This window comes from Stenella coeruleoalba (assembly GCF_951394435.1).
Source record: "Stenella coeruleoalba genome assembly, chromosome: 11".
NCBI lineage: Eukaryota > Metazoa > Chordata > Mammalia > Artiodactyla > Delphinidae > Stenella > Stenella coeruleoalba.
The window spans coordinates 80,757,841-81,767,744 of NC_137157.1; the positions used below are offsets into that span (position 1 = coordinate 80,757,841).

Consider the following 1,009,904-nt stretch of genomic DNA (forward strand, 5'->3'; position numbering starts at 1 on the left):
TTTTGGGTGTGTTTTAAAATATATGATTCAATCATAGGATGGAATGTTATGAATCTATGGGAAGCATGTAAACTGAGGCAACATTGGAAAACAGGCATGATAAACTTTAAAAATGCCTACAAATTATATATACACTATTAACTATAGAAAAGCATGTTTCTCAAAAAGACTTAAACAAAATACACTATAATGCTATTTGTTTTAAAACAACTATAGGATGATACAGTATTTTCCTTTTTTATTTTCTAAGCTTTTTATAGTTTTAAAAGTTGCTTTTATAGTATAATAACATTTTTTAAAAGAAATGAAAGTTGTATTAAATCCAGCAAGTGTTTTCTAGGAACAAGTTTTCCCAAACTCATTTATATTGTATAGGATCATTGGAATTGTAGATTAAGTAAATACTAGAGCCACAGATTATACTGATTTCAACAAGACATTTAAGAAAAGTTGCATGATATTCCTTTGGACAAAATAGAAAATTTGTCCTTGATTAGAGTAGAGTTCTACAAATATGCATGCAAGTGAACAGTTTTACCTAACATGAGATTAGGGTAAAGTATCCTTGGCCTATTGTTAGAGCTCTGTCCTTGGCCTTTTCCTGACCAACCTTTATTCCAATGTCTGGAATAACAAAATAGCAAAATTATAAAATGTGGAGATGACATAAAGTTGGGAAGTAGAGTAAACAGGATGGATGACAAAGTAACAATATGGTCAGAAAACTAGAATAGTGAACAAAGCTATTGTGATTAACTGGGAGAAATGTAAAGTTTAGCTCTAAAGAGCTCAGTTACATAAATATAGGGTAGAGAAGACAAACATTCATGTAAAAATCAAACAGACCTTGAGATTTTTCATAACTTCTATCTCTATATTTATATATTCATTTACTTCAACATATGTTTATTTAGTGTCTATTATATTTAAGGAATATTGCAGAAGTCCAGGTAAGATATGATGAGGGTTTTATCTCAAAGAGTAAGCATTGGGGATAGAAAGACGGGTTGGTTGAATACAAGAAATATTCAAAAGGGAGAATGTACAGAACGTGGTGCCCAGCTGGGTACTCAAGAAGGAGGAATCCAGAATGATTCTTGGAGGGACTTCCCTGGTGGTCCAGTGGTTAAGACTCCACACTCCCAGTGCATGAATGGGGAAACAGTGATGCTGTTCATTGAGCTGGGGAATACTGAAGGAGTAGGCTATAGGGGAGGAGTAAAAGATAAGTTTATTCTTGGACATACTGAGTTTTAGTTCTTTAAGAGACATCTGGGAAGGAATATCTGTTAGACAGTTGGATATAAATAAGGGTCTAGAGTCCATGAAAGAAGTCAGGGCTAGAGATAGAAGAAAGAGTCATCAAGACATAACATGACAGAGAAACCAAAGAAGTAAATAAATGCTGAAAGACAGAGAATAGACATTAAGAAGAGAATAAGATCAAGGGTAGAGCCCCAAAGAACATCTAGCAAGGGAAACCAAAAAAAAGTGAGAAAACTCAGAGAGCTAATGTGAGAACAAAAAAGGAATGATGTCTCAGAAGTCAAGGGAGGAGAGAGATTCAAAAAGGTACAGAATTTCCTATCAAATATGTTAGTAGACTGTCAGAGCCTCATATACACCCTAACTTTATATTTGTAAACATAAAAACTAGAGAGTAATGCCATACCTAATAATACAATAGAGAAACAAAATTCCATCATCACACATAAACTAGATAATACCATTATTAAAGCAAAGAAAAGTCTATTAAGGAATTTTTCTAACTGCATCTGGGCCACTCCCTTGACATTCCATTCTCAGAATCAGTTTGTCAACAGCCTAACCTAAGAAACTAGGGGAAAACTTTGACTCACTCTCACACTGTGTCCTTACACCTGGATATGGGCTGCTCTCATCTGGAAAACGGGTGACCATCCCCTTTTACATGAGACCTATGCTCTGAGTCAGTCAGGCCCCATGTCAACCTTCCCCTTCTCCCTTCTGTTCCCATCAAATCTTCTCATTCTACCTCTGTAGGTAAACGTCCTGTATATAACTCTACAGGAAGTAGAATGGGGCAGGCGAGAAGCAAGGTTCATCTTGGCATGTCTACTCAGTGGAGAAAAACTGTTGTGAGTCTGGACAGGAAGGTTGCCTGGAGTAATACATATATTGAATGAAAAAGAATGTGCTGCATCTAGAGAATCTAGAATTAGTGTAGAAAGAACGCACTTCTACGACAGTTGCTTGCTAGGCACTGCAATTTGGGCTGCTAGCTTGCATATCAACCTGCTCAAGCAAGAGAAGTAAAGTGGGAATGCAGAAAATGGTCTTCTTCTACCAAAGGGAGCTCCACGTTCTCCTTCCTCCAGCATGGCTGATTGAGGGCAGCTAGGAGGGTAGCACCAAATAGGCTCAGTGTAGCACAGGCCACCCTAAGGAACCAAGTCCTGGCCTCCCTTTCAAGTCAACCTTCACATGGTAGAGATACAACTGAATGCTGAATTAAAAAGGACGTGGCACCAGAGCCTTCTCTGCATCTGAATTTTTTAAATTGAAGTATAGTTGATTTATAATGTTGTGATAATTTCTGCTGTACAGCAAAGTGATTCAGTTATACATATATATTCTTTTTCTAATATTCTTTTCCATTATGGTTTATCATAGGATATTGAACATAGTTCTCTGTGCTATGCAGTAGGACTTTGTTGTTTATCCATTCTATGTATAATAGCTACATCTGCTAACCCCAATCTCCTATTACATCCCTCCCCGAAACCCGTCCTTAATTTGGTTACATGAAGAATTACAGACAAGTATAAGCTCAGGAAAGTTTAAATGAGAAGCATATTTCTATCACCAGTTCAAACTCAATTCATAGTTGCAGGGCCCAGTTTTCTGGCTTCAAGATACCCAACACATGACAATTTACCTGCTTTTCAATAGTTTCAACATTGTGCTATTGGTTTGACCTGTACCTTGTGGTATGTGCCTTCTCTTGGTTTAAAATAATCCAGCAATGTGTAGACATGCATGTAGACAAACACACAAATATTGGATGTACTATACCACGAAGTTGAGACTGACTTTGTGCCCCACACAATCTTGTTCCTCTAGTGTCACCTTTAAAGACCCTGGGCTGGCTCAGTGAATGAGCTATGCAGGCAGCCAATCCAACACAGTGTGATGGCCTGTTCTGTGAAGGCCATGCCCATCCGTGATTGTCCAGACTCCACTGTCTATCTGATTTAAACTGTCCGTGACTCGGTAATCACTTCTTTAAATTAAAAATAATTATAAAAGATAAAGTTAAATAAATTTAGAAATAAAAACAAAATAAAAATGGTACATTTTTTTAAAGAAAATAATTATGCTGTGTATGGAGGATGGGAGATAAAGTGGAACATGCTCTGTAAAGAAGAACTCATGGGAGGGGAAAGGTTAGCTAAGAGAGGTGTTCTATGGAGCCCAGAAGAAGGAGCTTGGAGGAGAAGGGAGAGGAGTTCACAGTTGGAGCACTCTCGGCTGAGCTAATACTAGAAGCATCTAACATTCCCTGAATGTGCACCAAAGGATACTACGTGCTGCACATGTTTTAACTTATTTCATCTTCCTGTAACGCTATGGTATATTTTAATTATCTCTAGTTTAAAGATGAGGAAACTGAAGCATGAAGAAGTTAAGCAATTTGCCCCAAATCCCACAGCTTATACGATCTGAACCAACACAGTCTGATTCTAAAATCCATCCTCTCAGCCCACGGGCTATCCCGTGCACTGAAAAACAAACAGAAGATGTAGGACAAGCCATGCTGGAGGAGAGGTGGAAATGTAGCAGTGTCGTTAAATAATTGAAGTAGAAGTAGGAGAGGCAGAGGCAGGAGGAAAGCTAGGCAGCTCTCAGAAGATGAAGATCGAGGTAGGACAAATGCCTGAGGGATGGGAGAAAATGAAGACAAGCTCTGCCTCTTCCTACATTTATTTATCCGTAAAACATCTGTCAAGGTCACACACTGTTTCAAGCACTGAGCTGGGCACTGGAGATACAAAGACAAAATATAACCACTATTCTTGAGAAGCTCACACTTCCAGAGTGAGATGGGCCAACATATATTTCAACACAGTGTAGTAAATGCTAGGGTTAAAGTATGGAAGTTTCCATGTCCAAAGTGTGGAAAGAGGTTGCACAGAGGAAATGGCATTGAAGAACTGAATGGGAAGTTAGAAGTGGCCGAGGAAAGGGCTCAGGGAGAATAGGCATTTGAAATCTCAGGCAGCGTGAAGGCAAACAGAGACAAGAGAAAAGGAACTGTGTTCATGGAATGGCCAAAGTTGCAGTGGCTGGTGTGTCACGGAGGAGGAGTAGTAAGAGTCAGGCCATGAAACTGTGCATGTTATTATCTTAAGGAGCAATGGGAGAGAGGCCGGCAAAAGCTTTTACAGGAAGCAGAACATGATCATGTTTAGTTTCAGAAAAGTAACTAGAGGCAGAGTGAGGGCTGCATTGGAGAGGAAGAAGTTATCAACAGGAAGGCCAGTTCAGTTAGGTTGCTGCAAATATCCACCCAAGAGAAGGCCTGTGTCAGGGCGCTGGTGGTCTACAAAGAAGCATGGATAGCCCAAGAGACATTACTGAGTTAGAGGGCCAGGCCTGTGTCAGGGCACTGGTGGTCTACAAAGAAGCATGGACAGCCCAAGAGACATTACTGAGTTAGAGGGCCAGGATTTTAGACCAATAGAGGGAGAGTTCTTAAGGATTATCTCAAGATTCTAATTTGGGAGAGATGTCCGTTAGCAAGGGGGGGGAAATTCTTCACAGTGAATACGTTTGTGACCTGTCGAGTTTGAGGAAACTACCAGGCATCCAGATGAATATTATAGTAGGCTCTATGATTGTTGAGGCAAAATAATATCATCATTGTGATCTCCTAACACCTTATTTTCAATGCCAGATAGCTTCCCTATAAAAACATTAGTAACGGATTGCAGATGGTTGGCAACCGAATCAGTTGCCTCAACGCTATAGATGGAGATGCAATAATCGCAGTGTATTTTGAGTTTAGCTAAGAAGAACCAAGATTTGCATCAAGCTTTGCAATGCTTTAACATATGATATTACTTTTAATCCCCCCAGCAATCCTAAAGGTAGGTATTTAATATCCTTCCAAAGTAATATTTAATATCCTTTCAATTTTGAGGAATTGAAGTCAGTTGTGTTAGTGATCACACAGTTGTTAGCTGTGGAACTACAACTGGACCACCTCCTTCTACCTTTGCCTGTAGAGAGAGACCATCCTCATGAGACTGCAAAGCCACTGAGGTCAGAACTGGTCTTGTTAATTCTTATGATTCTGTTGTTTGTCACAATGCCCAGAGTATGGTAGCACTGAATCACTGGATTTATTCATTTGTGGAATGAAGATATGGATGACACACATCTAACATTCTAGAATTCTTTACTTTGTTAAAATAACACGATTACATTCCTGAGTAAATATTTTCTTGGAAATGAAAAATTAAAGATATTAGCCAGGGCTTCCCTGGTGGAGCAGTGGTTGAGAGTCCGCCTGCTGATGCAGGGGACACGGGTTCATGCCCCGGTCCGGGAAGATCCCACATGCCACAGAGCGGCTGGGCCCGTGAGCCATGGCTGCTGAGCCTGCGCATCCGGAGCCTGTGCTCCGCAACGGGAGAGGCCACAACAGTGAGAGGTCCGCATACCGAAAAAAAAAAAAAAAGATATTAGGCAGGTGTTATTTCTTGTGACAAAGCTTGGGAGAAAGGGTAGCTTCCATTAGCTAAAATAACACTGTGGGAGGGGGTAATATTATAAAGAGAATATATAGAAAGAGATATTTCCATATAATCTAATTTGTTTCCCTGCTGCTGGCAGGAAGACCCTTTCCTGAATACCACCTGAACAAGCTTTTTCATTGCTGTCTTTCCAAGGGTGCGTCTACACACCGACTCCTCAGCCACCTCTCTCTATTTTATTACAGGCCATTTTCATTGAGCTATCGAAATTGGATGTGTCAGACACATTAAAAGCAATGGCAGTTGTGGCAAGTTAGTTGATATATTTTAAAATAAACCAAGAGGGCCATGTTGTTTTCAGGGGAATGAATTGCTCTATTTAGCAACAAGTGATTTATTTAACGGCAGTAGACAGGGTCCAAGGGATGCCAAGCTGCATACATTTGGGGAAGAGCTGAGCTGTTTTCTCAGAACCCTCTCATATGGGACCAAAATAAGAGCCAGAGAAGTTTGTGAGAAGATTAATTAAATTCTTGACTTGGGAATGACCCCAAGGAATGAATTTTATTTCCCGTGTGCTGCAAAATTGACCTCGTAGCATTTTTAAAGGTGAGACATGTTCCAGAAGCATCAGGTATGAGCACTGACCCAGACTTCATGGCTTTTCCTCAAACTGCAGCAGCAGCATTTTCCTGGCTCACCTCTGAGGACAAAGCGTGATGTTTCCAAAAGTGCAGGAAGCTGAGAGGCAGAAGTCTGGGACTTCACTCTTTCTTCCTCTCCCCATTCAACCTTGGTTGGTGGCTGCTAGATACAAGGTAATCAACACATGTGAATTGACTGAAATCTAAAGTTGCAGAAGTACAGCACAGCAGCTAAAAGCATGGGCCCCCATTCTAGAAGGCCCTGATTGGCATCCTGGTTCTGCCTCTTATTCACTGGGTGACCATGAGCAAGTTTCTGGCCTTTCTGTGCCTCATTTTTCTCATCCGTAGATGAAGATGGTAGTAGTACTGATCACATGCAGTTAATGTGATGTTAAATGAGTTACTACAATTACAGAGAGGACCACCTGCGATTGTCTCTTCTCTTATCATCGACAATTCTCCATTGGTTAATTCCCCTCAGCAACACTGCTCCCTTGAAAGAGAATCCTTGATCTTACATCCTTCTCTAGTTTTGACCTTATTTCTTTTCTCTCTTTCACATAAAAACTCCTGGAAAGGATTGTACACTTGCTCTTTGATCCATTCCATTCAGACGTTTATCTTTACTATTCCAATGAAATTGTTCATCAGAATCACCGGTGACCTCCATCTTGCCTAATCTGAAGGTCAATTCTAAAGGTTCTCTCATGGGACACGACGTTCAGCAGCATTTGACCCATCCTGGATTCCCTCATTCTGCAACACAACTCTTTCTTGGTTCTTTTCTTGCTCCACTTGGCCACTCTTCCTTAGTCTTCTCTGCAGACACTTCCTCACTGCACTGCCCCAGGGGTCAGTCTCTGGAACTTCTCTGTCCTTTTTCTATGCCCCCTGGATGATTTCGTTCAGTCTCGCACTAACTACAGATATAGATTTAAATACACGGCAATGACTGCCAAATCAATACCTGCAGCCCCAGTGTTTCCCCTGGAATCCCCCAGAATCCAACTCTTTTTTCACATCTCCACGTGGATGAACAATAGGTCTCTTAATCTTAGTTCAGTCAGCCCTCATTGTTCGAGGATTCCATATTTGCAAATTTGTCTGTTTGCTAACATTTATTTGTGACCCCCCAAATCAATAGTCATGGTGCCTTCTCAATCATTTGTAGACATGTGCAAAGCTGCAAAAAATTTGAGTCATCCAACATGCACGTTCCAACTAAGGTCACATGACAACACTCTGGCTTCTTGTATCAGCTCCCACAATGTAAATAAGCATCCTTTAGTGATCTCTTTAATACCACATTTTTTTAAATTTGTGGGCTTCTCTTGGTAATTTCACTGTTTAAAATGATTCCTAAGCACTGTGCCGAAGCACTGTCTAGCATTGCTCCGTTCCGCAAGAATGTGGTGATGAGCCCTATGGAGAAAATACATGTGTTACATAAGCTTCATTCAGGAATGAGTGATCATGCTGTTGGCAATGAGTTTAATGATAATGAACAAACAACATATATTAAGTAAGGTGTCTTTTTTTTTAACTTGAGGAAATTAAAGAAGTTTTGAAGTAGATAGATGTCATTTTAGATAGCTAAAATGTGATCCTCTTTTCTACTACATGAGTCTTGGTATCAGGCAAAGGCTACCACTTACTCTAGAAATCAAAAGATCGAGAAACTCACTTTCCCATCCCCTTTGCACCGAGAGTCAGGGGACTTGATCTAGGTTTGAGCATTCAAACTCAGCAACACTGAATTTGTAAGATGGAGAGGAAACAAAGTGACAGGGATAAAAGAATTTTGGTTGCAAAGTCAGCCAAGGTAGCCATGTCAAGACTGCAGCAAATGTATCCTGTATCTTCACCAACTACATTGTGACCGTGAGCTGTGGCATCCAAAGTTCAGCAGCAGTGATAGGAGCTCCTTTTGAGCAAGTGTAGGGATTTGATTTTGCCTGTTGTCTCACTGTATTGCTTTCTTCTATTCCTGCCCATTTTTCAGCTGATTCCTCCAATCTCCCTGGACTTTCTATGTTATTGTCACTTTCCATTCAACTAACTAATTTTCTGTTACAAACAAGTGCCCTGGCTTTAACCAAAGAGATATAAGGGAGAGACCAGAAGGATATACTTCAGCAGTGATCAGAGAAGCAGAAGGGAGACTGGAGAGTTGAGTGTTGTGGACATAAAGAGACAAAAGACACAAGGACATAATGAAATGCAGCACCAACTGGCAAAACGGATGCTGTGGTAGAACCATGAGTAAACAGAGATCACTGAGTATGGGAAATAAGAGGTTTTAGTGCCTTTAGTGGGAGTGGTTTCCAATTTAAGATAGAGTTGATGCCAGGGAATAGTGTGAAATGAAAGGGAACCATGGTGCACAACATGAGGTGTCTTTAAACAGAAGCATAGGTCATGTATTGGTCAGTTGACAAAAAGATTGTAATCAAGGTCATGTTCTGATCAGTTGACAAAAATATTGTAATCAGGGGCTCGCTGGAAGCCAACTCTGTATTTCCCCTAGGAGCAAGGGTTCAGTATTCATTAATTCAGTGTTCACGATGACTTTGTAGAATATAGCTATTGTGCATAATGACAAACCATTGTATATCCAAAACTTACCTGTGAATTCCTCCCACCCCATTCTTAATCTCTGAAAATAACTTCATTCCTCTAGCTGCTTGGGCCAATCAGTTACCTTTGTTCATCTTTTCCTCTTGCCTCCCACATGCAATCAGCCAGTCCTTTCATATCTTCCTTTGAAATTGCTGCACTTCTTACACTCTCATTCTTTCAAGCCTGGTCCAAACCATGATCACTATGATGACGGCAATAGCATCCTCACTGGTTACCCTGCTCCCATCCATGACCATGCCCACCCTTCACTTTCAGGTAAGTCAGATCGTGTCATTCCTCCACTGAGAACCTTCCGATGGCTTCTCTTCTTATTCAGAGCAAAGGCCAAAGTCCCCACCTTGGCTTTCAGCTACACTGTCGTCTCTCTTGATCCTCTAACACATCATGACATGCACGCCCCTTAAGACCTTGCACTTTCTCTCTTTTCTTCAAACATTCATCCTGCAAGGATTCACATGTCTCACTTCCTCGCCGCCTTTGTGTCTCTCCTCAAATGTCAGCTTATCAGAGAAGGCTCCCCTCGGTACTACTCCATGTAGAGTTGCACCTCCCTCAATCTCTCTCCCCTTTCCCCGCCTGATTTTTCTTCATATCAATTATCATTCAATATATTATATATCTGTTTAATGTTTCCTCTCAATAGAATGTAAGCTTTTCGAGGGCAAGAACTTTATCTGTTTATGTTCACTGCTGTTTCCCCAGTGCCTAAAACGGTACCTGACACAAAGTAAATGCTAAATAAATTAGTATTCTGATTGATTATTTGATTTCTTTTACGTGAAATGGAGATAATATTATTCCTATTTCACACTGTGATTTATCCGTAACAATGTTAAAATATACTTCCGACTGCCTTCCCTCTTTACTGGGCATGCCCCTGGGCCATCTTCAACAAGTTGGCTTAGGGAAAGCACATGCTCACTGCTGCCCTAAGCAACACATCCCAAGCCAGGTATCAGGAATGGTGAGGTTATCTACTGCCCCAGCCTCTTGGCTTTGGTAAAGGTGATCAGGAATGATGGTGTTGCTTCAGAATATCATCTTGAAAGCTCTATGGATCATGGGCTTTGATTGTCCCATAAATTACCTGTTTTCTTCCCAGCATGAATTATGGAGGAGACAGCTTTCTTCTCAAAGGAAGATGTGCCATTTGAAAAGTTCTGTTCCCACGCAGGGAGCATCACAATGAGTTTAGCATCCAGCCAACCGTGGAATTGTGACTCAGGACGTTTGCGTAGACTTGATGCTTAAGAAGTTAGCTGCATGATTCCCAGCTGTTAAGGCCCCTGACCAAGGATGTTTGCTTAACTTTGAAAGAAAGGTTTCCTTTGGAACATAACTTCCTGGTGAACAGGATCAGGTGTTGCTTAATATATATTAAATGGATACAGAGTAAACCATGGGCTTATGCAGGGTAATTAACTGCTTAGGCAAACTCACTCTTCAGTTTTGGTCATCAAGCCAAAATTTTAGGCAGTCAGGGCTGGAAGCCACGTGCATTGAGGATCTGTGAAACCACCCACAGAGTCATCATTCTTCCAGGCTCAGGCTCCTCAAACAAAAATCCCACTCTGTTCCCAGTCTGGAGAGGCTCCAGGGCTGGAATTGCTCAAACCTCAGTTCACAGACATGTCACTGTATTCATTTGCTCCATAGGTATGCGTGCAGGTTGGCCCCATACACGACAGTCCCAGTTAATAGAGACTCAGGGAGTTGATGTTTATGGCAAAAAGAACACATGTTCATTGTGAAAATTTTGGAACCTACAGGAAACATCATGAATAAAAAAGGGACTCATAATTCTAAGACCCAGAAACTAAACTGTTAACAATTTAGTGTATATTCTTCCAGCCATTTATTATGTGTGGCAGTATGTATAGTTTTAAATAAGTTGGATTATTCACACGTTTTTTCATAATCCTTTTCTACTTATCTATTTTATTGTGGACATTTTCCCAGGTCATTAATTATTCTGCTATAGTGATTTTTTGAATAGCTGTCCACTATTCCAACATATAGACGTACTGTATTTTATTTAATAACGCTTTACGGCTTAACATTTAATTTCCATTATTAAAGACAATGTTGTGATGAACATTGTTGAACATTAAAGTTTGTGTACATCTCTGATTATTTTCTAAGAATAAATTCACTGGAGGAAAATCATACAGTCAAAATGTATGAATAGATTTAAGGCTTCAAAAAGTTTTTAGCCAGTATACACTCTTACAGAGCAGGCAAGGGTCCCCTTTCCAGAGGTGGCTTTTAGATGAGGCTACACTAGGAGTCCCTCTCAGGGTCTCCCTGCCCCTATTGGATCTAACCTGTACCCCCAGAAGCTGCCCCAGGGAAGCAGTGTGCAGAAGGCTGTCTCTGCCCCTCAGGGCTGCGTTTATTCATCTCTACAGCTGGGCCAGCTGAAGCATGTGGAGGTCAGGTGATGTGCGTGGGGTCATGCAGCCAGCGGTGACTCAGCCAAAACCCCTCCAGTGCCTGAACCTTGCTCAGATCACAAGGTTGAGAGCACTTGCTTCCCTGAGGCCCATTATTCCCAAATAATTCAAAGAGGCCACTTGAGTTTGTAGATATTCAGTTTGGGAATGACTGGTTCAGCCCCATGACTTTGCTAATTGATGACACGAAATGCTGTACAATCCTGTTTTCCTTTTCCTTTTTGGAACCAGTCAGAGAATGATTTGTAGAGTTTCCCTCTACAAAATAATTTGCAGTCCGGCTGTGCGATGGGTGTCTCCAGGTGTCCACCTGAAACTCTCAGACTCAGAGGCATAACTGCTGAACTGGATCAAGACAAAATTCTGATTCATTATGACTCACACATAAAACCCAAGCTGCCTAGTAAGGCACCAGAACACGCTTATCAACATAAGAAAACCTCTGGTGACACAGGCTGGCCCTAAGATGGAGGCCTCTTGTCTACTTAATCCTTCATCCATTAAGGTGAATTAAATTCAGGTGACCCGTAAGTCAGCAAACCTAGTAAGACTGAGTCTTCGCAGATGATTGGGCCGGTATGAGGTATGACTGCATCTGATTCACAATGGGTCCATGCTTCCAATGGTTTGCTCTCCCTGGATTACTCCCTGGAATGGTGCCTATGAATTCAGGGACATTGTGCTTTGTTCTGATAGTCAATACTTAGCCATAGACAGTGGGAATTGAAACCCAGATGTTCCTCTAGTTGCTAGCACCACTTGCACAAGGGGTAAGAGAAAGTGGAGAAGCATCAATTTAATTTTTTAAGTAGATAGAAGCCTATTCAGGTTGCCTATTTCTTCTTGTGTGAGTTTTGGCAGATTGTACATTTCAAGGAATTGGTCCATTTCATCTAGGTTATCAAACTTGTGGTCATAGAGTTGTTCATGGTTTTTTTTTTTTTTTTTTTTTTTGCGGTACGTGGGCCTCTCACTGTCGTGGCCTCTCCCGTTGTGGAGCACAGGCTCCGGATGCGCAGGCTCAGCGGCCATGGCTCACAGGCCCAGCCGCTCCACGGCATGTGGGATCTTCCCGGACTGGGGCATGAACCCGTGTACCCTGCGTCGGCAGGCGGACTCTCAACCACTGCGCCACCAGGGTATTTTTGATTATCCATTTAAGGTCCATGGGATCTGTGGTGATGTCCTTTTTTCATTTCTGTTTTTCATTTCTGTGTCCTCTCTCTTTTTTTCTCAGTTAGCCTGGCTACAGGGTTATTGATTTTATCCATCTTTTCAAAGAACTGGCTTTGATTTCATTGTTTTTCTCATTTTGATTTTGATTTTGATTTTGATTTCATTGTTTTTCTCTATTGATTTCCTTTTTTCAATTTCATTGATTTTTGCTTCACTTTTTGCCATTTCTTTTTTTCTGCTTCTTTGGATTTAATTTCCTCTTCTTCTAGCTTACTAAGATGGAATCCTAGACAGTTGATTTTAGATCATTTTTCTTTACTAATATATGAATTCAATGCTATAAATTTCACTCTAAGCGCCACTTTCACTGCATCCCACAAATTTTGATAAATTGAGGTTTCATTTTCATTTAGTCAAAAATATTTAAAAATTTCCCTTAAGATTTCTTCTTTGACACATGTTTTATTTAGAAATGTGTTGCTTAATCATTAGGGAGTATTTTGGAGTTTTCAGCTGTTTTTCAGTTATTGATTTCTAGTTTAATTCCATTGCGGTCTGATGACAGGCTTGTATGATTTCTAATCTTGTAAATTTGTTAAGGTATAGTTTATGTCCCAGAATGTGGCCTATCTTGGTCAATGTTCCATGTGAACTTGAGAAGAATGTGTATTCTGCCGTTGTTGGATGATGTCATCTATAGAAGTCCATTATGTCTAGTTGATTGATGATGTTTGTTGAGTTCAAGAATGTCCTTACTCATTTTCTGCCTGCTGGATCCATCCATTTCTACTAGAGGGTTCTTGAGGTCTCCAACTATATTAGTGGACTCATCTGTTTCTCCTTGCAGTTCTATCAGATTTTGCCTCACATATTTTGGTGCTCTGTTGTTAAGCACAGAACACACTAGGGATTTTATTCTTGAAGAACTGATACCTTTATCATTATGTAATGTCTTTCTTTACCCATGATGACTTTCCTGGCTCTGAAGTGTGCTCTGTCTGAAATTAGTATGGTTAGTCCCACTTTCTTTTGATTAGTTTTGGCATAGTATATCTTTGTCCATCCATTTACTTTTAATCTGCATGTGCATGTGTCTTTATATTTAATGTGGGCTTCATATAGGCAGTTATATAGTTGGGTCTTGACTTTTGATCCCCTATGACAATCTCAGTCTTCGAACATAAATTTTTATATGTATTTCTGATGAAATTCATATACATATAACAACATATTTAATACTGTGCCTATCCACTTAAAATCAAATTTATCTTGTTATAAGTTATACTATTCACACATGTAAGTATATAATTTGATGACTTTTTATAAATATATATATTGTGTAATAACCTCCCCAACCAAGATGTAGGATATTTCCATCTCCTTGGAAAATTCCCTTGTACTACTTTACAATCTCTCTCCCCTCCTTATGACTCTCCAACAATCATTGATGTGATTACTATCACCATAGATTAATTTTGCCAATTCTAAAATTTTGTAGAAATGGAATGATACAGTATATATTCTTTTGTACCTGGCTGATGTCACTTAGGATAATGTATTCGAGATTTATTCATGTTATTGTCTGTATCAGTGTGTTCCTTTCCATTGCTAAGATTCCATTTTATGAATACGTTCCAATATATTTACTCATTTTACTGTAGGGTTGTTTTCCAAGCTTTTACAAATAAAACTGCTGTGATTATTTCAATATGGGTCTTTTTATACACATGCACTTTGTTTCTCTTGAGTAGATACCTAGGAGTGAAATTTCTGGATGGTTTGATAAGTTTGTGTTTAAATAAGAAACTGCCACACTGTTTTCCAAGTTGCTGTACCATTTTGCACTCCCACCACCAAGAGTTCCCATTGTTCTACATTTTCACCAACACTTGGAAGTTTTAGTCCTTTTAATTTTAGCCATTCTAGTGGGTATGAGATATCATTGTGGTATTAATTTTCATATCCCCAATGACTACTGATAAGTACCTTTTCATGTACTTATTGGCCATTTATAGATCTTTTTAAAAATTATTATTATATATTTCAGGTGCACAACGTTATAGTTCAACATCTGTATACACTGCAGAGTGATTAGCCCCACAAATCTAGTTACCATCCATCACCATACATTGACCCCCTTCATCCATTTTGCCCATACCTCAACCCCTTTCCCCTTTGGTAACCACCAATTCATTCTCTATATCTATGAATTTACTTTTTTATTTTGTTTGTTAGTTGGTTTTGTTTAGTTTTTTTTATTATTATTCCACATATGAGTGAAATCATACGGTATTTGTCTTTCTTCATCTGACTTATTTCACTTAGCATGCTACACTCAAGATCCATCCATGTTGTCACAAATGACAGAATTTCATTCTTTTTTATGGCTGATCACTTTTCATTGTATATAGATATACCATATCTTCTTTATCCTTTCATCCATCAGTGGACACTTAGGTTGTTTCCTATCTTGGCTATTATAAATAATGCTGCAATGAACATAAGGTTTCCTTCATTGTGCAGAAGATTTTTAGTTTGATGTAATCCCATTTGTTTAGTTTTGCTTTTGTTTCCCTTGCCTTCAGGGTGAGATCCACAAAACGTGGCTAAAACCAATGTCATGAGGTTACCGCCCATGTTTTTTCTAGGAATTTTACGGTTTTGGGTCTTACATTCAAGCCTTTAATCCATTTTTATTTAATTTTTGTGTATAGTGTAAGATAGTGGAAAGTTTTATTCTTTTGCATGTGGCCATCCAGAGTTCCCAACACCATTTATTGAAGAGACTGTCCTTTCTCCATTGTATGTTTTTTGCTCCTTTGTATTAGATTAATTGTCCATATACATATGGGTTTATTTCTGGGCTCTCAATTCTGTTCCATTGAGCTATATGTCTGTTTTTGTGCCAGTACCAGTCTGTTTTGATTACTATAGCTTTGTAGTATAGTGTGAAATCAGGGAGCATTATACCTCAAGCTTTGTTCTCCTTTCTCAAGATTATTTTGGCTGTTCAGAGTCTTTTGTGGTGCCATACAAACTTTAGAATTATTTTTTCTAGTTCTGTGAGAAATGCCATTTGCATTTTGATAGGGATTGCATTGAATCTGTAGATTGCTTTGGGTTGTATGGGCATTATAACAATATTAATTCTTCCAGTCTATAAGCACAGAATATCTTTGCATGTTTTTGGCATTTTCTTCTATTCCTTTCATCAGTGTCTTAAGGTTTTCAGTGTAAAGGTCTTCACCTCCTTGATGAAATTGGTATTGTTTTCTTAATTTCTCTTTCTGATGGTATATTTTTAGTGTATAGAAACATCACAGATCTCTACTGGTTTTTTATTCTGTGACTTTACTAGAATTCATTTACTAGTTATGTCAGTTTTTTTTTTTTTTGGTTTTCTATATATAGTATCATGTCATCTGCAAATAGTGATGATTTTGCTTCTTCTTTCCAATTTGGATACTTTTATTTCTCTTTTTGCCTACTTGCTGTGGCTAGGATTTCCAATACTATGTTCATTAAAAAAGTGGCAAGAGTGAGTATCTTTGTCTTGTTCCTGATTTTAGAGGAAAAGTTTTCAGCTTTTCACCACTGAGTATAATGTTAGCTGAGAGTTTGTCACATCTGGCCTTTCTCATGTTGAAGTACATTCCCTCTGTATCAACTTTGTTGAGTTTTTATCATAAATTGATGTTGAATTTTGTCAAATGCTTTTCCTGCATCTACTGAGATGATCATATTTTTAATCCTTCATTTTGTTAATGTGATGTATCACACTTGTTGATTTACAATTGTGGAACCATCCTTGCAGCACTGGAATAAATCTAACTTGATGGTGGTGTACAAGCTGTTAAATGTATTGTTGAATTTGGTTTGCTAATATTTTGTTGAGGATTTTTGCATCTTTGTTCATCAAGGATATTGGCCTATAATTTTCTTTTTTGTGGTGTCCTTGTCTGGTTTTGGTATCAGGGTAATGCTGGCTTTGTTTCCCTTCTCCTCAGTTTTTTGAAAGAGTTTAGAAGGATAGGTATTAACTCTTCTTTGAATATTTTGTAGAATTCACCAAAGAAGCTGTCTGGTTCTGGCTTTTTATTTGTTGGATTACTGTTTCAGTCTCCTTACTAGTAATTGGCCTATTCAGATTTTCTATTTCTTCATGATTCAGCCTTGGAAGATTACATGTTTCTAGAAATTTATCCATTTTTCTAAGTTGTCCTGTATATTGGCATATAATTGTGCACAGTAGTCTCTTATGATTCTTTGTATTTCTGTGGTATCATTTTTAATTTCTTCTCTTTCAGTTATGATTTTATTTATTTGAGTTTTCTCTCTTTTTTCTTGATTAGTCTTGTTAATGGCTTGTCATTTTTGTTTATCTTTTCAAAGAACCACCTCTTAGTTTCATTGATTATTTTTAATTTTTAGTCTCTATTTAATTTATTTCCTCTCTGATCTTTATTATTTGTTTCCTTCTACTGATCTGGGACTTCATATGTTCTTCTTTTTCTAGCTCCTTTAGGTGTAAATTTAGACATTTTGGGGGGATTTTTCTTGTTTCATGAGGTAGGCCTGTGTTGCTATGATCATCCCCTCTCAGACTGCTTTTTCTACATCCTACAGGTTTTGGTATGTTATATTTCTGTTCACATTTGTCTCTAGGTATTTTTGATTTCCCCTTTGTTTTCTTTGAAGACCCTTTCGTTATTCAGTAGCATGTGGTTTAATCTCCATGTTTTTGTGTTTTTTCCCCTTTTTTTCCTTGTGCTTGGTTTCTAGTTTCATATCATTATGGTCAGAGAAAATGCCTGATATGATTTCAGTCTTCTTGAATTTATTGAGACTTGTTTTGTGACCTAGTATATGATCTATCCTAGAGAATGTTCCATGTTAACTTGAGACGAATATGTATTCTGCTGCTTTTGGACGCAGTGTTCTGTTTATATCTATTAAGTTCATCTGGTTTAATGTGTTACTTAAGGTCAGTGTTTCCTTGGGCTTCCCTGGTGGCACAGTGGTTGAGAGTCCACCTGCCAATGCAGGGGACACGGGTTCGTGCCCCAGTCCAGGAAGATCCCACATGCTGCGGAGCAGCTGGGCCCATGAGCCATGGCCACTGAGCCTGTGCGTCCGGAGCCTGTGTGTCTGGAGCCTGTGCTCCGCAATGGGAGAGGCCACGACAGTGAGAGGCCCGCATACCACAAAAAGAAAAAAAAAAAAAAAAAACAGGTCAGTGTTTCCTTATTGATTTTTTGCCTGGATTATCTATCCACTGATGTAAGTGGAGTATTAAAGTCTCTGAATATTATTGTATTGTTTTCAGTTTCTCTTTTTAAATAGTTAATAATTTGCTTTATATATCTTGGTGCTCCAGTGTTTGGTGCATGTACATGTACAGATGTTATATCATCTGCTAAGTTGACACTTTTATCATTATATAATGCCCTTATTTGTATTTATTAGTCTTTATTTTAAAGTCTATTTTGTCTGATATGAGTATAGTTACTCCAGCTTTCTTTTCATTTCCATTTGCATGGAATATCTTTTCCTTCAGTCATTGTGTATCCTTACTTCTGAAATGAGTCTCTTGTGGGCAGCATTTAGATGGGTCTTATTTTGTCATCCATTCAGCCACTCCATGTCTTTTCATTGGCAAATTTAGTTTATTTACATTTAAAGTAATTGTTGATAGATATGTACTTATTGCCATTATATTAATTATTTTCTGGCTGTTTTTGTGGTGCCTCTCTGCTCCTTTATTCTTCTCTTTTTTCTATTCCCTTGTGTTTTGGTGGTTTTCTTTAGGGTTGTGTTTAGATTTCTTTCTCATTTCCTTTTGTGTGTTTACTAAATTTTTCCTGTGGCTACTGTGAGGTTCACATGTAACATTCTATGTAAACAACAGTCTGTTTTAAGTTGGTAGCAACTTAAATTGAACACATCCCAAATTTTTACCTTTTTACTCCCCTGCCCCACATTTTAAACTTTTAATGACATGCTGTATCTTTTTATTTTATAACCCTTAACTGATTCTTGTAAGTTTAGTTAATTTTATTACTTTTGTCTTTTAAGCTTCATGCTTTTTTTTTTTGACACAAAACTTAATTTAATAGAAATTTTGTTTGTAGTTCTTACATTCCCAGTATGAGCCAAGCTAGAACCCCCTGAGCCACTCGGAACTGGCCCAGTTCTGGGGGCAGGGGAGAAAGGAGAGAGAGAGGTCAGAGCTCAGGCCTTAGGATCCCCATTCTTTCTCAGTGCTGGGGGGCTGGTGATGCCACCCTCTTCTCCTACCCCCCTGTGGGATACAGGAAGGAGAGCAGATGGAATCTTGGACCTGGGGCTTCTCCTCCATGCCACACCCCACCCTGAGTCCCCAAGTTGGAGGGGAACTAAGGGATCTGGGGAGATAAGGGGACAGCAGAAAGCAAAGATGTCATATCAAGAAAGATGAAGGCAAGGGGTGAGGGTGAAGGAGAATCAGAGACAAAACACCAGTTAAAAAAAAAAAAAGCTTAAAAAAAGAAAAAGGGAGGGGGAGAACAAAAACAAAATCCACCCCAAATTGGAACCCGCCTGGGAAAAAAATGAAAGTTCTCTAGTCTCATAGAGACATTATTTGGTGTGGCCGGCTCTGCAGCAGGAGCACTCAGGCCTCAGTCCAGCTCTGGAGGCGGCAGTGTGGCCCCTACAGCTCATCCTTGGCCTGGCCAGTGACAGCATCTCCCTCCTCCTCTTCCTCTTTCTCATCCTCATCCTTGTCCTCCTCATCTTCCTCGTCTGCCTCCTCCTCTTCCTTGCGCTTCTTCTCCTCCTCCTCCTCCTTTAGCCTCTGCTCTTCATCTTGCTTGTCCTTCATTTGTAATTGATCCACTACTTTTATTATACATTTACCCTTTCCTGTGGGATTTTTACTTTTGCAGGTTTTTCTTAATATTAATTAATGCTATTTCTTTTTATTTTAAAAAAAAGTCCCTTTAACATTTCTTATAGGGCTGGTTTAGTGTTGGTGAACTCCTTAAGCTTTTGCTTATCTGGGAAACTCTTATTCTTTCCTTCCATTCTAAATGATAACCTTGCCAGGTAGAGAATTCTTGGTTGGAAGTTTTTTACTTTCAGCACTTTGAATATGTCATTCCACTCCATTCTGACCTGCAAGTTTTCTGCTGAAAAATCTGATAGTCTTTTGGGGTTTCTCTTGTATGTAATGAGTTGTGGTTGTTGTTGTTTTCTTGTTGCTTTTAGGATTCTTTCTTTATCCTTAACTTTTACCATTTTAATTATAATTTAATTTTAATGTGTCTTCATGTGTGTCTCTTTGGCTTTATCTTTCTATAAATCTCTGGGCTTCCTGGACCTGGATTTCTGCTTCCTCAAATTAGGGACATTTTCAGACAGTATTCAAAAATATTTTCTGGAACTTTCTCACTCTCATCTCCTTGTGGGACCCCTATAATGTGAATGTTACTCCATTTGATGTCTGAAATGTCCCTTAAGGTGTCTTCACTTTTTAATTTTTTTAATTTTTTATTGGAGTAAAATTGCTTTACAATGTTGTGTTAGTTTCTACTGTACAATGAAGTGAATCAGCTATATGTATACTTATATCCCCTCCCTCTTGGATCTCTCTCCCACCCTCCTCATCCCACCCATCTAGTTTGTCAGAGAGCACCGACCTGAGCTCCCTGTGCTATATAGCATGTTCCCACTACCTATCTATTTTACACATGGTAGTGTATTTATGTCAAACCTAACTCCCAATTCGTTCCACCCTCCCATTCCCCGCTGTGTCCACATGTCCATTCTCTACATCTACATCTCTATTACTGCCCTACAACTAGGTTCATCTGTACCATTTTTCTAGATTCCACATATGTGCATTAATATACGATATTTATTTTTCCCTTTCTGGCTTACTTCACTCTGTATGACAGACTCTAGGCCCATCCACATCCCATTCATTGGGTCAATGAAAATGACCCAATTTCATTCCTTTTTATGGCTGAGCAATATTCCATTGTATACATGTACCACATCTTCTTTATCCATTCATCTATCTTTGGACATTTAGGTTGTTTCCATGCCCTGGCTATCGTAAATAGTGCTGCAATGAACATTGGGGTAATGCATCCTTTCGAATCATGGTTTTCTCAGGGTATATGCCCAGTAGTGGGATTATTGGGTCACATGGTAGTTCTATTTTTATTTTTTTAAGGAATCTCCGTACTGTTCTCCATAGTGGCAGTATCAATTTACATTCCCACCAACAGTGCAAAAGAGTTCCCTTTTCTCTGCACCGTCTCCAGCATTTATTGTTTGTAGATTTTTATGGCCTTCGTTCTGACCAGTGTGAGGTGATACCTCATGGTAGTTTTGATTTGCATTTCTCTAATATTTAGTGATGTTGAGCATCTTTTCATGTGCCTCTTGGCCATCTGTATGTCTTCTTTGGTGAAATGTCTATTTAGGTCTTCTGCCCATTTTTGGATTAGGTTGTTTATTTTATTGATACTGAGCTCCATGAGCTGTATGTGTATTTTGGAGATTAATCCTTTGTCCGTTGCTTCATTTGCAAATATTTTCTCCCATTCTGAGGGTTGTCTCTGTGTCTTGTTTACGGATGGTTTCCTATGCTGTGAAAAAGCTTTTAAGGGTAATTAGGTTCCATTAGTTTATTTTTGTTTTTATTTTCATTACTCTAGGAGGTAGGTCAAAAAAGATCTTGCTGTGGTTTATGTCAAAGAGTGTTCTTCCTATGGTTTCCTCTAAGAGTTTTATAGTGTCTGGTCTTACATTTAGGTCTTTAATCCATTTTAAGTTTATTTTTGTGTATAGTGTTAGGTAGTGTTTTAGTTTCATTCTTTTACATGTAGCTGTCCAGTTTTCCGAGCACCACTTATTGAAGAGACTGTCTTTCCTCCATTGTATATCCTTGCCTCCTTTATCATGGATTAGTTAACCATAAGTGCATGGGTTTATCTCTGGGCTTTCTATCCTGTTCCATTGGTCTATATTTCTGTTTTTGTGCCAGTACCATACTGTCTTGATTACTGTAGCTTTGTAGTATAGTTTGAAGTTGGGGAGCCTGATTCCTCCAGCTCTGTTTTTCTTTCTCTAGATTGCTTTGGCTATTCGGGGCCTTTTGTTTTTCCATACAAATCATAAATTTTTTTGTTCTACTTCTGTGAAGAATACCGTTGGTAGTTCGATAGGGATTGCACTGAATCTGTAGATTGCTTTGGGTAGTATAGTCATTTTCACAATATTGATTCTTCCAAACCAAGAACATGGTGTATTTCTCCATTGGTTTATGTCATCTTTGATTTCTTTCATCAATGTTTTATATATAGTTTTCTGAGTACAAGTCTTTTGCCTCCTTAGGCAGGTTTACTCCTAGGTATTTTAGTCTTTTTGTTGCTATGGTAAATGGAATTGTTTCCTCAATTTCCCTTTCTGATTTTTAGTTATTAGTGTAGGGGAATGCAAGCGATTTCTATGCATTAATTTTGTATCCTGCAACCTTACCAACTTCTTTGATTAGTTCTAGTAGTTTTCTAGTGGCATCTTTAGGATTTTCTATGTATAGAATCATGTCATCTGCAAACAGTGACAGTTTGACTTATTCTTTTCCAATTTGTATTTATTTTATTTCTTTTTCTTCTCTGATTGCCGTGGCTAGGACTTCCAAAACTATGTTGAATAAGAGTGGTGAGAGTGGACACCCTTTTCTTGTTCCTGATCTTAGTTGAAATGCTTTCAGTTTTTCACCATTATGATGTTTGCTGTGGGTTTGTCATATACGGCCTTTATTATGTTGAGGTAGGTTCCCTTTATGCCCATTTTCTGGAGAGTTTTTATCATAAATGGATGTTGAATTTTGTCAAAAGCTTTTCTGCATCTATTGAGATCATCTGGTATTTATTCCTTAATTTGTTAATATGGTTTATCACATTGATTGACTTTCATATATTGAAGAATCTTTGCATTCCTGGGATAAATCCCACTTGATCATGGTGTACAATCCTTTTAATGTGTTGTTAGATTCTGTTTGCTTGTATTTTGTTCAGGATTTTTGCATCCATGTTCATCAATGATATTGGTCTGTAATTTTCTTTTTTTGTGATATCTTTGTCTGGTTTTGGTATCAGGGTGATGGTGGCCTCATAGAATGAATTTGGGAGTGTTCCTCCCTCTGCAACGTTTTGGAAGAGTTTTAGAAGGATAGGTGTTAGCTCTTCTCTAAATGTTTGATAGAATTCCCCTGTGAATCCATCTGGTCCTGGACTTTTGTTTGTTGGAAGATTTTTAATTACAGTTTCAATTTCATTACTTGTGATAGGTCTGTTTATATTTTCTAATTCTTCCTGGTTCAGTCTTGGAAAATTGTACTTTTCCAAGAATTTATCTATTTCTTCATGGTTGTCCATTTTATTGACATATAGTTGTTTGTAGCAGTCTCTTATAATCCTTTGTATTTCTGTGGTGTCAGTGTGATTTCTCCTTTTTCACTTCTAATTTTATTGATTTGCATCCTCTCCCTTTTTTTCTTGATGAGTCTGGCTAAAGGTTTATCAATTTTGTTTATCTTCTCAAAGAACCAGCTTTTAGTTTTGTTGACCTTTGTTACTGTTTTCTTTGTTTCTATTTCATTTATTTCTTCTCTGATCTTTATGATTTCTTTCCTTCCACTGACTTCGGGTTTTCTTTGTTCTTCTTTCTCTAGTTGCTTTAGGCATAAGGTTTATTTGAGATTTTTCTTATTTCTTGAGGTGAGATTGAATTGCTATAAACTTCCCTCTTAGAGCTGCTTTTGCTGTGTTCCATAGGCTTTGGGTCTTTGTGTTTTGTTGTCTTTTTTTTCTATGTATTTTTTAATTTCTTCTTTGACTTCTTCAGTGATGTCTTGGTTATTTAGTAGTGCACTGTTTAGCCTCCATGTATTTTTTTTTTTTTACAGTTTTTTCCCTGAAATTCATTTCCAAACTCATAGTGTTGTGGTCAGAAAAGATGCTTGATATGATTTCAATTTTCTTAAATTTTCCGAGGCTTGATTTGTGACCCAAGATGTGATCTTTCCTGGAGAATGTTCAATGTGACCTTGAGAACAAAGTGTATTCTGCCACTTTCAGGTGGAATGTTCTATAAATACCAATTAAATGTATCTGGTTTATTGTGTCACTTAAAGCTTGTGCTTCCTTTTTTATTTTCTGTTTAGATTATCTGTCCATTGGTGTAAGTGAGGTGTTAAAGTCCCCTACTATTATTGTGTTACTGTTGATTTCCCCTTTTATGGTTGTTAGCATTTGCCTTATATAATGAAGTGCTCCTACATTAGGTGCATAAATATTTATACTTGTTATATCTTCTTCTTGGATTGATTCCTTGATCATTATGTAGTGTCCTTCCTTATCTCTTGTAACAGTCTTTATTTTAAAGTCTATTTTATCTGATACAAGTATTGCTACTCCAGCTTTCTTTTGATTTCCATTTGCATGGAATATCTTTTTCCATCCCTTCACTTTCAGTCTGTATGTGTCCTTAGGAGTGAAGTGGGTCTCTTGTAGACAGCATATATATGGGTCTTGTTTTTGTATCCATTCAGTCAGCCTGTGTCTTTTGGTTGGAACATTTAATCCATTTACATTCAAGGTTATTATCAATATGTATGATCCTATTACCATTTTCTTAATTGTTTTGGGTTTGTTTCTGTGGGTTTTTTTCTTCTCTTGTGTTTCCTGCCTAGAGAAGTTCCTTTAACATTTGTTGTAGAGCTGGTTTGGTGATGCTGAATTCTCTTAGCTTTTGCTTGTCTGAAAAGCCTTTGCTTTTGCTGGGTAGAGTAATCTTGGTTGTAGGTTTTTCTCTTTTATCACTTTAAATATGTCTTGCCACTTCCTTCTGGCCTGCAGAGTTTCTGCTGAAAAATCAGCTGATAATCTTATGGGGATGGCTTTGTATGTTATTTTTTCCTTTTCCTTTGCTGGTTTTAATATTTTTTCTTTGAATTTAATTTTTGTTAGTTTCATTAATATGTGTCTTGGTATGTTTCTCCTGGGGTTTATCCTGCATGGGCCTCTCTGTGCTCCCTGGACTTGGGTGACCATTTCCTTTTCAATGTTAGGGAAATTTTCCACTATAATCTTTTCAGATATGTTCTCAGACCCTTTCTTTTTCTCTTCTTCTTCTGGGACCCCTATAATTCGAATGTTGGTGCATTTAGTGTTGCCCCAGAAGTCTCTGAGGTTGTCTTCAATTCTTGTCATTCTTTTTTCTTTATTCTGCTTCTCAGCAGTTATTTCCACCATTCTGTCTTCCAACTCACTTATTTGTTCTTCTGCCTCAGTTATTATGTTACTGATTCCTTCTAGTGTATTTTTCATTTCAGTTATTGTATTGTTCATCTCTGATTGTTTGTTCTTTAGTTCTTCTAGATCTTTGTTAAACATTTCTTGTATTTTCTCAATTTGTACCTCCATTCTTTTTCCAAGATTCTGGATCATTTTTACTATCATTACTCTGATCATTACTCCTTTTTCAGGTAGGTTGCCTATTTTCTCTTCATTTATTTGGTCTTTTAGTTTTTCACCTTGCTCTTTCATCTGTGACATATTTTTTTGTTGTTCCACTTTTTTTTTTTTTTTTTTTTGTCCTGATGGGTGGGATTGTGTTCCTGTATTACTGGTTGTTTGGCCTGAGGCTTCCAGCACTGGAGTTTGTAGGCTTTTGGGTAGAGACAGGTCTTGGTGCCAAGATGAGGACCTCTGGGAGACCTCACTATGATGAATATTCCCTGGGGTCTGAGGTTCTCTGTTAGTCCAGTGGTTTGGACTTGGAGCTCCCACAACAGGAGCTCTGGCCTGACCCCTGGCTTATGAACCAAGATCCTGCAAGCCACAGGATCAGTTCAGTTATAACTTCTGTTTGGTATTTTCTTATATTTTCTATCTCTGTGTTGAAGTTCTCACTGTTTTCATACATTTTTCTCCCAAGTTCAGTGAACATCTTTATGACCATTATTTTATTTTATTTTGTAATTTTTTTGGAGTATAATTGCTTTATTGGAGCATAATTGCTTAACATTGTTGTGTTAGTTAGTTTCTTCTGTATAACAAAATGAATCAGCTATACATATGTATATATACATATACATATATCCCCATATCTCCTCCCTCTTGCATCTCCCTCCCACCCTCCCTATCCCACCCCTCTAGGTGGTCACAAAGCACCGAGCTCATCTCCCTGTGCTATGCAGCTGCTTCCCACTAGCGATCTATTTTACATTTGATAGTGTATATATGTCAATGCTACTCTCTCACTTCCTCCCAGCTAACCCTTCCCCCTCTCCGTGTCCTCAAGTCCATTCTCTACATCTGCGTGACCATATTATTTTAAATTGTTTATCAAGTAGGCTGCTTATCTCTGTTTCTTCAGTTCTTTTTCTGAGGTTTTGGACTTTTTCTTTTGATTAGAACATTTTCCTCTGACTCCTCATTTTGCCTAATTCTCTGTGTTTGTTTCTGTGTATTTGGTAAATCATCTACCTCTCCCATTCTTGCTGGAGTAGCCTTATGTAGGAGATGTCTCAGGGAGCTCAGAAGCACAATTCCCCCTGACCACCAGAGCCAGGTGCTCAAAGGGTGTCCCCTATGGATACTGTACGTGCACTATCTAGTTGTAGCTGTTGCTATGGCATGCTGATGGGTGCAGCTGGCTCCCAGAATGGCAGCAGAACCTAGATGTGGCAGCTTCTGTGTGCTGGTGTGTTAGGCTGACACTCAAATTGTTGTGGGGTCTGGCCACAGTGGCTGCTGTGTGCTGGAGGTGAGGTTATTGCCCAGCCTGCTGTGAGGCCCAGCTGAGTTTCAGGGGTGAGGTATGCCCACTGGAACTGAGAGATTAGATAGAAATTTCCAAAATGGTACCCTCCAGCACCAGTATTAGCAAGGTAGCCTGAGGTCACAAAGATGATTCCCTCCAGCATCTCAGTTCTCAGGGTGCATCCCAACTGCTTCCTGCCTCTCTAGCAGATGCTTCAAGATAAGTAAGTGGGTCTCCTTCACCTATTTTCCATGAGCTTTTCAATCTGGTATTTTTGTGCTGGTTTTCAGGTCAAGTGAGCCTATACATAAGCCTCTACCAGTGGATTTTTTGTTCTCCTTAGTTCTATAGTTTTCCTAGACATATTCCTCATTGATTTTCAAAACCAGGTGTTTTGGGGCCTCATCTCCCCTGTGTATTATTTAAGGGTTGGAGCCCCTGTTGTGGAGCCCAAATCTCTCATTCTTCAGAGAGAAGATCTGTATCTTTATGATCCTTCTGATTGTGGATCACCGCATCTGGGGTGTGGTCTTTTTTTCCTTGATATGATCATACCTCTGTATCTGTGTTTCTCCTATCCATCTCAGTGCTGTCCTTTTACCCTTTGTTGTGGAGACTCTGTTCATTCAATTTTCAGACCTTTTTCAGAGGGAATTATTCCATATGTAGTTGTAGATTTGTTGTGTTTGTGGGAGGAGGTGACTTCAGGAACTTCCTATGCTGCCATCTGTAGCTCTCTCATAGATCCTTTTTTGTGAACTTTCTGTTCACATATCACCCATATTTATTTGTGTTACTTCTTACTATTGAGTTACAGGAGTTTTATTATTCTGGGTTCAAGTTATTTTCCAGATACATGTATTGAAAATATTTTTCCCAGTTTGCCTTTTATTTTCTTTCTTTGAAAAGCAGGTTTTAACTTTATAAAGTCCAATTTATCGATTTTTTTCTTTTACAGCTAATAAAATTAATATTTTGTATGAAATTAGGAAAAAGTATTTATTTATTTTTAACACTCTAAATAGTCTAAGGTTTACAATTGACCAAGTTCTATATGATAATGAGCAAAGGACAAAGCAAGCAAGCAAGCAATCAAGCAAACAAGCTTTTCTTTCAAAAGCTTAACTACAAAGCAACTTAATGCAAAAAGCCTGAGGTATTGTAAAAGGATCAGAGGTCGTAATTAATCATTTTCCAAAGCAGAAGATAGCACAATAATATCCACCTGTTGTATACATGTTGCTATGCACTTACAGTCTTGAAAAGGACTCTCTTGTTTAGCTTTCTTGTTTAGCTTTTTCTTCTGCCTATTGACTCCCTTAAAGGAGGGAATTTGGAACCCATTCTGCTCCCAGAGTCTGTTTCCTTGTGACTGAAGCCATAGAATAACAAAGTAACTACAGGTTTTGTTTGTATTTATTTGAAAATACAATTGAATGGCAACTTTGCAAATAATGTAGAAACATATAGAAAAGTGGTCTTCTACCTCCTTCATGTTGGGCAAAAGCATGGTGCTCATCTAGGCCTTGCTACTGCATAGACTGATTAATGACAGACAGTGTAACGGATGCCAGAAGTTCCGCTGGCTATAAACATCATCAGTTTTCTGGAGAAGCTGAATGCTCTCCATTAGTGACTGGACAGGACACTCCCCTTCGGTTAGAACTCAGCTTTCTTTGACTTTCAGCAAATAAATTACCTTTTCTGAGGCTCTGGATTTTCCTTTTTAAAGTAGGGATGCTACCTTACATGGTTGTTATAATCATTAAATGACATTACACTTGTGGGAACATCTAAGACAACACCCTGTGTCATCTAACAGGGAAGATACTCAATAGAGTATGTTTAATCTGAATGAGTTGCATGTTCAAGGTTGCTATGTAAACCAAAGGATTCTATTAAGCTATCACAGGCCATTAGCACCTTATTTCAAGGTAGCTTTTCAGATTTGCCTGTTTTCTAGCAAAGACCTTATGGGAATGCACCACTAGACAGTCATTTTTGAGGAGGGAAAAAAGTCATATCTAAGAATGAAGAAGAAAATGTCAAAGACATAGGTATTTCCCAAAGTGGTTTTCATTTCTCGAGTGGGGTTTCACCTTTTGACTGAGGTTTCACACTAGGGCAGCCAGAGTGGATTATGTTGACTGGGTGCCCTGGGAGGGAGAAAAGAAAGCCATAAAGGGCACAGTAAATAGAAGGAAGCAGAATGCAAGATCACCAAGTCAGTGTTTTCTTATTTCACATTTAGCCCTTAAATCATTTATTATTTCAACAGATCTTTTTCAAATCACAATGGACCTAACATTCTGCCAGATACTATAGATAATTCAAAAACCAGTGCCCATATTCTCCAATAAGTAAACCATATAGATATAAAGTAGTGATTCAAGGCCAAAATTATTGGCACAGACTGTGGTGGTTAAATATCCTTCTAGTGGTATCAAGGTAGGGATTGTAGTGGAGTCGTCATGGGGATTAGAACATAGGCTTATGTCATAACCAATTTGTGCCAAGAGCTATCTGTGTTTCACCTTCCACCATCAATGGTCTCCTCACTGCCAGCCAGCAGTCAAAATCTAATTTCTGCCTATGTTATAGGACCACTCCTAGACTGGGTTTCCCCAGAAAGAGACACGGAGACAGAGTTTGGCATCAACATATGCATTAGGGATGAACGCCTATAAAGGAAGTATAAAGGAGCAGGATTAGGTAGAGAAATTTGAATGTGGTAGGGAGCCCAAGAGCTAGGATTGTTCATAAGTCATCCTGCAGGGAGGTGAACTAGCTGGGACTTTGTTTTTGCTTTCCTCAGTTATAGATGTGGGCCACTCTTATAAGGATGTGAGGTCAGGAAAGGCAACTGTCTGCAGCTGAAACAGACTCTGAAGGAGCTGACACTGAAGATTGTTACAGATCACATTGCCCACAGCTGGGCAGCAAATCATTCCTTCAAGGGGGATCTGGACAATGTATTGCCAAGTCTACCACAAGACCTGAGCCAAGATGGATATCATGTTTTAGATAGATTGATTGATAGATAGATGTGTTCAGACACACACACACACACACACACACACACACACACACACGGGGAGAGAGAGAGAGAGAGAGAGAGAGAGAGAGAGAAGAAGGAAGAAGAGGAAGAATTATGAAACAGAATTAGTATTTTCTATAAATTAAAAAGGCAAATTAATTTGTGAAGATCAAGGATGGTGTAGCTAGGTATTTGAAGAAGATGGAGCATTTGGAAATGTTAACTGGGAGGAATGTTTTAAGTCTTCTGACAGAATTTTTAAATTGCCCTACAGTTCAGGTGAAGTTTATAGTGTAAATTTGCAGAAGACAAATCCTATAAGATTTTGAATCTTTATTCCATGGTCTCAGATTGACAAAGGTAGCTCCAGAGAACATAGTGGGTGTAGACTACAGCTTGGGGTTGGCATGATGGACTTGGAAAAATGCCAAATGGGTAAAGGCATCTAGGATGATGGGGGCAATGTTATAATAGTTGACTATGGAGCCCAAGCTGAGTGAAGCATCCAGAGGAGTTAGAAGGGCTCCTAGGTGTTGGTGTTGTAGAAAGAATAATAAGTAATTGAAGCTAGCATAAGGGTAGAAGAGGACTTTCAGTTCTTGTGAGTGAATGAAAGAGAGACTAGATGAAGAGATTGCAATAGAGAAATGAAAGGACCAATTTGAGATCTTGGTTGGGAAATTTCTCATGAAGAGACTCAGGATATAGCTGTGCAGGTAGAAAGATGGCATGGACTGGAAATGAAGGCTCCTAAAGTCATATAAGGCAGATGAATGTGAGGTCAACAAGTTGTCATCATCCTTGTCATTAAGAAGATTTTAGTAAAGGCTGGAATAATCAGATTTGAATTTTAGGTGCTGCACAGGGCAAGGTAATAGTTACCATGTCCAGCCACTAGGAATTTATCATCAGAAACCCTGGAAAGGAGGTGAAAACCAATTTCCCCATTCCTGAAGAAAAGTCCTCACTTGCTTTTTCCAAACTGAGAGGAAACTGAAGAATGTTTTGGTGAAAAGTATTAGGTCTAAAATGTGAAAATATGTTGAAATCTACTTTAGTGGATTGAGGGTCAGAACACACTTTTTAAAAAACAGACATAGAATGGCCTCTTCTTTCACTTTCTGCCACAGTGTCTGCTAGGCAAGGAAAATGACTCATTAATACATTTAACGCCAGAGGCCTGACTCATTCAGAAATCTCTTAACAGCCACGTCACCAATCTTACTATACTTTAGCTAATGATATTCTGAAGCTCAGGCTGTCAGAATTATGCCTCACACGTGGGTAATGGGTTTTACAGCTTGTACCAGAAGTAGGCTAGTAGTATTAATTCCTATTTTAATGAGGTAGAAGCTGAGCTAAGTGAATCACCTTAGGCTAGACATTGAACAGAGTCTGAAACTGTACTTCTTCTTACCATCAAAATTAACAAAGTGTCCACAGCAAAACACTGACTTCTAGAGCAGACACTTCAGGTGATTATTTGAGGTCTAAACCCAGTGACTGCACAGAAATAACTGCTACCACATTTGAAGAAGTGATAACATGTCTACTAATGAGCAAGTCGAGGGCAGGAATAATTTTTTATCCAACTTTCTATTTCCTGGGCCTAGCACAGAGCTTGGTAATAAGTATTCAAAAAACATGTCAAATGAATGAAGGAAATATCTTAAATATCAATTTTGTGATTACTGTCTTTCCTGAGAGGACTATAATAAAATGCATGCTTTATCTCTGAGACAAACTTTGTAGTTCTCAGCAGTGAATTGTACTCAAGTGCAAGTATCAAAGAAAAAGATCTATTGCATTACAGAATTTTCTGTCTCCTTGGTCTTACGCTTTTGATCAGAGTTTGATGCTAATACACATGCAGTCCTGAGCCAGAGGTAGAGAAGGAACACAACATGATTCCAAACAGACCTCCAGCTTTCTGGGCTTAGGGTCTCCAAAGCCTTATAATTTTTAATTTTATCATCTGAAACTTAGAAATTTCCATTGCATCTTCTGTGCTCATGAAGTAGAGAACGTAATGACTCTCAGAGAAGTCAAATCCAATCAATAAATATTTACTGACATCTACAAGAGAGTCATTTGGGGGTTACTGTATGGAAGATATTAGCTTTCTCTCAAGCTGTTTGCCATCTACTTGGGGAGAAAAGATATAAAAAATATGAAAAGGGGTAAATAGTCAATTCAAGAAAATGAACATTGTCACAGGACAGCCTGTGACTATGCAGCATTCATCTTCCCCTTCTTGATTCCTACCAGCAGCTCAAGTTTGTTCAAGTATCCACTCATCCCAGGTGCTAGAGGGGAAGATGACCTTCTCCCCAGACCAGGTTTAGGTCTTAATTAGTAAAGACAATTAACATGTGACATTCCCTGTGCTACTGTTATTGGTCCAACAGTGGACATGTGACCAATGCTGGCTCAAGCCAACTGAGGGAAACTGATAGCCACTGCTCGGGGAGAGGGTTCCCATTCTCTGCCACTAGATGTGGGCAAAGAAGAGAGTGTAGCCCTAGCTGCATTTGGCAGCCCTCTTATGACCACGAAGAAACCAGACATGGGGTGGCAGAGTGGAGAAAATTTGGGTCTCCAATGATGTATTTGAGTCCCTGAATCAACCTCGGAGCCTCTCTTAACTCAAGGCTTCCTGCTACATGAGATAATAAATCTCCTTATTGCTTAAGCTGGATTGGTGGGGGATTTGTTTCCAAAAGGATCTCAAGGAGACAATGACCAATTGCTAAATGCGTGGGCAGATAATAATTGCTGTGAGAGTTCAGAATGGGGAGAGTTCACATCAGGCCAGAGTGGTCAGGACAGTATTCAGAGAAACAGAGCCTTTAAAAATGAATAGAATTGTACAGAAGGAGAGGCCAGAGAAAGACCTTCCAGGCAAAAACCAGGAGATGAAAGGAATTTGAAGAGCAATAAAGGAATAGAGGGTGCAAAGTGAGAAAGGAAAGGTCAGATCAGACTTTAGAAGACCTTGAAGATCAAGTTAAAGTACCAGGGACTCTGATATTTATTTAGGCTCCAAGGCTACAATAAAGATTTTTGAACAAGGAAATTGTCCCTGCCTGAGCATTTGAAATCAGGTCCACCTACCACCACATTATACTCCTGCCGGTCCATAAAAACAGTTTCAAACATTCATGGGTGTTTTAAGCAAATGGCCCACCGCACCCCACTGCCCCTTCACCTTGACCTGCCTATACTTTGGTCTCATTTCTCTGGCTCCACACTTGTGGCTCTGAGATTCTGACTTTGATCCTATGTCTTTGGCCTCTGCAGATTAATCTCTCATCCTGTTCACCCTGTCATTTAGTCTTTGTTCCTTCTGTCTCATGAACTCTGGGGTACAGTGCCTTCTGCATTGGAGCCCCACTGTGTTCTTGTGGGATGCTGTACTTCCTCCCAGACCAATCTCCAACTCAGGTACTCAGGAGAGAAGAAGAGGGGGGAAGATTCAGGTAGAAATGACAGTGCAGAAGTGAGCCGGACATGGTTGTGCCCATGGTTAGAACCAAGGTTGTTTTAAGGGAACTCATGAGGACTTAATATATATGCTATACAAATAGCTCTTAGAAGTTGACAAGAAAGATACAAGCAACCCAGTAGAAAAATGAGTAAATGGCTAACCGACCTGAAAGTGTGCTCGAATTCCTTAAAATGATGGGAGTGCAAATTAAAGAAATAGTAATACCTATTACTTTGGCAAAAATAAAAAAGAGCTCTACTACCTACTGTTGGTGGGAATGTATGGAAAAGTGCACTCATACATTACTGGAGGAGATATGAAGACTTACAGCCTTACTGGTGAGGGCAAAATGGCGGCATCTTAAAATTAAAAATACATGTAGACTCAATTCCAGCAACCCGCTCCTGTTTCAATCTCATAGAAATAAAAGCAGCAATACAAAACACATAAATACATATTGCAGTGCTATTTGTATGAGGGGGAAAATACTGGAACAAAGAGAATACTCGTGAAATGAAGAGGAACTGAGTACGTTATAGAATATTATACAGCCATTACAGTCAATCAGTGCTCTGCCGGTTGACATGGACAGAATTACATGAGGAATAATAATGGCCCTGATTTATCTGGTGCTTCCTAAATACTAGGCACAGTTCTAAGTGCTTCACATGTATGAACTCATTGGTGCTCATAATAACCCTATGAACTAGGTATTATCATAGAGAAGTTGAGTAACTTGTCCAAGCATGCACAGTTAGTAAGTGGCAGAGCTGACATTTGAATCCCTAGAGGTCCAGAGCTGCTGAAATGAGTGGAGTAGGGAGAATAAGAGGGGAAATCCAAGGTTAAAAAAGGAAAAGAAACACGTCAGACTTAAAAAAAAAAAAAACCCAAAACAGCAGGTATGACATAATAGCATTCATGCATTATAAAACCATATAGTTGTGTGTATAAAGAAACTTGACTTTTTAAAAATGAGAAGTCATGGAATCATAGAACCTTATGGTTGTATGGGGAATGTAAAAATCATGTAACACAATCACCCATCTGAGGCTTGAAGCACATAGTATCTGTGCTCAGTAGTTGGCAGACATACCAGGATGAGAAACTTAATATATTTTTCACATAGCCCCTATTTTGAGTCTCTGATTTTTATCAACTAGCCCTTGTTCTATCACTTGGATGTCATACAGAGTAAGCCTGTTTTCTCTTCCACAAGGGAGCCCACTAAGTGTTTAAGGAAAGGTATTGTATCACTTCTAGGTATTCCCTTTTCCAAGTGCTGAGTTTCTTCACTGAGCCTTCAACATGGTTTTGAGTTTCCATTAGATTGATCATCCCTTTACAAATATAATCTGGTTTCTCTATATCTCTTTTTCAAGGGCGGTACTCACAGTTGGACACAACACTATAGGTATGGCTGAGACACGTGGTTACCATTCAAGATTCTGACCCCATGTTTATGTAAACTAAAATCATTTTAGTTTTTGTGATCACTGAACCATGCTGTTGGTTCTAAATGGGCTTACTGTCAACTAAAACCACTGTCTTCATCACTGCAGAGCTCTCTGACACACACTTTAAGTCAAGAGTTGTTTTTCAGATGCAAGTGACATAATGGAACGATCTTTGTAGAGAGACTGACCTGGTTTGAATCTTGGCTGTATCGTATCCTATGAGACTTCAGGAAAGTCAATTACTTTAATCTCAGTTTCCTCAACGGTTAGGTAAGTATAAGGATTCCACTAAAGAGTTGCTTTAAGGGTTAGAAATAAGGTATATTGAAGCTAGTCCATATAAGTACACAATTAAAAAATAGATGTTTTTTAAACCAATTTATTGCCATTAGTAGATTTAAGTCACTGTAACAACATTTGAGGGCCATTTGGGATGGAGATTATAGCCTCTTTATGTTAACCCTTCACCCCTGCTTTCTGTCAGTTGCCACCAGAAATATCTTCTGATTAATCTTCATCCTTTGGATGAGGTCAGCAACTATTCATGTTTCCATCTAATTATCCTTTTCTCCAGTAGTTCTTTGTCTATTTTGCAGAGAAAGAAGATAGCTTCTTTCTTGAAGTCAGAACCTTTACCTATTGCCAACATTATTTTATTTTTTCGCAGTTCCACAAAAATCACCAATATTGAATTCAGTGATCTCATGAGCCAGGAGAGTTGAGCTCATTTAGAGCAGTTAAGGGAATCATACCGCTTTCTCTCTAAATTCTCATCAATTTCACTTTCACCAAGACATTCTTCCTTGTTAAAGTAGAAGCTGTCCCTGTCTGCCTCCACTTACTGACTGATGATTCTGTCAGTAGGGTAAGACAAGAATTTGTCAGATGCTCTGCTTTTAGCCAAATGAGATTCCCTGCAGGTGCCCTCTTGGTTAGAGTAGGCTTCTAAGCTGTGTTGAGATCTGGGTCAGGAAAGTATCCTCTCAGCCAGCTGACCCCAAGTATGTTCTTCTTGAAACCACCCATATGTCTGTGTGGTGTTCTCATCCTCAAATTTATACATTTCTACACTTTTACAGAGGTGTACAACTTCTTGACAGGCAGCTAAACTGCATCCCCTCCTATAAGGTTAGATCTTTTAAAATCTATTGAGCCTAGAAAAGTTTCACTATCCATCAGCCCCTTTCATGTCCCCACTTCCCTCCTTAGTGAGCTTAAATTCCATCATTAAAATAACTGAACAAGCATCTCAGATCTCTTCCTCTTTTTCCCTTCATCATACTCACCTGGTTAAACTCTGGTCCTGATTACATCCTATATTGTGCCCACATCCTTAAATCTTAACGTTTCTGGAAAAAAATCACAGAACCATGCTGAGTAGTCTCACTTAAATTCATGACCACAAACCTCAAATGGGCACACAGCACTGCTTGCCACACCACATCATTTCTCTAGTAGTAGATTTGTCACTCTCCTAAGTTGACTTTTTTCATACAGCTCTTTACTCCTCAAATACCCAGCATCCACCCCTCCTCCCTCCCGCTGACCTTCTACATACTAATGCCCTTTCTGTTTATTTGTATTTGTTGTTGTCCTGCCTTGAATGTTTCTCCCCTGACCCTCTTAACTTCATGATTTACTCCTTCATTTTATTCATGTCTTCGTTCAGGTCCTCCCTAAACAACTTAGCCAGGAGGGCACTCTCCATCACCAACTCTCTTTTTCCTTCATAGTACTTATTTCTACCTGAATTGTTTTATATACATATTTTCTCTACTGTTAGCTGAAAAAAAATTTTTAAATTTCACTTTCATAATTTGCATATTCTTAATTTTTTCTGGATGCTCCGTCACGTTATCATCTATAGTATCTACCCTACTGAGTTTGGATACCTGTCTCCTAAGCCCCCCATCCTGCCGTTTCAAACTATCCAGATTGTTCTCAATGTAGGTTGTGTAGTTATTATCCTAAGTCTTCACCATCTCCTAAGTTGAATCCACCCTTTCCTAGATAACATGTTTTGCTCTTTCACAGTTTACTCGTTCTTTGTGCTGGAGCATATCTTCTGGGAACTAGGACCTCTAGACTCACAGAGCCCAGAGTTGTAGGAACAGGAAGCACACATTTCCCAAATGGGTCACTGGGAATGATGGTAAGAAGGACCACTCCTACTTTCCCCCTTATTTTCTAGACCCATTTATTCTACCTACTGGAGGCACAGCACAATGTAATGGTCATTGATTTACGGCAGCTATTCTTAACGAGGATTCTCCATGATAATCAGGCCCTAACACCCTAATGCATCCGTTAGATATTATGAATTAACTTTCCTCCTAAGAGCAATGGATCATCCTTGACAAAATTGAGAAAATAGTCCAATAATTTTGGGTGTGGCTTAAATCTCTCATGGAATTTTGATTAAGAAAGACTGAGGGTATAACTTCTACCCCAGAGGATGGCATACCTACACAAGGTAGTATCTCCAAGCAGGCACTGTACTTTCAAAAGACCATTTCTTCTTGGTGGTACACTATGTGATACAACCAGTAGATATTATGGTCAGATGCCCAATGCCACATCTTCTTTGCTATTAAAAAAGCAGTTCTTAGGGGCTTCCCTGGTGGTGCAGTGGTTGAGAGTCCGCCTGCCGATGCCGGGGACGCGGGTTCGTGCCCCGGTCCTGGAAGATCCCACATGCCGCGGAGCAGCTGGGCCCGTGAGCCATGGCTGCTGAGCCTGCGCGTCCGGAGCCTGTGCTCCGCAACGGTAGAGGCCACAACAGTGAGAGGCCCGCATACCGCAAAAAAAAAAAAAAGTAGTTCTCAAACATTAGTGTACATTAGAATCATTTGGAGGGCTCTTTAAAACACAGACTTTCGGACCCTACCTCAGTCTCATTTAAATTCTTGGGTGGGATCCAAGAAACTGCATTTCTAATAAGTTCCCAGGTGATGATGATGCTACTGGTCCAGGAACCACACTTTGAGAACCACTGCTGTAAAATGAGTCTGTAGATCCAATGTATTGTTATGTAAGATCCCAAATCAATGGATCAGTTAGTCTATAAACTTTTCAACAGCAGTGCAAGCTGAAGCCCTGGGAAAGACAAACCCACATCCAGAATACATGCCACTCTCCTTTCCAGGTGGAGGGGACCCAATGTAATCAACTGGCCATCAAGCGGCTGGTTGATTCCTTGAGGGATGAGATCGTATCATGGGCTTAGAATTGGTTTCTATTGATAGCAGATTGGACATTTGGCAGTAGGAGTATCTATATCAGCCTTGGTGAGTGGAAGTCCCTGTTACTGAGTCCATGAATGGCCTCCAACCATGCTACCATGGTACTCCATTCACACATCCATGGTGCCAGCACTGGAGTGACTAATGACAGAGGTTTGCTGATGTCAACTAGTTAAGTCATTCTGTCTACTTGATATTTTATGCTTTGTTTGTGGTTGATGCTATCTGGTATGTAGGTAATACGTAATGCCAAGATTTTCACACTTTGTGTTCACTCCCATCCATCCATCCAAATCATTTCCTTGAATTTGTTAAGACTTGTTTTGTGGCCTAATATAAGATCTAGTCTAGAAAATGTTCTCTGTGCGCTTGAGAAGAATGTGTATTCTGCTGCTATTTTATGAAATATTCTGTTTCTGTCTGTTATGTACATTTGCTCTATAGTGTGGTTCAAACCCACTGCTTCCTTATTTATTCAGAGTCTGGGTGAGCTGTCCATTGTTGAGAGTGAGGTAGTAAAGTCTCCAACTATTATTGCATTGCTGTTTATTTATCCTTTTATTTCTGCTGGTATTTGCTTTATATATTTAGGTGCTCAAGTTGGGTGCATAAATATTTACAATTGTTATATTTTATGGATGAATTGACCCCTTTATCATAGTATAATGACCTTCTTTGTCTCTCATGACCATTTTTAGCTTAAAATGTGTTTTGGCTCATATAGGTATAGCTACCTCTGCTTTCCTTTGGTTATCGTTTGCTTTGACTATCTTTTTCCTTTCTTCAATTTCAGCCTAAGTGTGTCTTTAAGGCTAAGTATAGGCAGCATATTGTTGTACATTATTGTTGTTTTCTTGCTTTCCTTTTAGTCATTCAACCACTGTATATCTTTTGATCAAATAATTTAACTGATTTACATTTAAAGTAATTATTTATAGGTAAGGACTTACTATTGCCATTTTGTTCATCGTTTTCTGACTGTTTGGTAGTTCCTTTGTTACTTTCCTCTTTTCTTGCTCTCTTCCTTTATGATTTGATGACTTTTTGTGGCAGTATGCTTGATTCCCTTATCATAATCCTTTGTGTATGTACTACAGGTTTTCCTTTTTGGTTATAGTGAAATTCATATAAAATATCTTATAGCTATAAAATCCTATTTTAAGCTGATAGCAATGTAACTTTGATAGCATACTGAAACACTATGCTTTTACTTTTCCTCCCCTCACATCTTAGGTTACCGATGTTACAATTTAAATCATTTCTATACTGTGTGTCTACTAACAGCTTACTATAGTTATATTTATTTTTAATGTGTTTCTTTTTTAACTTTTCAATTAGAATTGTAAGTGATTTGCACATCACCATTACAAGATTAGAAAATCTAACTTTGACTATTTACTTTCACTGGTGAGTTTTGCACATTCATATGTTTTTACAATGTTGATTAACATCCTTTCATTTCAGCTTGAAAAATGCCTTTAGCATTTCTTTTAAGGCAGGTCTAGTGGTGATGAACTCCTTCAGCATTTGTGTGTTTGGGAAAGTCTTTATGTTTCCTTCATTTCTCCAGAACGACTTTGCCAGGTATAGTATTCTTGGTTTATAAATTTTTTCTTTCAATATTTCGTATATGTCATCCCACTTTCTTCCGGCCTGCAAAGTTTCTGCTGAGAAATCCACTGAAAGTCTTATGGGGGTCCAACGGCTTCCTATTATAGTTAGATAGAAATCCAAATTCCTCACCATTACTCTCAAATATTTGCATGATGAGGCCCTGTCTACCTTTCCAACCTCTTACGATCCTCCAGTTACTCTGGCTTATTTTCTGTTTGAAACTTTCCAGGTAGGTTCTCCTTCGGGGCCATTCTGAAGGTGGTTCCTTCCGCTTGGATCATTCTGTGTCCATTTCTTCACGTTGTGGATCCAGCTCATAATTCAGGACTTCATTCAAATAGTACATCCTCAGAGATGCTACCCTGACCACCTCCCCATCCAGGCTGACTGCCCACCACACTACATCTCCACTGGCAGTCTTTCAATCTTCTTCTTTTTATTTTTTTGATATGGACCATTTTTAAAGTCTTTATTGAATCTGTTACAACACTGCTTCTGTTTTATGTTTTGGTTTTTTGGCCACGAGGCATGTGGTATCTTATCTCCCCGACCAGGGATCAAACCACACCCCCTGCACTGGAAGGTGAAGTCTTAACCACTGCACTGCCAGGGAAGTCCCAGTCTCTCAGTCTTATCACTTTTTTCATAGTACAAATCATCATGTGAAATACTCTTATTAATTGAATTACTATCCTGTTTATGTTTTGTCTCTTTCCCTCCCATTTTTTAGTTAAGCTCCAACATTGAAGGGCTCTTGCCTCTTTCATTCAGTGCTCTATCCTCAGCTCCCCAATAAAGTAGGCACTTGGTTCATATTTGTTGAACAAATAACTCAGTAAGAAATGCTACCCAGTTTTATTAATGTGTATGAAATTAAGCCCAAAGATGTATTTTTGGCACAGCCATAGGCCTTTTAACAAGCTAACCTCCACTCATCACCTCCTAAGCATATACATTAGTCAGTCTGAATAACCCTTTGCAACCTGGAAAAGATCCAGCCTACTTCTTGAACCCAGTCACTACAACCCACTCTGGGATCAAATGCACAAACTGTTTCTGCCTCGCTGCCTCCTTGTCTCTTGCCTTACTCCCCACCTAAGCTGTGCCCTTGCTCTGACATTTCCACAGCCCCCCTTGACAGAGGACCAGATCCCCGCATCATCATCTCCAGCTCCCCTTGTGAACTCCTCACACTCTATGCGCTGACATGGAAGGCTGTTCCCCATCACACTTGTGACTCACCATGTCTTTTCCTTCTCGATTTCTTCTTTCCATGTTTCTACCTGCCACCCTCCATGGTAACCGTTTTCCCAGGTTTATCTGTTTTTCTCCTTCCCCCACTATATTGAGTTAAAAACTTTCTAGTTCTGTCAGTCTAGCCTCTAGGCAGACACATTCTTTCTGTGCTGTGAAATGTGAACCACCCGTGGCCAAGAACCCAGTATTCCAGTATCTTAAGCCAATGGGCCCCCAATCCAAATCTAGTTCATCAACACTATCTGGACAGGCAATCACTGATCTCTTAGCTCTTTCTCTTTCATCTCAAATCCATACTCTCAGTAAAATTAAGTGATAAAAACAGCACCTGTATCCCAAGTAATTTTTTGTTGTTCAAAAGTTTATATTCTCTAAAGACTCTTCCTTGAGAGCTTCAGATTTTCTCTGTTTTCAGACTCAGATGCTGCCTCTCTGTTTTCTCTTTGCTGCAGCAGCCAGGTTTCCTGTGGGCAGGTCTGGGCTTTGAGCATCTCTTTACAATCAATTTTGATGCAGGCCAACAAATTCTTTGTCCCCATACTTTCGTATACCTCAGAGATCTTTCCATCAGATATACCAGAACTATTCATGCTTCAAAATGTAGTTCCTTATACAGTGGAAATCCCAGAGTCAGGAGATCTGCAGGAGAGCTGAGGGAGAACGAGCAGGTGAACACAAAAAAGAAATGATAGAGGAAAATGAGCCCAATTCCTAGGCAAGAATTATAATGCCCATGGAGTATCTGAAAACTTTTAAAACATCCAAATGAAAATGGAAGAATCGATGAAGTCAGCTCATGTTGCACATTTTTGCCTTTTATCGCATACCATAAACCTTGCAGAATAATCTGCCTCTGAATCAAAAATTTTGTTGGAACATCTGCCCCATTTAAGTTATAGATACAATATTAAACAATAATAATTACGGTACTGGGAGATGGAACATCAATCTCTTTTCCAAAGTGATTAGTCAGTTTATTTATGTAATTATGAATGCAGCTAACATTTCAAGCTATAAAGCTATAGCATGATGTGTTTGAAGAAATAAGTCGCTCAAATTATTCCCCCACCAAGAGAATAGAATCCAGCAGCACCATGGGGTTTAGAATCAGACCTAGATTTAAATGTCAGGTCTATCAGTTATTAGCCTGTAGCACTTAATCTCTCTGAACTTTCCTATACTCATATATAAGAATGGAAGCGAAGACTCCTTTCTGGGTTGTTCTAAGGATTTAATGACACAATCTATAGGAAAAAGCACCGGCATGGTGCTTGACACCTGATTACTCAGTAAGTGTTTACTTTTCTTCCTACCAGATGACCAGCCCAAACTCTGAGATTTTAGACCCCATATAAATATTAGACAGGCAGAGCTCTTCCCCTTTAAAAAGTGGAACAAAAGTAGCTTTGTTCCACCTCCCTAAGAGGTCATGGTTAGAACAACCCTTCTATGCCTCTTCAATAGTGTTTAGAAAGGAGAATCTCAAGTTTTACTGCCAATGGATGTTTGATGTTGGAACATAGGGAGTGTCATGGTATCAATGTTTCAGCCTAGTGGGAATTTCAATTCCAAGTCCAAATCAGAAAAATCTTAATCCTCTCCAAAAAGTGTGTACATAGAAGAGGAACAACAGAAGTAGATGAATCAAAACTCAGTGAGAAAAAAATAATCAGGTACACTGATTTTGTTTATTGGATTAGTGATGAAAATCTGGATGTTCATGTCAAATCTCACCCCAGGTCCTTAATTTGCTGTGGACAATTTTGTTTAAATTAATGTAAAGTAAAATGTAAAACTATGGTCTCATTTCAAATTATGGTCTCAGTCATTCTTGGCAAAATGTTTAGTTGTCTCATGAAGTTAATGAAGTAAAACTTCAGGAAGGAGAAACCATGGCCATGGCCAGTATGCCTTCAGTCTCCCCTCCTGTTCCCACAGCAGCCGTCACACCATGTCACTCATTCCTTCTGACCTTGGATGTGGTCTCAGGATTGCAGCCAAGGTTGCAGAGCCCAGAACAAGTGAAGGCAGGTGAGGAGCTCTGGTTACGGGTCTTCTGTCTGTCTAGGTGTTCTATGTTGGTCATGGGTGGCGTTGTCTTCTCAAGGATGAGGAGAAGCAGGCTCTATCAGAGGATGCCAACGCATATTTGCTCCCGATTGGCCCCAAAGAGCTTGCTTCTCTGTTTCTACTCATTTGGCTTGGACTTCTGACCTTACCTCCTTGGCTGTCACTGCCTTTGCTCCTGCTTTTCTGAAGACCAGGCCTGCCCCTATGTGGCACACAGCTCTGCTTCTTCCCCAGCACCACTTAGCTCCAGACCTCACTCCGGATGCTCACGTGGTGCTGCTTTTGCTCACTGATGAGAGGTCTCAGGCCTTCTCTGGCAACCCACTGCTTTCTGCTACTCCTGGGCAGAGCCTGCTGTGGCCTTAGCGGGCGGCCACTCTCCGCTGTCCTCACCTGGTCTGATTAACCCAGTTCTGGGAAGCTGCTCTTTGGGACTCAGCCTGGCCCGCCCTGGCCTTGTCCGGCCTTGGCATGGGGGAGGGGTTCTTCAGAACCCACATCTTTCCTCAAGGGACAGCCTGTACCTGAGTCAGCCCACACCAAAAAGGTGGCCTCTTCTTCCTTTTCGGGATTTGTGGTTCACTCGTTACTCCTCAAGCCTACCACAGTTGCCTTGGCAGCAACACACCCTGGGGCCCCTGGGAAAATTCCACACTCCGATTTGGCACCTGTCGCTGGTAGCAGACAGGCCTGAACTGCTGGGGAGGGACAGAGCCATGATGAATTAGATAGTGAACCGATTGGGGCAGCGGTGGAGTCCCTTTCTATGACAGTGGACGGCAAAGCAGTGTTAGGGAAATGGCTTCTTTTCTTTCTTCTGTTAGCAATCAATCCTTGTGCCCCAGGACGGCCTCAGCTTGGCAGGTTGACACCCAGATGATTTCTGATGGCCTACGTGCCGACCACAAGGCAGGCTCGAGCGCTGCCAACTCAGCCCCACAGAGAATCCCTTCTCTGGGGATGAGAGGTGCCGTTCCAAACCCCAGCAAGCTGGAAGGCATCCACTCCTATCCCTTGCAGGCAGCTACAGGGAACAGTGGTCAGCCGAAGCAGAAGAGCAGAGGCATGGCCTGTCTGTGCGGGAAATGTTAGTCTATGCTCTGAAATCTGAGACATGAAGGGAAATTTGCCCACGGAAGAGCTGTGGTTCCAAAACTGATAAAAACGTTCCAAAATCTTGCTCTGTCATATGCTTGATTACACCACTACTCAGGATGACAAATGAGCTTCCACCTTAATTATAGCTTGGGAAAGGATGCACAGACAGTTCTTTGACTTCTGTTTTATTCTGTCCATTCCAAATAGCTACTTCCAAAAGCAGGAGTGTAGAAGAAGAGACATAAATAACACTCCATGGACTGTCTCATTTGCTCTGGAAAATCCCCTAAAAGGTTAATGCTGCATCTCATGCTTCTGGGCATGTGTGGGTCACATGCTGGGAGCTGGGAAGCAGCTCCTGACTCCTGCTGTGGTGATGCCCAACCAGGCGGATAGGGAAGGACACCAGGCACCACAGACACAAGCTCTGGTAAACCAGTGTTGACTTCAGGATTACGTCCATGTCTAGAAATCACGTGAGGAGAGAACTCTGTTTCCTTCCCTGGGAGAAGGATGGAGCAAGAGAGGAAAGGGCACAGTGATTTAACACTTTCAAGGTATCCGGAAGGGAGAAAACCCCTCAGACAATGTGGAGACAGAAGCCACTCTCTCCAGAAGCTTCCAGAAGATGCTGGAAGCATCTGGATTCCCAAGGACAAAGGACACCTTAATTCCCGGTTGGCACATGATGAATCTCCAGTGCAAGTATCCTGACCAAGGCATTCTGTGGCGAGGAGAAAGGAGAGGAGGAAAGAGATCGAATCCCACTGGAGACTTGCATGGGGAAAAGACAAACAGCTGAGTTACTCTATTTCCCTGTAGTCTAAGAGTCCTCACGCTTAAGGCAGGGAGCCCAAGCCTCACACAACTTCACAGGCGACAGGATGCCAGGGGACCCGGCCAGAGCTGCTTTTCTGTGGGGGAGAAAGTGGCTTCATCCTGCTAGAAGGTTTGGGATTCCTTCAGTGAGGATGTCAGTGGAGAAGGTATAGAAGTCACCCCCAAAAGAGTTAGAGAGGGAGGGTGCCTGTGAAAGTTAGGTGGGGAATGCGGCTGGAACAGGTTAAAGGCAAATATGGCTGTACACGCAGCTGCCTTAAGCAGGCTAATGGAGAAATGGACCAAGGCCTCTGAGGGCAAGAAAAGCAAGAAGATGCCGTGAGCTTGGCACCATGATGGCCCGGGCGTGAGAACTCAGCTCCCCCCATCCCACCTTCCCCTGCCACCTCCCAGCCTCATGCAGTTCTCATGTGTCAGCAGAGGCTCTTGGATCCATATAAAATCTGCTCCCACTGGTGCTGGAGGTGGGCCGCGTGCCCGGATGCCCTATGAATCACCTGCAGCAGGAGGAGATCTTCACTCTCCCATCTGCTGCCCCTGCTCTCAACCTCCAAGTAGAGCTGGCAGCTGGGAATAGGTCCGGGATCTCAGCCTTCTCCCTCTCTCCTGCCCTGTTCACTAGAAGTGGTGGGCCTCGACCGCTAACCTTACTGCTCTCTGGCTGTCCGGGGTGGGACCGTTGTAGCCGCTGGAGACCCCCAGCAGATGCAATTGCTTGTGAATGATGTTAGAACGGGTCCCTGGAAATCAGGAAGTAAACGATCTGTCTGGGGACTCCAGCCCCTCATGGATCAGGAGAGCTTCATCTGCGTTCCTGGGGCAGATGGCCGGAGATGTAGCATGGGCATGGCCATCTGAAGGAGCCTGGTTTTGTCTCTTTGTTTTTAGCCATTTGGGAGGGGCAGACTGTAGCAAATTCTTGTTGTGCTTTTGATTCTCTTAATATTCTTCAACGTGACCACATTGATTTAGGGAATCAGGGACCTCCCGGGGGTCCTCTGGCCAGGTCTCTTGCTGCCAGGGAGGTCTGTGCCATGAAATCAAGACAGTCGAGGAATGATTTTTAGCAGCAAAGATTTGTCCTCCTCCCACCTCCAGCATCTGCCAGACGCCCTGAAAATTTCACAGATCGGAGTCTCTCTATTAACAATAATATGTATGAAATAAAAGTTATAGTGGAAGCTTGGATTGATTTCTTTAAAAAAAAGTCATTGATTGCTTCGTATATACCAGGCACCAATGAGACTAAGGCTTAGAGAGATTTATTAACTTCCATGTACACATAGGTACTACGAAGGAGGGTCAGGGTTGGAAGCCACATCTTCTCAACTCCCAGTCCAGTGTTCTTACCATAATGCCATAAAGAAGGGAAGGAAATAAGATGTCTGATCTTTAAAATATTAACTATGGAATTTCTTTTAAACAGTACGGTTTGCAAAAAATATTTGCAAAAAATATTTTTGCCAGTTGAATTCATAAGAGATCTAAGTTGTGTATAATCAGTGCTTCTACAACTTAAGAAAGCAACATTTTCACAAACAAGGTGAGCCTGGTCCTGATAATTTGGTCTTCTGATACTGTGCTTAGCAAAACCCTTTCTCCTGGCCACTCCCGTCTTAATGAGAATGAAGCCAAATGAGTGGGATCCTGAGGAAGGAGGCTCATGGCCTCTCCTATGGTGAGGTAAGCTGGCTATATGGCCATGTGATCCACTGACACACTTTCTTTAAGAATCAGAAAGCAGGAATTCCCTGATGGTCCAGTGGTTAGGACTCTGTGCTTTCACTGCTGGGGGCCCAGTCGGGGAACTAAGATCCCACAAGTTGCATGGGCTCAGCAAAAAAAAAAAAAAAAAAAAAAAAAAAAAAAATCAGAAAGCACTTACAATTTCCCCAGCTGCAGCCTTTGAGAGATAGGATCAAAGGCTCTTTCCCAGTTGGTCCTTCTCAGCACATCTCCTACCTCAGAGTTGGCAAACTTGGGAAAGGTAGGCTGGTACTCTCCCATCCCTCACCCATGACAGTCACAGCTAATCTGGCATGACTGTCTTTCCCACTGACTTTTGGGGTGACTCAGAATCCTTCTCAACACAGCACTCGATACAGCAGCTGTCAACAGAGAGAAGTGACATGTGAACTGACACCTGATTGCCAGCAAGGTTTTACTGGCTCCTTTTCACTCAGAGGGGTGCCAGATGTTCCCACTTTTCTCTGCAGTTTGCTCTTTGCTTCCATTCGACTGTGGTAGGGTTACAAATTTACTTAGGGTACACTGAGATGCGTAGATTACAAGTAGTTTCATATTGTGCTGTAGTTGCTGTAGTCACCGTTACTTGACAATGGGGAAGGGACAGAGAAGGATTCTGTATTTTAGACCAGTGCATCTCAAACATTTATGTGCATCCAAATGAATTATCTAGGGATCTACTTAAAATTCAGCTTCTGATTCATGAGGTCTGAAAGGCGTCCTGAGTTCTACATTTCTAATGAGCCTCCCAGCCGAAGCTGTTGATTTGGGGCCCACACTTTGGGTAGTAAGGCTTTTAGACACTGCAATAAACTTAGTCTGATATTAAATTTCAACAGTCTCCTTATGTAGCTCTTTGGTCTCTCTTACATTAAACACTTAGTCCATCAGAGGTCCATTAGATCTCATGGTGGAAAGGGAAAATGGTACCTATGAAGCCACATGGAATCCTCCGGATCATCCCTGGCCTCTGTTATGAAGTGGCCGGTCTGGGCTGCTCTACAGACTGGTGACCACTAAGGTTTAACTAGTCTCTTCTCTGGGCCCGATGGTGTTCAGACTCTCAGAAGCAAATCTGAAAAACTGATCTTGTGAAGATACTGTGAATGGCATAGAGAATCTATGACCATTTGGAGAATTGTAAACAAGATGGCAGGCTAAAGTTTGGGGTGGGGGGGTTTCAATGCTCTCAAATCACAGGTAGCTACCTAGGGTTAAGAACACCTTAAAGGCTCAATGTCTCCAAGCCTTCGTTTCTTCTTCTGTAAATCATACCCATAACCATAGGGTTTTTGCCATACACAAACTGTACTTTTTAGTGTTTTCCCACAGCTGCAAGGAAGCATAGTGAATCTGCTTTTGGTTTCACCTCAATCCAAGCGAAACTTGAACTCTGCTGAAGTAAGAGGATGTAAGTTAACATCAAGCATGCCTGAAGATCCTAAACCACAAATCTTGAGAATTCCAGAGCAAGGGTGAAACTTAACGGCAGGTGATTTTCTACTAACCAAGATTAAGCCATCCATGCCTCCGTCTCTCTGGCCAGAAACATTCGTTAAGCATTTAAATGTGACACAGGCAGAGCCATGCACTAGATGTGAGTCCATCTTTTGCAGTAACTGGACATATCACATTCAAGGCCACAATTCAAAGAAACAAATTTCAAGTTGCCTTAATTTAAAAAAGGAATAGAGCATAGTTTCATTCCTACATAAAACTTGCTTCAAAATGGTCTTAAGTCTTTTTGAAAGCCACTCTAAGTAACACTCTGAAGAGTCCCTGACATTTTCTCTGGAGGCTGCAAACCAGAAGCTTTTAGAATGCTCTGCGGATTGCTGATGAGAGCTCCCATTTACTTGCAAATTCTCTTGACTATCGAAAGTGAAATGCGGAGAGCAGCCAACGTCTTGTAAATAGAAAGAGGTCATTATTGCACTGAAGGAACCAAGTTGCTCAGGCCTTTCTACCAAACTAATGAATTCTCCCTGCTCCTTTTTGGGTTGTTTCACATTTTGCAAAGAAGGAGCAGACAGATTGGATGACTTGCCCAAGGCCAGAGAATGTGCCACCACCGGACTTTGGAATGAGACATATCATTCTTGGCTCTCCGGACCGTTCCCTGACAGCCTTACCTCTTTTTGGCTACAGGGATACTGGGGTTGCTGTGAAGAGTAAAAGAAATGAGTTAGAAAGAGTCCTGCAGCTGTATTATTTTTATAGCCCTATTGTATGTGACATCTGCCCCTTGTGAATTTGTTCAGTAGATGAGGAATGCTAAGGATTTCATTATTCAGACAGCAAATAAGGCCTGGTCCCCAGTCCTGGAACTGACGGGAGGGCTGCCAGTCCTTGAGTCTTTGAAAAGGGAATGTCGGTAGGCCTTCCCTGCAAGTCTATCTTGGCTTGAGCCAACTGGGTCAAAGGCAGGCCGCTTAGCCCTCTACTACAGAGCAGGGAATTAACTCGTGATGTCAGCAGTCCCAATATTGGAGGTGTGAGCGGGTGACACACTGTGAATGAGCAAGTGTAGCTCGTCCTCAGCACCCCTGCCTCTCCCAAAATGTTGACCCAGTTCACAAAATGAAAATGAGCTGTCTTGCCCGGCACCTTCATAACCCACTAAAACTGGAAGACAGTCCTAAGGCTCACATCCCTTAGCTGGCTCTTGCTAACTCCCAGCCCTTGGCATCCAGGGGCGCTGGATGGATTCTGTTCTTCAGCTAGTCAACACCTGGCTGGATCTGGGACTGGAATGGACCGGCCAGCCCAAGCCATGCTGCTCTTCACCTCCCCACACATCGCTCAGGGGTTGGAACTCCCATAGGGAGCCCAGCCTGAGGGATGGCCTCTCCCCGGCAGAGTAAGTTATGTAGGCTCCCTTCCCAGGGTTGTACATCAGCTGCCTGGAGAAACGGCCTTGATGACCTCGTGAATGTAGCATGCACAGAATCACCCTTAGATCCGGCAGCCGGGCCCCTGCCTCTATCCTGTGCTCTAGAGGCCCCAGCTCTGAGCCTTACCCGGATGAGTGAGCGTCCACAGGTCCCACCCAGCACACATACTGTCCCTTCTGACCACTCTCCAGGGCTCTGGAATTCCTTCCAACAGCCCAAGGCCCATTCTCAGGACCAGCCTTGGGCCTTTTCCCCAGGTTCACCCCCGACTAGTGGACAATAAGTGCTGTGTATGGCGAGAGTGGTGGAGATTGGGGGTTGTACACAAGGGGCTGGGGTCTCCACACATATGTACATGAGGTCCCTCCTGAAGTGGCTTTACAGCCTCTGTGTGTATTCCTGCCCAGGGGCCCTTGCAGGCTAGGGCATAAGAAATCCCCAAATATTCTTTTCTGGAATAATTTTCTACTCCCCATCTACTAGGTCAGTTCATCAATTCCCATGGGCTATACCAGCTTCATGCTAATGACATCTTAATTTATATGTTTTCTTTGCTGAACTCTAGAATATCTACTTGGTATTCCCAGTTAGATATATCTGATGCCTCAAACTTAACATAGTTAGAACAGATTTCTTGATTTTCCCCCCAAATATTGTGCTCCCATTGTGCTTTTTCATCTTAGTAAATGGTGTCACTATCCACCCAGTTGCTCAAGCTAAAGACCTAGGACCATCCTTACTGGATCTCTCCCCTTCTCCACCACCCATGTCAAACCCATTGGCAACTTCTATTGGTTCTACCTCAGATCTCTTTCTTCTCTCCCTTTTCACTGCCATCCCTTTGGCCCAAGCCACCATCACCTCTTGCCTGGACAACTGAACTAACTTCCTAACTGGTTTTTCTCTCCCATTCTTGTCCTCCTACAGTCCATTCTCCCGAGTGACAAAAATGCTCTTCTTTCCATGTAAGTTAGATCATGCCTTCTCACGTGGCCCCTATGCAAAAGGGGGAAATGTCTTCTCATGCCTTATGGATGCAGCCCTTGCCTATGCCTCCATCCTTGTCTCATGCGTCCCTCCTTCTCTTTCACTGCCTACTCAGGCCCTTCAGTTCCTTCAGCGCCCTCTGCTTTCCCACACCTTACACAGCCAGCAGCATCTCCTCATGAGGGTCTCAGCTTACATGTCACCTCCTCTGAGAGCCCTCCTGGAGAGATCCAGCTAAAAATGGTCCCGATCCCTTGCCTCCTGCATTGATTCTCCTTCTCAGCCCCTTATTTGTTCCCTGCATAACACTTATATTTGAAAGTATTATTTTATGTGATTGTTTTCTAGTCCTTCTATCCTACTAGACTCTAAGCTCTTTAAAGGCAGGGCCATGTCTGTCTTGTTCACAGTTCGATCCCCTGTGACCAAGACAGTTCAAGGCATATAGTCAGTGCTGGGGAAACATTTGTTGTACATATAATGAAGGTGGGGACAGGACTGGTGGGTGTGGAAAACATATAAGTAAGAATAGCATCTTTTGCATCCCTCAGGGACCCAGGTCTAGTCATTTTCCCACAGCCCAAGGGTCAACCGCCAATGTCTGAAGACTCCTTTTCTCCTGATCACTCATGTTGGTTTCTAGATCCTCTGTATGTGTTCTCAGAGGGCCCCTTCTAATCTATAGAAAGAATGTAGGACCCTGGCTAAACCTGAAGCTGAGACATTCTGTTGGGCCTCAGAGATCGAGAGAAAGCCATCCCCACCCTGAGAGTGACAGGTTAGAGCTCTGCTCACGGGGCAGCCCGGTCCTGAGAGCCTGGTGGGGTTGCTTGGGCGCAGAGATTACAGAAAGCCTCTCTGTTTGGGGCGGGTTTCCTTCGCTTTGTTTCTTTGTGTGCTCCGTGGCTTGTTCCTAACTCACGGCCAATCACCACACTGCCAGATGGTGCGAAAGATTTACCGGAATTTCGTTTTCAAATAAACCACAAGCTTGGATGAGCTAATGTTGTTCCACATAAAAAAGCCACAAAACTGGACAAATTAGCGTTGCTTCAAGAGAAGAAACTTGTCCAAGCCGTCAGCCCTGCCCTTCTCGCAGCTCTGATAGCTGCGTGAAAACACTGGGGGTGGGTCATTCTCATGTGAGGCCTCCACACCAAAGGATGGGTGGGGAGGGAGCGCCCCTCCCGCTCTCCCTGACTCCGCACAATGACTTGGCAGTGCCGTGGGGCATTTCATTCTCCCGTGGAACCGGATCGTGTCTGTCAAGTTCGTCTCAGTTACACCAAGAGCCCAAGGATGGCAACGGCCTCTTCCAGCCTGTCAGCAATGGCTGCAGTCCCCCCTCAAACACAGAGGGCTGCGAGCTTTCCTGGACAGCAAGTCACCTGACAGCTGACCAGCAGGGATGTGAGGACCGATGATTTATATGCCACAGCTGCCGGGGGTGTTCCACGTAGCATCCCCTCCCCAGCAGTAATGGCAATATAGCCTGGTAGGCAGTGCTTCCAAGTTGAAAACCTAGATTCTAACCCCAGCTGCACTGCTTACACCTGTGGGGTCATGGGCAGATTGCAATTCTCTAAGGAGCAATGTTTTCTCGTCCTTTAGATAGCGATAATAATCCTAAAAGAATAGGGTCGTCTTAAGAATAAAACTGAGATACAAATCCTTTGCCCTGTGCCTGACATACAGTAAGAGCTCCACAAATGTGGGAGCTGTATGGGCTGATGATGATGATGATGATGGTGGTGTCACTTTTGTGGCCGCCCCCCAACCCCGTCCTTAGAGCACTCAGAGCCAGTCTCAAAGGAGGTGTGTCATCTGCTTCCTGTGGTCAAAATACCATGAAGTAAATCAATAGAGCTCAACCGAAAGGGCCCTTCTTAAAGAGTCTAAAACATCGCCTTTTCTTTTCTTGACCACACATCAGACTAGGTTCCTTCTGACCTTTGTGTTAAATTAGAATTCTACCGGTTTGCCTCCTTTTGGAATTTTATATCCTAAATATATGTAGAAATGCTCTAAAGGGATGTCTGTGATCTGGGTGTTGGAACTTCATTTTTTTACATGGGATAAAGAAATCTGGAACTTATTTGAGCAGAGATTCAGGTTCATGAACTTAATAATAATAACCAAAGTAGCTACCATGGATTGAGTACTTTCCAAGCTAAAAACCTTTATATCCTTCATTCTAGTGAATCTCCGCTATAAATCTACACTATTTCCCCCATTTTACAGATGAAAATGCTAGAGAAAAAGTGTACTAGTTATAAAAAGCCCAGATCTGCTTCAGCGTAAGGTCTGCTCATGTAGTTCTACTTGTGTTTGGGGGTAGAAGTCACTAGAGAGGAACAAAATAACCAAGATAATAATGGTAACGATAATATCACTGTCATTATCGAGTGTTTAAAAACCATTTAAAATGCCTTAGAAGTTTTGCCTTAGAACTCACAACCGCCCTATAAGGGGGAGACTCTCACTGTCTCCATTTTACAGATGAGGGAACCCAGCAGAGACGCTAAAGGCACATCAAAGCCACTTAGCTGGTTGGTGGTAGGTAGCAGAGGTGGGATTCAAGCCCAGGCAGTTTGACCTTGACCTCTGTGCCATGTGACTTCCCAAGGGCAGAGCTTGAAGCCTCCTGAACATTTGTGCACTGAGGAAAACGTTCCCAACATCATTCATCAAGCCAGACGCCCTGAAGCTCCTGCCGCAACCCCACAGCATAAGGCAGACCCACCACACCGACTCTGTAAGGGATCGCTGTGTAAGCACGCAGACTTGGGTTGCGACTTGCTCAAGAGGCCCAGTAAAGGCTGTGATTTCTTCCTGCGCGTGGTAAGAAACATCTCAGGGAGCAGGGAGAGGGGTCACGAGAAATCATTTCCTGATGCGAAAACTCTACAAAGTTTGACTGGATTTCTTAGAAACACGAAGAGGGACAAACAATTTTTGGTCCATTTTCTTACAGGGCTTAATTTTGTTTCCTCAGGGTCTTGTTTGTTTTACCTCAGAATGTGATAATCAATAGCATATCTTAATTTCTTTCTTCTTTCTGGCTGAAAGCAAAGCTTTTAACTTCTCAGTTGATATAAATACGCCCCACCTCTCAGATTTGGTTCACTTCTTAGGGTTCAGATGAGGTTTGGAGAAAGCTCTGTTCGTTTTGAAGCCTCATGTCTGGGGCCTGGAAGAAGGCTACAACTCCCCGAGATAGGAAATCTCCTCTCAAGTCAGCCACAGGCCTAAATAAACAGTGACTCTCCTCACAGAGTGCCCAGCCGAGCTTCAAATGCCCCCACGTCCCTTCAGCAGCTCCACGTGCAAGTCTGGTGGGAGCCTGCGTTTCGGGGCCCTCTGGGGTGCTTTCCCTTCCCAAGGCTGACATCCCCAGCCGCTGACTCACTGCTTATCCTCTTTACTAGAAGTTCTGGGTGAAGCAATGCAGGGGAGAAATTCACTGTCTCTACTCCCTAAATCTGACCGTGACTCACTATTCAGCAAACACCAAATGGTTCCACACCCTCCATCTCAGAAGGAGGGGCCAGGCGGTTACATAAGCAGCTGTGGATGGCTGCTCTTGGATAATTGAAAGTGAAGCCCTTCTGACCGGAAGCCTGGCTGGCAGGGACGTGACTCTGTCCTCACCCCATGGTCCCAGGCTTGACGAGGGGAGAAACCTCTCCGGGAGAGGGCCCCCAAAGCCAAGGTGTACCGCGGGGGGTTGTTTTTTGCACAGTAGGCCTGATGGTTGACACAGCTGGTATTTTCTGCCTTGTCAAAACAGGGCCCTTCCACAGCGTCTCTGATCTTATCTCTTGACAAGCTGGAGCTCAGGTCTATGTGGCAGATTCTGCCCGGCACGCTGGACAGAAGAGGAAGCATGGTGAGGGCCCCCTGTGCCCAGGGATCAACCAAGAAGGACCACCCGGGAGTATCATCTGAGGGAGACGATTCGCAAGGGCTGTTTTTGTGTAATAAGCTTGGCACTGTGATCATAGAAAAGAGAGTTGAATTGCAAAGCTCAGAGTACAGGAGACAGTTGTTTTTCTGGTTCAGGGAGAAGAGAAGTGACTTTAAATTGCTCTTCGAAAGATACAGAGGGGTTAGACGGATCTTTGCTAGGCCCAGTAATCCTGTCCTCCTTTCCAGCCTGGGTTACCAAGGAATGACTTTTGAGGAGCGGTGGGAAGCAAAACAAATTCTGAACATCCATTTCTGGAACCTGCTACACGCAGAGAAGTCCTGCTTATAGACACCACAGGAAGTTCCTGCTGATGAAGGGAAAGCTATCTTTTGGAATGCCATCCCTGAGGGGCTTGCGGGTGTATATACCTGGCTTCTTGGACAAGACCACGGTTCTCCTTAACTGGGCGTGGTTGTCTGCTTGAGCGGAGCTGGGAAGGGCCTGCAGGGGCGGAGCGGTGGGTGAGGGAACACAGTGGCCTCCAGCTTGGCAAGGCTGCCATCCTCAAGAGGAATGTTCCAGGAAACATCCCTGACACACAGAGAAATGACATACTGGAGAAGACTGGCCTAAGGAGCTCAGGAAGGCCAGTAAAACTGGAGCATTTGGTAAGAGATAGAGATGGAATGGCATTGTTGGGTTATCTAAATGTGGTGTGTCACCATGAGTGGGGGGCTGCCTTGAGGTTCCCAGCCATAGACATGGCATCGTAGTATGGTGCACTATGATATGATATATGGTATAGACATGGCATCATAGGCTGAATTATGTGTCCCCACTCCACCACCAAATTGATATGTTGAAATCCTAACCCACCCGCACCTCTGCCCCAATATCGCAGGATGTGACTATATTTGAGACAGGGCCTTTTAAGAGATAAGTTAAATTGAGGTCATAGGTGGGCCCCACTCCAATATGACCAGCTTCCTTATAAGAAGAGACGATTAGGGCATAGACACAGGCAGAAGGAAGCCCATGTGAAGATACAGCCTGTCCCTTTTATGGGTGGCTCTCGGAAGATAAGCTAAGGCAGATAGAGAGAGAGGGCTTCCTGCCCCCATTACAGTCCTGAGGATAAATGGAGCTGTGGGGACTGGGTCCCTGAGCGTTTTGAGAAAAATTACGAAGGCTCATACACCCTGGTACAGAGAAGTGTAAGAGTCTCCAAAGGCCCTAGTGAGGAAATGCAGTTCTGTGGGCCTTCTTCTCCAGGACGTTCTAACCAGCACTGACTGTCTCAACAGAGTGTGCTCAACCCAGGGGCATTCTCCTCAAGCCCCGCTTTACAACCCCTATACCTGGAGCCCGGCCAGGCCCTCCAGCAGCCCCATCTCAGTTAAGAACTTGCCAAAGGAGTGGTTTATCCATGTGCCTCGTGTATATCAAGGGAAAGTAATCCTAGGCTCTGTCTGAGAGGGTCTTAGTGGACCCTTCAGGAAGGAAGCCTGCCTGATAACACAGGGTGAGATAGCTGGCTGTTTGCTTTGCTAGAGCCTAGTTTTATGTTCTCTCTTCTGAGAGGCAGTGGTTGGACACCAGCATGAACAGGATAAAAACCCCGAAGGATTAACGACTGAGTCCCTCCCCCTCTCTCCCACCACCTCCGTCTCAATTATTCCAGTTTTAGTCTTTTCTCACAGTCCCTAAATCTGATATTTTAACTGAACATTCTGGGTTTGCCTTCTTCCTTCCTTCCTTTATTCCTTTTTGAAAGTCTATTTTAATGAAATGCTCTCTGGCTCCCAGCAAAGCTCACCTCCACTGTGAGTGCCCCTGCAGTGGGCAAGAAAGGTTGAGTCCTAGCTGCCTTTCAAAGCTGCCCCCATCTCTTCCCCCTTCCACACCGCCCACGCCTACATGAAGATGAGGACAATAGGGCATCAGTGTCTCAGGACAGTTCCCCAGAGCCAATTCCCCTAATACTGCTCTTCCCTTGGGGCTGGCAGCTGTGGGTGGGGCCTGAGAGAAGCTTCTAGCCTCATCGTTTTCTTTGAGACAAAATTTCGAGAAGCGTTAAGCAAACAGAGCATAAACCAATGTCTTAGCAAGGGTTGGCATTCAGAGATGAAGTGTATTTAGGAGGAAAAATGCAACCCTGGACCCATAGGTAAGAGCTAAATCCCAACATAGATACCTCATAAACTTGGAACTTCCAACCCAGCCCCGAGAATGCCGTGCTCTCCCACGCACTGACGGCAGGCCTGGTCCTCGTCCAGGGAGTTCAGTTGCAAAACTGGAAACTCCCTGACTTAAAACAATGTCTGGGTGTTTTCTGCTTCCTAGGAGCTTGGAAGGAGGGTAAAAAGTTTAATAAATGGGTTGCTTGATTGGACTTCTCCTACCCTGCGTACCTATGTGTTTCATCTGCGTTCATTAGATGTGCCAGCCATAAAAGGTGAGCTGTAAAAAACTCGGCGAGCCAAATGGAGACTACTTCATGGTTCCTGTCCAGCGTGTAGCAGTGTGCTCGGGTATTGTATAAGACAAGCACCTCCACCCGCACATAATAGGACATGGTCCCTGCATTCTTGGAGCTGATAAACGAAGGAGTCCAGATAGATGGCTAATCAACCCTTCAGATGCCTATTTCTTTAAAAAAATTTTTTTTCTTTTCCATTATGGTTTATTACAGCATATTGAATATAGTTCCCTGTGCTAGGAACTTGTTGTTTATCCATTCTCTATATAATTGTTTGCATCTGCTGGTCCCAAACTTCCAATCCATCCCTCCCCTGTTCCCCCTCCCCCTTGGCAACCACCAGTCTGTTCTCTATGTCTGTGAGTATGTTTCTGTTTCATAGATAAGTTCATCTGTGTCATATTTTAGGTTCCACGTATAGGTGATACCATATGGTATTTGTCTTTCTCTTTCTGACTTACTTCGCTTAGTATGATAATCTCTAGGTCCATTCATGTAGCTGCAAATGGCATTCTTTCATTCTTTTTATGGCTGAGTAATATTCCATTGTGTGTGTGTGTGTATATATATACCTACACACACGTACATATATATATAAATACTACATCTTCTTTATCCATTCATCTGTCGACGGACATTTAGGTTGTCTCCATGTTTTGGCTATCGTGAATAGTGCTGCTATGAACATAGGGGTGCATGCAGATACGTATTTCTAATACCCATTTTCTTTTCCTGCTTCACCTGCTTCTTCCTCTTCTTATTTCCTCTATCCTTTAGTCTCCGCCTCCCCTTCATCCATTCCTTGCCCTTTCCTCCTCCAGGTCCTCCTGAGAGCACAACAGCTCTCTCATTGCTCTCAGCGTCAAGGGTAAAGGGAAGTGACCTGGAGTTGTCTTACCTTCTCAACCCAACTTCTCTTGGCTGAAGTTAGCTTTTAGGAGGAGTAAAATAAGAAGGGAAGAGAAGTAGATGTGGGAACACCTCATCAAAAATTATTTGCTGGCAGGGACGCATATAGGTGAATACATAAATTGTAAATCACAGACTTACAGAGAAGGAAGAGGCCTTTGAGCCTTGAAAACGTACTCCCTCACTTTTCAGATAAGGAAAATGAGACCCAGAAGGTTGGTGATCTTCACAAAAAGGGAGCATCATCATAAAAGGGGCTAAGACCCAGGCCTTCTTGTTTCTAAATCAATGCTCCTCCCCTGGGTAGATTTCCTCCTAGATGCCAGATAAATATATGTGATTGGGAAGGCCATCCGTGGGCCTAATCCTACCCCACCTTCACCTTTGCCTGCAAGTTCTCTCACCCCATCACATTAAATGAAACTGCCCGGGGATGTCATGTTAAGCTCTTATCTATCCACTATGTCTCCATGTAAATGAGTCATGTGAGAATGGTGGTTTGGAGAGAACACTGAGGACCACAAGTCCCTACCTGTCTCCTATGATCTGGGCAGAACAATCTGGATCAGTGCTATCCAACAGAGTTATAACATGAGCCACAAGGGAGAGCCAGTTGTGTAATTTTGAATTTTCTAGTAGTCACATTAAAAAAAAGTAAAATGAAGCAGGTGAGATTCATTTTATTTTTTGTTTGTTTGTTTGTTTTGTTTTTGCGGTACGTTGGCCTCTCACTGTTGTGGCCTCTCCCGTTGCGGAGCACAGGCTCCGGATGCGCAGGCTCAGCGGCCATGGCTCACGGGCCCAGCCGCTCCGCGGCCTGTGGGTTCTTCCTGGACCGGGGCACGAACCCGCGTCCCCTGCATCGGCAGGGGGACTCTCAACCACTGTGCCACCAGGGCAGCCCTATTTTATTTTTTTAAAAATATTTATTTATTTATTTTGTCTGCACCTGGGTCTTAGTTGCGGGATCTTTTAGTTGTGGCATTTGGACTCTTTACTTGTGGCATGTGGACTCCTTAGTTGTGGCATGCATGTGGGATCTAGTTCCCCGACCAGGGGTCGAATTTGGGCTCCCTGCATTGGATGTGTGGAGTTTTACCCACTGGACCACCAGGGAAGTCTTGAGATTCATTTTAATATATTTTATTGGACCTAATCTATCTTAAATATCATACTAACAGACCATCAATTTAAAAAATGTATCAATGAGATATTTTACATTCTTTTGTTTTGGTACCAAGTCCTTGGCATTTTGTGTGTGTGTTGCACTTACAGCATCTTCAGTTTGGACTAGCCATTTCAAAAGCTCTGTGGGGGCTTCCCTGGTGGCGCAGTGGTTGAGAGTCTGTCTGTCGATGCAGGAGACACGGGTTCGTGCCCCGGTCCAGGAAGAACCCACATGCCGCGGAGCGGCTGGGCCCGTGAGCCATGGCCGCTGAGCCTGCGCGTCCGGAGCCTGCACGTCTGGAGCCTGTGCTCCGGAACGGGAGAGGCCACAACAGTGAGAGGCCCGCGTAACGCAAAAAAAAACCAAAAAAAAAACAAAAAAAACAACTCTGTGGCCACACGTTTCTAGTGGTTACCACATTGGACAGGGCAGATCTAGACCTCTTTTCTCATCCGTAAAATGAGAAGTTAAGAGCAACAAGGATTTTCAAACTTCTCTGCTTGGAGTCCTAGGAATTCTTTAGAGGTGCCTCAAGGAGTGTGTGTGTGTGTGTGTGTGTGTGTATGTGATGGATTTGAGAGGGGTGGAGACAGCTAGCTTTGGATCATCTACTTCCACTTCATGCCAAATACTTCCAGCATTAACCGTTTTAAATATTTGCCTTTGGTGTGAGATTTTGTTCTGAGAAGATGTTCCACAGCTAAATAAAGATGCTAAAAACCCTTGAATGGCGTAACCTGTAAATTTCACCGAGTACCCCAGCCTGGCTTCTGGAAGAATGGAAAAGGAGCAGATAGTTACCTGCCAGGAAAGAAGAGGGCCCTGTGACAAGTGTGGGAGTAGCCCGACACTCAGCTGCTTGTCAAAGTTATAGCTGTGGCCTGTCAACTAGTGTGTCAGGCACAGACTCTTTCCCACCTGGTCAGGTTAATGGATAACAGTTTGAGTTATCACCTGGGGTTTTGTCTGGTAGGGCTGTCCTGGGGCCCTAGCCTTTTCCATAGGCCAGACTGTCTGGAATCTGAGCTGACGGATACACAGAGGTCACAGAAGGACAGCCTTTTGTGGAACACAGTACCTTGGTTCTCTTTCTCCATAAGCACCCCAGCTTGAGGACACCCTGCCCATGGAGGTTCCACATGTGGCTCCAAAGATTTTATCCTGTTCTCTTCATTTTAAACTGGAATATACAAGAAAATACACACAACAGCAAAACAGCTGCAAGATTCAAACAGCTATACCAGCAAAGGATGCAGTGTTGGAGGATATCAGTAAATCCAGGTTCACGGCCAGCCGTCAGCCCACCACTCACTTCCCAGGGCCACGCCAGTATGAGATGGAGCTCGTAGCCACAGTCCTTTGAAACTCAACTACTCAGGAAATTCACACATTTTTGTTAGATTATTATTCTTCATTTAATGAGTTATTAAGTAGCCCCACTGAGTTCAGTTAGACACATGGTCCCCACCCTTCTGGAATTTCTTAAATATTATGGTAAAATGAAGATGTCCTTCTCTTCAGTTGGCTAAAAATTCCCAGAATCTTAAGCAAGCTAGAGATGAAAAAATATATAGCAGTCCATGACATGTTTATATTACCAAGGAGACAATTAAAAACATAGCCTGAAAAGGCTATTTCCTCAAAAAATTAAAAATAGAGCTACCATATGATCTAGTAATTCCACTTCTGAGTATTCATCCAAAGGAAATGAAAGGTCTAACCCCAAAATATATCTGCACCCCCATGTTCACTGCAGCTTTATTTACAATAGTCAAGATATGGAAACACACACACACAATGGAACATTATTCAGCCATAAAAAAGGAGGAAATCTTGCCATCTGCAACGTCATGGATGGACCTTGAGGGTATTATGCTAAATGAAATAAGTCAGACAAAGAAAGACAAATACTGTATGATCTCTCTTATATGTGGAATCTTAAAAAAAACAACAAATAATGGATTCATGGATTCAAAGAACAAATTGGTGGTTGCCAGAGGTGAGGAATGGGGAGTGGGCAAAATGAACGTGGTCAAAAGCTACAAACTTCCCGTCATAAGATAAATAAGTAAAGAAGTTCCTGAGATGTAATGTACAGCACGGTGACTATGGTCAGTAATACTGTGTGGTGTATTTGGAGGTTGTTAAGAGAGTAGATTCTAAAAGTTCTCATCATAAGAGAAAAGAAATTGTTAACTTTGTATGGTGATGGATGTTAACTAGACTTATTGTGACCATCATTTTGCAATACAGGCATATATTAAATCATTATGTTGTGCACCTGAAACTAATGTAATGTTATATGTCAGTCATATCTCAATTTTTTAAAATGTGAGATCTAGTCCCAGATCTATCCCTTAAAAGAACACTTATAATAAAGATGTTTCTAAGAAAAACAAACAAAACATAGCCTGCACAGTTCCAACCCTCCTCCATTTACTTAACTCTTTTTAGTGGTATCTGCTTCTTTGGATCGAGTATAAACAGAAATCCTCTAGATGTTTCTTCAGGTACAAGGGAAGATACTGCCTAAGTATCTAGCAACATACAGACAATAATAGTAGCCATTTATGTGCCAGACATTGTGTTGCACCATTACTCTGACAGGTTGCTTCATTTGATTTTACAATAACCTTCATCAGCCCGTGATTTATGAAAAAGAGACGGGCTCAGTGAGGATCAGAGGCTTCCCTGGCGTCACAAAGTTAGGGTAGAACTGGGGTTCTAACTCAAGATTAAAGTATATGCCAGAGCCTCTGGGCCTTACGTACAGCATTCTCTTGCCATCCTATACGTGGCCCAATCTGTGCATTTTTAAAAAAGACCATTCTAGAAATTTATTAGCCACAGTTGTACAAAAGAGGACAACTAAATATGTTCCTGCTCAGTATTTATTAATTTTGGAGGGGATATTAACTAAATGACATATATTTAGGTTTGATAGACACAGAGAAGGCCCCCATGATCGTTAACTATAATTATTGGTCTGGAAAAACTTACCTCCTGTAGGAAGCTGCTTTCATCCTTTCTAAGAACAAATGTCTTTCCTTACCCGACTCTGATTCCTGCCAAAGGCCTGGACTTATGTCATATTTCTACAGGGGAAAAAAAATGGGCCAAGTGTGTTGAGGAATTATTTTTCTAATATGTGGATTTAATTATATTAAATCTTGCAAAGATTTTCACATGAATTACACTCAGTTCTACGTTAACAACTTACTTTTCTTGAAGAAAAATAAAACGAAGTAAAATTTAGATTTCCTTTTGGAAAAGAGAGTAAAACATCGTGACCTGAGGGATCTCACTCCCAGCAGTCTGACAACTCAGACACCTTCTGATACGAATGTGTTACACAAGAAAGCCTGCTGAACAGCACTTGGGCTTCTAAGTATCTGCATTTTCATAGGGTTCTCTTGAAAATCAAACTTTTCTAGACTCCAGTAATGGGACTGTAATGATGGGCTGACCTGTGGTTGAGCTAACGTTTTGGATAATAGTCCTCATTTTCCTATAGATGTTCATTTCACAACTTTGCTCTCCTCAAAGCTCCAGTACTTCTTCTGTCCTTCTCTTTGAGCTTATGACTTCTTTCCTATTTCACTGAGAAAAGAGAAGCCATCAGAAGAGAACTTCCACAGATGTCAACCACATCTCCCCACATAATTGCATCTATCACCATATATCCTGCCTTCCCTCCGTTTACCAAGAGATGAATTGTCTCTGCTTCTATCTAATCCAAGCCCTGTACATTATCATTCTCTCTCATAAACTCACTAACATTATTTAATCTCCTCTCTCCTGTATCAACATTTTTTTTTCCTTTTCTACTGGACCGTTTCCATCTGCATACAACTATGCCATAATTTCACCCAACTTTAAAACAAAAGAAAACAACAACCCTCCCCCAAAAAACCCTCTGTTGACTTTATCGATACTCTTCTCTGACTGTTGCCATATTTCTCTATTCCTGTTTATAGGAAACGTCTCAAAAGAGTTCTGTTTATTCATCATTTCCTATACTCCTCATCCTATTTTTTCTTCACCCCATTTGCACTACAACTTTCATCACTACCACTCAGTGAAATAGCTCTTTTCAAAGTAAGCAATGAATAAATTCTCAGCTCCCCCTTCCTGGACCGAACTGTGGCATTGAACACAGTTTCTCACCCTCTCCTCCTTTGCTTTCTTCACTTGGCTTCCAGGATGCCAAGCTTTTTAGCTATTGCTCTGTCTTCTTTGATACGTCATCCTGATGTCCTCATTAATATTGGATGCCCTCAAGCTCGGTGCTTGGTCATCTTCTCCACTGGATCTCTACTCTCCTAGAGGTGTCATCAAGTTTGGGGGTTTGAAATACCATCTTTACACTGAGTGTGTGTCTCCAGACCAGGTCACTCTCCTTAACTCCAGTCTTGCATAACCAACCATCCGCTTGGCATCTTCACACAGTTGTTTCAGTCTTCTCAACCTTAACATATCAACTTGAACCTGCTCTTCACATAAGTCTTCCCTCTCTCAGTAAATGGCAGCTTTATCCTCCCAGCTTCTCAGAGCCAAAACCTTGAAGGCAGGAAAAGGAGGACAAAAATAGTACTTATCTCATGAGCCTAGTGCAAAGATTAAATGAGTCAATATTTCTCAAGAAAGTGGAACAGTGCCTGGCATATCATTAGTACTACATAAACTGCTGTTAAATAATTAAAATAAATCATCATCTTTGGCTTTTCTCTTTCTTTCACACCCTGTGTCTAATCATCAGCTAATCGTGTTGTCTCTTCCTTAGAAATATGTATGAAACATGGTCTCTTCTCATCTCTCCCATTGCTCATACCCTGATCTAAGCCACCATCACCCCTTGCCAGGATTATTGCAATAGTGTCTTAACTGGTCTCCCAGCTTCTGCCTCTGCCCTACTACAGTCAATGTCAACAGAGCAACCAGAGTAATCCCTTTAAAACAGAAGTCAGATAGTATCACTTCTTTGCTCAAAATCCTTCAGTAGCTCCCATCTCACTCAGAGTAAAGTCAAAGGTCTTAAAATGCCCCGCAAGGCCCTTCATGCTCTACAAGACACACCACCTCTACCGCTCTGAACTGATCTCCGTCATGTACCCGCCTCCACTCCGTGCCATACCCACGCACGTGCCCTTCCTGCTCTTACATGAATATACCCAGAGTACTCCTGCCTACAATCCCTTGTATATTGTGTTTTCTCTCTGCCTGGGCTGCTTTGTCCCAAGGGAGCTGCATGATTTTTTTTTTTCCCCCCGACCCTCCCTTGCTTCCTACAGAGGTACTAAATATCATCTTGGTAGAAAAGCTTTGGGCGTCCACTCCACATACAATGGTGACTGCCACCTCCACCATTCCCATTTCTCCCTTTCCTGCTTTTCAGGGTTTTCCAAAGCCCTTACAGACCAAGCATCAGTAATTATTTGTTTAGTGGTTCTCTCTCTCCCAACTGCAGACCCCACGAGGGCAGGAACTTTGTTTTGTATACTGCTACACTTCCTATATCTAGAACAGCGCTTGGCACAAAGCAGTCGCTCAATAAATACTGGTTGAAGAATTAATGAGTGAAGCCCCATTACTAGTGCAGCTGCCCACTTGCTCCCTCATAAGACTGGCTTTTGTGTGCATACAGCTCAAGGAACCCACATTATGGAAAAGTTCTGAAACATGAGATCCTTCATATTCAACATTTGCTGAGGAAAAGAAAAAGATTTATTCTATGAGTGTGAGTTAAATTTGTCTAAGCCTACCTGATAAAGGCCCTCTTCAGCTTATGACTACCCAACTAACTAATGGCCTGTTTCAATAACGCGTTTTCCTCTTTCAAACTACCCTGAGGTCTTTTGATTAGCAATGAAGCTACAAGTGCCAAAAGTACCACCTAGTGGATGAAAGGCACAGCATGAGCAAAGGCTCAGAGATGAGAAATGGGTACAAAAACCTGCTTTGAGGGAAACAGAGTAGAGAGTAGAGAATAAGTTGTAGCAAAGACATGTAATAACTTGAATGCCAGGCTATAGGTTGTATAGTCCATGGAACACGGTTAGTTTTTAAAATCTCAGTTGAGTAAACTACTAAAGATTGATTGAGCAATCTTAATGAGCTGTGTTCCAAAGAGAACATAGTAAAGGTACACTTTTGGCCTGTAGCCGCTTCTACTGATAAGAATTAAAGACCTTAGGCATTTTTTGCTTTTTTATAATAGCTACACTGAGGTATAATTTGTGTATAATGAAATTTATCACAATTAGATGACTGCAGTAAATTTAGAGAATTCAGAAAGCATCACTACATCCACAGGTTGGAGAAATTCCCTTCTATTCTTTGTGTGTTGCAAGTTTTTAATCATGAATGAATATGATGTTTTGTCAAATGCTTTTTCTGTATCTATTGAGTTGATCATGTGGTGTTTGTCCTTCATATTTTAGGTTCATTTTCAGATCTTGAACCAACTTTGCATTCTTGGAATGAATCCTACCTTGTCTTCACTTTTTATGTTGCTGGATTCAGTTAGCTAAAATTGTCTTAATTATTACTGTGTCTGTATTTATAAAGGGTATTGGTCTGTAGTTTTCTTCTCCTGTGATGTCTTTGTTTGACTTTGGTATCAGAGTAATACTGGCCTCCTAAAATGTGTTGGGAAGTGCTTCCACATTTACTTTCTGGAAGATTTTTTGAAGGATTGTTATTACTGTTGTAAATATTAGAAAGAATTCACCAGTGAAACTCTCTGGGCCTGAACTTTTCTTTGTGGGAAGATTTTTAATTACCAGTTCAGTTTCTTTATTTATTGTAGATCTATTTCAATTTTTTATTTCTTCCTGAGTCAGTTTTGGTAATTTATGCCTTTCTAGGAATTTGCCCACTTCACCTAAGTTGTTGAAATTATTGGCATACAGTTATTCATAAAATTCCCTTTTAATCCTTTTAATTTCTCAAGGAAGAGAATTAGCTCTCAGCTTAAACTTCTCTGTACCATTTGATTTTTTAACTTATGTGCTTGTATTATGTTGACATAAAACATGTTTAAGAGTTTATAGTTTTTTCAACAAGTGAAGAAGCAATGCTTTCAATATGGTTAGTACTGAAGTTGTATGAGCCAATATGACCTAGATATTATCCATTTTTCTTTGAAGAAGTTGTGTGTACTAAACAATGAAATAAGTACTGTGCTTTACTCCTCTGATACAGAAATCAGATAATTTTCAATGCTGCCTCATTAAAAAAAAATTCTCCTGCCCTCTCACAGCTATTTTTACTCCTTTTAAGATGTCAGTGTGTATTAATTCAGAATGCCTATTTGCGTTGGTTTCCTATGGCTGCTGTAAACAATTACCACAAACTGGGTGGCTTAAAACAATAGGGATTTATTCTCTCACGGTTGGGAGTCCAGAAGTCCAAATCAGTTTCACTTTACCAAAACCAAGGTATGGGCAAGGCTGTAGCCCCCTCCAGAGGCTCTCCGGAAGAACCCATCCTTTGACTCCTTCAGCTCCAGTGGCTGCTGGCACTCCTTAGCTTGTGGCCACATCACACCAACCTCTGCCTCAGTGCTCACACTGTCTTATCCTCCTCTGTGTCAAACTCCCCTCTCCTCTCTCTTATAAAAATATGTGTAATTATGTTGAGGGCTCACCTGGATAATCCAGGATAATCTCCCCATCTCAAGATCCTTCACTTAATCACATCTGCAAAGTCCTTTTTTGCCATATAAGATAACATTCATAGGACCCAGGGATTAGAACATGGATATCTATTGGGGGGCCAACGTTCAGTCTCCCATACTTCTTTAGATTTTTAGTCATTGAGTTAACTTCCAATGTCTATTCAAATGAAGGAACTATCTCTGAGGTAAAAATGAAATTTAAAAATCTAACTTATTTAGGGCTCCGAATCACTGTGAAAATAAAATATGTGATGGCAGAAAGTGTCCACATTTTTCAGAGTTAAGTATTTTGCTTAATTAGAGTAGCTTTTCCTGCTCTTTAATGTACACTGTCCTTTTCTTACTCTCTTAAATATTTTGTCTTTCATTATGTCTTTAAGTTGGCAAAGGATTAATGTGATGAACTGAATAAAAATATATCTACAAGTAATTCATGTTTTCATTTATTCTTTGTTAATAACTACTCTGCCCAAGTCCATCATAGTTTTTCTTCAGACATTAACTTTGTTATGTAAAAAGTTATGTGTTTGACCTTTGTACATATTTGCTTTAGACAACAAGAAATTCTGTGGGCATGCAGTCTCTGCTTACTTGTAGTCTGGAAAATGCCTCTAATCACTAGGTGTTTAAAACTTCATCCTTTTACAAGAATAGCATTATGTAATTTTAGCCATATTAGACATAATCACAGTTCGTAATAAAAATCATCTCCCTTTTCTCTCAGATTTTCCTTTCCTTTCCTTAAAATTCTTGAGGAAGAAAGAAAGAAAGAAACAAAGAGGAAAGAAAGAAAGAGAAAGAAAGAAAGAAAGAAAGAGAAAGGAAGGAAGGAAAGAAGGAGGGAAGAAAAAAAGAAAGAAGGGAGGAAAGAAAGAAAGCAACATAGTAAAGGAATATTTGAAGGAATTTCATAGGTCAGCACCCCAAAACATTTACTGTACTTGTTCAAGTCCTTTCATTAACTGGGTCTTCCAGCTTGGTGCCAATGTCCTGGAACAAAGAGAAACCACTGTGGTTAAACAAGTGAGTAAAGTTGAAGGTTCTCGTCTGGGTCTCAGACAGAGACCTGGTACCCTCCGCAAATATCGATAAACCATGCCACTTGTAAATTACCTGTTATTGGTTTCTTAAACCAAGTCGTGCCTTCTCTTAAGGGATATGTAAGCCCTGGGGACTTAATGAGAGAGCCGTCTAGCTTTCTCTTCCCTGTTGTGTCTCTGTTCTAGTCATAACAAAATATCTTAAGAGTGGTCATTGAAAGATTAAAGACCCCCATGACTTGTGTCTGGATGGCTCCATTCCATTTCAGGTATTAATTTTATAAAAAGGCCTCAAGGAAACATTTGCCTTACTTTCCAACCTAGCCCTTCCTCTTGCATTTCTGAGAAAGCGTTCATCCTTCTAAATATCAAATCTAAAGTAACCTCCAATTATAAATATGCAAAACATTTTCATAATCTAAACTCAGTTTCTACCCTACGTAGCTTCCCTGTGTGTGTGTGTACGTGTGTATGTGTCATATGTGGGAATGGGAAACAGAAAGGTAAAGTTCCTGTGAATGCACTGCTCACAGACACTCCAGTGGTTCCCAAACTCTTTTCCCTGGCCTACAAATACCTCTGAGATCTGACCCCAACTTACCTCCTCACCCCCATCTGGTAGCAGCCTGCCCCTCTGACACTCTGATCAAGCTTCCTTCATCTTCTTTCTCTTTCTCTGGTGGCCTAACCTCATTCCTGGGCATGAACTCTTGCTGTTCCTTCTGCCTGGAATGCTTTTCCCCACAGATCATTGCATGTTTCATTCCTTCTCATTACTGAGGTGCCAGATCAAATGGTATGTCCTGAAAGCGGTCTTCCCTTACCATCTCAGTGTTACCCTGCCCCTTTGCTCTCTCCCATAGGACTATGTTCTTCATAATACTTACTGCTATCAAAAATGTTCTATTTATTTGCTTATATATATATTTTTCTTTTTTTGCGGTACGCGGGCCTCTCACTGTTGTGGCCTCTCCCGTTGCAGAGCACAGGCTCCAGACGCGCAGGCTCAGTGGCCATGGCTCACGGGCCCAGCCGCTCCATTATTTGCTTACATTTTGATTGTCTGTTTCTCCTGCATGAATATAAGCTTTGTTAACCTCTACACATCCAGCTCCTAGAATGACGACTGACACAAAGTAAGTATTCAATAAACACGTATTGGAGAATTGAATCTTTTCCATTTCTTTTTCCTCTTGCCCTTGTTTTTTTATCCTGTGACCAAGAGGCACAGGTGTTCTGGAAAAGCTCAGAGCATTCAAAGATCTATGGATCCAGTTATAATAAAAGGCACCTTGGGGCAGAAGACCAGTTATGGGCTTGGAGTGCTAAGATCTTGAACACTTGGGGATTTGGTGATGAGAGATGATACCTACCCTTCTACCCGCCACATTCCCATCCATCCACCCCCATCTCAGCTGGCCTAGCATAGCCAAGAAGTATCTTCCTGGTCACCTCTTCCCCAAAAGGCACTTGGAATATGGAGTACAAAAATAATTTAATGATCCAGGCGCTACTGGCCATTTCTAGTAGATGAGCTTTGGGAGAGCGAGAATAAGCCATCTGGAGAGGTGGCACACACGTCCACAGCCACATTACAAGCTCCCTGCCCCGTTCCCACCCTGCAAGTGGCTGCTCGGCTGAGTCACTCTGGGTGGGGGTGAGGCTGGCAGAGGAGCCAACTGTGGGGACAGCCTCCTTCTGGAGCTGTGTTTTTCTTGTCTCAGAGGAGGAGAGCTGGAATGGAAACGTCTAGCTAAGTAAAATTGGAGGGTAGCGAGCAAGGATAGTGGTGGTCCTGTCTTTCTGCCCCAGAGGCTGAATTACTCTCATTGTTGCTCAATTTGAGTTAGGCTAAAAGCAGACAGATTGTCTTTTCAGCCTTTTTTCTCCCTTCAGTAGGTATCCAAAAGTCTAGAAATAGATATAATTTAAAGTTAATGAAAAGAAAGTTCAGCAGCTGCATCGTATTTCATGCCATTCTTTCCTTCTCCTTGGTCAGGCCTCTCCCAGCTCCCCCAGTCTTCTGTTGTGTTGCCAAGGGCACCGCACTGAGCGGAGGAGCCTGTTTGGAGGCCATGGCCGGCTTCCCCATGGCTGATTTCGTATTAGTCACTTGGTCGGCAGGAGATAAACAGGAGCCGGGTCATTTTTGCACGTTGAGCAGGTGATGGATCTTTCTAGCTGTTCTGGTGGCATTGACCGATGATGGTGCTTGTTTTTGTTTTACCTACTGCCTCCAAAGTCCAATGTTTTTTAGCTTTAAGTTGCATATTTGATTTCTCCGTCAAATGCAGTGGGGAGGGATAATCCTGAGGGCTTTGGAAGGAGTTTACGCAATTCACCAGCTTCTCCAGTCACAGGGCATGTTGTGTGTTTGCCTAGGTGGTTGTACACAAGACATAGATGAAGAAGCAGAAGCAATGGAAGGTTCTCTAGCAGCATGGTTCCATTAGCATCATCAGGGATTCCCAGGTCACTGTTTTTCCTCCTAGCATAAAATGGCCTTCAGAATCTACTGGTGTCAGGCCAATTAATTGCCATTGGAAATTTTCTTTATGTCCCCTCCTTACTTTTTTTTATATTATGTGATATTTCCTGAGAGGTCCACTGCAACCCCACTAAAGGCAAAAGGATTGACACAACACTGGAAAGATTGATGATTTGATGAAGGAGAGAAATGTCTCATTATCTGCACACCAAACCCCTTCATGCATCTGGAAGGGCTGGCTCCAAAATCCTGGTGCATCTTAGAAGTATCAGCAGGTACCTCTCCAGGAGACAAGTCCAGCTTTGAAAAGGACATCACCAAAGGCACAGGAAGGTGACTCAGAAGAAGCAGCTACTGCTTATTTCAAGGAACCTTTGGAGCAGTCTAAAGGTAACCCCACGTATGAAGACTTGAGGTCGGTGGGACTGTCATTCCCTTTGTAGATCTCATTCCATATTGAGAAAACCCGGTGCATATTAGATACAGAGAGGCTTGCTAAACCAACCAGAGACCAGACTTTAATCTAAAAGTTTGGAGCCTACCAGAAAGTTCTCTAAGAAAGCATGCTTTGGAAACTGCTCTCTGTTTTGAATGTTAATTGTCAGCAAGTGTGCCTTGATGGTTAAAGCTGGGTTTAGGGATAGGAGAAAGGGTTCCTCCTTGTTCAATCCAGATACGACTGCGTTGTTTTCCTGAGCACCTCGTCAAACATAATAAAACATTTCCTCTCCTCTTCCGTCTCTGGCCTATACTTTCAGATTTAAAGTTGGGCTGGGAAACAGGGTTCATAATAGGTAATGAAAATAATAAGCACAGATTGAGCCCTCAGAATGTTCCAGGCACTGTTTCCAGCACATTACAGATACAAACTCTTGCAAGCTTCACAATGACCTTGTGAGGTAGGTGCTGTTATTACTCCCATTTTATGCAGGAAGGAATGTAGGCATAGAGCAGTTAAGGAATTTGTCCCAAGTGTCTGTAGCTAGTAAATGGTAGAAAAACCTAGACTTGGAACTTTAGCAATCTGACTGGCTCTGGAGTCTGTGTCTTTAATTGAGGCTGACAGCAGCTCCCTGAAGGATTCCAGTCACCAATGTCATCTAATCAGTACCAAGTGCACAACCCCAGAGGAGCTGCTGGGTCTGCCCCCAGTATTCCCCAGCCACTCAGAGCTACTCCTCTTTAAGTGGGCTCTTGGGTCCCCCTGAATCACCCTTTCCTTTCCTCCACTCCCCCGGGGTCATTGAGGTTGGGAGCAGATGAGTAACTTTTATTTTATTTTATTACTTTTATTACTTCATTTGATTCTAAAAAGAAGTTTAGAAGAAATGTCCTGGAATATATTAGCAAAATGAAGGTGGGGTTTTCACCCTGTCCCAGAAAAATACAAAACCATGCTCAGTCTCCTTGGGCATATTGAGCAGGGATTTCCAATTTGTTGAAGTCAGAGTGTGTGTTATTGCAGGTCCCAATAAGGCAAAGAGTAAAGAAAAAAAAAACCAAAACACGGAAAGAGGAACTTATGCCAAGACTTGGGTTAAATAGAGAAAAAGAGGGCTTCCCTGGTGGCGCAGTGGTTGAGAGTCCGCCTGCCGATGCAGGGGACACGGGTTCGTGCCCCGGTCCGGGAAGATCCCACATGCCGCGGAGCGGCTGGGCCTATGAGCCATGGCCGCTGAGCCTGCGCGTCCGGAGCCTGTGCTCCGCAACGGGAGAGGCCACAACTGTGAGAGGCCCGCGTACCACAAAAAATAAAAATAAAAAATAGAGAAAAAGAGAGAGGGATTGAGCCGAGTAAACTTGAGCAAATCCCTTACCCTCATTTGGCCTCAGTTTGCTTTTCTGTAAAAGGAAATATGTTGAACGAGAGGCTTCCTTCCCCCATGAACGCAATGATTTTAAGATAAGACGTAAGTGCTAAGGAGAAAGATTTGGGAGTAAACTAAAGAAATTGTAAAACATTTTCTTTTCCCTTTTCATATTTTTTCCTTATTACAATAAAACAAATGAAATAAATAACTGATCCTGTAAATAACAAGACAATATTTAGAACTTGAGAGCAGACAAACATTTCTCCTTTTTGATGTATGTCAAGGGCCCTGACTGCACCTGGAGAAAAATGCAAAGGATGTAGAGTCTGGAGGGGACTATAATCTGGGAGTCAAAGAAGAGAAATACTATTTCTAAAAAACATTTTAAAATCTGATAATTTCATTAAAAGAAAAACACCTGAAGCCTAAATCCTCTCGCAAAAGGGTACATGGACCTTCAGTAAATCCCAGGTTTCCATAGAACATAGTATAAAAAATCCTGGTGCTTCTGGGTCCCTCACATGTTTATTCACTCTTACCTTCCAACTCTTTTTCATCCAGAACTGCTTTTGTGTTACAGTAGGAAAGAAATAACTCTGCAGGCAAATATCCTATCCCCACTCCCAGCCCTGCCCTGTTGTGTTGCGTCTTACTCTGCGTGAAAGAAAAGCAGGCGGAAGAGAGTGAACTTGGGGCAGAAGGGGAGGTGGTTTGAGGTCAAGGGTAGTATTGGCTGTGTCCTAGTTCTACAACTGTTGGAGTAATGCATGTGGCTTGGAGTGTCTGCTGGTGGTCAGATGAAATCTCACTACATTTCTCCTAAAGGCAAGGAAGGTACCTCTCCCCAACAGGGTAGCTTGCTCATGTCTGTATATAATTTCTATTTTTAATGCACAGGCATGCTGTGAATCTAAGTCTCATGTCTCTTAGCTCTTCAGAGCACCCAAGATGTCAATTTATAGAACTCTGCCTACTTCTGGCCCCAGCCCCTGGGGCCTCCGGGGCAGGCGAGGTAGCCTGGTAAGAACAGCTTTGAAAAAGTCCTCTGCAGATTTTATCTCTTGGATTCTAGGGCTGACCTTGGCTATCTAGACATGGATCCAAAAAGTTCAAAGATCCCAGTTTGTTATGAGCCATCTTACTGTCACACAGAGGTCCCTACTAGGGTGTAGCCAAGGTCCTGTCCCTGTGTGGAGCCCGGTGCTGGGAAGGGACTCAGAGCTGATGCATGGGTAGGAAGAAAACAATTCTGCCGGCTAGGTTTGAAGAAAGAAGTCAATGTATCTGTGTAAACACTTAATTCATAAACCCACCAGTGTCTCCAAAGCAGAGATGGTGGGTTGCCCTTCCCAGTGGGTAGTCCCATGGTTGGAAGCTCTCTGTGACTTTTTTCTCCCTCAAAGGCTACATGAGGTATTTCTTATCACCTGGATCTATGGGAGCAGTGGAGTGGCCCACAGGATGGCTCTGGGCTCTAAAAGTCTTGCTCTGGCCCTGGGACGTCATCCAGTGAGGTCAGTGAGCCTCAGGCTTCCCAGGTGCCAGGACTTTAAAGCCCTAATCCAGTCTGCCCACTGAGTAGAGACCATGGCTGGGAAATAAACACAAAAATATCATCTGAATTGCACTTCCAGTGTTTGCAACGGGCAGAGGGATCACTGTTTCGTACTTAGGCTCCAGAAGATGGAAACTCTTAATTTGTACGTTTCTGCACCGTGTTTTGCTATAGGAATTACAGGTGCTACCACTGTTTTCCTGCTGTCCTGATGCACCCCTGAATTTCAGTTTGTTGCCATTTATACTCATCAACATCATCACCATCACTTACACAGCATTGACCATAGGCACTGTTCTAAATCTATTACAGATAATCATTCATTCAATCACTCATCAGTTTCTTCTTCTCAAAAGCCCTATAATTACCCTTCAGATGAGGAAACTGAGGCAGAGAAGCACATAGAGGGTAGCTGGCTTGCCCAAGGCCACACACTGGAATTCAAATCCAGGCTAGAACCATGCTCTTAATGACCATAATGTGTGTGTGTATATATATATATATATATATATATATATATATATACACATATATATATATATAGCCTCTCGAATGCATATAAACACTGAATTCAAAGAGTCCTTAAAATAGCATTCTGGGATTTCCCAAATCTAGTTAAACAGGACTGTTTTTGCATATTATTTTCATGTATATGCTAAACTATGTAGCCTAAGCTTAAGGATTTTTTTCATTAATTTTTATTTTTATTGCTACCTTAAAATAATGATTCGATATTTCAAATCTACTCCTATCTCCTGTCCCTTAACTTCCCTACTTTTGACTCTGTCTCCAAAATTCCCCAAGCCAGAAGTATTTTTAGAGATACAAGAGACCAGGAGACAAATAAAAAGGGAGCGTGACAACATTAGAAATCTGTTGGTTTGGTAAATTCCCATGATTTACAGTTGAAGGAATTTTTTTCTTATAAACTTGGGGTAGGATTTGAATGAAGACATTCTAGAAAAAGAATTGTGTACTATTTTATTAATAATCTTCAGATAAGATTATTTAATATTCTGGAGGGATTGGGATTCTACAGTAATTCCTTTGGTAATTTCTTCCATATCTTACACATTCATAGTTAGGAATGTCATTCTAATATGTATTCTAAATCCTTCCTACACAGCAAGGTAGCATTAAAAAGGAAGATGGATTTGTAGTGACACTTCCATTAGCTATGATGAGTAGCTTTTGCAGTAAAAGTAGCCCTCACCCATTTGGGGATGCAGGTTGTGTTCAAATAAAATGGAAACTATCCGGTTTTCTTACTTGAGGTGGACTTGAACTCCACTTTGTCTCCTGGAAATCAGAAACCATAAGAAGCAAAATTTTTTTCTTATTATTTTAAGGTTGGTTGCAATTTTCAAATTACGTGCCCTAAATTTTTTCCCTGCAATGTAGGCAAGTAGCTCCCACTACTTGTGGGAGCTTGGGCTGCAGAGATCCTTGTGGAAATCACTCTTGTTAAGCCAGAAGGGAAGCCCCCTTCTACTCTCAGCTTTTGCTAACGCAGTGAGCTGAAGGTGATGAGAGCTGGAGCCATGTTTGCACACGAGACCCAGCACAGCAGAATTACTTACATGCGTAGATTGGCTGCTGCTGTCCAGAGACCCATGCACTGCACTTGGTAGACTGGTACCTGATACAGAGGCGTTGAGGAAATGGCAGGGGGCAGCTGGCACAGGGGGAAGCAGCCCCTCACCTCTTCTCTCCAGGCTGCCCGGGTAGGCTTCACGAGGCAGTTGGAGAGGGCTGCCCTCCACCAAGTTCAGGGAGGGATCCTTTCTGAAAGCTGGGCTGAGGGCTCACATGTCACTGAGCAGGGACAGAAATGTGTCTCCATCTGAAACTAATCACGTAGCGTGTCCCAGGTGAGAGTATGTCTGCTGCGGGAAGAGATAGTAAGAGCCTTGAGGGATCCTTGAAAGACTGTGAGGTCCGTGGGGAAGAGACAGCAGGCTGAAGCAGGCTGTCTCCCCTGTCTCTCCAGCTCCTCTCCCCAGGGCTGCTCTGGCAGCAGAACCAGATGGAAATATCACCTAACGCAGAGTGTTTTATTTGTCCTGGTCTACACTCCTGCCTTATGCAGTGAAAGCTCCTTGGCCACACCATGCAGAGGTTCTTCTCATTTTTAATTGAATCCTGAGGTATATTTTCTTTCTAGAGGTGCCAGCTTAATTACTAGAATTCCCAGCAGGGCTAATCAGAGATTCATAGAAAATAAAGATGGAGGAGAAGACCTTACCCAATGGGTTTCTATCATTCTGCTCAGAAGGTTCTTGCCATCCAGGGCAGTGATCACAGTTCTTGGCATGGTGGGCTGTTAATAGAAGGCCTGAAATAAATCCGTGCCCAGTGAGATAAGAGAAACTGATTTCACTGCCTGGGTATCTCTCCTCTGGTGATCAGACACCTTCCATTTTCATCAGCTGTTTATCAAAATCAGATTAGTAAGAGAATCATCAGATCAGAATTGTTTACGCCTGTCTCGACCTTGAATTACAAATGACTTTCTTGTGCTGCTTGAGCAAAAAACCATGACCTACAGATGAACCAGGCTTTGTATTTCCTGCACCTTGTCCTGAACTTATAATTCCCCAAAACCACAGTTGTGAAGTCTCGTTGGTGATCATTGATCTAAGGCAGGTGAGGTTTGCTCTGTGGGGGTGTGGTTATGTGGGTGATAGATTCCATCTTTGTGATAAGTCATAAGTCACTAATGGGTTATTTTGAGCTCTCCCAAGTGGAAGACAATGGAGCATTTAGTAAGCTGGCGGTTACGTAAGACATCTCTTTCCAAACAAAGAGGAGGCGGGACACCCAGCCAAAGGGTTGAGCACAGGAGGCTGTGTGGTCTGGTGGTTCCAGGGGGAGACGTGGGGTCAGGGCTTCCTGGGTTCAGCTACCAGCCGGGACTCTGACTCAAGGGGAGCAGAGCCAAGTCTCTTGGCTTGAGGCAGAGAGACTGTAAAACCCGAGAGAGAAAACCGCATGTCTCTGCTCAAGGGCTCTGGGGGAAAAGCACATTTTGGAAATGAAAAAAAAAAAAAAAATCACCCAGTTAAGTTACAATTTGGGCCCTTTTCCAATAAGACGTGAGCATTTTTTTCCTGCTTATTGCCTGACACATCTTTCTCCAGGCAGCAGCGTGAAGCCAAGCCAGGCTCCGAGGGTGTTCTGTGTGGGATGAATAGAGGAGCCCGGAGGTCCGAGCAAACGCGGTCAACCTGGGTGCGTTGTCACCCGCGGTGCTCATGGAGCCGGGCCCTGGCGGCAACGAGGTTCTGCATGGATTCTTCTCTTTGCCTCCCCATTCTGCTTTCCACAATCAAGAGCCCTCTGAGATGCTGGGAGGAGAGAGCCCTTCCCGCAGACTCTGCGCGTTTCCCTTCCACGAGTCTCAGCCGCCGCCTGCTCAGCTGTAAGCAGCGTCCCGAGCCTCCGCAGACCCACGCGGATGCCCCAGCCACAGCCCGCGCCGAGGCCCAGCGCAAACGTTCTCCACGTCCCGCCAGCTCTGAAACTCTGTTTCCTCTGCCCAGACAGAGTGGGTGGCTGCCTACAGGGTTGGGTTGGGAGGACACCTGGGCAAGGCTCCCCTCACAGGCATCACACCTCCTTTCTCTGGACCAGAGACGTTTTCTGATCTTCAGGAATCACTTATGGAAATGAAAACCATACTTATAGGGATCTCTGTGTTTAAGGTCTTCACCCCCAGCACAGGAGTTAACAACACCTTAGTTGAGTCTCATAGCTGTGGGCCAGGGCATGAAGGAGGGGGAGGTTTTGCTGTGGAATGAGGTGGTGGGGAGAGCAGTCTCTTCTCTGGAAGAGAGAGATATACCTCCCAGAAGTGGAGGTGGCCTTCTTGGTCAGTTGACCCAGAGCTGTCTGGGCAGCTTGGAAATCTGGCAGTGGTGGGTGTGAGGGTTGCAACAGGATGGTTGCTCTTACTCCAAGCCAAGCTAGGCCAAATGGAATCCAGGTTCTCACTCGTGGTCCACTCATCCAACCCCAGACACACTCAAGATGTCACTTCTCCCTACGCTGGTCCGAGGGGATGTTCCCAGCCACTGGCCACGTAGCCAAGCTCCATGTCCCACATTCTAAACTTCTCTATATTAAAATAAATAAGCTCTCTCTCTCCTTTCAGTTGTATAACCATCCTTTGGTTGCTTTTGTGGCAATCTAGAAAAAAGTTTTAATAAAAAATTGTAAGTCTACTCTTACCCATAAAGGTATCTGTGGGAACATTGCCTATTTTGTAAGAATATGTGAATTCTATCCTGACTGAAAGAGAAGTAAAAATAATCCATTGAGGCTAGTGATAACTTTAATCCCATAATTTTCAGACTCTGGTCCCTCTACCTGACAGTTCACTCTGGCTGGTGCACCACTTTCACACCCGCCCTGGGTACCAATAGTCTATTAAACACATGCCTAGGAAGATGTAGGGAGAAGAGCTGGGGGTGGGTTTCATGAGATTACAATCATCTTCTCTGGTCACAAGTGCCACTGCTTCCTGTGGTCCTTGAGAATCATCCTCTTGCTCTCTACAAGGACACCTGGTCAGAAAGACAACACACTGAGTTTCTGGGGAGAAGGGTCTGGGTAGAAAGCCAAACAGAGTAGACAGTGCACCCCACCCAGAGAGAGATGTCTCCAAAGTGTCCAGGTTCAGAGACCCCAAAGTGCCCGCTGACATCTCATTGTTTAGCCCCTCCTCAGGCACTGTCCAAGCCTCCTCCACAATTCCTGGTAGCAGCATCCCAGGGACCCCTACCTCCTTCTCCAGCAAGATCCATGTGGAAGAGGAAGAAGCAGCACAGGTCCCACAAATGAATCTCCAGACCTCCCCACCCCCCATCCCCCCACCCCTCGCCCCAATCACAGGGTCTTGTTAAACAAAAGGCTTCATGTCTCAGTTGAAATCGTGTATTTGGATTCTTGCCTAGTATCTGCTTTTCCCCAAGAATAACAGCTGAGTATACATCCCACGGGATCTTTCTGATGACCTTTCCAAACAAGAAAAGACTTCCTCTAAAACCCATGCTTTGGCAGGGATCAATAAACATATAGATATCTGTTGGAAAGAAATAGAAGAATGAACTGTTGTCTCCAAGCTGGCATCATCCCCATGTATTGGTTTTATGTTCATTTGCTTACAATCTGAATTTTAAAAGTGCAATAGCTGATATTAGTCCTGCACTTCATAAATACTACCTTATTAAAGATGAATCTGTCAAATGAAAAAATAATTTATAACAATTTGTCATGAACTACAAAGACAGATAGACCCTGTCAAGGGAAAGAGTAGATTTCTGGCTGTAGTGTTTTAATAATTAAATTTGCCACCAATTTAAAAATTCATATGAGTGTTTTCCTATCCAGCCTGGAGAATGAAGTTCCAGCTGGTATTTTCTGACTATATTCAAAAGTAAACCCTTTTATGATTCTTGGATGAGAATCAGTGATCTGCAGAGTCAAGCATATTAAAGGTGCTTGATGGTTGGTTTTTAAATAAATGAGGGATTGCATGTTACAACCTAACATGCAGTAGACGGATAATGTACCAAAGCTCAATAAAGCTTCACTTTTAAAAGTTGGGGTTAAACACGCTTCTGTTACATTAAATTCAAAGGGCTCTGAAAATCAGGAGAACTGTCTCAGCTTCTACTTCTGCCTGAGAGAAGAGCTGAGAGAAGGTGGCCACATTCAAGAAACATCCAGATGTGTAAACCAACAAATAAGGATCCAGCCAGCACATGATTCCATGCACATCGTCAGCAAGATTGGTACTATCTTGGGCTCCCCTGGTGGCGCAGTGGTTGAGAGTCCGCCAATCGATGCAGGGGACACGGGTTCGTGCCCCGGTCCGGCAAGATCCCACATGCCGCGGAGCGGCTGGGCCCGTGAGCCATGGCCGCTGAGCCTGCGCGTCCGGAGCCTGTGCTCCGCAACGGGAGAGGCCACAACAGTGAGAGGCCTGCGTACAGGAAAAAAAAAAAGAAAAAAAAAAAGATTGGTACTATCTTATTTTAAAAGCAGAATTTCTCTTTGAGGCCCATTTGATAAAGTTTCTGGCTTATAAAAAGGAAGTCCCAGAAGGGGATAGCAATGCAGAGACACTTTTCTAGTTGGATGTGGGGACTGGAGCCGGCGTCAATGAGAAGGCTATGTAGAACCCAGCTGGAAGGAGGAAACCAAATATTTATCAAGCCACTGCTATGAGCCACTTTGCTAAGTGCTATTTAATTTAACCTTTCCCATGAGGCTGTGAGGCAGTTCCACTTTTCTCCACTTTACAAATGAGGAGACTGAGGACTAAATGGTTTGTCCGAAGTCACATAGCTGGAAAGTGGGAGTCAGATTTCCAAGCCTAGGACCTGCAGCCTTAGGACGGAGGATAGGAAGTCCAGCTCAGAGCATGTGTCCTAAATCGTTATCCCTTTCCTTTGGCACTCTACAAGATTTTCTAACTAAATTAGAGAAAAAGAGCCACTGCATTTTACAGTAGAGTCAACTATTTAAATTGCCTCAGAGTTGGTGAGAAGGAGCCCTTGTTTTCAGATTTGAAATGGAATAGGCTGTCTGTTTTTCCATATAATTCGATGTCGAATGTGACTGCGCACGTAACATTCGACATGTATCCCATTCTTTAGGCCAAGCTTCACTTGATATTAATAGGTGTAAAATCAGCATTCAAAGCATCTTCTGCAAAATTTTTTTCCAGCTCAGGCTCCCTCTGGCTGGAGAGCATTTACAACCTTGACTTCGACAATGTACCCAAAGAGAGACAGCCCCTGGAACAAAGGAGTCAAAATGCATATTGGTCCTTGTCTATTCCAAACCCAGATTTTTTTCTGTAAACACTAAGTTGAGAGATGTTATGTAGTCCAGTTCATGTGCAATGTACCATCACCTTAAAACACATCCAAACAAGGAGATTTCAGAGATTATGAAAATTTTATTAACAAAGAAAATCTTCAGTATACACACCCCCTTAAAAACAACCACCTCAAACGTGTAGGAAACACTTTGTTTTCTACTCATTATACCCTCAATGCCAGAAGAAGAAAACTGCAACACCAAAGTACACACCAATATTTTCGAAGGGAATAATTGTTTGAGATAATAAAATACTAGAAAATTAGAAGAAACCAATCCAAGTATTCAGTTCACAGGCTGAACCACTGAACCTTTATCCAAATGAGCGTTTCCACTGTGAGTCAATATACGTGGCCATCAGCTCTTTGTAACCCTACCCTGAAAACACAGCGTACGTCTAAAAATATGATCAAGTTCTTTGAGTACAGTAAGCACTGAGGGCCAGCCTGATTCACAGGCTGTGTGTATTGCTGCACAGCAGTGGTTCAGCGACAGTCACTAGAAAATGTAAAGGTATGCTTCATGATAGGATGCAGTTAGTTTTTCAGGGCAACTTTTCAGTTCATTTCTGATCATCATTAACCGATCCACCACTGTCCCCTGGAATCTCCCTCGGATACCCTCCACCCCACCCTTTACTAAACAAACCTATAAACATATTCCAGATATACTGCATGCAAGAGAGGAAGTATGAGAATGTGAACAGATTCTAATGTCCTGGATACAAATAGAAAACACATAACGGGTTCTCGCTGTCAGAACACACTGATGTCTGCAGCTGAAAGCCCCTTAAAAGAGATCTTATGGAGGTTTCACTCAAGGAAGGAAAAAAGTTAGGCCTGTTACTTGACTACAGTTTCTAGGGCCTGGTGTAGCTATATTTTTAGGAATGGCTCCAAGGATCTGCCTGCACAAATTTGGATGGAGCGAGGGAGGCACAGATGGTGGTCACGTGAAGGCACAGACCGACTGGGTGGGCTCAGTTACAAAGTCTGCACACTTAGGCTGCTGTATTCCTCCTATTTCAAGTGCTGCCAAGTCCCGGCTGTTTGCCTTCTTTCCAAAGTCTTGATTCATTTAATTCTCCTGAAGGAGGTGGAAGAGAAGGAGGATTGTGCAAATCTTACTGTTTTATGGTTTAGAAGAGACAGTCACCATCTTGGCACCTTGTCAGATTTCAAATGTAACATTTTGCTAAGTGTAAAGCTCGGTATCCGTTCCTTTTCTGTTGCCATTCCTGTAACTTCAATATTTGCAAAACACAACCTCAAAACGCTTCAAATCCAGCCCAAAGCAGTTTGTTATTGATGCAACACAATTCTCACATGTATCAATACACAGTGAGTTTGCAGCACAGAAATCTTTTCTTTCTTTCCTTTTTAATTTTTTCATTTTATTTCTTGTTTCTTCTTCACTTATGAATTTTTTCTCTCTTTAGGGATTTAAGAATGATTCAAGCACACAATAGCAAAATCCCCATTATATATACACATTTTATATATATATAAAATGTGTATATATATATATACACATTATATATATGTGTGTGTGTATATATGATATATACACACACATACACACACACACACACATATATATATATATCTCCTGATTATTACCAAACTTATCACCATGTCAGTTCTTACCGGTTGCATTATTTAGAAAAAGGAAGCACATAAGCTAGAGTTACTCTACCATTTCAAATACCCTGTGAATCGCTTGTAAAGCATAGAGCACCTTAGTGTTGTGTAGAATTTAATTTTCTGATAGGAACATTTGTAGTGTTTGCTATAAAAAATTGTTTAAGGTATTCAGGGTGTGATTCCAATGGTGACTTATTCATAGTAATTAGCATTAAAGCACTGGTTTCTCACTCTTTAAAAAGGAGCCCACAGATTATCAGCCATTTTCTTTTGTAGGAAACTGTCAAAATCAAAATGGATTCAGTTATTGGAATTTTTTTAACAGGGTACAAAGTATTTTTTTAGGTCATCATCAGGAGGCTTGGTGTGTGTTGATGTAATTTTTGTGTATTAAACCGCTGCTCCAGAATCATCCATTAAGCCCCTGATGTGCATTTTTGGCCTGAGCTAGTGTGTAGGAAGGCCTTTTTTTTTTTTTTTTTTTTGCGGTACGCAGGCCTCTCACTGTCGTGGCCTCTCCCGTTGCGGAGCACAGGCTCCAGACGCGCAGGCTCAGCGGCCATGGCTCACGGGCCTAGCCGCTCCGCGGCATGTGGGATCTTCCCGGACCGGGGCACGAACCCGTGTCCTCTGCATCGGCAGGCAGACTCTCAACCACTGCGCCACCAGGGAAGCCCCAGGAAGGCCATTTTTAAAGCAAGTCAATACATAAAAAGGTTTTAACATCTGTTAATCAGGTGTTTTATCTGGAGGGCATAAAATATATTTACAACCCTCCAACTAACTTAACATTTCCCTTTTTATATGGATATTCATATCATGTAATAATCGACATTATTGTCACAATCGATGGAATTATTCATATACCTCTTAAGGCAAACAAGGAAATGATTTTTTTAGAGTAGGGTTTAATGATTAGTAAAATATATCAATAGGCAATATGGAGAAGCAAATTAAGCTCAATTATCTTGAATTTCTGCTTTCAACAGAGCATACTAATAGAGAAAGTTTTTGGTAACATTTATGCTACATGAATTTGCATTCTGAGCTCCTTCCTTAAAACATTGATATTGTTCCAAGTTCAATGATAACAATAACTAGAGAGAAAAGTCTCCCACCATAGAGTAGTTGTGCTCTTTTAAGTCTCAGTCACTTCAAAACAAAACCAAAAATTACCCTCCAAGTCAATGGCCAAATGTTCAAATAATGACCTCAGAAAACATTAGTTTAAGGCTCCAGTTGACTGTGCATACAAATCAATAATAAGATTACATATCAAATATAATTTCATGAATGGGACACCTCAGCGTTACTCAATCTTCGTCAAAAGTACTTAGCTGCCAAGAGAGATACTTTACAACGTATCACAAATGTGCTATTTGCATAAACATTTCCCATTACAAATGCTCTCGTTTTCATTTAAATGAGTATTTTTAACCTGAGCTATTAATAAAAAAAATTTTTTTTTTTCTCCCTTGTAAAGCTTGGCTTTCAGAAGAAAGAATCTTTAAGCCTTCTCTCTTGTGATAGTAATTTCTCCAAATACCGACAGTGCCACGTAAGTACAGCCAGGGCTCATTAAATAGACTTCTGAGCATAATTATAATTAACCATTAGCTAGAAATTAGTTTTAATGATTTGTTTTAGATGACAGAATAGAAGCATAATGTAATTATTTTTAAACCTTCTATATCATTAAGAATACAACTACCACCAGCTTTCAGTTACTGAGAAGCAATCGCCCAAAGCATTCACTAAGTGATCTATTTACAGATCCGAAATCAGGGAGCAGAGGAAAAAGGCCAGGGCCCCAACCCAGGTGTTTGTAATTATTTAGCCTTTTGCAAAGTCTCTTCCTTTTCTACTCTGCTCTTTTAAGCTGTTTCATGCCTTGAAGACATCTCTACCAGGGAAAATAGAGAAAGACACACTGGCTGTTCAGCTTTCCCCCTCCTCCTGCCCCCTGCTTTCCTCGGAGTCATAGTGAGGATCATGGCGGGAGTGGGGAAAGGCCTGGAGGAAGATCCTATAAAATTTAGCAAGTGGGTCTGAAACTGTCCAAATCGAACTGGACTAACGGGAAAGAAGATTATATCAGTAATAGGTAACATGAGTATTAGGAATAGACTCCAGACTTTAAAGATAGAACTATACCATTCTTTCCCTGTACCGTGTTCTTTTAATATCCCAAAGTCAGTTTAGATCTTAAGAATTAAAAAAAAAATACTATGGAAACCTGAAGAAATGCTCTTTCATTTCCTGAAAAATATAAAAATATTCATTTAGAACAGTGAATATTAGTTATTGTCAAATTTCATTTTTTCTTCATTTTCTTTCTCTTTTTATCCTTTTAAAAAAAAATCTCAGCTAGGTAGGGTGCTGTTTGCTCTCCCACCTTTGAACAAGAATGTTAGACCTTTTGCTGCTGACCTTCGGAATTTGTCAGGGAACACACCCTGACACCCACGTAAAAGACCTGGTACCTGTGTTTCCACATCACAAAGCAGGCCAACAAGCACACAAGGCCGCAGACCAAGTTCAGAATCATCTGGATGAGTAAGAACAGTTTGAAAGTGCCAGTGATGCTGGTACAGTCAGTCACATCCCGGTACACAAAGGTCCTGCTGAGGGGCTCGGAGGAGGGCAGTTTGCACTGGCAGGAGTCGAGCGTGGTTCCACAGGTAAGCTGTGTGAGTTGTGTATAGTGGTGAGCAGCGAACGCCACGGCCAGCACACAGACCGTCAGGCCAAGGGCGCTCAGCAGAAAGTACAAGAGCTGCAAGAAAGCAGAAGAAAACCTTTCCAGTTATAGAGAACGTTGGATGACTATTGGCAAAGCTAATAAAGAAAAGCTCTTCTTCTTCTCTCCCAAGATTCCTTCTCTCCCTCCATTCCCTGATGGAGGGGCTGTCTCTCCTCAGAAACATGGTACCCAAGACATGGCAATGGCTCGTTAGGGACTGTTAGTGAGCAATCTGATCACAATCTGAAAAACTCTGATCGTATTTTCATTTGTCGTACAGATGTCGGGTGTTTTTCATGAATTGAGCCAATAATATTAGCTTGATTTGGAGATGTTTGTATATGGATGTAGCAGGCAGCTTAGATGACTCCCAAACACAAGAGCCATCCCTGAAAGGCATACTGTGCTTGTTTTGACCTTAACAACTGCTGGTATAAAGACTGAAACAAGACTAGGAAGTAGAGAACAAATTTCTTCAATATAAACACTGTGTTGGCCAAAATTGGCAATGACTGGTCAACTAGCAACATGGGTTAATGAAAAAGACTATATTCAATGGAGTGGTTGCCAAACCATGTCCAGGAAGGCCAGGGTCCCCAGTGAGAGGTTGCTGGGAGAAAAAAATTATGGTTCCAGAAGGTAGGTGACTTGATCACCTACAAGTCTCATCCCAAGTCCACCTATAACCATGTAGTTTCTGAGCATAAAAATAAACTAAATGGTCCCTCAGCCCCAAGGTTCTGAACACCGTTGGCTTATGTGTTAGCCTTGGAATGGAAAAGTCTAGTTAAAGTTCTAACTCTGCTATTAAAGAACCATGGAATCCCTGAACAGCTCAGACATTTACCCTACACCTGAAATTTTTTTTTTTTTTACGATACTCGGGCCTCTCACTGTTGGGGCCTCTCCCGTTGCGGAGCACAGGCTCCGGACGCGCAGGCTCAGCGGCCATGGCTCACGGGCCCAGCCGCTCCGCGGCATGTGGGATCTTCCTGGACCGGGGCACAAACCCGTGTCCCCTGCGTTGGCAGGTGGACTCTCAACCACTGCGCCGCCAGGGAAGCCCCCCACCTGAAATATTTTGATCAAAAATTGTGGGTGCTTGTTGACGTGGCCACAATATAAACCATTTTACAGAACAAGAAATCTTGTGATTGGACTTCCCTACTGAAAACCTTTCTCTTAATGGCCCAAGAGAAAGGATCTACTGAGGATCTAGATAAAGAATAGAGTCCCCAGCTGTTGGGACTGGTGTACTGAACCCAGTTCTTAGTGCAAGATTTACATTCCCATAGTCAAAAGTTGCTCATAGAGCAATTCTGCTGAATGTGAACTCCTCAAAGGAAGATTAGCCACGTCCAGGTTCAGATGAAAGTTGCTCTGAAAAGATTGTGCCCTCCCCCTGCCTTCAACTAATTGCAACTCAAAATAAAAACATGTATGCAAGATTATAAAATATGTGTGCATAAGTTCTCCAGATGAGTGATTTTGCACACAGGGACAATTTCAAATGTTTTCAAGTCTTAAATATAGAATACTTAAAATTTTATTTTTTCTGTCTTGACTGATGTGTGTGTGTGTGTGTGTGTGTGTGTGTGTGTGTGTCAGTGCCCTGAGCATGTGTATGGTTTGCTTGGAAGCTTCACTGCAGACACAGGAAGAGAGTGGACCTAGTTAAAGCCGTTTCATCTTCCTATGGCTACACGAGCAAAGAGTGCAGGGGTTCTTTGGATCTTCTCATCAAAAATATCTTAAACACACACTCTCTTTTTCATTTTCAAATCATACGAAGGACTGTCAAATACAACCCACATTTCTTCATCTGTGAAGCAGTTTATGGAAACATCTGTCTCAGGGACATAACAAGGATAACTTATACTGAACACGTTTAGCCTCCCTTGGAGGAAGGGAACCAGAAAAACACACAGTGAAACAAACCATTTCAAAAATGTAAGAGGAAATATTTAATCTGTGCTATTGAATGCATCACTTTGGTCCTGCCTGTCGCCAAATTTTCAGTGGCCATATTTTCTGCAAAAAAAAAAAAAAGTAGTTCTTGGGCTAAAAAGTATGGATTTATTTTGTGGGGTCATTGGGACAGAATATTTGAATTATTCTGGGTTGTTTTGAAATATTCAGGCTTGACAACTGACTTCAAACCCTTGATGCCAAGGGCCAAATTAAACTGTGCTGGCCGTGTTGTGCGTGCCTGCCCATGACAGCTGCATTTCCAGTGCCTGCGACATGAGTGACTATACCAGCAGGGAGGGCCCAAATTAAGGGATGATTTTTCACCTGAGAGTCATCTGCTTAGCAGAATGGCCCCAGTTGGAGTTTTCTTCATACACTATATTGCCATCAGTGGATGGGGCTACGGAGGTCCTGTCATAACTCTCTCCCACACACTCATCCTTCGATAGAGAATTTCTATAACGTCCGCTGGGGCATTATCTTGAAACAATGACAATAATCCCTCATTCTCGATCTGTAAATTATTCAAATAGCTGCAAAAAATATTCTCTCATAACCATCACAAAAATCCGTTTGCTGAAATGAGAGTTTTCCTTTTCTTTTTTTTTGTTTTGTGGTACGCGGGCCTCTCACCGTTGTGGCCTCTCCCGTTGCGGAGCACAGGCTCCAGACGCGCAGGCTCAGCGGCCATGGCTCACGGGCCCAGCCGCTCCGCGGCATGTGGGATCTTCCCGGACCGGGGCACGAACCCGTTTCCCCTGCAGTGGCAGGCGGACTCTCAACCACTGCGCCACCAGGGAAGCCCCTGTCTCTTCTTAAAAGATAACTTTTGGGCCCAAAGAGCAAACGATTTGCCCAAGACTTTTACCAAGTACACAGCAGTGCCTGGTGATGGTTACAGGCATGGACTGGGGAGCAGACAGCCTGAGTTAGAATCCCTGTTCTCCCCTCCATAACTATGGACCTTGGGCAAATTAAATCAATCCCATGGGTACCTTTGTTTCTTCATCTAGCACCTAAGTCACAGGATTACTCTAAGGATCAAAATAATTGATAGTGGGCTTTCCTGGTTTAAATATTTAAGTATTCTTGAAATGAACACATTAGCAGACCTGGAAAGAGCTGCCAGTTTTCAGGACTTTTAGGATATCCACCCTATACTGGCTTTGTGTTATTCTATGTCACGTGAGAGTAACAACACATCCTTGGCTTGTAGAAAGGACGTGAACATCTACACAAGCACAGAGACTGCTCAATTTTAATTGAGCATATTAAATATTCTAGAAGCCTCAAGAGCGCAGACAAAAGCCATGCCCCTCAGCTCCTTTAAATATGAATACATTTTCATTGGCGCATTAGCTCACACATTGTGATTCTACCTCTCCCACTGCAGGAAAGCATCGGGCCAAGTAAGCAAGAGTAAGCCACAGAATCAAGTTTCTTATCCATTTCAAGACATAAATATAGACTTGATCGGCCAAAGCCTGTGGGCTACATCTGCAGCGCTGTAGCATTTTTTCCTTCGCGGCTTTTAACTCAGCTGACAGCAACAAGCTTCTGGGTCAGAATCTGTAATTTAAAATCAAGTGGCTTGCTTTACGTACACGGCACGCATAACTATCAATAAGAGTGTTTACGATGACCTTGGGAAGGCCAGCAAATATATTTTGATACCAGCGGGGCTCGGGACGCATCTGTCTTGCATGTGTCAGTCCGGGCGGCCGGCACTGCGCAGCGGGCGGAGGCGGGCGCCCCCGGCGCTTATGTAACCACAGCGCCCGGGGGCGCGCCCCGCGCTCGCCGCCTCTAATTGCTACCCGGCCGCCGCTTCAAAGTTCAGAGGCTATTGCGACTGCAATGCCCTCGTGGGGAATGTGCCCCGGAGTGTTTTTGCACGCACACGAACCAGACACGTTTCTGAACATCATCAAGGTGAGCCCCGAGAAAACAGGGCCAAGAGGATAGGCAGGAAGCCCAATCAGCGGCCGGATGGCCCGCCGAGCCCAGGAGCAGAACTCGGGAGCAGGGCCTGGGGAGAAAGATGGAAGGCGCCGGCGGCTTACAGGGCTTGCCAAAGGGCCGCCAGAGAAGACTGTGCTAGCTTGAGATGAAAAGACAAGCCCCCGTGGCCACTGTCTGTAAGGAAAAGGGAAGTGTGTGGGGCGTGTGTGTGTGTGTGTGTGTGTGTGTGTGTGTGTGGACGCGCGCGCGCGCTAGCACAGGCTGCAGTAAAGCGCTGGCATCACCCCCTTATTGCTTGTCCTGACTATCGGGGCGTTCAACAGAAGGAAGTAAATTCGCCACCAAAGCTTGGTCCAGGGTATCAACACGTAAGCACTAAAATGCGGTTTTGCTAGTGAGAAACACCTCATGAAGATGCATTTTATTCCTTCTCCCCCAAATGATGTCAGGAGCACAAGGGAAGTCCGCTGTAACCTGTTGTGCCTTTGGAAAACCTGGAGATTGACGGAGCTCATTTTCGACCTGAAGGTAATATAGCGGGCACCTTAGAGAGCTGGCAGCAAGCATCACTAAAGGTCACATTCAGAAGAAGAGAAAAGTGCCTCTGTATTTGTCAATGTCTGTCACAGGTGAAAAAAAAAGATAGTTAATGAGATCTTCCTAGTGGTGAATTCTCAACCTGGCTGACATTGGCAGTGACTTTTTTAATTTTTTTGTCCTTGCTCCTTATTTTAAATGCAGACGTTGAGATGGCTTTAGGGGCCTCTGTGAAGATGTTGCTGTTGCCTCTGCTGTTTCCTGGGATCATGGTGGAGAGGGGGAGGAGGGCATTTCACAGAAACTGATGAACCTAGTTTAGAACCCTTTTTACCTAATGAATGAAATTCCCATAATTTAACAGATCATTTCTTACTAGGCTTTAAAAAACAAAATCATCACTAAGCCTTGTAGTTTATTCAGACTTCTACCAAAAAAGTAAACATGGACTGATGTCTGCTCTATCTGGCCTTCTTTTAAGAGACACCCTCAGACAGAAAAAGTAAAATTTCCAAGGTGGGTGGGGGGGCATATCCACCAAAATTATAACTCTATCAATTTTTAAAATAGCATCCATTAAATTTTTAAATTAGAAGAGTTACATCTAACTATTGGAGAACATCTCAAAATTGAAGAAAAAAACTACACAATGTAGGTATAATCCCACCACTCAGAGAAACTATTTTTTCTGTGCATATAAGAGCTATTTATTTAATCTCCGTAGGATCATAGCATACATTTTGTGTAGCCAGTTTCTTTTTGCTAGTTAAAATAATTTGAATATTTTATTCACTAATTACTCTTTCACGACATGACTTAAATATATATATGTATATATGAGCACATTGCTTTTTTATGTCAGTCGCTTTTATATCAATATACTAGAATATACTAACATCTTACAAAGGAGTATCCAGTTTTTATGTGTTTTCTTATAGAAGAAAAGTAAACAATGTGACTGGACCCCCAAACCAAAACAAAACCAAACCAACATTACAGAAAGCTTTTTGTTCTCTGCTACAGGAGTTGAAAGAAAATGTAGGAATTTGATTTCTACCAACTGATTTCTGAGTGGGCTGTTTATCTCCCTAAACTCTGAAAGGGTGTGTCTGTGTTTCCCTTTGGAGCAGATTCTACTGTGCAGTGAAAATGCTGTGTACTTGAATTGGCTCCAACCAAACACAGTGTCTCTAAAAAAAAAAGGCCCTCATTAAGGCACACACACTTGCTAAACCAAGCATACCCCAACCTCCTGCCTTTGCCCTCAGAGTCTTGGCACAGGTCATCTGGATGCACCCAATGTACCTTTTCTGTCTCGGTGATCCCACCTACCAAGGGAAATACACTTAGACTGCTTCATTATTAAAACATTCTAAAAAAAACCCCCAAGATGGGGAAGTGAGCACTGACATAGACACTTTTTCCCTGGCCAAGTGTTTTGCTGAACTGATGAGTTTTCAATTTTCCTTTTAAGGGCATTGGAGGACACTTCATATGCTCTGTGCCAATCCAGTTCATGGAAATTAAGACAAAAAAAAATCAGCATTACCTTTGGGGTCTGGATGAATGCCCTCCTAAAACATTTTTTGGCCTGTCTAAAAATGCAATTTCTAGAATAATCAGATATACAACCCCTTAAAAAGTCCTCCTTAATTTTGTACTTGTGTTTCCTTCTATGTGATGATAAAAGAGAAAGAAAAAGGACAACTTACTTTCATGGCAAACTGGATACAAGTCCGTTCGTCAACTTGATAGGAGACACAAAGCATAAACAAACCAAGATAGGCCACTAAGCAGACCTGCAATGGAGAACAGGGAGGAAAGGTTGTTATCAAGGAAAGCCGTGCATTCTAATGACATCAATCTCAGTGTCTTTCACCAGTAACATCCTTGTTATCAAGGTGCTCATTTCATTTGCTTATCTTTATGTGCTATTTTTGCTCAGCTTGTGGAACAGAGTTTTAAAAATAGGAAAATCAATTTATTTCAATTTAGCCAGTATTTATTAAGTCCTTCTGATGTGCCAGGTGCTGTAGAAGGTCCTTCAGCGAATACAATGATGAACAAAATTTCCTCAACCTCAGTAATTGTACGGTCCAGGCAGGCCACGATAAGCGCACACACTATTCTACGGCAGGGCATTCTGTGTCAAATGCTATTCAGAGAAGTACAAAAAGAAGGAAAAAATAACATTGAATTGGGCAATTAAAAAAGCCTTCTCTAAAGAGGTGGATTTGAAATGGTCCTTGAAAGGGATGATGATAATAATAATGATCACTACCAGTTACTGAATACTTACCTTGTGCTTGGGCTCCTCTAAGGCCTTTTGTATGGATTTCTTCAAGTAATCAGCACAAAACCCTATGAAGTAGGTGCTATTATGATCCTCACGTTATAAGTGAGGAAACAGAAGCACAAAGCTAGTAAATGATGGAACCCGCCCTCAAACCAGGTAGCTTGGGTGAAACAGTACGAGCGCAGGCGGATGCAGGACTGTGTGTGGAAAGAATAGCAAACGTGTATCTACAGTTGAAATAACAAAATATAGAGCAGAAAATGTAGGTGGAAAGTCTGGGGTTGTAGAACTGATTTAGGAAGTAGTGGGGCTCCCTTGAACATTTCTGAGCAGGGGAATGACATGATTCAAGACATGTTTCTGGAAAATGAGCAGTGGTGTTGGGTGGGTTGGCGGTGAGAATACCAGAATCTTATTTTACTAATCTAAGCAAGATTAATCTATCAGGTGAACCAGAGCTCAGAGGGTGGTGGACGAAGTCAGAGAAAGAGGTGAGAGGAAAGGTGTAGTGAAAGTAAAATGTATACATCTTGGCTATTGCATGACCAGTGGGAGGACACTGGAGCGGGAGAAATAGAAAACCATCTCCAAGTTCTTGAGTGTCAGTGATGGAAAGAGTGGGGGGGGGGCGTGCAACTGACCCAAAGAAGGCTGGCAGGAGGCATGGCAACTTTGAGGGAAAACATACTCAATTTTTAAAACAGTTTTTTAAACCGAAGTGTAGTTAATTTACAATGTTGCGTTAGCTTCAGGTGTACAGCAAAGTGATTCGGTTATTTATATATATATTTAGGTTCTTTTCCATTATAGATTTTTACAAGACATTGAATATTGTTCCCTATGTGATACAATAGGTCCTTGCTGTTTACCAACTTTATATACAGTAGTGTGTATCTGCTAATCCCAAACTCCTAGTTTATCTACCCCCCCCACCCCCCGCTATCCCCTCTGGTAACCATAAGTTTGTTTTCTATGTCTGTGAGTCTATTTCTGTTTTGTAAATAAGTTCATTTATATCATTTTTAAGAGTCCACATATAAGTGATATCATATGATATTTCGCTTTCTCTGTCTGACTTACTTCACTTAATGTGATAATCTCTAGGTCCATCCATGTTGTTGCAAATGACATTATTTCATTCCGTTTTATGGCTGAATAACTTTCCATTATATATATATATATATATATATATATATATATATATATATATATCCAGAGAAAATGCTAATTCGAAAAAATACACGCACCCCAGTGTTCATAGCAGCACTATTTACAATGGCCAAGACATGGAAGCAACCTAAGTGTCCAGCGACAGATGAATGGATAAAGAAGATGTGGTATATAAAACCTACTCGATGTGATTTTCTTTTTAGTGCATTGGAGTTTCTTAAACTGTGATTTAGAGTTTCTAATCAAAGCATACCTATTCACACTCAACTTTGGAAGCCTTAAAAGGTTGCTAAGTTCTACTTTAGGATGAAAAACATAAGCAACAGAATTGCATTTTCTGATAAGCACAATTTTCCTAGAGACAATGTTGGAAGGGTGGCTGAGAGTCACCCAGCAAGTCATTAGATGGCTGGTTTGGTGATACTCATAACTCCTATCCCCAGGGCCAGCTTTGAACCTCGGACCTGCTAGGGTGGTAGAGCTGTTTATTTACAAAGCCAACACAACATTTTAACGTAGCACCTCTATCCTATTCTCCCCTTGATTACAAAATCAATAAGTGGCTTGTGCCCTCACTGGTTCCCAAGTTGCGGGTTTAGGTTTCCACCGGACTGGGAAGCCAAAAGCCAAGCCTTCCTTGAGTACAGGCTGTTTTCAGGGTTTTCCACCATTAGGACAGGCTGATGGTTAAAAGCAGAGATGACATTCCTAGTTCAACAGATACAGTGTGGGCTGGAGAGGGCTGGGTAGAAAACAAAGCAGATAGGACCCACAGAGACAGCTTTTCAGCAGAGCACGGGCAGATGTGGAGGTAATGACACTGAAGTTGTTTGTGTAACCCACAACGCGGCCGTATTTCAAAGGCAGGGGTGAAGTTCCTTTTCAAAACTTTAAAAAATATATCTAAAAAATATATCTAATTGAGGTATAAGTTTGATAAGGCCTATAATGGCTTACTATGTATTTTCAAATTAAGAATTTTCAGAGCTAGGGACTTCCCAGTGGTAAAGAATCCACCTTCCAATTCAGGGGATGTGGGTTCGATCCCTGGTCAGGAAACTAAGATCCCACGTGCTACAGGGCAACTAAGCCTGCACACCACAACTACTGAGCTTGCACGCCTCAACGAGAGAGCCCACGTGCCGCAAACTACAAAGCCCACGCACTCTGGAACCCACGAGCCACAACTAGAGAGAGAAAACCCGCCTGTCACAACTAGAGAGAAGCCTGCACGCCACAACAGAGTCCACGCCGCAATGGAAAGATCTTGCGTGTCTCAACGAAGACCCCTCGAGCTGCAACTAAGACCCGAAGCAGCCAAAAATATAAAGAAAATAAATAAGTAAAATTTTTTAAATGCTTTAAAAAAAAGAATTTGCAGAACTAAAACAATGGAAGAAAGACCTTTTCTTTTTTGTTTATTGGCAAGAAACCCAATGGAAGCTTCTAAACTTGCTTGTGGGGATGGTTAGATCCCTAAGTACGTGCCTGGGCTCACTTGTTAGCATCTGTCTGCAGGTGCACAGGGTCAGGCTCTCTCCTACATAACTGTCTTTGTCCCTAGAGGCTATTGAGAAGTTGGCAATTGCCAAAACTCTCCCCTTTGTCTTCATGAGACACACATTCCAACAATCGAGCCTAAATGACCAGTATCTTAAAAATCTGACTCTGTCTTCCTTGAACAAATTTTTCTACTTCAGTAGTGTCTACTTCTGTGAAGCCTTAATTTAGCCTGGCTTCCAGCAAGAAGTTGCACAAGAACATATAACCTCACTCTAGACTATTTCACTTAGTCAGTCGACAGAACTCTTTTTGAGGCCAGACTCTTTTAACAGCTCCAGGAACTGAGCGCTGAAAAACCAGTCTCAGCCTTCAAGGAGCTCTCAGTTCAGTGGGAAAGAGAGGAGAGTGAGGTTACAATACCATGTAAATTTTAGGACCGTGTCTGCTCTAATACACTGAAGGGGTGATTAACCTGAAGGCAACTTGAAGAAACTTCCTGGAGGAAGATGGATTTTGAAAGGTAAGCAGAAATTAAGCAGAAGGATGTTAGGAAGAGTAGAGCAAGTACTAGTGGGTACAAAAGCATGGAGAAATGCAGAGTAAACACTGAGGTCTCCCAGAGCTCTGGTGCAGAGGATGGGAGAAGAAAAAGCCAAAGATGAGCTTGTAGAGATGGGCAGGAAGTAGGTCACAAGGAACTTTTATTTCAACCTAGGACATTTGAGGCAAGGGAATCATGTGATCAACGCTGCCTTTTAGAATGGTCTTTCCGGCTGTGAAGAATGGATTGGGAAGGGAAGACCAGCTGGGAGGCTGTTCTCCATCTATGGAGAAATGATGAGTGCCTGAGCTCAGGTAGCAGTAGGAACCGAGAGTCGGTGTGTTTGAGTGATGTTAAGGGAGCAGAATCCAAGGCTCTAAGAACTGATTAGGTGTGAGGGTTGAAGGAGAGGGAGGATTAAGCAAGGTGCTCAGCTACCTGACTTGAGCTGCCAGGTGGATGGAGTTCACGTTTAGTAAGGCACAAGATACAAGAGGAAGAGTGGAATGGGAATGGAAACCGATAATGCCCACCTGAACTCAAATCTCAGACACGTGGGCCTAGAACTCAGGAAAGGGATCTTAGCTGAACATAAGCCCTTAAAGCAATGGAAACCATCAGAAATGCTGGGTCACCCAGAAACAGTCTAGGCAAAACAAAAAAAGGCCAAGGAAGTTACCCAGTTATGAAGAACCATTGAATAGTTTGAGCAGAAAGCATCTCAAATATATTTCATATAACTTTGGTTGTACATCATGACATGTCTAAATACTATGAAACTGATCATCCTTCTGGATTTTTGAAAGTTTCACTTCTAGGTCCTAGTGTAGGATATTTGCTATAAAGCCTGGGTCAATCCAACATATTTTATTTTATTTTAATATTTATTATTTATTTATTTGGTTGTGCCGGGTCTTAGTTTTGGCAGGTGGGCTCCTTTGTTACGGCTTGCAAACTCTTAGTTGCGGCATGCATGTGGGATCTCAGGGATCAAATCTGGACGCCCTGCATTGGGAGCAAGGAGTCTTAACCACTGCGCCACCAGGGAAGTCCCAATCCAACATCTTTTAATTTCTTGGCCTTCTGATAGGGCTCAATCGGCTCTGGGAGAGGGTGGGGAGTTCATTTTCTTACCTACAGATTTTCATATTAGAACAATACTTCTTTATCAGAGGGTTTATTGGAGTTTAGAATGCAAGCACTTTATAGAAGAGTAGTATTTATTGAACACTTAAAACTGAAGGCTTATCATCAAAAAATCTAGAAACAATAAATGCTGGAGAGGGTGTGGAGAAAAGGGAACGCTCCTGAACTGTTGGTGGGAATGTAAATTGTTACAGCCACTATGGAGAACAGTATGGATGTTCCTTAAAAAACTAAAAATAGAACTACCATATGACCCAGCAATCCCACTACTGGACATATACCCTGAGAAAACCATAATTCAAAAAGAGTCATGTACCAAAATGTTCATTGCAGCTCTATTTACAATAGCCAGGACATGGAAGCAACCTAAGTGTCCATCGACAGATGAATGGATAAAGAAGATGTGGCACATATATACAATGGAATATTACTCAGCCATAAAAAGAAACGAAATTGAGATATTTGTTGTGAGGTGGATGGACCTAGAGTCTGTCACACAGAGTGAAGTAAGTCAGAAAGAGAAAAACAAATACCTTAGGCTAACACATATATATGGAATCTAAGGGGAAAAAAAAGGTCATGAAGAACCTAGGGGTAAGATGGGAATAAAGACACAGACCTACTAGAGAATGGACTTGAGGATACGGGGAGGGGGAAGGGTAAGCTGGGACAAAGTGAGAGAGTGGCATGGACATATATATACTACCAAACATAAAATAGGTAGTGAGTGGGAAGCAGCCACATAGCACAAGGAGATCAGCTAGGTGCTTTGTGGCCACCTAGAGGGGTGGGATAGGGAGGGTGGGAGGGAGACGCAAGAGGGAGGAGATATGGGGATATATGTATACGTATAACTGATTCACTTTGTTATAAAGCAGAAACTAACACACCATTGTAAAAGCAATTATACTCCAATAAAGATGTTTAAAAAAATCCAAAAACTGAAGACTTTATGGCCACGGGGAGGAAACCAGATTTCTCATGCCAGACTAAGGGTCTTGTTTTCTGAGTGGGCAGGACGTGGACGCACCAGGAAGACAGGGTGCTCTGGCTTCCCAGGGCGGGGAAGGAGCACTCATTGTTAATGAGTGGTGATACTCGCCAGGCCTCTCTGGAACAACATTCTTGGATTCTGGGCCAGGGCTTCCATTGTATATGGTGAGGTGAGACCCATGGAAGAGGAAAAAGGCAGTTACATAAGATTTTCAAGAAGGCACCCATTGGACCAGGGGCAGACAGGTGGTATCACTGAACACAAAACCAGACAAGACCTGGGTGGCACTGGGAAAACTAGTGCTGAAAGGGCAGCTAGCCCTGAAGAGCTTGTGAAGATTTAGTTCATGTACAGATGGATAATTATGTTGATAAGAAAAGCTTGAAAAGATATTTTCAGTGAAAAAAAATCCCATAATTTTAAACCTGTTTTTGGATGCATGTTTCTGCAATCTGTTTAGCAAGAAGAGAAAACCTAAGTCACAAACTCCATATTCTGTCTAAAGATGTTCTTTGACTGCTCAGAGTGAAGACTGCATTCTCTCTTGAGAGTTAGAAAGTTAAGCAGAGTTGAAATGTTCTCTGAATGTTAAATCCATTTCTAGATGTACGAGTCCTGAGTCTTGTCACACTTTGTGTTATTCCTGCAGTGGTACCTTTTGAGGATTGGCTTATTATGAATAAAAAGCGAATGGTGGATGGACCTGGGTGTTGGAGATTTACCTACATATCATTTTTTTTTCTTTTCATTTTGGCATAGCTAGAAGGTATCACCCTAAAACATTTTGTGAGAATGCGAATTATTGGTATTTACTTCGCTCCATGTCATATTTATATTCTGGTCTTGTGACATTCACACAACCTCCAATTTATTTGTTTTCTTCTTTTTGTTGTTGACAGAGCTGCTTGACAGGGCTATCTGGAGAATACAACCTCCTCTGTCAAATGTCTTTCAAGGTTTCTCTCCTCCTTCCATCCCCCCCTTTCATTTGTGTACCTGAAATGTGACTCTGTTAGTTAATCAATGTTCACCTGTGTATTTAAAGCACTTTATTTCAGTCAATATAGTAACAAGATGAACTCTCCTCTCATATTTGCACAGCCAATTGATCAACAAGAGATGTAGCAGAACTATACATATTTCTCTGGATATTTCTTAAGAGAATTTCTATGGGTTTTCACCTATTTAATAGAATTTAAGGTAGAGTATTAGAAATAACTTTCAACAAATGATAGATATATTGCAATATGTCAAATGAATGCAGTCTCACTCAGGAGAATTACTTATTAATACATAGTTTATCAGAGATTTACATAATATACAAAAGAATATTTCATGAGAATCTATTAAAGGATGTTTATTGGATCAAGATTTCAGAAGGATGGGATAGAATATTTTAGCATAACTCAAGCATTTTTACTAGATTCTCATTGCCACTGCCTCTGGTAAGACAATGTCTAAGCTAGTGGTTCAGAGTTACTTGGAGGGCTTGGTGAAATCTCCCTTATCTCCAGAATTTCTGATCCAATAGGTCTGGGGTGGAGACCGAGAATTTGCATTTCTAATAAATAAGGCCACACTTTGAGAACCACTAGTCTAAGCTAAAAACATAGTCTTCTGGAGAGGGGGAAGGTGGCGGAAGAGTAAGACGCAGAGATCACCCTCCTCCCCAGAGATACATCAGAAATACATCTACACGTGGAACAACTCCTACAGAACACCTACTGAATGCTGGCAGAAGAACTCAGACCTCCCAAAAGGCAAGAAACTCCCCCACGTACCTGGGTAGGGCAAAAGAAAAAAGAATAAAGAGAGACAAAAGAATAGGGACGGGACCTGCACCAGTGGGAGGGAGCTGTGAAGGAGGAAAGGTTTCCACATACTAGAAGCCCCTTCGTGGCCGAAGACTGCGGGTGGCGGAGGGGAGAAGCTTCAGAGCCGCGGAGAGCACAGCAACAGGGGTGAGGAGGGCAAAGCGGAGAGATTCCCGCACAGAGGATCAGTGCCGACCAGCACTCACCAGCCCAAGAGGCTTGTCTGCTCACCCGCCGGGGCGGGCAGGGGCTGGGAGCTGAGGCTCGGGCTTCAGTTGGAGCGCAGGGAGAGGACTAGTGGCGTGAACACAGCATGAAGGGGTTATTGCACCACGCCTAGCCGGGAGGGAGTCCGGGGAAAAGTCTGGACCTGCCAAAGAGGCAAGAGACTTTTTCTTCCCTCTTTGTTTCCTGGTACGTGAGGAGAGGGGATTAAGAGCGCTGCTTAACGGAACTCCAGAGATGGGCGCGAGCCGCGGCCAACAGTGCGGACCCCAGAGACGGGCAGGAGAGGCTAAGGCTGCTGCTGCCGCCACCAAGAAGCCTGTGTGCAAGCACAGGTTACTCTCCACACCTCCCCTCCCAGGAGCCTATGCAGCCCGCCACTGCCAGGGTCCCGTGATCCAGCGACAACTTCCCTGGGAGAATGCACGGCGGGCCTCAGGCTGGTGCAATGTCACGCCGAGAGGCCGCCGCAGGCTCGCCCCTCATCTGTGCCCCTCCCTCCCCCCGGCCTTAGTGAGCCAGAGCCCCCGAATCAGCGGCTCCTTTAACCCCGTCCTGTCTGAGCGAAGAACAGACGCCCTCCGGCGACCTACATGCAGAGGCGGGGCCAAATCCAAAGCTGAACCCCGGGAGTTGTGCGAACAAAGAAGAGAAAGGGAAATCTCTCCCAGCAGCCTCAGGAGCAGTGGACTAAATCTCCACAATCAACTTGATGTACCTGCATCTGTGGAATACATGAATAGACAACGAATCATCCCAAATTGAGGAGATGGACTTTGAGAGCAAGATTTATGATTTTTTTCCACTTTTCCTCTTTTTGTGTGTGTGTATGTGTATGCTTCTGTGAGAGATTTTGTCTGTATAGCTTTGCTTTCACCATTTGTCCTAGGGTTCTAGCCATCAGGTTTTTTTTGTTTTTTTTTTTACTTAAAAAATTTTTTTCTTAATAATTATTTTTTTATTTTAATAACTTTATTTTATTTTACCTTATTTTATTTTCTTTTATCCTCTTTCTTTCCTTCTTTCTTTCTTTCTTTCTTTATTTCTTTCTCTTTTTCTCACTTTTATTCTGAGCTGTGGGGATGAAAGGTTCTTGGTGCTGCAGCCAGGAGTCAGTGCTGTGCCTCTGAGGTGGGAGAGCCAACTTCAGGACACTGGTCCACAAGAGACCTCCCAGCTCCACATAATATCAAACAGCAAAAATGTCCCAGAGATCTCCATCTCAACACCAGCACCCAGCTTCACTCAACGACCAGCAAGCTACAGTGCTGGACACCCTATGCCAAACAACTAGCAAGACAGGAACACAACCCCACCCATTAGCAGAGAGGCTGCCCAAAATCATAGTAAGTCTACAGACACCCCAAAACACACCACCAGACGTGGACCTGCCCACCAGAAAGACAAGATCCAGCCTCATACACCAGAACACAGGCACTAGTACCCTCCACCAGGAAACCTACACAACCCACTGAACCAACCTTAGCCACTGGGGACAGACACAAAAAACAACAGGAACTACGAACCTTCAGCCTGCAAAAAAGGAGACCCCAAACACAGTAAGATAAGCAAAATGAAAAGACAGAAAAACACACAGCAGATGAAGGAGCAAGATAAAAACCCACCAGACCTAACAAATGAAGAGGAAATAGGCAGTCTACCTGAAAAAGAATTCAGAATAATGATAGTAAGGTTGATCCGAAATCTTGGAGATAGAATGGACAATAGAATGGACAAATTGCAAGAATCAGTTAACAAGGACCTAGAAGAACTAAAGATGAAGCAAGCAACGATGAACAACACAATAAATGAAATTAAAAGTACTCTAGATGGGATCAATAGCAGAATAACTGAGGCAGAAGAACGGATAAGTGACCTGGAAGATAAAATAGTGGAAATAACTACTGCAGAGCAGAATAAAGAAAAAAGAATGAAAAGAACTGAGGACAGTCTCAGAGACCTCTGGGACAACATTAAACGCACCAACATTCGAATTATAGGGGTTCCAGAAGAAGAAGAGAAAAAGAAAGGGACTGAGAAAATATTTGAAGAGATTATAGTTGAAAACTTCCCTAATATGGGAAAAGAAATCGTTAATCAAGTCCAGGAAGCACAGAGAGTCCCATACAGGATAAATCCAAGGAGAAATACGCCAAGACACGTATTAATCAAATTGTCAAAAATTAAATACAAAGAAAACATATTAAAAGCAGCAAGGGAAAAACAACAAATAACACACAAGGGAATCCCCATAAGGTTAACAGCTGATCTTTCAGCAGAAACTCTGCAAGCCAGAAGGGAGTGGCAGGACATATTGAAAGTGTTGAAGGAGAAAAACCTGCAACCAAGATTACTCTACCCAGCAAGGATCTCATTCAGATTTGATGGAGAAATTAAAACCTTTACAGACAAGCAAAAGCTGAGAGAGTTCAGCACCACCAAACCAGCTTTACAACAAATGCTAAAGGATCTTCTCTAGGCAAGAAACACAAGAGAAGGAAAAGACCTATAATAACAAAGCCAAAACGGTTAAGAAAATGGGAATAGGAACATACATATCGATAATTACCTTAAATGTAAATGGATTAAATGCTCCCACCAAAAGACACAGACTGGCAGAATGGATACAAAAACAATACCCATATATATGCTGTCTACGAGAGACCCACTTCAGACCTAGAGACACATACGGACTGAAAGTGAGGGGATGGAAAAAGATATTCCATGCAAATGGAAACCAAAAGAAAGCTGGAGTAGCAATTCTCATATCAGACAAAATAGACTTTAAAATAAAGACTATTACAAGAGACAAAGAAGGACACTACATAATGATCAAGGGATCGATCCAAGAAGAAGATGTAACAATTGTAAATATTTATGCACCTAACATAGGTGCACCTCAATACATAAGGCAAATACTAACAACCATAAAAGGGGAAATCAATAATAACACATTCATAGTAGGGGACTTTAACACCCCACTTTCACCCATGGACAGATCATCCAAAATGAAAATAAATAAGGAAACACAAGCTTTAAATGATACATTAAACAAGATGGACTTAATTGATATTTATAGGACACTCCATCCAAAAACTACAGAATACACATTTTTCTCAAGTGCTCATGGAACATTCTCCAGGATAGATCATATCTTGGGTCACAAATCAAGCCTTGGTAAATTTAAGAAAATTGAAATTGTATCAAGTATCTTTACCATCCACAATGCTATGAGCCTAGATATCAATTACAGGAAGAGAGCTGTAAAAAATAAAAACACATGGAGGATAACAATACATTACTTAATAACCAAGAGATCACTGAAGAAATCAAAGAGGAAATCAAAAAATACCTAGAAACAAATGACAGTGGAGACATGACGACCCAAAACCTATGGGATGCAGGAAAAGCAGTTCTAAGAGGGAAGTTTACAGCAATACAGTCCTACCTTAAGAAACAGGAAGCATCTCGAATAAACAACCAAACCTTGCACCTAAAGCAATTAGAGAAAGAAGAACAAAAAAACCCCAAAGTTAACAGAAGGAAAGAAATCATAAAGATCAGATCAGAAATAAATGAAAAAGAAACGAAGGAAATGATAGCAAAGATCAATAAAACTAAAAGCTGGTTCTTTGAGAAGATAAACAAAATTGATAAACCATTAGCCAGACTCATCAAGAAAAAAAGGGAGAAGACTCAAATCAATAGAATTAGAAATGAAGAAGGAGAAGTAACAACTGACACTGCAGAAATGCAAAGGATCATGAGAGATTACTACAAGCAACTCTATGCCAATAAAATGGACAACCTGGAAGAAATGGACAAATTCTTAGAAATGCACAACCTGCCAAGACTGAATCAGGAAGAAATAGAAAATATGAACAGACCAATCACAAGCACTGAAATTGAAACTGTGATTAAAAATCTTCCAACAAACAAAAGCCCAGGACCAGATGGCTTCACAGGTGATTTCTATCAAACATTTAGAGAAGAGCTAACACCTATCCTTCTCAAACTTTTCCAAAATATAGCAGAGGGAGGAACACTCCAAAACTCATGCTATGAGACCACCATCACCCTGGTACCAAAACCTGACAAGGATGTCGCAAAGAAAGAAAACTACAGGCCAATATCACTAATGAACATAGATGCAAAAATCCTCAACAAAATACTAGCAAACAGAATCCAACAGCACATTAAAAGGATCATACACCATGATCAAGTGGGGTTTATTCCAGGAATGCAAGGATTCTTCAATATACACAAATTAACCAACGTGATATACCATATTAACAAAATGAAGGAGAAAAACCATTTGGTCATCTCAGTAGATGCAGAGAAAGCTTTTGACAAAATTCAACACCCATTTATGATAAAAACCCTCCAGAAAGTAGGCATAGAGGGAACTTTCCTCAACATAATAAAGGCCATATATGACAAACCCACAGCCAACATCGTCCTCAATGGTGAAAAACTGAAAGCATTTCCATTAAGATCAGGAACAAGACAAGGTTGCCCACTCTCACTAGTATTATTCAACATACTTTTGGAAGTTTTAGCCACAGCAATCAGAGAAGAAAAGGAAATACAAATCAGAAAAGAAGAAGTAAACCTGTCACTGTTTGCAGATGACATGATACTATACATAGATAATCCTAAAGATGCTACCAGAAAACTACTAGAGCTAATCAATGAATTTGGTAAAGTAGCAGGATACAAAATTGATGCACAGAAATCTCTGGCATTCCTATACACTAATGATGAAAAATCTGAAAGTGAAATCAAGAAAACACTCCCATTTACACTGCAAGAGAAAGAATAAAATATCTAGGAAGAAACCTACCTAAGGAGACAAAAGACCTGTATGCAGAAAATTATAAGACACTGATGAAAGAAATTAAAGATGATACAAATAGATGGAGAGATATACCATGTTCTTGGATTGGAAGAATCAAGATTGTGAAAATGACTCTACTACCCAAAGCAATCTACAGATTCAGTGCAATCCCATCAAACTACCACTGGCATTTTTCACAGAACTAGAACAAAAAATTTCACAATTTGTATGGAAACACAAAAGACCCCGAAGAGCCACAGCAGTCTTGAGAACGAAAAACGGAGCTGGAGGAATCAGGCTCCCTGACTTCAGACTATACTACAAAGCTACATTAATCAAGACAGTACTGGCACAAAAACAGAAATATATATCAATAGAACAGGATAGAAAGCCCAGAGATAAATCCACACACATATGGTCACCTTATCTTTGATAAAGGAGGCAGGAATGTACAGTGGAGAAAGGACAGCCTCTTCAATAAGTGGTGCTGGGTAAACTGGACAGGTACATGTAAAAGTATGAGATTAGATCACTCCCTAACACCATACACAAAAATAAGCTCAAAATGGATTAAAGACCTAAAGGTAAGGCCAGAAACTATCAAACTCTTAGAGGAAAACATAGGCAGAACACTCTATGACATAAATCACAGCAAGATCCTTTTGACCCACCCCCTAGAGAAATGGAAATAAAAACAAAAATAAACAAATGGGACCTAATGACACTTAAAAGCTTTTGCACAGCAAAGGAAACCATAAACAAGACCACAAGACAACCCTCAGAATGGGAGAAAGTATTTGCAAAGGAAACAGTTGACAAAGGATTAATCTCCAAAATTTACAAACAGCACATGCAGCTCAATAATAAAAAAACAAACAACCCAATCCAAAAATGGGCAGAAGACCTAAATAGACATTTCTCCAAAGAAGATATACAGACTGCCAACAAACACATGAAAGAATGCTCAACATTATTAATTATTAGAGAACTGCAAATCAAAACTACAATGAGATATCATCTCACACCAGTCAGAATGGCCATCATCAAAAAATCTAGAAATAATAAATGCTGGAGAGGGTGTGGAGAAAAGCGAACACTCTTGCACTGCTCGTGGGAATGTGAATTGGTACAGCCACTATGGAGAACAGTATGGAGGTTCCTTAAAAAACTAAAAATAGAACTACCATATGACCCAGCAATCCCACTACTGGGCATAAACCCTGAGAAAACCATAATTCAAAAAGAGTCATGTACCAAAATGTTCATTGCAGCTCTATTTACAATAGCCAGGAGATGGAAACAACCTAAGTGTCCATCATTGGGTGAATGGATAAAGAAGATGTGGCACATATATACAATGGAATATTACTCAGCCACAAAAAGAAATGAAATTGAGCTATCTGTAATGAGGTAGATGGACCTAGAGTCTGTCATGCAGAGTGAAGTAAGTCAGAAAGAGAAAAACAAATACCGTAGGCTAACACATATATATGGAATTTAAGAAAAAAAAATGTCATGAAGAACCTAGGGGTAAGACAGGAATAAAGAAACAGACCTACTAGAGAATGGACTTGAGGATATGCAGAGGGGGAAGGGTAAGCTGTGACAAAGTGAAAGAGTGGCATGGACCTATATACACTACCTAACGTAAAATAGATAGCTAGTGGGAAGCAGCCGCATAGCACAGGGAGATCAGCTCGGTGCTTTGTGACCGCCTGGAGGGGTGGGATAGGGAGGGTGGGAGGGAGGGAGACGCAATAGGGAAGAGATATGGGAACATATGTATATGTATAACTGATTCACTTTGTTATAAAACAGAAACTAACACACCATTGTAAAGCAATTATACTCCAATAAAGATGTAACAAAAAGAAGAAGATAAAAAAATATAAATAAATAAATAAAAACATAGTCTTCTAAATACTGACGCCTAGTATGGGTTTTATCTGAATGGTTAGGAGTTAGGAGTTTTACACTGACTAGTGGAGTTTCCTATAGAAGAGTTGTTTATTACAAGTAATAATGGGATGTAACAATAATAGTTTCCCCATAAATAAATATAGTCATGGCTATTGTAGCAAAGTTCCTTAAAATTGGAGGGAAAAAATCCTTGTCTTCATCACTTCTTAAATATGACCTCATTCTAGAGCCCGTGGCCTCAGCGAGTGTGGTTGATGGTTTGGGAGCATCTCTAAATCATCAGTGCGATGTGGCCCTCTGCTACTGTTGACAGCCAATGCCCACTCCACTGCAAGCCAAAGCAAAGCAATCATCCAAAAGTGGACCATCTCTCCATCGGTGTGCTGGTAAACGTTTAACAACCAGCTGTAGGGGTGGGAGCTGCTATTTGTAGCACTTGCTAATTTCCATGGTATAAATACTTCTACCAGTGCTGCTTTCAAGCTACCAATGTGAAGTCACTGAGCACAGGGTTGGGAAGAGATGTGCACAATCAGCTTTCACAAGCCCATCAGAGGTGCCCTAGGCACCTCGCACCCCTACCACACTGTCTGCCCATTGGAGTCCCTCCTCTTATTTTAGAAGCATCTGGGATTAGTTTGTAAGTAAAGAGTAAAGTATGGCACATTACTCTTTATTAGTTGTTGGGAATCCCTGAAACCAGCCTACAGAATCAGTATAAAGGTGCAGAGGAGTGAGCCAGGGAGAAATCCTAGTACTCATTTCCTAATTTGTGAAAATGGAGTAAGAATCGTAGCAACGTAATCTTTGAGATCTTGTTATTCACGGCCACCCCCGTGAAGGTATCACTCCCCAGCTGAGTCGAGCTCAACAACTTATTGTGGTAGGCACTAGGAATATGCAGAATAAGATATGGTCATTGCTCTTTAGAAATTCACAGTTTAAGCCCCACTTTGCAGAGAAACTGAAGCACAGGAAAATTGATTGCCATGGGTAATGCCATCTGACCAGGCTATGCCAGGTGTAAAAATGGGCAGCCCACAGCAGCTCATTCAAATCCCTCCCTCCTGGTCACTCATCAAAATCTCTCATGCTTTCTGTAATGTAAGGGACATTGAATCAACTGTGTTGTCTTTTCCCTGCTGTGCATTACTTTTTAAAGACAACAAAAAGTTTGGTGTTAATCAGATAGGATTTAAATATGGTAGAATGTTGAAGTCATCCCTCCCCACATTTATTATTATTATTAATTATTATTATTTTAAGTCGCATTTTAAGGTAAAAGCAAGATAATAGGATTAAAAAATACTCTAATCAGATGAGGTAAGAAAGGTAAAAATAACTCTCAAAAGCATGAAACATCAAGTAACAGTTCACTCAACTGGTTGTTACTACTACTTCTTTAATTTTGTTAAAACCAAGTCTAGAACTACAGTCAAGGAGACAGTGTGGCATAGTGGAAAAAATGTGGGCTTTAGAGCCTGAAGCTTGAACTGCTGCTTTACTAACTAAATGTTCTTGGACAAAGCAATTTAATTCTTCCTAGCCTTGGTTTCCTTATCTATGAAATGGAAACAATAAGGCCTTCTTTTGATGGTTAATTCAAGGATTAATGATAATGCAAGTAAAGGGTATAGTATAATACCTTAACAAAAAGCTGGAGAATAACTGGTAGTGATTACTACCATAATTATTATTGCAATTAGAGTCACTCATACATTTATTACAGTAGGCCAAATTTAGAGTATATTTCAGGGGTCAGAAATGTATTACCAACTTAAACAGGTTTAGAATTGATAACACACCTACTGTCTTGGTTACAAATATCGCATAGTCTACTTTTTATTAGCACCAATGGATACTTGGTGTGGTCTTTATATTTATGTAAGAAAAACGAATTAACAAGTCTAGATGGTTTGACATTTTAATGCTAATATTGAGCAGTTTTACGTGCCAGGCATTAAACTAAGCTCTCTTTGTAAATTATCCCATTTGGTCTTCATAAAAATCCTTGACGTAGTCACTGTTATTAGCCCATTTTATAGATGATGAAACTAAGCTCAGAAAGGTTTTATGCTCGAGGTTACATAGCAAATACAGAACTCTAAGCTGTATGTGTCCAAGTACAGAGCTGGCTCTTAAACATTATACACCCTGGTCACCTCTCTGGAGGAATCTGGACAGCCCTAATACATGAAGTGAGAACTGCAGAAATTTGGATAACTTTCCATCATCTGCTCCTCTCCTGTGTGGGATGGCAGGAAGCCCTGGTCCTGAGGTGGGAAGACCAGTCTTTGAGATCCAGACACTGTCCAAGCTGAGGGAATGGGACACAGCCTTTGAGACTCAGTCTCATCATGTATAAAATAGAAAAAATAATACTTTATAATTTAAGGAGCATAAGTAACGTGCCTGGAATGGTAGTAGGTATTATTTTTTCCATCTCATATGACCTCAAACTGTGCCAATACAACTTACTCTGAAATTTGAGCTGAAATGAGTAATATATATAAAGGTAGCCCTCTCTCACATCTTAGAAGTAATCTCATTCTCTTCATTTAAAAAGTTTTCATTGTGTACCTACCATGTGCCAGAAACTCTTTGAGACTCTGGAGATACCACAGTTAACAGAAGAGACAAAAGTCGCTGCCTTGATAGCATCAATGCTTTAAAGTGGAGAGGCAGACCGTAAACAAACGAATAAGTAGAAATATAATGTATCAGTCGTTGAGAAGAGTTATGGAGAGCATAGCACTTACCATCGTAGCTTCTTTTTCACACAAACATGACATATAGTAAATAGCAAAATACAAACAATAAATCCTTAAGGTGATATGTTCTCCCTAAAAAAGGAATTGGTAATCCTAGCAACCCCTTAAGAAAAGATGGTAGACTCAAGATTGTTTCTTATGAGAACCTTGTTGATTGTTATTCCAACAACACATATCCACTATAAGCTGTCTAAGACCTCACAGGCTCTATAAAAGAGAACACATCTGTGACCCCAGAGAAGGGGCAACAGAGGGTAACTACAAACAGGTTTACAGCAAAATGGGCTGCATCCAAAGGATAGAAACTGGAGCAGTATATCTTAGCTCTGCATCTGACAGACCTAGGTTCAGAACCCACCTCCACCACTTTTTTGCTTTTTGCCTTGGACAAATTAACCTCTTTGATCCTCAGTTTCATCATCTGTGGGATGATAACCACAGTGCCTACTTCATAAATTGCTGTGAAGATTATACAAGACAGCATGTGTAGAAGGCTTATTATAGTACCAGCACATATGAAGCAGTCAATACTAATTTGTCAAATAAATGAACCGATTCATTGAGAGACTTGGGCTACTTTTGCTTTCATAACAAGGACCCACTTTTCAAAACTCTCTCTAATAATGTTAACATAAACAGTTTGCAAACACCTGAGAGTTATAAAACTTCTTTTTCTGAGTCTTCTCCTTTCTGCTACAAGACTGTTTATTATCCACTACTCAGGAAATGCCAATCTTGGTAAACATACCAAGCTGTATATGTTTCTCTGATAACACTATTGTTGCTTTACAAAGATAAGCATTTAATTTCTGAAAACAAAATGCCATTCAGCTAAAAATATTTTCTATCCATAACAGATCCAAAATTAATATTACTTTTTTTTAAAAAAAGTGAAATTGTTTCAGCCAGACTTAGTGTACAGATATTAATAGGAAGTTCCAAAAGTGATAGGCATGTAGAAGTAAAGATTCCAAATCAACCAGAGCTTATGGCAGAATTGAACATCAAGATGAGAGAGTAACGTACTTATGGTCAATTAATCTACAACAAAAGAGGCAAGAATATACAATGGAGAAAAGACAGTCTCTTCAGTAAGTGGTGCTGGGAAAACTGGACAGCTACATGTAAAAGAATGAAATTAGAACACTCCCTAACACCATACACAAAAATAAACTCAAAATGGATTAGAGACCTAAATGTAAGACCAGAAACCATAAAACTCCTAGAGGAAAACATAGGCAGAACACTCTTTGACATAAATCGTAGCAATATTTTTTTGGATCTGTCTCCTAAAGCAAAGGAAATAATAGCAAAAATGAACTAATGGCACCTAATCAAACTTAAAAGCTTTTGCACAACGAAGAAACCATTTACAAAATGAAAGGACAACCTGCTTAATCGAGAAAATATTTGCAAATGATACAGTGGATAAGGGGTTAATATCCAAAATATATAAACAGCTCATACAACTTAACATCAAAGAAACAAAACAACCCAATCAATAAATGGACAGAAGACCTGAATAGACATTTTTCCAAAGAGAAAATGTAGATGGCCAACAGGGACATAAGAAGATGCTTAACATTGCTAATTATCAGGGAAATGCAAATCAAAACCACAATGATGTATCACCTCACACCCGTCAGAATGGCTGTCATCAAAGAGAACACAGATAACAAATGTTGGCAAGGATGTAGAGAAAAGGGAACTCTCCTACACTGCTGGTGGGAATGTAAATTGGTGCAGCCACTGTGGAAAACAGTATGGAGGTTTCTCAAAAAACTAAAAATAGAACTACCACATGATCCAGCAATTCTACCTCCTGGGTATATATACATGAAAAAAACAAAAACACTAATTTGAAAAGATACATGCACCCCAGTGTTGACAGCAGCATTAAATACAATTGCCAAGATATGGAAGCAACCTAAGTGTCCATCAACAGATGAAAGGTTAAAGAAGACACACACACACACACACACACACACACACACACACACACACACACACACACACACAATGGAATACTACTCAGCCATAAAAAAGAATGAAGTTTTGTCATTTGCAGCAACATGGATGGGCTTGGAGGGTATTATGCTAAGTGAAATAAGTCAGAGAAAGACAAATACTATATGATAATCACTTATATGTGGAATCTAAATACAACAAACTAGTGAATATAACAAAAAGAAAGCAGACTCACAGATATAGAGAACAAACTACTGGTCACCAGTGGCAAGGCGGGGAGGGGACAATCTAGGGGTAGGGGATTAAGATGTACCCACTATTATGTATAAAATCAGCTACAAGGATATATTGTACAATACAGGGAATATAGCCAACATTTTATAATAACTATAACCTTTAAAAGTTGTGAATCACTATTTGGTACACCTGTAACTTACATAATATTGTACATCACCTATACTTCAATAAAAATAAATTTCAACAAGAAAAAAAAAGATGAGGGGTAAACTGCAACTATCTGTCTCTAAACATTACAAACATCAGTATAAGCATTAAAACCTAGAACACTAATCATAATTTTGAAAAAATGTTTCTTCTTGGTTTTTATTAAACTAAGCCCAAAATAGCAGCTTCTTTTCTACTACAAATAAAACTGTAGCTAGCAACAACTTTTTATAGATAGTAAGTTTTGCTAAGGAGTGTTTTATTTGGCCTATAATATATTAGGAAGATATTCAATGCCTTTCCATCTGCCTTAGGAATCTACAACCCCAGAGCTTCATTGCTCTACTCTTTCTATTTTTATTTTTCCATTAGAGTAAAAGTTGCCAATGAAGAGCTGTAGTACAGAAATAGTCTCTTCATCTAAGGGTTAAATTCCGCCTGGCCCAGGAAGAGTTTGGGTTATGACATACATCCCCATCTGTGCATTTCTACATATTTCTTGGAGGGAACAATTTGGAATCTTTAGTTTGCAAGTTAAGATTATTTTTTAAAGAAGCTGGTAGAGATCCAGGTCAAAATTTCTCAGCACAAAGGTAATTCTAGATGACAAGTTCTCTCACAGAAAATTAATTCTTTGCAGAGTCTAAGGAGAAAAGACACTTGCTGAACCACACCTAAGTTGAGCTCATCTATAACATCCCTTCAAACTTTTTCTTCTCCTTTTTTATTATCATTGTCCCTTTGCCTGAGGAGTTGATACCTGACAGATCTATGTCCAATGACTGTAACTCTATGGACTTTTCATATATGAGTATGTAAAGACATTCCAACTGAATCAAAATTAATGATTTATGTGCTAATTAATTAAATTAAAAAACAAAAGCAGACCTATCATCACCTAGAACTTTCTTAAATCTAGATCGCTTTGGAAAATAAATTGTAGAAATACAATTTCTAGGGCTTCCCTGGTGGCGCAGTGGTTGAGAGTCCGCCTGCCGATGCAGGGGACACGGGTTCGTGCCCCGGTCTGGGAAGATCCCACATGCCGTGGAGCGGCTGGGCCCGTGAGCCATGGCCGCTGAGCCTGCGCGTCCGGAGCCTGTGCTCCGCAACGGGAGAGGCCACAACGGTGAGAGGCCCGCGTACAAAAAAAAAAAAAAAGAAATACAATTTCTAAGAACTTATGAGGCCACTTCAGGAACTTCAGAACATTATTACTCATGCAATTGCCAGCAGCAGAGAATGGATTCACCTGCTTTGCTGTGACAAAAGGTCTGATTGGTTGGTCAAGAAGTATGGAGTGTTAAGAAGCACTTACAGACCAGACCGAAGTCCTTTGTTTGGTAAAATACCACCTTTCTAATTCCAAGTGGTGGGTTTTATCATGATTTGAAACTATCCAATAACCAGAATTTTATATCTATTTCTTTATTTTCATATTAATATAGCTATATATCTTTATATATAATCTATGTTTACATATAGAAAGATTATATATGTATAATTCATGATATATAGAAAGATAGACTTTATATATGTATTTAAAAAATTTTTAACCAATGTTGCATTGTACTTTGCATTGCTGTGTAGTTTAGGCAGATCTGTTGTACAAACACAAAAAGAGCGCGAAGGACAAAGTGACTGCCCTATTTCTTAGCACACATTGTGTCTTGCAGATGTTCACTTATACCTCCTATGTTGCTTTAGCAGATACTAGAAAACTATCCTGATGGAACTGATAAAAAGGAGTTGGAACTTGTGACCAGCGGCTGGATGAAGGGAGCCGGAATCCCTTAAATCCTATGGATATAGTGCGCTTCCCTTGATGTTCCTGCCAAAATAAGGCTGGAAAGCTAACGAGATCTGCAAGAGATGTGCCAGTGCAAAGTTGCTACAATTCCTAAGTTTCAAAAACCTTGCTTGAAAACTATTGCAAATAGCTCATAATGTTTTTTTGTTGTTTGTTTGTTTGCGGTACGCGGGTCTTGCTGTTGTGGTCTCCCCCGCTGCGGAGCACAGGCTCCGGACGCGCAGGCTCAGCGGCCATGGCTCACGGGCCCAGCCGCTCCACGGCATGTGGGATCTTCCCAGACCGGGGCACGAACCCGTGTCCCCTGCATCGGCAGGCGGACTCTCAACCACTGCGCCACCAGGGAAGCCCAGCTCATAATTTTAAACCAGTGAATCTCACAACTGAGTGTTTCATCAAATCACTTACAGGAAACAGAGAGAAAACTCCGACAACTATCCTAGTGCGTGACTTACCATGCAGACATTCAAGTAGAATCCCTTTAGTTTGGGTTTTACTTTAATATTACAATGCAGATTTGCATAACTATGCTAAGATACATATTCTGTAGGAACTGCTGGGAATTTTGCAGTTACACTCTCAAAAGATTGAATTAGCACAAACAAAAGAATTGTGGAGCAATGAAGTTGGTTATGGATAAAAATTGGGCTTAATAGTCATAGGACAAGAATTGTGCCTTTGAGCTAAAATGTCCTTTTACTTCTTTATCATCCTGGTATACTACTCTTCCTTCAACCATTTTGAATCCAGTAATATTCATTCTTCAAACTCTGCTCAAAGATCTTCTCTACCCAGAAAGGGTACCCTTTTTGCATTACCCACTTTGTATACATTAGCTCATTTATTCCCTAAAACAGTGAAATAAGAAAAAAAAAATGTACCTCATTTTATAGAACACTGTCACTTAGAGAGGTTAAGAAACTTTCAAGTTGATCCAAAGAAGATTTTTTAAAGCATCAAGAGGTTCCATTTCTGCATAATATTAAGGACTAAATTCTCCCAAAAAACACTTTCAAATGCACTGAGCTTCTATAGGCTAAGGGTGGAACCAAGCCCATGGCATAAATGTAGGCCCCTAAGTGGCTACACCCTTAAACGGCTATACCCTAAATGGCTACTAGAAAATAATTAATCCACTAGCACTAAAATTTATCAAGAAACTTGTTCTGTCTCAGCTGATGAGGTGGGGTAGAGGTTTTGAGAGTTTTCTGCTACTTGCACAGTCCTGAAAAAAAAAACAACTGTTTTTTTTCAACAAAGAAATTGTAAGAGGGAGAGAGAGGGAAGGATGGAGGGAAGAAGAGAGAGAGAGAGAGAGAGAGAGAAGAGAGAATAGGTAAATCTTTGAGAAAAGGAGATATAAGAAATATATGAACCAATTGCAGTTCGTGGATCTTACTGGGATCCTTATTTTGACAAACTGTGAAGAAATATTCATGAGTTAATCATGAATATTTGAACTCTGATTTGAACCTATTAAGAAATTGTTAACTTGTAAGGTGTGATTGCTATTTTGATTATTTTTTAGTCTTCATCTTTTGACTTACATAGTGAAATATTTATAGATGAAATGATGTAATATCCAGGATTTACTTCAGAATAATCCAGTGTGTGGTGTGTGAGTATGGAAGGAGTACAGGAATATACAAATGAAGCAACATTGATCATCACTTAATAATTATTGAAGCTGAGTGATGGGACCATAGGCATTCATTGTACTATTTTATCTACTTTTGAGTATGCTTGAAATTTTCCCTAATAAATAGGTAAATTTAAGAAAAGGTGGCTCTTGGATCATGATACCATTGGGACACTTGGCAAGACAGACCATCTGGAAGGGTTACATCCTCAAATAGCCCACACCGAATTATCACATATAAATGCTCTTAGAAAATGAACTCACAGACTAATTATAGCAAACATATGAAAAATCAATTCATTAGGGAAGGCCAGCACTCACACGCATATAAGCTTGTATGCATGTTCACACACACATTCTCTCTCTCTCTCTCAGAATTAAAGCCACATGAATTTCAAATAGCAGAACTAAAAAATAGAGCCTATAAAAGTACATTCAGGGCTTCCCTGGTGGCGCAGTGGTTGGGAGTCCGCGTGCCGATGCAGGGGACACGGGTTCGTGCCCCGGTCCGGGAAGATCCCACATGCCGTGGAGCGGCTGGGCCCGTGAGCCATGGCCTCTGAGACTGTGCGTCTGGAGCCTGTGCCCCGCAATGGGAGAGGCCACGGCAGTGAGAGGCCTGCGTACCGCCAAAAAAAAAAAAAAAAAAGTACATTCAATATATAACTATATTATTTGTTTACAAAATGATTTTATATTATATATGTGATTTGTAACTATTCTTTTACATAATCATCTACTGTGAACATATTTGAATAAATAACTAAACATATTAAAAAGTACATTCAAAATAAACAGATGTGAAAGAAGGAATTGAAAACATGAATAAAGAGCAGGGCACTTTTGAAGATACCAGGAATATATTAAAAAACCAACAATAACAACAAAATAGGAGTTCTAGAAATGAAAAATAAAATCATTGGAATTAAAAACTCCTGGACAAGTAACAGGCATTAAAGTCAACTGAAAAGGGGAATAGTAAACTAGAAGGTATATCTGAGGAAATAACCTAAAATACAGCACAGAGAGACACAGGGAGATGAAACATAATAGAGGGACTTGCCTGGTGGCACAGTTGTTAAGACTCCACGCTCTCAATGCAGGGGACCCGGATTTGATCCCTGGTCAGGGAACTAGATCCCACATGCATGCCACAAATAAGAGTTCACATGCCACAACTGAGGAGCTGGCAAGCCGCAACTAAGGAGCCTGCCTGCCGCAACTAAGACCCAGCACAACCAAATAAATAAATAAAATAAAAATTTTTTAAAAAAGAAAAGAAACATAATAGAGAGGTTGAGAAATAAGGAAAATAAAACAAGAATGTCCAAACATACAACTGATAGCAGTTCCAGGCAAAGTGACTAAAGAGAAGAGGGAAACAATACTTGGAAATAATAAATAATGGCTGAATTTTTTTCAAAATTGATAAAGGACACAAAAATCTTAGATTCAGGAAACATATAATCAAATCCACACATAGGCACACTGGAGCTAAACTACAGCACCCTCAAAAACAAAAAGAAAATCAGAAAAGCAACCAGAGGAAAGAGGCATGTTATCTATAAAGGAAAAACAATTAGATATTTACCAAACTGCTTAGCAGCAATAACTGAAGTCAGGAAACAATGGAATGATATATATTTTTTAATGGGAGAAGATAGCTATTAATCTAAGACTAAAGAAGTATTTTATAATCATTATCTTGTATGTAGTCATTAAGTAGATTAAAAATGTTTAATGAAAATGGGAAGAAAACAAGGAGAAATAGATTCATCTAATGTTGGGAAATCTGAATACACATCTCTCAGTAATCTTTAGATCAAGCTGAAAAATATTAGTAAGGATGTAGAAAATTCAACAACCTGATTAAAAAGCTTGATTTTTAGATTGAATACAGAACTGTAAATTTCAAAATGAGAAAATCCACATTTTTTTCCCAAGCATAAATGGAATGTTTATAAAAATTAGTCACATACTAGATCACAGAGTAAGTCTCATATAATATCAAAGAATTGAGAGTATGAAAAGCACATGAACTGAGCACAAAGCAATTCAGCTGAAATCAATAATCAAAAGATAAGCAAAAAGGACATGAGAGAAAACCCAAATAACTGGTGAGGTATTCTTTGCTTGCATAGAAGGTACAAACTGAATGAAAATACCAAAAGTATTTTTCTTGGAACTTGAGAAACCAATTCTAAAATATATAGAATTTATATTCTTCCCTGGTGATCTGGTGGTTAAGACTTCGCCTTCCAGTGCAGGGGGTATGGGGAAGATGGGGGTCGGGGAGGTGAGCTGCTTATGCCACGACCTTTATAACAAGATGCATTATAGTGCTATTTTAATACAGACAGTGTGATATCAGCAGAGTGACAGAAAAAACAATGGGATTGAAGAGGATCACAGACACACTCCTCAAATCTAATATGGAAACTTGATAGATGGTAAATGGAAATAGCAGATCAGTGTGAAAGTACTGATTATTTATGGTACTAAGACAATTCACACTCCAAAAATAAAATATGGACATTATCTCACATCCATATGCAAAAAGTAGACCACTTAGATTAAAGATATAAATACAAAAGCAAACCTTCAACATTTCAGAAAACAATATAGAAAAATATCTTTCTGACCTTGGAGTAGGGGGAGATTTCTTTAAAATATATCAAAGCATATACCATAAAAAGATTAATATAGGTAAATACATTAAAATTAAATCTTTTCCTCAACAAAGCCACCATAAACAAAAGTAAAAGACATGATACCACCTAGGAGAAGATATTTGCAGCACCTAAAACCACAAAGGCTAAGTAACAAAGATAATAAATCTTATAAATCAATAAGTAGGAGAAAAACAACTCATAGAAAACATCTGTTGAATAAATAAAGGATCGAAAACATAATTAAATGGTCAATAAACATATATGTTCAACTCCATCAGTAATCAGAAAAATATAAATTAAAATAAGATATCATTGCATACAAATAAGATAGGCAAAAGCTAAAATTGCCTGCTACTTGGCCATAAGAAATAATGAAATTTTGCCACTTGCAGCAACATGGATGGACTTGAAGGGCATTATGCTAAGTGAAATAAGTCAAACAGAGAAAGACAAAGGACAAATACTGTATGATATCACTTATATGTGGAATCTAAAAAATGCAACAAACTAATGACTATAACAAAAAAGAAGCAGAGTCACAGATAGAACAAACTAGTGGTTACCAGCGTGGGGCAAGGGGCAATATGGGAGGGGGTTGGGAGGCACAAACTATTAGGTGTAAGATAGGCTCCAGGATGTATTGTACAACACGGGGAATAGAGCCTGTATTTTGTAATAACTGTAAATGGAAAGTAACCTTTTAAAATTGTATTAAAACTTGTTAATTAAAAAAATAAAAGATTTTTTTAAAAATTAAAATTGTCTGACAGTAACAAAATTTGGCATATATGAAGATCAGTGGAAATTCTGACTTACTGGAGTATAGATTTGTACAACTTTGGGTTTGCGGTACTGATTTGGCGATATCTAATAAGTTGAAAATGCCTATATCTTAAGACCCAATCATTCAATTCCTAGGAATATTCCTTTAAAAACTTTGAAATACATGCATAGAGAGCCATGGAACAGAATGTCCATTGTCTCACTGTTTGTAATTGCAAGAAAAAAATAATCTTCTGAAAACAACCTAAATTTTCATCAACAGGAGAATGAATAAATTAATTGTTGTATATTCCTATAATGAAATATAGTATAGCAAAAATGAATGAATGATATCCATGAACTATTATAAATAAATCTCAAAAACAATATTGTAAAACATGATATTATGCTACCATTTATATAAAATTTAAAATATTGAAAACAACATTAATTATTGGTTACGGATATATACATATAAAAAGTATGAAAACATTCATAGGCATGACAGATATCAAATTCAGGATAGTAGATACCTCTGGAGAAGGAGGATGGGGTAGGAGAATATGATTAAGAAAGGAAACAGGTGACTTCAATATATTGCAATGTTTTCTTTCTTAAAAAAATGAAAACAATTATGACAAAATATTAAAACTTGATGAAACTGAGGCTGCTTTATTATTCTGTCTATGCTATTATATACTTAGAAATTTTCATAATTAAAATCATAGGATTGTATAGAATTGCCCATACTTGTTCAAACTCACACAAAAATAAAAATAAAAATCATAACCTAAATTTTTTCAAAATGGTAGATCTGGGATTCTACCCACATGCGTTTTATTCCAAAGTTGAAGCCCCTCCTGCAGTTTCAGGCCCCCTCTCCTTGCCTTTTCTGATCCTCCCCGGACAGGATTAATCACACCTTCCTCTGTGCCACCCTCTTTAGGGCACCAAGTTAACACTTGGTTTTTTCAACTGTATCGTAGCTGGTTGTGTGTGTGTGTGCCCTCTCCCAGACACAGCTCCTGGGAGTGACGCACTTGGCGTATGGAAAGACACAGGGAGAATGGCTAGATGTGAAAGGTTTCTGTTTTACAAGTAGGTACTCTTTCGTTGATAGGCTTCTGTTCTGTGGCTCATCAACCACCTAACTCACTCTTCTGGTAACTTGTCAGAAACTAATCATCAATAGGTTCTATAAGTACCTACTTTTGCAAAGTAATCCATTTTCAAAGAATATAAGAGAAACAAAATTGTGTTTCAGCATTTCTCATGAATCAACATGAGCGGTAGAAGTGCTACCTATTTGTGGGAAAAATAAACTACTACAATTCATTTGTTTCACTTAAAAATTTTTGAAGTTCTCAGAAGGGAAAGGAATCTTATAAATGTGGATTAAGCCTACTCCAGAGGTATAGAGATAGGCTGAATTTTATGATTCAAGCATAATTAAGTAGGTTCTCAAATTAGGTCCCACTTCAGAAATGATTGTGCAGATAATTCTGTGTTAATACTCCTGGGTCCATCTATCTGAAACAGTACAATAAATAGAATTTGATGAAATTGTACAGTATATAGAAATTATACAGTAAATCAATATAAATTCAATTATAACAGGAGTGTAAATGAGAGAACCATCCTGTTCAATCTTTAAAAAATATTATCAAGTGGCTTTTCTAATTAAGAGCACTTTTTACCAAAAAAAAAAAAAAACCACACACATACACAAAGGATATAATGGACCATTAAGTAATATATAGTAACATTACTTCTTTAAAAAGTTTTTTGTCCTTTTCATCATGAGGTTAGTGTCCCCAGGCAGCCTGCAGCCTCTCCCGCATTTCCTCTCTTCCCTTCCATGGCAACATGGGTTAGCTAGACACTGAGCTTTTTGTGATGTGTGTGTGAGGATGGGGAGAAGGGGAGCGAGGCTTCAGGGAGGTCTCCAGGTGGAAAAATTTGTGACGCACTAGATTCGGTGACTGAATGAGTACTTATCGAGGGTTCTCGAACACAATAGTTACGGTCACACTATGTTCATTTTTAAAATTATGTTTGGTCTCACAGCCCTTAACTTAGATGGAAACTCTTTCATAGGCATCCCAAACCACTTGTTCATGAAAAGATTATGCGACAAAGCCAACCTGCGTGGGTTTATCCTTCTGTTTCAGAATCTGAGTAGCGAGCGCACGAGAGACATGCATAAACTTACTGAACGTGCACTAAAATGGTTGAATTCTGTCTTCCATCAGTATGCAGTCATGGAGCAGTTATTTTGCATTGATTATAAAGTGTCCACCTTACGGAGACCTAGTTTGCCCTTTTGCTGCCTCTGACGCTGCACTGCTTCACTGAGGCGGGGACAGTCGCCTTGTGTTCATCTCCATAACCGAGCACCCTCCATCCTCCAACAGAAAGGATGAAGGCTGAAATGCTGTTTCCCTTATCTTGGAAAAGGCCCCTTTTATAGCTTTCCTGGCACAGCTAAATGGCACAGATAATGGCCTGATATGTGTGCCACACCTGATACTTTAGAAGGAAGCTGGTAAGTGTTATGTTTTTCCCTAGCAATAAAGCGAAAATTCTCTCCCTAGTTAGGGTCTAGTTAACACACTAGCAAGTCCCCCTCTTTTCTCCTCACCTGTCATTATCTTCCACACAAGAGAGAGGTCTTGATAACAACGTATCTTAATGGGATTTTAATGGCTAATTACAGTGAATGCTGAATCAAACACTTTCACAACAACAGTTGAGTGGGATGCTGATAAAACAGCATCCTCGAGGTTTCCGCAGCCTCTCCCAGCCAGGGGGAGTTGCTCATTTCTGCAGCAACAGAAGCAGCCCCAACCGAACTTCTTCAGCAGGACGTGAGAATGCTGATTTGTGAGCAAACCATTTGCTTTCTAACAGCCAGTCACTTACCAGCCTTTGGCCAGGGTGAGGAAACACAGCACTGAAACACTCACGTTCATGACTGTGTTAGGCAGCGGATGTTGCTTAGCAACCTTAGATCAGAGAGCATCAACTTTAAATATGCTCAAAAATCAAACCAGCGACATTCCAGCATGTGTCTGGAACCGTGGCCTTCCTTGCCTTTTGTTTGCTACTCATTTTGGACTCGGATTGGACCAAAAGGTGGCATATTGGATGGTTCTACTCAGTCTTCTCTAGTTTTCCCCTCTGGGATGGTTTGGATTTGTGCAGCGCTTGTTAAAGTAAAGCAGAGACCCTTAGAAGTTTTAGGGGTTTTAAGCTGGACAAACAGGATCAAACGAGAAGCCCTGACTGTGTACCTAAGGAGGATCCACCAGGAGCTGCATGCTCGTCCTGGAGGCTGTGACAGCATGAGGCCCCAGGTGGGAGCACCCTCAGGGTTTTATTTTGACCCATTCCACAGAACAAAGAGTGTTCATCTCATTTTCAGAACCATCATCAAAAATGAAAGCATCAGCTGCATATTATAAAGGAGACCTGAGAGCGGGCTTCCCTTGAGTTCTAGAAAGACCAAGCCTGAGATCACTGCTCCCAGAGGCCAGAGGGCTCATCTAATTGCTGAAAATCTGAGCATCCGCCACCAGCAGGGCTCAGTCAGCCACCCTCATTTTCTTGCCTCAGAGGCCAAGGTGTCATGTAGCTAGATTCTGATAGCGACTCACTCCAGAAGCAGCCAAGAAAGGCAGAGATTTACTAAATGGTGGGTCCTAAGCCTGAAAGCTAAGGCAACAGATGAAACGCCTAAGCTACCCTTGGAATTGTAGGCACCGGCTAAATCTACTTGATTTTATTTCTACTGAAATTTGACAAAAGAAGCAATGCGTAAATGCATTGAAAACACCCTCCTCCATATGTTTCACTACAGGCATGGGCCTGAGCCACGCCACCCCGCCGCACTGCCAAGTGTCAGCTTACTGGTGCAGAACCCTCATCAGAAACATTCAGGCTTGTAGCCGTTCCATGAAAGCCACAGGGCCTTCCTGAGTCAGCTGAGAAACACACTTAAGAATCACTGAGGTGGCTGTACAAACTGACATTCCTCACTGACAAGGCTATGGATTGAATTATGCACACCCTCCCCCAGTTCACATGTTAAAGCCTTAACCCTCAATGTGACTGTGTTTGGAGACAGGCCTTTTAGGAGGTAATTAAGGTTAAACGAGGTTGTAAGGGGGAGGTCCTAATCCTACGAGACGGGTGACCTTAGAAGTAGAGGGAGAGAGCGAGATCCCTCCCTCTCTCCAGGCACATGCACCAAGGAAGGACCACGTGAGCACGTAGTGAGAAGGTGGCCATCTGCAAGCCGGGAAGAGAGCCCCTCACTAGAACCCACCGTACTGGAGCAGGCTAAGACAGAAAGGAAAATGTATTTTAGTTATTGCTGTGTGTGGAAGCGTACACATATGAATTTTAAAATCTACCAGGGTGATCGAGGCAGCTGCCTCGCTCAGTCATCTAACAGTTACTCCTGCCAAATTTTATCTCAATACACTGAGATCTGAGGTAGCATCCAAACCATCTGAAAGAGGACAAGCCTCTGAAATAGGCTCTTATATAGTTTATGCTACAAATACTGTTCCCAACATCCATTTTTTAAAAGAAGATCACCTTCAGCTTATGAACTCATTGTAATAAACCTAGACTTGTATAAACCTAGACTTGAATCCAACCCTGGATTTTAATGGGCTCTTCTGAGCAGGATTTCTCTAGTTTGCCAGGATCTAAGTCCTAAAACTGAACTGTACTTTGCAGTGAAATGGTATCTAATTAAAATTTAATGACTAGATTCCATTCCTATCCTACAGCAACATAGCAATATGCACACTGAACTCCTCACATTATCTTGTGTGTATCCTTTAATGTTGATGCCAACCCTTCAGGGTACAACACAGGCAAGTGGACCCAGTTAAAGAGCACCCTTAATAGAAATGTCATGGACAAGGTTAATGGGAAGAAAAAGTCCAGAAAATATCCATTTCCTCAGACCAAACTGAAAGTGGACATCATAATGGCAATCTATAAAACTACTGGACCAAATATTAGGGAAACCTATGCCATTGCTTTCTTTGTAGAAGGTAAGGATGGTAATATTGGCATCTAGCATTCAGCCACATCAATCCTAATTTGTCCTAATTTATTCAAGTTAGGGGAACGCAAAGTAAGTCACGTGACTTCTTTCTTTTTTAGATCCTGCAGTCATTTTATAACATGAAATAAAATATCTCAATAATGCTAAGTTAACACGTTCTGAATATCTCTGGAACCCAGGGGCCCACAATAGAGTAATAACACACTCCTTATTATTACCTCTTAGTTCTTTTCAATATCAATAAACTTTTCTATATTGGAAAATACAACTGTATGTCATTTCTCAAACCATAGTTTAAAAATGGATATACATAAGTTCAAACAGAAACTCTAATAATGGCAAATATGGAATAGAGTTTGGTTTAACACTCCTTTTTTAAAAAGAGAAAGGAAATTCAGGGATAATTTCCTCATTGTATAAGCATTCCCTTGGCCTTTGCATATCTGGCTTAGTATGAAGCTAGCAATAGAAGTGAAAATACAGTCTCCTAATGATTCTAAGCATCTAATGATTTTTTTCCAACTTTACTTATTCTTTAATTTTTTTTTTTTTTTTTTTTTTTTCGGTACGCAGGCCTCTCACTGTTGTGGGCTCTCCCGTTGCGGAGCACAGGCTCCGGACGCATAGGCTCAGCGGCCATGGCTCACGGGCCCAGACGCTCCGCGGCATGTGGGATCTTCCCGGACTGGGGCACGAACCCGTGTCCCCTGCATCAGCAGGCAGATTCTCAACCACTGTGCCACCAGGGAAGCTCTTTTTTGTTGTTTTATTATTAACTTAACTTTACTTATTCTTTATTCAGTATTCCTAAAATTCTTTCAGAGAGCATGTCACCAAATTCTTGAATATTCCCTTTTGTGTTCATACACTTATTAAAATTAATTTTTTTCCAAATTAATCCAATTACATTCCATTTCTAGACTTACTACAACAACTTCATGTACCTATAAGATAATTATCCTCTCATTACTTGTCATACGTACTCAGTGGAGACTGAGTTAGGCCATGGGATTATCACTCCTCAGTCCCTAACTCTCCTGTGACAGTTGCTATAATCAAAATTATTTCCCAGTGGTACTAGAGATGCAATTTTAAGTTTTGGAAGCGTATTAAAGCCCCAATATGAAAAATAATGTACTACTATGCAATGTGTTCCTAAAAATATAATTCCAGATTAAATTCTCAAATGTCAATACACATATATAGAAAATTGACATCATTGTTTTGCTTCTTGACTTGTTTTAGGGTCTATCCAAAAGCCCAGTGCCAAATCTTTCTCACTTCCAGTTTTTCTTCATAACCATGATCAAATCATTTAGGCAAACCATCATGTCGCAGTCTCTCCACTTATAAATTGCGGATAATAACTTGCTATATGTCATATATCTACTTGTGAATTTCAGGGTGTATTCTTTTTTAAAATAAATAACCACCCAATGTTCCCTTCCATCAAGTCAAGATTAAAAATAGATTTCAAAAATCCGAATACACCTGCATTTTGAATTCCTTAGAGTAAGTTAACATATGAAAACTGTTATTGAAATTCCTGACAGCACGCTTAATCATTACAGATTCATATGATAAGTTTTATGAATGACATTAAGGAAAGGAAATATTCTTCCCTTTAAGCTCTTTCCTTAAACTTTCTAATGTGATTACTGTAGTATATATCTCAGGGATTTTATTCCAGGGGGACGGGGTATGCGAACAATGGAGCAAGAGTCAGGAAAACTAAAAGAAGCAACAATAAGGCAAATAAATTCCCACTTTCCATTGGAATATTCCCTACAAGGGCCAAGAAACTAACAAACACTAACCATCCCCATTGGGGAAGAGAAGCAAGAGTTTGCTCTTAACTTGACTTCAGAGAGAAATGCCAAAGCAAATAAATCATGGTAAGTGAAATACTTTGAAAGGTAAATGGACTTTAAAAATATTTGCGTAGGTTAAATTTTTTAACCGGAAGTATTCATTACTGTCAGATAAGGCCACATGTCCATCAGGGTCTCTGGAGATCTCCTCCTTGCATATGATTCATTATTTTTAGACCAATGCCTAGCTCGTCAGACATCCCCAACAAATGTTGCCGAATGAAAAAAATAAGCCAAAGTTCAAACACGTTATCCTTCACCTAAACCAAAATTGTATTAATCTGAGTAAGAAATAAGTAAAGGCCCCAAAGTTCTTAGATTTCTTCAATCCTTACACATTTTTTCATCAATAAGAATTCTGGAAGGACGGGCAAACTTGAATGTCTATTCCACCCAGCTAAATCAAGCCATTAACAGAATCAAATGCAAACTTCTGTTTCCTAGGATCCCTTGCCCCTAGCCAAGTTCATCCTCAAAGACCTTGTTTCACTTTGTGCTGTCCTTGTGGAGTGACTTGCAACCCTCAAGCCATGTAGAAAGAATTTTGAGAGAAGAATGGCACTTTTACAGGTTAGCGGTCTCCAGAGCAGCTCCATTCTTTTTCTTTTTCCTTTACGGGAATCTTTTGTAACTGAAGTAAAAAGACTTCAGTCATGTCTCTGATGGAGGGTGAGAGGAGTCATATTTACAGGTAGGTAAGAAATCACCTATTTGTTTTTCTAAAATTCCTCTGGACATAAATCTCTGATTAGAGATTACCAATGGCTTTTTTTTTATAACTAGAATTTCACTGAACATTCATCAAGCCACCCAGATATTGGTCAAGAAGAAGTTGCCTAAGTAAATTTATCCATATACCTAGATTCTATCATGGGAATGGTGATACCCAAATCCCAAAGTAATGCGATAGCAAACCTTGTAAAATGAAGTGTCACATGATCAGAGGCAACCAGTATAAACAGAAATAGAAGAGTGAAGCCGTCAAACTGTCGATGGGGCGGGTGCCTCAGGCTGGGCGCCCTGCTTGAATTCAGCGTAAATTCCCGAAACAGGTTTGACTCTGTCTCAGCCTCAGGGATTGACCTGTACTGTTTCGGTCTAACTTTCCAGTATTCCCTGGGGGATATACCAGACCAGACTCATTCCACGTCCCTAGGGAAAATGACCCTGAGGAGGCCCTTCTCCCCCAAGTTAATTTTTATAATCCTCCAGAAAGATTCAGAAAGTACTGGACTCATCTAATACCACTAAGACTGCTAACAGTAACTTGGCTCAGATCAGAGAAAGGTGAGATGGCCGAACTGATAGCTTCTTCAGGGTTCAAACTGGTGTGGGAAATGGAGCAAGTCCAAAGTGACTGTTCTGCGTGATTAGAGATAAAATAGAGCCACTGCTACTTCGAAGAGCGCCACTACCAGTGACTGCTCCACTCATGGCTAAGAAAAAGTGCGAACTCACTGAACGCTTACCGGGAGCCAGCACTGTTCTAAGTATCAGAACATGTATTTATTTCTTTATTCCGCAGGACACCCCTAAGAGAGAGGAATTATTATTACCATTCTGATTTCATCAACGAAGACACAGAAGCCTAGAGAATTTAAGTAACTTGCCCCAAGTTATTCAGTGAATAATGCCCGGGCGGGAGCTCAACACCAGGTGCAGTGTTTCCGCTTCTGTACTTCACCACCCGGCCTCCCTGCCTTTTCCCTTTCTTGAAAGCTTGGAAGAGCGCCCCAGGACCAACCACAGACAGCCTGAGGAGAACAACAAGCAGGGAGTCTGTGGGAGATGGGGACAAGTTGCCTGCAGCTCCGGCCCAGCTGGGATGAGATTCTCCTTGCCCACTCCTTAGGGCCCCTCCTCTCTTGTCTCAGGCCATCTCCACTAACTGCTCTGCTCTGCATATGCTCTCTGCTGAAAGACAAGATTACAGATATCATCAATACAGATGTCACTACAAGAAAACTTCGAGTGGATCCCAGATTATAGCCGAGAAAACTGGAACAAACAGAGAACTGGCTGCAGATAATGCTCTTTGCACCATATCCAGGGAGCTTCCAAGGGCACTTAGGAGCATGTGATGCTCCTACAAGGAGCTCATGAAATTTCAGAGTTGCAAGGTTTGTACGTTCCCGTCTTAAACATTAAGACAAATTTTCCCCACCTAATTTGCTTTTTTCGTACTGGACTTCTTAAAGTTGAAATAAAGAAAGGTTAGAAAACACATTTGTAAATGATATTCAAAACCACTGAATGAGAAGTTTCGTTCCTTTCTTCTTTGAATTCACCTAGCCTTGAAGAAAAGACCTTTTTTTCCCTCTGAGTATGTTAACAGTCATTGAAGTGACTAAAGTACCCAGTATATCTTAGTGAAAAGCTATTTTTAAAATCACTTGATTTAGAAAACTCCAATCATGATAATTTCATGGGAATTCTCAGTACACAAATTAAAAGTTTTAAATTACTCTGCAAGAATTGGGAGTTCGAATAATCTTAAATAGAAAATACCTGCATCAATGCATACTTAATCAGGTGTTTTTAACATCTGTCCCTGATCCAAAATTATTCTGAGGGTTGTTTTATAAGGTACAGTTCTTGTGGTCAGTAATAGCAGTAATGATGCAATGGGAGACTAGGAGCCAGAGGTGTCGATTCTGGTCTCACCTGACTCCACCACTTTTCACCTCTGGGCTTTGAGAATGCCATTTAACTTCTCTTAGCCCGCTTCCTCGTGTCCACAGATGAATAACAGTTCCCACCTCAAAGTGTTGTTTCAGGGACCAAATGAAATAATGCACGTGAAAGAGATTTTAGTAAGCCCGAGGCACTATAATAATAAAATTACAAACTAAATGTGGGAGCAACATGGCTCAATGAGGAAAACGCAGATGTAGTCTGGTGCTAAAAGGAATCAACTTGGTTGATTTGCCAACTTTGGAAACTCATGACCTTCAGTGGGTTTGCCCTTGGTTCTCTCTCATTTGAGAAATGGAAGGATAATAACTATCCCATAAGGCTGATGTGGGGATTAGAAATAATACGTGTAAGGCCTCTAGCAGGACAGGCCCACAGTAGGTGCTCAATAAATGGTACCCACTTCATATCAGAGAATCCGTTTAATTAAGCCAAGTATGCTGTGTCCAAACACTCAACTCACAACAGCTGAGCAGTGTTCTACTTTGAACAGTACATCCATTAGCAGAGTCCCAAATAAGGCTCCTGCCACGGCCAGCACCCTGGGTTTATCCCACTTTAGATTCCAGTGGATTAAGGCTGTGCTTGCTGTATTCACATTTCCTGCCTTCAACCACTGTTTTATAAACTTACTACCGGAACCTCAGAATTAAAAAATAAAATCAATTCTACCCAGCGTGGCCACTCCAAGTACAGGATTTTTCCTAACTTGCTTTTACAGGATGAACGTATTCACTTTTTTGCTACTTCTGTAGGGACGAGGGTGGGGTCCGCGGGCGAGGAGAAAGAAAAAGCCGAAGTGAATCTGCTGTTGTTATCGAGGCTGTTCAGTGTGACCAAAGTAAGCAGCCTGTGCCTCCCTCCGCAGCTCCAGCGCGTGAGGGTCAGGCCTGTCGGAGGCGGAGGCGTTCGGAGCCACAAGCAGGACAAGGGCACGAGCCCCGCTGCGCCAGGCCTGAGCAGACCCGGGGCGGCGGGCATCGGTCACCAAGCAGAGGGCGAGTTAGAGGCGTGGAGCCGGGGAAGGGCGCATGCAGGTGGGTTAGTGGTAACTCGACCATGCGGCGTGGCATTCCTGTCTGGCAAACGCGCTCAGGCAAAACAGACTCGATGCTTACAATGATCCCAGCCCAAAATGGAGTGTCCCTGACTAGCAGGGAGGAGCTGATGCCGGCCATGAGAAAGCCCACCACGGTCACGGCGACGCCCAGCGCCAGCTGCAGCAGCGCGAGCAGCAGCGGGAACCGGCAGCCGCAGCACGTCCGGGCCTCCTCCTCCCCGCACTCCTTGGGGGCCCCCGCGCCCCTCTTCGGCCCCATGTCCTCAGGCCCCGCGGCGTCGGCGGCCGGCGGTCCCCCTTGGCTCCGCGCGCCGCGGCCCGGCCGCTCCCTGCCCATGGCGGCTGCGGGGGCGACGGCGAGAGCGGCTCGGGGCGGGCCGCGCCGGCCCTGCTCGGCGAGTTACGGAGGCTGAACAAATATGGCAAACATTTGGAGCGACTCGCCGAGCCTCCGAAGGCCACGGGGAGCCCGCGGCGGCGGGGGAGTCGAGGGGGGTCGCCAACTGCCAACTCGCCGGGCGGGACACAGCGCCCGCCGGCTCGGGCAGGGTGGCCCCGCGCCTCCTAAACCCCAGCGCCCTTTAGACAGGCTGCGTGTGCGCGCGCGTGTGTGTATGTGTGCGCGCACGTCTGTGTGCGCGTGTGTGTGTGTCTGTGTGTGTCTGTGTGTGTGTGCTGTATGTCTCCCACTCCAAACCCCAGGATTTTTTCGGTTTTGTTTTTGTTTTCTGAGAGGTGCAGTGCAAGGTGATGAATGTTTAAATCATTTGGGTTTAATTAGTAGAAAATTTAATCCGAAAGAGGCGTTGCTAGGGTCCAAGCTGTGAAGTTCCAGAAGTTAAATTGTTCTTTATTTTCCAAAAAAGGCATGGGCTCTTTCTTTTTAAATTCTGCGATCCTGCTGACAAATCAAGGTATTTTTCCCACTGAGGTATTTGCTTTTGAAATTACTATTTGTACAGATGCTGGGCTCATTGGGAACTCTCTCACATGTATTTTTTTTTTAACATCTTTATTGGAGTATAACTGCTTTACAATGGTGTGTCAGTTTTTGCTGTATAACAAAGTGAATCAGCTACATGTATACATATATCCCCTCCCTCTTGCGTCTCCCTCCCACCCTCCCTATCCCACCCCCCTAGGTGGTAACAAAGCACCGAGCTGATCTCTCTGTGCGATGCAGCTGCTTCCCACAAGCATCTGTTTTGTATTTGGTAGTGTATATATGTCAATGCTACTCTCGCACTTCGTCCCAGCTTACCCTTTCCCCTCCGCATGTCCTCAAGTCCATTCTCTAAGCCTGTGTCTTTATTCCTGTCCTGCCCCTAGGTTCATCAGAACCTTCTTTTTTAGATTCCATATATATGTGTTAGCATACGGTATTTGTTTTTCTCTTTCTGACCTACTTCACTCTGTATGACAGACTACTCTAGGTCCATCCACCTCACTACAAATAACTCAATTTCATTTTTTTATGGCTGAGTAATATTCCATTGTGTATATGTGCTACATCTTCTTTATCCATTCATCTGTCGATGGACCCTATTTGTGTGTTTTTTTTTTTACGGTACGCGGGCCTCTCACTGTTGTGGTCTCTCCCGCCGCGGAGCACAGGCTCCGGACGCGCAGGCTCAGCGGCCACGGCCCGCGGGCCCAGCCGCTCCGCGGCATGTGGGATCCTCCCGGACCGGGGCACGAACCCACGTCCCCTGCATCGGCAGGCGGACTCCCAACAACTGCGCCACCAGGGAAGCCCCCTATTTGTGTTTAAAAGCTCTTTTAATCGTTTATATGAAGTCCCTAGCCAGTCTTCGCTAATCACAACAGTGCCTACGGGGATTTTTTTTATATGGTTATTTATTTATTTTACATCTTTATTGGAGTATAATTGCTTTACAATGGTGTGTTAGTTTCTGCTTTATAACAAAGTGAATCAGTTATACATATACATATGTTCCCACTATCCCACCCCTCCAGGCGGTCACAAAGCACGGAGCTGATCTCCCTGTGCGATGCAGCTGCTTCCCACAAGCATCTGTTTTACATTTGGTAGTGTATGTATGTCAATGCTACTCTCTCACTTCATCCCAGCTTACCCTTTCCCCTCCCCATGTCCTCAAGTCCATTCTCTAAGCCTGTGTCTTTATTCCTGTCCTGCAGCTAAGTTTTTCAGAACCTTTTTTTTTAGATTCCACATGTATGCGTTAGCGTACGGTATTTGTTTTTCTCTTTGACTTATGTCACTCTGTATGACAGACTCTAGGTCCATCCACCTCACTACAAATAACTCAATTTCGTTTTTTTATGGCTGAGTAATATTCCATTGTGTATATGTGCCACATCTTCTTTATCCATTCATCTGTCGATGGACCCTATTTGTTTTTAAAAGCTCTTTTAATCGTTTATATGAAGTCCCTAGCCAGTCTTCACTAATCACAACGGTGCCTACGGGGATTATTACACACTTTGGATGTGGAGAATTTAACTCAGTCCACGTCTGAGATATTTTTAATGCACCTACAGTGCGCTAGAAAATAAGGATGCTCAAGGTAGATTTGGTCCCTGCCAAAAGTCCCCGAACAAATCAATAAAACCGATTATTCTTATTCCCACATACCTCTCCTCGGTAGCACTTAGAACAAATTTCAGTGAAACCACTCAGAAATGACCCCATCACTTTAGAGTATTTATATCTACTTTGGTATGGCCATTTTAGCATTCAGAAAGCTTTATTTAAAAAAAAAATGATGTTGCCAAGATGCTAGGATAAAGCCTACTCCTAGATTGTTTGCTATCAGCTAATTTAAAGAAAATCTAACTCCCTGCTTTGTCTCCAAAGAATTAGAAACTAATCATCAGCTCTCCTTGGGTACCTTTGAAGGTATAAAATATATTCTTATTTTATGAACTTCAGTGTTTTCCTTATACCTTCCTTCTGGATCAGTGAGAAAAATATGGTCCATGGAACAAATGCAGTAGCTTAAAAAGCAGAAACCAAACTGCACATCCCAGCGCTCCCCCTAGAAGCAGTAGAAACAGCACTCACTCTCACAAGAGGAGCAGAGGGGCTGAGGAAAGGTCATTGTCAGCTTTGGGGCCATTACACCATTAGGATTTCTAGTGAGAACAGACAAATAATAGCCGGTGTTACATCAAGGTACCCATGTGACTTGTGCCTGATTGAGAACAACCCAAATGACAAAAAAGAACAATACTTGGTTTTTCTACATAAACCAAGAAAACATTTTTAGGAAGCTGAGTACATGGAAGTAATTATTTGTTCTTACGAATAATATAGCTACCAGTTACTGAGTATCTATCTATTCTGTAACAAGCACATGCTAGGTACTTTACATTCTTGACAGTTACTCGTTGTAATTATAGTTTCTTCTTTTAAAGATGAAAAAATGGAGTAGCAGAGTCATTAAGTAGCCAGATTATTGGGCCACTCGCCTAGTTAGGGATGAGTGAGGGGAACCAAATTTAAACTCTTGTGGATTACCTGTTTTGTTAAGTACTTCTTGTAGGCAAATAAGTGGATGGACTGATTTAAATCGTTTGTGATTTTAAACAATTTAATGATCATAGGTAGTACTTCATCTATCACAGAATTAGCTATTAGCCTTGAATCTGAGATTATTTGAGTACTTTACAAAAATATCTTGATCCACCACCATAATGTATGTGATAGTTGACTGAGACTGTTATTTCTGTTAATAATTTATCGCTAGATACAAGCTCTATTTGCTGACCATACTGCTGGGCTGTCAGTTAGTTAAGAATAAAACATTCTTAGCTTTTCCCTCAATATCTTAAATTAGACGTTAAGTTAGAATAGGTAAACAAAATAATAGGGTATTCCTGTAGGTTTGTCTTCTAAGTTTCAGAACTAGTGTGGCTTACAGTTGCACATAAATTCTTATAATGAAGGCTTACTTTTAACTGACTAGGTGAGACAAGTTACAAATGAAATCAGTAGCAGTGAACAACAGCCCAGATAAATTGTAATCCTTCTAGTCTGATTACAATTTTCAGCTTCCAGCAAAGGAAGGCAGTAGTAGTATGGGGAGCCTTACACCTGCTCAGATTCCCAGCCACATGCGTGAATCTGTGTCCGAGGGGGTCTGGTCTTTGGCAATACCACAAGGTGATAGTGATGAGGATGGTATTTTCACTTACTTAATGTGAGGAAGTAGAAACAACGAAGAGGATGACAAAAGTTGTCAGAAGGTTACTGATGAAGAGTAATCAAGGCTAAAATGGTATCAAAGGGTCTTTAAGGACAACAACAAAAAAGGTCTTCCTTTAATATGTCCTTTCCACAGAAAAAATCACCATTTCCAGCTCATCACATAGCTTAATAGAAATGAACAGGATATTTTAGCATTCATAAGTTATAATGTCTCTGTTTTATAGGCTAGGCAATAACCTCTTCAGATATTTATATTACCAGGAAAAAAGGCAAAGTAGAAACAAAGTGTTTTCAGATACTCTACTGGCTGCTCCCATAACTCAAAACTGACAGAGATGGTAACTTAGAAATTACAGGAGAGTAGTTAATATAAGGTTTGAGATTATTTTGATCCTGTGAGGAAAATAACAAAAATAAGCTTAGTATTTCTGTGTTTGCTGCATTTCACATCCAACATTATTTGGACGTATTTATGCTTCAGAAATTCAGAACTGGGGAAAAAAGTTAGTGTCATTAACAAGATGTCCTTTGGGAATACGACTAGAAATAATCTCTAAACCAACTTATTTCTGAACACATGATCTTAGATTCACCAAGAACAAAAAAGATTTCATAGGAAAAATTATTACAGTTTCAAGGTCTGTGTCAAGTCTCTTTAATATGTAATGACATATATTTTAAATGTTCAATTAGATTTGATTTAAGGAAGTATCAAATATTCTACAGAGAACAACTGAGAACTCATTTATGATATGCAGCACCATTGGTCTCCCTATCTAAAATAACTCTAGGGATATTAATGACATGTGTGTGTACAACAAATAAAAGAAAATTTAATTTTTTTGTATTTTCTTTATTTATGTATCATTAATTCTAAATATTTCTTTTGGCTCAAGTTTTTCTCCAAAGAATTGACCCATTTATGATCTTTGTGTGGCAGTTAATTTAGAATAACTTTTTTTATAAAGTTATTCTAAAAGTTATTTTACAACTTTATGTATAAAGTTGTATTTAACTTTTCAAGTTAAATGTCATATGTGCAGTGTACCCTCTATGGGTCACATAGGGCTTATAACTTTCTCATTCTATAGAGTGTCCGTAGCAATGCTAACTATGAATCCTTTCCTAATGCATTCCACCTATTTATATGATGTTATTTATAATACCAAATTTTTCTACATGCAGTTTGTACATGTATTTTTGTCTATATAATTTCGATGTGTGCACTGCATATGATAAGGTAGAAATAACTAAACTTATTATAGTTAAGAAATATAGGGAGAAGAATGGATAAAAAATTGTGGTATATTCATACAGTGAATACTACTTGCTAATAAGAAGGAATGAACCATTGATGTAGTCAATGACTTGAATGAGTGAAAGAAATTAGACACAAAAAATAAATACTGCATAATTCCATTTATGTAAAAAGGTAAAAATCTATGATAACTGAATTTAAAAAGTGGTTGTAGAGTTGGGATGAGAGAATTGACCAGAAATGAGCAGGACGGGATTCTCTGGGGTGATGGAAGTCTTATATATTTTGGTTTGGGTGGTGGTTACGTGGTATAAACCACTGTGAAAAACTCATTGAACAACACTTAAGATCTGTGCCTATTATTGTATGCAACGGTATCTCAATTTTTGAAATGTAATAAGAGGAGAAATATAGGACGTCATTGTATATCCATCAGTTATTAACAATAGAAAAAATAAAGTTTCTTTTTTTTAATCTAAATTCTTACTAAACTCTCTTCATTTCTCTCCTGCCATTCTGATTCCTCTGTATTAATTATCTATTGCTGCATAATAAATCACCCAAAGCGTAGTGGTTTGGAATAACAGTAGTTCTTTATTATTTCATAGTTTCTGTGGGTCAAATATTCAAATAGGGTATAGCATGGATCATTTGTTTCTTCACATTTTCTGGGGTCTCAGCTGAAAGACTTAAAGACTGGGGCCTGGAACCATCTGAAGTTTTGACTGAGGCAGAAAGATTTGCTTTCAAGGTGGCCCACTCATCTGGCTGGTAGGCTGGCTCCTTTCCATGTGGCCTCTCCGTGCCTTGGCCTCTCCACAGGGTTGTTTGAGTGTTCTCACAACATGGTGGCTGACTTCAACAAGAACAAGAGATTCAGAGATTGAGAGAACAAGACAAAAGCTATCCTTTTAATGACACAGCCTCAGAAGTCACTTAGCAACACTTGAGCCACACTCTGTTCTTTAGAAGCGAGTCACTAAATCCAGCCCACGTTCAAGGGGAAAAGAATTAAGATCCGTGTATTGAAAGAAAGAGTATTAAAGAATCAAAGAGTATCAAAAGCATATTTTAAAACCACCACATTTAGGTATCACCACATTGAGATATGACTGATAGACAAAAAAATTGCACAAATTTAATGTATATATCTTGATGAATTGGATTTTTTATTGCATAGGGAAAGGGCATGTACACTACACGTTCCATGGCTTCATCAAAGACTCCAAAATCTAAGGAATCCAGACATCTTTCCTTAGCTCTAGATCTGCAGATGTAAATACCTACTTACAACTCCATTTGAATATCCCAAATGTACCTCAAACTCACCCTATCCTTGAACTCCACAGAGAAATCAAGTAAGATAAACACAAAGTGTACATAGACTTTAGTGGCAAGGTGGTCATTGGTTGCCCTTGCCAAGAGCAATCCATATAGAGTTTCAAGATTCCAGTGAGTTTAAGAGTGAGTGGGAGGTGATGAAGGGGGGAGAAAATTATCTATGGAAAAGCTTAGCTGTGAGGGAAAGAAAGAGGAAAAGCTATAGCTAAAGGGATAATATAAAGTTGAGGAAAAGTGTGCCTCTCTTTTTTTGGACAATTGATCAGCTAAATTCCTTGAGGTGGCAGAATTAGTCAGAAGGAAAGTCCCTTCACAGGCTGAGACAGAAAGAAAGAATGTAAAATTAGATAAAACACAGTTACGTTTGCGGGTGTGTGAGGAAGGCAGTTGAGGGAATTCATATCTCTGCCCTCGTCTACAACCAATATGGTACCAACATTCTCCTAAATGATGCAGATGTTAGCCACAGAGCCAGTCTACTTCCATAGCCTATCCCCCAGCACATTTTATTGCTATATCTCATAAGTATAGATTTAATGAAACTGTATCATTTTCTGAAAAATTTCTCTAAAATAACAAAAACATGATCTTCTGTAAATTACAATAATAAATGATGTCTGCAATGTGTATTTGTGTATATATATATATATATATATATATATATACACACACACACATACATACATATATTTTATAGGTTACAAAGTACTCAAATTATTACTCTCTAAATCTCACCAAAACCCTATGAAGTCGAAATTTTTTCAGTGGTTAAGTGACTTGCTCAAGGCTACACTTTTTTAGCCATTTTTAAAAATTGAAGTATAGTTAATTTACAATGTTGTTAGTTTCAGGTGTACAGCAAAGTGATTCTGTTTTATATATATATGTGTATATATATATATATATATATATATATATATATACTTCTTCAGATTCTTTTCCATTAATGGTTATTACAGGATATTGACTATAGTTCCCTGTGCTATACAGTAGGTCCTTGTTGTTTATCTGTTTTATATTCAATAGTATATGTTCATCCCAAACTCCTAATTTATCTCCCCCTACCCCCACTATCCCTTTTGAAGGCTACAAGACCTAAGCTCTAAGTTATCTGCTCTTGCCATTTATATTTTAGCTGAATGACTTGGATTTTTTAGCTTTATTGCGATATGATTGGTACACCACACAAAAATTGCACAAGTTGACTGTATATATCTTGATGAGTTGGATTTTTATTGCATAGAGACATGGCATTAATACATTGCACGCATAAGCAGTCATGCGTGGTAAGGGCAAATGTGTGCTAATATACACGTTAAACATGTTAACATATATGTTAAACATGCATCTTTAGGGCTATGCTCTCAATTCCGATGTGTGGGTTTTCTCCCCACACCACCAAGCAGTTCTCCAACACCAGCTGGGTGTCCTCCAATTCAACTCAATTCTGACGCTGTCTAGCCAGAGACAGCATCAGATTCTAGGTGTTGAGGGCTTGGTGCCACAAAACTGCCCCTACTTCAGATATAGATCGCGAGTCTAGATGGTTATCTGTGCTCCTGACCCATTGGTTATATATCAGAGGTTTCTGCAACCCTTTCCTTGGTCTTGATTAACTTAGGACTCAGGAAACTATTTTACTCATTAAATTGCCTGTTTATTACAAAGGATGTTAACAGATACGAAACAACAGCCAGAGAAAGAGATACATAGGGCAAGGTCCCAAACAAAGGAGCTTCTGTCCTCATGGAGCTTGGGGCTGTGCACGGTGGCATGTGGAAGTGTTCTGGTTCACCAACCTGGAAGCTCTCCGAATTCAGTTTTTTGTTTTTGTTTTTTATGGAGGCTTCATTACACAGGCATGATTGATTAAATCAATGATCATTGGTGATTGGTTCAGCCTGGGGTGGAGGCTCTCTCCTCCCTGGGTGTCTGGAGGGTGGGACTGAGAATTCCACCCTCTAATCACGTGGTTGGTTCTCCTGGCGGCCAGCCCACATCCTTAGGTGTGTTCCAAAAGTCATCTCGTTAGCATAACAGAAGACACCTTTGTCACTTTCCTCACTTAGGAAATTCCAAGGATTTTAGAAGGTCTGTGCCAGAAATGGGGACAGAGACCAAATATATATCTTTTGTTATAAATCACAGTATCACGAGGGCAGAAGTGCTTTGTGCATAGACATCCCTGCCAAGTTCCAGGGTAGAGAACAGATGCTGTGTAGAATCTGGACCATAAGCACCGTGAGGACAGACATCTTGCTTTTCTTAATCATCATTGTTTCCACAGTACCCAGCACAGTGCAAAGAACATTGCATGGCTTTAATAAATATTTATAGATCCTAAATAGTCCTACAATTTACACACAAGATTCATCTGGATTCAGATATTTCTGATATAAACAATAAATCTTTAACATCCTTGAATGCATATTTTGTTCGTCCATTTTTCTTTCTCTTTTAAGAGTTGTCTTTAGGAATAACTCAACCGAGACACTTTGGATGAATTATAATCAGGTTTTCTAAATAAGAACGTTGAAAACACCATAGAGTAATTTTAAATAGCCTACGTGTTATAAGCAAACTGTACGATTTTCAATTTGACCACTACTCTTCCCCTTTAGAGTAAGTGAGTCACTGTCTGACTCCAAGCCACACTGACATCTTCTTTCATTTTCATAATATGCAGGTTTCCATAGACTTACAACTCCCTGCATTTGGTTCCATATCCAGTCATCATCTCCTTTAAAGACATCTTTGGCCCTAAGACAAATCTTCATAGGCCGTGTTCTTTTCCTCCTACCATTTTTCTATAAATTCTCTCTCATTTTTAGTGCGTCCGTGAGTGCAAACATCAGACTCAGTCTGCCTGGGTTCCAGTCCCGGCTCCAATTCTTACCAGCTGTATGATGTGGACATGTTCCCTCACCTCTCTAAGCCTTGATTTCCTATCTGTGAAATGTGAATATTAAAAGTACTTATCTCAGAAGGTCTCTATGAAGTATAAATACAATAGTTCTTGAAAACATGGAGGACACTTCCTAGCATGGATAAGTAATCAGTAACCGTTAAGCTGTTATCCTAGCTTATCATTCTTGGCCTACACAAGGGGCTCAATCAGTATTTGCTGAATGGTTAAATCAATAAACAAGTCAACAGATATTCCTTTTGTTTAATTATTTCTGTCCCTTGAAACTGAAGGTACCCTGACCAATGCTCCCGCCCAGGTGAATCTCAGCACTGCCATGAGCATCCTTGTCTCTGCAACAATAGACCTGCTGTTGTCTAAGAAAACCACACAGGAGTGACAAGTGAGTGGTGAGTGGTTTTTTTTTTTTTTCTGTCAAATTGTACCAGAAGATATGAAGCCATTGTAGGGCAGGGTAGATATTTTATAAAGTTCCTATTTACAATACTTTTGCAATGTGGCATATAAGGAAATGCCAAGTGCTATTTTATAATCCACACCACTTCCAGCTTGGGTGTATTTGTCTGAGCATTATGCTCAACGAGCTAATTATACCTGGAATTTCTGTTGTTCTTTTATTAGCGTAATCATAAAATTAAGTAGTAGGTTAGCAGATACTTGTATGCACTGCTTTTAAAGCCAGGGATGCAGGTCAGAATCACCTGTAGAGTATTTGATACATGTTTTTGTTTTTAATGTCTGACTTAGTTATATTTTAGGTGGAGTCTAGGCAGTTAGCACGTTTGGGATGTACCCCTGTGATTAAGTCCCACTCTGAAAACCTGCCCAGGACACGCTCCAAGCTAAGTTTAACACTCTTGCCATCCCCTAAGGCAGCAAGGAACATTCCTTTGTCAAAGACTGACTGTAACTTTATCATTTTATTTCTTCTTGGTACCTTTTTCTCAGGAGTGAGTGCCTGTACAGCATTCTTTCTTGAGTTCATTCAATAAACATTTAATGAATGCCTAAGATGGCCAAGTAAGCCAGCAGGCACTGATGGTTAAAAGGCAGCAGGTTCCCGCTCTCAAGGAGCCCACATCCAACTGGAGGGAGACAGACACATAAACAGGGAAGTGTAATAAAGTGTTACGTGTGCGAGGACAGAATTGTGTGTGAGGTCCAGCAAGGCATGAAGGCGCTCTCTAGTAGACAGTGTCATAATCAGTGTCATATGCCTGCATTCCTGGGAAGCATGTGGCATAGCAGAGTAATTATTCATGCCTTGTGGGTTTTTATCTATGAGGTGACTCTGGAGTGTGTCAGCTTGGACCTACTGGTTCAGACTTACAGCACCAATGTCACCTAGCCAACAGCTCCTTCCCTGTGTCTAGTCCTTGGAGACAAACCTTCCTAGTTTCACTTTTTTGGTGCTCCACCTCAGGGTAGTAAAGGTATAATCAGACCAGGACAAGGCGAGAGGAGTTGACTTTCAATACACAACCATATTGCTGGCCCCTAGGAGGATAGCCCTCTCTCAACTCCCCTGAATACTGAAGAAGCAAGGTCTTGCTGGAGTTCATGAACCCCATGCCTGTCAATCATTTTCAACTTTCTTCAACATCTATTTTTTACTTAGTCATATTTTTATCCCTAAGCAATCTGTAATAAACATGTAGTCCACCATGCAGATTTTGGAAAAGGGCATTTTTTCAATGTCATGCATTATTTTTTGTTCTGTTCCTAAAAACCTAAACAATCCATATTTTAAATAAAAAATAATTTAATTTTCTTGTGCATCCTGTTTAGAGAGAGTAGGGGAAGCATGTGAAATGCTTATTGAAGGAAGTTGCTTGAGAAGTAATAAGCATGAAACTAGCACCTAGAAAAACTCATCAAGATGCTAAAAGCAGTTGTTTGGGGGCAGTGGGACATGGATAAGGTTTTCCTCTTCTTCCTATTTTTCTGTTGTCCTCTAACGGGCACATTACATTATGATGTAACCAAAACAAAACACAAAACAAAACAAAACAAACACCCCCCAAAACGCTTAGTTTTGAAAAGAAACTCACTTCAGTAGAGATTGGGTCTTAGATTTATTTGAGCGTCACCTAAACAATGGAGAATTAGGTACATAATGGATGATCAATTAAAAAGATATTACACTTGGTAGATTGAGAAATTCTCTCTGGATTGAATCTTCATATATTAATTGAATTTAGTTTCAATAATGAGATGCTGCTAAGATAATATTTTTAAAAGAAAGTTTGTGAAAAGAAGAGATAAGGGCTTCCCTGGTGGCGCAGTGGTTGAGAGTCCACCTGCCGACGCAGGGGACACGGGTTCGTGCCCCGGTCCGGGAGGATTCCACATGCCGCGGAGCGGCTGGGCCCGTGAGCCATGGCCGCTGAGCCTACGCGTCCGGAGCCTGTGCTCCGCAACGGGAGAGGCCACAACAGTGAGAGGCCCGCGTACCGCAAAAAAAGAAAAAAAAAGAAAGAGAGATAAGTATAATATACTAAGGTAAAGGGAAAAATTTCTGAAAGTATGAGGGATTATAATAAGCCAGTGGTTCTTATCCCTGACTGTGTATCAGAATCACCCATGATACTCTTTTTAAATGTCTGTGACCTAGACTTTCCTCTAGAAATTCTAATTCAGGAAGTGGGTTGATATACAGCATCTGCACTTTTCAAAGGCTCTATAGATAATCTTGACGCAGAGGTAGGATTGTAAGCCATTATTCCAAATGAAATGAATCAATCAATCCAGGCGCCAACTAATGCATCTGAAATGACCTGGGTCCTTCAACTTTGTCAATTAAGAGAAGTTAAACTTTTACTTAGTAAAGCTATAGTTGCTCAAACACTTGGCATTTTTCTTTGGGAAATTTCATCAAAGATGATTTAAGAGCTGCCCAAGATAATCATCCTTATTACTTAATGCTTGTGTAAACCTGGCCTGCTAATTTTATTGTATTAAAGATTGATTACCAACTTGGGACAGAAATGTAAAGGCAGAGGTAATCACCTTATCCCTCCATTCCCATTATCTGCTCCCCCCAGTGAATGCTCGATTAGCCTCTGATGAATGAATGAATGAACGGTTCTTCTTCCTCATTTTCACAGATGAGCCTCCGAGCAGTCGTGCCACTTGCCCACGGACTCACTACTAGTTGATGGCAGTGTTGGGACTCAAAATCAAGAAAGCCCATTCTCAGTGCTCGAGTCCTCCCATGCTGCCACATGACTTACTCACCTCCAAACAACTGTTGATTGTCCCCAAAGTTAAATCCATCCTTCAAGAATGCTATTAGCTTCCATAGAGAGCATTACAAATAATGTACCACAATTCTATAAACATAATTGACAAAAATACTTAGCAACAGTAACACCGTGTGAGTGGAATGCCTTCCAAAGTGAGTACTTTGAAAGAGACACGATTTCTACATAAAAGTTCTGGTTCTTAAAACTCAGTCTTTGATTTCTAAGTTGCACAATGTACCCTCCACTTATATATTGTTCCCATGAGGGGCATCAATGTGCCAGGTTTAGTTATTAGTTTCCTTCAGGTCAGTATCTCACTGGAAAAATTTGACTCAGATCACCTTACCAAAAAAAAAAGCTAAACTTTGATCTGTAATCAATTGGTGCCTCTGTTTTCACAACTGTACATTTTTAGATAAGACTGCCAGATTGCCTACCTAATTGACTCGTGTAAACCAAGAGAAACTGTAGGGGGTTTTTTAATGCATTTTCACCACACCCCTTTTTTAAGCCACCATTGGGGAAAAGAATTATAACAATAAGACAGGACAAGAGGGCTACCATTGTTGACCAGTCTCCCTCCCACAATAAGAATGTTGGAGTAGGACTTTGGTCTTAAATAATAACTTTTGTTTTACAACATAATTTTTGCTGCTATCATGTCTTCAAATAGAAGGTAACACAGAATTCGGATAAACAAAGAAGTGGATAAAATTAAAGTTGCCCCAACTATAATGAGAACAGCTTCTTTGGATAAAAAGGGGGGGGGGGGAAATGAGTATTAAAGTCTAGGAAAGGAAAAAGATTTTCACAAGATCACATTTTTTTACTGATGTGACCAAAGTGAGAAAGAAAATATATCCTCATTAAGCAAAAGTAAAACTTGCATGAGATTCTGTGCAGTGTAAGAGAATCATTCTGGTTTTTGTTAAGCCTGCTTCTTGTCTTCAAACAGTATCTTCCCTGGAGCACAGCCAAACCAGCGAGGATTATGGTGGGTACCTCAGTGCGCACATCTGAAAGGACTGGCAGACAATAGGGATTGTTTGCCCCTTGGAAATTTTTAATCCTTCCTTCGAAACCTATAAATTCTGCTGCATGTCCCTCCACTTTTATTCTTACCATCAGGATGCTCTATGTGTGCAAACAATCCTTGATAGATGTTTAGCTTAGAGCTGAACTCAACATTTGAGTCCCTTACTTGTATGAGCTGCTCTATGATTCAGGAGAAAATGAAAAGACAAAAAAAAAAAAAAAAATCTAATTTCCTCTCCATTCCTCTCAAAAGATCTCAAACACCTTTCAAGTTTTCTTGTATCTTAAAGTAGGGTTTCTTTCACCCCAGAATATCTCTCTGGACTAAAATTATTTAGTTATTAAACTGTGAACTTTAAAGTTAAATTTTAGATCTGGGAAAAATATGCCGTGTACCCAGAACATCCAGGGGACAGTTAAATGGGAGGAATCGAATTTCTTAAGTTTAGAGGTGCAGTTTATATTTTGTAGCATGAGATTGTGTATGTCAAGTTGTATGATGGGGCTATCTGAGGTGGCCTGGAGGTGAAGTAGAAAGTCCCTTCCCTTGTCGTTGCCTCTGACGAGGTTCTGCAAGCACCCTAGTGTCTAAAGGCGTCGGGACACTCAGTTCATTGTGTCAAGAAAAGAAACCTCACCGCTCTGTGCACGATCGTGTGAATGAATATTCAGCACCTCCAGCTCAGATTCATGGCTAATGATCTAGACTCTGAATTTTCAAGGGCTAATTGTGTGGCCTCCTCCTTGCATGCTGCCTTTTTTCTTTTTAGTAGTTTCATTATTTGTTCACACCTCCAGGAGAAGAAGTGGAGAAAGAAGATGAAACATAAATTCATCAACTTTTTTCAACTACATCCTCATCGCCAAACTTCTCTGGTTCCAAGAGGGCTTGTGGGAGAGCACAGAACAGTTGGGGGAGCAATCTTTTGCTGTGCCAACAAAAATGTAACACAGGGCACGCTTCCTCACATCAGGACCAACGGAGTCCTCTTCAAACAGAAAGACAGTATCCGAAGTTAATATTTGACTATGGCACTGAAAGAAAAAAAAAAAAAAAAAGCCTGGCTAAACCCAGAATCCAACCATCTGAAGGTTTCAATTACCCAAGTGCTGACCTGAGCAGAGAGACTGCAGCACCGTGTGTGTGTGTGTGTGTGTGTGTGTGTGTGTGTGTGTGTGTGTGTGTGTGTGTGTGTGTGTGACACATACAGAGTGTACACAGCTGAAAACGGATTGGCTCTGTTGCCTCCTTCCACAGGTAGCCTTAAACTAAGAGGCATGAGACTTAGTTTGTTGGTTCTTGATGACTTTCATAGAGTTTGCTGGCCCCATTTTGTAAGGCCTCTTAGGAGGCACTTGGAACTAAGGCCATACACAAGACAGCCAGTGTTTCTGATGCCGTTACGGGTACAGTCATGAGAAACTGAAAATACGCCCATGCAGAGCTTTTGTTTATTGGTGATGGTTTGAGGAATACAGAGACCACAAGCAAAATTGTGAAGTTGAGGGGACTTCTTCTTGACACAGGCCTGCCTCTCTTTTGAATCCTCCTGTGTCCTGATGGTACCACCCCTCACCCCCACCCCGTCATAGTGCCTGGCTCCTGTCCCCAGCAAAACAGGGGAGGACGATCCATCAGTACGAGTGATATCCAGTCCATAAGTGACAAGCTTAATCTCGTCCACCCCTTCACATTACCCTCCGTATAAAAGTGCAAACCTCTTAGCCTGACTCCCTTGCTGCCCGCTCTACCCTCACCTTCTCTTCTCTGTCTTGTCTCCAGCCACACGAGGGTCCTTTCCTTCCACAAGCTCTGCTCCCTTTTTGCTGCTGGGCCTTTGAACGCTCTGTTCTCCATGCCGGGAACACTCTCTTCCCCTCTCCCCCAGCCATCTCCCAGGAAGCCGGCCTTGACCCTGCAGCCTTGGTCAGCTCTGCCCCTCAAGCCCTTTCCTAGATCACCCCTGCTTCTCCTTCGAAAGTCCCCATGTCAGGGTTGGTCTTTCATGTCATGTTGTGTTCCCTCCTCAGTTATCAGCCTGTGAGTGTCTGAGCTCTTACGTGTGTACTGCCGCAGTCCCAGCACAGAGCCTGGCCCACAGCAAGCGCCAAATAAATATTTTCCATGCTCTTAACTACACTTTATTGTTTCCCATGTGTTAGGGATACCTGTTGCCCTGACCACATCAATTCCTTCAGGAGTCCTCTTTCTTAGTCCCTCCTCAGTGCGCATCAAAGCATGTGACCTTGCAGTTCATGGCCTCAAGTAACTGGACAACTGCTAGATAGCTGACACAGGAGATTTCATCCATAGGCCAACAGTGAACTGAGACTTGGGGCCTTGTTCAAATGACAATATGGACCAATCAGATTCCTCTCTGGAAAGTCTGGAATTGGGATATGAGCATTAGTCCCGACATTAGTGGATGTCAGAGATAGCCAGTCCTGACATACATGATATATAGAGAATTGGATGGGGCCGTGTGGGGTCTTGTACGGTTACTAAAGTCGAGAGCTGGTTGAAGCAGAAGAGCAGAACATATAGTCAGAAACAGACGTGAGAGAGACCATGTGTCACTTAAGACTGAGAGAGACCAACTCCAGCTCCTGATTTTTCTAGTTCCCAGTTTCTGGGATTTCTGTTCCTTATAACCAAAGGATTTGTGATTAGAACCCATTGCCTCAAGATTTCGAGGCCCCAAGGACCCCAGTTAGTCCTTCCAGGTGAACCCAAGAGGAGAAACAAGCAACACCTGTTGCCTCCCCTCTTTGATGGCAGGGGAAGCAACAGGTGGTGCTGACCCCTGGGGGGCTTCTGTTACCTCCAGTCCCTCCCCGGGGATGACCCTGACTGAGTACCCACATGGCAGCATGACTGCTCAAAGCTGAGCACCTCTAATGACTGGGGATGCGAGCAAAGGTGCCCAGTGGTACAGCTTTGATCTGAGTGTTCAGAGCCACGTAGCAACCAACCCCATGTGCCAGGTTTTCATGAGCCTAGGCTGGAATAGCAAGCTACTTAAAAGTGAAGTTCTGGTATTCAGTAATGCCAAAGATTCACTGAGAGACAGAAAGGAATAATACTAGTATAATGATGGCATTGAAATAACGTTTTATGTTTCACGAAACCTTTTTACTTAAATCACCTCATTGGATTCTTGCCGCAATCCTCTATCTATTCGGTCACTGAGCTTTGCTAATTTTATATTCTGAACTTCCTTTGATTCTGTCTCCCTCTGTTCTTGTATTCTTATTTCCTTAAGAATAAAGTGCAATGTGAAGAGCCTTGCAAAGTCACGCTAAGAATTTTGAACTTTATTCTGAAGGTAATGTAAAGCCCTGGCCAAGATTTGAGCAGGAGAGTAATGTGTTTAGATTTACATTTTGAATGCATCACGGAGCTGCAGTGTGGATAATGGACTAATGGCGGGGAAGAATGGAAGCAGGCACATAGGCAGCAAGGCTGCTGCAAACACCCAGCAGAGAGACACCGGTGGCTTGGACAAGGTAGAGAACTGGGTATAAGGGCGGAAAGAAAAGTGCCCAAGTATCTGACTTAAGCAAGGTGGGGATGGTGTTTCCATGATAGAGGATTAAGTGACTTCCAAAGAATATCTAAATCATACAACTTCAATTCTTTTGAAGGAATATCTACTTTTATTCTGATGATTTTATGGGTGTATACATATGTCCAAACTTATTAAATTGTACATTTTAAATATGTGCAATTTATTATATGTCAGTCAAACCTCAATAAAGCTGTTAAAAATGGGGAAAAAAAAACATGTGGTCAGTATTTGTGGTCTAAGTAGAACCTGAAGAAAAATCAATGTTTAACCAAGATAGTATTTGAAGATCAGGTGTGTAAATAAGTTAGTGATGATGCCCTGGAGTGTGAGTTTGACCTTCAAATGTCTAACATTTTTTTGCGGCTACTGTGAGGAAGTTTCCTGATTTATTTTTACTTCATCTTTCCTTGGTTGTAAACAAGGTGTGTTTATTTTGTTGGTGGCCAGTAAAACCCTGGCCATTTCCTCCCTAGGGTACTTTTAACCATGAGAGTTCTGCCTTCCTTGTTTTCAGATGTTCCACTAAAATTTATGAACTTAATACAGAAATCATATGTGTCACATATATCATTTGAGTTTTTGATAGTTGCAAATGAAAATTTCCTTATCTACCAGTTTTATGATATTAAATAAATCTCCACTTCATCATTCATCCTTGAAGGCACTATTTAAGCTTAATTATCCACATACATGGGCCACGGTCAACATAATAACAAAAAGAAATAAGAAAAATGATCAGGGCAATATATTTTAATGTACCGGGATTTAGCTTCCACATTTCTTGAAACATAAGATTTGAAGGTATAATGGCTAGTCCATCAATCCTTAAAATAGCTTTTTAAGAAAAATACTATGAAGACAATGCTCAGAATGGGAGAAAATATTTGCAAACAAAGCAACTGACAAAGGATTAATCTCCAAAATATACAAACAGCTCATGCAGCTCAATATCAAAAAACAACCTAATTCAAAAAAAATGGGTGGATGACCTAAATAGACATTTCTCCAAAGAAGACATACACATAGCCAACAAACACATTAAAAGATGCTCAACATCACTAATTATTAGAGAAATGCAAATCAAAACTACAATGAGAAGAAGAAGAAGGAGGAGGAGGAGGAGAAGGAGGAGGAGAAAAAGGAGGAGGAGAAGAAGAAGGAAAAGGAAGAGAAGAAGGAGAAGAAGGAGAGAAAGAAGGAGGAGGAGAGGGAGAAGGAGAGGAGAAGGACAAGGGGGAGAAGGAGAAGAAGGAGAAGAAGAAGTAGAAGAAGAAGGAGAAGGAGAGGAAGGAGAGGAAGAAGAGGAAGGGGGAGAAGGAGAAGAAGGAGAAGAAGAAGAAGTAGAAGAAGAAGGAGAAGGAGAGGAAGGAGAGGAAGAAGAGGAAGGAGGAGAAGGAGGAGAAGGAGAAGAAGAAGAAGAAAAAAAAGAAGGAGAAGAAGAGAAGGAGGAGGAGGAGGAGGAGAAGAAAAGAATAAGAATATAAGAGTAAAGAGGAAGGGAAGGAGTCATCAGCATACAAAGGAGATCAACAAATATCTGGACATTGGGAAGAGGAAAGGAGCATGTTGACAGGAGGAGCATCCCTGATTATCCCCTAAAAGAAGGGTTCCAGAGTCAGGGTTCTCAGGAGAGCCCTAGGGATGCTCTGGCCTCTGAATCTTCAGGAATAGAAGGCAAAGCTCAGAGGAGGACCTGAAAACTGGGGACCTAATTAAAAATCTCTTTAGAGAACAGTTGCACTCATCATCCCTATCTCCACCTCCACTCTTCAATGCAGAACTGCACCCTTACACACCACCCTGACATTTACCCCCATGCTTTTTTCTAAAGAAATGAAATAAATTGAGATTCCTAGATAGCAGGTCATGCCCCAGAGTAAAGTTTCCCCAGTTCTGGAGGTTGGAAGTCACCTGCCAGTCATTATATCATATCCCTTTGTCTAAGCATGAACAGGCAACCAAGGATCACAGAATGTGTAGATAAAATCAACAGCACAAAACAGAAGGATCAGAATGAACAGCCCTCAAAAGGAACAGGGAGAATTGGGGAAACAGAAGAGGACTAGTTAAAGTTTTTCATCAGTATCCTCAGGCCGTCAATGAAGATATTGCATCCATAAAATAAGAATTGGAAGCTACCAAAATAGCAGATTGGAACAAGAGGTCAGATGATTCAGAGAGAAAATGAGAGCGATCTCTGTAAAGGAAGTAGATTCCTTATAACTAACGATTAAAAATCAGGATATTTTTGAGTATATGCTGAAAACACATTTTACCTTTTAGGCTGGAAACCTTCTCCAAACCTTCAGCTGTTCAGTGACAGTTCAATCAATAAATACACACAAGGTAGGAAGAATAACTTGATACAGGACAAAAATGCTATCAGCTTTGACAATGTGAAGTATACACTGTCAGAAATAGGGAAGCAGAAGAGAAGGATAAAGATTGAGGTAAGGCTAAGCAAGTTGTACCTTCTTTCATTGGGTAGAGTCATGACACTGTCTAAAAAGGTAATGGAGTAAAAGAGGGAAAAGAGGTGGGGGAGCAAGTAAAGCCCTAATTATCTTCTTTATATTTAAAATGCTATATTAACATCTAATTAGGGATAACACAATACACTGAGCTATATCCCCATCTTTCACAGCAGGGACCTTTTAGATACTGCCTAACATTTCCAATCAAAGTAGGGGCGTAACCCTGTTATTTAGAGTTGTGATGGGAACTACCCCTGGAACTGGAAACAGCAATGAATAAGAGCAGATATTTACCTCTGGAGAGTGGGAGTGATGGACTAAAGACCAGGAGATATTTTGCTCACAAAAATCCTTCGGGAATATTTGGATATTTTACCACATTCTTGAATTATTTTCACACATATTTTAAAAATTCTAAAGTGAGTGTATAGCCTTCACACTGAAATAAGAAGGATCTATTGCCCATCAAATATAATGAGTGACTCTTGGGATTTGGGGCAATTTCACATACTTTATCTTATTTGATCTATAACTAGTGAGGAAGGAGGTGCTGCTTTCTTGTAGCAGGGAGAAACCAAGACTTGGCACATTTAGTTGGCTCCCCCCATGCACCAGGTGATAAGTGGCAGAGGTAAAGGCTGAGCTGAAGTCCTCTGATGCCACCTTCAATATTCTTTCTTCTGTACCAGTGGTCCTCAAATGTTTCGTTTCCACATTCCTTTATACTCTTCTTTTTTTTTGCAATATTCCTAAGATTTATATTTACCAAATTTTTAAATCAAATATATAATATAAATTTAGGGTGAAAACATGTAAGTGTATATGCTCATTGTAAATGAGATCTATGAAATCATATACCAGGGTATAAACTCATGTATTAAACCTGAATATGAAACAATGACAAACTAGTGTCATGGCAGTTAATCAGTATAGAACACTGCTGACTTTTTTTTTTTTTTAATTTTTTTAACATCTTTATTGGAGTAAAATTGCTTTACAATGGTATGTTAGTTTCTGCTTTATAACAAAGTTAATCAGTTATACATATACATATGTTCCCATATCTCTTCCCTCTTGTGTCTCCCTTCCTCTCACTCTCCCTATCCCACCCCTCTAGGTGGTCACAAAGCACAGAGCTGATCTCCCTGTGCTATGTGGCTGCTTCCCACTAGCTATCTATTTTTCATTTGGTAGTGTATATATGTCCATGCCACTCTCTCACTTCGTCCCAGTTTACCCTTCCCCATCCCCGTGTCCTCAAGTCTATTCTCTCCATCTGCGTCTTTATTCCTGTCCTGCCCCTAGGTTCATCAGAACCTTTTTTTTTTTTTAGATTCCATATATATGTGTTAGCATATTTGTTTTTCTCTTTCTGACTTAACTTCACTCTGTATGACAGACTGTAGGTCCATCCACCTCACTACAAAAAACTCAATTTCATTTGTTTTCATGGCTGAGTAATATTCTATTGTATATATGTGCCACATCTTCTTTATCCATTCATCTGATGATGGACACTAAGGTTGTTTCCATGTCCTGGCTACTGTAAATAGAGCTGCAATGAACATTGTGGTAAATGACTTTTTGAAGTATGGTTTTCTCAGGGTATATGCCCAGTACTGGGATTGCTGGGTCGTATGGTAGTTCGACTTTTAGTTTTTTAAGGAACCTCCATAATGTTCTCCATAGTGGCTGTATCAATTTACATTCCCACCAATAGTGCAATAGGGTTCCCTTTTCTCCACACCCTCGCCAGCATTTATTGTTTGTAGATTTTTTGATGATGGCCATTCTGATTGGTGTTAGGTGATACCTCATTGTAGTTTTGATTTGTATTTCTCTAATGAGTAATGATGTTGAGCATCCTTTCGTGTGTGTGTTGGCAATCTGTATATCTTCTTTGGAGAAATGTCTGTTTAGGTCTTCTGCCCAGTTTTGGATTGGGTTGTTTGTTTTTTTGATATTGAGCTGCCTGAGCTGCTTGTAAATTTTGGAAATTAATCCTTTGTCAGTTTCTTCCTTTGCAAATATTTTCTCCCATTCTGAGGGTTGTCTTTTAGTCTTGTTTATGGTTTCCTTTGCTGTGCAAAAGCTTTTAAGTTTCATTAGGTCCCATTTGTTCATTTTTATTTCCATTTCTCTAGGAGGTGGGTCAAAAAGGATCTTGCTGTGATATATGTCATAGAGTGTTCTGCCTATGTTTTCCTCTAAGAGTTCTATAGTGTCCTGCCTTACATTTAGGTCTTCAATCCATTTTGAGTTTATTTTTGTGTATGGTGTTAGGGAATGTTTGAATTTCATTCTTTTACATGCTGTCCAGTTTTCCCAGCACCACTTATTGAAGAGCTGTCTTTTCTTCATTGTATATTCTTGCCTCCTTTATCAAAAATAAGGTGACCATAGGTGTGTGGGATTATCTCTGGGCCTTCCATCCTGTTCCATTGATCTATATTTCTGTTTTTGTGCCAGTACCATACTGTCTTGATTACTGTAGCTTTGTAGTAGAGTCTCAAGTCTGGGAGCCTGATTCCTCCAGCTCCGCTTTTCTTTCGCAAGATTGTTTTGGCTATTTGGGGTCTTTCTTGTTTCCATACAAATTATGAATTTTTTTGTTCTAGTTCTGTGAAAAATGCCATTGGTAGTCTGATAGGGATTGCATTGAATCTGTAGATTGCTTTGGGTAGTATAGTCATTTTCACAATGTTGATACTTCCAATCCAAGAATGTGGTATATCTCTCCATCTATTTGTATCATCTTTAATTTCTTTCATCAGTGTCTTATAGTTTTCTGCATACAGGTTTTTACCTCCTTAGGTAGGTTTATTCCTAGGTATTTTATTCTTTTTGTTGCAATGGTAAATGGGAGTGTTTCCTTAATTTCTCTTTCAAATTTCCATCATTAGTGTATAGGAATGCTAGATATTTCTGTGCATTAATTTTGTATCCTGTTACTTTACCAAATTCATTGATTAGCTCTAGTAGTTTTCTGGTAACATCTTTAGGATTCTCTTTGTATAGTATCATGTCATCAGCAAACAGTGACAGCTTTACTTCTTCTTTTCTGATTTGGATTCCTTTTATATCTTTTTCTTCTCTGATTGCTGTGGCTAAAACTTCCAAAACTATATTGAATAACAGTGGTGAGAGTGGACAACCTTGTCTTGTTCCTGATTTTAGAGGAAATGGTTTCAGTTTTTCACTACTGAGGACGATGTTGGCTGTGGGTTTGTCATATATGGCCTTTATTATGTTAAGGTAAGTTCCCTCTATGCCTACTTTCTGGAGAGTTTTTATCATAATGGGTGTTGAATTTTGTCAAAAGCTTTTCCTGCATCTATTGAGATGATCATATGGTTTTCTCCTTCAGTTTGTTAATATGGTTTATCACATTGATAGATTTCCATGTATTGTAGAATCCTTGCATTCCTGGGATAAACCCCACTTGACCTTTATACTCTTAAAAATTATTAAGAAGCCCAAAGACATTTTGTTTAAGTGGATCACACCTATTGATATTTACTGTATTAAAAGTTCAAACTGAGATCTTTTAAAATATTTATTTATTAATCCATTTAAAAACAAAATAAACACCAATATAGTAACATACATATTTTAATAAACATAAGTATAATTTCCGAAACAAAGCAGAGTGAAAATGGGGACATTGTTTTAAATATTTGTAAATCTCTGGATTGATGGAAGGCAGCTGGGTTCTTATAACTGCTCTGCACTCATTGTGTTGTGATAGCACGCATCAAGTAGCCTCTGGGAAGACTCCACTGTACAGGTAAAAAGGGCAAATAATATCTTAGTATAATTAAGAAAATAGTTTTGAGTTTATAACCCCCCTGAAAAGGCTTCATGGACCTCCAGGACCTCCAGACTCTACTTAGGATTCCACTTTTTCAGGAAGTTTTCCTTGGTCTCCCCAGGAAGAATTCAATCAGCTTCAGTGTTGTTCCCACAGTTGAGCCTCAAGTTAGTGAGCCTCAAGTTAGTCCTAACTTGAGGCTCAAGTTAGTCCTAACTTTTGTATAATAGTTGTTGACAAATTCACACCCTTTACTAAGCTGTGAACTCATCTTTGGTTCGGTCCCCACCCAGTGCCTAATACAGGGGGATATAGTAGGAAATAATCACTGTGGGATAAATAAATAAACGAAGCCCAACACAATGTACCAAAATACCACAATAGTATGAGCTAGAGTGTTCTGGTAGAGAAGTAGGGCAACCAAGTTAGAATACAGTGGCATTGTTAAGAAAAGCTAGCAAGTTAAATGAATGGGTTTGATTTGTATCTCTGCCACTTACTAGCTGTCTGACATTTGAGCAAGATAGTACATCTCAGTTTCCTCATCTGTAAAATAAGGATAAAAATAATTCCTACTTGTAAAGCTACTGTGATGGTGAAATATGATAATTTATGTAAAGTAATTTTCTTTATAATGCTTGACAAATTATGAGCACTTTTACATTTATTATTACGTCTATCACTGAACGGGCAAAGCTGGCACTCTATCTCCACCCTTTGACTAATAAGTGAGGTAAAAAAGGGGGAAAAATACCTCACTGGGAAGAAGATCTTGCTCAATGACTATTTATTCAATGAATTTCAAAATATAAAATATCAGATTTTGAACTCAAGCAAATTTCCTCTAGCTTACTTGGAATTAACAAATCATAGACCACAGGGGAAAATTAGAGTAATGACAATAGATGATTAGAGAATAAGAGGTGAGACATACAATTCATGGATGTTTGTATAGATTTTTCATAGCACTTCGTTATTTTTCATAGCACTTCGTTACCACTAGTGGTAATCAGTCCACTTGTTTGGATCTTAGTAAATACATGAAAACTCAAATGAGGTCTGTATTCTGAAGTCTCCTTTAAGGTCATTGGAGGAAGATGGTCTGATAATGGCTTAGGACAGTTCTTACTTAGAGCAATTGGAAATAATGCCATACATTTTGAAGGCAAGTTTCTTAGTTCAGCTTCATCCTATACTTATTGAGTCACACTGAGAATAATTTATTGCAGTCAATCCTCATTTAACTCCTAATTTTAACGATGTGTAGTAGTGCTGAACGTTCACTTACATGGTGTACACTCAGATGTGCCAAAAAATGCAGTTTCTTTATTTCATTATAACTTTTCAGATTTCTTAAGTCCCCACACCTTTGGGGGGTTGGAGAGTGTGAGGGTGGCCAGTGGGTACACATTTTGTTTAATTTGCAGATGTTAATGCTGCTATCCAAACATTTGCGCTGTCTCTTCAGAGAACTCAGCTTCTGCTTGGATGACTTCAGTAAGTGCTCAGCCATTCAGAAGTCGCCTCCCTCCTCTGTTCTTCTCTTTGAAAGCTTCTGGGTGTAGAAAAGGGGGCTGAGGCTTTGCAACCTTATAGGAGGAGCTTAGGGGAGATGCAGGGGGCACTGCTCCTTGGACTGGTGACTGCTGAGGTGTGACAGGTGCTGTCTGACTTTTGAAGGTGAAAACTTAGTTCCCAACACTGGAATCTGGTTCAGATTATTTGCCTCTAAGTCTTCAACTCTTTAGCTGCCCCTCTCTGTACCTAAGCCTCTGCTGGTCTATAGGCTCTTTCTGCACCCCTGGGACCCTTCAAGGAGAGTCCCCTTTAAGGTCACATATGTGAGTAGGAGGAAGCAGTTGCTCACCTCTTGACCCGTGTTGTCCTCTACCCCAATGCCATCTCCTTCACGCCACCTTTGATGTGTATCAAGCCACAGGCTGGAGCTTTTTCTAGGGGCCACAGCCTCTTCTACACTAACCTCAGAAAAGTAAGACATCAGTCCAAGTGTCCTTCAGCTCCCATATACCTATCTGGGTGTTTCTAAAACCTTACTTACTAAGCCTTCAACCTCACGTGGGAGATAGGAGTGAGTTTGATTATCTGACATCCGTCAAACTTCTTGTCTTCCTTCCCTTGTACCAGAAAGGGCAGGATTCAGCCTTTCTGCTTCCTCTGTGTCATATCCTCTTTTCTCCTCCCTCATCCATCCTCATAGCTTAACTCTCTTAAGGGGGAAGAGCTATCCTCTCTGCACTATGGAAGAAAGTCTATGATTTGAATTATCATGGCTTAGTCTTGATAGTTAAAGAAATTTAGAAAGTTCTTTCTTTCTGGGCAAAACCTGGCTTAAATGACTATTGTCTTTTTTAAAATCCTATTTTAATGTCAGAGGCTAAATACTAACCCTAGGAAAGCCTTTCGCATTCATTCCTTCCATAACATTCTTAAATCCTCTCAAGGCAAATGGGTGCTTCTGGAAGAAATAGGAAAATATATGAGAAATCCTAATTAATATATTTCAAAAATGTCCCCCATTATGAGTGATTGTCATTACCCCAAATCCAGGCAATATTATTGGACAACATTAATTTGCATATTAACTGAGAGCTTTCCAACTGCTTTCGAAAGGTTGAAACAGCCAAAATTGTTGGTAGAAAGCAGAATCAATTCTTCGGGAGTTTCAGAACTAATGCTTGCTGAATACAGGAATACTTTTCAAAAGTTCCCCTAGAATTCCCTAATTCCAGTCAGCTAACGAGACATTTGATGTTGGATGACTCACCATTATCTTGAATTATTTTTTCTAAAACTAGGCTCAGAATCTTTCTTTTCAAAAATCTAGCCTGCTTTCTTTATCTTTTAATCTTGTTAATGGTACCACATTTCTCCCAGCCTGACAATCATCTTCAGCCCATTTCATTCAAACCGCATTTGAATGGCAGGTACCATGTTAGCCACTGTGGTTTGTCTAGGGCACAAACTCCGCCTCAGGGAAACTTCTATATAAGGTCCTCTATCTAATCAATCACTAAGTCATACAGATTTTTCCTCGGAAATGCGTCTCATGTTTCCTCTTGTTTCTCTTTTCTACTGTCACCATGTCCTCACATCTGAATCACAGCCATAGCAGTTTGATGTCCAACCCCTCCACACCACCTTCCTCTTGCTGCCCAGAACACATCATCGTCTGATACTTCTTAACCTCACTGTTGTTGGTGCTCAATAAATACTTCTTAGATTTAATTCAGTTTTCCAATCCGCGCACAGATGACTCTGACTAGCATAAGAACTGTATCCAGAGGTAAGGAGAGAGGACGGTCTGTAATGTCAATGTGATTTCATTCGTATGGAGCAACCATCCATCATGCTTGCCCCCTCCTCCCACTGGGTGGCCCACTACTGCCTCAGGATACTGGGTCAGATGGGTTCCTCTTTGGATCATTCTGGCATTTTTTGAACTTCTTTTCTTCATCTTTCTATGGATGCCTTATTGCATAATAATTTCTTAGTGCCTCTTTCTTCAGTGTTTTGTGTCAGCCACAAATTTAATCCTATGAATATGTTTTCCTTGCTATCATTTCATTCTTACTGTCTCAAAATATTGAACCGCAATGTTAAGGAATGGTGATACTATTGTCTTAAAGACTGCAACGTAATGTGATTAATGGCTATGTTCGTCACTGGGGAAAGAGTGGAAAGAGCAGGGTGTTTGGTATCTAGATTCCAGAACTACTTCTACTTCAGAAAAACTCCCACTTCCCCTTGCTCCCATGTGTGTTCTTAGATCATCGTGAAAAACACAGACTACCACTAAATCTCTTCAGAGAAAAACTTGCAGTTTGCTCAGATGGTACGACTGTTGGTAAATAAGCTTATCTTTTTTGAACGGAGGGAAAGTCTTTCATGCCTATTGGCTCCTTGGGTTGGTGGGGGTAGAAAGCAGAGATTTTTTAAAGGAAAGCCTGCTCTTTTCTTTAATAAAGAGAAATATGGTAAATGAGGAGATAAAGACTGAGAAGTTGCTGGAGCACAACAAGCCACAGACACCAATAGCAAGGGTCCTCTGCAAACCCCACCAGGCAGTTTCAGTCTTATAGAGAGCTGTTCATTGTCCTTTTGTGTATTCTGATGCTTTTCCCAATCTTTTTTGATAATGTTTTTAATATGTAAGTAACATAAACATCATACAGAAAAAAGCCAAAATAGAGATGAGAAAAATAAATCAACAAATATAAGTTTTCTACATATAAATGTTTTCCAGGTTTTTTTCCTCTCATGTATATACCTCAATAATATTCTAGCCTCCAATAAATGTTTGTTGGGTAACTAAATTAACTGAATGACTAAAGGCTATAATCATACAGTTATACAAGTTGGTGCTCTGATTTTTTTTCCACTTTAATTAACATAACCATTTAATTTTTCAATATTGTTAGTCATTGCCTTCCTTTGAGTGGATATGACACAATTTACTTAGTAATTTCTATATACTTGGGGAACATTTACATTTTTTCTCAGTTTTGCTATTATAGATAACACTATGATGACAAGAGTATTCCACATTTTGTGGGCCACTTCTTCTGGATAGATTCTCTAGATCAGGAGTAGGCAAACTTTTCTTGTAAAGGGCCAGATAGTAAATTTGTTTGGTTTTTAGGCCGTATGGTCTCTGTCTCAGCCACTCAGCTCTGCTGATATAATGCAAAAGCAGTCATAAATAATACATAAATGAATGAGCATGCCTGTGTTCAGATAAAACTTTATACATGTGCAATGAAATTTGAATATATTTAGTTTTCAATGGGTCATGAAATATTAGAATTTTAAAATTTTGCTTCAACCATGTAAAAACTGTAAAAAACATTCTTAGTCCACAAGCTGTACAAAATAGGCAGCAGGCTAGATATGGCCAGATGGCCTATAGCTTGCTCTAGAGTCCAGGGATACTGAGTCAAAGGATACACAACCAGCCAGGTCCTTGCTAGTAATTTTTTTTTTTTTTTTTTTTTGGTACGTGGGCCTCTCACTGTTGTGGCCTCTCCCATTGCAGAGCACAGGCTCCGGACGCGCAGGCTCAGCGGCCATGGCTCACGGGCCCAGCCGCTCCATGGCATGTGGGATCTTCCCGGACCGGGGCACGAATCCGCGTCCCCTGCATCGGCAGGCAGACTGTCAACCACTGCGCCACCAGGGAAGCCCCTTGCTAGTAATTTTGATGGCTACCTTCAACCATATTTCTCGGTTGTTAAACTTCTAAGTTTAGGTATTTAAATAAATAGTCAGTGTTTCCATCCTGGACCACATAATTATTAAGAGACTATGCAAAAGAGCCATGCTTGCAGTTTGTGACCTCTAGCCAGTAACCATTTTCTTGAAATTGACTTAGAGCGACGAGATTGTATGAGAGATCATCTGGTCCAACCTTCTGCAGTGGCCATCTGAAGCAAGAAAAGCCCTAGTTAAAGGGTGTCCAGCAGGAGCATTCCAGAATTTCAGCATCTAACCTTAACCTTCCCAGTTCAAACACATTTCATTCTGATTCTTCAGTTGAACCTGAGAACACCTGGCCAGCTGCCACCTTCAAACCCTAAGACAATTATTAACTTAACAATCCCTCTGCATTTCTTTCTCTATCCTGGGTTGATAATGATGAACAAGAACTATTTCCTTTTCTGGACTGTGAAACTGAAGTACAAAAGTACCTGTTTTCTGATTGCATGGTGATTCAGAGAAAAGGAAAACCACGTTCCCTGCTTCTAGGGCTAACTGTCATGGTCATAAATTAAAATTTATTAAGCATCTACTGCTTACATTCCACTGTGTGAGGCAAAATGCCAGTTAGTCCCATTCATTACAGTACATTTTTCAGTTTTTTCAATTTATTAAATTGTATCCTGGATAATTAGATTGCTTCAGGCCATAAGTACAAAATTGGAAATATTTAATTAGGACGCATATAACAAAGCAGCAGCAGTTTAAACCTGGTGCATTCAGATATCAGCTTGACAGTTACTATTCTCAAAATCCAGAAGGGGCAGATTTACAAGATGTCCTGAGGGGCAAAGGACTTGGTCAGACCAAGGAAGACAGTGAACTCTTTACAAAGAGGAAACCCTTTCCCCAGAGTTCTCTGTAGATGGAACTTGGGGCCGAAGATGTGCGATGGCTTATCTTCCAGAGTTTTTCTAAGTTATTTCTTAAAGATATGAAGAAGGTATTTATTCTTATTCCAACTAGAAGTTAAGAATCTTTCAAATAAAAATACTCATTCAAGAACTCTTCTTTATATAACCCCCCCATGCTCTAAGTATTTCTTTATGAGATGTTTGTATAAACCAGGCCATAAACTACATATAAAGAAAACAGCATTTCTCTTCATGGGAAGGTCACAAAAGTTAAGACCAAAGTTACTCATGGCTGAGGATCACTAATGGGTAGAGTGGTTTTCCACAGAAATCAGTCTGAAGAGAAGTTAGGAGGGGGTTTGCTTATCTGTATCTTTACAAAAAAAGAAGAAAGCAAATGTGAGCTTAGTAAATATGTTACTGGTTGTAAATCATATTGAACTGGTGATAAATACTACAGAGAAAAGAGGTAATTTCAAAATAGATTTAAAAAAGTAAATAGTTTTGATTAGATATTTTTAAAGATCAAAATGATGTAACTTAATAGGGACATTTAATAGGATGAAATCCAATAGGAACAAATATAAAAGGATATACCTACAGAGCAATAAAAGTCAACCAAGAATACAAATGCAATATAGGAAAGAACTGGTTAAGTCTCCAAATGATAGAAAAGAACTCGGGCTCATAGTTGACAATGAACTGAATTAAATTAATAATGGAGTATCATTAGGAGATAAGCCGATATAAATTTAGGATATTTTGATGTTTGTCACCATGTCATAAGTTCAGATGTGTAAAAATCATTCTGTGTTAAACCCAAACAGCATGATTCTGAAACAATGCCTGAGAACTACCTGGAGATTCTTTAAAACAAAGACTCAAGCACCCAACACTGCAAATACGGCATAGTAAGTTCTTGAGAAGGGTCTCAAGGATCTGTATTTTAAACAAGCTTGAAACATGATTCATATGCAGGTTAGTCTCTGGACAAGGCTTTGAGAAGCATTACTCTAGAGGGCAATCAATTCTTTTTTAGTCACTCTGCCTGCAGCTCAGGTATCTACCCTTGGTATGTGGTGCTGATGTGACTTTCAGTTGAGTGGGCTTTGTACAGGCCTGAGACTTAAGGCTATCTACAAGCAATCCACTTCTGTTTTTTATTTCTTTTAAAACACAACTCTTTATTAAAACAACTGCTCAAATGATATACACTATGATCAGAATATTCCTCTGTCCTCTAAGCTTCTTGAAAGCAGGGACTGTTTTTGTTCACCCTGGTGGTGGTAGCGCTTAGCACAGTGGAGTTCAATTATATTTTTTGTAGAATGTTAAGCACAATGGTATTGATTTATTAATGTTATAAGATATGCTATATGATATATAACATATCAGTATTAAAGAAGTATACATCTTTAACAGAGTAAAAGAAGTTGCCACTTACATTCAAGCCTTATCACTATGAATAGAAAACTTTTTCTCACTTATTCTTGTACTCCACATTCACTCATTTCTCCAGCTCTGGCTGAGGGCTTCAGAGCCGTTTTAGATTACCTTAACAACTGATTATAATTTACCATAGAAAGGTATTGAATGCCTTCTTAAGAACAACACTGTGTCTCACTAGCCTCCCTACAATGAATTCTCAGTCCATTCAGGTCTAAACCTGCCCTCTCAAGAAAAACTTCTTTCCTTGCCCTGCGGGTGGGCTTGGCCTGGCCCGGCACTCCCCCCACAGCCCTGCCCTGCCAAACCCAGAAGGCGTGCAGTGCACATAGGGGACGCCCCTTGAACATCTGGCTCTGGTGGCCAGGGAACTTGCATTTCTGGGCCCCACAGGACTGAAGCAATCAGAGAGACACTTCTTGGCAGGCTGCCACCCCAGGGCACTGTACAGACAGCAGACTGAAACACAACACCAGTGTTCCTGTGACCACTCCTTCAAGACTGGAAGAGGTAGCTGCTTCACCTAATACGTAGAAATAAACAGAGAGTCAAGAAAAATGAGAGTCAAGAATATGTTCCAAAGGAAAGAACAAGAGAAAATCCCGGGAGGCGGGTGGGGGGGGGAACTTAGTGAAATAGAGATAAGTAATTTACCTGATAAAGAGTTCAAAGTAATGGTCATTAAGATGCTTAGCAATCTTGGGAGAAGAATGGGTGAACACAGAGAGAACTTCAACAAAGAGAAAGAAAATATAAGAAAATCCCAAACAGAAGTCATAGAGCTGAAGAATATAATAACTGAACTGAAAAAATACACTAGAAGAGTTCAACAGAAGAGACCAGATGAAATTGGAGAAAGGATCAGTGATCTGGAAGACAGGGCAGTGGAACTCACCCAAACACAGCATCAAGAAGAAAAGAGAATTTTTAAAAATCCCCTTAAGGGACCTATGGGACAACATCAAGCAGACCAACATTTGTATTACAGGATCCCAGACGGAGAAGAGAGAGAAAGGGGACAGAAAAGCTATTTGAAGAAATATTGGCTGAAAACTTCATTAACCTGGAGAAGGAAACAGATATCTAGATTCAGAAATCTCACTGAGTTCCAAATAAGTTGAACCCAAAGAGATCCTCACCAAGACACATGATAGGTAAAATGTCAAAAGTTAAAGAGAGAATCGTAAAAGCAGCAAGAGAGAAACAACTTGTTACATACAAGGGAACCCCCAGATTTTTCAGCAGAGACTTTGCAGACCAGATGGGAGTCGCATGGTATATTCAAGTGCTGAAAGCAAAATAACTTCCAACCAAGAATACTCTACCCTGCAAGGTTATCATTCAGAACTGAAGGAGAGATAAAGAGTCCTCCAGGGCTTCCCTGGTGGCGCAGTGATTGAGAGCCCGCCTGTTGATGCAGGGGACGTGGGTTCATGCCCCAGTCCGGGAAGATCCCACATGCCACGGAGCAGCTGGGCCCGTGAGTCATGGCCGCTGAACCTGCGCGTCTGGAGCCTGTGCTCCGCAACGGGAGAGGCCACAACAGTGAGAGGCCCACGTACCGCAAAAAAAAAAAGAGTCCTCCAGATGAGCAAAAACTAAAGGAGTTCACCACTACTAAACTGGTCTTACAAGAAATGTTAAAGGAACTTCTTTAAGCTGAAAAGAAAGGGTACTAGTTAGTAACAAGAAAACATATGAAAGGAAAATTCTCACTAGTAAAAGTAAATATATAGTAAAGGTAGTGGACTAATCAGTTATAAAGTGGGTACAAAGGTTAAAAGACAAAAGTAGTAAAAATAACCATAACTACAATAATTAAACGATCCACAAAATAAAAAAGATGTAAAATGTGACATCAAAAACTTATAACATATGGTGGAGGGAGTAAAAATGTAGAGTTTTAATATGCACTCAAGGGACTTCCCTGGTGGCACAGTGGTTAAGAATCCACCTGCCAATGCAGGGAACACGGGTTCGAGCCCTGGTCCAGGAAGATCCCACATGCCATGGAGCAACTAAGCCCCTTCGCCACAACTACTGAGCCTGAGCTCTAGAGCTCACAAGCCACAACTACTGAGCCCGTGAGCCACAACTACTGAGCCTGTGTGCTACAACTACTGAAGCCCGTGCACCTAGGGCCCATGCTCCACAACAAGAGAAGCTACCACAATGAGAAGCCTGAACACTGAAACAAGGAGTAGCCCCCACTCACCGCAACTAGAGAAAGCCCACGCACAGCAATGAAAACCCAATGCAGCCCAAAATAATAAATAAATTTATTTTTAAAAATGTACTCAAATGTAATGTAATATCAACTTAAACTAAACTGGTATATATATATATGTCTCATGGTAGCCACAAAGCAAAAGCCTATAGTAGATACAAAAAACAATAATGAGGATGGAATCTAAACATAACACTAAAGAAAGCCATCAAACCACAAGGAAAGAGAACAAGAGAAGAAGAAAGAAACACAGAAACCACAAAACAGCCAGAAAACAATTAACAAAATGGCAATAAGTACATTGCTATCTACAATTACTTTAAATGTAAATGGTAATAAGTATAGACCTATCTATAATTAATTTAAAAGTAAATGGGCTAAATTCTCCAATTAAAAGACATAGAGTACCTGAATGTTTAAAATATGCTGCCTAGGGCTTCCCCGGTGGCGCAGTGGTTAAGAGTCCACCTGCCGATGCAGGGGACATGGGTTTGCGTCCCGGTCCGGGAAGATCCCACATGCCGCGGAGCGGCTGGGCCCGTGAGCCATGGCTGCTGAGCCTGCGCGTCTGGAGCCTGTGCTCCACAATGGGAGAGGCCACAACAGTGAGAGGCCCGCATACTGCAAAATAAATAAATAAATAAATAAATAAAATAAAATATGCTGCCTAAAGAGATTCACTTCAGATGTAAGAACACACACAGACAGAAAGTGAAGTGCTGGAAAAAAGATGTTTCATGCAAAAGGAAGCCAAAAAAAGCTGGGGTAGCTCTACATATATCAGACAAAATAGACTTTAAAACAAAAATTGTAATAAAAGACAAAGATGGGCACTATATAAATGATAAAGGGTCAATCCAATAAGAAGATATAACATTTGTAAATATTTATGCACCCAACATATAAAGCAAATATTAACAGACCTAAAGAAAGAAATTCACAAAAATACAATAATAATAGGAGACTTTAATACTCCACTTAATCAATGGATAGATCATCCAACAGAAGATCAATAAGGAAACATTGGCCTTAAATGACACATTAGACCAGATGGACTTTATATATATAACCCCCCCCACACACACACACAAACACACACACATATATATAGAACATTACAAATCATATATGTGATAAGGAGTTAATATCCAAAATATATAAAGAACTCATACAACTCAATAACAAAAATACAAACAATGTGATTAAAAAACGGATAGAGGGTATGAATAGACATTTTTCCAAAGAAGACATACAGATGGCCAACAGACACATGAAATCACTAATCACTAATTAATCACTAATTAATCACTAATCATTAGGGAAATGCAAATCAAAACCACAATAAGATACTACATCACACCTGTTAGAATGGCAAGGATGTGGAGAAAAGAGAATCATTGTGCACTATTGGTGGGAATGTAAATTAGTGCAGCCACTACTGAAAACAGTATGGAGGTTCCTCAAAAAACTAAAAATAGGAGTACCATATGATCCAGCAATTCCTCTCCTAAGTATATAGCCAAAGAAAATGAAAACACTAATTTGAAAAGATACATGCACCCCAATGTTCATAACAGCACTATTTATAATAGCCAAGATATGGAAGCAACCCACGGGTCCATCAACAGATGAATGGACAAAGAAGATGTGGTATATATATATATACAATTAAATATTACTCAGCCCTAAAAAAGAATGAAACCTTGCCGTTTCCAAAAACATGGGTGGACCTTGAGGGCATTACACTAAGTCGGACAACAAAAGACAAATACCATATGATTTCACTTATACGTGGAATCTAAAAATACAAAACAATCAAACAATCAAAACAAACAAGACTCATAATAGATACAGAGAAAAAACTGGTGGTTGCCAGAAGGGAGGAGGTTGGAGTGTGGGCAAAATGGTTGAAACGGTCAAGAGGTACAAACTTCCAGTCATAAAAAAAGTCAGGATATAAAGTGCAGCATGGTGATTAGAGTCAATAATATTGTATTACATATTTTGTAACTTTGTATGGTGACAGAAGGAAACTAGACAAATCATTATGTTGTACACCTGAAACGAATATAATGTTATATGTCATTATACCTCAGTTTGAAAAAGAAGGAAGGAAGGAAAGAAGGGAGGGAGGAAGGAAGGAAGGATGGAAGGAAGAGAGGAAGAAAGAAAGAAAGAAAAGACTGCTTTCAAGTTCTTCACGCTGTGACGCTGTGTTTATATTTGTATTCCAAGTTCCAAGGTCCCAGACCTCGTGCTTTCTTGTTCTGTTGGTTAGCACTCCCTCCTCCCCACCCCAGGCCCCCACACACATTGAAACATACAGTGTTTGATTCTGGTTAATCTTCTTTGTCTAACCTCTCTTGTCCACTCTAGTTAAACTTCCTCCTACCCACTTCATTTGGGTGTCATTCTGTATAACTTGTTTTCAGATAACATATTAACTCATCTTCCCAAGCTTTCAGGTCATTATGAAGTTGTATCTTTCTTTTTCCCCCTCCCCATGCCACACGGCATGTTAATTCCCCAACCAGAAATGGAACCCGCGTCCCCTACATTGGGAGCGTGGAGTTTTAACCACTGGACAGCCAGGGAAGTCCCTAAAGTTGTATCTTAATGGGATTTCTCCTACCATGAATATTTTAGTGTTTAAACCAAACAAAACTCTTTTAAGACAAGTTATACTCTGGTTTTCTCATAAAGGCAACCTTGCTCACCACTGAAGTCTGAGCTTTAGTCAACTGTTGTAGCCAGTAAATCATTGTGAAATATACTTGTTAAAGTGGCATGTTTCCAGAAAAAAAAATTATGTCCCCTGGAGAAAGATTAATGATATTGTCCTGTAGACTAGAATGCTGAGGGTTAGATTTACTTTCTTCAGCTACATGAAGGGCTTCTTGGGAAGAGATGTCTGGTGACTAGTTTTCCGTGTATGGAGAGAATGAAGAAATTCAGGGCTTCAGTTAAAGCAAGAGAGCCACAAGTTTAACAGCAGGAGGAACTCAGCTGCAGCAGTCAACTGAGAACAGCAAACTCATTGGATTTTCACTTGCCTAAAAGCAGGACCTGGCTGAGAAGCTCTCTTGAAGCCTTATGGAACTGGATGAATGATAAAAAGAAAGCACAGCTACATGGGTGAATGTGGAAATGATTTTTCTCAACTTAAAAAAAAAAAACAAAGGAGAATTTGATACCATTGCATGCAAGATGATCAAATGAGAGAGCAACAGGTACCCAAAGGACAAATGGGGTGATGACTAAAAGGACTGGCCAGTGACATGTTACACAGAAGGATGACAAAGGTTTGAACAAACTAACGTGCACCACAATATTCATTTGCTCACTCATTCATTCCACAATATGTACTGGGTACCTACTAATGACAAATATTGTTCTAGCCACTTGAACAGAATATAGATCCCTGTCATTGTGCAGTTTACATGCTATTAGAGGGACACTAAAAGTAAGTAATAAATATAATACAGAACTAAATCATAAGGTATATTAAGACAAGAAAGAACGGAAAAAGTAGAGCCGGTTAAGGTGGATTGTTGCTGAACCAAACTTGGGTCCAACTTGCCCGAGCACAGTAGAATCAATCTGTTGACTTGGGGTTGTGGTGAAGGAAAGTGCAGCATGTATTGCAGGAGTCAAACAAGGAATCCAGGGCAGCTGGTGCTTAAAACACCTGAACTGCACAATGGCTTTCAGGAAAGCATTTTTAAGGGCAAGGCGAGGGAGGAGGAGTCCCCAGGGTACGCGATCAGCTCGTGCACAATTCTCTGATTGGTTGATGGTGAGGTAACAGGGCGGTGTCACAGAGGTTCACATTATCAATCCCTGGGCACCAGTAAGTCTGGGGGCTATGTGCTCAGGGTCATCGAGCAGTTAATTTGTTCCACTTGATGGTGGTTTTAGCATCTGTAAAACAACACAGAGAATGTGCATCAGATACTATTATCTAGGTGCTCCAGAGAGGAGCTAAGGCAGAGGATTTGGAAGAGGGGTCTGTCCTGAGAAGGCCCCATAGTGTCCTGCTAGGTTACAGGATCAGGTGTGGAGAGGTGCATGCTAAGTTGCAGAATTAGAGAGGTCAGGGCAGGCCTCTCTGAGAACAAAGATTTGAGTAAAGATTTGCAGAAGAGAGGGAGTGAGCCCAATGTCTGTCATTGGGGAAGACTGTCCCAGGCTGAGGGAAGAGCTAACGCAAGGGTTTTAAGGCACAAAGCACTGGAGGGGTTCCGGGAACAGTATGGAGGCCACGTGGCTGGAAGGGAGTGAGAGAAGAGAAAAAAGAGGAGGTTAGAGGTAAGAGGGGTGAAAACATCTCATGAAGGGCTCTGTAGACCTTGCTCAATGCTTTGAATTTTACTGTGAGTGACACAGGAGCCATGGCAAGGTTTTAAGCAGAGGAGTGACAGGATGTGACTTTACTTAAAAATGCTCACTCAGACTGCTGTGCTGGGAACAGGCTGAAGAAAGCAAGGGCAGAAGCAGAGTGACCTTCCCGAGGCTCTTGCAGTAAGACCACAGGTGGCAGTGGCTCCGATAAGTGAGGGGGAACCAACGTGATAGCAGGATAGAAAGAAGGAAGAAAAATGGCCCAAGAGATGCCATCCACGAGTTGTACCTATAAAGGAAAAATTCACACATTCCTTTCTTTTATCAAGGAGACAAAATAAACCACTGTATGTTTACGCTGAGTGCTGCTGCTTGCATGATTTCTCAGAATGACTGACAGCATCTGATGTAAGGATGGGCTTGCTCTGGTAGTTATCGTAGAAGAGCAGAGTCATTTCTCTTACAACCTAAAACACCGATGTTATTTGTGTTTAGGTGGCGGTGACTACTTGGGTCTGCAAAGTATACTGACTTAAAAATAAATTGGAAATGAAAATAAAAAATAAATTTGAAAGTAGAAAACCATTGGGGGGGCAGGGGAAAATGAGAAATATAAAATGAGTGTCCATTTGTATTACACACTATATTGGCAGGAGCGGGTGGTCAATGTCATGCCCATGGTATGAGAACAATCTTTTTCTTTTTTTTAATTTCATGATTGATCAAAAATGTGGGTGCTTGTATTGTGTTCTCTTTTTCTCCACTACCCAAAATGAGATGAGAAAAATGAGAACAACGTAAAACTATTTACTGTGAGCAATTAGATAATACAGATGGGGGGGGGAACCCAAATAATACAAATCAGCGAAAGTCCCACTAATAATCACTTGGAACATTTTGGCTTCTACAGCTCCAGCTCTCTCCTATGCTCAAGTACACAGAGTATCTTTTACATATACTTACATAAATAAAATTATATACATACATACAATTTGAGAACAGTCTTGAGACAGCATTCAACTGGGATTCACAGCACCTGGCTTTAAAGGGGCCACTACGTGACAGTGAGCAAATCAGAGTGTCCTAGACATTAAAACTAAATGGGATCCTAATGGTCTGCATTGGCAGCAGCCCTCCCTGCTGGGGCTCTTCAGCTCTCTTTGTTTAGATACCTTCCATCCAGCTTCCCTCAGCTAGGACCTTATCTGCCTCTTCTGGTTACAGCAAGAATTGCCAGGGCCCTTCAGAGTCAATGAGCATAGTCAGAGGGACTTCCTGCAGATCTGTGATGCAGGTGGTAAGCAGTTCTGTCATTCAGAGCCTGAAGGTGCTACAACTAAGCTGTTAAACCGTCTCCATCCTGACCAGTTTGTTGCCTGGGGATGTTAGATGTGGCCAGGAAGTTACAGAACCTGGACAGGGTGGCCTCGTACATGGTCATGTCCTGGGAAAGAGGAGGTCCAGACAGGAAATAGGTAAGGACGTACAAATACAGAAAAATTAAAAACAAAAGGAAGAAAGGAGACAGAGTGAGAGGAGGGAAAGGAAGAAGGGAGGCGGGAAGAAGGAGAGAGAGGGGAAGGGAAGGAGGGCAAGAGGTTAAAAGAGAGAGAAGGAAAGAAGTGACAAAAGGGAGGGAGGGAGGAAATACAGCGAGGTGAGGAAGAGACTGAACGGTGAATAGGGATAGTAGCACTTAATCTTCTCCCACATCAATCTACACTGATCAATATCCCACTTCTGTCTTTTGTTATATTAAAACAAACATGTTTTCTACCTTCTAAAACAAAACTTATTCTCCATTTCTAGTTGCCTTGGATTTGAGACTTTGAGCAAAGAAAAAAGAGAAAGTAACTACCCCTTTAAGATGACTCTACCACAGCTCAGAAGGTAGATGATGAGATTTGCGTGCCTTTTCTTGTAAAAATACTTTGAATCCTGAACAAACCGTGTCAAAAGGAGAAATAATCAAGCATGTCACCCATCTGGACTCAGGAGATAGCTGATTCTTCATGAAGAGGCTGGCTAGTGGTCAAGGCATCGATTTTTGTCCCCTCATTTGGAGTTGCCATGCTGCCAATGAGCCACTTAATCTTATTGATACCAGAGAATATTTATTTTATCCAAATGGAATAAAGCAGGGGTGTGGGATATAGGCACGAAGTATCTAGAAACATTCAACAGTAAACTTTAAGATCACTTTGACTACAATTTCTAGTGTCTCCTACTCATCCTAGTACAGAAACTGGGGCAGGAAAGCTGGGCATTCTCCCAGATTTCCTTGAAGAAGGAGCAAAAATAGTAATCTGCACAGCCAAGAGTGTCAGCAAGCATTGATAATTGTGAGCATATCCAATATAAAATTTTGTGGGCCAAAATGAGTTGATTCTATTCTAAACGGGCCAGGGTTAATTCAGTCCATTTTACTCACACATGCTTAAGTGTGAAACAAAGACTCCAGGGTCGAGGAGGGGATGCAGGTGGGGGGGGGGGTGGCCATGGTGTATTTCCCAGCTGTCGGTTTACTTCTGTGGATAACATTTAGCTGGCCATCAAAGAACTGCTTTCCAGCGGATCACTGTATCCTGGACGGCTGCAAACAAAAGGACCTGCAGTCAAATCCTCAATCACTTTGTGAAGTCAGTGTCCACCTTCGTTAATTATTAGCCCATACGAGGTTAAGGTTCTATATGAATCTGCACCTGGAAAACACTACCACAACCAAACACAGCACTAACGAGACTGAGCTGAATGTCATTTTCATCTGGAAAACAAGGTTGTTTGTATTAAGAACCAGATCTTTTTTAAAAAAGAGCTACCGGTACAGCAGAAAGTAAAGAGTCCTGCTCAAGAATATTTCCGCCATTATCTGAATCTCCAAATTCACCATTAGAAACATATTTCTTTAAGTTACAAATGGTTCAGTATTAAGCACCCTTGATTTAGACTCTGACATCTAGTCTAAAACTTAGGCACCTCGGGCAAGTCCTCAAACTCTGTGGGCCACAGTTTCCTTCTATGCAAAATGGTGATAATAAAACCTACCTTACCAGCTTTGAAGGGTTGTTTTTCATCCCCAGCTATGTGGCTCTCTATCCTATTAGTAACCACACTTCCTGCCAACCACCTCTACAGAGTGTGTCTTCCTTAGCTCCCCTCTGTGTTTATCCCTTTTTAAAATTATTGTTTTCTGTGAAGCATCTGTTGCAGTCAGCAGTATGTCAGTCAGTACGTCCAATGTCTGGAATCTTTCTTGTCACAGTTTGGGGTTTCTCCAAATCACATGTCTAACAACTCTTAACGTTTCATGCAATGACCCATGTTGGCCCTTCTGAGCCACTCGGTTGCTTTGTTTGTCACTCAGAACCTTGAAAAGAGACCTCTTTGGCCAAAGGAAAAACAGGTGGTGTGAGCTTAATTATCACCCTGTGGCCCTCCCTTTCTCATTTCCCTTTTTTGTCTTTCTAGTCATGCTTTATTTGCATTTTTGCCCCACCATTCGAAGGAGATGCCATTTCTGCTCTCTCACACCCAGCCTCAGCACTTCCTTTCCCAAGGCAGCTGTTCGAATGGAAATACTGTGGGCTTTCTAACGCTGCCGACAGCGGTTCTAATCCTGGCTCTGGTATTTAAGAACTCAGTGATTAACGGTGACTTCTCTGCACTTCGATCCCCTCATCTGTGTAAACGGAAATCATGTCTATTTCAAGGGTTCTTGGGTGATGAAGGGAGATTGTATATGTGCTCCGGAGTCCACAAGGTGATCAATAAATATGAATTAAATGTTTTCTTCTTTGCTGTGTCTTAACTTTCATTCTAAAATTCTTTAGCATCAAAATTCTTGGGGCTTCCCTGGTGGTGCAGTTGTTAAGACTCCAACTAACAATGCAGGGGACACAGGTTCGAGCCCTGGTCTGGGAAGATCCCATATGCCACAGAGCAGCTAAGCCCATGTGCCACAACTACTGAGCCTGTGCTCTAGAGCCCATGAGCCACAACTGCTGAACCTGCGTGCTACAACTCCTGAAGCCCATGTACCTAGAGCCTGTGCTCCACAACGAAGAGTAGCCCCCGCTCACCGCAATTAGAGAAAGCCCGTGTGCAGCAACAAAGACCCAACACAGCCAAAAATAAAAAAAAATAAAAAAAATAAAAAGTTCTTTGTAACTCCCTTCCTGGTCCTTTCCCAATCTCCAACATCTTCTCTCAGCTCTCTGGGTGCTGTGGAGGAGCTATTGTCTCGGAGACCATAGATGTAAAACTCAGATCTCCTGCCTCCCAGATCCATCTCCACAAAGTTACCAAGTTACCCTATTAAATGGGGCTAACCAAGGACCTATCTTATGGGTCAGTGCAGTGGTACAGGTAAAAAGCTTGCCATGGTGGGCTCCACGTGTGTTAAGTACATGGTTACTACAGTATTGTTAGCTCTAATCGTTGTCCCCCTGATTCATTATTAAACCTTGCTCTTTCCTTTACATTCTTCATGAATGATCTGCTTTCCTGTCCTTCTAACCTCAGATTTCCTCTTTCAGATGAACTCTTCCCCTTTCTGCCAAATCATTCTCTTGCCTACACACCTATTCCAAAACCATTCAAGGGGCATCAGTCTATTACTGGGCCAGGAGACACTTTCTTAAATGTTAAGGTATTTTTCCTTTGAGGTCTTAAAATTGTATGCTATAGCCATTTAGGGATAAAGCCTGGGTCATCTTTACATTTTGAAGGCTTGCTTCTCTCTCATTTTTCCCCTCGACCCCCAATCATGTCCTTCTATTTCAGATACCTGCTCCTATTCCCTTTTTCTGTGGCCCTCTTCTGTGTTCACAATTAATTTTTCTTTAATTTTTCCCCACTTATCTAGTGATTCACCTCTCCTTGATCAATCTGAACCAGTAACTTTAACTCATGATTCACTCTCTATTATTTGACCTACCCAATATTAGAAGAAACAGAAGTTGCCCAGTGGCCTGGCTTTATGTGATGAATACACTAGTCATTCATTTAAAAAGAGCCAACTGCCAAGTTGTTCTAATTCAATGGTCTTAGAACATGGTTTTGCTTTTTTTTCTCTCTAAAAAAAATAGATATTCAGTGAAGAATAGAGATTCTCCAGTAGTTTGATAGATATCCAGATACCATTCCTAATAAAATTTTCCATCTATGAAAATTGAACTATTCCTGGGTTTTCTCTGTCATTCTATTGTCATGAGCAACCTTCTCACTCACACCTACCATCATGGTGCCCCAATCTCCAGGCCCAAACTCCACTCCTTCCTAACACAATTCTGGCCCAGGATCTGCTATGACTCTGTGTTATTGGACCCAGTTCTATTGTGCTCTAGACACACCCCTGCCCCTTAATCTGCTTGCTGATAATATGCAAATGAACAGCACTCTACAGCTTCTAGTAATTGAACTCACAGTAGCTACCGAATTCTGGGCTAAAATGTTTCCATACACTTTCTCAGTTAATCCTCATAGGTACCATTTTTATTCCTAGTTTACAGATTAGAAAACTCAGAGAGTTTAACACCCTGTGAGGAAAGTATTACAGTTCCTTCCATTTAACAAATTACAAAGTTGAGGCATAAAAAGGCTAAGTAATTTGCCTGAGTTCGTGGGAATGAGGTAATGTGACAGAGAGTGGTGATATGGGGAGTGGGGGCTACTTTAGATAAAATCGTCAGGGAAGACTCTCCTAGGACATTATATTAGTCAGAGCTCTCCAAAGAAGTAAAACCAATACAGGAGATAGATAGATAGAAGAGAGATGAAAGATAAAGAGTGAAAGATTTATTATAAGCTATTGACTCATGTGATTATGAAGGCTGAGAAACCTCACCATCTGCCTTGTGCAAGCTGGAGACCCAAGAAAGCCAATGGTGTAGTTCAAAGCCTGAGAGCCAGAGAGCGAGTCCAAGTCTGAAGGCCTGAAACCAGGACCCAAGGATCAGGCGAAGGTCCATGTCCCAGCTCCAGCAGTCAGGTGAAGACTGAACTTCTCTGCCTTTTCATTCCATTCAGGTCCTCAAAGGATTGGATGAGGGGTACCCACACTGAGGAGGGCCATCTGCTTCACTTAGTCCACCCATTTCAAATGCTAATCTCTTTCAGAAACACTCTCACAGACACAGCCAGAAATAATGTTTAACCAGATATCTGGGCATCCTACGGTCCAGTCAAGTTGACACATAATATTAACCATCACAGAGTGATTCCACGGAAACAAGTCCACCCCTTGTCAATCTGGCAGCCTACACATCTTCAGCCCTACTTAATCTCCGAATAAAGACAATAACAAAGTCATAACTCCACCTAACATGATCAACCTATCCTGAGTACGAACTAAAACTTTCTAACCTCTTCCTCAGAAGAAGAGGTAAAGGCCTTGAGTGGTGTTGACTCTTCTCCTTGATTTCTCATAACTTAAATACTCTTGATGTACACTTAACAGTACTTAAATACTATGATATAAAATCAATACATCTTATGTTACACGATAAGGGAATAAGAGAGGAAAACAAATGAAGATATTTGATACACACACATATTCATAACTAACTAAGGAGGAAATGCTCATTATAATAACAGCCCTCATTTCTGTGACTGGTCACAGGGTATTTATAACTACCTGCTTCCGCTAACTCACTCCATATCCCCCTTGCCTTCTGTAAGCACCAAGCAAAGTAACAACCAGAAGCACCGCTTGAAGTTCTGCCCCCTGAGAGGATTTCCCTTCACCACTGTCCTTCAGGGATGTCCCAGAAAGGGGCTGTAGGGCCGCAGCCGTCCACTTTCTGGTGCTGCCTGCATGTCATGCAGAACCATGCAACGAGACTCCAGGCCTGAGTCTTCTCTCTTCCTCTGTGAACCGATCTTAGGGGACTCCCCATGAGTCCTCAGGTAAAGTCTGGGAGAGAGAAGCCAGTGCAGCAGGAGTGGGGACCATGGGCATTTGGGTCACTTCTTCATGCAACTTACTTGTGTCTTCAGAGCCTGCTCGGGCCTGATCAGAGATACTCAGCTTCCATTTGAGGATGGAGTGCTGCTGTACGGTTTGGTGGGTCAGACAACACCCAGTTCATGATGGGCAGCTCAGGCTGCCTGGTAACTTGGTGGCCCATGGCTAAATGTTCAGTCTCTACTAAGACCCGGGAGCAGGTCAACAACTGTTTTTCAAAAGGAGAGTAATTATCTACAGAGAATGGCAGGGCTTTGCTCTAAAGGGCCCGCACTATGATTCTCCTATAGCGGCTGCTAAATGCCCCAAAGAGCATCCCTATCTGCCACTGACACTTCAAGGACCACTGGATCTGCTGGATCAAATGGCCCAAGCAGCTTGCATAGCAGCCTGGACCAGTGGCAGAGTCTTCTCTTGTTCCGGGTCCCACTTCAAAACTAGCAGCTTTTCAGATCACTCAGTAAATGGGCCACAGTAACACACCTCAGATCAGGAATATGTCGTCTCCAAAATCCAAAGAGACCCACTAGGCACTGTGCCTCTTTTTCACTTGTAGGAGGGGTCAGATGCAACAACTTATCCTTCACCTTAGAAGGCATATCTCAACCTGCCCCACACCACTGGACCCCTAGAAATTTCACTGAAAAAATCCGCCTGAATTTTTGCCAGATTTATTTCCCACCCTCTGGCAGGCAAATGTCTTACTAATAAGTTTAGAGTAGTTGCTGCTTCTTGCTCACTAGGTCCAATCAACATAATGTCCTCCATTTAATGGACCAGTATGATATCTTGTGGAAGAGAAAGGTGATATAGATTCACCCAAATTAAATTAAGATGTATGGCTGGAGAATTGATATATCCCTGAGGTAGGACAGTGAAGGTATATTGCTGACCTTGCCAGCTGAAAGTAAACTGCTTTTGGTGGACCTTATGGACAAGGGTGGAGAAAAAGGCATTTGCCAGATCAATAGCTGCATACCAGGCCAAAGGGAGGTGTTAATTTGCTCAAGCAATGAAACGTCATCCAGTTAAGCAGCTACAATTGGCATCACCACCTGGTTAAGTTTACAGCAATCCATTGTCATTCCTCAAGTTTCATCTGCCTTCTGCACAGGCCAGATTGGTGAATTGAATGGAGATGTGGTGGGAATTAACACTCTTGCATCCTTCAAGTCCTCGATGGTGGTACTAATTCCGGCATTCAGTCCAAGTACTGCTTTCAGCTTGCTTTTTTCCTAGATAGAGGGAGGTTATTTTAGTTTTAGTGGCACATGGCCTTTCCCACCATCATAGCTCTCACTCCACAGGTCAGGGAACCAATGTGGGAATTCCACCGGCCTCTGAGTATATCTATTCCAATTATGTATTGTGGAACTAGGGAAATGACCCTAGTTCAGGTCATTGCCCACTGTGGGAAGGACCTGAGCTAAAAATCCACTGGTCGCCTGAACTTCATCAGTCCCTATGCTGACTAGGACCACAATAACTTTTTGGGTCTCCTGGAATTAGTGTCAGTTGAGAGCCAATGTCCAACAGGTCCTGAAAGGTCTGATTATTTCCTTTCCCCCGATGCACAGTTACTTTGGTAAAAGGCCATAGGTCCTTTTGCGGAAGGCTAGGAGAAAGGTTAACACAATAAATTTTGGGTAGTGTACTGGGGTCCTTCGTTGACTTAGTCAGTTTGGGCTGCTATAACAAGAATACCATAGACTGGGTGGCTTAAACAACAAACATCTATTTCTCACAATTCTGGAGTCTAGGAAGTCCAAGATTAAGGTGTCAGAAAATCCTGTGTCTCCTGAGGCATTCCAACGGTTTGCAGATGGCTGTCTTCTCTCTGTATCCTCACATGTTGAAGAGCAGAAAGAGAGGCAGCAAACTATCTTGTATCTCATCTTGTAAGGACACTAATCCCATTCATGAAGGCTAATTATCTCCCAAAGGCCCCATCTCAAAATACTATTACATTAGAGATTAGCGTTCAACATACAAATTTGAGTGGGAGAGAAACATTCAGTCCATAGCATTCCGCAAGGGAACCCAGCCTCCGTTTCATTCAAGAGGCTTTGGGTCTGTAAACTGGCTCAAGTCTGGGATTTGACTAAAGGGCCATGACCCTGTTCAGGCTAGACTTCAGTTCACTTGACCTAGAACTTTCTTGCGTATAAAAAAAGAATTTAGTCGGCATCCTATCTATTGATTGCTAGAAACACCATGATCAACACCATAGCCAACTCCATAGGTCTGCATGAGTCAGTCTATTCCGATTTCTGCTTTGATTCTACTACTCATTACAGTGACCACGCTCACCTTGCCATTGGTGTTGAGTGCCACCACTTGGCCCCGGCCACCATGGGATCCAATAAATCCCAGTGCATTTCAGTTTCCCAATTCAGCGACTACAGTTCTCACTGTGAGGACAGGCCTGCAGAGAACAATCACAGGCCTCTTTAAAGATGTCAGGTTCCCCTCACAAATTGATTTCTCACGGTGTTGGTGAAAGGTATGTCTTCTGGATTCTCCCAGTATGGGTGAGTGGGTCTTAAATGACAAATCCACTCTAACCTTTCGGTATCCCTAAGCCTTTCAATCCCTTCCTCTACTTTAAACCAAGGCAAGTTGGGCATTTTTAATTCATTCACTTGGGCCACTTTTTCATCTATGTTGCAGCCAACCAACCAAACTTTCTAACTTCCTGAGCTATAACATTAATTGCAGAGTCTCTGCTTAGTGGTCCATATCAATAATTTCAGTCTGATGCAACCTTGTGTTCCTTTCTCCATTATCCCACATTCTTAGCATCCATTCCAACACATGTTCTCTGGGTTTTTATCTGTTTAAATCAGAAAACTCAAGTAGTTCTTTTGGACTACAGTGTACTTCCCTGTGGGTCACACTTTGTACCTAACCTTTAGGGGCCTGCTGGGACCCAAGTCTATTTATAGGTCTAGAAGCAAAGCAGGTGGTAGGGGTGGGTCCTGAGGAGAAGCAACATTGTCTTGCATGGCAGCTGCTTCAGAAGAGGCCTTTACAAATTCTCAGGCAATACAGGGTTAACCCCCTCAGATGGGAGTAGAAAGGCCAATACCACTGGGGGTGGGGATGCTGTTGCCAGTGGGAATGAGGACACCACTTCTACTGGGAACGAGGAGGTTACTGCCACCAGGGTGGGCAGATCACTTATACTCGGAGTAGGGAGATCTCTTCCACTGGCAAAGGGGACTAATCAGAATTTAGGAGCTCAATGTCTCCGGCATCATTAGGGTCTCTCCCAGCTTCATCAGTGTGTTCCCGCATGTCCCCATCCCAGCTTAGAGGAGCCAATTCTTTCCCAATCAATGCCCTTACTTTTATGGTAGACACCTTGCAAGGGTGGAAGTTCAACGTACGTTGTAATTCAGCCAGTCACAGGATGAGATTCTGCATTTGATTTCAGCAATCTCAGCTCTGCATCTCCAAGGGTCTCATAAGGGCACACAGAGAAGCTTTTGGGTCATTTGTACAGCCTTTGAGCTGGGAATTCAAATCCCTGAGCTCATCCTCTTTTTTTACCACTTTGTCCAAAGTCATTAGGAGCTGCCAACCAATGTCATTATATTTGTCAGTTTTCCAAAAGTGTTCAAAAGCATTACATACACAGTCATTCAGCTCTTTGCTCCTTATAAGGTGTTGATTAGGAGGATCCAGTGCAGGTATTTTGCATACCTCTATTACGAAGTCCACTCCATTAACTACCAGTGCTTTCTTTACTATTGGAAATAAAGTCATTAGGGTCTTTAAATCTAAACAGATGAGAAGGCCAATTTCAGAAGCCCCAGAACCAACTCAGAAAACTCATCCATAAAATGCTATTCCTCTAGAACCATTCAGAACCCAAATCTGTATTAGTCAGTGTTCTCCAGAGAAAGGAAACCAACAGGATATATATATATATATATATATATATAATAAAAAATATATATGTTTATATAAATATTATATTAATATATTAATAATATATTATACACTATAATAATATAATATAAATATATATTTATGTTTACATATATATATATTTATTTATTTATTTATTTATTATCAGGACTTCCCTGGCAGTCCGGTGGTTAAGACTTTGCACATCCATCGCAGGAGGCATGGGTTCGATCCCTGGTTGGGGAACTAAGATCCCACATGCCGCGCAGCACGGCCAGAAAAAAGAAAGAAAACAACAACAAAAAGATTTATTATAAAGTATTGGCTTATAGAATTATGGAGGCTGAGAAATCTCACAAGCTACCACCTGCAAGCTGGAGACTCAGGGAAGCCGGTGCTACTATACTTCAACGACCAGGGAAGCAGAGATTCTAGTCTGAGTCTGAAGGCCTGAGAACCAGAGCACCAAAGGCAGGAGGAGCCTGATGTCTTAAGTCCAGGGGTCAGGAAGAGAGTAAGTTAATCCTTTTTGGCCTTTTTATTCTATTCAGGCTCTCAGTGGACTGGACGATGTCCACTCACGTTGGGGATGGTGATCGACTTTACTCAGTCAATTAATTCAGATGCTAATTTCTTTGGGAAACCCTTATATATACACCCAGAAATAATGTTTAGCCAGTCAAGTTGACACATAAAATTAACCATCACAGAGTGATTTCACGGAAACCTAGTGAGAAGGAGCCAGGACTGGAATGTCATGAAGGAAGAGCATTCCCAGCAGAGGGAACAAGTGCCAAAGCCCTGAGATCAGTACGTTTTAGAAAAAGAAAGGCCAGTGTGGCTGGAATGTAGTGCTTGAGTAGGACAATGGGTAAGATGAAGGTGTAAGGCAGGCTGTAGCCAGAAGATGTAGGGTCTTACTGGGAGTCATAAGAGCTTGGGTTTTCTTCTAAGGACAACAGGGAAATGTTAAAGAGTTGAAGATGGGAAGTGATACTGATACAATGTGATGTACATTTAAGAAATATGACTGGCTACTGTAAGGAGAATGGACTGCAGGTATGTTAGAAGTGGTGGCAGAGAGAGCAGTCAGGAGGTTTTGCAGGAACACAGGTGAGACGTGCTGGTGATGAGAACTGTTATGGGAACAGGGAAGGGAGCGATTCAAGGTATGCTTCAGAGGGAAAGTCAACATGATGTGCTGTTGGATTGAAGGAGCGTGATAAGGAAATTAAAGAGATTATTTATGATTTACTATGGTTTTGGCCTGACATAGTGACTTGTGAGAGTCAATGGTTAAACTTTTAGGAATTCTGTAAGCCAGTTGTTAAACATAGCCATTATTAAAAATTAAATTATATAAATTTATAATTAAATTATATTAAAATTTTAAAAGGTAATAAACTCTCAAAATTCATCACTTCCTAATTGTTTTATTTCTACTACATGTTTACTTATCTAGGATCTTGAAGTCATCTATGGCTACATATCTGTTTGGTGGAAATAGTACGTAATGATGAGCTGTTGCACATCTTTTCTACATTCAGTGACATCACATTGGTAGCTTGAAATCAACCACGGTCAGAGTATTTACACCATGGAAATCATAAATTCTGTACTCAGATCTTGACTTACTGTTTTGTTGACTGTCTAAACTTACGAAAATAATGGGGAAAATGTTAGTAATGCCAATTAGACTTAAAAGTGTGTTGTATCTGTAGTATTGAATTTCGAATAGCACAAAATATTGAGAAAATAGTCTTCCAGTATCCAGAAGTATAATCTGATGCAGCACTTCTTCTTTCAGTCTAGAGACTAAGCATTACCCAAAAACAATAGTTAGACTGTTGCACTGGAGGAGAAAAAAATCTAGCTGTTTTGTTTTGTTTTGTTTTCATTTTCGTTTTCTACCGGGCAGGGCCACATAAGGAAGATTAAATCAGGTATAGACAAATTTTAAAAAATATTTATTTTCTCCATGTCTGAGTGTAATGTGTTACTGAATTTGCAGACAAACTACAAGCAATTTGTAATAGACCCCCTTGGGCCACAGGGATCCTTTAAGCATGTTGAAGTCTGGGTCTTGTCATGCACAGATATGTCAGATGTTCTGTGTGAGCTAAATTGCAAGGTCCATGGGGGCAGGGAGATTTGTCTGTTCACCGATGTATCCTGAGAACTTTGAACAGCTCCCAATACACACTAGGCATTTAATAAATATGTGTTGAATTTTTTAATTGTGATAGTGAAACTTTATATGAAAAAGCGCCTGCCTCCAAACAAGTTTAGAGACTCAGCTGAGGATTTTAAGAAGCAGTCATGCAGGGTAACAGCAAGAAAAAAATTAACACAATGTACGTGACTATTGTTTCCATGGTTGAGAAGAGATCTAAATAGGAAAATAATGCCAATACTAATCTGAATATACCAGAATTCACTTTATTTCCTTTACTTTCGTTCCTTGTCTCATCTTACATCTCCAAAACGATTTGGTAAAGTTTGATGGTTTCACTTGGGTATTTTAACAAAAGCTGATCTCATGCTGGCGTTGTAGCACGATTGTTTTTCAAAAAAAATCTGTTCAAAAGACTAACAGGCACTTCAAAGTTCTCTGAGAGGAAGAACGCTCATGGAGATTTTTAAACATACACTAGCCCTTTATTTCCAAGTCCCACCTGAAAACTCCACCCAGATTTGTCTTTCCAGGGCTTGAAAAGCAATGAAGAAGAATTTCTGTATCTTAACAAATTGTGGAGATGATTGTTACAGCAAATCATTTCTTAACCACTGTCCACACTGGCCAATGAATAGCATTCTTGAGTTCTCTAGTGAGCAGAGCCAAACAAGTGACTTCAGACTTGAGAATCCCAGGAGTGATTTTGGCCTGACTCTGACTTTCCCAGAGGCAAAATTATCCTCATGCAGAATACATCACAAATCCCAACGATGACTTTCTTTCCAGGTTTTAAGAAGGGTCTGGAAAAACAAAAGCCTCCTTCCAAAATCCACTTGCATTCATAGCACTGGGCCTTATGCTCACTTATTACAAAGTGTCCTCGGCTCAGGGGTCTCAAGGGTCTCCCTTAATACTTTTTTTAGTAGGCAAGTAGATTGTACTGATTTAGATGACTCTCCAAATTAAAAATGTACAGGGATTTGTGCAAAAAGAAAAAATATGACTTTTCACTTGACTTTTTTTTTTTTAAAGGACACATAAACAAGTTCTTTTTGAAGCAGATTTAAACTCTATGCCTAGGAGAAAGAAACAACTTAGTCATTCCTGGAAAAATAAAATCAGTAGCTTAAGTGAAAAAATAATTAAACCAGTTTTATAGCATCAGTATGTAAAACTATAACTGGTCAATAGACTAAAATGTGAGGGTGACATTTTGGGGAGAGTGTCATATAGACATTAACAAAAGCGTTCACAGAAATGTGTTGTTCAGTGTTAGAATATTTAGCTCTGTGATGTTGCCACAGTGCCTTGTGTGAAGTGTACTGTGTGTCAGATGGGTAGGACAGTCACAGCACCCGTGTGCTGCCCCAGAGTCAAATCCACATTTTGCTCTCTGCCAAGTGCTTTCTTTCTTTGGGCTAATGCGAGCTTGGCCTTGAGCCCTCCTGACACAATAAAGAAGGAGCTATAAACCATGGGTGCCCTAGGTTAAGACAGTGTTCAGTCACCTAGAATTGTCTTCAAGTCTGAGACAGTGTACCACATAGCATAGTTATGTGCCCATGTTTCTTCCTACATTTGAGAAGACATGAGACAGTATTGACCTTGAGAATATATGTATCCCAATATAGGAGGATTTAAATTCTAGGACCTTAAAAACTTCAGGTGCAGTACGTATGGACTTGTGTGTGTGTGTGTGTGTGTGAGCGTGCGCACGCCTGTACCTGCGTGCATAGCTACTATATAACCTGCAGAATAAAAGGTATAGTAATTGAGTCATAGGTTATCACATTATTTGGTTAATAAAGATTACAACACATGCCCCACATAGAATAACACATATTTCCAAAGTATTATTATTATTGTCATTGCTGTTGTTGACAGTAGCAAGAGGCAACATTTACTGAGTACAAATTATGTGTCAGACAAGCCATTATGTGTTGCCTTGCTTAATTCTCACAAGAAACTTATGAGCTATATGTGATTATCAGTGAAAGAGAGAAGAGGAAAATGAGGCTGAGAGGTGAGAGAACTTGCCCAAGGTCAGAACTAGAAGACGATGAAGCTGGGCTTCAAGTCTCATGTTTGGCTTCTCCAAAGCCTTCTTTTTTTTAAATGCTAAAATAAAATGAATTCATTAGGAACAAAACTTCTCCTTTCTTTGATGATTTTTTAAAAATCCCTATTGTCCCAGTGCCTCTGAATCACCAATTTGGTCACTAATTACCACATAAAGTAAATGTATAAAAAATAGAAAGCATTAAGATTTCCAATCCTGAGAATTACAGATGAGTAAACTTTTACTGGATGCTTATGAATGCAGCAACACAAGCGAACAGAAATAGTACTTTTGAGGTGGAATTTATAAACGGCATCACGTTTATAGCTAATTTTAAAAGTTTTTATATACCAAGTAAAAGTAGTAAGCCCTGTATTCATCAATTTATACTAAGTGATTCTCCACAAAGATAAACGTTCCAGAAGGAAAATCTACCACGACTTTATTTATTTAAAATTTTATTGGAGTATAATTTCTTTACAATGGTGTGTCACTTTCTGTTTTATAACAAAGTGAATCAGCTATACATATACATATATCCCCATATCTCCTCCCTCTTGCATCTCCCTCCCTCCCACCCTCCCTATCCCACCCCTCTAGGTGGTCACAAAGCACCGAGCTGATCTCCCTGTGCTGTGTGGCTGCTTCCCACTAGCTATCTATTTCACATTTGGTAGTGTAAATATGTCCATGCCACTCTCTCACTTCGTCCCAGCTTACCCTTTCCAACTTCCCCGTGTCCTCAAGTCCATTCTCTACGTCTGCATCTTTATTCCTGTCCTGCCCCTAGGTTCATCAGAACATTTTTTTAAATTTAGATTCCATATATATGTGTTAGCATATGGTATTTGTTCTTCTCTTTCTGACTTACTTCACTCTACATGACAGACTCTAGGTCCATCCACCTCATTACAAAAAACTCAATTTCATTTCTGTTTATAGCTAAGTAATATTCCATTGTATATATGTGCCACATCTTCTTTATCCATTCATCTGTCATTGGACACTTAGGTTGCGTCCATGTCCTGGCTACTGTAAAAAGTGCTGCAATGAACATTATGGTACGTGACTATTTTGGAATTACAGTTTTCTCAGGGTATATGCCCAGTAGTGGGATTGCTGGGTCATACGGCAGTTCGATTTTTAGTTTTTTAAGGAACCTCAATACTGTTTTCCATAGTGGCTGTATCAATTTACTTTCCCACCAACAGTGCAGGAGGGTTCCCTTTTCTCCACACCCTCTCCAGCATTAATTGTTTGTAGATTTTTTGATGATGGCCATTCTGACTGGTGTGAGGGGATACCTCATTGTAGTTTTGATTTGCATTTCTCTAATGATTAATGATGTTGAGCATCCTTTCATGTGTTTGTTGCCAATCTGTACATCTCCTTCAGAGAAATGTCTATTTGGGTCTTCTGCCCATTTTTGGATTGGGTTGTTTATTTTTTTATTATTGAGCTGCATGAGCTGCTTGTAAATATTGGAGATTAATCCTTTGTCAGTTGCTTCATTTGCAAATATTTTCTCCCATTCTGAGGGTGGTCTTTTTGTCTTGTTTATGGTCTCCTTTGCTGTGCAAAAGCTTTTAAGTTTCATTAGGTCCCATTTGTTTACTTTTGTTTTTATTTCCATTTCTCTAGGAGATGTGTCAAAAAGGATCTTGCTGTGATTTATGTCACAGAGTGTTCTGCCTATGTTTTCCCCAAAGAGTTTATAGTGTCTGACCTTACACTTAGGTCTTTAATCCATTTTGAGTTTATTTTTGTGTATGGCATTAGGGAGTGTTCTAACTTCATTCTTTTACATGTAGCTGTCCAGTTTTCCCAGCACCACTTATTGAAGAGTGTGTCTTTTCTCCATTGTATATTCTTGCCTCCTTTATCAAAAATAAGGTGACCATAGGTGCGTGGGTTTATCTCTGGGCTTTCTATCCTGTTCCATTGATCTATCTTTCTGTTTTTGTGCCAGTACCATACTGTCTTGATTACTATAGCTTTGTAGTAGAGTCTCAAGTCCGGGAGCCTGATTCCTCCAGCTCCGTTTTTCTTTCTCTAGATTATTTTGGCTACTCAGTGTCTTCTGTGTTTCCATACAAATTGTGAAACTTTTTGTTCTAGTTCTGTGAAAAATGCCATTGGTGGTTTAATAAGGATTGCATTGAATCTGTAGATTGCTTTGGGTAGTATAGTCATTTTCACAATGTTGATTTTCCAATACAAGAACACAGTATATCTTTCCATCTGTTTGTATCATCTTTAATTTCTTTCATCAGTGTCTTATAGTTTTCGGTATACAGGTCTTTTGTCTCCTTAGGTAGGTTCCTCCCTAGGTATTTTATTCTTTTTGTTGCAATGGTAAATGGGAGTGTTTCTTTAATTTCTCTTTCAGATTTTTCATCATTACTGTATAGGAATACAAAGGATTTCTGTGCATTAATTTTGTATCCTGCTACATTACCAAATTCATTGATTAGTTCTAGTAGTTTTCTAGTAGCACCTTTAGGATTCTCTATGTATAGTATCATGTCATCTGCAAACAGTGACAGTTTTACTTCTTCTTTTTTGATTTGGATTCCATTTATTTATTTTTCTTCTCTGATTGCTGTGGCTAAAACTTCCAAAACTATCTTGAATAATAGTGGTGAGACTGGACAACCTTGTCTTGTTCCTGATCTTAGAGGAAGTGCTTTCAGTTTTTCACCATTGAGAATGATGTTGGCTGTGGGTTTGTCATATATGGCTTTTATTATGTTTGGTAAGTTCCCTCTATGCCTACTTTCTAGCTTTAATTTCTCTGTCAAATCTGAGTGAGATCCTTGCTGGGTAGAGTAATCTTTGTTGTAGCTTTTTCCCTTTCATCACTTTAAATATGTCCTGCCACTCCCTTCTAGTTTGCAGAGTTCCTGCTGAAAGATCAGCTGTTAACCTTATGGAGATTTCCTTGTGTGTTACTTGTTGCTTTTCCTTTGTTGCTTTTAATATTTTTTCTCTGTATTTAATATTTGATAGTATTATTAATATGTGTCTTGGCATGCTTCTTCTTGGATTTATCCTGTATGGGACTCTCTGCACATCTTGGACTTGACTGATTATTTCTTTTCCCATATTAGGGAAGTTTTCAACTATAATCTCTTCAAATATTTTCTCAGTCCCTTTTATCTCCTCTTTTTCTTCTGGGATCCCTATAATTCAAATGTTGGTGCATTTATGGTTGACCCAGAGGTCTCTGAGCCTGTCCTCAAGTCTTTTCATTCTTTCTTCTTTATTCTGCTCTGCGGAAGTTATTTCCACTATTTTATCTTCCAGGTCACTTATCCGTTCTTCTGCCTCAGTTATTCTGCTGTTGATTCCCTCTAGAGAATTTTTAATTTCATTTATTGTGTTGTTCATCATTGTTTGTTTGCTCTTTATTTCTTCTAGGTCCTTGTTAAAGGTTTCATGTATTTTCTCCATTCTATTTCCAAGATTTTGGATCATCTTTACTATCATTACTCTGAACTCATTTTCAGGTAGACTGCCTATTTTCTCTTCATTTGTTTCGTCTGTGGTTTTTACGTTGCTCTTTCATCTGCTGTGTTTTTCTCTGTCTTCTCATCTTGATTAACTTATTGTGTTTGGGGTCTCCTTTTCACAGGCTGCAGGTTCATAGTTCCCGTTGTTTTTGGTGTCTGCCCCCAGTGGGTAATGTTGGTTCATTTGGTTGTGTAGGCTTCCTGGTGGAGGGGACTGGTGCCTGTGTTCTGGTAGATGAGGCTGGATCTTGTCTTTCTGGTGGGCAGGACTGTGTCCGGTGATGTGTTTTGGGGTGTCTGTGAACTTATTATGATTTTATGCAGCCTCTCTGCTAATGGGTGAGGCTGTGTTCCTGTCTTGTTAGTTGTTTCGCATGGGGTGTCTAGCACTGTAGCTTGCTGGGTTTTGAGTGGATCTGGGTCTTAGTGTTGGGATGGAGATCTCTGAGAGAGCTTTTGCCATTTGATATTACTTGGAGCCGGGAGGTCTCTGGTGGACCAATGTCCTGAACTTGGCTCTCCCACCTCAGAGGCACAGGTCTGACACGTAGCTAGAGCACCAAGACCCTGTCAGCCACATGACATATCAGCATGGACTTGACCAGCTGTGTGCAGTGAGGCACAAGGGGTCTCTCTGTCTTTGCGGGGAGTCGTGGTCCAAGGCTGGGGTCTGCAGTGATGGTCAGTGCCAACTGTGTCTCCGTGGGACATTATGAGACCAGCTGAATGACCTGGTACAGGTTTCTTAACCTTTCTGCAGCTGTGCTTTCTCGCCTTCCCTGCAGGGATGAGGAGAGCAGCAGAGGAGTCTTTAATTTTCTCCCTGTACTGGGTCCTTGGAGAACTAGAAGGGCATTCAACCTCTACCAGTACTTTAAAATACAAGATAGTTTGACGGTTTTCTAATTGCAAACCTTAAACAGGAATAATGTTTGATGGGGAACAAAGAGAATTTCTGATTTAAAAAAAAATTTCAGGCATTTGCATGGGGCACCCAGCAGGTCTGAGTGTGTAACAATACAGATGAGAATGGTAATTGCACTAAGATCAGCCAGTAATGAATGGACAGACACAGCATTTTGTCCACTGTGATTCCTGTAAAATCTTCATTTATTTTCAAGACAATGCTGAATGCAAATGTCACCTAAGAGCACAACTGAGAGATAAAATAAGCTTTTTTAAAAAGAAAAATTCACCATGTTACAATCCTTTGGGTTCATGTGTTCACTTCATGTAGACACAGTTTTAGAAAGCCATGCTTGAAACAAGGTGGAATTGAGTTTAAATATTATAGAATATGAGATGCCAAAACATAAAACCAGAAGTAGAGGAACTATAGCTTGCTTCAACCCCTCAATTTTTCACTTACCTAAACTCTACAAAGCAGCACATCACATTGGTCTATTTTTTATCATCACATAAGCCCACAGTGTTCATATTTATCTCACAAAGTCAGTTCTAAAGCATTCAACAGGATTACTCACTGTCTTGATTTTATTCAGAACGATTTAGGGTTTCCTCCCCATCAGTGCCCAAAACAAAAACACAAACTAGGCAGCATCTTATTTTATTTACTCCACGATAGCATAAACCTAGGCCATTCCACCCAATTAGAATCTGGGGAAGAAGCCTGGTGACTCCTCAAAGTAAGGCTGAGACACACAAAGCCACAGAGATAATCTGACTTTCAGCGAATGAAAAGAAGGATGGTAGGAGAATGGAAAAGGAGCCAGGGCCAGATCATACAGGCCCTTAAGAAGTAGACCATATTAATTTATGGGTTGTTATCAACAGATGAGATCTTTGAGTCCCTCCCTTAACAGAAATTCATGTAATAGAATTCCAAACTACAAAATAAAATCTATTAATTATCTTATAATCCTTGGCCATTTCTCTTTTTGAAGTGAAGCTCTTACTTCATTATATAAATATTAAGATGTGTTCTACACTCCAAAAAGTTGTCTTAGATACAACATAGACATGTATTTTATTTTATTTTTTATATATTTTTAACATCTTTATTGGAGTATAATTGCTTTACAATGGTGTGTTAGTTTCTGCTTTATAACAAAGTGAATCAGTTATACATATACATATATTCCCATATCTCTTCCCTCTTGCATCTCCCTCCCTCCCACCCTCCCTATCCCACCCCTCCAGGCGGTCACAAAGCACCGAGCCAATATCCCTGTGCCATGCGGCTGCTTCCCACTAGCTATCTACCTTACGTTTGTTAGTGTATATATGTCCATGCCTCTCTCTCGCCCTGTCACAGCTCACCCTTCCCCCTCCCCATATCCTCAAGTCCGTTCTCCAGTAGACATGTATTTTAAATACTACTTTTCAGGTTGAATCAATCAAGTCTTAAGAATTTAAAGTTACCTGAGATTATGGCCCGTAAATTAAGAGAGATCATGACTTCACATGCTTCACTTTGACATTTATCATGTCATTTATTCGAATATCCCTTATGATGTGGAGAAATTAAGACCCTCATATAGTTCTGGTGGGAGTGAATGATGTGGCCATTTTGGAAAGCAGTCTGGCAGTTCAGTTACCACATGACCCAGCAATTCAACTCCTAGGTGTACACCCAAGAGAACTGGAAGCATTTGTCTACACAAAAACTTGTACATGAGATGTGACCTTCAAGGTGGTGGAGGAGTAAGACGTGGAGATCACCTTCCTCCCTACAAATACATCAAAAATACATCTACAAGTGGAACAAGTCCTACAGAACACCAACTGAACGCTGGCAGAAGACCTCAGACTTCCTGAAAGATGCCTGAAGGTGACCTACAAGCAGAGGGCCAAAAACAAAGCTGAACCCTGAGAGCTGTGCAAACAAAGAAGAGAATGGGAAATCTCTCCCAGAAGCCTCAGGAGCAGCAGATTAAATCCCAACTAGCAACTTGATGTACCCTGCATCCGTGGAATATCTGAAGAGACAACGAATCATCCAAAAATTGAGGCGGTGGACTTTAGGAACAATTGTAGACTTGGGGTTTGCTCTCTGCGACTTATTTCCTTCTGATATTTATGTTTATCTTAATTTAGTTTTTAGTGCTTGTTATCATTCATGGATTTGTTTATTGGTTTGGTTGCTCTCTTTTTTTAATTATTATTTTATAAGTTAATAATTATTTTTAATTTTTAAATTTTTTTTTCTTTTTCTTCTGAGCTGTGTGGCTGACAAGGTTTTGGTGCTCCAGCCTGGTGTCAGGCCTGAGCCTCTGAGGTGCGAGAGACAAGTTCAGGACATTGGTCCACCAGAGACCCTGCAGCCCCATGTAATATCAATCGGCAAGAGCTCTCCCAGAGATCTCCATCTCAATGCTAAGACCCAGCAAGACTCAATGACCAGACTCAATGACCAGCAAGCTCCAGTGCTGGACACCTCATGCCAAACAACTAGCAAGACAGGAACACAACCCTCCCCATTAGCAGAGAGGCTGCCTAAAATCATAATAAGTTCACAGACACCCCAAAACACACCACCAGACATGGTCCTACCACCAGAAAGACATATCCAGACTCATCCATCAGAACACAGGCACCAGTCCCCTCCACCAGGAAGCCTACACAACCAACTGGACCAATCTTACCCACTCGGGGTAGACACCAAGAACAAAGGGAACTATGAACCTGCAGCCTGCAAAAAGGACACCCCAAACACAGTAAGTTAGGCAAAATGAGAAGACAGAGAAACACACAGCAGATGAAGGAGCAATGTAAAAACCCACCAGACCAAAGAAATGAAGAGAAAATAGGCAGTCTACCTGAAAAAGAATTCAGAGTAATGATAGTAAAGATGAACCAAAATCCTGGAAATAGAATGGAGAAAATACAAGAAAAGTTTAACAAGGAACTAGAAGAACTAAGGAGCAAACAAACAATGATGACCAACACAATAAATTAAATTAAAAATTCTCCAGAAGGAATCAATAGCAGAATAACTGAGGCAGAAGAACAGATAAGTGATCTGGCAGACAAAATAGTGGAAATAACCACTGCAGAGCAGAATAAAGAGAAAAGAATGAAAAGACTTGAGGAGAGCCTCAGAGACCTCTGGGGCAACATTATATGCACCAACTTTCAAATTATAGGGGTCTCAGAAGAAGAAGAGAAAAAGAAAGGAACTGAGAAAATATTTGAAGAGATTGCAGTTGAAAACTTCCCTAATATGGGAATGGAAATATTCAGTCAACTCCAAGAAGAACAGAGAGTCCCACACAGGATAAATCCAAGGAGAAACACACCAAGACACATATTAAACAAACTATCAAATATTAGATACAAAGAAAAAATATTAAAAGCAGCAAGGGCAAAACAACAAGTAATATACAAGGAAATCCCCATAAGGTTAACAGCAGATCTTTCAGCAGAAACTCTGCAAGCCAGAAGGGAGTGGTATGATACATTTAAAGTTAAGAAAGGGAAAAAGACTACAACCAGATTACTCTACCTAGCAAGGATCTCATTCAGAGTCGACAGAGAAATTAAATGCTTTACAGACAAGCAAAAAATAAGAGAATTCAGCACCACCAAACCAGCTTTACAACAAATGCTAAAGGAACTTCTCTAGGCAGGAAACATAAGAGAAGGAAAAGATCTACAGTAACAAACCCAAACCAATTAAGAAAATAGTAATAGGAACATACATATGGATAATTACCTTATATGTAAGTGGATTAAATGCTCCAAACAAAAGACATAGACTAGCTGAGAGGATATAAAAACAAGACTCAGATAAATGCTGTCTGCAAGAGAACAACTTCAGACCTAGGGACAGATACAGACTGAAAGTGAAGGGATGGAAAAAGATAATCCATGCAAATGGAAATCAAAAGAAAGCTGGAGTAGCAATTCTCATATCAGACAAAATAGACTTTAAAATAAAGAGTATTACAAGAGACAAAGAAGGACACTACATAATGATCAAGGGATCAATCCAAGAAGAAGATATAACAACTGTAATATTTATGCACCCAAAGTAGTAGCACCTTAAAACATAAGGCAAATGCTAGCAGCCAAAAAAGGGGAAATCGACAGTATCAAAAAAATAGTAGGGGACATAAACATCCCACTTTCACCAATGGACCATTCATCCAAAATGAAAATAAATAAGGAAACACAAGCTTCAAATGACACATTAGACAAGATGGACTTAATTGATATTTATAGGACATTCCAACCAAAACCGATAGAATATACTTGCCTCTCAAGTGCTCATGGAACATTCTCGTGGATAGATCATATGTTGGGTCACAAATCAAGCTTTGGTAAATTTAAGACAATTAAAATCATATCAAGTATCTTTTCCGTGCAAAACACTATGAGACTAGATATCAATTACAGGAAAAAAACTATAAAAAATACAAACACTTGGAGGCTAAACAATATGCTACTAAATAACCAAGAGATCACTGAAGAAATCAAAGAGGAAATCAAAAAATACCTACAAACAAATGACAATGAAAACACGATGATCCAAAACCTATGGGATGCAGCAAAAGCAGCTCTAAGATGGAAGTTTATAGCAATACAATCCTACCTCAAGAAACAAGAAAAATCTCAAATAAACCACCTAATCTTACACCTAAAGCAATTAGAGAAAGAACAACAAAAAAAAACCCCCCAAAGTTAGCAGAAGAGATCATAAAGATCAGATCAGAAATAAATGAAAAAGAAATGAAAGAAACAATAGTAAAGATCAATAAAACTGAAAGCAGGTTCTTTGAGAAGATAAACGAAATTGATAAACCATTAGCCAGACTCATCAAGAAAAAAAGGGAGAAGATTCAAATCAACAGGATTAGAAATGAAAAAGGAGAAGTAACATCTGACTGCAGAAATACAAAGGATCGTGAGAGATTACTACAAGCAACTATATGCCAATAAAATGGACAACCTGGAAGAAATGGACAGACTCTTAGAAAAGCACAACCTTCCAAGACTGAACCAGGAAGAAATAGAAAATATAAACAGACAAATCACAAGCACTGAAATTGAAACTGTGATTAAAAATCTTCCAACAAACAAAAGCCCAGGACCAGATGGCTTCACAGGTGAATTCTATCAAGCATTTAGAGAAGAGCTAACACCCATCCTTCTCAAACTCTTCCAAAATATAGCAGAGGGAGGAACACTCCCAAACTCATTCTATGAGGCCACCATCACCCTGATACCAAAACCAGACAAAGATGTCACAAAGAAAGAAAACTACAGGCCAATATCACTGATGAACATAGATGCAAAAATCCTCAACAAAATCCTAGCAAACAGTATCCAACAGCACATTAAAAGGATCATACACCATGATCAACTGGGATTTACCCCAGGAATGCAAGGATTCTTCAATATGCTCAAATCAACCAATGGGTTATGCCATATTAACAAACTGAAGGAGAAAAACCATATGATCATCTCAATAGATGCAGAAAAAGCTTTTGACAAAATTCAACACCCATTTATGATAAAAACTCTACAGAAAGTCGGTATAGAAGGAACCTACCTCAACATAATAAAGGCCATATATGACAAACCCACTGCCAATATTGTTCTCAATGGTGAAAAACTGAAACATTTCCTCTTAGATCAGGAACAAGACAAGGTTGCCCCCTCTCACCACTATTATTCAACATAGTTCTGGAAGCTTTAGCCATGGCAATCAGAGAAGAAAAAGAAATAAAAGGAAGCCAAATCAGAAAAGAAGAAGTAGAACTGTCACTGTTTGCAGATGATATGATACTATACAAACAGAATTCTAAAGATACTACCAGAAAACTACTAGAGCTAATCAATGAATTTGGTAAAGTAGCAGGATACAAAATTAATGCACAGAAATCCTTTGCATTCCTATACACTAACGATGAAAAATCTGAAAGAGAAATTAAGGAAACACTCCCATTTACCATTGCAATAAAAAGAATAAAATACCTAGGGATAAACCTCCCGAAGGAGACAAAAAACCTCTATGCAGAAAACTATAAGACACTTATAAATGAAATTAAATACGATACAAACAGATGGAGAGATATACCATGTTGTTGGATTGGAAGAATCAACATTGTGAAAATGACTATACTACCCAAAGCAATCTACAGATTCAATGCAATCCCTATCAAACTACTATCACAGAACTAGAAAGAAAAATTTCACAATTTGTACAGAAACACAAAAGACCCCTAATAGCCAAAGCAATCTTGCAAAAGAAAAGTGGAGCTGGAGGAATCTGGCTCCCAGACTTCAGACGATACTACAAAGCTACAGTAATCAAGACAGTATGGTACTGGCACAAAAACAGAAATATAGATCAATGGAACAGGATAAAAAGCCCAGAGATAAACCCACCCACATCTGATCACCTCATCTTTGATAAAGGAGGCATGAATATACAATGGAGAAAAGACAGCCTCTTCAATAAGTGGTGCTGGAAAAACTGGACAGCTACATGTAAAAGAATGAAATTAGAACATTTCTTAACACCAAACACAAAAATAAACTCAAAATGGATTAAAGGCTTAAGTGTAAGGCCGGACACTATAGAACTCTTAGAGAAAAACATAAGCAGAACACTCTATGACATAAATCCAAGCAAGATCCTTTTTGACCCATCTCCTAAAGAAATGGAAATAAAAACAAAAATAAACAAATGGGACCTAATGAAACTTAAAAGCTTTTCTACAGCAAAGGAGACCATAAACAAGACAAAACGACAACCCTCAGAATGGGAGAAAATATTTGCAAATAGAGCAACTGACAAAGGATTAATCTCCAATATTTACAAGCAGCTTATGCAGCTCAATATCAAAAAAACAAACAACCCAATCCAAAAGTGGGCAGAAGACCTAAATAGACATTTCTCCAAAGAAGATATACAGATTGCCAACAAACACATGAAAGAATGCTCAACATCACTAATCATTAGAGAATTGCAAATCAAAACTACAATGAGATATCACCTCACACTAGTCAGAATGTCCATTATCAAAAAATCTACAAACAATAAATGCTGGAGACGGTGTGGAGGAATGGGAACCCTCTTGTACTGTTGGTGGGAATGTAAATTGATACAGCCACTATGGAGAACAGTATGGAGGTTCCTTTAAAAACTAAAAATAGAGCTACCATATGACCCAGCAATCCCACTACTGGGCATATACCCCGAGAAAGCCATAATTCAAAAAGAGCCATGTACCACAATGTTCGTTGCAGCACTATTTACAATAGCCACGACATGGAAGCAACCTAAGCATCCAATGGCAGATGAATGGATAAAGAAGATGTGGCACATATATACAATGGAATATTACTCAGCCATAAAAAGAAACAAAATTCAGTTATTTGTAGTGAAGTGGATGGACCTAGAATCTGTCATACAGAGTGAAGTAAGTCAGAAAGAGAAAAACAAATACCGTATGCTAACCCATATATATGGAATCTAAAAAAAAAAAAAAGGTTCTGATGAACTTAGGAGTAGGACAGGAATAAAGACACAGACTTAGAGAATGGACTTGAGGACACGGGGAAGGAGAAGGGTAAGCTGGGACGAAATGAGCTAGTAGCATTGACATATGTACACTACCACATGTAAAATAGATAGCTAGTGGGAAGCAGCTGCATCGCACAGGGTGATCAGCTCGGTGTTTTTGACCACCTAGAGGGGTGGGAGAGATACGCAAGAGGGAGGGGATATGGGGATATATGTACATGTATAGCTGATTCACTTTGTTTTACAGCAGAAATTAACACAACATTGTTAAGCAACTATACTCCAATAAAGTTGTTTAAAAAAGAAAACTTTTACGTGAATGTTAACAGCAGATGATTCATAATAGCCAAAAGTGGAAATAGCCCAAATGTCCATCAACTGATAAATAGATAAATAAAATGTGGTATATCCATTTGATGAAATGCTATTCAGCCATAAAAAGGAATGAAGTATTTACACATGCTACAACATCAAGGAACCTTGAAAACATTATGTTAAGTGAAAGAAGCCAGTGGCAAAGGACAACATGTTATATGTTTCCATTTATGTGTGTTTTCCAGGATAGGCAAATCCATGGAGAGAGAAAGTCCATGGGTGGCTGCATTAGGGCTAGGGAGAGAGGAGGGGGGAAATGGGGAGTGACTGATAATGGATAAGGGGTTTCTTTTCTGGGGTGATGAAAATGGTCTAAAGTTGGTTATGGTAAAGGTTGCACAACTCTGTGAATATACTAAAAAGTAACTGTGTACTTTAAATGGGTGGATTTTACAGTATGTGATTATATCTCAATAAAATTGTTATTCAAAATTTACAAACAGTAAGTTTGCCTTAACTCACTGTCTGCATGTTTTAAAAAATTAATAGTTATGTGTGGAGGGTGGAGGGCTCCTATTACGACTAAAGTTAATGTGAATCTGCATTTTGAGAAATTATGCAGATGACTAAATCAACTGATATCAAAGAATCATTCCTGGGGGACACAATTGAACAGCATAAATGTCCCTTACACGTCTTAAATTGAAATGGTCCCAACAGAGGTGAGAATGAGTTCCAGATCTGCCTTGAAGGTCAGTGGTAAACAAAAATGGCAAAGCCCTTACATCCTAGAGCTTATACCTGCCTCATATTGCAAAAATTGCTACAGGTTGTATCCTATTCATTGCTAGCTCTTGTTTTGTATTTGTTACAGAATAATGGGAAAACTGAGCTCTGTTCTCGAGAGGCTCACAGTCTGAGGGAGATAAAATTTATACATTATAGGTTACAATTTTAACAGGCCAGTGGGAACAAAGACCATTCCCCACCTTGCTGTTAAACAGTAAAGAGTCAGGAGGACTGGGTATTACTACTAGGGCTGCAGTAACAATCTCTCTTAAAGCTCACATAATTTGGGCTCTAAAACCTCTTTGGGTCTTTTACTCCAGTATATTCACTTGTTCCTGCCTTAGAGCAAGGTGACCAGGATGTGATTTTTGTGCTTTTGTATACCATGGCAAAATTCTGCAACCTAAATCTCTTACTAAATGAATTGATCTTATTCTAGTATTTGTTTCAATCAGCAAGTCTTTGTTTTAAGGTACATCCAAAAAACAAAAAATGCAACTATTTGTTTCACATGCAAATATATCAGGTTTTTATTTCTAACCATTCAAAATGGTTATGGACAATTAAATTAGCAAAATCCTTTGGCGGGTCTCTGAAGCGCCCCTCTTGTACCCTGCTTGCCTTGGCTAAGGATTTCCTACAATGTCACCTGAAAGGCACTAGAGACAGGCTTTCCAGCTTTAAATCTTAGCCTTTTTAGTGACTGTGTGACCTTGGGGAACTTAACCTCTCTGGGATTCCTATCCTCCATCTGTGAAATGGGAATAATAATAACGACAACCCCATAGGTTATCATGAAGATTAAATGAAACCATATGTATTAAAGTTCTTGACAGAATGTCTGTGACCATAAGCATTCAATAAATACTTCTCTATTATGACTACATGAGAACTCAGAATGATCAAGTGTATCAACATGATACACTCCAGTCATCTTTTTTTTTTTTTTTTTTTGCGGTACGCGGGCCTCTCACTGCTGTGGCCTCTCCCGTTGCGGAGCACAGGCTCCGGACGCGCAGGCTCAGCGGCCATGGCTCACGGGCCCAGCTGCTCCGCAGCACGTGGGATCCTCCCAGAACGGGGCACGAACCCGCGTCCGCCGCATCGGCAGGCGGGCTCTCAACCACTGCGCCACCAGGGAAGCCCTGCGTTATATTTTTAAGAGTTAATTCTTCATAGTGTGTGTAAAGTTAGATAAGGGAAAAAGTGGAACAAGAAGATAAATGAGAGTCTCTTCCTAGTCCCAAGGGGAGAGAGTGCAACTGACTAGCCTGACAGCACTGAAGATGGTGAAGACTGTCCACATTCAGGAAATAGTTTGGTACAGAAAAAAACAGGACTTGCTGTTGGACTGGATACAGAAAGGAAAGGAAGTGAAGGGCCTTAAATTGTGTCTTAAATTTGGGGCTCAATCAGCTAGTGTGCTGTAGAGTCACTGACTGAGAATTGTGAAGACTAGAGGAAGTGTGGATGGATTTGGGGCAGAAGGTGGACATTAAGATGTCTCAGGCTGAGATAGGCAAGTTGAAGATAACTAGTTTAAGATATCCAAGGGGAGTCATCAAGTAGGCAGCTGGATTGATGAGTCTGGAGCTTGCAGTTGAAAATGGAGGTGGAAACATAAATCTGGAAGTCATCAACATAAAGACGATATTAAAGCCATGAGCCTAGATGAGATCATCCAGGGAGAAAAAATAGGTAGAGAAGAGGGCAAGAGCCTATCCTGGGCAGGCCTTGCTCGTATTTATAGCCCTAGCACTTAGTCCCGGCACAGAGCAGCCCCTCAATAGACTGCTGATGAACGCAAGAGAAATTCTGGGCTAGCCATTATTAGAAATTAGGTTATATAAACATAACTAAATAAACCATATTAAGAATGAAAGTAACATCATGGTAAAGCAATTATACTCCAATAAAGATGTTAAAAAAATAAATAAAATTATTTTTAATTTTTAAAAAAGGGGAAAAAAAGAATGAAAGTAATAAATACTCAAAACTCATCACTTCCTGATTGTTTTACTACATTTTACTATTCTCTATGCTCTTGAGATTAATTATGTCTATTGTAACTTCCCAACTCTGCGTTCAGTGATGTTGCACTGGTAGCTTAAAATTGCTAGTGGTGGGATGTGTATGCCGTGGAAATTGGCAAGGGCTACTAATTAGGGCTTGGGTTATTATTTTGTCAATTGTTAGACTCAAGAAAGTGAAGGAGAAAATGTTAATCATTCAGACTGAACCTAAAATTGTGTCATGTCTATAGGCATCATATTGTGAATAGCACAAAAATTTCAGGAAATATTTTTCCAGAATGTGAAAATTATCTGGTTTAGTAAAGAAGTTGCTCATATCACGGATATGAGTGAGTGAGGTTCTAACAAATGTCTTCATTGTTTCACTTTCACCTTACTCGTGAACATAATGATATAACATTTACATAGCAACTCATAACATAACAAATAAAAAATCAACAAACATTCATGTAGGAATTACACTTGTGAATTAATTACAACCAAAGGTTGGCAAGGGATGAAGAGTTTGGCAAAAATCAATAAAAGCATTCAGTGAGAATCAATTGGCTACATGGAGTTTAAAGGAATAGTCTTTGCTTCATATCCTTCATAACAGTAAAATGTACAATAAACTATACGCATACACACAAACATTTTGTATGCACACATTTTCCCTAGAGAACCAGTTAATCCTTTACCAACATACCACTGCTTACATACAGACCCAATAGGCATATGGTAGTGTTTGCAGTATTAAAATTATTATATTACTATCTATTTATGGGAAGTGACTAAAATATTCATAGCAAATTCGTGATCAAAATGTTGATAAGTTATGTCATTTGAGTTCCAGTAAAATTAAAATGGATCTGTCAAATATCATAAAACCTAGAGGCTGAGGGCTATATCTTCTGTTTATTTGCCTGAATTTGTGCTTGATAATTGATATTTTTTCTTTCCTACACAGAGGTCTTAGACACCGTAGAAAAAGAACAGGTTAAGAAACTTATTTGGTCGAGAAACAGATGTAGAGAACAAACGTATGGACACCAGGGGGGAAAGTAGGTGGGGTGGGGTGGTGGTGGTGGGATGAACTGGGAGACTGGGATTGACGTATATTCACCAACAGGTATAGAATGGATAACTAATAAGAACCTGCTGTATAAAAAATAAAATAAAATTCAAATTAAAAAAAAGAAACTTACTTGGCTTTCTTAAAAGAATTATCTGCTGATCAACTATTTGGACCTGATTAAAGCATCTACACTTTCACTAGGCAATACAATACCCACTAACCACATCTGGCTATTTAAACTCAAATTTAGATTTGTTAAAATGAAATAAAATTGAAAAATCAGTGCCTTAGTTACACTAACCACATTTCAAAAGCTCAATCGCCACATGAGGCCAGGGGCCACCATACAGGGCAGCACAGGTGACAGAACATTTCCATCATCACACGAAGTTCTGCTGAACAGCACCGACGTGGAAGATGCTTTCCACATAGATGCTCTGCATTATTAACTGAGTGATCCAATTTTACCCTAGACTTTTAAGCTGAAAAGTTAAAAGAAGTCAAGAATTTAACTTTCAGGAGAAAAGAAACCACCAATAATTGCATATTTGGATATATTTAGATATTAAGTAAACAAGGTCGGGACATACTTCTTGGGCATCTCCTATGTGGTAGACATAATTATGTTACACATAATTACACATCTATTATGTGGTAGACATAATATTAGTCACACTCACAATAGGTATATAATATCTCCACTTTGTAAACAGGGAGGACGCTGGGGTTTGCAGAAGTTCGATGCGTTGCCTTTCACGGGCAGGCAAACAAGGGGCGGCAAAGTTTGACCTTCTGCCCAGAGTTTCAGACTCCAAAGCCCATGTTCCTTCTGGCACCGTGAACCTCTCTTCTCTAAACAAAAGTCATGGATGGTGAATAGAAATATTCCATTTTCCTCTGGATATTGGGGAGGACGCTGTGCGGAGAGGCTGTAAAACAAGAGACTGTGAGCGCTGACTGTGGAACCCTGGCTCTGCCATTTACTAGCTGTGTGACGTGGGCAAATTGCTGCATCGTGTGCCTCAGCTTCCCCCCTTTCTGAATGGCATCATCACAGTTCCCATCTCAAAGGATTGTTAAGCAATTAAATGAATTAATATTTGTAAAACACTGAAACAGAGCACGGCACCAAATCACTGCTACAGAAGTGCTTGCTAATATTATCAGGGTCGATGGCATAAAAAAGAAATCAGTCACTGTATCTTCCATGGCCGGAGAACAGAACTTGAAACTGAATTTAGGCATGTCATTCATTTAAGACCTGAACAAGACTTTAATTTATGACAAAGCGTGGGCTGACAGCATCTCCCCACGTGCGTGCACAAATATGGAGCTGTGTGACCTCTCAGAAGAGCACTCTGAAATCATAAGGTTGTGGCCGGTATTGCCTATTTTCAACCAGTCCATGAAATAAAACTACATCTCATTAATGGAAAATCACAGTGACAGGTCTGGCCCTCTATTTTATTGTTATTCACCTATTAGGAAAGGAAAGGATAATTGAAAGCAATAGGTTTACCTCTTGAACTTAAAATATTTTACTTAATCTAGCAATTATTTTCAAACCATACTCTATGATACCCATAATTTTAACCAGGCAGCTAAAAGAGGACAATAATAGCTACCATTTACTGCTCACCTACCATGCTGTAGGGGTTCTGAATACATTGTCACCAGCCTGCACAAAAGCCAGGCAGAGGTAGGCATCGGTACCTCTGCGCTACATTTGAGAAAACTGCCGCATTAATAACTTGCCCAAGGTCAGCTAGTCAGGGGAAAACAACATGTGAAGGCAGGTCTCCTTGGTCTTAAAGCCAGAGCCCACATCACTCTGCCACCGTAAGCAGGAATATGAAATAATATGAACCAGGAGAGAAATATGTGATGTGTCTATTTCATTACTCTCAGTATGTCTGAGGCAGAATTTCTAAAATATTAAAACACCACAGATCCCAGAAAAATCATTAGCATTACTATCCCAAATCACAGTAGGCTCAGAAGTTTATGGGCTGGATCACCAAGGACAATGCAGGACTGTTGAGCAGGTGTGAGCTCAGGCCCAGGCCTGCTGACATCTCGCCATCCCTGGGCTGTGTTTGATGGGTGTAGTCTTTATTTTGCAACCTCGTGAGCAGGAAAATCCATGCTGTCTGTCTGAATACATAATTAGGGAAAAGGGACCTCTGTGTTTCTGCAAGTGTGAGTAAATGCAAAGTTGGTTTGGGGATGTGAGGGTGGAAGTGGTCCTGCCCCTATTTCCAGACTCTCGGGCGCATGACTGACCACCCCGGGGAGAATCCCGCTGCATCAGCAGCATCTTATGCCGACCGGGGTCCTGCCTCCCGTGACTTGCTCCAGCTGTCTTTTGTCTGCACTGACCCCTCACTTCTTGTCTCCTCTGTGCCTAGCAGTTTGGCATTCTGATGGGTTTGCTTCACTGGCTCCCCACCCTCCCACTTTGTTCCACAGTCTGAGGCTCAACTCCTTCATCCTGGCCCGGCGATTGTCTCTTTCTGTACTCCTGGTAACGGAGCTCTCTGGCACTGCCCCAGGACGCCGTCCTGTGATCCACTGAGCCCAGCAGACCTGTAAACACAGCCTGCCATGCCAAACTTTGCACCCCCTCCCCACCTCTGGTCTCGCAGAGCCGTGCCCTGGATGTCACTTCACCAGTCCACGGTCTCTAGAGCACCTGTGGAATTCAGCTGGGCTAGTTCCAGCCCCTGACGTCTCTGCCTTGCCCATGCACACTGTAAAAGGAAGTAAAATTCTGTGAGTCAGAAACGCCAACTTACCAAGACTTGTAGGGAGCGCACTGGCAGAGTTTACTGCCTTCTGGGCACAGAACATGTCCATCCTGGCACAGTGACAACAGCCATTCCAGAGGCATGGGCCCTACACCACAGCAGAACTGCCCACCACTCCACTAAAGACCCTGCCAGGCTCCTGGGGTTCCCACTATCTCAGGAGCACCTTTCAATCCTCTATGCTACCTACTTCCTGATCTTCACGTGCCTGGTGAGGCCAAGAAAGAAATATGCAGCACCCCAAGTGCAGTGAGGGTGCCCCAGCCCATCAGAGCCGCACCAGTATGGGGAAGTCCCAGCAGGAGGATGGGAGGGTAGGAACCAAGACTACATTTTCCACCTCCTGCACCTATGAGGACCCTTCAGATGCTATGTAGCTGGGTGATGACTTGTCCTTCAAGCCTGTTACTGGAACAAGGCTTCAGTTCAGGTGACACCTGAAGGATGAGTAAGAGGAAGAGAGTTGAAGGGAGTTGGGGATGTGGGGAAAAGCATTCCAATCAGTTGGGAAGTTGGGACAACTTAGTGAAGGACCTGAAAGTTCAGGGTACATTAAAAAAAGAAAAATTGAAAGGAAGTAGGCATGCTGGAGTATAGAAAAGAGGCAGAGAAATGAGAGATGACACAGAGGATGTATAAAGGCAAGTGTCTCTCAGGCCACTCAGAGTTTTTATTATTTTAACCTGATGGAAATGGGAAACAAATGGTTTTGATGAAGGGAATGACATGGACAGAAAGATGGCTCCGGTCACAGTGTGGAATTGAATTAGGTGTGGTGGAGGGAGAAGGCATGCCTACACAGTGGATATGGGTGTGAGATGTCTGTTGTCAACTCCACCCCAGATCCACTGCCTTCTCCATGGGCTCTCATCACAGGTGGGAAGTTGGGAATGACATTTTGCACTCTCCCTTGCCCACAGGGGAGTTCAGATGATGCCAATGAGAGGCCCTTGTGCAAGAGGTGGAAAGTGGAGGAGACACACCACGTTCCTCCAGCGGTGTCAGCGGCTGCGTGCAGATGTGAGGTTCACACTGGCTTCCAGGCAAGCTCCTGAAACTCAGCCTCTTCAGCAAGGCAGGCGGCTGAGCTCAATGGCATTCAGGTTACCCTAAAATATCTGGCTGGCAAGATTTCCTTAAAGTTAGTAGCTGGTTTTCGCAACCTTGATTGCCTTAGCTTACGTATCCAAAGGTTACGAATGCTTCTAATCCCCTCTGTTAAATCCCTCCCACTTGAAATACCTAGAATGGTTTCTGTTTTCCCTACTAAACCCCAACTGTTCAAGGGTTAAAGGAGGTTAAGAAGTTCTCGCAGTACTGGGGGTGAGAAATTATGGGGGCTTGGTCTAGGGTATAGGCAGTGAGGATGGAAAAAATAGGATGGATTTAATATACATTTAAGAAGTGGTATCTAGAGGACATTATTATTAACTGGATGGGAGGAAGAAGGGAGATGAAGGGCTCAAAAATGACCACCAAGTTTTTGGCTTTAAGGTCAAGCAATTTTGCTAAATTTGCCATACAGTTCACGTAGCTGGGAGGGGTGTGGGCATCAGGCTGCCCCACGTGGCCAGCCCTATCAGGGCTCCTTTCCAGATCGAAGCACTGAGGCCAAAGAAGAAGTAAGGAAGTCAACAGTATGATGGTGAAGAAGATGTGCCCTTTGGCTGGATGCTAAGGGCCATTGTAATGGCTTATCATCTTTTTCAAAGCTGCGCCAGCCTCTTCTAGAGCAGAGGAAGTCAGTTAAGCCAAGTTCTGTCCAAATCTCCCTCTAAAAGGAGGCTGCTAGGGAAATGACCACGCAGCTAGGGTCAGGGTGAGGGCTGAGTGACTGGGATAGAGAAGGAGCTTCTTACAGGAGACTACAGAGGAGGTGAAACACCAAGAAGGCAAACCAGTTTAAAAGCCACAAGGCAAAGTTTAGATTCAAATACCAAAGAGGGAAAGTTCAAGCACTAAGCTATGAGAAGAGAAGATCACAATATGTCATGGGAGATGGCAGAATCAGAGACAGAGCAGATCAAGAGCATATAAAGTTGTATATGCTTGGAGGGGGTGGGTAAGGGGGCGTTCCCACCAACATCGGGAAGTCAGGGCAAATTGGGGGAGGGTAACGATGGTCTCGACAGCTTATGGGAGTGGGTCAGATAGTATTTTCCTTGCCCATCTTTCCATTCAGGGATGTTTTGATTACAGGAGGACAAGGCTTACCCATAGACTGAGGTCACTGACTACACCTTCTGGAATGATTTCTAAAGTGCATTCTTGAGAAGCACAGCTGTAGGGATTCTCAAATGCACCAAAGAGGAGGTATCTGAGTACTGCCTCTGGAATATGTGAAGGCTTTAGGATAACTACTCAGCTTCCTCAGTGATCTCCCTTCTTTAAGAAATTATGATCCATTAGAGTCTAAGGTTGTTGAAGACAAGGTTCCATATTGAATCCCTAACGCTCCTCACAGTGTACAATAAATATCAGCTTAACAGATGAAGATAGAATAGCAGATTCCAAGACATTGGGCAGCTTTATCCAGTGGGCTAACCACAACGTCTATCCATGCGTCTATCTGTGGGGAAATACACCCAGAATTCCCACTCAAAGGTCAGGAACACCACTCCACAACTAGAATGGGATCAAGAATGGCCCCTCTCACCACTTTCTTCACTTCTCAGCAACTCCTCGAAACAGTCTCTGGGGATGGCTCCCAAAGCCTGGAGAAGGGGCCTTACTAAGGGAGGTGAAAGTCTTGGCTGGGGGATCCCCTTGGGGGCTGAAGGGAGAAGGTGGCTGTTAGAACCCTAGACTCCTGCCGGTGACAACCCCAGGAGCACACCTCAGGCCTCGGTTCCCTATTGCCTGGCTTTGCTACTTAGTACACAGCAAAGACAAGTTATCTGAAGTTTCTAAACCTGAGTTTGTCTATCTATAAAGCGGAGTTAGTGGTGCCTCATTCAAAGAATGGAGAGAACTAACTAATGTTTGTAAGACACCTGCCTTAATACCTGTCCACTAAAATGTTCCAAAGCTGCATTCTCTTCCAGAATTCACCTCCCAATTCCAGCCTTAGAGACTGGCTCCGCTGCTCCCATTCTACTGTACTCACATACCTCTTCTCTCCTCCCTCATTTGCTCCAGAACCCAACACAGTCACAAAGCTCTTCTCCTAATCTCCTGACCCCAAAGCCACTGTATATTATATCAACGTGTCTTGAAGTAGATGAAGAGCAAAATCCAACTCCCTTCAGGTGGGAACTATCAGAAGGTGCATTTTTGCTGGAAGTTGCTCTCTTCAATTCAAATGCCGGGGGCAGAAGGCATAGCTAGAGGACAGATGCCACTACGTTAAAAGGAAGAAAATCATTTCCCAGAAAACACACAGCTGCAATTTGCATTCTAAAGGAAGTAGAGCAAAGCCTTTTAAATTCCCTCCCTAAGCAGATTTCTGCAATTATTAGAACTTAAAAATACAGATGTTAAAGACCATGGCTTAAGGAGTTAGTTAAACACGCGCAATTGCAGATGGAAAGACTGAAAATTTTCTGAAATTGGTATTAAATACCCTCATACGATAAAGGGACACTGCCAACACATATGGCATAGTGGAGAAAAAACGACGCACTGAAGAAAAAAAAAAAAGAGAACCCGAACAAGCTATTTCCTTTAGTTGGACCACCATAGAGATGGCTAGTGCCAACCCAATATCCATTCTCTTCTCCCTCTTTACTAAAGAACTCCCTACATTATTGGAGGAGCCTTAAATAAAAAACGGTATTTTTAGTCCCTTGTGATAGGATTGAGCAAAGCAGAAGTCATTGGGTAGAGCTTATAAGAAAAGCTCTTTAAAGGAGACTTGCTCAGCTGGTAGACACCCTTTTATCCTTCCCTGCAGGAGCTCCAGCAGCCATCTTACGACTATGAGGCAATCTTGAGGACGGCTGGAAGCTGGTGTAGAATGGAGCATAAGTCTGGTATAGTGATGGCACTATTACTACTTCACATTACCCCTGGACTCCTTTCCTCTAGACTTCTTTTATGGGACCGAAAAAGAAATTCCTAATTTGTTTAAGCTGCTGTTATTTTGGCTCAAATGCAGTTCTTAACTGATACTCACACCTAGCGTAGGTTTCCATTAGTTTCCTTGTGAATGAGGATTATAAGTTAATATCAGGAACATAATAATTTTTGGGTAATTATATATGAATTCTTGTTTTAATTTAACTATTGAATAAAATTTATGCCAATAGTTCTAAGTGTAGGTTAAATCTAGTCTTTTGCTGCCTTTATAAAGTACCAGTCTATTACAGCTAGCTCTCTGCACTGGGTGGACACCATCTGAAAATGGATTCAAGGACCCCTAATGGGCAGGTGAGGTAAGTGGCTGTCTAGTACATCTTATTCCCATTTGTGTTTCGCAATAACGCAAACATGCATCTCTCTGAAGCGTTTCTAAGGATTTTCATCAGCAGTGACAAGGGAAACACAGGAGTTAAAAGGCTTCCTCTTCATGCAGCCTCTCTTGTTTCCACTATACAGCTAGGCCAGGAGAACCCAGAAAAAGGCAGGGATGACTTTGTGGAAATCCTTATGGATTTGTCATCTGCTTCTCACTCTACTTTTCGGTCTCATTCTGGATCAACCTCAATCAGTATGAGAAGCACCTGGGCATGGGAGGGAACAGGCAAATACTTACGAAGAGAAGAGCCAGGGAGATCCCCCTACAGTGGTCTTAGACTTGGCTCTCCCCTAGTTGTCTTTTGTATGTAAGAACTCCAGGAACATTGAGCATATGTTAAATTCGGGACCACATGCATGAGTGTTTATGATAATCACAAAACTACAGATAATTTCAGCAGTAATAAAATTCATTTCCTATACTTAATAATACCTGCTCTGTGTTGCTATGCAAAGACTAATAAGTGTATAAACTTCTTGAGCAATGTTACATAAACATAAAATGTGATTCATGTGTATGTTTACAACCACAAAAACACATTAATTGATAGTCTACAGAAAGACTGAAGTTCTTTTTTTTTTTTTTTTTGCGGTACGCGGGCCTCTCACTGTTGTGGCCTCTCCCATTGCGGAACACAGGCTCCGGACGCGCAGGCTCAGCGGCCATGGCTCATGGGCCCAGCCGCTCCGCGGCATGTGGGATCTTCCCAGACCGGGGCACGAATCCGCGTCCCCTGCATCGGCAAGCGGACTCTCAACCACTGCGCCACAAGGGAAGCCCCTGAAGTTCTTTTACAAATTAAACAGGGTACTTCCCTGGTGGCACAGTGGTTAACGATCCACCTGCCAATGCAGGGGACACGGGTTTGAGCCCAGGTCCAGGAAGATCCCACATGCCGCAAAGCAACTAAGCCCGTGCGCCACAACTACTAAGCCTGCGCTCTAGAGCCCACGAGTCACAACTACTGAGCCCGTGTGCCACAACTACTGAAGCCTGTGCACTTAGAGCCCGTGCTCCACAACAAGAGAAGCCACCACAATGAGAAGCCCGCGCACCACAACAAAGAGTAGCCCCCGCTCACCACAACTTTGCAGCAACAAAGACCCGGACACAACTCAGCCAGGAAGCAAGGAAGGAAGGAAGGAAGGAAGAAGGGAGGGAGGAAGGGAGGGAGGGAAAGAAAGAAAGAAAGAAAGGAAGGGATTATAAATAGGGTTACTTGTGCTAATTTACTGAAGATGCAACTAGAAAAGCCAGGCTTCTATTCTGGGATTTTAAATCTGGTGCCTTTAGCAAATAGCGTTATCAATGGTTTAAAGTCATATTTGGCTTCTGGTGAATAGCAGTGGGGTTTCTCTTCTCCTAAGATCCTCCTGTGAGGCGATGTACCTTCCTCCAGTGGTATGCCTGAAAACACTAACAGTGACAGCAGTGTGCACGCCCAAAGGAGGGATTCCAAGGAGCTTCACACATCCCTGATCTATCATCCCACTCTGGTCCCTGCCCCCCATGGTCCCCACCTTGATTTCAGCATCAACCCTAAACTTTTTCTTTTAGATTTTCTTACACTGATTGATGAAGTTTTTGATGTAAAATAATGTAGAATGACTAAATTCTTGTCCACTACCCAAAACAGAGGTGATGAAGAAAGGCATCTGCACACCTGATGGGACATCTTTACAGCAGTACAGGCAGGAGACGCCACACCCCTGGGCAGATCCAGGGCCTTTAAAGCCATTAGAGATGCACAGGTAGTTTATCCCAAACACCCTAGTCACCTCTCCAGGAGAGTGGTAAGGCTTGTAGAACCCTAAAAAGGCAGAAAACCTCTTCTCCATGGAAACGTTAATGCTCCCAGGAGAGTTTGCTTTCTGTTGGAAATTCAAGACTTTGCAAGCAAACACGATAAGAACTTGCAAAGTCACAAGGTGACTAGAATGAGTGTCGGGCTTAGAATACTTAGGCAGGGGTGAGAGGAGAGGGGTGGGACCTGGGGTGTTTCCTTTAATTAGAGTCTCTATAGGTAGTGATTTCCCTACTTAACCAAAAGAAAGCAATGGAAGCAGCTCCCAGCCTAACCCTTAAAAGGAGAAAGATGGGTATCTTTAATTGAAATCAAAGCATCACAGAATTCTTTAATTATAGGCTCAAAGGGGTTTTGGGCTCATCTTGCAGCTCCTTGGCTTTCAGCAGGACAGTATTAAACCTTCCTGAAAAGATAAGACTCAACCTATTTTTAAACATACCCAAAGAGGACATTCTAGTCTTCTGTTCCTTTGTTAGACAGGGGAGTTTTTTTCCCTTTCTAACCTCACCACAGGTGAACTTTCCTATTACTAACCTGAGCCTTCACATTAGAGTTTGGCTTAGTTTGCCCAGTGGAAATGAACTGCTGGTCATCATTAGCCTTCTTCTAAACTGTACTTCCATCTGTCCATATGTATGAAATTATAACAATTAATTAAGATGTTTGGGTTTAAATCAATACATTTGGAGCTAGATGCCAATGGAATTACTGACAAAACACTGCCACCCTTCTTTTTTTCATACCTTTTTATTTCTCTGCCATGAGCTCCAGTACATTTGAACACACATACACACTACAACAAATGTGCACAGTCACACTGGTAAATTAAAAAACATCCCTGAAACAGCTAGTTAACATTTAAATCTCGGCCCTCCCTATTCACATCAGGCGGTAATAGTGAAGGGCATAGACACTGGAGCCTACTGTCTGTGCTTAAATCCTGGGTCTGGGACCATGGGCATATTTTGTAATCTCCCTATGTGTCTATTTTCTCATCTGAGGAATGGAGACAATAACAGTATCTACCTTATAAGATTGTGGAAAGGATTCGTGAGTTACTATATTAAAAGCCCTTAGAATGGTGTCTGGACTCTAATCTTAAATGCTATATATTTGTCAGCTATTGTTACATCCTCCTTGCAGCAAAGGGACATTCAGAGCCTCGATGCTACAGAAGGCAAAAGTCTGAGAAAGAAAAGAATAGGACTCAAGTTTAAGGGGCATGAATAGCAAGAAGAGTGATCAAGGTGAGAAACTGAAAAAGACAAAAAGCAAATAAGAGAACGAAAGCTATAGGGAAAGAGGAAAAGCAGACATTTAATGGGGGGAAAGGTAGAAAGAGAAAAATATAAGGTGAAAAAAAAGAAAAGTAAAAGGGAAACAAGAATAAAAAGGTGGGCATGAAACAGGGAAGAAGAAGAAAAGAAGGACTGAGGATAACAAAGGAGACCAAACATTAGAAAAGACTCCACTTACAGCTTGAGCTGGGTGTCAGAAAAAGAAAGGAGTGAAAGAGAAAACAGAAATGTTGGAACAGAACACATGGGGAGAGGGGAGATAAGAGTGGTAACAGGAAAGGCTTCATTTGCAGCAAGGCCTCTTTGTCTTTGAATTAGGGGAAGTTTACATCCAAAATTAACACCTCTGATCTTCTAGACTTCCTTCCCAATTTCTCCTATTGCCTTAGAGTCTGCCCCAGACTTGCCCCCTAAGGTTTGCCCTGATGAGCTGTCTGACTTGCGTCTGGTCCGCTCTACCGACAAAGCCAAGATGCAGTGATCCAATCTTCACTTCATTTTCACTAAATACTCCAGCCATACTTATATTTACACCCTCTTCCTTCTCCAAACCGTCAGAAACCTATAAGGGGAGCTGGTATTTCATTTTTTTAAATTATTCACCTTGACGACATCCCTCCCCCCCCTCTGCTTTTTTGGGGGGGAGGGGTGTCAATTTAGAACGAGAGGACCAAACGATACAGTGCTGCAGGGGTATGCCGCTTTTAGGACTACAAATTGTCCTCCCCACCAAAGGGAATTAATCACCTAATCACTTGAAAACAAGAGAAAGGCTGGCTCTAGGTATAAAGTAGAATTAGGATTTAAAAAAATACTTTTTCTTTTAAGCATTATCATGATTAAATTGCCTATTTGGTGCAAATAAGCCTCCCTCTTGGAGAAAGTCGAGAGACCTTAAAGGGCCCTCTAAGCAGATGAAGTGGACGGACCGCGAGCGTCTCCTCACGCGGGGGTGAGCTTGGGCCGCCGCCGCCGCCTCCGGAGTCACGAAGCCAGACGCGGCGCGTCTCCGCCCAGGACTCGGGAGACTGCAGCAGCGCTGCCGCGGCCCCGGCTGCTCCAGGAGGCTGGGAAGAGACGCGACTCCGGCAGACACGTGACCTCCCAGCCGCCGCTTCCCGCGACCCAGATCCGTCCCCGGAACCCGCGCTCGGCGGGGCGGGCCGTGGGACACGTAGCGACGGCCCCAGTCCCTGCTGCGCCCTGGTGCGCGTGCATTCGGCGTAGTTCTCCCCTTGGTTCACGCGCCACTGGCAATAAAGAATGTTTCGGGGATCACCCGGGAGAATGCAGGAAGGAAAGACGTTTGGTTTGCCATCTATCTACCTGTATATAGAGAGATTAATATCTATTCTCTCCATCCCCGCCCTGGCAGAGCCGAGCGGCGGCAGCGGGACCGGAGACCCGGGAGTCCCGCAGGACGCGCCTTTCCCCCGGCCTCCAAGGCCCCTTGCAGTCCGCCGTTCCAAGCGGCAGGGGCAGTGCGCAACTGCGGGCACCTCCCGGTAACTCTCACTAGCAGTGAGTCATGCTCCCGAGGTGGCTCTGGGGAAAGGTAGCCCGGCTGGTGCTGGCCTGTGCTTTCCCCGCGCCGGGCGCCGCGGCTGCAGGGCGAGCGCGCGCGCGCACGGGTTCCCCGCGCAGTGATGTGGCAGCAGCTGCAGGTCGGATCACGTTGCTGGCCCTGTGCTGGTACCCGTTTGAGACAAGATTAAGGAGGGAGGCTTTGGAGGTGCCAGCGGTAGTAAACGTGGGCTCTGCACACTCCCGGAGTCGCTTATCACACGAGGGGGGAGGGGGCGGGGAAGGCACGCATCGCCACCCGGGGCACGGCGGAGTTTAGCCAGCGAGTGATAATGCTGCATCGCTTTCCGCGGTAGCCCCTCTCGTGCCACCCCATCCTCACCCCCTCCCTCCCTGCCGCGTTCCTCGGGGAGAGCCTGAGGCCCCAAACGTCGTCATCTGCGGCTGTGATTAGTGGCACCGCAATTCCGGCTGCTGCGGGAAGTTTGGGTGGCCCAGGGACACTGTGTGGCCGAAAGACACTTGGATTGCGACATTCTGACCCACTGGCTACATTTTCGTTTATTTTAAATCCTTCAGGGAGCGGATTTCAAGTTGTCCCCTTTCGGGGCAACCTCCAATCAGGGCTAAGGGGTCCCCGCCGGCAACCGAGCGGTGAGCAAACAAGTCTCCAAATTGTCCTTTGGGACTGAAGTTGACCCACCGCGAATTCTCTTTCTCTTTCCTTTTTCTGGTCCAAACCAATAGCACAGTCGGTGGAAAAGCAAAAAGCCACGTTCACGTTCCTGAACCGCAATGACGGACGGATTGAGGGAGTCGCACTTCCGAGCCGAGGAAGCCCTGGCTGCCCTGCACCCCCCGGCGCCCCCCCCCCCCCACCCAACACACACACACTCCCCCAGCTGACTGCACCGCCCTCGGGAAGATGAATAGCTTGGCTGAAGTTGTTTTTCCTTTCCGGTGGCCCTGATCAGGTGTCCCCGCCCCCTCCCGCCGTTTGCCCTCCCTCGCAGCTTTCTCCAGACGCCCCCTCCCGGCCCGGCCCCTCCTCCCCCGCCCCCCTCTGGGCTGGACCGCGGATGGTACGTTCCGCACGTGAGCTGGGTGCTGGTCTGGCCGGCGACGCGCGTGCCCTGTGGCCAAACACTGCCCGGAGTGAGAGCAAACTACCAGCGCAGTGGGGCCGGCGCGAGTGTGCGTGCGTGTGTGTGCGTGTGTGTGCGAGAGACCGAGCACGGTGGGAGGAGGGGACCAACCGCTTCACACTTTCAACACTGCACTGAAGAGGGAGAGAGGGAGAGAGAGAGAGAGACTGGAGACGTACAGATCCCCCCAAGATCTCCCAAAGCTACCGTCCCACAGATTATAGAACAGAACCCCAAAAATCGAAACAGAGGAAACGGACAGCGGTGGAACATGGACGAAGGAATTCCTCATTTGCAAGAGAGACAGTTACTGGAACATAGAGATTTTATAGGGTAAGGTGCACGCACCCTTGCGAATATCTGTCTAGGCTTCAGTTTGATTTTTTTCTTCTCCAGAAAGTGGTATGGAGCGGGCGAGGGCAGAGCCCCTCCCCGAATGGATGCCTGATGCTGATTTCTGTTTTGCAGACTGGATTATCCCTCTTTGTATATGTGTAAGCCGAAAAGGAGCATGAAGCGAGACGACAGCAAGGTAAGTGTAAGTTTCTGATGTTCCTCATAACCTGTCTGGATAGTTAATTAGGGCCATTGATTTCACAGCGAAGCTCTGCCCGCAAATATATTCCAGCTTCCCCGACTGTGAATTTTAAGTGGTTTGCGGGATACTCTCAAGGGGAGATTAAACATCATACCTGAATTTAAATTGCATTTCAGAACAGTCCAGAGGAAAGAGTTGTCTTGGGCATAGTTTCTCACAGTTTTTTTTTGGTGGTGGGGCGGCGGTATTGTAATATCCAGTAAATGAATGTTTAGCTTATTGTTTTCTCTCTTCCATGACTCTCATATATTAAGGATACCTACAAATTACCGCACAGATTAATAGAAAAGAAAAGAAGAGACCGAATTAATGAATGCATCGCTCAGCTGAAAGACTTACTGCCTGAACATCTAAAGTTGACAGTAAGATGCAGATTTTTATTCTTTGCCCCTCTCCAAGGGCGTGTTAATAGCCTGGTACTACTCCCAGGATATAAGAATAAATGTAAATATCAGATTCCTTACAACCTGTGCTATAGAGGGTAGAGTTTCCTGCAAACTCAAGAGTAGGTGTTCACAACTGAAGGCAAGAAATCATTTATAACCTGTATTGTGGAAAGCTCAAGAAGTATAGGAATAGTACTTCTTTCAAAGTGTTTGCTTAAGTTGATGTGCTGACTGGAGAGCCAGTGAAGCCAAATGTGTGTTTTTAAGTCACCAAGTGCCCCCTTCTTTTTTTGCACTGCAGACTCTGGGGCACCTGGAGAAAGCAGTGGTCTTGGAATTAACTTTGAAACACTTAAAAGCTTTAACAGCCTTAACGGAGCAGCAGCATCAGAAGATAATTGCTTTACAGAATGGTAAGTCAGTTCAGGGAAGCCAGCCCACCCCGAGGAAGCCGGGCAGCCCACAGAGGAGCAGTGTTAGGACTCTTCCCCCAGCCCCACCTCCTTCCTGGGGCCCACGGGCTCACTTTCATTTGTTAAATTGCTTACACTTTCCCTTCACTGGAAAGTGCCCATTTCCCGAAGCATCCTAAAGGCTTTCAGCCGAACTCAGAGGAGTCAGATTTGTATTTAAAGTGGCGGCTGCGCCCTCTCCACTTCGGTTTTTCAGCGGGAGTAGAGCGCCTCCCCCCTCCCCACTCCTCCCACCTCTGGGCAACCGGTGGCTTATATCACTCGAATACGGAGGAAAAACCGAGATCACTTTAGTCAATGCAGGGCCCACGTGATAAGCAGATGTTTTAACGTCGGTATTTTTCTTCTTGCCTCCACTCCTCTGTTACCCACCCCCGCCCCTCACCCCTTCCTCATCCTAGGGGAGCGATCTCTGAAATCGCCCATTCAGTCCGACTTGGATGCGTTCCATTCGGGATTTCAAACATGCGCCAAAGAAGTCTTGCAATACCTCGCCCGGTTTGAGAGCTGGACGCCCAGGGAGCCGCGGTGTGTCCAGCTGATCAACCACTTGCACGCCGTGGCCACCCAGTTCTTGCCCACCCCCCAGCTGTTGACTCAACAGGTTCCTCTGAGCAAAGGCACCGGCGTGCCCTCGGCCGCCACCCCCGCCGGGTCCGGGGCCGCCCCCTGCCTGGAGCGCGCCGGGCAGAAGCTGGAGCCCCTCGCCCACTGCGTGCCGGTCATCCAGCGGACTCAGCCCAGCGCCGAGCTCGCCGCCGAGAACGACACGGACACCGACAGCGGCTACGGCGGCGAGGCCGAGGCCCGGCCGGACCGCGAGAAGGGCAAAGGCGCGGGGGCAAGCCGCGTCACCATCAAGCAGGAGCCCCCCGGGGAGGACTCGCCGGCGCCCAAGAGGATGAAGCTGGATTCCCGCAGCGGCGGCGGCCTGGGGGGCGGCGCGGCGGCGGCGGCCGCCGCGCTCCTGGGGCCCGACCCGGCCGCCCCGGCCGCGCTGCTGAGACCCGACGCTGCCCTGCTCAGCTCGCTGGTGGCGTTCGGCGGAGGCGGGGGCGCGCCCTTCGCGCAGCCTGCGGCCGCCGCGGCCCCCTTCTGCCTGCCCTTCTATTTCCTCTCGCCTTCGGCGGCCGCCGCCTACGTGCAGCCCTTCCTGGACAAGAGCGGCCTGGAGAAGTACCTGTACCCGGCGGCGGCCGCCGCCCCGTTCCCACTACTGTACCCCGGCATCCCCGCCCCGGCCGCCGCCGCCGCCGCCGCCGCTGCCGCAGCCGCCGCCGCCGCCTTCCCCTGCCTGTCCTCCGTGTTGTCGCCCCCTCCCGAGAAGGCGGCAGCCGCCGCTGCCGCGACCCTCCTGCCGCACGAGGTGGCGCCCCCTGGGGCGCTGCACCCCCCGCCCCCGCACGGCCGCACCCACCTGCCCTTCGCCGGCCGCAGCGAGCCGGGGAACCCGGAGAGCTCCGCTCGGGAAGATCCCTCGCAGCCCGGAAAGGAAACCCCCTGAATCCTTGCTCCGCTTAGAAGGGACCCGGGTTCACGCGGAATCATAAGTTAAAACACCCTTAACGTTTTCAAGGGAGGAAGTGTAAGAGATGCACGACGGGCTTAAAAGAAAACAAAACATAACAAGCAAAAAAACCACAGGTGTTTTGTGTACGTTTGGAGTTCCTGTTTTGCTCATCCCTCACCGCCCACCAACCTCCACACACTAACATCCCTTTCTTCTCCCACCAGCTGTACAAGAACCTCATAGGTATTCTTTTTCTTTAAAGAACTCCCCGTAGTAAGTTTTGCCTTCTTTTAGGCCACGTTCCATTTTCTTTTAAAATATAGGACCGAATTCTCGAGGAAGTGAGAAGGGTCTGCTCAGCGAGTGAGCTCGCTGGGTAGGGGAAAGGTGGCGGAGGAGCTGACGTGGAACCGCAGGTAGCTGCTGTCTGCCTGCGTCTCAAAGCTGTCCTGCTTGCTTTAGGAAGATTTCCACAAATAGAAGGAGGACCTTTTAGAATTCAACTTAGTCTTCAGTATTTCTTAACGTTCAGCTTTTCAAGAGGCGTATATTTTTCAAAGAGGAAGCGGTGAGGATGCAGTCGCTCACGTTGCAACCTATTCTGAAGTGGTGTGAATGGTCTCTCAGTAAGTTGCGCTTGTTTAAGGAGATGCGGAGTTGGGCCAACGTCAGAACTAAGTCAGGGAAGGAGATGGATGAGGAAGGCCAGAGTCATTCTCAGTACATTTGCTAGCACTTTATTGAGAAATTGACCGTGAATCAATTAACTCATCTTAATTTCATATATATATATATGAAATTGAGTGCATCTGTTTTCACCCTGTCATTATTTTATCCATCATGTTTCTAAGTTTGTATCATCTTGGTGTTAAAAAACAAAAAAAGAATGTGCGCTGAACTTTAAAAAAAAGAAAAAGAAAAACAAGTCCAAACTGATTTATCCTATATTCTGTTAATTCACAAGAGTGGAGGAGGAAAGCATTAAACTGGTCCGTTTGGGTTGGAAATGCTGTAAAGATGCGGAATGAAGCCCTGTGAGGCCTTCCTATCTCCAAGTCTATGTATTTTCTGGAGACCAAACCAGATACCAGATAATCACAAAGAAAGCTTTTTTAATAAGGCTTAAACCAAGACCTTGTCTAGATATTTTTAGTTTGTTGCCAAGGTAGCACTGTGAGAAATCTCACTTGAATGTTATGTAAGGGGTGAGACACAACAGTCTGACTATGAGTGAAGAAAATATCTGGGTCTTTTAGTCAGTTTGGTGCATTTGCTGCTGCTGTTGCTACTGTTTGCCTCAAACGCTGTGTTTAAACAACGTTAAACTCTTAGCCTACAAGGTGGCTCTTATGTACATAGTTGTTAATACATCCAATTAATGATGTCTGACATGCTATTTTTGTAGGGAGAAAATATGTGCTAATGATATTTTGAGTTAAAATATCTTTGGGGGAGGATTTGCTGAAAAGTTGCACTTTTGTTACAATGCTTATGCTTGGTACAAGCTTATGCTGTCTTAAATTATTAAAAAAAATAAATAAACACTGTCTGCAAGAAACCAGCTGGTTTAGAAAAGTTTAGTATGTGAAGATAAACTAGAAATTATCTTTATATTCTAGTATTTTCAGCACTCCACAAATTCTATTACCTAAAATTAATATTGCCACGCTATTTTGTGATTTTAAAATTCTTACTAAGGAATAAAAACTTTAATATACGTACGCTATGAGATTGTCTAATAATTAAAAAGACATAATGGATGCTCGGATAGTTTTAAGATAATCTATGAATATAGGGATAAAAGTCATTTAGGTTCTCAGATACACAACTTTATTTGTCACTGGTTTGATATCACACATTTGCAATCTCTTGCAAGCCTCCAGGCTCTGGCTGTGTCTACTTGGTTGTTCCCAATGTATCTACATGAAAAGTGCAAAAGAAAAACCTACCAGTCACTTCCATGGTTTATGTTAGACCCAGTTTGCTAATGTTCTTATGACTGATGGAACTTTTCATCTTTGACACCAGGTAGCCTCTGTTGTGTGGTCTGGTGCTTCTCTTTCACTGGATCCCGTATAGATACTCTATCACTTAGGGGTGGTTAATTTCTCGGTGTATTTTAGCTTCTTAGCCTTTATAAAATAATTCTTTTGTGGGACTTTATCATGGAATTCAAGGAACAGAAATAATTATTTCTAGACTTTTCTCAAGTTTATAACCAAATTTGTGATTTGATACCAACTGTGCAAAAGATTGTCAATATTTAGTTTCAATAATGTTCTTCACAAACCCCTTGATTTTTGAAAGGTGTTGAAATAATAGTCAAAATTTATGAGATGTAGAAAAAGTGCTCCCTCTGCTGACTTTATGGCAACCAAACTGCAAGTCATAGAAAGTGGAGCCGGAAGGAACCTCGGAGATCAGCTGTCCAGCCCCTGCCTTTTAAATATGAGAGAAATGAAGCCCAGAGATATCAGATATCTTCCCAAGGCCACAAAGCTACCTGGAGCCAGCACTAGAGGCCAGGTCTGCTGTATCCCCCAGTCAGTGACCTACTTCCCGTTGCAGCATCTTGAACCAAATAAACCGAATTTGGGCAGCATTCATGAAGCATCATGAATAAATCACAGGAAAAGGAAATAAAAATTAACATTACAAAACCATGTAGGATTTTTGAGCATTGTAAGTTATTGAACTTTAGAAAAATGTTCTGTCCAAACCAGAATAATGGAAAAAAGTAGCATTTAAAATATTTTGAGCTACATGTTAATGTCATATTGTAATCATGTGTTTCATAGCCAAAAAAGATGCAAAGTAAGTCAGAGGATAATAAAATGTTTTAGCATTTGTATGATTTTGGTATAATAAAACAAAAAACCTTAGGGTTGGACCAGATTTTATAGATTAGTTGTTTAGTCCAAATGCCTCTATACTAGCATAGTAATAGGATAAAGTTAGTGAGGATAGAACTGCAAAATAATATTGTCTGTATTGCATCTGAAAAATGTTATTTTGGTCATTGATTTATTTTAATGAACCAAAAGACTGGAGTCATTATAATTTGCTAAGGAGGATTCTATACCTAGAGCAGTCAAGTTTAGCCTAAACCCTTTGTATTATATGTGATTTTTCAATATACGACAAATATGAATCTTGAGTCAATAATATTTTACACGTATAGTATTACACGAATTAATTTTACATACACATATCTCTTAGCAAAGTTTATATTGAACTGATAAAACATCCTTTCCTCCCGCAAAGAGCTAAGCACACTTTTAAGGCACTAGACACTACATTTTAATAGCTCTTTAAAGTATGACTGGAGTTTTAGTTCCTATCATTGTGAAAACTATTTTTCATTTAGTTCTCCGTTACTAGCCATACAGGCCATAAATTTTGTTATTGCCCATCAAAAGTATGTCAAAGAAGCCTCAGGCTGTTCCCGTCTATGTCACGGGTCGATTCTGAACCTCTCCACGGGAGGTGATTGCCATTTGAGGTTCTGGGAAGACAAGGCTGGACAGACTAGAGGCTTTTACTTTAGACAGAAATAAATAGAGCCGGGCTTCGCTGGTGGTGCAGTGGTTGAGAGTCCGCCTGCCGATGTAGGGGACACGGGTTCATGCCCCGGTGCGGGAAGATCCCACATGCCGCGGAGCGGCTGGGCCCGTGAGCCATGGCCGCTGAACCTGCGCGTCCGGAGCCTCTGCTCCGCCACGGGAGGGGCCACAACAGTGAGAGGCTCGCGTACCGGGGGGAAAAAAAAAATGAACAGAGCCCTCATGAATGAGTTAAGCCCATTATAATGCTAAAAGCTGGCTGTACTATTGTGATCATAGTATTTTATTTCAGAGAGCAATCTGATGTTTTTCATTAAACAAAAATCCTTAATCTATTGGACTCTCAGATCAACATATTTAGGCCCACCCATTGTTCTAACTGTGCTTTTTTAAATAAGTTCAAAATGAATATACAGTGCATGCCTAAGTCCAATGTAAGTTCCAGTTTTTCATAGAATTTAATAGGGGATTGACATGGAAAATTATCACATATTTTCTGCGATTAAGATGGGATTTATACTAAAAAACATGTGCAGCATGTACTTTAAAAAAATGCTCCAGGGACCTCCATGGTGGCGCAGTGGTTAAAAATCCTCCTGCCAATGCAGGGGACACGGGTTCGAGCCCTGGTCCGGGAAGATCCCACATGCTGTGGAGCAACTAAGCCCGTGTGCCACAACTACTGAGCCCGCATGCCACAACTTCTGAAGCCCGCGTGCCTAGAGCCCGTGCTCCGCAACAAGAGATGCCACCACAGTGAGAAGCCTGAGCACCACAACGAAGAGTAGCCCCCGCCCGCTGCAACTTGAGAAAGCCCGTTCGCAGCAGCAGAGACCCAACACAGACAAAAAATTAAAATAAAATTAAATAAATAAAAATAAAAATGCTCCAGGAAAAGAGTCGGACTCTTGTCTTAAATTGAGTTTCTTGCACTTGTTCAGTGGTTCTATATTCAAAATTCCAAACAAATGTAAAACTTTTAAAAAGTTGATGTTTTAAAATCCTGAATTCAGTGATGCCCAATTTATGTGGCTTCAGGGAATGATATGTGCCCCCATGAAACAATGGTTGAGAAAACGGAAGCTTCTATGTTCAGGTGTCAACATTGTTTACCTTTATTACTTATTTATTTTTAGTGAAAAGCTTAGTAAAATATGTTACACATGTCTTAGGAAAAAAATACCCTACTGAGAAAGTTAACCTTTCTCAATAATTCAGGGTCATGATTATAAACATCACTTTTGCACTACACACGTCATCTGGGAGTACTGGCACCTGCACAGAACTCTTTTTGAGTTCTTATACCCGTTTTTATAGGTTTTTCAGTCTCTTTACTCAGGGTCAGGCTGCCAACTCTCACTTCTTGATGTGTCAGAGCGCCTGCCTAAGTCTTATCTGATTTGCCACTTCTGACTTACTGTGGGCTGGGAAACCATTTAACCAAAACCACACCCATTTGAAATGCGCCTAAAATTAGAATAAATAGGTTCTAACAGAGTACCTGAGGGGCACCTCTCTAAATTGTGTGAGCTTGTAGAGGCAGTGACGTGTTGATTCCGCCAACTTCTTTTCTCCATTGAACTTTCACATTCTCAGCAGAACACTTATGCAAAAGCCTTCAGACACTTTATATATTTTTAATCATTTTTATTACACACCAAAAAATGGTTTTATCCCGCAGTAACTTCAAAATAAGGAAATTCCCGTGCAGAAGCAAATTGTTTGATTTGATGAGCACTTCTTTCTCTCGGGATGATAGGAATAGGGGACCAAGGGCCTTCAGTGAAAACTGATACTGCATTTTGATTCATGGATGACCCTGGACCCTGCTTCTGGTGTGTTACCTCTGCCTCTGGGTTTTGGACATCTTGGGTGGCAGGCCCAGCTAAAGCATTCTGGGGAACTGGCAGGGAGGACGTGTAGGCCCTGACGCTGCCTCTGAATTTAGACGCAGCCATTGTCGATCCTTTGGTGAGAGGTTTCAGACTCCCTGTGGACTGCAACACATTCCTTTCTCCTTGAGCCTAGAGTCTGAAGAAATAGTGGGTATGGGGATTCAGGCATTTGTTTCGCTCCTATTATATGTGAGGTGCTGTGTAAGTGCTGGCTAATCAAAGATGAACAATCTCTGAGGATCTCAAAGTCTATTGGGGGTGACAGACCCACACTAAAATAAATTACATGTGCCACGCAGGGGTGATTACAATACTTGGGGGTGAAGGTTGCTAACTTCGTCTGGGTGGGCCAGAGAAGACCTTGAGAAGTAGCTGAGTCCATCTCCAAAGAGAAGGCTCTGGCACACTCTGGCCCTGTGCTAAGCACCAGGACAGTTTAACTGGCTATATTTGACTTGAGGTCTGAGCAAGTACTTCCTAACTTCTCAGTCTCTTTATAACTTGACTGCCATACTGACTCTCACCATCATCTCCTCCTGAGGATCTGGACCATAAGGTGGGATTGAGGGGTCATGATATTTCCTACTGCAAAGAATAGCATTCATAGCATGATAATATCTAATGAAGTAGAGGGGGAAAAAACAGTACCTCGCAAGCAGCTCTGTCTCACCTCATCCATCTTACAAAAAAAACAAAAACCACTAAGGGTGACTTCCTCTCCTTCAAGTAGGGGCATGATGATTCATATTCTCCACTCAGTACCCAAAGGGGAAATGAGAGATAGGAGTCCTAGAGGGAAACAAGGAATCCTAAAGCCTGTTTTTTGAAACCTCTGGGAGGAAGCTGAAGCAAGCCACTAGTCCAAGGTTACATAGCTCAGTAAGTAGCAGAACCAAGATTGGAACAAGATGTTTTGGTTTTTGATTCCACTGCTCTTTATATTATTACCCATCGTGTAGTAGTTAGGAAGGCAATAGGCTGTTTTCTCATGAAATGAGTTAAGCTAGTCCATTCGCGGTCTTAAGAGGCAGAGTATATGTTTTTGGTGGACAACGGAAGATTAATCACGGTAGTAGCCTTTCCAAATTATGGCATAGAGCATGCAAAAATTATGATGGAGAAATTCTGGAAAAACAATTTTCAACATCCACAGGCAGAGCTAAACAATTTTGCTGTCTACTCAATTTGGAGACATCCAGAAATGTGTCCTCCTTGGTTTGGAAGTCCCCACATGATCTGGTGAGCTTTCCATCTCTGCCTCTACCCCTCCGTACCTAGTGGGTCTATTGAACTCCAAAGGTTCGCCATGAAAGAAGGGATTAAAGCAAGCCTTGAATCTGGACAGAGGGAACCTTTAGAATTGAGGAAGTAGGAAAGAGGGCGATTTGCTACAGTTTTTATATGGGGTATTTTTAGGGTGTTGTAAACATCAGCTACGGTTTCAATTTGAAGTCTTTTACATATGTGTTTGCTCATGTGTATACACAGAATATCAAATGCCTCACAGTGGACACACTGAGTATCCGCCACATAACTCGGTAATAAACTTCGCTTTCATATACGGCTTTACAGGTTCAGCAGTGTTTCAAAAACCAGTTCTGACAGGGGTACTTCACCCTGTATCCAATTCCTGAAGACCTCAGTTACTTAATCAGAAAATTCCCTCTGATAGGACATTTTAAAGATACCAGCGTCTCTTTCTGTGACACCTTAAGCAGGGTTTGGTTTTCGAGTATATATTGCGTTAACAGGGCTTATCTGCATCTCTATAACGTAGCTGTGTGACCCGCACGTGACCGAACAGGTGAAGAAACCTGACTATATGCCCACACCCTGCAGAGCTCTGCAGACACAAGTGGGTGCGATAAAGGATCCAGTTCTGAGCTCTGTGTTTGAAGCGTACTCATCTAAAAACTGGAAAACCAACCCTAGCTCTGAAATCGCCGCTTGAGCGCTGCACAGTGAGGGAATTAAAGCCGAGGGCAATAATGTCACCAGCCTGGAGATCTTCAAGGAGCTCTAGGATTGGAAAGAGAGAAGCATTCTTAGGTTGCCTAGCGATAAATCTGCCGATGATATCATTCTCGGGGAGGCCAGCCTCCCCCTCCTGTCCCCGCCCGGCTGTCCTTCCTCCCTCCCCACTCTCCCTCCTCGCCCCCTCCCACGCCCGGGTTCAAAGTACAGCGGCGCGGGGTGAGGGAGCTTGAGCAGGACTCGGCGCTGTCACGTGCGCCCGCACATGCCTGGGCGCACGCTGCGCGGCACGTGAGAGGGGGCGGGGCGGGGGCCGGGAGGCTCTGGTGCACCGCCTTCTGCGCGTGCGCACTGGCCCCTGCCCCCGCCTTTACCCTGAAACGGGCTCCGGGGAGCTGGCGGGCTGCCGAGTGGAGGGCGGCCAGGTGGAGGGCCGGGGGCCTACGGCCGAAAGCAGGGCAGGGCAGGGCAGGGCAGGGTAAGGCAGGGTAAGGCAGGGTAGGGCAGGGTAGGGCAGGGTAGGGCAGGGTAGGGCAGGGCAGGGTAAGGCAGGGCGGGGCGGGGACGGGGACGCGCCCTCCCGACAGCTGCGCCGCACCCTGCCGCGCCGAGTCCTAGCGGGCCGGCCCGAGGTAGTCATTCATCCCGAATTAAAGCCGGCTGTGACTCGGTGCTCCTCGAACCATTCTGACACAGCAGTTTCCGAGCAGCCCTCCCGGCGCGGGTTAGAGGAAGGTCGACAACCGCCTCGGAGGGCCTTGGGGCGGGCACTTCAAGCCTGGGCCGGCCGCAGCCGGGGAAGTGACAGGCGGGGGGGTGACACACCGTGACACACCCAGCGGCGCCGGGAAGCGGGCCAGACCCTGGCCTGACCTGGGCTCGTCTTGCTAGAGAAACCCCTGGCAGTAGGTGTGGGTGTGGTGAAGTATCTTTCATTGATCTCAGTTTTGCAAATTGAATTCCCACTAATTAAGCACTAGGGGATTTAGTTAACTGTGGTCAATATATTGGGACTTAACGGGGAAGGTGTAAAGGAAAAGAAGTGATTTTATGGCCCTGATGGATTCTGCATGGTGCCGTAAAGTGAAGGAAATTAATGTACTCAGGGGCTGAGGGATGGGTTTTTTAAGTTGTATTTTTTAAAAAATATGTAGAAACACTTTCTCTTAGGAAAAATGATCAAGTCGCACACTTTCACTTTTTGAAGTGATCACAGGCTGATTTTGTAACACGTCTGGAAACGTGCATGTTTATAAAGGATCTGAAATGAGTAATTCCTTTGGAGGAATTTGGAGTTCGTGATACCCTTTGGATAACCGGGTGCACACAGCAGTGTTACAAAGATAGGGAAGCAGCGCTACCCCTCTGCAGATTTAGTTTGCGTCATGTGATGGAAAGCGATCTCGGGGGTTGCCAGTAATATTTGGACAAGTCAGGTGCCAGTATTTGCTAAGACATCCTAGAGTGGTTGTAAACTCTCCAGCGTAAAGGGCACAGTGAGTGCCACCCTGGAGACAGACTGGTATGAGCTAACAGACATTCACAAAGCACAAAATGAATTCATTGTTTGCTGTTTGCCTTGTAATGAATATGTATGCATAATGTCCTATAGGTTGAGTTTGAATAACATTTCGCTACCACCCAAACTGTTTGTACGAAACAGCTTAGTTATTAATAACACTCTGAAAGTTGAAAAAGCAAAGGGAGACTTCCAACATTTAGTCAACAAATATATATCGAGCTCTTCCTATGTGCCAGGCGTTGGGGATACAGCAGTGACCCATACAAATTCATCACCCATCATGGTGCTCAAAACTTGCAGTAACGCCTCCCAAGTTCCCAGGCATCTGCTAATCAATTATTATTTATGACAGCTAGCACTTATATCCCTCTGCACTGGATTGTTTTTCATTTGGAGCTTAGGAAGATGCCAGGCAGAAGGCATCAATTTTCATCCCTTTCTCCTGTCCCCTCTCCCTTCCCTTAACTCTCTGGAGCCATACTAGCCTCCCTGCTCCTCTTCTAACAGGACAAGCTTGGTCTTTCTCAGAATATTTGCACTTGCTCATCCATCTGCCTGCAACACTCAGTCCCCAGATGGGGGATAGCTGATTACAACTGCACCCACACCTTTTTTTTTTTTTTTGGCCATACCACTGGGCATGCGGGGATCATATTTCCCAGACCTGGGATCGAACCCACGCCCCCTGCAGTGAAAAACGCAGCATCCTAACCACTGGAACGCCAGGGAAGCCCACCCCTACCTTTTTTTTAGGTCTCTGCTCAAATGCCACTTTTTCAGAGAGGCCCTCCCTGAGCATCCCATAGGCAATAAATAAAATGCCACCCCTCCATCATTATTTTTGATCTGTTTTTTCTTCAAAGCAGGTATTACTCCTGACATTATGTATATACTGATGTATATGAATACACAGACATATTGCTTGTTTATTGCTTGTCTGTCTCATTAGGATGAATAGGGACTTTTTTCACAGCTATTTGTCTAATGCCAAGAATGGTACCTGGCAACAAATAAATATTTATTTATTTGCCTTTTTTAAATAAACATGTACTGATTCTCAATAGACATTTTCTGGATGAATGAATGAATCTCTGGCAAGCACTTCAGCTTGATGACCTCACCAAAGACAACACAACACTGGCCTCTCAAAGCATCCCCTTCCATGTTAAAGTTCATTTCACCAACACTTACTGAGCACCTGTGTGACAGACATCAACAAGTGGTAAGGAGTCAAAGGCAGTTAACATCTGATACCTGCAAATGGGAAAAGACTCGGAGTGACTTGGAAACTGATTGGATTTTATTGTCGCAATAAAATTATAGATACAGTATTTAAGCATTAATAGAGTTCCCCTAACAATAGAGTTAATATCACTTTCACCTTAGTCCAAATGATTACATCTTTTGTTAAAAGAAATTATTCACTTAACTGAGATACCTTCTTTGAAATTTAAAATTAGAGTCTGATCATTTCTCCATCCCCTGAGTCAGAGAGAACAAACCTGTAGAAGTAAGTGTCAAAACAGATCGTATCTCAGCTCTCAGATGGCCACTGAACCTGTGTGAAACTCAGTGGGACCAACTGAATTCAACCCCTGATGGAATGTACAACACATGTGACTAGGGCTTGAAGGTCCCAGATGCTTCTGCTCTTCACCGGCTCTGCCAGCTGTGGTAAGCTTTGTCCCTTAGGCAATAAGCTTCTTCAAGGCAAGAGCCAGTATCTGTTTATCAGTGTATGCTCAGCACCTAGCACAATGCCTGGCATACAGTAAGCACTCAATAAACAGCTGTTGAAATCCAGACTCTCCTCCCCATTCCCACAATCATTGTCCTAGTTCCAAGCATTATCACCTCACACCTGGGTTATTGCAAGAACCTGCTCAGTGGTCATGGTCCAGTCTTCCTTTCCCATGCATTGGCCACACTCCCAGCTCAGTTAACTTTTTAAACACCAGTAGTGCACTAAACAATAGTTAGGAACAACCCATTACATGAAGAAGGCATGAAAGCTTCAACTTCCCTTCTAGTTTCACTTCCCTTTACTCTGTCCCTTCTCCTACTGCCCCCAACCAGACGATGGGCATCAACTGCGCTTGTTGCACTGAACTACCACAAATTTCTGAATACTGTATGCTCTGCACTCTCAAATGTTTGTCCTTGGGTAGAATAACCTTATTTGGAGGTCTCCTACTCAGTTGTCAAAACTCAGCCCAAATTACATCCCCTCTGTGAAAATTTCCAAAACTCTCTGAGTCAAAAAGTAACCTCACCCACTACTTTGCTTTGTGTTTTCTTAGCCCTTTCTGTAAATCTCCACTTGGCTGTTTAAACTCTCACTCCACAAACATGCGTGTGTAAGAAATTATGTCCTTATTTCTCTCATTAAGTCTAACTTCAAGCCACCTCCCCAAGGGCTGGTGGGAAATAATCTCAGGCATTGTGGGCTGTCCCGCTCCCACCCTCCTTAGGATTTTACAAAGACCTGGGATTTTCACAAGGAAAGGACCTGTTCATACTCAGACTGTCTGAGATAATTGTCAGTATCCAAGTTTGCCGCTTTCTGGATGGGTGTCTTTGCTGAGGTGGGAAGAGCCAGGCCTTGGGGCCGTTGAGTCCCCATTCCTGCCTGGGCCTTTGCCACATCAAAGGAACTGCAGACCTGTGACCCCACTGCCTTATTGCTTCTGCCTGTACTCCTTCCTCCTAACATAATCTCCAACTTTGGAGAGGGTTACAGGGACCAGGCAGTTAACCTAAATGAGTGATGTTGGCTGAGAATCAGACCACAGAGAATAATAGGGACCACAGTGAATCGGAGGTTGTACCCCCTTAAAAGGGGCAGACATTACGCAGCTCCAACTAATTGTAGCCAGGTGAAAAGGTAGCCCAGGACTGCCAGGTCGTTGGATTTTTCCAGGAGAAGCTGAAGTCTAGATTTTAATGTGAAATCTACTCTCAAAATGTTGACAACTATTTTTAAAAACCTCAAAACACTATTCCTTATAAATGAAGCATATCTGTCAAAGTATTAGCCTGGAGAAGCCCACTTTGAGACCTCTGCTTAAAGAAGGGGGAAAAAAAAAGGCCTGATGTGAGGTTTCCTTCAAGCATTTAACTCCAAACTTCCCTGATGTAAGTAGCCCTGAAGTCATTCTTGAAAATGGGTGGAGGGAAAAATGCAGTGAGAACAGACACCAACAATGTCTCAATAAATTACCCTGTCACGCCTGGGACTCTTCACATTATGTTGTAATAAACTGGGTGTGTCTCCCGCACCTGGGCACTCAAACACTGCTGCTGGAGACGGGCACCACCTCCAGCCTCACTTGGCCCTCGCTGCTGTGACTGTTTACTTGTCCTTAGCTCCTCAAGTTTCTTTTATGACCCTCCCAGACCTCTCTCCCACTTACCTCAAGACCTCTGCTTATCTCCCCAGTCTCCCTACTTCATCAGGAGAATTCAAACCATGGGGCATCATCTCCCTAACTTTCACCCTTCCTACCTCCCTCCTCCCACACCCTTGCTTCCCTTCCTACCACTGCAGAGGGAAATGTAGCCCTTCTGCTCAGAGCCAGCCCTTCTATCTGTGCCACTGATAACTGTTAAAACTCCACTACCCTTTCCACACAGTGGGTCTGGATCTCTGTTAAGGGAGTTCTGTTACTCATTCATCATTGTACTCCTGGAGTCTAGTACACTGCCAGGGACAGGCAAGATGCCCAATAAGCATTTATCGAATAAACGCTTTTTTTTTTAATCTGGGGGCTGTACCACAGTTCCTAAAAATTGTCTAGAGACGTAAGACAACTGTTGACACCTGATGCTTCATGGGTTATTGATATAGAGAGAGTAGTTTCCCCTGACTCTGAGAGTGGGCTAAATTTGGAGGAGATAATCTAGGAGGGAATGTGGCTGGCAGGCTAGGGAGTTCCTCCTGGGTCAGGTCAGTGCCGTCCAGCTGTGAGTTTGCTGTATTAATACCTCCTACTTGTCTTCTCTGATCACTGCTGGTGAGGCTGGCCTCTGGCACTTGCTGAGGGGAGCAATGGGGAAGCCTCCACGTCCAAGGTGTCACATTGTTGTCTGTCCCCTCAGGTTCCACCTGAGGACACCACACTGCATTAGCAGATTGTCCCTTGGGGAAAGACGATAGGCACCAAGCTTTCTTATTCCTTGTATATTTTGAGACATTTTTCTATTTTCTTTTCCTCTAACCTTTAAACCTTTAAAAAAATATTTTGATGGTATATTAAAGTCTGTATAAATTAATTATACTTAACTTTAATCCTCCTCTCATATTCTATTTTATATCTTCCTTATTACCCTATTCACCTTCAACCTTTTCTTCTTTTGAATTTCATCTGTTTAAAATTATTTCATAAATAACTTCACTCTTATTTTAATTTTAACAAGTTATTTTAACCTTCTGGTATCCTTTCAAACTTTATTTTCTTGTTCTCATCTTTAGTCAGCTTCTTTTATAGTCCATGTTGTACTTCTGTTTTATGAGTTTTTATAATTCTCCTGGTTTAAAATTTTGCCTTACTATTCCTTTAAGATTTTCTTATTTCTCAGTTTTCAGCTTTTAATTGGTTTTAAATCTTCCAGAATCTTTTAGCGTCACATTTTAATCTTTATTCTCTCTTCAATTCCTTTTTGACACTATAACTTTTCTACATTTTTTCTTATTTATTATCTGTCAATCAGTCTAGTCTAATTATTTGTAAGAAGCACACTGAAATTAAGGAAACTTCTCTGCCCCTGCCCCACTTCTGCCGACCATCACTGTAAGTACTTGTTTTGTATTTTGCATTCATGTTGCCTTTTTGACACAGCATTCTGTGCAATCTTTAGTTTCATATTGTATATCTTTAAATCTATGGTTTCTAATTGTTTTAATTAATTTCTTTTGGTTGCAAGGAACAAACTTATTCCAATTACCTCAAGTGATGGGCATTTTACTGTAAGAATGAATGTGCAAAAGAGGAAGCAGGAATCTCACCCACTATGTAGGCCAGGCATCATGCCTATCCTATGGGACATCCTCAGAAAGAGCTGGAACTGCTGTGGATTTGGTCACTAGAACAAAACAAAACAAAATTCAGAAGCAAATGTAATATCAAAGTGGGAATTTTCATTCTATTGTTTGTTAATACAGGTAACCTACCAAAATCTGAATTTCAAAGAAGAGAATCATATGGAGATCCAGGAATAAGAATCAAGCTACACAAAAGGGAAAAAAAAGGTTAAAAAGTTCAGGTAGCTCCAGATTCCTCCATAGCAATATTTACTACAGAAGACAGAGGAGTACCACTGCTACCCAGAAGCTACCCAGAACCAATAGCATTGGCATTATCTGGGAGCTTATTAGAAACGCAGAATTTCAGTTGCCATTCCATAGCTGTTGAATCAGAATCTGCGTTTGACCAGATTTTCGGGTGTTTTCTAGGCTGCTTCTTTGAACTTTGCTTGCAATTTTCTTTGGTCTTCTTTTTTTTTTTCTTTTTTCTGAGAAAGCCTGTTTATGTAATTTAATTGAGATTGGAGATATTTGTCTGCACATTAGAACGACTTGAGGGATTTTTTTTAAAACGTGTATGGATCATACCCCCAGAGAACTTGACAGAATTGGTCTGGGAGGATGGCCAGTTTTTCAGAAGCTCTCGATGTCATTACAATATACAGCTAAGGCTGAAAATCATTGAATCAAGGAAAACCAAATCCATGAACCTGTCCTAAAAAAATTACTGAAAGATGGACACCAGACAACAAAGAAATGAGTCAAAAGGAAGAGTTCAAAAATGAAGAAGCTGGGTTGAAGTAATTATTGAATTAAATAAAAAATAAACTACAACTAAATATCTTGGACTTTTGGTTAAATAATATAATAATTGGAGCTCTAGAAGACAAACATGTTATCGTGTACCCCCTAAATTTCTACTTATGTTTGGTGCCCTCTCTCAACAAATCCATTATTTTCTGGGGTTTCTATCATTCATTCTCAGGGGTTCACACAAGTGATGGCTGCCCCATGTCCCGCTTTTTGGCACCTCACCCCGGGCACACTCTTCTTCAGCTGAGAGACTTGACAATGCAAGTGGTGACTTACCTTGCCAGTCTGCTCTGGGTTTCTAAAAAAGAGCCAGAAGTATGGACTAGAAAACTAGGGAAAGCCTTGTGATACTAGATCAGAGTTAGAGGGATTAGAATGAACTCATGATGATATTTATATAAACTGCACAGCTCCTGTCTCTCTGAGGCCCTGCCTTGCAGATTCCAGTGCTCAGCTGCCCTAACCCCTGATCTCCTCCTCCTTAGCTCAGAGGGACTGCCGCTCTCTGCTTGGATTCCAGATTGCTACACTGCAGTCAGGAGAATTTCCCCAGGCAGACAGCCAGGAGTCATGAGGCTCACCTCTTAGGTTTCCCTGCCTACAGGGATTGATTGCAGTCTTGCGTTGCCGGCTCTGTCCTGTGCTGCTGCTTCTCCAATGTCTGAAAACACTTGCCTTAGACATTTTGCCTAGCTTTATAGTTAAAGCAAGAGGGTTAGTACCAGACACTGCATCATAGACAAAAGCAGAAATGCTGAACTATATATTTGATAATAGTATTGTATTAATGTAAAATTTCCTGAAATTGATCATTATAATGTGGTTATGAAAGAACTCCTGTTCTTAGGATATACATGCGGAAGTACTTGGGATAAAGCTGTCTACAACTTACTCTGAAATGGTTTAGTCAAAACAATAATAATACAAATAGTATTAATTCGTAGATTTGTAGAGGGAGCAAGAGCGAGAGAGAGATTGATAAAGTATATGTGGAAAATGCTATTGGGGAGAATCTAGATGAAGTGTATACGGGAATTCATCACACTATTTTTGTTAACTTTTCTAGAAGCTTGAAATGTTTTCAAAATAAATAGTGAACAAAACATCCCCTTGAGTGTGGACTGGGCTTAGGCTTCACGTCCCGAGTTAGTATGGAAAGAAAGAATAGTAACTTTATAGTGAAGAACCCTGGCAAGCACCACCTTCACTAGGTGATCGAGGTTGACATCACCAGCTGTTAAGTCATGTGGACGTCACGTACCCACTGATAATATGTGATGAGCAGATTTTCTTACTCAAGATTTATAACCCGAATTAAGAACTAATGGGGATCCTTAAATACACTTTTCCTTAAATGACTTTTCAAATAGGGTAAATATTAGCCATTCCATTTACTTCTACCTAATTTAAGTAGCATCTGTCTCTAGAGAAATGAGGACCATATGTGTGAATTTATCAACTTTATTCTAATTTTAGAGTCCTGAGAAATTTAGGACATTGCGAAATCAGGTGCTCGGCCATTGTCGCCCACTACCCAGCCCCATTCATCAGAGTGGTCGTTTGGATCACCCCTGCTGTGCGGCCCCTTTACCTGTTGATGAAGGCCTCTTCTCGTACAGTTGACCCGGCTGGAACCCAGATCACCCGGTTTCGAGGGATGGGTTAGCAGGTTGGTGAGTTGGCGTGCCACGGTCCTGGCCACTCTGAAGGTCAGTGTGACTCCATTCCTTTCTCACCAGCAAACTCTCTGACGCCTGCCTTTGGAGAGCAGCGTTCCTTTTCTGGGAAGTTTGTTGTGGTAAGAAGCCTAACGTGCTGGTTTTCCTCACAGGGTTTAGCATCAGCCTGCAAGACCTCTGGAATTTTAATACTCACTCCCCTCCCCACATTTGCGGCTTTAGTCATTTCTTCTTTCTGGTTGTTGGGGAATATGTACGTTGGCAAAGGTAAAAAGCGAATTGCCCATCTTTACATCTGTCAAGCTCCAAAGCACCGTTATCAAGCATGCGAGGCATGTTTCAGGAATCTTTTTCCTTCAGTTTGGACCTAGGTTTACAATAAACTGTAGTTGTTTTGTCTTAACCTTGATACTTTCTGCCCAAAGCACATGGGGTTGGTTTGGAGTGTATGTTGCCTCCTTCCTCTCACACGGGGAGAACGTGTGCTCTCCAGCTCACACAGAGAACAAAGTAATTGAACCAGAATGGGGCAAAAATAATGTCTCCTAAATTCTATCTTTGAATTTTCCCCAAATGTCTTCACTTAGAATACTTCTGATGTACTTAACCTTTCTCATTCCTGCTCATGAAATTATATTGATTCTATTGACCAGGTGGGCTATTGGGTTTTGGTTCATTATTAATCCAGATATCCCATGCCTAGCATTCAGTAAATATGTTTTTAAATTAGTTAATTCGTCCATTCACTCATTCATTCATGAAATGAATGACCCTTCTAAAGTTTTAATGTCTCTAATATTGGAAATAGGTAATATTGGGTGGTATTGACAATTTATTACACAGTTGAGAAAAGCATTGCATTACCTTTTATTTCATGGTTTGAAAATATTTTTTGAGGAAGTTCTATCTTGAGAGAATGGTATACTCTACATTTATTATAAATTGATAATAAATTAACTAGATAACGTTAAATACATTTTACAATAGACCCTAAAGGGATAAACTGATGAAACATCGTATCATGTTTTATAGCTGAGAAAAAATAGTTTTCCAGATGAATATATTCAGTCCCTGTAGGGAGAAAAATGTAGTGAAATGGGTATGAGGTAACTGATGTTCGTAACTCTCTTTTTCCTTTAGACACTAAGGTCCCTATGATTGCAGACCTCATGGAGCTCACAAAACTTCCTCGTGGTGCCTGCCAGTGTTATGAGACCAGGCACCACAGAGGCTCAAGACCAGCTCAGGGGAGTCAACTTTAACAGAGATTGCTCCTGGTTATTTCCTTTCTCATGCTGGACAATCCCCTATGGATTCAGCAACTCTCCCCTCACCAGACCTTCTGAAATCCATAGTAAGCGTTAGGTTATTAGATCACAGTAGTGAATGAGTCTGAAAATGGCATTCCCCCCCACCCCACAATTCAGAGATTTTTGTCCTGGGGCTGCGGTGGAAGAGTCTCATCTTGTGACCTTCTTCTGAGTCTTGGCATGTTGGACCGATAGTACTTGCTCACTAACCATGGAAGGATTACCATGTGGAGTGGAGTATTCCTGACATGTTACTTTAAGGATATTGCTTAAATCTAAAAGTGCTCTCTCCAATACTCATCTTCAATAGACAAGACATGTCCAGATTAGACCAATCCTATATAGCATCTAGAGAAAAGTCATGTATCTAGAACGTACAAATGCAGTAATCAGGATACAGGTTATCATCAGGTAATTCTATCCATGTGAAAGTGTTGTCTGGACAGGCAAAGCAAAGGCAAAAATAGGCTACGGTCTTGGCCTCAGAACTCTTCCCCCTTAAGCTGGGTGCTCAGCATAGCTCACCCCGTTCCATTTGAGCATTTGACTTGTAAATTCTGCTGAGATTCAAAAAGCCTGGGGTGCAAATCCTGGCTCCACTACCTAACTGCATAAACTTGGGAAAATCGCTTACATGTCTTTCTGTCTGTTTCCTTATCTATGTAAAGAAATGGGTATGGTATAAGGTCCACGAGTGTTTGGAGCTCCGTGAACATTCAAATGCTAAACAAACATTAGTTGCAGTTGGTTCTTAGGAGGCAGTCTAGCATAGAGGGCAAGAGCATGGACTCTGAAGTGAAGCAGTCTGGTTTGAGTCTCACTTACCAGCATCATGACCTTAGGTGTTACTTCTCTAATTCTTTGTTTCCTTGCCTGTAAAAAGGATGATTTTAATGAGCTAGAATAGCTATAAGGATTAAATGACATAATCTAAAACCTCCTGTATTTGCATTTCTTTCTGGGTGAATTCTGTGGCCATGAACTGCTGTGGGAAGCCCGGAAGGACGGAAGACAGATGTGGCCTCCATGGGGGCTGATGGGCCTGCATAGCCCAGCTGCGTTGGGCCCTTTCTGGGGCCACAGCGCTGCACAGGGCTCTGCAGCCCATTCCCACGTGTGAACTCTATGCAGCGGCCCCCTGTGAGGTGCAGTGGCCCTGCCCTTCCTGTGCCCCAGACAATGTGAGTAACACGCAGCCACTGGATAGGTTGTAAAACTAGTTTTCTTGGTGTCTTGCCATCTAATCAGTTCTCACGTGAGTGTCTTTCTGGGTCAGGGGATCATGAGTTCTTGGGTTCACTGTGGTCAGAGTCAATAGCCACCTAACAGGAAGTTGCCTCACTAACGAGATAATTCAGGATTTCTTTGGAACTTCAGTCTGTTGCTGGGTGACACACTCCAATATCTCAAATCCACACAGATCTTCCATTTTTCTAACTAGCACAATTGAACATCGCTTAGTCAGGAACATCCTAGGAGTCCCAGGCTGTCAAACACCCTTAATTACATTCAGACTGATTGGCGTCTCATATCTGGAGCCCTAGACTGCTAGGCAAGTCACCTGAGTCTAGTCAGGTCACGATGGCTCTTCCTGAGTTAGGCAATTGTTCCCACGAACAATCTTCACGTTTCTGGTGTGGAAAAGAGATATGACAGTGGCTATTTGCTACGTGTCTCTTACTATATATGCTGGGCACTCTGCTAAGCACGTAACATGTACTAATTTATTAAATTTATGAGGTAGGTGCTACCATATAAGGAAACCCAGAGGTTAAGCAACTTGCTCCTAGTCACACGGCCACCCTTCCCTAGGCTTGTTTTGCCCTTTGCTAGTCCATACCTGATTTTAGCAACAAGTCAGAGGGATAAAAAAAAAAAAAAAATCCCCATAGTAACATTTAATTTGTCTCTAATAATTGCTGAAGACTACTTCTTTCTCTCACTAAATTTACTATAAAGAATTTGATTCCAAACAGTCATATAAAAGAACTTTAAAAACTGGACTAATTTTACAGTCATGTAATTCTGACTCTAAAAAATGTATATTTGTGTCAAAAATAATGTATCATCATTTTATTAATGAGTTTTTTCCCTTAAAAATTGCTTTATCCCCCTAATGTGAAATCTTATTAAAGTTTTATCCTTATTTTTTTCTTGCATGTCTATTCTGATTTTGGCTTATTGAGACCTAACCTGCCTAATATGCATAGGATACAAATTAAATGCTTCCAATATATCCAGAGGAAAATTTCACCCAGTCAGTTGTTTCGTCACCTATAGTAATATCCTTTTAAATCCATTTTTTTTTTTTGTTTTGTTTTTCCAGAAAGAGCTTTTCTTTAGGGTAGCAATGATTTTGTTGCTAGTTAGACGCTATTTAACAGCAAAATGTCTTAACACCTGGTAGCTACTTAGTAATACTTAATGAACAAAATTAATTAATTAATATGTACTTTTCACAATACTATATATCATATCATATGAGAATGCTTAATTTACAAGTGTTGGTTTAAAAAATTATTAATCAGAAAAAAATCTGTTCATGGGCTAGCTACTAACCATTTCTTGTTACTAACTATTCCCTTCTGTGAAAACATCAAGGGTAGGGTGGGGAGGGAGGGAGGGATGGTGAGGTAGCTACACATGGAAGGGGAACCCTTAGAGCCTTGGATCTCAAACCTATGAGACTCAAAGCCTCCTTTTTATGACAAATATTTTGTTATCCTCCTTTACTACCCTGAAACAAAATCCATAGAAAATATAGTCTATAATACACATAATTTAAAAAATATATAATACCTTCACTGTAATATAAAGGAGAAATAAAGGGAAAGAAATATATGTATGAAAATACATAAATATAACTCTACTATAAAACATAATGAAGTAGTCATATACTTACATTGATAAAATGTTGGAATTTAAGAGATGTAGGAAAATCTGCAAGTTGATTCTTCTTATATTTGACATTATGAATGAAGACTGAAAAGGTATATTTAAATGTACACATAGAATCAACATGAGTCAAGAGTTACTGACACAAACTGTTGCCAGTGCTTTTTTTTTTTTTTTTGCGGTACGCGGGCCTCTCACTGTTGTGGCCTCCCCCGCTGCGGAACACAGGCTCCGGACGCGCGGGCTCAGCGGCCATGGCTCACGGGCCTAGCCGCTCCGCGGCATATGGGATCTTCCCGGACCGGGGCACGAACCCGTGTCCCCTGCATCGGCAGGCGGACTCTCAACCACTGCGCCACCAGGGAAACCCCTGCCAGTGCATTTTATTGAGGACTCAGTTCCACAAGCCGAGATGTTGCTGGTGACATGATCTTCAGAGACTTAGTTTCTAGGCTCATAAAATTATACACAATTTTTTCACCAGTAAATTTAAGGCAGGGCGTTAAACGCTGTGAGACACGTGTGATGATACTTTTTCATTGTTTGCAGCTGCTCTGTACGTTGTGGAAGGTTTACCATCCCTGCTCTTCACTGTGTTACATGGTGCCTCTGATCACTGGGACCACTGGAAACACCCCTGCAAATTTCCAAATGCCCCTCGTGGATAGAACCGCCTTCGTTGAGAAGCACCTCCCTGGAGGTTTGTAATAAGCTGGGATACTTTTTTTTTACTGTCTTGCCAAAGAGTCTGGAATACCCAACAGTGGTTTCCTAGTATATTGCTTCATTGAACTTTCAATCCACTTTTTATAAAATTTTTATTTGGGAAATCTTGTTGGAGCAATTGAATACAATATATATGTTTGAGCCAACTCATCTGTAGGGCAATGCCATTCTCACTTCAGGGTAACTGAATATCTTCCATATCTAGGCAAATACAGTCATCTTTGCAAATTATTTCCTTTAAAAATACGGACTTTAGATTCTTGTTTCTATTTAGGACATTCTAATTCTTCAATGATTCAAGGCAAGTTGAGTGAGTGTGGACTTTGTAATGGTTTACTAATCCCTTGTCTTGTCAGTTTCCCTCTGAAATCTGCACACCCTTCATGAGTTACAAAATTATCACTTGACAGCTGCTAAGTGGCCTCAGTGAAATGAGTTGTTCCTTTTGATCAAATCCATAGTAGATAAAAATGACCAATGGCTGCTAGGCTTTACAGAGAAACTAAGTTTAAAACTTTCAAACTATTGTTACTTTGTCACTTTAGAAATGAGTCAGGGAGTGCCAGCAAATAAAATACGTTTTACTATTATTTCTTTTTTTGGCAAAGAAACACTTTAAGTCCTTGAAGTAAGAGGCTCATACGCTTTCAAATCCAATGCAGCAAGGCAAATTAATATAAAGATAAACAGCCAACTTCCTCGGTAGTGAGTATCTTCATTTTCTCCGGGTCTCTTCAAGTAAGGAATTGCCCTAATCCTGCGGCGTTGGAGCCCCACAAGGTTGATGGACGGTAGCTGCTGCCCCCTAGTGTAGGACTCCTTGTTACTGCACACACTGGGTTGGAATAACCAGAAGCCCACTGCCAAATGCATAGGAAATAAACAAAGGTGCTGTGTTTAAATGATGCAGATAATTGAGAACTTTTTCAAGTATATCATTCTATTAGAACGAGTAGTTTTAACACTTTTTTGTAATTGTTTGAAGAAAAAGTCGTTTAAATGTTTTCCTGTCATTGCTTAGAGTTTGACGTTCTCATCATCATTTTCTGCTCTCCCCACTTCAGGGCTGGCTACGTAATTTGCAGGGCCCACTGATAAATGAAAATGTGGGAATCCTTTGTTTAAAAAACAGGACAAGAGAGCCATTAAAAGTACTAAAATATGTACCAAAATAGTTTTTCCTTTCTTTTTCAACCTCTCCCTTGACTTGTTATGGTGGTTTTTATTTGCTATTTAATGTAAATTTTTTTGAAATTTTTAATTAGTTGAATGAATTTTATCATTCATTTTTATACTGTGCAATGCAAATTTTAAGTGCAAATATAAGAACAAATATAATTGTATTAAGTGCAAATTAACTCATACTGTGAAATCACTGAAACTATACAATTCATATTTTGTAGCTTATACACACTTAGTATTTTGTTCTTCCCAGAACAATGGAAATGGTAAAAAAAAAGTATTTCAAATGTTTTTATTTCACTTCCTGATTCATGCACATTCAACCAACATTCTCTACCTTTGACTTACTGATGAGTAAGTAAGGACTGAATGGAAAAGGGACTATGGGTTGCCCGATCTTTCCCTTTTCTTCTATGTCAAAATATGCAGCATAAGTGCTTGGCTAGGTAACAGGAGGAGGAAAGAATATGATAGGGTTTCTTGGTCATTTGTGTTTTTTAAACAACTTTGCCTTCTATTTGCATTAGGAGCAAGTTATGGTTCCAAAGGAAAGAATGGCCTCGCGGGGCTCTCAGTGCCCCCATTTACTCAATCATAGATGTAGCACATTTGGGGACTTCTCTGGAGGTCCAGTGGTTAAGACTTCACCTTCCAATGCCAGGGGATGCGGGTTCAATCCCTGGGAGGGGAGCTAGGATCCCACATGGCTGCGGCCAAAAAACCAAAACATAAAACGGAAGCAATACTGTAACAGATTCAATCAAGACTTAAAAAAAAAAAAAAAAGATGTAGCACACTTATCTTGCACTAGCTTTGAATGTCGCTGAACTCCCTGGTGTTGTAGACCCACTGGAATTCTGTGTTCATGGGACGTGGAGAATGCTGTCTGCAGATGGGGAGCTAAGGAATGATGGACACACATGTTTTATCTCCTCTGCTCATGTGCTCGCTCCACTGTTGCATTTAACTTCACTTACAATTCACAAGGTCAAAAATCAAATTATCAAGAATTTCATGACAGTAACAGCAGAGCATTAAACCAAGCACAGGGAGGGCCCCTCCGAGTTCAGGACCTTGTACAGGTTGAAGGCCCATGAATCTGGTCTCTTGTAACTTGAATCAGTTACACAAATGTACACCCCAAATCTGTTTTGCTTGTTTGGACTTCCATTATTTCCAAATGGGAATGTGTAATTCAGGGTCTTTGGGAGAATGTGGAGAGACTTTTCTTAGTGTACAATCACCAGTCAACAGTCACTTGCAGGCAGGGACAGCTGAAGTGGGATTCTGTGGCTGGAGCCTCGTGCTTGGGCCCTGGCCCGGGGGGATGGGGGGGAAGGTGGGATGGGGTGGGGTGGGGTGTGGTACCATGGTTTCATTCAGAGCCATCATTCTGAGGTGGGGATAAAGATCATTATTGTAGGGATTGTGAGAGAAGGTTTACTACATCTAATGGGGCATGCTCTAAAAGACTAGAAGGATATTTGCTGTAAAGAAATAATTGTGACAAGAGGCAAACTTTTAATTTTTTAAACTTCATAATATTAAGGAATAGACTAGTAATAGTGTTTTTTCAGCGTAACCTTTCAAAATGTGTCTAAATATGCCTGGTAGCAGGGCCGAATTTTAGTTGAAAATTTGTGAAACCAAGGATTCGGTCAAAATGCACTTGTTCTGTGAGTACCAGGCTTAGAGCCCGTGCTGAGAGTGAGGGAGTCCAGAGGTAGAAGGCAAAGTTCCTGCCTTCTAAGACCCATCTGGTTTGGAAATCAGAACAATAGCCACGAAATTATGAAGAAACGGTAGAAGGGCCAGTTTTAAAATTTTTTCTAGTCTAGTAATGAAATTTTATCTTACTCAATTTAGACAAAAATCTCTTAAAGACATAATTGGTTTCCTACCCTCTCAAAGGGTATCTTGAATGTGGTTTGATTTTTTTCCTTGATGTCCAACACACATTGGCATTATCCCGTTAGAATTTTTAAATTATTTCTTCTCCTCCTCCAAGAAATTTCTTTCTCCTGTTTTCTTCCCTGGGTGTAGAGTTATCGGCTCTTCCTTCCCTGAATGATCAGCGTATGTTTCTACCAGACCTTCTATGTGTTTCTACCGTTTCTTCATTTGCTGCCTCTCATATGGTAGAGGCTGGATATCAGCTAATGAAATCTGTATCCAAGTAGAGCTCTTTATTCCTTTGTGTCCATATTTCCAACTGGTATCATTTTCTTTCTGCCCAAAGGACTTCCTTTAACATTTCTTGTAGGGCAGGTATTTTGGCCATGGATCCCTTCAACTTTGTTTATTTCACTTTTTTTTTTTTTGAAAGATGATAATGATCTTCACAACCAGCCATTAGCGGTACGCGGGCCTCTCACTGCTGTGGCCTCTCCCATTGCGGAGCACAGGCTCCAGACGCGCAGGCTCAGCGGCCATGGCTCACGGGCCCAGCCGCTCCGCGGCATGTGGGATCTTCCCGGACTGGGGCACGAACCCGCGTCCCCTGCATTCGCAGGCAGACTCCCAACCACCGCGCCACCAGGGAAGCCCCAATGGAGTAAGTTTTTATTCCACTGATCTTGTGACCTTGACCAATTAGTCCACCACTGTAGATATGTATTTGGTTTTCCTACACTGGAAGAGTCCATGGATTTGGTTTCATTTCTGCTAGACTTTATGAAGAAGTAAAGTCTTGCCTCCTATCAATTATTGAAAGCATTGTAGAATTAAGCTGTAAGTCCAAACCACAGGCCCATAAGAATTAGAATGAATCTTAGAATCATGGAGTCCAATCCCTGCCCTAAGTCCACACAAAAAACTATCGTATTTTAGAGATAAAGAAGCTGTGGCAATCATGTAAGAATTTTCATTTGCCACATGTATATGACAGAAGCCATATTTTATGTATGAAGATCGTGTTCCTCTGCCTTAGATTATCTGTCCACATCAGGGAGTGTAGTTCCAGTGTCATATCTTTGAATTGAGTTTTGGGATAGAGCAGGAATAATGAAGAGTAGGTAGCAGCACATTAACCTCTAGACATACAGGGTCATTTCCTCTTAGCCTTAATTACAGGGCCCAGGGTTAGTCTGTCTTTGTATTCATAGCATCTGGCAGAATGTCTGACTCATATTAGGTGCTCAGTAAATGTTTTTATTGTTGGATGATAAAAGATCATTAACAAGTATCCCTGGTTCAGAGACTGATGCTGGATACTAAAGAATCTACGGAGTAAAGAAACAGCTAAGTAATATGTAATTTGGAAAGGGGATGGTGAAAAAAAAACTTTTTTTTTTTTTAATTTAAAAAGATGACCACAATGACTGTGTCATTGTTTTTCTTGAAAGATCTTTACGTAAAATCATTGATCTCTGTTTAAGAGAATACAGCAAGGGCTCCCTGGTGGCGCAGTGGTTGAGAGTCTGCCTGCTGATGCAGGGGACACGGGTTCGTGCCCCGGTCCGGGAAGATCCCACATGCCGCGGAGCAGCTGGGCCCGTGAGCCATGGCCACTGAGCCTGCGCGTCCGGAGCATGTGCTCCGCAACGAGAGAGCAGTGAGAGGCCCGTGTACTGCAAAAAAAAAAAAAAAAAAGAGAATACAGCAAATGCAACAGAGCCATAAATATGACCATTAAAAGGCACAAAAGACAAGGTAGGAGATAAAAGTAATTATATGACTTTTTAAAAAAGTGATGAATATTGACAGAGAAGCATAATCCAGGAGTAAGCATAAGGTGACTAATTTTCAGAGCTGGAAGAAATCATAGGAATCATTCTGGTCAGTCCTTTAATTTTACAGAAGATAATGCCAGAGTCCAGAGGAGTGAGATGGCTTTTCAAGGCATCACAGTAAATTGCAGAAAGTGAGGCCTAGAGCCTAATTTCTCTCTCACTACAACCCTTTCTACCCTTCAGCTCAGGCCTGCTCCAAATATTTCCTCTTCAGTATGGAAGATCAAATAAAAATACAGACTTGGGGTAAAGATCTAGAACAAAGGGAAAACAAAAAGGTAATTATTTTTATATGCCAAGGGATTTTAAAAATAAATTAAAATCTGAACATGAATATCCATGTCGGGACTTTCCCCAAATTTGAAAACCTGCCAAGCACCAGAGTTTCTGTGTAGACGGAATTTTTTAAGTGAAATTTTGCAGCATGAAAACAAATCCCCAACCTCAAACAGATGGGAATTTGTGGGGCAAATACAGCTAATATTCACAATGTCACAAGATCAAGCTTCCAGTTGTGTGAAGACTGCAGGAGCCTAACTTGAGGGAACTTTGGATACAGTAAAGCCAACACAGAGTCCTCCTGCAGAGGGCGCCGGCGAACAGGCAGGGAGAGCACGGCTGCGGCGCACTGCGTCCCCCTGGAAGGTGGGAGCCCCTCTTAAATCAGGCTCTGATCCATCATCACACTCCAGGAGCAACTGGAACAGGAAAGACGCAGTGTCAGGCTTTAACTACGTGCTCCCCGCAGGCAAAATTCCCCACTCTTTCTACATGTGTTCTCGGTGCTGCAGGCTGGTTTGGAGAACGTTAGGCTTTTTCTTAACCCAAGAAACGGTCAACAGAGGTGAAGGAAAATGTATGGAAAATGCATTTTCTCTAAGTTGTGATAAATAGAACAAACAAGTAAAAGAATCATTAAAAAGTACTTCGAGCCATTCAAACGTTGAGAATTTGCTTCAATGACATTATAAGGTGAAGGAGTGTAGTTAAACTAATTTCCATTTAGGCAAGAATGTGTTTACTCTCTTTATCTTAGAGATATTAAGCCTAACGGAGCTTTGAACAAATATTTTATTTTATTTCATTGAAATATAGTTGATTTACAATGTTATGTTAATTTCTGCTGTACAACAAAGTGGTTCAGTTATACAGATATATGCATTCTTTTTTATATTCTTTTCCATTATGGTTTATCATAGGATATTGAATACAGTTCCCTGTGATATACAGTAGGACCTTGTAGTTCATCTATTCTATATATAATAGTTTGTTTCTGCTAATCCCAAACTCCCATGAAATATTTTAATGAGGGAACCATGGGTATGGAAGAGAGAGGGGGAGGTAAGCAGATATAGCAGATGGAGTAGACCTGTTGAGGAATGTAGCTCTGGGCAAGAGAAAGGAATTTGAGGCAAAGGACACCTGGGCTTTGGAAATGGACCTCAAGCTTGCTTGGTGGATCAAGGACCAGCCTCAGGTTATATAACCCACGTATCTGGGACAGAGACGGAATTGCTGCATTAGGAATGAGAGGTGATCCTGTCCGTTGGAGAAATACTGTACGAGTACCATATATCTACTTGAGTGCTCGTGTACCAGAGTCCGTGGATGAAGAATGTCTCCGGCCATATCAGTAAACGAACGATGTTGCAGCCATCAAGCTATCAGCCACTGCGGCCGCCCATGACTGCGCACCCTGAGGGGATTCAGGATGGAACAAAGCAGGATACGCCCTAGATAGCTCAGGTGCATATCACAGGAATGATTTCAATGAGCCCCAAACTCTTGCACCTTCCCATACACAGAAAAGCACTAAATTCATTAACTTGAGGTGTCTGGTTTTCTTAACAGTAACCTTTTGATGTTCCAACTACCTGGGTTTTTGTTGCAAAAACTATATAACCTGGCTCCTCCCTGACCCCTTGGGAGCTGTCCCTGAGAGCTATTGAGAGGCTGCCTCTCGGGCTTCAGTCCTCCGAAAGTTCACCGAATAAAACATAATTCTTAAATTTTAGGTTGTGCTTTTTTTTTTTCCCAGTCAACAAGTCCATGATATAGATGAAGGTGGAGGACAAGTGAGAGGTCATGGTTTTGGATATTTCTATGACCTTCCACATGAGGGTTAAGGCCATTGGGCCAGAGATGCTAAGGCTTCTGCAAACAGGCAGACTATTTTCGGAAGGTGCGGAGTTGATGTTCATAGAGTATATACTGAAACTGGTGAACAAGCAGAGAAAGGGCAAGTGAGAAGGGACCAGTCCAGAGCTACCTCTGTGCCTGCTTCCCCCTCACCACCTTGTCCAGCACCAGTGCTTCTGCCAGGACACTGAAGTCTAGAGGGAGATGAGGTCCCTTCTGGTGTGGAGGACAGGTAGGCGATGCAACCAGTGAGAACAGATCCATGCTTCTGTACTTCACTTGCTAGTGATTTGACTTGGCTAATGAGTCTTCATCCTCTCGTATGCAAGGTGAAATTTATTCATCTTTTCATTCCATTAATATTTATTGACTGCATCTCATGTGCCGGGGCCTGGGATAGGTACTGGAAATAGAGGGGTAACAAAAGAGACACGGTCCCTGCCCTTGTGGTGCTTACAGGATAGTAAGATAGACATTAAATGATCTATAGGAGATAGATATTAAATAGTCAGACAAATCACTATCTAATTATGATAACTTCTGTGATAGGAAGTAAAGGATGCTATTAGCATATAATAGGTGAACTTAATTGATGGGGGGGACAAGAAAGGGAGTATGTTAGGTCAAGTTTTTTAGCTAAAGCCAGTAGGGAAGGTGTGAGCATTGGAGACAGAGGGGTCTTCATGCAGGGTCAGTCTTTAAGCACAGTGGGAAGCCTGATGTCTAAGGACACCCTGCAGTGAGGGTGTGGGAGTAGGTAAGTTTTAGCCAGAGAGGTTCTGTTCAGTCACACGGAGTAGGGAGACTGCATCCTCATCCTATGTTTTAGGAGTTATTGACTGTTAATCTGTGAGAAACCACTTCCAATAAAGTCTATCAGAAAAAAAGCAACTCTGGTGGCAATAGAGGGTAAACTAAATGAAACAGACATAAATTTCTCCACAACAGTAAAAGTTAAATAAATATCACATTTGTTCTTTTTTTTTTTTTTTTTTTGCGGTATGCAGGCCTCTCACTGTTGTGGCCTCTCCCGCTGCGGAGCACAGGCTCCGGACGCACAGGCTCAGAGGCCATGGCTCGACGGCATGTGGGATCTTCCCAGACTGGGGCACGAACCCGTGTCCCCTGCATTGGCAGGCGGACTCTCTACCACTGTGCCACCAGGAAGCCCCTGTTGTTTTTCTTAATTATATCAGTATATATCAGTCAATTATGGGCATTTTCCCTACCCTCCTTTTTTCCACCCCTCTGGATAGCACAAGAAGCCCTGGACCACAAAATTCAGGGGAAGAGGTGAAGGGCTTGGTCCTCAGTCCCCCTTGCGGGAGAAGCGCTGGAAAGCGGGAGCCTGTGCTAGCAGCTCTGCCCTCCCCACCTCTACGTGGGTGCGTCCCAGCGGCCCGGAAGCCTCAGACGCGCTGCAGATGGATGGCCCTGCGGCCCACAAACCTCACGGCCTCTCTGTCTTGGCTGGGCCCATCTCCAGGTGTTGGTTATTCCTCCCTATTCAACCCTCAGTCCTCAGGCCCAAGCCAGTCTACTTGTTTTGTTGGCCTGTTACCTTTAAATCATACTGTTTTCAGGGCAGTCTACTCCCATCTCAAAATTCTCTTCACTTCCCCTACATCACCCACCTACAAAAAGCAATTCGCCACCCTAAAAGGTAAGAAGAGCCCAGATATTTGGATACTTGGTGATCTTTTCATCCTTTCTGGGCATGGAGGCCAGAAGAGCAGAGAAAGGTGATGCTGTTAATATTCTCTAGAAAATCTGGAGTTGCTAAAGACAAAAACAAAAGAAACTAAAAATGAAAAGGCATTGGTTAACTTTGTCCTCATATCGCCCTCTTACCCAAGTATAATTTGTCTAGACTGGTGTTCTATCATCTGCTCTTAGACCTTTCTCTCGATGTTTTCAGCTTCTGATTCTCCTGGTCTTGCTTTCCAGTCTCTTCTGTCTGTCAGCCTCATAAATGCAGATGTTCCTCCAGCTCCTGCCTTTGGCCCTCTCCTGGGTGCACTCCAGGACTCCTCCAATGCAGACGTGCATGTGAATAACGTGGGGATCTCACTAACATACAAATTCTAACTCACAGAGTCTGGAGTGTGGCTGGAGACTCTGCATTTCTAAACAGTTCCTAGGCAACACCGAGGCTGCTGGTCCTCTGACCATATTGCATAGCAATAATGTATACTTCTCCTTGAGAAACTTACTTCTTCCTTTAAAAATATATTTGTATGTTATTTTGGGGGGGGGGGCGGTCTCTGCATTTTCAAGAGAAAATGCCTCAGTGCAGATAGTTTCTGTATGTCCACCTTCAGCTTTGTTTCCTGCCCAAGCTTCACACCTGCATATTCAAATGCTGTCTGGAAACATCAATGTGGATTCTACCAGCATCTCAACAGGACAAGTACACAACTTGAGTCACCACCCTCTCAATAGCTCCTTTCCCAGTGGATCCCACCCCCGTGAAAGATATCATGAAGTAGTGGAATTCCAGAACGATGACTACCAGCTCCCCAGTGCCCTAAATGGACCTGAAAAACATGCCACTGTTTGTTGATTTGGAAGAATCAAGGATATAATTTTGAGGCAAGAGCAAACGAAAAGAAGTGAAAATCTGGTTTGGAAGCATTCTATCTTTATTTGCTTGTGTCATAAAAGAAGAAACAGTCACGGCAACAAGAGATTTATGGTTAGATAGAACTGGTTCCTAGCAAACAGGTTTTCAAGAATTTGCCTAAACTTCTATTCGGTAGCTTCACTTGAAGTTCCATTTACCACACTGCAGAGGGGAGCTCTCCAAGAGTGTTTGCTTAGGGAGGACTGTGTAAAGGATTGAGCCACTGTTTTCTTTAAATCTTATACGTTTATTTGGTGTCAGAGCCCTTGGCAAGAGAGATATGGTCAAATAGCAATAGCGATTCCAGTGGTTTACTTGAGACATACTGGAGAGTTTGTACACAGTGGTATTCAGTAAGAAGAAAGGTTTTTATTTGGCTGCTATTATACGTATTATAATCTAAATACACACACACACACACACACACAGACACACTCTGATGGTTAATTTTATGGGTCAACTTGACTGGGCCTTGAGCCAGATGCCAGGCCGTGAAATTTTTGCTGTGCCATCACGTGAGCAATTTCTCCACATCTGTCCTCGCACTGCAGAGTCTAGGGATTTTCCATTTATGTCCACCTGGGATTTTTTCACGGGCTGTATTACACGAACGTTCAGGGCAAAATGGTGACACAAGGTGAAGAACTGTCAATGCTATTTATTAGAGTTTGGAGGGGGTGGATGTTCAGGACAGTTTTCACAGAAGACAGTTAAGCAGGTCTATTACAACTGCCTTCCACGAGGTTCCCCTAAGACCAATCTCTTCCCAGTGCAGCCCGATCACTCCAAGATTGCCAGAGAAAGCTCTCGAAAAAGCAAACTAATCTTAAGGCTCCTTTGACCCTGTTTGGCTCTCCGTTGCCTGCCTGATGAGACTCAATGTCCTTCACAATACGGCCCCATCTATCACTCCCTCATCTTACCCCAACTCAGCATACTCTCTACTTTTCCACGACCCCCCAATGTCCATATTAGGAGTCTCTGTACAAGGAACCTCTGAAACCTTTCCTATGAGTCCATGGACTCAAGTTACAGATGCCTTCCATAAACATAGACTGATCATTATATGGTAGGGCACCTGACAATGGCTTGTTTTTGTGTAAGAGCTTGCATGGAAAAACACATATCTTTAGGGTATAAAGCTGCATTAAATTGGAGAGGATGTCTAACAGAACAAAGCTTCTTTAGATCAAAGGTATTCCTTTAGCCACTGTTTGGAAAAAAGGGTAGGTCGGGTTTTAATCTATTCATAGATGTCTATGAATTTAATTTTAATTTGGGAAGGATTAAGGTTAGTTCAATTTGAATTTTAAACATTTAAAAGTATCTTCTCCCTTCACTTTATTAGATTTGAGAGGATCGACCGAACGAATAATTGGGAGAAGGGGTTATTAGCTCACAGCCAGAAAAGGACTGTATATTCCGAGTCAGTTGCTTGGAAACAGAAAGCTGGACTCCACAGGCTCTTCGGGCACTTAGGACTCCGCTTACAGGAGCCGAACGTGGGCTGCGTGGCCCAGGTACCTCCTTTTCATGTCTGCAGGCAGGTCACCTTTTAAGAGAGGATTTCGGAGCCACCTAAGGTTGAGTCTTTTCTCAACCTCTGGCACTTCCTATCGTTCTTTGCTGCTTTTTTTTCCTCCTTTGATCTTATCACAATCAAAAATACTAAATATTTTACCCCTTTGTTCCTCTGTCTTTTCCTCGAGAATACAAGTTCCATGTGAGGAGGGATTTTGGTCTTTTTTGTTCACTGCCGTATCTCCAGTGACCACCACATAGTAGAAACTCAATAAACACAACTGAGTGAAAGCCTGCTAACTCTTCCAGAGCCTAATCTACTTCCTCCATGGAGCCTGTCCTGATTTTCCTGCTCACCTCCAATGTGCTCCGGCAGGACTCGGCCCTCCACAAAAGTAACCTCATGATTGATCTGACGTTAGAGCTCACCTCTTCCTTCTGGGATTAAACACACTTTCAGAGTGTTCAGAGATGATAAGTATTTTGATCAATTAGGATGCTGCACATACATTCCCAAACTCAATTCCACACACTACAAATTAGGAACGATTTCACTAACAGCAGAAAATGTGACAAAGACAGGATTTCAGCGAACTATCAGCTCAATGACTCAATAATGGGACAGAGTTCACAAAAGATCAACCAACCGCCCACACTCCCACCCAACCCAGTTTAGTTTTAGGCTTCATAACAATGAATCAAGTTCCTCCACAGTGACCTGGTTAAATCACAGACGGAGTTTCGTGATCAGTCCTAGCTGACACATTCTCAAGTGTGGAGACTGGAAATTATACTTATTTGAAAGAACCGGGAATATTTAGCCCGGGAAAGAGAACACTAGATGGCATAAGAGATGCCTTCAAATTTCTGCAGTGCTGTCATATTGGTGAAAAATTGTTTCTTCTGTGAGACCTTAAGGAAAGTTGGAAATTATAAGGAAATCTATTTTGGCTCAATCAAAGAGAGACTTTTTTATTTTATTTTATTTTTGCGGTACACAGGCCTCTCACTGTTGTGGCCTCTACCGTTGCGGAGCACAGGCTCCGGATGCGCAGGCTCAGCGGCCATGGCTCACGGGCCCAGCCGCTCCGCGGCATGTGGGATCCTCCCAGACCGGGGCACGAACCCGCGTCCCCTGCATCGGCAGGCGGACTCTCAACCACTGCGCCACCAGGGAAGCCCCAAGGGGAGACCGTTTTAGCCCAAGGTGGCCCGTGCGGGTCTAGTCTTTGGGGTTTGGTGGGGATGGTGTGGAAGCCATCAGGCGGTGCTCAGCGACTGCCACGCCGCGGCCCTCTGGGCTGAGAGGGCGGCCCCTGGTGCACCCTGCACGCGCCCTGCTCTCGCCAGCCTCCTCCCCTGCCGCGTGTGGCTGCACAGCATGTTAGCTCACTGTGCTCTTTGCTTGAAGTGTCTGTGATTTGCTTTGTTCTTTAAAAACAGCATGACACTAAGTATTCCAATTCACTTATTTGATTTTCTCGCTTTGGGCAGTTGCAGGAAACTTGTAACTATCGGCTTGGCATAAACGAAGATGCGTCGGTATTGTCCGTTCTCCCTTCGCTTCCTTTCATTCTGGACCACAGTCAGACCCTTCTGTCATCGTGGACACATACCCATGGCAGATGAATGAAAGTGGCAGATACATCAATGGAACACAAAGTTAAGTATAATGCTGGGAAAACAGGATTCCAACACACCAGACTAAGAGACTGGGGTGTTTAAGTTTGGTGCTGCAAAGAGCTTTTCCCCCCAAACCATGGTTTTCCTGCAGGAAAGCCTGCAGGGGCTGTCTACAAGGGGGAGACTCATTTGAAGGCCCACCTCTCAAATACATATTTTCTATGTCTTTATCCTCTCCCTTCCCTTCCTCCTGTCCCAATCTCTTGCCACCCAGCACACAGAACAGAGTATCTGTGACTACTCATCGAGTCCCACGGCACCGTTTCCACCATTTCATTTAAGGCTGCGGAGAGCTGTCAAACGCCTGGGGTTTCTTGGATTCTTTTTTCCCTCCTCCACCATTTAAACATCATATCCTTTTGCTACTGTCTACTTCAGATGCCTATGATCTCTTTGGTTCTCCTCTTCTCCGGGTGCACGGTAGGTGCTCAGTAAGAACTTGTTACTGAATAAACCCTAACAGCCTACTTAGTTCAGGTTACCGCCACCTCTGGCCCAGACTCCCGCAGACCTCATAAGCTGTCCTCATTGCCTCTAGCCTTGACCCTTCTTCAGGCAGCTCTTCATGATGCCAGTCAGAAGGATCTTCCTAATACGCTAATCTGATCGTTTCATTTCCATGCTTAAAACTCCTCTGTGGCTCTAAGGATAAAGTCTAGACTCTTACATGGCAACCAAGGCCCTTCATGATCGACGCCTACCTTCTCCCTTAGCCCTCCCAGCCTCTTCATCTTTCTATCTTCTTGTCTGTGCCAGCAGCCCTCTCCAGTTTATATCCCCTTCTCCAGGGCTTGCCAACACCCCGCGCTGGGGTGAAGCCCTCCTTTAATGGTGGTCACTAGACTGTAAACCTCCCTGAGGTGCAGAACAAATCATATTAACTTCAGTCCAGTGTCTGGCCAACAGCAGAGGCTCTCTGAATGTCTGCAGAAAGCATGAATGTGCCCAGCGTGTTTATGCCCATTTTATAGAACTCCGCTGGTCTTTCTTCAGGGAGGCAAGCACAAACACATGGAATGGGCAGCAGGTGAGGAAGACAGGATGGAAATTAAAATTCTAAAAGTCCAAACTAGGACATAGAATAATTTACATTTTCAGTTAATGTTTCTCATTTTCTCTTCGCTTTTATAACATCCTATTATTCACATGTATAATTTCATGAACAAGATCGAACTTCTACTGGTAAAAAATACAAAGATAGGGCTTCCCTGGTGGCGCAGTGGTTGAGAGTCCGCCTGCCGATGCAGGGGATGCGGGTTCGTGCCCCGGTCCGGGAAGATCCCACATGCCGCGGAGCGGCTGGGCCCGTGAGCCATGGCCGCTGAGCCTGCGCGTCCAGAGCCTGTGCTCCGCAACGGGACAGGCCACGACAGTGAGAGGCCCGCGTACCGCAGAAAACAAACAAACAAACAAAAAAAACCCCAAAGATAATTTATATACTTCCACATTGAAAAGTGGTTAAAATGTAGAAGCTGGGCATTGTAAAGCTTATTACGCAGCTTTATTGTGGAATACAGGACAGTACCTTGGTATCTGAAAGGACTACATTCAAGGACCCTAAGAACTACTTATCAGTTATGTGATTTGGGAGAAGTTCCTGGATGGAAGAATGCACCTCCTGTTGTGCCCGGCAAGTGGGAAGGACTGAATTGTTCCTGCTCTTCCTCTCACTTGTGGTTTTAAAGAGATCTGGGAATACAGCGCTTCAATACTAAATAATTTTTTTCTTTTACTTTTGAAATAAAAGGGAGGCATATTAGTTTCTTAATTCAGTGTCACTCAGATGAAGCAGCTGCCTTGGCAGGAAAAGAGAATTCTTTACTTATAATTAACATTACTTTCAGAAAAATGTAATTCTGTGTCACTGATATGCAGACCTTTTCTCTTAGGCATCTTTTAAAGGAAAAACAATTACAGTTTAAAATATTACATACGTAAGAAACAAACCAGCAATTGTAATGCCCCAGTGAATCCTGAAGATTTATTATTTGGGAGAATATCAGATATTGATCCTTTGTTTTACAGCTCATGATAGTAATCAGAAAATATACATTTTGAAATGAAAGTCAAAAGAAAAGAACAATTACATATAATACAGATTACAGACATTTTACTTGTACATAAGCAAAGCAGTACTAAAAGCATATTTATGTGTCCACAGTTAGTGGACATGGCATTTTTCTGTTTAAAGCTGCAGCAACTCAAATCCTCTTCGGGTCAATAAAGAAAGACAGATTGAGAAATACATTTAGGGCTATCACCATGTCTGGCTGTAAACCTATTTTTAATCTTTTCCCTCCCCCCATATATATATGTATATACTTTATTGCCTTTATATTTCTGCTGGTTTAATATAATTAGTATACTAAATAGTTATCTGCATTTATTTGGTTTCTAAAAATATATAAAACGCACTGGAATAGAGCTCCTGCAGCTTTCAAGCAGTCACTGTCCTGGCATCAAAAGCTTACTCTGGAAATGTAAAGCAGCAACACTGAATAAATAGTGATTGTTCTGTCTTCTCCGTACAGCTGATGGTCTTAAACCAAAACTGAAAAATACTGTAGCAAACAGTATAAACATGCAACTTAAAAAAACTGACATAATATAAAAGTAATACTTATGAGCTAAATTTAATACAATATGGACTAATAAAGACAACTTTAGGTAGAAGAGGGATGTGAACACAGCATCCTTATTTACATATAAGTTAAGGCCCAATTTTTCAAAGGCAATGCACACAAGGAACCGTCCATCTGCCCGTGCCCTTTGCGCACCTGAAATCAAGAGTTTCTGCCTTTTCCATATTGTCTCCTCAATCCATTATTATAGTTGTAACTTGGAAAGATGTTCACAGAAACGGTTTTAAATGAAGTTTCTTTTCTCTAAAGGCCACTTTGCTCTTATTCACAAAGAAACTTTTCTTTTAACGCAGGTGCAAAATATATTTATGTTCTGGAAGCAAGTGCTTATTTGTTCTTCTTAAACATTGTTAAAATTCACATTTCACACTGTAACTTTTACATTTTTACTGTATTAGTCTTGTTTGAGCTCTAGTTTGATTAATTTGAACTACAGAAATTGATGACTAGCTCAGTGACGGCTGAGGGATTTAAATGGGTAACTCGTATTAACACCAACCGAAGTCTCACATATAAATACCCTGTGCATCAGGAGAAAAAAAAAAGAAAGAAAGCTAACAAACCAAAATATCTCATAAGAACAACAAAAGGATTGAGGCAAGCGACTACGGATCATTCGCTGAGGAGGACAAACACTCAAAAGGGTCAAATATACCAATACTATTTCAAATTACTCCCTGGTAAGAAAAAAAAAATCTTCTAATGTATTTAATACTTGTAGAAAATCACAATAAAACAACTTTCAGTGTAATAATAATTTTAAAAACTTACAATCTAATTTAGTATTCAGAACCTGAATATGCCCCCAGATGCAAAATTCTCTATTTGGTATTTTTGCGTACCATTGCCCACTTCCCCTCTGAAATGTATCCAAAGATGTGGCACTTAATCTAACTCATTTGTATTCACAAGAGATAAAAATAATCAGAAATAGACTAAGATATTTTTAAGATGTTCTAGGGAAATGAGTTTTCTTTCCTCTATTTAAAAAAAATACTTAGAAAATATTTCTTAGAGATGTGCTTCCAGAAGTGTTGGTAAATATAACTGCTTAAAAAGTACAGCTGCTCATTGTATTAATCAAATTCACATTTATATACTCTTCTCATCTAGGAAATAGTATTTCTATCTGTAGTTAGGTCTGTGAAGATTATTTGGCAGCTTGAAAATTCAGATGAAGTTGTCAGAATCCTACTCCCAGTCTTTCTTTAAAGTTATTAGGTTAATGCTGATAATAATTTACAACAATTAAGTTGGATACTTTGTGTTTTTCATGGCATGCCCAGGCATCGTTGCAATTAAAAATTGCGAAGTCTCATATATCTAGGTTTATTAACATTTTGATTTAAATAGAATGTGATCAACTTATAAAAATGTTTTTCTTTGTGAATAAGATCTCAATTTCTCTGAACAACAATAACAAAATGACCCAGTATAGAATGGAACCCTTTAAAAATAAGGCATATATCAGGCATACATAAACCATTATTGTCACAAAAATCTACAAATTATTTTGATTTTTTAATTCTAATTTTTAAATATATATGGATATGAAATAACTATTATAAACTGAGAGCAAATGTGTATAGATTGTGGCTATTAGATAAGAATCATTTATTTCTCAAGTTTTTTTCGCAAAACAATATAATGGCAAGATCAACTCGATAACTCCAAGAACCCAAAGAAAATATTTTTAGTTGAGGTCTGCCATTTAGCTGGACTAGAAAAGGCAACTATGCGTTATTACTTTCAGTCGTCTAGAAGCTTCTACATATTGTCATAGCCATTCTTAAAAATTTTCATTGGAAACCTAAATATAGCAGCATTCTCAGCATTCATTAAACCAAAAACAAGTCAGATGCGTTTAAAACATCAAAAATTGCCCTCATGCATAGGATATAACTTACACCTTTTTATTGTTACCATGGCATTAATATACTAATCCACTTTTATTTTGTTGCATGTAAATAATACAGACAATATGTTTTCCTCAGAATAAAAAACTACTTTAAATTTTAGATGAAAGTCTTAATTATATTGTACCAAATTCTGATCAGAGGGAAAGTAAAAATGGCTAAGAAGTATCTGACCACATCCGTCTAGATACTCTTGTGCATCTTAGTTAACTCAGTACTCATGGGAGGGGTGTTGACTCATTTTTGGTTTTATAAACAAGAAAATAATATATGTACAAATGGAGATTAATGTCCTGCAAAGGTCAAGCTGAAAATTAATAAAAACGAACACTGACTTTAACTTTATTTCCTTGGTAAAAAGTAACTAACTCCAATCTACTTTCTATTTAAGGGACTGGAAAAATTGCAATAGTTCATAATGTACACAGTAAATTCTGTGCAAGCAATAACTTACCCATGGGTGCTTACACCAATAGACCATACATATAAAGTGGGTTATTTTAAAATAAAAAAAATATCACTTAAAGCAACCCTCCTGAAGATATCCTTGGACATCTCTTTTTTTTAAGACATTTCTAATTTATGTATGATGGCAACTCTGAGGACCCATGAGACTAAAATAATAAGGCAGGGCAGAAACAAAACACATTATGTATCAGGAAACCCCATGCCTGTTTGGATAGATATTCAACAATTACATTTTTGTTCAACAGTGTCTGAAGCACTGCAAACCTTTTAAACATGTAATTTACTTCATGAAAATATTTCTGCTCTTGTATGTGGTTCATTCATATGCTGGAAATACTGTAAAGAAAAGATGAAACACCAGATTAAAAAGAAAACCTGAATTATCTCACCTAATTAAGCAGGGGCTAGGATGGGTTCACAAGGTAAATGCAAGTCAGTTCTTCTGGAGTCAGTTTCCATGGCGGAGCCCCCTATGACACTCGTGTAGCTGTAATTCAGCAATGCATGGAGTCTGGCAACATGCACACAAAGTCATCGTCACACAATATGCAATGTAACTCAGTCACAGGATAAGTATTAATAAAAAATATTAAAATGTCAACATTCACTCCTTAATTGATTACATGGAATAAATAAACTAAGCCAGTCACATATTTCTCTTCATTCTGAAGTCACGGTTTTATTTATGTATACACACAGTATAATACTTTCCTAATGCTCTCGAAATGCTACAAATAAAAATGAAGGCTTTGCATTACAGCTGCTGGACAAAAACATCAACACTGTGGCTGTGTGAAAACAGTTTCTTTGTTCTTTAGCATCAGTGCACAGGGTATGGCTCCAAGTGGTATGCGATTTAGGACAGAAAAAAGATACGGTGGCTTGTGAACTATATCCTCTGTTCATCATTGGCACAAAATCAAAGAAGGAATTTTCACTGTCCTCGGTACCTTTACTGGGTCTCTCCCCTGAAGACAGATAATGTTATACATATATGCCTTCAGGATTAAAACCAGACGAGATAGGATTCTGTAGAATACGAAGATTACTGGGGAGCTGCCGAGAGGAACCAGGTCGCTTCAGAGACCCCGACTGGAATGGTGCCTCTAAACAGGAAACAGAGAAAGTCATTTGATGTTTGCAGTAACCTGGAGTACTTAGCAAAATGAAAAATTAGAACTTTTCCTGCTCTCAAGAACCAAATAATATACAGTAACGATTGCAACCCCCTGTGAGTCCTGGGTGAGAGGAGAGGTTACGTCTGCTTGACCCTCTCAGTTGATAAGATAGTTTTCAGTGATTTGAACAGTTCATGATCTTTTCTTAAAAGGTGAACATTTTGCTTCTCTTTCTGGGTTGTTCAGATTATATGCATATACAGATTTAGAAGTGTCTTTTAAATATCAGCCCAAATTAACAACAAAGACTTTTAGGAGAGGAAGAAGGGCCATTAGGAACAGAGAGAAGCTAAAACTCAATTAATAAACTCAATTAATAGACTACGACTCACACATTTCAGGAAAAGTTTGTAAGGAAGCAGTTTAAAACTAATGATAGGCTATCTGGTCATCTAAGTAAATAAATAACCTAAATATTATTGATTTTCCCCAGAAACAGCAAGTACGTCAAAAATTTTTTTAAGCAGCCCAAGAATTAGCTTTGAATGGTAGGAGAACATTTTAACCGAAATGTAAGCAGTTTATTCCAAGTTAAGAGCGTAAAGCTTTTTAAAAAGCGATCTCTCAAATCTTACCCCTTTCCAGGTCTGCATGCGAGGCCTCCACTTCGATGGGCTCCGCTGGCAAAACGGTGACTTTCGTCCCTGTCTGCTGGATAAACTGCTGGAGGTTGACTTGCCGCAGCTCCTTGGTCAGCTGCTCCAATTCTTGTTCTTTGTCCTAGACGGGAGTTAAATGCTTTCTAAAATTTGAGGATTCACTACTGGCCAGCTACAGACATCCTGGTGACAGCCCACCTGCTACAAGGGTTGAATGTGGGACACTTTTCACAAGAATGCATTTAACAAACCTGGTTTGTATCGATGTAATGGGCTAAGGAGGTCACTTTCACTCTGCGGCATGGGCCAAAAGTTGAAGCAAATAAAGGCCAACTTCTTCAGTCTGTTCTCTTAAATGTCATGCTTTCCTCTGTTAAGAGTATACTATGCATCTGATGAAATAAATATATGTCTATAAACTTCCATGAATAAAACACTGGATTCCATCCATCCTGGTGTTTACAGCAAGCTTGCTAAGCTGTTCACAATTAAACTTCCTTATTATCTACTTCATAACTGACTGCAAAATTAATAGTCACTTGGGTCCATGAGATTCAGGGTTCTTGTTTTTTTTAAACTGTTTAAGTTTTCATGGGATCCATTACTGAGATTTATATCATAGCAAGGAAAGCAAGGAGAGCAAGATTCCCACTATGGGGTTTTTTAATCCTTGGTGAGCAGATCTGAGAACTGAAGAGCGCTAAAGTAAGGAGACCAAGTTTGGATGGCCAGAAAGCTCCAAAAGCAAGGAGAGGTATTCTGTTATCAAATGGACTTGCTTCTCTTTCTCTCCTTTAGGGCACTATAAGTAAAAGTGGCAAGGCCGCATCCAAGCTGGTTGTGTCAGAGGACGTGGTGAGGATATAGGGGAGAGAAAACACAAAGGCGGGGTTTTTCGCTACTTTGAGTGTAGGGGGTACTTGGAGATACGTTAGTAGTTTGCCTGTTAGATACTTTTCACAGGTAGTGGGGTTTATTAGTAACAACTGTCACAAATTAGTGTTTCCTGTAATATCAACGCAATGTAATTTCCAACTGCACTCGTTTTGTGTTGAAGTGAATCCAAATAGTAAAATGCTGACAAATCATAAGTTAACAACCTTCTATTATATGAGAAATTCCTGACTGCAAATTTGGGTGGTAGTTCTACCTCTCACTGCAGTTAGTGGCAGAGAAAGGAAATCACATCAGTTCTTCCTGAAACGTCAGCTTTCTCTGCTTGTGGAACTGCTCCTACTCTACAGCAGCTCTTCTCAAACTCCGGTGCGCACAGGCACTATGTGGAGAGGCTGTGACTACATACACTCTCAGTTTCTAACCAGCAAGCCTCACGGTTCACGCTTTGATCCATGATCACACAGCTTCTAAACCGGCACTGTCCAGTTCAGCAGCCACTGCACGTATGTGCTACTGAGCACTTGAAATGTGGCCAAATGTGACTAAAACAGAAATGTAAATGTATTTAATATTTTTAAAGAGCTTTATTGAATATTATTTAACTTTAATTTATTTAAATATAAGTAACCGTATTATAATCAACTGTGTCTCTTTCTCTTTCAGCTGTTAGAAACTGATAGCTCTTTGCAACTCCCATTAACATTACCACACTGTCTTTTCAAGAATGGGTATCCAAGAAATACAAGCTGAGTGATCATGGAGTAAGTGTGAAATAGAAATGTTCTCGTACCCACTAGAGATGCGGAAAAATCAAAGAGGAACCTGCCCCTCTCCTCAGGGAAGCAAAGGACAGTTACGGGAGAGGGGAGGAGGTGGGGTTAGCAACAAAGGAGACGTGAGAGAGAAGCAGCCGGCTAGCCGCACAATCACTGGTGAACCAATCCTTGGTAATCTCTTTCAGCTCTTGTTTCCCTATCACTAAAAGGAGAAGGTCAGATTCACTATCTCATCATTAGTGTCCATTCCAGCTCTGAGATTCTCATCTCCTGTATCCGATTACCTAATGCTATCACTGCCACAGTAAGAAAGCTTCTTCCGTGGAAAAGGATCTGTGTGGCTTCAGCTCTCATCTTTGTTTTGGCCTCATATCTTAGCTTTGTCATAAGTCACAGAAATTCTAAGAAAATGATAAACCAAAGTAAGTTTCTAACTTTAAATGTAAGAGAAAATGAATAATCAGTAAAGAAGATGCCGAAATATATTTAATTCTTTTTTCTCTATATATATTTCCAGTCAACTTTCTGTGTTTTATTGAACATTTTTTCTATTTTCAGATTCTTTACCATGACCAGTGATGAAAATAAAGGCATTATCATTCTGGAAAATCAAGAGCAAACCTACAGTGATTTGGAGAAACACAGAGTTTAAGAAGCTTCCATGAGGAAAGAAAAAGAGGAGTTCAGTGTTTTAGATTCCAAATATTTAACTCTTTTAAATAGATGAAACATTCTAATAAAAGTGTCCTTACCTGTAGTCGTTTGGTGGCTTGTCCAAGAGACCTTTCCACGGCTTTAATACCATTTTCCAGCCTCAGACTCTGCTGGCCTTGAATGTCAATCTCCCCTCTGACCTTACCGATCTTTCCTTTAACCTCTTCTTCATTGACCTGTGCCTCTTGAACTTCCCGTTGCAATTTTTCTGCTTCAAGACCACTTTCCATAGTCTGGATTTGACCCAAATAGTCCTTTAATTTGCTCTCACATTCTGTTATTTTCTGTCTTATTTCTTGAAGTTGGTCTTTCAGCTGTTTTTCATTTTCCTGTTCAATCTGTAATTCATTTTCCCAGAATTCCTCCTCTTCAATTTCTACATCGTTTCTTTTGATCTTCTGCTCCAGGCGGACAATTTCTTCTTCAAGGTTAGAATTATATTTTTGCTCCCAAAATCGTATTTCTATTTCATTTGATTCTAGCTCTTTCTCAATGGATTGGAGCTTCTCTGTCTGCAAACGGATCAGCTTCTTTAACTCATCTGCTGTTGCTTTGCAGTTATTCAGCACCTTTTGTTTAAATTCAGTTTCTTTACCTTTTCCAAAAATGTCCATTAACCCTTTGGCACCTCCTGTAAATGTTAACGATTTCCTTTTAGGCTCTCTCCTTTTGATTGCTTTGTCAATCTGAGGCCTCAGTTTAGCTAAGGGGGGCAAACTCTGCCTGCATAAAGTTCTTTCAGGAACTCGAGCCACACCATCCGACGTGGGCCGCTCACTGAGAGACGGCCCCGTTCGACGTAAAATCAGCTGTACGTCACTAGCGTACTGCCCCCATTTGTTTAAGGATATGATAGGATTTTCATGAGGTGCTAAGTGTCTTTCAGTATCTCTCCATTTTTCTATAAGAGTGTACCTTCCAGTTCGACCTAGATAAAAAAAGATAAGAATAAATTGTCAAAAAGGGATAGGCAACAGCTAAAATAATGCCTCCAGACGCAGGACACTATTTGATAACTGTGTCTTCTTAATTAGCATCAAAGCCCAGCCCATGATGTCTTTAAAACTTTAGCTTGAGGATACTGAACTCCTTAAGATAAGTAACACACAAAACTATGGGATGTGAACTGCATACACTCTTCAGACTCACTTAGAAACTCATCTTTACACTTTAAACCTCAATGGGAATCTTAATCTACCCTCTTGTCAAATGCCTGACCGCCTAGACCTTGCTTGCGGCAAGACCTCCAGCTGAAACTAAGGAGAGCACTAGTGTCCTGTTGGAAGCCAGGAGGGCCTGGTCCCAGGAACCAGGCAGGACTTCAGAACTTGAGCAAACTTCCACTTGAGGAATCCCTCTGATTTCTCTGCACATCAGGACTTGGGAAGGTTGGAGCCCCCGTCCCTCCTCCTGAAAGGAGACATGGAGCCAGTGGAGGACCTGCTACTCAGCTACAGGTGCTGGGTAGGCCTTTCCTTGCCCATACCGTCCTGCATACCTGTGGCAAATAAAAAATCACCTCAGTGAAAACAACTCTCAAAATAGTCTCATATAAAGAGTGGGGCCTGAAGAGAAGTCTTGTTCAGTTTTGATAAGTAATAGCTTCAAAGGGTCTTTTAAAAAACATTAAAAAGGCAAAAATGATATTATTAAAAAACAAAAGTAGAATAAAATTACATTTATGTTAAAAATATACTGAATCTAACAGTAATTATGGAAGATAAAGATTCAGAAGACAATATAATGTCATTAGCTTGAATACACTTCCTAAATATTTCCATTTAAGGTGTGTGGGTCAGATGGAAAATATTAATTTTGTTAAGAGTGTCCATTAGACATCTGAAACTAAGGTAAGGTTATATATCAATTACATCTCAATTAAAAAAAAGTGTCCATTAGTAGTTAATATTATTACAAAGAAAAAGAACTCACCTTGCCATCTAGCAATTATCATATTGGCATATACAGCTACTGATTTGACTTCCCTGTCTTCTTTTTTATTTCATGAGCTTCTGAATCAATAGTAGTATTTCCTCAATTACTGGGCCAATACATGGAAATCTGGATATGTACTATGAACACCCACATGTGCTATTCCAAAGTAGCAGATGAAGAGTGAAACTGCTCTAAGCATACGTGTATGTTCGTCTTTAAGGAAACCTGAATTTTGGGTGCAGCTGAAAAGTTGGAGCTTTGAAAGCAAACAGACTAGTAGTTTTAAGCTCGGGTAAATTACTTGCTGGATAAGTAGCCTAACTTCACTTCTAGAGTGGGGAGAGGGGCAGTACCTCATAGGTTCTGAGAGTCAGAATCAGGGCCCGTAGCAGGTTTTCAATACATGGCGGCCATCATTAATTGAACACATTGCTATTCACATGACAAAAGGGCTGACCAGAGACCTCCTTTAAATAGTGACATGACGCAACAACAATCTGACTAAAAGAATTCTTAATCAACTTGCAGCAACTCCTAGCTATGTAAAGCTGGACAGAGTGGAAAGAAAGAATATGGGCTCTCTGGAGTCAGAAGGCCTGTTTTCAGGTCTGGCTCTGCCATATATTTACGTGATTTGAACAAATTATCAAATTTCCTTCAGCTCTGGTTTCTTCATCTGTAGAGTGAGACTTGTATTTTCTTACCTGACAATGTTGTAAGAGTTAAGTGAGATATAAAATATAAACATGTTTTATAACATTGAAAAGTGCTATATAAGTATCAGTTGTTGCTACTATCAAAATACCTGGGCAAACAAGGGGAATGCAAAGCCTTATTAGCACACTGGATTTGGCTTCTTGGAATAAAAAAATGTTTCTAAAGATTTTCAAGTTAAAAATTACTGTAATTATACCAAGAAAAACCACCCAACAAATCTTCAAGGTTAAACTCGTTCCAGATGTACACACTGCTTCAAAGATCACAGCACTTTGTGTTCCTGGCTCTGCTGTCTATCAACTACTTTTAGATCTCACTCCTGCTATCTGGACCCTGTGTCCTCATCAGTAAATATGAAGGGTTGGACTAGACCAGTAGAACCCTCTCTAATCCTACCAGGCCATGAAGCATCTTTAAAAAGAAAACTGAATCATTACATTATATGAGTGAAATCAAAAATTTTAAGGACTCTAATTCAGTCATAATTAAATATAAAGCTTATTTTTCCAATGTTTAATGGTACTGCTACTCTGTGAGAATGTCTTGGTAGATTATTTAGGATTGCTTTTATTGCTAGCGTTCCCTTTTTGTTAAATAATGCATATTTAGTGCAATTAGGCAAAAAAATCCATCCAGCTATATAAAAAAGCTTTTTTAAAAAGTAAATGAATTAATACTTTGATTTTATTACAGAAATAGGGTTTTAGATCGTTTATGTAAGAGCTAAATTCCACAATCATTGGAATTTGAATGCGTATACTTGGCAAGGCCCTACAGAACGTGAATACTTCATTTAGACAGATTCCAATTCCTCCTGCAAAACTCCTTTTACTGCAGTTTATTAAGTGGATACACTTAGTTCTACCTTGCATACTATCTTGATGTAGCCCTAAGACTAATAAAAAGGAACATACATCTATCTATCTATCTATGGCATTTGTAGTTTAAACTGTTTTGGCTACCTAGGCCTGTATGCCACAATTTGTAATGATAAATAAAATACTGACTATACTTCTGAAGAGCTGAAGCAATTGAGTGTAATCCCAAGAATCATTAACTTCATATAATGAGGAAAATCACAAAGAGATTTTAGTGCACCAGTGGAATCTCACTGGACGACTGATATATATGTACAATAGATAGTTAGTGGGAAGCAGCCACATAGCACAGGGAGATCAGCTCGGTGCTTTGTGACCACCTAGAGGGGTGGGATAGGGAGGGTGGGAGGGAGGGAGACGCAAGAGGGAGGAGATATGGGGTTATATGTATATGTATAGCTGATTCACTTTGTTATACAGCAGAAACTAACACACTATTGTAAAGCAATTATACTCCAATAAAGACATTAAAACAAATTAAAAAAAAAAGGAGATAACAGACTACTTTCACCTAACTTAAAGTGGAATATTTAGGTGAAGTAATATGAAGTTTTAGAAATATACACCAAAATTCGAACACTCAAATATGAGTCACCCAGAAACATTATGCTCTTATTTCAACCATTTAAAAAACTGTAACCATTTTTTTTACAATTTTAGGAAATTTCTCCTTAGAGCCAAAAAAATAAAATCATTTAAAAGCGTCACTTCTTGGGGGCTTCCCTGGTGGCGCAGTGGTTGAGAGTCCGCCTGCCGATGCAGGGGACACGGGTTCGTGCCCCGGTCCGGGAAGATCCCACATGCCGCGGAGCGGCTGGGCCCGTGAGCCATGGCCGCTGAGCCTGTGCGTCCAGAGCCTGTGCTCCGTCCGCAACGGGAGAGGCCACAACAGTGAGAGGCCCGCGTACCGAGGGGAAAAAAAAAAAAAGTGTCACTTCTTGTTATGTATTCAACAAATATACAGTGAACAAACATTTGTCAGAAATAGTGTCAGGCCCTGGGAATATATTCTATTAGACACACTGATCATGAATGCTCTTCAGAAATTTTAGTTTTAACTGACATTTGATCGTTTCTTCAGTATGAAATCCTCCTTACCCCAAAGATGAACACTCTATGTTCTTCAAAAGGACATTACAGAGCTGGCATTAACCTCTCATGAATTTAATGCTAACATATCCTCCTGTTTCTGGACATATTGTAAGTAATGTCAGTTGACACCTGACTTATTCTTTATCTGTGGTGAATAAACTATCCTACCCCACTCAGTTTTTCTGATAATAGATACTTTTCTCCTTGAGCTGCAAACATTTTGGAATCTTATGCAGAATCTAGTGAACAAAACTAATTCATTCCATAATGACTTAGAATTCTTACAATAAACATTGCTCTCTGTAACAGAACTTACACTGTAACATTTTATAGTCTGTTAAATGCTTTTGATGCTTTTATATGTATATGTATATATATATATATATATACATATATATATTTTAAAGCAATTTCCCAATGATGTACAACTATTCTGAAAATTTGTCAATGAACTTTCTGTAAGTCCTGTGTGTAGCTATTAAGATAACTCTTACCATAGAGTATTTATCTTATGATGACAGTGGTACAAGAATATCTTTGAGTATAACATGTCAGCTAGCTGTGCATTCAACCCATAGTTAAATCATTCACAGTATATTTTCCCAGTGTGTTGATGAGACTATCATGTAATCACAGAATTACTGCATATTAATTTAGGACTTACTTAGGATTTTATTATAAATATACTACGACTAAAAATAATGAAAACACTTATTGATTTCATAATGATTAACATTTAATATGCCCACTGTTTGCTAGGCTTTGTGCTGGTTACTTTACATAAATAATATTAACCAAAATAACAGCTAACATATCACTATAAACCACCAAAGTTTGGGGGATTATTAATGTAGCATAATCTTACCCATCCTGACTGCTGCGTGCTGTGAATTACATGTGTTCACATTCATTAAAATAATCTTTTATGGATGTGGAAAATATAGAAGATACTCAGAATTACGGAGGACATACTACACTACTGCTATAAATATAAAAGTTGTGAAAGATGACCCTGGCTATAAAAAAGCAGTATATTTTAGTACTAAGGATTTTTAGTTTTTGTTTCAATGTAATTCAGTCGGTGACTATATTTTCTAACAGTTGTCCATTGAGATTATAGGGGATATAAATAACGTAGTATAATAGTAGTTAAGAGCAGGGTTCTTGAATCAGACTACTGGTTTGAATCCCAGGACCCTCCTTACCAGCTACGGGCGCTTGGGCATGTTATTTAAACATCTCTGTGCCTCTGTTCCATCATCTCTGAAATAGGGATCATAACAGGGCCTTCCTCATAAGACTGCTGTGAGACTGTTAAATGATGTGGAAAATTTAATTCCCAATTCAGTAATGAAAAGTGGGACTTTAAAACTATGAAGCATTAGAGTGAATTTTTTTTTTTTAGACTCATCTGTAGGTACATAAAAAGCATTGCTTATAGTGTTTACTTCTAGGAAGCAACGTCATGAGTGCTTCTTTTACCTTCTTTGTGTTTTGCTAAATTTCAAAATAGTCCACAATGGATAGTACTACTTGTAAACAGATACAAAATTAACCAATTTATAAATTTCTAAAATTGATAATTTATATATGAAATTAAGAGTTAAATGTGACAATATAAAATATATTATTTTCTTTATCTTCGAAAGGATCATATAATCTTAGAGACGAATGGGACATCACCAAGTTCAGCCTGTAATTCACAGAAACTTAAAAAAATTCATTCATTTATTCACAAGTAGGTATCGAGTATCTACTACAAGCTAGACATGGTTTTAAGCTATGAGAATAAGCAATAACAAAAGAGTGGCAGGCAATACACAACACACAAAGGAAAGAATGTATGTCTACTGTCCATTAACCAACAGCTTTAAGGTCAGATATGCTAAACATTCAGAATTTTTTGGATTCTAGGAAGGTAGCGTAGTGCTATCCTGCAGGTCTGTAGTCAAACATGTTGAAAATTCTAAAGTAAAATATATCAATTTCATACCAAATGGAATAAATACAGATTAAAAGCAGCCTCAGCCTCACATCGAATCAGATCAACTTTTACTACCAAATGAGTTCAAGCCATGCCAGGTATGGCTAACAAATTAAGTATGATAAACTTTAGGCTTTCAAAATTTTTTAGGTTTCAAAAATGTGTATAATGGATTGTGGCCTATATGTAATATGTCGCAGGGGCGGGGGGGGGGAGCACAATAGAGAAAAATAGAGTACGGCAGGTGGGCAGTATGTGTGCGTGCGTGCATGGACAGGCGGTCAAGGAGCCGTGAGCCGAGGGAGTGAATCTGGAAGAGCGCTGGGCGCACAGTATTCTCAGCAGACAGAAGAACAGGTGCAAAGACTAAGGCGGAACTGTCTCTGACACGTTTAAGAGGAAGCAATCAAAAGTGAGTGGGAGGAAATGAGGTTGGAGGTAAAGCAGGGATTCATTTAGGGCCCCGAAGACCATCGCATGGACTTTAAAATTTTCTGAGTGAGTCCGGAAACCACTAAGGGGTTTTGAGCAGAAGAGTGATGATGATGCATAGTTTCAAAGTATTACTTTAAAATAAATCTGTTGAGAATAGGCTGCAGGAGACCAGGATGATACAGGGAAATGAGTTGGAAGGCCACTGCAAAAATCTAAGTGAGAAATGATGGTGGCTTACATCACGGTCGTAAGAGTGGCTGTGGAGAGAAGCAACAAGATTCTGGATATATACTGAAGATAGTACAGGGAGGATTTGTTGATGGATTAGTTATAAGGTATTAGAGAAAGAAAAGAACCAAAGATCACACAAAAGTTTTAGATCTAATCAATTAAAAGCAATAGTTCCCATTTGTTGAGATGAGGGGGAGGAAATCTGAGGATGGGCAACAGTTGGGACACGAAGCTTGGGTTTGGACATTTTAAGTCTGAGATACCAGTTAGTCATCTTCTAGAACTGCACTGTTCACTACAACAGCTATTAGCCACGAGCCACACTTAAACTTTAATGAAAAATTCATTTCCTCATTTACACTAGGCACACTTCAGGTAGGTAATAGCTACATGTGGCTAGTGGCTACTGTACCGGACGGCACAGATACAGAACATTACCATCCTTGCAGAAAGTTCTATGGGGAAGCACTGTTCTAGAAACTATGTTTTGTAGAGTACCTACTACTTTAGGCAAAGCAATGGTATAAGAAGGATAAATAAGCAGGACCCCTACTTTGAAGAGACTTCCAGAGAAGAGAAAGAAATATTAACAAATAATAAAACCAGAGATCAGCATAAAAGGTGTTTGTTTGAAAACTGATTTTGTTGGGGCAAACTCTATGAAACACGGCTTTTGGGAACAATCCACGCCATCTTGGGCCCCAGCCCCAATCAATTTGTTTGTATTAAATGCTAGGTCTGGCCCCGGTTGAAAGAGATACGGGACAAGACCATCAGAAGTGTGAACAGAGAAAACTTCTGAACCTTCAGCACTTTAAATGGCACCAGGCAACAAAGCAGTGTGAATGAGAAAACCCTTCCCTCAGTCTCCTTGATTTCTTCCTCCTCTTTTATTCCTCTCTAATCTTTTGTTATCTGTACTTTAAGTTCTAAGCTACTTGAGGGCAGAAGTACATTCTTTTCATATTTTTCGTTTGTGATTTTGTAAAAGCAAATGCATTTTCTCAACTTAACTTGAGACGGATGAATTGTTTAAGGCTTTCTGTTTCACATACAGATTTGAGAAGTAGTTTGAACTCTATTTTGAAATAATGGCATTTCTGGGATAGTTTATGGGAAAAACAAGGTCGAGTATTTAAAATCGGGAATGTTTCAGAAAGCCCAGGGTGTACGGTATCCAAACAGTGCGTTTCTGCTGGGAAGTTTAAGCACTCATGCCAATTGAGTGTGTCAATCATCGTTTCACTTTTAGTTACTGTCTCTTATAATTTGGGAATATGTTCTATTTCTATCACCTAAATATAACCTGTCAAGGTAGTCAAAGATCAGAGGAGAAAGGATTTCCTTCTATACTAGTAACTAACATTCAAAATCCTTTATCAAATTATGTTCTGTCTTTAGCTCTTTTCTAACTTGACTGGAGTGATTAGTACCATTGAGTCAGAAAATGTTAGCTGTCATATATATCTGCAGACTGCCAATACGTATACATGTTTTTATATCATGATGGTTTCCTGAAAGCAATTTTAGCTACCCAGAAAAACTCAATAATCCCTAATCATATATACAGTGCCTCCCCCATGGGCAAATATGTGGACTTTAACTTAAGAAGCTATTCTATATGTTGCATCACTATAAATTTTTTAGGAACATCTGCAGTTTTGCTCAGTCAGTCCATATATGCTGCTAGTAGTGTAACTAAACCTTTCACTGTGTGAAGCCACGGAGATTCTGCAGGTGTTTGTTACAGCAGCAATTTTCCCTAATTAATAAACCCTCTATTATTTCTTACAGTATAAATAAGGTCAAAATACTGTAACATTTTCATTTCGTGTTTAGACTCGGAACACCAATAACTTTCGTGACAATGGAGATACGTACTTAAGTGTGTATGAGCAGCATACTGAATCTGAGGCTGAGAAAATTCTATGGCACAACAGAAGCAAGGATCAACAGTGCTCGCTGGCTGCCAGTTGAATCATGTCTCAGGAGAATTCTGAATTCAATGAAGTATTTATGATTCAGCAAGAGAGTTGTTTAGCCAGGTTTGGAGAAGTATCGTAAAGCATCTGTACTCAAGTTGTCAACTTTTCAAAGCAGTTCTGGACTGAGTTATTGAGAAAGCAAATATGGGGTGGGGGGAGTAGGTTCAGTTAAAGCTTCTTTTTATCAATAGCTTGGCCACAAAGAAGTACACTCCTTAGTCCAAACGGATAAACACACACCTGGTACATCTGGACAGTTTCTCCTTGAAATTCTCTGTAGAGAACATGGTTACCATATGGACAGATGCAGCTTACTGTACTCTTCAACTACCTTGACTTTTCTAAAAACTACTCGTTTTTTTTAACCACTGTCCATGGCTTGATTCTCAAATATAACAAAGAAACTTAGATTTGACACTTGCTAATTTTAGTTTTCACTAAGCAGAAAAAACCCAACAATGCTTAATATTTTAATTCAAATAAATTATGTGAGGCTTTCAAAAGGGGCAATGACTAAATAAGTTGGTTGCAAAGAATATGAAATACAATTAAATGCCTTAATTTCCTCCTCTTTAATAATTAAACTTAAGTCCACAAATATACTACTAGTGCCAAACGCAAGAAAATTTCATGGGATGTGAAAGCCTAGGATTCTCAGCATTGTTTTAATATATGAGTGTGCTATATAGTATTTCAGGAAAAATCAAAAGATGTTAGTATTAAAACAAAGCCTCTGTCTTTGTATAGGGCTATTGCCAACTTCAAACAGTGCACTTGCCACACTGCAGGGGCACAACCACCTCTACAAAATGCTAAGGTGCCATCGTGACAGTGACTTGTCTCCATCCTGAGCTAACCTGACACGCTTCCAATATAAACTAGCACTATATAAAAACAAACTTTTGATAAGGAGCTCAAAGACAAAGAGGCACTGAGCACCTAGCATGGTGAACACACAGTTTCATTCTCAATACAGTTGACCCTTGAACAATGCAGGCATTAGGGGCGCGAACTCTCCACGCAGTTGAAAATCTGCACATAACTTACAGTCAGCCAGCCTTCTCTATCTGCAGTTCCTCGTGGATTCAAGTAACCTTGAATCGTGCAGTACTGGAGGATTTACTATTGGGAAAAAAAGCCCCATATAAGTGGACCCTGGCAGTTAAAACTTGTGCTGTTCAAGGGTCAACTCCACATGTTTGCTAAGTGATGGATTTAAGATGCAAATACAAACTTTAGCCCACATTACTGGCTTTACTGATGTAGGTGTTTATGCCCTCATCATGTTCCAAATGGAATTATGGCAACTAAAAAACATGCATAAAATATCGTAAAGATAAACTGAGAGTAAATAAGAAGAAAAGTTGCAACGGGGTAAGTGAATAAGATGGAGCCGATAAGCACGGATTTGACTACTTCATCTTCACTCTGTAAGATTTAAAAAGTACACATTATCTTTCTAAGGAAGAACCATGTCATTTAATTTGTTGCAAATTTCTTTTCTGCAAGTATTCAGAATAAAAAATCGGATTTTGCCTAATGAAGAGTCTGGGAACTTGAAATCTATGTTTTGGCTCAAGAAAACCTTTTTAGTCCCAGAAATCATTGTTTACGATCACAACAGGTGAGGAGAAGACAGTGCAGACTCTAGACTCAAGATCAGTAAACTCTCGGTGAGGCAGAGAACAAGTATCTTCACAGACTGACCTAAGCTGGAGGCAGGGGACAGTAATAAGTAAAAGTGTGCCTGAGAGATGTATTATGGAACCAAATGAACAGAAACCACAGGACATCTATATTTAAAACAAACAAAAACAACAGGAAGCATAAGCATCAACCTACTTTATCTCAGACACCCCGAGAGTTCACTTACCTATCGCTTGAGCTAACGCTATGACAACTTCCTGGCAAGTTGTGACTTCGGTGACCCCACAAACAATCCTCTGAACTCCGTCCACCCATACTTTAAGTTCCATGGTGCCCCAGCCAGTCACCAGAGGGCCCTGAGACTGGTCATCAAGGCGTCAGGTCATGTCTCTGGCCACGAAAACACGGAAAAGGCAGAGTCTGTGTAGTCAGCTAAAAAGAGGAAAAAACATCTTTAATAAAACAAATCTTACCATTTCTCCTAGTAAGTAAATGTTACCAAAACAAATTTTAATATATCATAGTCCTACTACCATTAATGACCATGGGCTTACTTATTCACAGAACTGAACTTGGAAGTGTGACTACAACCATGGCCACCAATCATGACACCTCATGGTACTATTTCCACGATTAGAATATTAATCATAAAGTCACTCTCCATTGACCAAAGAAATCTTATTTACTTGACCAAGCCCTATTGCTCAACATACAAACTAATTTATTACAAAAATTACTTCATTAGGATAATTTCTGAGGTTAAAAAAAAGAAAAGTTTTTTTGTCATTTTAGGAATCAAAAACAATTGAACCAGTTTCCGCAGCCTTGTCACCATCTGTTTGTTCCCTGTGTCCCTTGCCTCACACTCTTGGCCAAGGGACCGAGAGTGTTGTCTACACCACTGAAACTTCAACACCAAGTGCAGCATAAGGCATAGGTGTGCAGAAAATATTAGCTGAAGGATATTAATTCCTTCGTTGGCTAACAACTTCCCCATCTATGATCTGCTTGTCCTCTACCCATTTATTTAACTGGAGTTTGATAATTGTCTTAAACTTTTTTTTTTAAAACATCTTTATTGGAGTATAATTGCTTTACAATGGTGTGTTAGTTTCTGCTTTATAACAAAGTGAATCAGTTATACATATACATATGTCTCCATATATCTTCCCTCTTGTGTCTCCCTCCCTCTCACCTTCCCTATCCCACCCCTCTAGATGGTCACAAAGCACCGAGCTGATCTCCCTGTGCTATGCGGCTGCTTCCCACTAGCTATCTATTTTACATTTGGTAGTGTATATATGTCCATGCCACTCTCTCACTTTGTCTCAGCTTACCCTTTCCCCTCCCCATATTGTCAAGTCCATTCTCTAGTAGGTCTGCGTCTTTATTCCCATCTTGCCCCTAGGTTCTTCATGACCATTTTTTTTTTTTTTTTAGATTCCATATATGTGTTAGCATACAGTGTTTGTTTTTCTCTTTCTGACTTACTTCACTCTGTATGACAGACTCTAGGTCCATCCACCTCACTACAAATAACCAGTTTCGTTTCTGTTTATGGCTAAGTAATATTCCATTGTATATATGTGCCACATCTTCTTTATCCATTCATCTGTCGATGGACACCTAGGTTGCTTCCATCTCCTGGCTATTGTAATAAGAGCTGCAATGAACATTTTGGTACATGACTCTTTTTGAATTATGGTTTTCTCAGGGTATATGCCCAGTAAAGGGACTGGTGGGTCCTACGGTAGTTCTATTTTTAGTTTTTGAAGGAACCTCCATACTTACTGTTCCCCACAGTGGCTGTATCAATTTACATGCCCACCAACAGTGCAAGAGGGTTCCCTTTATTCCACACCCCCTCCAGCATTTATCGTTTGTAGATTTTTTGATGATGGCCATTCTGACCGGTGTGAGATGATATCTCATTGTAGTTTTTTTTTTTTTTTTTTTGCGATACACAGGTCTCTCACTGTTGTGGCCTCTCCCGTTGCGGAGCACAGGCTCCAGACGCGCAGGCTCAGTGGCCATGGCTCACGGGCCTAGTCGCTCCATGGCATGTGGGATCTTCCCGGACCGGGGCATGAACCTGTGTCCCCTGCATCGGCAGGCGGACTCTGAACCACTGTGCCACCAGGGAAGCCCCCTCATTGTAGTTTTGATTTGCATTCCTCTAATGATTAATGATGTTGAGCATTCTTTCATGTATCTGTAGGCAATCTGTATATCTTCTTTGGAGAAATGTCTATTTAGGTCTTCTGCCCATTTTTGGACTGGGTTGTTTGTTCTTTTGATATTGAGCTGCATGAGCTGCTTGTAAATTTTGGAGATTAATCCTTTGTCAGTTGCTTCCTTTGCAAATATTTTCTCCCATTCTGAGGGGTGTCGTTTTGTCTTGCTTATGGTTTCCTTGGCTGTAGAAAAGCTTTTAAGTTTCATTAGGTCCCATTTTTTTACTTTTGTTTTTATTTCCATTTCTTTAGGAGATACATCAAAAAGGATCTTGCTGTGATTTATGTCACAGAGGGTTCTGCCCATGTTTTCCTCTAAGAGTTTTATAGTGTTTGGCCTTACATTTAGGTCTTTAATCCATTTTGAGTTTATTTTTGTGTATGATGTTAGGGAGTATTCGAATTTCATTCTTTTACATGTAGCTGTCCAGTTTTCCCAGCACCACTTATTGAAGAGGCTGTCTTTTCTCCATTGTATAATCTTGCATCCTTTATCAAAGATAAGGAGACCATATGTGCGTGGATTTATCTCTGGGCTTTCTATCCTGTTCCATTGATCTATATTTCTGTTTTTGGGCCAGTACCATACTGTCTTGATTACTATAGCTTTGTAGTATAGTCTGAAGTCAGGGAGCCTGATTCCTCCAGCTCCGTTTTTCATTCTCAAGATTGCTTTGGCTATTCGGGGTCTTTTGTGTTTCCATACAAATTGTGAAATTTTTTGTTCTAGTTCTGTGAAAAATACCAGTGGTAGTTGGATACGGATTGCATTGAATCTGTAGATTGCTTTGGGTAGTAGAGTCATTTTCGCAGTGTTGATTCTTCCAATCCAAGAACATGGTATATCTCTCCATCTATTTGTATCATCTTTAATTTCTTTCATCAGTGTCTTATAATTTTCTGCATACAGGTCTTTTGTCTCCTTAGGTAGGTTTATTCCTACCTTTTATTCTTTTTGTTGCAATGGTAAATGGGAGTGTTTTCGTAATTTCACTATCAGATTTTTCATCATTAGTGTATAGGAATGCAAGGGATTTTTGTGCATTAATTTTGTATCCTGAAACTTTACTGAATTCATTGATTAGCTCTAGTAGTTTTCGGGTAGCATCTTTAGGATTCTCTATGTATAGTATCATGTCATCTGCAAATAGTGACAGCTTTACTCTTCTTTTCCGATTTGGATTCCTTTTATTTCTTTTTCTTCTCTGGCTGCTGTGGCTAAAACTTCTAAAACTATGTTGAATAATAGTGGTGAGAGAGGGCAACCTTGCCTCATTCTTGATCTTAGTGGAAATGGTTTCAGTTTTTCACCATTGAGGACAATGTTGGCTGTGGGTTTGTCATATATGGCCTTTATTATGTTGAGGAAAGTCCCCTCTATGCCTACTTTCTGGAGGGTTTTTATCATAAATGGGTGTTGAATTTTGTCGAAAGGTTTCTCTACATCTGTTGAGATGATCATATGGTTTTTCTCCTTTGGTTTGTTAATATGGTGTATCACATTGATTGATTTGCGTATATTGAAGAATCCTTGCATTCCTGGGATAAACCCCACTTGATCATGGTGTATGATCCTTTTAATGTGCTCTTGGATCCTGTTTGCTAGTATTTTGTTGAGAATTTTTGCATCTATGTTCATCAGTGATATTGGCCTGTAATTTTCTTTCTTTGTGACATCTTTGTCTGGTTTTGGTATCAGGGTGATGGTGGCCTTGTAGAATGAGTGTCGGAGTGTTCCTCCCTCTGCTATACTTTGGAAGAGTTTGAGAAGGATAGGTGTTAGCTGTTCTCTAAATGTTTGATAGAATTTGCCTGTGAAGCCATCTGGTCCTGGGCTTTTGTTTGTTGGAAGATTTTTAATCACAGTCTCAATTTCAATGCTTGTGATTGATCTGTTCATATTTTCTATTTCTTCCTGGTTCAGTCTCGGAAGGTTTGCATTTCTAAGCATTTGTCGATTTCTTTCAGGTTGTCCATTTTATTGGCATAGAGTTGCTTGTAGTAATCTCTCATGATCCTTTGTATTTCTGCAGTGTCAGTTGTTACTTCTCCTTTTTCATTTCTAATTATATTGATTTGAGTCTTCTCTCTTTTTTTCTTGATGAGTCTGGTTAATGGTTTATCAATTTTGTTTATCTTCTCAAAGAACCACCTTTTGGTTTTACTGATCTTTGCTATCGTTTCCTTCATTTCTTTTTCATTTCTTTCTGATCTGATCTCTATGATTTGTTTCCTTCTGCTAACTTTGGGGTTTTTTTTTGTTATTCTTTCTCTAATTACTTTAGGTGTAAGGTTAGGTCGTTGATTTGAGATGTTTCCTGTTTCTTAAGGTAGGATTGTATTGCTATAAACTTCCCTCTTAGAACTGCTTTTGCTGCATCCTATAGGTTTTGGGTTGTTGTGTTTTCATTGTCATTTGTTTCTAAGTATTTTTTGATTTCTTCTTTGATTTCTTCAGTGATCTCTTGGTTATTAAGCAGTGTATTGTTTAGCCTCTATATGTTTGTATTTTTTACAGATTTTTTCCTGTAATTGATATCTAGTCTCACTGCGTTGTGGTCGGAAAAGATACTTGATACGATTTCAATTTTCTTAAATTTACCAAGGCTTGATTTGTGACCCAAGATATGATCTTTCCTGGAGAATGTTCCATGAGCACTTGAGAAGAAAGTGTATTCTGTTGTTTTTGGATGGAATGTCCTATAAATATCCATTAAGTCCATCTTGTTTAATGTATCATTTAATGCTTGTGTTTCCTTATTTATTTTCATTTTGGATCATCTGTCCATTGGTGAAAGTGGGGTATTAAAGTCCCCTACTATGGTTGTTTTACTGTCGATTTCCCCTTTTATGGCTGTTGGTATTTGCCTTATGTATTGAGGTGCTCCTATGTGGGGTACATAAATATTTACAATTGTTATATCTTCTTCGTGGATTGATCCCTTGATCATATGTAGTGTCCTTCTTTGTCTCTTGTAATAGTCTCTGTTTTAAAGTCTATTTTATCTGATATGAGAATTGCTACTCCAGCTTTCTTCTGATTTCCATTTGCATGGAATATCTTTTTCCATCCCCTCACTTTCAGTCTGTATGTGTCCCTAGGTCTGAAGTGGGTCTCTTGTAGACAGCATATATATGGGTTTTTTGTTTGTATCCATTCAGCCAGTCTATGTCTTTTGTTTGCAGCATTTAATCCATTTACCTTTAAGGTAGTTATCAATATGTATGTTCCCATTACCATCTTCTTAATTGTTTGGGTTCGTTATTGTAGGTCTTTTCCTTCTCTTGTGTTTCCTTCCTAGAGAAGTTCCTTTAGCATTTGTTGTAAAGCTGGTTTGGTGGTGCTGAATTCTCTTAGCTTTTGCTTGTCTGTAAAGGTTTTAATTTCTCCGTCAAATCTGAATGAGATCGTTGCTGGGTAGAGTAATCTTGGTTGTAGATTTTTCTCCTTCATTACTTTAAATATGTCCTGCCAGTCCCTTCTGGCTTGCAGAGTTTCTGCTGAAGGATCAGCTGTTAACCTTATAGGGATTCCCTTGTGTGTTATTTTTCCCTTGTTGCTTTTAATATTTTTTCTTTGTATTTAATTTTTGACAGTTTGATTAATATGTGTCTTGGCGTGTTTCTCCTTGGATTTATCCTATATGGGACTCTCTTTGCTTCCTGAACTGGTTTAACTATTTCCTTTCCCATATTAGGGAAGTTTTCAACTATAATCTCTTCAAATATTTTCTCAGTCCCTTTCTTTTTCTCTTCTTCTTCCAGGATTCTTATAATTCGAATGTTGGTGTGTTTAATGTTGTCCCAGAGGTCTCTGAGACTGTCCTCAATTCTTTTCATTGTTTTTTCTTTATTCTGCTCTGCAGTAGTTATTTCCACTATTTTATCTTCCAGGTCACTTATCTGGTTTTCTGCCTCAGTCATTCTGCTATTGATCCCTTGTAGAGTATTTTTAATTTCATTTATTGTGTTGTTCATCACTGTTTGTTTGCTCTTTAGTTCTTCTAGGTCCTTGTTAAACGTTTCTTGTAGTTTCTCCATTCTGTTTCCAAGATTTGGATCATCTTAACTATCATTATTCTGAATTCTTTTTCAGGTAGACTGCCTATTTCCTCTTCATTTGTTAGGTCTGGTGGGTTTTTGCCTTGCTCCATCATCTGCTGTGTGTTTCTCTGTCTTCCCATTCATCTCACTTTATGGTGTCTGGGGTCTCCTTTTAGCAGGAGGAGGTTACCGTTGCAGGTTCGTAGTTCCCATTGTTTTGGTGTCTGTCCCCAGTGGCTAAGGTTGATTCAGTGGGTTGGGTAGGCTTCCTGTGGAGGGGACTAATGCCTGTGCTCTGGTGGATGAGGCTGGATCTTGTCTTTCTGGTGGGCAGGTCCACGTCTGGTGGTGTGTTTTGGGGTATCTGTGGCCTTATTATGATTTTAGGCAGCCTCTCTGCTAATGGATGGGGTTGTGTTCCTGTCTTGCTTGTTGTTTGGCATAGGGTGTCCAGCACTGCAAATACTCATTTTCTAACTGTCTTCAATTTAAGAGTTATTCTAATAATGTAAACTTTTTTTTAACTTGCTGTGTTTCCCCAGTGTTTAATATTTTGTTTAGCTGCATTATAGGTGAAGCAGAAAATTCTGCATTCTCATATGGTCAAACAATATGTCTTGATTTTTTTCTATTGATTAGAATGTTATTATTAGCCTACTAAAAATCAATTACACACAATTCTTTTTCCTGTGGGTTTTTAAAATCTCAACACTTCCTGTGTTAATAAATCTTTAATCAATCTATGATTTGTTTGCCCATTGTCCTGTGATCTTCCTATTTCTTTGCTGTTTTTAAAAAAGAATGTTAAAAGTTTATGAGATGTAATAAACATTGATTTAATTAAAGAAAACATTTAAATTTAATGGTTTACAATGGCACGGCCATTTCAGGATTAATTGATCATTTAAAAACTTATTTAAAAAACAATACGAACTTTTCCTATAAAATAGTATTTACTACAAATAGTAACTTAGTCCTTTTACATTCTGTTAAAGGACCTAAGACAGTTTGAGGGTACCTGGTCACCTGGGTGGATGAGTCAGAACACATGTGAGATGAATGAGAATAAACCTAATTACTTTTTCTAGGGATGGTACAAAAACACTTTTTGTTGGGACTTCCCTGATGGCCCAGTGGTAAAGAATCTACCTTGCAATGCAGGGGACGCAGGTTCGATCCCTGGTTGGGGAACTAAGATCCCGCATGCTGTGGGGCAACTAAGCCCACGTGCCACAACTACTGAGCCCACGCGCCTCAACTAGAGAGCCTGCATGCTGCAAACTACAGAGCCCACACACTCTGGAACCCACACATCACAGCTAGAGAGAAGCTCCAACGCCACAACGAAAGACCCCACGTGCCGCAACTAAGACCTGACGCAGCCAAAAATAAATAAAACAAATAAATAATAAATAAGTCTTAAAAGAAACCTTTTTGTCACACTGTAATTTCCCAGAGTGCCGCTTCAGCTCTCTCTGCTTCCACTGCAGCGCCAAGGTGGCTTCACTAACCCCCTTTATGCCCAGAGGAAGGACCATCTGCCCCCAGCAAGCTGATTCCCAAACTGTGTTCCTCAGTTAGGAAATCTGTAAGATGTTAAATTTCTGGGGAAAAAGGGCTCCAAGGCCGAGGAAATGTAAGAAATCCAGTAAACAAAGCTTAAAAAGTTCCTTTACTGCTAGGTTCTTTGAGCATTATATAGGCTGGTGTGCACTCCAAGTGTCAAATGAGAGGTTTATGTGCTACTGTCCCTAATACATTTAGAGAACATTTAAGGAAAGGAAACATAAGACTTCTGACTTAAAATAAGAGTTCTGACTTAACATAAGAGTTCTGACTTAACATAAGAGTTCTGACTTAAAATAAGTGCTAGGCACTCTATTTACTAAAAATAGAATATGTATTATTCTTCCTTGGGATAAGTTAAGATGAAAAAACGGTCAAACATTAATATATTGTGTTAAATTAATATATTAAAATTAAATTATTTTATTAAAAGGAAAAACAGCTGAATTTTTAAAGCTGAATTAAAATTTATTTAATACATAGTCCCTTATGTTTCATTAAAAGATTAAACTTGGACCTTTCAACTTAAAAGCTTTCGCACAGCAAAGGAAACCACTGACAAAGACAACTTACTGAATGGGAGAAAATATTTGCAAATGATATGACATAAAGGATTAATATCCAACATATATAAATAGCTCATACAACTCAACATCAAAAAAACAAACCACCCAATTAAAAAATGGGCAGAAGAACTGAACAGACATTCTTCCAAAGAGGAAATGCAGATGGCCAATAGGCCCATGAAAAGATGCTCAACATCACTAATCATCAGGGAAATGCAAATCAAAACCACAGTGAGATATCACCTCACACCTGTCAGAATGGCTATCATCAAAAGGAACATAAGTAACAAATTGTTGGCGAGGACGTGGAGAAAAGGGAACCCTCCTACACTGTTAGTAGGAATGTAAACTGGTGCAGCCGCTGTGGAAAACCATATGGAGGTTTCTCAAAAAAACCAAAAATAGAACTACCATATGACCCAGCAATTCCACTTCCGGGTATACATCCAAAAAAACCAAAAACGCTAATTCGAAAAGATACATGCACCCCAATATTCATAGCAGCATTATTTACAGTAGCCAAGATATGGAAGCAACCTAAGTGTCTATCAACAGATAATGGATAAAGAAGATGTGGTATACATATCCAGTGGACTACTACCCAGCCATAAAAAATGACGAACGTCTTGCATTTGCAGCAACATGGATGGACTTGGAGGGTATTGTGCTAAGTGAAATAAGTCAGAGAAAGACAAATACTATATGATATCACTTATATGTGGAATCTAAAAAATACAATAAACGAGTGAATATAACAAAAAAGGAGAGTCACAGATACAGAGAACAAACTAGTGGTTACCAGTTGCTGGGGGGCAATATGGGAATAGGGGACTGGTCAGTACAAACTATGGAGTGTAAGATAGGCTCAAGGATGTGTTGTACAACATGGGGAACATAGCCAAGATTTTATAATAACTGTGGATGGAAAGTAACCTTTAAAATTGTACAAAAATTTAAAAAATTAAAATAAAAAAGTAAACAGCATTATTTTAAAAAAGATATTAAACTTGGGAAACCTAACACGAAAGACAGCAGATCTCATTAAAAGTTCTCCCCACCCCCCAAGAAACCTATATTATTTCAAAGGAACTTATGAGGCTCATTATTAAGTTCCATTAAGGTTTTAGTATACCATCACATTTTTTTTTTTTTTTTTTTTTTTTGCGGTACGTGGGCCTCTCACTGTTGTGGCCTCTCCCGTTGCGGAGCACAGGCTCCAGACGCGCAGGCTCACCGGCCATGGCTCACGGGCCCAGCTGCTCCGCGGCTTGTGGGATCTTCCCGGACCGGGGCACGAATCCGTGTCCCCTGCATCGGCAGGCGGACTCTCAACCACTGCGCCACCAGGGAAGCCCCTATTAAGTTTTTAATGTTTAAATATTACTGATGTAAGGAAAAAAATGTCTATGGGTACCTGCTGCCTGCCTGTAGAAATGGGAAAGGAACTGAAGATGAAAAACAACCTGGAGAGTGTGACAGGATGAAGCACAACGTGAGAGGAGAAGAGAGAGAGTGAAAACACATTAGGAAAAAAAGAGGCAAGAGAAACCAGAATTTGGCAGATACAGGTAACGGTTTTTGGAAAACTGCCTCAGACGCCAGGTATAAGTTACCTGCCCCTGAACTGCAATGTTCAGGTTATGCATGTTTGACACTCTTGTTCTGTATTTTGGAAACGCAGTTAAAAGTAAGTTGCTTTTATCAAGACCATTATTTTGCTATAATGCAGTTCTGCAAATGGTGTCACAGAAATCGGTTGTTACAAAAAAGGTACACAATGTCAAAAGCGGTGCTAAGGAAGATGACCTTAGTAATAAAAATAAGAGCCTCCCAAAATGAATTCTTGAGAACAGCAGTCCTGAGAGATGTACCATGGGGAAATAAGGTTCCCCAGTCCAACAATTTTGAGAAACATTTCGTAACATGTCATCTCTGGGAGACAATGCGCAGCAAGATAAAGGTTCTGATACCCCAGGGTAGAGAAACTGGTCAGACTCTGTTAAACTTACTCAGTGACTTAGCATGGCGGGTGGGGAGTGGAAGGGGGAACAATGCCTATAAAATATATTTTATACTATAGGATGCAAACGTCTAACTTTTAGAAAATTTGCCTATATGTAAAAATAAGATTTCTACCAGCCCTTTAATGTAATTTGAGGCACTGAGAAGTAGTGATGGCTACCCTGTTTGAAGTTTTACTTGCAGGAACAATACAGAACAAATCAGAATATTTAATAGAACCCTAGCTTTCTCTTTTGCTTATACAGAAAGTCTTCATTGCCAGGATGAAGCCATCCCTTCTAAAAATGGGTTTTATATTTTTCTTTTCAGGGACCTGTCTAAATCATAGGATTTTTCTTTAATAGTATGTTTTTAGAAGTTCTCAAAGCTAAGCAGTATGTGCATTATTAACTATTAAATCCAATACACCCATGCTCTTTCCTCTATCACTCATCATCCTCAGATCACAGCATTCAAACACATGCAACGATCTAACATTTCCCAAATATTACATGTGCACATGACCACTCCAAAACCATGGTGAGGAGTGGCATGAACACCGACCACCTGCCAAGCACAGTGTATCGTGTCTCATTTATTCCTCACAGCACAATTCAGTGAGTTAGGTATCACTGGCCTCATTTTAAAGGTGAGAAAAGTGAGTCTCAGAGAGCTTAAATAAGTAACTCTCCCAAGGTCTCGAACCTTGTAATGTGGGGGCATATATTCAAAACTGGGGTGAATAAAGAAACTAAGGAATGAGTAAGGCAGGTTTCTCCAAAAGGATTCATTGTACCTAAATAAGTGTTCTTAAAATGTCCTAAATTATACTAAGAAAACTCATCTATCACCTCCTGGAAATTTATTTCTATTAATAAACAACAATCAGACAGTAGGTATAAACTTGCCATTCCAGGAGAAAGAGAAGAGGCAAAACAACTAAATCGTGCTAAGAAACTACAGTTTTAATTCAGAGAACCTATGATAAATAAATGCTCATGCCAGCAAAATGAGTGTCTCATGGTCAGATTCATTTTTCAGTGCCAACAAATTATTCCTCCAGTCTTGGTAAATTATGTCCACATTTATTTTACAGAGGCCTAAATAAAATACGTTTGCATATTTGTGTTAATTTTTAACTCTTGCCTTTAATATTAAGCAAAGCTTCTTAGAGATTTCCGGCATTTTCTTTAAGTTCACACCATTAAAAACTACTTCCTGGAATAAGCCATTTTTTCCAAGGGACCACTGATTTAGTGGAGATAGCATTTACCAAGGTTCAAATCCTGAGTCTATTACTTAAGATGCATAACTTTTCAAGTGGCATGTGTGAGAAATAGAATGCCTTTTAAAAAAATGTACCTAGTGCGGGGCTTGGCTCAAAGTGTAAATTCAATAAAAGTTTGTTCTGTGTATGGAAGTAAAAATTATAACTTTCAATAATTAGAAACTTCTTTTCCTGAAGGAAAAAATCAATAGAAAAGCGACATTTTGGAAACATTATTTTTATTTTAGTAAGAGCACCTGAAAATAAAGACATTTTAGATTATGACACCGTGTACCTAAGAGCAGCCAACACTCTCAAAGTTTTTAAATGGAGATTAGAAATGATAATTGGGATTAGCACCCATATTAAAAAATTTCAATTGCATCTGGTATAAACATGATACAAATCAAGTTAAAGTTATTGATATGAAAATATTGATCCTTCTACTAAGAACCATCTTTTTTTTGTTTGTTTGTTTGTTTCTGCGGTACGCGGGCCTCTCACTGTTGTGGCCTCTCCCGTTGCGGAGCACAGGCTCCGGACGCGCAGGCTCAGCGGCCATGGCTCACGGGCCCAGCCGCTCCGTGGCACGTGGGATCTTTCCAGACTGGGGCACGAACCCGTGTCCCCTGCATCTGCAGGCGGACTCTCAACCACTGCGCCACCAGGGAAGCCCCAAAAATAAACTTTTAAAATAAATATAACTAGTAACTTTAGTTTTTTTATTTAGCATCAAATTTGGTGTTAGAAGAGCCATTATTTTCAGGTGAGTTTCTTATTCAAAGCTCATCTCCAGATACCTTATGGACAATTATATTTTTCCAAATCACATATAATGTTAAACCTATACTATGATTTTGAAATGGAGGCTTCTTCCATACCCAGAGGTGTAAACTAACAGGTCACAGAGCAGTATCAAAAACCTTTTGGGAGTACAGTACTTCGTCAGGACAGTACTTATTTCTGAACTAACAATCTGAGTAAATTTTGACCTGCCAATTAAAGCTCTGAGCAGAAATACAGGATTTCTATGTAATAATTATAACGTAAGAAAAAGCAAAATCTTTACATTTACCCATTTTAGAGAATAGAGAGATATATTTCCAGTAACCAAAGCTAATCTCAAAAGCAAGTTCTTATTCGAAATAATTCCTTTTACTAATCTAATACTAACTGACACCACTAAAAAGTCATTTATTCCCTAGTCCCTTCAAAATGGTTACCATTTGTAAAATCATTCTGATACCCCATGGAAATACAAGGACATGTTTATTAGACTGAATTCTTCTTTGAGTTCTGGCTGACAGAACACTGATAAAGGAAGTGTTTTGCTTGGGAATTTAACCTGGAAATTCATACCTTGAAAAGGGTCACAGGAGAACAAGACATGGAGAGGCCGGGGAGGGTGGCATGAGACTATGGCCACTCGGTGGGTCTGAAGGGATGTCATAAAAGTGATGGAAATGAACCAAGACCAATACATAAAAATGAACAATTCAGTGTAGGTCAGGGCCTCCAAAAGCCCCTACAGCCCTCACTGTAAGCCAATTCATGATGGTCAAAATCTCTCTAGTGGTAGCAACCCTGAGTCAGCTTTAACTGGAATGCCACCACTCCACGCGAACGCTACTAACCATAACATGTGCATCTTTCTTATTTTTTTCTGCTATTCCAGCCTTGCAGTATTCTTCTTTCCAAGTCACAAGCCTACCAAAATCACTCAAAAACAATTTGGCTCTATGTGGTGAAAGTTCAAAGGAAGCTGCGGATTCCTTACACCTAAAGATGTCAAGGAGGGATGGTACTTTCTCCAGACAGATGAAGGTCACTCATTTCATAGAGTTCACTGAAACCAAATGGATAAGATATCTTTCCTTTCGGAGCTAGCAACCTGCTGGCCAACAACTAGTATAATAATTTCACTGAACACAGAAGGCTGAGGTCTAGCCAAATTTTATCATTCGATCAAGGTCACTGGATGGATGTTAGCCAATCTTAGGAATAATACTAATTTAGATTATTCTGAAAACTGAAATTAAGTGATTAAACTTAATTAAGTGTCCAGTACAGAAGATGTTGAGGGAGTTGCTCTTGTAAAGAACTCTCATGAAAACAGAACATAAAATGGGGGTTGCCACTGACATAGGAACATTGCCATGAAAAAACTCTGTGTTGCTTGTTCTTGCTAATTTTCTTAAATGTTCATGGAAGGTGGACCTTACAACTTGATTTTATTGGTATAAAATCTAAGTAAAAAATACAAAAATAATGTACCATTGGGTTGCATTTCTTGCTGCAGTATTATTTTTAAAAAGGAACATAAAAAGCCATCTGTTTTGCAATTACATCTTCTGTTGGTGTCCCAGTCTACCTTGCGGCCCTTTAGAGAAAGCTGGAGGCATGTGTGCAGTGCCAAAGTTCTGTGATGGTTTAACTCCCGTTGAGCTCCCAGGACTGGGAAAGATATCACACTCTCCAAGTCTTAACGTGAAAAAAACCCTGAATTCTGGCATCAATTAGATCATGCTTTTTACTACGTATGCTATTTCATGGCTCTCTCTCATTGGAAAACTGGCAGTGAGCAATCCTGTTATAATGTATTTTTACTAAAAAAAATTACTGAAAACTTGGTGACACTTTAAAAGACAGATGTAAGTACACATAGATTTGTGTTATTGCTCTGAGAGCAGATACGCTTTGTTTGGTACCTTGATTGTAAACCAAACCCTTCAAATGAAAACATGTTTTTGTTACTTAATCTAGCAACAACAATAATAAACAGCTAACACGTACTGAATTCTACTATGTGACAGATGCAAAGTTAACTGTGTATATATATATTTATATGTATTTTATATATTATAATATACGTGTGTGTATAAAATTTGATTGAATCCTTCTGATACTCATCTATAGCTCTGTGTGACATGAATTATCATGAAACAAGTGAGGAAACTGGGGTATAGAGGAATCAGTAACTCGGCCAGAGTCACTCAGCCAGCAAGTGATATTAAACTATGTTCAAAACTTTATAGCCTCCATTCAGGTATAAGGAATCTATTTCCTTGATTTAGTATTTATGACATTCTACAATGAAACCCACTGTTTTACTTAACAGAAGATAAAAATAAATATCTTTTTCATCTACAGACTTCTCACTCATAATATAAATATCAAGCCCATTAATTCTGACAAGCCCATTCTTACAGTTACAATGAATTAAGTTCACAAACTTTTCAACAAAACATTGTCTTGACTAATGACTATGAGGGTGACTTTAAATAGGCAAACTTTATATATCAAACATGTTCCTTTTCAGGTATATATTTCTAAGCTAAATTAGTATGTAAACATTTCAAAGCCAAAATAAAATACTTTGGGGAGGAAATAGTAATAAAATAAACATAAAATTAAGGAAAAAGTGAGCACCCGACTTTCTTTGACTTACTGTCAAAGTGGCTGCTAGACTATAAACCTTTCTACTAAATTCAGTTTTCAGAGTTAATTAACACAGTATAGAAAGGGTAACAGTTGGTCTTTCTTAAATACAAATTGGATCCCACACTCCTGCTCAGAACGCTCCAATGGCTCTCCACTCACTGCCATCAGGACCTGGCTGACAGTGAGGGGGTTGTAGGGGCTGCTGGAGGCCTTGACTAGACTGAATTGTTCACTTCTGTGTGTCGGTCTTAGTTTGTTTCCATCACTTTTATGACACTCCTTTGTACCAACCAAGTGTCCACTGTTTCATGCCACCCACGGCTTCCTTTCTTTTCTGTACCACCTTCTCCTGCGACCAGTTGATTAAAGTACTAAATGCTTTAAGAGTGTGGAAGGCAGAAATTATATTTGGCAAAATTAAACATGCATGATCCCTAAGAATCTTTGTTAAACTAGAACTATTTCAACTCACAGAACATTTCAAATGTATCCATTCAAACAATTTGAAAAGGTAGTTTTCCCTTATTCTTTAAGAGCCAAAAATAATCCTGCTTACTCTACATATTTCCTGAAGAAAATGTAAGTCAGTTATATAATGAAATCCCTAGATGATATGCAAAAATAGCTGCATCTTTTGGTGATATTTTAAAGTACAGGCATACCTCACAGATATTGTGGGTTTGGTTCCAGACCACTGCAATAAAGTAAATATCTCAATAAAGTGAGTCTCACCAATTTTTTTGGTTTCCCAGTGCATATAAAAGGTTTATTATATTGTAGTCTATTAAGTGTGTAATAGCATTATCTCCAAAAAAACAATGTACATACCTTACTTAAAAAATACTTTATTGCTAAAAAATCCTAACCACCATCTGAGCCTTGGGTGAGTCTAATCTTTTTGTAATAGCAAGATCAAAGATCACCGACCACCATAGCAAATATAATAATAATGTAAAAGTTTGAAATATTGCGAGAATTACCAAAATGTGACATAGAGACACGAAGTGAGCAGATGTTGTTGGAAAAATGGTGGCAGTAGACTTGTTCGATGCGGGGTTGCCACAAAACTTCCATTTGTAAAAAAACACAATTCTAGGAAGGGCAATAAAACGGGGTATGCCTGTAATAGGTATTTTCCATGTAGCGAAATTCTAATAGAGAGTTTAATTATTCCGTGTAATGAAACAAATAATGCTATTCCATAATGTTCCACACTTTATTCTTCACACTGTCTTTAGTTGCCACTCTCTTTAAAGAGACACTCTGTGCTGCTCTGCATTTAAGCTGGGGAAGTTTTGGGCTTCAAATAATCCAGGAAGTGTTGTGTTGTTATATGAGCATTCAATATTATTTGAAAAGATATTGAGACGTGCACTGTGAAATTTCAGGGCAAAAGACCTGATATTTACTGTAAACATCATTAGTGATGCCGACTAAAGGGGTCCTCGACTTGACAATATTCTATTTAGAGAACTGGGCTTAGGCCTAGTCCCTGCCCTTTACTGAAACTACAGTGTCCAGGTGAAGATGGCTGTGACTGGTCAGTCAGCAGCCAGATGCAACGAGGAAAGCTACACGTTTAACCTTGAGCACATGAATAAATAGAAATGGCTCAACTGTAGGGCGCAGCAACTAAAGCAATTGACTGTTTAAAATCCTAGTACACTTTCCAAGTTAAACTGCTTGTTTAAGGGGGAAAAGGGCCCTAGTTTTTTATGTTCAAATAAATGTATCTGCATTTCATTAGTATATCTGATTTCCACAATGTGTTTGTATTTCATCAAGCCCTACATGTTCAGAGTCTAGCAGTTAACCTGGTGAAGGTCACTTGCAGAAGGATCACCCCATGGAACAAAATGGGTCCAAAAAATGTGGCCAAGGACTACTCCACCAGTCACTAAAACCCACCCCCTGCCTCCGTGACATGCAAAGTGCGAGGGAAGTAGCAGCAAGGTAATAAGTCACTACTTAGAAGGGAGCTGGGAACGGTACTGCAGTGGAGAAAAGTGGGTTTTTGAAGAAGCGGTTGAATTAAAGTATAACATACTACAGAAAAAGTCAGCAATTTTAAGTGTGATGAATTTTCACAAGGCAAACACACTTGTCTAATCACTTCCAAGATCAAGAAGAAGCCCTCTCCTAGTTCTGGCCCCTCCCTGAAAGGACCTCCATCATCACAGACTAGTTCTGCCTGGTTTGGGATTCTGTATAAATGGACCGGATCGTATGAGGTGGGGCCTGGTTTCCTCGGTTGACAGTATGCTTGCTGAGCTGCACCCACGTTGCTGTTCATAGCAGGTACTTCATTCTTTCTCACTGCAGTAGGGATTCCCCATTGTACAAATACACCACAATTTATTCATCTATCTTCTGTTGATGGACAGCACGGTTGTTTCCAATTTGGGGCTCTTACAAACAATGCTGCATAGCTTGGAGTGGAGTTGCTCCAGTCTGCAGCTGCCTGCCAAATGATCCCTCCACCTTCCTCCTGTCTCTCCCCCTGCACATCCATTTTATACATTATTGCTACAGAAGATCTTTCTTTCTTTTTTTTTTTTTTTTGCGGTACGTGGGCCTCTCACTGTTGTGGCCTCTCCCGTTGCGGAGCACAGGCTCCGGACGCGCAGGCTCAGCGGCCATGGCTCACGGGCCCAGCCGCTCCGCGGCATGTGGGATCTTCCCGGAGCGGGGCACGAACCCGTGTCCCCTGCACCGGCAGGCGGATTCTCAACCACTGAGCCACCAGGGAAGCCCCAGAAGATCTTTCTTAAACACAAATTTGATTCCATACTCCTACTTAGAGTCCTCTAATGGCTCGCCACTGCCCTCAGGGTACCGCCTCTTGATCATGTCGCAACTCTCCCAGCTCCCCTTCGCCCTTGTGCCAAGACACTTCAGTTCTTTGGATACATCATTCTCTCAAGTATCTTTGCCCTGCATATGCTGCTCTCCTTCCTTGGAAAACGCTTCTGATTCCTGCATATCCTTCAAGCTCATTTTAATCTCCTTCCAGGCATCTTTCCCCAGTCTTCCGGCCCCTGTTCTGATCTGGAGGTGTCCACTCTTCCCTGTGCTTCCAAATCACTGTTTTGGTTTTACCGTGGCAACTCTCAAAGTGCTTACCTGCCTAACTCCTCTGATTCTCCTTCTACCTCCTTGAACACTTCAGCACAGTGACTGACACATAGTGGATGCAACATATGTGTTTGTTGTATAACACAGGTGCTAACTGCACAGCACAGAGACTACAGTTTACATTTTATTGGGGAAAAAAAGCACAGTTCTAGTGAGAAAGTATAAGTGTGAACTGAGAGGTGATAAAATTGGCATTCAAGTATTTTAAGCCAAGTAAAGCCCTACAATATTGATTTAAACTCTGGAATAAAGGTTAAACCTTCCCATTAATGATGCTACTGTGAATATTAAACCACATTGTAAAATTCTTAAATATATCCCAAGGCAATACCTAGAGAAGGAATACTATTGTTTTAATCTACAATTTGTGACTTCTCAAATAAAACATTTAATTTAAATAATTTTAGGGATATTAATTTTTAAATACTCAGCGAAAGGAAATGTGCAAGTAAATCATACTTATGAAAGAGTGGACAGAAAAATGATTGCAAACAATAATGTCTAATGTTCAGAAATGGGGAAAAAATCAGTGTAGTATAAAACTCTCCTGACACAGCTCTTTCTCAACACCTTATCACTTAAGCAAAGCTTTTCCCTCTCTAAAAACAAATTAATCAAAATAGGCCAAATGTCACCAGTCAAGAAGAAACACAAGCACCACCCTACAAACTAAGAGGGTTTTTAATAAAAAGAATGTAAGGAACCTAATGAAATCAAAACAAAGGAATTGATAAAAGTAAAGAGCACAGACTTCTCAAGCCATTTTCAGATTCTGGTTTATAAATTACCTATCTGAATAACTTGTCTAAGATTATGAAGATAAATAAACCCATAGATAGACTGTATTAATATCCTCTCCTGTTTCATGGCCTGGGAATATACAGAGTGAACACAACATATGCTCTTTACCCAATTCTTCCTTCAAATATATTATTTGTTTTCTCAATCAACGTGTTCTTAAATTGCTATGTTTAGCTTCTTTAGGTGAGAAGACAGATCCAACACATCAAAGTGTCAGAGAGGTGACATAAAGCTGTAAAACTCATATATACTCTAATTATGCCCTTAAATAGTATCTCTTTAGCATTACTGTACAGATTTATATCAGGTTGTCCTATGCTTCCATTTAAGTCTGATCTAGACTTGCAATTTAGTATTTTAATATATGTATCTGTGTATACACATATGCATGCATATATATGTACGTGTATGTGTGTGTATCTATATTATACGTATATACCTACACACAAGCACCCACATACACACATACACACTCTCTCTCTCCTTAACTAGTTTAACCTAGAAATGAGGGTTCCCCCTTCTTTCTAACCGTTAATTTTGTGAACATACTGCAGGCTCATTAATTAATGAATTACCCAGTAGATAACTCTTCAAATTATACAATCATCCAATGTCAAAGCCAGGAGATTTATGCATTTCTGATTGCCTAAATGTCCACAAATCTACAATAATATGAATCTAACTGAGTTCCCAAAGAAGCAAAATAGTACAGACCTCTAAGGAACAACCTAAACAATGAAATACTCTGAAAGCCGTATGTATGAAAACAAATGCAAGAAAACTCATGGTTTGTGTTCAATGTGATGGATAACAATATATTCAGGAGAGAAGATAGATTAAGTAAGTTACAAAATTTTAGACTATGAAAAAAATCACACAGAATAAAACTATGTAAAGCACGGTCTAAAAGATGAAATAAAATATCCATGTTAGTTCTCTATATTCAGTGCTCAGGAAACAATAAAGGTCAAAGTCCAATAAAGAGTCAGCAGTTACCTCATTAATAAAATGGGAATCAAGGATTCAAGGCCTAAGGAATTTACTGCTCAAGAGGTGTGGGGGAGGGCATTAAGGAGGTTTCCACATTGTAACACAGGATAGATGTTTTCATGATCAAGAGGCATCTATAGCCAGTCAACTGAGGCACTAGTAGAAGCATAAACTTGGACTCCTGAAAGTTTTCCCACTGCTCAAGCTTTACCTAGTAGTGGCAAAATGACGACGAAGTTGCTAATTTTGATTCAAATCCAAGGAACCCATCATTTGTGCTTAGCTACTGAACGAAAAATCTTACATTATGGAGAGAAACAATGTCTTAATTTCTTTTTTTTTTAAATCAAGAATACCAATATGTTTAAAGTTATTATTCAACAATAACTAAAAAAGCAAAAACAATGAGACTCTTACCAAAAACAAAACAAAAAGGCCACTGTTTAAATGAATCCAATACTCAAATTTGTGGAGAGAATGATCAAAGTCAAGGAAATAAAATAACGATTTAATTTTAAATACACGACGTGATTCGCATGCTCTTTGTTAATCATGATACCACCAGGGTCAGACATTCAGTAACACGTGATTATATAGAAAAAACACAGACAACAAATACTCTTCTTTTTATAGTTACTCATTAAATCTAGGCAAATCAGGTGCTTTCTCTAAATTAAGCCAGGTTATAATCTTTTATTTAAATAAATCCACTCAAGAACTAAATAACAAGTAGAAGAAAAAGTCACCCCTTCAACTCCCAGGTCACAGGCAGATTCCTCTGAAGGCTAAGAGCACTAACGTGAAAATCATACTATTACAAAAATCAGGGGAAGATGACACAGAAATCATCAATTACTAGTGCTGTTTACAGACCATGAAGTTTTCCACAACTGACCACAGTGTGAGAATCATTACAACCCCGAGATAACACTTTTTGTTTTTTATCCTGAAAAATTCAAATAGTGTTGATTAAGTGTTAGATAATTTATAAAATTAGGCAAGGCAGTTATCACTGTCATTTTGTTACACCCCTTCCTACCACCAAAGACAAAACAAAACAACAAAACAGCTGGCTAACTGATCTGCTCAAGGGTTAAGTTAAATAAGTAAAGAACTCAGGTCTCCAATCTTCAGTCCTCTACATCCAGCCCCAATAGGAATCTACCATACAACGCTAGCCACTCAGACCCCTATCATCTCCCCAGATTTATCACAAGGGAAGTATAAGCAGCAGATGAACAAAGAGGCCACTTTGCACCTGCCTAAGAAAACCCAAGGAATGGAGACTGACCTATCTACTTAGCAAAACTAATTCTTCCAGAAATGCTGTGAAAGTCCCCTTCCTGACCCTTTGGAGCCTGATCCTGAGCGGTACGCTCAGTTTCGCGAGAGGAGGAGCCTCACAGGAACCCTCAGCCTTGGATCCTGTTTCCAGCTCAATCACGAGGAACACCCATGATGTCCCTTCCAGTCCTGTGATTCTAATGCCTCACACTGTGAGTGCCGTTAAAGTAGTTTTTAAAAGAAAACTCAAAAACAAACTTGAAGAATGTAAACATTTTCTAGGGGAAAAAAAAGTCTTACAATTATGTAGGAAGAATAAACATCTGTGAATATTCCACAAGTCTCTAAGTAGGAGAGACTGACAGAGACCTGAGTGATAGGAAGGATTTGTCTTTGAAAACAAAGGAGTAATTTATCAGGCCAATAAATTCATTGTGAAGACACTAAAGTCAAATTAAATAAAACTAACAAGAGACAAAGCAATGTCCTAGTTTTGTGTGCTGGGAGCTGAGGCTTCACTGAGCACTAATTATATCTGGTTGGAAATGAAGCAAATTAAATATGTTCCCTTTTAAATGGTGGGTTTTTTTTGTTTTTTTTTTGGGGGGTTTTTTTAAAAAAATCTTTTAAGGAACAAAGCATTTTGAAGTATTTTACCAAATTAACCTTGGGAATTAAAGAGTAGGTTATACTAGTAATTTTTTTTTCTGACATGCCCTGGGTAACAATGATCAAAGAAGATGTATTTAAAAACCAAATATACAGTTCTATAGTTTTGGGCTTTCCAACAACATGCCCCAGAAGCTGGGGTTCTAAACACAAAGTATAAAAATACATAAGTAAGTTATGCAGGATCTGGGGTGCTCATAATCAACTGAGAATGTAAAATACTTTCAGGAAACTGTCAAAACCATGTATTTTAGCTTATTTGTCTCTGTGGTCTTCATTGCATTTTTTTTTTTTTTTACTTCTAGTCAGTTCTATTTCCAAAAGGGCTTAGGATGCTCTCCTTTGAGACTCTGATCCTGAAACAAAGCTTCACTTTTAAAAATAAAAGTATAACAGTAGGGAAGACACTATTCAGGGAGCAAACTATTTTATTACAGTGGAATTAGTTCATCCCAATCGCATATACTATATAAAGCCTGTTTACAGACAATCACAACTCAGTATGTTAACTGACAGTGGAGACATGTAGGGTGGAACGACAATATCCCAAAGAGGAAGTGAGACTGTAAGTGTACACACACCACAGGCACTCAAGTGCAGGTCAAGAACTGAGCTGGGCTTGGTTTAATACATACCTGCTTCTCTCTCTCTTTTAAAAACTAAATTGTTTCACACTGAGGTTGGCTGGGCCATTACTTTCCTTTAGTCTCTGACTCTTGGGAAAGTGGTGACCTTTAGAGGCAGCTCTTGACTTCAGGACACAGCCACTCCTCTGAAGCTCTTTCCCCTGCATCCCGTTTCCTTCTCTCTTAATGTGTGTTCATGAACGTGTACACGCACACACATCCTCACTCCCCCAACACACGCACAAGTTGTAGAGACGCCCACTGAAGCAGTCATGGAGGTCCACCAGCCATACAAAGGCTGTCCATGCTATGAAACAGATTTGCTTTTGAAAACAATTACCTAAATTTATTGTGCTAAACTTGTCATTTCAATGCTAACCTGACTGCTGGTTATAAGTCTAACTAAAAAAAACAAGACATTTACTAATCAAATACAATTTGGTAATGTTTAAAAGTGGGATGAAGACTTTGACAAAAGAGAAAATAAAATAGGATCTTGGTAGTAAAAAATTATAAACTCTACCCTACTGCTAAAAATACCCCCCCCAAAGTATACAACATACAAAAACTATACAAAGTAACTTACGTGAAATTTTAAATGTGCTTTTAAAGAGTTCACATTTTTAAAAGCATACCAAAGAGGGTAAGGAGTGGGGTTGGTGGAAGCAGTGATTCACCGAGGTGAGGGAGAGTATTTCGTCACTGATATTGTTTAGAATCTCTGCAACACGGTGACAATGAAAGGAAGAATGACTTTTAGGAATCTTAGTTTCATTATTGTTTGCTTCTAAATTCTCTAGACAACCGCACTACTGTCTGCACCACAGCAACCTCTTCTACCGTCCTGCCCTTGGCGCACAATTAAGAGTCCAAATTCAGTCTATAAAGTCGTAATGTCACTGGGCAAACTTTCTCAAACAATTTTTATTAAAAAGGGATTTTAAAAAATCATTAGACAAGTAATAAATGATGCTGATAGAAAAATTAGATAAACTCCAAGATATACAGGGGGAAAAAAATCAACTTCTGATCAATTAGATACTACCCGATCACACACATACACACACGTTTTAAAAATTCCAATTACCAACCTTCTGGGCTTTGTTAAAGACTAGTTTCACAGCCATGTTATTAGCTCTTTTAAAATATAAATAAAACTAAGAATTCCTACACTAAAAAAAGAAAAGTTGTTCTAAGTAGCAAATATATGAAGTTTCTAAAAAATAATAAATCTTGAAAGTATCAAGTTTCCAATAACAGCTGAACTTAAATTTTTGCTAAATAATTTTCTATTTATTTCTCAGTTACAATTTTCCACTTCAGAAAAGAGAAGTCCTTGTCAAAAGGTTTGAGATGAATCTATACACTGAGTCACAGATTTCCCTCTGACACGCACTGCAATCATAGAGGTATGATTTACAAAGAATATTCAGATGGTTTCTATCACCACTGAGTTAAAAATTCATTAAGCCAGTTGTTTCTAACTCTTGTCAAAATGTGGGTACAGAAGCAAGAAGAAAGAAACACCATGGAGACCACAGAAACCTTTTCATGAAGATATCTGATGGTACCCAAGTTAAATGTAGGTATGCAAATCAGCACCAACTTTCTGCACGTTCTGCTCTTTTCCATATTAAATTAATTTGAGAGGCTGAAATGGTTTTTCGCCTTGTTTCCTTCCTATTTCTCCTTGCTGCCTATTAAAAGACGGTAATTTAACAAATTCTGAGGAAAACAGTGCTAGACTACACCGAATTCCCTATCTCCTTACTAGTCTGCTTTAACATGCTCCACTTCAGAGAGATACTCAGAACTCACTGAAACATCCATGCTACCATCACCAGGCTCAACTGCTTCTCCCCTTTTTGTTTTAGGATAGTCTCCCGTCTACTTTACCACAGTAGTTCTTTAGTAGCAATTGCATGCATTTGGAAGGATGCAGACTTCTAGCACTTGAAAGGACCTAGAGATCATCTGGGTCAGGGTTTCTCTGTCTGTTTTCCAGCCCCTACACCACAGGGCCAGGACACACAGTGGCCAAGGGCTGGGGCGGGGGATGGAGGAGATGTATCCACAGGGGCAGGAGGAAATAGCCCCATGCCCTACCTAGGATTTTTATCACTCTTACTACTTCAAAAATTAAAACTTTTGAGTGGAAATGATCAAACAAAGAATCTTCTTAAAAAGATTATTCATTATTTTTTTCTGACAGGCTAAGTAACTCCTTGTCTCCAGCATTTACTGTCGGTATTTCAAAATCAGGGAACTCTGCAAAACTTCCTGCTTCCTTATTAAAATGCAGAGGGGAAAGGGAGGGGAAATCAAACAAGGGTGGGATAAGGTCCAAATACAGCAAATTATTTATTATATCTTTTCTATGTAACATACCCATTAAAATGTGTGATATTGGATTAAGAATTGTTTTAAAGTCCATCTGACTAAAAATGCCATATAGCAGATTCACCAACAAGCTATACAATTGTTCTAATTGGTTTGTTGTAGACTGCTTTTACCTTTCCAGGTACTTTCTACTTATTGAAACAGTTTGGTTTTAATTTCTATGTGCATTAGTCGCTATGAACTTTATCCTATTTTTGACATTTATGAGATAACTCCACTGTTTCCCTATAAACTTTAATAGGCATTTTTCCAATTGTCCAATACCATTAATAAAAATTATTAACTTCTAGAGGTAAGGTTAATGAACTTCTTTTCTAGGCTGTACCAAGGCACTGACCCCTCTTGCATGGGCATGACTGTCTGCCAGTTTTGCTCTTGCTTAGTTAAGTTGTACAGTTTAAGGATAGTCCATCCCTATCTTCACAGTTGCTTAAGAATAAATCACCTGGGTTGAAAAAGAGCTTTTTCATATACTTAACATTTCTTTAAAAAAAAAAAAAGGTCACTGACTTTAGGACAAAGTCCATGTTCCTACCATTGCCAACGTCACTCCAGCCCCTTCCTTAACTACACTTCCCCTTTGTGAGGCAGCCATATCTCCCTGCCCCACCATGTACAGTTTTCTCTGCTTAGAACATCTTCCTCCTTCCTACCCACCTCACCAGGTGAGCGCCAGGAACCCTCCGGTCCCCGCTTGATGAAGTGGTGGCAGCAAAGAAGCACCAGCAGACGCTGAGCGTTTCCTCTAGGCCAGGACATATGTAAACCCGGAACACCGAGGAAATGTTATCATCATGTCCATTTTACAAGCGAGGATGTAGAGGCTTTGACAGGTAATTAATACAATACTGTTAGTACAAGATGGAGCTGGGATTTAAACTGAGTCTGACTCTAGTCCTTGCTGTTAATCTTTACCTGGAGGGTGGCAAAACCCACAGGGATCAGGCAGGTTTGCATATTAAAGGCAAAGAAACAGTTTTCACCTCCACAAAGAAATATGCTTAAATGAAACCAAACCGAACCTAATGACCCTTTAAGTTTATTTCTATGAGGGTGGGTAATATTCACTTTCATATTATATCTACCATAAGAAAACCAACAGACGTTCTGTTATTCATTTTCCCTCTAAAATTAGAATCTGGATAATTAAAGTGATTTTTCTAGAGAAACCATTTGTATTCTGGAAAATTTTAATGTGCTTTAGGATGAAAGAGCGTGATAATAACTTACTAAAAGCATACCTTAGGTTAAGAAGGAATATAGTGGAAAAAATATAAAAGGACATGGAAAAGCTCACTAGTCTTGTTGTTTTATGTTGTAAAACCAAAAAATGCTACAAACAATTTGTGGGTCTTCTGTTGCAACGTGAAAGATCACAAGTCTTACTTAGAGCTTCAGTATTTATGTGAACAGATACCAAACGCTTTCGATCAAAGGAGCTGCAACAGATTCTGTAGCCGCCTGGGAGCTGAGCCACACAGTTTTGGTAAGAATTTGATCTCCAACTTATCCCGTTCTGTCTCATTATGGAGTACTTCGGGGTTGAACTGAACTCTTTAGCAACATTTAACCTGTCCTTATTTTTACCTTAGAGGAAAAGTCACATCTCACGGATGGCTGAAGTATCTGATATATTTAGTTCCTAACATGTCTGTTTTAATATAAGATCACACACAACAATTGCTCTCTGTAGGACATCTGTGGGCAAGAATCTCTTTTAACTGATTAGGTAATGTTTTAGTTTTGGTAGTAAAAGATTCCAGATGTTTACTCTAGCAGCTTTTGTAGACACACAGGATTAATGTTAAGACACGTCATCCCTGGTTTTGGGCCAAAGTATGTACATATGCTGTTTAATTATGTTGGCACCCCAGGCATTTCAAACATTATCAGAATTTCTCAGCTGATATTCCCATTACTAATCATGTTTTAAATAATCATAGAGGAGTAAAGAAATTGGCATTGCACATACTAATGAAATCTATCTAGCCCCTTTTACTTTTAATAGATTTGGAGGTTTTATGGATGAAAAATTCTCTTAGGCTATATAAACACAGGTAAATATAATATAAAAACTGCCAGGAAATATTTTCTTCTAAATCTTTGCTTCACACCAGTGTAGCAATTTCCAAATTCTTTTTTGTTATTGTTCTTCTTTCTAAAAATTCATCTATCCCAAGGGAAGCTTTGACTTAGCCGTGAAAGTTTCCCATGAGTCCTCGAACTTGACTTTGGGATATACTTCTCTATACAAACAGTGCTAGAAGTTTGTTTTGAATAAACATTCCAAAGTTCTTTACCTAGAAGATTCTGAACAACCTGCTGTGAATCAAAAAGCATACAGACACAGTAGAATTGTTTTATATTAATGACTCAAATTTCTCCCACTTCCTTTTAGGAAAAATGAAGCAACAACAAACATAGTATTTCCACAAATTTTCCAAAGACATTCAGAAGTTTTCTGTGTGAAAATAAATGAGTAAATCATCACGAAAAAAATGGATGAAGTGAGCTAAAAAAAGTGCTACAGACTATCTTAGAGGAAGGATCTTTTCAGTGAAGCAAGCTCAATGGAAAAATTCCTAATCCAGAAGTTTTCCAGATATAAAATTTCCAAGTTTCCCAAGACCATATTTTAGTCACTTGCTCTCCTGGGATATGGGACGTTTCCTTCATGTGCTGTAGGTTGCTGTATCATGCACATAAATTTAAGCTAAACACACACAAACATACATTTCATTAAAATAGCACATGATGATGAGAAACAAGATATCTTGGTAAATTTATCTGGAACGTATTTATAAGTAAAACATAGGTCAGATCAAACCATTAAAGCATTTTTTCCTATTTTGTGAATTTCGTTGAATAAGAAATATTTTCAATAATGATGGGAACAGCTGTAATTTTACATGTATAGCTGATACTGAAATCTCTAGTAAATCCTCTTCTCTCAAGTTCTCCCACCCCAACTGATTGCTCAGACTTAACAAGCACCTTTAGAAGCAGACACTTGTTTTCCAGTCTGTTACTTTAAAGTTTCTCGATCAATTGTTTGCCATTTTCACTGCCAATAGTTCAAAACCTTTATTATCTCCAGCATCTGCAATTTTATAACTGCTGTGCCAGTCCACCTGGCCCACTGCCACCAAATCCTACCGTTCCTTAAGCCTGGCTCAAATCTGGTTTGTACCTCTATTAAGCACCATGACAGAGGTATAAGAAAAGGTGGGTAATCCAGCTCAAGAAATCTATACTGACTTCACAACATCTTGATGAGTAAGGATGGGTCCCAAGTGTGACACTGAGCCAAAATATACTCTGAGAACCCAAGTAAGTGATACGGTTGAAAAGGAAAAGGAAAAAACCCAACCAAATTTCAGTACCTTGGAGTGCTGACATTTTAAAGGTTTGGCAGTTGGCAAAATCAAAGTAACCCAGAAACCTAGCACAATGCAACTCCCCAAATCTACACCCGAGGTATGGAGATTGTAATGCTGGCAAGATAAAAATAATATGAAAGAGACCCTGGCATTGTAAAATGCTTCATTAATGGAGTGGCAGAATATCATAAACTCCCAAAAACCTCAAAAAATAGAAGAAAAAAGTTTGCAAGTCAAGCTACTGGTTATGAAAGAAAGTTTACTGCATTGTTTTGTCAGACATTGTATCACTGTAAACAATCTTTATTTATAGTGGAAGCAGCAGCAGTCAAGCTGGTTAGAACTCAGATATTTATACTGCTTCAGCTTGCTATCTCTATGATCATGTTGCAGGGGTCAGCAAGCTATGGATAGCCTGCTGCTTGTTTTTGTAAGTCAAGTTTTACTGAAACAGAGTCATGCTCATTCATTTACCTGCTGTCTATGGCTTCGATGTGCTACAGTGTGGGAGTTGAGAAGTTTTACCACATGGCCAGCAAAGTCTAAGATATTTACTGCCCGGCCCTCTACAAAAACAGTTTGTAGATCCCTGACTAGATGATGAAATGTAAGATAACCCTGATGATGTGAAGTACAGCCATAAGAGGTATGGTAGCAATAAGCTATTTTTTTCTTCTTTACATTAAGGAGCATTGAGGATTTTCTAACAGCGTGTTTCAACAGTGAATAGTTTTGATAAAGATAGGAAACAATACTGATTAAAATACAATTATGTTTATTTCAAAACTCTGTAAACACAGTACTTGGATGTATGCTTTCTACATATGCTATAGTATATTTGTACTTTATAGATCATCTCCATGGTACTGATACTCTGTAAAACATATTTACAAATACTGGGTAATTAGTACATTCTTTCTGTAACCAACTACACAGTATCTGTATTGTTTTGTTACTATAGGACATTGAAATACTACGTTTCTATAGGAAATAATATATTAAAATAGTGCATCATTTGTATCTGTGAAATTAAGATGTCTTAGATTATCAATAGAGTAGTGGTTAATGGTCCAAGAAATGTAGTAATTAAGCACAGTCTGGCTTTTGACTTAATTGCTTTCTTTGTGCCACAGTTTTGATATTTTGTGATACACAATTGACCTTGAAAACTAACCACTTGCTGGTACAGTATGTGTAAAAAAAGCTTTTTGAGTTCTAACTTTGTTCTGTTAATCTGAAGTTGCTTATCTATTAAAATCCAATTCTAGGAAAAAAGAGAAATTCAAAGATACCTATTTAATTTACAAAAAAGGTTAAATATTGTCCATTAGAATACAGTTTTCTACTACATTTAGAGTAACATGGGAATTTTTGGTTTCATACCAAACACCTCAGCAAAAATGCCTATGGAGTGAGTAACAGTTCTGCAGAGCATCACAGGCTGATAATTCTGTGTATGATAGACAAAAAACTCAATAATGGATTACAAAAGAATAGAATCCATCCTATCTAGATAGGTGGTTTTAAAAAGTCATCCTACAGAGCCTCATAGAAAGTTTTTTGAAAACAAGTAAAATTATGTGGAATGGATTCACTTTGCTTCTTATAGTCCCATTACTCAGCATTATAAGGCATGAGAAACAATGCAGGTCTAAACTGTCACACAAAAATTCTGAAAATCATGGCTCCTGAACAAGACAGCTTTTTCTTTTCTCCCGAATAAAGCATTCTTTTGATCATGGGGAAAAACTACCAAGAATTACTTAATCATTAATTGTAACTATATTAATCACTGTAACATTTATCAATTATCTATTAAAAAACAAATGAATTAAAATTAACTTTGAGAAAATTTAGACATACAATAGTACAATCTGTACCCCAAGAGAAAGATACTTTTTATCTCTTTTGCCTCATTTTTCTTTTAAAATAATTTTTACCTTCTTTAATAATAGGCCTTTGTTACCCTAAATCCTTTTTTTTTTCTTTTTTAAAAAACAAAGTGAGGTAAAATAACCAAACCAATGAAGACTGACCTGAAAACAAAATTGACAATTTGGTTGCCATTTACTGATGGACTAAACAAGTTACGGATAAGTATCTCTGAGGAAGCAACTCAATTAAATATTGGTGAGAGGGTTGATTCAAAGATACACAGAAGCCAGGAGTATAAATCAGACAGCATAATTTCAGACTGATGGTTTCTTTAACCATTAGGTAAAATTGTTTTTCTAATTAGAATCATCACTAACAATAAGAACTTAAAACTAATAGAAAAGTTTTAAGTTTTAATTATGTAAAAGAGTACCAAGGAGACAGTCTTGTTAAGAAATACACTGTTAAGAAAATATTTTGGAACTTTAATTAAGGCCAAGCATGAATACAGAACACAGGTGATAAGTAACAAAAGACACAGCATTTAAAAATGGTGGCAGAGACATTGATTTACTTGGAATGAGTACATGGGATATTACAAAAAATGACAAAACATGAACATATGCCCATAATTTGAGCAGAGATGAGATATCTCGAGCTGTATCTCTTGAATTTGGGGCTTATTGTTTTAGCCACCAGAGGTCACCCTTCCCCAGAGAGATGAAAAGCAGGGTTTGTGAAGCGCTTGCCACTTGTTGTGTATTTGTTATAAGGATATAATTAAAAAAAAAAATACACATGTTTGCAACATTCTTCTCTCCCCACCTGAACCATATCTGAGGATGGAACCACCCCCTCCACCTTGCCCCTTAATGCAGACATATCAGTACTGGAGAACAGAAGTGAAACTTGCCTGAGAGGCTAACATGATCTACATAACAGAGTTGAGTCAAGCAATGAGGGATGGATGGAGGGGATGCAGTTCCTGGGAGAAGTAAGATTTGTGGAAGGCTACCATGCTAGTGAGAGAAAATGCAGAGAACTGGATGAAAGAGATTTCAAGAATTTTTACTGTGTATTATAACCATTCCTGGACATTTTCAGCTAAAGGCTGCAGTAAAGATTTATGTTGCTTTTAAAATCTAGTTTTGCATGTCAAACTTAAATTTTATCTACCAAATCTGGCTTTCAGGAAAAAGCAAATTAGCCAGGGCTCCTTCAGGGTTCAACAAACATATATTTACAATCAAACTGGAGAGAAAAAGACCCTGGCTTCGTCATAGTGTCTTGCACAAAATATGTGGTCAGTAAACACTCTTCCCCACTCACTCCATCTCACATGTAATACAAGAAAGAGCTGACAATCGAAAGTTTCAGTCTCTTTTGTTTCAATCCCATTAGGTAAGGGCCCCCATTCTCTCCATTTGCTGCCACTCTACTATAGCTACAGGTAGAAATAAAATTCAAGGGATAGAGTAGGTTTTTTATAATTTCATGTATGTGGACTACAGCAGCCAAGAGGCAATTCAGCAAAGACCCTTATGATTACCCAGGGGTTTAGAACTTTCCAAAACACAATTTTTCTTATTCCATGTAGCACTAAAGGAAATTACAAAGAAAAGCGTCTTTAGTAGCCCAGAAGTCCTTAGCAGTTTGTGAAATACTTGTTTAGAAAACATTCTTTTATATTCCAACATATTGGCAAATAAGGCTATTGCACATCATTTTATCTTTTGGATACATAACAACTTTCTTTCCCAACTACAAAGGCAAAATATGTTCATTACAGAATATTCAAAAAATGAAGAAAGGCTCCAAGAAAATAAAGTCACCTATAATCCCATAGAATATGGGGAAAGAGAACGAAGTTCTGAGTGGAACATTTTCAAACATGGAAAATATTAAATTTATACACGGTTCAAGTTTTTATAATTATAGTTCATTTCCATTCAGCTCACAAAATCCACTATAACCTGTCCTCTATTTACCAATGAAATATTCCCAACAAGTTTCCCAAGAATCCCATGCTTTGTGGGCCATATTTTCATACTCAGTTTACTCTTTCCTTGTACCTTCTCTGACGTGTCTACAGCATTAGTACCGCTGACCAGTCTTTTGCAAACACTCTCTTGTCCTGATTTCTTACACCCTACCTTCCACAGCTTCTCCCATCCATTTGGTCATTCTCCATTAGTCATCATCGTGGGCTGCTCTTTTTCAGGTTAACGTTAACTACTGAACTTCTAGCTCTGTCCTCTATGCCACTCATTTATACCCTCTCCCTGAGTGACCAAAGTCATTGGCACGGTATCAGCTACGAGCTTCACGTTGACAGGCCTAACATACAATAGATGCTTAATAAATGTTTAATTTTATTAATGATTTAATGACTTTCAAACCCAATCTCCAGGAAGTTCTTAGCTCCAAGGCAGAACCCCACAGCAGAAGCCTCCTACCTACTACACTTGAGAATGGTAATTGGCTGGTTAATTGTAAAAGTGGGTTAGGCAGTGAACCATAAAACATGACAAACATTTTACATATTTGACATTAATCAAATACATGTACAATCATCTGCCAATATTTTTAGAGTCAAGGTCATTATGTAATGATAATGGGTCAAATTCACCAGGAAGACAAAACAATTATAAGTTTAGTACATGAACTCAAAACCACAACATCTAAATATATGAAGAAAACACTGACAGAACGGAAGGGAAAAACAGACAGCAATACACTAATAATAATAGGGGACGGCAATACCCCACTTTCAACAATGGATGGATCATTCAGAGTAGATCAATTAGGAAACAGAGAACTTGAACAACACCACAGAGCAAATGGACCTAAAGACATACAGAACATTCCACCCCACAACAGTAGGATATATATTCTTCTCAAGTGTACATAAAACATTCTCCAGGATAAACAAAATATTAAGTAACAACAAAAAATCTTATCAAATTTAAGACTTAAGTCATAACAAATATCTCTTCTACCCACAATGTAATGAAATTAGAGATCAACAGCAGAAGGAAAACTGGAAAATCCAGAAATATGTGGAAGTTTAACCAGTGGGTCAAAAAGCAAAAGAGAAATTAGAAAACATCTGGAGACAAATAAAAACCACAATATAGCAAAATTTATGGATCAGCAAACTCAGTACTAAGGGGATTGTTTACAGCAGTAAACACCTATATTAAAAAAAAAACAAACCTCAAATAAACAACGTAACTTCATATCTCAAGGAATCAGAAAAAGAAGAATAAACTAGGTGCAAATTTAGCAGAAGGAAGGAATTAATAAACATTAGAGCAGAAATAAAACAGAGAACAGAAAAGCAACAGAAAAAAAATCAATAAAAAGGTTTTTTAAAGATTAACAAAATAAATAAAACTTTAGCTAGACTAAGCAAAGAGAGAAGACTCAAATAAATAAAATTAGAAATTATGGGAAGGAATCACAACTGATACCAAAGGAATGCAAGGGACAAAAGATTACTATAAAAAATTACATGCCAACAAACTGGACAACCTAGAAGAGATGGATAAATTCCTAGAAATTTACAACCTATCAAGACTGAATCACGAAGAGAGAAAATCCAAGCAGACGAATAATTAATAAGATGAATCAGTAATTAAAAATCTCCCAAGAAAAAAAATCATGTAGAGTATGGTTACACTGATGAATTCTACCAAACATTTAAAGCAGAATTAATGCAAATCTCTCTCAAACTCTGACAAAAAAATTGAAGAGGAGAGAACACATCCAAACTTATGTTCAGGCCAGAATTACCCCGATACCAAAGCCAGACAAAGATAGTATAAGAAAAGAAAATTATACGCCAATATCCCTGATGAATGTAGATGCAAAAATCCTCAATAATATACAAGCAATCCAAATTCAGAAGCACATTAAAAGGATCATACACTATGACCAAGTGCGATTTATCCTTGGAATATAAGGATGATTCAGAATACAAAAACCAATTAATATGACATCCCACATTATCAGAGTGAAAGACAAAAATCACATGATTGGGACTTCCCTGGTGGTGCAGTGGTTGAGAGTCCACCTGCCAATGCAGGGGACACGCATTTGAGCCCTGGTCTGGGAAGATCCCACATGCTGCGGAGCAACTAAGCCCATGTGCCACAACTACTGAGCCCGCGCTCTAGAGCCCGTGAGCCACAACTACTGAAGCCCGCATGCCTAGAGCCTGTGCTCCACAATAAGAGAAGCCACCACAGCGAGAAGCCTGCGCACTGCAATGAAGAGTAGCCCCTGCTCGCCACAACTAGAAAGCCTGTGTGCAGCAATGAAGACCCAAAGCAGACAAAAATAAATAAAAAAGTAAAACATGTATTTTTTTATTTTATTTTTTTGAACTTTATTTATTTTTTTATATAGCAGATTCTTATCAGTTATCCATTTTATACATATTAGTGTATATATGTCAATCCCAATCTCCCAATTCATCACACCACCCCCCCGCCACTTCCCCCCTTGGTGTCCATACGTTTATCCTCTACACGTGTGTCTCAATTTCTGCCCTGCAAATCGGTTCATCTGTACCATTTTTCTAGGTTCCACATATATGCATTAATATACGATATTTGTTTTTCTCTTTCTGACTTACTTCACTCTGTATGACGGTCTCTAGATCCATCCATGTTTCTACAAATGACCCAATTTCGTTCCTTTTTATGGCTGAGTAATATTCCATTGTATATATGTACCACATCATCACATGATCATCTCAATCAATGTAAATGTAAAAAAGCATTTGACAAAATTCAACACCCTTTCATAATAAACACTCTCAACAAACTAGGAGTAAAGAACATTACCTCAATTTATAAAGGCCATATATGAAAAGCCTATCTATCATCATCTTCAAAAGTGAAAAGTTGAAAGCTTTTGCTCTAAGATTGAGAATGAAGCAGACTCTCACTCTTGCCACTTCTATTCAACATAGTACTGGAATTCCTAGCTAGAGCAATTAGGCAAGAAAAAGAAATAAAAGGCATCCAAATCATGAAGGAAGAAGTAAAATTATCTGTTTGCAGATGTTATTATCTTATATGTAGAAAACCCTAAAGAATCCACTCATACAAAAAATCTGTAACAACTAACAGATAAATTCAGTAAAGTTGCAGGATACAAAACCAACATGCAAAAATCAGTTTTCTATACACTAACAATAAACTATCCATAAAAATAAATAAAGAAAACAATCCCATTTACAATAGCATTAAAGAATAAAATATTTAGGAATTAACTTAACCACAGAGGTGAAAGTCTTGCATACTGAAAATGACAAAACACTGATGAAAGAAATTAAAGAATACACAAATGGGAAGACATCCCATGCTCATGTACCGGTACACTTAATATTGTTAAAATTTCCAAACTATCAAAAGTGATATACACATTCAATGCAATCCCTATCAAAATCTCAATGACATTTTTTACAGAAAGAGAGAAAAAAATCCTAAAATTCATATGGAACTACAAATAACCACAAATAGCCAAAAAAAAAAAAATCTTGAGAAAGAAGAACAAAGGTGGAGGCATCACACTTTGTGATTTTAACAACATATTATAATATATCCACAAGTAAAGAAATGAAATTGGACACCCAATTTACAACATACACAAAAATCAACTCAAAATGAATTACAGATGTAAATGTAAGACCTGAAACTGTAAAATTCTTAGAAGGTAACATGATGGAAGTTTCATGACATTAGGCTTGGCAATAATTTAGATATGGCACCAAAATCACAGGCAACAAAAGCAAAAACAGACAAGTGGGAGTACATAAAACTAAAAAGCTCTGTACAATAAAGGAAAAAGTCAACAGAGTGAAAGGGCAACCTACAGAATGGGAAAAAATATTTGTAAACCATATATGTGATAAGATTTTAATGTCCATAATTTATAAGGAACTCTTATAACTCACCAAAAACAAAAACAATGTAATAACCTAATTTAAAACTGGGCAAAAAACTTGAATAGATATTTTTCCAAAGAGGACATACATATGGCCAACAGATACACGAAAAAATGCTCATCACTAATCATGGAAATGAGACATTTCCTCTCACACAATGAGACATCACCTCACAACTCTTAGGATGGCGATTATTGAAACAAAACAAAAACAGGAAGTGTTGGTGAGGACGTGGAGAAACTGCAACTGTTGTACCCTGTTGGCGGGTGCACTGCTGTGAAATGGTGCAGGCTCTATGAAAAACAGTATGGAGGTTCCTCCAAAACTTAAAAATAGAACTACAATATGATACAGCAATCCCACTTCTGGGTATTTATCCAAAATAACTGAAGTCAGGATCCCAAAGAGATATTGGTACTCCTACGTCCACTGCAACACTATTCACAATAGCCAAGAGCTGGAATAATCTAAATGTCCGTGAATGGATGAATGCATAAAGAAAATGTAGTATATACATGCAACCAAATATTATTCTCCCATAAAAAAAGAAAGAAATCCTGTCATGTTACAACACGGATGAACCTGGAGGACATTATTAAGTGAAGTGAGGCAGTCATAGAAGGACAAATTCTCCAGGATTCTACTTATATGAGGAATTAAAGTAGTCAAATAGAGGCAGAGAATGGTGGCTGCCAGGGGATGGGGTGGGGGGCAACACGGAACTGTTGTTCAACAAGTATAAAATTTCAGTCATGCAAGATGAAAAAGTTCTAGCAATCTACTGTATAACATTGTACTTACAGTTAACAATACTGTACTGTACACTTGGAAGTTTGTTGAGTGTAAATCTCATGTTATTACTAATTTTTTTTAAAAAAAGACCTTCCTTTTTTAATTCTTCCAAGGATTACTTGCAAGGCGAATCTGTAAGCAAAAATTCTCTTGAATTTTGTTAATCTGAAAATGTCAATTTCAACTTTATTTTTGAAAGACAGTTTTTATAGGACATAAGATTCTTGGTTGACAATTTTTTCTTTATCATCCTTCTGACCCCCATTGTTTCTGATGAGAAGTAAGCTATTAATCTTAATGAGATTCCATTCTAAGTGAGGGGTTGTTTTTCTTTTCACTGCTTTTAGATTTTGTTTGTCTTTCTGCATTTTATAATGATGTGTCTGAGTGTGGATCTCTTTTTGTTCATCAAGCTTGTTGGATGTATAGATTAATGTTTTTCATCAAACTTGGGATATTTTCAGCTGTTATTTAATTCCATTTTCTTTTTTTCTGCTCTTCTGTCTTTCCTCTGTCCTTCTAGTACTCCCATTACACCTATGTTGGTGCCCCAATAGTGCCATTCTCTGACTCTGTCCATTTTTCTTCATTCTATTTTTTTTTTTTTTGGATTGCATGATCTTCTGTCAATCCATCTTCGAGTTCATTAGTTGCTTCGGCCAGTTCAAACCAACTGTTGAGCCCCTCTAGTGAATTTTTCATTTCGGTTACTGTACTTTTTATTATACTTTAGAATTTCCATTTGGCTCTCTTATAATTTCTATATTGATTATTTCTTCATTTTCTCAATTTAGTGAGACAGTGTCATTATAGCTTCCTTTACTTCATTAAGCATAGTTTCCTTTAGTGATGTGAATAACTTTACAATAGCTGCTTTGAGGTCTTTTCCTGTTAAATTCAACATCTGAGTTCTCTCACAGGCAGTTTACCTGCTTCCCCCCGCCCAACAGTATGAATCACAAGTTCTTATTTCTTTTCATGTCTCATAGTTTTTTGCTTGAAAACTGGACACAATATATTGTATGAACTCTGGTTTCTCTCCCCTTCTCTCGGGGACTTCTTTGTTTTGCTGTTGTTTGCTGTTTGTTTAGTGACTTGGCTAAATTGTTTCAGAAAGTCCATTTCCCCTGCAGTGTGAAGCCTTGGCTGTTGCTCCTCAGAGGTACAGTCTAGGGCATGCACACAGTCACCAGGGAATGAGTGTCATGTTAGCAGAGCTCTCTTTGCCCATCTCTTTCCCTTACCTCTATTAAGGTATCTACTTAGCTCTTTGGCTTAAGGAATTGCTGGCTGATTGCTCTACTGTTGTAAACAATGCTCTGGGGCATAGGTTGTTTCACAGTCTGATGCAATTAAGTGTGGGCAGTAGCAGTTTTTTTGGCCAGTCTTTGAGGTTTTCTCTGACTTCAGGAAGGCTTTTCTTAGCTCTTTCCCTGGTTTTCTTTTGTGAAGTAGCTGGCCTATGGTTTAGCATTCTGCTTTTACAAGGATATACCAGGCTCCTTTTTTTTGCTTACTCTAGAGATTTCCATTGTTTTTGAGAGCGTCCTGAAACTTAAACTTCCCCACACTCTGTTTCAAATCAGTTTCTTTGGGGAGAGCTTTGAAGCTCTCTGTTGTTATAGCTGCCCCTTCCCCTAGGCAAAATCTCTGAGACACTGCTCCAGGGGCTGAGTGGAAGCAGTAGCCTCTGGTCTCCTTGGCTTGCCTCTCCCAGTGGGGAACTTCTGCCCTTCAAGCAAGACAGGGTGGGAGCAACTGGAGCGCCAGTATTCTAGGCTGCCATACCTGCAATGGAATCTCCATTCTATCAGTAGGGGCTGGGTGACGGAGCTCCTGACCTCTTGGCTGCACTCACCAGGAATCCAGCCTCTGTAACTCGATGTGGGAGGGGATGAGAGGTGCTGGCAGCCCACCCTCCAGGTAAGACATGCTATCCTTTCACTGGAAGATGAAAGGAGAGGGAGCCCATTTTCTTAGCCACACCTGTTGAAAGTAGAGCTATTTTAATGCTAAGCTGGGGGCAGTGGTGGAAGGTAGGAGCAGATCATGGCTTTGCTGACATACTGGTGTTCTTACCAAATGTTAGCAGTTTCTTGGATAAATGTTTCTTAATTTGGTATGTATCAGTGGGGCAATACCCAGTGACTTTAATTTTTATTTTATTTATTTATTTATTTTTGGAGAGATTTGGGCAGTTCTTTATTTTTTTAACATCTTTATTGGAGTATAATTGCTTTACAATGGTGTGCTAGTTTCTGCTTTATAACAAAGTGAATCACTTACACATACACATATATCCCCATACCCCCTCCCTCTTGCATCTCCCTCCCACCCTCCCTATCCCACCCCTCTAGGTGGTCACAAAGCACCAAGCTGATCTCCCTGTGCTATGTGGCTGCTTGCCACTACCTAGCTATTTTACATTTGGTAGTGTATATATGTCAGTGCAACTCTCTCACTTCGTCCCAGCTTACCCTTCCCCCTCCCCATTTCCTCAACTCCATTCTCTACGTCTGCATCTTTATTCCTGTCCTGCCCCTAGGTTCTTCAGAGCTTTTTTTTTTTTTTTGAGATTTCATATATATGTGCTAGCATACGGTATTTGTTTTTCTCTTTCTGACTTACTTTACTCTGTATGACAGACCCTAGGTCCATCCACCTCACTACAAATAACTCAATTTCGTTTCTTTTTATGGCTAAGTAATATTCCATTGTATATATGTGCCACATCTTCCTTATCCATTCATCTGTTGATGGACACGTAGGTTGCTACCATATACTGGCTATTGTAAATAGAGCTGCAATGAACATTTTGGTACATGACGCTTTGATTTATGGTTTTCTCAGGGTATATGCCCACTAGTGGGATTGCTAGGTCATATGGTAGTTCTATTTTTAGTTTTTTAAGGAACCTCCATACTGTTCTCCATAGTGGCTGTATCAGTTTACATTCCCACCAACAATGCAAGAGGGTTCCCTTTTCTCCACACCCTCTCCAGCATTTATTGTTTGTAGATTTTTTGATGATGGCCATTCTGACTGGTGTGAGGTGATACCTCATTGTAGTTTTGATTTGCATCTCTCTAATGATTAGTCATGCTGAGCATCCTTTCATGTGTTGTTGGCAATCTGTATATCTTCTTTGGAGAAATGTCTATTTAGGTCTTCTGCCCATTTTTGGACTGGGTTGTTTGTTTTTTTGATATTGAGCTGCATGAGCTGCTTGTAAATTTTGGAGATTAATCCTTTCTCAGTTGCTTCATTTGCAAATACTGTCTCCCATTCGGAGGGTCTCCCATTTCTGAGGTCTTTTCGTCTTGCTTATGGTTTCTTTTGCTGTGCAAAAGCTTTTAAGTTTCATTAGGTCCCATTTGTTTACTTTTGTTTTTATTTCCACTTCTCTAGGAGGTGGGTCAGAGAGGATCTTGCTGTGATTTATGTCACAGAGTGTTCTGTGTATGTTTTCCTCTAAGAGTGTTATAGTGTCTGGCCTTACACTTACGCCTTTAATCCATTTTGAGATTATTTTTGTGTATGGTGTTAGGGAATGTTCTAATTTCATTCTTTTACATGTAGCTGTCCAGTTTTTCCAGAACCACTTATTGAAGAGGCTGTCCTTTCTCCATTGTATATTCTTGCCTCCTTTATCAAAAATAAGGTGACCATAGGTGCATGGGTTTATCTCTGGGCTTTCTATCCTGTTCCACTGATATATATTTTTGTTTTTGTGCCAGTACCATGCTGTCTTGATTACTGTAGCTTTGTAGTATAGTCTGAAGTCCAGGAGCCTGATTCCTCCAGTTCCATTTTTCTTTCTCAAGACTGCTTTGGCTATTTGGAGTCTTTTGTGTTTCCACACAACTTGTGAATTTTTTTGTTGCAGTTCTGTGAAAAATGCCATTGCTAGTTTGATAGGGATTGCATTGAATCTTTAGATTGCTTTGGGTACTATAGTCATTTTCACAATGTTGATTCTTCCAATCCAAGAACATGGTGTATCTCTCCATCTGTTTGTATCATGTTTAATTTCTTTCTTCAGTGTCTTATAGTTTTCTGCCTATACGTCTTTTGTCTCCTTAGGTAGGTTTATTCGTAGGTATTTATTCTTGTTGTTGCAATAGTAAATGGGAGTGTTTCCTTAATTTCTCTTTCAGTTTTTTCATCATTAGTGTATAGGAATGCAAGGGATTTCTGTGCATTAATTTTGTATCCTGCTACTTTACCGAATTCATTGATTAGCTCTAGTAGTTTTCTGGCAGCACCTTTAGGATTCTCTACGTATAGTATCATGTCATCTGCAAACAGTGACAGCTTTACTTCTTCTTTTCCAATTTGGATTCCTTTTATTTCTTTTTCTTTTCTGGTTGCTGTGGCTAAAACTTCCAAAACTATGTTGAAAAATAGTGGTGAGAGTGGACATCCTTGTCTTGTGCCTGATCTTAGAGGAAGTGGTTTCAGTTTTTCACCATTGAGAACGATGTTGGCTGTGGGTTTGTCATATATGGCCTATAGTATGTTGAGGTAAATTCCCTCTATGCCTACTTTCTGGAGGGCTTTTACCATAAAATGGGTGTTGAATTTTGTCGAAAGTTTTTTCTGCATCTATTGAGACGATCACATGGTTTTTATCCTTCAATTTGTTAATATGGTGTATCACGTTGATTGATTTGCATATATTGAAGAATCCTTGCTTTCCTGGCATAAACCCCACTTGATCATGGTGCATGATCCGTTTAATGTGCTCTTGGATTCTGTTTGCTAGTATTCTGTTGAGCATTTTTGCATCTATGTTCACCAGTGATATTGGCCTGTAGTTTTCTTTCTTTGTGACATCTTTGTCTGGTTTTGGTATCAGGGTGATGGTGGCCTCGTAGAATGAGTTTGGGAGTGTTCCTCCCTCTGCTATATTTTAGAAGAGTTTGAGAAGGATAGGTGTTAGCTCTTCTCTAAATGTTTGATAGAATTCACCTGTGAAGCCATCTGGTCCTGGGTTTTTGGTTGTTGGAAGATTTTTTATCACTGTCTCAATTTCAATGCTTGTGATTGGTCTGTTCATATTTTCTATTTCTTCCTGGTTCAGTCTCGGAAGGTTGTGCTTTTCTAAGAATTTGTCCATTTCTTCCAGGTTGTCCATTTTATTGGCATAGAGATGCTTGTAGTAATCTCTCATGATCCTTTGTATTTCTGCAGGGTCAGTTGTTACTTCTCCTTTTTCATTTCTAATTCTATTGCTTTGAGTCTTCTCCCTTTTTTTCTTGGTGAGTCTGGCTAATGGTTTATCAATTTTGTTTATCTTCTCCAAGAACCAGCTTTTAGTTTTATTGATCTTTGGTATCGTTTCCTTCACTTCTTTTCATTTATTTCTGATCTGATCTTTATGATTTCTTTCCTTCTGCTAACTCTGGGTTTTTTTTGTTGTTGTTCTTCTTCTTTCTTTAATTGCTTCAGGTGTAAGGTTAGGTTGTTTATTTGAGATGTTTCTTATTTCCTGAGGTAGGATTGTATTTCTGTAAAGTTCCCTCTTAGAACTGCTTTTGCTGCATCCCATAGGTTTTGGGTCTTCGTGTTTTCATTGTCATTTGTTTCTAGGTATTTTTTGATTTCCTCTTTGATTTCTTCAGTGATCCCTTGGTTATTTAGCAGTGTATTGTTTAGCCTCCACGTGTTTGTATTTTTTACAGACTTTTCCCCTGTAATTATTATCTAGTCTCATAGCATTGTGGTGGGAAAAGATACTTGATACAATTTCAAGTGTTTTAAATTTACCAAGGCTTGATTTGTGATCCAAGATATGATATATCCTGGAGAAAGTTCCTTGAGCACTTGAGAAGAAAGTGTATTCTGTTGTTTTTGGATGGAATATCCTATAAATATCAATTAAGTCCATCTTGTTTAATATATCATTTAAAGCTTGTGTTTCTTTATTTATTTTCGTTTTGGATGATGTGTAATTTTTGTTTTTAATAGTTTCTACCAGTTATGCTTGTTTTGCTGTGGGGCAGGTCTGCCATTCTGAAAGTGGAGCCTTTCTTCAGTATCTGTATTTCAAGTGCAGGAAGAAGGAAATGGCTTTTGAAGTAACCAGGTGAAGAACTCTCCTAGATTGAAAAGTTTTTATTCCATTATATATTATACACAAACAAAAACCTAAGTAATGTATACTGCACACTTAGAATATGCTAGTCATTGTTTTGAGTGCTCAGAAAATATTAACACATTTAGTCCTCTGTAAATTGCATAGGTTGCTTTATCATGCTCATTTTATAGATGGAAACAGAGGCCCAGGAAGTTTCACTGATTTGCCCAAGGTTGCATAGCTAAGAAGTGGAAAAGCAAGGATTAAATAAAGGCAAATTTGCTCCACAGGCTGCTTTTTATTTCACATTTCTTTTTCTATGAATAGATAACTAGATACTTAAAATTTGGTTCATCATGTTAAAAAAATATCAATCCTGTTTTTACTTAGGATTATGTGGTAGTCATATTTTTTACCTTAAACTTTCTTTGAAAATAGTGTCTAATATTTAGCTCCATAATCTTGTTCCACCTTGCAGTGTAGGAAAATGCTTGTCTCATTATCTCTTATCAATAAATACAATACTGTCTTTTAAAATATAATTGTCATTCTCTTTGTAAAATATTTTCTCTTATGGTTGATTTATCTTATATCTACATTTTATTTTTACATTTGTTTCATTACTTAGTATTTTAGTTCAGGCTGCTGTAACAAAATACCATAGACTGGATGACTTAAACAATAAACATTTACTTCTCACAGTTCTGGAGGCTGGGAGGTCCAAGATCAAGATGCCAGTAGATCTGTTGTCTAATGAGGGCCCACTTCCTGGTTTGTAGATGGTCACGTTCTTGTTGTATCCTCACATGACCGAGAGAAAGATAACTAGCTCTCTGGTCTCTTCTTATACAACCACTAATCCATCATAAGAGCTCTACCCTCATGACCTCATCTAAACCTAATTAACTCCCAAAGGTCTCACCTCCAAATACCATTACATTGGGGTGAGATCTCAACACATCAATTTTAGGGGGAAACAAACACTCAGTCCATGCACTAAGTGAACAACAAAGAATTTTCTCTTACAGTTCTGGGGGTCAGAAGTCCAAAATCAGTTTTGATTTTGCACCAGAATGAATGTATCAGCTGAGCCATGCTACCTCCAAAGGTTCTAGGAGAGAATTCTTTCCTTGCTTCCTCAAACTTCCGGTGGCTCCAGGCATTCCTTGCCTTGTGACCACCTCACTACTGTCTCTGCCTCCATGGTCCCACTGACTCATCATCTTCTGTCTCAAAAATTCCCTCTGCCTCTCTCTTACAGGGATAGATATGATTGCATTAGGGCCCATCCAGATAATCCAGCAGAAGGATTTAAGATCCTCAACTTATTGCTTTTTCCATGTAAGGTAATATTCATTCTTTTACCACAAGAATATACTTGTAGTATACACCAAATGAGATCTTTATGTTTTTCCTGTTACATCTTAGACAAATGTCAGAAAGCTGTAAATTTTAAACTATAGCCCCGAGGCACCTCCAGAGACACAATTTAAAAACGATTATCAAACAATGGATATCCAGAAAATTAAATTCCCCTTCATAAGAGAATTATCTACAACATCACAGTTTAAAATGTGGTATTAAAATCTAAGTAGTACCTTTTAACCTAATCCAAACATTCCTTTAAAAGAACAATTCAATGTCCTTCTGCAAAATGATAAATTGTTTTCTACAATCAGGAATCTTTAAAATTCAAGATATCTTTTAAATTCAATTTAGTAACACACACACACACAGATACTCTCACAACCCCCCCCCCCCCCCCCAGCGCATAAGCCTATGCAGAAGAACATTTATGTTATTTAGTCTGCTCTGGGAGGCCATTTCTAAGAGTTATGAATACAAAGTAATGAGGCTACATTTTTCTTTAATATATAATTTCATACTTAACATGCAGATGGGTGCTGTAACCCATTAGGGTAGGCAATTTGGTAAATATATACCTTTTTATATTTTGCCACTTTTCAAACTATATTTGGAATTCTTCTTTTAGAAATTTCTTCTATATCAGTTTATTATACACGGAAGTCTTATTTTTAATGGCCATACTTTCTTTAAAAAGTATGAGTTTCGCATCCTAAGCTCACTCATGATTACCTTTCATTGAACTTGAGATAGTTACCTCTTAGTTTTTAAAAAGCAAAATTACCCTATGTAACATGTTTTTGCTATTACTAAGATTATTTTAAAAGCACATACCACATTAGACTATATGCTGCTCAAATCCAGTGAACAGGCTAGCACCAATGCTGGTGCACTGTAATCTGTAACAATTCTGTCAAGCAGATCTGTTGGTCCCAATGGAGACACCCTCCAAGGAAGAGTTACGGCCACTACATAATAGGCTAAGGCGACCAGCTCTCCAGTCACCTTTGTGCAGTCTATTCCATGCCACCCATAACCAAAGGACCTCTTCGAAATGTTGACTTGATTCAAGGACAGCTTCACCACTATGACCAAGCCAAATCAGGTAGAAGACAACAGTCGCACTTTGCCATGATATAAGAGGGGTTCAGATTCACTAGAATTTAGTCTAGCTCTTTAGAGAAGAAAGGTTTATAGAGCAATTCTGCATAAATCTACTCAAGCCACTCATGAACTAGTTATTCTAAATAAATTAACTGACTATAAAGGGGCCAACATCAAGACATCAGGCCTTGGGTCAGATGAAGTGAGTGATGCAGTGAAAGGCTCTTTGGAAGGTAGACCAGTATCCTTGGTTCAGCCCAGTAACCATTCTATGTTCTTGTTTCTCTGGGAGAGTTGTGGGATACAACCAGAACAACAAGGGTTCACCTACAGATACTTTCTGCTGGTCCTCCCTTACCTATGAAATTTCTGGTCATTGAATTTAAATAATTTTAAGTGTTCCGTTTCCATATATCTTTATCATCTCTGAGAAATTAAAATCATGTTCTGTTTGGCTACTAATGCCGGGATCCATATTTGTTTGTTTGTTTTTTAACATCTTTATTGGGGTATAATTGCTTTACAATGGTGTGTTAGTTTCTGCTTTATGACAAAGTGAATCAGTTATACATATACATATATTCCCATATCTCTTCCCTCTTGCATCTCCCTCCCTCCCACCCTCCCTATCCCACGCCTCCAGGTGGTCACAAAGCACCAAGCTGATCTCCCTGTGCTATGCGGCTGCTTCCCACTAGCTATCTACCTTACGTTTGTTAGTGTATATATGTCCATGCCTCTCTCTCGCCCTGTCACAGCTCACCCTTCCCCCTCCCCATATCCTCAAGTCCGTTCTCCAGTAGGTCTGTGTCTTTATTCCTGTCTTACCCCTAGGTTCTTCATGACATTTTTTTTTCTTAAATTCCATATATATGTGTTAGCATACGGTATTTGTCTTTCTCTTTCTGACTTACTTCACTCTGTATGACAGACTCTAGGTCTATCCTATCTATCCACCTCATTACAAATAGCTCAATTTCATTTCTTTTTATGGCTGAGTAATATTCCATTGTATATATGTGCCACATCTTCTTTATCCATTCATCCGATGATGGGCACTTAGGTTGTTTCCCTCTCCGGGCTATTGTAAATAGAGCTGCAATGAACATTTTGGTACATGACTCTTTTTGAATTTTGGTTTTCTCAGGGTATATGCCCAGTAGTGGGATTGCTGGGTCATACGGTAATTCTATTTGTAGTTTTTTAAGGAACCTCCATACTGTTCTCCATAGTGGCTGAACCAATTCACATTCCCACCAGCAGTGCAAGAGTGTTCCCTTCTCTCCACACCCTCTCCAGCATTTATTGTTTCTAGATTTTTTGATGATGGCCATTCTGACTGGTGTGAGATGATATCTCATTGTAGTTTTGATTTGCATTTGTCTAATGATTAATGATGTTGAGCATTCTTTCATGTGTTTGTTGGCAGCCAAAGCAATCTTGAAAACGAAAAACAGAGCTGGAGGAAACAGGCTCCCTGACTTCAGACTATACTACAAAGCTACAGTAATCAAGACAGTATGGTACTGGCACAAAAACAGAAAGATAGATCAATGGAACAGGATAGAAAGCCCAGAGATAAACCCACGCACATATGGACACTTTTTCTTTGATAAAGGTTGCAGGAATGTACAGTGGAGAAAGGACAGCCTCTTCAATAAGTGGTTATTAAGATCATATTATATCTGCTATTCTGTATTCTACAGAGTTCTCTTTACCTCATCAATCTCTCAGTTCCAAACCCCTGTTATATTTACAGTCTTTTCTTTTAAACTTCCCCTGTTCAAATGAACATGTGGTGCCTCTCTCCTGACAGGACCCAGGCTTATCCAGCAATAGAAAGCACTGTTTTCCAATTCTTTGTGTATCTTAGGATAAATATCCCTACTAACAATTAGCTACACTGATGTAATTTTTTAAAAAATCAGAAAAAGTTGTTTTAAAAGATATATATTTTATTTATGTAATCCTGTATAGCTTTCAGAACCACATGAAAAACCGAAGAAAAACAAGTAAGGATGTTTTCTCATTTAATATTATTCATCTGTAGGAAAAAGAAATCCAGTTAAAGATATGAAAAATGTGAAGCCAGAACTTTCATGAAGAAAATACTTGCCTAGTTTGTATATAGCAGAGAAATAAAAGAATCAAGTCAATTTTACAAACCACTAGAAATGGAATAAAAAAGAAATGGCCTCATCTAATGAATGAACTTCAGATAATATTTTCATTACTTATTCTGTCTTGTTAATATGAGTAAAAAATATAAATAAACATTTATATAATAGCACAGATTCAAATCAAACAGCATAGAGCAAGAAAAAAGGGTAAAAGGAAATATTTTCACACCTTATTAAGTGGGCTGACGTGAACAACTGCCAGCAAACAACTTTATAAGAAACTTAAATTATGAAAAAGTTTGCTCATTTTTATACTTTATCTAATTATCTAAAAACAATCTTCTCATTCAATATAAAACATGCACAGAACCTAGCAAATTAATAAATGTCTTTCTCAAAGACCCTTACATGTAGATAATAATAATATCAACAAAAAAGATCTCTCCTAACGAACTATCAGAAAGAGAAGTTAAGAAAATAATCCCATTTACAACCACATCAAAAAGAATAGGAATAAATTTAACCAAGGAGGTGAAAGACTGTACACTGAAAACTATATGACATTGATGAAAAATTGAAGAAGACACAATAAATGAAAAGATATTCTGTGCTCCTGGATTGGAAGAATTAAGATTGTTAAAATTTCCATACTACTAGTGATTTCTGTAAATGCAATCCTTATCAAAATCCCAATGGTATTTTTCATAGAAATAGAAGTAAACAATCCTAAAATTTGTATGGAACCACAAAAGACCCCACATAGTCAAAGCATTCTTGAGAAAGAAGAACAAAGCTGGAGACATCACACTCCCTGATTTCAAACTATACTATAAAGCTATAGTAATCGAAACAGTATGGTACTGAACTAAAAACAGATACATAGGTCAATGAAGCAGAAGGGAGAGCCCAGAAATAAACCTTTGCATAATTGGTCAATTTATTTACGACAAAGGAGCCAATAGTATATGATGGAAGTAGGACAGTTTGTTCAAAAAATGGTTTTGGGAAAACTGGACAGCCACATACAAAAGAATGAAACCAGACTACTATTTTACACCATACACAAAAATTAAGTAAAAGTGGATTAGAGATTTGAATGAAAGACCTAAAACCATAAAATTCCTAGAAGAAAACATAGGCAGTAAGCTCCCTGACATTGGTTTTGATGATAATTTTTTTGAATCTGACTCCAAAAGCAAAGGAAACAAGAGCAAAAAATAAACAAGTAGGGCTACATCAAACTAAAAAGCTTCTGCACAGCAAAGGAAACTCAACAAAATTAAAAGGCAACCTACTGAATGTGAGAAAATATTTGCAAATGATATGCCTCTGATAAGGGGCTTAATATACAAAATATATAAAGAACTCATACAACTCAATATCCAAAAAACAAACAAAAAAACCCCCCAAAACCAAAATCAAAATTCAGAAACAAAAAACCAAGCAACCCAATTAAAAAATGTGCAGTGGACATGAGTAGGCACTTTTCCAAAGAAAATATGCAGACTGCCAATAGGCACATGAAAAAATGTTCAACAGCACTAATCATCAGGGAAATGCAAATGGAAATCACGATATCACCTCACACTTGTCAGAATGGTTATTATAAAACGACAACAAATAACAAGTGTTGGTGAGGATATGGAAAAAAAGGTGATGCACTGTAGGCGGAAATGTAAATTTGGTGGAAAACAGAGGTTCCTTAAAAAATTAAAAATAGAAGTACATACAATCCAGCAGTTCCACTTCTGGGTATTCATCCGAAGAAGAAAAAACACAAACTCAAAAAGATATATGCACCCTTATGTTCATTGTAGCAGTATTTATGATGGCCAAGAAATAGAAACAACCTAAAGGTCCTCCGATGGATGAACAGGTAAAGAAAATGTGGTATGTACACACACCATACATACACACGAATATTATTCAGCCATAAAAAGGAAGGAAATCTTGCCACTTGCAAGAGGCACCCTGATGGCATTATGCTAAGTGAAATAAGTGAGAAAAAGACATATAATATGATCTCACTTTTATGTGGAATAACAACAAAACTCCAAGTTTATAGATACAGAGAACAGACTGGTGGTTGCCAGAGGCAGGAGGTGGAGGGGTGGGCAAAATGGATGAAGGGGGTCAAAAGGCACAAACTTCCAGCTATGAAATAAATAAGCATGGGGATATAATGTATGGTATGGTGACTGTAGTTAATAATACTGTATGGCATATTTGAAAGTCGCTAAGAGAGACCTTAAAAGTCCTCACCTCAAAAAAAAAAAAAAAGTCCTCATTTCAAGAAAAAAAAATTTTTGTTAAGGAGGCGGTGTTAACTTACCATAGTGACTATTTCACAGTACATACAAATATCAAATCATTACGTTGTACACCCAAAACTAACATAATGTTATGTGTCACTTATACCTCATAAAATATTAACACATTAAAAAAGCCCCTTCGTTTCTACCCACCCACCCTGTACCACCCCTCAAATCCCAAACTGCAACTCTCTGGAACAGACAGCAAGAATATGCAGATTAATTAAGGTACCACTGCATGAAAAATCCTGGACATGCAAGTCATGGTCCAAGATTATTGAGATATGTAAAACTTAGCAAGAAACTATTTCTTTATCTAAAGGAACACTATACATGAAGCAAAGAAAAAGCACTGGTTAGACATTAGGACCAGGCAGTGTCATAAAATCCAAAAATGAAACAAAACAAAAATACCAATCAATCAAACAAACCCCAAAACAGCCCTTAATAACTTCCAGCTTTTAAAAGTTTAAAAGTTTTTAAAAGTTTAAAAACAAAAGAAAATGAATGAATTTCTCATGTGTTTCAAGGATAAATAGGCTCTTCCTGTCTCTAGTTTAAACAAACTCTTCAGTTGAAGGTTCTGACTCTACAATTTTGGAAAGTATGACTGCCTGACAGGCAAAATACAGGATGAAAACAAAGATAATAGTAATTTGGTAACAAATTATAAACTCCAACTGGCCACCAGCACTTCAAAGTAAACATTAGTTAGAGTTAGTGGGGTCTGTGGTCACAGTGTTACAGAGAAGTACTATCTTCTGTTTTTAAAGTATGAGTAGCTAGAACCTTATCAATACAGAAAAAACAAACGGTAGGGACTTCCCTGGTGGCACAGTGGATAACAATCTGCCTGCCAATTCAGGGGACATAGGCTCGATCCCTGGTCTGGGAAGATCCCACATGCCATGGAGCAACTAAGCCTGTGCTCCACAAATACTGAGCCTGCACTCTAGAGCCCGTGTGCCACAACTACTGAGCCCACGTGCCACAACTACTGAAGCCCACGCGCCTAGAGCCCGTGCTCTGCAACAAGAGAAGCCACTGCAATGAGAAGCCCACGCACCACAACAAAGAGTAGCTCCTGCTCACCGCAACTAGAGAAAGCCTGCGCGCAGCAACGAAGACCCAACACCGCCAAAAAAATAAATAAAATTTAAAAAAAAGAAAAAACAGAAATGGTACTACTGAGAAAAAGCAGAGTGACTAAAGAAACACAACTAATGAGTTATTTCTCTTAATCTCATTCATTTTTCCAAAAAGCACATTCAAATCAGCATTTCGTATTAACACAATAATGGATCATCTAACTTTAGCTATTATATATTCTCTTCTCCTAACAACATCACTATGAAAATAAATATGGAAAATTTTCATTTCTCTGCAAACTGAGATAGGTAACAAAGTATAATGTTACTTAACTTTAAAGATACACACAAAAGATAAGCAATTTTCCATGACCTTACACATGAATTTGGATAAAATCTCACCGTAATCTCTTTGCTGGTAGAATGGCCTATCTATGAGTACATATTTTGACATAAATTATTTTCTATTTCTCAGTTTTGTGTCTCATATTTCAGAGGAGAAAAATGAAGAGTGCATTTTCTAGAAGTGTGAACACTAAGCAGCAGACAGGAATGACAGTTTAATATTGTAGGTATTACTGGTCTTTGGCTCAAAAACTGACCCTGAAAATCCTGTGTCAAGATGCTCTTCAGGGGTTTCCCTGGTGGCACAGTGGTTACGAAACCGCCTGCCAATGCAGGGGACATGGGTTCAAGCCCTGGTCCGGGAAGATCCCACATGCTGCGGAGCAACTAAGCCCATGAGCCACAACTACTGAGCCTGCGCTCTAGAGCCCGCGAGCCACACCTACTGAGCCCTCGTGCCACAACTACTGAAGCCTGCGCACCTAGAGCCCGTGCTCCGCAACAAGAGAAGCCACCGCAATGAGAAGCCTGTGCACCACAATGAAGAGTAGCTCTCGCTTGCCGCAACCAGAGAAAGCACAAGCGCAGCAACAAAGACCCAACGCAGCCAAAAATAAATAAATAAAATAAATAAATTTATTTTTTAAAAAAAAGATGCTCTTCAATAATCCCGTAGTTGGGTGGAGCCCCTTTATATCAAGGGGTCAGAAGAGACACTGGAATGTCTATCTGACCATATGTGGAATTTGAAAAAGAAAACACTATCTTCAGCTGAAGTAGTAGTAAGGTCGAAAGGAAAAAGGACTGACTAACTAAAGCTGTAATCCTAATAATTTCCACAATTTTAACCAAAACACAGAGTTTTAAATTCAATTCTTGAAGGATTAGTACTTTGATCTATGATTAAAATTTAATGAAGACTCCACAGCCAGTTTTTGCTGATTGTAAAAAAAATTTAAAAATCTAATTTCACGATAACAAACTCCATGAGCACTGTCAAAATTTGTTCTTTTATTTCAAATATCCATTTGAGAAAAATTTCAAATAAATAAACATAAATCAGTAATCAACTTGTTTTACATTTTTTGACATGGAGATGATTTTATGTTATTTAAAATGGAATTTAACCTGTATTAAATTCAATTTTCCACTTCAATCAAGACTTCTATAGAAAAATACTGCATGTTTGTTCCTCCTATAAAATACAGCAATTATCTACCTTATTTATTATTTCCCAAAAGCAAAATCAGCCCAATCTCAACACACCACTGGAATTTAGGAGAAAGTTAACACAGGCACATTTGCAGTTAAGGACAGCACATATGTTTTATCTTGCCTTCTAAGGCTGTTGGACTACAGATGCCAAGGACGCAATGCTGAAAAGGATTATCGGGCTCAACATAAACACATACCACAATCAATTAATTATGTCTGCTATGAACACAGGCAGCATACACACGTGACATATTTCACCATCCCTCCTACGGAAGCTGTTGGTTAAGAACACATTTTAGTGGTCAGACAGCCCTGGGTTCAAATCCTGACCTCTCTACATATTAGGTGTATGACCTTAGACAGATTACTAGCTTCCCTGGCTCTAAAATGGGAATAATAATCCTTAAATTCGTCAGAGCTAAGTTACAATGAACATGAAGACTTAAATACAACCTGGCATGCAGTAATTACTTTAAAATAGCTACTATTAGTCATGTTATAGGAGTTTGAGTCTTTCAGGGCTCATTAGTGACCGATCACTGAATGTGATCTTGAAAGGCAGGTCCCTGACCAAATCTGCTGCTGTGGTGAGTGAGCTCTCACTCAGCAAGTCACTGGATTTACGGCACCAGCCAGCTGTGGCTGCATCTGCTGAGCAGAGGCACCGGCAGCTCACGCAGGGCACACGGACACAACTCCATGAAGCAACCAAGGGCCAGGGCCATCCTCTCATACTCCCCAAACCAACGCAACAGGTCTGAGGTCTGTCCACGCAATACAGAAATGTGCCATTTACTCAGAATGAGGTTTAGGAAAATAATGGTTACAAAAATAGAACCTTTTTACTCTTCCTGGGACCACTCACCTACCTACCAAGTATGGGATAGGAACTGGTAATCACACTCTTCTAAGAATTTCAGAGTCTTAATCTAGGCCTACTCAACACCAGCTGCAGTGAAAGAAAACAGACTTCAACCAACATGAAATCTACTTTAATGACAAAGTGTATATATATATATATATATATATATATATATATATATATAATGAAGAAAAGACCTTTAAAATTTTAAAGCTAGATAGAAAATGCTTATGATATATAACCAGGAGAATGAACAGTATCACTAAAAGGAAACTAGATCCTTTTATTATAAAAAGTAGTTTTCAACAGCTAAAAACAGTGTCAAATATTACAATATTGCTTGAAATTCTGACTCCATGATTATGATTTCTAATTAATAGGGTTGGCTACTACTCCAGGTCTTATTACAGTATATTATTTTACTGAGCCTGAGTGAATCTGATTGGAAAGCAATGAAAATGGAAGGACATAGGATTTAAAGAGTCAGCAGACCTTGGTTCACTACTTATTTTAACCTTTTAACCCTGAACTTCCTTAAACTCCTGGATGCTCATCTCTCCATCTGCAGAATACTCATAAGACTATTTCCCTCTTTAGTTTGCTGTGCGCATCAAACTAGACTCTTCTACTTCAAAGTGTTATACAAACGCTAAAATGCTGTCCCACCAGGTGACTATTGCTAGCGAAGCCACACCTTACCATGGGTGTATGAAACAGACTTGGATTACTGGGAACAGGAGAGAAGCTGGGAGGGCAGTGCCGTGGGCACACCACACAAGAATAAGTCTGCTCTCATTACAGGGCACAACTGCCAAGCTCCCTGAGGGCGAGACCATGCCAACACAGGCCCTGTGGATAACAGGCTACTGAGTGCACGGAAATCTCACCTTGTTTTTAAATTCTGGAGATAGTTTCCTTTAATTTGGTTCTATAAATCTGGGTGGAGGGACCGAGCATGAAGATGGACAAACACATGAAATGAAATATCATGGACAAAGAACGCCCAAGAAGAAACAAATCTGGATACTAATCATAGGCCCCACCCATTTTTAAAAATCCAACTCACTCACATGATTAGTAAAGATATAAATAAATAACAAAATAATATATGAGCACAGTTATGTTTAGGTGTCAAGAGTGATATATATAGACATGAGGCCAGATGGGAAGATGTCTTCTATTCCTCCATCTTCAGAAATACAAGAAGCTGTTTACAGCCATTGAAAAAAGGCTAAATAACTACAGTTCACAGAGCCAACACTCAAGCATTCATTGCCGGTTATAATGCTATTTGGGGAAGAAGCGGAGATTGAGTTTCCTCACTTTTAAAATATGAAATGCCTGACGGTTTTTCTTAAAGTATTAACAAGTGCTAAGTGCTTTGAATGTATCAATTTATTTAATTCTCATAATAATCTTTAGAGACTGGTACTATTATTGTCCCTACTTTTTAGAAGAGGAAACCATGCCACAGAGAAGTTATAAAACTTGCCCAAGATCACACACCTCATGAGGGGAAAAGCCAAGACCTGAATCTAGGCAGTCTGCAACCTTGAATTAATATATACTCTACCATCTAATAAAATAAACAATTAAGCAGAATATATACTTGTCTCAAAAAGCATCTCCTAAAGGCCTACTATTGCTACATGTATGATAACAAAACCTTTAAAGACACTAGATTTAAACAGAAGTCCATGGGTCACCTCCATTTATTACTTAATTAATCATGTCATCACATTTATTTGACTCAGGTGCTTGTGGGATTGGACGTAAAAAGGAAGCAAGGGCCTAGGAGAGTAACTACCACTATCAAAAATAATATTGCTCATCTGGGAAATATCTAACTAATCTATTCCAGTCTTCATAAACAGGATTGATCCTAACCAGTCTCCCTTGTATTCCCAGTCCCTGTACCCTGGCCTCGTAGGGATCCAACAGTCCCTTATGTTGCCCCTTGTCTATCCAAAGGCTCCAATCAACTATCTCCTGCTCTGCCATCACCAACAACAGAATTTTGCAGCCCAGAAACACTTTTCTTCTTCATCAAGTCCTCTTTATGTCGGTTCCAGTGGATGAAGTCGACTAGACGTTAAGGGGGAAGAGGAAGACTGACTAACTAAAGCACATTAAATTCATCTCCAACTGGTAGTATGAGAAGAGATAATTAGGGCAAAGAGCCTTCCTACTGTCCCTTGAACAAATCACAGTGCCCATTCTCAGGGCTGGGGGAATTCAGGGGTGGCAAGCAAGGCACACAATGTAAGGAGGCATCATTGCCAAGTGCCAATACTACCTGCACGCCTCTGAGAGTGAGTGCATCCTTACATGTTGCGCCCTCCTAGGTGCCTCACTTTACTTATTCTAAAGACCTTGCACCATTCTGCCTGCAAGTCAAAACGGTTAAGATGGTCCCAGTGGACGGGAAGGAAAAACTTTAGCTGCTTTCTGGTCACTGCCTAAGGAGAAGCGACTGGTTCTACCTTCCCTTCTAATTTTCCAATGATTTCTAATTTAGTTTCTGGCTAAAATCTAAGCTCTTGTTTGGTGGCTGACCAACTTTCCTAAACAAAAAAGAAACACTAGTGAGTGAGAAAGCCTCTGGCCCCAGGGCCTCAAAATCTATTAGGTATCAGTTAGCTCTTCCAGGGTTACGGCAATCAGCTGCCTGAGTGCTACAGTCACAAGAGCCCCGTAGGGGACCAGGGTGCCGGCCTGCCCATATCTGCTCCAACATCACCACTCTGTCCACTGACTTTTATACTGGATCAGAGAATAAACCAGTAGCTACCTTACCATCTGAAAAACAGCAACAACAAAAAACAAAAACAGCTTTCTTCTGCTCCCACTTTACCCACTACCTATCCTTCATTTCTTGTCCCTTTTCATTTTCTTACCTCCCACTCTACTGAGCCCGTTCCTGTCAGGCTCTTACCCCCATACTCCACCAAACCCCTTCATCAAGGTCACCAACCACCTTCATGGCACTAAATCTAGAGTCAGTTACCCCCCCTCCTCCCAGTACACTTTCTGCTTTTGGCTGCTAGGACACGGCGCTCTCCTGGTTTTCCTCTGTCTTCACTGGTGTCCCTTCTCAACCTCCTCTTCCCTATGCTTTCCTACTGTCTGAGTGTCCCAAATCTGTCCTTGGTCCTCTACTCTTTCTACCCATATTCACACCCTGGGTGATCTCATTCAACTTACCACAACTTGAAATGCCATACACTTGACAATTCCCACATTCACATTTTTAGCTCACTTCAGCCTCACATCCAGATGCCAACTCAACATTGGCACTTGGACATCCAGTAGGCAACTTGAACTCAACACGCCTCAAAAGGAACTCTTGATCTTACCTCCCTAATCTGTCGCACCCACACTCTTTCATCTCAGTTCAAACCACCCAGAATGCAGCCTTTTAGGTGCTTAGGCCAAAAGGCCTCCAGTTAATCTTGACTCCCCTCTCTCACTACCCAGCATCCAGTCTGTCAGGAAATCCTGCTGGCTCCACCTGTACCCACCCTGCCATACATACTCTCCTCTGAGTTACTCCAATAGCCTCCTGACGAGTCTCACTGCTTCCACCCGTGCTTCCTCCACCTCCAAATCTCCCATTCCCAACACAGAAGTCAGAAAAGAAGAGAAATAAAACAAACAGAGACAGGAACTTAAGTACGTAAATGACAAGACATAATGAAGTACAGTTGACCCTTGAACAGCATGAGTTTGACTGTGTGGGCCCACTTATATGCAGATTTTTTTCAATAAGTACTACAGTACTACACGATCCACGGCTGGTTGAACCTGTGGATGCAGAACTACGGATACAGAGGGCCAACTATGGGACTTCAACATCCTCAAATTTTGGTATCTGAGGCGTGCCTTGGAACCAACCCCCCACGGGTACTGAGGGATGATACTCACACCTATATCCTGACTCCAACAGTTGTAAGTGCAGGTTGCTAACATGTACGTTGATAGGAAACTCGAATACTACAAGGGGCACTGCTGTCTAGGACACAGTTTTTTAAGTCAGGGGACAACTCTTTTTCAAGTTCTGCATTAAGTACGCTTTCCCTTAATTTACATAATAGTTTCATTCCTGGGAAACTAATTGTATTTTAAGACAATGCAAAAGTGCTTTGTGTATGTGTGTAAAAAGTTAAGTCCAGTTGTGGACTTTCACTGGTAAAGCACAGTGGGCCATTCTTAAGTTTTTTGTGTGGGACTGATCTGTGCATGATAGGATGCCTGGCCTGTCTGTCACCCATTCACTAACTGCTGGTAGTACCTCTTCAATCACTGTAGCAACCAGTGATTGAATGTCCTCACAAATGGCATCGCAAATGCCCCAAACACTCTTGGTAGAGGAACCTCTCCTGCTTAGAAACACTACTCTGGAAATAAGTCTACAATCCTATAGCATCTGCTGATTCATGGTTTGATCAAAAGAAGTGTGAGCAACATACTGAAAAGCACCAAGTGCCATCCATCTCGAGGAAGGGATTAAAATTTATTCAAGAATATCCTAATATATCCATCGGTTCTCAGCCCAGATAGTCCCCTTGTCCTAACACGCTGGTGAGCTTGGCTTTCTTGTGAGGTGGCGGTGGGATTATAATGGCTGGCAACTACACATGACACATAACTTGAAACCTTGGGAATTTGCTACTATGTAAATCCATTTTGCAGTATGGGGAAGTACCAGTGTGCAGCGAAGAACACTGGGCTGATTGGGAATCAAATGATCTGGGTTGTAATTCAGGCTCCGCAAACAAAGAGATGTATTTACCTATTTGACCGATCTTTACCTACGGGCTAGGCAGCACTGGGACCACAGAGAAGAACAGAGAATTTTTACCCTAGAGAAAGAAGTCTAGAGGGAGCAGATCAGTCCCCAAATGCGTCTTCCTTTCTTCAGCTTCAAATGTGAATCTTCAAAGTACCTTCCCAGTAAAAAATAAAATTAAGATTTTATGTATATGCTTGCAAGATGCCATGGTGCTTCACAGGGAAAATACGAAATGACGCTGGCATGATGGTGCCAGAACTAAGGTAAAGTCACCCATGTGACATTATTTTGCTTTTCACATGAGGATATAAATATAACATTACTATATGAAATTACTACTTGGTTAATAGTAAAAACCACTATTTATATTTCTGCTTTTTGATTGATATAGTGAAAAGATAGAGAGTATACATTCAAATGATCCTTGAAAGCAAAATGGAATAGAAACAGCAGTTAATACCAGCCTGTTTTCCTGAAAGCATTATTATTTGTTGTATCAAAAAAGTACAATCTTTAATCATTTCATCCGTCACACAATTCCCATTCTGACAAGGCAAAATTTGCAAAGAATCTGCACAGTAAAATTGTCCAGTGGCTGGAGCAGCTAACAGGAGAAAATGTTAAAGTGAAAGGAATATTAAATCAATGGCCTGGAAACAGTATAGCTTTGAATGTTATCTATTCATACCTATTTTTTAAAGTGAGAATATTTTAAAGTAGCAATATCCTTTTGAAGAATAAAGATATGTTAAATATTTGATTTCTTGAGACTATAAAGAAATTATCAAGAATAAAAAGTGTGAATAAATTTTCTCCTTACAGAAATATCTGAAGTTTAGGTTACTCCAAACCATCAATATTTCTACTTATCTTTCAACTAGAACTTTGTTTACTTATAAATAATTTTGATCCTTTCAATTACCATAAAGCCCAGAGCCCCTAAAAGAAAAGCTTGTTTCTATCAAACTAGAATAAGAATCCTGTTTTTTTTTTTAACATCTTTATTGGGGTATAATTGCTTTACAATGGTGTGTTAGTTTCTGCTTTATAACAAAGTGAATCAGTTAAGAATCCTGTTTTTTAAAATTAGCCATCTCCTTCCCATCTATATTCATATTCACACCAAGATGTACTTGTTTATCTCCAAACACATCATGCTCCTTATGTGCCTTTCTAGATTTTGCATATGCTATTTCCCAGGCTATTTTAGAAGGCCTTCTGCTGCCTCCCTAAAGACCTACTCACTTTTAAATACTCAGCTCAAATGATCTCCACAAGCATCTCTCCTTAACCTCTGCAGTTACATTACTTCCCCATGTGCTCCCATAGCACCTCCTTCATTCCACTGGTGTGTAATTTATAACATGACCATAACCATTCACCACCTGTCTGTCTATCCCCCAGTAGACTGTAAGCCAAAAGACTGGGCAGTACCATGTCTAAAAGAATTGCTAATGAAATGAACAGCTATGGAAAATTATGGTGAAAGGCTCTTATCCTTCTGCAAAAGATCCAAACCTTAAGGTCTACTACTTCCTCCAGATTTGTGTTATTTATTTATTTTGCATATTGATTATTTATTTATTTGGCTGCGTTGGTCTTAGTTGTGGCACACGGGATCTTTTGCTGCAGCTCCTGGGCTTCTCTCTAGTTGTGGTGGGCGGGCTCCAGTGCGCTCCGGCTCAGTAGTTGCGGCATGAGGGCTTAGTTGCCCCATGGCATGTGGGATCTTAGCTCCCCAATGAGGGATCGAACCCTAGTCCCCTGCATTGGAAGGCGGATTCTTAACCACTGACCACCAGGAAAGTCCCCAGATTTGTGTTATTTATAAATTAGTATAAGAAAATCAAATTTGGTATGTATATTATGTATATTATCAATTTTCAAGGTTGAGCTAACAGATTTTTTCCCAAGGGAAGAAATACATCTCTACAATTGATGTCCAAAACAAGTGCTTTTGATTCACACAACGTCTATTAAATGAATATGAACATTCATACTTAACAGATATTTACCAAAAAAAAAATTCCCCTATTTAGATTATGATTCATCCAAAAAATAGGAAGCACAAAAGAAAAAAAAAGCATACCACAGAGAGCTTATAGGGAAAGTAGGTGTGGTTACTGAACGCAATTCATGCCTTTCAATGTCAAAAAGTGCTTAATTGAACAATATAGACTAAACCTCCACTGTAAACTGTGGAACCATGTGTGCAGTTAGTTATGATTGCCACCTACAATGTCCGGTCAAAAGAAACAGAAAGGAAGTATGAGAGGTAAGTGCATACGCAGCAGAAACATCTATACACAAAACTTATCCATCAGTGCCACTAAGGTAATTTGCACAGATGGCGAGGGGATTTAACAGGTATCCAATTTCCAGACGTATACTCCATGCTTTATGAGATCACAATTTCATTTCATCTTTATAGCCACCCTGTGAGATAGCTATTGTTAACCTCAATTTAATGATTTAATGATTTCTGATAAGCTCAGAAAGAAAAATGTGACCTCACTTGTCCCATGTCCCCCGTCTCACTCAATGGACAATGGCCTGAGTCCTCTGAGCCTGCACCACAAATCAGGCACTAGGGATACAAGTATACCCAGGGCGACCACTCATCCGGGTCTGCCTGGAACAGCAATGGTTTACATTGTTATCACAGCATAATTACCAACAGTACCATGTTTCACTCTCCAAAGTGTCTGGTTTGAACAATTATATAGTCTCCTTAAGTATAAAAGAGTGAAAGTCTACTTACATAAAAATATATCTAGCCTGTGTCTGAAACAAGACTGAAGCATTTGGGGAAAATGACACTATTTTAATAAAAATGATGACAGCTATCATTCATTGAATTTTTTATATACAAAATCCTTTACACATATAATTTATTCTTACCCAACATTCAAGTGAGAAAACTGCATTTTAGAGAATTCAAGGCCACACAGTTAACAATGGGTTAAGCTGATTGGTACCCAGATTGATGAATACTCATGATATGTGGCAATTTCTGAAACTACAGACACACACAGCTCTTTGGGACATCCTGGAAGGAAGGGATAAGGATGAAGTGAGGGGCCAGGAAGGCTACCAAGGGTGTCTTTCTTGCAAAGTGAGTCTCTTTCCTCTAACTCCTTGGTCTTTAGTGGAACCACTAAGTGGGGTTGTGTGCGCGTGTTTGAAATAGAAATCACTTTTAAACGAAGCAGGTTTAACACTGGGCAAAAGTGAAGACCATACACAGAGGCAAGTCAGACAGATGAAGGGATGCTCACTTGACACAGGACTCTAGACTGAGCAAGATCACGGGGAGATTTTCATAAGTTTTGAAACTGGAGGTTCAGGATAAGTTTCCCTAAATTTCTAAGAAGCAAGTACACCCCAGCTGAAATGTAAAAGAGAAGAAGAGTGAAAGAGACGGAGTGTATAAGTTCAGCTGTTGATATAACATGGTATTACTTGGCAGTAAAAACTTTGTTTTTCCCATCTGATGTGAACCTTTTTTACTTGGTGAGACTATATGTTCCTTAAAAGCAGAAACCATGAACTCCATCCTCTTCTGTAACTTTCACAAAATCCACTTTAGATAACTGCCTTTGCAAAATTAGAAAGAGGGTTATAACATTATTACTAACTTAGTAGATCTTAAAAACAAAAAATGATTTTGTATATTCTCCCTGTTGCATTCAGGTAGGTGTAGGCACTGCCTCAATTTACTGGGATAGAAACCAGGTCATAGAGAATGACTCTACTAAAACGATAGTCACCGGTGCAATCAGGAGGAGATGTGATCACAGTCTCACGTAATTACATACTAAACTCATTTTTACAAACTCAGACACATGGAAGAATGCAAACCAGCAATAAATATTCACTGAACTCTGACTAATTCAACGTGTAATCTGATAATCATATCTGCCTTTAAGATTATTCTGACAATTAAAGGAGTCAACCTGCAAAGAATCCTGTGTAACACACACACACACACACACACACACACACACACACACACGGCTACAAATTTAAAAAAAACATAAATACATGTTCTTTGTACACGAAGATACCCAAGAAACTGTTAACAATGGTTACCTTTGATTAATGAAAGGTAAACAAATCCATTAGCATTACTGAAAAAAACAAGGTCACCATTAAGAGCCATATTCAGGAAAAACAGCACAAGTAAATTAAACAAAATAATACTTAAGACTTGAGAGGCACAGTATCTCTGTGAAAGAGGAGACGGGATAGAAGGGAGACTGGTTATTTCCTAAAAATTCCTTAAATTTCCTGCTCAGATATAATCATTGTAAACAAAACAGTGGAGTCAATGGGGAAGTGGAGCAGAGATAAATAATAAATCAAAATATCTGGAATTAAAATAAATGTCCTAGTTCTCTCATTTAATCTATAAAGACTTTAACTTTGATTCAATGTCATTGGCAATCAATATTTGAACATTTAAGCTGCTGTGACACTTGATATAATAGGCACAGGGAAAGGGCTAAGATTTAAACGTAGGGACACACTGCTCTTTATCATTCCCAGGGATGCTGGACCCCACTCTTCCAGGGAACACGATCCCAGATACACAGGTATATACCACAGTCTAATATGAATGGTAGCCTGGAAATGCAGTCTGTTCAACCCTGCCCAGAGACTGATGATCTTGATTCATTACTTGACTCTGTGTATAGTCCATCTCAATAAATATATCTTTATGGTAATTTTTTTTCAATAAGGCATATGATGAAATCTTAGACATTTGGTCAATCTTAGATTAAAAAAATCTTTCAAATTTCTGAATACAAACACATTTGTTTTAGAGAATCTGTAATAATAATGTAATATTAATAATAATTATTATTTTCCTATAATTCTACCACTTGGAGATAATCATCAACACTTTTGTATATTACCTCCTTGTTTATTTTCTGCATAAATACAGTTAAAAAATACAAGATTATAATTTATATTACGTCCTTATGCTGTCACTTTTTAGATTACTATCATTTTTCCATTCATTAAATAGTAAAAAATAAAACTATCTACAGATAAAGAAGTAGGTAGACAGACAGATTCCATTATTGGCTACAGAGTACTAGTCTACCTTGTAGGTGCATTATATGAGCATTTTGATCTTTCTTACTTCTCCCACTGCCAACATTACGAATTACATGTGTCTGTTACATTTTATTGTAAAATTAAAAATTACATTTTATTATGTTACTGTTTACAGGTCACTCATATATATGTCATGTTTTTTTAATCTTTAATAATGTGATATACTAAATATATTAAAATTAAACAAATCTTTAGATCTACATCTGTTTGTATTCTTTTTTTTTTTTTTTTTTTCCTGCAGTACGCTGGCCTCTCACTGTTGTGGCCTCCCCCGTTGCGGAGCACAGGCTCCGGACGCGCAGGCTCAGCAGCCATGGCTCACGGGCCCAGCCGCTCCGCGGCATGTGGGATCTTCCTGGACCGGGGCACGAAACCGTGTCCCCTGCATCGGCAGGCGGACTCTCAACCACTGCGCCACCAGGGAAGCCCCATGTTTGTATTCTTTCTTAAACTAGTAGGAACTACTAACTAATTTTTATTTTTATTTTATACTGCAGTATAGTTGATTAGCAATGTTGTGTTAGTAGCAGGTGTACAGTGAAGTGATTCAGTTATACATATACATGTATCTGTTCTTTTTCAAATTCTTTTCCCATTTAGGTTATTACAGAATATTGAGCAGAGGTCCCTGTACTATACAGCAGGTCCTTGTTGGTTACCTATTTTAAATGTAGCAGTGTATACATGTCAATCCCAGACTCCAAAGAAGACATACAGATGGCCAAGAGGCGCAAGAAAAGATGCTCAACAACGCGAATTATTAGGGAAATGCAAATCAAAACTACAGTGAGATATCACTTCACACGAGTCAGAATGGCCATCATCAAAAAGTCTACAAACAGTAAATGCTGGAGAGGGTGTGGAGAAAAGGGAACCCTCCTACACTGTTGGTGGGAATGTAAATTTGTACAACCACTATGGAGAACTGTATGGAGGTTCCTTAAAAAACTAAAAACAGAGCTACAAACTAATTTTTTAAATTGGGTGTTGATTATTTTCTTACTGATCTTAAGTAGTTCTTTACATATGGGTATTAACTTTAGTTATATATATGATAATATATATATACATTATATAGAATACTTTTTGTGATTTGACATATGCAAATTTCAATTATTTTATTTTTAATGTAATTACATATATGAATCATTCCTTTTTAAATCTTTGCATCTGTATTTTAGTTTAACTTTCCCTAAACCCAAAATCAGATATTTATGAACATTCTCTTCTAGTATATTTATTACATTTTTATATTTATAATTTTTAATCAATAAAACATTCTTCTCGGCTTTCTATTCTGTTTCAAGTATTTGTCTACTTTATCAACATCATATTATTATTATTTTTTACAGTTGGAGAATATAGCCAATATTTTATAATAGCTTTAAATGGAGTATAATCTATAAAAAAAAATGAATCACTATACTGCACATCTGAAACTAACATAATATTCTAAATCAACTATACTTCAATAAAAAAATTCTGTCTTTGACTTCTGATAACTTGACTATAATGCATCTTTCTGTGGATTTCTTTGGGATTATTTTATTTGGGATCCTTTTTCTGTGTGAATTTTTGAATTTTATTTATTTTTTTATACAGCAGGTTCTTATTAGTTATCCATTTTATACATTAGTGTATATGTGTCAATCCCAATCTCCCATTTTAATTACTATCTTTATATAAATATGTTTTGGCTCTTATCTTATAAATACGAAATTCAGAATCACTGACCTGTGAAAATTTCCTGCTGAGAAATTTTGATTATATTAAACTTACAAATCAATATAAAGAGATCAAAAATAATTAATGAATTGTCTTCCATACTGAGTCTCTGCACCCTGAGAGAAAAGTTTAATGGTTTTCTTCCTAAATACCATTCGCATTTCTCACGAAGTTTAATCCTCAGCATACTTTTTGTTGCTACTATGAATGGGCTCCTTTTTTCTCACATTTTGGAACTAGTTATTATTACTATATACATCATGATAGTTCCATTATTTACAATGGAACTTTACTACATTCTATTATTTTTAGTTCAGTGTCTTTGTGATTTTTTTCATTATCTACAAAGAATTTTATCCTCCTTTCCAATAGTTCTTTCTCTTACTCCTTTTTCTTTTCTTAATACACTAACTAGATATTTCAAAGCTACGTTAGATTGTAATGATGACAGCTGGTATGTTGCTAACTCTAACAGGAGATAAAATTTTTGTGTTTCACCATTATTAGTATTTAGGCTATTAATAGCTGGATCCCGATTTTGTTTATAAAATTATAGATACTTCCTACAAAATAGAAAGAGTAAATATCTCGAAACTGTGAGATAATGGGTGATTTTATTTTCCTTCACATTTTCACAGTTATCTAGGATTTCTAAATCTACCTTTCTATATTTTAGAATTCAAATTTTATTCATTTATGCTTTTAAAAACATCATCCATTTGATTAAGTTTCTCAAACATATGTGGAAAAGATCTACAAAAGTATTATTAGTTTTCAATTACAGATAACTATAGTTAGATCCCATAACTGCTAATTTTGTATATATTTGTAAAATCAGACTAGCCACAAACACTTCCAATTTATTTTCCAAGTTTCCTAAAATGAATGGACAGACACATCCTTAACTCACTATTTCTCTTAATGTTCCTTGCTTCAGGAGAACATTTTTAACTCCAAATAATCTTGGTTAGCAATCAGTATCTTGCAGAAGGCAAGAGAGAAGCAAACCCTAAAAAGTTTTCTCTTTAGAAATAACATTGTACTGTTCCTTGTAAAAGACAGCAAATCTAAAGATAATGTCTGGATACAAATTTCTCAAAGTATATTCTGCTAACAAAAAAGATACTTCATCCTTTTTATTAAAATACGTTCATGCTTATTAAGACTATAGTACGAGATGCCATAAAATAAAATATTAACAATTTGATATTAGGAAATTCATAACATTCCCAGATCAGAGTTCCATGAAAACCAGATTCTAATACTGTTAATATTAAGACTGGCATGTTAATAAATGTTTGTGGCAATCTCTTCAAGTCTTCATCAAATCCTGTTTCTTTCATATTTCGTTAAGTAACCACTATACTGAACCTGTGTTACCATCTGAAATAGTTTGAGATACATTATCAGAAAAATATATCAACTTCCAATATAAGCAGCTAAATTTTTCATTTTTACTCTACCAGGGAAGTTTCATAGCGCTAAAAAATGCAAACTGCTACCCATTTTCTAAAAACAGAAATGAAATAATTAGGTCACAATAGATGGCTTCTTTCTTAGAGAGAAAAAAAAAAGATGATGATGAATGCAACTGGAATGTTTATTGTCACTGAAATTCTTCAGGCCTGGATTCCAAGTACATGTCTTGATGCAGGTTACTATGACAACTTAAATTACAGAAAATATCCCCCCTTCTATCAAGTTGTTTTCTCCACAAGGCCATTTCAAGCCTCCTAAAATCTGTATGCATGGATTACTTATAACAACAAAAAACATCTCTTCACAAGTTTTATTCAGAAATGCCCCCATCTAAACCCTTAAAACCAAGAACAAGCGTATAAAAATAAATTCCATTAAATCTACACGGGACAGAAAACCTAACCTGAAAATACACGTACAAAGCTTAAAATATAAAATGTTGAGAGTACTCTGAAACTACTCCCCATTATCAGAAGCACAGGGTGTATTACCACCATATGCTTCATTACAGAAACTATGGGAAATCACTTGCAAGGCAGTTGTTAAAGAAGATTATAGAACTAAGCCTTGTTTACCATTATTTTCCCCTCACTAATGCTTTTTCCAGGAAAGTACCAGAAAAGGAGGGTGGGAGAATATTGCAGTCCTATTTAGAACAGAAAGAGAAACAAATAAGCAATCTGTAAAATCTAAACTTGTTTTACCTAATCTGTCTTTTACACAAAACATGGGCTTTATGGTTTGCTCTCACACAGCTTCAATTTTATAAACCTAACAAAAATGCCTTGTGCTAACAGTGTGAATTATTCTCTATCCTCATTCTCTAAGAGAAGAATGGCTTGGGAATAATTGCATCACTATGGAGAAATGTGATTTAGTATAGATATTCTGATTTTAAGACAGTAAAAATTTAAAGTAGCTCCTTAAAAAAAAAAAAGGTAGTTTTACAATGTAGCAATACTAAGAATTTTCAATGCTGGTTTTGCTGCTCATCAAAGTTAACATAACTAAAAATTAAATGCTTCCTTTTGAAAGGCTTAGGGAACTCATAGACCCTGTTGGTATGAGTAAACTGGCTCAGTATCCAGAATAGGCAAAAAAGTTTTGTAAGTTCAAACAAAGCTTTATTTAAAAAAGAAAAACAGAGCAGTATGCTAAATGCTAAAGGAGTCTCTTTGCTGTTGAAGTCAAGAATCAGACTGTTACCGAGCATTTGAGAATAGCAAAAAATGAAAACTCCTCAGCAGTAAACTCCAAGCAACTCATATACCTCTCTCCTACCTGTATTAGTAAATAAGTACTAGTGTTCCAAGAGAAACAAAATAACTGAAGTGTTCAAAGCTAAAACTAAAATTTCAGTGACTATCCAATCACGGAGGAGAACTTTGGTCAATGGAGCTACAGAATACATTTTTTCCTTATGCTTTTCTTCTTTTGACTGTATTACAAATAGCAGGGCTCAACTAGGATTTTTCAGCTCTCACATGGATGTAATGAAATCACCTTATTAGAATCAGACTATCTTTTATGCTCAACACTTGGAGACTTTTAGTCATGGTTTTCCCTAATGCCCGAGCAACGTAGCAGAGTCCACAGGAGAACTGAACCAGTGAGGATATGAACTTGTGTTTTTAGGAATCCGCTCCTTCCACAGAGTCTAGCAATTACTAGAAGGCTCTAAGGGGAAATTAATTTATGTGAGACCTTCAAAATTCATCATCTGGGCAAAAATGCAAGCACATAACTTTTGCCAGTGAGGGACTAAGGAATTTATGTGACAGCACACTAGTTGGTGCCCTTAAAGAGTTTATTCACCTGTAAAATGTGAACAGTTTATTCATAAGTCATTCACTTACTACAAACAAGGTCAAATTATTTCCCCTCCTGAGACCAGTAAGTCACTTTAATGTTCAAGAGACAAGAGACTATACACATCAAGCATACAAAAAGCAAGTGGAGAATAAGTTAGTTGTATATTCCCTCCTCAAGGGATTTTGTGCCCCCTTTATTTAATGAAGCCTATTACTGACACTGTTAGAGATGGAAGTTCAAACTACAGGATATATTTCAGACTGACCAAGACCTTCTAACCTTTCACTGTTAGACATACTCCACTGTTTTAAAAGAGGCTGCCGATTTAAAGCGTTCGTAGAACAGTGCTCAGGGAGCCCAAGACTGGTGATACACCAGTTTGCAAAATTTTGCCTCAGACGCCAAATTTGAATCTCGAATTTGTAACATAGTGGCAACTACTGCTAACTACACTTTGTACTTATTTAAATAAAGGGTTTATAAATGATGATTCACCAGTGAACACAATCTCTGAAAGTCTCCCAAGACTTTGAAAAGTTTTCTTAAAAAAGTCACTGTAAGTGATACACTTCTAGGATGTATGCAAGGAGTACAGATTTCCAGACTCACCTTGCCGTGCTGGAGTCCCCAAGTGGGAGCAGTGTGAGGTAGTCTTGAGGAAGGGTAGAGCACCAGACAGGTATTCCAGGAGGAGCTACACAGGCACCTGAAAAGGTACACAGTGTCCTTACAGTCCTGGCTAATTTTTATCTTAGAAATGCTACATCACCCCATTTTAACTTCTAATCAAAGAGCAAAATACACAAGCTTTTAGCTTCAAATGGTTTTTCCAAAACAATTTTTTCTCCCCTCTTGGGCCCTCTCCGCTAGTCATTTGAATTGCAGTACTTGTGGGGTAGATTTGTTTGGTTTGGTTTGAATTAGTATTTTTGTGCCTTTGAAAAAGGAATTTTAGTTGTTTCTTTAAAAGGTTGTTTGATGGGCCCATGGTGTTCTAGGAAAGACTTTGTGCCTTCTTTTTCTCCTGACCAAAGTTCCCTGCAATACCACAATAATTTCTTGAAAGCAGTTTAGCAGTCAGACGTTTGGAAAATTGCCTAAAGCCAGGGCCTAAAAATGAAGTTGAAGTTGAAGAGAACTCAGGTTTTCAGTCTTAAAAAATAAAAACAAAAACATGCCGCATTCTTCCTTGGTGAGTACAACTGACAACCATTGGCTAACCTAAGAAAGAGGGTAACTTGGCACCAGTTCTTTTGACCATTCTATTGCATGATACTGTGAGAATGTGAAACTCTGCCATGACATTAGTTATAAAGAAAGCCAAAGAAAGAAGTCTTGGCCACAAGACAGGAATTGACGCAATTCTTATGTCTGCCACATTCAGACTATGCCCTTAATGCAGATGTTTCTGCATTTATTTATAGAAAGGTTTACTTTAGTAACAAGACCATCCTCCATTAACCATATTTTTTTAATATACCAAGACACTGAACTACTTTTATTATGAATAGGAAACACCACACCCAAAAGTGAACAATCCTTAAGTTCTTAGCTATGAAATAATATGAAATATCAAATTAGAAATAGTGTAAGGGGATTTCCCTGGTGGTGCAGTGGTTAAGACTCCATGCTCCCAATGCAGGGGGCCTGGGTTTGATTCCCGGTCAGGGAACTAGATCCCACATGCATGCCACAACTAAGGAGCCCGCGAGCCACAACTAAGACCCGGCACAACCAAATAAATAAATATTAAAAACAAAAATAGTGTAAGGAGAAAGAACTGGTGGACCCCAAGTGTGATGCAAGCTATCAGAAAATATATACATTGGTTGGATTCTTCTCTCACCATGGTGTGTCAGCTTGGATTTTTCTCCCTCTTTCTTAACTCTATAGTTCTTCCAGGCTACTTTGTAGCAATCTGAGTCTAAAGCATCACCTTCCACTGGAACCCAAAGGTCTAGGAGGAGCTTCAAGCTGTGACAAGACTCCCAATGGATTCATCTGAGGTTAACCCAACCTGGACCCTGGAGCCTCCTCAAATGTCCATTGATGAAAATTCCCAGGCAATTCCAGTTGCCGCTCAACCTATGCCTGAAGTGTTAATAAAGAACCTCTGTAACTTGACGCTCAACCCTAGTATCAAATTGTCATTCATTCTACCAGAATGTCCACCTCAACCAACTGGGTGGTTACTTGGTGAAAACATACCCTATAGGAGAGGGGTGAGGACTGTGTTAACTGATCAGAGAGATAAGATGGAGGGGCTGATCCAATCTAATAAAAAAACGCTATGGCAAAGGAGTTCCTTGGTCTGACTCTCAAAGAGAACCACAGCAGAATGACACTGAGACTCGATCAAGAGAGCAAAGATTTAGATGTAGCTGTCGTTTTTGCCGGTTTCGTAGAGATCCTTCTGAGGATAATTTTTTTAAATTAATTAATTAGTTAATTATTTATTTATTTTTGGCTGCATTGGCTCTTTGTTGATGTGAGTGGGCTTGCTCTAGTTGTGGCAAGCGGGGGCTACTCTTCGTTGCGGTGCGCGGGCTTCTCATTGAGGTGGCTTCTCTTGTTGCGGAGCACGGGCTCTAGGCACGCAGGCTTCAGTAGTTGTGGCACGCGAGCTCAGTAGTTGTGTCTTGTGGGCTTTAGAGCCCAAGCTCAGTAGTTGTGGCACACGGGCTTAGCTGCTCCGTGGCATGTGGGATCTTCCCGGACCAGGGCTCGAACCCGTGTCCCCTGCATTGGCAGGCGGGTTCTTAACCACTGTGCCACCAGGGAAGCCCTCTGAGGATAATTATGAGAATTATTACAACAATAAGTATTACAGTAATTATTATGACAGACACAGAGTTGAAGGAGCCATAAACCTTATTCTTGTACTATTTTTTCACGCTGGTAATTTTAGGATCATTATGAAGCAGCTTGGGAAAGACTGTGTACCAGTATTTTGATATCCTATAAGTTCTGTGATATCTTTTTTTCTTGCATCTCTTTTCTACCTTAATACAGTAACTTATAAGGAATCTATGTAGCTTGCATTTGAATGACTTGAATATACTTTAGTTCCACTTTGTGAAACAAATTAACTTGTGTGGAAGGAAAGTGAAGAAAACGTTGGGTGACTTGGCCACAGCACTGTTAGAACAGCATGTTGAATTGTAACAAAAATTTCTGATGTGCTGTTTTGGAAAAAAAAAAAAAAAAGAAAATATATACATATATACATTTCAAACACAACTGAGGAAGCGGGAAGTCAGTCCAAAGTTTTCCCTTCCAGAGCCGGGTTCTCCCTGCTCAGCTTCTACAGCCCTGGACGGAGACACTGTTTCCAAATCTGGTTACTAGACAAGTACTTCATATAAGTTAATAGTTGTTATAAAAACGCCACTCATTTCCAGATGACTTTTTCCATGGTGTCATAGCTGCAAGTGCAAAAGTGCATTAGTGCATGCTTCCAAGTTTTAAAAGAGACAGAGTAGCAGTCACATTAAAATATTTTTCTAATGAAAATGAACAGGCTTTAAGCCAACTAGATACCATAGAATTCCTGTTTCATCCTCTTCTATTAGATGGGTTAGAGCCATCTGGCTTCAACTAGACCTACCTCCTAAAGAAGCTAGAAGACAGACACATTTGAAGCTGATGCACCTTTGGTAAAAGAGCCTGTCCACGGACCATTATATCACCCAAAAAGTGAGGAAGGGTCAACTCTGCTGGGAGAGAGGACTGGCAGAGGACTGGGTGGCGAATTCAGAGCCATGTGAGAAGAGGCGAAATAGACTAACCACCCTGATTCCCACCTTGGGCCTAGAAGCTATCTGGAATCCAGTTTGGTTGGCAAAGGGATTCTTAATTATCTAATTCAAAATTTCTTTTCCTGTCCATCTTTTTCTTCTTTAAAGCCTCACCACTCTTTTAAGTTTTGTTTTCAAGAAAGTTTTTTGGAAATGGGAAGTGGGCACCTGAAAAGTAGTTTCTAGAATTGACATAATCGTTATCTTCTTTTGTCCATAAAATAACATTATCACTACCAGAGCCAGACATTTAAAGGCCAAGATGATTATGGTGCTTATTCCCTCATATATAATTCAAAATGACACTAACTTACATATATGCTGACATTAAAATCTCTCCTTTTCAGATTTTTATAACTGTAAAATTCTGGATGAGTCGAGGCTCTTTAGGATAGGACGGCATGTGTCCTAGTTCTGCCGGTGGCCTAGGAATGTGGGAAATGCCACACCCGACAGGAAGGACTCAGTCCTCAGGACTCAGCTCTGATAAACCTCTCCTCACCTCTCTAGTCCCCAGTGAGGTCTCAATCGTCTCCCCACCAATTACTGCAACCATCCTAACTATTCAACCCATCGTCCACCCTTTAGCCAGACCACTTTAAAAAAGCAAACAAAAAAAGAACAAATCCTATCATTCTAGTGTTTTTAAAAGCCTCCACCAAAGAAGTTCAAACTTCTTTTGTTTGGCCCGTAACTGCAGTGACAATATTTTCCTCACTGCAAATACAGACGTAAGATCTGGCAACTGTGAGAGTACTCACGGAGGCGGTAAGAAAGCTGCGATTTAAACTGGGGTGCTCTCAGAGAGTGGACAACGCCCCGGTGCTCTACACGAGCCTCTCTGCATCCTCGCAGAGGATGCCGCTAGCTCATTTCCAGACACCCTCCCGAAGCCACCACATGACGTGCCCAGCCTCACCCATGGCTCAGCCTCTCGGCCTCTAGCCCTCCTTCATGCTGGTGTCCCGTGCCGAGGCCCCACCAACTCACCCTCCAAGAGACTACCCAAAAGTCTCCCAGCCCCTGGAACCTTCCCTCATCCAAACTGATCATTCCAGGTGCTCCCAAGTGGCTGGCTAACACTACTCACTGGTACTGCTTCCTAAATCCTCACAGCCTGATGAGGTAGGCAGGCTGTAATAAGGGAAGATCGGGAAAGAAAACTCAATAGAAAGGTTAAAGGTTAAATAACTGGTCCAAGGTCATACAGCTAGTAAGTAGGGGAGCCAGGAGCTGAACTTAGGCAAACGGACTTCAGAGCCCATCTCCACTATGTATCTCTACTGTAATATTTAGCACAGATTATAACAAACTGTTGGCTCTGCTTGAGGGCAGAGACCTTTTGCACTGATATTGCCTAGCACGTCAGAGGTGCTCAGTAAATGTCAACTGAGGGCTTGATGAATTCAGAGGGTTTTACAGAATGGTAACGGGTTGTTGAGAGGTGCTGAGCTTATCATCAGTGAAAGCCCTGCCTAGCTAAACGATTTCTTTTACCTAGATATAATTCTATGACTACATCTCTGAAAAATAGGTATTATATAAGCAATTGAAATGGACCAATAATCAACTTATACCAACATGTGCAATTTGGGAAAAAAGGGATAAAAATTGGAAACCTCTACATTCCAATAATTATATTATTTTTGTTAAAGTTAAAATTAAGGTTATTTAAACATCCACTGGACACTTGTAAATATGTGTAAGGATCAGACATTCTCCTACTTTGGTAGCCAGCCTCCAAGATAATCCCCAAATATCCCTGCCTCCTGGTCTTCATATCCTTGTGTATTCTCCTCCCACATGAGTGGAGTTAACTTGTAGAGCCAGTAGGATATTGTGGAAATGATGTGTGACTTCCAGACTAGGTCATAAAAGACTATGCAGCTTCCATGTTGCTCTCTTTGATCACTTATTCATGTTATACAGACATTCAAGCAGCCCTATGGAGAAATCCACGTGGTAAGGAACAGAGAGGCCTCCTGCCAATAACCAGTTCAAATTTGTCAGGCTTGTGAGCAAACCACCTTGGGAGTGGATCTTCTAGCCCCAGTGAAGACTTCCTGTGGACTACTTACAATACGGGAGGAAATCTGGGCTGCAACCTTATGAAAGATCCTGAGCCAGAGCTGCCCACCTAGGACATTCCTGGATTTCTAATCCAGAGAAACAAGGTGAGATAAAAACTGTTTATTGTTTTTAAGTCCCTAAGTTCAGGGCAGCTTGTTTGCAGCTATAGAAAACTAATATTTCTACTATCACCCACACAGCCTTTATTTAAATTAGTCTATAAGAATGCAAACAGAAGCTGTTGACGTAAATGAACACAATATCAGCTTATTGCAACTCCTATACACTGAGCACAAGCAAAACAGAATGACTAAGAACAACTCAAGAGCAAAGTAAATTCCAGTTTCAAGAGGTGTTGCCTTTTTTTCTTTCTTTTGTTTTTCATCAATAAAGAATGCAGGCCCTTCATTTGCTTGTAGATGTCTCTTAATGGCTGCCGATTAATTGCTGGATATATTCTCTTCCTTCCTCCAAACTAGGCCCACCAGGATGGGTAATCAATGGACAGTAGGGTCATTTTTATTACTGTAGAAACCAGAAAGGAGCTTACTGCTCTGGCTGTTCAAGTCTCACAGGTGATATAAGAAAATGTCTAAAGGCGGAAGCTACTCTCTACTCTCCAAGATGCCAGAAGAGTTCAAAAAGCACACTTCTTTCTTATGGAAAAGAGAAAACCATCTAAATATTCAACTCTAAATACCCAACTGTAAATAAAATGCGATAGCACATTTTCATAAGTATTCACAAAATAAATTAAAACCACAAATACAAAAATTGGAAAGAAGGGTAGGAACATTCAAAGTTTTTTTTTTCTTCTTCGATACGAAAACTCACAGACATCGTACATCTCTGAATATAATTCAGCTCTGCTAAGAGCAACATACGATGGTAATAAGAAAAGTATCTTGGGTTTTACATATTCCATATGTAATGTTAAAACCATAAAATGACTACAGAGACAATGAGGTAGATTTTCTGTGGAAATGAATCCATTATGATGCTATCAGCTATATCAGTTTGTAAAGCAGAGGGCAATGGTAATAACAACAAAAAAAATTCACTTTTAATAAACATTTACTAAGCCCTTACTACATTTAAAATACAGGAGAAATTATAAAGGTAAATAAGATATGTATTCCTTTCTATCAACTGTGCGATATTTGTGAGATGTAACTAATATCTAGTAATAATAATACCAAATAAATGTTTTGGAAGCACCAAAGAGACTTGAAAAAGAAAGCCTATAGTAGAGTTCATATCCTGGTGGATATTCAGGAAGCCTTTGTGAAATAAGTCATTATACTTGTATTATGTTGTAAATTTTCTTAGCTTTTTCATATTAATGTGTTAGAAGTCCCCAGATGACAAAGCTGAGATTCAGAAAGATTAGATGACTTGATTTGAACACAGTCCCTGCCCTTTAAGAAGTAATAATAGGCACACAGTGAATAAGGGCCTGGCCACGCACTGTACAATCCAGCCACTATTCACAACCCTGTGAGGGTAAATCCTACAGTCCCCATTTGGCAGAAGAGGAAACTAAGATTTCGGAAAGATTTGGTTCCTTTCCAGGTTCACCTGATTTGAATTCAGGTGCACAAGATTTCAAAGATCCTGCTTTTTTCCTACCAGACTCCCATCCCAGGTTAGTTCACATAACCCAGGCAGGTCCTAGTGATAAGTGTTCTCACTCTATTGCCCCTTCCCTTTCTGGCCTAATAAACTGATCCACAAACCATAGGAATTCAAATGCATCCTTGTTACTTTAGTCTTCTGATTTGTTATTAAATGTCATACAGGAACTCAGAAGAATAACAAAGGAGAAGGATACGACAAGCAAAGGCCGTGATCAATTGTCTTTTAAATAGCTGAGCAATCATTTTTCTTTAGGCCAATTTGAGAAATGCATTTTATAAACTTTACCAATGCATTTTACAAATGCATTTTATAAACTTTACCAAGACAAGCTATCCAATGATTACTTTCCCCTGGATAACACGTTCATATCCCACACACCAGAGAGTTGTTTTCAGAGGATGAACTACAGAGTTTGGATAAAGTATTCACCAAATTATCTAGGTGTCTTTACTGAAGATCTTTTACTCCAATTGGAGTTGGCAAAAACCCAAACACACTGTTAAATGCATATAGATTAAAGACAAACATAACCACACTAACAGAAGCTGTGTTTCCCTATAGAACACTTATCAGACAAATGTGATACTGGGACGTATTAAAGAAAGGAACAGTATGATCCTTGGTGTGGTCCAGTGATTAGGACAGAACACATGGCTGGGCCAAAGTTTTAAGAGAAAACATCAAACTGATAGAAATGTTACGAAGGAAAAAGACCTGAAGAATGGAAAAGGAAGCAGAAGCAGGCTCCTTCTGCAAAGGAGACATTATAAAGCTGTCTTTACTGCTGCTCAGAAAGTACAAGGCTCTGCAAAGGCACAGTGAGTTTGCAGAAGAATTTAGGCGGAATCGCTACACCCCTCTGAAAGAGCTGCCTTCTGAGATTGGGAAAAACACAAAGAAGTTAATTGGCTTTTAATTTAAATGAAGTAAACTACAAAGGTTAAAAAAAAAAAAAGCCCCGATAAGGTTGTGAACAGCCCTTCAGCACATACAATTTCTCTAAACAAACTGAAAGGATTCTTCGGAGGTTTCCACGCTGTTCTGTGTTATTTGTTAGACCCACTCCCCTACTGCACCACGGAATTATGTCTCATTTCTCCTTTATAGTCCCAGCACCTAGCACCAAATCTGGCACACTCAATAAATGAGGATGAAGGGAAGGCCAGGAGGAGGGTCTAGAGAAAGCAGGAATTTGACATGCTATTTCCTGAGGTGGCAATGCAGGCAGCTGGCTGACAAATTTCTCCCTTCCTTTTCTCCCTACAAGGAAGGACTGGATCGGGGTGGGGGTAGGTGGGAGGGGGGTTATTTTTTAAATGAAAGAAAACAATTGTTAATTAGCAAACAAACTTGTGGCTTTTTATTTTTGTATTAACACAAATGAAATCTCAAATGTTGATTTCAGCCACTACTCCCCAATCACCCTGGAAATTTTTCTAAATACTACAGATTGCTCTAGTTAACCTCTTCTTAGCTTATCAGATTTGATTATCCAGCTTTATTGCTATCAATTAACCATCTGTTCAATACTGTTACCAAACAACAAGAAAAATCCCAAGACTGCTTTTAAAGACCTGACAGTTCTGACTGGAAGGTTCTCTGCATGGACGTTTTAAACTTTCTCCCATTTTTTTTCCTAATGGTCTCAAAAGAACTCATTTTAAAACGACCCTGCCATAAAGAAGAGTGAGTTCAAATATGAGGGATTTCTTTTTTAAATAACACGAATTAGTTTCAAGTGACAATGATTTTCATTCTCCATTTAAAACGAGAGTTGGTAGAAAATTTGTAGCATATGTTTAAAAGGCAAAAAATAGAGAGCAAGGAATATTCTACTATTAAAATTGAAAATTACTATAGTATGTTGGCATGTTCAAGCATGCTTTAAATAATTATCTAATTTCCTAAATTGCACTATTTCATGATTATGTTAATCTTGAATAAATGTCCTCATTTCGGTGAAAAGAAAAGCGTAAGCAACAAAGCTACCTTAAGCTGAAGAAAAGAGTGTCTTTATGTTTAAACACTACTTATGCCAGGCACTTGTGCAGACCACACTTTACCTATTTCTGAAACCTTATCATTTCCTGCCTTAGTGTTTTAGGGAAGGGACGTCCTTAGATCATTTCTGGAATTACAGTCTCCCACAGTTTTTGGTCCATTTCTGGTGTACTCTCTCCCCTTGCTGAAAGCATATGGTACTGACTGCAATGCTGTGTTAATAATGTCCTGTTTGGCTCCAGGCTCATCAAAAGAAAGCCGAGAGGCAAGACTGCACAGATCACATGACATATTGTTGATTCGGTTCATACCATGTCCCCCTTCGTACCAGCTCACTGCCTAGTGATGGACCCCCAGGTACAGGAAATATGGCAGAAACACACAAGGGTCACAAGGGGGGAAATGGCAATGAAGAAGGGAAAATTATTAAAGCCAACGGAAGTGGCAGCAAGTAACAAAGAACTTCATCAGGATTGTGAGAAGCCAATGACCACAGGACACGATAGGTCAGGCACGAGGGAAACTCACGGAAGAAGCCAATGGATGTCTAATCTCCGCACAATTTAGAAAGAAACTGGGTTAAGAGGAGCGGGCAGCAGAGGTACTCACAGAAGAGGCAAGTTGCCCTGGCATGACTCGGAAGCCGGCACAGTCTGCACCTCATAGGCCCCAAAGGGCATGTGGAACCCAGAGTCTCAATGGTCCAGCTGACCCAAGAAACATGAGGTCATCCACACAGTGGACCATGGCTCCACAGAGAAAACTGGCCTCGTCCTCTACACGTTCTGGAGGTAGCACAGACCACGTCCTAATCCCAGCTCTGCTGAAGTGACTTTGGAACAGTCACAACCTCCTTGAGCCTCAGTTTCTCATCTGCATAGCAAGCTCTTAGGACTAAGTGCAGCTGTGTGTCTTTTAATTGGCAACATCTCAATGGCCCTGGAAGATGCAGGATCCTGGAGGAGGATGGCCTGACGTATGTAAATCATCAAGGCCACGCCTACCTTCTCTGTGCGGGGAGAACCCAACTTGGGATGCTGGGGAAACCAGACTGGATGTAGCTACCTCACCCCCTTCAGACTGAGGGCAGGCTCTGCTACAGGGCCACAGAGACCAGGAGAACTGCTTGCCATAGGCCAGAGTCAGGAAAACATTTTTTCTAAACACGTCAGTTTGTAGCCTTTTCTATGTGCCAGGTCACTGTTCTAAGTACTTTATGCATATTAATTCATTTACTTCCTAGAACAATCCCTCGTTTTCTGATGAGGCGAGAGACTTGAGGTAGTCAGGTAACTTATGTCTCCCAGCCAGCAAACAGCAGAGTGTCTGTACATGTGCCCAGCCCTGCTACTGCAGTCTGTGCTCCTAACCTCCCCCAAACACTGCCTCTAGCCAGGACTCGGCGAGCTGGCTCTCCTGACAGGAAGGCCTTTTCTCCCCCAAATACCGATTTCAGCCATCCTTCCCTAAGTTCCACATCAGTAAGATGGGGTAAGACCACTTTCTTCCCAATGGAACAGAATATTTTTATGTGAAAATGACTAACAAACGTATGAAAAGATGCTCGACAGCATATGTCATCAGGGAAATGCAAATTAATACGATGGGATCCACTACACACCTATTAGAATGGCCCAAATCCAGAACACTGACAACACCAGATGCTGGTAAGACTGTGGAACAGCAGGAACTCATTCATTGCTGGTGGAATGCAAGATGACACAGTCACTTTGGAAGCCAGTTTGGTGGTTTCTTACAAAACTAGACATACTCTTACCATACAATCCAGCAACTGCTCTCCTTGGTATTTACCCAAAGGTGTTAAAAACTTATGTCCACACAAAACCTGCACATGGATATTTGCAGCAGCTTTATTCATAACTGCCAACACTTGAAAGCAACCACGATGTCCTCCAACAGATGAATGGATAAATAAACTACATCCAGACAATGGAATACTATTTAGCACTAAAAAGAAATGAGCTAATGAGCCATGAAAAGACACAGAAGAAACATAAATGCCTATTACTAAGTGAAAGAGCCAATATGAATAGGCTATACACTGTATAATTCCAAGTATATGACATTGAAGAAAAGGCAAAACTATGGAGACAGTAAAAAGATTAGGGATTGCCAGGGGTTAGGAGAGAGGGAGGGGTGAACAGGCAGAGCACAGAGGATTTTTAGGGCAGTGAAAATACTTGGTATGAGGCTATAATGGTGGATACCTATCATTATTTGTATGTCATTTGGATACGTCTGTCCAAACAGACAGAATGTACAATACCAAAAGTGAACTGCAATGTAAACTATGGGCTTTGGGTGATAAAGAGGTGTTACTGTAGGTTAATCAGCTGTAACAAATGTACCACTCTGGTGAGGAATGTTGATAATGGAGAGGCTATGCGTGTGAGGGGGGCAGCGGGTAAAGGGGAAATCTTAACTCCCCTTAGTTTTACTGCAAACCTAAAACTGCTCTAAAAAAATTGTCTTAAATGCCCAACAACAGCTAGCACACTGCAGACACTCAGTAATTGCTAATTTACTCCTTTACTTCAAGTAATCATTACCTAGACAAAGGCCACAATCTGCCCAGCCCTCCTTGTTTTTATCTAGCTAAGGCCCTGGTCAAACTGATTCCCTGCACAGCCAAAGAGCAAACCCTGGACTGAGCCTGCTTCTCCCCAATAGGCACCAAACTAAATTACCCGTGTGTGTGTGTGTGTGTCCCTGCGATGGACACAACCTGAGTCTAGAGCTGCCCTTAGGAGCTATGGACAGCAGAGGGCTTGCCTGACCCAGCAATGAAAGATCCCATGTCTAAGCTGTTCTTTGGTATATTACACCATGCCACAGGGTCTACAGTTACAGCATTTGACAGAAAAACACAAAACCTTTAGCAAACTACAGAACAACTGTGGGACTTTTTTTTGGAACGCCTTTCTGCACAGTGCAGCAAAAGCACATTACCCTGAGAGTTTACAGACCAGAGTTCACTTCCCACTTCTAGCCAACAGACTGGGGGAGAACAAAACTCCCCACACTCAGAATCCACGTGATCTGCATCTGAAAAATGAAAGGCTCGAGACCACGTTTATACCACTACCCTGGATGTTTTCCTCTGGACATATTCCAGTTTGCTAATGTTCATAAAATTTGGCCCCCAAAACTAAAGATGCCTTTCCAAAAATGGCCTGATCAGCACAAAAGATTTATTACCTGTGTTGATCCCTCCTTGGCTTTTTTAAAAATTAAATTATTTTCATTGAATGTTAAACAGGTACAAAATATAAAGAATTACAAAGGAACACTCGTGTATCCACAAGCAATTTTACGAAGAAAAACTAAATTACTAACACCTCTGAAGCTCCTTTTGATGCTTCCTTATCCACTCCCTCGTCCTCCCCTAACAGGTAATAACTCTCCTAAATTCTGTGTGTACACTTGCCTTTTAAAAAACAGTCTAATCGCATGTTTGTGTATCCCTAAACAATATACTATTTAGTTTGCTCAAATCTCTGAACCTCATATAAATGGAATCAGACTATATACGATCTTTTTTGCAACCTGCTTTTTCCACTCAACATTATGTTGATGTCTGAATCAGTGATCCATTCATTTTCAAAGCTGGAAAAAGGGCTGACATGCACAGGTGCGGGCTGAGGCTGGCTGTTTCCGGGCAGCGGCTGGCTGTTTCCGGGCAGCATCCACTCTGACGGAGTGGTGCCCACGCTGTATTGGTTGTTCATCATTTTCAGTATCACCCCAGTCCTACAGTACTCCACTGTATAAACCACACCATAGGGAATTCCCTGGCAGTCCAGTGGTTAGGACTCTGCACTTTCACTGCTGAGGACCTGGGTTCAGTCCCTGGTTGGGAAACTAAGATCCCCACGAGCCGCGCAACGAGGTCAAAAACAAAAAAACACCACACCATAGTTATGTTTTATACAATCGATGTTTTGTTTTCTTCCAGATTTTTTTGTGGCGGGCCACATAAAGTGCTATGAACAGTGGTGGCCATATGCTAGTTTGTAGAGTATCCATATTTTCAACTTGATTAAAATCAGTTATCTTCAAAACTTTGGTCACGACCATGTGGTTCATAAAATTTCCTAGATTAAATCCAACTTTTTTTTTTAATGAAAAAGAGTAAATTAGAAAGAAAAAATAGCACAGAACACTACCCTTAGGAGGATATGATCAGTTTCTCAAAACTTTGGCTTAAATTACACACGTGTGTCATATGTATACACATGTCAGTAAATGAATTCCTTACTATAGGTCACAGTCGAAAAGCTCAGAACTGTCTTACAGTTGACTAATTCTCTCCTTGCCTATGTCAAAATTTACCATTAAGCTTGTTTGTTGATTTTTAAATTCCAATTATGTATTTAATTTCTCAAAGCTCTATTTAGTTTTTTCAGACCTCCTTTGTCATTTTTATATTCACTTGCTATTTACTCACATTTTTAACCTCACTTCTTTTTTTTTTTTTTTTTTTTTTTTTGTGGTACGCGGGCCTCTCACTGTTGTAGCCTCTCCCGTTGCGGAGCACAGGCTCCGGACGCGCAGGCTCAGCGGCCATGGCTCACGGGCCCAGCCGCTACGCGGCATGTGGGATCTTCCCGGACCGGGACACGAACCCGCGTCCCCTGCATCGGCAGGCGGACTCTTAACCACTGCGCCACCAGGAAAGCCCTAACCTTCTCATTTCTTTGAAACAAAGTCATTTTACATTCTCTGTCTGACAACTATATCTGAGATCACTACGTGTCTAATTCTGTTCCTACTATTTTGGCTCGTTCTATTCATGATACTTTATTTGTCTGCTTTATAATTTTTGACTCTGAGTTAAATTTTCTTGTAGTGATATATTTTGAACTCTTTGAGGCCTGGGTTAAAGCAAGATTCCTCCAGAAAGAATCTGCACCTGCTTCTGCCTTGAGGTACTATGCTGGAACCACTTTACAACTATATGTATTTGCCCCTTTTTTGGCCTACCCAGGTAGGTCTGAATTAGGACTGTAAACCTGCATGAATGTTGGTTATTGGTTATGAAATAGCAGATAGGCAGTTTTCCTTAGAATCGCTGGGGGCTGGGAGGACATGAGGGGAAAAGTAGTATTTCTAGTTTTAACGCTACACTATGAAAGTAGCCTTTAGGTGGTCCCACATTTATGTGCAGACATCTTCTATTAAACTTTTTCCCTAGCATGGACTCTGGGCTTTGTCTCCTGTCTCCAAAGCAATAGGAGACCAAGGAAATCAAAACACACATTTGCTGAATTCAGCAAATGTTCTCATATTGGATGTTTTGCTTACCTCTCTGAGTTCTCACTTTCACTTTCAGGCCAATGTTTCTTTCTTGCCATTTAAAGCCATATTTTATGTAATTTACCTAGCATTTTTATTTCTAGTTTGTGGTGGAAGAGCAGTTTAGAGTATCTAGTCTCACAAACCACCAGAAATGAAAGTTTGTGCTAACTTTTAAACAGTCAATACTTCCCATTAGCTTATACTGAGCTCATGTTCAAAACAAACCCATTAGGTCTTCTGCATATGAGCTGTGCTAAGTTTCCTCATTCCTGTACTTGCATAACTGCTATTATTTTGAATCTAAATGCAGAAATTCATATTCTGACCCGTTAAATTTAGTCTTTTAATGTTTCAGCCCTTATTTTAAGCCATTAAAATCTTTCTGAATTCTCAATCTGTCATTTTCAAATTTTATCTATATCTTCAAACTTTTTCATTCACAAACTTGATTAACATACTTACCATATATTTATTCCAAGTTGAAAAAGATGTGGGATATCATATTATTCAGCATGTGATTCACTATAAAAATGATTTCTGAAAAAAAGTGATACATCCGGAAAGCAGCACCCAGTATCTCCAATTTTATACAATAAAAGATGTCTGCCCGGAAATGTGCTTTTCTAAAATCAATGTTTTATTCCCTTTTGCTAAGTGTCCTTTAAGGACGAGTATGAAGAATTTTTAGTATAGATCCTTGACTATGCCGCCATCACATACCACAAATTAAATGGGATACAGACGTGAGAGTAGGTTAAAGTTAACGAGGAGGATGCCTTTGAAAGCTATGATGTAGAAATAATCAATCACGCTTTAAATGGTGCTGACAAGTAAAAACCCTGACAGCAACAGCAAAGATCCTTCAGGGAAGGCTGACAGAGTCACTCTGAGGTGAAGATGCCTTTGCTTCAGTGATTAATTTTATTTTACAAGAAGCAGCAAAGCCATCCAGCACACTTGCCTCATTCCACCTTTATGAGAAAGGGACCAGCAACTAAAAAACACATTAATGTTATATAGGGTGACCAAATAATTTATCATCCAGGACAAAAGGTCCTATTATTATGCCGAAACAAGAGGAGTGAAGCAGGACTGACCCAGGACAGAATTCACCCTAACAATATACATCTTTTACCTTTTAATAAAGCAACGGCCTCAGTATTTCCTTATGCCGCCCGTAGAGACATTAAAAAGCGCTCATCCACCGCTTATTTTCTACTGGACAAAATCTAAATTTATAGGATAATATGCTAATAATGTCCTTCAACACCCCCTCCCAAATATTATGTTTAATATACTGTTTGTTAAAGTAGGCAGTTTGATATCCTTCATTCTTAAAGTGAGTTTTAAAGGAATTTATGTCATCTAAAAAATTCACTGAATTGAAATATCTCATTCCATGAATCTTTTTAAAAAATCAGCTTGAATTTAAATTATTCTTGCAATGAGATAATCCTGACAGTCCAACATTTACATCCCCTGTGGTGTAAAACTTAAATGAGGACATTTATAAGTACCGCCCTTGCCCTGGCTCAGCCCGGGCAGCGGCTGCAAAGGCTCCTCAGGTAGCCAAGGAGCCCTCTCTCACAAGCCTAGGAGCTCAGCGCTGCCTCCGCCCCACTCCCACCAGCTAACGGAGGCCAGTGATCAAGGCTGCAAAGCACAAAGCCACCTTCTAGTTCGTGGGGTTTTTTTTGGGGGGGTGGGGCAAAGTAGTGGTTTTCTTTTTTTTAAGGATGGAAATCACCCCCAAATTCCAGACATATGGCTTCTCTGAAGAAACCAGAAGATCTGTCGAACACTGGTTCCGCCACACATCCTAAGGGCAGTAACCAGCTGGGGGGGAGGGTACCCGCCCCCCTCAGGTAAGTCGCGTGCTCTCTAATTTGCCACGGTCCTAACCACTCATCTTGACACCAAACCCACTCTTCCCCTTAATGCCACCTGCCCGACTGCCGTAATGAGTGCAAATCCCTGCCATAAAGTGTCTGTAAGTAAACATGCACCCACACAGACAGAGAAGGCTAACTTACACAAGACCAGGGCACCAACCAGCCAGTCTGCCAGCCGGTCCACCTGAGCTCTCATCCTTCGCTCACTGCAGGCTCTCCCTCACCTCTGCTGCTTCCCCGTGTGTTGGCCTCATTCTCTCAGACCAGCTTCCCCCACTGGGCGTTTAGTCAACTTTCCGTAGTTTAAGAAATCTCTCCAAAGCTGTTTTCTCATTTGTTAAATGAGTAAATTTACCTTGCAGAATTGTGAAGATTAACGAAAATGTGGGTAAAGGACCCTGCACATATGATAACCATTTAGTTCATGGTTCTTACTATTATTTAGGTCAATAAACCCTAAAGTAAAAACAATAGTGAGACACTGTATTAAAACAACTTTTGTAAATCAACCACACTTCAGTAAAAAAAAATTTTTTAAACCCCACAACTTTGTTTTATGGAATTTATTGAGTTTAAAAAAGTTATAATTTGCTTGCTTTTAAAGAACAGATAACAAAACTACTATATAAATAAGAAAGAATAAACTCAGTTATATCACATAACCACATAATGGAGAGAGGGCACCTGTGGCACAGAAGGAAAGTCACTCAGAAGGGCCGGCAAGATTTCCAGAACGATGTTTTTGCTGATTTCCCCATTCTCCTCATTTAGGCAACAATTCCATTTCTCGTAAGGTGCTTTTAATGAAAGCACAGAAATGATTATGGAAGAAGAGTCTTTCCCACCCATTACAGAAAGCATAATGGTTGCTGCATTTTTTAACCAAAAATACTGACCATGTTGCTGTGTATATGTGTTTGCTTTTTTCTTAAAATAGAATACGCGAGGGAAGTCTTTGGTTTTTCTTTCTCTAAAGAGAATGCTGTATATAATTATGAGTAATAGAGCATACTGACCCACCTAGCCAAAACAAATAACAACAACAAAACATTCACATTTGTGGGTTGAATACCTTGTTATGACAAACTCGCTGGAGACTTAAACACATGGCATGTTTGCTTAAATCGGTTTTCAACCATGGGGGGAAGGGTACTTACAAAATTTGATAAAAACACAAAGAAGTAGACCTAAGAATGAAATCCAGCTTCTCATACCTGGTTTTTTTAAACCGCCACTCTGAAGTGTGCCAGTGTGAACCTCAGTTTAAGGGTCATCTTCTCCAAGAGGCCTCTCCTCATTCTCCTCTCCCATCTCCAACAACGAAAACTGGCCCCTGCCTTCCTGTGTCCTGACTCCACCACAGCAATGGAAACTACATGTGTTGTTGACCCATCCTCCCAACAAACCTTGTAAGATTTCCGCAATGCGAGGGACTGTCTCTGTGTCACCATCACCCAACACGGGACAAGGAACACATAAGCACAGACCTCTCTCCTCTGCAGCAAAGCTTCAGCGTGGAACGGCAGTTAAAATCTCCAGTGCTGGAGCCACGCTTGGGTTAGAATCCTAGCCCTGCCCCACTCTTCACTCTCCCCACCCACATGAGTTTGGGCAAATTATTCTGTGCCTCAATGCTGGCATAGACCAAAATGGGAAGAGAAAAGTACAGATTCTATAAGGTGGTTGTGAGATTTAAATGAATTAATGCATCTAAAGTGCTTAGGACCAGGCACATCAGATACATTATAAATAAAATTACCATTATTATTTAAAAATCAGCCTACATTTCCTCAGACTCCTCGACTCAATGCTACCTCACTCTTCTGTGGGAAGGTCACAAAGGACCTCCTCATTGCGAAAAGTCAAGCCCTTATCCTACTTGGCTTCCATCTTCAGCTTCAATACTGCTGGCCAGCTCTTTGTCCTTGAGGCTTTCTCCTTCGCTTTCGGGAGGGCAGTGCTCTCACTCTTTCTATCTGACTTATCATCCTGCCTGGGCCAGCTGCTAGAGCTCCCCGCTACCTGACTCTCTTCTTTACCTGCTTCCAGGACAAGCTTATCTATGAATTGTTCTTCAACTACTACCACATGTGTTAACTACCACCACATGTTGGTAAGCAGAGTGGAAAATTCAATATACTTTTAGTTTTGGGGATAGCTATAGATTATAGCTACATATAGGCTAAATTTGAATGAAAATTTAGAAAAAATATATACATGCATGCCATTGTCTCACACCTATTCCACTGGTAATATATCCAACCTATCCCCCCAAATCATCTATATCAAGTTTAACTACCAAACTGCATCTACCACATACTTGAATGTGTATTTGCACATTTGCACAGAGCATTCACCAGGCTGTACCTTGTTTAAAGTGCTTGTACGTATGGGTGGGTGTGAAAACCTTAGCTTTACCTCAGTAGTAACAGAAATGTTTAAATCTTTAGCCCTCATTTTTTCTTAGAAAATTACACCTGAGATTCACTCAGTCTTCAGGCTGTATGAAGTTGATATAGCGCAAACAAGCGCTAAGCAGATATAATACACACATGTCCTACGCACGCTGCATTAATTTGGGCAAAACCCACTTTCCACATTTTGTCAAGACTATTCTCTAATCAAATTCATGTGCCTGCTAACAAGCACATTTCTCTGTTTTACTGAAAAGAGTACACAAATAGTCATGTAACCTTCCAAGATACCTCAACAGCCTCGATGTGTCTGAACATCTATAATACACTTTTGGAACCATTTCAGCGAACAGCCTGTGATAGTCTGTGACAGTGCTTAGGCTAGGCACTAACCTTGATGGGAGTAGGAGTGCACTGTCCAGGGCAGGTCTGGTGGGCTCCAACCAGGAAGCCCATACTTGAGAGGTGGTTACGACAGACAAATGCTTTGGGGACACTTTGCTCATTACCTACTGGATGGATTTTCTTTGGTGGAATCAGCAGCTTGCTAATTAGCATGATGAATGTTAGAAAGAGGATCACACTGGTGTAATTAAAGGATTCAAGTAAGTGAGCCTGCTCAAATGTTTTAGAGACACTCCACCCTTGAATGAACGGGGTGTAATAATCTGGTAAAGCCTAACCCTCTGATGGTAACTGAAAGACCAAGAACCTCCTCTGCCATGCTGTGTCGTCAGCTTTGCGTAAGCATTCCTTGAAAGCTGTACAAGGACACCTAAAAACACAAAGCTCGGAGCTTATAGCCCAGGCTGTACCAACCGTTTTGTGCCGCTGGCCAGCAAACGTTTACCTAAAAATCACCCGCAGGTGTAGTAGCTTAGTCGAAACTTGCTTCTAACCTGATAGTGAGGTTGTAAGAGAACAGGGAACTCCCACTGCTTCAAGCTTCTTTGGCAGATACCATCACCTACCTATTCCCTCAAAAAAGACACCTAGGAGTTGGGCAAGACCAAACTGACTGAGGAAGAATGTTCTGGATAGCTATTATATTAGACAATGCACAGTCTTTCTATGACTTGACTTGACACGGAGAATGCGAACGATGTTTTAGCCTACCATTCTCACAGGTTTGCTGTGACAATCAAATAATTTAAAAGATGTGAAAATAACCTGAAAACCATAAGGTACCATAATCGTGTGCAATATTATTCCAAGCTTATTGATGACACTTTGAAACTGAAGGAAGCTGGCCTAGTCATTGCCCTGCCTCTTTCCTGGATGTCGATTTTATCCACATGCCTGCCTTTTTAAGGCCCTCTTCCTGTTGCTTTTGAACCCCTCCCCACCAAATACATGCAGGCACACAGGTTTCTGTCTAAAATCTAAAACATTCTGGACTGCAAATGAAATAATCAATATTTATTATCTATTAACACGATTGATATCATTATTAACAAAATTATACATAGTACATATATAATTAATATAATATTAAATAAGAATTCATAAAGATAGGAATACGGGGGCCTGGAGGTTTTGCGACCACCACTGCAGGTGCTCTTCCTAGACAGGAGAGGTTGGCCAGTCTGGCTGCCAGACATGTATGGGCATTATATTTAGGCCTCGTCCCAGTCATTTAGGAGCTTAAAAATAACTTGATTTGACCTTAGAATCGAACCGAGTGTTCCAGATCAGCTCTCTCTATTGGAAGCTCAGAAGCCTCTGCATACTCAACTAGAGTCTATTTTATTTTATTTTAAAAGTATGTTAGAAGAGTTCCATCTTCATTTCCGAGACAGGCCTGAAAATTTATTGTCATTAATATAATGCCATCTAATTGCATTCACTCAGTGCTGATAAACATGTACTTACTTTTAGCTATTCTCTCTTCTGTGCCTTTGTTACCAGACTTGAGGAAATGCCTTCACCTCCCACAATCCCTTCAGAGGCAGAAGGGCCAGGCGGGGGAGTTTAGGTCCAGTCCTACTGGTAACGGGGAGCAGCTGAGGATGTGAACAGGTAAGTGTGGCAAATTCTAGTCCCACATCTACCACTAACTACGTGACCTTTACTCTTCTTCGGGGGCTGCTTTTCTGAAAGAGAATATGGTACCATGACCTCCCAAGTCTCTCCCAGGGTCAACACCACCACATCTCTATAGGAATTCTACAGATTAGTATTCGATGTCAGTGGTCCTTCATTATAAAAACTAGTATCTTTGCTCATACCATAGTTGCCTCACAATCTATTTGTTCTCAATCATGACTTTTAAGAGGCCAACCCTGCTGCTCTCGACAAAATCAAAGAGTGTATTTATAAAGCAAGATTCTCCATTTTTTTTTGTCTTACAAATATTTTAAGTTGTGTACTTAACTTGGCAAGTCCTATTGCTTAAAAATGATTCACAAAAGTAGTACACACTTAGCTCTGTTAGCTTGCTAAATATCTGAAAGACGGGAAAACAATTTTCCTGCTAAATATATGAGATTAAGAATAAAAACTCAGATGATTTGGGTGGATTATTTCCAGAAAAAAAAAATCAAAATTATCAGCTGAATGATAGAGGCTTACTAAGAAGTTAGGCTGCTCCTTAAATAGAGAAAAAATAAATAAAAAGAAGGTTATGGGCAAACTCCCATATAAGCCAGTTGATTTGTCTGTGTAATGATTATGGATGTAACCCATTATCTCAGCCAATTTCGAAATACTTAACTCACACCCAACGGGATGAATCCACGCAAACATCTCGGCGATGCCGTAACAACACGGCAGGCATGTATTCATCAGCAGTCAGAATCGTGGAGTGGAAAGCCATGGCATAATGACTTAATGGAAGGAACCCTGGACCAAACAGGGCCGTGAACTCGCTGTTTCTAATCGCTCCTCGAACCTTCACTGCTGAATCATCTTGGCCGACTCATTTAGGCTTTCTGAACGGATTTCCCTAATTATAAATGGTCTGATCTGACTATTTCCAATAACTGTTAACAAATTATATAATGGACACAAAAGTGGTTGAAAAACTGAACTGTGGGCTGCAAAAACTAAGGTGAGGAGAACCAACACTGAGGGACTAAACTTTCGACCGGGGAAATATCCTAAGATTCTAAACCAAAATCACAAATTTCCTGGTAATCTGTGCAAAACCAGGAGAGTCCCTGTCACGTGGTGTCAGGATTAGGTGTATTGGGTTTTTTTGGCCACGCCCTGTGGCGTGCGGGATCTTAGCTCCCCAACCAGGGATCGAACCCGTGCCCCCTGCCACGGGAGCGCGTGGAGCCTTAACCACTGGACCGCCAGGGAAGTCCCAAGGTGTATTGTTTTGAACACAGCAGGTGGAAGGAGACTAGAGACAGTGATGGTCTGGGTCGGAGGGAAGACGCATAGACGACTTGTTCATAAAAGCTTGGAATGAAGTCCAGATCCCTCAGTGCATTAGGTAAGACCCCCACTGCTGGGGCCCGGCCACATTTCCAGCCCCGCTTCTCTTTACTCCCAGCCACACACCCACACTGAGTGACTCCAGACAGCACGCTACCTCCCAAGGGCACCCCGAACACCCGCGCTCCTGGGCTGGTCTCCACTGAGCTCCTCTAGCTGGGGGGCCTCTTTCCAGTCCCTGATCACCTGGGCCCACCTTCACACCACTGTCGACCCATCACCTTTCTTTTGGTCCTTCAGTCCTTGATCAGAGTGCACTGTCTTCTACATAGATTTCTCTGCTTCCCACTGTTGTAAGGAACAAGCCCTTCCTCTTTCCTTTTGCTATTATCTTTGCTATCGTAAGAGGGCTTTTGAAAGTTCAAGTTTTGCTTTGCTAACTCGACTATAAGTTTCTTGAAAGGCAGAGGCCATTTCCTGTCTCTGTATTACCAACCACAGCAAGGAGAATTCCTTTGACTTAACATGTGCTTCATGAATGTTTGTGGACTGAATAAAAGTAAGGTGATCTCTACACTGAACTGGAAGGCACTGAGCCCCAGCTAATTATGAAGCAATCTCGACATTTCCCAATGTAAAAATCTGAAGAGGTAGAACTCTTAATTCAGGACAGAGGTGGAAAAACCGTGTTTCTCATAACCAATGTTGGCATCAACAAAAAGCTAAAGAGACTTTAGGGCAACATGATATCCTTTCCCCCAGGGGGATAAATTCCTCCTCTGCTCAGCTCCTGCCATTCCCCACCCCACACTGCACATCTAACTTTAGTGACACCAAGACCATCTGCAGTTCTCCAACAGACCATGTCCTCCCTCCCACACTGTGCCTTCATACCTACTATTCTATCTGTATGGAGTATACAGGGGAGAAAACGCCTTTTCATCCTCAAGTCTTAGCTCAAGAGTGAATTCTCCTCTTAAACCTCCCCCAATTTCCTCAAGGCAGACTTCAGAACACCTTTCCAGTGCACTCACTTCCAACACCACCCCAGGAACCTACATCTCCATTTTATCAATTATCACATTCCAAAAATTACTTCTTTAAATGCCCAGCCCAGGTAAAAAGGATCTAAAAGATAAGACTGGTTCTTTCTTACTTTTGCATAGCCAGCCCGCAGGCATTCAAAAGATACTATCTGAACGGATCAACAATGAGTAAAGGTGTCTCACAAGCTACCAACCTCATTTATCTACAAATAGCTAACCTTCTACAAGGGGTTCAGGATGAGCTGCTCACCCACTGCTTTCCTTGGAAGAGGCCGACAAGCAGGGGTGCATCCCCAGAAGTTTTCACCGGACCTGAGTACCACTCCCATAGAAACAACACCACCCAAGAATGTGGCTCCAGGCTGGCCCTTCAAGCCCCATTCTACTTGAGGGGATCTAAAATAGCTAAAATTGCTAGTGATTTTAGGACTCTCAGAGCCAGAAAACATAATACAGGCACACTTCATCTTACTGCCCTTCGCTTGACTGAGCTACACAGGTAATGCATTTTTGGAGGCACGTGGCAATCTTGTGTTGAACAAGCTTATGGGTTCATAATGCTTGTTCATTTTGAACAAGCATTATGGGTTCAAGCCATTTTTCCAACAGCACTTGCTTCATGTCTCTGTGTTGCTTTTACATAATTTTCACAATATTTCAAACATTTTCACTATTATCACATTTGTCACAGTGATGTCTGATTAGCTATCTCTGATGTTACTATTATAATTGTTTGGGGGCACCATGAACCCCGCTTATAAAAGACAGAGAACTTAATAGATAAATGTGTGTGTTCTGACTGCTCCACCCACTGGCCTTTCCCCTGTTTCTCTCTCTCTCCTTGGGCCTCCCTAATTCCTGAGCCACAACAGTATTAAAATTAAGCCAGTTCATTTTTCACAGAACTAGAACAAAAAATTTCACAATCTGAATGGAAACACAAAACACCCCGAATAGCCAAAGCGATCTTGAGGAAGAAAAACAGAGCTGGGGGAATCAGGCTCCCTGACTTCAGACTATACTACAAAACTACAGTAATCAAGAAGTATGGTACTGGCACAAAAACAGAAATATAGATCAATAGAACAGGATGGAAAGCCCAGAGATAAACCCATGCACATATGGTCACCTTATTTTGATAAAGGAGGAAAGAATACACAAGGGAGAAAAGACAGCCTCTTCAATAAGTGGTGCTGGGAAAACTGGAGAGCTACATGTAAAAGAATGAAATTAGAACACACCCTAACACCATACACAAAAATAAACTCAAAATAGATTAAAGACCTAATTGTAATGCCAGACACTATAAAACTCTTAGAGGTAAACATAGGCAGAACACTCTATGACATAAAGCACAGCAAGATCCTTTTTGACCCACCTCCTAGAGAAATGGAAATAAAAACAAAAATAAACAAATGGAAACTTAAAAGCTTTTGCACAGCAAAGGAAACCATAAACAAGACCACCCTCAGAATGGGAGAAAATATTTGCAAATGAAGCAACTGACAAAGGATTAATCTCCAAAATTGAGCTCATGCAGCTCAATAACAAAAAAACAAACAGCCCAATCCAAAAATGGGCAGAAGACCTAAATAGACATTTCTCCAAAGAAGATATACAGACTGCCAACACTTGAAAGAATGCTCAACATCATTAATCGTTAGAGAAATGCAAATCAAAACTACAATGAGATATCATCTCACACCAGTCAGAATGGCCATCATTAAAAAATCTAGAAACAATAAATGCTGGAGAGGGTGTGCAGAAAAGGGAACCCTCTAGCACTGTTGGTGGGAATGTAAATTGATACAGCTACTATGGAGAACAGTATGGAGGTTCCTTAAAAAACTACAAATAGAAAGACCATACGACCCAGCAATCCCACTACTGGGCATATACCTTGAGAAAACCATAATTCAAAAAGAGTCATGTACCAAAATGTTCATTGCAGCTCTATTTACAATAGCCCAGAGATGGAAACAACCTAAGTGTCCATCATCGGATGAATTGATAAAGAAGATGTGGCACATATATACAATGGAATATTGCTCAGCCATAAAAAGAAACAAAATTGAGCTATTTGTAATGAGGTGGATAGACCTAGAGTCTGTCATACAGAGTGAAGTAAGTCAGAAAGAGAAAGACAAATACCGTATGCTAACACATATATATGGAATTTAAGAAGAAAAAATGTCATGAAGAACCTAGGGGTAAGACAGGAATAAAGACACAGACCTACTAGAGAATGGACTTGAGGATATGGGGAGGGGGAAGGGTAAGCTGTGACAAAGTGAGAGAGAGGCATGGACATATATACACTATGAAACGTAAGGTAGATAGCTAGTGGGAAGCAGCCGCATAGCACAGGGAGATCAGCTCGGTATTTTGTGACCACCTAGAGGGGTGGGATAGGGAGGGTGGGAGGGAGGGAGACGCAAGAGGGAAGAGATATGGGAACATATGTATATGTATAACTGATTCACTTTGTTATAAAGCAGAAACTAACACACCATTGTAAAGCAATTATACCCTAATAAAGATGTAAAAAAAAATCACTAATCATTAGAGAAATGCAAATCAAAACTACAATGAGGTATCACCTCACACCAGTCAGAATGGCCATCATCAAAAAATCTACAAACAATAAATGCTGGAGAGGGTGTGGAGAAAAGGGAACCCACTTGCACTGTTGGTGGGGATATAAATTGATACAGCCACTATGGAGGACAGTATGGAGGTTCCTTAAAAAACTAAAAATAGAAAGGCCATACGACCCAGCAATCCCACTACTGGGCATATACCCTGAGAAAACCAAAATTCAAAAAGAGTCATGTACCACAATGTTCACTGCAGCTCTATTTACAATACCCAGGATATGGGAGCAACCTAAGTGTCCACTGACAGATGAATGGATAAGGAAGATGTGGCACACATATACAATGGAATATTACTCATCCATAAAAAGAAACGAAATTGAGTTATTTGTAATGAGGTGGATGTACCTTGAGTCTGTCATACGAGTGAAGTAAGTCAGAAAACAAACACCGTATGTTAACACATATATATGGAATCTAAAAAAAAAAAAAAAAAAACCTAGGGGCAAAACAGGAATAAAGATGCAGACCTACTAGAGAATGGACTTGAGGACATGGGGAGGGGGAAGGGTAAGCTGGAACAAAGTGAGAGAGTGGCATGGACATATATACGCTGCCAAATGCAAAATAGATAGCTAGTGGGAAGCAGCTGCATAGCACAGGGAGATCAGCTCGGTGCTTTGTGACCACCTAGAGGGGTGGGATAGGGAGGGTGGGAGGGAGGTGCAAGAGGGAGGGGATATGGGGATATAGGTATATGTATAGCTGATCCACTTTGTTATAAAACAGAAACTAACACACCACTGTAAAGCAATTATACTCCAATAAAGATGTTAAAAAAAAATTAAGCCGGTTGATAACTATACAATAGCCTCTAAGTGTTCATGTGAAAGGAAGAATCGCATGTCTCTCACTTTAAATCCAAAGCTAGAAATGATTAAGCTCAGTGAGGAAGGCATGTTGAAAGCAGAGACAGGCCAAAAATTAAGCCTCTTAGGCCAAACAGCCAAGTTGTGAATGCAAAGGAAAAATTCTTGAAGGAAATTAAAAGTGCTACTCCAGTGAACAGAGAAATGATAAGAAAGTGAAACAGTCTTATTGCTGATCTGGAGAAAGTTGTAGGGATCTGGTTAGAAGATCAAACAGCCACAACATTCCCTTAAGCCAAAGCCTGATCCAGAGCAAGGCCCTAACTCTCTTCAATTCAATGAAGGCTGAGAGAGGTGAGGAAGCTGCAGAAGAAAAGTTGGAAGCTCTGAGAGGTTGGTTCATGAGGTTGAAGGAAAGAACCTCATAACATAAAAATGCAAGGTGAAGCAGCAAGTGCTGACGTAGAAGCTGCAGCAAGTTATCCAGAAGATCTAGCTCAGATAATTCATGAAAGTAGCTTCACTAAACAACAGATTTTCAATGTGGATGAAATCAGCCTTCTGTTAGAAAAAGACGCCATCGAGGACTTTCACATAGCTAGGGAGGAGAAGTCAATGCCTGGCTTCAAAGTTTCAAAGGACAGGCTGACCCTCTTGTTAGGGGCTAACGCAGCTGGTGACTTTAAGTTGAAGCCAATGCTCCTTTACTATTCTGAAAATCCTAGGACCCTTCAGAATTATACTAAGTCCACTCTACCTGTGCTCTATAAAGGGAACAACAAAGCCTGGATGACAGCACAACCAGTTTACAACATGGTTTACTGAGTATTTTCAGCCTACTCTTGAGACCTACTGCTCAGAGAGAAAAAAAAAAAGCGATTACTTTAAAAATATGACTGTTCATTGACAGTGCACCTGGTCATCTAAGAGCTCTGATGGAGACAGACAATGAGATTAATGTTGTTTTCACACCTGCTAACACAACGTCCATTCTGCAGCCCACGGATTGTGGAGTAATTTTGGTGTTTAAGTTTTATGATTTAAGAAATACATTTCATATGGCTACAGCTCACATAGATAGTGATCCCTCTGATGAATCTAGGAAAAATAAATTGAAAACTTTCTGGAAAGGAATTACCATTCTGGATGCCCCTAAGAACATTAGTGATTCATGGGAAGAGGTCAAAATATCCATTCACAGGAGTCTGAAAGCAGCTGATTCCAAGCCTCATAAATGACTTTGAGGGATTCAAAACTTCAGTGAAGGAAATAACTGCAGATGTGGGGGAAAGAGCAAGAGAACTAAAATTAGAAGTGGAGCCTGAAGATGTAACTGAATTGCTGCAATCTCATGACCAAACTTGAATGGGTAGGGAGCTGCTTCTTAAGGACAAGCAAAGAAAGTGGTTTCTTGAAATGAAATCTACTCCTGGTGAAGATGCTGTGAAGATTGTTGAAATGACAACACAGGATTTATATTGGTATATCAACTTAGCTGACAAAGCAGAAGCAAGGTGAGAGGCTTGACTCCAATTCTGAAAGCAGTTCTACAGTGGGGAAAATGCTAACACACAGCATTGCACGTTGCAGAGAAGCCACTTGTGAAAAGAAAGAGTCGATCAATGAAGCAGACTTCATTGTCTTAATTTAAGAACTGCCACGGCCACCCCAGCCTTTGCAGTCACCACCCTGATCAGTCAGCAGCCATCAACATGGAGGCAAGACCCTCTATCAGCAAAAAGATTACGACTTGCTGAAGGCTCAGGTGATGGTTAGCATTTTTTTAGCAATAAAGTATTTTTAATTAAGGTATGCACATTGTCATTTTAAACATATGCTATTGCACACTTAATAGACTACAGTCTAGTGTAAACATAACTTGAAATGCACTGGGAAACCAAAAAACTGGTATGACTTTCTTTACAGCAGTGGTCTGGAACCAAACCTGCAATATTCCTGAGGTACACCTGTATTAATAAAAGTTCCCTGCCTGCTTTGCGGGCTAGACTAAAATCTTAGCCCTCCCTTTTAGTGTAAACGCCCTTGGAGAAAGATCTCCTGAGTCCTAAATCCCCATGGGCTCTATGGCACTCTCTCTGTGGATCAGTCATGGCATTTCTTATGTGTCAGGTGGGCTTTCCTCCTCCTTCTCTTTTCTACCTCCTCTACTTGTATGATCAGGAAGAATCAGTTTAATATTAGCCCAGATAAAACATGATAAACACATCTTCTGGAGGAAAAACTCACACACTACATGCACGTTTATGCTCCCACCGTGGCTGGGCCCTCAACACTGCTGAGCTCTCCCTCCGTTTTCCCTGGAACCCCCAGCTCACCGAGGACTCAGGGGCTACCTGCCCCAAAGCTTCTCCGCTATGCTCAAACTCCCACCTCAAAGCTACGTACTTTCATTTGCAAATAATCCTCACCCCTCACTTCCTAGAGAAAATTAATGGCAACTGGACAGGAGTTCCCTCCCTGGGCATCCATCCTCTCTAACTCCAGATTTTAAAGGAAGGGCTTCGCCATCGGCAGACCACCTCAGAGACTCATCATATGATCTCCAGTTAATCCTCATGACCAGTAAGGGAGATACCATCACACCCAGCTGACTAATGGATGAGCAAACTGAGGGTTAAAGGGATTAAAGGATGTGTCCACAGTCCCGTGACCACTAAAAGACAAAACAGATAGAATCTGGGCCTCTTGACGCTCACTTCACATTGCACTGCACCACATCTGTTTCAGGACAACCTCAACCGACGTTCTCAATTCTCCTCCACACGTCCCATGGTCTAACCTAATCTACTCAAGCGCTTTATAAGTAAACTTGCCCTTGCCACTTTAAAAAAACAAGTACTATCTTTTTCTGATTATAAAATACATACTCATTATAGGAAACTCTGGAAAACATAAAAAGATGAAAGAGTAAGATTAAAAGTCATCCATAATAAATAATATGAATGAACAACCTACAACTATACACAATATGGATGAATCACACAATACTGAGCGTGAAAAATCCAACACTAAAGAGTACATGTCGTACGACCCATTTTTTAAGGAACAGAAAGCAGTCAGAACTACGGAATGCCATTAGACGTCAGGAGCACAACGGGGCTTGTGGAAATGAGGATAATATCCTATTTCTCAATCTGGGCACTTGTTGCATGGGTACGCTCAGTGTATGAAAATTCAATGAAGTATAATTTATGATGTGTAAATGTGTATATATGTACACGCAATTGTACACATACACACACACACACACACACATATAATATACTTGAAGTCAGACAAAATGTTTATATTTTGGAGTGTTTTCTTCCTGGTGCTTTTTTTTCCTTTTGGTATTCTTGTTTAAAAACTATTTTTTAAATTATGATCACACTGTATATATGTTTATATTCCGTCATTTCACCTAACAAAAAGCATATGCATTTACCCAAATTACTATAAATGCTTCATAAATACTTTTAATGGCTGTATAACAGACTACCTGGTGCCTGTACCAGTGCCCTGCTATCAACCATTTAGATGTTTCCAATGTTTATTATTACAAATACAGCGGTAGTGAATACCTTTACCCTTTAAGTCATTTAGCCACACTCTCCTCCTACTCTGCTTTATATATTGATAATATTTATCTCACAACATACTCTGCCATATGTAATCACTTATGTACTTATCATACCCTCATTGTTCATAATAAGATTCCCCAAACCACAGACCCACATCACCCTTCCTTGTACCCTCTACAGACCCTTACTTCTGAACACAGTAGGTACTTATTATTTGTTGAAGTGTTTTCAAAAGCCAAGCAAAACCTTCATTCTTACCAACCTAGATCTCAGTACCACCTCAATCACCCATGTAAAATGAATCTTTCAATCAGCTATATTCCAGCTCTTCGTTTAGTCTGCACAGCTAAAAATGCTTAGAGGCAGTTTAGCATGGTTCCCCTTGAGGGTATAAATACTAGCCACTGTACTGAATTCATCCAACAACTAACAGTGCCAAGTCCCAAGGATCTAATGAGAATCAGACAAGTTCCTCTCATCAAAGAGCTTACAGTTGGTGGATCACTGAATAGGGATCTTGCTTTCAGGAGACACACAGTCTAGCAGGAAAGGTGACGTGAAACAAATCCCAACTCTTCCACTCCTAAGCTTTCAAATCACAAGTATACCGATGGGAACAAATACCAGCCCCAGAGCCAAACTCTGAAAACTTGGCCTAGGTGGGTGCCTTCATGTTCGTTAGTCTATGAATGAAGGTGTTTGCTGTACTTAAAACATGTTTTAAATAATTTTACAAACATTATTAACCCCATCATATCGATAATGCAAAAGTACAGTACATGTTTAAGGTTCTAATAAAAAAAGAGACACAATTATGACAGACACAAAAGGAGAGCTAATAAAAATAGTTGAGAATGGTGAAAAATATTTTTCTTTTTTCCTTTTGCATATGGAAGGAATACTGGGAAGAAGCCTGAAGAGCAAAGGATGAATGAGGCGAGGGTGAAAAAAGCTAACCTATACCTATTATAACCTAGCAATAACAATTAGCCAAACAGAAGAGAGATCTTCAGAAGATTTTCCATCCTGAATACAACAGAATGATCAGAACCAAAGGTGGAAACTTGGTCCAAAGTTAGTTCAGGAGGCCAGGAAACTGTTCCAGAACAGAAAGGCTGAGCACGGCCAGGACTGAGCCCACTGAAGGCTCCTACAAATCAAGAGGTGACAAGTGAACTTGGACACCAAGGACTACTAAAGAGGTCCCCAGGGCTCCAAAGAGACCATGAAGGAGCTACCTGTCTCAAGAGATTTTTAATGTAGACAAAGCTGCCCCACTTTAGAAAGAGATGCCACGCAAAACATCCAGCAGCAAAGGCATGACTGGTTGCAAAGCTTCAAAGAACAAACTTAGACTCCTTGAACTGGATCAGGGAACTGCAAGCTTGGAGTCTTCTTAGTTACTTTGAACCTGTGAACAAATGAGCTAAAGAGCCTCTCGGAAGCTCAGCTGTTTGAAGTAGAGAGCATTTGAAATTACAATGCAAAGGAAGAGAAATATACATGCATATGGTGGAGAAGGAAAGCAAGATGGACTCCTACGGGAGTGAGCACCTCATTCAGGAACAGAGGTTAGCCAGGCTGGGTTTTAGAGCTATAGGGTATTTTGGTACGTAAGGGAGAGGTGAACCATTTTTTTCATGTGATCAAATAGCATGTTTAGATGTTTCAGCATCAGTGTATTAATTTAGTTCCGCTAGAGCCTGGCACATGAGGATGGGTAGGGAGGGAGAGCTGGAGGGCAGCCAAGCAGGGAGGGAGGGCAGCCACAGGGCAGGGGACCAGAGCCAAGTTTCCTGTGGGCGGCAACAGAGTCAGAACTCAACCTTGTAGGCAGAGATGGAGTTGAGTTCTTAGCAAGTCAGTGAGATCTGTGTATCTGGAAGCTCATCTGGCGACATGTAGAAGATGGGTCTCAGGTGGGGAGACCAGTGAAGTGGCAACAGTCTAAATGAGAGATGCTAAATTAGGGTAGTAAATGATGGAGAAATGGATAAGATTTCCTGAGCTATCCAGAAGGTACAATCACAACCAGATGAATTAGTCAAGGTGAGGTGGCACGGGAAAGTCAAGATTAGGAAGAAAGTGGAGGATGATGCCAAAAATATCCTATCCTATCTGGATAGGAAATCAAGGAAGAAGTCGGGAGGTGTGCTGATCCAAAGGGATTGCTGTGTGGTTCAGTGGGGAGGGGTCTGGAAGTCAGAGTACAGAGCATATAAACAAAAAACATCTTGGAAACTATTCCAGGTAGCTTATAAGCCCTCTGCTGCCCACATAGAACAATAGGTTAAGAAATCCTGGACCTGGGGGGCAGGGAGGGAAGGTCTCAAGCAGCATTTCTCAACCAGCATGCTACTGGCGAAGTACAAGGGACAAGGCTTCACCACGAAGGATGCTGAGCACCCCGTCTCAGCCCTTGCCCACTGACCACCAGACATACCCACGACCTAGACTCTATGACAACCAATCTATTTCCAAATGGTACCCGTGTTTGAGAGCCAAACCCAAAAGGGAGAGGAGGCAGCAAAGAAGGCTTAGTCTGAAAGAGCGGAGATGGAAGGAAAAGCAGATCTCACCCTCCAGCCAATAGGTCATCCCCATTTCCAAACACACCACTACGCAACGATTCTCCCACCTCCACCACTAGCACTTTATCTACTCCATCCCTTGCCTGAATTATTGCAATCATATCCTAACTGGTCTTCCTGCTTCAATTCTTTTTTTTTTTCTTCTCTTTTTATTAAGTCACCATACCATATATGACATCCCCAGGACTTATAATGTAAGTTTGTACCTTCTGACCCCCTTCTCCCATTTTACCCCCCCACCTTTCCATCCCCACCCCTCATTTGTGAAATTTTTAAAGACCGCACATATAAGTGATATTATACAGTATTTGTCTTACTCTAACTTATTTCACTTAGCATAATGTCCTCAGGTCCATCCATGTTTGTGGCAAATGATGGGATTCCTTCTTTTTCCTGGCAGAGTAATATTCCACTGTGTGTGTGTGTGTGTGTGTGTGTGTGTGTGTGTGTGTGTATACATACACACACACACACACACACACACACACACACACACACACACACACACACTCTACATTTTCTTTATCCATTCGTCCACTGATGAGCACTTAGGCTGTTTCCATGTTTTGGCTTCCTACTTCTTAATTTCCCTTGACAAGCCCTTTCCGTATGACAGCAATGTGAACCTTTTCAATTTTACTAATTGTATTTAAAAAGCACTTTTATAATACTTAGGATCCGCCATGCTCCGTTCTGTACAAATATTAACTCATTGAAACCTCACAACACTGGGAGATAGGTATCATTCCTACTCCCATTTTACCGATGAGGCCCAGAGAAGTTACTGGACTACTGCAGGGTCACAGAGCCAGTAAGTGTAGAGCTGAGATCTTAACCCAGACAGCCAGCCCCAGAAGTCATACTCTTGCCGACTACTCCACGTTATTCTCCAATTCATTCATTCCTCTGTTCAAGACCCTTAACAGTCTTCTCACTCAAGAGTAAAAACCAAGATCCTTGTAACAGCCAATAAGGCCCTAGTGTAGGGGTCCCCATTACCTCTTTTACTTCATCTCCTGCAACTGGTCTGGCTGCTCTGACGTGCACACACCCGTATGCACCTGCTCCAGGGCCTCTGCACTCACTGTCCCCTGGACCTCGAGTGTCTTCCTCCAGACAGCTACAGAGTTGGCTCCTTTGCTTCATTACCATCTCTACTCAAATGTGCTCTCCTCAGTGAGGACTTCCTGCCCATACAATACCAAATCACACCTCCACTCCCACCCCCAGCATTCTCAATTCCTCCACCTTGCTATATATTTTTCCTCCAAAACACTTATCATTATATAAAGAATATAAAATTACTCATTCATTTATTATCTAACTCCCCCTAATAGAGTATGCTTTCCATGAGTACAGGAGTTCTATGTGTTTTGTGCTGTTACAGCCCCATGCATGTAAGTGCATGCAGTTCATTTTGAATGAATGAATGAATGAACGAAGAAAGAGTGGTGACAAGGAAGCCAAGGAGAAATTTCTAAACAGAGGGAGGCACTTCCCTGGTGGCGCAAGGTTAAGAATCTGCCTGCCAATGCAGAAGACATGGGTTTGATCCCTGGTCCGGAAAGATCCCACATGCTGCAGAGCAACTAAGCCCATGCACCACAACTACTGAGCCTGAGTCCTACAGCCTGCGAGCCACAACTACTAGAGCCCTTACGCCTTAGAGCCCGCACACTGCAACTACTGAGCCCTTACGCTGCAACTACTGAAGCCTGCAGGCTCTAGGGCCCACGTGCTACAACTACTGAGTCCGTGTGCTGCAACTACTGAAGCCCGTGCGCCTAGAGCCTGTGCTCTACAACAAGAAAAGCCACTGCAATGAGAAGCCCGTGCACCGCAACGAACAGTAGCCCCCACTCGGTGCAACTAGAGAAAGTCTGCGCTGAGCAACAAAGACCTTACGCAGCCAAAAAAAAAAAAAAAAGACAGAGGGAGATCGCTCAACAGCATGAACACGCTACAAAAAGCTTTGGTTATACTGGGGTGAAAAGCTTCCATTGATGCTGGCAATTAAGATATTGGTACCTGTGGCAAGACATGTTTCTAAGAAATGGTACCTTTGGAGAGCGAGTTTGTCGGCGATGTGGCAGAAGTATTAAGCATAGATGGCTTCTGTAAGAAGGTGGCTGAGAGAGGAGACAGCTAGAAGGAGCAGCAATGTCAAGAGAGACCTCAGCATGTTCTTTCCACGCTGAGGGTCAGGAGCCAAGGGGAAGTGAGATTGAAATTCAATGAGGGGAAGCATTACCAATGGAGAAAGGCCGTGGAGATAGACACCTCCAGACTGTGGTGAGTGGGGAGGGTCTTCCATGTCAACTAGCAAACGTTCTACTCCCACCCTTGGATGATCTACACTGACAGTGCTTTCTCTAACTCAGGTGCTCCCAGACCATCGGTCTGGACAGACAAAGAGCCCCGAGGCCTGTTCAGACTCCCAGTTCAGACAGAGCTCACTGGAGCTGTGTGAGGGAAAGGTGCTAACTCCTCACTGAGACACTTCATATACATTCATTTCCATACAGAGACACACATAGACACCTCTTTTATTCCAAACTAGCCCTGAGTGACAAATTAGTAGCCCCATTTAAAGATCAGGAAACATGAGGCTGGGCCAGTATCATAACTTCCCTAAGGCTACCCAGGTCTAGCCAGGCTTTTAACTGAAGTGCACTCTTTCAAATATGCACCGTATGTCCATACTCAGTAGACTATAACAGAAGAGACAGGTAATCAAGACTAGACAAATTACAATGGAGGGCATGAGCTAGGTTCAGAGATTATAGACCTATTCAAATATTTTAAGCAAAAATAAAAGTAAGAGCTTACTGGGGAATTCCCTGGCGGTCCAGCAGTTAGGACTTGCGCTCTGCTCTCACTGCTGAGGGCCTGCCCAGGTACAATTCCTGGTTGGGGAACTAAAATCCCACTTTGATTCTGTGAGCCTTATACTTGCTTTCTATTACTTGTGCACTTGCCTCACCTCTTTGACCATTTTTTTTTGGCCGTGCTGCGGGGCATGTGGGATCTTAGTTCTCCAATAACGCATCAACCCGCGCCCCCTGCATTGGAAGTGCGGAGTCTTAACCAGTGGACCACCAGGGAAGTCCATTTGACCATGTTTTAATCACCTTTGTATCTCCTTAGCTGCTCAGTAAATATTTGAATCAAAAAAAAAAAAAAGTAAGAACTTACTTTTCTGTCCAGCATCTATCCATTAGGAGAACCCTAATTTTTTCAATGTATATACTTATATCTGGAATAACTTAAAGTGATCTTCCAATAATAAAATTACTATAATTAAAGATAAACATGACTTAGCACTCAGAAGTCTATGACAGTTAACAAGAGTGACAAAATATATCACCCACATGAATAGAACCTGGTGGAAAATTATCACAATTCTCCTCTTGTTACAACCTGTATTTATATCGGATTTCTTATCAAAACAAAGAATAAAACACACACTGCTGGGCTTCCCTGGTGGCGCAGTGGTTGAGAGTCCACCTACCGATGCAGGGGATGCGGGTTTGTGCCCCGGTCTGGGAAAATCCCCCATGCCGCGGAGCGGCTGGGCCCGTGAGCCATGGCCGCTGAACCTGCGCGTCCGGAGCCTGTGCTCTGCAACGGGAGAGGCCACAACAGTGAGAGGCCCGTGTACCGCAAAAATAAAAAAAATAAAAAAAATACACTGCTGAATAAGAAAATATCTTTCTCAATGCCTAAAACTTGGACAGCACTGGAGTTAACTGTAATGAGATTTGTGATACATCTGAATGTGACAAAAAAAATTGCCCAAGTCTTCTAAATCCTATAGCAAGGATGTGAAATAAATAGGCAATAAATATTATTGGTGCTAAAAAGCTCCAGGAAACTTGTTCAAGGTCACCCAAAGTAGCCTGTAAGCATGTATACCTGAGGGAAAGAATAACAAGGGCTCCCAACCAGAACTTTCTTCTGGGGCATATGGTGACTACTCCTGATGCAAATGTCCTGGGGGCACAAAGACCTCCCACAAAGGCAAATCACATGGTGTGCCCCTCTCCAGCCCCACTCCCAGTATTTTTATACAAGGAAAATCAGATCTAAATAAGTACCAAGGTGAGGTAAAGGGTCTGGCTAGACAGGACATCTCTACTTGTCATGCCTTCCCGACTAGAAAATAAAAGGTGGGGAAATGAGGAAACAACAGGGACAACTTCCTTGAGTGAAGCAAATGTATGAAAAGCTTAAGATTCCTCTTCATGATGTTGACCAGCTGAACTACTCACTCTTCTTTTGTGAGAGCACCTAGCCCAGAACTTGGCACATAATAGGGGGTTAAAAATGCTTTAATCCTCCCTGCTCTGCTCTCCCAACCCAAGGGCATCTGGCTTCTGGCTGGCAAAATCTCAGGGTCCAAATCACAAAGACGTGTAACATTTTGGGGAAACCTAGAGGTTGAGTGCAAAGAAATAAATCCTACAATCAACTCCCAAGTTCCCTGTACACTTAGTGACCCACCAGATACCAAACTAGAAAATAATTGGAATTGCTTCACTCTAGGGTGTGAGGGAAAGTTCTAAGAGGAAACTAAAGCCCTAAAAAACTAAAGTCAAAAGAAAATGTGGGTGATTATGTAAGAAGTAGAGGCCAGAAACATTAATGAAGACACAAGTACTTAAGAGTTATAGTACATTAAGCTAATATTTTGTAAAGAGCAACCACATGACAAAAACACTCCAAGCTTTAAGCCTTCCTTGGCCTTGGAAAGTCATGAGACTTTTTTGGCTAAAGCAAGGAATTGCTTTAGTGAGAGGGAAAAAAGAACTTCCAGACCTCTAGGTGGCTCCCATTTTTAAGCAACTACCTCTCTACCTTAACTAAACGGCCAAGTGACACTAGTTATTTATTCAAGTCACAGCAATAGCTGGACAGTACTAAACATCCTTAGAACTATAACTCTCCTTTTTCTACTCCAGTTTGCCCTTTCTTCCTTTGAATTCGAGCACTGGTGCAATCCACAGCTGCTGACTAACATGTTATCATATGACATGTGCAAACTAATGTGACATGGTAAGTTTTTTTTTACTTTCAGTAATCCTGTGCTGATGAAAAAACCATAATTCCTTTAATGATGTACTTAGAAAAAGGATTATCTACAACAGAAAATCACAAGGGTAACACCAATTAAAAGGTGTCTCAATTTATTTATGAATTTTCCACAGAGCTCCAATGTATTCATTTTACCTGATATCTGTAAAGGATATTTCATGTTATACATAAAACCAAAAAAGAAGGAATGTAGGAGACAGCCAGCCTGGCTTTTGTGTTAGAAGCAGATTTAACAGTGATAAAGAAGGCAATCAATATACAAATCACAAGTTGTATTACTATCTTATTCATTACAACAATAACTATTTATTGAGCATATACTATATACACACCAGGCACTGGGTATAGACTGGTGAATAAACCAGGCATTATTTCTGCCCTCAGGGCAAGAGAGAAATATTAAACAAATAACACATAATTATAAACTGTGGTAAATATTAAGAAGGAAAAGATAACTGCTATGAGGGAGACGATCAAGGGGTTCTAAGTCGCATGACGACACGGGTGGCCTTCTCAGGGAAGACGTTTATAGAGGATATCTGAACCAGCACCCAAGGATTAGAAATTACTCAAGGAGGTGGTCCTGAAATAGACCACCAGCAGGAGCCCTGAGGTGAGTCTGCTAGAGAGCTGAATCACGTGGCTGGCCAGAGATGAAAATGGGGGACGGGACCAAATGACACAGGACCTTGTAGGAATGTTGAAGATTTTATATTTTACCCCAAGAATAAGAACTCTGAAGACTTTAAAGAGCAAGTGACTTCTTTTTTCTCTTTCTGGCTGCTGGTGGAAGAGGGACTGGAAGGAAGGGCAGAGTGTGAGCCGGAGGCCTCTGCAGTGGGAAAGAGGACGGTGGTGGCTTGAACCAGGATGGGAGCATAGTGGAGACTGAAAATCAGGTTTGAAAGAGATTATGCCCGAAAAGTAGACAGGACTTTGCGACAAACTGGTTGGCTGGGGGGTGACAGAACAGAACACAGAGTGGAAGATAACTCCAGCCTCCTGGCCTGAGCCACTCATTAGATGGATGAGATGAAAAACTGAGGAGGAACAGTTTGAAAGGTTGAGTAATCATGAGCTCAGTTTTCAAGAAGTCACAGATGCTGCCATTTATTTACTGGCTGAGATGGGCCAGGCACCAAGTTAGGTGTTCTACTTGTCACAGCATCGCTCTTAGTAATAATATCCCCATTTTGCAGAAAGCTTTGAAGTTTAAAATCTATTTAGGGTTGGAGCAAGCTAGCAGGAGAGAAAACAGGTGATACATTATTTTTAAAATCCAATCCTCAGAGTTATGATGCACAATATTTTCCTATCCCACTCCCATCTCCACGCCACTGCTACCTGCAAAGAGTTTTGCTATGTTTTGAACACTAGCAAGATATCTAGGACCCTAATGGTTTACAATAAATGAGCAAACCCATTATGCCAGGAATCAGCCATAATGGAAAGAGTAACAATATTCAACATTGAACATTTTTACTCTCATTACCTACATCAACATAAGACAGATCAATTAATGAGTAAGAAACTCTGAAACACTCATCATTTCTCAAAATGACCAAGTCATTCAAGTCAAAAATTAATGCAAGCCACACAGTACAGAGGCTACAAAAGCCAAGCATTGAGATTCACATTAAAAAATCGAAACCTTAATAAAAATAAAATACTAGGCAAAAAGAAATGATACCACAACCTCACAGAATTTAAATTCTGCAATTCCTAAATATCTCAACCGAATGACAAATTCAGGAAACATGCACACTAAAAACAATCTAAACATTCTCACTTCTTTTAAACTGTTTTTCTCTGCAGCATGCTGCCACTTCAGCAAACTGAAATGCCTTTCCTCCCTGCACAGTCCCATGATTTCCTCCCTCTCTGAGCTCTCTGATGTCCCCCTCAGCTACTGAAGCCCCCAAATTAGGTCTTATCAATGAACCTAGAAAGAATTTAAGGCATTACTGCCAACTGTGTATCGAGAGTACCGTCTTAAGACTCTTAAAAGGAGAGAAAATGAGGAAGGGAAGGATTTTTGAAAGGTTTTACCGTCTACATTACAAATTATATTTTTGTTGTGTCTGATCCTTCAAAAGTCCAATCATCAAATTATGTTCAGTCTTCTTTAAGTGGGGTATGGTCACATATAATATTTATGGTTTGGGATAGTTCCCCATGGGGATAAATAGAATTAAAAGTACAATTGATATGCCAGCTAAAAGATAAAATCTCACACAAACCATCCTCCAAAACAATACTGCTCTGTCCTGCCTCCTGATTCCTGTGTCCATGCAGTACCTCTCCCTGCAGAGGGCTAGCTGGCATTCACTACTGCCTCACCCAGGCAAAGGACGGGATGCTGAAAATCCATTAAGAAAGCTTCCCATTTTTCTGTTCCTTCACAACATGATTGCCAACTCCTGGCAACCCAGAGATGAAAGACTTAAGAAAAAAGAAAATTAAAAAATAAAAGACTGGGACTTCTCTGGTGGCGCAGTGGTTATGAATACGCCTGCCAATGCAGGGGACCCGGGTTCGAGCCTTGGTCGGGGAAGATCCCACATACCTCAGAGCAACTAAGCCCCAGAGCCACAACTACTGAGCCTGCGCTCTTGAGCCCGCGAGCCACAACTACTGAGCCCACGTGCCACAACTACTGAAGCCTGCGCGCCTAGAGCTCAACAAGAGGAGCCACCGCAATGAGAAGCACACGCACAGCAACGAAGAGTAGCCCCCCACTCACCGCAACTAGAGAAAGCCCGCGCGCAGCAACGAAGACCCAACACAGCCAAAAATAAATAAATCTAAAAATAAATAAATAAGTAAAAGATTACCTGGGGCCTTCTACCAGAATGGGTGGTTAATCCCACCGACAGAAAATCAGAAATCTATCCATATTTAAAGGTGCTTCCTGCAGACAAAACAGATCTAACGAAGAATTCCTGTGGCACATTACACTGGAAAATCCATAAATGTTCGTCCCTCTGTGTCATCAGGCTGGAGGAATTTTTTTAACGCAATGCTTTGATGTATTGACAAGGTTAACCTGACGGGTTTAAGTCAGCTATGAAACGTGCCCTGCATCTATTTCCCGTCTAATGCCTAAAGATCAGGGGCAATACTGACCCGCAATTATAGCCAACGCCTGCACTGCTCAAGATGCCGTTTGATGCTGAGAAAGTAGTGGTTCAGCAACCAGGCGGCTCTAGGATGCTAAAATAACAACGCAACACTCGATTACGAGCCCAGGTACCTGGCGTGAAAGATCCTGTGCTACACGAGAACCCCACACTCAAAGCTCACGTCCCTTTGGCTTCAATCTTATTAAGCTCTCCGCGACATACCCTCTCAAAGTTTCTAGTTTGCAAAACGGAATTACTCTGAAAGTCCCCTCTTCTGGACTCCCCTCCCCAGACGGGTTGGCGGCAAGGGGAAATAGGCACCGAGGATGGTTAATCGTTCAAACAACATTTAAAAACCTGTAAACCAATCATCTTTTCAGAGGAAAAAAATAAGCGTTCACCAAGCAGTCGCTCGGCAAGCGAGCATCCGATTTCCATTTGGAGCGAAATTAAAGAAGCCAGACATACATTTCCCTTTCCAACAAAAGTGGCCTCTAAACTCCCCAGCCAAGGACACTGGGAGGAAACAGAGGCTGGAAACAAGCTCGTACTCTCGGTCAAAGCGCGTGTGTGCGGCGAGGAGAACGCGCAAAGGGGAGACAGGAGGGAAAAGGTGAACTGGAGGAAGCTGGAGCCCGCGGCGGCGGAGGCGGCGGCGGCGGCGGCGGCGGGGCGGGGGCACATCGGACGAAGAAATCCGAGGTGCAGAGAGAGGGGCGGGTAAGGGGGAGCCCGGAGGCTCCAGGAGGAGGAGGGAGGGGTCCCGGACGCTGCCCAGAGATCTCGGCCGCCTAGTAAAGTTAATACTTACTCAGTTTCGCAACTGCGCCGCCCCCGCAGGCCGCCCCGCGGGGCCGGCCGGGGCGCTGGGGACGCGGCGGCGCCCGGCGGCCGCCCAGCGCCGGTCCCCGGCCACGCAGCCCGGGGCGCCTCGCTCCCCGGCGCTCCTCCGGCAGCGCGCCCCGCACCGGCGGGAGGCCCCAGCTCCCCGGCGCGCCCTCTCCGCGCACCTCCCGGCCGGCGCTAGGTGAGCGCGGACGCCCCAGGCGGCGGTGCCTGGGTGTGCGAGCGCGCTGGCAGCTGCGGCACCGCCGGCGGGAGCCGCTCCCAGCGCTGCGCCGATGCCGCGGGCCAGCGGGCAGGCGAGGCTGGGCAAGGAGACGGGCACCGGGCGGCGGGCGCGGTGCGGGACGCCGGGCGAGCGTAGGCGGCGGAGTCCGCGGCCGGCTCGCTCCCGCGGCCGGTGCCTCTGGGCGGGGGGCCGGGCCGGGGGCCGGGCCGGGCGGCTGGCGGCTCCGCCCCTTCGCCGGGCCGCTGGCTGAGCGCGCGAGAGCTGCGGCGCGGGGGCGCCCCCCTCGGCCGGGCGCTCGGGTTACAGCCGCCGCTCCCCTGCTACCCCGCCCGCGCCTCGCCGGTTCGCCCGCGCCGGGAGACAGTGTAACGGAACTGGGACGCCAGCGCTGCATTGTGGGAGCTTTTAAAGCGGCGGGGAGCGTGGCGCAGCCGCTCGGGCTGTCGGTTCCCCGCCCCATACCCCCCGGCACGGCCCCCACGCCACCCGGCCGGTCGCACACCCCCAGCCAGCCGAGGCCCGTGGACCTGAAAGCCAGAAATGGTGAGATGACCGGTGCCTCGCTGACTCTCACGGAGCAAAATCTTCCATAGCCCGGAGATGAGACTTGCAAAACTGCCCTCCATCGTCACCCCGGAAAGTAGGAGGCTTTTTCTGCGGACGCTTTAAAAAAAAAAAAAAAAAAGCCCTTCCATCCCCTCAGGACTGGGTTTGAATTGCTTTTCATCTGGAGTGGCAATGATTCAGCGACCCCCTTCTCAGCAGCAGGCAGTGACAGAGACAGGAGACGAAAAACACAGCGAATGAATCAGACGTGAGTAACCAAGTTTAGAAAGAGCTGGGCTCAGATTCAGAAAACCGCTCCCCACTCCACCACATACACACACACACACACACACACACACACACACACACGCATATGCACACGCATCTACCTTTAAATATAGCAAATTGTCAATGAAGGAAAGCAGTGCTTTCATATGGAAACGCAGATGTGTGTGTTGTTTTCACCATTCCACCTCTTTTTTTACGGCATGCGATTACTCTAGCCACCAGACAGAATCCAGTCTTTGGGCCAGACTTGTGCTCACACAAGCCCACAACTCAGGAACAGCTATCAGTTTGGAGGGAAATGGGATGAGGATGAATAATGGATGAGGTGCAAGGAAGCATTCCAGTTATAAAATGTCCCTTTTGATTCTCCAGACACTCAGTTTTTGGGTTTTTTTTTTCTTTGCTCTTTTGCTTTTTTAATCATCGAAACGGGAATATTACATTTGAAGCACAACTTGTTACCGCTCGTCTTACTCAGGGCTTGATTCGTTTTGTTTGGAGTTTGGGTTTGTAGGCTTTTTGTTTCTTCCTCTTTTTATTTTGACCTTTAGTTATTGCACAGCTCATTAGTTCCTCTACCTCAGAGGTGAACTGAGGAGAGGGATGGTAAGACCCCACTTTGGCTAATCTACATTTGGAGGATTTGGTGACAAGAAAAGCTCTCTATGATTCAAGTGTAAAGCCCGAGGGAACTTTTTTTAAGAGACTCTGTAGGGCATGAATCCTCTTCCCTGAGGAGTTTTCCAGCCTTAATGTTAACATTTCCTAAGCTCTCATTCCCTTGTCAACCTTTAATTCCACTGAGTAACACCAGTCACTGCCTAATTGCCAAATCTAATGGAAAAATTCAGTCCCCATCTTCTGGTGCCCTTTGTGGCATTTGCCAATGTTGACCCCTCCTTCTTTTTTAGGACCTTCCTCCCTTTTTCTGCTGTGATAGTCATCCTTCTTTTTTATTATTATTATTAACTTTTATTGGAGTATGGTTGCTTTGCAATGTCGTGTTAGCCTACACTGCACAACAAAATGAATCTGCCATAGTCATGCTTCTTTTATGGAGGTCTTGAAACAGGGATGAGTGATAACAGGAAGGAGTGTGGCTATTGTTAAACCAGGACTCAGGAGCTCACCAAGTAGAAGAACCTTAATCTAGTCTCTCTTGGTCACCAGGAGGGTCCTGACCTCGATTTTATCATGCATCCAGAGGTGAACAAGTTGACTGACTCATGACAGCTACCTTTCATGTGACCAGCATTTAAATCAGATGAAATTTGCTATGATTGAATATCTGTGTCCACTATTTAGGGAAAGCACTAGGATCCAGGTACCTGATAAGGTATCCCCACCTCCGAATCAGAGTGTGCCTTACTGGTGGCTGCAGAAGTCAGTGAAGTTACCTCTGTCCAGCCCGGATAAACCCAGAAAAATCTCTTCCCTACCTCAGCCCCATGTGGTTAATGCATTCTTTCCTCAGCATATACTATAATTTGTTTTGAGCTTTCTTAGCCATAATCACATCCCTGTTAAGCCTTCCTGAGATCACACCAAATGTCCTTGGCAGGATTTGTAAACAACCCTTATTTCTGCTTTCTAATTATTTTCCCTGAAAGTAACCTAACTAGATGAGTGAGTATTCATGCACTTCAAGCCCTGTGATGTAATCAGATTTGATTTTCAAGAAAAGAATCTGAGAGGATGGATTCAGAAAAGAAGAGAATCTGAAGGGAGAGAAACATATGGGGATAAATTCCTTTCTCTGGAAATCCCTGGCAACTTTTTCTTTATTGTGTCAGTGGAATCAGATTGCTAAGCTTGAGAAATATGTATCTGGACCAACACTTCCCAAACAGGTCCACCAGGGAACACCACCTTGTAAGATGGGATGCTGGGAAGACAGTTGTACCATGTCAGATAAGGCTCATGGAACACAGTTGTGACTACAGGTTAGGCCAGAAGAAGCTTGTCAGTGGGTCAGATCCATTAAGGGCCACGTGTCGGGAAATCCGTTCATGAGGAAGTCCAAGGGAGAAACAAACATTTTGTCAGAAACAAGTAGGTATGTGTGCTGGAAAGAGTAAATTATGGACTTCTGAGTATAACTTACACATTTTTTTATTGTCTAGTCCCACCTATCTTCCCTTCTCTTTCGCTGCTGCTTTCCCCACTCTGTGTTTCACCCAGACTACTAACAGCTTACTAACCTCAAACGGTGGCTCAGGACCACTCCTCACTTCTCTTACCATGTGACCCTGAAATTGCTTGTTTACCAGTGGAGCCCTCACTATCGTCCTCCAACTTCGCCCCCCCACCCCCTTCTTAAAGCCGGGGGCTCTGTTGTATTTATAGCTCTATCCCCCATGCCTGACACAGGGCCTGGCTCAGACTGGGAACTCAATTAATATTAGTTGAAATAACAATTAAATGAATGAATGATAGTATAAATGCAGTAAACTCATGTCATCTACTCATCTGTTATACTTGCCTTGGATCTTCTTCCTTCTAACCTATGACGAGCTGAGAGTTCCATTTTCGTCATTAATTTATAAACATAATAAATATGGTACTGTGCTAGTTCTGGGCTTACAAAAATTAATGACAAAATTAATATTAATATGAGCTCACAGGCCATCTGAGGAAAGAGATGCTAAAAGAGAAAATTAGGTAGATAATGCTAGTTGCCCATCCCATTCCCTTTCTCCACATCTTTCTTAGTAATAGAAACCTGATTTTGTGCCCAGTGAGAAGTTTTCTTTCACAACCTTCCTTGCAGATAGGGGTTACTAAGTGTTGGCCATGTGGATATGGACCTTCCAGGAAAACTCCTTTGTGTGTCCTCATTTATGAGCAGGGCTGAGTCAAGCACTATTCTTGCCTGAAACACAGATGTAATAGCTGGAGTTACAGCAACAATCTTGTGATATCAAGGCTACCTTGAAGCCTGAAGTCGTATACTAAAATTTGTACAAATGGGATCATTTAAAGTTATTCAGCCTATCTTACCAAGCCTGCATTTAGTCACTGTTACTGACAAGTTTGGAAGGAAAAAAAATCATCTCTCCTCTTCTCTTCAGTATATGTGTGTAGAAAGCAACTAAATGTGGTTTTCTTCACCATTCCTAGTGAAAATCTTGTACACATACTGAAACACTGCAAAGATCTATAAATATTGTGATTTATTTGACCCACATAAAGGGCCTTTTTAGAAACAACCAACAGTTCTCAGATCTGTAGGAATTTTTTATTTAATGATAGTTTCTTGTTAAAAAAATAATAAAATGTTTAGAGACCAAATCATAAATAACTCCTTAAAGGAGCCTCCAATAATTTGATGGAGCAGGAGGGTGATTAAAATTTTATTATGTTAAATAGCAAAGTACAATATAGAAAGAAAATAAAGCATAAACTATAAATGGAAACTATAACAGTTTATACCAAAAGGAATAAATACAAATGTATTCAGAAATAGGATTTAAAATATGATTGACTTCTTATTTAGGCAGAAGTTTTTTGAGAGGATAATCCCACGAAAATGAAAGTCTTGGTTTTTTTTTGTTTGTTTGTTTGTTTTTTGTGGTACGCGGGCCTCTCACTGTTGGGGCCTCTCCCGTTGCAGAGCACAGGCTCTGGACGCACAGGCTCAGCGGCCATGGGTCACGGACCCAGCTGCTCCGCGGCATGTGGGATCTTCCCGGACTGGGGCACGAACCCGTGTCCCCTGCATCGGCAGGCAGATTCTCAACCACTGCGCCACCAGGGAAGCCCTTGGTTTTTTAATTGTAGGCTAGGAGAATGGATTTAGTCAGCTGAGATTAACTATGGGGGGCCTCCACAAGAGCCTATACTAGGATCCAAATACTGGGGAAAAACAGTGAATGTGGTGCCTGATGTTAAGAAGTTGCATCTTTGTAAACACGTGCAGTAAAATCTGGACCGTCTGGCATTCTTTCCACCTGAATGCCACTCGCCAATCTCCCTACACTTCTCCAATGCTATAATTGAGGTTTATAATGATGTCCCCGATATGACTGCTGAATCATAGCAGAAAGATTAAAATATCTTCTGCTTTGCCTTTATGGGTTTAATTATATTTTTATTAATTGCAAACTGGAAATCTGATCTGTTTATAACACTGCTGGATTAACCAGAGCCTCGTTATCAGGGACCCAATCATCCACAGTAACAGAGTTTATCGTTCTTGGAGGGAAAACAACCCAACAACTGATTTAAAATGTGAGATTTATATGACCATAGTAAGAATAATTATTATAAAATAATTTAGAATCATCCAGCCACATTTGAAAGAATTGTAACAAATGTATTGATTAATAATAAATGCTACGCATCTAATTCTTTTAATAAGTATAATAACTCATATTCTGTAGAAAGAGAAAAATTACCTTAGAGTATGAATAAGTAAATCTTCATTTAGGCGTAGGCCCAGGAATATTATAAATTGAGTTGCCTTGTATGTCCAAATTTGGCTTAGGGTCCTGTCAAGCTGTTCCTCTTCTCACCCTTGGTTTTCTCAGAGATGTATTGCTCTGGTGACAATAAAGGGCCTCTAATAAACATGAAATGAGCCTGTGTCTTAGATCAGGTTCTCTGGAAGCAGAGCCTGAGACAGGGATTCTTGTGCAAGTGACTTACTGAGGGTGTGCCTCAGGAGAAGGGGAACCAGGGAGGTAGCATAGGGTAAGGGGGATAAAAGCAAAGACAAGACAAGGCCTCAGCTGGAGACCAGCTTTAGCATGATCCTGTGGGGAACTCTGGAGCAGGAATTGGACCACAGAGTTGGTTCCTTGGGGCAAAGAGATTGCCCTTTTGCACTCCTATTATCAGTCACTCATTGGCTGTAGGTTGGTGGTAACCCCTAATGCAAGGCACCTCCCGTTCCCCCCAAGGGTACAGGTGGTTCTCTGAGAGAGAGGCAGCTGCATTTAGCAACCAACACTCACAGCAGCTAGGGATGCACATACTGGCCCCAGGAAGGGATCTGAGAAGGGTACCGACAGCACCCATGACACATCATATATGGATAGGTTAGAGCTCCACACCCAGCCCTTAAGGATCCTGTAACAACTGAAGCACACTACTAAAAGTACTGCGGAGACCAAGCACCACGTGCAGCCTTGTCTCTAAAGGAAAGCATGCGCAGAGCACAACTAGGGACGTGCGGAGGCCGTCTCTCCTTCCAGCACAGGCTTGGGAACTCCCTCTCTCCTCACCTACCTTTTGTGCCAAGCAGTGGCAGCTGGTGGTGGCTTCAGTGACTGAGGTGAAGTGCCCGGTAAGGAAGGAACTAAGGATGTTAGGAAAATTTAGGATAGATCCAGACAGGCTGGGACGGGACAAGGGGACCTTTGGGTTAAGGCTTATGTCTGAGGCCACTTGCTAACCTCCCCCTTTGTTCTCTTCCACTGGCCCTAGAAATGTACTTGCTTGCTTATCTTTCCTCTGTCAGCCCCTCAGCTGCCCACTAGGGTTTCTATTTCCCCTGGCCGCTGGAGCTGTGTTTGTCTGTCTTCAAACAGCTTTTCCGCCACTCTTTTTTTTTGTTTTTAATTATAGTTGATTTACAATTTTGTGTTAGTTTTAGGTGTACAGCAAAGTGATTCAGTTTTATATATATATATTTTTTTTTCTCAGATTCTTTTTCCCACCACTCTTAATATAACAAACATTCAACTTCAGCTTTGCAACACCTTCTAATAGTTTGACGGCTAAATATGATGGTGGGTGTGGGGAAAGGGAGTAGAGTAAAAATCCTTCCCATGCTATTCCCCTTCCTAAATTTAGCCCCATGAGCCAGGTGTAGCGTGGGTGCCACTGGTGGGTCTTAGGGAAAAACAGAGGCCATGCTGCTGATTCACCTGCATTTCAGGGGAGCACCCAAAGGCTGTCCTGGGAGGTGCTGGGTGACGCTCTGGGGTACAATGTGGGAGCAAAGGGGGCAGAGAGCCCCAGAGGAGATACACGTGTGGGCAGGTGGTACAGGAGCAGGGACAAGGCTGTGCATGGTGTTCCTCTAGCAAACTTGGGCACTTTCCTTCTCTCTCTCCCCTGGTCCTTCAGCCCCAGACCTTCCGCTGAAGACACCAGTTTAGACTAATGGAAGATACATTGACAACTGAGACTAGGTGAGTGTGAGGCAAGAGTGTAAAATACTGGCTATTATAAGCCCTGAAGGAAGGGAGGAAAATCATAATTTTTTTTTTTTTCTAATCTGGGAAAGGAAGAGATGTTCCCTTTACCCTAAGGCTGGGGTAGAAATAAATGACTCCCCAGAACTACTGACATTGAGATAACAAATAGTACCACTTTGGCTGGAATCAGAACATTTTCTAATTCTGTACTCAAATAAGTAAGGGGTCCGGGTGGCCTCAGCAGTACAGCCCACATGGGTGCCGTGTGACACGGTGGAAGGCAGGGTGGGCAGGTTAAGACATTAATGGTGTCATCGTCTCATGACTGACATCTTCCAGGAGAGACCCTTCCCTTCCTGCTGCTGCCCTTCAGCCTATGTGGGGATTTCAGTCTTCCTGACCTGTATGGGAGGTAAGGCAACCCATTTAAGTAAAAGAACTTTCAAAGAACTCCAAGCCTCTTTTCTCAGAAAGATTGGGAAGATACCAAGACAGATTTTGGTTCAAGTCCTGACTCTGCTTCTTACTACTTGAGACCTTAGTTTTCTTATCTGCAAAAAATAAGGGGTAGAAGAGAAGAGGATAATACTAGTAGCACGTGAAGACTTACTGTGATTAACTGGAATAATGTGTGTGAAGCGTTCAGCACAGTGCCTGGTACATAAGTGTTGTTGTTGCCATTATTATTATATTATCATCATCATCTACAGGCCTGTAGGTGAGAATATAAACAAAGCCAATAATTATAATTTTCCCATTCAGTATACTCTGTGCCAAACATTGTTCTGAATACCTCTCATATAATAACTTTTTAAATACAACAACCCTATCAGGTATACTATTACACCCATTTTATAGATTAGGAAGCCAAAACGGAGAGAGATTAAGTAATTCACTCAAGAGTCCATCATTAGATAGCGGCAGAGCTGGGATTCAAACCCAGGAAGTCTGACTTCAAAATCTGTACTCTTTACCACTGTAATTAGAGTGTAATTAGAGTGAGGCAAGACTCAAAAAGGGCTGAGAGAATGCAGCATAGAACTGGCAAAGGTTCAGGGTGCAAAGATTAGAAGGGAATTGCAAATTGAGGTCTGGGTTAGGCCGGTTCCTTTCACCTGGTGCCCAGGGCGTGCTGAGGGTGAGGGCTGAGGAGTGACGATCAGGCAGCCCCGGCAGCATCACAGCTTCCTCGTCATGGACTGCTCACCCAGCAAAATAAGTTAACCTACTATTGGAGAATGATTGATGTTTCCAAGTCAGTTTACAAGCAAATTGGGCACATAACCCACAGGTAAACTATGATGAAGACAACAGTGTGCATTTTCAAGGACATTCCTGGTCTTACGTGTCTTTTACCAGGTAAGGGACCATCCTAGGAAATAGCCCAGTGAGTGCTAGTTCTTCGGCTTAATAAACTTTTTCACCCTGGGTGAGTCCCTTTGCCTTCCTGGACCTTTCTAAGGTGGAAGCGTGGTCTGACAGAGGTCTTTCCTCTTCCACTGTTCCCTGTGTACCTTCCGTGCGTTTATTCCAAGAGGGCCGGATATCCAGGTGGGGCTGCATTGTTCTTTCAGCAAGGGCTTCTAGAATTACCTTATATGTCACATCTGGCTCTAATAATCTGAATATATGCATCATAAATTGAAATAATTGGTGTCACAGAAAGAGAAGAGACATGGCAGAATAGGCTTGCTCCAGCTTCTAATAATGACCCAAACAGTTAAAAAATCCAACTAAAAAATCCAGGAAAAAAAAAAATTGAGTTAGGCTTAATTTGTACCACGAATATAATATTCAGTGAATATAATTCTGTTATTTATTTTTTACCTTATTCTGTGACTTCACTCGTAGCATTCAATTTATATATTGATTTCTAAGCATTGGTTTCTAAAAACGTCATTATCCTGTGAGCAATATGGGCCACTAGAGCTTTATAACAAATAAATGGACGAAGAGTGGATGCCCTATGAAGAATGCCCGTGTTACTTGTTGCCCTCAAAACTGGGACGTCCCCATACTAATAGGGGTCACAACAGCACGTCAAACTGCAGAAAAAACTGCATAATACTTCAGTGATTCTAGACAGAAGTAGATAATCAATTCAGCCCCGGGTAGCTTCAGAGAGTAAGTCAAAAGAAAGAAATCTTTTTATTCTCCTCAGGGCAGAGATGTTTTTTGGTTCTGTGCTTTAATTTTAGCCCCTGCTGTTCCCTAGGGAAGTGTTGGTTAAAACAAAAACCACTGTTTATTAGAACCAAGTGTCAGAAATTAATCAAAGATGAGTAGCATGTCAGTTTCCCTACTCCTGTAATAAAAGAATAATTGTGATTGTACTCTGGGGTCCATGTAGGTAAGGGGTCTAGTTCTGTCTGGCCATTTGACGTAGAAGCAAATAAGGGGATAAAAAGGAGTTATTAAAAACAAAAGCAAAACGAGCAAGACAAAATGAAATATGGGAGCTAAAATTCCAGTCCTTGGCAGTCAACCCCCAGGCTTGGGTGTTATGCAGAAAAAGGAAACGGTTGGAGACCCCATGGCAGTGTCAGTCAAGGCAGGTGGTTTTAATTTCTGTTTTTCTAATAGGCTGGAGTTGGAAAAGGGAAGAAGTGGTGATTTGGGGGAAGAACTACTTTGCACATAACCAGTAGTTTACTGTGAGCAATCAGGGACATCCTTAGGGTATATTTTAGAGATAGTGAAAACTTCACATGAATGATTAAAATTCAAATTTCTAAAATTGAGAGAAAATAATTCTTAATTATTTATTTATTAATTAGAATTATTTAATAATTCTAGTTTCTTAATGTCGGCAGAAGGTAACGTCGGCAGAAGACAAGATGCATTGGGAGGTTACATGGGTTTAAAGGAGGTCTGACAGGCTGCGTACAGGACTCTAATCCTCCTGGGGCGAGGACAGCATCTTGGAGTGCTCTCCTCTTCTTTCAGACCTACTCTCCAGCAGCCAGTTCAGTAGTTACTGTGCATGTAAGAGGTGCTTGAGTGAGTCTTTGTTAGATAAATGAAAAGCAAATTAATGCACTTTTCAGAGCGACCTTCAGAGACCCGAGCCTGAGTGAGGACAGCTATCAAAAGGATAGACTCTTTGAGGATGAAATATATTGAAGTCTTCCAATGCTGGTTGTCAGTTTCTAACCCTTCTTCATCCTCCTGGCTACTCTCACCTACCCCAGAGGACAGAGCCCTGTAGATGGCTCCAGGTAAGCTGTGAAGTGAGTGGATTAGCATCTAGGGTGGGGCCGGTGGGGCTGACTTTGGGCAATTTATTTTATCTGTCTGGGCCTCAGTTTCTGCCTGTGTTGGTGACGGTTGTGGTGGTGGTGGTGGTGCTCGTGGGATGAACTGGGAGATCGGGATTGACCTACATACACTAATATGTATAAAATAGGCACCTAATAAGAACCTGCTATATAAAAAAATAAATAAAATTAAAAAAAAAAGAATGTTTACCAAATAAAGTGATCTGACCTAGAGTAGGCCCCAGTTCAAGGTAGCCTTTATCCTTACTCTTACTATTGAAATCAGAAGTTTCAGGTCAGAGGCCTGATCTTTTAGTGAGATGCTTTCCCGAATCTGTCTCATGGTGGGACAGGGAGACAGTGTGAGACCAGAAACCTAGCTTCTGAGGAGCGGGAGGGAGGGCACTGATGCCCTGGTGATGTTTCAGAAATGAGCACCAGGTACCAGGTGGGCCAATATGAGACAGAAAAGTTTCTTCATGCACTTATTTGTTTTTGTTTTGGGTCCATTCTGCTGATAAACCTCCTCACTCAGAGGTTATTACTGCAAATGAAAAATACTGGTAAACCAGTATTTTGGCATTAGCGTTCTGAGTGAGAGCTCCAGTGGCAGGGAGGGGCTGAGCCATGGTTGAAGGGTTTCTTTTTGTTGACTGGGAATGCTTGTTCATCACTTTGTAAAGTTGGCTGAGGGTCATCAGGTTATAGTGGAAAACCTTAAGAGTCCCATGGCAGCTTTTCCACAAGTCTTTATTGCTGGAATTTCACTGGCTTCACGCCCATCCAAGCAGCCTCTGTCAGAAGGAACCAGAGCAGCTGTGACATGTCTGTTCAGGGCAGTATTGCATAGGCGTGAAGCAGTAGCTCCGTCTTCCCAAAACCCAGTAAAGTCCCCTGTCACGGCAAAGCTGAAGCTGAGAAAACTTGAATTACTGCCTGTCGAGCTGCAAGGGGTCTTAGAGCTCATCTCATCGAATCCCTTCGATTTCCAGTTGAGGAATCAAATCCAGAGATGTCTGAGGACCTGCTCAAGATAACGCAGCTAATTAGGCTCAGAGTTAAGACTCAAGATGGAATACAAACAAACACTTGTATTTATTCAACTTCATTTCGATTCCTTGTCTCATAAACTTGTATCTCTCTGCAAAATACTTAAGACAACAATAAGCTGGGATAAGAGAAATTTGTGAAATTGTGTCAACATGTTTGGGGTTGTCTTCATATTCTCTGAAACCACAAAAGGCATTTGATTAAATAGTTTGCAGCCAATTTGAGAATTCGTATTTATTTTCAAATGGTGCTTTCATTTTCCGAAGTTAAAGAAATCATTTTTTCGTACTCAGGCTTCAGAAAGGCTGGGTGGGCTTTCGATACCCATGGCGATGGTTCCTTATTGCCAGAGCCACTGTTAGACCAAGTACTGCTTGGAAGGCAATTCGAGGTAATTTCAGAGGAGCCCCATGTCATGTCTCTCTGATTATAGTACGTGTGGTTGTCAAGCGAGAGAAACCACATCCCTTGGTGAGCTCCGCAATCAGTGGGCTGTAAGCAGTCAGTCAGCCTCACGGGGAACAGCCTTCCACGGTACTTAAGACACAGGACTTACCCCCAGATCAAGCTGCTCAAAATTGCCGTTTTACTCAAGATCAAGCATTTCAGAAGTCATGTTGTACGCAGTAGGGGAACTATTAAGTTGTAATGAAATAGAACAGCTAGAAAGAAGAAAACAAATGTGTACTTCAAAGATGCAAAGGAGTGTCTTCATCAGGGCCCTGTTCAGATGTATCTTTTCTGCCATGAAGATTCTTCTAATTTTCATTTTGATATGTTTTCCTTTTCTTAATTTTAAACCACGAACTCTCCTTGTGCCAATTAACGAAAAAAGAAATAGAAGTCAGTCACTCCCTAAATTCCTCTTAGCTCGCGAACATTCTTTCTCTAGCCATGGTTGCTTGCATGCTGCCTCTTCTAATCTGAGACCCTCACTGCAGTCAGTAATCAAATTCCTGGAGATGGGGTCAGGGAAGACTCAATCCCAAGTTGTCCCCATCCTTCCCCCCTGAGAGATCATGCCTATGTCAGTCTTGGTTCCTGTCTTCCACCCTCATCTTTGTCTTTCCCTCTGTTTAGCTCTTTCTTTATACCTTGTAGACTAGAGACATGAGCATGTGAGATTTTTCCTCCCTTCCCTTCTCTTTCTTGGTTACCTTATAGACTTCTCTCCTCCTACACCTTGTTCATTATATTCTCCCTCCCATTTTGTTCCAGAAATCTACCTGTAATGCATGGCTGATAAGCATATTCATTTCGCTTATGATTAACCTCGAAGGAGGAAAACACATTTTGGTGTGTTTTCAAACTGAAGAACCACTGCCAGAATACGTCTGAAAGTTCGCTTTGACTTTGCATTAAAGTATTCATTTCCCACTCCCCACGGCCCTCACCTCGTCCTTCTCTAATTAAACATAATTTCCATATTAAAAATATTAAAAAAAATTATTTCTAGCTCACGTTTTGAGTGCTACACTACTGTGTTGCGTTCCACTGCCTTTTCAATGCAGATGTACCACAGGAGGTAAATGAGCCCTTTTGAAGTAATTTTGGAACCTGGCCACTTTTAGAAAATTGTTTCTATGAGAAAATGAATTCCCAGCTTTTAGGACATGATTTATTTTAAGTTGGATATTTCCTCTCTGTGTTTGGTACAAAAAAAATCTTTTTGACGTGGTGACATAAAATCAAAGAGAGCTGACTTGGTTTTTACCTTGTTGAATATTTTCATAATAGAAAAAAATTAACCTGTTTATTTCTTACATTTTATTGTGTTTTGTATAACGTTCTAGAGACCTTGAAATGCATGTTGTTGGTAATTCATAATTTTTCATAACCAGAGATATGCGGCGACTGCAGTTGTACACCGTTTCTGTTTTTCCCCTCTTCCTGGGCACGTGGAGAGACTGTATTTTCCAGTCTGCCTTGTAGCTAGGTGTGGCCATGGGAGTGGGTACTTGCCAATGGAATACGAGTACAAGTGACTCGAGGAACTTCTGCCTCATCTGCTTAAGAGGATCTCCCTGGCCTGAGACTCCCTCTCTTTCCCCCACGTAGCCACCTAGACCAGAGCGACCCTGCAAGCCAGCTGTGGATGGCAGAGTTATTGCCAGCCTGGGTCCCCAGTGACTGGCTGGAGCAGAACTGCCCACCAAGCTGGGACACTTGTCTTGCACTGTTACCTGGGAGACAAACACACTTCACTGTGCTTCGAGCCACTGCATTTTGGGGCGCTTTTTCTTACAGCAGCTTAGCCTACTCTATAAAACTACTACAAAAATTATTTCACAAGATGTCCTATTGTAAAGTATTTTACGAAAATATACTGAATAATCAAAAACTACATAAGCAAAAAGTAATTTTCTTCCAAAAACAAAACTCTAGACATTTTGGTTTTGATTCTGCTAGTGTATTTCTCTATATATTAAGAAATGGATAAGGCTAATTTAATCCTCCATTCAAACATAAAAGTCTGTTTACCAAAGCCAGACATGTTTTCCAAAGAGTTGTTATTTGAAAGGGGTAATATGTTCTGGCCTGCATTATATCTATTAAAGGAAAACAAGTAAAAGAATACCCACCTCAGAAGCACATTTCTTTGATATAGTATCCCATGATAATCCCATTTTAATTAGGGCCAAATTCTGCTTATGATCAAATGCAGTCTCAAGAAACAAAATTCTTCCAGGGTCACTTTATAATACAATAGTGAAAGAAGAATAAAGCAAGGTTAACATCATTGAATTTCAAAAAAAAATTATAAATTGGAATGAGGATAGAATCACACACATATTCATGGTTTATTTTTTATACCACAATTGGTGTCGTATCTAATGGTACTTCTTTGCTGAATATTCTTGTGTATTTGTTGGTTGCCTTGTTTTTCTCACAAAGTAAAGTAACATTTGTAATTTAGGTTTTTCATAAAGTTCTTCCATTAGAATATATATTAACAAGATAATCTAAAATATGAAAGTTAAAATAAATAGTGCCAAATCGGCCCATGGCTGAAAAAACAAACATCTAAGCCCTGAACGAAGTAGGGATGAATTCATTCCTCAAAATCCTAAAACGGGAGAGGTAGGAAAAGGAGTTATGAAAGAATCTACGACCTTAATAACATTAAAAAAACTAAGTGAACATTACAGTATTCTTCGTAGAACTCAGAACTCTGGGTGAATTCTGAGACAAAACATTTAAGAGGATAAAATAGGCATTAGCTACAGGAAAATAATCCATTCTCTCTGTACATATTTTTAACTAGTAGCAAATTCATCTCACTTTATTTTTTAAAAAATTTTCTTTTCTTTTGTTTGGCCACGCTGCACAGCTTGCAAGATCTTAGTTCCTGGACCAGGGATCAAACCCACGCCCCCTGCAGTCGAAGCGGGGAGTCTTAACCACTGGATCGCCAGGGAAGTCCCACTTTTTTTTTCTTTAAATGCAATACTGGACTTTAACTCTGTCTGCCAGTATCGAGATTATGGTACTTGTAATCTAGATCTTCTTTACTCATACGATGATGTCGACTTCAACCTTAAACGGACATCTGTGGAACTTCGCTCTAGTAAACATTGCTTCCCCTCTTCCACCAGTTCCTGGCTGCCTGACATAACCAGCCGTCAGACTGACGAGAGAACGTGCTTATAGCGTTCTGTAAGGGGGATAGAATGCAGTATGGGATAGAATGCAGTATGGATCATAGGTCTGAAAAGAATCAAGGTTCTTAGGTTTTCTACTTCTTGGTTTCTGTGTTTAAAAATATAAACCCACAGAGACTTCCCTGGTGGTGCAGTGGTTAAGAATCTGCCTGTCAACGCAGGGGACACGGGTTCGATCCCTGGCCCGGGAAGATCCCACATGCCGCGGAGCAACTAAGCCTGTGCGTCACAGCTACTGAGCCTGCGCTGTAGAGCCCGTGAGCCACAACTACTGAGCCCACGTGCTGCAACTACTGAAGCCTGCGCACCTACAGCCTGTGCTCTGCAACAAGAGAAGCCACTGCAATGAGAAGCCTGCGCACCACAACGAAGAGTAGCCCCCGCTCGCCACAACTAGAAAAAGTCCACACACAGCAACGAAGACCCAATGCAGCCAAAAAATAAATAAAATAAATAAATGAAGTTGCTTTAATATATATATATATATATATATATATATATATATATATATATACACCCACATTATAGTAACTGACCGCTGTGTGACAATTCATCTAGAGTCTTGGTCCAAAGAGTCGTCTAATGCTGGGTTTAGTGCTACTCAACTCTACGACAGATCCAAGCTGGGCCTCAGCTTCCTTATCTGGACATGGGAATACTTTATTAATATTTGTTTTTCCTAAGCCCACTCTAGAAGAAGTCTGTACCTGCAGGAAATTACACGGCACACAACTCTTAACTTAAAGCAAAAATAAAGACAGCCTTAAAGAGGAAACAGTATCACAATGGGGAAGGAGGAGTAAGTGGCTGAGGAGCATGTGACTGTGGCAATGCCTCTGGGATGGGCCAGCCGGTCGGAGGGCCAAATCCAGCCTGCTGCCTGTTTTGTTAAGAGCTAAGAAAGACTTCTCCATTTTTAAATGATTTTTTAAAATTCCGAAGAAGAAGAGTATTTCGTAATACATGAAAATTCTATGAAATTCAAATGTTAGTGTCTGTAAATAAAGTTTTATTGAAACACAGACACACCCTTCCATTTATGTGTTGTGGCTGCCTTCACACCACAACAGCGAGAGTTCAGCAGTCATGACAGAGACCGTACAGCCTGCAAAGCCTAACACATTTACTAGCTGTCCTTTATAGAATTAGTTTTGCAAACCTTCCTCTAGAATGTTCAAGGTAGAAATGTCCAATGGCAGTTGGAATTTAGATTTTTGGAATAATCCACAAGAAGCAGTAGTTTAAAATGTGGGAGTTGAGGAAGTCAAGAAGAGATTCGAGAAAAGAGGTCTGGAGAAAGCACCTGTGGAAGATGACTTCGATAAGTTGGGAGAGGAAGGAATCCCTGAAGGGAGGAAAGAAGGCACAGGTAGAACATGGTGGGTGTCCCAAAAGCCAAGCAAGGAGTGAGTTGGTGACAGCAGACATGTCAGAGAGATCAGGTAAACTGGAGATAAAACAGTTCATTGGATTTGGTGACTAGAGGTCATTGGTGGCCCCCAAGAAAGAGATTTCTATGAAACAGTGCGGCATTTGCCAGTTTTCAAGAGGTCCAGGAGCAAATAGATTTGCCCTGGAAAGGAGACCAACATTTGTCTGCTTCCTTGCTTGTTGTTTTTCATAGAATACTGAGAGTGTTTGTAGGCCTAACAGAAGCATTCAAGAGATGGAGATGAAGAGAGGAGACAGAGAGCTGAGGAAAGGAATGGAGAAAAGGTTGAAGGGATGCCTAAATTGAATATAGAAGGGGCACAGCTCCCTCTGGAACAATGAGGAAGAAAAGAGTGGACACACAAAGAAAATTTGAAGGGGGAGGCCAAAAAGGACGTGATAACATTAAGTGGCGAGGTTAACTATATAGAATAAGGAAGCTGGAATAACAACGGGGCATTTTAGGGGGGTAAACCAGTAACCATCATGCGTGAAGCTGTACAAAGTCCACTGGAGTGTCTGAAAGGACTGCTGAGGAAAAGTATTTGATATGGTTTTGGAGTCTTTCCCAAAAGTTTGGTAGCTTAGGTGTGGAGATGGAAAAGAAGTTGAAAGAGGCTAAGATTAACATGAAAGACTCCAGAAAAGGTAACACGTGGAAGGACTGTTCAAGAAGACAGTGTTGAAGCAACTCGTCCTGGAGTCCAGACTGGTTGGTAGAGCAAGGGAAACCAGAGGGAACTTGACCAGCTAGGATTAGAAAGAAGACTTAAGAAAGAAATGAGACAGAAGTGTCATTTCTGTAAGGTGAAGGAAGTACAAAAGATAGAAATCAATGAAGATAAAATCAGAAAGGAGGACTTCTATCATCACTATCACCAAATGAAAGATCGTGGAATATTGAAAATAAGGTGTAAGATCTGGCTGTCATGGGGACTATGGGAATCTCAGAAGAAATCTGAAGATGCAGCTGCTTTATCCTGGAAGGCTCTTGTTTCTCAAGGTTTCTTGTCCCTGTATGCGTCCCAGGGTCTTGTAGGTGGAAGGTGATCAGAGGCCAGATAAGTGATGTCTGAGCTGTTTCCAGTGGGAGTAGATCACAGAGAAAAGCCTTAGCCAGAGAATCTTAACTTGAACCTAAGGGGTTTAGTTGAAACTGAGTAGTCCTTTGGAATGGATCTGAACAATGACTCAACTCATGGACTGGCTCACTGGGCACCCTTTCCCTCCCTCCCAGGGAAACTGAGATTGAATGAATAATAGCTGTGAAATGCTCCTTTGAGAACAAGACTCCTACACACTAATAAATACTAAATGCTTTTCATTACAACATAAGTGGTTGACTTGCTTCCCCTCAAAATGCGTCCTAATGAATGGCATGAGAAAGAATGACATTTCCCCAAAATGTTGCACATGAACACTAATTTATTATAGACTCATGCATGTCTATAAATTTTGTTGATTGAAAATTAATTTGCATCAATATTTGAGGAATGGAAGGAGGAAAGTTAATAAGTACCTGAACCATTCAATTATTTGAAGTACCTAGACTTAGCTAAAATTTACTAAAGGATAATTTTAAAACTTATTCATCAAATTAAGTAGTGACATTTGGGGGCTCATTTGAAATGAAAAGCATCTTTTTTTTTTTCTCAGCTCCCATTTACCTCTTCTCCCCTTGCCCCTCGTCCCAATGCCCATCCCATCCTTGCTGCCCCTAGATATTCTTTCAGAGATTCAGCAGTGGTAGGAAGGAAAATATTCACATATTCCAGAAAGCAAATAATTTCTTGGTCTTCATGACATAAGAATACTAGCTTTCCCACAGAGAAGCAAATTGGATGACAATTTTAGGATAATTGAGTTGCTTGATGCTTTTCAAGTTGTTCGGAAACCAGTGCTGTGAAAACCAGTTTTTTTCAGTGCTACCTGTAGTTTCCTGTGGTAGGAGATTTTCTATTTACCCATTAAAAACAAAACACAGAGCAAAGGCTTGCAGATTTGTGAGTGGGTTTATGTTATACAGTGGCTTCGAAAATGAAAACTTGGTAAACTAAATTAAAACAAACTGAGTTGCCTAAATTTTCAATAAGTTAGGTATAATAATTTGCGGTGGACAAAAAAAATCTGTATAAAAGAGACCATAGATCCTAATTTTAAATCATTTGAGGGCCAAATGGTCACCCTTTTCCCCCCCTTTCTGGATGGAGAGGGAGGGTATCAGGGCTTTCAGGTATGAAACAATGGATAATGATACCAAACAAAATGGTTGGTAATCACAAAGAGAGTAAGGCACAAAAAGAAAAGTATGTGGGCAGAGACAAATCATGGAACTGAGCAGAAACTGAATGACGTTGGCCTCAGCTTCTGAGCCTTGACCATGCATCAGAATTACCTGGAGGGCTTGTAAAAATACAAATTGGTAGCCCCCCACCAACAGTTTCTGATTCAGCAGATCTGGGATAGGGCCTGAGAGTTTCCTTTCCACCAAATTCCCAAAAGATGCTGACGCTACTGGTTCTGGGACCACACTTTAAGAACTAAATTTAGGTTGATTTAGGGCAGTGCCTAGAGACAGAAAGAAGAAATAAGAAAGTGTGGAAGACAATGATGCAAGACAGAAGAAGCCAATTTATTGGAGGAAATTAAAGGGAAGAAGGAATCAAGACAACAGGTGATGACTAAATTAAAATTAAAAAAAGCAAAGGAAGGTAAACTTTAATTGAAGGCCAAGCCCTGTGCTAGGCACTTTACATTCACATTCCTGCCAGGTAGGTAAAATAACATCCAGAAGAGGAAAAAGATGTTCAAAAACTTGACAAATGTGAGTGGATAATGATGACTGTAGTAAAATAGCTTTGCAAGGTCAACACAGTTAAAACATGGTCCTGAGCTACAAGCCACTTAAGAGATAGACAAGGAGCAAGATGGAGATCAGAGTACCATACTTATTACTGATTCAGGCTGGGAGAGATGATGTGGCTTAGGAGTGCAGCAGCTGTGGGCTTCCCAGTGCTGCTGGTCAGAAACAGACCGGTCTATCGGGCCAGGCCAGGTGGACATGTCTCCTCCTGTGGGGCCCTCCCCTTGGAAAATTTCCAACATGGAAGATAAGACATGAATATGGGCATTACTGTGGCCATTCCTCAAGGAAGGAGAGCACGGCAGGGGCTGAGCTTAGCAAGCCCTATTTACTCTTCTCAAAGTTACCATTCACATAATTTGCTTTTCATTCTCTGAGGCAGAGTGGTGAAAGAGTAAAGAGGTTGGGAATGTTACATGAGCTGAGGTCTCTCTAGATGCAAGGAAAAACATCAGGAGCCTGGAATAAACATCCTTTCCCTGTAAGTAGGCGAACCTAGCATAAAAGCAGACTATTTCCCTCTAAAGCCTGCTCCGTTTCAACGATTCTGTTGGGACTTCCCTGGCAGTCTGGTGGTTAAGGCTGTGGCGCTTCCACTGCAGAGGGCACGGGTTTGATCCCTGGTTAGGGAACTAAGATCCCGTGTGCCACACTGCGCAGCCAAATATATATGGTTTTGTCACTTCTAGAAAGAAAGCACGACCAAGATTGGGGAGTAGTAAAGAATCCCAGGCAGATGCAGGATGAAGGAACCAATGCCGTATTTTGGTAGCATGGTAACTTGAATTACTGGTGCCCAATGACAGGGGATTGCCTGCAAGACTAAACACTGGAAGTGGGCCTGGCTGGTGGCTGGGTCAGTATCCCGAGCAGAGGCTGGTTGATCTAAATTTCACACGTGGCTTCCGAGTCTGCTTCTCTCTGTGGCCATTTTGACTCGTTTTCGTTTTCTATATTCTGATGGCCATTTAGTTTGTTCCTTAGGAAAATGGCTCAAATTGACATTTGGACACATTTGGAAAGGAAAAAAGACACTGAAGAGCAGGCTCATTCTACTTAAACAATGTGCAATCAGACTAATATTTCCAGTAGTTCAACCTGCTATTAGTCTCAATTCATCACATCATCAGAGGTTTGTGCTCCATGTCCGTAGAAGTGCAGAGCCTCTTCAGTTCTCCTTCTGCCCTGTCGCTGCCGTGTCAGCTTGCGCTCCGGGAGTTCCCGCAGTGATGCACACGGCCTCCTACAGTGGATGAGGGTGGGCTCTCACCACTTGACTTTCCAATGTGCTCGTGCTTAGTAGCGCACCTCCTTGGCACAGTGAAAGTTCTTTAAGTTGGACTTTGTTGAAATGCCCCTGGAGGCACATTTTAAAGCTGAGATTTTAATTACAGACCATTAACGACTGCTGCTTCTGTGTCTTTGAGTACCGTATATATAGTTCTAGGGCCCTTGAGGATTTTACCCCAACAGGTGAAGTTTTATGTGTTCAGTGGATTTTTGTTGTTGCTGTTTAAGGGAAAATGTTTGAATTCCGATAATTCTTGCTAGGAACACAAAAGAGAAAGCAGAAGATGCCCAGGAACTCAATAATTGAGTGGATGAAAATGAATATAGGAAAAAATAACAGCAGGAGAATGGTATCTGAACTGACTGAAGTACATAAAATCCTAGAACCTTCACACATTTTTATTACTCAAAGAATTCTATTTTTATTTGGCAAACCAGAGGGTTTATATTAGTTTTATTATTTTATGGTTGGGATAATCAGCAAACTTAAACCTGAACTCAAACCTAAACATGAACCTGAACTCAGACCTGTAGTTTCGTCAAAATTTTAGCTAAAAACGAGAGAAAAACTTTAAAAATATCTCTTTCAGAAGTTCCAAACACCTATATAAAATTCTTAACACTTGGAAAAATTGTAAATTTACAAGTATTAGTTACCATAAATGAGTCTTCCTGATTATTTTCTTAACATGAGTAAAATGTCTTCAGACTTTCTTCTCTTGAATATTCACTGCGGTTAATGAGTGTTCAGTGTAGTAAACTGATCGTTTAAACACAGAGATAGGAAGAAAATGAAGAGGCCAAGCTTCTAGTCTACATTCTGCCATAAATCAGTGGTATGATCTAGGGACCAGTTAGTGTTCTCATGATTAAAATACCTGTTGTAGAGCATTCATAGATGTAAGGGTAAAAATGAGGTCATGTATACAAAGCACTGAAAAAAATTTAAAGTGTTGTATGACTTTTAAAGTAATCAGCATCATTTTAAATGGACGAATAGCATAAACTGAAGATGTTTAGCTTAGGGAAGGTAAGACGGAAGTGGTAAAGCAAAAATGTCTTTTTATACTTGAGAGCTGCTCAGTTGATCTGGAGGACAGACTTTAAAAGCGGGTGGAGGGCTTCCCTGGTGGCGCAGTGGTTGAGAGTCCGCCTGCCGATGCAGGGGACACGGGTTCGTGCCCCGGTCCGGGAAGATCCCACATGCCACGGACCGGCTGGGCCCGTGAGCCATGGCCGCTGAGCCTGCGCATCTGGAGCCTGTGCTCCGCAACGGGAGAGGCCACAACAGTGAGAGGCCCGTGTACCGCAAAAAAAAAAAAAAAAAGCGGGTGGAAATTACAGTCCAGTAGTTTTCAGCATAACATAATAAAACAACTGTCTACAGCAGTGGAGTAGATAGATGGGCTTGTGAGAGAGTGATCCAACTGTCCATGACAGCCTGCATGCCAAATTCCTATACTGATTGTCAGAGATGCCTTTTGTGACATTAGCTGCTATAATTTATTATTGGACCAAGAGCTCTCTGAAATCCTTTCCAACTTTCAGAGCCTTAGTTCCTGTGTTCATCTAAAAACCTAATCAATGAATTTTGTGACAGTTGATTCTATTGATTATGTTTATATGACAGGATACAATCAAGTGGAAAAATATATTCACTTAGGTGTACCATGAAGTGGTACTACAGTGATATTTCTAGAGCATGGGAGGGCTGTATGTTTAGTGGGGATTCCTTAAACCTCCCAGAAATGCCTTCACTAAGCAGCAGTGCTTTAAACAATCATTTGATGTTAGCAATAAAAATCCAATTGAAGATAGTATATACTATATTATACCGTATTCTTTTTCTTCACATGAGAGATACCTTTGGAATTTAAAATCAAGGAAAGCCTTTCTTTTTCTGAGGAACTAGAATATTTTCTTATTCCAGTAACAAAGCTTTGTAATTCAGTGAGCCCATTGTCCTGGCTGCTAGGAAGCTCAAAGCAGATTTGAAATAACCATGGCAACTCCGACAATTCTCAGAGTTGGCATGCTTACATTATCTCTTTTTCCCTTGGTCTGAATTTTCTTTCTCTTTCATAATGTTTTAAACTGTTAAAAAAATTTTTTTAAAGATGATCATACTTTTAAAGTAGTCACTGTAGACACCTTCAGTTGATTTTGCAAAAAAGTCTTTTATGCTCTTCTTCCATTAGCCAACCTTGCTATTTTCCACATAGACACAGAAGCACGAACACACACACACGCCAGTGTACTATTTTCTTCTTTTCAAAATATGAAGAAAATAAATTTAATAAAACACAGTAAATTATTTGCAGCTCTGAAGGGTTTGACCATCAAATAAATCTGATTATGTTCTACTTGCAGATGATGCCATATTTACCTAAAGATCAGGATGGTTTGTTCTTTCTTGGTCTTCTAAGTGTTTCAGAACCTGTGAAATATATTACTTCACCGGCCTCATGAGGTGTTTTAGTGACGGCCAGGAGGTTTTGGACAGTGAAGAGTTTAGGACTCTTTTGAAGCTTATGACAAATGTTAATTTGAAGTTCAAAGATGCATAGTCTCTGCCAGTTTTTCTTGCCATTTATTTATTTATTCAAATTTTATTCCTGCACTCCTACCCGCATTCCTGATGATAGCACTTAACTCTTTCATAAAGAAGTTTCCTTTTGTCTTTTTAAGCTCCCTTGGAGTCAACTACTAGATATCATGGGCATTCTTTTGCTTTTTCAGAGAACTCTGGAAAGCAAGCAGCTTCCTCTTCATGTCCGAACCTGCCACAGGTCTAACATGGTAAGTTTTTGTATTTCATTTTGATACAGATTCTGCAGGCCCTCTGTTGTAAGCAACTAAAATCTTTTGAAAAGAAGTTATCCTTTTAAAAATTTAAATATAGTTGATGTAAAATATTGTGTTAGTTTCAGGTATACTACATTGTAATTTGACATTTGCATATATATTACAAAATGAACACCACGGTAAGTCAAGTACCATCTGTCCCCATTCAAAGTTACTACAATATTATTGATCATATTCCTTATGCTGTATATTATATCCCTGTGGGTTATTCATTTTGTAACTAGAGATTTATACTGTTAATTCCCTTCACCTGTTTCACCCAGCCCTCCACCTGCCTCTGCTCTAGCAACCGTCCATCTGTTCTCTGTATCTATGGGTCTGTTTTCATTTTGCTTTGTTTGTTTGTTTTGTTTTTTAGAGTCCACATATAAGTGAGATCAGACAGTATTTTTCTTTTCCTGTCTGATTTATTTCACTTAGCAAAATGCCCTCTAGAGTCATCCATGTTGTCACAAATGGCAAGATTTCATTTTTAATGGCTGAGTAATATTCCATTGTGTGTGTGTGTGTGTGTGTGTGTGTGTGTGTGTGTGTGTGTGTGTGTAGCACATCTTCTTTATCCATTCATCCATCCATGGACACTTAGGTTGCTTCCATATCTTGGCTATTTTAAATGATGCTGCAATGGACATTGGGGTTCATATATCTTTTGGAATTAGTGTTTTGGTTTTCTTTGGGAAAATACCCAGAAGTGAAATTTCTGGATCATATGGTAGTTTTATTTTTAATTTGTTGAGGAAACTGCAAACTGTTTTCCATAGTGGCTGCATCAATTTACAGTGCACAGGGTTCCTTTTCCACCATATCTTCGCCAACACTTGTTATTTGTTGTCTTTTTTGGGTGATAGCCATTCTGACAGGTGTGAGATGGTATCTCATTGTGGTTTTGATTTGCATTTCCCTGATGATTTGAGTTGTTGAGCATCTTTTCATATGTGTGTTGGTCATTTGCATACCTCCTTTGGAAAAATGGCTGTTCAGGTCCTCTGCCCATTTTTGAATCAGGTTGCTGGTTTGTTTGATGTTGAGTTGTATGGGTTCTTTGTGTATTTCAGGTATTACCCATTATCACATATATCAGTTGCAAATACCTTCTTACACTCAGTAGGCTGCCTTTTCATTTTATTGGCAATTTCTTTCACTAAGCGAAAGCTTTTAGTTTGATATTGTCCCATTTGTTTATTTTTTTATTTTTGTTTTGCTTGCCTGAGGAGACAGATCAAAAAAATATATTGCTAAATCCAATGTCAAAGAAATTACTTACTATGGGTTTTTTTTTAAAAGGACTTTTATGGTTTCAGGTCTTACATTTAAGTCTTTAATCCATCTTGAGTTTATTTTTGTATATGGTGTGAAAAAGTAGTCCAGTTTGATGCTTTTGCATGTAGCTGTCCAGTTTTCCCAACAACATTTATTTAAGAGTCTGTCTTTTCCCAGTTGTATATTTTTGCCTCCTTTGTTGTAGATTAATTGACCATATGAACTTTGGTTTTTTTCTGGGGTCTCTATTCTGTTCCATTGATCTATGTGTCTGTTTTTCTGCCAGTACCATACTGTTTTGATTATTGTAACTTTGTAGTGTAGTTTGAAACCAGGGCTTGTGATACCTCCAGCATTGTTCTTTCTCAAGGTCGCTTTGGCTATTAGAGGTCTTTTGTGTTTCCACACAAATTTTAGAATTGTTTGTTCTAGTTCTGTGAAAAATGCCATTGGGATTGCACTGAGTCTGTAGATTACATAGGGTAGTATAGTCACTTTAACAATATTAATTCTTCCAATCCATGAGCAGAGTGTATCTTTCCATTTGTTTGTATCCTCTTCAGTTTCTTTCATCAATGTCTGATAGTTTTCAGAGTACAAGTCTTTTACCTCAGTGGTTAGATTTACTCCTAGGAATTTTATTCTTTTTGATGCAATTGTAAATGAGATTGTTTTCTTAATTTCTCTTTCCAACAGTTCATTATTAGTGTATAGAAATGCCACAGATTTCTGTATATTAATTTTGTATCCTGCAACTTTACTGAATTTATTGATGAGTTCTACTAGTTTTGGGGTGCCATCTTTAGAATTTTCTATATATAGTATCATGTCATCTGTAAACAGTGACAGTTTTACTTCCTCCTTTCCAATTTGGATTCTTTTTATTGCTTTTTCTTGTCTGATTGCTGTGGTTAGGACTTCCAATACTATGTTGAGTAAAAGTAGTGAGAGTGGGCATCCTTGTCTTATTCCTGATCTTAGAGGAAATGATTTCAGCTATTCGTCATTGAGTATGATGTTGGCAGTGGGTTTGTCATATATGACCTCTGTTATGTTGAGGTATGTTCCTTGTATGCCTACATTGTTGAGAGTTTTTATCATAAAATTGATGTTGAATTTTGTCCAAAGCTTTTTCTTCATCTATTGAGATAATCATATGATTTTTATTCTTCTATTTGTTAATGTGGTGTATCACATAGGTTGATTTGTGGATATTGATTTGTGGATAAATCCCACTTGATCATGGTGTATGATCATTTTAATGTACTGCTGAATTCACTTTCCTAGTATTTTGTTGAGGATTTTTTTTGTGTGTGTGTGGTACACAGGCCTCTCACTGTTGTGGCCTCTCCTGTTGTGGAGCACAGGCTCCAGACGCGCAGGCTCAGTGGCCATGGCTCACGGGCCTAGCCGCTCCATGGCGTGTGGGATCTTCCCAGACCGGGGCACGAACCCGTGTCCCCTGCATTGGCAGGCGGACTCTCAACCACTGCGCCACCAGGGAAGCCCTAAAGTAATTATTGATAGGTATGTGCTTATTGCCATTTTGTGAATTTTTTTCAGTTTGTTATTGTTCTTTTCTTCTTGTTATTTGATGAATATCTTATATATGATTATTCTAAATTGATATCTTAAGTTTGAATGCATTCTAAAAACCCTATATTTTTACCCACCCTCCATGTTTAATGTTTTTGACATTGTATTTTACATCTTTTGGTTTTGTGTGTCCCTTAACTAGTTATTGTGGATATAGATAAGTTTACTATTTTTGTCTTTTAACCTTCCTACTAGCTTTATACTTGGTTGATATATCACCTGTACTGTATATTTGCCTTTACCAATGAGACTTTTGTCTTTCATAACTAGTTGTAACCTTTTCTGCTTAGAAGAGCCCCTTTAAACATTTTATGTAAGACTAGTTTAGTGATGAACTCTTTTAACTTTTGCTTGTGTATAAAATTCTTTATTTGTCTTTTACATCTGAATAATATGCCAGGTTAAATGTTCTTGGTTTTAGGATTTTCCTTTCAATGTATCATACCACTCTCTCTGGCTTGCAGTTTCTGCTGAAAAGTCAGCTAATAGCCTTATGGGAGTATGCTTGTATGAAACTAATTTCTTTTCCCTTGCTGATTTTAATATTCTCTATATTTAATTTTTGTCATTTTAATTATAATATGTCTTGCTTTGGACCTCTTTGGATTCATCTTGTTGGGGACTCTGTCCTTCTTGAACCTGGATATCTGTTTCCTTTCCAAGTTAGGGAAGTTTTCATCTCTTATTTCTTCAGGTAAGTTTTCTGCCCCTTTTTGGACCCCTATAATGTGAATGTTAGTATAGTTGAGGTTGTCCCTGAGGTCTCTTAAACTGGGTTCATTTTTTTAAATTCTTTTTTTTTCCTGTTCAACTTGGGTGATTTCTACTACTCTGTCTTCCTGTTTGTTGACCCATTCCTCTGTATCATCTATCTACTGTTGATTCCTGCTAGTGTATTTTTTATTTCAGTTATTGTATTCTTCAGCTCTGTTTGGTACTGCTTTATGCTTTCTAACTCTTTTGTTGAAATTCTCACTGTGTTCATCCATTCTTCTCCTAACTTTGGTGAGCACCTTTAATCATGACCATCATTAATCAAGCAGGTAGATTGCTTATCTCCACTTCATTCTTTTTCTGAGGTTTTTGTCTTGTTCCTTCATTTGGAACATATTCCTCTGTCTCCTCATTTTGTCTAATTCTTTGTGTTTATTTCTATGTATTAGGTAGGTGGTTATGTCTTCTGATATTGGAGAAGTGGCCTTATATAGGAGATGTCCTTTGGGGCCCATCAGCATGCTTTCTTGTGGTCACCATAATGATATGCTTTAGGGGTGCCCCATATGTGGGCTGCATGGGTTTATTTGTTGTGGTGGGGTCGATTACTTTGGGCGTGCTGGTAGTTGGGGTTTGCCTTTGGCTCAGTTGGCTGTGAGGTTCTGTCTCTTGCAGTGGCTGTGGACCCACTGGTGGGCAGCTTAAGCTCCAGCACCTATTAGGCCAGAGAGAGGATTCCAAAATGGTGCTTGCCAGTGCAGGTGTCATCAAGGTAGATCGAGCTCCAAAATTGGCTGCCATCAGAGTCTCTGTTCTCAGGCGGAGTCCCAGTTACCTCCTGCCTCTCTGGCAGTCTCTCTAAGATAAGCAAGTAGGTCTAACCCAGGCTACTTTCAAACTACTGCCTCTTTGCTCATACTCAGAGCATGTGAAACTCTTTTGCACCCTTTAAAAGTGGAGTCTTTGTTTCCTAATGGCCTTCAAAGCCAGATGTTCTGGGGGCTCGTCTTTTTTGTGCATGACCTCTGGACTGGGGAGCCTGATGTAGGGCTTGGACCCTTCGCTCTTTGGGGAGGACTTCTGCAGTTGTGATATTCTTCCCTTTAGGGTCGCTGATCCGGGGGTGTTGGTCCTGACTATACTGCATCTCTGCCACTCCTATCTGTCTTGGTGTGGTTCCTTCTTTATGTCTTCAATTGTGGAAGATCTTTTCTGCTAATCTTCAGGTCGTTCTCATAGATTTTTATTCTGTAAGTAGTTGTAATTTTGGTGTGCCCATGGGAGGAGGTGGGCTCAGAGTCTTCCTACTCTGCCATCTTGGCCACACCCCAAAGAGGTTATCTTATAAATAATCAAACAGACAAATTAATAAATAAATCAACTTGATCTTCTTGTGTTTATACAGCTATTGACATACGATTGAATTTTTAATTTTGAGGCTAGATATCATAGTTAGTGCCTATTTGTTACTTGATTTAAATTGTTCTGCCTATTGTGTATGTGTAGGTAATGGCATTATTGTTTTTTTAATATCAAAGTTATTTAGCTGGGCAATAAACTTGGCTTTTTTGTTGTACAGTCTGTTTAAGAATAGAATATCCAGGGGAATTCCCTGGCAGTCCAGTGGTTAGGGCTCTGTGCTTTCACTGCTGGGGCCCAGGTTCAGGTTCAATCCCTGGTCGGGGAACTAAGATCCCACAAGCCATGCTGTGTGACCAAAAAATGTATATATATATATAGAATATCTAATTTTATAGGTAGTTTCCTATTTTTTGACCTGTCACTATGAAATTTTTTTAACTTTATAATCATTATTGTTTTCAAAATTACATGAAGTATTTTTTAGAACTGTCAGTGCAAGGTTTACAAAAGATTTCTGACACTACTTAAAATTATATCATTTTAAAAAGTAACAATAAGAAGTATAACTATGAAAAATTACATTGTAATTTTATGTATTCTTATTCTCACTTGTTTCCTGATTAAATTTGCTAATTAGTTCTGTAAATAATTTTTTTTTTTTTTTTTTTTGCGGTACGTGGGCCTCTCACTGTTGTGGCCTCTCCCGTTGCGGAGCACAGGCTCCGGATGCGCAGGCTCAGCGGCCATGGCTCACGGGCCCAGCCTCTCCGCGGCATGTGGGATCTTCCCAGACCGGGGCACGAACCCGCGTTCCCTGCATCGGCAGGCAGATTCTCAACCACTGCACCACCAGGGAAGCCTTGTAAATAATATTTTTAATTGCACCCACTGCTGCCATGTTCCTTGGGATGTGAAGGCTTGAAGGCTTTCTGCCTCTTATATCTTATAAAGATTTTGTAAAAAGAATTCAGATGATTCTAAGGGTGATTCATAAACCACACTTAGATAAGGTTAATTTTCCTTCATCAGATTTGGGGTTGGGGGATAGTTTTAATCTCTCAGTGATATTTAAAAACTCAAAGGCAGAAAGATTGTATAATTAATTCTGGGTTTATCTTGATAATTCTTTCAATTGTAAAGTTCAAAAATTATTCTTTTTTTTGAATTTTATTTATTTATTTTTTATAGCAGGTTCTTATTAGTTAGCTGTTTTATACATATTACTGTATATATGTCAATCCCAACTCCCAATCATCCCACCACGCCCCCTCCACTTCCCTCCCTTGGTGTCCATACATTTGTTCCCTACATCTGTGTCTCTATTTCTGCCTTGCAAAGCTGTTCAGCTGTACCATTTTTCTAGATTCCACATATACACATTAATATATGATATTTGTTTTTCTCTTTCTGACTTACTTCACTCTGTATGACATCCATGTCTCTACAAATGACCCAACTTCGTTCCTTTTTATGGGTAATACTCCACTGTATATATGTACCACATCTTCTTTATCCATTCATCTGGTGATGGGCATTTAGGTTGCTCCCACATCCTGGCTATTGTAAATAGTGCTGCAGTGAACATTGGGGTGCATGTGTCTTTTTGAAAAATTATTCTTCTAAACTAAATATATATTTTTTTTCTTTGAAATTAATATATGGGGAGACACTTTGAAAATAGGTAAATAACGTTATTTCTCATAAAACTTTTACCCAACTAGTTTTAGTATCCATTGATGATCTTCTGTCTCCATGATTGTTTTTCTTTATTAGTTGATATTCTACTCTAAGGAAGCACTGTCCCTTCTTACTTATTTATTTATTTGGATAGGGACTCACGGATTCTTATTTTATTAAATAGGTTATGATCCATTACTATCGTCATTTATTTTGATGCTCAAATTAGCCTAGATTTGGCTAGGGGAAGCCCCAGTAATCCTTCTGTGTCATTTTTACATACCCCATTATTTTTTGAAAAATCCTTTACTTTTTTGTGAAGTATGATGTTCCAAGCTCATCTTGTACTTTCTCTGCCCCAGCCCTGAAATCAACCATTTCTCCAAGCAGCTATATTTTGTTTTAATAGAGAATGATACCAATACCTGAGTGCTAAGTGTGCTCATTTCTACTGGTATGGCATTATTTCCAGGCCCTTTCAGAGGAAAAAAGGTAAGTAGATAGATAGATAGATAGATAGATAGATCAAACTATGAGTTCACATATTGGAATATAATAGCTGCAATTCCAGTCCAACAGCACAAGCTACATTATAGTTTAGTACTGTGCAATGGGTACAAGTGTGAGCCACATATGTAATTATAAACTTTCTAGTTGCCATGTTTAAAAGAGTAAAGAAACAATTTAAATCTATTTTAATAATGTATTTATTTAACACAATGTATCCTAATTTTTACCATTTCAACATATAATCAAATAAGACGTTATTAGTGAGATGTTGCACTTTTTTTCCCCTTGTAGTAAGTTCTTCCTAAGCTAGTGTATATTTGGTGCTTACAGCACATCGTCAGTTTGGTCTAGCCACATTTCAAGGGTTCAGGAGCCATATGTGACTAATAGCTGCCGTATTGCACAGCAGAGTCCTCTTACTTTCTGTGTTGGTTATCCCATCCCTCAACAACAAAAAACCTGGCTCCCATTATTTTCAGAAGCCTAGAATTTTGCTCAAGCCTGGAATATACAGGAGGTAGCCTCAGAATGGCTAATTTATACCACTGAAAAAAAGCAAAATTACTAATTAGTGTTTGTTCTCATTTTTTATATCAAAAACATACAGTGAAAGCCACATGTCTTACCTGTGCAATTCAATGAGTTTTAATCAGCACCTACACCTGTGTAACCCACATCTCTAGCATTTTCATCACCTGAGAAATGACCCCTGCGCTCCTTCCTAGTCAGTCCTCTGCCCCTTCCAGAGGCAACAGTTTATCTGACCTTTTCCATTATGGAATAGATTTTCCTCTTCTAGAAATTACATAGATAAAGTCACAGTGGATTTTGTGTGTGTGTGTGTCTGGCTTCTTTTCTCTTAGTATAATGTCTGTGAGATTCATCCATGTTGCTGCATTTTTTTTAACTGCTGAAAAATATTGCATTGTATAAATATACACACTTTGTTTATTCATTGCACTGTTAATAGACATTTGAGTTGTTTCCAGTTTGGGCTAATATGAATAAAGCTGCTAAGAACATCTTTATTTTAGTCTCTGTGAGGACATACATTTTCAGTCCTCTCAGGTAAATACCCAGCAGTGGAATAACTAAGTCATAAGGTAAATGTAATAATTTTCTTTTACATGGTTAAATAGTGTTAACACTGAAATGTTATTAACTGTTTTTGAAACCATCGACAATACTTTTATCTACAGTTTGCCTTTAAAAGCTAACTAATGGCATTTATATTATTATGACACTTTTTCATGCTGGGTCAAGTAGTGTGCCAGGATAACATTTTCTCCTTTCCAAGTCCATTATCATTTCACCTTTTCCTCCTTCTGCACTCTCCTCTCCTCTCCTCCTCCTGTGGACTGAACGTCTCTCACTCATCCTTCAGGCCTCATTTCAGACTCTACTCCTCCTGGAAGCCCATCGTGACCTTCCCAGTCTGGTGAGATGACCCTCTTTCTCCTCTGTTTCCTCCTATCATGATCTGTCTCACCCAGCATTGTGAACATTGGCGTGTGTGTCAGTCTTCTCTTTTTCATTGTGAGCTCCTTGAGAACAAGAATTGTTTCCCATTTTTCTTTGCATACCTGTTGCCTAAGCATATCTGGCGCAGTAAGCCCTCAGCACATGTTGGTTGAGTGAATAATGAAAAGTCAGGTAACTACTTAAGGTCTGTAGTGAGTTAGAGGTAGAACAAGAACTCGAATTGAAGTTTGTTTTTAAATTCCTTGTTTTCCTCTTAGTTTTCTGGCTCATGCATTTTGTTTCAGCCAAAACAAATGTAAAAGAGATTTTTCACACTTGGTTGAGATAAAGAAACTAATAAATCTTCAGAGGCCAGATGTGAGTATCTCAGAGACAAATAGTTGGCACTAGCAGTGGTACCATTGGATTCCTGTGTGGATGAACAGCACAACCTGTGGGTCCAGGACCTCAGGACAGCCTGTGGAGCCAAGGCAGGTAAAGGATGAGAGCAGAACCCATGGGGATTGGGATCTCCGGGAACACTGGGCCCCTTTTCAGGGCTACTCTTCCTAATGAGAAAGACAGAGCACTGACATCAGTCGCAGCAACAGATACCAACACAATTTTATTCACAATCTACATTTTAGGTCACTTGGCCAGATTTTTCGGTATCCATGGTGACGGGTTGATCTACTATTTCCAGGGCTGGATTATACTCCAGGGGAAAGAGCTGCATGGTGCACAGCAGTATTTACAGACATACATGTGTAGACAATAATATCATTGTCAGTCACTGTCAAACAAAACAAACTTTATGGTTGTTTTCTTCCCCAGCCATTGTTCTAAGTGATATTTCAGGCTTCATTTTAAAAACTGAGGCTGTGTAGTGTTCAGAATTCTTTAGTTCCTGTTGTGATTGAAATGGAATTCTAGCTGTTAAGAGTTGCAGAACAGGCCCAAACAAACAAACAAAACAAAACAAAACAAAACGAAACAAAAACCCAAATGCTAAACATGACATCAAAGCTCCTGATCAATTCACAATCCGTCATCTAACTTTTATTTACATTTTTTAGACTGCAGAAGGGTTGATTGACGCACCTTCGTGAGAACATTACTAATGGTAAACCCGGTATTCTTGGTGTCAACCCAGGATATATTTATATTTTTTTAGACTGCAGAAGGGTTGATTGAGGCACCTTAGCGAGAACATTACTAATAGTAAACCCAGTATTCTTGGTGTCAACCCAGGATATATTTATTTTTCCTCAGAGCAGCAGCACACAGAGTGTGGACAGATGGAAAGATTTTTTTAAATTCAGTCTCTCTGCCATGTCGATAATAAATAACCACAAGTTTTGATTATAGGACTGGTCTTTGTCCTTCCTGAGAGATAAAACCTCAATGTTAGCCTTCCATTTGTTTCCTTTTTTCCTTCTGCTTTGCCTTATCCTTTCTCTGGTTCAGCCAAGTGTCCCAAGGCACGTTGATTATAAAATGGAATCTGATTTTTATCTCTGGGACATATTTTGTGATTATAAAACATTAAAAAAAAACCTTATATCCCAAAACTTTTAACATAGTGTAATCAATCCTCTTTCAGTTTGTGATACCAGATAGTGTCATAGCATTAATACAAAAAAGCAAATTATATTGGTCACCTTCAGCAGCATTAGAAACTAATTTGCTGATTTAAAAAAATCAATGACCACAAAAGTATTGATGGAAATACCTGGCACCTTCGTAGTATTTGAACTATGCTGGTTTAAACTCTATAAATACAGTTGGTGATGTATTTATATTAATAAATACACAGTAATAGAAATAAATATTACTTTTACAAATGAGTAAGGACCCTGTGCTTTTTGAGTAGAGAGAGACAAAATTCAGCTCAGAAGTTACCCTTTTCATTTGTGCATATAGACACAACTTATTAATCAGGGCTGGTCGATTTTTCCTTCTTTCAGGCCGTCTTAAAAGGGGAATCACGAGTTAGGAAACACTGAGGGGGCCAACCTAAGGTAGGCCCCAGCTTTGTCTGTAATCAAATTAAGTGACATCCTCAAGTTTTTAAAATTGCCTGTTTAAACATATCCCTTGTTTGTTGGTGATTTGCTCCAGATGCCATAAAGAGAATATACTTTATAGGGTCTGGCTTCCATGGAGATCAATTATGACTTTCCTCAGATTATGAGGAGTTGGTTTTATGAATTGGTTTGTTTGTACATCATTGTCTGAGATGTCTGTCTGAAGACTTTATATGGAGAGGATATAGACATGAGATCCTATATGTTTGAGCTGTTTTTCCACATGTACTGATATATTAAAATTCTATCACATACTCTTCATTTGAGAGTAATTGAAAAAATTTTCAGGTATAGTCTCTTTCAATAAAGAAGTAGTTAAATTTATATATATATTTATATATTTATTTATCTTTATTTACTTATTTTTGGCTGTGTTGGATCTTTGTTGCTGCGTGCAGGCTTTCTCTAGTTGCAGTGAGCAGGGGCTACCCTTCGTTGAGGTGCGCGGGCTTCTCATTGCGGTGGCTTCTCTTGCTGCAGAGCACGGGCTCTAGGCGTGTGGGCTTCAGTAGTTGTGGCACGCAGGCTCAGTAATTGTGGCTCATGGGCCCTAGAGCGCAGGCTCAGTAGTTGTGGCGCACAGGCTTAGTTGCTCCACGGCATGTGGGATCTTCCTGGACAAGGGATTGAACCTGTCTCTCCTGCATTGGCAGGTGGATTCTTAACCGCTGTGCCACCAGGGTAGTTCCAAGTTTACATTTTTATAAAAATATTTTACGGGCAGATATTTCAGTATGTATCTCTAAAAAATAAGAACTCTTTGTAATTAAAAAAAAAAACCTTCTCCTTGTTTTAATTCTCACACCTGAAACATTAGTAACATGAATTTAAGTTTTGAAAAGTTGGGAAATAGATTAGGTTGTACTGTATAGTTATAATTGTAAACAATAAGTTGATATTGTCTGGATGTTAGAGGAATTGCCAATGTCAGGTGTGATTACAATCATTGATGAAGAACGAGGGTTACACCTTTCCTGAACCTGATAATATTTTCTGCTGTGACTCTGGTATCAAATAGAATATCTAATTCGTACCAGTCTTTTGATATCTGTACTAAGAAGCAAATGGAAAAAATGGGAAGATAATTTTGAAAGAATTGTGGAGTTATGTCAAAGAAGGGTCTTACTAACGATTGAAAGTCCTTGGTACCTTGATCTCATCAACTCTGTTAATTCTCAAGTTTGCGTAAAACCCCATTATACATTTTCAGCGCCCTATTCCTCAGTTAATGAGTATTTCTTGAGAAATTCACTCTGTATATTATTTGTCTAATCTTTTCCAAACCCTTAATGCACTTTGGTGGTCTTTTAATTGATCCACATTTGATTTCCTATGAAATTTATCATTGCTTGTGATTCCTCTATCACATCATGTAGAAGATGAGGAGTCAGACACATCCAGATGAGCCCCACGGGGACTACTGAAGGGCAAAAGGGTGGGGCATAAAGCTGGAGGGCACATTTCAGGGGTCAAATAGTACTAGGGACTCATCATCATAGCCTAGAGAGGAGATAAAGTCACAACTTCAAACTCAGGACCATATGGAGAGCAGGAATTAAACAACATTCAATTACAAAGTTATCTGGAAAATCTCCAAATATCCCCAAATGACACATTCTAAATCTATGGGTAAAAGAAGAAATCACAAGAAAATTTAGAAAATGTTTTGAACAGAATGAAAATGAACATAAAACGTATATATAAAAACTTGTGGGATGAAGTCAAAGCAGTTTTAGAAACAGATTTAAAACATTAAATGCTTATATTAGATAAGAAGAAAGGTTTTAAAACAGGGATATCAATAAAACTAGGAAAAGAGAAGCAAATTTAACTCAAAATAAGCAGAAGGAAGGTAATAATGAAGATCAGAACAGAAATCAATGAAAGAGTAAACAGAAAAACAATAGGAAAAAATCAGGTAAATTAAAAACTGGTTATTTGAAAAGATTAATAAACTTGACAAAACTTTATCCAGACAGAATATGAAAAAAGAAAAGAGAGAGAAAACACTAATGAACAATATTACAAATGAAAAAGGGAACCTCACTACAAATCCAACAAATTAAATTTTATTTCTTACACATTCAATGAGTCTATCCTTAATTTTGTTTTTTATCAGCCCCAACATTTAAAGGATGATGAGGGTATATTATAAACAACACATAAAATTGACAAATTCCTAAAGAGGTGCAAATCAGCAGACCTCACTCAAGAAGAAATAGAGTACATGAATAGCCTTATATCGATAGAAGTAATTAATTTGTATTCATTTAGCTGCGTCCATCCTAGATTTGTTTGACTCCAAAGCCACTGTGCAATGAAGTGGTCAAAGCTGTTCAACAAAAACTCTCCTACTATTCTGCCTACTCACCTTAATATGTCTCTATGGGCCCATCCAACCAGTTTTCTACCCCTCGGGACTCTGAGGATAAAGTGTTTCTAGTCACTGATTCTCAAATATACTTGGTTTTGCTCATGCAAGCAGGATGAGTTACTTCTCAAATAGGAGTAGAATGAATCATAGAGAACTTCACAGAGGAGAAAAAAGTTAATTTGGGTGTTAAAATGTAAGGATTAGTGTACATGGAGAAAAGGTAAGAAAAGGTTTCCCAGTTGTAGTGCTATGGTAGGACATTCTTGATGGACTTCCAGAATGGCCTCCATTCATTGGAAGGGTTACTGAAATAGAGACTATAGCCTAGAATGCTTTATTTCTATACCTGGAATGCAGTTGGAAGCCAAGATTAAGTAGAGATTCATTAAATGACAAGAAACATAATTTATTGGGGGAAGGGTTTATTTTCCTCTAAGGAGACAAGCAAGCATTTGGTCAGGGCAGAGTTTTTGAGGAAGACTTTTCTTTTTAAAAGTTATCCAAGGATTGAAGAACAAATTCTGTCATGGATAAATGACTAGTTTGGAGACCTGAAACAAAAGCATAAATAAGTATTTTCTAAATAAAATAGAATTACAATTAGTAGGATTACCTGGGGACAGGACTAGAATTGGGCTTATTTAAAATTCTTATAAATGAGTGAAAACTTCAGATTCACAAATGATATGATATTTTTCTAGGTGGAAAGATGCCAGCTACAAAGGGAAAATCTGAAGCAATATCTCAGAGGCTGAGTTAATGGACAGGAAAGTGGCAAATGGGTTTCTTTCTGACAAACATAGGTTATCATGCATTTATGGAAAAATAATTCAAACTGTATTTATCAAATGATGAGTTTCAATATTTAGTCACACTTCTGAAAAGGAATCCAGGAGTTACTGTAGGCTATTCTCCTGGTTTTAAAAGGACAATTAAATAAACAGAAAAGGAGAGAAAAAAATGTTTGTGTGTGCTTGTGAAAATATTTTCGTGTCATCAGAAACGTTCCTCAACTTCTAACCAATGTCACCAGGCATCATAAATTGCCTAGAAATGGCATAGTGTTACATTATACTCAAAATTCCATTAAATTACAGAGAAAAGGAGTCGTTTTAAGAAATCCAGCAGAGTGTCTTTGAGTAGATGGCAATGATGAGGCACAGGTTGTAATTTGTAATTACATCTGTGAGTATAGTCACATATTTACTTCTTGATTTCAGTCAGCGTGAAATAATTATGTGTTCCAGATTGGAGTGCATTCAAAGTTCTGTTTAAAAGTTCATGTAGATTTCCCATTTTGCATTAAGAAAACTCTGCTCCTAATGTTATGCTCCCCTCCAGCATTCCATAAATGGGCACCCTAGAGATCAGAATAACTAATAAGTAGAACAATTTAAGAATAGCCTCTCGCAAATCAAACTGGAGCAAATGTGAGATCCATCTAGCCGTAACCAAGTACCTGCTTCCCCAAATCACATACACCCATTTAAGCTCGGAGTATATTCTATTAACAAATTTAGGTCTGAGCCTCCCTGTAGGCTCTAGTAATGCAGTTTAAGAAGCGAAAAAGGCTTTACCTGTTCAAGAAAACTTAAGTAGAATATTAAACAAAGAATATTTAACACACATTTCCCTTGTGGAATATGATAGCCATCATTTTTCTTTGGTTTAGTCCTCATACACCTCAGTGCAACATTTAGGTGAGCATAACAATCTTCCTTTCAGCTCTTTTTTCAGCAGCCTGCACATTTATAAGGTTTTTTGGATAAACATACTTGAAAATCACAGTCATGGTTGCTTTCTCAGATACATCTGTGCTTAGGTCAGGCAGCAAAAACAGTGAATGTTCATGGGGTAAGGTAGGGCACAAGGAGATTCAATCATGAAAGCAATTACAGGTGATAACATTCTTCCATTTTCCTGCTCACAATTCTAAGAGGATCCTTATTCAGTTGCCCTACCCGTTACTCCGAATCCCTTCATCTTCACATACTGAAGAAGCCTGTGTGACACTTAGTTCAGAAAAGCTCTTGAGGAAAGAGTCTGAGTGGTTTTGGTCTCATAGGAAACAAGGGCTGAACTTATCAAGTATAAGAGTACAAAAGTTCCGTAGGTCCACACCAAATGCATTCCAGTTCAACGGCTTAAATCAGGTAGTCTCTAAAGAATCAGAGATTTGGTCCTTCACACACACTTTTTCCTGTTGCGGAGCGCAGGCTCAGCGGCCGTGGAACACGGGCCCAGCCGCTCCGCGGCATGTGGGATCTTCCCGGACCGGGGCACGAACCCGTGTCCCCTGCATTGGCAGGCGGACTCTCAACCGCTGCGCCACCAGGGAAGCCCCATTCACACACACTTTTGATACTGAGTGAGCGTCCCTGTTCTGGGCAGAGAGGTAATCTTCTGTATGGAGTAAGCGGCTCGTATCTCTGAGTCCACTTTTTACCTTACATACTCAACTGTGTGTGATGCAAGAGCTCAGCAGAGAGCATCAAACTGTTGAGGATCAGCATCTTTGACTAGGGGAGTGTGCCCAGGGCTTGGAGTGACAACTGCACGTGAGTCCTGGCTCAGATGAGTGACAGGAGTAGTTCTCTCAACCAACCTACGTCTCCAGGTTTGGAGGTAGTAGTAATAATAACAACAGCAAGACTACTCGTCTGGTGGTTTTCCATTATGAAGATGGAAAGGGTTGTGTTTGAAGATACTTTGTAATCTGTAGAACACTGCTAATGTTCATTATTGTTATTGTTTCTTGTATTTGATAACAATGCTCATGCCATTGTTATTTCTTAAGCCAGTTTTCAGCTAGCCTCTGGATAGATTCTGAATTGTTTGAAGTGGGCAATGACCGTCAATTGATCATTGCCCTGTGCTTTCTATGCACATGTAGTCCAGAAGCACACAGTGCAGCACCCTTGGCAGGTGTCCAATCATTGTCTCAAGAGCCAGAGTGGGCTTCTCTTTTGCATCCTACAGCACTAATGTAAGCTCAGATTCCCCTTGGACTCTTTATAGCCCTGCCTTCAATTGCATCACTTAAGATACACACAAGTGGGGACTTCCCTGGTGGTGCAGGGTTTAAGAATCCACCTGCCAGTGCAGGGGACACAGGTTCGAGCCCTGGTCTGGGGAGATCCCACATGCCGCGGAGCAACTAAGCCTGTGCAACACAACTACTGAGCCTGCGCTCTAGAGCCCGCGAGCCACAGCTACTGAGCCCGCGTGCTGCAGCTACTGAATCCCACATGCCTAGAGCCTGTGCTCTGCAACAAGAGAAGCCACTGCAATGAGAAGCCTGCACACCACAACGAAGAGTAGCGCGCGCTCTCCGCAACTAGAGGAAGCCGGCGTGCAGCAACAAAGACCCAACGAAACAAAAAATAAATAGATAAATAAAATTGATTAAAAAAAAGATACACACAAGTCGTTAAGTATTTAATTATCTGGTTTTTGCTTGATATTCAGAATTCATAAAACATTAAAAAATTCTGTGTGACCTTGGACAAGTCATGTAATCTTTCCAAGTCTTGTTTTTTTTTTCACTTCTGAAGGTTAAACTACATATCTTCTGCATCTTCTCCAACTTAGAATTTTTATGATGTTACTGTAATGTCTCCCTAAATGGTTAAAAAATAGCACCAAATAGGCATGCTATGTGTAATAGGGATTCCCTATTTTAGAATGGATTGATGTTTTTAGAAACTATTTGGCTAAAGAACTTTCGGTTAACTCAGTGTCACCCACCAACTTGTTGACCTCGGGGTGCTTTAAGTGAACTTAATATTAAGAAAGATTAAATTTTTACACCCACAGGTATTATCATCTCTGTTTCAAGCTTTTCATGAGTATAACCTGTCAGAGTTACTACCCTACAAATCAAAACGGTTATTAACCATCACAATTCCAGGCACCAGATAAGCAGAATAACCCTTTGTCTCCATGGTACATCTTTAGATATGGGCCTGAGCAGTTCAAGCCAAGATCTAGGGTTCTGTCTTCTAATGTATTCCTTTATTTGCTAGAGAGAAGCCTTCTCAAAGTGAGGGATCAGAGCCCCAGGGGAGAGTGTGGACCCCTGGAGAGCTCAATGGCACTGTACTTTTGTTCTTTCTAGCTACTCTGCCCAGGGTCATTACAATCTCAGATTCTTATAAACATAAAACAAATAGAGTTTTAGGTAGCTTGACACATACTCGTACTCTACATATAAACGTGCATTTACATATACATAGATGTGTATAAATGTATGAATGTGTCGATAAGTATTTATTTAATCATTAAATACATTATCTTGGCTCTCAAGAAATTTACTGTCTTGAAGGATGGAGATAAATATGTGCAAGTGCTCTGGTAACCTGGGTGTTCCTAAATAAAGATACACACATAGACTATCCAAATGTTTTATGACAGCTAGCATTTACTGAATATATACCATGTGCCGGGACTAATTTAAGCTCTTTACACATGTTGGCTCAGTTAATCCTCTTAAACAGCCTTATAAGGTAGGTGCTATTTGATTCATATATATATATATATATATATATAAAATGTAAATATTAAATATATTTGTATGAGGTAGATACTATTATATATTCAACTTATAGGTACTATTATGTATTCAGATTTCACAGAGATTAAGGAATTTGCTCAAGGTCATATGCCCAAGCAAGTGGCAAAGAGGTGGGATTCTACCCAGGCAGCTGGCTCTAGAACCAGGTGCTCATCTTCCCAACCCTAGGCTGCGGCTGTGGTAGACGCAGGTTCCCAGTGAGCCTCTGGTGGGCAGGTACTCTCAGCACGCACCCACCCTGCTCCCTCTGGGCTCTCGCTGAGCAGCTGTGCACATGATTAGTGGGTTGTCAGGAGCCTCACCGATGCTCCTGCCAGATTCTGTCCTTCATTGTCAAAGGACACTGACGGTCTACAAAATCCTCGTAGATTGATTTCCTTACACAGGCTCCGAGATGGAGGTATGCGTGCAGGGAGTTAATTGGCGAGAGCTCCTAGGAACACCTATCAGGGAGTGAGGGAACAGGGAAGAGTCAGCATCCACTCAGAGGGGACAGACTTGGACGGTGATGCAGTTGCAACAGAGGCCTCAGCAGACCCCGTGTGAAGTTCTAGAGCTGAGATCCCCTTCCTGAATTGAGGCAACAGTGCAGGGCCTTAGTATCCCTACCTCAAGTAGTCACTGGACGCAGGCTGCCCGAGGAGAGCAAGGCAGCTCCTTTTGGTTGAGAGCCATTCCTGGGGAGAGAGTGAACTGTGAAGCAACAGCAGGCCACTGTCCCAGCAGCGGAGGGAATGAGAGGCACAGCCTGCAGGGAGATCTGCATCCACTGTAGACCCTCAGAGTCATGGCGAAATGGCCGGTGTTGGCCGTAGTACTTTGAGAAAGGAGTTCCCTGCTGTTTCTCTGCAGTGTTCATCTGCCTTGGAAAGGCAGATAGTGTTAGGGAGAATGATGTGTATATATGGTCGGGGGTGGTAAGCAGGAACGAGGAACGAGGGAGAGAATGTTATCTCCCCTCCCACTTCTTTCCATTCTGTGGGTGGATTACCAAAGCTCTTGCAAAATGAGGTCGAGGTCGGGTGGACTCAGACTTGTCAGTCTCTGGGAGGTTATGACTGATGGGCAATATCTCCCACTCCCTCTCCCTTGAAGAAAATTGCTCGCCCACTGTCTGGGAAATTAAAGTAATATATCCCTCCGGATGGAAGCTGACTCAGTGTAAAATCTATAGCTCAGGTAAATTCTATATTAAACCCAAAATGGTGAAATGATAAAATAACAAAAATATGTTTCTATAGGCTTCTCCTTTCTCAACAGCGTAGAATTATTGCCCCCTTCTCTCCCCTTCTCTTCTCCCCACCCTTGTTGTGTGTGTGTGTGTGTGTGTGTGTGTGTGTGTGTGTGTGTGTGTGTGTGTGTTTTGGGGAAAACATGGAGATTTGTTGTATATTTACAGCAATGTTTATCATGTATTGAAAGCTGCCTATATGCCAGATACTTTATGTATATTATTGCTAAATATCCCAATAACCAGCACAGTAGGTATTAACCACACTGTTGTTGTTGTTTTTTTAAAAAAAGATGTTGGGGGTAGGAGTTTATTAATTAATTAATTTATTTTTGCTGTGTTGGGTCTTCGTTTCTGTGCGAAGGCTTTTCTCTAGTTGTGGCAAGTGGGGGCCACTCTTCATCGCGGTGCGCGGGCCTCTCACTGTCGCGGCCTCTCTTGTTGTGGAGCACAGGCTCCGGACGCGCAGGCTCAGTAGTTGTGGCTCACGGGCCTAGTTGCTCCGCGGCATGTGGGATCCTCCCAGACCAGGGCTCGAACCCGTGTCCCCTGCATTAGCAGGCAGATCCTCAACCACTGTGCCACCAGGGTAGCCCAGTCACACTGTTTTGTAGAATGAGAAATTGCTGCTCAAAGAGTTTATGAGAATTGCTCATGAGCCACAGCCAGTAGGTGATAGAAGCACTTTGGGCAGATCGTGAATTCACATTGCCTCTCTGTGAAGAGGGGTTTGAAGTTCCTTGTGTCTCATTTGGGGTGTCTTGGGGTAGATGTTAGCAAGACGAAAGGCAAGAAAATGGATTTAGGGGTGGATAAATAGGGCTGTACTTATGCTCCTGCCCACCTTCTGCAGTGCACTTTATGTATCCTGTGTGTGATGGCAGGAGCTAATTGCTTACACATCCCCAGTAACACACACAGTCTTTAACCAGTTTTTGCCTTGCTAGAAACAGCCTCTGATCTTCCTGGTAGAAAGTGGTAGAAAGTGGTGAATTTTCCTCTCCCAGCTGGTGTGGGCTTCCATGACAAGAGAATAGTTAACTTTTCATTTGTAGCAGGAGCTTGAACAGGAATATGCAGAATACAATTGAATAATGTTGTCATCCAAACTCAAAAGAGTTCGCCTTTAAATGTTGTTTACAGGATTTTTCCATCATATCTAACATTGAAGCTGGTAAACTTATCCAAGAACTTAAGACCCTTCGTGCTGGTTTTTCATGGGGGACATCTGAAAAGAATGCCATTACCTAAATGATTGCTCGGCAAGGTGAATATGATTGGCTTTAGTGCCTTCCAATCAGAGAGGAGGACCCTGATCTTTGCCATTTGCTCCCAGGTCAGGAGCAAAAAAAAAAAAAAAAAAAGTTCAGTGTGAGGGCACATCGGTCCTTGTCTTGGAGCCAGGATGGATAAAGATCTTTGTCCTCCCATCTCCCAAGAGCCTCCCCAAAGATGTTTCTTCCACAGGTTAAGTAAGTTTGGTCTCTGACATGCCCAGCACACAGCCCATGATACTTTTGTCTTAAACAGTACCAGGTTTTAGAAAACGAAGTCAGATTGTCAGATTGAAGCAGGTTAAGGCCTTTACTCCAGGCATTGAGTTACTGAAAGATTAGCCTTATGCTGAAATACTCAATGGCTGTAGAAGAAATCTGAAAAACGCCATTTAATATTATTAAAGACTTGAAGAGAGAGGAAATGAGTCAAGAGAAAAGAAGGAATTGAGGAGTAGGGTCAGTTAACTAAAGACTTAGAGACAAGTTAGGATCCGTACTGGAGAGAAAAGGAGGAGATAGAAATGTATTTGTTTTTACTGTAGTCAGTCTTTGTACTGTCTTATATCAGTGGTACACAGATGGTTAAACATTGCCTACACTCACTTAAGTGACAAATAGCAGTGTAGCTTTCTGAACTGTGACCATAGAAAGATGAGTGTATTCTGCTTATGACATTGTTTGGTAAAAGATTACAACAAAACCTTTAGTGACATGATACATTAGCCAATACAGCGCAACAGGACAGAAACATAGTAAGGCACACGCACTGAGCAAAGGAGGCCATACCAGGGAGGACCCCACAAAATACACCTTGAAGAGCGATTTCGTTTAGCACAAACCCCATAGGCATTAGCAGACAACTTAGGACATGAAGACATGAAGATCTGTGAAATATTAACGCCGTGTCAAGTTGTTAATCTTATAGCAACCTTATGAAGAAAGGTAAGCGTGGTACAATAATAAAAATCCTGTGCCACTGACCGTGTTGTACCGAGTTCACCCGACAACCTCTAAGCGTGTTATAAACATGTGGTTTTGCAAGGGGGAAAGCTCCAGAACAGAGAGGGTGGCCGTTTTACCTGAGGGCTCACAGCAGAATGAGTCCAGCCAGACTGTAGTCCTTAGTACCTCCTGAAATTATGCTTTATGTTTTCCTTCCTGATCCATTGCTCATGATTTTCCTTCCAGCCTGAGAAGGAATGGTTTGACCTCATCGCCTTCCTTCTCAATCACTGTGTCCCACTTCTCCCTCTGCCATCTTTGATAATGCACAGCGCTTACTGTCCATAGTTTTTAGTGTGTTTGAAAAATCTAGATTGCCATGGAGTTCATCCTGATTTTTAAGATATATCTGTCTTCCCTTAAATAGAAGAAATAGGGATTTACATATACTCTAAGACTATTCTTATACCTTTTTCTGTTTTTACCCAAACTTCTCAAATAATGCTGAAGTCGGAACAGCAGTCGGCAAATGCATGGTAGTCAATGAATGAATGAATGAATGAAGTAGTGTGTCTATTAGGAATTGTCAAATCATTAGTAACAATTACTTGATAATAGTGACTTTTAAAAGGTAGGTGTCTGTTTTCTTTGACATAAAACAAACAAAAAAAGCCTGCAAGCAGGAAGTCCAGGGCTATATAGTAACTATGCAATATTGTCAATGCCCTCAGGCTCCTTCCATGTTTCTGTCCCACTATCTTTAGCATGCAGAGACTTTTTAAAGGTTTCCTCATGGTTGTAAAATTGCTGCTGAAGTTCCAGCCATTATATCTCAGTAATGAAGAGGGAAAAAAGGGGAAAGGACAAAAGGGAGCAGACCTCCCAGATGAGTCAGCTCCCTTTAAAGATCTTTGTGGGACCCCTACCCAGATGACTACTACATATATCTCATTGGTTACCTCTATTTGTAAGGGAATCTGAGAAGTGTAATCTTTGGCTATGCACACTGTCATGCTGAAGACAATTGGATTCTATTAGGAAGGAAGAAGGATATGGGATAGGCAATTACCAATCTCTGCCGTAAGTAGTGGTCAAAGTTGCCTCCTGATTGGGGTTTAATATCTTAGTATGTCTATAAGATTAGATGTCCTCCCAATATCATGCATCTGGGGGTGGGGGATGATGAGCAAGGCTTTGGAATTTAGACAAGGAAATATAAAAAGAAGTTATATCAGTCATCCTAGTTGGAAAAGATGAGTCAAAGATTTGGAGATGTCAAGTTGAGGTTATAAGGAACTGGAGCTTTTGATGAAGTTGAAAAGCACGTATCATGGGAATGATAGGCATGAAGGAGCTAGAAAGATAGGCAGCAGTGGTCTGAGGGTGGAACACAGGATTTAAGATTCCAGAGGCTTAGCTGTTCCAGCGAGTGAGGGAAAAGCTTCAGGACCTGGTTTCCAAAGTACACTGAGCTGAGGTCATTAGAGTAGAAAAGATTTATAGGCTCCCGTGGAAGAGAATCATATCTGTTGAATGTGCTTTATATATTTCTTAGCTGTGCCAAGCACAGATGGACTTTCTTTTTGCTGTAAAAATGATATAATTACATTTTAGAAAATAGAGGGGGAGAATCCTCACGTTTCCACCATCTGCACAACTCATGTCTCAGTTCCACATGGTGTATGTGGTTGCAACCATAGCTTACAGATGATTGCCTCTGCTTTTATTTTAATTCAACATTATAATGTGGGTACTTGGATATTTGTGCACTTGGATATCACACGGGCATCTTAGGATCAAACTCCTTATATTTTAAAAACGTTAAAACTTTCTCGTTATAGGTTCTACATCTATCCAGCCACCAATTCAGAAATCTGGAATGATCGTTTACTGTTCCTTTTCTGCCACCCCACATAAGTATAATCATATTTTGTGCATTCTATCTCTTATTTCCCTTCAAATCTATTCCTCCTCTTCACTTCCATCCTGGCTACATTAGTCACTCCCCCAGCATAAACGGCAGTGGTCTCATAACTTGTCTTCCTGACTCCATAGTTGCTTCCTCTAAGCTGCCCTCTTTTCTCTCAGGGTCTTGTAAAACACTAGTGTTCATATTACTTGGTCTGCTTAAAGCCCTTCAGTCAGCTCCCCCATTACTTAGAAAAGGGTTCAATTCTTTAATGCGGCAAACAAAGCCCTCGGTAAATGGAACTCAGTCTTACCCTCCTAGTGTCATCTCTTGCCTCTATCATTCTCCTGCGCTCAGCCACACGGAACGTTCGTTTCAGCGAATGTTCCCGTCTTTTACACTGCGCCGTGCTGTCCCACAGCTGTTCCGTTTTCTGCTGATCATCTGCTGCTCTTCTGCTGATTCACCTATTTCCTGACCTCTAAGCAAAGACAGGGGCTTTCTCCTCCCTCTTCCCCTGGTTCTTGCATCACACGGCCATCACCACTCTCATCACATTTTTCTGTGGCTATTCACGTTTCTGTCTCTGGCACTAGACTATGAGTAACTTGAAGGCAGGGACCAGGTCTCAAGATAAAATTATCTTCCTAGTGTCTGACATATATTAGTTATCTAGGAAATGTTAAAAAAAAAAAACAAAACAGAAAAGCAACAACCCTCTTACACTGGGTTCCCTGTAGCTCCCACCTTGCACTCATTTCCCTCAACCTTCTTGAACGAATTGTCAATGCCTTGTAGCTCTCCCCTTTTACTTCCGATTCACCTTTCCACCTCAGGGTACTCGATTCCTACCGTCTCCGCTTCTAAGAAGTGCTCCTGGAAAAGTCAGCAATGCTGGCGTGTTGCCAAGCCCCATAAACACTTTCCAATACTTAACTGATTTATCACATGCCTTTGACACTGGAACTACTCTCTTTGTTGGAAAGCGCTCACTCTCTCTCTTTCTTTCTGACACTGGGCAGTCCTCTGCCCTCTCAAACCCTTTGTCCTCCTTTGTAAACTCTCCTCCTCTTGCCCTTCTCGAAGGTTTGGGCCTCAGTCTACCACTGTCCTTATTGTCTGCTCTCAGTGTAGAAAACCTCCACAGTGTCATTTTAGCTCTGCAGTTTTCACTACCACTTACCTTCTAATATGTCTCTCATCCGGCCCCCATCTCTCATCTGCACTTCCAATTTGAATATCCAGCTGCCCACTGGACATATATATTTGTATGTTCCGTAACCTCCTTAAACACAGTGCTAACCTGAATCAAACATCTGCCCTCTAGCCTTTCCTCATCACAGTGCAACCCTCCCTCTCCCCACCGAAGGCTCCTTCTGACTCCCTGTGTGAGTCAGCAACACCACCAAGGAGCTGGTCAGCTTCCAGCCATCAGTGTGCTCTCTCTCCTCCCTCCCCCCACAGCATTCACCATCTTCAGGTTGGCACCGCACCCTACATGCTCCACTGAGTAGAGAGATCTTTTGAAACACAAATCCCACCTTGTTCTTCCTTATTTTAAACCTTTGAATAGCTTTCTGTCCTCTAGGATTAAGCGGACATTCTTTGTTTTGTTTTTTGGCCGCGCCTGGGCATGCGGGATATTCGTTCCCCCACCAGTGCCCCTTGCAGTGGAAGCGCGGAGTCTTAACCACCGGACCACCATGGAAGTCCCTAAGTAGACATTCTTTTATTTTATTTTATTTTATTTTTTGCGGTACGCTGGCCTCTCACTGCTGTGGCCTCTCCCGTTGCGGGGCACAGGCTCCGGACGCGCAGGCTCAGCGGCCATGGCTCACGGGCCCAGCCGCTCCGCGGCATGTGGGATCTTCCCAGACCGGGGCACGAACCTGCGTCCCCTGCATCGGCAGGCGGACTCCCAACCACTGCGCCACCAGGGAAGCCCCCCAAGTAGACATTCTTGAGCAGGGCACAGCCGACTTACCTTGACCTGGCCCCATTTCACCTACTGCTGCTCCCTGCTTTGCATTTTTATGCTCTAGTAACCTTGAACTACTTGTAATTCTACCTTAAGTCCTTGCCTTGTTTGTGGTAGTCCATCTGCCTGGAAAGCTCTTTAACCCTTATTTGCTCTGATGACCCTAATCCTCACCCCACGTCTCCAGGCTGGACTGCTCTTTCCTGCACATTCTTGCTCAACACTCTTCCTCAGCTCTTACCACTTTATACCGAGATTGTCTTCCTCTGTTACCATTCAGCGCTTATCACTTTATACCGAGACAGTCTTTCTATGTTACTTTTCCTTCATGGAAAGGCTAGGGGCTCCAGTTCTGGAATTACTCTCTTTGGGCGCAAACCCTGTTCCGCACCTTATTAGCTGAGTGACCTTGGAAAAGTTACTAAACCCCTCCAATTTTGAGTCTCCCCAACTAGCACAATGGAGATGAAAATAGAATTTAATTTTACAAAGTTGTTAGAAAATTAAAATGAGATGCACAGAGCCTGCCTCAAGGTAACAACTCAATAAATACTTGATAGCGTGATTATCATCCTTCTGCACTTTGCCTTGTTCATTCTTCTATCACCAGAGCTAAGCAGTGCTCTGCACACTGTAGGTACTCAACCTACAGTTTTTTAATTGAATGAAATTACATGAATTAATGAATGAGCTAGAGAATATTTATGCATGGTGGCCCATTAAGAGTGTACAAATGAGCCAGACAGAATAAATCTCAGTTAATAGGTGCCAACTTCTCAGTCTTACAGATACGTTCCAACATTCTATTGTAGAAAGAGGCTGACGTATTTAGTACGCTGGTCGCTGTGAGCACTGCTCCCATCCACCCTTCAGGATGGAAGCACTTGTGCCTCCTGCTGCTGGCAGTATGATGCTGACTTCTCGCAGCCGAGCGAGCGTCCCTCTCTGGTCACTGCACTGGGCTGAAAGGAGCCACTTTACCCAAGGTGCTGCCCCTGCCTGCGTCTAAACACTGGTTTCCAAGGGGGACCTTGCTTCAACTCCAGACAGCTTTGCAGGGCCATCCCAGCTGCAGAGCTCCCCCGTAGGACTGGGTAAGGCTCTGTTGGGACTTCACTGCAGCCCAATTGCTCCCTCTGCCCGATCCTACCTAATTCCTTAACATCTGTACAAATATTGACCCCAAGAACACACCTTGTAACATCCAGTGCACAGCTTTCTGTTTTAGGGTCTGTTTCCTGGAGAATTGAATCTGCAACATTTTGTGAAGGATGAGGGTTTGGTGAATTACTTTTTTTTTTTTTGGCCCCGCCCTGCAGCTTGTGGGAATCTTAGTTCCCAGACCAAGGATTGAACCCGGGCCCTCCACAGTGAAAGCGGTGTCCTAACCACTGGACCGCCAGGGAAGTCCTGTTTTTAGACACAATGTATGTGGACATGCATATGAAATAACTACCAGTATGGCTGGCACCAAAATGGAAGATATGTTGATGATGATTTTTTGAGGGGTGATAGGATTTAGATGGGGGTGCCAAGATAGAAGTGGCTGGTCATGGCAACTCTAACCCCTGGCTCATGCTGTACCTTGAGTAGTGTCAGCTGTGAGTCCTTTAGGCCTGCTTACATGTAGTTTCCATCACTTGTGTCCACTGGGAAGTGCAAACATGGAAAGCAAAAGAAGTCCCCAAGTTTCCCTGCCCATGGCATGCTCCTGGGGAAATTGGTAAACCCTGAGTTGTGATCACGTATCCCCTGGCAGGCAGTGATTGAGTCAAGTGGTGTGCTACATTTTTATTCCTAAAAAGAAGCAGTAACATTAGAAACAATATTACCTGTTCATATTACGTTCGAATTTCACGTTAAAAGTATTTGTGATAGAGAAAAACTCACTACATAAGTAAAGCTAAGAGGTTTTAGTTATTAAACTTACCACAAGGGTCTAGCTCAGCATAAATTAATTCTTAGCATGGATGGCCAGGACAGGTTGGGTTTTTTTAAAACATAGGGTATATCATAGTTTCTGCTTATGAATTACAAAGGAAACAGGTATACATTTTATTGTGTAAAATACACACACATAAAAAATTAAACTGCAGAATCATACAAATTAAAAAGTGGAAGTCCTCCCCCATCCCATTCCCCACGACATCACTCTTCAGAAATAGTCACCATTAGGAGTTTGGTGTACATCTCGGAGAATGTATCTCTCATATATTTATATTTATAATAACATGGTGAAAATAACACATAAACATGGACAGTGAATCTAAATGTTAAATTTCTTAAGCTAATAAAGGTAGACATGAAAACCTCTACGCTGTCATCCTTCTGTTCAGTTAAATCTCCTGAGTACATAACACAGGAGCCTCACGTTGCTAGAATATTGTCAGTTTTCCTTTTCCTTCTTTCCCAAAACAACTTCCCATGAGAACACCAGTGGTGGGACTGCTGTGTGTTTCTTCGGAAGTTCAGCTTCTTTTGAAAATGATGATATCTCATCATGTTGCAACCTCATTAGAAGGACTTCTTATTTTCCCCCTTTTATGTTTTTAGTCCCCATGTTTATGCCGCACCGAGATTTGTTGCTTTCATTAGTTCATATCACTTTCGGCTCAATGACAACAGAAAATTAGAAAGTTTCTGCTTCTAACAACATTGCTAGTATTTCTCTTTCAATTTGTTTTTACCTGTCATGACTTGTTCTCTCTCCCATCCCCAAACCAACTGCGTTTCCTGTGTACATGACAGTAAAAGGCCTCAGTCATTACTGCAGAAATCATTAAGAAAGAACTCCAGATTTTGAGGCCTATAAGCTATGAAATGCACTACCATTGAAAATGATGCCAGTTTCCTTGGAGAATTCTAAAACGTAAAAAGTTTGAACATAAAAGATTAGAAATCATCCAATATCATTTCACTGAAGATGTACTTTTAGCAGCACAGCAGAATAATCTGATATGCAAACATAAAACGTCAGATCTCTGAGTGGCTTAGATTCAAATGCCTTTAGAGACCAGAATCTGGACAGATACATTTGGATAAATAGATTCAATGATTTGATGAAAGACCTTGACCAAGTCCTTTGCGTTAAGAAAGGAAATGTTACTGCTGCTTTTGAATATTTGCAGAAAACTGGGCAGAAACTAGCCAATCTAAAATTGTGCCAGTTATGTGATGAAATTTTTTTAAAAAGGGGGTGTTAGCCAAAGCTGGAATTTTTTGATTAAGAAGTTATAAATTTAGATTTTTCAGGTTTTAATGAAAACATATGGTCCCTAATTATAGACAGCTACTGTTTTTCTTATAAGAAACAAAGGACGAATTTCTATTCGTGTTTTCTTTGTCATTTTATAGACAACCAAGAAGACTGCCTTTTACATGATGCATCTTACAGGCCCAGAACTTTGATCTTAACATGGTCATCCTTCTTAGAACAAAGACAATCGTAGTCAGGGAGGTGGGTATTGATCTTCAGAATAAAGAAAGGCTACAGAGTTTTCAATTGCCACCATGTTTTTGTAACCATATACCATCTGCATTTTTTTTCTTAGTCTATTATAATAAGCATACTTGAGCCAGTCAGGCACAAACTTTCATACAGTAAATGTTTTGAGTGCAGTGGCTATTAGACCTTGGCTGTTATTTACTCATACCTGATGCAGTTCACCATGCCTAGATAAATAGAGGACATTCCCCCTGCAACTATCGGCACAGCCGGTGCCTAGGACAACACACAACAAACCTGGCCGCAGCTGCCCCAGGAATCCAAGCCTGAGACTGGTGATTTTACACTGATATTCTGTTGAAACTTCCCGACTCCCCTGAGGTTAAAATCTTAGAACAACTAGAGGAAAGAAAGTAAGTACTTCTAACACAGTGCTGGAAAAGGGGCTAATAAATTCTTCAGCATTAACACCAAAATCTGATGCAAATGAATTCAATCTCCATTATATTCAGGGAGAAATTAAAGCTAGTGAATTAAATATGCAAGTCTTCTTTTGTTGAAATTCTCTTTTGCAAATATCACAATAATCTTGCCTTGTCAGCATTACCGGAAAACTACTTTTTATCTATTTTGAACACATTTCCCTGCTGAACATTTGTACACTTAGAATTTTGATGTTGAGTGCAGATTGATTTTCAAGATCCTGAACTCTTTCTTTCATAATATTTTGACTTTAGGCAATAGACAAAGAAGTTTTATATGTATGTGTGTGTTGTTATACTAGTATCTTGTGAAATAGATAATAAGCTGTTTTAGTTTTGCCATAAGCGTATTGTAAGTCTTTTTCTGCTATCTTAAAACGATATGCTAACCATAAGGTTTTTATAAGACAGCAAAAGAGATTAGGAATTTTTAGACTTTCTATCTAATACCAAAGTATCCACAAGATGATGAGAAATATGTTCTCATAGTAAATATTTTCTGTTATTTTTTTATAGCCAAATGTTTCAATAAGATATTTCAGACTCTGGAATCACTCCTACTCATATGAAGTCTAAATATGTATTTCTCAAGTCATTAATTTATTAACACATTGGTGGAGTGTATTTATGTAGCTCAGTGTATTACACTTCCCACTGGTACTGAGCCAAGGATTCAGAAAAGGATGAACTGGTTTTGTGAACTGGTTGTCCTGACACGTTATGGGTTTGTACTTAGTCTAGGCTCTTTCTCTGAACCAGGGAGAAGGTGTATTTTTGGTTTTATAATGTAGCTTGAAGTGAAAGCAGAACATATGTCTTTTCTACCACCATATTAAAAAAATTTAGTGATGACAGCAATTCTAAGATTGGTTGAATTGTCAAATTAAAATTCTTAATCCAGGGCTTCCCTGGTGGCGCAGTGGTTGAGAGTCCGCCTGCCGATGCAGGGGACACAGGTTCGTTCCCCGGTCCGGGAGGATCCCACATGCCGCGGAGCGGCTGGGCCCGTGAGCCGTGGCCGCTGAGCCTGCGCGCCCGGAGCCTGTGCTCCGCAACGGGGGAGGCCACGACAGTGAGAGGCCCCCGTACCGCAAAAAAAAAAGAGAAAAAAAAAATTCTTAATCCAGGTTCAGAGGAACCAGAGATTATATTATCTGGAAAGGTCAATGGAAAGCTGTAAGACAAGATTTTTCACCAGAGTGTGTATAAATACTATACCCAATAAAATATTTAATGTAGGGATATTTGAGCCAAGTTTCATTGAACATTACATTCCTTGCTTGGAATGCATGGCACAGTGCTCAGTCTACCTGCTACCTTGTGCATGGGTTCATTTGAGTTTGCTGGCCTCTACATAAAAGACTGCATTGCCTAGAACTATTTTATTTGCTCAGTGAGACCATATACAGCTTTAAAAAACCTGGGATGCCAACAATGGTCTCTTCTCCTCCCCACCCTTCTTTTTCTTTTCTTTTCTTCATTTTTTTTAAAAAGCATAAGTCTTTCCTGGAGCAATCAAGGAATGGTAAACAGTCTCCACCGTTGACTAATTTCCTAAGTGCTACCTATAGTGGATTTGGGGGTGTTCTAAAAGGCCCGGTGGCAGAACCTTCCGTGTGCTTTCCAAAGATGAATTCTCACCACACACTTCACCTTAGATGGTCCTGAAAAATCTGATGGTGGCATCCTCCCCATTCCCTGCAAAAATGTGACAGCTTTTTCCACTCCGTTAACTAAAGGCTCAAAACTATCTCGTCTAGAGCTGGTGGCACAGTGCCCTGAAGGGGGCTTCTCCAGGAGTCAGAGCACTCCGGCCATGCTGAGTCCACCCACACGGCCCATAGTCGCTGGTGTTTTTCACTACGCTCCTCGAGTGCTTGGTGTTAAAGACTTGGACTGCTCTTTTTTTTCAGTTACTGATACCAAGAATCATTTTCTAGTCCGAAATGGCTTGGAGAATAAAACAGATTTAGAGAAATATCAAACCTCTGTAGAACATTTTACTAAATTCTTACCTCCTCTGGAAAGTCTTAAGTCTTGAAGAATCATATTCTAAAAGGGAAAATAGGGTTTAAAAAGGAAGGAGAAAACCAATTTTCCCAGTTTAAGAGTACAAAGGTAGAGGATTTTTTTTTTCTCCACAATGAAAATTAAGGACATTAGGGTTTAAACTAAACATCAGTTTAGTTTATTTCAGTTCAGATCAGCTCAGCACATAATTACTGAACATCCACAGGTGCTGGCATCAAATGAGGTGCTGGAGATACCAAGATGAAGAAGAAACAGTCTCTTCATTCAAGTAAATCAAGATCTGATGGGGGAGACAGGAACATAAAATGGACACTTTGAAAAATATCGCAAAGGCTATGATGGAGTTGTTCTCAGGATGCTCTAGGAATCCAGACGAAGGGCACTGCATTTAGCCCAGTGATGGATGGGTGGATGGATGCTGTTGGATGATGATAATGCCTAAACTGTGTTTACAGTGTGAAAAGGAGGTGGCAGGCTAAGGGAGACTGGGGTGGGGAAGGGGAAAAGAAGTGAGGTTGGGGCATTTAGAAGGCAAGTCAGGCAGAAGGAATAACACGAGCAAAGGTGGAAAGACACAGAATGAGATGTGCTAATTGGAGAGCTATGAATATCTATGAACCATGAGTAAATGTTATGAGGAGGAGAATAGTAGAGGATGGGGCTAGAGGGACAGGTCCACTCGGGTCACTAAGGGCTTTAATGAGAGCATGAAGAGTAGAAAGAGAGTTGAACCAATGACGGAACTCTAGGAAACGTTAACATTTAAGGGCTAGGCTGTAATTAGGAGGTACCCAAACTTCTTCAGATGTGGCATCTTCTTTGCGCGTGTGTATGTATGTGTGTGTGTGTAAAGGAGGGATTAGAGAATGCACTTTAATGCTAAAACAAAACAACTCTTCCCAAGACCCTCAACTCTGAAAATCCTCCAAATTTTGTCATTCATTCTCCATCAGGATAATAGAAGGCTTCTAAGAAATTTAAGAGGCACACTCATATTTTTTTCTTTTTTCAATTTGTGATTTTGAGCATAGAAGGACCTTGGTTAGCCATCCTGAGACCCAAACTACTTCCATTAGAATCTAGTTCTTCATTTCATCTGGGAAAGGCGTACAGGCAGGTTTGATTCACACTTTTCTGAATAGAAATAAGGCGGCAGTCATTAGTTATTCATTTATTTGGTCAGAAATTTGACAAATATTTAGTGAGCTCCTACAGTGTGTATAGCTAGGCACTGTGAAGGATAGAAAGATGAATAAGACACAATTTGCCTGTGTTTAAACCACCGGTCCCCAACCTTTTTGGTTTTATGGAAGACAATTTTTCCACAGACCAGGTGAGGGGGATGTTTTCAGGATGATTCAAGTGCATTACATTTATTGTGCACTTTATTTCTATTATTATTACATTGTAATATATAATGATATGATTATACAACTCACTGTAATGCAGAATCAGTGGGAGCCCTCAGCTTGTTTTCACTTACCACTCACTGATAGTGCTTTGATATGAGTCTGCAAGCAAGTGATTTATTATGGTCTCTGTGCAGTGAAACCTCTCTGCTAATGATAATCTGTATTTGCAGCCGCTCCCCAGCGCTAGCATCACCGCCTCAGCTCCCCCTCAGATCATCAGGCATTAGATTCTCATAAGGAGGGCATGACCTAGATCCCTTGCATGCACGGTTCACAGTAGGGTTCGTGCTCCTAAGAGAATCTAATGCCACCGCTGATCTGACAGGAGGCGGATCTCAGGCGATAATGCGAGTGATGGGGAGCGGCTGTAAATACAGATGAAGCTTCGCTTACCCGCTGCTCACCTCACCTCCTGTTGTGTGGCCTGGGGGTTGGGGACACCTTGTTTTTGTTTTTGTTTTTTAACATCTTTATTGGAGTATAATTGCTTTACAATGTTGTGTTAGTTTCTGCTGTATAACAAAGTGGATCAGCTATATGTATACATATATCCCTATATCCCCTCCTTCTTGTGTCTGCCTCCCACCCTCCCTATCCCACCCTTCTAGATAGTCACAGAGCACAGAGCTGATCTCCCTGTGCTATGCAGCTGCTTCCTACTAGCTATCTATTTTACATTTGGTAGTGTATACATGTCAGTGCTACTCTCTCATTTTGTCCCAGCTTACACTTCCCCCTCCCCTTGTCCTCAAGTCCATTCTCTATGTCTGCATCTTTATTCCTGTCCTGGCCGTAGTTTCATCAGAACCTTTTTTTTTTTTTTTTTTTTTTTAGATTCCATATATATATGGTAGCATATGGTATTTGTTTTTCTCTTTCTGACTTACTTCAGTCTGTATGACAGACTCTAGGCCATCCACCTCACTACAAATAACTCAATTTTGTTTCTTTTTATGGCTGAGTAATATTCCATTGTATATATGTGCCACATCTTCTTTATCCATTCATGTGTCAGTAGACACTTAGGTTGCTTCCATGTCTTGGCTATTGTAAATAGTGCTGCAATGAACATTGTGGTACATGACTCTTTTTGAATTATGGTTTTCTCAGGGTATATGCCCAGTAGTAGGATTGCTGGGTCATATGGTACTTCTATTTTTAGTTTTTTAAGGAACCTCCATACTGTTCTCCATAGTGGCTGTATCAATTTACATTCCCACCAGCAGTGCAAGAGGGTTCCCTTTTTTCCACACACTCTCCAGCATTTATTGTTTGTAGAGTTTTTGAGGATGGCCATTCTGACCGGTGTCAGGTGATACCTCATTGTAGTTTTGATTTGCATTTCTCTAATGATTAATGATGTTGAGCATCCTTTCATGTGTTTGTTGGCAATCTGTATATCTTCTTTGGAGAAATGTCTATTTAAGTCTTGTACCCATTTTTGGACTGGGTTGTTTGTATTCTTTAATATTGAGCTGCATGAGCTGTTTATATATTTTGGAGATTAATCCTTTGTCCATTGATTCATTTGCAAATATTTTCTCCCATTCTGAGGGTTGTCTTTTCATCTTCTTTATGGTTTCCTTTGCGGTGCAAAACTTTTAGATTTCATTAGGTCCCATTTGTTTATTTTTGTTTTTATTTCCATTTCTCTAGGAGGTGGGTCAAAAAGGATCTTGCTGTGATTTATGTCATAGAGTGTTCTGCCTATATTTTCCTCTAAGAGTTTTATAGTATCTGTCCATAATTACATTTAGGTCTTTAATCCATTTTGAGTTTATTTTTGTGTATGGCATTAGGAAGTTTTCCAATTTCATTCCTTTACAAGGAGCTGTCCAGTTTTCCCAGAACCACTTATTGAAGAGGCTGTCTTTTCTCCATTGTATATTCTTTCCTCCTTTATCAAAGATAAAGTGACCATATGTGCATGGGTTTATCTCTGGACTTTCTATCCTGTTCCATTGATCTGTATTTCTGATTTTGTGCCAGTACCATACTGTCTTGATTACTGTAGCTTTGTAGTATATAACCTGAAGTCTGGGAGCCTGATTCCTCCAGCTCTGTTTTTCTTTCTCAAGAATGTTTTAGCTATTCAGAGTCTTTCGTGCTTTCATACAAATTGTGCAGTTTTTTTGTTCTAGTTCTGCAAAAAATGCCATTGGTAGTTTGATAGGAATTGCATTGAATCTGTAGGTTGCTTTGGGTGGTATAGTCATTTTCACAGGGTTGATTCTTCCAATCCAAGGACATTGTATCTCTCTCCATCTGTTTGTATCATCTTTTATTTCTTTCACCATTGTCTTTTATTTTTCTGCATAAGGTTTTTTGTCTCGTTAGGTAAGTTTATTCCTAGGTATTCTATTCTTTTTCTTGCAGTGGTAGATGGGAGTGTTTCCCTAATTTCGCTTTCAGATTTTTCATCATTAGTGTATAGGAATGCAAGGGATTTCTGTGCATTAATTTTGTATCCTGTTACTCTACCAAATTCATTGATTAGCTCTAGTAGTTTTCTAGTAGCATCTTTCGGATTCCTTATGTATAGTATCATGTCATCTGCAAACAGTGACAATTTTACTTCTTCTTTTCCAATTTGGATTCCTTTTATTTCTTCTCTGATTGCTGTGGATAAAACTTCCAAAACTATGTTGAATAATAGTGGTGAGAGTGGGCAACCTTGTCTTCTTCCTGAATTTAGAGGAAATGGTTTCTGTTTTTCACCATGGAGAATGATGTTTGCTGTGGGTTTGTTGTATATGGCCTTTATTATGTTGAGGTAGATTCCTTCTATGCCTACTTTCTGGAGAGTTTTTATCATAATTGGGTGTTGAATTTTGTCAAAGGATTTCTCTGCATCTATTGAGATGATCATATGGTTTTTCTCCTTCAATTTGTTAATATGGTGTATCACATTGATTGATTTGAGTATATTGAAGAATCCTTGCATTCCTGAGATCAACCCCACTTGATCACGTTGTATGATCCTTTTAATGTGCTGTTGGATTCTGTTTGCTAGTATTTTGTTGAGGATTTTTGCATCTATGTTCATCAGTGATATTGGCCTGTAGTGTTCTTCGTTTGTGACATTTTTGTCTGGTTTTGGTATCAGGGTGATGGTGGCCTTGTAGAATGAGTTTGGGAGTGTTCCTCCCTCTGCTGTATTTTGGAAGAGTTTAAGAAGGATAGGTGTTAGCTCTTCTCTAAATGTTTGATAGAATTTGCCTGTGAAGCCATCTGGTCTGGGGCTTTTGTTTCTTGGAAGATTTTTAATCACAGTTTCAATTTCAGTGCTTGTGATACGTCTGTTTATATTTTCTATTTCTTCCTGGTTCAGTCTTGGAAGGATGTGCTTTTCTAAGCATTTGTCCCTTTTTTCCAGGTTGTCCATTTTATTGGCATAGAGTTGCTTGTAGTAATCTCTCATGATCCTTTGTATTTCTGCAGTGTCGGTTGTTACTGCTTTTTCATTTCTAATTCTATTGATTTGAGTCTTTTCCCTTTTTTTTCTTGATGAGTCTAGCTAATGGTTTATCAATTTTGTTCATCTTCTCAAAGAACCAGCTTTTACTTTTATTGATCTTTGCTATCGTTTCCTTCATTTCTTTTTCATTTATTTCTGACCTGATCTTTATGATTTCTTTCCTTCTGCTGACTTTGGGGGTTTTTTTCCCTCTAATTGCTTTAATGTGAATAGTTAGGTTGTTTATTTGAGATATTTTTGTTTCTTGAGGTAGGATTGTATTGCTGTAAACTTCCCCCTTAGAACTGCTTTTGCTACATCCCATAGGTTTTGGGTCGTCGTGTTTTCATTGTCATTTGTTTCCAGGTATTTTTTAATTTCCTCTTTGATTTCTTCAAAAGTGATCTCTTGATTATTTAGTAGCATATTGTTTAGCCTCCATGTGTTTGTACTTTTTACAGATTTTTTCCTGTAATTGATATCTAGCCTCATAGCGTTTTGTTCAGAAAAGATACTTGATTCGATTTCAATTTCATTAAATTTACCAAGGCTTGATTTGCGACCCAAGTTATGGTTTATCCTGGAGAATGTTCCATGAGCACTTGAAAAGAAAGTGTATTCTGTCGTTTCTGGATGGAATGTCCTGTAAATATCAATTAAGTCTATCTTGTTTAATGTATCATTTAAAGCTTGTGTTTCCTTATTTGTTTTCATTTTGGATGATCTGTCCATTGGTGAAAGTGGGATGTTAAAATCCCCTACTATGATTGTGTTATTGTCAATTTCCCCTTTTATGGCTGTTAGCATTTGCCTTATGTATTGACATGCTCCTATGTTGGGTGCATAAATATTTACAATTGTTATATCTCCTTCTTGGATTGATTCCTGATCATTATGTAGTGTTCTTCTTTGTCTCTTGTAATAGTCTTTGTTTTAAAGTCCATTTTGTGTGATATGAGAATTGCTACTCCAGCTTTCTTTTGATTTCCATTTGCATGAAATATCTTTTTTCCATCCCCTCACTTTCAGTCTGTATGTGTCCCTAGGTCTGAAGTGGGTCTCTTGTGGACAGCATATGTATGGGTCTTGTTTTTGTATCCATTCAGCTAGTCTGTGTCTTTTGGTTGGAGCATTCAATCCATTTACATTTAAGGTAATTATTGATATGTATGTTCCTATTCCCATTTTCTTAATTGTTTTGGGGTTTTTTTTGTAGGTCTTCTCCTTCTCATGTGTTTCCTGCCTAGAGATGTTCCTTTAGCATGTGTTGTAAAACTGGTTTGGAGGTGCTGTATTCTCTTCACTATTGCTTGTCTGTAAAGGTTTTAATTTCCCCATCGAATCCGAATGAGATCTTTGCTGGGTAGAGTAATCTTGGTTTTAGGTTTTTCCCTTTCATCACTTTAAATATGTCCTACCACTCCTTTCTGGCTTGCAGAGTTTCTGCTGAAAGATCAGCTGTTAACCTTATGGGGATTCCCTTGTATGTTATTTGTTGCTTTTCCCTTGCTGTGTTTAATACTTTTTCTTTGTATTTAAATTTTGATAGTTTGATTAATATGTGTCTTGGCATGTTTCTTCTTGGATTTATCCTGTATGGGACTCTCTGCACTTCCTGGACTTGATCGACTATTTCCTTTCCCATGTTAAGGAAGTTTTCAACTATAATCTCTCTAAATATTTTCTCTGTCCTTTTCTTTTTCTCATCTTCTTCTGGAACCCCTATAATTCGAATCTTGGTGTGTTTAATGTTGTCCCAGAGGTCTCTGAGACTGTCCTCACGTATTTTCATTCTTTTTTCTTTATTCTGCTCTGCAGTAGTTATTTCAATTATTTTATCTTCCAGGTCACTTATCCGTTCTTCTGCCTCAGTTATTCTGCTACTGATTCTTTCTAGAGTATTTTAAATTTCATTTATTGTGTTGTTCATCATTGTTTACTCTTTAGTTCTTCTAGGTCCTTGTTAAATGTTTCTTGTATATATCTATTCTATTTCCAAATGTTTCTTGTATATTTCTACTCTATTTCCATTCTATTTCCAAGATTTTGGATCATCTTTGCTATCATTACTCTGAATTCTTTTCCAGGTAGACTGCTTAGTTCCTCTTCATTTGTTTTGTCTGGTGGGTTTTTACCTTGCTCCTTCATCTGCTGCATACTTCTCTGTCTTCTCATTTTGTTTAACTTACTGTGTTTGGGGTCTCCTTTTTGCAGGCTGCAGCTTCATAGTTCCCGTTTTCTTTGGTGTCTGCCCCCAGTGGGTGAAGTTGGTTCAATGGCTTGTGTTGGCTTCCTGGGGGGGGGACTGGTGCCTGTGTTCTGGTGGATGATTCTGGATCTTTTCTTTCTGGTGGGCAGGATCGCGTCCGGTGGTATGATTTTGACTGTCTGTGAACGTAGTATGATTTTAGGCAATCTGTCTGTTAATGGGTGGGGTTGTGTTCCTGTCTTGCTAGTTGTTTGGCTTGGGGCGTCCAGCACTGGAGTTTGCTGGCCATTGGGTAGAGCTGGGTCTTAGCATTGAGAAGGAGATCTCTGGGAGATCTCTTGCTGATTGATATTACGTTGGGCCGGGAGGTCTCTGGTGGTCCAATGTGCTGAATTCAGCTCTCCCACCTCAGAGGCTCAGGCCTGACACCAGGCTAGAGCACCAAGACCCTGGCAGCCACTTGGCTCGTTCAGGGGTCAGAATATTCAATATGGTTAGGATGTCCATTCTCCTGAGGTTCATATATAGGTTTGGTGCTATCCGAATCAAAATCCCAATCTGATTTTGAAACTTATATAGAAATTCGGAGGACTTGGAAGACGTGAGAAGTTTGAATCCTAAGCTGGTATTGGAAAAAAGTCAAGAATCAAATCAAATTACATTGCATGACCACAGAAAGGCTCAGGAATTGGCAGCACCAGGTGTCTCATCTCCACTCATCGCTTGAGGCATTTCTTGGTGAGATATCCAATAGATAAGCAGCTCACAGGGACGTTGTGATGTCTAAACCACTGTGAGCATTGGAGGCGCACAGACTGAGCCCAAGTTCCACTCTCTACCCGCTTTGGGCCAGAAGTTGGGGACCCCTTGTTTAAACAAAATAATGTCAACAGCAGGCAGAATATGATCAGTGTCTCAGGAGATGGTCACTGAATATGTAGTGATGCTCTTGGTGTGTTTTCTCTGCTACTCTGTAATTATGCTTAGAAACTTCCAAAAAACCCCCCAGAAAACCATGAATCCATTCTTTTAAGTCATAGTGATCTATGGGTACAGAGAGAGGAAACCACATGATCTGTCAGATGATTTAAATTAAACCACATGATCTGTCAGAAGGATTTAGGGTAGGAGGGATGAAATTCAGTCAATGCTATTGCCATCTGAGTTGTAAAAACAACTCTCTTTGGTAGCTTGTTGAATATACTCATGTTACAAGAGTAGAAAATGCCCTCTTTTAAAAAAGAAATATAAGATCACATGAAGATAATGATATATACACAAATGAGTTTGACTTTAGTTCAAACAATGTTTTTTTAATCTAAATGACAACAGATAATTTTATATCTTTAAAAATGTTTTTAAAATTAAAAAAAAAATTTTGAACTGCTTTAGAGTTATGTAAAAAGCAAGCGAACAAATGAAAAGCAGAGATTCTTTCTTGCTTTAGCTCCAAAACTGAAGAATCTAATGTTTATGGGAGAGGGTAAATTATATTGTCACAGGATTTTAAAATTTTATTATGAATAGAAAATAAGCCAAACCAATAAATAGTCAGTTTCTTAATGTCACAAGCGTATATCAACATTTGAATATGAAATGGGTTCGTATTTCCTTTCTTGAATTATTCATTTTTGATTGATATAATGTCTGGTTTATGCAAACCAATGAAAATTTGTTTGCTGTGAGTACATTCTTTGGTGGTATACAGTTAGCCCTCCAGCGAAAGAAGCTCTAATTTTTACTTCTCAATTTTGATTTTAATTCACATCATTAAAGAATCCCCTAGATGATTAAAAGCAATTGCGTGTTCTACTGGAGGATCTATTGAGTCATCCTTTTGAACACTCATCATGGGAGTAGGTAGTGTTAAATCACAGCTGAGTTTAGGTACTATTTTTCACACAGCATTTGCATCTTTAAGTAATGGTGATTGTGAAAAATGCCTATTTTTGTTCATCAGAGTAAATTTCTTTGACTGACTAGTTCAATAACAGATCTGACAGGGCCTTTGGTGACTGAGTTCCCTCAAGGCTCATGCAAATGTTGGCTTGATGGGCCCCTCCCCTCTTCATTATTTTGAAAGCCTATTTGGAAATTGCAGTCTAACTCTATAACAGCAAATAACCTGGTTCAGCATGATCAGAATCTCGTATTTCGTGTCTACCCAAATCTGCCCCTTAAAGAAGAGGGCACATTCGTCCAGCCCTGAGTTGATCAGAATTAAAGAAGATTGTAAATGAATAAAGATATATTTGAAAGATCTTATTTCCCCCATTAATCTTGTAACAAAGCTTAATGAACAGTATTACCTCTACGCAGCCCTCACATATATATGCTTCTAATGTCACCTCATAAATGCTTTATGTGTTCTGGCTCCTGCCCTTCTTCAGATCCTCCTTAGCAAGTGTCTGATAAGTGCAAGTGCATCTTAACTATAACTCTTAAGTTCGTTGCTGAAGTTAATTTCGTCTTCACTTGGCTTTGAGTTTCTCTGGGGAGGGACTACCTCTGCTATTTCCTTTACAACTTTCCTGATAGCAAGATACATGTTTGCAGTTGGGACTCAGTGGATATTACCACCTGTTTGCCCTCAAAACTTTATTCACAAGAAGCAAAGAACTGATAAATAAGGTTGGTTGGAAGCATGGGCTGAAGCCAAATAGTGGAAGGCCTTATCTGCCCGGCAGATTCGGACTTGATGACGTTTTGTGAGCAGGGTGAGTGGAGCCACAGGAGCTGTGCCAGAGGCAGCCAAGCTCAGGAGGCGGACGGGCCGTGAGGTTGGGGTGATGAACCAGGCAGTGCGCAGCTGCTGAAATTTAGGCAGGAAGAGTCAAAGGCCATAAACATAGAGTGTAAATATCACGGTGAAGGAAAGCCTTGATCATTGAAGTCTGAAGGAAGAGGTGAGATTCACAGAGTAGAAAGAAAACATTTGAGCAAAAAGAGAAAGGGAGAATATTCTAGTGTGCTAGAGACATTAATGGAATTTCAGCAATGAAAATGTTTTTGACAAAAAATTCATTTCTTCCTCGCCAGGCTGAATAGTTCTTATTTTCCTCCCTCCCTTTCTTCCTTGTCTCTCCTTCTCCTCTTCCTTCTTCAACACTGCCAACAAATCCTACATTTTATTTCCTCTGGTTTCATCCACTTCTCATTTCCATGCCCCCTGGTGTCTCAGTATGATTTTGTTGACTAGAAACTGCCTTCCTTTGTCCTATTCTTTCTGCAAAATATATTATCAGACCTTAAATGAGTGACACAGAGAAGCTGAAGAACTTCTTCCCTGGAGATTTTTTTCTCAGATAAATATGCGGAATCTTACTGGATTTTTAAAGACTCCTTTTTGTTCCGTGATTTCCCTGAACTCCCTTGACAGAGGTCAGGAAATTCTTTCAGGCTCTTCTATCTAAGATTTATGCCTATTAAATAATGCCTAAATCTCTGTAAATGTGACCTGGAGGGAAGTACGTGTTGCTTGCTTCCATCAGCATAACCTGCTTCTCTTGCCACACCTTCCTTCCCTGCTCTGTATGTGTGTGTGTTTGTGAGGACGGGAGATAGTTTGGTGAAGGTAGGGTCCCTGAGCCCAGAGATGGGAGGCAAGTGAAGTGTCATTTATCAAAAGTATTAGCATATAGGGCCAGAGGACTGAACGCACTCTTGTGTGTCCTAGTCTAAATTGAGTCACCAAGCAAAAGGCTCCATTAAGAGAAAGTTTGATAAGAACCAAAAATAAGGGGGGCAAGGTGGTATCAGGAGAGTGGAGCTCTACGTATAGTGGATGCTGGTCTGAGCAGTTCCAGAAGAGTAATGCCAATATTGGAGTCATTCTTTAGGAGAGACCAGTGTGGCTCAGTGAGGTGGCTAAATTTACCTAAAGGGTTGGAATGGAGTGGAATTGTCTTTCCTGGTTCAAAGTCACCGAAGCAATGAAGCTTAGGAAAAGCACCTCTCCAAAATACATCGTTTTTCATCTGCAAAAAAGGGGAAGAAAATATTCCTTGTTTTATAACTCATCAACTGCTCTAAATCTTTAATCAGCTTTATTCCAGGAAAGAGGGAACTGATTGAACTGTATGATTGTCGGAGACAGTATATTCTTGGCAAATTGAAGATATATTGCTTTACGGTTTAAAGTTCAGTATCTGGAATCAAACAAACCTGGGTTTGAATCTTTGTCTGATATTTATTAGCTTTATGAATTGGGGGAAGTTGCTTAAACTCTGTAAGCCTCTGTTTACAGAGATGAGAAGGAAATGAAAAATTGAATATTGTTCATGGGGCTCCCATTGCCAAGTTAAAGAGATAGAAGATAAATACACAGAAAAATAGAAGAAAAAGTTCAAATGAATATTTTAATAGATGAAGTAATTTGCTATTAACTGAATTAGTAAAAGGAAAATAAGTGCTGTTGTTGTTATTATTGTTAACATTAAAAAAAAATTCTGGTTAAATTACCCACACTCATGGAAAATGGAGACAGAACACAAAAGTGTACACTGATGTTCTAAGAGTCCTCCTTTTTTTTTGAGGTACGCGGGCCTCTCACTGTTGTGGCCTCTCCCGTTGCGGAGCACAGGCTCCGGATGCGTAGGCTCAGCGGCCGTGGCTCACGGGCCTAGTCGCTCCGCGGCATGTGGGATCTTCCCGGAGCAGGGCACGAACCCGTGTCCCCTGCATCGGCAGGCGGACTCTCAACCACTGCGCCACCAGGGAAGCCCCAAGAGTCCTTCTTTTATTGTTTACTTTCTGTTTCAGGAACTTCCTTTAGTCATTCTTTTAGAGTAAATCTATTGGTAGACAAATTCTCTTTGTTTTACTTCCTCTTATAATGTCTTGATTTCCTCTTCATTACTGAAGGATACTTTTGTTGGATGTAGAATTCTAGGTTGATGGGTGTTTACTTTCAGCACCTGAAAAATGTTGTGCCACTTCCTGCAAGCCCTCATGGCTTCTGGTGAGAAATTCTGTCATTTGAATTGTTTTTCTCCTGTAGGTAAGGCATCATTTGTCTCTTGCTGCTCTTAAGAGTTTTTTCTTTGCCTTTGGTTTTCAGAAGTTTGACTATGATGTGTGTTATTGCAGAATTCTTTGAGTTTCTCTTTGGAGTTTGCTCAGTGTCTTGAATATGTATGCATTGTGCCAAATTTGGGAAATTTTCAGCCCTTATCTAAAAATGCTTTCTCAGCCCTGCTTCTTTCTCCTGTCCTGGAACTCCCATGACACAAATGTTAGCTCTTTTGTTGTAGTCCCCCGGTCTCTGTCCTTGTTTTTTTTTTTTTCTTTTTTTCCCCTAGTCCATTTTCTCTCTGTTGTTCAGATTGGGTTATTTCTATTGTTCTGTCTTCAAGTTTACTGATCTTTTTCTCCGTCCTCTCCATTCTCCTGTTGGGCTTATCCATTGAGTTCTTCTTTTCTTTTTTTGTTTATTGCATTTTTCAATTCTAAAATTTCCATTTGTTTCTAATTTATATCATCATTATAAAAACGGCAACTTTCTATTGTTTTCATTTTTTTCAAGCATGTTCGTAATTGTTGAAGCTCTATGGCTGCTATAAAATCTTTGTCAGATAATTCCAACATCTGTGTTATCTCAGTGTTGGCGTCTGTTTATTGATTTTTTTCTCCTTTAAGTTGAGATTTTGCTGCTTCTTGCATGACAAGTGACATTCAATTGTATCCTAGACATTTACAGTGTTATGTTATGAAACTCTGGATCTTACTGAAATCTTCTGGTTTAGGAGACTTTATCTGACACTGTTCCAGAGGGGAAGTGGGTGGGAAGCTGCCTCCTCACTGCCAAGTGGTGGTAGATGTCTAGATTACCCACGTGGTCTCTATTGACACCCAGGGGACAGGGTGGGCAGGCGTAGTCCTATAAGTGATAGGTGGGCAGAGGATTCAGGCTCCACCTGTGATCTCTACTGACATTGTGAGGGAGGGCCATTGTTATGGTCAGGCTGGGATGAGATTCTTGACTCCACTAAGGGAGAAGGCGTGCCCAGCAAATCTATAATCCCCTCAGCCTTTGCTGACAGTGTTGGGAGTGGGGCTGCACATTTTTCTGTCACCACTGGGGTGGTGTCAGCGGAGGCCATTTGGACTGCTACCCTCACTTTGTGGTAGCAAGGCACCTCTCCCCCATAGCACTGATGGTAGAGACCATGTGGGGAGCAGTAATGAGGCGGCTCTCTCCCTCAGGCCAAGGTGGTTGGGGTAGTGGCGGTTATAGTCTAAATGTTTTCTATTTTGCTTGGCTACGCCTTTCCTAGTCCTTTGGTTAGAGAGAATTGTCTCTTCTTGGGGCTTTTTTTCCTCCTCCTTGTGGGTGCCTGTTGGCACTTAACAGGTGACTGCTTCTCTCGCAAAAAGAAAGCCCAGGGAACTCACTTCAGTGTCTTTCCCCAGGTCCTGTGCCGGTCTGCCTCCTCTCTACCTTTCAAAGTCTTCTTATGTTTACTTTATATATAGTGACTAGAGTTTTAATTGAACTCCTTCTGTGCCTATCTTTGAGCCATAATTCATAACTAGTGAATATATAAATTGGTTCTTTTTGTATTATAAATTATTCTTCAGTGAACATCTTTATGTCTAAAACCTTAGGATAGATTATTAGGAAAGGAAATACTGACCAGAAGTATGTGAACATATATAAAATTTTTGATATATTTGCCAAATTGTTTTCCAGAAGGAACATACCCACATGTACTTTTACTAGCAATGTGTAAAAGTACTCATTTTAAAAGATACCCTAGCCAACGTTAAAATTTTCCTAATTTTAAAGGTGCAAATTGGTATGAGAGTTAAATTTCTACCATGGTTTTGAAAGATATGAAGGACTAGCGTGATTTATTATAAAATAATCCACCAAAGAAAAGGTATAACAATAATATCACTTTTCTGAATGCTTAAAAAGTGCCAGGCATGCTCTTGAACCTTTAACATTTTATTCTCATAACAACTTAATGAGGTTAGTATTATGATCTTCTTTTTTATGAGACTTGGAGACTGGAGGTAATTTGCCTAGGTCACATAATTAATAAGTGGTAGAATTGAAATTTAATCCAGTGTTCTCCAGCTCCAAATCCCTCGCATGGATTCACTGTGGGCAGCAATAGTGAGCTGATTTGCTTAAATGATTCACAGGCTCATTCGTTGTCAGAAATGAAGGGCAGCCTTAGAACATTTCCTCATTCAGTATCAGCAGCTGGCATAAAGGAAAAACCATTCAATCTACTGATTCCAATTTCAATATACAACTATTAATAAGTGGTGATGGAGAGAATCAGTCAAGTATGCCAAATCTTCACCTTAATTGCAGGCTATTAAAAAACCTTCAAATCAATATCTAGTTGTAAAACATGTGAATGATTTCTTTGTGAGAACTGCTTTCTGTAAAAAGTGATCAGATCTGGCAGAAAACAAGCTGAGTTCTGTCAAATTGGGGTTTGGGTGGGGTTGGATGTGACTAATGCTTCAGTATTCTAAGGGATTAAAAAAAAGATCTTTTGCTTTTTAAAAATTTTTACTCAAACCCTTTAAGGTGGACTTTGATTACCATTAAAGCTCTACTCTGACGGCAATGCTTTGTAATACTCAGCAGAATAAGCCAGCAAGATATTGCCTTTCCAATCGCATCTAATATAATGATGACAACTTGAATCAGAGCCAAGGGGATTATAACAATTGCGCAGGGTCGAATGGCAGGAAAACCGAGTTTTATTCCTCACATTTAGACTGTTATTAGTGAAACCCTGTGGACAGTCTTGAGAGTTCGAAGAATGTCATAAATTACTGCAGGTGATCTTATGCAAAGTGGACAGAGGTACACAATTACTGTAAAAAGAATTTTTATCTAGTAATTTGGAAGTCTTGTTTGAGAATATGTCTGTACACATAGATAAATTAGGCCTGAAAATTCCAGTTCAGCTAATTTACCACAGCTGATTAAGTTGACCCTAAATAGGAAGAGATCAATTATTTCCAGTTGCTGTTCGGTGGTATCATTTGAACAGCCCAGATTTTGCCTTTATGTCACTTGTTGAAAGGGGTGGTGTGTGGAAATGATAAGGCCTTGTTAGACATAAATCAGATTATAATAAAAATACTGGAATCCAACTTTAATGCCTGTTGTTACTCGCAATGGGATTTTGATAAAACACAAAGCCTATTATATCTAAAGTTTGAATATTATGTTAATCAGAATTCCTGCTGCTAATTTCTATTTTTATATTGAATTTTTGTTAATTAATGAACAGTGTGTTTATTTAGAGAAAAGACAATATCTTATTAAATAGCTTTTTCATACAAACACAAAGGAAAGATTATTTGACAATCAACATGCAAACAGCATGTATGCACCTGAGAAAGTGTTTGGGGGAATCTTTTGCCTGCAAAGTATTGAAAGAGTGTTTGCTTATGCATATATTATATATAAATATATAAATATATGTGTATATACATTTGTTTATTTGTTTGTTTGTTTATTCATTTATTTATATTGCTTGTTCTCTGTTACTCTGGAAACAATTCAACATTTTCTCCAGGTGAGGAAGCCTGTTATCTCCAATTCTTCATGAATTATTGAGAAAAATGATATGAGTAACACTTCAGTTGTCAACTCTATGCTACGATGACATACAATGCAATTCGTTGTGACCTTGAACTGAAGGTTAATTCAACCCTTATGAAATTTGTTGAAAATAAAATTAGGAAATTTAGTCAAAGCATGAAAAATGCAAAGAATCTGATTAAGTTTTGCTTCCTCTAAAGAGATGAGATTTTATGTGTAGGAGCTAAAGTGATTTACATTCAATACATATGTGTTTGTTGCACTCAAAATTGTAAGTAAAGTATTTATTTTTGGAAAAATAAGGAATGTAAAATTTGGAGAAATAATATATACAAGTAAAATGACTCACAACATATTCAGTGGCAGAGCATACCTGTCCGTAGTTCACAATACTTGTGTACCGTTGGGATATATATATATGTATATATATGTGTGTATATAGACACATACTTTTAACTTTGGAAGATGAGAACATTTGACATTGTGTTTTGTTCTATGTATTTTAACCATTTTTGGAGAATCAAAATATTGGTGAGTATAGCTGTAGAAAAAAAATTTATTTCCATGCTATTGGGAAAATAAGTGAACTACTGGGAGAATATATTTACAACTTATATATTATATCACACTTAATATAAAAGAATACCTACAAATTAATACAAGGAAAAATAATCCCATTGAAAAATGGGCAAAATATATGAGGTAATCTGAAAAAAATTGAACCTTAACTGTAATCAACTGTAATGAATGAGATATGATATATTGCCCATTGAACTGGTCCCCAAAATGTCCAATATCCAGAGCTGGTTGGTGACAGTATAGGGACATGGTTGCTGTTGATAGAAGTATAAAATAGTATAGCTTTTTAGAAAACAATTTGACAGTATATAAAAAATGTAACTGTATATACCCTTTAATCTCACAATTAGACATAAAGAATTTATCCTGTAGAAGTATTCATATACATGCAGTAAGTTATATGTATATTAGTCTCATTGCAGCCTTGTTCATAATACTAAAAGGGGTGATGACTAAATGTTCATTTACAGGGTAATGATGATGACAAAAATTATGGTTTTATAGACTGCTATGAATTCATTAATCAGACAACTTTATATTAGGACCATACAATTTATTGTCCAAACTAGGCTACTTTTGATAGTAAAAAAGGGCACTGTTAATAGTTAATCCAGGAAAATAGGATAAACCCAGACAAATGTCCAAAACATAGTGTTAGGTAAGGAAAACAGAAAGAAAGAAAGAGAGGGAGGGAGGGAGGGAGGCAGGGAGGGAGGGAGGGAGAGAGGGAGGGAGGGAGGCAGGGGGAGAGAGAGAGAGAGAAAGAAAGAAAGAAAAAGAAAGAAAGAAAGAAAGAAAGGAAGGAAGAAAGGAGGGGGGGGAGGGAGGGAGGAGAGAGGAGGGAGAAAGGAATATATATTTGAATCTTCCAATACTAAAACTCTGGATGTGCATATCTGTATAAATGCATAGAAAGAAGCATGGAAAAATACACACTAAACTGCTAATATTTGTTAACTTCTGGGGAGGACCATGGAATTAAGAAGAGTGAAGGTAAACTTATTCTTTTAAGTGTATTTTTTTTTTACGGTGAGCAATCATTTTTAATTATAAAATGAAATAGCAATAAAAACCTTCCAAAAATTGACTATTAAAAAAACCCCCAGTTTTGTATGCATCACCCAGTAATTTAGTTTCGTTAATTGTGAGGACTGCTTTGGCTGATATGGTCACCTCCAAGTGAAGATCCTACAATGTCTAAGTACAAAGCTGAAGGCAGTGGAATCACTTTCAACAAAAACCTTCCTCAGTAGTAATGAACAGTGAGTGTTTTGTTGCTCTCAGATAGAATAGAAAGGTACAATTATGAATAAGCACAAATTTTATATTATGTTAAAGAATTTAACATAGTTTTTTTTTTTGTGGTACGCGGGCCTGTCACTGTTGTGGCCTCTCCCGTTGCGGAGCACAGGCTCTGGACGCGCAGGCTCAGCGGCCACGGCTCACGGGCCTAGCCGCTCCGCAGCATGTGAGATCTTCCCCAACCGGGGCATGAACCCGCGTCCCCTGCATCAGCGGGTGGACTCTCAACCACTGCGCCACCAGGGAAGCCCTAACATAGTTTTATAGTCGTTAAATGCCAGGTGAAAACTGTTTATAACTTAATTATTCTTATGATCCAAGTTCTAATTATAGTACCTTATATGAACTTTTGTGTTGATGGAAACAGTTCAGACATATCTGACTTTGCTAGTGACTTCCTGATGGAAAAAACAATAACTAACTGCAGGGTTCTTTCCATAGTAATGATTTTGCTGGTCAATCCGTTACGTCTTTGGAACACCACAATTGACAGTTACGCTAGACTAGAAGTTTATTCATTCAGTCTTTTACCATGTGCCTGGTACTGTTTTAGGTACTGGAGGTACAGAAAAACATTAAAAATCCCTGCCCACGAGGAACTTATTTTCTAGCTGTGGGAAAGTGGGAGACAGATACTAAACAGTAAGTAAAATAAAAGTCTATTAGATTGTGGTGAGTGTTATGGGAAATGTAAATTGAACAGAGAGTGCTGAGTGGGAGTTATATTTTATTTTTAAATAAAATGATAAAGAAAGGAAAATATCTGAAGGAGGTGAGGGAGCAAGCCAGGAGGATAACTGGGAAACAAGAGGAGCAAGTGCTCAATGTGCAAGCGTACCTGGAGACTTAGGAACAGCGAGAAGGCCAGCATGTCTGCCCCAAAATGGGGGTGGGGAGGGCTTCCCTGGTGGCTCAGTGGTTAAGAATCCACCTGCCAATACAGGGGACACAGGTTCAAGCCCTGGTCCAGGAAGATCCCACATGCCGCGGAGCAACTAAGCCCGCGAGTCACAACTACTGAGCCTGCGTGCCACAACTACTGAAGCCTGCATGCCTAGAGCCCGTGCTCCGCAACAAGAGAAGCCGCTGCAATGAGAAGCCTGCGCACCGCTAGGAAGAGCAGCCCCTGCTTGCTGCAACTAGAGAAAGCCCGCCCACAGCAACACAGCCAAAAATAAATTAAAAAAAAAAAATGAGGGCAGGGAACGGACTTGAAGAACTGAGGTCAGAGAGGCGACAGCCTGCTCTTGTAGGGCCTTGTGGGTCATTATAAAGACTGACTTTTAACAGAGCAAGGTAGAAAGACACTGAAAGATCTTAAGTGAGAGTGAGATGATTTAACTTACATTTTAACAGGATCACTGTTCAAGCTCTTTCTTCTATCAACTGCTTTTATCCATTTAAGAAGCCAACTCTCTAGGGTTCTGATTGGTTATTAAATTCTTTTATAGCATGTACTTACAGGGAAGAGTAGATAAAAGGTATGTTTAAAAATGTACTTATATTTAGTTCTTAATCTCAAATAGCCACAAATGAAAATAACATTAGACAATTTTATCCAGTGCACGGAACAAGAAAGTGAAAAGGTTTTACTTACATATACTTAAATTCTAAGGAGAAATTCAAAACAATAGGCATGTTGTATAGAAATTAAGAGACATCAAATCTCTTAAATCCATCTTTATTTGTTTATTTATTTTTTCATCTCTATTGCCTCAGCCTTGGTTCAGGACAACATTTCTTCCCTGGAGGTTTGTGGTAATCTCTTCCTAACTGGTTAGGGTACTTTAAGCTTCCCTTCTGTCGATGCCATAGTTCAGATATCATTTCTTTTCTAATGTACTATAATGGCTTCTCCTAACCTGTTTTTCTGCCTGCCTTCTTGCTCTGCCTTCAGTACTTTCAATTGTGTCATCACAGAACTTTTTCTATTATGGAAATGTTATCCTCAACTAAAAATTTTCAATGGTTATATAGAGAGTTCAGGTTAAAGCTGAACTCCTTAGGATGGCAGAGAGGCTTAATGTCTAGTCTCACACTATCAATGTTATCTTTAAAGAACTACTTAAAGCTTCCTGCATGTGCTATGGTTTACCTTGATTCCATGCCTTTTCACATGCTACTTCCTTGGTTCACTTCTACTTGTCATTCAAGACTCAGGCCATGTGCTGCCTCTTTTTGGGAAGTCAGGGTTACCTGCCTTTCCTATAGGCAACCACAGTACATTTTGTAAATATTATAACTGTTGGTTTATTCCATTGGTTTATATACTATTTGAGGGGAGAGTCTAAGTATTATTTGCCTTTGTATTTCCAAGACCTAACACGTAGCAGATGGTAAATAAATGATCTCTGCAGGAGATAAAGTACCATGAAGAAAGTAAAGAGGGAAGATTGGTATGTAACTTAAACATGACCTCTGTCCTGGATTATAAAGAGAAATGCAATAGAGATGCCAACAGTTGACTGAAGTTATATGAGGCAAAAGAAACTGGGTCAGCACTGTTCCTTGCCCAGAGTTCATTAGCTACTTAAAATAAATCAGAATATTGAAGCAGAACTTGCAAGTTATAGCTGCCTTTACTATTACTGTCATTGGTGTTTCAAGTGAAGATTTTTACAATTCATACATACATCTGTTAGATCTACATTTTAATGTAATTTTTTTCCTTAAAATTCCGAAGAATATGAAGGCATTACAGTGGCCTCTTGATAGATTAGACTAGAGGAAGAATTGCTCCTCTAATAGCTGTTGCTACATTGATTGAAGATCTTTCAGTAGATTTGCAAAGGAGATATGGGAAAGTACTTCTTGTGATAGTCAAAGTCTGTGACAGTTAAATGGAGTTGAGGATAGATAACAGAATGCATTTATTTAATTTAACAAATATCTGACCAGCGGCAATGGGCCAGGTGCTGACCTACGTACTGGAGATACAATTTTAAACTAAAAGCAATGCTACCCTCATGTAACTTGTATTAGAATGTCTTTTCTAATTTCCATTCTGTAAATGAGTATGGTATGGGGGTAGAAATTGTGTGAGACCAAAACATTCAACAGGTCTGGTTTGCCCTTGAAAATGGAGGAGAAGTGGAAGGAATCTAAAAGCTTAGCTTTCTGTCATACCCCTGGCAATTCTGTAGAGTCGGAACTGAACAAAAGGAAAAAAAAGATATGGGAACAGCAAGGAACATTGTTGATTTACAATGTTTCAGGTGTACAGCAAAGTGATTCAGTTCACATATATATATATATATTACTATTTTTCAGATTCTTTTCTATTATAGGTTATTACAAGGTATTTAATATAGTTCCCTGTGCTATACAGTTAAGTCCTTGTTGGTTATCTGTTTTACATATAGTAATGTGTATATGTTAATCCCAAATTCCCAATTATCCCTCCCCCCTTCCCCTTTGGTAACCATAAGTCTGTTTTCTATATCTGTGAGTCTATTTCTGTTCTGTAAATAAGTTCATTTGTATCATTTTTTAGATTCCACATATAAGTGATATATGGTATTTGTCTTTCTCTGTCTTCATTTACTATGATAATCTCTAGGTCCATCCATGTTGCTGCAAATGGCATTATTTCATTCTTTTTTAAGGTTGAGTAATATTCCAGTGTGTGTGTGTATTTTTATATATATATATATATATATATATATATGTATATATATATATATATATATCTATCTCACGTCTTCTTTATCCATTCATCTGTTGATGGGCATTTAGGTTGCTTCCACGTCTTGGCTATTGTAAATAGTGCTGCTATGAACAGTGGGGTGCATGTATCTTTTCAAATTATAGTTTTCTCCAGATATATGCCCAGGAGTGGGATTGCTGAGTCATATGGTAACTCTATTTGTAGTTTTTTAAGGAGCCTCCATACTGGTCTCCATAGTGGCTGCACGAATTTACATTCCTAACAGCAGTGTAGGAGTGTTCCGTTTTCTCCACACCCTCTCCAGCATTTATTATTTGTAGACTTCTTCATGATGGCCATTCTGACCGGTGTGAAGTGGTACTTTGTTGTAGTTTTGATTTGCATTTTTCTAATAATTAGTGATGTTGAGCATCTTTTCATGTGCCTGTTGGGCCATCCGTATACTCCCACATATTTTGTAACATACTTTTATGTAATACTTACCAATTAAAATTATAGATACTATGGACATACAGTAATAAGTTACTATAAACTTTAATAAGTTAAATTTTAACAACTCAGCCCCTGGCTACTAAACAAATATTTGTTGGGTAAATTAATGAATTAATTAACAAACCTGGCAAGTTGTTCATTCTTGAACAGAAAAAAGACACTAGCAAAAGAAGAGGGAAACATCTTTAGGGACTGAATTTTTAGGCAGGAAACTAGTGAAGTGTAAGTCATGTTTCCATTGTTTCTTTTTCATTGGAGTAGGACATGTGAAAGATAAAGGAATCTCTGGGAAGGGAACTACTGGCAATGCAGTTAGTATTGATGAAATGGGCTTAGATACCTGTATCATGACTTAATATCCTGCAAAGATAGGCTCTTGGCTAGAGTGAGATGCATATTGCAAAATGGGGAAGAACAAACATGTTTTCCCAGAGGTTAGCTGACCTGTTCAAGAAGGTTCTACATTGAAAATGTAGAGAAAGCAAAATAAATTCCCAGATAAAGCCATGATGCTGATTTCTTTGGAGGAGAAAAGATAGGAATGGAAAGAAAAACAAGACTGAGGGAGCTTCTCAGTGATTCACATGAGAAAATAATTTAAAAAGACTGAAAATATTACTTAGAAATTCAAATACCAAAACACATGTAAAGCACATGGATTGTAAATAAAACAAATGCATGTTGCAAAATGTATACACATATGGGAAGTACTAAGACTTGTTGGAAATATTTCTATGAAACAGTTTATCTCATGCACCAAATAAATAATTACTAAAAATCTGATAGAAGGGAATGTATAATAGTATGATATGTCAAGAAAATACACCTTTAAGGATATCCACAAAATATATACCTTACAGGTGGATGAAAGAGGCAGAAGTGATGTTGAACTGACTTTACCGAGGAAACAGATGATGTGTTCTTGATATATTTTACAAAACTGGCAGACAATCAAGATATAGTAGTAATGGGGATATAATCTGGCCATATGCTGGAAGCCTTAGTCAGCCAAATACAGAGCATCTGACAAGTTCTTGACTTGCTTGATGAAAATTCTGACTCCCAGAGAGTGAAGGAAAATGTCAAAACATCCTTGAAGTGGCAGAGCCAGTATGCTAACATTTTGTATTTTTATAAAAAGGAAAAGAAAATGTATATGATTATGTGTTGGGTGCATTTTAATACTTATTTTAAAAACCTCTATAGGGACACAGGAGGAACTGGTAACATTAGCTGCCTCTGGGAAAGAGGGCTGGTGGCTGGGGAACAGGGATAGCAGAGATACTTTTAACATTTTTTTTTTTTTTTTACTTTAGAAATTTTGAAGTGTGCAATTCTATTGCTTATTCCAAAGGTAAGTTAAAATGATCAAAGACACCCCTTAAAAAGAAAAAGTTCCAAATTAACATTTATGCTGGGTAACAGGGAAGGACCCTTTTAAGATAAAACATAACATTTTGCGTAGCTTTTATTAAACCATTTATATTGTATTGCAGTCATATAATATGAGTAAACCTCTTAAGCAATTTACCAGATTAACCAGAGAATTCGCTGCTGTCTGGAAAATATACTACTTGATACTGAAGGCGCACTGGATGCTCCCAGCTGGGGGTCTCCCTTTCTTGTACTCATGCCTTTGCCTCTCTCCAAGTGGGGTGTGTGCTTAACAAGACTCTGTTGTGTGTGTATTCAAACCTGATTATGTCCATTATACTTGATATTTTAAAACATGTAATTTAATTAAATACTAAACTGATGAGATTTTAAGTGTGGAGTGAAAGAGTTATTATTTCTTGTAAACTTATTTGAATGCTTTCGAAAGACTATAAAAATAAGGTGTTAAAACAAGTGCTGTCAGGATAGATTTTGAACAAGACAACTGTAAAAGACTGGGAAAAGAATCACAAAAGTCTACATGATTTTAGGACTCCAATACTTCTACAGTGTTGTTACATTTTTACTCTATTTTAAATAAACTGAAAATAGAAATGATAGATGATGTGTTATGGCTCCACAAAAAAGACAATGCAAAATTCCAATCAGCAATCGACCCAAAGGACTTGACCCTCTGTGTTTAAGTTGGATGAGTGAATGTATATTTAAAGGTCTAAGTTAAAAATATACACTTCAGTTTTTTATGTGTTATGATTCTCCACTCTAATAGTTTCTGTTTAGCCCACTGACCACAGACCTTATCCTGTGTTGGCTTAAGTACCTGACTCTTCCACAGAACTCTTAACTTTAGAAGAGGGGCCATATCTTGTTCATCTTCGTAACCCTTGTGTATCATATGGATCTTAGAACACAGCAGATGGTCAGTAAATGTTTGTTAAATAATTACTGTGCCAACAGAGTTGAAAGTGGCATATGTTTTTGCTTAGTCCTGATACTGGGGAGTCACCAGGTCTGTCAACAAAACTTGAGAAGAGTAGAGTAAACAGCCCTGGGGAAAAACTAAATTCAGGAGCTGAGTTAAGAGAAAGAATAACCAGGTTAATGGAAGGAGCTGGATAATCTCATCTTTGATCACTGTAAGAACTAAAATATGAAGCAAATTTAGAGTCAAAGCCAACAGAAAAGGACAAAGAAACAAGAGGAAAAAAATCAATATATTAGGAGTCCCGAAGCAAGAGTAAATTCATTTGAAATGTTATGGCCATATGCTTCTCAACATTCCTCTACTGACCTTCAAGATGAAATACTCAGAGCGAGCTTTCAACAGATGAAATTCTGGAAACTGTTAAACTAGACCTAATTCTATAGGAGTTTGTCGGTAAGGGGAAATGAAAGTTTTCTTGGGAGAAAATAACTCAGTCATTTTAGAGTTTGTGATAACCAGGGAGGGGGAAACTTTTCTTAGATGCACATAATAGACCAGAATTTCCCAAAGTGTGTTCCATGGAACATGAGATTGCAATATTCTCTGTACTGCACAGAGTACATTTTCTTATTTATTTACCTGTTCTCTATTCTCTGTCTCTCCTTCTGGAATGTAATCTCCACAAGAGAACTGGCTCTTCTGGCCTGCCTTGCTTACTGCCACAGGCCCACAGATTTAAATAGTGCCTGGCACATATTAAGTGCCTCAGGAATATTTATTAAATGAAGGGCCAGGGAACAGCATGGAGAGGCAGGAACCCAGACAGCCCCAGAGACGGCAGGGACAGAGTTGCACCAATAGGATCACAGGTGAAGGTCATTGTGAAGCAGAAAGAGGCATCAATTACCCAAACCTCCACCACCAAATGGGACATTTTATTTATAAACTGAAAATAAACGGAGCTCCTTTTTTGCCCTCTACAAGGCACCGCAGTAGAGACGCAAGGTTCAAGGCATAGATGCCTGGGAGACTGGTGGTAACCTTGTTAGAAATAGAGAAGACATATCTCTATGGAAGGTGAAAAGGCTCATTAATTACTTTTATAGAAATTGTTATCTGCTTAGTTTATAGCAAAAAAAAGTTCATTAGCTGGTGAACATAGTTTCAATAATTTAAAAATACAATTTATGAGACTGTTTCATAGTAACTGTAGGAGACACTTTATCATTCCTCTCTAAATCACTCAAACGAAAAGACGGACTCATTATGCAATCATCTAAGTACTCTTAATTAAAGAGATAATGTTCATACCATAATCTTTTAAAAAAATGACTAAGTTGTGAAACTTAAGGACAAAAGAAAGAAAAGAGTACTTCCTGCCTTTGCATATATAATTCCACAGAAAGCAGTGGCTCTCAATGGTACTAGAATCGAGAATTTTAAGGAGCAAACTGATGGCAAGTCACACCCCAGAATTTCTGGGGGTGGGACCCAAGCCTCAGAAATTTTTAACATGCTCTCTGGGTGAGTCTAATGTGCAGCTGGGCTGAGGACAATGAAAGCAAGAGATGTGATGGAGGGGAGTACTGGAGACTGTCTTTTATGAGAGTAAATCTGAACTGTAGTGGGAAGTTGGAACTTAAATTCACATCCACAGTTTCAAATCTGAATGCTCTAAATATGATATTTTATGTGGAACTCTTTAACTTCTCATAATATTAGATTTTTTTTTTTCCATTAAGGATTTGATATACTGATCTGGAAGTAGACCCTTCAGAATGACTAAGAACCGATCATTAGAGACAGAATGTCATCACACACTGGAAATGTTCACTATATAGCCAATCAGATTTTTTAATCTTTTTGAGGTAAAGATTGTGAGCTGCTGAAATAGTTTATTAATAGAGTTTATTCATAGAAAATTATTAATTTTAATTTATTAAAATTATTTCTCTACAAATACTTGAAATTAAAGTCGTTATATATTTTGGGATGTTTAAATTGAACTCTGCCTAGTGAAAGGGAGACAGACCAGATGATTAAGGAAATTATTTTCAAACAAGAAAGCTTACTTATTTTATTTGTTAACCATGATTAAACTTTGCCGTAGGACTCTTGAAGTTGGTTCGGTGGTACGTGTGGTTCTGGTACTGCAACCACACGTTCCATTTTTAGGAAGATGGCTAACAGGCTGCCCAGTGTGGGTGTGGACAGATGCCCGTTCCCTGACTGCTGTGACAGTGTGACTGACTGCAATAAAGGGACACTCCATTTCCTTCTTCTACTCCTCCCCTTCCCTGTCAGTCAGCTTCCCCAACATCACTGTCAGTCCACTGGGCTACTGTTCTATCCCTACTCTAGACTGAATACTGAATTATATGCCAGGAACATACAATACTGCTACAAGACGATACTATTATTATCTTCACTTTCTAGATGAGGAAAGAGGGGCGTGGAAACGCAAGACATCTTCCCTAGTCACTCAGCTAGGTTGGTGAGTTGTAAAGCCAACCTTGGAGCTTAGGTCCGTCTGGCCCAGAAGTCCATCTCAAAAGCATTCTATTTACTCTTTCATCCTTTCACTGTGGATGGATTCCCAGGTCACACTCTGAGCTGCTGCCCACTGGAATCAGATCCCGTCTAGCCAGTCTGCAAAATGGAACATTTCTGCCCTTTCTTACTTCCCACTACCTGGATCAGTCACCCTGACCATGGATGCCACACCCAGGATATGTGGCATCTAAGAAGATCCCACCGAAGGAGAAAACTAGGGATACTCTGGAAAATCAAAGCATGCCCCGCTGCCCACGACCTGTAGTTTTGCTTGAAGAGTGAGTCCATCGGTACTTTAGTCTCTCTCAGCAACAATTTCCTCTTATTCCCCCGGAGAAGGGATCATGGTTGCTTTCTGGCTATTGCCATTAGATTTTCCCTCATGCAATGGAGCTAGACACTTCTGCTATGATGTCCCCCATTGGAAGGCCCCAAGAGCCTTCTCCATAATCAGTGGATCAGGTCTCCCTGCAATCTTTATAACCAAATATTAAAAAGATATATATTTAAAAGCAGATGATGGCTGTTACCATTGCTTCCCTAAAAGTATTACAGTTCCATGAAAAGGAGGTGGCTGGCTTTTATCCAGCACTACAAATATTTCAAATTAGAACCATTGACTTATTGAATGCCTTTGCATAATTTACCCTAAGAAGCAAAAATTCACCCACTCAGAACCTGGTTAACTGCCAGGAGAAATAAATGTCATGCTCTTTAAAAAAAGAAAGAAAGAGGGGAAAAAAAATGTTAATTGTTGTTTATGCTGACAAGCATGGTAAATTAGTCCCCTAATGGCATAAAAGTATCCAGTGTTGCTTAATCAACATACAATTATTTGGAGGCTCAGAATATCTGGCTCTGTGAGTCACATTAGACTCCAATCTATTCTCATTTGCATCTGAAATGATACTGTTCACAAATGCAGTAGATCTTGTCTGAGGAGACCCACTTAGGTGAAGAGTTCTCTAAAGAACTTATTACCTTATAGTAAAAATATTTTGGATAAATCATGAAGATGATCAATTATATACAATTAAAATGCCTAGGGAAAGTACAAGTATGACTTTGAATCAGGGTGCTAAATTTGTTTTTGTTACCGACAATTTCAAATATTTTAAAAAGAAACTTTCTCAGAAGGTCCAGTTGCCCCAAGTCAATTTTTAAAGAAGTGCTAAGCACATTAGACTCTAGCTGCCGAGTCTTGGGCCTTATACAAGCCTCTTTAGTTAATAATAATATAAGGATTTTATTGTAGGTAGGTAGATGCTATACGTAGATTCCATAAAGAAGATCCTTGAAGAGAATATGGTAGCGAGTATACTAAACAGTGTTTATCCTTTGAAAAGCTTAGTAATAACGCAAGTTGAGAATGAGTAGGAAATTTACTGGGACTCAAATCTTAGAACTTGGAAAGTGAACAAGAGAATAATGTTTACTGATCTATTTGTTATATTAAATTCCATACTTGTTTTCTTAATGTTTCATCACTGCGTGTAATGTACCATACTATGGAAAATATCAAGTCAATGCCGTAAAGTAAACATTCTGGACTCAGCTGCATTAACAGCTGCACAAATAGATTGAATACTAGAGTGTGTGGTTTAGGGACTCAGGTTGATGGAATGCTATCAGGAGTTAGCACAGTGGACACCTGGTGTTTTGCTTGCTCAGTGTTCCTTCTTCTTAAATATAACACGTCTGTCCTTTTGGGGATCACCCCTCCACGCTGAGTCCACATGGTTCCAATCAGGTGACTATATACTTGACATCAGGGGTGGGGTACATGTTCCAGGCCTGGCCAATGAGAATTCAAATCCTCTTGGCCACTGGGATTGCTTCAGATTTGGCTACCTGACCCAAGTCAGGCCAATTAGAGTTCATCTCAGGGCTTCTGGAGCTGCCAGGAAAGATATGCACTGTTGCAACAATGGGGTTGCTGAATTCATGGGATGTAAAGATGAATGAAGCTAATGGTAATTATTTTTAATGTTACACATAAAATATATGCCTGGAAATAAACCAAAAACGAAGAAGAGCTTAGACATGGAGAGAAGCAAATACCTGAGGATGTTTGAACACTTGGATTCTGTTCTACCCAAAGCCCTTGAATCTCCCAGATATGTGCGTCATCATTTTTGCTTCTGCTTCAGCTAACATGATAGTATGTTCCGTCCCTTACAAATAAGTTATCTTATTAATACACGTAATTCAGATAGTGGTAGCAATAAGTAGCTATTTTAGAAGTGTCAGAGAAACGTGATAATTAGGCAGAAATTTTAAAAGAAAAAAATATATGCACGTCAAATAGCACACAAAGCAAGAATATATTTTTATTAGACCATTTCAAAATTTAGATAGGATAATAGAATGTTAGGACTATAGAGATTACTCCTTTCAACTTTCTAATTTTAAATGTATAAGTATGTAAACTGAGGTCCAGAAGGAAACATCTAAAATGTTCGGTAAAGGTTATTGACAGATGCTCCCATGTGATTATAAAAATGGAAGTGAATATTGGACTGCTGAAGGTTCTTAAAAGATTTCAATTGCTCAAGGGCAACTGTGAATATTAGGAACCAAATCAATACTGTTTTTCATGCAGTTTAATCTAGCCTAAAAGAACCTCCGGAGTGAAATAGAATGTGATTACTAATTTTTTAAAAAATTTTTTATTTATTTATTTTTTGGCTGCATTGGGTCTTCGTTGCTGTGCGCGGGCTTCTCATTGTGGTGGCTTCTCTTGTTGCAGAGCACAGGCTCTAGGCACGCGGGCTTCAGTAGTTGTGGCTTGTGGGCTCTAGAGAGCAAGCTCAGTAGTTGTGGTGCACAGGCTTAGTTGCTCCGTGACATGTGGGATCTTCCTGGACCAGGGATTGAATCCATGTCCCCTGCATTGGCAGGCAGATTCTTAACCACTGTGCCACCAGGGAAGCCCCATGATTACTAATTTAAAAAACAGTTAATTCTTTTTCCTTAAAAGTGTCTTTGCTCTTCTTTCAACTAGGAAATGTAGCTAAAATTTACAAACAGATATGCATCCAAATACATGAGTCTGTTTATATAATATTAAGATATTAATCTAGTTTGTTTACTCTTTAAAGAAATAATAAACACTAACCCTGTTGAAGTGGAACTTTGGTTAAAATTATAGTTAATTATAAATTAACTTTAATTTCTAAGTATCTGTCAGTATTTTCCCATTACAAAGTTGATGTAGTCATGAGGAAAAATGGACATCATGGAGCCCAAACAGCTGGCTGACATAGATAGCTTTAACTGTTCCATAAACTGACTGTCGTGAAATGCTGGCATCACAGCAGAGGATTTGAGGGCACTGCATTTGTCTTTAAAAATTACACTTGGGAAAAATAAAACCCAGGTGATTGGTACTTTGAAATATGTTTTGTTATTTATTTTAGTCATTTACTAACTTATAATTGTGAATCTGAATGTTTGTGGAATTATGGGTTGGACTTTTTATAGGCAGATTTTAAAGGTTTCAAAACAGAAAAGGAACTATTCATCCCATCTTTGAAAAACAGCAAAACACAATGGAAATATTTCACACCATATGGAGATAATATATAAATATTGAGAGGATTGTGTCAATTCACTGTCAGTATAAACACAGGGCACACTTCCTACACTTTATCTTCTGTGAAAAATATACATACTAAAACAAAGCTAAGCCCATTGTTAGCTTTAATCATGAAAGGTAACAGGTTACAGCAAGTATGCTCTCCTGAAAAAATAATGTTATCAAGTCTCATTTAAAATAATCATTGAAAGCTCAAAAATTGAAAAAACACAACAAAGGCATGAACAGTGATCAGAAGAAAATATAAATAGACATTGAATGAAAAAGACTGAAGCCTCTCAATTCATGTTGGAAACTCCATGATTAGCAGCATTTTGGGTATTGATACATAGACCAGCGACTTGAGCTACTGTAATAATTCGGCAAATGATTGACCACATTCTGTGTTGTTAAAAAGTCATTAAAATTTTGCTCGGCTGATTACATGGTAATTATACAGAAACTGTGGCATGGAAGAGCTATTACTAATAAGCATTGAGAATATAACGTGAAAAAATACAAACAGAAGCAAACATGATTGTTTATATAATAAAAATGCTGGTAGTATTTCCTCTGTTCAAAGGGTCAAATGAAAATCTTCAGAAATTTGTGGAACTCAACATGAAAACCAGCTCAAATATTAACATGTTGCTAGTCTGTAACAGGCCCCAGACTAGAGCAGGTCTTTCACTGATGTTTTGGTCTCTACTGTTCCCTTAGGTATAGGCTTTAGTAAACAACTTGCTTCAGATCACATCCTTCCCTAAAAAATCAAATAATATAGAAGTGAAAAATGTTAAAATGAAACTACTTCTTTATTCATGTGTGATTATTCTCAAAGGTTTTTCTATATACATGCAAACATATCAGGGCCAGGACCAGGGTATGGTAAGTGAGGCATCTAGGGTCTAAAATGCACAGAGATACTGAGAATTTTGTGCCCTAGGCATCTCACTCACTTCCCCTTAGTCCTGGTCCTGAAACATGTGCAATTATATGTATACAATTTTATACAAATTTACGTACAATATATTTGAAATCAAAATGGGATCGTAGTGTATGGGTGTAATGTGCTTGATTCACTCAGCAATATATGGCAAGCATCCTTCCTTGTGAGTATATATAGATCTGTATCATTTTTTCATATATCTGCATAATATGTTATAGTCTGAATGTAGTATAATTTATTAAATCCCTCCTCTGCTGATGAACACATATCACTTCCAGTGTGGCAGTACTGCTAATAATATTACAATTTTATACACACAGTTTTGTGCAACTGTGTACTTCGGCAGGACAAATTATTGTCAGTAGAGCAATTGTGCATTCAACTAACGTTCACATTTTAAAGGTTTGTGGGTACTGACGACTTTCCCTCTAAACTGCAGCAATGTCAAATCAAACTTTCGGAGATGATGGAAATGTTCTCTGTGTTGTCCAGTATGGTAGCCACTAGTGACATGAGGCCATTGGTCACTTGAAATGTTGTTAGTGAAACTGAGGAACTGAATTTTAATTTTATTTCATTTTTTTAATGTATTTAGTTTATTTGGCTGCATCTGGTCTTAGTTGCAGCACACGGTCTCTTCATTGTGGCACGCAGGCTTCTCTCTAGTTGTGGCATGTGGGCTCTAGAGCACGCCAGCTCAGCAGTTGTGGTGCGTGGGCTTAGTTGCCCCACGGCACGTGGGATCTTAGTTCCCTGACCAGGGAGCGAACCGGCGTTCCCTGCATTGGAAGGTGGATTCTTAACCACTGGACTTCCAAGGAAGTCCCTTTATTTCACTTTAAATCTAAAATTTTCAATTGATTGTCTTTGATTTTCTTGGTTTATGACCACTGGCTAGGGCATCCATACAAACATTGAATAATAGGTGTGAATAAGCAGACTTTTCTTGTTCTGAGCTTTAATCAGAATTCTTCAAGAGTCACATCTTATGTGTGACATTTGTTGTTGGTTTCTGATAGGTTGTCTTCATCAGAGTAACAGAAAGTGCTAGTGGGCTACCCTCAAAGCCATTCTGTAACCTCTAACTATGGATGCTGGAGAGCCAGTTACTTACTTCCTCTGTTAAGGGGAAGTCTGCTGGCATCTTAAGAGAGAGATCATTTGAATCCTCTTAAGGGTTAGGTATCAGTGCGTGTGTGAGTGCAGAGCTTGTTGGCAGTTCTCCTTTTCCTACATCCAGTCTTGAAGCCTAGAGCTGTGGCAGCCCTCCTAATAATAAGCAACCAGCATGAGAATGAAGAGCTGACAGCTAAGCATGGTCAAAACACAAGGCTGGAATGAGCCTGAGTCCCGAGTTATATTTTTAGCTCACTGACCCAGTTCTGAGACTGTCTGCTTCTGAAATTCTTGTAAAATAAATACAAAAATGTTATTATAGCTTAAACCACCATTCACAGAGTTTTCTGTTACTTTCCACCAGAGCATTCTTAACCAGTACTTCAAGTTAAGAACACTTTTTTCTATTCCTAGTTTTATAAGTATTATTTTTTTAATATTTATTTTATTTTTATTTATTTATTTACTGGGTTGCGTCGGGTCTTAGTTGCGGCATCTTTTTGTTGTCATGCGCGGGCTCCAGAGCACCAGGCTCAGTAGTTGCGGTGCATGGGCTTACTTGCCCCGTGGCATGTGGGATCTTAGCTCCCCGACCAGGGATTGAACCTGCGTCCCCTGCATTGGAAGGCGGATTCTTAACCACTGGACCACCAGGGAAGTCCCTATAAGTATTATTAAAACCAGAAATGAATGTCATGATCAATCACATCTCTTTTCAAATATAAATTTCAAAGAACAACAGCAAATACTTAAATAATGCCAAATATGTGGAAGGCATTGTCCTAAGTTTTTACATTTATTAACTAATGTAATCTTTACAAAAACCCTATGGGGTAGATACTATTATTATCCATATTAAAAAATGAGGAGGGCTTCCCTGGTGGCGCAGTGGTTGAGAGTCCGCCTGCCGATGCAGGGGACACGGGTTCGTGCCCCGGTCCGGGAGGATCCCACATGCCGCTTAGTGGCTGGGCCCGTGAGCCATGGCTGCTGGGCCTGTGCGACCGGAGCCTGTGCTCCGCAACGGGAGAGGCCCAGCAGTGAGAGGCCCGCGTACCGCAAAAAAAAAAAAAAAAAAAAAAAAAAAAAAATGAGGAAATTGAGACACAGAGAGGTTAGGTAAATTGCCTAAGGTCACATAGCTAATAAGTGACAGAGTCAGTATTTGAACCTATACAGTTTGGCTCCAGGATCCTGGATCTTAGTCTACCTCTAGCACTTATTATAGTATTGAAAAAATGATACATGGGCCACAGTATGTATTTCTCAATTCTATCATTATTTTATTATTAGTTGTCTTTATCATAGGAGTTACCAACAGAGCTATTTGACTGAACTAATGGCAAGTGAATATGAATTATTTTATATTTTTAATTGAATTATAATTAATATACATATTACATTAGTTTCAGGTATATTACATAGTGATTCAATATTTTTAAATATTATGAAATGATAATAATAAATCTAGTTCCCGTCTGTCACCAAAGTTGTTACAATATTATTGACTATATTCCCTCTACTATGCATTTCATCCCTGTGACTTATTTATTTTATAGCTGGAAGTTTGTACCTCTTAATCTCCTTCACCTATTTCATCTGTCCCTCAACCCCCTGCCCCTCTGGTAACCACCTGTTTGTTCTCTATATATGTGAGTCTGTTTTAGTTTTGTTTTGATTGTTCATCTGTTTTGCTTTTTAGATTCCACGTATAAGTGAAATTATACAGTATTTGTCTTTCTCTGTCTAACTTATTTCGCTTCACATAATACCCTCTAGGTCCATCCATATTGCTGCAAAGGGCGCAAGATTTTATCATTTTAATGACCGAGTAATATTCCATTGTATATATATACCACGTTTTTATCCATTCATCTATCAATGGACACTTACGTTGCTTCCATATCTTGGCTATTGTAAATAGTTCTTCAATGAACATAGGGGCACCTATATCTTTTCAAATTGTGTTTTCTTTCTTTAGATGAAAACCCAGTAGTGGAATTGCTGGACCATATGGTAGTTCTATTTTTAATTTTTTTTTAGGAATATTTATACGCTTTTCCATAGTGACTGCATCAATTTACATTCCTACAAACAGTGCAGGAGAGGTCCCTTTTCTCCACATCCTCACTAACACTTGTTGTTTCTTGTCTTTTTGAGAATAGCCATCCTGATAGGTGGTATCTCATTGTGATTTTGATTTGCATTTCCCTGATGATTAGTGACACTGAGCACGTTTTCATATGTCTGTTGGCCATCTATATATTTCCCTTGGAAAAATGTCTATTCAGGTCCTGTGCCCATTTTAAAATCAGGTTTTTTGTTTTTTTTGATATTGAGTTGTGTGAATCCTTTATATATTTTGGATATCAACCCCTTACTGGATATATCATTTGCAGATATTCTCCGGTTCAGTAGATTGCCTTCATTTTGGTTGCTGGTTTCCTTCCCTGTGTGAAACTTTTTAGTTTGGTGTAGTCCCATGTGCTTAATTTTGCTTTTGTTTCCCTTGCCTGAAGAGGCATATCCAAAAATATGTTGCTAAGACCACTGTCAAAGAGATTACTGCCTATAGTTTCTTCTAGAAGTTTTATGGTTTCAGGTCTCACATTTCAGTCTTTAATCCATTTTGAGTTTATTTTTGTATATGGTGTAAGAAAGGAGTCCAGTTTCATTTTTTTGAATGTAGCTGTCCAGTTTTCCCAACATCATTTATTGAAGAGACTGTCTTTTTCCCATTGGATATTCTTTCCTCCATTGTCATAAATTAATTGACCATATAAGTGTGGATTCATTTCTGAGCTCTCTATTCTGTTTCATTGATCCATGTGTCTGTTTTTGTGCCAGTTTCATAATGTTTTGATTATTGTAACTTTGTATTATAGTTCACAATCAGGGAATGTGGTATCTTCTTTCTTAAGATTGTTTTGGCTATTTGGGGTCCTTTGTGGACCCATACAAATTTTAGAGTTATTTGTTTTAGTTCTGTGAAAATGCCATTGGTATTTTGATAGGGATTGCATTGAATCTGTAGATTGCTTTGAGGAGTATGGACACTTTAACGATATTGTTTCTTCCAGTCCATGAGCACTTTTTTTTTTTTTCCCCTGTTTATTTGTGTTGTCTTTAATTTCTTTCTTCAAAGTCTTCTAGTTTTCAGAGTATAGGTCTTTCACCTTCTTGGTTAAATTAAATTCCTAGGAATTTTTTTTTTGGTTGCAATTGTAAATGGGATTGTTTTCTTCATTTCTCTTTGTGATGGTTCATTATTAGTATATAGAAATGCAACAGATTTCTGTATATTATTTTTGTATCCTGCAACTTTACTGAATTCATTTATTAGTTCTAATAGTTTTTTGGTGGATATTTATTCAGTATTTTAATGTCAGTTACACAATTTGCTGTAAAAAGAGAGCAACAGTAAAATTCAATCGATCAAGCGTCAATGCCAATCTTAGTTTTTCATACTCAATTTATTTTCTTAAAAAGTTTGATTCACAAATTCATTTCTTAGACTTTTTTTTTTCTGGGACTCGCAAGAATAATATCCTTTTCTTATTCTTCCTAAAGTTAGAGTTATAATAGATGAATTAAGGCAATTTTTCCCATTTCTTTAACATGTCCTTACTTTGGCCAGAATTTCTTTCTTTTTTTTTTTTTTATGACTTTTTTCTTGTTTTATTCTGCATTTCTCATATGATAGTCCCAAACCCAACACTTGGTTTTGTTTTCTGCCTTTCTTATTCTGTCAGCATCTATGTCAACACACTTTTTCCCAACAGCACATGCAATCTGATCCTCATCTGGTGGGTACACATAGGCCCTCAAAGATCCTGGCTCTCCAGCACGGGAACCTGAGTCCTTCCTTTCGACTACACCCACATATGTCTGTGCTTGGGGCTCTGCCTTGGTCCCATCACCTTTGAGGTGTCCTTAGGCCAGGAGCACCAAACACGTTCTCCTGCATCTTCTCGAAGGCTGCCTGGGCCGGTGTCCACTTGTGCAGGCTGCACCGCTTCTCCTCCTCATTCTTTTTGCTTGTTTCCATTGCATCCAAGAGTTTCACCTAGTCTTTGTCCTTCTTTTTCTTCTTCCGCTTAGTCACTCCGAGCTCTGCAATGCCTTTCAGCTTCAGAGGCCCCTTCTCCACAATTTCTTCCTTTTTCTCCCCTCCTTCTTTGATCAAGGACAGTGATGCTTTCTTCCTCTGTCATCCAGGAAAAAGTTGCATAAACAAACAAAAAGAGGGAACAAGGACTTAATACTCCTACCTACTCCTGGGTTTTTATGTCTCATCTCTTTTGTTCTGTCTTTACTGTGCATGACTCAACATATGTGGACAATATCTTAAAATCCTGTTGGCACTCCATAAATTAAAATAACAGAGCCTCCTGACAGCAGTAGTTATATAAGTAAATGTAAACCAAGATTATCTATGATGTAGGGCACAATGGGAATTACAGTTTTTTATAAGTTGACAATAGAGAATTATACTGATACTTGATAATGTTTAAAGGCATTTGTTGTATTTTTCCTATTTCCTATTATTTATGTATCCATTGGAAGTATAGTGAATTCAAATTAACTAAGTATGAGTTGTGAAAAAGATAATATTAGTAAGATGACTCCAGCCTAACCATCATCATAGGCTTATTCTTTTACAATCACCTAAAGAAGATAAGGTTTTTTTTGTGTGTATATAAGTATAATGACATTTAGTTCATAGATTTGTCATCATCATCCTTATTATCATTTCAAGATGATAATGATAATATAAATTATCATAATCATAATTATCACCATTATGTGAGATTTTGTATATTTATCATTTAATATAATTCTTTTTCTAGTGATTCTTTAAAAAAATTATTGCTAGATGTATAATTAAATGTCAGTGAATCAAGAGTGGCCAAGATGGTGGAGTAGGGAGACCCTGAGCTCACCTCCTCCCACAGGCACACCAAAATTACAACTATTTACAGAGAAACTATTGATGAGAAGGACCTGAAGACTAGAAAAGATCTTCTACAACTATAGATATAAAGAAGGAACCACAATGAGATGGGTAGGAGGGGCAGAAATGTGGTATTAGTCAGACCCATACCCCCAGGTAGGCAACCCACAAGTGGGAGGATAATTACAATTGTAGAGGTTCTCCCAAAGGAGCTAGGGGTCTGAGCCCCATACTTGGCTCCCCACTTGAGGGATCCTGCACTGAGAAGATGAGCCCTCAGAGTGTTTGGCTTTGATGACCAGCAGGGTTTACTTTTGGGAGAGCCAGAGGACTGTAGGAAACAGAAACTCCACTCTTAAATGGTGCACACAAATTTTCACATGCTCTGAGATCAAGGGCAGGAGCAAGCATTTGCAAAGAGCTTGGGTCAAATCCACTTGCTGATTTTGGAGAGCTTCTTGCAGAGGCAGGAGGCAACTAGGACTTACCCTGGGGACATAAACACTGGCAGCAGCCATTTTGGGGAGTTTATTCTACCACAAGGACACTAGTACTGGCAAATGACATTTTGGAATCCTCCCACTATCTTATTCGTGCTGGGACCCAGTTCCACCAACCAGCCAGTTGGCACCAGTCCTGGGATACCCCATGCCAAAGAGCTAGCCAGACAAGGACACAGCCCCAACCACCAGTAGGGCAGTTGCTTTAGGACCCCCTGAACCCCCAGCCTCCATGGGACCTGGATCCATCCACCAGAGGGCCCAGGACCTGGTTCCACCCACCAGTGGGCAGTCACTAGCCTGGACTCCCAGGGCCCCACAATTAGTTGCCAGGACATGGCCCTACCCACCACTGGGCCAACACCAGATCCAGGACCTGTGAGCACCAACCTTGGGACACCCTGGGCTCTGGTCTTGCCCACCAGCAAGCCCACACCTGCTTTGTACCCCTGGGCCGCAGCCAGCCACCCCAGGACCTGGCTTCACTCACTAGTGGGCCAGCAATAGCCCTGGGACACCCCTAAGAGCTCTGCAGCCAGCCACCTCATGACCTGACCTCACACGCCAGTGGGCCTGCACCAGGACTGGGACTTTGCAGGCCATGAATAGCCACTTGTGGCAGCAACTGGCTCTGCTTACCAGTGACCAGCAGCCTCTGTACTCAGCAAGGCCTGCTGACTAACTGGACTGAGGGTCAGTCATGCCTACCAGCACACCCAGAGTAGTCAGCCCACCACAACGAAAGGCTCACACAGCCCACATAGATGTTGCCTCTAGAGCATATAATGCTGGTGACCAGAGTGGAGTGTGCTGCTAAGCCCCATAGGACATCTCTTACATAAGGCCACTTCTCCAAGATCAGGTAGCCAGACTACCAAATACATAAAAATAAAAATGGAGAATTAAGCAAAATAAAGTGATAGAGGAACAAGATAAAGCTATGGAAGAAGAACTAAGTGAAGTGGAGATAAGCAATCTGCCTGATAAAGAATTCAAGGTAATGATCATAGAGATGCTCAAAGAATTTGGGAGAAGAACAGATGAGAAATCAGAAGTTTCTAACAACAAGTTAGAAAATATGAAAAAGAACCAAACAGAGATGAAGAACACAATAACTGAAATAAAAATTATACTAGAAGTAATCAAAAGTAGATTAATAATACAGAGGAACAGATCAGCAAGCTGGAAGGCAGAGTAGTGGAAATCACCCAAGCTGAATAGAAAAAAAATTTTTCAATGAGGGCACTTTAAAAGACCTCTGGAACAACATCAAGTGTACTAATATTAGCACTAACATTAGGGGTCCCAGAAAGAGAAGAGAGAAGATGGCAGAGAACATATTTGAAGATGTAACAGCTGAAAACTTCCTTAACCTGGGAAAAGAAACAGACATCCAAGCACAGGAAGCACAGGGAGTCCCAAACAAGATCAACCCAAAGAGGATGACACCAAGACACACTGTAATTAAAATGGCAAAAATTTAAGATAAAGAGAAAATATTAAAAGCAGCAAGAGAAAAGCAACTTGTTATATACAGTGAACTCCAATAAGGCTATCAGCTGACTTTGCAGCAGAAACCCTGCAGGCCAGAAGGGAGTGGCACAATATATTTAAAATGTTGAAAGGGAAAAACCTACAAACAAGAATATTCTACCAGCAAGGCTATCATTCATATCTGAAGGAGAGATCAAGAGGTTACAGAGATGCAAGAGCCAAAAGGGTTCATCATTATGAAACCAGCTTCACAAGAAATGTTAAAGGGACTTCTCTAAGTGGAAAAAACTATAAATAGAAATATGAAAATTATATAAGGAAAAATCTCTTTGGTAAAGGCAAATATTCAGTAAAGGTAGTAGATCAACCACATATAAAGTGAGTAGGAATGTTAAAAGACAAAGGTAATAAAATCATCTATATCCACAATAACTAGCTAAGGGATACACAAAACAAAAAGAAGTAAAATATGACATTGAAAACAGTAAACATGGTGGTGGGGGAATACAAATGCAGGATTGGTAAAATGCGTTCAAACTTAAGAGATCAGGAACTTGAAATATATAAACACATATAAACTATATATATATATATAAACTTCATGGTAACCACAAACCAGAATCAAAAATAGAAACATACACATCAAAGAAAAAGGAATCCAAAAATAACACTAGTCATCAAATCACAAGGAAAAAGAGTAAAAGAAGCAAAGAACAAAAACGAACTATAAAAACAACCAGAAAACAGTTAACAAAATGGCAATACATGCATACCTATCAATAATGTAAATGGACTAAATGCTCCAATCAAAAGATATGGAGTGGCTGAATAGATCCAAAAACAAGACCCGTATATATGATGCCTACAGAAACTCACTTCAGATCTAAAGACATGAACAGACTGAAAGTGAGAGGATGTAAAAGTTATTCCATGCAAATGAAAATGAGAAGAAAGCTGAGGCAGTAATACTTATATCAGCCAAAATAGATTTTGAAACAGACTGTAACAAGAGATAAGGACATTACATAACGATCAAGGGATCAATCCAAGAAGAAGATATAACTATTGTAAATATACGTGCACCCCATGTAGGAGCACCTATACACATAAAGCAAATATTAATAGACAAAAAGGGAGAAATTGACAGTAACACAATAATAGTAGGGGACTTTAACACCACACTTATATCAATGGACAGATCATCCAGACAGAAAATCAATAGGGAAACATTGGTCTTAAGTGACACATTAAACCACATGGACTTAATAGATGTATATAGAACATTACATCCAAAAGCAGCAGAATGCACATTCTTTTCAAGTGTACAATACATGGAGCATTCTCCAGGATAAATCACATCCTAGGCCAGAAAACAAGTCTCAGTAAATTTAAGAAGATTGCAATCACATCTAACATCTTTTCCAATCACAGAACTATGAGGATAGAAATCAACTACAAGGAAGAAAACTGCAAAAAACACAAACATATGGAGGCTAGATAATATGCTACTAAAGAACTAATGGGTTGCTGAAGAAATCAAAGAAGAAATTTTAAAAAAGAGAAACACCTGAAGACAAATGAAAACAAAAACGCAATGATTCAAAATCTGTAGGATGCAGCAAAAGCGACTCTAAGAGGTATGTATATAGCAATATACACCTATGTCAGGAAACAAGAAAAATCTCAAATAAACAACCTAACCTTACAACTAAATTTCTAAAAAAAAAAAGAAGAAGAAACAGAACTCAAAGTTAGTATAAGGAAAGAAATCATAAAGATCAGAGCAGAAATAAAAATGAAAGAGTGACTTAAAAAAATAGAAAAGATCAATGAAACTGACAGCTGGTTCTTTGAAAAAATTTAAAAATGGGCAAACCTTTAGCCAGACTCATCAAGAAAAAAATAGAGAGGGCCCAAATCAATAAAATCAGAAATGAAAAAGGAGAAGTTACAATCAACACCACAGAAATACAAAGGATAATAAGAGATTACTATGAATAATTATACACAATAAAATGGACAACCTAGAAGAAATGGACACATTCCTAGAAATGTACAATCTCCCAAGACTGAATCAGGAAGAAATAAAAAATATGAACTGACCAATTACCATTAAAGAAATTGAATTGGTAATTAAAGACTCCCAACAAAGTCCAGGCTCAGACAGCATCACAGGTGAATTCTACTAAACACATAAAGAAGAGTTAACACCTATCCTTCTCAAACTATTCTAAAACATTGCAAGGGAAAGAATGCTTCCGTACTCATTCTTCAAGGCCAACATCACCCAGATACCAAAGCCAGACAAAGGTATCACACACAAAAAAGAAAATTACAGGCCAATATCACTGATGAATATAGATGCAAAAATCCTCAACAAAATACTAGCAAAGTGAATTCAACAGCACATTACAAGGATCATACAGAATAATCAAGTGGGATTTATCCTACAGATGTAAGGATGTACAATATCCACAAATCAATCAGTGTGGCACACCACACTAACAAATTGAAGAATAAAAAATTATATGATCATCTCAATAGATGCAGAAAAAGCTTTTCAAAAACTTCAACATCTATTTATGATAAAAACTCTCAAGGAAGTGAGTATAGAAGGACCACACCTCAACATAATAAAAGCCATATACGAGAAGCCTACAGCTAACATCATACTCAATGGTGAAAAGCTGAAAGCATTTCCTCTGAGATCAGGAACAAGACAAGGATGCCCATTCTCACCACTTTTATTCAACATAGTATAGGAAGCCCTAGCCACACCAATCAGACAAGAAAAAGAAACAAAAGGCATCCAAATTGGAAAGGAAGAAGTAAAACTGTTACTGTTTGAAGATGACGTGATAATATACATTAAAAATTCTTAATACACCACCAAAAATCTACTAGAACTCATCAGTGAATTTGGTCAATTCGCAGGATACAAAATTAATGTACAGAAATCTGTTGCATTTCTATACATTAACAATGAACTATCAGAAAGAGAAATTAAAGAAATAATCCCATTTGTAAATGCATCAAAAAGAATACAGTACCTAGGAATAAATCTAACTAAGGAGGTAAAAGACCTGTACTCAGAAAACTATAAGGCACTGATGAAAGAAATTAAAGACAACACAACCAGATGGAAAGATATACCATGTTCGTGGATTGGAAGAATTAATATTGTTAAAATGACCATACTACCCAAGGTAATTTACAGATTCGGTGCAATTCCTATCAAAATACCAATGGCATTTTTCACAGAACTAGAACAAATAATTCTAAAATTTGTATGGAAACACAAAAGACCCCAATTAGCTGTAATTTTCTCAATCTTGAGAAAGAGCATAACTGGAGATATCACACTCCCTGATTTCAAACTATACAAATGAGGTACAGTCATCAAAACAGTATGGTACTGGCACAAAAACAGACACATAGATCAGTGGAACAAAATAGAGAGCCCATAAATGAACCCACACTTATATGGTTAATTAATCTATGACAAAGGAGACAAGAATATACAGTGGGGAAAGACAGCCTCTTCAATAAATGGTGCTGGGAAAACTTGACAACTACATGAAAAGAATCAAACTGGACTACTTTCTTATACTACGTATAAAAATAAATTCAAAATGGATGAAAGACTTAAATATAAGACCTGAAACCACAAAACTTCTAGAAGAAAAATAGGCAGTAATCTCTTTGATACTGGAGTTAGCAATATTTTTCTGGATATGTCTCTTCAGGCAAGAAACAAAAGCAAAATTAAACAAATGGAAATGAGACTACATCAAACTAAAAAACTTTTGCACAGTGAAGGAAACTATCAAGAAAACAAAAAGGCCACCTACTGAATGGTCAAAGATATTTGTAAATGATATATCTGACATGGGGTTAATATCCCAATTATACAGAGAACTCATACAAGTTGACATCAAAAAAACCCAAAGAACCTAATTAAAAAATTGGCAGAGTATATGAACATTTTCAAAAGAAGACATATAGGTGGCCAACAGGCACATGAAAAAAAAATGCTCAATATTACTAATCATCAAGGAAATGCAAATCTAAACCACAATGAGATATCACCTCACACCTATCAGAATAGATATTATCAAAAAGACAACAAATGACAAGTGTCGATGAGGATATGGAGAAAAAGGAACCGTTATGTATTGGGTTGGCCAAAAAGTTCATTTGGTTCTAAGTAAAACAAAAGGACACATTTTTCATTTTCACGAAGAATTTTATTGAACAACGTATTCACTAACCAAACTAACTTTTTGGACAACCCAATACTATTGGTGGGAATGTAAATTGGTGCAGCCACTATGGAAAACAATGTAAGGTTCCTCAAAAAATGAAAAATAGAATTATCTTATGACCCAACAATTCCACTCCTAGGTACTTATCCAAAGAAAAGGAAAACATTAATTTGTAAAGATATATGCTCCCCTATGTTCATAATAGTCAAGATATGGAAGCACCCTAAGCTCCAGTAGTAGATGAATGGATAAAGAATAAGTTGATCTATATAAAATGGAATATTACTCAGCCATGAAATAGAATGAAATATTGCCATTTGCAACAACATGGATGGACCCTAGAGGATATTATGCTAAGTGAAATAAGTCAGAGAAAGACAAATATGGTGTAATTTCACTTACACGTGGAATCTAAAAAAAACAAAACAAATGAAGAAATGTAACAAAACAGAAAGATTCATATATACAGAGAACAAACTGATGGTTGCCAGAGGTGAGATAGAAGAGAAATAGGTGAGGGAAATTAAGAGGTACAAACTTCCAGTTACAAAATAAATGAGTCACAGGTATGAATGTATATATAGTATAGGGAATATATCAATAATTATGTAATATCTTGGTAAGTAGACAAATGGTAGGTAACTAGACTTAATTGTGATGATAATTTTGAGATGTATAGAAATATTGAATCACTGCTTTGTGTACCAGGAACATTAGTATTGTTATACTTCAAAAACAAATAAACAAACTCATAGAAAAAGAGATCAGATTTGTGGTTACCAGAGATGGGGGTTGGTTGGGGGGTGGATTGGGATGAAGGCAGTCAAAATGCACAAACTTCCCGTTAAGATAAGTAAGCACTAGGGATGTAATGTACAACATGATAAACATAATTAACACTTCTGTGTGTTAATATATGAAAGTTGTTAAGAGAGTAAATCCCAAGTGTTCTCAATGCAAGGAAAAATTTTTTTCCTATTTCTTTAATTTTTTATCTACATGAGATAATGGATGTTCATTAAACGTATTGTGGTAATAATTTCATGATCCACGTAATTCAAATCATTATGCTCTACACCTTAAACTTATACAGTGCTGTATGTCAATTACATCTCAACAAAAATGGAAGAAAAAAATGTCTGTGAATCTATACAATTAATCCACATTCTGGATAAACACTACAAACTCAATCTGAAATAAATCCATGAATTATCATATGTCTTTTGTATGTCTTTGGCAGATATACACACAAGAGATTATATACCTGTTATCTATTATGTAAATATAGGATTTACTTTAGCTATGCCAGACAAAGTCAGAAAAATAAAAATGCTGTAGGCAGAAGGATTTATAACATTCACAGGGCCGGGGCAGGGATGTTAATAATGTTCACAGCCACAGAAGAAATTAGAAAGAGTAAGATGGACCACAACAATGAAAACAGTACAATACAGTGAGAGAAACTGAATAAAGGCAACAAGATTTAGAGACTTGAAAGGGAGGCTGGGAAACATTGCTTTGGTACAGAATACAATGGAACCAAGTAAAGAACAAAATAAAAATAAGTTGGTTGAGAAAGGAGACATTCTAGGGAATTCAGGTAAGGAATTTGAGTTTGTTGGGTGTGAGGGTATTTGCAAAAGCATATCTCTTCTTCCAGTTTCATGCCTGCAGGAACACAGAGGGGAACCTAACAAGAAAAAAAAGGCAAGGTCTTTAGTTGGGGGCTTTAAGGGTGTTACCTTGTTATTATTATTCCTGAAGAGTACCAGCTTTCCATGTTCTTTAGTTTTTCTTTTGTTTCATAATGGCATTTGGGTAAAATTGCCTGTGTAATACCCTCCTAGACACATGAAGTTTTGGGAAAAAACAATACTTTCCTCTTTATGTCATCGCTTCATGGTGGGCCAAGCTTGGGCTTCTTGGTGTGTTTGGACCATTGTCATGCACAGCTTCCTGTGTGAGGAAATCTAAAATGAACTCTGAGTACGAGAGGGCATGACTTCAAATCCAGATTCTAGCAGTGTACATTTTTGGTTCTGTAAGCTTCTGTTTCCTTATATGTAAAATTTGGAAAACAATTGCACCTAACTCAGAGGTTGTGAGATGTGAAATAAGCATAGTGAATGGAACATAGTGAATGTTCAGTAGCTGATATTGGTTCTTTAATATGAGCCATCATATAGCCATCAACTCAGTCTTTATCTGCCAGTTGCTTTGCTTAATGGCTGAGTATTGTACTGATGGGAAAGCTCGTTCTGCCTAATCAAATGTTAAGTTAATTCCGGGCATGATGGGGCATTTACCTGGTATGCTAGTTTAGTTTAGAAAGCTAAATAATGTTAGTGCATATTGGTGATAATATTAAAATTACTATAAATCAGGAAAAAAGTGTATTTTAAAAGACACCTATTGTTTGGAACTGCATAGAAGCCAGTCAGTATGACCTTGTGACTCCAGCAAGATGAGGTTTGGAGTGTCATGTAGTCATGAGACTACAGGATGAAGAGAGGCAGGGCAGGCAGGGGCAGAGGTGATGCCTCTGGGGCCCGTCTCACCTAAGCAGATCCCACCAATATTTGAAAATGAGAGGAGATAGGTGAAGAAATGGATAATTCACAGGGCTGCATGCAAAGCAGTTTGGGCTGATAGCTTAATGGAGTTATACTTTCATCGTTCTTCAGATCATCAAGTTCACAAAGCAAATGCAGATGGGCATAGCTTCTGTGGTTGCTACCACTTGATTGGAAAGACATTTATTGAGAGAGTTGCTTTGGCAAAGAAAGAGCAAGAGATAATTTCTTAACGTTTAGGACCATGGTTCTTTATCCTCAATATAAATTGTACATCATAGTCTTTTACAGCTGCAATTTTTTTTACTCGTGAAAGAATGAAAATCTTACTTTATTTATTTTTAAAATTTATTTCTCCGTGTTGGGTCTCAGTTGTAGCACGCGGGCTCTTCGTTGTGGCACGCGGGCTCTTCGTTGTGGCGCACAGGCTCCAGAGCGCAGGGGCTCAGTAGTTGCGGCGTGCGGGTTTAGTTGCCCCGTGGCATGTGGGATCTTAGTTCCCCAACCAGGGATGGAACCTGCATCCCCTGCATTGGAAGGCAGATTCTTAACCACTGGACCACGAGGGAAGTCCCTGAAAATCTTACTTTAAAAAGACAATAAATTCCTGAGATTTATTTTTGCTTTTAAAGTTCCAGTGATGCATTAACTTTAGTTAGAAGGGAACTTCAAAATCATTCTTTTATTCTATCTTATCTCCCTTGTCTACAGATCTATAATGTACTCAGTCTTCATGTGTAGTTTCTGCTAGTTCAGACTCAAGATATATTGCTTCCACTGTATTCTTTAGAACATTCCATGGCAGAGACATCAAATTAGTGTATATATTTTTTCTTCACTTCAACTATATTTAAAGTCTCACCAATTTTTTTTCCTTCATCTTAGCTATATTAAATAAAAAACATAACAAAAAAAAGGCAGGTACCAAATCCCTAATGCCTACTGTTTGCTTCTTATTTTTAAGAGAACTTCTTACAATAAAATCAGAATCAGAATATAAATGTGTCACCCAGAAATCTCTTAGCAGTATTGTTAGCTTTTCAACCTACACATTAAAATTTAGTCTTGGATTATTTTTTAACATATCTTAAGGAATCTGAAGAATTTCTTCACCTTAAGCAATTTGAGTAAATGGGATTTTGTAGGGTTTTTGTTTGGGATTTTCTCAATAGCCTCAAGGAAGGTCTGACTTTCTCATCCATCCTTCTGTAATTAAATGACAGGCATTTAGAGAGATGAGAGGCAGGCTGCCCACTCAGAAGTACCATCTCACCCTTCAGGAAGAGCTCCCAAATTAAGGATCCCAAAGCTTCCATACAAGGAGCTACATAGAAAAGAAGGTGGCGCTGCAGAGGTGATCTGGATGCAGTAAGAAATGCAGGAAGATGCCCACAAATAAAAAGTAAGTCTGTAATCTCTAACATGTGCTCTTCCTTGTCTTCTTTGGAGAATTTTAAACACTATTAGAGTTCACTCAACTGCTCTCCTCATCCAAGGCTGAATCACTGCTAATGTTTACTAAAGGAAAGTGGATTCCATCTCTTGGTCTTAAGAAAAATTGAGTTTTTTCTCAGTCTCAGTGAAAATGGTAGTTTTCCTAGTGGAGGAATTAGGTGGTATAAATTATTTTTGGGAAATTGAGTTTTATCTTTGCAGTCTTGCTCTCTTCCATTTACTGGCTATTTGATCTCAGTCTCTTTCTAAATCTCTGTCCACCAGTTTCCTGATCTATAAAACTGAGATAATAATAGTACATATAAGCGCTTGATAATTGTTCTACGTTAATAATTATTGTTAAATTAATATGCTGGAGTAACCCCTCTACCTGATGACTTTTGGGTATAAAATGTCTTTGTCTGGTAGGTAAAGGACAGTGACATCAACATTAGGCATTACTGTTGGGTGTGGGATTAAGCTAGGGGTTGAGAAAAATGAAAACATGGTCCTGACCTTAGACACATTAAATTTTATTTTTGTGCATAAAAATATACAGTAAAAAAGTTGTTTTCAGTTTTGAAAATTTATTGAGCTATGCACTTTGTATACTTTTAATGCATGTTATCTATCAATAAAAAGGTAGAACAAAAAATAAATAATTTCTATGATAATCCTATAATGTGGAGTGTGAAAAAATGAAGACATTTATAGCCTAGTTGAAATTAGAAATTAGAATTAATAGCTTCCCTTTTTTTGGAAACACCACACTGATAATAGAGTAGAAATCATCATAAATCACCACTAACCTGGTTACCTTTCGAAAATTGGAGTTGGTTCCCAAACTGGATGAAAATATATGCCTATTTAGGGCTTCCCTGGTGGTGCAGTGGTTAAGAATCCGCCTGCCCATCATCAAAAAAATCTACAAACAATAAATGCTGGACTTGCACTGTTGGTGGGAATGTAAATTGATACAGCCACTATGGAGAACAGTATGGAGGTTCCTTAAAAAACTAAAAATAGAACTACCATATGACCCAGCAATCCCACTACTGGGCATATACCCTGAGGAAACCATAATTCAAAAGGAGTCGTGTACCACAATGTTCACTGCAGGTCTATTTACAATAGCCAGGACATGGAAGCAACGTAAGTGTCCATCGACAGATGAATGGATAAAGAAGATGTGGCACATATATATAATGGAATATTACTCAGCCATAAAAAGAAACGAAATTGAGTTATTTGTAGTGAGGTGGACGGCCTACAGTCTGTCATACAGAGTGAAGTAAGTCAGAAAGAGAAAAACAAATACCTTATGCTAACACATATATATTGAATCTAAAAAAAAAAAAGGTTCTGAAGAACCTAGGGGCAGGACAGGAATAAAGATGCAGACTTAAGAGACTGGACTTGAGGACACAGGGAGGGGGAAGGGTAAGCTGGGACAAAGTGAGAGAGTGGTATGGACTTACAAATACTACCAAATGTAAAATAGATAGCTAATGGGAAGCAGCCGCATAGCACAGGGAGATCAGCTCGGTGATCTTTGACCACCTAGAGGGGTGGGATAGGGAAGGTGGGAGGGAGACGCAAGAGAGAGGAGATATGGAGATATATGTATATGTATAGCTGATTCACTTTGTTATAAAGCAGAAATGAACACATCATTGTAAAACGGTTATACTCCAATAAAGATGTTAAAAAAAAAGAAATGACATTTTCACATTGTAAAAAAAAAGAATCCGTCTGCCAATGCAGGGGACACGGGTTCGAGCCCTGGTCCGGGAATATCCCACATGCCGTGGAGCAACTAAGCCCATGCACCATGACTACTGAGCCTGCGCTCTAGACCCTGTGAGCCACAGCTACTGACCCCACGTACCACAACTACTGAAGCCCATGCGCCTAGAGCCCATGCTCCACAGCAAGAGAAACCACTGCAATGAGAAGCCGGTGCACGGCACCCCAGCGAAGAATAACCCCCGCTTGCCAAAACTAGAGAAAGTCCGCGGGCAGCAATGAAGACCCAACACAGCCAAAAATAAATAAAAAAAATAAATTTATTTAAAAAATAGTTTAAAAAAGAGAAAATATATGCCTATTTATAGGACAACCAAAGGAAATGACTTGCTCTTTCGTGTCTACACTATTTGAATATGGCCTCCAAGAAAGTTTCAAGAAAATAAGTCTTCCAGAGGAATTCGCTAAATTAATCTGTGACCCACTAAAAGCAAGAGAGAGTTTTTCTTCTTACTCTAGCAGAGAAGTCCTGGGACAGAATGCCTGACCCTACTCTTATCATATGCCTCTCTCTGAACCAGGCATGGAGTCTAGGGGGATGGAGTTCTCACTGCCTGGCTTGTAGCATCACGGGGAGTGAGAGCGCTATGACCAAAAGTCCCCAAGGCAGCATGTTTGGGGAAGATCGTTTCCTCAAGGAAGTGAAGATAGGCGGGCAATTCGTGTAGCGTGTAAAGAAGTTTAGACGTTCTCCTGCTTCATCACAGTTTCAAAGTGGAGACGGGGGACTGATTTAAAGATGACAGCTGCAGTTTAGGCAGAACCAATGAGGACAGTCGCTATGGGGAAGAGATGTGATAAGAGTGATCTGATATTAAGATGTAGTGTCTACAGAAGTGACAATGAACTGAAAGTAGGATGCAGGGTGTCCCCAGATATCCAGTTTGGGTGACTCGAGGTTAGGGGTGACATTCTTACTGAAAAAAGAGATAAGAAGAGAAGTCAGTTGAGGCAGAAGGAAGATAATGAGTTTAGTTTGGGACATGATAAGCTGTAGAAAATTATAATAAGTTGGGAAAATATAAGTGAAACCATACAGCAAAGTTTTTAGAAAGCTAGATTCTTTCGACAAATCCAAGATTTACGTAATTGAAAACAGAAGGAAAAGAAAAAAGAGAAAGGAGAGTTCAGTAACTGAGTTTCTTCTGGCAAAACAAGTTCATTGTGTAGTCAGCTTCATATGGGTAATGAAGCAGCTTTAGCCTTCTATCGAGAACATCTTTGTTTCACTGCCCTTTATCATTACTAAGAATACCACTTTAAAGAATCTAATTTTTATCATTTCAAAGTAATTCATACGTTTTAGGGACAATTTGAGAAAAGAAAAATAAAGCAGTTCATCATGTACAATAATAAATATCTTGACACAGTCCCAGGTTTTCAGTTATTAAAAATAACTTTTGCCATTGTAAGAAACAGCCTAGCAGTACAGAAGAAGATCACCTAATTAAGATCACTTAAATTTCAATACCTTGAGTAGCCACTGCTAGTATTTTGACTATGCTTTCATGCATTTCATAATACACACACTTACACACACATATACACACATGTAGATGCAAATTTATTTAAATGGGGTCATATCACATATACTCTTTTATCATGGACATCTCTATATTTTTTAAAAATTATCTTGTTATTATGATTTTTCTGTGTGTTCCTTCTTCTCTTTTTCATTTCTTTATTCTCTCTCCAAAACAACTTAATTATATATATATAATTAGTAAAGTATGTATTTTGTAAATATATATATGTTTATATGTGTGTTCATAATGTGTGATATGAAAATATGGAGGAATCAGTCATTGTTTTAAAATTGTTTTTAAAAACTAGGGTCATATTATAGACACTTTTTGTATTAAGGGGCTTTTCCCCCTTAATAATACATTGTAAAAGTCCCCCCAAGTCAGTTGCATTAGGTATAATGTAAGAGTGTCTCATCTGCTTGAGAGTAACTTTCCTAAGAGCAGGGACAGTATCATATTTGTTTTCTGGAGGACCCAGTATCTCACAGCATATAGCAGGGACTTGAGAATGAATATGCTGATATTATCAATAGTTTGAAGCCAAGCACTTGAGAATAAAAATATCTGGGCTGAGCAGTTTGTCAAAGCTTATTTATGTGAAGCATGAAGTAGCTTAACACTCCACGAGACTGATAATACTTTTACTCCCATTTCACACATGAAGAAAATGAGGTGCATAGACTTAAAATCACTTTTCCAAGAACACAAAACCTGTGCATTGCAAGCTACTGCCCTCCACTCTCACAAATGCCAAATGGTTGTTTTGTAAAGTAAATGGTAACCATGATAAAAATCAACATGCCCCTCTTGTAAGAGGGTAATTCATCTTGAGGACTCACACATTCTTTGCCTGGAGCTTTTCACGCTTCTCCCGTGGTCACAGTTTTCGTCTTTAGAGGTCTTCTACGATGTGTAGTGGACATCAATTTTCACATTCCATTTACAGAGGAGAAGAATGAGACACAATGAGGTTTAAGTTATTTGATCAAATGACGTATGAGAAGTCGGTAAAGGGAAGAGACAGAGGAAACAGTCCTATTGATCCCCAGGCTAGAATTCTGCCTCCCAATTAAACCTGAATTCTGGAAAACCCCACACAGCTTAAGTTTTGTTATAAATGTGAATCTCAGCACTTAATTTATAGCTGTTAAGGGGAAGAAAAGCAGGAAATGCGGTGCCTGGCTTGGAGCTGGTGCGTAGTTGGGAATGCAGAGCCAGGCTGCATCTCTCCTGAGCTGCGTGTGCTGTGCAGATGGCCTGCATCAGAGTCTCCCAGGGAGCTTGTTGAAAGGCAGAGCCTGGGTCCACCCACCGAATCAGAATCTGGACGATGGAGTCTGGAATTTGGGGGATGCACTCTGTGGTATACACTTTTAATAAACATGTCAGATAACTTTCATGCATGCTAATATTTGAGAACAATTGCTGTGTCCTCCAAAGGACCCTCTTGGGCGTCCTGGCTTAGTGGGAAAGGCAGCCATTTCCTGCACTATGGGCTCTTGGGGAAGTTACTTAAATTCCCTGATTCTTGGTTTCCACATCTATAAAGTGGGGATAATAGCACTCATTAACGCATAGGGTTATTATAAAATTAAAAGTAACGTATGTAAAGATTCTGGCACTCAGTGATGAACTCTGAAGGGCATTCAGCCTAAATCATGATAAGAGCAAAATCTTGTGAAGGTATCTTAGAAAACGTGAACCTGGTTAATTTCCTGTGGTTTTCGGTTGGGAAAGAATTTTGAAGAAAGGAAGTGAGAAATCCAGTGATATGCAGTGACTAACCCCTAATGAAGGTCAAGATTTTCAAAACCTATGTGAAGCACCGTAACTCCCTCATGGCATTATTTAGGAACAGATGGACAGGTAACGTAACAGGAAAGCAGACCCAGGCACAGGCATGGAGCAGAAGAGGGTAGCTGTGAAGTACATTCGGATGGGGTGGTACTATTCAGATAATGGTGATAAAAGTATGTTGAATTAGGTGCCAAAAGGTGAAGCAGTGATGCCAGACAAACTGGAAAAGGGCAGCACAAATATAGGCCTCTGGGAAAAGATTAGGGTATGCCAAATGAGAAAAACAAAAAACACAGGACCCTCATGAATTACAACTTTGTGAATGCATGTGATAGAAAAAATTCATACGTTTTCTCAAAAAGAAAAGCAAACAAAAAATGAAATTTAGAAGCAATTCTGATGAACAATGTGAGAAATTTGATCAAGGGAGCTTTTTCGATGTGACTCGATGTGACTAGGAGTAAGTCACCATCTCCCCTCTAGCTTTAGAGATCTCAACTGTGAAAAGAGTAACTAATTGCTTCTTAAGGCCTGTTTCAGTGGGAAAATCCCCTGATTCCGTAATAACATAATAAAATGCTGGCTTTCCTCTAATTTTGTTTTAAGTCCTATTAGGAATTTTAACAAAAGATCATTTCCATTGGTAGGTTTCCTATGTTGTGCATCTTGTTTTATGTTCTATTATGCGTTGTTCCTTTCTACAAAGCCAAGTTAATCAAATTGTGGGAAGAAACTATGAACAGTTACCATTTTTGAGTGCTTGGGCACTTAGGCTCAACTAACTTAGGCTTAGTTAACTTAGGCTGGGCACTGAGTTAAATCCTAAAGGATTTAATTCAATACTATTTAATTCAATACAAAAGGATTTAATTCAATTCAATACTATTATGATGCCCATTTTATTTATGAGGAAATTGAGGAGCAGGTTAAAAATCACCAAGCTGGTCAGGGTCAGAGGGGGCATTGGACCCATGCCTCAGTCTATGCACTAATTACAATTTGGAGAGAGGGAGGGACCACTCCCTGTTGTTCAACGTAAAGAATTTAGGAGGGAAGGTCTTGATTCCATCAGCAACTGGAGAAACCTTAACTTGTGTTAGATTCTGTTATACATCCACTCCTGTATTTGCCCTGCTTTCTATTCCTGGAATCATCCCCTCAGAGACCCAAAGGGTAACATTACAGCAATGAAGTGAGCCATCTGTCACTGAATGTTTTGGCTACAAAGTTTTATTTTGGATCCAGTAGGCGGGTGGCGGGGGGGATCTGACAGGGCTTCTGCAGGGTGAAGTCCAGGGCAAAGGTCTGGTAATGACTTTGCTTCCACCCCTGAAGGGCTTCCACCTGCCTGCTCCTTAAGTTTATTTTGATGCTCTTGGAAATATTAGCAGGAAATGATTCTGTCTACTGTCATACTCCTTCACTTTTGTTATCTGGAATGGAGGAGAACTTACCTGATGACGTAGAGGGAAAAGAAACAAAATGTTTTAAACGATGGGGCTTCCCTGGTGGCACAGTCATTAAGAATCCACCTGAATGCAGGGGACAAGGGTTAGAGCCCTGGTCTGGGGAGATCCCACATGCCGGGGAGCAACTAAGCCCGTGTGCCACAAATACTGAGCCTACCCTCTAGAGCCCACGAGCCACAACTACTGAGTCCACATGCCTAGAGCCCGTGCGCCTAGAGCCCGTGCTCCGCAACAAGAGAAGCCACCACGATGAGAAGCCCCCACACCACAACGAAGAGTAGCCCCTGCTCACCGCAACTAGAGAAAGCCCGTGCACAGCAACAAAGACCCAAGGCAGCCAAAAATAAATAAATTAAATTTTTTAGAAGAAGAAAAAATTCCTTAAAAAATATTTTAAACGATGATAAGACAATTTTCAGTCTGTGGCTAAGAATACTTAGAATATTCTTTATTTTTAAAAATTAAAAAATTATGCTTATGTTTAGATTCCCAAAAGTTATTTTTGAAGTGAAGTTTTCTGCTTTGATAAAGATTCCCCAATAAACAAAAAAGTGTGGAATTTAACAAGGCTTGCATTTCAGCTTAGGAAGCCAAGATAGGTAACACATTTTAAAAAAATTGAATGCAGGAAGAAAACTTCATTATACTTGCATGAATACATCAATTATTAATCAAAATCAAAATCCATGTTTAATGACCAGAAAAAAAAAAAAAAAACCTCCTGACACTGGCCTCAGAGATGGGCTTGAGTGTACAGGAAGCAAGAGATGTACTTACCAGGAAACTAGCTAGGAGCAACTTTTGTTCCAGCCATACAGAAAAAAGCACCTCAGAATTCTTCTATTAACTTCTCAGCTTTCAGCACCGTGGCTGGTAATTTACCATTTATAAACCTGGGCTCATCTTAATAACCTCATAGGTTTGGGCATTTGGGCAATATATAGGCATTAAATTGGTTTAGGATATCTACCTAGCACACCTCAATACCATGATTGCCATCATCCCTAGCAAATAATTCACAAAGCACTTTAACATTTGCTGGTACCTTGTTGTCCACCTGCAAGAGATAAAATCGACCCTTGTGACAAAGGAGACACAAGTCATCTTAAATAAGCAATTGAGTAAAATAAATAATGTGATATCTTTTTATCACATGTAAATGGAAGAACAAAGTGCATAAAAGTGGCATGGCAAACAGAGGGAATTCAAAAGATTTATAAGCTTAGCCACGAAAGAACCAGTTATTCTTTGCACAGAGTGGGTTTTCTTTTCAGGTGGTGTGAGGGTGAGAGAGCTCAATCACAGGGGTCCCCCATCTCAGCAGAGAGGGAGTTCCTGACACTCTGCTTACAGAGCAGCCAAAAGCCGTGCAGACCTGGTCAGGGAAAAGCTACTACATTAGTCCCAGAGGAGCCTGATGGGTGATAGAAGGCAGCAAACAGAGCTGCGTCAAGGGCTCAGGACCTGGGGAACAGGTCAGGAGATGAAGTGCAAGACGGGTCCAGGCTGATTTCAAGACATTAGCTATGAATGAAAGAGAGGATATAAAGGTATTGTCGAATTAAAAGTGTGGAGTCAGCAGGACAGCTGTGGCCTCTTCTTTTTTGTAGAGCAAGGTTGGATGTTTGAGCACGTTTTCTTAAATCATGTATTCAGGAGAATTGGCTGCTGAAGAATTGTTCCTACTTTCTTCAGAGGACCATGGTTGGTTTCTTTAAGATACTTCTTGGGAGTGTAAACAGTACACCATTTAAACTTTGCAAGTTTCATGGTTTCTTTAAGATACTTCTTTGGAGTGTAAACAGTACACCATTTAAACTTTGCAAGTTTCATGTCCAGAAATTTAGACATAATTCTCAATATTTTTTTTAATTTAATTTTATTTTTGGCTGCATTGGGTCATTGTTGCCGTGCACAGGCTTTCTCTAGTTGCAGCGAGCTGGGGCTACTCTTCATTGGAGTGCACGGGCTTCTCATTGCGGTGGCTTCTCTTGCTGCGGAACACGGGCTCTAGGCGCGCAGGCTTCCATATTTGCAGCACGCGGGCTCAGTAGTTGCGGCTTGCGGGCTCTAGGGCATGCGGGCTTCAGTAGTTGTGGCGCACGGGCTTAGTTGCTCCACGGCACGGGATGTGGGATATTCCCGGACTAGGGCTTACCCCGTGTCCCCTGCTTTGGCAGGTGGATTCTTAACCACTGCGTCACCAGGGAAGTCCCTCAATATTATTTCTAACTGCTCCTTCCTATACTTACAATATCTTTATCTTTTGAGGATATGACCAGCCTAACAACATTTTTATTAATTCTGCTGGCTAAGTGTGGTAGGCAGAAATCTAAAAAGGGTCCCCTAAGATTCCATGTCCCCCAATCCCTGGAACCTGTGAAAGAGGTGTATTATATAGCAGAGTTAACCTTTTGAAAGGGAGATTATCCAGGTAAGTCTAATCTAATTACAGGAACCCTTAGAAGCAGAGAGCTTTCTCTTGCTGATGGCAGAAGAGGAAGAGAGTTGCAAGGCAGGAGCAGGAAGGAGTTCATATACTATTTTTGGCATCACAATGGAGGGGGTCACGTGACAAGGAATGCAGATGGTCTCTAGAAACTGAGAGCAGCCTTGGGCTAAGAGCCAACAAGGAGATGGAGGCCTCCGCCCTAGGTAACAAGGAGCTGTCTTCTGCCCACTGTTTGAATGCATTTGGGAGCAGATTCCTCTCCGGAGCATCCAGATAAGAGCTCAGCCTATGTGGCACTTTGACTTTGGCCTTGTGGAACCCTAAGCAGAGAGCCCAGCCAAAACCATGAGTCTTTCAACTTACAGAACTGCAAGATAATAAATGAATGTTTCTTTAAGTTGCTAGTTTGTGGCAGTTTGTCACCCAGCAGTAGATAAACGTGTTATCTGTTATGTCTAGACAAATGGGACTCCTGGCTGAGTGATGGAATAAAGAAACCTCATCTAAGCATTCGTTCTAAGTTTCCAGGATCCTGTAGCTTCATCTTCTATGACATCTTCACTGGCACTCATTCTACTTTGTTTGGGCACAGGAGTATGATGAGGCTTTGGTGTGCTCTTCTCTGACAGCCTGGAATGAATGAGGCTGCACGTAATTGCGAATCAGCTGGTGCAGGATTTAGCTGCTGAAGTCGGGTTCCCCTGCTGCCCTGTGCAGTGAAATCACCCAGGTGGTAAAGATTAGCCTTCACTGTCTCTCACTCCTTGAAATTCTTTTCATTTACTGGGATAAAATGTAAAAAAAAAAACAAAAACAGAAAGCAAATTCATCACAGGCTGCTATGATTGGAGTGTTGCAGATGGAAAAACAACTCTTTAATATCAGGCAGATTTTCAAAAGGTTACTGGGGAATGCAGCACAAGTGCTATTGCACTTGGACAAATGTTCTGGAGAGTTTGTGCTGCTTACATTTTCATGAGGGGGCTGTCATTGGGTACATCTCAGTGTGAAAGAGAGGCAAAGCCAACTAAATCTGGAAGGTTGTCCCACCTTCCCTTTAGAACTGGGACTTTGAAACCTTTTAAACATGTGAACAGAAAAAATGACCTGCTTTGTTTTATCTTCCTTCTCTCCTCGTCCTAAGTGTGAAGAGGCAAAAGTCCAAGCAAAAGCTCTATCTTTGGGCCTGATAAACTAATGTCAAGCTACCCTTAAATGTGCTTAGAAGGACACAGCCCCTATCTACTGGGTAGAACCATGTTGTAGCAATCATGAGCCCCAGTCCCGGATCTTTCCTTATCAGAAAATTAGAATTTTCTCATCTCAAAAATAGGGAAAACAATACTTATCTCCTAGGGCTGTCGTGAGTGTTAAGCGGGAAGTGTTTGGAAAGCCTTTAGCGCTGTGCCAGGCAGTTGTAAGGGCTCCAGGGATCAGCTTTTGCTGTTATTTTTACTTCCTGCTTCTCTGGAAAAGGCACAGAGTTGTGTGCCTGGAGCATACTGGTTAATTCCTGATATGGCTCTTGCAGCTCAGGATTTAATTCTTTTAGCCTCCAGTGAGCAATAGCTAAGCAACACAAGAATTACAGAACCCTCTGAAGCTGGAGGGTTATTAACTTAGTTAAAATGTGCCAAGCACTTTCAAATACAGCACTACTTTAAGGGCTGTGTTTAGAAATGATCCTGATAGACATACGACATTCCGTGTACATGATTATATCTTTGGAAATACACACCTAGTTGACAATCATTCTCAATTATAATATAGGTCGACGTGGAGAGTACAGAGCCTTATAGCAGGATTTTGAAGGTAACTAATGTCTATATCAGATTTTATAGTTTATAAAGTGTTCCATAGCAATCGTTATAATAGTCCTTTTAGGTTATAATAAAGCGTCATCATCATTATTATTATCTCCATTATATGAATGACATTAAGATTCAGAAGGTAAAGTGACTCACCCAAAGTTCTTCATTAAATTCCTAGGGAATAAGATTCTGATTTTTCTCTCTAAATATCTTTCTGAAGGGCAACTTACTTCTAAGAAATTATTGATACACTTAATTGGGGAAAGACAGATTAATTCTTTTATGCCACCAGAAAACCAAATTAGAGATTATCTCTATGTAATACAATGATTTATAACAATCTCAATTGGTTATCAAGACAGGTAAATTAATAAATCAAAGTTACAAACCTTCAATGTACCTGTACATAGAATATAGTTGAAGAATGGAGTGATGTTGTATTTGCAATATTTAGAAAGAGGTTGGAACCACACAGTGGGTTTCCTAGGCAGTTCAATTTCTTCCTTTACTCATTCACAACATAAACTTTAGAGAAAAGAGAGACACATTTTGTCATTTACTTTCACTTCTAATCATACATCTGTGGTTATGGAAAAGTAAACCTCTTGCCTGTAAATTCAGAGAGCTGAAAACAATTCTGGAGTCGTAGCCACTTAGAAGCTCATTTATAACAGATTCATAATTTCGGCATCGTGAAGTCACTTCATACAGATCTATCTCTTCATCTGTTTTCCTTCTTCTGTCTACATTTTGAAACAGGCTGAATCTCGGTAATAAAGCCACTAAGGGCAATGTTACTACTATAAACATTGTAGAGGAAGAAGTGTTTGAAGAATGGGTAACCTTACCCCATTTCCTTGGTGATACTGTTAGAAATTACAGATTGGTTGTGTAATCAAGATATTTGTGTTGTGCACTCCACTAACTAACCAGCTGTTGCTCTTCCGCCAATAGATATATTCTCAGTTGCTACCCAAGCATCAGTGTTTTCTGTGATTCCCAAAGCACAGGGCCTTGGGCAGTTGTTTGCAATTTGCCATAGGTTGCCTTCCATTAACACATACATTTTGATATCTGTGACAGCAACAGGTATCTACATATTTAACTCTAGTGCAATTTAGAACGATACCGCTAAACTTTGTGGACTTCTGCCTTGAGGTGATGAGATTTAGATAATCTGACACAGTTAGTGAAATCAAAAGGAATCTATCACCTGGGGAAAAGCATAGGTCTTTTAGATAAGTGTAAAAGTAATCATAAACCAAGGGAGTCCAATATGTTCTTTCCTTAGGGGTTGGGGAAGGATGGGGGGTAATTTCAGAGTATTCTGGTTTGCACTATAAAATGGGTACCCAGAGGAGGCTGTTGCAGGGGGAGGTGAGCTGGGATACATGCGGGGGGTCCTTGGGAAAATGAACAGAAGATCTGAGCTGTCAGCAAACATTCTGCTCCTTGGTCTCTCCCTCTCACTCAGTTTGTGGTATATTTTGATGTTATCAGAGCAGCTGAGTTAATGAGGAGTTTTGGTCTTTGTGATGACAAGGAGAAATGTACTATGTACCAGGTCTTATTCTGGAGCTGACGAGGACCAGGGAGTTGCCTGACCATTGCCAAATATCAGTCAGGAGGACTGAGCATCCAACAAGGCAGGAGCGAGAGTCCAGGACCCTTTCTCAAGTGGACCAAAGGGCAGGGGGCTGCCTCAGCGACTTGTCCAGATCAGCCCACACGGAACAGAATGTGAAATGAGAGTTTTCCTGTTGCATCATTGGGGGATTAAAAGCACCACATACCTCACATTCTACATTTAGACCAACAGCAGCAGGAAGGCCAGCTACTACCTCCAGGGTGTAGTGGGGGGTGCCAGTGCCGAGAACCGGCCAACCACCTTCCCTGCTTTCCCTCCCAACTAAAGCCCCCACGTTAACATGGGGGGAGAGGGAGATAAAATGCTGCCTTTAAAAAGGTGCTGTTCTTGTGCAGAGAAGTTATTATTTCTGCATATATACATTATCACCTCCCAAGACAAGGAAGGGAGATCCCAAGATAATTGCCAAGACAGTTTGCGGGGTAGGGTGGAGTGAGGGTGGAGAGTGGAGTGAGGGGAAGGGGTACCTGAACTCTTCTGTGCTCTCCAGCCCCCACGGAGCACATAAGTTATCAGTTGATTTCATGCCCTGGATGTAAGAAGCAGTGGCTAAATCAATACCACTGAACCCATGTGCAAGAGGAAAGAATTTTTAAATAAGTTTTCCTAGGCACACAAGTAGATGAACTGCCGGGATAGATTATTCCTCTCATTTCTAGAAAACAGAATAGGAATAGATTCTTTCCACTAGAACAGAAAGAGTTTATTTCTTGTCATTCTTTATACTGTTTAACACCCAAAGAGTAAGGCAACATCTGTAGTTATTTGGATAAAGTGTTGCCACTGAGATTGCCTGCTTTTTGATTTCAAAAAATACATTTTCTTTTTTCTTGATCAAGGCAATTTTATCTGCCTTCCTACTTCCAACCTGACTGAATGTAATCATCAAGTTGCCAAAATAAGTTACCTTTAAATTGAGAGTTTTATTGGAACAATCAGCATAAATGGCTACCACCATCCCGGCATGAAGGGCCACAGATACATCGCCTTGAATGCTCGGAGGAACCTTCTGGAAGAATATACATTTTACTCCCACATGCTTTTGATTTTATAGGCAACCATAACTTCTGGAATTCCTAATAAAGAAGAAAAAAATGGTTATTTTTAGTGGATGCTTTTAGAAGAAACAATTCGACCTACTCTGCCAGCAGCCTTAAAGGCTGTGCAGGTGCCTTGTAAACACCCAGGTTTCACCTATGTTAGGAACACATTTATCGCTTTGATGCTATTAATAATACAGACATTTACTATCCGGTATGACTCCATAGGAGAGCTTACATCAAGCACACTTAGATCACAGGATCTAAGAAAAGCTGACTTTTGGGTACACTTGAAAAAACAACGTGATGAGATATACTCTTGGCTGTGGGTTAGCGACTATTCATAGATATCAAAGGTTTTTCTTTTTTCTGCTCAAGATCTTCTTCTACGAAATGACACGTCATTTTTTGACTTTTATATATTTGAATATATATATACACACAATCATTTTCAAAGAAGTTCACCATGTTTTAAAACTACTGTTTTCTAGATTCCTTTTCCACAGACTTTTTTTTTCTCACACATCAATGAAGGTACTTTTAAAAATAACAACTGTAATGAAACATTTGCAGTGAATTACTAAACTCTTCCAAGGGATTCTTTTCTCTCTTTACTTCTGGGTATTCTGGAAGGGTTTGTTTGCCCCTGTCTAATCCACCTCTGGACTCTCCAGGCTAGCTGTGAGAGTAACCTTGGGCCACAGCGCCAAACTTATTTGCTCCTGACGAGAGGAATTTTTTTTTAAAAAAACTATGCACCTTTCGATCATTTTAAAACCGACATCTATATTTTTAAAAATTATATTTAAATAAGTTCTTTTTTTTTGTTTCTAGGAGATAGAAAGTATTGAACATCTTGTTAAATGAGATGAAGATTGAGCTGTAATTGGATAACTATTTCACGATATGATTTGATGAAATACGTTTTAATTACCTTATGAAATAAAGCACACGGAACAGCAAAGAAGGCATGTGAAATTTATAGCCATGGGGCTTTCCAAAGTATCTTAAATTTTTGGTAGTCCTGCAAAGCACTCTAACTACAATCAAAAGAGTCAATGCCACTGATATATTTCCTCAGTTGTTTTGAATTCAGAAAAATTGCAAAATGGGTTAATATACCTTCCTTTTAATGCAAGCCTCACCTTAACAGATAAATATATAAAACCGGGAAAGATAGGAGGCCCTGCTTAAGATGCCTTAATTAATCACGAAGGAGGCTTCTCCCAGTACAGTCTTTCCCTGTATACCTTTGTTTGGGGACTTGGAGACTTTTACACCCCAGGGAAATGCCCAGTAGTGAGATTTGGTGTGTATGTGTGTGTAGGTATGCCTTTCTTCTGTAAAACGGGAGAAAGCCTGTGGAGAGGTACCCTCATTCTCAGGCAAACCAATTTTTAGAAAGAGCACATGTGAAAGTTGAAGATCTGGAAACTGAGTCCCTTAAAATTATTCGTGTATACAAACCCCTGAGCATTTGCAAAGCCCGATGTAAAGACCAATTATCTAGGCAGTATCTTCCTTGATCTCTTACAGATCTCTTACAGTTTTACAAGGCACCAAGGAAGTGAGTCTCAATCTACCCTTAGTCCTTGGTTTCCTTGTTGTAGTGAGGTTGGCTAATTAATAAACGTGAATATGACAATGTCAACATTCAGTGGTGTGCTGGTAAATGTTTAACAACTGGCTCTTGGGGGAAAAGGAAGCCTGATTTATAGCATTTGCCCATTTCTGTGGTGCAGATACTCCCACCATGGTCTATTTCAGACTACACCATGAAGTCATCTGGCTTGCAAAATTCCTGAAATTAGCAGTCAGGTCTCAGGCTCTCATGAGCTGGTCCGAGCCAGCTCCAGCACATCAACGTGTCATGATTGATTAATTACCCTGTTCTGATCAGAATCAGCTGGAGGGGCAGTGGGTTTTGCTGGTCCCCCAGTATTTTTCAGTATGCATGCTTACATTAACATACTTACAAAAAAGCAACACCTCTCTTCTGGTTTCCACTTGACACCTCTCTCTCCATCTGTACTATTCTCTGCCCTTGTACCTGGAAAGGTGACTAACCTGTCCTTCCTTGGTGACAGCCCTTACTGTGGTTTCCTCCAAATATGTACACTCCACATTATGCTTCTGGGACCAAAATTAGGCAATTGAACATATGTCTATTTTCTAACATGTTTTAGAAAACATAGTTGTTGTTAAAATGTCTTGTTTTATTTCTTTATCTTTGCAATTTGGGTTGTATATTCTGTGTACTTATAAAATACTATTTGAACATGAAGATACCATTATACTTAATGAGTCATGTCCTCTTGATTTAGTCCCTTGGAAGCAGACCCTGAGATAAGTATTTGAGTGCAGCTTGTGCGATACAGGAAACACCAATAGGGGAGCAGGGAAATAATACAGGGAGAGGAAGGCAGCCAATAAAAGGTGCATTTTTTTAAAATTAATTAACTTATTTTATATTTATTTTTGGCTGTGTTGAGTCTTCATTTCTGTGCGAGGGCTTTCTCCAGTTGCGGCAAGCGGGGGCCACTCTTCATCGCGGTGCGCAGGCCTCTCACTGTCGCGGCCTCTCCCGTTGCGGAGCACAGGCTCCAGACGCGCAGGCTCAGTAGTTGTGGCTCACGGGCCTAGCCGCTCTGCGGCCTGTGGGATCTTCCCAGACTGGGGGGCACGAACCTGTGTCCCCTGCATTAGCAGGTGGATTCTTAACCACTGCGCCACTAGGGAAGCCCTAAAAGGTGCATTATTAAGGCAGCTACTAAAGTGAGTGACTAGTGCTTACTTCTCTTGGTAAATTCTAGTGAGCGCTGTAAACACAAGCTTCAGAATTACCCAGCCTGAGAGGCAGGGAGCTGGGACATGGTTGAGGGCTGCTTCGGAGGTTGTTCATTCCTGGTCTTTCCATTTTGTTAGGTATGTGGGCAGGTTGGCCCTCAGTCCTCAGGCCAGAGATGCAAATATTGGCAGTTGGAAAAGGCCCAAGCACACTGAAAGGTCCAAGGGTAAGGGTGGGCACAGACACGGCTGCTGCGTTTAAAAACTTTCACCAAATATGGGTGTGCTTTGTTAGTATTGTTATTTTGTCTAGAATCTCCAGTTTCTTATACAGCATGTGCATGGCACCTAAGGAGACCAAAATCAAATCAGTCACATCTGTTGACCAGAGCTTCTTACATTAGGTGGATGTTCCTATGAGAATCTCATAGGAAAACAGTACCAAACACAAAAGCCAGAGACCCCACTATTCCTTTTTGGCCACGCTGTGCAGCATGTGGGTGGGATCTTAGTTCCCCAACCAGGGATCAAACTTGCACCCCCTGCATTGGAAGTGTGGAGTCTTAACCACTGGACCTCCAGGGAAGTCCCGACCCTACTTATTCTTTAATGCATCAAAATTTGAGAGTATTTAGAAGCTGATTCCCAAATACTGGAAGAGGAAAGTTTATTATGAAACAATCATTTGGGGTTCTGTGGATCCTGGGTTGCCCTCCAAGACCTCCTTTCTCTGGAGGTGTGGCAATCTCAGAGAGCATGGAAGCTCCGTGCCCCTTCCCACATACCTTGCCCTACGCATCTCTCCCATCTGGCTACTCCTGAGTTTTATCCTTTTATAGTAAACTGATAAACCTAAGAAAATGTTTTTCTGAGTTGTGTGAACGACTTCAGCAAATTAATTAAACCCATGGAGGGGGTGATGGAAACCTATAATCTATATATAGCAGGTCAGTTGAAGCACAGGTGACAGCCTGGACTTGTGATTGGCATCTGAAATGTGTGTGGTGGGGGAGGGGCAGTCTTGTGGGTTTAACCTGTGGAATCTGATGCTACCTCCAGGTAGATAGTGTCAGAAATGAGTTGAATTGTAGGACACCCAGCTTGTGTCCGAGAATTGCTTGGTGTGAGGGAAAAAACCCACACATTGGAATTGGTGTCAGAATCTCAGAAGCAGATATGTGGATGTTCACCGACTCTGCTTAGGCATTTTGAAGAGGAACTCTTCTCCCTTTGTCTGTGACACAGTTTGATAATATTTTGCCTCCTCCTCGCTCCCATCCTCCAATATATGTCTTCCTAGATACGGAGTATTTTTAAAATTTCTTTTATACAGACTGTTTTCTTAAAAATTAAATTAGAAATTGTGCTAGTTACAGCAACTCTTCCAGGAAGTCTTCCCTGACTTCACGCCTCTCTGGCTTCCTGTCCTCCAGTAGAGGCTTTCCTCATGGCACTTGCCACTTGTATGGAAATGACGTGTTTTGTAATCGTGGTTCCTGCAAGACTGCAGGCTCCACCAGGCATGGACCTTGTTTTCTCGCCTTTTTATCCTCATCCTTGAACAGTGTCTGGTAAATAGTGGGTATCAATAAATACCTACTAAACAAAACCACATCGCTCTTTAGGAGCATATGAAAGAAAGTCAGGAAGATAAACATTCTTTGTGAAACAAAAACATTTATGAGTCCTTTTGAGAAGTGAATGTTCATTTTAGAAGCTGTAAAAGCTGATAGACTTTCATAAACTTGCGTTTGTCGTTAATTCCTAAAAGGATTGATTTGGTTAGCTTTCCTGCAGCAAAAATATTCCGACTATGCATGACCTTGCGCCAGTCACCTATGTGTGTCTGTGTGTGCTTTTTTTGTTGCTGTTACAAAGGACATCGTAGATAGCAATATGATCTCTGATGATCAAGATCATCATAAAGGCAGTTTGACAATAAATCCCTTAACTCAAAGAATTTTTAGTAAAGATTACATCATTTGTTGAAAGGCACTAAAGGCAAGAGAAAATAAGAGAGGCTAAAAAAAAAGACGGTAAACTCGTTAAAAATTTCATCCTAACAACTTGTACAAAATTATGCAAAAAGGAAAATGTCGGGGCTTCCCTGGTGGCGCAGTGGTTGAGAGTCCGCCTGCCGATGCAGGGGACGCAGGTTCGTGCCCCGGTCTGGGAAGATCCCACATGCCGCGGAGCAGCTGGGCCCATGAGCCATGGCCGCCGAGCCTGCGCTCCGCAACGGGAGAGGCCACAACAGTGAGAGGCCTGCATACCGCAAAAAAAAAAAAAAAAAAAAGGAAAATGTTGGTCTGATGACCTGAGAAATTCCCTTTGTGGAATATGACTAAGAAATGAAAAATTTTCAAGAATGGTTTATGGAAATATGTTTTGTTTTGTTATTGTAGAGTCATACCCTGTATGCTCAAAGCTGCAGAAGTTATTGGGAGGTGTTAACAAAATTTCTTTCCTTGGAGAATCATAAGACTAGGTTTAAAACCCCTCTACCTGATGGATCCTAAGAGTGGTCTGGCTTAGACTGGAGAACCCCTTGAGTTTTCTTCAGTCCTCAGAGTCTGTGATAGTGCCTGTATATTTCAAGTTGGATTAGAATAAATTTATTTCAAGCATAAATTCATCTTTATAAAAAGAGAAAAGTGCTGCATTTCAGTGATAATGCTACATTTATTTGGGGCTTCTGGGATTCAAAGCGATACGAATCTGAATCATATAGAAATCATAGTATGCAAATGAAGTAGTTGAGTTGCTGGAACTTGCTCTCATGATATTAAAATTAATCTTACCAGGGGGTGCTGAATGTTAAGCCGGGAAAAAATGTTCTCAAATGAATATTTGATTTCATGTTAGAACAACAAAAATCATCATTTTGCATCTTTGATTTTGGCTGGTAACTTCTTGGGATAAAACAAGGTTTTCTCCCTCCCCTCAGCCCCCTTTCTTTTTTTTCCCTAGAGGTTACCTTGTTAGTTCTTAATCTGGTAATATTTTTATGCTGCCCCTGATAGGAGCTCATAAAAAATAGAGGAATTGCTGAGTCAGTGACAGCATGAAAAGCACAGTCATCTCCCTTTGTATTTACGAAGAGGAAGAGGAAAAAGAAAGAAGAAAGACTGTATGAAAACATCAGCTTTTAAAAAATGGAAAATGATTAAAGTGCTCTTAAAAATGGCCAGATTTGTAGCTGAAGGACTAACGGCCCCATTTATTCACAGAGGAGGCGCGAGGCGCGGAGGAGTTATCTGCGCTGGCTAGTGACTCATCCCGCGGAGCTGGAAGGTTCGCCTGAAGATGGGAGAGTAATTTAGTTTCTAGGACGGTTCACTCTTCTTCAGTTTACTCACAAAGGTGCTAATTAAGGGAAATGGTTATGGTGTTATTTTTTCACTTTAACATCTGTTCCTCATGAGCTGGAACACAGAAAACTAAGTCATTATGTAGAAGCAGCCAGGGGAGCTGGATGGCAGTGATTCTGAGTCACTGTCATAATAAATTAAAGTGTAAACCAGAGGCCTGTGTGTGAAAGGATCAGAACCCTATAAATCCATGAATTTCACATGTTTGGGTAAATAAACTTCACGCCAAGATTAGGAACCACAGCAGCCTATCCAGTAAAAAAACAGCTTTTGCACAAAAGAGAGATGAGGAAATACTCAGTACATTTTCACTTCTTTTCTCTTTTTTTTAGAAATATGAATAATATCTGTGCCTGGCATTGTTCTAGGTGCTTCACAGGTGTGAACTCATTTAATTCCCACAGCAACCTCCGGTGTAAGGTAGATATTATTATTATCCCCATTTTACAGAGGTCAAACAAGCAAGCACAGGCATGCCACTTCAATGAGGCATGAAATGGTTAAGTAACGAGTGGTGAGTCTAGGATTCTAACTCAAGCAGTCTTACAACTAAAACTAAAATAAAATATCTTTATGTTTATACTTATATTTAGAGAGAGAAACAATCAGGACATATTGTATAATAGAAACCTGGTAGTCCTTGAATGAAGAGGATACCTCAAACTAACCCAAGTATATAATTCAAGTTTTGCCTAGCAAGAAAACATATTTAGAACTTGGAATTAAGAACCTCCAGAAGCTAGTACCGTGATATTTTGATACTTGCAAGAGTCTCCCCTACTTTATGTGTATTCCTTCCCCCACAGCTCCTCACCCCACATTTTATATGACTTGAGGCATGAAACACTAATTTGAATGTCCAAACTAGGATCCCGGGAAGAAGCTACTATAAAAGGTTAAAACAAACTCTTGCTTCCGTTGTACACTGCCTGTGGGGAGCTATCAAATATCTAAGAGAAGTTGTAAAATAATACTATCCTGATGATCTGTTTTCCACTACTATATATAAAGCCCATGCAGTGTTAATTGTTATTGCTGTTTTCTTTGCCCATATTGTAGAATGCAGGTCATACAAAGGGATGGTGAAATCTAGTAACTTTTCACTAGCTTTGGAAAAAAGATTGATGGAAAATCATTTGTAGTACAGAAAAAAATGCTATTTAAAAAAATGTGGGTCCCAAGTAACTTACGCATCAAACTTGGGAATCTATAGAAACTGAAGATTTTAAGTGTTTGATAAAACTCTCCTAGAGTGTGCTTTCAGTTTCAATTTCCTGTCTATAGGAAATTTGCCTCTGCTGTTTCACTGTTTGTGAAGAAAGTAAGATTTTATCACCCTTTCATTTTCATTTGTGTCTATTTCTTGGCATAAGGAAATCATTCTCTATTGGTACCATATTATTCATTGAATAGGAATCAAAAGGATCCTAAGTAAGCTTCTAAATTACAACTTTTCAACTTCTGAAAAATATTATTTATTTTTACTGATTGGAAGATGGTTTGGATACTATCAATCTCGTATGTGGTACCTACCATCACATTTATATCATAGTTCATTCCTACTATTGCCATAGATGATTACAAAAGGGATGGCCAAAGCTTCTCGTCTAAATTATATATGACAGATACAGAATACTTTTGGAAGCTATATCAAAATTATATTTCTATATCTTCTTTGGCATATAACACTTTTTAAATTTAGTTTTTATATTTATTCGTTTCCTTTATTTACTTATCCCAGTGTAAGTACTCAGGTCTTCAGCTGTTTCTGTTCCCCGGGAAGTTTGGAGAGGCTATTTGTTCAAGGTCATTGTGTTACTATGTGATGGCAGGAGATGGTTTCTGTCGCTTACTCCGAAAACATTTAACCTTTCTCCAAGTAGACCCTGATGCAGTGTATGTTTCAACTTTCCTCTATTCAGTCACACACTTCATGAACAGCCCCAACCTGAGCTGAAAGGGAAGAATCATAATTGCTTTAGCTGTGGACAAGTGATGCAGTTCTGGCCAAGGAGACAAACATTATTATTCCCATTTCACAGAACAAGTGATGGGGCTCAACTAGAACCCAGGTTCCTGAGCCCAAGGCCAACCATTGTCTTTCTTCTACACACGGGATCACCTATGAAAGGGTGCTTCTTTTTAATAATGTGTTTGAATATTTATTTACCATCTGTACTCTTGTATGTTGCTGCATAACAATCCCACAACTTTGTCACTTGCAACAACAGACATCTATAATCCTACAGTTTCTGAGGTGCAGGAACCCAGGAGGGGCTTAGCTGATGGACCTGGCTCAGGCCTTCTCGTATCGTTGCAGTCAAACTTGACTCAGTACCAAGACATTTTGTGGCAGCTTCCAGAAACAGAGAAAAATAAAGATACAGGGATTTGGGTTAAAAGTTCTCTTGAATTTTCGCTCAGTCTTTCTATTATATCAGAAATTTCCCAATTATACTTTGTGAGATCTTAGGGAAAAAGAGAATAGTTATTGTAAATTTCCATATTTAGCATTTATCATACTATATTGCAATTATTTATATAATATGTAATAACCTACATTGTTATATATAATGATGACTCTCCTTTTAGACCAGGGGTCCTCAACACTCCCAGCAAATTTTAATTACTTAGGAGCTTTTAAAAAATGTTAATAACATGGGCCCAACTCCCATCCAATTGAATCAGAATCTCTAGGTATGAGTCCAAAGAATCATTAGTTTTTAAAATCTTCCTGGGAGATTCTAATATATACCTAGGACTGAAACAGCTGTTATCTTAATTAATTCCTATTTTTTTGTTTATGTTATACACACTTTTGGGAACCTCAGGAAAACTGTGGATCTTTCTCCATCGATAAATGTGATCTGTCCATTCATGAAAATTTTTTGTATAATTTCAAGGGATTGTGCATCCCTGATTTAGACTGTGAGCTCCTCAGTGGTGGTAACTGTGTTTTTTAATCTATGTGTATTTTTGTATGAACTTTTCTCTGCCCTTACCCACCTCTACTTCAAGAAGTGAGGCTTTGAGTCTTGGCATAGGACAGACATGTAGACCAATGGAATAGAAATGAGAGTCTAGTAATAAACCCACACAGTATGGTCAACTGATTTCTGACAAGGGTGCCAAGACAATCCAGTGGGAAAAGAATAGTCTCTTCAACAAATGGGGTTGGGATAACTGGATATCCACATGCAAAAGAATGAAACTGTACCACTACCTCACACCATATACAAAAATTAATGTAAAATGAAACAACAACCTAATATAGTTAGAACTATAAAACTCTTAGAAGAAAACATAGGCCTAAATCTTTGTGACTTTGGATTTGAAAAGCATTCTTAGATATGATACCAAAATCAGAAAAAGGAGAAATAGATAAATTGTACTTCACCAGTATTTAGAACTTTTGATCATCAAAGGATGTTATCAAGAAAGTGATGAGACATCCTACACAATGGGAGAAATTATTTGCAAATCATACATCTGATAAGGGGGTAGTATTGAGAATATAGGAACAATTCCTATAACTTAATAACAAAAAGACAAACTACCCAATTAAAACATGTACAAAGCACTTGAATAGACATTTCTCCAAAGAAGATAGACAAATGGCCAATAAGCACCTGAAAAGATGCTTAACATCATTAGGCATTAGGGAAATGAAACTCAAAACCACGGAGATACCACTTTACACTCAGTAGGATTACTACTATTTAAAAACAAACAAACAAACAGACAAAAACCCCTAAAGCCCATAAAAGCTGAGAATAACTAATCTTGGCGAGGATGTGGAGAATTGGAATGCTTGTACATTGCTGGTGGCAATGTAAAATGGGTACACCCACTGTGGAAAACAGTTTGGTGGTTCTTCAAAAAGTTAAATGCAGAATTATCATGTGATCTAGCAATTACACTCCTGGGTATATATCCCAAAGAACTGAAAACAGGTACTCAAATACTTGTACACGATGTCCATAGAAGCACTATTTACAGTAGCTAAAAGGTGGAAACCACCCAATGTCCATCCACTGACAACAGATAAACAAATTTAGGATATACGCATAACACAGTATTATTTGGCCATTGAAAGGATACCTGCTACAATATTGAAACTCTAAAACATTATGCCATGATTTCATTTATGTGAAATGTCAGGAGTAGGTAAATCCGTAGAAACAGAAGACAGGTTGGTGGTTGCCAGCGACTGGGGGATGTGAGAATAGATAGCGACTACTTAATGGGGGAGGGAGTTTCTTTTGGGGTGATGAAAACGTTTTCAAACTAGATAGGGATTGTGATTGCACAACATTGTGAATGTATTAAGTGTCAGTGAATTGTATATTCTAAATGATTAATTTTATGTTATATGAACTTCATTTCAATTACAAAAAACACAGAGGCAGTCCCAGACAAACTGGCACAAGCTGATCATCTTATTCCTATGTGAGAACATTTGTATGCAAAATAACTGTCTTTGAGTTATTCCTTGAAACTACATAAAATACTTACTGGAACACACTAAGCGCTCAATAAATATTAGCTGATATAAAAAAATATAAGTGGGAGTCTGAGGCAGTTTATAGAGACATGATGCAACACAAACTCTGTATCCTTGGCCCCTAGCACAGTTTCTCATACATGGTACACAGACTTAATGTTTTTGAATTGATCCAACTGGGAAGTCTCTTTTCTCTAGAGACATTCAGGAATGGGCTATATATCGCATCACTTCAGACCTCTGAAGATTTGCTGATGTATGCATCAGGGGACAATGAAATTTGGTCAATAACTATTACTCCATACATGAATTCATGTAAAACATTGAAATATTAATGCAATGGAACAACTGATACGGCAGGAAGAGCCATGTTTAGTCTTCTGTGAATAATCTTGTACAATAAATCATTTATCCTCTAGTCGAGATCGTGAACTAAGTAAACCCATGTGTAAACTGTGGGAGTCTCCTCAACTCAGCACAGAAATCAAAGAAAAGGGGAAGAATCTCATCCCTAAATACAATGGACTTTACTTCAAATAAGGCAATGATACTTTTCCGGATTGTGAGATTTCTGAAATTACTTGCTTCAATGCTCACAGACTCAAACTAGGCCAGGATCCATGAACAGTAACAAGGTCACTTGTTAATCTGTTACAGATAGTATTTTGTGCAGAGGAAACTATGCTACTATGTTTAGAACTCTACTCTTATTTTTAACACTACTGCATCTAATGACACATTCCTGGATACTCAATTAATGAGCTTTCCACACATATTCAGTACTTTCCTCTGAGAAGCTCAGAATGTGTTGTGCATTAAGTGAGACTCATTACAGTTCTCACATGGTTATTGTTATACCAGGTTGAGAGGAATAATTACAGTATTTAGTTTTGTAATCCCTTCATTTTATAAAGCAGATATTTCACAGCTCAAACAGGATCAGCAATGAAGTTATTTGTAGGTGGATTTCTGCTTATTGCCAATTCTGACAGAGTAAATCCACAAAAAGTGCATTACAGGGAATTTTTGATTTCAGTCACTCTATCCTTCCCTCAAATCTGTTCCCAGTCTCTGGTCTTAACCCATGGGTCAATGCATGCCACCAGTGGCCACCTAGATGTTCAAGATTGGAATCCAAGAGTCACTGTTGATTCTCCCCTTTTCTTGCATCCCGACACCCACTCCATTGTCAAGCCTCATCTCTTCACTTTTGTCCATCTCCTCTGCCCTATCTGAGTCCAGCAGCCCACTTCTCTTACCAAGGCTCCTGCAACAGGCCCTCTGCTTTTGCTTTTGGCCTCCTGCAGTCTATTCTCTGTAAGTCAACCAGAGCAATCTTTGCAGAACCAGTCATTGGGGTTTCTGCCCCTCACACTCTTTCCAGCTCAGCACCAGTTGTCCTGGTTATTTTCCCCAGGAAGTGCTTCCCCATCTTCCTACGTGGCCAACTCCTCATTTAGCCTTGAGTATTCTACCTAAAGTGGGTGTCCACCCCCAATGCACAACAGCCATTATTATCTTTCAGCCCTAGTTTCTTTCATAACATTTCCAATTTTATAATTATTTTATTATTATTTGTTTGTTAGCTTTTCTACCTTTAGAATGAAAGTTACATCAGAGTGGGGCTGCATCTTACTGACTGTGGTATCTCCTCCAGCTTGGTCAGTGAGCCTGGACACTGCTTAAAGAATGAATGCGTCACTTCTCCTGGGTCCTTCCCACTTCCTCTGCCTCTTCTTCCACAACCTCAGCCCTCATGCCTCTGAAGATTCAATAGGAGCAGGAAGAATGACTGATAGAGGTTAAACACTCTGTCTTATTTGCCAACAAAAGAATTTTCTCTTTTCTTTTCTTTTTCTTTTCTTTTTCTTTTTTGGTTGTGCCATGAGGCTTGCAGGATCTTAGTTCCCTGACCAGGGATCGAACCCAGGCCCTTGGCAGTGAGAGTGTGGAATCCTAATCACTGGACCACCAGGGAATTCCCAGGATTTTCTTATATATTTTTGAAAACTTTTCTTTCCCACTAAACATATGCGTGGGTAGGAAAGATGAGGGTAGGGCAGAGGAGTGTGGAAGAGTTCACATATTTTCCCCCCCAACCCGGGAGATGTAGAAATGAGAAGGGGAAACTTTTTGTAGAAAGTGTGAAAATTAAGGAGATTGGTTCAAGATGGCGGAGTAGAAGGACATGCGCTCACTCCCTCTTGAGAGAGCACCAGAATCACAACTAACTGCTGAACAGTCATCGACAGGAAGACACTGGAACTCACCAAAAAAGATACCCCACATCCAAAAATGAAGGAGAAGCTGCAATGAGGTGGTAGGAGGGGCAGAATCACAAGAAAATCAAATCCCATAACCGCTGAATGGGTGACCTACAAACTGGAGAACAACTATACCACAGGAGTCCACCCACTGGAGTGAAGATTCTTAGATGCATATCAGGCTTCCCAACCTGGAGGGCTGGCAAAAGGAGGAGGAATTCCCAGAGAATCAGACTTTGTAAGCAAGCGGGATTGGATTGCAAGACTTTGACAGGACTGGGGGAAATGAAGACTCCACCCTTGGAAGGCACACACAAAGTAGTGTGAACATCAGGACCCAGGGGGAAGGAGCAGTGACCCCAAAGGAGACTGAACCAGGCCTACATGCTAGTGTTGGAGGGTCTTCTCCAGAGGTGGGGGGAGGTTGTGGCTCACCACGGAGACAAGGACACTGGCAGCAGAAGTTCTGGGAAGTAATCCTTGGCGTGAACACTCTGGGAGTCTGCCATTAGCCCTGCCAAAGAGCCTATAGACTCCAGTGATGGGTTGCCTCAGGCCAAACCACCAACGGGGAGGGAACTCAGCCCCACCCATCAGCGGGCAAGGGGATTAAAGTTTTACTGAGCTCTGACCACCAGAGCAACAGCCAGCTCTACCCGCCACCAGTCCCTCCCATCAGGAAGTTTGCACAAGCCTCTTAGAAAGCCTTATCCACCAGAGGGCAGACAGCAGAAACAAGAACTACAGTCCTGCAGCCTGTGGAACGAAAACCACATTCACAGAAAGATAGACAAAATGAAAAGACAGAACACTACGTATCAGATGAAGGAACAAGATAAAACTCCAGAAAAACAGCTAAAGGAAGTGGAGATAGGCAACCCGCCAGAAAAAGAATTCAGAATAATGATAGTGAAGAAGATCCAGGACCTCAGAAAAAGAATGGAGGCAAAGATGGAGAAGATGCAAGAAATGTTTAACAAAGACCTAGAAGAATTAAAGAGCAAACAAAAAAAGATGGACAATACAATAATTGAAATGAAAAATACACTACAAGGAATCAATAGCAGAATAACTGAGGTAGAAGAATGGGTAAGTGACCTAGAAGACAGAATGGTGGAAATCCCTGACACAGAACAGAATAAAGAAAAAAGAATGAAAAGAAATGAAGACAGCCCAAGAGACCTCTGGGAACATTAGATGCAGCAACATTTGCATTATAGCGGTCCCAGAAAGAGAAGAGAGAGAGAAAGGACCCGAGAAAATATTTGACGAGATTACAGTCGAAAACTTCCCTAACATGGGAAAGGAAATAGCCACCCAAGTCCAGGAAGTGCAGAGAGTCCCAGGCAGGATAAACCCAAGGAGAAACACACTGAGACACATAGTCATCCAACTGACAAAAATTAAAGACAAAGAAAAATTATTAAAACCAACAAGGGAACAAAGGGAATACAAGGGAATCCCCATAAGGTTAACAGCTGATTTCTCAGCAGAAACTCTACAAGCCAGAAGGGAGTGGCATGATATATTTAAAGTGATGAAAGGAAAGAACCTACAACCGAGATTACTCTACCCGGCAAGGATCTCATTCAGATTCGACAGGGAAATCAAAAGCATTACAGACAAGCAAAAGCTAAGAGAATTCAGGACCACCAAACCAGCTCTATAACAAATGCTAAAGGAACTTCTTTGAGTGGGAAACACAAGAGGAGAAAAGGACCTATGAAAACAAACCCATAAGAATTAAGAAAATTATAATAGGAACATACATATCTATAATTACCTTAAAGGTGAATGGATTAAATGCTCCAACCAAAAGACACAGGCTCACTGAATAGATACAAAAACAAGACCCATCTATATGCTGCCTACAAGAGCCCCACTTCAGACCTAGGGACACATACAGACTGAAAGTGAGGGGATGGAAAAAGATATTCTGTGCAAATGGAAATCAAAGCTGGAGTAGCAATACTCATATCAGATAAAATAGACTTTAAAATAAAGAATGTTACAAGAGACAAAGAAGGACACTACATAATGACCAAGGGATTCATCCAAGAAGAAGATGTAACAATTATAAATATATATGCAACCAACATAGAAGCACCTCAATACAAAAGGCAAATGCTAACAGATATAAAAGAGGAAATTGACAGTAGCACAGTAATAGCAGGGGATTTTAACACCTCACTTATACCAATAGACAGATCATCCAAACAGAAAATTAATAAGGAAACACAAGCTTTAATTGACACAATAGACAAGATAGATTTAACTGACATTTATAGGACATACCATCTGAAAACAGCAGATTACACTTTCACCTCAAGTGCACACGGAACATCCTCCAGGGTAGATCACATCTTAGGTCACAAATGAAGACTTGGTAAATTTAAGAAAATTGAAATCATATCAAGCATGTTTTCTGACCAGAAGGCTATGAGATTAGAAATCAATTACAGGGAAAAAACATAAAAAATACAAACACATGGAAACTAAACAATACATTACTAAATAACCAAGACATCATTGAAGAAATCAAAGAGGAAATCAAAAAATACCTAGAGACAAATGACAGTGAAAGCACAACGATCCAAAACCTATGGGATGCAGCAAAAGCAGTTCTAAGAGGAAAGTTTATAGCAATACAGGCCTACCTCAAGAAACAAGAAAAATCTCAAATAAACAATCTAACCTTACACCTAAAGGAGCTAGAGAAAGAAGAACAAACAAAACCCAAAGTTAGTAGAAGGAAAGAAATCATAAAGATCAGAGCAGAAATTAATGAAATAGAAACAAAGAAAACAATAGCAAAGATTAATAAAACTAAAAACTGATTCTTTCAGAAGATAAACAAAGTTGATAAACCTTTAGCCAGACTCATCAAGAAAAAGAGGGAAAGTACTCAAATCAATAAAATTAGAAATGAAAAAGGAGAAGTTACAACAGACACGGCAGAAATACAAAGCATCCTAAGAGACTACTACAAGCAACTCTATGCCAATAAAATGGACAATCTGGAAGAAATGGACGAATTCTTAGAAAGGTATAAGCTTCCAAGACTGAACCAGGAAGAAATAGAAAATATGAACAGACCAATCAGATGTAATGAATTGAAACTGTGATTAAAAATCTTCCAACAAACCAAAGTCCAGGACCAGTTGGCTACACAGGTGAATTCTATCAAACATTTAGAGAAGAGCTAACACCCATCCTTATCACACTCTTCCAAAAAGTTGCAGAGGAAGGAACACTCCCAAACTCATTCTATGAGGCCACCATCACCCGGATACCAAAACCAGACAAAATACTATAAAAAAAGAAAATTACAGACCAATGTCACTGATGAATATGGATGCAAAAACCTCAACAAAATGCAAACAGAATCCAACAACACATTAAAAGGATCATACACCATGCTCAAGTGAGATTTATCCCAGGGATTCAAGGATTCTTCAATATGTGCATTCAGTCAGTGTGATACACTACACTGTATTAACAAACGGAAGAATAAAAACCATATGATCATTTTAATAGATGCAGAAAAAGCTTTTGGCAAAATTCAACACCCATTTATGATAAAACCTCTCCAGAGAGTGGGAATAGAGGGAACCTACCTCAACATAAAAAAGGCCATATATGACAAACCCACAGCAAATATCATTCTCAATGGTGAAAAACTTGAAAGCATTTTCTCTAAGATCAGGAAGAAGACAAAGAAGTCCACTCTCACCGCTGTTATTCAATATAGTTTTGGAAGTCCTAGCCACAGCAATCACAGAAGAAAAAGAAATACAAATTGGAAAAGAAGAAGTAAAACTGTCACTGTTTGCAGATGACATGACACTATACATAGAGAATCCTAAAGATGCCACCAGAAAACTACTAGAGCTAAAGAATGAATTTAGTAAAGTAAAGTTGCAGGCTACAAAATAATGCACAGAAATCTCTTGCATTCCTATGCACAAACAACAAAATATCAGAAAGAGAAATTAAGGAAATAATCCCATTCACCATTGCAACAAAAAGAAGAAAATACCTAGGAATAAACCTACCTAAGTAGGTAAAAAACATGTACTCAGAAAACTATAAGGCACTGATGAAAGAAATGAAAGATTACACAGATTGTGAGATATACCATGTCCTTGGATTAGAAGAGTCAATACTGTGAAAATGACTATACTACCCAAAGCAATCTACAGATTCAGTGCAATCCCTATCAAATTACCAATGACATTTTTTTACAGAACTGGAACAAAAAATCTTAAAATTTGTATGGAGACACAAAAGACCCCGAACAGCCAAAGCAATCTTGAGGGAAAATAACAGAGCTGGAAGAATCAGACTCCCTGACTTCAGACTATACTACAAAGCTACAGTAATGAAGACAATATGGTACTGGCACAAAAATGGAAATATAGATCAATGGAATAGGATAGAAAGCCCAGAGATAAACCCACGCACCTATGGTCTCCTAATCTATTACAAAGGAGGCAAGGATGTACAATGGAGAAAAGACAGTCTCTTCAATAAGTGGTGCTGGGGAAACTGGACAGCTACTTGTAAAAGAATGAAATTAGAACACTCCCTAACACCATACACAAAAATAAACTCAAAATGGGTTAAACACCTAGATGTAAGATCAGACACTATAAAACTCTTAGAGGAAAACATAGGAAGAACACTCTTTGAAATAAATCACAGCAAGATCTTTTTTGACCCACCTCGTCGAGTAATGGAAATAAAAACAAAAATAAACAAATGGAACCTAATGAAACTTAAAAGCTTTTGCACAGCAAAGGAAACTATAAACAAGAGGAAAAGACTGCTGGAGTAGGAGAAAATATTTGCAAACAAATCAACGGACAAAGGATTAATCTCCAAAATATATAAACAGTCCATGCAGCTCAATATTAAAAAAAAAAACAGCCCAATCAAAAGATGGGCACAAAACCTAAATAGACATTTCTCCAAAGAAGACATACAGATGGCCAAGAGGCACATGAAAAGATGCTCAACATCATAATCATTAGAGAAATGCAAATCAAAACTACAATGAGGTATCACCTGACACCAGTTAGAGTGGGTATCATCAGAAAATCTACAAACATCAGTTGCTGGAGAGGTGTGGAGAAAAGGGCACCCTCTTGCACTGTTGGTGGGAATGTAAATTGATACAGCCACTATGGAGAACAGTATGGAGGTTTCTTAAAAAACTAAAAATAGAACTACCATATGACTCAGCAATCCCACTACTGGACATATACCCTGAGAAAACCATAATTCAAAATGACACTTACACCCCAATGTTCATTGCAGCACTATTTACAATAGCCAAGACATGGAAGCAACCTAAATGCCCATCGACAGATGAATACATAAAGAAGATGTAGTACATATATACAATGGAATACTACTCAGCCATAAAAAGGAACAAAGTTGGGTCATTTGTAGAGATGTGGATGGACCTAGAGACTGTTATACAGAGTGAAGTAAGTCAGAAAGAGAAAAACAGATATATTAATGCATATATGTGGAATCTATAAAATTGGTACATATGAACTGGTTTGCAGGGCAGAAATTGAGATACAGATGTAGAGAACAAACGTATGGACACCAAGCGCGGAAAGCTGGGGTGGGGTGGGGTGGGGTGGGATGAATTGGGAGGTTTAAGAAGTTGGAAAGAAAGATGTAAAAAAGACCCTTTATGGTTTTTCATAAAGTTTTGCCCTGAGTAAGTAGGTGTAAGAAATCTCCTTGTCTTGTGATTAAATATATAGTTTAGAGTTATCTTTATTTTTTAATATCAAAAAGAGGTAAAGTGTTTACTTGCTGTGGGTTCTTCCTGCTGGTGCAATTTTTGTAACATTTTGCCTACTATCTGGAAAACAAGACTGACCTCTCTAGTTAGAGGCTAATTTTAGTTGGGTCATGTAGGCTCTTTGTGGATTCATTCACTAACCACTTACTATATATGTAAAAATGTGCCGGGCACTGTTGGTTGAGCAAGCTTAACCTTTATGCACTGATACTCACTGTCTTCTGCCAGAGTGACTTCTGTTTTGCCTTAAGTGTGCCAGGTTAGGCATGAGATTTAAATTTATATCAGCTTATCATTTGTTTTCTCTCTCTTGACATACTTTCACCCTCTTTACTCTTGTTACTTTCACCAGATGTGGTCCCTCTCTTCACTTGGTGATGCATCTCTTGTGAATCAGCCAGTTTCTTTAACACCCTTTGTCCCATCAAAAAGCTGTATCTTTTAAATTACTTTCCGAAAGAGACCATGTTTCCAGAAACTTTTGGATATGGCACACCTGGTTTAATTCAGAGGATGTATTCCCAAAAACGGTAGGATCATTTCTATGTGGGTTCATTGGAGGACAGCCTTAAGGAGATGCTCTCCAGACAGTCAACACGGACAGTCTGTCTTTGCCGGTCAGTCCTCCAGCTTTCAGTGATGTTTATGATGTTTATGAAGGTCAAAGGGCTTTCAAATATAAGTAAGTTCTTCATGATATTTATTCTCTGATTCCTAAGTCATTTTCTTGAAGACACATTGTGGTCTGCTTATCTCCTTACCACCTTTTTTAGGTGTAAGTATTGCTTGCATACTTTTTGACTTTTGTCAGATGTTATGGGTCAAAACTGTTCACCATAACACACAATAAATAGTAGAAAGAACAGCCATAGCATAGTAAACAATACATGTTTTAGAACCCACTCAACTCAGGAAAATGAGGTAGAGTACTGTTTGGCAGAGGACCTTTGCAATATGGTGGATTAATGCTTTTTAGCCAGGAATATGTTACAGTACAGTGTGTTGGCTAGATCTCACTGACCGAGAAGGTACCTAGAGCATGGGTGGGGTGGGGTGGGGTGGAGGAGAGACATATATACGCATAAAGTTTATTGTAATGCATATATGTGTGTGTATTACATAGGCACCCATATACACAAGTTACTTTTTAAAAGAAACTATTTCAGAGATTTATAGAAATTTAATGAATCAGCACTGTGTGCAGCATTATCAAATTGGGTCTATGTGCATCCCTACATATGAATTTCCAGAAAATGCTTAAGTGAATGCTCCCAACAAATTATAATTAGGTTTAGATTGTCCACCTGGTGTTTCATTTCTTTCTGCAATAAAGTTAGTTGATGATATTTTCATTTACAGTTGACAACTGAGAAAACAGAAATCTGGCTATATCATCCAAGGGATTCCACTGGACCCTGCTGCCTCTCAGAATTCAGTGAAACTCAGGTATTTGGACGATGAAACAATTATTTACAATTTTAGTTTACTTTGCCATGTCATTCCTTACAAATCATCTGTATGCTGCCTTCTAAGTGCCATATGCTTACTTTTAATTAAAATCCTAAAGAAGAAGAACCAGCCAAGTGTATCATCATTATTATTCACGGTGCATTGTTGGCTAGACCCTTTATAAAAATGTGTAACACAAAATTGTACATTGTGAATATTTATGGAATTATCCTATAAAGAAACTGAGCTTTTGAAAAAATCTAAACAAGCTATACTTCATGAGGAAAAATCTAGTTTATTAAAGAGAAATGTATCAGATAATCTATTGTAATGATTAAGTGAATGAACTTGTTAAAACATGAATTGGCTATAAAATGTCATAAAATGTAGCAGATTAAGCTACTTTTTTTGAAGTCTTTCCAGATTTTTTTTAATGAGTTAATATATTGCTTTTTAACAGAGAACTCCTGCAGGCAGAAAAGAAATTATATCTGACTTAAAAATTCCCATCATGCTTCATTCTCTGGTGTACTTTTGCAGCCTTGATGGATTTGTTACATAATCAGCTTTCAATGGCTTCTTTTATTATAAAACAGAGCATTATTGCCTAAAACAGCCCCACTCCCTTTTTTTTTTCCTCTTCCCTCAGTTTCTGAAATTACAAATGCATTTAAACAATGATCAAGTCATGCTGCAGCAGGCACAGGGAACAAATGAACAACTGCAGCAAGAAATTGCTAAACTTGGGTCTGAAATGCCAGCATTGGAGAAAAACCTGAGATCAATAGTGCTCAAAAGTGTGAGCTGATGGAAGATAGGATATAACTCCATTGGGCTTCCTACCTGCTATTTATGCTTGCTCTTCACATAACCCATGGACAGTTGGCATTATGGAAAACATTATAAAACAGTTACTTGCCATTTCTAACTATGCTGCATATTTGGAAAGTGTACAGATGCAGCTGTCATACTTTTTAAAAAAAAAAACTACTGGGCTATATAATAATTAGAAAGAGAGATGGTATTTAATTAATGCAATAGTAAAAACTATCTGACTTAAAATTTGCTTTACAATCAACCTAACATGTAGTAGATAGAACTCCTTAAACTCAAGGTATCCTTGAACCTTCAGATCCCATTAAAAATATGTTGCTGCTTTTTATTTATTTCAGATCAAACATCTTAACCTTTCTCCGCATATTATATTAATTACCCCAAGACTAACTCAATGTACTTTTCTCAGCAACTAAAGCCAGATTTCTCACTACAAAATGAGAGACATTTTCTTACAATCATGAGTTGTTTAGAATTTACCAAAGATATGAAGATTATATAAGTATCACCAGCTATTGCTACAAACTCTTTTAATCTAATGTTACTAGACAAAAAGAATAATTAATGTTATCTAGTGATAACAGTTCCATAACAATATGAATATGTTTAATGACACTGAACTGTACATTTTAAACATTGTTAAAATAGTCAATTTTGTACTATATATATTTTGCTATCATTTAAAAAAACACAAAAAATTTAAAGTATAACTATGCAGTGTTCCCTGGACCCCCACTACCAAGTTTAAGAAGGACACTTTATTTAACTTTGCCATTTTATGAGAGTCCTTCTAAGATCTCTTCTTTCCACTTCTGTCTTAACAGCCCATCCCTGTCCTGGCATGAATTTTGTGTTCCTATTCCCTTGTTGTATTGTTTAGTCTTGCGTGTCAAAGAGCCTTATAAGTGGAATCGCATGCCATGTATTTTTCTGCAATAGCTTTTTTGTTTAATCTTTAATCCCTGAGATTCATTCACATTGTTACCTGTAGTTGTATTTCACTATTTTCACTGTTATATAATATTCTATCCCATGGCTATACCATAATCTACTTATTTGTTTATGGTTGATCTTTGGGTTGCTTCTCTTTTATCCTTTTTTTTTTCTTTTCTTTTCTTTATTTTTGGTTATTACATAGAGTGTTGCTATGAGCCTTTTTTCTCCCTGTATATATGGGCAACATTTTTTATAGTGGTATTTTAGCTGTCCCTGGAACAAATGACTGCTCCATTGATTTCCCTACCTCACTGTGCGGAGTTTATTCAGTAGCCATCCAATCTGACAAACATAGAGATGGCTTATTTTGTAGTCAGACCCAGTTTCAAATACTTCCTCCTTCACTTAGCAGATATATGAAGTTAGATAAGATCTCTGGGCTTCGATTTCCTTATCTCTGTCTTGGGACTAATAATAGCTGCCACACAGTGTTTTCGAGTGGATTTAATTAGATAATCTACTTAAAGAACTAATTATTTAATACATGCTCGGTAAATAGTAATTATTAGTGGTATTATAATTACAGAATAGATGGCTGTACCAAGAATCACTGTGCAGAGATACTTCAATTTTATTCAAACAAAGGAGTAGAAATTTAAACTCCTGCAGTCAGATCTCAGAGCTAGGAGCAGTAGGACAAATGAGTTGGTGTCAAAGCACTGGGGCCGACACCCATAAGGTGAGACAAGGGTACAGAATGTCCTCACCTTCTCCATTGTCCCCAAATCCCCATTAAACTTCTAGTTTAATCCAGCTGTGCCACAATAAGCAATAAGGAATAGAGTCCTTAGGGAGATGGTGGCACAAGAGCACATTTTATTCCCTTACTGCACTTGGAGGGTGGAGTGGAATCCTTCCCCATCTCTCTATTCATGTGGAGCTCATGGGTAGCACAGAGATCTTGTGATTAACCCTAAATCGTGAACAAAAAAGACATATTGCTGCCCTTGAGGAGTTTATAATCTAGTTTATAATCTAGGGAAGATAGCAATCCCTATGAAACAATTGGAGAGTAATGAAGAAAAGGTAATTGTCCAACTGTGGGGTTTAATTTAATAGCTACATCCTAGAAAAAGCTAATTGATATAATAAAGCATTATTAATTAAAATTGGTTATATGTTTCAAAATTTACCACTATTTTTTTAAGAAAGGCAAACGTGCTTTTAGTCCAGTATTTTGTTTCCTATCTGGATATCATCAGTGGTGGCGCAGCCTGATGTCATATCCACTTCAAGTTAATTTGATGCATTGTCTTCGTGTTCATCATTATTTTAAACAGTAGTTGTTCGTTTGATTGACAGGAAAGGTGGAGCAACTCTTTGCAGCTTAAGTGAATTAACCTGGCCAAGGTTACCTACACACAGGGAGTCATTTTCACAGACAGAGCTGAAATATTTAAACTTGTAGCTCTACACTTCTCCATCCCCCTGCTTTTCCAGCTCAAGTGAATATCTGTTTTTGTCTGGGAAGTTTAAGTAAGGCATCGTGTTGGTGACAGGGTGAATGGCTCTCACAAGGAGCCCGAACTCTGGCTTCTCAGTGAGAGCCTGAGCCTGCCTCTCCCCCATGATGCTTTGCTCCTTATCAGGGGAACGAAGACAAGTGGACGTGGGTCCCACTGTGCTGCTGCGCCTTCAAAAATACAGCACCTGTGAAATGTAAATCAACACTTCCATTTCTGAAGCAATTGCAACAGCTCTTTATCCCAGAGGATGGGTACAGTTCAAGAAGATAATTTGCAAAAGCCTTTCAAGAGTCATTTTACATTAAGGTACTCAGAAAACAAATGACTGAAAGAAACAAAAGCATTGGCCCTTCCTTTGTAAAATTTAAGATGTATCTCTACTTATACAACTTGTTCTGAAATAAGGCTGTTATTCTCCCTAGGTGGCAAATATAGATGTAAACACCCAGCTAGCAAAGTCTTCCTCTCTGAGTGTATAGATTGCCTTGTTTCCAAGAATAATGGTTTAGTGAAGGTGTCAGCTGTCACACTTACAGCCATCACTCATGCTCCATTTGAGATGATGTTCTGTGTGGTCATCCATGCTTAGGGCAGGATGCTTATTATCCGACCAGGAAATGAGGCTTCTGACATTCTTTTTGGCTGTTAAAAATAAAACGCCTAAATATGTGTGCTAGCTCACTGCTGAGTAAACATCTTCATTCACAGGACATCTTTGATAATCTTTCCTGAGGTCATTAGAGGATGTGTGCTCCCTCTGACCACAATTGAAAGCGCTTGGGTACAGCTAGCCTGTCTTCATTGCTTAAAGATGGTGACTGCTTTTAGAAAAGGAAATATTCTAATAAAAATAGACACTCTTAAAAAGAGGTAAACCAGAGCATTGATTTCCACTATAATTCTTGTGCTGTGTTCAGCAAAGCAAATAATTCTACAAGCAATTAGGGCATACCACCTCTTTAATGTTTTCATATATTCAAGTATTTTTCTCATGTGCTTCCTTCTAAAATAATTGCTTATTATTGAATTAAAATCTATTGAAATCAAATGTGAATCTGAATTTGTTTTATACTAGAGAAAGTGGAGAGTAACTATTTCACACTGATTGGCCCATCAGAAAAAACTTTCGATAGAAAGATTTGCTGTCATTTTCCCAAAGGATCTATCTTGGGAATCACCATTGGCATATGTGATGGAATGGCCCAATTGTTTATTATTGAGATATAAATGATGCATAACACTGTATTGCTTTCAGGTGTATGGAATGGCGTAGTTCTGATAAAGGCAGTTGGTTAGGTATCTGGTCTTGTTTTTGCTCTTTCACCTCAACAGATGATGTCACCTTGTTACGGTTCTTCTCTAGTTACTTGATCAATGTCCATCAGGTTTCTAGATAAAGAAATGTTTCCAGAGTTTATGCCTCTGCTTGTGGATAAGTCAGTTTTTAGCATCAAAATGTCAGAGAGCTGTTGTGTTAGAAGATGAAGGACTCCAAAAGGCAGGTGGCTGGTGGTTGAGTTTTCAGATGTTTTCTGTGATGCTGAGTTAGAGGGCACATGGCAGGCTCCCTCCCTACTCATTACTGAATTCTAGATTCTTCCTCACTACTTGAGTGTGGTGGGGGTCAGTAGCATCCTCGATCCTGGAAGTTTGTGAGAGATGCAAGACCTCAGACCCCACCCTTAGGTCTACTGAATCAGAATCTGCATTTTAAAAAGATCTCCAGCTGACCTATAGGCACGTGAAAGTTTGAGTAGCGTTTCTCTACTGAATCAAAGATTCATTCTATTTGGACTTTGCTAACCCCTCCCTTTGCCCTATTACTTTAAGCCATTCCAAATAGTCTTTACTATTCAATTTAATTACCTACAGATAGGGATTCCATGATAGAGTCTGCCTTTTCTGGTAGGATATGAACTCAGGATTAAAAAATGGCAATACAAAAACTGGGACATTTATAAATTAAGTCTTAGACGTTCTAAGAGTGTTACATTAAAAATGTATTCTTAATGGATTGGTCTACTCAAAACTACTGGCTAAATACAATACTTCTTAAATACTGATAATTACGATAATAACATCCATACATGAAATTGGAGAAGGAGAATTCTTTTTACCTCGGAATTTCTGTATTTTGTGCTTTTGTTGGTATAATAATTTGCCATCCTTGGCAAAGGACCATATTGCTTTAAACCTGAAGAAAATAGGTAAATAGATGCCGAAGTCTTAGGGAAGGTTCCCGAAGATAAGGTCCTCAGCATTTGAAAATTTAAAAGAAAATGTTTCTTCTTTTCTCTTCTTGAAGCTGGATACCATGGATAGTTTTTGAGTCACATGTGTCTGTGTCCCAGAAGACCTAGGCTTCTTTGGGGGAATGTCGCAGTTCTGTTGGCTCAAGCCACATTCAGAATCCTGGGATAGTCTCTTCATCTGACCACCCTAGGATAACATCAGTAATAGTGATTTCAGCTCAAGTCTCTGTAAGCATGTTATATTAGATGGGGTCAAAGTTTTATGAAAAGATAAGAAAAAATTATTCAAAAGTAAGCAAATAGGCAAATTACAGTACTCTAACACCCCACAAGGAACATTATTTTCTGTATGCTAATCACTATTAATTACTTAGTGTACATTATCTTCAATTCTGTTACGTAGGAAACGTTATCCTTAGAGTTCGAGAAATTGAGGCTCGGGAATTCCCTGGCAGTCCAGTTGCTAGGACTCCGCACTTTCACTGCTGAGCGCCAGGGATCAATCCCTGGTCGGGGAACTAAGATCCTACAAGCTGCGTGGCATGGCCAGAAAATAAAGGAATCTAAGGCTTAGAGAAATCTAAAAACTTTCCCAAGCTTATACACATAATAAATGACGGAGCTTTCAAACTGAAGTCTGTACTGCCCACAGATAGGATCTTAATAGGCTACATAGCTGTTAATCCCTTGACATATTAATGAGTAATTGCCGTTTCAGGCATTAGGGAGAGGCAGCTGCAGGTAGGAGGCTCCTACAATACTCCTCAGCCCTGAACACTGGAATCCTTGGTACCACTGGCTAAGAGTAACTGTCTATTGAAATGCTAGATTCAAGTGAGCCCAGGTCTCCGAAGGCCCGGCTTGAACTGCCTAGAAGGGGTTTGTCTTCATTTGGCAATTTGTTTTTATAACTACTGTAACTTTGATCAATGCTGCTCTTATATTCTATTTCCTGAAGGTATTTTCTGTATTATTACTCTTTCTCATTTTTATATTCCTCCCCGTAAGTCCCTTTCTTTCCTTGTTATAGGCACACTCAAACCTCCATCCTAAAAAAACAACCACCACCACCCACAAACATTTTTCCTTCACCCCGATTCTCCTTCACACTATTGTTCCTTTGTTCTACATCCCATTACCCTCTCATTCTTCTTGAAAGAGTGGCTTTATCAATTACCGTCTATAAATCATTATTTTTCATTCATTTCAGAACCTGTTACCCTCCAGTTTTCTCTTCCATCACTCATTGAATCAAATGTAACCTTGTTTAACAAGCTTTATTACAGTAACGTCCAATAGCCTTCCTTATGGAGGAAAACGGAAATGGAAACAGAATATAGACTATGCTGATGAAACATCTACTGTAAGCCATCTTTATGCAGTAAATTTTATGTATAATTTCTCATCTAAGCTTCATAGTAACCTTGTGATTTTTTATTTATTTATTTTAACATCTTTATTGGAGCGTAATTGCTTTACAATGTTGTGTTAGTTTCTGCTGTATAACAAAATGAATTTGCTATATATATACATATATACCCATATCCCCTCTTGCTTGTATCTCCCTCCCACCCTCCCTATCCCACCCCTGTAGGTGGTCACTAAGCACCGAGCTAATCTCCCTGTGCTATGCGGCTGCTTCCCACTAGCTATCTCTTTTACATTCGGTACTGTATATATGTCAGTGCTACTCTCTCACTTCGTCCCAGCTTACCCTTCCCCCTTCCGTGTCCTCAACTCCATTGTCTACCTTTGCATCTTTATTCCTGTCCTGTCCCTAGGTTCATCAGAACCTTTTTTTTTTTAGATTCCATATATATTTGTTAGCATACGGTATTTCTTTTTCTCTTTCCGAATTACTTCACTCTGTATGACAGACTCTAGGTCCATACACCTCACTACAAATAGTTCAATTCCATTTCTTGTATGGCTGAGTAATATTCCATTGTAAATATGTGCCACATCATCTTTATCCATTTATCTGTCTATAGACACTTAGGTTGATTCCATGTCTCGGCTATTGTAAATAGAGCTGCAATGAACATTTTGGTACATGACTCTTCTTAAATTATGGTTTTCTAAGGGTATATGCCCAGTAGTGGGATTGCTGAGTCATATGGTACTTCTATTTTTAGTTTTTTAAGGAACCTCCATACTGTTCTCCACAGTGGCTGTATCAATTTACATTCCCACCAACAGTGCAAGAAGGTTCCCTTTTCTGGACACCCTCTCCAGCACTTATTGTTTGTAGATTTTTTGATAATGGCCATTCTGACTGGTGTGAGATGATATCTCATTGCAGTTTTGATTTGCATTTCTCTAATGATTAGTGATGTTGAGCATCCTTTCATGTGTTTGTTGGCAATCTGTATATCTTCTTTGGTTAGGTCTTCTGCCCATTTTTGGATTGGGTTGTTTGTTTTTCTGATATTCAGCTGCATGACCTGATTGTATATTTTGGAGATTAATCGTTTGTCTGTTGCTTCATTTGCAAATATTTTCTCCCATTCTGAGGGTTGTCTTTTGGTCTTGTTTATGGTTTCCTTTGCTGTGCAAAAGCTTTTAAGTTTCATTAGGTCCCATTTTTAAATTTTTATTTCCAGTTCTCTAGGTGGTGGGTCAAAAAGGATCTTGCTGTGATTTATGTCATAGAGTGTTCTGCCTATGTTTTCCTCTAAGAGTTTTAGAGTGTCTGGTCTTACATTTAGGTCTTTAATCCATTTTGAGTTTATATTTGTGTATGGTGTTAGGGAGTGTTCTAATTTCATTCTTTTACATATAGCTGTCCATTTTTCCCAGCAGCACTTGGTGAAGAGGCTGTCTTTTTCCACTGTATATGCTTGCCTCTTTTATCAAAAATAAGGTGACCATATGTGCATGGGTTTATCTCTGGGCTTTCTATCCTGTTCCATTGATTTATATTTCTGTTTTTGTGCCAGTACCATACTGTCTTGATTTAGTTATTTAGCTTTCTAGCATAGTCTGACATCAGGGACCCTGATTCCTCCAGCTCCGTTTTTCTTTCTCAAGATTGCTTTGCCTATTTGGGGTCTTCTGTGTTTCCATACGAATTGTGAAAATTTCTGTTCTAGTTCTGTGAAAAATGCCAGTGGTAGTTTGATAGGGATTGCGTCAAATCTGTAGATTGCTTTGGGTAGTAGAGTCATTTTCACAATGTTGATTCTTCCATTCCAAGAATATGGTACATCTCTTGATCTGTTTGTATCGTCTTTAACTTCTTTCGTCAGTGTCTTATAATTTTCTGCATACAGGCCTTTGGTCTCCTTAGGTAGGTTTATCTCTAGGTATTTTCTTCTTATTTTTGCAATGTTAAATGGGAATGTTTCCTTAATTTCTCTTTCAGATTTTCATCATTAGTATATAGGAATGCAAGAGATCAATGTGCATTAATTTTGTATCCTGCTACTTTACCAAATTCATTGATTAGCTCTAGTAGTTTTCTGGTAGCATCTTTAGGATTCTCTATGTATAGTATCATGTCATCTGCAAACAGTGACAGCTTTACTTCTTATTTTCCAATCTGAATTCCTTTTATTTATTTTTCTTCTGTGACTGCTGTGGCTAAAACTTCCAAAACTGTGTTGAATAATAGTGGTGAGAGTGGACATCCTTGTCTTGTTCCTGATCTTAGCAGAAGTGGTTTCAGTCTTTCACCACTGAGAAGGGTGTTGGCTGTGCGTTTGTCATATATGGCCTTTATTATGCTGAGGTAGTTCCTCTATACCTACTTTCTGGAGAGTTTTTATCATAAATGGGTGTTGAATTTTGTTGAAACCTTCTCTGCATCTATTGAGATGATCATATGGTTTTTCTCCTTCAATTTATTAATATGCTACAGGACATTGATTGATTTGTGTATACTGAAGAATCCTTGCATTCCTGAGATAAACCCCACTTGATCATGGTGTATGATCCTTTTAATGTGCTGTTGGATTCTGTTTGCTAGTATTTTGTTGAGGATTTTTGCATTTATGTTCATCACTGATACTGGCCTGTAGTTTTCTTTCTTTGTGACATCCTTGTCTGGTTTTGGTATAAGGGTGATGGTGGCCTCATATAATAGATTTGGGAGTGTTCCCCCCCTGCTATATTTTGGAAGAGTTTGAGAAGGATAGGTGTTAGTTCTTCTCTAAATGTTTGATAGAATTCACATGTGAAGCCATCCGGTCCTGGGCTTTGTTTTGCTGGAAGGTTTTTAATCAGTTTCCATTTCACTGCTTGTGATTGGTCTTTTTATATTTTCTATTTCTTCTTGGTTCAGTCTCAGAAGGTTGTGCTTTTCTAAGAATTTGTCCATTTCTTCCAGGTTGTCCATTTTATTGGCATAGAGTTGCTTGTCCATTGTATTTCTACAGTGTCAGTCGTTACTTATTTTTTCATTTCTTTTTTTTTTAACATCTTTATTGGAGTATAACTGCTTTACAGTTGTGTGTTAGTTTCTGCTTTATAACAAAGTGAATCAGTTATACGTATACATATGTTCCCATATCTCTTCCCTCTTGCGTCTCCCTCCCTCCCACTCTCCCTATCCCACACCTCTAGGTGGTCACAAACCACTGAGCTGATCTCCCTGTGCTATGGGGCTGCTTCCCACTAGCTATCTATTTTACGTTTGGTAGTGTATATATGTCCATGCCACTCTCTCATTTTGTCACAGCTTACCCTTGCCCCTCCCCATATCCTCAAGTCCATTGTCTAGTAGGTCTGTGTCGTAATTCCCGTCTTACCCCTAGGTTCTTCATGACATTGTTTTTTTTTTCTTAGATTCCATATATATGTGTTAGCATATGGTATTTTTTTTCTCTTTCTGACTTACTTCACTCTGTATTACAGACTCTAGGTCTATCCACCTCACTACAAATAACTCAATTTCGTTTCTTTTTATGGCTGAGTAATATTCCATTGTATATATGTGCCACATCTTCTTTATCCATTCATCTGTAGATGGACACTTAGGTTGCTTCCATGTCCTGGCTATTGTAAATAGAGCTGCAGTGAACATTTTGGTACATGACTCTTTTTGAATTAGGGTTTTCTCAGGGTATATGCCCAGTAGTGGGATTGCTGGGTCACATGGTACTTCTATTTTTAGTTTTTTAAGGAACCTCCATACTGTTCTCCATAGTGGCTGTATCAATTTACATTCTCACCAACAGTGCAAGAGTGTTCCCTCTTCTCCACAGCCTCTCCAGCATTTATTCTTTATAGATTTTTTGATGATGGCCATTCTGACTTGTGTGAGATGATATTTCATTATAGTTGTTTTCTGTTTTGTTTTGTTTTGTTTTGTGGTATGTGGGTCTCTCACTGTTGTGGCCTCTCCCGTTGCAGAGCACGGGCTCCGGACGCGCAGGCTCAGCGGCCATAGCTCATGGTCCTAGCCACTCCACAGCATGTGGGATCTTCCTGGACTGGGGCACGAACCCGTGTCCCCTGCATCGGCAGGCGGACTCTCAACCACTGCGCCACCAGGGAAGCCCTCATTGTAGTTTTGATTTGCATTTCTCTAATGATTAATGATGTTGAGCATTCTTTCATGTGTTTGTTGGCAATCTGTATATCTTCTTTGGAGAAATGTCGATTTAGGTCTTCTGCCCATTTTTGGATTGGGTTGTTTGTTTTTTTGTTATTGAGCTGCATGAGCTGCTTGTAAATTTTGGAAATTAATACATTGTCAGTTGCTTCATTTGCAAATATTTTCTCCCATTCTGGGGGTTGTCTTTTGGTCTTGTTTATGGTTTCCTTTGCTGTGCAAAAGCTTTTAAGTTTCATTAGGTCCCATTTGTTTATTTTTGTTTTAATATCCATTTCTCTAGGAGGCGGGTCAAAAAGGATCTTGCTGTGATTTATGTCATAAAGTGTTCTGCCTATGTTTTCCTCTAAGAGTTTGATAGTGTCTGGCATTACATTTAGGCCTTTACTCCATTTTCAGTTTATTTTTGTGTATGGTGTTAGGGAGTTTTCTAATTTCATACTTTTACATGTACCTGTCCAGTTTTCTCAGCACCACATATTGAAGAGGCTGTCTTTTCTCCACTGTATATTCTTGCCTCCTTTGTCAAAGATAAGATGACCATATATGCATGGGTTTATCTCTGGGCTTTCTATCCTGTTCCATTGATCTATATTTTTGTTTTTCTGCCACTACCATACTGTCTTGATTACTGTAGATTTGTAGTATAGTCTGAAGTCAGGGAGCCTGATTCCTCAGGCTCCATTTTTCGTCCTCAAGTTTGCTTTGGCTATTCGGGGTCTTATGTTTTTCCATCCAAATTGTGAAAATTTTGTTCTAGTTCTGTGAAAAATGCAAGTGGTAGTTTGATAGGGATTGCATTGAATCTGTAGATTGCTTTGGGTACTAGAGTTATTTTCACAATGTCGATTCTTCCAATCCAAGAACATGGTATATCTCTCCATCTATTTGTATCATCTTTAATTTCTTTCATCAGTGTCTTATAATTTTCTGCATACAGGTCTTTTGTCTCCTTAGGTAGGTTTATTCCTATATATTTTATTCTTTTGTTGCAATGGTAAACGGGAGTGTTTTCTTAATTTCACTTTCAGATTTTTCATCATTAGTGTATAGGAATGCCAGAAATTTCTGTGCATTAATTCTGTATCCTGCAACTTTACCAAATTCATTGATTATCTCTAGTACTTTTCTGGTAGCATCTTTAGGATTCTCTATGTATAGTATCATATCATCTGCAAACAGTGACAGCTTTACTTCTTTTCCAATCTGAATTCATTTTATTTCTTTTTCTTCTCTGATGCTGTGGCTAAAACTTCCAGAACTATGTTGAATAATAGTGCTGACAGTGGGCAACCTTGTCTTGTTCCTGATCTTAGTGGAAATGCTTTCAGTTTTTCACCATTGAGGATGATGCTGGCTGTGGGTTTGTCATATATGGCCTTTATTATGTTGAGGAAAGTTCCCTCTATGCCTACTTTCTAGAGGGTTTTTATCATAAATGTGTGTGGAATTTTGTTGAAAGCTTTCTCTGCATCTATTGAGATGATCATATGGTTTTTCTCCTTCAGTTTTTTACTATGGTGTATCACGTTGATTGATTTGTGTATATTGAAGAATCCTTGCATTCCTGGCATAAACACCACTTGATCATGGTGTATGGTCCTTTTAATGTGCTGTTGGATTCTGTTTGCTAGTATTTTGTTGAGGATTTTTGCATCTGTGTTCTTCAGTGATATTGGCCTACTGTAATTTTCTTTCTTTGTGACATCTTTGTCTGATTTTGGTATCAGGGTGATGGTGTCCTCATAGAATGAGTTTGGGAGTGTTCCTCCCTCTGCTATATTTTGGAAGAGTTTGAGAAGGATAGGTGTTAGCTCTTCTCTAAATGTTTGATAGAATTCGCCTGTGAAGCCCTCTGGTCCTGGGCTTTTGTTTTTTGGAAGATTTTTCATCACAGTTTCAATTTCAATGCTTGTGATTGGTCTGTTCATATTTTCTATTTCTTCCTGGTTCAGTCTTGGCAGGTTGTGCATTTCTAAAATTTTTTCAATTTCTTCCAGGTCTTCCATTTCATTAGCATAGTGTTGCTTGTCGTAATCTCTCATGATCCTTTGTATTGCTTCAGTGTCAGTTGTTACTTCTCCTTTTTCATTTCTAATTCCGTTGATTTGAGTCTTCTCCCTTTTATTCTTGGTGGGTCTGGCTAATGGTTTATCAATTTTGTTTATCTTCTCAAAGAACCAGCTTTTAATTTTATTGATCTTTGCTATCGTTTCCTTCATTTCTTTTTCATTTATTTCTGATATGATCTTTATGATTCATTTCCTTCTGCTAACTTGGGGGTTTTTGTTCTTCTTTCGTGAATTCCTTTAGGTGCAGGGTTAGGTTGTTTATTTGAGATGTTTCCTGTTTCTTAAGGTAGGATTGTATTGCTATAAACTTCCCTCTGAGAACTGCTTTTGCTGCATCCCATAGGTTTTTGGGGTTTTTTTTGCTGTACGCAGGCCTCTCACTGTTGTGGCCTCTCCCGTTGCAGAGCACAGGCTCCGGATGTGCAGGCTCAGCGGCCACGGCTCACGGGCCCAGCTGCTCCACGGCATGTGGGATCTTCCCAGACTGGGGCACGAACCCGTGTCCCCTGCATCGGCAGGCAGACTCTCAACCACTGTGCCACCAGGGAAGCCCTCCCATTGGTTTTGGATCGTCATGTCTCCATTGTCATTTGTTTCTAGGTATTTCTTTATTTGCTCTTTGATTTCTTCAGTGATGTCTTGGCTATTTAATAGCGTATTGTTTATCCTCCATGTGCTTGTATATCTTACAGATCTTTTCCTGTAATTGATATCTAGTCTTATGGCGTTGTGGTCAGAAAAGATACTTGATAAGATTTCAATTTTCTTAAATTTACCAAGGCTTGATTTGTGACCCAAGATATGATCTATCCTGCAGAATGTTCCATGAGCACTTGAGAAAAATGTGTATTCTGTTATTTTTGGATGGAATGTCCTATAAATGTCAATTAAGTCCATCTTGTTTAATGTATCATTTAAAGCTTGTGTTTCCTTATTTATTTTCATTTTGGATAATCTGCCCATTGGTGAAAGTGGGGTGTTAACGTCCCCTACTATGATTGTGTTACTGTCAGTTTCCCCTTTTATGGCTGTTAGCATTTGCCTTATGTATTGAGGTGCTCCTATGTTGGGTGCATAAATATTTACAATTGTTATATCTTCTTCTTGCATTGATCCCTTGATCATTATGTAGTGTCCTTCTTTGTCTCTTGTAATAGTCTTTATTTTAAAGTCTATTTTGTCTGACATGAGAATAGCTACTCCAGATTTCTTTTGATTTCCATTTGCATGGAATATCTTTTTCCATCCCCTCACTTTCAATCTGTATGTGTCCCTAGGTCTGAAGTGGGTCTCTTGTAGACAGCATATATATAGGTCATGTTTTTGTATCCATTCAGCCAGTCTGTGTCTTTTGGTGGGAGCATTTAGTCCATTTACATTTAAGGTAATTATCGATCTGCATGTTCCTATTCCCATTTTCTTAATTGTTTTGGGTTTGTTATTGTAGGTCTTTTCCTTCTCTTGTGTTTCTTGCCTAGAGAAGTTCCTTTAGCATTTGTTGTAAAGGTGGTTTAGTGGTGCTGAACTCTCTCAGCTTTTGCTTGTTTGTAAAGGTTTTAATTTCTCCATCAAATCTGAATGAGATCCTTGCTGGGTAGCGTAATCTTGGTTGTAGGTTTTTCTCCTTCATCACTTTAAATATGTCCTGCCAGTCCCTTCTGGCTTGCAGAGTTTCTGCTGAAAGATCAGCTGTTAACCTTATGGGGATTCCCTTATGTGTTATTTGTTGCTTTTCCCTTGCTGCTTTTAATAGGTTTTCTTTGTATTTAATTTTTGACAGTTTGATTAATATGTGTCTTTGTGTGTTTCTCCTTGGATTTATCCTGTATGGGACTCTCTCTGCTTCCCGGACTTGATTAACCATTTCCTTTCCCATATTAGGGAAGTTTTTAACTATCATCTTTTCAAATATTTTCTCAGTCCCTTTCTTTTTCTCTTCTTTTTCTGGGACACCTATAATTCGAATGTTGGTGTCTTTAATGTTGTCCCAGAGGTCTCTGAGACTGTCCTCAGTTCTTTTCATTCTTTTTTCTTTATTCTGCTCTGCAGTAGTTATTTCCACTATTTTATCTTCCAGGTCACTTATCTGTTCTTCTGCCTCAGTTATTCTGCTATTGATCCCTTCTAGGGTGTTTTTAATTTCATTTATTGCGTTGTTCATCATTGCTTGTTTCCTCTTTAGTTCTTCTACATCCTTGTTAAATGTTTCTTGCATTTTCTCTATTCTATTTCCAAGATTTTGGGTCATCTTTACTATCATTATTCTGAATTCTTTTTCAGGTAGACTGCCTATTTCCTCTTCATTTGTTAGGTCTGGTGGGTTTTTATCTTGTTCCTTTATCTGCTGTGTGTTTTCCTGTGTTCTCATTTTGCTCATCTTACTGTGTTTGGGTCTCCTTTTTGCAGGCTACAGGTTCGTAGTTCCCGTTGTTTTTGGTGTCTGTCCCCAGTGGCTAAGGTTGGTTCAGTGGGTTGTGTGTCCTTCCTGGTGGTGGGAATTAGTGCCTGTGTTCTGGTGGATGAGGCTGGATCTTGTCTTTCTGGTGGACATGTGCACAACTGGTGGTGTGTTTTGGGGTGTCTGTGGCCTTATTATGATTTTAGGCAGCCTGTCTGGCAATGGATGGGGCTGTGTTCCTGTCTTGCTAGTTGTCTGGCATAGGGTGTCCAGCACTGTAGCTTGCTGATCATTGAGTGAAGCTGGGTCTTGGTGTTCAGATGCAGATCTCTGGGAGATTTTCGCTGTTTGATATTACGTGGAGCTGGGAGGTCTCTTGTGGACCATTGTCCTGAAGTTGGCTCTCCCACCTCAGAGGCACAGCACTGACTTCTGGCGGGAGCACCAAGAGGCTTTCATCCACACAGCTCAGAATAAAAGGGAGAAACAGGGCTTCCCTGGTGGTGCAGTGGTTGAGAGTCTGCCTGCCAATGCAGGGAACATGGGTTCATGCCCTGGTCCCACATGCCGCGGAGCGGCTGGGCCCGTGAGCCATGGCTGCTGAGCCTGCGTGTCCGGAGCCTGTGCTCCACAATGGGAGAGGCCACAACAGTGAGGGGCCCACGTACCGAAAAAATAAAATAAAATAAAAGGGAGAAACAATAGAAAGAAAGAAAGAGGATAAAATAAAATAAATAAGATAAAATAAAATAAAGTTATTAAAATAAAAAATTATTATTATGAAAAAAAATTTTTTAAATTAAAAAAAACAAAAAAGAACGGACGGACAGAATCCTAGGACAAATGGTGAAAGCAAAGCTATACATACAAAATCTCACACAGAAGCACACACATACACACTCACAAAAAGAGGAAAAGGGGGAAAAAAAAAATATATATATATATATCTCGACGCTCCCAAAGTCCACCTCCTCAATTTGGGATGATTCGTTGTCTATTCAGGTGTTCCACAGATGCAGGCACATCAAGTTGATTGTGGAGCTTTCATATGCTGCTTCTGAGGCTGCTGGGAGAGATTTCCCTTTCTCTTCTTTGTTCTCACTGCTGAGCTTTGGATTTGGACCCACCTCAGCTTGTAGGTCGCCGGAGGGCATCTGTTCTTCACTCAGACAGGAAGGGGTTAAAGGAACAGCTGCTTCGGGTACTCTGGCTCACTCAGGCCATGGGGGAGGGAGGGGCACGGAGGGAGGGGCGGGCCTGCGGTGGAAGAGGCTGGCGTGACGTTGCACCAGCCTGAGGCGCGCCGTGAGTTCTCCCGGGGAAGTTGTCCCTGGATCACGGGACCCTGACAGTGGCGGGCTGCACAGGTTTCCAGGAGGGGAGGTGTGGACAGTGACCTGTGCTCGCACACAGGCTTCCTGGTGGCGGCAGCAGCAGCCTTAGCATCTCATGCCCGTCTGTGGAGTCTGCGCTGATAGTCACGGCTCGTGCCCATCTCTGGAGCTCCTTTAAGCAGTGCTCTTAAACCCCTCTCCTCGCGCACCAGGAAACAAAGAGGGAAGAAATAGTCTCTTGCCTCTTTGGCAGCTCCAGACTTTTCCCGGACTCCCTCCCAGGTAGCCGTGGTGCACTAGCCCCCTTCAGGCTGTGTTCACGCAGCCAACCCCAGTCCTCTCCCTGAGATCCGACCTCCGAACCCTGAGCCTCGGCTCCTAGCCCCCGTCCGCCCCAGCGGGTGAGCAGACAAGCCTCTTGGGTTGCTGAGTGCTGGTCGGCACAGATCCTCTGTGCGGGCATCTCTCTGCTTTGCCCTCCGCACCCTGTGGCTGTGCTCTCCTCCGAGGCTCGGAAACTCCCCCCTCCACCACCCACAGTCTCTGCCCGCGAATGGGCTTCCTAGTGTGTGGATACCTTTCCAACTTAACAGCTCCCTCCCACTGGTGCAGGTCCTGTCCCTATTCTTTTGTCTGTGTTTTTACTTTTTTCTTTTGCCCTACCCAGGTACGTGGGAGTTTCTTGCCTAATAGGAGGTCTGAGGTCTTCTGCCAGCATTCAGTAGGTGTTCTGTAGGAGTAGTTCCACGTGTAGATGTATTTATGATGTATCTGTGGGGAGGAAGGTGATCTCCGCATCTCACTCTTCCACCATCTTCTCTAACCTCCTCCTTTTCTCATTTCTAATTCTGTTGATTTGAGTCTTCTCCCTTTTTTTCTTGGTGAGTCTGGCTAAAGTTTTATCAATTTTGTTTATCTTCTCCAAGAACCAGCTTTTAGTTTTATTGATCTTTGCTATTGTTTCTTCATTTCTTTTTCATTTATTTCTGATCTGATCTTAATGATTTCTTTCCTTCTGCTAACTTTGGGGTTTTTTTGTTCCTCTTTCTCTAATTGCTTTAGGTGTAAGGTTAGGTTGTTTATTTGAGATGTTTCTTGTTTCTTGAGGTAGGATTGTATTTCTATAAACTTCCCTCTTAGACCTGCTTTTGCTGCATCCCACAGGTTTTGGGTCATCGTGTTTTCATTGTCATTTGTTTCTAGGTGTTTTTTATTTTCCTCTTTGATTTCTTCAGTGATGTCTTGGCTATTTAATAGCGTATTGTTTAGCCTCCATGTGTTTGTATTTTTTACATTTTTTTTCCTGTAATTGATATCTAGTCTCAGAGCGTTTTGGCCAGAAAAGATACCTGATATGATTTCAATTTTCTTAAATTTACCAAGGCTTGATTTGTGACCCAAGATATGATCTATCCTGCAGAATGTTCCATAAGCACTTGAGAAGAAAGCATATTCTGTTGTTTTTGGATGGAAAGTCCTATAAATATCAATTAAGTCCATCTTGTCTAATGTGTCATTTAAAGCTTGTGTTTCCTTATTTATTTTCATTTTGGATAATCTGTCCATTGGTGAAAGTTGGGTGTTAAATTCCCCTGCTGTGACTGTTTTACTGTCGATTTCCCCTTTTATGGCTGCTAGCATTTGCCTTATGTATTGAGGTGCTCCTATGTTGGGTGCATAAATATTTACAATTGTTATATCTTCTTCTTGGATTGATCCCTTGATCCTTATGTAATGTCCTTCTTTGTCTCTTGTAATACTCCTTATTTTAAAGTCTATTGGTCTGATATGAGAATTGCTACTCCAGCTTTCTTTTGATTTCCATTTGCATGGAATATCTTTTTCCATCCCCTCACTTTCAGTCTGTATGTGTCACAAGGTCTGAAGTGGGTCTCTTGTAGACAGTATATATATGGGTCTTGTTTTTGTATCCATTCAGCCAGTCTGTGTCTTTTGATTGGAGCATTAAATCCATTTACATTTAAGATAATTATCGATATGTATGTTCCTATTACCATTTTCTTAATTGTTTTGGGTTTGTTATTGTAGGTCTTTTCCTTCTTTTGTGTTTCCTGCCTAGTGATGTTCCTTTAGCTTTTGTTGTAAAGCTGGTTTGGTGGTGCTGAATTCTCTTAACTTTTGCTTGTCTGTAAAGGTTTTAATTTCCCTATCAAATCTGAACGAGATCCTTGCTGGGTAGAGAAATCTTAGGTGTAGGTTTTTCCTTTTCATCACTTTAAATATGTCCTGCCACTCCCTTCTGGCTTGCAGAGTTTCTACTGAAAGATCAGCTGTTAACCTTATGGGGATTCCCTTGTATGTTATTTGTTGTTTTTCCCTTGCTGCTTTCAATATTTTTTCTTTGTATTTAATTTTTGATAGTTTGATTAATATGTGTCTTGGCATGTATCCTATATGGGACTCTCTGTGCTTCCTGGACTTGATTGACTATTTCGTTTCCCATGTTAGGGAAGTTTTCAACTATAATGTCTTCAAATCTTTTCTCAGACCATTTCTTTTTCTCTTCTTCTTCTGGGACCCCTATAATTCGAATGTTGGTGTGTTTAATGTTGTCCCAGAGGTCTCTGAGACTGTCCTCAATTCTTTTCATTCATTTTTCTTTATTCTGCTCTGCAGTAGTTATTTCCACTATTTTATCTTCCAGGCCACTTATCAGTTATTCTGGTATTGATTCCTTCTAGAGAATTTTAATTTCATGTATTGTGTTGTTCGTCATTGTTTGTTTGCTCTTTAGTTCTTCTAGGTCCTTGTTAAACGTTTCTTGTGTTTTCTCCATTTTATTTACAAGATTAGGATCATCTTTACTATCATTACTCTGAATTCTTTTTCAGGTAGACTGCCTATTTCCTCTTCATTTGTTAGGTCTGGTGGGTTTTTACTTTGCTCCTTCATCTGCTGCATATTTCTCTGTCTTCTCATTTTGTTTAACTTACTGTGTTTGGGGTCTCTTTTTCACAGGCTGCAGGTTTGTAGTTCCCATTGTTTTTGTTGTCTGCCCCCAGTGGGTGAGGTTGTTTCAGTGGCTTTTGTAGGCTTTTTGGTGGAGGGCACTTGTGCCTGTGTTTTGGTGGGTGGGGCTGGATCTTGTCTTTCTGGTGGGCAGGGCCATGCCCAGTGGTGTGTTTTGGCATGTCTGTGAGCTTAGTATGATATTAGGCAGCCTCTCTGTTAATGGGTTGGGTTGTGTTCCTGTCTTGCTAGTTGTTTGGCATGGGACATCCAGCACTGGAGCCTGCTGGCCGTTGGGTGGAGCTGGATCTTAGCATTGAGATGGAGATCTCTGGGAGAGCTCTTGCCAATTGATATTACCTGGTGCCAGGAGGTCTCTGGTGGTCCAATGTCCTGAACTCGGCTCTCCCACATTAGAGACTCAGGCCTGACACCAGGCCAGAGCACCAAGACCCTGTCAGCACATAGCTCAGAAGAAAACAGAGAAAAAAAGAAAGAAAATAAAATTTTTAATAAAATTAATAAAAATTTTTATATTATTTAAATAAAAAAGGAATAAAAAAAGAAGAGAACAAGCAAACAAATCCACCAATGATAACAAGCACAAAAAACTAAACTAAGATAAACATAAAAATCAGAAACAAATCAGTTGCAGACAGCAAACCCCAAGTCTACAGTTGCTCCCAAAGTCCACCGCCTCAATTTTGGGACTATTTGTTGTCTGTTTAGGTATTGCAGAGATGCAGGTACATCAACTTGATTGTGGAGATTTAATCTGCTGCTCCTGAGGCTGCTGGGAGAAATTTCCCTTTCTCTTCTTTGTTTGCACAGCTCCCGGGGTTCAGCTTTGATTTTGGCCCCACCTCTGCGTGTAGGTCACCCTCTGGCATCTGTTTCCCGCCCAGAGAGGAGGGGGTTAAAGCAGCAGCTAATTAGGGTGCTTTGACTCACTCAGGCCGTGGGGAGGGAGGCATACGGTAGTCACAGTTGGAAGGTGGGACGAGCCTGCAGTGGCAGAGGCCAGTGTGACGTTGCAACAGCTTGAGGCGCGCCATGTGTTCTCCTGGGGAGGTTGTCCCTGGATCTCAGGACGCTGGCAGTGGCGGGCTGCACACGCTCATTGGGGGGTGTGGATAGTGACCTGTGCTTGCACACAGGATTCCTGGTGTCAGCAGAAGCAGCGTTCGCGTTGTTCGTGCCCGTCTCTGGTGTCCGCGCTGATAGCCACGGCTCGCGCCCATCTCTGGAGCTAGTTTAGGTGGTGCTCTGAATCTCCTCTCCTTGTGCACCCTGAAACAATGGTCTCTTGCCTCTTAGGCAGTTCCAGACTTTTTCCTGGACTCCCTCCTGGCTAGCTGTGGTGCACTAGCCCCCTTCAGGCTGTGTTCGTGCAGCCAACCCCAGTCCTCTGCCTGGAATCCAACCTCTGAAGCCCGAGCCTCAGCTCCCAGCCCCTGCCCGCCCCGGGGGGTGAGCAGACAAGCCTCTTGGGCTGGTGAGTGCTGGTCGGCACCAATCCCCTGTGCGGGAACGTCTCTGCTTTGCCCTCCGCACCCCTGTTGCTGCGCTCTCCTCCATGGCTCCAAAGCTTCCCCCCCACCACCCCCCATCTCCACCAGGGAAGGGGCTTCCTAGTGTGTGGAAACCTTTCCTCCTTCATGACTCCCTCCCACTGGTGCAGGTCCCGTTCCTGTTCTTTTGTTTCTGTTTTTTCTTTTTCTTTTGCCCTACCTAGGTACGTGGGGAGTTTCTTGCCTTTTGGGAGGTCTGAGGTCTTCTGCCAGCATTCAGTAGGTGTTCTGTAGGAGTTGTTCCACATGTAGATGTATTCCTGATGTATTTGTGGGGAGGAAGGTGATCTCCACCTCTTACTCCTCCACCATCTTGAAGGTCCCCCCACCTTGTGATATTTTAAATCATCATCATTATTATAATTTAAAACTTAGGGAACAGGTTCAGAGCCTTTAATAAAAATTAAGTAGAAATCTGATCCAAAGCCAGTTCTCTCTGACTCAGAATCCCACGCACCCAAAATCCCATCCTCTTTCATTACACAAGGAAAGAAAGAGAGGGAAGAAGGGAGAGAAATCAGGAAGAATGGAAAGAAAAGAGGAGAAAAGGACTGAAGGCAAGTAGGGGAGTAAAGATTTGAATTCAGGAAAGTTTCTCTGCAACAAGCAAGAGAGTCAAATTGACCATTCCATTAATTTCATTGCTCCTACTGTGTTTTAATTTTATTGTACAGGAGTACCTTAATATAGACCTAAACACAGATCATAGAAATAGAGGGGAGAAAAATCAGTATTGGTAACAAAAATGTAGTATACTTAATGGAAAGACCTCTGATTCTCTGTTCAATTATGTTTTCTACTGAAATGAAGGCGACATTTAGGGTATCTACTTGCTAATACTGCCACCTTGCTCAACTTTCTGAGGTTTTCGCTCATGTCCAAGAAACTAGAATATAGAGCTGATAGTGAAGGAATTTACTGATCCATGTGTGCTATTTAAATTTTCTTGAAATTATTCAAATTTCTCTAGCCTAGAAATCAGGGCAGAATCTCAGGACAGATGGGTTGGTAATGAGTTTTTCACCTCTTTCAGCTGCCAAGCAATTTGGAAATTGCACGAGGCCAGGCTTTGTCAGTGCAGTTTGGCACTTCAACTTGAAGACTAGTCTGACACCAGGAAATTGTCATCATCAGCTAATGCTTAGCAAGTGTGGCACGCCAAGTGTCATGAAAATGGAAAGAAAAATAATGCTCTGTTCTGATTATAGCTTCCTCACAAGTTTGGGTTGCAACTGATTTCTCTGTCGATCTAAAAGTTCAACTTCTATCTCCAGTCCAGGCACCCTTCTTAGTTTTGTTCCCATGTGTTTGATTATCTACTGGACATTTTTACTTGGATATCATGAAGATACCTCAAAGTGCCTACGCTCAAAACTGAGTTCTTGACATTACCCAAGAAAACCCTTCTTGCTCCAGTGTTTCCTGTCTTAATAAATATTAATATCATCCAACCATCTAATGGTTCAGACCTGAAATCTCTCTTGATTAATCCCCTCCCTCCCTGCACCATATCCATCCAATCGCCAAGGCCTGTTGGTTCTATTTCTTAAACATTTCCTGAATCTGTCCACTTCTCTCCATCCCCATCCCCATCATTAACTTTAGGTCACCATCAAATTTGACCCATACTCGGGTGTAGATCCCTCACTGAAGGTCACTAACTTTTCCTATTCTGCCCAATCCATTTTCTCTGTGGAGCTAGAGTGGTACTAAATATCACATCATGCCATTCTCCTGCTGGAAACCATTCCATGCTTTCCACTGGTTGGGAAATGAAGTCTGAACATCTCAGCATAACTTAGAAGGCTCTTATCCACCTCCTCAGCATCATTTCTTACCAGTTAGTCATTTAGTTAGGAAACATTTATTGTGTTCCAGACCTTGTTTAGGCTCTGGAAGTATGGTCAAAACTTACATACTATTGGGAGCACACAGACAATAAGCATGGAGACAAATAAATGAATAATGATTTTAAGTACTGACAAATATTCACCAGGGAGATTTTTGTGGGACCTGCCTCTTATAAGCTTTTCCCTATTCCATCTAAACTAACTTACATGTTTCTGACATGTGCTCCCCTATAAGCATATGTTAAAATTGTTATAATTTAGCACCCTTTATTTCTTGAGTATCTATCTTCTATGCTGGATCATTACAGATTTGGCAAGAGCAAAGATTCTTTTTAGATATTACTATCTGATCCCAGTGCCTAGCTTTTTCCTGGCATATGTCAGGTGTCTAATAAATATTTGTGAAATAAATGAATGTTACTTCCTTAGTATGAATTGATTGATAAGTTCTTATCTGGGTGAAAATAAAAAATATATGGTGAAATTAAAAATTGGATGAAAATAAAAAATATAGGCCTTCTGAAATTTGTAACTTTTCAGGTATTGTAGGCTTACATGAATTACGTTGAACTTCCCAATATAGAAATTGATTAAACTTATTCACTCCAAATCACTAAATCCTTGCAGATAATAAAATTCTATGCATTACCGATCTTTTAGCTTTTCTCATTTGCTGAGAAAACCAAATTGAGAAAGAACTTTGGAGAACTGCGAGATGAAAACAATATGGTCTGTAATTAAAACACTGCAAGGAAGAAACATAGATGGCTTCAGTGGTTAATGTATTAGCAAAGAAACAAGAAAGTGAGTTGGGATGATCATAGGTGTTGCTATGTTAACAACGTCAGTTTGTTCAGTGCATTTATCTTTCCAAGATTTATACCTATTAATCTGTTTTATCAAATTTTAGGTTTTTGCAAGGAGTAATAGAACAGTGTTACACTCTTCTAAAGGGAAATGCAATGACCACACGATCTTCCATTTTCAAGGCCTTTGGAGAACATTTTGTCTACCTCTGCTCACCAAAAAGCAAGAAAATCACAACAGATATCAGCTTGAATAAAGGTTTGGATTAGCTTTTATATGCTTTTTTAAAAAAATAGTTTGTCCCACCCTTAAAACAAAGTATTTGGTTACTAATTTTTACGGTTTTATCCTGCTATGGGTGAAAAAAAACTTCTGGGAGACTTTGAGTGCCAGTCCTTTATTATTTTCTTCTTAAATTTTTTCTTACAACATCCTGTAGTTTTTCTGTGGTGGTTTAGGGTATGTACCAGAGTTTCTGTTAGAAACATTAGCTTTCAAAAAAAATACATTGGCACACAATCTCCAAGAATATTTGTCTTATCAAATTATTTTAAAGATGAATACTGCTTTTTCAATCACCACCATTCCTCACCAAGCTCATTGCTTGCAAATATTCCATTATATATACCTATGGTTGGAAATCAGTTACTGGGTTCCCAAATGGAAATAGTTTCAGACAGAATGCAACTAGACAATATTGTGGAAAAACCATGGGCTTTGGAGTTAAAAGCCACTAGGCCAGTGGTGTGTGATGCACACCACCCCCCTTTTCATCTCTCCACAATTCCTTATCTAAAATTTACCTCTTGAGTTCCTCAGTTCCAAACCAATCAAGGACTTGGTTTTGGTTTCTTTGCTACTGCTGGTTTAGCCAGCTTACTGTTTTTGTAGAAACTCTTACTTCTATACAGACTCAAGTATGTAAATCCTTACTGCAAATAGAAAACCTTCCACATATTTCTCAACAACTACAACGTACCCTACACTTTTCTGTACTCTCCTTTAACCTTAGGTAGCTGTCCTCCCATTCCGTAGCTTAAAACGTGAGTGAAAGATGGACTAGTAAGAAGAACCTGGCCTGGAAAAATATCTAAGGAATTCTGCAAACCTATGTGGTAGCTGGGCTTTTCAGACAAAGACTCTGAAGTCTCAACTGTTTAAAAAAAAGAAAAACGTACAAAGATCACAATTACCAGTGGCAACATGGGAAAACCCATAGAGCATGCCACTTTCAAAACTCCTCAGAGAGTTGGTTTCCCAAATATGGAAAATATAAAACAAAACCTTCTTTATTTATAAAAACTATTTGAATTTCTAATTCTTTAGGCCTTACAGGTTTATTATGAAAACCAAATTCATTTCCCCTAAGGGGTGAGAAAGAACCACTTCCTATTGCATCAAGTTATAGAATAGCACATTTTTAAAGCTCCATCATTTGTTTCTGGGGTAGCATTACATTGTCCTCTTCTGGGTTACGTAAGTCTGCCTTGGCCTTTCAAGCACAGAAACATTTTACCCTTGACACAGTTTGGAATTTGGAACTGCCTGTGAAAACATGAATAGCTTCATTTTTCCATTTGAAAAGTCCCTAAACACAAATTGATAAATTCTCAAAGAACTTCAGTGCAGAGTTTTCAGACTAGCACTTCAACTACTAAGACCTATATTCAAAGTGTTTGAATTGCCAGAAAAAACACAGCTGTTAGTCTATATCTCAGGCAATCTGTACACCATCTTTTGGGTAGGAAGGATTACAAAATGGGCCAAAGGTTAGCTGCAAGTCTTAGAAGAATGAAAAATCAGTACTGAGAGGGCATCTACCCAAAGTGCCAAATATTAGCACTAACTTGGAATATCAGAAGTTTTAAATTACTAGCCCCCAAAAAAGTCACAGTCATCCATCAGCCAATGCATCAGGTTGGGAGAAAGTTTTCTCCCAACCTGCAATTCTACTCTTGATAAATGCTCTTGTGTTTTGTTTTTCCTACGATTTAAAGGGTTGTGATGGCCTAGAAACTGGCCACCTGGGATAATTTCATGGCCTTGTGGATGGAGAGTGTCTCATGCGGTCAGGGCGGCTGTGACAGAGACAGTCTCTGACATTTTCATAAACTAAATTGAATTCTTGGCACACTCTGAACTTAGATAGCATGAGTTTCCAGCCCTGCTCCTCCTTAGCTATATCAATTCTGCTTTAATTTCTGCCCTGATAATGTGATAAAATAAAGTGGGCCATTTTTTAGTCGAACTTCAATAATGATCTGAAGTACAACAAACTGCTCAAGTAATAAAGGAGTTTGTTTCTTAAAATGCGAAAAGGATCTTTGGGTTTTCTCAGTGTCTTTTATTATTAGAGTATATGTTCATATGTCTAAGCCCCCCCCGAGTTAGTTCAGATTTTGACTGTCCGGCTGCTAGAGAGATAAGATAAGCTTTGGGCTACGTGTAGTTTCCTACGCTCACACTCTAACTCCTGTCTTTTCTCACCACTGGTGCAACTCCCCAGTGTGTTAGAATATTCTCATGAGAAACCCTGTCCTAGATATTCTGGGATCTACTAAACAAAACCAGTTGGTTACTCATACTCTTTCACTTCAATAAACATTTCCTGAGTCTATATATCTACCTTATGTCAGCCTATACGATGTTTTGATTAATCCTCACATAATCCCTATTTTGCAGACGTAAAAAATGAGTCCAGAGAGTTTAAGTAACTTGGCCAAGGATACACAACAAATAAGCGGCATGCCAAGATGTCAGTTCATGTTCTCTGGAACTATTTTTAGATACCATTAATCACTTTGAGACCCCTTAAGCTGACACAATAGAAGCATATATCACAATGGAAGCCATGTGTCTCCGGAACTCCTGGGACTAGTAAGGGGTTCAGTGAGTTCCCAATATGGCCCAGGGAGTGCGTTCAAGGACCTGATTTGCATTTTCTCCCTGACATTGGGTTTTGTGGCTGCTGAAGATGTAAAAATTTGATCAACAGTATACCAAACTGATATTTCCATTTCAGAAAACTTATACAACTTATAACCAATATTAATTGCATGGAATATCAAAGACCTGTTATTCCATAGGCCTCAAGAGAATTGTAACCAGCACCTAAACATACACATTTCCTAATTTAGAATTTAATGAACTCCCTCCTAGCTTCTTGTTACTGGCTACTTTATTAAACGTAACGAATGGCTTCTCTTAGGCAACTCCTTTTTTCAGGGTGCAGGTACAATGAGACTCTTTCTGGCAGCTGTAGCTGTGATTTTAATTGGATTGATGCCACTGTGATCCAAACTTCAGGATCTCCCAATGGAAATCACAGAACTGTTTGAGTAGGGGGAAACCTTAGAAATAACGAGTCCCAAAGTCTCAAACTGACAGCCCCCAGGCCACAGATGGCCTCGTTGTTTGTTCATCACAGTGATGACCCTAGTTGAATTCTTATAATTTTTTGAATTGGTTGCCAAAATTTTCAAGCAAGCGTATTTCAAATAAAAATCTAAATGTTAGGCTTCTCTTGAAAACTTGGAATATTAGGCAGCACTGGGCCTGCATTCCTGCATAGAAGCCACCAGCCACAGTGGATAGCAGGTGCTTCTGCAGATGGGGGCTGATCTCTCCAGTGTGACTCCATTGGGGCATTCCCTGATGGGCTGGCAGTGTTGTAGTCAGTGGTCTGTTGACGTTAATCATTGTGTTTGTATTATTATTTTCTTGTAGTACAGTTAAGAAGAAAGAAAATATTTCTGTCTTTGTCAGGAATGGGAAAACAAAATATAATCTGAGGGGGTACTGTGTTTAAAAAGAAAGACGAAAGCAAGCGTCTTTGTGGAAGAGAAGAATGTGCCGTTTGGTTAATACGCAAATGAAGCATCTCGGCTTCAAGTACATTTATGCTATTTGCTTGACCCTGTAAGCGTTTGAGAGCCACAATGTAGTCTTATTTTAGCGATCTAAACACAGTGATGGAAAGAAGTTAAATGGCTTCCTCAGGACCAATGTTTTTAGGCCATAACTAGAGTGAAGGTCTCCTCATCTTTTAGTATATTGCTTGCCATGTGGGAGATATCAAATACTTGAATTAATTTGTGGGCTGAAATCTAAAAATATTTATCTTAATGTTTTGAAATGTTTTTAGAAAAAGAAGGTGAATTAAGACATGATATTAAAGAAATTTATATAAATTAAAAATGGGCACACAAACTGGCGGGTGTAAATTTCATTCTGTGTGGACTTTGGAGTTAGATAAACCTTTCCTCTTATCAGGTCCTTAATCAAGAGAGCCTTTTACCATCTTCTGTGTCTGTCAGGTATGTATTTTGTGCAACTACTGCAGAATTGTACTGCAGTGTATCTCAAATCAAACTATTAGGCTAGAATAAATACTTTTAAGAAAAAGGTTTCTCTCTCTCTCTCTCTCTCTCTCTCACACACACACACACACACACACACACACACACAAGCTCAGAAAAATAGCCTGCAAAATTTATATTTAATCATTCATATTTTTCAGTGTCACATCCTTTTTGTCTTTTTTCCTCTATTACTATAAGATTTAAATAGCTCTTTGGTTAAATTAAATGTTTCCCTCCTACCCATAAACACTAACAGAGAGTCTCAGGAAAAATTGAAAAATAAAGACATAGAAAAGAGAGGCCTGTTTTCACACCTTAATTTTTTTCAATCCAAATTAATCACAGGGGTCAGCTCTTCAAGGCACAACTATCTTAAGAAGATATGGGTCCATTCCTTACCTTCTGAAACCACCCAAGAAATCAATCCAGACACTTTTCAAGGTCCTCCAGACACAGTTGTTCTACATCTTAAAGGGAGGTAGGGAAGTTTCTATACATGCCAAGTTTCTAGAACCTGAGTGTACCCTCTTAATATTTCATACTATCTCCCAAATTTTTTATTGATTTCTGTGATTAGTATGATTTTCTTTCAGAGGAAGAGATTCCAAAATGACAACCATGCTTAGAAATCACTCACAACCTTTCTTCATTGCCAGAAAGGCGTTTCTCATGTTTACCCTAGACACTGCATGAGTACCTTTACAATCATTGCCTCTGTTTAGTCATGTTAAACAGAAAACAGCTGATCACCATGCTCAAAAGAAAATTATTTTCTCCCCTCTAATTAGTCTCACCTCAATCTTCTTTTCTGTCATTTAATAATTGTGGATTTTTAAAAAGTGGTTCAAAGATAAGGCCTGTGTGATGTCAGTGATCCCAAAGGAGGGTTAAAAGGTGGTCGAGGATCCCGGTGCTGCATCATCCCAGCGTATCTGGAGGTCCCAGACCCTTGTGTTATCCTGAGCAAACACCACAGATTTGGTCCACTCCTGCTGCCCTGCCCTGGTGGAAAGGCCCAAAGGCATCAGTAACCTTGACGGGGAGATACATACCTCAAGATGCCAGCATTTGTTCTGGAGGCAGCACATCATGGCAGGAAGAGCACAGAAGGTGGACCATCCACCCTGGCCTGCATTCCTCCTCTACTACTTGTTTAAATTTAATCAAATTACTTCACTTCTCTCAGCCTCTCTTTCCTAGTATGAATCATGGGGAAATGATGATAATAGTAATACCTACTGTCTTAGGTCCGTTCCTGGGGAAGTAGACTCTGAGATTTGCAGGCAGGGGGTTTACTGTGGACACCGCGGTATCCACGTCTGTGGGAGAGTGAAGGAAACAGGACTGGACAGAGGGTGGTGTTGACCTACAGCTCAGTCACAGCAAACACCTCAGCTCATGCCACAAGGAGCTGGGCAGCTAAGGTGGCCCTTCAGAGTCACCCACCTTGCCTCAGTCAGTCAGGGAAGGAAGCATGACCATGTGTGATGTGGCTCTCTTCAGCAGACGGCAATTCCCGAAGAGTAACACAAGCCCCCAGCACTGCTGGGACACAGGGAAATGAGAGCATCAGTTCTCTAGGGGAGATCAGGACAGGATGCCGTGCACCCACGCCACCTGCCTTGTGTGGTTCTGTGGGGGTTACATAAGAAGCTCCATGAACAGCATTTTATACAGTGACTGGCACACAGTTTGCTATAAATATTCAGTAGGGACTGATAAAGAATTCACTATTTGAAGATACTAGAAGAGACACTGAGGACGCTTAGGAAAGTATAAAAATAAATAATGAACAGACTGTGCCCTGAGAAGATCACAGTTGAATGATGTAAGACCTGAACTAGAAGCTATAGAGAGTCTAACCCTCGTAATCATTGCATACTCCTTTATAATATCCTTCAATGACCAGATGGATACCAAATACTCTCTATAGTGTATTCCTGACCTTAAGCATCTTGTGGTCTCATTGGAGAACCAAGACTTATATGCACGGAAAAACCCAATAACAGCATGCTGTACAATTAAGTGTCCAATTGTGTGGCAGGGACGCTAAGTGGTGAGGCAGGTCAAGCTTGGAGAGATGGGGGTGCTGGATTCGTCAGGAGAGATTTATGGAGGAATGGATTTGACTTAGACATTGTCACGTGCCTAGACATTGGACGGATGGAGGGAATGAAGGAACTCCAGACTGAAGAAGAGAATGAATGAAGGGTCTGGCCATGTCTGTGTGTGGTGAGGACAGCAATGGAGATTATATATTGACACATGCTACTAAACAGACCTCTACTAATCAGTGGAATCGGACTACTTCTGTGACAAATTGTGGCATTTATGCCTAATCCGACAAGCACTCTAGGAGTTTTGAGTAACATGGATGAAACTTGGTAACAGAAAGATTGATCTGTTGGTACTGAATAAGATGAGCTATACAAGGAAACCAATATTATGGGGAACCTCCCAGGTACTTTTTTCAGTCTCTTCTACTGATTTTGGTAAGTAATCCAGGGGACAGATATTGAAGCTGAGACTAGAGGCTAGAATTGGACACCTGGATATCAGACGCTTTGTGGGGAGGTTTTAGCAGAAAGGTAGTTTATACAGAGGAAAAAGCATAGGCTTTGGATCCAGACTTACAATGTAGGAGTTCAAATCATGATTCCACAATTTATATGACACATGACCTTGGACAGGCTCCATAACCACCCTGCCCCTTTATGTTTCCATCTGTAAAATGAAGTCAATTTTTCCCACCTTACCGTGTTGTAAGGACAAAATGATAACAGATATAAAATGCATCAAAGTTGCCTGCTAGACTTATAGAAGATATTCAATAAATGCTATTGTTATTGTTGTCAATATTATTATTACACCCATGTCAGAAGTCTTTCTTCTCTCTCTTCCTTAAACTTATACTTTGGATTTGTCTCTGGTTGTCTGGGAATTCATAGTGCTTAAAATAAAAGGTAGCACTTAAATTCCACTCTTAAGGTCCATCATCCTCTCTCTTGAGTGTTGGAAGGAGCAAGGCTGAAGTTAACTGGTACCTTCCGTTGGTGGATGGAAGTGCCTTTATGAGAGGTTACTGGTAGGAGGCACCACCCTTCAAATTTCAACTCCATACTAATTATTCCACCCCGAGAGCATTTATTTTTGCAAGTCTTGAAGTATTTTCTAGAGCAGCCTATTAAACTGTCAACATCTCCAATGGAAGGTCCCGCTAGATATCTCTGTTCAGACAGGTCCCTCTTTTACATCTCGCCATCACCTTGCCCTGGAAAGGAGTAGAGCCTGGTGGTCAGGAGCAGACCTGCAGGTCAGGAGCTGTGCCTATGAAAATTAAGTAAAATTTAAAATTCGTTTTCTCAGTGGCAAATAGCCCCATTTCAAATGCTCAATAGCCACACATGGCTAGTGGCTGCTGTATTGGACAGCACAGATTATAGGACATTTTGATCATCACAGAAACTTCTTTTGGACCTTGCTGCTCTAGAGCCAAACCAACTGGATTTAAATGCTCTCTAACACTTATTGTCTGTGTGACTTTACCCAGGCAATTTAAGCTTTCTGTGCCTTGGTTTTATCATCTATAAAATGAGGATATAAGTGCCAACTTTTGGGAGCATTCATGAGAATTAGATGAGTTAATATATATAATATATTTAGAGCAACCCCTAATTATCATCTGGTATTTTCTCAGTAACTGTTAGCAATTACTATTTATCAAAAACCAGGAAAAACAACACCTATTTCAGAAAGAAAACATAGAATGTATAGATGAAGGGTGGGGAGCTCAGAGTAGTTGCCCATTACCTGTGTTCCCAAATTCGCATGATACAAAATCGTTGTGGGACTCATCATAAGACATGATGATCTTCTGTGTCTATGTCTGTTTTCTTTACTAGACTCCATGCCTTGGGAATTCAAGGACTAGTGTCTTATTCCTTTTCATACCCCTGGCACCTGCCATGGGGCCTTGAGCACACATGACACTCAATAAGTACTTTATTTTCAACATTGTTGAACTACCTTAAGTGCTCAAGAACTGGCAGCCTTCTTATTTATTAATATCTTAGCGGGAATAGTAGGATTGGAGTTTTGCTAATTTCAGTATATTTTTAACCAGATAGAGACAATGAACTTATAATTAGGTTTAGGGACAATGGGGAAGAATATTTAAAATCAGGAACGGATGAGACTATCCAGAATGGATGATCACTTCACATGTTGGGGACAAATTGAAAGGAGGGAAAGGAAAGAGCAAAGAGAGGAAATAGAGTTGATAAGTTGTCTGGGAGAAAGTTCAAAGACAAATTTTCCCTTCTTCAACATTTTACCACAGGCATATCCTGAAACCCTAGATATAATTATCTTGGCTGGAATGCCTGGGCTAGAGTAAACAGAAATCTGAGCGTGTCAACAAATTATTTAATTAAGCAGAGTAGGTGGCGATGTGAAAGCAAAATCATAACGTGCAACAGGATAATGTGATTGAAAGCTTCAGCTGTGATGGAATGCAGAGAGAGTAAGACAAGAGAGAAAAATGACACAGTCCTGGGGACCAGACTCTGGACCTGGTTAGCCAATGTGAAAAATGAAACAAGAAATAAGATTCTTTTAATGGAACTCTATTATTCCAGAAAACACTTCTTGAGGATAAATATACATTTAAAAGCAACTGAGATTAAGCCATCACTTTAGATGAGCAGGGGTCAGGGGCAGGACTGCGAGTGGCATTAAAAAGGGCCTCAGGATTTGTGCCATCAGCACAAAAGTGCAGTTACAATTAAAAACAGAAATGAAGTGACTAAGAAGTAGAAAAGCTAGAAATGAACAGATGGCCGGGCAAGCAGCTTGCTAGGCTGCTCAAATTGGATATATTTTATATTTCATTCCAAGTTCACAAATATTAGGACATTAAAATGCATGAAACATGGTGTGTATCTCATCTTGCCATGTTTTTATTACTAAGTTAGAAAGAATTAGGCTGCCCGGAATGTATGCAGATGCATCAGTCTAAGCAAATGCTGAGTCAGGGGGGATCAGGAAGGTCAGCTGGGTTTCTCTTTTCCAAAGAGCCCGCTCAACTGTACACTGAGCAGCCTTCGCAGAGCCATTCCTACAGTGGCCACCCATGTCCAGAAAGACTGTGAAGAAGGTTAGATTGCTGATGACACTTTCCTTAAAGGTGGCGGTGGCCAGGCCCCCTGTTTGTTTTCAGTAGTAGGATTAAATTTAGGGAGTGTGTAGAGTGTTGCCTCTATACATGGAAGACGTTTTTATTGGACTTTAGTATGTCATTTACCCTAAGCAATCATTAATGCAAGGTACCTGCACTGTGGTCAGTAGACCATGGGTGACACCAGAGCGTCATTATGAGACTGTTTTTCACACATTTTCTGCTGAGTCTGAAGCTCACTTCCCGGGTTGACTGAGGCCACATGGTGAGAACAAGGTTTTCATTGGTTCACAAGTTTATTGATTAAGAAATATGAGTATGTTTAGACTAAGTGACCTCTCTTCAACTGTTTTGTTTGATCTTGGCCCATGTCTAGGGTTCTGTAACCAGATCATGACTCTGATTCTCTAACGGAAAACTTGTCAAGTTTCTTTCTGCGTGTTTGGGAAACTGCACATGCGTTCTAGGCCACCAGGTTCTCGTCTCTGTCTTCAGAGACATAGTGATGCATCCCTGGAAATGAAGAGAAATTTCATCCTCCCCACTTTTCATTTTTACTTGAACCAGGATAGTACTATATTCATTCAGTCAGTCGGTCACGTAATGTATATATTTTGAGTGCCCACTGTGTGCTAGGTACTGAGCCAGGAACTTGGAATAAAAGGGTCTTTGCACTTATGTTTTAAAAAAAGACCAACTTTCTCACAGCCTGTGTGTATTAACTCTGACTCCTTTCGACATAATCTAAATGCAGTGTAGAAAAACATCCAAACCTAACACCTATGGAGGCCGCAGCTGCACATATAAAGAAATACCCAAAAGAGTGTGTGCCGTTCCCCTATTTGCAACTCTCACCTGCTCTGAGTTATAGCCTAGAAATACTGGATGTCTGTAAAAGGCATCATTTGGCTCCCAGTTTGTAGAGTCACTGGAAGAAGAGTATTTAACTTCCTCTGTGCACCGTATTAACAGCTGAAAGGAAAATCACTCTTTGACTAAAAAGAAGGAAACAAAATTGTGTGTGGTCATATGCATAATTACATACTTTTATATGTCATCCCTAAAGATATAGATGTGTATATAAATTAATATATATTTTTATCATATATGTACAATTTACCTATGTACAAATACAATAGAAAATAACATAAGTTTTTAAACATGGTTAAGGCAGCTTTCATTGTAGGCATGGACTTGAAGAAGTATCATTGTACGTGTGTGTGTGTGCGTGCACATAGGCGTGCATGGCCCATGTGGGTGTGTTGGGATAGGGATGGAGGCTAGGGGAGGATGGAGATACCATGAGAAGGAAAGCAGAGCACAGAAACACAGAATTCCTTGGCATCTTCCATCATAATTATTCAATGGGTATGGATGGTACAATAATCATGACCAGTAGAGATGGTAATAGAAGGGACAGGTTGCAAAAAAATGATTAGAGGATGTCAAGATGGTACCTTGGTTGCATTAGTAGCATATACTGCTGCTAATTTAATATGTAATACTATATATTTATATGTAATATATTGGCATATATGTACACAGATAATATATGCATAAATTAGGCACCAATAGTAAATAGAAATGTCCTTTACATTTCCAATGTTTAGAAACTGACAGTAAGCTTTCTTTAGATGATAGCAGGGTTAAGCCAACTTTATTTATAAATATAAACTATATATCAAAAGTAATTTAAAAATCCATCTGTATGAAATTTGGTATAAAGAATGAGCATATTTTAAAACTGATGAAATATGTATATCATTTGCATCCATACCCAGCTATGATTACATGATTTTTTTAAAGCCAATAATTATTTCAGTATTCATCTAAAATATTCTGATTGAATGAGGAGATAAACAAATCTACGATTAGAAGATGAAAGGAGCATGTATATGTAAAATCATCAGAGAGTGTACTTGAGAAAATTACACAAATGCTTGAGGAAAATTTATGTAAATATCATTTTTTTAGAAACTTAAATGCAAAAAAGTTCCAAAAGTGGTATATTATGTCATAAATATGTATCATTCTAAAAGTAATGCTGAAGGCATAAAACATTTCTCTTTGGGATAAACAATATTTAATGAAAATAGGAAAACATTTCCGAAGTAACTTGACTGGAAGTGTTTACATCAGCTACAACTGTTTCACTAAAAAATAAGCATAGATATTTCAGTGGAGAGGATAAGTGATGTATGCTTTTTCTTCAACATAGCTGGCTTAAGGGTTAGATATTTCAAAGATAGAAATTGTTTTAACAGCTTAAAAATAAGATTTACAAAGTTGAACAATAGAGTATATTTCCTTTCACTAACTCTGCAGTTACTCTCATTCTCACAATTGTGGTCTCATGGTCTTAGAACACAGAGAACAGAAACCATGGACAGAAGGATGGCTAAAAGACACACTAGGCTTAGGGAATGGCATACCCACTAATGCTATCAACTTGAGATCCACTTCATAAAATTAAATAACTAATACTGAGCGCTTACTACGTGCCAAGTATTGTGAAAGATGGTTTTCATTTATTTTAAAAAGTTAATCCTTCCAAAGCCCTAAGAGAGTTACAATTATTACCCCCACGTTACAGGTGGAGAAACAAAGGCATAGCGTGATTTATGTGAACCTGCCCAAGGTTGAGCAACTAGAAAATGGCAGAGCAGGATGAAACGTAGAAAACTATACCTTGAAACACTGATCTGGACAGCCAACCATATTAAACCCAACTATAATTCTTTTTTCTTTTTTTTTGAATTTTATTTTATTTATTTTTTTATACAGCAGGTTCTTATTAGTTATTCATTTTATACATATTAGTGTATATATGTCAATCCCAATCTCCCAGTTCATCCCACCACCACCCCCCGTGGCCACTTTCCCCCCTTGGTGTCCATAAGTTTGTTCTCTACATCTGTGCCTCAACTTCTGCCCTGCAAACCGCTTCATCTGTACCATTTTTCTAGGTTCCACATATATGCGTTAATATACGACATTTGTTTTTCTCTTTCTGACTTACTTCCTATGACAGCCTCTAGATCCATCCATGTCTCTACAAATGACCCAATTTCTTTCCTTTTTATTGCTGAGTAGTATTTCATTGTATATATGTGCCACATCTTCTTTATCCATTCATCTGTCGATAGACATTTACATTGCTTCCATGACCTGGCTATTGTAAATAGTGCTGCAGTGAACACTGGGGTGCATGTGTCTTTTGGAATTATGGTTTTCTCTGGGTATATGCCCAGTAGTGGGATTGCTGGATCATATGGTAATTCTATTTTTAGTATTTTAAGGAACCTCCATACTGCTCTCCATAGGGGCTGTATCAATTTACATTCCCACCAGGAGTGCAAAAGGGTTCCCTTTTCTCCACACCCTCTCCAGCATTTGTTCTTTGTAGAATTTCTGATGGTGCCCATTCTAACGGGTGTGAGGTGATACCTCATTGTAGTTTTGATTTGCATTTCTCTAATAATTAGTGACGCTGAACAGCTTTTCATGTTCTTCTTGGCCATCTGTATGTCTTCTTTGGAGAAATGTCTATTTACCTCTTCTGCCCTTTTTTTTTTTTTTTAATTTTATTTATTTATTTATTTTTGGCCATGTTGGGTCTTCGTTTCTGTGTGAGGGCTTTCTCTAGTTTCGGCAAGCGAGGGCCACTCTTCATCGCTGTGCGCGGGCATCTCACTATCGTGGCCTCTGTTGTTGCGGAGCACAGGCTCCAAACGCGCAGGCTCAGTAGTTGTGGCTCACGGGCCTAGTTGCTCTGCAGCATGTGGGATCTTCCCAGGCCAGGGCTCGAACCCGTGTCCCCTGCATTGGCAGGCAGATTCTCAACAACTGCACCACAAGGGAAGCCCGTCTGCCCATTTTTTAATTGGGTTTTTTGTTTTTTTTAATATTGAGCTGCGTGAGCAGTTTATGTATTTTGGAGATTAATCCTTTGTCCGTAGATTCGTTTGCAAATATTTTCTTCCATTCTGAGGGTTGTCTTTTTGTCTCGCTTATGGTTTCCTTTGCTGTGCAAAAGCATTTAAGTTTCATTAGGTCCCATTTGTTTATTTTTGTTTTTATTTCCATTACTCTAGGAGGTGGGTCAAAATAAATCTTGCTGTGATTTGTTTCAAAGAGTGTTCTTCTTATGTTTTCCTCTAAGAGTTTTATAGTGTCCAGTCTTACATTTAGGTCTTTAATCCATTTTTTTTAAACATCTTTATTGGAGAATAATTGCTTTACAATGGTGTGTTAGTTTCTGCTTTATAACAAAGTGAATCAGTTATACATATACATATGTTCCCATATCTCTTCCCTCTTGCATCTCCCTCCCTCCCACCCTCCCTATCCCACCCCTCTAGGTGGAACCACCGAGCTGATATCCCTGTGCTATGCAGCTGCTTCCCACTAGCTATCTATTTTACGTTTTGGTAGTGTATATATGTCCATGCCACTCTCTCACTTTGTCACAGCTTACCTTTCCCCCTCCCCATATCCTCAAATCCATTCTCTAGTAGGTCTGTGTCTTTATTCCCGTCTTACCCCTAGGTTCTTCATGACCTTTTTTTTTTTTCTTTTCTTAGATTCCATATATATGTGTTAGCATACGGTATTTGTCTTTCTCTTTCTGACTTCACTCTGTATGACAGACTCTAGGTCCATCCACCTTACTAAAAATAACTCAATTTCGTTTCTTTTTATGGCTGAGTAATATTCCATTGTATATATGTGCCACATCTTCTTTATCCATTCATCTGATGATGGACACTTAGGTTGTTTCCATCTCCTGGCTATTGTAAATAGAGCTGCAATGAACATTTTGGTACATGACTCTTTTTGAATTATGGTTTTCTCAGGGTATATGCCCAGTAGTGGGATTGCTGGGTCGTATGGTCTTTCTATTTGTAGTTTTTTAAGGAAACTTCATACTTTTCTCCGTAGTGGCTGTATCAATTTACATTCCCACCAGCAGTGCAAGAGTGTTCCGTTTTCTCCACAGCCTCTCCAGCATTTATTGTTTCTAGATTTTTTGATGATGGCCATTCTGACCGGTGTGAGATGATATCTCATTGTAGTTTTGATTTGCATTTCTCTAATGATTAGTGATGTTGAGCAATCTTTCATGTGTTTGTTGGCAGTCTGTATATCTTCTTTGGAGAAATGTCATTTAGGTCTTCTGCCCATTTTTGGATTGGGTTGTTAGTTTTTTTGTTATTGAGCTGCATGAGCTGCTTGTAAATTTTGGAGATTAATAGTTTGTCCATTGCTTCATTTGAAAATATTTTCTCCCATTCTGAGGGTTGTCTTTTGGTCTTATTTATGGTTTCCTTTGCTGTGCAAAAGCTTTTAAGTTTCATTAGGTCCCATTTGTTTATTTTTGTTTTTATTTCCATTTCTCTAGGAGGTGGGTCAAAAAGGATCTTGCTGTTATTTATGTCATAGAGGGTTCTGCCTATGTTTTCCTCTAAGAGTTTGATAGTGTCTGGCCTTACCTTTAGGTCTTTAATCCATTTTGAGTTTATTTTTGTGTATGGTGTTAGGGAGTTTTCTAATTTCATACTTTCACATGTACCTGTCCAGTTTTCCCAGCACCACATATTGAAGAGACTGTCTTTTCTCTACTGTATATTCTTGCCTCCTTTATCAAAGATAAGGTGACCATATGTGTGTGGGTTTATCTATGGGCTTTCTGTCCTGTTCCATTGATCTATATTTCTGTTTTTGTGCCAGTACCTTACTGTCTTGATTACTGTAGCTTTGTAGTATAGTCTGAAGTCAGGGAGTCTGATTCCTCCAGTTCCATTTTTTTCCCTCAATATTGCTTTGGCTAGTCAGGGTCTTTTGTGCTTCCATACAAATTGTAAAATTTTTTGTTCTAGTTCTGTGAAAAATACCAGTGGTAGTTTGATAGGGATTGCATTGAATTGTAGATTGCTTTGGGTAGTAGAGTCATTTTCACAAGATTGATTCTTCCAATCTAAGAACATGGTATATCTCTCCATCTATTTGTATCATCTTTAATTTCTTTCATCAGTGTCTTATAATTTTCTGCATATAGGTCTTTTGTCTCCCTAGGTAGGTTTATTCCTAGGTAATTTATTCTTTTTGTTGAAATGGTAACGGCAGTGTTTCCTTAATTTCTCCTTCAGATTTTTCAGCGTTAGTGTATAGGAATGCAAGAGATTTCTGTGAATTAATTTTCTATCCTGCAACTTTACCAAATTCATTGATTAGCTCTAGTAGTTTTCTGTTGGCATCTTTAGGATTATCTATGTATAGTATCATATCATCTGCAAACAGTGACAGTTTTACTTCTTCTTTTCCAATTTGAATTCCTTTTATTTCTTTTGCTCTTCTGATTGCCATGGCTAGGACTTCCAAAACTATGTTGAATAATACTGGTGAGAGTGGACATCCTTGTCTTGTTCCTGGTTAGAGGAAATTCTTTCAGTTTTTCACCATTGAGAATGATGTTTGCTGTGGGTTTGTCATATATGGCCTTTATTATGTTGAAGTAGGTTCCCTCTATGCCCACTTTCTGGAGATTTTTTATCATAAATGGGTGTTGAATTTTGTCGAAAGCTTTTTCTGCATCTATTGAGATGATCATATGGTTTTTATTCTTCAGTTTGTTAATATGGTGTATCACATTGATTGATTTGCATATATTGAAGAATCCTTGCATCTCTGGGATAAATCCCACAAGATCATAGTGTATGCTCCTTTTAATGTGTTGTTGGATTCTGTTCACTGGTATTTTGTTGAGGATTTTTGCATCTATATTCAACAGTGATATTGGTTTGTAATTTTCTTTTTTGTAGTATCATTGTCTGGTTTTGGTATCCGGGTGATGGTGGCCTCATAGAATGAGTTTGGGAGTGTTCCTTTTCTGCAGTTTTTTGGAAGAGTTTGAGATGATTGGGTGTTAGCGCTTCTCTAAATGTTTCATAGAATTCACCTGTGAAGCCAACTGGTCCTGGACTTTGGTTTGTTGGAAGATTTTTAATCACAGTTTCAATTTCATTGCTTGTGATTGGTCTGTTCATATTTTCTGTTTCTTCCTCGTTTGGTCTTGGAAGGTTATACCTCTCTAAGGATTTGTCCATTTCTTTCAGGTTGTCCATTTTATTGGCATAGAGTTACTTGTAGTAGTCTCTTAGGATGCTTTGTATTCCTGCGGTGTCTGTTGTAACTTCTCCTTTTTCATTTCTAATTTTATTGATTTTGAGTCCTCTCCCTCTTTTTCTTGGTGAGTCTGGCTAATGGTTTATCAGTTTTGTTTATCTTCTCCAAGAACCAGCTTTTAGTTTTATTGATCTTTGCTATTGTTTTCTTTGTTTCTATTTCGTTTATTTCTGCTCTGATCTTTATGATTTCTTTCATTTTACTAACTTTGGGTTTTGTTTGTTCCTTTTTCTCTAGTTCCTTTAGGTGTAAGGTTACATTGTTTATTTGAGATGTTTCTGGTTTGTTGAGGTAGGCTTGTATTGCTATAAACTTCCCTATTAGAACTGCTTTTGCTGCATCCCGTAGGTTTTGGGTCGTCGTGTTTTCATTGTCATTTGTCTCTAGGTATTTTTTGATTTCCTCTTTGTTTTCTTCAGTGATCTCTTGGTTATTTAGTAACATACTGCTTAGCCTCCAGGTGTTTGTGGTTTTACTTTTTTTTCCCTGTTATTGATTTCTTATCTCATAGGATTGTGGTCAGAAAAGATGGTTGATATGATTTCAATTTTCTTAAATTTACCGAGGCTTGATTTGTGACCCAAGATGTGACCTATCCTGGAGAATGTTCGTTGTGCACTTGAGAAGAAAGTGTAATCTGCTGTTTTTGGATGGAATGTCCTATAAATATTAATTAAATCTATCTGGTCATTTAAAGCTTCTGTTTCTTTCTTAATTTTCTGTTTGGATGATCTGTCCATTGGTGTTAGTTGGGTGTTAAATTCCCCCACTATTATTGTCTTACTGTCGATTTTCTCTTTTATAGCTGTTAGCAGTTGCCTTATGTATTGAGGTGCTCCTATGTTGACTGCATATATATTTATAATTGTTGTATCTTCTTCCTGGATTGATCCCTTGATCATTGTGTAGTGTCCTTCCTTGTCTCTTGTAACAATCTTTGTTTTAAAGTCTCTTTTATCTGATATGACTGCTGCCACTCCAGCTTTCTTTTGATTTCTATTTGCATGGAATATCTTTTTCCATCCCGTCACTTTCAGTCTCTGTGTGTCCCTAGGTCTGAAGTCGGTCTCTTGTAGACAGCATATATATGGATCTTGTTTTTGTATCCATTCAGCTAGCCTGTGTCTTTTGGTTGGAGCATTTAATCCCTTCACGTTTAAGTTAATTATCGATATGTATGTTCCTATTACCATTTTCTTAAATTGTTATGGTTTTGTTTTCGTAGGTCCTTTTCTTGTCTTGTGTTTCCCACTTAGAGAAGTTCCTTTAGCGTTTGCTGTAGAGCTGGTTTGGTGGAGCTGAATTCTCTTAGCTTTTGCTTGTCTGTAATGCTTTTGGTTTCTCCATCGAATCTGAATGTGATCCTCTCTGGGTAGAGTAATCTTGGTTGTAGGTTCTTTCCTTTCATCACTTTAAATATATCATGCCACCCGCTTCTGACTTGTAGAGTTTCTGCTGAGAAATCAGCTGTTAACCTTATGGGAGTTCCCTTGTATATTAATTGTTTTTCCCTTGTTGCTTTCAATAATTTTTCTTTGTCTTTAATTTTTGTCAATTTGATTACTATGGGTCTCAGTGTGTTTCTCCTTGGGTTTATCCTGCCTGGGACTCTCTGTGCTTCCTGGACTTGGGTGGCTGTTTCCTTTCCCATGTTAGGGAAGTTTTAGACTATAATCTCTTCAAATATTTTCTCAGATCCTTTCTCTCTCTCTTTTCCTTCTGGGACCCCATAATGTGAATGTTGTTGCGTTTAATGTTCTCCCAGAGGTCTCTTAGTCTGTCTTTGTTTCTTTTCATTCTTTTTTCTTTATTCTGTTTCATAGCAGTGCATTCCACCATTCTGTCTTCCAGGTCACTTATCCGTTCTTCTGCCTCAGTTATTCTGCTATTGATTCCTTCTAGTGTATTCTTCATTTCAATTATTGTATTGTTCATCTCTGTTTGTTTGTTCTTTAATTTTTCTAGGTGTTTGTTCTTTAATTCTTCTAGGTCTTTGTTAAACATTTCTTGCATCTTCTCGATCTTTGCCTCCATTGTTTTTCTGAGGTCCTGGATCATCTTCACTATCATTATTCTGAATTCTTTTTCTGGATGGTTGCCTATCTGTACTTCATTTAGTTCTTTTTCTGGGGTTTTATCTTGTTCCTTCATCTGGTACATAGCCCTCTGCCTTTTCATCTTGTCTATCTTTCTGTGAATGTGGTTTTTGTTCCACAGGCTGCAGCATTGTAGTTCTTCTTGCTTCTGCTGTTTGCCCTCTAGTGGATGAGGCTATCTAATAGACTTGTGGAAGTTTCCCTATGGGAGGGACTGGTGGTGGGTAGAGCTGGCTTTTGCTCTGGTGGGCAGACCTCAGTAAAACTATAATCTGATTGTTTGCTGATGGGTGGGGCTGGGTTCCCTCCCTGTTGGTTGTTTGGACCGAGGTGACCCAACGCTGGAGCCTGCCCAGGCTCTTTGGTAGGGCTAATGGTGGACTCTGGGAGGGCTCATGCCAAGGAGTACTTCCCAGAACTTCTGCTGCCAATGTCCTTGTCTGCACGGGGAGCCACAGCCACCCCCCTCCTCTGCAGGTGACCCTCCAACACCAGCAGGAAGGTCTGGTTCAGTTTCCTACGGGGTCATTGCTCCTTCCCCTGGGTCCCGATGCGCACACTACTTTGTGTGTGCCCTCCAAGGGTGGAGTCTGTTTCCCCCAGTCCTGTCAAAGTCCTGCAATCAAATCCTGCTTGCCTTCAAATTCTGATTCTCTAGGAATTCCTCCTCCCGTTGCCAGACCCCCAGGTTGGGAAGCCTGAGGTAGGGCTCAGAATCTTCACTCCAGTGGGTGGAATCTTGTAGTATAATTTTTCTCCAGTTTGTGAGTCACCCACCCAGCAGATATGAGATTTGATTTTATTCTGATTGCGCCCCTCCTACCATCTCATTGTGGCTTCTCCTTTGTCTTTGGTTGTGGGGTATCTTTTTTGGTGGGTTCCAGTGTCTTCCTGTCGATGATTGTTCATCAGTTTGTTGTGATTCTGGTGCTCTCACAAGAGGGAGTGAGCGCCTGTCCTTCTTCTCTGCCATCTTGAACCAATCTCCCAAGCTATAACTCTTAATGATTAATTTTCTCTCTGGAAGTCAAAGAACTGTTAAGTAACCTGCCCAAGGTTATTTCACAGATTAAGTGTCAGAGCAGGATTTAAACCCAATCTGTCTGACTCCAAAGCCGCCTTCCACTGTGCTTTGCTGCCTTTCATTTGAGATGTTGCCAAGTACTTGTGCCACATCCTGGCACCTGCAGTTTATTGGGCTGGCACCATCTGGTCAAGGACCCTCCCAGGGTGCTAGCTCATGAGCAGGGGCCAGAGGAGGACCCTTGCCTAAAAGTCTATCCAACTTGTCCAGCTGCAAGTCACAATCTGTTAACTTTGTGCCATGGTGACGCCTCAAGGGACCTGCATTCTGTTCAATACAGAGCTGACCACAGTATCTCACAATGAGTTAAAATGTGTGAATAACCATAAATCATGAGAGGTAGCTTAGAGGGAAAAAGTCAAACGGGACCTATTAATAATAAGAAGAATAAGACTACCATATACTTACTGGAGTTTCTAGAAACTAAATGAACATTAAGAAATTTATCTGAATACGTCTAATCTATTACGCAACTAAAACATTGACTATTGCTTAGAACCAGATTTTTTAATTAATGTAGCCTTATATGGATAGTAATCATAATACTATCCATTATCATGAATAGTAATCAAAATAAACATTATTCTTTGGAAAAGCATGATGTCAATATTGCACATCCTATGTTATTGAAAAAGAATTCTTCTGCTTCAATGCCAGTTATGTCGATCTGCAGATGAATTTCTTCAGAAAGATCCTTGAGGGTCTAGATACTTAAAATGTGTGTGCCTGTTTTACAATAGCTTGAATGTGGGTGTGCTGACAATGGAAATAAAAACTTCGGAATTATTACAAATGCACTCCCCCAAACAGATCACTTTTAGTGTGTACAGAGGCAATTTGAACTTGGCCAAAACTGGTATTTCATACAGAGAAGGCTGCTGAGACCAAATGCTAGGATTATTACGGGACCACTAGAGAAATTCTAGATAGAAAGAGTGCAATGAAAGGATAGCATTTTGTGAGACAAATGACCTTTCAGCATTGCTAAGGAATTCTTGTGGTGGATTTTTCTCCTTAATTCAACAGACAGCAAATAAAGCAATAAATCTGAACATGCCCGACCACTAGGAAATCATTTCTCCTGCTAAATGGAGTTGTAATAGGAAGCAGAACTCAGATGGTCAAGCTGATGAAGTTCTGCTCCCGCGGGGCCCATCTTTCAGTGGTGAGCTTTCTCGAGAGCCCCAAGGCTGATAAGCTGCTGACTCTTGGAGTCCTGCCTCTGCCAGCTGACACTAAGTGGCCAGAAGACACAGAGCAGACCTGTCCTCCTGCATCAGCCAGCCTCACCCTCTTCCTTTCCCAGATGGAAAGGGACTCCAGGGCAGTCAGTGCAGACCCAGTGTGACACAGGGACTTCTGCTATGCACTCCCTTTTTCTCTCAGTCTGTTGATTCCTTTAAGTCTGGAGAACTGGAAACTATCCCTGAAGAAATAGACCTAACCTTTTTCCTGCCAGGAGACACTATAATTTAAGAAAAATGGTCTTTGCTTCCCTAAGGAGCAGATGTTATTTAGATTGTTTTAGGGCTCTCTTTATTCTGGCAAAACTTGTAAAAAATACTTGCTACATAAAATAAGCAAAGCCTGTCTAAAGGATACTTTACACCCAATGTTCCCATTATGCAGTAGTAAAGTTGTCACCAAGTGAACCGTTTTTAAGGATAGAGTTATAGCTGGGGTCTAGATCCTGGATCAAGCACTTGTTTTGTTTTCCTGTTTTGTTTTGTTTTCCTTCTATCCATAACTTCATTCTTCTGTATTTCAAGAAAATCTGATTTGGTTAACCATAGAGTTGAATTGTACTTTCACCAGGATTACCTGTTATTTTGTGATGCTAAAACATTAAGGGATATGTCCTATAAGTGATTTTAGCTAATTGCGTGAAAATTCTCTAAATAACAGAAGAAAAGGCTAATGAACTTCAAGTGAGATTCTTTTCTTTTTTTTTTTTTTTTGCGGTACGCGGGCCTCTCACTGTTATGGTCTCTCCCGTTGCGGAGCACAGGCTCCAGACGCGCAGGCTCAGCGGCCATGGCTCACGGGCCTAGCCGCTCCGCGGCATGTGGCATCTTCCGGGACCGGGGCACGAACCCGTGTCCCCTGCATCGGCAGGCGGACTCTCAACCACTGCGCCACCCGGGAAGCCCCAAGTGAGATTCTTGAAGGACTAATTCACTATTAAATCTACTATTCCGCTCCTTGTCCACGTGTAGTTATCAGACAATGTCTGATATGTCTTGCTTAAGGTGCAACCATATCACTGCTTAGCTCTTGAAGTGTGTTGTCAACACAAACAAGATCTCTATTAGGAACAAAATTCTTAAAGCCAAGGTGCTAGGAAAAGATGGTGCAAAACATCGTGTTTTCAAGAAGCAAACAACCTTGTTTCTAACGAGGCTGATATCTGACCCATCGGGAGAGGCTCCCTCGTCCACGGGGGTGGAGTTGATTTAGTCTGGAAAAGCTGACAGATCAACTCTGGAGAGGAGCAAACTGGAGTATTGGGCTGGGAACTGGGAAACTTGGGCTGTAGTGCTGGATTTGCCAGTAACATGGCATGCCGAGTTAGGCAATGTTACTGTACCCCTCTGGGTTTCGATTCCCTTGTTTATTAGATGAGGAGGGAAAGGCTTTTTAGCAGATTTCCATGGTAGTTGCCAGCCTAACATGCCATGGTCTCGGATTGCACTTGAACTAGCATAAATACCTAAGTCAGAAATATTGTTTGATAGTAATTGGAAATACCTTTCACATTCTCATGTACGTGTATTTGGGATTATACAGTGTGTGCACACGAGTGATTTTTTTCTCTAGTTATTTCTAAGTAATCATGAATTTAAGATAGTTTCATTACATTTTTAGTTCTAAGAAAGGAGAATATGGTTGTAGGATATTTTGGGCAGGTTCTGTATTTAAGGGACAAATCACTTTTACTAAATTCCTACTTAAAATCCTAAGTGGAGTATTGTATTTCCAAGGAACCAATGATCCTACAGGATTTTATAAAAATATTCCTGAATTTTATCCAAGAAGAGGCTTCATTTGAAATTGGTGGGAGTCTATTTCTTAAACAATGATTTTTCTACTTTCTCTTCTAATCAAGTAATTAGAAGAAACTAACTCATTAATTCATTTTGCTATTTCTGAGTGCCTACCAAGTGTAGATCACTGCCAGGAATTGTGGGGATTAGAGAAGTAAATAAGACACAATTCCTGCCCTCAGTATAGGATTATGTTTATATACTCACAGGATTCAGACATTCAAAGAACTAATAGAATGTATCAGTTATTTCTATATTATATTTCTTTTTTTTTTTCTTGTTCCACTTACCTTATATCAAAGAAGGGAGAAGAAACATACCATTTTTGTAAGACCATATTGATAGGGGGAAATGCTTTATCACCAGAAAGAAAGTTTTTGTGGTGCAAAGGGGAGTCATCTTTTGTCTGGTGATGCCAGGGTTGATACAGTGCACAAACCCTGTCCGTTTTGAAACACAACCTGCCCTAATCCTTAGGCATCTGGGTGTGCCTGACATTCATGTCAGCACTGCTTTGAAGGCTGCTGTTTTGCATCACAAAGCAGCTTCAGAGAACCCTTGCGCAGGAGTAGGGAGCATGGCTATCTATCTCTGCAGCAACTGCAACATGAGTTGTCTTTCCATCTATACAAAGACTGAGGGCGTGAGAAATACCACAGGGCAGAGGGTCTGGGGTCCTGCAACACTGGATGGGAGTCACTTTGCTGTACCCTTGGATGGAGTGTGGATGAAGAATCCCTAATCTAGGACTTCTCTGCTTCCATATTTTTCATGCCAAACTGCATCAGAAATTGGATCGCTACAGCCTATAACCTTCAGACAGTGAAGGCTGGCTACAAACGACACAGTAAACACAAGAAATATGTGGTGACCACACCCAGTTGCAGTGAAAGTCTTGTTTTACTGCTCTTTGGTGGTAAGAATTGACTTTATAGAGTAACTTGGAGGAGAAAGGAGATACGTTACGAAGTGGAGAATTTCCAGCCGGTTAAGAATAGTGTGAAGGTAGTATTGGCTACCCATCTGGTGTTCACAGCACAGACAAACCAGGAATATGTTACCACAGGTTGGAGATGAGGGAAATCAAGTAGCCACTGGGGATTTGAACTGTCCTGTCTCTGTGATTCTGTGATTTAACTCATCTTTCACAAGGTCTCTACTGGAGACTTTAATGCAGATAAGTTGTAGTACAGATTTTCCTAAATTCAGTCCCATGCAATATGAGTTCTTGGAGATTCCAGTTATGCCAGAAATAAGAGTTCTGTGACAAAACAGGTTTGGAAAATGCTGGATACTAGACACTAGACCCTTCCATTGGAGATTCACAGTGCGTATTACCAGTGCAGTTGACAAAGTTGGTAGCGAAGAAACTTGTTTAAACTTTAACTCCGTATTTCCCAAACATATTTATTTCAAACATTATAACCCTCATTGTCCATAAAACTAGTGTTCCAAAATCCACGGCTTGAGAAATGTCCTGTGGGAAAAGGAACGTGACTTTTTGAGTCATGTCAACTTGGTGGTAAGTCTGCTTAAGCCACAGATTAATTGCTTGAGCTTAAAGAAGCTTGTTACCATGGCGAGCTTCAATGCCTTCATCTGAAAAATATAGGAAATACTTCCCCATGTAGGGTCTAATGAGTATTAAAGTAATTCTTGTAAAGTGCCTAATAGTACCTGGGCGACAGCAAGTGCTCAATAATTTATTTATAATTTATGACTACTTCTACCAGTTACTATTATCAGGACTTTTTTTTTCACTTGGGCACCTAATCATTCCTCTTGTAGTTTAAAATCCACTTCCCTTTGTCTATCTTTGATAGAGATAGATGTAGTGTCACTAACCATTAAAATAACCCCGATTGCATGATTTGGTGAAACAGTTTCCTGGCCCAGTCTTTGGCCATGGGACAAAAGCCCTCAGCTCTGTGATCCCCAGCCCCTAGTTTCAGGGAAGAGCTTTACTTTAAACACTCCTCCTCGACAGACCAGAGCTGAGGGGCACAGTATTACAAAGGAGTCCTAAGCAGGGTGCTTGAAGGTAGAAGAACACCCACTCAAACGGTATTTCCCTTCTTTGAACTTCCACAAAATTTTGTTGCAACTCTAGTTATGGGACTGACATTTTAGGATTGGGGGGGGCTGTTGTGTACCCCTTACATGCATGACATTTATTGTCTGGATCTGGCATTTTAAATATTTGTTGTCCTGAATGCAGAGATGGTCCTTCCAACCAATCCATAATGTGAGTCCCCAGGTTCATCCTCAGAATTTAGGCTATTATCTCTATTTTGGCTTTAGTCCTTATAGGAGCAAAATTCTAGTTGAGAAAGCCTAGTGCTGTACAGTGTTTCAATAATGCTTTTCTTTGCAAAACATGACTTCTTCCTGAAATGAAAGACTTAAAAGAAAAAATGCATTATTATTGTAATGAGGTCAGGAGAATGCTCAGAGTGGATATCCACTCTGTGGTCAATGTTCGAGGTGCAAATTGAAATATATTTTTTCTTGATGACTACTCAGTGCTCTTGTGACGGCATTCTTCTCTCTCTCTCTCTCTCTCTCTCTTTTGCCAAGAGCCCTTTCTTTGAAAGCATGGTGATTAAGGGCACAGACAGACATGGGTTCAAGTGGCCTGGGACAGGCTGCCTTTTCTGATCCTCAGATTTCCCATTTGTAATAGGGGATAATGATTCTAGGGGTCATCGATAAAAATAAATATGTATGTAGAGCTTGACACATAGGAAGTGCTCAATCAAAGTTAGCTATCATCATAATCTTTTGGAGTTTATTTCTTAACAAATAATCAGATGATTATCATTATATAACTTTTTATATGTGTCTTTTTATTGGGTTTTATTGGGTGAGATGATTAATACAAAGAAAGCTTCATTCCCACTAGGAGTTTACAGTCTGCTCTAAATGTAATGTAGACATGAGTCATTTCATCTAAACACAGGGAAGAGAAAAGTTTTCTTAATGGGTTCACTGAATCTTCACTGAATTAAGAAATTCGGAAGTAGGATGTATTCCACAACTTTTTCCATCAGAGACAAATATAGCCTAAAATTAGAGATACTTAGGAAGGGCTATTTTACAAATTTAAACTTCATTTAAATTTTATACCAGGCCTTTAAAATATTGTATTCATCGGATTACATAGTGAGTGCATAATATTATTATCCTCAGACTGCTTCTGGTAGCCCTTCTATATAGGGATCAACAAGTATTTTTGAATAAAGGGAATCACAGCTAAATGAAGCTCAGTGGTGTTTAGATGGCATGTCATTGCAAGAGAACTTTAATAGCAATAGCTGAAAGAGGGAAACGATGATGTAGGTAACACTCCAAATAAAGGTGATAAGAGATTAGCTGACAGTAAAGGGAAGTGGGAAGCTGGCAATGCCAGTTTGCTAGAAGGGGTTTATGGGGATGAGTTTTCCTACCACTATTGCTGCTACACAGTGCTTTGGATTTTCACAGCTCTGCGCTTTCCACTTCATTTGAGGGAGAAACGTTTCTACGTCAACTAAATCTTTTCATCATTTCTAATTTTAAAAAATGAAGGTGAATGATCCATAATTATTCTGGTTTTTTTTTTCTCTAAACCAAAATATGACTTGAATTCTGAATGTACCTTTGGTTTTGCCGATTTCCCTTGTAAATTACATCGTCGGGCTCTCTGAGAGGAAAGTGGGAAAGAATTGTGGCGTCTGGGGTTACAAACAATCGACGTTTGAGAGTTCCTTAGGCTAATATTGCCCAACTTAGTTTCATATTATAAACTGAATAGAAATCCTGACTTGCAGTATCTCAAAATAAATTCTTCCTGGGATTCGTACATCCAGGGCAAGGTGCTTACATCACCTCCTACCCCCTCCAAAGCATCCAGACTTTCCTCATGTTAATGAACTCAGTATCTTCCAAACTAGATCAGGTCTCTAAAGCTAAAAATTCCAGATTGACTCTGACTCACAGATTAAAGCAATTATGTCACTTAGTGCTTTCTCATACAAACAGCATAAAGTGAGTGCATATGTTTTGCATCTTTCTCAAAACTTTCTAAGTTTTCTCAAAACTTTCAGGACAGACATAGCATGTCTAACTTTACTGCAAAGATTAACCCGATTATTTAATTTTTTTCTTTGTTAATATATAAAAGCTCACTGTTTCAAAATCACTTGCTTTTCTAACTACAGGTGTACAAGAAAAATAAACGTGTCGTTAAGTACTTAGTAATAGCAGGTGCCAGGGTGAAAAGTAACTGGAACTCTCATACGCTGCTGATGGCAGTGTAATGTGGTATAATCACTTCAGAAAGCCATTTTTCAGTATCTGCTAAAGCTGAATATATTCATACCCAATGACACAGCAAGGGTTAAAAAAAAGTATAGCTATGTTCATCAAAAACCACGCATAAGAATGTTCATAGCGTCACTATTCATATTAGCCAGAAACTAGTAACTATCCAAATGCCTACCAACATTGAGATGGATAAATAAATGGAAATATACTTATGTAATTGAATACCCCACAGCAATGAGATTACACGACCCACTGCTACATACAACCATATGCATGAAATGCAGAAACATAATTTTGGGCAAAAGAAGGACCTGCTGTGTGATTCCATTTATATAAAAGTCAAAAACAAAGCCAGGATAGTGATTGCTTTGGGGTGCTAGTGACTGGGAGAGGGCACGGAGGGCACTTCTGGGGTGCTGGAGGTGCTCTGTTTCTTAAACTCATCAGGCTGTACACTCGTGCCTTGTGTACTTCTCTGGACATGTGTTGTACTTCCCTTAAAAGTATATTTAAATGCTCTAGTGTCAAAGTTAAGATATTGAACTGATGGCATCCAAATAATGCTGTATAAATTAACATGAAAATTGGTCACACCTTTTTCCAGAAAAATCTTACATGCTTCAGCACCTTTATGACTCAAGTTTCGTGCGCTTTCCCTTTCACACTGAGCATCATCCTGGACATTTTGATGTCCTATTTCCTTCAATGCATGAATTAGTCTCTTCTCTGTATGTGTCTGAGATGTAGCTCCCCAAGGTAAAGGATAATTAATTTTATGACTTCTGTTTACCAGAAATACCGAAAGGCCATGAATAGCATTTTCACAGTCTTTGCAGAGGTAGGAGAAAGCAATGATGCCCTATATATGACTCCTAACTCAGTTTTGCTATAATTGGATTAAACAAGATGAAGTATGTAAAAATTGCTTTGTAAACAGTGCAATTCAGATGTTTGATGTGATGTGTTTCATTATTTCAAAACATCTCTCAGTAAAAGGTGCAACATTAAGAAATCGATTAAAAAAGCAGTCAGAAGTGAAATCTCCTTTCAATGAAAGTATCAACTATAAGATAAATCTCTAGACGGTGTTTGCCCATTCACATACATGTGTTGAAAGTGTTTCAACATTTTAAGTGACCATAAAAAGAAGGAAATGAAGGTTCTCAGTAAGGAAAAATCACTTACCTTTCTGTACTTTTTGTACTGTTGACATGTAACCATTGAAGATCAAGCATTCTCTGTTTCACAGGATGTTATTTTACGTGCAATTCACAATTTCAGTGTGGTATTAAAGAATGAGCACCACACTCTAATGAAGAAGTTTCTTGAGCACCAGACATACTTCTATCAGTGGCTGGAGGACCTTGGAAAGGAATTTAGAGTGATAGAAAATTAGAGATGAAAAATACTTAGTCTCAACCTGCCATTTTGCAAATGAACATGCCGAGACCAAGAAATATGGAATAATCATAAAATACTGTTAGTAATGGCTCCAGGACTAGCACCAAATTCTCTAAAACTAGTATGCCATTATTACTTTGCCCAAAGAGAGCAATTTTTTTAGTTACATAACTTAAAATATATAAATCAAGTCAATCTCAAAGCCTTAAAACTTACATCTGACTTAATTTTTTTCAATTACCCAATCTTTTTATTTTTATACTTCACTTTTACTTAACTGAAGAGTTGATATACAACTATCTAGGCTTTTCTGTTCTGCACTAAAGCATACATTTCTCTGTATTAGAATTTAAGGATTACACGGTCATACGCTCACACACATACAAACATATATATTTTAGCTGAAAAGTAGCTCATTTCATTCCTTGTAGTTGGGATCTCCCATAATTTTGAATTGTGATTCATTCTACCATTGAAGATTGGTGCAGAGTTGAGGGTCACGGGAGGACAGATAGTACAGGAGAAATACAAGTGTTCTTCCAGATATCATAAAATTTCTTATATATATATATATATTATATATATATATATATATATATATATATATATGTGTGTCTCATTTTTATCAAAAGTGGAAAAGCAAGTCCCCATCTATTTCACTGCGTAGAATGGTCAATGAAACTTTACTACTTTGAAGTTGTAAGAAGTTTGGTTGCTAACCAAATTGAGAAAATAAAAGCATAACTTTTCTTTCAGCCAGAGGAGATGAAATAATATGAGAAAAAGTTTAAAATTAAGATTTTCATCTACACCCTTAAAATATAGTTCTTATCTACTAAGTGCAAAATTTTGTGATGACTAAATGACTTGAAGGCTCAGAAATGGCAAAAAAGCAACGAGAGCTGGTTTTGAGGTAGTATCCTGCCACTTTCATCTTTGGCAAGCCATTTGGTCTCGCCTTCACAGATTTCAAGTGACAATTAGGTAAGATATGATACATCGGTGAAAGTGCTTTGGAAAGTGAAATATACAATTGTAAAATGGTATTATTGTTATTAACTCATTATATATGTCTGCTGAGAGGCTGGCATCATTTTACACTGCTGGAAAGTACTTTTCTATTTTGCACCTTCCTCCCTGCTTCCAAATTTTCTTCAACATGTTTTGCAAGCATGTTTTCCTGGCTGGCCAAACTTAAATACTCAGTAGGAAAACTTTGGATTCCTAGTACATTAGAGAGAAAAATAATTAGTTAAAATGAGAAAATTATTTCACAGGTTTTTTTTTAATGTGTATTTTTTTTTCTTATTAGTCATCCATTTTATGCACATCAGTGTATACATGTCAATCCCAATCTCCCAGTTCATCACACCACCACCCCGCCGCTTTCCCCGCTTGGTGTCCATACGTTTGTTCTCTACATCTGTGTCTCAATTTCTGCTCTGCAAACTGGTTCATCTGTACCATTTTCTAGGTTCCACATATATGCGTTAATATACGATATTTCTTTTGTTCTTTCTGACTTACTTCACTCTGTATGACACTCTCTAGATGCATCCACATCTCTACAAATGACCCCATTTTTTTCCTTTTTATGGCTGAGTAATGTTCCATTGTATATATGTACCACATCTTCTTTATACGTTCGTCTGTCAATGCGCATTTAGGTTGCTTCCACGTCCTGGCTATTGTAAATAGTGCTGCAATGAACATTGGGGTGCATGTGTCTTTTTGAATTACGGTTTTCTCTGGGTGTATGCCCAGTAGTGGGATTGCTGGGTCATATGCTAATTCTATTTTTAGTTCTTTAAGAACCTCCATACTGTTCTCCATAGTGGCTATATCAATTTACATTCCCACCAACAGTGCAAAAGGGTTCCCTTTTCTCCACACCCTCTCCAGCATTTGTTGTTTGTAGATTTTCTGATGGTGCCCATTCTAATGGGTGTTAGGTGTCACCTCATTTTCGTTTTTTTTAATTAATTTATTTTTGGCTGCGTTTGGTCTTTGTTGCTGCGCGGGCTTTCTCTAGTTGTGGTGAGCAGGGTCTACTCTTCGTTGCGGTGCACGGGCTTCTCATTGCGGTGGCCTCTCTTGTTGTGGAGCACGGGCTCTAGAGCAGAGGCTCAGTAGTTGTTGTGCACGGGCTTAGTTGCTCCGCGGCATGTGAGATCTTCCTGGACCAGACCTCGAGCCCGTGTCTCCCGAAATTGGCAGGCAGAATCTTAACCACTGTACCACCAGGGAAGCCCATCATGGTAGTTTTTGATTTACATTTCTCTAATAATTAGTGATGTTGAGCAGCTTTTCATGTGCCTCTTGGCCATCTGTATGTCTTCTTTAGAGAAATGTCCATTTAGGTCTTCTGCCCATTTTTGGATTGTGTTGTTTGCTTAATATTGAGCTGCATGAGCTGTTTATATATTTTGGAGATTTAATCCTTTCTCTGTTGATTCGTTTGCAAATATTTTCTCCCATTCTGAGGATTGTCTTTTCGTCTTGTTTAGGGTTTCCTTTCCTGTGAGAAGGCTTTTAAGTTTCATTAGGTCCCATTTGTTTATTTTTGTTATTATTTCCATTACTCTAGGAGGTAGATCAAAAAAATATCTTGCTGTGATTTATGTCAAAGAGTGTTCTTCTTATGTTTTCCTCTAAGAGTTTTATAGTGCCCGGTCTTACATTTAGGTCTCTGATCCATTTTGAGTTTATTTTTGTGTATGGTGTTAGGGAGTGTTCTAATTTCATTATTTTACATGTAGCTGTCCAGTTCTCCCAGCACCACTTATTGAAGAGACTGTCTTTTCTCCATTGTATATCCTTGCCTCCTTTGTCATACATTAGTGGACCATTGGTGCATGGGTTTATCTCTGGGCTTTCTGTCCTGTTCTGTTGAACTATGTTTCTGTTTTTGAGCTAGTACCATATTGTCTTGATTACTGTAGCTTTGTAGTATAGTCTGAAGACAGGATGTATGATTCCTCCAGCCATTTTTTTCCCTCAAGATTGCTTTGCCTATTCGGGGTCTTTTGTGTCTCCATACAGATTTTAAGATTTTTTATTTTAGTTCTGTAAAAAGTGCCGTTGGTAATTTAATAGGGATTGCATTGAATCTGTAGATTGCTTTTGGTAGTACAGTCATTTTCACAATATTGATTCTTCCAATCCAAGGACATGGTATATCTCTCCATCTGTTGGTATCATCTTTAATTTCTTTCATCAGTGTATTATAGTTTTCTGCATACAGGTCTTTTGTCTCCCTAGGTAGGTTTATTCCTAGCTATTTTATTCTTTTGGTTGCAGTGGTAAATGGGAGTGGTTTCCTTAATTTCTCTTTCAGACTTTTTGTCATTAGTATATAGGAATGCAAGAGATTTTGTGCATTAATTTTGCATCCTACAACTTTACCAAACTCATTGATTAGCTCTAGTAATTTTCTGGTGATATCTTCAGGATTCTCTAAGTATAGTAATATCATGTCATCTGCAAACAGTGACAGTTTTACTTCTTCCTTTCCAATTTGTATTCCTTTTATTTCTTTTTCTTCTCTGATTGCCATGGCTAGGACTTCCAAAACTATGTTGAGTAATAGTGGTGAGAGTGGACATCCTTGTCCTTTTCCTGATCTTAGAGGAAATTCTTTCAGTTTTTCACCATTGAGAATGATGTTTGCTGTGGATTTGTCATATATGGCCTTTATTATGTTGAAGTAGGTTCCCTCTATGCCCACTTTCTGGAGATTTTTTATCATAAATGGGTGTTGCATTTTGTCAAAAGCTTTTTCTGCATCTATTGAAACGATCATATGGTTTTTATTCTTCAGTTTGTTAATATGGTTTATCACATTGATTGATTTACATATATTGAAGAATCCTTGCATCTCTGGGATAAATCCCACTTGATCATGGTGTATGATCCTTTTAATGTGTTGTTGGATTCTGTTTGCTAGTATTTTGTTGAGGATTTTTGCATCTATATTCATCAGTGATATTGGTGTGAAATTTTCTTTTTCTGTAGTATCTTTGTCTGCTTTTGGTATCCGGGTGATGGTGGCCTCATAGAATGAGTTTGGGAGTGTTCCTTCCTCTGCAATTTTTTGGAAGAGTTTGAGAAGGATGGGTGTTAGCTGTTCTCTAAATGTTTGACAGAATTCACCTGTGAAGCCATCTGGCCCTGAGCTTCTGTTTCTTGGAAAATTTTTAATCACAGTTTCAATTTCATTACTTGTAATTGGTCTGTTCATATTTTCTATTTCTTCCTGGCTCAGTCTTGGAAGGTTATACCTTTCTAAGAATTTGTCCATTTCTTCCAGGTTGTCCATTTTATTGTCATAGAGTTGCTTGTAGTCATGTCTTAGGATGCTTTGTATTTCTGCGGTGTCTGTTGTAACTTCTCCTTTTTCATTTCTAATTTTATTGATTTGAGTCCTCTCCCTCTTTTTCGTGATGATTCTGGCTAGTGGTTTGTCAATTTTGTTTATGTTCTCCAAGAACCAGCTTTTAGTTTTATTGATCTTTGCTATTGTTTTCTTTGTTTCTATTTCATTTATTTCTGCTCTGATCTTTATGATTTCTTTCCTTCTGCTAACTTTGGGTTTTGCTTGTTCTTCTTTCTCTAGTTCCTTTAGGTGTAAGGTTAGATTTTTTATTTGAGATTTTTCTTGTTTCTTGAGGTACGCTTATATAGCTATAAACCTCCCCCTCAGAACTACTATTGCTGCATCTCATAGGTTTTGGATCGTCGTGTTTTCATTGTCATTTGTCTCTAGGTATTTTTTGATTTCCTCTTGAGATCTTAAGTGATCTCTTGGTTATTTAGTAACGTATTGTTTAGCCTCCATGTGTTTGTGTTTTTTACGGTTTTTTCCCTGTAATTCATTCCTAATCTCATAGCGTTGTGGTCAGAAAACATGCTTGATATGATTTCAATTTTCTTAAGTTTACTGAGGCTTGATTTGTGACCCAAGATGTGATCTATCCTGTAGAATGTTTCGTGCACACTTGAGAAGAAAGTGTAGTCTGCTGTTTTTGGATGGAATGTCCTATAAATATCAATTAAATCTATCTTGTCTATTGTGTCATTTAAAACTTGTGTTTCCTTATTAATTTTCTGTTTGGATGACCTGTCCATTGGTGTAAGTGAGATGTTAAAGTACCCCAATATTATTGTGTTACTGTTTATTTCCTCTTTTATAGCTGTTAGCAGTTGCCTTATGTATTGAGGTGCTCCTTTGTTGGGTGTGTATATATTTCTAATTGTTTTATCTTCTTCTTGGATTAAATCCCTTGATCATTATGTGGAGTCCTTCCTTGTCTCTTGTAACATTCTTTATTTTAAAGTCTATTTTATCTGATATGAGTATTGCTACTCCAGCTTTCTTTTAATTTCCATTTGCATGGAATACCTTTTCCATCCCCTCACTTTCAGTCTATATGTGTCCCTAGGTCTGACTTGGGTCTCTTGTAGACAGCATATATCTGTGTCTTGTTTTTGTATCCATTCAGCAATCCTGTGTCTTTTGGTTGGAGCATTTAATCCATTCACGTTGAAGGTAATTATTATTTTCTTGGTGAATATATGATCCAATTTTTTAAAATTTTATTTATTTTTGGCTGTGTTGGGTCTTCGTTTCTGTGCGTGGGTTTTCTCTAGTTGCGGCGAGCAGGGGCCACTCTTCATTGGGGTACACAGGCCTCTCACTGTCACAGCCTCTCTTGTTGCAGAGCACAAGCTCCAGATATGCAGGCTCAGTAGTTGTGGCTCATGGGTCTAGTTGCTCCACGGCATGTGGAATCTTCCCAGAGCAGGGCTCGAACCCATGTCCCCTGCATTGCCAGGCAGATTCTCAACCCTGCACCACTAGGGAAGCCCCTAAGGTAATTATTGATATGTATGTTCCTATTACCATTTTCTCAATTTTGGGGGGTTTGTTTTTGTAGGCCCTTTTCTTCTCTTGTGTTTCCCACTTAGAGAAGTTCCTTTAGCATTTGTTGTAGAGCTGGTTTGGTGGTGCTGAATTCTCTTAGGTTTTGCTTGTCTGTAATGCTTTTGATTTCTCCATTGATTCTGAATGAGATCCTTGCTGGGTAGAGTAATCTTGCTTGTAAGTTCTTCCCTTTCATCACTTTAAGTATATCATGCCACTCCCTTCTGGCTTGTAGATTTTCTGCTGAGAAATCAGCTGTTAACCTTATGGGAGTTCCCTTGTATGTTATTTGTCGTTTTTCCCTTGCTGCTTTCAGTAATTTTTCTTTGTCTTTAATTTTTGCCAATTGGATAACTGTTTCTTGGTGTGTTTCTCCTTGGGTTTATCCTGTATGGGACTCTGTTCTTCCTGCACTTGGGTGGCTATTTCCTTTCCCATGTTAGGGAAGTTTTCGACTATAATCTCTTCAAATATTTTCTCTGGTCCTTTCTCTCTTCTCCTTCTGGGACCCCTATAATGTGAATGTTGTTGCGTTTAATGTTGTCCCAGAGATCTCTTAGGCTGTCTGCATTTCATTTTATTCGTTTTTCTTTATTCTGTTCTTCAGCAGTGAATTCCACCATTCTGTCTTCCAGGTCGCTTATCCATTCTTCTGCCTCAGTTATTCTGCTACTGATTCCTTCTAGTGTAGTTTTCATTTCATTTATTGTATTGATCATCTCTGTTTGTTTGTTCTTTAATTCTTCTAGGTCTTTTTTAAACATTTCTTGCATCTTCTCGATCTTTGCCTCCATTCTTTTTCCGAGGTCCTGGATGATCTTCACTATCATCATTCTGAAATCTTTTTCTGGAAGGTTGCCTATCTCCATTTCATTTAGCTGTTTTTCTGGGGTTTTATCTTGTTCCTCCATCTGGTACATAGCCCTCTGCCTTTCCATCTTGTCTGTCTTTCTGTGAATGTGGTTTTTGTTCCACAGGCTGCAGGATTGTAGTTCTTCTTGCTTCTGCTGTCTGCCTTCTCTATTTCACAGTTAAGAGATCTCATCAAAAACTCCTTGGGTGAGAAGAAATCCAATCTCTGAGTCATAGATCCACATACAGATATCACAGTGTAATGGTGTTGTCAAACTATTATCCATTTTGTAACTGATTATTTCATGAATTGAAATACATGGAGAAATGTACCTTGTGGAATGTATTTTTGTTGTTGATTCCTATGTTGAGGGATAGATGTATTCTAGGAAGAATATTTGTATTTTTTAATGGAACATATAATAGCATGCTTTGTACTTACAGAAATATAAGGAATTGTCAACAATCTAAGCATACCTAGAGACAAGGCTAATTCAAAGAAGTTCTATTAATGTTATAATGGATTCTACTACCTATAAATGTCTAAGATTCCATATTTGCAAATCATATTTAACTAATTTGATTAAGTGCCATGGCAAGGCATTCTGCAAGGTGCTAAGGTTTTGTATAGGTGATGAAGTGCATATTTTTCATTCGACAATATTCCTGTCCATCTTATTTCTGAGTTTCTCATTTCTCTAGTTTAGGTTATAACCTCTGGGCAGAAATCATGTTTTATAGTGCAAAAACGGCAGATGAGTGGAAAAAAGGACATAAGAAAATTTCTTAGTAGAAAGAAAGAAAGAACCTAAGATAATAAAAGCTACAAGAAGGAAGTTATGGCTCTTAGTGTTATTAATTTATTAAAGGAGCCTATGGATAAAGACTCAATATAGTCAAGATATCAGTGCTTCCCAACTTGATCTATAAATTCAACACAATCCCACTCAAAATCCTGGAAGGTTACTTTGTGAATACTGACAAACTTATTCTAAATTTAATATGAAAGGCAAAAGACCCAGAATAGCCAACAGAATATTGAAGGAGAGGAACAAAGTCAGAGAACTGCTGCTATCTGACTTCAAGATTTATTATAAAGTTATAGTAATCAGGATGATGTGGTATTGGTGAAAGCATAGACAAATAGAGCAATGGAACAGAATAGAGGGCCTGTAAAGAGACCCACAAAAATATAGACAGCTGATCTTTGACAAAGGAGCAAAGGCAATACATTAAAACAAAGATAGTTTTCTCAATAAATGGTACTGGAATAACTGAATATCTATGTGCAAAAGAGTGGATCTCAACACAGACCTTACACCTTTCACAAAAATTAACTCAAAATTGATCATAGACCTAAATGTAAAACACAAAACTATAAAACTCCTTGAAGATAACATAGGAAAAATCTACATGACCTTGGATTTGGCAATGGCTTTTTAGATGCAACACAAAAAGCACAATTCATGAAAGAAAAAATTGACAAGTTGGACTTCATTAAAATTGAAAACTTCCACTCTGTGAAAGACACTGTTAAAAGAATGAAAAGAGAAGGCACGACTGGTAAAAATAAATTGCAAACCACATATCCAATAAAGGACAGGTATCCAAAATATACAGAACTCTTAAAACTCATAATAAGAAATAAGAAAACAACCAAATTCAAGGATGGGCAAAAGACCTGAAGAGACACCTCACCAAAGAAAATATACAGATGGCAAAAAAGAATATGAAAAGATGCTCCACATCATAGGTCATCAGTGAAATGCGAGTTAAAATAACAATGAGAGGGACTTCCCTGGTGGTCCAGTGGTAATGAATCTGCCTTCCAGTGCAGGGGAAGCGGGCTTGATCTCTGGTCAGGGAACTAAGATCCCACATGCTGCGGGGCAACAAAGCCCACGCGCCACAACTACTGAGCTCAGCTAGAGAGCCCATGTGCCACAAACTACAGAGCCTATGCCCTCTGGAGCCCATGCCACAGCTAGAGAAGAGAAAACCTGCACTCCACAATTAGAGAGAAGCCCCCATGCCGCAACGAGTGCCACAGTGAAAAATCCCACATGCCGCAATGAATATCCCATGTGCAGCAACAAAGACATGATGCAGGGCTTCCCTTGTGGCGCAGTAGTTGAGAGTGCACCTGCCGATGCAGGGGACATGGGTTCGTGACCCGGTCCGGGAGGATCCCACATGCCGTGGAGCGGCTGGGCCCATGAGCCATGGCCGCTGAGCCTGCGCTTCCGGAGCCTGTGCTCTGTGGGAGAGGCCACGGCAGTGAGAGGCCCACGTACCGCAAAAAAAAAAAAAAAAAAAAAGGACATGTTACAGCCAAATAAATAAATAAATATTTTAAAAAGAAATAACAATGAGATACCACTATGCACCTATTAGAATGGCCAAAATCCAGAACACTGACAATACCAAATGCTGATGAGGTTGTGAAGCAAGAGGAACTCTCATTCATTGCTGACGGTAATACAAAATGGTACAGACACTTTGGAAGACAGTATGTCAGTTTCTAAGAAAACTGGACTTTTACCATAAGATCTAGCAATCACACTCCTTGGTAATTACCCAGATGAATTGAAGACCTGGCCACACAAAAACCTAGCAGTTTTATAGCAGTTTTATTCATAATTGCTAAAACTTGGAAGTTACCAAGATATCTTTCAATAGATGGACAGGTGAACAAACTGTGGTACATCCATACAATGGAATATCATTAACAATAAAAAGAAAGGATCTGTTAAGTAATAAGAAGACATGGAGGGAGCTTAAATGCATATTGCTAAGTGAAAGAAGTCAATCTAAAAAGCCTACATAACATGTGATTCCAACTATTTGACATTCTGGAAAAGGCAAAACTATACAGACTGAAAAAAATTGATGCTTGGCAGGGGTGGGGGAAGGGAGGGATGATAGGTGGAGCGCAGGGAATTTTTAGGTCAGTGAAGCTCTTCCGTATGATACTATAAATGGTGATACATGTCATTATACATTTGTCCAAACCCATGGAATGTACAACACAAAGAGTGAATCCTAATGTAATATATGTACTTCAGTTAATAGTCATGTATTAATATTAGCTCACAAATTAAAACAAATGTAACACACTTAATGCAAGACGTAAATAATAGGGGAAATCTGGAAAAGGGTGGGGGGGATATGGGAACTTTCTGTACTTTGCACCCAAATTTTCTAAAAACCTTAAACTGCTAAGAAAATGAAGTCTATTCATTAAAAAAGAAATAAAAGGATCTCATGTTTAGCATTCATTAGGGGCAATTAGCTATTCATTTGGCAAACATGTTTTTAAGGGTCTTTCTAAAATCTGCTCAATTGTTTGAATTTAGATGAAGGTCATACTGTCTAATTATAAATTGTAATAGTTCTTGATGAGTTCAAAGTTCTTACTACAGCAGTCGTATTTACTGTTAAATCATGACACTGTCTTTATGCCAGCATTTTCCAAATTAAAAGCCTAAAGAATGTTAATCCTACAAAATGGTCTTGGAAGAAAGTTTCTATGGTCAAACTAATTAGGGAAATACTGAATAATAGTCCTCTATTGGAAATTCACAATGCAGATTTGCATATTAAAATCTCCCAGAAGTCCTGCCCAAAAGAAATCAATTAACTGTGTTTAGTTCAGACTTTTTTCAATTATTAAACCATGGAATACCGTTTTTGAGTAAAATCTATTAAAATCCATGGGATGTTAGTTCTGAGGAACATACTTAGAAAAGTGCTGCATAATGCACTTGTGAAATGCTTTATTTCAAATAAATTGGACGTAAATAATTATTACAGCTGTACTGAAATAAAATAAATATACGTTATGGTGTGAATGTTCATATACCCCACGTCCACGCCGTATTCACACCTTGAAATCCTAACCCCCAAAGATGATGGCATTGGGAGATGGGACGTTTGGGAGGTACTTAAGGCGTGAGGGTGGAACCCTCATGAATGAGATTAATGCCTTGTGAAAGAGGCCCCAGAGAAATCCCTAACCCCTTCTACCACGTGAGGACAAAGAGAGAAGGCATCGTCTGTGAACAAGGAAGAGGGCCCTCACCAGAATGCCCATCCCGGTGACTTGATATTAGACTTCCCAGCCTCCAGGGCTGGAAAAAAGAAATGTTTGCTGCTTAAGCTATCCAGTCTATGGTAATTTGTTATGTAGCCCAAACTGACTAACACACAGTATGTACTCTCTTTTTTCTGGCTTCTTTCACCCAGCATAAATATTTTGAGATTCATCCATGTTGTTGCATGTGTAGTTCATTCTCTTTCGTTACTGAATGTATTTTATTTTATGGCTATACCACTATTTTTTTTTTTTTATCCATTAACCGGTTGATGAACATTTGGATTATTTCTAGTGTTTGGCTATTACAATAAAGCTGCTTTGCACATTTGTGTGCAAGTCTTTGTACAGACATATGCTTTCCTTTCCCTTAATACATAGAAATGGAAAAGCTGAATTATATGGTAGGTGGATGTTTAACTCCTGAACTGTTTCTCAAAGTCATTGAACCATGTTACAGTTCCATAAGCAAGGTATACAAGTTCTTTGTCAATACTTTGTATGGCTTGTTAATTTTTGCCATTTTAATAGCTGTGTAGTAGTGTCTTGTTGTTTTTTTAATTTGCATTCCTTAATGAGTAATGACACTGAACATTTTTTCATGTGCTTATTTGCCGTTTGTAGATCTTCTTTGATGAATGGCTGTTGAAATCTTTTGCTCATTTTAAAAAACATTGGGTTGTTTGTTTTCTTACTATAGAGATTAGAAGGTTCCTTATATATTTGGGATATGATTTCTTTGTCAAATACATGAAGTAAAGGTATTTTCACTCCGTCTGTGACTTATCTTTTCATTCTCTCTTAACAGCAGCTTTCAAAGAGAGAAAGTCCTTAATTTTGATGAAGTCTCATCTATCAACTTTTTTTCTTTTATGGATTGTGCCTCTAACTTTGTATATGTTGTGTGAGGAATGGATGGGAGTATTTGTTTGGGTTTTTTTTTCACATGTGGGTGTTCAATTATTCCAGCATCATTCATTGAAGATGCTCCCCTTTCTCCACTGGATTGCCTTTACACATTTGTCAAAATCAGTTGCCCATCTAAGTAACGTACAGAAAACTATCAGAGCTAATAAATGGTATCAGACTGTAATTGTGGATTTGTTCATTTCTCCTTGAAGTTTTATCCATTTTGCTTCACATATTTTGGAGGTCTGTTATTAGATGTCTAAATGTTTGGGACTATTATGCCCTCTTGATGAACTGACCCCCTTTATCATTATGAAATGCTTCTCTTTATCCATGGTAACCTTGTCTGCTCTGGTATCAAGGTAACTATGCCAGGGTTCTGATTCACATTAGCAGGCTACATCATTTTGTATCCTTTACATTTAACTTATTTGTAGCTTTCATACAAGAAATATACTTGGGTCTATTTTACCTAATATAACAAGCTCTGCTTTTAATTGATGTGTTCAGATCCTTTACATTCAATGTGATTATTTTAATCTATCATCTTCCTATTTATTTTCTATTTGTCCCATATATTCTTGATTCCATTTTCTCTCTTTCTCCCCAGTAGTTTTGGATTGAGTATTTTTTTATGATTCCATACCATCTCCTTTGTTAGTATATTAGCTATGGCTAACTTTTTGCATTAGTTTACTTGTTGCTCTAGGATTTATAGCATACATCTTTAACTTATCACAGTTTAACTTCAAGCACTAGTATACTTCAAGTATAAGATCCTTACAAAACATACCTCCATTTCTCCCCTCCAAGTCTTTGTGCTGTTGTTGTCATACATTTTACTTCTATATCTGTTATAATCTCCACAATGCATTATTAATATTTCTGATTCTATCTGTTAATTAACTTTTACAGAGATTTAAATAATAAGATTTTTTAAAAAAATATTTACCAAGGTAGTTACTTACCAATTCTGGTGTTCTTTATTCTTTTTTGCAGGTCCAAATTTTTATCAGATATCATTTCATTCTGCTTGAAGGATTTCCTTTAAAATATTTTGTAGTTGTGTTGTCTTGTTATTTTTTTCTCCTTTTTATTTGTATGAAAAAGTGTTCATTTCATCTTTGTTAAGATATTTTCATTGGGTGAAAAATTATACGTTGACAACTTTTTTTTTCTTTTTAGTCCTTTAAAGATGTTGCTTCTGTACCTTCTGACTTGCATTGTTTCAATGAGAAATCTGTTGTCATTTTTATCATTGTTCCTCTGTATGTAACATATCACCCACCCCACCCCACCTCCCTGTGGCTTTTAAGATTTACTCTTTAATTTGGCTTTAAGGAATTTTATTACATGTACCTTGGTAAGCTTGTTAATTATGCTACGAGATTTTTGAAGCATTTAAATCTGTATGCTTATCATTTTTATCAAATTTGGAAAAAGTTTGACCATTATTTCTTCAAATATTTTCCCCCCACTCCTTTGAGGACTCTAATTACACATATATTTGGCTACTTGAAAGAGTCCCATAGTTCACTGATGGTTTTCTTTTTCTATTTGTGTTTCATTTTGGGTGGTATTTATAGCTAGGACTTCAAGGTCACTAAGCTTTTCTTCTGAAAAGTCTAATCTGCTCTTAACCTCATCCAGTGTATTTTTTTATTTCAGCATTATAGGTTTCATCTCTAAAAGTTCAATTTTTGTCATTTTTATATCTTCCATGTCTTTATTTAATATGTTCAATTTTTCTGCTAGCTTTTTGAACATATGAGGTATAACTGTAATTATTGATTTAATGCCTTTGTCTACCAGTTCTATCACCTGTGTCATTTCTGGGTCAGTTTTGATTGTTTGATTTTTTTTTCTCATTATACATTTTATTTTTCTTCCCTGCATGCTTTGTAATTTTTGATGGGATGGTACATATTTTGTAATTTGCCTTGTTGAGTGCTGTATGTGTATTCCTATAATTATTATTGAGCTGGGGACATGGGACATGGTTGAGTTACTCGGGAACAGTTGATCCTTTTGGACCATTCCTTTAAATTTTGTTAAGAAAATGTTTAATCTAAAGTTAATCATTTTCCCCCACTGTTGAGGCAAAACCCTTATTAATATTCTAATTTGTACCCCATGAATTATGAAGTTTTCCATTTTGGCTATTGTAATTAGACCCTGTTCCTGCCCCTTTGTGAGCTTCAGACATTGTTCTTCTAATAATTTCCACTGGAAATAGAAATACCCAGTGTGGATACCTTTCTCAGACACATGCCTAATCAGTACTCAGCTGAATACTTGAGAGGGACCATCTACAGTTCTTTAGAGTTCTGTCTTTATGCAGCTCTCTCCTCTTCTGTACTATGCCCTGAGGACTGTAGCCACCTTGACTTCCCCAGATTCTTGGCTGTGTCTTCTTATCTCAGGAAGACTGCCAGACTTTGCCTGGGTTCCCCTTCTCTATGCTGTGGCCAGAAAATGTTCTCCAAGCCGTAGTCTGCAGCAATTATACTGCCTCACTTTGCTTGTTTCCTTTCTCATAAGGTCATTGTTTTTTGTTGCCTGATGTCCTGTTGTTTCATATATTTTGCCCATCTTCAAAATTGTTTTAAGTAGGAGGGTAAATCCATGTCCTTTTACTCCATCTTGGCTGGACATGGAAGTCTGAGTTAACTATTTTTAGAAATATTATGACAATTAGATCTTCAATGGAAGAGGAAACTAACATTTACTGAGGCCTTCCTGTTTGGAGCACTATATTCAGTTCACATTATCTCAACCACAATGAGAGATAAATACCAAGAACTAAAACAGTAGGTAAAACAGAGCCTGGAATAGTCCATACAAAGTCATATAGCTAGTAAATAGCAGAGCTGAGGTTTAAATCTTAATCTGTTGGGAAAGCCCAATTTATTTTCTTTTTATACGACACTCCGTATAGACCTCTGCTAATAAATTTTCCTCCTTAAAAGTGAATTTTAACAACCTACCAACAAACAGTGTTCTATTGGAGCCTATGTGTTGAGTCTTGGCTCATAGAAGAATGTATAATATACGCTTTTCCTAATTAAGCCCAATATGTCACGTTGGTCCCACAGAAAGGATGAGCAAGATACCGTAATGCATCTCAATGTGACCACGTAAAAGTAAGTCAAAACCTATTTCCCGCTGATGGTGGTTTACTAGCATCATCTATATATTCAAAGGCCTGATGCATCATTTTTGTGTACTGCTTGAAGCTGAGACCCTCACACGTTGGTATGCTAGAGAATTTTTACTCCACAGCCAACGTGCACATTTATTGTCAGAATTCAAAAAGTGGCGTGATAAAGGCTTTAACTACAATTAGAATTATGACTATCGCAAAATAATTTCTGGATTCAATATTTCTGGATTTATGATCACCTAAGAAGGTCATTTTAAAACGAATTTTTCTTATCACAGTAACCCTGTATTGTCACAGGGCAGATGCAGGGTTTTGATCCCCTGGAATGACCCATGAGTGAGGCTGAGCCACTGAGTAGCCATAGAATATCAGTGTTGGCTCTGCTTCACCTTAGCCTTCCTTGTGGCACTTTTCCTCACTAGAAACCAGTTCTTCTCTATCATCATGCTGTGAAATATTATCTATGTCCCCTTTGTCCTCCCAAACACCTTCCCACAATGAGGCAGAGCCTGGGAACCACGTCCTCTTACTATTGGAATGAGAGAGTTTTTCAATTGAAACATTGTCCTCATCTGCTCATCATGTGAAGATGAGAAACATTGAGATGAGTTGTTGATAATATGCGCCTATCAAATAAGTTCTAGTAAATTCTTCCTAGATGAACGAAGTCTTTCTTGAACATTTAAATAAGCGAACAAAGCTATCTGGGTGCCAGTTTCTACACTGACTTTTATACATTCTCTTATAGCTGAATGCATCTAACATCTGGCACTTAAAAACAAGCCACTTGGGGGAAAAGCTGTTAAACATAGAATTTCATATAGATCAAGTATAATGTGGAAATGTTGAACATTAAAGAAGAGAATTGGGAGTGAGTCTGTTAACAGGGCCAACTGTCTCTCAACAACATTCCACATTTATAAACGCAACTGTTTACATAATTCAAACAACACATGTGCATTACATTTGTACTATAAAATCCATGACATGAGTAAGCTCTGTGAAAGGACAGTAGCTGCAGCTAGAGGCACAATGAGATAAAGAGTTTCATTCTTTAAAATTACAAACCCCTTATACACCTAGCGTAGGTATCTTGCATAGAGAAAGTGCTAAATAAATGTTTGCTAGATTTGAATCAAATAAGGATTGATCATACCCATGAATACTGAAAAAGTTATGGAGAACTTGACTGCTTGTCTACTGATTCTCCAGGTCACCCACTCCCATGATGGCCCCACTGAACAACTATTACTCTCATGCCCTAGGGCATTGTACTTCTGACCCTTAGACTGAAGTTGTGGCAAAATCCTCATGTAAGTTAGCCTGGTCAGTGGCAGCCAATGATGGTGGTCCATACTTGAATTATCCATATGATTAAATATGTGACAGCTTCTCCAGTACCTCATTAGGACAGCTTGAAACAGTTCTGGTTGTAGTAGAAACTTCAAATTTCATTTCAATTATATGTAATAGTATAGAAGCTCCCTTCGATGTAGGAATCTGGAAATAGTCTCTTCTTCCATTTACCTTTTAGGAAAATGACCAACAGGCAGAAAAGGAATTGTACGCACTAGTTGATACCAAAAATGATAAAATGTGGTTATATGTATGTAGCAGGCTATTAAGCCAATGACCAAGTCTAATTCAAGAACACATGGCAATGCACCTGGTCATTCCTAGATGTTCCTGGGAGGGAGACTGCACTTTCTGCACTCAAGCAAATGGGAATTGGAGGCATTGGGATTAGGAAATTAAAATTATTAATTGATTATGTTAGATTGTTATTCCATATCTGTACTTTGACTCCTTCAATTCCTTGAAATCTCTCTGTTTAAATGCCCCTTAGTAGAGAGGTCTTTCTTTTTTGTTAAGTTTTAATAACATTTTATTAACCCAATATAGCCAAAATAGTATCATTTAAACATGTAATCAATATAAAAAGTTTTAATGAGACACTTTACTCTTTTGTACTGAAGCTTTGAAACCTAGTGTATATTTGACACAGTATATCTCAATATGGACACTAAATTTTCATTGGAAACTTTTTTCTTTTCCGTTAAGGCTTATTACAGGATATTTAACATAGTTCCCTGTGCTATACAGTAGGACCTTTTTGTTTATCCATCTCATATATAATGGTTTGCATCTGCTAATCCCAAACTCCCAATCCATCCCTCCCCCACCCCCCTACCCCTTGGCAACCACAAGTCTGTTAGAGAGGTCTTTCTTTTCTTTTCTTTTTTAAAATATTTATTTATTTATTTGATTGCGCTGGGTCTTAGTTGCAGCAGGCAGGCTCCTTAGTTGTGGCTCACGGGCTCCTTCGTTTTGGCATGCGAACTCTTACTTGCAGCATGCATGTGGGATCTAGTTCCCTGACCAGGGATTCAACCCGGGCCCCCTGCATTGGGAGCGCGAGTCTTAACCACTGTGCCACCAAGGGAAGTCCTGAGAGGTCTTTCTTGATCACACTCTATCTGTATCTAGTACCTTACTCTGTTATTCTTCATTCCCTTTCTCCTTACTCTGTTTTATTTTTCTTATTAGCACTTATACCACTTAACATATATTTATATTGATTTGTTTATTTCATTAGAGCAGGGTCTTTGGTTCATTCTCTTCTGTATCTCTAGCCCTTAGAATAGAGCACATAGTAGGTGCTCCGTCAATCATTCAATGGATCAATATTAATACATATAATTGAGTATATGGATGATTTATTATTTATTTAGTACCTGCTCTGAACTAGGCTTTAGGCAGATAGTAAAGAACCCAAAGTTCTAGATCCTGGGTATCTTCATGAAATTTGCCATTTTATGGGGTGATCAAGTGAAGCCTAGGTACTCTGTTTTCTCAGTAACCTCTCCCTTTATTCTCTCCTTTCAAAACCTAGCAGTACTGCCAAGGAAACAACGCCCTTCACAGGTTCACAAACCCTCAGGTTGTCTTTGTGACTTCTTCTTTTGAACTTCAAAGCTGTCTTTGATGTTCATTTTAGTGTCTGGAGAAAGCTAGCACACGGTGAGCTTTGCCCTCATATCTGTTTGGCAGACCTTATTGTTCTGCACTCTCTGAGGCCAGAGGATCCATAAAGGACAATGACTGTATGAAATATTTCTCTGACCCTTTCCTCTTCGAAAACATCCATCCTGACTCACCTAAGTGTCTTGGGTCTGGGGTTAAGCTATTCCCATGACATGGTCTGGAAAATTTCTAAGCAGTTCCTCACAAGGCAGAATTCCCTCTTTTCCCCAACATCACCATTCCTTCTCTAGAAAATACAGAACACAAGTTATTCCACTTAGAAACAGGAAAGCATTTGTCTGACCAGAATAGAATCAGAGTGTTCTGTGTTAAAGAAGAAGGTCGGTGCTGCTGGGGCAGCATGGCACAGCAGAGAGCAATCAACTGAGAGGCCAGAGGACATGTATTTGAATCTAAGTTCCACACTTGCTGGCTCTATGACCTTGGGCATTTAAACTGTTGAAGCTTCCTCTGCTGAATAAATGCCAAGGATAATAGCAGTACTTATCTCCTATGAAAGTTTTGAGGATTAAAAAAAAGAACATATGTAAAATACACTTAGCACTTGGTACCTAGTCTCACTCAGAATTTTTCCTGTCATTAACATTAGAATAACAGCTCAGCCTTCTTAATATTAGACACTTGGAGTAAAGCATAATGTAAATACTAGGTTCCAGACCAACTTAAACAGCATCTTCACTTAGATTTAAATTGCAGTGTTAAAAATGGGAGATTTGTTTTGCATTTTCCAACTGTTGTATGTCAGTACATGTCTGTAGCTACTCTTTGTATGTGAATATTTGCATGTTTGTCTATCTGCGTGTACATCAATGAACTGAGCAGTTGATTGACTGATGAACCAACAGATGTGTATATCCTGATTCCCCCAATCAAGTAAAAAAAATTATCATCAGCTTTCTGCATTCTCCCATCTCATACATCTCCACACCTTGGACCCCACAAAATGCCCTACTTGCTTCCTTGAGCTATGGCAACATTTAATTCCTCTACATTTATACGAATTAATAAAATTTATACAAATCAAGTAAAATTAAAAGAGAACCACCAATTGAAATGTCCTATAAAGTTTATCACTTGACGTGACCAGTGTCACTTTATTATTTACTGATTTTAAGTGACCAGTGTTTCAGAGAAAAGAAAATATAATTCCCATTGCTATACCTCAATACCAGGGTGGGGTTTGTTTTATTTTTTACATGAATTATTTTGTGTTAAAAGTAAATTATCAAAAAGTAAGAATCATAACAATGACAACCTTTGCAAGATCTCACCGTTCAAGTTGAACCAAAATAGCACTCTGAGGTAGAATGTGCCCTCTGCACTCTTGACTGTCTGGCTGTCAGAGATTAAGAGTTCCTTAAGGCTGACGGAACAAAGTACTGGAAGCCACATGGGGTGAAATAAATAAGCTAGAGGTTGAGGTGGACATAAAGAAATAAGTAGGAATTTTCTTTCACTGCTAAGCAAAGTCAATTTAGATTATGAGGGCATGGACCTGGCAGTTAGAAGGTATGACTGCGGAGAACTCTCTGTGATCTTGAGCAAATCATTTAACTTATCTGACTGGGCTTCCCATTCTAGAAAACAGGACATGTGAGCTAGGCACCTGGGAACTAAGAAAATTAGTCAGTACTTATGAGGCTATTGGAATGTAAAATAGTTCTTGGTAAATGTTACTGAGGTTATTATTATTATTTTTTTTTGCGGTACGTGGGCCTCTCACTGTTGTGGCCTCTCCCATTGCGGAGCACAGGCTCAGCGGCCATGGCTCATGGGCCCAGCCACTCCGCGGCATGTGGGATCTTCCCGGACCTGTGCACGAACCCGTGTCCCCTGCATCTGCAGGCGGACTCTCAACCACTGCGCCACCAGGGAAGCCCTACTGAGGTTATTTATATTAGAGAGAAGAAAACTAAAATGATGCAGAAGATTTTAATTAGATAACTGGAGGTTCGATTATGGTATTACAAGTTAATTTAAATCCTCCCCCTCCCTCAATTATTCTAGAATTATCATTGGGAAGATGACAGTCTTCTTGGTCAGTAAATCACTGAATTGAGGAGTCAAAAGACTTGGACTTAAATTCTTGTATTCCAAGACTATGGGAAAGCCATTTAATCCTTCTGAGTTTACTCATTTTACCTATGAAGATATCAATGCCTCACCTGGAAAACTGTTGAGAGGATCAAATGAGATAATTTATGTGGGAACCTTTCGTAGCATTTGGTAGAGCAGAAAGAGCACAGACCCTAGAATTAGAAAGACTGTTTCAAATTCTCACCTTACCTCTACTCATCCAGAAGACCCTGGGGCCATAATTTACACATTGTGAATCTGTTTCTTCACCTGCAGAAGGGGTTAAACTATCTACCTGAAAAATAGGTTAAGAAGAAGAACGTCTAAAAATTCATATATATTTGGCCTTAGAATATTCATTCCTCCAAGCAATAAAATAATTACCTGTAGAAATTATAATGGTGCAATGAACCTCAAGAAGGCAGCTCCTTTGTTTTTAACTTTTAAAAATTACATATTTAATAACAAGAAAAGAATATTTTACATGTGTATAAAAAATTAAGAATTTTAAAATATTAAAATTGACATCTGTATATTGGCCATTAACATAAGAAATACAAATTCCATTACAAATATCTTTGAAGTCTTCTGTGGGCCTCTACCCAATCTGATTTCAGCCTCTTCCCCCCAAGGTAATTACAATCTTGAATTTGGGTTTTTCTTTTTACTATGTAAACAAGTATTATCAAACAACAGATTCATTTTTTTAAAATTTATATTAATGGATTTTTACCACATGACTACTTCTCAGATTTTTTTTTACTCAACTTCATGTGTGTAAGGTTCATCCATGTTGTTCAGCTGCAGATCAGTCATTTTCTCTACTATATGTTATCTCATCACATTTATTCATTCATTCTTTCACTGAAGGACTTTTGGTTTGTTTCCATTGTTCTGGTAGTGCAAACAATGCTGCCACACATATTCTTGTATATTGTGATTTTCTTTAGGGTACACACAGGTAGGAGTGGAATTGGTGTTTTATAGTTTATACATCTTCACCTTTACTAAAAATGTCAAATTGTTTTCAAAAGTGGTTGTACCGATTTAGACTCTCACAAACAGTATGTAAGAAGTTTCCATCGATCCACAATCTTGCCAACATTGGTGTTGTCAGACTCTTAATTTTTGCTAATGTGTTAGGTGAGTAATCATACCTTGTGATTTTAAGGTGCATTTTCCTCATTACTTATGAGGTTGAGTATATTTCATATGTTTATGCCCATCCATGATTTAGAAGTTGATATGTTAAGATTTGCTTCTATACATAAATGGCACGACTGACTCAATGTGCAAGTTATTCCCTCTGAATTTGGTAGAAGTCCTTTTAATATGGAGTCATCTTGAAGTATTCCAAAGTCCTTTCATAAAGAAGAGCGGTTTGTAGTACGTTGCCTGTGAATCTTCTGGCATTATTTTCAATTTGTTGTATCCTCAGCATCTAGCAGAGTCAGAGGAGCCATAGCATATAGTAAGTATGTAATGAACTGTTACAAGTTAAGCAAAGTTAAGGTTCCTGGATGCAAACATTTAAGTGATGAAAGGATTCAAATTTTTCTTCAGAATCCCCAATGTGTTCAATGATTCCAAAAAGTTTAAGAACCACTGACACGGTGAATGAGTTATGCCTGCTGAGTGGTTTTAAGGGTTCTTTTCATAGGAAAAGTTAAGAGATCCACTGGAAATGTTTACCTGTTGCAGTTAGAAAAGAGAGAATAAAATCAGTTTCTCTTACTCTGAGCCCAACATAAATTATTGTAGCTTAGGATGAATTATCTTAGAACTAATTCTTTTTCAGTAAACCCACAAATTAAAAGAATTGTGTGGTTTGATGAACATGTTCAAGGACTGTGCATTCATTTATTTCCTCTTCCCAAACAATTCTGTCCAAATTTCATTAAATTGGGTTGAGCAAAGTAGGGGAATTGGGGTGGGCAGGTGGTACTAGAATGTCTAGAGCATGGTGTCACGGTCCAAACAGAGTGAGGGGGGAATGTGTATGAGGGGAGCCTGGTTTGGAGTTTTGGGGTGAGGACATCTGTGCCAGCAGAGGGGAGAGGCAGTGGTAATAATGAGAGATTGGTTATACATGAAGGATTGATCAAATAAGAAATACATTAAAGATAATGGCAGCTAGGTTCCACACCAGCAATGAAGAGGGAGTACAAAGATGAAAAGAGAAAACAAGAAGGAGTGTATGGTATTGGATTGGAATTGGAAATAGCTGTTTGAACTCATGCTTTTCAAAGTATGGAGCTAGATATAGAAGTAAATATGTGCGTATGGATTCATAAGGAGTACGCCTAACACAAATATCTCCGTTTCTAAGGACCATTCTCTACTAAAAAGAACCAGGGCATCTTGAAAAAACTCCTGATCCCAGGTTCAGGGCTGGAAGAGTATTAAATGAATCTGGCACACATTTATGTGCCAGAAACAAGGATGGGCTCAAAGAATAATGGAGACATGTCATAAGGACATAGACAGTCATGTACTGTGGGGGAGGGATGTTGATAATGGGGGAGACTGTGCATGTGTGGGGCAGGGGGTATGTGGGAAATCCCTGAACTTTCTCCTCAATTTTTCTGTAAACCTTGAAATGCTCTTTTAAAAAGTCATATTTAAAAATAAAAAAAGGATATAGACCAGATTGAAGGAGCTCCCAGGCCAAACCTGTGACAATTTGAGCATCAGAATAAATATTTATAGTAATGGATTAAAACTAATGAATCCATTAGTTATTTATATCCATGAGTCCATACTGATATAAATAAATGAAAAAGTTGATAGTTTGATAAAGAATGTAATATTTATATAGTTTCAAAGTACTTTTTCACAAAATGCTTATTAATTTCAAAGGGGAAAAGAGTAGCTTCACAGAGGAGAATTCTGGCAGACACCTTAATCAAGTGATTTCACATCACCAGTGATGGGACAAGTAGACATGGATAGGATGCAATGTGAAGAGCACAGCATCACTTCCATGATGTTCCTGCCAAAGAATCTAAATCTAATCAGGAGGAAACATTGGACAAACCCAAACTGAGGAGTATTCTACAAAACAATGGACCACCTAGAATCTTCAAAAGTGTCAAGATTATGAAAATCCAGGAAAGACTGAGGAACTCTCTAGATGACATGGTAACTAAATGCAGCATGTGATTCTGGACTGGATCCTTCTTCTTTAAAAAAAATTATTGGTGGGGCTTCCCTGGTGGCGCAGTGGTTGAGAGTCCGCCTGCTGATGCAGGGGACACGGATTCGTGCCCAGTCCGGGAGGATCCCACGTGCCGCGGAGCGGCTGGGCCCATGAGCCATGGCCGCTGAGCCTGCGCGTCTGGAGCCTGTGCTCCGCAACGGGAGAGGCCACAATAGTGAGAGGCCCGCGTACCGCAAAAAAAAAATTATTGGGACAATTTGCAAAACTCCAATGGGGTCTGGAGATTTGTTTTTTGTAGTGCATCAATGTAATTTCCTTAGTTTGATGGTTTATTGTGATTATGTATGGGAGAATAACCTTACCTGAGGAAATTCCCAATAAAGTATTTGGGAATTATCATATCATATCAGCAGCAAACTGTTAAATTAGTTCAGGAAAATAAAAGTTTTTATACAGCTTTTGAAATTTTTCTGTAAGTTTCAATTTGTTTAAAAAATAATAAAGTAGGTATACACTCAAAGAGACAACATAAATAAAATCAAGACAACTTATTTTAACTAAACTTGTACATAGTATTCAAAGTCCAGTGCTCAGAAAATACATATATCTTAATCCAATTAATTAAATCACATCAGAGATGAGTAGCAACAGAGGGTGATCTATGTTTACTGAGCATTAGATCCAGGGAAAGGAAACTATACACTTAAGTATAGACTAAGCAGCCAGATAGTTTGAGTTTAATCCCAGCCCCATCAGTTACTAGCTGTGTCACCTTGGGGACTGAGCCTCAGTCACTCTGACTTATAAAAAGGGAATGGTAATAATGTTTATTTCCTAGGATTTGTGCGGATTCAAGAAAATAATCTTAAGCAATTAGCGTAGTGCTTGGTGCCTAGCAAGTGCTTAAAATGGTATTTACTATTAATGTTACTGTTATATGTACTTTTATAACCCTACTTTGCCTGTTAGGGAAACTTACCTATGCTTGCATCATTCTCTTTTCCTTTTCCCGTGTTGACTTTTTGGACAGAAAGGTCACGTATATTCTTCTGAGTGTTTCTGAACCTAGAAGGTGGTGTAAAGATAAAAACAATAACAACAAAATCAACATTTTACATACATCATTTCATTTAACCATTTAATCTGTGAGGTTAAGAATACTGCTTTTATAGATGGGGACACATGCATAGCATTCAGTAGTTTCATGACCACTATATATATGCTACGTAGCAACAAAGGTTATGCTCCTTTGGCTCAAGGCTTTCTCTCTCTTTTTCAAATGTAGGCAAGTTTGCCTCTAAAAACCAAGCTCATTTTTTTTAAACAATAAAATATGTCAAGTTTTATTTAATGGTTTTTGGCCATGTTGAAAGTTAAAAACACAAATGGCCTCTTCTTAAGGGGATGACAATAGATTAAAATGAATGAAATATATGTAAATATATAAAAATGAAATGCCACATGACATCATTAAATTGGGTTACTTCTGTGTTGCTGCTGGATGTCCAAGAGCACAAGCTTCTAAAGTTCATACAGGAAAGGAAGAGTCAAATTCCTTGGAAGGGAGTAATTGTGTGGTCCATAGAAAGACATTGACCAGAGTTCTCTGAAGTGGGCATAGCCTGGTATCTGTATTGTATCAAGAACCAGTGTTGAGCAGGTGGGGATTTGATTAAGCTATTAATTCTTTCAGTGTTATTAGAGGATCCATCAGATGAGACACAGGAGCTGGAAACTGTACACTCCAAATGGAGTTCAGCAGAAATTATTTGGTTTATAGGTAAGCCAGGAATGAATGACAGCTCCATCATAGAAAACCTGTATTTCAATTCCAAATTGACAGGATAATCAAATTCAAGTTCATCTGGTTGCACTTGAATTGCCAGACATCCAGGTCCCAGAAATTATTCACAGGACCTACCAATTCATCTTTATAAAATAGTGTTCTTTTAGCCATAGCCCCAAAATTAAAACAGCTACATTCCACCAACACTGGCTCTTGCCCAGAACACACCCAAATCAAGGAAACAAGTAGAAGCAGTGGTCCTCCTAACTCCACAGAGAACTTCACGATGCTGGGCCCTGGGCTCAGAGCTCCTCAGGCAACAGGAAGTTCATATACATATGAACTTAACTTATACACACTACTATATAGAAAACAGGTAAATAACAAGGACCTACTGTATAGCACAGGGAACTATATTCAATATCTTGTAATAACCTATAATGGAAAAATAATATGAAAAAGCAGATATATGAATCACTTTGCTGTATACCTGAAACTAACACAACATTGTACATTAGCTATATTTCAATTTTAAAAATGGCTAAAAAAAAACAAGCTCTGGAAGCTTTTGGATAGTATGTACAAAACAAAGCCTGATTCTCAGTGAGAGCTCTGAAAATGTTCCTTGCCTTGAATTGAAGAGTAATATGTTTAAGTGTTACTAATCTAAGTTACTTACCATAATACGAATTACTTTATCAGATCTTTTATTGAGATAGATTTGATAGGGAAGGCAAAAAAAAAATAGCAAGAGTCTTTGGCGCCTTACAGAATGAGAAGATTGGGGTTGCTGAATTGGTAAAGAAGTACAAAAAGCCAATGACATACATTTCTCTAATAATTAGTGGTGTCGAGCATCTTTTCATGTGCCTCTTGGCCATCTGTATGACTTCTTTGGAGAAATGTCTATTTAGGTCTTCTGCCCATTTTTTGACTGGGTTTTTTGTTTTTTTTGATATTGAGCTGCATGAGCTCTCTGTATATTTTGGAGATTAATCTCTTGTCGGTTGCATCATTTACAAATATTTTTTCCCATTCTGTGGGTTGTCTTTTTGTTTTGTTTATGGTTTCCTTTGCTGTGCAAAAGCAAACAAATTAGGTCCCATTTGTTTATTTTTCTTTTTATTTCCATTACTCTAGGAGACGGATCGAAAAAGATTTTGGTGCGATTTATGTCAAAGGGTGTTCTGTCTAGGTTTTCTTCTAAGGATTTTATAGTATCCAGTCTTACATTTAGGTCTTTAATCCATTTTTAGTTTTTTTTGTGTATGGTGTTAAAGAATGTTCTAATTTCATTTTTTTACATGTAGCTGTCCAGTTTTCCCAGCACCATTTATAGAAGAGACTGTCTTTTCTCCATTATATAGTCTTGCCTCCTTTGTCGTAGATTAATTGATCATAAGTGCGTAGGTTTATTTCTGGGCTTTCTATCTTGTTCCATTGATCTATATTTCTGTTTTTATGCCAGTACCATAATGTTTTGATGACTATAGTTTTTTTTTTTTACATCTTTATTGGAGTATAATTGCTTTACAATGGTGTGTTCGTTTCTGCTTTATGACAAAGTGAATCAGTTATACATATACATATGTTCCCATATTTCTTCCCTCTTGCGGATGACTGTAGTTTTGTAGTATAGCCTGAAGTCAGGGATCCTGATTGCTCCAGCTCCTTATATCTTTCTCAAGATTGCTTTGGCTATTCGGGGTCTTTTGCATCTCCATACAAATTTTAAGGATTTTTTTGTTCTAGTTCTGTAAAAAATGCCATTGGTAATTTGATAGGGATTGCATTGAATCTGTAAATTGCCTTGCATAGTATAGTCATTTTGACATATTGATTCTTCCAGTCTAAGAACATGGTATATCTTTCCATCTGTTTGTGTCATCTTCACTTTCTTTCATCAGCATCTTATAGTTTTTGGTGTACAGGTCTTTTGCCTCCTCAGGTAAGTTTATGCTTAGGTATTTTATTCTTTTTTATATGATGGTAAATGGGATTGTTTCTTAATTTCTCTTTCGGATCTTTTATTGTTACTGTATAGAAATGCAACAGATTTCTGTGTATTAATTTTGTATCCTGTAACTAAGTCTAAACTACAATGAGGCACTACCTCACAACAGTCAGAATGGCCATGATCAAAAAGTCTACAAACAACAAATGCTGGAGAGGGTGTGGAGAAAAGGGAACCCTCCTACACTGTTGGTAGGAAGGTAAATTGGTACAGCCACTATGGAGAACAGTATGGAGGTTCCTTAAAAAACTAAAAACAGAGCTACCATATGATCCAGCAGTCCCACTCCTGGGCATTTATCCAGAGAAAACCATGGTTCGAATGGATACATGCACCCCAATATTCATTGCAGCACTGTTTACAATAGCCAAGATATGGAAGCAACCTAAATAAATGTCCGTCGACAGATGAATGGATAAAGAAGATGTGGTACATGTACACAATGGAATTTTAAGCCATTAAAAACATGAAATAATGCCATTTGCAGCAACGTGGATGGACCTGGAGATTATCATACTAAGTGAAGTAAGTCAGAGAAAGACACATATCATATGATATTGCTCATATGCAGAATCTAAAAAAAAAATGATACAAATGAACTTATTTACAAAACAGAAACCCAGACTTAGAGAAGGAATTTGTGGTTACCAGGGGGAAGAGGGGGGAGGGATAGATTGGGAGTTTGGGATTGACATGTACACACTGCTATATTTAAATAGATAACCCACAAGGACCTATTGTATAGCACAGGGAACTGTCCTCAATATTCTCTAATAACCTAAATGGGAAAAGAATTTGAAAAAGAATAGATAGTTGTATATGGATAACTGAATTCCTTTGCTGTACACCTGAAACTTAACACAACATTAATCAACTATTCTGCAATCAACTATGCTGCAATATAAAATAAAAAATTTTTGAGAAGAATGAAAAAAAAATTTTTAATTTATTAAAAAAATGCCAGTGATAAATTTGACCTGACTCAGCCTCTGGTCAAAACATTTTTTAAAAAATTTATATACAATTATTTTCAGTAAATATTTTCTTGAGTCTTTTCGAGAAAGAGAGGAGAGGAGAGGAGAGGAGGATGAATAACTATCTTCCTCTTGATAACTACCCTTCATGTGCTTGGAAACCATGTGTGAACAAACTCTTCTCTACACTATGCAAGAGCAGTTGCTTTCCCCATCTGGTCCATTTTCCAGTAATTGAACATGTTTGTCATTTTCCTTCAGGATTGCTTCCAGAACTCTGTCTTCTTTGCATGTGAGGCTCCAGACTGTATCCACTATTCTAATGGAAGCCTTGCACAATCCAAATGTAGGACTTGGAGGGATAACCCAAGTTTATTCCTCTGTTCATCTCATTACAATGTGAGCAGCATATATGGTTTGTAATTTATCTTCAGATAATTTTATTAAGTATCAATGGGTGTGATTTTGACATGCTGGGGCAATAAGTAACAAAGTAAATGGGTAAAAGCCCTCCTTTCTAAGAAGCAAAAATAAATCAGATAATGTGATTTAAAAGGCTCACAAAAAATATTAGGAATTTTATTTTAATTCTTTATTATTATTATTTTTACATCTTCGTTGGAGTATAATTGCTTTACAATGGTGTGTTAGTTTCTGCTTCATAACAAAGTGAATCAGTTATACATATACATATGTTCCCATATCTCTTCCCTCTTGCGTCTCCTTCCCTCCCACCCTCCCCATCCCACCCCTCCAGGCGGTCACAAAGCTGATCTCCCTGTGCTATGCGGCTGCTTCCCACTAGCTATCTACCTTACGTTTGGTAGTGTATATATGTCCATGCCTCTCTCGCTTTGTCACAGCTTACCCTTCCCGCTCCCCATATTCTCAAGTCCATTCTCCAGTAGGACTGTGTCTTTATTCCTGTCTTACCCCTAGGTTCTTCATGACATTTTTTTTTTCTTAAATTCCATATATATGTGTTAGCATACGGTATTTGTCTTTCTCTTTGTGACTTACTTCACTCTGTATGACAGACTCTAGGTCTATCCACCTCATTACAAATAGCTCAATTTCGTTTCTTTTTATGGCTGAGTAATATTCCATTGTATATATGTGCCACATCTTCTTTATCCATTCATGCGATGATGGACGCTTAGGTTGTTTCCATCTCCGGGCTATTGTAAATAGAGCTGCAATGAACATTTTGGTACATGACTCTTTTTGAATTATGGTTTTCTCAGGGTATATGTCCAGTAGTGGGATTGCTGGGTCATATGGTAGTTCTATATGTAGTTTTTTAAGGAACCTCCATACTGTTCTCCATAGTGGCTGTACCAATTCACATTCCTACCAGCAGTGCAAGAGTGTTCCCTTTTCTCCACACCGTCTCCAGCATTTATTGTTTCTAGATTTTTTGATGATGGCCATTCTGACTGGTGTGAGATGATATCTCATTGTAGTTTTAATTTGCATTCCTCTAATGATTAATGATGTTGAGCATTCTTTCATGTGTTTGTTGGCAGTCTGTATATCTTCTTTGGAGAAATGTCTATTTAGGTCTTCTGCTCATTTTTGGATTGGGTTGTTTGTTTTTTTGTTATTGAGCTGCATGAGCTGCTTATAAATTTTGGAGATTAATCCTTTGTCAGTTGCTTGATTTGCAAATATTTTCTCCCATACTGAGGGCTGTCTTTTGGTCTTGTTTATGGTTTCCTTTGCTGTGCAAAAGCTTTGATGTTTCATTAGGTCCCATTTGTTTATTTTTGTTTTTATTTCCATTTCTCTAGGAAGTGGGTCAAAAAGGATCTTGCTGTGATTTATGTCATAGAGTGTTCTGCCTATGTTTTCCTCTAAGAGTTTGATAGTTTCTGGCCTTACATTTAGGTCTTTAATCCATTTTGAGCTTATTTTTGTGTATGATGTTAGGGAGTGATCTAATCTCATACTTTTACATGTACCTGTCCAGTTTTCCCAGCACCACTTACTGAAGAGGCTGTCCTTTCTCCACTGTACATTCCTGCCTCCTCTATCAAAGATAACATCACTGGGCTTCCCTGGTGGCGCAGTGGTTGAGAGTCCGCCTGCCGATGCAGGGGACACGGGTTCGTGCCCCAGTCCGGGAAAATCCCACATGCCGCGGAGCAGCTGGGCCCGTGAGCCATGGCCGCTGAGCCTGCGCGTCCGGAGCCTGTGCTCCGCAACGGGAGAGGCCACAACAGTGAGAGACCCGCATACTGCAAAAAGAAAAAAGAGAGATAAGGTGACCATATGTGCGTGGGTTTATCTCTGGGATTTCTATTCTGTTCCATTGATCTATCTTTCTGTTTTTGTGCCAGTACCATACTGTCTTGATTACTGTAGCTTTGTAATATAGTTTGAAGTCAGGGAGTCTGATTCCTCCATCTCCGTTTTTCCTTCTCAAGATTGCTTTGGCTATTTGGGGTCTTTTGTGTTTCCATACAAATTGTGAAATTTTTTGTTCTAGTTCTGTGAAAAGTGCCAGTGGTAGTTTGATAGGGATTGCATTGAATCTGTAGATTGCTTTGGGTAGTAGAGTCATTTTCACAATGTTGATTCTTCCAGAGGAATTTTAAATGGTACATGAAAAATAGGGTTACAGAATAGCAAACCTCAAAATTAAGAAGTTATTAAGTACAATATATAATTAGATTTTTCTCTTTTACCTGTAACAAACAACTTCCCCATTTTATATAGAAATAGTTAACATTAAGAGAAATTAATGAGATTTGGAATACTGTCTCAAGCTATTGGAAAATAAGAAAATTAGAACAGTATTCATGAAATTGGTTTTTCACAGTTTTTTCTGTTTCTTTCCTGATTTATTTCGCAAAAAATGTATAAGAAAGATTTAAACTGAGATAATTATAAATTATAATCACGATTTTCTAAATAGCAAAAACGTTAACATTTTTTTCCACCTTTGTTGAGATACAGTTGACATATAACATTGTGTAAGTAACAATAACGTACTTTAGATCGGAATTTCTCCTTTTTGCAGGTACTAACAGCTTAAGAAGTAAAGCAAAAAAATGTTTATCTATTGTTCAAAGAAACATTTTATTTATATTGTTACAAGGAAGACAAGTGTTTTATCCGAGGTTACCCAACATTTGGATCTTACATAAATAAGACTTAAAATCCAAAGAGAAGCTGTGTTGTTGTAAACAACAGCTATATTGGATGAACTTGATCCAATTTTTGAAAAGAGATTCCTTGTCCACAGCAAGGCTCTTACACATGCACGAGGAAAATCAGGCCTATGCCCTTCATTTAGTTGAAGCCTAGGGTAAAAATCCTAGACAGTTAATTTTGGATCAATGAAACCTATTTGTAGAAATAGCGCACAACATAATGAGCATGATAAGGGCTAAGAAAATCATCCCTCTTCCTTTCTTTTTTTCTCCTTTGAAAATCAGCCACATAAGTGGCCTGTGGACCTCCTCTACTGGGGGAGGTATATTTATCCCGATGTTCATTTATAAAGAATTTAGCTTAAAAGGTAAAAAAAAAAAAAAATATTCCTAGGTAATCATTCCTTAAAGCAGATTTATTATGAATAGAATATTTGTGTGTTTGGGAGTGTTGTTTTCCCGGGCACATACAGAAGACAGATTGTTGACAGTAAATGTTTAGTCAAGGGTGAGAATACTTTTGTTTTAGTTACAGATCCTTTCCACCAGCCAGATGATATTTTCTCCTTTCAATCAGTGCCGCAGAAGCTTTTGTGTGTTATATAGCAGTGCTGCTAAATATGATGGAACGGCTGCATCTTTTAATTTAATCCCAGTAGGAGAATAAGCTATTCTTCTTTTCCTAGGCGACAGACGGGGACTTTTAATGTCATGTAAAGCTCAGCTGGGTGAAGCCTTTTGAGAGACGGTGCTATCATGTCAGACTTTCTTGAATCATTTACCAGAGGCAAATGGTTGTCTCCATTTTCTACAAAGCATTGCTTTTGGATTAGAATGCTCTTTGGAAATGAGCCTGTACAACATGTACACATTTAGGTCATCATTTGACTGCCTTATACTTAATAGGTGTGATGGGACAAATGTAATTAACATATGAGGAAGGTTCTGGCTTGGCCTGCTCAGTTCCCTATCTTTCATGCACATGAAGGAAGGCTCCACCAATTCCAGGCAATTCTTGGGGCTTTTGTGATGGAATGAAGATAAGATAGGCCAAAAGCAAAGCGGATGGGTTTTTGACAGAAAAGAAAAGCACAGAAGAGCCCTCGTGTCCAGGGGTCTGTAGACAAGGTATATATCCTTTGGTAGGGGACTCTGGGAAGAAATGATGAACTTTTGGAAGGAACGATGTAGAAACATAATCAGTTCTTCTGAGGAAGGAAAGTGGAAGGTTTCCAGAGACTTGAGGCATTATAAAATAGGGAAAGAGAGGATTTTAATGAGTTTTGTCGTTTATGTACTTGTATCCTCTTTAAAGATGTTGAAATGTGTACATAAACATCGGACGTCCTATCTGAATTATATATTTTTGAATGTAACAGCCTTCTGGGACTGAGCCAAGTGACCATGGCTTCCTTGGGATTATATCTGTAGGATAGTTATGAGCTTTTATAATGGGCTTTTTCTCAGGCGTTTCCTACTTCAGACACATTTTGGTACACTGGAAATTTTCCAATGGTGAGAGGTTTCTGTGGGTGTATGAATATCTGTGAACCGATAGGCTTATTTATGTACAAGGCTATGAAGTATTCTCTGTGTCGTCAAGCAGTATATCTGCTGACAATGCTATATCATAAAAAAGATTTGTGATATCGTTAGAGATACAAGATGGTGAGTGATGATGTTGGAGCACAACATCTCAAGAGCTTGAAGGTGAACTGGAAAAAAGTAAAATCAAGATATAAGAGATTTATTTGCCAATATTAGTCTAGAGAAAACTTGGCAGGGTGTGTAGAAACAATTAAATATACAAGTCAGCTATCAAGTCGCTAGTCTTTCTTTTGTTCAAAATCTTCCTATTGGGTAGAATCCTAATTGATTACTTGCTGACTTGTATCTCTGAAGTTTTTCTGGGACTTGGACTTTATAGCAGTAATAAAAGATTTTCAAAGGAAAAATCTAAACATCTCTCAAGAATAATTTCCATTCCTAAGCATACATCTCTGATTCTATATAATATCATCAGTTTCCTAACTTTTAAAGTCCTCTCTCAGCCCACTTGTTATAGGAGTCACAGGGTACCACCAACGAGCCTGAACCTACCCCAAAGAAAGTCAATGGGTTGTAATAATCCCAAAGGTTTAAATCTTCAGCAAGGCTGTGCAGTCACACTGGGAGATCCTATAGCCTTGACTGCAGACAAGGTCCTGGGGACTCTGGGAAGGATGAGAGGAGCCTTGGAGCACAGACTTTTGACCCCAGGTCACGTTTGCGTTTCCTCCCTGCTGCTCTCCTCATTTTATATAATCTGCTTTCACCCATTTTTGGGTACCGATAGGCTGTGTTGTCAATCACAATGAGATGCTTTACATGGAGAACAATGATTTCCTATGAGGTCTACCTTACCCTCTGGCTGTAACAAAGAATTTGGAAAAAGAGATTCATGGAGATACTTTTCCTTCTATGTTCTGAGAGCACATTTACACCAATACTTTATGGATACTTTAGTGCTTGAAGTAACCCTGTGAGGTCAGAGTTTATACTAGTTGGGATAATTCAGGATGCTTTAATAAACACCCCCCACCCCAACTCTCACTAGTTTAACACAATAAAATAAACACTGGTTTATTTCTGTTTTACACAGGGTCCAAAGTGATTGGTCCTACCTGGCAGTAGGACTTCCACAAGGTCATTCAGAGACGCAGACACCTTCCAGTCTGTGGTTCTGTCATCCCCTGCGGCCCTGGAGTCCTCTGTTAGATCCTCTGATTTGATCCAGAAAACAAGAATGTGGAGTGTCACTTGGAAGATTTGTACTGGCCAGACCTGAAGGTGGCATCCGTCACTTCTGCTCTTATCCTAACAGCCAGCACATCTGGCCACGCTCAACTGGCAAGAGAAGCTGGGAAATACAGTCTACGTGTGCGGCCAGAAGACAAGGTAATTGGGTTTGGTGAAACACTGGCCAGTCTCTGGCGTAGTGTTACTACTGTCCCCGCCTTACTGATGGGTAAACTGAAACATAAAGGGGTTAAGTAATACACCGAAGTCACCTAACACGTGGTAAGCAAGAAAATCTGAACCCAGGAATCTGACCCCAGAACAGCCTTTTAAACCTTTTAAACTACAGGTCTGCCTCCCAGATAATTAATGCATGGTGTTTCCTGTTACTTCAAATGAGTGAAACAAGGCTGAGGAAGATAACATGCCTCCTCCTAGTTGACAAAATGCAGCAGACACAGGATTAATATTCCTTTATTCCATGGAATTGCAGTCCCGTTTAGGACGAGTGCAGGACCCTCTGATTTCAGTGGCTCTTTTCCTGAGTATCTTTGGGGAAGAGGGGTGTGTGTTCCAATCTCAGTGAGTATTTTAAGGTGAGCCAACTCACTTTATCACCTGAGACCCTTGGTTCCAACAGCATGCAACTAAGGAGGCAAATAATTAAAATTAGGGATCATGGAGTAAAGCAGACAGGCAGAAAGCCATGGGGTGAAGAGGCAGAGTCTGGAACCAGAGCTCCCAAATCAGAAAAATCCAACCCTGGCTCTGCCTGCAGCTGGCTGTTCCTACCTCATTTAAATAAATGTCAAGTTTTTCCCTTGGTCTCTGTCTCAGAAAGGGGCACGTAATTCCTTAGTAGGTCCTCGTTTGTTCAAGACAATCTTAGCTTATACTGTTGTTCTAGGGTTATTGTTAATAGCGCCTCCTTTCACTCTCAGAAATGTACTGACTTAGATGATAAATTATATGATTACCCTACTTATGGCACCTGAAGCATCTTCACCCAGATATTACTTGGTAATAAATCTTCTGGGGAGGAGGTCACCCCCTAAATTAATTAAGCTCCATAAGCCTTAATCACAAAGCTTGAAGAAATTTGATTATAATACTGAAGTTTGAATTTAGTTTGATTAGCTTTTTGCTGAATTTTAAAAGAATCCGGGAGTTCCTTGTATGTGGGTAGCTCTGCCCCAAGCCCTGCCTTCTTTGTAGAGGGACTCGGCCATCTCTTCAGCACAGCCTGAGTCAACAGGCTACCCTCCAAGCCACACGTTTGCTGTTACACGTAGACCCCCCTGGTGGACTGTGGACCCTGCCTCTACAGACAAGGAAAGATCCGGTCTCCAGCTACCATACCAGCCTCCCTTCGCTCCCTCTCTGCTTGTACCCCACCTGGAGTGGCGAGAAGCCTTACCCTTCGACTTCCCTTTTTGGCTGGAGATTATCCCTTTTCTTCTCCACGTGGGATTTGGGAAAACAGAAGGGAGCCTCTAACCTCGTTTGTTTGCACCTACCCATGCCTTGTGGAGCCATGTTCTGTGTAAGATCTGTTCACTGAGAGAAACAAGAAACTATTTCTAGTCTTCAACAGACTTTTATGATCTGGCCTCTGCCTACCTCTCTGGCTTCAGCACCTGTCACTCTTTCTCTAGATTGGCCACACTGCCTGCCTACTTTTTGTAGACTATGCCAAGCACGATCCTGCCATATGGTCTTTGCTCTTGCAGCTCCTTCTGGCTGGAATGCAGCTCCTTCTGGCTGAAGTGCTGTTCCCCAGATCTGCTTGAATCAGCTCTTTGAGAGGACTTCTCTGATGATCCAATCGAACATAACTTTCACAATCACTTTCTCTGTCAAAGTCCTGTTTTATTTCCTTCACAATACTTATCACTATCTAAAATTATTTTGCTGATTGAATTGCTAACTTTCTTTCAAACTCCTCGATAATAATAATAAATAATAGTTACTAGACTTGCCTCTGGAGTCAGTCCCCAATAAGGATCCTTTTGCCTGGTGTCACTTGCGCCAATAGAACCAGACCGAGTTCAGTTGAGAAGCAAAGGAAAGCTTTATTCTTTGATCAAAGAATGGAGAGATGTGGGCTCGGGCTGTAGAGCACGTGCTCCCGCAAAGACCATCAGTAGGGCTGCTTTATAGGGTTCTTGTCTGAGGAGGGAGGGGCAGAGCTCTCGAGGGTCCCGTGCGGGCGAGTTGCTCACGGTGCCCCAGATCCAAGCGCTGGGCGCAGCGTCTCTGCACACAGACTGCTGCCGCCATCTTGAATGGAGGGGTCATGGGCAGTGCTTCTCCGTGTGTCCCCAAGTTGGGGTGTCAGGGTCATCAGTTCCGTACTGGAAACTCTAATCCAACACATTAGGTGTAAGACCTCTGCACTCGGCCCCCCACAGGCAAGCACAAAAGAAGAGGTAAGACCTTATCACCTAGATTCCATCTTATTCCCCCCTCCCAGGGACCCCAGTGGGCTTTGTTGATGCCACTATGAGCCTCACCCTCTTCTAAGTACTCTACATTGACTAATTTTTAAAATCTTTATAGTCATCCTATGAGATAGGCACTATTATCATTCCCTTTATTTAGTTATTTATTTATTTGGCTGCTCTGCGTCTTAGTTGTGGCACATGAGATCTTCATTGCCACGTGCGGGATCTTAGTGGTGGCATGCGGGATCTAGTTCCCTGACCAGGGATCGAACCTGGGCCCCCTGCATTGGGAGCACAGAGTCAAAACCACTGGACCACCAGGGAGTGTCCCATATCATTCCCATTTTATTACTTTTTTAATTTTTAATAAAGAAACTGAGATTAAAAGAAATAAAGTAACTTACCTCATGTTTCAGAAAGGGAGCCAGGATTCAAGCCTAGACCGTCTGGTTCCAGTGTCTAATCTGAACCACCAGGCAAGGCTGCCTCCCATCAAAGTCATCCCCAGAGGACAGAACGTCCATGTCCTGTGTGCCACTGTATCAACGTCTGTGATCTTGTGATTTATAGTAAGAGATATGTATTTGGTCTTTGTCTGGGTTCTGGCACAGGGCTCCTAAAACCATTGGAATTTCCTAAGTGTTGAGAGCAATAAAAAATGTCTTTTGTTAGTAATGAGTGACTTCTGGAAAGCACCTAAGGATGGGGGCTGGTTGCCAGAGAGTCCAATCATGTGATTAGAGGGTTGGAACTTTCAGTCCCACACCCCCTGATCTTGAGGGAGGGAAGAAGTGCTGGTGGTTGAGTTCAGTCACGAATGGCCAATGACCTAATCAATCATGACCACGGAATGAAGCCTCCATGGAACCCCAAAAGGAGAGGGTTCTGAGAGTTTCTGTGTTGGTGAACATGTGTAGATTTGGGGGAAGGGCGTGGAAGCTCTGCACCCCTTCCCACATACCTTATCCTATGCATCTCTTCCATCTGGGCTGTTCCAGAGTTAGAGCCTTTTATAATAAAACAGTAATCTAGGAAGTAAGATGTTTCTCTGAGTTCTGTGATCCGCTCTAGCAAATTAATGGAACTTGAGGAGAGGGGTCATTGGGACCCCTGATCTATAGCTGTTTCGGGGGAGTGACAGTTTTGTAGGATTGAACCCTTAACCTGTGGAATCTGACACTACCTCCGGGAAGACAAGTGTCAGAATTGAGTTGAATTGTAGGACACTCAGCTGGTGTCCGAGAACTGCTCGTTGGTGTAGTGTAGGGAAACTTCCCCCACTCCCACCCCTCCGCCTCCCGCCATGACAGCATTGGCTCCTACAAGACTTGGCTCCATCAATATTTGTTGAACTTTGAGTGAATGTATGGTGTCATAAAACTTTGACCTTGTTTGATTTTTATAAACAGAGAAGGAAACCTCTCACTTGCCTATCTAATAGAAATGCCAGAGCTGAATATCTTGTTTCAAGAGCAATTGGAGGCAGGGGCCCAGCCAGGGATGCCCCTGAAATGCAGATGGGGGAAGAGTGCTGCATAGCCCAATGGCAGATCCCGCATGGAGCCTTGAGAAATTTGTAGTAGTGGTTTTCCATGGGGTTTCTGAGTTAGTCCTAAAATAGGCAATCTGGCACCAGGTTACTAATGCCAAAGGGAGCAAGATGCAGACATAGAAGCAGTAGAGTGAACTAACAAATCCCCTCTCACCTTCCCCACCGTCAGGGGTGGGCACGGAAAATTAAGCTGTCTTGGATTGAATTTCTACTACTTGCAGCCGAAGGAACCTTCTCCCCACTTCTCTGTCACACCACCTGGGCTCCCCAGCATTCTGTACAAAACCTGGATCTCTTCGCTTGTCACATTATGTAGAATTTCACTATTCATCTGTCTCCCGTCCCCTCTAAAAGGTAAAGTCTTTTAGCAATATCATGTCTAGTTCATCCTTTACATACCACGACGTAGTTAATAACGTATGCTTCCTAATGTTACCTGAGTCAGCCTGACCTGCCTTAGTTCACTTCTCTGAGAATGAAGGAGAGAGTCACACAAGTAATCTGCAAGTTGTTTTCCAGCTCCATGCACTGTATCAGTCAGGTGAGGACTGTGTATTGCTTTTGTTTTGGATTCAGGCCCTGCTACAGAAAGATGAGGCTTTGTCTGTATGTGCTGTGAATCTGGTTGTGAGCCATCTAGTTAAAAAACTAGATGAATACACTCTTTCAATGTCATGTTCCTATTTGTCCCCCTATCTCTTCCCTGCACTGCTGGTTATTTATGTATTTAATATGCAGATAAAGATGCACCAGCTCATACATCAGAGGCCTGCCCCCTACGTCCCTGGGGCCTATTAGGAGCAGATCTGTATATCTTGACTAGAGCTAGTCCCTTTGAGGCGATTCATCTGGGCTGGCCCTGTTATAAGCTGGGGCTTCTCTTTTTTCTTCCCTTTACTTTCTTTGTATTATTGACATTTGTACAACCCTTGTTCAGTTCTCATTTCTGTGGACATCTGTTATGCAGCCAGTCATTAAAAAAAAAATCTAAACTGAGTTAAACATATCAACCACAACACTTCCCTCAGTCCCCAGGGAATTCAGACCTATTTCTATAGCTGCTGAATGTAAAAACACTGTGAATTATATCATTTGTATGATTCTAAAATTAACTATGAACGTGCTGGGAGCCTTAAACACGTTCTAGGCTTTCTTAATCATCCACTTCTTTACCACTGAAAACAAACAAGAGAAACTGAACCACTGTGTTTTTACAACATTTATCCTAATATTCATTAACTAAGTAGAAGGCGTTTAGCTCCACACGTATTTTGTGCTGGTCAGATCTTTGTTTCTTCTCCCCTCAAATTCACTCATTCAACAAATATTAAATATATATGTTGAATATCCTATGTGGAGGAAGTAAAACTCTCACCTTTTTCATATTGAGTCCATTTGCTGACCATCTTTTGACATGTGCAGTTGTCTAGATGCCTCTGAATACGTTCTGCGCCTACCTTAGGTCCTCCATTTCTTTCTTCACATGTGAGGCCCAAACAGTATTCTTCCAGGCCCAGCACAGAGTGTATAGAACAAGTGCTTAATGACATTCTTTTCTGGGGAAACTGGAGAATATTTTGTTTCCTGGCACAAGGAAGGTAAGCAACATGGAGTTTTGCATAAAAATGAATGGATGAAATTAAACTCAGAAATTTTCAAGCGATACTGCACAGGCTGTTCCATTCCCCCTGTTACCATCCCTGTTACCATCCCTGTTACCATCCCTCTTTTCCTTTGCCAGCAGCAGATCCGTTGGTCTGTGTGAGCTGAGAACATTTCTGTCCCGTTTCCTCTCCTGGTGCCCTTACGCCATAGACCTTTGTGGCTCTGTAGGAACAATATTCTGAAGGTTTTAGACAGAGAGAAAAATTCATGGTCACGGGGTTAAATTTCGTGCTGACTCTCATGACAGCTATAATGAGAGGAAGTGGGAAAACAGAGGAGAGCATCCATTTAATTCAACAAATATTTATTGAATATTTTACATCTATCCCGGTTTCAAATGCTGAAGTTAAAGAAGTAAACAAGATGAACAATGTTTTTATTCTTATAATGGGAGAAGAAAGGAAACAGACCATTATAGAAATGGGAAAATGTCAGTGAAGTATTTGGGGCGATTAAAGTGGAGTGATGTGATAGAGCGTGACTGCTGAGCACATCGGCCTGGGAGATCAGGGAAAGCCTCCCTGAGGAGGTGGTTGGGATATTCACGCTCCTCATTTTCTGTGTTTTATGATGTGTTGACATCTTGGGGCCTTGCTAATCCTGGAGAGACTGCCCCCCACCCCGCCCCCCAGGTTGAGCTAATTCCTGGAGAGAGCAGATGACTCCCCCGGGGGCATGCCTTTGCTATGCAAACCTGAGTCCATACCTCCATCACCTCCTTTTATCAGGCTTCTGCAGTGTAGGACACTATTCCCTTCCCCAAACTACCCCAGGGCCAGGTACCAGACAACTAGGAACGACCCCTATAGCCCAAAGCCTGCCAAAGTTACTCAAACTATCCAATCCTGAATTTACTCAGCTGCTTACACTGCCTTGCCCATTCCTCCCCATGAGAACCACAATAAAGCCTCAGGACCATGCTTTCCTCTCGCCCTTTTTCTGTTTCCTGACCAACCTCGGTGCTTCCCCATGTGTCTCTTTGTGCCATGCCTTCCATTTCTAGGACCTATAAGTATAAAAATCTTCTTTCCTCATAGTAATCATTTCTATGTCTGCATGTCTTACCATACCTAATTAAAATAAATCCTAATTAAAACAGTGATACTTAAGCTGAGATCTGAATGACAAGTAGGACCAGTCACACATGGATGGAGATGAGAGCATTCTAAGTAACAGTGCAGAGACCCTAAGCTTGTCAAGATCAAGGATCACATAGAGGCGTACGCCTGGAGTAGACTCTCCTCTCACTTCCTACTTCTTTTCCTTTACTTTCCAGACACCCATTGATCTCTGATAATCCAAAGATTCTTAAAGGCAAATATCTCTGAGGAAGTCAGATGTCCCACTATCCTTTTTATACAAGTCAACGCTTATATAACTACATGACTGATGAGAAGAACTGAAGGTCTCATTAAAGCAATTCACACTAAGGTGTGAAAGAATCTTTGCTAATGTATTTTCATTGAAATAGGGAATTTATTAACTGAAACACATTTTTTAATCAGTTACACTCAATAGTTTTGTGTCTTAACATCATTCAGATACCCAACATACGCTTATCAAATACATCTCTCATTACACCCAGGTTCTAGGGATGAAGTGAGGAGGAATCATCTTTCCTAAGGAGTAAATGACTGTTGTGATCACTCTTTGCACTTGTGATTTCTTGTTCAGTGTCCATATTGTCCTTTATATTATAATCATACCCAAAGCTACATGAGGGCGGGAGGTATGTTCAACTCCATATCACTAGCAAAATGCAGTGTCTGGCAGACTGCAGGCATTCTATTCATGACTTCAAAATGAAAATTATTAAACCAAGTTATACTAAGATAAAGTGTAAATATGATAGTTAAAAGTAATTTCCAGTATTTTAGTCCCTCAGGACCCAGCAAGGCTAAATTTCTTAGACTTATGGGTTTCATTTCTGGCTGAACTTAAAATCAGCCAGGAAGCTTTTAAAATATAACAGTACCAATCCGCATTACAATCAATTGAGTCAGAACCTAAGGGTGGAATCTGGGTATCAGCATTAAAAAAAAATGTCTCTAGGTTATTCTAACACGCAGCCAGGGTTGAGGAACACAGATCTAGGCTGAAAGGCTACAAACAGTAAAGGTTAATGTACCTGGCTGGTGTCTTTAGGCAATGTGAAGAACAGCTATCAGAATTTGCACAGATCACTAAGAAAGTAGAATTCTCCAGGACACAGAGGTTCACAAAGGTCTAGGCTTCAGGGACAGTCAAGTAGAGAAAGTTGGGCAGAGAAGCTTTAGACAGAGACCCAAGCTGTGCAACCAAGGAGGAAGAAAGCAGATTGGCATTTGCAGCAAAATGAGTTCTTTCGTGCTCATTTTTAAAGTGCTTACAGGATTTCGGGTGACTGAAGTCACTGGCAGGCATCTTTGCAGAAATACAAATCATAATATTTGAGAAACAAAAAGGTGACGCCTGAGGGCAGATTTTATATTCACCTTTAAAAAAGTGACCTGGAAAATTATACGTCATTTTGTTGCCAGAACTTACTATGCTGACAAATATTTGTAGAATGTTATTTCAGCCCATGAATTTTATTTCAGTAGACATTCAGAGTAAGTCACAGCTTCATAGAGCAAATGCCAGCCTTCCTTTCCATTCCCACGTCCAGAGTCTCACCTTTCAAAAGAGAATACTGGATCTCAGTTGACACTTTCTTGTAACGAAATCTGCCATGAAATTTTAAGCTAACAAATGGCTATGATTCACAAAATCTATCCAAACGAATCCTTATCGACTGGAAGCTTTGTTAACAATATGATATCTGAGTTTATCACTAAAAAATTATTTTGGAACAACTTCAAATACCAATTAAAAATCAGAATAAAGTCTCATCTTCCATGGTTATCTAGATTATCATTCTGTTGGTTGAATATAAAGTTTGCCCTCAACTTCTCTCCTTTTTTGTTTCCTAAATATTATGGTTTGTATTTCTGCGAAGATGCCTGCCAATAACGTCAGTCACCTGAAGCTCTCCAAGGACCTTTAAAATGAACACTGAAGAATTCATTGTGCTGATAAATATTTGTAAAATATTGTTTCAGCCCATGAATTTAAATAGGACTTAATAACTGAAAGTCGTCTCAGCATAGGGTCATGATGAAAAGCATGATCTCCTGATCAAATCCTGACTCCACTATTTCATAAAATAATACCTGTTCAACAAATATTTATTCAGTACTTGCTAGTGATAGGCACTAGATGTTTTAGATGATTGGAAGATATTGGTGAATGAAAGAGAAAAATCCTTGCCTTCCTGACGCTTACACACTACTGAAGGAGGCTGACAATAAAAACAATAGAATAAACTTAATTTATTAACAATTTGTTTAACACATTAGAAGGTGATACATTGTACATATTTTTTATATAAGGGGGTGGGGATTCTGGGAGGGTTAGGAGTGGATTATAATATTAAATAGTGTGGTCAGGGTGGCTTTCATTGAGAAGGTGATATTTGAGTAATTGCTTGAAAGAGGTGAGAGGGTTAGCCTTGTGGATATCTAAGGGAAGGGTTCTGGGAAGATGGAGAAGCAAGTACAGAGCCTGGTAGCAGAAGTTTGCTGATGTGTTTGAGGACAGCAAGGAGGCCAGAGTATCTAGAAGAATGTGAGCAGCGGGGAGAGAAGTACAAAATGAGTTCAGAGAGTTTGGGAGAGGGAGGCAGGTCACAGTGTCTTATAGGCCATTGTAGGGGCTTTGGCTTTTCTCCTAAGGGAGGATGGGAGTCCTTGGAGGATTCTGAGCAGAGGAATAGCACGGTCTGACCTCTGTTTTAAAAGCTTACTGTGGAAGAGAGTTCCACTTCTGGTGTGACAGTGTGAGAAGCTCCACAGATCCCCTCCCCATGGAAACTGGTAAAAATTATTTTTTAAATCAACCATCTAAGGTCTCAGGAAGTGGTCCAGAGAGCATACAGCAGATAAAGAAACATTTATTCAAGAGATCTACTGAAACTCTGTAAAAACTACAAGAAATTGTAGTATTTGAACCAAGATCCCTGAGCTCGCTTCCAGCTCAGTGAGGTGAAAACTCTGCTCCAAAATTGTACAGCCATGAACACAGGGTTCTCCCTGCCAAGCCCCCAGTTGGAAGGGATATCTTGTGGGGAGAGGCAATGCATAAGCTCTGCTCATCTTGCCTTGAGTTACCTATTGCTGAAGCTAAGTTCCAGGTGAGTGTGGCTGAGAAATGGAGACTCCTTCTGCCTAACCATCATTGATGGGATGGAGGCCATACTGTGGCCACAGCACCACTGAGAATACTAGAGCCCTGACTGCTCTGTCCTTGGCTTGTGGGGTGGGAATTCTGTGCTGAAAGAGGCAAGCCAAGGAGACCTGGGGCTGCTAACTTTCCAACCACTGAATGTGCAGCTTCTAAAGAGGAATGTCACTCAGAGAAAAGGGTGCCATTGTCCCCATCCCTAGCATCAATGACACGACTCAGAGATTTTTGCCTAAGAGGAGGAACAGGCCATAAAACAGAGAGCTTGAAATCCCTCCCCAGTGGACTGATTCCATTTGCGACAGTGTAGACCTCATTTGCAATAGTTCAAGCCTAAGTTCACTCTCAAAAGCAGTGGAAGTTTTGGTGAAAGTTCATTGGGAGGAGATTGATAGATTCCTTGGAAGTAAAAGCTAAAAAGTAAAAGCTAAATAGGCCAGGTAGCTTTCCAGAGAGAAATGGGAAAAGAGACAGCTGCGAAGAGCTTTCCTGGGGTCAGAACAAATCTCACATGCTGACTTTGGGAACTATCCCTTTCAAAGGAACCAAATTTGGATTGAATTAGTCTGTGTAGTAATTTACGTACCAATGCACTGCTGAAAACAAGAAAGCAATCAGTCTATAATTAGTGGCACTTGATGATTCAGTGTGGTCAAGGAAAGAGACAGTCAAAGAGAGCCCTGCCAAAACCACTGTCATCCCAGAGTAACTGTGGGCCTCAGAGAAATGTGGGACGGCATTAAGTGCACCAACATAGTTGTAATGGGAATACCAGTAGGAGAGGAGATAGAGAAAGGAGAAGGAAAATGTTTGAAGAAATAATGGCTGAAAATTAATGAAATTTATTTTAAAACATTAATTAATACATCCAGGAAGCTTAAGGATTTCCAAGTTAAGATAAACACAAAAAAATATATACAAGTAAACACATGTCTGAAATCCAAAGACAAGGACAAAATCTTGAAAGCAGCAAGAGAAAAATAACTTGTCACTTACAGCGAATTGTAATGGGATTAACAGCTGACTTAGAAAAAATGGAGGCTAGAAGGCAGTGGGATAATACGTTTGAAGTACTCAGTGAAAAAAAAAATGTCAAGAATCCTGTATCCAGCAAAATTATTTTGTTGTAATGAAGGTGAAATAAAGACATAAAGACATTCCCAGATAAAGTCTGAGCGAATTTACCGCTAGAAGATTGGCTTTAGAAGAGATGCTAAAGGAATTTCTTCAGGCTGAAAGCAAGTGACCCCAGATGTTAATTGGAATCCATGTGAAAAAAACAGCACCGACAAAGGTAGTTATACAATTATAAAAAACAGTAATAATGCATAGTTTTCTCCTTTCTTCTCTTAACTGATTCTAAAAGTAACTGTATAAAATGATATGTATAGAATGTATTTGGGGCCCTATAACATGGAGAAATGGAATGTGAGCAGGAGCAAAGATATATTGGGCTAAGGAAATGACTCCATATGTGAACTCAAATTTACAGGAAAAAATGAAGAGAGCTGATGACAATAAATAAGAAGATTAATATAAGAAAAGCTAGAAGTATACACTTGCTATTCTTTTTCTCTCTCAGCTTCTTTAAAAGGCATAAAATTACATAAAGTAATAATTATAACAATGTAATTTTGGATTTGTAACATTTATAGATACAATTAGTATAACAATAATACCACAAAAAGGGGAGAAAGGGAATAGAACTCTATAGGAGTAATGTTTCTATAGTTCATCGGGATTAAATTAGTATGAATCTGAAACTACTTCTAATAAATTAAGGTAAGCCCCAGAGCAACCCCTAAGGAAATACCTCAAAAAATATGGTGAGAAAAATCATTAAAGAAATTAAAAAGATACTGTAGAAAGTATTCACTTAAGACAAAAGAAAGCAGTAAAGGAGGAAAAGAGTAACAACAACAACAAAAAGGCATAATGCATATAGAAAACAAAAAGTTAAGTGGCAGATGTAAATCCGACTATATTTATAATTACATTAAATGGGAATAGATTTAAAAGTCCCATCAAAAGACAGAGATTGTCAGATTTGATAAAAAATAAACTAGATCCAACTGTATTCTATCTATAGGAGACACTTTAGATTCAAAAATACAGTTTGGGGCTTCCCTGGTGGTGCAGTGGTTGAGAATCCGCCTGCCGATGCAGGGAACACGGGTTCGTGCCCCGGTCCGGGAAGATCCCACATGCCGCGGAGCGGCTGGGCCCGTGAGCCATGGCCGCTGAGCCGGCGCGTCCAGAGCCTGTGCTCCGCAATGGGAGAGGCCACAACAGTGAGAGGCCCGCACACCGCAAAAAAATAAATTAATAATAATACAGCTTGAAGGTAAAAGTTTGAAAAAAAATCATTCAAACATCAATCACAAGAAATTTAGAGTGTCAGACATAATATGCTTCAAAACAAAAACAAATGTTACTAGAGATAAAGAGGGACAGTGTGTAATGATAAAAGTCAATCTATCAGGAAGATACAACAATTATAAACATATATGCACTTAAAAACAGAGCACTAAAATACATGAGGCAAAAACTGAAATAGGAAATTCAACAGTTACAGTTGGAAATTTCAATAGTCCACTTTCAATAATGGATAGAGCAACTAGGAAAGAGATCAACAAGGAAATAGAAGACTTGAACAACATTATAAACCAAGTATACCTGGCATACATCAATAGAACATTTCACCCAACAATAGCAGAATATGCATTTTTCTCAAGTGTACATGGAACATTCTCCAGGATATATCATATACCAGGCCATAAAACAAACCTCAGTAGATTTTAGAGGATAAAAATAATAAAAGAACACAAAACATATTCTCTGACCACAGTGGAATGAAATTAGAAATCAACAACAGAAAGAAATTTGGGAAATCCTCAAATACGTGGAAATTAAACAACACATTCCCAAATAATGGCTTGAAGAAGAAATCAAGAAGAAATTATGAAATACTTTGGATGAATGAAAGGGAAGATATAGCATGTCAAAACTTTATGCAGCTAAAACAGTGCTTAGATGGAGATTATAGGTGTAAATGCCTATATTAAAAAAAACAGAAATTTCAAATCAGTAACCTGAATTTCCGTCTAACACACTGGAAAAAGATCAAAATAAACCTAAAGCAAGCAGAACAAAGGAAATAATAGAGAAAGGAAATTAATGAAATAAATAATGGAAAAACACTAGAGAAAAATCAATAAAAACAAAAGCTAATTCTTTAAAAAGACTAATAATTTTAACAGACCTTTTGCTAGATTGACCAAGAAAAAAAAGAAGACTGAAATTACTAGAATCATAAATGAAAACAGGGAACATGTCTACCAACCTTAAAGAAATTAGACAATTTAGAAGACATAGATAAATTCCTAGAAAGACATAAAAACTCTGTTTACTGTGTTTAAAATTTCATGTAGAGTAAGGGTGGAAGTAGAGAGAGCTGTTAGATGTAAATGACAAGACGTGATGCTTACTCAACAAGGGTGGTAGCAGTGGAAGTGGTGAAAAGTGGTCAGAGTCTGAATACATTTGGATGGTAGAGCCAGTGAGATCTCCTGATAGATTCAACGTGAGAATCAAAGATGACTCCTTGTTTTTTCCTGGAGCAAAAAGCAGGAGGGCTTTTCCACCAACTGATAGGGGGGAGACCCTAGGTGCAGTTGTTTTGGGAGTGGGAAGGATATCTTTTCTTTGCTCCTTATAAATTCACTGTCTACCCTTCTTCATTTTGTTCTGTGCCCCCACGAGGCTGACCTCTACAGAGCTCCTCAGCTCTGCTCCCTGGCTTTCCAGGTATGTTCAATTAATTGGGAACACTAAGAGATTCAAGGGTAGGAGGAGTTGCTTTAAACTTCTTGTACTTCTCCACCAAGGATCACAGCTCCTGTCAATGGACCTTCTACGTCTTTCTGTCTCTCTGTCCCTCCCTCTGCACCCCGGTGACAACTGCTTCCTCCCTTTACTCCTTTACCCTTCAGGGTTGATGGGACAGTAGTGCCTTTGTTAGCACTGGAGTGTTGTGCTATCTTTTGTGGTTTCCCTACACCCTGTAAATAGCTCCTTTATTAAACTGTCCTCAAATTACCTAAATTAAGTGTGCCACCTGTTTCTTGCCAGAACTATGGCTGATATGGGATGAAGATCAGAAATTTGGTTTTGGACATACTGAGATATCAAAGGGGGGATGAGAGTAGGCAATTGGTTATTTGAGTCTGGAATTCAGGAGAGTGACATAGCCTAGAGATAAGAATTTGGAAGTCATTAGCAGAAAGAAGATATTTAGAACCAGGGGACTTGATGAGATCATTGAGGGAGTGAAAACAGATAGAGAAAAGAAGACTGAGACCTGAATTTTGGACTTTTTTTTTAATATCTTTATTGGAGTATAATTGCTTTACAATGGTGTGTTAGTTTCTGCTTTACAACAAAATGAATCAGTTACACATATATGTATGTTCCCATATCTCTTCCCTCTTGCATCTCCCTCCCTCCTACCCTCCCTATCCCACCCCTCCAGGCGGTCACAAAGCACCGAGCTGATCTCCCTGTGCTATGCGGCTGCTTCCCACTAGCTATCTACCTTACGTTTGGTAGTGTATATATATGTCCTGGACTCTTTAATGTTAAGAGGTTGGATAGATGATGGGGAACCAGCAAAGGAGAAGGAGCATCAAGGAGGAAGGAGGAAAACCAAGGGAAGCCAACTGAAGAATGTTTATCAAGGAGACGAGTGATTCACTGTGTCAAATGCTGCTGAAAAGCCAGGTGCAAACGGGACTAAGAATTGACCATTGAATTTAGCAATGTGGAGGTCATTGCTGACCTTGGCAAGAATATGTTCAGTGGTGTTAGGGTAACAAAACCTGTTTAGAGTGTGTTTTAAAGAGAAGAACTGGAGAAAGCAAGTATAGACAAATGAATTTTGCTACAAAGAGAACAGTATATGGTTAGTGGCTGGAGAGGGAAGAGGAATTTTGTTTTGTGTTCATTTATTTTGTTTTATGAAGATGGGAGAATAACAGCATGTTTGTATGCTAAGAAGTATGATTCAGTAGAAAAGACAAAAATAATAATGTAGCCGAGAAATGGGAGAATTGCTGAAGGATGCCCCTGGATAGGAGAGGGTGGGGTCTAAGACACAAGGAGAAGGGTCCCCTGAGACAGGAACACAGAGCACATAGTTTATCTATAGTAACAAGAGAGAAGGCAGAGTGTGAAGATTCAGAATTTCTCTTCTGATTGTATTTTCTCAGTAAAGTAAGAAGTAATCAGCTGTGAGTGGGCACAGTAGGGAGGGGTAGGAAGTTTGAGGCGAAGTTGTGAATGGTTGCCTACGAGTGTAAAAGTTAGTGACCTAAGGAAGTGTAGTATGAATGCTGGCAGCATCAAGAAATTCCTTAAGGTTCACTATCATGAATTTAAAATGGAATAATGTTCAACTGAAGGGATGCAGTTAGAGAGTAAGCAGGGAGTTGGATTCAACAAGGAGTTGCAGTTTTCTTAAGCAAGATGTGTGGCCTCATATATAAAATGGGGATAATAATAATTACCATGAGAGTTGCTATATGCATTAAATGAGATAACACAAATAAAATGCTTATCACAGTGTCCGGTACATAGTAAGTACACAATAAACGTGTGCTAGAATTATTGCTATTGTAACACCTAGTAGGGCTAGGAAAACTTCCGAAGTGGAAATTATCTGTTTTAATCGTACCTGTAATGACCAAATGCTTCTGTTGGTTAATTGCAGTTTGGTTCAACTGTTCTTAGCATGTGTCTTCTTACCAGGTGGGGACCTAGAGACTGCATCTATGTTGCCGTTATAACACTTCACTTCCGCTAGGCATAAGCCTGCACAAAATAGCTCGGGGAACCTTTTGCTCATCTCGGCAATGCTTCAGTTCCCATTGTAGAGCAATAGCTGGATAAGCCAGCTCCTTTTGTTTGTTACAGACTTCTGACATTTGATCTTCTTGCTAAATTCTTGGCAATGGCCTTAAGGCAAGTAGGAATCCAATTGCTTAGATTAGTATAACTTTGAAGTTATTCCTCTGTTAACACTGGTACTCTGAGAATAGGAATTCCAAACAAGCTCAGATAGCTTGTATTCCTTTCTTGACCTTTCAAACATCATTTCTTTCATTTTGAACATTGATTGTACTTGATTAAGCTATCTATATCACATTTCTTTGACTATATTTACTGTTATTACATTTACTTCAAAGACTTTGCTTTGGAGAAATCTACATTATCCACTGAATAATAAATACTATTCAATGTAGTAATACACTCCTGAAGAGAATTGATGTTATCTCTTTGCTGAGATTTTCTATTTTTTTCATTTGTTTCAAGAGAATTTGTACTTGATTGTTGAAGCATTTTTTAATGGCTGCTTTAAAGCCTTATCACATAATTCCAACATCTGACTCCTGTCGGGGTTGGTGTCAATCAACTGTCTTTCCTCATTCAAGTTCTGATTTTCTTAGTTCTTTGTGTCCTATCTCTTATGTTAGGAGACTCTGGATTCCTATTTAAATATTTTGTTTTAGCAGATTTAGATTTAGCACTTGGTCTACTTTTACGTGTTGTGATTACAATGGCAGTTTAATTTTCGGACCCTTATTTTAGTCTGCTTGGTTTATCTCGTGCTCATAAGTTCTCAGTTGTCCCCGCCGGTGCTGCCTGAAGGAGTGAAGCGGTATCCCCAAGCCAGGCCACTTGGGTGTCTCTTAGTCTGGGAGGGGTATGGTGGCATTTTCCCAGTTGGTGCCCCCAAGCTGCCTGGTGTTTCGGGACAAGGAATGAGAATCTTGAGCCCCTGGGGACAAAGAGCCTTCCCAGTTCCGACCATTTGCTGTATAGCTGAGTGCCTTTTGCCAGTTTCATTCCTCCTACTCCTATTCTGAAGTCTTTAGGCAGTAAATACAGTTATACAATGTAAATCATTCTCCCTTTCTACACAACAACGTTTTAAAATAATATGAAGAAAACTGACAGTATAGTTAAATAAATAAATATATAGAAAGCACTTAATATTTTTTTAAATTTCAAACTCATGGAAAAGTTGAGTAAAGAACAATGAACACTCATATACCCCTATCTGAATTTATCCACTGTAGAGTTGCCAGGTAAAATGCAGGATTCTAAGTTAAACTTGAGTTTCAGATAAATCATGAATAATTTTTAAGTATGAGTATGCATGCAGTATTTGGGACATACTTATACTAAAAAATTATTTGTTGTCTCTCTGAAATTCAAATTTAACTGGGCATCTTGTGTTTTTTTGGCAAATCTGACAGCCCTAACTTACTGTTAACATCTAACCTCACTTGTTCCCATCTTTTCTCTTATATATTTCTCCTTTGCCAAACCATCTGGGGAACATTAAAAAAAAAAAAATCTCAAATAGGCCTTGTATATGTATATAAAGAAAATTCATTTTCATTGACTTTTTTTTTAAACTAGTGCTTGCAACTGCACTTTCCACTTGTTATTATATAGTGCTAATTACCTACTCTTGCCCAGACTCCAGGTTATTTCTAAGTGCACATCCATAAGCAGTAACAAAACCACTTCAAAACTCATGTCAAAAAAACAGTTGCTATCTTGTTGTGAAAATGACTATACTACCCAAAGCAATCTACAGAGTCAATGCAATCCCTATCAAATTACCAGTGGCATTTTTTACAGAACTAGAACAAAAAATCTTAAAATTTGTATGGAGACACAAAAGACCCCAAATAGCCAAAGCAGTCTTGAGGGAAAAAATGGAGCTGGAGGAATCAGATTCCCTGACTTCAGACTATACTACAAAGCTACAGTGATCAAGACAATATGGTACTGGCACAAAAACAGAAATATAGATCAATGGAACAGGATAGAAAGCCCAGAGATAAACCCACACACCTATGGTCAACTAATCTATGACAAAGGAGGTGAAGATATACAGTGGAGAAAAGACAGTCTCTTCAATAAGTGGTGCTGGGAAAACTGGACAGCTCCATGTAAAAGAATGAAATTAAAACACTCCCTAACACCATACACAAAAATAAACTCAAAATAGATTAGAGACCTAAATGTAAGACCGAGCACTGTAAAACTCTTAGAGGAAAACATAGGAAGAACACTCTTTGACATAAATCACAGCAAGATCTTTTTTGATCCACCTCCTAGAGTAATGGAAATAAAAACAAAAATAAACAAATGAGACCTAATGAAATTTAAAAGCTTTTGCACAGCAAAGGAAACCATAAACAAGACAAAAAGACAACCCTCAGAATGGGAGAAAATATTTGCAAATGAATCATAAGACAAAGGATTAATCTCCAAAATATATAAACAGCTCATGCAGCTCAATATTAAAAAAACAATCAACCCAATTCAAAAATGGGCAGAAGACCTAAACAGACATTTCTCCGACGAAGGCATACAGATGGCCGAGAAGCACATGAAGAGCTGCTCAACATCACTAATTATTAGAGAAATGCAAATCAAAACTACAATGAGGTATCACCTCACACTCGTTAGAACAGGCATCATCAGAAAATCTCAAACAACAAATGCTGGAGAGGGTGTGGAGAAAAGGGAACCCTCTTGCACTGTTGGTGGGAATGTAAATTGATACAGCCACTGTGGAGAACAGTATGGAGGTTCCTTAAAGAACTAAAAATAGAATTACCATATGACCCAGCAATCCCACTACTGGGCATACACCCAGAGAAAACCATAATTCAAAAAGACACATGCACCCCAATGTTCACTGCAGCACTATTTACAATAGCCAGGTCATGGAAGCAACCTAAATGCCCATCAACAGATGAATGGATAAAGAAGATGTGATACATATATACAATGGAATGTTACTCAGCCATAAAAGGAATGAAATTGGGTCATTTGTTGAGATGTGGATGGACCTAGAGACTGTCATACAGAGGAAAGTAAGTCAGAAAGAGAAAAACAAATATCATATATTAATGCATATATGTGGAACCTAGAAAAATGGTACAGATGAACCGGTTTGCAGAGCAGAAATTGAGACACAGATGTAGAGAACAAACGTATGGACCCCAAGGGGGGGAAGCGGCGGGGGGTGGGGGTGAGGGTGTGATGAATTGGGCGATTGGGATTGACATGTATACACTGATGTGGATAAAATGGATGACTAATAAGCACCTTCTGTATAAAAAATAAATAAAATAAAATTCAAAAAAAAAGAAAACAGTTGCTATCACCAATGAAATAATAATCAAGTGGCCTCTGAACATCATCCTTCTGGAATTAATACTAAAACCATTTTAAGCTAAGGGTAGGCACTCTACAGAAACTCTTTGTATTGACTAAACAATTACCATTGCTTGGTTCTGGTGGATCTTCTAGCTTTTCTCAGTTTCTTTAGTATGAGAAATCTCACCCAAATTCTCTTTTCTCTAGACACATCCATATTTGTAGGTACTTTAATGAAATTGTTAAGAGCACAAGTCCAGGAGTCAGACAGTCATGGGTTAAAATCCTGTCTTTTGTAGTCATGGTTAGTTCAAGGACGTTTTTTAACTTCTTTGTGACTCACTTTCCTCATCTGTAACATGGAGTAAAATATATACTTCATGCACCTGTTGCAAGGTCCCTGGCACAAGTATACTGGCAATCATCATGTAGATCTCCACTGTAATTTATCAGACTTTCACTGGAGCCAGTTTTGCATTGTGTTTCCTATCTTACCCTGAAAATAATTTCCATACTGGGTATGAATACTTCTAAACCACAGCTACTGCTCACAACCTTCTTGTTACAACAGACACAAATAGTCATATATAAAAACAGAATGGAGGTTAAAGGGGATGAGGTCTAGTTGTATTCTTAGATCCCTGATGGAGGTCTAAGATACACAGATATGGGTCAGGGACCATCATCTAGATAGAGGTATAATAGAAAAGGAATTTGACTCCATCATCGACCATATGGTGTGTGTGTGTGCATGTGTGTGTATTGTGTATGTGTGAGTGTCCACATGTGTGTGCTAGGGATGAGAAATGATACCAAGATATATACAAGTTTATGGGTCATATATGGAAATTGATCTTTCCTCCATACTTCATATTAGATGTTATCAGATCAAAGTGTCCAGCTTGGATCATCAGACCTTTAAAATAATGCGGAGAAACTGGAACAGATGCAGAGGAAAGAATCATAAATATGCAAATATTATACGAAATAAATTGAGAGATTTGAAACTGTTTAGCTTAAAGAAAGTCAAGGATGACTTTGTTTGTTTTCAAGAATAAGAAGAGCTTTCCTTAAAGATTCAGATCAGCTATTCCTTGTGTCCACAGAGGACCAAACAAGGGAAAAGGAGTACACTAAAACGTGTATTGCATGTTTTTCATTTTGTGTAAGGAAGAATTTACTGCAAACTTTGTGATAAAATAGTCGACTGGACTGCTGAGTTAGTTATGGGGTCTGTAATGGGGAATTTTGTCTTAAAGCTTTCTGGATAATCACCAGACCTAGCTATTTTCAATTTGGCATCTACCTAAGCCAGGTTGCTGCACAAGATGAATGCTGAAGGTTCTTTCTAGCTTTGGAATATAACTAGAAAATACCAAGGGACTGCATATATAAGACATGTTGCACAATTAAAAATCAATCTATCAAAGAGGTAGGTCAGCCACAAAGCAGAGGCGAGCGTTTTAGCATGCTCTGGCTGTTACACAGAGTACAACGTGAGACCCATCAGTCAGCTTCTAACAGACAATCCAGGTCAGCCAGACTGATGGGATTTTTAGTGTTGATTGTGTTGGATTTGCATTTGCTGTTACGAAAGGGGCAACCAACAATGTCTTAGAATAGTGGCATGTGTTGATCCATAACCGGTGAAACAAACAAAATAAAAAAGGCTGCTGTTACATTAACAATTCTTAGTATGGATAGGAATGTTTTCCTTATTAAATTCAGAGTGGATTCATTCTAGGGACAATTTTGGTCTAGAGGCTGTCACTTGCTATAGATTACTGACTTTAGTGCTTGGCTGCCAAAATACTTTGACTCATTCTCAAGCCCCGAGAATTGCATAAATTTTTCCTCTCATCATGCTCCAGAGCCATCAACAATATCTCTAGATGTCTTTTCTTCTCATTTTATTTAATTCTTTTGTCCCAAGTCTCCAAAGAAATTCTGTGTACTGTTTATATTGTACTATATTAATTATGGGTCATAGCCATACATCGATTCACATGATCCATATATTGATCACATGACTGTGTGCCTTTGTTCCTTTACTGGGCTTCTATTTTTTCTTAACCTGTGTACAATCTCAGATAAGCATCTTCTGCAAGTCTGTAGTTCTCTTCTCACCTGCACATGGACTGGCACAGATGTTGACAAATGGAATATATTTTTCAGCCAATGTTTATTGTCTCTGACCAGATCTAAAAGGCCTGATTGTTTGCATGTAACAAACAGAACAATAACGATAATAGTGAAACAAATCAAAACAAAAGCCTTGTGGTTAAAATCAGCTGAGACTTTATTTTTCTCCCACATGAAAAGGTCTGGAACTGAGAAGTCCAGGGCTGGTGGGGCAGCTGCAGGGTTACACAGTTTTGGATTCCTTCTGTTCAGCTACCCTGTTGTCCTCAGTGCATGGCCTCATGGTCCAGTTGGGTTGTTGTAGCGTCAGCCATCACATCCACATTCCAGGAGGCAGGATGGAGGAAAAGAAGGGAGAGCTGACTCACCTTCTTCAAGAAAATTTCCTGGAAGTTCCACACATCACTTCTAGTTGATTCTCACTGACTAGAACATAGGTACAAGGCTGCTTCCAGCAGCAAAGGAGGTTGGTAGTTTTTTTACTCCAGGTGACAGTGTGCCCCACTATCATGGCGAAAGGAATCAATGAATGACAAACTGGACAATGAGCAGTCTTCACCCAAGAGCCCAAATGTTGTGTTGGCAAGAGAAGTTCAATACAGATACAGTGATTTTAAATGTCAGTGTGGTGTGGACATTTCCCTTTGGTAACTATGCATCAAAACACTGTGCATAGTTTATTCATTAAGAGCTACATCCAAAATTCTTCCTGAAAACCTGGGAAGAAGGTGCTGCTGTTATGTCTCAAGGTGTACCAAGACTGAGAACCGCACAGTTCATGGTAAAGTTGGTAGTTGAACCCAAGCAGTCACATCCCTGAACCTGTACTATTAACTGTATCACTGTGTTGTCTGTAAAGTAACATAGAAACATTGCCTTTCTAGGAAGTTTTCAGCATAATCCGTGGCAGAACTCTCAGGGACTCTGTGATGCTGCCTTCATTATGACAACACATGTGCACATATTTGAAAATATTATATCTATGCCTTCATTTGGACATGATATACAATTTTCAGGAGATCCTCTGAACTCATGTAATTTGTTAGTGGTGACATCCTGCTCCTACCTCGTCTTCCATTTGTTACATGTTGTCTTTATTTTTCGGCTTCCTAGAAATTTGGAACTATGTAAAGTTTGTTTTGATTAAGCTCAGTTGACTCAGTGCATTCATTCTTTTGCAGCATTTTATTCTTATAGCTGTGGTTGAGATATATTCATGATTCAAGATGGTGATGTCTGTCTGGTGGGGGAATGGCCAAATTGTTGTGAAGCATTGTCAACTCAGGCACGTGATGGATGACAGGCTTATTGTAGAAAAGAAGATTAACAGGTTTGGGGGGTGGGTGTTGATTTTAGTTTAGAAAAAGCTGTCCTATTGTTTTGATTGTACAGGAAAAAAAATAAAAATTTTAGTCATTATACAGTGACAGATGTTTGGCAAATTGGAAAACATACCTTAGTCCTACTGAATGTCAAATTAATAGAATGTTACCTTAGGGGAAAACTAATCTCCAAACAATCTTTTTTAATTCGTATTTTTTCTAACTCAATTATTGTATTTCCTTCAGATGAAATCAAAACCTTCTAGTCAAGGGTCCTTTCTATAAATATTTCATGTCAGTTGGTGTGTGAAATAGCCCTCTTTTTCAATAACTGATGAAGGGTAGGGAAGATTTGATGCTTAGAGAATTCATTATTATTTCAGACTGTTCTTAAAAGAGATTTTCATAGTTCTTTATTTCCATAAGTCATGTCATAGTTTTCCAAAAAGAACTGAAAGAAAATGGAATAAAGATACCGAGACAACTTTTTTAAAATGTTTATTACAGACATTGTCAGACACATAAAAAATAGGCATAATACTATTATGAACTGCCAAGCACCCATCCCCCAGTTTCGACAGCTATCAACATATGGCCAATTTGTTTCAACTTCCCCTCTACCCCCATCTCCTTCCCTTCTACACGTTGGATTATTTTGGAGTAAATCTCAAACATCATCTCATTTATCTGTAAATACTTCATTATGAACCTATGCAAAATATGGACTCTTGGTTTTTTTAAAACATATGCCCAAACAGAATATCCCTTCTGCGAAAAGTAATAATGATATTGAGAACATGATATGTTTATTCTCTTTTTCTCTCCTCTTTTCAAAGTTGGTATGTTTTAATCAGCAGGTTAAATTTAATCCCAGCAGGTTCACTATTGCAATTGGTGTTCTTTTAGTATATAGGTTCATTTTTCTTCTGTTTATTTTTCTTGCAATTTATTAGTTGAAAAAATATTATAAAGTATCTCACATTGTGGATTTTGCTGATTTGTGTTCCTGTGGTGTCATTTATTATTTTCCTCAGTCCCTTGTATTTCTGTAAATTGATCAGAATCAGGTTTGAAGTTTTTTCTTTTTTACAAGAACACTTCATAGATGGTGTCGTGTACTTCTTATTGCATCATATCAGGAGGACATAGTGCTTAGTTGTCTCTCAATTTATGATAAAATTGATCAATTTTTGTTAAGTAATGTCAGGCAAATCTTTTCATTATATAAACTTTCCATTTCACTAACAATTTTAACAGCCATTTATGATGACCACCTAAACCAATTATTCCATTAGGGATTGCAAAATTGAGATAATCTCATTCTATAATTTCTTCTTCACTTATGAGCTGAAATTCTTCTGTAAAGCATAGGTTTCCTACATCAACTATGTGGTTACCTTAAAGTATAGGAAAGGCATATAAATGCTTGATTCTTTTCTTCATTAATTTTCAGGATAATAAGCTAATTCCTTAACATCTGGCAATGTTTATCAATGGACTTTTAAGTATTATTGTAAACAAACGGTTTAAAAACATATTTAATATGTTTCAGTCTACTGTTGTTGTTATTCCTTTCTATGCTGAAACTGTCCTGTCTTTGGGCAGCGAGAGCATCTTCAAATTAGACGTTGAGGGTTTTTTTCAGGACTTTCTGGTTCAACCAGATGATCTACATTCATCTTGTACATTTCTTGACCTAGATCTTGAATCAACTTCAAGGTTCCTTTTCATGGAGAATGGTATTTAGAATCTCCAGGTTTGTTGCTGGGTCATCATTTGCTTTCAGACCTTTTCAGTAGTCAAAGCTAAGAAAAGAGTTGAGAAGTTCATACTAATATTTTCGATTCAATTTTTTTTTTTTTTTTTTTTTTTTGGCTTCACTGTGCATCTGTGTGATCTTAGTTCCCCAACCAGGGATTGAACCTGGGCCATGGCAGTAAAAGTGCCGAGTCCTAACCACTGGACCACCAGGGGATGCCTTCGATTCAAATTTTGATTACAGGATTTTTATTTAGTTTGTATTTGTATCTTTTTTTTTCCTCTTTCACTGAAAACCTTGATTCCTAAATAGAATAATATAATTATTTATTTGCTTTGTCGTATAAAAATTTCAGAAGGAAAATATATTTGTACTAACATTATGATTATTGAAAAGTTTTTATTATTGAAAAGACTTTTTTTTTTTTTTTTACATTTCTTTTGTCCTTAGAATATATCCCACCAGGGATAAACAGCAAAATTACTGTTTTAAAGTAACCTTGAAATAACCCCTCTCTGAGTGGTTAAGTCACAAAAATCAAAAAATAAGTTACTATTTGCTTTTAGCTTTCTAACTTTAGGGATTTATTGATTTATTTATTTTGCGGTACGCGGGCCTCTCACTGTTGTGGCCTCTCCCGTTGCGGAGCGCAGGCTCCAGACGCGCAGGCAGCGGCCATGGCTCACGGGCCCAGCCGCTCCGCGGCATGTGGGATTCTCCCGGACCGCGGCACGAACCCGTGTCCCCTGCATCGGCAGGCGGACTCTCAACCACTGCGCCACCCGGGAAGCCCTAGGGATTTATTTTTTAAGTTTTGATTTTTAAGGATGATATAAAGCCTTTATATGTTTCCAAAGTAAAATCTACTAAATATTTTGAAAATCGAACTTCCATCCCTATTCCCTCACCCAGTTCCCATTCTCACTAAAGGTAAACGTTGTCATTAGCTTTTGGTTTAGCATTTCTAAAATAAACAGGTGTGTGTTTGTATTGCTTCTCTTTCTCAGCTCTAAGGTGGCATAGTATGCACATGCTACACTCATTGCTTTTCTCATTTAACAGTATATCTTTATGATCACAGATGCATAGTACTCGTTTTGTTGGTGTGACCTAAGTTTATTCAAGCAGCACACAATAAGTGGGCATTTGGGTTCTTCCTGATACTTTACTATTCCAGAAATGTGACAGCCTTCTTTACCAATTACAATTTACTTGACAAATATGTTGTTAAGGACATTTGGATTATTTCAAACCTTTCTTTTTATAAACCAAAGTATGATAAGCATTCTTGCATGTGAAACTATGGTTGTCCTATTAGATTATAAGCTCCCTGAGAGTAAAGCATTTTATTTCTGCTTTGTGCATAACACGAAGCTCATCGATTTGAAGGTATGGATTGATTAAGCTAAATGGGTCTTGAAAAATACATCAGGAAAACACATTCACCTTTTTGGAAAACATATGCACATCAACATGTTACCGATTTTCAAGACCAACAAAATAAAGGTTCTTTTCTACCTTATAGATTTGTCTGTGTATCTTGTTTAAGGAAACTTTCTATAAATAGAAATTATTCCCAAATAAACACTGGATGAAGTTAAAGGAAACAGTAGTACTATTACTGAGCAGCTACCAGACTCAAATTTGTCAAATAGACCACAAAAATTAATTGTGGTTAAGTAATTCAGGTGTTGGGAATAGTGTTAAACAGGTGGCATTCTTGTCTCAAGGAGCTTATTTTCTAGTGGGAAGACATAAGTGGAAAACATAGATAATAGACACATAATGAAATACATAATATATTTTAGAAAACGGATAATGGCTGGAAGGAAGTCCTCAGGAAGGGGAGTAGGGTGGGATTCAGAGCACAAGTGGTGGGTACAGCCTTGGATAGGACCAGGGGGTGGTGAATTTGGGGAAAAGGGAATAAAGTAGTCCCTTTTTATTTCATATGTTTTCCAGGGAAGAATGCAGTGAGAGTGAGTAGTGAGAGGGTACTAGAATGGGTGAAATAACTGATTGAGAGAGTGGGAAAGTAAAGTTACTAGGGGAATATAGTTGACATCATGCTTGGTACTTCACTTATGAGAGATTATTTAACAAAAGTTGTTCTTCCAATACCCTCTGTTAAAGGAAATTTTTCTGCCTGTGGTCTGGCCAGGGGGGTTAAGAACACTTTTTTCCCACCCTCACTAGGCTGATTGGAATAATAATTAGCACTGGACTAGTAGGAAATCCATAGATAGCAATGTCTAGTGTGCAGTGTATCACATTTGACACGAATACCTTGACATACAATGATCTTAGCAATCAGTTTCCTTTCTTAGGACTTTGGAACTAGGAACCTGAAAGAATGAGGCAATTAGCAGACAGTGCAGACACTGAAGGAGAACAGTAAGAGATGCTATTAGGTAGAGTCAGGGCCATAACAAGCTAACGTCAGGAGAAAGCAAAAACTATGCTTAAGCTGAAGAAATCTATAAGAAAAGACCAGAAAGCATATGCAGAGAGAGGCAAAGAAGGAGGAGAGGTGGAGCAGAGTCTTTCTAGCTGCCTCATTTCCTGAAAACATTCCAGGCCCAATTTCAATTGGCATGTTTCCTTCGAGAAAATACACTTTGACTTGAACGAGGTTGAGCTAGTACAGTGGACTGCTGCCATTTCAGTGTACCCAACATCTATGCACTCTGTTTTGCTAGTAGTACACTGATTCTTCTCTAAGAAAACTATTATTCCTCACTGAGGTCCATGACATTTGGATGCAACTGATTTTTAGGTAGCTCATCATTCTTCTCCACCTTACTGCAACTTTCTTGTTTCTAAAATAGAAGGCACGGGCTTCCCCGGTGGCGCAGTGGTTGAGAGTCCGCCTGCTGATGCAGGGGACACGGGTTCGTGCCCCGGTCCGGGAAGATCCCACATGCCGCGGAGCGGCTGGGCCCGTGAGCCATGGCCGCTGAGCCTGCGCGTCCGGAGCCTGTGCTCCGCAACGGGAGAGGCCACAGCAGTGAGAGGCCCGCGTACCGCAAAAAAATAAAAAATTAAAAAAAATAAAATAGAAGGCACTAGAGCTGACCTCTAAGGCAGGAAGAGAAAAACCCTGGTACTGTGTTCCCACCTCCTCTACCCACCCACCTCGGCCTGGCCTGGGAATCCCTCAGCCCATATTCTGCCTTAGTAATTTTCATGAGAGGTAAACCCTGTTTGCTCTATTTGCTTGAGGTTTCTTAGAGCCCTCTATTCTGTGATCCTTCCAAAGAATAATCTGATGGAATTTAGCATTTCATTATCTTTGCCTTCATCTCCTGACATTAATTTCTTTTCATAGATAACTGGTAGCAATTAGGAGAGGAATTTAATCTTAGAATTTTAGAGTTTGTCTAAAAGCTTAGTATCAGGGTATAGGCTACATAAATGAATTCTGGCAGCTTCTAGTATGAAGTACAACTATGATAAAGAAATTGTGCCATTACGGTGAATAATTTGCCAAATATTCTTTTCTTAAGAGCCTTAAGATTTGAAACATAGGCCAAAGTGACTGCATCACCCTTTCATAGTCAACCAAGCTCCAAATACGCCATCATCTGTGGCTGCTGTTCCCATCAAATCAGTCACCAAGAACTTTGGCTACATCTGTTCCTTCATGACCATTCCCGTTGCCCCCAACCTGGTCCAGGGCTTCATTATTTTGTGCCTAGAACATTGCAATATGGTTACAATTTGTCTCTCTGACTGGATATTTTTTCACTTGCTTCACCATGTTCCTATGGCCTTGCTGAGACAATAGACTGTTACAGCATCTCCCTGATCAACACCCAAACTCCATTCCTTAGCTCTACAAATCTCCCTAATTTGGTCCATACCTGCTTTTCACTCCTCTATGTGAGCTTTCTGCCTAGTTCATCAAATAATACAGTCAACAAGTATTGATGGGGTAGCAGGATCTGTGCTATGGCTGGATATGCAACTAGGAATAAGATACTGCCTTTATCATCCCAGAGCAAATATGCTACTGGAGCAGCCATGCAAGTAATGAGGAGACAAGGTCCACTGGAGGGAATGCTACCATGGTGGAGAGCATGGAGAATTATAGGACACCAAAGCAGTAGCAATTCATCTGGTCCTGGAGGCCCCAACAAGACTTGTTGAGAAGATGACATCTCACTTGCATCCTGTAAGACAAGTAGGCTACTCTGTTCATTGGCCCAACCTATGAGAAACACCCTTCAAGACGCGGCTCAAACCTCAGCCCATGAAATACTTCTTCACCGTCTGGTTAGGGCCTCTGATCTCCTCTCCCCGCTCTGATCTGCTATAGCATTCATGTATTCATTCATTCAATCGGCAAATATTTAATGTGTCCTAGTAGGTACCAGGAACTTTTAGGCTCTGAGATACAGCAGTGAATAATTAAATCCTTGTTCTTGAGAACTTATATTCAAATGGAGCAAGGAGATAGTATCAAACACACAAATATATAATGTCATATGGTGGTAGCACCTGTGAATTAAAAGAAAACACAGTAAGGAAGAGAAAGTTGGGGTGGGGGAGTGCTATTTTAGAGTGAAGTCTCTCTGCTAAGGTAACATTTGAGCAGAAAGATGCATAAAGTTCGGAGAGCTGAGGGAAGAAGTTTCCAGGCTGAAGGACCACTGAGCGTAAAGGCCATGCAGACAGGAGTGTGCGGAGTTGTAGGAACAATGCTGACCTGGTATCACTCATTTGACTTCTCATTGGCTAGCGCCTCAATGCATTATTGTTCTTTTCACATGGCTCAGAGCTGTTCCTCTCAAACCGGTTTTCGCTTTATGGAGGCTAAGAACTGTAACCTCACCTTCTTTATACTGTCTCTACCATCCTTCTTGCTCCTAATTCCCTGTGCTCAGTCCAGTGCCTCTATGAGGCTATCAGGAAGTGTTCACTGACTGAATGAAGTGGGATTTACTCATGCTCTTCATGCATTATATGTGCTATGAGGCTCTCGTACTCCCCTTCCCTGTCTGATAATGTAAGAGCACGCTCCGTAACCAGCGAAAGAAAAGGGGGTGTGGTGGGGAGGCGGGTACAGAAACACAGAAACTATCCTCAGAGTATCAATTTCAGGGCCCTGAGAGTCTGCCTCTAGGGCAGGAACTAGAATACTTCTGGCAGGGTTTCTGTAGATTTTAATGTAGTAGGGATGATCTGGGAACCAGAATTGGATGGGTGACTCCAAAAAACTGATTTAGTGAATTGTAGTCTGTAGGTTGATTAAGTATTGATCAGTAACCCAGCTCAGGTCTGAAACAGCCTCAGAACTACCTTCTGAATAAGCCATAAAGTAAAAGAACTGGTCACTGATTTAACTGACAATCTCATTGGGGAAGCTGTGAAATTCTTTTGAAATAGGAAGTTAAGAACCTTTGAAAATTCACTTAAGTGTTTGATTCTTTTAAAAACTGACACTTCAAATATCACTAAGGCAAATAATATTAATTAAGGAACAGATGGCCCTGAAATCTCCAGATTCATTCTTATTCGAGGCTTAGGAAGTGCCTGATTCAATTCGCATTAGGTATGTTAGGAGATGTTTAGCATGTAAATTCTTTAGGTGCTGAGTTTGAATAGTGTGGTCTGTGGACCCCTGGGGACCCTGTGACATTGAAACTATTTTGATGTTAAGATGATGATAATGATGCTGAGATGTCATTCTCTATTTACTGTGTTAACATCTGCACCAATGGTAGGGAAACCTGCTGGTGTCTTTTCAGGAATCAAGGAGGTAGCCCCAGATAACGAGTTCTTCACTGCCATGCACTCACAGTTAAAAAAGATGCAAGTCCTACCATGTCTTTGATGAAGCCGTGAAAATTTATTAAATCTCAGCCCGAGTACACGTCTTTCCAATAGTCTGTACACATTAATCACTCCTTTTGCATACCCAAAATGGAATATCTATAGGAAAAGCCATGGTTTGAGTTGCAAGCTGAGCAACATTTTTACTTAAAAGAATAGCTACAAACTATCATTGTATCAAAAATGAATAAAGTAGGTCTGTCACTTCAAGGAAAATAACTGACATTTGGTACCAATGATAAAATTTAAGCTTTCAAATGAAAATGTAAATTTTGGAAAAATTTGCATCTTGAAGCTTCCCAAAATTTAAAAGGGAATTTTAGGATGAGATTTGTGTTTATTATGCAGATATTAACAAATGTGATATTTTGATAATCCTCAATGAAATATGTCAACATTTGGGAGATGTGCATAACTCAGGGAACCAATATTTTTCAAATGATCCACACGTGTTGTTACAAAAGCAAGCATGGGTGAAAGACCCATTCAAAGTATAACATAGACCAGTGAATTTTATTTATTTATTATTATTTTTTATTTTTTATTGGAGTATAGTTGCTTTACAATGTTGTGTTAGTTTCTGTGAATTTTAACGTAAAACAGTATGAAAAGTTCATTGATATGGTTTCAGATTCCACATTGTGATAACCATTCATAAACTAGCATTTATCAAGTTTTGGTACTGTATCAAAGAAGAATAGCCACAATTATTTGAAAGACCATTACAGTGTGGCCTTCCTTTTCCAACTACATATCTGTGTGAGGCCAGCTTTTCTTCATATACTTCAGCCAAAGCAACACGTGGCAATAGAGAGAATGCAGAAGCAGGCATGTGGATCCAACCGTCTTCAGTTCACCCAAACATCAAGATATTTGCAAAAATGTAAAAAAGCGACTCCCTTCTTACTAAAATTTTTGTTTTGGAAAATATAGTTATTTCTCATTAAAAATAGGTTATTTATATTAACATGTAATGGGCTTGTCACTGTTATCTTTTATTTTATTTTTATTATTATTTTTTTTGCAGTATGCGGGCCTCTCACTGCTGTGGTCTCTCCCGTTGCGGAGCACAGGCTCCGGACGCGCAGGCTCAGCGGCCATGGCTCACGGGCCCAGCCGCTCCGTGGCACACGAACCCGTGTCCCCTGCATCGGCAGGCGGACCCCCAACCACTGAGCCACCAGGGAAGCCCACTGTTATCTTTTAATTAATAAACAAATATTTAAATATCCTCAGTATTAACTTTTAATATGGTAAATATCAATAGACACAAATTGATATAAACATCTCCTTAGGCTATAAACTCTTTAGGATACTTAATCATATAATTGTTAATTATATAATTGTTATATAATAAAATAATCTAATAATCTAATCAACAGAAAACCATCTCACTTTCCCTTGCTGGCGTGAATGAATACATAGATAAGAGGATTCTTCTGTACATGCATGGATAGATATTTAGATAGATGCTTTCTCTCTGCGTCAGACTTGGGATCAGAGGGTGGAGTTAATCTCAAGCCTCAGCTCATGATTAATGGTTACTGTAAAGCTCTGGTCCTGTTTTCTTTAAAGTCTTCTAATGTGTTTGCTGTAGATCCTTTTCTGTTTTTGCATGTGTACTTGTAAAACATGTATTATGGTTCCATGTTGCATATATGTTTAATTTACATAAATGTGATTTATTGTGATATGTATGTAATTTTCTTTCTAGTTTTCATTTTAGCATTATATTTTAAAGATCTAGCCACTGCATGTTAATAAGAAAAGCCATACAGACAAAACATCTGACGTGTACATTTTTTCTTATCATATGCAGCTAGAGATTTTATGGCAGCATTAGAAAATTTTGCCTTTTAATATGACAAGCATGAAAAACTGCCTCTAAGCTGTAATATTTATATCACCAAATACTAATGACTTTACCATTTGATCTCAAAGACCATACCACTGAACAGCTTTTATTGATGGTCTGTGTGGGCCGTGTGCTTGTTCACACCATGAGGGTTTAGAATAAACACGAGACAGACTGCAGGGCTTCAGAATCTTGGCTCCACTATTATCTGATTGCAGGCAAGTTACTTAACCTCTCTGTCTCTCAGTCTCATCATCTGTAAAGTGGGGTTAATAATCGTACCTACTTCATGCTGTTGACATGAGGATTAAATGAATTAATATTTGTAAAGTGCTGAGAACAGTACCTGGAACATAGGAAGCATTATAAAGGCATTTGTGAAATGAAATGAAATGAAATGAATGACAAGAATATGCCATCTGAGAGCATCAGCTTGTTTGTATGAATCATAATCTGCTTTTCCGTTAGAGCATTTCTCCCCTTTATCTTCCTGAGGAAAATGTTTTGGTAATAAAAACCCACCGAATGGGGCTTCCCTGGTGGCGCAGTGGTTGAGAGTCCACCTGTCGGTGCAAGGGACACGAGTTCGTGCCCCGGTCCGGGAAGATCCCACATGCCGCGGAGCGGCTGGGCCCGTGAGCCATGGCCGCTGAGCCTGCGCGTCCGGAGCCTGTGCTCCGCAACGGGAGAGGCCACAACAGTGAGAGGCCCGCGTACCGCAAAACATGAATGATCATGGATAGAGGTAGGAGGATCATATTCTTGTTATTTTTATAGGCATTCAGTTTTCATATATCAAAAAGAAATTTTAAAAGCTCCAAGAGTGACATCATGTCCTTTGAAAATTTTATATAAAATATTCTAAATAACTATTAGAGTCTCATTACAAGAATGAGGAGCAGAGATTCACGAATCAAAAAGATTCGTGTGCATTTAGACTAAGAAAAGAAAAGGACTGTATACTTCACATCAAATATAGTAAGTTACCAAGTTCTTCAGGGGCCACAAGCCATCCTCTTTTTCCCCACCAGGACTTCTATGAATTCACTATTCCCTCCTGACCACAGAAAACAGAATTCCCAGTCCAGAGTTGTGAAGTCAGAGCAACCACAAGAGCCTCCAGGTGCTTTCCATGACCGAGTAATTCCTGGCATGAGGCACTACAGCTTTCACTGCTTTTACCCTTATCACTGACGATGATGTCATTTTGGAGGCACTAACTGAGTATCAGAAAAGGATGAGCATTTTTAATGGGACTTGAAGAAGGCTTTCAAATGAAAAACCAACCATGGGATGAATTTCTTAATTTGAAAACCAAGCTAAATTTAATTGTTCCAGACTGTTTTCCATTATAGGCTATTGCTAACTTCTTTTCCAGGAGTGCTTGCAATCACTTTTCAGATTGGATGCCCTGGGATATAGCCAGATTAACTCTGAGCTGTGAATTTTACAAATGCTCTTGTTTAACCTATAATAGATTTAAATAGAGCTATTCCACAAAATGCAAGCATGGTAATTGGTGGAATTTTATTTTTTTTTTGCATGGAACAGAGTACAAGAATAAGGTGGCTTTGACTTTCTGGATCTTTGCACAGCCAGAAGTCTGACAGAATAATCACTGAAGTTCAAATTAGAGCCCCAGATGGAAACACAAACAGGGGCCACCACTGTGCCTTTTTCATGCTTCAAAGCTCAGTTCTGGACAGAAATGTGTTCCAGTTAACATGTAATCATTTCCAATTCCTTCTGATCACTGGATCTTATTGGAAAGAAGCAGCCTGAGGACTACAGTTGCTTTTAATTACCACTGAATGTTGACTGAAATTATCATTTCCATCTTATGCATTTGTATTTTTATAGAACAAACAAGAATAAAATAAAGACACGGCTTCTTTAAGTATATTTTGAGAAGGATCTTTGCTTAACATTACCCTCTTTGGGTTAGAATTTCTTTGTCAGGATTGCATTTTCCCAACTTACCTCACCATGGATTGCAGGAAGAGCCAGGTCAGTTCAACATCCTTGAATGGTCAAGTTTTAAAATTTAGGTGGCATTTTTAAAATTTCAGTAAGATTCAGGAGAGTTCATGTGCTTATCCGATTAAAGAATTAATACTGTAAGATACTTTGGACAAGGTTTTTTTCTAACTGTACCATCTTCCTATTTTCCCACACCATTTTGAAAATGAATGCAGAGATTATTGAGAGAGACAAGTAAAAAAACCAAAATGCCAAAATACCCTCTTTCACCCTAAAGTCATGGTATATTCAATATTTAAAAGTTCACAATAGTTTTGATCTTCATATATTTTTGAAATGCTATAAATAAAAATGATTCTTCTTCTTAGCTGGAACCTGAGAAATATATCTTCAAATCCAGTAGTGAATAGTGGCACTCAATTCTGCTCAAAATAGGAATGAATGGCAAACATGAAGAGATCACAAGCCTGACGTGATTTCTTCTTCAGCGTCTCAATTCTGAACAACCTACATGGCTAAGGAGATGTACTCTCTGGTACTTTCCTGATTATTTCAAGATTTCTATTACAAATTAAAAAGAAATGTCTCTGGAAATTGATTCTACTGTAGAAAGACACAATCTCTAAAATGAATCCCGTATTTGGGTTTCCCAAGGAGACACTGGCAACAAAGAGAGAAAATTTATATGCATGTCTGGCAAGATCTCATAAAGCAGTATGTTTAATCGATCCACAGAATGTTAATTAATAGCATAAACTGTGGAGTCAGAGATACCTAGGTGATTCAAATCCATCATTACTAATTCTGTGACCTTGGGCAAATAATTCAACTCCTCTGTGTTTGAATTTTCTCACCTGATGAATGGCTAATTATAGCCCCTCCCTCCCTCCCTCAAGAGTTCTAGAGCGAATTAAATCAGATAAAATGAAGTGTTTGGCAAAGCAACAGAAACATTTTTGGTTCTGAATAACAACTATTGTTTTTATGCTTGGTATACAGCAATAAACAAAAAAGAATAAACTGTTGCCCCTGCTTCAGGAATATTATCGTCTCACTGAGGTTTTGATACACATACATGAAAGTTACATATATTGCAACTCAGGATATGATTCAGTGAGCTTAGTAAAAGCTTTAGGACTCTAGAGAGAAAGAAATTGCTGTGGAATGCTGTGGTGTGATAAGGTTTAATGGGCGGGGGAGAGGATTTGAGTTGGACCATAAATGAAATGTAGGATTCAGATCTTGAGAAAGGAGATAGGGTTTATTCCAAATGTGAACAGTGGAGGGAAAATGGTCTTGTGTATGGGACTTTGGGGGATGCCTCTAGACCAATGGATATACACATTTGGCTACAGCAGAAGGTCATTCTTGTAGGAGAGAGTATGAGAAGTTGTGGAAAGGTAGGTTATCTTTAAAGGCCCTGGGGAGTTTTGAGTAAGGGAATGAGATGATAACCATTGAGGAAGATTTACTTGGTTGCTTCTTGTTCAATGGGCTGAAGGAAGGATCAGATGGAGGAAGGATGATGAATTAAGAGGTAATTTATGTGTAGACCAAGACGGAGGTCATGAGCTTGGAAAGAGAAGATAATGATAATACTAAATTAAGTAATGCAGTTTACAACCATCACCTGGTTCAATCCTGCCAACAACCCCAAAGAACAGATACCATTATTTTACCCACTTGATTGATGAGAAAACCCAGGCTATCAAGGTTAAGCAATTAATAACCTTAACACAGCTAGACTGTGAACATGATGGGATTTAAAGTCTGGTTTTCTGATTCCAGAATTCAAGCACTTGACCATTGTGCCCTACTGCCTGCTACTTATGAGAAAACTGGTGTCTAGAAATTTATGTAGTATTTACCTTACAAAGTACAGTTTCTTCTTAGATCACATCCTAGCTTGATTAATACTGTGGAAAAAAAGAAAACCAACCGATGAGAAGAGCAAAGTGGGAAATCTTCATAGTGGAAAAAAAGGAGAGGCTGCAGGTGTGCCATGATTGAGTGTTGTTGGCATGGAGAAGCTGTAGGCAGGGCTAGCTAGAAATGGGGCATCTTACGTGATTGATGAGAAGTGCATCCCTAACTTCCCCTTGTTGGTACTAAGTTAGAAGTGGGGACAAAAATGAGGGAAGCTGACAGTCATTAATCAAGTCCTGGCCATCTGGGGCTGATAGTTACGGAAGTTACTGTTTAGTTTCCTGGATTGTCACTAGAGATAGCAATCTGGTTTCCTCAACCAGACTTATAGCTGGCTGGCTTCCTGGGTTGTTTATTATACGTAAAGGGTTTGGTTTCCTAGGCAGGTTGTAGATCAAAGTTCTATTTTTATATATGGTCTGGCCATTTCCTGTTTGTATATTCAACCTCTCAATACTTTTTTAGGGCTTAGTTGCCTTCAAACTCCTCAAGGTACTTTCTGATTCTGGAGAAAAACATTATTCAAGATATATATGTTAGAAATTTAATTGAAAATGTATTTGACAGCACAAAATTGAAACTGAGTATATTTGAGGCTTACAGCCATACAATATTTTATCCCAGAACCAACCACAGGCCCAATCTACATATGCCTGGTTGTGTATCTCAGCTTCATGCCCACCCTCTTTCTATATTTTCCTTGCCTCACAGGGGAGGAGCCTGGGAACTACATTTCCCAGAATCCCTAGCCAAAGAGGAAAATCCATTATTCTACTGTGGCAGCCATAGGCAGGCAGGTGGGGATTGGTGGATGGTTCACATGAGGTTTTGCCAGTGGCTTCCAAGCATTCTCCTAGGAATCACTTTATCTGTTGAAACAGCTGAGGTCCGTGGAGGCGGCTTTTCTGATAATCTTGTACTTTTAGATTTCCTGAAAGCTTGCAGGGGCTTTCCTGACCTTTGTTCTCCTAGCCCTTGGAATGGTGTAGTAAATCTTTAATTCCCAGTGTTAAACCATGTTTTATTCAAAATCTGTAGAGTGATTTTTGTCTTTCTGACTGACCCTGATTGAATGATCAGACACTATGCCAAAAATAGGGATAGACACAATCCTCTGAGAATGTTCTGGATGAAACTAGAACATGCTTTATTGTTAAACAACCAAGACAATTGAGAGAAAAAGAGTAAATGCTTTAGGTCTCATATATTATATTTGGCCTCTTAATATGAGTGCCTTTCCTTTTTTTATCTTCCCAGTGTTCAGTACAAAGCCTAGCACAAATCAGTCACTCAGTTATGTCTGTTAAATCAAGTTGAATTAAATAAACAGATGAAAAGAGGATGAAACAGGAATTTTGAAGCAGACCAAGGCAGAAAAGCAGTTGATCAAAAATGAAAGTAGATACAAAAAGGAAAATAATTAAATCATAAGTGACAGTAAAAACATAACCTTTCTACAAAGAGGAAATACAAGATCAAAGCATTAATTAGGAACAGTCTTAGAATTATCCTATGGTTTATTTCTGGTTGTATTTTACCTTTTAATGTTTTACCTCACATTCCTTCATGTCTATTTCTTTTAACTCCTTCCAGACTAGTCTCAAATCCATTCACTTTCTGCCAACTCTATTGTTACTATCCTAATCCAAGCAGTGCTTATCTCAGCTTCTGCAGTAGCCTCCAATCTGGGCTCTTTGCTTGCATTGCAGTCCCTCTGATTCATTCTCTAGAGCTGCACTGTCCATAAGGTAGCCACCAGCCACATGTGGCTACAGAGCACTGGAAATGCTTCTCATTTTAATTGAGATGTTCTGTAAGTTTAAAATACACACTGAATTTCAAGACTTAGTATGAAAAAAAAGTAGGATGTCAACAATTTTTTAGATTGCTTGTGATAATGATCTGATAGTTTGGATATGTTGGGTTAAATAAAATATATCAGTAAAATTAATTTAGTATGTATTTTTTTACTTTAAATATGACTAATAGAAAATTTAAATTTCCTATGTGGCTTCTCTAGACAATAGTCAGTGATCTTTTTAAAACAAAAATTAGGTTATATCATTACCCTGATTTAAACCTTGCCCATAGGATAAAAACCAAAATGTGGACTGGTGCCTTCAAGCTCCTGTCTAATGTGGCCCCTGCCCACCTCTCCAGCCCTGTCTTGTGCTCCTCACTGCTGGTAATGTTGTCCTTCTTGCAGTCCCTCAAAGGCATCCTTCTCCTCTTAACAGCACTTCCTTTTCACATGTTCTCTCCAACCTGAAATGCTTTTCTCATTCTTCACATGTCTGGTTCCTACTCATCCTTTAGGTCTCAGCTAAAATATTACTACAGGAGAGAAGCACCACTTGATGCCCTGTCTTAGTTGGCATGAGCTGCCATAACAAAATACCACAGACTGGGTGGCTTAAACAACAGAAATTTATTTTCTCAGAGTTCTGGAGGCTAGGAGTCTGAGATCAGTGTGCCAGCATGGTTGGGTTCTAGTGAGGGCTCTCTTCCTGGCTTGCAACCTGCGACCTTATGGGATGTGCCCTCACATGGCAAAGAGAGAGACACACACAGAAAGCTCTCTGGTGTCTCTTCTTATAAGGGCACTAATCCTACCATGAGGGCCCACCCTCATGACCTCATCTAAATCTAATGACCTCCCAAAGGCCCCAGCTCCAAATACTGTCACATTGAGGGTTATGGCTTCAACATATGAATTTGGGGGAGGCACAGTTCATTCCATAGCACTCTCTAACTATAGTAGATCCCTTATTATTTTATCTAACACTGGTAACAACCTGAATTTAAAATTGGTGGCTAAAGTTGGGGGGCAGGAGGTAGTTTTGTGGGACTGAGCCCTTAAACTGTGGGATCTGATGCTAATTCCAGGCAGATAGTGTCAGAATTGAGTTAAATTGGAGGACACCCAGTCCAGAAAGTTAGAGAATTGCTTGGTGTGGAAAACCCACACATCTGTGTCAGAAGTGAAGCGTTGTGAATAGTAGAGGAGTAGTAGTGTATGTTTTCCATTACTAAAAATATAGTTTAGTTTAAGATAATAAAGTAGTCCTAAAAATATAGGACTAGTTTAAGATAACCACAAATATTCTTGTAGGCCTTATGATTCTTTCCCCAATTCCTGCCCTCTCCCTTCCAATATGCATTGTTTTAGAGGTAGTTATTATTATGGTGTCAATTTTTTTAAAAAAGAAAGGTAAAACTAATGGGAAAATAATTCCACGCCTCCATGGCTTTTTCTATTTTTCAACCCCCCACTCTTTTTTTTTTTTTTTTTTTTTTTACATCTTTATTGGGGTATAATTACTTTACAATGGTGTGTTCCCCCACTCTTTTTAAGAAGATCTTTCTTTCTCCCTTCCTTCCTTCCTTCCTTTCATTGAAGTACAGTTGATTTACAATATTGTGTTAGTTTTAGGTGTACAGCATAGTGATTCAATATTTGTGCAGATTATACTTCATTATAGGTTATTACAAGATATTTCTTTCAATTACCCAGACAATTGAGGGACTTTGAAGAAAATTTAAATTAAACTGTGCATTAACCTATTGTCATATTTTATAAGATCAGCTACTTTTAACATAAAAATTTCAAGCATAATATATATTCACCAACAATTTTTGATTCATATGTTTTATTGAAAATGAGAATCTCTCTTGAGCACTGTGTACAGCCAGTCCTGTTCAGTACCAGTGACTCACCTCTTATCAGCTCTTTTTAGACAAAAAGATGAAGTTGGTGAAAGAAGCCTTATAATAACCCATAAAGTCAAATTTAAAGAGATTATGCTGTAACACAAGGTACCATCTTGGGTGCCTGAAAAAGCACCCAAGATAACATGATATATGATAACACATACGTATGATGAATATGTTAGTTCTAAAACTTACTGTGTTTTATGAACATACACTTTGCCGTCTGCTTATGTGTATGTATTTGTTAAAAGTCAGGACTGCAATTAGAAGTATAACCCTGGAATTTCAAAAAGCTGCGTGGAGTTAAGGTTCATATCATGGGAGAGTGCCCCTTTGTCAAAACCTAAAGCCCCACCAGGGCTGAAGGCCTAGACACTAAATTTCTATCACTCAGAATGGGATAACACAAGGAAGTGATCCCTACTTAAAGGTCTGAAGCATTGAGGAAGACTAAAACTTATTCGTACTGTATCTCCTTCAAGGTGAGTATTATGTATAAACACCCAATCTTTTCAAAAGGAAACTTCAGGCCAACTATTCTATTATGCCATTTCTTTGCCAGGTTTTTTCTTTTCAATACAGTTGTGGTTTGATTTTCCCATGTACTATCTTAAATAAATTGTCAGCAAGATCCACTCTCAATAACTTCACACCTGGGCACTGTTACAACTCTGTTTCTTTCTACTCCATCTCATCACAAAAACCCATGATAGCTACTGAAGTCTATTTTCATCATTCGTCATTCTATCAGCAGCCTTTTGATGGCCTAGGGTCTAACTATACCACGTTGATCCTAACTGTTGGTTCCACTGTGGAACCTGCAACAAAATACTCCAGGAGACAGATACAACCCCAAGTTGAAAGCTGTGTATGATGCCCTCTCCTTTTAAATACGCAGCCAAACAACTTGATACAACCACTTTATAAATTTGATGCATGTCTGCCTTCCCAAAAGAGAGTTCTGATTATTTTAAGGGTCAGAAAGTGACAAAATACTTGTTAATCCAGGTCCTCCCAAATGTAGATGCCAAGATGGGATTAAACACAAAAATATAATGCGGGAAATGCCTATGAGAGAAAAGGTGAAGGGAGACAGAGAAGGCTGAGATTCCTCTGATCACAAGGCAAGAATAGTGAACACGAAGAGGGAAGGAGGGTCGAATGGAAATATCTTAGACTACCACGCGATCTAAGGTTAAGCAAGGTCCTCAGGGAGTCTTCACACCAAAACTGGCCATCAGAGGAGTCCTGAATTCCCAGGAATGGCCAGTCTTTGTATCCCTGCTGTGCTCAGTCCTTACTGGAAGAAGCCCATGGGAAGCTTGGCCTCAGTACAAACACAGGGATGGATTTGAGAGTATTGCAGCTGGGGCCCTTGATCAAGTTCTCTGTGCTTAGAGGTGGGCAAAGTATTTTCTCATGCCCACTACAATTATTATATTAAAATTTTAAAATATAGTCCAGGATTCAGGAATTAGTTTCATATAAATTATCCAAATCCACCTAATTACAATTTCTATCACAGGAAGACTTTTATATTATTACTGGACGCAGTATGAAGTAAAACAATTATTCCTCGGAACAACATACTTCATAAGTCCAGAGAAAAGGAATCTTACTGCCAAGGTCCCAGTGATGAACTGATTTCATTTACACCTTAAATCTGACTATGTATGGCTTAGGCAAAAACAGAAATACATTAGGCTACACTTGTTTTCTTCTTATGGCAAAAGTAAGCCAACAAATGTAACATTGGAGGCCATCTTTCTTTCCTGGAATGAAACTCAAGCAGGAATTTGTTACTGGCTTCCCTGTGCATAGAACACTCACTAACATAATGGGTCATATCTCCAGTTATGGGTTTACAAAAGGATCAGAAATGCAGTTCAAGGAGATGATTCTTGTATTGACCTTCCCTAACATAGAGGACTTAACATTCAAATGTAGCTTGTTCAAAGAATTTCTATGTCTGGCTTTAATAGTATGACTCCTATTTTCTAAAATAGTACTGGGTCGGAACTTAAAGAATTCAGAAAAGATAATAAGCCTACTCATTAGACTAAGATAGATGTTCCCAATTACCTAATATAGTGGGAAGATCGTGGGCCAATCCTTAATAGAGGTCAATTTATATCAGAATTTATAATCAGTATTTCCTAAATTGCAGTATGTACATCACTCATAGCCCAAAAGAATATTAGAATATAAACAAATTTCATTTTAATACTTAAAATGTTATCTTAATATGTTTTAGAAAAAATATAACTAATCCATTGAAACCTTGAGTTTGCAGATAAGGTTAGGTAAAAAGAGAAAAATTTAAGACAAATATTAATAGTATGTAGGCAGGGATATTTGGCCTGAGATAACCGAGCACTGGAGCCTACCCAGCTCTTTAGTGGGACTAATGGCGGACTCTGGAAGGGCTCACACTAAGGAGTACTTCCCAGAACATCTGCTGCCAGTGCCCTTGTCCCCACAGTGAGCCACAGCCACTCCCCGCCTCTTCAGAAGACCCTCCAACACTAGCAGAGGGCAGACAGCAGAAGCGAGAAGAACTACAATCCTGCATCCTATGGAACAAAAACCACATTCACAGAAAGACAGACAAGATGAAAAGGCAGAGGGCTATGTACCAGAAAAAGGAACAAGATAAAACCCCAGAAAAACAACTAAATGAAATAGAGATAGGCAACCTTCCAGAAAAAGAATTCAGAATAATGATAGTAAAGATGATCCAGGACCTCGGAAAAAGAATGGAGGCAAAGATCGAGAAGATGCAAGAAATGTTTAACAAAGATCTAGAAGAATTAAAGAACAAGCAAACAGAGATGAACAATACAATAAGTGAAATGAAAACTACACTAGAAGGAATCAATAGCAGAATAACTGAGGCAGAAGAACGGATAAGTGACCTGGAAGACAGAATGGTGGAATTCACTGCTAAAGAACAGAATAAAGAAAAAAAAATGAAAAGAAATGAAGACAGCCTAAGAGACCTCTGGGACAACATTAAATACAGCAATGTTCGCATTATAGGGGTTCCAGAAGGAGCAGAGAGAGAGAAAGGAGCCGAGAAAATATTTGAAGAGATTATAGTCGAAAACTTCCCTAACATGGGAAAGGAAGTAGCCACCCAAGTCCAGAAAGTGCAGAGAGTCCCATACAGGATAAACCTAAGGAGAAACACACCAAGACACATAGTAATCAAGTTGGCAAAAATTAAAGACAAAGAAAAATTACTGAAAACAGCAAGGGAAAAACGACAAATAACATACAAGGGAACTCCCATAAGGTTAACAGCTGATTTCTCAGCAGAAACTCTACAAGCCAGAAGGGAGTGGCATGATATACTTAAAGTGATGAAAGGGAAGAACTTACAACCAAGATTACTCTACCCAGAGAGGATCTCATTCAGATTTGATGGAGAAATCAAAAGCTTTACAGACAAGCAAAAACTAAGAGAATTCAGCACCACCAAACCAGCTCTACAACAAATGCTAAAGGAACTTCTCTAAGTGGGAAACACAAGAGAAGGAAAGGACCTACAAAAACAAACACAAAACAATTAAGAAAATGGTAATAGGAACATACATATCGATAATTACCTTAAATGTGAATGGATTACATGCTCCAAGCAAAAGACACAGGGTTGCTGAATGGGAACAAAAACAAACCCATATATATGCTGTCTACAAGAGACCGACTTCAGACCTAGGGACACATAGAGACTGAAAGTGAGGGGATGGAAAAAGATATTCCATGCAAATGGAAATCAAAAGAAAGCTGGAGTAGCAATACTCATATCAGATAAAATAGACTTTAAAATAAAGAATGTTACAAGAAACAAGGAAGGACACTACATAATGATCAGGGGGTCAATCCAAGAAGAAGACATAACAATTATAAATATATATGCACCCAACATAGGAGCACCTCAATACATAAGGCAACTGTTAACGGCTATAAAAGAGGAAATCAAAAGTAACACAATAATAGTGGGGGATGTTAACACCTCACTAACACCAATGGACAGATCATCCAAACAGAAAATTAATAAGGAAACACAAGCTTTAAATGACATAATAGACCAGGTAGATTGAATTGATATTTATAGGACATTCCATCCACAAACAGCTGATTACACTTTCTTCATAAGTGTGCACGGAACATTCACCAGGATAGATCGCATCTTGGGTCACAAATCAAGCCTCAGTAAAGAAAATTGAAATCATATCAAACATCTTTTCTGACCACAATGCTATGAGATTAGAAATCAATTACAGGGAAAAAATCGTAAAAAATACAAATATATGGAGGCTAAACAATACGTTACTAAATAACGAAGGGATCACTGAAGAAATCAGAGGAAATCAAAAAATACCTAGAGACAAATGACAATGAAGACAAGATGATTCAGAACCTATGGGATGCAGCAAAAACTGTTCTAAGGGGGAAGTTTATAGCTATACAAGCCTACCTTAAGAAACAAGAAAAATCTTAAATAAACAATCTAATCTTACACCTAAAGGAACTTAAGAAAGAAGAGCAAACAAAACCCAAGGTAGCAGAAGGAAGGAAACATAAAGGTCAGAGCAGAAATAAGTGAAATAGAAACAAAGAAAACAATAGCAAAGATCAATAAAACTAAAAGCTGGTTCTGTGAGAAGATAAACAAAATTCATAAACTATTAGCTAGACTCATCAAGAAAAAGAGGGAGAGGACTCAAATCAATAAAATTAGAAATGAAAACGGAGAAGTTACAACAGACACTGCAGAAATACAAAGCATCCTAAGAGACTACTACAAGCAACTCTATGCCAACCAAATGGACACCCTGGAAGAAATGGACAATTTCTTAGAAAGGTATAACCTTCCAAGACTGAACCAGGAAGAAATAGAAGATATGAACAGAGGAATTACAAGTAATGAAATTGAAACTGTGACTAAAAATCTTCCAACAAACAAAAGTCCAGGACTAGATGGCTTCACAGATGAATTCTATCAAAAATTTAGAGAAAAACTAACACCCATCCTTCTCAAACTCTTCCAAAAACTTGCAGAGGAAGAAACACTCGCAACTCATTCTACTAGGCCACCATCACCCTGATACCAAAACCAGACAAAGATACTACAAAAAAAGAAAATCACAGACCAATATCACTGATGAATATAGATGCAAAAATCCTCAACAAAATCCTAGCAAACAGAATCCAACAACACATTAAAAGGAGCATACAACATGATCAAGTGGGATTTATCCCAGAGATGCAAGGATTCTTCAATATATGCAAATCAATCAGTGTGATACACCATATTAACAAACTGAAGAATAAAAACCATATGATCATCTCAATAGATGTAAAAAAAGCTTTTGACAAAATTCAATGCCCATTTATGATAAAAACTCTCCAGAAAAAGGGCATAGAGGGAACCTACTTCAACATAATAAAGGCCATGTACGACAAACTCACAGCAAACATCATTCTCAATGGTGAAAAATTGAAAGCATTTCCTCTAAGATCAGGAACAAGTCAAGGTCGTCCACTCTCACTACTATTATTCAACATAGTTTTGGAAGTCCTAGCCACGGCAATCAGAGAAGAAAAAGAAAGAAAAGTAGTACAAATTGGCAAGGAAGAAGTAAAACTGTCACTGTTTGCAGATGACATGATACTATACATAGAGAATCCTAAAGATGCCACCAGAAAACTACTAGAGCTAATCAATGAATTTGGTAAAGTTGCAGGATACAAAATTAATGCCCAGAAATCTCTTGCATTCCTATACACTAATGACGAAAAATCTGAAAGAGAAATTCAGGAAACACTCCCATTTACCACTGCAACAAAAAAAAGAAAATACCTAGGTATAAACCTACCTAGGGAGACAAAAGACCTGTATGCAGAAAACTTTAAGACACTGATGAAAGAAATTAAAGATGATACCAACAGATGGAGAGATATACCATGTTGTGGGATTGGAAGAATCAATATAGTGAAAATGACCCTACTACCCAAAGCAATCTACAGATTCAATGCAATCCCTATCAAATTACCAATGGCATTTTTTACAGAACTAGAACAAAAAATCTTAAAATTTGTATGGAGACACAAAAGACCCCGAATAGCCAAAGCAGTCTTGAGGAAAAAAACGGAGCTGGAGGAATCAAACACCCTGACTTCAGGCTATACTACAAAGCTACAGTAATCAAGACAATATGGTACTGGCACAAAAACAGAAATATAGATCAATGGAACAAGATAGAAAGCCCAGAGATTAACCCATGCACCTATGGTCAACTAATCTATGACAAAGGAGGCAAGAATATACAATCGAGAAAAGACAGTCTCTTCAATAAGTGGTGCTGGGAAAACTGGACAGCTGCATGTAAAAGAATGAAATCAGAACACTGCCTAACACGATACACAAAAATAAACTCAAAATGGATTAGAGACCTAAATGTAAGACTGGGCACTATAAAACTCATAGAGGAAACCGTAGGAAGAACACTCTTTTTTTTTTTTCTTCTTTTTTTTGCTGTACATGGGCCTCTCACTGTTGTGGCCTCTCCCGTTGCGGAGCACAGGCTCCGGACGCGCAGGCTCAGCGGCCATGGCTCACGGGCCTAGCCGCTTCTCAGCATGTGGGATCTTCCTGGACCGGGGCACGAACCCGTGTCCCCTGCATCGGCAGGCAGACTCTAAACCACTGCGCCACCAGGGAAGCCTGGAAGAACACTCTTTGACAAAAATCACAGCAAGATATTTTTTCATCCACCTCCTAGAGTAATGGAAATTAAAGAAATAAATAAACAAATGGGACCTAATGAAACTTAGAAGCTTTTGCACAGCAAAGGAAACCATAAACAAGATGAAAAGAGAACCCTCAGAATGGCAGAAAATATTTGCAAACGAATCATTGGACAAAGGATTAATCTACACAACATATAAACAGCTCATGCAGCTCATTATAAAAAAACCAAACAACCCAATCCAAAAATGGGCAGAAGACCTAAATAGACATTTCTCCAAAGAAGACATACTGATGGCCACGAAGCACGTGAAAAGCTGCTCAACATCACTAATTTTTCATGAAATGCAAATCAAAACTACAATGAGGTATCACGTCACCCCTATTAGAATGGGCATCATCAGAAAATCTACAAAGAACAAATTCTGGAGAGGGTGTGGAGAAAAGGGAACCCTCTTGCACTGTTAGTGGGAATGTAAATTGATACAGCCCCTATGGAGAACAGTATGGAGGGTCCTTAAAATACTAAAAATAGAATTACCATATGATCCAGCAATCCCACTACTGGGCATATACCCACAGAAAACCATAATTCCGAAAGACACATGCACCCCCATGTTCATTGCAGCACTATTTACAATAGCCAGGTCATGGAAGCAACCTAGATGCCCATCAACAGACGAATGGATAAAGAAGATGTGGTACATATATACAGTGGAATATTACTCTTCCATAAAAAGGCATGAAATTGGGTCATTTGTTAAGACGTGGATGGATCTAGAGACCGTCATACAGAGGGAAGTAAGTCAGAAAGAGGAAAATTAATATCGTATATTAACGCATATATGTGGAACCTAGGAAATGGTACAGATGAACCGGTTTGTAGGGCAGAAGTTGAGACACAGATGTAGAGAACAAACGTATGGACTCCAAGGGGTAAAGCGGCAGGGGGTGGGATTGGTGGTGTGATGAATGGGGAGATTGGGATTGACATGTATACACTGATGTGTATAAAATTGATAACTAACAAGAACCTGCTGTATAAAAAAAATAAAGTAAAAATAAAAAAAAAATAGTATGTTGACACACGTGGCCAAAATCAAATGGTAACGATGATGTTTTAGGCTGGATAATCCCCACCCTCACCCCCCACCAAATATCCACATACTAATCCCAGAATCTGTGAATGTTACCATATATGGTAAAAGGGACTTTGCAGACATGATTAAGTCAAGGATTTTGAGATGGGAGATTTTTCTGGAGTATCTGGGTGGGCGCATTGTTGTAATCACAAGGATTCTTCTAAAAGAGAGGCAGGAGGGGGCTTCCCTGGTGGCGCAGTGGTTGATAGTCTGCCTGCCGATGCAGGGGACACGGGTTCGTGGCCCGGTCCGGGAAGATCCCACATGCCGTGGAGTGGCTGGGCCCGTGAGCCATGGCCGCTGAGCCTGCGCGTCCGGAGCCTGTGCTCCGCAACGGGAGAGGCCACAGCAGTGAGGGGCCCGCGTACCGCAAAAAAATAAAATAAAAGAGAGGCAGGAGGGTCAAAGACAAAGGAGTAGGTGTGATAAGGGAAGCCAAAGGTTAGAGTGATGTGAGGAAAGGGCCACTAGCCAGCGAACACAAGTGGCCTCTAGAAACTGAAAAAGACGAGTAAATTCTCCCCTGGAACTGCAAGGAGGAACCACTGTAGCCAACACCCTAATTTTAATCCCATAAGACTCACTTTAGACTTCTGATCTCCCAAACTGTAAGAGAATAAATTCCTCTTGTTTTTAGCCATTAAGTCTATGGTAGTTTATGACAGCAGCAATAGGAAACTAATACAGATGGCAAGCAGATGACTGACATTTGTGAAACATTGCTTTAGCAAGTGTCTGAGTGCAGGTGTTTTATGTCATTGATCAAGGCAATAGTCATAAGCTACAGTTACCAGGCTTTGTTGTATTTTGTGTATTCATCATTCAACAAATATTTCTGCATGTTGTTCACTACCCTGGTGTATAATTCATCTGGATCTGGAGATGTGAAATCATTTTTGTAATTTAGTGATAATTATTATAATAATTAGGTCAGGCATTGTTCTAAGAACTTTTACATATCACTAACTATGGGATATTATCTAAACTATGGGATGGTGTTTGTTATAATCCCCATTTTATAGATGACCTTGCTGAGGATTGGAGAGGTAAAATACTTACCCAAGGTCACACGGTTTCAGAATCAGCTTTGAAACTCTAGGTCTGTCTCTGTCTGGAGCCTGGATTTTTACCAGGTTTAAGGAGACCTAATTTCTCTTCCAGTTTCCTTGCCTCACTTGGGCTTCAGTCCCCCATTACAATGTTGGATTACTACCCAGGCTGCAGAAGACAAAGCAAAATAAGATGGGAATCATTCTACATTCCTTCTGCCATCTGATGACATTAAACAATTTCCTATCCATATATGCTGTCAATTCTGAATGCTTGTCACACAATATTTACTAAGCCTGTCTTTGCTAAAAATTTTCTCAGTAGGAAGCTACTTCAAATATAAAATAACATCAAGTAAACAGTTTTTAACAATACTAAACAAAAAAAATCATAGAGAAGTAGTAAAAATGTAATGCTCAGTTAAAATGCCGTTAATTTCCTTTGCAGGAATTTAGACTAGTCTGTGCTTTTGCTCTTGCTTTTTGGAAAAGCGATAGAGGTTTTCTCCTCTATTTAGGCACTTTGGGCATCAGGTCTCTCTTCTGAAAAGTTGAAGTTGGACTGGAAGATCTCTGTGGCTTCATTCAGTTCTTAAACTCAGTGACATCAAAATATATGTTTGTTTGTTTTTGCGGGAAAAAAATAATTCAGCGGAATCCTGCCTGTTAATATGACACGGGACTCTGGTTTACCAGTAAATATCCCAGCCGTTTCTGACAAGTGCCTTTGACGCTAGTCTTGTTGCTGATCTTATAGGCTACTTATGAAATGGGCTTCTTTTCAGTGGGTGGGACCATTTCACTGTGGTTACTTAAACAATCTACCTTGCTCCTCTGAACTTCCTACCTCTTGGAGAAAATCGGAAACTGAGTTCTCATTTATTTTAGCTTGATCTACTCTTCTCCAAATCCTGCCTGCTTCAGCCACATCAGTTATTAACATCACTTAGCTGGCAGGCTTAGAAATGTCCAAAGTCAAGAATGCTGCAGAAGAAATATGTACATTAGATATATGGTTGGACTAGATGACTTCTTAGGGTGAGGAGCTGTCTCAATTTTCCGGGGACTAACCCAATTTTAACACTGAAAGTCCCCAAACCCAGGGATCTCTAAATTCTGGGGAAACCAGGATGGCTGGTTGCCCTTTCTGAGGTTCTTTAAATCCTAAGACTCTAGATCAAGTGCTGTCCAGCAGAAGTTTCTCCAACGATGGAAATATTCTGCAGCTACACGATCCAATTCAATAGCTTATGTGACTGTTGAGCACCAGAAATGCGGACAGTGCAACTGAGGAACTGAATTTTTAATTCAATTACCTTAAATATAAGTAGCCACACGTGACAAGTGGCTACTATACGGAACAGCGCAGCCCTAGGTGCTACCATGAAAATGCTCATTAGTGAGATGTTTGGTGCAAAATGGTACAATTGCACATGTGTCTGACACAACCCCCCAGCTTTATGACCTTTATCCATTGTTATACTGACAAGGCAGTATAAAAGTTTGTCCGGGAATATTGGTAAGACCTACCTTTATCACGCTCGAGGTCAGAGGATAGAATGGCCCTTAGAGAAACATGTGATTTAAGTTGTGTAGTAAGTCTGAGTTTCAGTAGGTGGGTAATCACATCCAAATAAAAACACTCTGGTAGTTAGAACTTTGTGGATTTGCTGCTGTGACATAAGAGCAGTTGTGGATTTTTAGGTGTGTGAAGAGTGAGCCCTTTTGACCTAGCCTGGTGGTTTAGTGAAGTTAGGGATATTATACCAAATTAAGTTCCAACTTGGAATGAAGACTGATTTAAATTTTTCCTCTCTAAGAAAAACCCAGGGAACCGAAGTTTGTTTCATTATATCAAAGTGAGCCGTCAGCAGAGAGAAAAGCACATTACGTCCTAAAGAAGAGAGAGTATTTTCTTGAATTGCAGAATGTTGACACCATACATCTGTTCAACATCAAAGCTGTTGGTTATAAATCTTGCAGATAACTGATCATCCTGAATCCACAAAGGCACAAGTTGAAAGAGAAGTTGGAACGTCAGAGGAGGCAAAGAAACTCCACAGCCCCTGCACGAGCTGAAGCTGGTTACAGTGGGACATAAATCTTAGGTTTCTGCAGGACAGGGCTGTCTATTTAAATGCTAATGTGCAACCTGGCATATCCTAGGAATTAAAGTGCTGAAGCAGGCAGCAGTACTGGAAATTTCAGCGTTGTTGAATATTCAGTATCCCTGTGCTAAAGAGCTCAGGTGTACTTTTAAATGTCAGAGAACAAAACACAGCTCTCACTATGCTCTGCTCTGAACTCTTCGGCCACATTCCATTTTTTAAAGAGAGTATGGGTCAAGTTTTGAATTTTCAGAGATTTTTATTCAGTTGGTCTGAAAAGCAAAACAAGAGGTCATCGCCTGTGATTTTTACACAGGGTATTAATTAAAAGGCAAATTCAAAAGTTCTTGGTTAAATTTTTTTTAAAGATCGCTTAAAGTCTCAATCATTGTCAGCTGTGAGAACTGAAAATTTTCAGGTATTTAAGGTGAATTTCAGGGTTTTGTCTATTTTCTTACTCTGTATTTATGCAGCACATTAAAGCCATATTAATATAATATCAGTGAGCCAGCAATAGGCAGGCACTTTGAGAGGTAGTAATAACTGTTATTAAAGTTAGTGCCTTGGGCTTCCCTGGTGGCGCAGTGGTTGAGAGTCCGCCTGCCGATGCAGGGGACACAGGTTCGTGCCCCGGTCCGGGAGGATCCCACATGCCGCGGAGCGGCTGGGCCCGTGAGCCATGGCCGCTGAGCCTGCGCGTCTGGAGCCTGTGCTCCGCAACGGGAGAGGCCATAACAGTGAGAGGCCCGCGTACCGCAAAAAAAAAAAAAAAAAAAAAAATTAGTGCCTTGAGGAAAGGAAGAAGCCGTCTAAAGGCTGAGTTTCCAGAAGGTCAGTTATATAGTTAAGTATCATCGCTATATGGATAACTGCTACAGTCTCCAGAGAACATGACTTCTCGGAATTCACTCTATACTTATATAGTCTTCCACATGTCAGGCATAGAGCTTGGTGCCGGGGATGTGATAACAATAATACTAATGAACACTCATATACTAACTGCCCTGTGAATAGCACTGTCAATGCTTTACATATATTAACTCATTTAATCCTGTAAGGTTGTAAACACCCTTATGAGGTAAGTATTTATGGATGGGGAAAATGAGGCATGAAGGTTAGGTAACTTGGCCAAGCTAATACATCCTGTAAGTGACGAAAATGGGATTCAAGCCCAGATAGTCTAATCCCAAATTCAACACTCTTTTAAAACCCCTATACATAGTGCCTTAGTCTTTAATGATACATTCTACTGTAGTAACATTTTGACCAATCCTCTGTTCCAAATTTCTTTAGGTTTTTTTTTTTAATAAAATCCTAGTTATCACTAGCCTTGAGGTTTTCCCCATAGTGTGGTGACTTGCCTATATTGGATGTCACAAATGTTTGTGGTACAGTGTAGTGTAGGGTTTTGGAGCCAAAGGAACTGGGATTGGAATCCCAGCTCAGCCACTTCCTCAATGCATGATTTCAGTTTATTCATCTGCAAAATAGAAATAATGGAGTTATTGTGAGGATTCAATGAGGTAATGCTATAAGGTTTTTAGTGCAGTACCTGGCACATATCCAGCTTGCAATAAATGCTCACTGCTATTGTTTGAGTGAATTATTTGTTTTAAACAATCCTTAAGCATTACTGCCACTTTGAACTAGAAATGAACCTAGAAATATGGAGCCTGAGAGACCTGAGAGGATCTGGGCCAAACCCTAGAGCTGAGAAGTGAGGTCCAGTCAGACAAGAATCCTGATCACTTGATGTCCACTGGAGTTTCTTTATACCGAGAGATCGTTGCTCCCTCCCTCCCTCCATCCCTTCCTTCCTTCTATTACAAACTCACTCCTCACTCCTCACTCACTCGATGTACTTTTTATTAAGCACCTGCAAATGTTCCAGGCTCTGTGATAAGGATAAAGCCAGAGCTGGGTTTCGACTCCTGACTCAGTTTATGCTATAGCAGTGGTTCTTAGAGTGTAGACCCTGACCCAGCAGCAGCATTCCTTGTTGTGATGTTTAATTTCATGTGTTAACTTGACTGGGCCATCGGACACCTAGATGTTTGGCCAAACATTATTCTGGATGTGTCTGTGAGGGTGTCTCTGGATGAGATTAACATTTGAATTGGTGGACTGAGTAAAGCAGATTGCCCTCCCCAATGTGGGTGGGCCTCAATCCATCAATTGAAGACTTGGATAGAACAAAATGGCTGAGTAAGAGGGGACTCCTCCTACCTGAGTACGTGAGCTGGGGTATCGGTCTTCTCCTGCATTTGGACTTAAACTTAAAAATTGGCTCTGCTTGGTTCTCAAGTCTGCTGGCCTTTGTTTTTTTTTTTTAACCTTTGAATTTTTTTAATTTTTAAATTTTTATTGGAGTATGGTTGATTTACAATGTTGTGTTAGTTTCTGCTGTACAGCAAAGTGAGTCAGTTATACATATACATATATCCACTCTTTTTTAGATTCTTTTCCCATATAGGTCATTACAGAGTATTGAGTAGAGTTCCCTGTGCTACACAGTAGGTCCTTATTAGTTATCTATTTTATATATAGTGGTATGTATATGTCAATCCCAATCTCCCAATTTATCGCTCTCCCCTTTTCTCCCCTGGTAACCATAAGATTGTTTTCTGCATCTGTGACTCTTATTTCTGTTTTGTAATTAAGTTCGTTTGTACCATTTTTTAGATTCCACATATAAGCAATATCAAATGATATTTGTCCTTCTCTATCTGACTTACTTCACTCAAATTTCTGGGTCCATCCATGTTGCTACAATGGCATTATTTCATTCTTTTTTATGGCTGAGTAATATTCCATTATATGTGTGTATCACATCTTCTTCATCCATTCGTCTCTCGATGGACATTCAGGTTGCTTCCACATCTTGGTTACTGTAAATGGTGTTGCAGTGAACATTGGGGTGCGTGTATCTTTTCGAATTATGCTAGCCTTTGGACTAGAGCTCACACTATCAGCTCTCCTGGGTTTCCAGCTTGCTTACTGCAGATCTTGGGACTTCTCAGCCTCCATGACCACATGAGCAAATTCTTTTAAATCAGTCAACCAATCAATCTTATTGGCTCCACCTGAGAGTGGGGCCCTGCAACCTGTGTCTAGCCAAGCCCCCCGATGGGCACTAAAGCTTAAGAACCGCTGTGCTCAGGCACATGTCCCGGATTGACCTGACCAGCCAGGAGGGCAGAATTTTGACACCAGCAGAGTTAACCTCCTGAGTCATTACTTATTTTCAGATATCACAAATGAATGTTGCTTGCCTGATCTAGCCCATTTTGACAGCATATCTTCCCTTCAGTAACAGCCAGGAAGCCCTGGTTGTCCAATCTCTCTTAATGAGTTTAGTGTATATAGATATGAGTGTTGGATAAATAAACATATATATAAATAAATATGTTGGATATTTATTCTTGGTGTTGTTCAATATAAATATGTTCTAAAGACTAACTGAAAACAGGCAAGAAAGCTCGCCTCAAAACCTCCAAGGATTCAAACTGCTTTTATTTTTCATGTGTGATGGACTTTATCTAAGGCAAGAGGGCTACAGGGACGATATGACATTTTTACACTACCCGGAGTTCAGCAGAGCCTGCCCGAGTTCCATGGTGCTGCCTCGCCGGGCGCCCGGGTCTCTATTATTCCTTCCCCATGATTGAACATGCAGGTCTGTTCTTGGGCTCTTCAAGCACAATCAGAGGTGCTGCAGGAATTCTCATTCTGCTGTGCTACTAGCAAATCACGTGGTGCGCTGTCCTCGGGGCTGTTCTGGGTCCCTGTGAACTGTTGGTGGTGCCCATTTGCCATTTTCATTGAAAGTAAGAGTCCGTCACGAAAGTCACAGACTTTTTCTTGCCTCAAGGAAGATCATCCAGAAAGAGTTTCATTTCTTTCCTAATAGAAGGAGCACTTGAACAGGTAACAGACCTTTTGTGTCAAACACACTGAACTAATACGTGGTCAATGTATAATGTACCCACAGGGGTAAGACAGACCTTCGGTCAAATAGCACACTCTGGAATTATTTGCAGACAGAGCAGCAGTCTATTTTTTAGTAAATAACGCATAACAAATAGATTGTAACGTGTAATGGGCTATTAATCAAATAGTCCAATCTTACATCATTTGTCATCACCCACATATATTCATTGAGAGCTGCTGTGTACAAGGCAGTGTGAGATGCCATGCTACAGCCACACACACACACACACACACACACAAACCTTAAATCATCATCATCACCACCAGGTATATACTAGTGCCTACCATGTACAAGCCAGTGTCCTAGGTAATCATGCACAGACACCCAAAAAATAAAAAGCCCTTTGCTGAGTGCCTTTATTAAGTCCCCATATATGTGTGTGTATATATACACACACACACTACTCATATCCTCTCAACATCAATAAGAGGCGGGCACTGTTGTCACCATTTTATAGATGAGAAAGTGGCCTACAGAATGTGGAATAATTTGCCCAACATCACTTATTTTGTGAAATGGAAAAACCAGATCTTAAATCTACATCTTTCTGAATCCAAACCCTGTAAATGTTTTCTGTGCTTCCAGCAGTTTTTTATCGAAGTGATAAGTCATAACACGTACATTAACAAAAACAAAAACAAAGAAGCCCTCGACAGTAATGCGAATCTGCCAATACCAAGTGACGGGTGAGGGGTAAGAAGAGTACGTATCAAAGAAACAGATGGACGTGGGCACTGTTCTACCAAGGTCCAGCTAGGAAATCAGAAACCACACCAGGCATTTCCATGAAGAAATTGACCAGATGGGTATTGGAGGACTGAAAATGCAAAGGGGAAGGAAGCCAGAGGTAACTGCAGGCGGCAGCCGTAGGAACAAAGATGGGAGTTGGAGCTATCAGAACTTAAAAGCTCGGAGGAGGGGCCCTGCCCAGTAGAGGCAGTCCTCTGAGGAGGGGGCACTGACTGGCTGGTGGGGTAATTCTGAAAGGGGGTGGTAAAGTGGTCCTGGGAAGCTGGGGGTGGAGTGGAATCTGAAAACCGCAACCAATTGTCACTGCAACTGCTATGGATGAAAATAAAAAGACATCGCTGGGCAGACCCTCAAAGGAGTAGGAAGCAGCCAGGATGCCCAGACAGCAGACAGAGAGACAAGTTCCCTTCTTCTCCTTCAGCCTTGCAGTCTGCTGCTACGAGCAGAGCCTGGCAGGGATCCAGCCGGCAGAGCAGAAATGTCTGCTTCTGAACCGCTCACTGCTCTTCACTAAAGACACCCACCTCCGCCCTAACTGGTTCATGAACTTGGAGGCAGGGCCCCATGTATGCGGGGTTCAGTCTCATTTATACCCTTGGTTCCATTTGGTGCGGCTCCACCCATGATCTTGGCTCAGTTCGCTCTAGTGGATTAAAAAAGGTAACATTTGCTGGGTTGTCCACCACAACTCAGTAACTGGTACCTGAGTCCACTGACTTAACTCTTTTTAACTTCAGGAGTTGCTCCTCATACAGTTCCCCCTTTAATAGAATAGATTTAACTCCCACTTGGTATGTATTTCTGATTTTCTTCTCTTTTTACAAACAGAAGCCCGCCAGTGTTTATTTTTTCTTTTTCCACATTATTTTCTTCTGATCAGAACTAGTCATCATTTTTATCCCAAGTTGTGGATGAAATTCCTGGGATCTGGGACTTCAGAGGGAAGGATAGCTATGGCAAAAAGAACCCTCAAGTGAAATAAATCAGCTCTCCAGGCTTCAGACCAGTGCTGGTTCATGATGAACTTTTCTCTAGTGAAAAATAAAGACAATGCCAGGAACTGTGAGAGGCAACAGGGCACCACGGTTAAGGGTGAGGCCCGTGGAGCCAGACTGGCTTGAATTCTGGCTCTATGATCTTCTGGATGTTACATATCCTTTCTGCACCTCAGTTTTCTCATCTGTGTAATGGCTGTAATAAAACTAGCTGTAGCAAAGGTACTTACGAAGATTTGTTGTTATTACATACAAGCATATAGAACAGTAAGTGCTCAATAAATGCTAATAATATTATTATTTGGGGACAGGTTAAGGATGCTAATGGCTCTTCCTTGGGAAGGACTGCTTATATTCAGAGATGACATCATTCCTACTATTTTGGTCTGAAAATGCTGTTTCTTGCATAAAATGGACTTGACAGTAAATGCAGTGAAATCAAAGTCTTAGAACACTGTAATGAAATACTCCTAAGATATATAAAGCAATGAACAAACATCAAACAAGAATTTGCTCAGGGCTTTTGAGTTTATAAACTAGTAATTTACTCATTCAACATCAATATACTGGTTGCCAGCCATGTACCTGCCACCCCCTGAGACCATGCTGGAAATACTATGACGAGCAAGACAGACATGGTTCCTGTCCTCAGGATGGTAACCGTCTACAGGGCTTTTCACATAACTTGTTTAATTTGACCCCCATAATCACCCTGGGAAAGGGTATTATTATTATTATTATTATCCCTGTTTTCAAGAGAAAACTGAAACCTCATGAAGGGAAATGTCATTCCTTGCACAGCACAGCAGAAAAAATTTGGGGTTCTTTTCATCATAACGTAATGATATACTGTATGTTGGTCTAGTCCTTCTCCCAGGAAATGTATCTCTGCTCTTATAATGGAAGCCTGTGGGAAAATGTGCCTAATAAACTTGTATGAAGCTCAGTTTTTCTGAAACACATCTAGTCTGTGAAATGAGACTGAGTATAGATTTGGAAGTTTTTTCCCAAATAGAACACATGGCTCTGGAATTTAGCAATTAGGTCTCCAACCATCTTACCTCTTACTATTTGTGGACTGAAGGGTGTGAATTGTATCTTTAATGCCTTCTGACCTCTTCTTTCCACCTTCTTTATGACCTTTCTGCCTCTCCTATCCCCCAAGAGGAGACTTTACTATGCTAATATGCCTTGTGGATCTCCAAGTGGGGGAACAGAGCATACGTTGGTTCTCTTCTCTTTCTATCCATTTATTTTTTTCTCCCATTATCTTTTTAAAAACATTTTATTGGAATATAGTTGATTTACAATGTTGTGTTAGTTTTAGGCATACAGCAAAGTGATTCAGTTATACATACACATGTATTCATTCTTTTTCAGATTTTCTTCGCAAATAGGTTACTATAAAATACTGAGTAGAGTTCCCTGGGCTGTATAGTAGGTCCTTGTTAGTTATCTATTTTATATATAGTAGTGTGTGTATTTTAATCCCAAGCTCCTAATTTATCCCGCCCCTCCCCACCCCACGTTTCCCCTTTGGTAAACATAAATTTGTTTTTGAAATCTGTGAGTCTGTTTCTGTTTTGTAAAGAATTTCATTTATATCATTTTTTAAAATTAGATTCCACATATAAGTGATATCATATGATATTTGTCTTTCTCTGTCTGACTTACTTCACTTAGTATGATAATCTCTAGGTCCATCCATGTTGCTGCAGATGGCATTACTTTCTTTTTGTTTTTTTTTAGTGGCTGAATAATATTCCATTGTATATATGTACCACATCTTCTTTATCCATTCCTCTGTCAATGGACATTTAGGTTGCTTCCCTGTCTTGGTTATTATAAATAGTGTCGCAATGAACATTGGGGTACGTGTATCTTTTCTTTCTTTCTTTCTTTCTTTTTTTTTTTTTTTTTGCGGTACGTGGACCTCTCACTGTTGTGGCCTCTCCCGTTGCGGAGCACAGGCTCCGGATGCGCAGGCTCAGTGGCCATGGCTCACGGGCCCAGCCGCTCTGTGGCATGTGGGATCTTCCCGGACCGGGGCACGAACCCATGTCCCCTGCATAGGCAGGTGGACTCTCAACCACTGCGCCACCAGGGAAGCCCCACACCATGGACTTTTGAGGTAGTATGGCAGGTGCCTTTCATACACAGGCTTATAAATCCTTACAAGAGCCCCAACAGGTAGGTACCTGGTATACAAAATTGGAAACAGAAATTGCCTTTAAATCTCCTTCCTCCTCTGCCTCCTTTTTTATAACAATGTGGAAACTTAATTAAAGAAAGGATTTACAGATAGGTTAAGTGAATAAGTCACCCAACTAAAAATCATTGGAGCTAAGATTTGAACCTAGAGCTCTTTGGCAGCAAAGTCTGTGCTTTTCCACTTATACTAGTACTTCTCAAACTTTATACAGCCAGACATGAATTCCACAAGCTATTAAAATGACATCCATGATCAAATATGCTTGTGAAACACTGAATGCAGTCAATTTATTTGGAGATTCACAGTACATATTTAGCAAATTTAGACATTAAGAAGGACTGCTAAATAGGAAAAAAAAAAACCTGTTTATTTAGCTTAACCTAGGATTTGAGTTACTATTTCTTTCCTGGTTTAAACACTTAAAACACTCTCTGTAGGATGAAGAAATGGGGCTCTGCAATGCAGCAGTCAAAACAATGAGAAAACCGGGACAACTGCTAGCCTGAGATAAAAGACCTCCCTGTGGAACTAGGTTCACTGTCTGGGTCAGGATGATCTGTTAAAATCTAGAAGGCAGTGTTAATTATGGTCTTAGGAACAGGAAGTGTCATGTAGGGAAAGGAAAATGTCCTTTAAAAGGGAGAGAGGTCTAGGTGGAAAGGATTCCATTTAGCTGGAAGTAGAGCTACAGTACGCTAAGTGAGCAGGAAGAGGCTGTAATTAAAAATAGAATCGTCAGGTTGTAATTTTATATACAGTTATAATTGGGTCCTTTCTCATTTTTCAGATCAATACCAATAAGAGAGGCTGATTCATTTTCCCAGGGTGACCAACCATCTCAGTTTGCAGGACTTTCAGTCTAAAATTGCAAGAGTCCTGGATAAACCTGGATAGTAGGTAACCCTACATTTACTGAAAAATGATTATTTGTTAAGGTTGTTACTCATACTCAGGTACCACATCCATGTAATCTGAACACATTTTTAAAGTTTGTTAATTTCATCAAGGGAGTTCATTACACGGATAACTGATGATACAGTTTTTATGTAGAGTAAAGCATTGTCACACGTTAGATGCTAATCGTATAGTTTGGGATTTATCAGGGACCCATCAAATATTTATTCGTAGCAAGTCAGATCAGAGGGCAGTGTAATTAATCTGATATTGGCCCCCTTAGTAAAGTAGGCCTGGCCCAAGGAGAACTGTGCCAATTCCAGGGCTGACAGGATCCACCTGGGAGGCAGGAAACACTAAGTTTCAAGGTGGCTGCAGCCTCCAGCAAGTGCTCAGCCCCAGAAGTCCATGATGCAAGTTCAGAGAGATTGACAGCCTGAAGCCAGTTGGCCTATGTAAGAGTAGCAGGGATGTGGGCCCTGAATTGGAATGCAAGGCAAAGCTTCAGCTTCTGGGTAGAACTACCAAGAGCAAAGGTGGACCAGTTCTCAAGGGCAAGGCAAGACCAGGAGGCACATGGGAACATCTAGGAGGAGTGAGAGGCAATGTGTGGACCTGCACACAGGGCCTCACACGCATATGTGGGGCAGCCTGCAAGGTGTTTACTTGGATCCCTAGCCTAATCCAAGCCAGTGGACTCCCTTCAAGATATTTTTTTTTAATTTCATTTAATTTTTTTTTTATACAGCAGGTCCTGATTAGTCATCAGTTTTATACACATCAGTGTATGCATGTCAATCCCAATCTCCCAATTCATCCCACTCCCACCCCCACCCCCCCACGGCTTTCCCCCCTTGGTGTCCATACATTTGTTCTCTACATCTGTGTCTCAGTTTCTGCCCTGCAAACCGGTTCATCTGTACCATTTTTCTAGGTTCCACATATATGCGTTAATATACGATATTTGTTTTTCTCTTTCTGACTTACTTCACTCTGTATAACAGTCACTAGATCCATCCACATCTCTACAAATGACCCAATTTCGTTCCTTTTTGTGGCTGAGTAATATTCCATTGTATATATATACCACATCTTCTTTATCCATTCATCTGTCGATGGGCATTTAGGTTGCTTCCATGACCTGGCTATTGTAAATAGTGCTGCAATGAACATTGGGGTGCATGTGTCTTTTTGAATTATGGTTTTCTCTGGGTATATGCCCAGTGGTGTGATTGCTGGATCATATGGTAATTCTATTTTTAGTTCTTTAAGGAACCTCCATACTGTTCTCCATAGTGGTTGTATCAATATACATTCCCACTAACAGTGCAAGAGGGTTCCCTTTTCTCCACATCTTCTCCAGCATTTGTTGTTTATAGATTTTCTGATGATGCCCATTCTAACTGGTGTGAGGTGATACCTCATTGTATTCTTGATTTGCATTTCTCTAATAATTAGTGATGTAGAGCAGCTTTTCATGTGCTTCTTGGCCATCTGTATGTCTTCTTTGGAGAAATGTCTATTTAGGTCTTCTGCCCATTTATGGATTGGGTTGTTTGTTTTTCTAATATTCAGCTGCATGAGCTGTTTATATATTTTGGAGATTAATCCTTTGTCCATTGATTCGTTTGCAAATATTTTCTCCAATTCTGAGTGTTGTCTTTTCCCCTTGTTTATGGTTTCCTTTGCTGTGCAAAAACTTTGAAGTTTCATTAGATCCCATTTGTTTATTTTGGTTTTTATTTCCATTACTCTAGGAGGTGGATCAAAAAAGATCTTGCTGTGATTTATGTCAAAGAGTGTTCTTCCTATGTTTTCCTCTAAGAGTTTTATAATGTCTGGTCTTACATTAAGGTCTAGAATCCGTTTTGAGTTTATTTTTGTGTATGGTGTTAGGCAGTGTTCTAATTTCATTCTTTTACATGTAGCTGTCCAGTTTTCCCAGCACCACTTATTGAAGAGACTGTTTTTCCTCCATTGTATATCCTTGCCTCCTTTGTCATAGATTAGTTAACCATAGGTGCGTGGGTTTATCTGTGGGCTTTCTGTCTCATTCCATTGATCTATGTTTCTGTTTTTGAGCCAGTACCATATTGTCTTGATTACTGTAGCTATGTGGTATAGTCTGAAGTCAGGGTGTCTGATTCCTCCAGCCCCGTTTTTTCCCTCAAGACTGCTTTGGCTATTCGGGGTCTTTTGTGTCTCCATACAAATTTTAAGATTTTTTGTTTTAGTTCCTTAAAAAACACCATTGGTAATTTGATAGGGATTGCACTGAATCTGTATACTGCTTTGGGTAGTAGAGTCATTTTCACAATATTCATTCTTCCAATCCCACAACATGGTATATCTCTCCATCTGTTGGTATCATCTTTAATTTCTTTCATCAGTGTCTTATAGTTTTCTGCATACAGGTCGTTTGTCTCCCTAGGTAGGTATATTCCTAGGTATTTTACTCTTGTTGTTGCAATGGTAAATGGGAGTGATTCCTTAATTTCTCTTTCAGATTTTTCATCGTTAGTGAATAGGAATGTAAGAGATTTCTGGGCATTAATTTTGTATCCAGAAACTTTACCAAATTCATTGATTAGCTCTAATAGTTTTCTGGTGGCATCTTTAGGATTCTCTATGTATAGTATCATGTCATCTGCAAACAGTGACAGTTTTACTTCTTCCTTGCCAATTTGTACTACTTTTCTTTCTTTTTCTTCTCTGATTGCCGTGGCTAGGACTTCCAAAACTATGTTGAATAATAGTGGTGAGAGTGCACATCCTTGACTTGTTCCTGTTCTTAGAGGAAATGGTTTCAGTTTTTCACCTTTGAGAATGATGTTTGCTGTGGGTTTGTCATATATGACCTTTATTATGTTGAGGTAGGTTCCCTCTATGTCCAGTTTCTGGAGAGTTTTTATCATAAAAGGGTGTTGAATTTTGTCAAAAGCTTTTCCTGCATCTATTGAGATGATCACATGGTTTTTATTCTTCAATTTGTTAATATGGTTTATCACATTGATTGATTAACGTATATTGAAGAATCCTGCATCCCTGGGATAAATCCCACTTGATCATGGTGTATGATCCTTTTAATGTGTTGTTGGATTCTGTTTGCTAGGATTTTGTTGAGGATTTTTGCATCTATATTCATCAGTGATATTGCTCTGTAATTTTCTTTTTTTATACTGTCTTTGTCTGGTTTTGGTATCAGGGTGATGGTGGCCTCATAGAATGAGTTTGGGAGTGTTCCTTCCTCTGCCATTTTTTGGAAGAGTTTAAGAAGGATAGGTGTTAGCTCTTCTCTAAATGTTTGATAGAATTCACCTGTGAAGCCATCTGGTCCTGGACTTTGGTTTGTTGGAAGATTTTTTTTTTTTTTTTTTTTTTTTTTTTGCGGTACGCGGGCCTCTCACTGCTGTGGCCTCTCCCGTTGCGGAGCACAGGCTCTGGACGCGCAGGCTCAGCAGCCATGGCCCATGGACCTAGCCGCTCTGCGGCATGCAGGATCCTCCCGGACCAGGGCACGAACCCGTGTCCCCTGCATCGGCAGGTGGACTCTCAACCACTGCGCCACCAGGGAAGCCCTTGTTGGAAGATTTTTAATCACAGTTTCAATTTCATTACTTGTGATTGGTCTGTTCATATTTTCTATTTCTTCCTGGTTCAATCTTGGAAGGTTATACCTTTCTAAGAATTGGACCATTTCTTCCAGATTGTCCATTTTATTGGCATAGAGTTGCTTGTAGTAGTCTCTTAGGATGCTTTGTATTTCTGCGGTGTCTGTTGTAACTTCTTTTTCATTTCTAATTTAATTGGTTTGAGTCCTCTTCCTCTGTTTCTTCATGAGTCAGGCTAAAGTTTTATTAACTTTGTTTATCTTCTCCAAGAACCAGCTTTTAGTTTTATTGATCTTTGCTATTGTTTTCTTTGTTTCTATTTCACTTATTTCTGCTCTGACCTTTATGATTTCTTTCCTTCTACTAACTTTGTGTTTTGTTTGTTCTTCTTTCTGTAGTTCCTTTAGGTGTAAGTTTGGATTGTTTATTTGAGATATATCTTGTTTCTTGAGGTAGGATTGTATTGCTATAAACTTCCCTCTTAGAACTGCTTTTGCTGTATCCCATAGGTTTTGGATCATCGTGTTTTCACTGTCATTTGTCTCTAGGTATTTTTTTATTTCCTTTTTGATTTCTTCAGTGATCTCTTGGTTATTTAGTAATGTATTGTTTAGCCTCCATGTGTTTGTGTTTTTTACTGTTTTTCCCCTGTAATTCATTTCTAATCTCATAGCGTTGTGGTCAGAAAAGTGCTTGATATAATTTCGATTTTCTTAAATTTACTGAGGCTTGATTTGTGACCCAAGATGTGATCTATCCTGGAGAAATTTCCATGCTTACTTGAGAAGAAAGTGTCATCTGCTGTTTTTGGATGGAATGTCCGATAAATATCAACTAAATCTATCTGGTCTATTTTGTCATTTAAAGCTTGTGTTTTCTTATTTATTTTCATTTTGGATGATCCATTGGTGTAAGTGGGGTGTTAAAGTCCTCCACTATTATTGTGTTACTGTTGATTTCCTCTTTTATAGCTGTTAGCAGTTGCCTTATATATTGAGGTGCTCCTATGTTGGATGCATATATATTTATAATTGTTATATCTTCTTCTTAGAGTGATCCCTTGATCATTGTGGACTGTCCTTCCTTGTCTCTTGTAACAGTCTTTATTTTAAAATCTATTTTATCTGTTTGAGTATTGCTACTCCAGCTTTCTTTTGATTTCCATTTTCATGGAATACTTTTTCCATCCCCTCACTTTCAGTCTGTATGTGTCCCTAGATCTGAAGTGGGTCTCTTGTAGACAGCATATAGATGGGTCTTGTTTTTGTATTCATTCAGGAAGCCTGTGTATTTTGGTTGGATCATTTAATCCATTGATGTTTAAGGTAATTATTGATATGTATGTTCCTATTATCATTTTCTTAATTGTTTTGGGTTTCTTTTTGTAGGTCCTTTCCTTCTCTTGTGTTTCCCACTAGAGAAGTTCCTTTAGCATTTGTTGTAGAGCTGGTTTGGTGGTGCTGAATTCTCTTAGCTTTTGCTTGTCTGTAAAGCTTTTGATTTCTCCATCAAATCTGAATGATATCCTTTCTGGGTAGAGTAATCTTGGTTGTAAGTTCTTCCCTTTCATCACTTTAAGTATATCATGCCATTCCCTTCTGGCTTGTAGAGTTTCTGCTGAGAAATCAGCTGTTAACCTTATTGGAGTTCCCTTGTATGTTATTTGTCGTTTTTCCCTTGCTGCTTTCAGTAATTTTTCTTTGTCTTTAATTTTTGCCAATTTGATTACTATGTGTCTTGGTGTGTTTCTCCTTAGGTTTATCCTGTATGGGACTCTCTGCACTTCCTGGACTTGGGTGGCTACTTCCTTTCCCATGTTAGGGAAGTTTTCGACTATAATCTCTTCAAATATTTTCTCGGCTCCTTTCTCTCTCTCTTCTCCTTCTGGGACCTGTATAATGCGAATGTTGTTGCGTTTAATGTTGTCCCAGAGGTCTCTTAGGCTGTCTTCATTTCTTTTCATTCTTTTTTCTTTACTCTGTTCCGCAGCAGTGAATTCCAACATTCTGTCTTCCAGGTCACTTATCTGTTCTTCTGCCTCAGTTATTCTGCTATTGATTCCTTCTAGTGTAGTTTTCATTTCAGTTATTGTATTGTTCATCTCTGTTTGTTTGTTCTTTAATTCTTCTAGGTCTTTATGTTAAACATTTCTTGCATCTCCTCAATCTTTTCTCCATTCTTTTTCCGAGGTCCTGGATCATCTTCACTCTCATTATTCTGAATTCTTTTTCTGGATGGTTGCCTATCTGCACTTCATTTAGTTGTTTTTCTGGGGTTTTATCTTGTTCCTTCATCTGGTACATAGCCCTCTGCCTTTTCATCTTGTCTATCTTTCTGTGAATGTGGTTTTTGTTCCACAGGCTGCAGGATTGTAGTTCTTCTTGCTTCTGCTGTTTGCCCTCTGGTGGATGAGGCTATCTAAGGGGCCTATGCAAGTTTCCTGGTGGAAGGGAGTGGTGGTGGGTAGAGCTGACTGTTGCTCTGGTGGGTAGAGCTCAGTAAATCTTTAATCCACTTGACTGTTGATGGGTGGGGCTTGGTTCCCTCCCTGTTGGTTGTTTTGCCTGAGGCAACCCAACACTGGAAACTACCTGGGCTCTTTGGTGGGGCTAATTGTGGATTCTTGGAGGGCTCACGCCAAGGAGTACTTCCCAGAACTTCTGCTGCCAGTGTCCTTGCCCCCATGGTGAGCCACAGCAACCCCCCGCGTCTGCAGGAGACCCTCCAACTAGCAGGTAGGTCTGGTTCAGTCTCCCCTGGGGTCACTGCTCCTTCCCCTGGGTCCTGATGTGCACACTACTTTGTGTGTGCCCTCCAAGAGTGGTCTGTTTCCCCCAGTTCTGTCGAAGTCCTGCAATCAAATCTCAGTAGCCTTCAAAGTCTGATTCTCTAGGACTTCCTCCTTCCGTTGCCTGACCCCCAGGTTGGGAAGCCTGATGTGGGTCTCAGAACCTTCACTCCAGTGCGTGGACTTCTGTGGTATAAGTGTTCTCCCTTCTGTGAGTCACCAACCCAGCAGTTATGGGATTTGATTTTACTGTGATTTCGCCCCTCCTTCCATCTCATTGTGGCTTCTCCTTCATCTTTGGAATTGGGATATCTTTTTTGGTGGGTTCCAGTGTCTTCCTGTCAATGATTGTCCAGCAGCTAGTTGTGATTCTGGTGTTCTCGCAAGAGAGAGAGAGAGCAAGTCCTTCTACTCCACCATCTTGGCTCCTAATCCAGTTTCTGCTTTATAACAAAGTGAATCCGCTATACCTATCCCTTCAAGACATTTAATATCAAACTTCTCATGACTGTGAAGAGATCAAGGGCCCCAGGCTTTTTAAATACTTCCTGCCTGAGAAGGGCAAGATTGAACCTATAGATGGGAAGATCATTAGAACCAGCCAGTGGCAGACAAGAAAAGAGGAAATAGGGTCAACTAATTGTCAGGTGCAGCGACTGCTCATTCAATTACGGATGACTTGGAACTTCTGGGAATTAAGCAGAGAAACCAACTTTGAAGTCACGGTAGTCTTCAACCCACTCAATTTGTGAGAAATGTATATGGAACACCCATTAATACTGTGTTTGCATGCGTTACCCTCTTCAACATCCCTTTTAAGTTCTTCTGGAGAACAGATGCTTGCTCTGGGTAGGATTTCTCATAGAGAAAGGCTTGGAGAATGTGGGACTTGGGCAGGAGCTCCAAGTCATCTCACATCAGGGCAAATGTAAGTGGTTGCTTTATTCTTAAAGAAAGAAGAAATGTTCATTCTCTAAGTCTGTGAGTCTGTTTTGCAAATAAGTTCATTTGTATCATTTTTTTTAAGATTCCGCATATAGGTGATATCATATGATATTTGTCTTTCTCTGTCTGACTTACTTCACTTAGTATGATCATCTCCAGGTCTATGCATGTTGTTGCAAATGGTATTTTTTCATTCTTTTTAATGGCTCAGTGATACTCCATTGTATACAGGTACCACATCTTTATCCATTCCTCTGTCAATTTAAAATTGAATTTAAAATGAATGTAGAATCCAGACTAAGTATATTCCAGCCAGGTGTGTTATGTCCAGAACAACTGTAAATGAAGTTCACCATGTTGAAATCATGACAAATTTGAACCTATTTGATTCTTGAGGGTTTTGTTATATAGGAGGCATACAAAAAGATTCACTGTGGTTTTATTAAAGGGAAAATGAGAAATATCAACTGAGGGCATAATGATTTCACCAGGAGTAGGAGGAGAGATAGCAGAATCTGAGTTTAAATATGGCACACGTGTCAGCTGTATAGAATTTCAGAAGCAAAAAAAGACACTCACTATAAGCTTCTAGATTACAGGCAGAAATCTGTGGAACAGACTTATTTACCTATAGCAGGAATAAGCATTTAATTATTGTAAAGGATTACAGAGGATATTTGAAATAATACAGCTTCTCACTACAAAATGCATTGCAACTGGTCACCTACAAACTCTCTAGAAAAGGTGGTAAAAAAAGGGGGAGAGACTTGGCAAAGCTGTTCTCCTTATTATTTATCACGTAGGACCTCTTTTATAAAGAAGGTAGTGGTCTGTTTATTTTCCAGTTAAAAAATGAAAGAGTTACATTCTGAAATTTCAGTCTTGGAGTTCATGGTCCTGCATATCTTCTGAACCTACATATACACATCTGATTTGAAGTAGGCTGGTGTTGAATTATGATGCCAAGAAGAGTGCCACCGCACTCTAAAACTTTGCAAAATGAAAGCCCTTGTAAAGTCCCTGTTAAAATATTACCTTTTTTCAGTAGGGCATCTTATAGAACATTTCAAATGACTGGAGGGGAAATAAAGAGATTAATCACTTTATAAGCACCAATTAATGTGGGTCTATATGCTATTGGTGTCTTACTGGACAATCAATTTTTAAAAAGAAATAAAAGTTTCTAGGACTTACATTGCTATGCTTCCGCTAATGACTGTTTATTATTTCCTGGCTTAACTACTCACTGATTTATATCTTTAAAGCAGTCCTAACAATTATTTCTTTTACTTGAAAGTCCAATTTCAGATTTAATACTCTATGGTCAGTTTCTCTGAAAGGGAAGATCTAGAAACAAAGAAGTGGTATCATTTTCCAAAAACGACTCTGTAGATTAAGTTATAAGTGGGATTTCTTTGGATAGCAACTTTCCCAGATCTCCTTCCTACACCCCTGGGCTTACCCTGTTATTCAATTATTATTCTATTAAGCGCACTTTTTGCTACTCTTTTTAATATGGATAATGTTAGGGTTTTGCTGTCTTTTGGGCTCTCCTCATGTACTTTCTCTGGACCATCTCCTCAATAGCCATTACTTCAAATGACATCTCTAAACCCATGGCATTACATTTATAGCTCTACCCAAGACTTTCTCTAAAGCTCTGAACTGCCTTATTGACACCTTCCCTGGGAGATTTCAGTCATCTCAAACTTGACGTCTCCAAAACTGAACTGGCCATCATCGGCTTCTCTTTTGTTCTCTATTTCAGGAAGTGGCACCACCACCCAACACTTATCAGTTGGCCAGGCCAGAAAGTTATGCTTAAAGCCTCTCTCTCTTTTTTCTTTTTTGGCTGCGCCGTGTGGCTTGTGGGATCTTTGTTCCCCGACCAGGGATTGAACCCGGGCCCTTGGCAGTGAGAGCCTGGAGTCCTACCCACTGGACCGCCAGGGAAGTCCCCAGGCCAGAAATTTATGAATTATCTTAGACTTTACTCTCCCTGCAGAATGACCCTCTACAACAAGTATGGCTCACAGTCTACTGTGAAGTTCCTGACAAGTCCCCTCTGGCCACATGTGGCTCCGGATGGCTCCCAGTCGTCCATCTCACACTGGGTGATGTCATTAAAGTTCTCTTGTGGTGCTAAAGCTGCATGAAGGTCTGGAGTGAGGGGAGAGGGGATGTCCCCACTACCCTCTGGGTCGTGGTGTCTTAAAAGCCAAATCAAGCTTCCAACGCCTCTCTCTCCCTCTCCAACCCCCTCCTTCACCTCCTTCATCCAGTTATGATTCATGACGCTGAGCAGAAGACAGCTACCAAACTGTACTGAGAATCATTCCTATATTCTAACTGCAGATATGTTTCTGGAAACAGTATAGAGGATCCTCAAAAAATTAAAAATAGAACTTCCCGATGATCCAGCAATTCTACTACTGGATATTTATCCAAAGAAAATGAAAATACTAATTTGAAAAGATATATGCACCCCTATGTCCACTGCAGCATTATTTACAATAGCCAAGGTATGGAAGCAACCTAAGTATTCATCGATGGATGAATGGATAAAGAAAAATATGTATTTATAAAATGCAATAGTACTCAGCCATAAAAAGAATGAAATCTTGCCATTTGCGATAACGTGATAACGTGAGTGGACCTGGACGGTATTATGCTAAGTGAAATAAGTCAGAGAAAGATAAGTACCATACGATTTCACTTATATGTAGAATCTAAGAAACAAAGCAAACAAACAAAACAAAGTAGAAACAGACTCATAGATACAGAGAACAAACTGGTGATCACCAGAGGGGAGGGGAATGGGGGTTGGGCAAAATACATGGGGAGGATTAAGAGGTACAAACTTCCAGTCATAAAATAAATAAGTCATGGGGATATAAGGTAAAGCATAGGGAATATAGTCAATAATACTGTAATAACTTTGTAAGGTGAAAGATAGTTACTGGACTTACACTGTTGTGATCAATTTGTAATGTATATAAATGTCAAATCACTCCGTTGTGCACTTGAAACTAATATAATGTTGTATGTCAACTATACTTCAATTTAAATTTTTTTATTTGAAAAACAAGACAGTTCTGAGTTCTCCAAAAGACGCTTTGGGATATCCCTTTGTACACATCCAGGATGTCTGAACCCAGTTTAGGCTCAGGCTGGGATATCAATCATCTGCTTAGACAAATGATATGTGCAGCCTGAGATTCTAGACAACTCCTGAATGCCTTTATTTACCAGGTCTGGGACTGTAATTTGAGGAGCTGCCTGAAAACCACTGTTCACTTGTCAAAAAACAGCAGTTCAAGTTCATAACATTTGGAAAGTGTTTTGGCATTTACATAAAGAAGTCAGAAAGAGGCTCCCTTCCCATGGTCCCTGCACCTAAGGCTCTTTGCTAAACAAACGTGCTGTTTGAGAGATATGGTTTTTTAAGCCCTCTGCCCACTAGAAAAGAGGACTTTGATCACCCAGTTTGTATAATGTGGTCTTGAGGCAGCAATAACTTGTCCCTGTGGCCCTGCTGAACAAGGGTTGAGTCGCCCACCGAGTGGGGAAATGTGTTTCAACCAGTTTCCAAGGGATTGTTTTCTTCAGTGACCATCCTAAGTGTTATACTACTCTCATGAAACAAAAGGCCTGAGAATTTTTTCTGACATTTTTGTGTGGAAGATAACTTGAGCTTTGCAGAAATTTGTGGCTCATTTCAGAAAGAGTCTGCCCTTTTGTACTAACTAGTATGCATCGTCTTCAATGCCTCAGACATTTCACAGATATTTAGAGAAGTATTGAACTTATGATATTATCTGATTAAATGAATGAAAATCTAAGAGTACAACCAACTAAAATTTGGCTTTTTGCTGATAAGCCCACTTGAATCACAATACTTTCAAACGGAGGTCATTCCTTTTTCCCTCCCTACTCCTTGGGGTCAATGTCAGCATATTTTTTTTCTTACATTCTACTACTTCCTCTTCTTTTTTCTTTTTCATCCTGAGAGTGATGGGAGCAAGTTGATATTTTAGAAGGACCAGCCCAGTATCTGAGAGGAGGATGGATGGGAGGGGGGACTGGAACAGGGAATTAGGCTGGGGACAGATGCCAAATCCAGACAAGCTGAGAGCCTGGCTGAGAGAGGACTGCAGGGCCATGTCTGTAGGCTCAGGTGTGGGAGGAACCAGGACAGCTCTGCTTGGCTGTCCTGGTTGGCTTATGGAGATGGATGGGGGTAGATGGGGAGGAGGGAGTTGCTGGTGTTGAGATGCCTTTGGGACGTCCAAGGAAAGTGCTCAGAGACAATTGTCTTGGAGGGTCTGGTGTCTGTGAAGCATCTGGGTTTTATTCCCTAAAACAGATCTGAACTTCCCCACAAGTCCCTAAGCACTGGGTAGCCAGGGTGGAGGGTGTAAGGGAAAGCCAATCAATACGTAAACATCACCATTTTTCTTACTAGTTTAAATTATTCAAACCCTTTGGGTCAGTGCTCGGTCTTCGTTTGGTATTTTAAAATGTAATTTAATTTTCTTTATTTTTCTCTTCCTTATGAAATCCATAGCATCTGATTATACGAGAGCCCGCCCCCATCTCTGTCTCTGTTGGTCACTTTATTGTCTCCATGTTTTTGAGGAGCAAAGAGAAGGTCCATGTGCCCAGAGAATAGAGAGCTAGAGGAGGGTCTCTGCCAGGTGAGTCCGGGATGTCACAGGGACCGGATCATAATGACCTGGTGAGCTGTATTGAGAACTTTGCTCCTTATTCTAAGAGAAATCAGAAGCCTTTTAAGGGTCTTAAAAGGGTGAAACAATACCTGATGTGTTTTTTTAAAGACAAAGACAATGCAAAGAATGGAACTGAGGAGGCAGGAGCAGATGTGGGAGAGCAGTTAGAGGCCAAGGCAATAGTTAGGGCAAGAGGATGACAGTGGCAACTGTGGTGACAGTGAAGGTGGAGAAGTGTTAGGAGGAAAAGTGGGCAGGACTTGGGCACTGTTTAGATGGGGGTTCATAAAAGAGAGAGAGGAATCTAGCATGAGTCCAAGGTTTCTGTGAAAAGCAACAGAGGGCACAGTGGTAGTTGCCTGCGAGAGATGAGGAAGAAGAACAGGCTTGGTGGAGTGAGGGTTCCCCCAGGTTTCCGCACCCGTGACTCTCCCACACCTGCCTGGCCAGTTCGAACTGCCGCCGCCGTTCGCACACAGTCAACTGTGGCAACGGAGATAATTGGGCCTCTGGCTCCACAACTCACGCGTATTATTCACCCTCAGCTGGGCCTCCTGGCTTTTTGGAAAGATTTGTGTTAATTTCAAATTAAATCTTTTTTTGTTCCTCATATGAAGTTTTAAAACCATTTTTACTCTTTCCATATTTCCAGTTCTATCTTCCCTCCTCAGTTTTAGCAAACTACCTTGCCTCTTAATTTACTTAAAAATGTAGAGGCCAGGGCTTCCCTGGTGGTGCAGTGGTTGAGAGTCCACCTGCCGATGCAGGGGACACGGGTTCGTGCCCCGGTCCGGGAGGATCCCGCATGCCGCGGAGCGGCTGGGCCCATGAGCCATGGCCGCTGGGCCTGCGCGTCCGGGGCCTGTGCTCCGCAGTGGGAGGGGCCGCAGCGGTGACAGGCCTGCGTACTGCAAAAAAAAAAAAAAAAATGTAGAGGCCAAATGATGTGATTTTCCTCAAATTTTCTTACGTCCACTTTAAAACTTCTCTAAACCTTCATTTGTTCTCTTTTCTTTCTTTCCTCAGTGGGAGAAATGTCCCTGTCCCCTTCCTAAGCTTTTTCTCCACCTGTGTTCCCATACCACCCCATTCCACTTTTTCTGGAACATTGTCTCTTAGACTATCCCCAATCTCATATCTCATGTTGAAGGAAATAGTGTTTTTCTCTGAGTCCAGTATTTATACACTCAAAGTAGAAAATTTGGAAGATACAGAAAGGAACAAAGATGAATGCAAAAACCACCTACAATTTCATACAACAGAGAAAGCCACTCTTGATTTCTAATTTTTTAAAAAAATTTCTCTTGCTACTGCTCCCTCCCCTCAGCCTGAAAACATGTTCCATTCTCTTATTTCTTCTCTTGGTTTTCCTGTTTCAGTTAGTGGTATTACATTTTTAATCCTATTATCTTTTATTCAGGCAAGGTAGACCATAGGGAATCATCTCTGAGGCTTCACTTTCCTCAATTCAACATAAAATTCTGCTGATAATATCATACTGATTCCTTACTTGTGTCAGACACATTGCTAAGTACATTAGCTGCGTTTTCCCAATCAATCTTTCACTGCACTGCATTATTCTTGTTTCATATGTAAGAAAAAAGAAACTTTGGGGCTCACAGCTAAGTGATAAAGTCACAGTTTGAACTCTAGCCTGTTTATTTCCAAGCTGGTGTCTTGATGTCTTTTCAGTTTGTCCTGTCCTGTCTTTTTCCACTGCTGTTGCTCGAGCTCACATCATCACAGTGGAAGCTCTGTTAGCAGATCCCCAATTAGCCAAATCCCCTCATTAACAGCCCTTTCCAATCCTCTTTCACACTCATCACTGGAGACTAGTAGGAGATTGTCTGCTGCACTAAACTTTCCTGCTCCCATCAATTTAGTTGTATGTTTACCAAGAAACAGTTGTATCTTGTTCACAAGCCAGTCAATGCAGTTGTACTTTTCAATATGTTACAGCATTTAATTAAATATTATGTAAACCAATGAAACCTGAGTGTGAAAGAGAGCTGTTCCTATGCAAACTAAGTTGTAATTCTTTGGGAAGACTTGGTGAGACTGAGTGGCTGAAAATATTATAATTCAAATAAGTATGAGAAAGGTGAACCAAACATGATTGGGAAAAGTTTGTAAACATGTCTTTAAGATTCTGCACTCTGCTCTTTGCTGCAATTTAGAGAAATGGAAACATGAGTGTGACTCACGTAAGAAAAATGATACAATTCCAATTAGCAAACTTATACTCAGAGGAAGGGCCTTGGCACTCTATTATACAATTGCTGGATGAGTGTACTCATATATGTCTTAGGTTAAAAATATAATCTCTGAGGAAAGTGTATATATCTTTTCTTAATTCCCTACTTGTTAAAGCAAATGACTGATCAAATTCAGTCCCTGACTTCATTTAATGGGAGACCTTCCACCGTATCTCCCATTATCTCCCGAATAGTAACAGCACGTTTTAGCTGATCCCCTAGTCTTCAGTCATCATTTTCTCCATTCAGTTAACAAATATTTCTAGGAGCCTATTAATTACCACCATTACCTTCTTAAAACTCAGATCTAAGCCTCTCACTCCTCTACTCACAATAACTCAACGCCTTTCCATTGTCTACATAATGAAGCTAAAATTACTTAGCAGAATATTAAAGACCTGCAGGGATCTGATTTCCACCCCCCTTTTTAGCTTCGGCTTCTTAACACAGCACTTCACCACGTCCTTTAACCTCATCACTCACAGCCTGGCTGTTGCCCAAACACATGACACCTTTCAGCATTCATCCTGAGAGAGGCTGGGGTGAACTTCATATTTGCATTCCTCATCAATTTACTCATTATAGAAAATAGTATTTGATGGTGAGAAATATATTGTTCATAGAAATTACATATTACAGAAAATGCTGAAAGCATCTGAATCCATTTTGCTGAATACACTTCAAGTTGTAAAGTCAAGAGTATTGCACAATTATAGTCTGGGGGTGGAGGTGGGGGAGGGTTAACTTGTCTTGAAATAAGCAGTTTAGATTTCCCTTATACATAAGATAATTCAGTAAAGGTTAAAAAGTCTGCATAGAAATGATGACTTGACTTTCCTTATCCAGTTGTCCAGTCAGGAAAAATATCTAGTTCCTAGGTGACAAATATCAATGGACGGCTGTCGTGACTGTCCTCCATCTTTTGTCCCTCTCATTCACATTCTTTCCCTGGGAGTCTTACTCCTGTGGGCTGTCTCGGCTGCCACTACTGCAGAGAACTCTGTAAGTGTCCATCTCAGATAGGGCACCTCTGTCAGTTCCACTCTTCTCTTTCCCATTGCCGTTGTGTATCTTCCATGGCAAAACACCATCCAACACACCAGAGTTTAAAATAGAACTTTCCCGGGACTTCCCTGGTGGCGCAGTGGTTAAGAATCTGCCTGCCAATGCAGGGGACACGGGTTTCAGGCCTCGTCCGGGAAGATCCCACATCCCGCAGAGCAACTAAGCCCGTGCACCACAGCTACTGAGCCTGCGCTCTAGAGCGCACGAGCCACAACTACTGAAACCCCCGCGCCTAGAGCCCGTGCTCCACAACAAGAGAAGCCACCGCAGTGAGAAGCCCGCGCACCGCAACAAAGAGTAATCCCTGCTCGCGGCAACTAGAGAAAGGAAAGCCCGCGTGCAGCAACGAAGACCCAACGCAGCCAAAGATAAATAAATAAATTTAAAAAAAAATAAAATAAAATGGAACTTTCCCAGCAAACTCACTTTCCCCCACTTTCTGTCTGGGGGACCACCACCTCAAGGTTTTGGAGTGATCTCTTTTGCTCTGGGGGATCTGTTTTGCTCTTTGCTCTTCCTTAGGCCACTGTTGCCCATTATTTCTTCCTATAAAGGTTGAATGATTAAGGGCCTTGAAAACTAAGCATACTTGCCCCTTTACTGTCAAACTTCTTGAAATATTTGTCCACACTCGCTGTATTCAAGTTGTTACTTCCTGTTCACTTCTCAACCCAGTGTAATACGGCTTCTGCCCCCAAACTTATTACTGAAGCTGTTTGCATCAAGGTTGCCAATTACTGCCCTGGTGCTACATTTGATAGATGTGCCTCCGTTGTCAACCTAATTCCTTGTAGACTTTGATATTTAGACCACTTCTTCTACTAGAAATAAATCTTCCCCTCAGCTTCTGTGACCCTTCTTTATCTCACAGGCTACTTCATCATATTGTTCTTTTTAGGCTCCTTTCTCCTGCCTTTTAAAAAGTGTGTCTGGGGCTTCCCTAGTGGCGCAGTGGTTAAGAGTCTGCCTGCCGATGCAGGGGATGCGGGTTCGTGCCCGGGTCCGGGAAGATCCCACATGCCGCAGAGCAGCTGGGCCTATGAGCCACGGCCACTGAGCCTGCACGTCCGGAGCCTGTGCTCTGCAACGGGAGAGGCCACAACAGTGAGAGGCCCGCGTACCACCAAAAAAAACAAAAAACAAAAAGTGTGTCTGTTCTTCAGAGTCCTGAGTCTTCTTGTCTCCTCCCTCTATGCCCTCCTGTAAGCAACCTCATCAATTTCCATGGCTTTCCTTACCACCTCTATGTCCACGACCACCAGCTCTGATTCTCCAGCCCCATTCATCACCTGAGCTCTCAAGATGCGCTTATCTAGCCGCCTCTCGAATATTCCACATACACATCGACTTCAACCTGCCTGGGACTGAATTTACAAAAATGCAAACAAATACTCCTTTCTCTCTTTTTTTTTCCCTAGCGAATGGTACCACTGATCATCCAGTTACTCAAGCCTGAAACAAAGATACCAGTCTTGACTTCTCTTTCTTCTTTATCCCCAAATCAATATCAAGGTTGTCAATTCTACTTTTGAAATATTTCTTAAATTCCACCACTTTTTCCATCCTTTCTGCACTGTTATGGTTCAACCCACGATGATATCTCCCATCGATTTCTGCAGCAGTCTCTAAACGGGTTCCCTGCCTCCATGCTGGCCCCTCTCGAATCTGTTCTACAGGCTGCAGCAAAATTCCTCTTTCTAAGCATGCAAATTTAATCACATGGCTTCCCAACTCTCCTGTTCATGTGTCTCCACACTGCCCTCAACATTAATTCTAATCTCTCTCACATGGTTTAAAGGGCCCTTTAGCGATCACGCCTGCTCACCGCTGAAGCTCCATCTTTTGCTACCCACCCATTCCTTCTGCGGTGCTTCTCTAAGTTCCCAGACTGTGTCAGTTCTCTACCTGTGGACTCCGGCCATCCCCATGAACCTGCTCCTCTCTAATCAGCCTCTCCTCTCTGCTTATGATCTCTGCACCCTCCCCCCTGCAATGTATTCATCCAACGTACTTTTTGAACAATAACTATGCACCAGGCATCGTTCCCCATGCCTAGACCACAGCAGGGAGCAAAGCGGGCACATCACTGAGTTCACGAGGCTCAGAGTCCACTGGACACTCAGATAAACCAACTTAGGCCATTGCAGTCCTTTGAAATAAGAGGGGACACCGGGAGCTCCAAGAGCCCCGATGAGGGCATCTCACTCAGGCTGGGAGCAGGAAGCTTTCTAAGGGCGGTGTTATTTAGTGTTAGACCTGAGACAACATAGAAAGGTAAGAAGCCAGGGAGTTTGTGAAAGACCTCAAAATGCAAATCTTTCTTATGTCTTCTGCCTTTTCTTCTCCCTTCTCACTCCTCTAACTCTTGTCCCTCTCCACATCCCACTACCTCCATTGTTTAAATAAACACTTTTTTCCTTCACTTGTGGCAGCCGTTTTTCATGCAGACATTCCCAGCTCTTCAGCAAACCCACCAGCTCCCTTTCTTCAAGTCTCTCCTCAAGGCAAAAATGAGGAAGCCTCATCCCTTTATTGAAGCCCCATCATCCATCTCTTGGACAAAGCTATCAGCTAACTTATAGCTAACGAAGGGCATGCCCAGATGTTCTCTTTTTATCCTTCTGCTGTACACGTTTTTCCAATCGTCCATTTGTCTGATCATATTTCCTAATTGTCTACAATGTCAAATTGTCTATAAGAAATGGGCAACCCATGATCTCCCCTCCAAAATAATACAGCACAGATCAGGTTAAGAAGCCTTCTCTCAGAGCCTTGAGATTCCTGTCAGACCTCAGGCTCACCACAATAGCCTGGTGGTAAGCTTTCTAGACTTTCTTGAGCCATAGTTATACCTCACACACAGGAAAAATTAATGATCAGCTAACCCCACAAATCTCTCAACCTTCTACTTTTAAAGGGTCATATCATATCATGTTAAAAAGAATTAGGCCCCTTAGGGCTTGTCATTTTACATAGTCCCTCCATTCAAGAATGGTTCCCATTTTAAATCTAAAATATGGCACAAACGAACCTATCTACAAAACAGAAACAGACTCATAGACATAGAGAACAGACTTGTGGGCAAGTGGTGGGCAGGAGGGAGAGGGATGGACTGGGAGTTTGGGGTTGGTAGATGCAAACTATTACATTTAGAATGGATAAACAACCAGGTCCTACTGTATAGCACAGGGAACTATATCCAATCTCCTGTGATAAACCATAATGGAAAAGAATATAAAAAAAGAATGTCTATATGTGTATAACTGAGTCATTTTGCTGTACAGCATTAATTAACACAGCATTGTAAATCAACTATACTCCAATAAAAATATACATATAAAAAAGAATCGTTCCCATTTTAAAAGATTTTAATAAGATGAGAAATGTACTAGGATAAATTTGCAGTCTCCCCACCTCCCACCCTCTCCCAGGGTAAAGAAGAGGGTGGCCTTACCTGTGATTGGTCAGTGGCTGCAGGTGACTCTGCCTTGCATCAGGAATGTCATTGTTTTCCTCACTCACTACAGCCTGAAGATGTGGCAACAGGGCTGGTGCTGATATATAGAAGGAAGCTAATCATTTCATTCTTTTGTTGGAACATTTTCCTACCCACTTGCAAATAAACTTCCCTTTCCTTTAACAGCTTCTCTCTGAAGACACTAACAATAGCACTTGCATGAGAAGAGCTGCGGTCGGAGCCCAGGAGGAGACAACGGAAGGCTGGGACCAGGGGTCTGGGCTAGAGGTCAGTGTCCACTGGCTTCTGGCTAACTGGCTACCAGTCTCTCCAAAGGGAGCTCTTAACAAAGGCAGATGGAGACTTCCATTTAATTCCATGTGGTATAAAAAAATGTAATTGTTTCACCCATAAAGGCAGTCATGTTTCTATAACAATGGCTTCATTCAGGGCTCTCGAGAGTCATTATTGCCAGTTCTTTTGGGGACTTTATGAGCAATCATTTTCTAGGTCTGAAGCAAAAGAAGAATCAGAACACAAGGCTCTCTTTTTCCATTTTTGTTTTCAAAATAAAGAGACATCACCTGAGTGCTTTAATCATGAGCACCTTTGTGATGACACTGGAAGCGGGGTGGGGGGGTGCTCTATGCATCTCTGACCTGTAAAGTCTTAGCACTTTAATCACTTCTGATGCCCTTTCACAGACAAATTAACAGGTCAATAAAGACAAGTCATAGAAGGGGCAGGTAATAAACCAAGATGTGGATACTGTTACATATCATATGGCAACTCTTGATAATACAGAATGGCTGGAAATTTCAAGAAAAGGCTCATCCATTCTGAGAGAGATTCTATGTTTATTGTTCTCTAACATTTCCAGTATACATTTGGAAATTTAAGAGCAGAGCTGCCATATATGGGATCTGATCAGAGGGGTGAGTAGGGCTGAAATCAGACAGGTTCCTTGGCCAGCAAGCCTTACAGCCTGACTTCCTCTAATTCATATATATGGGCTAGTGGAAGCTCTGTTTCAGAGAGTAGATAATAGAAAATTAACAAATAATCTAAATATTCAATAGTAAGATACTGGTTGAAAAATAAATATAAAATCATTGGGACTTCCCTGGTGGCACAGTGGTTAAGAATCCGCCTGCCAATGCAGGGGACATGGGTTCGATCCCTGGTCCGGGAAGATCCCACATGCCGCGGAGCAACTAAGCCCGTGAGCCACAACTACTGAACCCATGCGCTACAACTACTGAAACCCACGTGCCTAGAGCCCATGCTCCACAACAAGAGAAGCTACAATGAGCTACAAAAGCTGCAATGAGAAGCCCACACACCACAATGCTCGCAGCAACTAGAGAAAGCCCGCTTGCAGCAATGAAGACCCAACACAACCAAAAATAAATTTTAAAAAATCATTAAACAAAATCATTAAAGCAATGGTATATATGAATATAACTACATGGAAAAGCAGGTTAAAAATAGAATATAATATATAACCCCATTTTTGTGAAAGAAATATATGTAAATACACAGAAATACAAACATATACTATATATGTGTACATGTATACAGTCATAAAGTCTATGTATTTATCTATTCAGGAAGAAAAATTGGAAGACACACCAAAATGTTGACTGCAGTTGTCTTCATCTGGTAAGTTTTTGCGAGACGTGACTTTTTTCTTCTGCTGAAGAAAGTGTACTAACTCTGTGTGTGTGTGTGTGTGTGTGTGTGCGTGTGTGCGTGTGTGAGAGAGAGAGAGAGAGAGAGAGAGAGAGAGGGAGAGAGAGAGAGAGAGAGAGAGAGAGAGAGAGAGAGAGATGGTTATTTTTTATGTGATTAAAAAAAGTTAAAACCCCAAATAATGGATTGGGGCTTAAAAAATAACAACTAATAATATCAATAGTTACTTTAAAAGAGATAATTGTGAACTAGAAACCTGAAATAGTGTTTAAAACTACCTGGGCAAGTTAAAAAGAAAGTCTAAATGGTCTGAGGACAAAGTATTATTGACTGTTTGATTTGTCAGTTTTCCAACTGTAATAACTGTGGCTTTATGACAACATTTTCATAAGGCAAAAAATAGCTGTTAAAGTGAATCATCAGTTTAGAAAGGTAATTATAAAGTAATTCCACCTCTGATATTGATTGCGTTCAACAATTCCATTCAGAAGAGTAATGTTATATTCCCTTTAAGCCATTTGTTACTACAACATTCAAAGAGATATAGTGTATAAAGGAATTATATATTTTGGACTCTGCATTAGTTTTATTAGGAAAATGGGGGAAAGGAGGTGTGTTTAGATGTGGCTTCCTTTCCCTGACTTCTCCCTTTGGAAGAATTGCATTCTGGTTAATCCCTGAGGTAAGAGTCTCAGGCTAATATTTATCAACACATATTAGAGTGTCTACCAGGCATCATATTGGTACATTTAACATTCACACCAACCCTGTGAGATAGGTATTTACCATTTAAGAGACCAAGGCTCAGAGGAATTTCCTAACTTCCCCATGGTCACACAGCCAGTAAGGTGGTGGTCCCAAGATTCATACTCAAGACTTTCTGACACCAAAGACTCTGCTCTTTCCAATTAGGCCAGAGTTATAACAGCCCATGGTGATAGATTGCATTGTTTTTTAATATTATTCAATCTCCCCTTTTCTGTAAGAAGATTATACATCCTGCCCCATCACCTTTGGTCCTGGTTGTATGGCCTGCTTTGGCCATTGGAGTGTGAGCAGATGTGATGAACACTACATACTTTAAGAGGCATCATGGGCTTTTGTGATCTCACTTGCTCTTTTCCCTCTGTCATATGAATGTCCCAAATATGGAAGCTCCTTCAATATGGGTCCCAGAATGTGAAGACTCGTGGAGCAGAGCTGAGCAGGGTCTCAGCAGCTGCCAACACAAAGCCGCCAAAATGTGAACAAATGTGCGTTCGTTTTCTATTGTTGCAAACAAATTACCACAAACTTAGCACCTTAAAACCACAATGTATCATCTCACAGCTTCTGTAGGTCAGATGTGTGGGCATGGGGCTATCGGATACCGTGCTCAGCGTCTCACTGGGCTGAGATCAAGGTGTCAGCTGCTGTCCTCACTGGGGTTTGGAGTTCTCTTCCGAGCTCACTGGTCATTGACAGAACTTATTTCCTTGTGGTTGTAGGACTGAGGTCCTCTTTTCTTGCTGGCTGTGGGCCAGGGGTTGCTCTCAGTTCCTAGGGGCTGTTCTCAGGTCTTTTCAGTGTGTCATCTTTCATCCTCAAGCCAGTAATGGCACTCTGAATCTCCCTCCTGTCAAGTCTCTGACCAGAAGACACTGCTTTTAAAGGGTTCATGGAATTAGGTTAGTTCCACCCAGATAATCTCCTTATCTTCAAGTCAGCTGATTCATAAAGAGGAGGTCCCAAGGAAGCCAGCAGGGCCAGAGCCTGTGCAGCTGCCAGCTCCATAAGGGGGTCTGGTGTGGTGCTCCTGGGGACCCTGGATGGTGTGGGAAGGAGCTGGGCAGGAAGGGCCAGCGTCAGGACAGAGGAACACGCAGGGGCTGGACCTGGAGGGCGGGGAGCCCAGCACAATCTGCAAAATCCCTTTTCCATGTAAGGTAACACAATCACAGGAGTAACACCAAGGGATGGAGACCATGGGGGCCTTCTTAGAATTCTGCATAGCACAAAGAGAAAACTGTGTGGAAAGCCACAGAGACTTTGGAAGATTGATTTTTACTGCACCAAAACTGACTAATGCAACTGGCTACCTGAAATTGTATGTCTGTGTATATAGAAAAAGGCACATGTATGGACACCAAGGGGGGAAAGCAGCGGCGGGTGGTGGCGGTGGTGTGCTGAATTGGGCGATTGGGATTGACATGTATACACTGATGTGTATAAAATGATGACTAATAAAAAAAAGATGTTAAAAAACAAATTAAAAAATAAAGAAAAGGGCACAATTCATAACGGGCAGTTCAATGAATTTTCACAAAATGACCACACCTGTACAACCACCACCCAGATTAAACAAATAAACTAAAACAAACAAATAGACAAAACGCAGAAAATTATTAACAACACAGAAACCCCTTTCCATTTCCCAGCCCCTAAGATAACCACGATCCTATCTTCTAACACCATAGATTATTTTTGCCTGCTTTTGAAATCTTACAAATGGGTTCTATTAATACTGCCTTCTATTAATACTGTATCTATGAATTTCACTCCTTTTTTTGCATGCAGTTTTAGTTCCCTTCCTGTATAATATTCCATTATGTGGATATTCCACAATTTTCCATTCTACTGTTGTTGATAGGCATTTGGTTAGTCCCCCCTCCTTCCTTCCTTCCTTCCTTCCTTCCTTCCTTTTTTCTTTCTTTCTTGCTTTTCTTTCTCTCTCTTTCTTTCAGATGCCTTTATATCTTCAATCTAACCTTCCCTCTCCCTAAAAAGGAGGGAACCCAATTTCCTAATGTCAATAACTTTCAAAGTTAATGTTTAAGAAACCCTCTCTGAAAGATTATTTGGAAAATCCCAATGAATGGATTCAGACCAAGAACGTAGGGAACTGAAGCAGGGGTAAAAAACAAGATATGATTTCATACCCTTGGCTTATCTCAGGGCAGAAACTGCTTGGACGAGACCAAGGTCATTTCAGCCATCACTCTGAGTGGAGCCGCGCAGCGTAGTGGGAAATGGAGTAGGCCTGAGGCACCATTTAGGGCTCTGAATTGGTTCCTTCTTCTAGCTGATAACATTGGCAAGTCACTACCTCTCTGAACTTCATTCCCTCCATCTGTCATGGAGGCAGTGGTAACCTTCCATTGAGATGTTTTGGTTCCTTCTAACACTTCTACCCCTTATTTGGAAAGCAACAACACATTTTGCCCCAGCCCCAGTGCACCATCTGTTCTCTGGTCTTCTCTGCCTTGCTTGTGCCCCAGAAAACTGGCCTCTGTAGACTGCATCACCTGGTTCTCTTATCGATTTGCTTCGAACTGGGTTCAGCCAATGGAAGGCACTGGCAAGACACTGGAGGGAAAGCAGGGAAAGAGGTTGGATTATTCCCCTGCACACACACAGCTCCCTCCCTGCCTCACTGTTGTTCAGGGGTACCTGCATTCCTCCCAGGCCACAGCTCTAGTGACCACTTGTCTCCAGACACCTTTGTCCCTCTTCTACTTTTTTTAAAAATTAAAAAAAAAATTTTTTTTAAGATGTGCCACATATTTTATTTTATTTTTAATTAATTTTTATTGGAGTATAGTTGATTTATGATGTTAGTGTTAGTTTCTGCTGTACAGAAAAGTGAATCAGTTATACATATACATATATCCACTCTTTTTTAGATTCTTTTCCCATACAGGTCATTACAGAGTATTGGGTAGAGTTCCCTGTGCTATACAGTAGGTCCTTATTAGTTATCTATTTTATATAGTAGTGTGTATATGTCAATTCCAGTCTCCCAATTTATCCCTCCCCCTTCTTCCCCCCACCCAGTAACCATAAGATTGTTTACTACATCTGTGACTCTATTTCTGTTTTGTAAATAAGTTCATTTGTACCATTGTTTTAGATTCCACATATAAGTGATATCATATGATATTTGTCTTTCTCTGTCTGACTTACTTCACTCAGTATGACAATCTCTAGGTCCATCCATGTTGCTGCAAATGGCATTATTTCATTCTTTTTAATGGTCGAGTAATATTCCACTGTATATACATACCACATCTTCTTTATCCATTCCTCTTTCGACGGACATTTAGGTTGCTTCCATGTCCTGCCTATTGTAAATAGTGCTGCAATGAATATTGGGGTGCATGTATCTTTTCAAATTTCTCTGGATATATGCTCAGGAGCGGGATTGCTGGATCATATGGTAGCTCTATTTTTAGTTTTTTAGTCCCTCTTCTACTTTAAACTTAAAGGTGATCATGATTTGTCATTCATTGGTAATCCACCATCCCTTGTTTTCTCTACCCAGTCCCTATCTCTGTAAACAGTCCCTTTATTACACTGTCTTCAGGCTTAAGCCATTTGAAGTGGATCAGCCTTTCCTGCAATGCCCCTGATACTAGAGGAGGGAGCCTAATCATATTGTCAAACATGATGGGGAACCGGAAACAGTATCAAAAGCTGGAGGCCTACTATAGAGAACAGTATGGAGGTTCCTTACAAAACTAAAAGTAGAACTACCATATGACCCAGCAATCCCACTACTGGGCATATACCCTGAGGAAACCATAATTCAAAAAGAGTCATGTACCACAATGTTCACTGCAGCACTATTTACAATAGCCAGGACATGGAAGCAACCTAAGTGTCCATCGACAGATGAATGGATAAAGAAGATGTGGCACATATATATAATGGAATATTACTCAGCCATAAAAAGAAATGAAATTGAGTTATCTGTAGTGAGGTGGATGGACCTAGAGTCTGTCATACAGAGTGAAGTAAGTCAGAAAGAGAAAAACAAACACCATATGCTAACACATATATGTGGAATCTAAAAAAATAAAAAGAAATGGCTCTGATGAACCTAAGGGCAGGACAGGAATAAAGACGCAGACCTAGAGAACGGACTTGAGGACACGGGGAGGGGGAAGGGTAAGCTGGGACGAAGTGAGAGAGTGGCATGGACATATATACACTACCAAGTGTAAAACAGATAACTAGTGGGAAGTAGCCACATAGCACAGGGCGATCAGCTCAGTGATATGTGACCACCTAGAGGGGTGGGATAGGGAGGGTGGGAGGGAGAGGCAAGAGGGAGGAGATATGGGGATGTATGTATATGTATAGCTGATTCACTTTGTTAAAAAGCAGAAACTAACACACCATTGTAAAGCAATTATACTCCAATAAAGATGTTAAAAAAGAAAACAAAAGAAAAAAGCTGGAGGCCAAAGAAAACCAGGGACTTAAAGAACCAGAGAGATGAGATGGAAAAATGATGATCATAGTAGAGTCATGTGAGCAGTTTCTATAGTCTCTGCTAAGTTCTTTACATGCATGGCATTTAAACTTCACAATAACCCTATGAGTTAATATAATTACCTAATCTAGAGGTGAGGAAACTATGCCTTAGAGTGGTTAAGTAATTTGAGATCACTCTTTAGTAACTGACAGAGGTAAGATTTGAATCCAGGACCTTTTACTCCCAAACCCCTGCTCTTAACTAGAACAGAAACTTACTTTCTATTGCAGAAACAAGAGCTGTGGTTGACTGCTAGCTTACATACTTTCAAGACTTAGTATGTGGCATGGCTGTGTCTCAAAGACACATATGGGACAGATAATTTGGAGATATTTAGCAAGTTTATATGAGTTTGGATGAGTACAGAGTTGGAAGGTCACGATGGGAGCAGCTGGCATCTCTTCTCTGAGTCACTTTCTGCTCTCAAAGCTTCGGCAACTCCCCATTGACCCCCAAATAAAATCCAGCCTCCTTTTCCTGTCCTCTAGGGTTCTCTGCAATCATACTATAGCTTCCCTTTGGGGATTATCTCCCACCCATCACACACTCAACTTGCTCTGATCAAACTGACTTGTTCTTTGTTGTTCGCTTGTTTTTTCATGAAGTTGCCTTCTCTCTATTTTTCTCCTTTGAAATCCTCTTAAGCCTTTCTGTCCCACTTCAAAGCTACTTCCTCCAGACAGATCTTTTCTTATCACCTCCGCCACAAGTTACCACCCCTCCCTCTTCTGAACATTGACAGCTTTGTTTACACTACTTTCTCTGCTCATATCATATGCTGCTTGGACTTCTAGTTGCCTACATTCATCTATCTTAGACGTTGGGAGCTTAGAGGATGGGGAACACAAAGATGAGGAAAACAAAACCCCTGCCCCCAGGGTGGTAAGAACACAAAGAACTGTAAATACCAATGCCTCTGTATATTTGGGGACTTTCCTTTAGGCAACTGATAAGAATTGGGCATGTAAAAGAGTAAATGTTCACATATAGTTGAGGGAATCCGGGAGGGTTTCTTGGATAAAAAGACATTTGTATGTACCTGGAACTCTGGTTGGGCTGTCCACCATCATAAGTCGGAGGAGGGCATTCTTTGGAGAGACAGAAGCCTAAGACAGCTTCAAAAATGTTGCTTTCATTGAGCATCCCAGTATCTCTGGTAATTAATGAAACTAGTAATAGTGTCTATCGTTTACTGAGTACTTAACACACGCCAGACATTGTGTTAAGTGCTGTTTGTACCTTATTTTATCTAATTCTCGTAAGAGCCTCCCCATTTTACAAATGAGAAAACCAAGGCTTAAAGAGTTTTGGTAACTTGTCCCAAGTGACCCACTTAGTGGCAGAGCTGAAACTTATATCTATATCTAACTGATTAGAAAGTCCAGAAGATGAAATATGAGGCCACATTGCCTTTCTTGTTACAACTTGATATAATATATATTCCTTCTTTATGCATCTACCACCAATATTCCAGAGAAAATTCAAACCCTCAAAGAGGTATATGGAGCCAACATAATCCTCACATAATATTTATAAACTGACAAATTTTAAGGAATCTAGTTATTACAATGGATGTCTGAGAGTTCTTTTTAAAAATAATATTTCAAAACAACGTTCCATTTATCTTCTATTATATTGGTGCATTAAAATTATGCCTCTTTAATCTTAGGTACAAAACAAATTCCAAAATGTCTTTTAGTGATATAGGTTTTCTCTTGAAATATTTTCTAAAAATAAAATATGGTCCCACAGTAATTATGTTAATCACCATTCAAATCATGGTCTCTATTTAAATTCAAAACTGTATCTAGTGACTTAAAAAAAATTGGTCTTTGATATCAGGATAAAAAAATGTCCCAGTGCCTCCCAAATTTACAAATGACATTATAGGATATGGGCGAAATTTACCAAAAACAATGAGCTTCCATTTTCCAGATGCTCGAGCAATGAGCATTAACATTGGAGTTTCCTGGGTGCAAGTTATAAACTAGTACAAGCTGAAAAGAAAGTGTCAGTATTTTTTTTTTCTTCTCATAAAACCTTTTTTTCCCAGATGTTATGAAATGTTTCTGTGCCCAGTGTGGGAACAGTGATGAATTTTCATATTAACAAAATATGACCGTGCATCAAGATGTTGACAATTATGTGACGTACAGTCTTCAACCCCGGGATGAATTGAAGAGGCAGTCACCACATTGCAGTGTTAACAAAAGAGCACTGACGTAAGGTCAGCTTGAGGACAGATTGCTAGCAAAATCTGCTAAAAAAGTGAGAGAGGGAGAGAGAGGGAGGCTTCCAGGGGTAGATTATTTTCTTCCAATAGGCAGAAGGATGGCAGGTGTTCACAAGTGTGGTACCACCAGTTAGGGTGCTCTTTCTCGGGCCTCTCGGTGGATGCCTTGCTTTGGTGCAGAGAAGCAGCTCTGGAGAACTACAGGAAATGTTAGCTTTAGTAGAGACCGCAGTGCTAAAGATTTGGGGGAAAAAAGTCACGTCTGAAAGACATAAAGTTTGGAATTGTCGGGGCTTTTGTTCTGTTCAGAGCTAAAAGTAGCCGGAAACGAAAGGGCAATGGAAAATGGAGTCCTTGCAGTTTTATCCAATCGCTATTGGATGCATGCATCAACATATGGACTTTTGGGCAATTAAACAGTTTTTCAGACCATATATTCTTGTAAGAAATGTAGAGGGCTGAAAACATCTCCCAGAATGACCACAATAGCCTATTGTTAGACTTGACAGAAATTAGACCATAAAATGGGCAAAAGTTTGATTTGTTTAAACTATTTTTCACTCCCTAGAAAGTACCGCCAGCATCATGAACATCAGTGGTCTGATAAATATAACGTATCTCACGGAACAAGACTTAGGGTGACCAACTATCCTGGCTTTTCTGGGACTGAGGAGTTTCCCCTGGACATGTGACTTTCAGTGCCTCTGAAACCACCGCTAGCCTGGGGTAGTACCAGGCAAACATAGATGGTTGGTCAGCCAACAATAAGATCAAATGTTTCACTTTCTGTCTGATATGCTAAATTGATATGCAATTTAAAAGTGCTAAGAAAAACAAAAAACGGCTCTTTTATTTTTAAGCCACTAACTTCTATTCCATTTTTTATATTACAGATTTGTTGGAAAACTAAATGATTTTTTTTAGAAATAAAATAATGCAATAAAATATTACCTTCTCTTATAAACTGAAGATTGTTTTTCATAGCTTATAAGGAGTGATTCAGTCATTTCATTACTTTAAAGCACATGAAAGCTTTTGCTTTAAACATAGAACAAATAAATAAACCAACCCCAAAACACGAAATGCTATGACTCCTGAAAACTAATACACTGAAAGAGAAGATACAGCGATATGGGCAAGAGCTATTGCATTGGTGATGCCCATGATTCTGACTAGGGCTCTGTCCTGTGATGTGTTGAAACGAAGGGCTCAAAGAAACTGAGAAGCAGCGTTGTATTTGGGGATACAGCAGGTAGCTGCACATACGGATTGATGAAAGGAAATGATGGGAAGGGTTGAGCTGCTCAATGCCACTTCCTCATGATTGGGCCTCCTTGACAGAGGACAAGCTGCAACTGAAGTGGGAAGAATAGGGGGATAGAACCTGGAAATGCACACCAAGACCTGAAGATCATCCTTTTTTTTGTTTGTACTTAAGAGCAGGGCTTCGGGCATTCTATTTATTGCATTAGAATTTAATAATAGCTGAGTGGTTTTAAAAATACATTTTAGAAGGAACATTGCACGTTTGTGATTCATGCTAATTTAAAATATAAGGTGTTCTATTTTCATTCCTTGCTTTTATATTGTGCTAATTGTACCTAAATGGAAAATGTTTAACTTTTATCAAATGAATGGAGCTGGATACAAAGCAAGATGGCAATCGTGGTTTCGATTTCTTTTAAAGGGCATATTTTACATACACCAAGAAAAATTAAGTAAATTAAATGTTATTAGTGTAAGTTATTTCCAGGTTGGAAAAATAGCAAATTTTAATTTTATTTTGTATTATTTCCCATTTCTCTAAAATGAATGTGCCTTATTTTTAGAGTAGAACTAATAGCCTTTCAGTAAACATTCTTCTTCAAGAAAAGTGAAACATTTTGATTACTTTCATTTTCTCTATTAGAGAAAGTGATAAATTAATAAGCATTTCTTGACTATTGCATACAAATAAAGAAGAAGGCATGATCAATACCCTCAAAAAGTGTAAAATATATCTGGAAAGGCAGACTGAACCCGAAAAAAGAAAATCATAAATATTAGATTGTGATAATTAAAGTCAATGTTATTCAAGGTCATTCATTAAAAAAGCAATTTTAGTATTATTTTGTGCTGTGTACTACCTCATACATATATTGGAAACAAAATCACTGATTATTAGAATCTGCCTGCATTTTAGAGTACAAAATATGTTCCAGAAAGTGCCCCCTTGCAAAAACTTTATACATAATTTCCCAAAACAGCATTTAGTCTAAAATAACCCAATTTGCCCCAAACATCGATGAATGCTCACCCTATCCATAATCACTTACAACTCTCCATTTGTCATTCATCTCACTAATAGGTGTCTGTGTTGAATCTCCTTATTTATAGAGTCAATGGAAAACCAAACCAAATGTAAAAGGAGAAGAGTTCGCAGAACTTTAAAATCATCTTTGGATTCTAATTGGATCTACTTTGATTACAATTCTAATCATTTGAGTCAGTCATTTTCATTTTGAGCCGAGATAGATCACCCATAATGTGATACTTCTCTTTATTCATCTGTAAAATGGAAATAAAGCTGATCACATAGAATGAAGGTGATGCTATATCTTCCACTTGCTGAGAAAAATTACCTTCTCTAAAAAAGTCTTTGTGGGAAAATTAAACATCAAAACAATTATAATGATGGGCCACTAAGTTTTTAAAGGATAAGATAGTCTTTTTTTTCTCCGCACCCAAATAAATGGAAACATTAAAAACAAGAGACTGTTCCCTAATTAGAAGAACCGAAAATAGTTTTTCACCTTCCCTAAGAAATCAAGCTTGTTATTGTTACTATGCCAACAGGTTGTCAGTTGAAGACTAGAGTTTCTCTGGTCTGCCTGATTATTGAGCAGAAGGAAATAGAACATTTTATTAGTATTATTTTTATTTTAAAATAAAAAATCAATGCCTTTATGCTCTCGAATGGTTGGAATACAGGTACAGTAATAAGAACTACACTGCAAAACAAATTTGGGCACTAAATAAGGGAGCTAGGCTCAAGGCACATAGTATGCCAGCTGTGACCTGCTGGTAGCTGGGCAGTGATCTCTTGGTTGTCCTGACTGGACTCTGAGTCCCTTCACTTGGCCTTGTTGCCCTCTCCCTGGTGGGAAATACTGGGTCAGTAATAACGTGTGGATGAAAATCCATTCCCTCACCAATCAACAAGTACTTATTGAGTGCACACTACATACCAGGTACTATTTCAGTACCTGACACAATGTTTGAATAAATGGACAAAATTACTACCTGGACTCACATTCTTGTGGTGGAAACAGGCCAAAACCAAACAGGTTAAACCCATAAATAATATCAGATAGTAATAGCAGCTATGAAGAAATATAAAGCATATTAAGTATTAGGAAGATTTTTGAAAGAAGAGGGAAACCCTGAAAAACTAAAAGCTTCAAGAAAACCATAATATTTTAATTTACCTATAACTAGGCCTGATAGATGTAGATTACATATGCATATACCAGTACATCAGCCATTTTCTTTAAATGAATATAGATTGAATAGGACCCTCTATGTGTCAGGTACTCAGATCATTGCTGGGAAAAGTGAGACATGGACTCAAATCTAGAGCTTAAAATATTCAAGGCCCTAATACTGCTAATGGAATCCCCAAATTTGAGATCTCCAATTCTTTTAGGACTCTATATTTTGTCCCTCTCTTGAGTAAATTCCTTAAAGTTTTCCAAGTATGCTTTATTGCTCTAAAAAATGCCTTTGGGATATTTTCATGTAGTTTCTTACAGAAAAAAGAAGGTTCAACTTTTCACTGTCTAGCTTACCATTTTACATAGAAAGTTCTTTTGTGGAACTCACGATTTTGGGAGGTAATAATGGAAGAAGATATAAGTGAATTTTGAAAGAATTTGAACAGTTTTATGAATGGCAGATCCATTCCTAGCAACTAAGAAAACCTGAAAGATTTGGAGTGTGCATTCTTCTAAGGAGCCTATAAAACAGAGGTTGCACTGTGGGATGAAGAGAATTGGGAACGGCATACAGTTAGGAAGGAAAACCAAGCCCTCCCTTCCCTGCTGAGGTTATGCTGGCAATAGATGACAGAGCTGCAGGAACACTGGACCACCCACTGTGTCAATTCCTGTGTTCTTTTCTGACTGTATTTATTCTTTATTGTCTCATAAAGAACCTTGCACTGACTTGGCGACTTTGCTGGACAACACGTAGGTGTTATATTTTTTTGCGGCCATAAAACAACTGCAGCGATTGCGGTAAGCGCACTTGATCTGCTTTTTTTCATGATCAACGTTGGGCATGGATAATAATTGTTTGCTTTCTTTACCTGGATTGAAGATCATATTCTGCAAATAATTCTAAGGTGCTTTATAAATTCTGTATACAGCCAAATAGAAATGTTTGTTTTACAACAATAGCTAGGGTTGAGCAAAACAGGGTGTTCACACCGAACTCTTGGGAAATCCTGATTCTAGAAACTTGCGCAGATACATTTCTAAGGGTTACAAGCTGTTCCCTTCCTCCTCTAAAGTTTTTTGTTTGTTTGTGTGGGTTTTTTGTTTGTTTTGTTTTGTTTCAAGTACTTGTTAATCTTCAGACCATCAGGGTCATGTCCTATTGTCCTTGAGTTAATCTTGCTATCCCAGATTGGAACACGACTCTATTGTGTCAGGTGCCTTTGAGGAAGAACCTCATCAAGCTGAATAGTTGACAGAGTTGAGACCTACAGCATTTCTGATGAAACCTTAGGGAAAAACTATTCACATAGGAGCTTGTGGGGCTCTGAGCCCTGTGCCCAGACCTCTCTTTTCCACTCGCAATCCTCCACGTACCCCCATTAATTCTCTTCACACAGAGGCATTGTGGTCCTTTCCAATTCAGAGAACATTGCAATAGGAGAACCATTAGCACGAGTTCTGGGTGGTGGAACATGGTGTTTCAGCCCATTTCTTCTGACAGTACAGCCTGTACCAGAGGCGGGCAGTGGCAGTCCTTTGGAAGATCCTGCCAGTTGGTTAATTAGTGGCAGAACCCACATGTGCACAGGGGATATTATGACATTTTCCCTCTGAAAGATTATTTCTATTCACATTCTAAATTCTGAAACATTGAAGTCAAAATGTTAATAAGCTAATGAGCCTATCATTTTTTTTCAGATTTGGAAACTGATTTTATTATATTGTAGAATTAACACATTCTCCTTTTCCTTCTACATTAATTAACTTACTTTGAAATGTACAGACTGTGGAGATTGTGTAAGCTGTAATTTACACCATCTCAGCATTGCCCTGGGCTTGCTTCAGGTTTACAGCATTGATCTGCCTCCTTCAAGTTTTCTTTGTTTTCCTTAATTTCCAGCCATGCCTGGATATGGGCTCTTCTGCCTTTCTTTTTTATTGATTCACTTCCACAATCCAGACCAAGGCTCAGCTGTTTCCTTTAGCTGCCATTTAGTCCTCAGAAGAGCAAGGCTCTACATTGACTTTTGAAATACTTGTCCGCCTTCAGTACTTCACCAGTTTATATTATTTTGGTCAGGTCATCATGACATACTGCATCATTTCTTAAGTTGTTTTCTTACATCCCTGCCTGTAAATCTATTTGATTAGATATAAGTGGCAGAGTCACTTTGGCCTTACATTTGAATAAAATCTGCTCTCTCGCAAGCTGTGTGTGTGTGATGAAGGCTGGTGGTGGGGTGATGGGGTGAAGAAGAAAAGCTGGGGAGAAAACATTCTTATGCCTGTGGTATCAGCAGCTTCTCCCAGTCCAAGGAAGGATTTGAAATATACCCTCAACACCCTTGCCCTTCGATTCCTGAAAGACTCTGGAATCGAGTTGGGCAATCTCCCGTTGAGAGAGATTGCTGGAAAATAGGGAGGTTCCCCAGAAATTGCTTACAGAGCAGCCTGGGTTTCTCTCCAAATGTAGGCAGTCTTGGGCTGATTGGCAAAAAAAGTAAAGAGATTTCTGGAAGTAGGAATTTGCTCTGGTAATGCCCCACACCTGTCCAGGCTGTTTTTTATTTTATTTTAAATTTCAGGCTATTTGAAATGGTTAATTTTTCAAAACTCCTCTGGAACCTGTATCATGTGGGGAGGAGGGAAATAATGGGCGAGAGAGGGATGATATAGACGTTCAAATATGATTGATTGAAAATGTATGGAAGTGAGCAGGTCAAGCTCTTTCTTTTCATTGATGGTGAATGATCTGTACACAGTGGGCACTCAGAAAACATTTAATTTAAAAATATTTAATGTTTATCGCTTACCAAAAAAACTTTTGGTGGGGATAAAAATATATATAAGCTAAAATGTTTTAAAGTAACTTCCAGAACTCTGTAAAGCAACCATCAGGCAGAGGTGGACTAACCAGCACTCAGCAAGACCCAAGCAAGGGATAGAATGAGGAAGACAGGAAAATCCTGCTTAGCACGTACTTCAGGGGCCACTGCCTGGGCAGTGAACTGGCATCTCCCATGTTCCACCCTCATTCGGTTTCATGACCCCAGGCTTTGAAGGGTCACCTTGAAAAATGATCTCAGCCCCAGATGCCATGGTCACTGACCTGGCATGACCTCTCCCACATCTGTGTAGGCCGCTGAGCTGAGGAAGTTTTCACACTCCCGGATCCCAGTAACTCTGTGGGTGTCCCTGTCCTGGTTAGGATCTTCTCGTAGGCTCTTGTCCTTGCTGACCCACGCCTAACAGGAAGCATGAAATCGGGCAGAAGCTATTTGCCTCTGTACGCAGCAGATGAGGTCTGGAGTTAGTCTTGCAGATGTAGACAAGAGATCCAGAAATCTAGGGGTAATCACTATGTGACCTGTGCCATACCAGGCCCTTCTGTATGTCTGCGTTTATGCCTTGGACTTCCATTGAACATGGAAGTGCCTGATGTCCCTTCTTACCCTCAGCTCGGCTGGCTAGCTGGGACACACCACCCTGCCTCACTTTTTTTTTTTTTTTAATTTTTTTTAATTTTTTGCTGTACGTGGGCCTCTCACTGTGGTGGCCTCTCCCGCTGCGGAGCACAGGCCCCGGACGCGCAGGCTCAGCGGCCATGGCTCACGGGCCCAGCCGCTCTGCGGCATGTGGGATCTTCCCGGACCGGGGCACGAACTCGTGTCCCCTGCATCGGCAGGCGGACTCTCAACCACTGCGCCACCAGGGAAGCCCCTGGCTCACTTTTACTCAGCCCTGTTGCATTGCCTCCAGTCTTTCAACAGACTGATCGCATGGCTCCACTATGAATGCATGGGTCCCACTTCCCGGAGTCCTGCTTCGCATCGTTCTGGTGCTCCTGTGGGTACCTACCTAGGCTGGACTAGAACTTGACGTGGCCACACTCACTTTTGACTGCATATTCGGGCTATTGGCTATTTTCTGGGAGGTCAGAGCCATAGCTGGGTCAGTTTTCAGGATTGTAGTTCTTGTTTCCTCTTCTTGTCTACTGGCATTTGCCACCGAGGTCCCAGCATACATTCATGCATCTGTGTGCAGGGTAAGAGCACACGCCCTTCTTTTCTGCCTGTTAGAGCTGTTATCTGACACATTGTCCAGCCCTCATGCTGCCCCGAGCTGGCTGTAGTACTCGCCAGTCCTCTCCAAGCAGGCTGGCCCCGTGGTCCTGATGCTCCTACTTCCTCTCCTGTAACTAGTTATGTCCTGGAGGGACAGAAGGTCCTTTCAAGTCATTATTGTTCTTAGTGATTCTTTGACTTTACCAGTCAGCATCCTGGTTTATTCCATCATCTTCACATAACCAGGTGAATCTGGCAAAGCTGCATCAATTTATTGTGTTCAGTAAATGTTTGTTGCCAAGATTTGCCCAATTATGGTGTGCCTTGTAAGTTGTGCTCTCTCTAAGAAACTCAATGAAAATGAACTGAGCTAAGACAAACAAATTGGGTGATAGTAAATGGCTTTAAAATGGGTTTATGAAAAATATCAACAGAGAGTTCCTTTATATAGTTTTCTGGTGCATTCCTAACTACTGACAGAGATAGAGAGACAGAGAAACAGTGTCAAGAACATTACTGATAGACAGTTAAGCAGACAGAAAGGCAAAGTATATTTAAATCAATAGGACTTGATTTCCGAAGTTTTATTCAGTCACAGTTAGTCAGTAAGAGCAGATTAAAGAAAAGCTACATTAGAGACTAATTTGTGTATCACAGATGAAAATTTCTATATTCTCCTTAAACCTCCAACTCCATGTCCTCTTAACGCTGGAATAAAAGTAAGCCACTGTCAATCTCATCCTCCATTTCTTTTTTTTTTTAATTAAAATTAAAAAAATAGAAGTATAGTTTTTTTACAATATTATATTAATTTCAGATATACAGCATAGTGATTCAGTATTTTTACAGCTCATACTCCATTAAAAGTTATTACAAGATAACAGCTGTAATTCCCTGTGCTATATCCTCATTGCTTGTCTATCTTATATATAATAGTTAGTGTTTCTTAATCCCCTACCCCTAATTTGCCCCTCCTCACTTCCCTCTCCCATTTGGTAAGCATTTAGTTTGCTTTCTACATCTCTGAGACTGTTTCTGTTTTGCACATACATTTATTTGTATTATTTTTAGATTCCATATGTAAGCGATATCACACAGTATTATATACACTGACTCCTCAGCCTTTTTTTCTGGGATGCAGTGTGGTGAAAGGGGGGATGAATATGGGTTTGGGGCCTAAGAGTCTGTATGTGTCACTTGTTAGCAGAATGGCATATAACTAGATAAATTACTTATCTAGGCATAAAATAAATAGATAATCTGTTGAAGGCATCTGTAAAATGAGGACTACCATGTATCATTGGGACCTTTTAATGACCAAATGATGAAATTTCTGTAACAGAACTTGCAGGGTGTCCAGCTCAACACATAGCAGTTTCTTATCCCTTCTTTCCTCCCTTTTCCTAGTTTCTCCCAAAGGAAGGGAAGAGCATCTCCAAGGCTGTCAAGCCTCTTGTGCTGACCTATTGCCCCAGCTCTCCCACCCACAGTGGGCTCCCTCACACATCTGCTCCCATCCCCCATTATAAAGCATGCTATCTCCCTCTCCCCAGGTACTTTCTCTTCTGCCTTTGATGGGTTCTTGAAAATAAATTCTACCTATATTTTTTTCTTAATTTCTGATGATTTTCTTCTTTTCAAAACCAATATACTAAAATGAGTGGTGTGTTTTCACCACCAATTTTCTCACTACATGTCATCTCCTTAATTCTTAATGGCTTGCACAGACTTTTAAGTCCCTCTAGAAGGAAATTTCCAGAGTCTGGAATGCTGTCCTTCTGGCTTGGTGGGATTACGAGTAACTTTGAAGTGTCATCCATGCTCATCAGATGATAGGAGTGTTTTTGCATGTATAAAGCGTTAAATACATTAGAAGTATTGTATTGAAAAGGCTGCCTTGGAGAATAAAAGAAGATACAAGGAATTCAGGTCATAAAATTTGAAAATTATGTAATCTTACATTTTCATCAGCACTAAAAAATTGTATTTTTGAAGCAGGATATAATCTCTAAATTGGCCAATATAATATCCTATAGGAAATGAACTTTAGATATATATGAACAAGAAAGACAGAAGGAAAGAAAGAGAGAAAGAAGGAAAAAACAAAGGAAGGAAGAAAGCGAATTGTGCTAGTGTCCCTTTAAGAAACATCTGTTATTATTTTGACCCATTTTGCATAGACTGAAACCTTTCCAGAAGCATCATACATTATACATTTGGTAAATTACAGCACTTTTACCTAATTGCTCCTTTAGGAGCTAATGACCCCATTTGCTGCTTTGTCTAAGACACCTGATGCAATCAACACAGAAAGGGTGTGCTCAGTCTCGTACACTGCCTAAAAAATTTGCATTTAGTTCAAAATTAAGTGCAATTTCAAAGTGTCTTTTTTTAAAAAAATCTAATCAATCTAGTACACTGTAGGCATTGCTGAAACAACACATTCGCTAAAATTTGGGAAGGTGACTTTGGTGAATGGATTTTTATCTTTAAATAGACTCAGCTTGCTGTATATGCAAAATGACTACTTGTGCAGAATCAACCATGGAAATTCACTGAACATGCCCTTTGCTCTCATAACATTAAAAATCACAGCTTAACCTGAAGGACCTCATTTAGTTAAGAAATCAGTGTGTGATTTATACAGGTACCATGTAGAAACCTTATCATGGGTCTATGCCCAGCATGCTTTTCTGTTATAATTATTATTTGTAGAGGTCGATTTGTGGTTTGGATTGTCTTTTATTTTTGAATGAATACTTGATTTCTTGGCCAATAAAAGTGTAAGCGTCGTATAGTTTAAAAATAACTGTCTGTAAAAAGGTGAATAGTATAGTTCAAAACTATTTCTCTATTCACAGAATCTGAGAATTGTAGAGCTGGAAGAGACCTAAAAAAATAATATATTCCAATGCCCTTATTAGACAAGCATGCAAAGAGAGGCCCATGAGAGACCAAGTGACTTGCCAAGGTCTGTTTCTCCCTGCAAACTTGTGACCAAATTAGGATAAGAACCTAGTTTATGAGATACTTGTTTCCACGGAAAATACACACTTATGAAGGGACATTTAAAGAATTTAAAAATCACTTTATCCAACTCATGATAATATAATGCAAAAGTAAACAGACTTATGTTGGAAAACCATTATTCTAATTAGCTGGTGTTTTTGTATGTATAGAGTATCCTTTTCCAACTGAATTTTGTATTGTCACATTTCTTTTAAGTGAAAATGAGTAATTCAGTAATTCTTGTCATCTGGAGTCTCAGAGACTAAGGATTTAATTAGTTCCACTGATAGAAAAAAAAGGTCTTAGGCAAGTGTGGTGTATGAAAATTATAATGAGAAAGTTTACCCACATACTATAATCACCTACAAGTATTCGCCATTTATATATAAATATAGCCAGTGGATTGCTAGTTTTGCTAATTACAGACAATATTTATCTATTCATTATAAGATATTATCTACTAGTTTAACCTAGCTTTGGTGCTTATTTATAACTGAAAATAATGAAAGTGGTAGAGTTGAATATAGACTATATTTTAATTCTAACTTTTCACTCACATCAGTCTGTATTACAGTATACAGTGTTTTATAGTATAACAACTCAGAGGATTTGCTTATGGTGATATTTCTCTGAAATGTGTTTTCTTGCTGCATATTTTTAGTCTACTTTTTCCTTCTATAATAATCAAAGCCAGGGAGTATTGAAAAACCAGACCTTTGGGTTAACACACATGGGTAGCTGACACCATCAGTCTTAACACAGGTGTCTCTCTAAGGGGCTTCTATAAAATCACAAGTTACAAAAAAAAAAAAACGAAATCCCGGGGCCAGGTTGGGTACTGGCAGTCCATCAACAGGAAAGCAGAAGACCATTTAAAAGTAGACTAGGGCTTCCCTGGTGGCGCAGTGGTTGGGAGTCTGCCTGCCGACGCAGGGGACACGGGTTCGTGCCCCGGTCCGGGAAGATCCCACATGCCACGGAGCGGCTGGGCCTGTGAGCCATGGCCGCTGAGCCTGTGCGTCTGGAGCCTGTGCTCCGCAACGGGAGAGGCCACAACAGTGAGAGGCCCGCGTACCGTAAAAAAAAAAAAAAAAAAAAAGGTAGACTAGATCCTATAAACCAAGATGAATTGGGGAAGATAGGACGATCAAATGACAAATTAGGGGCAAATGAGAGATCAGAGGGAGCTGAGAGGCAGGTAAAGGCTAGGATGGTTTCTGAGCCTATTTACAAACACTGAACTCTAATTGCCACAGACTCTCTGGGAATAACTGACCTGCTCTTGCTGAGCTGGGATAGGTCTGCCACCACACACCAGCTAGACCACCACCTTGTCTCCTAGTTTTGGGTTCACCATGTGTCAAAAACATTAATAAACATCTGCTGTGTGTATACGTGTGCAAAGTATTGAGACCACAAAGAGGAATTAGACAAAGTTATAGCTCTTCAGTAGTTCAATCTAGTGGCGGGCAAAGGAAACTCATATATACTGAACACCTACCATGCGCCAGCCGTGGTGGAAGGATTTTGTCAATACATACACCATCTGTGATGGGTTGAATTGTGATCTCCGAAAAGATTTGCTGAAGTCCTAATCCCAGTACCTCAGAATGTGACCATATTAGGAAATAGGGTTGTTGCAGATGTCATTAGGTACTGGAGTAGGGTGGGCCATATTAATCCAATATGACTGGTGTTTGCATAAGAAGAGGAGAAAAGACACAGAGACACAGGAAGATCCCAATGTATAGACACAGGCAGAGATTATAGAGGGATGCATCTATATGCCAAAAACACCAAGGATTGCTGGCTGTCACCAGAAGCCAAGAGAGTCATGGAGGAAACAGACTGTCCCTCAGAACCTTCAGAAGGAACCAACTCGGCAGACACCTTGATTTTTGAGCTAGCCTTCAGACTGTAAGACTGTGAACAGTTATTTGAAGCCACCTAGTTTGTGGTACCTTTTGACAGTAGGCCTCAGAAACTAATATACCTTCTAATTTAATCCTTATAAGAATTTATGTGGTAAGTAGTATTAGCCCCACTTAGAAACTAGATTTTTTTTTATAACTACCCTTATTTCAAAAGAAATAGCTTTGAGATTAGATAGAACTGAATTCACATACTGGTCTGCCACTAACTAGCTAGAAAAACTTGGACAAATGGTTTAAAATTTCCTAAGCCTACATTTGCCCTTATGTAAAATGGAGATCATCCTACTGGGGTTCATACTTCCTTCTTTACACTGGCAGCCAGGAAGCTAAAAACCAAATTTGTAGCCCAAGTATACAGGATCCCAGACATGCTATTTTGTGTGTTTAAAAATCTTTTGGTACCATGTAAACTTTTATTAAGCTGCTGTACATTTTTGAGGGGGTAAATTAAGTTAAACATAAAGATAATTTTAGATAAGGCTGATGCCCAAAGAATATCACTCGTAAATCACATGACAGGATTGATAACATTCCACCAGCGTCTACGTGAGTGGCCTCCAAAGCAGGGTTCTCCATCCCATGAGATGAGATGATCCATTCAGGTGAAGGAAAAAAATGTTAGAGCTAGTATGAGCAAAAAAAGAAAGGGAAAAAGCGTTCCTAATATTTACTAAATTTGACAATCATATCTCACTTAGTCCACATCAGGGCAGTCAAGTGTGAGACAGCCGGAGGGGAGTGGGAGTTCACGGCTGACTGCAGCGCACAAACTGGTTCTTCCGTGAAGGCGTGCTGAAAAATGGTGCACCTGAGATGTGCCTACTTAACTGAAATTCCAAATCACATTGTTTAGCATGAACTAAGCTTACCCTCACAAAACGGACACATAGCTTAAAAAGAAGCCTGCAAACAAATGGTAGATAGAAGATAATACGCAAATGCAAGTGAACGTGAAAAGTGGAGGACAGACACTCCTTCCTACCCATAGAACAAAAAGCTCTTTTTCAGCTTCATTGTGCAATGACAACAATGATGATTACTTATATATAACAAGAAGTTAGCCCCTGAAATTCGAAATCATCAGTAAGTTATTTGAAAGGTGCATTATATCAACTATCATGAATGAGCCCTAAGTATATACTGTGCTTTGATATTTTGTGTACAGTTTGTGTACAAAAATGTTTTGCTTGAAAATAGTAGTGTACAATTATAAAAAGTTTGACGATCAATTGCCTTAACAATGAGTATATACTCGTCAACACCCTCTTCCTAAATCTCCCTTGAAGCTTCCTTACAGAATTGTTTCTATAATTACAAAGCCAGCATAGGGAGAGTCATCAAAATGTTTTGAAGGATGGATCCAATGTGATAGGTTCAGAAACATAATTTATTAACAGCTTTGATATTCTCTTAGTGTCTCCACTAGCATTGGCCAATGGAACTATATACAATGATAGAAATTTGTATATCTGTGCTGCCCAATATGGTTGCCACTAGCCACATGTGGCCATTAAGTACTCGAAGTGTGGTTAGTGTGACTGAGAAGCTGAAGTTTCAATTTGCTTTAATTGTAATTAATTAAAAATTTAAATTTAAATCGCTACATGTGGGTCATGCCTACAATACTGGACAGTACAGCTCTAGAATATGAGGTCCTTGAGAGAGGTTGCTGAGTTCCTTCTAAGATTCCCCAGCACTTAGCACAGTGCCTGGTACATATTTATTAAATGAAATGAGAAATCAGTAAATGCAGCACGTATTATAGGAAGATAAAGAATAACCACCATGGCACACACATATATCGTTACAATGACCGCTGCACTCGTTAACCTAATATGTAACGTGGAAAGAGTTTACTTAGGAAAATACTCGTCAAAAGTCCTTTGTTTACAGGCTAATTCGTATAAGGTAAAATATTTTGAAATAAATTTTCTGTATGATTAACCTGGGTTATCAAGCAGATAAGATCTCGTAAAACCTATAAAACTTGTGAGAGCCTTGCCAAAGCATGAGAGCAGTAAACTCATGGGCTCACTTCCTTTTAAGGTGACTGCCCCTCTGGGTGAGGTAGGAGCACATCCCACCTCATGCTGGGTGCTCCAAGTCACCACCCCAAGCAGGCACTTCAGGACAGCCATCCTGTCTTTTCACTGATGTGTAGCTAAGAAAAGCTGGCTGCCTGAATTGTTACGAGGACTCTGTGTGCCAGATTTCCAGGTCTGAGTATAACAGGAGAAAAACTAGGGGAAGCTATTTTCAACAGCCAGCAAGAGCAGGCAGCTCTGGCATTTCTAGAGTCCAGACCCATCACACTAAATGGGAAATGAATGCTGGATTTTTCCCATCAGACAATTAACTGGCTTACCTCATTGCCTTGCTACACTATTAACACCTGACACCAGAAAAGGGTCATATTTGTCATCACCACTGATATGAAAGAACAATATTTCTTCATAAATGTGTTAATGAAATTTGTAAGGTAATGAAAATGGCATGAATTAAAAGGCTGTTTTTGAGCAAAACATAATACAGTCTATTGTGAAGTGCAGAAGAATGTTTAAGAGATATATGATATGATCCCAGGATTGTAGAAATAAATATGCTATAGAATAAAAACAGGAAAGATGTATGGAAGCATAAACAGAGATATCTCACAGAAGTGGACTTTTAGGTGATTCTTCTTTTGGCTTATCCGTGTTCCCCAAGTTTTCTCCAATATATACACATTACTTTTATAATAAAAATAGCACCATATATATATATATATATATATATTTTTTTTTTTTTTTTTTTTCTTTTGCGGTACGTGGGCCTCTCACTGTTGTGGCCTCTTCCGTTGTGGAGCACAGGCTCCGGATGCGCAGGCTCAGCGGCCATGGCTCACGGGCCCAGCCGCTCCGTGGCATGTGGGATCTTCCTGGACTGGGGCACGAACCCGTGTCCCCCGCATCGGCAGGCGGACTCTCAACCACTGCGCCACCAGGGAAGCCCAGCACTATATTTTTAAAACTACATTCTCTATCTTGAATAACTAAATAATCCTCTGGTAATAATAATAGTAACATAGTAACAGAACAGGCAAAAATAAAGAAAGAAAGAAAATGTAGAAACATCCTCTAATTTGTCCTAAAACTTCTACTTTTACTAATTTTCAAAATTATTTGACAGTTGCTATGAAATTGGATGTTTTTACTAAACTCTCAGTCAAGCGGAACCATTTTGGTCAACTGGAGGCAGTCGATCCAGTTTCAAGATTTTAAATGAAATAAATTCATTTTAAAATAGTAATAATGCATTTTAGGTATATAATACTAGGAACTCAGTAGGTCATAAGACTAATTTATTTATTCATCCATTTAACTGATGAATGCTGGGAACTAGGCAACCTGCTAGGGATAAAAGAGTGGCCAAGATGGACACAGTCCCTCCATCACAGATTTAACCACATATATGTATGTATATATTTTCACTTATATTGTAACTACTTCCAAAAATGGTTTGTGCTGGATTATAAAAATTCCGTAAGAAAAATATATATTATTTTTGGAACACAACATTATGGAATGGCCAAACAATCTATTAGATATAAAGGCATCAAAACCCTATTCTACCATCTTAAAAAATGACAGTGTCGTACTTGAAAAGTTACTGGAAGAAAATCCAAATTATTCTCATTCAAGAATACTAGATAAGGCATTTTTAAAATATGCCCCTTTTTTCTGCTTTTTTTGAGTTGATGGGTTTTAGACAAGGTATATCAACCATCTCTCGTATGTAATATATACAAGCTATGGAGTTTTCATATTAATGAATTACAAAGTTTAAAGACCAAAATGTAAATACTTACTCTGAAAGCAAAGTTTCTAGAGAAAAGCTGGGTTGCACTTAAACTTTCTGAGCCCCAGTAGATCCCACCTACTTTATAGGGATTTTCTAAGGCCACCAGGACATTATATTTGAAAGTTTTTGCAACTCGCTACTATCGGAATTTTGTTTTGGCTACCTGTTCAGTTAGTGGGGATCTCTCCCTGACATATGGTTGATGCTTCCTTGCTGCATATGTTCAGTCTACTTTTTCCTCTTGTAATAATCAAAGCCAGGGAGTATTTGGGTTAATACACAGTAGCAGACACCATCAGTCCCAACCCAGCTGTCCCTCGAAGGAGCTTTGAGAAAATCACAAATTAAGAAAAAGAGATCCCAGGGCCAAGTCAGGCACTGGCAGTCCATCAACAGGAAAGCAGAAGACCATTTAAAAGGGAGATTAGATGCTATAAACCAAGATGAATCGGGGAAGATAGAACTATCAAATGACAAGAAATCAGAGCAACAGGAGAGGGCTGTGAGAGATCAGAGAGAGCTGAGAGGGAGGTAAAGGCTAGGATGGTTTCTGAAACCCATTTACAAACACTGACCTCTAATTGCCACGGACTGTCTGGGAATAACTGACCAGCTCTTGCTGAGCTGGGTTAAGTCTGCCCCCACACACCATTTAGACCACCACCTTGTCTCCTAGTTCGGGGTTCATCATTTATTTAAAAAACATGAATCCAGGTACAGTGATTTTATGTCTGATCTCTAAATGTCACTAGCCAAAAATTAGACCTTCATCCCTATCATCAAAACTATTATATATAATGCAATAACCAAGCTAGGTTTCACCCTCACTCATGATAACGCTATAAGGAGAATCCTCTCCCTGCCCTTCTAGTTGACACATCCTTTTACCACCTACACTCAGAGCACAGGCTTCCTAAATGGATCCCAAACTTCTATGCAGCAGTAGGAACATGGCGCCTTATTTTCCAGAAGTTAATATTTACTGAGAACCTATTCTTTCCAGGCACTTTACATATATTACCTTTCTTCATGTGCATAACAACCCATTGGAGAGAGGTAGCAATATCCCAGTTTAAAAGGATAATCCAGGGCTCGGGGTGGTTAAGAAATATGCTCCAAGGTATATAGCCTCTACATGTCACAGTTGGGGTCTGAATCAGTTGCTCCGACTTCAAACCCAAGCTCTTTTCCTTATGCTGTGATGTTGCCCTATTGTTCAGATCTAATGTTATGTGGTCCATTTGACCGTGTCATTGCTGAATTAGCACAGTACCAACTCCCTAATCACATGGCTGCTTCTTAGCCACACGTAACTGTACCCTTTACTAGCAAGCTGGGCACAGCAGGTACTTTGAGCTTTTTGAAAAGGCTGCAGGAAATGCAAAGTAATAACGTATGAGCGCTTTAACTCTTAAAAGCGGGAACTTGTTCTGATGGTCACGAGCCCCTAGTCTTTCAGTTCCCTTACTCTAGAGCCTTCACTGCAATTATTTCTTACTTTTATGGAAGCCTCTGGTCCATTGATGCAGCCACTTTTTCATAATCTTCACTACTCTCTTGGCTTCTCTTTATACCCGGCTTACGATTCCTGACCCATTATTAAAATAATCTACCTGAAAACACGCTCAGTTCAAGTACAGGCCCCACTCTTCCTGTAGCTGCCTGGCTAGACCCCAATGCTACATGAATCTACTAGCCATCTTCTCTATGTGTGGACCTACTGGAGATTATATCACAATTGTCTGCTGGTTGCACTTTAAATCTGTGATCCCAAGCCTCAAATACGCCCACATTACTGCCAAAGAGCCCCACTATCTTTCCCTAATAAAGTTCCCTTTGGGGTCTTTGAAATAACTGTTTCATATTTCCTCTCGCCTCAAACCTCCCACACTCTCTCCATCCTCATTCTTAGCCGATGACTTAGACTCATGCTTAATTGAAAAAAATCTAAGCCATGTTACAGGAATGCCTGCATCTTATTAAATCTACACACCTCTCGGTCTCTGTGCCCATATTCTCTCTGTATTCCCTCTTTTTGAAATGGAATAAATATCTTTTCGTATCAGAGGTCAATCCTTCCACTCATACTCAGATCCCACCACTCTCACTTTTCCAAGGATTTTGTTCTTGTATTTTGTTCTATTCAACACCATCATTGTCTTTCTCTGCACCGGATCATTCCAGGCAACATACAAACATTTCTATAATCGCTCAAATTATAGTAACCAAAACCTTCCCATGTCGTGATTCTCTCCACTATATTTTTCTGTACTTTTCACAGCAAATCTCAAAATATTTCCCCAGCTTTCATTCATTCTTTGGATACTCTGTCAATCTTCTGCTTAATCATTCACTGAACCAGCTCTTGTCAGGGGCACCGACAATCTCATTATTGCTAGAGCCTGTGTACATTTCTCCTGTTTTCAATGTACTCACCTTTCTCTCAGCAACATCTGACCCAACTGCCCAATCCTTTTTTGGAAAACTTTTCTCTTTTGGCTTTTAAGACAAATACTCTCCTGCAACTAGGTCTGGCCAGTCCTTTCTTTGTTTCTCCTCATTTACCTGATCTCTAAACATTGGGATATACCAGAGCATAATACTGGGCTGTCTTCTAAATATATAAACAGTCTTTCCAGGTGATCTCATTCAATCTGTAACCTCAAATATCAGCCATTTGTGGAAGACCTCATCTGCCAACGATCTGATTACCTTTCCCTGAATTCCCAGACTTGTATAATCAACTGACTACTTGTCATCTTCACTTGGCTAACACAGGTTTTCTGTGGTACTTTTTCCATCGGAAGCCTACCCAAGAGGGATTTCTCCCTTCTTCCTTGCTAACAAAACCTCGATTTTATGTGGTTACCAGGTGATTAGACATCCAGGTGAAATTTGATTAGTCATGGCGCAATCATGGTAGCTCCATTCCTACTGTCAGCTGTTGGTTTAAAAATAAAAAAATACTAATCCTCCCAGACTTCAGACAATAATACAAAGCTACAGTAATCAAAACAGTGTTGTATTGCCGCAAAAACAGACATATAGATCAATGGAACAGGATAGAGAAGTCAGAAATAAACCCACACACCCACAGACAATTAATCTTCAACAAAGGAAGGAGGAATATACAATGGAGAAAAGACAGTCTCTTCCATATGTGGTGTTCGGAAAGCTGGCCAGCTTCGTGTAAATCAATGAAATTAGAATACTCTCTCACACTATACACAAAAATAAACTCAAAATGGCTTAAAGACTTAAATATAAGACATGACACCATAAAATTCCTAGAAGAGAACATCAGCAAAACATTCTCTGACATAAATCTTAACAATATTTTCTTAGATCACTCTCCCAAGGCAAAATAAATAAAAGCAAAAATAAACAAATGGGACCTAATCAAACTTATGAGCTTTTGCACAGCAAAGGAAACCATAAACAAAAGACAACCTATGGAATAGGAGAAAATATTTGCAAACGATGTGATGACAAGGGATTAATTTCCAAAATATACAAACAGCTCATACAACTCAATATCAAAAAAAAAAACCAATCAAAAAATGGGCAGAAGATCTAAATAGACATTTCTCCAAAGAAGACATATAAATGGCCAATAGGCAGATGAAAAGATGCTCAGTAATAATCACTAATTATTACAGAAATGCAAATCAAAACTACAGTGATCAGGATGGTCAGGATGGCCATCATCAAAAAGTCTACAAATAATAAATGCTGGAGAGGGTGTGAAGAAAAGGGAACCCTCCTGCACTGTTGGTGGGAATGTAAGTTGGTGCAGCCACTATGGAAAACAGTATGACGGTTCCTTAAAAAACTAAAAATAGTCATATGGCAATATGATGCAGCCATCCCACTCCTGGGCATACATCCAGAAAAAAAGAAAACTCCAATTCAGAAAAGGTACATGCACCCCTATGTTCATAGCAGCACTATTTACAATAACCAAGGCATGGAAGCAACCTAAGTGTCCATCAACAGATGAATGGATAAAGATCTGGTGTGTGTATGTATGTGTGTGTGTATATATATATATATATATATATATATATATATATATGCAATGGAATATTACTCAGCCTTAAAAAATGAAATATTGACATTTGCAGCAACATGGATGGACCTAGAAATTATCATACTAAGTGAAGTAAGTCAAACAGAGAAAGACATCATACCATATCACTCATATGTGGAATCTAAAAAATAATACAAATGAACTTATTTACAAAACAGAAACAAACTCACAAGACATAGAAAACAAACTTATGGTTACCAAAGGGGAAAGGGGGGTGGATAAATAGGAGTATGGGATTAACAGATACAAACTACTACACATAAAATAGACAAGCAACAAGGATTTACTATATAGCACAGGGAACTATCTTCAATATCTTATAGTAAACTATAATGGAAAAGAATCTGAAATATACATACATATATATCAGTTATATATATAACTGAATCAATTTGCTGTATACCTGAAACTAACACAGTATTGTAAATCAACTATATTTCAACTAAAAAAAGGGCATGTGATACAATTCTGGCCAATGAATTGAAAGGAATGTCTGCTGCCGAGGCTCCAGGGAAATTTTCTTTGTTATTAAAAAATAATATATAAATCAGATCCTATCTCTTCCCTGTTTATCCCATGCCCTACTGTCTACAGGCCCTCTACAATCAGTCCCTTGCTTACGTCTTTCATTTCATGCCATTCTTTCCTTTGCTTATTCATCATGCTCCTATTTTTCCAGTACACCGAAGTTTCAGAGTCTTCACCCTGTCTGGTTCCTCCAGTTCTTTGTATGTCTTGCTCCTTCATATCACGCATGACTTAAATGTCATCTGCTTTAGAAAGGCTTCCCTTGCTTCTTCCATTATGACTCATTTACTGTTTAACCCTTATCACAATCTAAAATTGCTATTTTTATATGTCTATATTCTTTCTTTTCCATCTTATCCACTTATCTTGGAATATGTGATCCTTGAGAAGTATATTCTTGAGGGAATATTCATCTTTCTTCAAGGCTATTATCTTGTGTGTTATTTCCAATCCCTAGAACAGTGCTTGGCATATTGTATTTGCTGAATCACTGAATGTGTTCTGACCTCTAATATTGAACACGTGTGATAGATATGACATGACCAAATAGTACACTGGAAAATACAGTCCTGAGAGGTCTGATTTGCAGGCAGTGTATATATATTATTTCAATTGACTGAAATTGAGCTCAGAGTGAAATTAATCCACTAAACATCAGCTAAGGTAGCTCTGTCTCAAAATAGAAATTCTTAAGAAACAGTTTCTCAATGCTTTTCTTTTCTGAAGTGAGGAGGGGAAAGGAGATCAAAAGACAGGTTTGTTGTTTATGTAGTTTTTGAAAGAGAAAGTTATATTTGGAAAATAGAGCTAACATAAAAGCCAGCTATTCTCTGGCACTGCCAGCAGACATAGCCAGAGAGAGACGAGGTGTCTCAGTCTATTCAGGCTGTGATAACAGAATGCCGCAGCTTGGGTGGCCTAAACAACAAACATTTATTTCTCACAGTTCTGAAGGCTGGGAGGTGCCGGCATGACCGGGTTCTTGCCTGGGCCCCACTCCTGATTCACAGACAACTGCCTTCTACCTGTTTCCTCACATGGTGGAGTGAGAGAGCCCTGATCTCCTCATCCCCTTCCAAGGAAACTAATTCCATCGTGGGGGCTCCATGACCTGATCTAACCCTAATTACCTCCCAAAGGCCCCATCTCCAAACACCATCATGGTGGGGGATGAGGGCTTCAATGTAAGAATCTGAGGAGGACACAGATATTCAGCCTATAACATGGAGGTACTGTGAACAACAAGCTTCCTTATCTCAAGATCCAAACGAGACAAAAATTACCCTAGATTCTTTAACATATGTTATTTTCTAAATGGCATCTGTCATAAAATTAATTTGGTTAACACTGGGGACATTTTTTAAAATTATAGTTGACTTACAATATTAGATTAGTTCCAGGTGTACAACATAGTAATGTGATAATTTTATTTTTTAAAGTTTTGGAAGAAACTTGGTAGTTGGGTTAAAGAGGAGATTATGCAGTGAGCAAAAGCCCTTGGGTAGCAAAACTGAGTTTTAGAGTTTCTGATTGCAAGTGCCCAATTTTTTAAATATAAATAATTCCAAGCTACTTAAAAAAATGGAAAGTCCTATTATAATTATATGAAACAGTACAAATAATAATGATATATTTATTACTCAAGAGTAAAGAAGATTAAAATGGGAAAGCAGAGAAATCTCAATGGACCAGGTTTTCAGCAATTGTTTAATTTCTAAATTGTGTATCTCAAATTATTTTCTGTGGAATTCTAGAGTTACATAATGTTTCTTTTATTGTTTATCACAAAGCTTCATGCAACATAGCAAATATGCATTTTAAATGCTTACCCTTGTGGACAAGTAATAATACAAACAGTTATTATATGACTTGCTGAATTAAGGCAAATTCATTTAAATTTAATAGATACCTTCCATATTTTGAACATTATGCTGCTTTCTAAATATACAGTATAGACAAACCTCGTATTATTGCTCTTCAGTTTTTTGAGCTTTGCAGGTATCGCGATTTTTACGAATTGAAGGCTGTGACACCCCTGCATCGAGCAAGTTTATCGCCACCATTTTTCCAACAGCATTTGCTCCCTTTGTGTCTCTGCGTCACATTTTGGTAATTCTCACAATATTTCAAACTTTTCATTATGATTATATTTGTTATGGTGATCTGTGATCAGTGATTTTTGATGTTACTCTTGTAATTGTTTTGGGGGCTCCATAAATTGCACCCATATGAGGTGGTGAACTTGACAAATGTGTAGGTTCTGACTGCTCCACTGGCTGTTCCCCCATCTCCCTCCTCCTCAGGTTTCCTTATTCCCTGACAAACAACAGTATTTAAAGTAGTCCAATTAATAACCCTACAGTGATCTCTAAATGTTCAAGTGACAGGAAGAGTTGGGGGTCTCTCACTTTAAATCAAAAGAAATGATTAAGCTTAGTGAGCAAGGTTTGCTGAAAGCTGTGATAGGCTGAAAGCTAGGCCTCTTGCACCAAACACTTAGCCAAGTTGTGAATGCAAAGGAAAAGTTCTTGAAGGAAATTAAAAGTGCTACTTCAATGAACACACAAATGATGAGAAAGCAAAACAGCCTTATTGCTGATACAGAGAAAGTTGCAGTGGTCTGGATAGAAGATCAAGCCAGCCACAACATTCCCTTAAGCCAAAGCCTCATCCAGAGCATGACCCTAACTCTCTTCAGTTCTGTGAAGGCTGAGAGAGGTGAGGAAGCTGCAGAATTTCAGTCTGAAGTTAGCGGAGGTTGAAGGAAAGAAGCCCTCTCTATAACATAACAGCGCAAGGAGAAGCAGCAAGTGCTGATGTAGAAGCTGCAGCAAGTTATCCAGAAGATCTAGCTCAGATAATTCATGAAGGGGCTACACTAAACAACAGATTTTCAGTGTAGATGAAGTAGCCTTCTATTGGAAGAAGATGTCATCCAGGACTTTCATAGCTAGAGGAGAAGTCAACTCCTAGCTTCAAAGCTTCAAAGGACAGGCTGACCCTCTTGTTAGGGGCTAACGCAGCTGGTGACTTTAAGTTGAAGCCAATGTTCACTTACTATTCTGAAAATCCTAGGGCCCTTCAGAATTATGCTACTTCCACTCTGCCTGTCCTCTATCAGTGGAACAACAAAGCCTAGATGACAGCACGTCTGTTGACAACATGGTTTACTGAATATTTTAAGTCCACTGTTGAGACCTACTGCCTGGAAAAAAAAGATTACTTTCAATTGTTACTGCTCATTGACAATGCACCTGGTCACCCAAGAGCTCCGATGGAGACATACAATGAGATTCATGTTATTTTCCTGCCTGCTGACACAACATCTATTCTGCAGCCCATGGATCAAGGAGTAATTTTGGCTTTCCAAGTCTTACAATTTAAGAAATACATTTCCTAAGGCTATAGCCGCCATAGATAGTGATTCCTCTGATAAATCTGGGCAAAGTAAATTGAAAATCTTCTGGAAAGGATTCACCATTATGGATGCCATCAAGAACATTTGTGATTCAAGGGAAGAGGTCAAAATATCAACACTATCAGGAGTTTGGAAGAAGTTGATTCCAACCATCACGGATGACTTCCACAGTTCCAAGCCTTCAGTGGAGGAAGTAACTGCACACGTGGTGGAAATAGCAAGAGAACCAGAATTAGAAGTGGAGCTTGAAGATGTGACTGAATTGCTGCATGATAAAATTTGAATAGATGAGGAGTTGCTTCTTAATGGATGAGCAAAGAAAGGGGTTTCTTGAGATGGAAACTACTCCTGGTGAAGATGCTGTGAAGATTGTTGAAATGACAACAAAGGATTTAGAACATTAAGTAAACTTAGTTGCTAAAGATGTGACAGAGTTTGAGAGGATTGACTCCAATCTTGAAAGAAGTTCTATGAGTAAAATGCTATCAAACAGCATTGCGTGCTACAGAGAAATGGTTCCTAAAAGGAAGAGTCAATCAATGCAGCAGACTTCATTGTTGTCTTACTTGAAGAAATGGCCACGGCCACCCCAGCCTTTGGCAACCACCGCCCTGATCAGTCAGCAGCCATCAACATCCTGGCAAGAGCCTACACCAGCGAAAACATTACAACTGGCTGAAGGGTCAGATGATGGTTAGCATTTTTTAGCAATAAAGTATTTTTAAAATTAAGGTATGTACACTTTTTTCTAGTTTATGGCACACTTACTAGGCTACAGTTTAGTGTAAATACAACTTTTATAGGCACTGGGAAACCAAAAAAATTTGTGACTCTATTGCAATATTCACTTTATTGCAGTGGTCTGGAAGCAAACCCAAATAACTCCGAGGTACGCCTATATTAATAATCTTACCCAGTAAGGGATATATATTATTATTCCCTTCTAACTGATGAGGTAACCAAGACTTAAATAACTTATCTTAGGTCACACTGGTAGTAAGTGCCAGAGACAATATTTGAAACCATTTCTTCCTGACAATAAGCCCCAGAACATTTTCATTGCACCTAGCTTACTATATCAGCTAATAATTTTGTTATTGCTGTGTGTTTTTGCAGCCAAGCTACTAGTTTAAAACACCTAACTTGTAAAGGAAAGGAACTTAGGACATAAACGTTACCTATTCTTGGTAAAATTATGTTTTTGATACCTTAATAGAGTTTTATAAATACAAACAGAACACTCTTACTTTCCAGACCCATTCTATGGTCGTCTATCCACCCATTCAAAACTTATTTGTTGAGCACATAGCATACGCCAGGCTTAGTAGTAGGTGCAGAAACTATTTTTTGTTTAATTTCCCAGTACTGAGCACTTCCTGGTGTCCCATAAACATTTGCAGTATGAGCATGAACAGAAAACTAAAATACACTTCAAATTAAAGACATCTTCTTTCAGTAGGCTGATATGTTATTACAACTGTGATGTTTCGAATAACTACTAAAATTTTTAACAATTTTATTGAGATATAAGCAATGATCCTTAGTATATTCACAGAGTTGTGTAATCATCACAATATCATTTTAGAACATTTTAATCACCCCCAAAAGGAACCCTGTACCCATTAGCAATCAATCCTCATCCGCCTCCCTTGTCCCCTAGCTTGAATCAGCCACTAACCTATTTTCTGTCCCTATCTATTGGTGTATTCTGGATATTTCATATAAAGGAAGCTTATAATTTGTGGTCTTTGTGGCTGACTTCTTTCACTTAGCATAATATTTTCAAGGTTCATCCATACTGTAGCAGGTACTAGCCCTTTATTTCTTTGTATTGCTCAATAATTTTCCATTGTGTGGATGTACTGCATTTTGTTTACCCATTCATCAGTTGATGGACATTTGGATTGTTTCCACTTTTTGGTTCTTATGAGCAATGCTGCTATAAATATTTATGTACAAGTGTTTGTGTGGACATATGTTTTTATATCTCTTGGGTATATATCTAGGAGTGGAACTGATGAGTCATAAGGTAACTCTGTGTTTAATACTTTCAGAAACTGTCTGTTTCTGAAAGCAGCAGCACCATTTTACATTCCCACAAGAAATGTACGTGGCTTACAATTTGTCCACGTACTAACCAACACTTATTAGTGTCTCTTTTTATTAAAGCCATCCTAGTGTATGAAATGGTATCTCATTGTGGATTTAAGTTTCATTTCTCTAATGACTAATGATGTTGAGCATCTTTTCATGTGCTTGATGGCTATTTGTATATTGTCTTTGGAGAAATGTCTGTTCACATCCTTTGCCCATTGTAAAACTGGATTATTTTTCTTTTCATAGTTGAGTTGCAAAAGTTCTTTATGTATTCTTTGTATGAATACTGGTTGTATTTCCATATAAATTTTAAGATCAACTTCCCAATTTCCACACACAAAAAAAAGAAGGGTGGATGGAATTTTCATAAGATTGCACTGAATCTGTAGATCAGTTTGGGGAGTACTGTCATCTTAACAATATTAAATCTTCCAATCCATGAACATAGGATGTCTTCCATTTATTTAGATCTTTGATTTCTTTCAACAATGTTGTTTTAGTTTTCAGAGTACAAGTTTTGCATTTCTTTTGCTAAACTTATTCCTAAGTATTTTATTCTTTTTGATACCATTGTAAATGGAATTGTTTTCTTAATTTTGATTTTGGATTGTTTATTACCAATGGGTAGAATTACAATTGTTAATTACTAATGGAGAAAAATACAATTGATTTACATATATTGATCATGTAGCCCGCCACTTTGCTGAACTCATTTATTAGTTCTAATAGGTTTTTAGTGGATTCCTTAGTATTTTCTATATACAGACTCATGCTATTTGCAAATAGGGGTAGTTTTACTTCTTTCTTTCCAATCGGAATGCCTTTTATTTTATACTGTTGCCTAATTTTCCCTGACTAGACTGGGCTGAAGAAAGAAAGATGACATCCTTCTTGGCCACACCCACCAGAGAAGAGCTTCCATTTCATTGAACTGGGGGGTGGGGAGGAAGTCGTAGCTCAAATGCTAGAGGCTTGATGTTCTTGATGAGATTTAGTAGATTTTCTTAAATAACTATTTCTCCAGTTTCTGTATATCTTTAGGACAATTTCCAGATGCTTTAAAATGTTGTTGTTTGTATAATTTTCATTAGGGATGATTTTTTTCACTGAGCAGGGGGTCCATAGAGTTCCTCACACCACCAATGAGAAGTGCTTCTCCCTAATATGGAGCATTAATTTCCTACAGCTGCTGTGACAGATTACCACTAACTTAGTGGCTAAAAACAATGCAAATGTATTCTCCTACAGTTCTGGAGGCCAGATGTCTGAAATCAGTTTCACTGGGCTAAAGCCAAGGTGTTGGCAGGGCTGGTTCCTTCTCAAGGCTCAAGGGGAAAATCCATTCCTTGCCTCTTCCAGTTTCTAGAGGTTGCTGGCATTCCTTAGCTTGGGACCACATAACTCAGATCTTTGTTTTCATTGTCACAAAGCCTTCTCTCTGATTCTGACTCCTCCTGTACTCCTTTTAAAAGGACCTTTGTGGTTATATCAGGCCTACCTGGATAATCTAGCATAATGTTATTGCAAGATTTTTAACTTTTGATCACATCTGCAATTTTCCTCTTGACATGTAAAGTAACATTCCCCAGGTTATGGTGATTAGTACATAAACATCTTGGGGCAGGGGGCAAGGGGGAGAGGTGCAATTTTTCAGAATTGTACAATTTTAGTGTTTGGAAGGAGTTTTACCCTTTGTGGATGAAGAACCTGTAGCTTGGATTGTTACAACCATAGTGAAGGTCTTATAACTAGTGCGTGACAGAGCTAGAACCACATCTCCAGACTCCTGTTTTAGAACATAACATCTGAATGACGAAACAAAAATAAAAATATTATTTGTGGATTCTAAGCCATAGATATAAATTTTAAATCGGCGAATTATGAAAACACAAAATTAGTTTTTATCAAAACTGGCTATCTGAAGACAACTTAAAAATAATATATTCAATTCAATCATTGTATTCAAATTTTACCTTTTATAACATCCCTTGCCTTTTAAAGATAAGGGTTGGCTGCAAGCAAGATGTTTTCCCCAGGACTTCCCTGGTAGTGGGAAGACTCCGTGCTTCCACATCAGGGGACGTGGGTTCCACATCAGGGAAGATCCCACATGCTGCAGGGTGTGGCAAAAAAAAAATAATAGTTAGAAAATCAGGGGCTTCCCTGATGGTCCAGTGGTTAAAACTCCATGCTCCCAATCCAGGGGCCATGGGTTTGATCCCTGGTCCGGGGAACTAAGATCCAGCAGGCCGCACGGCACAGCCAAAAAGAAAAAGGAAAAAAAAAAAAGATGTTTTCCCCAAGTTAATTTAATTCATGTTCATGTATATATGCAATAAAACACAGTTATTACCATATGCACTGTGGAATAAACATATGCACATTTATATAATTTATGAAGAATGTGTCATTTGGTGATTCCAAATGAGAGAAATTATCCAGAATTTCAGAAGAAATCTGGAAAATTTAATTGAATGAACTGTGTGTGATATGAGAGGGTCTTTTTCCAAAAAATATTTGCACTAATTTAAATTTATAAAGTGTGATTCTCTCCAGTGCTTTTTTTCTAGGGCTGTTTTTTCCACCAGCTCCTGAAGGATGTTCAGAGCATGTTAACATTTCTCTATAACATAAAATGACCCATGGAAAGAACTGATTAATGATTGCACACAATACTTTGAGGGAAAAAGTCATCGTGAGAGCTGGAAATGTTCCTTTAACAACAGTGTCTGCGCTTAGAGTTTTTCAAAGCTATTTCACTTAAAAAAAAAAAAAAGGAGAAAGAAAAAAAAGAACACACCTCTTTCCCTCCCTCCCTCCCCCTCTCCCACCACAGATGCCTTTCTCAGGCACATCATCATCATTCAACAAGAAGTTGAACAATAAGCTATTGTCAGTTATAAGCAGTAGTTACAGAGAAAGAATCTGGCCCTTGAAAGGGATAGATTACACTGCCAAAGAGATTTGATCTGACCTTCTCGTTAGCATGTAAAATTCCCTTTGTAGTATCAGCTCAGAGAAAGGAAAAAAGGTAGCATGGGGGTGTTTTCTGGGCACAGGATTTGGGTTCTGTAAAATAGATCCTTCTTTTATTGTAGAATATTCTATACTAGACTTACAGATTTACTACTAGTCTATAAATTGAGTGCAAAAATACATCAAAAATTTTCTCAATGACTGAATTTAAAGGCTCCCTTTAAAAGAATCATAAAACAAATCTCTTTAATCAAGAAAAGCCATTGTTTGATGTATTCTCAAGGGATGTTCAAGCTCATTGAGAATGTTTTTGAGGTTTCAGGTTGGGTAGGAGCAATTTTTTACGATTATTCTTTTGAAAGTTCTATCAGCTGCATAGAACTCCTCAGCCTGGAAATAAACATGAAGAAATAGTGACACAGTGCAACATTTGTTTAAAAATTATAGAACAAGGTTTCCAATCTCTACTGTACTCTACCCTTCAAGTAATATGTGCCTTGCCTTTTTAGTGGGAAAGGACAAACCTCTTAGGTTCCAGTAAGTGCTGTTAGGAAATTCAGCCCAGAGAATCACTAGATATATTTATCAAATTGTACTTAATACATGTTCACAAAACATGAATTTTTTAACGATTCCTACTCCTCTGGAAAAGGAATTTTACTTATTGTTTACATAAGGGAAAAATATCATTGATATGGCGGCATTTTAAAAATCATGGTCTGTTCACTTAACTTAAAAAATATTTGTTGAATGCACCCCAATGCTCATAGCAGCATTATCTACAATGGCCAAGACATGGACACAACCTAAGTGTCCATTAACAGATGAATGGATAAAGAAGATATAATACACATGCACACACAATGGAATATTACTCAGCCATAAAAAAGAATGAAGTTTTGCCATTTGCAGCAACATGGATGGACTTGGAGGGCATTATGCTAAGTGAGTTAAGTCAGACAGAGAAACACAAATACTATATGACATCACTTATGTGTGGAATCTAAAAAAAATACAACAAACTAGTGAATATAAGAAAAAGAAGCAGACTCACAGATATAGAGAACAAACTAGTGGTTACCAGTGGGGAGAGGGCAAGATAGGGATCAGGGAGAGGGAGGTACAAACTATTAGGTGTAAGATAGGCTCAAGGATGTGTTGTAAAACACGGGGAATAGGGCCAATATTTTGTAATAACTGTAAATAGAAAGTAACCTTTCAAAATTGTATAAAAAATTTTTTTTAAATTGTTGAACTATAGCATATGTACAAAAAATATAGATATCATGAGTATTCAGGCCTATTAATTTTAGCAAATTTAACACACCTATGTAACCAGCACCCAGCAAGCACAACCAATTTGTGAAGAGGACTGAATTATTAGTTTTAAATTCAGACTCTTGAAGACTGTAAGTTTAAGGAACAAGTTCTGTGCACAGCCCAGGCTGCTGGAGGCCACAGCTAGAGGGCGGCCGAGGCACCACCCAGGCTCAAGCTTCTCTGGGGCCATCACCTGGGCCTGTCTTGCTGGTGGTGAGGCCAGGGCCCAGGCAGCGCTCTGCCAACCATCAGGCAGAAAAAGTCTTTCTGTACAAAGAAAGTTCACTGCTCAGATGATGACAGGAAGGGAAGGAGTAAGCAGAGGGGTCTGAAAAGGGCAGGTTTAAGAGAATAAGCAGGAGCTGAAAAGAGTTGAGCTGGAAGAGGCAGAGAACGTTTGAGAATCCCTCAGAGGCGGCAGACCAGACTATGGGGTCCACTTCACAGAAATTGTTCAGTGACTTCCCTAATATTATCAGTAGAGAAACAGAGGCCTGAGAGGTGTTCCCGGTAGTAGGGATATAAATGGTGAAGCTTGGACCAAAACATCCGTCTCCCAGTCTCCAGAGTTCATTTTGTTCTTTATTATTCCTCAAGTCAGATTATTTTACAACTTTGTATTCCTGAGTTGTGTCGGAAAGATGTTATGGTTCAGGGGCCTGAAAAATACAAGTTGAAAATTAGAGCCAGGCAGTTCTGAAAGCTGTTGGTTGAGGGTTGCTGTGAAATCAGATATGTTATTATCCAAACAGAGCTCATCACGCTAACATTATGCTCAGTTGGCTAGGAAAAAATGAGGAGTAATGTAAATGAAAAGGACCTAGCTACAGAGATATGTCCATTAACAGTCTGCTCTGGGGGGGGTTCGTGTGTGTGTGTTTGTGTGTGTGTGTATATGTGCGCCCAACACACTCAGATCTCTTGCGGTTATTGTAATGCTATTACGTATTTACTTTTGGTCTACAGAACTCAGTTTTTCCATAGCAACTGAACAATAGTAGAAAGAAAGTTTCAATTGCAGGGGTAATGGGTGGACACTGGAACGTTTGCCATTTTATTTGCCTTTAGACAGAGGTTATAGATAACTTCTTTTATAAAAGTGAGTTTGTGGTCTATATGTGTTTTGAAATCCAGGTCACATGGTTAAATGTAATTAGTTTTAAGTTAAAGAACACACACCTGAATAATGCAAACAATGGTCACTTAATCCTCCTTTACCTTGGACAAAAATTAACGTTATTAAAAACTTGTAAAATCTAGTGGATTGGTTTGGGTTGTTCACTTAGATCCACAGTCTGGCTCTCTAGCTGTGGCTGGCTAGCTCTTTTTTCTACTTTAAACAAGCAAAGGTCACTGTTTTAATCCTTACATTAACTCTTTAGCTATAGTCTATGTCACAGCTATGGACTGAGTACCTCTTCCTAGTTTTCTGTTTTGTAAATGAATATTTCTGAAGAACGAGGGAAACGCATGAAAACTGGAAGAATTTAGTAGCTTTGCAGACAGCATTCACATTAAGACTGATGGCAAACTTTAAGGATAATTTAAGCCTAAGATTTATGATTCTATGAGTTAACCACTTCTAAAAAGAAAGATCACTAACTCAGGAACAACTCAAATTGCATCCTCATTGATGTTGTGTTGGTTGTGTCCTTTTCATATGTGAAAGGTGTCTTCTGTGCATGTTGAATGTAAGAACAGTCATGGCAAGCTCTGGGGGTCCAATCCAAGTACAAGTCAAGGTTGGGCTAAAGCTGGGGTGGGCTCTGCAGTGCAAAAGCCCAGTGAGAACTGGTGGGTACCTGATGTGCACACCTGCAGCCACATCCCAGGGAACTCCAAAGGTCAGATGCAGGGAAGCTAAATTCTGTCATCAGATCCAACTATGAGTGCAGGCAGCAAAGGGCAGGCCAGAGCTTTGGAACAGAGGCTGGCTGAACGCTGGAATGGAATTGGGAGGGAGAGAGGGGGCAAGTGATGTGAGAGGGTCTGGGGCAGTTGCTAAAAACAGGAAAGCACGTCTGAGGGTGTGTTTTTATTGTCTGTTCACCATGTATGTGGGCATGTGTGTGGCACACAGGCCAGAGTACTGGATCAGAGCAGAAACCCAACATTATTGGAGAATGAGGTATTTCACTTGGACAGATTTTTCCAAATACCTGAAGCAAATCCTTCTCAATGTGTACATTCAACATTTCCAGAGAAATCTTTTAAATGGACTGTATATTTCCTGACTTTTTAAGGCAGAGCGTATGAGTTTAATGTAAACCTTACTAGATGACCATCGCTGACTGTACTGTGCTTTAAAACAGTGAAGCCTTCAGGTTTATTAAACTTTAACAGACTTCTTGTCCATATAGAAAATATGAAGTCTCCCCCGACTTCCACATTTTTTCAAAAATTGTGTTTATTTATTTTTGTATGTTTTTCCCTCTAGCAGTGCAGTGTTGTTTCTTTTTTTTTTTTTTTTTTTTTTTTTTTTTGCGGTATGCGGGCCTCTCACTGCTGTGGCCTCTCCCGTTGCGGAGCACAGGCTCCGGACACGCAGGCTCAGCGGCCATGGCTCATGGGCCCAGCCGCTCCGCGGCATGTAGGATTCTCCCGGACCGGGACACGAACCCGTGTCCCCCGCATCGGCAGGCAGACTCGCAACCACTGCGCCACCAGGGAAGCCCCAAGTGGTGTTTCTTATTACAGCTAACCTTTCTCAGTGTGCCCACCTCTACTACTGTTCTTCCCTTCTCCTCTTCTGCCAACTTATTTCTGATTTATCTATTTTGGGCTACAAAACAGATGTTTGGATTTGTTAAAATTATGTGTGAAATAAGAAGGGGGTCCTGAAAAAATGTCATATGAATTAAGCATATAAACTTTAATGCATGAATGCCCAACTTCAAACATCTATTTAAACTACTCGGAACCCTCTTAGAGGCTTTATATTTTGTTCTGTTTTTTTTGTTTTGTTTTGTTTTTTAATTTTTTATTGGAGTATAGTTGATTTACAATGTTATGTTAGTTTCCGGTGTAGAGTGTTTTGTTTTTCTCATAGTTGAGATTGTCAGTGGTTATCTCTGACTATCTGAGGTAGTAACATAATCTGAAATGTTATTTGGCACTATCCATTTGCTGTCATGACTTTTCTAGAACTGTGACTGGCGGAGTGAGGGTTTAACAAATATTTGTTGTAAGAATAACAACATTCATTGATGAATGAAAGTAGAAGTGCAGTTTCTGTCCTACAAAATTCAGCTGCATGCCCAGTTTAGCAGAAGGTACGTATCAGTATTAACTAAGAATGATGTGGATGAAAGCCAGTGTTGTCTGAAATCATTTTTCAGGGCTCGCAAACTCCAGGTCAAGGGCAACACGGGCCAGAGCAACTTTTTGTTTTATGTTTGCTAGTGCCTGTGGATCATACATGAATTCTCTAGTTCAGTGATCTCACCACTGCTTTGCTGTTTTTGTACTTGGCCGTGTCGTATGGTTAGGTTACCTGCTTGGTATACCCTAGGGGTGTTTAGATTTTCAGGTCCCTCAGTTGCTGTCTTACATAATCATTATTGAATATGCTCAGCATACGAAGCAGTACGAGATGGTGAGAAACATGTTCAAAACCCAAGCTCTTGATTCCCCTGCAGTTCCAAGTCTACTCTTCCCAGAGCCTCCCAATTCAGTAAGTGCCCTGCTTCAAATGTCTAAAATCTAAGGGCTGTTCCTCTCTTTCTTTCATATCCCACATTCACTCCACCGGCAAATTATACCACCCTTGAAAGATATTTAGAATTTAAGTATTTCTCATCACCCCTATTGCTACCACTTTGGTCTAACCTACCATTGCCTCTAGCCAGGACTATTGTAAGATCCCCTGACTGGTCTATCTGCTTCCATGTGTGCCCTCTTTCAGTTCTCCCCACAGGGAGATCCCTTTATTAAGGAAGTAAATTTCATAAGTTCTCTGTTCAAAACCATCTATTAGTTTCCCATGTCACTCAGTATAAAAGCTGAAGTTCTCTCCATGGCTTATAAGGCCCAGCACTTCCCTTTCCTCCACATCTCTGACCATCTCTCTTGTTACCCTCCTCCTTTTTCACTAGAAGCATCCACACTGACTCCCTCTTGTCCCTGGAACGCGCCCAACATGCTCCCACCTCATGGCCTTGGCACTTGCTTTTTCTCCTTTTTGGGTCCCCTCCCCCTGGATAACCAAATGACTCATTTCCTTCCCTCCTTCAGGTGGCTGCCCAAATGTCTGCATTTCAGACAAGCCTTCCACAACTACCCTAGCTAAAATAGTACTCCCCCATCATTTTCTAGCCCCTTTACCCTGTTTTCTGTCTTCACAACAACTCATTACCTAACTATTAAATATTTATTAGTCTGTCTTTTCCATCGAGAATGTAATCTTCTTGGGAGTTCCCTAGTGGTCTAGTGGTTAGCATTAGGCACTTTTATTGCTGTGGCCCAGGTTCAATCCCTGGTCAGGGAACTAAGATCCCACAAGCTGCATGGCCTGGCCAAAAAAAAAAGTAATCTTCTTGAGGGGAGGGATTTTGTTCATTATTGCCTCTCGTGTGTGTAGAGTAAGTCCTGGTGTTATGGGCTCAATCAACATTTGTTTACTAAACAAATGAATAAGTGAAAGAAAAAATTAACAAAGAGATGTAGTCATTCAAGAAATATTTATTGTGTGTTAACTACATGTAGGCATTGTTCTAGGCCCTTGGAATACTTCAGTGAACAAACCAGAGAGATCCAGTCTTATGGAGGTCGGATATAGCAATGCATGGAGATGGAGGATACAGACAGGAGGCAGCCCAGGACGGTGGTTAGGAGCCCGACTCTGATGGCAGCTCACCTGGCTTTGAGGTTTCTCCCTGCCACTTGCCTATGTTGAGCAAGTTACTTAAGCCTCTGATGCTTCAGTTTCTCTCCGTCTGTCAAATTGGGGTGAAATATCTGTTGCATAAGGTTGGGGAGAATTACATGACAAGGTGCACATAAAACATTTGACACATGGCAAGGATTCAATAAATGTTGACCATTATTAGAGCAAATGAAGACATGGAAGCTAATAGTAATGGCTTTAGAGATGAATACAGTCCACACGAGGTTTTGTGAGAGGACCAAGGTGACCTGGTGCCTGAAGCTGCAGTGCTGAGTTTAGACTTTTGTGTTCAACACAAGAAACGGCGTCAGTTCAGAGAAAAGGCACAGAGGAAAAAGTCAAACTGAACGACTTGCTCTGTGAAAAGCTAGCATGTCCCTGGAGACCATTCAGATGGACCACTCACATAGCAGTAGCAGCAGCTTTTGTTTTGCTGTGGTAGGAAAAGCTAGTAGCTTTACTCCTATTGTGTTGAAGAAAAAGAAATATTTACATTGAAAAGGTACATTGTATCATTTTCTGATGCTTCAGAGAAACCACCACAACAAAACAGATCCATTAAATTTATTTTGCTAATGGTGAAAATGAGAATTGAGTACGTAGAGCTAAGTGGAGTCAGACTGAGAGGGTGCTGCAGTTTCCTGTTAACATTAAAAAAGGCCTGTTTGGGTTTTTTTTTTCCTTGTTTTTCTGAAATGTCCTTTTAAAACCTTGTATGGAAAATTGCCATAGGTGTTGCTATTCCATCTAAAATACGGTCGTACACGGGAACACATCGTTTCCTCTGGAAGGGCAGCTCTGTCATAACTGGAAGTAAACGATGGCAATAGCTAAGGTTTTTTTTCTTTTTCTCGGCATGGTACCCCCGAATTTCAAGTAGAGTTCAAGTCGAGTCTACATCATAAAGGACGCATGGTCACCTATATATGTATTTCACATCTCTCAAATATTTAAAAGCTAAAGCTTTGGGAGATACAAAGTTCAAAGGATTCCCTGAGAAGGGTCAGACACTTCTACTCTGAGTTATTTGATTACGTAGAGAATTTGCATGTTCGGACAAAAATCTTATAACAGATGCTTCAAAAAGAGGGGGAATTAGCAAATCTGTCTATGATCAGCCTTGGTGAGAATTCTCTTGCATTAGTTATGCCCAGGAAAGCTTGACAGCCCAGTTTGCTGAGGGGTGAGTAGGAGGGAAAGGCAGGCACGCCAGGGAGGGGCTCCAGGTGGCCCTGTGTTCCGCCCCACCCGCCAAGGGCTGGGAGTTTGCTTTGGAAAAATGGCAGAATGAGCACCTGCAGTCTTAGATCATTCTTTCCTGGATCTCAGCTGGACTACCATCAGCCAAACTGCCCTGAAGAACCATCTGGAGATGTGAATATTCTCCTAAACAACTTCTTGGGCAAAGACAGACACAAGAGGGGTGGGGTGCTAGTCTTAGCCATTTCATGAGCTGATTACAAAAGGGGAACTTGGGGCTTCCCTGGTGGGGCAGTGGTTGAGAGTCCGCCTGCCAATGCAGGGGACATGGGTGCGTGCCCCGGTCTGGGAAGATCCCGCATACCGCAGAGCGGCTGGGCCCGTGAGCCATGGCCGCTGAGCCTGCGTGTCCGGAGCCTGTGCTCCACAACGGGAGAGGCCACAACAGTGAGAGGCCCGCGTACCGCAAAAAAAACAAAAGGGGAACTTGGAACTTTAAGTTTGTTTATTATATTGTTTACTTGTACTGGAAAGAAGTGAAAAGAGCTACAATATGTTTTAGCTTGTTTATGGTATATTTTGTCGTTTAGAATTTTTATACTTTAAATCAAATTGATCATCTTTTTCTTCATCTTTTGCATTTTGTGTATTATTTGGAGTACAAAGTTGGAAAACTAGTTAACAATGTACAAAATGTTGACGAGCACATACCACCAACCCAGCAATTCTACTGCTATGGATATATTCTGGAGAGACTCCTCTGTGAATGCACAGGCAAACATATACAAAGGTGTTTTTTGTATCGTTTATAAGAGCAGAACGTTGGGAACAATCCAAATGTCACCGAATAGGGAAATGGATCAGTAAATTGGAGCAAGTTACATAATGTTCTTACAATAGTGTGGCAAAGACTGTGAATCAGTCACCAGAATTGTTTTCTCTTCTGGGGCAAAGCATTTCACACGCATGAAGATGGATGACCAATTTCACTCATTCACCAGGTGTGTGATGAATGGCTACGAGGTGTTAAGTACTATGCTAGGTGCTGTGGATACGGCGACAGAACATCTGCTTTCACGAAGCTTATAGCCTGGCCATCTTCGTACTTTACTAACCAAAGTATGATCCTAAAATTTATTTAGAGTTATCTTTAGATCATTTTAGCAGTTGGTTTGGTCTTGGAGTCAATTATTAAATTACACTGACAAATATTCAAGTTAATGTCAAGTGATTTTACTAAGAACAGAGCAAATCCTTGGCTTTCTAGTCAACCTTGGCTTCTCTGATTCTACTGCTGGCCCTTCCTGAAGGTCTCATCACAAGGAGAAAGGAGAGTTGATAAAATCACTCCCACTAGGATCTTTCTAGAGACTTAACATGTTGCTCCAGCCTCTTAGAGCATTTCCTTTTTAAGAGAGAAAATTCTCAACCCAAAGCAATGGTACTGCAAGCATCAAATTCTTTTATCTACCCCTCAGAACTCTTTTCTTTCGTTGAAGTCAGTGATTCTCAGCCCCAGCTGCACATTAGAATGACCTGGGGAATGATTCTAAAAACACTGTTGCCTGAGCCCCAATCAAGACCAATTAAATCAAAATTCCCAAGGGTACAGCCTGGGACTTGGAATTTTCGAAGAGCTCCCGTGGTAACCCTAATAGGCAGGTGTGGTTGAAATCAATCAAAATGTCCATCTCAAGGAAAATCTTGCAGTTAGCTAATGCATAAGCACCACAGAGGGACAAACAGGAGATTGAAAAGGCAGTTCTTAAATCGTGATGGTATTCATCTATAAAAGTTAAGATTGGGGAAGTGATTGAGAGAGCAGGCTCTGGAGTCAGGCTAGGCAAGTGTGTGTCAGTGACGCCCACACTAGCTGTGTGGGCGTGTACATCAATCCCTTGACCTGTAAAATGGGGGCAAGAATAATACCTACCTCCCATAGGACCACTATGAATAGAAATATTTAGAACAGTGTCTGTCCATTACCATTATATCCTTCCAGTACTGCTTCAAATTTCACCTACTCTGTAAAACTTCCTTTGAATCACTCAGAAGGAGTAAACCACTTGCTTCTCTGGCCTCATACTTTCTCCACTGAGACTAATATTGTTTAGCTATTTATCACTTCGCATTGCAGTTGATGTTCTTCCTGTCTATCTCCCTCTTATGATAGTTGCTCTGCGGTATGTGGGATCTTCCCGGACCGGGGCACGAACCCACGTCCCCTGCATCGGCAGGCGGACTCTCAACCACTGCGCCACCAGGGAAGCCCACACTTTTCCTATTTTAACTCTCTGAGAAAGGAGAAGCCACCTGAAGAGTTCTGCAAGCTACCACCACCACCTCTACACACCACCTGCTTCCATGCCAATACACCCACCTTCCCTCTGTTGCCACGGATAGATGACCCACTCTCCTAGTAAAGGCCACCCCCGCCACTGGTCCATGAGGTCTCATCCGTTCTTGTCTACTGAGATACCTGCCTTCTAGGCTTGAGCAATATCAGTGAAGTGTCTGGTGTTTATGGTGACTCTAAGAGGCAGATGGTCCTCAAGATTGCACAGGGACACTGGAGTTCTATAGACTTCACTTCTTACCTAGGTGTTACTCATTAAAAATAAAGGAAAACCCTATACCCAGAAGGCCTCAACTTTAATATTAACAATAATGTTAATATTAATTTGGGGCCATTATCCATCCATTAACATTAATGTTAATATTAAAGTTAATAGTAATATTAATAGTAGCAAGGGAAAAAGCAAGTCTCAGCCAGAACTTGTGAGCCTTACCAGAATGTGTAAGGTACTGGGCAAGTTATTTAACTTCCCTGGGCCTCAGTTTCCTCTTCTGTAAAGCAAATCATTGTAAAGATTCAATGATACAGAGCTTAGCACAAATGTCTGGCACACAGTAAGTGTTCAATAAATATTGGCTCTTGTTCATCCAAGTCTTCCCTTAAATATTTTTTTCTTAGAGAGCCCTTCCCTAACCACACTGTCTAAAATAGTATCAGTCATGTCACTCTCTTTTAACCTGCCTCATTTATCTTCTTCACAGAACTTATCGCTACCAAACATTATGACCGTGTGTGTGTGCACGCGCGCGCGCGTGTGTGTGTGTTAGCGACTGCAGATAGAGATGATTAATTATAGGGAATGACATGATTTTCAGGCAATTTATTCATTTATTTTAACAAGAAACATTTGAGTTTCTCCTAAAAATGCTCATTTTGCTCTGTTTCTATCAAATGCCATGGCGCTTTTCTTATTTCTGCAGTTAGCAGTGGAAAGAAAAGCTCCACCTCATTGAACACACACAAAAACCTTTGAATAGGTCCAATTATGTTAAAGGCTAAAATGGTAAAGCAAGTTGAATAGGCATGCTCCACTCCTGAACTGAAGTTTTGCTGTTTCAAGGAAAAATATCTTTGACTGATAAACATTTACTCTTTAATCTACCACATACAATAAAGGGAAAGTGGCCAAAATGGTGAGCAAAGGAAACCTAAATTTATAAAGAACCATTTAAATAAGAAATCAGGTTGGCACAAAATGGGTCCCATTCTAATCTCATATTTGATGGAAAGCTCTTGTTCTCGCAAGACCTAGGATTAGGATTCAGCACCGAAAATGTTTGCATTTTACTTAACTTACCTGCCCGTGTGAAATAATTTCATGGTCAATATGAAGATATGTTGGCTTATCAAACCACTTGCCTGGGAAATAGAGTCAAAGAAATGTTTTGGAAGTGCTCATGGCTCTTTGTGTATGTGAGAGACAGACAGACCAAGATGGACAGGAAGACACAGAAAGAGAGGCAGTAAAGGCAGTGCTCTATTTCTAAATCATATTTTAAGAGTTTTTCCATTAAATTTTTGTCCTTTAAGGTAATATGCTGTAAATGTCCTCAGGTGGAATACTTGAATACTAGTGCTGAACCATTATGTTTGAGCAAACCATGGATAGGATATACCTAACTATCTCAACTCACTTACATAGTCAAGGATTCCACAGTGTACTTGCTCTCACTCCCTCCCTCTTCACTTCACTCCTTCTTTTCACTGCCTGTGCTCAGGTGTACCCATGCTAAACAAAACCAACAACGCCCTCCCACCCTCACCAAAACTATCAAACCTCTTCCTTCAATCCTGTTAATCTTCTCCTTCACTTGAATGGCAGTGTTCTTTAACTCATTTATCTTTGTGGTCTCCTCTTCCTCGTGACCTACTCATATCCTAACATCTTATATAATTTCTGTCTGATACCCCACTAAAATTGTCCTTTAATAATATGTATTCTTAATCACCAAATCCAATAGCTTCTCCTCTGTTTTTATTCTCCTTGACTTCCCTGGCATTTGATGATTAAAAAAAACTTGACAGAGTTACAGATGTAGAAAACTAACTTATGGTTACCAGGGGGTAAAGGAGGGGAGGGATAAATTGGGAGATTGGGATTGACATGTACACACTACTATATATAAAATAGATGACTAATAAGAACTTACTGTACAGCACAGGGAACTCTACTCAATACTCTGTAATGGCCTATATGAGAAAAGAATATAAAAAAGAGTGGATATATGTATAACAGATTCACTTTTCTGTACACCTGAAACTAACACAACATTGTAAATCAACCATACTCCAATAAAAATGTAAAAACAAACAAAAACTTGATCCCTCCCTTAACACTCCTACCCTGGATTATAGGACTGCTCTCCACTCTCCTCTGCTTCTTCTGACTCCTGTAAACCCCTAAAAGTAGGTGTTTCTCAAGGTTCTCTTCTCTCTTTAAAGACTTTGCTTTGAGGGTCTTACCCACTCCCACAGGTTCAACTGTTGAGGGAAGAAGGCTCCCCAATTCTCCTTCATTCTTAGCCTCTGCTGCCACCTCAAACTTCTTATGTCCAAAACCAAGCCCAACATTTTCCCCTGAAGTTGTGCCTTGAGACTTTCTCCTTATATCTGATTAATGAGACCACTGTTTTCCCAGTCTAAATTAAAAGACTTCTGTGGCTTCTCCCTCCCCCCATCTAATGAGATGTCAAGCGCCATGGTGTCTACTTCCCTATACCCCTCCCATCACTCACTCTCTGCTTTATCACCACTCTAACTCAGCCTCTCATTGCCTTTTTCCTGGGCCATTACCTTAATTTCCTAATACTCTGCACCCCCCCCCGCCTCCATTCTCTCTTCTTTTAGTGCAACTGTAGCCACGGACAGCCGTAAGCCCGTGCTCAGAAGCCTTCAGTGGCCTTGCATTGCCTACTAAACTAAATATAAATGAAGGGGACCTCAGTTACATTAGGATGTCTATGAAAAGAGAAAGAGGGATAGTAGACTGCTCCGCTGCACATTAATGTCAGCGGAATTGTGTCCTATGGAAGTGTTTCACCTAAAGGGGGATATAAGAAACACTGAGTTTAATCAGAATACAGTGATCAGGGATGGGGAATGATCAATGACCGTATCATATAACAAGTGGTTTAAAAAAATGGAGATATTTTGGCCATAAGGACCACAGCTTTGAAAAAAAAAAAATAGGTGACTTTGGAAATGGACTTTGTTCTGTGTGGCCATAAGAGGTAGAACTTGAACAAATAAGTTGGAGCCGTAAGAAAAATGATTTAGGCTCAATATAAAGAGAAAATAGAACCAACCAAAGTTGGGACAGGAACTCTCAAGAGGTAGCAGATTCTGTTATCAGAGGTGGTTATTTAAACTAGATGCGTTTGTGCGAATGTTACAGAGTTGACTCAAGAATATACTTCTTTTCAGTCAGGCAGTTGTTTGTTTGCATAGCTCTTTCTCAGTCTAGCAGGCAAGACCAGCCCACTTTTCCAGCTTTCTCTCTCAATTTCCATACATATCTGTGCTATTTCCTAGCTGTAATTTCCTTGACTTACAGTTTCTTCTGTCAAAATTTTACTCATTTTTCAAGGGCCAAATCTTTTTTGATTTTATTAAGTTTAGTTGATTTACAAGGCTGTGTTAATTACTGCTGTACAGCAAAGTGATTCAGTTATACACATAGAGACATTCTTTTTTATATTCTTTTCTACTATGGTTTATCACAGGATATTGAATACAGTTCCTGTGCTATACAGTAGGACCTTGTTGGTTATCCATCCTATACTTAATAGTTTACATCTGCTCATCCCACACTCCCAGTCCTTCCCCCCCAACCCCCCTCCCCTTTGGCAACCACAGTCTTTCCTCTACGTCTGTGAGTCTGTTTCTGTTTTGTAGATAGGTTCATTTGTGCCATATTTTAGATTCCACATATAAGTGATGTCATATGGTATTTGTCTTTCTCTTTCTGACTGACTTCACTTAGTATGATCATCTCTAGCTGCATCCATGTTGCTGCAAATGGCATTGTTTCATTCTTTTCTATGGCTGAGTAGTATGCCACTGTCTGTATTATATGTACCACATCTTCTTTCTCCATTCATCGATGGACATTTAGGTTGTTTCCATGTGTTGGCTGTTGTGAATTGTGCTGCTATGAACATAGGGGTGCATGTGTCTTTTTGAATTATAGTTTTGTCCAGGTATATGCTCAAGAGTGGGATTGCTCGATCATATGGTAATTCTATTTTTAGTTTTCTGAGGAAGCTCCACACTGTTTTCCATAGTGGCTGCACCAACTTACATTCCCACCAACAGTGTAGGAGGGTTCCCTTTTCTCCACACCCTCTCCAGCATTTATTCTTTGTAGATTTTTTGACGATGGCCATTCTGACCAGTGTGAGGTGGTACCTCATTGTAGTTTTGATTTGCATTTCTCTAATAATTAGTGATGTTGAGCATCTTTTCATGTGCCTACTGGCCATCCGTATGTCTTTTTTGGAGAAATGTCTACTAAGGTCTTCTGTCCATTTTTCGATTACGTTGTTTGTTTTTTTGTCATTGAGTTGTATGAGCTGTTTGTATATTTTTGAGATTAGGCCCTTGTCTGTCGCATCATCTGCAAATATTTTCTGCCATTCCATAGTTTGCCTTTTCACTTTTTTTATGGTTTCCTTTGCTGTGCAAAAACTTGTAAGTTTGATTAGGTCTCAAGGGCCAAATCTCATGTTACCTTTTTAAAGAAAATTTCTCTCCTCCTTTCTCAGACCCCACCATGAATTTTTGAGTTGTTCTTCCACTCCAAAACTTCAGTGCTTCATGTATCCGTTTTGAGGCATTTAATATTCTTGCTCATGTTATTGGTGTATATTTCTCCTTTTGCCTAATAGGATGTCAACTTCATGGGGCAGGAATTACCTTTATGTCCTCTATAGGACCTGGTATAATAAAATTCCTTTCTTAATCATTCAGCATACATTTCTTTTTCTTTAGAATTAAAAGACTATACTAAATCAACTCTAAAGAGCCTTCCAACCTAAAAAAAAAAAGTCTGTGAATCTGGTTCTAGAACTTATTTAATAATGAATGTACAAAGACCTCCTTGTGCCCATATTGACTATGAGTGCAGAGTCACATATGCTGATGTCACACTGGTGTTGTAAGAAAGTTTTTAAAATCTGATTTTGCAAAGTAGGTGACTTTATTTTTTAAGAACTTTTGCAACATTCCTCTTGAAATATACAAAATATGTTCCTGATAGAATTTTGAACATTAAAAGAATTGCACATCTGGTTATATTTTTATGAAATTAAGTGTCATTAAACCAGCGCTCCACAAAGTTAAAGGTTGTATAATTAAGAACATACAAAAGGTAAACGTGAACTCTGGCAAGACTTAAGAAAGGGAACATCTTATTGTGATATATCAGAAATTTTTATCGCTCATCTATCTCTACCACTTCTTCCTGCTCTTTATAGCAGTACAGAACATTTCCATTGTTGCCGATTTCTGCTTGGCAAGTTGCTTCCAAGAGTCCAGATGTTTCTCACTGTGCATTTATAGAAACGGGTGCTGTCTGAATTTCAGAAGAAGGGCTCTAAGACTAGGTTAGATAAAACAAGGAAAAAAACAAAACAAAACTCAGAGCAACTTAGAAAACTAAGCCTGAATTTTTTATTTGTTTCAACTATTTCCCCCCTTTCCTCTTCCCATCTGTGTTCGGTTCTCGATGACTCAGATTAGTGGGGCTAAAAGCCAAATTTGTTGAAAGTCATGACCTCCACCTCCAAGAAAATCCAAGTATATGGGAGTCTAGTGGGATGGTTTGCTCAGGTCAGAAGGGTCTTTTACTTTTGGTCCTTCTTAGGAAACAATCTTTGGAATCTTTTGACTGTTAGTCATTAAAAGCCCCTTAGAAAAAGTTTGAGAGAAAACTCTTCCATGCGGGTCTGAGGCAAACGTGATGCTACAAAGAAGAGGAAGTCCTGCAACTCCCTCACCTCGTGGGCACCTCAGGAATGAACGAAACTCAGTGATTTTCCTAAGGCACGGCTTATGTTTTCTGCCGCTTGCCCCTCTATCCTCTGACTTCCCCTCCCTCTCAGCCTAAACAAGAGAAAGTCATAATGATATGGGTCCAAAACCAATCAGCAAGAAGGTTGCGAGTGTTCTTCTTTTCACCTGGATGCATGCTCTTAAGAAAGAAAAATTCAGGATTAACAAGTTGCAACCAGAGTCACGCTGCCCAATTACAAGTCTGATTTCATACTTTTCTGATGAATTGATGAAGAGGCTAAAATATACTAAAATTTCATATGGCCCCCCTTCCTGCTTTTTCTGGTATTATTAATTAATTAAAATAAATTTCTAGATATAAAAGGAACATGGTTAAAAATAATCAAACTTTCTGACATTACCTAAAATATGCTTTCTAACATTGTGGCATAGGCATTAAAGTGTTGACAGACCATTCAGAAAAGAATTAACTTGGTTTTCAGCAAGAGTAGAACATGAGGACTGATGATTAAGTATCGATTTTCTTTTCTTATAAACTTGTACCTTGTGTTTCAAAAGCATTAGCTTTGTTTTGCAGGAGAATTGAATCTTCTCTATGATTTCTCTGTAGTAACGTGGGTAGATAATGGTGGCTGCTTTGGGCTCAGCCTTGGTGTAAAACACTTCTGCCAGTGCAGAGACTTATAGAGTAAGTGGACGTGGGGTATCTGCACCCTGAATTGCTGTATGCAATCTACACTCTCTTAAGTCTAATTGGTAGACTAGAAAGCATTTTTTATAATTATTCCATGTGGAATAGTCTTGCCATAAAGATTTTAAACCTCATAATCCCTTCCTGGAAACTTGTCTGGTATCTAGAACATCAAAGCAATAATTAGACTCTTTACTCTTAATGTAAACAATTTATAAAATGAAAGATGAAGCATAATAAAAAAAAGCTTATGTAAAGTTTATGTAATTTAAAAATAAGTAAAATGGGGACCTCCCTGGTGGCGCAGCGGTTAAGAATCTGCTTGCCAATGCAGGGGACATGGGTTTGAGCCCTAGTCTGGGAAGATCCCACATGCTGCGGAGCAACTAAGCCCGTATGCCACAACTACTGAACCTGCGCTCTAGAGCCCGCGAGCCACAGCTGCTGAGCCCGTGAGCCACAACTACTGAAGCCTGGACGCCTAGAGCCCGTGCTCCGCAACAAGAGAAGCCACCACAATGAGAAGCCCGCACACCGCAACGGAGTAGCCCCCGCTCGCCGCAACTAGAGAAAAGCCCGCGCGCAGCAACGAAGATCCAGCACAGCCAAAAATTAATTAATTAATTTAAAAAAAGAAGTAAAATGAATGAACTTATATCTACCACCCAGCTTGAGAAATAGAACAAATAGAGCATTAACAATGTCTTGAAGTCACCTGTGTGTCCATCCCCAATCCCAGCCCCCAGTAGGCACCATCAAACATTACCCTGAGTTTTGTGTTTATAAGTTCCTTGCTTTTCTTTGCAATTTTACCACTTATGTATGTATCTCAAACACGTGTGTAATTCTGTGAGTTTTTAATTTTATATAAAAGAAATCATACTTTTCTCCTGGTGACTTGTTTTCCTTAATGTGTTTATGAGATTCATGCATGTGGATGTGTGTAGCTCCAGTTAATCTATTTCTGACAGTTCTATAAATAGAAATGTTATTCTTTCTCCTATTGATCAACATTTGGATTATTTCCAAAATTTTGCTGTTATAAATGATGTTATTAACAGCCTTACATATGTATCTTGGACAGTAATTGCCAGGTTATAGGGCATAAATGTCTTAGCTTTGCTAGATAATGCTCCAGTTGTTTTTTAATTTGGTCTCCAGCAGCTTATGGGAGTTTCTTTTCTTCCATAGCCTCACCAAGACTTGATATTGTCATACCGTTTTTTTTCTTTTTTTTCTTTTTTTTTTTTTTTTTTTGCGGTACATGGACCGCTCACTGTTGTGGCCTCTCCCGTTGCGGAGCATAGGCTCCGGACACTCAGGTTCAGCGGCCATGGCTCACGGGCCCAGCCGCTCCGCGGCATGTGGGATCTTCCCAGACCGGGGCACGAACCCGCGTCCCCTGCATCGGCAGGCGGACTCTCAACCACTGCGCCCCCAGGGAAGCCCAATATAACATCCTAATATAGGAGCACCTAAATTTTAACAGACATAAAAGGAGAAATTGCCATAAATACATACATATAGACAAATAATTACCATATAGTTTAAGGGCAATAATAGAAGCAGGAACAAGGTGAAAGTCACGTAGAGGAGAGAGTGATTAACTCAGAATTCAGGGTTTTAGGGGAAGGTATCACAGAAGAAGGAAGTGTCCAAACTGATGAGTAGAAAATTTCCAACCAGAGGAAACAGGCTGGGCAGAAGCCTGGAGGTTACAATGAGTTCAGTGATTCATTATTGCCGGAGCTTTAAGCACAAAGGGGAAGCATGAAGAGAGATGAGGTTCCAGAGAAAGTCCAAGGTCAGATCACAAAGGGTACCCTATGGCTTATCAAGGAGTTTGAGCTTTATTCTACAAGCAATAGGAAGCCCTTTAAGTATGGGGACATGATCAAATCTATGTTTCAGGAATACTACCTTCAAGCTGTTGTGGAATTTAGGTTGCTAGCTGTATAGTGGGTACTAGGGTTGGCTTGATTGATAGTAACCCAGAATAACACTACTTTAAAACGCTATGTCCAGAGATCCAGTTCAAGGCTAATATGGCATCAGAGTCCCCATGGTGTCAAAGACTCAGACTCTTTTTATATTGTTGCTCTCGTGTGTGGCCCCAATCTAATGTCTAAGATGGCAGTATCCACAATACAGGCAGCAAACTTAAGTAGGGACACAGTAAAAGAGGGCAAACTGTGCCCACCAACTGCCTTCTTAAGAAGATTCCCAGAAACTGCCACATGACCCTTCTACTTACCTCCCATTGGCCAGAGCTTAGTCACATGGTCACACCCAGCTGCAAGGTAATCAGGGCAGTGTAGCAGAAAAAAACAGAAATGCAGGCAACTGACAGGTTTTGCCACTGAGAAATAAGACATGGAAGCAAGGCGGGGTGGCAATAAAGAGACTACTGCAGTATTGCAGTGAGAAATAATAGGGACTGTGTTTGTGAAGATGAAGGGTGAAGGCAAGATCTGAGAGCTGTTTGGGGAGCAGATAGTTTAAGAGTTGGTGATCTAGTGAATGGGGTGATGGCTCTTGGTTTCTGGCTTGAGTGATTGAGTAGCTAGAAGTATCACCATGGGGAATTTTCACCATCATAAAACAGATAGAAGAAAAAAAAATGAGAAACAAAAAGCAAAATCGTTTAGATTTGACTTAAAAGCAAAAGGGGAGATACAAGTATCCAAATAACATAGGATGTTGGGCATTTCCTTCCATTCAAGACAGTGGGATAGGAAAACTTCCAGACCTAACTGACACAAGCACTGAGGGCAAGTGAGTTCATCCTCTGGACCTTAATTTTCTCATCTGTAAAATAAGAAAGTTTCACTAGACAATGTCTAAGTTCTCATCAGCTGTAAAACTATTTGATTCACTAATCAAACCAATCACCTGTACTAACCATCAGGATGAAGTACACAACCTTGCGTCACTCCAGTCCATGCATTCCTTGCCAATGGAGAAGAGAAACTGAGGCAATATCTTAAAGTTCAAGTAAACACAATTTCCTGTGTAATTGTTTCACGTCTCTTTTCAACCTGGCTGTTGGAAACCTAGTTTAGTGCAGTGTGGTAACTTTGGCAAATTTACAAAATCTCTCATTAAGGTGGAGGTGGTTTTGCAAATTTCATTTCAAGATCACTTTAGAAGGTTTTACTTGGGGGAAAAGGATTACTTTTCCTATTATGTACATAAGTCTACATGTGGTAGCCTAAAATATCTCCCTTGAGTTAAGAAGTATTTTCCCTTTTGGTTGGTCAAGTACACGTTGTTCCACCTACTACAAAGGATTAAAATGATTTGTTTCATCACAGAGCAAAGTAATGGCCACAGCATGTTATTTTTGGCAGAAAGAACACTTTGTAATTGCTAATTTCCTATATCCAAATTCAGCTGAAGATTGCAGCCTGAGTCTACGGTACTTTGCAAGTCTTAACAAGCAGGACCCAAGGATGCTACCAGGCTTTGTAAAATGCCAGTGAATCAAGACTAGCAGGGAGTTTGCTAAGGATGAGCCTTTAGAAAGGAATGTTCAAACCCAAGACCCCAAATGCCTTATGGAGATGTGAAAGAGTCTGCAGGACACAACTAGTAGACCCAGATGTTTGCTTTGGCGGGTGTCTCTCTTCTCATCTTCATTGTGTTCTGTGCTTACAGGCAGCTGTCCTCAGGGTCAGACTCTTTTTTAAAAAATCAGCAACTTAAATGAGAACCAGTAGTGTTTTCAGCAGGTATAATCCATTTTACTTGGAAAGTGTTTCAACTACTATTTCTTTTGATACAAAAAAGTTTGGAAATCTGATATAAATATAATATTTTTGAACTCATCTCTTAGCACCAAATTTACATTCCTCAGCCAAAGAAAAATATTCTTTACTGAATAAGTATTAGATCTCCGTCTACTGTGAAAACACACATTTTCTAAGTGGCCAAAAGAAAACAAATGCTAATAAAACTATGATGATATAATCAACTTTGAAGCCACAGTTTTATATCCCTCTGGTTCCCAAATAATCTTCAACCCTGTCAGCTGTATTTTTTAATTAATTATCCTTTGCACTTGAAAAACAGGCCTTAAAATGCAAATGTCTTTACTCTTGATCAAAGCATTACATTTAGGCCCATTTTCAGGATATGGGACCTGGAGTTCGGGGTTACACCGATACCGCCGAAATACTGCATACCTGATTAGGTTTATAAAATATCTTAAATTATGCAAAATCTGTGAATTCTCAAAATCCCAAACACTGTGTAGGACTTTGCCAACCAAAAACTTGAGATGTGTGCAAGAGCCACTGTGCTATTCGGCAAAAAGAAAAGGCTCGTGTAACCACTGAGCAATACTCAAGGCCAGGGGTTCCCAAGCCCCAGGCCACGGACTGATACCAGTTCGTGGCCTGTGAGGAACCGGGCTGCACAGCAGGAGGTGAGCAGCAGGCAAGCAAGCGCAGCTTCACCTGTATTTACAGCCGCTCCCCATCGCTTGCCTTACCACCTGAATTCAGCCTTCTGTCAGACCAGCAGCTGCATTAAATTCTCAGGATCACAAACCCTACTGTGAACTGCACATGCGAGGGATCTAGGTTGCGTGCTCCTTGTGAGAATCTAATGCCTGATGATCTGAGGTGGAGCTGAGGCGGTGATGCTAGCGTTGGGGAGCAGCTGCAAATACAGGTTACCATTAGCAGAGAGGTCTGACTGCACAGAGACCATAATAAATCAACTGCTTGCAGACTCATAGCAAAACCCTATCCGTGAGTGGCAGGTGACAGTTAAGCTGCATCTGGTGGCAGGCTTTCAGTCAGAATCTGACACGTATTTTAGTCCGTGCGTGGCCCACCCATTATTTTATTTACCTCTTCCATCCGCGCCTCTTTCCCACACTGCGCACTTGTCTCAGTCACAGTTTTGGTAAGCCCACAAGCTAACCCTAGCCAAAATGAGTAAAAAACAAATGTTGCTGGAGAGCTTCTTTGAAAAGGGGAAAGACCTAATGATGAGACAGCAGAAGGCTCTAAGACTGCCAAGAAAAAGAAAGCTGCATTTAAAAGAAAGTACCAAGAGTCCTACTTAAATCACGGGTTCCTGCAACAGGTGATTCACGTTCTCCACGCCCACTTTGTACAATGTGTGGTGACCCACTATCCAATGAAGCCAGGAAACATTCAAAACTGCGTCACCACATGGAGACCAAGCACCCTGCATTAAAAGACAAGCCTTTGGAGTTTCTCAAAAGAAAAAAAAATGAACATGAAGAACAGAAGGAATTATTGAAGGCCACCACTTCCTCAAATGTGTCTGCACCGAGAGCGTCATTCTTAGTGGCTAACCGCATTGCTAAAGCTGAGAAGCCCTTTACTATTTGTGAAGAGTTGATCCTGCCTGCTGCTAAGGACATTTGTCGTGAAATTTTAGGAGAGGCTGCAGTTCAAAAGGTGGCACGTGTTCCTCTCTCGGCTAGCACCATAACTAGACGAATTGATGAAACAGCAGAGGATACTGAGGCACAATTTTTAGAGAGGATTAATGAGTCACCGAGGTCCTCAATCCAGGTTGATGAGTCTACCGATGTTGACAACAAGGCAACAATGCTTGTTTTGTGCAATATATTTTTCAGGAGGACGTGCAGGAGGATATGTTATATGCACTTTTGTTGCCAACCAACACTACAGCTGCAGAACTATTCAAGTCTGAATGATTACATAACAGGAAAACTGAATTGGTCACTTTGTGTCGGTATATGCACAGACGGAGGTGCTGCCGTGACTGGACGGCTTTCTGGTTTCACTACTCAGGTCAAAGAGGTCGCTTCTGAACGTGAGTCTATGCACTGTGTCATCCGTAGAAAAATGCTGGCTAGCCGAAAAATGTCACCTGAACTTAACAGTGTTTTGTAGGATGTGATTAAAATTATCAACCACATTAAAGTACATGCCCTTAACCCACGTCTGTTCACGCAGCTCTGTGAGGAGATGGGTGCAGAGCACACACGTCTTGTCTTGTCTGATACACAGAAGTGAGATGGTTTCTAAAGGTAGATCACTGGCCAGAGTTTCTGAGTTATGAGAGCCGCTCCAGAGATTTCTTTTAGAAAAACAGTCACCGCTGGAAGCACATTTCAGTGACACAGAATGGGTCGCAAAACTTGCTTACTTGTGTGACATATTCAACCTGCTCAACGAACTCAATCTGTCACTTCAGGGGAGAACGACAACTGTGTTCAAGTCGGCAGATAAAGTGGCTGCATTCAAAGCCAAACTGGAATTATGGGGGTGACGAGTAAATATTGGGATTTTTGACATGTTTCAAACATTAGCAGAGATTTTAAAAGAGACTGAGCCAGGGCCTTCTTTCTCCCAGCTGGGGCATGATCACCTGTCTCAGCTTTCAAAAGAGTTTGAGCATTACATCTTAACTGCAAAAGACACCCGAACTGGGAAGGAATGGATCCGCGACCCATTTGTGAATAATCGACTTTGTCTGTGCTAGAAGAGGATCAACTGCTTGAGATCGCAAATGACGGTGGCCTTAAAGGTATGTGTGAGACAACTTCAAATCCCCATACGTTCTGGATTGAAGTCAAGGTGGAATATCCTGAGATTGCCACAAAAGCACTGCAAAGCCTGCTTCCATTTCCAGCATCCTGTCTTTATGAAGCAGGGTTTTCTGCAGTGACGGCGACCAAAGCGAGATCACGGAGTAGACTGAACATAAGCAGCACACTTCGACTGTCACTGTCTCCCATCCCCCCCAGATGGACCATCTAGTTGCAGGAAAACAAGCCTAGGGCTCCCACTGATTCTGCATGATGGTGAGTTGTATAATTATTTCACTATATATTACAGTGTAATAAGACTAGAAGTAAAGTGCACAATAAACGTAATGTGCTTGAATCGTCCTGACACCATCCCCCCACCCCGCCGTCCGTGGAAAAATTGTCTTCCGTGAAACCGGTCCCTGGTGCCAAAAAGGTTGGGGACCGCTGCTCAAGGCCAAGCTTGTCCCTCCCTAGCAAGGTGACCTTGGGTAAACCAGTTAGCCTCTCTCACACCATTAATTTCTGATTGTTTCAGTTCTTTAAGTGAGAAAGATCATGAATATGTTGCATATGTTAGATAGATAGTCTATGCAATCTATATCTATCTATCATCTATCTATCTATCAATGTCTATCTATCAATCAGTAAACTAGCAGCTTAATTCCTGTAGTTGCTGAAGCCTAAATCCCAGGAGCCATCTTGTCTCTTCACCTCTCACAGCTCACTTCAAATCTACCACTGAATTCTGCCAGCATTTCCTTCAGAATGTACCCAGAATCTGACCTTGTCTCATCGCCTTCATTGCACATTGTTGAGCCCAGCACCACGAGCTCTCCTTCGATGATGGCATTCTTTTTTTTTTTTTTCTTTTAGCTCCTTCAAGCTATTTTCAATACAGAAGCCAACGTGGGCTTTTTAAAGCTGAAGTCAGATTGTTACCGAGCCTAAGCTTATACTGCTCGTCACGTGACAGGCCAATAATCGAGAGACGAGTTGTTGGGACAAGGAATAGTGACTTTATTTGGAAACCAAGCAAACTGAGAGATGGCAGGCTCGTGCCCCAAAGAACCATCTTGCCTGAGTTAGTTAGAATTCAGGCTCCTTTTATGCTAAAAGGGGAGGGAGTAAAGTCAAACTCTTCCTGGTTCCCATCTGCTTCCCGAAGGATGTGTTCGTTTCTTCCTTCCTGCAGTCATTCACAGGTGGGCCTGGTGAGGATGTTTCCTGTGAGCTAAACAAAGGTATTTTAACTTAATGCTTATTACCTGGGAAGTAGGGTTCCCAGAGATGGACCATTAGGTATAATTTAATCTTACAGGCAACATCCCTTTAGTGATTAACTTGTAATAGAATACAAATGTTCTTCCCTATTACAAGATCCTGTCAGTCCTTGGCTCAGTGACCCATCAGACCCTGAGGATCTGGACTCTCCATCAGTCTCACTCCTCTCCCATCACTCTCTAACCCCTCCCCCCTGCCTCTGGTCCCTCTGCCCCAGCCTCACCAGCCTCTTGCCAGACAGCCCTTGCCTCAGATCTCTGTATTGTTGCTTCCTCTGCCAGCAGAGCCTGGTTTACTAACCCAAGTTTGAGTTAATAAGGACAAAATATTAACATTGAATCATTGGGAATGAAAAAGGTATAGTAAATCTAGAGCACATTTAAGAGTGAGATATTATAAAACTCAGTGACAAATTGAAGCAAGGGGATTAAAAAGGGTAAAAATAAATCTATGTTCCTATATCAACTAAAGATTTTAAAATATTTTGTTATATTATTAAATAACATTATATATTATGTAACAAAGTTTTTCAGGTATGGAATTAGCATTTCAAAGTCAGCATTTCAAAGTATCTTCTAACTCTAAAATTCTATAATTAACCAGTACTAAAAAATAATTATGTAAATCAAATACAGATATGCTTTCCCACATAACTATGCTTATAGAATATTGATGCAGTCTTAATTAAATACCAGATTTAGGTTACTGTATGTAAGAAAAAAATTTTCAGCTATGTGGTCTTATGAGAAGTATTTTTCTACTTCCAGAAATAATTTACTGAGAACCAATGAACTTTTTAATTTTCTTGCCTAGTGAGATCTCATTTTGAGCATTCCGCCTTTCTCTTGAGAGACTGGATGTGTGTGTGTGTGTGTGTGTGTGTGTGTGTGTGTGTGTGTGTGTGTGTGTGTGTGTTTAATGAATTCACTAGTTCATCCACAAGCCAAAAAATTTAAGTGGGTCACCGATTTGGGGCAACTCAGCTACCTATTATTTCTTGTATGCATAAAGTAAGACTGGTATTTTTAAAAAAAGGAACTTGTATTTCAACCTACGTGGATCAGATAAAGAAAGGCTCTCCCTGCCTGTCCCATGACCCAATGCCAAGGAAGAAAAAAGTGTTTAAATAGTTCTAACTTCTTAATAGCCTATCCAGAGAGCAAGGCTTCTGCCTTTGCATCATGCTGCAGTTTCTTTAAAGCCGTATGTGCACAGCACGTTAGAGGAGCACTTGTTAAAAATGCAGATGTTTGAGCCTCATCCCAGACCTTCCGAAAGGGATCTCCAATGCTGGAGCAGGAATCTGCTCCCCTAGTTAACTTACATATGTTAAAATTTGAAGATTGCTGCATGAGCACCTAATGAGCATTGCTTGAGGATTCTAAGTCAATATATAGAAAATATTCCCTTAACATATCAGGCATATGTTTTGTGCTAGGCACTAGGCACTGTTAAGAGCACTGGGTATACAGTTGTTGTTATATTTATTGTTATTATTATTGTTATATAGCAGCTTTATTCAGAGGTCATTTATATACAGTACAGTTCACTCATTTAAAGTGTGCTGTTTAGCGGTTTGCAGTATATTCAGAGTTGTGCAACCATCCCAACAAATAATTTTAGAACATTTTAATCATTCTCAAAAGAATCTCCATACCCTTTAGCTATAAGCCCTCACCTCCCCAGCCCAAGGCAAACACTAATCTAGCTTCTGTCTCTATGGATATGCGGTAAACATTTGTGTACAAGTTTTTGTGTTGACATATTCTCTTAGGTTCTTACATAGAGTGGAATTGCTGGGTCAAATTGCAACTCTATGTAACTTTTAGAGCAACTGTCAAACTGTTTTCCAAAGTAGCTGCACCATTTTACATTCCTACCAGCAATGTTTGAGGATTCTGATTTCTCTACATTCTCACCGACACTTCTTATTATCTGTCTTTTTGATAATAGTCATTCTAGCATGTATGAAGTGGTATTGATTTGAATTTCTGCCATGACTATGTCAAGCATCACTCCATGTGCTTATTGCCCACTTGTATATATTCTTTGGGGAAATGCCTATTCAGCTCCTTTGCCAGTTTTTTAAATTGAGTTATTTATCTTTTTGTTATTGAGTTGTAAGCATTCTTCCATATAGTCTAGATAGTCCCTTATCAGATATATGATTTGCAAATATTTCCTACCATTCTGTGGATTTTTTCATTTTCTTGATAATGTCCTTTATTACACAAAAGTTTTTAATTTTGATGAATTCCAATTGATTTTTTCTTTTGTTGCTCATGCTTTTGGTGTCATATCTAATCATCTGTTTCCAAATCTGAAGTCATGGAGATTTACTCCTGTATTTTCTTCTAAGAGTATTACAGTTTCAGCTCTTACTTAGATTTTTGATCATTTGAACTAATTTTTGTATATGGTTTGAAGTAGGAATCCAACTTTATTCCACTGCATGTGAATGTCCAGTTGTCCCAGCACCATTGGTTGAAAAGATTATTCTTTCCCTCATTGAATAGTTTTAGCACCCTGTAAAAAGTCAATTGACCATAGATGTCAGAGTGTATTTCTGGATTCTCAATTCTATTCCACCGATCTATATATCCATTCTTATAACCTAGGTTGGGGCAGGAAGAAGGAGCAAGGATCCTAAGAAATCTTTCAGAATTATGCAGATTTTTCTTTAGTTCATACCTGTTTTTGCTGAAGCTGACAATGAGATTATTCTTAATTATAGAATCTTTTAAGTAAGTGATTGTTGTGATTTTTTATAGGTTCCTGAGCAATATTGTCATTTGGAGACAGGCCTCCCTAAAGTAAATTATGTCTTTGTATGCAATCTACTGATGAACAGGTATGAAAATAACAGCTGATTTAAGTTAATTGTTAAATTGTAGAATAAGTTTGAAAGTAAACTTTGCACATCAATTTGACCATCTTCTGTTGATACAGATATATAGACTGGGCTATTTAGATCTGAATAAATTGTGAAGCAGACGGTACTTAAAGGTGAAGGGAAGAAACCACCAAGTTTTTTGGCCACTCTAGCATCCTTGTTAAGTCTTGAAAAACATAGAGCTAACATATAATCTCCTTTTCCTCAGTAAGGAAACATTTCATATTTGTTGGCTACGGGGCCCATGATGCCAGGGTTTTTATATCTTCACATGGACAAGGAGGGATAAAAGTAGGGTAGCCAAAGAGATCGGGGGAAATAAAAGTAAACACATTATCCAACCTAGATTTAATCCTTTTTAATATCAATTATTCCTATCTGTCAATTTTCCATGTTAGAAGTAGATGCCTAGGATAACAGAATTTAATCAAAAGAGTTTGCAACAATTTTTGTTTTCTACTAAACTTTGTGACTTAGAGGTATTCAACATTTCTTTGTCTCAGAATCACGCGTTCTAGTTCTAACAGGTTCAGAGGTCAGAGAAATAAAATAACTATGATTACATTACCAACCTTGACAGTTGACTTACCAACTGCACTACCTAGTTGCTCCTCATATTTCATCAGCAAAAGAGATGCCTCCATTGGAAATGAATTCAGATGTTTCAAAACCAGATTCTTTAGGGATAAAAAAAACATATAGTAGTTCCTGTTTTGACAAAGAGAAAGCTGTCTTTGGCCTTTAACTTACCCCTAGTACATAACACAGCCAGATTATTTCTCAGCTGCATAATCAGAACTGGGTCAGTAACAGGCATGTTGTCCATCGTGATAGCTTATGTACAGCTTCTCTGGGATGCTACCAGGGAAACTGTACCTCATATGCCTTTTCTTGCTCTTTTTCTGGTTGGAGAGGTTGGTATTCAAAACAGAAAATTTATCTACTAACTTAAATTAGTTCCAAGGAGACCAAAGTTCACTGTTCATGCCGGATTATATCCCATGTCCTTAAATACATGATCTCACTTAGTTCTTGTAACAACTTTGTAAAGGAGGTATCTATTTGCTGTTTTTGAAGAAGAGGAAATAGATCTCGGTTAAGTAGCTAACCAAAGTCACATAGTTTTTGAGAGACAGCTCTCAATTCAATTTGAGGTTTGTCTGATTCCAAAGGCCAGGCTTTTCCAACCTAGTTTCAAGAAGGAAAAGTCCCGAGGGTACCCAAACCACTTGTTATAACTGGCCCCCGAACATATCAAATCCATAGTGTAGCTTCGATCATAAAAGAGGTTGATGATCATTTGGGTATAAATCAGGCAAACTTCACAGTTATTAAGATAAAAGTAATTTTTTTGATAAAAGTAATCTATTTTTCAACAAATTACTATAAAGACTGACTGTCTACATATTATTAATCTCACCAAGCATACAGGGCACATCTGTGGTATTATGCCAGTCCCTGGAGATATGAGGATAAATAAGATAGCCTATACCCTTTATCTCACAGCGTCATGATAGAGATAGACCTGAAATAATGTCTATAATCAGGAGTTTCATTCAAGATGTTTACTAACTATACTGAAAAAGCACCAAGTAATCAGAATAGACACTGGCTATCTATAGCTAGTATGGCTGAAGTGCATACTTATTGCCTATCAGCTTTGCCTTTAATAATGTAATTGATACTCAAATAGAGAAATGTGGAGCATAGATGGAGAGGGATGGAAGGCAGGGATGAAGGTGGCCATGTACAACTACAAATGATCTGAACCTTGAAGGATAAGTGGGAGTTTCCATTGGACAAAAGAGGACAGGACATTTTAGGCAGAGGAAACAACTATAATAAACAAAGGCTGCATATGAGGTATCTAAAACAGTGAAATTTATAGAATCAGAGTGGAATAGTGGTTGCCAGGGCTGGGGAGAGGAGGATGGGGAGTTACTAATCAACAAGCATAAAGTTTCAGTTAAACAAAATGGGTGTGTTCTCAAGATCTGCTGTACAACATTGTACCTATAGTCAACAATTGTTGACTCTATTGTACACTTAATTTGTTAAGAGGGTAGATCTCATGTTAAGTGTTATCACAATAAAATAAAATCAAATATAAATAAATAAACAATCAAACAAACCAAGGATGGGCAGCACTGAAAAATATCTAGTAACCTGCTGTGGTTAGATTATGGGGCTTGTGGGGAGTAATGGCTAGAGATGATGGTGGAGAGTCATTTAGGCCAAATCATGAACTAAGCTAAGAATTTTTTACTTTCTTCCCTGGGCATCAGAGAACTCAAACAATTACATCTCTGCTTCAGACAGTTTTGGTGATATTGTAGAGAATATACTAGAGGGAGACCATTTAGAGGCTATTTCAACAGTTTAGGGGAAATAGGATGTAAGTCTATAATGGTATTGTTGCAAAGAGAAGGGGATGGAGACAAGAGACATTTTTGACTATCTGTAATGGCTGATTGAGTATACTGAGGTGGAGAAGAAACAATCAAGGAGTCCAAAGCACTTGGCTTGAGCAACGTTATTGATTTTACTTGAGATAGTACAGGCAGATGGAGATAATACCTCCAGTATGTTTGGAAAGTGAGCAAGATAATTATCTTGGTTCTGTACACAGCATGTCATGTGGAACACCCAGATGGTGAAATGAAATAGGCAATTGGAAATACAGATGACGGACAGTACCTGTTCTATACCATATGGATAGATATCCATATATATCCATATATATATGCATATGCATATTTTTTTAACTTAATAGATAACTCACAGCCTAAGGAGGAAACACTTTAAAACTAAGATATGTAGTTTTATGGTTTGAGTCAATTTATAAATCGCATATCATAATTTATAAATATCAAAAGTATTCAAAAACTAAGTTTGGCTTATTTGGATATCTCATTGAGCTAACAAGTCCAAGGTTAGATCTTGATTGCCTTACGAGTGAGTTTGATTAGCAAATATTCCTGAGACAAGTCTTTGAAAGGTCTTTTTACTATTTTGCTCTAGTGAATTTCAAGATTGCGTGTTGTCGTATAGTAACAGATGGCACATAAAACTCCAGTACTAAAAAAAAAAAAAAAAAAAAAACTCCAGTACTGACTCAGCAAATGACAACCACGGGAATTGCTCAATATTGATGCATGGTCTGAATCAGCTCTAGTCCACTCCAATGGTAGTGAGTCTTCATTGGGGTATTAAACAGCTTCCTCCTTTACATGGTTTGGCATTAAACCAATTCACATATACATGTAATATGTTGTGTGATTAGTATTTCTAGTCATACGGAAAGCGTATTCTATTTGTACTTGGTTACCTGTCCTCACAAGGCTCCCCAAGGGAAAAAACTACGGAGCTGAGTAGTTTGTTTTTGGCACGTTCTCACCTACCAGTGTCACTGCTTTCCCAACCTTTAGGCACCTAAGTCCTCAAACTTACTGTGCTTGCCCAAAGGCACCACTAAAGTATTTCACTCAAACCTGCCCTTTCCATGTGCCTGGACCACCTTTCCTCATCCTCTCTGGTGTCATTTAAACTCCCATTTAAGAAAACATCATGTTTTAGGGATTTAGGTTTATTCACAGTAGTATAAAAATGATCAGCTAATCGTCCCAGTGTGTGTGTGTGTGTGTGTGTGTGTGTGTGTGTGTGTACATGCACACATGTACACAGGTGTGGCCCATGATGTAAAATGTCTGCTTGCATAAGTGACCTGCTTCCTGTTGTGCTCTGTGAGATGGGGGAAGGAAGATAACTAAGCAGGTGGACAATCAGGCAGGTGAACAAAACAAGAAGCCTCTCAGCGGAGTGAAGTTGAGGCCCTAGTGGGTAGGAGTCAGTCCATTGGGACTAGAGAATGGGTTTTCGCCATCCCTTCCCAAACCCCAAATAGTCTCCCACCGTGGGCTTTATAAAACAGGACAATGAGACCAGCACAGATCCTGAAATGCCTTACCCTCTCTGAATCTATTTTCTGAATGCAGGGGTACTTCCTAATGGGTCTCTGGAAGACAAGCAATTGGTCCTGGTCAAAATGTCAAAGAAAGAGAGGTTTGGTTTTACTTTTTATCTCCTTCACTGAGTTATTTGCAGACCTTCTCAATACTTAATGGAAACAATGTATTACATCAATTCTGTGATGATATTTTTTCACAATTTAACACCTCTGAAATTGAGATGCATCGTATGATCAATGGCAATCTATGACATTGGTGTTGCCTGGATTGAATTTCTTATATAAACATTTATTTCCAACAGTTACCTAGGGCCACTACCAACCTGAGACCACTTTAAATTTAATTATCTTTCTGAGTTCTTTTTACAGTACATTGATGGTGTGAATGCAGACCTCATACCTATGTGAGTAATGGCTGTGGTTCAAAATCTCAGGGGAGAGTTTTCTTTTCTCTCTTACCAGGCTAAGGTTGAAAAATTCAAGTTGTCCCTTGGGGATCCCAGCTTTATGCCAGGGTCTTTTATTAGATTCGCTATCTTGGATTTTTTTCTTGGTGGTAGATAAAATAATGGTATATCTTATAGCCAAAAGAATTGAAGAAATTTGATATTGGAATTGAAAAGGTTCGCCAGGGACAAACATTCTTCCCAGTTTCTGACCTATGAACAGCAACACTGCCTTCTTCAGATCTTCACTTGTCTTTCAGAGTCTGCCAACACCTCCCAGAAAGAACCGGGTAATCACCCTCCGGATGAATGATTCACTGTGCAATTTGCAGGTAGAATGTGATTTGTTAATTTGTAATTTCATCAAGATGTAATTTGTGAGTAAAGATGGTGATAAAGCTATAATTACCACTGTGGTGAATCCGTTCATTGCTTTTGCAGATACTTATAAGGTATCTATTCTGTCCACTGGAGAAGGAGCAAAGATGCCCAAGAAATGGCCCCTGACCTCGGGGAGCTTAGAGTCTATTATGATTGGATAAGGCATGTGCTAAACAACTGTAATGTAATGTAATGTATGTAATGTAATGTAATGTAATGTAGAATGTGATAATACCATGGGAAAGAAATGGAAAACCTGTCCCATGGATATTCAGGAGAGAAAGAAATCATTTTTAGTTTGGGAGAATGAAAAAATACTTTATGGAAGATATGGGTAATAAATATTAAGAATAAAAATAATAATGACCATTTATTATTTTATTAAAAATAATAACCATTTAAAATGCTTTACTTACATTATTTCATGTAGTCCTCTATGAAATAGATGTTAATTCCATTTTACGGCTGAGAAAACTAGTTTTGAAGACTGAATAGGTTTTTAGAGGCAAAAGCAGTGTTGGGAAGGGTGATACTTATCAGTGGGAATAGTCAGAACAAAGGCATGGATGTGGGAAAGCCAGGGGCACATACAAAGATACTACATAGATCAATTTGATTGGAGCATCAGATGAGTAAAGGCAAGTGATAAGAGAGATAAAACTGAGTATTTTGTTTTAGCTGGGTAATGGAGGAATCGATGAGAGTTGTCATGGAGATAGAATAAAATAAACTGATAGATGATTTATTGAATTCTAACAAAGGAGGAATATTTGTCAAAGATGAGGAAGTGATCCAGAGATTGAGTGTCTGGGTGAAAGTAATACTAGAAGAAATAGTGAGCACAAGAGAATACGGGACATCAAGGTCCTGTCCCAATGAGTTCAATTATAAATGTCCTAATACTGTCTGTGCCAATAGAGTAAGAGCTTAGGGGGGAGGGCTAAGCAAGGTGTGGGATGTAATCAGTGGTGGTAGGGTTTATAAAGTCCTGAACCTCAAGGCTAATGTCCATGGAAGGATAATCTTAACCAGAGTGCTTCAAACTCAAATCCGGTTCAGGGAGGTACCATGATGGACCAAAAGTGATCTTCATAGCATGGACCTTGGTGACTCATGAAGTAGGAGAAGACTGACTCTCATCAGGGAAGACTTTCAGTGCCCAACGAGAGAAGCTGAGAGCAAAATTGAGCCACAAGGAAAAGGACTCATTTATGCTAAAAGGGTTGATGAAAGCCACTTCTGCCCCGCTTCTAGTTACCAATCTCCTAGTGTACAAGGTTGACCTTTAACGAGGATACTCTGCATTCTAACATCTGGTAAACTGGCATAAAAATTGGACATCAGAGACCTAAGCAGAAGGACCAGCCAAAAAGCCTTCTGGCTGGGGCTTGTGGTCTTTCAATGAAAGACTGAAATGTTATGCTCTCCACCTATTTATGGATCTGTTAATTTCAAAGCACCCTGACTTCAGGCAGGAGGAAGTCAAGAATTACATTATTTCTAGACCTTGTTTGTTCACAGGGAAGGTAGCTGGTATCTCCTGCCAGCCTGAGTTCTCATTAACTCTAGGACTGGGTTGAGCTCTATTTCCATCCGGGAGGTCCTTAACAATTAGGGACAACTGAGTAGGGTTGGAAAAATCTGAAACTTGCAGTAGGCAGTTGACATTGCTGGATTAGTTTAAGAGGAGAGCATAAACTAGAGATTTTAGAGTCATAAAGATACAATGGTTGCAGGTATATAAAAAAAAAAGGTGAAATTGTTGAAGGAAATAGGAAAGGGAAAAAGCAAAGAGAGGGAGGGCCAAAGACTGACACAAGGTGATCCTCTGAACTTGGAGAAAAAGAGGAGGAAGGGGAGTTGGACAAGAATTTGGAGGAAAAGAGGCCAAGAGAGAATGACATCATATAGAAACAGAGCAGGATTAAAGCCGCTAGATGGGTCTACTAGGAGGTCATTGTGATCCCTAAGAGCAGGCATGATTTATCCATGAAGGAACAAATCATATCACAGTGGATTTAACGTGAGTAAGCAGTAAGGAAATGAAAGCAATATAGCTTTTTCCCCCAAGAGATATTTGGCTGTGGAAGGAAAGAGGGAGGGAGGGAGGGAAGGAGAAATATGCTAGCATAGTAGCTCAGAGTTGAGAGAAGTTTTTCTTTTTGATTTTCAAATCTTTGAAATTTTGTCTTTGAAAATAATTTTCTCAAATTTTCATTGTCTTCCTGCTTCTATTTCATGCCATGGGATTAGATTCATAGGGTCCCGGATTCAGTCCCTGCTGCCATGTACTAGCTTTACCTTTTCCATTAAGCACAAGCTGTATGATTTTGACAAGTTACTTAATAATACATGTTTCATGTGCAGATGAACCGTTTCACTTTGTTTACTTTGTGATCCTTCTTCCCAGGAGAAGATCTGAATAAATCAGTTGTCATCATTCAGTACAGAACAATACTTCTTTGGTGGGCCAAATGGCCCACCAAAACCTTCTCAGAGGCGCTAAAATATGTGTACAAGGTTTTTACAAGAAAAACGATGATGAATCTAGAATAGTAACACCACCTTATACGTGTATTATTCTTTATACATTTACAAAGACCTTTCACAGGTATTTTCTTATTAAATTTGCATAACACACTGTGAAAGAAGGAGGAGAAGAGTGAAGTAGCCATAAAAAAGCTAGATAATGAGGCCAAATAAAAATTTCCAAGTAACAAAATAAATTTGAATCTCATCTTAAATTTGTCATAGAACATACGGGCTATAGGACCAGCTCTTTTGTCTAAGCACAATACTAAAGAGAATATTTCTTTTATTGACTGACGACACCAATATAGCAAATAGATGAACGAAAAGGCATAGAAATATTTTATTTAAACAATATGAGGATAAGGATTTAGTAAGGGCTGCCCAGGTACTTTGGACTAATTCTCCTACTGAAAACAAATAGAAAAGCTGAGAGAATGTAACAGAACTAAAGACACCAGAAAACTATCAAGTCAGTCAAGCATCATGATTCCAAGACCCAGAAGAATGAAAAGACCCAGAAAGATAACCCATCTTTACAGCCATATTTGCCCTAAATTTGTCAGGTTATTTAGGAAGAATTGGTTGAGAAAATGAACAGAGATTTTACAGATTTATGGATATGGCGGACAAAAGTTGAAGTTCAAGGTCCAACAAAGAGTAGAAGCACTGGTAACACCTCCCTCCAGACTTCTGGTTGGAACCTTGAAAGTCAAACCGTTGGAACCTTAAAAGTCAAACCCTAGGAGTAAGAATAAACCAGACATAGATTGGCCTTCACAGAAACTGAAACCCAGCTTCAAATTATCTTAACCCCTGACTGAACTGATTTAGTTAATATGGACTTTCTAGTTTCCCTAGCTGCCTAATAGATACTCTCTAAAGGAATGTATCACTTTAGGCCTAAATTACATCTATAATTTTTTCATAAACTATGTTTGTTACTCAATGAAAAATACTCAAGGGCTTCCGTGGTAGCACAGTGGTTAAGAATCCGTCTGCCAATGCAGGGAACACGGGTTCGAGCCCTAGTCCGGGAAGATCCCACATGCCGCGGAGCAAGTAAGCCCACAAGCCACAACTACTGAGCCCGTGTGCCACAACTACTGAAGCCCACCTGCCTAGAGCCCGTGCTCCACAACAAGAGAAGCCACTGCAATGAGAAGACCACGCACCACAACGAAGAGTAGACCCCTCTTGCCGCAGCTAGGAAAAGCCTGCGTGCAGCAACGAAGACCCAGTGCAGCCAAAAATAAATAAATAAATAAAATAAATTTATTTAAAAAAATAAGAATACTCAAAAATATGAGGAAACAAGACAGGTGCCTGAACACAGCCAGAAATAATAGATATAAGGAACTTATACTACTCAATAGCAAAAATATATATATAAAATAATCTGGTAAAAAAAATGGGCAAAGGACCTGAATAAACATTTTCCCAAAGAAGACATACAGATGGCCAATAGGTACATGAAGAGGTGCTCAACATCACTAATTATCAGACAAATGCAAATCAAAATCACAATGAGATGTCACCTCACACCGGCTAGGATGACTTTCATCAAAAAGACAAGCAATAACAAGTGTTGGTGAAGATGTAGGGAAAAGGGAATCCTTGTGCACTTCTGGTAGAAATGTAAAATACAGACAAAATTTGCAAAAAAATGATGAATTTTCATATACTTCTCTCTGTAATTTTTATTATCAGTAGGGAAAATTGGTAAGGCTAAAAATAATTTGAACAACACAATTATTGCAATTAGTCTAATTGAGACATATAAAACACTGTACTCAGCAAATTCAAAGTATGCACTCTTTTCAAAAATACAGAAACATTTTTACAAAAATGGACCGTATGCTTGCCATGAGGTAAACTCAACAAAATTTCAAAGAGCTTAAATTATTCAGAGTATGTACTCTGAGCACAGAGGAATTTAGTTAAAAATCACTAACAAAAAAATAACCTGAAAATCTTCATATGTTTGGAAATTAAGCAATAGCTATCTAAAAGATTATGTAAATTTTAAAAATATATTTAAACAAATGTTAATTAAAATACTACATAGTAAAATTTATGAAATAAAGCTAAAGCCATGCTTAGTGGGAAATGCCATTAAGCCTTAACTGCCTATATTAGAAAATAAAAATAGGCTGTAATTATCTAAATAGCCATCTCAAGTATTCACAAAAATAATAGCAAACTGAACCCAAAGAAAGTTTTAGAACGTATAATAAAAAGGATCCAAAGCCAGTGCTTGGTTCTTTAAAAAGACTGATTAAATTAACAAAGAGGAAAATATATAGAAGAGGCAAATAACCAATATCAGTAATGAAAAGGGAGAAAACATCACAGATTCCTTTTGAAAAAATTTTGGTAAAAACACAGCCTACCAGAAATCAACAAAGAAGAAACAGAAAATATAATCAGTCCTAAAACTGTAATTGAATTTTTCAAACTAAAATTGAATTTTAAAACTGCCCAGAAAGTAAAGTCCAGAACCAGAATGTTTCACCAGTAAATTCTGCCCCAGATATAAAGAAGTAATAATGCCAATCTTGCACAATTTCTTTCAGATAATGGAAAAAGAGAAAACACTTACCAACTTGTTTTATGAAACCAACATGATCTTTCATTCTTTCTTTTTTTTAATTTTTTACGAGGTAATGGCTATAATTCCCTGTGCTGTTCAATATATTTTTGTTGCTTATCTATTTTATACATAGCAGTTTTTAATCTCTATATCCCATCCCCCTAACTTGCCCCTTCCTCTTCCCTCTCCCCACCGGTAACCACTAGTTTTTTTCCTGTATCTGTGAGTCTGTTTTCTGTTTTACTACATACATTCCTTTGTATTATTTTTTAGATTCCACATATAAGTAATATCATACACTATTTGTCTTTCTCTCTCTTTTTTCACTAAGCACAATATTCTCCACATCCATGCATATTGCTGCAAATGACAGAATTTCATTTTTTTATGGCTGAGTAATATTCTATTGTGTATATATACCACATCTTCTTTATCTATTCATCTGTTCCTGTACACTTGAGTTACTTCCATATCTTGGCTATTGTAAATAGTGCTGCTATGAACATTGGGGTGCATATATCCTTACAAATCAATATTTTCATTTTTTTCCAGATATGTACCCAGGAGTGGAATTGCTGGATCATATGGTAGTTCTATTTTTAGTTTTTTGACCATAACGTTTTCCACAGTGGCTGCACCAATTTACATTCCCACCAACAGTGTACAAGTGTTCCCTTTTCTCCACATCCTTCCCAACATTTCTTATCTGTAGACATTTTGATGATAACCATTCTGACAGGTGTGAGGCAATAGCTCATTGTTGATTTGATTTGCATTTCTCTAATAATTAGCAATGTTGAACATCTTTTCACGGGGCTGTTAGCCATCTCTATGTGTTCTTTGGGAAAATATCTATTCAGGTCTTCTGCCCATCCCTTATTGTGTTATTTGTTTTTTTGATATTGAATTGTATGAGCTGTTTATATATTTTGGATATAAACACCTTGTTGGTTGTCATCTGTGGATATTTTCTCCCATTCTGTAGGTTGTATTTTCATTTTGTTGATGGCTTCCTTTGCTGTGCAAAAGTTTTTAAGTTTAATTAGGTTCCATTTATTTATTTTTGCTTTTATTTCAGAGCCCAGCATAATCTTCATACCCAAACCTGACAAGAATATTACCAGAAAGCAAGATTAGAGATAATCCATTCTTTCCAAATTGATCTGTAGATTCAGTGCAATCCCAAACAAAATATAAGCTGGCATTTTTTTTTTAATTGACAAGATGATTCTAAAAATTCACATGGAAATCAAAGAACCTAGAAGTCATGATAGTATTGAACAAATTTTTTGAAAGACCTATATACTATACTATAAAATTACCCTAATTATGACAGTACAGTAATGGCACAAGGATAGACAAATAAATTAATAGAACATAATAGAGACCCAAACACATATGGCCACATGATTTACAACTGAGGTACTATTGTCTTTCAATGGGAGGGATGCTGTCTTCTCAGTAAAGAGTGCAGGGTCTACTGGATAACTCTGTGAATAAAAGAACTAAACCTTGAATCCTTCTGCGTATTATGCACAATAATTAATTTAAGGTGGTTCATAAATATTAAAGGTACAAAAGTAAAACTTCCAGGAGAAAAAATAGTCTAATATTTCCATGGCCTCAATTTAAATAAATATTTCTTACATAGGACACAAAGTCATTAAGAGAAAAGATTGATAAATTGGACTTCATTAAAATCAAGAATCTCTAGTCATAAAATGCACCTTTCAGAGAGTAAAAAGACAAATTACAATTTGAGAGAATATATTTGTAATACATAAATCCAGCAAAGAACTTTGATCTGGATTAAATAAATAACTCTTATAAATCCAAAAACAAAAGGAAAAGAAAAACATACACACACATTCTTACATACAAACAGAAGCAAGAAACTCCTGAAATATCCAGTAATTAATATAATTATTGAGCCATTAGGAACAAGTAAATGGCTAGATAATGCATACTGAGAATATATTCTACTCCTTGGCCTGGTTCACAGCCCTACCTGATCTGGTCTCCCCTATCTATCTGACTCTACCTAGGACTGCACACCCAGGCCATCTCTCTGCCTCAGCCATTAATATGCCTACCCCATGTCTACCCCTGGATTTTGATGCGCGCCAGAAAAGTACATTCAACACTGTCTAGTCACAACAGACAATTAATATGTATTTGTTGAGTGAACACATACATGAAAATATAAGATAATAAATGCCTTCCTTCCTGTTCTCTGCTTTTCCAAATCCTATCTATCCTTTGAGGTCCACACATATCTCATCTCTTCTGTGAAGTCTTTTCTAACCACAACAGCAAAAGTACTAATTCTTCCCTGAGTTCTTCTAGTTCTTAACAGAACTATCCTTTGATTTTTATCACATTCTGTCATGCATTATTTTTTCATATTCACAGATACTACTGCCCCATCAAAAGGATAAATTTCAGAAGAGCAAGGAACATGGCTGTCACCTATTTATATCATTATAGACTGTTTGTCCAATAGTCTTTTTTTTTTTTTTTTTGCGGTACGCAGGCCTCTCATTGCTGTGGCCTCTCGTTGCGGAGCACAGGCTCCGGACGCGCAGGCTCAGCGGCCACGGCTCACGGGCCCAGCCGCTGCGCAGCATGTGGGATCTTGTCGGACCGGGGCACGAACCTGCGTCCCTTGCATCGGCAGACGGACTCTCAACCACTGCGCCACCAGGGAAGCCCTGTCCAATAGTCTTTTAAACAGTGGTGCTCTGTATTTTTCAGAGAATGATGGAGTATAATGATGAAGAATACAATCTCTAAAGTCAGACAGACCAGAACTCTGGCCCTGGTTCTGCCACTTCATAGCTGTGTGACTCTGGGCAATTATCTGACTGCTATAAGGTCAGTTTCATCATCTGTGAAAGACGGATAATTACACATCCTTAAAAGGATGAAATGAAATAATATACATAGAGTACTTAACACAAATAGGAAATGTATGTTAAATGATAGCTAGTAGTAGTAGTATTCACTATTGATTATGGCTCTGAATTGTAAAAGCATTTACTCAGAAAATAAGGGAGAAACAAACATGAACACAGAACAATAACAACAAAACTAAGGATAATAGAACAGCCAATGAAAATCTCCAGTGTATAAAAATGTCCAGCTTGTCTTTCTTCTCCTACAAACTAATCTACATGTGGCCAAAGGTCAGAGAGTTCCATTCCCTCACACTGCATGAATTTTCTCATTCCATCTCAGATGTCTGGTTTCTCACCTCTTTCTAACAGGCAGGGTCTCAAACAAGTGACACAGGATAATTTCAGGCACAGTATTATCCACGCTGATCATTTATTTTCTGTTCCTAGTGAAGGTTAGAGGTGTCCTTAACGTGAACCTCGGGGTCCTTAATATCCTTAGGAGCCTCTCAATTTCTTCTGTTCTCTCATTTGCACATGAGGAGAAAAGCTGCTAGCCAACTTAAATTTAATTTACCAGTTTAAATTTGCTTGTACTTCAAACTGTCGGGAGAATAATGAAAGCAGCTTCATTTATGTAGACAGAACTATCAGGGGGGTTCTCAAGAGTAACGAATCCGCCCTTAGTGAACTGTACCCCTCATGGCCACCTATTGCCATCATCAGTCATGAATAATGCTGGCAGTAGCTACAACTGATCAAATCTGTTACGTGTGCCCTAACCAGGGAAGAAGGGTTGAGGCAGGGTTGAGGCCCCTCCTCGCCTGGGTGTGCTTCCACAGTGAGCTGGGCCAGGCTCCATTCAGTCGTATATTTGTGCCTGATGCCATGGGTAGGGCTCACATTCAGGCTTCTAATAACTCTCTTTCACACTCCTTTAATCCACTGCTGCTCGTACTTGTTCCCACGGGGCACTAGTGTTCCATAAGCTGTAGAGAGGGAGCGTTCGACTGTAATATGGAGTAATGATCGCCTTTACCCTGTGTGCAAAAGAAAAAAAGTTAATGGATCGCATGTTCTCAATTGAAATTGTTCTCCAATCCTTTTCTACAAGTCTTTGGCTCCAGACACCACTTTCCTGCTTAAGGTTGCCAGTCGATGAGAGAAGAAACTGAAACTGCAAATTCATATCCACAGGAAAACTCAAAACCAATCGTTTATTCTTGGCTCAGCAGTTTGTTGGGTGTTTTATTTTGTTTTAAAACGTGTGAGCCGGTGGTTATGCGTTTACATGGTATCCAAATAATATGAAGTGCATTTCTTGTTGCTAGTAAAAATATATAAAAACGGTGTGTAGATGAAGTAAAAAATATATTGAATATATTGTATTTTTTAAAGTATTTTACAGGAAAATGGTGTTCTGCAAGTAAGAGCGTATGTTCTGGATCTCTGCCTTTCTGAAAAAGTCTGAGATGCCCTGTCTTAGAATAAGTATTTTATTCCTCTAAAGAACATGTGTAGAAATGATTCGTGGATAAAGGCTGAGCCTCAGTACATGTACCCTGTGTGTGAAGTAACCATGCAGTTATTTATGAACCATTGCTAAAACTGGTACATATGTCCGAGGATTCAAACCACTGTTTGATGTTTAGTATCACGTATGCAGACATTCTTAGTGCTGTTTGGCAATAGAATTTTGTGATTGGGAAGAGCCATGAAGGTATTTGAGCAAGCTATCTGAAACTCGAACCTCCCAATAAGTGGTCCTTTATCCTCTCTGTGAACACGTCCTGTAGGACCTTCACATGACCCTGACGTCAAGGTGAAATAATAGCATCTCTGTTCAAGGCTGTGTTATTTACACGTGGTTCTGTGTGAAGGAAATGAAGAAATACAGTATATTTTTAGACTAGTAAGATGCTTCACAATAGGAATTTATACTATAATATGGGTGCAAATGTGAAACTGTATTCCTATATATACAAACTCTTTGAATCTTAGTGGAACATGTCATGTTTTAAATTGTAATCTTCAACTGCATATTACTCAGTTTGGAAATTTCCACCCATGGCCTGAGAGAGGAAGAAAATTCTCTTTATATATACAACCTTCATTCACACAAGACATTTTATTTATATTACTGATTTAATAAAAAAAAATCCCCTACTGTGCAAATGTTCTCCATATGTGGAGACAGAGGTCCAGGATGCATAAAGCCAGTTCTTTGTGTTTTTCAACTTTTAAAAAATTATGGACATAAAATATTTTGGGGTTTTTTTGATTACTGAATATGTTGGTATTTTGCCACTTTTAATTTTTTCTTAATCAAGGTAAAAGCTCATAATATAAAACTCAGTTTTCATCATCTTATTTTGCCCTATATCTACTCTTATGGGGCTTCAATTTCTCATGCAAAATTCTGGTGTGTTCCCAATAGAGGATAAGGCCAAAGAGAAATGACACAGAGTCCGGAAGTTGGGAGAGAGTGATCTGAGACCAGTGCGAAGAGAAAGAAAGAGACAAAGCTGGTTCGGGAGTAGGTAAATGGTTAGGCAGTTACCGTGGAAGGAGCTAGGAAGACATTGGACAGGAATTACAGCAGAGAAACAGGGAATATAGTGAAGGGGATTTTTTTTTTTTCTTTCGGTACGCGGGCCTCTCACTGTTGTAGCCTCTCCCGTTGCGGAGCACAGGCTCCGGACGCGCAGGCTCATTGGCCATGGCTCACGGGCCCAGCCGCTCCGCGGCATGTGGGATCTTCCCGGACCGGAGCACGAACCCGTGTGCCCTGCATCGGCAGGCGGACTCTCAACCACTGCGGCACCAGGGAAGCCTCTTTTTTTTGCGGTACGCGGGCCTCTCACTGTTGTGGCCTCTCCCGTTGCGGAGCACAGGCTCCGGACGCGCAGGCTCAGCGGCCATGGCTCACGGGCCCAGCCGCTCCGCGGCATGTGGGATCCTCCCTGACCCGGGCATGCGACTGTGACCCCTGCATCAGCAGGCGGGCTCTCAACCACTGCGCCAGCAGGGAAGCCCCCTTTTTATTGCGGTACGCGGACCTCTCACTGTTGTGGCCTCTCCCGTTGCGGAGCACAGGCTCCGGACGCGCAGGCTCAGCGGCCATGGCTCACGGGCCCAGCCGCTCCGCTGCATGTGGGATCCTCCCTGACCCGGGCATGAGCCTGTGACCCCTGCATCAGCAGGCGGGCTCTCAACCACTGCACCAGCAGGGAAGCCCCCTTTTTTTTGCGGTACGCGGACCTCTCACTGTTGTGGCCTCTCCCGTTGCGGAGCACAGGCTCCGGATGCGCAGGCTCAGCGGCCATGGCTCACGGGCCCAGCCGCTCCGCAGCATGTGGGATCCTCCCTGACCGGGGCATGAACCCATGTCCCCTGCATCGGCAGGCGGGCTCTCAACCACTGCGCCACCAGGGAAGCCCGTGAAGGGGATTTTGTAACAAATGGATGTGAGACCAAATCCCGGCTCTGCCATCTATTGACCATATAACCTTGGAAGAGGTATTCATCTCTCTGAACTTCCACTTCCTCATTTGGGAAAATGGGGAGACTCCCATCTTCCAGAGCTGAGGTGAAAGAACCTGTGTGAAGGCTACTGAACCTCATAAACAGTAAGTGTTTCTGCTTTTCTGCTCTCTGCTTTTCTGCTTTCAGCTCTATCTTGACTCTGTCCTTCCTGAATTAGAGACAGCCATGAAGATGATGCTATCAATGTGTGGAGTCTACACATTCCCAAATGATCCTCCGTTGTTTTTTTTAAAGAAGATGTTGGGGGTAGGAGTTTATTAACTAATTTATTTATTTTTGCTGTGTGGGGTCTTCGTTTCTGTGCGAGGGCTTTCTCTAGTTGTGGCAAGCGGGGGCCACCCCTCATCGCGGTGCGCGGGCCTCTCACTGTCGTGGCCTCTCTTGTTGCGGAGCACAGGCTCCAGATGCGCAGGCTCAGTAGTTGTGGCTCTCGGGCGTACTTGCTCCGCGGCATGTGGGATCCTCCCAGACCAGGGCTCGAACCCGTGTCCCCTGCATCAGCAGGCAGATTCTCAACCACTGCGCCACCAGGGAAGCCCTGATCCTCCCTTTTTACAACAGAGAATTTCAAACATTTATAGAAAAAATAAACAAACCCCCAGTACCCATTACCTAGCTTCAACTATTACAAGTCACTTCCATCATTTTCATCCACAACTCCATCCACTCCCTACCCTCTGTATTATTTTGAAGCAAATCTAGACATCATATCATTTTATCTCTAAATGTGTCAGTATGTATTTCTAAACAACAAGGAATCTTGTTTAAAAAATACAATCATAATACCATAATACACCATAAATATTTAACATTTATTCCTAATATCATTAAATACCCAGAGTACTTAAATTTCCAATGTCACGCACTTTTTACAGTTTGCTTGAATTAGGTTATAAATTATATCCACAAATGACAAAGGGTGTCTTTTAAATCTCTTGATCTATTAGCTAACGTGCTTTTCTGTTCTCTGTATTTTATGTAAGTTAGAGGATTCATCAGATTCAGGTTGATTTTGTTATTGTTGCTACGGTTATTACCTATAACAGCCACATGAATACACCAAGTGGTATTGCCATTGATGATGTAATTTTTCCAAACTGATGAAAAATTATTGGAAAAGGTCTGAACAAACCAATCTATAACCTTCCCTCAATGTAAGTAATTGTGTACAAAATAATTAAAAGTGTACAAAAATATTTTGCATTTATATGTAATATGGAGCTAGGCTTTAGGCTCAAATAATTATAAACTATTTTTCATCTACATGAATGTCTGGCAAGTCATGTGGTATGTGGGAAAATTCTTTGCCAAGTAGGATTATCTGCCACATTTCAGAAAATCTAGCATTTCTGGATCCTGTCTGCTAAATGCCAGTTAGCACCCCACCAAATCTTTATGACTACTATTAATGTCCCTTCATATTTACAAAATTCCCGCTATGATTCACTTCAACTCCTTTTGAAAACCACTGGCTTAGTTTGAGAAGCAGTAAAAGAGGAAATTGATTTTAATTGCATATATGCTCTAATTTGGAGAAGGGAAATAAGGAAAATATCCTGTGTGGGAAATAACTATTGAAACGTTCACAATTTCAAAGCTTTTCAAAGTTTTTCTCAGTTGACAGAATTTTGTTTCTCCAAACTATGCTGGAAAATGTGGATAGGTGCTCTGATAAAACAAATGAGGTCATAATGACATCATGCTAACATATGTGGTTCAAGTACAGAAATTTTTACAGCTAGGAAACCATCCAGACAGGTAGATTTAGGGAAACTGGGACAGTGGCACGAAATAATAAATCCATTTTTAATTCTTTTCTAAACATAAGTGTAAATTTATAAATCTCTTTATGCTGTATTTATGCAATTGGCCTATAATGCTGATAAGGAATTTCTCTTTATCTCTGAGATGCAGAAAATAGTCAAATGTTTACTCTCCTCTCGTTTACTTGCCTCATTATGTGATATACTTCTTGCCTTTTTCTTTTATTAAAAGAGTTACTTTCTTCATTGTCCTTTGTATTTAAATACTGTTCATCATTCCAAGATGGAAGCCATTTTCCTTTTTTTTTAAGATATACATCTATATATTTTATGTTTTTTTTTAACATCTTTATTGGAGTATAATTGCTTTACAATGGTGTGTTAGTTTCTGCTTTATAACAAAGTGAATCAGCCATACATATACATATATCCCCATATCCCCTCCCTCTTGCCTCTCCCTCCCACCCTGCCTATCCCACCCCTATAGGTGATCACAAAGCACCGAGCTGATCTCCCTATGCTACGTGGCTGTTTCCCACTAGCTATCAGTTTTACATTTGGTAGTGTATATATGTCCATGCCACTCTCTCACTTCGTCCCGGCTTACCCTTCCCCCTCCCCGTGTCCTCAAGTCCATTCTCTAGTAGGTCTGCGTCTTTACTCCTGTCCTGCCCTTAGGTTCTTCATGACCATTTTTTTTTTTTAGATTCCATATATATGTGTTAGCATATGGTATTTGTTTTTCTCTATATGACTTACTTCACTCTGTATTACAGACTCTAGGTCCATCCACCTCACTGCAAATAACTCGATTTCATTTCTTTTTATGGCTGAGTAATATTCCATTGTATATGTATGCCACACCTTCTTTATCCATTCATCTGTCGATGGACACTTAGGTTGCTTCCATGTCCTGGCTATTGTAAATATAGCTGCAATGAACATTGTGGTACATGACTCTTTTTGAGTTATGGTTTTCTCAGGGTATATGCCCAGTAGAGGGATTGCTGTGTCATATGGTAGATCTATGTTTAGTTTTTTGGAAGCCTTTTCTAATCTAAATTGGAAGATATTTTATCATTATTCCTTGAAGTGGGAATTATTTGTTCATAGTAACTTGCTGGTTCCTGGTACACAGTAGATGCTTATTTAAATATTTATTGAATGAACTTACTCATCCAGTAATCATCATCATTCTATATCTTATTACTGTGTACGATCATTTACTTTCATACGGGTTAATTTTATTCCCATGCCATTATTATCATGACACAAGATAGAATCTGAATTAAGTGATTTCTTCTAAATCATATTGCTGGTGTAACTAGAAGAATTTAGAACTCCTGGCTTTGATTTCACTGTTTCTACCAATAGGTTTCTTTTCGCCTTAAAATATACAAGGTTTCTGTTCCTGCTGCCTAGCTGTTGCCATGTGCTCAAAGAGCATTTGTCAAAACAAAACAAACAAAAAGACAAAAAACAGTGATTAACTCCCCCAATATTTGCATACTAGCCTTAATCCTAAGAAATCCAAAATAGGATATCAAACATTTTGATGGCAAAGTTTGTCTGGTAGGATAAACAGCTCTCTTAAAGGCAAGTTACTCTTATTTGATGTCTGCAAACTGCAAAGCAGGTGCAGCATTAACATAGTAATTGTTCAGAGACTGGAACTTTGTAACTATGGAGACATTACTTCACAGTGTTCTAACAGGTGGTGTTGGCCAGATGTGAAAGTTGTAATCATAAAGGTAGCTTTGCTGGCTTACTGCACTGCCTCTTGAGTTGCTTCCAGTGAGTGCTACACACCTTCATCTTGATGTGTTCAATATTTTTAGCCAATATCAGTATTGGCTATATCAGTATTGGCTATATCAGTGCTTACATATTCATATTAGAATCCTGGTTCTGGCCCCAGCTTGGTTAAGAAATCATGAAGTCTGGCAGGTGCTTTAAGGTAGTTAGATTAACAAGTGAGGTCACTCAAAAAAGAAAATCTGCCTTGAAACTCAGCTCTATTCACTGACTAATGTCATGATTTGTTTTCCCAGAAAAGAAAAGAGACTTCTCTTCCAGCCAAGATGAAAGACACACAAGCCACTCAGGAAATTTCGGCGGTCCCGCAGAGTGAAGTCCATGAGCAGGAAAATAAAATGGAAAATCAAGCGCAGTAAGAAAGGCACAAATGAGTTTTAGAAGTTGAGGTTGGAGTATTTGACCTCTTTGTTTCAAAACAGCTTATAAAAAGTTAGAACTAGAATCGAGTCTACAAATTTCCTAAAATTAATTAATGATAACATACAATTTCCCCAACCACTGTTTTATAAGGTATAGTCTTTGAGTAATGTAAAAATTCACCTAGACAGATCTCCACCATATCAGACCTGGTTGAGATTCCAAAGCTCATATCTAGCACGTTAATTGTTTCTTTAAGGTAATTGGCAGACAGTTTCTTTAAAACTACTTTCTTAACCTGGGGACAGAGAACTGCTAGAGAATTTTGGTTTGGGAAATGTCTGTGAGGATGTTAAATAAAAGCTACAGCTCTCTTTTTACTACTAATGTAAATCATTCTATCAAATAAAGCATTAGCATTGGTTTTCCAATGTTTTCTAGAAAATGACCTCTAATATTGAACATACACAGTTTAAGGCTAATGTTACTTTAGATCTAGATGCCCTGTGTTTACTGATCAGTTCAAGTCTATTTTTTTTTTTTTTTTTTTTTTTTTTTTTTGTGGTACGTGGGCCTCTCACTGTTGTGGCCTCTCCCACTGTGGAGCACAGGCTCCAGACGCGCAGGTTCAGCAGCCATGGCTCACAGGCCCAGCCGCTCCACGGCATGTGGGATCTTCCCAGACCGGGGCACGAACCCGGGTGCCCTGCATCGGCAGGCGGACTCTCAACCACTGCGCCACCAGGGAAGCCCTCAAGTCTATTTCTTTAAAGTGTTTTTATTAGTTATCTGTTTTACACATATTAGTGTATATATGTCAATCCCAATCTCCCAATTCATCCCACCACCACCACAATCCCCACCCCCCGCTTTCCCCCCTGGGTGTCCATGCATTTGTTCTCTACATCTGTGTTTCTATTTCTGCCTTGCAAACCAGTTCATCTGTACCATTTTTCTAGATTCCACATATATGCGTTAATATACAATATTTGTTTTTCTCTTTCTGACTTACTTCACTCTATATGACAGTCTCTAGGTCCAACCACGTCTCTACAAATGACTGAATTTCGTTCCTTTTTATGGCTGAGTAATATTCTATTGTATATGTGTGCCACATCTTCTTTACCCATTCATCTGTCGACGGGCATTTAGGTTGTTTCCATGACCTGGCTATTGTAAATAGTTGTGCATTGAACATTGGGGTGCATATGTCTTTTTGAATTATGGTTTTCTCTGGGTATATGCCCAGTAGTGGGATTGCTGGGTTGTATGGTAATTATAATTTTAGTTTTTTAAGGACCCTCCATACTGTTCTCCATAGTGGCTGTATCAGTTTACATTCCCACCAACAGTGCAAGAGTGTTCCCTTTTCTCCACACCCTCTCCAGCATCTGTGGTTTGTAAATTTTCTGGTGATACCCATTCTAACCAGTGAGAGGTGATACCTCATTGTAGTTCTGATTTGCATTTCTCTAATAATTAGTGATGTTGAGCAGCTTTTCATGTGCCTATTGGCCATCTGTATGTCTTCTTTGGAGAAATGTCTATTTAGGCCTCCTGTCCATTTTTTGACTGGGTTGTTTGTTGTTTTTAATATTGGGCTCCATGAGCTGTTTATATATTTTGGAGATTAATCCTCTGTCTGTTGATATGTTTGCAAATATTTTCTCCCACTCTGAGGCTTGGCTTTTCGTCTTATTTATAGTTTCCTTTGCTGTCCGAAAGCTTTTAAGTTTCATTAGGTCCCATTTGTTTATTTTTGCTTTCATTTCCATTACTCTAGGAGGTGGGTCAAAAAAGATCTTGGTGTGATTTATGTCAAAGAGTGTTCTTCCTATGTTGTCCTCTAAGAGTTTTATAGTGTCTGATCTTACATTTAGGTCTTTAATCCATTTGGAGTTTGTTTTGTGTATGGTGTTAGGGAGTGTTATAATTGCATTCTTTTACATGTAGCTGTCCAGTTTTCCCAGCACCACTTATTGAAGAGACCATCTTTTCTCCATTGTATATCCTTGCCTCTTTGTCATAGATTAGTTGACCATAGGTGTGTGGGTTTATCTCTGGGATTTCTACCCTGTTCTATTGATCTCTATTTGTGTTTTTCTGCCAGTACCATATTGTCTTGATTACTGTAGCTTTGTAGTATAGTCTGAAGTCAGGGAGACTGATACTTCCAGCTCCATTTTTTTTTTCTCAAGATTGCTTTAGCTATATGGGGTCTTTTGTGTCTAGAAGATGTTTTGTTCTAGTTCTGTAAAAAATGCCAGTGGTAGTTTGATAGGGATTGCATTGACTCTGAAGATTGCTTTGGGTAGTATAGTCATTTTCACTATATTGATCCTTCCAATCCACAAACATGGTATATCTCCATATGTTTGTGTAATCTTTGGTTTTTTCATCAGTGTCTTATAGTTTTCTCAGAACAGGTCTTTTACCACCTTAGGTAGGTTTATTCCTAGGTATTTTATTCTTTTTGTAGCAATGGTGAATGGGATTGTTTCCTTAATTTCTCTTTCTGATCTTTCGTTGTTAGTGTATAGGAATGCAAGATATTTCTTTGCATTAATTTTGTATCCTGCAACTTTACCAAATTCATTGATTAGCTCTAGTAGTTTTCTGGTGGCATCCTTAGGATTCTATTTATATAGTATCATGTCATCTGCAAACAGTGACAGTTTTACTTCTTCTTTCCAGTTTGTATTCTTTTTATTTCCTTTTCCTCTCTGATTTCCATGGCTAGGACTTCCAAAACACTGTTGAATAATAGTGGCAAGAGTGGATGTCCTTGTGTTGTTCCTGATCTTAGAGAAAATGCTTTCAGTTTTTCACCATTGAGAATGATGTTTGCTGTGGGTTTGTCATAAATGGCCTTTATTATATTGAGGTAGGTTCCCTCTATGCAAACTTTCTGGAGAGTTTTTATCATAAATCGGTGTTGAATTTTGTCAAAAGCTTTTTCTGCATCTATGGAGATGATCATATGGTTTTTATTCTTTGATTTGTTAATATGGTGTATCACATTGATTCATTTGAGTATATTGAAGGATCCTTGCCTCCCTTGGATAAATCCCACTAGACCATGGTGTATGATCCTGTTAATGTGTCATTGGACTCTGTTTGCTACTATTTTGCTGAGGATTTTTGCATCTATATTCATCAGTGATATTGGTCTGTAATTTTCTTTTTTGTAGTATATTTGTCTGGTTTCGGTATCAGAGTGATGGTGGCCTTGTAGAATGAGTTTGGGAGTGTTCCTTCTTCTGCAAATTTTGGAAGAGTTTGAGAAGCATTGGTGTTAGCTCTTCTCTAAATGTTTGACAAAATTCACCTGTGAAACCATCTGGTACTGGACTTTGGTTTGTTGGAAGATTTTTAATCACAGTTTCAATTTCATTACTTGTGATTTGTCTGTTCATATTTTTTTTTTCTTCCTGGTTTGGTCTTGGAAAATTATACCTTTCTAAGAATTTGTCCATTTCTTCCAGGTTGTCCATTTTATTGGCATAGAGTTGCTTGTAGTAGTCTCTTATGATATTTTGTATTTCTGTGGTGTCTGTTGTAACTTCTTTTTAATTTCTAATTTTATTGGTTTCAGTCCTCTCCCTCTGTTTCTTCATGAGTCTGGCTAAAGTTTTATCAATCTTGTTTATCTTCTCAGAGAACCAGCTTTTAGTTTTATTGATATTTGCTATTGTTTTCTTTGTTTCTATTTCACTTATTTCTGCTCTGATCTTTATGATTTCTTTCCTTCTACTAACTTTAGTTTTGTTTGTTCTTCTTTCTCTAGTTCCTTTAGGTGTAAGTTCAGATTGTTTATTTGAGATGTTTCTTGTTTCTTGCGGTAGGCTTTTATTGCTATAAACTTCCCTGTTAGAACTGCTTTTGCTGCATCCCATAGGTTTTGGATCATCGTGTTTTCATTGTCATTTGTCTCTAGGTATTTTTTGATTTCCTCTTTGATTTCTTCAGTGATCTCTTGGTTATTTAGTAATGTATTGTTTAGCCTCCATGTGTTTGTGTTGTTTACATTTTTTCCCTGTAATTGATTTCTAATCTCATAGCGTTTTGGTTGGAAAAGATGCTTGATATGATTTCAATTTTCTTAAATTTACCGAGGCTTGATTTGTGACCCAAGATGTGATTTATCCTGGAGAATGTTCCATGTGCACTTGAGAAGAAAGTGTCATCTGCTGTTTTTGGATGGAATGTCCTATAAATATCAATTAAATCTATCTGGTTTATTGTGTCATTTACAGCTTGTGTTTCCTTATTAATTTTCTCTTTGGATGATCTGTCCACTGGTGTAATGAAGTGTTAAAGTCCCCCACTAGTATTGTGTTACTGTCAGTTTCTTCTTTTATAGCTGGTAGAGTTTGCCTTATGTATTAGGGTGCTCCTATGTTGGGTGCATATATATTTATAACTTTTATATCTACTTCTTGGATTGATCCCTTGATCATTATGTGTGTCCTTCCTTGTCTCTTGTAACATTCTTTATTTTAAAGTCTATTTTATCTGATATGAGTATTGCTACTCCAGCTTTCTTTTGATTTCCATTTGCATGGAATATCTTTTTCCATCCCCTCAATTTCAGTCTGTATGTGTCCCTAGGTCTGAAGTGGGTCTCTTGTAGACAGCATATAGATGGGTCTTGGTTTTGTATCCATTCAGCAAGCCTGGGTCTTTTGGTTGGAACATTTAATCCATTCATATTTAAGGTAATTATCGCTATGTATGTTCCTATTACCATTTTCTTAATTGTTTTGGTTTTGTTTTTGTAGGTCCTTTTCTTCTCTTGTGTTTCCCACTTAGAGAAGTTCCTTTAGCATTTGTTGTAGAGCTGGCTTGGTGGTGCTGAATTCTCTTAGCTCTTGCTTGTTTGTAAAGCTTTTGATTTCTCTATCGAGTCTGAATTGAGATCCTCTCTGGGTATAGTAATCTTGGTTGTAAGTTCTTCCCTTTCATCACCTTAAATATATCATACCACTCCCTTCTGGCTTGCAGAGTTTCTGCTGATAAATCACCTATTAACCTTATGGGAGTTCCCTTGTATGTTATTTGTCATTTTTCCCTTGTTGCTTTTAATAATTTTTCTTTGTCTTTAATTTTTGTCAATTTGATTACTATGTGTCTCAGCATGTTTCTCCTTGGCTTTATCCTGCCTCAGACTCTCTGTGCTTCCTGGACTTGGGTGGTTATTTCTTTTCCCATGTTAGGGAAGTTTTCGACTATAATCTCTTCAAGTATTTTCTTGGTTCCTTTCTCTCACTCTTCTCTTTCTGGGACCCCTATAATGTGAATGTTGGTGCATTTAATGTTGTCCCAGAGGTCTCTTAGGCTGTCTTCATTTCTTTTCATTCTTTTTTCTTTATTCTGTTTAGTGGCAGTGAATTCCACCATTCTGTCCTCCAGGTCACTTATCCATTTTTCTGCCTCAGTTATTCTGCTATTGTTTACTTCTAGTGTATTTTTCATTTCAGTTATTGTATTGTTCATCTCTCTTTGTTCTTTAATTCTTCTAGGTGTTTGTTCTTTAATTCTTCTTGGTTTTTGTTAAACATTTCTTGCATCTTCTCGATCTTTGCCTCCATTCTTCTCTGTGGTCCTGGATCTTCTTCACTATCATTATTCTGAATTGTTTTTCTGGCAGGTTGCCTATCTCCACTTCATTTAGCTGTTTTTCTGGGGTTTTATCTTGTTCCTTCATCTGGTACATAGCCCTCTGCCTTTTCATCTTGTCTATCTTTCTGTGAATGTGGTTTTTGTTCCACAGGCTGCAGAACTGTAGTTCTTCTTGCTTTTGCTGTCTTCCCTCTGGTGGATGAGGCTATCTAAGAGGCTTGTGCAAGTTTCCTCATGGGAAGGACTGGTGGTGGGTAGAGCTGGGTGTTGTTCTGGTGGGCAGAGCTCAGTAAAATTTTAATCCCCTTGTCTGCTGATGGGTAGGGCTGTTGGTTCCCTTCCTGTTGGTTGTTTGGCCTGAGGCGACCCAGCACTGGAGCCTACCCAGGCTCTTTGGTGTGGCTAATGGTGGGCTTTGGGAGGGCTCATGGCAAGGAGTACTTCCCAGAACTTCTGCTGCCAGTGTCCTTGTCCCCATGGTGAGCCACAGCCAACCCCTGCCTCTGCAGGACACCCTCCAACACTAGCAGGTTGGTCTGCTTCAGTCTCCTATGGGGTCACTTCTCCTTCTCCCTGGGTCCTGATGTGCACACTACTTTGTGTGTGCCCTCCAAGGGCGGAGTCTCTGTTTCCCACAGTCCTGTCCAAGTCCTGCAATCAAATCCCACTAGCCTTCAATGTCTGATTCTCTGGGAATTCCTCCTCCCATTGCCAGACCCCCAGGTTGGGAAGCCTGACTTGGTGCTCAGAACCTTCACTCCAGAGGGTGGACTCCTGTGGTGTAATTGTTCTGCAGTTTGTGAGTCACCCACCCAGTGGTTATGGATTTTGATTTTATTGTGATTGCACCCCTCCTACTGTCTCATCGAGGCTTCTCCTTTGTCTTTGGATGTGGGGTATCTTTTTTGTTGAGTTCCAGTGTCTTCCTGTCAATGATTTTTCAGCAGTTAGTTATGAGTCCAGTGCTCTCGCAAGAGGGAGTGAGCTCACGTCCTTCTACTCTGCCATCTTGAACCAATCTCCCTCAAGTCTATTTTTTAAATATTTGTTCTTAGAGGTCATCTGAGAAATAACTGTTGTCAGTATTACCAATGCAGCGTTGAAATAACATTGAAATGCTGGAATTGAACTTTTATAACTGCCTCTGGTTTAGTGCTAATCAATTACAGAGGGAGCAAAATACCAAGTAAGGGCTTGGAAAATTCCACATGGGAAAGGGAAACCTCACTAAGCACTAGGAAGAAAATCTCTCATCTTCCAAAAGGAGTCTAATAGGTGGGTGAGTGCAGGGCTCAGACAATGGGCTACATCACGCTCATCTCTTCCTGAAATGTTTCAGCTCTTCCAACGGTGTGTGCTGCCATTAGAAATTTCTTATTCAACTACAAAAACAAGAATCCCCTGTGGCCCTAAACTGAAGTTCTTTGATCACAACATTTGCAAAGCTTATTGGGAATCTTTTGTGGAATTAAATTTATTTGGAAATGCTATTGTTTTACCAGTGGAAGAAAAAAATTCAGAGCTTATAAAATGAACATGCTGAAAAGATGTAGCCAGTTGTCTGTAATGAAACCCAGATGTAAGGAACTTTGAAAGAGAAAGGTCCTTTTCCTGCTTATTCTAGACAGTGTCAGGGAAAAATTATGTCATATGATCTGTCTCAGTTTAGACAGAGATGAAATATTTGTCATTTGACAATAGACCTCTGTAGTCTCCTTTTCGTTACCACCACAGTCATACTCAAGAGCATATCTTCATGGGTTAGAGGTTTTTGACAAAGATGAGTGGTTGGGTAGTCGGTAGAATGGCACGTGCTCAAGCTTGATAAGCTCTGGGCTAATAATAATGCCGTTTCCAAAGCCAATGCCATTTAATTATTTTTAAAAATTGCCTGAGATATCTGTGCCTTGTGAGAGGCACACTTAGAGAATTCTGATTTTGAATACAGAGCTCTCCAGATATAATATTTCTGATGAAGGAACTTACAAATTATAGAACAAAACGATTGTGAATACCTCCTGGTAAACAAAGAGATTGAGAGTAACATCAGCAAGATGGCAGATTAGGAAGCTTCAGGCCCTTGTTCCGTTATGGAAAGATTTGGAAAAACAAAAACAAAGAACAGAAGACTGGCTAAAATAACATTATAGGAACTCTGGAAAACAAAGAGATCAAAATAGAGACAGTGCTTGGAGGCAAAACACTTAGTTCCTGACTTATAGTGGATAGACGTTTGGCCCCCAGGAAGGCAGGGCTTGGGCTGGCCAAGTGTCTGGTTTTCAGAGAGCTAAAGGGTTGGACCCCAGGACTTTGTTCACAATTCAAGCATTAAACACACACACATTCACACACACATGGATTGCTTTGAAGTTACTAAGAAGAGCCTCAACGTGACTCATAAAATGCAGTTGTCATAAGCCTTTTCATGAGGTACTCCGTGAGAATATTGTTTTACTTGTAAAATAAGTGTACTGTAGTTTAGGGATTTTGTTTAAATGCTTGCACACTATACTTTTACATATATAAAAAAGAAAGAAAGGAAAATCTTTATTCATATAGTAGGATTTACTTACAAAAATAATACTTGGAAAGTAAGTCTTTCTTCGCCCTCTTTTGTGCTAGTCCCTTCAGCATTCACACATACACATACACAGATACACACAAACATACACATGTGAGCTGTATTTATAGTTATTAATTTGTAAAGTGCATTTGAAAGCACACATTAACTCTAGAATCTTTATAAATACAGGAAAATTAGTTAAGCAGCAGGAGAAATTAAAGGAAAAAGTATAGTAAACTATTACATATTAAACAGAAATGATAATCATGTTTTTCATGTTAATGGAAAGGGGAAATATAATAAGTGATAAAAGTGGGATATAAATGGTTTATAGAGTCTCAATTTTGAGTGAAAAAAATGCATTAGGGCTTCCCTGGTGGCGCAGTGGTTGAGAGTCCGCCTGCCGATGCAGGGGACACGGGTTCGTGCCCCGGTCTGGGATGATCCCACATGCTGCGGAGCGGCTGGGCCCGTGAGCCATGGCCGCTGAGCCTGCGCATCTGGAGCCTGTGCTCCGCAATGGGAGAGGCCACAACAGTGAGAGGCCCGCGTACCGCAAAAAAAAAAAAAACAATGCATTAAAAGGCCTGGAAGGAAAAAATATTGAATCACTATGTTGTACACCTGAAATTAATATAATATTGTAAATCACTATATTTCAATAAAAAATTTATTAAAAAAATTTAATAAAATATAAAAAGCATGGCAGGAAATGGTAAAATTTTTAGTTGGTGGAATATAGTAATTTTTATTTTCTTCTTTCAGCATTTACACTTTTGCAAAACTATCTGAAGTAGGAGTTTATTGATTTTTAAATAGAAAAGAGAAAAGCATGACTTGACACTAAAGTGTTTTATGTAGATTGTTAAAACTAGAAATATAAGATGTTCTTGCGCTTGTGTTAGATGCATAATATCTTTGAAAAGCAAAATCCTGAGTAATAATGATAATTAATGCTTCTTGTGCTCACAGTCTATCATTTTGTCTTTCTCACTTTGTTTATTATACTAATTTTTGTACACAGAATTGAAGACACATCTGACAATCTCCCAAAGACACAGCGATCTGTAGTACATTTTTTTCCAACGTCAACGGATTCAGATACCACTACACTGCCATGTTCATGGTCATTATCCAATGAAATACCTCTCAGTTACTATCTGTCCAGCCCTCAAGTTAGTGGAGTAACTTTTTCAACAATTGGACCAAAGCCTCTTAAACCTGCTCTAGTGAGCCATTCCCAATCAGAAGACAGCTTGGGTAAGTAAAACATGTGCCAAGTGTTTTAGACTACTTTTAAAGCATATAGTTCAATAGAGTCTTTATGTGCCTAGAAGCCAGAATGATGTTTTATTATTTGTCTCCAATAATACTAACTTCTTAATGTCATATGCAGAATAACTTGACTCTGCCCATCCTTGATTCTAGCCCTGGAGTCATATTCAAGTCACGTAAACATATGTGGCCAAGTACATCATCTCTGTGATTAAAATATCTTGAGTTATCATAATAATTCATGGGTTGACCACTTAGATGCTCTAGAATTGCTAAATGATTAAAAATTCTGATGTATAGCATTAACTGCTCTTCCTCTGAATGCTACCAGAAAGATTAACAATGTCTTATGTATGTTATGCTTTAGGAGACTATGGCTTAAGTAATGAAAGATGGGTAGATAAGAGAAAGAAGAAACATAAAGTAGGTAATAAAATGGTGGAGAGAAAAGGGAAAAACAATAAAGAATTTGGAGAAGAGGAAAATGAAAACAGCAGTAAAGTTTTGACAGTTGCCAACAATGCACTCAGCAGTGCTCACACCATGAGGTGTATGTTCCTCACCATGTTTAGGGAACTCTGAGGGTATGTTATCAAGGTTTACTGAAAAGACCACTGCCCTTGGAAACAGAGGACCTAGGTTCAAATCCCCTTTCTAGTCCCAATAACATGGGACATTAAGTAAGGTATTTAGCATCTCTGAGTCCCATTTTCCACACCTACAAAATGGGGATTAAAATATCAGCTTCACAGGGCTATCCTAAGAATTAAATGAGATATTTATGAAAATCACCTAGCACACAGCAAGTGTGCTCAATAAAATTAGTTGTGAATCTGAATGTATCTGTAAGTACCTTCTCATAGAATAGGCTAGATTTGGGGTCTGTATTACCAGTCAACTAACAAGTTTCAAAATTGTTAACACGAATACACCCATGACTACCTGATGTCTTCATTTTCCTCTACCCTTCTGTAGACATTTACAGCCTTGCTCCTTCCTATCTACATTTCATTTTGTTCCTGGTATTTTCCTAAGCCTTTGACACAGTGTTATATAGGATTTTGATCTACTGCCATTATTGTCATATTCCCTGTGCTTCATTGTTTGTATGCCTAAGATACATTTTTTGAAGAAGCCTCCTAAATTCACAATGACCTTTAGCAATGACCAAAATCTATATGCTTAAAAGTGAAAATACACATTTTATATCTAAGGAGGTAATATTTCTCATCCTTTGGCACTGTATCATCATGGTATATGTTCTATATTTGAGTTGAACTGTGAAAGCTCCTAGTATTGAGGGGGAGGGTAACAAATATACTGGTTTCGCCTGGCAAGATGAGAGTTGTGCTGGGATGAAGTCTTCTTCAGTTACTGTAGGTTCTGACTCTGTAGATACATGGCTGAGTCTACCACGACTTGTTGCATTTGGTTCATTTCATTTCTAGATGAGATAATAACTGGAACTAAAATCAATGTGTCTTCTTTCCTTTTAGAATACAAAGATTTTCATCCCTCAGGATGAGCTATTAAGGATGCTATATATTCTCTTCCCCCAAAGGAATTTAAAGATTAAGGAAATACTCACTTGAATGGGAATGAACTAACTTAATTCCAAATATTTCTTCTAAACAAAATACTCTGAGGAATCCTCTTTAGGAACTATGTTTTTTTTTTCCACCTTTCACATTGCTTTGGCTTTGTTAAAGACACAAGAAGATAAAGCACACTCTAGATTGTCTTAATCCTTTGATGATTTTGGATTCAGGGTCACATTGACCAAAGTCCCTGTGCTACAATAATAGCTATCATTTATTGAGTACCTGCTAAATGCCAGGTACTGTGCTAGACACTTACCTATATTATCTTCAATCCTCACATCGCCTCACACAAAGTAGTATTATCCTTATTTTATTTTCAGGAAAACTGAGAATTGGAAGGTTTAAATCATTTGGCTTAGTAAGTGACAGAGCTGGGGTACAGATGTGTCTAAATCCAAGACACATTGCTCTATCTATTTCATCATGATGCCTGTCTGTACTGTTACTCTCTCTTTGCAGATACATAATTAGATTTATCCAGCATGATTCTTTCTATGCAAAATCTTGAAACTTATTTTGTATTTGAATCTTACTACTGAGAATTTTAAAAGAGTAAGAGGTTACAAGAATCTGGTTAAGCATTACTTTATCTTTTTAATAAAGTATTTTAGTTAATGAGAGGAAATTTAAGTCTTTACCTGGCAAAATACAAACCATTGGTAGGAAAGGACTCATTTGAGACTTTAATTTATGAGTAGCAATTTGGGGAGAAAAGCTAATACAAACTAGAATAAAGTTGTACTTACATATAGTGTACCAAATTTGAGAAACTCAAATGTTTTACCTACTCAAAAACTTATGATGCTTGTAGTACAACTTAATCAGTTAAATTGTAATTATGCTGATGATACAATTGATAGTTTAAGATAACTGCAGTAATCTCTAGGAATTGAGTGTCACTAAAAATAATCACTGGTTATTTTATAGACTGGTTTAAAGCTTCGAACTATCCTCACTTAGTTTGACTGTGACAGTAAAAAGTATAAAGAATATCATTTTGTAGAAGCAAAGAATAAAGATAGTAGCTTTGGTTTCTTCTAATCTTTTATTTACTTCTCTCTCTATTGTTTCCTTCTTTGGTTTCTTTGAAAGGACTCAACAACTTCAAAATTCCAAAGAAACACACTATGCCGGTGCTTGCTTCTCAGCTAGCTGTGGTTGGGGAAGGGGAAGATTATTTCCTATCTTTGTTTGGTGATTCAAAGAAACTTGTCACGCACTCATTCCCCACCAAGAAAACTTGGAAGCACTTTTCTATGATTCTTGAAGAAGTGGGCCAATCTAGATCCAGGTAAATACTCTATTTGAATTATTTAATATCTTCTTTTGGGGTAGGAGTAATAAATTAGTAGGAAATAAAGTTCTAAACTGTTGTTAGATCCATGATCTCATCTAAGACCCTAAGCAATCCATTAAAATATAACTGTTTCATATTCTGGGCAGTTAAAAGGAATCAATATAACTTTCTAGGGAACCAAACAAGGAAAGTTAATTCTTCAAAGATGCCAGAGAAAACAGCACTACATAAGGCTTACCAATAAAGTTAACTCAATTATTCAAGAAAATTTTCATTATTGGCAAATCAATCAGATGGATTTAGAATTCTTTCCTATCTGTCTTGAGTTCAAGACAGAAGGAAAAAGATGGATTTATAACTTACTGATCTATTTTTATGGTTATTAGTATCTGTAGAAAAAAAGAATTGATCAGGAAGAAAGTTGATATTAGAACTAAAATAAAAGCTGACGCATCTATGCATTTACTTAACCCTGTTTTTCTTGTTGCACAAACAACAGATTAAATTGTGAATTTTTAGTAATAAACACACATTTTAAAAAAATTTTATTGAAGTATAGTTGATTTGCAATGTCGTGTTAATTTCAGGTATACGGCAAAGTGACTCAGTTATACATATATATACATTCTTTTCCATATTCTTTCCATTATGATTTATCACAGGATTCTGAATATAGTTCCCTGTGCTACACAGTACAACCTTGTTGTTTATCCATCTTATGTATACTAGTTTGCATCTGCAAATCCCAAACTCCCAATCCTTCCCTCCCCCACCCCTCCTCCCCCTTGGCAACCAAAAGTCTGTTCTCTATGTTTGTGAGTCTCTTTCTGTTTCATAGATATGTTCATTTGTGTCATACTTTAGATTCCACATATAAGTGATACCATATGGTATTTGTCTTTCTCTTTCTGACTTACTTCACTTAGTATGATCATCTCTCAGTCCATCCATGTTGCTGCGTATGGCATTATTTCATTCTTTTTTTATGGCTGATGTATAGATAGATAGATAGATAGATACCCCACATCTTCTATATCCATTCATCTGTCAATGGACATTTAGGTTGTTTCCATGGCTTGGCTATTGTAAATAGTGCTGCTATGAACATTGGGGTGCATGTTTCTCTTTGAATTGTAGTTTTGTCTGGATATATGCCCAGGAGTGGGATTGCTGGATCATATGGCAACTCTATTTTTATTTTTTTGAGGTATCTCCATACTGTTTTCCATAATGGCTGCACCAATTTACATTCCCACCAACAGTGTGTGAGGGTTCCCTTGTCTTCACACCCTCTCCAACATTGATTATTTGTAGACTTTTTAGTTATGGCCATTCTGACCAGTGGGAAGTGGTACCTCACTGCAGTTTTGATTTGCATTTCTCTAATAATTAGTGATGATGAGCATCTTTTCGTGTGCCTTTTGGCATCTATATGTCTTCTTTGGAGAAATGTATATTTACGTCTTCTGCCCATTAGTGATAAGCATATGTTGATAGAGGGTGTTTGAGGACTAAAAGAAGTTGTTAGCCAAAGTTAAGGGTCAAACATAAAGGAAAACTTTTCCCCCTTATGTCAGATTTCCTAAAATCAACCACTTTTGCCACTTAATTGTAGTGAATACCCAAGTGTTCTCTCAACCATCTAAAAGCACTTCATCAAATTATTCATACAGTACTTACCATGTTAAAAATGATGACTTATTTTCAGCAAAACTTCAAAAAAAACTTATGAATATGGTTTTAAGAAACTTTACTCAAACAGATCATGAAGAAGGTCATGAAGACCTTCAGGTAAGGATCAAGAGAAAAGCAAGTAAAGTAATAAGGCATTCAGAGGATAGCTTTCTTCCCAGGAGAGATGGTCTGGGAAGATTTTGTGAAGGAGTTATCATGGAAAACATCTTGGAAAGATAAGTACATTTTGGATATGCAAATTTGGAGTCTCTGAGAATATTCTAGACCATTGGTTTTCAACTCTACCCACAAAATTGAATCACCTGGGGAGCTTTTAATGTCCTGACTCTACACCAGACTCTTTGAATCAAAATTTCTAGTGGAATTGGGCATCGTATTTTGTGTTTTTGGCTTTTGTTTTAAATGCCATGGTACTTCTAATGCACAGCCAGGGCTGAACAAAGGAGCAGCATAGACAAAATGAGGGAGGCAGAAAAGCTAAGATCAGATATGAGTATAAGCATGGATGTACTGAGCAGTGCGTGAAGAGGTATAACAGGGTTGTAGGCGTCAGGGTTGCAGACAGATCACAGTGAGCGTTGAATACCAGACAATGTAGACTTCACTATGGGCAATGGGAAGCAATGGGAAAGTTTCAGACAAAGGAGTGACAGGATTCTGATTCAGAATATTTGATCTGTGGCAATGAATATATGAATGAATGCTGGATTTTGTCAAATGCCTTTTATACATCTGTTGAGATGATCATATGATTTTTTATTTCTTAAATGTTAAAGTAGCCCCGCACTCTTAGAATAAACCTCCCTTGGTCAGAATGTTTATCTTTTTCATATATTGTTGAATTCAATTGGCTAAAATTTTGTTTCAAATTTTTGCTCTATGTTTGTGAAGAATACTGGCCTGTAGTTTTCTTTACCTGTTAATGTCTTTGTCTGCCCTGGTATCAGGGTAATACTCAACTCATTAAATGAGTTGGGATATATTCCCTCCTCCTTTACTTTCTAGAAGAGTTTGTGTAGAAGTAATATTATTTTTTCCTTAAATATTTTATAGAATTCATCAGTGAAGCCATCTGGTCCTGGAGTTATTTTGTGAGAAGGTTTTTACCTACAGATTTTACTTCTTTAAAATAGATGTCAAGATAGTCCGGTTACCTATTTCTTCTTGAGTGAACTTGAGTAGTTTGTGTCTTTCAAGGAATTTGTCCATTTCATCTAAGTTGTCAGATTTATTGTTGTAAAATTATACATAATGTTCCCTTATTATCCTTTTAGTATCTATAGAATCTGTAGTGATGTCACATTTCTTATTGCTGATAATGGCCGTATGTGTCTTCTCTCTTTTTCCTGATAAATCTTGCTCAAGAGTTATCAATTTTGTTGAGCTTCAAAGAATCAGTGTTTCATTTAATTGATTTTCTCTAACTTTTTTGCTTTGTTTTCTATTCATAGATTTCCATTCTGATCTGTATTCCCTTTCTTCTGCCTACTTCAGGTTTCATTTTTTTTTTCTAGTTTCTCAAGGTGGAAGTTGAGATCATTGATTTGAAAACATTTTCTCTTCTAATACAAGCATTTAGCACTGTAAAATTTCCCCTAACTACAGCTTTTAGTGGAATCCCACAAATTTTGATGTGTTTTATTTTCATTTTCATTCACTTCAAAATACCTTTTTCTTTAAATTTAAGTAGAGTTGATTTACAATATTTTGTTAGTTTCAGGTGTGTAGCATAGTGATTCATTTTTTATTACATTCCATTATAGATTATTACAAGATAGTGAATTCCTTGTGTTGTACAGTAAATTTTTGTTGCTTATGTATTTTAGGTGTAGTAGTCTGTATCTGTTAATCCCATACTCCTAATTTGTCCCTCCCCTGCCCTCCCTCTCCCCTTGATAACCATAAGTTTGTTTTCTATATCTGTGAGTCTCTTTGTTTTGTATATAGATTCATTTGTATTATTTTTTAGATCCCACATGTGATATATTATTTGTCTTTCTCTGACTTACTTCACTAAGTATAAAATTCTCTTGGTCCATCCATGTTGCTGCCAATGGCAATATTTCATTCATTTTTATGCCTGAGTAATATTCCATTGTGTGTGTATATATATATATATATATATATATATATATACCACATCTTCATTATCCACTCCTCTGTTGATGGACACTTGGGTTGTTTCCATCCCTTGGCTATTGTAAATAGTACTACTATGAACATTGGGGTGCATGTATCTTTTCAAATTTGAGTTTCCACATTTTCCAGATATATGCCCAGGAGTGGGATTGCTGGATCATATGGTAGCTCTATTTTTAGTTTTGAAGGAACCTCTGTACTGTCTTCCATAGTGGCTGCACCAATTTACATTCCCACCAACAGCAGGAGGGTTTTATTTTCTCCACACCCTCTCCATCATTTATTATTTGTAGACTTTTTAATGATAGCCATTCTGACAGGTGTGAGGTGATTCCCCATTGTGGTTTTGATTTGCATTTCTCTAATAATTAGCGATGTTGAGCATCTTTTCATGTGTCTTCTTTGGAAAAATGTCTGTTTAGGTCTTCACCCATTTTTGGATGTAGTTTTTTGTTTCTTCACTATTGAGTTGTATGAGCTGCTTATACATTTTGGATATTAACCCCCTGTTGGTTGCATCATTTGCAATTGTTTTCCCCCATTCCATAGGTTGTCTTTTCGTTTTGTTGATGGTTTCCTTTGCTGTGTAAAAGCTTTTAAGTTTGGTTATGTCCCATTTGTTTACTTTTGCTTTTATTTCTTTTGCCTTGGGCGACTGATCTAAGAAAATATTGCTACAACCTATGTTAAATTATGTTCTGCCTATGTTCTCTTCTAGGAGTTATATGGTGTCATGTCTTACATTTAGGTCTTTAAACAATTTTGACTTTACTTTTGCATATGGTGTGAGGAAATGTTCTAATTTCATTGATTTACATCCAGCTTTAGCTGTCCAGCTTTCCCAGCAACACTTGTTGAAGAGATGGTCATTTCTCCATTGTATATTCTTCTTTCCTTTGTCGTACATTAATTGATAATAGGTGTGTGGGTTTATTTCTGGGCTCTCTATCTTGTTGCATTGATCCATATGTCTGTTTTTGTGCCAATACCACAGTTTTGATTACTGCAGGTTTGTAGTACAGTCTGAAGTGTGGAAGAGTTACACTTCCAGCTTTTGTTCTTTTTCCTCAGTATCGCTTTGGCAATTCTGGGGTTTTGTGATTCCATATAAGTTTTAGGATATTTGCTCTGGTTCTGAAAAAAATGTCACGGTATTTTGATAGCGATTGCATTAAATCTGTAAATTGCTTTGGGTACTATGGCCATTTTAATAACATTAATTCTTCCTATCCAAAAACATGATATATCTTTCCATTTCTTTGAATCTTCTGCACTTTCCTTTGTCACTGTGTTATATTTTTCAGCATATAGGTCTTTTACCTCCTTGGTTAAGTTTATTCCTAAGTATTTTATTCTTTTTGACGAGATTTGAAATAAGATTTTTAAATTTCTCTTTCTGTTACTTTATTATTAGTGTATAAAAATGCAAGAAATTTCTGTATATTAATCTTGTATCCTGCTACCTTGCTGAATTCATTCATTAGTTCTAATAGTTTTTGTGTGGAGACTCCATATAGAGTATAATGTCATCTGCAATACTGACAGTTTTACCTTCTTCCCTTTCAATTTTTCTTGTCTGATTGCTGTGGTGTTGAACATCACTTGAAGAGGTGTTTTTATGTGGGAACATCCCTGTGTAGACATTGTGTGTCCAGCGTTTTTGGTGTGATGACTGCTTTTGATATGGACATTTGCCATGTCTTTCCTAAAGGTGTGCTGGCCATTATCCCCTTGATAGGGGTGTGGTTGGTGTTGTAGTGTGTAGAGCCTGTGCAGGTTGTGAGGCTGGACTTACTCTCTGCTCCATGGCTGTTGCTGCCCTGTCAGGAGCAGGGTATACTTCCCAGTTGTTGGAGCAGAAGCCCTGAGGATCAGGTTCAATCAGACTCTGTTGCCCTTGAGTGCACGCCCTGCCCCAAAGGAGGTGATTGCTGAAGCAATGAGGTCTGTGCAGTCACAGAGGACCTATGCACTGCTTGTGTAGGTGTCCACGGTTCTGATCAGAAGCAGCACCAAGGTCACTTACCTTTCTTTGTTGTGTTTGTCCTAAATCTAGTGCAAAGCTGTGATGTGAAGTAGGCTGGGGCTGGGGGTTGAGGTATTGTGGCTGCAGGAATTGAGGTGGTTCAGCTGCTGCCTGAGATCTGGGCTGCCTCTGTGGCAGTCTTCTTCCAGGACCCAGATCTAGTGCTAAGCTGCAGTATGGAGTGGGCAGAGCCCAGGGCACTCTCACTGGGAGAGCTGCTGTGTACTCCTGAGTGTGCTGACAGTGGCCACCGCTGCTCCACCCAGAACACACTCCAGGCTCTCCTTGCTATCTCTGCATAGCTAGATTGAGTCCTCTCCCAGGGATAGTCTTCCCAAGATTCAGCACTTAGCTGTGGCATCAAAATAGTTTCTAGTTTCCATTTTTATTTCTTCTTTGATCCTTGAGTAATAAGAAGTCTATTATTTAGCTCCCAAATATTTTACAGACTTTTCCAGTTCTGATGATTTTCCAGATATCTTTTGTTACTGATTTCTAATTCAGTTTCATAGTGGTCAAAGAACATAATTTATATGACTTGAGTCCTTTTAAATGTATTGAGACTTGCTTTATAGCAGATATTGTCTATCCTGGTAAATGTTTTGGTAAATATATTTATTGTTGAGTGGAGTGTTTTGTAAAGATCAGGTCAAATTGATTGATGGTGTTAAGTCTATTGTCTTTTTTGATTTTATGTCCATCAATTATTGAAAAAGGGGTGTTAAAATTTCCAACTATAATTGTGGATTCATTGATTTCTTCTTGCAGTTCTATCAGTTTTAGTTTCATGTATTTTGAAGCCCTGTTTTTAGGTGTATAAACATTTAGGATTGTTATATCTTCTTCCAACATAGAATTGATGTCTATATCATTATGAAATAAACTTCTTTATCCATGGCATTATTCTTTGCTCAGAAATCTACTATGTCTAATATCAATATAGGCATTCCAGCTTTCTTTTACTAGTGTTAGCATGGTATATCTTTTTTTATCCTTTTACTTTTAGCCTATTTGTGTCTTTATATTTAATATTACGTTTTGTATCGACAGGTAGAATGCAGTAGGCTTGCTCTTTCATCTTCTGACAATCTCTGTCTTTTAATTTGGGCATTTAAACAATTTAGATTTAAAGTAATTTTTAATATGGTTGATTAATTCTATTATCTTGTTGTTCATTTTCTATTTGTCCCAACTGTTCTGTTCTCTTTTTCTTCTTTTTCTGTCTTCTTTGAAATTAATCATTATTTATATTCCATTTTATCTCCATTGTTGGCTGATTAGCTATAACTCTTTTATTTTAGGGGTTCCTTCCAGGTTTATAGGATACATCTTGAGCCTATTACAGACTACCCTCATCTTATATTTTACCACTTCACAAATAGTATAAGAGCCTTAGAATACTATAATTTCATTTCTCTTTTCCCAGCCATTGTGCTTCTGCTGTCACGTATTTTATTTCTACACATGGTGTAAATCCCATACTCCAAAGTTATTTTGGCTTAAATAATCAATTTTTAAAAGAAATTTAAATGATAAGAAAAATATTATATATTTACCCTTATGTATTTTCACTGCTTTTCTTTGCCTTTTAGTTCTTTTTGTTTGTTTTGTTTATTTTTTTGATCTATAAATTATATTTCCATCCATTTTAATTATGCTAGTACCTGAAAAGAACTTCCTTTAACGTTTTTTGTAGTATGGATCTGCTTATAACCATTTCTTCTTTCACTTTTTTTAGACAGTTTTATTGAGATATCATTGACATAATTGCATATATTTAAGATGTACAACTTCATTTTTTTGTCTTTTGGGGGTTTTTATTGAGATATAATTGACAAATAACATTGTGTAACTTACATAATGATGATTTGATACTCATATGTATTGTGAAATGATTACCGTAATAATATTAGTTAACACATCCTTCACATAATTACCTTTTTTTTTTTTTCTGGCGAGAACATTTAAGATCCACTGTCTACTGTCTTAGCAATTTTCAGGTATATAATACCGTATTTTTAACTATAGTCACCATGCTATTCATAAGATTCCCAGAAATTATTCATCTTATAACTGGAAGTTTTTATCCTTTGACCAATATTTCCCCCATTTCCCCTACCTTCTATCCTCTGGCAAACACTGTTCTAATTTCTGTTTATATGAATTCAGCTTTTTAAAATTCCACATATAAGTGAGATCATAGAGTATTTGTCTTTCTCTGTCTGATTTATTTCACTTAGCATAATGTGCTCAACATCCATCCATGTTGTCACAAATGGCAGGTCGTCCTTCATTTTATGGCTGAATAATACTCCATTACATATATGTGTGTGTGTGTGTGTGTGTGTGTGTGTGTGTGTGTATGTATATATATATACAGCTGACTCTTGAACAACACAGGTATGAACTGCTTGGGTTCACTTATAGGTGGAACTTTTTCAATTAATACTCAAGTACTACATGATCTGTGTTTGGCTGAATCTGTGGATGTGGAATCATGGATGTGGAGGGCGGACTATAAAGTTATATGCTGATTTTCCACTGTGTGTGTGGTCGGCACCCCTAACCCCTGCACTGTTTAATAATCAACTGTATTTATAAAATAAATACCACATTCACTTTATCCATTCATCTGTCAATGGACACTTTGTGTCTGTATCTTGGCTATTGTGAATAATGCTGCAATGAACATGGTGGTGCAGATAACTCAACAAATGGTAATTTTATTTCCTTCAAATACCTGGAAGTGGGATTGCTGGATCATATGGTAGTTCTATTTTTAATCTTTTGAAGAGCCTCCACACTGTTTTCCATAGCACTGCATCAATTTACATTCCCACCAACAGTGCACAGGGTTCCCTTTTCTCTGCATCTTCGCCAATACTTATTGTTGTCTCTTTGATAACAGCTATTCTTACAGGTGTGAGGTGATATCTCATTGTGGTTTTGATTGTGTTTCCCTGTGATTAGTAATGTTAAGCCCCTTTTTATGTACCTGTTGGCCATTCACATATCTTCTTTGGGAAAATGTCTATTCAGGTCCTTTCCCATTTTTTATTTGCATTATTTGATATTTTGCTATTGAGTTGTGTGAGTTCCTTATATATTTTAGATATTAACCCCTTATCAAATATATGATTTGCAAATATTTTTTCCCATTTTGTAGGTTGCCTTTTCATTTTGTTGATTGTTTCCTTGCTGTGCAGGAGCTTTTTAAATTGAGGTAATCCCATTTTTCTATATTTGCTTTTCTCACCTGTGCTTTTGGTGTGTTAGCTAAGAAATTATTGTCAAGACGAATGTCAAGAAGGTTTTCCCCCATATTTTCTTATAGGAGTTTTATGGTTTTGAGCCTTACCTTTAAGTCTTTAACCCACTTTGAGTTGATTTTTGTGTATGGTGTGTGATAGAGGTCCAATTTCATTTTTTGCATGTGGATATCCACTTTTCCAGCATTTATTAAAGAGACTATTCTTTCCCCATCTTGGCACTCCTGTTGAAGAGCAGTAGACCATAAATGTGTGGGTTTGTTTCTGGGTTCTCTATTCTGTTCCATTGGTCTATATGTCTTTTTAAATGCTGGTACCACACTGTTTTAGTTACTTTAGCTTTATAATATAATTTGAAGTCAGGAAGTGTCATACTTCCAGCTTTATTCTTGCTCAAGAATGCTTTGGCTATTTGGGGTCTTTTGTAGTTTCACATAAATTTTAGGATTTTTTTTTTTTACAGCTTCTGTTTAAAAATGCCATTGGGATTTTGATGGGGATTGCATTGAATCTCTAAATCACTTTGACTGGTATGAACATTTTGACAACATTACTTCTTCCAATCCATGAACATGGAATGTCTTTCCATTTATTTGTGTCTTTTTAAATTTCCTTCACCAGTGTTTTGTAGTTTTCAGTGTATAAATCTTTCATTTTTTTGGTTAAGTTATTGCCTAAGTATTTTGTTCTTTTGTTGCTAATGTAAATGGGATCGTTTTCTTAATTTCCCTTTTGGTTAGTTCATTGTTAGTGTACAGAAATGCCACTGATTTTTGTATGTTGATTTTCGCATCCTACAATTTACTGAATTTGTTTTGTGGTGTTCTTAGGGTTTTTTACCTATATGATCATGTCATCTGCAAACAGAGATAATTCACTTATTCCCTTCTAATTTGGCACCTTCTGTTTCTTTTTCTTTCCTGATTGCTCTGGGTAGGACTTCCAGTACTAAGATGAATAGCAGTGGTGAGAATAGGCATCCTTGCCTTGTTGTGGATCTTAGAGGAAGTTTTTCCTCATTGATTGTGTTAGCTGTGGGCTTTTCATATATGTCCTTTATTGTGCTGAGGTATGGTCCTTCTTTACCTATTTTTTGAGAGTTTTTATAGTGAAAAGATGTTGAATTTTGTCAAATACTTTTTCTGAATCTGATTAAAAAGTGTGATCATGTGGTCTTTGTCTTTCCATGTGTTAATGGCAACTATAAACACAGGTGCCAATTTTCATAGATAATGTTAGGTAGATGCATATTGGAAGAACTGAAATGCTAAAGATAAGTTTAATAAACTTTAGAGTAGCAAAAATCTAAAGTAAGATAAGTAAAGTAGCATGGAGCTATCAAGTAGACTACAACAACTAGAAAAATCAGAGCTTAAATAACGAAAAATTGTCATTTTTAAAGAAGTGATATAGCCATTTGTCTTTTCAATCTCTATAAATCAAGACCATGCAAAGGCTACTGACAGAATGATTGGTACATCACTCTACACTCTCAGCCAGTCACAACTTAGAGGTTTCAAGTCATTTTCCTACTAAGGAAAAATGGGAAGGCTTACAGGGAAGAAAAAAAAGATAACTACAGAAGGTTGTGTGATAGCAGATTAACAGCCCTGGCTCAGTGAATTTCCGTGTATTATGTGAAGTATTTTCCTGTAACTTTTGGCCTTATATCAAAAGGAAGGCAAATGAAGTGGCTAGCCCTGATATGAACAATGGTATTTTTTCTTTCAGACAAGCTAATTTATTCTACTTATATGCATAAAATAAAAAATTTAACATGAATGAATAAACGTTTCACTTGAATAATGAAATGTTTTTGAAAAGCAACTGTACATATCCAATTACATATATGATAACAAAGAGATAACTGAGCTATTCTAGAGTCATCTGGTTAAAAGAAAAACTCAAACTACTGCTCATCTTCCCAGGCAGAAAAAGCAAGTCTCAAAAACAAAAAGGAATTCTGTCAAAAAATAAAAACATCCCACAGAGATTTCAGTTAACACTAGAATGAGGATGACATAGAGAAATTCTAGGGCTATTCTATAAGAGTAAAAATGTTATATCTACAATTTAGTAAAAACCATAACAGTAATGTAAAAGAAAGGAACAGGTATATACATTGCTCAAAAGTGAACCTCTCTACAAAACAGGCAACCTCATACAATGTAGTATGGGTATAAAGTGAGACCACTGAAGGCAGTTTGGTAGTGTAGATCAAGGTTTCATAGATTGGGACTTACCTGGTGGCACAGTGGTTAAGACTCCACACTCCCAATGCAGGGGGCCCCAGTTCGATCCCTGGCCAGAGAACTAGATCCCACACGCATGCTGCAACTAAGAGTTCTCATGCCACAACTAAGGAGCCATGTGCCATAACTAAGGAGCCAGTGAGCTGCAACTAAGGAGCCCATGAACCACAACTAAGGAGCCCGCTTGCCACAACTAAGATCCGGCACAACCAAATAAATAAATAAATACATAAAGATTTCATAGATTTTACATCTTATATTCTCACAAGTCCTCTTCTAGGAGAGGAAACTCAGAGTGATAACCTGACATTTGGAGCCACTTTTCTCCTCAAAACAGTTGTCAATTTGAAAGCAGCAGCTAAGAGGCTGAGAAGTTATTCAAAGATTTTGGCAGTCTCACGGGACTGGGTGAATAAAAATTGGCTTGATTCAGGGCCTGTCAAGAAGGAGGGTCATTGATAAACACCCCAGGCTTTCAGTTGTAACTTCAAAGGTACACACAGTATTAAGGCTATCTTCAAAATAAACCAGCCTAATTGGGGCCAAAGCCTAGTGTCAAATTATTTCACACCCTGATTGGATTAAAGTGGTTTCCCCCCAATGTAGATGGTTGCCAGAAGTTAAAGTAAATCCTCTCTGGATCAAGAAAAAATTATACATAGCTTTAAATTACCTCTGCAATGTTTAATCTATCATACTAGGCACTAAGTCAAAAATAACAAGGCATACAAACAATAAAAGTTGACCCAAAACTAAGATTAAAAATGGACAATAAAAACAGGCCTAGGTGATCCAGATATTATGGTTATCTGACAGGGATTTTTAAATAACCTTGACTAAAATAGTCAAGGAATTAAATGACAAGAAAAATTTTTAGCATAGAACTGGAAACTAAAAATAAAAGAATCAGTAGGAAATTCTAGAAAAAAAATCCAATAACAGAAATTACTATTTCAAAAGTACATGAGTTTAACAATATATTTGATGCAACAGAAGAGAGAATTATTGAACCGGAACATTCTCAGAAGAAAACATCCAGGCTGAATTATAGAGAGCAAAGAGATTAGAAAAAACAAGCATAAGGAAAACTTAGGGCAAGATTTTTAAAAATCTAAATGCTTGTAATTGAAGTCACTAAGGAGAGTAGAGAAGGACTGAGGTAGAACAGTATTGGTGGAAATACTGGCAGAGAATTTTCCCAAAAATGAAATACATCAAGCCACAGGTACAAACAACACTACCAACTCCCAGCAAGAGAAAACATAGGGGACAAAAAAAAAAACACAAAACCTTAGGTATGATGTAGAAAAACTTCTAAAACAGAAGTAAGGAAAATCTTAGCCAGAGAAAAAGGACACTTACCTTCAAAGGAACAACAAAAAGATTGGTAGCTGGTTTATCAACAGAAAAATAGAAAACAGAAAACTCTGGAATAAATCTCTGGTGAGGGCATTGAGACCAAAACTGCAGGCAATATTTTTAGCACTGTGATTCTACAATTCATAAGAAGCATATGTTAGTTTTCTCTTGCTGTCATAGGAAGTTATTACCAACATAGCAACTTAACATGGATAATACCCACTTATTACCACACAGTTCTTTCAAAAATTTCTGTATATATTTAAATACTATCCTATAAATCCATCATAAAAATGTAAAACAACCCTATAGAAATGGACTAAATTATATGAAAGACAATTTTCAAAAGAAAACTGAGTAGCCAATAAGTAGCTTACTCAGCTGCACTATAAACAGGGAAAATCAAGTTAAAATAACAATGAGATATTTTGTACCCAAGATATTAAGTATTAAGAAGTCTGAAAATTTCAAGTGTTGTGGAACAAGAAGAAGGAATAGTGCATGCACAGGCAATGGGTGAAGCATGCAATGACATGAATTATCACAAGTCTTGTGAGAAATTCTTGTGGTTTTGCAATTTAAGCAAAGATAGGAAGTAGGGAAAAAAAGAAATTAAAGAGGCTGATAGATTACGTAGGGCCTTGTTTCCATGCTGTGACATTGGTGTTTTCTCTAGAAAGAAATGGTCAGACTTTGAAGGATTTATCCTTGTACAAAGATTGCTCTGGAAGCAAAATGTTGAATGGTTAGGAGGGAGCAAGACTGGAGAAACCAGTTAAGACACTGTGACACTGTGACACAGAGGTGATGAGAGCCTAATGAAGACAGCAGCAATAGGGATGGAGAGAAGGCACTATATACAGAAGATACTAAAGAGTAATATTAATAGAACATCATCACAGATAAGGCAAGAAGGATAAGACAGCAGGAAAGTAATAGAAGTTTCAGGCGTGGCCAACAGGATAAATGATGATGAAATTTCCTGGAATAGGTTTTCTACTTTTCTAAAATGATGAATTCATTTTGGGGCATGTTGATTTAGAGGTATCTTTGGGGTCTGTCTTTCTACGGGGTCTATGGGTCTGAAGCTCAGCAGGAAAAGGATTTAGATTTAGCAGTCATCAGTGTATTAATGGTTGCTGAAAACCCTGTTTGTGGGTGATATCACGTGTATAGAGTGTGATGGGAATAAAAGAGGGTTAAGGGCAGAATCCCAGGGATTCACGTCTGAGAAATGGATGAAGGAAGAGAAATCTGAAAAAGAGACTATAAAGGAGCAACCAGACTGGTAGAAGAAAAACAGTGGACTTGGGGAAACAAGGAGAGAAGGACCTGTCTGGCAGAGGCAGGTATCACAGAGACATTAAGACAAAGACTGAGTGGTGGGAATGTAAATTGAACCACTATGGAAAACAGTATGGAAGTCCCTCAAAAAATTAAAAACAGAACTATCATATAATCCAGCAATTCCACTTTTGTGTATTTATCTGAAGAAAGCAAAACCTCTAATTCAAAAAGATATATGCACCACCATATTCACTGCAGCATTATTTACAATAGCCAAGATATGGAAACGACCTAAGTGTCCATCAATGGACGATTGGTAAATAAAATGTGGTATAAATATAAAATGCAATATTATTCAGCCATAAAAAAAGAATTAAATCTTGCCATTTGCAACAACATGGATGGACCTCGAAGGCATTGTGCTAAGTAAAATAAGTCAGAGAAAGACAAATACCATATGATCTCACTTATCAATGAAAGCTAAAAAAAAAAAAAGAACTCATCGATACAGAGAACAGATTGGTTGCCAGAAGCAAGAGGTGGGGAGTGGGCAAAATGGGAGAAGGGGGTCAAAAAGTACAGATTTCCATTTCTAAAATAAATAAGTCATTGGGATGTAATGTACAGAATGGAGACCACAGTTACTAATACTGTATTGTATTGAAAGTTGCTAGGAGAGTAGATCTTAACAGTTGTCCTCACAAGAAAAAATAATTGTAACTATATATGGTGATCAATGTTGTTAACTAGATTTATTGTGGTGATCATTTTGCCTTATATACAAATACTGAATCATTATGTTGTACACCCCAAACTAATATAATGTTATATGTCAATTATACCTCTATTTAAAAAAAGACAAAGACTGAAAAGTTACCACTCAATTTACTGATTGATGACCAATTTAAGAGGGCCTAATCATCTTGGTCTAAGGCAGAAATATATGGTCGTGGGTTGAGGGAGTGAATAAGAGATGAAGAACTCATGCCGTAGTCTTTCCAAAAGCTCGGTTGTGATGGCAGTAGGAAGTGGAAGCCAGAGGAGGATTGTGTTTTTCTTTTTTAAGGTTATAGCACTTGGAAGATATGTACATATTTGGGGGAAAGAGGCAGTCTAGAGGGAGAGGTTGGTGTGAAAGGAGAAAAATGAATGGGACTGAAACACCAAAGCAGCAGCAGGAGGTGGTAAGCAGAGTTTCACTTTAGATGGGAGAAGGGTTCCTCTTGCACTGAAACGAGGTGGCTAGAACGAAGAGGTCAGTGTGGGCATGGGTGAACCTGCATCTAAGTGGAAAGCAGGAAAACACACTTCTTTCTGATGGCTCTATTTTCTTAGTGAGATCATTTTCTGACAATAAAACTGGAGATGTGAGGCAGGGATTTGAATGTTGTTGAGGGAATGACAGAAGGTGCTGGCTCAGCTCATGAAGAACACAGTTTGCTGCCAATCGCTAAGGGCCCGCATGTGGCTGGAGGCCACTAATTCATTTGCTGGCAGCAGTCTATACTGTGTGTGTGTGTGTGTGTGTGTGTGTGTGTGTGTGTGTGTGTGTATGTGTGTATCTTCTAGCAGTGCTCAACCACCAGGGTGTATACAAAATTTAAACAATTTGAATGGTTGGATCAAACTTCTTTGAGATTTTACTAGTTGCAAAAGAAGAACAAGAACTGACATTTATTGAGAGAACTTGGACATGGCAGTTAATCTCTCTAAACCTCAGTTTCCTTTTCTATAAAGTTGGACTAAAAATAGTACCTGTCTCACTGGGTTGTTGTGAGAATTAAATGAGGTAATACAGTTTTTTTCAAATTTTTTATGGTGAACTTCAATAAGAAATATGTAGCCTTTTGTGAGAATTAAATAAGTAACTACCAGTCCACAATGCCTTTACCAAAACATTTGGAGACTTACATGTTTCCAAATTCAGAATTTGGAGGATTTTAAGAAAGTAATATGGTGACTAGAACACATATTACGTAACACCCCAATAGGGCTTGGAGAAGTATCCAAAATCAAACAGTAATCTTTCCACAGCCAAATTTATGAATAGTTACACAAATCATGAATGAAGACAGTAACTAGCCTGTCCTCAGTTTCAGGTCAGGTTTTGCCACCAAAGGAATTCAGGTCAGATTTTGCTTTAAGTGTGTTTTTTTAAGAATCTTTTGGTTTTTCAGATATGTTTGCATTTCGGAATTATAGATATGAAATCATAGATGTATTGATAATATCTTAAAAGTGCCTGGCACATCATAAGTATTGGTTCCTATTATTGGTAGGGGTATATTTCATTTTTAAAGTTATGTCCCTAACCCACCAAAGGGATTTCATGGCTTATTGGGTTGGCCAAAAGTTTCATTCGTTTTTTTTCCGTAAGATGACTCTAGTAGCACTTAGTTGTCTTTAACTTCATTCAAAACAATTTTGTTAGATTGTATGTGACAGCTGTCATATAAGCATGCATTTAAAAAAAGACGTCAAAATTGGTGAATTTTTGTGTGGCCATTTTAATATTGAAGATGGAAGAAAAAAAGCAACATTTTCGGCATATTATGCTTTATTATTTCAAGAAAAGTAAAAATGCAACCCACATGCAAAAAAAGATTTGTGCAGTGTATGGAGAAGTTGCTGTGACTGATCGAATGTGTCAAAAGTGGTTTGCAAAACTTTGTGGTGGAGATTTCTCGCTGGACAACGCTCCATGGTCAGGTAGACCAGTTGAAGTTGATACTGATCAACTCGAGACATTAACTGACAGCAATCAACGTTATACCATGCGGGAGATAGCCGACATACTCAAAATATCCAAATCAAACATTGAAAATCATTTGCACCAGCTTAGTTACGTCAATCGCTTTGATGTTTGGGTTCCACATAAGTTAAGCAAAAAAAACCTTCTTGACTGTATTTCCACATACGATTCTCTACTGAAATGTAATGAAAACGTTCCGCTTTTTAAACAAATTGTGATGGGCCATGAAAAGTGGACATTGTACAATAATGTGGAATGGAAGAAATCGTGGGGCAAGCGAAATGAACCACCACCAACCACACCAAAGGCGGGTCTTCATCCAAAGAAGGTGATGTTGTGTATATGGTGGGACTGGAGGGGAGCCCTTTATTATGAGCTCCTTCCAGAAAACCAAACGATTAATTCCCACAAGTACTGCTCCCAGTTAGACCAACTGAAAGCAGCACTCGATGAAAAGCATCCGGAATTAGGCAACAGAAAACACATAATCTTCCATCAGGATAAGGCAAGACCACATATTTCTTTGATGACCAGGCAAAAACTGTTACAGCTTGGCTGGGAAGTTCTGATTCATCTGCCATTTTCACCAAACATTGCACCTTCGGATTTCCATTTATTTGGGTCTTTACAAAATTCTCTTACTAAAAATTTTCAATTCCCCGGAAGACTGTAAAAGGCACCTGGACAAGTTCTTTGCTCAAAAAGATAAAAAGTTTTGGGAAGATGGAATTATGAAGTTGCCTGAAAAATGGCAGAAGATAGTGGAATAAAAGGATGAATACGTTGTTCAATAAAGTTCTTGGTGCAAATGAAAAATGTGTCTTTTATTTTTACTTAAACACAGAAGGCACTTTTTGGCCAACCCAATACTTATAGGTTGTGACCCACACTCTGAAAAATGCTGATATATAAATGTTTAACCTGGTCCTTGATACATACTAAGCTCTCGAAATGTTAGAAGGGGAAAAAATACCATCTTATATGTGTATGTTTTAAGTTTGCAGAATTCTTTTAGGCATATAGTTGCAATTCATGTTCACAGTAACCTTATCAGAAATAAACTAAATAGTTTAACTTTCCTCTTGATCTACTTGAGAGTTTCATGTCTCAGTATTTCTTGTGAAGAACAGTAGGAAATTTAAATAATAATAATAGTACCTCCCAATGGCATTTTTATCTTGATACCTAAAGCATTTTTAAAGTTTATTTTATGTGAAAGATCATTTTGTTGCACAGATAACCAAACAGAACTAAGAAATCAAGCCATTTGCTTAAGGCACAAAATACACTATTTCTACATGGAATTTGTCCAACAGAATATACAGCTTAGGAACAACTTCCAAAGCATATTTATTATTCAGTCCTTAAAGTGAGCTAAAGACACGCTCATCTGAAGGCACCTTATAACCTTTGAGTTTTATTTTCTAGTGCTCTTGGAGACATTAAAATAGCTGAAGTGAATGTCAAAGGTTTATGCGTGAAGCTCATTAACTCTTCCCTTGACAAAGAACTGGAAATCGGAAATCATATTCTCCAACAAAATGTGGATGGACAAACAGTCTCTCTGTACCAATTCCTTCCCAATATCAAAATGCAGGCCAATTCCACGGTAACAGTGAGTATAAGATATAAATACTATGAGCTAGATTTGTTCAGGGAAAACTCATTTACCCAGTCAGACCATGGCTTAGCACCAGTGCTTTCTTCATCCCTTGATCTCTCTGTTAAATGTGATTTTTTGGTTGTTGTTGGTTAATTGTGCCACTTTGTCCATCTCTGCATATAAATGAATACCCATAATTAAATTTCCATAGCTTTCTTCAATTTGGCATACAATACTTTGTGCTTTTATGATTTAACTATCAAAATAAAATACCTAAGTTCCTAAAACTAAGCAAACATAATCTTTAAAGAAAAAACAAAGAGAGGGTTTGTTTAGGTGACACTGGAGAGTTCCCCTCTCTTTCTTGGGCTTTACTTTAAACCACATACAGTAGCTGTTCAGTTACACAGCTTGACATTACATATTATACAGTCATTATATTTTAAAAACCTCACCTGCTTAGAAAGATGTGTTGCAATAACCCTCTGACATTTATAAAACTATGTTGAACTCCAGTGGCAGCTGTTATTAACAAACTATTTTCTTTTAGGTCTGGGCAGCAGCATCTGAAGCAAAGCACCAGCCACCATCAGATTTTCTTTGGAAGGAACAAAACAGATTTAGGACAAGCCCCAATTGTACAACAATCCTGTGCAAACCTAATGGTGAAGTCAGTGTCCTGTTCTTTTTTTTTTTTTTTTTGGCTGCGTCGGGTCTTCGTTGCTGCACGCGGGTTTCCTCTAGTTGCGGCAAGCGGGGGCTGCTCTTCGTTGTGGTGCGCAGGCTTCTCATTGCGGTGGCTTCTCTTGTTGCAGAGCACTGGCTCTAGGCGCTAGGCATGCGGGCTTCAGTAGTTGTGGCTTGCGGGCTTAGTTGCTCCGCGGCTTGTGGGATCTTCCCGGACCAGGGCTCGAACCCACGTCCCCTGCATTGCCAGGCAGATTCTTAACCACTGAGCCACCAGGGCAGCCCCGAGTCTACTGATTTTTAAACAGGGCTAGATATTTTTCACCCACCACATTGTTGTCCTATATGATTTGTAGCCTCTATATTACATGTCAAAAATTTAATAGGCATCTTATATGATTCAACGCCTGGGACTTTCCCAATACACTGTTTTCTATTAGAGATTCAGATACGGAACAGACCGCTCCTGTGCCACAGGAACTCAAAGGGCTATTTATATGTACGTTATCTCCTTTGATTCTCAGATTATTTACGCATTTTACAAAGGAAGAAAATGGGGCTTGGAAAGTTAAATGGCTGGCTCAAGGTCACATGATAGGCAAAATGGCAACAGTAAAATAAAACCAGACAAAAGAGCCTACAGGGTTCCTATGGTCCACATTCCAGAGGTGAAATTAAAACATCATTTTATCACATTTTCACTGTCATTATCATCAGAGGTTTTTAAGCCCCCTATAGTACAGGAAGAAATAAAATATTGCCCTTGGCTAGGAAAGGCTTACAATCTAACTGAGAGAGATTGCATTCAAAAGATCATAAACATATTTGCCACGCAAATATCTATGTTTGAGCTGCAAAAAAGGAGAATCCCTAACTGATGAACTGAACCAAACGTGGGGTTTTCCTGCTGTGAGCCATGAAATTAAACCTTTTAAGAAAGATTTCATCTTTCTCTTTCTTTGCTGTGGGCCTAGCCTAGCTGCACTTGCCTTGTGTTGCTTTTATGTCTGTTTAGCTGGCAAACAAAGGGTTTGGCAATGGTTACAGCATCAACCCAAACCTCTAATTTTATAAACTAAAAACAGATCATGAGAACAAATAGAATGATAGGGCACGCTTCGGTGCCTAACTTTTCTCATGTTGAACAAAAACATAATTATTAGTCCCTACACATGATTTTTCTGAATAATTTTTGCACATATGTGTGCACATATTCAGGAAACCAAAAAAAAAAAACCTGCCCACCTAGGATTCTAGCCTGGAGAACGTGGTTTCCTCTCCATGTCTTTAGTTCTAATGCCCATTTCCCCATCTCAAATAAGACTAGATAGATAGATAGATAGATAGAGTCTTAACTATTAAAAATTTAACTTATTAATATTACAACTACTGTTTGCATAGTTCTTTATAGTTACAAAATTCAGTAGCTTAACTGAATCTCACCACACCCTCATATAACACCCTCACCACCACCCTCCCCATTTTACGTATGAGGACACAGTCCAAGACAGTAGGTGACTAATCTGCCTGAGGTTATACAGCTTGTAATTTTCACAACTGGAAACTAAGGCCAGGATGTCTTACTACAGCCTCATCATGTGTTTCACTAATCCTTACACAGGACGTAAATGACATTACAGTTTGACTTTGAAATTTTATTGCAATAAGCCTATGTCATTTAAAAAAGAAAACCTATAACTTCAATAGTATTTCATGTTAATAAATCATTTTTGTTAGGCTGTTGCCTGGTACACTCCTATCCACTGGAAGCAAGCATGGGAGAAATTAGAGACTGACATTGAATGTGACAGATGCTCAGTAGTAAGTCCAACATCTCGAAGGCACATGTTTCATTGGCCAGCAGCTACAACTACAACTAAAGAGAAACAAGACCAATCTAAGCAAGATATCTCAAAATATCAGGTGGAACGAGTTCAAGCTTCTCTTACAAGGTAAAAGTTGCTTGTTTTCTTTTTTTTTTAAATTAAGTCCTTCCCACAATTAATAAGGGCCGAACCGGTGGGAGTGACTGGCTGACAAGTAGATATATGATGAATAGGTAAATCAATAAAGACCAAAACACTCCTATTTTGAATAAGACCATAAAAACCATAATAGCTTTTATGTTTTAAAACATAAAAACACAGAGCTAGTAGGGTAAACTCGTGGGATGATAAAGGCTGTCAGTTTCCACTGGGTGATATCAAGACCCCTCTGGTCATTTCATTCCATAACAGCACTGCTGTTAGAGGTAAGGCCGTGGAGTAGTGCAGAGATGAAGTTATCACCACACCTTTGGCAGTGCTTAGGTGGAGGAAGATTTGCATCATCTAGAATTTTCATCTTGGATCAAGAGCTGGCTGTGGCTGAAAGAACAGAATTTATGTTATTCATTTGTAGGCAAATGCTTCTGATGTGATAATGGGGCTGCCCACAAAGTCTAGAAAAGCCATATTCTCTGGTCTTGGAACATGCGTTCACTCTAATTGAGCTTTCATTATTAATGCCACTGTATGAAGTGCCTTTGGGGTTCAATTTGGGCTTAATTTTTCTTTTACAGAGAAAAAGAAATCCCACCAACCCTTTTCCCCAATCGCAGCCCCTGGTGCCACAGTCCTCATGTCTCTGCACATCCTTACTGTTCACTGATTGATCCTCACAACACCTACATGACTGAACGCAGCTTAGACAGCCAGCCCAGGTCTCAGTCAGCCAAGCCTGATCTAGCCAGGTAAGTCAAAGGGATACTTATTCCAGTGGAGAGTAAGTGGTGAGTGAGTGTGTGTGTGTGTGTGTGTGTGTGTGTGTGTGTGTGTGTGTAGAACTGGTGAAAAGGTGGTTAAGTTGTAAAAGTCTCTAAGTATTAAAAAGTATTCATATCCTCAAGAACGGATGGCCTCGAAAGCAAGTACCGTGAGACGTTCACTTATTAGCTCTAGCACAGTTATCTGAGTGCATCAACGAATCCAAAGAACAGCATGGCCAGCAAGAGTACATAGGCTTGGGCTTCCCTGGTGGTGCAGTGGTTAAGAGTCCGCCTGCCGATGCAGGAGACACGGGTTCGTGCCCCGGTCCGGGAAGATCCCACATGCCACGGAGCGGCTGGGCCCGTGAGCCATGGCCGCTGGACCTGTGCATCCGGAGCCTGTGCTCTGCAATGGGAGAGGCCACAACAGTGAGAGGCCCGCATACTGCAAAAAAAAAAAAAAAGAGTACATAGGCTTCTTGAAGTTTGGTCAAAAGTATATTTTGTTTTTCATTCGGCAGGATAAATTGGTCCTGTAAGTTAAGCTGTGCTAAAAATATCCATCTTTTCCAAACACACTCTAATATTATTACCAAATTCTTATTCTTTTTCACCCAGAAATTTCTTATTTAAATCTTCTAAATAAAGCTTTTAGAGTTGGTGTTATTAGCCCAGGATCTGTTAATGGACTTCAGGAAGTCCATGAATATGGCTAAACTTGGAGAAGAAAATGTATGCCTATATGGATGCTTTTTTATTTTATTTTGTTTGTGTGTGTGTGTGTGTGTGTGGTACGCGGGCCTCTCACTGCTGTGGCCTCTCCCGTTGCGGAGAACAGGCTCCGGATGCGCAGGCTCAGCGGCCATGGCTCACGGGCTTAGCCGCTCCGCGGCATGTGGGATCCTCCCACACCGGGGCATGAACCCGTGTCCCCTGCATCGGCAGGCGGACTCTCAACCACTACGCCACCAGGGAGGCCAGGGATGCTTTTTTAAATGAAATCTTTGCAGAATCCCAGTATATGAAACGGATAAAAGGAGACCCGTCCAAGATGAAGAGTGATTCCCACTACCCACAACACCCATCTTCTTCTTTCCTCCTTCCCTGTGACCTTTGAGACACCTCTCTGGAATAACAGGATTCTGTACACACAGTATAAGAACCACCATGTTAGTATGCTAACACATGTTGGGAAATAGCACCCTCCAAAATAATACCTTTTAGAAGTGGAATAATGGAAATTCTGTAAATTCCTGAATGTATTCCACTGCATAAAATTAAGTATCCTATATCTTTGTGCCTGAGTTTCTTCATCTGTAAAGTAAGAGACTTGTGTCTGATATTTAAAGAGCTCTTTCAGCAATGTTTTATATACACATATACATTTAATATACATATATATTTTTTATAGACACACATATTTAGTACTTTATGAGTTAGATTTGAGATTTCCAAGAAGTACATTCATGTTTTTTGCCAATTAATGATAGCCTTCACTGTTTTACTTATTTTGAACAACTTGTTTTCCAAAGAAATTTGACTTCAAATTTTCTTGTTGCACCTTTCTATAGTGGTGGCAACTCACCTTGATTATTCAGTAATTTTTTCTATTCAACATAAATTTCACTGTATTTGTATATTTTTTTATAAATTTATTTATTTTTGGCTGCATTGGGTCTTCACTGCTGCATGTGGGCTTTCTCTAGTTGCGGCGAGCAGGGGCTACTCTTCGTTGTGGTGTGCGAGTTTCTCATTGTGGTGGCTTCTCCTGTTGCGGAGAACGGGCTGTAGGCACAGGGGCTTCAGTAGTTGTGGCTCACAGGCTCTAGAGCACAGGCTCAGTAGCTGTGGCACATGGGGTTAGTTGCTCCACAGCAAGTGGGATCTTCCTGGACCAGGGCTTGAACCCATGTCCCCTGCATTGGCAGGCGGATTCTTAACTACTGCACCACCAGGGAAGTCCTGTATTTGTCTATTATGTAATTATAATTTTATTTATTTATTTTTGCGGTATGTGGGCCTCTCACTGTTGTGGCCTCTCCCGTTGCGGAGCACAGGCTCCGGACACGCAGGCTCAGTGGCCATGGCTCACGGGCCCAGCCACTCCGCGGCATGTGGGATCCTCCCGGACTGGGGCACGAACCCGTGTCCCCTGCATCGGCAGGTGGACTCTCAACCACTGCGCCACCAGGGAAGCCCTGTAATGATAATTTTAAAAGAGAGTTGCTTTGATACCTTCAGGGTCTCTGTTCATCATTACATACTTTTTAAATTTTCTATTCATTAAATTTTCAATATTAACAGATATACATCAGAATTTTAAGAGTTTTTCTTTTATTTCAATTGAGAAAGATGGCCACAAAGAGACAGATGTTATGAATGACTTGTTGATCATTGATTGGGTAACAGCAGTCCCTGAATCAACAGTTCATTTCCTTGAAAAAATATGTAACATGATTCTTCAAGCGAAAGTTACCTTGTTTGCTAATTAGCCAGTCTCTTTTTAATTTGCCTACCATTGGGCTGTTTGCTATCAGTAGCACACTCCTCAATAATTGACAAAGAAAAAAAGAGATAAAACAAAAATTCACCAGTTTTACTCAAAATTTCTTCAATCCTGCTTCTTCCCCTATACAGTGATAAATAAGCTAGTTTGCTGAGTTACAGAAGAAAGAATTTCAGTTGCACGTGACTCTTCTACTGGGAATAGCTGCCTTGTTTTTAACTGTGCCTCTCAAATATATTATAGAAGAGCTTAGAGACTAACAATTAAGATAATTTTAAAGAAACATCTACACATCTCATGCTTACTTTATACCAAGCACGTTTTGTTTTTTAAACATGTTAAAATACAGAAAGTATAGAGGATAACGTTAAAAGCACCCATGTACTTATCCTTCAAGATTAATGCATGCTAACATTTTGTCATATTGCTTCACATTACCAAAAATCCCATAAATTTGAAATCCCCTTTGATCTTCTTTTGAGTTCTGATATGAAATAGGAATAAGTCATTCTGGTCCTCATTATCACACTTCAACTACATATATATTCATAAAACATGTATAGTATAATTGATGTATTTTTAATTTACATAAATGGCACTAAATACAGCGCATGACACAATAGTTTAATACATGTTTGATGAAGGACAGACAGAATAGGAGACACTGAAGGTTTTTAAACAGGCATCTTATAGAGTTATATCTGCATTTTAAAGAGAATTTTGGAAGCAGTGTTGAAAATGAAGTGGAGTGGAAAATATTCCAAAATCAAGGAGGAAAGAAGGAAGGAAGGAAAGAATAGAAAAGTAAGAAGAAGAAAAAGAAGAACAAAGCAGGTTAGAAAAAGAGACTGGGGACAAGTTGATCTTGTAGAGTTATAATTTGAGTCCCAAAAGGACAGGAGAGCAAGACTGGGGCAGAAGTAATATTTAAAGAAATAATGACAAAAATCTCAAAAATTGATGAAAGGCATCAAGCCACAGAAACAAGAAAAATAAATTCTAAGCAGCACAAATCCAAAGGAAACTACACCTATATATTATAATAAAACTTCAGAAAACCAAATAATGGAAGTCAGAAGACAATGGAATGAAATTTTCAGTGTGCTAATGTACTAAAAAGAACTATCCTGGAGCTCTATACCAAGCAAAAATCAAGTTCAAAAAATGAGGTGAAATAAAGACATTCTCAGGCAAACAAAAGCTGAGAGAATTCATCAACAGCAAACCCACATTAAGGAAATACTTCAACTAGAAAGAAAATGATCTTAGAAGGATGCACAGAGATGTTGGAAGAAGTGAAAAAAAATGCAGAGTCAAAACATGGATCAACATAAATGAGTATTCACTACACAAAACAATACTTATATGGCCTCATAGGGTTTAAAATATAGAGAGAATTTAAATACATGACAACTATATTAGTTTCACAGGGCTACCGTAACAAAGTACCGTAAACTCAGTGGCTTAAAACAACAAATCTATTCTCTCACAGTTCTGGAGACTAGAAGTCAAATCAAGTTGTCACCAGGGCCAAACACTCTGTCTCTGAAGGTTTTAGGGGATTATCCTTCCTTGCCTCTTCTTACCTTCTGTTGGTTGCTGGCATTCCTTGGTATTTCTTGTCTTGTAGATACATCACTCTAACCTCTGCCTCCATCTTCACATGATCTGTGTATCTGTGTCCATACTTCCTTCTTCTTTTAAGGACGTCACGAGTCATTGGATTAAGGCACACTCTAATCTAGTATGACATCATCTTAACTTCATTACATCTACAAAGACCCAGTTTCCAATTCACAACCTCAAGGGGTTAGGACTTCAACATATATTTAGGAGGGACACAATTAACCTATAATAACAACAGCAATAGCACAAAAATTGGGAGGGGAGTAAATGGAGTTAAAGTACTCTAAATCTCATGATTTGTCCAATAAGTTATAAAAGTAACAATTTATATTAGACTTTAGTAAATCAAGTATGCATGCTGGAATCTGGGATAAACACTGAAAGAATAGTATACGAATGTTGTGTTGCTGACATATATTCCATACTTTCATCATCATTCAGTTCAAAATATATTCTAATTTTCAATGTGACCTTCTTTGATACATGGGTTATTTGGGGATAATATATCACAAACAAAGTGGATTTATTTCAAGAATGCAAAGTTGGTTCAAGCTTTGAAAATTAATTAGTTAACAGAATAAAGAAGAAAATTATAACCATCTCAATAGATATAGAAAAATCATTTGATAAAATTCAATACCCACCCGTGAGGAGAGAACCTTAGAAAATTAGGATTATAAAGAATTTCCTTTGTATCTACAAAAATCCTAATGCAAACTATCATACTAAATGGTGAAGTAATTGAAGTTTTCCCCTTGAGATTCAGCTCAAGGCGAGAATTCTCTTTATGATTACTTCTGTTCAGCATTGTACCAGAAGTCCGAGTGCAATAAGGCAAGAAAAATGAATTTACAAATATCCCATAATTCATCAGTTTTATTCCCAGGAATTATATATGCCTAACAAATACATACACATGTGGACCAAATGACAAATACAATAATTATAGCAACTCTATTTGTATTAGCCAAAATGTAGAAGCAATCCAATTGTTCATCAACAATAACATGGATAAATTATGATATATTAATACAATCCCATAAGCAATGAAAACTAACTACTGTTACATGCAATAACACCATTGAATCATAATATTGAACAAAAGATGCCATACTGAAAGGAACATATATTATACAATTCCGTTTATATAAAATTCAAAAACATACAAAACTATGCCATGGTGTTAAAGGTCAGAATAGTGTTATCTCTGGAAGAAAGAAAGGAATAGTACTTGAAGATTACACAAAACTGCTTCTAGAATACTAACAATATTCCATTTCTTGATCTGAGTGGTGTTTACATGAATCACTGTTTTCATCGTGCTGTGCAGTTATGACTTGTGAACTTTTCTGCATGTATGTTATACTTATAAAAGTTTATTTTTAGAAACTTGATGACAAAGAAAAGGAAAATTAGAAAGGGAGGAAAGCATAGTTACAGTAATGAGCACTGACAACTTATACCCTGACAAGGAAGGAGAAAGAAAACCTAAAAAAATAGACTGATGAGCTCAAAATAAATGTGAATAATATGAGGCTTATTTAGTGTAGGAGAAAAATAGTCTTACCTGAAATATGTCTAAGCATATCAATATATTGCAATGTATTCGTCTTATTATAGTTCATCAGAGCGCAGTCATTTCCAGGAACATCTCATGGCAGAGATGGCTAATTACTGCCCCTAAACCGTTGTTCCTTTAGACACAAGACCCATAGGTCCAGGGAAACCTAAACTCATGGCCACCAAGAATAAAGCCTGTTTTTCTCAGTCTCTGTATCTAGGCGGAACCATGCGTCTACATTCTGTATGATAGAATGTGAACAGAAATTGTGTACACAGCATCTGGATCATGCCCTTGGACAGTGCTCCTCTGTGTCTCCTCTGTGCCATGATTACAGGGTGGAGCTGCCATCTTTCAAGTCAGGGATGAAGCCATGTGTTGAGGATAGAAAAGCCATCCTAAATGCCCTGTATTGGCACATCTCCAGACTAAGATAGAGAGAAACCATCTTGTGTCAGCCCTTGTTAAGTCTAAACGAGATGGCCCACATGGGATCATTACCATTTAGTTTCACTTAACAGACTACTGATCAAAAAGGAAACAAAAATCTCAGCTAGAAAGGACATTTTTAAGACAATCAGGTAAATATAAATATATAATGAATGTTAGATATGGACAAATCACTGTTTTTTCCTTAGGTGTGTTAATTTTACTGAGGTTATATTCGTTGTTCATAGATCCATACAGAAATCTTTACTTGATTCCTAACGGTCTGGTGTGGTATAAGCATAGATAGATAATGCAAATGTGCCAAAATATTAATTAGTGAATCTGGGTGACAGGTGTACAGATGTGGTTGTATTATCCCTTCATATTTTCTGTATGTATGGAATCTTCCACAATAAAAATTTAGAAAAATAAAAAACAAGAAAGACACTTTTGATAGAATGTAGTATGCACTTGGAGATGTTAGAGCAGTAGTCCTCAACCCCTGGGCCATGGACTGGTACTGGTCTGTGGCCTGTTAGGAACCGGGCTGCACAGCAGGAGATGAGCAGCAGGCGAGCAAGCGAAGCTTCATCTGTATTTACAGCTGCTCCCCATCGCTCGCATTACTGCCTGAGCTCCGCCTCCTGTCAGATCAGCTGCGGCATTAGGTTCTCAAGGGAGAAGAACCCTACTGTGAACTGCACATGCGAGGGATCTAGGTTGCATGCTCCTTAAGAGAATCTAATGCCTGATGACTTGAGGTGGAGCTGAGGCGGTGATGCTAGCGCTGGGGAGCGGCTGCAAATACGGATTATCATTAGCAGAGAGGTCTGACTGCACAGAGACCACAATAAATCAACTGCTTGCAGACTCATATCAGAACCCTATCCGTGAGTGGCAGGTGACAATTAAGCTGCATCTGGTGGCAGGCTTTATAGTGGCAAGTACTTCAATTGTACGGCTGCATCTGGTGGCAGGCTTTCAGTCAGAATCCACTTATTTTAGTCCTTGCCTGGCCCACCCATTATTTTATTTACCACTTCTGTCCGCACCTCTTTCCCGCACTGCGCACTTGTCTCAGTCACAGTTTTGGTAAGCCCACAAGCTAACCCTAGCCAAAATGAGTAAAACACAAATGTCGCTGGAGAGCTGCTTTGAAAAGGGGGAAAGACCCAATGATGAGACAGCAGAAGACTCTAAGACTGCCAACAAAATGAAAGCTGTATTTAAAAGAAAATACCAAGAGTCCTACTTAAATACGGGTTCATTGCAACAGGTGTTTCACATTCTCCAAGCCCATTTTGTATAATATGTGGTGACCCACTATCCAACGAAGCCATGAAACGCTTCGCCACATAGAGACCAAGCACCCTGCATTAAAAGACAAGCCTTTGGAGTTTCTCAAAAGAAAAAAACATGAACACGAAGAACAGAAGCAATTATTGAAGGCCACAACTTCCTCAAATGTGTCTGCACTGAGAGGATCATTCTTAGTGGCTAACCGCATTGCTAAAGCTGAGAAGCCCTTAGTATTGGTGAAGAGTTGATCCTGCCTGCCGCTAAGGACATTTGTCATGAACTTTTAGGAGAGGCTGCAGTTCAAAAGGTGGCACATGTTCCTCTTTCGGCTAGCACCATAATTAGACGAATTGATGAAATAGAGGATACTGAGGCACAATTGTTAGAGTGGATTAATGAGTCACTGTGGTTCTCAATCCAGGTTGACGAGTCTACTGATGTTGACAAGGCAACGATGCTTGTTTTTGTGTGCTTTATTTTTTAGGAGGATGTGCATGAGGATATGTTATGTGCCCTTTTGTTGCCAACCAACACCACAGTCGTTGAATGATTACATAACAGGAAAACTGAATTGGTCACTTTGTGTCGGTATATGCACAGACGGAGGTGCTGCCGTGACTGGACGGCTTTCTGGTTTCGCTACTCAGGTCAAAGAGGTCGCTTCTGAACGTGAGTCTATGCACTGTGTCATCCATAGAGAAATGCTGGCTACCCGAAAAATGTCACCTGAACTTAACAGTGTTTTGCAGGATGTGATTAAAATTATCAACCACATTAAAGTACATGCCCTTAACCCACGTCTGTTCACGCAGCTCTGTGAGGAGATGGGTGCAGAGCACACACGTCTTGTCTGATACACAGAAGTGAGATGGTTTCTAAAGATAGATCACTGGCCACAGTTTCTGAGTTACGAGAGCCGCTCCAGAGATTACTTTTAGAAAAACAGTCACCACTGGCAGCACATTTCAGGGACACAGAATGGGTCGCAAAACTTGCTTACTTGTGTGACATATTCAACCTGCTCAACGAACGCAATGTCACTTCAGGGGAGAATGACAACTGTGTTCAAGTCGGCAGATAAAGCGGCTGCCTTCAAAGCCAAACTGGAATTATGGGGGCGACAAGTGAACGTTGGGATTTTTGACATGTTTCAAACATTAGCAGAGATTTTGAAGGAAACTGAGCCAGGGGCTTCTTTCTCCCAGCTGGTGCACGATCACCTATCTCAGCTTTCAAAAGAGTTTGAGCGTTACTTCTTAACCACAGAAGACCCCTGAATTGGGAAGGAATGGATCCACGACCCATTTGTGAATAATCGATTTTGTCCGTGCTAGAAGAGGATCAACTGCTTGAGATCGCAAATGACGGTGGCCTTAAAGGTATGTGTGAGACAACTTCAAATCTCCATACGTTCTGGATTAAAGTCAAGGCGGAATATCCTGAGATTGCCACAAATGCATGAGGAACCTGCTTCCATTTCCAACATCCTGTCTTTGTGAAGCAGGGTTTTCTGCAGTGACGGTGACCAAAGCAACATCACAGAGTAGACTGAACGTAAGTAACACACTTGGGTGTCACTGTCTCTCATCCCCCCCAGATGGGACCATCTAGTTGCAAGAAAACAAGCTCAGGGCTCCCACTGATTCTGCATGATATGAGTTGTATAATTATTTCACTATATATTACAGTGTAATAAGAATAGAAATAAAGTGCACAATAAATGTAATGTGCTTGAATCGTCCTGACACCATCCCCCCACCCCACCCCTCGCCGTCCGTGGAAAAATTGTCTTCCACGAAACTGGTCCCTGGTGCCAAAATGGTTGGGGACCGCTGTATTAGAGCACAGAGGCAAGGCACTGACCACAGCATAACAGAGTCGCTCTTGGAAAGGCTATGGACCCTTTAACAAAGCAGATGTGTTTGCATTGTTCTGCCGCCATTGTTCCCAGTCCAAGCATGCGCTTTCTTCTTGCTGAAAATAGCTGACAGACTGTGGACAACTTTGTCAGATTCCTTCTGTAACTCGAATCAAATGGCAGAAACTAGCCGGCAGAGATTATCCTACAGACATTGCTTTAAGCTAACAGTGTGGGGGTGTGCCCTGTTTAAGGCACTGTATTTGCACACTGTCTAATACGCTTGCCTATCATCTGTCATCCATGTTACACACTGCAGTGGCATTCATTTTAATTGTGGACTCGACAGCTGCTACCGTCTTCCATAAAAATGTTATTATAGTAATAATAACAATAATGTTCCTTAGTTTCTGAGGGTTGCAAAGCCACACTTTAAAAGTCAATCTGTTAGAAAACAAAGGAAACTTGAACATAGATAACAGCATACAGGAATGGAACAGTTAAAATCTCTTCAGGGGGCTTCCCTGGTGGCGCAGTGGTTGAGAGTCGGCCTGCCGATGCAGGGGACACGGGTTCGTGCCCCTGTTCAGGAAGATCCCACATGCCGCGGAGCAACTAAGCCAGTGCGACACAACTACTGAGCCTGCGCTCTGGAGACAGTGAGCCACGGCTTCTGAGCCCACACACCACAACTGCTGAAGCCCGCGCACCTAGAGCCTGTGCTCTATAACAAGAGAAGCCACCGCAATGAGAAGCCCACGCACCACAAGGAAGAGTAGCCCCGCTCGTCGCAACTAGGGAAAAGCCCTCACGCAGCAATGAAGACCCAAAACAGCAAAAAATAAAAATAAAAAAAGAATATACTTCCAATCCATGATGGTAACAAAGCAAAACAAATACAAGTTTGAAATAAATGTTCTTTACGTATCCTTCATATTAGTATCTGTTCTGTTTACTCGTGTTTAGACCTGTATTGCATTGTTTACATTTACCAGATTAAGAATTTGGAACCTCGATTGTCACTTCTATGACTGGCCAGATTTTCAGTTAATATATGTGTGTGTATGTGTGTGTGTGTGTGTGTGTGTATATATATATATATATATATATATATATAAAATGTGTCTATATATATACATATGGCAGTATTAGTCAACAGTATAACTAGAAATTGTATGAATTGATATATAGAAATTTTAAAACAAAATACCTATCCTCTGGAATATAGAAGGCCAATTACTTGGACCTCTACAATCACACTGAATAGAATATAATTACTTGTAAGAACACTACAAAATGCCAAGGGTTTCAGTTCATTTTTTATTATCAAATAATAACATCAAAAAAGTAGGAACTCTTTTATAAAGGAAAATCATATTAAATCATGTATTTTTTTTTTTTTTTTTTTTTTTTTTTTTTGCGGTACGTGGGCCTCTCACTGTTGTGGCCTCTCCCGTTGCGAAGCAACAGGCTCCGGACGCGCAGGCTCAGCGGCCATGGCTCACGGGCACAGCCGCTCTGCCGCATGTGGGATCTTCCCGGACCGGGGCACGAACCCGTGTCCCCTGCATCGGCAGGCGGACTCTCAACCACTGCGCCACCAGGGAAGCCCCTAAATCATGTATTTAAAAGTAATGATTTTTCTCTTCTGTACTTGATTTCAGAAAATTCTGATTGCAATATCACAATACTTCTGTAGGAGTTTCTTTTTTAAAAAAATAGACAAGTGAGAACCACTTATATGTCTCTTCTCAGAGCTGAAATAAAGGTTTCTTTAATGAACCTATAAAGAATTCCAAGATATTAGTCTTTTTTTTAATATATTTTGTTATAACCTTAACTTTTTTGTTTTTTGTTTTTTTAACATCTTTATTGGAGTATAATTGCTTTACAATGGTGTGTTAGTTTCTGCTTTATAACAAAGTGAATCAGTTATACATTTACATATGTTCCCATATCTCTTCCCTCTTGCATCTCCCTCCCTCCCACCCTCCCTATCCCAACCCTCTAGGTGGTCACAAACCACCAAGCTGATCTCCCTGTGCTATGAGGCTGCTTCCCACTAGCTATCTATTTTACGTTTGGTAGTGTATATGTGTCCATGCCACTCTCTCACTTTGTCACAGCTTACCCTTCCCCCTCCCCATATCCTCAAGTCCATTCTCTAGTAGGTCTGTGTTTTTATTCCCGTCTTACCCCTAGGTTCTTCATGACCATTTTTTTTTCTTAGATTCCATATATATCTGTTAGCATATGGTATTTGTTTTTCTCTTTCTGACTTACTTCACTCTATATGACAGACTCTAGGTCCATCCACCTCACTACAAATATCTCAATTTCATTTCTTTTCATGGCTGAGTAATATTCCATTGTATATATGTGCCACATCTTCTTTATCCATTCATCCGATGATGGACACTTAAGTGGCTTCCATGTCCTGGCTATTGTAAATAGAGCTGCAATGAACATTTTGGTACATGACTTTTTTTGAATTATGGTTTTCTCAGGGTATATGCCCAATAGTGGGATTGCTGGGTCATATGGTAGTTCTATTTTTAGTTTTTTAAGGAACCTCCATACTGTTCTCCATAGTGGCTGTATCAATTTACATTCCCACCAACAGTGCAAGAGGGTTCCCTTTTCTCCACACCCTCTCCAGCATTTATTGTTTCTAGATTTTTCGATGATGGCCATTCTGACTGGTGTGAGATGATATCTCATTGTACTTTTGATTTGCATTTCTCTAATGATTAATGATGTTGAGCATTCTTTTATGTGTTTGTTGGCAATCTGTATATCTTCTTTGGAGAAATGTCTGTTTAGGTCTTCTGCCCATTTTTGGATTGGGTTTTTTTTTTGTTATTGAGCTGCATGAGCTGCTTGTAAACCTTGGAGATTAATCCTTTGTCAGTTGCTTCATTTGCAAATATTTTCTCCTATTCTGAGGGTTGTCTTTTGGTCTTGTTTATGGTTTCCTTTGCTGTGCAAAAGCTTTGAAGTTTCATTAGGTCCCATTTGTTTATTTTTGTTTTTATTTCCATTTCTCTAGGAGGTGAGTCAAAAAGGATCTTGCTGTGATTTATGTCACAGAGTGTCCTGCCTATATTTTCCTCTGAGTTTGATAGTGTCTGGCCTTACATTTAGGTCTTTAATCCATTATGAGTTCATTTTTGTGTATGGTGTTAGGGAGTGTTCTAATTTCATACTTTTATATGTACCTGTCCAGTTTTCCCAGCACCACTTATTGAAGAGGCTGTGTTTTCTCCACTGTATATTCTTGCCTCCTTTATCAAAGATAAGGTGACCATATGTGTGTGGGTTTATCTCTGGGCTTTCTATCCTGTTGCATTGACAAGATATTAGTCTTAATGACAGAATGATTGTGTAACTTCATGACTAGGTCTTTTATTTCAAAACATTTCAACATTACAAAACAAAAGTATTTTAAAGTTATGAAAGATTATAATCTCATTTATGGAAATATGTCATTAATGACCCATTTCTTCACACAAGTAAACAAAATACTATTTTAGAAAGTCAAAGTATTCAGATTAAAGTTACTAAGTGTTAAATATTTGGGGCTCAAATAACCCCAAGAAATTACCATCACACTCTGAAATGAAAACAAGCACCACTACCAGTGATAATCCCATCATTAAACTTAAAGAAATTATAGATGGGAATTTTCTATAAGTGTTTTTAGCTCTAAAATACAGTACTTTGCTGAAGAACTCACTTTCAGGGTGCAATTCAAAACCTTCATCCTCAGGCTAGTCAGTCTGGAAGGACACACATAAAATATTTAATCTGTTTCAGGCCAACAAATTGCTCCAGAAGATGAGAAGTGATGACCAGATTGTTCTGTCTAAACCACTGCCTATGTAAGGAAAATATCTTAGAAGCCTGTTTAACCATATTCCAGGTCCATAACTCACTATTCAGAAAGTTTACCCTGTGATGTGCCAAACAGCATCCTGATTCATTGGATTTAGAACCCTGTTAGTGGCTGAGGGAAACACTGTGTTAACTAGAAACACCCTGCATTTTTGTTACTCTTCCTTGCCAATCACATTTTCACATCCAGCTTCTGGATATTGTTTCTTTGTAATCAAATACTAGCAATTTCACTTGATAGTTCTTCTTTTGAGCTCACAGAGAAGAAGAAAGCGTTGGGTATAGTTGAAGAGCTTTCCTGTAGTGGTTTTTTTCCAGAGGAGCTCATTGTTGTCTGTACCTAGAATATTATTTTTCTTTCCTTTCATATTTTACAAGAATAAAATAACATCTCATCGCTGGGTTGGAAGTAATTTGTACTTGGGGTCATCCATCCAGCACTATTTCAGTGTGATACACTTTTTTTTTTTAAGGTAGGAATTATATTTCAACAAAGTGACTTTCAATCCCTGCCTAAATATATGGAAGTGAGGGAAGCCACCACTCTACCCTGGTGATGAATCAGTCACCTCATTCATCACCAGAGTAGAGCCGCCTAAATTGGCCGGCTAGGCGGTGTCTGCTTCTGTCCACACATCTCCTTGTATACCCCTCCGGATGAAGCCTTATTCCTGTACCTCCCTTCACTAGCTACTTCATCATTGCGGCTGCTGGAATTGTAGAAAGCATTTGAGGAATTTTACAGGCTGGTAAAATTATTCTGCAACTTCAGTTTTAAAAAATATATCTTCCAGATATTTCTTCTCTCAAAGTTTTAATTAATTATATCTTGAAATTTATGTTTCCTTTTAAAATGACTCATTGAAAACTTGGACTTAATAATCAAATGATACTTTTCAAGTGGTATTTAAACCCTTTAGTTCAAGTTACCATTATATATTGTCCTTAAACCTTAGATTTCTTCTTCAAATGAAAGATAATCCTTTTGTTGTTAGTTTATCTCATGGTTTGTTTCAATGCGAAAAATCAATGCTTGGCATATAGGACTGGATCCTGCCCATCCCCCTAACCGCCCCCCACCCTCCTTTTTGGGTTTGCAGAGATCAAGGAAAAACAGGACGTCTGAGTTACAAAAGCAATAAGCAGACAATTCAACTTTTAAAGGTAAGTATATAAAGATATTGCAAATTTGCCTTCTTTGCAGAAAACTAATGACTAAAATAATTTGTAGATACATCTTTAAGAGCCATCAGAACATGGTTGTTCTCATATATCCTGTAGTGATCAGTTTTCTGTTAAATATTTATGTTGCTTTTGGAACCATCAGTTTTTGTCGTCTCTGTTGTATGATAAACTTTTTAAGAATGGGAAACAAAGAAATATCACATCTTTACTTTTTGCCCTCTATCCTCATCCTATCCTTGCGGATGGACAAGTAAGAGTGACTGAAATCCAGAGTCACTTCAAATACTAAAAAATCAATTTTACAACTATACCAGTACATTTTAATTCCTATGAGCAACAGATTATTAATAGCATAACAGAAGTTATCCTGGTTAAAGAGACTGCAGAAGCTCTCTAGTTGTGTGTCTTTTAAATGGTGATGAAAGGGGAGATTAAGAACTCTGGCCTCAGCTACTCAGTTGATAAATGACTTTGCATCATTTAATCAGTCACTTCTTGCATTGCCTCATCTTTTTCGTGCTGATATCAACATCTAAGTAACTGAGGAAGATTTCAATGGCTTTCAATGGCTTTCTGTTTTGTAAGTGGTTGTGTTTAACTCTTCCCCAAAGTGCTGATGACAAGGTGTTTTTTGGTCAAGGAATCCTTTTGGTCAGTGTTCTTCTCTAGTTGACATCCTTTGTTGCCCTAGTCCATGACTAATCTACTTATATGTCTTCTTGCTCTTTTTTATTCTGACTAAGCTTTAGAGTCACTCCTTGATTTAAGAATAAAGTTACAGCCACCCGATCACCAACTTCTTAGTATTCTAAACTCTTCTGGCAGAAGTGACTTGACTTCTCTACACAGCCTGCTGGCCTTGCATGGTCCCACTAGCTACCCACATCTGTGTACCGACCTTTCCAGTTTTCTCTGATTGCTCAGCTGTTCAGTTTCTTTCAGCTTGTCTCTTCCTAGGTTTTTCCTAATCAACATCTATTTTTCTGAAGGTTACCTACTTTTTTACCAGCCCACTCTCTCCATTTCTATAGCCTCATTATCCTTGAGCTTCCAAACTCTTAAACATGTGATGGCTACCTCTTCCTATTCTTCCGAGAACCTTTCTTCTCAGACACTTCTCGTAGAACGTTGGGAGTGTAAAGGGGTTTATTACAGCCACTTCATTTTAGAGCAAAAGAAACAAGTCTGTAGAGACAAGTTACCAAAATTCACCTAGTAATCAACCACAGGGTCAAAATTAAACTAAAGATTTTTTAATTGCAAAAAGCTGAAGAATCCAGCCTTGGCCTCCACTGATATAATCTCTGCTCCCAGAAGTCTTAGAGTTTTCTCTATACCGAGATCCATTTCTTCCAGTTGGCATAGCCCTAAGCGGCATGTCGTTGAAATGCAAAGGATGGGATCTGAAATCTGCCATAGACATTAGCAACCAGCCCTTCTACAATTCAATTACCCTTCACTTCTGTAGCCAGAAGGGAATTATACTGAATACTGAATGTGCAGTTGAGTTTTATTATATACAAAAACAAGGATTTTTTGTTGTTGTTGGTTTTGGTTGGAAAAAAATGTTCTGAATCCTCTCATGGGATATTGAATAACATAATTTTGGCAAAAGGTTTTAGCCTCTGTTGGTCTTCCTCAGTCATTATTCTGCTTAACTACCATGGTCACAGATTTGTTCACTGAACCTCTCTGTGGGAGATTCTTTGGTAGTTCTTTTTTTTTTTTACCCACTCTGTTTTGAAAAGTTCTAGGTTCCTTGGATGCCTTACTTTTGTCTTCTCAGAGCCTCTGTCCCCATCTGGTGACATCTTTAGGATGGACCATCAGCGTGCTCTCAGAATATTTCTGAGGTCTTTACTAGGAGCAAAGTTTTACTTCATTTGTCAGTGAATAATTTCTGTATTACAGTCAGCTCCTGAGTCTGGTATATCTATTCATGGAAAACTGTTCAGAGACAAAGTCATTATTCAGTTCTCAATGATATTCACGACCATTCCTTGGTGACTCGTATTGTTACACATTTGTACAGGATTTCACGGTTTTCACATTATCTTGTTTGAACCTATGAGGTAGGTAGGGCTGATATTATCTCCCTTTTATGGCTGAAGAAACTTCAGCTCAGTGAGATTCAGTGACTTTCCTAAAGTCACTTAGATAGGAACTGGCAAAGTGAAGACTAGAATCTTAGCCTAATGCCAACGCTCTTCCACATCACTCTGCTAATCAAGCATTAAGATTGTCTTGATTGGGACTTCCCTGGTGGTGCAGTGGTTAAAAATCCTCCTGCCAATGCAGGGGGCATGGGTTCAATCCCTGGTCCGGGAAGATCCCACATGCCGCAGAGCAGCTAAGCCTGTGCACCACAACTACTGAGCCTGCACTCTAGAGCCCACGTGCCGCAACTACTGAGCCCACATGCTACAACTACTGAAGCCCACGCGCCTAGAGCCCGTGCTCCACAACAAGACAAGGCACCGCAATAAGAAGCTCGCACAATGAAGAGTAGCCCCCGCTCGCTGCAATTGGAGAAAGCCCGCTTGCAGCAATGAAGACCCAATGCAACCAAAAATAAATAAATAAATAAATAAAGATTGTCTTGAGCTACAAGAAAGGAGTTGGCTACCGTGAGAATCTTAAGACTTCTCCACACACTAAAAAAGATTCAAGTCCTATTTCCAAAATTGCTAAGTTAAGAGTGTCAATTATTGGTACAAACACAGAAAATTAAAGTTCAATCTCTAGATTCTTTAACTGCTCATCACATGTCTAGGCTACAATTGAATAACTCCATGCCATTGCACTTGGAGTCACAGCTCTCAAAAGCTCTCTTTGCTTAGTTCTTTGTGAGGAATGTGTGAGAGTTCTGCTGTCTGAATAATGGGCAGTGCAGATGGGTAATGCCACAGAATGCTGCAGAAACAGAACTTTCCACAGGTTAGAGAAGAGAACTCTAGCAAGGCCACATCATGTCCCACCTGCTACATGAACTCTCAGATTGCTAGGAGACATGACAATCTAGGATAGAGAATAAAGAGGGAAGAAGGATCAGGGGCAGAAGTGGGACTTGTTACATATCACCAGCACTGTCCTCAAGAGTATGCAGTTGATTAGGACCTGGGAAGACAGCACCAAAATTGCAAGCATGGGATATTGAGTTCACAATTGGCAAAAGTTCTTACATTTACGAGATACTCCCGTGTATTGTATTAGGACTCCTAATAAAGTACCAGTGATAGCGTCCTTCCATGAACTGACATGTGTTCACACAATACTTATTGTTCTGAATGGACCAAACTGGACAACTCAAACACGGGGTGTCCTTCTAGCCCTTCACTGAAACTTTCTTAGGACCCTGACAAGAACCTTCCATAACAATTTCTCCTCCTGGGGACAGTTTTTATGAGTATTTAACTCATAAATAGTGAGTTTTAAGAGTCAGTATTTAGCAGCATAGAAAGGAGGACTAATATTTAATACTTTTAATATGAAACCTTGCTAAAGGAGTTTTGAAAGTCTAATGATTAAATTTTCTGATGTCAGTGTTTTCTATCTGTATTTTGTTATATTTTCCTTCCATATATGTACTAATATCTCTCTCCTCTCTGCCCTCAAAGTGGTCTATTTCCAAAATTCTTCAGTCAGTTGAAATTTCATGAATATTTGTTTCCTATAACTTCTTTCCTTCAAAGTCTGTCAGCTACCCTGTCCTCTGTCTTCCCAGCCTCACCTTACTGTGCCATGGCTAGGCCGTACAGGAGGAATAAAAAGACCTGCAATCTAGACTTTTCACCATGCTGGGTCAGAGGTATTCCATCGTTTAAAGGAAACGACATGCTCATGCAGATGTGTCCAGCTCCATTTCCACAGAGGAGGGTAGAACATAAACATCTCAGGCTGAGGAGTCTCCTGCTAAGTCTCCTAGAGAAGACTCAAGCAATTGCAAACAGAGAAACAAAACCTTCTCTTCTTTATTACATTTGTGTGCATGTTACCTGGTATATTTTAAATCTGGGGCACCTCTTAGATATTTAATGGCAGAGATAATTAGGTACTACTTAAGTACCACCAAGAAGGAAATGAAGGGTGTGAACATTTAGAAACGAGTCATTAAGCTGGTTGTCTCAGAATCATTTTGATCTTCGTATTTAAGACCAGAAGTAAATAGTATCCATGACCAGTTAGTCTGAAATAGCTACGCTGCTTAGGAGTCAAAAAACCCTGCACATCACAAATCAGCCTAAGAACTGTGACCTGAACCAGCACACAAGTTACAGAGTTGAGTTAGAAGGAGACCAAAATGAAAAATCCTTTCACCCTGGCAAAAGGTGAGGCATCAGCGAATAATTTCCTCCCTCCTGTTATCATCCCCCATCCATGAGTATGATCTAGATCTGCTATTTCCTGGTCTTAATTTAAGATTAATGAGAAGGAAAGACTCATCATCTCTACTTTATATTGCTATGACAACTTCAACATACTTCCAGTTTGTATTATATTTCATCATGCATTGCCATTTTATCTTTTGTTCAGGACAATAATATCCAAGTCTAGAGAACAACACAAGGATGCCTGACGTGACGCAGCCTGCCTTCCACCCAGGAGAGGAAACCAGCAGCAAGCGAGAACACGGTTTCTCTTAGAAAAGATAATTCCTCAGGACTTTCCTGTAACCATTTCTTAAAGCAGGAGAGAGAGTTCGTGGACAAGTTAAAACATTTGATTTCTAGGCTGTTATGAAGAAAAACATTGGTCAAAAGCAAAACCATCACTGTTTTCATTTTATGCACATGAAGTTTCCCAGTCACTAATTTCAGTCTTTTATACCCTGCCCAGCTGTTAGGTCGACAACTTCTGCCATTTCTGCAGATGCATTTTCCAAAAGCACGTGTTTCAGGAATTCTGAATCTTGTGGTCTGATTCTCTACACTTGGAATCTGTCTCCCCAAAGCATGTGTTAATCCGGCTTCTTAATGGCTGGAAGTAATAGATGAAGTTTCTATGGAGTAACTAGTTGGGGGTTTTTAAACCTGCCTACATGCAACTCAAATGCCAAAATAATCTCTTCCACCTCGTGATACTAGGTACAAAATCCCACAGATAGGAAATGCCAAGAGTGTTTCAGTTAAATAATCTGATAGAGCTACTTTTTTTTTTTTTTTTAACAATTCTCACTTCTTAGTCTTTGGAGATCTTATTCTATACCCATCAAGAGTATAGAAGCTGAAAAACTAATGAACTTGCTCATTTTTAATGCTGACCCTCTTTATACGCAGAAGGTATGATTGCGTCAGTTTCTGAGAACAAATCCTGTCTATACCTGGTAGCCCAGCTTCATTTAATTTAATTTCTGCTTATTTATATAACATATGCAGGAAGATGGGGCATATACAGTCTTGGAAGGTGAGATAGAGCAAGCAAAGTGAGGACCTTCCCCCGATATACTCTGTTTAAAAAAATAAATGTAAAATAACCCAAAAAATGATCATTAGTGGTGATCATTGAGTTTTGTTTTACTATATCCAAATATCAAGGGCTAAAAATACTTTATTTTTAAAAAGTCATGTGCCAAGGAACTCAAACATATACGTATACCAATATCAATAGCAGCATTATTCATAAGAGACAAAAGGTGGAAACAACCCAAGTGTCCATCAGCAGATGAATGTATTTTTAAAATAGGGTATATACGCACAATAGAATGTTATTCATCCAGTAAAAAAATAAAATGCTAATATGTGCTACAACTTGAAAATATTATGCTAAGTGAAATAAGCCAGACACAAAAGGACAAATATTCGGATTCCATTTTTCTGAGGTACTTAGAATAGGCAAATTCATAGAAGTGGAAAGTACAATAGCTTTTACCAGGCGTCAGCAAGAGGAGAGTGGGCAGTTGTTGTTTAAGGGGTGCAGGATCTCTGTTCAGGATGATGAAGAAGTTCTGGAAATAGTGCACAGTATTGTGAATGCACTTAAAAATAGTTAAAATGGTAAATAAACAAAACTCTAGTAAAATCAGATTAGTATTTCCAAGATGGAAGAAAAGCCATATGCCAGTCTAAAGCGTCTGAGAAGAGTTATATTTCTTGAGAAAATAATTTGTCATATGCTTTTTGGTTGGAGATAAAAAGGATTCACGTTTAACCCATGCATAATGATGAAGCACAAATATTTTCTAGTCACCAAGCCACACTGATCACATTATTTCTTTAGTCTTTGGACACTTAGGAGTAGACTTCTACCTTTTCAGACAACGCTCAATAACACCTTATGCCACTCTGAACCATTATGTATGATCTTTGAATCACACGTTGGCTAAACTGTGTAGGCTCTTCTTTTTCATAGTTACCATAGAAACTATGTAGCCACGGTATTTGAGGAGACAATAAGAGCATCCGAGAGTGTACAATCAAAGTTAACATTTCATGGTTCATAATCTCTTCCAGCTGCCTCCATTTGTGATTATCGTGTTCAAGTTGGGAGTATAAATGTATAACCCAAAGGGCTCTGGGAACTAAAGCCAATAAGCGACCTCACCCGTGCAGGCATCCCTCCCAACCTCCTTCCCTCAAAGATTTGCGATAGAAACACATAAAAGAAATGGCATGTGAGCCTCAGGTGTTTCCAATTATTTCCCTCGACTGAGGAGAGGTTTCCTAATCCAAAACATATTTCGGCTCAAATAGTCTTCCTTATATTTGAAGATTGTGTAGCTTCAGAAGAATTTCACCTACATATCTGATTCATTGACACTTCATCAACAACAATATCCCCCTGAGCTCTTCTGTAAGAACACTTCCTCTCTGGGTGGTCAAAAATATGGTGCATTTAAGTATTGCTTGTTTTTGTGAAGCGAGCTCTCAGAAAGTGTATAACCTTTTGCTCTTGCAAGAAAAAGAGAAATAAATGCTCAGTGTGGTAGATTTCTTGTCAGTGACATCACCATGGAGTGTTCTAGCACAAGCCTCAACTATCTTCCTGCTCAAGGGCTATCAGTCTCTCTAGAACAGTACAGGAAGGGGAAGAATGACCTACCTCTACTGGTACAAATCATTAACTACCTAAGTGGTAATACTCAGGCAAGACTATTCAGGGATTACAAAGAAAGAATGTGGGTTTGGAGCATTTTGTTTTCCTAAGTTTCTGAATGAAGGTATAAGATTGATCATTTAGGCTTCAGCAGCCTTAGACAGCAGTGAGCTTTATCTCATGGTCCCAGAAATTCGCTACTTCATCGTTGCCTCTGCAATTTGGCGGCAGCACTCTGCTTATAATCATCTTACAGGAGCAGTGAGGGTTATTTCATAAAACATCCGAGTAATGATCATTGTTAAATAATATTCACTTGGTTCTGAAGAACCTAGGGGCAGCACAGGAATAAAGACGCAGATGTAGAGAATGGACTTGAGCACACGGGGAAGGGGAAGGGGAAGCTGGGACAATGTGAGAGAGTGACATGGACATATATACACTACCAAATGTAAGATAGCTAGCTAGTGGGAAGCAGCCGCATAGCACAGGGAGATCAGCTCAGTGCTTTGTGACCACCTAGAGGGGTGGAATGGGGACGGTGGGAGGGAGAGGCAAGAGGGAGGAGATATGGGGACATATGTATACGTATGGCTGATTCACTTTGTTGTAGGGCAGAAACTAACACACCATTGTGGGGCGGCTGTACTCCAATTAAGATGTTTAAAATAATAATAATATTCACTGTTTAGGGAAACAAAATCATCTACAGATGGATGAACTACATGAATTACAATGAAAATAAACCCAAAACTTTACCTACCGCTGAATACGCCCCAAAATAGGTGAACATTTTGAGCTGTACCCCAGCACTTTTCTTCTCTCTCTCTCTCTCTCTCTCTCTCTCTCTCTCTCTCACACACACACACACACACACACACACACACACACACACACACACTTCATTATTTTGGCATGAAATAGTGAAAGAAATTGTGAAAGGATAAACACTGTTCAGATGATGAAGTATTTTTGGTTAATTGCCAAAGAGCTTTGCAGAGGAATCCAAATTTTCAGATCAGTGTCAGGGCTAGAGTTCTTTTCGGGGATAAACTCCTGCCCTTGGCACTTAATGCCAAGTCCAAGTAGAGGAGGCTTTAGAATCTAGCCATCTGAGTAAGTTTTAAAATGCGTGGTAGCAATACAACTTTGTGCTCAGATAATATAAATGGTTACCACTCAATTATCTATGTTTACAAAAATACTGACTTGAAATATATCTATATAGACATATCCATAACATAGCCATATTCTTTGGAATACATTACAAGACAAAACAGATGCAATAGAAATTTTACTTTTAGAGGAGTTTTCTTTTTCCTAATATTTTCTTTTTCTTAGGCTGAAGACAGTCTCAGCGTGTTGAATACTGTGAAATTTCATATAAGCCTGTTGCTTATATGTTACCACAGCATGAGAAATGTAAAACTTTAGGAATCGTTTGAAAACAGTATTGTCTGTTCTAAATAGGTTGTTTGTGTCTGTACTGTGGTCCTGAGAAAGAGGGGAAAAGGTTCTCTGAGTAAGAGGCCAAAAGGATCACCGGGCAGTCAAATTTTGCCTTAATATCCACAGGTGACTAATAATACTACTTTCTGCCTGTATTACACATTATATTTATATTAGTCAACCAATAATAATTTTAGGTCTAGAAGGAGGAACATTGTAACCATGAGCAGAAGTACCATAGAAACTGCTTTCCAAGCTTGTGTCTCATACTTCCTGCTCTGCTGAAAACAGGGGAACCACAAGGGGCTCGGGGACTGGGGTGGCATGGGGAAGACATCCGTTCCCAAGATGGTTCGTTCACATGGCAGGAAAATTGGTGCTGACTGCTCTCCACAAGGCAGCTTGGGCTCCCTCACACAAGTTACTTAGGTTCCAAGAGTGAGTGTCCTAAGAAACAGGAAGTGGGAGCTACCAATTTCTCAAGATCTGGATGCAGAAAATGACACAGCATCCTTCTGCCATGTTCTCTTAGTCAAGCAGTTATAGAGCCCATACTCAAGAGGAGAAGGCATAGACACCACTTCTCTATAGGAGGCCTTATTTTAAAACAACCACTATGAACATTCTCAGGATACATCATATCTTGGGTCGCAAATCAAGCCTTGGTAAATTTAAGAAAATTGAAATCGTATCAAGTATCTTTTCTGACCACAACGCCTGTATGCAGAAAACTATAAGACACTGATGAAAGAAATTAAAGATGATACAAACAGATGGAGAGATATACCATGTTCTTGGATTGGAAGAATCAACACACAGGATGATCAGCTCAGTGCTTTGTGACCACCTAGGAGGGTGGGGTAGGGAGGGTGGGAGAGAGATGCAAGAGGGAGGAGATATGGGAATGTATGTATACATATAGCTGATTCACTTTGTTATACAGCAGAAACTAACACACCATTGTAAAGCAATTATACTCCAATAAAGATGTTAAAAAAACAACAACACTATGTATAAATCACCAAGAAAAAAAAAACATACTTCTTTTTAACTTGATCTTTCCCTTTTAATCTTAACTGAGCATGTCTGCCCCAATCTTGGAAAATTAAGACATCCCCAATTCACCATCATTCAGCTGGTGAATCCTGATGTTCAAAGAATCCCATCACAACAGGCAAGAAACTGTGACCTTACCTTTATTGGGGGTATATTGTCAGCTTACCTGAAACAAGGGAAATCTGAAATATTGCCCTGAAGCAATAAGTAGCTCTAGAGATTATAATTTTCCTCTTAATTTCTAGAACCACCTTTCAGGAACCCCTTAACCTTTTCTCCTCTTCCTTAAATCACTAAAATCTATGTGGATTAGCTGGAGACATGTCTTGAAGGGCTTGTAGTTGTCTGTTGAGTTTGTATTTTGCAAACTTATTTTTCCCTATCATGCATTCTTAATCACTAATTTTTTTTTGAGCGTCTATTATATGCTAAGCACCGGAATTTTTCAAAATATAATTTGTGCTTTTATGGGAGTCATAGACCAGTGGAAAAGATACTTGTAATAAAATAAAGTATCAAAGAAGTACTACAATAAAGCTAAATATAAAATCGTGTGTGTTCTTTGGAGAATGAATACCAGACAGGTGCCATGGAGCTGACTTTAAGAAACAAGTGAAGATGGTTCAAGCAAATGGAGAAAAGGAAGCTGATCACATACAGAAAATAAATGGAAGCCTCTGGGTGGCTCTGAAAAATGGTCATCCATATTGGTGTGCATTTAGAAGATGGAATAAAAGAAGGAACCAGGAAATGAGGCAAGAAAAGGAGAGTGAACCAACTCATGAGCTTTGTGTTCTGGGGCCAAGTGTTTGAACTTGCTCCCATATGTTATAGAAGGGAAATAGCAATTCCAGATTCTCCGTTGGAATCTGGCAGTACATTGGACGGTGACATATAGAGATAGAATTTATCCCACTATAATACGGCAGTTATTTTTCTAAGAAACCTCAACTTTTCCAAATTTGCTTTTGGTAAGACTGGCTTTAAAAAAAAAAAAACTTTTCAATGAGAAAAAAACAAATATGGAGTAGAGCATTTCTAGCTATACATGTACATTATAAAACCTAAAAATCGGGCTTCCCTGGTGGCGCAGTGGTTGAGAGTCCGCCTGCCGATGCAGGGGACACGGGTTCATGCCCCGGTCCGGGAAGATCCCACATGCCGCGGAGCGGCTGGGCCCGTGAGCCATGGCCACTAAGCCTGCGCGTCCGGAGCCTGTGCTCCGCAACGGGAGAGGCCACAGCAGTGAGAGGCCCGCGTACCGCAAAAAACAAAAACAAACAAAAAAAACTAAAAATCATTAAGCAAATATGGTGGTTGATTACACTGAGCTTTGGCTTGAGTGAAGGTCTGTCTCCGTGGTCAGCATGGGCCTCTTAAAATGCTTCTCACCTGCATCACCTACTGTTAGAGCAAAGCATACAAATACTCAGAGAAGGCAGCCATGGTCTGTGTAACAGTTCCCCCCGCCCCTGCCCCTCAGTGTTAAGGCAATATCAACCTGTACAATGTAACTCATGTTCCCTAGCTAATAAATGGCATATTGTCAATCTTCATTATGAAAATATGCTATTGGGAAATTGTTCAAGGAGCTGTCTCAGGAAGTGAGGAAGGTATCTTATTAAGGGAAAGGATGGGAGGTATGAACCTAAATTGAGAAGTTGGCTTGAGCTATTCTAAACCTATGTTTTATAAAATTTTCAGGTAAAAGCTTCATGGGGGATAGGGAGATATTCTAATTTTAAAGACTTTTGAAAAATGTCCTAATCAGATTGACCAATATGCTTTTCTAAAGCTGTCCTATTAGTTTTGCCAAAGTGAAAATCTACAAAGTGAAAATTAAACACATTACAGTTCAAGATCCCACAATGGCTCGTACTCCCCTATAGTTTGAAATCTTAAGTGGAATCTAAGGTATGTTAAGTCTTCTAGTTGATTTCTGGTCACATGATATCTCTCCATTCCATATTTTTGTGCACATTACTGCTTCAATTAACATCTTATTTTTATGTAAATTGTCAACTCCCTAAATGTTCTCAAAGACTCATTATCCTGCTCCCAACATGTGAAACCCCCATCTCTCCAATATCTCTGGGGATTGTTGATTGTTTAGGGAGTTTAAGTCACTGATGACCTCCTGCTGAATTCAACATGGGCTATTCTTGTCTTGCCTTCTGCTGTCCTTTCCCACAGGCTGAACACAACCATCAGGCTGGACATGACCAGAATCCTCCATACCCCAAAGTGCTTCCTACAAGGCTGTATGTGTCCAGGACACATTGCCTTGGGGCAATAGAAAGGATCTGTGTCATTTAGCCTACAGCATAGCAAGTAACTTAGAACTGAATGTCTAACATCTCTGTTCTGAAGTCTTTTGAGCATTCCCATATAAGACTCTGCACCCAATTGCAAAGTGTGGGTTTTTTCCCCACACCAAGCAATTCTCAGACACCAACTGGGTGTCCAACAATTTAACTCAATTCTGACACTGTCTTCCTGGAGATATTATCAGATCGCACAGGTTGAGGGCTCAGTCCTATACGATGCCATCTCTCACCACCACTTCAGACACCCATCCTAAGTCCAGGTTGTCACCTGTGCTCCTGACAAACCGGCTATAGATTAGAGGTTCCAATGACCCCCTCCTTGGGTAGATTAATCTGCCAGAGTGGCTCACAGAACTCGGAGAAACATTTTACTTACTAGATTATTGGTTTATTATAAAAGGACATAACACAGGACCGGCCAGATGAAAGAGATGCATAGGGCAAGGTATGGGGGAGGGGCTAGAAGCTTCCATGACCTCCCCCAGAGCACACCACTCCCCTCGAATCTCCATGCGTTCACCAACCAGAAATTCTCCAAACCCCATCTTTCTGGCGTTTTATGGAGGCTTCACTACAGAGGCATGATTGATTAAATCATTGGCTGATGGTGATTAATTCAGCCTGCCTTCCCTCCTTGGAAGTCAGGGGGGTGAAACTGAAAGGTCCGACCTTATAATCACATGGTTGGTTACCCTGGCAACCAGCCTGCATCCTCAGACAGTTTCCAAAAGTCACTTATTAACATGACAAAAGACACCTTTGCTCTCATCACAGGAAATTCCAAGGGTTTGGGGAACTCTTCTGGGGAACAAAAGACCAAATATATATTTCTTATTGTAAATCACAGTATCACACCATCTCCTGGAACTTCTCAAGGACATTCCACCTATAAAGGCATATTGCTCCATCAACCTTCCTTCTTAGCCCCATTTCCTTAGCTTCCTAGTCCATTTCTAACTCTCCACCCACCCACCACGTCCACAGATGACTTCCCTCTTACTTCTCTTATGGAAAGTCACTTTTTCCAGCTTTTTTTGCTAAATAAAGCCAATCATCTAGCAAAAGCAACACTGATTTCGAGTATATTAAGTAATGTCTTCTGCACACTACATGACACCCACTGGCCCATTCTCCAATCAGCATTTGATTTTATCAGTATAAAATGCTGAAATGTTATTAGGTTGTGTTCCCTAACAGTTTCATTTGGTAATTATTTTTATGGAAAGAAGAGGAAAATACAGTTACCTACCTGGTACCAGCCACTGAACTAGATACTTTAAGCTCTCATTTCATCCTCAGACAACGTCAGCCCCCGACACCAGCAGTCGGCTGGAGTTTTGTTGCAGCTGCTTTACTTACATCTGGCCAAGTGCGCGAGAGTTTACTTCTGCCAATTGTCTACTGTATTTCACTTTCTCAAAGGCATGCAAATTTGCGTTTTGGTGTTCTGTGGTGCTAGTCAAATGTTAGTCTCTAGAGCAGTTGCGTTGAATTACCTGGGAGCTTATTAGAAATCCATCACCTCAGAATCCACCCTAGACCCACCGGATTAGAATCCACATTTTAATTCTATCCCTAGGTTGTCCGTATGCACATTGAAGTTAGAGAAGCACTAATTAGAGTACTCAGTATATTTCTAGGATCACAGAAACTTCACAAATCCTTGTTCATTAAGTTCTGTATTCAACTAGGACTGCTGGCTCAACGTTAAGAGGATGTCGATGGCCCTGTATCTGCTCCCCACCACTAAAAAGCAAAACAGTTTAATAGCGCAAAAGTAAAGAGAAAGGAAAGGCTTTAGTTCTAAACTGAAGCTATTCGCAAAAACTTAAAAAGTGATTTTCGTATTTCTAGTTCCCTTTCATAGCCCCATAAAATAAGGTTTCCTTTTTCCCATACCTTTGTAAATGCTTCATTTTTAAATTTTGTGAATTTATCTTCTCCTTCTAGATAATAAATTTGTTACTCTTGTTTGTTGGCAACTAAAGAATATACACCTCGTTAAGATCTGTAATTGCCACGTTTTAGAAATGACGTCCTTGAAGGAAGTATTACAGTTTAAAATTCACTTATGTTAGGAACACTTTATGAACATAAGTAAATGCTCTTTGAAATTGCCAAATGGAGCTTTTGCTAGTTCTTTTGCAGCTAACAAAAACCACTGTAGCTGTCCATCATTATCCAGTGTTTCTTTGCTAACTGTGGGTTTATTTGCTTATTTTGCTATCTTTTTAAAAAGGAGAGATTAGAAAAAATATGGGATAGCATTACAGAAGAATAAATTACACATTACAGGCTTATTCAAAACCTTTAAATGTTGAACAAATGTCGGGGGGAGGTGGAGCAGGAAGCTCGAGAGAAGATTTGCTGGGCTTCCCTGGTGGCGCACTGGTTGAGAGTCTGCCTGCCGATTCAGGGGACACGTGTTCGTGCCCCGGTCCGGGAAGATCCCACATGCCGCGGAGCGGCCGGGCCCATGAGCCATGGCTGCTGAGCCTGCGCGTCCGGAGCCTGTGCTCCGCAACCGGAGAGGCCACAACAGTGAGAGGCCCGCGTACCGCAAAAAAAAAAAAAAAAAAAAAGAGGAGATTTGCTGAACTGGTTTTTAATTTAAACTCAAATAGTTTTTTCAAAAGCTAAACTTTCTAGTTTCCTTTAGATTTTATCAGCGAGGTTTTCACAGACTCTCTTTGGTATAAAAATAAGTCTAATATATTACTTTGAATTAAATAATAAATTTATAGCCATATCATAAAGATTTTGAAAGCTACAGAAACAGGTACACTTGAAATCAGTACATAACAATCTTTATAGCCTGTTTTTCCTTCTTTTTGTTTTTCAATAGTATCATTGGATTATCTTATGTAATTTTATCATAAGCACAGTACATGTTGCTCCGTAGTCTTCATAATAAACTAAAATGGCCATTGGGTCAAATCTCATAATTTATTTATCTATTCACCTATAGGACATTTAAATCACTTCCCAAATGTTTCCTATTTTCAAGAAACATATTCATGCATGTTGCTTTTCTACATGTTGGATTTTTTGAGGGGTGTTCAAAAATGCTAAAATAAAATAAATTAAACGAAAATAGGGAGAAGAATTTAACTTTAATTGAAAACTCTAATCGGATAAAATATTTTCTAAATATTTTAGAAATGACTCCCCCTTTCTAAATGACTCCCCCATTTTCAAATTAAAAAATTTTAAAAAAAGAAGAAGAAGAACTCAAAAGTACCTACCCAGGTAACTTAAACACACTTGCTTTTTTCTCAATAATTACCTGGCGAGTTTGAGGTTAATTCCCTTCCTGACTGAACTTTGCATTACGTGAACATACACAGTCTTTAGGGTTAGTCAGTACAGTTAAAGCTCTGGGTCCTCCAAGTCTTAGTTAGCTCTTCAGATTACTTATGTCAGCAAAGAAAAGTTTTAACCAAGAGTTAAATGGTTAGAATTCTGATTCATAAATTTCACAGAGTTACTGCCAAGGAACTTCAGCGTCATCCGTTAAGTGTTCATTCTTAGAGGACCACACTGATTTTCTTATACCCACTTTATTCTCTGCTGTTGGTCTTCCATTTTGAAGTGGTGTGTCAAAATCCAAGGGAAATAAAATCTCAGACAAATGACGAGCAAATGCTCTAAAGTTAAGAGAAAAAGATTAGTGGAGTGTGTGACAATAGTTTTACAAAGATACTGTCACTGCTTTGAAAACCTTAAAGCTGCCTTCCCAAACTAGATGGGTGATGTAAGTGCAGGCGCATTCTGAAGAGCACCGTGGCTTGGCAGCTTTCTCTTCTGTGAACACAGAATTTCCGAGCTCAGAATGCTGTTGACAAATGATAATTAATTTAATTGTGAACAGCTGTTTCGTAAGCCTGTGCCTTTTCAAGTGAAGGGCCTAAACATAAAAGTCACCAGGCAGGCGCTGGGAGGATGGGACTTCAGAGAACACGCTGAGCTTGCTCTGGAGACAGGAGAGGTACGTCTTCTGAAAACCATGGAAATGAGAGAGATTCCACTTTACTTCCTGTCTCTTCATTTTAGGAGGAGCCATTTGCCTGTACCTCTTGAGTTTCAATACTGATTGTCACTTGGGAACATTAGCAAAGGATCTATCCAAAATGTAACTGATTTTGTCCATAAGGAAAAGAGATAAACCCAGATCATTCTCAAAAAGTACAACGAGTCAACAGATAAGTATTAACAATTCATTATCATGGCAGTTAGACTTGTGTTATGTCCTGGGCTTTGATTATTGTTTTCTCATGAAAGTAGACTGTCTTAGAACTTCAAGATTAATGATCTCTGACAACCGTAAGAAATATAATTAGTGGGAAATGTACAGTTAAGGATGCTGGGGACTTATTGAGGCTAGTGTGGTTCTGAGCTCAATATGCAATGTTAAGTTATCGGGTCCCAATGTTATCTCCTGTTGAGACCCAGCCAATTCATCACTTTACCTCATAACTCAAATGTGTACTGCTGACAACAGCCGTTATACAGCCTGAAGTTTAGAGAATATGGATTCTTCACTGTTGTTGTTTGTTTTTTCCTCCATTTTACTCTCAAACTTACTCTGAACTGTTTTCCAAATTACTTCACTTCCATCTAATCATCTACTATCAGCTATCTTCCATTACCACAAAGGAAAATACCGCTGAAGAGATTTGGGTTTCAAAAAAAAAAGTATTGCTTGACTTGGGGTGTTTAAATGGAACCCCAGAGGAATTTAATTTCAGTCATATACATACAGTATAACACATATATCAGAACATATATATAAGAATGTATATAATCAGAAGAAGAAATAATGTATGAATATAGGTTGGTGACTTAAGTACATACCCACTGACCTAACTTATTATGTAAACTAAGTGGTTACTTAAGTTTTGAATTGAAAGAAGTCTTGGGAGCTGTGGCTGCTGAAGAATCTCTCTACTGTCAACAACATTTACACCAGATCCCCTTTCAGGGTTTAAAGGGTTTCTACTAGGACTCAGCTATTGTCTATCCAGGCACAGTTTAGCCATGATAAGTTCTGGATTTTACAGGCCATCGTGATTTCAAATCACTGTTCCATTGTCTTTGAATCATCAACCCCAGAAAAAAACCCCAGAATGCAGCATTTGTGCCCAAACCCTACAATTTGTGATTTACAAATGTCAGACCAATTTTTGATTTAGAAAATACTTTGGTCATTGCATATATGATTTAGAAAAGTAATATATGAAACTATTTTCAAGCAATGTATTCAACATAGAATGACTGAGTGCCGGCTCTGTTCTCATGGGCTGTTCACCATGCTGGGAGGTATCCTGGACCAGAGCGGAGGCAGGAAACAGACAAAATCTCTGCCTTCACGGAGCTTATATTTTAGTGGTGGGAGACTAACAATGAACAGAATATGTAAGTACATCAACGCAGCAAGTTAGAAGGTACTTTTAGGCTGGAAAACAAAACAGGGAAGGGTGATAAGGAAAGAGTGGAGGGGGTTTATTGCAATTTTAAATAGGTTGGACAGGGAAGGTGTCCCTAAGAAGGTAACATGCCAGCTGATACTGTGAAGATGGGGGAACAAGCCAAGTGGGGACATGGAGGAGTTGCAGCAGGAGGGATGGCAAGCACAGGGACTCTGGGGTGGGAGTGGGCCTGGTGTGCGTGAGGAACAGGAGGGAGGCATGACTGGAACTGGGGAGCATGGAAGAGAGTAGAGGAAGGTCAGATCAGAGAGGCAAGGGGTGAGTGGGTCTTGTAGAGCCTTATGGAACAAGGTACCTTGAGGCCTAAGGATTCCTGATTTGATTTGATCTGATTTGATGATTTGATTTGACTTTCCATGCTGATTTTTTTTTTTTTTTTTTTTTTTTTTTTTTTGTGGTACATGGGCCTCTCACTGTTGTGGCCTCTCCCGTTGCAGAGCACAGGCTCCGTACGCGCAGGCTCAGCAGCCATGGTTCACGGGCTTAGTTGCTCCGCGGCATGTGGGATCCTCCCGGACTGGGGCACGAACCCATGTCCCCTGCATCGGCAGGCGGACTCTCAACCACTGCGCCACCAGGGAAGCCCATTGATTTTCCATGCCGATCTTAGTTCCCCAAACAGGGATCGAACTCGGGCCCCATACAGTGGAAGCACGGAGTCCTAACCACTGACCGCCAGGGAATTCCCGGATTCCTGATTTTAAAGAATGCCACAAGCCTCATATCTTCAGGCAACAAGGGAGACAGATTGCCTGAAGAGGAAGGGGCTCTCTAGCCCATGACTGACCATCACGGACCAATATGGCGCCTTAGTGGCTCCGCTATAACTCTGTCATATTCAGATTTCAAATCATTTCAGGATTATGAAGACAAATATATCTAATAATATAGTAATAAAATATATATAGTAATAAAACATAGTGCCTTGTGAGTAGCAGACAAGGCGCTGGCAAATAGACTTCAGCAGAGAAGAAAATCAGGTATTGAACTCAGGAGAGGATTAGGAGGAAGGGAGAATGGGGCTAGGTGTTCAGCAATCCGTGGTATTTGCTAAAGAGCGGCACGAACTAGGACAATTGTGCATTAGCTGATGCAGAAGAGCACAGGTCTGTTCTGCAGAGGCCTGATTTTTTTGACTTGCATCTTAGCACCCACCACATTACTTCTCCTAGCCCTCTACACTCAGAGCCGCTGCTAGACCATACAGCACCTTTCTGCCAATTTGAGAAAGGCTCCCCCTCTTCAAGACACTTTGCTTCCATTGGTTAGAAAGTTGGAGCATACTGATTTTGTGAGAAAAAGATGCTTTACCGCCATCTGCCAGAACGCCAGGATAAAACACACGCACTGCGTGTACAGTGGGAGCGTATCCTCCCGAGTTGCACAATGCACGAGCTGTACGGCCGCTTGTGGCAGCTGTGCAGGTAGAAGGAGTCGTGAATAAGGCGGGGCAGCAGCACTTTAATCTGGGGCTGCCCAGAGTGACTGGGGAAAATCTCATGACTATGTTCATTGGTTCCAAAACAAATCCATGTTTTTCCATTCCAGCTGGGCCTCCATGCTGGTTGCATCCCCCAAGGCAGCTTTTCCAAACTCATGTGCTTTTCTCCCAATCCTAGTCTTAACCCTGACCTCTGACTTTTAACCGGTAACTTATCTTTCAACTTTTCTTCCTTCCAACTCATTATTCCCTGTCTTCCCCATCCGCCTCTCTCCTCTCCAGAGAAGAAGTTGCCCCGGCTGCTTTCTTCCACAATCTGTGATCTTGATTTTGTCTCTACCCATCCCCATTAGAACAATGCTCTACTGGTTATTCTTCACTGTGTCCTCCATCTTTCCCCCTCTATTGCTTCTTCCACTGAGATGAAAGACGTGCCAGGCTCCTTCATATATTAAAATAGACTTATGCCTCGTCTCTCCCTTCAAGATATCTTTACCATCTAACTTTCTCTTTGATGCCAAACTTCTTGGCAAAAAACAAAGGTAATGTTTCCCCATAGGAAAGCTATGGATTTTCCCCTCAGAAAAAAATGTTCATATCACCTACATACAAAATTTTCACCTGACTTCAGGAGTTTAATGAATCCCCTGCAGCCCCTCCATGGACTCCAGGGTTCTGGAGATGGGGGCAGAGGGCATAGAAGTTGCGCTGACTTAGGTCACTCACCTTAGTACAGTGGCGATGGCACTGGATGACTTTGGCCACCAGCAGTAGCTGCACCTCAGCTACTTTTCAGATTAGCACTGGAAATCCTGAGAGAGTCCCAAAATATCTTTTATGTGAATCAGTCCAGTAAATGACACTGAGGACCATATTCCATTACTCAGCCATCCAGGGGTGTGTCTCCTGCTTTCAGTCAGGAATGCTGCCCACCACGCTCACAGACGACTTTCCAATGTGGTTTTAATATCCATGTAAATGAAATATAGAGTCCAAGGAGGTCAGAACAAGGAGAAACCCTAGAAATATCTAGTCTAGATCTTTTAGTTCTACCAGGTCAACCCCACAGCATCCATGTGACCTTGGGCCAGTTTTTAACCTCTTTATTCCTTGGTTTTCTTACCTGTAAAGTGGAGAGTAAACATACCTACCTCGTAGAGCTGTAGAGCTAATGCATTAAATTACTCGAGACGGAATGTGAAGAATTTAGCGCAGTGACACATGGAGCTCAGTAAGGGGTCCCTCTCCTTTTTGTTTGATTCTTACTAATCTGGTCCACCCCCGCCCATTACTAGCAAAGTAAGAAAACTCAGGTCCACAAGGCCTATTCCAGTACCCTCCCCACTGTACCACGAGAAGGGAGAAATGTCACATGTTTATATATAAAGGGATCCAAAACTTTGTAGTACTGTATAAAATTGGTGTGTGATAGATACTTGGTGAAATGGAGAGTTCTGCCACATTTGCCTTCCAAACTCCTGAGAAAAACAAGCTTATATAGCATTGTTAAATGAATAAAATTATTTGCCCTAGATTTCTCTTTTTAGTCAAGTTATTTTGGGTACAAAGCTCACAAAAGGAGAGCATGTGCAATTGCTTAGCCATTTTACACTGAAGTATGTATCTTCCCTCATAACTGTGCCACATTTCATTAAATATTCAGTGGGGGCTTTGATTCCTCCGTGGGATCCCTGCCTAACCACACAGCTGAGTGAGTAATGCTCTTCCCTGATTTTCAAGATTATTCTTAGCCTACATGCCCATTTTATTTAAATGATAATATTAAACTCACATAGTTTCATCATATTTATTATTGTTGTTGCTGCTATCATTATTATTATTATTACAAACACACCAGACAGGTTCAGAGAATGAGTAGTACAGAATCCGAGTCACTTGTCAAAGACTAAGAAACAGTGAGAACTGTATTTCAAAAAAATTTGAATGTTTTAAAGTTTTAAAAATGTGACTATGCTATATGCTGTAATAGTTATAGTTATTAATTATGTAATATTTAAATAACAGTCATTTGGTAAATACAAAGTAAATCCAATAAGAGCCATTTAAACTTTTGTTTATTTTCCATTAGTAATTTAAAAAATCTATTAAAATGTAATTGGTTCATCCTCCTACTTTCGGGCAGGACCACACTTAGAAAAACTTGGCCAGACCTTCTTTCCTTTATCAGTGAAAATCACCAGAGGAGGCTCTGTCATCTTCCTTTCTTTGCCTCACCAACAAAAATAAAACCAGCCAACAAACCAAACACACTGTCTCTTCATGCTCTTAATGAAAGTTAAGGACTTATTTTTCCTATCTTTATCTTTTACATTTTGCAAAAACATACTGCTAAATAAAGTGCTCCCGAGAAAATAAGGAATTTGTCAAGTCAGGCAGGTCTGATGCCGGCTTTTCTCGGGTACAGTTTTATGTTTAGGGTCCTCCGTGCCCTTCTCTGCTGTCTACCACATTGCTGCACCACCTCTGAGCAAACCCAGCATGTGCCTAAGATCTTGAAAGTGTCGCGAACACTTTAAATGCCTACCTCTACCCAACACCCTTTTTTCTCCTCTTCCTTAACAAAGCCCCAATTTATACGCAGCAGCAATATGACTAGATAAGGACCATATTTCCCAATGACATTCTGGCTTTGAGAATGTAATGGAAGTGCTTGTGACTTTCAGGAACTATTTCTAGACAGAGGGCATGCCTTTTTTCTCCCTCTCTCTCCCCTTCTCCCTCTGTCTCCTCCTCCCCCCTCCCTACCTCCTTTTCTCCTCCTTCTCTCCTGCTTCCAGCCTATAACACAGACATGCTATCAGCTGGATCACTAGCAACCATAGTGAACCATGGGGTAAGTATAAGAATGGAAGTCATGTGCTTAGGACAACAGACAAGGGAAACAAAAGCTAGGATCACTGATGCTATCTTAAAGATATCATCTTATATCCCCAGACTGCTTACGGGAGAAATAAACCATATCAAGTTTAAGTCCCTGTTATTTCGTCTTGTCTCATATTGTTGTTTTGTCATGTGGAGCTAAACCTGATCCTAACAGCTACGTAGAGCAACATGGACGTTACAGAACATGCAGAGAGAACAGCAGTGAGATAGCGCCCATGCACCCCATCCACCATGCCCTCCTCAGGACAACACCAGAATTAGAACACACTCATGGGGAAACAACACTTTTAAATGAAACTTTAATTGAGGGTTATAAGATATCATGAATTGGTTTAAGGATTTCCTATCATGAAAAGATCATCCAGATTATGGACTATAATGAAATACAGAAAACTACATTATAAATTTCTCTTCTCAACCTAAGTGTCCATTGACAGACGAATGGATAAAGAAGATGTGGTACATATATACAACGGACTATCAATCAGCCATAAAAGAAGAATGAAATAATGCCATTTGCAGCAACATGGATGGACCTAGAGATTATCATACTAAGTGAAGTAAATCAGACAAAGACAAATATCATATGATATCACTTATATGTGGAATCTCAGATAGGATACAAATGAACTTATTTACAAAACAGAAATAGACTCATAGACATAGAAAACAAATTTATGGTTACCAAAGAGGAGGTAGAGAGACAGATAAATTAGGAGTTTGAGACTAAAATATACATACTACTATATATAAAATAGATAACTAATAATGAGCTATTATACAGCACAGGGAACTACACTCAATATCTTGTAATAACCTATAATGGAAGAGAATGTAAAAGAGAATATATATATTATACATATATAACTGAATCACTTTACTGTACACTTGAAACTAACACAACATTGTAAATCAACTCTACTTCAATAAAAATTTTTTAAATAAATAAATTTCTCTCCTCAACCAAAGGAGCCTCGCCCATAAATGTAATTTTCTTGATACTTAATACTTTCTCAATCCTCTAATCATGTGTTTACAGTTTTCTCCCACTATTCAAAAAGTCAAGCAGAAGATTGTGATGAGTACCATTGATAATATGCATACTAATATTTTACTGTTATATGAAAAGAAAATGGTAGTGCTGAAGTGTAACTTAGATCTCAGAAAATATTTTGCCATGCATTCATTATGTTCTTCTAAAAGAAAAATAGTTGAATTTTTTGAAATAATATAAAGATAATAATAAAGATTTTTTTTGAATTTTATTTCATTTTTTTAAACAGCAGGTTCTTATTAGTTATCCATTTTATACATATTAGTGTATATATATCAATCCCAATCTCCCAATTCATCACGCCACCACCACCACCCCACCACTTTCCCCTCTTGGTGTCCATACGTTTGTTCTCTACATCTGTGTCTCTATTTCTGCCCTGCAAACTGGTTCATCTGTACCATTTTTCTAGGTTCCACATATATGCATTAATATAAGATATTTGTTTTACTCTTTCTGACTTACTTCACTCTGTATGACAGTCTCTAGATCCATCCACGTCTCTACAAATGACCCAGTTTCGTTCCTTTTTATGGCTGAGTAATATTCCATTGTATATATGTACCACATTTTCTCTATCCATTTGTCTGTCGATGAGCATTTAGGTTGCTTCCATGACCTGGCTATTGTAAATAGTGCTGCAATGAACGTTGGGGTGCATGTGTCTTTTTGAATTGTGGTTTTCTCTGGGTATATGCCCAGTAGTGGGATTGCTGGGTCAGATGGTAATTCTATTTTTACTTTTTAAGGAACCTCCATACTGTTCTCCATAGTGGCTGTATCAATTTACATTCCCACCAACAGTGCAAGAGGGTTCCCTTTTCGCCACACCCTCTCCAGCATTTGTTGTTTGTAGATTTTCTGATGATGCCCATTCTAATTGGTGTGAGGTGATACCTCATTGTAGTTTTGATTTGCATTTCTCTAATAGTTAGTGATGTTGAGCAGCTTTTCATATGCTTCTTGGCCATAAGTATGTCTTCTTTGGAGAAATGTCTATTTAGGTCTTCTGCCCATTATTTGATTGGGTTCTTTGTTTTACTAATATTGAGCTGCATGTGCTGTTTATATATTTTGGAGGTTAATCCTTTGTCCATTGATTTCTTTGCAAATATTTTCTCCCATTCTGAGGGTTGTCTTTTTCTCTTGTTTGTAGTTTCCTTTGCTTTGCAAAAGCTTTTAAGTTTCGTTAGGTCCCATTTGTTTCTTTTTGTTTTTGTTTTCATTACTCTAGGAGGTGGATCAAAAAAGATCTTGCTGTGATTTATGTCAAAGTGTGTTCTTCCTATGTTTTCCTCTAAGAGTTTTATAGTGTCCTGTTTTACATTTAGGTCTCTAATCGATTTTGAGTTTATTTTTGTGTATGGTGTTAGGGAGTGTTCTAATTTCACTCTTTTACATGTAGCTGTCCAGTTTTCCCAGCACCACTTATTGAAGAGACTGTCTTTTCTCCATTGTATATCCTTGCCTCCTCTGTCATAGATTAGTTGACCATAGGTCTGTGGGTTTATCTCTGGGCTTTCTATACTGTTCCATTGATCTATAGTTCTGTTTTTGTGCCAGTACCATATTGTCTTGATTACTGTAGCTTTCCAGTATAGTCTGAAGTCAGGGAGTCTGATTCCTCCAGCTCCGTTTTTTTCCCTCAAGACTGCTTTTGCTATTCAGGGTCTTTTGTGTCTCCATACAAATTTTCAGATTTTTTTGTTCCAGTTCTGTAAAAAATGCCATTAGTAATTTGATAGGGATTGCACTGGATCTGTAGATTGCTTTGGGTAGTAGAGTCATTTTCACAATATTGATTCTTCCAATCCAAGAACATGGTATATCTCTCCATCTGTTTGTGTCATCTTTAATTTCTTTCAGTGTCTTATAATTTTCTGCATACAGGTCTTTTGTCTCCCTAGGTAGGTTTATTCCTAGGTATTTCATTCTTTTCATTGCAATGGTATATGGGAGTGTTTCCTTAATTTCTCTTTCAAATTTTTCATCATTAGTGTACAGGAAAGCAAGAGATTTCTGTGCATTAATTTTGTATCCTGCAACTTTACCAAATTCATTGATTAGCTCTAGTAGTTTTCTGGTGGCATCTTTAGGATTCTCTGTATATAGTACCATGTCATCTGCAAACAGTGACAGTTTTACTTCTTCTTTTCCAGTTTGTATTCTTTTTATTTCCTTTTTCTCTCTGATTTCCGTGGCTAGGACTTCCAAAACACTGTTGAATAATAGTGGCAAGAGTGGATGTCCTTGTGTTGTTCCTGATCTTAGAGAAAATGCTTTCAGTTTTTCACCATTGAGAATGATGTTTGCTGTGGGTTTGTCATATATGGCCTTTATTATGTTGAAGTAGGTTCCCTCTATGCCCACTTTCTGGAGAGTTTTTATCATAAATTGGTGTTGAATTTTGTCAAAAGCTTATTCTGCATCTATTGAGATGATCATATGGTTTTTATTCTTCAGTTTGTTAATATGGTGTGTCGCATTGATTGATTTGAGTATACTGAAGGATCCTTGCATCCCTGGGATAAATCCCACTTGATCGTGGTGTATGATCCTTTTAATCTGTTGTTGGATTCTGTTTGTTAGTATTTTGTTGAGGATTTTTGCATCTATATTCATCAGTGACATTCGTCTGTAATTTTTTGTTTTTGTTGTATCTTTGTATGGTTTTGGTATCAGGGTGATGGTGGCCTCATAGAATGAGTTTGGGAGTGTTCCTTCCCCTGCAATTTTCTGGAAGAGTTTGAGAAGGATGGGTGTTAGCTCTTCTCTAAATGTTTGATAGAATTCACCTGTGAAGCCATCTGGTCCTGGACTTTTGTTTGTTGCAAGATTTTTAATCACAGTTTCAATTTCATTGCTTGTGATTGGTCTGTTCATATTTTCTGTTTCTTCCTGGTTCAGTCCTAGAAGGTTATACATTTCTAAGAATTTGTCCATTTCGGCCAGGTTGTCTATTTTATTGGCATAGAGTTGCTTGTAGTCATGTCTTAGGATGCTTTGTATTTCTGCCGTGTCTGTTGTAACTTCTTTTTCATTTCTAATTTTATTGATTTGAGTCCTCTCCCTCTTTTCCTTGATGAGTCTGGCTAATGCTTTATCAATTTTGTTTATCTTCTCCAAGAACCAGCTTTTAGTTTTATTGATCTTTGCTATTGTTTTCTTTGTTTCTATTTCATTTATTTCTGCTCTGATCCTTATGATTTCTTTCCTTCTACTAACTTTGGTTTTTGTTTGTTCTTCTCTTGCCAGTTCCTTTAGGTGTAAGGTTAGATTGTTTATTTGAGATTTTTCTTGTTTCTTGAGGTAGGATTTTATTGCTATAAACTTCCCTCTTAGGACTGCTTTTGCTGTATCCCATAGGTTTTGGATCGTTGTGTTTTCATTGTAATTTGTCTCTAGGTATTTTTTGGTTTCCTCTTTGATTTCTTCAGTGATCTCTTGGTTATTTAGTAACGTATTGTTTAGCCTCCATGTGTTTGTGTTTTTTACGGTTTTTTCCCAGTAATTCATTTCTAATCTCATAGCGTTGTGGTCAGAAAACATGCTTGATATAATTTCAATTTTCTTAAGTTTACTGAGGCTTGATTTGTGACCCAAGATGTGATCTATCCTGTAGAATGTTTCGTGCACACTTGAGAAGAAAGTGTAATCTGCTGTTTTTGGATGGAATGTCCTATAAATATCAATTAAATCTATCTGGTCTATTGTGTCATTTAAAGCTTGTGTTTCCTTATTAAGTTTCTGTTTGGATGATCTTTCCATTGGTGTAAGTGAGGTGTTAAAGTCCCCCACTATTATTGTGTTACTGTCGATTTCCTCTTTTATAGCCATTAGCAGTTGCCTTATGTATTGAGGTGCTCCTATGTTGGGTGCATATATAATTGTTATATCTTCTTCTTGGATTGATCCCTTGATCATTATGTAGTGTCTTTCCTTGTCTCTTGTAACATTCTTTATTTTAAAGTCTATTTTATTTGATATGAGTATTGCTACTCCAGCTTTCTTTTGATTTCTATTTGCATGGAATATCTTTTTCCATCCCCTCACTTTCATCTGTAGTTGTCCCTAGGTCTGAAGTGGGTCTCTTGTAGGCAGCATATACATGGGTCCTGTTTTTGTATCCATTCAGCGAGCCTGTGTCTTTTGGTTGGAGCATTTAATCCATTCATGTTTAAGGTAATTATCTATATCTATGTTCCTATTATCATTTTCTTAATTGTTATGGGTTTGTTTTTGTAGGTCCTTTCCTTCTCTTGTGTTTCCCACTTAGAGAAGTTCCTTTAGCATTTGTTGTAGAGCTGGTTTGGTGGTGCTGAATTCTCTTAGCTTTTGCTTGTTTGTAAAGCTTTTGATTTCTCTATCGAATCTGAATGAGATCCTTTCTGGGTAGAGTAATCTTGGTTGTAGGTTCTTCCCTTTCATCACTTAAAGTATATCATGCCACTCCCTTCTGGCTTGCAGAGTTTCTGCTGAGAAATCAGCTGTTGACCTTATGGGAGTTCCCTTGTATGTTATTTGTCATTTTTGCCTTGTTGCTTTCAATAATTTGTCTTTAAATTTTGTCAATTTGATTACTACGTGTCTCGGCGTGTTTCTCCTTGGGTTTATCCTGCCTGGGACTCTCTGTGCTTCCTGGACTTGGGTGGCTATTTCCTTTCCCATGTTAGGGAAGTTTTCAACTATAATCTCTTCAAATATTTTCTCGGGTTCTTTCTCTGTCTCTTCTCCTTCTGGGACCCCTATAATGCGAATGATGTTGTGTTTAATGTTGTCTCAGAGGTCTCTTAGGCTGTCTTCATTTCTTTTCATTTTTTTTTCTTTATTCTGTTCTTTAGCAGTGAATTCCACCATTCTGTCTTCCAGGTCAGTTATCCATTCTTCTGCTCAGTTATTCTGCTATTGATTACTTCTAGTGTATTTTTCATTTCAGTTATTGTATTGTTCATCTCTGTTTGTTTGGTCTTTAATTCTTCTAGGTGTTTGTTCTTTAATTCTTCTAGGTCTTTGTTAACCATTTCTTGCATCTTTTCGATCTTTGCCTCCACTATTTTTCCGAGGTCCTGGATCATCTTCACTATAATTATTCCGAATTCTTTTTTGGAAGGTTGCCTTCCACTTCGCTTAGTCTTTTTTCTTGGGTTTTTTCTTGTTCCTTCATCTGGTACATAGCCCTCTGCCTTTTCATCTTGTCTATCTTTCTGTGAATGTAGTTTTTGTTCCACAAGCTGCAAGACTGTAGTTCTTATTGCTTCTGCTGTCTGCCCTCTGGTGGATGAGGCTATCTAAGAGACTTGTGCAAGTTTCTTGATGGGAGGGACTGGTGGTGGGTAGAGCTGGCTGTTGCTCTGGTGGGCAGAGCTTAGTAAAACTTTAATCCACTTGTCTGCTGATGGGTGGGGCCAGGTTCCCTCCCTGTTGGTTGTTTGGCCTGAAGCGACCCAGCACTGGAGCCTACCCAGGCTTTTTGGTGTGGCTAATGGTGGACTCTGGGAGGGCTCATGCCAAGGAGTACTTCCCAGAACTTCTGCTGCCAGTGTACTTGTCCCCATGGTGAGCCACAGCCACCCCCTGACTGTGCAGGAGACCCTCCAACACTAGCAGATAGGTCTGCTTCAGTATCCTCTGGGGTCACTGCTCCTTCCCCTGGGTCCCGATGAGCACACTACTTTGTGTGTGCCCTCCAAGAGTGGAGTCTCTGTTTCCCCCAGTCCTGTCAAAGTTCTGCAATCAAATCCCGATAGTCTTCAAAGTCTGATTCTCTAGGAATTCCTCCTCCCATCGCCGTACCCCCAGGTTGGGAAGCCTGACATGGGGCTCCAAACCTTCACTACACTGGGTGGACTTCTGTGGTATAAGTGTTCTCCAGTTTGTGAGCTATCCACCCAGCAGTTATGGGATTTGATTTTATTGTGATTGTGGCCCTCCTCCTATCTCACTGTGGCTTCTCCTTTGTCTTTGGATGTGGGGTATCTTTTTTGTTGAGTTCCAGTGTCTTCCTGTCGATGATTGTTCAGCAGTTAGTTATGATTCCAGTGCTCTCGCAAGAGGGAGTGAGCATACATTCTTCTATTCCACCATCTTGAACCCCGTCACCCAAGATTATTTAAAAATAATCCACTCAAACAAGTTCATAGCAGCAGTGCTTGTAACAGCAAAGAGCTGAAGATAACCTAAATGGCCTGACAACAGAACAGAGAATCTGTGGTACATCCATAGGAAGAAACATGATACAGTCAAAAAAATGAGCAGCTACACACATACATACACACACACACACACACACACACACACACACACACACATAGGTGAACTCACAAACACAGTGCAGTGCAAAAGAAGGCAGATACAAAAGAGTACAGGCTGTATGAGTCCATTTATGTAAGTTCAAAAGTAGGCAAATCCCCCATGTTTGTAGTTAGGATAGTGGTTTCCTTCGTGGGAGCCAATGATTAGGAGGAAGCAGGATGTTGCATCCAGGGAACCGTTAATGTTCTACCTCTTCATCCTGCACTCACTTTATATAAGGGTTAAGTTCGCTTTGTAAAAATTCACCTAACTATCAATTTATGATTTTGTACTTTTATGTATGTAAGACATACATCAATAAGAAGTTTACTTTGATAAAAGCAAATTGAAATAAACAAACAGCACCTGATTTGATTTTCCCATCCTTGCTTCCCGAATCTAGCTGAGAAGTTAGAACATTCACCATCTTACCCTGCAGCCAGCACCAGGATTTTGAGTGACACAGTAATTACCTCTTCTCCATCCTTCTTTTTCTGGATAGTTCTATTTTTGAACATAAATCATCTGGTTCCTACAAGTTCCTTTTGTATCTTGTCTAACTTCTCCTCCAGTATCACATTCAAAGGATTATTTTGGGGGCACTCAAATTCTAGCTTTCTTTCCATCCTGGCTCTTCTTTTTCCATTTTTTTCCATTTACTCCCATTGGCAGACAGGGAGCCTCAACTGTACTTTCATCCCACTAAGCGGCAGCCCTAAATGAAAAGGTCTGCCTGGTCACTGGTGCTGGCTTCAGCAGTACATATTCTAGATGTTACCAGTCAATGGCTCATACATTATCCTAGCAGGTATTACACTTGGAACACTCACTTTAAATTAGCTCATCTGAAGAGGTTAATAGACTATTTGTCTGTTATAGCCTTGGCTTTTAAAGTTCTTTTTTATTATTATTACTATTGTAAATGTGCTCTGCACTCTTGCTATGCTTTTAATAATTGGGAACAGAGCTCTAAACGCCTCCAAGCCAGGCCCAGAGTACTCTCTAGTCAGAAGGGCATAAGCTAATCCATGGCAGAATCTCTTGGGAGCCTCAGGAGGCCTGCGGATGCAGGCATGATGCTAGAAAGCACAGAGCAACAGTGTCATAGCTGCACGTCTCTTCTTCAGGGAATGAAGAGAGGACTTTGGCCGGCAAAGCTCTTGCCAGGGGTACCCTCATCCTCACATAAATTCCTCTGTGGATAAAATAAATGACAGAGCAAAGGATGTGGCTGATAATGGTTGATACTATGGAATTGAGAGTGGTTTGCTAAACTCTCTTGACCTTGGAATACTTTATGCAAGTCCATTTAGGTAGAAGGGGGTCTGTCTGCCTGAATGAAGGACAGGAGAGGTGCCTTACCACCTAAGCTGCTCCTCTTCCATCAACAGCTTCTAAGTGGGCTCCACTGGGTCACTTGGACACCATTGCACTGAATCGTTGTTCTTATAAAGTGATATACTTCACAGGCCACTGGCAAAGCACTTCTAATCCCCCGATGTCAAATCTAATCCTCCAGTGGATGCCTGACTGATTGCATAATAATCCCTGGGAGAGTTGGTCAACATTCAGATGGCCAGACCTGATCAATTTCAGTAGTGGGTCCTGGAAATCTGTGTATTTAACAAGGCCTCTAGGTAGTTCTGATGCACAGACAAGCTTGGGAAGCATGGTCATGGCCTGGACAAAAACCTACACCCATGTTTTTGAAAGCGAGGACCAAGGACTCTCTGCACCAGAATCACCCTCACGTCTAAGATGTGCACTTTAGGACTTGGGAGGCTATGCTGACACATGGAGCATGGGGAGCTACTTTGGTTGCATTGAATGAGGGTTCAGGCCTTCACTGTACTGAAAGCAGGATGCTCTTGGATCTGGAAACCTTTACATGTGGATCCAAGTTCCAGTCCACAGTTTCTCTGATAGAGTTTGTGAACTTAGGGTTGGGCCAACGCCCCTTCTAGGAGACCCAGTGACGTCTTTGCTTGATTTGCTTACTTTCTTCTCTCCTCTTCCCCCATCCAAGAATCCTTTATCTAGGCTTAGGGTTAAAAAAAAATTGGCTCAAATTGATTCATGTTCTTCTAAATCTCTCATCTTCTTGGATCTCTGTCAAAAAGTCAGGTCCGTTTTCTCTGTGATCTGAAGATGCCTCCTTTACCCAAGACATGAAGTTGGAAAACTCTACCTACTTGAGGTAGAGAAAGGACCTCAGCGTACAGGTAAACGCAGAGGGAATGCACACCGGTTCATGGAAACATCCATTTCTTCAGTTACCTGTTAGGCACCCAGGTATGTTCAGCTTATGAAAAACACACCAATGCACATATGGACACCTTATCTTTGATAAAGGTGGCAGGAATGTACAGTGGAGAAAGGACAGCCTCTTCAATAAGTGGTGCTGGGAAAACTGGACAGATACATGTAAAAGTATGAGATTAGATCACTCCCTAACACCACACACAAAAATAAGCTCAAAATGGATTAAAGACCTAAATGTAAGGCCAGAAACTATCAAACTCTTAGAGGAAAACATAGGCAGAACACTCTATGACATAAATCACAGCAAGATCCTTTTTGACCCACCTCCTAGAGAAATGGAAATAAAAACAAAAATAAACAAATGGGACCTAATGAAACCTCAAAGCTTTTGCACAGCAAAGGAAACCATAAACAAGACCAAAAGACAACCCTCAGAATGGGAGAAAATATTTGCAAATGAAGCAACTGCCAAAGGATTAATCTCCAAAATTTACAAGCAGCTCATGCAGCTCAATAACAAAAAAACAAACAGCCCAATCCAAAAATGGGCAGAAGACCTAAATAGACATTTCTCCAAAGAAGATATACAGAGTGCCAACAAACACATGAAAACTGCTCAACATCACTAATCATTAGAGAAATGCAAATCAAAACTACAATGAGATATCATCTCACACCGGTCAGAATGGCCATCATCAAAAAATCTACAAACAATAAATGCTGGAGAGGCTGTGGAGAAAACGGAACACTCTTGCACTGCTGGTGGGAATGTGAATTGGTTCAGCCACTATGGAGAACAGTATGGAGGTTCCTTAAAAAACTAAAAATAGAACTACCATATGACCCAGCAATCCCACTATTGGGCATATACCCTGAGAAAACCAAAATTCAAAAAGAGTCATGTACCAAAATGTTCATTCCAGCTCTATTTACAATAGCCCGGAGATGGAAACAACCTAAGTGCCCATCATCGGATGAATGGATAAAGAAGATGTGGCACATATATACAATGGAATATTACTCAGCCATAAAAAGAAATGAAATTGAGCTATTTGTAATGAGGTGGATAGCCCTAGAGTCTGTCATACAGAGTGAAGTAAGTCAGAAAGAAAAAGACAAATACCGTATGCTAACACATATATATGGAATTTAAGAAAAAAAAATGTCATGAAGAACCTAGGGGTAAGACAGGAATAAAGACACAGACCTACTGGAGAACGGACTTGAGGATATGGGGAGGGGGAAGGGTGAGCTGTGACAGGGCGAGAGAGAGGCATGGACATATATACACTACCAAACGTAAGGTAGATAGCTAGTGGGAAGCAGCCGCATGGCACAGGGGTATCGGCTGGGTGCTTTATGACTGCCTGGAGGGGTGGGATAGGGAGGGTGGGAGGGAGGGAGACGTAAGAGGGAAGAGATATGGGAACATATGTATATGTATAACTGATTCACTTTGTTATAAAGCAGAAACTAACACACCAATGTAAAGTAATTATACCCCAATAAAGATGTTAAAAAAAAAACAAAACACCAATTTGTCCAAAAGTACACTTATGATGTGTGCATTTTTCTGTCTGTATATTATACTTTGATAAAATTTACAATAAAAATTGGTTAATATCTCAAAACACTATTATGGCCATAGATAGATCGGTAGATCAGTAGAGACAAAGATAGAGATACAGATATATTCTGAGCAAAGATCGTTAATGGAAGTCGTCTCAGTATTGTAATTACAAGTGATTTTTATTTTCTTCAATTCATTTATCCATATCCTTCAAACTGACTATCATGAACACTTTAAATTTTTTTTAGCTCGCCAAGTTTCTAGTCTAAACGTGGACAATAATTAACAGCAAAAGCAACTTCCCCATCACGTTACCTGGAGGTGACCTTTGGGGGCTGCCCCAACAGGGAATTGTGAGCATATTGTCTTTCCCATCACTTCGTGGTTGTGGAGTTCATTTGCACAGGAACACTTTCCATCTCTGGATATATCTGTACACACTTGCTGGAGCCAAAATAAAACTTCAAAGAATTTATAAGAAATAGAATGCTTTTCAGAGGCCCTTGCAAAGTCAGCAAGTATCTGTATAAGAAGCCACTTAATGTCTACTTGACTGATGGGAACTTCAGTTGCAATAAGGCAGCTGCTGAAGAGAAAGGAAAGTGTTCTTAAAGATGAAAGAGACAGTACTCCTGTCTGCTCTCTCCCAAGGGTCAGAGTGAAACATCCATGCCAAAGACTCACATGAAGTCCTCCTGAATGACGTTTAAGGTCAGCGTAACAGAAAGTGGAAGCAGGCAGCACCGGCTCTGCTGCCCTAGCAATTTCCCCCTCAGAGCCCCTCTCCTCCCCGCTGCATCCCTTCTCCCACCCAACCACACATCACGTAGTTTCCTATTCTGTTTCCCTTTTTTTGCCCTCTGCTGGAGGACATTATATGTAATCTTTTCGACAAACACACGTGAAGCAGGGACTCCAAGGATGAACTGATCAGTGTTACCTGAAGACAGTTAACGTGGTCCCTGTGCCCTTCCCTTTGTAAACAGGGAATTCTAGAAACAGAGGCGTTTTCAGACAGGTGGTAGGATGGATATTTCTGGGCATAAAGGAGCCGTCTCCGCCTCACCTCAGTGTTGAACGAAGAGGCCTGTCGCCCCACGAAGCCAGATCCATCCCTCTCTCTTGCTTTTAATCAGTTCACAGGAACGCCAGGCACCCACCTCCTACGCTAACAGGCTCAGCATTGAGGTGGCCTCTTGTGGCAGTGGCTTCCGGGGAAGGGTAAGGAACGTGTCCCGCTCCCTCTCCACCACCACACACCTTCCCCGCTCTGCGAACAGGTAGGTGAATTTGCAGAGGTTTAGGGTGCATCCCGCCCCTCCCAGACCAGGCAGCTGCCTCCTGAATCACAGTCCAGCCTGCAGCACATGAACGCGATGGTCGAGGGAGCTCTGCACTCCAGCCCACAGCCATACGGCCCTTCAGCATCAGTCCTGCTTACTGCTCAGAGCAATGGGTATTTCACTTCTCTGGGCCTCTATTTTCTCATCTGTAAAATGGGAAGAACGACAGCGCCTATCTTACGGCATTATTTGAGATCAAATAAGTTAAAACAGGTAAAGTGCTCAGCACGGCATCTTGCAAATTGTACTCAACACGCTAGCTGTTTAAGCATCCAAAAATCATTCCTTCCAGAAAGTGCTCCACACGACAGGGGTGAGAACTCCTGGTTGACACCTTATTAGCATTTTGTATTAGGATCTACGTCCCACAGTCCTCTACTCGAATGCCGTTCACCAGCATGTCATAACTCCATTCACTAGTGCTCCCTACATGCCCGGCAGGCTTCACCCGCACTGTCTCCCTTAATCCTCATGACAATCCTCTGAGGCCAGTGCTGCTGTTCTCCCCATTTTACAGATGACAAACTGAGGTGCAGGGAGGTTAACTAAATGCCCACGGTTGCACAGCTACTAAATGCCAGGACTGGGATTCGAATCCAGGCAATCTGGCGCCACACGTCTTGGCCACTGAACTGTTCCACGCCCTGCACTGCCTACTGTGTGCATCTGGGCCAGAAGATGCAAATACACACCTAGCTTTAACACACCTGCCTCCTGCACTAGCCAGGGCTTGAACTCACATGATGGCCCAGTGATGGAATGTTTAGTGTTCTGAGCGCTTTGAAAATTTCAAATATGTTTAACACCCATAGTCTGTAAACTCTTCCCTTGGACAGTCGGGAATAAAAATGGCATAGCTTTTTTTTTTTTTTTTTGCGGTATGCGGGCCTCTCACTGTTGTGGCCTCTCCCGTTGCGGAGCACAGGCTCCAGACGCGCAGGCTCAGCGGCCATGGCTCACGGGCCCAGCCGCTCCGCGGCACGTGGGATTTTTCCCGGACCGGGGCACGAACCCGTGTCTCCTGCATCGGCAGGCGGATTCTCAACCACTGCGCCACCAGGGAAGCCCAAAAATAGCGTAGCTTTTAAACAAGAAATCCTTTTAGCAGTTATAGGGGAGGGAACATAATTTTGCCTCTACCCGCCTGCGTTCTTTGGTCGAGACCCCCCGTAATAAAAGATTAACAGGAAAAAAAAAAAATTTTAAGTATGTACGTACAGGAGTCCCACAAAAAATATGAGATACCAAAAGCGGCCAGAAATTGAGGCTTATATACCATCCCGAGCTAGGAAAAGCATCGGGAACTGGGACTTCAAAGAGAAGTAAACAAAGGCTTCCCTGTTACGCTCAGGCAAAAACCCTTATCTCTGCTGGTAGCTCTCTTCCTGGTACAGGCCCCCTTTCTAATGTAAATTTCCCTTCTACTCTGTTTTCAGAGTTTTCTCCTGTGTCTGCAGTTCTTCAAAATAATCCTTATGCCAAAGAGGCATATTTTGGAGTGGCCTATTCTGTTCCCCTTCACAGTTAATGTATTCTAGGAATGGGCTGAGCGCTTCACATTGATCCTATCCCTTAATTTTCACAAAAACGCTCTGAAGTAGGTACTGTGGCTCCACTCATTTTACAGACGGGATTCAGAAAGGGTAAGTAACTTGTCAGAAGTCACACAGCCAGTGATAGCACCCACCTCGTAGGGCTGTTCTGGGGATTAAAGGAGATAATGCATGTAAACAAGTGCTTAGAATAGAGCCTGGTGTATCATCTGTGTTGTTCCCAAGCTGTTTGAGGAGTATTAGTAGGATTCTTTGTCTCACTCTCTTAGGCGAGACCATTCTGATTCATTCAATGTGGAAAGAGATCTTTACCAACTAAAACAACCGCACTAGTCACCAGCTAGCAGAAAGGTTTTTCAATCAGCGGCCTATGAAGAATATCCTGATTCAACAAATTCTCCTTTCAGCTCAAACTAACTTTTGGATCCCCAACTTATTCAATTTAATAAATCTAACAGTAGGCATTTTCAGGGAGAATAAAGTATAGTCACATTTCATATATTTCTCTTTTCTCATTTAATTGTATTCTTGTTATTTAAAAATTCAGGATGTTTTATATCCTGAAATATGTGAGTTCCAACAGAACAGGCACTTTACTGGTACTTCTTCATTTTCTATCCCTTTTCCCACTCAAAGGCTCTGGCTCATCCTTCCCACCCATCACCTCTCCAGAGCCAACTCAACTACTGCTCCTGGTTCCAATTGGGATATAACTGGCTCCCAACCTCTCCAGTGGGATCCTTGACCAAAGAGGTTATTAGGCAGGCAAACCTTCCTCCTCCTAATATGGACCACCTCTCACAGCATAACTTGGATACGTAATCAGATTAAAAGCCTCCTTCCCATCAGGGGTGAGGATGAAAGGAAGAAGCGTGCAGAGAAAGAACACCCTGTCCTGCCACACTCCGTTACCTTCTCCCAGTGTGTGGGAGGGCCAGCACTCAGACCCAGAGAAGGAGAAGCCGGGGTTGGCTCCTTAGTCCCCCTCCTGACCTCTTCTGGGAAACTGTGTCTATAAGCTCCTAGAGTTTTCCAGAAACAGACTCACAGACATAGAGAACAGACTTGTGGTTGCCAAGGGGGAGGGGGAGGGAGAGGGATGGACTGGGAATTTGGGGTTAGTAGATGCAAACCATTACATTTAGAATTGATAAACAACAAGGTCCTACTGTAGAGCACAGGGAACTATATCCAATCTCTCGGGATAAACCGTAATGGAAAAGAGTGTTAAAAAAAGAATGTCTATATGTGTATAATTGAGTTACTTTGCTATATAGCAGAAATTAGCACAACATTCACCCTACTATCCAGGGAAAGATTCCTGTCCTAGGGTTCTGAGGGGACGGCCAAACACATGACACCCAATTCTGGACAGATGGGCTGAACATAGTCACATAGTCACATAAGCTCACAGCTCAGGGGAAGAAGACACAGCACCCACACAGGGCCACACGGAGTTTGCAGTCAGGGGCGAGTGAACAACCAGGGGGGTGGGAAGCAGGCTTTGTAGTATCAAGAGGTCGGGGTGCCCCCTGGTTCCCACAGGAGAATGAGATTGGTTTGTTTGAATAATCCCACAGTCTGGCAGGAAATTAAAACCCATCCCTTGAGGATAAGCTGAAACTGCGCCTGGTCCCCTTCATAAGGACGGTTGTTTGGCTAGAGGGCCTTATCCATGAGAGCACAGTGGGAAGGGGGACATGCATTAGGCCACTCAAGGCCCTCCCAAATTTATCAGCCGTCAAGGTAACACATAATATTAATCATAGGCTTTACATCACAGAAGGTGGGCACAAAGGGGAGTCTGTGAAGACAGCTTTTGGCATAAACAACCAGGTGAAGAGCAGGTTAAAAGCTTGAGAGACAAAGTCTATCATGCAAGCCTGGATGTTCATCTTCAAAGGCAGAGATAGAGTGTGATGTTCAAAAGCAAGGCTCTGGGGCTTCCCTGGTGGCGCAGTGGTTGAGAGTCCGCCTGCCGATGCCGGGGACGCAGGTTCGTGCCCCGGTCTGGGAGGATCCCACATGCCGCGGATCAGCTGGGCCCGTGAGCCATGGCCGCTGAGCCTGCGCGTCCGGAGCCCGTGCCCCGCAACGGGAGAGGCCACAACAGTGAGAGGCCCGTGTAACGCAAAAAAAAAAAAAAAAAAAAAAAAAAAAAAGCAAGGCTCTGCTCTCAAGTCTTCAAATGCTTGTCTTATTTTTTTCTTCTTTCATAAGATTCTTGGGACTTTAACCTTAGGTAATTATTTGGGAGAAAATATATTGTTAGGATTATATATGACACATCTATGGAAAGCATATGAATTATAAAGCCTTATATCAATATAGGGTTACTACTTAAGCAGGCCAAGAACAATAGCAAGTGTTCCCATCTCACTCAGAACTGACTGTGTGCTCCTTGTACAGCACCTCTCAGTTAACTCTCACCCCTGTCCTGCAAGGTACATGTTGTCCTCAGAAGGGAAAAGGCCACAGGGTCAGACGGTTACTAAGTAAGAGCAGGGATTTTACCTCAAGCCTGCATACATCTAAACATAATTTTTTGAAGTTTTACTATTAAGTGTCTAGTCTGGGGAAATGAAAAATACTACTGTACCTTTAACGATATAGTATTCATTCATTTCGTCTTTCAACAGATAATATTTGAACAACTGCTATGTGCCAGGCAGTATCTCAGTGATGAGAAGTCAAGACCCTCAACTACCTGATTCAAAGAAGTGTGTGGAGGTCTGGACATCCACTTGTGACCATGACAGAGTAACAGGCTGGATTTACCCTCCCGCCTTAAACACTGAAAACTAGGGCTTCCCTGGTGGCGCAGTGGTTGAGAGTCCGCCTGCCGATGCAGGGGACGCAGGTTCGTGCCCCAGTCCGGGAGGATCCCACATGCCGCGGAGCGGCTGGGCCCGTGAGCCATGGCCACTGAGCCTGCGCGTCCGGAGCCTGTGCTCCGCAATGGGAGAGGCCGCAACAGTGAGAGGCCCACGTACCGCAAAAAAAAAAAAAACTTACGTATGCTAAAAGGCAGGAAAATACAACCCCTGATGAGGAGAAAAAAACCAATCATTCAAGGGAAAGAGTCCCAGAAATAACACAGATGATAGAATTAGCAGACTTGAACATTAAAACAATTATAATAAATATATTCCATATGTTCAAGAAGGTAGAGAAAAGATTTAGCTTGTTAAAAGGAGACATGAATGATACAAAAAAGACTCAAATTAAACTTTAAGACACGAAAAATACAACAGATGGTATTTCGGGTGTCCCAGGACCACCCACACGTTGGGTGACTCACTAGAAGGGCTCACAGGCTCATCACCACAGAGGCAGTATAGTCACTGCTACGGTTTATTACAGTGCAACAATACACAGCATTCCCAGCAAAGGGAAAAGACACATAAGGTGGAGTCTGGAGGAATTCAGACACAGGTTTCCCAAGTTCTCCTCTGGGGCTGGAATGGGGAGAGCCAGGCGGATAGTCACACAGAACACGCTCCTTCTTAAACAGAAATCAGTGTTTCTTCCCAGGGAAACCAGTTTTAAGACTCAAAGTGCAAGGTTTTCATTGGAGGCCGGTCATGTTGGCCCTCTCTGCCTGTGTGACGACCCACAACTACCAAAATTCCAGACTCCCGGTAGGAAAGCAGGCGTTCACCATGAATGCACCATCTGTACCATTAATCTAGGCAAGCTGGTAGAGCAGGGTCAGGGCCCAGGTGGGCCAAACAGCCTTATCAATGTATCAGTTCCAAAGCCAAGTTCCAAGATAGCGTCCAAGGGCCAGCCCCCCAAGTAGTCCTTCTAAAAGGTGCGCAAACTCTTTCCTGCACAGATGAGATGAACATCAGATCAGTGAGCAACAGAAGTCATCTAAAACAAAAGCAAATGAATATGATGACCCCTAAATTTCTGCCTTGAGCAATCTAGAAAATGATGGCACTAGCAACTTAAGAGAGAGCAGGCTTTCCATAATTCTTCTTAAAGTATAATTCAAGCACCAAGATAACCCATAATACAGTTTTGTGTAGTTACCAAGCACTAGCCAGGTCTTCAACTGAGTGTTCATTTCTGAAATATCCATAGCTGAAGCTTGATAAGGATATCTCCATATAGCCAAAAAGCAAGAACAACAAAAAATTTAGTGAACATTTTAGTAAATGGCCTCTGTCAGAAATAATCAAAGAAAACAAGAATATAAAAGGATACAATGGGGCTTCCCTGGTGGCACAGTGGTTGAGAGTCCGCCTGCCAATGCAGGGGACACGGGTTCGTGCCCCGGTCTGGGAAGATCCCACGTGCCGCGGAGCGGCCGGGCCCATGGCCCATGGCCGCTGAGCCTGCGCGTCCGGAGCCTGTGCTCCGCAACAGGAGAGGCCACAACAGTGAGAGGCCCGCGTACCGCAAAAAAAAAAAAAAAAAAAAAAAAAGGATACAATGTATTGATGAATATGAGAGTGATGGAGAGAACATTCATCACCTGCCAGTAATGCACTTCCTGTACAATTACCTGTCTTCATCTTCACAACAGTTTACGTAAGAATTATTTTACAGATGAGAAAATGGAGGCTAAAAGGAGGTTTAGTAAATACTACACAAGAAAACACAGTTAATTTGATAGCAAAAACTAAAAGCCCATAACTCTGTCCCCAGACTCTTTGTGCTTTTCATTGTCCTCTGCTTTCGTTCGAACTAAGGACAGACAGAATGAAAGAGGCAATTTTTTAAAACGAATATAAAGATAAAGATCTTCAAATGAGTCATTTGAACTGATAGAGGAAGCATGTCAGTTGGTAGGAAGGTGGTAGACCAAGAGGGTGAATTCAAAAGCCTGAAATGGCCCTAACCTCTGCTCTCTCATCTGCCTCCTGCAAAAACAAAAACAATAGTATAAGTAAACTCTATTCCACCTACAGAATGTTTTTTTTTTATCTCTGGAGTTTTATCCCTTTGAAATGAACTAATTCTAGCGTAACAAAAACCGTAAGGCAAAGATGGCAAATATGCAATCACTCTTTTGTTTCACAGAAGGGAGACATTGTTCATATATCATGGCCCTTTTCCCCTCTAAAACCAGATATAGCCCCAGAATCCTTCTCAACACATCGTTCCAGGCAGCCCTTTCCAATGATGGAAATTAGAACTCAGAAGGAAACTTCTTTGGCATGTTTATGCTCGGGGGCATCTGTTATCACATAGTGGTTAAACTTCAGTTTCTAAACCTTAGCTGCCTGGGCTTAAAGGCTAGCCCCACCACTTGCTAACTCTAAGTGAATTTGAATAATTAACTTAACACCTCTGTGATTCCATTTTGTCTCTGACTTGGGGATAGTAAGGGTGTCTACTTCAGAATGTTTTGCGAGAATTAAAGGAGTTAAAATAAATGTAGTGCTTAGACTAGAACCTGGTACACAGTAAACACATGCCTCAGCTGTGTCTGCTGTTGTCGTTTTTATTAAAACCAGATAGATGAGGTTTTGATAATTAGTTTTGGCAATAAACAGAGAGAGAAGGGGCTGAAGGTTTTGGGCAACTGAGCAAGAAGAGAGATAAAAGAAAATAGAGTGGAATAAATCCTTTTTACAATTTTACTGTCTCAGTCCAGCTTATAGGGATGATTAAAAGGTCGTACATAGAGGCGTGGACCAGACCATCTCTTAAGGCCCTTTCTATCTCTCTAAATTCTATAACATTTTTGTAAAGAAAAAGGAAACTTATACAAGCCCCCTTATCTAAAACATTTCAAATGTCCAACAACAAAGTATTTGGTTAAATATAAGCTCTGACCTGTACATACAATGAAATACCGAATGTCTCCATTAAAATTCATGTTTTAGAATATGTGATAACTTAGGAAATATCTCATAATATATTAAGTTAAACAATAATACTCCAAATCATATATAAAATATGTTTGTGTTTTATAAAATATATACAGATATTAATATGTGAAAACTATTCTACATGTTTACTTGGTGTATATATTGTCATATTACGCATACCAATGTAAAATATATACATATCCTATCCATAGGAAACATGGGTAGACATACACCAAAATGTATCTGGATGGTAGGACTATAGCTGATTCTTAGTTTTTATACATTATTGTATTTATCAGGTTTCCAGATAAGTATGTATTACTTTTATTTAAATTTATTTTAACTATATATTTAGCCTTGGTCAAAATGCCAATATTTGTCGGATAAAGCTGACATTTTTTACTTGGCCACAACAGGGTGTTAATTCAAAAGACATATCCTATTAGTAAAGGCAGAAATCAATAAAATCAATAAATCAATAAAATAAAAGAATCAAGGTATTTCAACAAATTCATTCACACAATTTGCTTCACAAAAAATCCCAAGTTAATTCCTTTCTATATAATTTAGAGAAAACTTATTTTTCCTAAATAATTGTGTCTAACTTACATTTCCTTGTATCAGACCAAAACCAATTTAAAAAAAAAATCCTTTCCAAAGCCCACAAGTCAAGCACTCAGACTTCAAATAGTGCTTTCCAATTTTCAGCACAAAGGACTATTTATAATATCAGGCACCCATGCTTCTAAACCAGGCTATATCCCGCCACATCTTGGCTCCGGTCCCCTAGAAAACAGAGCCTGATGTACAGTTTATGTGCTACCACTCCTACTCCCAGGACAGCAAGAGCCTGAGGGCAAAGGTGGAAGGGAGACAGTGAAGGAGAGAAAGCAAACACAAGGCGGTACATTACAGTGATGGCTGCAGCCCCACAAGAAGACCTAGTCCGTTGCTTTGCTGCACAGACGTCTCTGAAAAGGCCATTGGAACCACTGAGCCTCAGAAGAATTGATCAAGGGGAGGATGAGAGAAGGATTTGTGTTCTGGCCCTCTTCTGTTTCCTGTCCAAGTGAGCTGCACGGAGCAGCACCTCCCCCTGTACTCCCGGGATGTGTTTCCATCACGTTCGGGCAGCTGCCGGGGAAGCCAGATCTCCTGTCCCATAGCAAGTACTTCCTCGGAACCCGGAAGTGGCAGGAGGAGCCAGAGCCCTTGTGAGACACTCAGTCAGACAAGGATGCCTGAGGAGTCCTCACCCACAACAGGCTGAGCTAGCAGAGGACAGCCAAGTGGCCAGGGCTCCTCCCTGAGCAAGTCGCCCAGGCCTGAGGGGCAAGTGGGGCGACGTGAGTCGGGGAGAAGCATAAATGAGTATGGTGCCCCCACTAGGCCTGGCCCACCAGCCTCAGACCACAGTTTCTTCATTTTCCACAGTCCTTAAGAATGAAACAACCACTGCTAAAATGAGCGTTTCATGGAAACCGCTTTGAACTAAGTCAACTTCACCTACCAGGTGTGACTTGGCAAGTCACCTTCTCTGGAATTTCTCTCTAGAATTTTACTGTATTCACCTTCAATAATGTTTTCCTCAGTAAATTCTTCTTCAAATATTAAAAGAATGACATGTTGCCACTGAAATCATGAAATAATTCAAAAGGAAAATTAATAAGCTCACTCTCCTACTTAGTCCCCTTCTGTGTCATAACCCATATTTACAGCCCAGCCTTCGTGCACATGTTTTGTCAGCATAGAGAAAGATGTGGAAGGAAGAGGTCCAGCCTGAATGACCCTTCTATTATTTTCTTCTTATTCACGAGAAATTATAACACCAAGTTACTCTAAAATTTGTTTTTCTTACTTAATTATACATCAGAGATTTCCCTCTAGGCAAACACGTACAGCTCTAACTCATTCGAGTACGGTCTTCAAATTAATCCTGAAACATTCTCTTTTAGTGACTGCAATTGTATTTTCCAATGTAAAATTATTCATTCTGTTTCATTAAAATTATCTCTAGATTATCTTCCTAACATAAAATAGAAGCAATATAGCATAGTGTCTAAGCATGCAGCCTCTGATGCTAGAATGCTTGAGTGTTATTCCTAACTCCGCCACTTAGAAGCTGTATGGCAGGATACGTTTCTTAATGTCTCTGTGCTTCAACATCCTTATCTGTAAAAGAGATTACAGTTCTTAACTCCTGAATGGTATTGGAGAATAAAATGAGTTAATACAACTAAAGCACTTAAGACAGTGCCTAGCACATAAGAAGCACTTGGAAGAACAAAACTGGAAGCATCATGCTACCTGATTTCAAACTATATTACAAAACTGTAGGAATCAAAATAGTATAGTATTGGCATAAAAACAGGCACAAAGATCAATGGAACAGAATAGAGAGCCCAGAAATAAACCCATGCATATGTGGTCAATTCATTTACAGCAAAGGGGCCAAGAATATACAATGGGAAAAAGACAGTATCTTCAATGAATGCTCTTGGGAAAACTGGACAGCCACATGCAAACAAATGAAACTGGACCACTATCTTACACCATACAAAAAAATTAACTCAAAATGGATTGAAAACCTGAACGTAAGACCTGAACCATGAAACTCTTAGAATAAGAAGCATTTGGTAAATGTTAACTATTACTGTTATAAGTATTAGCATCTCCTGGTGCCTACAAAAACCGTAACGCACCCATTTAACAAAGAAACAAAGGTGAATCGAGGGACTTCTCTGGTGGCACAGTGGTTAAGAATCCACCTGCCGCTGCAGGGGACACGGGTTCGAGCCCTGGCCCAGGAAGATCCTACATGCCATGGAGCAACTAAGCCCGTGCGCCACAACTACTGAGCCTGTACTCTAGAGCCCATGAGCCACAACTACTGAGCCCGCATGCCACAACTACTGAACCCCGCGTGCCTAGAGCGCATGCTCCGCAACAGGAAAAGCCACCGCAATGAGAAGCCCACGCACTGCAATGAAGAGCAGCCCCCACTCACTGCAACTAGAGAAAGCCTGCGCACAGCGATGAAGACCCAACACAGCCAAAAATAAATAAATTTATTTTTTAAAAAAAGGTGAATCGAGGGACTTCCCTGGTGGTCCAGTGGTTAAGAATCTGCCTTCCAAGCAGGGGATGTGGGTTCGATCCCTGGGCAGGGAACTAAAATCCCACATGCCACGGGGCAACTAAGCCTGTGCGCCACAACTAGAGAGCCCAGGTGCTGCAATTACCGAGTCTGCATGCTCTGGAGCATGTTCACCCCAACTAGAGAGAAGCCCATGTGCCGCAACAAAGAGCCCACACACTGCAATGAAAGAGCCCGTACACCGCAACTGAGACCCTACACAGCCAAAAATAAGATAAATAAATAAATATTTTTAAAAAGTGAATCGAGCCCTACTATGTGTCACGTGCTAAGTATATAAGGACAACTAACACAAGGTCTCTGCCCCTGAAGAATGATGAAGAAGATAAATACAAAGGCAGGTAAATCACAGTATCACACGATAGATGGTCTAATCACAGTAGAAACCAACAGCTGTGAGGCTCCGTGATGGGAGTGAGTAACTGTGTCTCAAGAAACACTTCAGGCCTGAGACGGATCTTGAAAGATGAGTAATAGGAATTTGCAAGTCAGAGTGGTAGCACTGGAGTGGGTGTTCTAAGTCAAGGAAGCAGTCTACACAAAAATGAAAGTATTCCTCTAGGCAGCTGGCCGCATGTTCCATGGGGAGATAGTAAGATATCACAATTTTCTTCCTATTTTCCAAAATGTCACATCTCACTAGCTCAAACCAGAGCATCTGGTCCTCTGTCAATAGGCACTTTGCAAAATGTTTTGGTTCCAGTGACTCACCACCACCACAGACTAATCAACTACTATGACTCATTTCAACCCTCTCGGAATTGTTTCTCTGCAAAGCATATCTCTACATGAAACATGCCAAGTGAGTGACTAAATACGCTTGTGAAGGACTACACCAGAGAGTCACTAAGCATAACTGTCACACTTGCTAGAGTCTGTGCTCCAACATTGGTTTCTGTACTGCCAGGGGATTTGTTAGGGAGCAAGAAACTGACATTGAGCCTAAGCAAAAGGTATAGATGAGCAGCTCCAAACGAGGCACGGAGTTTCTTACGGCTACTTTTTGGTGTGGGCACAAGGCACTATGAAGCAAACACTGCAGTGGCACAATTCAAAAGCCAAAGACTCACGAGTAATTATTAACGCGGATGATTCCCTTCTGTCTCCGTGGCTTCATCTAGTCAGAAGGGATGACGAATTTGAGAAAATCCTGTTCATCTAAACTGTATGATTTTTTGATCATTTAGAATCAGACTTTTCTGTTTTTAGGGTATGTGGACCCCATCACTGTTAAGTAACTGTCTTCCAAGAAAATACAAAGAGGTGAAAGATATTTTTGAAATATATATGTTGTCTTAGCTTCGTTAAAATTCAAGACTCAGAAAGCGTTCAGAACAAGAGGAGCTTATTATAGTATTGACAGCATAAAAGTCATGATACCGAACAATTGGAAACAACCTAAATGCCCATCAGTAGGTGAACATATTAATACAAAATTAATACAAAATCAACCAGGAAACACTACGCAGCAGCTGAAGCAATTGAACCTGGATCAACTTCAAAAATGTGAGGCTGAAGACACACATGCAAGATGGAGAATATGTACATATGATGCTGTTTTTAAAACACATGAAATGTTACTACGTACTTATATGTAAAATACTGGTTGCAAGTATATAAACAAACTCAATAGGGTCGTTTCTCTGGGAAATGGGGAAGGGAATGGAACATGATGTTGGGCGGATGATGAAGATTAAAGTAGACTTAGCTTTGTCTTTAAGGTTAAAAAAAGACAAAGTGAAATGTGGACAGTTATGACTTTTCTGTACTTTTTCATTTTTAACTAAAACTATGTGATTCTTTCTTCTGCTTTACAGCTTACTTTGCATCTTCCTGTTTTCTTTACTATCGGAGATATAAATTGATCCTACCATTTGAACTTCAGACACGGACACTAATTACTTTTTATATCAGAGTTCAATTAGAAAAACAGAAACTACTCGGTGCATTTCAAACAGAAAAGAATTCGTACGTTGAAGCAGATGCTTTCAAAACCACTGGAGGAGCTGGGAGCAAAAATTGCAGGGGATGGGGGATCATTTAGCCTTCAGTATTTAGGTGTAGTTTTTGTCCAGAGAATCAGCAGGTTCCTGCTGCTGCCCATTGGTCTAAAAACTGCAGGAAACCACTGCTAAAAGTCACAGCTGCCTGCAGCCCTGGGGAGGGTAACTGGCAGGGAATTATCGTAGGCAACTGCAAAAACCCACATTTGCGGAAGTTCACACACCTGCCCCTGATGCCTGAGGAACTTTCCTTTACCTTCTAAATCTTATATGAATGCATCTCGTTTTCATTATTTAAATTGAATCCAAACCTCTGCTGGAAAGGGAGTGTGGAGATGTAAATCACAGCCTTCTCAGCTCCAGAGGTACAGGGGCTAGCACAGAAAAGGATAGAAACAATGCAAAATGCCAAGACAATATGTGCAATGACTTTATTCTGTAAAGGTCAGACATTCAGTTCTTTACTTCAGTCACCATTTTTTCTTAGCCGGGGTTAAGAATAAATAAACAAGTGCTTCACTAACCATTCACCCTGGGTGATCAAATCAGCAAGGAGCCATCCAGTGACAACCCCTGCCCCCAGCCAGAACAGAGTCTTTCTTCTTACCAAGAGTTATAGACCACCTCTTCTCTCTGTGAAGCAAAACTGATTACTAATAAAGCAAGCTTTCCTCTGTCTTAAAATAGGGAAATCCTATATCTTTCCATATTGCCAAATAAATGACGTTATTGTGTCTGCTGACCCAGTGCTGAAGAGCACACAAAAGCAGGATGGCATCAGGGTTTGGTGGAAAGGACACTGAATCCATAGTCCAGAGACCTATATTCTGTTTCCAGCCTTACCACTCACTAGCTAAGAGACATTGGGAAAATCAGTTAGCATTCCTAGAAAGAAGAAGTATATCATTACTCAGTGTTTCCCAGCTCTCCAACTCAGCTCTCAAGTTATACTGTTAGAGCAATGCAGTAAAACCAAATGTCACTCTTATATGCCATCATTCTCACCTTATCACAATTAATCCAGACTCTAATACCATATTTTTCTTGCAGAGAATGAGTAGTTAAATATTAGTTCCTCTTGGCACTTATAAACTGAATACATCAGGTTTGACTTCTAAACCCTGATGAAATACTAGATCTAAGTAACCATCATCAGTGGTTGCTAAAATGATTAGGTAAAAGGCTGATGATGAACTTTATAACAGATTAACAATATCTTAACGCATTGATCATTCTTAACATCACAAAAAGAGAGATGTGTAGACACTATGTGCTTCTAGATGGAATGTCCTAAGTACACAACTCTGCCTATGAAATATTAGTGTCCTCTTCCTCCTCCCATCAAATCTGCTTAGGCTTCTAGATCTAAATACAAGATTACAAGAAATACAGACTACAGAAATACTGGATTATAGGAAATACAGAGAAAGAAGTAAGATATTAAATATCAGAAAAATCCAGCAAATGGAAAATTCTATAGGACAGAATTTCCGTAGGAAGAAAATTCTATAGGAAGAAATGCAAACGAAGCATATCTTCAAAAAATAAATGGCGGGCTTCCCTGGTGGCGCAGTGGTTGAGAGTCCGCCTGCCGATGCAGGGGACACAGGTTCGTGCCCCGTTCCGGGAAGATCTCACATGCCACGGAGCGGCTGGGTCCGTGAGCCATGGCCGCTGAGCCTGCGCGTCCGGAGCCTGTGCTCCGCAACGGGAGAGGCCACAGCAGTGAGAGGCCCGCGTACCACAAATAAATAAATAAATAAATGGCAAGGTAGAAATGAGAGCAGAAAACCTACAGATTAAGAGAAAATTAATAGTTATATCAGCCAAATTCAATGGGTGAAACTTGTTTATATTTGGGACTCAAGCCAATACTAAAATAAAACATTTATGAAATAATAGAAAAAATGAACATTGACTAAGTATTTAATAATATTAAGGAATTATTGTTAATTTTAGGGGGGTGAAATGGCCTATGGGTTGCTTTTACTCTGTTATTATAGTTTTGTGCTCTTTTGGATTTTATAAATCCTTAGAGGGGTGGGGAAATAATGTGCTGACCTAAATAACTTTGGAAATGAATGAAGACTGTTAAGACTGAAGATGAAAGAAATTATACGTAAGAACTATATTTTAGTTGATAAAGTTGTTTCCATGGAGGTTGGGTTAACATTTTGGAAACCATTATACATGTATACGGGAATTAAATTACCATATAAATGGATGGCAGATGGCAAGAGCCAGGCTTCTCACTGATGGAGGGAGATTACAAAGGGGAAAAAGCTTGAATGGGTTTATGTGGTATTGAATTAGAGTTGGAGACATCACTATGAATTCATTTTTAGCTTATTATATATACAGATGGTTACATATAGAAATACTTATTGATATGTGCATACACAGGCGTATTTCTTTGCTCTGTCAACTGAGAGAACCTGGAAGCAGTGACACCCCAGTAGTGATGAGCACATCTAGCACCCAGTTCTGGTACCATCCCCCAATAAAGGAGCCAGAAATGACTGATTCTAGGACTGGGGCTGGAAAGACACAGTATGGGCCTAAAGCATAGTAAGGAAGTGCTCAAAAAACAGTCAATCACATAAAAAAAACCCACAGTGATAGCTATATGTCAAAGGGACACAGGAACCTACTGAAAGAGCTCCCAGTGGCTAAAACTGGAACAATTGGAGCAACAAATAAATAAGTTAGTATGGGATTATAACTCAAGATATAAGACATACCTATGAGTACATACTGCTATAAATAAATGATTGAATAACTAAGTAAATAGGAGAGAATGCACAAACCTCCCAGCCAAGTTCCAAACAATCTACGTAGATATTTCCCTTCAAGAAGGTGGAACATAATTCCCCTCATTATGTAGACTGCACAGAATGTCGTCCTTTCGAAGAGTACAGTATGGAAATAGCGGGGGAAGTGTAGCTTTACAGTGAAGGAAATTGACAGCAGTATATTAGCCAGGTGATCAAGGTTAACCTCTATCGTGATACGTGGTTTTAAAAGTATACACCAGTGATATGATGTGATAAGGGCGCTTCACCTCTGTAGTTTTCTTCCCCAAATTCCATGGTCCCAGTCTACTTTTGAGAAAAACATCAGACAATTCCCAATTAAGGAATATTCTACAAAAATACTTTGACCAGGGCTTCCCTGGTGGGGTAGTGGTTGAGGATCTGCCTGCCAATGCAGGGGACACGGGTTCGAGTCCTGGTCTGGGAAGATACCACATGCCGCGGAGCAACTAAGCCCGTGAGCCACAACTACTGAGCCTGCGCGTCTGGAGCCGGTGCTCCACAACAAGAGAGGCCGCAACAGTGAGAGGCCCGCGCACCGCGATGAAGAGTGGCCCCCACTCGCCACGCCTAGAGAAAGTCCTCGCACAGAAACGAAGACCCAACACAGCCAAAAATAAATAAATTAAAAAAAAAATACTTTGACCAGTATTTAAAAAAAAAACAGGGAAAATTTGAGAAACTGCTGCAGTCAAGAGGAGTCTAAGGACACATGATAACTAAGCGTAATGCAGTGCCTTGGATAAGATCCTAGAATAGAAGATAGACATTAGGTAAAAACTAAAGAAATCTGGGGCTTCCCTGGCCATCCAGTGGTTAAGACTCCATACTTCCACTGCAGGGCTGTGGGTTTGATCCCTGGTCGGGGAACTAAGATCCACATGCCGCGTGGTGCAGCCAAAAAAAAAAAAAAAAAAAACTAAACTAAAGAAATCTGAAAAAACTGTGGACGCTAGTTAATACAAATGCATCAGTATTAACTCAGTAATTGTGACAAATGCACCATACTAATGTAAAATAATAATAGGGGAGATTGTCATAGGGTATATAGAAACTCTGTGTACTATGGAAACTCTGCACTATCTTTGCAAATTTCCTATAAATCTAAAACGCTTCCAAAATAAAAGGTTTGATTTTTCTAAAATAATGTAATGTACAGGGCTTCCCTGGTGGCGCAGTGGTTGAGAGTCCGCCTGCCGATGCAGGGGACACGGGTTCGTGCCCCGGTCTGGGAGGATCCCACGTGCCATGGAGCGGCTCGGCCCGTGAGCCATGGCCACTGAGCCTGCGCGTCCGGAGCCTGTGCTCCGCAATGGGAGAGGCCACAGCAGTGAGAGGATTCGCGTACCGCAAAAAAAAAAAAAAGAGTAATGTACAGGAAACAGAAAGTCCTAGAGAATCATTCTGAAGTGCAATGTCTAGTACTTGCCTTAAAATAATCCACTTAGTGGTGGAGGGATTGGAGATAGTGCAAAATGGGAGGAAGCATACATAAAACAAGATTGGCCAAGAGATTATAACTGATTAAGCTGAAATTCAGTATGTCAGGGGTCACTATTTTTCTGTAAAAGTAAAAGTCATGTTTCTATAGTCCCTGTAACAGGAACCACTGATCAGCATTTATTCACGTAACAGTGGGAAGATGAATGAAGTGTGGATTTTTTGGTCAAGGGTAGCCACCTGTTTCTCAGTAAACATTTGGTATTCAGGGTCAGGGAACATATCATCATGTCCTGGACATAGTAACTGCCTAGTGCATCTGAGTCTAATACACTGAGCTTTCTCACCAGCAGATCATGGCCAATGATGCTTTTAAACCACGTAAAGGACTCCTGTCTCAAAGAACAACGTGGACATTCATTGACCCTGGAATCTGGTAGAAATTCCAGAAGATCCAGTGGAAATCAATTTGATTTTTAGTTCACGAGAAATTTTATATCATGAGTCTTAACCGAATTAATACACTCTAACATATTTCCTGCAACATACATATTGTGTAAGTTTTATTTTAACCTTTACAGTGAAATCCAGGTAAAGATATTAATGCAAGATAGTGATATCCAGTGAATCTACCTGATGGAGAAAATACTTCTGTTTTTATGACCTCTGTCTGGACAGCTGTAAGTTTCTCAGTCGTTGAAGTTCCTTGTTCTTCTGACATAAAATATTTCTAAAGTACCATTTCTATATGTTGCAGAATGATTCATTATTGATAAGGGTAGAGCAACTTGCTTCATGTAAGATAATATATTTTAAATAAAACAATATAATTTATTATGCTAACTTTGTTCTCTCATATTTACCTTTTTTTTTTTGTAAAGGCACGGCTTAAAACAGATTTATTCTAAACATTCAGTTAAACGTGTATTTCTTCTATAGGAAATAATTAAATTAATAAAATTTAGTGCTGCGTTCTTCATTAAATGCTTTGGTGAATTATTATAAAATAATGCCTAAATGACCTTTTTGGAAGACATAACCAGCAGAATCAGGAGAAAATAATGTAGTGCTGTTCTGTGCAAAATGTACTCTACACAACTCTAGTTCTGTGGAGTGACACCGCTATTATTTGCTGAGGTGGGGGAAAGTCCTGAAGTCAAACAAGCTTAGAAAACATTGTATTAAACAAGTTATTTACTGTAGGACTTTAACATGCTGGTGGATATCATGAATCTTAAAGAGGGGAAGATAGCCTGCAGCATTTCTTAGATTAATTCGACCACAGAACACTTTTTTTTTTCCTGAGCCTCCTTACAGCAGTGCCTTTATAGTGAAAGGAGTAAAGTGCAGGGTGGGGAAGGGAGGTGGCACTAGCTCTGGAGGCATGGCAAGTTCAGCCTGCAGTGGAATTCGGATTCTGTCCTTTCAAATAGGATAATGTCAGGCAAGTGGTCCATTCTAAGCTTCACCTTAATCTTTAAGGTGATATTCACCTTCAAATAAAGGTGATAATATCTAATTTGCATGGTTTTCATAGGGGTTACAAACAATTTAGATGAGTTCTATTTTAGGTTATGATGTAAAAGTCTATAGAAAATTATAGCTCTCACTGTAGGGGGAAAATGGATAAACTGAAAAGAAGAAAAAATGGATGCCAAAAAGTCTAAAGGAATTAACTTCCAGACAGGGAAGAAACTTTTCCTCCCTAGTAGCATCTGCTAAGCTTGAGATAGGTAGACAATTGAGCTTGCCATGAGAAAAGGGATTCTTCTTCCAAGGGAAAGGAAAATCTAACAGCGTCTATAACAGCCACAGTAGCATGAGTGATATATTTGAGCCTAGAGGAATCCACAAAAGAATAAGCAGCTCTCCCCACCAGTCAGTCTTTGCCCTTGAGACTTTTGATGAATGCTGGGCAGCTTGGGAAGCTGGGGCACTAGGCTGGAAAGGTAGAGAGAGCTCCCCATTGCGTGAGTGATTAAATCTCCAAGTCAGATTGGGGAGAGCAGCTGTACTAAAAACAGGACAGATCTCATTCTCAACACATTTCAAGCCAGATGAGAACCAAAGCAACCTAAAGCTGTAACCATTCCCATCCCAACTCAATTCCTGATGGAATTGAAGTGATTAGTCCCTCAACCTTGCTGCCTGGTAATGTGCCCTACCTGAAAAGAAACACAGTTACGTCAATATCTACAGGTTTTTAATACAACGTCCAGAATAAAATTTTAAAAATTAACAATAAAAAAGGGCATGCAAAGAAGTAGGAAAAAGTAACTTTTAATCAAGAAAATAATAGACGTAAAACTAGAGATGACCCAGATGTTGGAACTGAGAGTAGATATAAGTGTATGTATGGCTGATTCACTTTGCTGTACAGCAGAAACTAACACAACACTGTAAATCAACTATACTCCAATAAAAAAAAATTAGGGGCTAGGGGCTTCCCTGGTGACGCAGTGGTTGAGAATCTGCCTGCCAATGCAGGGGACACGAGTTCGAGCCCTGGTCTGGGAAGATCCCACATGCCGCGGAGCAACTGGGCCCGTGAGTCACAATTACTGAGCCTGCGCATCCGGAGCCTGTGCTCTGCAGAGAACAAGAGAGGCAGCGATAGTGAGAGGCCCGCACACCTCAATGAAGAGTGGCCCCTGCTTGCCACAACTAGAGAAAGCCCTTGCACAGAAACGAAGACCCAACACAGCCATAAATAAATAAATAAATTTTTTAAAAAAAGAAGCAAGCTAAAAAAACTATTATAAACATGTTAAATAAAGGAAAAGATGGACAAAGTGGCTGAAAATATGAAGAATTTACGCAGAGAAATGGAATCTCTAAAAAGAACTAAATGAACTTTCTAGGACTATACAGTGTACAAAATTAGGATTTCATGGAATGAGTCAGTGAATTCAAAGACAACTCAAAATAAATTATTCAGACTGAAGCACAGATAAGAAAAATAATTTTAAAAAAGAAAAAGACTGTTAAATGGTCTAACCTGTGTTCTGGAGTTCTGGAAGAGGAAAAAAAGAATGGAGAGAAGGAATATTTAAAGAGATAATATCTCTGGATTTTCCAAAACTGATGAAAGACATCACCACAGATACAAGAAGCTCAGTGAACCCCAAATAAGATAAATACAAAGAAAAAACTCCTAAAAACATCATGATTAACTGCTCAAGACTGAATATAAAAGGAAATTTTAAAAGTAGCCAGAGGAAAAAAAAAGATGTCATCAAGGGAACAATTATACGAATGGTGGAAGCCAAGAGACAATTAAATGACATCTTCAAAGTGCTAGGAAAAAAAAAGAAGGAAAACTGCCAACCTAGAGCTCTTTACCCAGTGAAAATATCTTTCAGAAGTAAAGGTTAAATACAGACATTTTCAAGCAAAGCAAAGCTGAGGAACATTTTTGCCAGCAGATCTACAAAACATTCTAAAAGGAGTCCTTCAGAATGAAAGGAAATGATTACAAATGGAAGCATGAAATTTTTAAAAAGAATGAAAAGCTCCAGAGAGGATAAACATATGGATAAATGTAAAAGATTAATTCGTTTAAAACTTTTTAGAAGACTAGTGACTATTTAAAACAACACAAATAATTTAAAAAATAACATGTGGTAGAGTTTATAACATAGGTTGAAGTAAAATACATGACAATAAAAGCAAAAAGAGTAGTCATAAGTAAGGGCAGTTTTAGAGATAAAAGCTTTTTATATTGTTCATGAAGTGGTAAAATGCTACTTATAGACTGTAATAAAGTGTAGATTATGCATTTTATAATCTCTAGAGCAGTGGCTTTCAAAATACAGTCCCCAGACCAGAAGTATCACCTAGAAACTTGTTAGAAATGTAAAGTATTGGTTCCTATTCCAGACCTACTTAATCAGAAACTCTGGGGGTTGAGCCCAGCAATCTATGGTTTGAATAGCTGTCCAGATAATTCTAATGCAAACTAAACTTCAGTACCTCTGTGCTACACCTGGAAAGACAACAGAGAGGAGATTCTTCTCAATGGTAGACCTGTGAACACTACAATTGCTCATTGGCTTTGGGTGAAAGGAGAAGTGATCCAAGGTGAGGATATATATAAATCCCTGGGCAGCATCCAATGGCCTGACTGTCTGGCTAGGGAACTGGAAGGAAAAGAACTGGAAGATGAGAAACAAGGAGTCTTGTGGATAGACATATAGGTGACAGCATGAAGTGTGAAAACTTGTGTATTATATGTGAATACTGACCAGAAAGCATCTACCACAGAAAAAGCCCTGAACAACCAAGGAGACAAAATGAATAGTCACTTGACATTAGCCAGTCTTTGTCATCAGTCACCCAGAGCAAGCAGGATAGACACACAAACAGAGCAAACATGGTGGTAGAAACAGAAGTTATGTGTGAGCCCAAGAGCATGGACCCCTCTTACCGAGACCAATCTAGCTACTGCTGCCTTTGAATATCCGACTTGTCAGCAACAGAGACCAGTACTGAACCCCCAATATGGCATTATTCCTCAAGGAAGTCAACCAGCCACTTAGTAGTAAGTTGACTACGTGGAACCCCTACATCCTGGAAAGGCCAGCCGTTCGTCCTCACAGGGATACACACACATTCCAGAGCCTCAGCCAGCACCACACTCAGGGGCCTATGCAGCATCTCAACCACAGGCCTGGAAACCCACACAAGGCATCCAACCAGGAGACCTACTTCACCATGAAGAAGATGTGGGAGTGAGCCCATGACCATGGAATCCACTCATCACTTCAGTATTGCACCACCCCGAGGGAGCCAGCTTCACAGAATGCTAGAACCGCCTCTTCTTGAGAAGCAAGAGACCTTTTGTCATTTTCACTCACTCTATTGACATACTTTGCCATGGAGATGCAAGAGGTAGAGAATAGTGATATACAGAGAGAACAGAATAAAGTAATGACATAGACAGCAGCAGACACAAGACACTGAGAGTATCCTGATAGATCTCTAGCTTCCAGTTCTTGTATTGGCCACAGTCCATAAGACATCTCTGTTTCCTGACAATAAATTACCATCACCCCCTATTTTTTGCACAAGCATGACTGATTTGGTTTCTATTACTGGCAACTAAAGGACCGTGTCTAATACAATGAATTCTAGAGGCAAACTTTGCACATGAAGAACTTCCAATAAATTATACAATTGTCCCCAAATGGAAAGAACTTCTCTTATCATTTTTAGGTTTCAACATCTGTGTGTAAAAGAGACTTTGCCTGTTATAAATAGGCCCCTGATCCTCTGACAAATATCAGGAAAGGTATGATATGGAAAATGGAATTCTTTCAACCGTTTAGCAAGTAAAAAGTAAGAATGAGTCCCTAGCTGTGCAATGATATACCAAAAGAAGATCTGCAAGAATATATAACATTTGAGGAGAAAAAAATAACAGATCTAGATTTAGAATTTGTTAGAAACCTGAAAAAAATTTTACAATTTGTTTTTTATTAAATTAATGCACCAAAAAAGGCTAAAAGTTAAGTATTTGGGATGCAAAACAGAAGAAAAAGATAACAAAGTATGCTTTGAATGTACATTATTATTAACTGGCTGAAATGAAAACTGAAAAAAATCTCAAAAAAAAAAAAAGACAAAATTCTTTGTTTTACTTTCTCTTGATATCCCTGCCAACAATGCCCTCTAGTGGTAAAGTAAGCAGGCACTGAAGAATGGAAAAAATGAAACATAATTAAGCATTGCTTAATTGTTTATGTTCAAACTCATTGCTAAGATTTTCATGAAAATATGAACTTTTACACTTCCAGTTAGTAACTGAATGTTATATTTGGCAAGAAAATGAGTCTTTACAAAGTATCGCAGCATATACCTTACAGCACAAGCATTTCAAAGCCAATTTTCCCTTGTGGTTTCCCTGAACAGATGCCAAACAGCACATGAAAATAGCCATCTGTAATGTCTTAGAGGGGCATTTCTGGGTCACAACTTCCAATGTGTACCTTAAAAGAAAGTAAAATCTACTTTTATTGAGGATGAAATCAATCTCTGAAATACTTATGCTTTTAAACCCAATTACCTTCAAGAATTACAGCTTCACACAACAAATGACTCTTGTTACCACTTTCAAGATCTTATCTGAATTCTGAGCTCATCAACTAGACAAAATCCCTTTGCTTGAGAATTCTTCAAACTACAGCTCTCAACTGCTGGCGTGAGCCAGTCAAAACAACAGTTACCGTTATGAGAATGAAATTTCTCCACCCCAGGCTCAGCAAAGAGCTTCCCAAAGGAACTACAGCTGAAGGAAGAGAAAGAAGACACTGTACATAGCTTACTCTCCTCTAATTCAAACCACCCAATTGCTGGCTCTAGTCTCTGGCTCAACAGTTCTTTGTCTCTGCAAATTGTTCTCCTTTCTCTCTGCTCCAAGCCTCCTTTCCTCACACCTTCCAACTACCCTATGCTCCCTTCAGTAACTAATTATGTGTGTGATTTTGACAGACACTTAGACCCTTTTGTGATAACTATATATTTGCATGAGAATATTTGCTCTGATGCTCTGAATGACTTTCACTAAGGCAATCTGTTCTGAGATTTCATTTACTTAAATAGAAAGAAACACATCCTCAGATAGCTACGCTGTGCATTGATAAGGGCCATTAATATTAATATTAATTCCCTTAGAAAGACTGAGATGACCACATTCCATGAATGCTAAACATTTCCTGGGTCTGCATTGATAAAATGGAATCCAAGTACTAGAAATAAATGTTTGAAGCACTCTTGCCTATATCATGAGACTTCAGACAAAGCCTCATGAGGCAACCTGAACTTCAATAACATTTTCTCCATGACCATTGCTGATGTACTAGAAATACCTCAGCTTTTGGAGTCAGAGGACTGGCCCAGGTGTCAACCCCATCATTACCATCGACTTGGCTGTACTTTTCAGTAATTAATTTATAAAAACCACTTAAGAAGTTTTGGGAGGACTCACAAAATAATTAGCTGACAATTTCACCTACACCTAGCAGTAGGACAAATGAAAAAATACTATATGCTGCCATTACAAGACGGCTGCATATTGTCCTGTGTTTCACCAAATATGCTCTGAAGACTGATACCTAATTTATTTGACCTTGCAACTCTTTTCTTCTCAGAGCATTTCAGGAAACCAGGGTATGAAAAAACTCTTTAGGAACTGGTAGTTTCTCTGGAAACTTTCAACTTCAAGTGTTACCCCTTAAATTTTCTCAGTTGCACTAGCCACATTTCAAATGGCTACCTATTGGACAGTGCAGAATTGAACGTTCCATCATTACAGAGTGTTCTATAGGACAGCACTAGTCTAGAGTTTTCCTTCTAACCTTGTAATCATATTCAAACTCCAACCCCTAAAAATATTCACAAAATACTAACTTTACAGTAGAGAAAACTGTTAAGCAACTCCTTACCTGAGTGATCAAAGATAACAACCCAATAATGGTCCAAATAGACATCATGTACCCCCTGTAATATACATTAAGAAGAACACAACATCTCATGTGGTACTTCTGCCAACAATACATAACCGAGTCTAATCATGAGGAAACATCAAACACAAACTTAAAGATATCCTATAAAATAATTGGTCTGTATCTTTAAAATATCAAGGCCATAAAAGACAAAGACAGACTAAAGAACTAAGCCAGATTAAAGGAAAATAAAGAGACATGACAACTAAATGCAATGCATGCTCTTTGGCTAGATCTTTAGCCAGGGAAAAGAATAACTATAAAGGAAATTATTAGGGCAACTGATAAAATTTGAATATGGACTTTGGTTAGACAGCAGTATTATGAACATGTTAAGTTTATTGATTCTGATTATTATAAGGTAGTCACATAAGAGAAAGTCCTTAATCTTAAGAAATATTACGTTGAAGTAATTCAGAGCAAAGAAGAGCTCTCTGAGTTCCAAATGAAATGGAGATAACATACCCCACCCTCTCTCTCCCACTGAATGCAACTAAGCCCCTTGGAAAGGATATATGGAGGACTTTGAAAAGGAAATGGTAGCGGTAGATTGGTAAAGACAAACAGATATCTGAGAGCCACTAAACTGGGGGTGAGTTTCTGTCTTCCTGAAATCTAGTTTCTCCCAGCCTGGACTCAAAGGCAACCTAAAATCCAGAATTATATACCAGAGCAGATGGAAAGTGCTCCCAAAAAACTCCTCTCTTTCTTGTCCAAGGAGCAGGAAAATGGCCTCTTATGGATCAGAAAGATCGAGGGAAATCCTCTGGGTTTTTCTTTCCCTCTCTTGCCCCAGCCCCTGCGTAATCCTACAGTGACACAGAGGCAACAATAGCAGAACAAATGCCTAAAACTTAGAGAGAGGAAACCCTTGTCTCTGACCAGAGGAACCACTGATCCAAGAGTGTAAGGGGAATCCAATGTTGTTCTTTTTTTTTTTTTTTTTTTTGCGGTACGCGGGCCTCTCACTGTTGTCTCACTGTTGCGGCCTCTCCCACTGCGGAGCACAGGTTCCGGACGCGCAGGCTCAGCGGCCATGGCTCACGGGCCCGGCCGCTACGCGGCATGTGGGATCTTCCCGGACTGGGGCACGGGCCCGCGTCCCCTGCATCGGCAGGCGGACTCTCAACCACTGCGCCACCAGGGAAGCCCCCAATTTTGTTCTTTTCTCTCTGATCTCTCACTACTTGGTCCCAGTAGCAGACACAGTTGTGGGAAGTGCATAAGAGACCAGGGAAATGAGAGCCATGGCTTTCTAGTTAGAAGACCAGGAAGGGGATGCCTAAGAGCAGGAAAGATTTCCCTGGGGGGAATAATAGAAGGAAGTTCCAGAAAGCAATGCCTTAAAACTATGTATGGGGCTTCCCTGGTGGCGCAGTGGTTGAGAGTCCGCCTGCCGATACAGGGGACACAGGTTCGTGCCCCAGTCCGGGAAGATCCCACATGCCGCGGAGCGGCTGGGCCCATGAGCCATGGCCGCTGAGCCTGCGCGTCCGGAGCCTGTGCTCTGCAACGGGAGAGGTCACAACAGTGAGAGGCCCGCATACCACAAACAAACAAACAAACAAACAAACAAACAAAACTATGTATGAACTCCTGGGCTCATCTCTGAGTTCTGCATATATGGACCCGACCCTAAATAAACAGCATTAAGAACTGATCTACAAGATGGACCACTGCCTAAGACCCAGACTGCTCACTGGGTGTTACACACATGAGACAGACACAAGTAGCACAGCAAAGGCTTTGAAAACTGCACTGATGTTGGAGTCACAGCCAAAAGGAGGCAGGCTAAGAACCTGCAAGCTAAGCCTAAACTGTTCAGTTGCCTACTACACTGGTTTAAACAAAACCTAAAATCCCATAACATAATATTCAAAATGTCCAGGATCAAATCCAGAATTATTCAACATATAAAGAATCAGTAAAATCTTGACATTTCTCAAGGGAAAAGACAATCAACATCCAAGAACAAAAATGTTGAAATTGGACCAAGATTTTAAGATGGTTATTAAAATCATTCTCTAATCAGTAAATGCGAAAACGCTTGAAACAGATGAAAAAATAGAAAGTCTCAGGAGAGAAATAGAAGGTATAAAAAAAGAGCCAAAAGAAAAGGTTAGAGCTGGAAAAGTACAATAACTGAAATAAAAACCTTACTGGATGGGCTCACTAACAAACTTCAAGATATCAGTAAAAAGTATCCAATCTGAACAATAGGGATTTTAAAAGTTTTTGTATAAGCAGAACCTAAAGGACCTATGGGACAATACCAAAAGGTCTAATCTTTGTGTCATTGGAGTCTCCAAAGGAGAACAAAAGGAATCATGCAGAAAAATACTTAAAGAAATAAATGGTTTTAAAATGCCCAAATTTGGCAAAAGAGAAACTTGCAGATTCAAGAAGCTCACTGAACCTCAAACAGAATAAACTCAAAAAAATCCATACCCAGATAATACCATAGCCAAACTGCTAAAAAAAAAAGACAAAGAAAATATCCTGAAAGCAGCCAGAGAAAAATGGTACCTGAAATATAGGGGAATGATGATCCAACTCACTTCATATTTCTCATTAAAAACCATGAGAGGAAGGACCTTCAAGATGGTGGAGGAGTAAGATGTGTAGATCACCTTCCTCCCCACAGATACACCAGAAATACATCTACACGTGGAACAACTCCTACAGAACACCTACAGAACGCTGGCAGAAGACCTCAGACCTCCCAAAAGGCAAGATACTCCCCACGTAGCTGGGTAGGGCAAAAGAAAAAAGAATAAACAGAGACAAAAGAATAGGGACGGGACCTGCACCTCTGGGAGGGAGCCGTGAAGGAGCAAAGGTTTCCACACACTAGGAAGCCCCTTCGCGGGCGGAGACTGCGGGTGGCGGCGGGGGAAGCTTCAGACCCGCGGAGGAGAACACAGCAACAGGGATGCAGAAGGCAAAGCAGAGAGATTCCCGCACAGAGGACCGGTGCCGACCGGCACTCACCAGCCCGAGAGGCTTGTCTGCTCACCCGCCGGGGCGGGCGGGGCTGGGAGCTGAGGCTCGGGCTTCGGAGGTCGGATCCCAGGGAGAGGACTGGGGTTGGCGGCGTGAACACAGCATGAAGGGGACGAGTGCACCACGGCTAGCCAGGAGGGAGTCCGGGAAAAAGTCTGGAGCTGCCAAAGAGGCAAGAGACCATTGTTTCGGGGTGCACAAGGAGAGGGGATTCGGAGCACCGCCTAAACGAGCTCCAGAGACGGGCGCAAGCCACGGCTATCAGCGCGGACCCCAGAGACGGGCATGAGATGCTAAGGCTGCTGCTGCCGCCACCAAGAAGCCTGTGTGCAAGCACGGGTCACTATCCACACCTCCCCTCCCAAGAGCCTGTGCAGCCCGCCACTGCCAGGGTCCCGTGATCCAGGGACAACTTCCCCGGGAGAACACACGGCGCGCCTCAGGCTGGTGCAACGTCACGCCGGCCTCTGCCGCCGCAGGCCCGCCCCTCATCCGTACCCCTCCCTCCCCCTGGCCTGAGTGAGCGAGAGCCCCTGAATCAGCGGCTCCTTCAACCCCTCCTATCTGGGCGAAGAACAGATGCCAGAGGGCGACCTACACACAGAGGTGGGGCCAAATCCAAAGCTGAACCCCGGGAGCTGTGCGAACAAAGAAGAAAAAGGGAAATTTCTCCCAGCAGTCTCAGGAGCAGCAGATTAAATCTCCACAATCAACGTGATGTACCCTGCATCTCTGGAATACCTGAATAGAATCATCCCAAAATTGAGGCGGTGGACTTTGGGAGCAACTGAAGTCTTGTGGTTTGCTGTATGTGACTGACTAGTTACTGATTTTTATGTTTATCTTAGTATAGTTTTTAGCGCTTGTTATCATTGGTGGATTTCTTTATTGGTTTGGTTGCTCTCTTCTTTTTTATTTTAATAACTTTTTTTTTTCTTCTTTTTTTTCTCCCTTCTCTTCTGAGCCGTGACTGACAGGGTCTTGGTGCTCCGGCCAGGTGTCAGGCCTGAGCCTCTGAGGTGGGAGAGCCAAGTTCAGGATATTGGTCCACCAGAGACCTCCCAGCCACATGTAATATCAATCAGCAAGAGCTCTCCCAGAGATCTCTATCTCAACGCTAAGACCCAGCTCCACTCAACAGCCAGCAAGCTCCAGTGCTGGACACCCCATGCCAAACAACTAGCAAGACAGGAACACAACCCCACCCATTAGCAGAGAGGCTGCCTAAAATCATACTAAGCTCACAGACACCCCAAAACACACTACCGGACATGGTCCTGCCCACCAGAAAGACAAGATCCAGCCTCACCCACCAGAACACAGGCACCAGTCCCCTCCACCAGGAAGCCTACACAACCCACTGAACCAACCTTACCCACTGGGGGCAGACACCAAAAACAAGGGGAACTACGAACCTGCAGCCTGCAAAAAGGAGACCCCAAACACAGTAAGTTAAGCAAAATGAGAAGACAGAGAAATACGCAGCAGATGAAGGAGCAAAGCAAAAACCCACCAGACCAAACAAATGAAGAGGAAATAGGCAGTCTACCTGAAAAAGAATTCAGAGTAACGATAGTAAAGATGATCCAAAATCTTGGAAATAGAATGGAGAAAATACAAGAAATGTTTAACATGAACCTAGAAGAACTAAAGAGCAAACAAACAATGATGAACAATACAATAAATGAAATTTAAAATTCTTTAAAAGGAATCAATAGCAGAATAACTGAGGCAGAAGAACGGATAAGTGACCTGGAAGATAAAATAGTGGAAATAACTACTGCAGAGGAGAATAAAGAAAAAAAAGTGAAAAGAATTGAGGACAATCTCAGAGACCTCTGGGACAACATTAAATGCACCAACATTCAAATTATAGGGGTCCCAGAAGAAGAAGGGAAAAAGAAAGGGACTGAGAAAATATTTGAAGAGCTTATAGTTGAAAACTTCCCAAATATAGGAAAGGAAATAGTCAATCAAGTCCAGGAAGTGCAGAGAGTCCCATGCAGGATAAATCCAAGGAGAAACATGCCAAGACACATATTAATCAAACTATGAAAAATTAAATACAAAGAAAAAATATTAAAAGCAGCAAGGGAAAAGCAACAAATAACATACAAGGGAATCCCCATAAGGTTAACAGCTGATCTTTCAGCAGAAACTCTGCAAGCCAGAAGGGAGTGGCAGGACATATTTAAAGTGATGAAAGGGAAAAACATACAACCAAGATTACTCTACCCAGCAGGTATCTCATTCAGATTTGACAGAGAAATTGAAACCTTTACAGACAAGTAAAAGCTACAAAAATTCACCACCAACAAACCAGCTTTACAACAAATGCTAAAGGAACTTCTCTAGGCAGGAAACACAAGAGAAGGAAAAGACTTACAATAACAAACCCAAAGCAATTAAGAAAATGGTAATAGGAACATACAGATCGATAATTACCTTAAATGTAAATTAATTAAATGCTCCAACCAAAAGACGTAGACTGGCTGAATGGATACAAAAACAAGACTCGTGTATGTGCTGTCTACAAGAGACCCACTTCAGACCTAGGGACACATACAGACTGAAAGTGAGGGGATGAAAAAAGATATTCCATGCAAATGGAAATCAAAAGAAAGCCGGAGTAGCAATTCTCATATCAGACTAAATAGACTTTAAAATAAAGACTATTACAAGAGGCAAAGAAGGACACTACATAATGATCAAGGGATCGATCCAAGAAGAAGATATAAGAATTGTAAGTATTTATGTACCCAACATAGGAGAACCTCAATACATAAGGCAAATGCTAACAGTCAGGCTCCACTTCTAATTTTAGTTCTCTTGTTATTTCCATCACATCTGCAGTTATTTCCTCCACTGAAGTCTTGAACCTCTCAAAGTCATCCATGAAGGTTGGAATCAACTTCTTCCAAACTCCTATAAATGTTGATATTTTGACCTATTCCCATGAATCACAAATGTTCTTAGTGGCATTTGGAATGGTGAATCCTTTCCAGATGGTTTTCAGTTTACTTTGCCCAGATCCACCAAAGGAATCACTATCTATGGCAACAGTAACCTTACAGAATGTATTTCTTAAATTATAAGACTTGAAAGGCAAAATTAATCCTTGTTCCATAGGCCCTAAAATGAAGGTTGTGTTAGCAGGCATGAAAATCAGAGCTCTTCTTGGATGACCAGTTGCTTGTAAATGAGCAGTAATATACTGAAAGGAATCTTTTTTTTTCTGGGCAGTAGGTCTCAACAGTGGGCTAAAAATATTCGGTAAACCATGTTGTCGACAGATGTGCTGTCATCCAGGATTTGTTGTTCCATTGATACAGCACAGGCAGAGTAGATTCAGCATAATTGTGAAGGGTCTTTTCAAAATGGTAAATGAGCACTGGCTTCAGCTTAAAGTCACCAGCTGCTTTAGCCCCTAACAAGAGGGTCAACCTGTCCTTTGAAGCTTTGAATCCAGGCATTGACTTCTCCTCTCCAGCTACGAAAGTCCTAGATGGCATCTTCTTCCAATATAAGGTTATTTCATCTACATTGAAAATCTATCGTTTAGTGTAGCCACCTTCATTAATTATCTTAGGCATATCTTCGGGATAACCTGCTGCTGTTTCTATGCCAATACTTGCTGCTTCACCTTACACTTGTATGTTATGGAGATGACTTCTTTCCTTAAGCCTCATGAACCAAACTCTGGCAGCTTTAAACTTTTCTTTTGAAGCTTCCTCACCTCTCTCAGCCTTCACAGAATTGAAGAGAGTTAGGGCCTTGCTGTGGATGAGGCTTTGGCTTAAGGGAATGTGTGGCTGGCTTGATCTATCCAGACCGCTAAAACTTTCTCCATATCAGCAATAAGGCTGTTTTGCTTTCTTATTATCTGTGTGTTCACTTTTAATTTCCTTGAAGAACTTTTCCTTTGTATTCACAACTTGGCTAACTGTTTAGTACAAGAGGCCTAGCTTTCAGCCTATCTTGGCTTTCAACAAGCCTTCCACACTAAGCATAATCATTTCCAGCTTTTGATTTAAAGTGAAAGATGTGTGACACTTCCTTTTACTTGAACACTTAGAAGCCATTGTACGATTGTTAATTGGCCTGATTTCGATACCGTTGTATCTCTGGGAATGGGGGGTCCAAGGAGAGGGAAAGAGATGGGGGAGTGGCCTGTCCATGGAGCAGTCAGAACACACACATTTCTCAAGTTCACCATCTTATATCGGCGCCGCTTGCGGCTCCCAAAAACAATTACAACAGTAACATCAAAGATCACGATCACAGATCACCATAACAAACATAATAATAATGAAAAGCTTAAAATATTGCAAGAATTACCAAAATGTGTCACAGAGACACAAAGTGAGCAAATGCTGGTGGAAAAAATGGCACTGATGAACTTGGTCAATGCAGGGTTGCCACAAACCTTCAATTTTTAAAAAAATGTATAACTGCAAAGTACAATAAGGGAAAGCACAATAAAACAAGGTAAGCCTGTACATGGTCTTTAACCCATTAACATAGTCCCAAACAGCTCTTTTAGAGATAGCTTATAATACTGCCTTTACTTAAAATCTTATATCACTTACTATTTACCTTTTCACACCTCTACATTTCTTTTTCTATTTTCTTCATCCAAATATAAATTCTTATTGGATTTTGCCTAAACAATGAACTTCAATCCATCGTACGCTCAGTGGCTTCCTGAAGCATAGATTAGATCATATTTATTGACTGCCTATGAAGCACAGTCTGTGCTAAGCATGGGAGATGAATAGTATGAGGGTTCAATGCCTACCCTCAGGTCCAGAGGAACGGACCAATATGTAAACAGATGATTATAATACACTGAAAATTTCCTACTACAGTTTTCTTATCTGTAAAATAGAAACAATAATTATACTTACTTCCCGAAGTGTGGAGAGGATTAAATGAGTTAATAGCTAGTTAAATGCTTAGCATATGGTCTGACACATAGTCATCATATATTAAATGCCAGCCATTAATATAATTAACTCCCAAGTTCCAAGTACAGTGTTATGAACTATAGTTGTTCTAATTTTCAGATAGTGAATTTAAATTATTTTTTCAAACCACCAAATGTGTCAAGGAATCTTGAACAAAGCCAAAATTTTGAAGTCTATTTACCCAGATCTCCCATGAAGGATTATGATTCTACAAATAAAATAAACTGTGTCCTTTTAATTTAATTATCTTTTTCCAATATGCTTTTGAAGGTATTTCCAAGAGGAATTTCAGCAGAAGATGATTCCCATTCTCTTCTCAATCATGTGGTTTATACAGAGGAGCACAGTGACTTAATCCCCACATTCTATTTCACTATACCATGCCCTATAATTCTTGCCAGCACTCAGAGCTCAGGCATTTTTTTTTCATCTTCCAATATTCATACATATTTATTGGCATAAAATGAAATCTCTTCTTCAACAAAATGAATTATGAATATTAGATTTAAAAAATAATAGCTACAACGAAAGGGCAGTCTGGAAAAATAAGACGCAAAACTCCTAACACCCTGAGGATTTGAAAAATAAAATGACATTATGCTTTCCTGAATCCCAAAGATAATCTCTGAAAGTGTCCCAAGGAAAGCCTGGAGGCTATGGCTAAGAATCAAAAACGATCATCCATTTCCAAACATGCCCAGAAAAATATGTTTTCCCCAAGCTGCCAAGATAAATGCAAACCAGAAGTTTTTTCTTTTTTTTTAATCTCACATTATGGATTTTTAAATGTGTTCCAGAATAATTTAAAAAATAGACCGGCTGCCCTTGTACATAGGAATGCATCAGATTCTTGCAGTGCAGTGGGGTGGAAACAACAGAATGCAAAGACCTGTGTTCTGAAGTGAGCAGCGCACATAACTGGCTGTGTGATTCTGCACAAGATACTTAATCATTATGCGAAAGCTACAAAAGTTGGAGATAATGACATCTATTTTGCCTGTCTTGCCTATTGTTGTTATTGAGAACAATAGCATTTGAGAAGCAATCTAAAAACTTTTTCCTCACAAATACTGTTTTATTTAGTTACTACAACAACCCTGTGAACCAGGTATTATTATTATTATTATTATCATTATCATCACTACCATTATGTTCTTTTGAAAAATGAGGAAGCTGACATTCAAAGAATTTTTAACCTGCCTGCCTAAGGTCAGAGTAGGTGATAAAGCAGGACTCAACCCAAATTTTCTATCTCTACACCTGTGCTTGACTCACTGGATTATAATTCTTTGAATACAGGACTTCTTGTCATCATATTCTCAGTCTAAGCATCATCCCTGGCACATAATAGCTACTCAGTAAATATCTGATAAACTGAGAGGAACCATACCATTGTGGGAGGTCTGGTTCACCAAATGTCACCAGAAAGACACTAAATTCTGTAGGATATGAGGGAAGGATCTGGATTTTTTTTTTAATTTCTATTGTTTAAATCTAAAATATTCTAGATTTAAATAATATTCTATTATTTAATCTAAAACATCATACCAAGGGAACATTTATCTCCTTCATGGCTTTTAGGCCTTCTGTTTTAGGGCACCTTTGGTTGGTTGTGAGGAACAAAGACCTACTCAATGGGGAAAAAGTGGCAAATCTTCCTTACAGAAGAATTTCAAAAATCTGTAGACACTCCCCAAGCCAGGAGGTGGAGCTTAACCGCCCCCCCCAAATCTTGAAGGTGGGCATGATGGCTAATTTTATTTATTTATTTTTACTGATCCTTCTTTTATTTAAATTTTTGGTATTTGTTAGTCATGGATTTTTTGCATTTTTAAGTTTTTTTTTTTTTTTTTATGATGGCTAATTTTAAATGTCACCTTGACTGAGTCACAGGGTGCCCATATATTTGGCCAAACATTACTCTGGGTGTTTGCATGAGGGTGTTTCTGATGAGATTACCATTTAAATCAGTAGACTGAGTAAAGCAAACTGTCCTCCCCAGTGTGGTTGGGCCTCACCCAATCAATTGAAGGCCTGCATTGAAGAAAAAGGCTGACTACCCCTTGAGTAAGAGAGAAGACAGTCAACATCAGTCATTAGGGAAATGAAAATCAAAACCACAATGTGAAAAAAAAAAAAAAAAACACAATGTGAACACACAATTGAAAGAACACAGAAAATCAGTAAAAATAAAGATGACCTGAAAAACAAAAACAAACAAACAAAAAAACCACAATGTGATATCACTTCATACACACTAGGATGGCTATAATAAAAAATGTAAATAACAAATTTAGAGAGAATGCGGATAAATTGAGCTGGTGGAAATGCAAAATGGTGCAGGCACTGTGGAAAGCAGGTTGGTGGCTCCTCAGGAAGCTAAACATAGAGTTATCATAGGACTCAGCAATTCCACTCCTGGGTATATGCCCAGGAGAACTGAAAACATGTTCAAACAAAAACTTGTACACGAATGTCCAGAGAAGCAATATTCATAAAAGCCAAAAAGAGGATACAATCAAAATGTACATCAACTGATGAACAGTAAACAATATGTTGTCCAATTGATTAATGGTTGCCAGTGGCTGGAGGAAAGGTGGGATCGAAAGTGATTGCTAATTGGTATAGGGATTCTTCTTGGTGTGATGAACTATTCTGGAATTAGACTGTGGTGAGGGTTGTACAACCTTGTAAATATACTAAAAACTACCGATTTATTGTACACGCCTCAAAAGAGTAAATTCTAGGGTACATGAATTATATTTCAATTTTTTTTAATCGTGTGATGCCAACAATGCAGTGCTTGGAGGGAAATACATAACTTTAAATTTATAGAACAGAAGAAAGGTCCAAGACAATGCTGTAAGCTCCAACCTTATGAAGCAAGAAAAAGAATATCAATTAAAACTATAGTAAAAGGAAACGAGAGGAAAAATCAAATCAATAAAATAGAAAATAAACAATAGGGAAAGACAATGAAATAGAGACTACAAATTGGGAAAATATAGTATTTGAAAAGAAAAATAAAGTTTATGAACCTCTTGCTCAGTTGATCAGGAAAGTAACAGAGAATACAGAAGTTAACTGTATCAGAAACAAAACAGGACTCACTACAGAGCGTACAGACATTAAAAAGGTAATAGGAAAATGACACAAAACTTTTGACAATAAACAACTTATATGAAATGGACAAATTCCTTGAAAGACTCATATTACCAAAACTGGCTCAAAATGAAACAGAAAATCTGAGTAGGTATAACTCTAATCTAGGAATTGAATTTATAATTGAAAGCCTTCCCAGAAAGAAAATGCCAGATCCAGATGGCTTTACTGGTGAAGTAATAATATCAATCCTACCTAAGGTCTTTCAGAAAACAGAGGAGGAGAGAGCACTTCCCAACTCATTTTACAAGGTCAGCATTACCCCGAAACCAAAACCAAAAGTATTAAAAGAAATTACTAACTAATATGCCGTATGAACATTAGTGTAAAATTCTTTAATAAAGTAATAGCAATCCATATTCAGCAGATAGATCTGGAAAAAGGCAATGACATCTGCTCTCACCACTCCTATCTAATATTGTATGAATGTCCTAGCCCATACAATCAGGAAAGCAAAAGAAACAAAAAGTCTACAGATAGGAAAAGGTAAAGAGAAGTGTTTTTATGACAGTATGATTACTCATGTAGAAAATCTTAAGAAATCTAAAAAAAAAAAACTACTAGAATTCATATGGGAGTTTAGTAATGTCACAGAATACATGTAAAATATCAACTGCTATATATTAGCAATGAACGATTTGGAACTTAATATTTTTAAATAATATTTAAAACAGCATTAAGAAATACAAACTACTTAGGAATCAACTTAACAAAGATTGTGAAAGACTGCTACATAATATTGTTTAGAAAAATTAAAGAAGACCTAAATAAATGGAGGGACATATCATGTTCATGGGGTGGAAAACGCAATATCGCTGAGGTGTCAAGTCTCCCCAAATTAATTAATAAATTTAATGCAGTCTCAGTTAAAATCCTAGCTGATTTATATAGAAATGCAAAGGAACTAGATAGGCCAAGACAATTTTGAAGAGAACAACAAAGTTGCTTTTTCTACATGATTTTAAGACATACTCTAAAGCTAGAGTAATCAAGACAGTGTGGTATTGGCATAAGAATAAACATACAGATCAATGAAACAGAATAGAAAGTCCAGAAACTGACCTATACATATATGGTCAATTTTTGACAAAGTTTCCAAAGTAATTATGTATGGAAAGGATAAGCTCTTTAACAAATGGCATTGAAACAACTGGATATCCACATGAAAAGAAAGCAAACCTCAACCCTTACTTCATAGCATATATCAAAATAAACTCAAAATGGATCACAGACCTATGGATAAAAGCAAAGACTATATGAGTATAAGAAAAACATAGGAGAATATTATTTGACCCTGGGTTAAGCAAAGATTTCTTAGATATGACAGAAAAAATCATGAAAAAGAGAATTTTAAAATTGATTAATTGGACTTTATCAAAATTAAAAACCTTTGCTCTTTAAAAGATGTTAAGAAAGTAAATAGGCAAACCACAAACTGGGAGAAGTGTTGGAAAAACATATATTTCATAAAAGACATACATTCAGAATGTATAAAGAATACTTTTAAGTCAATAATAAGAAGACAACCCAATTAAAAACATAGGCAATATCACTATACACCTATTAAACCAGCTAAAACAAAGAAAAGAGAAAGAAGGAAGGAAGGAAGGAAAGAAAAGTGGCAATACCAAATACTGGCAAAAATGCAGAGAAACTGGATTTCCTATACCTTGCTAGCAGGAATGCAAAATGGTACTGCCATTCTGGGAAATAGCTTGGCATCGTTTTGTGAAATTAAACATGCATTTACCATACAACCCAGAAACTGCACTGTTGAGCATTTATCCAAAAAAAAATAAAAACCTGTGTTTACATAAAAATCTGTACATGAATGTTCACAGCAGCTTTATAAATAGCCGAAAACTAGAACAACTCAAATGTCTTTCAACGAGTAAGTGTTAAAACTCTGATACGTCTATCATACGATGGAATACTACACAGCAATAAAAAGGAACAAACTACTGATAGACACAACAATGTGAGTAAATCTCAAGGGAACTGTGCTGAGTGAAAAAGCCAGTCTCAAAAGGAGGCATACTATATGATTCTATTTATTCTCAAAGTGATAAAATCATAGCGATAGAAAACAAACACTGGTACTAAAGGATAGGGACCAAGGATAGGATGGATTGTGTGATGGGGTATGCATGAGAGAGTCATTTTGTGGTAATAGAACAATTCTGTATCTTGATTGTTGTAGTAACTGCACAAATCTTTGCATAGGATAAAAATGCATGGAACACACACACACATCCACATACCAACAAAATGCAGGTTTATTAAAGATAAAGCTGAATAAAGTCTGTTAACAGTAATACCAATGTAAATTTCCTGGTGTTGATACTGTACTACAAGCTACATAACATGTCACTATTGGAAAGCTGGGAGAAGTGTACATCAGACTCATTGTACTATTTTTGCAACTTCCTATGAGCCTATAATTATTTTAAAATAAAAAAGTATTTTTTAAAAATAAAGAATTTGAATAGACACTTCTCCAAAGTATACCTACAAATAGCAATAAGCACCTCATTTAATAACGGCAAATAAAAAAATAGCAAAATGCTCATCATTAATCATCAGGAAAATGCAAATTAAACCACAATGAAATACCATTACACATGCACTAAGATAGCTAAAATTAGAAAGAATAACAATATCAAGTATGGACAAGAATGTGGAAGTAACTGGGCCTCTCATAAATTGCCGGAGGAGTAGCCATTTGGAAAACACTAGCAATTTCTTATAACGTTAGACAAACATACTCTTACCATATGACCCAGTAATGCAAATCTTAGGGATTTACTCAAGAAAAATAAAAACTGTGTTCACACAAAGACCTGTGCGTAGCAAGTATATAGCACCTTTATTTCTAAAAGCCCAAAACTAGAAACAATTCAGATATTCATTCATTAACAGGAGAGTGAATTAACAAATCATGGGGGGCTTCCCTGGTGGCGCAGTGGTTGGGAGTCCGCCTGCCGATGCAGGACACACGGGTTCGTGCCCCGGTCCGGGAGGATCCCACATGCCGCGGAGCGGCTGGGCCCGTGAGCCATGGCCACTGAGCCTGCGCGTCCGGAGCCTGTGCTCCACAACGGGAGAGGCCACAACAGTGAGAGGCCCACGTACCGCAAAAAAACAAACAAACAAACAAAGAAACAAATCATGGTATATCCATACAGTGGAATAATTCAACAATAAAATTGGTGAATCTCGAAAAACATTATGCTACGTAAGAGGATCCAGACATAAAAGAGTACATACTCCACAGTTCCATCTATATGAAAGACTTTAGGAAAGGCAAATTTAATCTACAGTGATAAAAAGAAGACTGGCGTTTGCCTGGGACCAAGGGTCGGGGGGAGCAGGTGATAGATTTGGAAGGAACACAAAGGAAATTTTTGGGTGATGGAAATGTATCTTTTTTTTTTTTTTTTTTTTTTGCGGTACGCGGGCCTCTCACTGTTGTGGCCTCTCCCGTTGCGGAGCACAGGCTTCGGACGCGCAGGCTCAGCGGCCATGGCTCACGGGGCCAGCTGCTCCGTGGCCAGCTGCTCCGTGGCATGTGGGATCCTCCCGGACCGGGGCATGAACCCGTGTCCCCTGCATCGGCAGGCGGACTCTCAACCACTGCGCCACCAGGGAAGCCCGGAAATGTATCTTCATTGTGTTGATGGTTATATAGATATGAGCATTTATCACAACTCATTGTACGGTACATATATAATGTATGCAATTTTTTTGGTAAACTATGCTTCAAAAAAATTGATTTTTTAAAATGTAGACCTTAAGGTCTTCCTGAATTTTCAGAAATGATAGTGAGAGTTAAGTCAAAGAAGGGAATAGTTTTAAGTCTCACTTATTAGCAGAAATGATAGTGCCATTAACAGACACATGTCTTTCAGGAACACTAAACTCAACATGAGCAAAACTGAACTAAAAACTTCCTTTCACCACTAGCCCAAAACTATCCTTACTTGGGTGTTTCCTGCCTTAGTGAATGGCATCCTCAGATATGCAAGGTAGAGAACCAGCCAATATTTTTGACACTCCCCTTTTCCCTTCACCCCCCCATCTAATCAATTGTTCAATCCTTCCAATTGTATCTCCTAAACAGATTCCAAGTGTGTTGGCTTCTCTCCATCTCTATTATGACCACATTAGTCCAATCATCATCTCTCACCTATATCACTGCTACCTACTGAATCCATCTCCCTGCATCTACTCTTACTTCCAGTATTGGTCTGGACTCTGATTGCAAATGACAGACATTCTATTCAAACTAGATAACTTCTTTTATTTTTTTTTTTTTGCGTTACACGGGCCTCTCACTGTTGTGGCCTCTCCCCTTGCGGAGCACAGGCTCCGGACGCGCAGGCTCAGCAGCCATGGTTCACGGGCCCAGCCGCTCCGCGGCATGTGGGATCTTCCCGGACCGGGGCACAAACCTGCGTCCCCCGCATCGGCAGGCGGACTCTCAACCACTGCGCCACCAGGGAAGCCCTAGATTACTTTTTTTAAAAGGAAGTATATTCATTGCATCACATAACCAAGAGGAAATGAACTCTTCATGATTAGATCTATAGATTTGCCTAATTTATTCAGGAATCCATCTTTCTCTCCATCTCTTAGATATGCTTCCCTCTAGGTTGGTTTTGGTCTCAGATGGCTCTCTCCAAATGATAGAAAAGATTACTGATCTTTTCCCTATTGATCTGACCTGATCCTTACAGCTGACAATCCCAGAGAGACAGGGTTTATCCCTTTCCTGAGAATTTGAGCAGACGTCCTGGAGAGGATGTTAATTAGTCTGACTTGGGTCATTGCCCACTGCTGAACCAAACCCTGAGGCCAAGAGAACAGGAAACTCTGATTAGTTACATTTGGATAAATTATGTGCCCATCCCTGTGATGGGGGATGAGGGAGTCAAACCTTACCCAAATCACATGGAAGGGGTTTTCCACAAGCAGAAGGGTGCTGGGACTTCCCTGGCAGTCCAGTGGTTAAGACTCCTTTCTTCCACTACAGGGGGCCTGGGTTCGATCTCTGGTCGGGGAACTAAAATCCCACAAGCCACATGCAGCCAAAAAAAAGAAAAAACAAAAACAAGGAGCGGTGTACTGTTACCAGAAGTGGAGGGCAAGAAGTGTGCTAGATGAACAAAAATCTTAACTACCAGAGTTTGCTTCCATTCTCCTGACAGCAGTCAGTTATTCTAGTTTATTCTATTTAAGTGATTCTCCTGGTTCAAATCTTTCTATGGCTTTTCACTACTCTTAGAACAAAATTCTAAATCTCCCAGGTGACTCAAAGGCCTTCATGCTCCAAGCCTACCTCACAAGGCTGAATTTTACATCACTCTCCCTTCATTCTCTATTCCAGAAACCATAGCTTTTGCTCAATTTCTTTAAGACATGCTTCCTCACAATCACTTTCCACAGCTATTGATTCCCCTGGAGACACAGTACCCCATAGTGGATATCTAACCATCTTTAGAGCTCAGCCTGGACACTTCTTCCTTAATGAACTTTTCCTGATCCCCCAGATTAGGACAGATTCCTCCAGTTAAACTCACTCATAGTACCTGTGCATCTCCTTCATAGCATTTGTCTCCATTGAAATTATAGTCATTAAGATCATTATTGTTAACTATCTGACCTCTCCTGCTCAAATGGAAGTTCCATAAGGGCTGAGAATTACTGCCTCTTCACCACTGTAGTCCAAGCACCTAGCCCAGTGCCTAGAAGAAAACACCCAATTTTTTCTTCAACAAATTCAGTGAGGGACCAGAGGGGGCTGATAAATTCGGTTTTAGACAGATTGGATCAGAAATAACGACAAGGCAAGAAGTTAGAAAATTTGTAATAGTTGAAAATGTGGGAATTCCATGGTGAATAGAATCCATTGTTCCATGGGACTAATATCAAAAATGTATTTTGCTTCCCCAAATGAAGATTGGTTTCCACTGAGGTGTTGTGAGTTGATGAATCTGAGAGTATAAAAAGCCCCAGTCCACTCTGGAACTATTTACTGTCTACACACCTGGCGCTTTACTTATAAGCACAACCCAAACTGGAATGCCAACCATGGGCAAAAAAAGGAGGGAAGAATATTGCAAAAAGAAACCTGAGGTAATTTCAATTTGATTTACACAGGTCATTTACCTCAGAAACTGAAGTCAGATTTAGAGATTCAAACAACCCCTGTAATGGGTACATTTTCTACCACCCCTCCCCTCAGTAAACAGCTTTTAGAGACACTAAAAGCACAGAGACTAAAAGCACAGAATTTCTTTGTGAGAAGAGCCCAATGCTCTGTGTCTTTCTCTACATCCTCTTCTCCTCCAGATCCACTCTATGCTAAACACAAAGGTTTTACTTGTTTGGAGTTATTCTGGGCTTAAGGAGTACTTCTCAAGAGAGTAGTCAAAAGGGTGTTTCTGTATTTTCCTTCCTGAGGTGTGTGCAGGGGAAAGAAAAAAAAATTCCACAGCCACACTCCCATTCAAAACAGTCCAACAATCATTTTTCTTAATAATATGTAGCAGTGAGTGGCTAGAGTCCTAGAACTTTCAGGCATGTCAGTTCTTTAACAAAGAAAAATGAGACTGATGTTTTCAAAAAACAGTTTTGATTGTAAAATACAGATATTTGGCTAAATTTTTAAAATAGTAAACGTCCAAACTTATAGGAAAAAATGATGGGGAGGAGGAAAAGGCACAAGAGAAAGGAAGCAGCTGTGCTTTAGCTTTACTCCAAAGTTAAACCAAACCCTTACTAAATTCATAGTTTATGTTGTCAGCAGCAAATGAAAAAACCTCATGACCAGGAGAAAAAAGCAGATGAGAAACCCTTAGAAGAGAGGGATGGTGCTGGGAGGAAAAAAAAGAAAAGATGTGAGCCCTACTTTGAAGCTGGGTTTGGACTTCAACATCTTTTCATAGCTTGTCCTCCGAGAATTTTCTCCGTACACAAGCCACGTGTGTTACCCACTGTATTTCCAAAGGGCAACAGGAGAATGAAGATTTAACTTGAGCTTAGGAATTGGTGAGGTGCTCGGCCACTTGTCCTCTCCCCTCCTCCATGTTGAAATGTCTTCTTCCTTCCCCCTTCCTGGCTCTTAAGTTGGACAGAGAGAGGGGGAATAGGTCACAGGTTCCTGAAGATCAACCATCAGCAGCAGCACATCATATATGTGCACAGCCTAAGGGTTCAGAGATGGAAGGAAGGTAGGAAATACCATGCTAACCAGGTCCATACAGGACTAGAGGTCATCTGTATCTGATTTTTAAGTGTACTTGGACTGGTCTGTCGTTTTTCCAAACCCTCCTTTTGTCTGCTCATTAATGCCTAAAATTTCAGGCTTAAAAAGCAAATTTTGTGAATGAAAAGGTAATTTGGTTAAATCCTTAAAATTGTGTAAATTATTGTTACTACAGTCTTTTTCAGAAAGGAAATTTTGACAGGTTTTGTGAAGAGAGAGAAGAAAGGAATGAGGGGGGACTTGTGATGGGCCAAGAGAAAGGGTATAGAAAGGCCAGGCTGGAAGTAGAGAAGACCAACTCTGTTTTTGGTCTCTGCTATTGAATCCATGGTATCTGTAGTAGCAAGTTGTGGCTATTCTCTGAGATGTCAATGTTAACAGATAAACAATAATACACATTTACACATAATTGTGATTAAAATGTCTAGGCAGTATAATAATCGCTATATAAGGAAGTTCATTACTATGGATCCTGCAACTCAGCGCCAATCCCCAAAAGAGACAATATTTCTCCTGGTTACACACATTAAAATAATGCCAACCAGGGTAATTTGGAAGTGAATCATGTATCATATACATACTGCTATGGACCAAATTATGTACCACTAAAATTCATATGCTGAAGTCCAAATTACCAGTGTGATGGTATTTGGTGATGGGACCTTTGAGAGGTAACTGCATTTAGATGAGGTCATGGGGTGGGGCCCTAATCTGATAGGATTAGTGTTCTTTAAGAAAGTGACACCAGAGAGCTTGCTGCCTCTTTTTCCACCATGTGTGGACACAGCAAGAAGGTAGCCATCTGCAAGCCAGGAAAAGGGCCCTCACCAGGAACAGAATTGGCTGGTACTTTGACTTTGGATTTCCCAGCCTCCAGAACTGTGAGAATTAGCCTTCTGTGGTTTACGCCTCCAAGTCTATGGTATTTTTTATGACAGCCCAAGCTGACAAATACAAATTTTGGCACCAAGAAGTGGGATACTGCTGTAACAAATACCTAAAAATGTAGAAGCAGCTCTGGAACTGGAGAGTGGGTAGAGGCTGGAAGAGTTTTGAGGTGCATGCTAGAAGTATGGACGTTAAACGTGATTCCGATGAGAGCTCAGATAGAAGAGAGGAGAGATGGAGAGAAAGTTTTCATCTTCTTAGAGAAGACATAAATAATCATGAACAAAATGTTGGTGGAAATATGGATATTAAAGGCCATTCTAGTGAGGTCTCAGAAGGAATGAGGAATAGGTTATTGGAAACTGGAGGAAAAGGGACACTTGTTTTAATGTGGCAAAGAACTTGACTGAACTGCATTTTATGTTTTGTGGCAGGAAGAATTTATAAGCAATGAAATTGGATATTTAGCCAAGGAGGTTTCTAAGCAAAGTGTTGAAAGAGCAGCGTGGTTCCCCCGGCTGCTTACAGTAAAATGCAAAAGGAAGGCAATGAATTGAAGAAGGAATTGTTAAACAAAAAGGAACTTAAGAGATTTAGAAATTTCTCAGTCTATTCATATAGCAAAAAAAAAAAAAAAAAGGAGAGAAAGCTCGTTCTGAACGGAACACTAAGGGTGTGCCTCAATAACCATTAGATAAAAACATCAGGGGTGGGCTTCCCCGGTGGCGCAGTGGTTGAGAGTCTGCCTGCTGATGCAGGGGACACGGGTTCGTGCCCCAGTCCGGGAGGATCCCACGTGCCGTGGAGCGGCTGGGCCAGTGAGCCATGGCTGCTGGACCTGCGCGTCCGGAGCCTGTGCTCCGCAGTGGGAGAGGCCACAACAGTGAGAGGCCCGCGTACCGCAAAAAAAAAAAAAAAAAAAAAAAGATCAGGGGTGAGACTCATGGATTTAATCAGCCATCTCAGCAGAAGCCAGGAATAGAGATGGGATCACTGACAGGTGGGACTGAAGGAAACAGGAAAACGTGGGACAGAATGAAGGAAGACTATTGGACTGCTTAGATCCAACAGGAACGGATCATGAGCTATTTGGCTGAGAATATATACTCTTCTTAAAGAAAAGGAAAAAATAATGCCAAAGGTGATTCAGATCATTGGGGTTGCCTCCTCAGTTTCAAAGGCTGGGGCTACCACCTTGGTTTCAACCAGCCAGATGGTCTCTGCCTGAAGCCTCAGAGGTGGGGCCACCCTGCAGAGCCATGGGATTAGGGGTACCTGGAGCCTTGGGAGCAGACCTTGCCCAGGAGAGCCTGATGGGTGGGACCACCATGCCAGTGGGTCCATAAGGCAGGACCCTGCCCCTGTGGATCTGGAAGGAGGACATTCAGTCAAAGAGGAGCCTTAAGATTTACTGGAATTTGTCTTTCTAGGTTTTGGACTCGCTTGGGATGCATCATCCCTTCTTTCTTTTCTATTTCTCTATTTTGGTATGGGAATGTCTAGCCTATGCCCATCCCACCATTTTATTTTGGAAGCACGTAACTTGTCTGATTTCACAGGTTTATAGCTGGAGAGGGATTTTTGCCTCAGGATGAATTATATCTCAAATCTCACCAATTTAGATATTTAAATGAGACTTAGACTTTAGAGTGGATGCTAGAGTTAGAATTTTGGGGGCTGTTTGAATGATATGAATGTATTCGGCATGCAATAAGGACATGCATTTTGGAGGGCCAGAGGCAGAATGCTATGGACTGAACTGTGTCCCTATAAAATTCCTATGTTGAAGCCCTAACCCCCAAGTGTGATGGTATTTGAAGATGGGACCTTTGGGACCCTAGGGTTAAATAAGGTCATGAGGGTGGGACCCAAATCTGCTAGGACTAGTGTCCTTATAAGAAGACACACCAGAGCTTGCTACCTCCCTCCCCACCATGTGAGGACACAGCGAGAAGGCAGCTCTCTGCAAGCAAGGAAGAAGGCTCTCATCAGGAACTGAATTGGCCAGCACCTTGATTTTGAACTTTCTAGTCTCCAGAGCTGTGAGAATTACATTTCTGTTGTTTAAGCCTCCCAATCTATGGTATTTTGTTATGTCAGCCCACAAAGACTAATACACGTATTAACATGCACCATACACATACACAATGATTCATAATTGCATTCACCCTACAGAAATAACAAGAAGGCATAAAGCTATGTGTAGAAGAATGTTCATTGTAGCAATCTGTAATAGCAAAATAAAGAAACAGCATTGTATTAGTTTCCTAGGGTTGCTGTAACAATGTATCACAAACTGAATGGCTTAAAAGAACAAATGTGTTATCTCACAGTTCTAGAAGTTAGAAGTCTGATATCAAGATGTCAGCAGGACCATGCTCCCCCTGAAATTTGTGGGAATCCTTCCTTTACTCTTCCTAGCTTCTGGTGATTTGCTAGTAATCTCTGGCATTCCTTGGCTTGTAGATGCAGCACTCCCATTCTCTGTTTTTACATGGAGAATATATGTCTTCATATCATCTTCCTTCTGTACATGTCTGTCTCTGGGTCCAAATTTCCTCTTTTTATAAGGACACCAGTCACATTGGATTAGGGCCCATCCTAATGACCTCATTTTAATTTGATTACCTCTGTAAAGACTCTGTTTAGAAATAAGGTCACATTCTCAGGTACTGGGCTTTAGGACTTCAACATATCTTTTTGGGGAGAGAGGGGAAAGGACGGTGCCATTCAATCCATAACAAACATAAATGTCTATTAACAGGGGAATGGAATTCTACATCCCTACAACGGATAACCGTACAGTCTTTAAGGAGGGGGGGGGAGGGGGAGAGAGAGAGAGAGAGAGAGAGAGAGAGAGAGAGAGAGAGAGAGAGAGATGTACTGACCTGGAAAGCTGTCTGAGCTATATTATCAAATGGAAAAGGTAAGCATTTCAGACCAGTATGTATAACATGGTCTAAAAGACCATGGAGTCCTTATCTGAAATCTGGATTTTGTCTTGACATACCATTTGGAAAAAGTGCACCAAAATGTTTAATGGTAGTTAAATTGAAGAAAAGTAAGGGAAGTACTTACACTTTTTACAATTATACTTTTTAAGATAATTGTAGGTTCACATGCCGTTGCAATAAATAATACAGAGATCACGCGTACTCTTTACCCAGGTTTCCCCACTGGTAATGTCTCACAAAAACATAGTACAATATCACAACCAGGATGTTAATATTGACATAGTCAAAACACAGATTATTTGCATCACCATAAGCATCCCTCAAATTGACCTTTTATAGCCACACCCACTTTTCTCCCACCCCTATATCCTCCTTAACCTTTGGCAACCACTAATCTTTTTTCCATATCTATACTTTTGTCATTTCAAGAATGTTACATAAATAGAATCCCACAGTAAGTAACCTTTTGGGATTAAGCTTTTTTTCACTCACATAATTCTCTGGGTATTCATCTAGGTTGTTGCATATATCAGTAGTTCATTCCTTTTTATTTCTGAGCAGTATTCCATTGTACCACAGTTTATTTAACTATTCACTTGTGGAAAGACATCTAAATTATCTCCAGATTTTGTTACAAATAAAGCTACTATAAACATTTGTCTACAGGTTTTTGTGTGAACAAAAGTATTTACTTCTCTGGGATAAATGCCCAGGAGTATAATGTCTGGGTCATCCAGTTATTGCATGTTTCATTTTTTTAGAAACTGCCATACTGTTTTCCAGAGTAACTATACCACCTTTACATTTCAACCAACAATGTATGAGGGACTCAGTTACTCAGCATTTCCTCCAGTAGTTGCCATTTTCTAGTTTTTATTTTATCCGTTCAGATAGGTATGTAACAATATACCATTGTGGCTTAAATTTGCATTTCCATAATGGCAAATGATGTTGAACATTTCTTCATGAGCTTATTGACCATCTGTATATACTATTCAGTGAGCTGTCTCTTCATATATTTTTGGAGTGTTTTGTTTTTTTACTGTTGGCTTTTTAGGTTTCTCTGTATATTCTAGTTACTAGTCCTTTTTTTGGATATGTGTTCTGCAAATATTTCTCATATTTACAACTTATCTTTTCATTCTCTTAACAGGGTCTTCTGCAGGGCAAATTTTTAAATTTTGGTGAGGTATAATTTATCAATTTTTTCCTTTTATGAATTTTACTTATGATTTCAAGTCTAAGAACTCTTTGCCTAACAAACAGTTAAGAGCTAAGAACTCTTTGCTCCCAAAGATTTTGTCCTATTTTTTTCTAAAAAAATTTACTGTTTTACATTTGGCATTTAATTCTGTGGCCCTTTATGACCTAATTTTTGTATAAGGTGTGATCAAGGCTTTTTTTTTTTTTTTGCCTATGGATGTCCCACTGTCCTACCACCACTTGTTGAGAAGGTTGTTTTTCCTTAATCAAATTGCTTTTGCACTTTTATCAAAAATCAATTGGGCATATTTGTGTGATTGAGGCAGTTTCTAGGTCCCCTATTCTGTCCCACTGATCCATGTGTCTATCCCTCCAGAGAGTCTTGATTACTGCAGGTACATCATAAGTCTTGAAATTAGGTAGATGGATTCCCCCCCACCTTTATTCTTCTTTTTCAAAATTGTTTTAACTATGCTTATTTCTTTATCCTTCCATATACATTTTAGAAAAATCTTATACAAATCTACAAGAATTCTTGTAGGAATTGTTATATGAATTATGTTAAATCTGTATATCAATTTGGGATTTTTGTTTTGGGGGTTTTTATCAATGCTCTTCGGTGTTTCTGAGTTGCTGGCTTTTCAGCTCCAAGTCTAGGATATATGAAGCAAAGAGAAAATTCGGAATACTTACCACCATACTGGTCCTTGGGTTCCAAGGTCCCTAGTAAGCCTGCCTTCTTATCTCTACCTTTCAGATTCTTATATTTGTTTTACATATAATATCCAGGGGTTTTAGTTGTACATAGTGGGAGGAATAGGGAAATGTACATCTATACCATCTTCCTAGAAATGTAAGTTGTATTTTCATTTTTTTACTTTATATAATAATTTTTTTGTATATGGCCAAATGATTTTTGACGAGGGTGACAAGACTACACAATGGGGAAAGGTCAGTCTCTTCAAAAAATGGTTCTGTGGGGCTTCCCTGGTGGCGCAGTGGTTGAGAGTCCGCCTGCCAATGCAGGAGACACGGGTTCATGCCCCGGTCCAGGAAGATCCCACATGCCGTGGAGCGGCTGGGCCAGTGAGCCATGGCTACTGAGCCTGTGCGTCCGAAGCCTGTGCTCCGCAACGGGAGAGGCCACAACAGTGAGAGGCCCGCGTATCGCCAAAAAAAAAAAAAAAAAAAAAAAAAAAAAAACGCTTCTGTGAAAAATGGATATCCACATGCAAAACAGTGAACTTGGACCCTTGCCTTATACCATATACAAAAATTAACTCAAAATGGATTAGAGACTTCAATGTAAGATCTAAAATTATACAACTCTTAGAAAAAGCTTTAGCACCTTGGACTTGACAATCAAAAGCATGGCAACAAAAGCAAAAATAGACGAATGGGACTATAGCAAACCTTAAACTTCTGCATATTTAAAAAGAACAATCAGCAGAGGAAAAAGGCAATCTATGGAATGGGAAAAAAATTTATAAATCATATACCTGATGCAGGATTAATATCCAAAATATATAAGGAACTTTTACAAATTAACAACAACAAATATCTCTATTTAAAAAGTGGACAAAGGACTTGAATAGACGATTCTCCAATTAAGATATACAAATGGCCAACAAACATATGAAAACATTACTAATCCTAAGAGAAATGCAAATTACAACCACAGTGAGATATCATCTCACATTCATTAGGGTGCCCACTATTCAAAGAACAGAAAATAACATTTTCATTGGAAGGATGCAGAAAAATTGGAACCCTTGTGCAGTACCGATGGGAATGTAAAACGTTGCAGCCATTATGGAAAACAGTATGGATGTTCATAAAAAAATTAAAAATATAATTATCATATGATCTAGCAATCGAACTTCTGGGTATATATCCAAAAGAATTCAAAGAAAAATGTCGAACAGATATTTGCATAAAAATGTTCATTGCAGTATTAATCACAGTAGCCAAGAATGTCCATTAACAGATGAATGGATAGAGAAAATGTGGTACATACATACAATGGGTATTATGTATTCTCTAAAAAGAAGGAAATTCTGTCACATTCTACAACATGGATGAACCTGGAGGACATTATGCAAAGCAAAGTGAGCTAGACACAAAAGGCCAAAATCGGTATGATTCAATTCATGTGAAGTGTCTAAAGTAGTCAAATTCATAGAAACAGAAAGTAGAATGATGGTGCCAGGGGCTAGGAGGGATAGGAAGTGGGCATTCGTGTTTAATGGGTACAGATGAAAGAGTTCTAGAGATCTGTCAAACAACAAAGTGAATATACTTAACACTACTGAACTGCACACTTTAAAATCTTTTTTTTTTTTTTTTTTGGCCAAGCAGCATACAGGATCTCAGTTCCCCAACTAGGGATCGAACTGGCTCCCCCTGCAGTGGAAGTATGGAAACTTAACCACTGGACTGCCAGGGAAGTCCCTCTCTTGAACTGCACACTTTAAAATGGTTAAGGTGGTAAAATTAAGGTTATGTGTTTTTTACCACAATAAAAAAAAAGAAGCAAAAATAATAATTACCCATAAGCACAGGCAACAAAAGCAAAATTAGACAGATAGGATTTCATCAAACTAAAAGGGCTCGGCACAGCAGAGAAAACAATCAACAGTGAAGAGACAACCTATGGAATGGGAAAAAATATTTGCAAACCATATATCTGATAAGGGGGTAATACTCAAAATACAGAAGGAACTCAGCTCAATAGCAAGAAAACAAATAATCATGTTTTAAAATGGGCAAATGACTTGAATAGATATTTCTCAAAGAAGTCACACAAATGGACAACAGGTCTGTGAACAGGCGCTCAGCATTATGAATCATCAGGGAGAGAGTGAGAGGGAGGAGAAAACAGGAAAGGAAAAGAAGGGAAGGGAAGGAAGCAATTGTATCACCTTATTATAATGTGTGATACTTAATAGCTGAGAGTTTTACAATTAATTAATAAAAGAAAACTAAGCAAGCAACAAAAAAGACAATCATGAATGCCAGGGAAAACAAAAAGTTGCTCAAAGAAGGAACATAATCCCCTACATGGCTCAATTGCAAGTAATCTTTACACAGTCCTAATATTATCAACACTGAATATCATCTAACCAAAAATTATGGTAAAATCATATTAATATGATAAGAAAGCTGAAATGGGAGTAAAGTATTGGCTGTAAGTGAGCTAAATCCTCACCTTCCACAGTAGGAAGTCAATTGGTAATATTAAACATTTATTAAAAATCAAGAAATAACAGTATAAGCAGGTTATTCCAATTGTAGAAGTAAATACTAGAAGCTCTAAGAAAATGCTTGCCTCTGGGGAACTGGAATCAGATGTAGGGAGAGAGAGAGATTAAAATCATTTTTAAAAGACTATCACTATTAAATCTTTTTTAAAGTTTTAATTCTTGCTTTTATTATATGAAATCTCAATTCAGAGAATTGGGTTAACTTATTTTAAAATCTCTTCAGTGGGAGTAATTATTATATATTCACATATCTAGTGCTTACGTCCGTTTAGCTTTCTGATCCTTAGATATTCTAGGCAATGTTACACAATTATCTATGTCAATATAAATATAATTTAAATTTAGGTGCCATTTTCCACCTTCACTCAAATTTAACTTCTATTCAGAAGGTATCCACAACAATTTACTTGACAAATTCTTATCCTAAATATCTAAAAAATTGCTGTCATCATTATAGTTATTCATTTTATAATTATTTATCTGTGGTAAATGGTCCTTGTATTGGCCCCCAAATCATGACGCAACATTTTCAGAGTGTTCCTCTATCATTTTTGCCTAAACCACAGAATGATTATTAAGAAGCACTTAAATAATAATCTGATTGAAGGTTTAACTAACCACCTGGTTCCTTAAATGAGTTTTGGAGATGTGCCATGGTTTTAAACTAGTGCTTCAGTCTGAGCTGTGATCTACTTTTAAAGACTGTATAAATCCTAGTGCATTGCAGGCACCTGAAAATGAATGAAAAAGTCAATTTATGTTCTGGTATCAAACAATTTGAATTTTAGAGTCTATTGTCACATAATGTGATTATATTTGTAAGTTCTTCTGAAAATCCAACAGTTATTCAAAATTTTAAAAATAGGCTTCCCTCTGTAACCTTGGCCAAATCACTTAATCTAAAAATGATGTAGTTTTCTCTTTTTTAAAATAGGAATAATAACCTCACATTGCTCTCTCTCATACTCTGTGAGTCTCACAGAGTGATAGTACATAAAATATTAAGGGCAGGAAGTTTCCTTCCCTTCCCCACTTCTGTTTTAAGGTATCACAAAATGATCACGAAGCAGAGAACAATCTCCCTAAGGATATTTATCTATGAAGGGAAAAATAGTAATATTATACTGGAAAAACCCAGTAAGATGACATTATCAACATTATGTGTCCCCTGAAATGATAAACAGAGAAAGATATAGGATCATTTCTGGGGTATTCTTGCCAAAAATGCAGAATCTCAATTTAATCTTAAGAAAAACCCAAATGAGAGGCATTCTCCAAAGTAATTGGCCAGTACTCATCAGCAATGTTGAGGTCATTAAAGAAAAAGACAGAATGAGAAAACGTCACTGATTGGAGAAGACTAGAGACAACTAAATTTAGTGTGGGATCCTGGAATAAAAACAGGACTTTAGGGGGAAGACTTGTGAAATTTGAATAAGTTTAGTTAATAGTATTGTTACAATAGTAGTTTCCTAGTTTTTATACTTATACAATAGTTATATAAGTATTGACCTTAGGGGAAGCCAAGTGAAGCATATACAGGAACTCCCTATCTTATATTTGCAACTTAAAAAAAAAATTATTTCCAAATAAAAAGTTTAAAAAGAAGTATCAGCGAACAAATTCTTAACATTCTTTTTTCTATTTTTTCTTTTTTGTTTTTGGAACGAGATCTCAATTGTTATGGACTAAATTTTCTTCCAGAATTTCTAGGTTGAAGCTCTAATCCCCAATGTAAATGACATCTAGAGATGAGGCCTTTGAAGGATAATTACAATTAAATGAAGTCATGAGGGTGGGGCCCTAATCTGATAGGATTAGTGTCGTTAAAAGAAGAGAAAGAGGTGTCTCTCTCTTTCTCTCTGTCTGTCTCTCTATCTCCCCTCATCCCCCTTCCCAATCTCCACCACCCCCACCCCTAAGCATGCAGAAAAGAGGTCACAGCAAGATGACAGCCATTTACAAGCCACGAAGAAAGCTCTCACTAGAGCCCAACCTTACTGGCACCCTGATTGTGGCCTTCCAGCCTCCAGAACTGTGAGGAAACAGATGTCTGTTGTTTAAGCCACCCAGTCTATGGTATTTTGTTATGGCAGCTGGAGCTGACTCACACACCAATTAAGCTACTAAGTGCTGACATATACCAAAGTGCCTTTCACTGTAGTTCAAATCTAAAATAACGTTCTATAGATCTCAGCTATTTCCTAAAGTATTGCCTTTTATTGAATATAGCTGTGTTCCTACTAAATAATGGAGACTTATTTAGCTCTAAATTACCACTCTTAGGTCTGTCCTTGATAGATAACTGGCTGTTTTTCTCAATTTGTCCCCAAATCCATTCTCCATCCTGCTCTGTGCCCTAGAAGGGTGACCTCTGTGGTAGGAAACTCCTCACCCCTACCCCAGGCCCTTGCCCCCTGGCTTCTGGTTGGAGTGTTGATTCCTCCTGTTTATGTGTCTGCTCACCCCCTTCTGGCCATGGCTGGTCCTGCAACAACTATAGCTCTTGTTGGAGGCCACTTCCAAGATCACCACTCTCACCTGCTCTGATAACACCCTTTCCTCTCCTGCCCTCCAGATCTATGAAAGTAATGGCTTCCTGCTGTTACCCCTGGGTATCTTAACATCCCTTGTTGAGTCCCTTAGTCCCTTAATACACCCACTCCTCTGTAAATAATTCTTTTAATAAACACATCTGTTTAAAAAATTCCACTGTTACGCAAGATGAATAAGTCTGGAGATCTAATGCACAGCAAGGTGACAATACTTAATAATACTGTATTAAATACTTGAAATTTGCTAAGAGACTTGATCTTAAGTGTTCTCACCACACAAAAAAAGCATGACCTGATTTTTGACAATCATGACAATTGACTTGATTGTGGCAATCATTTCACAATGTATATGTATATCAAAACATCAGATTGCACACCTTCAATATATGCCAAATTTTTGTTAGTCATTTATATACCTCAATAAAGCTGGGGGGTAAAAAATCCCAGCTGAGTGTGCTGTCAGGATTCTGGCACAGATATGCCACTTAAAATCATTGAGGGGTTTTGATAGGCTTTCTTTTCTTTTTTTTTTTCCTAAAGAGTCACAAGTACTCCAAACTTTTGGTTCAAGTCACATAGAACAACATCATGAATAGCACTCATTGCACTATAGATAACATCATTTATTCTTATCATTATATAGTGATTTTGAGATAATCTTTTATGGAAATTTGAAGCTTCTCCTACCCTAAAGACATTTCCCTAAAGCTCTCTGGAGAAATATCCAGTTCTAGTGACAATCTCAGCTCCAAAACACAGCAAAAATGAAAATCCCTACTGAAAAAAATGAAAATATCTACCTAAACAGAGGGCTGTGTGTTCAGGGGTGTGGCGGACTTGGGTTCCTATCCTAGTTCCAGGAATTAATAATTGTATGATCTAGGGCTACTTATTCTCTCTGTGTCTCCGTTTCTTCGTCTGTAAATTAGACAACAACCTACCTCAAAGAGATGTTACAAGGATTAAATGAGGTAATCTAAGGTTTGCTCTTAGCATAATGCCTTACACATAGTAAGTGCTCATTTTCCTTTTAATTTATTAAATAGGCCTGTTTTATCTATAGTTGATAAAGTATGACCCAAGAGGAAGCAATATTCAGCCTAAAGGATTGTTGAATTATTTACTCAAAGATTTAGTAGATCATGCAGTATTTGTCTTTCTCTGTCAGACTTATTTCTCTTAACATAAAACCTTCAAGGTCCATCCCTTTTGTCACAAACGGCAGGATTTCCTTCTTTTTACAGCTGGATAATATTCCAGTGTATATATACCACATTTTCTTTATCCATTCATCTGTTGTTGGACACTTAGGGTATCTCCTTGTCTTGGCTAATGTGAATAATGCTGCAATGAACATGAGGATGCAGATAACTCTTCAACATAGTGACTTCACTTCATCTGCCAGAAGTGGGATTGCTGGATCATATGGTAGCTCTATTTTTACAGGAGGAATGGGGAGATGTTGGTCAAAGGGTACAGATTTTCATTTATAAGATGAGTAACTTCTGGGGATCTAATGTAAAGCCCGGTGACTGTAGTTAACAATACTGCATTGTATACTTAAAAGTTGATAAGAGAGGGTTTCCCTGGTGGCACAGTGGTTGGGAGTCCACCTGCCAATGCAGGGGACATGGGTTCAAGCCCTGGTCCGGGAAGATCCCACATGCCGCGGAGCAAGTAAGCCCAGAAGCCACAACTACTGAGCCTGAGTTCTAGAGCCCATGAGCCACAACTACTGAGCTCACATGCTACAACAATGGAAGCCTGCGCACCTAGAGCCCATGCTGCTCAACAAGAGAAGCCACCACAGTGAGAAGCCCGTGTGCCACAATGAAGAGTGGCCCTTGCTCGCTGCAACTAGAGAAAGCCCATGCGCAGCAACGAAGACCCAATGCAGCCAAAAATAAATAAATAAAATTAATTAATTAAAAAATATATTTTAAAAATAATAATAATACTTTTTTTAAGTTGATAAGAGAGTAAATAGACCTTAAATGTTCTCAACACACACACAATGATAACTATGCAAGGTGATGGATCTGTTAATTAACCTTAATGTAATAATTTCACAACGTATACATATATCAAATCATCACATTGTACACCTTAAGCTTATACAATGTTATTTGTCAATTATGCAGGAATCCCTGTTTTCTGAAAGTCTGCTTCAAGCCACTTAGTTTTTACAAAAGACCCGCATTAGTACCTGTTTTTGCCAACTGAAAGAAATCCAACGAGGATTTTCACTTTTATGAAAAAAGGAGAAAAGCAAAAATAGTGATCGGTGTTTTTCAGTGAGCCATTGTAGAGGCCCAGGGCACCCAGGGCAGTGAGAGGGGCCCTGCCAATCTCCTTCCCTGGAACTACACTCAGCATCTCAGCATCAAGCCACCATAGCTTTGTACTGTGTCTGTGAGCATCTGTGCTTTGCCTCAATTCATTTTGTGTATCCATTAGCAAGATGTGTCCTAAGGTAATTGCTTCCTCGCTTTACACCATTTTGGCTTACGAAGGTTTCATAGGAAAGCTCTACTTTCGGATAGTGGAGGAAACCTGTATCTCAATAAAGCTGGGAAAAACAAAACAAAACAAAACAAAAAAGACTTGGTAGAGCTCACTAGCACAATACACAAGTGAGTCAATTATTTAGAAAATGGGAAACAGAGGGAAGTCTTTTTTCTCCTCAGAACTCCTATATACCCTTCCTTAATATGGGTAAATATCAAAGAGAACCTGGATATAATATGGGAAGTTGTTAGAGCATCTTGTTCTGCAAAGAGATAGGGGAAGCTGCTCAAGTATTTGGAGAAAATCCAACCCCAACTCATGTTTTGGTAGGGAGATGGAGACGGCAGAACAATCTTAAAAAACGTATTGACTGGGGCTTCCCTCGTGGCGCAGTGGTTGAGAATCTGCCTGCTAATGCAGGGGACACGGGTTCGAGCCCTGGTCTGGGAGGATCCCACATGCCGCGGAGCAACTAGGCCCGTGAGCCACAACTACTGAGCCTGCGCATCTGGAGCCTGTGCTCCGCAACAAGAGAGGCCGCGATAGTGAGAGGCCCACACACCGCGATGAAGAGTGGCCCCCGCTTGCCACAACTAGAGAAAGCCCTTGCACAGAAACGAAGACCTAACACAGCAAAAATAAATAAATAAATTACTAAACTCCTACCCCCAACATCTTTAAAAAAAAAAAAAAAAGTATTGACTATTTTCCTTTTCTGAAACTCTCCTACTCCAGAATAAAAGGAAAATTGTTCAGGATATCCATTTTAATTTTTGATGGCCTTATTTTCAGATATTTATGGTAAAGAAAAATAATTCGTTTTCCCCTTTATTATAAAAGGAGTACTTACTTGTAATAAATTCAAAAATACTGACATGTATACAGTAAAAAATAGATAGTTGCCCTCTCAACACATACTTTTAAACTAAGAAGTCTCTCTTCTACTTCCAACTTTGATCCTTATGAGTGTATTGAAACACAAATCACAGCATGAACAAAGGGAATTGGAATGCATTACTTTAATATTAAATTAAAAGGTTAAGTTAAAAATTATTCAAAATAATTATATCTATATGAAAATTCAAGGGACTTCCCTGGTGGCGCTGTGGTTAAGAATCTGCCTGCCAAAGCAGGGGACACAGGTTTGAGCCCTGGTCCAGGAAGATCCCACATGCCGTGGAGCAACTAAGCCAGTGCGCCACAACTACTGAACCTGCACTCTAGAGCCCGCGAACTACTGAGCCCGCGTGCCACAACTACTGAAGCTCGCATGCCTAGAGCCCACGCTCTGCAACAAGAGAAGCCACCGCAATGAGAAGCCCACGCACCGCAGCAAAGAATAGCCCCTGCTCGCCGCAACTAGAGAAAGCCCGCGTGCAGCAACAAAGAGCCAATGCAACCAAAAATAAAATAAATAAAATTTTTTAAGAAAAGAAAATTCAATATTTATTCATTCATCAAAATGATGTTTCCATCACAGTCTTGGCCTAATTGAACTCTGGCTGCTCCTGGGAACACACCTCCCCACGGTCCTCTCACCTCCTTTTACTTTTTTATATTTATATAAACTGCCATTTCCAAACCATTTCTCCTCCTCTGTCTCAGAAACTCCATCCTTTATGAAGTTTCCAGCCCGCTTAACCAGCACTTGCCCCTCCTCACGCCGTCACCTACGATCCCTTCAGTTGCTTCAATGAGAAGCAGCACAGAGCTTGCTGTCTTCCTCTTCACTCTGTCTCTGTCTCCATCTCCAATGACTGCATCACTCACGCGCTGCCCCATTCAACATCAGGTCCCTCAGCATCTTGATCTTTTTCTCTCCAATAGTCCTTTTATTTTCTTCCATTTAATCCCCTCAACTCTAAAGTCATAACTTCTCCTTATTATTACCAATCATGACATCACCTCCTAAAAAGTGATCTCAAACCTTTCCTCTCCTCCCAGTGCATTTCCTCTGGTACCCATTTCAAAAGTGCTTTTGTCTCACTGAGAATTCTGATCTACTAACCCTACAAGTGTTTCAATATCCATTATTCACTTTTTTGGCTTCACATCCCTCTTTCCATTTATTGTCTATTTCTCCCCAATAAAATGTAAGCTCCATGAGGACTTTTTCACCCTTATCTCTAGCGTCTGGAACAGAACCATGCCTGGGTAAAAGAAAGCACTCAATAAACACTAACTAAATGCATAAATGCCTTCTGTGGGCCAGGTGTTTGGCAAGGATAAAGAAACAAAAATAGCCTCTCCTCTCAACAAGTTTAAACGAATGTGTATTATGCATACGTATTAGTGCATATGCACACATATTTCAAGTATTTTTACTTGAACCAACTACTTATACTTAGCCTACCTAAAAAATAATTTTAGGGACTTCCCTGGTGGTCCAGTGGGTAAGACTCCGTGCTCCCAATGCAGGGGCCCTGAGTTTGATCCCTGGTCGGGGAACTAGACACCGCGTGCATGCTGCAACTAAGAGAGTCCGCATGATGCGACTAAGACCCAGCGCTGCCAAAATAAATAATAAAGATAGTTTTACATTTTGTTATTCCAATGTCCTTATACTACGTTTGGGAAGTCTCTAACTAGCAAGAAAATCTTTGAACTTTCCAAACATATCTTTTAGGTGTAACAAGTAATAGTGTAAGGCATTTAGAACCCTAAAAATAATTAGCTGTTTTTTTAAATCCATCTGATACAAATAATCTGTCAGTTCAACAAACACCAGAAAGTGACGATGTTAGCAATGCACAAAAGGGAACAGTATGCAGTTGTTAGGCGTTTCATATTATTCCCACCTCTAGCACCGATGAGAGTTCAAATGGCACCATTGTGCAAAACAGAAAGACATGTTTTTGCCATCGCCTGGAAAAATGCTGTAATAACTATACAAATCCACAATGACTACAAGCATGAATGGCTCCCACTAACGTTGCACAGTTCTACAGTTTAAAAATATTGGTTTAACCCATTATTTCCAAAACATTTGATCATGGAACTTTTCTTTTTCTTCATGCCATTCACACAGATCATGTGAAACTAACATTTTCTGATATATAATTTGGGAAGTATTGCTCTAGGATACCATAGAAAGTGATTAGTATTAAGCCTATGGCTTTCATTTTCAATTTTATATGTTTGCAATATTCTCTGAGGGTTTGACCTGGAGTCAGATGGACTCGGATTTGAACCCCAGCTCTGACACTAACTTTGAGCCAGTTACGTACCCTAAGGGTCAGTTACCTTCTTCGTAAAATGCAAATAGCAATAGGACTGCCCTTATAAAATAAGGGTTACAAGAGACCTTGGTTGGTCCCTGATATATACTAAATTCTCATTAAATCGTAATTCTACTAATAATATTCTTTAGGCCATCTGATGTACAGGGCAAAATTACATAAGGGGGGGTGTATTTAAATGAGGAAGTGTAACTGTGAAGGAGTAATTTAAAAAGATGAAAGTCAACTAGATTTTTGTTATAAAATCATTTTTACCAAAACAAAAGTATTTTTGGATTACAAGCAGAATTTATGAGCTCCTCAATAGACAGTGTATACAAAACTCGAGTCCTATTTTAATACAGAAAGAAAACCACTTTTGCCAATAGTGAATATACATACTCCCATATTCACATGCTATGGGTCATATAATCTCCCTGTCAAGCAAGGACATTGGTAACACAGTTTAGAGACTACCCCTTGGTCAATGGACTGAGAAGCCAGCATTGCAGTCCACTGCAAATTAATTAATTTATTAATCACCCCAGGATCTCAGGGATGTGTTGACCTAACTGCAATGAAGTTGGGCCAATTCATAAGCCTTTTGTCATGTATCCAGTCTGCCCCCTAGCTTGACATGTTTATCAACCATGTGTGCACAGTAGAATGTGGATAGAACAATTTGTAATTACCACTAAATAAATGGGGGGAAATAGACAAACAATTGCCAGGCGTATTCCCATGGCAGCAACTTCCAACATTTATTTTCCACCTTTAGAAATGGCTTGAGATGTGGTGATCGTATGAGCATCCATGTGAAAAAGATGCTGTTCCTGCACCCTTAACTGGGAGAAGGGAGCCCAATTCACAGAGCATCTGGAACACTTGACTTCTGTGAGAGTACTGGGCTGCTCACCCCCGGCTTATACAAGGACAGAGTCTCTCTCTAGCCCTGGAGACTACTTTTTCTAAGTACATTTCTCAGCATAATAATGGTCTCTATTTCCATTTCTGCCTCTGCTACTGAGAGAGAATTGAGAACCACAGACTAATTCATGATCATTATCTGTATGTTTCTATAAAGAGTGGTAAAATGCTTATTGTGAGGAACGCAGCTGAAATGCCCATATTAGCATTTACAGCAGGAGATATACACCTCCCTTAGCTCTTCATTTGTGGTTTACCAGTTATCCTCTTACCTCCTAGTGACTCAAAGCTGTACCAGCAGCTAACCTCTGAATGTAGCTCCTTCCTCCTCAAGATGAGCAGCTCTAAAAAATGAGAACCAATGGAAGTAGCAGTCAAGATGTGCAGTTTTCAATTTACACAGTTACTTGGGACTTTTTAAAATCTGTTTTCATCTGAGCATATTAATACAGACAACAAAGAAATGAATTAGTAAAAGAAATGTAACATTAGAAAAAAAACTTAAGGAAAAAGAAAATACTGTGAAAGTATAATAAATTAATACTATAATAAAATGACAGTCTTTATGGTGAAGAGGCGATAACCAAAAAGGCAGCGATTATAGGTGCATTTATACTTGGCCTGGGACATCAGAAACACTAATTAAGACAGAGGGAAACAAGCAGAGAAGCAAAACGCTGATGTAAGATGATCGCAAGTAGTCTGTGCTCAAATCAGTCCATTTTAATGATTCATATGACACAGCGCTAAAATTACTGGAAAAAGTATTTCGATGATTAAAGCGTTTTTTTTTTTACTTTGGTATCTGTTAACGCAGAGAATAACGACTGTAAAACAGGTCTATCTTCTGTTTTAGTATTGGTTTTAAAGCATAAACTGGTATGAATTACTATGGAAATGAAAATGGTATTTAAGGTAGTATTCACAACTGAATTATTCTGCTAGCTTAGAAGTAATGATTAAAATGGCTAGAATTACAAAGTGACTTACAAAAAAGATATTAGTGAAAAATACCTTAAAGTTCACCTTGCCAGCTTTGCGATGGGCATACCCCCAAGTGTTTCACTTTTCAGGAGCGTTGCCCATAAACTATTCGGCAGCAGAGGGCGCTCTTCTGTCAAAATCCGAAGTTCTTTTTTAAAACCTTTTAGAGCCGCATACTCGCTAGCGTCCAAATAACAGTAGTTAAGTGTCAAAAAATGAGTCCGTATGAGCTTTGAGTTTTATTTAAGGGAGAAGGATATCGAAGTAGAACATTTATGAAACATAACTGAATGAGACCTTAGATTTTTTAGCAAAAAAAAAAAAAATATCTTCTAAATGATGTATTTGTGTGATTCACGCCACTATTTTCTGAGGACCGACTAGGTGTAAGACACCAACATATACTTTCAGCGTCATCCCCGGATATTGTTACGGGAATGCTTGTAACCTTAGCATGTGTTGTGTGCGCTTTAAGGGGAGGACATTTTAAAACAAAACGAAGAAACTGGAAGTCATCGTATTTCTCATATTCAAAAGTAAGGAATTCACTATGTCACAGATTTTACCTAAAATGTTTGCAACAAACGGCAGATACAGTTCCTATTCTCAGTTTACCTTCTGTACAGATAAATGATTTTGTAACATCTGAATACTAATATAAAACAATATCTGCACATTTATCACCCGCGATCAATGCCATCCTCTCGACAGAATCCTGGGTGCCAATATACTCCGCAACATCGGGTTGCTTCCTGAATTTCAAAGCGTGGTCTTTTTCTCCCTCTCTGACACTCTCTGCCACCACCCGCCTTCCCAGAGCCAACCAGCTCAGGTCAGGGCCAAGTTGCTGAACATTTCCAGTCGCTACAAGAGATTCTCTTCCCCTATAGAACCACAGGGGGGAAACTTTCCGCATCGCCGCTTCATATTGGCTAATTGGTGCTTTTTTTAAAAGACTTAGCTTTAAACATCTTGCATTTTCCGAACACGCCTTGTTTCGTTTTCAAGCTAACGAGGTCTTACTTGTGATCGTGCAAAAGCCTTTTTTGAACACCCCAAGTCGCGAGTCATTGGACAGGCCTCTAGCTGCGTGTCCAGGTGTCACGTGGTGCCTTCGCAAGCCACCCAGAGCGTTTGCTCCGGTGAAACCCTGCAAACTTTCTTTTTCTTTCTGTGGGAAGCAAAAAGACCCAGTCTAAAAAGCGCCGGCCCTCGGCTTGCCAAAATTGATCCTCTGGGAGGCAGCCAGCGTCCCGGACGACCGGCTGCATGACTCAAGGCTCGAAAGGTTCCCGAGTTCAAGCCACTCTGGACGCCGCCGCCGCCGCCGCCGCCGCCGCCGCCGCCGCTTCGCACTCGTCTCCCGGCCCGCGCGGCCGCCACCCTGCTGTCCCCGCCCGCCGGCCCGCGCGCCCCGCGCGCTCGCTGAGGGGGAGGGGCGCGCTCGGCCGCTGTCACCGCCCGGTTGAGCAATCCGGCTATGCAAATAGCGGGGTTACGACAGCCAATCGGAGGCCGGCTTTGCCGTGACGCGCGCGCCGAGAGCCCGTAGTATTTATAGATCGTATTTAAAGAGCCCTTGGGAGTCTACCCGGGCTCAGCTGGGCGGCGGCGGCCGCTGCGGCTTCGGATGCGGCGGTGGCGCTGCAGTTGGCCCTGCGCGAGTGCGGTGGCGGGACTGTCGCTGCTGGTCTCTTCCCTGTGGGGGTGTTAGGCGTGGAGGAGCGTCCGAGCACGTTCCTCAGTAGTTTTTACCCACTTCCCAGCTCGGCTTCTGGAGAGGGGGGGGAGATGCTGCAGCTCCGACAATAGTTTTGCTTAAAACAAAGCCAGGGATATGAAATCTCAAAGCTGTAGGGCGGGTGGGGATGGGAAGGGAGACAGAAGGTTTGAACGACCCCGCCCCGGCCCCACATTTGAGCCACAAACCGACGCCGTTTCCTGGTGCTGGGCTATGTGTAGAGGCGGCCTTCCTGGGGGGAAGGGAGAACAATACCGCCTGAAAAGCCAAGAGTCGTGGAATTTGGGGGCGGGGTGTATTCGTGGAAAATAAACTGCAAGATAGTGGCCGTGATTATCTTGGCGTTCAGTCCATTGATCTTCAGACTTCCAGGCCAGCGAGCTGCACACTGCAGTGCGAAAGCAGGAAACTGGCATTACGTCAGAGGAGAGAAAGAGATCCAAATTGCAACGGTTGCATCTGCAGGGCTGGCTCTTCCTTTTTCATCGGAGAGGTTCCGCGGGCTCGGGCCCTCGGTGCTGTCCCGGCGCGGCACTGCGGGCTTTCACGCGTAGGGCGGGCGCTGGCGGCGCCCAGTGTGCCCGGAGCCCCAGCCCTGGGCCACCACATGCCGTCCCCGGCGGGCTCTTTAGGAACCACGACTAATTCCTTTTAAAGCTAGCCCCGCGCTTAGCTGGATGTCCTAAATTCCAGGAGGGAGGGGGGTGGCGAAGCGCAGCAAATGTCGGCTGCTGCCCTTAGGAAAGCAGGTGGCCAGGGGGGAGGAATCCCAGCCGTGTGTAGAGCAGGACGGCTTCTCCACACCTTATCAGGGATCTTTTCTCCGTATTGAGGGGCATGGTCACAAGAAACTTGTTCTCTGCCAGGGACCCACCTCCTGAGGCCTTGCCACTGCTTCTTAGAAATCTCTTGAGGAGAATATCGTGAATTAGTACATTGTCTTGGAAAACGTTGAGCAGTCTCACCTGCTCCCTCATTCCTGGCTCAGGGTCATTATAAGGTAAGGGCAGTTACTACCCTTAATAACCCTGGTAGGGTTACTACCAGTTCTCCTAGGGTCCGGGCCCACTCCACCGTTGAACAAAGCTTAGCACAAAAAAAGGTGGTGACAGCAGCTCGTGGTTATCTGTGCTGTGTGCTGAGTGCTTTGGCAGACTGTCCCATTTAATTCTCGCAATAGCTGGGTGAGGTGAGTGCTATTATCCCCATTTTGCAGATAAGGAAACAGATTCTGAGAATCAGTGTGTTCCCGACCGTGAATGGGAACCAGGCAATCTGACTCCGAAGCCTGCACTGTCTGGGGGCCGGGAGCTGGCTTTGATCAGGGGACCTTCCAGGCTCACCTCGCATCACACGGAGAAGGCAAGAGCCTTCGTTCGTCCCTGCTACCTGTCAACTACAATAAACCTAGTCCTGGGTAAACATGGTGGGTGTCAGGTGGCATGTTTAATCCCCTCAAGTAAGAGAGACAGCTCCTGGACACCCAAATTATTTAAGCCAATTTTCTCATTGCTCCATGTTTGCAACAGCCTTATAAAGTCGTTTAATGATTAAACTTTATACAGCACTTCATTCCTAGCTCAGGCCATTGGATAACGTCAGATCTAAAGAACTGAGTGAGTTACCATGTAAATTGGGAAAGGGGCCTAATTCAAGGTCCGGTGAGTCCTCTCTTTGCTTTTCCCTTTGGTTGCATCATTCCGCCATCATTATCGTCTAGGCAGGAGAGAGAGCCACTGAAGGGAACCTGGTGTTGGCAGATTGTCTGTGATTAGTGACTGGGAAGGCAAATTCAAAGGAGGAAGAGTTAAGGAGGAGAAGGTTATACCTGTTTATACAATTACAATTTTGTGTACTAGAAACAAGTGATTTGAAAGCCAGGAACCTGGCGGAGGTTGAAGAACATTTCTGCCTCATGCCAGCTGGAAAGCGGTAGACTATCTATGGAATATGAGACCCAATTTCCCCATCTGTAAAATGGAAGTAACCTGCTACCCATCTACCCCTAGCCTTGCTCCTGACATTTTCCTCCGCTGCCTCTTCTTCCCCCTCTAGTTTTCTGCATGCTTGTGTTTCTCAAAGTTCCCTCCTAGCCTCAGTCTCTTCTTACTCAACACACTCTCCTGGATGGTTCTACCCAGGTCACGTCCCCTGTTACCATTTGAAGTCTTTCTGTCTTGCCCAGGTCTCTTTGCTGAGCTCCAGATCTATATGCAGGACATCCCCACTTGAACACTTCAAACTTAAATGTTCCAAACTGAACTGCTCGTTATCTGTCTCCCAGCCACCTAGGATGAAAGGTCAGTCCTATCTCTGCACATCCCTACTCAGTTATTCAAGCCAAAGCCTGGCTAATTCCACTTTCTCTTAACCCATATATCCAACTAATGGCCAACTCCTACCATGGGTCAGGATCTTAAGTGCCTTCTGTCTACCAACCCCAAAAACCTCCTCCACCATGCAGCCATATCCCCTCCATCAGTCCCCTTCAGTGGATGCCATTGCCCTTGGAATGCAGCCGGGCACGGCTTACAAAGCCACTCAAGAGTGGGTGCAGACCGAGGTCTCTAGCTGCTCCCCTTGCTCACACTCCACCCTTCAGCCATTCTTAAATTCTTGCAGTTTTTCTTTTTTTTTTTTTTAATTTATTTAATTTATTTATTTTTGGCTGCGTTGGGTCTTCATTGCTGCGCGCGGGCTTTCTCTAGTTGCGGCGAACAAGGGCTACTCTTCGTTGCGGTGCACGGGCTTCTCACTGCGGTGGCTTCTCTTGTTGTGGAGCACGGGCTCTAGGCGCGCGGGTTTCAGAAGTTGTGGCACGCAGGTTCTAGAACGCAGGCTCAGTTGCTCCACGGCTTGTGGGATCTTCCCGGACCAGGGATTGAACCCATGTCCCTTGCATTGTCAGGTGGGTTCTTAACCACTGCGCCACCAGGGAAGTCCCTTGCAGTTTTCCTAATGGCGCCAAATTCTTTTGTTGTTTCTCTGAGCTTTAGCAGAGGCTATTCTGAGAATGCTGCCTGCCGTACCATGTCATCTCATCCACAAGCCCCTTCTTCTGACTAAAAGCTCCTACTAACGCTTTCAGTTCTCATGGTGTGTCACTTCCTCCAGAAAGCTCTTCGAGCTCCACCCAGCTCCACTGTGGGTGCACCTCCAGCTTGTTCAAAGAACTGTGCTTTCCCATCACAGCACCGTTACCCTGTAGACTGAGTGTCTTTTAACTTAGCTGAATCTGTGTCCTCATTCGTGTAGAAGGGGACTACATCAGAATCATTCAGGGTACTTCATCAGCCTGCACCACAAAACCCCATCCACCCCTCACCACTCCCAGTCTGCCATAAGTGTATCCTAAAAGTTGGAACACGATGAGCCCTTGGTACTAATGATGTTCTGTATCCCTCAGGTGTATTGGGGTGGAAGAAAGGTTGAAAACCGCTGCACTAGACTGGCAATTCCGTAAGGAAGGATCATTATTCCCCGTGCACCTGGTTCAGTGTGAGGCACAGAGTGGAAAATACTCAAGAAATACTTGTATGATCTCACACCGGTCAGAATGGCCATCATCAAAAAATCTACAAACAGGGCTTCCCTGGTGGCGCAGTGGTTGAGAGTCGGCCTGCCGATGCAGGGAACACGGGTTCATGCCCTGGTCCGGGAGGATCCCACAGGCCGTGAAGTGGATGGGCCAGTGAGCCATGGCCGCTGAGCCTGCGCATCCGGAGCCTGTGCTCCGCAACGGGAGAGGCCACAACAGTGAGAGGCCCACGTACCGCAAAAAAAACAAAACAAAACAAAAAAAACAAATCTACAAACAATAAATGCTGGAGAGGGTGTGGAGAAAAGGGAACCCTCTTGCACTGTTGGTGGGAATGTAAATTGATACAGGCACTATGGAGAACAGTATGGAGCTTCCTTAAAAAACTAAAATAAGAACTACCATACGACCCAGCAATCCCACTACTGGACATATACCCTGAGAAAACCCTAATTCAAAAAAAGTCATGTACCACAATATTCATTCCAGCAGTATTTACAGTAGCCAGGACCTGGAAGCAACCTAAGTGTCCATCAACAGATGAATGGATAAAGAAGATGTGGCACATATATACAATGGAATATTGCTCAGCCATGAAAAGGAACGAAACTGAGTTATTTGTAGTGAGGTGGATGGACTTAGAGACTGTCATACAGAGTGAAGTAAGTCAGAAAGAGAAAAACAAATACCGTATGCTAACACATATATATGGAATCTAAAAAAAAAAAATGAGAGAGAATGGTCAGAAGAACCTAGGGACAAGACAGGAATAAAGATGCAGCCCTACTAGAGAATGGACTTGAGGATATGGGGAGGGGGAAGGGTAAGCTGGGACAAAGCGAGAGAGAGTCATGGACATATATACACTACCAAACGTAAAATAGATAGCTAGTGGGAAGCAGCTGCATAGCACAGGGAGATCAGCTCGGGGCTTTGTGACCACCTAGAGGGGTGGGATAGGGAGGGTGGGAGGGAGGGAGACGCAAGAGGGAAGAGATATGGGGACATATGTACATGTATAACTGATTCACTTTGTTATAAAGCAGAAACTGACACACCATTGTAAAGCAATTATACTCTAATAAAGATGTTTAAAAAAAAGAAAAAAAAGTACTTGATTGATTGATTGGGGATGTGGGAATTATATCAAATATGTATATTGAGTCCCCAGGATATAACAGGCATTGGGTAAATCTGGATTTTCTTGCCCTCCACTTGCTAAAATAGAGCTTAGGAGTTATTATTTAATGCTTCCTGTCTGCCATCCTTGTCACCCTTTATCCCCTGGTGAGTGAAAGTGAAAGATATTTACAGTAGGTTCCTAGAGCCCTGCCACTTCACTGCAGCTGTTAAAAACAGACAAACAAACAAAAAGCAAAAACAAAACAAACTAAAAAACATCCGGTGGAACCTGGGCCTGATTTTTGACTGACCCTGTTATTAGTAAGCAAACTGCCTCATATTTATTGTTTCTCTGTTGCTGTGGGGTTTTTTGGTTTGTCTCTGTTTTGTTTTGCTGTTTTTTTAAAGGAGAAATATGTCTCCCCAAATCCTTTTTTGAGGGGAAGCCATCTTCAGAAAAGGAACTTTGTTCAGATTGTCTTTGAAGAAGTAGGGGAGTCAAGACCGGAGGTAGAAGGGTGTAAGTTGGAGGCAGATGAGAGCCATGGCTCTTCCCTGAGTCTGGGCGGGGGTCTGCCAGCAGATGGGTGGCTGCGAGGCATTAATGGCTGGGGGTAGTTCTACCCAAAAGAGAACAAGATGCAGCTGGCTTTGGAGTCAGGTCTGCGTTTGAGTTTGGCTATGTGGCCTTGGTCAATAATAGTCCAGCTTCACTGGATCCATCCTTGGTTTCCTCCTTGATAAAGTAGGATTCCATTTGTCCTACAGCATTTCCCATTGGTTGACCAATGGGGTATATTTGCAGAAATACCGTGTAAGATGTAAATGTAAAGTACTACATAAATGCAGGGTATTGTTCATACACTAAATAATTGTAAATATAAGGTATTAAGTTATAGATTGGAAGTTAATACACATTTATTGTGTATCATGTGGTTAAGTGATAGGGCACAAATATGAGTGAAAGAGAAAAGGAATTTCTATTTATTGATCCTGCCAACTTCTGTTCCAAGTGTTTTATAGTCATTATCTCTTCTAACAGCACCAAGATTCTGCACTCAAGAGGCTCATATTCAGAAAGATGACACAGGTACATATAAAAATTCATATAGGGACTTCCCCGGTGGCACAGTGGTTAAGAATCTGCCTGCCAATGCAAGGGACATGGGTTTGAGCCCTGGTCCAGGGAGATCCCACATGCCGTGGAGCAACTAAGCCCATGCGCCACAACTACTGAGCCTGCGCACCTAGAGCCTGTGCTCTGCAACAAGAGAAGCCACTGCAATGAAAAGCCCGTGCACCGCAACAAAGACCCAATGCAGCCAAATAAATAAATTAAAAATATATATATTCATATAAAGCAGCTATGATAATGTCAAATTGTCAGATGGGAATACAGATGATAGAGCTGTTAATCTGCTAGTCTCTCAGAGGTGAGGGGGAAAGGTGAGGGAGACAAAAAGAAATAACGACATTGGTACTTGGGCCTTGAAGAATAAAGTAGGATAAACAGACCCATAAGGAGGGGAAGGGCATGTCAAGTGGAGGAAATCGCAGTGATAAAAGGATGGAGTGAGGAAGGTGTCAGTCAGTGAGGGGAGAGGTAAAAGTTGCAGGGTATAGTGTGAAGGGTGATGGCAGTGGGTGGAGATAAGGGTGAAAAGTGGACATGGCACTAATCCTGGTCCTCTTTATATGTCATGCCAAAAAATATGGATTTTATTCTATAGGTAGTGGTGTCAGACTCCCAGGACATTTTTTTTTTTTTTTTTGCAGGGGGAGGAAAGTGACATAGGTTTGTCTCTTTTAGAAAGGTAGTGGCCTAGTAGCCAGACAGGAGACAAGGAGGCAAGTTGGGAAGTAATTGCAGTAGTTCAAGCACGTGATCACGAAAGCCTAGAACAGTGGTTTTCAAATTGCGGGTCACAGCCCATAAGTGGATCTTAAAGTAATTTTCATGGGTCACACTTGCATTTAGAAAAAGTAAGGTTAAATGGAAAAGAAAATATTAAAGAGTCTTATGAAATAAGGATCAGTGTTTCATAAAGCTTCCATTTGATTTACTCGTTTGTTATGCATAAACTTTCCAGGCAATTTGAATTTTTAATAAATTCACTTGTACAATAGATTTAAATCTTCAAAATGAACAAAGTGGATTTACTTAAAATTTAGCATGTTTAAGTTTCTGTGTTTTAACATAGCCACCATTGTTATAGATACAAAGCATGACAGGGTTGAAGCCATTTAGTATTATGTAGGGTTTATTACCTGGAAAATAAAAGACAAAAGTGAGAAAAAATGGGTGATTAATTACTAGATTTCAGTCTTGAGTAAGTTTTCTCTTGGTTGCATTTTGCAAATTATCTGTGTCTTAGAAGTGACTTTATTAAAAACTTGAACTGCAGAATGCATATCCTGTGTCATGATGCAAAATGTATTTATCAGCGTGGGTGATGGTCAAAGAAGCTTACAAACAATGACTTAGAAGACTGGGGCAGCGGCTGTGGGGTGAGAAAGAACGATCGAGGTATCAGAGCAATTTCTGAGGTAAAATTAAGATCAGTTAACTAATTGGATGTGGGACTAAAGGAGAAGGAAATTGGGATAACTCATGGGTTCCTAATTTGGCCTGCCAGGGTGCAAGGGGGTATAGTTCAGTTCACTTCAACCAGTATCTCTTGATAGGAAGTACAGAAACCCAGACGAATGAGGAAGACACAGTTGGGACTCTTGATGAGATGAAAGAGACTCTAGATGAAAGAGACTCATCACAGGGTACGTTAATAAAATAGGGTAAATGTAGGCAGAGGAAGCATGGCCTGGGTCCTCACGGAAGCTTTCCAGAGGAGACATCTTTGAGCGGAGTTTTGAAGGAGAGTTAGCCACAAGTAGGTAGGTAGGACGGGAACACTATAACAAAGGCCAGAGAGGTGGAACAGCAGGATGTTTTTGTGTGAGTGGGTGTGTGAGCCAATGTTGTAAGCAAGTTGGTGTTACCAGAACACTGAGAAGCTAGAGATGAAGTTGGCAAGGGTAAGGAGACAGGTTGTGAAAAGCTTTGTCGCACTAAGGAGCTTAGCTCTTGTATGAGAGGAAGAGCCACTGAAGGGGGTTTTAAGAAGGTTAGTAACAAGGTCACAATAAGATGACTGTGTTTGTTTGGTTTTTTTTTTTTTGCGGTACGCGGGCCTCTCACTGTTGTGGCCTCTCCCGTTGCAGAGCACAGGCTCCGGACGCGCAGGCTCAGCGGCCATGGCTCAGGGGCCCAGCCGCTCCGCGGCATGTGGGATCTTCCCGGACCGGGGCACGAACCCGTGTCCCCTGCATCGGGCAGGTGGACTCTCAACCACTGCGCCACCAGGGAAGCCCGATGACTGTGTTTTAGAAAGCTTAGTCCGGCTGCAATGTAGAAAAGGTCTTTAAGGGGAGCTAGACTGAAGATATTAAATCAGTCCAGGTGAGAGATGATGCCTGCATTAGGGCAGTGAGAAAGGGATGAAGAAAAAGAGAGTCAAAAATTGACAAGGCGTGGTCACTAGTTGGATAGAGAAAATTCTGTCAGTCAGTGTCTGATCAGGAAAGCAGAACCCAGGCCAGCAGGTTTCACAGAAGAAATTTAACGTGGGAATTATTGTAAAGAGTGTTAGAAAAATGGAAGGGCAAATAGGAAACAGTTGGAAACCCCAAGATTAGGAAGAGCAGGGATACTACCCCCAAGACTAGAGGGACCAAAGGGACAGGTGGTGTCACCAGCGTCCAGGAACTGTGGCTGCTGGGGGGAAGCTGGGTCATGAAAGAGATGCAGTCACCTGAAGCAAAGAGAGGGAAGACATGCCCTCCCGTGGCCCTGTTATCTCTGTTGTCCAAGCCTAACTAGGAGCTAGTTGACAATGGGGCCTGGGAAATGTGGCTTGCTGTGTTTGGCCTTTTGCAGGAAGAGCAAAGCAGAAGGTGATGAAAAAATAGATCCAAGCATAAACAGTCAATTTAATAAGGCACGACGGTAAAGGAGAAGTAGATTAATTCCTTCCTGCCATCTTGCTTGGATTGAGGTTGGATGGTAGTGTCGGAACCTGAGATTAGGAAGCTGGTGCAGATGAAAGGGGTGAGGGAGGAGAGACAGATAAGGACAAAAATAACGTGACTTTTCAACACTCCTTCACAGTAGTATTGCTATCTACACACAGGATTCGTAGGTAGAATTTATTTTAAAAGAATAGTTTTAACAAGTGTTCAGAACAGCTTTGTGTTCGGAACAAGTGTTTTTTACAGTAAGATGGGGGAAAGTCCTCAATGCTTTAAAATGCACAAAGTCTTTTCCCCAGTACTTTAACCTTCCCCTAGGTCTCATTTGTAACATTAGTGTTTGCTATCTACTTAAAAAAGTCAGAGGAATTTATTGAATCCTTACTATGTGCCATCCACTGGATGGTTTACAGAGAGTTTACAAACAAAAGACGACATATACTGTCTCATTTAAGCCTTACAATAATTTTATGAGGTTGAGATGATTAGTCTTCCTTTTTTACAGTTGAGAAAACTGATGTCTGGGGAGGTTCCCCTTCCCACCTAAGCCTCTCAGCCAGTAAGTGTCAGCTGGGACTGGGACTTTGGGGCTGTCTGACTCAAAGCCTATGCCCTTCACTTGTGCACTACAAAACCTCGCACAAACTCCAAAAGAGCTTAAGTCCAAATAAATAAAACTGTGATAATATAATGGTGTCCACACATCCAGTTGCTTATGGATTAGTGAATATTTCAGTGGCTTTTCTCACATCTTGTTCACTATAGATTTTAACAGTTATGGTGCTTTTGTTTCCCAGTCTGTAAAATGGAAGTGTATTAGTCAGGACTGTTGGTGGCAAGTGACAGAAATCTAAGTGCACACAGATTAAACAAAAAAAAGAAGCTCACTTGAAATAAAAACTCCCAGGGTTGGTTTTTCTCTGCCATGGCTATACATGTCTCAAACATTGCTTTCAGGCTTCTCTTTTACTCTCCATCTCTTAGCTTCATCTCTTCCTTGGATTCATTCTCTTGCAGACTCTCTCCCAGTGGCAAGAAAGGTCATCTTCCATCATCCCAGGTGTACATAGCCTTGCTAGCTGGTTGTCCCAGAAGGAAAAATGACCTCTATTCCCCTGAAACCATGCTAATCTCCAAGGCCCAGCCTGAACCTGTAGCCATGCTGGACTAACCACTGTATCTGGGGAAGGGAGTCCTCTGATGCTCAGGCCTGTGATGGGGCAGGCAGAGCTGTCTGATTGACAGTCCTATCAGAAGCCCATGGAGTGGAGAACAGAAGCAATTGCTCAGAGCAGGGCCTATAGGGCAACAAAAAAAGTCACAGATTTCCACAACAGGGAACATGTGGAACTCTCATTTTACCTGCTTGTCCAAACTGAATCCTGGAACTATTTCAAGACCATTGGATAATTGTGCATTTTTTTCGTTCATTTGGGCTGAGGACATTTCCTCACACTTCTTTTTTTTAGTAACACTTTTACTTGGAATTCTAGGGTTCTGTAAGGGCAGAGTTAAAGCATCAGGGTTATATCTAACTCCAGAAAACATCCAGAACCTCTCTAGCAACACCGCTTTTCTACTCCCCACTCCCTCCCCTCCAAACTCCCCTCCCATCTTCCTTCGAGGAATCTAAATCGTGATTCTATAGAAACACTGGGTTTCTTGATATGTGTGGTCATTAGTGGGGTCTAGGGTCTAACACATTGTTCTGGCAATCAGTCGTGCTTTTTTTGAGGGGAGTCAGGAGGAAACAACCAAAGACTCTCATTTTATTATCAAAATATTTCAGAAGATTTCACAAGAAGTAATAAGTAACATTTGATACAGCCATGTGCTGTTTTCCATCTTTAATCCTAGCCTCGTTTATTTTAGAAACCAGCCTAAAATGACCAAGTTTATTCTTTAAAACGCTGAGACTGTGGCGAGGCAGATACCCCACAGAAAGTAGACAGGGACCCACGAGCCAATCATTTGTTTTTCTCCTGTTGGCATGGAGCCTAGCTTTAAAGCCTAAGTGCTACTACTGGATGTTCAAATCTGTCAGTACCTGTTAAGTATGCCCTACGCAATTATTCACAAAACTTGCTGTAACTTGCTAATACAGCTAGCTAGATGTCTATGTGAATTAGCCATTCTACTTCTGGAAATATCTGCAACGGGTACAGTATGCTAGTCTCTCCATTCATGGTTTTCCCCATAATAAATAATAGTTGGAGTATTTCTTCTTCTAATGAAATATTTGAATATTTATCTAGCAGTCCATAGACACCACAGGAGTTCCAGCATTCAGCCAGAGTTCCACTTGCCTGGTGTTTGCATTGTAGAGATTCTCTCAGCTGATCTGGCTATTTTGGAATCAAAAGGTAGAACCTGTTCTCACTTAAGCGATTTTTGTGGCAAATTTTATGTTCCTATTTATTTAATTCTATGCTCTTACTGTCTAGGTGGTTAGGATGTCTAGAGTTATTTGTCTATTTTATTTTTATAGCCAGCTAAGTTACATATTAAGACCATTTAACCTTCTTATGGCTAAAAAAAACCAGTTCCCATTCCTTACCATTTTTATGCCCTATTTTCTAGTTCTTTAATCAGTCTTTGTGCTATGCTGTTCCCTTTCTGGTTTCTCCACATTCTTTTAAAAATATGAAGCCTCAGACTGGATGTGAGTTTCTACTATGGGTTTAACCATCCCTACATATATTGGGAAAAATTACTGCATGGTTTTTGCATGTCCTGTTTTGGTTTGTATACAGTACGATCCTGTCAACTCTTTTGAAATAGCAGGTCCACACTGCTGACACATTCACCATGACGTAACCTGCACACCTAGGTGGTACTGTAAGACTTCCTTTTAACTGTTTTAAGTTAAAGCATCATGAAAGTTGTTATGGTGGCTATAACTACCCTTCAAGAAAAATGTGCTTCAGAATAGATCATCATCATCATAGTCTACATTGTAAGGCTATTTTTACTTCTAATAGTTCAAAATCCTTTGCAATAAGTTGTGTAACATCAATTAATTATATGGTTTCAAAATAAAATTTTACACTTATATTCCGTATGTGATTTTAGACCCCCAAGCAAAACTTTTCACGAAGCGCTCCTCTTTTCCTCTAGTACTCTCAAATGCTTTGTCCATTAGTTCTTGGGGGTCCTCCTTTTTGGGAGGCTTTGACTTCTCACAGGCCTTGCTTAAGACTTCTCATGACTAACTAAAATCAGTAGACTTTCATAAAATTAGCATATCTCAGAAAATTTTCTCTTCAAAAATATTTTCCACATGGTCCAATCATTTATTGTCCTCCCTCCTACTTCTAATAATCATGCCTAAAATCACTTTTAAATAGTGCTTATCAAAAGGAAAATAGCGTCCATTAAGCGTCCTGATCGATGCTTTCTTATTTCAGGCAATGTTCAGTTTGCATGCAATATCTAGCCTTCTCTTTGGAGTTCATTAGATTACAAATAGACAATATCCATCTAAACAATGTAAATCTATTCCTTTTAGCTAGGCTCAGGAGTCATCTTGGTCATTATATTGATGGACAGTATTGTGCCATACTCCATTTAATTTTTGTCTATAGATCACTATAACCCATTTCATTTCTGTATTGGTCAGGGTTCATTAGCCAAGAATAAAATCTACTCAAGCTAGTTTAAGGAGGAAAGGATTTATTATGGGGTATTCAATGGCTTAAGAATCATTGAAATGGCTGAAGAAACAGACTCAAGGTTGAGCTTTAAGGACAATTCGCAAAGCCACTCCACTGGACCAGCTACACTACCACTGCCAAAATCAGGGAGCTACTGCCACAGCTGCTGGCTTCAGAACCCCTTCATACTCATTACAGCCCACACCAGTAAAATAGATGCTCCAGCCCCTGCCTTTGAAGCTGGTGACTGGACAGCCGGGGTGCTGTACTGATGCTGCCACAGAAAAACTCAGCCCCTCCAGAGCCGTGCTTGCAAGCAGGGGCAAGAGAAGGATGATTTGCTCTTACAGAACTACACCAGGGAGGGACTTTCCTGGCGGTCCAGTGGTTAAGACTCTGCGCTTCCACTGCCAGGGGCAAGAGTTTGATCGCTGGTTGGGGAACTAAGATCCCGCATGCCGCGCAGCCTCTCTGGCTGACCCTAAAATTCTAGGACCCGACTGCAAGGAATCTGGGAGACTTTCCAGCCTCTGTAGAATCGGCAGGCACGTTAGAAAGATGATGACAAGGATGTTGAGCACCAATCTACAAAAGCCATCACAACCACAATCAAATGGCATCATAAATTCATTGGAATGGAAACAAGTTATACCTCCAAGCCTTACAGGATAAGTGGAACTACCTTTCAAAAAATAAAACGACCGTCACTTTCAAGGATAAATTATAAATCAGTTTTGTTATGCAAGATGGGAGAAGCCCTTCTTTCTAACTCTTAAATATACCTCCAAAAAGATTTTGATATAAGATTAATATTACATTAGCCTACAACTCTCTGTGATGACTGTTAATGGTCAGTTCTGTCCTTGTGCAACAGTATATGCACATCTGCTCTTTGCATTACACTGAGGTAGGTATAGTAGAGATTGAAAATGAGTAAACCCACATTGCCCCTTCCTACAACTCACATTATAGTGGGAAATAGAAATAAACATGAAAAGATAGGTTTTTCCAATTGAAAAATCTAGGTTCATCTCTCCTAGTTTACTTAACAGATGTGTAACATTGTCATAGATATATACACATACCAAGAATAATTATAATGTACGTAGTCTACTACCCCAATAAACAGTAAGAAAGTGTTCACATCAAGGGAACTAAGCCAAATGAACTCTTGTTAAAAATTGCTATATATATATATATATATATATATATATATATATATATACACACACAGAGAGAGAGAATGAAAAGGAAAATAGAGAATGAAAAGGAAAATAGAGAATGGCTTAGTAGGCCCTTAATAAACTATAGCTATTAAGTAGTTGTAATAATAAAAGCAAAGAGAAATAATAAGAGGATGCAGTAAATGATAAATAATCAAGTGAGTGATGAAGGTTAATTACCCTGTAAAACATTTGATCATCCGCATTGTAGGAGCTAATTTTAGCCTGTAGAGTTAAACCATCCAGACTGGTTTTTAAAAACTTTTCCTCATCAAGCTTTCTACAATGAAGATAAAAGGTTTTGGGACATCATAAAACCTCCAATACCTGTAGACTCAATTTTTTTTCATGTCATAATGTATTTTCAGCATCATTCAGTTAACTCTAACAGCATACTCCTTGTTCAAAAGAGCTTAATATTTATAATATATTTACTTATATTAGAGTACAAGCTGTAATTTACTTACATTAACATTTATCTCTTTTAATGTACAGTTCCACTTTGTGAGTTTTGACAACGCCCAAAGTCAAGGGATGACAACCACAATCAAGATACAGAACATTTTCTTCAGCCCAGAAGGTCCCTAATGTGCCTCTGTAGTCAGCGCCGTTCTCCCACAGCTCCTGGGAAGCACTGCTCTATTTTCTGTTCCTCTACTTTTGCTTTTCCAGAACCTGATATCAATGGAACCAACAGTAGCAGTCTTTTGTCTCTGGCTTCTTTCATTATACATATTATATTTTAAATATTATATTTTCATGATACATTTTATATTTTTAAATGAAATATACAGTTGGGCCTTGGATATTTAGGAAGCTTTTAACTAACTTGTAAATGTATACCTGGAGTTATAGTTAGGGTGCCTTTAGTTAGCTTTGGCCTTTTATTTAAGAACTAACCCTCAAGAACTTTTACATGACAGGTAATCAACAAAGTCTAATTAACGGGGTTTTTTGTTGTTGCTGCTGTTCCAGGAGTGAAAAACTGAACTAAACAAAAAACTGGGCTTTCGCGTATTTGGGAAACACTGTTACATATATAAGGTAACCTATGGAAAAACAGTTTCCTCATAATCCTTTGAAAGAACTGAAATGCAAAATATCTGGTACACTTTGTTCTGGTGACAGTAATGTCTACGAAAAGCACGCCTTTTGCACTTGTAAGAGTTTCAGTTTTGCACCGTAGATTTGCCTTGATAGTAACTGCAAACAACTGTAGCTATTCTCTCTTCAGTTTTGACGGCAAGTTCAAAGTCTGTCAGATTTATTGTCTGAGCACAGGGTGAAGCATAACTTTCAGCTTAAAAGAGCTTCCTAGTTGTATTTCTTGTTAGAGAATTGCTTAAATGTACCACTGGGGCATCTTAAAATTTGAGTTTAGCTTTGGTTGTGAACATGCAACTGCTTAGAAGCAGGAGGAAAACAACATTTGAACTAGAACCATTCTTTTGGTGACTTTTTGCACGCTGCTAATCCTTTAACTGAATGTTTTCAGGGTCATCCATGACAATTTTTAAAAACAGCTTCATTGAGATGTGTTTATATTTCAGAAAATTCACCCATTTCTAGTATGTAATTCAATGTTTTTTAGTATATTTACGTAGCTGTGCAGCCGTCACCATAATCTAATTTTAGCACATTTTCATCACCCCCAAAAAGAAACCTTGAACCCATTAGCATTCATTCCCCATTCCTCATACCCCCAGCCCTAGGCTAATCTACTTTCTGAATAGCAATGATTTTTAACGTAAGGCTTTTTTTTTTAACCCTGTAGCTAAAAAGAGGCCACATTTTAATATTTACTCATGTTAAATTCTGTAATTTTAAATATTAACTTGGCATAATTTGTTGTTACCTTTGTCAGAATGCCTAGCTCCATTTGAATTTTCCTGAAACTAGTTCTTTTTTAAAAAAAATAGATCTTTCCCTTTCTTCCTTCTTTGCAATTTTTAACGCTCTTTCTTTGAATCCTTTGAACATGTAGCTAAGGGACGGTTGGTGCTCAGGAAAGCAAATATTAGCATGAATATTTCCCAAAACCCCTTCCTTTAGCAATTAACAAGAAGTTTACATAACTAAAAATATTACAGTAACACACATTTTCTCAACAAGTTACTTAGTGAAAGTAAACAACAAAAATTTTAAAATATATGAACAGCAGCATTTTTGTTATATGTGCTTTTAAAGGTTTATTTCTGTTTAGCGTTTAAAGGAAAACCTGTTGGGTGGGGTGGAGAGATGTTGCCTAACTGCTACTTTGTATTCTTTTACTAGTGACCTCAGCTGGCGCCTGAATTTTTACTACTGGCAAAGAAAACAGTGTTTGTAGTTCTCTCTGTAACAGAGATCTCATTGGCTGAAGACAAATGCTTAATTATTAGAAATAGAGTGCCTTAGGGATATGCCTTGCTCAGAATAGTAGACTCAGCAGGAGGAAAGAATCAGAAATCATATTCCTTTTGTGGTAACGTCCAATTTGACGTCTTAAAGGGGACTTGAGAGGAAAAGTGGATTTCAGAAAAAAGGTTGCTATTAAACTTAACTGAGATACATTTGTTAAATTTATTTTGGTTAGTTTGTATATTAGTTATTATTGTTGTGTAACAAATACCCCCCCCCCCCAAATTTAGAGGCTTAAAACAACAATAAACATGCATTTTTTCTCACAGTAGCTCTCCATAGACCAGGAATTAGGGAAAGGCCTCCCCTGACAGTTCGGGCTCAGTCTTCTCAAGAGATTCTCTCAGCTGTCCCGCGAGGTTGACCTCATGTAAAGGCCTGACTGGGGCTGATGGTGACCCACTCCTGTGGTTGTCAGGTTGGTGGCAGCTGTTGGCAGGAGACCTTAGTTTTCCCCCCACGCAGGGCTCTCCGTAGAGCTGTTGAGCACCCACGACGTGGCATCTGACTTCTCCCAGAGTGAATAATAAGAGGACAAGGCACAGCTTCAGAGTTTCCTAGTCTCAGAAACCATTACCTCTGTCTTACTTTATTGGTCACACAGAGCAGCCTTGGTTCATTGTCAGAAAAGGCTATACAGGGGCATGAACACCAAGGAGGTGAGAATCCCTGGGGCCCTCTTGGAGCCCGGCTACAGAGCTTATACTATAAAACCTTGCAGATGATTTTTGAATGTTACCAGAATGCAAAGGCATTATTTTCTTTTCATATATAAAAAATATGTATTTATATTATACATTAACTATATTTATATATTACATATTAAATATATGTAGCCATTATATATTTTATATATGTAGTATAATGTGTATTATAGTACACATATGTAAAATATATATGTAATATTTTATATATATAATGTGATCTCCCCAGTGCACAACAATGGGCTGGTGAAAATACATACCTATTTTAGATTCCAAGGCAGTTATCATCTACTCATTGAAAATATGCTATTCACCTAGAACTAGGCTAGAAACATATGTCAAGGGATGTGGCAGAAGTGACAGAGTCATCTCAGAATTTTATCTGAAGGATATCTTTGTAACATCTTTTAAGAAGGATGTCCTCTGCCAAAAGTTAGGGAATTCAACCCCCGTCCTCAGGTTTATGCCTATAGCTCCAAATTCTTTGGGGAAAATTCTGTTTTTCTCCTGGTCCTGAAAGAAAGCAGAATGCCACCTATTAGAAACAAGGACATTTTTTTCCCTACCTATTAACACCAGATATAGCATGACATGTCCCCTTTTCACAGAGAAATGTCGATTCTAGACACGCTTTGTTTTGAATATCGGGATGCATCCAGCATGAGTAGATACATTGGAATTTTCCTATTTTTCTACATTTGCTCACAAGAGAAAAGGAAGGTACGCATCAAAATGCTACCAGAGAGCATGTGAACAGTAACTGGTTATCTGCTTCCCACCTTTCTTTTCTTCTAGAAACGGCAACCCACTCTATCTGATAAACCCCACCTCTTCTTGCTCTTGTCAATTGTTCCAGATGGAAGCCGCCATTTTCCTCTCAATTCTGTCCCTCTGGCTGCAGGAATTGCTCAGTTGTACTACCCCAGGGCCCCTGGCCACAGTGATTAGTTCAGAGATTAGACTGTGACTCAAGTCAAACTAATCAGAGTGCTTGCGGAGGGCTTTTGTAACTGGCTTCTTGTAAGAGGAGAAAGAGCTCTTCTCTCCCCAGTCACAAAATGATTCTTGGGCTGCCAGTAGCCAGTGTCATTCCTGGTGGAAAAGAATCAGTCTGAGAGAATGCAGTTAACAAGCAGAGAAAAGTGAAGATGGGACAGAGCTAGTCATGAGTCCCGGCTTCCAGAGTCCTCAAGGCCAGCTCACACACTTGCCCCTCCGAAAGCTTGGTTATAGGAGCAAATAAATCTCTGTATTTGTTTAAGATGGACCAGATTGGGTTTCTGAAACTTATATCCATAAGCCTTGACGAATACCTCTTGAGAAGGGGTTTAGGAGGATTCCATCTTCAATTTTATGTATTAATTGTACTACTCAGAATATTTGTGGTTGCAGATGATAGAAACCCTATTTGAGCTATCACAAACAAAGAGAGAGTTTACTGGGTCACGTTTCCAAATGTATCAAGGACATGGGTGAAGCAGGCCTGAGGAATATCTGGAATCAAGGATCTAAATGCCATCAAAACTCTCTGCTATTTTTCTTTCTGGATCTCAGCTGTATTCCTCCTTAACTATGGGCTTGCTTTTTTCACCCAGTGGGGACATGGTCATTGCTGGCAGATTCTAGACCCACATGTTCATGGTATCAGAGAAGAAAGTTCTTCCTGTCCCGTCTTAGGTCAGCAAAAATCTCAAGAAAGGATTCTGATTGGCCTGGTTTGGGTCACATGCCCATTCCTGCACCACTCCTGTGGCCAAGGATGTAGGTACTGTTATTACCCAAATTGGTTCACATGCCCTCTCTTTGAGCCTGTGGCCAGCGCTGTGGGATCACTCAAGAACTTGGCAGTTACTATTCAGAAGCAATGTCTAGGGTGAGGGAGAAGGAATTGCCCTTTAAATAGAAAGAGAAACAGGGAGAAATACTGGCTCTGACATAGTCACTGGGGAAATCATTAAAAGTATGGCAACAGATGTCAAATTTTTGTGTTAACCACAACTCTGTATTGTTCATATACTTTATAACAGATAGGTAACACTCTGAAAAGACATTGATCTGTATTATATGCTTGTTTGGTTTCAGTATTAAATGCTTTTCTCCTGAAGTAATATCAAATTTGTAAGAAACCTCAGAAATCATCTGGTTTGACTACAACTAATACAAAGTACTTTCTTATGTTGTCCTGGACCAGGGGCTTGAATATCTTCATATCTTCAGTGATGATGTGAAGAATGAATGAAAATACATTTCTCTGTGAAACAAAAAAATTAGGACATAAGACCTAAAGCATAAGTTGACAAAACCAGGAGCTATTCATTGACCTGCAATCTTTGTATTACCTTGGGAAAATCACAATTTATCTGATTTCCTTTTCTTTTTCAAAAATGAGCATAACAATACCAATACTATTAAAGGTTTAATATACCAGTGCGGGGCGGGGAGCGAGGGCTCCAATATCAAATAAATGCAAAATACAAGGAGCGGTTTTAATCATTTCTTTCTACTGTTATGAAAATGATATCATTCCATTAAGGTATAAAATTAGGCTGAAATGTTTAATGGTAATTTAAGTTCAATTGGTGTATTCTTTAGTATTTATTGAACACTAACTTGTTCCAGATCCCTTATAGGGTACAAAATGTAGTCTGTATTCTCCTGCACAATTCTTCAGCAAGAGTTTTGTTTGCTGTTCAGGGACACTGTCTTCTGTCAGTGAAGTGCTTTCCCATGAAGTAAACTGAAATCTTAAAGGTGCAAGTGGCATTCACAGTTGTGAACATTTGCAAGAATGAAGATCGACTATAGCTGTCATAAGTGTTGAGAAGAATATGACATTAAGTATCAAAGCACTAAGAAGGTAAAATTCAATATGAAAGTAAAAATTAAAGAGAGCAATTTTTGCAACATTATGTTTGTCCTACTTGAGTATTCAGGCAAAATAATAATAATAATGAGAATAGTAACAACAACAACAGTCAGCCTCTATAGGTAGGTAAGAAAAGCTGTTTCGTCCCTGAAATTCCAGAGGGACTTTTGTACACCTAAGACAAGCTTTTTAGAAAATGGCCTGGGTCCGAGGTAAAGTGGGCACTAGTTGGCTAGGGATTTGCCAAGCGTGCACTTCAAGTATGGGACAGTGGGGACAAACATGAATAAATGTACATTTCAATCCTGGTCTACTTACCGGCAGTGTGAATTTTGACCTATGGGACTTAACCTTCATAGACCTCAGTTTCCACATCTAAATTTAAATATATGCACACATATATATTTAGGTATATAAAAATGAATTTAAATATATATATAGGGCTTCCCTGGTGGTGCAGTGGTTGGGAGTCCGCCTGCTCTGCAGGGGACACGGGTTTGTGCCCCAGTCCGGGAAGATCCCACATGCTGCGTAGCGACCGGGCCTGTGAGCCATGGCTGCTGGGCCTGCACATCTGGAGCCTGTGCTCCGCAGCTGGAAAGGCCACAGCAGTGAGAGGCCCGCGTACCGCAAAAAATAAATATATATATATATATATATATATATATATCTCATACATACACATATTTTATAGCAACAACAACTAATTTGCAGACTTGTGTGGGCTACATGAGACGATTATGTGAAGTCTGGTGCCTGGAATGTAGTAGGCATTCAATAGATATTAGCTGGATTGTATTTATATTATTCTGTCTTGAGATAGCCTCACCTCTGAAAGGTAACATGATGCAGTCAAGTTGAATCGCACAGCACTTGGATAGATTCGCCATTCAACAGCTGAATTTAGGTGGCTAGAATCATTGTTATACGCAGATTTGCAGACAATTTTAAAAATGTATCTTAATGACTTGGTACTAGATTTTTTTCCCCATTTCTTACTGTGTATGGGGGGCAATTTTTACATTCTATTATCCCTAATGATTACCATCACACAAAATTAAGTGGCTGTCTCAAACTGTAAGGAATCTATGTGACCTCAAGATAAAAAGGATTCCAGGGAAGCTCCTGGGTACTCTGTTCAAATTACCCCATGATTGAAAGAGCTATTTTTTAAAAAGAACTCTATCGAAACTGGGAATTTTTAAACATTAGAGTAAGAAGTAAAAACGGAGCAAACTCTTGCTTCCACAAACTGTGATAAAGGTTAGGAACCAATGTGTGCCGTATAGGAGTTAGCCAAAGTCTAGACATAACAATTATTACATAACAGTGCAAAAAGTACGCATTCTACTACTTCTTGTTATTTTTGCCCACCTCCCAAATCCACTTTTTCTTTATTTCTCTCTTTTTCATACTAATACATAATTTTGGCCAATTATTACATTCTTTCCTCTACAGCTTAATTTGTAAATTCGAGAGCTAGTAACATCCTAGGTCTAACACGCTGTAGTTTGTTAGTCTTTTCCCCATATCACTCAGTACTGCAGATCACTCAGTAATTCTCTCTACTTCATAGCAGGATACCCAGTTGTTTGAGCTGATTCTGAGCACTTTTAGTATCAGAGAATCTTTAAAGTATACAGGTACAAACATCTCACTGTATAACAAATGAGAAACAATGCTAATAACCAGTGATCACAATTAATGACAACATTGTGTTTCCTGTGACTGAATCACGATGACAATCCAACAGCTCAAACCTGTAAAGTAACTATATCTGTGCCCTAGTTTGCATAAGATACTGAACAAATCCTCTTTCTTGAAATACCATCTATATAAATCAGTTACAGTATATCAAGTAATAAACTCAGTGCCTCCCTGAAGCATTTTTTTCTCTTTTTCAATTTAAACTTTCAGTTGAAATAATTTCAAATTTACCAAAATGTTTCAAGAATAAAACAGAGAACTTTAAAATACACTTTATACAGATTCACCAAATTTTTTAAATTTGCTACATATTTTATCACTCTATTATTTTTTGGACCATTTGAATGTAGGTGGCGTACATCGTGCCCCTTTATCCCTTTACACTTCAGTATGTATTGCCTAAGAACAAGGATATTCTTTGTGTTTAGAATCACAGTATAGTTATCAAATGGAGGAAATTCAGTATTGCTAGAATACTTGAATCTATAGTCGGTGTTGGAACTTTGTCAATGTGTTTAATAATGAACCTTGTAGCATTTTCTCTCTTCAATACAGGACTCAGTGTAGGGCCATGCATTGCCTTTGATTGTTATTTCTCTTCATTCTCCTTTAACCTGAAATAGTTCCTCAGCTTTCTTTTGTCTTTCATGACGTTGACATCTTTGCTTTACAGATGTTTGCTTTATGGAATATTCCTCTACTTGGGCTTGTTTGATGTTTCCTTATAATTAGATTCAGGTTATGCATCCTTACATAAGAGATGTTATGCTCTTCTCAAGGTATTCCATCCATGATGGACACGTGATATCCATCTTTCTTCACTAGCAATATAACTTTGGTAAATTAGTCAACATGTAGTCTTATTTCTCCCTGTGTAGTCACTGGTTTTCCCCCGTGTGACTAGTACACAACCTATGGGGTCACATCTATCTTTTAGACCAGGGTTTGCACCATATGTCAGGACCATTATAGAATGTTCAAAGTTTCTTTTCTCTAAGTATGTAATGATTCCTGCTATGTTTGTGTAAAAAAAGTGAACATATCCATATATAGCATTCATATCTAATAGAAATCCAGCAGAATATCTAATAGAACGTATCCATATATAACATTCATATCTAGTAGAAATCCAGTAGAATATAGAATATAGTCCTGAGACTATAGCCTCTGGACTTGGATGGCTTGGGTTTGAATCCCTATTCCACCACTTGTCTGCTGGAAAGCTTTCATAAGTTACCTTACCACCCTGTGCTTCAATTTTATCTTCCATAAAATTTAGGAGGTAAGAATACTGCCCTACTTCATGGTGTTGTAGTGGAATTAACTGAGTTGATAATATATGCCTGGCACATAGTAAGCACACAATAAATATTGGCCTTTATATGTAATTTATATTTTACCCATAATACATATTTTAGGGTATTCTTTTAAAAAATACAAAATAGTAACTAAAAATCCAAATAATGAGGCAACATTTTAGATGTAGCCATCATTCTTCCACTAACAGATCCAAAACAAAACTTAGCCAGGTACATATATTTTTAAATCTCTAAAGCAAATGTTTTGACTTTCTTAGTTATTCAGTTCTTGAATAAAATTTACAACAAGCTCCTACAAGGTGCCAGGCGCAGATGTAGGCACCGGGTATACGGTGATGAACCAGACGTCTCCCGTGGAGATTATATTCTAGTAGAGAATATATATAAAACACAGCAATGGGGCTTCCCTGGTGGCGCAGTGGTTGAGAGTCCGCCTGCCGATGCAGGGGACACGGGTTCGTGCCTCGGTCAGGGAGGATCCCACATGCCGCGGAGCGGCTGGGCCCGTGAGCCATGGCCGCTGAGCCTGCGCGTCCGGAGCCTGTGCTCCGCAACGGGCGAGGCCACAGCAATGAGAGGCCCGCGTACCGCAAAAAAAAAAACCAAACAAACACAGCAATGTATAAATTAAGATAATTTCAGGTGGTTCAGAGTGCTCTGAAGAAAACAAAACAGGGCAATGCAATAGAGAAAACCTGGAGTGACAATGATAGAGGACTTGGCCAGGGGAAGCCTTTTTATGACCCACATTTAACATCTCTTCACTGCTTATCTGACAAAAAATGTTATAGAGTTTTGATTTGAACTGAAACAAGATCGAACAAATCTTTCCTAGTACATTAAGCTCTCTATGAATAAGATAATATCATGGCTATATAATGGTTTTCAGTATTGAGGAACAGGTATCAGTTAAGTTGATCTTGAATGGTGCTGTTCTTAATTGAAAACGTGCCCCTCGATCATCATCTCTTCTTAATTAAGCTGCTGATGTTGTTGATTACATAGTTCTATTTAGAAACTGGTTGCAGAAGCACCTCTTCCTTCCCTCGGTCTATTTTCTGTCTTAGCTGTTATGGATGCAAGTCTTCCTTTAAAATATGCTTCATGGTGTCCAAAAGCAACCCAAAAGCTGAAACTGACCTCATAGCACACATCATCATTCCTTAATTTCTGCAGTCTCCCATTTGCCACCTCCAGTGCTACACTGGCCTTAGGCATTAGAACATCCCCAGATTATTTTTTATGCCTTTTGAGATCTTATTCAGGGTTTCTCCTGTGACCATCTTGGATGTAAGGTATTCTGGGCTTGAAAGTCAGACAGACTTTCATTCGATACTGGGATTTACCACTTACCAGCTGAGTGAACTTGGGAGAATTGCTTAACCTCTCTGAGCCTTATCTACAATGTACGGTAATTGCAAGGCTTGGATGAAATTAAGCGGTTCTATATATGTGAAAGCCTAATAGAGTATCTTGTCTGGAGTTCAAGGTACTCGTCAAATATGACGTCCTCTTGCTCAGCTCATACCTCTGGGAACCTGTGTAGAGCTGATGAGTCTCTCTCCAAGGAGTCCCTGAAACTGGTCCAACTCCCTTCAGGATAGATTTTCTTATCCTGGGAAGAGAGCAAATATCTGGATGATGAGGTATTTTCCAAAACCACCTCAACAGGCTAGTCCAGGTTTTCTTATCCTGAGAACCATAGACCCTAAAGCCCAGGAACCCTGAAGACCGCCTGGAGAAAGCTGGGGTTTCTCCATGAAGGGAAAGCCATGAAAAGAAAGCCATGAAGAGCAAGCTTTGCCCATTCTGATTGGTATATTGCTGCACGGGCTGACTTTCTAGTTCTGCTCCACAGGATCTCTGCTCCTAGTTTTTTTTTTTTTTTTTTTTTTTTGGCCTCTCCCGTTGTAGAGCACAGGCTCCGGGAGCGCAGGCCCAGCGGCCATGGCTCAGGGGCCCAGCCGCTCCACGGCATGTGGGATCTTCCCGGACCAGGGCACGAACCCGTGTCCCCTGCATCGGCAGGCAGACTCTCAACCACTGCGCCACCAGGGAAGCCCTGCTCCTAGTTCTTGACAAAGTATTTATACAGCAGTGCCTTTTAAATCCTAATAAATTAGAAGCTAATGCTTTCATCACACTCCCTAGTTCACAGTACCGATGCACCTACCACTTGCATATCTTTTAGTGACTAAAATTCAGTAAGAAATCATAGGATACGTTGGGAATCTTGGAAAGTATTTATGGTAGCCTAAGGAGGCAGCTGGAATAATTTTCTTTTTGTTAACACTAGATGTTTGGTTCTGATTACAAAATAACACATTCTCAAAACTAGAAAAATTAGAAAGCAAGAAAAGCGATCATGTATATAGCATTTCAGAACAGTAGTCCAGAACAATATTCCTCAGAAATGTGATCTGCTTCAGAATCTCCCATTTGCTTGTTAATGTTGCCGCTTCATGGGCCCTCCAGTCGTACTAAATCAGAAGTGACATTTAATGAACTTCACATGTGACTCTTCAGGCAGGCTAAAGTCCCATAACTAGGCTCTTACCAGATATTTAATATGTTTCTTGCCCTTCAACTGCTCATTTTTTTTCATGCAAATATATGAAGGCAGGTCAAGATTCTGAAAATGTCTTTTGTAAAATGATTTGCAAGTGTCTGTAAAACAATATACAAGTTTCTAGTGAATTAATGCTTTGCCAGATAAAGTAGGGTTTTCTACAAGAAGGGTGTAAGAAAAACATTGATTGACTAGGAAATTAGCTGCCAATTTACATACATTTGCAAACAAATCCCACCCGCCACTTATATGGAGAGGCAGTCGTCTCAAAAGCCTAGAGGGGCACTCACTGAGGCTGCTTGTGTTAGCTTTTTTAGTTTGGTTTTAATTCTCATATACCAGGTGTAAAGCTAATAATACACAAAACGCACTCCTTGTGTGGGAAGCTGGGCCCAAGTCGGGCTCCACCCCAGCTTAAGGCACCTACATTTCACCACCCCTGTCCAGTGTTTGTTTTGAGTCCTGTGGCTTTGAAAAAGGTGTGGCAACCAGAGTGGAGATTCCACGAGTGCACAGTGGACAGGCTTATACCTGTAGGCATGACTTTGTCTCTGTGGGTTTAGGACACCGTGTACAAGTATGATGTTTTGAGCATCAGGACTCATTGACCGCAGAAATGGTTGACTAAGTCTGATTTTTTTTTTTTTTCCCCAAGCCAAGTTGCATAAAGGGAAAGACTTAGAAAATGGGCTGCGGGGTCAGATAGCCCTGACCTCAAATTCTGATCCCGCCATTCCAAATTATGTGACCTTAGGTTTCAGTTTTCTCATATGCAAAACAAACACAATTCCTAGCAGGAGGGTAAGGATTAAATGTCATCATGTATGTAAAGTGCAAGGCACATAGTAGTCTTGGTAAGTGGTGCTATAATTACTATCCTTTCACTTAAACTTTGAACACCTACTCAAATACAAACCTGAGAAGGGAGGAAGATGAAATGGACTTAGCACTGACAGGTGGTTTTCCTTTTGGAGGGGGAGGGCAGCCAGTCTGAAGGTACTACCAGCCTCTTGATGAGGATTGGGTGACCATGTGCAGGGCCAGGCTGTATGCCAGCTCATCAATGACTGCCCAGTACTTCCCAGATATTACAAAGGACACGTAATGGCTGCAGAGACAGAGGGAGAGGAAATCTGAGAATCTGGGCAAAGCCCTAAGCAATTGTGTCAAACAGAAAATTTTGCTTTCTACTTTACAATATATACAGGTTTATTTTTATATAAAAATGGTGGGTTTTCTCTCCCCAAGTCTTCATGGTAAATTGCTACTCTAGGGAGCTGCACTGTGTTTATCCTAAAGCCTCAGATGCCCCTGGGTGAGTACATACACAGCAGTTTGAGAAGCAGCCATCTGAAATCCGAAAGAACAAGCCCACATTCCTTCTTAAGGAATTTAAGTGCTATTCACTCTCCTCTTCCCAGCTTTCCCCACACACCTACTGTACCTCCACCTCCCAGATGCAGCTGAAAAGACACTCTGGATGCATCTCAGGGTAACTCTTCCATTGCTCCAAGGAGAAGGACCTAGCTTTTTTCATCTTTGTGTCCTTGTAGTGGAGGGGATACTTAGTAAGCACTCAACAAATAGTTATGGACTTAATCAATTAATGAAAGGAAAACAACTGGAAAGGAGCTGTTTTCAAAAGACCTCTTCCTCACACCCAGGATTGTCCTCTGGCCAAAGAGGATAGAATGAGCCCAACGTTTTAGAGGGAGACATTCTGAATGATGTTAGCTCATATGTATTAATGTGGAACCTGGAAACCTGGTACAAACAAAAGCCTTTGCATTCATCGTACGGCCTTATTATACTTTCTTCTCATACTATATATTTTTAGGGAAAGACAACATTTAAGTTAAAACTTCTAAATTTTGCAGATAGATCCAGTGTTGGAAAGCGAAGCAAGAGATGAGTTGCTGAAACTGGTTCATTTTTGTTTTCAGATTTTTTAGTTTGTCACAGCAGGCAAAATTCAGTCTTACAATGATTTTTCTCAGTTTTCCCCATTAAATAGATAAGTAATGATGTGAAAAAGCAGATACACACACACACACGCACACGCACAAACACACACACACACGGACACACGGCTGTTGAGAGAGGAAAGAAGTGAAACCATTATAAGACTCCACTGCTCTGGGAATCTTGCTATATATGGTTTTAAATAGAGAATAAGCACCGAAAATTGTTGGATGCAGCAGTTCGGTTCATTTAATTGCAGATACGAGAAATAACAACAACCAAGAAAACAACAACAACAACAAAAATCTACTTTCAGACTGGTTTGCTCATAAAATGTATTACTGCCCTGGAGGTCTGCGTTACCTCCTACCTATAGTACCTTAGTCATCCTATATATAGTGCTGGGGCATATCCATATCTTAAAGAAATATATGACCAGAGTTATAAGTTTATTTTTAATTTTCATTTCTATTCTTACTTATCCATAGTCTAATTGATTTAGGGCCTGTTTGAGAGTCCAGTTCAAGAATTATTTATTGAGCTTCCATTATGTGCCGGGTCTGTGCATACTTAATGATTTCAGTCCCTGATCTCTAGTAACTGACAGTCTAACAGAGAGAATGTAAATAAACACATACAATATAGCTCATTTATTAAGTCCAGCTTTCTAAGGCCTTCACTAATTGACCTCATTAGTACGTGCTTTATCTTTATTAACAAAATTATAAGCATGATTAAAAATCTCAAATCCACTTCAAAATGCAAATCTATATATACACTCACTGACGTCCAGGAAGAAGCAAGAAGGGTAGGAATTTGAGTGTTAGAGTAGTATTTTTCATTGGAAAATATGCAAGATAAATTATTACAGTACAAGCCTAGCTTTAAAGGAGACTTTTTTATTTTAGGCAAATACTGTAATAATTCTTTCCCACTGAAATGGAAAGTATACTCCTAAATTTAAAAAAAAAAAAAACAGGAAATAATTTAAAACCATGACTATTTTCCTCAGAATTTTGCCCCTAATTCAACCTTATTGAATTACTTAATGTTTTCAAAAGTAGGAAATGTCAGCCTTTTCAGGGATGTTTTCTGAAGTTACTTGTCAGTGAATCAGCAAGGAATTTTGAATAAGGTTGCTCCCCACTAAGTATGGATCATTTCTAGGTGCTTCAGAGTATTGCTGAGTTTTAATTATTGCCTTTCTCTTGCCTTAATGAGCGTCACATGGTAAACCTCCATGAACAGAGATCACAAAGACCTCTGTGGTTGAAAATTGATCAAAGAGAATTCACAAAGTCCAGAAAGAAAGGTGTGAGGCTATGAGGTGAATATTGTCAGGTTCCTCACCCCACAGAACCCAGACCTGTACATGCTCAGTAAGTGTTGAGAGAGGCTAGCAATCTACCTTGAAATTCAGGTGAAAAATACTAACCGTGAAATGGCTTAAGAGCTTATCACACACAGGAACTATGTCCAGTTAGAGATTTTGCTTCCAGGAACCACTGAATGTAAATACTCCAGGGAGAAAATCAAAATACTTTCAAGAGATCTGATTTTCCTGGAGGAAAGCAAGGCTGGTGTTCTTTAGCCAAGACATTTATACTCTTGCACCTTTACAAAAAGATCTGCAGAAAGATTTACTCATTAAAACAGTGATTTTTAATTTACTCATTAAAACAGTGATTCAGGCTTGACTTACAAAATGACCGTAATACCTATCCTTTTTGTTGCTGGCCAAGCTTGGGTTAGAATCAGGCATTCATATTCATACTTCCGGTTGTAGAAAGGAAAAAGGAAGCTTTAAGGATACTAATGAGCTATTCCATTTCAAAGCTGTATTTGAAATTATCTGCTACTCATAGAGTTGTGACACCAGAAGCTAGACCTCCAATAAATTAAATCTTCAATGAGTTATGGCAGATTTGGGGGGAAATCATGGTGTTCTTGTCCTCTATAGTGCATTGAACTTATTCCTACTGTAAATTTTGCCATACTCTATTTTATTCTTCGCTCTCACCATACATTAATCTTTTTCAGGATTCACTTTGCTGTACAGCAGAAACCAACACAACATTGTAAAGCAACGATACTCCAATAAAAAAAAAAAACCTTTCCCCGGGCACAGATGGTGTTTTATTCACAACGAATTTCCAGTGGCTAGTACACTGCCCAGTACATGTTAAATCCTTCAAATAATAGTTGTTAAAGGAACACATAGACATCCATTAATATATAATCTAATGACCGCTAGGTAAGCAGTGCTATGTTACAAGTATGATGGAGCACCATGTTAGGAAAGTTCTCTTTCTTCTAAAAGCCTAGATTTTTATTACCAGTCTGTAATATTAACACAAATATTATTGCTAACAGGATTGTTGACACAATTTGAGCAGTATAAAGAACTGTTTCAGTGATACAAAGCATTAAAGCATTACAATACAAAAGGAGAGAAGATTATGCATTTAATATTTTTGTACAATTCCAAGATAATCTTGGAAGTTCCTTGCACATTCTTCTTCTTTTTTTCTTTTTAATAATTGCAGGTACCATTAGGCGATTTTCTGAAACATATCTTTACACTCTGGTCCAATGGATTTTTTTTAAAATGTCTTCAAGGGAAAGGGGGAGGGGAATAAATTAGGAGTATGAGATTAACAGATACACACCACTATATATAAAATAGATAAAAAACAAGGATTTGCCATATAGCATAGGAAACTATATTCAATATCTTAAAATAACCTATAGTAGAAAAGAATCTGAAAAAGAATATATATATATATGTTTAACAGAATCACTTTGCTGTACACCTGAAACTAACACAATATTGTAAATCAACTATAGTTTAGCTTTAAAAAACCAAAAAAAAAACAAAAACAAAATGAAAATGTCTTCCAGACTGTATCTGGGAAAAGAAATAATAAACATTTGTGGATTTTACACTATGCCCCCAGATGCTGTACTAGACGCATTCTCTATTTTATCAAGATGATCTTGTGAAGTAGCTGTTAAATTCTTATTTCATGGTAAGGAAATTGCTATCATTATTTGTAACCTTTCAAGGAATGGAAAATATCTGGACTGGAAGATGTCTAGAGCATGACTGTGCTCAGTCCTGAAATATATCAGTACTGGAAGGTGTCTGGAGCAAATGAAATGGATCAAAACACTGCTCCCCAAGGAATAACCACTTGTCACAGCAGCTACTGTAATAAACTCATACAGTATTGTTGAGTGCATTCCCACAGGGTCTTTTAAATTTATTGAGATGGAGCTAGGACAGTTTAAGCCTTGTGGATGAGATTGCTAGTGGAGAATAGATAAGGCCAAGCTGCCCTGTTTGGGTCACAGAGAAATGCTGGTGTATTCCCCAGGGCTCAATCCTCACAATTCTTTATGTCTACAGATATAGATATATCTTTATATCTATAGATAGATATAGATATATAGATATAAACCCCAAATTTATAAATAATTTGGCTAAATATATATCCCAAAATTATAGCCCCAACTTGGACCTCTCTTGAGTTCTAGACTCATAGGTAAAATAATTCCTTGACATTTCCACAACATGTCGCATGTTGGGTTCTTGATATTTCCTCCTCAGATCAGCTCCTCCCACAGTCTCCTTCTCCATCAATGGCAAGTCAGCTTATAAGGTCATTCATAACTGGCACTCGGTTATGTCTCTGAGCTCATCTCCTACTGCTCTCACCTTTGCTCACTCTGTTCCAGTCATATGTCCTTCCTTGCTGTTCTTTAAGCACACCTGGCTAGCTCCTGTCTCAAGAACCTTGTACTTGCTGTTCTCTTTTGGGGATACTTTTTCCCTAGATATCCGCATGGCTTTTGCTCCCTTACCACCCTCAAGTCTGTATGTGAATGTCCTCTCAATAAGACCTTCCCATTTAAAATTGAAAATTTTCCCCACCTGACTCCCCAATGTTACCAACACTTTCTACCCCACCTTCTTGCTTTACTTGTCTATTTTGCACTTATCACTATCTAATCTACGTAGAATAAAGGAAGTGCTTAATAATTATTTGTATACATGGAGTATTTAATCTCCTCAAGTCTGCTTTACCCACCCAGATCTAATAAAGTTCCAGAGAATTCTATTGTTAAAGTCATTGCTTTGAGTGAGGTTATAAATACTCAGAAGAATCTGATTATAAAGTAAATGTGCTATTTGAGCAAAGATAACATTAGCCAAGGGGTACTCATTAACCCCTTAATAAGCACTGTTTGTCAGATGAGCAGGTTTTTGTTTTGTTTAGGTTTTTTTTTAAAAAAAAAACAACATTTATTTATTTGGCTGCGCCGGGTCTTAGTTGCAGCATGTGGGATCTTCACTGCGACATGCAGGATCGTTTTTTTTTTTCAGTTGCAGCATATGGGCTCTTAGTTACAGCACGCGGGATCTAGTTCTCTGACCAGGGATCAAACCCCAGCCCCCTGCATTGGGAGCGTGGAGTCTTAACCACTGGACCACCAGGGAGGTCCTGGGCAGGTTTTTATCTAATCAAAAACAAAGCCCTGAGGGATGAGGACAAGTTGGTTAGAGTAAGACCATGTGGTTCAGAACAGGGACTATGAATGTGAGGGTCCTGAGGAGCTAGTTTCCTGGGACCTGAATGGGAGGTGGGGAAGTAGGAAGAACTAAATGGCCGAATTTGCCCTCTAAAATTTTGCCTAGGACTTGACTATGCCCAAGGGCTACGAATCCTCCCTTCCTTCCCTTTCACCTTTACCCTGTGAGTTTTCTCAGCATCTTTTTATAGTTGTCTCTACTAATCAAGAAAGAATAGTCTCTATGTATTTTAGTTCCTTTTCCCAGCAAAAAGAAATAATACATTATTTGTATAATGCCATCTGAGATCTGAAATGTTTTTCAATGTCCACCTATAATCTTCTTGCCGTAGTTTAAGCTTATTCTTTCTTTACACTCTCTCTAATGGAAAGAAAATATCTGTTTAACAAATAATTCATAGAATGTAGGTACTTCAACCAGTATTTATAAGCCAAATTTAGTCAACCCACTTTGTTGAGACACTTCACCTTGGTTTTCTCTAGTTTAAATATTCCAGACCTTTAAACCTTTTCCTATGGGGCCTATTTCACAACTCTTTAATTAGTTTTTTCATAAAGTCATCTCAATTCTTTCTTTTCTCCCGAATAGCATGAAAACTTTTCAGTCAGTAAGTTTCTTTTGAATCTCTGAATTCAAAACATGTATTTATATCCTCACTGAAGAAAATTACGTATCTTTAAATAATTTATTTTCTTTACTTAAAACTCTACTATGCCAATCAGCTTATAAGTGTATCATAGGAATAACTCAATCAGGAATAAAGAGTTTGAAACTTCAGACATAGACAACCCAGTAGTTATCAAAGGCCTAGACTTGTTCATTTGTATTAATCCTGTGTTAAAAGTCACATTAAAAAAAAAAAGAAATCTTACAGGGAGGATTTTTTGTGTAGAAAGAATTATTCAGAATTTCTAAACTAAAGTTACAAATTTCTAAACAGTAGTTTTTTAAATTAAGGTGTTAAATTCAGTTTACAAATAATATTCTAAGTTCAGTAAATATTTTCAGTCACATCTGAGGGCCATCACTTAATGTTTGATCTCATTTACAGTTAAAGGAACTCCTTTGAACATCTTAAATTCTATTTACAAATTTAAAATATAGGTTTTTTTTTACACTATAATTTTCTGATTTAACAAACAAAATCTTCCTGGTACCAAATAAACCATAAATAAAATAAAATAAACTTGTAAGTACAATGAACTTTAAGATCTCTTAGCTACTCTATTATGTATCATACATCACCTCGATAAGATTTCAACTTAAATCACAAGTCTAAATCTGTCGTGTATTAGCGGTTTGAAAGTGGTAACCAAAAAACTGATCTGTTAACAAATTCCAAACATCTCAAAAATACTAAGTATACACAGATTTCCTAACGCAAAATATGTTAATACCATGAAAAACTTTCTAAATCTTCTTGGAATTGAAAGATGCTTAACCACCAAGGAAGTAATTATGTCATCCTTCACAGTTTGGATGGTTACCTCCCCACGAAATTTTTACATTGTCTTTTCAGCTTGCCAAAGCTTCATAAGGACCAGATGGTCCAGGCTGAGACAACATTGGATCCTTGTTTGTAACACGGGAGGGGCACCTGGCATACTGAGTCCTATTTATAGCATCTAACAGAGAGTTCATCGTTTAAAACAAAAGGTGGTCACTTAGCCAAGGACCTTAGATTTGAATCATTTTATCCCCTAATTTTCAAGCCATATTAGGTTTGTGACACCCACTCTTGAAACTGCCTCATTTGATTTTGTATTTCTTTGGCTTTCAAGATATGTAAAGTTCTTTTGAGTCAAACGCTTGTATTCTTTTTATATATTTTTAAAGTTTTGGAGCCACCCAACTCTTGTAGGTATTAAAATAACAATCCATTAAATTCTATCTATGTCTCATGGATTTGTCTGGTTGTTTTATCATAAGTTCTAAAATCATCAAAATGACACCTTACAAATCCCTTTCTAAAAATGTATTCCAAGGAAGTATTTATATATGTGCAAAAGAATTTAACCACAGGGATTTCATCACAGTATTATTTTTAGTAGAAAATGACCTAAATGTCAAACAAATCTTTTTTGTTATTTAAAAATCCTATAAAGGCTGGGACCAAAGTTTGTTCATGTCTTTGTCTCCCTTTTCATTTAGAATCTGCCTAATGGCATTGCACATAGAAGGTGTTCAATAAATGCTTGTTTACTGAATAGATAACTGAATACTCTCTTGAATATTCCTCTGCAGCAATTTTGACACTAGGAGTATGGCTTAGGAGGACGTTATATTCCAAAACACCTCCGTGAGCCATTCTTTAAAATGAATAATATGTGTTCTATGTCTCATGTCAAGTGCTATGCAAACTCACAGCTTTAACCCTCTCCTTATAATAATAGGACATGGCCCTTAGGCCCCTCTATGTAAAATTCTAGATCTGCCACTCCCTGTAAGATGAGGTTTTGAAAAACGAAAGAGGAAAAAGAACTTCCTCTTATCACATCTATCCTTTAATGGGAGCAGAGAAAGTGGAGAGTGCCCCCAAACCAGCTAAGAGATGCCTCTGCCTTTGTTATCAATTAATCATATCAAAATATTTCCATTTTCCAAAGTTTGTTCAATAAACATGGGTTCCTTATGTAATAAAGCAAAATAGGCTTTAAAATTATGCTTAATTCTATAATCTGCTTTCAACTTTTTTCACTGGTCGTCTAGATGCTCTTGTTTGTCAGTGGCAGGGGCTTAGACTGCAGTGTCACACCACAGGCTTTCGAGGCCGGGGCTCTGCTTGGTTGAAATTCATTGTCTTTGAAAACTTCGCCTATATCATACAAGAGTGAACCTGGAAACTCAGAGAGAGAAAGGAGTCCAGAAAATATCCCAAAGCTTCAGTGACAGGCCAGTTTGGCTCCTGGGAGCTCTGCCTCCATCCTTGAAATGGAAACGCTCACAGGTTTGCAAATTCAAGATCTTTCCCAAGTCTTTCAGTAGATAGGAAGTTCTGTTTTCCAAGATGAGGCAGACAGATAACCAGATAGCACTATGTGGACGATAAAAGAGATGTTACTGTCAGTGTTGAATAAAGAGGTAAGATTTACTGTGAATAAACAGAAAGGTCAGCTGGCCTGAAGAGGAAGAGTGACAAATGTGAAGGAGTCCAAGGGGTTCACCAATGTCTGCACTGGGTGGAGGTGCTGGGAGTCCTTGCTCCTTGGCGGAGCTTCCTGGAGGAGCTTCCTGGAGGAGATGGAGTTTCAGCAGCTGCTTATTTCAAAAACAGGTATCAAAGATTATCATAGAAATCAGCACAATATCAAATTATGCACCCCCCCCAATTGTGAGATGTTGTAGTAAATGAGAAAATAGGACATATGTTTCTGGAGTCTCAATGAGAACCTCAGAATTGGTGAATTAAGAGCACCTTGGACCATGATCTTAGAATATGTCTGGTGGTCTCCCCCCTACCCATCCTCATTTCAGTCCCTCTGTTTATCTACTCTACTCCCATCTCCACCCCAATAGCTCCTGATCTCCCTCCACGCTTTGACTCCCCCACCCTCTGCGCCCTTCCCCCACTTATCCATTGGATATTTAAGAACAGAGTATAAGTTCACTGTGATACGTGATAGGAATATGGGCATGTATGTGATGTGCACGATCGTGGTTAAAGGCAAACACCTATGTTCTAATCCTGGCTCTGCTAGTTTCTCTGAGCCTATTTTATCACAGTTAAAATGAGGATAATCAACACTGTTGTCAGGATGAAATGAGACCATGTCTTCGAAAACACCAAGCCTAGTGCTCAACTTCATGTGTGATTGGATGATAAACCAGCATATTTTTCAAAACATGAGAATATGGCCAATAACAGATGAGTTTTTCCATAGTCTGATTATTTTCCTTCATTAGTTTTGCAACAGGTCTCCCGTCAGCTCTTTCTCAGTTCTGGACAAAAGAAATTTTAGTCTTAATAACCACATCCGACTGAAACATGGTGTTAAAAACAAGGTGCTGTACTACCGACTGTGAAAATGCAGAGGTTTTGGATTTACGATCGTCCCGTTGAAACCAAGTCTCCCTAAAATGGAGTTCCCTTGCCAAGTTTATGATTAACCTCTCTATCCAAAACTTTATTGCCTTTCTCGTCATACCCCAGTTCCCCTCAAGCTTGAGGAGTAGCAAAGAAAAGGGGGGATTGAAACAAAGCAGGACCCTATGGGGCCTTACTGGGTACAAAAGCACCTCTGGGTCTCCCGTTTCTTGTTTGCAGAAAAAGGCTTTAATTTTCTAGGCCTTCCCTGAGTCCCAAAGAGTGGACTCAAGCACTTACTAATTAGAGAAGTGAGGGAATGCAGAAACAAAGGAAAAGTAGTCAAGCAAGATAGCTTGAACAATAGTTCAGTATTAAAACAGGGTCCTACTTCCTCCCCAAGGGATGTGCATACGAATCTGATGTATATCTTTGAGTTGTTCTGCAGAAACTAAGACTCTCACCCAGGTAGAGGATGGTGACTACATGCTGACTACAAGCACATAGACCCCAGATTGGTTGGAACCAGAAGGTTAATGATTAAGATTCCAGAAACATCACCCTGTTACCTCACCACCAACCAGTCTGAAGAAAGTCCATGAGCTGCAGCCCTCACCCCAAATGTTGCCTTTAAAAACCCTTCCTTGAAAGCCATCAGGAAATTCAGGTCTTTTGAGCACAAGCTGCTCATTCTCCTTGCTTGGTGCCCTGCAAATAAATGCTGTACTTTCCTTTACCACAGCACAGTGTCAGAAGATTGGCTTTGTTGTGCAGCAGGCAAGGGGACCCAAGTTTGGATCGGTAACACCATGTGACTTTAGCGCGTAGGTCTTGAGATCAAAGAAAGGCTTCTTCCTAAAGTCAAGCTTCTTCCCTTGCCTTTTCTACTGTCTATTGCTCGTGCAGCTCTTACCTTTGCAAAGATAAGGCATTTCTTGGCTGCTCTGCACTACATAAACCTTCCCTTACTGAGTACTACCCATAGTACTTGCCGTGAAACTCCAACAGAGACTTGGCCATGAAAATAATATTCATCATATAGTCCCTATTTGTTGAGCATTTGTATTTGTCTAATCCTTACAACAACCCTGCAAAGTAGCTATAATTATCCCAATTTTACAAAAGAAGGCATTAAGGCTGAAAGAGATTAGGTGGCAGTGGTACAGTCTGGATTCAAAGCATGAAGCTTTCACTACACTAAACTATCTTTCCAATATGCTTATTATTTATTCATTTGGTTTTTTCAATTTGTGGGTTAATTAGTTCATTTGTCTCCCTTTCCATAAACTATTAATGGCAATACCTCTGAACAATGGACTTACATTACAATGTGGTTTACTTGTATTTGTTTCATCTTCACTTCAAGTTACAGTCACCCGTTAAACAAAGCTAATGCCCTCCGGTTCTTAGGTACTGCCATTGTAGACTTTCAGGACAAAGCTAGGGATGCTAAATACTCTCTATACATACTTATTAAACTAACTAAATTAATGAAGAAAAGGGGAAGTCATAATGAGAACCCCAAATCACTGCTATCCTTCAAAGTTTAAACCCGAGAACCTAAGTCAATAGGTATTAATATTGACTCAGAGTGTAGCTCAGTGTCACCAATTTTCCAAATGAAGGACTTGAGTTATTTGTTTTTCATGATGAGGTGAGCCAATGCAGGGCTAACTCAAATCCTTACTTCTCAAATGTTTTTTAAAAAATAAATTAAAAAAAATAAATAAATAAAATAAATAAATAAATAAATAAATTTAAAGTTGATATTTAGTTATAGCCAAACACATTCAAAAGGTAGCAATGACAGCCAATTTTTTTGTCACTCAATTTTTAAAATAGCTTACCTATGTGTTACTTGTTTAGACATTCAGATATTAGTAATATATTCTCTTACTAAAATGCTAACTGCCAAGATTCAGCCCACAGGCATATTTTTACAGGCAAGTTAATATCCCTGAAAATTTATCGTAGAAATACACAATAACGCCTACATCCCCAGGGCCAACATCCACAGCAGCTTCTACAGACCTATGTGCCACAGGAGGTAGCAGTTTTTCCCAAATGAAAAGAACTCATAAAAATCTCAAAGGAAATGAAAACACCTTTTTAAAACATGAAGCATCAAACCATCCAGTCTCATAAGAAGGGAAAATACAGGCTAAAAATACATCCTGTGTTCTTTCCAACCCTGTTTATTGTATTCATAAATAAAAATGTCCTGTATATTTTATTCATGCATATACCATAAATTTTATTCATATTTATTCAATAGGAACAGGGCTAGAGTTTCCTGCCAGTACCATGGCTTTGTCACTTATAATCATGTGCTTCAGTCCCTATGGTCTTGGTTATTATCGAAGAACTCACGCCTGTGAATTACAATTGGGGCATAGAGAAATTGCATCAACAGTCAAATATCAAACAGTTAGTGCGTGTTTACCACAGGCGAGACACTGTACTAGGCACTGTGGCCATATTCACAATGAAAGATACAATTTTTCTCTCTAAAATAAGAGTGAAACCCAGATATTATTACTAGCTGCTTAATATGGTATAAACAGATAACTGATTTCTATAAACCTTTGAAGACTGAGCCATGAAAAGAATTTTTTGTAAAGTCTGAGTTAAAAACAATTCATCAGTCAATATTTCAAGATGATCAGTCCTTGAAATTATGAGATTCTCTCTAGCTGTATTGATTCTAGTGCCCCGTATGTTGTTGTTTAGAGTGGCATTCACCAAAATGCATTCCAGTTTGAACTGAGGCGTTTCTTGGCTGCTCTGCACTACATAAACCAAACAAAGTTAACGAGAATTTCTCAGAGCCTTTAACGTGGTAATGAGTTCCCCAAACATATTCAACGATAGAAGTTTTGTTTTGTTTTGTTTTACAGCACACTTACTAACATCTAATGGTACCTATGTTTATGTCCATGTTTGTCTTCTCAGGAGTCTGGAAGTTCAAAGAGAATTTTTTTAAATTTTGTGCTTCTTTTTGTTACCTAAAACAATTAAAACAAGTATCTTTTGGAAAATCAGAATGACTACGTTATACCTGAGTAGCGTCATATGATTTCAGTGTCCTCATTTGCATTTCTGTTTATGATGGGGTTAATAGCAAGCCAAGTAAAATCATGATATGTTGCACAAGTAAAGATTTCCCAGTAGTTTGAATAGAGGAAAGTGGTAGGAAAATGGAAACATTACATTGAGCATGGTGTATAGACTGGTTGAACTCAAGAGAAACTGCTCTGGTTGATAACTTATTATCTTAGAGCAGGATTCTAGTGTATATATTGTGTCTCTGTATGTACATTCCAACTTATGACAGTTTATTAACATTAGCATATTTAAAATTGTAAAAATTTACAAAATTGTTCTAATTATTGTATTTTGCAGGACATTATTAAAATTACTAGTAAAACAAAATAATAAGTGATAGTCAAATATCAAAAAGAAAAAATAACTGCAGTGCTAATGGCAGTGCATCAAAGGATTCATCATGTGGGAAAGCAAAGAAATCATGTAGATACGTAAAATAAACCCCACAAAATCCATCTTTCCACTATTTAATGCAAAAGTGACAATTTAGTTTCAGCAAAACAACATCAACCATTATGTTAATATTGTGGATTTATATTGTGTTGGTTTTATTTGACTTTGATTTATAAATTTGGTTTGGTTTATTGTCATATGAGAGCCACAATAATTAGGAGTTTTACCTAGTCTTATATATATATATATTTAAATCGTATTATAATAAAGATAATTTGTCAACACTTGGGGTCTTCAAGATTCTTCCTCCCTCTTTACTCAGTTTTGAAAAACAACATTGATACGGTGAAAAGAACAGTAAAGTTGAAGTAAAAAAGAATCGGGTTCAAACTCAACATTTAAATCTCTCTGAGCCTCAATTTTCTCATCTGTGAAAGTGGAATAATACTAAAACCTCCTCTCTTGCAGAGCTATTGGTTGAAGGTACTTAGTTCAATATGTGGCACATAATAGGATTTAGATAAACAGTAGTTGATTTTTCATCAGTCACAATCTGTCAAAATTTGTCACTATACAGTTTTTTATAGTCCAAACTTGAAAATTACATTTGACACTTCAATTGGGCAGCAAAGGTAATCTATCCAATAATAAAAGAATGATTTAGTCAGAATGCACATTATGATTCTGTTTATAAAATAATAATTATATATATATACCATATATTTGGTGATATGTATATATATATTTCAAATATATATAAGTGACCAAATATACACAAGTGGCCATGTATTAAAATCTATTTTTGGTGGGGCTGAAGCTTAATATCACCATTATAGAGTCAACTTCTGGGATACAAAAATAAATCTGAAGTGTTATTTTTAAAAACTTTTTTATGATTATAATTTTATTATTAAAAATTAGACAAATTTTATAAGTTTGATGTTACAGTTCAGGAACAATAATTTCTTAGCACAGTCAGCTGTTAGATTGTTCTAGAGCCTACATTTGTGTTATTGGAGAGATGCCCCCTTTCAAGCAACATCACTCACTTTTCTTGTGCAAAGCAGAAAATGTTTTTCAGTAACAATTTCTGGAAGAAAATTTGTACCTAGGATTCATGGTGTGGTTAAGTCTGAAAAATCCTTCATCTTTTCATAGTTGGCAAGTTATACCAATCATTTTAGCTAACCTTTTGCATACATTTTTTGAGTCCATGGACTCAAAACCATAAGGAAGTATCTTATAAAGCAGAGGTCCCCAACCCCTGGACCACGGACCTCTACTGGTCCTCGGCCTGTTAGGAACAGGGCGGCACAGCAGGAGGTGAGAAGCAAGTGAGAGAAGCTTCATCTGCCTCTCCCCATCGCTCACATTACTGCCAAAACCTTCCCCCCCCCCCAGCCCCCTGCCGCCTGCTACCCACGAAACCTGCCCCTGATGCCACAAAGGTTGGAGACCACTGTTATAAAGCATTCTTACAAAGTCTATTGTTTTGAAGTTTAAATAGTGAATACAAGGTATATTTTGAGTATCTCATCTTTCTCCAAGGTTATCTTCTTTCCTTCATGCATGTTATCTTCATCATGAAAGTTATTGTACATACTTATAGAGCTTTTTATCCTTGCGGAATTTATATATGGTAACATTGAATTATTTTAATTCATCCTCACAAGGTACAAAGAAATCACAAATAGAGGCTTCTTTTTGAAAAAAATAGCCTAAAATGGAATTAAATACTAACAAAGACTTAAATACTATTTTAAAAGACGGTTTTTGTTTAATGTTATGAATCCTCATTCACAAAACGACTTTATTAGATTAGCATTATGGTATGATGTTAACAATATCTATCTCTCTTTTTCTGTCTTAAGTTACTACTTTTATGTGTCTGAACATTTGTTTGTAAAACGTTTGTTATTTTTCCTAAAGCTATCTTGCTAATGTCTCCTTTTAAAAAGTCCACAATCCTTTATCTGGAATTTGAATATCCAAAAGCTCTGAGAAATGAAAATATTTTCGTAACTCATTTGGCTGCAAAATTTGTCTGATCTGATGTGAAGCTTTGTAGAAGCATTCATGCATTTTACTAGGCAGTAATGTGTTTCATTATTTTGTTTCCCAGTCCCCCGTTTTTACCCTCTGGACGAATTGATAGATACAGTACATGTAATGTACAGTATTACCTTCCTAAAATCTGAATATTTCTGCATTCCATGAGAAATTTGGGACAAGGAATTATGGATCTATATTCACAATAACTGTCAATCTTTAAATATTTGAAGTTTCTTAATAATTAAAGGAAATTTTTGGTACATAAAATTCATAAGCTTACAAACATTATTAATTATTGCAGCGTTTTATTCTCAGAAGTCAGAATGCATTTATGCTTCAGCTGACAAAATCTGAAAAAGGCACACAAGTGAACTTTTACTCTAAGTACTTTCTAGAATGTTCATATTAAAAGCATTATAGTATTTCTATAAATACATATATTATACATTTCATTATAATATTTTATTTCTAGACTGCTTATATTATAGATATATAATGCATAAATATTATAATCACTTATATTTGAAACTGAATATTCAGATACTAATATTAATCTGAATAACATACCTTGTTTTATATTACTGATGCCACGTTATAGAATCAGCTATTCTGACTTTCAGAAACGAAAGTTAAGTCTGAAACTGAAGCCACAGTAAATTTTGCCTGAATACTGAGTTTGAAACCAGACTTCAGTGGATCCTAAATTATAAATGTTTGTGTATTTTCTAATTTTTCTCAAAGTACATTATTACATATATATCTTGAAGTAGTTTGGACCCGTAAAATTTAATACAGAAAGAGCATTTGTAACACTGGTGATTACTTTTCAGAAATCAAATTATGGAGCTCTCTTCTTCAGTACTTTTCTTTTTTTAATTAATTAATTTATTTATTTATTTATTGTCTGTGTTGGGTCTTTGTTGTTGCACTCAGGCTTTCTCTAGTTGCGGCGAGCGGGGACTACTCTTCATTGCGGTGCGTGGGTTTCTCATTGCGGTGGCTTCTCTTGTTGCGGAGCACGGGCTCTAGGCACACAGGCTTCAGTAGTTGTGGTTCGTGGGCTCTAGAGTGCAGGCTCAGTAGTTGTGGCGCACAGGCTTAGTTGCTCGACATGTGGGATCTTCCTGGGCCAGGGCTCGAACCCGTGTCCCCTGCATTGGCAGATGGATTCTTAATCACTGAGCCACCAGAGAAGTCCCCTTCAGTTCTTAAGAATAAATTTACTGAAAAGCAAGATTTTTAAAAACCAAGGCAAAGAATAAGACCATGCCTGAGGGAGAAGGTGATAGTATATGTGTGGGTGGGAGTAGGGTGTCCATGGATAAGTAGCTTCCTATAGTGTAAAGACCATGGGCTTTGCATCCATACAGTCTACATTCAAAATTCACTTCCACATTTTTCTAGCTGAATGATCTGGGGAAGTTACTTATTTTCAGACAGTTGGTGTCTTCATTTATAAAACTGAGACAATAGGGCTTCCCTGGTGGCGCAGTGGTTGAGAATCTGCCTGCCAATGCAGGGAACACGGGTTCGAACCCTGGTCTGGGAAGATCCCACATGCCGCGGAGCAACTAGGCCCGTGAGCCACAACTACTGAGCCTGCGTGTCTGGAGCCTGTGCCCCGCAACAAGAGAGACCACGACAGTGAAAGGCCCCCGCACCACGATGAAGAGTGGCCCCCGCTTGCCACAACTAGAGAAAGCCCTCGCACAGAAACGAAGACCCAACACAGCCAAAAAAAAAAAAACTGAGACAATAAAAGCTACCTTTCAGGGTTGTTGATAATATTAAACAAGTTAACTTATGGAAATATGAAACATAGAGCCTATCACTTAGTAAACAGTCCATAATGCATGGGGAAATTATTTCTTAGGGGAAAACATTTTGAAGAGGTCAAGCGTAAGATGTGATCCAAACTCTGCCTTTACTAAGCAAACTAAATGAATACCTGGGTGATTTTTCTGCCCTGTACTTGTTACTGTGTCCATCCACGTAATGGGAATTTCTGGAGGCCAAAGATGTCTGAGCTCCTTAAATGAAAAATGTTGTAACAAAGAAAAGTGGTGTTCTGACCAGTTCTTTCAACCACATTGCAACTGCACCATACAGGAAGGCTTTAATTGCACCACCCTCCTCTCACGTTTTCTCCTGAGGTTTTAGCTGAGAAGGCTGCTGGATCCAGCTCTTTTCTGTGTTCCTCGGAGAGCTGTGAGAACTGAACCAGAGCAGCCACGTACGAACTCTTTCTCTACAACCGGGAAAATCCTGAGACCACTTGTTACACCAGTCATATCGCTAGAAAAATGGAGAAGTGGAGAACACTTCGCAGGAGGTTGGCTGACCTACAGTTTGGGAGAACTGGAAATGTTTCTATTATTGTTATCATCAACAGCCATGTTGTGACTTACTCCGTGCAAAGATGTTTCTTATTGTCTTGAAATAGGGCAAATGCAGTGTGAGGAACAATCATTAAAAGTAAAAACATGCCTCTCATTTTTCTAGCATGAGGCTTTAGAAAATGTAGCTGGTCATCTAAGACAAAGTTTAGTTAAGTGGTTTAACTATCACTTTTAGGAATTCACCAAAAAATCTCTTTGGTGGTTATTTCAGTATTTTTATAGCAACAGTTGCCATTATACCTTATTTTGTTTATTTATTTACTGGTTTGCTATAATTGTATCCTCTTCTGGAATTTTCACTTTTCTCATAGAATTAAATAGTTAAATTCAAAAAAAAAAAGAGAAAGTGTTCAGGTATGAAATTTTCACTTACATTTCTTAGCAACTGGAATATATAGCAAACCTACTATATTTAGAATCTGTGCAAGACACCAGGGGGAATACAGGGAAGGACAAGGCACAACACTTGTAATTGAGCCAAGTGTAGCAATTTTATTGGGATCAGGTTTGCTTCGCCAAATGGCAAGGAATCTGTGTGAAGCATTTGTACTTCTAATTAAAAGGCCCAGAGTCGTTTCTTCAAGTCTCAGCCCTAATTCATTTCCAGACAGCCTTGCAGTTTTGAGGTGATTTGTACAGCTTCTGCTAAGACTGTGGAGAAAGCTCGTAGCAGTCAGATGTCTTGTACAATTTAGAGATTAAATTAGAGAAAAACACCAAAGCAACTCTGAGGGAAGGAACCATGGAATGGTCCTAAACTCTACAGTGTTCATAACACATATAGGCACTTGATAAATATTTGTTGATTAAATAAATGTGCTATATCAGATACTGTGGAGGCTACAAAGATGAGGAACACATGATTCCTCCTCTCTGGAGGCTCATCTCTCATGGGGGACAGGGACACATAAATAACAGTTAACAAGATAGACTTGCCTGTGTTGGATACCTGAACCGATCTCAACTTGACCACAACAGAGGTCATGGCGGACACTGCATTAAAAGAGGTCGTGAGCCCCTGAACTTTGCTCGACATCATTCCTGTCTGCTCATCTTGCAGCTGTCAGCCTTGAACCTCTTCACACATCAATGCATCTCATTCCTGACCTGTCTGGCATTCTATCTTGGTCCTGCCTGTTGGTGTATAGCTTCACTTGGACTGGAAATCTTAGCTGGAATTGCTGACCTTGGCACTGCCCCAGCAAACGTTTAGGATAGACAGCATGGCGACTAGTTAAGAGCACAGACTCTTAACTATCTGGACCATCTGTATTGGAAGCTTGGCTCTGCTATTTATTCGTTCTTTACTATGACCTTGAGCACATGACATACCCTTTTTTTTTTTTTTTTGATGCCTTGGTTTCTTAATCTTTTGAATTAGGAGTATAATAGTACCTAACTCACATGGCCCTTATAAGAACAAAATGAGTTAATACTTCCAAAGCACTTAGAAATGTTCCTGGCACATAATATCTGTGTTAAATAAAGTTTACCTCCTATGGTTTCCTCTCAGGACCGCTTCACTAAACTGCAGACAATAGGTCTCATGGCTCTATGGCCTAACTGGGTCCTAGGACACCCTAGCTGACAAAGAGCATTGAGTGAGCAAAGGCAAGGAGGTGGGAAAGTGAAGAATGTCTAATTAAGAGCCCAGTATGGCTAAGGCAGTGGGCTCAGGGGGCTGTACATGGAGTATTGACTATAGAAGGTTGAAAAAGACCAGGTTTTGGAGTAACTCAAATACCAACATGGGGAGCTTGTGATCTATTCTGTAAGCCATGTGGCATCACAAGATTATGTCAGTGCTCTAGAAAGAACCCTAGTAGTAGTAAGGAGGATGGACAGGAGGATGGGAGATTGTGCAGGCAAGAAAATATTTTTCAAAAATTTGCAATGATCTAGGCAAGTGATGATGAGACACGAAACTAAGGTGGTGACAATGTCAGTGACATAGAGAGAGAAAATGCTAAGACAGGAAAGAATATTTGTAAGCAAAACTAAAAAACAAAAAATTATTTGTGTATTTTTATAGGTCAGGCATGTACCATGCGGTTTGTAAAACATCTCATTTAACTGGTGCGACATGTAGGTTTGGTAAATATGGATGCTTGATTCATTCAGATGAAGAAACTCAGGGAGATTAAGCAATTAGTCTGAGGTCACAGTTCAAAGCAGCAGAAGACGGATTCAACCCGAGTCAATCTTGTTCCAAGGTCTGTTGTTTTTTTTTTTTTTCCACTGATTATGTTCATGGAGGAAACAAGAGAAAGCAAGGAGCTGAATGTGCTCCTAAATGCTCTTGGAGGCTAGAAATGCATTAATCCAGGTGAGCAAGTTTCAGAGATGGTATGACTCCTTTTGCTTTGATTTTAAATTTTAAATTGTTTTGGAGTGTGGAGGCATGTGGTAGGCAATTGGAAGTTCAGGCGTTGAAAGAGGAGAGAAGTCAGGATTGGAAACATAACTTTAGAAATCATTTGCAAAAAGGAAAAAGAGTTGAGATAAGCTCTGCAAAAGAGAGCACAAAAAGAGTAAGATAAAAGAGGGTCAAGAAAGGTTCTCAGTAGCACTTCATTTAATGGGTAGAAGAGAGAGAAAAGTTTGTGAATCATAGTGAGGTCAAAGGCCAGGGAGGGGAGTCCAAGACTCCAAGGAAGAGAATTTCAGCAGGAAGTAGGTGGTCAAGTGTCAGATGCTGTTGAGATCAGAGAGGGTAAGAACACAGAAAAAGGCCAGTGGATTTGGAAGCCACTGGGACCTTTGGGAGAACCATTTTAGGAGAGTGGAAGGAGTAGACCTAGATTTTCAAGTGAAGGGTTGGCAATGAAGAAAAGCAGATGGGACATTAGGACAGGGGTGGGGAAAATAGAACATGTTTATAGGTTGAGGAGAAGTTAAGTCAGCAAGGGTGATTGGAACTTCACGATGGAGAACAAGGCTCTAGAGAAGAATGGAGAGGATGAGATCACGTGCAGATGGGGAGTCTTCCTTGGACAGGAAGTAAGCCCCTTTCTCTTCAGAGATCCAGAGAAACTCATGGTGATGGGCAGCATGTGAAGGAAGCCGTGTTACCTGATCTCTGCTTCTTCAAAAAAGTAGATGCAAATAATGATCTGCTGAAGTTGAATGGCTTGAGGGGCACCTAAAGGGCATGAGAAGAGAGAGTAATCCAAACCCTCCTCTTTCACCATTTCCTGCCATAGTTTTTTTTTTTTTGCGGTACGTGGGCCTCTCACTGTTGTGGCCTCTCCCGTTGTGGAGCACAGGCTCCGGACGCGCAGGCTCAGTGGCCATGGCCCACGGGCCTAGCCACTCCACGGCATGTGGGATCTTCCCGGACTGGGGCACGAACCCGTGTCCCCTGCATCGGCAGGCGGATTCTCAACCACTGCGCCACCAGGGAAGCCCTGAATTTTATTTAATTTTTTTATACAGCAGGTTCTTATTAGTTATCCATTTTATACATATTAGTGTATACATGTCAATCCCGATCTCCCAATTCATCACACCACCACCCCCAGCCACTTTCCCCTCTTGTGTCCATACGTTTGGAACACTTTTCTTTTTGTCTTTGAAATTTAAACTTGTTTTCCTCAGGGAAAGTTGGCTGTTACAACATAGAAAAGACGGTTATTTGTCACAAGTCTCCAACTCTAGAATTGAATAATGGCAGAAAAAAAGTTTGAGATTATTGCCTCCGTTTTACAAGGTTACACAAAGTAAAGTTCATTCTATTCATTATTGACCAGCAACCTAGACACTCAATGTTTTGCTTCTACTTGGGATAAAAAAGAAGTTTTTATTGCCCTTTCCCCGAAATCATGTAATTATAGGGATTTTGAAGTTACTGGCTCTACTCTCTGACCTTCAGGCAGAACTGTGTTTAAAAACCTCCCTGAGCAGCTGAGAATTGGTCTTGTTTTGAGATACCTTTAGAGCAGATTATACAACTACAACAAGTAACCTCCTGTAGTGTTTAGAAGCTGGAGTCATGCTGCTAATCTAATCTTCTCTCTGACATTTCTTTCTCTTCCTCTCTTCAGTGAAGCTTGACAACCACTAAGTAAGTTTGTGTAATTACTTTAGAGTCATTTCTCTTTCTTAAGAAGAAACATGAAAAAACTTAGGAAATAGAGTTACTGAATTGTGTACTCCTGCATGTGGGGCTGTCCTGGACATCAAAGATGCTTACATAGATATAGAGAAAAATTACTTGCATATACTGCATATTTGAATTTGGAGTACAAATATTTGAGGTTGAGTCCTGGTTCTAACTCTTACCAGCTATGTGGCTTTCAAGGAATATAATAATCTTTATGAGATTCAATTTCTTTATGTGGGATCATTATATCCCACCAGAGTGATGTTTCATACACTGTGAACTATGTAAAACATGACCGTTGGTATCCCAAGTATAAACACCCCAATCCTTTCCATTTCTACTTTAGCTTTATAGAAGAGATTATTCTTTATCTTATTTTTTTAAAAGATCTAAAACCATATTTCTTTTGGAATGGGAGCATGCCCATTTACCCATAATCCAATATTACTCAATTATCACAGAAAAATTGGAAATTATTCTTGTGTACCTACCTTCTTCATAAGATTGTATGTTTTTCAGGGCAAGGATTCTGCCTTATTAATCTTTATAGCCACCACTGTTGACACAATGTTCAGAGTAAGTATTTAGAAAATATTTATGGGGTTCAAAAATTGCTTGGCTGAATTATTTATACTACTTTAAATGTTAGCTAGTAACCTAAAGGGAGATTTGATGAACCATTAATTACTAGTAACTCCTTAACTCCTTCTCATTTTCAAGTGTACAGAAAAATGTTTTTCTTCCTCTCCCCTACATATACCATCATAAAGATACTTAATGTTGAGTAATATAGCATATCCTAAATCACAGAAACTCGTCTTTGTCCTAAAACTGTATGTTCATCCTAAAAGAGAAAAAAAAAATTCGTGGTTACATAGATCCGTAAGATTAATTATTAGACAAAGAAGCAAGTAAGATACTAAAAAAAGAGAAATGACTGAAAGAAGCAAAGGACATTTAAATGGCAAATATTTTACCCCAGGGATCTGGCTAAAGTATTTGAAAATCTTGGGGCCAATTATCTGAAGTCTGGAGACTGTTGACAGGGTAGTCACAGCTATGTGGGTGCTGGAAAAGAATATGTCTTTTCTTTAGACAAGCTTCCAGAACTAGTTCTCATGAATGCCTAAAATATTTGTTTTATAAAATCGTGTCAGGAGGTTTCTCCCCCCTTCGCTTTAAGAGAAACTATTGTCCTCTTGAGCTTCTTTTCAAATACAATTTGCTTCATGCTAGTGTGTGTTATTGGATATTTGTAGCAACTTCATAAATTCTTTCAAATTCTTCTGATTTAAACCTTTTCCATTTAAAATGCAATTTTTTAAAAAAAGGGTGCACAAGAGAAATTTTATTTTACGTGCTCTTTTTGGTTGACCTTGTCAACCAAAAAGAACTATTTGAGTTCACCTTCCAAGGTCTGGGGCAGAGAATGCATGGAGACATTTCTTCCTCAAGATCCTTGGGACTGGGCATCTTACACATTTGTCCAAATGGGCCGATGGTCAAAGAACCTAGGGGGATCCCAGAACCACTAAACAGACAGAGTTTTTAGGATGGGCACAGCCTATTCACGGCAGATGGGCTACAATAAGACCATTCATACCCAAATGCAGAAATCTGTGATCAGTTATAGACTCTTTGCTACTCGTCATGAATGTAACTTTACCATTCCTCCAGGCACCTGATAGGAAATCCTCTTACCATCCCAGGTACAGAGAATTTTCACACAGTTAAAATATGTGCTTTGAATGACAGGTGTTGTGCGGAGAAATGTTACGTTGTGAGGATTACTCTTCACAGCAAGGGAGACTCTGTGATTAGAGCCTGTTTAAAAAAAGATTTCAGCTCCATCCTCCATCTTGGGAGATTATCTCTCTATCTATTCATATATCTACCTTTCTATCTATCTTTATTCGTGGATCACTTTCTCTGGGAGAAGTCATATCATAAGCAACCTAACGGAAAGGACCACATGGTAAGGAACTAAAGCTACTTGTCAATAGTCATCTGGATGAGCTTGAAAGCAAATCCTCTAGCCCCAGTCAAGACTTCAGAGACTGCAGCCCTGACTGTAATCTAACTGCAACCTCATACAAAACCTTGAGCTAGAACCGCCCAACTAAATCAATCCAGATTCCTGACCCTCAGAGATAATGCTGTTTGCTGTTTTAAGCTGCTAGATTTAGGGATGAATTGTTACACAATGATAGATTATCAAGGCACAGTGGTATGGCTCTAAGAAATCTAAGAGGGGACTTCCCTGGTGGTGCAGTGGTTAAGAATCCACCTGCCAATGCAGGGGAAATAGGTTCAAGCCCTGGTCGGGAAAGATCCCACATGCCAAGGAGCAACTAAGTGCAAGCACTGCAACTACTGAGCCTGCTCTCTAGAGCCCGCGAGCCACAACTGCTGAAGCCTGCGTGCGCCTAGAGCCTGTGCTTCGCAACAAGAGAAGCCACCGCAATGAGAAGCCCGCGCACCACAAGGAAGAGTAGTCCCTGCTCGCCATAACTAGAGAAAGTCTGTGCACAGCAACGAAGACCCAACGCAGCCAGAAATAAAATAAATAAATAAATTTATAGGAAAAAAAAAAGAAATCTAAGAGGAATGTTAAACAGAGGAGAGAGACTTATATCTTACCAAAATCCCAGCTCATTCTCAACACATCTTTTGACATCAGGGGCTTTTGGCTAGACCCTAGTTGAGAGATAAGATGGTGGATTAGCTTGTCCTCATCGAATCTTCCAACAAAGGAGGGAAGAAAATGCCTAGTGTGGATAATAGAAACTCAACTGGAGAGGACCAAGTGGAGTCAGGGTCGAAGCTGAGAGAAGCTTTTGGTAATCTATTCAACAGTGGAAGGGGGCCTTCCCTGGTGGCGCAGTGGTTGGGGGTCCACCTGATAATGCAGGGGACACGGGTTCGAGCCCTGGTCTGGGAGGATCCCACGTGCCGCGGAGCAACTAGGCCCGTGCGCCACAGCTACTGAGCCTGTGCTCTAGAGCCCCTGAACCATAACTACTGAGCCCGTGTGCCACAACTACTGAAGCCCACATGCACCTAGAGCCCGTGCTCTGCAACAAGAGAAGCTACTGCAATGAGAAGCCTGAGCACCTCAACGAAGAGTAGCCCCTGCTCGCCACAACTAGAGAATGCCCACGTGCAGCAACAAAGACCCAACACAGCCAAAAATAAATAAATAAAATAAATAATTTTTTTAAAAAAAAGAGTGGAAGGAATTACCTACCAACATGCAGGAGTAATAGGTTAATAGAGAAACTTGCTTCTCACAAATCTTCCTCTTCAAAAGGGAGAGGAAAATGACCATTCAAGACAAGAAGGGGCTCAACTTGTTTTTCACAAGCAGAGTCTGAGATCGTATAGGGGAGGGGGGCCTGAGAGCTAGGTATAAATGGTGATCTTCTCCAAATAATCTTTTTGGTTTCTGGGGAAAAGAAGAGCACAGAAGTCCACAAATAGCTTCAAGTCAGAGGGAAGCAGAGAAATGGGGACACAGGGAAAGGGGACTTTAAAAATCTTAACACTAAGAAGTCATTCTCTTACTTGATTAATTAAAATTTCTAAATGTCATATTTCCATGCAAGTGAGGTAAACCAAACAGCAAATTGGGTTACATGTCTTGCTCTGGGAAACCTAACCAGCTAAATAGAATACTCTGTAGAAGAAATTGCCTGACAAAATTTACCCCAGCAGAAGCATGTAGCATGCTTTGATAAATAGAGGGTAGGATAGATAATGATTGCATCCTGAGAAGTCCAGTGGATCCCAGGAAATAGGACTGATGGTCATGGTAGTAAGGCTGACTCTGAGATCTCAATAAAAGACACTAGTTTAGGAAAGTTTCCCAGAAGAGCAGAATCTTTCTGAGCCCTTTTCTCTTGGGGATGGTGACAAACAGTGAGAGGTACACTGGAGGCAAGGGGAAAAAGACGTTGAAGATTGAACTATAGACCAAATTATTCTGCCAGTGCTATCCCCAACCAAAGTTATCCCAGCAGGAGATAAGAGAAATTGAGAAATGAGACACTAAGTAATAATCTGTCGGATATCCTAAGAGGAAAAGCAAATGATGAGAAAAAGATAGTGACAAGTGTCCTTCTAGCATCAAAATGTAAATTCTAGATTTACTCTTGGGAATTCCCTGGTGGTCCAGAGATTAGGACTTGGCACTTTCACTACTGGGTCCTGGGTTCAATCCTTGGTCAGGGAATTAAGATCCCACAAACCACACAGCGTGGCCCAAAAAAAAAAAAATTAGATTTATTATTAGGGAAAGTAGCATCATGTTACAGGATTCCTCATCTAATTTTCACATTTGCTAGCCAATAATTTACTTAGACTATAGACAAAGTAATTCATTGATTATATTATAGAACAATAGGAGTTACACAGTGTTGAGAGGGAAATAAAAATTAGGCTACAAACAGTACATGCAATATAATTCTAATTTTGTATTTTTTTGTTTTTTTTTTAAAGGACTTCAAATGCTTGGCTTTTTATTTATTTATTTATTTATTTATTTATTTATTTATTTATTTATTTATTTATTTATGGCTGTGTTGGGTCTTCATTTCTGTGTGAGGGCTTTCTCTAGTCATGGCAAGCAAGGGTCACTCTTCATCGCGGTACGCGGGCCTCTCACTATCGCGGCCTCGCTTGTTGCAGAGCACAGGCTCCAGACACACAGGCTCAGTAGTTGTGGCTCACAGGCTTAGTTGCTCCACAGCATGTAGGATCTTCCCAGACCAGGGCTCGAACCCATGTCCCCTGCATTGGCAGGCAGATTCTCAACCACTGCGCCACCAGGGAAGCCCTAATTTTGTTTTTTAAAAGCATGTATGTTAGACCCAGGGCCAAGATGGCAGAGTAGGAAGACCCAGAGCTCACCTCCTCCCACGGGCACAGCAAAATTGCGACTATTTACAGAGTAACTATCCATGAAAACAATCTGGAGACTAGCAAAAAGATCCTCTACAGCTAAAGATATAAAGAAGGAACCACAACAAGATGGGTAGAGGGGCGGAGACGCAGTGTATGTAGGACCCTTACCTCTGGGTATGCAACCCACAAATGGGAGGATAATTACAATTACAGAAGTTCTCCCCAAGAAGCATGAGGTCCAGGATCCTCGTCGGGCTCCCCTGCCTGGGAGCACTGCTCGTCGAAAAGATGAGCCCCAAGAATGTTTGGCTCTGAAGGCCGAAAGAGTTTGCTTTTGGGAGACCCAGAGGGCTGTGGGAAACAGAGATTCCACACTTAAAGGGCACACACAAAAGAGATGCTTGAAAACTCAGGGCAGAAGCAGTAGTTTGAAAGGAGTCTGGGTCAAACACACTTGCTGATCTTGGAGAAACTCCTGCAGAGCCAGAATGCAATTGAAACTTACCCTGGAGACATAGACACTGGCAGCAGGCATTTTGGGGAGTATATCCCACAACAAGGACACTTGTGCTCATAAATGCCATTTGGGAATCATCCCTCTAGGTTATTAGTCCCGGGACCTGGCTTTGCTTACAATCCATCGGCACCAGTCCTGGGATGTCCCAGGCCAGGCAGTTAGCTGGAACACAGCCCAACCCACCAGCAGTCCGGCTGCCCTAGGACTCCCTGGTCCCCCAGCCAATCCAGGACCTGGTGCCACCCACCAGGGGTGGGCACCAGCCCCAGGATTCCCTGGGGCCTAGCCCCACCCATTAACATGGTGACACTAGCTCCAGAACCTACAGGCCCTGCAGCCAAAGACCCCAGGATGTGACTCCACCCACCAGCAAGAAGACACCAGCCTTGGAACCACTGAGGCCTCGCATCCAGCTGGGTCAGGACATGGTACACTCACCAGCAGACCAACACAAGCTCCAGGACCCCATGGGCCATGACCCTGCCCACCTGCAGGCCAACACCAACTCCTGAACCCTTAGGGCCCTGCAATCAGAAACACTGGGACCTGGATCTACCCATCAGTGGGCCAATACTAGCTTCAAGATCTAGCCTCACCCACTAGTGTGTGGGCACAAGCACAGGGACACCCTGTGCCCTGGCAGGCTTAGACTAGCTCCAGGACACCTTGGGCACCTCAGCCAGCCTTGTCAAGATCCAGCTCTATCCACCAAGGGGCAATCACCAGCTCCAAGTCACCCCAGACCCTCTAGCCAGTCATGTCAGGAATTGATGCTGCCAACCAGCAGGCAAACACCAGCCCCATGCTCTCCCTGGGTCATGGACCTGCCCATCATCAGGCTAACACTAGCTCCAGGACCCCTAGTCCCATAGCCAGCTACTGTGGGATCCGACTCTGGCTACGACTAGGCTAGCACTAGCCCTGGAACCTCCTGGGACTCTGTAGCCAGTCACCTCATGCCCAGTTGTGAACCAGAACTAGAACCAGGACTCCTCTGGCTGTACAGCCAGCAGAGCCAGAATCTGACCCCAGCCACCAGTAGCTGGCAGCCTATGTACAAAGCAGGGCCTGGAAACCAACTACACTGGGGGTCAGCCACGGCTACCAGCACACCCACGGTAGTCAGCCCACACAGAAGGGTACCCTTAAATGATATAGCCCAACAGTAGATTAGATAATACAGAACAATATATCAGCAAACTAGAAGACACAGTGGTTGAAATCACTCAAGCTCACAGAAAACAAAATTTTTTTAAATGGAGAGTTTGAAAGATCTCTGAGACAACATCAAAGTACTAACATTCATATTATAGGAGCCCCAGAGGGAGGAGCGAGAGAGCGAGAGGGATAGAAAAGGGCAGAGGACATATTTGAAGGCATAATAGCTGAAAACTTCCCTAACCTGGGAAAGGAAACAAACATCCAGGTCTAGGAAGCACAGAGTCCCAAAAAGAAACAACTCAAAGAGGACAAGAGCAGGACACATGGTAATTAAAATGGCAAAAATTAAAGATAAAGAAAATATTAAAAGCAGCAAAGGAAAAACAAAAAGTTACATACAAAAGAACTCTCATAAGGCTGTTAGTGGACTTTTCAGCAGAAACTTTGCAGGCCAGATAGAAGTGGATGATATATTTAAAACAATAAAAGGGAAAAGCCTCAAACCAATAATATTCTACCTGGCAAGGCTATCATTCAGATATTATAGAGAGATCAAAACTTTTACAGATAAGCAAAAGCTAAAACAGTTCAGCACCACCAAACCAGCTCTACAAGAAATATTAAAGGGACTTCTCTAAACAGAAAAGAAAAGGCCACAACTAGAAGTATGAAAGGAAGAAGCTCATTGGTAAAGTCAAATATACAGTAATGGTCAAGTAGGAAATTTAAAAGATAAAAGTAGTAAAATCATCTATATCCACAATAAATAGTTAAGGGATACACAAAACAAAAGGGTGTAAAATATAATGTCAAAAACAGTAAAGGTGGAGAGAGGAGTGAAAATGCAGGGTTGTTAAAATGCATTTGAACTTAAGAGATTAGAAAATTAAAATATATATATTATATATGTAACTCATGGTAACCACAAAGCAAACATTTATAATAGACACACCCAAAAAAGAGAAAGAAATCCAAACATTACACTAAATATAGACATCAAATCACAAGAGAAGAGATTAAAAGAAGAAACGAGAAAAAGAACCACAAAAACAACCCCAAAACAATTAACAAAATAGAAACAAGTACATACTTCTCAATAATTATTTTAAATGTAAATGAACTAAATTCTCCAATTAAAATATGTAAAGGGCTGAATGGATACAAAAAGAGAACCCATATATATGCTACCTACAAGAGGCTCTCTTCAGATCTAAAGACATACACACACAAAGTGAGGGGATAGAAAAAGGTATTCCATGCAAATAAAACTGAAAAGAAAGCCAGGAAAGAAATACTTACATCAGACAAAATAGACTTTAAAACAAGGACTGTAACAAGACACAAAGAAGGACATTACATAATGATAAAGGGATCAACCCAAGAAGATATAACAATTGTAAATATATATGTATGCAACATAGGAGCACCTAAATACATAAAGCAAATATTAAGAGACATAACGGAAGAAATTGACAGTTACACAATAATAGTGGGGAATTTTAACACTCCACATACATCAGTGGACAGATCATCCAGACATAAAATCAACAGGGAAACACTGGCCTTAAATGACACATAAAACCAAATGAACTTAATAGATATATACAGAATATTGCATACAAACCTGCAGAATGCACATTCTTTTCAAGTGCACATGGAGCATTCTCCAGTATAGATCACATGCTAGGCCACACACACACACACACACAAAAGTCCCAGTAAATTAAATTTAAGAAGATTGAAATTATATCAAGCATCTTTTGCAAATACAATGCTATGAGACTAGAAATCAAATACAAGAAAAAGAAACTGCAAAAACACACAGATATGGAGGCTAAGCAATATTCTACTAAACCACCAATGGGTCACTGAAGAAATCAAAGAAGAAATTTAAAAAATACCTGGAGACAAACACATGTATTTTTTGTTTTGAAACAAAAATGCAATGACCAAAAATCTATGGGATGCAGCAAGAGCAGTTCTAAGAGGGAAGTTTATAGTGAGGCAAGCCTACCTCAGGAAACAAGTAAAGTCTCAAGTAAACAACCTAACCTTACACCTAAAGGGACTATAAGAAAGAAGACAAAACAAAATGCAAAGTTAGTAGAAGGAAAGAAATCATAAAGATCAGAGCAGAAATAAATGAAATAGAGACAAAAAAATAAAATAGAAAAGATAAATGAAACTAAGAGCATGTTCTTTAAAAAATAGACAAAATTGTAAACCTTTAGCCAGAGTCATCAAGAAAAAAAGAGAGACGGTCCAAATCAATAAAATTGGAAATGAAAAAAGAGAAGTTACAACCGACACCACAGAAATACCAAGGATCAGAAGAGATTACTATGAACAATTATATACCAATAAAATGGACAACTTAGAAGAAATGGAAAATTTCCTAGAAATGTATAATCTCCCAAGACTGATTCAGGAAGAAATAGAAAATATGAACAGCCCAAATACAGTAATGAATTTGAATCAGTAATTAAAAAAAACTCCCAACTCCCAGTCCCAAACTGAACAAAAGTCCAGGACTAGAAGTCTTCACAGGTGAATTCTACCAAACATTTAGAGAAGAGTTAACACCTATCCTTCTCAAACTATTCCAAAAAATTGCAGAGGAAGGAATGCTTCCAAACTCATTCTACAATGCCAGTAATCACCCTCATATCAAAATTGGTAAAAGATATCACAAAAAAAGAAAATTATAGGCCAATATCACTCATGAACATAGATGCAAACATCCTCAACAAAATATTAGCAAACTGAATTTGACAACACATTAAAAGAATTGTACACCATGATCAAGTAGGATTTATCCCATGGGTGCAAGGATAGTTCAATATACACAAATCAATAAATGTGATACACCACATTAATAAATTGAAAAATAAAAATCATATGATCATCTCAATAGATGCAGAAAAAGTTTGAGAAAATTCAACTTCCTTTTATGATAAACACTCTCCACAAACTGGGTATGGAGGGAACACACCTCAACATAATAAAGGCTACATATGATGAGCCCACTGCTAACCTCATACTCAGTGGTGAAAACCGGAGAGCATTTCCTATAAGATCAGGAACAAGACAAGGATGCCCACTTTCATGATTAATTCAACATAGTACTTGAAGCCCTGGCCACAGCAATCAGATGATAACAAGAAATAAAAGGAAATCAAATTGGAAAGGAAGAAGTAAAATTGTCACTGTTTGCAGATGACACAATAGAAAATCTTACATAGAAAAATCCTAAAGACACCACCAAAACATTTCTAGAACTCATCAATGAATTTACTCATAGGTAAAGTTGCAGGGTACAAAATTAATATACAGAAATCCATTGTGTTTCTATACACTAAGAATGAACTATCAGAAAGAAAAATTAAGAAAAACAATCCCATTTACAATTGCATCAAAAAGAATAAAATACCCAGGAATAAATCTAACTAAGAGGTAAAAACTATACTCTGATAAGACACTGGTGAAAGAAACTGAAGATGACACAAACAGATGGACAGATATACTGTGATCATGGATTGGAAGAATTAATACTGTTAAAATAGCTACACCACCCAAGGCAATCTACAGATTCAATGCAATCCCTATCAAAATACCAATGGCATTATTCACAGAACTAGAACAAGTAATTCTAAAATTTGTATGGAAACACAAAAGACCCTGAATAGCAAAAATAATCTTAAGAAAGAGGAACAAAATAAGAGAGATCATGCTCTCTGATTTCAAACTATGTTACAAAACCACAGTAATCAAAACAGTATGGTACTGGCACAAACAGACACATAGATCAATGGAACAGAATAGAGAGGCCAGAAATAAATCCACACTTATATGGGCAATTAATCCACAACAAAAGAGACAAAAGTATACAATTCAGAAAAGACAGCCTCTTCAAGAGATGGTATTGGGCAAACTGGACAACTACATGCAAAAGAATCAAACTGGACTACTTTCTAACACAATATACAAAAATAAATTCAAAATGGATTAAGACTTAAATGTAAGACCTGAAACCATAAAACTTCTGGAAGAAAACATAGGTAGTATGTTCTTTGGCAGCAGTCTTAACAATATTTTTTTGAATACGTCTCATTAGGCAAGGGAAACAAAAGCAAAAATGAACAAATGGGACTAGATCAAACTAAAAAGCTTTTGTACAGTGAGGAAAACTATCAACAAAAAGGAAAGGCTGCCTATCGAATGAGAGAAGATATTTTCAAATGCTATATGCAACAAGGGGTCGATATCAAAAATATATAAAGAACACAAACAACTTAATCAAAAAAAAATTTTTAAATGGGCAGAGGACCTGAATAGACAGTTTTCCAGAGAAGGCATAAAGATGGCCAACAGGTACATGAAAAGATGCTCAACATCACTACTTATCAGGGAAATTCAAGTCAGAATCACAATGAGATATTACCTCATGCCTGTCAGAATGGCTATTATCAAAAAGACAACAAATAACAAGTATTGGTGAGGATGTGGAGAAAAGGGAACGCTGTGCACTGTTGGTGGACATGTGAATTGGTGCAAACACTATGGAAAATAGTACGGAGATTCCTCAAAAAAATTAAGATGGAACTACCCAACAATTCCACTTCTGGGTGGAAAACAAAAACACTAATTCGAAAAGATACATGCACCCCTATGTTCATTGCAACATTATTTACAAGAGCCAAGATATGAAAGCAACATAAGCACCCATCAATAGATAAATGCATGATGAAGATATGATATATATATATCATGAAATATTACTCAGCCATAAAAAAGAATGGAATCTTGCCATTTGTGACAATATAGATGGACCTAGAGGGTATTATGCTAAGTGAAATAAGTCAGAAAGAGAAAGATAAATACTGTATGATTTCACTTATGTGTGAAATCTAAAAAACAAAATAATTGCACAAACATAACTATACAGAAAAAAAGTCATAGATACAGAGAACAAATAGGTTGTTGCCAGAGGGGAAGAAGGTGAAGGGAGGAGAGAAATAGGTGAGGGAAGTTAAGAGGTACAAACTTTCAGTTACAAAATAAATGGGTCACAGGTAGAAAATGTATAGTGTGGGAATATAGTCAATAATTATGTAATACCTTTGTATGGTAGCGGATGACAATTAGACTTATGGTGATCATTTTGAAATGTATAGAAATATTGAATCACTGTGTGTGTACCAGGAACTAACAGCGTTATAGGTCAATTATACTTCAAAAACAAACAAGTAAACAAAGTCACAGAAAAAGAGATCAAATTTGTATCTACCAAAAGTGGGGGGTGAGGGAAGGTGGAATTAGATGAAGGCCATCAGAAGGTACAAACTTCCAATTAAGATAGATAAGTACTTGACATGTACAACATGACAAATATAATTAACACTGCTGTATGTTAGGGATGTGCTGGAGTTGATTTGTTAACAGTCATTTGCTCCCAGTGAGCAAGCAAGAATGCAGCTAGACATGTTAGAAGTTTAGGGGAAGTCGCCAGAGTGTTTACAAGGAACTCTGGATGCTCCTCAAATCTGGTGCAATCTTTATTCAGCACAGGTGGTATCATATGTAGCTGTACATGCCTATGGAAACTTAGTGAGGCCCGTGTTCAACAGGGAACATGCTGGGTTATTGATTTATTTACATATCCTTCTCTATAACTTTCCATATCCTTTGCTATTCCAAAAAAATTTTGAGGTGATTTATTGGCTTAGTATATATATACTCTACAAACTTAAATCTCCTGTTGCACTGTATTTTGCCTGGTCTTGTGGGTGCAGAACAGAAATGGGGCCAGAGGAGGTATGGGAATATTAATCAGCTGAGGAAATGCTATACAAGCATCAAAGTTGGAAATACTTGCAAAATATCCTTCCACTCCTGGCTGAGGGCATAAAGGGACAAGTGGGAGCTTTATGGATTTTTAGCCCTAAGTATCATCACCTGCTCTTCCATAATTGTAAAACTCTGTACTACTTCAAGCAATGAGGAAAGATTTGTGACTAAACTAAATACAAATAATTTTGCATTAAAAATTGATATTAGCATGCTGTAATGGAGATTAAGCAGAATTTGGTATCAAAATACCTGAATTCAAGTTTGCCAAACCACCCCCTATTTCTACTCATACATCTCCATTTCTTAATCTACAAAGCTTCAAGTTTTTGGAGGTAGGGAAAGAGTTCTTATAAACAAACAAAACAAACAAAATCAATAACCATAAAGGGAAAGACTGATAAATTGGACTACATTAAAATTAAGAATTTTTTATCAGAACACATCAAGAAGAAAGTGAAAAAGCAAGCCATAAACCAGAAAAAAACAAGCTGTAATATAAATAAATGACAAAGAACTCATATACAAAATACATGAAGAACATCTACCAGTCAATAAGAAAGACACCTAATCCAACAGAAAAAAATGGACAAGGGATTTCAACAGATACTTCACAAGAAAAGATATCCAAATAGCAATAAACACATGAAAAAGTGCTCAATCCCATTGCTAGTAATCAAAAAAATGCAAATTAAAGGGAGATAGTCCTACACACCCACCAGAAAGGATAAAATTAAAGACCAACAGTCGCAATATGATAGTGAATAGCAAGAAAAACAAGAACATTTGTATGCCGTTGACAAGGGTATAAATTGGTATAACCAAATGAAAACAATTTGGCATTATCTAGTAAGTACATATTTTGTGACTAAACAATTTCAGTACCAGGTATATTTACCCTAACTTACGCACATGTGCACTCCAGGACACATGTACAAGAAAGTTCATAAAAACATTATTTGCATTAGCTAACCTGAAAGCAATCCAAATTTCCATCAACAGTAAATGGATAAATAAGTTGTGAGGTACTCATTCAATGAAAATACTTCATTGCGATGAAAATGAATGAGCTACAGCTGGAAACAACATTGGTAAAATTCAAAAACATCTTGAGTGAAAGAAGCCATGCACAAAGGAAAACAGTTTTCTTTACTCTGTTATTTATATGTTCTGTATAAATCAAGCTAAACAAACAAACAAAAATCATAGTATTTGGGGATGCATAGATGGGTAGTAAAACTATAAAGAGAAGAAAGAAAATGATGGCCATAAAGTCAGGCCATAAAAGTGGTCACCTGGGCAGTAGAGGTTAGGGTGAGAGTTGAGGAAGGTATGAGGGGATTTGGGGATCTGACAATGGTTCTTGATCTGGAGATGGTTACACACGTGATTATGTTAATTCCTTGAGCTACATGTTTTGCATGCTTTATTGTATGTGTGTTATATTTCATAATAAAGGAGTTAAACTTTATTTTAAAGGACCTAATTCTATCAGCCCTATCTATATCAAATGTCTAAGTTAAATACCAAATTAAAGGCATTTTAAAACTATAATCTACCATATATTTATACTATTGTTGTTTCTATCAATAACAATAGGCGAATAACTATAAAGAACCAAAGAGCCATTCTTAACAATGCCAATACTAGAATAACATATCCTCAATTGAAAAATCACATTTCTAAGGGCAGAATGGCTACCAGCTGAAAACTCTGTTAAAATAAATTCATCCTGTCTAGACCAACTCAGCATCAAAACTGAAAACAGATGACTTAGCTATTTCCTTTTCTTTTTAAATATGACTAGTAATGCTCATTGATATGACTTTGGGGCTAAATATGTGAAAATTAAGTTAGAAAACTCAAGGTAAGAATTGAAAATCAAGAGAAAAATTCTAATTGAAGATCTAGAAGCATAATTTAAATTATGTTTCTTCCAATTTCTTGTGTATAGTTGAGGTTTATTTTAAACAATTACAATTTATTACTATTGATAACATCTATGATAAAATTAATAATAATAAATAGTGCTGAATTTCAGGGGATGTTTTATTTCATATCATTCTCTTTGTGAACTTAATGAGGATCTTTTCTTCAATTATCAGTACCCCATCATGTCTGCAATCTGTTACCTATTATTATTAATAAATTACTACTTTCATTATACTATTCTCTCTTCAGTGATTTAGTGTCATCTATAAAGACAGGAGTTTTTATGGGAGAAATCATTTATATATCTCCTTGGGATTTTGTATATCTCCTAGGAATAATCCTCAACTTCCCCCTTTCTCACTCCACAAACAATCAGTCACCTGGGGTGGTTAAGAATCCGCCTGCCAGTGCAGGGGACATGGGTTCGATCCCTGATCCTGGAAGATCCCACATGCTGTGGAGCAACTAAGCCTGGCGCCACAACTCCTGAAGCCCACACGCCTAAAGCCCATGCTCTGCAACAAGAGAAGCCACCGCAATGAGAAGCCCGTGCACTGCAACGAAGAGTAGCCCCTGCTCGGCACAACGAGAGAAAACCTGCGCGCAGCAACGAAGATCCAGTGCAGCCCAAAATAAATAAATTAATTAAAAAAATAATATAATCAGTCACCTGGTCCTCCTGATTGTACTTTTGTCTTTTTATTTAAAAGCTCTGGATTCTGTATTTTCTTCTTTCTCACTGGCAATGATTTTAGTTTCCTCCTAGGAGTTATTAAAAAAGACATCCTAACTGGCTCTTCTGCTTTTAATCTCTCTCTCCTCTAATTCATTCTTCATGTGAAACACTTTTCAAAACAAGGTTCGATTGTGTCAGTCCCTCTCCCTGAAATCCTGGTGGCTCATTTCAGCCTCTAGTTTTATCTCCTGCCACCAATCCCTCCCCCCACGTCCCCTGGACTCCAGAGATAACTTATGCTACAATTACACTGAACCTTTGGGCATTGTCCCAACCCAGCCTTCCTGTGCCTGTGTAAGCCTCCCATTTCTTTCCACTGGCACACAGTAGGCATTCAATACGTGCACATTGGCTGTAAGCCTGTTAGACCCTTAGGGAGAGGCTTCTGGCTCCCTCAGGCATTTAATTGCTTCCTGCTTTGGGCTCCCAAAGTGACTTGGTTCCCCTCCTGATTATTGTTTTGTAAGTCTGCAATCTTTCTTCAAGAATAGCAGCCCCAGGCTTCCCTGGTGGCGCAGTGGTTGAGAGTCTGCCTGCCGATGCAGGGGACACGGGTTCGTGCCCTGGTCCGGGAAGATCACACATGCCGCGGAGCGGCTGGGCCCGTGAGCTGTGGCCGCTGAGCCTGCGCGTCTGAAGCCTGTGCTCCTCAACGGGAGAGGCCACAACAGTGAGAGGTCCGCATACCGCAAAAAAAAAAAAAAAAGAATAGCAGCCCCATTTTATTGATCTTTGTATCTGAATAATACCTAGTACCTGAATAGTACTATATATATTTATTTATCAGTGCGCAATAAAATGTAACTCTCCTTATTTGTCTAATTTTTATGAACGATAAAAACAATGGTAGCAAATGAATAAGGAAACTCCTTTGAGGGACCTGGCAATGGCCACTGCTAGAGAATTGACCCTTTCATTTAAGACTTTCAACTCCATGGACATTCAGTAAATGACAATTAGACATTTCCTCTGTACCAGTTACTGTGCCAGGTGCTGGGACACAATGAATCATAATCCCATTTTCATAGCTCTTTATACCTGGTGGAATAATGGACCTACCACCATGGGGTCTGAGAAAAATATTTCCTATTTGCCTTCACTCATAGGAGAGGCCTGGAATATCCTATGCAGAAAGGATCGGCTTTTCTTTTTCTATCTTAGCCTTTAAAATAGTTCCTTTCATCATAAAGGCTCATACAAGCCTTTCTCAGCTTCTCTGTCACTTGACCTGAGGTTTTCAAAGTATCCCCAGAAGAATCTGATTTGACAAAAGAATCTTCAGTTGTGATGATGTGAAATTGATCCTCAGTCACATGTTCTCCTTTCTCAGACAGCAATACTAACCACGATCCTATTAAGTGGCGCCAATCATGTTTGAGAGTCCATCATGTGACCATGGGGCTATCTAGCCCCATTTGAATGAAATCCTTTAGATCTGCAGGCCGTCTAGAAAGTGAAAAATCACAGACCATCAAGTAAGCTTTACTCTTCGCAATCAGCTCTTAGGGTGAGCTATTCAAGACACGATGCTAAGGCATTCCTTTTGTTCAAGAAAATAATTTTCTTCCCTTCTAATGTAATCGATTTCACATATTTTTTTTTTGCCCTAACAAAAAGACTTTAAGGAAAGGCTTTATGTTAATTATTAAACACACACATATTAAATTCTCATCTTCTAGACCAGGTTGAGAATGAAAGGCAAACATTCGGGTTAATTATCTCCCTGTGTATGTCATTCATAGATGGTCAGGGTTCCAAGCTTGAGTTGATAAAATCTATATAACATTGTAAATACATCGATATAGTTTAACCTAGCCTCAGGAAGAACGAGTTAACAGCTAACTTTAGATATCACCCCACATTGCCTGAAATTCTCTTCATTTTGTCACATTTCTAAACTTGAACAAATCCGAATTTTATTTCAATTAACAACTTCTACATTGAGAACATGGACACTTCAAGGGGCCCAGTCATTCTCAGCTTAGTACCATTCAGTATCCGATTGGTTGTCTCCTGGAAACATTCTAGTGAAAATTAGCATCAGATGGATTTCCCCCTAGAATCCAGTTGAAAATAGAGGCAGTCAGATAATGAAAGTTTTAATGAATAATGAGCTAGAAGTAGTGGCGAAGTAGAGGGTAGATTGGATCGTTTCTAGTGAAAGGCTTTGGGGTACCAAAGGAAAATATGAGAATATCCAGTACTCAGAGGAAAGGTTATTAGTTAGGCTACTTTTAGCAGCAAGATTGGCTTTGAATTCCAGTAGACTACAAACACAGAGTTCAGCTCTACTTCTCTGTAATCTCTTGCCTCGGCCTTTCTCTGCGTGTTGGCTTCACCTGCAGCCTAGTAAAGAAGGCTGTAACAACTCCAGATGCCAATTCCAGACACAACACAACAATATCCAAAGGAAGATGGCACTGCAGGAGGGCCAAACCTTCTCCTGAAGCCCCCAAACTTCTCCATTATGCCGTTTTGTTTGGAATTATGTCACAAATGCGTGCCTAAATCAATCTCTGGCCAGGGGAGTGAGAACGCCATGAATGCCTTAGATCAATCAGAATTTAGCCCCTGAAGCTGGAAGTAGAGCCAATATCCCTTGAAGCACCTAGCCCCATGGAGGAGGATGGATACCTAAGAAAGTGGGGGTCTGTTAGGCAGAACAGTCAAGGAAATTGGTTACTGATTATGCAACCAGTGTCTGCTTGGTAAAGGATACACAATTCTACGAAGTGAAAGAGAGGGGAAGACACAAGAGGGGGAGGGCTCCAAATACAAAATTCATAAGCTTCAAACTTTTGTCTAGAGTTCAACTCTGGTTTTAAATTTATTTTTAAGTAATATCCATTATAATTGTACATCAGTCACAGAAACACTTGTCAATAGAGATTTTCTATTTGCCAAGTATCTGTTAATAGAAACAGTCTGGTAATAGAATTATTGAATATACTAACTAGGACATGATACTTCCTTTTCCCAACCAAAGCTAGTATAAAACAACTAATTTTTGCGATAATGGTTTCACAGACAAAATACTACATGTGCCCTATAATTTAATGAAAAGGTAACTTGATACATGCATGGGTACCTAATATTTTGTGATTTAGTGCTAAGAGGAGAATATATGTTGTTTAATTTAATATTTAGATGCATCGTCATTAGTTGTGTTTTCTAGTATTCTGGTATCATGGCTGTTATTTATTCATTCATTTATTCATGCAAATAGTATTTATTATCTATATATTTTATACCAGGCACTAAGCAAAACTAAGAATACAAAGTTTGGCAAAAACTGAAAGAATTCTCGTGAACAAATAGATGTTTCACATAGTAGGTTTAGAAGGGTTTTTTATTTTATATTGGAGTATAGTTGATTAACAATGTTGTGTTAATTTCAGGTGTACAGAAAAGTGATTCAGTTATACATATACGCGTATCTATTCTTTTTCAAATTCATTTCCCATTTATGTTGTTATATAATATTGAGCAGAGCTCCCTGTGCTATAGAGTAGGTCCTTGTTGTACACACTACTATATTTAAAATGGATAACCAACAAGGATGTAGGTTTAGAAGATTTAATCTCTTGAGGGATACCCATATTTTTAAAATCATCCAAATGTAAACAGACTGCAAGAAGTAAGAAAGAAAATTTTAAATAGCCAAATTTTATTCAAAGGGAGAAATGGTCTGGTACATAAATAATATGGTGTTTTAAGAATTATTGTCGGGACTTTCCTGGCAGTCCAATTGTTAGGACTCTGCACTTTCACTGCCATGGTCCTGGGTTCAATCCCTGGTCGGGGAGTTAGGATTCCGAGAAACAGCCAAAAAAAAAAAGTATTATTTTCTTAAAAGCTTCTTGTGGAGGTGAATTTGCATTTTGGAAGAAGCTATTGGGAAATATAAGGATCTCAGTTCCTGTTGCCTTATCTCCATAGATGGTAAACACTTAATGTGTTCAAACTGATGATATCATCGACCATTACACCTTTGCAAATAGTTACCTCATTATCAAATGTGAATAGAATAATGAAAGGGGGAAAGACTCACAGAATCTGACAAATATATGCCTGTCCTGTTAAAGAAGCGTACATTTTAAAGAATTATATTTGTGTTTCATAAAATGTAGGAATTTTGACTGTCAACACCTTGGAAGCAGAGGCTATTTTTTATAATTAGATAATTTATGCAACCCCCTAGTGTTTACTAGGATATTTTATATTCAACATTTGCTTGAGTATTTTATACTGAGAAAAAAAATTCATTTCTCATTGTCCATTTGTAAAACTTGCTCATTTGAGGAAAAATTCAAAGTACAGTGCTAAGGGTTAGAAACACAAATACAGTTTTGAAACTACTGTCAACCGGCAACGCATTCAAACAGCAATGTCTGTTTATACACAAAAATCTCAAGTTGACTGACATTAAAGCAGGAAAAGTTATGTAAACTCACAGGGAATATAAGTGCATCCTTCATATCTAATTCAATTATATCCAATTCGACTAAATAAATACACTGCAAAATCCTAGATGAAGCTTAATGAGGGCATAACTAAAAACACTAGCAGTTAGAATACAAAGACAATTGAGCAATATTGCTACACAGGATAAAATACAAACTCCTTAGTGTGGCATGAAAGGGCATCACAGTCATGCTTCTGATTGCCTTTCCTGCTTCATCTTTTGCCAAACTACCCCAAGTTCCAGCCATTGAACACTGTCTAGGATTCCCCACATCCTTCACATCTCCCTGCCTTTCCCCCAACATTTCATTTTTAATATCTACAAGCTTAAAGTTTTGTTTTGTTTTTTTCTTGGTACACGGGCCTCTCACTGTTGTGGCCTCTCCCATTGTGGAGCACAGGCTCCGGACGCGCAGACTCAGCGGCCATGGCTCACGGGCCCAGCCGCTCTGTGGCATGTGGGATCTTCCCGGACCGGGGCACGAACCTGTGTCCCCTGCATCGGCAGGCAGACTCTCAACAACTGCGCCACCAGGGAAGCCCCGGCAGGCATCCTTTTGCAATATATACATATATCAAATCACTACAATGTATGCTTTACATATCTTACAATTTTATTTGTCAACTACACCTCAATAGAGCTGAAAGAATTTACAAAATCTAATAACTGTTCCTTATTTTTTCAAAAAAAGTGTTTTATTAAAACAAAGCAGAAACTGAAAGATACTTGACTTACATAAGGAAAAAAAGGAAGGGAGGAAGCACATCAAATAGTATCCCCTGAACAAAATTTGCTAATTTTTCCTGCTATTTTCCAACTCCTCAGTCTGAAGCATAATTATAAAGATCAATGTAGTATTAGTGACATTTTAAAATATACAATCTCTAGGTTCCCTGGTGGCGCAGTGGTTGAGAGTCCGCCTGCCGATGCAGGGGACACGGGTTCATGCCCTGGTCCGGGAGGATACCACATGCCGAGTGAGCGGCTGGGCCTGTGAGCCATGGCCGCTGAGCCTGCATGTCAGGAGAGGCCAAAACAGTGAGAGGCCCGCGTACCACAAAATAAAATAAACAAGTAAAATATACAATCTCTAATTAGTAAATCTATCATCCATCTCCATTTTCTATCAGTATTTCCCTGTTGGCAATGACTGAAATGCCATGAAATGTTGGCATTCGCTGAAATGCATTAATTGAGAAAGTCCATCTTCATACATGACCCTGGAAAACTGAGAGGCAGAGTGTTCTAAAAAATTGATTATAACTCACTTTTATTTTATTATTTAAACTGTTTATTAAATAGACCAATATGAAAAAATAACTTTGCTACTTGATTTATGAACATATAAACAGACAATAAACCTCGTTAAAATGAAGAAATGAAATCAAGAGCACAAAAGGAGAACTTGGCCTTGGACAGGAGAAGAAATATTTATTCCATCATAAGAGGAAGGGGAGCAGAGTATGTGGGAACTAGTGTAGGTAGGATGGTAGTTTGGGTTATGGAAAAACAAAATAAAATAAATGAAGGCGTGAAAAAGTGGTAAGAGACTCCCTAGGACTTGAGGACTGATTGGCTGTCAGGAATGGAAGAGGACTGACAAGCACTCAAATGTTTCCAGCACTGTGGATGAATGTGTGTGTTTGTTTGGCGGGAAGTCCTGCTGACAATACCAGTGATCAGTTCAGTCATTCATTCGTTCATTCTCTCACTCATTCAGCAAGAGGTACTATGAACAGGACAGACACCATTCCTGTCCTCAAGGAGCTTCTGTTTGAGTTTACATAGTAGTTATGAGGACTCCGTTTTTTATGAGACGTTACAAGTAAATGTACGGCTATAATGTTCTGTGGTCATGAATAAGGACAAGGGCTATTTGTTGTTCCTCAGATGTATTCTTCAGTTAAGATAGCTTGAGAGGCTAGCTTGAGGGGCTTCCCTTCCCTGGTGGCGCAGTGGTTGAGAGTCCGCCTGCCGATGCAGGGGACACGGGTTCGTGCCCCGGTCTGGGAAGATCTCACATGCCGCAGAGCGGCTGGGCCCGTGAGCCATGGCCGCTGAGCCTGCGCGTCCGGAGTCTGTGCTCTGCGGCGGGAGAGGCCACAACGGTGAGAGGCCCGTGTACCGCAAAAAAAAAACAAAAAAAAAAACCACACACAAAAAGATAGCTTGAGATACTCCTTTAATTATAAGAATTGATTTTTATGATGACTGTGTCATAAAACTCGAGGTCAGTTGGTCCCAAATCTTCATCCTCATATAGATACAGGGTGGGCACAGTTACTCTGTTCTTTTGAGTAGAGCCAGTTGCTCTAAGCTTTATCTGACCCCTCCCCTGAACCTTACAGGTAACTTGTGATTACATTCTTTCCTTAGATATGCTGATGTAATCATTCAAGTTACTGCAATATTTGACTAAATTGCCATACAGTAGAACTTAATGGTTAAGAGTATGGATTCTGCAGCCAAATAACCCAGATTTGAATAACAGCTTCATCACATACAAATTGAGTGACCTTGGGAGCATTACTTAGTTTTTCTAGGCCTCAGTTTCCTCATCTGTAGAATGGGAATAATACATAGAGCGAGATACACACAAACAGGTGCACATATATGTAGTGAAATCTGGATAAGCTCTGTGGATTATATCAATTTCTTGGTTTTGATAGTGTACTATATAGTTGTGTAGGATGTTAATATGGGGGAAGTTGGGGGAAGTGTGCATGGGACTTCTCTATACATTTCTTCGAAATTTTCCATGAATTTATAATTATTTCAAAATAAAAAAAAGTTAGAAAAAATGTGAATAGTAATAGTACCTACTTCATGGGGTTTCAGAAAGATTAAATAATTTGATGTGTATATGCAGAGTCCTTGGAATAGTGCCTGGTATATATTAAGCATTATTTAAATGTTAGCCATTGTTTAAAGGTGATTTTCATTATTTTTTCTCTGATTCATTTTTATAGCTTAACTCCCTGAGGGCAACCATATTTCTTTTATTTAATAACTCTTGAGGGAACTATGCGTAATATGAATATTATATAAATATATCCATTATTTTATATTTATAATTTTGTACAGTGTTGGGCACCCAATAGACTTTCTACAAATGTTCATTTAACATTCTCCTAGTGATAACATCTTATGTAACTATGGTACATTCATCAAAACTATTAACTAAGCTACAGACTTTATCTGATTTTGCCAGTTTTTTCCCACTAATGTCCTTTCCCCATTCCATGATCTAGTCCAGGATACACATGACATTTAGGTGTCATGTCTTCTTAGTCTCCTCCTATCTCAACAGTGCCCTGGTCTTTCCTCATTTTTCATGATCTTGAAAATCTTGAAGAGCTCTGGTTGGGCATTTTGTAGGTTTGCCTGACTTTTTTTCATGATTAGACTAGGGCTATGGATTTGGGGAAGAATTCTACAGGGTGAATTGTCATTGTCCTTGCATCACGACACCCACATGACTTATCACTGATGATATTAACCTTAATCTCGTTGTTAAGGCACTGTGTGCCAGGTTTCTCTGCTGGAAGGTTACTGGTTTTTTTTTTTTCCTTTCCACACTTTGAAAGCAAGTTATTTTGTGCAGCCCATACCCAAGGGGCAGGGACTGAAGCTCCACCTCCTGGAGCAGGAGTGTCTAAGTATATTATTTGCAATTTCTTATAAGAAAGATTTGTCCCTTACCCTCAATTTCTTTATTTATTCCATTATTTATTTAAAGCAGTGTGGACTTATGGATATTTATTTTATTTCTTGAATTATAAACCAATACTCTATTTTGTTGCTCAAATTTTCTAGGTTTGGTCCTTGGGAGTTCTTTGGGGTTAACTCCTGTGTCTTTTTGACATACTCCCATCCTTTTTGGTTTTTAACCATTCTTCAAAAGCATAATAAGTGACAACGCACACAAGAGTGTGTCATATATGATTTAAACACATTGGCATCCTCTGGAAACTTAATGTATGTTGACAGGTACCTTTAATTATGACATTCTCAATAAATACTTCTTGATATCACTGTTTTCATTTGAAGTTTTGTTTTAAAAAATGAGGTTCCTTGAAATTTTTCACATGTTGTTCCACTATCAAAAAAGGAACTTGGAAAACAACTGATAGAACACTGAGTATTCCCTATGCTTCTCACTCTCCTGGAAAGTGAGCAATCTGTTAAAAGAATGCTTTAATGATTTTGTTTTCCTATTAAAAATAATAGCACAGTAAGTAGATCTGCTTGGTTGAGAGATGTGACTTAAAGTAAGGAAGGGCCTCATGATCTTGGTATCTTGCTGCTTTAGAAATTCTAGAATAGCACTGCTAAGTGCTCTCATAATGCCTTTCTAAATATTTATTTGAAAGGTTCTTGCAGAGGCTTTTCTGAGCCATCCGGCATTCATGAACATGAGTTAACTGGAAGTCAGGCAATTTTCTGGAAAGAAATGCAAATGCAATGAAGATCTTTGCATCATCTGCAAGTTCAGAAAGAAGCCAGGGAACTGAGCTGGGAGAGGAACAAATGAGTTTATTTAGAAACCTACAGAGTTGAGTAGATTTGTCATTTTAATATACTTAAGAAAAATTTAACAGTGTAAAGTAACTACTTTGTACTAGGCATTAGAACAGACATGTTCGTCACCTTTCTTATAAGTTTAGAGGTTAAATCTTTACCCAAGATCATTGTATTAGGATTTTGCTGCAAGTGACAGAAAATCCAAAACCACAGTGGCAAGTATAGAAGTTTATTTCTGTCTTGTATGAAAGACCGTGAGCTGATATGATGTTTCAAACTATGCATGGCCTTGACCTTATGGTCCAAGATGGCTGCATATGTACTCTAAGCAAGAGGAAGGAAGGAGAGGTCAAAAAGGGCACCATGCTGCTTTTTAGGAAGATTCCCAGAAGCTTCCCCGTGACACTTGCATTTACACCCTGTTGGTCAGAACTTAGGCAGGTAGCCATATCTTGCTGCAAATTATGCTGGAAATGTAGTTGTTCCTTTTCTAAGTGTCTCTGTACCTAGTCAAGTTTTCTACATCTCCAGAGGGGAAGACAGATATTAGGGACAACCAGAAGCCTCTGCGGTAGTCAAAACGGCACAGACGGGATTTGAACTCACATATGTCCTGCCCTCAAAGTCTTTCTAAAACAGCTTGGTCCATGGAGAAAAGTATAGGAAATGCGTTGAATTGCCCCCATTTTTAGCATTATCAAATTAACTGAAAAAAGGAGCACGTATGCGACAGGGGATGCCAAGAAGCTGAAGAAGTGTAAAACGGGTTTAGAAGCTCCCTTTACATTGGCAAAGAGTAATCTTGGTAAGTCTTCAGGTCCTCCTGGAAAGGAAGAACAATACTTTGAGGACCACTGTCCATAATCCTAAACTAGACCTGTGCTGTCAGGTAACACAGCAGCCTCCTGCGATACGGATATGTGGCCATTGAGCATTTGGTGACTGGTTCAGATTGAGATGAACTGTAAGTTTAAAACATACATTGTATTTCAGACTTAGTACCAAAAACATGAAATGCATCACAGTAATTTTTGGTATTGATTACATGTTGAGAGTATCACATTTTTTATATACTGGGTTAAATAAAGTACATCGTTAAATTAATGTCACATGTTTCTTTTTACTTTTTTAATGTAGCTACTGTATTTAAATTTACATACGGGACTCACATTTGTTGATGTGTTATATTTCAATTTCAATGTGTCCTACAGCTGTCCTATCATTGAAACAGTTTTTTTTAAATGCTCATAGGATCTGTGAGAAAGTCATCTCTGAGGGTTCCAAAAGGAAGGATGTGGCCAACTGGCTCAAATAAATGACCTCAGGTTCTTTCTGGGATCGCTTGCTCAGCTTCTATGAAATGTCAATGACACTGGCTGATCTCCGGGTAACTTGTGTGGATTGACTCTAACACTGGGATTGAACTGAGCCTCTCCAAATGACACTTCTGAAGCATATGGCCCTTGTTATTACTAGACAGATAAGGTGATTTGTGGAGGTTACTTTTTGAAAGTACCTCTATGTGGTTTATTCACATCCACAAGGGGAAATACTTCTGGGTTCAGTTCAGTAATAACAGCTGGTCAGCACATTCTACTTGAAGAACCTCATGATTTCTCGAAGATGACTGAAATCAAGTCCTCAAGCACATTTACAAGTTGTGTAGTAACTTAATAAGTCTTTGGCTGGCTCAGAAGTATTAAATTCATTAAAGCAATTAGGTGCTCTCTTGTTATCCTCTTATCTATCTCCAGCTTCGGATGTCCTTTAGTGGCGATTGATCTACACTTTCCAGTTGAAAGTTCAGTGTTCTCTACATAGAAAAAGGAAGGAGGATTTGAGGAATTCTGCATTTTTTGGTCCATTAGTATTTTATCATATATTGTCAGCAGTGAGTATATCTCTTCCTTATTCTTCTATTCTGAATATGCTTATATATATGTACAGGCATTTATGTTAATATATACATATGTATATAAATATAATATCTTCTTTTTCTGAATATTACATACATGTAGGTAGACAAATAGAGAATCAGTTTTTATGTCCTTAGCATTTTCATCAAATTTCGTCTCATTCCAGATTTCAAATATTCTATTTGTCCGTTCTACCATTGTAACTATCTTTTTTTTTTTTTTTTTTTTTTTTTGGTGGTACGCAGGCCTCTTACTGTTGTGGCCTCTCCCGTGCGGAGCACAGGCTCTGGACGCACAGGCTCACGGGCCCAGCCACTCCAAGGCATGTGGGATCTTCCCGGACCGGGGCACGAACCTGTGTCCCCTGCATTGGCAGGTGGACTCTCAACCACTGCGCCACCAGGGAAGCCCGTAACTATCTTTTATTAGCTTCACATGATTCAGCACCTGCACTGTTCATTTGAACTATTTGCAAATGACATTTATACCAAAGTAAAATAATGCACCTATAGGTTTCAAAATAAACCTTTGATAAAGGACTTAAAAGGCTTTCTTGTTTAACAAATACTGCCCTTGATGGCAAAAAATTTTAAAGTGTATTATGATGAAAGGTGAGTGAAAGGAAATGGTGGCAGTGGGGAGAGGCAGCTGTTGCCTATTCAAGGTGCATTAATTTAAAAAAAAAAAAACTGCCAACTTGGCTGGGGTTTTTTTGTTTGTTTTGTTTTGTTTTGTTTTGTTTTTGCTGTACGCGGGACTCTCACTGTTGTGGCCTCTCCCGTTGTGGAGCACAGGCTCCAGACGCAGGCTCAGCGGCCATGGCTCACAGGCCCAGCCGCTCCGCGGCATGTGGGATCTTCCCGGACCGGGGCACGGACCCATGTCCCCTGCATCGGCAGGTGGACTCTCAACCACTGCGCCATCAGGGAAGCCCAACTTGGCTGTTTTTTAGGTAACTTAAGATATTTAATTTTTGTAGACCACTATTATTTGGTTCTTCTCTTCTTCTAGGACCAGCACCCCTTATTTTGGGAAGTTTGTCTGCCTTGAACTCTAACATGGTGGTTCTGGTGGCAATGGCCGACTGTAGTACCCAAATAATGGCCATAAAAATGATGATATGATGCAAGTTGGACCAATGAGGGTTTTTCCCCAGGATTTAGGAAAGAGAGTTGTTCTTCGCCAAAGAAAGCAAAGGAGCAGGGGTGTGCCTGACCATGTGATAGGTCTGAGAGCATATCACTGACATGCAAAGAGAAACAGATTCGTGGGAAAGACAGAGAGTTCTCAGGGTGTTTGTGTATCCTAGGGTTTTATTAATGTTTCAGGCACAGATACAGCTTATACTTAACGATAATTCAGTTATGTGAGCCAATAAATTTCCCTTTGCCTAAGTGAATTTGAGTTGTGTTTCTGTCACTTGAGAACAAAAAGTGTCCTGACTAATATATTATCCTTTTTGTAGTCAGCCTACAGATGGCTGCCAAAGATCCTCAACTCTGGTGGTCACTCCCTTGTGTAATATCCTCATAGATTGAATAGGAATGTGATCTATAAAGTACAATAGATGTGATGGTCCATGACTCTGTAGCTAGATCATAGAAAGTATTAAGGCTACTATCTTGGTCTCTCCCATTGATTGCAGAGAAGGGAGCCAGCTGCCATGTTGTAAGGATGCTCAACTAGTCTCAAGAAGAGACCCACATTGAGAAGAAGTAAGGCCACTTGCCAGCAGCCAACACCAACTTGTTACCATGTGAGTGAGCCACTTTGGAAGCAGATCCTCTAGCCCCAGAAAAGCCTTCTGATGACTGCAACTTCATGAGACACCTGATTTAAAACCCCCTGCCACGCCACACCCAAATCCTAAACTCTTAGAAAATGTAAGAGATAATGAATGTTTATTGTTATTTTAAGTCACTGGTTTGGGGATAATTTGTTAGCCCAAACAAATGTATCATCAATATCACAACAGATAACTCACACAGCTTTGAAGGAATATTGGAAAGGAAAGTGAGAAGCTTACTGCAATAATATAGTTCTTTCCCAGAGAGATAGTCAGAGACTAAGTTGGCAGCCGCTGATACCCAGTATTCCTATCCTATCCGCTTTGCACACTTAACTTGGTATACACATTAGCACCAACCCTCACAGAAACTATTATCTCAATATAGAAGAAAAATAGCAAATCAACTCATTTGAATTCCATTTCATGACAAAGAATAATCTGTTGGTTTAAATAAGATTCTATATTGACTCAAACATATTAAATCTCAGTTGCTGTTACTCATAGAAAAATAAATATTAACTTCTTGTAGACGTTTAAACACATTTTTCCCACTAGTCAATATAATAAAGGTAAGACTCTCTGTCAGACAAATGAGTAATTGAAGACTTCTCTTATTATCATCTAAGGAGGACTCTAATCACTGGATTTTCTAATTGGCTTCTCTATTAGAATATTGGATTTTTACCTTGATGTATTACAGTATAATACACAAATACAATACAAAGTTTTATTTTTTCATGTGGTGTTTGTAAGCTTGTTAAATAGCATTAAATATTTACTCTTTTTCCCCCTGCTTTTATTTTCCATGTTCTCTAGTTTTGATAGTTATTACATGTGGTTTTTTTTTTTTTTTCATGGAATTCAGTTCAGCTTCAGCCTCAAATGATAACTCAGCCAATGGTTGTAGGTGGTTGTTCCATTGATCTCAGTGTGAGGCAGAGGCTTGAAAGCCAAAAGACCCATGTTTGTTTGTGGTCCCAGCATTAACCATGGTGTGACTTCACATACCTTCTCTGTACTTATTTCTCTCATTTATCAATTAAGTGCCCTGAACATGTAAAATCCTAAAATTCTATAAAATTGGGAAAGTCACTGAATATTGAATCTTTATTTATCCACCTTGTAAACTGCCACTTCAGAAAAATCATCATTTTTATGCGTAAGGCAATAGATTTTAGTCACACTCGTGTTCTTGATGCCTGGAACTGCATTTTGTACAATGATCTCACTGTGGGAAAGATTTTTGAAAAAGAAACATTATCAACAAGGTAAAATGAATGTTTTAAAATGTTGTTAAGAAAAAGTACCTAGAAGCCAGGGATGAGTCATAATTATAAAAATGATAATACCTTATATTTGAAAACCACTTAATATTTTCAAGAAATTATGATTTAAATGACAACTGAATTGCTTATTAGATAATCTGTGTGAATAACGCAATGGGGTAATGCCCCTTCCTATGTTCTTCCTAATTACTTGATTGTACAATGAAAAGTTTCTGGAAGGCTGAATTTTCACAATAATTGTATGGTTCAATATCTATTATACAATATAAACGTTTCTATAGCAAGACTGAATGTAACTCGGTTAGTCAGCATTTTATTTATGACACTCCTGAAAAATCCTTCTCTAAACCAATAATGAAAGATTGTCATGACTAGTAGAATTATACCGTTCAGTATTTGATGTGGACAGGAGCTAACATTCATTTAGTTACAATGACCCTGGTGCATTGTACGCTGTGTCTTATTAGATCCACACATCAAACCTGTGAAAGAGGTACCATTCTCCCTGTTTTGAAAAAGAAGAAAGAAAGGCAAAAGAAAGTAATTAATTTATGCATTTTGATATAACAAAAAAGAGGAGGAACTGGGATTTGACATATATCTCTTAGGATAGCTTTCAAACTTTGTGTTAAGCTATGGAATCTTTTCTTAAGGCAAAAGCTTCCGTGCATGTGAAAAATAGAAAACAGGCAAATTCCTGGATGCTTCGGTTGAACAGCTGTTTTTGCTGCTTTACTTCTCTTCCTACCTTGTCCCTCCACTGCCCTGGAACATCCCCAGTTTGAAAACTACTGGGTTATGCCATTATGCCTTCTCACTCTAGTTTCTCTAAAGTCAACAATCCTCATTCAGAGTACCAAACCGTCTTCTACTAACAAGAATATTTGACAAACCAGAGCAACACACTAATTCAAGGTAATATTTGTCAAGCTTTAGATATTATTATACAAGGTAGATATGATGATGATGATGATGATGATAGAATTTACTCTCTATATAAATGGCATTTGTTTAGTTTCAAACTGAAATAATAACACATGTGCAGGCCTTCTCAGGCACCCAGCCAGTTTCACTCTTCTCTCCTGAAAAGCGTCAGAGTAGTTCTTTGTGAGAGGTTCCGTATAGGCATATTAACCTTGTGTTTTTGCCATGTAACCCTGCCAATTCGACAGGGATTGACAAGGCCTGGAGTCTGGCGGCCTGTGATGGAGTCTGGTGGCCTGTGGTGAAGCCTGGCACGAGAGGCACGCACTTTCTTCTCTCTTGCAGAGTCTGAGTATGAAACCTCCAGGGAGGGTCAGCATTGGGTAAATGCAGAAGTGAGGAGAAGGGTGACAGGAAACAGAAGCCATGAGTAAGCAAAGCCATGAGGCAGAGAGAACGTGAGTGGTGTGGAGTCAGTAGCAATAGTTGGAAAAATAAGCAGGTAGAGAGAAACAGACAGAGGAGCTGAGTCATGTGCCTGGCAACAAGCCAAGAGTTCCTGTGAGGTCACCGGAGGGTAGCTTATACGACTAGACCAGGGCTTTTACTCAGTTGTTGCTGAGTGGCTAGAACAAAAATCTAGTTTTCCATGAGGCTTCCATGAGACTTTTATCTATCTCTTCTACTTCCCCATATCGTATCCTTTTAAAGAAACCGACAGTAATTGAGCCAAGCGACCATTTCTCTGTTTTTGCACCCCCGAAGAATAGAATTAACACAATACTGAAAGCAAGCGCACAGTGCCTGGAATATAAGGGGAGCTCCGTGTATCGTGGCTATTCTTATTTGCAAAGAGATTCTTCAAGCAAAAGCGAAAACTGAAGACTAATCCTCAAATCTGAGTCACAGTTAGTTTGGATTGGTAGCTTGGTAGCTTTTATTTCCCCTCCTCCTTTAAAGGTTTTATTAATTCGAGGAGAGTGACTAAATTGGATAAGTTTAGGTGTGGAAATAAAACACATGTTCGAACAATTTGGGAGAGATGGATGAATCTCTTGGGATATGAGGTTTCACAAAATATTTCAAATTATTTTTCAAATATTATTGGCTTGGCAAAAACAAAATGATTCTTTAAAGGAATTTCTCTTTTCAGCATTCAAATGTCCTCACGGGAAATGTAATGTACATATTTCTAACTCATTTTACGTAACTCAGTATTGTTTAATAGGAATTGATTGATGTTTAAAAATTCAATGAGTTTTTTAACTAAGAGGTGTTTCTGGACAGTTGATAGTGCCTTTTCAGAAAAGAGTTGGATTAGATGTTTTTTCAAAAGGGTCTTAGAGCTTGGCCTTCAAACCTTACCAAATATTTTTCCTTCCTTTGTATAATAGAAAAAAGTAATCTCTGAAAAATCTCCCTTCTTCCAGTTATGAACAAAAATACAGTAATTTGAATTCCCGAAAATTAATGGCAACAGGGAAGAAACCAAATATACTCTTAATCTGGGTGTTAAAAAAAAAGAAAGAAAGAAAATAAAGGATAAAAGGGAAGAAGAACAAACAGAGAGAAAGAAGAAAAAACTAGCGAGATGATAAAGGATTATAGGTTTGTAAACTAAATGACATGTAATCAACAATCCAAACTTCTCTGTGGAATGCATGCAGTCTCAGAACTAACTGGAGAGCTCAGCCAGTGTGAAATTATATTTTGACTCTACTCCCTTGATACCCTACTTTGCTCCCATTATAATAATCATCAAACTTTATTGAAATCCCTTCATAATGGACCATATTTCCTCTGCAGCGTGAACTGTGTGAGGGTAGGGTCCATGTCTGCTTTGTTCTCCATTATCCCTAGAACCAGCATAATACCTAGCAGAGTAGGTGTTCAAATTGTTTGTTCAATAAAACCTTATAACACAGTACTGTCTAGGGGTTAAAAGCACTGGAATCAAATTCAGTGTCATTTTCCACCTCTGCAGAGTGGATGGAGCAATGGTGCCTGCCTCACTGAGTTGTAGGGAGGATTAGATGAAAAATACACAGAGTCCTGAACAAGGTGCTTGGCATATTGGTAGTGTTCAAAAAAATGTCCTCTGTAAAAGTAATCATTAGTATTTCCCCATAGCAATGAATCTCAGCATTTTTCTTTAATAAAAAGAAAAGACAGTTTTTACAAAGGCCAAAGGAAGATAGATTTTTTTTTTTTTAAACACGCATTGTGATGTAGTCATGCACATTTTATGAGCACAGCCTGAAGCATCACTGGTGACGCTCTCTTGTAAACCTCTTTTTTTCCTTCCAATTGGCTGGCTGGCCATTCTCACCATTAGTGAGTCATTCAGTCTTACTCATTTCTGGATGAATTCAGTTGGCTGTGGAGCAGGCATGCCGAAAAGTATGAAGCGTTGTAACTCTAGATTCTTCCAGCCTAATAAGTATGTCAGTTGTCTAAAAGAGGGGCCATGATTTAATGGTTACATAGTCAAGAATTCCTAGAGTAAGAGTTTTCTTTTTCCAACACTGGCACGACTCTGACCTTGAACAGAATGTATTCAGGTCACCCTGGAGATGTGGCCACCGCCCAAGTGTCCCTTGGATAGATGACACAGAAATTGAAAGGCCATAAATGACTTGCCTGTAAGTCCAGGAATGACATTAGCCTTTAACTGAACCCAGTCACAAGGCTGGAGGGCCATAATAAGAGCTAGAATTTATCAAACACCTACTAACTGTGAGATATTTTATAAATATTATTTTTAATTTTTACAACAACCCTATGAAAACCACCCTATATTTCCCACTTTACAGATAAGGAAACCGAAACTCAAATAGACTGTCACTTGCTCAAAGGCTCATAGATTTAAAATCACTGTACTAGGCCATCTTTGCAATTTTTATATAAATCTAAAACTGTTCTGAAATATAAAGTTTATTTTTAAAATAAAATTAAAACATTTCCTTTGTAAATGGAAAACCTCATAAAAAAAGTTGAATAAAAAAATAAATTTCTAAAACATAGAATCTGAAATTGAAAAATCACTAGACCTGAGAATAAACCGAGATCTGTCTTGATTTCAGTGCAAAGAGCCTATGGTTTGCTGCCTTCCTAGTGCTTGCATATGGGATTTATAATAAGATGAAACCATTATGTGGGTGGGATCTTTGTTTTGCTGCTGGGTTGTACTCTTCTTTTTCTATATAAGTTTATTCATTTATTTGTTTTTGGCTGCGTTGGGTGTTCGTTGCTGCTCGGGGGCTTTCCCTAGTTGCGGCGAGCGGGGGTTACTCTTCCTTACGGTGTGTGGACTTCTCATTGCAGTGGCTTCTCTTGTGGTAGAGCATGGGCTCTAGGCACTCAGGCTTCAGTAGTTGTGGCTCGCGGGCCCTAGAGCACAGGCTCAGTAGTTGTGGCTCACGGGCTTAGTTGCTCCACGACATGTGGGATCTTCCCGGACCAGGGCTCAAACCTGTGTCCCCTGCATTCTCAGACCAGATTCTTAACCACTGCGCCACCAGGGAAGTCCCTGTATTCTTCTTGAGAACAGGAGTGTTGTCTGTCTTATTCACTGTTCTATCTTTGCCTTTCAAAATAATACACATTAAATATGTATTGAATGAATACATGCTCCCTTCTCCTTGGTGGCCTGTAAGAAATGCAATGAGTAAATACCACTAATTTATCAAACTTATTGTCAGGCATTGTTTTCATTAAGGTCTTCAACCAACAAACAGTGCAGGGACTTGCTGCTTTATTAAGTCCCTTAGGATGGGAGAGACTCTAAGGGGCTCTGAGGATGCACCCCCAGTCTCTCTTACACACACGCACTCACACGCTTTAACGTTCTCTCCATTCACTAGCCATGCTGTCTAACTTGCACCACTTAAAACATTGCTCCTTAAGTGAATAAATGCTCATTTAAACAAAGTAATAAAGGGAAAGTCTTACTGCATAGTCAGCCTTAGGAAAGGAAGAAGAACTCTATTAAAGGGCATGTGACAGCTCGAAAGAGCCTTCTGGAGTCCAGGCAAGGAAGACTAAGGAGTATGATTCTAGACAGTAAGGTGAAGATTGTGTACCATGGATGCCCTGAGACCTGGGCAACAGTAACTGAGTTCTTCACTCAGGGACTTCACAGGTAAAATGGCGGAACCCACCTCTGCCTGATGGCAAAGCCAGGCCTCGTTCTACTCCACTGTGATTGGACAGTGGCGAACTGTTAGCATGGCTCTGCTCTTAGGTTCTCCACTCTGAGAGAATGGGAGTCACATCTGACCTGCTCACTGGAGTGCCCTGAGCAGTGCCTGTGGATACAAATTGGCAGCTGTAATGATTGTACAGCTTTTACAAGAGTGATTCTTATCCTTGATTCCCTTTACTTCTTTATTTCTATTTTTTAAAGTTATGTATTGTTTATTTTACAAGTAGCAAACTTATTGCTAAAATTGTTAAATAATTAAAAACTTTAAATTTCACCACCCACTATTTTTCACCGTGAATAATTTACTGAATAGCCTTCTGAACACATATGTAAATCTTTATTTCTTATTACAGAAACAGGATGATACAATTTTATAATCTATTATTTTCATTTAGCAATATATTGGGAATAAATTATAATAAATATACTTCTGGCACTTCCCTGGTGGCACAGAGGTTAAGAACCCGCCTGCCAATGCAGGGGACACGGGTTCAATCCCTGGTCAGGGAAGATCCCACATGCCATGGAGCAACTAAACCCATGTGCCACAACTACTGATCCTGTGCTCTAGAGCCCGTGAGCCACAACTACTGAGCCCGTGCAGCACAACTACTGAAGCCCACATGCCCTAGAACCCACGCACCAGAACTGCAAAGCCCACGCTCTACAACTACGGAAGTCCGCACACCTAGAGCCCATGCTCCGCAACAAAGAGAAGCCATTGCAATGGGAAGCCCGCGCACCATAACAAAGAGTAGCCCCCACTCGCCGCAACTAGAGAAAGCCTGTGCACAGTAATGAAGACCCAACGCAGCCAAAAATAGATAAATAAATAAATAAATGTACTTCTGTATTGCCATTCTTAGTGGCAACATGATATTCTTAAGTGACTATATTATATTCTATATTAACGATCTCTTAGTCCATTTTTTGCTACTACAGCTATGCTAAATACGAATCTTATTTCTTTCCAAACATTGAACAAGTTTTTACTGAAGGCTGAGGTTAACCGGAGAGAAAAATACTGAAGGCCTAAACCTGGAGAGTAGAGTTGGTAACTCTCAGAGTCCACAGGGCCCCCCAAGGGCCTATAGGCCGTCTTTAACCTTAATCATAGTCAGCTGCCCCACTGTAGTTTCCTCATCCCCATCCATCTTTTGATTTATCTTGAGAATAGGCTCTGCCCCTTATTTTTTAGGAAAGCTTCATTACCCATGGCCCATCTTCACGTCCATTCTCCCTTTACCTCCATTCCCAGCCAGAAAATGTAATCCTAGCAGGGTAAGATTCAAGAAGAAAATGTGTCTCTCTTAGGGTGACCTCCCTGTTTCAACCAGCTCTTTGGCTTCTGCCCAGCTCTTTAAGGCTTACGCTCTTAGGTGGTGAAAGGGAGTTTCCTGGTACCTCTCAAATTACCTTTTTATGTTTCTAGCCACTTTCATCTCTGCTCAGCCAAGATCCTGAGCCGATCTTGGACGGCACAGGCCCTGCCACAGTGACCCTGGACCACTTCTTCTGTTCTGCAAACCTGAGTCGTCTCCACAAATCTTTCTCTCTTTTCAGGTCCCACATTACCTTTGGGTGGGCCCCACAGCAAGGTATTCATGTTGTTTCTAACTTTAGAGATGCCACGGGCCATGTCTCCATTGAACACAGAGAAACAATTATTCAATTCAACACATATTTATTGAATACCAGAGGCTGAGCAAGACTAAGTTGGAACAGAGGCACTGAATGAAGACATTGAGGGGATAAGAGTCATCAAAGCATGGAAAACACACAGGTGAGCAGGTCTGAGAAAGGCAATACAACACACCACTGAACCTCTTAAGACTCCAAGCTACACCAGGGCAGGGAGTTTTTTTGTTCTGCTTTGTTTTGTTTTTATACTACTGTATCTCCAGTGCCCGAAATAGTGACTGGTACATAGTAGACATTTGGTGAATATTTGTTGGATGTATGAGTGAACAAGACATGACTCTTGACCTCAAGAAGCTTACATTCTAGTGAACGAGAAACAAATACCATAGCTCCTACAGGGATGAACACAGTGGGAGCAAAGGTACCAAACGCAGTCTGGAGGTGGTTTAAGAAGGCTGGGGACTAAAGAATTTGGCCTTCCCAGTTTGCCACAGGCTGCAGTAAGGCTGGGATGGTGCGAAAACAAATATTTCTATCTCCTAGCCAAAGGGTTCTGCTCAAGAGACAAAACGTGTTGAACTGAAGCAAAGTTTTTATTCTCAGTCAGTTTCCTACTAGGTGTAGCTATAACTTTAGTTTTTCTTCATGGTTGGGTATACCTTGAACATACCTATTTCCGTTTTATTGTCTATCGCTAGAGTCCAAATATAAATTTCTGTAAATAATTTTTAATATAAAATTAAATTTTTTTTATCACTGCTATAAGCATTGTGGTTTCTGATCAAGTATGAAAGTGAAGCAGAGAAGGAGAAGAGGAAAAATAGCAGTATAGGCCCTTAGAACAATAAAACCAGATGGGGGCAGGGGGTCCTGTGGGTTACTGAGTTACTAGGGGGCCCTAACTTCTAAAAAGTGCTCTAAATATTAAAGGGAACTTTTTTCATCAGAGAACAAACTAGAAGTTTAAAGTAACGCCGTCAAAGGCTTTCACCATATCATTCTACTCTAAATAAGTGAGGGAGAAAGTTGACGCTCAAGCCCAGTTGCTAGCTGTGCTTCCACTTTATTCTGTTATAAAATAATTTGTATTCTATCTTGAAAATCCCTTGGCTTAGGCCTAAAAAAGAAAATATATATATATTCTTTTAGGAAAGGAAATTATCTTCTAAAGGAAAGCAAATTATGCGGTTGAACATTACCTTACAGCTCCTTGTTCCCAAGTCAGCACAGAAAGGATTCTCTAGCAGAAATTTTCAACTACGAGAGTACCTCTGACTCTGAACATATTGTGAGTGCTCACAGATTCCTGCAGAAGCAATGCACAGATGGCGTATTATATTGAGATTCTTGAAGGGCACTCCGTGTGTTGAGGATACCAGTTTATGTACGTGAGTGACCGCTTAATTTGCAAATAATAGAATGCCATTTGGGCTATTAAAGTTTTCATTATGGCGAATGCAGAGTGGTTTGTAAAGTTTTGGGTAAATACGTTTATCTCTGTTAATGGTATGGATGCTTTGCAAGGAAGACTTGCTGAATGTAAATTGAGGCTGACGGTGGTCATACATTATGTATAATATTGAAGAGCTGTGCCACAAAAGCCTTCATTTCCTGGGTAACAAAACATTTAATATGGAAACTACTTACATAATTTCCCAAGGCAACTCAAGAGGTTAAAACTGATGGATCATATGCTGAAATAGAACTGTCTAAAGAATTCATCCTGTTCTTTTTTCCAGTGGAAAGGCTAAATATTCATTTGTTTAATTCGTTAATGCTTTAGACTAGAATTATTCTCTAAACAGGGGTGGTGCTGTTCCATAAATTCATAAAATTTTTCTTACTATGCATGTAACATTCATTCCTCTCATTCTTTCAGTTCAAGTAGCAATGTTTCTAACGGAAAAATTTCCAACTAAATGTCTAACAAAATGATTTTGTGTTTCTCTTTTCACAATCTAAGTGAATCACACAGGAAGAGCAAATAAATCATTCTCTTTTGGGGTGAAAGCATTCATATTTGATAAGTGATTTGAAAGTCAAATGAGATTTTACATAAACATCTTACATTTTTTATGGACTTATTTTTATTGGTATTCTTTCTAGGAAAGATCATTACTAAAAGAAATATGCACTTATCAGAAATATGTATGACAAAGTACGGTTATAGATAATTTGTGTTAGAGAAAACAATCTTGCAAAGTGAACGTGAGACAGAACCTAGTGATAAAATTTCTAGGAGAGTAGTGTTAAAGACAAAAAAATAAAAATGTTTTGCTTTACGTGAGCATTGGACCACTACCTAGAAATACAATCCAGAAGATATAAAGAAGAAGGGGAGACAACAAATTACTCAGAGAGAAAAATATATATAACAAAATGTACTAGTAAGTCTCTGTTTTCAGAATGTCACCTATATCTTTTTGTTTTTGCGGTACGCGGGCCTCTCACTGTTGTGGCCTCTTCGGTTGCAGAGCGCAGGCTCCGGATGCGCAGGCTCAGTGGCCATGGCTCACGGGCCCAGCTGCTCCGCGGCACGTGAGATCTTGCCGGACCGGGGCACGAACCCGTGTCCCCTGCATCGGCAGGCGGACTCTCAACCACTGCGCCACCAGGGAAGCCCGTCACCTATATCTTAATGTGGCCCCTCTGGAGGGCTGCCAAACCAGAGCTGGACTAGAAATGTGGTTATGGGATCTAAACTTTGTTTCCCATTCTTGCTCCACCACTGAAGTTCTTTTCTACTACATTTAAATAATCAACTGGTCATTAGTTCAGCATTTCGTATGTATGTAGAGGCCCTAGGCTCTAGTGAAATCTTATAAAACTGTTTACAACATATCACAGTAGAGAAAAAAGCAAACTGACAAACAACCTGCACCTCCCCCCGCCACATTTGGCTTTGCACCCTTCTGGCTAGAACTATATATAAAAGCAGTGAAACTCTATTTTAGTGTGACGGCTGCTGAGAACAGAGGTGATGCACAACCACCTTAGAGAATAACCAATGCCAGATTGGACTTTACAGCATTTTGTTGAGAGGTGTAGGATTTATATTCGGGGTATAATCTTGGCACATAGCAACGTATATTTATTGCGCGTCTACTCTGTGTCAGGTACTAAAACCCGTCTCTATGGAGGATGCACAAATGAATGGAACACAACTATGTCTTCAAGAGGGTTGCAATCCAACTAGGAGATATGAAACATTACAACCAGCTATAATAAAGGTATGTCTGGTGTGAAGCTTCTGTTGTCTGATACATTCATAGCCAACTTCAAAGAAAAAGAGCTGAAAATTGTTACTTTAGATATACATGATGCATCCCAATGCTTTGAAGATTGGATTTGAGACCAACACCAAATTCCAGAAGCGGTCTGGGGCACAAGCTCTGCCCAAGACAGGAGTCCAAAATTGGTGAGTCCCTCACCAGCCAGCTTGATTAAGTTCACCTTCCAGAAGTTAATGTGGCTGAAGTTGAAGAAGTAGAGATAAATGGTCACTGTCATTGTGACAGCAGAAAGCTAGAATAAGGAGCAAGCAATGATGTGCTACTTGAGTTAGAATGGGGACAGCTAGCTGAGCTGATCGCTAGAGCTTCTTCTGAGCCTAGAGGGTCCAGAGCATTGCTATGCCCTGGGTTCAGCCTCTCCATTGATTTGAGTGTAGAGACTGTGGTTCTTTTTCTTACTTCCCTACAGAGTTTTACAATGTATTCTTTTTTAAAAAATAAATTAATTTAATTAATTAATTTATTTTTGGCTGCCTTGGGTCTTCGTTGTTCTGCGTGGGCTTTCTCTAGTTGCGGTGAGCAGGGGCTACTCTTCGTTGCAGTGCACAGGCTTCTCATTGCAGTGGCTTCTCGTTGCGGAGCACGGGCTCAGTAGTTGTGGCTTGCAGGCTCAGTAATTGTGGCTCACAAGCTCTAGAATGCAGCCTCAGTAGTTGTGGCTCATGGGCATAGTTGCTCCGTGGCATGTGGGATCTTCCCCGACCAGGGATCTAACCCGTGTCCCCTGCATTGGCAGGCAGATTCTTAACCACTGGGCCACCAGGGAAGTCCCTCACAATGTATTTCTATCAATTAGGGGATAACCTGGGTGTGGCTATTCCTTGCACACTGAAAAGACCCTCCTAACACCACAAAAACACGGGAGGGTCAAAGGGTTAAATGAAATGCTTAGCAGTAGGATCATTCTTACCTTGTAGTTTGGGCACCAGCCACCTAGAAGTCCCCACAGATATTGAATAAAAGAAGTGGATACAGTATAATGAGAGTTGAGAAGAGTGGAAATTACTCCTTGCTAAGAGAATCAGAGACAAGCTTTTATGGAGACAGTGTCATCTGAACAGAGCTTTGAAGTCAGAGGGTGCCTCATTGGGAATGAGGGAGGGACTGCTGCTCCAAACGTATTCTCTAAAAATGGGACTTTTAAATGGTTTTAAACTTATTATGTTGTCATGAAAGTTTTTAAGGGCAAGATGAAAATACATTGGAGAGGACATTAGGAAAACAGCAGTTAAAGGGTTGCACCATTTGAAGGTACAGTGGTCCCTCCGCATCTATGGGGATTGGTTCCAGGACCCCTGCAGATACCAAAATGCGAGGATGCTCAAGTCCCTTGTGTAAAAGGGCATAGGATTTGCATATAACCTACACATATCCTCCCATATACTTTAAATCACCCCTCGATTACTTATAATACCTAATACAATGTAAATGCTGTGCAAATACTTGCTGCATATGAGGCAAATTCAAGTTTTGCTTCTGAGAACTTTCCAAAATTTTTTTCTCAAATATTTTCAATCCGAGCTTAGTTGAAGCTGCAGGTGCAGAACCCATGGATATGGAAGGCCTGCTTTATTCACTGCCCCATAAACCCAAGGAAGAGTTCTTACACCTGGGTCTCTACTCCTCCCCCATTAGAACCGGTTTTCGCTCCTGTCTGAGGATTAGAGAGAATTCAGACATGAAAATAAGAATTCCAGTCAGCAGACAAATTCTTAGTGGCAGGAAAAGTAGGGAAGTAAGGAAGTTTAGCTTCTAATAAAGCACCTGAAGGAGGATACTAGTGGGAAATGAGGTTGGAAAAGTAGATTCAGATTTGAACTTTATTCTGTAGGTATCTGTGCTGTAGGCAATCATGATTTCTAAACGAGGGAGGGATGTCAGCATCGTGCTTCAAGTGGATTAATCTGAAAATAGCATAGGAAGTGGATGTAAAGAGGGAAAAAAAATCATAGCGTACGGGGGCAGGGGTGGGGCAAGTTAAGAACCCAGCACAAAAGCCCTGGTGAAAGGTAATGGGGATTATCATCAATGCAAAACTATATACTTTCCAGTGTTACAATTTACTATTTGTGTAAATGTCTTGCATTTATAGGCATCCTCATTATTTATTTATTCCAGCTCTTTATGGTAAGTCAGTACCACAGCAATACTACACATCTTTCTTTAATTTATAGAAATAAGATAAGATGCAAAATTCCATAACAGCTTGTTTCTTCCACAGCACATAAGGAAAAATAAAAACCACTCCACACACTGTTTACTATTTCGGGTAGAGATGTTTCTGAACCTAACCAGTCCCAAATCCTTTTACAAAGTAATGTTTTTTTTCTCAGATGCTCTGAGAATTCTTAGGTTTGAAAGAAAACCAAAAGCAATCTCAACCTTTGGACGTTGAGTTTCATATGTTAATGTCTCAGTGCATAACATGACACCGTTTAGGATTTTACAGACTTACATTTCACCCTGTGAACTTACATGAATCACAGCAGCCTGCCCTTAACCATCTGAAAGCAAGCTCATGATGAATGGTTTTCAAGTGTTCTATTCAAGAAATATTTGAAAAAGACGGCCCAACAGTATATTGATAATGGCATCAAAGCTTTTCTTTTCTTTCTCCTTTTTCTTTATTTTGCAGGATTTCTGCTTTTCCTTAGAAAAAGAACCAGACCGTTGATTCTCTATGTTTTCTCTCTGAGACAGAAACGATTGAAGATCATCGCATTCATCATATACTCCCACGGGCACTAGCTGCAACTCCTACGCAAGGAAGCACATGAGAATTCAAGTCAGCTTGAGAAGCATGTGCTAGGGATAACGCTGAACGTGAATTAAATTTTTTAAAGCCAACTCAAGAATGAAATATCTTAATATTAGTTACAAATGACTTGCGATATTCTCACAACTAAATCATCTCAACACCTTGCTTAGTTGACAGCTGCAGGCCTTGATGACGCCGTCGCCAGTAAGCATTACTCAGTGTGATTAAAGCACACACAAAGCATACTCCCACACCATCCGGACGTGTGCACCTTCTCAGTCTTAACTAGACATAGACTCTTATATTTTTTTCATTTTTACCTCTGTTTTCTGAACTTCAATTTTTTCAAACTCTGTCAACAATTACATACACTTGTATGGAACTTGCGCTTTGATTATATACGTAAGTATATTTAATCACAACGAATTTTCACTTAGAAAATTAGATTGGTTATCAGTTCATTTTGATTTGTTTTCATGAAACTTATATCAGGCTAATAAGTAATCTAAACCACAAAGAGAAGAACAAGAAATATTCAACATATGTTCAAAGGTAGAGTACCTTCTCTCATCAAAATCATGAGGAGAATTTACACACCACTTACAATTTTATCTATTAAAGAATTCATTTGGGTAGTCCTACCATTAACTTTTAAAAAATGATACAAGCTGTACAACGTTCTGAAGCCAGGAGAAACAATTGAGTGGAGTGTCCATTAGTCCTCATTTGTTGATGTAATAGCTTGTTTCAGGATGGTTTTCTGGAAATACATATTTATTATATTTTAGTGTATTTTTGTGGTTGGTCCCATTCTTACCATTCTGACACACGTCAAAGTTCATTTGTTTTTTTACTCAACAGATATTTTTTGAGTGTCTACTCTGTGTTCTAGTGGTGGGAATTCAACAGTGAATAGAACAGACACAAATCCTAGCTCATGTATAGCTTAGTCTCTAGTTGGGGGAAGACAGATCATGAACAAATACGTAAGTGAGACATACTGTATGACAGATGGTGATAAGTTCTATGGAGAAAAGAAATGCAAATAAAGAAAAGAGACAGTTCTGAAGTGGAAGTTGCATTTTTAAATTGAGTGGTCAGGGACCTCACTGAGAAAGTGGTATTTCAGCAAAGACCTGAAGGAAATGAGGGAGTGAATCATGGGGTGATTTGAGGGAAGGAGCCTCCCAGGTAGCAGGAACAGCAAGTGCAAAAGCTCTGAGGTGAGCATCTGCTGATCTGTCCAGGGAACAAGAGGAGGCCAGTGTAGCAACAAAAGAGGAGGAAGACACACCATTAGGAAGGGAAGGCGGTCTCTCATGGGTCATTTTGAGGGTTCTGCTTTTGAATGAGACGGTAAGCTATTGGAGGTGTTCAACGGAGCAGTGACAAGATTTTGTTGTGACTGACAAACATCAGTGGATGGGATACAGTAAGAGTCTGAAGTCACTTAATTGATGACTTCTAGAAGGCCAAGGTACTTTATGGAGCTGGGCTAAGATTTAGTGTCTGAGAAGTTTCATAGTTTTGGTATTTTTTCAAAAAAATAAGAAAGGAAGGAAAGAAGGAAATAAAAAAAGTCAAGTATTGTTGAGACATAGACACTTCCATTATAACGACATTATCCATACTCCTGACAAACCTGGTAAATTAAAACAACCTGGGGAACATATAGTGCATTTATAGTCACAATAGGTAGATGATAAATTCTTTGTTTTTGTTTACAGCTTTCCTTCAAGCCAGGACAAGCCCTGCTACCCTGTTTGTCAGTTAAACTGTCTGCAAAATGCACAAAAATTATATTTGGAAACCTTTCCTTGGTGACCTGGGAAGTTAAATTAATTAACATCTGTAAAGGGCTTCAAGATCCTGAAGAACACAAAACTGGCCTAAAAGCAAGTTTTCAATTATTGCAAGAAGTACATTATTTGAGGCCTCTGTTTTACCTTTGTATATTATCTTAGCGATAATTTCTCCCACGTACCATCATCAGTAGATGCCATCTAATATGGACTGTATTAGAGAGCCTGTTCTGAGAAGTAAAACAATAACTTTATAAAAGCTAACCATTGCATTGGTCTTTATTAAATTTGACCCTGTTTTACTAGCAAAAATTTAAGAAAGAGTTCTTTTGAACAGTAGTTCTCAAAGTGTGGCCCAGGTACCCCTGGAGGTTCCAGGACCTTTTTGGGTGTTCTGCAAGGTCAAACCTATATTCGTAACAATACCTAGATGTTGCTTTCTTTTCTCACTTTCATTTCTCTTATGAGTGTATAGTGGAGTTTGCTAGATGCTACCTGTCATGTCTAAACAGAGAATGCATGAGCAGATATGAGAATCTAGCTTCTTCTGTTAAGCCAGACATTTAAGAGATTTGCAAACACGTTAAAACAATGCTACTCTTCTCACTACTTTTAGAAACATAGTTATTTTCACTGGATATTTGACAAGGCAAATAATCTTCCACAGAGACTAGAAGAATTTAGCAAAAAAAAAAAAGTGACTTGCTTCTTTCAACTGAGGACATATGGATACTGAATTAAACACCTGGTCCCAAAGGGTTAATACCCCTAGACTCCAGAATGTTAAATTGATGTGTACAAGTAAAGCTCTGTTGAATGCATATTACCACAAATGGAACAGAAGAAACTTACAACTTATCTAATAACTGATTAAGGAGGAGAGACGGGAAGTAGGAAAATCAAGCTTATAATCAATAGGTCATCCAATGAGCACCTCCTTGGGGAATTAAAAGGAAGCAATTTTAAAATATACCTCTGATTTCTAATTTTCTTAAAAACAAAACAAGCATTCAATAAAGTCTTATTGCATTAGGTAGACAGAAATAAAAGCAAGAGACTTTAACTTGCAAAGACCTCACTTAGAGTGGATGATTAGTTCTTATATTTTCTTTAGAGCAACTTAGCAGCAAATCTTTATTAAGTGCCAACTATGCACTAAGCTCTCTCTGGGCGTTGAGGATTCAGTGGTCTCGGGCTCATGAAATTTATATTTCAGGGGAGGAACAGACAAGCAAACAAATGACCAAGATAATTTCAGATGTAAGTGCTAAGTAAAGGAATAAAACAGGCCACTGTGCTAAAGAGGGATTAGTTGGAGGGCAGAAGTAAGGGAACAGGGTGGGGAGTGCTGATCTGGACCCGGTGTGGGAGAATCTCTCGCTGAAGTGGTGGTGTTAAGCTGACACCTGAAAGACAGGCCGAGGCTCTCTGGCAGGAGAAGGCAGGAACCAGGCCCTGGGGAGGAAATGAGCTTGATACCTGTGGGAAAGGAAGAGATGGCTAGTGTAGTTGGAGCCTACTGAGGAGAAGGGCCGTGCGTGGTGTGACCCAAAATAGGTAGAAACTACCTCATGAAACATTTGAAGGATTTTGAATTTTATTCTGAGTACAATAAAAAATCTTTGGAGAACTTGAGCTGGTCACATGATTCAATTTGCATTTTGAAAAGCATCAGTCTGGCTGCTCAACTATGGGACATGATTCCAGAGGAGAAAGAGTAGCAGCTGGGAGACCCATTAGCAGATGACTTGTCCCCCTGGATGGGGGACTTGGACTACAGGGGTCGCAGTGAGGAACAGAAGTGGACAGATATGGGACAGATGTGCTCTTTGTTTTAACGAGTATATAAAACTTGTCTGGCTTGTAGGAGGAGTTTAACAAATGGTAGTTCTTATGTCACCGCCCCATTCTTAAACACAAAGTTTGAAGAGATTCACCAATTTGATTCACCAAATCCAGCCAGTGCACCATTCCCACTCTCACTGGGTACTGTTATACCATCTCACTGGGTACTGGGTACTGTTATACCATCCACAAAACACCGTACCTGAGGTCTTTTCTCCTTCTAATCTTTTCTGTCTTTAGCTGCCATTGTAATCTTCCTCAAACATTGCTTTCTTCATGTTTACCTTGCTGATAACAGCGTTATACGTATTCATGTAGTTATTGAGTAATTGCAGCGAACTAGGCTTGTATGAGTGGGTGGGGTCACACACCTAAGTTATGGTTCTTGCCTCTGGGATTTTATTTTATTTTTTTATTTATTTTCTTTTATAGATCTTTATTGGAGTATAATTACTTCACAATACTGTGTTAGTTTCTGTTGTACACCAAAGCGAATCAGCCATATGCATACACACGTCCCCAGCCTCTGGGATTCTAGAATTTCCGTGGGGTGATGATTAAGCCATATGAAATAATAGAGACAGAGAGAGAGATGAAAAAGAGATGGCATCATTAAGAAAGCTTTCAAAAAGGAGGAAGGACTCGTTCTAGATCTTGAAAGAGAGAGAATTTTAGCAAAGAGAAGGGCAAAAAGGTACCTGGTGAAAAAAAGGAGCAAAGACATAATATCCTAGCTTTGTGGCACAGAGTGGAGATTTGCCTGAGGAGTGGAAGGCATCTGCTCTGGGAAAAGGTGGGGGACGAAATCGCAGGACAGGATGGTGCTGGACCACATGTGCTATATAAAGCTGGGAGCCAAAGATTTGGACTTGATGCAGTTATTAAAGATGTATCAGCAAGATTTAGTCTTAGTGAAGGCTTAGCTGGGGCCAGTGATCATTTCCCTCTCTAATTTTCTAAGGTAATTATCGGTCTTTAGGTATTCATTAGGAACTTAGCTAGTAACTCCTTGCACTTCTAAAATATGTAATCTGTATGAGTGCAGCCTCTATGCAGTAGGTGCAGAGTAAATGTTTGATGATGATGAAAGACATGTGTAAGGACGATTCACTTGGCAACAGCACCTGAACTGAAAAGAAGAAAGACAGGAGGTAGGGGAGTCCTAAGGAAGCCGTTCTAGAAACACAGGTGTGAAGGAAGGAATGTAGAAGAGGCAGATATGAGAAAACACTAGGAAGTATCACTACAAGGAACTTGCATGCAGAATGGGTTAAACATTAAGTTTTCAAATCTAAATGTTCTGAAGGATCATGAGAGTGATAAGTGAGGTGGAAAAAATTGGGAGAGGGAATTCATTTGGGGAATAAGATGGGGAATTTTGGTTTGGACAGGCATTTGAGATGATGACTGGATATTCATTTAGAAATGATATGGGAAATTAGCTAGAGAAGATGAAGTAACTGTGTAGAGACAGGGCTGAAGTTTTGTTATAATTTCATTCACTACAAGAAATAGAGGCCCTACTATGTGCTAGAGGATGTAGAGTTAAATGGGGCAGGGACTTTGAGAAATTAACAACCTAGTGGAGAAAAAAGATATGTCCAAGAGGAACACAAAAGTCTAATGAAATAAGTGTCCAGAGGAGACTATGTGCTGGGTAAGTGAATTCAATAGCACCTCTTCAGCGGTACAAATTTCCCACCTGAGAAAACTGATGGAGGGTCCGTGAGAGCATCCCTAGGTGGTTCCTCCTGTTTAACTTTCCCTGCTCTGTGTCCTGCTGCTTGGCCACCATTGTCTGGATCCAGGATTGGCACCCAAACAAAGGCAACAGTCTCTAAGCAGACATAAAGAAGGCCAGCCACCAATCAGGTGGGCCCATCAGGAAAACTGTGTCCCATAAAGGCCCTCCCTATTGAATAATGAATGACATGCATTCAGATCCTCTCTCTTGGGATGTTTTAAAGGCAACTCACAGCGAGTGGTCACTAGAAGCAGAGGCAGCAGTAGAAGCGGAGACTGTACGAGAAAGAAGCAGGGGGGCGCTGATTCTCGGGAGAATGGCAAAGTTACTAGAGTATAGGCAACGGATGCTTGTTAATGAGGGGCTGACCAAGGCACCGGAGCCTGTTGTTGGATCACAGGAACTGCAGTGGATTCCCGGAATGGACAGGAGTTCTGGCTGATGATAGGATACAGTTTTCTAAAGTTTCCTAATTTCCTTTAAATAAACCCTCAGCATTTGCAGTGTTCTGAACATGTCCTGGCATTTTATATCTCATAAAAGCCCAATTAACACAAGGGTATTCCTGTTGTTTTGGCTTTGATTATATCATAGGGTATCCCGTGAAGAAGAGGGTAGTATGATCTTCATTAAGCAAGATCAAAAGGATGTGTGTGTGTGCATGTGTATACGTGGCTGCCTTCCCAGAAGAGTATAACAGTAGAGGGTAGAAACTTCAGTTACATCTTAGAGCAAGTCTGGAAGCCCCAAGTTTATATTTTTTGTTATTCCCTCTCTCTTTTCCCATTGCGATCACTGTGCCGGCCTGTGCACTTGTCCTTGAGGAGGGCAAAGAAAGGGAGAGCCAGAAAGGCTATTCAATGCAGCCACTGGGCTTGAGGAATAGAAATCCCCAAAGCTAGCAGAAAGTGCAGCTGCCAAGGAGAGAGGAATCTGAGTAACTAGATCAGAGTTTCTCAATGTCCAGACTGCCAACCCCCACCTCAGGATCACCTGGTTGGTTAAAAATGAAGATTTCCGGTTCACCTTCGACCAACTGAATGGAATATCTGGATCAGGGGCCTAGGAACTTGCATTTTTGTAAGTATGCCTGGTGATTCATGAAGTGCTTTCTCTTGAGACCCACTGCTCTAAGCCCTGGGTCAAGGAAAGAGTGTGGGGGAGAAGGATGCTTGCTCTGAGAGAGCGCTCAGGACCAAATGGTGGAAAGGCTTGTCATGCATGTGTATCCATTACTGTAGGTGAGAAAAGGAAGAAGAGAGAAAGCGTGTGAGGTGAGGCAGGGGTGTAGAGTGCACAGAACAGAGAGTGGGATACAGGTCTGTTTTGGCAATCCTGAACCCAGATGATAACTGAGACACGTGGATGGATTAGGTCTCTGCTAATGCCAGAATTTTCACACTCAGCATAAAAGTGCTATATAAAGCTTTTCCCTCTTCTATATTACAGTCCTTTTAAGATTTATGGAGCACCAACTACAGGGAGAACATTGTATTAGCAGCTGTCAGAGAAAACAAGAGCTTATCATGTGCTTGAAGTTGGACAAAATAAATCTGTGATTGACATTGAAGAGTGACTACAAAGCAACGTACACATAAGTGCAAATTCATTCACTTAACAAAAACTGTGTCCATTATGTGCAGACTTTTCTAGACTCCCTAGGGTGTGGTTTATCAGAAAGTGATGTGGGTGAGTTTAAAGGCAGATTTTGTAAGAAGGTGAACAGAGAGATTACAGAGACTTTAAGGCATTGTGTCTAAGGAAGGATTTAGATTCACACAGTTCCGAAGCAGGGTACATAACTTCACTCATTCAACATTCCATACATTTACTGAGTGCCTATTGTGTTTGTAGCAGTAAGTAAAACAGACAAAAATCCCTGCCCTTATGGAGCTTGTATTCTGACGGGAAAGAGACAAGAAAACAAAATAAGTAAGTTATATGGTATATTAGAAGGTGATAAGTGCTCTGGAGAAAAATAGGAAGAGAGGGGGCTTCCCTGGTGGCGCAGTGGTTGAGAGTCCGCCTGCCGATGCAGGGGACACGTGTTTGTGCCCCGGTCCGGGAAGATCCCACATGCCGCGGAGTGGCTGGGCCCGTGAGCCATGGCCGCTAAGCCTGTGTGTCCGGAGCCTGTGCTCTGCAATGGGAGAGGCCACAACAGTGAGAGGCCTGCGTACCGCAAAAAAAAAAAAAAACAAAAAAAAAAAACCAGGAAGAGAGAGAGGATTTCGGAGGAGGGAGAGATGCAATATCAGATGATCTTTTGGGAAACTCATAAGAAGAAGACATTTGAACAACGATTTATAAGTAAGTGTCAAAGGAAGCTTTGTGGATATACAGTGTGTTCCATATACAGAAGCAGCACGTGCAAATCCCCTGCAGAAGCCTGCCTGCATTTTCAAGGAACAGCCAGGAACCAGCATGTAAGTCTGGAAGTGAGGAAGGTGGACTATTGGGTAAGAGCTCAGAGAGGAAAGGAGGCAGGGGTGTCAAACAATTTAAGCCCATGGAGAACGTGGAGAAGATGCATTCTTTTATATTCAGCAGGATGGGAGCCCCTCTGAGTGGGAAGCAGAGGAGCAAACGCGATCTGACATGAAGGCTACTTCCTTTCAGCTGTGTGAACTTGGGCCCCATTTCTAACCTCTCTAAATTTGTTTCCTCACGTGTAAACTAGAGAAAAGCATCGGACTTCATGAGGTTGTTGTGATGATTAAATAAGATGATATGTGCAAAACGTTTAGCATCTACCTGAACTAGAGCATGTATATTCTTTTCCCTTCCCTGTTTTCCACCTCCTCTCTTCTGCCTCTTCCACCTGGTACCAAGGGCCAGAAGAGGGAGGCAGGACTCAGCCTTGCAGAGTACAGCCCACATAAGGGGTAGGAAGAAAAGGGGACAGTTGGTGTCAGGCCTAGGTTAACAGACTTACTAGTTGGGATTTAACATAACTGTGTTATTCTTCCTGTTCTATGAGGCGGAGTAGAGGGACAGAACTGCAAGTAGAGACTCAGATGGGTGGTCCTATTAGGTATAGGCGCTGGTCTGCCAGGCCTCAATCTTTAGAAGAAAACTCCCCCAAACCTTGCTAGGTAGTTTATCAACGCAGGCTCTGGGCATGCTAGCAGTTTTAATGGTTCCATTGTTTAATGTGTTAACTCCCTGAACGTTAAGTGATTAATCTGTCTTCTAATTAATGTTTGAATGATTCTCCTCAGGTCTAGACTATTAAGGGCACTTCTATTTAAAAATAGTCGCCTACTTGTGCTGTCAGGGGCAATAGGTACATTTGAGGTCGCCCGTTTTGAGTGACCCTTGATGGCTTCGAAATATCCATAAAAACAACAACGAAAAACAACAGACCCCCTCGCCCTTAATTAGTGATGAAAGGCTTTGTCGCGTTTGTCTGGGCCTGGGGCTAGGTTCCCAGCCCCAGAATGTGGAGAATGGTATTCACCAAGGCGTGCTCAGAAAGCCCCGGGTCGGGGAACTGGCGGCCAGGTCTCTCCGTAAATCACCCAAGTCGCCTCCCACTTTGGGTGACTGCATGTTTATTTACTTGCAGTAAATGATAGTAAATGAATGTGCCCAAGTGTAGGCCGACCCCAGGGGTGGCGGGATCTTCGCAGCTCCACCGTGT

At 39.7% G+C, this 1,009,904-nt stretch overlaps 4 protein-coding genes across 21 annotated transcripts; 2 read left to right on the forward strand and 2 right to left on the reverse strand.

Moving 5' to 3' along the window:
• Positions 1–80,196: 80,196 nt before the first annotated feature.
• On the reverse strand, positions 80,197–128,790 carry SSPN (sarcospan). Its single transcript, XM_079936105.1, has 3 exons — positions 128,265–128,790; positions 90,699–90,785; positions 80,197–84,549 (listed from the first exon to the last, which is right to left on the reverse strand). The coding sequence occupies exons 1-3, from the start codon at positions 128,541–128,543 to the stop codon at positions 84,184–84,186; spliced, it is 732 nt and encodes a 243-aa protein (XP_079792231.1). The 5' UTR covers positions 128,544–128,790; the 3' UTR covers positions 80,197–84,183.
• An 81,891-nt stretch (positions 128,791–210,681) lies between these two features.
• On the forward strand, positions 210,682–215,069 carry BHLHE41 (basic helix-loop-helix family member e41). The gene is made up of 5 exons (XM_079937075.1): positions 210,682–210,877; positions 211,013–211,076; positions 211,397–211,504; positions 211,830–211,941; positions 212,403–215,069. Exons 1-5 carry the CDS (start codon positions 210,816–210,818, stop codon positions 213,503–213,505), a joined length of 1,449 nt encoding a protein of 482 aa, XP_079793201.1. The 5' UTR covers positions 210,682–210,815; the 3' UTR covers positions 213,506–215,069.
• Positions 215,070–249,672: 34,603 nt separating this feature from the next.
• Positions 249,673–379,466, reverse strand: RASSF8 (Ras association domain family member 8). Of its 5 annotated transcripts, none has more exons than XM_079936817.1 (5): positions 379,368–379,466; positions 268,111–268,316; positions 257,019–257,908; positions 254,570–254,714; positions 249,673–253,922 (listed from the first exon to the last, which is right to left on the reverse strand). In XM_079936817.1, exons 2-5 carry the CDS (start codon positions 268,211–268,213, stop codon positions 253,801–253,803), a joined length of 1,260 nt encoding a protein of 419 aa, XP_079792943.1. In that variant the 5' UTR covers positions 268,214–268,316; positions 379,368–379,466; the 3' UTR covers positions 249,673–253,800. The 5 variants fall into 5 exon arrangements, with proteins under 5 accessions (XP_079792943.1, XP_079792942.1, XP_079792939.1 ...); XM_079936816.1 differs by having other exon boundaries at positions 379,342–379,439; XM_079936813.1 differs by lacking the exon at positions 379,368–379,466 and adding an exon at positions 378,554–378,693.
• A 32-nt stretch (positions 379,467–379,498) lies between these two features.
• LMNTD1 (lamin tail domain containing 1) lies at positions 379,499–819,536 on the forward strand. Of its 14 annotated transcripts, none has more exons than XM_079936801.1 (19): positions 379,499–379,628; positions 388,839–389,009; positions 402,084–402,143; positions 480,336–480,514; positions 514,202–514,288; positions 538,499–538,653; positions 600,839–601,134; positions 679,599–679,700; positions 681,023–681,074; positions 692,823–692,907; positions 765,412–765,530; positions 774,745–774,980; positions 777,689–777,887; positions 796,101–796,287; positions 796,826–796,945; positions 798,700–798,914; positions 799,523–799,693; positions 813,982–814,045; positions 818,903–819,536. In XM_079936801.1, exons 11-19 carry the CDS (start codon positions 765,442–765,444, stop codon positions 818,984–818,986), a joined length of 1,365 nt encoding a protein of 454 aa, XP_079792927.1. In that variant the 5' UTR covers positions 379,499–379,628; positions 388,839–389,009; positions 402,084–402,143; positions 480,336–480,514; positions 514,202–514,288; positions 538,499–538,653; positions 600,839–601,134; positions 679,599–679,700; positions 681,023–681,074; positions 692,823–692,907; positions 765,412–765,441; the 3' UTR covers positions 818,987–819,536. The 14 variants fall into 14 exon arrangements, with proteins under 14 accessions (XP_079792927.1, XP_079792929.1, XP_079792928.1 ...); XM_079936803.1 differs by lacking the exons at positions 813,982–814,045; positions 818,903–819,536 and adding exons at positions 456,128–456,165; positions 807,614–809,650; XM_079936806.1 differs by lacking the exons at positions 813,982–814,045; positions 818,903–819,536 and adding exons at positions 385,721–385,785; positions 807,614–809,650 and having other exon boundaries at positions 379,609–379,628.
• The last annotated feature ends 190,368 nt before the right edge of the window (positions 819,537–1,009,904 follow it).

What these genes read in the sequence shown, in the direction of transcription:
- SSPN (XM_079936105.1), bottom strand. Translation starts at nt 128,543, where the DNA reads ATGGGCAGGGAGCGGCCGGGCCGCGGCGCGCGGAGCCAAGGGGGACCG. An exon ending in CATTTTGGGCTGGGATCATT is followed by an intron (nt 90,786 to 128,264) that starts GTAAGCATCGAG and finishes TCTCCATTGCAG; the next exon opens with GTCTGCTTAGTGGCCTATCT. An exon ending in GTATCCAGTTTGCCATGAAA is followed by an intron (nt 84,550 to 90,698) that starts GTAAGTTGTCCT and finishes GCTTTCTTGCAG; the next exon opens with CTCTTGTACTTTCTGCTGAG.
- BHLHE41 (XM_079937075.1), top strand. Translation starts at nt 210,816, where the DNA reads ATGGACGAAGGAATTCCTCATTTGCAAGAGAGACAGTTACTGGAACAT. An exon ending in CTGAACATCTAAAGTTGACA is followed by an intron (nt 211,505 to 211,829) that starts GTAAGATGCAGA and finishes TTTGCACTGCAG; the next exon opens with ACTCTGGGGCACCTGGAGAA. An exon ending in GATAATTGCTTTACAGAATG is followed by an intron (nt 211,942 to 212,402) that starts GTAAGTCAGTTC and finishes TCCTCATCCTAG; the next exon opens with GGGAGCGATCTCTGAAATCG.
- RASSF8 (XM_079936817.1), bottom strand. Translation starts at nt 268,213, where the DNA reads ATGGAACTTAAAGTATGGGTGGACGGAGTTCAGAGGATTGTTTGTGGG. An exon ending in AGCGTTAGCTCAAGCGATAG is followed by an intron (nt 257,909 to 268,110) that starts GTAAGTGAACTC and finishes TTTTTTATCTAG; the next exon opens with GTCGAACTGGAAGGTACACT. An exon ending in GCATGCAGACCTGGAAAGGG is followed by an intron (nt 253,923 to 254,569) that starts GTAAGATTTGAG and finishes TTTCCTGTTTAG; the next exon opens with AGGCACCATTCCAGTCGGGG.
- LMNTD1 (XM_079936803.1), top strand. Translation starts at nt 765,442, where the DNA reads ATGAAAGACACACAAGCCACTCAGGAAATTTCGGCGGTCCCGCAGAGT. An exon ending in AGGCCAATTCCACGGTAACA is followed by an intron (nt 796,288 to 796,825) that starts GTGAGTATAAGA and finishes ATTTTCTTTTAG; the next exon opens with GTCTGGGCAGCAGCATCTGA. An exon ending in GCCAAGCCTGATCTAGCCAG is followed by an intron (nt 799,694 to 807,613) that starts GTAAGTCAAAGG and finishes TTTATTTTTTAG; the next exon opens with GAGGATGTGCATGAGGATAT.